General features: G+C 45.2%; 1 protein-coding gene and 1 long non-coding RNA gene across 2 annotated transcripts; one reads left to right on the forward strand and one right to left on the reverse strand.

The window, feature by feature from the left end:
* The first annotated feature begins 27,703 nt into the window (after positions 1-27,703).
* On the forward strand, positions 27,704-950,459 carry SIPA1L2 (signal induced proliferation associated 1 like 2). The gene is made up of 20 exons (XM_030198133.1): positions 27,704-29,111; positions 141,110-141,243; positions 141,707-141,895; positions 181,337-181,511; positions 313,110-313,213; positions 367,759-367,916; positions 398,142-398,718; positions 439,258-439,532; positions 575,925-576,182; positions 657,828-657,911; positions 661,384-661,484; positions 665,296-665,399; positions 701,056-701,438; positions 708,316-708,469; positions 791,535-791,754; positions 846,819-846,950; positions 911,509-911,562; positions 913,173-913,293; positions 927,570-927,651; positions 949,404-950,459. Exons 1-20 carry the CDS (start codon positions 27,722-27,724, stop codon positions 949,548-949,550), a joined length of 4,842 nt encoding a protein of 1,613 aa, XP_030053993.1. The 5' UTR covers positions 27,704-27,721; the 3' UTR covers positions 949,551-950,459.
* Positions 142,996-151,050, reverse strand: LOC115466708. The gene is made up of 3 exons (XR_003941583.1): positions 150,967-151,050; positions 146,457-146,462; positions 142,996-143,007 (listed from the first exon to the last, which is right to left on the reverse strand). It is a non-coding gene; the product is annotated as an uncharacterized LOC115466708 (long non-coding RNA).
* Positions 950,460-1,153,433: the final 202,974 nt, after the last annotated feature.

Genomic DNA, 1,153,433 nt, shown 5'->3' on the forward strand with positions numbered 1-1,153,433 from the left:
GCCCTGGAAATGGAGTTAAGAGGACAGATAGCAGCAGAATCGGATACTGGGCCAGCATGATCAGAAAAACAGTCACTAGACAACAAAGGTAGAAAAAAAATCATTTTATTTTCATTATAGTGTTTGGAATATGTTCACTTTGAGAATCAGGTGCTCAACAGTAAAAGTTTATATTTATTTACTTATTTATGGCATTTTATCCCACATTAAACGTGAATTAGATTGGAACCTGGGATCATTTAAATTTTTTTCCTGGAGAGAGTAATGCATTGCCCCCCCCCCCCCCCCCAGGCTATAGCCAGCTCTGCAATTTTGGGGGGGCGCTGAGGTGGACGGGAGGGGGGGGGGGGGCGCCGAGGTGGACTGGGGAGAGAGCCTGTTGTTAAAAATTTACCAGCACACCATTGTCTGGAACGCATTACCAAAAGCCGTGAAAACAACTTATGATCGCCTAAACTTCTGGAAATAATTAAAACTAACTTGTTCAAAAAGGCATACCCTACTGACCCAACTTAAATGCCTGTACTCTGCAACACAACGAAACCAAAGCTCGCAATGGACATATAAAAACTCTTCCTCTCTACGATTCTCTTTCTCTCTACGATTCCCTAATGTGTCTGTACACACGAACCTTAATCTACCACAACATTACTGTATTTGTTCATACCGGAATTGGCGAATGCCTTTACGGTACTATGTAAGCCACATTGAGCCTGCAAATAGGTGGGAAAATGTGGGATACAAATGTAACATAAAAATAAATAAATGTAATATGTTTATGTAATCAATAAGTTGTTTGGTTACCATGCTTTCCAGCAGTTTGACTACCAGTGGGATAGATGCTACTAGGCGGTAGTTAGTGATTTTGTTTATTTTTTTTTCTTAGTATCTTTTGGTATTGGAGTGAGTAGGATGTTGTCATTTTCTTTAGGGAAGAGACCTTGCTGAAGCATGTAGTTTAGGTGGGATGTGAGGTCTGCTATGAAGCGGTGGGGGACGGATTTGAATAGTTAGCAGGGGCAAGTGTCCAATTTACAGTGAGTGTTGGAGAACCTATTGATCACCTGGGTGACTGTTTCAATGGTGAGGGGAACGAAGTTTGACTAGGTTTGGTCCGCTGGATATTCACCAGGCGTTGGGTCCAGACCATTGATGAAGTTTTCGATGTTGGTGTTGTCCTGAGGTAGTGAATTACGTAGGTTTGCAATTTTTTCTTTGAAGTATTTAGCAAGATTGTCCGCAGATGGGATGTCAGTATTGGTAGTGGTGACCAAGGTGGTGTCTAGTAGTTTGTTCACGAGTTGATATAATTTCTTCGTGTCTTTGTAATCTGGCCCTATAGTATGATAGTTTGGTCTGTTTTATTGCATATTTGTATTTTCTTTGTATTTGTTTCCATCGTTGAGTGTGTGTTCATCTTTTATTTTTTTTCCAAGCTCGTTCGAGTTTCCTGGATTGTGTTTTTATTTTTTTCAGTTCTTCATTGAACCACAGTATCGAGTTATGCCTACGTGAGGTTCTTGTTCATAAGGGTGCTATTTCGTTCAGTATGCTTCTGCATCTTTTATCCCATTCTGAGAGGTAGTAGATGGAGTCCATTTGTGCTGTCCATTTGTTATTGTATATCTGTTGCCAGAATGTACAGCCTTAAATCACTTCGTACAAATTTTACAACATTACAGATAAACTCCAGACACACACAATCTACAGTATATATCATTCTCAGTATTCTACTGTTAAAATATATCTCTCATATCAACAAGCTAGATTCCCCCGTATGCCTCAATGGATAGCAGTGTTTATCATTTTTGGTTAGTTATTATGTAGTTGGCATTTGTGTTCTGAGTGTGTCACGGGGGTATTCTGTTAGCATGAATTTTCTATGTAGCATTCTGTAGTAATTTGATTTGTTAAGTTTTCCCGAGGGTTGAAGGGAGATGGGGGTTTTGTTGATCTTTGTTATGTATTTGTGATTTATAAAATGACAGTTGTACAGAATATTGTTTCTTTTTATACTTTAGTAAAATGATTTAAATATAAAATCCTAACTGTTCGAGTCTTGTGCAGATGGGATCAAACAGTTTGTGGGGACAAGGCACGGACTGGGACAGAATTCACAGGGACGGGGACAATGTTTGTCTCTGTGCCATTTTCTACTCCTCTCATCTCTATACTAAATCCATTTTATCCTTGAAAACTTATGAAAAAAAAGAAGACTGCCCCCAAAGCACAACACAAGAATGAAGGAAAACAATTGGGGGAGACCAAAGCAATTCCAACTAGTGGAAACAATTTATTTATAATACTAAAAAATATATTAAGATACAAAGTCTGATAAAAATATCAAGGAGACTGCATGGATTCAACGTAGTCCTGCGTTTCGGTACGGCAAGCTGCCTGTCTTAGGTCAGAGTTGACAATGTGAAATTGTAAGCCTTTGGCTGCCCTTGCCTCAAAGCTTGCTTTCAAACAGGCCATACTCCTTGCAAAATAACACAAAACCCTGCAAAAAAACACTCAAACATATACAGGAAAAACTTACCACACCATAACAGTCAGTTTTCTATATATTAAACTGGGCCTAGAGCACCAGTAAACCTGCTACTGGGAAACTGGAACAAGGCAGACACTACATGTTAGCAGAATCCTTCATGTCAGTTAGACATATGGAATGCAGACAGACCCTCACCTGATAAAAATAGGAGACCACAAAAAAAACATGCAGACAGAAACTGAAATGGAGACCCCCAAGTAAGTCAGACTTAGTGAAAATACTGGTAAAAGAGAAACAGAAATTCATTTTCTCCTGTACTCTGCTACATGCCAAAATAGAAAAGATGTGCATTTCCCAAAGCAGAATCATACCAATCCTCTGCCTCTATATCCACCCATGTGTGATTTTTTACCCCTCATTCTCCCTTTCTCTCACCCTCTAGTACTTTGTCACTTTGTCCCATCCTCTCTCCAGCAATTCCATTGCCTCCATCTGTCTTTCTCTTTCCCCAGTCTGCTAATCCTCCCCTCTATTTTTCACCCACTCTCGTCCCCCATTTCTACTACTACTACTACTACTATTTAACATTTCTAAAGCGCTACCAGGGTTGCGCAGCGCTGTACAATTAACAAAGAAGGACAGTTCCTGCTCAAAGGAGCTTACAATCTAAAGGACAAATGTACAGTCAGTCAAGTAGGGGCAGTCAAGGGCAGTCTAGATTTCCTGAAAGGTATAAAGGTTAGGTGCCGAAAGCAACATTGAAGAGGTGGGCTTTGAGCAAGGATTTGAAGATGGGTAGGGAGGGGGCTTGGCGTAAGGGCTCAGGAAGTTTATTCCAAGCATAGGGTGAGGCGAGGCAGAATGGGCGGAGCCTGGAGTTGGCAGTGGTGTACTGAGAGGAGGGATTTGTCCTGTGAGCGGAGGTTTCGGGCGGGAACGTAAGGGGAAATGAGGGTAGAGAGGTAATGAGGGGCTGCAGACTGAGCGCATTTGTAGGTAAGAAGGAGAAGCTTGAACTGTATGCGGTATTTGATCAGAAGCCAGTGAAGTGACCTGAGGAGAGGGGTGATATGAGTATATTGGTTCAGGTGGAATATAAGATGTGCAGCAGAGTTCTGAATGGATTGAAGGGGGGATAGATGGTTAAGTGGGATGCCAGTGAGGAGTAGGTTGCAGTAGTCAAGGCGAGAGGTAATGAGAGCGTGGATGAGAGTTTGGGTGGTGTGCTCAGAGAGGAAAGGGCGAATTTTGCTGATGTTAAAGAGGAAGAAACGACAGGTCTTTGCTGTCTGCTGGATATGCGCAGAGAAGGAGAGGGAGGAGTCGAAGATGACTCCGAGGTTGCGGGCGGATGAGACGGGGAGGATAAGGGTGTTATCAACCGAGAAGGAGAGCGGTGGAAGAGGAGAAGTGGGTTTTGGTGGAAAGACGATAAGCTCGGTCTTGGCCATGTTCAGTTTCAGGTGGCGGTTGGACATCCAGGCAGCAATGTCGGATAAGCAGGCTGATACCTCGGCCTGGGTCTCCGCGGTGATGTCTGGTGTGGAGAGATACAGCTGGGTGTCATCAGCATAAAGATGATACTGGAAACCATGAGATGAGATCAGTGAGCCCAGGGAAGAGGTGTAGATTGAAAAAAGAAGGGGTCCAAGGACAGATCCCTGAGGAACTCCAACAGAGAGTGGGATGGGGGTGGAGGAAGATCCATGAGAGTGTACTCTGAAGGTGTGGTGGGAGAGATAGGAGGAGAACCAGGAGAGGACAGAGCCCTGGAACCCAAATGAGGACAGTGTGGCAAGAAGTAAATCATGATTGACAGTGTCAAAAGCGGCGGATAGACCGAGGAGGATAAGGATGGAGTAGTGACCTTTGGATTTGGCAAGGAACAGGTCATTATAGACTTTAGAGAGTGCTGTTTCTGTCGAGTGTAGAGGGCGAAAACCGGATTGAAGCAGATCGAGGATGGCATGAGAGGCGAGAAAATCAAGGCAGCGGCTGTGAACGGCGTGCTCCAGTATTTTGGAGAGGAAGGGTAGGAGGGAGATGGGGCGGTAGTTGGAGGGACAGGTAGGGTCAAGTGATGTTTTTTTGAGGAGAGGTGTGACTACGGCGGGCTTGAAGGTGTCAGGGACAGTTGCAGTGGAGAGAGAGAGGTTGAGGATATTACAGATGGAGGAGGTGACAGTATGAGAGATGGTGTTAAGTAAGTTGGTGGGGATGGGATCAGAGGAACAAGTGGTGCATTTCGAGAAGGAAAGAAGGCGGGCGGTTTCCTCCTCATGATATCAGGAAAGGAGGGGAAAGAGGCCAGGGTTGGTTAGTTGAGGGAGAGGGTTGAAGGGTGAAGAGGAGGAGGTGGCTTGGTAGTGAACTCAAGGTTGATCTTTTGCACCTTGTCGCGGAAGTAGTCAGCCAGTGATTGAGGAGAGAGTGGGGGGGGGGGGGGGGGGGTAGCAGAGGCCACTTTGAGGAGGGAGTTAAGGGTGGCGAAGAGACGACGAGGGTTGGAGCTGAGAGAATTGGTCAATTGGGTGTAGTAGTCCTGTTTGGCCAGGAATAGGGAGGACTGGAAGGAGGATAGCATGAATTTGTAATGAAGGAAATCTGAATAGGTGCGAGATTTCCTACAGAGGCATTCAGCAGATCGGACGCAGGAGCGAAGGTAAAGGATGCAAGGGGTCAACTAGGGCTGGGGATTAGTGCGCCTTGCAGGACTAATCCCCAGCGAAGGTGTCCAGAGCAGAGGAGAGAGTGACATTGTAAGCGGAGACAGCCTTGTTGACAGACTCGGAGGACATGATGGAGGGGAGGAGATTAGAAATACTAGAGGATAAGGTGGGAGGGTCAATAGCCTGGAGATTCCTGGAAGTAGTGGTTAATGTTGGGCGGGGCTGAGGGGGGTGAAGAAGTGTGAAGGTGATCAGGTGATCAGAGAGAGGAAGAGCTGAGGCGTGGAAATTGGAGCATGAGCTGGAAGAGGAGAGGGCGAGGGCAAGACACTGGCCATTTTGGTGAGTAGGGGTGGTGGAGCACAGCTGGAGGTTGAAGGAGGATGTTAGAGTGAGGAACTGAGAAGCGTGAGAGTCGGATGGGTCATCAGCGTGTATGTTAAAGTCTCCGAGAATGAGGGACGGAGATGAGGGGTCCTCACCCTCTCAGCCCTCATTTACTGCTTCTCATCCCTTCATCAGCCCCAGCTCCATCCCGGTCTTTCCTTCATTCACTTGTCTCCAGGCCATTCTGTCCCTTACCTTCTACCTAGGGTTACCATGTGTCCGGATTTACCCGGACATGTCCTCTTTTTGAGGACATGTCCGGGCAACCAGGCGGGTTTTGCCAATCTGCCCGTTTGTCCGGATTTCTGGACAAACAGGCAGGTTGCCCGCCATCCTGCCCGTTTGTCCAGAAATTCGGACAAACGGGCAGATTGCTAGCCTCCCCTTCCCTTACTACTGCCCTGGTGGTCTAGTGACCTCTTCCGCCTTCGGGGCAGGAAAGAGCCCCCTCTTTCCTGCCCGGAGCGCTGCCCTGCATGCATCCTTCCTTTTTGTGATCTCGGCACCGATTCAAAATGGCAGCCGAGAGTTGAAGTGACCTTGCGAGACGTCAACTCTCGGCGGCCATTTTGAATCGGCACCGAGATCACGAACATGCAGGGCAGCGCTCCGGGCAGGAAAGAGAAGGCTCTTTCCTGCCCTGAAATGGTCCCTAGACCACCAGGGCATTAGTAAGGTACGGGGTGTGTGACAGGGGGGAGGGGAAAATGTGACGGGGCAGAGCGAGGGCATCAAAGGGGGTGGGGCATGTGTCCTCCTTTTTGGGGGACAAAATATGGTAACCCTACTTCTACCCCTTCTCCTATTGCCTCTTTTTGACAACAGTAGCTCAATTTCTACCCTCACTCAACCCCTTGGGACCTATCTACTTCCTCTCTCATACTCTTCCGAAGCACCCCATCCTGGCCTCCATCACACATGCAAAACACAGAGAGCCCCTGTTCAGATACAGGCAATGGTATGCTGGTAAATGTTTAACAGGCTCTCTCCCCTGTCCACCTCTGCGCCCCCTCCCCAAATTGCAGAGCTGGCTATAGCCGGGGAGAGAGCCGGGGGGGGGGGGGGCAATGCATTACTCCAGGAAAAAAAATTAAATGATCCCAGGTTCCAATCTAATTCATGTTTAATGTGGGATAAAATGCCATAATTAAGTAAATAAATATAAACTTTTAATGTTGAGCACCTGATTCTCAAAGTCGACATATTCCAAACACTATAATGAAAATAAAATGATTTTTTTCTACCTTTGTTGTCTGGTGACTTTGTTTTTCTGATCATGCTGGCCCGTATCCGATTCTGCTGCTATCTGTCCTCTTAACTCCGTTTCCAGGGCTTCCTTTCCATTTATTTCTTTACTTTCCACCTTTCTTCTTCATTTCTTGCCCTACATGATCCGTAAGTAAAAGCTGGGTCCTCCGCATACTTGACTGTCCAGTCTTCATCCATGTGCAGTTTTTCTCCTCTCTGTTCCTTTTCCCTCATCTCATCTCCTTCCTCACTTTTCCCTCCCCTCCATCCATGTCCAGCAGTTCTTCTCTCTCCTTTCCCTCTCCTCCATCCATGTCAGCAACCCTCCTCTCCCCTGCCCTCCCATCCATCCATCCTGCTCTCCCCTCCATCTACCCATGTCCAGCAACCCTCCCCTCCCCCCTACCTTCTCCTCCATTCACCCATGTCCAGAAACTCTCCTCTCCCCTGCCCTCCCCTCCATCCACCCATGTCCAGCAACTCTCCTCTCCCCTGCCCTCCCCTCCATCCACCCATGCCCTCCCCTCCATCCATCCATGTCCAGCGATTCTCTTCTCCCCTGCCCCCTCTATCCATCCATACCCAGCGATTCTCTTCTCCCCTGCCCCCTCTATCCATCCATACCCAGTGATTATCTTCTCTCCCCTGCCCCCTCTATCCATCCATACCCAGTGATTATCTTCTCTCCCCTGCCCCCTCTATCCATCCATACCCAGCGATTCTCTTCTCTCCCCTGCCCCCCTCCAGCCACCCATACCCAGCGATTCTTCTCTCTCCCCTGATTACCTCCGTCGAAGCGGCTGCTATTGAAAGCTCTGTCCATCTCTAGCCTTCCCTTCGAGTTCTTTCCCTCAGGGTCCCGGCTCACGGAAAGAGGAAATGATGTCAGAAGGCGGGACTCTGAGGGAACGCACTCACAAAGGGAAGGGTAGAAATGGGCAGGGCTTTCAATGACGTGGCCGCTTCGACGAAGGTAATCAGGGGAGAGAGGAGCATCGCTGGGTGACGCAGCCAAACGAAGGCAGTGGTGGGAGGTGAGGTAAACGGGTTAAGCATGGCTTGTGGTGCCCTCCTGCCATGCTTACCTCGTTTACTGGAGCCGGCTCCCCGTGCTGACCAACCGGCTTGCAAGATCTTTAAAAAATTAACAACCGACTCCAGCACACCACTGGCTACAGGATAAACAACCATAAACTAATAAAGTAGACAAAAGTTAAACTGAAACCTAAGATGCCAGACTCTTCATGCAGTGCAGCACCAGAGAAATAGAAAGAAATGCATTTCCTTCAGTACAGTGAAAAATAAAGCTGGCAGATGTAAATTCTGAAAGCTGACATATTTCAATTACTAACTGAAAATAAAATAATTTTTCCTACCTTTGCTGTTTGGTGATTTTATTTTATTTTTTAATCATCTTGTTCCCAATCTCTGGTTCTGTTTCCCTACCTTATGGGCCAATCATGAGAAGCAAATGCAGGCGCTAGAGGCTATTAGTACCATTCTAGCACCTGCGTTTGCTACCGCACCATGATCAGAGCACCCGAGCGTGTGAAACAACATACTCTCGGGCTCAACGCAACTAGCATGCAGATGCATGCTAAACAGTTCTCTTAGCGCAAGTAGCATGCAAATGCATGCTAACTATATTCCTTCCCAATGATCAGCGTGCCAAACATTGGTGCGTTGTCTGTGGCAAACCCTACACTAGCTCTGAGGAGGAATGGTGAGTCCTGTCTAGCATGTATTTGCATGCTGGTAGAAGCCCCCCCAGGAACCCTGACCCCCAGCCAACGACACGGGTGCTGGAGGTCCTCCAGGCCCCCCAATCCCCCTCCACAGGTTTGGGGGGGGGGGCTGGTGATCCGGTGGGTCTCCAGCCCCCCTAAACCCCACAGCATTCTCCCCCCCAAAAAAAAAACCCAAAAACAAATCCTGGTGGCCCAGTGGGCCACAAATCAACCCCCCCAACCTGGTGGTTTAGCCACCCTCTTCCCTGCCCCCCCCTCCCCGTACCTTTGTTGGAGGTACACTCCCTCCTCTTCCAGCAGCTGTGCCTTGAAAATGGCGGTGCCCAGCCCTGCCCAGTGCACTCATAAATTTGCATGCTATATCTTAGGGGCGGTAAAGCTCTGTGCTGTTCCAGCACTATTTTTAGAGCGCTGTTTGGAATAGCGCGGGGCTTTCGATCATCTGGGCATTATTGCGCTTAACAATATTCAGGACCTCCTGTTTTTGTGCTATTTCTTTTCTCACCTTCTTCACTTCCTGCACTACATCCATCTTTATCACTGATCTTTCAACTTTCTTCTGTCTGTCTCCTTCCAAATCTGTTTAGTTTTTCACCTCTTTCCCTCTCTTCAATCCATGTGCATCATCCCCCTCCTTCTTTTCACTTCCATCTATGGGCAGTATGTTGCCCTTACCTCACCGTTCCCTTTTATCCATATGTAGCCTGTTCCCCCTTCCCTTCCATCCCTCCCTCAATGTGCAGCATGTCCCCCTCGCCCTTCCCTTCCATCCCTCCGTGTGCAGCATGTCCCCCTCCCTCTTCCCTTTCATTATTTTTGTTACATTTGTACCCCGCGCTTTCCCACTCATGGCAGGCTCAATGCGCCTTACATATTGTATACAGGTACTTATTTGTACCTGGGGCAATGGAGGGTTAAGTGACTTGCCCAGAGTCACAAGGAGCTGCCTGTGCCTGAAGTGGGAATCAAACTCAGTTCCTCAGTTCCCCAGGACCAAAGTCCACCACCCTAACCACTAGGCCACTCCTCCACTTATGTGCAACTTGTTCCCCTTCCATCTATGTGCAGTATGTCACTTATCCTCTCCCTTCCTTTCCATCCATGTGCAGCTGCTCCCCTCTCCTTTCCATCCATGGGCACCTTGTCCTTCTCTCCTTTCCTTTCCTCTCCTCTCCTCTCCCTTCCCTTCCTTTTTATCCATGTGCATCTTCTCCCCTCTCCTCTCCTCTCCCTTACTTTCATGCAAGTGCAACTTCCCCCTCCCCCTCCCCCTGTGGATTCAGCATCACCTTGTTACCTCCCTGTCTACAGTGGCGTAGCAGGGGGGGCTGCCACCCGGGGCGGGGCGGTTCGCTGTTGCACCCCCCCCCCGGGTGCAGCACGATGACATCCCCCCCCCCCACCTCGGTGCATCTACACCCCCTTCCCCCTCGACCAGCTCCCGCACCCTACCTTTAAAAAGAATGTCGGAATCCGAGGTGAGGCGCAGCCCCTCACGCCTGCCCTGCACGTAAAAGAAATGTGGACCGTCGGGCCTTCCCTCGCTCTGTCTGTCCCGCCCTTGCGGAAATAGGAAGTTGCGTCAGCGGAGGGCGGGACAGATAGAGCGAGGGAAGGCCCGATGGTCCACATTTCTTTTACGTGCAGGGCAGGCGCGAGGCGCTGCGCCTCGCCTCGGATTCCGATATTCTTTTTAAAGGTAGGGTGCGGGAGCTGGTAGGGGGGTGTCGATGCGCCAAGGGGGGGGGGAGCTGGCAGGGAGCCCCCCCTTGCTACGCCACTGCCTGTCTATCCTCCTTCCCCGCGGGCTCTACAAACTTAGTTCACCAGCATTGGTGGCAGTGATTACAGCAGACTTCCTCCAGTGGCTCAAAGGCTTTCCCTCTGCTGCATCCTTCCCACATGGCAAGAGTGCTTTCTACCATCCACTGGCCTTTTAACTTACTAGACAATGAAACGTGATGCATTTTATTTCTACAGTCTTTGGATTTATGTTATGTGTTTATAACTTAAAGATTTAGAGGATTTTTATGTCGGGGATGGGAGAAATCGCAGGTACCAGGTTGGCCAGGCACCTAAAGTTCAGTGCTGTTCAAAGCTTGACAAGAGTTGCTGCAATTGTTGCAGGAATTACCACTATTGTTAGCAGAATCTGTGGTACTTCAGGAGTCAAACACCACACACCAGAATGAGAGAGAAATCTTCTTTATTTGCCTGCAAACAAAGTAGGACATCAGCTCTAGCTTTCTCTGTGTCCTGTCCTTCTGTGTCTCTTCTTCTGAGCTCTCTCTCATCTCAGCTCCTTCTCTTCTGTCTGTTGTCTCTCTTCTAACGTAAGCTGCTTCTGTTCCCATTTATATAGGGTCTTACACCTCTCTAGCCCCCCTTTCTCACCAGATGGTAAAGAATAGATTGATTACCCTGTCTTGAACTAATTATTACTTACACCTTACTTAAAAATATCAGTTACATAGGTTTGAGATATTTCCTAAACTGACCTATGACCTGGGGCCTCTCAAACTAGACAATGTGTCACCTATCTCTTGCATTTTATTATTATTCACATAATCCCAGTCATAGCTTAAACTGGGTTCATTGAGGGGCCAATCTTGCTTAATGGCACACAGACATGGTTTGTTATTACTTTCAGAAAACCAGTCCTACATTTAGCTATTCAATCAAGGAGGAGACTTGACTTGTCCTGACCTCTTTCACCTAGCTAGGACTGTGGATAATTCAAACCAGATGATGACCTCTTAAACTGCAGACAAAGCTCACTTGAAAAGTCAGTCAAAGGTGTAACACTGAATTGAAAAGATATTCTACATAGAAATAGAACTTATTAATTAAACAGAATAAAACATATTTTAAAATAAGCAGAAATCAGAATTCCTTATAAGACAAAATCTAAATAATCTAGAATTATCTATATCTAAACTATCTTCTTCTAACCAGCATTAGCCTAATCCTTTAAACTGCCTGCAAAACTGTCCAGTATGCCTTGCTTGCTGATCCCCTCGAGATTGAATGGCATCCAGATGTGGTAAATAATACCTAGCCTTAACAATCCATCACTAAAAAAGGGACAAAGAAAGTTTAATTTCTCTCTGACCTTTCTAACCTCTAGTCTAGCAAAAGCTAGACTTCTGAGCAATTAAACCCAGATGGCATTCTTCCACTTTACAGGACTGAAAAGTTAAACACCAAATTAATATGATTTCTTCGCCCAGGCTGCCTCATTCCCCCATTTGAGACTAAAATCAGCTTATGCAGAGATAAGTCTCACAACTCAAACTCTTCTTTCTTCCTAACCTAAAACAAATACAGCAAACTAATCAAGCAATAATATTCCAACAGTCTGTGCTAGTCACAGATTACTCTAATATAATGTTCTCAGTCTTTGAGTTCTTATACCAGTTGGGATAGAACCTCAACTGACAAGGATCAAGCTCTCAAATTCCAGGAAAGCCAGAATCAGGCAAGAAAGAGTCTCAGTATGAAGCCGAATTCCAGCAGCTCCTGCGGTATGCAGTTGACCCTTCTTTTCAGCTAGTAGATTCTTTGGTTCGGGTCAAGCGCAGCTTCAATGGCTCCGCTGGATCACTTTCTGCTCTCCACTGTTTAGGCTCCGTCTGATCCGTGCTGGGCTCAGTCTGGTCAGCAGACTTGATTCGAGACCAATGGACCCATGGAGTTATCCCTGCGACCTTCACAGCTGTAGGGGTAGAAAGCAAAACAGTAAAAGGTCCTTTCCACCGGGGCCCCAAGGGCTGGAGCCTCCAGTCTTTCACCCAAACTCTATCCCCTGGCAGGAAGGAATGTACCTGAGCCTGGAAGGGGACAGGGTTTATTTCTCTCACATAAGACTGAAGCTCAGAAATTATCCGGCCCAAGAGGGCTACCTGCTCCTGCACCTGGGCAGACCCTAAAGTCCCTATGTCTCCCTTAATTCCCTGCAAAATGGCTGGGGGCTTCCCATACACAATTTCAAAGGGAGAGAGGGCCGTTCCTTTAGTTGGGGTGCATCGGAGGCGAAAGAGGGCTAGTGGCAGTGCCTGTGGCCATTTCAGTTGGGTTTCCTGACAAATCTTTGCTAGGCTATTTTTCAAGGTTCTGTTTGCCCGCTCAACCTGCCCTGAACTCTGGGGACGGTAGGCACAATGCAATTTCCAGGTAATGCGCAATGCGCGGGACAGGGCCTGAAGTGTGGCTTCAACAAAGGCGGGACCATTATCTGAGCCTATGGCAAGGGGCAGTCCATACCTGGGGATGACATCCCTAAGGAGGGCTCGAGCTACTTCTGTGGCTTTCTCAGTGACTGTAGGGTATGCTTCCATCCACCCAGAGAAAGTACAGACCATGACCAAGAGGTATCGGAGCCTACCGCTCCTGGGCATTTCTGTGAAGTCTATGACTAGGGACTCAAAGGGTGTTAGTCCTCTAGACTGAACTCCTGGTGGAATACGGGGTCCCTGACGAGCATTATTCTGGGCACAGAGAGTACATCGGGCAGAAGCAGTGGCAACCAGACTATCCAATCCTTCCAGGACCACTACTCGACTGAGTAGGCGGGCTAGTGCTGTTTTCCCTAAGTGTGACAGGTCATGAGCTTGAGACACTACAGGCCAAGCTAGGTGGCGTGGCACCAGAACTCTGGTATCAGGGAGATGTAACCAGCCATCAGGTCTCCTTACTGCCCCTTCTTCTTGAGCCCATTTCTCTTCCGTTTGGGTGTACATAGGCATCCATTCTTGCAGTCGAATTTGGAACAGGGGGGTCACAGTACCTGCTGGGGGTCCTCGAGCAGCTTCCTTGGCCACCCGATCAGCATGGCGGTTCCCACGGGCCACTGGAGTATCTGTCTTTTGGTGTCCCCGGCAGTGAATGACAGCTACCTTTTTAGTGGCCCAAACGGCCTCTAGCAACTGAAGTATTTCAGGTCCATACTTAACAGGTTGGCCTGCGGCATTTATGAGCCTTTTCCTTATACAAAGCTCCATGAGCGTGTAGAGTTGTGAAGGCATACTTGGAATCAGTATAAATGTTGGTCACCAGTCCTGCTGCTAGCTCCAGAGCTCGTATGAGGGCCACAAGTTCTGCTTTCTGGGCTGAAGTTCCTTGGGGCAGGGCCCTTGCTTCTATCACCTTGTCCTCTGTCACCACAGCATAGCCTGCCAATCGCTTAGAGTTCTCCACGTAACTGCTTCCATCTGTGAAATAAATTACATCTGGGTCCCTCCAAGGAACATCTTTAAGATCTGGTCGACTGGAGTACACTTCATCCATGGTTTGGATACAGTCATGATCCGGTGGTCCTTCAGATGCTGGCAAAAGAGTGGCGGGATTGAATGTAGCCACTGTTTTCAGGTGTATCCGTGGATTCTCACATAAGCTGGCTTGGTACTTAACCATGCGGCTATTTGTAAACCAGTGGTTGCCCTTGTACTCCATGAGGGTGAGAACTGCGTGGGGGACTTTGACAACCAGGTTTTGCCCCAAGGTCAACTTGTCAGCTTCCTGGACCAGTAAGGCTGTTGCTGCAATGGCCCTCATGCAGGCTGGCCATCCTTTAGCCACTCCATCCAGCTGTTTAGACAGGTATGCAACAGGCCTCTGCCAGGATCCCATCATCTGGGTCAGCACACCCAGAGCAACCCCCTGTCGCTCATGGACATACAGTGAGAAAGGTTTCTCCACATCAGGAAGGCCTAACGCAGGGGCTTGGAGTAGGGCTTTATTTATGGCGATGAAGGATTGTTGAGCAATAGGTCCCCATTCAAATGGTTCCTTTTCACCCCCTTTGTGGCCTGGTAAAGGGGTTTTGCCGTCAGTGTAAAATTCGGAATCCAAATTCTGCAGAATCCGGCTGCTCCCAGAAATTCCCTAACTTTCCTTCTGGATTTGGGTTGGGGAATTGCAGCAACCGCTTGCTTCCTACTGACATCCAGCCTCCGACTTCCCTGGGAAATGCAGAAGCCCAGATACTTCACTTCTGACTGACAGAGTTGGGCCTTCGAGCGTGAGACCTTATAACCTGCATCCAAGAGTAACTCCAGCAATTCTCTGGTAGCCTCGAAACACTCTTCCTGGGTCACTGCTGCAATCAGGAGGTCATCTACATACTGGAGTAAAACTCGCCTGGAAGGCTCAGATTTAAAAGTCTTAAGGTCTTGTCCTAGGGCAGTCCCAAAAATGGTGGGGGAGTTCTTGAACCCCTGTGGCAGGCGGGTCCATGTATACTGAAGCTTCCGTCCTGTTACTGGGTTTTCCCATTGAAAGGCAAAAAGCAGTTGACTGGCGGGGGTCACCCGAATACAAAAGAAGGCATCTTTTAGGTCCAGTGTCGTGAAATGGGTAGCTCCAGAAGGTATCAATCCAAGCAGGACATATGGATTAGGCACTACAGGGTGTAATGAGATAGTGGATTTGTTGACCACTCGTAAGTCTTGGACTGGCCGGTAGTCCTCAGTCCCCGGCTTCTGGACTGGCAACAGTGGCGTATTCCATGGAGACTGGCAAGGTCAAATAATTCCATGGGATAACAGACGATTCAGATGTGCTTGAATCCCTTCCAGAGCCTTTCGGGGAATTGGGTATTGGCGAAGATGGATTGGCCGGGCACTTGGAAATAAGTCTACATGAACAGGGGGAATATTTCGGGCCAACCCTGGGGGATTATCTTCTGCCCATACCCCATTGACCTGGAAGCTGTCGGCCAGGGATAGGTCAACTTGGCCATGCGACTGATGCAGCCGCCATTCTTCTTCAAGGGGGCAGCAGAAACTCAATATGCCCTTAGGGCTGGATATCGGGGGCCGAAAGGAGACTGAAGTCTGGCCATCTGAGTCAAAGGAAATTTGGGCCCTAAGCTTGGACAGCAGGTCCCGGCCTAACAAAGGGATTGGACAGTCTGGCATATACAGGAATTCATGAGTGACTGTGTGTGAGCCTAATTGGCATCTACGGGTCGTCAGGAAGGGCCTCCGGTTCTCCACCTCCGTGGCTCCCACCACTCGGACAGTTTTTCCAGACACAGGTGCTAATCGCTCCGTCACAACAGAGTGTTCAGCTCCTGTATCAATCATGAATGGAATTGAGCTGCTCCCTATGGGTAGGAACCCGGTCTGTCCTATTCATCCCATTCTGCCATCTCGGCTATCCCAATGATGTCAGATTCAGAAGGCTCATACCTTCCCTCTCGAACTCGGCCTCGGCTTCCTCGATCTCCTGGTCCCCTTCTCAGTCCCTGGCGCCTCTGGGGGCATTCATCTTTCCAGTGCCCTCTTTCCTTGCAGTAGGCGCACTGATCCCTCTCCAATCGTGGTCTGGGATTCTCCCCTCGTGGCCGGGATTGATTGAAGGAATCTCGAGACCTGGCTGGCGGTCCGGGGTCCCACTTCAGCTTCCCATTGGCTAAAGGTCGACCTCGGTTAAGGGTGGAGTTAGTAATGGCTGCCGCCAAAAGGTCGGCCTTCTTCTGCATCTTCCGGTCAGCCTCTCGGCGCATCTCCTGATCCCTATTAACGAAAACCTTTGTTGCGATCTCAATTAGCTGGGTGGTATTCATCCCTGCGAATCCCTCCTGACGCTGCAGCTTCTTCCGGATATCTGGCATACTCTGGGCCACCAATGCACTATTCACCATTATCTGGTTTTCTAGTGCCTCAGGGTCAAATGGGGTGTATGTTCTGTAGGCTTCAATTAGTCGCTCTAAAAAGGCCCCAGGGGATTCAGTTGACCCTTGGAGAATTTCAGAGACCTTTGCCAGATTAATGGGCCTCTTTATGCCTTTCTTCATACCTTCCAGCAAGTCCCGGCAATAGCCAGACAACAGTTCATAGTGCTGCCCATTATTTGGATCCCAAGCTGGAGCTGCGCGAGGGAACCGAGCTTTAACCCATTCCTCTGGGTCCTGTATCCCCTCGGGGACACACGCTCGCGTGATGGCCTCAGCATTTTGTAAAATCTTCCGCCTCTCCTCAGTTGTGAAGAGGGTCAGGAGAAGCTGTTGACAATCAGTCCAAGTTGGGTTATGGGTGGCCATAATACTAGCCACTAGATCCACCACTGCCTGAGGCTTTTCAGTATAAGAGGGATAATGCGTCTTCCAATTCAGGAGATCGGTGGTTGTGAAGGGTACATACTGGTAGGCCTGTGCCTGTATAACCTGACCCTGATTATTAGGATCCGGTCGAGTGGTGGTTACCTGGAGGAGGGGCAGAGCTCTCGAGGAGGTGGGAATGGAACCTGAGGTAGAGCTAGGAGCTACCCCCTTATCATGCTCAAAGGTGATTGCAGCGGGTCTAACCCATTCAGGGGAGGTGTGTTGAACCCCTGAGGGATGGGGAGGGGTACTCATAGGCTGAGAGGTGATCACAGGTGATTCAGTCCATTGAAAGGGATGCTGGGCCCCTGATGAGTGGGAAGGGGTACTAGAGGGAAAGGCTGGGCTGTCGGGAGTTGAGGAGTCAGGGAGTGGGGCCCAAAGCGGGTCATGGGAGGTTAGCAGGGAAGGATGTGGCAGAGGAGGGTAGATGCTGGCTGAAAAGTCCAACCTAGGATGTGGCGGGGTTTGCACAGAAGGGGAGGAACTATCCAGAGAAGCCTGTGCTGGAGAGGCTTGGGCTGGACGCCGTGGATCTCTGGGGGTGGAATGGAACCCCAACAATGGGCCATAAGGTGGTGGCTCAAGATCTGAGGGGTCATCAGAGAGTATGGGTTTCTCGGACAGGGTAGGGGCGGAAGCCACCGATTGGGTGGTAGGCTTCCTGGGGCTCTTTCCCTCCTCCAGTTTAGATTTTCTAATAATCTTTCTTTGAACGCGGCCCAGCATGAACTTTACCAGGGATCCCATATAAGTTTTCAACCAAGAGGGAGGGTCAGTCACAAGGCTGTCCCAGGAATCTATATAGGGGAGTTGTTCAAGATATTCTGGTTCTCCTACAACTATGCTGTAGACCTTCCGGATTACGTCAATATCTAAGCTGCCACCAGGGGGCCACCCCACTCCCATAGATGGCCACTCAACTTCACACAAGGTTCTTAGAGTACTTAAGCTTAAAGTCTGTCCATAATCATTAACTAAAAATCCTTTCTTAAAATTCTTAAACATACAATCTAGGGGATTACCAGTTTGACTAGATGATGTCCCTCCCATAATGCTTACAGTTACAACACACAGAAAGGAAGGGAAATTTTTGGAAGTGTGGTAAGGGGTCCACACATCCAGAGACACAAGGTAAACAAACAACAATCGCTTCCTTCCGTCGCTGGCCAGTTGAACTCGCGTTAACTGGAACCGCAGCTATAAGAAGTCCACACTCATTTAATCATTCATGCATCACACACATACTGTACAAAAAATCCCACCCAACAATTTCAGATTTCTCAGATACAGGTAAGCTCTGGTGGTTTCCCTGCTAGTCCCCACTAGACTAGAAGGTACTAAGGCCTTCGCTGAGAGTTGATCAGACTCCCCTTCCCTCAACTTTTGAGGGGCTGGTTTACAGTTTCCTAGCTAGGATTACAATACAGAATACATACCCGGCCAATGTTCCTCAGTCAGTTGGGTGCCAGAAATTGATGCAGGGTCCGGGATCCCACTTCTGACACCAGGAATTGTTGCAGGAATTACCACTATTGTTAGCAGAATCTGTGGTACTTCAGGAGTCAAACACCACACACCAGAATGAGAGAGAAATCTTCTTTATTTGCCTGCAAACAAAGTAGGACATCAGCTCTAGCTTTCTCTGTGTCCTGTCTTTCTGTGTCTCTTCTTCTGAGCTCTCTCTCGTCTCAGCTCCTTCTCTTCTGTCTGTTGTCTCTCTTCTAACGTAAGCTGCTTCTGTTCCCATTTATATAGGGTCTTACACCTCTCTAGCCCCCCTTTCTCACCAGATGGTAAAGAATAGATTGATTACCCTGTCTTGAACTAATTATTACTTACACATTACTTAAAAATATCAGTTACATAGACTTCCGGTGGAGCTGCCGGCCAAGATGGCCGCCGCGATTTGAGCTCCTGTAGAAGACGATCTGGGATCCCACCAGAAATAGCAGTACCGGCCCCAAAATTAAGGCAGAAGAGAGAGCAACGGGGAGCGGAAAGCTTACTGTGTGCCTTCGAACATCTTAAGACCCATTCGGTTCGAATGAGAAGTAGAATCTCGATAAAATCTTGCTTGCTCGCGCCCGCGTGGAGCCGCGAATGGTAGCAGCCGGAAGACACAGGCCAGTTGTAAAAAAAGAACTGTGAAAGGAGACGGTAAAATACCCGTACCCGCTATTGCGAGTAAACAATGAAGCGGTAAATTGGAGGGGCAAATACAGGGGCGAACAAGCAATGAGACACCTGCGAGAGAGCGAAGGAAGCCAAGACAAGCAGCGAAGTACTCGCGAGGTGAGCGGCAGAGGGACGGACTAGGCCAAACGAATGGCTTCCACACGTGTTCCTCAAGCTGATCCGCGGAGGACAAGGTTAGCGGTACAAAAAGATTTGTAGGCACTTGCTAACGCTGACCAGAGCGGACAATTTACAAATAAAAAGTCATATAACTTTACTGTGGCTACAAAGGCAGGATAGAACTATATATTCTTGGAAAGAAAACCCGAATACAGGCGACTCCAGAACAATTACATGGCGACCAGAAGCACCAAAAAAGAGTGGGAAAAAAGTAAGAACGGAGGAACAAAGATGGCAGACAGGAGTTTTCAGTCCTCACCGTCGGTCAGCTCTGCTTGGACGTCAGAAATAGTAACAGAAGTAAAAGCTGCTGTGGAGGACACCATGAACCATAAGCTCCAACAAATTATAGACAAACTTGAAGGGATGGATCAACGAATCACTACATTCACCACGGAATTTCAGGAGGTTCAACAGAGACTGGGGTCCGTGGAAGATTCTTCACAGGAAACGTCTAAGTCAATTGAACATCTCCAAAAAAACGATTTCAAACCTGGAGGAAAAAGTAGATGACTTGGAGAATCGATCTCGAAGGAACAATCTCCGTTTAGTAGGAATACCGGAATCGATAACGGACGCAGAACTGAGGGGCTTTTTAGAGCCGTGGCTTACCAAGAACCTGCCTCATTCAGCTAAGAACGGACCACTTCAGATTGAGCGGGCTCACCGCTTGGGACCGAGAAAGGAGACTAATGCAAAGCCTAGAGTGGTCATCTTACGTTTACTCCATTATCAACATAAAATGGATTTGTTAGCAGCCCTTCGGCAAGGGAAGGCACTGGAAATAGACGGCCGCAAGATACTGTGTTTTCAAGACTATTCTACCAAAGTTTCGCTACAACGTAAACAGTATTCACCAGTTTGTGGGCGACTACACTTGATGAAGATCAGGTTTAGCTTATTATACCCAGCTAAATTGAGAATTCAACACAACGGCGCAGTAAGGTATTGTGATACAGTTGAATCAGCCCAAGCATTTGTGGACAAGTTGGAAGAAGATAGACTAAATACCTCTGGAAGCACCTGAACAAAGACCTAGAGGGAACAAAATGAGCCAGAATGAAAGGATGTGGAGAAGCAGAACTGGACAGATGAGTCATGACAATTTGTTATTGATGTGATAGTTTAGCAGTTATACAGTTGAGGGTTTAACATGCAAGGAAACAGGGGGGACGACAAACATTTAATAATAGAGTTTAATGGATCGGGTGGGATCCCAGATTCGAAGCACGGAAGTGAAGCACCTAGGTGCTGCAAGGTATGGAGGGGGTTTGGGGAGTTGGGGAGGGGGGAGGGTAGAGGGAGGGACAATGAGGAAGATATATTTCATGGTAGATGAAGCACAGCAAAAAGGAAATGGTATTTTAGACAAAGCATGTTTAGGAGATTCACTGTCTAGATATTGGTGGCGGGGGTATAGGCTGGGATGCCCCTTCCACCCAAACAATGAAATCTTAGAATCATGGGCCTTAGTCATAAAGTACACGTGGGATGACATTTAAAGTAGTGTCCTGGAATGTGGGAGGGATATCTTCACCGATTAAAAGACAGAAAATTCTGCAGGACCTTCATAAGCAGAAAGTCACAATTGCACTATTGCAAGAAACACACTTAAATGCCAAAGAACATGAGAAATTACGTCGCTGGTGGGTAGGAACCTATTACGAATCTCCGGCACAGGCCAAAAAAGCGGGGGTCATAATACTGATTAAGAAAGGGATCCAAGTTGAGACACATAAAATCATTGCCGATAAAGAAGGTAGGTTTGTATTGGCACATTTAACAATCGAGCATCAATCAGTGGTTCTATGTAACGTTTATGCTCCTAACACATATGTTAAGGGATTTTATAAACAACTTCTAAGGCATCTAATAAGTTTTGAAGGAATCCCCCTACTGGTGGGAGGTGACTTTAACGCGGTGGGAGACCCTACAATGGATAGGTCGCAAGGGGAAAGGAAGGGGGTGGGAGGAGAATCAAGAGGGATAGCAATGTTAAGTGGGGTCCTTGACCTGGTGGATGTGTGGAGAACACTACATCCATCAGAGCGTGACTATACACACCTGTCTCGGGCGCACGGCACCATGTCAAGGATAGATTATATATTTATCTCTCGACCACTTTTTACACAGATTCGTGCAGCGGACATAGGCCCTATCAAAATTTCAGATCATGCGATGGTAATAGTAATGTGGGAAACACAAGAAAGAAGACCTGGACTAATTCAGTGGAAATTCCCCCCTCGACTATATAAAGATCCGAACTTTAAAGAGTTCATACTTGAAAAATATAAGCAATTCCACGACGCTAATCAGGCGCATCAGGCGACACCAATACTTTATTGGGATACGGCCAAGGCCGTACTTAGAGGGGAGACAATTGCATACACGAGCCATCAAAAAAAAATATGGGAGAAGGAACAGCTTCGGTTAGAAAAAGAAATAACAAGGGTTAGGCGAGAATATGGCCGACATCATAATATAAAGCTAAAAGCCCAACTTTTAGAACTACAACAAACATTGAACGAGAGGTTGCATTACAGGGCAAAAAAAAATTATACTTATTATAGGTATCAATTATACAAATATGCCAACAAAAGTGGAAGAATGTTAGCCAGACTGACAAAGTCTCAGCAGGGTCCCTATAAGATAAATGCATTGAAGTCAGCTACAGGAACATTAGAAAATGAGGATACTCAAATTAATAAAATCATGCAAGAATACTATAAGAATCTATATGCCACCCCGGACCCACCCGCGGTAGATAATGAGATCTATTTTGCTGGACAGGACCTCCCACAAATAGATGCAACAGGCTTAGATATGTTAAACGCCCCCATAGAAGTAGAAGAAGTCTCATGGGCTATACAGCAGGGACCGCTGGGAAAAGCCCCGGGCCCGGACGGATACAGAGGTGAATTTTACAAATTATTAAAAGATGACATAGTAACACCACTTACCTCAATGTTCAATGCTATAGTACAGGAAAAACAAATGCCCGCCTCCTTAAGAACAGCACAAATTATAGTAATTCCAAAACCAGGGAGGGATACCAAGAAACCTGAATCCTATAGGCCAATATCCTTACTCAATTATGAAGCTAAGTTATTTGCTAAAGTACTGGCAAATCGTCTTTCTCGTATACTGCCAGATCTAATTGAGGAATCTCAGGTGGGATTCGTACAGGGTAGAACTATTACCAAAAACATGAGGAAGATTTTGACAACCTTGGAGAAAACATCTAAACAGGACATACCATCGGTACTAATCAGTTTCGATGCCGAAAAGGCGTTCGATAGAGTAGTATGGGGATTTTTATTTGGAACTTTAGACGCCTACGGTATAAAGGGGTTTTTTCAAGAAGCGATTCAAGCTTTATATTATTTGCCACAAGCTCAGGTAGGGGTCAATGGTATCGTGTCCTCGCCGTTTCCCATAAATCGGGGGACAAGGCAGGGATGCCCATTGTCGCCCCTGTTGTTTGTTCTTACTCTGGACCCATTGATAAGAGATATACAGAGAACACCGGATGTACAAGGTATTCAGGTGGGATCGGAAACTTTTAAGATAGCAGCTTTTGCAGATGATTTATTGGCTCATGTAACTCAACCAGAAACATCGTTGCCGGCTCTTTTAGAGTGTATGGCAGAGTATGGTGACTTCTCTGGTTTTAAGCTCAACCTAGATAAGTCTGAAGTCTTGCAGAGGGAGGGAGATCAAATCAGAGATAAGTTGAGACACTTACCATTGAGATGGGCAGAGGAATCCTTTAGATATTTGGGAATCCGATTAACAATGGATACCGCAAAAATTTATACAATCAATGTGGCAAAGCAATTACATGATACTAGACAGTCTATAGAACGCTGGAACCCCTTACCGATATCATTAATGGGCCGAATAAATCTATTTAAAATGATTATATTTCCTAGATGGCTCTATCTGTTGCAAGTGCTACCAATATATATAAATAGTAAGGATTTACGACAGTTGAATAAGATCTGTCGGGGATTTTTATGGGGAGGGAAGAAATCCAAGGTGAGATTTGACCACTTGACCGATGGGTGGGCCCGGGGGGGAATGGGATTACCCTGTATTAAAAGGTACAACCAGGCATGCCTTACGAGACATCTCAGGGACTGGCTCTGTGGAACTACTCAGTATACACCATTAAGTTGGGAGCAAGCACTATTTAGGCCCTGGCATTTGAACTTCTTGTTGCATGCAAAAACAAAAAATCTACCAGTTTGTGCCAGAAGTAATATATTGCTCCAACCTTTGAGGAAGGTATGGAAAGAGGTTATGCAAGCTTGGAAGTATAATCCCAATGTTAGTGATCTACTCCCACTGTGTGGGAATGGAGACTTCCCACCAGGGTTAGAAAAGGGGCTATTTGAGAGCTGGTCGGCACAGGGTATCACCTTATTAGAACACTTAGTAAATGAAGAGGGGGTTCTGTATAGCTTTAATGACATGAGGCAGAGATTGTCTCTAAACGCTAAAGACCATTATAAATATCGGCAATTACATCACTATTGGTTCAGTATGGACCAAACTGCTTTGGGTACAGGGTTGGGATCCAAGATTCGTGATTTTTTGAAAGGGGATGAGTATGGGCAGGTGTCTGTATCGAGTTTGCATAAAGCATGGGAGACCCTTAGCCCCCCCCCCCCGTATATATGAGTCACTTGAAAAGTCATGGAGCAAAGATCTAGGATACGAGTTGACAGGAATAGATTTTGCAAAATTGATAAAAGATATCCCGGGGCAAGTGGGTGGGGCGGAACTACAAGAGAGTCAATACAGGGTAATTTACAGGGGATACATATCGCAATCACAAGCAGTAAAAGCAGGATGGATAACAGATGTACAATGCCCAAAGTGTCATGAAGATAACAACACATTTTTCCATGCATTTTGGAAATGTGCTAGTATACAACACTTTTGGAAACTGTTGCAGACATACTTTGAACAACTCCTGGGACATAGACTGTTACCCTCATGGAGGGGAGTGCTTTTGAATAAAAGAAATGCGTATGGGATTTCTGATAAAGATCAGGAGCTATTTTTATGCAAGGCCTATGCAGTAGGAAAAAAATGTATACTTAAACACTGGTTGCAGGCTGAACCTCCATCCTTTTGGCACTGGAGAAGTAGATTACATGAGTTAATGTTATGGGAAGCCAGAGAGGCATATAGCGCCCCGAAGAAAAGGAAAATATTTGTCAAGATATGGTCAAGGTACTTACAACATATTTCCCACAAGGCTAGGAGCGCAGTACTTAACAAACTGGGACCGTTATAGGCAGTGCAACAATAAGCAGATGTGGGCTTTGAACTGGTTCATAAATGTAATAGACAGTGCTACTATCAATACCATGAAAAATAGTAATTATAGATAAAGGGAAACTTTGGAGACTGAACACTAGACACGAGTTAATGGTTGCATTATTTTATTGTATGTTCAATAACACTTGTTCAATATACAGTTGCAATACATATAGAGGGAGGGGGGGAGGGGGGGAGATAAAAGGAGTAATAAAAATCTGATGACTGTTAGCAGCATATTGATTCACATGTTTACTGGAATTGAAATGTATCTTGCTCTACTCAGTAATGGAATGTGATTTCTGTTTGAAATGTCATCAATAAAAAACGTTGAAACATAAAAATATCAGTTACATAGGTTTGAGATATTTCCTAAACTGACCTATGACCTGGGGCCTCTCAAACTAGACAATGTGGCACCTATCTCTTGCATTTTATTATTATTCACATAATCCCAGTCATAGCTTAAACTGGGTTCATTGAGGGGCCAATCTTGCTTAATGGCACACAGACATGGTTTGTTATTACTTTCAGAAAACCAGTCCTACATTTAGCTATTCAGTCAAGGAGGAGACTTGACTTATCCTGACCTCTTTCACCTAGCTAGGACTGTGGATAATTCAAACCAGATGATGACCTCTTAAACTGCAGTCAAAGCTCACTTGAAAAGTCAGTCAAAGGTGTAACACTGAATTGAAAAGATATTCTACATAGAAATAGAACTTATTAATTAAACAGAATAAAACATATTTTAAAATAAGCAGAAATCAGAATTCCTTATAAGACAAAATCTAAATCATCTAGAATTATCTATATCTAAACTATCTTCTTCTAACCAGCATTAGCCTAATCCTTTAAACTGCCTGCAAAACTGTCCAGTATGCCTTGCTTGCTGATTGAATGGCATCGAGATTGAATGGCATCCAGATGTGGTAAATAATACCTAGCCTTAACAATCCATCACTAAAAAAGGGACAAAGAAAGTTTAATTTCTCTCTGACCTTTCTAACCTCTAGTCTAGCAAAAGCTAGACTTCTGAGCAATTAAACCCAGATGGCATTCTTCCACTTTACAGGACTGAAAAGTTAAACACCAAATTAATATGATTTCTTTGCCCAGGCTGCCTCACAATCAGTCGACCCGACCACATTACATGGAGAGGCAGGGAGAAAAATAAAAGCAAAATAAAATAAAAATGAACTGGTCAATACTCAAAACGATTTAACCAGCCAGGATCGGCTGCTGACCAGTTAAATCGCTTGTTCAGGGCTATCTGCTAATTTTCAGCAGCACTTAACCGGTTATCAATGGTGAAAATTAGCAGTTAGCAACTAAGTGAAAACAGACTATTTTGAGGACTTTCTTGGGGGCAGAGTCAGCAGTTGGCTGGTTAAGTGCTGGCCAGGGTAACCATATAAATGGGACTGCATAAAACACATTCCTATTTTATGTAGCAACCCCTGGCCGGTTAAGTTTTGAATATTGACTTAATTTGCTATGTGTTCACTTGTGCTGCATAAATCAGGTATTCAATGCTGCAGCTTTGACATGGTGTGGCATTGAATATCTGGGAATAATGCCAGCAGCAGTCAGGAAAATACTCACTTCCTCTGGCTGAATATTGACCCTGGAACAAAAGACAAAGGGCAGACGTTGCTGAAGAAAATGCAGTCTTTATTAATGCTCCCAGGATACACTCTCAAATGCCTGACATGGCTATGTTTCGCCTAGAATATAGGCTACATCAGGGGCATACAATACCAGTTGGTGCAAATCTAAGCACTCAACCAACATGGATCAGTGTGTATCTTCCTGGGTCCATTTAGAACAGTGAAAAAAAACCCTAAATATGCAAAAAGAAACAACTCGCACTTCTCCACACACCCCTCTCAGATTGGCCGTGGTACTTTTAAAGGTTTCATCATTTGTTTTGTTTGTTTTTTGCATATTTAACAAAAAATAAACCTAAAAAGTGCCAACAATAAATTATAAAGGAAAAAGCAAATTTTTTTCTTCTGGCTAGTAAAAATAAATTTTATGGTTTCAGGTTTTGGTACTTTTACTTACGGTTTTTGTTTTCTGAGGCCTCTGTCAGTTGTACGGGATTTTTTGCTTAGGGGCAGTCTGAGTGGGTTTGCAAGGCCATGTGGAGAGACTCATTGCGGTGCCTCATTTGCTTAAGTCAGCAAGGGCTGAAAAGCAAGGTCAAAAAGTAGAGCCATATGTGAAAAACACAGTTGTTCAAATATAGGACTGGCCCAGTGAATGCTGTAAGGCAGCAGATTCTATTCATTGATATATAATTGCTGTTTGTAAAGCTTTCTAGTCTATTTCTAAATATGTTGACACACTGTAAAGGGTTAATTGTATATTAGGGGTGACAAATGCCCAGTGTGTCTGAACGTAAGTCACCTTGAGCTACTACTGAAAAAGGTGTGAGCAAATCCAAATAAATAAGCTACCTAATTTGGTACCAGAGGCTATGATAAAGGGCAGTGGAGATGGAGGAAAGCAGAGAGCATTGTGAGGCAATGGCCTGAGCAAATGGCTAAGATCTGAAAACTTAGGTAGAGCGAGGGAAATGGTGACCCAAAAGGACTGGAACACCGTTAATTACCCACTTTCATATCCAAACTGTCACTTAGTGAAGATTGAAACCCTACACGTATGCATTCTTCATAGTAATTTTTAATGGGTGGCAGGTCCCTTTCACACTTTCCAGAGTAAGTGGATTAATGGACTATAAATTCTCTAAGTATATAGGTAGTTCCTCAAACTAATTAGTAACACCAGGGCCCTGGCTAACCAGCAGGCTTTTCTTGTTCCTGCTAGAAGATAGATATTCAAATGTAGAATATCAAAGCATATGTTCTGCTGTGCCACCATATGGATGGTTTAATTGATCACTTATGCAAATGTGGGCCTTTAATTCAAAATCTATTTTTAATCAGCAGGTTGTTGTGTATTTAATCTGATGTATTTCAATACCTTAGCAACTTATTTTGTTTTCTCTGTCAACACAGGTGCAATGGATGCTCATTCATCTTGACAGATGTGGACCAGAATGCTTCCACTGTGAAGGGAATGTCAGAAAGACAACTCTGGTTGTTTTTCCAAAATGTTTTTTGCTTATGAATTTTGACTACAATGGTAATTGGATGAGTGCTTTTTTGTTTTAGTATGTTTCATCAAGGTGTGTTGCTGCTGCAGACTCACATCTGTATTCTGTAGATGGTGTCTGGGTAATAGCAGTGGCATTGCTCTTACAAGAAGACTAGGTCACCCCCTTTGCCCTTCCATGGACTTGAGTGATCCAAAGTCATTGCTAGAGGACACACACTGATTCACCAGAACTTCATTGAAATTCAAAGAATCCGCAGAAAGTATGCAGTCTGACGAGTACTTTGCTAGGAAATTCAAAGCCTTAAACAGTAACATGGGTCCTCCATCCTCTCTGAATACACCTACTAAAATGGATAGTGGGGGTCAGACTAATGGAACGCCAGCCATGCCTAAAATGGGTGTCCGTGCCAGGGTGTCTGAATGGCCACCTAAGAAAGATTGTGCTAAAGATATGAGCAGCAAAGTTATATGGGAGAGTAGAGCTCAGTCTAGCTATGAGAGCATTGCAGCAGTAATCCAGAATGGGCAAAATGACCAAAGTAATATGGAAAAAGAAAAGTCATTTGTTTTGGAATTTGCAGAGACCAAATACGCAATAGATGCTTATACCCATTCTCCTCACAGGGGACTGCATCCAATAAGGCAACGAAGTAACAGTGATGTCACAATTAGTGACATAGATACAGAAGATGCCCTTGACCAGAATGCTGTTAATCCTAACACTGGAGCAGCTCTTCATAGGGAATATGGAAGCACCTCTTCAATAGACAGACAAGGACTGTCTGGCGAAAACGTTTTTGCAATGCTTAGAGGATACCGAGTGGAAAACTCCGAGCACAGATCCCACTCTCCGTTTGCATTTCCTGAGATGTTCCACTGCAGTCCTGCCATTTCTCCAAGTCTTTGTGCTGCTGTGCAGATTTCAAGAGGAGAATTTGTCAGGGTTTCTGGATTCGGGTGCATGGATAGTGCCGTGCTTATCAGCAGAGATGGGGACAAATCATTCAAACATCGGCTAAAATCTGAATCTGTGGAGACATCTTTGTTCAGAAAACTGCGAACTGTAAAAAGTGAGCATGAAGCCTTAAAATTTTGCTTGGCGTTTGATGATGGTCAGTTTGAAAAGAGCACTAGATTATGGAGCTGTCAGAAGTGTTTTGCACATTATGATGTTCAAAGCATCTTATTCAACATAAATGAGGCCAAGGCAAGTAGAGCTAACGTGGGAAAGAGAAAAAACATGACCACAGGAGCTTCAGCAGCATCAGTGTCTTCCTTGCTGGCAGGCCAGACTGGAAGCTGTGAGTCTCCTGTAGGAAGTAAAGATGACCTTAATTCCAAAGAAAACCCAGAGGCTGATGAAGGCGATGGCAACAGTAATGATCTGATTCTGAGTTGCCCTTACTTCAGGAATGAAATTGGAGGGGTGACAGAAAGGATGATTGCACTTTCTAGGGCAAACTCATCTCCCACTGCAGGAGAAAAATGTTCTTTTGAGTCTTCACTGAGCTCACACTGCACTAATGCTGGCGTTTCCGTACTTGAGGTGCCAAGAGAAAATCAACCTATTCATAGGGAGAAAGTCAAACGTTATATCATTGAACACATTGATCTGGGGGCCTACTACTATCGAAAGTACTTCTGTGGAAAAGGTAAGAAGCACACGCTTTTTTTTTTTATTTCATTTTTTTTAATATAAATTAATTTTGTTGATTCTATTTGGAATTTTCATTGGGTATCGAATAAGGCATTTTATTCTAATTTTCTGATTCTGCCTGTAAAGACAGCCTTGTGCCCTTTTAAACTATGAATGTTTTATCAGTGCTTGAAGAGTATAAGGGGGGGAGTTATTAATGTGGGCTACTGTTAAGACGGGTTATTTTACCACATGTCATGCTATTATAACACGGGGTTCTATTTTATTCAATTAAATCCTGTGCTAAAATAGCACAACTTGTGGTAAGATAACCTGCCTTAATGGTAGCCTATGTAGATAACTTCTCCCTTAAATGTTCTGATGCTAGGAATTATTAGGAAAGGGATGGTAGATAAGACCAAGAATACTATTCCTCCATATTGCTCCATGGTGCAACTTCACCTTGAGTATTGCATTCAATTCTGATTGCTGTGTCTCAAAAAAGATATAGTGAACTTAGAAAAGGTTCAAAGAAGAGCAACCAAAATTAATAAAGGGGATGGAACTCCTCTCATATGAGGAAAGGCTAAAGAGTTTAGGGCTCTTTATGTTGGAAAAGTGATGGCTGAGGGGAGATATGATGTCTACAAATCCTGAGTGGCGTAGAAAGAGTAGAAGTAAATTGATTTTATCTTTCAAAAATTACAAAGACTAGGGGTTATCAATAGAAATCAAACAAAAAAGAGTGGACTAACACAGCTACCACACTCCTCTACTTAAAGACTAGGGGGACACTCAAGTTACATGGAAATATTTTTCAAACAAATAGGAGGAAACATTACTTTACTCAACAAATAGTTAAGCTGTGGAATTCATTGCTGGAGGATATAGTAGCATTGGTTAGCATATCTGGGTTTAAAAAAGGTTTGGACAAGTTCCTGGAGGAAAAGTCCATAGGCTACTGTTGAGATAGATATGGGGACGCCACTACTTACCCTGGAATTGGTAGCATAGATTGTTGCTACTAATTGAGTTTCTGCCAGGTATTTGTGACCTGGATTGGCCACTTTTGGAAACAGGATTCTGGGCTAGGTAAACTATTGGTCTGACCCAGTATGGAATAAAAAGTACATAAGTATTGCCATACTGGGAAGACCAAAGGTCCATCAAGCCCAGAATCCTGTTTCCAACAGTGGCCAATCCAGGTCATAAATACCTGGCAAGATCCCAAAAAAGTACAAAACATTCTATACTTCTTATCCCAGAAATAGTGGATTTTCCACAAGTCCATTTAATAATGGTCTATGGACTTTTCTTTAGGAAGCCAATCAAACCTTTTTTAAACTCCTCTAAGTTAATCGCCTTTACCACATTCTCTGGCAATAAATTCCAGAGTTTAATTACACGTTGAGTGAAAGGTTTTCTCCAATTCGTTTTAAATTTACTACATTGTAGCTTCATCGCATGCCCCCTAGTCCTAGTATTTTTGGAAAGCGTAAACAGACACTTCACATCTATCCATTCCACTCCACTCATTATTTTATAGATCTCTATCATATCTTCCCTCAGCCACCTTTACTGCAAGCTGAAGAGCCTAGCCGCTTTAGCCTTTCCTCATAGGGAAGTCGTCCCATCCCCTTTACCATTTTCGTCGCCCTTCTTTGTACTTTTTCCAATTCTACTTTATCTTTTTTGAGATACGGTGACCAGAATTGAACACAATATTCAAAGTGCGGTCGCACCATGGTGTGATACAAAGGCATTTATAACATCCTCATTTTTGTTTTCCATTCCTTTCCTAATAATACTTAACATTCTATTTACCTTCTTAGCCGCAGCAGCACACTGAGCAGAAGGTTTCAACATATCATGAGGATGCAAGGCAAGGAGATCGGGTCTCCAGCACTCCCCACTGCCTTGCACTCAAACCGCCTCCCCGAACCGCCGACGTGCTCCCCGGGAGCGAGTCAGAGAGAGGAGCAGAGGAGTCCCCCCAGTGCTCCGCGATCCCCCACCCCCTCAGAAGAGCTGGAGGCACGAATCGACGGGCCATCACTGTGAGGCTGTGAGGCGGCCGCGTGCTGTTGGGCGCTGAGTTCGCCGGCGAGTCCGGGTCAGCCACCGCGCTCCCTGGCAGGAACTGCCCGGGACCGGTGAGAGCTCCGTGAGACCCGGGTGAGCCAGAGCGAGCTCACCCGCGGCCTCGTGGCGCGCACCTGACCTCGTGGCGCGGCCCGACCCGACCCGTCCCATGCGACCCACCGCACCACTGCGGCGCTCCTGATCCCGGCGGCCTGACGCCCACGCTGCCCGTCCTCCCGCGGCCTGCCCCCATCGCGGTGCCAAGTCCTCGGCGCTGGAGCGGTCGGGGCGGAGCACTACACATCCACGGGGCTGACTTCCATACGCCCAGCTTGCTCCCGTCCACCCTCCCCAGCTTCTCCCTGCTTGCTTGCTCCAGTCCACGGCTCCAGCTTCCACCCTGCTGGCTCCAGTTCATCTGCTCCAGCGTCTTCCAGTCCGTCTAATCCAGCTCCTCCTTGCTTGCTTGCCTGCTCCTAACCATCTGCTCCAGCGTGTTCCATCTGCTCCAGCGTGCTCCAGTTTCTTCCAGCCCTGCTGGCTCCAGTTCATCTGCTCCAGTGTCTTCCAGTCCGCCTGATCCAGCTCCTCCTTGCCTGCTCCTATCCATCTGCTCCAGCGTGTTCCATCTGCTCCAGCGTGCTCCAGTTCATCTGCTCCAGCGTGTTCCATCTGCTCCAGCGTGTTCCAATTTCTTCCAGCCCTGCTGGCTCCAGTTCATCTGCTCCAGTGTCTTTCAGTCTGCCTGATCCAGCTCCTCCTTGCCTGCTCCTATCCATCTGCTCCAGCGTGTTCTGGTTTCTTCCAGTCCTCCTATCTATCTGTTCCCAGCTTGTTCCTGTCCACTGATCCAGCCTTCCCCATGCTATCCAGTCCACTGATCCAGCCTTCACCCTGCGTGTTCCAGTCCATCAACTCCAGTGTGTTCCACTCCGCAGACCCAGCTTTCCTCCTGCGTGTTCCAGTCCATTAACTCCAGTGTGTTCCCGTGTGCTCCAGTGTGTTCCAGTTCCCGTTCCAGTCTGCCTGATCCAGATTCTTCCTGCTTGCGATCCCAGCCTGTTCCAGTCCACCGATCCAGCTTACTCCCGGCCTGTTCCAGCCCATCGGCTCCAGTGTGGTCCAGTCCGCCTGATCCAGACTCTCCACCCAACTGCTCCAGCGTGTTCCAGTCCTCCTATTCCCAGCTTGTTCCAGTCCGGCGATACAGCTTACCCCCTGTTTGTTCCAGTCCATCGACTCCAGTGTGTTTCAGCCTGCTCCAGTCCGTCTATTCCAACTTGTTCCAGTTCATCTGCTCCAGCCTTCCCCAGCATGTTCCAACTTGTTGTTCCAGCTTGTTCCATCCGTTCCTGCATGACCGGCCTGTGCCAGTCCGTCTGTTCCAGCTTGTTATGATTTGTTCCAACCTGCTCCGGCCTGTTCCAGCTTGCTCCTGTCCATCTTGTTCCGGCTTGTTACGACTTGTTCCAGCTGGTTCCAGCTTGCTCCTGTCCATCTTGTTCCGGCTTGTTACGACTTGTTCCAGCTGGTTCCAGCTTGCTCCTGTCCATCTACCCCAGCTTGTTCCTGACCACTTGTTCCAGCTGCTACCCGCCTGCCTGTTAACACATCGAGTAACCCTCCTACCGGCTCGCGAGCCTCTCAGCCATTGACTTACCAACCTGCCTGCTAGCTTCTCAGCCATTGACTTACCCAGTCTAAAATCCAGCTCTATCTATCCACTTAACCCTCAGTCACCTCAGTCACCCCATAGCCACCTGTTAACACCTGTTAACGACCTGTCACCACATAGTCACCTGTCACACCTCAGACACTACTTATGGCCCCTGTCCACGTTCTCTTCCTTGCCCTGTCCCTTCCTAATCTTCTTTCCCCCCCCACTCCCACTGTCTACCACTAGAACTCGCTGCCCTCCCGCCCTACCCACCACGGCAATACCCTATTCACCCTCATCCCCCACCACCTCACCATCCCTCCTGTCCCCCACCTCCTTCCTAGCTTTTAACCTTCAACACTTCCTTCCTGCCATTAACCCATCCCCATTCCTCCTTAGTGCGCCTCATCTTCGTCGCCTTCGCCGCCCGACCTCCCCCACCCTCCTCCGCATTCTCCTGCTCCTCCTCCTGCTATCCGCGGGAGACATTAACCCTAATCCCGGTCCCCCTTGCCTGTCCCCGTCCTATCCATGCAAACGATTCCGAGATGTCTCCAATCTCGTCTCTATTCCCCTCCTCCCCCCCTCTTCCCTCCCCTTCTCATGCGCCCTGTGGAATGCCCACTCAGTCTGTAACAAACTGCCCTTCACCCATGATCTCTTCATCTCTCGCTCCCTTCAACTGCTCGCCCTTACCGAAACCTGGATCTCCCCGGAAGACTCAGCCTCAGTCGCGGCCCTCTGCCACGGAGGTTATCTCTTCTCCCACACTCCCCGCCCAATTGGCCGCGGTGGAGGCGTTGGGCTACTACTCTCGCCCTCCTGTAGTTTCCAACCCCTCCCCCTACCGCAGTCCCACTGCTTCTCATCCTTTGAAGCCCACTCCATCCGCCTATTCTACCCACTCCCACTCAGAGTCGCAGTCATCTACCTCCCCCCTGAAAAATCCTTCTCTTCCTTCCTCACCGACTTTGATGCGTGGCTCTTTGTCTTTCTTGAACCCTCATCTCCGTCCCTCATTCTCGGAGACTTTAACATTCACGTTGATGACCCTTCCGACTCTAACGCTTCTAAGTTCCTCCTTCAACCTCCAGCTGTGCTCCACCACCCCCACTCACCGTGACGGCCATTGTCTTGACCTAGTCCTCTCCTCCTCCGGCTCACCCTCCAATTTCCACACCTCTGCTCTCCCTCTCTCCGATCATCACCTGATCACATTCACACTTCTTCACCCCTCCCCCTCCGCCCCGTCCAACTTTAACCACCACCTCCAGGAATCTCCAGGCTATTGACCCCCCCACTCTATCCTCTAGTATCTCTAATCTCCTTCCCTCCATCATGTCCTCTGAGACTGTAGACAAAGTGGTCTCTGCTTACAATGCCACTCTCTCCTCTGCTTTGGACACCCTCGCTCCATCCACCTCCCGTCCCACTAAGCGTACTAGTCCCCAGCCTTGGCTGACCCCTTGCATCTGCTACCTTCGCTGCTGCACCTGATCCGCGGAACGCCTCTGGAGGAAATCTCGTACCCATTCAGACTTCCTTCACTACAAATTCATGCTATCCTCCTTCCATTCCTCCCTATTCCTTGCAAAACAGGTCTACTACACCCAATTGACCAATTCTCTCAGCTCCAACCCTCGTCGTCTCTTCACCACCCTTAACTCCCTCCTCAAAGTGCCCCCCGCCCCCACTCCCCCTTCACTCTCTCCTCAATCACTGGCTGACTACTTCCGCGACAAGGTACAAAAGATCAACCTTGAGTTCACTACCAAACTACCTCCTCCTCAGCCTGTAGCCTATCCAACAACCAACCAACCATGGCCTCTTTCTCCTCCTTTCCTGAGATCACCGAGGATGAAACCTCCCGCCTTCTTTCCTCCTCGAAATGCACCACCTGTTCCTCCGATCCCATCCCCACCAACCTACTTAACACCATTTCCCATACTGTCACCCCCTCCATCTGTCGCATCATTAACCTTTCTCTCTCCACTGCAACGGTCCCTGACACCTTCAAGCACGCAGTAGTCACACCTCTCCTAAAAAAAATCATCACTTGACCCTACCTGCCCCTCCAACTACCGCCCCATCTCTCTCCTCCCCTTCCTCTCCAAAATACTTGAACGCGCCGTTCACAGTCGCTGCCTTGATTTTCTCTCCTCTCATGCCATCCTAGATCCACTTCAATCCGGCTTTTGCCCTCTACACTCGACAGAAACAGCACTCTCTAAAGTCTGCAACGACCTCCTCCTCGCCAAATCCAGAGGCCACTATTCCATCCTCATCCTGCTCGATCTATCTGCTGCGTTTGACACTGTCAATCATGATTTACTTCTTACCACATTATCCTCCTTTGGGTTCCAAGGCTCTGTCCTCTCCTGGTTCTCCTCTTATCTCTCCCACCGCACCTTCAGAGTACACTCTCATGGATCTTCCTCCACTCCCATCCCACTATCTGTTGGAGTTCCCCAGGGATCTGTCCTTGGACCCCTTCTCTTCTCAATCTACACCTCATCCCTAGGCTCACTGATCTCATGTCATGGTTTTCAGTATCATCTTTATGCTGATGACACCCAGCTATACCTCTCCACACCAGACATCACCGCGGAGACCCAGACCAAGGTATCGGCCTGCTTATCCAACATTGCTGCCTGGATGTCCAACCGCCACCTGAAGCTGAACATGTCCAAAACCGAGCTCCTCGTCTTTCCACCTAAACCCACCTCTCCTCTTCCTCCACTCTCCATCTCAGTTGACAACACCCTTATCCTCCCCATCCCATCTGCCCGCAACCTCGGAGTCATCTTCGACTCCTCCCTCTCCTTCTCTGCGCATATCCAACAGACTGCCAAGACCTGTCACTTCTTCCTCTTCAACATCAGCAAAATTCGCCCTTTCCTATCTGAGCAAACCACACAAACTCTCGTCCATGCTCTCATTACCTCTCGCCTTGACTACTGCAACCTACTCCTCACCGGCCTCCCACGTAGCCATCTATCCCCCCTTCAATCTGTTCAGAACGCTGCCGCACGTCTTATATTCCGCCAGAACCGATATACTCACATCACTCCTCTCCTCAAGTCACTTCACTGGCTTCCGATCAGATACCGCATACAATTCAAGCTTCTCCTCCTTACCTACAAATGCACCCGGTCTGCGGCTCCTCACTACCTCTCTACCCTCATCTCCCCCTATGTCCCCGCCCGTAACCTCCGCTCACAGGACAAATCCCTCCTGTCAGTTCCCTTCTCCACCACTGCCAACTCCAGGCTCCGCTCATTCTGCCTTGCCTCACCCTTTGCCTGGAACAATCTTCCTCAACCCCTACGCCAAGCTCCCTCCCTACCCATTTTCAAATCTCTGCTTAAAACTCACCTCTTCAATGCCGCGTTCGGCACCTAACCTCTCGTGAAATATAGTATTACCTACCAGACGGACTCTACACTTGTCTTTAGATTGTACACCTGTCTTTTAGATTGTAAGCTCCTTGAGCAGGGACTGTCCTTCCATGTTAAATTGTACAGCGCTGCGTAACCCTAGTAGCGCTTTAGAAATGTTAAGTAGTAGTAGTAGTAGAACGACGACACCTACATCCCTTTCTTGGTCTGTGACTCCTAATGTGGAACCTTGCATGACGTAGCTATAATTCAGGTTCCTCTTTCCCACATGCATCACTTTGCACTTGCTCACATTAAACGTCATCTGCCATTTAGGCACCCAGTCTCGTAAGTTCCTCTTGTAATTTTTCACAATTCTCCAGGGATTTAATGACTTTGAATAACTTTGTGTCATCAGCAAATTTAATTACCTCACTAGTTACTCCCATCTCTAGGTCATTTATAAATATGTTAAAAAGCAGCGGTCCCAGCACAGACCCCCTGGTGAACCCCATGAACTACCCTTCTCCATTGAGAATACTGACCATTTAAGCCTACTCTCTGTTTTATATCTTTTAACCAGTTTTTAATCCACAATAGAACACTACCTCCTATCCCATGACTCTCCAATTTCCTCTGCAGTCTTTCATCTGAAAATCCAGATACACAATTTCAACCTGCTCACCTTCAACCACATGTTTGTTCACCCCTTCAAAGAAATGTAGTAGATTGGTGAGGCAAGATTTCCCTTCACTAAGTCCATGTTGACTTGCCAGCTCATTTTCGAAAGAGAAGGGCGCCCATCTTTTGACACAAATTGGGAGATGGGCGTCCTTCTCTCAGGTGCACCCAAATCAGCATAATCGAAAGCCGATTTTGGGCGTCCCCAACTGCTTTTCGTCGCCGGGATGGCCAAAGTTCCCGGGGGTGTGTCGGAAGGGTAGCGAAGGCAGGAGAGGGGCATGCTGTGGCATGCTTAAGAGATGGGCGCCCTCGGCCAATAATGGAAAAAAGAAGGGCATCCTTGGAGAGAATTTGGTCCACTTTATTTGGTCCCTTTTTTTCAGGTCCAAGTCCCAAAAAAGTGCCCGAACTGACCAGATGACCACCGGAGGGAATCGGGGATTACCTCCCCTGACTCCCCCAGTGGTCAAATGTCATACTAAGGTCCATCGCAGCAGTATACAGGTCCCTGGAGCAGTTTTAGTGGGTGCAGTGGACTTCAGGCCGGCGGACCCAGGCCCACCCCCCTACCTGTTACACTTGTAGTGAACAATGGGAGCCCTTCAGAACTCACCTGAAACCCACTGTACCCACATGTAGATGCTTCCCTTCACCCCTTAGGGCTATGCTAGTGGTGTTTAGTTGTGGGGAGTGGGTTTTGGGGGGCTCAGCATCCAAGGTAAGTGAGCTATGCACCTGGGACCAATTTGCAAAGTGCCCGGTTGGTGCCTTGGCATGTGAGGGGGACCAGTGCACTACGAATCCTGGCCCCTCCCATGACCAAATGCCTTGGATTTGTTCGTTTTTGAGATGGGCACCATCGGTTTCTGTTATCAGCGAAAACCAAGGGCGCCCCTCTCTAAATCCGGCGATCTCAGCATTTAGGTCGACCATCTTTAATGTTAACCTAAATGCTGAGATTCGGGCACCCCCAACTGTATTATCGAAACGAAAGATGGACACCCACCTTGTTCGATAATACGGTCGGCCCCACCCCTTAACGGCACTGTCCTTGGAGATGGGCTTCCTTAGAGATGGGCGTCCCCGGTCAAAAATGTCCCTCTTTGTCTCATTAATCCATGCTTTTGAATATGCTCTGTAATTTTGTTCGTTATAATAGTCTCTACCATTTTGCCCGGCACCGACGTCAGACTCACCGGTCTATAATTTCCCGGATCTCCTCTGGAACCTTTTTAAAAAATCGGCGTTGCATTGGCCACCCTCCAATCTTCCAGTACCACGCTCGATTTTAAGGATAAATTACACAGTGTTTTTTCTGTGCTGGTACGCAACGGTACAGCGTACCGGCACCTTTTTTCACAGGTCCATCCAGCGATTCTCCTCCCTCTCCTGCCCTCCCCTCTCCCATGTCCAGCGACTCACTGTCTCTAACCAAGTTGCAGCGGCGAACTGGTGGGCGGCGCTAGTCAAGGCATCAAGTTCCTCCGTCGTCCTTCGCTTCCCTGCCTTCTCCAGTGCGTCCCGCCCACCCTCGCTGAAAGGAAATGACGTCAGAGGCTCTGACGTCATTTCCTTTCGGCGAGGGCGGGCGGGATGCACGCTGAGAAGGCAGGGAAGCGAAGGATGACGGAGGAGCTTGATGCCTTGACTAGCACCGCCCACCAGTTCGCCGCTGCGACTTGGTTAGAGACAGTGAGTGGAAGGGAGTTTGACATGGGAGAGGGGAGGGAGGAGAATCGCTGGAGAGGGGGGAAGAGGGGAGGGAGGAGAATCGCTGGAGAGGGGAGGGCAGGGGACGGAGGAGAATCACTGGGCATAGGTGGATGGCAGGGGGGACGGGGGGGGTTGCTGGACATGGGAGAGGGGATGGCAGGGGAGGGAGGAGAATCACTGGACATGAGAGAGGGGAGGGAGGAGAATCACTGGGCAAGGGGGACGGGAGGTCGCTGGACATGGGAGAGGGGAGGGCAGGGGAGGGAGGAGAATCGCTAGACATGGGAGGGGGAGGGGGCAGGGGAGGGAGGAGAATCGCTGGCCATGGGAGAGGGGAGGGAGGAGAATCGCTGGCCATGGGCGAGGGGAGGGAGGAGAATCACTGGACAATCACTGGACATAGGAGAGAAGGGCAGGGGAGTGAGGAGAATGGCTGGACATGGGTGGATGGCAGGGGAAACGGGGGGTTGCTGGACATGGGTGGATGGCAGGGGGTACAGGAGGGTCGCTGGACATGGGTGGATGGCAGGGGAGACAGGGGGGTTGCTGGACATAGGTGGATGGCAGGGGGACAGGAGGGTCGCTGGACATGGATGGATGGAGGGGAGGGCAGGGAAGAGGAGGGCTGCTAGACATGGGTGGATGGAGGAGAGGGAAGGGAGAGAGAAGAAATGCTGGACATGGATGGAGGCGAGGGAAGAGTGAGGAAGGAGATGAGATGAAGGAAAAGGAAGAGAGGAGAAAAACTGCACATGGATGTAGAAAATAGGCAGAAGCTGGATCCACTGGACAGTCAAGTCTGCGGAGGACCCAGCTTTTACTTACGGATGTAGGGCAAGAAATGAAGAAGAAAGGCGGAAAGTAAAGAAATAAATGAAAAGGAAGCCCTAGAAACGGAGTTAAGAGAACAAATAGAGAGCAGCAGAATCGGAGACTAGGACCAATATGGATAGAAAAACAAAATCACCAGACAACAGAGGTAGAAAAAATCATTTTATTTTCATTTTAGTGTTTGGAATATGTCCACTTTGAGAATTTACATCTGTTGTCTTATTTTGCACTGGGTATACTGGAGCTGTAACAACTTACAGAAATTATTTATAATGAAAACAAATTACGTTATTTTTTTCACTCATACTAGTATATTTTCAATTATGTCTGTTTATATGCGCTATGGCTGGTATAAGGGGTGTGGCTAATGTGGGTGTGCCTATAATATGGGTGGAGTCATATGTGGTGACTCCGCCCACAATGAGTACCGGCACCTTTTTTTCTACAAAAAAAGCACTGAAATTACATATTACTAACAATAGCTCCGCAATCTCATTTTACAGTTCTATCAGTACTCTGGGATGAATACCATCCTGGTCCGGGAGATTAGCTACTCTTCAGTTTGTAAAACTGCCCCATTACACCCCCCAGGTTTACAGAGAATTCATTATGTTTCTCCGACTCGTCAGCTTCGAATACCATTTCTGGCACCGGTATCCCACCCAAATCTTCCTCGGTGACGACCGAAGCAAAGAATTAATTTATTTTATTTGTTGCATTTGTACCCCACATTTTCCCACCTATTTGCAGGCTCAATGTGGCTTACATAGTACCGTCAAAGGCGTTTGCCCAGTCGGTAGATAACAAATACAAAGTTGTATAGTGATCGTATGAGGTATAAGTGGAGGGTCGGAATGGATGAGGATTGCGTGATGTCCTGTTCGATCATAGTCATGCTGTGTTGGTAGGTGAAGGGGGTTACGTGGGGTTGTTGGGGTAGGCCTTTTTGAAGAGGTAGGTTTTTAGTGATTTCCTGAAGTTCAAGTGGTCGTGGATTGTTTTCACAGTTTTTGGGAGCCCATTTCATAGTTGTGCACTTATGTAGGAGAAGTCGGCTGCATATGTTGTTTTGTATTTCAGTCCTTTGCAATTTGGGTAGTGTAGGTTTAGGTAGGATCTTGACGATCTGACTTTGTTTCTTATTGGTAAGTCTATAAGGTCTGTCATGTATTCTGGGACTACGCTACGGCTAATCTCTCCGCTATGGCTTTGTCTTCCCTGATCACCCCCTTTACTCCTCGATCATCTAGCGATTCAACCGATTCTTTTGCTGGCTTCCTGCTTTTAATATACCTAAAAAAATTTTACTATGTGTTTTGGCCTCCAACTCAATCTTTTTTTCAAAGTCCCTCTTAGCCTTCCTTATCAGCACTTTGCATTTGACTTGACATTTCTTATGCTGTTTCTTATTATTTTCACCTCTTTGCTACTGCTTTCGACTCCTAACCATGACTCTCTTACTCAACACCCTCACTTATCACTCCTACCACTGCAATTTCCCCACCCCTAGCTGTCTGTTCGTCTGTCCAATTTAGATTGTAAGCTCTGTTGAGCAGGGACTGTCTTTTCATGTTAATTTGTACAGCGCTGCGTAAGTCTAGTAGCGCTATAGAAATGTTTAATAGTAGTAGTAGTAGTAGTCTTATTATTTTCAATCGGCTCCTTCTTCCATTTTCTGAAAGATTTTCTTTTAGCTCTAATAGTTACCTTCATCTCATTTTTTAACCACACCGACTGTCGTTTGGTCTTCCGTCCTCCTTTTTTAATACACGGAATATATTTGGCATGTGCTTCCAGGATGGTGTTTTTGAACAGCATCCACACCTGATGTAAATTTTTGACCCTCGCAGCCGCTCCTCTAAGTTTTTTTTTTCACCGTTCTTTTCATTTTATCATGTCTCCTTTTTTAAAGTTAAATGTTAACGTATTTGATTTCCTATGTATATTTACTTCAATGCTAATATCAAATCTGATCATATTATAATCACTGTTATCAAGTGGCCCCAGCACCATTACCTCCTGCACCAGATCATGCGCTCCACTAAGGACTAGGTCTAGAATTTTTCTTTCTCTTGTCAGCTCCTGTACCAGCTGCTCCATAAAGCAGTCCTTGATTTCATCAAGGAATTTTACCTTCCTAGTGTGCCCCAATGTTACATTTACCCAGTCAATATCGGGGTAATTGAAATAATCCATTATTATTGTGTTGCCCAGTTTGTTTGCATCCCTAATTTCCTTTAACATTTCTTTTTTTTTTTTCAAGATATTTTATTAATTTTCCAAATATATATAATAACAGGGAAGCAATGATGGAATAGAATGGGAAACAAAAGGTGTAGAAAAGAAGGGAGAAAAAAAATATTTGCGTCCAGGTGTCTAATATATGAGACCTTTAAGTTGGTTTAAGGTTGGGTCTGAGTTTCTTCGAGGTAGTTTTCTAATGCAGACCAGACTTTTTTTTCATGAAGGGTGTCGTCCGAAGTTTCTCTGCCATGGCAAACTCAGATTTCTGATTGTGCAGAACTGTATTCCACCAAAATTGAATATTCAGTAACTGTGCAGATTTCCAATTTTGTAAAATTTGCCTTTGGGCAATAGTAAGGAGAATGTCCAGTAGTGGACTTGTGGATTTGTGAAATCAAGTTTTATCGATGGATTTAAAAATTACAATTGAATAAGTCAAGTCATCAGCGATATGTAGCATCTTTTGTATGATGTTCCACACTTCTTTCTAAAATTTAAAAACAATTGGGCACTCATATATCATATGAGAGAAAGTGCCCACCTACTGTGAACAATGCCAACAGTTATATTAGGAGTTCAGGCCAAATGCTGCAAGTTTCCTAGGAGTCCAGTTTGTTTTATGATAAAGAAAGAACATAGATTGTAAGACAGCTGCAGAGGAAAGAGGTTTCATTACTTTAGACCAAAAACAAGACCACATAGTTTCATATAATACTCATCTAGTATCATTTTACCAATTATTTTGAAGGACAATATTGAAATTGTGATGTGTTAATAATGAGTTTATAAATAGAAGAAGTCGTATGTCCCTTTTATTATTAGTGCCTGAGCTTTAGAAAATAAAGAAGGCATTTGAGGTGACAACGATGTTACCTTAACAGATGCCTTTACACTATCAGAGAGTTATAACCACTTAAAGAACATAGATTGAGGCAGAGAAAATTTAGCTGCCAGCTCTGAAAAGGACCAAAATCTATTATCTGCATTAACAATATCAGAGATGCAGAATATTCCTTTATCTATCCACTTTTTCCAAAAGAAAGGAGCTTTATTTATTAAGACATGCGAGTTATACCAAAGTTACCTGTATAATGACCTATTGAAGGGTATTGTTTGACATTTTTCTAAATCCAATAGACATTTGACCATGGAGACTATGATCTGAGGCGGCTGAGGGGTGATATGATAGAAGTCTACAAGATAATGAGCGGAGTAGAGCGGACAGATGTGAAGCATTTGTTTACACTTTCAAACAACAACAAAACCAGGGGACACAAGATGAAGCTAGAATATGGTAGATTTAAAACAAATAGGAGAAAGTTTTACTTTACTCAGCGTGTAGACAGACTCTGGAACTCGTTGCCGGAGAATGTAGTGACAGCAGCTGGCCTTACGGAATTTAAAGGGGGTTTGGACATTCCTGAGGGAAAAGTCCATTGAACATTATTAATTTTTTTTTTTTTTTGGGGGGGGGGGGGGGGGGAGGGGTGCCGGGTTCTTGAAGCCTTGATTGGCCGCTGTCAGAGACGGGATGCTGGGCTTGATGGACCCTTGGTCTTTTCCCAGTATGGTGCTGCTTATGTGCTTAGATCCCTCAGGAGCACAGGAGGCTACCTATAGCAACATAAAATCAGTTTACTCAATGAACATGCAGTTTGTGTGTAATGCATAGGGGGAGATGATTGATATCTGTTCACTTTATCTGGGGTCCTTCCATGGCTCTTACATTCTATGCCACTCAGGAGTCTACCAGTGGTTTGACAGCAGAGAAATCACTGCCAGCTGGCTCCTAGGTATACAGAACTGTGATTTCCCTCCTCCCTCTGCCACCCCCCCAAAGGTCTCCAAATTTGCTCCCAGGAGCCCTCTTCTTCAGATCTTATTCCTCACTCCAAGATGCCCATAGCTGGCAATACACAACCATGTCTGTAATGTTTGATCCTTCCTTCACAGGTGACAGAGGGTACCCCCAGCCCAAGTGGCTTTTGACCCCCATTGTGCACCCGCAAGATGAGGCAGAGGAGTGCTACAATGCAGCCCATCCCATTAGCTCCATAATAGAATGCATCTTTGGCAATCTGAAAAACGGATTCAGATGTTTTGGGAGGGGGGGAGCAGTGGTGTGCTGGAGCCGGCTCGCACCGGCTCCCAAGAGCCGGTTGTTATCTTTTCCAAAATTTTGCGAGCCGGTTGTTAAAACGGGGACCCAGCTCTTCCTGCAGTGATTGCAGCAAGCTCTCTGTAGCCAGCCCCAGGTTCTTCCCTCTGCTGCAACTTCTGTTGCACGTCGGAAAGACCCAGTAGAAGGAAAGAGTTAGAGCGGATGGAGGGAGCCTGATGTGTCCTACCTCCATCTGCAGCTTTACTCTCGGAGAAACCACTGGAGGGAAGGAAGGGAGGAAAGAGAAAGTGAGAGGTAAGAAGAGAGAGAGAATCAGACAAGGATAGAGAGGAAGTCAGCATTGAGTTCCCTGATTCGTTTCCCCCCCCCCCCCCATGATGGGTTTTGTGTGTGCAGAGGTCCTCTTAAGTGCATGGGAGATGTCTCCCCTTTGCCTGGTTTTATAGCCCTGAATCGAGCCCAGGATGGGAGGGCAAGCAGCTGATGCAAAAGGAGGCAGCCTGTGTGAGCGGAGCAGCAGCAGGGAGTCCTACCAGACTGCAGAAAGGGCAAAGGTGTTTACTATTTACAGAGCCAGCTGGGCTGCTGGTTCAGGGCTTTGCTCTCACTCCCTGCATGCCTTGGCAGAGGCTGAATAGACCCTCCAGTGCTTCAGATACTGTTGCATGGTGGAGGCCATGCAGATCAGGGAACATTTCTAATGGCTATCCTGGGGGGGGGGGGGGGGGGGGAGGGTGGTCAGTGGCACTCTGATGATGCAAGCCCATCTCCAGAAATTATGGCCCTAGAAATCTGTCTGGCTCCCTCCAATATGGGAAAATAGCAAGATAGGTGGGGCTCCCTCTTTCTTGGTGCAAGAGAGATGTGCAGGGAAAGTTTGTCCCAAATAGGATTGGGGCTCTGTGGAAAATTTCCCTTCCGATTTGCTTCCCACAAGTACCTGTTGTTTCCTGCTCTCACTGTCTTCTATTTCTGTTGATGTCTGTGAGGCCAGGATTGCACTGCTGTAGAAAGAAAATGACTATGTTGAAGTTTTAGGTGTTTGAAGGGCTAGTAGTTAAAGATAGCTGGCAAATGTTTTATTGATCACATGTAATATATGCATATTTAGCAGTCTTTAAAAGAAGAGGTGCCTGTGTTCATAAAGTGTGCCAGGGTTTGTGCATTTATGTTGAAGTGTCAGTTTTTGTCGGATTCTGTGAGGAAAAGATGAGGGAGATTAATGTGTATCTGTGTAGGCGTGTTATGGTTTCTCTCACCCTAAAAAGGAACATCTCAGTTGGTGTATCAGGAGCTGTTCCATTTTGGGGTGACAGAATTTGGGTGTCTGTATTGGGCAGGGATGCAAGGGGTTGAGTGGTTGAGGATGGAGCATGGTATCAGGATTTGTGTGGCTGAATCTGTATATCAAGAATTTTGTTATTTGTGTTGGGGTGTAAACCAGTGGTGTTCTGGAGCCGGTTGTTAAATTTTTAAAGATCTTGCGAGCCGGTTGTTCTGCACGGCGAGCTGGTTCCGGTAAACGAGGTAAGCATGGCAGGAGGGCGCCACAAGCCATGCTTACCCCGCTTACCTCACCTCCCACAGCCCTCGTTTGCCTGCGCCCGGCCCGCGCCACCCTGGGGGGGGGGTTTAAATCTTTTTTATTACATCCGTCGAAGCGGCTGCATCATTGAAAGCCCTGCCCATCTCTAGCCTTCCCTTTGTGAATTCGATTGGAACCTGGGATCATTTAATTTCTTTTTTTCCTGGAGAGAGTAATGCATTGCCCCCCTGCCAGGCTCTCTCCCCAGCTATAGCCGGCTCTGCAATTTGGGGGGGGGTGCAGAGGTGGACGAGGGGCTCAGAGGTGGAGGGGGGGCGCAGAGGTGGACCGGGGAGAGAGCCTGTTGTTAAACATTTACCAGCACACCACTGGGGGGAAGCTACTGTACACTTCTGAAAATGGCTGCAAGATCTTCATGGCCTGTTGCCTGCTCCACAATATGGCCCGACGACGAAGGCAGCCCCTGCCAGAGCCTCAACAGCAGCAGCTACCAAGAGACAGAGGAGGAGGATGTCCCTCCACACCCCAAGAAAGCAGACCTTGCACCAAACTATCTTGGTGTCTGCACCTGAAAAAAAATCTAATAGAGACATTTTCAATGAAAACAAGTGCAATATTTATTAGTGTAGACAATGTGATATCCCCTCTCCCCCACCACTACCCTCCTCTACCCTCCCCCCACCACACCACTACAAACATGGCTTACAGACACCCTTTCTCTTTACACTTTTATCCATCCCTTCCTCTCCTTGACCAGCAGTTTGACCTCTGATGAACTAAAGTTGCCCTTCATGGTCAGTATTTCCTTGCGAGCAGCCATGTCAATGTTGGGATGTAGCGGTTCAAAAATCCCAATATGGACATTCATATAGACCAGGTTGGATGTCCCAGGTTAAATGTTGGACGTCTGCAGTTGGAAACTGGGTCACACCCTTGGGTGTTCTACAGATACGGACATTTTTGTCAGCCATTTTTGAACCAGAATGTTAGCAGAACATTTCAAAGAGGGGAGGTCACTTGAGTTGATAGAACATTCCATACCTGTGAAACCACCTCATTATATCATCTTGTTCCACAGGCACCAGGCATCAGAACTCATGAAGTAGTGTAACAGCAGGAGCCATCATTTGCAGGTGTCTCTAGTTAAGGGCACACATCTGAAATCAGTGTTACACTCTGGTACGAAGCTGATCCGGGACATCAGTTGCCTATCTGCAGGATCTCGTTATGCATCAGAGAGACCAGGCATTGTTGAGGATAGAGTCAAGGGGAATCAGTGGACTCTGGCAGAAAGATTTTATCTATTGTTTTATTTCTGTAGATACATAAATATATAGGAACCAGTTGTTTGAGCCGAAGCTCTCATGCCACAATTGCGGTGGGGCATGCAGGGTACAGGTCAGGGCATTTCCTGCCATTGAGTTATCAAATGTTGGTTCTGGTGCTAAAGCCTGCCACTTGGCTTCCATGATACCCAGCATCTCAGTGGGCCATTTCTGAGGCGGCAGTCCCTTCCTCTGGCTTTTGGTGTGCTTTCACATGGCTGATGCTAGGCTCATAGCAGCACTGCATAACAATTACCTTGCAAGGGTCCTCCGAATGTGCTCCTAGACCCTCATGGCATCATTGTAGAATGGCAGACTCTTGTGCTTCTTGAACAGCTGCCTCCTATGTCTGAGGCAGAGCAGAACTAACATATAGCTCTCCTAGCCAACGAGTTTTCTCTTTAGTGGATGTTCTTCCACATGCACAGACATAGATGTTTCCACGTGGAATTGGATGTCCCACCCATTACGGCCCGTGCAGTCCATCCAGCAGATGGCCACTTCCACATTTAGCTGCTTTCTGTAAGCTATTTTACAACAGAGAAAACGACTATCTTGAAACGTCCATGGCATCATGAAGTGTGTCCAGATTTTGGACATTTTTGTGCTGATTTTGGAACACATTAAAACATCCATTGTTCTCTATCCATTATCAGTTGATTTTTTTTTATATGTTTAGCATTGAAGTTTTTTTTTTACTTAGACATCCTCTTGAAAATGTCTTTCTGTTACTATGTTCTTCATCCCAAATTTTCAAGATTTATCTATTTATTTAGATTTGTAAATACATCACTTCCTTTCAGACAACTCAAATCATTTTCCATAAAAAACATTTTCCACCCCTCCGAAGGGACACCACCTTGTAGAGGTGGAGGGGCTTGTGTGTTTCAATGACTTAGAGGGCTTTGCTGAAGGATTACCCATATCAGACAGGCCTCTGAGGAGAAACCAGACAAAGAGTGTCCCAAACTGAGAGAGTGGTAAGATGGTGACCTGAAGTTCGTATGCTCAACGGCCCAGCTGCCCTCTGAAGTTTCGTCTTCTTTACGTAAATTTCCTCTCTGCAATTGCAGTTACCTTAACTGAGAGGAAGGGAACAACAGCCGCCGATGGCCAGCGTTTTATCTCCTGAGCAGCAAGTGCGGGACCGCTGCGCGACGAACTGCCCACAGATAAAAGGGTTGGCGAGTCCTTTGATTAGCGCCGGTGAAGGAGCATCGACGCTCTTGGACCTGGAAAAAACAACTCCATTGCTCCCGAATTATTCAACCACCACGTCCAAAGGAGTGGAGGAGTGAGTTAGAGGTATATGCTGAAAAGGAGGACATTTACAGCAGAACCCGAATCGGCGGAACCACTCCTAAACACCTATGAGAAATCAACTTGGAGTTTTTGGCTCCCGTGGAGGTTACATTGAATACCATCTGGAAGGCGCTTCGGGACCTAACGGTGGCAGTAAATAATTTTGTTTCAGATATAATTTTATTAGAGAGTTACATGGACAATTCAACTGAACCCTTTGAGAGAAAAAAATTGATATAACAAATGATTCTACATGAGCAAGAAGTGGTTATGATAATAGACCAGAAATTTTGAATAATAAAATGAATATTATTATAGATGATTAATATCGAGATTATTGTTTTTCCCAGAGTTCCGGGTATGACTCCTAAAGATTTCCTCAGAAATATTTCCTCAAATTATTACTTTAAAAGGAGTAAAGCCTGTGAAAACTGGGATTACTTTAATCAATGGGATTTGTTAAATAACTTCTGGTTTTTAAAAGAGAAAGAATGTAATCAGATGTATTATTTCTAACTAATAGTGGACAATAAGTATGTTTTCAATGAAATGATTTGACTTTACACTGTATTGGCCTTGAAGAAGCCAACCAGATGATCAATGTGGAATAATGAATTAGACGAGTAATATCTGGGGATAATTTTTTTTTTAAGTTACATTTGTACCCCGCGCTTTCCCACTCATGGCAGGCTCAATGCAGCTTACATGGGGCAATGGAGGGTTAAGTGACTTGCCCAGAGTCACAAGGTTAATCAGGTTAATACCACGTTTTTTTTTTTCTGTTTACTGTTTAATTGATCTCCTTATCTTGTTTCACTCTCCCTATTTAGTGGTCAAAGGAAGAGAATAGAATTACCTGACTGAAATAATTCCCATATATTATTTTCTCTGTATTTCCAGCAAGTTGTTTTATCGCTTGTAAAAATTTAAATGGTTATAAATTAAAAAAAAAAAACATTTTCCATCGAACCATCCTCTTACCCACCCCTTTTTAAAAAATATACAGCAATCATTATAATAACAATCTAAACCCCTGTGTCCTATAATAACATTAGAATCTACGTTGATGTTTATTTAGAATCTTGATATACCACTTGGGCTGATGTACACACAGCGGTGTACAGAGTAAAACAAAACAAAAATCTTCAATAAAATAAGAAAAAATAACTTTAGTGTATATAGGAAAGATCCATACATGCCTTAAAGACAGATAAAAACTGCATTCTGGCATCCACTGCCTGTTCACCATAAGCCATTTTAAAAGTGTGTTTTCATCAAAACTTTAAAGTTTTTGTAGGATTCACTGCAAGTCAAAGGTGGAAGCTCATTGGGAGGGGGGGGGGGGGGGGGGGAAAGCAGTGTCAAGTGCACTCATAGTGTGCCTGTTTAGGATTAGACAAGAAAAGTTGGTGAGAATCAAGAGACCTTAGTTGACATGAGAGGGTATAGGGTATGGTCAGTTAAAACAAATAAGATGGTATGCCTAAATAATATGCTTTATGCGTAAGACAATGAATTTGGAAGGAGATGTGAAATGCTATTGGAAGCCAATGTAAATGCATTAGTGGAGGTGTGACATGGTTGAACCTGCGTGCCTTAAACAGTAATCTTGCTGTGGAATTTTGCAGTGTTTGGAACCTTTTTAACTGGGAACACAGTATGCCTGCCTTAACAGTGTTGCAGTAATCCAATCTGGAAAAAATGGGGACATGAATATGCAGAGCTGACAAGTTGAGAAAACTGTCATAATTAAGCAGATCCCTTTTTCGATACATCTGAAATCTGTCCTTGAAACGTAAGCTAGGAATCAATCATAACACCTAGATAACAGAAACATCAAGAAGCCGTAATAGGTAGAAAAGGTGGAGCAGAGATGTGGGCAAATGCAAAGATCTAGTGATTACAGCACACAGCTGTTTTAGTGGGATTGAGGATGAGCTTTTGTTCTAACATCCAAATGGCAAGAGATTTGAGACAGATCTGCAGTGGATGAAGACCAGTATTAAGTGATGAGGTGGGTAAAATAAGAATATAATCAGCATAGAAGTAGAATCTGATATAAAACTTGATAAGAACCACTAGAAGGCTGAAGAAAATATTAGAGATGAGGGGAGAGAATACAGCTCTGGGGCAAGACTTTGAAGTAGCAGCAGATGATCTAATAACAAAAGAACAACTATGAAAAGGAAGAAAGCCATAAGAGAATGGTCCAGAAGGCTGCAGAAAGATCTAGAGAAACTACTAAACAAATGTCACCCTGTCAAGGAAAGAATGCAAGTCACTAAGGAGAGGGTTGCTATTACGCTGTCTGTCTGCATCTATTGGAGTAAACAGCTTGCTTACCCAACTGTATGATTTAGAGAGTGGTAGTTTTTTGTGGATATTAATTGGGTCTCCTTTTGAAAGAAGTATTCTTCCTGTTGTATTTATGCTGGCTTTCTGAACCATAGATGTTTGCAGTTTTCATGTCTTGATGGAGGGATGTTAAATGTGTAATGACCCCTTGTGGGTGTCCCTGAGACCGAGGCCTGACCTGGCTGGAGTCCCCATTTGGCAGGCTCCATCAGTCTCTTAAGTATTTGGCACCTGAGGAAGGAAAATATTTGCGGGTGGGATTACCCTCTTCTCCCCCTCCTCTAGGAAACTCAGAAATGGCCTCTGTGAATAAGGCTGTTAAAAAAGGCTGAATAGCTTATTGAACTATTCAATTATTGCTGTACAGATGTTTGTAGGTATTGAATGATGCAAAATTACTAAGATTGTGCATTGAGTAAACAACTAAAGTGCATAAAGTTCAATGGTCAATTTTCCAAACAGTTTATATCCACCAATTAGTCTTTTTGCCAAGGTAGCAGCTTCTGATACCTTACTGTCTTTGTGTTGAGCCTTTGTGTGGGAGTGGCAGTGTGGCCTATGTCCCACTTAGTACTCCTTCCCTGAGTCTTTCCCCCTTCTCTTTCCAGCTGGACACTTGGGACTGGTGGTGGCTGAATGTTCAAGGCAGCCTGATTCAAGCTGGCTTGACCAGACTCTGTGGTTGTGCTCCCAGCCCCGATTGTGCTTCCTGGAGTCTTCGCCTCCACTGGGCTCCGTATTTCAACTGCACTCCACCTCCGCCGGGCTCCTGGTGCCAACTGCACCCTAGGAAGCCTATAAGGTTCCCAGGGGCTGCTGTATCCCGAGCCTCCTCCCAAGTCTTTGCCCGCTGCTAGATCTTGATCCCAACTGGATCCCGGCCTTCTCCTGAGCTGCTCCCAAGGGCCAACTGTTCTGAGCATGCTTCCAAGGATGGCTGGTCTTCTTGGCCTTAGACACTGATTTTATTCAGCCCTGAGATGCTCCCAGGCCCCGATGCTCAAAACTCTGTTGCTGTACTAAACAGTGCTGGAGAATACCACCGGAATAGCGCCCCAGAGCAACTCCTTAATGCTCAATGCTAATGAGATGCAAATATAGTTGTGCTCTTAGTGTTCAACATCAGGAAGTTTTTTTGAAGTCAGAAGCAGGATGGTGCCTAGCGCATGCGCTCAAAAATTGTGTGTTAAGGACAACTTTTCAGCGCATGCTCAGGACGCTGGATGTCATCAGTTCTGGTGGACCTGGGCCGCCCACCCATCAAAAACTTTCATCCCTGGTGGTCTGGTGGACACTGGACCCCAACCCCTCCAAAAAAAAAGATAAAACCCTGGTGGTCCACTGGGATGCCTGGCTGGGATCCCCCCCCCCCCCCCCCCCCCACTCTAACCTGCCCCAAAGAATGTGGCCTATCTTGAAGAAGGAGGAAGAGGGAAGTAGTCCTACTCCCTCTTCCTATTGGACGTATCGTCAAAATGGTGGTTCCCTGCCCTGCCTGGTGCATCCTGTGATGCACCGGGTGGGGCTTAACTACCATATAAGGGAGTTTAGGTAGTTGGGTGCCAACATTTTGATGATGTGTCCAGCAGGAGGGAGGGAGGGAGTAGGGTTCCTTCCCTTCTCCTCCTCCTCCAAGGTTAGGCCATAGTCTTGTTGGGGAGGGGGGGAGTCCCGCTGGACAACCCAAGTTTTTAACTTTTATTTCAGGGGAGTCTGGGGTCCATTGGACCACCAGGGATGAAAGTCTGGGGGGGGGGGTCCGGGGTCCACCAGACCACCAGGGCTGTGACGGCCAGGCCACTTCACAGACCCTAAAGCCAGCTCCAAGCTGCATAGGGTTTGCAGTGGATCACTCTTCTTTAGCATGCTGTCCTCCAAGCATTAGGGAGGAATAGGTAATGGGCTCATTAGCATGCATTTCCATGTGACTTGCGGTGTGAGCGAGCGCACTTGAGCCCTTTCAGCATTCTGCAAGAGCAAATTCAGGCGCTAGTCTGTCGCTAATGGCCTCTGGCACCCACATTTGCTTCTGAGCATCAGGGCCCCAAAGTCTGCTCTGCCCCAAGCCAGCTGCAATAGAGGGCAGCCAAGAAGCCAAGCACTGTATCTCTGAATATCAGAGAGAACTCCAGATCACTGCTCCCAGTCAGAAGGTCACAGATAACCTTCCCCTCTGAACTTCTGCTGAAGAGATTCTCTGATCCCCTACTCCCTATCTAATTATTCTAATTAGGACAGCAAGAGGAGAGTTTTCATTAGTTTTACATAAGTACATAACTATTGCCATACTAGGACAGACCGAAGGTCCATCAAGCCCAGCATCCTGTTTCCAACAGTGGCCAATCCAGGTTACAAGTATCTGGCAAGATCCCACAACAGTACAATACATTTTATGCTGCTTATCCTAGATCAGCAGTGGATTTTCCCCCAAGTCCATTTTAATAATGGCTTATGGACTTTTCCTTTAGGAAGATATCCAAACCTTTTTAAAACCCTGCTAAGCTAACTGCTTTTACTACATTCTCTGGGAACAAATTTCAGAGTTTAATTACATGTTGAGTGAAGAAATATTTTCTCTGATTCATTTTAAATTTACTACTTTGTAGCTTCATTTAATTAGTTTCTGAGAAGCAAACACTGAATAAATTACATATTAAACCAAATAATCTTAAGGCTCTTTATATTAATCTGATATCCCTAGTACCTTAAGAAATTTTAATTAAACAACTCTATAACACTAAGATGCAGACAGAAGTCCAGCAGCAAGAGGGATGCTATCCAGTCTTTTTCATTGAGTGCCAAATGTATGATTATCTCCCAGTTGGTGAGAGGTAGCTTTTATTTATTTATTTATTTATTAGGATTTATTTACCACCTTTTTGAAGGAATTTACTCAAGGCGGTGTACAGTAAGAAACAAACATGAGCAACAGGCAATTACAGCAGTAAAAATATTCAAATAACAATACATTTCTATAGCGCTACTAGATGTACGCAGCGCTGTACACGTGAACATGAAGAGACAGTCCGTGCTCGACAGAGTTACAATCTAATTAAGACAGACAAACAAGAGGCATAGTATACTACTTACAATGTCAACATTACATAATAGAAAATTTTAGTTCAGTGAAGGGTGTAAGCAAGGTAGAACATATAAGAGAGTACGAGGAGTTAGAAAATAAGGTGACTAATTTAAAGAACGGTGCATATGAGGTCAGAGAGATGGTTAAATATTATCCCTGCTAGGGTAGGAGTGGATAAACATATCCTGCTTCTGTATGTGCAGCCCTTGTGTGTGTGAGTGAGACTAACAAGTTAGTTACTTCTTCCATTAAAGGCCTAGTTGAAGAGCCAAGCTTTCAACTGCTTCCTAAAGTAGAGATAGTCTTGTGTTAAGCAGAGCCTTTCAAGCAGTGCATTCCAGAGTGTGGTGGCTACTCTGGAGAAGACTCGCTTGCGGGTATAACATTGTGGAATGTCTTTTGGAGAGGGTGTGGTTAGTGATAGTCCCTGAGAGGACCTTAGTGTCCTTGGCGGTGTGTAGAGGATCATCCCATTCTTCAGCTACTCATGGCCATTCTTCAGATCAGACAGAGTTTTAAATTTAGCCCTGTATTATACTGGTAGCCAATGAAGTGTTTGCAAAAATGGTAGGATGTGGTCACGTCGCTTGAAACTTTATTAGTGTTACTGCAGCATTCTGAATCAATTGGAGCTGGTGCAGGCCCTTTGTGTAGTGCATTTCAGTAATCCAGTGGCATGCACAACTGGGATAAGATTTACCTTCTCAATGTAAGGAGAGAGGCAGCATAGCTGTCACAAATAGTACAAGCAGCTCTTGAAGGTTGCATGGATTTGGGGAATCAGTTTAATCTAATTGTATTCCCAGGTTCCTGACTTGTGATTTGAGGGGGAGTTCGTAGTTCCCAAAAGAGATTTTGATGTCAGGTATATGTATCCACTTGTGTTAGGGGCCCAGAGAAGCTCAGTTTTACTTGGGTTCAGGCAAAGTTTGTTATGTTTCGCCCGTTCTTGGAATTGATGTTAGACAGATAATCAGTTTATTCAAGGCTGTAGGTAAGCCAGGTTCAATGGGTATGAGTAGCTGCACATCATCCGCGTAGCTGTAGAACTGAGTGTCCGTTGACCAAATCAGGTCAGCTAGTGGCTTGAGGTAGATATTGAACAGAATAGGTGGCAGTATCAATCCTTGTGGTACCCCACAGGTCAGTGCCCATAGTGGCGATGAGGTGCTGCCAAACATTATGGATTGCTGCCTGTCAGATAGGATCTGAACCAGGCAAGTACTGTTCCATTGATACCTGTCTCTGTCAGTCGTGCTAGCATGATAACATGATCCACAGTGTCAAAAGCTGCTTAGAAATCTAGCAATACTAACACCGAGGCGAATCCCCTGTATCTGTTTCTGGTAAGATCATCTAATAAGGATACAAGGACCGTTTTTGTTCCATAACCGGGTCTGAATCCAGATTGACATGGATCTAGCCAGTTTCTCTCGGAACACAAGACTGTTCTATAATTTATATGTGTCTGTTCGATACAATGAGCTCCTAGCTCTCAGAGAACAAGTCCGTTCTCTTGAGTCTAGAGTAGCAGACTTGGTGGAGCTGAGGGAGACAGAGAGGTACATAGAGGAGACCTACAGGGATGTTGTAGAGAAGTCCCACCTCCAGTCTGGCAGCCACTGAGCTGCCTTAGAGGAGGGAGGACTTCTAAAAAGGAGAGTATCACCCTGGTGCAGCTGGAAGTAATTCTTTAGCCAGGATCAGCCCACCAAGGGATGCAGTATCCCCTCACATCAATGATGTGTCTCTAGGAGCTTCTGGCCAGGAGGGAAGGGTTGTGACTGCTGTTGTAGTTGGTGTTTCGATTATTAGGCATATAGATAGCTGGGTGGCTGGTGGACGTGAGGATCACCTGGTCACTTGCCTGCCTGGTGCGAAGGTGGTGGCCCTCATGCGTCACCTAGATAGGAGCCGGCTGACTTGGTACATGTGGTTACCAATGACATAGGAAAATGTGGGAGAGAAGTTCTGGAAGCCAAATTTAGGCTTTTAGGTAGAAAGCTCAAATCCAGAACCTCTAGGGTAGCATTTTCCAATGTGCTACCCATTCCACACGCAGAGCCCAAGAGACAGGCAGAGCTCCGGAGTCTCAATGTGTGGATAAGGCGATGGATCAGGGAGGAGGGTTTTAGATTTGTAAGGAACTGTGCAACATTTTGGGGAAGGGGGAGCCTATTCCAGAATGATGGTCTCCACCTTAACCAGGGTAGGACCAGGCTGCTGGCATCGGCATTTAAAAAGAAGATATAGCAGTTTTTAAAGTAGAACCTGGGGGGAAGGCTGACGGTCATTCAAAAGCGCATGGTTCGGAACAAGGTATCTTTCAAAGATATCACCAAACCAGGGAAGATAGTATATCACAATAGTGAGGTTGCAGTAGAGAACATATTAGAACAGGTGTCTTTAAATAAAAAGCAGACAAAAGATTGCAAATTAACATTGTCAACTGCTAAGCAAGATGCTAATAGGAACAACAAACGTAGTTTGAAATGTCTATATGCAAATGCCAAAAGCTTAAGAAATAAGATGGGAGAGTTAGAATATATTGTACTAAATGAAAAATTAGATATAATAGGCATCTATGAGACCTGGTGGAAGGAGGATAACCAGTGGGACACTGTCATGCCAGGGTACAAATTATATCATAGTGATAGGGTGGATTGAATTGGTGGAGAGGTAGCATTGTATGTTAAGGAGGGCCTTGAATCAAATAGATTGAAAATTCTGCAGGAAACAAAACACATCGTGGAATCCCTATGGATTGAAATTCCATATGTAAAGGGGGAGGATAGCGATAGGAGTGTACTACCGTCCGCCTGGCCAGGCTGAACAGACAGATGTAGAAATGTTATCACAAATTAGAGAGGCTAACTAACTGGAAACACAATAATGGATGATTTCAATTACCCCGATATTGACTGCGTAAATATAACATCAGGGCATGCTAGGAAGGTAAAATTCCTTGACAATGCCAACATGGATTTATTGAAGGGAAATCTTGCCTCACCAATCTGTTATATTTTTTTGAAGGGGTGAACAAACGTGGATAACGGTGAGCCAGTTGATATTGTGTATCTAGATTTTCAAAAGGCATTTGACAAAGTACCTCATGAAAGACTCCAGAGGAAATTGGAGAGTCATGGGATAGGAGGTAGTGTACTATTGTGGATTAAAAACTGGTTAAAAGATAGAAAACAGAGAGTAGAGTTAAATGGTCAGTATTTAAAATGGAGAAGGGTAGATAGTGGGGTTCCCCAGGGGTCTGTGCTGGGACCGTTGCTTTTTAACATATTTATAAATGATCTAGAGATGGGAGTAACCAGTGAGGTAATTAAATTTGCTGACGACACAAAGTTATGCAAAGTTGTTAAATTGCAAGAGGGTTGTGAAAAATTACAGGATGACCTTACGAGACTGGGAGACTGGGCATCTAAATGGCAGTTGACGTTTAAGGTGAGCAAGTGCAAATGGATGCATGGTGGGAAAGAAGAATCCAACCTATAACAACATAATGCAAGGTTCCACATTAGGAGTCACCGACCAGGATGATACGTTGAAACCCTCTGCTCAGTGCGCGGAAGCGCCTAAAAAAGCAAATAGAATGTTAGGCATTATTAGGAAAGGAATGGAAAACAAAAATGAGGACATTATAATGCTTTTGTATTGCTCCATGGTGCGACTGCACCTCGAATATTGTGTGCAAAAAAGATATAGTGGAATTAGAAAAGATACAGAGAAGGGCGACAAAAATGATAAAGGGGATGGGACAACTTTTTTTTTTTTTTTGGTTACATTTGTACCCCGCGCTTTCCCACTGATGGCAGGTTCAATGCGACAGGCAATGGAGGGTTAAGTGACTTGCCCAGAGTCACAAGGAGCTGCCTGTGCCAGGAATTGAACTCAGTTTCTCAGTTCCCCAGGACCAAAGTCCACCACCCTAACCACTAGGCCACTCCTCCACTTCCCTATGAGGAAAGGCTAAAGCTGCTAGGGCTGTTCAGCTTGGAGAACAGACGGTGGAGGGGAGATATGATAGAAATCTATAAAATAATGAGTGGAATAGATGTGAATCGCTTGTTTACTCTTTCCAAAAATAGGGGGCACACAATGAAGCTACAAAGTAGTTAATTTAAAATGAATCAGAGAATTTCTTCACTCAACATGTAATTAGATTCTGGAATTTGTTGTCAGAAAATTTTGTAAAAGCAGTTTGCTCAGCAGAGTTTAGAAAAGGTTTGGATAGCTCCTAAAAGTCCATAAGCCATTATTAAAATGGCCTGGGGAAAATCCACTTCTTATTTCTAGGATAAGCAACATAAAATGTATTGTACTGTTTTGGGATCTTGCCAGGTACTTGTGACCTGGATTGGCCACTGTTGGAAACAGGATGCTGGGCTTGATGGACCTTCGGTCTGTCCCAGTATGGCAATACTTATGTACTATCTACTCCAGCTATCCTTTCCCCATTTGTGTATGTTATTAATATCATATTACTGTATCACTTTTAATGGCTAAAGTTTTCCAAAGTGTATAAATATGGCTCATTTAATCTTTTTCCTCAGTGAGCAATTGGCATGCTCTTAGGCCTGTGCTGCTCACTTCCTCTCTCTGCCTAGTGATTTAACATTTATCAAATTGATACATTTCTGACACAGCACCCCTCAGCACTGCTGCAAAGGCAAAAATGACAGAAGCCTCTCTTGTTCTCTCACTTTACCTCAGTCAGAGAGATTGAATCTGCTGTTAAAACTCAATGTGACCAGAGATCTCTTCTCCCAATTACTCCGTAAACCATGCCTTTAGTGGGGTTTCATATGTGTGGGCAGGCCGTCAAGGCCAGGGCTCTTCTGAGCTGGGGCTGTTCTCAATCTGTTTTTCAGTTCTTTAGATGTCACTTCACGCCATTCCATAATTTTGATGTTTTCTTTTTTTCCTTTCCTTCTTTGCTGGGTAACCATTCTGCTTCTTGGTTGTGCTCCGCAGGGGCCTCATTTCAGCTGTAATGATGCTTTATATGTGTTAATATTCTTCCTCAGTTCCCTATAGATTTGCCTTGTGTTCTGCCTAAATTTATTATAGTCTCTGTCCAACATTTGTGCATCTGCTCTGACTTTCATTTTGTTCTGAGAGGTTATGAATTTACGGTAATATTCTGTAAGCACAGCATACTTGAGCTTGAAGTTTTGAATTTCTTTCATTACTTTAGGCATCCTCAATCTATTGAAGAACTCATGTATCAGCTTTTATTTTTTTTTCTTCTCTCATTTTTTTTTCCAGTGAGGCATTACCTTTCTCTCTCTCTCTCTTTTTAAACTTTTATTTTCAGTGTTTGGACACTTAGTAATGTATTTTAATGCACAATATTATTTCAGATTTATTACCGTGCTATAAATAGATGACGCTGTTCATCATACTTACCATGTTATTTTGCTTTAACTTAGGTAGTTTTTTCCTTTCCTGGAACTTGGCACATGCATCAACCTCTGTTGGCTAAGAGATCAGCATCTCTGTGTCTTTCTCCTGCCTTTCGTATTCCTGTTCTCTTGGCTTGCTGGCCTCTGTCAGCAGTCGTTGTCTAGGTATGGTCCCGGGTCCAGTCCGTAGAGGCAGTGGGTTCTCAATAATGCACAATCCAAACGGGTTTGGATATAAATAGGCTTACAGCACTTAGTACAGATAAATATTGCAATGCTGTATCTGGGTGTGTGTTTAGATGAGAATCAATGAGAGAAAAGTAAGGATAGGGGTGTTCAGAGGAAAAGAGAGAGAGAGAGCTTCGGGGTAGGGCTAAAGGAGAAGAGGGGCCAGCGCCAGGGGCTCTGCTGGCTGGAGATGGGGGTGTGCAGAGAAAGAGAAAGGAAGACCCGAGCAGAGCCATGTTCTCTGACTTATATATCCCTAACAGGAACAGAGAGGGATCAAATAACTTCTTTCCTTCCCAGCCTTTATCAGTTATTTCCTTTGCAACCTCCAGTTTAATTTCCTGATGTATGGAAGGTGAGCATTTTCACAGGTTCTGATCTTTGAAGTCCCTAGTTTTGGAGCCTCACTGTCTGGCTTTCATTATTCTCAGAGAGCCCAGGTCCCAGATGCTCAGAGACTTGTAAACCACAGTGAACCGATTACCTGATTGGAAAACGTGGGGTACAAATAAGAAATAAATTAATAAAAATAAATAAATTATTAGAAGCAGTTTTATTTCTATTTTTTTTAAGTTGATTCAGTGCTAGCCTCCCCCCCCCCCCCCCCCATAGAACCTTACCTGCAGAGGGTCGCCTGATTTCCTGGGCAAGGGACTCTTCATTGCAGGGTGTAACCAGAGCACAAGAAAAAGCCTTGCTTCCCAAAAAAGGTGGGAGAGAGTTTGAAGGAGAGGTGCGCAGGTGGTGTTCTCACCAATCCTCCCTCTTAAGGGTAAAGGCTGAATCAGAGATGCTCACATCCTGAAGAGTACTGGCGAGAGCGGTGAGCCTTGTGGGACTCCGCATACAGCTTTCCATGGAGGGGAGAGAGAGGAATTCATCTTCATCTAGTAGGATCTGGTAGTTAGGAATCCTAGGAGCCATTGGAGTATCTTCCCTTCCTATACCATTTTTCTCAAGAATTCTTTAGTAGTACAATATTTTTTCCTTGTGAGATTTCTTTTTTGAAGTTTGCCAATAGTGTGATCAACGTTATTTCGGTGATGTGGTGGGGTCTAAATCCTGATTGAGGTTCGTGTAGTATGGAAAATTTGTTGATGTAGTCAGCTGGTTGGCTGCTATGCCTTCCATTATTTTTGTCATTAGAGGTATGGATGCCACTGATCTGTAGTTTGAAGTATTATTGATGTTTTTCTTGGCATCTTTTGGGATTGGTGTGAGCAGTATGTTGCTTTTTTTTCATTGGGAATTGGCCTTTCTGGAACATGTATTTCAGATGAGAGGTGAGGTGGTCTATGAATCGATCAGGGGCGGCTTAGGACATGTATCTAGCATGCAGTAGGCGGAGGAGAATTTTCTTAACACTTGTGCTACTATCTCATTTGTGGGTTGTGTGAAGGTGGTCCATGTCCTGTTCGCTGGGGCTTCTTTTGGAGGGTGGTCGAGTTTATCTATGAGGGTTTCGAAGTTTGTGTCATTTTGTGTTAGGTTGTTCCTTAGGTTAAGGATCTTCTCTGCAAAGAATCTGGTGAGTTTGTTTGCTGATGGGGGGTGGGGGATGGGGGTCCTCATTTCCTGTTATCAGTGGCTTGGTGTTTTAGATTATTTATAATTTTGTATAGTTCTTTTCGTGTCCCTGTAGTCTGAACTTATATGTTCTTTGTAGTATTTCTTTTTAACTTCTCATTTTGATCTTCTACCTGTTTTGAGCCTCCTTCCATGCAGTTTTGTTTGTTTCATTTTTGTTTCTCATCTATGCTTGTTCTAGTATTCTGCTAAGGGTTTTGCCATTTTCAGTTCATCATACCATGGGGCTATTTTGTACCTCTGTCCAGTTTTGGTTTTCATTGGGGCTATTTCATCCAGTATGTTGGTGGTTCTTTCATCCCATTTCTCTAGGAATTCTTCCATGTTAGTCTTTGGTGACTATTGATCTTTATATATGGCATTAAAAATTTGGTTGCATCGATCTTTCCTTGTGTTTTGTATGGTGTCTGTGTTTGTTGTATTGGAGTTTTGTGTTCTTCCCAGTAGAAGGTCAGGTTTAGCTTGAAGTGATCAGACCATGGTGTTTCTGTCCATTTTGGGTTCTGTATTTTGAAGTCATTTTTCTGTGAGAATCTATATGCTAGTAGGTCTATGGCATGGCCTTTGATATGGGTGGTGGTCACTGGAAGTTACATAGTTTGAAGAATTCGTTGCAGTCTTTGGAGCTTTCTTTTTGCTAGTCATCTAAGTGAAGGTTAACATCTCCCACTAATATTGTATTGGGGTTAGCTATACATGTGTTTGATATGAACTCCAAGAAGTTGTTTGGAGTCATTTTCCAGTTTCCTGGGGTTCTGTAAAATAGGATTCAGCATAACTGGTTGAATAGAGTTTGGTCCTTGATTTTAATTGAGGCGATTTCCAGTTGTGCTGTTATGGATTCTGCTGTGGCTTCTACCTTTTAAAAGGATTGTTTCTGGTCTAGTGTAAGATTTTGTAGTCTGGCGGGCATAGGTCCAGAATAATAGGGTCTTCTTTGTCTTGGATCCATGTTTCATTTAGGAAAGCGAAGCCGAGGTCTTCATTGGTTATCCAGTTTTTTATTGTTTCTGTTATGTTTACCACTGATCTGGGGTTGATGTAACCCACTGGTATTGGTAGGTAATTATTTTCTGGTAGCGTGACTGTGGTTATTTTTGTTAGTTGCCGTTTATTTGGATTTCTGTGTTTCTTGTTTTTTTTTCTGGTTCTCTGTTGTCCTTGGGTATCGATTGAATGGTTTTCATTTTTCAGAGTGTCCCATCTGGTTGTTTGGATTCTACCCGGGAAGAGGTTGGCTCTTCCCGCTGGGTGATGTAGGTTGCATAATATTGGTATTTTGTTGGTTACTTTTTCAGTCAGGGCAACCGTAGATGTTATTAGCATTAAGGTTGATAATCCTATTATAATTTTTGTAATGTACATGTTTCCTCTTTGATATGTGGGGGGGAGGTTGGTGTGGTGCCTGATTTTTGTTATTAGTATATGTACAGTGGTGGAAATAAGTATTTGATCCCTTGCTGATTTTGTAAGTTTGCCCACTGAGAAAGACATGAGCAGCCCATAATTGAAGGGTAGGTTATTGGTAACAGTGAGAGATAGCACATCACAAATTAAATCCGGAAAATCACATTGTGGAAAGTATATGAATTTATTTGCATTCTGCAGAGGGAAATAAGTATTTAATCCCTCTGGCAAACAAGACCTAATACTTGGTGGCAAAACCCTTGTTGGCAAGCACAGCGGTCAGACATCTTCTGTAGTTGATGATGAGGTTTGCACACATGTCAGGAGGAATTTTGGTCCACTTCTCTTTGCAGATCATCTCTAAATCATTAAGAGTTCTGGGCTGTCGCTTGGCAACTCGCAGCTTCAGCTCCCTCCATAAGTTTTCAATGGGATTAAGGTCTGGTGACTGGCTAGGCCACTCCATGACCCTAATGTGCTTCTTCCTGAGCCACTCCTTTGTTGCCTTGGCTGTATGTTTTGGGTCATTGTCGTGCTGGAAGACCCAGCCACGACCCATTTTTAAGGCCCTGGCGGAGGGAAGGAGGTTGTCACTCAGAATTGTACGGTACATGGCCCCATCCATTCTCCCATTGATGCGGTGAAGTAGTCCTGTGCCCTTAGCAGAGAAACACCCCCAAAACATAACATTTCCACCTCCATGCTTGACAGTGGGGACGGTGTTCTTTGGGTCATAGGCAGCATTTCTCTTCCTCCAAACACGGCGAGTTGAGTTCATGCCAAAGAGCTCAATTTTTGTCTCATCTGACCACAGCACCTTCTCCCAATCACTCTCGGCATCATCCAGGTGTTCACTGGCAAACTTCAGACGGGCCGTCACATGTGCCTTCCGGAGCAGGGGGACCTTGCGGGCACTGCAGGATTGCAATCCGTTATGTCGTAATGTGTTACCAATGGTTTTCGTGGTGACAGTGGTCCCAGCTGCCTTGAGATCATTGACAAGTTCCCCCCTTGTAGTTGTAGGCTGATTTCTAACCTTCCTCATGATCAAGGATACCCCACGAGGTGAGATTTTGCGTGGAGCCCCAGATCTTTGTCGATTGACAGTCATTTTGTACTTCTTCCATTTTCTTACTATGGCACCAACAGTTGTCTCCTTCTCGCCCAGCGTCTTACTGATGGTTTTGTAGCCCATTCCAGCCTTGTGCAGGTGTATGATCTTGTCCCTGACATCCTTAGACAGCTCCTTGCTCTTGGCCATTTTGTAGAGGTTAGAGTCTGACTGATTCACTGAGTCTGTGGACAGGTGTCTTTCATACAGGTGACCATTGCCGACAGCTGTCTGTCATGCAGGTAACGAGTTGATTTGGAGCATCTACCTGGTCTGTAGGGGCCAGATCTCTTACTGGTTGGTAGGGGATCAAATACTTATTTCCCTCTGCAGAATGCAAATAAATTCATATACTTTCCACAATGTGATTTTCCGGATTTAATTTGTGATGTGCTATCTCTCACTGTTACCAATAACCTACCCTTCAATTATGGGCTGCTCATGTCTTTGTCAGTGGGCAAACTTACAAAATCAGCAAGGGATCAAATACTTATTTCCACCACTGTATATATACACACACATCTCTCTCTCTCTGCATTTATATATATATATATATATATATATATATATATATATATATATATATATATATATATATATTTATTTATTTATTTATTTATTTATGGTTCATTTGTATCCCACATTTTCCCACTCATGCAGGCACAATGTGGCTTACAGAAAGTTAAGAAAATTTACAATGTAAGAAAATATTGCAAGGAGTATAAAGAATAGACAGGGGGAACAATAGCTAACAATGGGAAACTAAGCAGGGTGAGGAACATGAAGGGTGCATCAATCAGCAGAGTAAATAGGGGAGTAAGGTTTAGCAAAGAAGTAAGTCTTCAGCAACTTCTTGAAGAGGATGTGGTCCACTTGCGTTTTGAGGTGCTGCGGGAGAGCATTCCAGTATTTAGGGCACCAGTAGTGGAAAGAAGAGGTGAAAATCTTCTTATACTTGACACCCTTACAGTTTGGGAAGTGGAGATGGAGATAAGACCGTGCTGCAGGATTGGCATTCCTGGGTGGAAGGTCGATCAAGGGGAGCATATAGTCCGGAGCAAGCCCATAGATGATTTTGTGGGTTAAGGAGCAGAGCTTAAAAGTAATACGCTCCTGTACAGGCAGCCAATGGAGTTTGAAGCGCAGGGGCTTGGCATGTGCAAAACATTGTTCTCCCAGAATCAGTCTCACGGCAGTGTTCTGAACTGTTTGGAACTTTTTCCATAAAGAGACCTTGCAGCCCGCATAAATTCCGCTGCAATAATCCAGGTGGGAGAGGACGAGCCAATGCACAAGTGTACGGAACAGATCTCTGGTAAGGAAATATCTTATGCGCCGGAGCCTCCACATAGCATTAAACATTCTTCTGGAGACCAAGTGCACATCCAACTGGAGGTGCATGTCCAGGTGCACTCCTAAAAGCCGCAGACAATTGGAAGAGCGTAGCCCTTTACTGGAAGCATTGTGTCTGTGATTTGGGTATGGGTGGGCGAGAGTTTGAGACACTGAGTTTTATCCTTGTTTAATTTAAAGCGAAACACCTGAGCCCAATGCTCAATGGTAGGGAAGAAAGCTTCGATAAGATTAGCAATTTCTGATACGGTGGTATGAAAGGGGATGTAGACGGAAATATCATCAGCATAGATGAAAGGATTGAGGTCCAATTTAGCGAGAGCTGAGGCTAAAGGCATCAACATAATATTGAATAAGGTTGGTGAAAGGGGTGAGCCCTGTGGAACCCAGCGAGAGGCATTCCACAGAGCAGAAGTGGTGGAATTCACTGTGACCTGGTAAGTTCTAGTGGTCAGGAAGCCCTCAAACCAGTGTAAAACAGACCCTCCTATGCCAAAAGAGTCTAATAGATGTAATAAGAGATCATGGTCCACCATATCGAAGGCGCTTGACATGTCAAATTGAAGCAAAAGAACCTTTCGTCCGATGGATAGCTCTCATTTAAAGTTTGATAAGAGGGTGACTAGGACAGTCTGTGTGCTATATTGAGCACGGAAACCGGACAGCGATTGGTGAAGGATATCATGGTCAGCCAGGAATTCGTTGAGCTGAACGTTGACCATATTCTCCATTAACTTGGTAACCAGGGGTATTGAAGCCACTGGACGATAGTTAGAGATGACATCTGGTTTGATCTTAAGGTTCTTCGGAATGGGGGTGAGGAGAATGTTACCATGGCCTTGCGGGAAAGAACCAGAACTTAACATGAAGTTTAGGTAGCAAGTCAGATCTTCAACAAAACACACACACACACACACATCTTTTATTTTTTTTTGTGTGTGTGTCTGAAGCACTCTGTGATTTCTTTTGCTTTATTTGGTTTTGTGATCTTTTACATGAGGAATTGGTTCTGTGGATCCTGTGCTTGAACTCCTAGTGCTCCCGCTGACGACACTAGGCTTGTTTCACCATGTGGGTGGAGGGTATAGATCAAGGGAGAAGTCATATTGCTAAAATGGCCCTCTGTACAGCTGAGTAGAGACTGTTCAGGGACCTGAGTGCCAGAGGCCCTGTGGTCGGATGATCCTCTGCGTAACTTGCAGGGTCCAAGGGCTGCTAGGGCGCCACATGCGTACATGGATGTGTTTGTCCATAGCTGCCAGTCTTTGCACTGAGTGGGATTGTGGGAACCAGTGGGTGGGGGGACAGTTTATATCCAACCAACAGCAGATACATTCAAAAGGCCTTCAAGAGCAAAATAGCACTGGTTTGATTCTAGAAGACATAAGCAGTCCAAGCTCAGTCCTCCAGCAACAGACTTCCTCTCGGGTCTTTTTCCATGACACCATCATTCTCACTATGCATTATGCTGAACAGGGACCACATAAGTTTGTCTGCCCAATAAAGTGGCCAGAGCTGTACCTGCCACTTCATTCAGGCTACACTCCATCATGATCAAATCAAATAGTTGTCTTCAGCAGGATCTTCTTGAATGTAGTCCTTTTAGAGATCCTGTACAAACTTCGTAGGATGAAGGCGAAAGGGGATAGATTCAGGAGTAACTTAAAGAATTACTTCTGCAGGAAAGGGTGGGGCTGGCTGCCATACATGCCAGTATACTGAGGGAGCTCAGAGAAGTGCTGGCAGGACCTCTTAAGAATTTATTTAATAGATCTTTAGAGATGGGAGAGATTCCACAGGATTGGAGACAAACTGATGTGGTCCCTTTTTACAAAAGTGGAAAGAATTGGAAAACTGTAGGCTGGTACGCCTCGCGTCAGTGGTAGGAAAAATAATGGAATCGCTGCTGAAAGAAAAGAGAACTTTCTAGAAGCCAGTGGGTTGCACGATCCGAGGCAACATGGCTTTACCAAAGGAAAATGCTCCCAAACACCTGGGTAAAGGAGATGCGCTAGATATAATCTACTTGGATTTCAGCAAAGCCTTTGATAGTTTCTCACAGAAGACTTCTGAATAAGCTGAGAGGGCTGAACGTAGGACCCAAATTGTTTAACTGGATTGGAAACTGTTTGACCGACGGGCGACAGAGTGTGGTGGTAAATGGAATCCATGTGGAGGAAATGAAGGTGAGTAGTAGAATGCCTCAGGGTTTGGTAATGGGGCCGATTCTATTTAATATATTTGTGAGAGATATTGCTGAAGGATTAGAAGGAAAAGTTTGCCTTTTTGTGGATGACCCGAAGATAGCCAATAGAGTGGAAACCATGAGAAGAGATCTCCAAAAACTAGAAGAATGATCAAAGGTCTAGCAGTTAAAATGTAATGCAAAGAAGTGCAGAATAATGGTCATGGAATGCAGAAACCCAAAGGAAATGTACCAGATAGGAGGTGAGAGATTGATCAGCATGGCTCAGAGAGGGACCTTGGGGTGATACTGTCTGAGGATTTCAAGATGACGAAACAATATGACAAGGGGTGGCCATGGCCAGAAGGATGCTAGAGAGGGTTATAACCAGAGGAAGAAAGGAGGTGTTGATGCCCCTGTACAAGTCATTGATGAAGCCCCAATGATTTGTTTTGGAGCCATATCTTGTAAAAGACTTAGTGGTTCAGAGAAAAGCGATGAAAATGGTATGAGGTTAGTGTCACAAGATGTATGAGGAGAGACAAAGACCTGAAGGAAAGGAGAGACAGGGGATATGTGATACAGACATTCAAATATTTGAAAGATGTTAATCTACAAACAAACCTTTTCCAGAGACGGAAGGTGGTAGAACTAGAGGACATTGAGGTTGCGGGGGGCTGACTCAGGAATAATGTCAGGAAGTGTTTTTTCACGGAAAGGGTGGTAAATACCTGGAATGACCTCCTGCAGGAGTTGGTGGAGATGAAAATGGTAATAGAATTTAGAAATGTGTGGGATAAACACAAAGAAATTCTGTATAGAAGGCATGGAACCAAACAAGCTTAGTGGTGATTAGATTTCAAAACCAGTAATTAGGAATCAAAGCCAGTGTTGGGCAGACTTCTACAGTCTGTGTCCTGATTGTGGCTGGACACATTCAGCTTCAGTAGCTGGAGAACAAGATCAGTGCTGGGCAGACTTCACGGTCTATGCCCTGATTGTGGCTGGCCAGATAGGCCAGTACATAAGTAATGCCACACTGGGAAAAGACCAAGGGTCCATCGAGCCCAGCATCCCGTCCCCAACAGCGGCTAATCCAGGCCAAGGGCACCTGGCAAGCTTCCCAAACGTACAAACATTCTATGCATGTTATTCCTGGTATTGTGGATTTTTCCCAAGTCCATTTAGTAGTGGTTTATGGACTTGTCCTTTAGGAAACCGTCTAACCCCTTTTTAAACTCTGCCAAGCTAACCGCCTTCACCATGTTCTCCGGGAACGAATTCCAGAGTTTAATTATGTGTTGGGTGAAGAAATCTTTTCTCTGATTTGTTTTAAATTTGCTATACTGTAGTTTCATTGCGTGCCCCCTGTTCCACTCCACTCATTATTTTATATACCTCTGTCTCCCCTCAGCCGTCTCTTCTCCAAGCTGAAAAGCCCTAGCCCCCTTAGTCTCTCTTCATAGAGAAGTCGTCCCATCCCCGCTATCATTTTAGTCACCCTTCACTGCACCTTTTCCAATTCTACTATATCTTTCTTGAGATGCGGCGACCAGGATTGAACACAATACTCAAGGTGCGGTCGCACCATGGAGCGATACAATGGCATTATAACATCCTCACACCTGTTTTCCATACCTTTTCCTAATAATACCCAATATTCTATTCACTTTCCTATCCGCAGCAGCAGCACTGAGCAGAAGGTTTCAGTGTATTATCAACGATGACACCCAGATCCCGTTCTTGGTCTGTAACTCATAACGTGGAACCTTGCATGATGTAGCTACAATTCGGGTTCTTTTTTCCCACATGCATCATAAGTACATAAGTATTGCCATACTGGGAAAGACCAAAGGTCCAACGAGCCCAGCATCCTGTTTCCAACAGTGGCCAATCCAGGTCACAGATACCCGGCAAGATCCCAAAAATGTACAAAACATTTTATACTGCTTATTCCAGAAATAGTGGATTTTCTCCAAGTCCATTTAATAACGGTCTATGGACATTTCTTTAGGAAGCCGTCTAAACCTTTTTTTAAACTCCACTAAGCTAACTGCCTTTACCACATTCTCTGGCAACGAATTCCAGAGTTTAATTACACGTTGAGTGAAGAAACATTTTCTCCGGTTCGTTTTAAATTTACTACATTGTAGCTTCATCGCATGCCCCGTAGTCCTAGTATTTTTGGAAAGCGTGAACAGACGCTTCACATCTACCCGTTCAACTCTACTCATTATTTTTATAGACCTCTATCATATCTCCCCTCAGCCGCCTTTTCTTCAAGCTGAAGAGCCCTAGCTGCTTTAGCCTTTCCTCATACGGAAGTATTCCCATCCCCTTTATCATTTTCGTCGCCCTTCTCTGTACCTTTTCCAGTTCCACTATATCTTTCTTGAGATGCGGCAACCAGAATTGAACACAATATTCAAGGTGTGGTCGCACCATGGAGCGATACAGAGGCATTATAACATTCTCATTTTTGTTTTCCATTCCTTTCCTAATAATACCTAACATTCTATTTGCTTTCTTAGCTGCAGCAGCACACTGAGCAGAAGGTTTCATCGTATCATCAACGACGACACCTAGATCCCTTTCTTGGTCCGTGACTCCTAACGTGGAACCTTGCATGACATAGCTGTAATTCGGGTTCCTCTTTCCCACATGCATCACTTTGCACTTGCTCACATTAAACGTCATCTGCCATTTAGACGCCCAGTCTCGTAAGGTCCGCTTGTAATTTTTCACAATCCTCCCGCGATTTAACGACTTTGAATAACTTTGTGTCATCAGCAAATTTACAGTGGGGGAAATAAGTATTTGATCCCTTGCTGATTTTGTAAGTTTGCCCACTGACAAAGACATGAGCAGCCCATAATTGAAGGGTAGGTTATTGGTAACAGTGAGAGATAGCACATCACAAATTAAATCCGGAAAATCACATTGTGGAAAGTATATGAATTTATTTGCATTCTGCAGAGGGAAATAAGTATTTAATCCCTCTGGCAAACAAGACCTAATACTTGGTGGCAAAACCCTTGTTGGCAAGCACAGCGGTCAGACGTCTTCTGTAGTTGATGATGAGGTTTGCACACATGTCAGGAGGAATTTTGGTCCACTCCTCTTTGCAGATCATCTCTAAATCATTAAGAGTTCTGGGCTGTCGCTTGGCAACTCGCATCTTCAGCTCCCTCCATAAGTTTTCAATGGGATTAAGGTCTGGTGACTGGCTAGGCCACTCCATGACCCTAATGTGCTTCTTCCTGAGCCACTCCTTTGTTGCCTTGGCTGTATGTTTTGGGTCATTGTCGTGCTGGAAGACCCAGCCACGACCCATTTTTAAGGCCCTGGCGGAGGGAAGGAGGTTGTCACTCAGAATTGTACGGTACATGGCCCCATCCATTCTCCCATTGATGCGGTGAAGTAGTCCTGTGCCCTTAGCAGAGAAACACCCCCAAAACATAACATTTCCACCTCCATGCTTGACAGTGGGGACGATGTTCTTTGGGTCATAGGCAGCATTTCTCTTCCTCCAAACACGGCGAGTTGAGTTCATGCCAAAGAGCTCAATTTTTGTCTCATCTGACCACAGCACCTTCTCCCAATCACTCTCGGCATCATCCAGGTGTTCACTGGCAAACTTCAGACGGGCCGTCACATGTGCCTTCCGGAGCAGGGGGACCTTGCGGGCACTGCAGGATTGCAATCCGTTATGTCGTAATGTGTTACCAATGGTTTTCGTGGTGACAGTGGTCCCAGCTGCCTTGAGATCATTGACAAGTTCCCCCCTTGTAGTTGTAGGCTGATTTCTAACCTTCCTCATGATCAAGGATACCCCACGAGGTGAGATTTTGCGTGGAGCCCCAGATCTTTGTCGATTGACAGTCATTTTGTACTTCTTCCATTTTCTTACTATGGCACCAACAGATGTCTCCTTCTCGCCCAGCGTCTTACTGATGGTTTTGTAGCCCATTCCAGCCTTGTGCAGGTGTATGATCTTGTCCCTGACATCCTTTGACAGCTCCTTGCTCTTGGCCATTTTGTAGAGGTTAGAGTCTGACTGATTCACTGAGTCTGTGGACAGGTGTCTTTCATACAGGTGACCATTGCCGACAGCTGTCTGTCATGCAGGTAACGAGTTGATTTGGAGCATCTACCTGGTCTGTAGGGGCCAGATCTCTTACTGGTTGGTGGGGGATCAAATACTTATTTCCCTCTGCAGAATGCAAATAAATTCATATACTTTCCACAATGTGATTTTCCGGATTTAATTTGTGATGTGCTATCTCTCACTGTTACCAATAACCTACCCTTCAATTATGGGCTGCTCATGTCTTTGTCAGTGGGCAAACTTACAAAATCAGCAAGGGATCAAATACTTATTTCCCCCACTGTAATTACCTTCACTAGTTACTCCCATCTCTAGGTCATTTGTAAATATGTTAAAAAGCAGCAGTCCCAGCACAGACCCCTGGGGAAGCCCACTAACTACCCTTCTCCATTGAGAATATTGACCATTTAACCCTACTCTCTGTTTTCTATGTTTTAACCAGGTTTTAATCCACAATAGAACACTACCTCCTATCCCATGACTCTCCAATTTCCTCTGGAGTCTTTCATGAGGTACTTTGTCAAATGCCTTCTGAAAATCCAGATACACAATATCAACTGGTGCACCTTTATCCACATGTTTGTTCACCCCTTCAAAGAAATGTAGTAGATTGGTGAGGCAAGATTTCTCTTCACTAAATCCATGTTGACTTTGTCTCATTAATTCATGCTTTTGATTATGCTCTGTAATTTTGTTCTTAATAATAGTCTCTACCATTTTGCCTGGTACCGACGTCAGACTCACCGGTCTATAATTTCCCGGATCTCCTCTGGAACCTTTCTAAAAACTCGGCGGTACATTGGCCACCCTCCAATCTTCCGGTACCACACTCGATTTTAAGGATAAATTACATATTTCTAACAATAGCTCCGTAAGCTCATTTTTCAGTTCTATCAGTACTCTGGGATGAATACCATCCGGTCCAGGAGATTTGCTACTCTTCAGTTTGTAGAACTGCCCCATTACATCCTCCACCTTGCACTTGCTCACATTAAACGTCATCTGCCATTTAGCCGCCCAGTCTCCCAGTCTCGTAAGGTCCTTCTGTAATTTTTCACAATCCTCTTGTGAATTAACGACTTAGAATAACTTTGTGTCATCAGCAAATTTAATTACCTCGCTAGTTATTCCCATCTCTAAATCATTTATAAATATATTAAAAAGCAGCGTTGGGCAGACTTCTACGGTCTTTGCTCTGATTGTGGCTGGACAGATTTGGATGGGCTGCAGTGTGGCTTCGATGACAACTTCAGAAGTTGGAGAATAAGGCCAATGCCAGGAAGACCTTTCTACGATCTATGCCCTGAAAATGGCAAGGACAAATCAAGATCAAGATATAAATTGCTGGGGGCCAAAGCCCCTTACTTTCCACATGGGACAAGGAATCTTGATATCGCAGCTTTGCAACTGGCATAAAATAGATGCTCACAGCAGTGACTTGGCAAGGTGTGAAAAAATATGTTAGCCTTGCTAGCCCTTGCTGTTTGTAAAATACAGGCCAATGGCTCATAATAAGAGCTAGGCTTCTTAAAATCAAAATCATCTCTGATACAAAAGAGAGCTAGCTTGTAGAAATCAGAGATCACCTTTGACAGTTACATTTCACTGTAGCAAGTGCTGAACTGGCAAGGGAGGGGGCATTTGCTCTTGTGTACAATCCTAGGACTGGCACCTGCAAGACGTCATGAGCAAGAGTTGCTATGGTTAAGTAGAGATAATACTTGGTCAGCTGCACCCCGGGTGAGAACATCCAAAGGAGGGGGCTAGGGAAAGTTTGGGGAAAATGCAAAGTCATCTAACAAGATGCGCTCTGTGCATATCTTGTTTATAGTTAGAGTTTGAGAATATGTGAAGTCATTTTGATCAACTGATAAGGTCCAAGAACCCTGGTGACAAAGCTGGGGTCCACTGAAATGAATAGGGTGAAAATAGTATAAAAATGGGAGTCAGAAAGGTATTAGATCAGAAGACTCCAGAAGGTCAGAGAGAGAGAGGACGTGTCGTGGACTGCTGTTCAAACCGTACGAATACCTGATTTGCCTGTACTGCTATTGGTAAGATTGTAATAAACTATCTTCTTCTATCCCAGCGAGTCCTTCTGGTTATGGAGTTCATTAATTCCTGGACTGTGTAAGAGCAGTCTGGGGGAGTATGAGATCAGAATAGGTGGTGGGAACACACAAATTAATATACATTTTGGTAACCTTGAACGTGTGCCTTAAGCAGCCCACCTTTGCTGAAGTACGCTGGGATATAATCTGTACCTATCTGCTGGGAAACTCCTTCTTTGCTTTCCTTTTTAAAAAAACAAAATAAAGAAAAATTTTTCTTTTCGTTCTGACTGTTTCAGTTACATGAACAGCAGGTAATCTAACTATAAATAGCTCTACAAAATACTGGAACATCTCTTGCTAACTCAAGGTTTCGTCTGGGACAATTGCCAGAGTAAAATTGTTTACACAATTTACCCTGAATACTCCGTTCACGGAGATTACAGGAGCAGAATTGTCACACTGAGTCTAAAAATCGTTTTCTGTGTGCTTTCGGCTCTATCCTGACAGACTTGTAAAAATTTGGCTTACTTTCCTGTAACTTGCTGTCCTTGTGCACAGCTGTGGGTTTCTCTTAGGGTCCCTCTTTAAATCTGCCACCTTTAAACCTGGGCATCTTTGAAATTGGGCACCGACTGGAACATTTACTTTGTATTCAAGGTTTCTTGTTTCTGGGAAGGCTGCCAATCCTTGCTTGCTTACCAATTCAGCCCTGCTGAAGCAGAATAGCCACGCTGATTTTAAAAGTACTTTTTCCTGAGTTTTCAGCTTTGCCCTATGCGACTGGCACTTACGCAGGCGACATTGGGGAAAACCCAAGTTTCTTTCAACTCCAGCCTAGCATTCACTTTTTTGAAATGATCAGCACTGCCATTTCTGCATTTTGTCAGGCTCCTGATTGCTGTATAATTGCTGATTGTTTAAGGGTATTGTCATGGACTGCTAATACTGTTCTGTCTTTTCAATTATGTTTTATTTCATTTGTCATGGATTGTTGTTATCGTTTGATTTTTCCATCCTGTTTAATGTTTTGAAAACCTTAATAAAAATATGAAACAAAATAAAAAAGAAATTGTATTTTTACTTACACAGTGTCCCATCCAGGGAAATAAAGGGGGGGGGGGGGGGGGGGGGGTTGAGTCACCTTCTCTTTGTATACCTACTGGCCCAGCCCTTTGTGAATATATACAATTGATTGTCTAGGTGCCTCTATATGGGGTACTCTCCAAATTGTCCCCCAGATTAATTTTTTTATTGTGAATACCAACAAGTGTTTTTTTGGGTTTGCCCTCATTCAGGTACTATAATTTTAGCTGACAATTACGTTTTTTCAGAGGTTTTGCACTGATCAACCTACAAGGGTTTTTTTTGTTGTTGTTGTCCAGTGTAAAGATTGACTGAGGGTCCGGTCAAGAGTAACCGAGGGTCTGTCCGGTCTAAAAGAGTGACCGAGTGTTTTGGCGGGGTAGAGATTCGCCAAGGGTTTGGTCCAGTCTAGAGTCGACTGAGGGTATTTCCAGTTAAGAGTTAACTGAGAGCTTGTCCGGTCTACAGTGCTGAGGGTCCGGTTCAAGAAGAACCGCGTTTTTTTTATGATACAGGTATTCTTTAGCGACTGCTTCTTCAGTGTCCTGTAATGGCTCCTGCTGCGAGAGGTTATAATTGATGGACGCATTAATTAATAACTCAGGTTTGGACCGCGTGGTCTGCTAAGTACCTTGACTCATACATATACATATTGAAGTTTTTGTTTGAGTACATATTGAAGTTTTTTATTTTTGTCCGGTTCAGCTAAAACTGTACCCTTATAAAATTGCCATAGGCAACCCTTAATTTTTACTTAGACTTATTCACAGGTTTCCTTCCTTTTGTGAAGTATCCCTGCACACTGAAAAGTTTTGAAGACAGGTAAGTATAAAATTCACTTCATTTTTGTTAGAATCAATTTCTAATGCAGATTTGGTTAATCTATTAAACCCCTTTCACACTGTAATAAAAAGTTAAGCACATAATTACACAACACCAGTTGTACCACCCTTTGTGCCATATACTTTTCTGACCATGACCAAGCCCTTAGACACAATTCTAAAGTTCTTCCAGAATGAAAAAAAGGCTCTCACCCGTATCTGTAAGAAATGGTTCAAAGTTTGGAATGCCTTGATTGGCCCGTGTCCGGCTTTTATGAACCTGCCAAATTACGTGGTTTAATTACTTACAATGACTCCCATAAGACAGGGAAGTCCAGAGATAAACATCTCCATACCATAAACAACTTTATTCTTATTGGGGAGCAAGAAGGTAATTCTAATCCTCTGCTTAACTCCCAAAGCCCAGCACATCCACCTTTGGATGACACTGCACCCGTGGCTGTACCTACTTAAGCTATTAGATTAAAGATTAGGAAATTCTACTTTCTGTGCAATTTCTGACTTAATTCTAAATAGTGCTTACCTCCTACACTGTCTTGTATTATTGTCTTAACCATGTGTGTTTTTTTAAACATCTTATGCTAACATGCCCTGGTCTCATGACATAGGAATAAAATGGTCCTAGTTCATCAGGCTTTTCAACTCCTGACTCCCCTGTAATAGATTTGTTTTTAGCTAAATTTTTAAATATATTGTGCAAGTTATTCTTTTTTAAAATGAACAGAATTGGTCTTGTGTCCTTGCTCTAATTAATCATAACAGTGAGCTATATCTCTCTTTCTACAGACCTGGCTGGTTGCCCAGATTTCAAAGTAGCTCTGTGGCTCCATCCCTGCTTTTCTGTTTATAATGTAGGGAGACCAGATTTGCTTTCCTTTGCTTTTATGTTTTATTAGGCAATATATAAGAATTTCTGGCACCATATTTGATTAAAACAAGAGAAAAGTTCCTCTAATGTCAGGCCTATACTAATTTTACAGATATGTAGATACCTATCAAAGTTAAAAGGTACCTGCTTGTCTGCATGGATGCTTTCTAGTCAAATTTAAAACAACAAAATGAATAGAAACTTATCCTTGCATCAGAGAAAGTGCCATGACCATGACTTTCTCTCTGTCAAGAGATTATTCCCATATTTGGTATTCCCTGCAGAATTACTATAGACAATGGTTTTAGTTTTTGATGAGTTCCTCAAGTCCTTTATTCCTGCATTGGGTATTTCACACCACACTGTTTGTATTTACAAACCTACTAGCAATACCCTAATTGAGCACTACAATGGACCTTTAAAAACTAAATTGAGACAACTTATATTAAATGGAATTAAAAATTGGCTTGATGCTCTGCCACTTGCCTTATTAGCTCTTTAAGCCACCCCATCTGCCTCTTTTTAAGACTGTCTCCTTTTTAGCTCTGTAGAGGTCGCACTGTGCGCCTTCTTCAATCCAATCCTGATAACCAATATTCTGTATATTAGGATGTGTTACCCAATATCATTACTTTTTCTGTCTTCGACTTTCACAGGAAATCTCAGTCAGAAGAGGGGAGGGTAATGATAGCCCTTCCCCTGCCACCGGTAATCCAAAAGCTCTCACAGTTGGAGATTTGGTTCACCGGAAGTACTACACCCCTATTTACATAGGACCCTTCCAAATTAGTCAAGTTACGAGACCACACTTCCTGGGTCCACCTAAAAAACATCCGCATCTATAAGGCTCCTGATTCAGACCCTTTCAAGCCACTTGATGATTCCAGATCAACCACCACAAATAAACCAGCCACCCCCACCAGTTTCACAGGTGCCTTCCCTGCAGCCGCCGACACCACTACTGATTCACCTGGTTCCTGTACCTGAGGTGCGCATCCCCTACTTACAAGCCAGGATTCTGCATATACTTGATTTGGTTGAGGACTTAATCACTCCTGATGCCACTGACATTGAACATTTCACCATCTTTACCATGAACTCTTTGATTTATACAGTCTTTGAGACTACCATTTTATGCTGATGGACTAAAACTTTCTGTCCTATAACAACTACAGATATTACTTTACAGGAAGAAATCACCTCACCTGAACAGAACATTGCACATCAAAGAGAGCCTACTACTGCACTTGCTATCTTTCCAGTGGAACCGTATGATGCAAGTCCAACTACCCACAAAAGGACACTGTACTCTGTACTTAAAAAAACTGTGTTGGGACTTGTTGTACCTATATTATTTGTGACTAATCTACTATACATTTGAAGAGACTCACAGGTTTTTTCAGTATACATAGTAATAATCACAAGAATCTACCCTAGGTATCCCAACAGTTAATTCTATTATTCCTGGCATAACACCTGCCCGGCTATCAAATGGCTGAAGCTCAGTCTAATGAGCCTCTGAATGGTACCTGTCCCACTCATCCCCTAAATTGGGATCCTGGAATGGATGATGATCCTGACTGGGGCCCTTTAACTAGATTTGATATCCTGTTACCCTTTATTTGATACATGGGCTACTGGATTTAGTTGGTCCGAGTATGATGACTTTGAAATTTTCCAGGGATGTGGACAAGTTAGAGTTCGACAGACCACACATTCAATAATCAGACCCTCCACCGGAGAACCTGTATATTTTTGGTATGTCACTTATAGCATTAGTCAAAGTGGGTGGCATCCTTGGTTCTTTGTCTGGAAAATTGGAAACAGATATGTTGACATTTATAAACTTTACTCCGCATACGGATTGACAGGTGCTGTACCTCTATTGTCACTATAAATGCTATAGGAGTGTCAAGAGGGGTACTTATCAATTTAAAGCCAGAAATCATTGTTATACTTACATTCCCAATAATACTGACACTGATGATTCCGTTATAAAAGCATTACAAGACCTTTCTGCCTTAGTCAACAAAATTAGTTACTAAATCAGGTGTTGATACTGTTGTCTGGTGCATTATTCCCTATGTTCAGAGATTTGTCCTAAGCCTCCTTGTTACTACTCTCAGTACAAGACAAATTACATTTCCACCATAAATTTTGTGTAGGACCACTGCTATTTATTTTACTTATTTTACTCTTATTGCCTGTAACACAAGTACATCTCTTTTATTAAGGAAGATATTTATTCATATGTTTCTTTTCAGTTTTACATTTTGCTAATTTGTATAGACTGGTTTAGATTGTTTTCTCTCCATTTTAAAACTGTTGTAACTTTCATCACTATACCTCAAATAGTAACTACGCAGACTGTTCTCTACTATTGCTTAATTTGCTGTACAAAGGAGGAAGAAGATTATGTTCCTATGTATTTTTCAAAAACACTATAACTCAGCAGTGCCTTCATATACGATCTAGATCTATTACACCCAGAAGTAAGATAATGGCAAAACTATTATCTTGCTCATAATTACAAAACTATTATCTTGCCTATAATTATAAGACTACTGCAAGTTAAGCAGCAGGCCCTTCATATATAATGTAGGCCTATAACACCCATAGCTTAGCCTTTGCAATACTTGCAATTATAATGCTCATGAGTTTGCAATAGTTATTCATTATTTGGCCAATATTAACCCTTTTTAAATAATACAATGAAATATTTGTGCCCTCTTAACACCAGTTTCAGCTATATTTACACATTCAAAGTTTGACTAATGATAATCTTTGATTGAAAGTTTTCTTTCCCCCGCCTCCCAACATTAGCTTTGTAATAATGATATATTAATTAACTACCATCACACACTCAATTGATTCCATTATATGATACATAGATTTGAATGAATTCACATGTTTCCAAGTCTCGCCCCACCCTAGAGGGGTGGGTGTAAGATAGTTAGGCCCCTTGGGTTGGCTATGATAAAAGGGGAAACCTAACGCTGCATTTCATCCAGCATATAATTATGTATCCATATACTGACTCTTGCTATGGCCTTGTCCCTTATTGTGCCAGAGCACCCCTGTCACCTCATCCCTATACATCTCCCCCCACAGGACTCTAAGAGCCCTCTGGAAAGGACGGCCACACCCACACTAGTAGTCATGTGTGCCAGCCCCCCTGGGGGGCCTGGCAAGAGGGGAATGAAGAAATATGTTAGCCTTGCTAGCCCTTGCTCTCAGTAAAATACAGGCCAATGGCTCATAATAAGAGCTAGGCTTCTTAAAATCAAAATCATCTCTGATACAAAAGAGAGCTAGCTTGTAGAAATCAGAGATCACCTTCGACACAGTTACATTTCACTGTAGCAAGTGCTGAACTGGCAAGGGAGGGGGCATTTGCTCTTGTCTACAATCCTAGGACTGGCACCTGCAAGATGTCATGAGCAAGAATTGCTATGGTTAAGTAGAGATAATACTTGGTCAGCTGCACCCTGGGTGAGAACATCCAAAGGAGAGGGCTAGGGAAAGTTTGGGGAAAATGCAAAGTCATCTAACAAGATGCGCTCTATGCATATCTTGTTTATAGTTAGAGTTTGAGAATATGTGAAGTCATTTTGATCAACTGATAAGGTCCAAGAACCCTGGTGACAAAGCTGGGGTCCATTGAAATGAATAGGGTGAAAATAGTATAAAAATGGGAGTCAGAAGGGTATTAGATCAGAAGACTCCAGAAGGTCAGAGAGAGAGGACGTGTCGTGGACTGCTGTTCAAACCGTACGAATACCTGATTTGCCTGTACTGCTATTGGTAAGATTGTAATAAACTATCTTCTTATATCCCAGCGAGTCCTTCTGGTTATGGAGTTTAATTCCTGGACTGTGTAAGAGCAGTCTGGGGGAGTATGAGATTAGAATAGGTGGTGGGAACACGCAAATTAATATACAAGTGTTAACTGGCTCATGATTTTCACAAATTGAAAATATATTTAGTCAGGTGGTACTTCAGCCTTCCTGAACAAATAATTCTGCTCCTTAACCATAGCATTTATTCTCACATTTGCATACTCGCATGAAAGGGAATGAATATTCCTTTTTTTTTTTGTCTATTAAACACTTTACCAAGGGAGTAGTATGTTGTTCCACTTGATATGTTACTTTAATGGGACCTGGAAGGGTTGGAAAAGACCTATGCTAATCACATTAGGATCAATATTCAAAGCAATTTAACTAGCTAAAAATGACTCCTGGCCGGTTAAATTGCTTGTGTGGGGCTATCCACTGTATCACTTAACTGATTAGTTCTGCTGAATATCACCACAAACTGCTAAACTGAAAGCTGGCTATTTTGTTGTCAGTTCGGGGACAGAGTTGGCAGTTATGTAGGCAAGTACTGATCTTGAGCATGTAACTTCCTAAATTAAGCAGCCAAATCAAACCACATAAAACTCAAACCTATCTTTATGTGATGTTTCTTAGGAAGTTTAGTGCTGAATATCACATTTAACTGCATAAGAGAGCCAGCTGCATAAACGTGGTGTCTTGTCCACAAAGAGGGTGAGCCCTTAGGTCCCGCAAGGCCCAAAAGGACCTCAAAGGACAGCCGCGCAACCCCAAGTCTTCACCCGCGGCGACCGCCGTTCACCAAGGGTTGAGCCCCCAGCTGCAGGCGGTCAACGGGACTTCAGGAACCGCGGGGTTACCGGACTGACCTCGGCTGGAACTGGGAGAGAAGCGGGCAGGAAGAAAGACAAGTCCAAACACTGGCAGCAGATCAGGACCGGCAGCTAACGGCGTAGTCGGGGTCAGGCAAGAGATCAAGGCAGGCGGCTAGTAGAGAAGTCAAAGTCAGGCTGGAGGTCGAGGCAGGCAGCTAGGCAGAGATACCAGGAAACAGTCCAAATTCCAGAATCAGCAAAACCAGGAAAATGACAGAACACTGGAACCACGGAGACTGGCTTCGGGAACAGAACCTGAAGCAAAGTGCTAGCTCAGTTCCCCTCCTTAAATACAGCACAACATCAGCCGACCCGCCCCCGCAGGAACAGCCGACCAATCCGGCCCTGGGCATCGGCAGAGCCCCTCCGATTGGCTCTGTCCGATTTCCCAGGCGGGACCACCAACTTGGCCTCCCAATCCTGCGCCTCCGAGGCGGAGCTCCTGGCCCTCCTGCCCAGGAGGGAAGAAGACGTCGACCATCGTGCCTCGGCGCCGCCTCCTTTGGCGGCGCGAACATAGCCCCCACAGCCGGCGACCGAGAGACCGGCGGCCGCAGACGCCGGCCTCCGGCCTTGGTCCCGGCCGGAACGGCCATCACTGCGGCAGCCCCTGACTCCACGCCGAGGCCTCCAGGCCGCTACCCCTCGCCGCGGAGGACGCTGGCTCCCGCCCCCTGTGGCGGAGGAGCAGGTAGGAGCGCGGGACGCGACACGTGGATTTTCAATTCTTGTGCCCAGACATGGCCTGGCATTGAATATTTGGGAATAATGCCTCCAGTAGCAAAAAAAAAAAACACTCACCACCGCTGGTTCAACATCTATCTTATTGTGAAGAAGCATTATCCATAAGGCAGGATAAAACTTTATGTGACACACTGTGGTAAGAAACTATCCAAAGACCTACTTGTGCTATCTGCCAGCAGCACACTAACGGGGCAATTCTATAAACTGGCACCTAAAGGTATGCACCACTGACATGCGTCAAGGGCAGCAGTAAATTAGCCGATCTCTATTTAGAGGAAGGGTTGTATAATTTGGCTGAGCCATTCCTTAATTAATCACTTTCATATTTGAATGTTTAGCGCTAATAAGGAACAGTGTGTTATGTTGGGGGAAGAGGATTGGCTGGGAGAGAGGTTTTGAGTAGGAAGTAGCGCATGAATAATTAATCTAGAAGTGCCGGCTGCGGGGCAGACGTGGCTGAAGAAGAGGAGACTAACAGTTTTCTATTTTAAAGTAATTATTTAAATTCCTGCCCTCCTTCCTCATCTGTTCATGGGTTGGAGTTTGGGAGGTTTTGTGATTGGTTGCTGGTTGTCACAGATTTGTGTTGGATTTAAGGAAAGTAGAATACTGTAGTTAAGTATTGGGAAGTAGAGAGGTGTGGTAGCTGTGTTAGTCCACTCTTAAAGGTTATCAATAGAAATCAAACAAAATAAAACATGGAAAAGAAAATAAGATGATACATTTTTTTATTGAACATAATACATTTCTTGATTAGCTTTCAAAGGTTGCCCTTCTTCCTCAGATCGGAAATAAGCAAATGTGGTAGCAGATAGTATATATGAGAGAAACATCAAAGCATTACTTTGACAGTCTGACAGAGTGGGAGGGTGGGAGTATATGCATGGGGACATCTAAGCATTTCATTGATATTCTAACAGAATGGGTGTTGGTAGGTGAGAGGAGGGTAATAAACAGAGAAATAAACAAAGAAATACAGCTTTATGTTTTATAATGAGTTAGAAAATCCAGATCCTTATTAAGTCCTGTTTGTTTGGTGTCAAAATATTCAATCATTCTTATTTCAAAGGTCTTACGTTCCTGTATTGTTTTAAAATTACCTTTCAGCTGCATGCCGATGAGACAAAGTTATTCAAACTCGTCAAATTGCAGGAAGATTGTGAAAAACTACAAGAGGAGCTTACGAGACTGGGCATCTAAATGGCAGATGATGTTTAATGTGAACAAGTGCAAAGTGATGCATGTGGGAAAGAGGAACCCAAACTATAACTATGTAATGCAAGGTTCAGCGTTGGGAGTCACGGACCAAGAAAGGAATCTAGGTGTCATCATTCATAATACATTGAAAACTTCTGCTCATTATGCTGCTGCGGCTAGGAAAGCAAATAGAATGGTGGGTATCATTAGGAAAGGGATTGAAAACAAAAATTATATTGTTCTGCCATTGTATCGCTCCATGGTGCGACCGCACCTTGAGTATTGTGTTCAATTCTGGTCGCCGCACCTCAAAAAAGACATAGTGGAATTGGAAAAGGTGCAGAGAAGGGCGACAAAGATGATACAGGGGATGGGACGACTTCCCTATCAGGATAGGCTGAAGAGGCTGGGGCTCTTCAGCTTGGAGAAGAGGCGGCTGAGGGGAGATATGATAGAGGTCTATAAGATAATGAGTGGAATGGAACGGGTCAATGTGGAGCGTCTGTTTACGCTTTCCAAAAATACTAGGACAAGGGGCATGCGATGAAGCTGCAGTGTAGTACATTTAAAACGAATCGGAGGAAATATTTCTTCACTCAACGAGTAGTTAAACTCTGGAATTCGCTGCTGGAAAAAGTGGTTAAGGCGGTTAACTTAGCGGACTTCAAAAAAAGGTTGGACGGCTTCCTGGAGGAAAAGGCCATAGAATGTTATTGAATGGACACTATTTCTAGGAGGGGCGGGACAAATTGCTTGTTCTTTTGGCCGCTGTCAATGACAGGGTGCTGGGCTTGATGGACCCTGGTCTGTCCCAGCATGGCGATGCTTATGTACTTATGTACAGGACATTTCAAAGCGGATTGCCCAGATAATCCCAAGCCTGCACTAAGGAGTATTCCAGTTCCTGCACCAAGGCTGGTGGCTTTCGTGGGTGGCTCCAGTACCACGAAGGAGACTCACACAGTTGCCGCAGCACAAAAAGTTACTGGTCATTTATCAAGCAAGGAAGCAGAGTTCTACAATACTACAGCACTCCAGTAACTGTGAACTAGACCCAGGTGGCTGGGATTGTGGACACTGGCTCTAGCATGACTTTGTTACGACCAGAGCTAGTGCCAGAAGATGCTATTCTACCAGGGCGCACTGCAGAGGTAGTGCTAGCCAGTGGATCCAGGGAGACTGTACCCATTGCTCGAGTATTCCTGGATTGGGGTACCAAGCCTGGATACAGAGAAGTAAGCATAATGAAAAACATGCTGGTACCAATGCTGTGTGGGACCAACATGGGTCCAGTGAACATTACCCTTGATAGCAGAGCCAGCATTTCCGCTACGGTGACCCGTAGTGAGGACCGCGTGGCCCTACAAGCAGAAGCAGCAGAGATCACCTCTCCATTTCCAGATCCTGAGCTAGTCCAGGTGGGACCAGCTGACCAAGAGATGAGGAGGAGATGCTTCAGTACTTCCAGCAGCACCAGTTCAAGAGGTGACCGGGGCCGCCAGTATGGAACAGCCTGACTTAACTGGCACACCTATTCAGACTGTTGACTCTGATTTGTCAGAGTCGCCAGCAGAGACCCTTCCAGATATGGATACTGATCTAGGAGAGAGACATGCTTTTCAGGAATATCAGCGCTCTGATCCTGATCTGGAACTGAGGCAGATGATTGGTCAGCCAACCAATGAGACTGGTAAAAATTGTATCCTATGGAAAGTGGGCTTGTTGTACAGAGACTGGTCTTGCTGATTCTAATAGGCCCTGGACAGCAGACAAGCAGCTTATAGTGCCCAGGGCATACAGAGAACAACTCCTACAGATTGCACATGCACTAGATTGACCCAGAACTTCTATTGGCTAGGAGTATCTCGAGCCATAGCTGACTATTGTTGAACCTGTGATGCATGCCAAAGAGTGGGCAAGACCCAAGATCACCCCCGAGCTCCCTGAAACCTTTACCCATTGTCCATGAACTCTTTGAGAGAATAGCTGTGAATATAATGGAGCCTCTAGCTGTCCATAGCCGAACTTGGAAAAGATATATATTAACAGTGGTGGACTTTGCTGCTAGTTTTCCTGAAATGGTAGCCTTATCCACCATAGAATCAGAGAAAATTGCAACTGCCCTGCTAGAAATATTTTCCCGGGTAGGTGACACAGAAGCATCCACCCGCACAAGTGTTGCCACTAAAGAGGAAAAAGCAATAAAGTTGGAACAAAAAGATACGAAGGTACCCAAAGTGAAAAGACACCCCCAAATCACAAATGTTGAAACACATACCAGGAAATATAGATGGAAAGCGATGGCCACAAATGCTTGTAGTCTAAGCAATAAAGTTCATGACCTTCAAGCCCTGATGTTGGAGGCAGACTTAGATGTTGTTGCAATCACGGAGACGTGGCTCAATGGTTCCCATGAATGGGATGCAAACATACCAGGCTATAATCTATTTAGAAAGGATAGAGAGGGTCAAAAAGGTGGAGGAGTAGCTCTGCATGTAAAGAATGATATCATGGCGACTGAAATGACAGGGACCTGGGAAAAAGAAGAAGCGATATGGATCAACTTAAAAAGAGAGGATAGAACCTCTGTCCACATGGGCATTGGAGCTGACTCTGTGGGTGCTTGAGCACCCCCAATATTGAGAAAATTCCTTGTATGTGTCCAGGGAGGGGTCATTTCCATTGGGCTTAGCACCCCCAATAATTTTGAAAAGTTGGCTCCTATGCACATGGGTGTTGTCTACAGACCACCGACACAATTAGAGGAACTAGATAAAGATCTGATTGCAGATATTCAAAAATTAGGAAAGAAAAAAGAGGTTCTGTTGATGGGAGATTTCAATCTGCCAGATGTAGATTGGAAGGTTCCGTCTGCAAAATCGGAAAGAAGTAGAGAGATCGTGGATACTTTCCAAAGTGCTCTGCTCAGACAAATTGTGACGGAACCCACGAGGGAGGGAGCGACGCTAGATCTGGTGCTCACAAATGGGGATAGTGTGTCAAATGTCCGAGTGGGTGCACACCTGGGAAGCAGTGACCATCAAATGGTTTGGTTTGATATTACGGCTGAAGTGGAGGGCGGCCACTCTAAATCAAAGTCCTGGATTTCAAGCATGCTGACTTTAGTAAAATGGGGGAATACCTGAGGAAGGAGCTGATGGGCTGGGAGGACGTACAAGAAGTGGAAGGACAGTGGTCCAGGCTGAAAGAAGTAATAAATAGGGCTACAGACCTTTATGTAAGGAGAGTAAATAAAAGCAAGAGAAAAAAAGGAAACCGATATGGTTCTCTAAGCAAGTGGCTGAGAAAATAAAGGCTAAAGAGTTAGCGTTCCAGAAATATAGAAAATCTCAAGAAGAGGACCATGGGGAGGAATACCGGATGAAACTGAAAGAAGACAAGAGAGAGGTACATCTGGCGAAGGCGCAAGAGGAAGAATAAATGGCTAGAAATGTAAGGAGGGGCGACAAAAATTTCTTCAGGTATATTAGTGAAAGGAGAATGACAAAAAAGGGAATTGTGAGACTAAAAGATACAGCGAAACGCTATATAGATAATGATGAAGAAAAAGCCAATTTGCTAAATAGATACTTTTGTTCTGTTTTCACTGAATAAAATCCTGGAGAAGGACCACGAGGGACTGGCAAACGTACACCTGAGAATGGGGTGGATAGAGCACTGTTCACGGAAGAGAGTGTGTATCAACAACTTGGAAAGCTAAAGGTGGACAAAGCCATGGGACTGGACGGGATCCACCCCAGAATATTGAGGGAGCTCAGAGAGGTTCTGGCGAGTCCTCTTAAAGATTTGTTTAATAAATCCTTGGAGACGGGAGAGGTTCCGAGGGATTGCAGAACGGCGGATGTGGTCCCTCTTCACAAAAGTGGTGATAGGGAAGAAGCTGGAAACTACAGGCCAGTAAGCCTCACTTCAGTTATTGGAAAAGTAATGGAAGCCATGCTGAAGGAAAGGATAGTGAATTTCCTGGAAGCCAATAAGTTGCAAGATCCAAGATAACATGGTTTTACTAGAGGGAAATCATGCCAAACAAATCTCATTGAATTCTTTGATTGGGTAACTGGAGAATTGAATCATCGACATGCTATAGACGTAATCTACTTAGATTTTAGCAAAGCTTTTGACACGGTTCCCCACAGGAGGCTCTTAAATAAACTCGATGGGCTGAAGATAGGTCCCAAAGTGGTGAACTGGATTAGGAACTGGTTGACGGACAGACGACAGAGGGTGGTGGTAAATGGAGTTCGCTCGGAGGAGGGAAAGGTGAGTAGTGGAGTGCCTCAGGGATTGGTGCTGGGGCCGATTCTGTTCAATATATTTGTGAGTGACATTGCCGTAGGATTAGAAGGTAAATTTGCCTATTTGCGGATGATACTAAGATTTGCAACAGAGTGGACATCCGGGAGGGAGTGGAAAGCATGAAAAAGGATCTGAGGAAGCTAGAAGAATGGTCCAAGGTTTAGCAATTAAAATTCAATGTGAAGAAATGCAAAGTGATGCACTTAGGGAGTAGAAACCCAAGAGAGACTTATGTGTTAGGCGGTGAGAGTCTGATAGGTACTGAGGGGGAGAGGGATCTTGGTGTGATAGTATCCGAGGATCTGAAGGCGACGAAACAGTGTGAAAAGGCGGTGGCCGTAGCGAGAAGGTTGCTAGGTTGTATAGAGAGAGGTGTGATCAGCAGAAGAAAGGAAGTGTTGATGCCCCTGTACAAGTCGTTGGTGAGGCCCCACCTGGAGTATTGTGTTCAGTTTTGGAGGCCGTACCTTGCGAAGGATGTTAAAAAATGGAAGCGGTGCAAAGAAAAGCTACGAGAATGGTACGAGATTTGCGTTCCAAGACGTATGAAGAGAGACTTGCTGACCTGAACATGTATACCCTGGAGGAAAGGAGGAACAGGGGTGATACGATAAAGATGTTCAAATATTTGAAAGGTATTAATCCGCAAACAAATCTTTTCCGGAGATGGGAAGGCGGTAGAACGAGAGGACATGAAATGAGGTTGAAGGGGGGCAGCCTCAGGAAAGATGTCAGGAAATATTTTTTCACAGAGAGGGTGGAGGATGCTTGGAATGCCCTCCCGCGGGAGGTGGTGGAGATGAAAATGGTAACGGAATTCAAACATGCATGGGATATGCATAAAGGAATCCTGTGCAGAAGGAATGGATCCTCAGAAGCTTAGCTGAAATTGGGTGGCGGAGCAGGTGGGGGGAAGAGCGGTTGGTGGTTGGGAGGCGAGGATAGTGGAGGGCAGACTTATACGGTCTGTGCCAGAGCCGGTGATGGGAGGCGGGACTGGTGGTTGGGAGGCGGGAAGTACTGCTGGGCAGAGTTGTACGGTCTGTGCCCTGAATAAGGCAGGTACAAATCAAGGTAAGGTATACACATATGTTTGTCTTGTTGGGCAGACTGGATGGACCGTGCAGGTCTTTTTCTGCCGTCATCTACTATGTTACTATGTAAATACTCTCAGACCAAGGGACACAGTTTATGTCTGAGTTGATCCAGAGTCTGTGGGCACACTGTGGAATGAAATTTGTACATACCACACCATCAGCCTCATTTTCAAAAGAGATAGACATACAAAAAGTGACATAAGTCAGCATTTGGACGTTTATCTCACAGAAACGTCCAAATCAGTATTATCAAAACCTCTTTTTGGATGTCTTTCTCTGAAGTCCATCAGAAGGATGTCCACATCTCATTGGGCGTAATAGGGGTGTGTTCAAGGCGGGACTTGGGCATTCCTACGATATGGACGTCTTTCAGCAATAATGGAACAAAACAAAGACGTCTTAAGACTAAAACTTAGACGTTTTGAGCTAGACCTGTTTTTATAATGAATGGCTGCAATGGGAATTGAACCCACTTCCCCAGGTTCAAATTCTGCTGCACTAACCACTAGGCTACTCCTCTACTCCACACAAGAGGTGCTCCAAATGACCAGATGACCACTGGAGGGACTCGGGGATCACCTCCCTTAAATCACAAAACATTTTTCCAAACAGCACTTTCAGAAAGCAAAAGATAGACTTTTTTTTTTGTAGAAAATTACCTTTCCTGTTCTGATTTTGGACATTTTACAAAAAACGTCCAAATTCAGACTTAGATGTCATATGCAAAAATACCCCTTGTGTAGCAGTGGGAATTGACCCCATGTTGCCAGGATCAAAGCCCTCTGCACTAACCATTAAACCACTCCTCCTCTGTTTTGGACGTCTTTGTATTTGAAAATGCCCAAAAATCAAGGACGTCCAATTCAAAGGACGGCCATGGTATTTTCGAAAACAAAGATGGACGTTCATCTTGTTTCGAAAATGACCTTTTCCCTGCCTCTGAATTTGGATGTTTTACAAATACGTCCAAATTCCAACTTAGACATTTCTTTTGAAAATGCCCCTCTTTAGCACCCTAAAGATGTTCATAGAAACAGGAGACTATGACTGGGAGAAATACTTGCCCTACCTACTGTTTGCATACAGAGAAGTACCTCAGGAGTCTACAGGGTTCTCCCTATTTGAGTTGTTTTATGGCCAGAGGGTGAGGGGGCCCTTTTACCTAATAAGAGAACAATGGGAGGGGAAAGTTTATACCTCTGACACTCCTATAATTGAATATGTAGTTAATATGTGGCAGGGATTAGAAGACCTGGTGGGCTTTGTCAGAGATAACTTTCAGGCAGCCCAGACTGAGGAAAAAACCTGGTATGATTGTAAGGTCCTAAATAGAGAGTTTTCTGAGGGCCAGCAGGTACTTGTTTTAGTCAAAATTCATCAGAATAAACTTGAAGCTAATTGGGTGGAGCCTTACAAGGTTATAAGACACCTGAATGATACAAACTATGTTATATCTATGGACTCTCAAGACAGACAGCAGTGTACTTTTCATGTAAATATGTTAAAGGCCTATGCAAATTGCACAGCTATGGTGCTAGCTGTATGCAGTCTACCAGAAGAATATCAGGATAGTGAGCCCATACCTGACCTCTTAGCAGCAGAGACCTTACCAGAGGGATCTATACAACAAATTGTAGTGGGAGAGCAATTAACCCCCACCCAGAGACAGCAGTTAGAATCAGTATTACAAAAGTATGCTAATGTGTTGTCCACTAAACCAGGACGTACCCATTTGGCTAATCACAATGTAAATACAGCTGGCCATGATCGGCTGAAGCAAGGTCCATATTGAATACCTGCTGAGGTGGGGAGGCAAATGAAGCAGATTGATGAGATGCTGGCCCTAGGTATTATCAAGAAGTCTCATAGTTCCTGAACCTGTCCTGTAGTTCTTATTCCCAAGAAAGATGGCAACCCACTTCTGTGTGGACTACAGGAGACTTAATGATTCTACTGTACCTGACGCCTATCCGAAGCCCTGAATGGACGAGTTACTAGACCATTTAGCTGGGGCCCAGTACCTGAGTACAATGGATCTTAGCCATGGATACTGGCAGATTCAAACAATAGAACGTAGCAGTAACACTGGAGCAAAAAAGGTAACCTAATACAAAATTAAAGTTCCAGTAACAATTGACGTGCTCATTAGAAAATTAAGAAAAAGCCCTCAGAAACCATGGGTAAAATACCCAGGGTTTAGTGTGCGGTTATGGAAACTTTTATAACACACACCACGATTCGATCATTGGGCTAAAAAAAACTTCATTCTGTAGTAAGCTTACAATTTTATAGCTTTTTTATACTATATTGTTATTGTTATTTTTTATTTTTTAATTATTTTCTGATGCATTTTTATTCTTTCCCACGTTAGAATAATCAATCACCAAAATGTGGCAGTAAGGCATAGATTATTGCGCTACTTAGCTTTTAGAATCAGGCACTCTTCATTGTCACGAAAGTATATAAAAAAAACCACTGACAGAAACACATTTTTACACAATACAAGTTGTCATCCCGCACACCTTAAGAACAGCCTTCCCTTTTCTCAAATGTTAAGGCTTAGACGTATCTGTACTGATCTCTCTACATTTAAAGTCCAAGCAAAACAACTTATGCTAGACTTATCAAAGAGAGGTTACATGGAGTCGACTCTCAAGAATGCATATCGCAGGGCTAAATACAATGACAGAAATTTACTCATGACCAGTAAACCAGTACAAGAAAAGGATGAGAATGTACTAACAATGGTCATGCAACACAATGAACACAGTCCCCTTCTTGCCAGTTTGATCAAAAACAGATGGGACATTATGAAATCAACTACTGTGTTTGAAAAAATTGATTTACGCATTGCATATGCCAGAACAAACAACATCAAAGAAATCGTCAGTCCAGCTGACGTAAGATCTCCCATGGTTAAAGATAAAAAAAATACAGGGACATTACAAATGTGGCCATTGCCAGATATGCAAAATCACTAAACAGACCAAACACTTCACCAATCCGAAAACGAAGAGAATTCACAAATTGCTACACTTCACGAACTGCTCCTCTGATCATGTGATATATGCTTTGCGCTGCCCTTGTCAGAAACTTTACATAGGCATGACAACAAGATCACTGCGAGTGAGAATCTTGGAACATAGATACAACATTCACAGATCTGCCATCAAGGAGCCGATAGTTGAACATTGTATTTCTCATCAACACAAGTTTGAAGAACTCGAATGTTTCGTATTGGATCATGTGGAAGCTCATCATAGAGGAGGAAACCGCAAACTTAACTTACTGAGAAGGGAAACCAAATGGATTTTTGAGTTTGACACCTTGGAGCCGAATGGACTCAATAGCTCCATAGATTGGCACAATTTCTATTGACGTCATCACGTAACGTAAGCGTTAGTATTTTAGACAACAGGACCTACGTGAACGCTGAGGCGCCATTTTTGAACCGTGTTTGTGCTTCCCTAAAGTATGTTTGACGTTAGGTTGATATATTATGTGCCATTGTACTTTAGATTCTTTTTCCACGATAATAATTTCATTTAATGTCTTATGTTTCAGTACTTCTAAAGCACTCCGTTCCTGAAGAAGCCACGTTTCCAGGCGAAACGGGTTCCCGTTAGAACGGACAATGAAGAGTGCCTGATTCTAAAAGCTAAGTAGCGCAATAATCTATGCCTTACTGCCACATTTTGGTGATTGATTATTCTAACGTGGGAAAGAATAAAAATGCATCAGAAAATAATTAAAAAAATAAAAATAACAATATAGTATAAAAAAGCTATAAAATTGCAAGCTTACTACAGAATGAAGTTTTTTTAGCCCAATGATCGAATCGTGGTGTGTGTTATAAAAGTTTCCATAACCGCACACTAAACCCTGGGTATTTTACCCACGGTTTCTGAGGGCTTTTTCTTAATTTTCTAATGAGCACGTCAATTGTTACTGGAACTTTAATTTTATACTGGCAGATTCCCCTAACAGCTACTGCTCAGGAGCGATCAGCATTTATTACTTCATTTGGTCTGTATGAGTTTACTATAATGCTTTTTGGAATGAAAAATGCAACTGGTACATTTCAATCCTTAGTGAATCGTCTGTTAGATGGACTCCAGGAGCATGATAAGGCTTATCGATGACATTGCTGTGTACAGTCAGACTTGGGATGACTACCTGATCCATCCGAGTGGATTACTGGACTGGATCAGGGAGGCCCGCCTGTCTATAAAACCCAGCAAATGGGGGTGGCAGGTGTAATATTTAGGGTACAGTGTGGGGGATGGACGGCTGAAGCCTGAACCAGCTAAGATGGAAGCTATAAAAACTTGGCCCACTCCCCAAACTAAAAAGCAAATGTTGGCCTTCCTTTGAACAGTGGGGTATTGCAGGAAGTTTGTGCATCACTAGAGAACCATAGCCAAGCACCTAATTGACCTGACTAAAAAGAAACTACCCTGAATAGTTACCTATGTATTTACAGCCTGTCTCACTAACACAGACTGCTCAATAACTACCGTGGATTCTTTTGGATTCGTAGCAAGTAAATGAAACCTTTATTAGAGGAGCTAAATTCTACAATGATTAAGGTATATACAATGATTAGCTATATACACACAATAATGAGAAACAATCATAAACAATCATTACATCACTGGTCTCTACATCTAAGCAATGCAAAGAGTTATTAGGCCAGGAAATGAAGCAATAATACACTATACATACAACATCACTGGTCTCCATCATCCAGGCTCTTATCAGCTCGGGTGCCCGTTACAGTGAGAGCTAGGAGCTTTTGGACCAGGAACAAACCTTCTGCACGGCACATCTGCCCACAGATGAACCCCCACTCTGCTGTGACAGGCCCTCCCTTTTTATTAGGCTCTGAGTGCATATTCAGAGCTATGGAAAGTTACAGAATGCTTCTCTATTTAGGACTGTGGGAATGTGGTCACATGCTTTCCAAAGTCCAGGTGGCCAAGCTGGGCCCGGAAGAACAAGTGCCATCCTCCCCTTCACATACCAAATTAGTTAGAGCTGTGTCTTATCTTCTGCATTCCGACTTATTTTCACACAATCAAAGTTAAACAACCATTTTTAAACAGAATTACTTCTAATCAACAATACAGACCCCGAGTTCACTGGTCGATCCAGACATCACTTCCATTCAGTGGTGTGCTGGAGCCGATTCGCACCGGCTCGCAAGAGCTGCTTGTTAAATTTTGCAAGATCTTGCGAGCCGGTTGTTCTCCAGGACGAGCCGGCTCCAGTGAACGAGGTAAGCATGGCAGGAGGGCGCCACCACAGGCCATGCTTACCTTCCTTCCCGCTCCCATCCATGTCCAGCGAGTCTCCGTCACCCCCATCCTCCCCTCCCACTCATCTTTTTTTTATTACCTCCGTTGAAGCGCCGTGTTATTTAAAGCCCTGCTGCCCGTCTCTAGCCTTCCCTGTTTGCTTCGTGATGAGTTTGTTCCCTTAGTCCCGCCTTCTGATGTCATTCTGACATCTTCCTTTTTCCACGGGCGGGACTGAGGGAACGAACTCCTCGAAGCAAACGGGGGAAGGCTAGAGATGGGCAGCAGGGGTTTAAATAATGCGGCAATTCAACGGAGGTAATAAAAAAGGATGGATGCAGGTAATTTTAGTGCCGTGGCACCAGTTTGGTGGGTTTGTTTGGCTAAACTACTACTAAACATTTCTAGAGCGTTACTAGGGTTACGCAGCGCTGTACAGTTTAACAAAGAAGGACAGTCTCTGCTCGAAGGAGCTTACAATCTAAAGGACGAAATGTCAAGTTGGGCCAGTCAAGATTTCCTGAATAGAGGTGTAGTGGTTAGGTGCCGAAGGCGACATTGAAGAGGTGGGCTTTGAGCAAGGATTTGAAAATGGGCAGGGAGGGGGCCTGGCGTATGGGCTCAGGGAGTTTGTTCCACGCGTTGGGTGAGGCGAGACAGAAAGGGCGGAGCCTGGAGTTGGCGGTGGTGGAGAAGGGTACTGAAAGGAGGGTTTTGTCTTGAGAGCGGAAGTTACGGGTAGGAACGTAAGGGGAGATGAGGGTAGAGAGGTAAGGAGGGGCTGCAGATCGAGTGCATTTGTAGGTTAGTAGAAGCTTGAACTGTATGCGGTACCTGATCTGAAGCTAGTGAAGTGACTTGAGGAGAGGGGTGATATGAGTATATCGGTCCAGGGGGAAGATAAGACATGCAGCCGAGTTCTGAATGGACTGAAGGGGGGATAGATGGCTAAGTGGGAGGCCAGTGAGGAGTAGGTTGCAGTAGTCAAGGTGAGAGGTAATGAGAGAGTGGACGAGAGTTCGGGTGGTGTGCTCAGAGAGGAAAGGGCGAATTTTGCTAATGTTATAGAGGAAGAAGCAACAGGTTTTGGCTATCTGCTGGATATGCGCAGAGAAGGAGAGGGAAGAGTCGAAGATGACTCCGAGGTTGCGGGCAGATGAGATGGGGAAGATGAGGGTCTTATCAACTGAGATAGAGAGTGGAGGGAGAGGGGAAGTGGGTTTGGGTGGGAAGACAATAAGCTCGGTCTTGGCCATGTTCAGTTTCAGGTGGCGGTTGGACATCCAGGCAACAGTGTTGGAGAAGCAGGCCGATACTTTGGCCTGGGTTTTGGCAGTGATGTCTGGTGTGGAGAGATAAAGCTGGGTGTCGTCAGCATAAAGATGATATTGGAAACCATGAGATGAGATCAGGGAGCCCAGGGAAGAGGTGTAGTTTGAAAAAAGAAGGGGTCCAAGGACAGATCCCTGAGGAACTCCAACAGAGAGCGGGATGGGGGTGGAGGAAGAACCATGAGAGTGTACTCTGAAGGTACGGTGGGAGAGATAAGAGGAGAACCAGGAGAGGACAGAGCCCTGGAACCCAAATGAGGACAGTGTGGCAAGAAGTAAATTGTGATTGACAGTGTCAAAAGCGGCGGATAGGTCGAGGAGGATGGAGTAGTGACCTTTGGATTTGGCAGACTTTAGATAGTGCCGTTTCTGTCGAGTGTAGGGGGCGAAAGACGGATTGAAGTGGATCGAGGATGGCATGAGAGGAGAGAAAATCAAGGCAATGGCTGTGAACAGGTATCTTGGAGAGGAAGGGTAGGAGGGAAATGGGGCGGTAGTTGGAGGGACAGGTAGGGTCAAGTGATGGTTTTTTGAGGAGTGGTTTGACTACAGCATGCTTGAAGGTGTCAGGGGACAGTTGCAGTAGAGAAAGAAAGGTTGAGGATATGACAGATGGTGGGGGGGGGGTGACGGTAGGAGAGATGGTGTTAAGTAAGTTGGTGGGGATGGGGTCAGAGGAACAGGTGGTGCATTTCGAGGAGGAAAGAAGATGGGCGGTTTCCTCTTCGGTGATATCAGGAAAAGAGGAGAAGGAGGCCTGGGTTGGTTGGTTGAGGGAGTGGGTTATAGGGTGAAGAGGAGGAGATGGTTTGGTGGTGAATTCGAGGTTGATCTTCTGCACCTTGTCACGGAAGTAGTCAGCCAGTGATTGAGGAGAGAGTGAGGGGGGTGGTGGGAGCGGAGGGCACTTTGAGGAGGGAGTTAAGGCTGGCGAAGAGTCGACGAGGGTTAGAGCTGAGGGAATTAGTCAATTGAGTGTAATAGTCCTGTTTGGTGAGGAATAGGGAGGACTGGAAGGAGGATAGCATGAATTTGTAATGGATGAAATCAGTATGGGTGCGAGATTTCCTCCAGAGGCGTTCAGCCAATCGGGCACAGGAGCGAAGGTATCGGGTGCAAGGGGTCAGCCAGGGCTGGGGATTAGTATGCCTTGTGGGATGGGAGATGGATGGTGCAAGGGTGTCCAGAGCAGAGGAGAGAGTGGCATTGTAAGTGGAGACAGCCTTATCGACAGACTCGGAGGACATGATGGAAGGGAGATTAGAGATACTAGAGGATAAGGTGGGAGGGTCACCAGCCTGGAGATTCCTGGAAGTAGTGGTTAGTGTTGGGCAGGACTGCGGGGGAGGGTAATGAAGTGTGATCAGGTGATGGTCAGAGAGAGGAAGAGCTGAGGCGCAGAAATTGGAGGGTGAGCAGGTAGAGGAGAGGACGAAGTCAAGTCAGTGGCCAGATTGGTGAGTAGGGGTGGAGGTTGGAGGAGGTTAGAGTGAGGAACTGAGAAGCGTATGGGTCCGATGCGTTATCAATGTGTATGTTAGTCTCCAAGAATGAGGGATGGGGATGAGGGCTCAAGAAAAACGGAGAGCCAGGCATCAAAGTCAGTAAGGAAGGAAGAGAGGGACTTATCAGGGGGGGCGGTAAATGACTGCAACTCTGAGTGGCAGCGGGTAGAATAGACGGATGGAGTGAACTTCAAAGGTTGAGAAGCAGTGAGACTGCGGTAGGAGAGGTTGAAAACTGCAGGAGGGCGAAAGTAGTAACCCGACGACGCCACCGCGGCCTACTGGGCGGGGAGAATGGGAGAAAAGATAGCCTCCATGGCATAGGGCAGAGTCGTCAGGGGTGAGCCAGGTTTCAGTTAGGGCAAGGAGTTGGAGAGAATGGGAGATGAAGAGGTCATGGGTAAAGGAGAGTTTGTTGCAGACAGATTGGGCATTCCATAGGGCGCATAAGAAGGGGAGAGAAGAGGGGGAGAGGATGGGAATGGAAATAAGATTGGAGACATTCTGGAGTGGTCTGCATAGGATGAGGATTGGTGTGGGGGACCTGGATTGGGATTGATGTCTCCTGCGGATAGTAGGAGAAGGAGTAAGAGAATACGAAGAAGGGTAGGGGAGGTAGGGCGACGAAGGCGGGATGTGCATAGGAGGAATGGAGATGGGTCAACAGCAGGAAGGAAATGTTGAAGGTTGAGGGCTAAGGAGAAGGAAGGGGAAAGGAGAGAAGGTGAGGTGATGAGGGTAAGGGGAGGGTAAAGTGTAGCAGCAGTGCAAAGTGTTTTTGGGTTAAGAAGTAGGTTGGGAAGGGACAGCATCATGTATAGGGGACATGACCATGCAGAATTGGATTGCTGGAACACTGGAATGTTGGAATGGGTGAAACTGGTAGGCTGGGCTACTGGGGGAAGGTGATGAATTAGGAATAGATGTAGTTGGAAGAGGTCAGTAGTGATAATTTGGCTGTAGGGAGGCTATTTAAGAGATGTCACTCTAGGGGTGGGTGCAGGGGTGTGCTGGTAATTTTTTAACAACAGGCTCTTTCTCCGGACATAGCCAGCTCTGCAGTTGGAAGGGTCGGGGCGGCCAGGGGGGTGGGGGAGCAACACTTGCCTCTCTCTCCTCCCTCCCTTCGTGCGGGCATGCTAGGCATACCTTTGCTGGCAGCCAATAAATGGACTGCCACCACTCCCAACGTCTTGCTCTGAGCAGCATGCTGGAACTTCTCTCACATGCTCGAGAAGTCCCAGCCAGCTGCCTAGAGCTGGAAACAAGGAGCGGGGAGCAGCAGTAGTCTATTTACTTGGCTGGCAGGGCTCAGCATCCCCACCAGCAAAGTAAAAGAGAATTCAGCAGGGGGCCCAAGCCCACATTTTGGGGGCCAGTTGTTAAAGTAGCCACGGAGGGCCTTACTTTAACAACCGGCTCCCAAAATTCTTAAAAACCGGCTCTTGCTAGCTTGTGAGAGCCTGCTCCAGCACACCACTGGGTGGGAGGGAGTAAGCCTAAGAGACAGAGCTGTTCTCTGCAGGCGGACTATCTCTAAAAGGTAGTTTTTCTGAAAAAGCTGTTGGTTTTGAGGCTGAAATCTGCTCTCCCCAGAAAGAACTAGTCACACCCACTAAGTTTGAAAAATGTGGGGAAGGGAGGTCAAGAGCCTAAGAGACAGAGCTGTTCTCTGCAGGCAGACTATCTCTAAACTGATAGCATTGGTCTTTGCAGAGAAATCCTCATGTCATCTGTTTGTGTATAGCTTTAAATTTGTATTAATCTTTGGGTTTCACTTGCAGTTTTGATTTCACTTCATTTCTCATGGCAGCAGAAGCTGTTAAGTGCTGCTTTCACTATGGGAAGTGCAGAGCAGGTCAGGACACTGTCAGGTAGGTTGTTCCAGCTTAATTCTGCCTGAAGAGGTCTCGGGGCTAACAGAAGCATAGACTTCCCACACGGGACATTTGAGACCACGTGGTTCTTTCTCCAGTGCTTGCAGCTGTTTTTACCTCAGCACAGTTCAGCTCCTTCAGTTCAAACTTTAGGTGTTTCTTTACCATCACACGCCACCAGTGATTTTTTTGCCATGCCTGGTGCTGCTGCTCCTGTGGCATCTTAGGAGCCTTTCTCTCCGAACTTATTTTATTACTTCACCAAGCCTTGACCGTCTTCAAATCTAAGCTAAAAGCCCACCTTTTTGATGCTGCTTTTAACTCCTAACCCTTGTTCACTTGTTCAGAACCCTTATTTTATCATCCTCATTTTAATATTCCCTTATCTCTTGTTTGTCCTGTTTGTCTGTCCTAATTAGATTGTAAGCTCTGTCGAGCAGGGACTGTCTCTTCATGTTCAAGTGTACAGCGCTGCGTACGTCTAGTAGCGCTATAGAAATGATAAGTAGTAGGATGGATGGGAGTGGGAGGGGAGGATGGGGGCAACGGAGAATCGTTGGACATGGATGGGAGCTGGAGGGGAGGGAGGAGAATCGCTGGGTATGGATGGGTAGAGGGGGGCAGGGAAGAGAAGAGAATTGCTGGGCATGGATGGGTAGAGGGGGGCAGGGGAGAGAGGAGAGTTTCAGGACATGGATGGAGGGGAGGGCAAGAGAAATTCTGGACATGGATGGAGGGAAGGGACAAGGGAGAGAGAAGAAATGCTGGATATGGAGGGAAGATAGAGGAAGGAGATTAGATGAGGGAAAAGGAAGTGAGGAGAGAAACTGCACATGGATGGAGAAAATAGGCAGAAGCTGGATCCACTGTACAGTCAAGTCTGCGGAGGACCAGAAATGAAGAAGAAAGGAAGAAAGAAAAGAAATAAATGGAAAGGAAGCCCTGGAAAGGAAGCCCTGGAAACGGAGTCAAGGGAACAGATAGAGAGCAGCAGAGTCAGATACTGGGCCAGCATGATCAGAGAAACAAAGTCACCAGACAACAAAGGTAGAAAAAAATAATTTTATTTTCATTATAGTGTTTAGAATATGTCCACTTTGAGAATCAGGTGCTGAACGTTAAAAGTTTATATTTACTTACTTATTTATGGCATTTTATTCCATATTAAACATTGTGAAAATGATGAGGCTTACTGTGAAGATGAAGCTCCCACCTCAGGTTCCCAGGTCCCTCTTTCACTCAGGGTGAGCTGGTTCTCAATATGCAGATTTATGCAAATTAATCCACCACCCTTTTCTGCTCAGGGTGACCTGCTTCTCAAAAAGCAAACATAGTCAGATCTCACCAATCAGGCTATTTTTATACACATCTTTATTCCAGCCTCTGGGGCACACTTCTTTCAGCTTAAAACACTTTCACAAGCTTAAACAGTTCTTCCAGCTTAACCATTGCATTTCTTCCTACTCAGTGCAATCCTCCTTTAGCACTTCTTCTTGCACAGTTCAACATTCATAGATTTCTTCCCCCTGAGCCCTCTCACACAGGCATTTGGGCTCAGTACTAACTCAGTCCCCGGACACAACGTCCCTCCTGGTAGCACACAGCTCTTCCTCTGGGACACACAGTCTTCTCAGCTGGGACACACAGTACCTCTTCAGAACACACAGTTCTACTACCTGGCTACTCCAGGGCCTTCTTACCCCAGGCCAGCTTCCTTCTTGGGAACACACAGTTCTTCTACCTGGTTATCTAGGGCCTTCTTACCCCAGCCAGCTTCCTTGCTTTGCACACAGTTCACCACCAGCCTAAAGGGCTCAGCCAGTACTTCACATGGGGATCTCCAGCTCCAGCTCCCAGCTCCAGCTACCAGCTCTCTTCTTCAGCTGCTAGCTCTCCTTTCTCCCCCTCACCACCCAGGTGGGGTATTAAGTAGTTAATGGCCAAACAGGACCCAGCCCATAACCTGCTGCACCTGTTTCCACCTCCAGGATTCTCCCCGGTCCTAGCGACCTCCAGCTATACCTCCCCTTTCTGGCTCCCTTTTGAGACTCACCTAGCCCTTCTCCCTGGACATTTTAGGGGTACAACGCCCTCTAGGGGCCTAACCAGGGTAGGATAGCCTCTTCCTCATCACAACATGAATTAGATTGGAACCTGGGATCATTTAATTTTTTTTTCCTGGAGAGAGTAATGCATGGCCCCCCCCCCCCCAGCTCTAGCCAGCTCTGCAAAATTTTTTTTGGGGGGGCGCAGAGTTGGACGGGGGGGGGGGGGGGGGAGGCGCCGAGGTGGACCGGGGAGAGAGCCTGTTGTTAAAAATTTACCAGCACACCACTGCTTTCATTACACTGGTCGCTAGAGTGTGAAGTGGCCTTCCAGTCATTAAAGACAGTATTAGCTACTGATCCAGTACTAGCTGCATCTGATTACCAGCAAAGATTTGTGGTACAGACTGATGCCTCGGCATACGGCATTGGGGCTGTACTCAGTCAGTTGAATAGCAGAGGGGAGGAGCACCCCACTGTGTATCTAATTCACAAGCTCCTTGACAGAGAGGGTAGCCTATGCCACTATTGAAAAGGAGTGTTTGGCATTAGTGTGGGCCCTCATGAAGTTACAACCATATCTGTATGGGCGAGACTTTACTGTCATCACAGATCATAATCCGTTGGTTTGGCTGAATAGGTTCTTGGGAGAGAATGGGAAGCTAGTCTGTCCCTGCAAATGTACAACTTCACCATACAGCATCGGAAAGGCAGTGAGCTTGGTAACGCTGATGGCCTCTCCAGAAAGGAAGAGCCAGAACCACCCTGACACTGGACTATCAAGACCCAATCAGCATTCTGTAGAGGCCGCAGTCTGGGGTCTCTCTCTTAAGGAGGGAGGTGTGAAGAAACAGTGTGTATTGAGCCTGTAAAATCATAGGCGCTGACTCCGTGGGTGCTGTGGGTGCTCAAGCACCCCCAATAATTAGGCAGTGGCACGTGGGCATAAAGTCCCTCCCGCCCGGTCCTGCTCCCTGCACTGTCCCGACTCCCTGCCCTGCACCGCTGTGCTGTCCGTCCGCTCCTACCTCCTTCAATGTTCCGGACCGCCGTCAGTGGCTCTCCGTGTCAGTGCAGTAAGCACACTGCCTTCGGCGGTCGAAAGCTTTCCTTCTGGCTTTGTTACAGTTTCCTGTCCTGCATAGGCAGGATGATCATGCTGCAACAGAGGAGCTTCCGGAGCCTCCGGAGCCAAAGGTGTAGTGTGTGCTTACTTCAGTCAGTGTTTGCAAGTTGCTTAGTTACCGCCCAATTGAGGCAGTGGTGGGCCGGTGGCGCAGCTCGTGGGCATAGAGTGCCTGTCCTCCTGTCCCTCCCGGCTCCCAATCCAGTCCCTGAATGCACCGTTCAGCTCCCTGCCCTGCACAGCTGCCCTTCATTGTTCCGGGCCCGCCGGCAGTGTCTCAGACAGTGCAGTAAGCACACTGCCTTCAGCGGCCTGGACGCTTTCCCTCTGTTACAGTTTCCTGTCCCGCATAGGCGGGATGCTGTAACAGAGGGAGAGCTTCCGGAGCGCCGAAGGTGTGTGCTTACTGCACTGTCTGAGTCACTGCCAGCGGGCCCGGAACATTGAAGAAGGGCAGAGAGTGAGCCAGAGAAGTACAGGGAAAGGTGCCAGCCCAGACGACATTAAAAAGCTGAAGTCAAGAAGCAAGGTAACTTTTACTTTTTCCGCGTTGCTGTCGGGTGTTAGGCCAAAAAGCACTTGTTGACTGTTTATAACTTTATTTATTTTAAAGTAAGCTTTTAAATTCCAAAGTCTTATTCTGTCTGTCTGTGACTGCCGCTAAACTTAGTCTTGGTCTCAAAAAATCTGGCAGCTACTACTGCAGTGTTCATGAGGGTGACGGGGAGGGGGGAGAATGCACCACCTGTAAAAAAAAAAAAAAAAAGAAATTTCAGCACCCCCAATCATTTTGAAAAGTTGGCTCCTATGTGTCAAATGTATTTTCCTATTTTAATTATGTTCTGAAGTGTGTTTCTCCTATTTGGTCAGCAGGTGGTAAAACTGCTATATGGAACTGAATGTTCTTTTTCTTTAACACAAGCAGGAAGAAAGAAGCAGTTTATATTTGAAATCTTGTTGACTGGGCTCTGATTGTCCCAGGAGCTCATCTCATTTGGACTTTACTGGTTTTGAATTCAGTCTTAGCCAGGAAGAAAGAGTGATAGATCTCTTTGCAGAGGCTCGGTGAATTATTTGTCGTGATCTTCCCAGGTACTGTTTAGAGAGTATATAGATGTTCAGTTACCTGTTATTGTTTGCGAGTTGCACATTGGTGGTTCGTGTGTTGGGTCTGTGAGTACTTTCTGGGAACTGTGGAACCATTGGGAGTGTCATCCCAGTAACCTAGAAATCACGGGGGTTAATTTGGGAGCAGGAGGTTCGCCCAGAGGTAGTTGTGACTCAGTCGGTGGGAGGAGGGTGCTAGTGTAGAGCACAAGCGGCAGGTGGACCTGAGCTGTGCTGGGGATAGACAGTCTAAGTGGCCATGGGGTTTTGTGACACCTGTGTCACAAAGTGCTGTTCTATAAGGTAGTACCATAGTGCCTAACTGCAAGGGGGGCATGCATATGGATAGAGCGTGGGGGGGGGGGGGGGGGGGGATATTATAAATTACATGTGTCTTGCAGCATATTTAGACTTGCTAATTATGACTGCCATTGACATGGTGTAAGAGGATGTGACTAAACCAAGATGTATTTATAGAATTGGCACTATGCAAGTGGTAATACGGTGCCTAAACTGAGCTGCAAATTTATAGAATTGTTCTGTAATACAAATGTAATATTTGGTTTCCAAGCAAAATACTAAACCAGGGCTGCAAGCATCTGTTCATTACCAGTGGCTCTAATTAAAAATTGATCAAGTGCCTCTATTGCTTCTGGTTAAAAATAATCTACTTTGTAGCCTTTGCCTTTCTCTCTAAGGACAAGGCTGTTAGCACATCCAGCAGGTGTCTATGGATGTGCTAAAAGTGAAATTTTCCTTAAATGAATTTCTAAAGAAACAAAAAAATATATATATTTTACTTTTTTTTTCTCATTTGTTTGAAAATATTTGCACATCTTTGTCCCAAAAATCCAGGCCATCAAAACCCTTTCTTACATGTAAAACCGCGTGAGCTCTGTAGCATAAAAGGCCTCAGAGGCATTTTGCAGTGCAGCAGATGGAAAATGTTGGCAATGTGCAGAAATCCTCCTCTCCTCACCTCACCTCTTCCATTCTCTTGTGCTCATGAAGCTATTGAGCCTGTGATTTTTTTGTCTGCCACTCCTCCACATTTATAGATGGAGTAGGCATTTTTCAATACATTTTGTTACTCTGGCCCCACATGAAAGTCTACTACTACTAATCATTTCTATAATGCTACTAGACGTACGCAGCGCTGTATATCATTTGCAGCCTATGTCTTCCTTATTCAGGTAGTTGTTCATTATTGCCTGTGTGTGTGTGTGTGTGTGTGTGTGTGTGTGTGTGTGTGTGTGTGTAGAGGATCGCCTGATTGTGTGTGTGTGTAGAGGAGAGGGGAGAAGTATTAACCCATATAAAATGCCATGTTTACCCCAATAATTATTTTTTATATATAATTGCTCACTGTTGGAGAGCTGGCATAAAAAAAGGGGATGGGCCATCGTGGTTAAAATAAAACTGGATATGCAGAGCTGCTAATTGGATATCTGCCAGTTTTGAATATCCAGTTTCTTAAATGTTGGCTTCCTATACCTTGAATGAAATGGCTAATCTTGTATTAGGTGTTCACGAGTCCTGCAGAGAGAAAAACAATTTGTTCTGCAGATGTGGAATCTGGCATTCATACCCAGTGCAACAATCTCTTGCTTCACAACACAGAATTTTTATATGCAAGAGGTGTTGGCTCATGAATATCACGTTTGCTTTCCTCTAGGGGGATATATAAGTGTTACATTTTTAAAAAGGTGATTGACAGAAGCTTTTTAATTTTTTTTTATATTCCTATCCATTTTCCCTGAGGCCATAAGCTTGATCACAGCTGTGAGTAATGATCAGAAGGGAATGCTGAACTTATAGGATATAAAAAATAATCACAGGCTCAATAGCTTCATGAGAATGGAAGAGGTGAGGAGAGGAGGATTTCTGCACATTGCCAACATTTTCCCATTACTTACTACTTCTGTCTCTATGTTCAGAATCTCATAAAAAGGATATATGCGGGGGGGAGGGGGGGGGGGGCATAGGAAGCCTTTTGAGGCTTCTACCAACCATCTTTTATATTAATTTCTTAAAACTGCCTGAAAAACTGCTGTTTTACAATTTCTTCTAAAACAGCACTCTTTCAGGCAGTTTTAATTTTATATTAGTGGTACTACTATTTTTCTATAGTTCTATTAGATGTACACAGCATTAGTCAAGACAACATATAGTACAACATACTAGTAATGTAAATGATGCAACATAAAGACCCTAGTGTTCTGCTCTGTCTCCTTATAGGCTCTTTCTACTCAGGAGATTAGCATGCAGTTAACCAGAGTATAGAACATCATTGTAAAGACTCGGAACATGACTCAGATCTATTGGACCAAATCTTCTTTAATGCAAATCAAACAAAGGAAATACGACTTACAGTTAGATGTGCTGAACAAGAGTCTCTGCCTTACAGAACTGGGAGTCTGTTCTCTACCAGCTCATCCAGGGAAAAGCCAGGAAATCTCAGCACTGGCTGATGAATACATACTGTCAATACTTTTAAATGGTAAAAACCTGGTCATTTACAGTAGCTTGAAAGGGGGGAGTATGCAACAGACACAGCAAAGTTAGCTTACAGACCTTAGAAAACCATGCTGCAGTCACACTCTCAAACCTCAAAAGGAGAGAACGGTGGGCTCCAGCCCACATACACAGGAACAAGGCCAACTAATGTAACGCCGATTTTTAAGAAAGGTTCCAGGGGAGATCCGGAGAATTATAGACCGGTGAGTCTGACGTCGGTACCGGGCAAAATGGTAGAGACTATCATTAAGAACAAAATAACAGAGCACATTCTAAAGTATGGACTGATGAGACAAAGTCAGCATGGATTTAGTGACGGTAAGTCTTGCCTCACCAATCTACTGCATTTCTTTGAAGGGGTAAACAAACATGTCGACAAAGGTGAGCCGGTGGATATTGTGTATCTGGATTTTCAGAAAGCGTTTGACAAAGTCCCTCATGAAAGACTGCAGAGGAAATTAGAGAGGCATGGGATCGGAGGTAGTGTATTGTTATGGATTAAAAACTGGTTGAAAGATAGGAAACAGAGAGTAGGGTTAAATGGTTTCTATTTGCAATGGAGAAGGGTAGTTAGTGGGGTCCCTCAGGGATCTGTGCTGGGACCGTTGCTTTTTAACATTTTCATAAATGACCTGGAGGTGGGGGTAACTAGTGAGGTTATCAATTTTGCTGATGACACAAAGTTGTTTAAGGTCGTCAAATCGCTGGAAGTTTGTGAAAAGTTGCAAGAAAATATTGCGAGACTGGGAGACTGGGCGTCTAAATGGCAGATGACATTTAATGTGAGCAAGTGCAAAGTGATGCATGTGGGAAAGAGGAACTCAAACTATAGCTATGTCATGCAAGGTTCAGCGTTAGGTGTCACGGAACGAGAAAGGGACCTGGGAGTCATCATTGATGATATGTTGAAATCTTCTGCTCAGTGTGCTGCTGCGGCTAAGAAAGCAAATAAAATGTTAGGTATTATTAGGAAAGGGATGGTTTAGACCGCACCTAGAGTATTGTGTTCAATTCTGGTCACCGCACCTCTAAAGAGATATAGTGGAATTAGAAAAGGTGCAGAGAAGGGCGACAAAGATGATTAAGGGGATGGGACGATTTTCCTATGAGGAAAGGCTAAAGCGGCTGGGGCTCTTCAGTTTGGAGAAAAGGTGGCTGAGGGGTGATATGATAGAGGTATATAAAATAATGAGTGGTGTGGAAAAGATAGATATGGAGCGTCTGTTTACGCTTTCCAAAAATACTAGGACAAGAGGGCATGCGATGAAGCTGGAGTGCAGTAAGTTTAAAACAAATAAGAGAAAATTTTTCTTTACTCAGCGCGTAATTTGACTCTGGAATTCGTTGCCGGAGAATGTGGTTAAGGTGGTTAGCTTAGCAGAGTTTAAGAAAGGTTTGGACGGCTTCCTGAAGGAAAAGGCCATAGAATGTTATTAAATGGACGTAGGGAAAATCCACTATTCCTGGGACAAGGAGTACAAAATGCTTTGCTCCATGGATCTTGTCGGGTTATTGTGACCTGGATTGGCCACTGTCGGAGACAGTGTGCTGGGCTAATTGGACCTTTGGTCTGTCCCAGTGTGGCAATACTTATGTCTTATGTCTAATAAGAAAACTCCCACAAGGCATAGGGAACTGGACATGTGCTCAGAAAAAGCCTATTACACAGCACAGCAGGAAGACTAATATATATGTAGTCCAAAGGCACTTCCTGCCTTTCTTAAAGACACAACCCAAGTTTACAAGCTATGTAAACTTACAGGCAATGCAATCTGATATAACATACAAAAAACAAACATCCTGCCTTCATAAATATGGGGGCAGAACACCAAGTCCAGCCCATCTAGCTGAGATTCTTTTTTTTTTTTTTTGCTATATGTGCTTTATTTTACTTTACTTGTGCCATGGTAAGTTCTAAGCAGTTTACAGAGTGGGAACTGGGTACAAGGGTGGAACTGACACAATACCTCAGGACTTACAGTAGATATTAATTGTGGATATTAATTGCAGTGGATCAGCTAGATATTGTGGAGTGGCTAACCTAAAAATCTTTTTAAAAGAGTTATTTTTATATGTTGTCCATAGTCATGTACTGTAAGTAGATCAGGTTTAAGTTCAAGTCCTCCCAGATTCTGGGGGCTTGGTATGCTGTAAGTTGCTCATAGATACTGGTTCTTTTTATTCCTCTTGGAGAAGGAAATGCAAAAAGGGGGGAGTTATTTGATCTTCTTAATCTCTTACTGGTAGTGAATTCCACATGTGTAGGCATGTAGCTTAGGCTTCTCCTGTGAGAATCCTATATAATTCTCACCTCCAACGTTCTATTGGTCTTGCTGCCTGTGTTCGTGACTTCTTCGGAGTTGGTCTGCTAGGCTGCTTAGCACAGGCTGATGTCACCGTAGCCATTGTGGCTGCACCCTTGGGGGGCAGGGCTGTCCTAGGAGTGGGCGGGGCGCGTGACTTGTCCTGTGTCCAGCCGGCTCGGAGCTCTGTGCAGCATGCGGGTGCTGCAGCCCAGTCCGATTGCCCCGGAGAGCGCTGCAGCTGTGGCACTGGCCGGGGGGGGGGGGGGGGGTCTGACCGGCTGGAGGTTCCCTGCAGGGGCCGGTGAGTGACTTGCAGTCGGGGCCACGTTTAAATAACCAGAGGATGCCCAATCCGGAGGTGAGTCCCGCCCGCTGCACAATGGAGGAGTCAAGGGGAAGATGCCTAACGTCAGCAGATGAGCCCCGCCTGCCGCACACAGACACAATAACAGGGAGGGAGGGAGGGTAGCCATTGTGGCCGCACCCCTGTGGGCGGGGCTGTCCTGGGAGTGGGCAGGGCGCGTGACGTGTCCAGCCGGCTCTGTGCAGCCTGCGGGTGCTGCAGCCCAGTTCCGATTGCCCCGGAGAGCGCGGCAGCCGTGGCACTGGCCGGGGGGGGGGGGTCTGACCGGCCGGAGGTTGCCTGCAGGGGCCAGTGAGTGACCGGCAGTTGGGGCCACGTTTAAATAACCCAAGGATGCCCAATCCGGAGGTGAGTCCCGCCGGCCGCACAATGGAGGAGTCAAGGGGAAGATGCCTAATGTCAGCAGATGAGTCCCGCCCGCCGCACACAGATAGGGAGTGAGGGAGACCCTGAAACTTGGAGGGAGGGAGGGAGGGAACGACCCTGGCACTCGCAGAGAGGGAGGGAACGACCCTGGAACTGGGATGGAGGGAGGGAGGAAGGGGGGCCCCTGGCACACACTCTTATTCTGACACACACACTCTGTCTCACAGACACACTCGCACCCAGTCTCACTCTCTCTCTGTCACACACACTCGCACATTCACTCTCTCTCTCTCTCTCTCTCTCACAGAGTCACTCTCATACACACTCTCTCAAACATACACACTCTGAGGAAAACCTTGCTAGCGCCCATTTCATTTATGTCAGAAACGGGTCTTTTTTACTAGTTTTGAATAATGTGCAAGCTAGTTTGAATTTAATCCTAGCCTCTACTGGTAGTCAGCGTAGTTCTAAGTAGAGATGATAAATGTGGTCATGTTTCTTTAGTGAGTATATTAGATGGATCACTGTGTTTTGGAACGATTGCAGTTTGCGTAATTGGTTCTTTTGGGCTCCCAGTAGTAGAAGGTTGCAGTAGCCTAGTTTAAATAAAATAAGTGATGGTACCAATAATCTGAATTGTACTGTCTCAAAGTATTTCCTTATTTACCATAATCTTTTCATTGTTGAAAATGAGCTTTTCACCATATTTGAGATGTGTAGGTTGAATGACAGAGTTTGATCCAGGTACACTCCCAACAGCTTAGTTGTTGGTTGTAGTGGGTAGGGATCTGCTTTTCCTGTGGGTCTGGTTTGTAGTCCAACAGTAGGCATTTCATTTTTTCTGAGTTTAATTTCAGTTTGTGGCTCTCCATCCATGAGCTGATCAGCTTCAGGTAGTCTCTGATCATTCCAGTGGCCTGGGTTAGGGAGGACAGTATGGGAATGATAACTGAGATATTGTCCATATAGCTGTACACTGAGAAAATACTGAGGATAGTGGAAAAATATTGGTTGACTGACAGATGACAGTGGTAAAGTAGTAGAGTGGCTCGTGTCAGTCCTGGGGCAGTATGATGGGGTATATGACCTGTCATGGGAAGATAAAGACCCCCAGGGAAGAGGTACCAAGAACTGGCCTTATTGAATAATCTGAGTTTGAAGTTAGTCCTGTGGTCTCACTTATATAGTTGGGCGAATGCCTGGGGCCCTTACATGGGAGGTTGTAGCTTGCCAGGGAAGGCTACATGGAGGTGGTCATGGGGTGAGGGAGGGAACTAACTCTTCTGGATTCCAGCAATACAATTCCCTTAGCATGGGAGTGTGAGAAATGCTCAGCAATTGAACTGAAGATACATTAGCATCTCGTTTACATAGAAAGATAGACAGTGGACAGTGCTGACTGATTAAATCCGAGAAGGGGGAAAAGGATCCTGTTAGCCCTGAAATGTGGCACACAATGGAGAGTCTATCGCTGATGTGACTTTTGGGACACCACAGATCCATCCTTTTCCTCATTCATGGTGCATTCTAACTGTGTGTGTATTAGACATTCCATCACTATTATGCTTACATTGTATTCTAATCTCTCTTATTTGAAATTTTCCTGCTGTTAAATGTGTATACATTAGATTGAGTTTCGTGGTAGTCCTAGTCTTAGGTTTCACTTTGCTTTTTTAAAGCTTTATTCTTTCATTGTATTTATGTTTCTACTTGTTCATTTTAATATCTTTATGCTGTTAACAAGATTGTTCATTGGATGTTTAACTGTACCTACTGCACACTAGGAGCATCTCTTTCTAAGGGGGTGCAACAATAATTCCCCTACCCCACCAAAAAAAAACCATAGTGAAAAGTGACAGTCCAATCACTGTGTCCCTCACTGGTGCATGCACCCTTGAATGTAGTGCAGTTTACACAACAGATCCACAATACCACTTGTAGGACGAAAGTAAGGAGGAAGTTGGGAATTACAGAACTGTCAGTCTGACCTCAGTGGTGAGTAAACTAATGGAAACACATCTACAGTGGAGGATTATGAGGTTTCTTGAACCAAATGGACTGCAGGACCCATGGCAATATGGTTTCACTAGAGGCAGGTCATGTCAGACAAATCTGATTGATTTTTTGACTGGGTGACCAAACAGTTGAACTCTAGATGTGGTTTACTTGGATTTTAGCAAAGCCTTTGACACGGTTCTGCACAGGCAACTGATAAATAAACTTTAGGTCCCTTGGTATGGAACCTAAAGTGACTGACTGGGTTAAAAACTGGTTAAATGGAAGGAGACAGGGTAAATGGCCGGCTCTTTTAAGATCTTTTTAAGTGATATTGCAGAAAGACTATCTCGTAAGGTTTGTCTGTTCGTGGATGATACCAAACTCCATAATAGGGTAGATACCCCTGAGGTTGTGGAAGGATCTAGCGAAGCTTGAAGAATGGTCCAATAATTGGCAAGATTTAATGCTAAGAAATACAGGGTCATGCACTTGGATTACAAAAATCCAAGGGGAACAGTACAATATAGGGGGTGAAGTTTTTCTGTATACGAAAGAAGAGCAGGGCTTGGGGAGGCATGAAAGGAGGGCTGTTGGAGAGCTGAGGGTGGGCAGGTAGGGCTGGATTGGAACTCAGGGGCTTAAAGGGGTGGGAAGGTGGGGGCTGGAGCAAGTCACTGGACATGGGTGGGAGGGGAAGATGGGGGCAAGGAGAATCATTGGACATGAATGGGAGAGGAGGGCAGAGGAGAATCGCTGAACATGAATGGGGGGGCAGGGGCGAGAGGAGAAATTGCTGGACATGGATGGGAGGGCAGGGGCAGAGGAGAATTGCTGGACATGAATGGCAGGGGAGGGCAAGGGAAAGAAGAGAAATCGCTGGACATGGAGGGGAGGGCAGGGGAGAGAGGAGAATTGCTGGACATGGATGGAGGGAGGGGGGCAGGGGAGATAGATTTGCTGGATATGGATGGAAGAGAGGGCAGGGGAGAGAGGAAAGTTGCTTGGCATGGATGGAGGGGAGGGCAGGAGAAATGCTGGACATGGATGGAGTGGAGGGCATGGAAGAGAGGAGAAATGTGGGACAGGGATGGAGGGAAGGAGATGCACACGGATGGAGGGGAAGGGAGAGAGGAGAAATGCTGGACATGGATGGAGGGGAGGGAAGACAGAGGAAGTAGATGCACATGGATGGATGGAGGGGAGGGGAGTGAGGAGAAATGTTGGATATGGATGGAGGGAAAACTGAAGAATTTAAAGGCTGGATTGGAACACGTTGAAACTGGAGGAAGGATAGGGACAGGGCTACAGATGGTAGACAGGATGCATAAGGACACAGGAGGATGGTGGACATGGTGAGAGAAAAAAATATCAAATGAAAAGAAGACACTGCATAAAACAGAAGACACTGGGACCAAAGCTAGTAGAAAAACTACATGCTCAGACAACAAAGGTAGAAAGTATTTTAATCAGAATGTATTAATTGGAATATGTCAGCTTTTGGAAATGTGCATCTGTGATATTTTGCATGTAAGTTTCAATTTTTCTAGTATTGCTGCATCCCGAGTCTGACTTCTTGAGGTAACCTTCCAGTTCAGTATTTTGCCTTCATATCTTTTGATTTCTAGTTCCTTGTGTCATGTCTGTTGTGTCATGTTTTTCATGTGTGATCAAGGTGCAGTATTATGCTAGCATATAGTATTTGCAGCCCTTTTTGTTTTCTTTTTTTTCACTAGGTAGTGTATTGGTATTTTAGAGCCTGGTGTAATTACAGTGCTGTCTTTCCACGCTTAAGGTTGTAGCTCCTGTTCATGGAATTAGTGCTGTTATGGTTTGGTAAGGTTCTGAGTGTGTTTTTGCACAAGTTTGTGTTTTGCAGTGGAGAGATTGTGTGTTGGCCTTTCTGAGGTGGCACCAAAACATCAGAAAGGGTTTTAGAGCCTAAATCATGACACACTACCTCTTGAAGGATCTTCTACATGTAGAGCCTATGCATTTCTAAGGTCAGCACTGGCATGGTATGGGAAAGGGGGTTGGGATATATTACTGGAGAGGAAGAGGGAGTGGTGGGTAAGGAGGAAGGAAGGAAGGAAGGAAGGGAGAAAGAGCTGGTTTTTGTGGGAATAACCAGAATGAGGTGAAGGAAGCTATTAGGGCTAAAAGAAACGCCTTCAGAAAATGGAAGAAGGAACCATCTGAAAATAACAAGAAGCAACATAAGGAGTGTCAAAGCAAATGCAAGGCGCAGATAAAAAAGGCCAAGAGGGATTACGAAAAAAAAGATAGCATTAGAGGCAAAAAAAACATAGTAAAAAAATTTTTCAGCAGGAAGCCAGCAAGAGAATCGGTTGGGCCGCTGGACAACCGAGGGGTAAAAGGGGCGATTAAGGATGACAAAGACGTAGCGGAAAGATTGAATGAATTCTTTGCTTCGATCTTCACCAAGGAAGATTTGGGTGGGATACCGATGTCAGAAATGGTAGTTCAAGCGGACGAGTCAGAGAAACTTACTGATTCCTTGTCATCAAGCAGATGAATCAATTACGAGTGGGTTGTGTCCATCAACCAGCAGGGGGAGATAGCACTGAAAACCATAGTGCCTCATGGCCAGCTAGCTCCATCTGCCTCTTCAGTATTCTCTATCTCTCCAGCAGGGTGGTTGCAGCTTGTTCAAGCTCCTTCAGAAAATCTGCCTGGGGTGGTTCCTGTGCTTTTGCCAGTTGTAGCAGGGGTGTTGTGGCTGATGGTGCCCATTTTAAAGGCAAATAGGTTAGCCCTTTCCCTGCCTTATCCATCCCCCGATGTGGAAGTAGACAAATAGGCAAGCCCTGTCCCTGTCTTTGCCCACGCTGTGGATGCAGGCACATAGGTTCGCCCTTTCCCTGCCTTTCCCACGCTACTGATCCTCCGGAGTTGGAAATTTCCCTCTTTCGCTGTTGCCTCAAACTTTCCTCACAGCGTTAAAAAAAAAAGTTGCGTCGCGCTTTGGTGCTGCTATCCCAGAAAAGAGATTTTCTTCTGATTGTGCAGCATGACTGGAGCTCGGAGACTCGGTCTGGTGAGGTAAGAGCATTTTGTAGCTCCTCCGGGGAGGGCCTGCGTTCGGGACGATTTTGGCGCGAATCCACCATTTAGAATTTCCGCCGCTTTCGGCGATGGCTGCTGAGAAAGTAAAGAGCTGTTCTGTTTGTGGCAAGCGCAAATTTGCAGTGGGGCTCTATTAGGCATGCTTTTCAGATGGTAGAGCTGGCCCGAGCATGGCGAGCGATGTTACTTCCCGCTCCGTGGAGCTGGCAGCGGGCGCCATTTTGGAACAGCATGGCGCGACCCCCTCTGAGGCGGAGGGGTTTGAGCCTGGAGGGGCGCCTCGTGTAGAGGCTAATAAAAGAGCTGTTTCCCCCGGAATGGAACCGGGAGGCCAGGGTGAGCCATTTTCCCCTGAATTTGTTTTATTGCTGCATAATGCATACATGTTAAAAAGAGCTCTTCCGCAGGGGTCCTCTGCGGCCCTGCTTTCTGTATCCCCTCCAGTGGAGTCTGGCCTTGGATTACCGTTGGGCGCGTTTTCCCCTGACGGATGGCCGCAAGACAAACGCAGAAGGGTGGATTCCCCTTCTGAGAGTGGCGCACCCCCTTCCCCCCCGTGGTCGGGATGTGAGGATTCTGAGGGGTCTGGCAGGCCTTCATGGTCTGGAGAGCCAGAAGAAGATGAGGATTTTCTACCGCGATAAGCTGCCAGCACTTATTACTGATGCCTTGCAGGTCCTCTCTATAAAAGACCCTGGGAGTACTGAGACCTCCTCCGGTAATCCGAGGATGGCAAGTACTAAGAAGCCTGCTCGAGCCTTTCCTTTGCATGACTCCATCCAAGAGCTTATCACGGCTCAATGGGCTGACCCCGAGGGGACTTTGAAAGTCGCCAGGGCTATGGGGCAATTATACCCTCTAAGTGAGGAGCATTTGGCGCGCCTAGCAGTGCCTAAAGTGGATGCCCTAGTCACAGCTGTGACAAATAAAGCTACCCTCCCAGTGGAAGGAGGAGTTGCCCTGAAGGACATGCAGGACCGTCACCTGGAGGCAGCTATGAAACGGTCCTTTGAAATTTCAGGCCTATCCTTACGGGCGTCTGCATGCAGCTGCTATGCTGCCCGAGCCTGCCTCACTTGGTTACAACAGGCAGTGGAACCCCTTATGGAGGTGGCACCGCGGATGGAGTCGGCCTTGTCATTTTTGGCTGACGCCCTTTATGATCTGATCAGAGCTTCGGCTAAACAGATGGCTGTAGTGGTGGCGGCTCGCTGTCCTCTGTGGCTATGGAATTGGGCAGCTGACATGGCCTCTAAGCAAAGGTTGGTGAAGTTACCCTATCAAGGCCTTCTCCTGTTTGGTGAGGAGTTGGAGAAAATTGTGAAAGGCCTGGGGGATGCCAAACCCCAGCGCTTACCCTACTACTACTACTACTACTACTATTTAGCATTTCTATAGTGCTACAAGGCGTACGCAGCGCTGCACAAACATAGAAGAAAGACAGTCCCTGCTCAAAGAGCTTACAATCTAATAGAGCTTACAAGGGTCAGGCAGTTCCCTCCTCTTACAGACCTCACTTCCGTGAAGCTAGAAGGTACCGCCCGGGGCGTTCTGCTGGGGTCACTTCGCGGGCCCGTTTTCAGCAGAGGAACTCCTTTCGCTCGGACAAACGTTCCGCAGCAGCAGGCTCAAGACCTGGAGTTCAAGGGCAACCCTCTCAATGATGGTGTGCCAGCCCCCTCCTCGATTCCTATGATAGGAGGACGACTTTCCCTCTTTCTCGAGGAATGGGCTAAGATTACCTCAGATCAGTGGGTCTTGGACCTGATCAGAGAAGGCTACAGAATAGAATTCAATGCCCCGATAAGAGATGTGTTTGTGGAGTCCCGATGCGGTTCTGCTGCCAAACGGGCGGCGGTAGAGGAGACCTTGCAAGGCTTGATTCACATTGCGGTGGTTTCCCCCGTGCCTCCCGCCGAATGCGGCTCTGGCCGTTACTCCTTTTACTTTGTGGTGCCGTGAAAAGGCGGGTCTTTTCGGCCTATGCTAGACTTAAAACAAGTCAACAAGTCTCTGAACGTGCAGCATTTTCACATGGAAACCCTGCGCTCCGTCATAGTGGCGGTACAGCCAGGAGAGTTTCTCACATCTCTGGACCTGAAAGAAACATACTTGCACATACCAATTTGGCCCCTGCACCAGAGGTTTTTGCGTTTTGTGGTGATAGGAAAACATTTCCAGTTTCGGGCCTTGCCTTTTGGCCTCGCCACAGCTCCCCGAACCTTTTCCAAGGTAATGGTGGTAGTAGCTGCTTTTCTCAGGCGAGAGGGTATCCGCAGAAGAGAGTCATCAGGTTACAGCCAGAGTGGTCTCAGTACAGCAATCTCTGGGCTGGGTCATCAATATAGCCAAAAGTCACCTGACCCCCTCTCAATCTGTAGAATATTTGGGGGTCCGGTTCGACACAGCCTTGGGGATGGTCTTCCTACCCGAGCAAAGGCGGTGCAAGCTTTAGAACCAGGTCCGTCTGCTCCTGCGGATGCCTCGCCCACGAGCTTGGGACATAGTCCAGCTGTTGGGGTCGATGACGGCCACTTTCGAAGTGGTGCCTTGGGCGAGAGCGCACCTGAGACCTCTCCAGTGCTCCCTGCTTCAAAGGTGGTCTCCAATATCTCAGGATTATCAATGCAGACTCACGTGGCTCCCTGCGGCCCGGCTCAGTATGGAGTGGTGGCTCTCAGACAGCATGCTGTGGCAAGGAATGCTGCTAGCGCTCCCCAATTGGTGCCTGGTGGTAACAGATGCCAGCCTGAAGGGCTGGGGTGCACATTGCCGGGGAAGGCATGCCCAGGGTCTTTGGACACCCAAGGAGTCGGAGTGGTCCATCAATCGCTTGGAGTTGAAAGCGATTTTCCAGGAGCTTCTGGCCTTTCAATTGACCCTGGAAGGATTGGCTGTCAGAGTTCTGTCGGACAACACGACAGCAGTGGCCTACATAAATCGCCAAGGAGGCACTCAGTGTATAGCACTAGCTGCGCAGGCCGCGCAGATTTGCCACTGGGCCGAGCTTCATCTGCAGTTTCTGTCAGCATCTCATATTGCAGGTCAGAGCAACGTGCAAGCTGATTATCTCAGCAGGAATCAAATCAACCCAGCGGAATGGGAAATTGCAGACGAAGTATTCCTGCAGATATGTGCCAAATGGGGAAAGCCCGTAATGGATCTTATGGCATCAAGCACAAACGCCAAAGTCCCATGCTTCTACAGCAGACGGAGAGATCCTTGTTCGGCAGGGTTGGATGCCTCAGGGCCTCCTGTATGTGTTCCCTCCATGGCCCTTAATAGGGCAAGTACTCCTGCGGATTCGGCTCCACCAAGGAGAGGTGGTTCTTATTGCCCCGGATTGGCCCAGGAGGCCGTGGTATGCAGACCTCCGGCGGATGCTGGTAGAGGATCCCCTGCCGTTACCTCTGGTACCGAACCTGTTGTCACAGGGCCCGGTGACCATGGAGGACGCCTGCTGCTTTGGTCTTATGGCATGGCTATTGAGAGGGCGCAATTGAGAGACAAGGGATTTTCCAGTAAAGTCATTTCCACTCTCCTACAGGCCCGCAAGCGTTCCACTTCCGTGGCTTACGCCAGGATTTGGCGCCAATTTGAGGCTTGGTGTGCTTCTAAAGCGATTACACCCATGCGGGCTTCTGTCTCGCCGATACTTGACTTTTTGCAGGATGGTTTACAAAAAGGCTTGACCTATAATTCCCTGCGTGTTCAAGTAGCAGCCTTAGCATGTTTTCAAGGGAAGGTCGCTGGCCTCTCTCTGGCTGCTTGCCCGGATGTGACACGGTTTCTTAGAGGGGTGCTTCAGCTCCGTCCTCCCGTGCGGGCTCCGTGTCCAGCCTGGAACCTGGAGTTAGTTTTAAAGGCCCTTCAGTGTTCGCCCTTCGAGCCGCTCAGGCGAGCTTCGGAGAAGGATGTGACCTTAAAGACGGTCTTTTTGGTGGCCGTGACATCGGCGAGACGGGTATCTGAGCTCCAGGCGCTGTCCTGTCGAGACCCATTTCTGCAATTCTCAGAGTCCGGAGTAATGGTACGTACGGTGCCTTCCTTCATGCCTAAGGTGGTTTCAGCGTTTCACCTAAACCAGCCTATTTTCCTGCCCTCCTTTTCTAAAGAGAAGTTTCCAGAAGCCTATGGGCAGTTGCACCTTCTGGATGTGCGAAGGGCTCTGTTGCAATATCTGCACGTCAAATGCCTTCAGGACCTCTGACCATCTTTTTGTTCTTTTGTCAGGTCCGCGCAGAGGGTCTCCAGCGTCTAAGGCCACTATAGCCTGTTGGCTCAAAGAAGCTATCTTTTCAGCATATCTGCTATCTGGCCGGCCTCCGCCTGAAGCCTTTAAGGCACATTCCACAAGAGCGATTTACTCTTCTTGGGCTGAAACTGGAGCACTCTCTCTTCAAGAGATATGCAGTGCAGCTACTTGGGCTTCTAAGCTCTTGTTTGCCCGACATTACAGGCTGGATGTGGCTGCCAGGAGAGACGCGCATTTTGGAGCACAAATGCTGGCGCGTGGTGTGGCTTGTTCCCACCCTATCTAGGGATTGCTTTGATACATCCCACTCGTAATGGATTCATCTGCTTGATGACAAGGAAGGGAAAATTAGGTTCTTACCTTGGTAATTTTCTTTCCTTTAGTCATAGCAGATGAATCCATGAGCCCTCCCTCAGTGGTTCATTATGTGATTTCTGTTACTTTTATGTTCAGTTTTTCCTGTAGATATGTTCCCTCATTGGGAGAAGTTGGAAAACAGTCTTCAGGATTTCTGTTCAGTTACAGGAGGATGAGTTCATTCCCTCCAGGAGGATGAGTTCGTTCCCTCCTTTGAATTATAGATCCAGTTTTGGGGCATTCATCCGCTGTGAGGAAAGTTCCTGTTATTATGCTTTGTGGTTTAACACTGCTTTGGAAGCTTCAAATACTGAAGAGGCAGATGGAGCTAGCTGGCCAAGAGGCACTATGGTTTTTCAGTGCTATCTCCCCCTGCTGGTTGATGGACACAACCCACTCGTAATGGATTCATCTGCTATGACTAAAGGAAAGAAAATTACCAAGGTAAGAACCTAATTTTCCCATCTTTCGACACAAATCGGAAGATGGGTGTCCTTCTCACAGGGTCGCCCAAATCAGCATAATCGAAAGCCGATTTTGGGCGTCCCCAACTGCTTTCCGTCGCGGGGATGACCAAAGTTCACGGGGGCGTGTCGGAGGCGTAACAAAAGTGGGACTTGGGCGTGTCTAACACATGGGCGTCCTCTACCCATAATGGAAAAAAAGGGCGTCCCTGACGAGCACTTGGACGACTTTTACCTGGTTCTGTTTTTCTTATGACCAAGCCACAAAAAGGTGCCCGAACTGACCAGATGACCACCAGAGAGAATCGGGGATGACCTCCCCTTACTCCCCCAGTGGTCACTAACTCCCTCCCACCCTAAAAAAACATCTTTCAAAATATTTTGTGCCAGCCTCTATGCCAGCCTCAAATGTCATACTCAGGCCTGTCACAGCAGTATGCAGGTCCCTGGAGCAGTTTTAGTGAGTGGAATGCACTTCAGGCAGGCGGACCCAGGCCCATCCCCCCCTACCTGTTACACTTGTGGTGGTAAATGTGAGCCCTCTAAAACCCACCAGAAACCTACTGTACCCAAATGTAGGTGCCTCCCTTCACCCGTAGGGGCTATGGTAGTGGTGTACAGTTGTGGGTAGTGGGTTTGGGGTGCTCAGCACACACAGTAAGGATGCTATGTACCTGGGAGTAATTTATGAAGTTCACTGCAGTGCCCCCTAGGGTGCCCGGTTGGTGTCCTGGCATGTCAGGGGGACCAGTGCACTACGAATGCTTGCTCCTTCCATGACCAAAAGGCTTGCATTTGGTCGTTTCTGAGATGGGCGTCCTTGGTTTCCATTATCGCCGAAAATCAGAAATAACCAAGTCTAGGGACGACCTAAATGTCAAGATTTGGGCGTCTCCAACTGTATTATTGAAACGAAAGATGGACGTCCATCTTGTTTTGATAATACGGGTTTCCCTGCCCCTCCACCGGGACGTTTTACGAGGACATCCTCAGCAAAACTTTGGCGTCCCTTTCGATTATGCCCCTCTAGGTCACTTATTTGACAAAGAGGACTGCTTCAAATTGGAGCCTAAATTCACCATCATAGCGAGGAATAGATAACCATATGCTCAGAACTCCATCAGCAATTTGTTTGGCATGTAGAGGTTAGGATACACACCCCACCTATGACACAATCAGACACTCATGCCTAGTATCCCACACCAGTTGACTGTGAGAGGCATAATTTCAAAGCACATAGACTTACAAAGTTGCATAGTAACCTATGGGACTTTGTAAGGCTAAGTGCTTTGAAAATGAGACAACAGCTTGCAAACTGAATAGGCATTTGTGGTCTACACCTGGTACTGGAAGCAGGCCAGGCTGTCATGTTTGCAGGATATCCACAATACATATTCAGTGAGAACAATTTCCATGCTCTGCCTTCACTGCTTGCAATTTGCTGTGATGTTCATTATTATTCTGATACTCAAACTGGCTAAGCTGCCTCCAAGATCTGGTTTGGCAAACGCTGGGTTTGGCAGAAGCTGATCCAGTGATGCCCATGAAAAAATAACATACACACAGACAATTGTCATATGGTTGACTTGCAAGCAACAGCTGCACCACTCAATAAAGGCTAGGTACGTACATCTACGGGACCCATGTTGTATTCAAATTTATATCCTTACAAGCCCCTTCTGGAAATACAGGAATGTGCCAGGCAAATGAATATTTGTAATGCTAAAATGCAGTATAGGCAAGGCCAGAAACCCACCGGATTTACTAGATGGCCCATTGAATGTGGCATCCCAGTCACTACCAGTCATACAATGACTTATCACATTGAGATAAAAATTGTGAAGTATTTCTCCTATTGCTCACCTACCAGAGGTTGAGGGATCCATGGCAAGAGGTTACATGTGCACAGGGTATAACAGGAACAGTGCATTCTGCAGCAAAACAAATGTTGAGGCCTAAATACACAGTTCTGAACACAGTGTTTTTCCTACTTCTCTACATCTGAACACATTGTATGCTGCTTGTTCAAACTTACATGTAAAGTATGTCTCCCACTCACTGTGCTTGCCCGGACACCTGCAGGGCAACATGGAGGATCTGGTGGTAGATCCGGATTAATATCCACTGGGATACGATGCCTGACAGCAATATTGTACAGCAGGCCAGCATGATCTCAGCGACAGTCTCGGGGCCATACTATAAGGCATCACCTGTCCTATCCAGACACCTGAAGCAACTTTTCAACACACCAAAGGTGCACTCGATGACCCTGCGAGTAGCTAAATTCCCCATCTGAGTTCAATGCAATTTACATCAAGAATCTAATATGCAACAAGTAAGAAGATCAACCTATGTTTCGGTGAGGGAAAAACAGGAGCTATGACAAAGCTATGGGGCCGGATGGGATACTTCCCAGGCTACTGAAGGAGCTCAGAGAGGTCCTGGCGGGACCTCTAAAGATTTATTTAATAGATTTTTATAGATTGGAGAGGTTCTGCGGTGGTAGGAAAAATAATGGATTCACTGCTGAAAGAAAGGAAAGTTAACTTTCTAGAAGCCAACGAGTTACAGGAGCCAAGGCAAACATCTTCCTCCAATGGCAAACAAAAGGACCACCGATTAAACAAGAACAGAAAACTTACACCATGAGAGGAAAAATAGACCCGATAGAATTTTGGCAACAGATTTACCATAATGAATGGACAATAAAAACAGACACAATCCAGTTCCTCTCAGAATGGGACAACAGATGTAGATCCATACTAGACAACATTGCTCCAACCCAAACGAGATCTTCACACAGAAAGAATTCAACACCATGGTTCAATGAAGAGTTGAAAAAACTTAAAACACAAGTCAAGAAGGTTAGAGCGAGCTTGGACTAAAAAGAAAGACACCACACTAAACACCTGGAAACAACTTCAAAGAAAATACAAATACACCATAAGACAAACCATAATCGGACCAAACTACAAGGGGACACACAAACTTTTCCAACTCGTGAACAAACTAATAGACACCACACCAGTCACAACCAACAGCAAAGACACTCCAGGAGCAGACAATCTCGCGAAATACTTCAACGAAAAAATAGTACAATTACGACTTAAAATATCCGTCAGCACCACCGACTATGTTGAACTTAATTGCCTAGACCCAGCCCCTGGCATTCACCCAATGGACAGGACATGGACCAACTTTGAGATACTATCGGAGAACATCATCTCCCAAATGCTCAAAAGATTTGCCAAGTCTCACTGCAAACTAGACCTGTGCCCAAACAACCTGATGACATCTGCCCCTCAACAATTCATAAACGACATAACGAAACACCTGAATTACATGTTACAAAATGGATTCTTCCCGAAGGAAAAAGGAAACATCTTACTCACCCCCATACCCAAAGACACAAAGAAGAGTGCTAGTGAATTAACTAACTACAGACCGGTAGGATCCATTCCCTTAATAACCAAATTAACAGAAGGGCTGGTGACTAAGCAACTTACAAATTATTTAGATAAATTTTCTATACCTCACGATTCCCAATCAGGATTTCGGTCTAACCACAGTACCGAAACAGTATTAGTAACCCTCATGACTAAATTCAAACAAACGATTACATCTGGTAAGGTCATACTACTTCTACAATTTGACATGTCAAGCGCTTTCGACATGATTGACCACCGAATATTACTACACATCCTTGATTACTTCGGAATTGGAGGCAACATCCTCAAGTGGTTCAAGGGATTCCTAACCACAAGGTCATACCAAGTAACATCCAACTCGACTATTTCAGCCGCATGGGTACCTGAATGCGGAGTACCACAAGGATCCCCCCTCTCGCCGACTCTATTCAACTTAATGATGATACCCTTGGCAAAATTACTATCAAATCAAAACCTCAATCCATACATTTATGCGGATGACGTAACGATCTACATCCCATTCAAACAAGACCTAAAAGAAATTTCTAGTGACATCAACCAAAGTCTAAAAATCATGCATTCATGGGCGGACGCATTTCGGCTGAAACTCAATGCAGAAAAGACCCAATGCCTAATACTATCCTCCCAACACAACAAGAAAGAATACACCGCCATCAGCACACCAACCCTAAACCTTCCTATTTCAAAAACCCTAAAAATTCTCAGAGTCACCATTGATCGACACCTTACACTAGAGAACCATGTGAGAAACACAACCAAGAAGATGTTCCACTCAATGTGGAAATTAAAAAGAATAAGACCTTTCGTCCCAAGGAGTGTTTTCCGTAACCTGGTACAATCATTAGTGCTCAGTCATCTAGACTATTGCAATGCACTATATGCCGGCTGCAAAGAACAAATAATCAAGAAACTCCAGACAGCCCAGAACACTGCAGCTAGACTCATATTTGGCAAACCAAAATTTGAAAGTGCAAAGCCCTTACGAGAAAAACTACACTGGCTCCCACTTAAGGAACGCATCACGTTCAAAATATGTTCACTAGTTCACAAAATTATCTATGGAGACGCACCAGCTTACATGTCTGACCTAATAGACCTACCATCTAGGAATGCCAAAAGATCATCCCGCACATTCCTTGATATACACTTCCCAAGTTGCAAAGGAATGAAATACAAACTAATGCATGCGTCAAACTTCACCTACTTGAGCACACAGTTATGGAACGCACTGCCGCGCAACTTGAAATCGATACACGAAATAACGAACTTCCGCATACTACTGAAGACCCATCTCTTTGAAAGAGCATACCAAAAAGATCAACAACTCACCTATTTAATTTCAGAACTGTTTCCTAAAATCTGCTTGTATACTACTACTGTGTATTATCATCATGCTGACCAAGATAATGCAATACTAAGTGTTTATATTACTAACATTCTTCCACTACTCATGATGTATTGTAAGCCACTTTGAGCCTGAAAAGAGGTGGGATAAGGTGGGATACAAATGCAACAAATAATAATAATAACATGACATTACCAAAAGAAAATCCTGCCAAACGAATCTTATTGACTTCTTTGAATGGATGACCAAAGAACTGGATGAAAGACATGCGCTAGATGTAATCTGCTTGAATTTCAGCAAAGCCTTTGATATGATCCTCCACAGAAGACTTGTGAATAAGCTGAAAAGGTTGAACTTAGGACCAAAAATTGTGAACTGGATTGGAAACTGGTTATTTGGCGGGTACCCAGTTTGTTCTGTGATGTGCAGTGCAATAAATAGTGCCTTAAGGAATGTTCTCTTTCTTCAGTGTTGGTTACCTACATGCTGGCATGTTTCGCTAAGGTGCGTCTTCAGGGGAACGCTATTCTGAAAATAAAATTCAACAGTCATAGCAATCACAGATTTGGTATACGCTTATTCGCTAATCAACTTGGAAACAGTTAGTAATAAAAATAAAATAATGTATTTCTAGGCTAACCTGTGGTGGGAACTGCCCAAACTCAAACCTCCAACCGGCAAGAACGCCGGTGCATGCGAAGTAACGTGACGCCTCTCCACTTCCCATCCCTACAAATCAGTTTCCTTATTCAGACCATGTGGCTAACCATGTGCCAATGGTACATAAATTTTTGTTCTTTGCGTATCAATGTGGATACCACATCACCTCCTGTTTTTAATGTCACTTGAAGCAGAACTATGAACTGAAGATATTTTTCCTCATGTTGTGCTTGCATCCAATGGGCTACCAGAGGGGCCTCCCTCTTCTGATTACGTAGATTGCTTACTCAGCTATGCGGTTTTTGATCTTGCGTTTTGTTTGGCCAATGTACCACTTGGGAAGATTTACAATTAGTGTTACTTCTCAATATGTAATCTTTTCCAGTAACTGGGTGCTTAATCCTAGTGGTGGTCCATGCGTGCTGGCAATAAACACACCGGTGGCATCTATCGTGGCCACCAGTTGTGTCGGGAAGTGCATGCTCGTTCCTATTCTTGAGTAGGTCTCCCAAGTTACGCGCCCTGGTTTTGGCAAAACACAAATAGGGTGGCATTTTGTGTAACTGTAATAGCAGCTAGTGTTTCCAAATGATGTTCCTAATCTGGTTGGCCTGCGCAGAGAAGGGTAAAACACATACCATTTGATCATGCCACCCATGAGTCACTGCAGGTGGTTTTAAAAGCCACTATCGCTGAGCATTTTTAGCTCTCATGGGCTTTTTTGATTATTTGCTTGGGATAGCCTCTCCATCTGAATCTATTGTATAAATCAATAGCATGTCTATCAAAGCTATCTGTTGAATGATGTGGAGGGGCATAATCGAAAGGGGCGCCCATGTTTTCCTGAGGATGTCCTCGCAGGACGTCCTGGCGAAGGGGCGGGGAAACCTGTATTATCGAAACAAGATGGGCGTCCCATCTTTTGTTTCGATAATATGGTCGGGGACACCCATCCCCCATAATTCCACATTACTCATACATTTACTCACAGAAATATGTACACCATATACCTTTGTGTCTTAACACTGCCCTTAAGCTTCCCATTGTCTCCTCCCAATGTCTCAATGTTGATGTCCCATTGTGATATTCCTAATGATAATTCGATTATCTCGCATAACTTGTACAATATAACCCATAACCAAGTTGTAACAAATGTATTTTCATTATTCTTATCTTATTGTAAGCCACACTGAGCCCGCAAAGAGGTGGGAAAATGTGGGATACAAATGCAAACAATAAATAAATAAATAAAATCATGAAATTTAGGTCAACCTTCCCAATTACCGGCGTCGCCACCCAATCTCCACTAAGATTCCGTGGATAGATTCCTTCTAAACAGGATTCCTTTGTGTTTATCCCATGCATGTTGGAATTCCATTACCGTTTTCATCTCCACTACCTCCTTCGGGAGGGCATTCTATGTATCCACCGCTCTCTCTGTGAAAAATACTTCCTGACATTACTGCTGAGTCTGTCCCCCTTCAATCTCAATTCATGTCCTCTAGTTCTACTGCCTTCCCGTCTCTGGAAAAGGTTTGTTTGCGGATTAATACCTTTCAAATATTTGAATGTCTGTATCATGTCACCCCTGTTTCTCCTTTCCTCCAAAGTATACATGTTCAGATTGGCAAGTCTCTCCTCGTATGGTTTGCAACGCAAATTACATACCATTTTTGTAGCTTTTCTTTGTACCACTTCCAGTCTTTTTACATCTTTAGCAAGATACGGCCTCCAAAACGTGTAGAGGAGCATCCAACACCTCCTTTCTTTTGCTGGTTATACCCCTCTCTATACAGCCTAGCATCCTTCTGGCCACGGCCGTCACCTTGTCACATTGTTTCTTCACCTTCAGATCCTTGGACACCAACACCCCAAAGTCTCTCTCCTGAGTCGAGCTTACTAATCTCTCCCCTCCTATCTGGTATCTCTCTTTTGAATACTTCAATTCTTGTGAGCCCAACCATCTCCTTTGACACCAATATAGCACATGATCAAATTAATTTCTTGGATATTCAGATCAAAATATATCAAGGTGGAGACAAACAAAGCAGATCAATCAGTGATATGGTTCAAAACTTTATTTTCAGAGATTCGCCCGACACAGACTGTGTTTCGCCCACAAGGGCTGCGTCAGGGGCTAATAGTCCAAGCAGGACATGAGATTGAAACGTAAAAAACCAGCAGGGTGCTTTCCTCAGTCAAGATGAGGACATCAGCTCAATGCACAGGGTAAGTCTCTGGTCGCATCTCTCAGCTGCTGGAGATGCGACCAGAGACTTACCCTGTGCATTGAGCTGATGTCCTCATCTTGACTGATTGATCTGCTTTGTTTGTCTCCACGTTGGATTTTGCGGATCGCTTGCCATCTTGTTTCTTAGGACAAAATATATCAAGGGACATTCCAGACCCAGATTTACCGTAAGTCTACTGATACTAACACCATTTTACACTACAGTAATTTCCACGCCAGGACACAGAAGGATGGCATTCCAATGTGCCAGTTTCTCAGACTTAAGAGACTATCAGGCTTATTTTCGAAAGAGAAGGGCGCCCATCTTTCGACACAAATCGGGAGATGGGCGTCCTTCTCCCAGGGTCACCCAAATCGGCATAATCGAAAGCCGATTTTAGGCGTCCTCAACTGCTTTCCGTCGCGGGGTGACCAAAGTTCACATGGGCGTGTCGGAAGCATAGCAAAGGCGGGACTTGGGCATGCCTAACACATGGGCGTCCTCGACCAATAATGGAAAAAAGAAGGGCATTCCTGACAAGCACTTGGCTGACTTGGTCCATTTTTTGTTACAATCAAGCCTCACTCAAAAATGTGCCCGAACTGACCAGATGACCACCGGAGGGAATCGGGGATGACCTCCCCTTACTCCTCCAGTGGTCACTAACCCCTTCCTACCCTAAAAAAATATTTTTTGCCAGCTTCAAATGTCATACCCAGCTCCCTGACAGTAGTATGCAGGTCCCTGGAGCAGTTTTTAGTAGGTGCAGTGCACTTCAGGCAGGCGGACCCAGACCCATCCCCCCCACCTGTTACACTTGTGGTGGTAAATGTTGAGCCCTCCAACCCCCCAAAAAACCACTGTACCCACATGTAGGTGCCCCCCTTCACCCCTTAGGGCTATGGTACAGTTGTGGGGAGTAGGTTTAGGGGGGGCTGGGGTTGGGGGGCTCAGCACCGAAGGTAAGGGAGCTATGCACCTGGGGGCAATTTGTGAAGTCCACTGCAGTCCCCCCTATGGTGCCCGGTTGGTGTCCTGGCATGTGTGGGAGACCAATGCACTATGAATGCTGGCTCCTCCCATGACCAAATAGCTTGGATTTGGTCGTTTTTGAGATGGGCGTCCTTGGTTTCCATTATCGCCGAAAACCGGGAATGACCATCTGAAAAACAACCTAAGGACGACCATCTCTAAGGTCGACCTAAATTTCATGATTTGGGTGCCCCTGGCCGTATTAATGAAACAAAAGATGGATGCCCATCTTGTTTCTATAATACGGGTTGCTCCGCCCCTTTATGGGGCCATCCTGCGAGGACGCCCTCATGACAACTTGGGCCCCGTTTGATTATGCCCCTCCACGTCACTATATTACTATGTTAGGAGATCATAATCAAGTCCATAAGAATCTCAGGAATTTCTCACGCAGAACGTTTCAAGTTTCAGTTAATGACCAACTTTCCTCTACATTCTTGTTATCTTTTAGCTTCAATTTTGTTTAATATTTTTATCGCTTCCTGGCTCTTTTTATTCGACATCTTGAAATTAGGGCATACTTTTATGCAGATATTGAGCGGGAAAGAGCGGGGTATAAATGCTATAAATAAATAAATAAAAAATAATATCCTTGAGATTCTTGGGACCCTTTATGTCAAGATAGTTTAACTAAGTTAGATCAAATAAAGGAATACTTGAATGGCTACAATTTATTTTTAAACTTCCCAAAATCTGAATCAGAGGCTATTACAGTGAAGAAGGAAATTACTTCACTGGGGGTAATTTGAGACAGTAGGTTATGGTTTGCTTCCCGTATATCTAAGATAATAAAAACTTCTTTCTGTTATTTAATGAAGATACATTCTTCGAAACACTTTTTGGGATAAACACAAAGGAATCCTGTTTAGAAGGAATGTATCCACTTTTTTGAAACACTATTACTCATTGGTAATAATCGGAATCGATTACTGCAATTCTTTACTAGTGGGTTCCCCATTATACCAGATTAAAAAATTCCAGCTGATACAAAATGTTGTAGTAAAACTACTATATAATGCCAAACCATCAGATCATGTAACACTACTACTAAAAGAACAACATTGGTTTCTGGTCTTAGCCAGATGGAAATATAAGATTCTGATCTTTGTCCATAGTGCCTTGTAGATAAAAAACAACAAAGCAGTGGAATCAAATGTATTTAATAGTTGATCACCCACGTACTCCTGTTTTGTATGTATTGCCTAAAATACATAAATCTCTTATAGATCCACCAGGGAGACCAATTGTGTCAGGCATTGGCTCTCTTTTAGAACCACTGTCTGTATTCACGGATTCATTTCTTAGACCCCTCATTCCCTCTATTCCATCTTATGTGAGGGACTCGACGCACATTATTAATATTTTGGACGAATTGGGTCCGGTTCATAGAAAAGGGTATTGTTCCAATAAATACATTTGATTCCACTGCTTTGTTGTTTTTTATCTACTGTTTTGTAAGCAGTTGTGTGCCTTTTTGTTTTTTTTTGTTTCATAGTGCCTTGTATACAGGAATTCCTGTATACTTGCAATCACTATTACTACCTTATCAACTGACTTGCATTTGCACTCTTCACAAGCACACTATCTGGCCGTGCCATCCTGCAAGATAATATGACTAGACAGTTCACATCATACAGCATTTGGCTGTGTAGCACCCTCTCTGTGGAATTTATTTCCAATGGAACTGAGACAGGAAGTCTCATATAAGAAATTTAAAGCAGGCCTTTAAGATTTGGCTATTCGACCAATTAAGCAGGAAGGGATTATTTAGACTGTGATGGATGACTTAGGTAACTTTTGTACTAAAGCCTTTCCTAACTGATCAATATTATTGCCCTTGGGTTAAACATTGTTGTGCTAAAATTACCCTATCTCTTGTATCTCCCTGGAAGATCTGTTTATTATTGTTTTTAACATCTGTGTCTGATAAATATTGTTCTATGTACTCCATATACTGCCTTGAAAAGCGGTATAGTAAATATTACAAATAAATGTTTGTGGTAAAAGAACCAGTGCACCTCTGCTTCTGTGTACCAAGGTTCCAGAAAGGGTTCTAAGCTGTTATCACAAACACTAGGTTCCTGCATCAGACACTGAGAGGGAGAGAGAGGAAAGGCGAGGCAAAGAAAAGAAAATAGTAGGGGGGAAAGGTGAGGGAGAAAACGCATGAAAGGAAAGGTGAAGGGGTCGGGAATAAGAGGAAAGAATGGATAGTGGTGATTTTCTGCCAGTGACTTCCTTTTCTGCATTACAGCTGGAGTGGAAGGTGATGACCACTACTGACTCCATGTCATCCACACTGCCCCCTCCTTTTATTTTTTTTTTAAAGGAAACTTCTGGATGGCTGAAAATGGGGGAGATATAAAGGAAGAATGGGATGCTAGGGTGAGAGGGGAAGCTGCAAGATAGAAAGGCAAGGAGATGAACAGGAAAGCAATGGAATGAGAGACTGGTGAAAGGCAAAGCTATGGGAGGGATAAAGAAGGTTAGAGAGGGAAGAGACCAGAATAATAGAAGATTGAGGTAGGTACAGGGCTTTTTTTGTGCTGGTACAGCATACCGGCATCTGTTTTTTCCCCTTCCCCGCTCATCCCCCCATCTCCCGTGGCAGTAGGAGTAGAAGGCACAGGGCTGCAGTGCTAGGATCTGTGCTGTCTACTCTGCCAATACCCTGCTCAAGAACAGGAAATTGATATCAAAGGGGCAGGGGATCATCAGAGCCAACAGTGCGCACCTGAGCACTGCGGCCCAGCGCCTTTTACTCCTTGATTTGCCAGCTTTTACTGCTCGTTGGGAGAAGCAGCAGCGGCCGCAGGAGAGATGCTGGATAGGAAAGAGGGGGCAAGGGGAGTGAGATGCTGGATGGGAAGGAAGAGGCAAGGGGAGAGAAATGGCAAGGTGCTGGTTGGAAGAGAGGGGGCAAGGAGAGAGATACTGGATGGGGTGTGTATCAGAAGATGGCCCAAGATGGCCGACAGGTAAGGAGCTCCGCAGCAGAGCTCCTGAGGGCCATCCTGAACCATCCTTGACTGGAGCTGAGTCGGAGCCGACTGGTGAAATACCAGCGGACCGAGAAGGCCTTGCTGAGCTCCAACGCGGGCGAGCGGCCCGAGGCTGAACGCAGTTGTTGGCTGCCTCGTGGATGAGTCGGAGTCGACTGGTGAAGTGTTGGCGGATCGAGAGAGCATCGCGGGGCTCCAACGCGGGCGAGCAACCCGAGGCTGATCGCGGCTGCAATTCATCCCCGACCGGAGTGCTGGCGGACCGAGAGAACCTCGCTGAGCTCCAGCGTGGATGAACGACCCGAGGATGGCCGTGGCTGTAGGCCGCCTCTCGACCGCGATGCGTCACCGACTGGACTGGGGCCCAGCTGCGCTGAGATTGCCCGACCTCATTGACCGACGTCATTCACAGAAGACCGCCACGAGGTCTGCTCTCCCTAGACCGGGGCTCGGAGAGCTGGGGGAAGCCTTAGAGCCTCGCTATGCCCAGGGGGCATGGGACGTGGAGAGACACCAGATCGAGACAAGGAGGAGAAGTACATCGCATGACCGACCACATGCCTCACGCCGGACCGTGAACTTCCCAGGCGGATCAACACAGCCAGGAAACCACCCGGACACAGCCTTCCGGAGTGGGAAACCTACTCGGGCACGACCTCCCAGCTCAACACTATCTATGCTGAGGACCCACACGGATGCGGCCTGCTTGCATGGTGGAGCCTGAGGCCAGATCGGGTAAGTGGACTCTCCAACCAGGACCAGCTCCATACCATCGACCCGGAGACCCGATGAGAGCTGCTGCCGTTAAGCTGCCTGTGATTTTGCTTGCTTTGTTTTGTTTTGTGTGCATTGGAGATGACGGCAACACAGAGCAGCGGAAACAGAAAGGTCCCCGAATTGCCTTCCTGCTTAAAATCTGATGAGAGCTGTTGCCGCTAGGCTACCTGTGATTTTGCTGGTTTGTTTTGTTTTGCTGAAATGATTTAGATAGGCTGCCCGTGATTTTGCTTGTCTGCTCTATTTTACTTTGTTTTGTTAAAACGAAACAGATTGACTCACTTCTACTACAGCCACTAAAACCCCCTTAAAACAGCTCATAGGATTACACGACCTGTTCCTGAATGAACTGGATGACGGCAGCCTAGGTAGTAGAAATAGAGATAAACCAAGCAGGCTCCCTGCTTACAATGAACTAGACAGACTCTCTTCCACTCATGTCTATTAAACCTCCATGCAGAAATAGAGACAAACTAAGTAGGCTCCCTGCTTACAATGTACTAGATAGACCCACTTACACTCATGTCTATTAAACCTCCATACAGCAGCTATACGCAATCTCAAAGCTTATTGTATGTATCTGTACTATGCTTGGATGAGAATTGCACTACGAACCATAGACGCAATCCATGCTCTATCTGCTTTGATTGCTCTATATGCACTAGATGCACTATACTAGTCCGAACTGTACCACAGATGAGAACAACAACACGGATTATAAGTGAGACTCTTATCTTATCGAATATGCTTAAATGCTAATATTACTAATGTTAATACCGATTGATGATAAAACTGCTCAATGTAGATACTGCTTAAAACTACATTTACTCACTACTTATTTGTTAATAATGCTCGATGTTGACACTGCCTAATACTGACACTGCTTAATGTTCATACAAAATTTCAATCACTAATTCCCTCAAGCACAACCAAGCACCACGAACCATAACCAACATGAACACCAACAAATTACTCATGATAATTTAATTCCTTCCCCTAATCTACCACACATGGACCACTCCCAATTTAAACAACAATCTACCCACAATACACAAACACTACAGACAACCTATTTACTACTCATCAGACCAAAAAAACAACAATCAACTAAAAGGAAGAACAAATACACATGGGCATAACCAACAGGAAAGGAAAAAAGGAAACAACAAAACCAGATACCAAGAAAACAGGCAACTAATAAAAATCAACACATCAACGCCCCAAACTGAGCCTTACCATTCAATCCAACTGGGGTACGTAAACGCCAGATCAGTAGTAAACAAAACAGAGACTATAACAGACTGGATTACTACAGACAATCTTGACCTTCTATTAATCACTGAAACCTGGATCCATGACCATAAAGACCCCATAATCTTAGATCTATGCCCACCAGGATACAAAATTACCCACAGGACAAGAAACGGAAAAAGAGGAGGTGGAATAGCCATAATATACAAATCCGAGTTCACCATCTCAACCACAGCTGAATCCATTCTACCACAACTTGAAATCGCCTCGGTAAGAATCAATCACCCAAACTTGCAGGAACACCTCAACGCAATCCTACTCTACAGACTCCCAAACACACTTTATGGACTTCATCTCGAACACTTGTTTTTCTACCTCAAACCTTATCATAATAGGAGATATCAACCTACACCTTGAAGATCTTACCTTAACAAGCACCCAAGAATGCAAAGAGTTCCTACAACTATGGGATCTTCATGCACCAAATACACAACCAACACACATAAAAGGACACACACTAGACATTATCACACACAAATTCGATCCAGACTCAAACCTTCTACTAACAGATACAAGATGGACACCTGCACCGTGGTCAGACCACTATAAAGCATACATCTCCCTCCAATGGCGAACGAAAGACACAATTAATAAACAAGAACGAAAAACCTACACCACAAGAGGAAAAATAGACCCGGTAATATTCTGGCAACAGATCTACCACAATGGATGGACAACAAAAGCAGACACAAACCAATTCCTCCTAGAATGGGACGATAGATGCAGAACAATACTAGACAACATTGCCCCAACTCAAACCAGAACCTCACACAGGAAGAACTCAACACCATGGTTCACTGAAGAACTGAAAAAACTCAAAACACAAGTTAGAAGGTTAGAACGTGCGTGGAATAAAAAGAAAGACGACCCAACACTTAACGCCGGGAAACAACTTCAAAGAAAATATAAATATACCATAAGGAAAACTAAAAGATTATTTTATAAAACTGAAATCGGACCAAACTACAAAGACATACACAAACTCTTCCAGCTCGTGAATAAACTACTAGATACCACACCAATCACAAACAACAACAACAAAGACACACCAGGAGCAGACAATCTCACGAGATACTTCAATGAGAAAATCATATAACTGCGACTTAAAATACCAGTCAGCACCACCGATTACACCACACTCCTTGACTGTCTAGATACAGACCCTGGTGTATACCCAGCAGACATAACCTGGACCAATTTCGAGATATTATCGGAGGATCTTATCTCCCAAACGCTCAAAAGATTTGCCAGATCTCATTGCAAATTAGATATATGCCTAAACAACCTTATGACATCTGCCCCTCTTCAATTTATAACAGACCTCACGAATCACATAAACTATATGCTACAAATTGGACTCTTCTCGAAGGAAAAAGGAAACATTCTACTTACTCCTATACCCAAGGATGCAAAGAAGAGTGCCAGTGAACTAACCAACTACAGGCCAGTAGCATCCATACCCTTAATAACCAAACTAACGGAAGGGATGGTAACCAAACAACTCGCAAACTATTTAAACAAATTCTCAATACTACACGACTCCCAGTCAGGATTTCGGTCTAACCACAGCACGGAAACAGTACTAGTTACCCTCATGAATAAATTTAAACAAATGATTGCAACTGGCAAGAACATACTACTGCTACAATTTGACATGTCTAGCGCCTTCGGTTGATCATGGAATACTACTACATATCCTCGAGTATTTCGGAATTGGGGGAAATGTTCTCAATTGGTTCAAGGGGTTCCTAACTACACGATCATACCAAGTGACATCTAATTCGACAACATCAGCTACATGGATACCTGAATGTGGAGTTCCACAGGGATCTCCCCTCTCACCGACTCTATTCAACTTAATGATGATACCCTTGGCGAAACTACTATCAAACCAGAACCTTAACCCATACATATACGCAGACGACGTAACGATCTACATTCCATTTATACAAGATCTAAAGGAAATTTCCAATGACATCAACCAAAGCCTACATATCATGCACACATGGGCGAACGCATTCAAGCTGAAACTCAATGCAGAAAAAACCCAATGCCTAATACTCACCTCGCAACACAACACGAACAAATTCACCACCATTGACACACCAAAACTGAATCTTCCAATATCGGACACCTTAAAAATTCTTGGAGTTACCATTGATCGACACCTAACACTTGAGAGTCACGCGAAAAACACAACCAAGAAGATGTTCCACTCAATGTGGAAATTAAAAAGAGTAAGACCTTTCTTTCCGAGAACCGTCTTCCGCAACCTGGTACAATCAATGGTACTCAGTCATCTAGATTATTGCAATGCACTCTACGCTGGCTGCAAAGAGCAAATAATCAAGAAACCTCAAACAGCTCAGAACACTGCAGCTAGACTCGTATTCGGTAAAACAAAATACGAAAGCGCTAAACCCTTAGAAAAGCTGCACTGGCTCCCACTCAAAGAACGTATCACGTTCAAAATATGCACCCTAGTTCATAAAATTATTCACGGAGACGCACCAGCCTACATGTCAGACCTGATAGATCTACCACCCAGGAATGCTAAAAAATCATCCCGTACATTCCTTAATCTTCACTTCCCAAATTGTAAAGGTCTGAAATACAAACTAACGCATGCGTCAACCTTATGGAATGCGCTGCCGCGCAACTTAAAAACGATCTATGAACTAGCTAACTTCCGAATCCTACTGAAGACCCATCTCTTTAACAAGGCATACAACAATGATCAACAAATATGAACTCCTGTACACATATCCAGAACTGCCTCTATAATATTTGCTTGCCAAACTATTATCATGTTTTTCGCTATCATGTTACCCAACATCCTTCTGCTATTACTAAATGTATATTTTCTTATATAATTCTTAAATATTTCTTACTATGTTTGCTTGTTAAAATACTATCATGTTTTATCATTATCCTGTTACCCAAAATCCTTTTGTTATCACTAAATATATACTTTCTCATGTATTTCCACTATTCATGATGTATTGTAAGCCACATTGAGCCTGCAAAGAGGTGGGAAAATGTGGGATACAAATGCAACAAATAAATAAATAAATATGCCAGATGGGGAGATAGGGGGCAAGGGAAGAAAAGCTAGAAGGGGAGAGAGGGGGCAAGGGGAGAAAAGCTGAATGGGGAGAGAGAGGGGACGGGAAGAGAAGATGGATGGGGAGAGAGAGGAAAAGAGGACAGGTGCTAGATGGAAGTGGGGAGAAGAGAAAGGGGGAAGTGCTGTTTGGGAGTGGGAAGAAGAGAAAGGGGGAAGTTCTGGTTGGGAGTGGGGAGAAGAGAGGGGGATGTGTGGAGGAGAGAGAGAGAGGGCAAAATGCTGGATATAAGTGGGGAGGAGAGGAAAGTGCTGGATGGAAGTGGGGAAGAGAGAGAGGCAAGTTGTAGGTAGACAAAGTCTAAAGATGGAAATTGAGGATTGGATAGTAAGAAAGTACTAACTATGGGCAAAGGCATAAAATAAAATTGAAGAAAGGTGAATGAAAAAGGAAGAGAGAAAAATGACAAACAAACAGGAAAACCTGGCAATAGAGTTAAGAGAAGACGAGGAAAATAGAAACCAGAAACTGGGACCAACATAATTGAAAAAAAGCACGTGACCAGACAACAAAGGTAGAAAAAATAATTTTATTTTTAGTTTAAGATAAAGTAGTGTGGTAGCTGTGTTACTTTTTTGTTTATTTGTAGTTGTTAATTTGTAATGTAGTGAAAGGAATAGTTTTTGAAATTTACGTCTGCTATCTTTATAGCAGTACAAGGGGTTTTCGGGGGTTTCAGCTGAATTTTTGTCTACATGTTTTATTAGTTTATGGTCACTCTTAGGAAATTTTTTGTTGGACCTAGGGACTTGTTTGGGAGAGGGCCTTTTCTATGCATATTCTCCAATCCCTCTGATAGGGAAAACTTTGCTGAAACTCAAGCAGGACTGGGGAACCATGATTCTCATTGCACCTTACTGGCCAAGACAAATCTTGTTCCCTCTTCTTCTGGAGTTGTCCTTTGAGAAATGAGGGTCTGTTCTGCATCCCAGTCTCCAGTCCCTGGCCCTCATGGCCTAGATGTTGAGAGCATAGAATTTGCATTTGTTCAGCTACCTGAGGGTGTCTCTAAAATCCTGCTGGCTTCCAAGAAAGATTCCACCACGAGATGTTATGCTTTTAAGTGGAAGAAGTTTGCCATCTGGTGTAAGGGAAAAGCCCTAGATCCTCTCCTGTCCTAAACAAAAACTGCTTAAGTACCTTCTACACCTCTCCAAGTCTGGTTTAAAAAACAACTCTGTAAGAGTTCACCTTGGTGCAATTTGTGCTTACCATCACCATGTAGGAGGTAAGCCCATCTCTGTACAGCCTCTGTTCGATTCATGAGAGGGTCTGTTATTGATTAAACCTTCTATCAAGACCTCCAACTGTGTCATGGGACCTCACCCAGCTGATGAAAGCTCCTTTTGAGCCATGACTTCTGTCATCTGAAGTACCTACACAGTCAGTGAGCTGCAGACCCTAGTAACTGATCCATCTTACACAAAGTTTAATTATAACAGATTAGTTCTCCATACACATCCCAAGTTCCTTCCTAAGGTGGTGTCGGAGTTTCATCTTAACCAGTCAGCCTTTCAACAATTTTCCCCAAACCTCATGCCCATCCTGGCGAAAGCACACGACACTCCTTGGAATGCAAGCAAGCCTTGACCTATCTGAAATGGACTAACGCCCATAGACAGTCCACCTAGCGTTTTACCCAATCAGGATGGGGACAGCCATTGGTAAATGCACTTTATCCAATTGACTAGCAAACTGCATCTCTTTCACTTATACCCAGACTGGGCTCACTCTGGAGCGTCATGTCATGGCTCAGTGTTAGAGCCATGGCTGTGTCGATAGCCCTCTTGAGCTTAGCCTCTATTGAAGAGCTTTGCAAAGCTGCAACGTGGTCTTCAGTCCACACATTCACATCTCATTTTTGCCTTAAACAAAGCACCCAACGTGACAGTCTGTTTGGTCAAACAGTTCTGCAGAATTTGGTATGTAGAATCAAACTCCAGCCTGTTAGGGCCCTTTTTATTCTGTTCCAGGCTGCACCCTTACAACGGGGTTGAATATACGTTAAGATCAATTAGTTTCTGGTTGGTTTTGCCGTTGCAGGCTGATAACTAGGGATTCTCATATGTGGTTTTGCCGTTGCAGGCTGATAACTAGGGATTCTCATATGTGAGATACTATGTCCTGTTGTCCTTGGAGAAAGCAAAATTACTCACCTGTAGCAGGTGTTCTCCAAGGATGGCAGGACACGTGTTCACACATCCCCTCCCCCCCTCCTAGGAGTTGTATTCTTTTAACTTTGAGCCACACTGGAGTACCCATATCAGAAGCGTAGCTAGGTGGGGCGCAGGGGGAGTGGTCGCTCCTCCAAACAGCTGTTTTGGCGCCTATGTACCCGTGTGTCTGCTCCCTCCCTCCTGAGTCAATCTTTTCCAGTCTCTTCTGCCCGTCTCTCCCGTCTGCGTGGTCACTTTTTATTTCCCTGAAACCTTCTCCCTCCTACGCAGCACTGCACCGGCGATTCACAGTCAGCCTTCTGCCAGCGTCCGGGCCTCTCAGGCGCGTCCCACCTCTGCGGAAAACAGGAAGTTGCAATAGAGTAGGCGTGACGTGCCTGAGGAGAGGCCCCGACGCTGGCAGAAGGCTGACTGTGAATCGCTAATGCGGTGCTGCGCAGGAGGGAGAAGGCTTCAGGGAAGTAAAAAGTGACCACGCGGATGGGAGAGACGGGCAGAAGAGAAGGTGAATGATGCAACGCTCAGGGGGGGGGGGGGGGGCTGGATAAGGGAGAAAGCTGCCCGGGGGGGGGGGGGGGGGGGGGGTAATTGACCGGAGTGGAAGCTGGAGGAGTAAAGAAATAACAGTTGAGTATCACTAAAACAGTGTCAAAAATTATTGTTGCTGGTAGAATATGGTAATACTAGGGCCCAGCTAAGGAATAAGTTATTTTGAGTTAGTCTTCACTGGACCAAACTTGCTTTCCTTGTGCCATCACAGTCCAGCAGGATAGGCAGTGCCCTAAATGTGGAAGATAAAGGATTTTTTTAAAATATTTATATCACACATTATCCCAAGCAAAGTTGGATTCAGTGTGACTTACATTTGAAAATACAGTGAGACAGAATAATAGAATTTAGTTATATCATGGGAATAAATAGATGGGTGAGTCTGAAACATTTAGCATATATACCCAACTGGGCATTTAAAAGTTTGTCCTTTATTGATACCACATGTTCAGAAATCATAGCCTTTAGTATAGACAGTTATTCAAAGATTATCACATGGGAGGGGAAGGTGATAGGGACACAAAGAGGGCACTACTGGAAAGGGGAGGAGGAGATAGGGACAGAGAGGGGCACCACTGGAAGGGGGATATGGGGACAATGGTGAAAAATGGGTGAGATGGGGACAAAGAGGTAATGCTGGAAAAGGGGGAAGATGGTAACGGGTAATGCTGGAAAAATGGGGAAGATGGGGATACAGGACAGTGTTAGAAAAAGGGAGAGGTGGGGACACCAGGATGGCAGTTGCTAGAAAGTGGGAGATGAGGAGACCAGGTAGACTAGTGCTGAAAAAGGGGGGAGATGGGGACACAGGACACATGCTGAACTTGGGGGTAGGATAGGGACAAGGGACACAGAAGGGAGATGCTGGACAGGACAAATAGTGGTGCAGAGGAAAAAAGGATGGTGCACTTGGAGACAGAAGAAATGTCAGATGGGCAAGAGACCCTGTAAAGGCAGAAGAAACAGAGAAAAACAGAAGAGACAGTGGGACCAAAGCAAATGATAAAATAAATTGTTCAAACAACAGTAGAGGGGTCCGAGTGCATTTTCTTAAGTCATTTTGGATGTACTGCAGCACAGATTTTGATGGGTAGAATCAGGGACTGCACATCCCACATGAATTTGGGATGTGAGTTCACACTAGGACTGGTTGAAAAATCTCCCTTCTGGAACTGAATAACTTGGCAGCTCTATACACAGCTATTTGATAGTGGGGACATAAAACGAAAGATCAGTGCCAAACAGATGTAGAGAACGAAAGGAAGAAGACAAGAGGCGAGAGAAGAAATGGAAAGGTCAACCTGGAAAAGAATTTGTAAGGCTGACTCATGGAACGTGGAAAAAAAGCCTATTCCCAGACAACAAAGGTAGAAAACATTATTTTTATTTAATACTTTGTAAGCACTGAGATGTACCTGCTTTGTAAAATGTACATTTTTTCTATTTTTCAAAGTTCAGGAGAAAATGCATTTCTGTCTCTTTTTTTTTTTTTTTTTTTTTACCAGTATTGCACTGTTTAGAGTTGGGTTTCTGCCAGGTGCTTGTGACCTGGGTTGGTCACATTGGAAAAAGGATACTGGGCTAGATGGACCATTGGTCTGACCCAGTATGACTGCTCTTATGTTATATAGATGAGGGTCTGTCCATGTTCTGCATGTGTGACTGAGGTGAAGGATTCTGCCAGCATGTAGTACCTGTGTAGGAATGTGTAACAGTGCAGCTTGTTCCAGTTTCCCAATAGTAGGTATATTGGTGCTCCAGAGCCCAGTGTAATATATATAGCACTGTCTTCTGATAGGTGGTTTAGGTGGTTTAGGGCTGTTATGGTGTGGTAAGTTTTGTGTTCTAGAGCAGTCCTGAAGTTACCCCCTTGCCAGTCAGGTTTTCAGGATATCCACAATAAATATGCATGACTTTGATTTGCATATACTGCCTCCATTACATGCAAATCTTTTTCATGCAGATTCATTGTGGATAGCCTGAAAACCTGAATGGCAAGGAAGTACTCCAGGACCACCTAGGGAAACACTTCTCTAGGTCTCACTGTAATATTTATAGCATTGTCTTTTCATAGATGGGTTAGGGCTGTTTTGATGTGGTAAGTTTTCAGTATAGGTTGTGGGTGTCTTTTTGCAGGGGTTTGTGTTATTTCACAAAGTGTCTAGCCCTATTTGAAAGTAGGCTCTGGGGCAAGGGCCACCAAAGGTCACCCAAGATAAAAATGCTCAAGACTAGTGTTCTTCACATCCTGTAGAGTCGCCACACAAACAAATGCCCATCTGATTTAAACAAGGTGTCTAGCAGTGGAAAGACTGGGTGTGCTATTCCTGAGGTGATGGTCTCGATTTGAATATTTTTATTTGAAGTTAAGAACACAGGCCTGCTCTGGCCAGTCCGGGGACCTCTTCTGCGTCCTGCCTACTGTTGTAACTTACTGTTTCCTTGTAGGCAGGACGCAACAGAGACAGCCTGTATTAATCATTGCCCGCCACAGCCCCTGAGCAACAACACAGACACTGCTGTCTAGCTGACACCAACCAGCGCCTATTTTATAAAAGTCTGAGATCAAAACCTGGCTACGCCTCTGACCCATATGTGAGAATACATGTCCTGGTGTTCTTTGAAAATACCTGCTGTAGATGTGTAACTGCTTTACTATGAGTGGAAACTGTAATAGGAGGCAATAAGATGATGAATAGAAAGAATCTACTATTAAAGATAAGATCTACAGCTGTCCTTTTTTTTTTTTAACTAATCGCAGAAGGCTGCCTTTCAGCTACTGCCAAAGTGTCCCTTTCTCTGTTCTGCCATCATCTCTCCTCAAGCAGAGAGTTTGGTTCTCTGGTTTTGAGAACAACTTAGATGGAAGTTATACCTATAATATATTCCGTGTGTAAAGAGAGGCTTGGGGGGGGGGGGGGGGGAACCAGACTCACTAATCTAGAACTGAATGTAACTTTACTTATCATAATCCAGGCGGGAGGTGGTGGAGATGAAAACGGTAACGAAATTCAAAAATGCGTGGGATAAACATAAAGGAATCCTGTTCAGAAGGAATGGATCCTCAGAAGCCTAGCAGAGATTGGGTGCAGCGTTAGTGGTTGGGAGGCACTGCTAGTACTGGGCAGACTTCTACGGTCGGTGCCCTGAAAATGGTACATACAAATCAAGGTCAGGTATATATATATAAAGTAGCATATATGAGTTTATCTTGTTGGGCAGAGTGGATGGACCATACAGGTCTTTTTCTGCCGTCACCTACTATGTTAGTATGATGCCTTTTTATATACTCCATGGCTGGTAAAATGGGTGTTGGTACTGTAGGGGTGGAACCATAAATAGTGACTTCACCCTTAAGGTTGGCACTGTATGAGTAGCAGTACATTTTTTTCCTACAAGACAAGTACTGCATAGATAAGAGGAAAGATACCGTTAAAAGGGAAAAAAGCTATGGTGAGAGATGAGATGAGAAAAGAAAGGATTGAAAAGTAGAAACAAGATAAAATATTAAACAACGGAGAACAAAATGAAACATCCAGATGCACTTAATATGTAAAACTATTGTATAAATATAAAATAATGTAAATTTTATGCAAAGCTGTTGCAAGATTAACACAGAATGTACCTAGTCTGATGACTGTGGCAATCACCTATTACACTAAAGCGGCATGGTAGTTTAGGAACTATCATAATCCACTAACTTCTTCATTTACTGTATTCCTTCACAGAGCATCAGAACTTCTTCGGCATAGACGAAAATCTGGGGCCTGTAGCTATAAGCATCCGGAGGGAGAAGGTGGAGGATCCAAGAGAGAAGGAGGGGTCACAATTCAATTACCGCATTACTTTCCGGACAAGTGAGGTAATGTGCACATACTGTCGGATTGCAGAAATCTTTAGTGTCAGAATAAAATATATTAAAGAGAAATCATTGTGAAATTACCTTATTTGTGACTAGAAAACATATATTTTTTGTTTCTGTATCTTCCATAGAGAGAAGGTATTAAAATGCTGCTTATAGTTAATGTAGCATATTTGTCACAGGTACGTGGATATACTTGTAAGAACCGTTCTCTCTCATAGAATAATTGCTTGTGTTAGGGAAGACCTTGCTGTAAAACTGTAAATTAAACATGCCTAGAAATGCCGTTTTGTGTTTATATGTCAGTTGTGAATGTGAACTTCATTTTTCCATGAACATCAGCACTATTCACAATGATTTAAGCATAAGGGAAGTTTTTAGAGTTGGAAGATTGATTGTGTTTCTGTTAGATGATATACCTACATATAGTAAGCAAAACCTTCTACTTTCACTCCTGCTACAGCTTACCACTCTAAGAGGAGCAATTTTGGAAGACGCTGTACCTTCCACAGCTAGACATGGCATAGCACGTGGCCTACCTCTTAAAGAAATCCTGGAGTATGTGATACCAGAGCTGAACATTCAGTGCCTAAGGCAAGCTTTGAACTCACCTAAAGTTTCTGAACAGCTTCTTAAGCTTGATGAGCAAGGGGTATGTACACGCTCTTCTTTATTACCTATCAAAAGATTGTATGTACTTTCCTCTCGGTACCTTAATTCTTTATTAAGACAAGGAGGAAAAACAAAGCAGACAATTCTGTAACATAGATGCTATCATTTACATGCCCATTGCGCTTGCAAATGTTTCAAATAATATGTGTATGAACGTGCAATGCACGTAGATGCCAGAATTCTGTCTAAGCATTATTCTGCAAATACCTGCTTAACTTACATATCAAGCCTCATTGCAAATACTTGATATGTAAGTTAAGCAGGTATTTGCAGAATAATGCATAGGCAGTGCTCCCACTTAGGCATGTAGCTTACAGAATACGATAAGATTTGAATCTCCAATATATAGGTGCTAACCCTTACAGTAGCTCTATGGCTGGTGTAAGTGCTTGCACCCAAATGCTGAGTGTGTATATATGGGCTTAGGCTAATATTCTAGAAAGGAAAGTAGGCGCCCACATTCCTTTTTAGGATAGTCTACTACCAGGCACCCTGTTATAGAATTGCCCTTGAATTGAATATATGAATGTTACCTGAAAATCTTCTCTCATGTTACAATTGCTGTGTGTCACGGTCATCGACGTCCATGCCTTGCTCGTCAGTGCCCTATTCCATCTACACCCATTAGTTAGTTTTACCTACAGTTCTAGCCAGTGACCTGTGGGGTCACTGTAGAGTGGTGAAAGCCAAGCTGGTGATGTCATCAGTGCTGAGCCGTTCTTAAGCTGGCGTCTGTGTGCACTCAGAGGCAGATGCATCAAACTTACCGAGTCAGGAGCGATCGTTTAGAACCAGATTAAACCGGTTTAGCGATCACGGTATATAGCTATGAATGCACCAAAGCCAACAGCAACCTCATTACCGCATTCGCAATTGTGGAATGAAAACGCTATGTATGGTAATGATGTAAATCTCATTTAAGTGCAAGCAACGAACGATGCACAGCTGTTTACAATCAATGCACATAAAGGTTTAAACCCCTTTAATGTGATATATTGAATGTGTGCTCAGGGGCTGCCGGTAACTCCAGAGCTGTCATAATAACGTCATAAAGCGTCCATACAGTGTGTGCATAAGCCTGTCTATGATGTGCTATTTATGCGTGGGTGCGCGCGCGTGCGTGCACATTTGTCGGAAGTGCTGCAACGCCTCTTCAACAGGCGTTCTTCGTACCCCAGATCTGTAAGTATTGCCATTTGTCCCTTTCTCTCTCCCTCCCTCCTTCTTTATCGAATAGTTATACTGCCAGCATATTATACATGAATGTTCGTAATGTGCGTGTAAAAAAAAGGTATTTTCTAGAATGAAGGTGGGGTAGGGGTGGAGCTAATAGGGAGCGTTAGCGGAACAGGGGTTGCATGCTAAAATTGCCCTCAAAAGTTTTTCCTTATCGAACAGTTGTACTGCCAGCATATATGAACGTTCATAATGTGCGTGTAAAAAAAAAAAAAAGACAAAACCCAAAAAGACAGCACATCATTGCTTTTTGTATGTCCTTTATTTCTTTTGTCATACTGTGACACTTAACAGCCCTTCTTCTTGTTTTACAGGTTGAAGAGCTGAAGAAACGTGCAAGGACGTTGAGGAAGGATCACCAGGAATGACTCCAGGAGGTTAAGGCAAACCTCGACAACAGCCCAGGTACTTGTTGGTTTGCCATGAGATGTGATAATGCCCTGGGGTACTGATATTTCCCTTGTCTCTATGCAGAAATGTCTTCTTCAGAGGGTGAGGAGGAAGATGATGATGATGATGAGGGGTCTCTGGCAGGTGTTGCTCCTCCCTGCCCTTGTCTGTCCCGGCCCGTCTTCTGGCCCTCCCCCCCAAGAGATCCCGTAAAACCCCACTGATGCGCTTGCCCGCCCCGACATGGCCCTTTGCACCTTGCCTCTCCTCCTCCCCCCCACCCAGAGTTGAGGCCCACTGCCTCCCCCCCCCCCCCCAGCTGCACAGTCCCACTAGCCCTCCTCTCCCCCGTCTGTTGAACCTCCTCTTCGCCATCCTGCCAGCCCCCCCTCCTTCTATAACCACTGCTACCCCCTCCCACGCTCCCCCTCGGACTTCCCTCCTCCCTTTCCCTGCCTGTGGAAAGCCATGCCGCCCCCCCCCCCTGAGGAGTCACCCCCCTCCTGGAGCAATACAAGATGGAGGTGATAGTTGTCCATGGTGAGTTTCAAAAGGAATTTATTGCCCATGCCGGTGTGTGCATGTTAAAGGTGTCCGTGAGGAAGCTTTCTAACAGTCCTTCTTTTGTCTTTACTTGCAGGTGCCATGGTGGACCTCACAGGGGAGGACATTCCCTCTCACCCACCCTCTCACCCCCCCTTGACCGCAGTGTCTCCCCCATTCCCCCTGCTCCCACCTTCGCCAGATCCACGTCCCCTATCCCTCCCACTCCTACCCTTGTTGACCGCGCCTCGTCTCCCATTCCTCTCGCCCGTACTAACCTCTCCGCTGAGGAACTCCAGGAGATGGCAGAGGTATTGCATATGGGAGGGCAGACACTGGAGGACCTTTCCCAGGTGCTCCAGTATCTGGCCTCCCAAGTATGGCGTGCTTGACCTCATTTCCTCCCCCTCTCTCCCCTATCCAACCCCATATTTCCCCCCCCCTCTATAATATATCCTCCCCCAGTATATATATATATATCCCTTGTATATATTGTATATATATCTCCCTCCCTCGTTGCATTTTTTATATATTACCCCCTCCCTTTGAAAATTTATAAAGTTTGTTTTTGTTAAGACAATTCTGTGTGTTCTTGTGATGTTGTTTTCCAGAAGGTTGGGGGGGGGGGGTTTATCAGACAGCCAGGGGACAGAAATAATAGATTAAACTGTAGTACATAAAAAACAGAAACAACATGTTGATACAAACTGGGGGGGGGGGGGGTCAAAGTCAGCATGTGATCAGAAATACTGCATGAAGCAACGTGAATTTCCTGACTTGCGGTGGACGGAAGGAAAAACACAGACAAACCAATCAGCTTCTACTTTTCAGGTCATCATGTCTCCACGCATTGGCTATGTGTGCCTACTTTCCAGGTCATCACGTCTCCACGCATTGGCTGTGTGTGTGCATATATATGACGTAGAAGTAACTCCGGGAATATTGTACGTCATTAACAAGCAACGCACAAATCTGCGTGCTATCATCATGTTTGTCGTACACGTGTCTCGCCGCAACTTGGAAATGGATGGTGGATTTTTCTTGGCACCGTTGGACTTTTTTGCTGGGAGGCAACAAGCTGGCAGGCCAGGACAGGAGCCAAGGCGACCCGTTCATCAAGACCCTGCCCATGTTCGCCCTCACTTCCACCCCCGCCCATGTGTGTTCCGTCCATGGGTGGTGTTGGAAGACATGTCAGACAGGAAAATAGTAGATGACTACCGCTTGTCCCGACCAGCTATATATGAGCTGTACGAGGAAATATGAGCTGATATTGACCCACCCACTGCAAGATCTCATGCAGTACCTGGGCTGGTGAAGCTGCTGATTGTTCTGCAGTTCCTTGCCACAGGGACATTCCAGCATGTATTAGGGGGTAACAGTGGCGTGGACCAGTCTACTGTTTCAAGACATCTAACACAGGTACTACTCTGATTTTTGCACTACCGCCTCCTCGTCTTGCCTCCATGGTGTCTGCTCTGCCCTCCTCCCCCTTTGTTACCCCCTTCTCATATCTTTCTAACAACGTTATCCACTTGTATTCATTTTTAGGACTGCTCACATTCCCGAGCCATGATGATTTTAAAAAGTGCATTACCAAATACACCACATACACTATGAACCCCCCCCCCCCACCCCCCTTTGCTCTATATTGCAGGTACTGCGAGCCCTGAAAAGTTGTGTTCGCAAGCACATTACATACCCTACAGGGGAAGAGGAGCGGAGGAGGATCAAGCAGGACTTTTACAAGATTGCTTGCATGCCCAATGTCCTGGGGGCTATTGACTGCACACATGTTGCCTTCACTCCGCCTGATTATCAAGAAATACAGTACCGTAACTGCAAGATGGGATACTCGTTGAATGTCCAAGTGGTGTGCGATGCAAACCTCAGGATCCTCGATGTTGTGTCACGTTATCTGAGGAGCTGCCATGACTCTTACATCTTGTCAAACTGTGCGCTGGGGAAGAAATTTGCTGAGGGGGAATTCGGACAAGGGTGGCTTCTTGGTGAGTGTTTTTGTGTTTTAACAGATGTGGCAGTGGTGCCAGAAGGGATGCATATGACACCTGTTTTAAAAGTAGCACTACACAGCTGTGAGAGGTCTCTGTTTGGCATACTGTTAGTTGCTGATAGCAATGTATTGGTTTTGTGTTCCTGCAGGGGATGCCGGATATGGATCCTGACTACTGGCTACTGACCCCGCTCACAGTGCCCCACTCAGAGGCAGAGAAGCGCTACAACGAGTCACACATCTCGACTAGGTGTACTATTGAGCGGACCTTCTTGGTACTAAAGAGCCGGTTTCCCTGCTTGCACCTTTCCGGAGGATCTCTGCAATATTCCCCTGATAAGGTGGCGGACATATTGACTGTGTGCTGCATGCTGTATAACATCGCACTGAAGCATCGCCTAGAGATAAACATAGTAGTGCCTCCAGAAGTGGACATAACCCTCTTGGACAGAGAATCCAGTGTAACCAGGGGAAATGCCATGCGACAGCAGCTGATCCGGGAGTACTTTGGCAGACTTCCACAGCCTGTGTAGTCAGCTACCACTTGTGCATTACTATATCGTACATATGAGTTACCAAGGTAGAAGCCAAGAAGACATATATGCATAGCGTTCTTTGAACCACAGCTAATATTTAATTCATTAGACAGACCATCTGTATGAATACTTGAAATTTCATTTATTAATATCATACAAATAAAAACTTGTGACAAAACCCTTGTGTGTGGTGTACACAATATCACATATAACTATGATAAGTACAGATACGTTTTTTTTACACGCCTCGATTCTATTGACATTGATACGTAAAAAAAGTGCGTTAAGAAACAGTCAGACTTTGCTGTTCAAGGTGTTCCACTTGCACCGTCACACAGGACTGACGGATCTTGCTGTTTCACTGCGCCTTGAAAAAAGAAACAGAAAAGTTGTTGTGAATTCTGAACGCATGTATCACTGTATCTTGTTAGGGAGGGTGGGGGAAGTGTCATACCACAGTATTCATAACTTACCATATCTGAGGACACAAGGGCTCGAGGTTTCGGTAGGACAACGCGACAGAGGATAACTGGTAACTGGGGCTGCGAGGAAACAAAAAAACCCCAACTTTTACAAGTATACATTATGGGTGTATCTGGTGGCTGGGAGGTAGGGATAATGAGGAGACCGCAAGCCCTGCATCTGCATTAAAAAGGGTTTAAAAGTATATTTGCCAACAATACTTACTATTGAGAGAGGGGCTGCCACACAGGGGAGGGACAGGAGGGTATCCTGTGGTCCTGCCTGTGAATAAAAAAAACAAAAAAAGGTGCATTTGCTAAAAGTGAGCATGAAAAAAACTATCGAGAGAGGGGCCTGGGACACAAGGGAGGGATAGTGAGAAGGCTGCAAGCACTGGCTGTGAGGATAGAAAAAAAACAAGTGTGTGTCTACCAAGTATAAACACAATAAGCACGTGAGATACTTGGAAGAGTAGGGATGGGGTGGTTGGCTTGTCATCCAGGCTGTAAGAAAAAAAAGCAAGGTTTCAGTGCATCTGGAGGGATAGTGAGGAGGCCGCAATCCCTGCATATGAGGATAGAAAAACAAGTGTGCGTCTGCCAAGTATAAACACAATAAGCACTTGAGATACTTACTTGGAAGAGCAGGACTGGGAGACCAGAAGATGTGGGGGGGGGGGGGGGGGTTGGCTTATCATCCAGCCTGTAAGAAAAAAAAAAAAAGCAAGGTTAAAAGTGCACAAATGTGTGTGGGTTTGGTGGCTAGGAAACTATACGGTAGCCACGGGAGATACTTACAGAGAGAGTGCAGGGACACGAGAGTAGGGGAAAAAAGAACACACGTATTAGATGAACACATTATGACAAAGGGGATAGAGAATATGTGACTGTGAGAGAGATGTATATAGGGAATAGATAAGGAGAATATTCCATTTGCACTGCGGGAACTGACGGCGGGGTCATCCCACGATACCTCATTCCTCAGCTCTCTGATCTCCTGTTGGAGATCCTGAAAGCACATCCTCATCTGCTGTTGCTGCACCGCGAAATGCCTTTAAGCTTGCTGCTGTAGTTCATGGAAATTCCCTTTCAGTATCTCACACAGGTCGCTCACATGGGTGTTGGTGTTCTCCAACCCACGCATCAATGCATTGCCCATCAAGTTCAGCTGCTTGCACTGTGCATCAGACACGAGGCGCACCTGCTTACATATGGCATCTGTCGAATGCTGAACACACCCAGCCACTTCTTTAAGCAGTGTGTTGATACCCTCACTCCACTTGGCCTGCATCTCCCACAGCTGGCGCCGATCGTCCCATTCCTCTATAGGAGGGGGTGCAGGAGGACGGTCATTGTGTGACTCAACAGCAGAAGATATGGGGGTGACATCGACAAGCTTGAAGGGTCACGGTTTCTTCCGGCTCCCCATCCTCTCCTCCCTGTGTAGGCATTAGTAACCATAGCCCTTAAAATAGAAAGGGTACAAATTACACACACATACACCCCACCAATGTCCTGTTTTAACTTCATGCAACACACAATGCCACCTCAGTACTCACGTGCTTTTTGTTCATCCTGGCTGCAACATGGTGGTACAGGCTCTGACACCCCTGTGGAAGTGCCAGCAACCGGATGGCCACCTACCAAAAAAAACCAAACAAACAAAAAAGGCCAGCCGATTAACAACCGGCTTCTGCGCCCACTAAGTACATAAGTAATGCCATACTGGGAAAGACCAAGGGTCCATCGAGCCCAGCATCCTGTCCACGACAGCGGCCAATCCAGGCCAAGGGCACCTGGCAAGCTTCCCAAACGTACAAACATTCTATACATGTTATTCCTGGAATTGTGGATGTTTCCCAAGTCCATTTAGTAGCGGTTTATGGACTTGTCCTTTAGGAAACCGTCCAACCCCTTTTTAAACTCTGCTAAGCTAACCGCCTTCCGATTTGTTTTAAATTTACTACACTGTAGTTTCATCGCATGCCCCCTAGTCCTAGTATTTTTGGAAAGCGTGAACAGACGCTTCACATCCACCTGTTCCACTCCACTCATTATTTTATATACCTCTATCATGTCTCCCCTCAGCCGTCTCTTCTCCAAGCTGTATAGCCCTAGCCTCCTTAATCTTTCTTCATAGGGAAGTCGTCCCATTCCCGCTATCATTTTAGTCGCCCTTCGCTGCACCTTTTCCAATTCTACTATATCTTTCTTGAGATGCGGCGACCAGAACTGAACACAATACTCAAGGTGCGGTCGCACCATGGAGAGATACAACGGCATTATAACATCCTCACACCTGTTTTCCATACCTTTTCTAATAATACCCAACATTCTATTCGCTTTCCTAGTCGCAGCAGCACACTGAGCAGAAAGTTTCAGTGTATTATCGACGATGACACCCAGATCCCTTTCTTGGTCCGTAACTCCTAACGTGGAACCTTGCATGACGTAGCTATAATTCGGGTTCTTTTTTCCCACATGCATCACCTTGCACTTGCTCACATTAAACGTCATCTGCCATTTAGCCGCCCAGTCTCCCAGTCTTGTAAGGTCCTCTTGTAATTTTTCACAATCCTCTCGCGATTTAACAACTTTGAATAACTTTGTGTCATCAGCAAATTTAATTACCTAGCTAATTACTCCCATCTCTGAATCATTTATAAATATATTAAAAAGCAGTGGCCCTAGCACAGACCCCTGAGGAACCCCACTAACTACCCTTCTCCATTGTGAATACTGCCCATTTAACTCCACTCTCTGTTTCCTATCTTTCAACCAGTTTTTAATCCACAATAGGACATTTCCTCCTATCCCATGACCCTCCAATTTCCTCTGTAGCCTTTCATGAGGTACCTTGTCAAACGCCTTTTGAAAATCCAGATACACAATATCAACCTGTTTGTCCACATGTTTGTTTACTCCTTCAAAGAATTGAAGTAAATTGGTCAGGCAAGATTTCCCCACACAAAAGCCGTGCTGACTCGGTCTCAGTAATCCATGTCCTCGGATGTGCTCTGGTCTCTTCCAGCACAGCACATCACATTACTCACCACCTTCTCTGTCCTCAGTTGTGGGACATGGGGTCCCACCTGGCAATCTGGTGTCATCTTCCAGATGTTCACCTACAAAGACAAACAGAAACAAGTTTGATCCAAACCCACCCATCACCACAGTTCTTACCACCACCCCATTGTCTGCAATACGATAAAACCAACTCACCCTCCATATCATCAATGGCCTCCTCCGATGTGTCGACACCACCACACAAGCCGACTACCTGCTGACAGCCAAGGGTGGGCAACACAGCCTCCTCCAGGGGGGTCAGCTCCATGCTTCCACTTCTTCCGTGTCTTGGCTTTGAAATCTTGCCAATGATTTTTACATTGCTCCACAGTGCACCTCTGCACACCAACAGCACTCACATCCTCCGCAATCTTCCTCCAGATTTGTTTTTTTTTTTTTGCCAAGGGAGAGCCTTGACTTTTTTTAAAAATGGCCAAACTCTTCGCATACACGATGCACCAAAACTTCAAGCACGTCATTGTGAATTTTGGTGCACGCTTCCGCTTACCATTGCCATCAGGGCCCCACTTTGAACCACTGTTTCCTCCTCCTCCTCCCGTCGGGGCACATTATCCTCCATTGCTTCCAGAAAAAAAAAATAGAGGAGATGTTAGCATCAGGAAAATGCAAGAAGCACTACCCAGCCATAAGCTCATCTCTCTGCATGAAACGTCTCACTTACCTATGAAAATGTGAAAGCACCCAAAAAACAAAAAGGAAATCAGGAGTTAAGCAACATGGCACACACCAGTAGCCGTTGCGAGTGATTAAAAAACCCCGCTTCCAAGTGACGTGTATCTTACACGACATGCGTACAACAGCCACAGTGATACCGTGTGCTTAATGAATGACTATTGTGTTCATGTGTTTCCTACACCGCTAGCTGGGATTTCATCAGGTTAGCGATACTTTCATGCATCCACCTTTGTAGTACTGTGCCGATCATTTGTATATGTTTTTTTTTAGAGCATCCATTGCTTTTTCTTAATCGGTATGTTTAGAACGTGACCTTTACGTTTTTGGTTCTTCTATGTTTCTTTGATGCATCGAACTCTCAGTGTTCTGGCAATAATCCTTGATTGAGCTTAGGCCTGCCTGAAGGTCTTCTAGTTCCATCTGCTGTTTCATTGTCAGGCCGTGGCCTGAAGCTTTGCTGCAGCTTCTTCTTGCTCTGTTCCAGTGAAGCCTGCTTCCTTGCCTTGAAGGTCCTACTTTCTCTTCAGCTGTCCCCCCAGTCATCCTCATTGACTCCCTGGTCACTGGCTGCAGTGAGTAGGCTCCGTACTGAGTTTTGGACTGTGTGTGCTGGAAGCGCGGAGGGTTCCGCTTGGGCTGTTCCTGGTTCCTGTTTGCTGCACTGTGCCTGTGTGTGTCTTTTGCCTTAGGAGCATTCGGCTCAGGCATTTCAGAGACTGTTATTGATTTGCTTGCTTTGGGAGCGTTCGGCTCAGGCATTTCAGAGACTGTTATTGATTTGCTTGGTTTGGGATCGTTCGGCTCAGGCATTTCAGAGACTGTTATTGATTTGCTTGGTTTGGGATCGTTCGGCTCAGGCGGTTCAGAGACTGTTTTTTTCTACAAGAGACTATTTTGAGTTCCTTTGCTTTGCTGCTTCTCATCTCCTGCTTCTGAGAGAGCTTGCCGCGGAGGTCCCGTGGTTTACATGAAAGCCCTGACAGAATGAACCTTTATTTATTTATTGCATTTGTATCCCACATTTTCCCAACTATTTGTGGGCTCAGTGTGGCTTACAATACACTGTGAATGATGGAAATACAATTTGTTACAGTACGATTATGGGTTACATTGTGAAGAGTTGTGGGAAGTCAAAGTCAAAATATCATTAGGGGAATAGAACAATAGAATGTAACAATGGGAAAATGATAGGGCGATAGAACAAAAGCAAGAGAACATTCGGGTATAACAATTTTATCTGTGGGTAGAGTTTTAAGTGTGGTGAATATACGGGGGAAGAGAATTCAGAAGAGAGTGTATTGATGCATTTCTATTAGTGTGTATGAACTTCATGTGTTTTGATCCTCGCGATAAATTTTCTCAAAGAGATGAGTCTTCAATAGTTTGCGGAAGTCGGTTAATTCGTAGATCGTTTTCAGGTTGCGTGGTAGTGTATTCCAGAATTGCATGCTCATATAAGAGAAGGTTGATGCGTACAGTACTTTGTATTTTATGCCTTTGCACTTAGGGAAATGGAGATTGAGGAAAGTTCGGGATGATCTTTTAGCATTTCTGGGTGGCAGACATATATGCAGGGGCTTCACCGTGAATGATTTTGTGAACTAAGGTACATACTTTAAAAGTGATACGTTCCTTGAGTGGGAGCCAGTGTAGTTTCTCACATAAGGGTTTTGCACTTTTGTATTTTGGTTTTCCGAAGATGAGTCTGGCTGCTGTATTCTGGGCTGTTTGAAGTTTCCTCAGTATTTGCTCCTTGCAGCCTGCGTATAGTGAGTTGCAGTAGTCCAGATGACTGAGTACGAGTGATTGCACTAGGCTGCGGAAGACAGATCTTGGAAAGAATGGTCTTATTTTTTTCAGTTTCCACATGGAGTAGAACATCTTTTTGGTTGTGTTGTTCGCATGAGTCTCAAGTGTTAGGTGGCGGTCAATAGTAACTCCAAGGATTTTTAAAGTTTCTGAGATTGGCAGATTTAGTTTAGGTGTGTTAATAGCGATAAATTTATTCGTGTTGTATTGGGAGGTAAGTATGAGGCATTGAGTTTTTTCTGCGTTCAGTTTCAATCGGAATGCATCTGCCCAGGTGTTCATGATGTGTAGACTTTGGTTGATTTCGTTGGAGATTTCTTTAATGTCTTGTTTGAAAGGAATATATATCGTTACATCATCAGCGTATATGTATGGGTTAAGGTTATGGTTTGATAGAAGTTTTGCCAAGGGGATCATTATTAGGTTAAAAATAGTTGGTGAGAGGGGGGATCCTTGCGGTACGCCACATTCAGGTGTCCATGCAGCAGACGTAGTTGAATTTGATGTGACCTGATATGAGCGTAAGGTTAAGAACCCCTTGAACCAGTTTAGGACATTGCCTCCGATGCCGAAATATTCGAGTATGTGTAATAGGATTCCGTGGTCAACCATATCAAAGGCACTTGACTTGTCAAATTGTAAGAGGAGTATATTGGTGCCGGTTGCAATCATTTGTTTAAATTTGGTCATTAGGGTAATTAATACTGTTTCTGTGCTGTGATTTGACCGGAATCCTGATTGGGCATCATGCAGTATTGAGAACTTGTTGAGATAGTTTGTGAGTTGTTTGGTTACCATCCCTTTGGTTATTTTGGTTATTAGTGGTATAGATGCTACTGGTCTGTAGTTAGTTATTTCGCTTGCGTTTTTCTTTGTGTCTTTGGGTATTGGGGTGAGTAGAAGTTTTCCTTTTTCCTTTGGGAAAAGTCCGTTTTGTAGCATGAAGTTCACGTGGTTCGTTAGGTCTATTATGAATTGTTGAGGAGCTGATTTCATGAGGTTGTTTGGGCAGATATCTAGTTTGCATTGGGATTTGGCGAATCTTTTGAGTGTTTTAGAGATGGGGTCTTCTGATAGTAATTCGAATTCGGTCCAGATCCTGTCCACTGGATATATTCCGTCTTCTGGGTCTAGACAGTTTAGGAGTGTGGCGTAAACAATAGGGCTGGTGGGTATTTTAAGTCGTAATTGTATAATTTTCTCCTTGAAGTATTTCGCGAGGTCGTCGACCCCTGGTGTATCTTTGCTGCTGTTTGTAACTGGTGTGGTGTCTAGCAATTTATTTACAAGGTAGAAGAGTTTGTGTGTGTCTTTGTAGTTTGGTCCAATCATTGTTTTGTAGTGTAGTCTTTTAGTCTGTTTTATGGTATATTTGTATTTCCTCCGAAGTGATTTCCAGGCATTCAGTGTGTGTTCATCTTTCTTTTTGTTCCATGCGCGTTCTAGTTTTCTGACTTGTGTTTTGAGTTCTTTCAGCTCTTCGGTGAACCATGGATTTGATTTTTTCCTATGTGATGTTCTGGTTTGGATTGGGGCAATTGTGTCTAATGTTGTCTTACATATATCATCCCATTCTTGGAGGAATTGAATGGTGTCTGCATTTGTTGACCATTCGTTTTGGTAGACCTGTTGCCAGAATGTTGTGGGGTCTATTTTTCCTCTCGTGGTGTAAGTTGTTCGTTCATGTTTGTTGACTGCGTTACTGTTTATTTTTCGCCAGTGGAGGGAGTCGTAAGCTTTATGGTGGTCTGTCCATAGTGTGGGTGTCCATCTTGTGTCTGTAAGTAGGAGAGTTGAGTCTGGGTCGAATTTGTGTGTAACGATGTCTAGTGTGTGTCCTTTTACGTGTGTTGGTTGAGTGTTAGGTGCGTGTAAATCCCAGAGTTTTAAGAATTCTTTGCATTCTTGTGTGCCTGTTGAGGTGTCGTCTTCGAGGTGTAGGTTGATATATCCTATTATGAGGATGTTTGAGGCAGAGACACATGTGTTCGAGATGAAGTCCATGAGTTGCGTTTGGGAGTCTTTCCATTTTCCTGGTGGCCTGTAGAATAGGATTGCGTTGAGGTGTCCTTGTAGGTTCAGATGATTGATTCTTGTCGAGGCGATTTCGAGTTGTGGTGAGGTGGATTCGCCAGTGGTTGTGATGGTGAACTCAGATTTGTAAATTATGGCTATTCCGCCACCTCTTTTTCCATTTCTTGTCCAGTGGGTGATTTTGTATTCTGGTGGACATGTCTCTATGATGGCGGGGTCTATAGGGCCGTGGAACCATGTTTCCGTGATGAATAGAAGGTCTAGGTTCTCTGTGGTAATCCAGTCTAGTATGTCTGCTGAGTTGCTTACTGCTGATCTAGCGTTGATGTATCCTATTTGGATTGAGCGGTATGGTTCTGTAGGGAGGTTAGATGTGTTTATTTTTATTAGTTGTCTGTTTCCTTGGTGGTTGAATTTGCCGTTGTTTTTTTTCTCTTTCTGTTGGTGGTGTTCGTATGTGGAGGTTTTTCCTTTTGGTTGGTTATTGTATTTTTGGTCTGGTGAGTTGTTGATAGGTTGTACATAGAGTTGGTGTATTGTGGTTGGGTTGTTGATGTTGGGGGTGGTCCATGCGTGGTGGATTATGGGAATGAGATAGATTATTATCAGTAGCTTATTAGTGTTCATGTTGGATTTTGTGGACGGTGTTCGTGGGAGTGTTGGGTATTGTTGGTGATATCAGTAGTTTTTGTGGGCAGTGTTCGTGGGAGTGTTGGGCGGTGTTGGTGATATCAGTAGTGCATCAACAGTCTTAACAATTGGTCCGTAACAGTAGTTGGATCAACAAAATATGGCAGGGCGTAATACTAGCCGTGCTTAACCTGAACTTAGCAAACATTTAAGAGATATTTAAGTTACTATGTTATGGAGGGTTTAGCAAACAATTGAGAGGCATTTAAATTGCAGTTTTAGATGCAATATTGTGTGAGACGTCTAGTCAGCAGTTAAGAGTAGTACAAATCTTGCTTCAGTATAATGCTATAAAAACCCCTAGCAAGCATTTAAAAGGCATTTCAAATTACAGATTTATAATAATACTTAAAGCATTATGGATCTTGCTTCAGGCTATGAGTAGCAATTAAGAGGCGATTAGGTTACAGTTTTAAATACAGAGAGATACCTCCCGTACACTCTAGAGGATGCAATGCACTTAGAAGCAATTATGAACAGGCACTAGAAGCAATGCATTCAAAAACCTTGAGATGCATTTAAGAGTAGCGGTGCAGTTAAGACATTTAGCAATTGAAAAAAAATTGAAAAAGAAAAAAAAAAACACTATGCAGGTATTTTTCTGTCCCTAGAGGGCTCGCAATCTAAGTTTTGGTACCTGGGCCAATGGAGAGTTAAGTGACTTGCCCAAGGTCACAAGGAGCTGTAGTGGGAATTGAAGCCAGGCTACCAGGATCAAAAGCCTGCTGTGCTAACCATTAGGTTACTCCTCCTCATCTCTTATTGCACACGTATTGCACTTGTGTGTACATACAACTCCGGATGTTGGTGCATGTGTGTTCTCAAGTGCCAGTACTCACACGCCTTGTTGTTCTCAAGTACTATATCAGCCTTGGTATCACGCACAATATCTCTCCACTCGATGGTGTCCATGTAGCAGAGACCCTCATTCTTCACAATCCTCACCCCTCCTGCCAGGACTGCCAGCGGTCTCACCGCGTTCAGCTAAGTGCTGTTGTGTTCCGTTGCCCCACCAGGGTGGGCCTTTGCCTAGTCCCTTGTGCTCTTGCGTTTGCTTTTCTTGGATAGCTAGGCTGTCTTACTTTATATTTTGTATGCTTTATGTTTTGCTTTACTTTAGATAGTGTTAGGATGTGCAGCTAGGCTGCTTATTGTCTTCTCTTTTCTTACATTTTGCTGAGCCGTTCGTTTGCCTTTTGCTGTGTGTTTCTTTTGTTGCCATTAAAGCTACCTTAATTCATATCTATGTTAGTTGAATGTTCTAATGCATGCTTATTAGGTATCATTAGTATTATGCTAACATTGTATTATATCTTTGGTATTTGAATTCCAGTGCTGTCAAATGTGTATATTTTTGATACTGTTCCACAGTAGTTCTATTATTAGGTTTCAGTTTACTGCTTTCAAGTTTACCTTTCTTATTGTATTTATGTTTAGTTATTTTATTATTGTTATGCCATTAACAAAATTGGAAGTTTTTAATGTTAAACTGTACCTGCTGTACACCCCCTTGGGTGAATCTCCATAAAGGTGGTTAATAAATCCCAATAAATAAATTTTATTACATCTAGGAATTTTACCTCCCTAGAACACCCTGATATCACATTTACCCAGTCAATATTGGGGTAATCGAAATCACCCATGATTATACTGTTGCCCAATTCGCCACCTTTCCTAATTTCTGTAAACATTTCTTCTTCTGACTGTTTGTTCTGTCCTAGTGGTACAGCCCTACAAGAATACTCCTTCTCTTCAACACATGGAATTTCTATCCGTAATGATTCCATGCTACTAGCAGGCATATTTTCGAAAGAGAAGGGCGCCCATCTTCCGACACAAATCAGGAGATGGGCGTCCTTCTTTCAGGGTCACCCAAATCGGTATAATCGAAAGCTGATTTTGGGCACCCTCAACTGCTTTCCATCGTGGGGATGACCAAAGTTCATGGGGGGCATGTCGGCAGGAGTAGTAAAGGCGGGACTGGGGCATGCTTAAGATGGGCGTCCTCGGCTGATAATGGGAAAAAGAAGGGCGTCCCTGACGAGCACTTGGGCAACTTTAATTGGTCCATATTTTTCTTGCGTCCAAGCCTCAAAAAGGTGCCCCAGCTGACCAGATGACCACTGGAAGGAATCGGGGATGACCTCCCCTTACTCCCTTAGTGGTCACCAACCCCCTCCCACCCTAAAAAAATACTTTAAACATTTTTTGCCAACCTCTATGCCAGCCTCAAATGTCATACCCAGCTCCCTGACAGAAACATTTTTTTGCCAGCCTCTATGCCAGCCTCAAATGTCATACCCAGCTCCCTGACAGCAGTATGCAGGTCCCTGGAGCAGTTTTAGTGGGTGCAGTGCACTTCAGGCAGGCGGACCCGGGCCCACCCCCCCCTACCTGTTACACTTGTGGTGGTAAATGTGAGCTCTTCAAAACTCACCAGAAACCCACTGTACCCACATGTAGGTGCCCCCCTTCACCCCTTAGTGCTATGGTAGTGGTGTACAGTTGTGGGAAGTGGATTTTTGGGGGGGATTTGGGAGGGCTCAGCACACAAGCTAAGGGAGCAATGCACCTGGGAGCAATTTCTGAAGTCCACTGCAGTGTCCCCTAGGGTGCCCGGTTGGTGTCCTGGCACGTGAGGGGGACCAGTGCACTACGAATTCTGGCTCCTCCCACGACCAAATGGCTTAGGTTTGGTCGTTTCTAAGATGGGCACACTTGGTTTCCATTATCGCCGAAAACCAGGGACGACCTAAATGTTGAGATTTGGGCGTCCCCAACCGTATTATCGAAACGAAAGATGGACGCCCATCTTGTTTCGATAATACGGGTTTCCCCGCCCCTTCATGGTGCCATCCTTCAAGGACGGCCCCAGGAAAACTTGGGCACCCCGTTCGATTATGCCCCTCCACATGTTTCATGTGGAATGTTTATTTTATTTAACTCAATTCCCTCTTTAACATAAACCGCAACCCCCCCTCCAATTTGATCCTTTCAATCATTGTGATACAATTTGTACCTTGTTAACACTGTGTCCCATTGATTGTTCTCTGTCCACCAAATCTCTGAGATGCCTATTACATCGACCTGTCATTCCAATCACATAACTCATTTGCTTAAAAACAGCCATTGACTTCCTGTAGAACAAAGGATTGTTTATAAAGTTGCATTACTCACCTTTAAAGTTTTCCGTACTGGGATCCCTGACTTCTCTAGTCTTACTATACCTTACTGCCCTAATAGTCTTATGGTCCCTTAATGACCATCTTCTTGTAATGCCGAATCCAAAAGCAGCCCATTAAGACTCCACCCAAAGCGCATATTTTTATTTTGTAGCCTCTTTTACCTCAAACAATCTACCCCTTTCTCTTCTTGTTAACTCGTTGTTTAAAGGTTTTTAAGGCTGACCTTAAAACCTGGCTATTCAAAGAAGCATATGATACTCCTGATTGACTTCTATGATTATCTGACACTGACCCCTCTCTCTTTATCATCTTTTGTACTTTACCCTGAATTATTATCCCTTGGTAGTGCTTATGTTTCTGTGCCATAATTTATGGAGTTCTTTCTTGCTGTACATTAGATTTGTACACCGCTTTGTTCTGATTTCAGTTTGAGCTGTATATTAAATTTTAATAAACAATAAACTACTTCTCTGTCTTCCTCAGCTCCTCCAACTCTGCTACTCTAGCCTTTAGAGAACGGAGTCATTCTCTGACAGCTAGGAGCACTTTGCATTGGGCACAGACATATAACCTCTTACCAACTGGGAGATAATCATATATGTGACACTGAATGCAAAAGACTGGATAGCACCCCTCTTGCTGCTGGACTGCTGTCTGCACCTTAGTATTATTCAATTGTTTAATAATTTAAAACTTGTTAAGGTACTAGGAATATTAGACTAATATAAAAGAGCATTTAGATTATATGTTTATTGTGTGACCTATTTAGTGTTTGCTTTTTAGAAAGTAATGAAATGTAATTAAAACTCTGCAATTAAAATGTAATTAAAAAATGTAATTAAAACTGCAGCCAGACTCATATTTGGAAAAACGAGATACAAAAGCGCCAAACCCCTACGTGAAAAACTACATTGGCTCCCAATCAAAGAATGAATTGCATTCAAAATCTGCATCCTGGTTCACAAAATTATTCACGGCGAGGCCCTGATCTACATGGCAGACCTCATAGACTTACCAACCAGAAACAAAAAAAGGTCAGCACGCACATACCTAAATCTCCACTACCCAAGCTGCAAAGGACTAAAATACAAATCAACATATGCAACCAGCTTCTCCTACATAAGCACACAACTATGGAATGCACTACCAAACGTCATGAGAATAATGCACGACCTAACAAACTTTCGGAAATCATTAAAAACCAATTTGTTCAAAAAGGCATACCATAACGATCCAACCTAAACACCTGAACCCTGTAACACAGCGAAACTTATACCAGAACTGGACAAAACCTAACTCTTTCTCCTTGACTACCTAATCTTCTGCCACTTATGAACTTTAACGCATTACCACTCTGTAGTTTCATACCGGAATTGGCGATCGCCATCATGGTACTATGTAAGCCACATTGAGCCTGCAAATAGGTGGGAAAATGTGGGATACAAATTCACAAATAAATAAAAATAAATAATGAAGACTCCTCTCTTGTTATCCTAATTAGAATACCTGACTCTAAATTAAGACTATAAATAAAGAGATGTGCTAGGGGTTAGTGGAAGTTGGGGGGTGGATGGGAATGAAGACTGAACTAGGCCCTGCTGTAGCTGTGGCAGAAAATTAAAGTTAAAGTTTGCACTTAGATCCAAAAAGCTACAAATCATCAAAATTGAGGGTTAGCCCAATTGTCTGCAAGACCACCCATAATACGTCTTCACTCATGGTCGGGTTCTGTAAAAGGTATGCATTATGCTGTTGTGTGGGGAGGTGAGCTTTGCAGTGTGCACTCCTCTTCCTTGTCTTCTTTTTCTTTTATTCATACACTCATACCTACTCCCCTGTCCTTCTTGTATTTTTCCTCACTTTCTTTAACATTTCTTCCCACTCCTTCCACTCTCCTGTTCACAGTGCACTCACTCTTTTCTCTTCCCCCTTCCACCTTTCCTTAGGGTTCACCAGCAGCATTTATTGTGCTGATTTTGGTCACTGCCAGTACATTGTGTTCTGTTTCACTGTGGGAGTGGCAGGCCAGTTTTTCTTACACCACAGGGTTTGGGATTCATGTGCCCCACTGCTACTGCTTCAGTTTTGCCTTCAGCCAGCCTCTTGTTTCAGTACCAATTTTTTCCCTGCCATTCATTTTCTGGTGGTGGAGCGTATACTCCCCACCACCACAGTGCTTTCTGATGACTCCTGCTCTGCTTTATGCATAGATTAATTTGTGCATGTGCAAACATGGCTATGCATACAGATGGACGGAAAGGTAAACAGGCACTATTGCTACATCAAAATTTGCCTAAAAATGTTTTGAGAGGCAAGATAAGCTGTGAGCTTTCCTTTCCTTTAGTGGCATACTGCAGCAAATGAGTTCTGTTTTCATCACATCACAACAGTAGATTTTATGTCAAGGTATTTTGTGCTGTTGTATTAATCAGTTTGCATGCCATGTTGTGAACACAATCTAATAGAATTATAAATGGAAAAGATATAGCAAAATTAGAAAAGGCACAGAGAAGTGCAACCAACATAGTACAGGGGATGGAACGACTGCCCTATGAGAAAAGGCTAAAGAGATTAGATCTCTTCAGCTTGGAGAAGAGACAGCTGAGGAAGATATGGAGTGGAACAGGTAGATGTGAATTACTTGTTTACTCTTTCCAAAAATACTAGAACTAGAGGGCATGCAAAGAAGTTACTAAGTAGTAAATTTAAAATGAGTCAGAGAAAATATTTCTTCAGTCAACGAGTGGAGGAGTGGCCTAGTGGTTAGGGTGGTGGACTTTGATCCTGGGGAACTGAGGGACTGAGTTCAATTCCCACTTCAGGCACATGCAGCTCCTTGTGACTCTGGGCAAGTCACTTAACCCTCCATTGCCCCATGTAAGTTGCATTGAGCCTGCCATGAGTGGGAAAGCGCGGGGTTCAAAAATGAAACAAACAAACAAAATAATTAAACTCTGGAATTCATTGCTAGAGAATGTGGTAAGGCAGTTAGCTTAGAAGGGATTAAAAAAGGTTTGGATAATTTCCTAAAAGAAAAGTACAAAAGCCATTATTAAAGATGGACTTGGTGGGAGTCACGTGATGCAAGGTAGGACGCCGCAGGATAGAGCTCCGAGGCCCCTGAAATAAAATCTACCCCTGACAGCACGAGAAGCAACTTTTGAAACCCAAATACAGCATAAACAGGTTTGGAGCAGCGGAGTGGTCAAAACAGAGACAATCGATTACAAATGCGATGACCTCCAAAGCGCAGAGGAAAGAAGGCACACGAGGGCGAGCTGGGGATGGCAAGATGGTGGACCCCGGCCCCTCGGCAGAAACCTTGAGCTCCGCCTGGGTGGCGGAAATTGCAGCGGAGGTCTCACAGTTGCTGGAGACCTTTGTAGATTTAAAGTTGCAAAAGATTGCGGAGAAACTGGACACAATGGACGGCAAACTGGAGGGGCTATGCACCGATATGGTGGGATTTCAGCAAAGACTGTCTGAGGTTGAAGATCGTTGCACACAGCAGGCAGGCCAGCATGAGGAATGGCAGAAGAAGTTTGTGAAGATGGAACAGAAATTAGAGGACTTAGAGAACAGGGCAAGGAGGAATAATCTCCGGCTGGTTGGACTTCCTGAGTCCCTGAGAGAGGTTGATCTAAGAGAATTTCTAGAATCCTGGCTGCCTAAAATATTGAAGCTGAAAGCCCTGGAACAAACTTTGAAAATAGAGCAGGCACATCGCCTAGGTCAGCAGTGGCAAGAAGCCCGAAGGTTGTAAAATGCAAAATTCTTAATTACACCCATAAGCAGGAGATACTGCGTGCCTGGAGACAGATTGGCAAAGTGGTATATGAAGCACATTATATTTTATGTTTCCAGGACTTTTCCGCAGCAGTGGCGCCGCAGTGAAAACAGTATGGGGAAGCATGCTCGGAGTTGTTTAAGAAGAGAGCTCAATTTGCACTACTGGAGTGGAGGAGTGGCCTACTACTACTACTACTTAACATTTCTAGAGCGCTACTAGGGTTACGCAGCGCTGTACAAATTAACAATAAGGACGGTCCCTGCTCGGAAGAGCTTACAATCTAAAGGACGAAATGTCAAGTTGGGGTAGATAAGTTTTCTGAGAGGAGGTGTAGTGATTAGGTGCCAAAGGCGACATTGAAGAGGTGGGCTTTGAGCATTGATTTGAAGATGGGTAGGGAGGGGGCACGGCGTATGGGCTCAGGGAGTTTGTTCCAGGCATGGGGTGAGGCGAGACAGAAGGGACGGAGCCTGGAGTTGGAGGTGGTGGAGAAGGGTGGAGAAGGTGGTGGAGAAGGCCTAGTGGTTAGGGTGGTGGACTTTGGTCCTGGGGAACTGAGGAACTGAGTTCGATTCCCACTTCAGGCACAGGCAGCTCCTTGTGACTCTGGGCAAGTCACTTAACCCTCCATTGCCCCATGTAAGCCGCATTGAGCCTGCCATGAGTGGGAAAGCGCGGGGTACAAATGTAACAAAAACAAACTATATCCAGCAAGGCTACGGGTGCAGCAGGATGGTAAGCCCAAATTTTTCAACTCACCTACGGAAGCTCTACAGTATGCTAAACAGCTGGCTGGCAGTTCAGAGGCTGAAGAGGGAGAGAGGGCGGGCAGACCGAGCTGAAGCTGAGAAGAACAAGAGCAACTAGTTTGGAGCGGAGCAAGAAGCACAGGAATGCAAGAGGGATTCATTTGAATGTTAAAAGGACAGGGCAAGATGTTGGCCCCCCACTGTAAGAGTAAGAGTATGTGGCATGGGAACATTCATCTGTTACTGAGGGGAGGGGGCCTGATGTTGAAAGAGTAAGCACATGTATATTGTTGAATGTTGGGGTAGGCATGTGCAGGTTTATGGTTGGTTTATAAAGATAGCAGTGATGTTTTGAAGTAGTTCTGAGGAGATGAGGTTTCTACTAAGTTCAACCCATAGTTGTGCTGTGATGGAGGGGGTGGGGCAGAGCCGTGACTAGTTCTCTAGAGAGAATACAGATAGGAGGTTTAGGGGGAGGGGTCAGAGGGGGGAGGGGAGGGGATAGAACTGGGAAGGGGGAGAGGGAAAGGGGTTCAGAGGAGGGGGGGATGTTGGGTTTGGTTTGTTGTTTTGTTTTTTCTTGGTTGTTCTTCCTAATGCTTGGGAATATCGATTGGTGGCGGAAACAAGTACGGTGGAGATTGGGGAGGGCACTCAAGGGCTGGGGGGTGCACTCTCAAGAGGTTGGATTTGCAGTGTAATAGGTGGGATTAGTGGGGCACTTTAAATTAATATCTTGGAATGTGGGGGGAGGGGGGGTCTCATCGCCCGTAAAGCGGAAAACATTTTTACAGGCATTGAACCGGCATGGAGTGGATATAGCATTCTTACAGGAGACGCACTTGACTGCCATGGAGCATGATAAATTTCACCAAGGTTGGGTAGGAGGGGTGGTGGGTTCCCCAGCTTGCAACAAAAAGGCAGGGGTAGTAATACTTTTTCGTAAGGGATTGCAGCCGTCCATTAAATTGATAAAGAGGAGTACAGAGGGCAGATATGTATTAGTAGAGGTGGAGTTGGGGAGACTTACTTATATTCTCTGCAATGTCTACGCGCCTAATATGTATGATAAAAAATTTTACAGGGAGCTTCTAGCATTGTTGGCTTCATACCAAGGGGGTAATATTATTTTATTTTAGGAGGTGACTTTAACACAGTGTTTGACCCATTAGTGGATAAGAGCAGTGGGTCGGGACAGGGGCAACGACACTATGAGAGGGGACTGCCTTTTTTATGTTCCACCTTGGAGGATGTTTGGAGAGTTTTGCACCCTACAAGTAGGGATTATACCCATCTATCAAGGGCACATTCTTCCATGTCCCGTATTGATTATCTCTTTCTTTCTAAGGCATTATTCTCAAAGGTGGTAGATGCAGAAATCGGACCTTGTGAGATCTCAGATCACTCTCTCCTATGGGTGATGTTGGAAGGAGTGGGGGGGGGGGTAGGGAAGGGAGGAGGTTGGCGATTTCCACTGGAGCTCTATAGAGATACGAAGTTTCAGGCATTCTTGGGAGGAAAATGGAGAGAATTTGCGGATCATAATAAGGCACATGAGGAACAGGCTAGTTTATACTGGGAGACTGCAAAGGCAGTGATGAGAGGAGAGATCATTGCCTACAAGGCGTGGGTTAAGAAAAGACGGGATACAGAGAATATACGATTGGAGCGGGAGGTAAGGATTCAGAGGATAAAGTTTGGAGGGGACCCGACATGAGAGCAGAAGCTAGCTTATCTGGCATCCCAGAGAGAATTAAATGAATTGCTGCATGAGAGAGTGCAGAAATCACAGCAATACTATGAACATCAGCTTTTCATGTATGAAAATAAGGCAGGGACTTTGCTGGGGCATTTAGTTTGAGGAAAGAAAGGGCCTTCTAGAATTTTGCAGGTTAAAGGGCTGGGGGGCACCATGCTGAGATCTCCGCAGGAAATAGTGGCAGGGTTCCAGAGGTACTATGCAGAGTTATATCAGGAACAGACGGAGTTGATGTCGGATAGCATGTTATTTCTAGATAATATGGAGATCCCGAGGGTCTCCCTGGCTCAGGCAAAGTTTCTGAATGCGCCCATTGTAGAAGGTGAATTAATGTTGGCGTTGCAGCAGAGTGACATGCACAAGGCGCCAGGCCCTGATGGATATGGAACAGCGTTTTATAAGATGTTACAGGAGCAGGTGAAGCCTCCTTTGTTGAAACTGTTTAATTCCTTGGCCAGGTCAGAACCGGAGCTTGATGCCTTTAATACAGCTATAATAATTGTACTAGCGAAGCCGGGGAAAAACCCAGAGGAGTTGGGGGCTTATAGACCAATCTCCCTGTTGAATTGCGATGCCAAATTATATGCGAAAATTCTGGCAAATAGGCTGGCGAGGGTGCTCCCAGATATCATAGCATCGCCACAGGTTGGTTTCGTGAGGGGGCGTTCAGTGGTAAGCAATGTGAGGGCTCTCATAGCTTCGTTGGAAAGGGTGGGGGAGCACAAAACGCCTTCTCTGCTGGTCAGTTTTGATGCAGAGAAGGCGTTTGATCGAGTTGCATGGCGGTTTATGTTTGTGGTTTTGCAGAAGATAGGTATTGAGGGGTTTTTCAGGGATGCAGTGGGGGCCCTTTATTTGAATCTGCAGGCCTACATGTGGATCAATGGAGAAAGGTCCCAGATATTTCCGATAAGGCGGGGCACGCGCCAGGGGTGTCCTTTGTCCCCGCTGTTGTTCGTCCTTACATTGGACCCCTTGATTAGAGAGATAGATTCTCATCCTGAAGTGAAGGAAGTGGATTGGGGATCCTCTGCGTTCAAGGTTTCAGCTTTTGCGGATGACATATTGGTACACCTTACTGATCCCAAGAGATCCCTGGAGGTTTTGATGGAATTATTCCAAAAATATGGGGACTACACTGGTTTTAAAATAAATGTCTCTAAATCCCTGGCTCTCACGGCATCAGATAAAGTGAAAAGTGAATGGGGGGGAATTCTTTCCCTTAAAATGGGCACAGCAACATTTTACCTATCTGGGAGTGCAGGTGGCTATGCAGACCGCAGACTTTTATCATTTAAACCTTACCCGGTTGCTGGAAAACATGCGAGAGCGGTTGTGAAAGTGGGCAGTGTTGCCGCTTACACTTCATGGGCGGATACAACTGTTTCGAGTGGTGGAGTTCCCCAGATGGCTGTATATACTTCAGGTGTTGCCGTTACGTCTACGTAGTACAGACTTGCGGCAATTTTATAAACATCTGCGAATTTTCATTTGGGGGGGGGAAGCCTAAGCGCCCCATGGGTTTATTATTAGGATCTTGTAGAGTGGGGGGTATGGGGGTCCCGGATATTAAGCGCTATAATCAAGCGTGTCTATTGCGGCACTTAGGGGATTGGTTATTTGATTGGCAGGATTACACGAACAGGAAGTTAGAAAAGGATTTTTTCCATCCGTATCATCTATATTTTTTGTTACATGGTCCAAAGTGAATGGTGCCAGCTACATTTATGGACAGTTTGTTGTTAGGGCCCTTGAGGGCGGTCTGGAGTGACCTCACTGGATATTGGGGCTTGTCGCCAGAGGTTACAGATCTTTTGCCATTGCAGGGGAACCCATTATTTTCACCTGGCTCAGAGATCCCAGTATTTCGTAATTGGGCCTCACTGGGAATCACATGGTTGGAACACGTGTTGGGGTTGAGGGGAGGATTACTGAGTTTAGGTGCTTTGGGAGTGGGGATAGATTTTAGACATGAGTTTGCTTACCAACAATTGGCACATTATGTTCGGACCCTCAACCAAGATCAGTTGAATAGTGGACATGGGAGGAAGCTTAGAGAGTTCTTTAAGCCAGTGCCAGGGGACCGACTCACTATTTCGGGTATATATAGGATTCTATGGGAGGTGGGGCCTGTCAAAGATGTGAGGGCATTCGAGGCGCGTTGGGCGCGAGATCTGCAGAGTTCCAACTGGAATTAGATTACAGAAAATTAGTGTCCCGTGTCCTGGCTGTATCAGTCAATGCTAATCTTAGAGAATGCCAATATAGAATTTTGTACAGAGCTTATATGTCTAAAGTGCAGGTATTTAAGATGGGAGGGGTGTCAGACCCTCTTTGCTCCAAGTGCAAGCAGAAGGAGGGGGCATTCTTTCATTGTCTCTGGGAATGTCCCTTAATACAAGCCTACTGGAAGAAGATTTTTAAGTATTTAGAAGGGTTGTTGAAATCTAGGATTCCCCTTTCTCCATCAGGGATTTTATTAGACAAATTTGAACTATTTGGTTTCCAATGGAGAGGTAATAGCCAATTCATACGTAAAGCTTGTACTTTGGGGAAGAAGTTGATCATGAATAGGTGGTTGAGTGCGGATCCCCCTGATTTTTGGTACTGGAGAAATCAGCTCCATGACCTTTTGCTGCATGAGCGGCGGGCGGTGGGACCCTCCCCAAAGATAAGAGTGAGATTCTTGAGAATCTTGCAACCTTATATACAATCTTTGTCTGTTCGGGCACGTAGTTTAGTATTAAATGGTACGTGAGGGCGGGGAGAGGGAGCGGATTAGGTGGAAAAGGTTTTTTTTCTTCTCTTTTTCTCTTTTCTTCTTTTGGGTGGGGGGGGGGGGAGGTTGGGCAGCAGTAAGGGGAAGGGGGAGGGAGGGAGCTCTAGATGGTGGGATAGGTTACGATGGAAACTGGTTAGGAAATTCAGTTCTTGGTTCCCAGACTTGCATGTTTGGGCTGGATATTTATATGAATCAGTTGCAATATAAATACTACATAATATGAGATTCTAGTTGAAATTAATATTCTAGGAAATGACCATTTTACAAAATATACATCCATGTAGGTTCTGGTGATACTGATTTGAGGGAGGAGGAGGAGGAGAAAATCATACAGGACATTGATGAAACACGTTCCTGGTTTAATCACATAAGAAGGCTAAGTTGTTTAACCAATGGCTTGTAGAATTTAAAAGCTATATTAGTCAATTCATATCGTTAATAGGATTTTCTGTTTCTACTCATTTAACAATACAAATGTAAGTCTTTTGGTCACGGTGAAATGATGGGAGGGGAGGGAGGGAGAAAATGATAAAATATTGATGATACAGTTCTTGATATTTATTTACTTATTTGTGGCATTTATACCCCGCTCTTTCCCGCTTGATAGCAGGTTCAGTGCGGCTTACAAAGTATCACAGAGATAATACAAAGTATGGAACAATGTATAACACAAAGTATGGAACAAAGTATTACAGAGATGACATAATTACATAGAGTAGGACATTAGTAAGAGATATGGGGAAAGGATTGGAGTATGGGTAATACTAGTGGTGTGGGATTAGGTTTAAGAGTTAGGATGGGTCATTTGGATAGGCTTGTTTGAAGAGGTAAGTCTTCAGCAGTTTTCGGAAGGCTAGGTGTTCAGTGGTTTTTTGGATGTGTCGAGGTATGGCGTTCCAGAGTTGGCTGCCTATGACAGAGAAGTTGGATGCGTAGTAAGTTTTGTATTTGATGCCTTTGCAGCTAGGAAGATGAAGATTGAGATATGTTCGGGAAGATTTGGACCAGTTCCTGGCTGGAAGATCGATCAGGTTGGACATGTAGCTTGGAGATTCGCCATTGAGGATCTTGTGGATAATTGTGTGGGCTTTTAAGTTTATGCGTTCCTTGATAGGGAGCCAATTAAGTTTTTTCCGTAGTGGTGTTGCGCTTTCGAATCGTGATTTACCAAAGATGAGTCTCGCTGCTGTGTTTTGGGTGGTTTGAAGCTTTTTTAGGATTTGGGCTTTGCATCCAATGTAGATACTGTTGCAGTAGTCAGTGTGGGTGAGTACTGTGGATAGTACCAGGTTGCGGAATGTTTTTTGGGGGAGGAATGGTTTTACTCTTTTCAGTACCCACATCATGTTGAACATCTTCTTCGTCATGGCTTTTGCATGTGTTTCTACAGTTGGTTGTCTAATGTTACTCCTAGGATTTTCAAGTTGTCGGATATTGGAATTGTAACGTCGGGGGTGATTAGGGTGGTTGGGAATAGAGTGGAGTGTCTTTAAGAGAGGATTAAGCATTGAGTTTTTTTTTCTTTATTCAGTTTCATTTTGAAGGCATTGGCCCAGGAGGCTAGGATGTTCATGCCAGTGATTACTTTATCAGAGATTTCTGTAAGGTTGGATTGAAAAGGGATGAATATGGTGACATCGTCAGCATAGATGAAGGGGTTTAGGCCAGCTTTGGATAGGGACTTAGCCAGAGGGATCATCATGAGGTTGAAGAGGATCGGGGATAGAGGCGATCCTTGGGAGACTCCGCATTGTGAGGACCACGCAGATGATATCGATGAGGTTGATTTGACTTGGTAGGTTCTGGTGGTGATAAAACTTTTTATCCATTTAATGATGTTTTTGCCTATCCCTAGTTTCTCCAGTAGTTTTGTGAGAATATCGTGGTCTACCATGTCAAATGTGCTGGATAGGTCAAACTGCAGAAGAAGTATGTTGTTGCCAAATGAGATTTCTTGTTTGAACTTGGATATTAGGGTGAGTAGTACTGTTTCGGTGCTGTGTGCAGGTCGAAAACCCGATTGTGACACACATATATATATATATATATATATATATATATATATATATATATATATATAAGTATGTTGTCTTATTTTAAAATGTCACATTTAACGGCTAAGTTATATAATCTTGAATCATCAATAAAAACTGTTGCAACTAAAAAAGATGGACTTGGGAAAATCCACTGCATATTCTGGGATAAGGAGCATAAAATCTGTGAAGAATTCATGCAGCGCGTCATTTACCAAAATGCCATTTTTGTGGTCTAATAAAATCCAAACACATTTATAAGAATGGCTAAAAAATTCAAATCCTGTACAGTTTATGATGCTAATTCCGATGAGATACATTTTAACATTATGGATGCGCGCTCATGGACTGACAACCTTTCAGAAAAGGGGGGCTAGATTTACAACTATTGCAGTTAGAGACCTCAAATTTTGGGAAACTTCGTTTAACACCTGACTCGTGCAACAGATAAAATTTGAACAAAATTGGAGACATGATGGTGGGAAGGTTTAGACCACTTGGCATGGAATGACCCTAAGGGAAGTTTCTTTAGCCAGATATAATGACAAACCTTCCTATTTAGAGTTATGAAAAACTTTTTTGGGGGATGGAAGTGGGAAGTCTATAAAAAGATATAAAAGTTTAGGCAATATAATCATTTTTACTGCATGAATTCTTCACAGATTTTATGCTGCTTATCCCAGAATATGCAGTGGATTTTCCCAAGTCCATCTTTTTTAGTTGCAACAGTTTTTAAGATTTAAACAAAACCCTGTATAATCGCCATACTCCTGGATGTTCTCTAAGAGAGCATTTAACGACTGTCTAGGTTATGTAATATGTACAAGAATATCATCAGTGAAAGCTGCATGTTTTGAAAGATTGCTTTCCAATCTGTATTTCTGTAATGTCTGGATTAACAGGTATATTCCTGAACAAGGGTCAGTATAAACAGTGGCATAGCTACAGGGGGACCCAGGCCTCCCCATTCTAGCCTTAGGACCCCCCCCCCAACCCTGATGGCCAGTCACGTGCCTATGTTTTAGGCACTACTGGCTGCCCTTCTGCTCCCTGCACCTTTCCTTACACCGCTGTTCTTCACCGCTCCCTGAACCATTGTCCTTCAATTTTACAGGCTGCTGGCAGTGTCAATGAGGTAAACACACTGCTTTTGGCGGCCAGGAAGCTTTCCACCTGCTTCTGGACAGCGGTTCGGGGAGCTGGAACAGGAGATGTCAAAAAGCTGAAGCCAGTTAGGTTGATCTCCTTTTCCCTCTCCTCCGCGCAGCTGTCGGTCATCCCCGTTCACGCCAAACAGAGCAAGTAAACATAGTAACATAGTAGATGACGGCAGAAAAAGACCTGCACGGTCCATCTAGTCTGCCCAACAAGATAAACTCATATGTGCTACTTCTTTTGTATACCTTACCTTGATTTGTATCTGCCATTTTCAGGACACAGACCGTAGAAGTCTTGCCCAGAACTAGCCCCACCACCCAAACACCAGCCCCGCCTCCCAATCTTGGCTAAGCTTCTGAGGATCCATTCCTTCTGCACAGGATTCCTTTATGTTTATCCCACGCATGCTTGAATTCCGCTACCGTTTTCATCTCCACCACCTCCCGCGGGAGGGCATTCCAAGTATCTACCACTCTCTCCGTGAAAAAATACTTCCTGACATTTTTCTTGTCTGTCCCCCTTCACTCTCATATCATGTCCTCTCGGTCTACCGCCCTCCCATCTCCGGAAAAGGTTCGTTTGCGGATTAATACCTTTCAAATATTTGAACATCTGTATCATATCACCCCTGTTTCTCCTTTCCTCCAGGGTATACATGTTCAGGTCTTCAAGTTTCTCTTCATATGTCTTGGAATGCAAATGCCATACCATTCTCGTAGCTTTTCTTTGCACCGCTTCCATTTTTTTTACATCCTTAGCAAGGTATGGCCTCCAGAACTGAACACAAAAACGTATGAGCCGCTCTATCCACGTTGTCATTCTTTATAGTTGGTAACATTTTTATTCGATTTTGCTTATATTTTCAAACATGTCAGCTTTGCAGCATGGGGATAGGGGAAGTATTGAGTAATTAGTTCTAAATTGTAAATCATGGTGTCATTTGGAGGGGCTTGTTATAGAGACCGCTTGTATTTGTGTGGAGATGTTTTCACCTAGTAAAGGGCCACCAAAACAGACATCATGTTATAAGAATCAGGTGCTTAACAATCAGACTTACTATTTATAACTACAATTTAAAAAAAAAACCCATTAATTAGGTTGAGACCTGGGAGCATTTAACATCTTTTTTTCTCCTGTGCTTACTTCAAAAGAAAGAGATAGCATATGGGAACTTGCTCCTTTTGTGGAATGCAGTGATTATTATTTGGGCAAGCTTACCCTAAAGAACCAGTCTTGCCTCAATGACTCCTGGACTTCGACCCCTCTAGTGATCTTGTGGACTAATCTACTCCTTTCCTATCCCTTTAACTTTCCGCCCCACTTATCCCTTTCCATTTATTGTACTCGCTTGTTTGTAACTTAAAAATTGTAAGCCACATTGAGCCTGCCAGCGGTGGGAAATTTTGGGGTATAAGTGCTGTAAAATTTAAAAAATTATAAAAATGCACTTGCCTTTTTTATTACTACTATTTCACAGAGGTATTGAATAATGAGGTAGGGGCTTCCTTTGCAGAGGTTCTGTCCAGAGGCCGTCTAAATGTGCCAACGTTGTCCAGCACACTGTTAGCCACCAAGTTCATACAAAGTGAATTATGTTCAGTGGAAAATTAATCTGTTGGCTGAGGCTGCTTTCTATGTGAATATTCCATCACTGTTGCATTATTCCTATCAAGTATTACATATTAAGGGCATTTGCTTCAAACTTTGTTTGAATTCGTTTATCGCGTCCTTACATGCACGTATGGTGGTTGAACAATTAGTTATAAACTATGTTGTTTCTGACTTTACTTGTTTTGGACTGCTTTGGGTGCTACTGATCTATACATCTGCTGTCTACAATTATGGAAGATGAAAAAGAGAAAATAAATGTTTACTTTTGCAGTGTGTTTATGAATGCCTGTTCTGTGTGCATGTTTATACATATGGCTATGCTTTCTGAACATGCGGCATCATTAAAGGACAAACTTTTAAATTCCTAGTTGGGTATATATGCTGATCTCAACTTTGTTAAATGTTTCAGACATACCCATCTATTTGCTTCCTTGATATAATTGAATTATATTATTTAGTCTCGTATTTTCAAATGTAAGGTACATTGAACGTGAGCTTGCTTGGGATAATGTGGAATATAAATGTAAAAAAAAAAAAATCCTTGATCCTCCACCTTTTAAGACGTCCTATCCAGCTGGAAGGTGATGGCACAAGGAAAGCAAGTTTGATCCAGTGAAGACTAACTAAAAATAACCTGTTCCTTAGCTGGGCTGTAATTTTACCATATTGAAAATACGATCATACTATGTTCCACTAATAAGTTGGCTTGAGTTACTGGGGCTCATCTTCAAAGCACTTAAAGTTCCATAGGTTACTATGTAACTTCGTAAATCTAAGTGCTTTGAAAATATAGCTCATTGTTGTCCTACAAGTTTTAACTTTTCATGGGTATCCAGATAATTTATTTGTGGGTTTTATTTTGGGGTAGAAAGTGATCTAGTATTTTGCTCCATAAAGTAGATAAGCACTTTTTATTTTTATTTCTCATGTGCTGTACTTCTTACAGAGAATGTGATTACTCAGTATTTCCTTTGTTTATCAGCAAAGCGCTGATAAGGAAGGCAAAGAGGAACTTTGAAATAAAGATTGCTTTGGACGTAAAAACACTTAGTATATTAAAAACAAGAAGCCAGCAAAAGAATCGGTTGGACCGCTAGGTGACTGAGGGGTAAAAGGGGCAATTAGGGAATACAAAGCCATAGCGAAGAGATTAAATAAATTCTTTGCTTCGGTCTTCACTGAGGAAGATTTGGGAGAGATACCAGTGCCAGAAATGGTATTCAAATCTGATAATTCGGAGAAATTCAATGAAATCTCTATAGACATGGAGGATGTAATGGCTCAGTTTGACAAATTGAAGAGTAGCAAATCGCCTGGACCGGATAGTATTCATCCCAGAGTACTGATAGAATTGAAAAATGAACTTGCAGAACTGTTGTTAGTAATATGTAATTTATCTTTAAAATCAAGCATGGTACCAGAAGATTGGAGGGTGGCCAATATAATGTTGATTTTTAAAAATGGTTCCAGAGGAGATCTGGGAAATTATAGACCGGTGAGCCTGACGTCGGTGCTGGACAAAATGGTAGAGACTATTATAAAGAGCAAAATTACAGGGCATATTCAAAAGCATGGATTGATGAGACAAAGCCAACATGGATTTAATGAAGGGAAATCTTGCCTCACCAATCTATTAAATGTCTTTGAAGGGGTGAACAAAGATGTGGATAAAGGTGAGCCAGTCGATATTGTGTATCTGGATTTTCAAAAGGCGTTTGACAAAGTACCTTATGAAAGACTCCATAGGAATTTGGAGAGTCATGGGATAGGAGGTAGTGTCCTATTGTGGATTAAAAACTGGTAAAAAGATAAAAAACAGAGATTAGGGTTAAATGGTCAGTATTCTCAATAGAGAAGGGTAGATAGTGGGGTTCCCCAGGGGTCTGTGCTGGGACTGCTGCTTTTTTAACATATTTATAAATTATCTAGATATGGGAGTAACTAGTGAGGTAATTAAATTTGCTGATGATACAAAGTTATTCAAAATTTTCAAATTACAAGAGGACCTCACGAGACTGGGAGACTGGGCATCTAAATGGCAGATGACGTTTAATGTGAACAAGTGCAAAGTGATGCATGTGGGAAAGAGGAATCCGAATTATAGCTATGTAATGCAAGGTTCCACGTTAGGAGTCATCGACCTGGAAAGGGATCTAGGCATCATCGTTGATGATACATTTTGAAGCCCTTTGCTGCGGCGGCTAAGAAAGCAAATAGAATGTTAGGTATTATTAGGAAAGGAATGGAAAACAAAAATGAGGATATTATAATGCTTTTGTATCGCATCTCGAATATTGTGTTCAATTCTGGTCATCGCATCTCAAAAAAGATATATTGGAATTAGAAAAGGTACAGAGAAGGGCAATGAAAGCGATAATGGAGATGGGACGACTTCCCTGTGAGGAAAGGCTAAAGCGGCTAGGGCTCTTCAGCTTGGAGAAAAGATGGCTGAGGGGAGATATGATAGAGGTCTATAAAATAATGAGTGGAGTGTAACGGGTAGACGTGAATCTTTTGTTTACTCTTTCCAAAAATACTATGCCTAGGGGGCACGCAATGAAGCTGCAAAGTAGTAAATTTAAAACAAGTCAGAGAAAATATTTCTTCACTCAAAGTGTAATTAAACTCTGGAATTCGTTGCCAGAGAATGTAGTAAAAGCAGTTAGCTTAGCTGGGTTTAAAAAAGGTTTGGATGGCTTCCTAAAGTCCATAGACCATTATTAAAATGGACTTGGGGAAAATCCACTGCTTATTTCTAGGATAAGCAGCATAAAATGTACTTTTTTGGGATCTTGCCAGGTACTTGTGACCTGGATTGGTCACTGTTGGAAACAGGATACTGGGCTTGATGGACCATTGATCTGTCCCAGTATGGCATGTAATTTTGGTCCTTTATTCTGTGATTGGTGAGGATTGGTCTATGTTCTGTGGGTGACCAAGGTGAGAGATTCTGCTGGCATGTAATTTGTGCGTGGATCCATAGGAGTCTGGCTTTTCACTGCTGCCTTTTTAAAGGTACAGTTACTGATTGTTCAGAATTGGTGCTGTTAAGCTTGCCATATAGACTCTGAGAAGCACCTGTGCAGGGTTTAGTGTTACTTCACAAAGTAATTTGACAGACAATCCTTTGCCTGCTCCTTCCTAAGGAGAAGGGGGTGGAAGGAACACTGTCAGGAACTCCAGGGACTTAAACTGGTTCATGTCAGCTTTAGAAAGGAGAGAAAGCAGTATAACCAGATTGGGAAACTATATGATATGCGGCCATTGGCCCATACTCTAACTCTGGGGGAAGATTAAAGGCCCCTAATCATAGATATGAATCTCCCCATGGACCCATATTTCTCTACAGTGGCATATAAAAAATCCCAGTGGACTTTGTCATACACCTTCTTCATATCAAAGCTTATTAGCAGAGAAAGCTGTCTAATTCTCTCCACTGAGATCAAAATATGCCCTAAGTTGCTAAAAACCACCAACTGGTCTGAAAACCTACTTGAGAGTCATGAATAATTGAAGGCAACACTCTAGCTAATCGATTAGCCATAACTGCCAGTAGTTTCACTTCATAATTAAGTAATGAAATAGGCCTTTAGGACTCAAGAAGAGAAAGGTCTCTATGCGGCTTTGGCAGTGCAATTATTTGGTCAGGCTGGCACCGACTCAACCTAAACATGGCCATCAAAGGTCCGACTATCCCCTCCTGCAAGAACTTTTATAAAATTGAGGACTTTAGCTATCAGTCTGGGGGGCCTTCATTAATGGGATCCTTTGAATCATCCAGTGAACTTCATTCAGGCTGGATGATGAATTTAGCAAATCTTGCTCAATCTGAGAAATACTAGGGAGGTAAATACCATCCAAGTATAGCCAACACAGCAGACTGTCCTCTGCAGGTGTGGCATACAAAGTTTTATAAAAAAAAAATTTAGGATCGTACAAATACCCTGATCTGTGTGGTCTGTTACCCTGATTGATCTTGTAATGATATGATTTTTTTGTCCAGTTCTGCTTAGTTGCTATTAACTGTGACAAGAATCGTCCACTCTTGTTGCCATGTTTATACAGCTGATATTTATAATAAATGAAAGATTTAGCAGTTGGTTGATGAATTATTGTGTTTAAAGCCGTTTGTATGTTCAATAATTGTTGTTTATGTTGCTCACAGTTTGTTTCCCCAAAGCACTTGCGCTGCATCTGCAGTTGACTTTCCAAATGTAAGATTTCACAGTCATGGGCTCTTTTTGCATGGCTAGAGTAATGACGATCTCTACCCTCAAGACCACTTTTGCAGTTTCCTAATAAAGAACAAGGTTAATTACATGATCTGAATTAGCTCCTTAAATCTGGTGTCCTGATACAGATGTAATGGAAAGGTTCAGTTACAAAAATACATGGCTATTCCCCAGGGGGACCACTTCAGCCACACACCATTGCATGATCTGAGACTGCATAGGGTCCAATCTGGGCTCCTGAAATATTAGTTAACAAAGCTGAGGAAACTAACAGGCAGTCAATGTGGGATTGAGTGGAGTGTTCCCAGGGCAAGTGCATGTAATCTTTATCTAAGGGGTGTAACACTCGCCATATGTCTAGAAGATCTAATAGGAAGCAGAGATTGGGGAGTCCCCTGGTATGGTTAATCTACTGTTTAGGATTATTATATGTTATAAGTCCGGATCCCAAGCCATGCCAGTCTCCCCCTATCATCATATTTTTGGCCTCATGATCTAACAAGAGTTTTACTAACTGCTTCTAAAATGTGTCATCCAGATGACTGGGAGTATATACGATACCCAAGAACACCCTTTCCCTTAGTACTGTAGGGTGTAAATAGATAATACTTAGGATAATAATTACCCACTGATTACTTATTCCAAGGTTCCTAGCTCAGCCTAGGGGTATATTATACAGGAATCTTGGTGCTGGCACCCTGCCAGTGTTTTGTTCCCTGCCAAAGAACAGAAGCCATGTCACAGATAATATATTATTATTTATTATAGGTGAGAAAAATAGAAACACTCTGCAATAGCTTATTTGCAATATAATATCTCTTGCTGATATGCACACTAACAAAATATATTGTCTAACTACACTCTGATTATCCTGAGACTACATACAGTAATGATTAGAACAGTACAAATGATTTCCTAATGATCCTTATGAAAACTTATCACATTTTATGCAAAATACACATTAGCAGCTTTCCCTGACCAAGAGCTGACATAAACCAGTCGTACTTAGATAAAACCACTGCCTAACCCCAGACTAGGAAATATATCACTGTGATCTCACCACGCTGTCCTGATGACGGCTGCAGATGAGAACGGAGCTGATTTTCCCAAAGACGCTCTCTCAGCTGTCTGTGTCTTAGATGTAGTGCAGGTCTTTTTCAGCAAGCAAGCCGGTTTCCGTCTCTCCGTTGGTTTTCAGAGCCAAAATCTCTGCCACAGGTATTTGCACCAGTTATGCAGGTCACAAGGTTGGTATCATAGAGTCTGTGGCTCACCCCGAGCCGTGCTGGATTTCTCAGGTCCTTACCAGGTACTCCTCCTGCAGGGTCTCCGACTAACTAACTTCTCCCACTCTTCCCGCGTTCTTCCAGACCTCCCGGTCAGGTGATAGCCCGGACCAATTATGATCACGTACAGTCCAATGCATGGGCAAGAAGAGTTCTTTGTTTTGTGACCTTGGAGATGGTAACTTCTGGTGCCATGAGTATGACTCCCTTCCTAGCTTCTCAGAGATAGAAGGGGGATGGTTGGAACACAGAATGTCCTTGGCTTCAGCAAGCCTGTCAGTGATTTTCCACAAGCTGAAGCTGGATCTTGCTGACACAGAGATGTGCAGGTCAGAGGGTTGCAGCAGCCATCTTATTGTACCAAGATGTCATAGGCTTGTATAGGCCAAGACCAGCTTATGTAAGATCACAGGGAAATACCCTTACAGTACAGAGGCTGTACAGAAAACATACTGGCCTCCATGGTCTTGTGTGATGGCCTGAATCTTATCAGCTATGCCTTTTCAGATAAGAATTGTTACCCCTCCCTTTTTCCCGAAAGTAGGTATTGCTACACAGTCACCCACCTACCAATGAACCAGTTTTTCATGTTTAGTTGCTGAAAAATGAATTTCCTTTAAAAAGGCAATATCAGCCTTATCTTTGTAATTGTTGTAAGATTTTAGAGCATTTTATTGGAGAATTTATGCCTCCTACATTCCAAGTGATAATCCACACTTTAACCTATGTCAGGAGTTGAAGATTTATTCCACAGCCTCATACAAGATTTTCAGCCACCAGACCCCCTCCCAGTGTATGACTGCTAGGATTATAACTACCCATCCTGATCCCTCTAAATTTATACAAAGTGTTGTGATGTTTAGTGTCCTCTGTATGCCAAAAATCCCATCCAGTATCCCATTCTACCTCCCTCTCTATCCACCCCCAATCCTCCCTCCCTCCCTTATCATAGGGTTACCATATGGCTCCAGAAAAAGGAGGACGGATTGAGCCAGCCGGGTTTTACTTCCATTGCTTTCAATGGAAGTAATTGAGCCACCCGGGTTTTACTTCCATTGCTTTCAATGGAAAGCAATGGAAGTAAAACCCGGCTGGCTCAATCCGTCCTCCTTTTTCTGGAGCCATATGGTAACCCTACCTTATCCCAACCCCAGGTCACCTATTGATGCCCCTTCTTCATCACTCCAGTTAAGAAATATAAGTGCAAAGCCCAATAGCTCGTCATCAATGTCCAGACCCTTCACCATGTGGTTCCGCTTGAGCAACTTATTGCAAGAAAGTTTGTGCCTCTGCCACTTTCTCATAAATCTGTGTTGTACCCCCTATAAGTAACCCTCAATTTTGCAGGATATAATAGTGCAAAGCAAATAATTTAGTGCAAATTGACGCAGACCCTGTCTTTGTGCTGTCACCTTTGCGGAAAAGTCTTGAAAACAAAGAACCTTCCGATTCTCATATGTGAGGTCTTTCTCCCCCCCCCAAAGAGCTTGCATGATGGCTGTTTTATGAGCAAAATTATGTACTTTAAATATGACCATCCCAAGGTCATGTGACTTGTGGTTGTTTGATACCCACATGGTGAGCTCTTTCCACTGTCAGGGGACCCAAGCAGTCTGGGAGCTGTAGGGCCTGTGCCATTTTTCAAAGACGTCTTGCAACTCCTTATTTCCAAGTGTTTCCAAAAGACCTACCAGCTGCAGATTATTTCTTTTGGACCTGTCTCAAGCTGGTCCTCATTTTCTGACAGCTTCTTCTGTAATTGGGCCTGCAAGTCCTCCACTGACATCACTCAGTCCTCCAGCTCACCCAAGCGCTGCTGGAATGCTGCAAAATCTTGGCTAAGTTCATCCATTTTCTCCTGAAGCCACTACAATTTAGTATCTATTGGGCTCAGTCTCTTATCTAAGATAGATTCCATTGCAGTTGTTACCTCTGCCTCGACTTCCGCCACCTATACCAAGCTAATGGTTGAGCCAGCAGGGCATCTTGTCCTCGATATACTTTATCTTTTCCCTTTCTTTTTTCTGAACTTTGATACCATTATCACAAATGAACAGATAGACAGTGCACCAAACTATTCCGGAGTATTTCTTGCACCTCCCTGTCGAAATTTGGGGGTCTAATATGGTCTATCTATATAAAAGGCACCACCAACGTTCTATGAAGCCTCCAGCCGGAAGTGTGAAGGGGGAGAGATATCCGGTTTCCCCATGAGTGTCTGCCCCGCCCTCGCTCTCTCTGTAACACAAACAATGAAGGAAAACACAACAACCGAAATCAAATCGCTCTCTCTGTAACAGTGAAGGACTCAGAGGGGGGAGGGGAGAGAGGGCAGGGACAGAGATATCCGGTTTCCCCCGCCCTCGCTTTCTCTGTAACAAACAGTGAAGGAAAACACAGCAAAGCACGAAATCAAATCGCTCTCTCTGTAACAGTGACGGACTCAGAGGGGAGAGAGGGCAGAGGGCAGGGATACACACACTCCCACATGCACACAGAAGAAAACCTTGATAGCCCCCGTTTCATTTGCATCAGAAATGGGGCTTTTTTACTAGTATCTAATATTAGGTATTATGAAGAATGGCAAGAGAAGTTCAATCAGTGACTTCTGAACATGGCATCATGTGACCTCTCCAGGCAAATGCATTTTAAAAAACCATCATAATCCTGGATCACAAAGTCAATTCAAGGTTATCATGACAATGAAAATAATTGCTCTGGTTCTATTTTATACATCATTTTTAACAAACACTTCTCATATTTCAAATAATTGGTTGTACTTGAATATATGAAAAAAAATAACACTGGCAGTTTTTTTTTTTAATTATGTACACTACTTGATTTGAATCTTCTGTTCCAAATTGTCTTTCTCATTTAATGTGTGATACATGAAAAAAACTACTCATTCACATGGGACCAACCTTCAGAAATTTAAATAAGATAAATATATGAAAATAGACGCCTCACTGTGCCGCCAAACTGGGAGAAGAGGCAATTATTCATTCAAAGCCAATTAAAACTCTTCAGACTTGAAGCACACAATAGAACAGATTCTGGATGCTGGTTTAATGGTTTCCTAAACCCTTCTATTTGTTCTTGTCAGTCTTTGAATATATACTTCCCACTGTGATGCATCTCATTTTCTTTCTTGTCTTTTAAAGCATTTCTGGAATTGCCTTCTCCTCTGCCTTTGTTGATGCCTTTTTCTTCCCTTACTTCCCCAAATCTTTGATTTGTGCAAAAATTATTTTTCTGCTGATGGCTTCTCTCTTAAGACTTGAAAAAAGTGGTGTTTTTTTTTTTTTTTTTTTGTATTTGTATTTGACATTTGAGAAATGACAGTATACCTTTCCCATTACAGTTGAGTTTTCAGCACAAGATTGGGATCCTTTATTGCAAAGCTGGCCAAAGCTCGGAGGAGGAGATGTATAACAATGAAACAGCAGGACCTGCTTTTGAAGAGTTCCTTGATCTTCTGGGTCAGAGAGTGCGTTTGAAAGGATTTAATAAGTACAGAGCTCAGCTAGATAATAAAAGTAAGTCGTTTTTATTTCCCAGTTCAATTATTATTTAATAGCTCCTTGTAAGTTTACCATTTGTTTTCTTTATACTGTAATATGTTGTATTTCATATGCTTCTTGCACTGGCCTTGCAGAATTCCAAAAGACGTTAGCAGTCCAATTATATCCCATGTAATTATATAAAATATAATCTTTACAAAACATAAAAGCAGCAGTGCAATCTCACTGTTCATGTAGTATGGAGATTCTGTAAATAGAGTTCTGTTCACACACATGAGCCTTTCGTAAAACTGTAATCTATTGGAAGGATATATATTTTTTAAATTCTTTATCAATAGTGTGTTTTTAAAACTAATTTTTGGGATAGTGAAAGGTTTCACAGTGAGATTGGAACCAGAAGGCCTACCTGGGCATGGCAAACGTAGTGGCAATACAGACCTTACCCAAATATTCGTACCCCACCTGGCTTCATAAGAAGGAGCCCTGGGGAAGAAAAAAGGGCAATAGATGGATGAGCAGACTGGATAGGCTATATAGTTGTCAATTTGAAAAAGGTCACCTAAAGTTAGGTGCCTAAATTTTGTGCTCTAGGCGCAAATTCTATAATTATTTATTTGTTGCATTTGTATCCCACATTTTCCCACCTATTTGCAGGATCAATGTGGCTTACATTGTTCCGGAGTGGCGATCGCCGTTTCCAGGTTGAGAAATACAAAGTGATATTGCATTAGAGTTCATAAATGATAAGGTAAATTACAAAGTAGTTTTGCATTAAAGATCATAAATGATAGAGTAGATTATAGAGTAAGTTAGATGATCAAATATAGAAAGTTCGTATCCTGCATGAGAAGTAGAGTGGTAGTGAGTAGTGTGTAGCGTTCATTAGTGGCTGCATAAATGAAGCAGTCAAGTGTAGAGAGTTTCATTTTGCCTAGTTTTGGTGAAGTTTCATTTTCTAGTATTTAGGATGGGTCATTGTGGTATGCTTTTTTGAACAAGTTGGTTTACAGTAGTTTTCGGAAGATTTGTAGGTCATGAATTGTTCTTATAACATTTGGTAGTGCATTCCATAGTTACGTGCTTATGTAGGAGAAGCTGGATGCATACGTTGATTTGTATTTAAGTCCTTTGCAACTGGGGTAGTGTAGATTCAAGAATGTGCGTGCTGACCTTTTTGTGTTCCAGGTTGGCAGGTCTATGAGGCGATTTTATGGACCAGGGTGCAAATTTTGAATGCAATTCGTTCTTTTAGTGGGAGCCAGTGTAGTTTTTCGCTTAGGGGTTTGGCGCTTTCGTATTTCGTTTTTCCAAATATGAGTCTGGCTGCTGTGGTTTGGGCAGTTTGGAGTTTCTTAATGATTTGTTCTTTGCATCCAGCGTAGATGGCATTACAGGTAATCTAGGTGACTTAACACCATTGATTGTACCAGGCTGCGGAATATTTCCCTTGGGAAGAAAGGTTTTACTCTTTTGAGTTTCCACATTGAGTGGAACATTTTCTTTGTGTTGTTTTTTGCATGGCTTTCTAGTGTGAGATTTCGTTCTAGTGTACGAGAATTTTCAGGTTGTCCGAGACCGGAAGGGTGAAGTCTGGGGTGTTTATGGTGGTGGGTTTGTTCGTGTTATATTGTGAGGAGAGGATGAGACATTGTGTTTTTTCTGCATTTTTCTGCATAATGGTAATTAAGCGTGTATTGCCATTATAAAATACTAGCAGAAGTCGGCATTTACATGCCAACATTTAGGTGCAACCAAGCATGCCACGTCTATGGCAAGTGTAAATGTGTGTGCTTGACTTTGGCACATTGCGCACATAAGTGATAGTATTCTATAAAGTGCGTGCTATCATAGTCAGAATGCCTATGACCTCTCTGTGCCCTTCTCAGTTATGCACTAGACAGTTTACACATACACTTTATAGAATAGGGTCATAATGAGGAGGAAGTGGCATCAGCAACCAGGATGGCAGCTCCCTGTCCCTTGTCTCAAACCCACACTATATTGGAGGCATCACGCCCTTACCGGCATTAAATCTTTGAGAGTTGGATGCCTGAAGCTCTCCTGTACACTTTGGGGTGAGTACAAGAAAGTGCCCGGTGGATTTGTTTGAGTTTTCATACATGAACGTAAGCACCCAGAAGCATGTGGAGGGTCTAGACATGGCATCTACTCCTGCTAGTGGAATCTCAGCACTTGATTACCGTGGTTTTAGAAGGGAGATCACGACCCCATCCAGGAGTTTTGCCACTGGCTAAAAGAAATACGATCGGACCTCAAGGCAGCCTTTGGGGCAGACCTTAGAGGAGAGATTGGAGAACTGGGCCATTGTGTAGAGGAGAATGAAACGAAAATCAGTGAGCAGGATGAGTCAATTGCTGACCTAGAAGGGAGATGTGCGGTTGATGACTTAGCAGAAAAAGTGGAGGACCTTCAAAACTGCAGCTGCCAATGTAATCTGCAGTTCTGCAGCATACCAGAAGCACCAGAATATTTAGACTGTGAAATAGTGATTCAAATTATTGTCAGACACTTATTTTCAGAAGAAGGCAGCTCAGTGACTCTAGACTCTATTGAACTGGTGAGAGTGCATCAAACTAGGGGGGGAGGGGGGATCTGCGCGAACATCAATGCTTGTTTTCAAAGTTACAACTTAAAGAAGTGATTCACTGTAAAGCTAGAGGATGTTCCTTTTTAACCTGGGACTTATACCTTATTGCTATTTTTCAAGACATAGCAGCTCCTACTTTAAAGCGTAAAGGTGACATGAGATTCCTTATACAGTGGTTAAGAGAGGAGGGTATCAAGTACCGGCAGCACTTTCCTTTCACTCTTCTGTTCATCAAGGATGGTAACATAGTAAGTGACAGCAGATAAAGACATGTACAGTATATTGTTTACGCAACAAAGAGGAGGCCCTACAATGTTTCCCATTGGATGTGGAATCGAAACAACCTTCAAAGAGCTTGAAACATGGAGTCTCAGCTATAAAAGACAGCCTAAATAGCAGCGAATAAGAACTGGCAGAGGATGGCTTTGACACCAAGTCTCAGATATCAATATGTCTCAGGATGTGGTGGTAATTGCTGAAGTAGAGTTCACAGCTTCTTGCATTCCATCTGACTAACCTTGTCGGTTTTACTGCAGCCAAGAACTAATTAGCAGCCTTTTCTTCGTGCCTCTTACTGTTTGATGGTTAAAATTTCTTTTGGTAATATTAAGGGTTAGTGTGGGCTTACTTGGTGAATGGTATATTGTGGGATCATTTTTTCTTGATTGAAAATGGGACTGAGCTGGGAGATTGGGGGGGGGGGGTGGGAGCATCACATTCTGTTTACTGTTTTTGTTTCTAGTAGTGAGATAAGATTAAAGGGGATTAATGATAGTTTAGAAGGGGCTGTGGGGGGCAAGCAGGAAGGGAAGGGTGGGACAGAGGGGAGCTGGGTGGTCTCTTCAGCTTTAAGGTAGTAGGGACGGGGAACTAGTGACCGAAACACTAAGGATGGCAAGGTGTGTTACTACTACTACTTATCATTTCTATAGCGCTACGGGACGTACGCAGCGCTGTGCACTTGAACATGAAGAGACAGTCCCTGCTCGACAGAGCTTACAATCTAATTAGGACAGACAAACAGGACAAACAAGAGATAAAGGAATATTAAGGTGAGGATGATAAAATAAGGGTTCTGAACAAGTGAATAAGGGTTAAGAGTTAAAAGTTGCATCAAAAAGGTGGGCTTTTAGCTTAGATTTGAAGACGGCCAGAGATGGAGCTTGACAATGTACCGGCTCAGGAAGTCTATTCCAGGCATATGGTGCAGCAAGATATAAGGAACAGAGTCTGGAGTTATCGGTGGAGGAGAAGGGTGCAGATAAGAGAGATTTACCCAGTGAACGGAGTTCCCGGGGAGGCATGTAGAGAGATGAGAGTGGAGAGGTACTGAGGAGCTGCAGAGTGAATGCACTTATAAGTCAATAAGAGGAGTTTGAACTGTATGCGGAAACGGAAAGGAAGCCAGTGAAGTGGCTTGAGGAGAGGGCTAATATGAGCATAATGACCCTGGCGGAATATTAGTCATGCAGCAGAATTTTGAACAGATTGAAGAGGAGAGAGATGGCTAAGTGGGAGACCTGTGAGAAGCAAGTTGCAATAGTCTAAGCGAGAGGTGATAAGAGTGTGGATGAGGGTTCTGGTAGTGTGCTCAGAAAGGAAAGGGTGAATTTTGCTGATATTATAGAGAAAGAAACGACAGGTTTTAGCAGTCTGTTGAATATGTGTTGTAGGTGGGATTAGACGACACTTTGGGAATAGGGTAGTGGTGTGTTGGTAAATGTTTAACAACAGGCTGTCTCCCCAGTCCACCTCTACGCCCCCCCCATCCACCTCTGCGCCCCCCCCCCCCCAATTGCAGAGAGAGCCGGGGGGGGGGGGGGGGAGCAATGCATTACTCCAGGAAAAAAAAATTAAATGATCCCAGGTTCCAATCTAATTCATGTTTAATGTGGGATAAAATACCATAAATAAGTAAATAAATATAAACTTTTAATGTTGAGCACCTGATTCTCAAAGTGGACATATTCCAAACACTATAATGAAAATAAAATGATTTTTTCTACCTTTGTTTTTCTGATCATGCTGGCCCAGTATCCGATTCTGCTGCTATCTGTCCTTTTAACTCCGTTTCCAGGGCTTCCTTTCCATTTATTTCTTTACTTTACGCCTTTCTTCTTCATTTCTTGCCCTACATGGATCGGTAAGTAAAAGCTGGGTCCTCCGTAGACTTGACTGTCCAGTGGATCCAGCTTCTGCCTATTTTCTTCATCCATGTGCAGTTTTTCTCCTCTCTTCATTTTCCCTCATTATTATTATTATTACAAGTAAATAAGGCCCGTTTCTGACACAAATGAAACGGGCGCTAGCAAGGTTTTCCTCGGAGTGTGCATGTTTGAGAGAGTGTGTGTGAGAGTGACTGTGTGAGAGAGAGTGAATGTGCGAGTGTGTGTGTGACAGAGAGAGAGTGTTTCTGGGTGCGAGTGTGTGAGAGAGAATGAGTGTGTGTGTGAGAATGAGAGTGTTTGCGAATGTGTATGTGAGACACAGTGACTGAGAGAGAGTGTGTTTCACACAGATACACTGTGTGAGTGAGAGAGTGTGTGTGACACAGAGTGAAAGACTATTTGTGCAATACACAGACTGTCTGTGAGAGTGAGTGTATGAGACCGGGTGTGTGAGAGTGACTGTGTGACACAAAGAGTGAATGTGATACAGTGTGAGACATAGTGTGACTGTATGAGAGTGAGAGAGAGAAAGACACTGACTGTGAGAGAGTCGGTGTGTGTGACAGAGATACCTCCCCCTCCCTCTGTGGCCTCAGCACCCCCTCCTCTGGTCTCAGGATCCCCTCCCCCCTCTCAGGTCTGAGGACGCCCTCCTCCCCTCTGTAGCAGAAGGTGGATTTTGAGGGTGTCTTAGTTATTGTTTTGTTGGGGAGTGTGAGAGTTGTATGAGCAATCAGTGCTGCCATTTTGGTGTTGGGGGTTTGTCGGGAGGGGGAGAGGGTACCATTGTTCCACAAAATTGTATGTGTTTCTGTTGTTTGTGGAGGGGTTGGGGGGGTCAGAGTGTGTGTGTGATTGAGGTACATAGGTGTGTGTGTGAGTGATAGAGATGGTGTCTGTGCACATTTGTGTGTGTGTGTGTGTGAGTGAGAGAGAGAGATGTAGATTTTGGATTTGACAGTTTTGGGTATGAGGCCATTTGTGAGGAAGGTGGCGACTGGTTTTTGGGTGGGGGGGAGTCACATGGGGTCTGTAGGTGTGTGTGGGTGTGTGTGTGTGAGAGAGAGATGTTGAACTTCTCTGTTACACTTTCTGTATTGAGGGGGTTGGGGGAGGGAGTGTGTGTCTGTGAGAAAGAGAGATGCTGTGTGTCCATGGCAGTGTGTGTATGTTGGTGTGGGGGGTTGTGAGTTTGGTTGTGTGTATGGGTGTGAGTGGGAGATGTTGATTTTGCTTATTAGATGTTTTGTATTTATTTGGGTGGGAGGGAGGGAGGGATTCTGGTGGAGCTGGGTAACTTGTGGGCTTTTGCTCTGGGGTTTTACATTGCAACTCAGTCTCTCCTCCTTTATATCAAGTTTTTGTTTTCTTTTAATAAGAAGGGGGCGGGGGATGAAGAAGACACTATCAGCTCCTATACTTGCTTGACACCCATGGTGTAATATTGTAGTTGCTGTATACTACACAGAGGGAATACTGTTAAAGCAAAGTCCGTCATCTTTTTTTTTTTTTTTTTTCAATTCTGTACAGTTAGCAACACGTAATGATGGCTGCACTTAGGCTCCCGAAACTGAACTGCAACCTGCTATGATCTCTCGGGGTTTCCGCCTAGCGCTTTACTTACAACGCCTTCGTAGCCCCGGGAAACAGAACCGTGTTCACGTGCTCAATGTTGTTAGTGATGAGGGCCGGCATCCGGTAACTTCTGTTGTGTGCCGGTCACACTCCGCTCCGCTTCCGATCATTGAACAGGCTGCAGCATTGCAAGTATTAGGGGTTACTGGTGGCGGCGATGCGCTTGTCCTCATGCTCTGTTGAGTGTAATGACAGCAGTAGTATTTGGCGCACGTTTGATACGAACATTGCGAGTGGGCTGGCTGATGTGCTGACAGTGAGAAAGTAAACTCCTTGTAAGCAGGCGGACGCTCTGTCTCTTCCAAGGAGGCGGCGGCGGTGGCGCAGCAACAACTACAGAACAATCTGCCTGTCTCCTAGCCTGCACAACTACCTACCTGCCTCCCCCTGCCGCTTTGCCAGCCCATCACTCTCCTGACTGACTGCCCATCACTCTTCAACCTGCCTGCCTCCCAGCCCATCTACCTGCCAGCCCCCCAGCCCAGCAACCTACCTGCCTGCTTGCCCCCATCAGCCTACCTACCCGCCGCCAGCCCCTCTACCTACCACCCGTTAACACCTCAGTCACTACTTATGGCCCCCATACACATTCTCTTCCTCGCCCTGTCCCTTCCTAATCTTTTCCCCCTCCCCCCACCGCTGTATACCGCACGAACTCACTGCCCATCCATGTCCTCTCCCGTCCTGCTCACTACTGCAATACCCTACCCACCCCTGTCCCTCACCATCTCTACTGTCCTCCTCCTCCTTCCTAGCTCTCAACCTTCAACACCTCCTTCCAGCCATGAACCCTTCCCCATTCCTCCTAAGTGCATCCCGCCTTCGTCGCCCTACCTCCCCCACCCTCCTCCGCACTCTCTTGCTCCTTCTTCTGCTATCCACGGGAGACATCAATCCCAACCCTTGTCCCCCACACCTGTCCTCATCCTCGTCTCATCCATGCAAACGTTTTCGCGATGTCTCCAATCTCATCTCTATTCCCCTCCTCCCCCCCTCCTCCCTCCCCTTCTCGTGTGCCCTGTGGAATGCAACAAACTTTCCTTCACCCATGATCTCTTCATCTCCCGTTCCCTTCAACTGCTCGCGCTAACTGAAACCTGGATCACCCCTGACGACTCTGCCTCAGTCGCGGCCCTATGTCATGGTGGTTATCTTCTCTCCCATTCTCCCCGCCCAGTTGGCCGCGGTGGCGGCGTCAGGTTACTACTTTCGCCCTCCTGCAGTTTTCAACCTCTCCTCCTACCGCAGTCTCACTGCTTCTCATCCTTTGAAGTTCACTCCATCTGTCTATTCTACCCGCTGCCACTCAGAGTTGCAGTCATTTACTGCCCCCTGATAAGTCCCTCTCTTCCTTCCTTACCGACTTCAATGCCTGGCTCTCCGTTTTTCTCGAGCCCTCATCCCCATCCCTCATTCTTGGAGACTTTAACATACACACTGATAACCCATCCGACTCATATGCTTCTCAGTTCCTCACTCTAACCTCCTCCTTCAACCTCCAACTGAGCTCCACCACCCCTACTCACCAATCTGGCCACTGTCTGGACCTCGTCCTCTCCTCTACCTGCTCACCCTCCAATTTCTGCGCCTCAGCTCTTCCTCTCTCTGACCATCACCTGATCACCTTCATCACCCTCCCCCTCAGTCCCGTCGAACACTAACCACTACTTCCAGGAATCTCCAGGCTGTCGACCCTCCCACCTTATCCTCTAGTATCTCTAATCTCCTCCCTTCCGTCATGTCCTCTGAGTCCGTCGACAAGGCTGTCTCCACTTACAATGCCACTCTCTCTTCTGCTCTGGACACCCTTGCACCATCCATCTCCCGTCCCACAAGGTGCACTAATCCCCAGCCCTGGCTGACATCTTGCACCCGATACCTTCACTCCTGCGCCCGATCGGCTGAACGCCTCTGGAGGAAATCTCGCACCCATACTGATTTCATTCATTACAAATTCATGCTATCCTCCTTCCAGTCCTCCCTATTCCTCGCCAAACAGGACTATTATACCCAATTGACTAATTCCCTCAGCTCTAACCCTCGTCATCTCTTCGCCACCCTTAACAACCTCCTCAAAGTGCCCTCCACTCCCACCCACCCCCTCACTCTCTCCTCAATCACCGGCTGACTACTTCCGTGACAAGGTGCAGAAGATCAACCTCAAATTCACCACCAAACCATCTCCTCCTCTTCACCCTATAACCCACTCTCTCAACCAACCAACCCAGACCTTCTTCTCTTTTCCTGATATCACCAAAGAGGAAACCGCCCATCTTCTTTCCTCCTCGAAATGCACCACATGTTCCTCTGACCCCATCCCCACCAACTTTCTTAACACCATCTCTCCTACTGTCATCCCCCCCATCTGTCATATCCTCAACCTTTCTCTCTCCACTGCAACTGTCCCTGACACCTTCAAGCATGCTGTAGTCACACCACTCCTCAAAAAACCATCACTTGACTCTACCTGTCCCTCCAACTACCACCCCATTTTCCTCCTACCCTTCCTCCCCAAGATACTTGAACGCGCCGTTCACAGCTGTTGCCTTGATTTTCTCTCCTCTCATGCCATCCTCGATCCGCTTCAATCTGGCTTTCACCCCTTACACTTGACAGAAATGGCACTATCTAAAGTCTGCAATGACCTGTTCCTTGCCAAATCCAAAGGTCATTACTCCATCCTCCTCCTCCTCGACCTATCCGCCGCTTTTGACACTGTCAATCACAATTTACTTCTTGCCACACTGTCCTCATTTGGGTTCCAGGGCTCTGTTCTCTCCTGGTTCTCCTCTTATGTCTCCCACCGTACCTTCAGAGTACATTCTCATGGTTCTTCCTCTACCCCCATCCCACTCTCTGTTGGAGTTCCTCAGGGATCTGTACTTGGTCCCCTTCTTTTTTCAATCTACACCTCTTCCCTGGGCTCCCTGATCTCATCTCATGGCTTCCAATATCATCGTTATGCTGACGACACCCAGCTTTATCTCTCCACACCAGACATCACTGCGGAAACCCAGGCCAGAGTATCAGCCTGCTTATCCGACATTGCTGCCTGGATGTCCAACCGCCACCTGAAACTGAACATGGCCAAGACCGAGCTTATTGTCTTCCCACCCAAACCCACTTCTCCTCTCCCTCCACTCTCTGTCTCAGTTGACGGCACCCTCATTGTCCCCATCTCATCTGCCCGCAACCTCGGAGTCATCTTTGAATCCTCCCTCTCCTTCTCTGCACATATCCAGCAGATAACCAAGACCTGTCGCTTCTTCCTCTATAACATTAGCAAAATTCGCCCTTTCCTCTCTGAGCACACCACCCGAACTCTCATCCACTCTCTCTTTTTTTTTAACCATTTATTTTATTATTTTCAGTATAACATCGGCTTTGTTTCAACATTACTAATACACCAAAAGTACTAGCCAAATCATCATAAACAAGTCCAATAAACCAAAATATTTATCTCTTTCATCTTCTCCTCCCCTCTCTCCCCTACCCCCCCAAATTTTACATGGGATTCGTATCTGTGGCGTAGCCAGACCTGACATTTTGGGTGGGCCTGGAGCTAATATGGGTGGGCACTATGTATATAGGTATGATGGATTTCTAAGTAGTCTGCCCAACAGCTGCCCTGCATCAATATAAACCACATATATACTTAATAGAAAAACAGATATTTGTAATACATTATCCCATATCTTAAACTTGACCAGACATAAGTCTGCAAAAATGGCAAACATCTCAATACACATGACAGGATCCTGCAATATAATTACAGCAATAGCATATATCCTTCAAACTTTGCTTTATAACAAATGCCTGATTAAGTAAACGTTGAAGTCTTATTCACTTCCTCTAGCTCTACTCTATCTCCCTTCTGATGCTGACAAAATAAAATGTGGTACATATCCTTCAACTTTACATTATAATATATATGCCTTATTAAGCTGTATTAATCAAACATTTAAATTTTGGTAAATATACCTTTGAAGACTTCTTCCTTTTCTACCTACTATGGAATTTGTCGCATATAGAAAACATAGCTAGAATGTTTCCTCTTATAGCTTTCCTAGCAACACAAAATCCCTTCACCTCCAGGTACTTTGTGAAGTAAGAGAAAATCCTGCAAAGAAACTTTCTTAGAGTCTATGTTGCAAACTTTAACCAATTCTGAATACAAATGCCAATAACAGCCAGTACCTTTAAAAAGGCAGTAGTGAATACACACAACAGCAATACGCATCTCATTGGAAAGGCCAGACAAGTCAGAATCCTAGATCCACACAAACTACATGCCAGCAAAATCTCTCACCTGCTGGATCACACGCAGAACACAGACCAACCCTCATCAATTATAGAATTAAGGACCAAAAATCAGAAATTGTCTTGTAGCCTGGCATCAGTCCTTCGCTTCCTTACCCCCCTAACCATCCTTGTAGCCTGGCATCGGCCTTTCCCGTCTCTATCCCACCATGATCCAGCCCTTCTACTCTACCCCCACTATCCATTCCCATAGCCCAGCATCAGTCCTTCCCTTCCCCACCATCCATCTGATAACTAGGCATCTGCCCCACCCCTCCCTGCATGCAGCCTAGCATTAGCCCTGTCCTACCCAGAAAAGACCCCCACGAGTTCGCAGGGAAGTTTTGTATCAACCAAGGGAGAGAGGGGGGATGGGAGTCCCATCTTTTGCCTCATATTTCTTGGCAGCGAATCTTAGAATATTGGCGGCCTGGTTTACAGATTCGGAAAAACTGGGAGTACAAATTGAGCAAGGCTGGATGGGGCCATTTCCGCTAAAGGCTATACCGTGGCTAGCTAAACAGGAGTTGGAGGTGCTAATCAAGAGATGCCCACCATTGATATGATGGCCCCTACAAATTTGGTGTAAAATCAGGGAACAGTTTTTTCCGGGGCGTAGCTACTTTCGACGGGTTCGACATGTACCTTAGATTTGCACCCCATTTTGGTCCAGGCAGGCAATATATGGCGTATCTTGCATGGGAGGAGATGGGTTTATGTACACTAGGACAAATGTGGCAAGATCAGTGAAGTTAGATGATCTCTATAGAGAATACAGCCTCTCCTCATTACAAGCATTCCAGTACTATCAGGTGCGGGATTTTATAACCCGTAGAGCAAAAGGGGAGTTAAGCCTAGCAGAAACTGGAATAGAAAGGGGATGTTGAAAGGAGGAGGTAAAGGAAGTATTTCCAGGCTTTACGGAGCACTACTGGCTTATTCTAACCCGATAGAATATTATTTGACTAAATGGGGGGCGGCTCTGTGGGTTACCTACACAATCCCGCAATGGAAATTAGCATTTCGTTTTTTGCTTAAGGTGTCGATCTCAAGTGCTATGATTGAAAGTGGACATAAAATATTATACTGCTGGTACTACACTCCCCATCGCCTGGTAAAGATGTTTCGGACAGGCTCGGCGTCACGCTGGCAACAGGGGACGTTTCATATTTGGTGGACTTGCAAACATGCTCAGGCATACTGGATAGAGATATTGAAATATATACAAGATGTCACGGGAGTGACATACCCATTAAAGATGGACCACTGTTTGCTGCATTTTAAACCCGAAGGGATCCAGAACTCCAAACATAGATTTATGGGGCATGTATTTGTGGCAGGCAAGTTGGTCCTGGCGGCAGCATGGAAACAACCATCACTTCCTGGCCTGGGAAGAGTATTGCAGAAATTGGACTATATCAGTTTGATGTCTAAGCTTACGGCATTGCGCACAGGCCAACTAATGCAGCATCAAAAAATTTGGAAGTTATATGAACACTGGTTATCCTCGCAACATATCTCTGGACACTAATGAGTATAGAAAGGTTGGGGAAGCTTAAGCTGACACTTTACTGAGAAGGGAAGTGGGGGGGGGGGGGGGTAGGGGAGAGAGGGGAGGAGAAGATGAAAGAGATAAATATTTTGGTTTATTGGACTTGTTTATGATGATTTGGCTACGCCACAGATACGAATCCCATGTAAAATTTGGAGTCTGCTTTAGCTACTTGTTCCTTTAGTTTGTAGTCCTGGAAGCAGACTATAATGTCTTTAGGTAGATTAGCTCTTGGGGATCCTAGCGCTCGATGAGCCCTTTTGAGAAGAATCGCCGCAGGTTCCATCACAGTACCTCCCACTGCCAGCAGGTCGCTCACCAGTTTTTGTATAGTTTCTTCGCAGTCCAGATATGCAGGAGACTCTGGCAGTCCGTGAAAGCGTAAGTTATTTCTGCGGCTGCGGTTCTCAAGATCTTCTAATTTATCCAGTATCTGCTGGTGCGCCTGCTGGGTGTCGTTAGTTCGCTGCTCCAGGGCCTCCAGGGCCTCAAGCAATTCCGAGTGGGCATCTAAACGGTTCTCTGCTTCCTCAATTCTGGATCCAAGCTCCCGTATTTTGCCTTTCAGCTCAGCCCCAATGTTGACCAGTTCATTCCGCATTGCTTTTAAATCTGATCTATTTTCCTGCAGCCATTTCTGCCATTCAGGTCCCATCTCCTCTTCTGTTTCTCCCCAGTTTGTACGCACCTCTGACTCCATCACCGGTAGCTGTTCACCGGGGGATGCATCCTGCGATCGTTCTGGGCGATTTTGTAATGCGGTCGCCATTTTGTTTTTCCCTCGCGAAATTGTCGAGTATGCGAAGCGGGAGAGATCGACCTTTTCCCTTTCTCCCTGCATTCAATTCGCACACACTCTCAGTCACTCGCACCTCTGCACCTCGAGGGCTGTTATTGCAGTCAAAAAGCTGGCTTTCTATCGTTTTTTTCCTGTGGGTTACACGGAGCTCCGTTTTCAGGCAACCATGTTTCTCGGTGACGTCACTTCCTCCCTCATCCACTCTCTCATTACCTCTCGCCTTGACTACTGCAACCTATTCCTCACTGGCCTCCCACTTAGCCATCTATCCCCCTTTTCAGTCCATTCAGAACTCTGCTGCACGTCTTATCTTCTGCCTGGACCGATATACTCATATCACCCCTCTCCTTAAGTCACTTCACTGGCTCCCGATCAGGTACCGCATACAGTTCAAGCTTCTCCTACTAACCTACAAATGCACTCGATCTGCAGCCCCTCCTTACCTCTCTACCCTCATCTCCCCTTACGTTCCCACCCGTGACCTCCGCTCTCAAGACAGATCCCTCCTTTCAGTACCCTTCTCCACCACCGCCAACTCCAGGCTCCGCCCTTTGCCTCGCCTCACCCCATGCCTGGAAAAAAACTCCCTGAGCCCATACACCATGCCCCCTCCCTGCCCATCTTCAAATCCTTGCTCAAAGCCCACCTCTTCAAGGTCACCTACGGCACCTAACCACTATATCTCTATTCAGGAAATCTAGAGTGCCCAACTTGACATTTCGTCCTTTAGATTGTAAGCTCCTTTGAGCAGGGACTGCCCTTCTTTGTTAAACTGTACAGCGCTGCGTAACTCTAGTAGCGCTCTAGAAATGTTAAGTAGTAGTAGTACAGAAGATGACGACCAAGGGACAGAGTAGCAACGGGTGAGCGTTGCGATTCGTTCAGTGTCAGTGCTCCACCCTCGACGTCATCACATTTGACGTGAGGGCGGGGCAGACACTGATGGAGAAAAAGTGATCTACACCATGACACATTTAGAACGTTGGGAAACTTGATGTCTCATTAGAATGTTGGAGGTGCGTTTTATATAGAGAGATTATTAGCATTTGTATAGCGCTACCAGACGCACGCAGCGCTGAACACCTGACATAGAGAGACAGTCCCTGCTCAAAAGAGCTTACAATCTAAATAATACAGACAGACAAGACAATTAAGGGCGAGGGAAGTACTGGGTGAGAAGGAACAAGGGGTGGGGGGAGGCAAATGAGTAGTGTCTAGGAGTCAAAAGCAGCAGTGAAAAGGTGGGTTTTCAGCATAGATTTGAAGGCAGGTAGAGATGGAGCTAGATGTACAGGCTCAGGAAGTATATTCCAGGCATAAGGTGCTGCGAGAGAAAAGGAACAAAGCCTGGAGTTAGCAGTGGAGGAGAAGGGGGACAACAAGAGAGATTTGTCCAGCGAGCGGAGGTCACGGGAAGGAATGTAGGGAGAGATGAGAGTGGAGAGGTAATGGGGGGGCTGCAGAATGGATGCATTTAAAGGTCAGTGAGAGAAGTTTGAACTGTATACGGAAGCAAACAGGGAGCCAGTAAAGTGACTTGAGGAGTGGGCTAGTGTGGGTATAACGGTTTTGGCGGAAAATAAGCCATGCTGCAGAATTTTGGACAGACTGGAGAGGAGAGAGGTGACTGAGCGGAAGACCAGTGATAAGTAAATTGCAATAATCCAAGCGAGAGGTGACAAGGGTGTGGATAAGGATTTTGGCAGCGTATTCAGAAAGGAAGGTGCAAATTTTGCTAATGTTGTAGATAAAGAAACGACAGGTTTTGGCGATCTGTCTAATATGTGCAGAGAAGGAGAGAGAGGAATCAAAGATGATACCAAGATTGCGAGCCGAGGAGACAGGGAGGATGTGAGAGCTATTAACAGAGATAGAGAATGGGGGAGGAGGGTTTAGGGGGTTTAGTCATGTTTAGCTTCAGATGGCGAAGAGACAACCAAGCAGCAATGTCAGACAAGCAGGATGAAATTTTGTCCTGGATTAAGGATGAGATTTCAGGGGTGGAGATGTAGATTTGAGAATTGTCCGCATAAAGATGGTACTGAAAGCCGTGGGATGAAATCAGGGTACCAAGGGAAGAGGCCGCCAGAGGGGTCCAAGGACAGATCCCTGAGGCACACCAACTGTAAGAGGGATGGAAGTTGAAGAGGAACCGCCAGAGTGAACACTGAAAGTGCGAAGTGAGAGATAGGAAGAGAACCAGGAAAGAACAGGACCCTGGAATCCAATCGAGGATAGTGTATCTAGGAGTATGGCATAGGCGCCCGGTATAAGAGGCTTGGAGAGGCTAAGCCTCCCCCCTGCTGCAGCAGAATGGATCAGCTGTGGAGTCCAGCTGCTCTGAGGGGATTAAATTGTTGATTTACCTCCATCCTCACAGCAGGAGATGCAGTGAAAGCCCTTTAGCAGTTGTATAAATTGGTTTATGGTTTGTTTACCTTACTGCTGGGAAAGCACGGGGGGTTGGCTGGAGGTGTCCTGGGTTGCCAGGGAGATATTTAATGAGAATGACTTCCTGACCTGCACTGAGGACAGATAGCAGCAGAACGGATACTGGGCCAGCATGATCAGAAAAAGTCACCAGACAACAAAGGTAGAAAAGATCATTTTATTTTCATTATAGTGTTTGGAATATGTCCACTTTGAGAATCAGGTGCTCAACATTAAAAGTTTATATTTATTTACTTATTTATGGCATTTTATCCCACATTAAACATGAATTAGGGTGTTTTGTGGCTGTACATGAGAATTGTGATGATATGATCCCTTGTTTCATATTGTTGACAGTCTGCATTTTCCGTATGGGTGGTATATTGGTGTATTAGGTCTGCCCAATGTAATATTTATGCTACAGTAAGGTTCTGAGTGTGTTTTTGGACAAAGTTGTGCATAGTATTTTGCAGTTGAGTGATTCTGGTTAGAATATGCTTTGAGCAACCACTTTATTCTTTGACATATGATACATATCTAATATCTAAATTTAATAAAAGGTATTAATTGTGACTTTATTTTTATTTATTTATTTTTTCTGCGTGTTATCAGACAATTATGGATTTAAGCTCCACCCCAGGCCCCACCCCTAACCCCGCCCCCTTTAGCCTCCCCAAACATTTGGGCCACCGACCGCCTATGGAGTATGGTGTGGTCAACAGTGTCGAAAGCAGCAGATAGGTCAAGAAGGATAAGGATAGAATAGAGACCTCTGGATTTAGCCAGCAGTAGATCATTAGAGATTTTAGTAAGTGCAGTTTCAGTAGAGTGACGAGGGCGGAAACCAGATTGGAGTGGGTCAAGAATAGGTTGAGAAGAAAGAAAGTCAAGACAACGGCGGTGAACGGAATTCAAGTAATTTGGAGAGGAAAGAGAGAGGGGAGATGGGACGATAGTTGGAGGGACAGGTAGGGTCAAGTGAGGGTTTTTTAAGGAGTGGAGTGACAACAGCATGTTTGAAGGCCATAGGAACAGTTGCAGTGGAGAGTGAAAGATTAAGGATGTGACGATGACAGGAATGATAGTAGGAGAGATAGTGTTAAGTAGATAAGTTGGGATGGGATCAGAGGAACAAGTAGTAAATTTAGAGGAGGAAAGAAAAAGGGCAGTTTCCTCAGTAGCAACCAGAGAAGGAGGAAAAAGAGGGAGAGGAAGGAGAGTAGGGGGTGTGAGCTAAGGGAGAAAGAGGTGGGGAGGGTTTGGATAAAAATTCAAGGTTGATCTTACGGATTTTATCGTGGAAGTGCTCAGCTAGGGTCTGAGGAGAAAGAGAAGGGGGAATTGGGGACGGAGGCACTTTGAGAAGAGAGTTCAGAGTGGCGAAGAGAAGTCGAGGGTTAGCACCAAGGGAATTTGTCAATTGGGTGAAGTAATCCTGTTTGGCCCGTGAAAGTGCAGACTGGAAGGAGTTTAGCATGAATTTGAAATGAATGAATCAGGAAGGGTGTGGGATTTAAGCCAAGAATGTTCAGCAGAGCGGGCACAGGAACGAAGGTAGCGGATTTTAGAGGTCAGCCAAGGCTGGGGTTTGGTACACCTAGTAGGATGGGGTGTGGAAGGGGCAAGAGTGTCCTCATCTCATCTCCTTCCTCACTCTTCCCTCCCCTCCACCCATGTCCAGCAACCCTCCTCTCCCCCCTGCCCTCCCCTCCATCCACCCATGTCCAGCAACTCTCCTTTCCCCGTGCCCTCCCCTCCATTCACCCATGTCCAGCAACTCTCCCCTGCCCCCCTCCAGCCATCCATACCCAGCGATTCTCCTCTCTCCCCTGCCCCCCTCCAGTCATCCATACCCAGCGATTCTCTTCTCTTCGTTACCCTCCCCTCCAGCCACCCATACCCAGCGATTCTCCTCCCCGCTGCTCTCCCCTCCATCCACCCATGTCCAGCAACTCTCCCCTCCCCTCCATCCACCCACCCATGTCCAGCAACCCTCCTCTCCCCCTGCCCTCCCCTCCCCTCCATCCACCCATGTCCAGCAGCTGTTCTCTCCCCTGCCCCCCTCCAGCCATCCATACCCAGCGATTCTTTTCTCTCCCCTACCCCCCCTTCAGCCACCCATGTCCAGCAACTCTTCTCTCCCCTGCCCCCCCTCTCCAGCCACCCATGTCCAGCAGCTCTTCTCTCCCCGGCCCCCCCCCTCTCCAGCTACCCATACCCAGTGATTCTCCTCTCTCCCCCCCTGCCCCACTTCCAGCCCCCCAGGTTGTCCGGTGGCTTCGGGGTAGTCAGGAAAGATCCCCAGTCTTTCCTGCCTGCTGCCAGCGCTGACTCTTCCAGGGCACTACGCTCTTCAAAAGGGCTGCCGAGACTTACAAAGGTGGCCTCCAAGACTTCAGCAGAAGTCTCGCGAGGTCGCCGCTGGAAGTCTCAGCGGCCATTTTTAAAGATCGTAGCGCTGCGGGAGAGTCAGCGCCAGCAGCAAGCAGAAAAGACTGGGGATCTTTCCTGCCTGCCCCGAAAAATCCACTGGACTGGAAGCGTCATGCCCACGGTGACGGTAGATAGCGGGCTGTGACCAACGGTCGGTGGCCGCCGGGCGGTGAAGTGGAGGAGGCGCGAGGGGCATTTGTGACCTATAGCTTTTTTTCTTTATCTCTCTCATTTTGTTTTCTCCATCTACTTTTCTTCCTTCCCATTCATTCTGAGGCTTCCATTGCTTTTTTTCTCTCTCTCTCTCCTTGCGCGACTCCCATGCAGGGTGGTTGCCTTCTTCACTGGGACCCTGTAGCTCGGGGGAGGGAGGGAGGAGAGCCGGCTCACCTTGAAGAACAACTGGCTCGCAAGAGGGTAAAAAATTTAACAACAGGCTCCAGCACACCACTGGAATAGGGTATATTTTGCAGCCTTGAACATGGAAATATTCTTGTGCTGACACATTGAGAGGCTCATTTCCAAAGCATATAGACTTTCAAAGTTACGTAGTGCATAGATATGGCATGCATGGTTGCACCTAAATGTTGGCATGTAAATGCCGACTTCTGCTAGTATTCTATAATGGCAATACATGCTTAACTGTTTAAGTCTATGAAAATGAGCACCATAGTGAACAATGACTGACCTCAAGTTTGTACCATTTAATATGAAAGGCTTAAACAGGGCATTTAAAATGCAGTGCTTGTATAGTTAATGTAGTTCTTTTCATTCATGTTTTTATTAGCTTGTAAACCACTTTGCCCTGCAAAGTCAGTTAAGTCCTTGATAAGCAATAAAACAATAAACTGTTGCCCTTGTGACTTTGGGCAAGTCACTCAACCCTCCATTGTCCCAGGCACAAAATAAGTACCTGTATGTAATTAAACTCCTGTGATTGTAACCACAAAAAACTGGTATATATCCTTTAAAGCAGATAAAGTCTTTAAAGTGATAAAGCAGAGAGGCTTTATCACTTTTTCCCCATAGGTATTCTGCTTTCCATTCATCAAAGAAAGCGAATGGAGTGGGGATTATGTTTGCACAGCATTTACAACCCACTGTCCATGAAAGAACTGTGGATACACAAAGAAGGTATTTATTACTAAGGGTAGAACTAATCCACCTCACCAACCCACTCAGTTATGAAAGCCCACCTTTTATAACTACCCTAATCACTCCCTTCCTTCTTCTCACTTCCCTTACTTAGGGGTAGATGCATCAAGCAAACGTAAAAAAATCAGAAACGTAAAAACCTTTACCGAATCTCAAATAACGAAGCATGCTCCAAAAACACAGCCCCAAAAAGTTTGGTGCGGTATTGGAAAGAACGATGCACTAATCCCCGTCGGTAATCGGCTCGTAAAGCATGCGCAAAGCAGCCAAGCGTTATGCTGGCTGCTCTGCGCATGCCAGAAACGTAAGAAAAAAAAGAAAACACAAGCACGTGGCTCCCCACTTTCCCCTGCATGTCTCCACAAACATTAAAGGATCGGGAGGGGGCAAAGGCGTTCATCAGCAGCGTCCTGTATGGATGGCCTTGCCTTGCCCCCCCCCCCCCCCCCCGAGGTCCCCGCTGCTCCCCGCTGCTCCGTTTGTGAAATAAAAGCTTTTAAAAATGAAACCTTTGCAGTTGCTGGGGTCCCCCTCCCTTCCTGTGTCTCTCTTCTTTAGTCGGCAATGCTCCGCCTCCTGCACTCATCCACCTCCGTGCCCCGCCCCCCGATTTCGTCCCCGCCGCTCCCCCCCCCCCCCCCCACCGGACCCCCCCTCCACCACAATGGCCGGTGCAGCGCCTCTCACCTATGTTTGAAGGCGCTGCACAGGATGGATCAGCTATTCTTTAGCTCATCTGTCTCCTCCGATGTCTCCTTTTTCTTCCCGTGTCCGCCCTCCTCTGACGTCAGCTATCTACGTAGATAACTGACGTCAGAGGAGGGCGGACACAGGAAGAAAAAGGAGACATCGGAGGTGACAGAAGAGCTAAAGAATAGCTGATCCATCCTGTGCAGCGCTTTCAAACATAGGTGAGAGGCGCTGCACCGGCCATTATGGTGGAGGGGGGGTCCGGTGGGGGGGGGGGAGCGGTGGGGACAAAATCGGGGGGGCGGGGCACGGAGGTGGAGGAGGGCAGGAGGCGGAGCATTGCCGACTAAAGAAGAGAGACACAGGAAGGGAGGGGGAGCCCAGCAACTGCAAAGGTTTCATTTTTAAAAGCTTTTATTTCACAAACGGAGCAGCGGGGAGCAGCGGGGACTTCCGGGGGGGGGGGGGGGGGGGCAAGCAAGGCAAGGCCAGGCCGTCCATACAGGATGCTGCTGATGAGCACCTTTGCCCCCTCCCGATCCTTTTTTAATTTAGTTTCCTTTTTTATTTTAGGCACAGGGAAGCAGGGAGCCACTTTTCTTTTAAAACATGCCAGCAATTTGGTTTTTCATCGTGCAGGGGGCAGTGGGGAGATGACAGCTCAGGCTTTAACGACAGGTCTGAGCTGACGTTAAATTTCTGGTGGTAAGTGAATCGTTGCTATCGTCGGTATGGTTAGTGCATTCCGAATTGTCTACATTTCAATGGTAGTTTCTCATTTGCATTCCAGTTTCGTTAGCTGCTACTACCGTCGAAAAATAGGCTTTAGTGCATGGAAAGGATAGGAAATTCTTCCTTAAGGGCTCATTTAACGATGAAAAACGTTTAGTGCATCTGGGCCTTAATCTCTGCACAATACTAACTGTATCTGATATCCTGGAATGACAATGTTAACAAGACTATGTAAGTTCTAAAAGTAGTGAGTTCTAAAGTTGTGTGCCTATAAAGGAGAGGCTGGTGGCATGTGAAGATTTGTATTTTATACCTTTGCAATTGGGGTAGTGAAGGGTTAGATAGGTTCTTGCTGTTCTCGTCATGTTTCTTAATGGTAGATCGATAAGTTGGTAATATGGTAATACTAGGGCCCAGCTAAGAAACAGGTTATTTTGAGTTAGTCTTCACTAGACCAAACTTGCTTTCCTTGTGCCATCACTATCCAGCAGGATAAGCAGTGTCTTAAAAGGAGGAGGATAAAGGATTTTTATTTTTTTTACATTTATATCACACATTATCCTAAGCAATGTGGCTTACATTTGAACTCCTGGGCTGCGCTTGTTGTTTCATAGATTTTAGTTGCTCCATTGTGAGTAATTCGCAGCTTTGCCGGGTATTGCAGTGCAAAACGTATTTTCTTCTGAAACAGCTTGGAGCATATTGCCGAAAATTGGCGCCTTTTTGCTGCCACACCTGCAGAATAGTCTTGAAAACACCGAACCGGCAACCCCTCGTACTCCAACGATTTCCCCGCTCTAAGTCGTTGAAAAATGTCGTGCTTTTGCGCATAATCCAAGAATCGCAAAATGACTACTCTGGGCTTACCAGTTCCTGTGCCCTTCTGCCCCAGCCGATGGGCCCTCTCGATGTGAATTGGACCCAGGGCTTCTGGGAGTTGTAATTCCTCAGCCAGCCACTGGGCCAAAAAGGTCTCCAGGCCCCGTTCTTGTATACTCTCCGGGAGTCCTACCATCCTAATATTATTTCTTCTGGACCTGTTTTCAAGGTCCTCGACTTTATCTTCAAGCGCCCGCAACTTTTCCTGCATCTGATTCTGCGCGCCCTCGATTACCGTGACACGGTCTTCCACCTCGCTGACCCTCGATTGAAATGCAGCACAGTCTTTAGACAGATCCGTGAGTTGGGTTTGTACCCGTTCGAGCTTATTATCAATAGGGGCCAGCCGACGGTTCAGGAGATCGTCCATCACTGCTGTCATCTCCGCAGTGATTTCCGAGATCCATGCGGACGAGACTGTCGGGCCGGGCGGGCTTGCAGGCGGCGCCATTTTCTCTTCCCCTACCCGGGCGCGGAGTCTGTCTTTCGGGGCGTTTTTCGCCGCCATATCGCTACCGGAGAGTTAGAAAAATTACCAGCTGATCGAGGGATCTTCGGTACGCTAGTTGTTGCGAGCTGGAGTCCTATTTGCACTGTTTAAAGGCTTCAAAGGGAGGATAGGAGCCGGAGAGATCGATGTACTCAACCTCTCGCGGTCATGACGTCACAGGGTATAAATGTAATAAATAAATAAACAGATAAAAACTCAATGTTGAGAACCTGATTCTCTCATAACATGATGTCTATTTTAGTGGCCTTGACCAGGAGAAATAAAATCTCTGCACAAATATAACATGTGCTAGAGTGTCTCTATAACCAGCCCCTCCAAATGACATACTGATTATGATTTATAACAAATTACTACTCTACCTATGAAAAGTTATTCTGTTATTATACTTCTTCTTTGTACATCCATATACTGCATAAATCAGCATGTTTGAAAATATAAGTGAGATTAAATACAAATGCTACCCACAATAAAGAGTAACAACGTGGATGCAGGAGCTCATAGGTTTGCTTTCTTTGTTTTGATAGTACGGCGATGACAGCTGCACGGGGAAGGGGAAACTGAGACTGACCTAATTGGTTTCAACATTTTGACGTCACTTGATCTCCTGTCTATTAAACCTCCTTGGAGCTGCCAGAGGATGGACTGTGGGAGCAGGACAGGGAGAGATGTGGCCCCAAGGAGGGTAGGGAGCATTGAAAGACAGGGAAGAAGGTTAACATGGTGAGAGAGAAGGATATAGTAAATGCTGGACAGGGAGGGAGAAGGACACAGAGTCAATACTGGACAGGGAGAGGGTAGGGACATTGGAATGCAGAGAGACAGTGCTGGAAAAAGAAGAAATGGGGACACAGGGGCTCTACTGAAAAGGAGGGGGATAGAGACACAGAGGGGCACTACTAGAAAGGGGGGAAGAAGATAGGGACACAGAGAGGGCACTACTGGAAAGGAGGAGGAGATAGAGACACAGAAGGGCACTACTGAAAAGGGAAGGAGGAGATAGGGACACAAAGGGGCACCACTGGAATGGGGACAATGGTAAAAAAGGGGTGAGATGGGGACAACGAGGTAATGCTGGAAAAGGGGGAATATGGTAACAAAGGTAATGCTGAAAAAAGGGGGTAGATCAGGACAAAGAGCAATGTTAGAAAAAGGGAGAGATGCGGACACAGGAGGGCAGATACTAGAAAAGGGGGAGATGATGAGACCAGGTAGACTTGTGTTGAAAAAGGGGGGAGATGGGGACACAGAAAGGGCAGATGCTGAACTTGGGGGGTATGATCGGGACAAGGGACACAGAAGGGAAATGCTGGACAGGACAAATAGTGGTGCAGAGGAAAGAAGAATGGTGTACTTGGAGACAGAAGAAATGTCAGATGGGCAAGAGACCCTGTAAAGGCAGAAGACAAAGAGAAAAACAGAAAAGAGAAAGTGAGACCAAAGCAGATGAGAAAATAAATTGTTCAAACAACAGTTGAAAAAGGTATTTTATTTTAAATTTGATATTAGGAATATGACAGTATTTAAAAATGCACATCTCCGATATCTGCAAATTAGCAACCCTGAGATCTGAGTGCATTTTTTAAAGTCATTTTGTATATACTGCAGCACAGATTTTGATGGGTAGAATCGGGGACTGCAAATCCCACATGAATTTGGGATGCGACTTCACACTAGTACTGATCTTCCTTCTGGAACTGGATCACTTGGCAGCTCTATACATAGCTATTTGATAGTGTGGACATAAAACGAAAGATCAATGCCAAACAGATGTAGAGAAGGAAAGGGAGACATGAGGCGAGAGAATAAATGGAAAGGCCAACCTGGAAAAGAATTTGTAAGGCTAACTCTTGGAACATGGAAAAAAAAAAGACTGGGACCAGTCAAATTCCCAGACAACAAAGGTAGAAAAAAAATTATTTTTATTTAATACTTTGTAAGGACTGAGATGCACCTGCTTTGTAAAATGTACATTTTTTCTATTTTTATTTTGCAAAGTACAGGAGAAAATCTTTTATTTGTCCTGTTTGTCTGTGCTAATTAGATTGCACGCTCTGTCGAGCAGGGACTGTCTCTTCATGTTCAAGTGTACAGCGCTGCGTACGTCTAGTAGCGCTATAAAAATGATAAGTAGTAGTAGTAGAAAATGCATTTCAGTTTCTTTTTTACCAGTATTGCACTGTTTATAGAGTCTGGCTTCCTTGGGAAGAGAAGAGGGGGGTCTCTATTTTAGTTTTTGTTTTTTTTGTGGCTCCCTATTCTGTATTAGATTGGTAGCATGGAAATTTGTCACAATTGGGTTTCTGCTAGGTGCTTGTGACCTGGGTTGGACCACTGGTCTGACCCAGTATGGCTACTCTTATGTTATATGGATGAGGGTCTGTCCATGTTCTGCATGTGTGACTAAGGTGAAGGATTCTGCTAGCATGTAGTGTCTGTGTAGGAATGTGTAACAGTGCAGCTTGTTCCAGTTTCCCAATAGTAGGTATATCGATGCTCCAGAGCCCAGTGTAATATATATAGCACTGTCTTTTCATAGGTGGGTCAGGGCTGTTATGGTGTGGTAGATTTTGTGTTCTAGGGCAGTGTTTCCCAAGTTGGTCCTGGAGTACCTCCTTGCAAGTCAGGTGTTCAGGATATCCACAATAAATATGCATGAATTTTGAAAGTTAAATCAATTGAAAATTCTTTGATCAGACTGTACCATTTTTGGTCTCATCTAGAGAATTGCCTTGATAACAGCATTTAGCTGACACATTGGGACTTTGGCAGGAACTTAGGGTGAGTGCGGAGCACTACTCTGTTATGATGAAATTTAGTTTACGGAGCATGAGCTACCAGGGCTTGAAGCTCACTGACTCTACGAGCTGAAGTAACTGCCACCAAGAAAATGAGCTTCCAGGTCAAGTACTTCAGATGGCATGAATTCAGTGGCTCAAAAGGAGGTTTCATCAGCTGGGTGAGGACGACGTTGAGATCCCATGACACTGCAGGAGGCTTGACAGGGGGCTTTGACAAAAGCAAGCCTCTCATGAATCGAACGACTAAAAGCTCTCCAGAGATGGCTTTACCTTCTACATGATGATGGTAAGCACTAATCGCACTAAGGTGATTCCTTACTGAGTTGGTCTTGAGGCCAGACTCTGATAAGTGCAGAAGGTATTCAAGCAGGTTCTGTGCAGGACAAGAATGAGGTTCTAGGGCCTTACTCTCACACCAAACGACAAACCTCCTCCACTTGAAAAAGTAACTCTTTTTAGTGGAATCCTTTCTCGAGGCAAGCAAGACACGGGAGACACCCTCAGACAGACCCAACGAAGCAAAGTCTACGCCCTCAACATCCAGGCCATGAGAGCCAGAGACTGACGGTTGGGGTGCAGAAGCACTCCGTCGTTCTGCGAAATGAGAGTCGGAAAACACTCCAATCTCCACGGTTCTTCGGAGGACAACTCCAGAAGAAGAGGGAACCAGATCTGGCGGGGCCAAAAAGGCGCTATCAGAATCATGGTGCTGTGGTCTTGCTTGAGCTTCAGTAAGGTCTTCTCCACCAAAGGTATGGGAGGATAAGCATACAGGAGGCCGGTCCCCCAATGGAGGAGAAAGGCATCCGACGCTAGTCTGCCGTGTGCCTGTAGTCTGGAACAGAACAGAGGCAGCTTGTGGTTGGTCTGAGAGGCGAAAAGGTCCACCGAGGGAGTGCCCCACTCTCGGAAGATCTTGCATACCACTCTGGAATGGAGCGACCACTCGTGCGGTTGCATGACTCTGCTCAGTCTGTCGGCCAGACTGTTGTTTACACCTGCCAGGTATGTGGCTTGAAGAAGCATGCCGAACTGGCAGGCCCAATGCCACATCCCGACGGCTTCCTGACACAGGGGGTGAGATCCGGTGCCCCCCTGCTTGTTGATGTAATACATTGCAACCTGATTGTCTGTCCGAATTTGGATAATTTGATAGGACAGCCGATCTCTGAAGGCCTTCAGTGCATTCCAGACCGCTCGGAGCTCCAGGAGGTTGATCTGAAGATCTTGTTCCTGGAGAGACCACAGTCCCTGGGTGTGAAGCCCATCGACATGAGCTCCCCACCCCAGGCGAGATGCATCCATCGTCAGCACTTTCGTGGGCTGCGGAATTTGGAATGGACGTCCCAGGGTCAAATTGGTCCAAAGTGTCCACCAGTGCAGCGAATTGCGGCAACTGAGGGACAGGCGGATGACATCTTCTAGATTCCCGGTGGCCTGGCACCACTGGGAAGCTAGGGTCCATTGAGCAGATCTCGTGTGAAGACGAGCCATGGGAGTCACATGAACTGTGGAGGCCATATGACCTAGGAGTCTCAACATCTGCTGAGCTGTGACCTGCTGAGACGCTCTGGTCTGGGAAGCGAGGGACAGGAGGTTGTGGGCCCTCGCTTCAGGAAGAAAGGCCTGAGCCGTCTGTGAATTCAGCAGAGCTCCTATGAATTCCAGAGATTGGACTGGTTGGAAATGGGACTTTGGGTAATTTATCACAAACCCCAGCAGCTCCAGGAGGTGAATAGTTCATTGCATGGACCGGAGAGCTCCTGTCTCCGAGGTGTTCTTGACCAGCCAATCGTCGAGATATGGGAACACGTGCACTCCCAGCTTGCGTAGATACGCCGCAACCACCACGAGGCACTTCGTAAACACCTGTGGGGCAGAGGCGAGCCCAAAGGGCAGCACACAATACTGAAAGTGCCATGTCCCCAGGCGGAATCTGAGATACTGTCTGTGAGCTGGCAGTATCGGGATGTGAGTGTATGCGTCCTTTAAATCCAGGGAACATAGCCAATCGTTTTTCTGAATCATTGGTAGAAGGGTGCCCAAAGAAAGCATCCTGAACTTCTCTTTGACCAGGTATTTGTTCAAGCCTCTCAGGTCTAGGATGGGGCGCATCCCCCCGTTTTCTTTTCCACAAGGAAGTACCTGTAATAGAATCCCTGCCCTTCCTGCCCGGGTGGCACAGGCTCGACCGCATTGGCGCTGAGAAGGGCGGAGAGTTCCTCTGCAAGTACCTGCTTGTGATGGGAGCTGAAGGATTGGGCTCCCGGAGGACAATTTGGTGGAGGGGAGGCCAAATTCAGGGCGTATCCGCACCGCACTATTTGGAGAACCCACTGGTCGGAGGTTATTAGAGGCCACCTTTGGTGAAAAAGTTTTAACCTCCCCCCGACTGGCAGATCGTCCGGTACGGACACTTTGAGGGCGGCTATGCTCCCATGGATCCAGTCAAAAACCCGTCCCCGGTTTTTGCTGTGGAGGCACCGGGGGCTGCTTAGGCGCACGCTGTTGACGGGAACGAGCGCGCTGGGACTGTCCCTGTGCCTGATGAGGCCTTCAGGCCGGCTGGGTGTACCTACGCTTGTTGTAGGCGTAGGGCGCAGCCTGCCTGGCCTGGGAAAAACGTCCACCTGCTGAGGTGGATGCTGAAGGCACCCGGTGGGAGAGCTTGTCGAGGGCGGTTTCCCGCTGGTGTAGTTGGTCCACCAACTGCTCGACCTTCTCACCAAAAATATTATCCCCCCGGCAAGGGACATCGGCCAGCCGCTGCTGGGTGCGGTTGTCCAGGTCAGAGGCACGCAGCCACAAAAGTCTGCGCATCACTATACCTTGGGCCGCAGCTCGAGATGCCACATCACAGGTGTCATAAATACCCCTGGACAGGAACTTTCTGCACGCCTTCAGCTGCCTGACCACATCCTGAAAAGGCCTGGACTGCTCCGGGGGGAGCTTGTCGACCAGGTCCGCCAGTTGCTTCACATTATTCCGCATGTGTATGCTCATGTAGAGCTGGTAAGATTGGATGCGGGTCACGAGCATGGAAGATTGGTAGGCCTTCCTCCCAAACGAGTCCAGAGTGCGAGACTCCCACCCCGGGGGGCGCCGAAGCGGTATCCCTCGAACTCCGTGCCCTCTTGAGAGCAGAGTCCACGACCGCTGAGTCATGAGGCAATTGAGGCCGCATTAACTCCGGGTCTGAGTGGATCCTGTATTGGGACTCCGCTTTCTTGGGGATGGTGGGATTAGATAAAGGTCTCAACCAGTTCCGAAGCAGTGTCTCTTTGAGGACATTGTGCAGCGGTACCGTGGAGGACTCTCTAGGTGGTGATGGATAGTCGAGGACCTCGAGCATCTCAGCCCTCGGCTCATCCACAGAGACCACGGGAAAGGGAATGCAGATAGACATATCCCTGACGAAGGAGGCAAAGGAGAGGCTCTCAGGTGGCGAGAGCTTCCTCTCCAGTGAGGGAGTGGGGTCGGAGGGAAGGCCCACAGTCTCCTCTAAGGAGAAATATCTGAGGTCCTCCTCCTCCCCCCACGAGGCCTCTTCCTCGGTATCGGACATGAGCTCCTGTAGCTCAGACCTCAACCGGGCCCGGCTCGACTTCGAGGCACCGAGTCCTCGGTGGCGTCGTCGAGCGGTGGACTCCCGCGCCGGCGGGGATGAAGCTCCCTCCATCGACGTCAACGGGGACTCCACCTGCGCGGCGGTCGAGACCGGTGCCGCAAGCGGTGTCGAAGGCCTCGGCACCGGGCTAGAGCACACCGGCGCCTCCAACAACGGCGCCGGGGGCGCAAGCACCCCCGGCGACGGCACAGTCTGGCGCATCAGCCCTTCCAGGATCCCCGGAAGGATGGCTCGGAGGCACTCGTCAAGACCCGCTGTCGAGAAAGGCGAGGGGGCCGGTGGAGGTGCTGGTGACAGAATCTGCTCGGGTCCAGGAGACGGCACCGAAGTGCCCGTGCCCTCACGAAGGGATACCTCTACCACTGAGGGGGAACGTTCCTCCCGGCGCTGTCTCTTCCTCGGCGTCGAGTCATCCTTGGATCCGGAGCTGGTAGCCACATGCGCCGTGGGCGACCGATGACGGTGCTTTTTGGCTTTCTTCCGGTGCCCGTCATCGGCGCTCGGTGGTACCGAAGAGGAGGAGGTAGATCCCCCTCGGCCTCGAGGGATCGGGTCCGACAGGGTTCGGTACCGATGGCCCTGGGTAGAGGGGGAGTGACTGGGGCCGATTGCCCGCGCGGCCGCTCACCCCTGCCATCTCCGGAAGACCGGTGGGCCAACGGAACCTGTGCTCCTGGGGTCGGTGCCATCGGTGCCGATTTCGTCGACATCGGTACCGAAGATCCAGCCGTCGACACCGATGCCGTCGAAGTCGACATCGAAGGGCCGGCGCAAGTTCCAAAAAGACGGTCCCGTAGAACTTGCCTCAACACCTGTGTCCGTTTCCGTAAACCGAGACACAAGGTGCACGTCTTGGCATCGTGCTCCGGCCTGAGGCACTGGAGGCACCAAGCGTGAGTGTCGGTCTGCGAGATATGCCGGCCGCACCGACCACACTTCTTAAATCCACTCGGGACCTTCGAGGACATCGACGGAAAAATCGCGTCGGCGGTCAAAGTCATCGATGGTGGCGGTAAAAAGCACACCTGAAAAATAAATCGACTGCGCGGCCACAAGGTCGCAACGAGGCGCCCCCCACTAGACGGACGAGGGGAGAAAAATAAAGTTTGTTTTTTTTCTTTAAAAGGAAAACAAAACTAAAGAAACAACGAATAAGAAAAAATTTGCGTTGAAAACTCGATCCGGTTTCCGGGGCTGACAGAGAGAGAGACGAACACGACTCTCTCCAGCGCGGAAAAGAAAAGACTGAGCGGGAACGGTCGCGCACGGGCGGGAAGAAGGGACCGCCCGCAAAGTTTTTGTTCCGGTTGGTGGGGGCTGCCATGGACGTCAACCCAGTCGTGAGAACAAGCAGCCTGCTTGTCCTCGGAGAATAAACGATACAGCAAAACGCTATGTAGATAATGATGAAGAAAAAGCCAATTTGCTAAATAGATACTTTTGTTCTGTTTTCACTGAAGAAAATCCTGGAGAAGGACCACGAGGGACTGGCAAAAGTACACCTGAAAATGGAATAGATAGAGCACCGTTCACGGAAGAGAGTGTGTATCAACAACTTGGAAAGCTAAAGGTGGACAAAGCCATGGGACCGGACGGGATCCACCCCAGGATATTGAGGGAGCTCAAAGAGGTTCTGGCGGGTCCTCTTAAAGATTTGTTTAATAAATCCTTGGAGACGGGAGAGGTTCCAAGGGATTGGAGAACGGCGGATGTGGTCCCTCTTCACAAAAGTGGTGATAGGGAGGAAGCTGGAAACTACAGGCCGGTAAGCCTCACTTCGGTTATTGGAAAAGTAATGGAAGCGATGCTGAAGGAAAGGATAGTGAATTTCCTGGAAGCCAATAAGTTGCAAGATCCGAGACAACATGGTTTTACCAGAGGGAAATCGTGCCAAACGAATCTCATTGAATTCTTTGATTGGGTAACTGGAGAATTGAATCATCAACATACTATAGACATAATCTACTTATATTTTAGCAAAGCTTTTGACACGGTTCCCCACAGGAGGCTCTTAAATAAACTCGATGGGCTGAAGATAGGTCCCAAAGTGGTGAACTGGATTAGGAACTGGTTGACGGACAGACGACAGAGGGTGGTGGTAAATGGAGTTCGCTCGGAGGAGGGAAAGGTGAGTGCCTCAGGGATCGGTGCTGGGGCCGATTCTGTTCAATATATTTGTGAATGACATTGCCGAAGGGTTAGAAGGTAAAGTTTGCCTATTTGCGGATGATACTAAGATTTGCAACAGAGTGGACACCCGGGAGGGAGTGGAAAGCATGAAAAAAGATCTGAGGAAGCTAGAAGAATGGTCTAAGGTTTGGTAATTAAAATTCAATGCGAAGAAATGCAAAGTGATGCACTTAGGGAGTAGAAACCCACGAGAGACGTATGTGCTAGGCTGTGAGATTCTGATAGGTACAGAGGGGGAGAGGGATCTTGGTGTGATAGTATCCGAGGATCTGAAGGCGACGAAACAGTGTGACAAGGCGGTGGCCGTAGCGAGAAGGTTGCTAGGCTGTATAGAGAGAGGTGTGATCAGCAGAAGAAAGGAAGTGTTGATGCCCCTGTACAAGTCAGGGGCCCCACCTTGCGAAGGATGTTAAAAAAAATGGAAGTGGTGCAAAGAAAAGCTACGAGAATGGTACGGGATTTGCGCTCCAAGACGTACGAAGAGAGACTTGCTGACCTGAACATGTATACCCTGGAGGAAAGGAGGAACAGGGGTGATATGATACAGACGTTCAAATACTTGAAAGGTATTAATCCGCAAACAAATCTTTTCCGGAAATGGGAAGGCGGTAGAACGAGAGGACATGAAATGAGATTGAAGGGGGGGCAGACTCAGGAAAGATGTCAGGAAGTATTTTTTCACGGAGAGGGTGGTGGATGCTTGGAATGCCCTCCCGCGGGAGGTGGTGGAGATGAAAACGATAACGGAATTCAAACATGCGTGGGATATGCATAAAGGAATCCTGTGCAGAAGGAATGGATCCTCAGAAGCTTAGCCGAAATTGGGTTGCGGAGCAGGTGGGGGGAAGAGGGGTTGGTGGTTGGGAGCCGAGGATAGTGGAGGGCAGACTTATAAGGTCTGTGCCAGAGCCGGTGATGGGAGGCAGGACTGGTGGTTGGGAGGCGGGAAATACTGCTGGGCAGACTTGTACGGTCTGTGGCCTGAATAAGGCAGGTACAAATCAAGGTAAGGTATACACATATGAGTTTGTCTTCTTGGGCAGACTGGATGGACCGTGCAGGTCTTTTTCTGCTATCATCTACTATGTTACTATGTTACTATGACATTGATTTGCATATACTGCCTCCATTACATTCAAATCTTTTTCATGCAGATTCATTGTGGATTGCCTGAAAACCTGAATGGGAAAGGGGTACTCCAGGACCACCTAGGGAAACACTTCTCTGGGTCCCACTGTAATATTTATAACACCGTTTTTTCATAGGTGGGTTAGGGCTGCTATGGTGTGGTAAGTTCAGTATAGGTTTTGGGTGTCTTTTTGCAGGGGTTTATGTTATTTCACAAAGTGTCTAGCCCTATTTGAAAGCAGGCTCTTGGGCAAGGACCCTTGTCACCCAAAATAAAAATGCTCAAGACCAGTGTTCTTCACATCCTGTAGAGTCACCACACAAACAAAAGCTCGTCTGATTTAAACTAAGTGTCTAGCAGTGGAAGGAATGTGTGTGCTATTCCTGAGGTGATGGTCACAATTTGAATATTTTTACTTTGTAGTTAAGAAGACAGGTTGCCTGCTCTGGCCAGTTCGGGGACCTCTTCTGCGTCCTGCCTCCTGATGTAACTTACTGTTTCCTTGTAGGCAGGACGCAACAGAGACAGCCTGTATTAATCATTGCTTCCCACAGCCCCTGAGCAACAACACAGACACTGCTGTCTAGCTGACTCCAACCGGCGCCTATTTTATAAAAGTCTTCTTCCCCTGAGGTCAAAACCTAGCTACGCCTCTGCATAACATCTACAGAGTGGCTTTTAGCATTCCAATCGGAGGAGATACCAATCTCTACTCTTCTTAAGAGAACTAGAATAACTGATTATTTCACTGCTCAATTCTGCTTTCACTGTTTCCCAGTATCAAATGGGATTATCCACATCTATCTGATTCGTCACTTTATAGAGTCTCCAACACTCCAAAAGTCTACTCCTAAATTTGGAATCTGTATACAATGCTATTGGGAAGATCCAACCAACTAGACCCAATGTTTCAAGCTGCCACCAAGCCAGACCAAAACATGGTCCAAGACTGCATAAGGGCCAATCTCTGCTCCAGTGCTAATTATCAAGAAGTTCGCAGAAGATAATAAATAATCAATGCAGGATTGCATAGAGTGCACTCTGAAGTCTCGCTGAGTAGGATGTAGAACCCTTCAGACATCAAGCAGATCTAACAGCTGACACATAGCAGGTAGACCCTTCACCAGAGCAGCCCCGCCTCATCCCCAAAGGCAAGATTTATCAACTGTTGGATCCAAAGCAGTGTTGAAGTCGCCTTCCATCATGACTGGAAGTCTGGTTCTATTGAGAAACAAGGATGTCAGATGGTGATAGAATTGTTTATTAGTGACTGATTGGGTGCATAAATGCTACAAAATAGTAAGTCTTTCCGATTTATGATGGACTGACACAAAACATATCTACCGGAGGGATCTGATGCTAGGGAGGAGGTGTACTTATGAAGGCCTAGACCAGGCAGTTTCAGTGCTACTAAATATCTAATATTAATCTACAGACCATAAGAGGTGAAGACCCTTTTTTTCTGTGAATTACAATGATATAAGCAAGGCCATTTGATGTCAAGCAAGTACCTCACCCCTCCCTACCTTCCTCTGGGCAGGTAATTGAAAGACAATGAGTCATATCATTCACTGTTTAAGATGAGTGTGTTCAAAGAGCCTCTAGAGACTTTTAGGTTGCAGAACTAATTTCCATGTTACAGGGGCGGGGTACCTGGTGGAGGAGAGCGACAAGATTCTGTAATCAGGACAGGATGGGAGAATAGAATATTGCAGGGGGTCAGTGTGAACGGAATCCTGAATCCTTTGAAGTAAGATAAAGATTGTTTTACTGAGGATATATCTTTTAGGGAAATGCAATATATATATTTTTATGTGCCTTTTTAACAAACAAATTACATATCCTGAATGACGTATTCCTGTATGATGTGTTCCTTAGAAAAAAAAAACAGTTCTTTGTACTTCAGGGCTGGAAACCCTATATAAAAGCCTGGTCTGGAAGGCGACGGGGCGGGGTCAATGAAAATCTTCCCTCTATTAGGGCTAAGGAATATATGACCATTTCCATAGCATTTCCCTTTTGTTTATGCTCCCTCACTATCCTGTTTCTCGTGCGCTGCTCCTAAACTTTTTATTATTTCTTATTTTCCTGTTCTTGGATTAGAATAAAACTTTAGTAATGTAAGAAGCTTCTTTTGTTTATAGTTGTTTTTGGTACTTACCAGGCCAGTGATGCTAAGAAACCAGTTGGGGAATTTGTATGGGTGAGGTGTTGGGTTTTTGGTTCTGAGACGCAGCACCAACAGGCCCAAACAGGAGCAAGATTATTCACTAGGCCTTTATGAAATAAAATAGCCACTCCATCCCTTTTGTGTTGCGTGTTTGCTGCTACACACTTTCCCACCCACCAGCGTTTCAACTTAAGATGTTCTCCCGTCGTAAGGTGGGTTTCCTGCAAAAAGGCAATGTCTGCCCTCTGACGCTGCAACTGCTGCAAGACCTTCAATCTTTTTATCGAGAGTTAATGCCCCCTACGATCCAAGTCACTATTTTCATTCAGGAGATTCAGGCAGATGGAAGTAGATATGCTGATGAAATAAGACACTGGGCCGGAGGGATCGTCCCAGCCAGCGGTCCCTCCTAGGAATTAGACAAGTAAAATATTGGGAACCAGCTGTTGTAGGAGGCGGAAGGCCTCCAATTATTTAATATACAGAATTAATTCCTCATATTTCTGGACAGAAAGAAATGAAGGTTTCTCACTTTCTAAATCATGGGAAAAGCTTGCTGGACTAGCAAATTTACACTCTACCCCCTCCTCTTGCCAAGTCAGGTAATTAAACCTGATTGCCCACAATCTCTCCCATTGAATATGGTCAGGCCTCAGGGAATCCAGCAGACAGAGTTCTTTCCCATGCCCTTTGAAGTAGGGCTACTTCAATCCAGGAGAGAATTACCCTTTTTGTAACTATGAGAGGAAAACCATGTAACACCTCTAAAGGGAAGTAGTTTTAACTCTTGTCTTTAGAATAAGAATGACCTGGGCTATCAGGTGAGAAATATACCACATTTGAAGGGGAAGTAATTAACTCTTGCCTCCTCTTTTTAGAATTAGAATAAAAATAAGAATAAAAGGGAAATACTAAGATAAATAGATCAAAGGTTCTGAGGAATATATTCTTGTGTGAGAAAAGCTGTAAAGATGAATAGAAGAGATATAATATCCAAAACATTTGGACAAGATACCAACTGCATCTTCAAAGGGAATGTAAACAGATGCTATGTATTTCTTTATTGACAGTAGATCCTGAGTGACTGTAAGATGCTAATTAAGGGGGTGAGAGAAACCCTCTTCCTTCTTGTGCTCCATTTGTATTGAAAGGGAAAAGAAACCATATATAATATTTCTCTGCCAGACAGGAGGCTGGTCAGTGTGCAGCGCTCTTGGCCTCACGCCACAGAACTGAGAGACTGCCTTGACCAACCTTCCACTGTAATTTCTATTTCTATAATATGTTCTTCTTCCTATTCTAGACTGTATCTATTCTATCTCTTATTTTTTTGTCCTAATTCTGGATAAAGAATAAACCTGTGTTTTCCCCCAACGGAAGCTTCCTTGGTTTTTTTCCTTTTGTTATTGTCTTAAGCAGGCTTAATCAGCTGTCAGTTTCTAAAGATAACAGTTGAGAGGATTGTTTTGCGTGAGTAGTGCTGGCTGGGAGATGGCTCTGGAGCGCAGCACGAAAGGCGCTAACAAAGCTCATCCCAAGAGCAACAGGGTGAGCAGTCATATTAGCCCTCTCCTCAAGTCACTTCACTGGCTTCCTATCCGTTTCCGCATACAGTTCAAACTCCTATTATTGACTTATAAGTGCATTCACTTTGCAGCTCCTCAGTACCTCTCCACTCTCATCTCTCCCTACACTCCTCCCTGGGAACTCCATTCACTGGGTAAATCTCTCTTATCTGCACCCTTTTCCGCCACCGCTAACTCCAAACTCCATTCCTTTTATCTTGCTGCACCATTTGCCTGGAATAGACTTCCTGAGCCGGTACGTTGTCAAGCTCCATCTCTGGCCGTCTTCAAATCTAAGCTAAACGCCCAGCTTTTTGATGCTGCTTTTAACTCCTAACCCTTATTCACTTGTTCAGAATCCTTATTTCATCATCCTCACTTTAATATTCCCTTATCTCTTGTTTGTCCTGTTTGTCTGTCCTAATTAGATTGTAAGCTCTGTCGAGCAGGGACTGTCTCTTCATGTTCAGGTGCACAGCACTGTGTACGTCTAGCAGAGCTATAGAAATGATGAGTAGTAGTAGTAGTAGCAACAGGGTGAGAAGTCAACTAAGGTAGATAGTGGTAGCAAAGGCCAAGGCAGTTTAACTTGTGTTAGTGATGGGAACTGAAATGTGAACAATGGAGAATTTCTAACACATTTCCTTTTTGAAGTAAAAAAATAAAGAAATCATGTATTCTGGTGCCAGACCATGAAAAACCTTAAAAATAAACGTACACAGATTAAATAAAATTTGAGCCTAGACAGGAAGCCAATGACGTTCCATTAACAAAGGGGTTGCTCTTATGACACCTTTCTTTTCCAAAAAGAATCTTAAATGAGATGGTTCACAAAAAATATATGCACCAATTTTCAGCCAGCGATGGTCAGCGATAAGTAGTAGTAGTAGTACATAAGTACATAAGTAATGCCATACTGGGAAAAGACCAAGGGTCCATCGAGCTCAGCATCCTGTCCACGACAGCGGCCAATCCAGGCCAAGGGCAACTGGTGAGCTTCCCAAACGTACAAACATTCTATACATGTTATTCCTGGAATTGTGGATTTTTCCCAAGTCCATTTAGTAGTGGTTTATGGATTTATTCTTTAGGAAACCGTCTAACCTCTTTTTAAACTCTGCTAAGCTAACCGCCTTCACCACGTTCTCCGGCAACGAATTCCAGAGTTTAATTATGCGTTGGGTGAAGAAACATTTTCTCCGATTTGTTTTAAATTTACTACACTGTAGTTTCATCGCATGCCCCCTAGTCCTAGTATTTTTGGAAAGCGTGAACAGATGCTTCACATCCACCTGTTCCACTCCACTCATTATTTTATATACCTCTATCATGTCTCCCCTCAGCCGTCTCTTCTCCAAGCTGAAAAGCCCTAGCCTCCTTAGTCTTTCTTCATAGGGAAGTTGTCCCATCCCCGCTATCATTTTAGTCGCCCTTCACTGCACCTTTTCCAATTCTACTTTATCTTTCTTGAGATGCGGCGACCAGAATTGAACACAATACTCAAGGTGCGGTCGCACCATGGAGCGATACAACGGCATTATAACATCCTCACACCTGTTTTCCATACCTTTCCTAATAATACCCAACATTCTATTCGCTTTCCTAGCCACAGCAGCAAACTGAGCAGAAAGTTTCAGTGTATTATCGACGACGACACCCAGATCCCTTTCTTGGTCTGTAACTCCTAACATGGAACCTTGCATGACGTAGCTATAATTCGGGTTCTTTTTTCCCACATGCATCACCTTGAACTTGCTCACATTAAACGTCATCTGCCATTTAGCCGCCCAGTCTCCCAGTCTTGTAAGGTCCTTCTGTAATTTTTCACAATCCTGTCACGAGTTAACGACTTTCAATAACTTTGTGTCATCAGCAAATTTAATTACCTCGCTAGTTACTCCCATCTCTAAATCATTTATAAATATATTAAAAAGCAGCGGTCCCAGCACAGACCCCTGAGGAACCCCACTAACTACCCTTCTCCATTGTGAATACTGCCCATTTAACCCCACTCTCTGTTTCCTATCCTTCAACCAGTTTTTAATCCACAATAGGACATTTCCTCCTATCCCATGGCCCTCCAATTTCCTCTGTAGCCTTTCATGAGGTACCTTGTCAAACACCTTTTGAAAATCCAGATACACGATATCAACTGGCTCCCCTTTGTCCACGTTTGTTTAGTCCTTCAAAGAATTGAAGTAAATTGGTCAGGCAAGATTTCTCCACACAAAAGCCGTGCTGACTTGGTTTCAGTTATCCATGTCCCTAGATGTGCTCTGTAATTTTGTTTTTGATAATTACCATTTTCCCCGGCACCGATGTCAGACTCACCAGTCTATAATTTTCTGGATCTCCCCTGGAACCTTTTTAAAAAATTGGTGTTACATTGGCCACCCTCCAATCTTCTGGTACCACGCTCGATTTTAAGGATAAATTGCATATCACTAACAGTAGCTCCGCAAGCTCATTTTTCAGTTCTATCAGTACTCTAGGATGAATACCATCCGGTCCAGGAGATTTGCTACTCTTCAGTTTGCTGAACTGCCCCATTACGTCCTCCAGGTTTACCGTGAAGACAGTAAGTTTCTCCGACTTGTCCGCTTGAAATACCATTTCCGACACCTGTATCCCACCCAAATCTTCCTCGGTGTAGACCGAAGCAAAGAATTCATTCAATCTCTCCCCTACGTCTTTATCTTCCTTGCTTTATCTTTTTGCTATTTTGCCTCTAATACTATCTTTTTTTTGTAATCCCTCTTGGCCTTCTTTATCTGCGCCTTGCATTTGCTTTGATACTCCTTATGCTGCTTCTTGTTATTTTCAGATGGTTCCTTCTTCCATTTTCTGAAGGCGTTTCTTTTAGCCCTAATAGCTTCCTTCACCTCACTTTTCAACCACGCTGGCTGTCTTTTGGACTTCCGTCTTTCTTTTCTAATTCGCGGAATATGTTTGGCCTGGGCCTCCAGGATGGTATTTTTGAACAGCGTCCATGCCTGTTGTACAGTTTTTACCCTCTCTTGCCCCCTAAGTTTTTTTTTTTTAACCGTTCTTCTCATTTTATCATAGTCTCCTTTTTTAAAGTTAAACATTAACATATTTGACTTCCTGTGTATAGTTACTTCAAGGTTGATATCAAAACTGATCATATTATGATCACTGTTATCAATCGGCCCCAGTACCATAATGTCCCTCACCAGATCATGCGCTCCACTAAGGACCAAGTCTAGAATTTTTCCTTCTCTCGTTGGCTCCTGCACCAGCTGCTCCATAAAGCTGTTCTTGATTTCATCAAGGAATTCTACCTCTCTAGCGTGTCCAGATGTTACATTTACCCAGTCTATATTTGGATAATTGAAGTCACCCATTATTATCACATTGCCCATTTTGTTTGCGTCTCTGATTTCTTTTATCATTTCTGCGTCTACCTGCTCATCCTGGCGAGGTAAATGGTAGTACACTCCTATCACCGTCCTTTTCCCTTTTATACATGGAATTTCAACCCACAATGATTCAAAGGTGTGATTTGTGTCCTGCTGAGTTTGTAATCTATCTGAGTCAAGGCTCTCATTAATATACAATGCTACACCTCCACCAGTCCGGTCCACCCTATCACTACGATATACTTTGTAGCCCGGTATGACAGTGTCCCATTGGTTATCCTCCCTTCACCAGGTCTCAGTAATGCCTATTACATCCAATTTTTCATTTAGTGCAATATATTCCAACTCTCCCATCTTATTTCTTAGACTCCTAGCATTTGCATATAGACATTTCAGAGTATGTTTGTTGTTCCTATTTGCATGATGCTTAGTACTTGACACTAATGATTTGCCATCTTTTGTCTGATCTTTGGTTGTATTTAAAGGCACCTGGCCTACCACAGTCTGTTGTGCAACCTCACTATTCAGAAACCCTACCTTCCCTGTTTGTGAGGTATCCTTGCAAGATACCTTATCCCGAACCATGCGCTTTTGAGCGACTATCTGTCTTCCCCCCATTTCTAGTTTAAAAGCTGCTCTATCTCCTTTTTAAATGCCGATGCCAGCAGCCTGGTCCCACCCTGGTTAAGGTGGAGCCCATCCTTTCGGAATAGGCTCCCCCTTCCCCAGAATGTTGCCCAGTTCCTAACAAATCTAAAACCCTCCTCCCTGTACCATCATCTCATCCACGCATTGAGACTCCGGAGCTCTGCCTGTCTCTTTGGCCCTACACGTGGAATAGGTAGCATTTCAGAAAATGCTACCCTAGAGGATCTGGATTTGAGCTTTCTACCTAAGAACCTAAATTTGGCTTCCAGAACTTCTCTCCCACATTTTCCTACGTCATTGGTACCCACATGTACCAACATAGCCGACTCCTCCCCAGCACTATCTAAAATCCTATCTACGTGACGCGTGAGATCCGCCACCTTCGCACCAGGCAGGCAAGTCACCAGGCGATCCTCACGTTCACCAGCCACCCAGCTATCTATATGCCTAATGATCTAATCACCAACTACAACAGCTGTCCTAACCTTTCCCTCCCGGGCAGCACTTGGAGACATATCCTCGGTGCGAAAGGATAATACATCCCCTGGTGGGCAGGTCCTGGCTACAGAAGTACTTCCTATTTCACCAGGGTGTTGCTCTCCTTCTAGGAGACCTCCCTCCTCCAAGGAAGCACAAAGGCTACCAGACTGGAGGTGGGACTTCTCTACAACATCCCTGTAGGTCTCCCCTATGTACCTCTCTGTCTCCCTCAGCTCCACCAAGTCAGCTACTCTAGCCTCAAGAGAACGGACACGTTCTCTAAGAGCTAGGAGCTCTTTGCATCGGGCACACACATATGACATCTCACCAACTGGGAGATAATCATACATGTGACACAACGCAAAAGACTGGATAGCACTTCTCTCGCTGCTGGACTGCTGACTTCATCTTAGTGTTTTTGAGTTTTTCAATAATTTAAAACTTGCTACAGTATTAAGGATATTAGCCTAATATAAAAGTATCTTTTAGTTTATATAGTATATTATATGATTTATTTAGTGTTTCCTTCTTAGATGGTAATGAAATGTATTTAAAACTCTGTAAGAGCACTCCTTGCTTGTTACCCTATTTACAATAACTGACTATAATTGAAGAGTTCTCCTAGGGGTGGGAAGAGTAAACTAGATCCTGCAGTGCTTGTTAGATTCTATCTGTTAATGCTGTCGTAGAAAGCTTTTAAAACTAAGTGGAAAAGTCTATGGCAATTAGTTGTTGAAATTTGCTTTTTATATTTTTATTTTGCCTAACACTAACCTACAGTTCCTCCTTTAAACCTCAATCTTTAAGTTCCCAAAGCATAAAGCAAAGTAGTGTTCACTTACCAGAGAAATGTCCTCTTCTCTCAGAACTTCTCAGAAAGAAAGCTCAGTGGGATCTTTCCTCTTTATATAGTTTTGAATCTAAGGGGCCTCTTTTAAACAGGCTCTTTGAAGCTGACTCAGCAACCTATGCAAGTATTCTACTTCCCCACACCTTAGTTAACACTTAATTGAGGTCGCTGGATGAGCTACCTCTCCAGCAGCCAAGGAACAGAAAAAATCTGCCTTTTAGAACAAGAGTTTTTGGCTGTTTAGTTTCTACTTTTAGAAAAGGTTTCTGTTTAAAACTATGGGAAAAATGCCTATTTCTAGAGAAAATTTCAGTTTAAAACTATGGGAAAAGGGTTTGTACACTATAGTAGTAGTGCTCTTTAAATGCTGACTAGGCACCAGTCTGAATATCCAGATCTTTGGTTGTACCAAGCAGAGAATGACATGGGGGCGGGGACCTGCAGTAACCGTGGGGGTGGGGACAGAGCTTGCGGGGACAAAGTTGGGGCAGATCCCATGGGGAAGGGGTGGGGACAGAGCCCATGGGGACGGGGACAAACTTTTTTCCCCCTGTGTCATTTTCTACTTTGAAGACTGTTAATGAATTGGACTGTTATTTATGTTTGAGTAGTGCAGACAACTATATTTTGATTTTTTGTAAAAACAAGCAAACATGCTGGCCACATCCTTAAACCAGCACATCTTCTAAGAAGACATCTTTTATTGCAGGAAGGACTGTGGAGGACAGGAGAGTTAGACTGAATCCTGAGATTGTTCATGACTTCTTATTCATCCAAAGATTAAAAAATCATAACAGTGCTTCATGGGGCATATTTCTCTCCCCTCTAGGGCATACAGAACGGGTTGTATTTTGTACCTCTTAACATTTTAACAGGGTGGATTAGGATTCATTGGGGTAGTAGAAATCAGCTATTGTTGGAGTTGGAAGGCAGATGGTGGAGGTGAAGAGGGTTATTATAGCTGCTCACTGTTATTATTGCTTTCTATTTGTAATTTATACACAATACTTGCACAGCATATTCCTTTTCATACTTTAATAAAAAGATTTAAATATAAAATCATATTTTGTTCAAGGCTTCTACAGATGAGGACAGAGCTCATGGGGATGTGGTAGGGATGGGGACAGAATCTGCGGGGACGGGGCAGGGACAGAGACGGGGCCTGCAGGAACAGGGCGAGGATAGAGATAGGGCCTGCGGGGATGAGGTGGGGATGGAGACAGAACCCATGGGGACAGGGCAGGGACAAAGTTTGTCCCCGTGTCATTCTCTAGTGCCAAGCAGCTATCCAGTAATGCCAACATTCAATGTCATACCCACATAGCTAATAAGGCATAGTTAGGACTGCTTTTTATGGCCATAACTCCAGGCTCTGCCTCAATTTCACCCCGAGCATCCTGGCACGAACCGGAGGGTGCCACAGCGGTCATAGCAGATACTCAGCAGCACTGTCTGGGTTAAGTGCCACTGAATATCTGCTTCTGGACTGGCTAATGCAATTTAACCAGGCAGGGGCCTCTTCCAGTTAAATCACTTTGAATATCAATCTCAGTGTTGATTCTCAAACTAGATTACCTGGTCAATATTCAAAACAATTTAACTGATCAGAAATGGCCACTGATCGGTTAAATTTCTTTGTCGGGGTTATCTGATAATTTTCAGCGGCACTTAACTGATTATCGCTGCTGAAAATTAGCAGTTAGTGCTTAAGTGAAAACTGGCTATTTTGGTGGTGTTCTGGAAGCAGAGTCAGCATTTGGCCAGTTAAGTGCCAATATTCAGCACTTAACCAGCCAGGGTAACTGCATAAACAGGACCACATAAAACATAGTCCAATCTTTATGCAGCAATCCATGGCCAGTTAAGTGCTGAATATCGACAACCGGTTATGTGTTAGCCAGCTCTGCATAAACTGGATATTCAATGCCAAATCCAGGACATGGCCCGGTATAACACTGACTGCCATCGGCTGAATATTGACCTCTACATATTTGCAGGGAAATCTCAATGTAAACCTGACACCCTGGAATTGCTTCTTCTGGTTCCGTCAGGAAATATATGAAACTTCTGACATAAAATAGAGGAGTTTTAATTGTGAAATAAAACTGCAACACAAATTCCTTATCCTTCAAAAATACAACGGTAACCAGCAATGTTGCTCTTCTAGAAGCCTCTTCCACAAATTAGTCTAACAACCCAGTAAAGGTCCAGACTACCGGAAGAGATGTCAACAAGGGAATGTTCCTCCAGAAAAGAACCCAATCACTCTTGATGGCAAATAGTGAAGCTTATGAACAGGAGGAAATGCTGTCCCAGGAAACTTCAAGATTAAAAAAAAAAATCTTTGGAACAAACTGAGAAGAGAAACTGTCACAATGTGATGAAAATTCCAAAATTGCAAATTTAAATGCTTGGAAAATGTATCAATATTCTCCAATTTTCTATAAATCACCATCTTATCCTATACCAAAGAGTTCTGGATGCTGAGAAAATACACACATAGTAACATAGTAGATGACGGCAGAAAAAGACCTGCATGGTCCATCCAGTCTGCCCAAGACAAACTCATATGTGTATACCTTACCTTGAATTTGTACCAGTCCTTTTCAGGGCACAGACCATATAAGTCTGCCCAGCAGTATTTCCCGCCTCCCAACCACCAGTCCCGCCTCCCATCACCGGCTCTGGTACAGACCGTATAAGTCTACCCTCCCCTATCCTTGCTTCCCAACCACCACCCCCTCTTCCCCCCACCTGCTCCGCCACCCAATTTCAGCTAAGCTTCTGAGGATCCATTCCTTCTGCACAGGATTCCTCTATGCATATCCCATGCATGTTTGAACTCCGTTACAGTTTTCATCTCCACCACCTCCCGCGGGAGGGCATTCCAAGCGTTCACAACCCTCTCCGTGAAAAAATACTTCCTGACATCTTTCCTGAGTCTGCCCCCCTTCAATCTCATTTCATGTCCTCTCGTTCTACCGCCTTCCCATCTCCGGAAAAGATTCGTTTGCGGATTAATACCTTTCAAATATTTGAACGTCTGTATCATATCACCCCTGTTCCTCCTTTCCTCCAGGGTGTACATGTTCAGGTCAGCAAGCCTCTCTTCATACGTCTTGGAACGTAAATCCCATACCATCCGCGTAGCTTTTCTTTGCACCGCTTCCATTTTTTTTAACATCCTTCGCAAGATACGGCCTCCAAAACTGAACACAATACTCCAGGTGGGGCCTCACCAACGTCTTATACAGGGGCATTAAAACCTCCTTTCTTCTGCTGGTCACTCCTCTCTCTATACAGCCTAGCAATCTTCTAGCTACGGCCACCGCCTTGTCGCACTGTTTCGTCGCCTTCAGGTCCTCAGATACTATCACCCCAAGATCCCTCTCCTCGTCCGTGCCTATCAGACTCTCCCCGCCTAACACATACGTCTCCCTTGGATTTCTACTCCCTAAGTGCATCACTTTGCATTTCTTCGCATTGAATTTTAATTGCCAAACGTTAGACCATTCTTCTAGCTTCTTCAGATCTTTTTTCATGTTTTCCACTCCCTCCGGGGTGTCCACTCTGTTGGAAATCTTGGTGTCATCCGCAAAAAGGCAAACTTTACTTTGTAACCCTTCGGCTATGTCACTCACAAATATATTGAACAGAATCGGCCCCAGCACCGATCCCTGAGGCACTCCACTACTCACCTTTCCCTCCTCCGAGCGAACTCCATTTACCAGCACCCTCTGGCGTCTGTCCGTCAACCAGTTCCTAATCCAGTTCACTACTTTGGGTCCTATCTTCAGGCTGTCTAGTTTATTTAAGAGCCTCCTGTGGGGAACCGTGTCAAAAGCCTTGCTGAAATCTAAGTAGATGACGTCCATAGCACGTCCTTGATTTAATTCTCCTGTCACCCAGTCAAAGAATTCAATGAGATTCGTTTGGCACGATTTCCCTTTGGTGAAACCATGTTGTCTCGGATCTTGCAACTTATTGGCTTCCAGGAAATTCACTATCCTTTCCTTCAGCATGGCTTCCATTACTTTTCCAATAACCGAAGTGAGGCTTACCGGCCTGTAATTTCCAGCTTCTTCCCTATCCCCACTTTTGTGAAGAGGGACCACCTCCGCCGTTCTCCAATCCCCCGGAACCTCTCCCGTCTCCAAGGATTTATTAAACAAGTCTTTAAGAGGACCTGCCAGAACCTCTCTGAGCTCCCTCAGTATTCTGGGGTGGATCCCGTCCGGCCCCATGGCTTTGTCCACCTTTAGCTTTCCAAATTGTTGATACACACTCTCTTCTGTGAACGGCGCTCTATCCACCTCATTTTCAGGTGTACTTTTGCCAGTCCCTCTCGGTCCTTCCCCAGGGTTTTCTTCAGTGAAAACAGAACAAAAGTATCTATTTAGCAAATTGGCTTTTTCTTCATCATTTTCTACATAGCGTTTTGTTGTATCTTTTAGTCTCACAATTCCCTTTATAGTCTTTCTCCTTTCACTAATATACCTGAAGAAGTTTTTGTCTCCCCTCCTTAGATTTCTAGCCATTTGTTCTTCCGCTTGCGCCTTCGCCAGACGTACCTCTCTCTTGGCTTCTTTCAGTTTCATCCGGTATTCCTCCCCGTGATCCTCCTCTTGAGATTTTCTATATTTCTGGAACGCTAACTCTTTAATCGTTATTTTCTCAGCCACTTGCTTTGAGAACCATATCGGTTTCCTTTTTCTCTTGCTTTTATTTACTCTCCTTACATAAAAGTCTGTGGCCCTGTTTATTACTTCTTTTAGCCTGGACCACTGTCCTTCCACTTCTCGTATGTCCTCCCAGCCCATCAGCTCCTTCCTCAGGTATTCTTCCATTTTGTTAAAGTCAGCTCGCTTGAAATCCAGGACTTTGGAGTTTAGAGTGGCCGCCATCCACATGAGCTGTTACATCAAAACAAACCGTTTGATGGTCACTGTTTCCCAGGTGTGCAGCCACTCGGACATTTGACACACTATCCCCATTTGTGAGCACCAGATCCAACGTGGCTCCCTCCCTCGTGGGTTCGTTCACCATTTGTCTGAGCAGAGCACTTTGGAAAGCATCCACAATCTCTCTACTGCTTTCCGATTTTGCAGACGGAACCTTCCAATCTACATCCGGCAGATTAAAATCTCCCAACAACAGCACCTCTCTTTTCTTCCCCAACTTTTGCATATCAGCGATCAGATCTTTATCCAGTTCCTCCAATTGTGTCGGGGGTCTGTAGACAACACCCACGTGGACCAAGGTTTTATCCTCTCTTGTTAAGGTGATCCATATCGCTTCTTCCTTTCCCCACTTCCCTGTCATTTCAGTTGCTGCAATATCATTTCTCACATACAGAGCTACTCCTCCACCTTTACGACCCTCTTTATCCTTCCTAAAAAGATTATAGCCTGGTATGTTTACATCCCATTCATGGGAACCATTGAGCCATGTCTCTGTGACTGCAACTATGTCCAAGTCATTCTCCAACATCAGGGCTTGAAGGTCATGAATTTTATTGCTTAGACTGTGAGCATTTGTGGTCATTGCTTTCCAACTACATTTCCTAGTATGTGTTTTGGGTTTAGTGATTTGTGAGTGTCTTTTCTCTTTGGGTACCTTCTCCTCTTTTTGTTCCCTCTTCCTTGCTTTTTCTTTTTCTTCTGCTTCAATTTTAGTTTCAAGAACATCACAGTGCTGTAGTGGAGCAAAAGAATTTTGTAGTTGCAACACTTGTGTGGGCGGATGTTTCTGTGTGACATGACGAATTCTGCCTGAGCCTACTGTGAACCATCTGTTCCTTTATGGTTTTATTCTCTGAGGCAGTGGTGAGAAGTTATGATTCTGTACAGTCCTATAAGTTGCTTTAATTGCATCTAATTCTTGCATTACTTAATATAGCTCTTGACACACTTGTCCCTCCAACTGGGTCTCCAAACACTGAATCTTGGTATTTTGAATAGGAGATGCAACAAAACAAGCCCAAACTTTGTGTAAGGTGTCCAGAGCAATGCATATAGAATCCAATGTTATAACTCCTGAACTTATCAAAGGCTTTAGACTCTGCGCCCTGATAATGTCCTTCCAAGGCCCAGGCTCCACCCAGCACTCTGGATAACACGTTAGCTCTAATATTCTCATAGGAAGCAGCCACTCCACCCTGAGCAGCAACAGATTCCTCCAGGTACAGTACATAAATAACATCTGGTGCTATTGCTTGCATCATTCTAGGGAGAGGAAGATATGGCCTTCCCAAAGCCGCACCAACCCACTCACTCATTGAGATGGGCTGAGGTTCTGCCTCTCACTGATAACTCCCTGTGGACCTAGAGAAAGATTTGGGCCTAGCAGGCTGAGAAAAATACACTCTCCATACTACGGCTCTCCTTAAGCCCCAGAATAGCGGAAGAATCCGAAGTCTGTGGTTCACACAAAGCCCGGAAATGTACAACCGATAGGCTTGCCCATGAGGTAGATTTGAGGAGGAGGGTCCCTGAACTCTGCTCTTCCTCTTCAAAACAGCAAAATACACATTGAAAATATGTCTCCCAGAATCCCAGGTTCTGCAATGATGTCCTACTCCAATGCCATCTTGGGCCTCAAGAGTCAATTTTTAAAGAATTAAACATTTCATTAGTTTTGGCAGCAAACCATACCCATGGGAGATGGGCAGACAATCTGAGCCACTTTGGAAAGAGAAGGCAGCAACATGAGGAATTTTTATAATATCTGAACTTTTTAAGAAACAATCAATCATAAAGGCCTACCCCTGTCTCCCTTCCCCAAAATCCCATGGCTAGTGATGTCATCAGCACCTGATCAGGAAATTGAAATTTCGCTGCACCATTTTCTGTTCTGCATCCAGAAAGAGAAGACAAAGATCCTACATTGAGGAAAGACTGCTGAATTCAAAAACTTGAAACAAAAAATAAAAAAAAAATAAAGAGAATTCCTCATAAAAGCACAGTAAGAGTGGGGAAAAAATCCCCAGACAGGATGGGACAAAAAGAAGAAGAAGAGACAGACAGCCTAAATGTTGATATCAGAGAGAAAAAGATGGTGGCTTGTTGCCAGCTGAAGGGAAAGAGAGAGGGGGGTTGGGAAAAAGGTACTTATGTTTGTGCATCAGGGGAGGGGGAAGGAGGGAGGGGGACCCAAGGGGGCTTGGAGGGCTGCTAATGGCCCTGCAAAGGTAACCAGGCACCGGATGATATTCAAACCGGTGCCCGGTTGCCTTCACCACATAAAAGTTAGGATAGCCTTTTAGCTAACTGACTAGCTTTCTGCACTGTCTCTGCCCTACCTCCACCTCGCCCACAAACGAGCTAGTTTTGGCACGGGCGGTCAGATGGGATATTCAGTGGCACTGTCTGATTAAATGCCACTGAAAATTCTCAGTTAACCCTGCACAGGCTATTTAAGTGGCCAGGAGCCTCTCCTGATTGCTTAAATTGCTTTGAATATCAACCTGCTCAAGTTTCATCAGTATTTTAGAACAGAATTTGCTGACTTAGAGCCTGTTCTAAAATACAGGGAAATGGACACTTATGCTGCATAAATATCCATTTTAGAAAATAAATGTTGAAAATCAAAAAGGTTGAAAACCAGCACATAAATGCATATATGCTGACACAAACACGTTTATCTTTCCCAGTTTAGAAATATAAATATGTATTTTCCTGATGCTGTCACAGAGACAGGTACCCCTTACCAGTTTGGCTTTTTGGAGGGACAAAACCTCTGGGGGTGGCAGCGGGTGTATATGAATACAAGTTATGTATTATGGAATGGGTTAAAAGGTCAGAGATTCCACGTTAGGAGTTACGGACCAAGAAAGAGATCTGGGTGTTGCCGTTGATAATACACTGAAACCTTCTGCTCAGTGTGCTGTTGTGGCTAGGAAAGCGAATAGTTGGGTATTATTAGGAAAGGTATGGAGAACAGATGTTAATGCCGTTGTATCGCTCCATGGTGCGACCGCACCTTGAGTAGTGTGTTCAATTCTGGTCGCCGCATTTCAAGAAAGATATAGTAGAATTGGAAAAGGTGCAGTGAAGGGCGACAAAAATGATAGCGGGGATGGGACGACTTCCCTATGAGGAAAGACTAAGGAGGCTAGGGCTTTTCAGCTTGGAAAAGAGACGGCTGAGGGGAGACATGATAGAGGTATATAAAATAATAAGTGGAGTTTAACAGGTGGATGTGAAGTGTCTGTTCACGCTTTCCAAAAATACTAGGACTAGGGGGCATGCAATGAAACTACAGTGTAGTAAATTTAAAACAAATAGGAGAAAATATTTCTTCACCCAACGCAAAATTAAACTCTGGAATTCATTGCGGAGAACGTAGTGAAGGTGGTTAGCTTGGCAGAGTTTAAAAAGGGGTTGGACGGTTTCCTAAAGGACAAGTCCATAGACCGCTACTAAATGGACTTGGGAAAAATCCACAATTTCAGGAATAACTTGTATAAAATGTTTGTACGTTTGGGTAGCTTGCCAGGTGCCCTTGACCTGGATTGGCCGTTGTCGGGGACAGGATGCTGGGCTCGATGGACCTTTGGTCTTTTTCCAGTATGGCATTACTTATGTACTTATGTAAATCTGTATGACTGGAATCTATCAGAGATTGAGAAGCCTGTGATTTGTTGGAGAGCATGAGCCTGTGTAAACTCAGGAATTTATGATCCCCTTACAGGGAAGGGAGGCCTTGGGTAAACAGCAAAAGAATGTTGTTTAACAGCTTAAGAAAATCAAATCTTGGAAATTAAAGATAATAATCTGTGAGAAAGACAGTCTTGCAGAGAAAGAATCATTGTTTGAAACAAACTATTTAAGCTGGTGTTTCAGAAGAATATTTTAGAGATGCAAGCAGAGAAACATCTTGTTATGTACTGAATTGATCTCTCATGAGAAATAAAATTATACTTTCTCATATGCTCTTACCATTGGTTTCTTTTACTCCTCCCAGTTGAGAATGGCTGGTTTATGCTAATCTGGGAAGGGATACAAGCAGCCTAAAAACATGGGTAAGCTCCCCAATCCCCCCAGTGCAATCCTGCTCAATTAGAGACATGTGCCAAAACCTAAACGCACTTGGTAGCAGGTGTAAATCCTGACATCAGTCTGCTAGAAAGTTGATGTTTATTCCCTTTCTGAAATGGGGCATAAACATATATCTTGTAGGCACACTCTAGCCCTGCCCAAAACATGCCCACATAAGCACCGCCACGCTGGGAAAAGACCCAAGGTCCAGCAAGCCCAGCACTCCGTCTCAGACACTGGCCAATCCAGGCCCCAAGAACCTGGCAAAAACCCAAAATTTAATAACGATCAATGGACCTTTCCTTCAGGAATCTATCCAGATCATGCCCTCTTGCAGTTGAGTTTTTGACCTGTATATCTTTGAATGTTTATGCAAGATAAATGTTTAAATGTCAGTTTATGCTCAAACATGAATGCCATAGTCAGAGTGGCTATCTATCTATCTAGTTCATACTTGCAGAACTGCTATACGTTATGTGCATATTTCTAGCATTTAGGCATGAACAGTTACACCAGCTCTATGGCTGCCATAAGGGCTCACACCTAATAGCATATCTGTGTATATATCCAGTTATGCTAAGATTCTATAAAGGAAAGTAAGCACCGTTACAGAATTCATGCTTAGTGCGTATCATCCTAGTGCCTAACTTTAGGCAATCTATAGAGAATTACCCTATACATATAGCCTTCCAGTGTGCCAACAGGGAAAGGTAGGCACAGTGCATTCTTTCTGTCTGAAAAGGTGTCGGTGTCACGTTTTCAAGGCAGGAACTAGGTTTGTGAGCCCTTGGGCCATTGCCGAGGAGCGGCAGTGGCAGGCAAAACCACCCCACACAGGGATAAGGCAGAACTCTGACGGGGCCAGCTAGACTTCACCTGCACTTGACCACCGTTCCTCAGGAGTTGAGCCCCTGAGTGAAAGGCCGGCAGGACTTACCGGACAGGGCTGGAACTGGATACCAGCAGGATACACACAGGGACTAGAACACATAGGGAGGCTAGGCAGAATACTAGACTAGGACTCTCAGACAGACAAGGGACAGAACTGAAAGCTGCAAGCAGCCACTGAAACAGGGAACAAACACTGGTAGACAAGAGACAGAACTGAAAGCTGCCAGGCAGCCACTGAACAAGACACACAGGCAACCAAGAACTAGACAAAGACATACAACAAGAAACAAGACTGGGAAACAAGCAATACGGTACAAGAAGCTACACAAAGACTAAACTAGAATCAGGCAAGAATACAGACTATAATCTGGACTAGGCAGAAGTGCAGCAGCACTCCAACATACCAGGGCCTTAGGCGATGCAAAGGCAAACACATAAGTTTCCAAATGGCTAATAAGCCCAACAGCAGCTGAGATTCACTGCAGCAATCACCAGGCACCTACGGGTGCTGTGCAGGCTCAAACAAGACAAGTCTGGCAGGCCGGAAGATCCGGACTGGACTCGGCTGAAGTCAGGAACGGGAAACAGCCCACAGACAATCCAATGCAGCCACCAGGTCTGGCCACCAGAAGGCAAGAGGAACACAACCCAAAAGACAGGCAGAAAGCATACTGAAGCACAGAGAGGCTAAACACACACAGATGCAGTATAGTGGAGTAATCAGAGCTGTGCTGGAAGCAGCCAGCACACAGAGACAGAGACAGAACTAACTCAGAAAGACCAGACAGAAGCCAGCTTAGAAGCTGACCACCAGAAATAAGGTAAGCCTGAGAGGGGTCACGACCACAGACGTGACAGCCGGTACTCAAATACAAGGCTGTCCTTCAGGTGTGGGGTGATCACTTAGGGACTTGCCCCACAATAGCCAGGCCCCTTGCAACTCACCACAGAATCTATGAAAAGGCAGAATTGGTGTTAAGAATCCGGGCTTTTTTTAAATTAATACTTAGAGACTATGGGTCAATTTTAGCAGGCTATGGAAAGGTGCCGATACTAAGTACCCCCTGAAAAAAGCCCTGGGTAGGCATCTGTAGCATTTGACTACTTCAGATATTACTGGTGAAATGCTCACTACTACTCTCTGCATTGTTCAGCAGTGCCTGCAGCTGGGCACGATACTGGTTATACAGGCCAGGCCACAGATCACCTGCCTAGTAAAAATAATCCTGGAGAGCACTTGATAAATTGGAGAATAAGAGCTGGAGTAACATCTTAAACCCCATGTTCTGAAGTGTCTGCAGGGGCTGGTCATGCTAGGCAGTCCTTTTTCTTTTTTTTTATATTTATCTATTTATTTCAAAATTATTAACAAGAATAACTTGTTATTGTAATACAGCCAGGAAACAATAAACATTCATATTGTAAAAAATAACAATTCACCAGGTAACAAATTTCGCTTTCTCAGACCACAAAGTTGGGGGAGAGTGAAATGAATAGAGAAGTTTAAATTAAAGAAGAATAATTATTTAACCAAAGAGAAAAATCGCTGCATACTCCCAATAATAAAATTAAAGATGTTATTTAAGTTGCTTCATATCTAGAAATGACTTTAGTTGATCTGGTGAATAAAACATATTTAGTCATACCCATTTTAACTATACATTTGCATGGATATGTCCTTTTCCTCATTGCAAGAAAAACTTTCCTTTGCTGCTGGGTTTGTTTCATGACATCAGGGTAAATCCAAATCTTTTCCCCTCCAAAGAGGTATTAATATTCTTAAAGTAATGTCTCATAATAGCATTTAAGTCCTGCTCAAATACTAAAGAAACAATAAGAGTTGATATTTCTGTGGAGTTGTCTAAGCATTGTTCTAGTAAAGCTGATGACCCTGACCGCGTCTTGAACTAATCCAACCGACGGCAGAGCCGCCATCACCCTCTAGAAGAAGAGGCAAGTGAACCTCTCCGCACAGGAAGTTGAGCGGCGGCAGGACCTACCTAGTCCGCATGGGCGGCGGTTCACTTGGCAGCGAACCAGCCGGACATCCCATCCCCTCTACAATCTCCCGCAGCGGCGCAGAGGAACAGCTGATCAACTCAAGAAGTTCTCACGTTTGTTTGGGACCGAGCTTGAGCTTCGCTTCAGAAAAACAGCTCCTTCAAACTCTCCTCCGCTCCATGCACCAGACCTCAACGACCGCCGCTCCAGCTGTTTTAGCCACGTGGCCGCTGCACTGGGCCCGATTGGGTGTCCACTGTTGCTTCCCGAGTCAGCGGATCAGCCGCAGATCACTCTCCCTCTCGGCTGTGGAACAGCACCTCAAGTGCTGCAGTGGATGGAAGCGCCAACCAAGGGTCACGTTAATTCGTGTTGATCCTGCGCAACCATGTTGGCCGAGGCCCGATGCTTACTCCTGGGTCGGGCTCAATTCCGAGGCGCGAAGCATGGTCGGGAGTCGCGGAGCCTTCCAAAAGTGTTCACCAGACGAGAGCTAATTTCAGATGTAATTCCTCTGATTAAAAACAGCGTTTCCTCTATCGCGGTTTATACTGGTGATGAATTAGGCACCTTAATCAGTCAAGGTCGTCTTCCGCTTCACCCGGGTTTGTTTTATGACCACTGCTAACACAGGGAAATCATTTCTCTATATTTACGCCCAGCCTGAATCATCTACCCAGCCTGAATCATCTGTCCCTGCCTGCGTCCTCTACCCAGCCTGAATCATCTGTTCCTGCCTGCATCCTCTACCCAACCTGAACCATCTGTTCCTGCCTGCGTCCTCTACCCAACCTGAATCATCTGTTCCTGCCTGCGTCCTCTACCCAGACTGAATCATTTGTTCCTGTCTGCGTCCTCTACCCAGCCTGAATCATCTGTTCCTGCCTGCATCCTCTACCCAACCTGAACCATCTGTTCCTGCCTGCATCCTCTACCCAACCTGAATCATCTGTTCCTGCCTGCATCCTCTACCCAACCTGAATCTGTTCCTGCCTGCGTCCTCTACCCAACCTGAATCATCTGTTCCTGCCTGCGTCCTCTACCCAGACTGAATCATTTGTTCCTGTCTGCGTCCTCTACCCAGCCTGAATCATCTGTTCTTGCCTGCGTCCTCTACCCAGCCTGAATCATCTGTTCCTGCCTGCGTCCTCTACCCAGCCTGAATCATCTGTTCCTGCCTGCGTCTTCTATCCAACCGGAATCATCTGTTCCTGACTTTGTCCTTGCCCAGCCTGAATCATCTGTTCCTGCCTGCGTCCTCTACCCAGCCTGAACCATCTGTTCCTGCCTGCGTCCTCTACCCAGCCTGAATCACCTGTTCCTGCCTTTGTCCCAGTCTGCATCAACTGTTCCTGCCTGCATCCTCAACCCCAGCCTTCGGTCCTTCTGCTCCAGTTCTGCTCGTCGTCACCCTCATCTGCTCCAGCCTGTTCCAATCCTGCTCGTCTTCAGCCTCATCTGCTCCAGCCTGTTCCAGTCCTGCTCATCTTCAGCCTCATCTGCTCCATCCTTCTGTCCTCCTGTTCAAGCCTTCGGTCCTTCTGCTCCAGCCTGTTCCAGTCCTGCTCGTCTTCAGCCTCATCTGCTCCAGCCTTCTTGTCCTCCTGTTCCAGCCTTCGGTCCTACTGTACCAGCCTGTTCCAGTCCTGCTTGTCTTCAGCCTTGACTCCATCCTTCCAGCCCTCGGTCCTTCTACTCCAGCTAGTTCCAGTCCTGCTTGTCTTCAGCCTTGACTCCATCCTTCCAGCCCTTGGTCCTTCTACTCCAGCTAGTTCCAGTCCTGCTTGTCTTCAGCCTTGACTCCATCCTTCCAGCCCTTGGTCCTTCTACTCCAGCTAGTTCCAGTCCTGCTTGTCTTCAGCCTCTACTCCATCCTTCCATCCATCAACTATTGTCCTGATGTTTCAACTGCTGTTTCTACTTATCACCTGAAAGTTCAACTACTGTTCCCCACCCAGCACCTGAAAGTACCTCAGACTTTATTATGGCCCCTATACACATTATCTTCCTAGCCCTATCCCTTCCCAATCTTTTCCCTCACCCCCCACCACTGTCCATTACAGGAACTCACTGCCCATCCATTGATTTCATCACCTCACCTTCTCTTTTACCCCCTTCCTCCTTTTCTCAGCTTTTAATCTTCATCTCTTTCTTCCCTCCATTGTGCCATCCCCATTCTACCTGTGTACCTCTCGCCTTCGACGCCTTCGTGGCCACACTTCTCCTACCCTCCTCCGCTCTCTTTTACTCCTTCTCTTACTCTCAGCTGGTGACATCAATCCCAATCCTGGTCCTCCTCTTCTGCCGTCTTCCTACTTATGCAGGCCACATCATGACATCTCTATTCTCATCTCTATTCCTCTTCTTCCCCTTTACTCTTTACCCTTCTCTTGCGCCCTATGGAATGCCCGCTCCCATCTGCAATAAACTTCCCTACATTCACGACCTCTTCATTTCTCATTCCATCTACTTGCCTTAACTGAAACTTGGCTCTCCCCTGATGACTCTGCTTCTGTTGCAGCTCTTTGCCATAGTGGTTATTTTTTTTCTCATACCCCTCGCCCTGCTGGCCGCAGTGGTGGCGTTGGATTGCTACTCTCTCCCTCCTGCAAATTCCAACCTCTTCTTCCACCCCAATCTCACTGCTTTTTGTCCTCTGAAGTCCACTCCATCCGCCTTTTCACTCCTCTGCCTCTCCGACTGGCAGTCATTTATCGTCCCCCTGATAAGTTTCTTTTATCCTTTCTCACTGACTTTGATGCCTGGCTTTCCTTCTTTCTTGAACCTACATCCCCCTCCATCATCCTAGGTGACTAACATCCATGCTGATGATTCCTCTGACTCCTATGCTTCCCAATTTCTTGCCTAACATCCTCATTCAATCTTCAGCTGTGTTCCTCTGCACCCACCCACCAAAATGGTCACTGTCTCGACCTTATCCTCTCCTCTAACTGCTTCCCCTCCAGCTTCTGTTCCTCAGCTCTCCCCGTTTCTGACCATCACCTATTAACCTTCACACTTAAGCACCCTCTCCTTCCCAGTCCCACCCAATCTCAACCCCCACATCTAGGAATCTTCAAGCTATTGACCCCCTTACTCTGTCCTCTTGTGTCTCTAACCTTTTCTCTTCCACCACTCTATCTGTCAATGAAGCCGTTTCTTCCTATGATACTATTCTCTCCTCTGCTCTGGACACTCTTGCCCCTCCCATGCCCCGTCCTACTAGGTGAACCAAACCCCAGCCTTGACTGACCTCTAAAATCCGCTACTTTTGTTCCTGTGCCCGCTCTGCTGAACGTTCTTGGCTTAAATCCCGCACCGTTGCCAACTTTGTTCATTTCAAATTCATGCTTAACTCCTTCCAGTCTGCACTTTCACGGGCCAAACAGGATTACTTCACCCAACTGACAAATTCCCTTGGCTCTAACCCTCGACTTCTCTGCACCACACTGAACTCTCTTCTCAAAGTGCCTCCGTCCCCAATTTCCCCTTCTCTTTCTCCTCAGACCCTAGCTGAGCACTTCCATAATAAAATCCGTAAGATTAACCTTGAATTCTCATCCAAACCCTCCCCACCTCTCTCTCCCTTAGTCCACACCCCCTACTCTCCTTCCTCTCCTTTTTCCTCCTTCTCTGAAGTTTCTACTGAGGAAACTGCCCTTCTTCTTTCCTCCTCCAAATGTACTACCTATTCATCTGATTCCATCCCCACTTATCTACTTAACACTATCTCTCCTACTATCATCCCTGTCATCTGTCACATCCTTAATCTCTCACTGCAACTGTTCCTACAGCCTTCAAACATGCTGTTGTCACTCCACTCTTTAAAAAACCCTCACTTGACCCTACCTGTCCCTCCAACTATCGCCGCATCTCCCTTCTTCCTTTCCTCTCCAAATTACTTGAACGCGTCATGCACCCCCGTTGTCTTGACTTCCTTTCTTCTCCTTGACCCACTCCAATCTGGTTTCCACCCTCTTCACTCTACTGAAACTGCACTTACCAAAGTCTCTAATGACCTGCTAGAGGTCTCTATTCTATCCTTATCCTTCTTGACCTATCTGCTGCTTTTGACACTGTTGACCACACCATACTCCTAGATACGCTACCCTCGATTGGATTCCAGGGCTCTGTTCTTTCCTGGTTCTCCTCCTACCTCTCATTTCGCACTTTCAGTGTTCACTCTGGCAGTTCCTCTTCAACTTCCATCCCGCTTTCAGTTGGTGTCCCACAGGGTTCTGTCCTTGGACCCCTCCTTTTCTTCTCTTGGTACCCTGATTTCATCCCATGACTTTCAATACCAACTTTATGCAGATGACTCTCAGATCTACATCTCCACCCCTGAAATCTCAACCGTAATCCAGGACAAAATTTCATCCTGCTTGTCTGACATTGCTGCTTGGATGTCTCAACGCCATCTGAAGCTAAACATGTCTAAAACTGAACTTCTCATTTTCCCCCTAAACCCACTTCCCCTCTTCCCCCATTCTCTATCTCCGTTAATGGCTCTCACATCCTCCCTGTCTCCTCGGCTCATAACCTTGGAGTCATCTTTGATTCCTCTCTCCTCTTCTCTGCGCATATTCAACAGATCGCCAAAACCTGTCATTTCTTTATCTACAACATTAGCAAAATTCGCCCCTTCCTTTCTGAATATGCTACCAGAATCCTTATCCAAACCCGTCACCTCTCGCTTGGATTATTGCATTTTGCTTCTCACTGGTCTTCCACTTAGCCATCTCTCTCCTCTCCAGTCTGTCCAAAATTCTGCAGCATGACTTATTTTCCGCCAAAATCGTTATACCCACACTAGCCCACTCCTCAAGTCACTTCACTGGCTCCCTGTCCGCTTCCGCATACAGTTCAAACTTCTCTTACTGACCTTTAAAATGCATCCATTCTGCAGCCCCCCATTACCTCTCCACTCTCATCTCTCCCTACATTCCTCCCCGTGAACTCCGCTCACTGGACAAATCTCTCTTGTCGTCCCCCTTCTCCTCCACTGCTAACTGCAGACTTCGTTCCTTTTCCCTCACAGCACCTTACGCCTGGAATAGACTTCCTGAGCCTGTACGTCTAGCTCCATCTCAAATCTATGCTGAAAACCCACCTTTTCACCACTGCTTTTGGCTCCTAGCCATTACTCAATTGCCCTCCCCTTGTTCCTTCTCACCCAGTACTTCCCTCGCCCTTAATTGTCTTGTCTGTCTGTATTTTTAGATTGTAAGCTCTACTGATCAGGGACTGTCTCTCTGTATCAGGTGTTCAGCGCTGCGTGCGTCTGGTAGCGCTATACAAATGCTAATAATAATAAAGCTGAGATATTATCCAAATCAAGATTTGTTCTCGGCGAATCTCTTATTTTCCCTTCTTTCTCCTTAGAATTTACAATGTAGCATATTTTATTTATAGGAGGAATAGCTTCAAGAGGAAACTTTAAATTTTTGTTTAGATATTTTTGTAGAGTGAACTAAAGCCTGTCTGCACCCTGCTTGCATACCATGGTCTAAGATCAAGATGAAGGGAATGTGAATGAGGGAGTGTCCTAATAAAAGAGCAAGAACAGTGGAGCCATGTGACCTTGTAAATTAATGTGAAAGTGTTTTTTTTCCTCTCTCTCTTTCAGAGTTCAAGCTTTAAATTTAGGATTTTTATGGGGCCAGGATTTGATACATACATGGCTATCCCGGAAACGTTTTTAATATAAGCAAATCCTTTTCTATTTATGGGATAGTTAGGCCATGTATAATTTTTGCTTATTTGTGCACATAATTACTTCTCGCTCAATGGAACTACTTTCGTAATTCAATTGGATACCACCTATGCTGCTTTTTTATATAAGATTTGTAACAGAGTGGACACCCAGGAGGGAGTGGAAAACATGAAAAAGGATCTGCAGAAGCTAGAAGAATGGTCTAAGGTTTGGCAATTAAAATTCAATGCGAAGAAATGCAAAGTGACGCACTTAGGGAGTAGAAATCCACGAGAGACATATGTGTTAGGCGGTGAGAGTCTGATAGGTACGGAGGGATCTTGGGGCGATAGTAGCTGAGGATCTGAAGGCGACGAAACAGTGTGACAAGGCGGTGGCCGTAGCTAGACGGTTGCTAGGCTGTATAGAGAGAGGTGTGACCAGCAGAAGAAAGGAGGTGTTGATGCCCCTGTACAAATCGTTGGTGAGGCCCCACCTGGAGTATTGTGTTCAGTTTTGGAGGCCGTATCTTGTTAAGGATGTAAAAAGAATTGAAACGGTGCAAAGAAAAGCTACGAGAATGGTATGGGATTTGCGTTACAAGACGTATGAGGAGAGACTTGCTGACCTGAACATGTATACCCCTAGAGGAAAGGGGAAACAGGGGTGATATGATACAGACGTTCAAATATTTGAAAGGTATTAATCCGCAAACGAACCTTTTCCAGATATGGGAAGGCGGTAGAATGAGAGGACATGAAATGAGATTGAAGGGGGGCAGACTCAAGAAAAATGTCAGGAAGTATTTTTTCACAGAGAGAGTGGTGGATACTTGGAATGCCCTCCCGCGGGAGGTGGTGGAGATGAAAACGGTAACGGAATTCAAACATGCATGGGATATACATAAAGGAATCCTGTGCAGAAGGAATGGATCCTCAGAAGCTTTTTTTTTTTTTTTTAATTTATATGAAGTCTTTATTAATAAATGGTACATTCTTTCAACAGTACAATCCGTGGCAACAGCACCACTTAGAACATTGTATAATGACAGAGGTATGGTTTTACAAGTCAAGTTTCTCCTAACAGTACCAAAACCACAACACTTTAGCATATGGTACGTGTTGCCTCCGCATCAGACCATGAATGGAGTAACACTGATATCCTTCAGAACTTCAAGTTTTTTTATAGAGTTTTTATAGTATAAGACAAATAAACTCCCCCTCCCTCGCCCAACCCGGACTGGTTTTATGAATCAACAGTTACATTATGTATGAAGGAGAAAGGAGTCCCAAATCAGGTGCCATTTATTGGTGCGATTGCGCCGCTCTGCAATAAGCCGCTCCATCTCACACACATATCTCAGCTTTCGAATCCACCTAATTAAAGGTGGAGTCGTGGGGGGGTCACGTGATGGCAGGAACCTAGACGGACGTCCCGCGGCTGCTCTCCTCTGCCACGCTAAATAAAACGGCATTTATTGCACTTTTTGCCCCGATTCAACCCCCAAATTAATAAGAAAAAGTCAGCGGACAGCACTAGGAAGAGCTAGCGCCGACGATTCAGCGGCGTGGTGCGGCAAGCAGGTAATGCCGGCAAAGACCCCGCGAACACAGAAAGGGCGCGGATCGCAAAGCACGGTCAACATGGCGACTGGAAAGGAGAAGGTGGAAGAAACAGCGAGTTCGGATCCTCCGGTGGTTGCTTTGCAAGCGGCGGCAATCCAAGAAATAATGAAGCACATGGCTGCAGTGCTGGATGATAAGCTGTCCACGCTACATGTCTTTATGGACGATTTAAAAGAAAATATGGCGGCACAGAGTACCCGAATACAGCTTGCAGAGGAGCGGATCTCTCACCAAGAAGATGCGGTGAGTGGAATCGAAGCTCAGCTGGCGGTCATGGAAAAAAGATGCAAAGTGCTAGAGGACAGGGTAGAGGATCAGGAAAATAGGAGTAGGCGCAACAACATTCGGTTGGTAGGAGTGCCAGAGACTGTGAAAGAGAAGGAGATCTGGGAATTGGTGGAAACGTGGCTACCAAAAGAGCTGGGCCTAGAGGTGGAGGGACAGCGACTGAAGGCGGAACGGGTGCATTGAGTGGGTGCCCTGAAAGATCAGAACAGCAGGCCGCGCCCTGTGATCGCCCGAATCTTCAACTACACTGACAAGGCGAGATTGATGGAAAAATATCGTCAGAAAAGAAAGCTGGAGTACCAGGGAGCCGCAGTGCTGCTATTCCCAGACTTCTCGCCGAAAGTATCGGAGCTCCGAAAGCGCCTGTCTCCATTTTGCTCCCAGCTTTTTCACAAAGGGATCAAGTTCTCACTACAATACCCAGCAAAGGTGAGAGTGCTGCATGAGGGGCAAGTTCTGTTTATGGAGAAACCAGAGGAGCTTCAATCGTTTGTAGATCGACTGAAGTGAGCTGGGATCATGCCAGGGGACTTAAGCCGGCATTGGATAAAACTGTGTATCAGAACATTTGATATGTTTTAAGGACAGTGAATCAGGAGATGAGCACGTGGCTCCACAATGCGAGGACTGCATTCTTTGTTTTATGACTTTGTGACCAGACCACTCCTCACATACGGTGGACAACTTCCCCTGGAGGATACTGATGCAGCAGGGTTATGAGACTGTGAGTGTTAAGGAAGAGGCATCAAAGGCTTGGCGGTAATGTAGACAGAAGAAACTTATATATTAACTGCGGAGCTCAGACGGTGTCTTTGAGCTTGCTGCTTTGGAGACTGCGGGGATGCAAGTGAAGACCGCAGGCTTGAGGAGGATACCCATAGCTCACCCACACAGAGCATGTCTGCATCCTTTTTTGTTTCTCCCTTTTTCTTTCTTTTGAGCATAGTTATGCGGATAATTAACTATTTGTATTCATTTAGCCTCGCAGGTAATGTTGTAGTAAACTAAAGTGGAGGCAGCAATACAGCGTGTATTCTATGAGGAAATATTCTGGGTTGGGATTACTAAAGGTATACCTGTTTAAGAGGTGGGGGAGTAGTAAGAAGCAGTGGCCACGAATAACATAATGGCTGCAGCAGAGGGGGGATCGGGGAGAGGAGGAAGGAGGGGGGAGCAGCTTCCTTGGGCAGGGGTTGCAACACTGGGTGTTCTGGAGGGAAGGGTAGGGAAGGGGGAGGCAGTAAAATGGAAGGAAGGTGTGTGTGTGAGTGGGGAGAGCGGGGGGAGAGCGGATGAGGGGTGCGAATGGTGTACGGGATGTGAAGGTGGGAGGGCGGGGACTTGGGGGGCGGGATAGGGGGAGGAGGGAAGGGGGCTCCTGGAGTAGGGGAGACTACAGCCTGGCGCGAAGACAGGAGTGGAAAAAGGAGAAAGCCATTCTTTGAGTGGGAGGTGGTGAGCTGGGACACTGCCTCTGGATCTCAGGTAATCAGCAAGCCCACCAGATGCATGAAACCACATGGGTAGTTTGAGATTTGGGTCCTTGAATGTGGATGGTATCCATTCCCCTATTAAACGCTCTAAGGTTTTGTCTTATTGTGCCAGGATGAAAGTTGATGTACTTTTTATGCAGGAGACACATCTCACGCAACAAGAGCATAGAAAACTACAACGAGGCTGGGTGGGAGAATTAGTCTCCTAGTCCTTCAACAACAGGCAGCGGGGGGTTGTCATTCTGTTTCATAAAAAGCACCATGTTACTACACATAAAATAGTGCAGGATCCGGAAGGTCGGTATGTTATTTGGTTGGGGGAGATAGCGGGTCAGAGAGTAGCTCTTTGTTCTATATATGCTCCCAATGTATACTCCCACTCTTACTTCTCGGGGGTGCTGGCGCAGTTGGTGGCGATTAGCGGGTACAAGCTGGTAGTTGGGGGAGATTTTAATATTACTGCAGACCCCCTGATAGACTGCAAGCCAGCAAAACCACGTCCCTCGGCATGGAAAGATAAAGGGGTAAACTTTCTGATGAAGGAACTGGGGTTAATTGATATATGGCACGTGCTGAATCCAGAGTCCTACGATTATACGTTTTTCTCACAAGTGCATGGGGTGTATGCGAGGCTGGACTATTTATTGATAGATTCCTCTCTTCTATCGAAGGCGCATGCGGCAGAAATAGTAGACGGGGCAGTGTCAGATCACTGTTTGGTATGGGTGGATATACAATGGAGGCAGGGCAGTGAGACGCGGATGTGGCGAATGAACTCTACCTTGTACTTAGATTTGGAATTTCGCACTTTTCTAATGTTAGCATGGGACAATTACATAAAGGACAACGATCCAGAGACAGTGAAACCTATTGTGTACTGGGAAGCGGGGAAGGCTGTACTCAGGGGACACATACTGGCGTATACAGCGAAAAAGAACAGGGAGAGAAATGAGCGCTTAGTTACCCTGTCAAACCAACTACAACAGTTAAGGGGGAGATGTGCCCGTCAGAGAGATGAGGAGGCGAAAAAAGAGTATTGGGCGATACGGAAATGCATTAATGATGTCTTGAATGAAAGAGCAGCCCAGGATATAAACATGTATAAATATAATCTGTTTCGATGGGGGAATAAAGCAGGGAAGTTGATGTCGTCTTTGGTGAAATGTAGAGGGGCAAGGAAGATCATCACAAAGATAAAGTCGCCTGTAGGGGAGGTAGTGTCCACGAATGAAGGCATACAAGAGGAGTTTGTGAGATTTTATAAAGCGTTATATAATAAAGGAGAGGTAGACAGGGAGCAAAGGGAGGCATTCTTCAAGGATATTTCTCTACCACAGCTATCCAATGAGCAGAGAGACCAACTGAATGAACCGGTAGTGGGAGAAGAGGTTAGTCAGGCGATTAAGCGTTTAAAGCTAGCCAAAGCGCCGGGTCCTGATGGGTTAGGGCCTGAATTTTACAAGATTCTGGGAAACAAAGTCTGCTCCCCTTTTCAAGAATTATGTCATCACTTATGTATTTCCGGAAGAGCGGGAGGAGGTCTTACACATGCCCATATAGTAGTGCTTCCTAAACCTGGCAGGGATGAAGAGAAGTTGGGCTCTTATAGACCAATCTCGCTCTTAAATCAAGATATTAAACTGTTTGCGAATATTATGGCAAATAGGTTGGGAAGGGTTCTGCCTGAGTTAATACACACGGACCAAGCAGGATTTGTACCAGGGAGGTATGCCTCCTCTAACATCTTGAGAGCGTTGACAGTTATGCAAAGAAAAGGAAAGGCCCCCGGAGACGCAATAATTACAAGTTTAGATGCTGAGAAAGCTTTTGATAAGATTTTATGGGATTACTTGTTCTGGGTCTTACCTCAATTTGGCATTATGGGAGAATTTTTGGGTGGAATCCGAGCTCTATATAGCCATCCTACAACACAGATACTAATCAATGGGGCATTATCTCAGACTTTCTCATTGGAAAGGGGCACGCGGCAGGGTTGTCCACTCTCGCCCATGCTATTCGTACTGTCTTTAGAGCCCTTTGCTATTAAAATTCGCCAGACCAGTACAGTAGAAGGTATTAGACTGGGGTCCCAGGAAGTCAAAATTAATTTGTTCGCTGATGACATGCTCATTTATTTAGATAATGCCTCAGCAAGTGTCCATAACCTGGTAGATTTGCTCGTGCAGTTCGGGTCGTTTTCAGGCTTACGGATTAACTTCGATAAGTCGGAAGCCTTGCCGGTGTCATCCCCGTGTACATGCAGGCAGCTGCCTAATTTTCCCTTGGCATGGTCAGAGGGTACGCTAAAATATTTGGGAGTGTATTTACATAGAGACATGCGAGAGATTTACAAGCGGAATGTACTGGATAAGCTGGACAGCCTTAAGGCGTTGTGCCAGCGCTGGAAGGATTTGCCGCTCTCCCTACTGGGCAGAGTAGCCCTCGTTAAAATGGTAATGCTACCAAAAATTCTGTATTCTTTGCAAATGTTGCCACTGTGGATTACACGCAAGGATGAGTTGTACTACAAAGGCTTCATAGGCACTTTTATCTGGGCCGGGCGTAGGGCTAGAATTAGCTTTGCCAAGCTAACCTTACCCAGAGCTAAGGGCGGTTTAAACTTTCCAGACCTCCGCCTGTATAATGTGGCAGCCTTACTTAGATGGATCCACGAACTACATGGGAGTACCGATAGATACGCACCGAAAAACATCTGGCAAGACGAACTTCTCCCTCACTCTGCATTTAACCTGATACAGAGGAGGGTGGGCAGGAAGGGAGAATTGCAGCTTTTGTTACAGCCGTTACAGAGGGCCTGGGAGTGGTGGAGAGTAAGTCTGGGGAAGGCTATAGGAGCATCTCCATTCCTGGCTGCAGTGGACAACCCTGATTTTCCAGCGGGACAAGGGGTGTCACGGTTTAAGATTTGGGCAAAAAATGGGTGTCGTTATGTGGGACATTTTATTACATCTGAAGAGGGGTCTTTCCCCTCGTTTGAGCAGACGCAGGCCAAGTGGAACCTAGAGAGAGCAGATTTTTTTCCATTTCTACAGTGGAGGCACTATTGTGCCACATTGACTCCTGCGAAGTCTCGGGGGCCCGCCTTCACCCGATTGGATATGCTGTTCTGTCAGATGCCGGAATCAGCAAACAAGCTGGCGGTGTGGTATGCCCTGGGGAAGGAGCAGAAGGAAGCTATTTTTTTTGCTGGCTTGGCAAGTTGGTGGGGGGAGCAGGTGGGAGAAGAGGTCACAGTGGATATGCTTTCTAATTACTTTACATTGGCCTTTAAATCAACCCCTAGTGCGAACTTGCAAGAGATGCAATTCAAGCTACTGCATGGGTCTTTCATAACACGGGAAAAGGGTAAGCGCATGGGACTATGGGAGGATAGTACATGCACGAGGTGTAAACATAGAGAGGGCACACTAATTCACACTTTTCTGGAATGCACAAAGTTAGCTCAGTTTTGGAGGAAAGTATTGGAAATGCTGGAGTGCACGCTAGGGATTCCTATAGAGTGGTCTTACAAGATCCTGTTGTTGGGGGATGAGTCTCAATTAAGTGAGCAGGGCCTGCAATATCCTCAAGTTCGGTTTGTGGGTGTAGCCCTCTTGGTGGCACGTAAAACAATCCTGGCACACTGGACACTTGAAGAGCCCCCGGTTGTCAATCTTTGGCTAGCCAGAATGAAGCAGATGGCTTGCTGGGAGCAGGAGCGCTATAAGTCCTTGGGACAGAGAGGACGGGGATATGGACATGTCTGGCAGCTCTTTGAGAAGTCGTATCTTGAGTCTCAGATTTCTCCAGGAGCGGGGAGGGAGGGGGGAAGGATGGGGGGGGAGGGAAGGGAGGGGGGGGGAAGAAAAATAAAAAATGAGATGGAAGGTTATACGTACTAATGGCTGAAATGATACTTGCTCATGTGTAAGGGGAACTGCAGCTCCCATGCATTTATTTACAAGTTGAGTATTTCCAAGTTGAGAATTTGTTTGACGTTTGAAGTTGCTTATCATCCAGGATATACGAGTTGCTGTTGCTCTGGTGTTACTAGAGAGACTTTACAGACATGTCATGTATGTTGCAACATACGAAAAATGTTGCCTGGTTTTTGTTATATGCCTTTCATACTTTTAATAAAAATATATTTAAAAAAAAAAAAAAAAGGTGGAGTCGTAGTCTGTTTCCAACAGGCTGCTATAAGAATGCGAGCTGCACATGTGGCATAGCACAGCAATATTTGTTGATTAGCTAAGAGGCCTGCTGCTTTAGCAGAGAATAAATAGATAGTGGGCTGCCATGAGATCTGTACCCCCAGCCACAGATGCAGCCTACTATGGACCGCTTTCCAGAAAGCCTTTATTTTCTTACAATGCCACCAAATGTGTCCCATGGTTCCCTTCACTCCACATCCTCTCCAACACAGCCCAGATAAGGTAGGGTAAATACGCTGTAGACGCTCTGGTGTCATGTACCACCTAAAGAGGACTTTAATGGCATTCTCCTTAAATGGCACATGAGAGGATACACCCGACGCGGCCTGTTCCATCCTCTCCCATGTCCCCTCCTCTAGTTCAATACCCAAGTCCCTCTGCCAGCTTTTCCTATGGAGTGTGTAACGGGGTGTTTGCTGAGTGATAATATGATGTAGGCGAGATATCAGCCCTGTAGTCGTGCCCGGCCCCTCACAAATTTGCTCATGAACTGATTGCTTCGTGCGCAGTACTTCCTGTATAGCTTTTGTCTTAAGAAAATGAGTAAGTTGGAGATATGCATATTTGTCAGACACCACTGTCAGGAACTGTTGTTGGGCTTGTGCAAAGGTCAGTATGGTCTCCCCATCAATCAGCTGCCCCCATGTTCGCAAACCTCCCTCATACCAGTTAGTAAATATGCCCCTCTCTGTCCCCGGGACAAACAATGGGTTATACGCTATAGGGGAGAGGCGTGTCAATAAGCAGCTACGCTGTGGAAACAGACTGTCCCAGTTATCCATGGTTAAGTATATAGAGGGACAAAGCCCGTCTTCTAGGCACCTAAGGGACCGCGTTAGCCACATTAATGCCCCCAGCAGTCTATTACCCAAAGTAAACTGTTCCAAATCTACCCATTGCCGGTCAGGGTAGGCCTGAAACCATTCCACAGCAGCACGCGCCTGAGATACTCTATAGTACCAAGCTATGTTAGGGACCCCAAGCCCTCCTCTTTTTCTGTCCTGGTACCAGGGGCGTAGCCACGGGTGGGCCTGGGCCCACCCAGTTTTGGTTCAGGCCCACCCAGCAGTGGAGGTAGCGGAGCGGAGGGAGCAGGCTGAGCTCCGATCCCGCATCTGCCTCCCCAGCCCCGCCCCCCGCCGTACCTTTAAATATTACAGTTTTGCTGGAGTCGCGGGCAGCCGGCATTGAAGATATTGGCAGGCTTACGCCGGTTCCAGCAGCGCTTCCCTCTTCCCTCGTTGCAAGTCGGATGATGGCTCCGCCCTCTTCTGACGTATTTCCTGTATCTACGAGGGCGGAGCCATCATCCGACTTGCAACGAGGGAAGAGGGAAGCGCTGCTGGAACCGGCGTAAGCCTGCCAATATCTTCAATGCCGGCTGCCCGCGACTCCAGCAAAACTGTAATATTTAAAGGTGGGGGGGGGGGAGGAAGGAAACAGGGCAGACTGGAGAGGAGGGTTGCTGGACATGGTGGAAGAAGGGGAGAGGAGGGTTGCTGGATGGAGGGAAGGGGAGAGGAGGGTTGCTGGACATGGTGGAAGAAGGGGAGAGGAGGGTTGCTGGATGGAGGGAAGGGGAGAGGAGGGTTGCTGGACATGGTGGAAGAAGGGGAGAGGAGGGTTGCTGGACATGGTGGAAGAAGGGGAGAGGAGGGTTGCTGGATGGAGGGAAGGGGAGAGGAGGGTTGCTGGACATGGTGGAAGAAGGGGAGAGGAGGGTTGCTGGATGGAGGGAAGGGGAGAGGAGGGTTGCTGGACATGGTGGAAGAAGGGGAGAGGAGGGTTGCTGGATGGAGGGAAGGGGAGAGGAGGGTTGCTGGACATGGTGGAAGAAGGGGAGAGGAGGGTTGCTGGATGGAGGGAAGGGGAGAGGAGGGTTGCTGGACATGGTGGAAGAAGGGGAGAGGAGGGTTGCTGGACATGGTGGAAGAAGGGGAGAGGAGGGTTGCTGGACATGGTGGAAGAAGGGGAGAGGAGGGTTGCTGGATGGAGGGAAGGGGAGAGGAGGGTTGCTTGATATGGTGGAAGAAGGGGAGAGGAGGGTTGCTGGATGGAGGGAAGGGGAGAGGAGGGTTGCTGGACACGGTGGAAGAAGGGGAGAGGAGGGTTGCTGGACATGGTGGAAGAAGGGGGGAGGAGGGTTGCTGGATGGAGGGAAGGGGAGAGGAGGGTTGCTGGACATGGTGGAAGAAGGGGAGAGGAGGGTTGCTGGATGGAGGGAAGGGGAGAGGAGGGTTGCTGGACATGGTGGAAGAAGGGGAGAGGAGGGTTGCTGGATATGGTGGAAGAAGGGGAGAGGAGGGTTGCTGGATGGAGGGAAGGGGAGAGGAGGGTTGCTGGACATGGTGGAAGAAGGGGAGAGGAGGGTTGCTGGACATGGAGGGGGAGGGAGGTGTGAGGAAGGAGATGAGATAACAGAAAAGGAAGAGAGTAGAAAAACTGCACATGGAAGAAGAAAATAGGCAAAAGCTGGATCCACTGGACAGTCAAGTTTGCGGAGGACCCAGCTTTTACTTACGGATGTAGGACAAGAAATGAAGAAGAAAGGCGGAAAGTAAACAAATAAATGGAAAGGAAGCCCTGGAAACGGAGTTAAGAGGACAGATAGCAGCAGAATCGGATACTGGGCCAGCATGATCAGAAAAACAGTCACCAGACAACAAAGGTAGAAAAAAAAATCATTTTATTTTCATTATAGTGTTTGGAATATGTCCACTTTGAGAATCAGGTGCTCAACATTAAAAGTTTATATTTATTTACTTATTTATGGCATTTTATCCCACATTAAACATGAATTAAATTGGAACCTGGGATCATTTAATTTTTTTTCCTGGAGACAGTAATGCATTGCCTCCCACCCCCAGGCTCTCTCCCCGGCTATAGCCAGCTCTGCAATTTTGAGGGGAGGTGCACAGGTGGATGGGGGGGGGGGGGGGGTGCAGAGGTGGACCAGGGAGAGAGCCTATTGTTAAACATTTACCAGCACACCACTGTCTAGTGCCCACCCATCCAACCTGTTGGCCCACCCAAAAATTGACTTCTGGCTACGCCACTGCCTGGTACAGAAAGGCCCTTGCTAACCTCGGACGTTTACCAGCCCAGATGAATCGCACAATACGGTCTTGTAGAGCAGCAAGAAATTTACGGGGCAACGAGATCGGAAGAGCCTGGAATAAATACAGTAAACGTGGTAATATGTTCAGTTTAACTGCAGCTATTCGGCCGAGCTAGGAGAGCGCAATATCTCCCCATCTCTCCATGTCAGCGGATAGAACTCGGCCCAGTCCCTTGTAATTTGCCGTAAAGAGATCAGGGAGCACAGCCGTTATGTTCACCCCCAAGTATCGTATGCTCCCACTAGCCCACCTAAAAGCATACGTATCCTTTAAGGTTTCCACCTGGTCTTCGGGTAGGGTTACGTTTAGAGCCTCAGATTTTGACATGTTTACTTTAAAGCCGGAGACTGTCGAATACTGCTCAATGTTTTTCAAGAGCTCAGGAAAAGATGTTAAAGGGTGAGTAATAAACAATAGCACGTCATCTGCAAAGAGGGCAAGTTTATGTGCCCTCCCTGCTATTGTAATTCCAGTGATCCCCGGATTAGATCTAACCCTGGAAGCAAAAGGTTCCATAACCATGGCAAACAACAACGGGGAAAGTGGGCAGCCCTGTCTAGTACCTCTGTGCAAAGTAAAAAAGTCGGAGTAGCCTCCGTTTAGTCTGATACATGCTTTAGGCGAAGCATAGAATGCTTGTATCCATCTACAAAATTGGGGACCTAGCCCAAAGGTCTCCATAACCCTGTACATGAATGGCCAGTGCACCCTGTCAAAGGCCTTTTCAGTGTCTAAGCTAAGAAGGCACATAGGCCTGTGCAGTCTTTTTGCCAAATACATTAAATCTACCACTCGCCTCGTATTGTCCATTGCTTTTCTATAGGAAACAAAGCCCACCTGATCAGGGTGGATAATCGCTGGAAGCAGGGGGGCTAGTCTATTGGCCAGAACTTTGGCTAAAATTTTGACATCTGCGTTCAGAACAGATATGGGACGATAAGAACCACACTCCGTGTGATCCTTGTCTGGTTTCGGTATCACTGCTATCCAGGCCTCTAGCATGGAAACCGGTAAAGATTCCCCCCGCCCAATTTGGTTAAACAGATCAGCCAGGAGTGGAGACAATTCTGGGGCAAACTTTTTATAGAACTCATTAGGTAGCCCGTCCAGGCCAGAGGACTTACAGGATGGTAAATGTTGAATAGCTTTGTTTATCTCAAGTGGCGTGACCGGCTCATCCAGCAGGTCTCGCTGCTGGACTGTTAGGGAAGTTAGATCAGTCTCGGCTATATAGTTTAGAATGGATTCTGCTGGGGGATTTATTTCACGGGTGTATAACTCCCGGTAAAATTCACTAAATTGCTTCCTAATAGCCTCCGATGTATGCAACATATTTCCCCCCCTCTCCCTGACATGTGTTACAGCCTTTTCCACCTTTTGCCTACGCAGCCGCAAGGCCAGAAGGCGCCCCGCCTTATTAGAGAATTCATAAGAATAGACTTTCGATCTAGATTGCAGTTGGCTTAACTGTTCAGAGTAGATAGAGTTCAACTGAAGGCGCTGAGCTCGCAACTCCTCCAGCACAGCCTGAGAGCCCTCTACTTTGTGTTGTGCTTCTAACTTCTTGATCCTATCCATGCATTGGGCAACTTGTTTTCTACAAATCCGCGCTCTCCTACTGGCCAGCTGTAAAAAATAGCCTCTCGATACTGCCTTCATTGCATCCCACACAATGCTCAGGGGGGGCCCAGACTCCCTATTGATCTCGAGGTATTCTCTCAACATTTTCTTACAACCCTCTACCACCTCACCCTCCTATAAAATTGTGGCATTAAGTGCCCATCTCGTATCCTTGGTCTCCGTCTTAATTGTAGGTAAGTTAACCCAAACTGGGGCATGATCTGATAAAGTTGCACTACCAATTCCCGCTCCTGGCCCCTGCTCAGCCAAGGCTAGATCCAAGAAGATATAGTCAATGCGTGAGTACGATGCATGCACTGTGGAGTAGTATGTATAATCTCTCACTTGCGCATTGTTCAAACGCCACACATCTAGGGTCCCTAAGGAAGTGGCCATGGATCCCAACGCCCATGCATCCCGGGAACTTACAGGCTGTACAGGTCCAGAACGGTCCAAACTAGGGTCCATAACTCCGTTGAAGTCACCCCCCAATATTATAGAACCCTGGGCAAATGTTGCTAATAAATTTTTTATTTTTGTATAGAAATCCCTCTGGTGATCATTCGGAGCGTATATACAGGCTAGGGTTATTTCCGTTTGGTCTAATATTGCATGTATGAACAGATAACGCCCTCCAGGGTCCCTTTTGATCTTTACTATATTGGGCTGCGACTGACTCATGAAATAACACTGCCACCCCCCCTTTTTTTAGATCCCTCATTTGAAGAAGCAAAGAAAGATTTGGGATAGCTAGGGTGGGAGAGGAGTCTTTCATGTTTTCGGCAGAGGTGTGTCTCCTGCAGCAAGACTACATGAGCCTCTAACTGTCTGAGTTCTTTGTATAGTTTCTGCCGTTTCTGTGGCATGTTCAGCCCCTTCACATTATAGGATAGAATCTTAAGGTGTGTATTCATAGTTAAAACACAAGAGAGAACAGCACAAGCACAACACAACACCCACAGGACTCACCCTCTCCCCCCTCCTCTTGCAAAATACCAGTCCGAACCCACCCTCCCTTACCCGCCCCTTAAACCCATTAAACAACTCCCTCTTCCCCCCCCCCCCCCCCCCTTTAAACACCATCCCGGAGATACCTTCTCTCCGAGTTGGATGTGAGAAAGTAACCCACTGAATATCAGGCAAAACCCAGCCTCCCCCCGCCCCCCCCCCCCCAGCAAATGCCATACTACCATCAAAACTAAAAGCCCCTCCTGTCCCTCGTCTGATCTGTTCAACTTCAGACATTGCTTACTTTATATAGATCATTTCTCTTCATATTACTCTTCTGATTACCCCTCTAGTGGTACTAAAACAGTCCCCAACACATTATGCACTTCTCCCAACTAGAGGAGAATCTCCCTCTTCCTCTTCCACTAGTGGTGCAAATACAGACCCTTCCCCTGTTAAGCATAGAACATCAAATAAGCTTGAATCAGAGTAGTCCGAGAAACTCAATAAGCATAGTCTTTTGGTTACCACGACTGTATCCATCTTCCTTCCGATATCCACAGAAGCCAGGAACTCTAGCGACAAGCCTCCATGAAGCCGTCACAGCAACGTTCAGGTCCCCTCCGCTGCCACTTTCCTCTTCGGGTTACTGCGTTTATTGGATGTAGGGACCCTCTGCCATTTTTGTAGTTTTGCTTTCGTTACGGATGCCAGTTCCCCTGAGGGCGCCTTTGTGCTCACCAGGCCCTCCGCGTGCAAGATCACCCAGGCTTCAGGTAAGGAGCTAACCCTGTGTCTAGATCCTTTGATGGTAAAATTCAAAGAAAAAGGGAAGCCCCATCTATAGACAATCCGCTCCTTGATTAAAATATCCAGAGCCGGTTTCAGGAGGCGTCGCTGCTGCAGTGTGAACTGAGAAAGATCTTGAAATACCATAATCTTGGCTCCGTTAAACTCCAAATCCTGTTTCTTCCGAGCCCAGGCAAGAATTTGTTCTTTTACTTCATATTTATGAAATCGAACAATAATGTCTCGCGCTCTGTTTTCTTGACGAGGGCCCAGGGCTCTATGAGCTCTATCCAGCTCAATGGCCTCTACTGTTGTCTCAGATCCCCTCAGGGTTGTGCATATGGTTTGCACGATTTGTGGGACATCCTCCGTTTCTCCACTCTCTGGAATTCCGCGAAACCGGAGATTATTTCTTCGACCTCGGTTTTCCAAATCGTCCAGCTTGTAAGTCAGATCTTTTGCCTTTTGGTCGAGTTCCCGTATTTGCGCCTCATGGGCGGTTAGAGACTCCACGTGCTCATCCAGCCGAAATTCTGCTTCCTCGACTCGGCCCCCCAGTTCGCGGAGGTCTGCGCTGAGCACCTCCATTTTATCTAGTATTTCTTCTTTCAATTTTTGAATGTCCTCTTGGATGCCAGACAGGATCTGTCTGAGTTTGCCCGAAACACCCTTTTTAGTAGAGGGCCTCCGTGATTCCACCAGCGATAAAGCCGAGTCAGAGTCAGAGGGCGAGGCCTGCGCCATTGCCTCGTGGCGTTTTGGCGTTTTGTTCAGCCCACCGCTCGTTGACTTCTCCAAGTCTTTATTCCGTGCTGAGTGCGATTTGCTCATTCTGGTCGTCGATAGTTGCCTGCCAAGAGCGCTTTGAGGTGGCAAAAATAGCAGATGGGTCCTATTTTTAGCTTTTTATTGCTGCGAGGAGCGGGAGCTAAGAAGCTAGGCAGCCATTGCCAGTGGTGACGTCACTTCCTCCCTCCGGATCCTCAGAAGCTTAGCCGAAATTTGGTGGCGGAGCCAGTGGGGGGAGGAAGGGTTGGTGGTTGGGAGGCGTGGCTAGTGCTGGGCAGACTTCTACGGTCTGTGCCCTGAAAATGACAGATACAAATCAAGGTAAGGTATTCACAAAAAGTAGCACATTTGATTTTATCTTGTTGGGCAGACTGGATGGACCGTGCAGGTCTTTTTCTGCCATCATCTACTATGTTACTATGTATATCTTTTAAACAAATCCAAAGGGGAGTTTCCTGGTAGTTTTGGAAAATTCAAAAGACGCAGATTTAACCTTCTATTATAGTTTTCAATTAGTTCAATCCTACGACGCACTTCATTACTATCTTTAACAGCCATGTTTTTAAATTCTTGAAGAAATTCCACGTCTTTTTGTATTTTCATTACTTTAGTTGTAAATTCTTGCTTTACTAGTTCTACCGTTTGTTTTACTTCTTCGAATTTTTCATTTAAAACATGGACTTCGCCTGATGTTTTAAACAAAGTTTCATTCATTTTATTCAACATCAACCAAATCAAGTCTAAGTTTACTTCCAGAACTTTTCCTGGGGCACTAGTCCCAGAGCTCAGCGTCGTTCATAGCCGCTCCAGTCCCTCTCTCGACGCCTCTCCCACTACACTTCCGGTAATGGTCTGGGTTGTCTCTGGAACCGCTATCGACGCTGAACTTGGAGAGAGCAACCATGTTGATGGAGAAAGGGAAACGTCCTCTACCCGTGGGGATTCCGCTTCGCTGGTTTGCCCCACTGCGGGATCGGTTTCCTTCAATATTTGAAAGGTTGATGTGAAGAATTGCTCCAACATCTGTTGGGTAGGTGTCGAGGTAGCGGGGGGGGGGGGGGGGGTGGGCCCTTCTCACAACCCCTTTCCCTTTAGTATGCAGCATATTTGAAGAAAAAATCTTTTACTACACAGCTTAGCAGGAGCGGTTCGCACACCAACTCCAAGCAGCAGCTATCTTGACACGCCCTCCCCCGGGCAGTCATTTTTCTGATGTACCATGTCACCATCTTCAGTGCCCGTAGCAATGAAAGGTCCAAAAGTTTCCACAGAAGTTCAACACAAGAGAGAAGCAAGTGGAAACAACGTTTCAAGAGATCAAACCAGGATCAGGGTTGAGATGCTCCAAAAAACTTTATTGAGGACCCAACACGGTCCGTGTTTCGGTTTTTATAAAAACCTTCATCAGGGGTCAATCAGTAGTAGCACAGGAGATATACTGACAGACAAAGGAGCTTGTGAAAATGTAGTCTCTTGAATGAAGAAAAAATGTAGCCTCGTACCAATAGGTGCCACACACATATTGAGAGAGAGAGATAAAGCAGTCAGTGATAACAGCAATGCTATTTCTATCATTTGTACTTTATACTGAGCAAACCTAAACTAAATTAATAAATTATCTGTATAGCAGCTAAATATGAAGATTTTGACATGGTGCATCAGAGAAAGGACTGCCCAGCATGACCAGCCCCTGCAGGCATGAGAACATTGGGTTTAAGAGGTTACTGCGTCTCTCATTCTCCGATTATAAAGTTGTCACGGGCCACTGCCGTGACTCGAGGCCCACTCACCTTCTGCTCACAGGAGGGATGCTGGGCTTGGGTCCCATGGCCCTTGCTGGGGTCTCAGGTCTTCCTCCAGTTTGTCAAGGTGGCCTACAAGGCCTTCTTAGGTACGCACTTGTGCCGCAGCCCCAGATTAAAGAGCCCAAAACAGGAAGACCGTCGGGGGAGCCAGAGTACTGAAGAGAGATCCGGGCTCTTCTCCAGTGCCTTCACAACAGATCTTTTGTGGTGCCTTGTCTGATTTGTGCCCTGCTTACTTTGCCTGCCATCAGCCCTGCCAGACCCCAGCCCTGCCTCTTCTCCAGCCAGCCAAGCTGGCCTAGCCTAGTTCCTTGCCTAGTGCTGAGCCTAGCTCAGATGATTTAACTGCTGCTAGCCAGTACCCGAGGGCGACCAAAGGCTCACCTTCCCTGAGTTTGTGACAGATTGCGAAGGCCGTGAGCTCACATGAGTCACCCACCTTGCAACTGCTCCAGCAACTGGCTCTACATTTGCAGCACCTGTTTAGATCTCTCAAACTGTTCAGACCCTATGAGATTGCTTGGACCACCAGATATCTGCGGCACTCCAAGCTTTGGCCTCTTCTTCTTCAGACCCTGCTTCAGTGCCCATGTCCACAACTCCAAGCATTCACCTCGTGGCTCCCCTGAGATACAAAGGGAACCCTAAAGACTGTAGAGGATTTATTAACCAGTGCCGGTTAATTTTTGAGCTTCAAGCTAGAGACTTCCCCTGTGATAGTGGAGGAGTGGCCTAGTGGTTAGCGTGGTGGACTTTGTCCTGGGAACTGGGTTTGATTCCAACTGCAGGCACAGGTACCTCCTTGTGACTCTGGGCAAGTCACTTAACCCTCCATTACCCCAGGTACAAATAAGTACCTGTATATAATATGTAAGCCGCATTGAATCTGCTATGAGTGGGAAAGCACGGGGTACAAATGTAACAAAAATAAAAAATAAAAATAGGGCTCTGGTGGCCTATATTATTTTCTTGCTAGCTGGCCAAGCCCTGGCATGAGCATCTCCACTCTGGGAACGGAATGACTCTGTGCTCAATGACCTCCACAGTTTCTTGGAGGGTCTTTGAAGAACCTGAAAAAGTCACCGGCAGCTTCTCAGTTTCTTAGACTAAAACAGGAGATGTGGACCTAGTACATAAGTACATATGAGTGTCATGTTCTCTGTCTCTGCAGAGTAGGGCACCGGAGGATTGACGGCCATCTTTGTTTGTGGCTTTTCCAGGTTCTGGCGGCCATCTTTGATAGGGGCAGCTGTGGTGGTGGCTGCCATCTTGGAGTGGGGCAGCTTCAGGAAAGAAGCCCATATTTGGGCACAGGGCGTCTCCGATGGGGGCAGCCATCTTATTTTCAGCTGTGCAAGCATAGCTCTAATTCTCACACTATTTAAGGCACTGTTCTCAGTTCTTCTGTGCTTCGGCTTCTACTCAGTTCTCTGGATAGTTGCTCTGCCTGTCTCTGGACCTGCTATTGACCGTGGCCTGGTATTCACCTGCTATTGACTGCGGCCTGGTTTTGACCTTTGCCTGTCTCTGGACTTGCTATTGACCGCTGTCTGGTACTGACCTTTGCCTGTCCCTGGATCTACAATTTTCGCTGCCTGGTCTTACCCTGTGGACTTTGTTCTCTCCGCTGTTGGCTACCTGCACTCAGGGGCTCAACCCCTGGGGAACAGTGGTTGGCACCGGGGGGGGGGGGGGACTCAGGGTTTTGGCCGACAGCCCGATGAGGGATTTCCCTCATCGAATACAGGGGCTCACCTCTCAGGGTGATGAGCGTGACAGAAAGCCGAATCCATGAGCTCGTCGGACTAGACCGATCTTACCGAACTTGCTCAGATTGTACAACAGCAGCAGGGACAGTTGAATCAGCTGTCCTCCGCACTACAGAACATCTGTTCTCAGCTACAGACGATGCAGGCTACCCGGGCCAGTGCTTCAAGTCCTCCAGAGCCGACGGGACCCCGGGGGGGGGGGGTTCCATCTCCCTGACCTACCATGCTTTGAATGGCACCCCATTCGCCTGTCGAGGATTCATTACCAGTGCCGAATGTTGTTCGATTTGCAACCACGAGCTTTTCCTTCAGATCAAGTCACGGTCACGTACATGATGACTCTCTTGTCAGGACCAGCCCTAGCGTGGGCTACCCCTCTGTGGGAGCAGAGGGATCCAGTTTAGTCTGATTTTAATGAATTTTTACGCCAATTCCGTATAGTATTTCATGTGCCCGGAAGATCTTCATCCACAGCCGGAGAGCTGCTGCGCGTACAGCAGGGGTTAGACTCTGTTGGGGAGTACGCGATTCGATTTCGGACCCTTGCAGCCGAATTGGGCTGGAATCAAGAAGCGCTGACCGCCATATTTTGGCAGGGTTTGAGTAGCCGCATAAAGGACGAGGTACCCATGAAGTACCCACGTTTCTTGATGCGGTGGTCGCCTTATGCACTTGGATTGATGTCCGGTTCCACGAGCGAGCCCGGGAGCCAGGCTCTCCTCGAGTTCCCAGGGCCATCCGCTCCTGAGGAAGATGCCGGAACGCTCAGCAGAGAACTCGGAGGAACCCATGGTAATGGGCCGATCCCGGCTTACCAAGGAGCGAATGTTTCGTCATAGGAATCGACTGTTTTTACTGCGGAGAATCCCGCCAAATAGTAGGCCAGTGTCCCAATAAGTCGGGAAACGACCAGGCCCAGGACCACTGAGACGGGTGGCCCTGGGTCATGTATCATCTGAGCCAGAACAAGAATAGTCACCAGAGGAGAAGCTGGTGGTGGTTCCCCTGACCCTGCAATTCCAGGACCTTTCGGTATCTACCTCCGCATTGAATGACTCTGGAGCAGGGGGTAACTTCATCGCCACGGAACTGCTGGCTAAGTTAGGTAGCCCCTGCGTGACCTGTGGCTCACCGCTGCAGGTAACCTCAGTCCAAGGAGTGGCACTGCCCCATGTTATTACCCACGTTACCAAACCCCTACACATGAGACTGGGGGTGAGTCATAGTGAGACTATTCAACTCTACGTGCTTCCCCACGCCATTCACCCAGTGATACTGGGCATGCCCTGGCTACGCCAGCACATACCACTGATTAATTGGAGAACGGGGGATGTGGCCAGTTGGAGTCCACAGTGTCGTTTAACGTGCCTCAAGGCCGTGGTCCCACCTGGTGGGATGGTGGAGGTTGCCACCGGGCAAGTACAGGCCAAATGTTCAGGACTTCCTACGGAGTATCGGATGTTCCAGGATGTGTTCGATGCCCGAGAGGCGGAGAGTCTTCCTCCTCATCATCCATTCGACTGTGCCATCGAGTTGATGCCCGGACATACTCCACCCCGGGGACGATTGTACACTTATCCCGTGGAGAGTCAGATGCTATGCGTCAGTATGTACTACTACTACTTAACATTTCTAAAGCGCTACTAGGGTTACGCAGCGCTGTACAATTTAACATAGAGGGACAGTCCCTGCTCAACCAGCTTACAATCTAATAGACAAGTGAACGGTCAGTCCGATAAGGGGCAGTCAAATTGGGGCAGTCTGGATTTACTGAACGGTAAGTGTTAGGTGCCGAACGCAGCATTGAAGAGGTGGGTTTTAAGTAAAGACTTGAAGATGGGCAGGGAGGGGGCTTGGCGTAAGGGCTCAGGAAGGTTGTTCCAAGCATAGGGTGAGGCGAGGCAGAATGAGCGGAGCCTGGAGTTGGCGGTGGTGGAGAAGGGTATTGAGAGGAGGGATTTGTCCTGTGAACGGAGGTTACGGGCAGGAATGTAAGGAGAGATGAGGGTAGAAAGGTAGTGAGGGGCAGCAGACTGGGTGCATTTGTAGGTAAGAAGGAGAAGCTTGAATTGAATGCAGAATCTGATTGGAAGCCAGTGAAGTGACCTGAGGAGAGGGGTGATATGAGTATATCGGTTCTGGCGGAATATGAGACGTGCAGCAGAGTTCTGAACAGATTGAAGGGGGGATAGATGGCTAAATGGGAGGCCGGTGAGGAGTAAGTTACAGTAGTCAAGGCAAGAAGAATTTGGCTAAGGGCTTCATCCGACCCTCTTCCTCGCCTGCTAGCGCGGGGTTCTTTTTTGTGGCCAAAAAGGATGGGTCCTTACGGCCATGCATCGATTATCGGGGGTTAAATGCCATCATCATCAAGAATAGGTATCCCTTGCCCAGTGGTGTGCTGGAGCCGGCTCGCACCGGCTCGCAAGAGCCGCTTGTTAAATTTTGACAGCTCTTGCGAGCCGGTTGTTGTTGGGGGCGAGCCGGCTCCATTAGGGGAGGTAAGCATGGCAGGAGGGCGCCATCACAGGCCATGCTTACCTCCCCTGCCGCTCCGAAGCATGTCCAACGATGTCCTTCGCCCCCACCCTCCCCTCTCGCTCCCCTCCGTCTTTTTTAATTACCTCCGTCGAAGCGCCGCCATTTAAAGCCCTCCTGCGTGCTGGCCGTCTCCAGGCTTCCCCTGCTTCATTCGGATGATGTTCGTGCCTTAGTCCCGCCTTCATTCTGACGTCATTTCCTTTTTCGCGAAGGCGGGACTAAGGCACGAACATCATCCGAATGAAGCAGGGGAAGCCTGGAGATGGCCAGCACGCAGGAGGGCTTTAAATGGCGGCGCTTCGACGGAGGTAATTAAAAAAAGACGGAGGGGAGCGAGAGGGGAGGGTGGGGGCGAAGGACATCGTTGGACATGCTTCGGAGCGGCAGGGGAGGGAGGGAGGAGAATCGCTGGATGGGTAGAGGGGGCAGGGGAGAGACCTACTGGGCATGGGTGGGTAGAGGGAGGCAGGGGAGAGACCTGCTGAGCATGGGTGGGTAGAGGGGGGCAGGGAAGAGACCTGCTGGGCATGGGTGGGTAAAGGGAGGCAGGGGAGAGAATTGCTGGGCATGGATGGGCAGAGGGAGGCAGGGGAGAGAACTGCTGGGCACGGATGGGCAGGGAAGAGAATTGCTGGGCATGGATGGGCAGAGGGGGGCAGGGGAGAGAACTGCTGGGCATGGATGGGCAGAGGGAGGCAGGGGAGAAAATTGCTGGGCACGGATGGGCAGGGGAGAGAATTGCTGGGCATGGATGGGCAGAGGGGGGCAGGGGAGAGAACTGCTGGGCATGGATGGGCAGAGGGAGGCAGGGGAGAGAATTGCTGGGCACGGATGGGCAGGGGAGAGAATTGCTGGGCATGAATGGGCAGAGGGGGGCAGGGGAGAGAACTGCTGGGCATGGATGGGCAGAGGGAGGCAGGGGAGAGAATTGCTGGCCATGGATGGGCAGAGGGAGGCAGGGGAGAGATTTGCTAGCCATGGATGGGCAGAGGGAAGCAGGGGAGAGAATTGCTGGGCATGGATGGGCAGAGGGAAGCAGGGGAGAGAATTGCTGGGCATGGATGGGCAGAGGAGAGAATTGCTGGGCAGAGGGGGCAGGGGAGAGAAGAGAATTGCTGGGTATGGATCAGGGGCGTAGCCAGACAGCAGATTTTGGGTGGGCCTAGGCAAGAAGTGGGTGGGCACAAAATGTTCTCTCCCCCACCCCCACATAAAAAAAATATCTCAGCTGGTGGGAAAATGCTTCTCTCCGGTCTCCACCTTGGTAGTCTGCAGCAGGCATGCGCTGAAAACTGAGCATGCGAAGGTGCCAGTATTGTGGAGAGCAGCATTTTCATTACCATGTGCTACTGTTGGATGGGCCTGAGCCCTAAGTGGGTGGGCCCCGGCCCACCCAGGCCCACCTGTGGCTATGCCACTGGTATGGATGGATAGAGAGGGGCAGGGGAGAGAGGAGAGTTTCAGGACATGGATGGTGGGAAGAGCAAGAGAAATTCTGGACATGGATGGAGGGGAGGCAAGGGAGAGAGAAGAAATGCTGGACATGGAGGGAAGATAGAGGAAGGAGATTAGATGAGGGAAAAGGAAGTGAGGAGAGAAACTGCACATGGATGGAGAAAATAGGCAGAAGCTGGATCCACTGTACAGTCAAGTATGCGGAGGACCAGAAATGAAGAAGAAAGGAGGAAAGAAAAGAAATAAATGGAAAGGAAGCCCTGGAAACGGAGTCAAGGGAACAGATAGAGAGCAGCAGAATCAGATACTGAACCAGCATGATCAGAGAAACAAAGTCACCAGACAACAAAGGTAGAAAAAAAATAATTTTATTTTCATTATAGTGTTTGGAATATGTCCACTTTGAGAATCAGGCGCTGAACATTAAAAGTTTATGTTTATTTACTTATTTATGGCATTTTATCCCATATTAAACATGAATTAGATTGGAACCTGGGATCATTTAATTTTTTTTTCCTGGAGAGAGTAATGTGTTGGCTGCTGCCCCCCCCCCCCCCCCCCCCCGGGTATAGCCAGCTCTGCAAATTTTTTTTTTTTGGGGGGGGGGGGCGCAGAGGTGGACCGGGGAGAGAGCCTGTTGTTAAAAATTTACCAGCACACCACTGCCCTTGCCCCTCATCTCAGAGCTTTTTGACCGGATTCAAGGGGCCACCATTTTTTCTAAGTTGGACTTGCGTGGAGCGTATAATTTAATACGAATCCCGCCAGGGGATGAATGGAAAACGGCCTTCAATACCCATGAAGGGCACTTCGAAAATTTGGTCATGCCTTTTGGCCTTTGTAACGCCCCGGCCATCTTCCAGGACTTTGTGAACTCCATTTTCCACGACCTCTTATACACCTCTGTTATAGTATATCTAGATGATATTCTCGTTTTTTCCACCTCACCTCAGGAACATGTGAAGCAGGTCCGTACTGTGCTGCAATGACTGCGGGACAATCATCTCTATGCAAAACTCGAGAAATGCGCATTTCATCAGCACAGTATCCCCTTTTTGGGCTAACAGTAACAGAGCTTCCAAAGCCCTACACACAGCAATGCTTCCAAAACCAAGAGGGAAAAGCAGGGGAACCACAAGGGAAAAGCAGGAAAGCTAACACACACAGACACCAGTGCACACTGCACTAACACTAACCTGGACCTTAGCAAAAGCAAGCAGGGAAACTAGACACAAAGTCAAAAGTGCACACTGCACCACCCTACCTAAAGCAAACACCACCGTTGCAAAGGCTCTGAAGGAAACACCATTTCCTTATCAAGGCCCTCCCTGATGATGTCACACTCCCTAGACCTAGGCAAAAGCACACTGACCCAGAGAGGCCCAACCCACACCAATGCAACACCGTGAAGCACTTGAAGCCAGTACACCCAAAGAGAGGTAGAGCTAACTCAGTCCACCCACACAGCTGTAGTAAAGTGAAACAATTAACCCCATGCTGCTGAAAGCTGCCAGCACAGAGAGAGAGAGCCAGCTCAGAAAGGACAGACAAAAGAAACAGAAGCCAGCTAAGAAGCTGACCCCCAGGAAAGAGGTAAGTTTGAGAGGGGTTCTGACCCCAATCATAACACCGGGAAGGTCCAAGCCATTCAAGATTGGCCACAACCACAGGGGTTGCGAGCGCTCCAACGGTTCCTGAGCTTTGCTAATTATTATAGACAATTTATACACCACTACTCTGTAGTGGCTGCTCCCCTCACCGCCTTAACTAAGAAGGGTGCTAACGTTAGGGAGTGGTCTCCGCAAGCCGTTGAGGCCTTTGAAACTCTCAAGAAGGCTTTTCTGTCCGCTCCGGTCCTCCACAGTCCTGACCCCCAACGACCTTTTATTTTGGAGGTGGACGCCTCGGCCGTGGGAGCGGGGGCAATCTTGTCACAAACTTCGGAAGCAGGGAAGAGGCACCCATGTTTCTTTTTTTCCAGGAAGTTCACGACTGCCGAACGGAATTATACTGTGGGTGATTGGGAGTTGTTAGCCCTCAAGCTGGCTTTTGAAGAGTGGCGGTATCTCTTGGAGGGGGCAATCCATCCGATCTCTGTCATTACCGACCACAAGAACTTACTCTACCTGCAAGACGCTAAGAGACTCAACCCCCGACAAGCCCAGTGGTCCCTGTTTTTCGCTCGCTTTAATTTTCAGCTCAGTTTTCACCCTGCAGCGAAAAATGTTCAGGTGGATGCACTGTCCTGGGCCTTTGACTCTCCGGAAGAAATTGAGGAGTGGCACCCTATGCTTGACCTGGCCTGCATTGCTACTGCTACGCTCACGACTCCAGGAACCTCCCAGATTCTGGTAGCTCCTCGATTCTGAACGAAAATACTTAGATGGGGACATGCGTCCGCGATCGCTGGACATCAAGGATATCATAAGACACTGCATCTCATCTCTCGATTTTATCAATGGCCACGCATGGCTGAGGACATCCTGCAGTTCGTCACTACCTGCCCTACCAGCGCCCGTCACAAGAAACCGACTGGGAAGCCTTGGGGGTTGCTTCAACCTTTGCCGGTGCCGCAAGTTCCATGGCAAGAACTGTCGATGGACTTTATTACAGAATTACCACCCTCCCAGGGGTGTATGGTCATCTGGGTGGTGATAGACCGACTTTCACGTATGGCCCACTTTATTCCCCTGAAGGGGCTCCCATCAGCGGCAGTTCTTGCCCAACAATTTATTCACCATATCTTTCGCCTACATGGATTGCCAATACGTATCATCAGCGACCGGGGTCCTCAATTTACCTCTAGATTTTGGAGGACCCTGTGCTGCAGTTTTGGCATCAAGAACCTTTTCTCCTCGGCATATCATCCTGAGACCAATGGTATGGTAGAGCGAGCGAATCAGACACTGAAGGCGTATCTAAGACTGCATGTTAATGCTCGACAAGATGATTGGGTCTCCTTATTACCTTGGGCTGAGTTTGCTTATAATAATAGCCTTCATTCAGCCGCACACACATCTCCGTTCTTTGCAGCCTACGGGTGGCACCCATGATTGCCTCTTCCCATGCCTCTGGTAGCGGAAGCGGTTCCAGTCACTGCTCCACCTCAACTTTACAGAACTTTGACCGATCTCCAAGGAGTGTGGAAGGACGTTCAGTTACACCTGCAACAGGCCGCAGACACTTACCGGAGGGTTGCAGATAAAAAGAGACGAGCCACACCTCAGCTTGTACTGGGTCAACGAGTCTGGCTTAGTACTAAGTATCTAAAACTCAGATTACCCTCTTTCAAGTTCACGCCCAGATTCATTGGGCCTTTTGCCATCACGGATCGCACAAGAGCAGTTACTTACAGACTCCGTTTGCCATCGCATTTCAAGATACATAATGCATTTCATGTCTCTCTACTCAAACCTTGTGTATCTTCTAAGTGGCATCCAAAACCCAAGGTGGGACCAATTCCGGATGTTCCCTCGGAGCCTGAGTTCGAGGTCCAGCTCTACTATCTGTTGGCATGTAAACACTATGGCCCTGAGGATAACTCTTGGGAACCAGCAAGTCAAATCCATGCTCCCAAATTAATTTGAGATTTCCATGCCTGATATCCCGGAAAACCTGGCCCGGGGTAGAGAGGGCAGCCTTTAGGGGAGAATACTGTCATGTTCTCTGTCTCTGCAGAGTAGGGCACCGGAGGATTGACGGCCATCTTTGTTTGGGGCGTTTCCAGGTTCTGGCGGCCATCTTTGATAGGGGCAGCTGTGGTGGTGGCTGCCATCTTGGAGTGGGGCAGCTTCAAGAAGGAAGCCCATATTTGGGCACAGGGCGTCTTCGATGGGGGCAGCCATCTTATTTTCAGCTGTGCAAGCTTAGCTCTAATTCTCACACTATTTAAGGCCCTGTTCTCAGTTCTTCTGTGCTTCGGCTTCTACTCAGTTCGCTGGATAGTTGCTCTGCCTGTCTCTGGACCTGCTATTGACCGCTGCCTGGTATTAACCTCTGCCTGTCTCTGCACCTGCTATTGACCACTGCCTGATATTGACCTCTGCCTGTCTCTGGACCTGCTATTGACCGCGCCCTGGTATTGACCTTTGCCTGTCTCTGGACTTGCTATTGACCACTGTCTGGTACTGACCTTTGCCTGTCCCTGGATCTACGATTTTCGCTGCCTGGTCTTACCCTGTGGACTTTGTGCTGGACTTTGTTCTCTCCGCCGTTGGCTACTTGCACTCAGGGGCTCAACCCCCTGGCACCGGGGGGGACTCAGGGTTTTGGCTGACAGCCCGATGAGGGATTGCCCTCATCGAGTACAGGGGCTCACCTCTCAGGGTGACAAGCTTGACAATGAGCAATTATGCAATACAGTTCCGCACCTTAGCTTCGGAACTGAGTTGAAACAACAAGAGTCCTGTCACAGCTTTTTGGCAGGGGTTGGCACCCCAAATTAAGGATAAGCTGGCTAGGCAAAACCTTATCAGTCTCAGCAATACGATAGATACCCAGTTCCAGGAACAAAATCGGGAACAGCGCTCCTTGGAGAAACATCTTTGAATGTGCCTAGCTACCTGTACCCCTACACATATTCCTAGTCAAAGGGAAGATGACATCTTTATAGTCGATGGCCTAAATTATGCTACAACTCATTTTATCACTTAGAAACCTCTATGCAATGCCATAATGCATTCCTCTGTACCATGTATGTATGCACCGTGATGCAAAATCATTTGTATGCAATACTACAATGTATTCCTCTTTACCATGTATGTATACAACTAAATGTATTACCATTTGAAATTCTGTACCCGGAAATGGCGATCGCCATCACGGCATAATGTAAGCCACATTGAGCCTGCAGATAGGTGGGAAAATGTGGGATACAAATGCTACAAATAAATAAACAAATATATTGTATATGTTTATTCAGTCATGATGATACCATGACGGAGCAATGTAAGCCACATTGAGCCTGCAAATATGTGGGAAAATGCGGGATACAAATGCAATAAATAAATAAATACTACTACATACACGGATTTAGCCTTAGAAAGGGCCTACTTCCATCCTTGACATCAGAGTTATCTCCTCCACACCAGTGGCGTAGCCAGACCTGACATTTTGGGTGGGCCTGGAGCTAATATGAGTGGGCACTATGTATATAGGTATGATGGATTTCTAAGTAGTCTGCCCAACAGCTGCCCTGCATCAATATAAACCACATATATACTTAATAGAAAAACAGATATTTGTAATACATTATCCCATATCTTAAACTTGACCAGACATAAGTCTGCAAAAATGGCAAACATCTCAATACACATGACAGGATCCTGCAATATAATTACAGCAATAGCATATATCCTTCAAACTTTGCTTTATAACAAATGCCTGATTAAGTAAACGTTGAAGTCTTTTTCACTTCCTCTAGCTCTACTCTATCTCCCTTCTGATGCTGACAAAATAAAATGTGGTACATATCCTTCAACTTTACATTATAATATATATGCCTTATTAAGCTGTATTAATCAAACATTTAAATTTTGGTAAAAATACCTTTGAAGACTTCTTCCTTTTCTACCTACTATGGAATTTGTCGCATATAGAAAACATAGCTAGAATGTTTCCTCTTATAGCTTTCCTAGGAACACAAAATCCCTTCACCTCCAGGTACTTTGTGAAGTAAGAGAAAATCCTGCAAAGAAACTTTCTTAGAGTCTATGTTGCAAACTTTAACCAATTCTGAATACAAACGCCAATAACAGTCAGTACCTTTAAAAAGGCAGTAGTGAATACACACAACAGCAATACACATCTCATTGGAAAGGCCAGACAAGTCAGAATCCTAGATCCACACAAACTACATGCCAGCAAAATCTCTCACCTGCTGGATCACACGCAGAACACAGACCAACCCTCATCAATTATAGAATTAAGGACCAAAAATCAGAAATTGTCTTGTAGCCTGGCATCAGTCCTTCGCTTCCTTACCCCCCTAACCATCCTTGTAGCCTGGCATCGGCCTTTCCCACCATGATCCAGCCCTTCTACTCTACCCCCACTATCCATTCCCATAGCCCAGCATCAGTCCTTCCCTTCCCCACCATCCATCTGATAACTAGGCATCTGCCCCACCCCTCCCTGCATGCAGCCTAGCATTAGCCCTGTCCTACCCCCTTACCCATAACTCTCTAGTATGGCATCCCCTCACTCCCACCCAGAAACCTGTCCACATTAAATATAAAGCATTTAAATAATAACAATATTATTATTATTTTAACCTGGGCACTGCAGAGACTTCCCCACCCAAAAACCCACCAACATAAAAACAATACAACTTAAAAAAAAAACTTGGGCATTGAGCCCACCCCCACCCCAAAACACATTTAAATTTGTTGGTGGGTTTCTGGGTGGGCTCGTCACTGTCTAGGGGGGGAACTCCTCACTCTCCCCTCCTCCTCCCATGCGAGCATTTAAGGCATACCTTTGCTGGCAGGGATGCCGACTATCTTTCTCTTTTGATCTAGGCACAGGAAAAAAAATTTTTAAATGCTCCCAGGTTTCAACCTAATTCATGTTTAATGTGGGAATATAAATGTTATAAATAACTTAAAACAAGTAAATAAATAGATAGAAACTCTGGATGTTGAGCACCTGATTCTCATAATATATCTATTTTAGTGGCTCTTTCCAGGAGAAAAAAAATCTCTACATGAATACAATAGTGCTAGAGTGTCCCTATAATCTGCCCCGCCTCCAAATGACACACTAATTACGATTTATAACAATTTACTACTTTACCTATGAAAAGCTGGCATGTTTGAACATATAAGTGAGATTAAATACACATGCTACCAACATTAAAGAACGACAACATGGATGCAGCAGCTCAAAGGACTACTTGCTTTGTTTGGGATGATGGTAGGGGAAAGAGACAAACCTCTGAGGAATCTTGACTAGATTGATGCATAAAGGTGGAAGCAGGAGGTATATGGCAAGTGATGAAATACACAAAGCAGTCATGGCATGCAAATTTCTGAAAGCTGCATGAAAACAAACAGTACTCTATCATAACTAGCAGTGCAATTGCCCCGGGATATTTATCAAAGAATGTTTCTCTACATGTTGTAAAAGAGAGCTCCGTAATCAAACACTCAGGTATGCTTTTTCAAAACGGAGGTTGACAACAGACCCAGCCTACACAAAACATAGCCCCAGACCATTTCAGCAATCACAGGAATCCTGACACTTGGAACCTCTTCCCTTTTGAAAGCAGGGTACGGGATTAACATATCTAACCTCTTTGAGCTGCAGCCCTGCCTTCACTGTTGCCGGCTTCCAAGTCCCGGCCTGTACTTCGGTGGCCTGAAGGCTGAAGCAAGAACCTTGAGCTGCAAACCTCATGTTTGTGGCAGAAATTTCCTGTGACACTGGTCTGCATGCCAAGGGGAACGGAGGTAAGGCAAGGCAGGCAGAGAGCTCCTGTTTTTTTTTGCTGCGTGTGTGGCTGTGAGCACAGCCAATGAGGCTGGAGCCCTGGCAATTTCCTTAAGCCAAAGACAGAATCGATTGGTGGATCATCCATAGCTACGCCCCTGCAGTCCACACTCCTCTAGGGCGTCTGAAAGTCCATAGGAGCATTTTACTTCGACCCCTTTGGTCTATCTGGAAAGATTTGTTCCGTTGTGGTAGCAGAAGCCTACTAGTAGTGTCCTGCTGCTGCTGGGGGGGGAAACGCATGATCTTTTGCCGGGTAGTGAGAATCAGATCTTTCAGCAGTTGGGAGAGAGAGGGATATCCTTGCTGGAGAACTTGGTAAAGGCTGACAGATCTGTTTTGATGTCTCAGGAATTCATGAGCCAATGTGCACAAGGCCCAGCGGCTGTTTTCGCCTATATCCAGTTGTCTCATTATTTGGTCACTCTGCTGGCCGGGAGCTTATCATTGACCTTTGGAAGACACCTGCAAGAATTCTTGGAAGGGGATGCTTAAGGCCAAATCTCGGTCTCATGGTTCCATAAAGAAATCAGGCGCCGGTCACCGGCTATGGCTTTGCAGGGAGTTGCAGACAGCTGGAGGCAGGACATGGGACGACCAGTTTGAGCCCAGTTTCTTTTGGCAGCTTTTTGCGGAACCCCTCGATTAGTACATAGTGCGGCGTTGCTCATTTCCAGACAGTACATAGAGCCTATTTCTCTCAGTAACAGGCATATCATGCAGAGGCAGTGGATACTCCAAGCTGCAGGAAATGTGCAATGACAGACACCTCTTTTTTTCATGGGATGTGGCAGTGCCAACGGATCAAATAATTTTGGGGAGCTGTATTTCTGTTTCTCCAGTCTGTTTTAGGGCACCGTGTGGTTTTCACATTTGAAAGAACAATTTTTAGCGCCCAGGAGTTTATGGGGAACTGGCACCTCAGGTGAGAAATTATTTTGGGTGAAGTCATGTATCCATGGCAAAAAATGCATTCTCATCCATTGGGTATTAGATCATCCTCCCCTCCTTTTGGTACTGGAGGAATAAGCTCCACAAGCTGATGATCTAGGAATCACAAGGAGCACACTTATCCCTTAAGAGGCAACAGAAATTTCTTGCAGTTTGGGAGGCCTATTTACATTTATTTATTTATTTATTTATTGCATTTGCATCCCACATTTTCCCACCTATTTGCAGGCTCAATGTGGCTTACAGAATTCTGTTATGGTTTTGCCATTCCAGGATAACAGATATGATTAGTGATGTAAAAGTGTTAGATAGGGAGAGAACAAAAGGATTAGGTGGATAGGTAAAGAGAGTAGACTGTCGTAGCTGGGCTACTTGGCGGGGTGATTTAGTAAGGTTATGGGTTCTCTTTGTAAGCTTTGTTGAAGAGGTGTGTCTTCAGAGATTTTCGAAAGTTGGTTATTTCTTCAATGGTTTTCAAGGTAGTAGGTAATGAATTCCACAGTTGCATACTCATGTAAGAGAAGGTGGTTGCATGCATCTGCTTGTATTTTAGTCCTTTGCAGCTGGGGAAGTGTAGATACAGGAATTTGCGTGATGATCATTTGGCATTTCTGGGAGGCAAGTCCACAAGGTTTAGCATATAGGTTGGGGCGTCTGCGTGGATGATTTTGTGCAGATCTTGAACGTGATGTGTTCCTTAAGTGGGAGCCAGTGAAGTTTCTCTCTTAGGGGTTTTGCACTTTCATATTTAGTTTTTCCAAATATGAGTCTGGCGGCGGTATTTTGGGCTGTTTGGAGTTTTTTGATGTTCTATTCTTTGCATCCAGTGTACAGTGCATTGCAGTAGTCCAGGTGACTCAGTACCATCGATTGTACCAGGGAATGGAAGATGTATCCCGGGAAGAAAGGTTTTACTCTTTTGAGTTTCCACATGGATTGGAACATCTTTTTCATTGTATTCTTCACGTGGGCATCGAGTGTGAGGTTACGATCAATGGTAACTCCGAGAATTTTCAAATTCTGTGAGATGGGAAGGCAGCAGTATGGTGTGGTTATGGTGGTGAAGTTGTTTGTGTTATATTGTGATGTGAGTACAAGACATTGTGTTTTTTCTGCCCAGGAGTGCATGATTTGGAAGCTTTGGTTGATCTCGTTGGTGATTTCATTTAGGTTGTGTTTAAACGGGATATATATCATGACATCATCTGCATATATATATAAGGGTTGAGGTTTTGGTTGGCTAGTAATTTGGCTAAAGGTGTCATCATTAGGTTGAAGAGGGTTGGTGAAAGGGGGGATCCTTGGGGAGACTCCACATTCAGGTGTCCATGGTTCTGATATGTCCGCCTTTATTGTTACTTGGTATGATCTTGTGGTCAGGAATCCTCTGAACCATTTGAGGACTGTACCTCCTATTCCAAAGTATTCTAGTATATGTAATAGTATTCCATGATTGACCATGTCGAAGGCACTGGACATGTCGAATTGTAGGAGGAGTATGCTATTCCCGGTTGCAATTGCTTGTTTGAATGAGTTAATTGCAGTCACAAGAACAGTTTCAGTGCTGTGATTCGTCCTAAATCCTGATTGGGACTCATGCAGAATTGAGTGTTTATCTAAGTATTCAGTGAGTTGTTTCGTCGCTATGCCCTCCATGAGTTTGGTTATGAGGGGAATAGATGCTACTGGGCGGTAATTGGTTATGCCCATTGTGTCTTTCACCAACAGCACATAGCAAGATTCTGAACAAGTTGTCACTGGGGCAATGAAGACTAATTAAGAATGATGGGAGTCAGGCATGGCATATGGTGGGAGGAAATGGAAATACTATTGGGAGTGGGTACATTTTCTCAGTTTTAGGCAGGTAGGGGTCCTAGGAGTGGTGGCCCCATCTGCAGCACATATTTTCACACTACAGTTCTGTTTCTTTTGTATGTTTGTCATTGGGAGGGGGTGGGAAGAGGACCAGAGAGATTTAGCTGGTACTGGTAACTGATATTTGTTGAATCTCATTCAACAGATATGAACATAAAACCCGGTGGGGGCAGGGGGGAAGGAGAGAATATTGTTAAAAATTTGATGATGGAACTTATCACTTTGTTCTTTATAAGTATGTTTTGATATTCAATTTGTTATATATGGAACTTGTAGGCTATGTTTAACATGCTGGATCATCAATAAAAACTGTTGACAAATAAAGATAAACTACAAATTACTAACAATAGTTTTGCAAGTTCATTTTTCAATTCTATCAATACTCTGGGATGCATATCATCTGGTCCAGGAGATTTGCTACTCTTCAATTTGTCAAATTGCCCCATTACATCTTCCAGGTTTACAGATATTTGATTCTGTTTCTCTGACTCGTCAGTACTGAATACCATTTCTGGCACCAGTATCTCTCCCAAATCTTCCTTGGTGAAGACCGAAGCAAAGAATTCTTTTAATCTCTACGCTATGGCCTTGTCTTACCTGAGTGCTCCTTTTACCACTCGGTCATCTAGCGGTCCAACCGATTCTTTTGCTGGCTTCTGGCTTTAAATATACCTAAAAATGTTTTTGCCTCCAACGCGATCTTCTTTTCAAAGTCTCTTTTTGCCTTCCTTATCAGCGCTTTGCATTTGACTTACCATTCTTTATGCAGTTTCCTATTATTTTCAGTTGGATCCTTCCATGTTCTGAAGGATTTTCTTTTAGCTCTAACAGCTTCCTTCACCTCACTTTTTAACCTTGCCGGCAGTCATTTGGTCTTCCTTCCTCCTTTTTTAATACACAGAATATATTTGACTGGGGCTTCCAGGATGGTATTTTTGAACAGCATCCATGACTGATGTAAATTTTTGACCTTCGCAGCTGCTCCTAGGAGTAGTTTTGTTTTTCACCGTTCTTCTCAATTTATCATAGTCTCCTTTTTGAAAGTTAAATGCTAATATATTGGATTTCCTGTGTGTACTTACTCCAGAGTTTGTATCAAATCTGATAATGTTATTATCACTGTTATCAAGAGGCCCCAGCACCATTACCTCCTGCACCAGATCATTCGATCCACTAAGGACTAGGTCTAGAATTGTTACACCTCTTGTTGGCTCCCGAACCAGCTGCTCCATAAAGCAGTCCTTGATTCCATCAAGGAATTTCACCTCTCTAGCATGCAATGTTACATACTGGTGGTAGCTGATGAGCCAAGGGAAGGCCATATGTGTAGGGGATAATTCTCTATAGATTGACTAAAGTTAGGTGCTGGGATAATGCGCACTAAGCATGAATTCTTTAACGGTGTTTACTTTCTTTTATAGAATAAAGCCGTAAAGCCCGTTACAACGGGCGCCATTTCTGTTGTATGTAATGAAATAGTCAAACAGTCACGCTATTTTATTTTTAAAATGTTATTTATTAATTGTTGAACGCAATTATAGTTTATGTTTACAGTACACTTCTGTATACTGTGTTTTCAGTGTAAACAGCATTAGATCCTTCGATTAATTTACCTTGTTCTAATGTCTGTTTAACTAAAACTTTTACATCTGAAGCATTTCTAACTCTTCAGAATGCGACATACAGCTGTCCATGGCTGAACACAGGGTTTGGTAAGTAGATTCCCACCTTGTCTAAAGTTTATCCTTGTGATTTATTTATAGTTATTGCAAAGGCTAAATTCAGTGGGAATTGTCGTCTTCTAAGTTTAAATGGTAATCCTGATTCTGTTATAAGATCAATTCTTGGAATGAAGACTGTTTCTGATTGTGTATTGTTACTTAACTTTGTTGCTATTATTAAGTTTGGTTTGACGTCTACAACGATCATTCGAGTTCCATTACATAAACCTCTTTTAGTGTTTAAGTTCCGCAGTAGCATAACAATTGATCCCTTCTTCACTTTTAAAATATGTGGCGCAGTTCCGGAAGGACAAAGAATTGAGGAATTCTACTGGGTAGTCACTTATGTCATCTCCATCTTCACTGATGAGATCGTCACAACTTAGATATGTTTTCTCCTCCTCTTCTATTTTGCTTAATACTTCTAGATTTATTTCATTGACATCTTCATTTTTTGGTGATAGAATAGCAATTTTTGAATATGCTGCAATATCTTTGGATGCTAATGTTGTACCAAATATATCTGAAATAATATTGTCGGTTACCATAGCAGATGGTATTTCAATTCTGTCTTCATTGAGGCCCACAGTATTGGTTAATTATCTGTTACCAAGCTTAATAAGCCAGTTACTATAAGTCTGTACATCGCATATTAGTTTGCAGGTTCAAGTTTCTAAAGTGTTTCCAATTGTTATTAAACTTTAGGGAAGACTGAACTACTTCTGATGAATTTGCTCCTGGTATTACAGGTAAACATTGTCTGAAGTCACCTCCCATTAATAGTAGTTTTCCACCAAATGGAAGAGTTTCATCACATGTTATTTCCTTCAGCAAACGATCTACACAATCAAGTGCTAAGCCAGGTGTCATGGTTGCTTCATCCCAAATGATTAGTATGGAATCTTTGATATTTTTTGCATCTTTTGATGTCATTTTTACACCTGCTACAGATGTTTCGTTAAGTGTTAAAGGTACTTTAAACTGTGAGTGGTAGGTTCTCCCAAATGTTAGAAGATTAGCTGCAATTCCTGTAGATGCAACTACCAGTACAACTTGTCCAGTACTTCTAATGTAACTTATTAATGCTCTATATAAATGTGTTTTCCCTGTTCCACCTGGGCCATCTAAGATGAAGCAGTTCGTTTTCTTTGTGGTGGAATTGATAACACTTATTGCATGAAACGCTATTCTTTGTTCATGGTTTAAACTTGCTTGCAATTGTTCAGATACTTGTTTCTCAAGTTGGACATCAATTGCATCATTAAAGTGTAAAGGTAGGTTTGGCAAAGGTATTTGCAGAGAGAAGTCATTGCATGTTTTCCCATGTGTTTTCAAAATTTCTTCTATATCTCTTAATGCATATGATTTGCAGACATTGCAGGGAATGTTAAATAAATGACCATGTTTTGTGCAGTAGTCTTCAATTAAACTTTCTTGATGATTACTCCATAAAGTGGACATGTCAGTGAGCCCACTAAAAATACAAATGTAGGCAAATAACTTCCTTACACTTTTGGGCATAGCAGTTCCTGTAGCATCATTTAGTGTGTTGTTCCAGACATTTTGATAGTTTGTCAAACCTCTTGCCTTACCTGCATCCATCATTTGAACTTTAGTAAAGCACAGTCTCATCTGCTATTCCATAAATGTTCTCTCTATACATGTTACTTTATACACGCGGTGCCACAACAAACAGGATGCGCTGGATTGTTGTCGTCGCCTGCCAGTCAGACGCCATCTGCCCTAACACTAACTGCATCGAGACAGAGAACAGACTGCTGCAGTGCTGCTAACTGAAGAAGTCAGTGATTAACCTGACTTCTGAGCCACCCGCACTACCAACGAACGACCTTACCACAAGGAAAAGAGCTGGCTGGCTGAATAACTGGCTGCTGCTGTGTGCGTGGACAACCTGCTCTCAGAGAACTCTCTTGACGAAGTTCTCATCTCCACTTCTCCAAGCAGCAATGTGGGGGCAGGGCCAGGCCCAGGGGTCCTTCTCAGGCACGGCCTGTGGTGTGGTGCAGGCTGCAGGTTTTGGCTGTGTGATCTGAGCTCTTCATCTCTGACTGCGGTGGGGTAAGGGACCACGCTGTGCTCTGTCTGTGCTGGCTGACTGTGTGTGGGCTGGGATAGAAATTGGAAGAGTTCCACCTCCACGGCACTGGCTGTTTCAGATAAAATATTGCCGGGGAGGGGGGTCTGGTGGTTTTACAGAAGCGCACGTACACACACACACACACACAGAGGGGCATAATCGAACAGGGACGACCATCTCTAAGGGCGTCCATCTCTAAGGACGTTCCGGCGAAGGGACGGGGAAACCCGTATTATCAAAACAAGATGGACGTCCATCTTTTGTTTCGATAATACGGCCGGGGACGCCCAAATCTCAACATTTAGGTCGACCATAGAGATGGTCTTCCCCGGTTTTCGGCCATAATGGAAACTGAGGACACCCATCTCAGAAATGACCAAATTCAAGCCATTTGGTCACGGGAGGAATTCGTAGTGCACTGGTCCCCCTCACACGCCAGCTCCCTTACCTTTGGTGCTGAGCCCCCCAACCCCCCCCCCCAAAACCCTCTCCCCACAACTGTACACCACTACCATAGCCCTTAGGGATGAAGGGGGGCATCTACATGTGGGTACAGTGGGTTTCGGGTGGGTTTTGGAGGGCTCACATTTACCACCACAAGTGTAACAGGTGGGGGGGGATGGGCCTGCGTCCGCCTGCCTGAAGTGCACTGCACCCACTAAAAACTGCTCCAGGGACCTGCATACTGCTGTGATGGAGCTGGGTATGACATTTGAGGCTGGCATAGAGGCTGGAAAAAATGTTTTTACATTTGTTTTTAGGGTGACCACTGGGAGAGTAAGGGGAGGTCATCCCCGATTCCCTCCGGTGGTCATCTGGTCAGTTCGGGCACCTTTTCGAGGTTTGGTCGTGAAAAAAAAGGGAACAAGTCGACCAAATGTTCGTGAGGGACGCCCTTCTTTTTTCCATTATCGGACGCGGACGCCCATCTCTTAACCACGCTCCCGTCCCACCTTCAGTACACTGCCGACACGCCCCCATGAACTTTGGTAATCCCCACGACAGAAAGCAGTTGAGGACGCAAAAAATCGGCTTTCGATTATGCCGATTTGGGCGACCTCGGAAGATGGGCATCCTTCCCTTACGAAAATAAGCTAGACAGTTTTCTTTTTTTCTAGCCCGTAAATTAAAAAAATAAATAAATAAAGGGGAGAGGGGGTGGGGGAGGTACAGAGCCTTTTTTTCAGCCTATTAAAAAAAAAAAGAAGAAAGAAAGGAAGGAAGGAAGGAGAGGGGTGGTGAATCACACACACACTCTTTTTCAGCCCATAAAATACATTAAAAAGGGGGACATGCTGGAAATAAAATACACTGTGTGGTTAGGGGTGGGGAGGGGGGCAGAGCAAGATGGTCAAGACAAGAGGGGTCATCATGGGAAGCAAGAGTGAGATTTCAGAGGGGGGATGGAAGGGAGACCCAGAGAGGGGGGGGGGGGGGCAAGGAAGCAAGGGAAAATGTCAGACAAGGTGGTTGAAGAAAACAGGAGATGGGGTGTTCCTATCTAATTCATTATACAGACTTTATCTCACCCAAAACAATAGCAAATGCTAAAGCAATAGAAAAAGTTTATTAAAAATAAATGCGTGGTCTAAAGCTGTTCTAGTTGGATAGGAAGTGCCTTAAAAGGTGGAGGACAAAATACTTTAGTTTTTTTGATAGCTTTTTAATTTATTTGAAAGCTTCCCTTATCTAGATATAAATATCATCAAATAAAAATCGAGCATCACTAAAACAGGTTAAAAATTAATATAGCTGGTAGAGACAGCAGTTTTAATCTCTGTATTTTGTGCTTATTTTTCTACACTGTTCTATACAACACAGAAGGCAAAATTTCAGTGAGAATATCCTGTTTCTTGATCTTAACTGTTGATGTAATCTGCCATTGGGAAGCCTGGTGTTATAAAGGTGGAATATAGTAAAATTAAACCCTCCTTTTCGTTGGGGCACATGGAATCACATCTGCATCTGATGTCTGTTTTGGTGGCCCTTTCCTAGGTGAAAATATTTCTTAAAGAATACAGGGGGAGAGGGAGGGGGAGTCCCTATAGCCAGCCCCTCCAAATGACATGATGATTTAAAATGTAGAACAAATTAGTACTCTAACCAATAAAACCAATACTTCCTCTGTGTACATCCATATGCTGAACAAGCCAGCATGTTTAATATAAGTGAGATTAAATAAAAATGCTACCAACAGTAAAGAACAAGGATGTAGCAGCTGATAGGTTTGCGTGCTTTATTTTGAGTGTACTAGATGATGGCTGAGTAGGAAAGGAGGAAACATAGACTAACTTAATTGGTTTAAACTTTTTTGACCTCATCCCGTTTCCTGTTTTCTTCATCCTTCTTGATGCTTCACACAGTATCTGGCAGTGGAGGGATTTTGTGTTGCTGTTACTGAGGGAAAGGATATCCATGCAATCTATCACAATTGTACCAAGGACAATGAAAAGAAAACTAGGCAAAAGGAAAAATGGGAGGGGAGAGCAAGGAAATCAAAATACTCAGAGATGGGCATAACTCTCTGTAAAGAGCATAAATCCTTTGAATATTTAGCTCATAATTGGACTTTATGCTGGGTTTTCTGCATTTGAGTTCAACTTTGTTTATTCAACCAGCTTTTCTCTCTGTTTTTTTAAGAGGCATAATACAAAACTTGTAAGTTGATTGAAGTGTCTTAAGTTTTAGGTAAAATGTTATCAGCGTATATATTTGCTTTGTATTTATTAACCTGTATTTCTGTGCATTCAGATTCAGTACTGTACCAGCACTGTCACTAAATTCACCTCAGCATTTTTTGCTGCCTGTTGTATGAAATTCCACTTCACAGTACACAAATGCCAACATCTTGCTATGCTAGTACAAGCTTCAAATGTAAAAAAATATATATATTTCTATGTTTATATTAGTGTTTGCACTTAGCTGCCACTTGTAAAAGGTCAGAGAAGTTCCTATTTGGTTGTTTCCTTTATAGGAGAGTCAGAGTCTAAGTACATTCCCCTTGGAAGATGTGCTAATCCCAATGAGAAGCAGCCACCAGTGTCCTCCTAGGCTTGTCTTTTCCAAGAATGTCTAGTTCACCTTCTCTACTGTGGGATGCTATGGCCTACCTACCTTCTGGCGCCTATTTTACAAATGTCTGCTTCCCCAGATGTCAAAACCTAGCTACGCCTCTGGAAATAACTAATAGAAGAAAAGGAAATCATAATACCTTTACTCAGGGCAATGCTGAGACCTCACCTAAGATATTATGTCCCAGTTTTGACATGCAATTTAAAGACTTAACTCTGTACTGGAGAATCGGCAAAGCAGTGGGAATATCACAGAGATAGTCAGTCACATGTCCAAAGATATAAAATGATGCATGTGAGGCAAACTCTTCAAAGAAAATAATGTCCTAGAACAAATAACCATGGCAGAAGCAACACCAGAAATTCACTGCATAGATAATGGATACATAGAGTAACCTTCAAGTTGAGGCAGAAACAAAAAATGGTAATGGAATTCAAAAATCATGAATAGAGTGGAAAAGGTAGTATAGTAGATGACGGCAGATAAAAACCTGTAGAGTTCCATTCAGTCATCCCAACAAGGTGACCAGAGCTGTACCTTCCACTCCCATGCACATTCCTTCATGATCAAATACTGGCATCACAAATTGGGCAGTCATTTGCCACAATGCCAACCATATATTGACAGTTATATCTGATGCAATCTTGGAGGAGTGGTTTTACAATTTTGGCTGCAATTTAGTCACTTTCATCGTCAATACTTGGTTAAAAAAATAATCCAACAATGTTGTTAACATTTTACTTGCTATCAACCTTAAGATGCCTTCCTCTTCCCCTCTAAGATATACTCATAGCATATGATAAGAATGTCATATAAAATACTCATACTTGATCTTGATCTGTGCTTGTCGTTTTTGGGACACAGACCCCAAAAATCTGCCCAGCACTGGTCTTATTTCCCAACTAACTGTTAATTGTAAGCCACACTGAACCAAAACTTGTTTTTGGATAATCCTTCCAAAAGTAAAAGAACTAGGGGCAAGCAATGAAGTTGCCAAATAGTACATTTAAAACAAATCAGAGAAAATATTTCTTCATTCAACAATTAAGCTCTGGAATTAATTGCCAGAGAATGTGGTAAAAGAGGTTAGCCTAACAGAGTTTAAAAAAAGTTTGAACAAGTTCCTAAAAGAAAAGTTCTATAAACCTAATGGACTTGGGGAAAATCCACTTCTTTTCTGCTTTGATCTTTTGAAATCACCAGGTTTTCAGGACCTGGAGGTGTACCCGGCGGAAATCGAGCAGCACACGCCTCCTAATAGGTGCCAGTATGGGCTCCTCCCGGAAATTGCCACATGGCAACTATACACTTACCGCACAACCATTTCCTTTTTTTTTTTTTTTTGTATTTTACAGGTTGCAGTAAAAGGAGCCTCAGCGCATGGCAAATCTACATGCAAACGCTACCACAGGGCCCCTTTTACCACAGCTTGGTAAAAGGGGCCCTTAGTCAGGCCTTATCCTCTTTTGTCTGCCATTGAAGTCCACCTTATGTTTACCTATGCCTTTAAAAAGGCCCAATTTGAATCTACAGGGAAGTCTGAATTTTTCTTTTTGGCTGCAAGAGTGTGAAATGCTCTTCCTCAATATATTCAGTCTGAATTGTCTTTTTCAAAATTTAAAATGCATCTCAAGACATTCTTTTGAACTAGCTTGGTATATCTTCTTCCAATTAGATCTAGTTTGATTGCCTGGAATGATGAAACAGACCTCTCTTTCTTTCCTTCTGCCTTGTCTTAGGCTTTTATTATAGTTCTCTGTTGATATTGGCTACTGTCCTTTTCAAGTGGCATTCTTTTCAATTTTCTAATTTGATCAATTTGTGAACCGCAGCAACCTGTTTTTTCAGAATTTGTGGTATATCAAGTGTGTCTAATAAAATAAAATAAAAATATTAATTTATGCTGCCTTGTGCCTCCCTGTACTAGGTCTTCAAAAGACAAAGGTTTTGAAATAACCAATCTGGAATAGGTGACGAAATTAGAGATTAAAAAGAAAATAAAGAAATCAGTTTGGGGTAAATTATAACTGTCTTTCAGATCTTGAAATGATCTTAAAACCCCATTAGTATATACAGCCTATCCGATTGATATTCCTTTGTTCCTATCGCATTTGCAGCAACAATATAGGGTTCCACTAAACTTGTAGATATTTTTAGTACCCACCAGAAGGGGGCGTGCATTATGCCACATTACAAAAGATGTAAAGATTGTCTAAGAATGGGGTTGTCAAGGTCAAGTTTACTAATTATGTAAACCTCCTTGAGTATTTAGATCCAATTCCTGGGGAACACCCAGCAGACCGATCATGGACCAACTTTGACACACTCTCGATCGACAACATCTCCCAATCGCTTGAAAGATATGCCAAGTCGTAATGCAAATTAGACATCTGCCCTACTAGCCTTATAAGATCTGCCCCTCAACAACTCAAAACAGACTGCACGAGGCACCTAAATTACATGCTACAAAATGGCCTCTTCCCAAAGGATAAAGGAAACATTCTACTTACTCCTTTACCTAAAGACACAAAGAAAAGTACAAATGACTTAACCAACTATCGCCCAGTATCATCTATTCCACTGATAACCAAACTTATGGAACAAGTAGTGACGAAACAACTCACTGACTACCTAAATAAACACTCAATTCTTCACAAGTCTCAATCAGGATTTCGGTCGAACCACAGCACTGAAACAGTACTAGTGACTTTAATGAATACATTTAAACAAACAATTGCAACTGGCAACAACATACTCCTACAATTCGACATGTCCAGTGCATTCGACATGGTCAACCATGAAATATTACTACATATCCTAGAATACTTTGGAGTTGGAGGTAACGTTCTTAACTGGTTTAGAGGATTCCTGACCACAAGATCATACCAAGCAATAGCGAACGCTGATATATCAGCCCCATGGACACCTGATTGTGGTCCCCCAAGGCTCCCCCCTCTCACCAACCCTTTTCAACCTAATGATGATACCCTTAGCCAAGCCAATCAAAACCTCAACCCCTACATATATGCAGATGATGTCACGATCTATATCCCGTTCAAACATGACCTAAAGGAAATCACCAACGAGATCAACCAAAGCTTCCAAATCATGCACTCCTGGGCGGACGCATTCCAGCTAAAACTTAATGCAGAAAAAACACAATGTCTTATACTCACCTCACAACATAACACAAGTAAATTCACCACCATAACCATACCAAACTTTTCCCTTCCCGTTTCAAACAATCTGAAAATTCTCGGAGTTACCATTGATCGAAATCTCACACTCGAAACCCACGTGAAGAATACAACAAAGAAGATGTTCCACTCCATGTGGAAACTCAAAAGAGTAAAACCTTTCTTCCCGAGATCCATTTTCCAAAACCTGGTACAGTCAATGGTGCTAAGTCACCTAGACTATTGCAACGCACTGTACGCTGGCTGCAAAGAACAGACCATCAAGAAACTTCAAAAAGCCCAGGATACCGCAGCCAGACTCATATTTGGAAAACCAAATATGAAAGTGCAAAACCCCTAAGAGAGAAACTTCACTGGCTCCCAATTAAAGAATCTATCTCGTTCAAGATCTGCACAATTGTTCATAAAATCATTCATGGAAATGCCCCGACCTACATGCTAGACCTCATGGACCTGCCTCACAGAAATGCTAAAAGATCAGCCCGCAAATTTCTTAATCTACACTTCCCCAGCTGTAAAGGACTAAAAATACAAACTAACACATGCGACCAGCTTTTCCTACATGAGCACGCAGCTGTGGAATGAACTACCAACAGACTTGAAAACAATTAATGAAATAACTAACTTTTGTAAATCTCTGAAAACCTCTCTCTTCAACAAGGCCTACCACGAGAATCCACCACTCTACCCTTATTCTGAAAGTCATCTCTCTATAAAGGTTTGCTTAGATCTTTTTGTCATCCGTGATCTTTTTTGTAACACCAATTGTATCTTTTACCCTGGAATGGCGATGCCATAACAGGTCTCTGTAAGCCACATTGAGCCTGCAAATAGGTGGGAAAATGTGGGGTACAAATGCAATAAATAAATAAAGTTTGCCAGCCCCCCCTCCCTTCCTAACTGGGAACCAAAAAGGAGCATGTCAAGAGGCAGAACCCAGGGGAAGGCAATCCACCAAGTGGATGAACACAAAGATCAAACCAAGTAACAACGGACACGGACAGATCACCCCCATGGATACCTGAATGTGGAGTCCCCCAAGGATCCCCCCTCTCACCAACCTTATTCAACCTAATGATGATACCTTTAGCCAGACTACTAACCAATCAAAACCTCAACCCCTACATATATGCAGATGACGTCACAATCTACATCCCGTTCAAACATGATCTAAATGAAATCACCGAGATCAACCAAAGCCTCCAAATAATGCACACCTGGGCAGATGAATTCCAACTAAAACAACGCAGAAAAAACACAATGTCTTGTACTCACCTCACAGCATAACACAAAAAACGTCTCCACCATAATCACACCATACTGTTCTCTTCCTGTCTCACAAAACTTGAAAATTCTTGGAGTCACCATTGATCGAAACCTCACTCAATACCCACGTGAAAAACATGACAAAAAAGATGTTCTACTCTATGTGGAAACTTAAAAGAGTAAAACCTTTCTTCCCGAGATACAGTACATCTTCCGTACCCTGGTACAGTCAATGGTAATAAGTCATCTGAACTACTGCAACGCACTATACGCGGGCTGCAAAGAACAGACTATCAAAAAACTCCAAACTGCCCAGAATACTGCCGCCAGACTCATATTTGGAAAAACTAAATATGAAAGTGCAAAACCCTTAAGAGAGAAACTCCACTGGCTCCCACTTAAGGAACGCATTGCATTCAAGATCTGCACAATTATACGCAAAATCATTCACACAGATGCCCCAATCTACATGCTAAACCTCGTGGACTTACCTCCAAGTGTCGCATTCTCGAGGGCCTTGGCATGCTGTCAGGTCCTCAAGGCAGCACTGGGAATCGTTAGCCCTTGGGCCCCTGAGGCAGGCAAGACCGTCTTGGAACTGGACGTCTGGAAGGACCAGACCGGAACTCTGGACTGGAAGTAGGCAACTGAACCGGCAGAACAGGAACCGCTTCACCTGTACTTAGCCACCTTTCCGCTAGAGTTGAGCTCTATCGTGCGGGCGGCCGACAGGACTTGTAGGGTAAGGCCGGAACTGAAGATCCAGAGGACCCACCTCGGGTCTAGGAAACACGAAGAAACAATACTAGACTGCACTAAGCGCTGCACGCAGCCGCTAAGCCAGACACACCAGACAGACTAGACAGACAGAAGCTTATCAGGAGCAGGGACTAGGGCAGACATGCAAGCAAGGAAGAAGGGGAGACAGGGAATACCCACAGGGCAAACCCACTAGCTAGGTCGAGGCAGGTAACAGGATAAATCCCCCAGAAGATACACGCTAGCTAGACAGATACAGGAATCAGGATACATAAGCAGGGATCCGGATAAGCACACAGGATATACAAGCAAGGTACAAGGTAGACACACGGGACAGAAGGTAGCTAGGCAGAGCGGAAAACCGGATAACACTAGCTAGCCAAAACCAGGACTCAGGACGAACAAGCAGGGACCAGGATGTGCACACAGGATATACAAGGTTCAGGATGTGAACACAGAATATACAAGCAGGGAGTAGGGCAGGCTGCAAACACAGATGGGGAAACCCGGACTGAGCTGCAGAGGCTACCTCCACAGCGAAGGCAGAAGGACTAGCAGCCAGGATGTGCACACAGGAGATACAAGGTTCAGGATGTGCACACAGAATATACAAGCAGGGAGTAGGGCAGGCTGCAAACACAGACGGGGAAACCAGGGCTGAACAGCAGGCTCCAAACACAGACTAAAGGCAGAAGGATAGCAGCCAGGATGTGCACACAGGATATACAAGGTTCAGGATGTGCACACAGAATATACAAGCAGGGAGTAGGTCAGGCTGCAAACACAGACGGGGAAACCAGGGCAGAATAGCAGGCTCTAAACACAGACTAAAGGCAGAAGGGCTAGCAGCCCACAGGTACTGGGAACCGAAGGGCACCAGCTCACACAGAAGGGCAAGCAGCCCACAGGTACTAAACAGAAGAGCAAGAAGCCCACACAGAAGACAGGCTTAGAAGCAGCGCAGCAACACACTGACTAACCTGTAGGCCTCTGGGCATGACACCAGACAATGACACCATGCGAAGGCCCTGACTGCAAGCCCAGGCCTTCCTTATAAAGGAACTCACTGATGAGTCACCACCAGCAGGACAGAAGCAGGAAGTTCCTTGCCTCCAAACAGAGGCTTGACACACAGAGGAAGTGAGCCCACAGGAAGGACAAGCAGGAGCCATCTTGGATACTGGCATAGAGGAGGCGGCAGCCATCTTGGAAGAGGCATAGCCCACACAGGTGAGGTCCAGTAAGGCAATCAGCACACATAGCCAGAGAGAAACCAGACACAGAGACAAGCAGAAGCCAGCACAGCCACTGACTCCCAGAAACAGGGTAAGTAGAGGGTGGTCACGGCCACAGACGTGACACCAAGACACGCCAAAAGATCATCCCGCAAATTTCTCAACCTACACTTCCCCAGCTGTAAAGGACTAAAATACAAGCTGATGCATGCTGTCAGCAATCGTTGTCTAGGGTTGCTCCCGGGTCCAGTTCACAGAGGCAGTGGGTTCCCAACAAATACACGATCCACACGGGTATATATATATATAGTATATTGTATGTTTGCATATATGTATATGTCTATACATATATATGAGCCTATACATATATATGCATATATGTATAGGCTCACAAAGGGTGCAAGACTGTCTCTGTGTGTGTGTTTAGAGAAAGAGAAAGAACAGTTAAGCCAGCAAAGCCATGTGCAGAGAGAAGGAAAGAGAGAAAAACAGCCAGCCCCAGAGCCCTGTGCTCTGGGGCTCAAGATGGTTGTGGGCAGAGGGAAAGAAAGAAAGAAGTGCAAGCAGAGCTCTATGCTCTGCTGCCCAGAGAAAGACAAAGAGAGACGTAGTGCCCTGGACAAAGAGAAGTGCCCTGAGCACCATGTGCTCTCCTTTATACCTCCAGAACAGAAAGAGATCAAAAACTTATCTTCCTTCCCATCCAAACTCCAGTGTACTTTCTTTGAAGTCAGGAAAGGTGACCAATTTCACAGGTTCTTTTTGAAGTCCCTAGTGATGGAGCCTCAATGTCTGGCCTCCTTTGTTCTCAAAGAGAGCTCTGCTCCCAGATGGAACAAAAGGTATGTTAATCAGGAGTAATTAAACACAGGGCTATCATGCAGCTCAACACCATTTGGTCCATTTTGCCATCCTCTGATTCCTGAAGGGGAGGGGGAAGTTCTCAGAGGTCAGAAGCTGGTTTAATATTTTGTCATATTAATATAAGTATGTCAGAGTATGTCCAGGAATCCTGACACATGCCACTACCTTCTCTTACATAAGCACGCAATTATGGAATGCATTACCTACAGACCTGAAAACAATCGACGAAACAACTATCTTTCGCAAATCTCTGAAGACATATCTCTTCAACAAGGCCTACAATGAGAACCTATAGCTACACTAATCCACTTCACCAACCCACTCAGTTAAGAAAGCCCATCTTCTATAATTACCCTAATCACTCCCTTCCTTCTTCTTTCTTCCCTTACTTAATCTCTGCACAATACTAAATGTATCTGTTATCCTGTAATGACAATGTTAACAAAACTATGCAAGCCACATTGAGCCTGCAAATAGGTGGGAAAATGTGGGATACAAATGCAATAAATAATAATAAAAACTCCCACGTAAACAGGACTATCTAATAGGCAGTGGGAAATGGACCAATACTTTCTGCAATTTATAGTGTAATGTGTACAAAGAAGAATGATAAAAATTATATAAATAAACCTCATAATACAAATGAAGATAAATATGTATTCAAAATACAAACCAAACCAAATCTGAAATAATATTGACATATGTTTCAAATATTAAGTTAGTATTTTATCCATTCACTCATCTGTTGTAGTTATCATATATGTTGATATATATTTTCTTAAAAAACACTGTGTTGGTATAACACTTTATTTGTTTAATAATCATTATGTTTACATTATATTTTGATGTTTTTTTTAAATAATTTTAGACTCCTGAGGCAGGCCTGTGGCCAAAACACTACTACTATACTATTACTATTTAACATTTCTAAAGCGCTACAAGGGTTACGCAGCACTGTACAGTTTAACATAGAAGGACAGTCCCTGCTCAAAGAGCTTACAATCTAAAGGACAAATGTACAGTCAGTCAAGTAGGGGCAGTCAAATTGGGGCAGTCTAGATTTCCTGAAAGGTATAAAGGTTAGGTGCCGAAAGCAACATTGAAGAGGTGGGCTTTGAGCAAAGATTTGAAGATGGGTAGGGGCTTGGCGTAAGGGCTCAAGAAGTTTATTCCAAGCATAGGGTATTGTGTCGAGTCTGTGAAGAAATCTGTTTCCGTTATCACGTCTCCCTGGAGTCACTGGTCCATTTCCCACTGCCTATTAGATAGGAGGTAGAACCCATCAGAGATTGTACTATCCTAACCCAAATCTTAAGTGCCTCGTCCTCCCATTCCATAAGGGACTTAATATGTGTGGCCCATAAATAACATCTAAAATCAGGAACTCCCAGCCCCCCCCCCCTCCTAACCAGTACAGCTGTCAAGACTCTCCTTGATATAAAGTTATATTTACTAGTACTTTAGATCCAAAACAAAAAAATGTAACGCTTAATATCAGGAGTCAGAGTTGGACAGTAGAAAAATAGAGAAGTCAGAGTTGAAGTTTGGTATATCGACTCCACAGCTCTGATGCCAATGGTCCAGTTTCCAGGAGATGTCTCGAAACAATTTGCCATAATTTAGCTTGTACAATTTAGGAAACTGTAGAGCTATTTGAACAACCAAATATCTGGAGTCACATGCCCAACAGAATGGAAAGCAGCTCTCAAAGTGTGAGACCTGGCTAGATCTAGGGTCATATTTAGAATTTTTGACTTAGTGGTATTCATTTTAAAACCAGAATGTTTACCAAAGTCTGTGAACATACAGACTGGAGCTCCTTATTCAATGAAAGGTAGCTAATGAAGGAACAAGAATTGTGTGGTACAGAGTAAAAAGTATATTGTTTCATCTGCTCATGCAATATTTCCCACACATCTATCATTCCCATGCTTTCCAGAAAAAGTTTAAAAGCCAGGTGGTATAATAAGCCTGAGCAGTAGGATCTAACAGGGGCACCACTGCAATGTCAAAATCCCCAACAAAGAAAGACCCAGTGACCGGTACCAGGTGAGGACATTGTTGTTCCAGATGAGTGAAAAAGGCCTGATGCCTTTCATTAGGAGCATAAGCAGAAAGCGAAGATACTTACCTGTAGCAAGTATTCTCCGAGGACAGCAGGCCGATTGTTCTCACATGTGGGTCGACGTCCGCGTCGGCCCAGGAAACGGCAAATTTTGCAAACAAAAAAAGTAAAGTTTTGCCAGTCTTCTGGCACGCGTGCAGTATGACCCGCGCATGCACGGATGACTTTCCGCCCGTCGCGCGAGCGTGCCCCTTCAGTTAAATCAAAAAGCATACATACAAATAACTTCAAAGGGGAGGTGGGCAGGTTTATGAGAACAATCAGCCTGCTGTGCTCTGAGAATACCTGCACAGAAAGAGAGTGGGAAATGGACCAATGACTCCAGGAGAACAGGAGATAAGATTTCAAAGAACCACTTTATTCAATAAAGTGGTTCTTTGAAATTTTATCTCCCGTTCTCCTGGAGTCATTGGTCCATTTCCCACTCTCTTTCTGTGCTGTTATTTTTACGTGGGAGTTAGTGTTCATCCACCTAGGTGGATTACTCTCTCCTGAGAATACCTGCTACAGGTAAGTATCTTCGCTTTCTCCGAGGACAAGCAGGCTGCTTGTTCTCACATGTGGGGTATCCTTAGCATCCAGACTCACTCAAAACAATGAACACTGGTCAATTGGGCCTCGTAACGGCGAGGGCATAACATAGATTAACTTGAAACTATATACAACTATCCGAGAGTGCAGCCTGGACTAGGGTGGTGGAGGTGGATTCTAAACCCCGAACAGATTCTGCAGCACTGACTGCCCAAACCGACTGTCGCGTCGGGTATGTTGCTGAAGGCAGTAGTGAGATGTGAATATGAGGACTGATGACCACGTTGCAGCCTTGCAAATCTCTTCAATGGAGGCTGACTTTAAGTGAGCCACCGACGCAGCCATGGCTCTAACATTGTGAGCCATGACATGGCCCTCCAGAGTCAGCCCAGCTTGGGCATGTGAAGGAAATGCAATCTACTACTACTTATCACTTCTTTAGCGCTATAAGGCATACGCAGCGCTGTACACCATACACGAAAAGACAGTCCCTGCTCAAAGAGCTCACAATCTAAATAGGACAGGCAAACAGACAGAACAACAAAGAGGTAAGGGAATTAAAGAGGTGGGGATAAGGGGGTACAGGGCAAGTGAGTAGTGGTTAGGAGTCAAAAGCAGCAATAAAGAGGTGGGCTTTTAGCCTGGATTTAAAAACGGCCAAAGACAGGGCTAGACGTACAATCTGGTAGCCAATTTGAGAATGTGTGTTTTCCGATGGCGACTCCCCTCCTGTTGGGATCGAAAGAAACAACTGGGCAGACTGTCTGAAGGGCTTCGTCTGCTCCACGGTGTGCAAACTGCTTTCGCCAGGGTGGGCATGAGGTTGGGATGTAGAAGCGACCCCTCGTTCTGGGTGATGAGGGTTGGAAAACACTCCAATCTCCATGGTTCTTCGGAAGACAACTCCAGAAGAAGAGGGAACCAAATCTGGCGTGGCCAGAAGGGAGCAATCAGAATCATGGTTCCGCGGTGTACTACTTAACATTTCTAAAGCGCTACTAGGGTTACGCAGCACTGTACAATTTAACATGGAAGGACAGTCCCTGCTCGAAGAGCTTACAATCTAAAATGCTAGAGTTTCAGCAAAGTCTTCCCTACTAGAGATATGGGAGGATATGCATACAGAAGGCCTGTTCCCCAATGAAGGAGAAAGACATCTGACGCTAGTCTGTCATGGGCCTGAAGCCTGGAACAGAACTGAGGGACCTTGTAATTGATCTGAGTGGCAAAAAGATCCACCAAGGGGGTGCCCCACATTCGGAAGATCTTGCGGGCTATGCCCATGTTCAGTGACCACTCGTGAGGTTGCATTACCCTGCTCAGTCTGTTGGCCAGACTGTTGTTTACACCTGCCAGATAAGTGGCTTGGAGAAACATATCATGATGGCGTGCCCAAACCCACATCTGAATGGCTTCCTGACACAGAAGGCGAGATCCGGTGACTCCCTGCTTGTTGGTATAATATATGGCAACCTAATTGTCCGTTTGAATCAAGATGATTTGGTTGGATAGCCGATCTCTTGAAAGCCTTTAGCGCGTTCCAGATCACTCGCAATTCCCGGAGATTGATCTGAAGACCTTTTTCCTGAAAGGACCAGGCTCCTTGAGTGTGAAGCCCATCTACATGAGCTCCCCACCGCGTCATCAAGACTCCTCGGTACCGATGAGGACATGAAATCCTCACATCTCCTCAGGGCCGGGTCCAATGAAGGTCGGTCCTGGGGGGCCTGCATAACAGGAGGCCTCAAGGCAGGTGGAGACCCACTCGATGCCTCACTGCTCCCAGCACGGGTTGGTCTCTCGGCAGCCATTACCTCAGCTCCTGACGTCGATGTTTCCCTCGACGCCAATGTCGATGCTGCCAACCTCAGTACTGATGTCGATGTCAAAGGACCAGACCGAGACCCAAAAAGCTGTTCCCATCAAACTTCTTGAGATGCTTGAGTCCTTTTCTTCATATGAAGACACAGACTACAAGCAGCTGGGCTATGGTTGGGCACTGGACACACCAGGCGTGGGTATCGGTACCTAAGATGGTCCGGTTGCACCAAGTACAACGTTTGAAGCCGCTGGGTGTCCTCGATGACATGGAAGGAAAAATGGCTTCAGCGAAATCGAAAGACACGATTGTGCCTACTAAAAGAAAAAGGGCACAAAAGAAAAAAGGGAAGAACCCGACCGTGCAGCCTAAAGACAGCTGTGTCAAAAAACAAAGGAAACTTTAAAAGGGGCCTAAAAACTAAGAAACTACGGGAGGTTTTTCTTTTTTTAAAGAAAAAATATAATTTAAATCATCAGACTCTTTCCTGGGCCGTATGAGGAGAACAGGGAAAAACATGTCACCTCGTCGCGGAAAAGAAAGAACTGAATGGGACTGCTCGCGAGCCAGGCTAGAAGTCATCCGTGCACGTGCGGTGCACGCACGCACGCAAGAAGACTCTGACAAAACTTTACTGTTTTTTGCTTGCAAAATTTGCCGTTTCCTGAGAACAAGCAGCCTGCTTGTCCACAGAGAAACTAAATTATATTTATTTATTTATTGCATTTGTATCCCACATTTTCCCACCTATTTGCAGGCTCAATGTGGCGACCTGAAACTCTCAGATAACTACCTACAATTCAGAAAAAAAACTGAAAACACATATTTTCAAGAAGTCTTTCCCCCCTGGATCTGCCTAATCCCACACCACCATACATCACAAAAAGTTCAGAAATGGAAAACAATAATATTAACCTCTCTCACAATATGCTAATATATCAGCCTAAGCATTTATTGTACTTCTGTATTATGTACTAGACTTCTACAAATCTAAATTTTGTAACTGCCTTTTTAGCAAAATGTAAGCCACATTGAACCTGCCATACGGTGGGAAAATGTGGGATACAAATGCAATAAATAAATAAATAAAATATTAAAAATGCGACCATACCATGCCTCTGTGGCTATGTTCCACTAATGTTAAACAATTAACTGGATTTCTTGAAAGGATTATATAAACGTAGGATGCATGACTAGGGACACAAATATACATTTATTTATTCAATATCACAATTCCTCATGTACAGCCACAAAACATTTTTTTTAGAGTGGATAGTATTCCTTTTATTATTGACCAGATAGTGATAAGAGTTTTCAGTTTTGGCACAGTATAAGTCATCACAAGAACAAAATATAAGAAAACCAATGGACTGCATTAGGGGCTTATAGCCCATTTATGTTTAAACAAAAAAGATCTGCATGAAACAAAATATTTATTTTGACTTATAAAACCACTTGCCCCTGAAACATGTTCAAAACAGAATAATCCATTTGTGTATCTAAAAGGTAAACCTACAAAATAAATGAAGATGTGATTCCATGTTCCCTAATGAAAGGAGAGTTTAATTCTACTTCCATTTAATTTCAATATATTCTATCACCTTTATAACACCAGGCTTCCCAAGGCAGATTACAACAACAGTTAAGATGAACCCCTCAGGAAACAGGATATCCTTACTGAGATCTGGACATCTGTATTGTATAGAACAGTGAAGAAAAATGAGCACAAACTATAGAGTTAATTGCGGTTTCTACTAAGTACAATAATTATTTCTTTTCTCCTCCACTTTTTAAGGCACTGCCTATCTATCTATCTGTAACCCAAGGGGTTAAAATTTATAAATATGTTCTTACCTGCAACGTTGGTGGAGGATGGAGAGGCAGGGCAGACTGTTTGAAGGGGACTGCGGGAAGCGTGTGCCAGGTTTAAAGGGAGAAGTTTCAGGCTACAAGAGCCTTAAGGTATAAAGATTTACATTAATTCAACATGCTGCCTGTGTATATATATTTAAAAAGTGTGTATTTTGGTTTAAAAACGCTGGGGTTGTGTACTGTGGAGATTTAGAATGTGAAGGCTCGTGGCAAGTGCTCAAGCCTGGGACAGTGATGTCAGTAGGTTCTAAAAGTTACGGTTGGTAGTTGGGTGGTAAGTTTGATGCTGGGCAGATGTGTGTCAGTCTTCAGTTGTTATAAGAATTGGGGTAAAAACTGAATTAAAGGGTGGAAAGAACCTGGTTATGTGTGAGAGGAATGAATTGGATGTTAATTATTTAACTTGCAAAGCCCGTCGCGAGTTTAGGGGCTTTAGAGTAGTGATGGTTGGTTGCTTGAAAAGTTCTGGGGTTTAAATTGAATTAGCATGAGCAGTCAAGATATTAGTTTTGATGTGCTGAAAGGGTTGGTGCCTCTGACCCAGTGACCAAGTTAATATGTACTGGAAGCAGTGCTGCTCAGAATTCTATCAAACCTAAATGGGTTTTAGTAGCTATTGGAAAGTGTGATGTTGCACTGAACTTTGAAATATATCACCATTTGTGAGACTTTTGGTGACAGTTTATACATGAAGCTGTTAACCTGAGGACTTTGGTGCTAGTAATTTTGGAAGAAAATTACTCTGTGCACTCTATTTTAATTACTCTAAAGTGTGAAAGTGCTGACTTGTGTTTATTCAGCCAGAAAGAAAGTTTAGAATATTGCTGCTGGGAGGTGATTTTGAGTGAACACATCACCTTGAAAGCTGCGTGTACTGTGTAATTGTAGGGTTTGAGAATCCTTATTTATTAAAGGGATTGAAAACCTTTAATGTTATATTTCCTAAAGAAACAGTTGTGGGGAAAATAAGAATAGGGATAAATAATTATCTGGTTTTTTTGTGGGGATAGCTAGACAGGGTAGTGACTTAAATTTGTTGTAGATAATATGTCAACTATTCATAGATAGGGTTTAGGTTTTTTTATTGATTTTTTTTAAAGCTTAGAATAGTAGGTGCAGGTTCCTGATTCCTGGCAGCTGTGGCCAACAACACGTCTGCATTGAGAGGGCAGAAAAGGAAGGGAAGCAGAGTCTGCCGTCACTGAGGAATTGGGCCCCTACGCAAGAAAGAGAACATGGATGAAAAAAACTGAGCTAAATGTGTGATCCAAATGAAAAAATAAAATACTTACCTAAGAGCCGGCGAAGAAAGAACAGCAGTAATTGCAGTTACAGCCACCTGCAAGATATACGTAAACTGAAATAATCAAAATCTTTGGGAGAGGGATTAGTAATAATAGTAGAAATAATAACTATCAAAATAGAAAATATACGTATCTGATTCTGGGGAGAATTTTCTGTTGTGGGGTTTTGGGTAACCAAGTAGTACCTGTGAAATAGAAATTAGTTAGAATTGAATTTATATGTATTGTAATTTATTGTGAAATGGAACATATGCATTGTTAATTGAAAAAAAAATTATTGATCATTTTAAAATAAAAATCTATACTTTAGTTTTGTTTTGTTTTTTGTGTCCTTTTCCTTCTCCTGAGTTAGGCGTGTATAATATTCGGCCCTGACTGTTTAAGAAAAGAATTTTAGAAAGTTATTTAGATTTTGGGAGTTCACTCAGGAGAGGGGCGGAGTTACATATCTATCTATCTATCTATCTATCTATCTATCTATCTATCTACTTATCATTTCTATAGCACTACAAGGTATACGCAGCGCTGTACACCATACACAGAAGACAGTCCCTGCTCAAAGAGCTTACAATCTAGATAAGACAGGTAAACAGAACAATTAAGGGTAAGGGAATAAGAGATGAGGATAAAGGACAGGGTAAGTGAGTTAGGAGTCAAAAGCAGTGGTAAAGAGGTGGGTTTTGATTTTGGACTTGAAAACGGCTAAAGACGGGGCTAGATGTACAGGCTCGGGAAGACTATTCCAGGCGTGAGGTGCAGCGAGATAAAAGGAACGGAGTCTTGAATTAGCAGTAGAGGAGAAAGGGACGGATAAGAGATTTATCTACAGAACGGAGTACTCAAGGGGGAACATAGGGGGAGACAAGAGTGGAGAGGTACTGGGGAGTGGCAGAGTGAATGCACTTATAGGTCAATAGGAGAAGTTTGAATTGAATACGGAAACGGATAGGGAGCCAGTGAAGTGACTTAAGGAGGGGGCTAATGTGGGCATAGCGACTTTGGCGGAAAATGAGTCACGCAGCAGAGTTTTGGATTGATTGAAGAGGAGAGAGATGGCTAAGAGGGAGTCTGGTGAGGAGTAGGTTACAATAATCAAGACGTGATAAGAGTGTGGATAAGGGTTTTGGTGGAGTGCTCAGAGATGAAGGGATGGATTTTGCTGATGTTATAGAGAAAGAAACGACAGGTTTAGGCATTCTGTTGAATGTGAGCAGAACAGGAGAGAGAGGAGTCAAAGATGACCCCAAGGTTACGAGCTTTTAGACTTGTTACAGATGGACCAACAATAAAGAATGACAACGTGGATGCAGCAGCTCATAAGTTTGCTTGCTTTGTTTTGAGTGAACGGCAATGATGGCTGCGCAGGGGAGTGGAAACAGATTAACCAAATTGGCTTCCTTGCTCACAGTGGACTAGGTAAGCTGACTTCCACTCCTGTCAGTGAACGGCAATGACGGCTGCGCAGGGGAGTGGAAACAGATTAACCAAATTGGCTTCCTTGCTCACAGTGGACTAGATAAGCTGAGTTCCACTCCTGTCTATTAAACCTTCTTGGTCAGCTCTTTCTCCCTTCTTCACCCCCCCCCCCCCCCCGAGTCTTTCATCTTTCTCCCTCTCTTCTTCCTGCTCTCTCCCGTCCGCGTGGTAATTTTTACTGCCCTGAAGCGTTCTCTCCCGTCCACGTGGTCATTTTTACTGCCCTGAAGCCGGCACCGGCGATTCACAGTCAGCCTTCTGCCAATGTTGGGGCCTCTCCTCTGGCTCGCCCCTCCTACTCTAATGCAGCTTCCTGTTTTCCGCAGAGGTGGGACACGCCAGAGTAGAGGCCCCCAATGCTGGCAGAAGGCTGACTATGTCAATCGCCGGTGCCGGAGGGAGAACGCTTTAGGGTAGTAAAAACGACCACGTGGACGGGAGAGAGTGGGCAGGAGAAACAGGAAAAGATGCAAGACTGGTGCAGGAGGGGCATGAGGCGCATAGGTGCCATTTTTTTCTAAAAAATCTGTTTGGGGGATCTGTCCCTGCGCCCTCCCCTAGCTACGCCACTGATGTTATGGGATCTCTCACAATCTTCAAGATAAGCAATTTCTGTTGGAAACACAGACAGGCAGATGATCAAAAGCAAACACCGGCGCTAGAGGCTGCTAGCGCCGGCGTTTGCTAGTGCCCCATGATCAGAGTCCTCGAGCGCGTGAAACAATGCGCTCGAGGGCTCTTTGCGCAAGTAGCATGCTAATGCATGCTAAACAGGGCTTAGCGCATTCATCACTAATGATCCACAGTCAGCGTGCCAAAATTTGGGTCGCTGGCCACAGCAAACCCTACGCCAGCTCTGACCTAGCGTTAGGGTTTGCAGATCATTGGGGAAGAATGGTGAGCCCTGTCCAGCATACAGTTGCATGCTGGCAGGCCCCCGTTCCCGCCCAAAGCAAACCTGCCAACAGGGGGCTGGAGGTCTGGCGGACCTCTGGTCCCCCCCTCCCGGTGACCTCCCCCCCTGATGACGACACCCCCCCCCCAGGTTTAGGGGGGCTGGTTCAGGGGGGTATCCAGCCCCCCCCAAACACCCAGAAAATGGTCCCTGGTGGTCCAGTGGCCTCTTAAAAAGTGTCCATTAAAAAGAACCCCCCCCCCGGCCCCCCCTACCTTAGTTGGAGGAGGGAGGTAGCCTGCCTCCCTAATCTCCCTTGGGTTGACGCCGCCGCAAAATGGCGGTGCCCAGCCCCTCCCAGTGCAACCTGGGAGAGGAGGGAGGCTACCTCCCTCCTCCAACTAAGGTAGGGGGGCTGGGAGGGGGTTCTTTTTATCGGACACTTTTTAAGAGGCCACTGGACCACCAGGGACCATTTTCTGGGTGTTTGGGGGGGCTGGATACCCCCCTGAACCTGGGGGGACCGGATCATTGGGGGGACCGGAGGTCCTCCGGCCTCCAGCCCCCCCCCCCCCCCCGTCGCTCGCTGGGAGGGAGGGAGGGGGTTTGGCCAGCGGCCACTGGACCACCAGGGACCATTTTCCGGAGGTTTGAGGGGCTGGAGACCCGCCGGATCTCCAGCCCTCCCTGAAGGTGGGGGGATGGGATCGTCGGGGGGACCTGAGGTCCACTGGACCTCCAGCCCCCGTTGTTCAAGGCAGGGGTAGTCAGGGCCTGGTGGTCCCATGGACCTCCAGCCCCCGTGTTTGACAGGTTTGGGCTTTTGACAGACCAGACCTGCCAAACAAGTGCGGGAGGATTGTGCGGCAACAATGGGAGGGTGCGTTTCCCTTAAAGTGGGCACAGCACTCCTTTAAATATCTGGATATTCAGCTAGCACCCTCTGTTCAAGATCTTTACAATCTCAATATATTATTATTATTATTATTACTAGCATTTGTATAGCGCTACCAGATGCACACAGCGCTGAACACCTGACACAAAGACACAGTCCTTGCTCAAAAGAGCTTACAATCTAAATAATACAGACAGACAAGACAGTTATGGTGAGGGAAGTAATGGGTGAGAAGGAAGGAGGGGACAAGGGGAGGGCAATTGAATAGTGGCTAGGAGCTAAAAAGCAGTAGTGAAAAGGTGGGTTTTTAGCATAGATTTGAAAACAGGTAGAGATGGAGGTAGACGTATAGGTCCAGAAAGTCTATTCCAGGCATAAAGGTGCTGCGAGAGAAAAGGAGCGAAGCCTGGAGTTAGCAGTGGAGGAGAAGGGGGACGATGAGAGAATTTGTCCAGTGAGCGGAGTTCATGGGGAGGAATGTAGGGAGAGATGAGAGTGGAGAGGTAATGGGGGGCTGCAGTGGATGCATTTTTTTAAATCATTTATTTATAATTTTTCATTTTACAAGGGTCACTTGCAAACAGTAATACAGAGATGACTGTACATTAATACAATATTAGAGGAAAACAATCTCAACTAGATAAATGGGTTATATACAATCTTTCTCTTTCTTAGACCACAAAATAAAACAAGACAAGGAGATCAATTAAACAACAGTAAACAAAGAAAACGTGGTATTAACCTGATTATCCCCATTATTCCACCTTGATCGTCTGGTTGGCTTCTTCAAACCCAAGACGGTGTATAGTCAATTAATTTCGTTGGAAACATACTTATTGTCCAATATTAGTGGAAATAATACACCTGATTTCATTTTTTTCTCTTTTAAAACCAGAAATTATTTAACAATACAAAATACTTGAATCTCTAATCCAATTCCCAATGATTAAGGTAATCCCAGTTTCACAGGCTTCACTCCTTTTGAATTAATATACTAAGAGGAATCATTTCAGAGGAAAAAACTTTAGGAGTCATACCCGGAACTCAGGGAAAACAACAATCTCGATATTAATCATCTGTAATAATATTCATTTTGTTCAAATTTTTCTGGTCTATTATCATTTTCAAAGTCTTAACCGTTTCCTACTCCTGTAGAATTTCATTTGCTGTATCAATTTTTCATTCTCAAAGGATTCGATTCAATTATCCATGTGGCTCACTAATAAGATTATATCTGAAGCAAAATTATTTACTACTACCGTTAGGTCCTGGAGCGCCTTCCAGATAATATTCAATGTAATCTCCACAGGAGCCAAAAACTCCAAGCTGATAGCTCTTACAGGTTTAGGAGTGGCACCGCCGACATGGGTTCAGCTGTAAACGACTTCCGTTTCAGCATACACTCCTAACTCACTCCTCCACTCCTTTGGACATGGTGGATAAACGACTCGGGAGCGATGAAGTTGTTTCCAGGTCCAAGAGCATCAACGCTCCTTCGCCGGCGCTAATCAAAGGACTCATCAACCCAGTCATCTGTGGGCAGCTCATCGCGCAGCGTTCCCACACTTGCTGCACAGGGGACAAAACGCTGGTCGGCGGTGGCTGATCCCCCATTGTCCCCTTCCTCTCAGTTAAGGTAACTGCAAATGCAGAGAGGAAATTTCAAGTAAACAAAGAACTTCAGAGGACAGCTGGGCCGTTGAGCGTACGAGCTTCAGGTCACCATCTTTCCACTCTCCCTAATTTGAGACACTCTTTGTCTGGTTTCTCCTCAGAGGCCTGTCTGATATGGGTAATCCTTCAGCTTAGCCCTCTGAGTCATTGAAACACAGAAGCCCCTCCACCACTACAAGGTGGTGTCCCTTCGGAGGGGAGAGTGGATGCATTTAAAGGTCAGTACGAGAAGTTTAAACTGAATGCGGAAGCGGACAGGGAGCCAGTGAAGTGACTTGAGGAGTGGGCTAGTGTGGGTATAACAATTCTGGCAGAAAATAAGTCGTGCCGCAGAATTTTGGACAGATTGGAGAGGAGAGAGATGGCTGAGTGGAAGACCAGTGAGAAGTAAATTGCAACAGTCCAAGCGAAAGGTAACAAGGGTGTGGATAAGGGTTCTGGCAGCATATTCAGAAAGAAATGACAGGTTTTGGCGATCTGTTGAATATGTGCAGAGAAGGAGAGAGAGATATCAAAGATGACTCCAAGGTTATGAGCCAAGGAGACAGGGAGGATGTGAGAGCCATTAACAAAGATAGAGAAAGGGGGAAGAGGGGAGGTGGGTTTAGGGGGAAAAATGAGCAGTTTTGGTCATGTTGAGCTTTAGATGGCATTGAGACATCCAAGCAGCAATGTCAGACAAGCAGGCTGAGATTTTGTCTTGGATCGAGGTTGAGATTTCAGGGGTGGAGATGTAGATCTGAGAGTCATCAGCGAAAAGATGGTATTGAAAGCCAATATAGCGGCATTAATGATGGCTACTGACTGACAGTTGACCCAGTGGATGGATTTTTCCAGTTTCTTTAATAGGTAGAATGAGTCTCATCCGGAAGTTATTTTTCGTAGATAGTAACTTAGTAACATAGTAGATGACGGCAGAAAAAGACCTGCATGGTCCATCCAGTCTGCCCAACAAGATAAACTCATATGTGCTACTTTTTGTGTATACCTTACCTTGATTTGTACCTGTCCTTTTCAGGGCACAGACCGTGTAAGTCTGCCCAGCACTATCCCCGCCTCCCAACCACCAGCCCCGCTTCCCACCACCAGTTCTGGCACAGACTCTATAAGTCTGCTCAGCACTATCCCCGCCTCCCAACCACCAGTCCCGCCTCCCATCACTGGCTCTGGCACAGACCGTATAAGTCTGCCCAGCACTATCCCCGCCTCCCGCCACCGGCTCTGCCACCCAATCTCGGCTAAGCTCCTTAGGATTCATTCCTTCTGAACACGATTCCTTTATGTTTTTCCCACGCGTGCTTGAATTCTGTTACCGTTTTCATTTCCACCACCTCCCGCGGGAGGGCATTCCAAGCATCCACTACTCTCTCCATGAAAAAATACTTCCTGCCATTTTTCTTGAGTCTGCCCCCTTTCAATCTCATTTCATGTCTTCTCGTTCTACCTCCTTCGCATCTCCGGAAAAGGTTCGTTTGTGGATTAATACTTTTCAAATATTTGAATGTCTGTATCATATCACCCAATTTCCTTGTCATCAAGCAGATGAAGCCATTACGTATGGGCTGTGGCCATCAACCAGCAGGGGGAGATAGAGAGCACTCAACTTTTCACAGTGCCTCATGGCCAGCCAGCTCCACTGCCTCTTCAGTATTCTCTATCTCCCCAAGCAGGTTGGCTGCAGCTTCTTCGAGCTCCATCAAAAATCTGCCTGGGGGTGGCTCCTGGCTTGCCAGTTGTTAGCCGGGGTGTTAGAGGCTATAGGAGCTTCACTTTGAAGGCACATAGGTTAGCCCTTTCCCTGCCTTACCCATGCCCCTGTGGATGTGGACATATTAGCTTGCTTTTCCCTGTCCTTTCCCACTCAGTGGATGCAGGCACATTGGTTCGCCTTTCCCTGCCTTTCCCACTCATCTGAGCCTCCACAGTTCTTATTACCTCTGCTTTCCTCACAGCGTTAAAAAAAAAAAAAAAAAATGGAACAGAGGTTTTCCTTTGATTCTTCTATGGGACCGGAGCTGTGATACTAGGTCCGGTGAGTAAGAGTGTTTTCTAACTCCTCCGGGGTGGGCCTGCGATCGGGGCGTTTTGGGCATGAAACCGCCATTTTGATATTTCCCGCCGTTTTCGGCGATGGCTGCAGAGAATGTAAAGCGCTGTTCCCGGTGTGGCAAGCGCAAATCAGCAGCGGGGCTCTGTAAATTATGCTGTACAGGTGTAAGAGCCGGCCCGAGCATGGCGAGCGATGATTCTTCCTGCTCAGAGCTGGCAGCGGATACCATTTTGAATTCGCCGCATGGCACAGCCTCCGTAGAGACGGAGAGCCCTGAGCCCGGGGGGGGGGGGGGGGGGGGGGGGACCTCAAATTGAGGCTATTCAGGGAGCGGCTTGCCCCGGACGGGATCTGGGTGCCCAGGGCGAGTTTTTCTCCCCTGATTTTGTATTATTGCATAAAGCATACATGCTGAAAAGAGCTCTCCCTCAAGGGTCATCTGAGGCCCCTTCTATTGTCCCCCCCCGGTGGATTCTGGCCTGGGACTGCCCGCTGAGGCTATTTTCCCTGATAATTGGCATAAAGAAAAGCGTAGAAGGGCTAATTCCCCTTCAGATTGTGGTGCACCTCCTTCCCCCCCCCCCCCCCCCCCCCCCCGTGGTTGGGCTGTGAGGATTCGGAGAGTTCTGGCAGGCCTTCGTGGTCTGAGGAGCCAGTCAGGTGCAGAATTACCACAGGATCTGGATGATCCCTCCGCGGTGAGGTTTTTCCACCGTGATGAGCTGCCAGCGCTTATTTCAGATGCCCTACAGGTCCTTTCTATTGAAGAGCCTGACAGTGGCACGGCCTCCTCTGTGAATCCTAGGATGGCTAGTACCAAAAAGCCTGCTCGAGCCTTTCCTTTGCATGACTCCATCCAAGAGCTTATTTCCGCTCAGTGGGCTGACCCCGAGGGACCTTTGAAAGTTTCCAGGGCTATGGGACAATTATACCCTCTGCGTGAGGAGCATTTGGCTCGCTTTGCAAGGCCTAAAGTAGATGCCCTGTGGAAGGAGGAGTTGCCCTGAAGGATATACAAGACCATAGGCTGGAAGCAGCACTTAAACGGTCCTTTGAAATTGGGCTGTCTGCATGCCCTGACTGTTTGGGCGTCTGCATGCAGTTGTTGTGCTGCTAGAGCTGCCTGGCGTGGTTGCAATAGGCAGTGGAACAGCCCGGAGATGGAGCGGAGCCCTTCTCGGATGTGGCTCCGCGGCTGGAGTCGGCCTTGTCCTTTTTGACTGATGCCCTTTATGATATTGTCAGAGCTTCGGCTAAACAAATGGCAGTAGCAGTGGCGACTCGCCATCTTATTTGGCTACGACATTGGGCAGCGGACATGGCCTCTAAGCAAAGGTTGGTGAAGTTGCCCTTTCAAGGCCTTCTCCTATTTGGTGAGGAGTTGGAGAAAATTGTTAAAGGCCTGGGAGATCCTAAACCCCAGCGCTTGCCCGAAGATAGGCCGAGGCCTTCCTCCAAGGGCTAGGTGGTCCAGTCCTCTTATAGACCTCGCTTCCGTGAAGCTAGAAGGTACCGCCCGGGGCGTTCTGCTGGGTTCACTTCTCATGCCCGTTTTTCAGCAGAGGAACTCCTTTCGCTTGGACAAGCGCTCCGCAGCCACCGGCTCTAGGCCTGGAGTTCAGGGGCGACCCTCTCAATGATGGTGCGCCGGCCCCCTCCTCGCTTCCTGTCATCGGAGGACGTCTTTCCCTCTTTGCCGAGGAGCGGGCCAATATTTCCTCAGATCAGTGGGTTCTGGACCTGATCAGAGATGGATACAGAATAGAATTCAACGCCCCAGTAAGAGACGTGTTTGTGGAGTCCTGATGCGGTTCTACCGCCAAACGGGCGGCGGTAGAGGAGACTTTGCAAGGTCTGATTCAGTTAGGGGCCATTTCCCCGGTACCTCCCGCCGAACATGGCTACGGCCGATACTCCATCTACTTTGTGGTGCCGCAAAAAGGTGGGTCTTTTCGCCCTATTCTGGACTTAAAAGAATTAAACGAGTCCCTGAGAGTGCGGCATTTCCACATGGAAACCCTGCGCTCCGTCATTGCTGCGGTACAGCCAGGAGAGTTTCTCACATCTCTAGACCTTGAAAGAAGCTTACTTGCACATACCAATTTGGCCCCCGCACCAGAAGTTTCTGAGGTTTGCGGTGTTGGGAAAACATTTCCAGTTCCAGGCCTTGCCTTTTGGCCTCGCCACAGCTCCTTGAACCTTTTCGAAGGTAATGGTGGTAGTAGCTGCTTTGCTCAGGCGAGAAGGTATCAGGGTTCACCGTACCTAGACGACTGGCTCATCAGAGCAGACTCTGTAACAGAGAGCTATCAAGCTACAGCCAGAGTGGTCTCAGTACTTAAATCTCTAGGCTGGGTCGTCCATATGGCCAAAAGTCATCTGACCCCCTCGCAATCTCTAGAATATTTGGGGGCCAGGTTCGACACAGACTCGGGCTATGGCGGTGCAAGCTTCAGAATCAGGTCTGTCTGCTCCTGAGGATGCCCCGCCCGTGAGCTTGGGACATTGTCTAGCTGCTGGGATCGATGACAGCCACATTGGAAGTGGTGCCCTGGGCGAGAGCGCACCTGAGACCTCTACAGTATTCCTTACTTCAAAGATGGTCTCCAGTTTCTCAGGATTATCAGTGCAGACTTTCTTGACTCCCTGCGGCCCGACTCAGCATGGAGTGGTGGCTCTCAGCATGCTGCAGCGAGGAATGGTATCTAGTAGTGACAGATGCCAGCCTGAAGGGCTGGGGCGCACATTGTAAGGGGAAGCATGCCCAGGGTCTATGGACACCCGAGGAGTCGGAGTGGTCCATCAACCGCCTGGAGTTGAAAGCGGTGTTTCAGGCGCTTCTGGCCTTTCAAGGGACCCTGGAAGGATTGCCTGTCAGAGTGATGTCGGACAACACGACAGCAGTGGCCTACATAAATCGACAAGGCGGCACTCAGTGTAGAGCACTGGCGCGCAGGCCAAACAGATTTGCCACTGGGCCGAGCTGCATCTTCAGTTTCTGTCGGCAGCTCACATTGCAGGTCAGAGCAACGTGCAAGCCGATTAAGCAGGCATCAGATCGATCCAGCAGAATGGGAACTAGCAGACGAAGTATTCCTGCAGATATGTGCCAAATGGGGCAAGCCCGTGATGGATCTTATGGCGACAAGTTCAAATGCCAAAGTCCCGTGCTTCTTCAGCAGACGGAGAGATCCTTGCTCGGCAGGGTTGGATGCCTTGACTCAGCCCTGGTCTCCAGGCCTACTATATGTGTTCCCTCCGTGGCCCTTGATAGGGCGCGTGCTCCTGTGGATTCGGCTGCACCCAGGAGAAGTGGTCCTCATTGCCCCGGATTGGCCCAGGAGGCCTTGGTATGCGGACCTCCGACAGATGCTAGTGGAGGCTCCCCTTCCTTTACCTCTGGTACCGAACCTGTTGTCACAGGGTCCAGTAGCCATGGATTGTAAGCTCTTTGAGCAGGGACTGTCTCTTTGTTAAATTGTACAGCGCTGCGTAACCCTAGTAGCGCTCTAGAAATGTTAAGTAGTAGTAGTAGGACGCCTGCCGCTTTGGTCTTATGGCATGGCGATTGAGAGGGCGCAATTGAGGGACAAAGGTATTCAAACACAGTCATTTCCACTCTCCTGCAGGCCCGCAAGCGTTCCACTTCCATGGCTTAGGCCAGGATTTGGCACCAGTTTGAATCTTGGTGTGCTTCAAAAGCGATCACACCCATGCGGGCTCCTGTCTTGCCAATTCTGCACTTTTTGCAGGATGGTGTACAAATAGGCTTGGCCTAAAATTCCCTGCGGGTGCAAGTGGCAGCGTTGGCCTCCCTTCGTGGTAAGGTTGAAGGCGTGTCTTTAGGTGCTCATCCAGATGTGGCATGGTTTCTTAGTGGGGTGCTTCTTCGGCTCCGGCCTTCCGCGCGAGCACCCTGTCTAGCTTGGAACCTGGGGCTAGTTTTGAAGGCCCTGCAGGCTTCTCCTTTTGAGCTGCTTCGGTGAGCATCGGAGAAAGATTTGACACTAAAGGCCGTTTTTCTTGTGGCCATTACTTCAGCGAGACGGGTATCAGAGCTCCAGGCGCTGTCCTGTAGAGACCCATTTCTGCAATTCTCAGAGTCATGCCTAAGGTGGTTTCAGCGTTTCACCTAAACCAGCCTATTTTCTTGCCCTCCTTTGATAAGGAGGAGTTTCCAGAATCTTTTGGGCAGTTGCACCTGTTGGATGTGCGCAGGACTCTGCTGCAGTATCTGCGAGTTACTATCTCTTTCAGGATCTATGATCATCTGTTTGTTTTGCTATCAGGTCCTCGCAGAGGGTCTCCAGCGTCTAAAGCCACTATTGCCCGCTGGCTCAAAGAAACTACCTTTCAGCTTTATCTGCTTGCCGGTCGGTCTCCGCCTGTAGCCTTTAACGCGCATTCTACCAGAGCAATTTCTTCCTCTAGGGCTGAAACTGGAGCACTCTCTCGTCAAGAGATATGCAGTGCAGCAACATGGGCTTCTAAGCTCTCTTTTGCCTGACATTACAGGCTGGATGTGGCTGCTAGGAGGGATGCGCGTTTTGGAGCACAAGTGCTAGCACGTGGTGTGACCTGTTCCCACCCTATATAGGGATTGCTTTGTTACATCCCATACGTAATGGCTTCATCTGCTTGATGACAAGGAAGGGAAAATTAGGTTCTTACCTTGGTAATTTTCTTTCCTTTAGTCATAGCAGATGAAGCCATGAGCCCTCCCTGTATGATTGTCTGTATGCTGTGAATCTGTTTCAGGTTCGGTTCTTGTTTCCTGAAGTTCCTTCCTTGGGAGAAAGTTGGAAAACAGTCTTCAGGATTCATGTTCACTTATAGGAGGATGAGTCCATTCCCTCCAGTTTATGTTTTGGAGGATGAGTTTATTCCCTCCAGGAGGTTGCGTGTATCCCCTCCAGTTATACAATAAGGAGGACAAGCTTATTCCCTCCAGGAGGATGTGTTCATTCCCTCCTTTTGAGTTCATGCCCTTGTTAAGGGGCCATCGTTCGCTATGAGGAAAGTTCATGTTATTCCCATTGCGGTTTGCCATACTGCTTTGGAAGCTTCAAATACTAAAGAGGCAATGGAGCTGGCTGGCTATGAGGCACTGTGAAAAGTTGAGTGCTCTCTATCTCCCCCTGCTGGTTGATGGACACAACCCATACGTAATGGCTTCATCTGCTATGACTAAAAGAAAGAAAATTACCAAGGTAAGAACCTAATTTTCCCTTAGCCAATTTGCTAAATAGATACTTTTGTTCTGTTTTCACTGAAGAAAATCCTGGAGAAGGACCACGAGGGACTGGCAAAAGTACACCTGAGAATGGAGTGGATAGTGCACCATTCACGGAAAAGAGTGTGTATCAACAACTTGGAAAGCTAAAGGTGGACAAAGCCATGGGACCAGACGAGATCCACCCCAGAATATTGAGGGAGCTCAGAGAGGTTCTGGCGGGTCCTCTTAAAGATTTGTTTAATAAATCCTTGGAGACGGGAGAGGTTCCAAGGGATTGGAGAACGGCGGATGTGGTCCCTCTTCATAAAAGTGGTGATAGGGAAGAAGCTGGAAAGTACAAGCCGGTAAGCCTCACTTCGGTTATTGGAAAAGTAATGGAAGCCATGCTGTAGGAAAGGATAGTGAATTTTCTGGAAGCCAATAAGTTGCAAGATCTGAGACAACATGGTTTTACCAGAGGGAAATCGTGCCAAACGAACCTCATTGAATTCATTGATTGGGTAACTGGAGAATTGAATCATCGACATGCTATAGACGTAATCTACTTGGATTTTAGCAAAGCTTTTGACACGGTTCCCCACAGGAGGCTCTTAAATAGACTCGATGGGCTGAAGATAGGTCCCAAAGTGGTGAACTGGATTAGGAACTGGTTGACGGACAGACGACAGAGGGTGGTGGTAAATGGAGTTCGCTCGGAGGAGGGAAAGGTGAGTAGTGGAGTGCCTCAGGGATCGGTGCTGGGGCCTATTCTGTTCAATATATTTGTGAGTGACATTGCCGTAGGGTTAGAAGGTAAAGTTTGCCTATTTGCGGATGACACTAAGATTTGCAACAGAGTGGACACCCGGGAGGGAGTGGAAAGCATGAAAAAGGATCTGAGGAAGCTAGAAGAATGGTCTAAGGTTTGGCAATTAAAATTCAATGCGAAGAAATGCAAAGTGATGCACTTAGGGAGTAGAAACCCAAGAGAGACGGCAGTGAGAGTCTGATAGGTACTGTGGGGGAGAGGGATCTTGGTGTGATAGTATCCGAGGGATCTGAAGGCAACGAAACAGTGTGACAAGGCGGTGGCCGTAGCGAGAAGGTTGCTAGGCTGTATAGAGAGAGGTGTGATCAGCAGAAGAAAGGAAGTGTTGATGCCCCTGTACAAGTCGTTGGTGAGGCCCCACCTGGAGTATTGTGTTCAGTTTTGGAGGCTGTACCTTGCGAAGGATGTTAAAAAAAACGGAAGCGGTGCAAAGAAAAGCTACAAGAATGGTACGGGATTTGCGTTCTAAGACGTATGAAGAGAGACTTGCTGACCTGAACATGTATACCCTTGAGGAAAGGAGGAACAGGGGTGATATGATACAGACGTTCAAATATTTGAAAGGTATTAATCCGCAAAAAAATCTTCTCCGGAGATGAGAAGGTGGTAGAACGAGAGGACATGAAATGAGGTTGAAGGGGGGCAGCCTCAGGAAAGATGTCAGGAAGTATTTTTTCACGGAGAGGGTGGTGGATGCTTGGAATGCCCTCCCGCAGGAGGTGGTGGAGATGAAAACGATAACGGAATTCAAACATGCGTGGGATATGCCTAAAGGAATCCTGTGCAGAAGGAATGGATCCTCAGAAGCTTAGCCGAAATTGGGTGGCAGAGCAGGTGGGGGGAAGAGGGGTTGGTGGTTGGGAGCCGAGGATAGTGGAGGGTAGACTTATATGGTCTGTGCCAGAGCCGGTGATGGGAGGCGGGACTGGTGGTTGGGAGGCGGGAAGTACTGCTGGGCAGACTTGTACGGTCTGTGCCCTGAATAAGGCAGGTACAAATCAAGGTAAGGTATACACATATGTTTGTCTTGTTGAGCAGACTGGATGGACCGTGCAGGTCTTTTTCTGCCGTCATCTACTATGTTACTATGTTACCCCTGTTTCTCCTTTCTTCCAGAGTATACATGTTCAGGTCATCAAGTCTCTCCTCATATGTTTTGTAACGCAAATCCCTTACCATTCTCGTAGCTTTTCTTTGCACCGCTTCAATTCTTTTTACATCCTTCGCAAGGTACGGCCTTTAAAACTGAACACAATAGGTGGGGCCTCTCCAACGACTTATACAGGGGATCAACACCCCCTTTCTTCTGCTGGTCACACCTCTCTCTATACAGCCTAACAATTCTAGCTACGGCCACTGCCTTGTCACTCTGTTTCATTGCCTTCAGATCCTCAGATACTATCACCCCAAGATCCCTCTCTCCGTCCGTTCCTATCAGACTCTCCCCGCCTAACACATACGTCTCCCGAGGATTTCTATTCCCTAAGTGCATCACTTTGCATTTCTTCGCATTGAATTTTAATTGCCAAACCTTAGACCATTCTTCTAGCTTCCTCAGATCCTTTTTCATGTTTTCAATTCCCTCCGGGGTGTCCACTCTGTTACAGATTTTAGTATCATCCGCAAGTAGGCAAACTTTACCTTCTAACCCTTCGGCAATGTCACTCACAAATAGATGGCTATATGTCTTACAAATGCTGCCACTGCGACTGCTGCAGCAGGACCTGAGATGTATGAATTCTCTATTTTCTAAATTTTGTTGGGCTTGGAGGAAAGCTAAATTAAAATATACCTTTTTGTTGGGGAATTGGAGGCAGGAGGCTTAGGGCTATCAAATTTGCAATTGTATAATCACGCTTGTCTATTGCATCATATTAATGGCTGAATTTTTAATACTGAACGCTACACCCCTCTAGTGTTGGAAATAGCTTATGCCTCTTACCATTTATTTTTGCTTTTGCAGGCCCTGCTCAGGAAACTGCCCCCTCACCTGGCTTCTAGTGTTTTGTTATGCCCCTTATGAGAGGCCTGGAAACAGCTCATATCCCTATTGAGGGGTTTCTCCCTCCACTACAGACCTACTACCGATTCAGGGCAATGTTGACTTTCTTCTAGGCCTAGATAATACAACCTTTTTGGCATGGGAGAAGGCAGGCATTCTATTGCTGGAGCATGTTATCACAGGAGATCATTATTTCCCTGGAAGCTCTTCAATTACGCATAGGAGAGCATTAGGGGAATAGGTTTGCCTTTTGCCCATTAAAGCATTATGTGAATTCCTTGGATTGACAATCACTTAACCTCTGAGTTGGTGCTAAATTAACAGGGTTTTTTTTTTTTTTTTTGTTACATTGGTACCCCGCGCTTTCCCACTCATGGCAGACTCAATTCGGCTTACATGGGGCAATGGAGGGTTAAGTGACTTGCCCAGAGTCACAAGGAGCTGCCTGTGCCTGAAGTGGGAATCAAATTCAGTTCCTCAGTTCCCCAGGACCAAAGTCCACCTAACCACTAGGCCACTTCTCCATGATATAGTAGCGGAGGTGGTCTCAATCTCGGGAATACATAAGTCTCTTTCCAATTTGGATAATATTAAAGACATGAGTGAGATTAAAGATAGATGGGAGAGTGATTTGGGCCTAGACTTGGCAAACTGGGAGCTGTTGAATAATATTAAGGGTATTTCGGATCTAACATCTAATGCAGCATCTAATGCAGATTGTTGGGAATGTTACTCTCACACTTTACATAGGGCATACTTTACTCAAATGCAGTTACATAAATCTGGGCATGTATAGTCCCCAATTAGTGGGAAATGTCTCCTTTCAGATAATACTCTTTTTCAGACTTTTTGGGCCTACCCCAACAATAGGAAATTCTGGACTGATATTGTGCATTATATTTCTGTCTTAACAGGTCAAACTGTTGAACTCACCAGTTAATCTTCTCCTGGATAAACCAGGGAGAAGCAGGGGAAGTACTAGAGAGGCTACTCTTCTTATTTGGAAACTTTGTCTAGTGGCTCAGAAATGTATTTTACAGTCATGGACAGTCAATGAACCATGCTCATATTGAACGTGGCGTAATCAGGTTCACGAATTACTTGCTTGGGAAGTGCAGCTCTTTTAAACCTAAGCAGTGCTTCCTGTTGGTTTGGGATCACTATATTCAGCACATGACACCAAGAGGTAGAAGACTCCTTTTGTGAATACCTTATGACTTATGTCAGATGTACTTATACTTTTGTTGAGAGGAAATCTGCTGGCAAGCGGAGAACTCAAACGCCCCACGGTAAAGGCAACAAAACACAAAAAGTGGGAGAGCGACCAAGGCTTCCAGAAACTGGAAGATGTTCTTTGGTTACAACGTCGTGTTTCGGCCGTCAGGCCTGCATCAGGAGTCTATAAAAACATACATTTGTATGTAAATAAAAAATTAATAAACATAAACAATAGGCACAATAGAGTTAAAAGTTATATGTATATACAAAAAAACTAGAAGAGATTTGAATGATAATTCTGAAAACAGAAAATATAAGAAATGTGTAAAACATGCGTGTGTGAACTTATGGCAAAGTTATGTGTGAATATATATGGTTTACTGAAAGGCAAAACACGTACATTTCTATATGACTAAATACAATGATAAACACATACATTTCTATAGAGATAAATAGAATGAACAATAATAAATGTATATAAAGTACAAAAATCAATTAATAAAAAAATGAATTAAAAAATATTAGACTAATTTTAATCAAATAATAAAACAAGAAATTATATGATGCAAAAAATGAACCATTTAAAATGCGATTTGCTGATAGACAAATGATTAAAATCTGTAAATATTGAGATAATTTATGAAAATCATGGATTTATGGAATAGAATTTGAAATTAATTATTATAACAAATATGTAAAATATGAGGACGATCAATGTGTAAATCACATACATGTTATACATGTCGGTATATTTAATAAAATGCTGAACACACGAATAAAAGTTTACGTGAGGGACAATGATAAAATAGTGAAATAAATGTGAGGAAACCATTTGGTTAGGATATACTATGGATAGAAAAAGATGTTACTGATTGACATGGTGCAAAACCAAATTGTTAAAGTCTGAGATAATTTAGGAAAAAGTTAGGAAAAAATGGCAAATTTGATTGTGCAATGATGAATGTGGCAACCAGACAATGGCAAATAATTAATTAGTGTGCTTATAAATGGCACTAACCTGCTGTGCAGGGTGTTGCAGAAGGAGATTTTGAAGATGTCACAACAGTCTATCAGGGAATATGAATCATAAATTAAAACGGTGAATATCGCCTCTGTTCACAAAACAAAAAGTGGGCAGGTCAGGGGCACTACAGGGGGCGGTGTAGGGAGAAGCCTGGTGTTATGCAGGTGCCGGCAGTAATCAGTGCTGGCACCCGTATAGCTAACTGGCTTAATTTAGGGCATCTCAAAAGCTGTCCTAAATTAAGCCGCTTAGTATGCATGTGCTGGCACTGAATATCGGACTGCACCTGCATAAATTTTATAAACAAATTTAAGCCCCCTATCCCACCTGCCCCCCACGACAAAGCCTCTTCCTTTCTTCCCCTCTCTCCAAGACTGTGGCTAGAAAGCAGTCCCCCTTCCCCCAAACCCCCAGCCATTCAGTTAGACCCCCCCTGCCTGGCTACCTCTTTTCCTGGTGGTCCAGTGGGGGTCGTTGGGGACAGGAGTGCAACCCTCTTGTTCCTGCACCTTGTGACTGCCTGGAAAAATGGCTGCCACAAGCTCATTTTGCCAAGTTTAATTTGACCGTTTTGTGTATATAATAGCCAAAACCTATCTGTAGACCTGCCACTGATTTTTTAAAAGTATTTATGCTATCAGTGTTGCTGCTGACTTCATAAATATTTTTCAGTGTTGACCTGATTGTATTGTACAGTATTGGTGATGCATGCTCATACGTGGACAAACCTGGTCCAGATCCAGACAACAGGGTACCTATAGGGTACACTCTACTTTTATTTTCCTTACAAACGCATACAGATTCTATGTAAACTTGAGTGAGCTCTTATCAAGTGACTTTCTGCATCTCTGTTAATGTTATTTGGTTGCAGGTTCACAAGTCACCAGCCAGCCAGTTAGACACAGGGTTGGTTATTTCAGTGATTCTTCAACTGTACCCATCCCTCCTTCCCACACAAGTGACATACAGAAGGGAAGGAAATGACAAAGTGATGGCTTTGAAAAAGAGGGTGGGAGAAACGAGACAGCTGACTAAACAGAGCTAGATTTGGGAGGGACCAGACATTATTCCTGAAAATAATTGACTCCCCAAGGACATTTCTAGGCACCATGGTGCACAGGATATATCCAGTTTTCCATTTTTCTCCCTTTCTAAAAATTGACTTCAAGTAAAGATTTCACCTAATTTGAATTTTGATTGTGGCATGTCCATGCTTTGCAGAATAAATACAGGATTTTAGTGTCACTAGCTTTTTTAGATGCTACCCTATCAGAGTGGTTGGCAAATAATCTGAATTTCCGGTTTTATTTTCAGGCTATAATCATTTTAAATTTGTGCTTTGTGATTTTTAGCTGATTCTACTGGAACCCATTCCCTCTATATCACCTATAAGGATTATGAGCTAATGTTCCATGTGTCAACTCTGCTTCCCTACATGCCCAATAACAGACAGCAGGTATGTTTTTCTATTTACATTTTTGACAGTTATATATGTTAATTTTAAAGTTGCCCCGTTTCCTTGTGTTCATCTTAATGTGTTTTGTTTTTTGTTCTGTAAGTATAAAAATTGCAGAATAGAGACCTGAAAGAAAAACCCTAAATGCAATACTAATTCAGACCAGTATTGTTTATGTTAAATTATTTCAAATTAAGGGAGAGTGCTATTGGTCATGGGCATTGGTTGCCAGTGTTTAGGGATATTTATAAGCAGTGAAATATTCCTGTTTTAATTCATACTGATGGTGGAGTTTGATATGGGGTAGCAGGTGCAAGTGCTACATATCAGCAGCATTTGTCACTGCTCCACTTAAGCACTTATGCTTTTCTTCTCCCTCAGAGTTGGCTCATCCTATATCCTGTCATATTAAGTTGGAAGGGCCGACAGCATCTTGTACCTGTGTAGGTTAAGAAGAGTAAATGAGCAGCTAGGGAGAGGAGGAGTAACCCACTGTAGATCCTTGTGATCCTCAAAGTGTCACTTAACTCTCCATTTCCCCAGGCTCATAAGAACATAAGCATTGCCATGCTGGGACAGACTGAATGTCTTCTGCTTCTTAAGTAGCTGTCTGAGCCATAAAAGCAACGATCACCAATGCATAGTAAAATTTACACGAGTCGCAAACAGCAATTGATATGCAAAGGGGATCGCATGCAAATGAGATGCATGGATCCCCCTTTGTGCATTGTTCGCTGTTTGCAACTCGAGCTGTCAAATGCATTTGAAACTAAACCACCAGGGAGTTTTTTGAGTTGCATTGGGGAGGGGCTTGGGAGGGGGTCCAGCAGACCCCCCTCTTGAGCACCCCCCAGTGCAACTTGAAAAACTCCAGGTGGTCCTGTGACCCCCCCCCTCCCTCCCCTCCCCTACATGTCCAGAAAATCCCTGGTGGTCTAGTGGACCACCTGCCAACCCATGCCCCCGGTGACTCCAAACCAAAACTCCCTGGTGGTCCAGTGGACTGTCTTCCAACCCTCACCCCCTCAACTGAACCAAACATCCCTTGTGGTCCAATTCCTGACTCTACTCCCCCAGCGCCCTCACCCCCCCCCCCCAAGCCAACAAAAATTCCTGGTAGTCCAGTGGACCGCCTCCCTGCCACCCCATCACTCTAACTTACTACTCCCTAGTGGTCTAGTGATTCCCCCACCCCTTCACATATCTTCAACACGCTGGAGAGAGGAGGACAGGATCAGTGCCTCCTGCCTCTGGACCTACCTTCTCTAAATGGTGGCACACAGCCCCTACCCAGTGTATCCTGGGATGCACTGGGAGGGGCTAAGCACCATATAAGGAACAAACTCTGATGGCCACATAGCTGCTGGCTTCTCCCCGATTTCACCCAGCACAGTTCCATGGCAGTCAGAGGGGATATTCAGCAGTACTATGTAGTTAAGCACCACTGATATATGGGGATGGACGGCTGAACCTCTTTCAGAATCTATCCCAAAGTGTTTGGCCACAATCATACAGAAGGCTGAAGCATTTGAGGAAAGAACACTTTGCCAACCATTGAGGATGGGGGTGGATCTATTATGCTTTGAGGTTATGTGACAGCCAGTGGAACAGGAAATATATTGCAAGTGGAAGGAAGAATGGATTAAATTTTAATAGGGGACCTAAATTATGGAATGAGTTACCTGTGACCATAAGATCTATAGCAGATGTTGGGCAGTTTAAGCAAGAACTAAAAACTTTATTGTTCCAGAGAGCATAGGGTGAAAATCGTCTTTGGATGGTAGTTAAATTAAGTATTTTGGAATATTCAGTAATGAATACTTTTTAAAGAAGGAGACAATATTATTGATGTCTATATGATGGTGGGGGCAACTGAGAGAGTAAAAACTGTACAACAGGCGTGGACGCTGTTCAAAAATACCATCCTGGAGGCCCAGGCCATACATATTCCGCGAATTAGAAAAGAAAGACGGAAGTCCAAAAGACAGCCAGCCTGATTGAAAAGTGAGGTGAAGGAAGCTATTAAGGCTAAAAGAAACGCCTTCAGAAAATGGAAGAAGGAACCGTCTGAAAATAACAAGAAGCAGCATAAGGAGTGTCAAAGCAAATGCAAGGCGCAGATAAAGAAGGCCAAGAGGGATTATGAAAAAAAGATAGCATTAGAGGCAAAAAAACATAGTAAAAATTTTTTTCGGTATATTAAAAGCAGGAAGCCGGCAAAAGAATCGATTGGGCCGCTGGATGACCGAGGGGTAAAAGGGGCGATCAAGGAAGACAAAGACGTAGCGGAGAGACTGAATGAATTCTTTGCTTGGGTCTTCACCGAGGAAGATTTGGGTGGGATACCGATGTCGGAAATGGTATTTCAAGCGAACGAGTCGGAGACGCTTACTGACTTCACGGTAAACCTGGAGGACGTAATGGGGCAGTTCAGCAAACTGAAGAGTAGCAAATCTCCTGGACCGGATGGTATTCATCCTAGAGTACTGATAGAACTGAAAAATGAGCTTGCGGAGCTACTGCTAGTGATATGCAACTTATCCTTAAAATTGAGCGTGGTACCGGAAGATTGGAGGGTGGCCAATGTAGCGCCGATTTTTAAAAAAGGCTCCAGGGGAGATCCGGGAAATTATAGACCGGAGAGTCTGACGTCAGTGCCGGGGAAAATGGTAGAGGCTATTATTAAAAACAAAATGACAGAGCACATCCGAGGACATGGATTACTGAGACCGATTCAGCACGGCTTTTGTGTGGGGAAATCTTGCCTGACCAATTTACTTCAATTCTTTGAAGGAGTAAACAAACATGTGGACAAAGGGAACCGGTTGATATTGTGTATCTGGATTTTCAAAAGGCGTTTGACAAGGTACCTCATGAAAGGCTACAGAGGAAATTGGAGGGTCATGGGATAGGAGGAAATGTCCTATTGTGGATTAAAAACTGGTTGAAGGATAGGAAACAGAGAGTGGAGTTAAATGGTCAGTATTCACAATGGAGAAGGGTAGTTAGTGGGGTTCCTCAGGGGTCTGTGCTAGGACCGCTGCTTTTTAATATATTTATAAATGATTTAGAGATGGGAGTAACTAGCGAAGTCCATAAACCGCTACTAAATGGACTTGGGAAACATCCACAATTCCAGGAATAACATGTATAGAATGTTTGTACATTTGGGAAGCTTGCCAGGTGCCCTTGGCCTGGGGCCGCTGTCGTGGACAGGATGCTGGGCTCGATGGACCCTTGGTCTTTTCCCAGTATAGCATTACTTATGTACTTATGATGTGATTTGTGTTGTTTATTATTGTTGATATATTGTGAATGTTTTAATTGTTAGCCACTAGAACATTATGGATTCAGCGGTTGGCGCTTGGTGCCATGCAGGGCATAGTGCAAGAGGTGGCAGTTTGGGTCCCCAGTGAAACAGTGATCATAACATGATCAAGTTTGAGCTACTATCTGGGATTAACCTGCAAAGGAAATCTACTGTAGCTGCATTTAATTTTTGAAAGGGCGACTATAATAAAATAAAGGAAATGGTTAAAAAGAAACTAAAAGGATCATCTGCTAAGGGTAGGACACTAAATCAGGTGTGGACATTATTCAAAAATACTATCTTGGAAGCTCAGTCCAGATGCATTCCACGTATTTGCAAAGGTGGAAAAAAGAGAAAGCAGCTAGCGTGGTTAAAAGGTGAAGTAACAGAGGCTATTATAGCCAAAAGATTGTCCTTCAAAGAATGGAAAAAGGATCCAAATGAAGAAAATAAGAAGCAACATATAAGCACTGGCAAGTCAGATGAAAAGCATTAATAAACAAGGCTAAAAGAGAATATGAAGAGCAACTTACCCCAGAGGCTAAAACTCATAATACGTTTTTCAGGTACATCAGAAGCGGAAAGCCTTTGAGGGAATCCATGAGACCATTAGATCATGAAGGAATAAAAGGGGCACTCGGGGAGGACATGATCATAGCGGAGAAGCTGAATTAATTCTTTCCTTCCGTCTTTACGGAAGAAGATGTAAGAGATCTGCCTGTACCAGAAATGGTTTTCAAAGGTGATGATGCAGAAGAATTGAAAGAAATCTCAATGAACCTGGAAGATGTACTGAGCCAAATTGACAAAGAGTAGTAAATCACCTGGATCAGATGGCATACATCCAAGGGTACTCAAAGAACTAAAGCATGAAATTGCTGACCTGCTGTTACTTCGACAAACTCTTTGGTACTTGTTCATACAATGTGTTACTGCAATATACTCAATAGGAACAAGTATTTAATTCAGAATGGCAACTGCTATTAATAATAGAGGAAAAGACTTCAGACTCCCGGTCTCAGCTGTTCTCGTTCAATGTTAAACTAGCTGACCGCTCTGCTCTGCGTGTCTGACCTTCAGTACACGCTGGCGAGAATCCTCATCAGTCGTAAAAACCTCTAGTTTATTAACACATTCTTTTGTTATGCAACTATTATTTAAATAGTACTTAGCTGTGGTTTGTGCTAGGGCATATTTAACTAGTCCAAGCCCAACGGCGAGCTCCCGCTTCGCTCGTAGCTTCTTAAGGAGCCGGACAAAATGGCCCTTCTTCGCACCTACAACCATGTAACAAAGAATTGTTAAATCAGTTGTCATCCGGAAACAGAGTAAATAGAACAACTCACATTTTACCAAACGAAGGAATACCTTAACAGACCATCAGCTTTCAACTGCATAATTGTTTCTATTGAACCGGAAGTATTTATATTACTTCCCGTACTTGCTATTTCCCGCTCTGTACGGCGAAGATTTAAAGGGCAGCGCTCTCACTATGTTCTTAAAGAAACGCTTTCCACTCTACTCTATTGTTTAGACCTTCCGGCACTAAGGATCTCAATCTATAGATCCAACGCTGTTCTCTTTGTATTAATTGGCGATTACGGTCCCCTCCTCTAACATTTATTGGAATATGATCCAATACCAAACATTTCAGATCTTCAAATTTGTGCGCATGCTGTTTACTATGTTGTACTAAAGGGGCATCTACACGTGAATGCTTCAAATTATATTTATGATCACTTAACCTATTTTTCAAGGATCGTGTCGTCTTGCCTACATAGATTTTACAACATGGGCATATTACTATATATATGACATGATTAGATTCACAGTCTGTAGCATATTGTAGATGATATTCTCGTCCATCGAGTGGATTTTGAAACGTTCATGTCTTTATCATCAAAGGACAAAATATGCATTTCATACAGGGTTGATGCCCTGGATTCCTTATAATCAGGGCTTGTGGTTTGTCTTGTAACATCTCTTTCAGATTTAATCCTCTGGAATATGCCACTCTAAGTTCTTTTTTCTTGAATACTGGGTGCAATTGTAAAATCTTCCAGTGTTTTTTCATAATACGAACTGTATTCGCTGTACCTTGCATGAATTTTAGTACACAGGTTAATAGATGGCTAGTATCCTCTTTATCTTGTTTATGGAACAAATGTTCCCGATGGTTATATTTTGCCCTGGAATAAGCCCGTTTAACCAATTGATGAGGATAATCTCTAGCTGTAAATTTCTGTTTCATTTGTTTGGCATGGATTTTAAATTCTGACAAGTCAGAACAAATTCTGCGTGCTCTTAAAAATTGTGCAAACGGAAGACTTTCTCTAGTACTCTGTGGATGATGACTTGTGAAGTGTAACAACGTGTTACGATCTGTAGATTTCACATATAAAGAAGTACTTAAAGTACCTTGCTGTTGTTTAACTAAAACATCCAAAAAATTTATTTGGGTAGCTGATTGCTGTTTAGTGAAACTAATATTTTTATCTCTAGTGTTTAACCAATTATGAAATTGATCTAACTCCTGCTGTTAGTAATATGTAACCTGTCGTTAAAATAGTCTGTAGTACCTGAAGATTGGAGGGTGGCCAATGTGACGTCGGTTTTTAAAAAGGATTCTAGGGTTGATCCAGAAAATTACAGACTGGTAAGCCTGACGTCAGTGCCGGGCAAAATAGTGGAAACTATTACAAGGAATAAAATTATGGAGCACGTGGACAAACATGGTTTAATGGGACACAGCATGGGTTCAGCCAAGGGAAGTCTTGCCTCACCAATTTGCTTGATTTATTTGAAAGCATGAATAAACATGTGGTTAAAGGTGAGCCTGTTGATGTAGTGTATCTAGATTTTCAGAAAGCTTTTGATAAAGTTCCTCATGAGAGACTTCTGAGAAAATTAAAGAGTCATGGGATAGGAGGCAAGATTCTGGTGTGGATTAGGAATTGGTTATTGGACAGAAAACAGAAGGTAGGGTTAAATGGACATTTCTCTCAATGGAGGAGGGTGAACAGTGGATCTGTATTGGGACTGCTGCTATTTAACATATTTGTAAATGATATGGAATTTGGAACAACGAGTGAGGCAATTAAATTTGCAAATGATACAAAACTATTCAAGGTTGATAAAACACATGCGGACTGTGAAATATTGCAGGAAGACCTTAGGAAATTGGAAGACTGGGCATCCAAATGACCGATGAAATTTAATGTGGACAGATGCAAGATGACACACTTTGGAAAGAATAATCCGAATCATAGATACTTGATGCTAGGGGTCCACCTTAGGGGTCAACACTCAAAAAAAAGATCTAGGTGTCATTGTAGATAATAGCTGAAATCTTCTGCTCAGTGTGCGGCAGCAGCCAAAAAAGCAAACAAGATGCTAGGAATTATTAGGAAAGGGATGGTGAATAAGACCAAAAATACTATAATGCCTTTGTATCTCTCCAGGGTGTTCAAAATTCTGCATCTACATATTCATTATGTTATGATTCTGAATCTGAGTACAGTACTTAACTCGTTTCAACAACTACACAACGCTTTTGTTTTTCTAGCTTTTTAAAAATTATTTGACTCCTTTTGTGTCTATAGCTCTGATAAGCTACCTGAGCTGGTAACTTTCCCTGGGAACTCTGTATTTTTCGTATGTCTATGAGGATTTCACTTTCTAATGGAGGAAGAAATTCTGCACAGTGCTCTTGCACTGTTTCTATTTGCAGACTGCTTCCTTTCCTTTGCCAGTGATTGACCACTTTTTTTAGGATAAGGTGCAGAGTCGTCATCAGTCTAAAAAAACCTCCTAGTAATTTTGAAAATATGGTGTATAAATTGTTTTTCATTAATCACGTTTTTAGTTTTTTGTTCTTTTACTTTTACACTTATCTGAGTTGTGGCATATCAGTCGGGAACGCTCAACAGAGAGCCTCCGTTTCTCTATCTGCTTCCTCAGGGGGTCGTACCCTCAACCACCACACTCTGCCCTGCAGTTAAAGTGTAAATACATGGTATTAGAGAGTGGACCACGGAGGACTGCTTAACTCAACAGGTAAAAAGTTCAGAAGCTTACCTTCAGTGGGTCCTGCTGATTTCTTCTGCGGGACTCCATTCGATCAAAATGGTGTCAGGGTATTTAAATGTTCACCCCGATCACCTGATGTAACTCCATCAGACTCTTTCTTACAGTGACCTCGTCCCATTTGCTTTGTTTCTTTGTCATAACTTCTATGCCCTTTACAGGAAAGCTTTCCACTCGATATGTACATTTAAGCCGTTAGGTATTATCGTATTTAATCTAAAGATCCACCGTTGTTCCGCCTGTATCAAAGCCCTATCCCTATTCCCTCCTCTTATTGATTCCTTTATCTGGTCTATCACTATACATTTAAAATCTGAAAATGTGTGCTGTCTCTCTATACAGAGGGTCACTAAAAGCTTAAATGTATATATCGAGTGGAAAGCTTTCCTGTAAAGGGGCATAGAAGTTATGACAAAGAAACAAAGCAAATGGGACGAGGTCCCTGTAAGAGAGAGTCTGATGGAGTTACATCAGGTGATTGGGGTGAACATTTAAATACCCCGACGCCATTTTGATCGAGTGGAATCCCGCAGAAGAAATCAGCAGGACCCACTGAAGGTAATCTTCCAAACTTTTTACCTGTTGAGTTAAGCAGTCCTCCGTGGTCCACTCTCTAATACCGTGTATTTACACTTTAACTGCAGGGCAGAGTGTGGTGGTCGAGGGTACGACTCCTGAGGAAGCAGATAGAGAAACGGAGGCTCTCTGTTGAGCGTTCCTGACTGCATGTGCCACAACTCAGATAAGTGAAAAAAGTAAAAGAACAAAAAACTAAAAACGTGATGATTGAATGAAAAACAATTTATACACCATATTTTCAAAATTACTAGGAGGTTTTTTAGACTGATGACGACTCTGCACCTTATCCTAAACAAAGTGGTCAATCACTGGCAAAGGAAAGGAAGCAGTCTACAAATAGAAACAGTGCGAGAGCACTGTGCAGAATTTCTGAAGTCTTTTCCTCTGTTAGAAAGTGAAAGTTTCTAAAGAGAGTATAACTTGCATCCCAGAGTACTATTTGAAAAAACATACATAAGCAAGTTCCAAGATAGAGATTAAGTATGTCTATGAGGACAATATTAAGTTCCTCCTGGAAAAGTGAGGATGTAGAAGGTGAAACCTGCTTTTTCATGGGCTATCTCTTTCCTTTCTTTCTACAAGCTACACATGTTGGAGTTGGAAACATATAACAAAACTTTGTGAGCAGGTTAAAAGCAAAAAAGCTCTGTCCTAAGTTATCTAAATACAGTGCTTTTTTTGTAGGAAAAAAAGTGTTGATACTCATACAATGCCAACCTTAAAGGCGGAGGTCACTATTTATGGCTCCACTCCTACAGTAGCCACACCTATTTTACCAGCCATGGAGCATATAAAAAGGTATAATTGAAAATAGTACAAAAGTCCCTAGGCCCAACAAAAGAACTCTTAAGACTAACTATAATAAAATATGTAGATTTTAAAAAATCAGCTGAACCCCCCCCCCCCCCCCCCCCCCCCAAACCAGACTCTGGCATGCAGGATAACACCAGAACAACAAAAATATTTTCTTCTTGCTATAAAAATAGTAGATATAAATTTCAAATACTCCATTCACTATAATTCAAATTAACCAAATACAAATAAAACAAAAAATTAGCACAGCTACCATACTACTTTATCTTAACATAAAAATAAAATTCTTTTTTCTACCTTTGTTGTCTGGCCATGTACTTCTTTTCATTTGTGTTGGTCCCAGTCTCTGGTTTCTACTTTTCTTGTCTTCTCTTAACTCTATTGCCAGGATTTCCTGTTCATCATTTTTCTCTCCTCCTTCTCCTTTCAGCTTTCTTAGATTTTATTTTCTGCCTTTATCTACGTTGTAGTTCTTTCTTACTAGCCAATCTTCCAGCATTTCTCCCCTTGCCCTCTCTCTCCATCCAGCATTTCTCTTCTTGCCCCCTCTCTCCCCATCCAGTATTTCTCCCCTTGTCCTCTCTCTCTCCCCATCCAACATTTGTCCCATTGTCCCCTCTCTCCCCATCCAGTATTTCTCCCCTTGTCCCCTCATCCAGTATTTCTCCCCTTGTCCCCTCTCTCTCCATCCAGCATTTCTCCCCTTGCCCCTTCTCTCCCCATCCAGTATTTCTCCCCTCTTTCCCCATCCAGCATCTCTCTACTTGCCCCTTCTCTCCCCAACAGCATTTCTCTCCTTGCCCCCTCTCTCCTCATCTAGTATTTCTTCCATTGTCCCCTCTCCTCTCCATCCAGTATTTCTCTCCTTGTTCCCTCTCCTCCTCATCCAGTATTTCTCCCCCTGCCGCCTCTCTCTCCTTCCAGCAATTCCATCAGCAGTAGCGGGAAAATCAAGAAAAAGGCACGAGCGCGCGAGGCTATAGTGTTGAGACACGCGCTGTCGGCTCTGCCAATCCTCTGCCCTTCTGATATCAGCTTCCTGTTCCGGGGCAGGGGATCAGCAGAGACAACCGCGCGTGTCCTAGCACTGGAGCCTGCTACTCCTTACAATGCTGTGTCTGTGGCTCTGCTGCTCATAGGAAAGGCAGCTGTGTGGCCGTGGGAGATGGGGCAAAAAAAGGTGCCAGTACTCCGTACCGGCAAGTACCGCCACAAAAAAAGCACTGTCTAAATAAGTTATCTGGATAGTGGACTGAATGTTGATGCTATCCAGATAATTCCGATGCTGACCACATTATCTGGATATTAAGATCTGTCCATATGCAAGTAGCTGAATATTGGAGTAATTGTTTGACCACCACAGACAGTGCGCCAAAAAAAAGACTGATTTTGGCAGCAGAATATTTACCATATATTCTTGGGTTTGAGGTAAATTTTATGGCATGCAATGAAACACTATGGGGCCCCTTTTCTAAAGTACATTAGGTTGTTAACATGTATTGGCATGAGTTAATAGCTGATGCACAAATGCATTAACATTTATATATTTTTTTGTTACATTTGTACCCCGCGCTTTCCCACTCATGGCAGGCTCAATGCAGCTTACATATTGTATACAGGTACTTATTTGTACCTGGGGCAATGGAGGGTTAAGTGACTTGCCCAGAGTCACAAGGAGCACATGGTAAGTCATGCATTAAGGGTGGAATTGAGCAGAGCATGGATAGAGAATAGTGCTGCACCTATCATGTGTTAACTGACTAACTCACAGTTAGTGCAGGACCACTTAACTGCCTCCTTAGTAGAATGCGCAAACTGCTTCCATGTGAACTACAAGCTGAGTACCATGTGCTAATGGGCATTTTAAACATGGTAAATGCAGGTTACATGCTGGGCACCCCCCTTCCCCCACTAGGTACTACATTAGTTTTGCAGTTGGTGCGCGTTAATTTCCTGCATTAAAATGCATTAAATACAAAATCTAACACAGTATAAGACCATCTATGGCTTCCCTGGTTTGTAGCGTACTCCTTCACAAGAGCGCTTACAAGAGTCTGATGGTTTTGCCAAAGGCCAAGCTGTATTCTCCTACATACTCTGCTGATTTTGAGTAGCTGGAGTAAGTATTTGATATCTAGAAATCCAAAAGAATACGTGGAAGTGTGTTACTGTCCAGGTCAGTGCCCACTGCTACTGTCCAGTGTTGCTGACCACTATGACCTCATAGCCAATTTAACCTCCTCTTCCTCCTCCCCAGGTAGAAAACTTTACCACTAGACTCTCAATTCTTAGGCATATCTACTTTATTGCAATTCTCCCTATGCACAAAGAGAATCCAATCTACAATTCAGCTGCCTGTAAGAACTGTGCCTGTTGCAACATGGAGTCCGTACCCAGCCACCTCAGAGGCAAGGAGAGGCCAGATCTCAGCATTGCTGAGAGGCAAAGCTGTAAACTCAAACAGGGAGAAACAAAGGGAAAATGCCCTTTTATAGCAATTGAAGGGAGAAGCCTCTAAGAGACTTGGAAAGGGACTTACTCTAAGGAAAGAACCTAAAGGAGAGAAAGAAGGAGAGAAAGAGAAGTAAGAGAAGATAAAAAACCTTGATGAAACCACAGTAGAAGTAAAAAATGTCAGCTCTCAGAAAAGCATGAAGCATATGGCATGCAAAGCACAGACTGAGCCTCTCACACCAAGCCTGCGGGGCAAAGAAAGAGGACTGGCCCTAGCTCAGAGCTGACAGCCAATAGGGAAAGCTCACAAGGAGTCAATCACAGGAACTGCAAACTATAGAGAGGGGGGGACCCAGTACACAGTGCTATCTATTATACAAACAATGCGATTAAATACAAATAATAATCATATTAAATATACATCACAATATACCCTGCCTCCATGAATACAGGGGCAGAACAGTCCCTGCCTGTTATCAGTATATACCACCATTTAACTCCTCAAACTATAAACATAAGCATACAGAAGTCCAATTATTTCTGGAACTAAAACTTGACAACTTCTTGCTTGTCTCTGAATCACTTGCTCTGGCGACTTCTCTCTTGCAGTCTTGCAGGAGCTGAAAAAGAGAGAGACAGCAAAAACAACAAAACAACAAACAACGCAAAACAGAGAGAGAGAAAAAAAGTCTGAGTCTCTGGAGTGAACATGGTCCACGGTGTCCTCTTCTCCTTGTGGTATGGATCACTGGCTTAGTGAGGCTCTGCTGAAAAAGTTCCTTGTCTTGTATCGAAATTCCCAATTGGTGCTAAGTTGTCACTGATGATCTGTTGTTCTACATCTTTGATGGCACTTTGGTGATGTGTCCATTCTTTCATTAGCTGGTTGATGAAGAAAGGATTCAATTTCTTTGTGAGAGGCAGTACTGAGGGCTGCAGGGATGTAAGTGCATGGGATGTGCAGTTGTTCAAGAGTCTTCAGAGAATCTTTCCATTTCTGCCATTCTTGTTGTATTTCTGGTGGTAATGGACTATCCCACTCGTTAGTACTTTAGGAAAGTTCTCTCAGTAGGGATCTTCCTTGAATAGTGACTGGAGCTACAAACCTCAGTGGGTCATACAGGCTATTGACTGTGGACAAGACGGCTCTGCGTGTATATGGCTTATCTTGGGTGGAGACTTGAAAGGTGAAAAGGTCTCTCTTGGGGATCCCAATGTAACCCAAGGCTTCTCTGAAGTGGTGAGGTGTCTATCCTTAGATCCAGATCATTTAAATCTTTGATATGATCCTCTGCAGAAAATGCTCTCATCATTTCTCGACTGTTAGAAGCGATTTTATGGATCTTCAGATTGTCTCTGCCAGCATGGTTTGTATTTGCTTTAGCAAGTCAATGGCTCCTCCTTTTCAATGAAACTTTTAACATCCGTGCCATATTCTCTTTCTCCCTCCTGGGCTGTCCTTCTAAGCCCGTAGGTTGCCACTGCGGATGATGGACTGTTATCAAAGACATGAACTCTCATTCTGTACTCCACGATTTTCTGGGTGATGTCGTGGTACCATAGGAATCTTTTTTATTATTATTATTATTATTTATTTATCAATTTCAAGTTTTGCAAGCATTTTACATCTTGAGTAAGAAAAACAGTACATAAATTTAAAGTGGTAAATCCATAGGAAAATAAAAGAAAAATTATACAACTTGTATTAGACCACAATAAGAGTGGGGGTTGGAGTCTTCACATACTCAGGAGATGAGATTCAAAAACATATTTTAAATAAGCACAGCTTAGCAAAATTAAACCATTTATTCCTATTCTGTCTCTCTGATCTAATGCTCAAGGCTAATCATTACTGCCTAGTCTCAGCATGTATTAAATTATCTTTTTCTGAGTAATAAATTGTTTTAAATGTTCAGGAATTAAAAAAATATATTTAACCCCTAAGTATTTGATGTTACATTTACACGGGTAATTCAGGTTGAATGAAGCTCCCAGGGCTAAAGTTGCAGGTACCACATGAATCTTAAGCAATTTCTGTAGTCTGGGTGTACAACAAAGCATTAGAACATCTACTGGATATCTGCTGTTATAGCAATAGGGTCCTTTCTGAAACAGGTCAAGACTCCTAATAGACTGTTGATCATGTCAGACCTGGAAAGCAGCACATTGTTGAGTGAAATTCCTTGAAATTGAGCACTGGAATCAAACACAGTACTGATCTGGCCTGGTTTCTGTGGCTGATACACTCCAAAGGTAGGTATGTACTAACAATCTTCCTTGTCTTTTAACAGTGGAGCTGGCTGTGCATCACTAGTATCCAGCATGTCCTGCTTAAACATTGTAAAATGCTGTTTTCTCTCTGGTTTCCTTCTCAGAATCTGTTTTAATGAAGTGAGATGAGAGAGAGCTTACTGTGTGTTGTTCAGTAGTTGTGCTCTGGGTGTCCTGAATGGCAACTGAGCCACCCAGCTGTTGGACTCATCCTTGTAGAATTTTTTATCCATATTTCTCAAGAACTCTCTGTCTTCTGTTGAGAGAGTTGGTTTATCATCATCCTTGGTGACTTGGAACACTGAGGTCCCCAAATGTTCTCCTAAAACTGGTGGAGAGGTGTCCTGACAACTGATTTTGCCGGCATCTTCCCAGTTGTAAACCTCTTTCACATACAGATGGTTGTGACAAGGTTTAGACAACGTGGTGCACCCATTTTCTAAGACGCATATTTTGTAGACATCTACACTTGGTCTCCTCAGTCTATTGAGGCAGACGTCGCCTACTATCACCCACCCCAGGGCGAGTCGGTAGGCATATGCAGCGTCTCTGATCAGTGGTGCTACATCTCTTCCCAACAAGAGTAAGATCTTGGCATTTGGGTCCAAAGGCTGCAGATACTCCGCTATAGGCTGGAGATGATGATGGTGTTATTCAACCTCTGGTGTGAGAATTTCCTCCCTATTATCAGGTATTTGCATTTAATGAGAGTCGGTAGATGGGTCTTGATGCTACCATCAATTTCCTCTATCACGTATCTACTTGCTCTTCTCCCTGCCCTCTTTCTTATCCCTGTGCAGGTCTTGGATGTCAAAGAACTCTGCCCTTGCCAGGGACTGGTTACTTTGCTCATCAATGATGATGTGCATCTTCACTGCGTTTTTCTGGTTGCTCTTTTGGGTATATTTTATATCTTGGTACATGACCATCCATTACGGTCTCTTCCGCACATTTGCGTACAGTTTGGAGTAACAGTCAGTGATGACACTTGCTCTGCTTCCTTCTCCCCACCGTGCCTTGACTCTGAGGGGATATCTTGACTGTCCATTAGTGTTTCCAAACACGCCCAACAAACGCATATATGAGAGGTCAGACAGTGAGTGAAATCCTTGCTTATAAACATTTGGACTGTGTTCATATAGAAGAGCAGTTAGGGCACTTTAAGTGTTGTACTTGCCAGTGGTGTGAATTAACCATAGAGGGAGATAGCTGGAAGATTCCGGGGTATGGTGGAGTCATCCACTCTAGACAACGTACAACCTGCAATGCATCTCACATGATATACGCTATAGTGTGTCCCTGCAATTTGATATACATTGGAAGGTCAGCTCGTTCTATTAATAATAGGCTCACTGAGCATAAATCACGTATACATACACAAATGATAACAGCACCTGTGGAGGGGCATAATTGAACGGGGCCCCCAAGTTTTCCTGACGTCCCCGCGAAGGGGCGGGGAAACCCGTATTCATGAAACAAGATGGGCGGCCATCTTTTGTTTCGATAATATGGTCGGGGACGCCCAAACCTCAATATTTAGGTCGACCTTAGAGATGGTCGTCCCCGATTTTCGGCGATAATGGAAACCGAGGATGCCCATCTCAGAAATGACCAAATGTAAGCCATTTGGTTGTGGGAGGAGCCAGCATTCTTAGTGCACTGGTCCCCCTGACATGCCAGGACACCAACCGGGCACCCTAGTGGGCACTGCAGTGGACTTCAGAAAAAGCTCCCAAGTGCATAGCTCCCTTACCTTGTGTGCTGAGTCCCCCAAAACCCACTCCCCACAACTGTACACCACTACCATAGCCCTTAGGGATGAAGGGGGGCACCTAGATGTGGGTACAGTGGGTTTGTGGTGGGTTTTGGAGGGCTCACATTTACCACCACAAGTATAACAGGTAGGAAGGGATGGGCCTGGGTCCGCCTGCCTGAAGTGCACTGCAGTACCCACTAAAACTGCTCCAGGGACCCTGCATACTGCTGTCATGGAGGTGGGTATGATATTTGAGGCTGGCATAGAGGCTGGAAAAAAATATTAAAAAAATAATTTTTAGGGTGGGAGGGGGTTAGTGACCACTGGGGGAGTAAGGGCAGCTCATCCCCAATTCCCTCCGGTGGTCATTTGGTCACTTAGAGCACATTTTTGTGGCTTGGTTGTAAAAGGAGTGGCCTTAGTGGTTAGAGCACCTGTCTTGCAATCCAGAGGTGGCCAGTTCAAATCCCGCTGCTGCTCCTTGTGATCTTGGGCAAGTCACTTAACCCTTCATTACCTCAGGTACAAACTTAGATTGTGAGCCCTACTGGGATAGAGAAATATCCAATGTACCTGAATGAAACTCACCTTGAGCTACTACTGAAAAAGGTGTGAGCAAAATCTAAATAAATAAAAAAAGGACCAAGTAAAGTCGACCAAGTGTTCGTCAGGGACGCCCTTCTTTTTTCCATTATCGTCCGAGGACGCCCATGTGTTAAGCACGCCCCAGTCCCACCTTCGCTATGCTTCCGACACACCCCCGTGAAATTTGGTCATCCCTGCGACGGAAAGCAGTTGACGACGCCCAAAATCGGCTTTCGATTATGCCGATTTGGGCGACCCTGGGAGAAGGACACCCATCTCCCGATTTGTGTCGAAAGATGAGCGCCCTTCTCTTTCAAAAATAAGCCTGTTAGTCAGTGACGTAGCTACAGGTGGGCCTGGGTGGGCCGGAACCCACCCATCTTGGACTCAGGCCCACCCAAAATTGTGGCAGTTACTGTGGCTGACTGGGATTCCTAAACCTTGCCAACTTAAGATTTCCTCCTCCTTGGGCAGCCAGCACGCTTCCAAAGAGCATCCAGCAGGCAGCCCTTGCTTCGAGCTGACGCTGACATTGGCCCAGCTGGTGGGGTTTGGAGATCCTTACCATCTCAAGTATTTAATATTTTGGGTTGGCAGGCAGGTGGGTGGGAAAGGGTGGAGAATAGAGCCGGGGAGGGGGGGAGACAAATTCCATGCCCATCCACCTTGGGCTCAGGCCCACCCAAAATTAGCCATCTGGCTACGCCCCTGCTGTTAGTGTCTCACTGGTTACAGTATCAACACTCATTATCTGAATTAAGTGGCGGGTAATAGATCAACTTCAGTTAGGGGTAGAGGGTGGTGCTGGTAATAAGTTGTTAAATTACAAAGAACAGCAATGGATCTTTATGCTTAAATCAGTTAATCCAGGAGGTCTTAACAGGGAACTAAACTGGGGTTCCTTAAGTGTATAAGATCCTGTCATTGGTTCTCTGTCTATGAATATGGGGCAGAACAAAGTGACACAGGGAAAATCGTGAGTCCTGTTAGATTAGGTTTGCCCATTTATTCAGTATGTTTTACACAGAGGATTATTGTTTGTTTATTCCTATTTACATTTGTTAAAATCGCCTTTTTTTTACATTATATAACATAGTAGATGACAGCAGAGAAAGACATGTACGGTCCATCCAATCTGCCCAACAAGATATACTCATATGTGCTACTTTATGTGTATACCTGACTTTGATTTGTATCTAAAGTAATAGTTTCAGTATATCCAACTAGCAACAACTTAATGTGTTACTTTAATATACAGCTTCTGAACCACTATCACTTCATGATTTAAATGACCTCAGCGATGTCCGTTGCCATTATATTTATTGTAATGGCAACGTTAGACAACATCAATCATCTTCATGGGTCCACTATAAACTAATTCAAGACTTTTATATATATTTAACTTAGCTTTTAAATGTCCATCTATCCTCAAGCTCAGGGGGTAAAATGCCCGACATATGTTTCGCCCGAGACCGAGCTGTCTCAAGGGACCACCCCTATAAACACACAAAAAAGACTTATTAGCTCCCATGTAGATAACCCAATCACACTTCTATGGGATATAAACAGGGAAAATATTATTAAGACACACTTACCCTGGAGGTATTTTAGCGACAGCTCTGCCCTATATAATGTTAACAAAGATGGCGACAGCGTCTTTTCAAGAAGTTTAAATACCCTCTCCTGATGATGTATATAGCCCCTCCCCCTCTATTCCTATTGGACAGAGCCTAAATCAGCGATGCCCAATCGAGCTCGCTATTCAATCCATTAGGGGAAACTGTCTGTAAAGAAAAGATATACCACTGTTCTCTATAATTTAAAATCCTAGCAATAGAACCCCCTCTCTCTTTTCTTCAATATGTTCAATAATCCTCCATCTTATGTCCTCTACTTGATGTTTCATTTGAAGCCAATGTTCTACCAGAGGAGCTTGGAGGTTTTGTGTATGTATACGAGATTTATGCTCTGTAAGGCGAGTTCTAACTGATCTTGAACTCCTCCCTATATAAATCAAGTCACAAGGACATGTAATGACATATACTGAATTCTTGCTCTCACAATTCGTATACATATTAGAATTCAAAGTTCTATTCTTCCCCGGAGCCACCCAAGAGCTACCTGTAATTGACAAAGAGCACCACTGGCAATGCCCACATGTACCATGATTACCTCCCACTCCTCGTACTTCTAAATCGTAAAACATTTTAAACGCTAGCCGCTCCCCAATAGATCTACCTTTAGTATAAGATATTATCGGTCTTTCTATAAAACAGGGATATAATTGGAGAATATGCCAGTGTGTTTTAATAGTCTGTGCTATCTTTTGACTAATGTCAGTAAAATGTAATACACAGGTTAGACTATCCACCTCTTCACTAACATTCTTTTCCATCAAAAGCCACGATCGATGAGCATATCTCGCTCTAATGTATGCTTTTTTAATGGCAGCATGAGGGTAGCCTCGGGAGAGAAATCTCGATTTTAATTCTTGTGACTGACTTTTAAATTCTTCAACAGAGGAGCAAACCCTCCTAATCCTCAAAAATTGGCTTACTGGAAGATTAAACTTTAACTGATATGGATGAAAACTCCCAAATTGTAGGAACGTATTCCTACTAACAGGTTTGCGATATAAAGATGTTAGAAGCTTGTTGTCTTCCTTATATACCCACAAATCCAAAAATTCAATTGCTACTTTACTTGATGACATCGTGAAGGAAATATTGACATCCAATGTATTTAACCATTCTACAAAATCCTGCAGAATCAGTTCTGACCCAGTCCATAGAAAAAAAATATCATCTAAGAAGCGTTTCCACATAGATACTGATTTGAAAAATTGGGAGCCATAGATTTTCTTCGATTCTAACTGAGCAATATACAGAGTGGCAACAGAAGGGACTAAAGTCGCCCCCATCGCTACTCCCTCAGTTTGTAGATAAAAATTCTTATCAAACCAAAAATAATTGCTCAAAATCACCAATTCTGTCAGCATGAGAATAAACTCAGATGATATCCGCTGGGGTCCCGATCGTGCTTCCACCACATCTTTAATAATCTGCAAAGCTCCTGATTGAGGAATCTTCGTATAAAGGGACACAATATCCAATGTCACCAATATTGTATCTGAAGATATTCCATCAATTTCTTCAAGCACTCTCAAAAAATGTGAAGAATCTTTCAAAAAGGACTTCATTTCAGATACATGCTTCTTCAGAAATACATCAATAAAGATGGATAACGGTTCTAGTATTGATGACCTAGTGGAAACGATCGGGTGACCCGATGGCGAGTCCAGACTTTTATGTATTTTTGGTAAGAAATATATCTTAGGAGTTTGAGGATACTCCTCAATCAAAAATTTCCCTTCTTTGGAGGTAAGCATATTGATCTTCATAGCATCTGTTACTAGCCCTTTAATACGGGCTTGTAATGCCTCCATAGGATCTCCAGATAATTTCCTGTACGCCACCTGATCACTCAGTTGTCTATTAGCTTCATTCTGATATTGCTGCTTGTCCCAAATTACCGTTGCTCCCCCTTTATCAGCCCTTAGAACAATAATTGATAGCTCATTCATGAGACTCTTCAAAGCCTGCCATTGTTTCTGGGTCAGATTATTTTTAGATCTCTCATACTGACTCTCTCCCTCTATTCTTTCCAGATCCCGCAGAATCAGATCTCTAAAAGTTGACATTACAGGGTTTATTAGTCCAGGGGGATACCATCGTGATGATGATTTCACTACTGATATATCAATTCCACTTAAATGATCCATAAAAAATACTTTACATTGTAATTTCCGAATAAATTTCTGAATAGCTATCCGTAGGCGAAAAGGATCATGCAAGACCGTAGGCGCATAACCAAGTCCAAGATCTAGAAGATCTTTCTGTTGGTCCGATAACTCATAAGAAGATATATTAATTATTGTTTCCGACCCCTCCGTCCTCGGGAGTCTCCTGGTCGATATTGGTCTTTGTAACTCTGTTGTTGCTTTTGTTGACCACCCCTCGTCCTGGTTCTTATATTGTTCAACTCTTGGCCTTCCCCCGACCGTCCTTCTGATTCATGATCACTCCCCGTGCTTACATCCCCGCTCTCTACAGAAGATCCTTCAAACGCCACTCTCTTATTCATACTCATTGGCTGTTCTCTTCTATGCCAGGTATAAACTCTTCCAAGCTGATAATCTCGTTCATCTCTCCTCAGCTTTTTAATCTTTACCTGTCGTATAGATTCTTTCAATACTTGCATAGACTTTTTCAGCTCCTCCATCCTTTTATCATAATCTTCCATACTACAATTCACTTTCAAATTTTCTTCTGTGGCACTGATCTGAATTTTAAGATCTGTCTCAACTTGAATCGTGGTCTCAACAATCAAAGCCGTCAGATCCCGGCTACATTTATTCAATATAGCCGACCATTTCTCAACAAAAGTCTTATCAGTTACAAAAATTTTTGGTTCTTTAATGATTCTTAGACCTCTCGGAATCCATGCTTTTCTCAAATATTGAGCCAGCGTACTTGCATGAAGCTCTGCCCTTGTTAGCCGTTTCTGTAAATTTTCTAACTCCATCCAGGAACCAGAGGGATCGGGGCTTTCATCACCTTCTAGCAGCAAGGGTTGCTGCAACAATTTCTGAATTTGTTCCTCAGTATATCCTTCAAATTCAGTGGCCATTATTAGATCGTATACAACCCACACAAACGGCTATTGTTTTGTAGCTGGTTGTTGGATAACAAACATACAATCCAGAGTAATAATTTCAGTATATCCAACTAGCAACAACTTAATGTGTAACTTTAATATACAGCTTCCAAACCGCTATCACTTCATGATTTAAATGACCTCAGCGATGTCCGTTGCCATTATATTTATTGTAATGGCAACGTTAGACAACATGAATCATCTTCATAGGTCCACTATAAACTAATTCAAGACTTTTATATATATTTAACTTAGCTTTTAAATGTCCATCTATCCTCAAGCTCAGGGGGTAAAATGCCCGACATATGTTTTGCCTGAGACCGAGCTGTCTCAAGGGACCACCCCTATAAACACACAAAAAAGACATTAGCTCCCATGTAGATAACCCAATCACACTTCTATGGGATATAAACAGGGAAAATATTATTAAGACACACTTACCCTGGAGGTATTTTAGCGACAGCTCTGCCCTATATAATGTGAACAAAGATGGCGACAGCGTCTTTCAGGGCACAGACCGTAGAAGTCTGCCCAGCACTAGCCCTGCCTCCCCCACCGGCTCTGCCACCCAATTTCCGCTAAGCTTCTGAGGATCCATTCCTTCTGAACAAGATTCCTCTATGTTTATCCCACGCATTGAATTCCGTTACTGTTTTCCTCTCCACCACCTCTCGCGGGAGGGCATTCCAAGCATCCACCACTCTCTCCGTGAAAAAATACTTCCTGACATTTTTCTTGAGTCTTCCCCCCTTCAATCTCATTTCATGTCCTCTAGTTCAACTACTTCCCATCTCCAGAAAAGGTTCGTTTGCGGATTAATACCTTTCAAATATTTGAACGTCTGTATCATATCACCCCTGTTTCTCCTTTCCTCCAGGGTATAAATGTTCAGGTGAGCAAGTCTCTCCTCATACGTCTTGTAACGCAAATCCCATACCTTTTTTATAGCTTTTCTTTGCACCGCTTCAGTTCTTTTTACATCCTTAGCAAGATACGGCCTCCAAAACTGAACACAATACTCCAGGCAGGGCCTCACCAATAACTTATACAGGGGCATCAACACCTCCTTTCTTCTGCTGGTCACACCTCTCTCTATATAGCTAGCAACCTTCTAGCTACGGCCACTGCCTTGTCACACTGTTTCGCCACCTTCAGATCCTCAGATACTATCACCCCAAGATCTCTCTCCCCGTCCGTATATATCAGACTCTCCCGTGGATTTCTACTCCCTAAGTGCATCACTTTGCATTTCTTCACATTGAATTTTATAAATCAAAGTGATGTACAATAAAATTGGAAAAGGAAAGGAACGGAACGTCATCGAAAATAAAGGATTCTCTAAACATTCACCCAACATTACCCAAAATAACAATAGAGAGATAAATTTAGAATCATCTCATTAACTGTGAATGCTTCCCTCATGGTGCTTCTAAGCTATTCTTTAATATATGGCAAAATGGAGTTGTAGATATGCAGATTAGTGACAGGATATATCTATATTTGGCTACTGGGTTCAGGAACGAACCTTACAACAATGAATAAAGCACAGAAATCAACTTGATCTTTGTGGCTGTGGGCCCCTGGTTATCTGATTAGTGGGTAAGCAACTTTTTTTGAAAAATTTTTTATCATCACATTTTGGGAAAGCAGAGGAATGAGAAAAGCTAGACTGAACAATGCAACAGGAGGCAAGTGAATACATCAAATAGAAAAAGAAAGGAAAATTAGAACATTTGGGAGGGGGAGAACAGAAGTTTGTAAAATAATAGGTGGAGGTTGCTTCATATTTCTGTTTGGTGCCTGGTTTATTTTTAGAGGTTTAGATGTTTAAAAGTGGAGGTCTCTGGAGAGTGCTGCAGTCACATGTTATGGACAGCAGGTGGTGGTACTGAATAATGCTGCTTCCAGGGCATTTAGGAAATGTACAACTTTCCCCTTCAAGGAGCTGCCAAGGGGTCCTTATTTTTGAGAGGAAGATTTTAGTATATGCCCCCAGCCCCTGCCCATTCTGCTTCATGGCTCCACCCCAGCATACCTCAATCCCATGGCCATTGCAGAAAATATTTTATTTAACACCAGTGACAGCAGGGATGGGTAAGAGGGAGTGTATCAGTTCACTCTATTACCCTCTATCCAGCATCTATTTCTTCCAGGAGCATAACCGCAAGGGGCTTTGCCCCCTCCCCCCCCCCCCCCCCCACTTTGAGCTTAAGCCCACTCCAAAATTGTGGCACTGGTTGAATCACTGGCAGAGATGCCCAAGTCCCGCTAGCTGAAGAAGTCCACTGCATGAGCCCCCTACCGTGCTGTTTGAGCAGTGCAGCAGTCGGCAGTGTGCTTCAGCCACTGATGCAGGACCTCCCGCACATGCTAAGTTCAGGCACTTGAAAACAGAAAATAAGATACCTTTTTATTGGACTAGCCTTATACTTTTTTTCATTAGTTTTCAAAGGCCAAATCTCCTGCCTCAGGTCAGGTCAAGACAGTATACTGCTGTTATGGTATTCTCTCCTGACTTGAGGAAAGAAGTGTTGGTCTCTGAAGGCTACTCAAAAATGTATTAAAATTAGTCCCATATAAAGGTATTATCTTATTTCTATTTTGTGTTTTATTTGTATTTATTAACCTTTATTAACACAGCTAACACATTACTTTATCCTGAATTAATAATAAAATTATTTTCTCTACCTTTGTTGTCTGGCCATTTACTTTTGCCAGTTGTGTTGGTCCCATTATCTTTTTTTTTCTGCTTTCGTTCGTCTTCACTTAACTCTCTTGCCAGGCCTTACCGTGATACCTCTAATCTTATTTCTATTCCTCTCCACCCCCCTTCTTCTCTGCCCTTCTCCTGTGCTCTATGGAACACCTGCTCTGTCTGCAACAAACTCTCCTACATCCATGATCTCTTTATCTCTCATACCCTTCATCTGCTTGCCCTAACTGAAACCTGGATTTGCCTTGAAGACTCTTCTTCAATTGTGGCCCTTTGTCATGGAGGTTATCTCTTCTCCCATACTCCTCACTCAGTTGGCCGCGGAGTCGGACTACTACTCTCACCCTCCTGTAAATATCAACCCATTCTTCCACCTCAGTTTCACTGCTTTTCTTCCTTTAAAGTCCACTCGATCCGTCTATTCGCTCCTCTACCTCTCCAGGTAGCAGTCATTTATCAACCCCCTGCTAAATCCCCCTCTTCCTTTCTCACTGACTTTGATGCCTGGCTCTCCTTTCTTGAACCTTCATCTCCTTCCCTCATTCTTGGGGATTTTAACTTTCATGTTAATGACCCCTCTAACTCTTATACTTCTCAATTTCTTGCCTTAACATCCTCCTTCAATCTTCAACTGTGCTCCACCACCCCCTACTCACCAGAATGGCCACTGTCTTGATCTTGTATTCTTCTCCAACTGCTCACCCTCCAATTTCCTTGCCTCAGCTCTTCCCCTATCTGACCATCATCTTTTAACTTTCACACTTCAACACCTTCCTCTTCAGTCCTGTCCTATTCTAACCAACACGTTTAGGAATCTACAGGCTATTAACCCTTCTACCCTGTCCTCCAGTATCTCTAATCTTTTCTCAACCAAGTCCGTCAATGAGGCTGTCTCTTCCTATAATACTATTCTGTCATCTACTCTGGACACTCTCGCTCCTCCCATGTCTCGTCCTGTTAAACGTACCAAACCCCAGCCTTGGATGACCCCTACTATCCGCTACCTACGCTCTTGTGCCCGCTCTGCTGAGCGCCTTTGGCTTAAATCTTGAGCCCATGCTGACTTCATACACTTCAAATTCTTACTGACCTCCTTCTAATCTGCTCTCCAACTTGCCAAACAGGTTTAGTATATCCAATTAACTAACTCTATTGGTTTGAACCCTTGACGTCTCTTTGCCACGCTAAACTCTCTCTTCAACTCCCCCTTCACTTTCTCCCCAGACTTTGGCTGATTACTTTCACGATAAGGTTCACAAGATTAAACTTGAATTCGCAACCAGCTCTTCTCCACCCCCTCTTCCCTTAGTCCACTCTCTCAACCCTCTTACCCCCGCCTCCTTTCCTTCCTTTTCCGAAATCACTGAAGAAGAAACTTTACTTCTTCTTTCATCCTCAAAACTAACCACCTGCACCACTGACCTATCCCCACTCATCTACTCAACACTATCTCTCCTGCTGTCACCCCTTTCATCTGTCATATCCTCAATCTATCACTTTCCACTTCGACTGTCCCTGATGCCTTCAAACATGCCGTAGTCACTCCACTCCTCAAAAAACCTTCTCTGGATCCTACCTTTCCTTCCAACTATTGCCCCATCTCCCTCCTCCCTTTCTTAACCAAGATACTAGAACGTGCTGTCTTCCATCGCTGCCTCGACTTTCTTTCTTCTCAAGCTATTCTTGATCCTCTCCAATCTGGCTTTTGCCCCCTTCATTCAACTGGAACTGCACTTGCTAAAGTCTCCAATGATCTATTCCTGGCTAAATCCAAAGGGCTCTATTCTATTCTCATCCTTCTTGATCTTTCTGCTGCTTTTGACATTGTCGATCACTGCCTACTCCTTGGCACGCTGTCCTCACTTGGATTTCAGAACTCTGCTTTTTATTGGTTTTCTTCTTATCTCTCTCAGCGTACTTTTAGTGTTTACTCTGGTGGATCCTCCTCTTCATCTATCCCGCTCTCAGTGGGTGTACCTCAAGGATCTGTCCTAGGACCCCTCCTTTTCTCCATCTATACTTCCTCCCTTGGTGCTCTGATCTCAGCCCATGGTTTTCAATATCACCTTTACGCTGATGACTCCCAGATATACCTCTCCACACTAGAAATCTCGGCAGAAATCCAGGCCAAGATATTTGCCTGCCTATCTGACATTGCTGCCTTGGATGTCTCACTGCCACCTTAAGCTCAATATGTCCAAAACTGAGCTCCTTATCTTCCCACCTAAGCCAACCTCTCCCCACTTAAGCTAACCTCTCTCCTTCCCCCACTCTCCATTTCTGTCGACAACACACTCATTCTTCCTGTCTTATCTGTTCGTAACTTTGGGGTCATCTTCGACTCCTCCCTCTCCTTCTCTGCAGATTGCTAAAACCTGTCGTTCTTCCTCTGTAATATCACCAAAATTCGCCCTCTCCTTTCTGAGCACGCTACCAGAACCCTCATCCACACTCTCATCACCTCTCGCTTGGACTACTGCAACTTGCTTCTCACCGGTCTTCCACCCAGCCATCTCTCTCCTCTTCAATCTGTTCAAAATGCTGCTGCACGATTAATATTTCGCCAAAGTCGCTATGCCCATATCAGCGCTCTTCTGAAGTCACTTCACTGGCTCCCTATCCGTTTCCGTATACAGTTCAAGCTCCTCTTATTAACCTATAAGTGCATTCACTCTGCTGCCCCTCACTACCTCTCCACTCTCATCTCTCCCTACACTTCTTCACAGGAACTCCATTCACTAGGCAGATCTCTCCTAATTGTACCCTTCTCCTCCATCGCTAACTCCAGACTCCGTTCCTTTTATCTTGCTGCACCTTAGGTCTGGAATAGACTCCCTGAGCCATTACGTCAAGCTCCATCCCTTGCCGCCTTCAAATCCGGGCTAAAGGCCTACCTGTTTGATGCTGCTTTTAATTCCTAACTTGTCACCTGCTCGTAACCTTTATCTTGTCTTTCTCTCTTCATTAGTCCCTTTCCCATATGTCCTATCTGTCTGTCCTACCCTTATCCCTTATTTGTCCTGTCTGTGTGTCCTGATTTAGATTATCAATAGAAATCAAACAAAATAAAACATGGAAAAGAAAATAAGATGATACCTTTCTTATTGGACATAGCTTAATACATTTTTTTATTAGCTTTCGAAGGTTGCCCTTCTTCGTCTAACACAGCTACCACACCTCTCTGATTTAGATTGTTAGCTCTTTTGAGCAGGGACTGTCTTTTCTTCATATTAAATTGTGAAGCACTGCGTACGACTAGTAGCGCTATAGAAATGATTTATAGTAGTAGTACTTGCCAGGGTTTCTTGTCCATTTGTCATTTTTCTCTCTCCTGGTTTTTTTTTTTTCAGTTTTCTTCAATTTATTTTTCTACCTTTCTGTCCAGATTTAATTCGTTATTACTATCAAGACTTTCAGTTCCCTATTTTTACTTCATCTACTTACCTTTCCTTCACCCTTGTTCTACCTTTTACTTCATCTACTTATCCTACCCACACCCTTGTTCTCCCCTATGCCCTTTCCTCTTATTCTCCAGTCTTTCACTAACTTTATCCTCTCCCCCTTTCCATCCAACATCTCCCCTCTTTCTGTCCCTACTCTTTCATCCAGCGTCTTCCCTCTTTCTCTCCCCATCCTGCCACCCAACATCTCCCTCTCTTTTCTCTTCCTTCCATCCAGTGTCTCTTTGCCGGTTTCCATTCAGCATTTCACCTCTCTCTACCCATCCTTCCAGTGTCTCCCCTCTTTGCTTCCTTCCATCCAGCGTCTCTCCTCTTTCTCTTCCAACTCTTCCATCTAGCCTCTTCCCTCTCTCTCTCTCCATCCTTCCAGTGTCTACCCCTATTTCTCTCTGCATCCTTCCATCCAGCATCTTTTTTTCTCTCCCTAACTTTCCATTTTTGCCCGCTTTCTCTCTCTAACCATCCATCCAGCATTTTCCCTCTTTCTCTCCCCATCCTTCCTGTGACTTTCTTCTGCATCCTCTCATCCAGCGTCTCCCCTCTTTCTGTCCCACCTTCCATCCAGCACCTATCCTCTTTCTCTCGCTATCCTTCCAGCCATGGTCTCCCCCTTTCTCCCCATCCTTCTACCCTTCTCTCTTTCCAGGCCTTATCCATTGAGCGTATTCCCCACTTTCTGTCCCCATCTTTCCACTCATCATTTCTCTCTTTCTACCCCTTCTATCCAGAGTTCCCACTCTCTATCATTTTTCCTCCCCCTCTCCATTTAGCATCTCCTGCCTCTCTCTCCATGACCCTCTTCCCCTTCCACTGACAGGCAGATGATCAAAAGCAAACGCCTGCGCTAGAGGCTGTTAGCGCCATACTAGTGCTGGCATTTGCTACCGCCCCATGATCAGAGTCCTCGAGGGCATGAAACAACGCGCTTGAGGGCTCTTAGTGCAAGTAGCATGCAAATGCATGCTAAACAGGGCTCTTAGCACAAGTAGCCTGCAAATGCATGCTAATCAGCGCTTAACGCATACATCCCCAATGATCAGTGTCCAGTGCGCCAAAGATTGGGTCGCTGGCTGCGACAAACCCTACGCCAGCTCCGAGCTGGCGTTAGGGTTTGCAAATCATTGGGGAGGAATGGTGAGCCCTGTCCAGCATGCATTTGCATGCTGTCAGGCCCCCATTCCCCCCCCCCCCCCCCCACAGCAAATCTGCCAGTGAGGGCAGTTGAGGACATCCAAAATTTGGATGTTTCTGTGACGGGGCAGTTGAGGATGTCCAAATTTTGGATGTTTTGGCAATGGGCAGTTAAGGACGTCCAAAATTGGATGTTTCTATGAGAAAGATGTCTTTCTCATAAAAACATCCAATTTTGGACGTCCTTAACTGCCCATTGCAGAAACGTCCAAATTTTGGATGTCCTCAACTGCCCCATCTCTATAGCTCCGACACCCCCTTGAAATTTGGCCGTCCCTGCAACAGGGCAGTTGAGGACGTCCATCTTTCGATTTAAAGATGGGCGTCCTTCTCTTTTCATTGGTCTCCAGCCCAGACCTGTCAAACAAGTCCGGGAGGTTTGTGCTGAGCGCATGCTCAGGCACAATTCTCCTGCACTTCTACCCCATAATCAGAGATAATTGCGCTGCTTAAATTTGCATGCATTATCTCTGATCATAGGTCTAATAGCGCCCCACGATGTTCCAGTACTATTTTAGAGCGCTGTTTAGAACAGCACGGGGCTTTTGATCATCTGCCTGTCAATGCGGGAGACTTAGCAGATCTGCCTTCAGTGAGTGTTCCATTTACTTCCTCTGCCCTCCCTCTGTTCTTGAACAAGTGTCTTTTGCAGTTTAACTAGCACCTCATAAATACCTGTGACCCTTTTGTTGCTTCACACAGCAGAGCAAAATCTGCTTACTGCCAAGAAGTAATTAACTTTATAAATACTTAACACTACATCTACAGGGCAAACTTCTTGTTCCATCAACTTTCGTTTGCTGATGTTTCCAAGTCTTAGGGGGATTATGAAAAAAAGTATTAGCTTAATTCTTTTCAATATCTTGGAGCAAAAATGTGAAATGAAATACAGCATCAGGTTAGGTCTATCCAACTTTATTTTCCATTTAGAAAGCAGTTGAAGTCTCTAGTATTTTCAGAGATAAGTATGGTTTGACTTATGTTATTAATTAACACCTGGAATTCCATCTGAGTGTCACACTCACCTCACCAGATGCACTGCGGGCGTTGCATGCGGCCACAGCGCCATTAGCCAACTCTCAATGTCAGTCGAGCTGTGGGCGTCACACACGGCCGCATCCTCTGCACCTGGGAGAATGCGAGAGGCAGGGACCTTCTGCTGTATTTGTTGATGCGCTTGGCACTCTCAGCTCCTGCCTTTCGGGGGTGGTCGCTTCCTGGACATCCTCTTTCCTGACATTGGGAGTCCCAATAATGTCAGATAACCTCAGCACTAAAGAGGTGTCTCAGCTACTTCCTAGTTGGAGTACTCCAGGTGTGGTTCTTTGTGACATTCTGTCTGATTCTACCTGCCTGAACTTCTAGCCTGAACTAGATACTGTCTCTGCTTGCTGCCTGCCTGACTCCTAGCCTGAACCTGATGCCGTCTCTGCTTGATGCCTGCCTGAACCTGACACCATCTCTGCTTGCTGCCTGCCTAAACCTCTAGCCTGAACCTGACGCTGTCTTCTGCTAGCCACTTGCCTATACCTCCTAGGCCATTGGCCTGCCTCATTCTCCACTTTCCAGACTGTTCCTGTTGTGGAGTCCGTTCCTGGTAGTCCGTTCCGGTCCAGTCCCTCCTCAAGTCCTGCCAGCTGTCTGCACCTGGGTGCTCAACCTCTGGGGAAACGGTGGTCATCGCAGGTGAAGCGCTGGGCTTTCTGACTGCTTGTTCGGGAACTAACTGCAGTCTTCCAGTTTTCGGACCTGGTTCCCCGGAGTTGAGAACAACACAAGGGCTCACTACCGGTGACTGTCACTGTGACAGACCGTAACCCTGAGATGCTTCTTGTCTTATAATCCACAGTGAATCCATTTGGAGATACGGCACAATATAAGCTATGAATAAAATAGATAGAACTTTTGTCTCCAAAGTAACCAATATAGCATAATAGTTGGCTATTTGTTATCTTGCAGCTTTGAAGAACTGTACAAATAAAAACGTAGTTTGCTGTAACCTAATCCAATTCAAGTAATTTTGCTGGTTTTCTTTAAACTAGAGCAATGATAATGCATAGGCTAGCAATCTATTATAACTGCTATATCTGTGCTTCTGCTCTGCCCTTGCAGCATAAGTTTAATTCCCAAAGGCAAGGATCATCTCTCAATGTGACCTGGAGCTGTATAGTGTTGGTATAACTTCACTGTTTACCAGCAGGGCTGGTTAACTGCCCTATTCAGCAATAATGTTTCAAACAGTGAGACACAAATCCTTGCTGAGTAGTTTGTGTCTGACAAACTTCATTAGGGCCTGATTCGAGGAGATTGCTTTAGATTGCAGTGCCCAGCCAGCCAGCCTGGGGGGTTTTCAGCCATGACTGGAAATTGTAATCTGGATCATGGCTTTAGTCAGTGGGGCCTGAAATTATTTTTGTTAGATAGTTCTAGTTGTCAGCATGGAATAAGTGTCCAGATGTAGGCTTGCTGGCACAGTCTGGCTGTTCTTAGTGAAGAGGAATTTATTATATTGACTCATCTCCCTAAAATTATAGGGGCTGATTTAACATTAACTGAGAATTACCATCCAGTAGCAAGTATTCCTTGGATGGCAAAACTACTTGAATATTCAGTAAATGAGCAATTACAGAATTTTATTGAATCATGCAACATTTTACATAAGACACAAAATGGGTTTAGACCAAGGCACAACACAGAAACATTGCTTCTCATTCTCACTTCAGAGGTAAAATATTATCTAAGTAGAGGACATCAGGTCCTTCTGCTTCAGTTTGATATTTCTGCAGCATTTGATGCTATTAATCACATCATCTTATTGATTAGATTGAGTGAATTAGGAATAACAAGCTCAGTGCTCACCTAGTTTAAACAGTTTTTTGTTTCTAGATCGTGAAAGGTAAAAATGGAAATTCTTTTCGTTGGAATCTGGGTTGCGGGGTTCCGCAGGGTTCTCTTCTTTCTCCTTCTTTGTTTAATATTTACCTTAGTTCATTGGGGAAATTTCTTACAGATTTAGGCATTTTTCTCTTGTCATATGTAGATGACATTTTCCTTTTATGTTCTGCTTTAATGAAATTCTCAGACACTATTACTAAGGTACAAAATTATATTTGAGTCATAGATGAATGGGCAACTGATCATTTTTTAAAGTTAAATGAGCAAAAAACAAAACTTTTGTGGTTTGGGGATTATGATCATCTTCCAGATAGGACAGTAACATTACCTTCAGGAGAAAGCTTAACAATTGATGACCATTCAAAAGTTTTAGGTATTATATTGGACTCTAAATTATCATATGAACGACAAATTAATGCACATAGTAAAAGGATTTTTTAAAGGCGTATACAGTTAAGAGCGATTAGATCTTCACTATCCCAGGGTAGTTTTAGAACTATAGTACAGGCAGTGTTATTTCCCCAACTGGATTTTTGTAATTATCTTTCTAACTATGTTTCAGTTGGGTTGCAAAGGTGCCTGCAATTATTTCAGAATACAGCAGCAAGGCTGATCTTTGGCCTGAATAAATTTGATAGTTTCCCCTGTTTTGAGAGATCTTCATTGGTTAACTATCCAGAAAAGTATCCAGTTTAAAGTTAATAGTATGGTTCATAAGTCTTTGTGTGGATCAAATTTCGAGGGAGTAGGGGATTTACTGGTGATATCGTCTCAGGGCTGTAAGCTTTGTTTTTCTACGACTTTGTTTGAGCTATCCCTCAGTTATTAACGTGCACTATAAGTCTATTCATGAAAGTTCATTCTGAGTTCAAGGAGCAAGACTTTGTAATTCACTACTTTTAGACATTAAACAGTTTTCTATATTTTTGTTTCTGAGAATTTTTTAGAATGTTTGATTCATTGACATTAAGTGAAGTAAGATATGTACCTGGTATACTATTTGTTTGTTTTTTATTGATATGTAATTCATCTTCATATGAAGAGTTTTTCTTGGATGTGTAAACCGCCGTGAAGTCATTTTTGGAGTGGAGGAGTAGCCTACTGGTTAGTGCAGCAGACTTTGATCCTGGGGAACTGGGTTTGATTCCCACTGCAGCTCCTTGCAACTCTGGGCAAGGCACTTAACCCTCCATTGCCCCAGGTACAAATAAGTACAGTGGGGGAAATAAGTATTTGATCCCTTGCTGATTTTGTAAGTGTGCCCACTGACAAAGACATGAGCAGCCCATAATTGAAGGGTAGGTTATTGGTAACAGTGAGAGATAGCACATCACAAATTAAATCCGGAAAATCACATTGTGGAAAGTATATGAATTTATTTGCATTCTGCAGAGGGAAATAAGTATTTGATCCCTCTGGCAAACAAGACCTAATACTTGGTGGCAAAACCCTTGTTGGCAAGCACAGCGGTCAGACGTCTTCTGTAGTTGATGATGAGGTTTGCACACATGTCAGGAGGAATTTTGGTCCACTCCTCTTTGCAGATCATCTCTAAATCATTAAGAGTTCTGGGCTGTCGCTTGGCAACTCGCAGCTTCAGCTCCCTCCATAAGTTTTCAATGGGATTAAGGTCTGGTGACTGGCTAGGCCACTCCATGACCCTAATGTGCTTCTTCCTGAGCCACTCCTTTGTTGCCTTGGCTGTATGTTTTGGGTCATTGTCGTGCTGGAAGACCCAGCCACGACCCATTTTTAAGGCCCTGGCGGAGGGAAGGAGGTTGTCACTCAGAATTGTACGGTACATGGCCCCATCCATTCTCCCATTGATGCGGTGAAGTAGTCCTGTGCCCTTAGCAGAGAAACACCCCCAAAACATAACATTTCCACCTCCATGCTTGACAGTGGGGACGGTGTTCTTTGGGTCATAGGCAGCATTTCTCTTCCTCCAAACACGGCGAGTTGAGTTCATGCCAAAGAGCTCAATTTTTGTCTCATCTGACCACAGCACCTTCTCCCAATCACTCTCGGCATCATCCAGGTGTTCACTGGCAAACTTCAGACGGGCCGTCACATGTGCCTTCCGGAGCAGGGGGACCTTGCGGGCACTGCAGGATTGCAATCCGTTATGTCGTAATGTGTTACCAATGGTTTTCGTGGTGACAGTGGTCCCAGCTGCCTTGAGATCATTGACAAGTTCCCCCCTTGTAGTTGTAGGCTGATTTCTAACCTTCCTCATGATCAAGGATACCCCACGAGGTGAGATTTTGCGTGGAGCCCCAGATCTTTGTCGATTGACAGTCATTTTGTACTTCTTCCATTTTCTTACTATGGCACCAACAGTTGTCTCCTTCTCGCCCAGCGTCTTACTGATGGTTTTGTAGCCCATTCCAGCCTTGTGCAGGTGTATGATCTTGTCCCTGACATCCTTAGACAGCTCCTTGCTCTTGGCCATTTTGTAGAGGTTAGAGTCTGACTGATTCACTGAGTCTGTGGACAGGTGTCTTTCATACAGGTGACCATTGCCGACAGCTGTCTGTCATGCAGGTAACGAGTTGATTTGGAGCATCTACCTGGTCTGTAGGGGCCAGATCTCTTACTGGTTGGTGGGGGATCAAATACTTATTTCCCTCTGCAGAATGCAAATAAATTCATATACTTTCCACAATGTGATTTTCCGGATTTAATTTGAGATGTGCTATCTCTCACTGTTACCAATAACCTACCCTTCAATTATGGGCTGCTCATGTCTTTGTCAGTGGGCACACTTACAAAATCAGCAAGGGATCAAATACTTATTTCCCCCACTGTACATGTATAGACTATCAGGGGCATTTTCAAAAGAGAAAGGCACCCATCTTCCGACACAAATCTGGAGATGGGCGTCCTTCTCTCAGGGTCACCCAAATCAGCATAATCGAAAGCCAATTTTGTGCGTCCTCAACTGCAGTCCGTCATGGGGGCGTGTCAGAAGCATAGCGAAGGCGGGACTGGGGCATGCTTTAGAGATGGTCATCCTCGGCCGACCTTGGCCGATAATGGAAAAAAGAAGGGCGTCCCTGACGAGCATTTGGTCGACTTTACTTGGTCCATTTTTTTTCACGACCAAGCCTCAAAAAGGTGCCCAAACTGACCAAATGACCACCGGAGGGAATTGGGGATGGCCTCCCCTTACTCCCCCAGTGGTCACCAACCTCCTCCCACCCTAAAAAATAATTTTTGCCAGCCTCTATGCCAGCCTCAAATGTCATACCCAGCTTCATGACAGCAATATGCAGGTCCCTGGAGCAGTTTTAGTGGGTGCAGTGCACTTCAGGCAGGCGGACCCAGGCCCATCCCCCCCCCCCACCTGTTACACTTGTGCTGGTAAATGTGAGCCCTTCAAAATCCACCCGAAATCCACTGTACCCACATGTAGGTGCACCCCTTCACCCCTTAGGGCTATGGTAGTGGTGTACAGTTGTGGGGACTGGGTTTTGGGGAGGGGGTTAGGGGACTCAGCACTGCAGTGCCTCCTAGGGTGCCCAGTTGGTGTCCTGGCATGTGAGGGGGACCAGTGCACTACGAGTGCTGGCTCCTCCCCCGACCAAATGGCTTGGATTTGGTTGTTTTTGAGATGGGCGTCCTCGGTTTCCATTATCGCCGAAAACTGGGGACGACCATCTCTAAGGTCGCCCATCTCAACATTTAGGTCGACCTTATAGATGATCGACCTAAATGTTGAGATTTCGGTGTCCCTGACCGTATTATCAAAACGAAAGATGGACGCCCATCTTGTTTCAATAATAGCGGTTTCCCCGCCCCTTCGCCAGGACGTCCTTAGAGATGGGCACCCTTAGAGATGGTCGTCCCCATTCGATTATGCCCCTCTATGTAAACCGCTTTCAATGTAGTTGCAAAAACCACAGAAAGGCAGTATATCAAGTCCCATTCCCTTTCCCCTATACAAGACGTAGATAGTGTAGTATAGTTTTCTAAAACACTTTTTTTTTCCCATAGTCTTTGCTAAACAAATTCGGCAAGTTTGCAGTGACACACCTTGAGTAAGCATTCTGCTGTCATTCTTCAGGGTCTGGGGTTAGGGGAAGGAATTTGGTGTCAGTTGGTATGTTTTGTGAAGTTGTGCCCAGATGTTGTGCCCTTTCCACTGTATTTCCATGAAGAGGAGTGCTCTAGACCTCTGGCTTTCTGGTTCACTGGGGATGAACAACATCAATTCTATTTCATTATCTTTTTTTTCTTCTAAATTTTGAGAACAGAGTTTGAGAACCTCCCCCCCCCCCCCCCCCCCCACACACAATGTCCCAGAAAGCTATAAAGAAAACTATCTACAATGGTGTGCACAATATTACATGCCTGCTAGTTAATAACATTAATGTAAGTTTTCTTCACAACAAAATGAAATATATTCATGTCATGGGGAAAAGGGTAATTGCAGAAAGTTTGTTCTTTTAAGCAATCCTTGTCCTCTGCTTTTCCACCTTTCTTTCAAAACCCTGTCAATCAAAAACTGTTTTAAACAAATAGATTAGTTCCAATAGGTATGATACAGTTCCTGGGGAAACTTTTTATTCTCCTCACACTCTTCCCAAGTGCCTGGTTGAAGTTTCCCTAGTGAAATTTATTATAATAAAACGCACCCTCAACGTTCTGAGGACAAAGGTTCTGAACTCACAGCACAACGATAAAGGGTTCGTAAGTTCATGGTGGTGAAGCCATCCCACTATGTCTCTGTGCCCCGCCCTCGCGTCAAACGTCATGACGTTGAACGAACCCTTTAACGTTGTGCTGTGAGTTCAGAACCTTTGCCCACAGAACGTTAAGGGTGTCAACGAACGAATTGAAACCAAGCAGGGGCCGCGTGTTTCCCTACTCCTCCCCCTGGATGTCCAACACCCACCCCCCGCGCCGCCCCCCCCCCCCAAAGCCACCCACGAAAAACCACAAAAAAAAGAAGCCCCGCTTCCAAATGCTGGAGGTGCAACACCCACCCCCACGCCGCCCCCCCACCAAGCCACCCATGAAAATCCAGGAAACAAAATAAGCCCTGCAACAAAATGCAGATGAAGCAACACCCACCCCCACCCCTACCCACCCACCGACGCGTAGCTTTGCCGCAGATGAACCCGAAACCCTGCAAGAACAAGTCCTGTCTTCTGACTCCGGCATGATCTTCAGTATTACTAGCCTCTGCAGGCAGGGCTTCTGTGCGTCTGACGTCCTGCACATGCAGGACGTCAGACGTACAGAACCCCGCCCTGCACAGGCTAGCAATGCTGAAGAGCACGTCGGAGTCATCACAGCACACAATAGAGGACTTCTGCTGGCGGGATTTTGGGTCCCCCTCCAGCAAAACTACGACACGGTAGGGTGGGATGGCGGCAGGAGGGGGAGCGCATTGCGCGGCGGCAGGTGCATCGCGTGGAGGAGTGTTCACGGCACACAACAAACTCCTAGAAAAGATATGCAGCCATAAATAGAAGAAAATGGAAACACTGGCCCCTATACACAAACAAAATCCATCAAGGTAAATAAATAGTCCATGCTTCTTGCTTTCTTTTGATATGTCCACTTGAAACAAAACACTCACTAGCCTAACAAAGGGATCAACTTTACTCAACTGTTTTGCTGGGTAACTTAACTAATTTTATCTTAATGGTACTCCCTTTGGTTTACCAACTTGGCTTTAAAGGTCATTTCTTCCAATCCTACCCCTCTTACCTCTGGCTCATAAGTAGAGAGGTGTGGTAGCCGTGTTAGTCCACTCTTAAAGGTTATCAATAGAAATCAAACAAAATAAAACATGAAAAAGAAAATAAGATGATACCTTTTTTATTGGACATAACTTAATACATTTCTTGATTAGCTTTCGAAGGTTGCCCTTCTTCCTCAGATCGGAAATATTTCCGATCTGAGGAAGAAGGACAACCTTCGAAAGCTATTCAAGAAATGTATTAAGTTATGTCCAATAAAAAAGGTATCATCTTATTTTCTTTTCCATGTTTTATTTTGTTTGATTTCTATTGATAACCTCTGGCTCATAGTAACGTGTAGTTTATGTCAAATCTAACACACTCTCAATCACACTGTCTCACATACGCACTTGCACACACCCTCATTCTCACACATACACTCTCTCACAGACACACTCACACCCAGACTCTCTCTCTCTCTCTCTCTCACACACACACACTCGCACTTTCACTCTCTCTCTCTCACACACACTCACTCTCACATACACTCTCCAAAACATACACACTCCGAGGAAAACCTTGCTAGCGCCCGTTTCATATGTGTCAGAAACGGGCCTTTTTTACTAGTATTTCATAAAACATTCTTAAGTGACAAGCACTTCTTAATTTCCCCAGCCAATTCTCCCTGCAGTACTGTGCTCAAAAATTGCTTGGAGCTTTTCAGTCAGAGAATTTATGAGCCTCTTTTAATATAAACCAAAGATATCTTCAGAAGTCCAATTCAAAAACTCATTTATTCTAAAGTTACAGTTCCAGTCACAGTTCCTCAAAAGAAAATACAGCCCTGGCTCCTCTTAGCTTGGGCCAAGGCTAGCAGCCTCCTCCCATTCAGTGTTTGTTTTATCACACTGACCTTCCAGCAACTTCCAAAAATACTCTGGCAAACTTCTTTTAGATCCAAAACAAAAATACAAAGGAAGATTTAAACACAACAAGTAACACTATCAAAACCCAGTAAGATTAGGCTTGGTCTGGATTTGTTGGAATGATGGGCTTCCGAGTTTAAGTTAAATAGAGATAAGACTACATTTCTTGTGGTAACCAACCCCTTTGACCGTACCGCATATAATAATTTTACTATTGACAATGTGTCGTACGACTAGGCTCTACGCTTAGGATACTGGGTGTTTTAATTGACAGTCACCTCATGTTCAAGGCAGGTTTCCTCAGTAATGAAAAAAAATCCTTCAGGTCTCAAAGATCATGTTTCTCACCTGACATTTTTAGACTGCTCGTCCAATCTTTGGTTTTAACTCCGTTTGATTACTGCAATTCCATCTATACTGGATGTAAGGAGGATGTCCTAAAAAGGCTACAAATGGCCCAAAATACTGCACCTAGGCTTGTCCTCAAGGTATCACGTTTTGATAGAGCCACTCCATTATTATGCGGGCTGCACTGGAAGCCCATTAAAGCCAAGATTATTTTTAAATTATGTCTTTTTGTCTTTCAATTATTATATGGCATGACACCAGATTATATGCAGCCCTTAATAACTATTCCCATACGCAATATAACCTCTTGTTCTAGGGACTACCTTAGACTTCATCTTCCAGATTGCAAGAGAATGCGTTACAGGTCCGTTCACTCTGCTGACTTTAGATACCAGGGTGCTAAGTGGTGGACTTCACTGCTAATGGCAATCAAGGGTCAGCCTGATTACTTGGTATTTCGTAAAAGACTGAAAACTCTCCTCTTTGAGAGGTTTCTATTCATTGATGGAGTATCTTAGCTTGTAACTGGCCATCCATGGTCTATATTTGATATTTTGTTTATGGTGTTGTAAACCTGTTCTGTTGTTTATTTACTGTTAGCCTTAGCCACATTGAACTCAAGTATGTTCGGAATAATAAGGGGTATGTATTTATGTATGAATAAATAAATAAATACACTTGGTAAATACTGGAGTTCCTATTAAAGAGACTTTTTAATCTTAAAGCCACTGTGGTCTCCAGTACTCTTTTTGCTTTTGTTGTTTTTCTGTGCCTTCACTATTACCATAGTAAGTTCACTAATTACATCCTGTATTCTCAGTTTCAAAGATAAAAGGTAATAAATAGAAAGTGATGCCTTTTTCATTGGGCTAACTTAATATATTTTTGATTGCTTTCGAAGGTAACTTTTCTTCAGATCAGAAATATGCAGATGTTGATAAATAAAAAGTATATATAAGTGAAACACCAAAGCATTCCACAGGAAGAGGGTGGGGTGGATAAGGTGAGAGCAGAGAGGGAGTAGGGAAAATAGTTTCTTTCTGATCAGTGAGGGAGACGTATGAATGGTAAAAGTTTATTAGGTAACATCAAAAATGACTCTGCACAGCTGTGTTTCGGCGCCAAGGCGCCTTCCTCAGGAGTCTACAAAATTAAATATAAATAAAAATACTAAACTGAACACACATAAAAATAATCAAAAACAAGCAATGTCTAATAACAATACCATATAAAAGCATGCCTAGACATGTATATAACATGATAAAACTACAAATGGATACGATGCATTTGTTTAGTTAATATAACCTGAAAAATGAAACTTCTTAAATGGAGTATTACTAATAAAAATAATAATGTGGCATGCATTGGTTAAAAAAAAAATAAAAATAAAAAAAAATATATATATATATGGAAACATATATTGACATTGCTGATGAAATTCATAAAAACGGCACAACCAGTATCTAAAAGCATTATTAATCTTATGATATGATGTAATGTTGAGTACCAAATAAACGTATATATACAAAACTGTATATGGCATGGTGGGACTATGGCCCTATGGGAGAGAAAATACACTGAATAGCTATGGAACAGAGTAATGTTAAAATTGAAAAAAACTCTTTTGTACTGTAATGCTAAATCTATATAGAAACTATGCAAAACCTGACGATGTTAGTGTATCAGGGCTCTTCTAGCGGAACAGCGAGTGCAAGGTTAAATACTGCCGATCGATCTGTAAGTGCTGTAGAAGCACGATGTAGAGTATACAGCGTTACAATTCTGTGTATGAAAACGAAGAGACACTTGCCGCAATCTGGATAAAACAACTTCTACAGACAGTCAAAACGGTCTCAGTGAAGCATCAAGAGAGTTTACACACTGCGTCTGTTATTTGAATGCCCAGAGAGCGCGCCAGAAGTAACAAGAGCGCTATCACGCATGTGCATGAGTATACACAAACTAAAAAAAACACAAAAAAGCAAACTGATGAAAAAAGGCTGTGCTCAACCATACATAGAAAATAACATTATATATATACGGAGAGGTGAGATAATAATAAATAATATAAAAAACTTGCTGAGATGGACGACATGCATATTCGTGACACATCATGTATATTCCTAACAACGCATCGGAGTAACCTCCATTGTCAAACTAAAGTCCTGCCTTTTGAAAGGTGAACAGGCAAACCGATCACTTCCAAAACAAACACGGCTATGTATATGAATAAAAACTTCTGTATAACACTGTATATAAAGGAAAAAATACATTAGAGAAAAGTGGGGCAAAAGGGAAATGTGTAATGAAAGAAACAGGGTGAGCTAGGTGGATGAGAGACAGGGAAAGGTGCATGTTAAATTAGAGTGACAAAGCAGTAGAATTTTATGGTTTGTAATGGACTAGAAAACCCAGATCTTTAAGTCCTGTCTGGTAGTTGTAAAAATATTTCATAATTTTTACTTCAAAGGTCTTATATTCCTGGATTGTCTTAAAGTTTTCTTTTAGTATTCTCACCAGAAAATCATTGATTTAGTGTTATGGTTTTGTAAAGTTCTTGGGTAACATGATAATGATAAAACATGATAGTAATATAACAAGCAGATATTGTAAGACAGTTCTGAATATATGTGGAGGAGTTGTGTATGTTCACATTTGTTGATCTTTGTGGTATGCCTTATTAAAGAGATAGGTCTTCAGTAGTTTGCGGAAGTTGGTTAGTTCGTAAATCGTTTTTAAGTTGCGTGGTAGTGCGTTCCATAACTGTGTACTCAAGTAGGTAAAGTTTGACGCATGCATTCATTTGTATTTTAGAGCTTTGCAGTTGGGGAAGTGCAGATTAAGGAATGTGCGGGATGATCTTTTAGCATTCCTGGGTGGTAGGTCTATCAGGTCTGACATGTAGGCTGGTGCATCTCCGTGAATGATTTTGTGAACTAGGGAGCATATTTTGAACGTGATGCGTTCTTTAAGTGGGAGTCAGTGTAGCTTTTCTCATATAGGGGTTTAGCACTTTCATATTTTGTTTTACCGAATATGAGTCTAGCTACAGTGTTCTGGGCTGTCTGAAGTTTCTTGATTATTTGCTCTTTACAGCCGGCGTAGAGTGCGTTGCAGTAGTCTAGATGACTGACCACCATTGATTGTACCAGGTTACGGAAAACAGTCCTTGGGAAAAAAGGTCTTACTCTTTTTAATTTCCACATTGAGTGGAACATCTTCTTGGTTGTGTTTTTCGCGTGGCTCTCAAGTGTTAGGTGTCGATCGATGGTAACTCCAAGAATTTTTAGGGTTCCGAAATTGGAAGGTTCAGATTTGGTGTGTTAATGGTGATAAATTTGTTCGTGTTATGTTGAGAGGTAAGTATTAGGCATTGGGTTTTTTTCTGCATTAAGTTTCAGCTGAAATGCATCCGCCCATGAATGCATGATATGGAGACTTTGGTTGATGTGATTGGAAATTTTCTTTAAATCTTGTTTAAATGGGATGTAGATCGTTACGTCATCTGCGTATATGTATGGGTTGAGGTTTTGATTTGATAATAGTTTGGCCAAGGATATCATCATTAAGTTGAATAGAGTCGGCGAGAGGGGGGATCCCTGTGGGACTCCGCATTCAGGTATCCATATGGCTGAAGTAGTCGAGTTAGATGTCACTTGGTATGATCGTGTGGTTAGGAATCCCTTGAACCAATTGAGAACGTTACCTCCAATTCCGTAGTACTCAAGGATATGTAGTAGTATTCCATGATCAACCATGTCGAAAGCGCTTGACATGTCAAATTGTAGAAGTAGTATTTTTTTTCCAGTTGCAATCATTTGTTTGAATTTAGTCATGAGTGTAACTAGTACTGTTTCAGTACTGTGGTTAGACCGAAATCCTGACTGGGAGTCATGGAGTATTGAGAATTTATTTAAATAGTTTGTGAGTTGTTTCGTCACCATCCCTTCCGTTAGTTTGGTTATTAAGGGAATGGATGCTACTGGCCTGTAGTTGGTTAGTTCACTGGCACTTTTTGCATCTTTGGGTATGGGGGTGAGTAGAATGTTTCCTTTCTCCTTCGGGAAGAGTCCATTTTGTAACATATAATTCAAGTTTTTTGTTATGCCTGTTATAAATTGTTGAGGAGCAGATGTCATAAGGTTGTTTGGACATATGTCTAGTTTGCAATGAGATTTGGCAAATCTTTTGAGCATTTGGGAGATGATATCCTCTGATAGTGTCTCGAAGTTGGTCCAGGTTCTGTCTGCTGGGTATACGCCAGGGTCTGGTTCTAGACAGTCAAGGAATTCAGCATAGTCGATGGTACTGACAGGTATCTTAAGTCGCAATTGTACGATTTTCTCATTGAAATATCTCGCGAGATTGTCTGCTCCTGGTGCATTTTTGCTGTTGGTTGTGACTGGTGTAATATCTATTGTTTTATTCACGAGTTGGAAGAGTTTATGTGTGTCCTTGCAGTTTGGTCCAATTTCAGTTTTGTAATATAATCTTTTAGTTTGTCTTATGGTATATTTGTATTTTCTTTGGAGTTGTTTCCAGGTTTGCACACTTGATAATGATCCATATAAGGAAGGCTTCGCACGTGTGAATACGTATTCATCCAGATAAGGCCCCGCATGCGTGACAATGGTCCATGGGCGTCCATGCATGACGGCCATCCGTGTGTGGAGCCATTATGTATGCCAGGACATGCACGTACTGACCCGTCCATATATGGAACTGTGCATGTAAGGACGTCCATCACGCATGGGCGTCCGTATAAGGCGATGCACGTTTTCCAACGGTTATTCACTGAGAAACATGGCTCTCAGACGGGAGCCAAATTTTAGTGAGCAGGAGACTCTGTGCCTAGTGCACCTGTGCTTGTAGCACAGGCACATTCTTTTTCGCCACCACCACCACCTGCCCCCCAGGACTGTCTCCATCGAAGCCTGGTGTGAGATAAGGGACAGATTGGAGAGGTAAGTGTTTGCTCCCCCCCCCCTCCTGTAGCTACACATATAAGAGCTCCCTCAGCAGTGTAAGCACAAACTGTAGTCTGCATTCAAGGGTAATCAGTGATACGTGCACATGCACATTCATTAATAGAATCTATGTACTAGAAAGGAAAAGCATTCCCACATCCCTACAATACTGCACACAAACGGTACTCTCTGTCCTCATGTCCGCCTCAATGACATCATCTGTACCAATGTAATGCCCCCCCCCCAATCAGTGTTGTGAGTCTCTCCTATTTGATTTCCAAATGAATGTGTGTGCTGAAGGCAAGATGGGCCATCCCCTGACTCCTGGTGTACAAACATATATCTTGCAGAAGATTTGGCATTCGGAGGGACCTCGAGTTCCTCCGGTGGAGGTTCCGCAGAATCAAGCAGGAGAGCCCTGACATGATCAGGGCAGTGAAACGGCGCATCAGGGCTTGACGTATTATAAACAGGGCACCTGTACCCATTTGTAAATGTATTTATTTAATAAAGCAAATGCCGTGTACAATATCAGTTTCCATGTGGCTAATAGGCAACTAGTAAGTCATAACACCTCTGTCCCAGATCAAGGCCTGAGGTTGCAGCTACCCTCCCATGAGTGTGGCTGTAACTTCCAAGTAACCTCCTCTGAGATAAATGAGAAGACATGCCTCACTTCTGTATCCCCCTTTCTGGGGTGGATATGGTTTCATGGTATTCTTGCCTGATGTCCTGCTCTTAGTGGATGTCATATCCTGCTCTTAGTGGATGTCATAGCATGATTTGAAACTAATGTAAAGAAATAATGCTTCCATCCCCCCGCCAAAAAAATGGTCACAACTCAAAATGCTAACATGCTGCTGAGGAATGAGGGTTCCCTGCCATCACATAGTGCATTCCTTTTTCAGACCAGCTTCCAGGGGTCCCTGTCATGTCATCTCATGCATCTCACACCCCATGTATCTAGCCCAGGGCTCACCATTGACCCCACCTTTTCCCATTCTTGCCTCATGCCAGCCAGCCAGCTCCTGCACTATGCAAGCCATGTTGAATATGCTGATCTCAAGGACAATCCTTTTATATACACAGAGCGCCAGCAGTAGGAGGAGGAGGCAGGACTGCCTGCTCCAGTGGTGGAGGAGGAGCAGGAGGAGGAGGCAGGACTGCCTGCAGCAATGGTGGAGCAGGAGGAGGAGGAGGATGATGACCCCTGGCATGACATGCCTCCCCTTGAGGGGGATGAGGGCCCAATACTGCCCGCCCTCTCCACCCCATCCCCAGCACTGCGCCTCCTACAGCAACTGGTGAAAAGCCAAAACCAGTTGCTGCAGGAGGTGTCAGCAATGAGGCTGGAGATGGTGGCAATGCGGCAGGCTAACGAGCAACACCTCAGGGTGCAGAGGCTGCTCCTGGAGCTGCTTGTTAGCCTGCTGCAGAGGGCCATTCAGGGAGGAGGACAACACCTCCCTTGAGAACATTTGTAAAAAAAAAAAAAATCTACATAGTTATATTTTTTTGTGTTGATAAATATAAGTTGAATATTTTTGATATAACAGGGTGTGTGTCTCTACTTTGTGTACTACATATTATAAAATGCTGGGGTTGATGTGAGTGGAGGCAGCAATCTGGGTTGCATGACAGGTGAACTGTGACAGAGAAACATTGGTACACATGTGTGATAAGTGTGGCCATACAGAAGGCCACCTGTTCGTTCTAAACTGCATGGCTGTATGGTAAGGGGGGGAGGCTGGGTGGGCATTTCTGTTGAGGAACATAAATGCCCATCCAGCCTCTCCCACCTTACCATAGAGCCCCACTGCACAGAGCTTACCTTGAACTTTAGATTGTAAGCTCTCTTGAGCAGGGACTGTCCTTCCCCATGTCTTAACTTGTACAGCGCTGCGTAACCCTTGTAGCGCTATAGAAATGGTAAGTAGTAGTAGTAGTTGTGTAAATAATAGGTATGTTGTCTAACACTAGTGATCTGCCAAGTAGAAACTTGGAGATAAGCATAGGTAACGCATAGACGATGGTTGCTCTCTGATCACCAGACACCCTTACCCACAACCAAACCACATTGGTGAGGGCCAGGAAGGAGCTACAAACAGCTGGGTCATCTTTTCACATTGAAGGTATCAGCAATGGTATATAGTGCTGAGGAGAAAAGGGAAAATAACAGTAAAAGCATTAGATGGATGCTTACATCATCACAATTGCAATATAATACATCAGGTACAGAAGGCCACAGGCTAGGGGAATTATATAGGCACCAGGCTGTAGCCACCTGCAGGTAATTTAGAATAGGAACTGTTACCAGAACCCCTCTCCCTCACCATGACTTAAGGACTCAAGGCCGTGGTAGGTACGCACCTGTGGCCACCTTGAAAATAGTTTGCAGGATAGAATTTAGAAATGTTGTCCCATAACTATGGAGGATTGTAGAACTGTGTTGAATAATGTGGAAAAGACATTCAGTGCATATATGCTTCCTCCCCCTCCCCACCCCCAACAACCTTCAGAATGGGTGGGCACTTCATAAAAGGGGACTGGGGTTCACCACATAAAGAAGGATGAGCAGTACAGCACCTCCAGCAGCTGGATCACAGTATTGAGGGCCTACGGAGTGACCTGAAAGCACACAGTACAGCACTGATGCAGCAACAAGTGGCGTCTCCTTCCACCACTGCACAGCAACCACCAGCAAACCTGTTGAAAATAGAGGTAAGATTTGAATGCAGAGAACATAGAGAGAATGGGGAGCCCTTGACCATGAGGGATACACATATCTATTCTCAGGGCCTCTTCCTCTCTCCCACCCCACAGGCAGCCACATTTGAGTGTGTCCAATAGGAGAACAAGACATCTGTACAATGAATTGGGTAGAAACAATCATGGCTCTCAGAGTGCAGTGTATTACTTGACCAGCTGTCCTGCAAGATGCAAGAAGTGTTTGTTTAGCACCCACATAGCAGAAAGGGAAGAGGTGGCTGAGAGGTATGAGGAGAGGTATGAGCTTACCTTGAACTTGTGGTGCAATGGTACCAAAGCAACCACCCACCCGCAAGGGTAATTTCAGCGACCCTGAAATTGAACTGCTGGTTCAGGAAATGCAGAGGAAGCACATGCATCTCTTTGCTCCCACAGGCCAGAGGCTGGCTGCTACAACAAAGCAGAGAGAAAGGGAGGCAGTAAGGGACCCGCTCAACCGGTCTTCCACTGTGGCAGGGATGTGGAAGACTGCAAATGGAAGTGGCGGATATGTCAGGAGGAAAGCTGGCGCCAACCCCCCAGCAGATGACACCACAAAAAAAAACAGGTGTACAAAAGCATACAGTGGCAAAAACAAGGTTTACTATAAGTGAAGCTAAAACGCTTGGAAATACCACCCCATAAAAAAAAATATCTCTAAAGTGCAAGCACAGAGAAATCCATTTTAAAGAGGCGCAAATAGGTTAAAGAATTGTGGGAAGGGGGTGGAGTCAAGATGGCAGCCCGTGCTTGAGGTGTTGCAGATCGTCTGCTGTTCTCTTTCGATTTTCTGGAGAGAATTTAGCCTAATGCCGCATACAAAGAGAAAGGGGGTGGTAAAGGGCTTACCACAGCCAGCCCTTGTTCCTACCCCCACTCAGCAAACCCTCCTGCGATTTCTTTCGAGCACCCCAGCTGAAACCGGTGAGAGGGATCCCGTGATTGGTGCGACCGGAGGAGCGGCGTTTCCACTAGGGACTGAAACATCCTTGTCTCCACCGGAACTTAATCCGCCGCTTTGCCCTGCAGTCCTTCGGGCTGGCGATGAGGACTCAACGGAATCAGAAGGCGGTGACCGGAGGGCCTCAGACGGCGGTGCCAAGCCCCAGGAATCAGTGGAGACGAACTTGGAGCTCGCTGCTCCCCAAGCGGTAACTTTACACACTATCTGGGCAGCCATTCAAAATCTAACTAAAGCAGTTAACAAAACATCCCAAGACACAGCTTTAATGGTGAATAAAATAGACTCTTTAACTCTAGCTCTTGAGACTGTCAAACGAGAATCGTTGGTTCAAAACTCACAGACGCAAACGGAAATTAAATCTCTCAAAAAGGTTACAGAAACACTGATAGTTGATAAAATTAAAATGGATTCAAAATTGGAACAGATAGAGAATTATAACAGACGTCTAAATTTGAGGATATTAAATTTTCCAACAGCTATTGGGATCTCACCATTGGATTTCTTTACGAAATACCTTAGTGAAGTATTGGCATATCCTCAATCAGCAATACCACCGATTAATAAAATTTATTACCTCCCTGAAACCAAGCAATCCAAGGTGAACCCAATAGAAAATAACCAAATCTCAGAGCTGAATCTTCAAGATATCTCGGCATTACTGGAGGACTCCCTATCAGAGGTTTCTACTCGAAGGACACTTTTGATATCTTTTGTTTTTGAGCAAGACTTAAATGCATTAATGAAACTTTATTTTAAAAATTCTCAAAAGTTATTTTGTGGACAAAAGATATGGATTTTCCCTGACGTGACAAGAGCTACACAGGATCGTAGAAAAATTTTTCTTGCATATAGAGAAGAGGTTAAATCTATGGGAGCAAATTTTTTGTTGGCATACCCCTGTAAATGCAGCATAAAATATTTGGGGAATAAATATATGTTTTACGAACCAGATCAGCTTAAAGTGTTTATAGAAAGCAAAAAACTGTCTAGATAATGTGTGTAAAGGAATTAAGGAAGATTATGCTGGGTTTTATGGACCAGGTCATATACTTTGATTTAGAATGCTTAATTTGATCGTCTCATCTACTTTCTCCACCCCCCCCATCTTAGTTTGTAGGTGGTCTAAGAAAGCAATATTTTTTTTTCCTTATCACATAAATTTTTTTATTTGCTTAAAAGAGATTAAATACTAAATAATTAGAAATATTTCAATTTAAATGTAATCTCTGTAATTCCTGCTGTATTTCCATTTATGAGTATGTCTTGTAAATTTGAAAATTAATAAAGAATTAAAAAAAAAAAAAAAAAAAAAAAGAGGCGCAAATAAAGGGAATGCAAACTTCCAAATGGAAAGAGCAGCTGCGGACGTTTATCATTATCCCCCTTAATCAAAATGAGGGCACCCAAAACACAGAGCAGCTGAGGACGACCATAGTTCCCTACCTGTAATTGAAATTAGGACACCCAAAACACAGAGCAGCTGGGGATGTCCATAGTTCCCTACCTATAATCGAAATTAGGACGCCCAAATCGCCGAAGCAGCTGGGGACGATTAGGGATTTTGTCGATAATCAAAATTAGGACGCCCATCTCAGGGACGCCCATCAAATTCTCACATGGGCTTTCCTGAAGCGTATTTAAGTGCCCTTCTCTGTATTTTCGATTCTTTGCATCGCATTGGTACAATGGCACCAAAGGAACCACCCACCCGCAAGGGTAATTTCACCGACGCAGAAGTTGAACTGCTGGTTTAAGAAATACAGAGGAGGCACATGCATCTCTTTGCTCCCACGGGCCAGAGGCTAGCTGCTACAATGAAGCAGCGAGATGGAAGGCAGTAAGGGACCGGCTCAACACGGTCTTCCACTGTGGCAGGGATGTGGAAGACTGCAAACGAAAGTAGCGCTGGCTGAGGCGTGATGTCAGGAGGAAGGCTGGTGCCAACCCCCCAGCAGATGACACCGCTAACTTGACCCCCCATCGAGTGCATCATTCATGGGCTCTTGCCCCAGGAGGGGATCCATGGCATTGGGTCCCTTGACACATCAGCACAGCCTGAGGGCTCAGGTAGGTTGACCATTAGGAAGCTGGGGTATCTGTTTTGCTGTACTACACTCTGTTTTACACAAGTGGGGGACAGTGTGGTGGTCCTCAGTAGGGAAAGGGGGGAGAACACCACATGCAATGCAAATCACTATTCATTACAGACCATGACACAGGGAGTAGCAGGGGGGGTGGTGGAGGGGGGAGTATATAATATATGTAAATAATATATTTAAAATATAAATGAAATGTGTGTGTAGGTTAGCAGTGTTTCACAGCTTTGGAGGGCCTTCCCCATCACCAAACTCTGCATATCTCCTTCCCACACCTCTGTGCTATAGCCACTGTGTCCTCTGCATTCCTTCCACAGTTCTATGTCTACCCACCTGCCTGTGTGGCTCTCTTGCACATCAGTCTCTGTAGTACACTGCGCTCCTTATCTCCAGCTCTGTACCATGTACAATGACATCTGTGGCTTGCCTGCCAATCCCATTCCTCACCATCTCTTTGCTGGGTCTTTGCCTATGGGGCTATGTATATGAATGCTGAAAAACAACACACATCCTTCCCTTTTGCTATGCAGGTGATGACAGCCAGTCGGAGGAAGAAGCTGGCCAACAGCCCCAGCACACAGAGCAGCAAACCAGTGGGCCTGCAGAAGAAACCACACAGGACCATGGGGTGGAACCACAGGTCCCAGCAGCAGCGCCAGCTCTCCCTCCACCACCCGCAGCAAAGGCTCTCCCTCCACCACCCTCAGCCTTTGCTGATAGTGGCACTGAAGAAGAAGCTGAAGATGCAGAAGGGGGGGCACCTCCTCAGCAGAGGCCATCCAGCCAGAGAAGGCAGCTACTGCACCTCGCCACACAATTGCAGGGCCAGAATGTGCAGAAGGAAGACTACCGGCGCCAGAAATTGGAGCTGCAACGGGAAGCGCTCCACACCCAATGGGAAGCGCTCCAGGTGCAATGGGAAGCGGTACAGGCCCAACGTGATGTGATACAGCAGCTCCAATGGCTGGAGCACAGCATCGAGGGCCTACACCGTGACCTGAGATCACTTAATACAGCCCTGATGCAGCAACAACAACTGGCGTTGACTTCCACCACTGCACAGCAACCACCTGCTAAGAAAAGGAGCTTGAGATTCTCAGCCTCCCCAGCCACTGGTCCAGCAGCCACCACACCAGTTCCCCTTCTGGGTCCTGTGGCCAGGTTGCAGGGCAAGCCACAGAGCGCAAGGTGGCCGGACTTCCACAGGGCAACAGAGGCAGCAGGCTGCCTTGTGGACACAGAGGAGGAGAGTGGGAGCTCATCAGAGGATTCTCAACAGAGTTCCCCTGCAGCACAAGCTGCAAAGGAACACGGTGGGAGGGGTAGGGGATGGGGATAGGGCCAGGAGAGGGGGCGGGGAAAGTGATGGGACATGCTGGGGGGTGGGGTTAGGGGGTGAGGGTTGGAGGGAGGGGAATATGCACAGAGCGGGTGATGGTGGTGGTGGGGGGGGGGTGGTGTTGGTGTGTAAATACACAGTGATAGAAATAAATGTCAAGTTACTCTCACACAAAACTTGTCTCGATCAGTCTTTGCCTGGCTCTGACACCCAGCTGGTGTGCACTCTGCTCTGTTGGTGGGAGGTTGAGGGGGCTCCTCATCCTGTTCATCTGGGGCCCGCTGCTGTGGATCTTCTGGGAGGGCCTGTCCTCTGCGCATTGCCAAATTATGTAGCATGCATCAGGCCAGGAATATCTTTGCCACCTTTTGGGGGCTGTACAGGAGCTCCCCTCCAGAACAGTCCAGACATCGGAACCTGTTCTTAAGTTGTCCGAATGTGCGTTCGATGATGCCACGAGTGGTCCGATGTCTACTCTTGTAGTTCTCCTCTGACCCTGTTTATGGGTGCACTATGGGGGTAGCCTCTATCACCTTTGGGGAGAAGCAGGATGAGAAAGATAAGTGTGTATTGTTTGGAGCGGGTACCTTGTGGAGGTTGGAGGGGGGAATAGTGGGTTGTGGAGTGAGCTGGAGGGAAACAGTGCTGAGGGCTGCCTGTTGGAGGAGGTATAGTTTGGGCAGATCCATGCTGCACTTACCTAGGAGCCATCCACCAGTGATCTCCCCTCGCTCGAACCTGCGGAAGATTCCTGAGTGCTGCAATATCTATATATATATCTATATATTGCACACACATCTAGAATCTCCCCCTGGGTGTCACACACAACTTGCATATTGAGTGAGTGGAATGCTTTCCTGTTCCTATAAGTGGCCTCTCATGCCCGGGGGGGTCTGAGTGCGACATGTGTGCAGTCAGTGGCGCCTTTGACTGAGGGGAAGCAAGCTACGGCATAGTTGTCAGCCATGTTGTTGTGCAGGGCCTGGGGGATGGTGGGGAAGGTGATGTACTCAGAGGTGTGGGTAAGGAAGGCATCAAGGAAATGGAAGCCTGGGTGAGACCCATGTTCACAGCTAGGAAAGACTGGAAACTCCCAGTGGCCAGAAAAGATAGAGAAGCAGTGATCTTTAGGTGCACAGGGATGGGGTTGTTCCTATGGGTCCTGGGCTGCAGGAGGGGTTTGAGCTGGTCACAAAGATGCTGAATGGCAGCCCTATCAAAGCGGTACCTAGTGAAACACTGCAGGTCAGTGAGATCTAGGAAACTGCTATGGGGCCTGAAAACTCTGGGGCGTGAGTACCTCCTGTGGTGCCTCCCCTCTTCCTCCAACATGTAAGCCACCTGTACATTTAGTGCCTCCATTTCCCCACACTACAGGTGCAATGCAGTGCCACCAGTGCTCACCTCTCCCTACCAACTTGGTGAAACAGCAGCAACAAACAGAAGCTGCCACCCACTCTCCCACCACCCACAAACACCTACTACAAAGTCTCCTGCCACACCCTCTAGCCACTCACTCTCCAAGCAGCAAATGACAGTCTTCACAAACACGCTGCAGCAGTACACAGGATAAAGACAAACAGAGACTACAAACAGGTAAGGGAACGAATTATGAACTTGGGGACAGTAAGTGGAGAGGGGATAGGGGGGAGAGAGGAAGGAAAGCTGAAAAGTTAAAACTCAAATGAGGCAGGTGAGGGGGAAAACGTTCCGACTACGGCACACAGACAAAGGTAACAGGTACTCAACAAGCTCTCAGCTTTCTCTCCCAACAACGCTCTCGCCACTCTCCAACTGCACAAAATTGCTAATGGGTGTAAAGACGACTTCCCCCTTACTCTGGTCACTTTTATTTCAGATCTAACTAAGGACGCCCATGTTCCGACCCATGCAAAACCATTTCGCAAGCCGTTATACGTTGGGGGCGCCCATCACGTAACGCCGCCCATGACACACCCCTAACGTCCCCTGTGGGGATGACTATAGATGGACGTCCTCGCGTTGAGGACACCCTTACGGCCCGGTTTTGATTATTGGATTTGGGCGACCTTCTTTCACGGGGACACCCATGTGCCTTTTGTGTTGCTTTTTGGGCACCCTTTTCTTTCAAAAATGCCCCTGATAATGTCTCTTATGTTCAATGAGTACTCATCCCTGGCCGACTCTGGAAGAATAGGTGTCACTGCGGAGGGAGTCGGGGGGGGGGGGGGAGGGGGGAGCAAATATCCCAGTCCAACATGACCTTCCTCTCTTCTTACTTATTTGGGGACAGCGGCAGCATGAAAATCAAGCTGGGAGCTTCCCCTACCTGCTTGCCTGTCTGTCCGAATCTGCTGTTTCGATGGTTGTCAATAAAGAGAAACTCTGCATGGGGCTGTAGAGCTCTGCATGCCACTGATAGCGCTGCTGTTTCTGCCCAAACATGACATTATATCATAGGGGGCAGGAACGGCAAAGCTGTCAGCGGTGTGCAGAGCTCTATGGCCCTGTGCAGAGAATTGCTTCGTTAAAGATGAACTTTTAAAAGTATGATCTCCACACATTGTTGTGGAGAGGGTGGTGTTGGGATTATCATAATTGTTGAGTTTAATTCTAAAAATCAAAGGAGGGGGGGGCTAGGCAGTGGTGTGTAGTAAGAGGGTGCCCCAGTCCCCCTCCAAAAATTGAGGTGCTTGGCTAACGGGGGTCTCCAAGACCCGCCAGCAGGAAGCCCTCCTATCTCCCCCCCCCCCACACACACACACAGTGCTGGGTTTTTGTACAACCAAGCATGCGTGAAGGAGGCCCACCCCTCCCCATGCATGCACTGGGGGGGAAGAGCCACTCTTGTGTATGCACAATTTACAAAAACCCAGCATTATGCTGGGGGGGGGGGGGAGGAGTGGATGGTGCGGCATGCAGGCAGAAAGACTTCTGCTGGTGAGGCTTGGGACCCCCACCAGTTCAGCCATCCGCTGTGCACTGTGGAAGGGGAGCAGAGGAGAACAGTGGTATATTAGGGAGGCAGGGATGCCATCCTCCCCCTCTGCCTCATGTGCTGTCCTCCCTTACTACGTCATTGGGGGCAGGGACGCCATCTTCCCCATCTGCTTCGGGTGCTGTCCTCCCTTACTACATCACTGGGGTAAGGGACATAAAAGATAGCTGAAGGAGGGGAAGGATGTAAGGCTGAAGGTTCACCTAAGGCACTGAATACCTTTGAACGTTCCCTGCATGAAGCATTGGTGTATTTCATTCAGCTTTTTTTTTTTTAAGTTTCTTTTTCACTGTGTGTCTTTAGTTCTCTCTTATACTGCTGGTAGTCTGAGTACCATTGATTAGCTGAGGTCTGGTAAGAAAGCATCTTTCAGGGCTGAACATTACATTGCCTCACCTTTGTCCTCCCACTGGCTTCTGTAGTGGGGTGAGGCAGTGCTTTGTCATAGGTCCTAGATTTACAAATGACTAGCTGTAATGAGGTGAAATAGTTTCTATTCAGTGGTCCATTGATAAGTTATCTGTTTATCGTTATAAAGATATTCAGTGGCTTATCTGTATAAAGTGAGGATTGCAATTTTTCCAGTCTATCTTATTATGGATAAATACAGCTGGTTGGTGTGCCACTATTTATATAACTTTAGGCTCTGCCCCCAGAATGCCTGTGCCTTCTCCTGTAGATATATGGATAAACTTTGGTCATGTGTCAGTGTATATGACCAAAATGTATCTGCTTAATAGGGCAGTAAATTTAAAGAAAAACTCTTTATCCAAAAGTGTTAATGTGGTTAGTAAAATTCTCTATGGAGAGGCCCCAGCGTATATGGACACCCTTGTCAACTTACCACCTCGTAACTCTCACAGATCAGCTCGCTTCTACCTAAATCTGCATTACCAATCTACAGAGGCCTCAAGTATAAAACCACCTATGCTTCCACCTTTTCCTACATTAGCGCACAACTGTGGAATGGTCTACCTAAATTTGTGAAAATCACCCCTGATTATCCGACCTTTAAAAAATACCTTAAGACCTTCTTATTCGGGAAAGCTTACGCTCCTGACCCGCCCCGCACTGCTGTCTATTGAATTCCATTTCTCTTTCCACATTTCCCCACCTCTGCTATTACTTACTAGCCTCTTTCACTACAATGCCATTGACTGTTTGTTGTAGACTTGATGTTTGCTTTCTGTAAATTCCTGTAAGCCACATTGGGCCTGCCCTTGGGTGGGAATATGTGGGATATAAACGCTATAAATAAATAAATTAGTACTGGCTGCACATGATATTTAAAATGAATGGAAGGCTTTGAAAAGGTGAACAGCTGGAGAAATAGCAGGAATAGGGGAAGGAGTATAGCAAGGCAAGGATAGAGAAAAGAGTGGTATAATATGAGAACAGGTTGGAAGAGGAAGCTGAGCTAGAAATTAATGAGAAAGCCATGTTGGAGCCAGACTTTGCTTCCTTCCATTCTTTCAGTTCCAGTCGCCTTTCATGAAGGTTTTGTTGCTGTTAATAAATGTACAATTAAATGAAACTATTGATACTTGTGAAGCTAGATTTCACTTTTAATTGTAGCCAATTGTTGTACTGCCTCCTGAGTGATAACAGAAGCCTTTATTTGTAACTAACGGTTTGTGTTTATATCATTTTTTTCATGTAGCTCCTAAGGAAAAGGCACATAGGAAATGACATTGTTACTATTATCTTCCAAGAGCCTGGAGCACTTCCCTTTACTCCCAAAAGCATCCGTTCCCACTTTCAACATGTGTTTGTCATAGTCAAAGTGCACAATCCTTGCACTGACAATGTTTGCTATAGGTAAGTATATACACTTCCTTTCTTAACTTAGGTAGCTTTGGTTTCCATTTATTTTTTCATCAGCAACCTTCTTTCCCACAGTATGCTTCCAAATTTGAGTACAATTACGCCTTCTCTATGACTTTCCATATTTGAATTGGTGGACGTGTTATTAGGATGGTTGTAGTAATTTTCTGCCCAATATTTAAAGTGATTTAAACGGGCAGGAGAACCTCCGGCATATTTAAATCGCTCCTGGCCCAGGGGCGTAGCTACGGGTGGGCCTGGGTGGGCCTGGGCCCACCCAATCTCAGCTCAGGCCCACCCAGTTTGTCCTGCTCCTCCAATCGGTGCCAGTCCTCTAGGCGCCGATTAGGCTGGGAGAGAGAGTGAACAGTCTTCTACCCCATCTGAGCAGCTGCAGCAGCAATGTGTAAAGCCGGAAGAAAAAAACAGCAGCTCACCAGATTTTAGTCCTCCGGAAGCTCTGGCATAGTTTGGAGGGGTGAGGGGGGCATTGCCTCCCCCCAAACGCATGGCTGGAGCAAAGCTGTAGGCAGCTCTTCCTGCCCTCAGCTCCCGTCAGGCTTCCCCCTCGTTCCTTCCTGCCCCCACCCCTCGCACGTGTCAGTAGTAGTTATAGTAGTGGGAGGACATGTGCCTGCCGAGCTCCTGGGCTCCCCTTCCTATTTATCAGCATTGAACCTATGGACAAATTTGTGGAGCGACTGACTGATCCTAAACCTGCTAAATCGACCCTAGCAGATCGAGCTCAAGGTAAGCAAGGGAACAAAAAGACGGTGGGAGGGGTAATTAAGTTTACAACAGCATCAGCCTTATCAGGCAGTTCCTCTGCTGTAAACACAGCCTGAGAAGTGAATTTGTAGGCTGTGGTTTCCACTGTAGCTGCACTAATTGAATCAGAATGCATTCTCCAATTGTAAAACCTTAGGAATTTGCTAACATCATCCTGTTAATGGCTCATTACCTTTGGGCCCTATTTGGGGGCTTTCTCCTGTTCTATGCTAGTAGCAAAAATCATTTATCAATGAATCCTTTTTTTTGTTTAATTGACTGTGTACTATCAACCTTACAAAAATGTGAAATATGGGTAGAAGAGCTGGAGTACCTGAAACTTTTAATTCTTAATCGTTTATTGAGGTTTCCAACCTGAATTCTCAAAATACACAACAGTAAATTGGTCACTATTCTGTACAAAAAGTCTACACACGTGATTTGATTCTATTAATGATTCTTGTTTAATTAACAGATGTAAGCATAAATGTCATCTTAAATAGTTGCTATTCTCATCAAGCGCCTGCAGATTTAATTAAAATATGATAAAAACTCTATAGTTTAAAGCTAAAACCTGCTTTTAAGCCTTAAATCTCTACAATCTCTTTGGAAGAGTCAGTTTCTTAGAATCCTGTAGATTATATGACTTTTTCCAGCAAGTGCTTCCGAAAATCCCATGAAACCAAGCTGCTTCAGTTTGTATAACTCTTCCCTACAGTTTTACATAATATTGTGCAGAGATGGTATTGCTGGTTTTTTTTTAAAAGTAAACTACTTTTTCCAGGGGCAATCCTAAAAGGATGAGTGCTGTGTGTTTAAATAGGGTTGGCCTTGCATTTATTTTCTGCTTCTGGCTTAGAAGATAAGAACCATCATTTTGTTTCTCAATTTCTTTACCAAGATAGTATGACACATTACCAAGTTCTTTTATCTCAACATTCAGGTTTAAATATTTTACAATGTCCTTGTACTCTTGCTCACTTTCGCTTGCAATGAGCAGATCATCAACAAAAGCTAAAATGTATGCATATTGTCCATTTCTGCACCTAGTGTACAAGCATTTATCTGCTTCACCTTGCTTAAATCCTAAATTTGTCAATATTTCATGCAATTTGTCATTCCAACATTTTGCACTTTGCTTTTATCCATAAAGACCTTTGTTTAATTTACACACTAGCTGTCTTTGTTTTGTATTTATGAAACCTGTTGGCTGTTCCATGTACAAGTCTTCAGTTATATCTCCATGAAGAAATGCTGTTTTCACATCAATGTGGTTGACTTGCATGCCTTTTGAGACTGCAATGCTCAGAAGTGTTCTAATTGTCGTGTGTTTCACTACAGGTGCAAACACTTCATCAAAATCTTCTCCATATTTTTGAAGATATCCCTTTGCGACTAATCTGGCTTTATACCTTTCCACTTTTCCTTGTGCATTCCTTTTTAACTTGAATACCCATTTGCATCCTATAGCTTTCTTGCCAGGAGGTAATTTTGTAAGAATCCAAGTTTTATTTTTATGCAATGCATCAATTTCTTCTTGTGCAGCTTTACGCCATTCAGCAGCTTCTTCTGCTGGCATTTTCTCAATCTCATCCCATGTTAAGGGCTCTTGAGCTTCTGCTGACTTTGTTAGGTAAGACAGTCTTGGGGGTGGAACACCTTTGTTTTCCCTGGATGAGCGTCTGACAACAGGTTGGTCCGACCTTTCCGCATCCTCTAAATCTGAGAGTCCTTCTCCAATTGATTCCCCTTCTCCAACTGTACTGTCTTCTGCAATGATCCTTTCTGTGTCTGCTTCCTCTGCCTGTTCCTCATTAGATACAGATGAGTTGCTTTCAGACATCTGCCTTGGTATGGCATTTATATACACTGGCATGTCTATTATGGTTCTAGTTTCATATTCTGGATGATAAGGCTCATCTGGGATAATCCAGCCTTTATCAACCCTTTTGTTTTCATCAAAATATGTAACATGTCTTATGCCAACAATGCCAGTTTTCAGATTCAAAATTCTATATCCTTTGTGTCCTGGAGCATAGCCAACTAAAATGCCCCTTTCTGTTGTGGAATCCAGCTTATGCCTTCTTTGCTTTGGTACATGAGCATATGCTGTACTTCCAAATGTTCTTATGTGTGACAGGTTTGGCTTCCTACCATGCCATGTCTCATGTGGTGTGCGCTCAGCGCCTTTAGTTGGCATTCTGTTTTGTAGGTACACTGCTGTGAGAATGGCTTCCCCCCATAGTCTTTTAGGGAGATTGCTATCTGACAGCATACATCTGGTCATTTCCACAAGTGACCTAAATTTTCTCTCTGCAACAGAATTTTGCTCTGGTGTATAAGCTACTGTTGTGATATGCTGAATGCCTTCTTGTTGTAGAAATGTGCGCATGCTTTGTGAAGTGAACTCACCACCATTGTCAGTCTGAAGAACCTTTGGTTTTCTTTCAAATTTATTGCTCACCATGGCTACGTATTTCTTCAGCATGTCTGTGACTTGACTTTTTTCTTTCAGCAAATAGGCCACACAGTATCTAGAGAAATCATCCAAGAATATTAGCACAAATCTGTTATTTCCCAATGATGGGATATTAAACGGTCCACATAAGTCACTGTGTATTAAGTCCAGTACTTTATTACTCCTATTTCCTGTGTATGCAGGAAATGAGGGTCTCACACCTTTTTGAGTAACACAGTCTATGCATTTCTCCATTTTACCAGTATCTGCACTTATTTGAATGCCAGTGGCAAGTTGCTTACTGTGAAGATCCTGGATCACCTTAAAATCACGATGTCCCAGGCGGCGGTGCCAGATTTCCAGACTACATTTACCATCATTCTTCCTTACTTGCGCCATATGTGAGGCTTCACCTGAAATGCTCAGTTTATAAATATCATTATGCATAAAAGCTTCAGCATACACTTCATCATTTTTAGAGATTGTGCACTTACTGTTTTCAAAATGAATCACAAATCCCTTCTTATCTAATGTAGATACACTAAGCATATTGCAAACTGCTTGGGGAATATACAAGACATCACTTACAGGAATTTCTTTAACTTCATTAGACACTTTGCATTTTAAGAATCCAATGCCTTTTGCTTGGATCTGAGCAGTCCCTGTGTTTGCAGTATGAAGAACACCTTCTTCTGGACTCATTTCCTGAAAGAAATCCTTACAATTGGTTAAATGGCATGTGCTCCCCGAATCCAAAATCCAAGTACTTTCATTTGAATTATTATTTACCATAGTCAAAGATTTTTCTGCCATTAGAAAGCTCTTATGTTTATCATTGTCCTTTGTACATTTCCTGCTTGGAAAATTATTTTGTTCCATTGGCTTAGGTGAGCTAGAGGGGGTGTTTTGTGTTTCCTTACACCATTTAGATACATGTCCCTCCTTTCCACATGAGTAGCAAATCAGCTTGCCCTTGGGTGGAGTTTTCCCATAGCTCCGCCTTCCTCTATTCTTTGCCAAGAAATTTGTTTCATTTCTCTCTGACTGTCTTTGAGAACACATCTCCTCAGAATCATTAATTATGCATTCCTGCCTCAGTTTTGATGCTGCCTGTTCAAATGATTGCCCTTCAATGGCTTCATTCACAGACCTAAAAACATCAAACTTCTTTGATAGTGAGGTAAAAAGAAATGCTCTTTTCAATGCATCACACATGGGAATTCCAGAAAGTTCTAGCTTTTGAAATGAAGACATAAGATGCATAATGTGATCATTACACTTACTTTTATCCCTTAATTTGGTTTCATTCAACTCTGCCAACCAAATTGGTTGCTGTTTTGCATATGTAGTTGCATACATAGTTCTCAGTTTATCTAAAATTTCCTTTGCTGTATCTTTTGCCTCCACCAATATGGCTTGTTTCTCTGAGAGAGCTTCAAAAAACATGCACTTCACATAATAGTTTGCATTGTCCCATTCAGCCATATTTTCAGCTGTTCTGTTTTGGTCTAAACATATACTTAATTTCTTTGCTTGAAGGAGACATCTGAATCTTAGCTCCCATTGCTGATAATTATATTCAGTTAATTTAGGCACCTTGAGAGAGTGGAAAAATGGTGAATTTCCTCCCTCAGCCATTGCTTTCTGTTTGGTGTGTGGGGGGGAGAGAGAGACAGACTGAATCTTTCTTTTAAAACTTAAGAGAAAAATTTGGCTTTTTCACTGCCTGGTAATATTTCTCTTCTTCCTTTTTCAATTCCTGGGCTGGGCCCATAACCCTTTTGTTGGATTATTTGTAGTAATTAATTAGCAGATTTTTATACACACAGCTTCAGCTTTAGAAATGTTAATTTCTTTTCTTCATCTCTCTCACATACACCCCAGAATAATTCACTGCTGAGTCACTTTAAAGTTGAAGTAACAAAACATCTGTTTACTCACAGTTTTAGTTAGATTGATATTCAGGCAGGCTTATTTAACATAATACAATACATTTGGATTATCAGCTCTTTCCATGTGCTTAGATGGTAATGGATGCTCACACCATAGATCCTCTGGTTAGGAGAGATCATGAGCTCCATGTGCTGTTCCTAACCACACCCACAGGAAGTTGCATGGGTGTGACCTCTCTAGGCAATTTACATCAGAGGTCACAGAGTAATCACAGAGAAAGAAAAAAAACATTGCTGACAGACAATGCATGTAAAACACAATACATTATTCCAACACCTCACTATTCAAAATTACAAGTTTAGATAAACACGTGGTTCTCTTTCTTCTTTTACATTTCCCAACTGAGAAAAAAATTAAGGTATGATGCAGAAAACTTACTGTTTCTTTGTAAACACTGACTACCACAGCAGAATTAGGCCCCAATATCCAATTCCAGGCTATGTCCAGGCAGAGGCATTGAATATCTGGGGGCCACCAGATCTTATTCGGGTCCCCAGCCTACCTTGGATATCCCTGGTGGTCTAGGGTGGTTTACAGCCAGGAGGGATGCCCACTCACTCCTGCCTCTTGCAGCTCCAGCCTAAAAATAGCTGCTGCAACCTTGCGATAGTGTGAATGAAATCAAAATTGCATGGAGAGAAAATTTCCATTAATGAGTAGAATTTTATGTAAGGCTGATTTTAGATTTTAATCAATAATCACCAACAAATTACCCCCAATGCAAAAATAAATTATAGTAGGTATCCACTGGATAAACAGAAAAAAAAACACTGCTTCCCCTCTATTTTTTTTCATCCTCTCCCCTGACTTAAATGATTTATAGTAGTAGTAGTATCCTGCATCTCAGTTTTTCTTTGTTTCTGGGCTAGTTCCTTTTAAGTGACACCTGTTTGTTTGTACCAAAAAAGGCAGATAGTACCTGGCAATAGTACCTACGGCATAAAAATACTGATAAACACCAAGGGGACAATTCTAAAATCGAGTGTAATACCGGAAGACTGGAGGGTAGCCAATGTTACTCCGATTTTTAAGAAAGGTTCCAGAGGAGATCCGGGAAATTATAGACCGGTGAGTCTGACGTCGGTGCCGGGCAAGATGGTGGAGGCTATTATTAAGAATAAAATTGCAGAGCATATACAAAAACATGGACTGATGAGACAAAGTCAGCACGGATTTAGTGAAGGGAAGTCTTGCCTCACCAATCTAATGCATTTTTTTGAGGGGGTAAGCAAACATGTGGACAATGGGGAGCCGGTTGATATTGTATATCTGGATTTTCAGAAGGCGTTTGACAAAGTGCCGCACGAAAGACTCCTGAAGAAATTGCAGAGTCATGGAATCGGAGGTAGGGTATTATTATGGATTAAGAACTGGTTGAAAGATAGGAAGCAGAGAGTAGGATTGCGTGGCCAGTATTCTCAGTGGAGGAGGGTAGTTAGTGGGGTCCCGCAGGGGTCTGTGCTGGGCCCGTTGCTTTTTAATGTATTTATAAATGACCTAGAGATGGGAATAACTAGCGAGGTAATTAAATTCGCCGATGACACAAAATTATTCAGGGTCGTCAAGTCGCAGGAGGAATGTGAACGATTACAGGAGGACCTTGCGAGACTGGGAGAATGGGCGTGCAAGTGGCAGATGAAGTTCAATGTTGACAAGTGCAAAGTGATGCATGTGGGTAAGAGGAACCCGAATTATAGCTACGTCTTGCAAGGTTCCGCGTTAGGAGTTACGGATCAAGAAAGGGATCTGGGTGTCGTCGTCGATGATACGCTGAAACCTTCTGCTCAGTGTGCTGCTGCGGCTAGGAAAGCGAATAGAATGTTGGGTGTTATTAAGAAGGGTATGGAGTCCAGGTGTGCGGATGTTATAATGCCGTTGTATCGCTCCATGGTGCGACCGCACCTGGAGTATTGTGTTCAGTACTGGTCTCCGTATCTCAAAAAAGATATAGTAGAATTGGAAAAGGTACAGCGAAGGGCGACGAAAATGATAGTGGGGATGGGACGACTTTCCTATGAAGAGAGGCTGAGAAGGCTAGGGCTTTTCAGCTTGGAGAAGAGACGGCTGAGGGGAGATATGATAGAAGTGTATAAAATAATGAGTGGAATGGATCGGGTGGATGTGAAGCGACTGTTCACGCTATCCAAAAATACTAGGACTAGAGGGCATGAGTTGAAGCTACAGTGTGGTAAATTTAAAACGAATCGGAGAAAATTTTTCTTCACCCAACGTGTAATTAGACTCTGGAATTCATTGCCGGAGAACGTGGTACGGGCGGTTAGCTTGACGGAGTTTAAAAAGGGGTTAGATAGATTCCTAAAGGACAAGTCCATAGACCGCTATTAAATGGACTGGAAAAATTCCTCATTTTTAGGTATAACTTGTCTGGAATGTTTTTACGTTTGGGGAGCGTGCCAGGTGCCCTTGACCTGGATTGGCCACTGTCGGTGACAGGATGCTGGGCTAGATGGACCTTTGGTCTTTCCCAGTATGGCACTACTTATGTACTTATGTACTTATGTACTTATACACTGGCACCAAGTTGTAGGAACCACAATGGGACACACTTAGCGCCAATTCTATAATGGCTTCTGGATATGCCTAAGCCATTATAGAATACTAGCACAAAGTCACTTTGGAGCATTAAAACTTAGGGTCACCCACTTATATCAATGGCTGGTGTAATTTGGCATACCTAAGTGTGCCATGCAATGTGTACAACTGATAGCATTCTGTAAATTGTGTGCGTAGCTTAGTGACATGCCCATGCTTCACCCATGTGTATGCTCCCCTAGCAGTCATGTGCTAGGTACTTATCCACTCCAGTTAACAGATTAGCGCCTAACTTTCAGCTACTGATGCCATTCACATTCAGAAGTGCATGCTATTGGTACCTGAATTTAGATGCCACCTTATAGAATTGCTTTTCACTTTCTTTGTACCCTGAAAAGCCCTAACTAGCTGGATAATAAATGTAACACCCCTGTTCCTGGGTGCTTCTGGGTTCAGGATCCAACCCACTGTGAGCCTCCTGAAGGCAGTCTCTGTTGGATCCTTTACTCTTGGCGCTCGGTACCTCCACCTGGGCAAAGAAGCATTAGCAGGTGTGATGACCTCCTCAGAAAAGCAAAAACAAGTCCAAATGCGGCTGTGGAAGATAAGGCTGAATGTAAAGTTAGTCATATTTAGAGGTCACTTATATTCTCGCAAGCCCCAAAACCACTCTGGAGTCAGCAATTCAATGAAACTCAAACTGTTTATTCTTCAACTCTGAAAAATTAGGATCATCAACCAGGATCAACTCTCCAACATTTAAGGCAAGTCTTTTAAAAAACACAGTCCTTCTGGTAGTCCTCAATGGATCTCCTGTATTCTCCCTCCTTGCATTTATATACAGAATCTTTTCATCAGGACTATTTACACTTTGTACAAACTCCTGGCCATGCCTATCCCAGAATAGAGTACCAATGGCTGTGCTCCTCTCACTGTTACAGGTCCAGACCCTCCTGGCCTGACCTACTTCCAAGGTGCCCTTTGCGTTGGCTCACCCTGGTCCTGGGTTGGGCACTCCCTGGCTCCTATCTCACGCTTCCAGACTGAGTCTCTCCTCTGCCCACCCGTAGCACTCCTCATCCACAATTGTAGTTTTGCTGAGCCACAACTCCTCTTTACAGCCAATGGTTTTAGTTCTCCTTTTTGGGATTCCCCTTACTCCTCCAGGGCAGGGGCATAGCCAGACAACAGATTTTGGGTGGGCCTTGGCAAGAAGTAGGTGGTTACCAAGTGTTCTCCCCCCTCCAACAACCAAAAAAATATCTCAGCTGGCGGAAAAATGCTTTGTTCCACCTTGGCAGTCTGCAGCAGGCATGTGCTGAAAAGTGAGGATGCACAGGTGCTGGTATCATGGACAGTAGTGTTTTCGTTACCATCAGGGGGAACTCTTCAGCTGGCGAAGCTTGGGATCCCCACCAGCTACCACTAAACGTGTGCTACTGTTGGGTGGGCTTGAGCCCTAACTGGATGGACCCCAGCCCACCCAGGCCTACCTGTGGCTACGCCACGGGGCAGGGGACCATCAGACAACTAAAGACCCCCCTAAAGGGCAAACTATCACCTTTATCTCCTTCTAAACTCCCCCCTCCCCACCGTCCCTCTTCAGTGTACGGGTACTATCTCTCTGCATTTTATTTCAAAACTATTTCCCCTAGGCTGAGCTTCCTCCCACCCATGGACCTCCCGATCACTCCCCCAGTGACTCTTAAGAGGGACTTAAACTCTCTTAGCAATCCCAACCTAACAGGGGATTACATAAACATCTAAACTGACAGTTCATAAGCATCTAGGAATAGAAGCCTTATGTGCCTTCCTGTTTGTTATCTGCTACTCTGGATTTATATTTACTCAATTTCAAAACCACAACTTCTAATAGACCTAGAACGGAAACATTTATGACTGAGAAATAAACTGATAATGTTTTTCTTTTCCTTATTTTCTGTACAAGATTACTCTTAGTTTGTGTTATCTTGAAATATTTCCAAATTAAAAAGAAATAAACTGATGACTTCTGCCAGTTTCTTGAGTGAAAATGTGTTATTGATTAATTTCATGGAAGACCGTGGTCACTCATTCTCAAGGGAGGCATATACCTTGAGGCACAGTAATGAGCCTAATACTTGCTAACCTTTCATGGGTTAATATAAGTCATGAAATAAATTAATATTGTTTCAGATTTCATAATTCAGTGACTATTGTACCATACAGTTAGTCTGTATGCTTTTTAGATCGCTTAGGGGACAGTTTTAGAAGCCACTTGTGTAATAAGAGGCTTATGTGGAAATGGCTTGCTGTAAAATTGCTTGGAATACATACGGGTAAAAATGTGCTTGTAATAACATTCTATATATAATTTTATCTGTGACAAGCAGAGGTGTTTCTAGGGATGGACAGATGCATACTTTTGGATTTTCAAAAGTATATGCATAAACATTGTCAGATTTTGTGCATACCAATTAGCAAGTATAAATGTGTGCATGTAGTTTCATTGGGGTAATATTTAAAGGGACAATTGCTATAACTAATGCATATACTACTATTACTATTAAACATTTCTATAGTGCTACTAGACTTACGCAGCGCTGTACAAATTAACATGAAAAAGACAGTCCCTGCTCAACAGAGCTTACAATCTAAATTGGACAGACGAACAGACAGCTAGGGGTGGGGAAATTGCAGTGGTAGGGGTGATATGTGAGGGTGTTGAGTAAGAGAGTCATGGTTAGGAGTCAAAAGCAGTAGCAAAGAGGTGGGCTTTAAGCCTAGACTTGAAGACAGCCAGAGACTGAGCCTGATGTACTGGCTCAGGGAGTCTATTCCAGGCATAGGGAGCAGCGAGATAGAAGGAGCGGAGCCGGGAGTTAGCAGTGGAGGAGAAGGGGGACGACAGGAGACATTTACCCAGCGAACGGAGTTCACGGGGAGGAGTGTAGGGAGAGATGAGAGCGGAAAGGTACTGAGGAGCTGCGGAGTGGATGCACTTGTAGGTCAAAAGGAGAAGTTTGAACCGTATGCGGAAGCAGATAGGGAGCCAGTGAAGCGACTTGAGGAGAGGGCTAACGTGAGTATAGCGACTCTGGGGGAATATAAGATGCGCAGCAGAGTTTTGGACAGATTGAAGAGGAGATAGATGGCTGAGCGGGAGACCAGCGAGAAGCAAATTGCAGTAGTCTAGGCGAGAGGTGATAAGGGTGTGGGTAAGGGTTTTGGTAGCATCCTCGGAGAGGAAAGGACGAATTTTGTTAATATTATAGAGAAAGAAACGACAGGTTTTGGCAATCTGCTGAATATGAGCAGAGCGGAGTCAAAGATGACTCCAAGGTTGCGCGCAGATGGGACAGGGAGGATGAAAGTGTTATCTACCAAAATAGAGAACGGGGGAGAGGAGAGGCAGGTTTAGGAGGAAAGAGGAGAAGCTCGGTTTTGGTCATGTTTAGTTTCAGGTGGCAGCGAGACATCCAGGCAGCGATGTCAGACAGGCAGGCCGATACTTTGATCTGGATTTCAGCTGAGATATCCGGTGCGGAGAGGTAGATTGGGTATCATCAGCGTAAAAAGCCATGGGATGAGATCAGAGCACCAAGGGAAGAGGTATAGATGGAGAAGAGGAGAGGTCCTAGGACAGATCCTTGGGATAGATGTGGAGGAGGAACCACCAGAGTATACGCTAAGAGTACGTTGGGAGAGATAGGAAGAGAACCAGGAAAGAACAGGGCCCCGGAATCCAAGAGAGGATAATGTATCAAGGAGTAAGGTGTGATCAACAGTATCAAAAGCAGCAGATAGGTCGAGGAGGATGAGAATAGAGTAGAGACCTTTAGATTTGGCCAGTAACAGGTCATTGGAGACTTTGGCAAGTGCCATTTCAGTCGAGTGAAGAGAGCAAAAGCCAGACTGGAGCGGGTCAAGAATAGCTCGAGATGAAAGGAAGTCGAGGCAGCGGCGGTGAACAGCACGTTCAAGTATCTTGGAGAGGAAAGGGAGGAGGGAGATGGGCCGATAGCTAGAGGGGCAGGTAGGGTCCAGTGAAGGTTTTTTAAGGAGCGGTGTGACTACAGCATGTTTGAAGGCATCAGGAACAATCGCAGTGGAAAGCGAAAGATTGAGGATATGACGGATAAAAGGGATGACAGTGGGGGAGATAGTGTTAAGTAGGTGAGTGGGAATGGGATCAGAGGGGCAGGTGGTACGTTTGGACGAGGAAAGATGTGCAGTTTCCTCATCAGTGACATCAGAGAAGGTGGAAAAGGAGGGAGGGGTTGGAGGGTTGGGGGAATGGACTAGGGGAGGGAAGGGTGGAGGTGGTTTGATTGAGAATTCAAGGTTAATCTTTTGAACCTTGTCATGAAAGTACTCGGCTAGAGTCTGAGGAGAAAGTGAAGGGGGAGTAGGGGGCGAAGGCACTTTAAGGAGGGAGTTCAGCGTGGCAAAGAGAAGGTGAGGGTTAGAGCCAAGAGAGTTGGTCAGCTGGATGTAGTAGTCCTGTTTGGCAAGTGAAAGGGCAGATCGGAAGGAGGTCAGCATGAATTTGAAATGAACGAAGTCGGCAAGGGTACGGGATTTCAGCCAGAGGCGTTCGGCAGTGCGGGTACAGGAACGTAAATAGCGGATGTCAGCGGTCAGCCACGGCTGGGGTTTGGCACGCCTGATAGGACGAGACACGGGAGGCGCAAGCGTGTTCAGAGCAGAAGAGAGAATAGCATTGTAGGAAGAGACAGCCTCATTGACAGACTCAGATGACATAGCGTCAGAAAAGAGATGTGAGACATTGGAGGACAGAGTAGAAGGGTTAACAGCTTGAAACTTTCTAAATGTATTGGTCAGAATTGGACGAGACTGGGGAGGAGGGTGTTTAAGAGTGAAAGTTATAAGATGGTGATCAGAGAGGGGAAGAGGTGAGGCACAGAAACTAGAGGGCGAGCAGTTGGATGAGAGGACAAGATCAAGACAGTGGCCATTCTGGTGAGTGGAGGTAGTGGAGCACAGTTGAAGATTGTAGGATGCATATACTTACAGCACAAGTTAAGTAGCCTGTTAAATTATTCTGTTAATTGTTAATTAAATAATGTTTGTTACTAGTTGCAAATTAGGATCAGACTGGCTGATATTCAAAATGATTTAAGCAGGCAGGAGCTTCTTCCAGGTTAAATTGCTTACCGCCGCTTAAGTGGTGATATTCAGCAACTCTTAATCTGTGGCACAGCCAGACCTGACATTTTGGGGAGGGTGGAGGCCAGAGTTAACATGGGGGGGCACTAGGCATATAGGTATGAGTAAAGCTTGGTATACTCCTAAATAATGCCTTTGAGTGTACTTGACGATGGATTTTTAAGTAAACAGTTTATCCTGCATCAACATAAACCACACATTTATGGAAACTTGGAAGTTCACTAACATTTTTTGCATTATCCCAGAACAAACTTTGCCATTAGAGTAGACTTGTGTCTGGTCTACATCTCAACACACATCACAGTATCCTGCAAAATAATTACCACAATGACACATATTCTTCAACTTTTCCTTATAACAAATATAAATGCTTTATTCCCCAGGAATTCACCATACAAAAAAGTTCTGATTTTGATGTAATCTCCATAAAAATATAAACACCCTCTAGTCCCAAGTATATTGTGAAGTACCTGTAATACAAAACCTACAAAGATCACTCTAGACCTATAGAACTAGTTCACTATAACACCACTAACTTACAGAAGTAACACAGCAAGGACCCTACCTGGGAAAAAGCAACACAGTAAATATTGCAGTGTGACCTCATACATCAATATGCTTGTTGGGAAACTGAACAAGCTGGATTATTAGAGATGCTGAAATAGAAATCTATGCAAACAGAGTTCCTGGCCTTCGTCACAAATAACGTGACCACACACTTAAAATACGAATATGTAGACAGAAATTAAACCCCAAGAATCCACATTCTGCAGGCAGAAGAGAGAGAGTGAGTGCCATAAACTCTGCAAAATATAAATAAAGCAGTGTAAATCTACTGCAAACTGACATTCTCCTTTCACTGAATTAAAAATAAAATTTTTCTTTCTACCTTTGCTGTCTGGTCATTTTGGTTTTGTTTTTTTGTTTGTTTTGGAGTTTTTTTTGTTCGGATCATGTTTGTCCCTGTCTCCAGTTTCTGCTTTCCTCTGTCCTTTCTTAACTTTCTTTCCAAAGTCTCCAGTCCTTCTGCCACTTCTTCTCTCCCTTCCTGTCTTCTTCAGTCAGAGATGGATGAAGAAGAGGATATGATCTTTTCCTTTCAGCATTCCTTCATTTATTTTTCTGTCTCTGTATCTACTCAGACTTAAGTACATAAGCACTGCCACGCTGGGAAAAGACCAAAGGTCCATCAAGCCCAGCACTCTGTCTCCGACAGCGGCCAATCCAGGCCCCAAGAACCTGGCAAAAACCCCAAATTTAATAACGATCAATGGACTTTTCCTTCAGGAATCTGTCCAGACCCCCTTTAAACTCAGCAAGGTCAGCTGCCGTTACTACCTTCTCCGGCAATGAGTTCCAGAGTCTAACCACACGCTGAGTAAAGAAAAACTTTCTCCAATTTGTTTTAAACCTACCACATTCTAATTTCATCTTGTGTCCCCTAGTTCTATTATTGTTAGAAAGCATAAACAAACGCTTCACATATATCCGCTCTACCCCACTCATTATTTTGTAGACCTCTATCATATCACCCCTCAGCCGCCTTTTCTCCAGGCTAAAGAGTCCTAGCCGTCTTAACCTCTCCTCATAAGGTAGTCGTCCCATCCCTTTTATCATTTTCGTCGCCCTTCTCTGCACCTTCTCCAATTCCTTTATATCTTTTTTGAGATGAGGCGACCAGAACTGAACACAATACTCCAGGTGCAGTCGCACCATGGAGTGATATAACGGCATTATAACATCCTCATGCTTGTTTTCCATCCCTTTTCTAATAATACTCAACATTCTGTTCGCCTTCTTAGCCGCCGCAGCACATTGAGCGGAAGATTTCAACGTCCTATCCACGATGACCCCCAGATCCCTTTCTCGGTCCGTAACTCCTAAAGCGGAACCTTGCATGACATAGCCGTAATTCGGGTTCCTCCTTCCCACGTGCATCACTTTGCACTTGTCAACGTTGAACTTCATCTGCCAATTGGACGCCCAATCCCCCAGTTTCACGAGGTCCTCTTGTAATCTTTCACACTCCTCCCGCGACGAGACGACCCTGGATAACTTTGTGTCATCTGCGAATTTAATTACCTCACTAGTTACTCCCATCTCAAGGTCATTTATAAATATGTTAAAAAGCAGCGGTCCCAGCACAGACCCCTGAGGGACCCCACTAACTACCCTTCTCCATCGAGAATACTGACCATTCAACCCTACTCGCTGCTTCCTGTCTTTTAACCAGCTCTTAATCAATAATAATACACTGCCTCCAATCCCATGACTCTCCAGTTTCCTTTGGAGTCTTTCATGAGGCACTTTGTCAAACGCCTTCTGAAAATCTAGATATACAATATCCACCGGCTCCCCTTTGTCCACATGCTTGTTCACCCCCTCGAAAAAATGCAGTAGATTTGTGAGGCAAGACTTCCCTTCACTAAATCCGTGCTGACTTTGTCTCAGCAGCCCATGCTTTTGTACGTGCTCCGTAATTTTATTCTTAATAATATCCTCCACCATTTTTTCCGCCACCGACGTCAGACTCACCGGTCTATAATTTCCCGGATCTCCTCTGGAACCCTTTTTAAAAACGGCGTTACTTTGGCCACCCTCCAATCTTCCGGTACCACACCTGATTTTAGGGATAAATTGCATATTACTAACAGCAGCTCCACAAGTTCATTTTTCAGCTCTATTAATACTCTGGGATGAATACCATCCGGACCCGGCGATTTACTACCTTTAGTCCTTAGTCTTCTCCTTTTTATATCTCATCTATCTACTGGCCTTTCCCATTTCCCTCTCCAGCACTCCTGTTGGACCCTCTGTCTCTCTCCTTCCCCAGTCTCCTATCCTCCCCTCATCTGTAACCCACTCGCTAGTCCCCCCATTTCTATCCTCTGTACTTAATCTGTCAGCCCCTCACCAGCCCCAGCTCAATCCCTGTTTTTCCTTCCTTCTCTGGCCTCTAGGCCATTCTTCTCTTACCCTCTACTCAATCTCCTATTGTCTCTCTTTCACCATCTTTTTAACCCTATTTCTGCCCTCACTCAACCCCTTCAGAAACCTATCCTCTTCCTCTCACATCCTGGTACCCCCATCCCATTTCAGTGCCTCTCATCCTCCCCCACACTTCATCCCCTTTCTCTTACTCAGCACTTAATTGCCTCACTCATTTTCCCAACCCATCAATATACCCCCATTCCTACCTACCAGTTGCCAAGTACTCACTATCCACTCAAAATTCCCACTCCGCCGGGGTGTTACCAAGATGGCGGAAGTGTGAGCGTGTTCGGTGAGATCGCTGCTCGAGAGTGAAGCATGTTTTCTTCTTTCCCGATGCCGCACACAAAACGAAAAGGAGCCGTGAGGCTTCCACCGTCGCCCGCAGCTTCCTCCTCTCCACTCCAGGGTAGCATGGAGCGCTTCCTGACCCGCCCGTCGCAGAATGAAGGGACGGGGTTGCCTGCTGCAGGGGCATCCGGTGGAGCGGAGCCCCTGATGGGCTTGGAGACATCTTTATCCCCGCCCCCCAACTCTAGAGGCCCTCCGTGCCCGGCTACAGAAGCGGTGAGGGGTGCAGGTATCCGAGAACCCGATAAGGGGAATAAGGAGCCAGCAGACGGAGGACCTATGCCACAGAAAAGTAGCCAGGAGAGAGAGGTTTAAAGGACCCGAAACAACCCCGGAGGTTAATCTAGAGAAGATCTGGCTGATGCTGAGCAAGATGGATTCCACGCTTCAAAATGCCTCAGACAAGGTAAATACTTTATCTTTGAGAATTGAGGACATGGTAAAAAACTTAGGAACGGTTAAAGAAGACCTGACCACACAATTGAAAGATTTAAAAAAAGAAATGGATCAATTGCAAGAATTTAAAGTGACGGTGATAAAAGATAATCTGACAATGCATAGAAAAATTGAACAGATTGAGAACTTTAATAAAAGATTGAACCTTCGAGTATTGAATTTTCCTAAAATTCCTGATAAAACACCTATTGAGTTATTTAAAAAATACCTGCAAGAAAATTTGAAAATGCCTCAAGAACTTATTCCTCCTATAAATAAGATTTACTATCTTCCAACAAGATTAAGTGGAAAAGAAGAAAAGAAAGAAGGTTTGGATGTTATAGACTTTAACAATCTGTCTGAAATTCTAGAACAATCCATCGAAATAGTTCCGCAAAGAGCCACTCTTTTGGTTTCGTTGGTATTTGAACAAGATCTCAATGTAATATTGAAACTATACTTTAAATTCTCAAAGGTTCCTTTTTATGGAACAAAAGTATGGATATTTCCAGATGTTACTAAAGTGACGCAGGAACGTAGAAAATTATTTTTGGCATTGAAACAGGATATTCTTAAATTGGGTGGTTCTTTTTTGTTAGTTTATCCTTGCAAATGCCTGGTCAGGTTTAGTGGGATAAAGTATGTATTCTATGACTCAGAACAGCTAAAATCCTTTCTGGACATGAAACAGCTTAATCTAGAATTAGTTAAATGATATTGTGACGAATTATACACATAAACCGCATTTAATATTTATTTATGTTAATATGCCTGTATAAAACTCCACTAAACTGTAACACCCCCCTCAATTTGAGGTCTAAGGAAGCATTTATAATTTTTCTTATTACCTATTTCTTTAACGTTTGTATTATGCTGTTTTTCTGTAACAAGTAATATGCTTGTAAGAAATTGATAAATCTTATAAATAAAAATAAAATTCCCACTCCATCTCTCCCATCCACAATTCTCTGCTCCTGGTCCCTAACACTCTCCCATTAAATCACCAATTCCCAGTCATCTTCTGCTCTATTCCCATCCCCTCCCCACGAATCCTAGTAATCTGCTCTATTCTTCCTCTTCCCCTAGTCCCATCCATCTTTTGGTCTTTTCCCTTCCCCCCTCTAATTTATCTTCTGCTTTGTTCCCCTTCTTCCTCCACCTACCGTCCCATCCATTATCTGCTCTTTCTAGGATCTCGTGTCCATCACATTCCCTCCATGTCCCTGTGCCCAGCTTCTCCCCATCTATTGAATTTCTCCTGCACTTTCCATTCTGAGGCCCAATCTCCCCCTGGTCCAGTCTCTTGCTCTTTTTGCTCCACTCAAACCCCACCCCTATCCTAACATCTCTTTCTCTCTCTCCTCACCCCACCCTCTCCACTCAGTAGGTCCAGGGGTGTTTCCTCCTGTCTTTCTCCCCCTCCCCCCAATCATTCTAGTTCTTGCTTCCTTCTCCCTCCTCCAGCCCCCACGATCTGGCATCTGTCTGCCTCCACCCCCCCCCCCCCCCCCCCCACCGGCATTTTTTTACCCTTGCATTTCTTCTGCCCGTGCTACCTGTGCATTAGGAATTTCTTTCACTCCCTCAGACCCTCCACCTCCACCGTGGTCCAGCATCTCATTCATTCCCGTGCCACTCCCCCGTACATCCAAAACTTAATTTTTGTTTCCTCATTTCCATCTTCCAAAATTCTAGATAGCAGATGTATAGATTAGTAGGACCCAAAGCAGTCCAAAAAAGTAAAGTCAGAAACAACACAGTAACCATGTGTATGTAAAGACTGGATAAACAAATTAAAACAAAGTTTAAACTAAATGCCCTTACTATATAATACTTGGTAGCAATAATGAAACAGTGATGGAATATTCACACAGGAAGCAGCCTAAGCTAACATATTTATTTTTCACTGAACATAATTAAGTTTCTGTGAACTTAGCGGCTGTTAGTGTGCTGAACTGGACATTTAGACCGACTCTGGACATAACTTCTGCATTAAGAAAGCCAGTCACTTATTATTTAATACCCTCCCCCCTGCCCCCCTCTGACAAAATATTAATAATAAATAAAGGCAAGTGCCATTTTATAATATAACCCTGCAATGCACAAAACAAAAGGAGCAAGTTCCCACATGCCATCTTTTTCGTTTGATTTAGGCACAGTAAAAAAAAAAAAAAATGTTAAATGTTCCCAGGTTTCAACCTAATTCATGTTTTGTTTTATTTAAATTGTACCTATAAATAGTAACGAAAAACAAGGAGTGGGAACTGGATCAGGCTCTTCAAAAACTGACTCAGGACGCCAGTGAAATTATAAGTGTTTATTTAAGCTGACTCGATGCAGTACCATGTTTTGGCACATGCGTGCCTGTCTCAGGAGTCTTGATACATATACATGATAACCACACCTGTCTTTGGTGATGCGTCTTGTTAAATAAACATGAGCTGGTCTTTAAAAAGACTGTTGGTGAAAGAAACAATTGTTGAGTAGCATGTAAAAAGCCATATTGATAAGCACCTGATTTTCATAACATGTCTGTTTTGGTGGCCTTTTACTAGGTGAAACCATCTCTGCATGAATAAAGGGAGTCCCTATAACCATATTAGCCCCTCCAAATGACACAATGATTTAAAATGTAGAACAAATCAGTACTCTAACCGATGAAACCAATACTTCCTTTTTGTACATTTTATGCTGCACATGCCAGCATGTTTGAAAATATAAGATCAAATAAAAATGCTACCAACAATAAAGAACAACAACGAAGATAGAGCAGGTCATAGTTTTGCTTACTTTTTTTGGGTGGTTAGGGATGACTTTGCTGTGAGGAGGAGAGGGAAACCTGGCATCAGCTTTTTGACAGTCATGCTGACTCCTTTTCTCAATTTAACCTTGCTGTCCTCTAGCAGTCTGGCATCTTTTCTTCCTGTGGCCATCCTCTGGCGCTGCAATTGCCCGATTTTGGTAGGGTCGGCAATCAAAGCAACCTCGCCTCTTGACAGCCCTGGAAGTGTTCCCTCTTCAAAGCCTCTGTCTGCAGTCTGCCCGCCTACGTGTGAACAGGAAATTGCACAAAGGGAAAACTTCCGGGGCTGGCAGGCAGAAGGTGAGGTTTCCTTGATTGCAGACGCTGACGAAATCGGACAATTGCAGCGCTGGAACGTGGCCACAGAAAGAAAAGATGCCAGACTGCGAGAGGAGCAAAGGGAGAGAAGTAATGGAGCGGGGAGGCATGCATGCTGGCCACACTGGGGGGGAGGGGCTGAGTCAGGAATGGGGGGGGCCTAGGCTCCATGTAGCTATGCCCCTGCTCTTAATTGGACAGTGCTGCTGAATATCACCACAGACCGCCCAACTGAAAAGTGGGCAGGTCAGGGGCAGGTGAGAAGCTGGGGGTTATGCGGGTGCCAGCAATATTCAGTGCCGACACCCGAATAACTAAGTGGGTGAATTTAGGACAGCTCAAAAGCTGTCTTAAATTCACCTACTTAGCTGTGCAGGCACAGTCACTGAATATCGGTCAGGAACACCATTAAAAAAAGAAAAGTTGAATTTTCCTCTAATTCCCCCCCCCCCCCCAAATGAGGTCCACACCCCCTCTCAACCCCCCTCTCAGGTTGTGCATAGCCCCCCCTCATAACCCCTTCCCAACAGGTCCACACCCCCTCCCATCCCCACCTCCCAGTCAGGATAGGTCTTTCTAGGCCTACCTTACCTCCCTGGTGGTCCAGTGGGGCAACAGGGGCAGGATCAAACCCCCCTTGCTTCTGTCCCTAGCAATAGCTTCCTGAAAGTGACTGTTGTGACTTCTTGCAGCAGCCTTGTGGTACCGCAACAGCCATTCTCAAAAAACTGCTGCTGGGGGCAGAAGCAAGGAGGGTTTGCTCCTTCCCCTGTCATCCTACTGGACCAAGCGTCTGGAGACTTAAAGCTTGTCCTATCTGTCTTCAGCTTGCTAGTTTAAAACAGGAGCTCAGCAAAGTAAAGCAGGAATTGAATGCACTTAAAGCAACTTCTAGGACTGCACAAAATCATACTGCACAGAATCATACCAAATTCTCACCACTGCCTCAAAGGATAATACCACCTAAGAATAGATGGTTCACAGTAGGCTCAGGCAGGCTTCGTTATGTGACACAGAAGCATCCGCCCTCACAAGTTTTGCCCCTACAGAATTCTTTTGCTCCACTACACCACTGTGATGCTCCTGAAAATAAAACTGAGGCGGAAGAGAAAGAAAAAGCAAAGAAGGTGGAACAAAAAGATATGAAGGTACCCAAAGAGAAAAGACACCCCCAAATCACTAAAACCAAAACACATACTTGGAATTGTAGATGGAAAGTGATGACCACAAATGCTCACAGTCTAAGCAATAAAGTTCATGACCTTCATGCCCTAATCTTGGAGGCAGACTTGGACATAGTTGCAATCACAGAGACATGGCTCAATGGTTCCCATGAATGGGATGCAAACATACCAGGCTATAATCTTTTTAGGAAGGATAGAGAGGGGCGTAAAGGTGGAGGAGTAGCTCTGTCTGTGAGAAATGATATCACAGCGACTGAAATGACAGGGAACTGGGGAAAGGAAGAAGTGATATGGATCACCTTAAAAAGAGAGGATAAAATCTCTGTCCATGTGGGTGTTGTCTACACAATTGGAGGACCTAGATAAAGATCTGATCGCTGATATTCAAAAGTTGGGGAAGAAAAGAGAGGTGCTGTTGTTGGGAGATTTCAATCTGCCAGACGTAGATTGGATGGTTCCGTCTGCGAAATCAGAAAGAAGTAGAGAGATCGTGGATGCTTTTCAAAGTGCTTTGCTCAGACAAATGGTGTCAGAACCCACGAGGGAGGGAGCAACACTAGATCTGGTACTCACAAATGGGGATAATGTGTCAAATGTCCGAGTGGGTGCCCACCTGGGCAGCAGTGACCATCAAACGGTTTGGTTTGATATGACGGCTGAAGAGGAGGGTGGCCACTCAAAACTCAAAGTCCTGGATTTCAAACATGCTGACTTTAGTAAAATGGGGGAATACCTGAGGAAAGAGCTGATGGGATGGGAGGAAATACAAGAAGTGGAAGGACAGTGGTCCAGACTGAAAGAAGCTATAAATAGGGCCACGAACCTTTATGTAAGGAAAGTAAATAAAAGCAAGAGAAAAAGGAAACCGATATGGTTCTCCAAGCAAGTGGCTGAGAAAATAAAGGCTAAAGAGTTGGCATCAGGGGCGTATCTGCGTGGGGCCACAGGGGCCTGGGCCCCCGCAGATTTTGCCCTGGACCCCCCTACCACAGACCCTCTCCACCTCCCCCTCCCTCCCTCCCGCCCGCCACCAACCCGTTGCCGATCTTTGCTGGCGGGGGACCCCAAGCCCCCGCCAGCCGAAGTCCTCTCTTCCGTGCAGGATGCAAGTTGCAACGCTTCCTGTTCTTCTGAGTCTGACGTCCTGCACGTACAACGTGCAGAACGTCAGACTCAGAATGTGGAATTCAGTCTGACGTCCTGCGCGTTGTACGTGCAGGACGTCAGACTCAGAAGAACAGGAAGCGTTGCAACTTGCAGCGGCGCAGCCTGCATGGAAGAGAGGACCTCGGCTGGCGGGGGGTTGGGGTCCCCCGCCAGCAAAGGTAAGTGACAGCAGCGGGGGAGGGTGTCATTGGTGGCGAGGGGGGGGTCCGTAAATGGCGGGGGGGGGATCGGTGGCGCCGGGGGGGGGGGGGCTAAAATGTGCCCCCTCCCTCTGGCTCTGGCCCCCTCTACCGCCCGAGTCCAGATACGCCCCTGGTTGGCATTCCAGAAATACAAAAAAACTCATGAAAAGGGACACGAGGAGGAATATCGGATGAAACTGAAAGAAGCCAAGAGAGAGAGACGTCTGGCGAAAGCGCAAACGGAAGAACAAATGGCTAGAAATGTAAGGAGGGGTGGCAACATTTTCTTCAGGTATATTAGTGAAAGGAGAATGACTAAAAAGGGAATTGTGAGACTAAAAGATACTGCGAACTGCTATGTGGATAATGATGAAGAAAAAGCAAATTTGCTAAATAGATACTTCTGTTCAGTTTTCACAGAAGAAAATCCTGGAGAAGGACCGCAATGGACTGCAAAAAGTACAAATGAGATTGAAGTGGATAGAGCACCGTTCACGGAAGAGAGTGTGTATAAAGTGGGCCATTTTAGAAAACCGGTCCACCACTACCAAGACAACTGTGTGCCCTTCAGAGTTAGGCAGATCCGTAACAAAGTCCATGGCAATGTGGGTCCACGGTCTCTCAGGTACCGGTAAAGGCATCAGCAACCCCTGGGGTCTCCGACGGTCAGCTTTATGCTGGGCGCACTCAGGACACGCAGCCACAAACTCCTGCACATCCCGATCAAGTGAAGGCCACCAATACTGCTGGGAGATGAACCGCTTGGTTCCCAGGATCCCGGGATGTCCTGCCATTCGAGAGGCATGCCCCCATTGGAGTGTCTTTTCTCTCAGCCGGGGTGGCACAAAGGTCATACCTGCAGGTACTGCTAGCGTCATCGCGGGCACAATGACATCGGGTTTAATTACATACTGCAGGGGTTCTTCCTCCAGGTCAGCCTCCATGGACCTGGAGAGGGCATCTGCCTTGATGTTCTTCTCCGCTGGACGATAGGTCAGAATGAAATCAAAGCGGGAGAAGAATAGTGCCCACCGGGCCTGGCGAGGATTCAGCCTTCTCGCTTCTCGTAAATAAGTCAGGTTTTTATGGTCCGTGAACACCGTGAAGGGCTCCTGCGCCCCTTCCAGCAGATGACGCCATTCTTCCAGGGCCAATTTAATGGCTAATAGCTCCTGATCCCCGATGGCATAATTCTTCTCGGCAGGGGTATACTTTTTAGAGAAGAATGCACATGGGAGAAGTTTCCCACTGGGGTGGGCCTGGGACAGCACTGCTCCTACGCCAACCGATGATGCATCCACTTCCACGAAAAATTTATTTGTCGGGTTGGGATGGCGCAACACTGGAGCTCCAACAAATGCCTGTTTCAGATTCTCAAAGGCCTGACACGCGACCAGTTGCGAGCGTCAGCGTTCTTCTTAGTCAAGGCAGTAAGAGGGGCAGTCAGGGACGAGTAATTCCAAATAAACTGCCTATAGTAGTTTGCAAAACCTAAGAAGCGCTGTAGAGCCTTACGCCCCGTAGGTTGCTGCCAGTGCAGGATGGCTGTCAGCTTACTGGGGTCCATACGCAGCCCGTGGTTAGAAATGATGTACCCCAGGAAGAGCAGTTCAGAGCGATGGAATTCACATTTTTCCAATTTCACATAGAGGTGGTTCTCCCTCAACCGCTGCAATACGGTCTTCAGGTGCTCCTGGTGCTCTTCCTCAGCCCTTGAAAAAATCAAAATATCGTCCAAGTAGACCATCACAAACTTATACAGGAGATCCCTGAAGATGTCATTCATGAAGGCTTGGAAGACGGCTGGAGCATTAGCAAGTCCAAAGGGCATTACCAGATATTCGTAATGCCCGTCGCGGGTGTTAAACGCCGTCTTCCACTCATCCCCCTCCTTGATTCGCACAAGGTTGTAGGCCCCCCTGAGATCGAGCTTGGAGAAGATCTGGGCCCCCTGGAGGCGGTCAAACATCTCAGAAATCAAGGGAATGGGGTATTTGTCCTTCCGCGTGATGGCATTGAGTCCCCTGTAGTCAATACAGGGGCGCAACCCCCCATCCTTCTTCTCCACGAAGAAGAATCCAGCCCCCGCGGGTGATTTAGAGGGCCGGATGAAGCCTCGAGCTAGGTTCTCTCGAATATACTGGGACATGGCTTCCGTCTCTGGCCGGGATAGGGGGTATACGCGGCCACGGGGAGGTTCAGTGCCAGGTAGTAGCTCTATGGCACAGTCATAGGAGCGTTGAGGAGGCAGAATCTTTGCTTGCTGTTTGGAAAAAAAAATCTCCAAAGGATCTGTAGGGCCCCGGTAACATAACATTGGCTCGATCCAAAGGAAGCGTCACTGGGGCTGGCGAGACCTTATCCAAACAGACCTTCTGGCAGCCTGGGCCCCACGCCGTCAATTCACCCCGGGCCCAATCAATGCAAGGGTTATGCAGGCGAAGCCAGGGTAATCCCAGGATTATGGCCTCAGTGGCCGATGGAAGGACGTAGAAGGAGATAACTTCTTTGTGTAAGACTCCTACCCATATGGTCATAGGCACGGTTCTGGAGCGGAGAACTCCCCGAACCAGTCCCCAAGCCGCTGAGACAGTGATGGACTGAGAGGTAACTCCATCGTAGGAATTTGATGAACCCGCACCAGGTCCGCGCTGATAAAGTTGCCTCCCACCCCCGAGTCAACTAGCGCCTCAAAACAAGGGGTATCCTTAATCGCCAGTAGAACTGGCACCAAAACCTGCATCCAAGGGGAGAAGGACTTTGGCCCTGACCCGGTCTCCCTAGCCGGTATCAGGGCTGCTGGTTTCTCGACTTTTTTCTCTTCGGGCACTCACGGACAAAGTGCCCCTTCACTCCACAATGCAGGCACAGCCCCTTAGAGCGTCTCCGCTGTCTCTCCTGGGCCGCCCGGTCAACCTGCATAGGTTCAGACCCATCGGGCACACCCAGCGACGGGGAAGCAGGGCTCTTGTGCGAGCTCCTCGAGTTAGCCCCTGCAACCTGCTGACCAGCGCAACGTTCACAGGCCCGCTCCCTGAACCGGATGTCCACCTGGGTGCAGAGACGGATGAGGTCATTCAGATCTGAGGGCAGCTCCCGGCCTGTGAGTTCGTCCTTAATGTTGGCCGAGACCCCATGCCAAAATACCGCAGTCAGGCTTGGGTTATCCCAACCTAGCTCCGCGGCCAAGGTCCGAAACTGGATGGCGTACTCACCCAGAGAGAGTCGCCCCTGATGTAGGTTCAACAGCTGAGTCGCCGCCGAGGAGGGCTTCCCGGGTTCCTCAAAGATGAGCCGAAATTGTTTCAAGAACTCTGCCAAATTATCCAGGAGGGGATCCTTCTTCTCCCATAAGGGCGAGGCCCAGGCCAGAGCGGGGCCTGCCAGTAGAGAGATAATATAAGCCACCTTCGCCCGATCCGAAGGAAAATCCCGGGCCTGCAACTCGAAGACAATTTGGCATTGATTGAGGAACCCCCGGCAGGTCTTACTGTCGCCCTCGTACCTCGGGGGCATAGCCATCCGAATCCCTCGGCCGCATGCGTGGGAACCTGGCGGAGTAGCTGCTGGCGGGACCTCCGCAGCCCCCGTGACAGTCAGCGTGTCTACCCGTTGAGACAGTGCGTTCATGACTCCCGATACCTGTTGTAGCTGAGCATGCAATTGCTGGAGCAGTTGCATGGGGGATGGATCGGTCGAGCTCATGGCTTTTGCGTTCTGTAATCCGTTGGGTTGGTCGTGAGCCCTTGGGCCCTGGCTGAGGCCAGCAGGGCGCCGACCCAGGCCAAGGGGAGACCGACCCACCACCGCACACCCCAGCTACACAATACCCCCTAAGCTACCCCTCCCCACAGTCCCTCAGGAAGAAGGGAAATAGGCATACAGGCGGGCCTCGCGGCCGAACTGGAACCCACGCAGACAGAGCCACTCGTGCGAGCCTCACGGCTGAACTGGAACCCAATCACACACAGGGAGGGGTGAAAGAACCCAGAGGGCCCCAAGAGGCCAGACATGCGCTGAACACCAGCAATAGGGCAGAGGGGGAAACAAAGGACCAGAGCGGGCCACGCCCACGCAGGGGACTAGCGCAGGACAGGGAAACTAACACAGCAACCCCCCCCCACCAGGGTAGGAGCCCCAGGCAGAAGCCAGAGGAACCAAACACAAAAGGAAGGCAGAAAGCCTTTGCCTCAACCCCACTGTAGACAGAGGCACCCAGAACACAAAGGGTTAAGCTTGTAGAGCCAGCAGAGAGAGAGTGCCATAAATCAACAAACAATCAGAGAGAACGCTTCCCCTCCCGAGAGGGAGTGGGGCCCATCCAAACAAACACACTGGCAGAGGCAGGAATACAATACACACACAGTACACAAAGGGTTAAACTCACTGAGCCAGCAGGCCGGGACACTGGGAAGAGAAATCCTAAAAACAAACAAACAAAGGAGAATGCTCTCACTCAGCCCAGAGCCCCGGAGGCTGAGCAATGCCCAGCCCCCACTAAACAAACCAGCAGCTGACCCTGATTACAGAGCTAGCGCGCACACACACACATACAGCAGCAGCTAACCCAGAGGGAAGGAAAAGAATACTCTAAATCAACACAGATCCCTGTCAGAACCTAGAGCACGTTCTGAGAGAAACCTATCAGGCTTTCCTGTTACCACCAAATAAGTAACGCAAAAGCAGAGAAACTCTTCAGCTGCAGGCTAAAGTACTATCCCCTGACGTCAGCACAACCCCTGGCAGCCAATCAGAAGAGACGTCCCACCTCCCCCTCAGCCAAACTGGCAGAATCATAACAGGTTCTGAGGGATTGGAGAACGGCGGATGTGGTCCCTCTTCACAAAAGTGGTGATAGGGAAGAAGCTGGAAATTACAGGCCGGTAAGCCTCACTTCGGTTATTGGAAAAGTAATGGAAGCGATGCTGAAGGAAAGGATAGTGAATTTCCTGGAAGCCAATAAGTTGCAAGATCCGAGACAACATGGATTTACCAAAGGGAAATCGTGCCAAACGAACCTCATTGAGTTCTTTGATTGGGTGACAGGAGAATTGAATCAGGGACAAGCTATGGACATAATCTACTTAGATTTCAGCAAAGCTTTTGACACGGTTCCCCACAGGAGGCTCTTAAATAAACTGGATGGGCTGAAGATAGGACCCGAAGTGGTGAACTGGATTAGGAACTGGTTGACAGACAGACGCCAGAGGGTGGTGGTGAATGGAATTCGCTCGGAGGAGCGAAAGGTAAGTAGTGGAGTGCCTCAGGGATCGGTGCTGGGGCCGATTCTGTTCAATATATTTGTGAGTGACATTGCCGAAGGGTTAGAAGGTAAAGTTTGCCTATTTGCGGATGATACTAAGATCTGTAACAGAGTGGACACCCCGGAAGGAGTGGAAAACATAAAAAAGGACCTACGGAAGCTAGAAGAATGGTCTAAGGTTTGGCAATTAAAATTCAATGCGAAGAAATGCAAAGTGATGCACTTAGGAAGTAGAAATCCACGGGAGACGTATGTGTTAGGCGGGGAGAGTCTGATAGGTACGGACGGAGAGAGGGATCTTGGGGTGATAGTATCTGAGGATTTGAAGGCGACGAAACAGTGTGACAAGGCGGTGGCCGTAGCTAGAAGGTTGTTAGGCTGTATAAAGAGAGGTGTGACCAGCAGAAGAAAGGGGGTGTTGATGCCCCTGTATAAGTCGTTGGTGAGGCCCCACCTGGAGTATTGTGTTCAGTTTTGGAGGCCGTATCTTGTTAAGGATGTAAAAAGAATTGAAGCGGTGCAAAGAAAAGCTACGAGAATGGTATGGGATTTGCGTTGCAAGACATATGAGGAGAGACTTGCTGAACTAAACATGTATACTCTGGAGGAAAGGAGAAACAGGGGTGATATGATACAGATGTTCAAATATTTGAAAGGTATTAATCCGCAAACGAACCTTTTCCGGAGATGGGAAGGTGGTAGAACGAGAGGACATGAAATGAGATTGAAGGGGGGCAGACTCAAGAAAAATGTCAGGAAGTATTTTTTCACGGAGAGAGTAGTGGATGCTTGGAATGCCCTCCCGCGGGAGGTGGTGGAAATGAAAACGGTAACGGAATTCAAACATGCGTGGGATAAGCATAAAGGAATCCTGTGCCGAAGGAATGGATCCTCAGGAGCTTAGTCAAGATCGGGAGGTGGGGCTGGTGGTTGGGAGGCGGGGATAGGGCTGGGCAGACTTATACGGTCTGTACCAGAGCCGGTGGTGGGCAGCGGGACTGGTGGTTGGGAGGCGGGGATAGTGCTGGACAGACTTGTACGGTCTGTGCCAGAGCCGGTGGTTGGGAGGCAGGGCTGGTGGTGGGGAGGTTGAGGATAGTGCTGGGCAGACTTATACGGTCTGTGCCTGTGCCAGAGCCGGTGATTGGGAGGTGGGGCTGGTGGTTGAGAGGCGGGGATAGTGCGGGGCAGACCTATACGGTCTGTGCCCTGAAGAGCACAGGTACAAATCAAAGTAGGGTATACACAAAAAGCAGCAAATATGAGTTATCTTGTTGGGCAGACTAGATGGACCGTGCAGGTCTTTTTCTGCCGTCATCTTCTATGTTACTATGTTACTATGACTACCAGGGAGGTCAGGTAGGCCCAAGGGGAGGACCTATTCTGACTGAGAAGGAGGGTGTTGATTTGTTGGGGGGGGGCGGCTATGCATGATATTGGAGGGATTGGAAGGGGTACTGTGAACCTGAGTAGGGGGTGGGGGGATTGGAGGGAAATTCTACTTAAAAAAAAATGTTTATCCTGGCTGATATTCAGTTGGGGCCCCCATAACTGTCTTATGCAGACCCTGACTGAATATAGTCTGGGACCCGCATAAGCTCTGGCAGCCAGCCCTATCAGATTTAGCCCCTGATTTTCAGTGTGGCAGTGTCCAGACATGGCCCAGCACTGAATATCTGGGGCTTATCTAGCCTGCGATGATAAGTGTTTTAAAAAAACACTGACTGCCACCAACTAAATATCAGCTGGATTGCATTTAGGATCCTTTTTACTAAATTGCGCTAAGCAGTTTACATGAGAGACAGAGTGAGTTAACAGTGTGGTAGCTTCAGAGATGCCAAGTCTCAGTCATTAGGAGTATGTCTCATTCTTTGAGTCCCTTCTGCTAGTGCACTGATCCTGATCACTGCTTTCATGAGGAACAAGCCTTAGAGAAGTAAACCAAATGGTCCAACCCATAGGAAGAAATCTGAGCACACCTTCCTGCCTACTGCTTCCTTTTTCCCTCTCCCTTTTGACTGTACCTGAATGTTTGTGTGCATTGAAATCAATGTCCATTAAACTACTGAGTGGAAGACAATTTTCAGCTCAAAAAGTTATCCATACTGCCCCCTCCTCTGTCTATATCCTTTCAGAGGCTCCAAAGAAAAGCCAATATAATTTTATGTCGCCTTGATTTGGGCTTCTGCCAGTACTTGTGACCTGACTTAGCCACTGTTGGAAACAGGGTACTGGGCTATATGGACCATTGGTCTGACCCAGTATGGCTACTCTTATGTTCTTATGTTCTAAATCATTCTAGATTTATACCCTGGATGCACCCTTTGGCTTTCAATCTCACTCTTTTGGTGTGGTAAACCTCACTCTTTGGGATGGCTCATATTTGGCATCTCTGAAAGTTTGACAGCACATTCTGATTCCCAATGTGGAATGACATGCCTTTTCACACTTTAGCACCTTAATCTACATTTGTTTGTATCTTGGTCATTTACAAATTTGAGTCTTGCTCATGATATGTGAAATTCTGACCTCCTTTACAGCTTTTTAGTTTACATATACTTACTTTATAAGAGTTGTAAGTATCGTCACAACATTAACTTGGCTTATTTTTCTTGTATTTTTAGTGTTGGCGTTTCAAGATCGAAAGATGTACCAGAATTTGGTCCACCTATTCCAAAGGGAGTGACTTTTCCAAAATCGGCAGTCTTTAGGGACTTTCTGTTGGCCAAAGTGATTAATGCTGAAAATGCAGCTCACAAATCTGAAAAGTTTAGAGCCATGGCCACTAGAACAAGGCAAGAATACTTGAAAGACTTGGCAGAGAATTTTGTCACCACATCTACAGTAGATTCTTCAGTTAAATTCAGTTTTATTACACTTGGAGCCAAAAGGAAGGAGAAAGTGAAACCCAGAAAGGATGCTCATATGTTCAGTGTTGGAGCTATTGTGTGGAATATAATTGCACAAGATTTTGGCCTGTCTGCTGACATTGAGTGTCTACTTGGAATCTCCAATGAATTTGTCATGTTGATTGAAAAAGAATCTAAAAACGTTGTGTTTAACTGCTCCTGTAGAGATGTTATTGGATGGACATCTGGATTAATAACTATCAAAATGTTCTATGAAAGGGGTGAATGTATTCTTCTCTCATCCATGGATAATTGCGTAGAAGACGTCAGAGATATCATTCAAAGACTTGAAGTAAGTGAATTGTGGTTGTCTACTTATTTGAATAAGAAGCAGTTTGCAATTTTGTACAGAAAGATGTAGCTTTCAAATGAAAAGGAACAGAGGACTGTTGGAGAAGCATATAAGCCAATAGTCTCTTCATTGTTTTATTAAGCAGGGGCTACTTTGGTTCCAGTGGAGTTGGCTTAGGAAGGGGAGGAGAGAATTGGCCTTTGATGGAGCACTCCTCTTAAAATGATCCCTCTCTTCTCAGCATTCCCTTGTTTCATCCCACTCTCACCACCTCATTTTCTTCCCTTCCATTATATTAAAAAATTTCCCTTCTTAGTCTTGATCATTTGCCTCTGATTTTTTGAAATTGCATTGTTAACGTGATTAAGCAACCCAAAACTAATAGTTGCAGTGAGATGAACTGCACGTATGTAATCTAGGGGGAAGGGGAGAACTTCATGCCTCCTTCCCCCTTTACAGTAGTAGCTTCCTCCTGCTTGCTTAGGCTTTCAGCTTAAGCAGTTGCCGGGCTTCGGGGCCATGAAACTTTATTTGGCAATATATTATGCCCCTGCTTAAGATATGGTTCACAGCAGGGGCGTAGCCACAGGTGGGCCTGGGTGGGCCAGTTTGGGTTCAGGCCCACCCAGCAGTGGAGCACCTTCGTCAGAAGTACAACCTGTTCTTCTTCCGGATGAGCCAAGAAACCTAAGGCAGCAGACCCTGCCCCCTGCTCTTGTTCCTCGCCCTCCGATTGGTGCAGCAAGCAGCCTATGCTAATATGCTTGGACCTTCTTGCACCTGCCCGGCAGCAGCGTCGCGAGCCGCTCTGACTCAGCGCGTGGCGGAATGTGAAGCAGTGCAGATGAGGCGCGCGCGCTGCCCCGGAACAGAGGATGCCCCACTCTTTCCTGGTGAAGAAGCCGGCGAGGAGCCACCGGGTCCCCAACTATGGTCAGCTGGAAACCGAGAAAGGTAAACGGAGGGAGAGTGGCAAAGTCGGGCTGAGCAGCTGCAGCCTCTCCCCCGGGAGCCTCCTTAGCATTTCTTGAGGGGGGGGAGGAGCTCGGGCTTGTCTGGCAAAACTGTGGGGACTTTCCCCTATTGGGAGCTAACTTTTCAGAATGATTGGGAGGTGCGGTGGTGCAGGGCAGAGGCAGAAAGTGCATACGGGGGAGAGGGGTGAGATTGTATGTAGGGCAGGGAAAGAAAGCGCTGGGGGGGGGGGGGGGGGGGAGAATTGTATGCCCACCCAGAATACTGTGTCTGGCTACGCTACTGGTTCACAGTTACTTTTTGTTTTCTTATTCAGTTCCTCAAGATTCAATCAGGACATTTAAACTCTTTGCTTATCTTTCCATCTTTCCCAGCCTTCGCACAGTCCTCTGCCAAAGGTTAGACTAGAATTCTCTTCACAACCTGGTCAGCAGTGCACTCTGAATCTGGCCACTAGGTGTCAGCATTTTATGATATGACCACATAAGTATTGCCATACTGGGACAGACTGAAGGTCAGTAGGAACCATCATACAAAGAAGCAATTGTATGAGAAGAAAGATTAAGGCTAAGTGTGAAGATGAAAGAAGGAGTGCCCTCAGAAGCTCAAGGAGGCATCCTAAGGAATGTACAGAGCACAACCTGCTCCTTGGTTGTGCTCCTTCGGCACACGCTCGCAGTGCAAACGCCTTGGAGGTAGATCACTGTTGAAGCATTCCAGGTGTGACGCCACCTTTGGCAGGTGGTAGCAGCAGATCGGGACCGGAGATACGTGCAATCTGATAATTTTTATGGGATCAGATGTCATTTTTCTTCCACAAACTCAATACTCCATAGGTGATCAATAGAAATAAAATAAATAAAACAGTGAAAAGAAAAAAAGATGATACCTTTTTTATTGGACTAACTTAATACATTTTTGATTAGCTTTTGAAGGTAACCCTTCTTCATCAGATCAGAAATAAGCAAATGTTGATATATAAGTGACACATCAAAGCATTCCAGTGACAGTCTCACAGGATGAGGATGAGGTAGGTTAGATGAGAGATAGGGAGAGCCGGGTGGATGAGGGACAAGGAGATAAGCATTTTGATAAGAGGGTGGCAAAGCAGTAGAATTTTATGGTTTATAATGGGCTATAAAACCATCTGGTGGATGTCAAAATATTTAATCATTCTGACTTCAAAGGTCTTATGTTCCTGGATCGTCTTAAAGTTTCCTTTTAGTATTCTCACCATAAAATCATTGATACAGTGTTCTGGTTTTGTTAAGTCCTGCCCCACAGAGGCGACATCCTGGTTGGCACTGACATTTTTCATAAGATGTCTATGTAAATTAAATCTTTTCTTTAGCATCTGGCTTGTTTCTCCAATATAGCACCCTTCGTCACACTTTTTACATTGAATGATATATAGCACATTAACATAACATAAGAGTAGCCATACTGAGTCAGACCAATGGTCCATCTAGCCCAGTATCCTGTTTTCCAAACAGTGGCCAAGCCAGGTCACAATTACCTGGCAGAAACCCAAGTCATGGTAACACTCCATCCTACAAATCCCAGGGCAAGCAGTTGCTTTCCATGTCTGTCTCAATAGAAGACTGTGGACTTTTCCTCCAGGAATTTGGCCAAACCTTTTTTTAACCCAGATACGCTAACCGGTGTTACCATCTCCTCCTGCAAAGAGTTCCAGAGCTTAACTATTTGTTGAGTGAAAAAATATTTCCTCCTATTTGTTTTAAAAGTATTTCCATGCAACTTCCTCGAGTGTCCCCTAGTCTTTGTACTTTTGGAATGAGTAAAAAATTGGTTTACTTCTACTCGTTCTACACCACTCGGGATTTTGTAGACCTCAGCCTTATCTCCCCTCATCCGTCTCTTTTCTATTCTGAAGAGCCCTAACCTCTTTAGCCTTTCCTCATACAAGAGGAGTTCAATCCCCTTTATCATTTTAGTTGCTCTTCTTTGAACCCTTTCCAATTCCGCTATATCTTTTTTTGAGATATGGTGACCAGAATTGAACGCAATACTCACGGTGCGGATGCACCATAGAGTGATACAAAGGCATTATAGTATTTTCGGTCTTATTCACCATCCCTTTCCTAATAATTTCTAGCATCCTGTTTGCTTTTTTGGCTGCTGCCGCACACTGAGCAGAAGATTTCAGTATATTATCTACAATGACACCCAGATCTTTTTCTTGAGCGCTGACCCCCAAGGTGGACCCTAGCATCAGGTAACTGTAATTCGAATTATTCTTTCCAATGTTCATCACTTTACATTTGTCCACATTAAATTTCATCTGCCATTTGGACACCCAGTCTTCCAATTTCCTAAGGTCTTCCTGCAATATTTCACGGTCTGCATATGTTTTAACAACCTTGAATAGTTTTGTATCATCTTCAGATTTGATCACCTCATTCGTCATTCTGATTTCCATGTCATTTATAAATATGTTAAATAGTACTGGTCCCAGTAGGAATTCCTGCGGTATGCCACTGTTCACTCTCCTCCATTGAGAGGAATGACCAATTAACCCTACCCTCTGTTTTCTATCCAATAACCAATTCCTAATCCACACCAGAACCTGACTCAGGAGTCTCTCATGAGGAACTTTATCAAAAGCTTTCTGAAAATCTAGATACACTACATCAACCTGCTCACCTTTGTCCACATGTTTATTCATGCCTTCAAAGAAATGAAGCAAGTTGGTGAGGCAAGACTTCCCTTGGCAGAACCCATGCTGACTCTGTCCCATTAAACCATATTTGTGTATGTGTTCTATAATTTTATTCTTTGTTTCCACTATTTTGCCCGGCACTGACGTCAGGCTTATCGGTCTATAATTTCCCGGATCACCCCTAGAACCCTTTTTAAAAATCGGCATCACAGGTACTATGGATATTTTAATGGCAGGTTACATATTACTAACAGCAGATCAGCAATTTCATGCTTGAGTTCTTTGAGTACCCTTAGATGTATGCCATCCGGTCCAGGTGATTTACTACTCTTTAATTTGTCATTTTGGCTCAGTACATCTTCTAGGTTCATTGAGATTTCTTTCAATTCTTCCACATCATCACCCTTGAAAAACATTTCCGGTATAGGCAGATCTCGTACATCTTCTTCTGTAAAGATAGAAGCAAAGAATTCATTCAGTTTCTCTGCTACGGACTTGTTCTCCCTGAGCACCCGTTTTGCTCCTTCATGATCTAAAGGTCCCACAGATTCCCTCGTAGGCTTTCTGCTTCCGATGTACCTGAAAAAGTTGTTACTGTGAGTTTTAGCCTCTGTGGCAAGTTTCTCTTATTCTCTTTTAGCCTTCTTTATTAATGCTTTGCATCTGACTCGCCAGTGCTTATGTTGCTTCTTATTTTCTTTGTTTGGATACTTTTTCCATTCTTTGAAGTACAATCTTTTGGCTGTAATTGCCTCTTTTAGTACATAAGTACATAAGTAATGCCATACTGGGAAAAGACCAAGGGTCCATCGAGCCCAGCATCCTGACCACGACAGCGGCCAATCCAGGCCAAGGGCACCTGGCAAGCTTCCCAAACGTACAAACATTCTATACATGTTATTCCTGGAATTTTGGATTTTTCCAAGTCCGTTTAGTAGCGGTTTATGGACTTGTCCTTTAGGAATCCGTCCAACCCCTTTTTAAACTCTGCTAAGCTAACCGCCTTCACCACTTTCTCCGGCAACGAATTCCAGAGTTTAATTACACGTTGGGTGAAGAAAAATTTTCTCCAATTTGTTTTAAATTTACTATACTGTAGTTTCATCGCATGCCCCCTAGTCCTAGTATTTTTGGAAAGCGTGAACAGACGCTTCACATCCACCTGTTCCACTCCACTCATTATTTTATATACCTCTATCATGTCTCCCCTCAGCCGTCTCTTCTCCAAGCTGTATAGCCCTAGCCTCCTTAGTCTTTCTTCTTAGGGAAGTCGTCCCATCCCCGCTATCATTTTAGTCGCCCTTCGCTGCACCTTTTCCAATTCTACTATATCTTTCTTGAGATGCGGCGACCAGAATTGAACACAATACTCAAGGTGCGGTCACACCATGGAGCGATACAATGGCATTATAACATCCTCACACCTGTATTCCATACCTTTCCTAATAATACCCAACATTCTATTCGCTTTCTTAGCCGCAGCAGCACACTGAGCAGAAGGTTTCAGTGTGTTATCGACGACGACACCCAGATCCCTTTCTTGGTCCGTAACTCCTAACGTGGAACCTTGCATGACGTAGCTATAATTCGGGTTCTTTTTTCCCACATGCATCACCTTGCACTTGCTCACATTAAACATCATCTGCCATTTAGCCGCCCAGTCTCCCAGTCTCGTAAGGTCCTCTTGTAATTTTTCACAATCCTGTCACGATTTAACGACTTTGAATAACTTTGTGTCATCAGCAAATTTAATTACCTCGCTAGTTACTCCCATCTCTAAATCATTTATAAATATATTAAAAAGCAGCGGTCCTAGCACGGACCCCTGAGGAACCCCACTAACTACCCTTCTCCATTGTGAATACTGCCCATTTAACCCCACTCTCTGTTTCCTATCCTTCAACCAGTTTTTAATCCACAATAGGACATTTCCTCCTATCCCATGACCCTCCAATTTCCTCTGTAGCCTTTCATGAGGTACCTTGTCAAACGCCTTTTGAAAATCCAGATACACAATATCAACCAACTCCCCTTTGTCCAAATGTTTGTTCACTCCTTCAAAGAATTGAAGTAAATTGGTCAGGCAAGATTTCCACACACAAAAGCCATGCTGACTCGGTCTCAGTAATCCATGTCCTCGGATGTGCTCTGTAATTTTGTTTTTAATAATAGCCTCTACCATTTTCCCCGGCACCGACGTATCACCTTTTAACTATGCTGGCTGACATTGGAAGATGTAAGACAAAAAAGTGAGGAGAATGAATGAGGATACCAAGAAAATTGTTTATTCGCATAAAAAATTGACCCGACACGGCTGTGTTTCGGCCCAAAGGCCTGCCTCAGGGGTCTTTATAACCTAAACAAAACAATAGAACAAATAAAACAAAGTATTAGAAAATAATTAAAAATAATGATACCAGTAATTGTGTATATTAAAATCAATAATTAAAAGCTTAATGTTACATCATAAGTAAATATGGAATTGTTGACAACATAATCTAGAAACGTGACTTGAATCATAAAACATATGTTAAAATTATGTAAAAACAAATTTTTGTATATTGGCAGGTGTGAATTGTTAAAACGCATGGGTAATGCAATGGCTGATACATAAATCTATATTGGAAAACAAACATAATCTTTTTATTCGAATTAAAACCAGAAAATAATTGAAAAATCAAAAATAATTATTAGTAAATGTAAGGATATGCTTACATCTATAATTACTGTATATCAGAATGTGAACCATGAAAATAAAATATTAAATAATCGATATCAATCAACCTTATCAATATGTGTACTAATCACTAGAACCTTAATTACATGTATTGCTAATTGCCACATAAATATGGTGATTTAAACATTTCTGGTATTTCACTTATTCATTGGTTTATTTTTAACTGCTCTTTTTTACGTTTACTCCCACTATCATATATATAGACCCAAGAGGGTTCTGCTACACTATTTTTCTCAGAGTGCACGTTTCACATCAGACTACCTGAGGTAATTTATTTATTAGATTTTCATTTACATAATGAGTCATGTACAATTTTTACTTGTGTATGGTTAAGTCACCATATTTATGTGGCAATTAGCAATACATGTAATTAAGGTTCTAGTGATTAGTACACATATTGATAAGGTTGATATCGATTATTTAATATTTTATTTTCATGGTTCACATTCTGATATACGGTAATTATAGATGTAAGCATATCCTTACATTTACTAATAATTATTTTTGATTTTTCAATTATTTTCTGGTTTTAATTCGAATAAAATGATTGTTTGTTTTCCAATATAGATTTATGTATTAGCCATTGCATTACCCATGCGTTTTAACAATTCACACCTGCCAATATACAAAAATTTGTTTTTACATAATTTTAACATATGTTTTATGATTCAAGTCACGTTTCTAGATTATGTTGTCAACAATTCCATATTTACTTATGATGTAACATTAAGCTTTTAATTATTGATTTTAATATACACAATTACTGGTATCATTATTTTTAATTATTTTCTAATACTTTGTTTTATTTGTTCTATTGTTTTGTTTAGGTTATAAAGACCCCTGAGGCAGGCCTTTGGGCCGAAACACGGCCATGTCGGGTCATTTTTATGCGAATAAACAATTTTCTTGGTATCCTCATTCATTCTCCTCAGTTTTTGTCTTATATCTCACGGTTTCGTGAGGGATTTCACCTCCTTTTTGTTTTTACCTGACATTGGAAGATGAGCATGTGAAGGATTCCTTTATGTTGAATACAAGAAGTAGAAGGATCGTGGATGCTTTCCAAAGTGTTTTGCTCAGACAAATGGTGATGGAACCCACGAGGGAGGGAGCGACACTGGATCTAGTGCTCACAAATGGGGATAGCGTGTCAAATATCCGAGTGGGTGCCCACCTGGGCAACAGTGACCATCAAACGGTTTGGTTTGATATGACAGCTAAAGAGGAGAGCGGCCACTCAAAACTCAAAGTCCTGGATTTCAAGCGTGCTGACTTTAGTAAAATGGGGGAATACCTGAGGAAGGAGATGATGGGCTGGGAGGAAATACGAGAAGTGGAAGGACAGTGGTCCAGGCTGAAAGAAGCTATAAATAGGGCCACAAACCTTTATGTAAGGAAAGTAAATAAAAGCAAGAGAAAAAGGAAACCAATATGGTTCTCCAAGCAAGTGGTTGAGAAAATAAAGGCTAAAGAGTTGGCGTTCCAGAAATACAGAAAAACTCAACAAAAGGAACACATGGAGGATTACCGGATGAAAATGAAAGAAGCCAAGAGAGAGATACGACTGGCAAAAGCGCAAGCGGAAGAACAAATGGCTAGAAATGTAAGGAGGGGTGACAAAAATTTCTTCAGGTATATTAGTGAAAGGAGAATGACTAAAAAGGGAATTGTGAGACTAAAAGATACTGCGAACCGCTATGTGGAAAATGATGAAGAAAAAGCAAATTTGCTAAATAGATACTTTTGTTCTGTTTTCACAGAAGAAAATCCTGGAGAAGGACCGCGATGGACTGGAAATAATACAATTGAAAATGAAGTGGATACAGCACCGTTCACGGAAGAAAGTGTGTATCAACAACTTAAAAAGCTAAAGGTGGACAAAGCCATGGGACCGGACGGGATCCACCCCAGGATATTGAGGGAGCTCAGAGAGGTTTTGGCGGGTCCTCTTAAAGATTTGTTTAATGTATCCTTGCAGACGGGAAAGGTTCCGAGGGATTGGAGAACGGCGGAGGTGTGGTCCCTCTTCACAAAAGTGGTGATAGGGAAGAAGCTGGAAACTACAGGCCGGTAAGCCTCACTTCAGTTATTGGAAAAGTAATGGAAGCGATGCTGAAGGAAAGGATAGTGAATTTTCTGGAAGCCAATAAGTTGCAAGATCTGAGACAACATGGCTTTACCAAAGGGAAATCGTGCCAAACGAATCTCATTGAGTTCTTTGATTGGGTGACAGGAGAATTGAATCAGGGACGAGCTATGGACGTAATCTACTTAGATTTCAGCAAAGCTTTTGACACGGTTCCCCACAGGAGGCTCTTAAATAAACTGGAGGGGCTGAAGATAGGACCTGAAGTGGTGAACTGGATTAGGAACTGGTTGACGGACAGATGCCAGAGGGTGGTGGTGAATGGAATTCGCTCGGAGGAAGGAAAGGTGAGTAGTGGAGTGCCTCAGGGATCGGTGCTGGGGCCGATTCTGTTCAATATATTTGTGAGTGACATTGCCGAAGGGTTAGAAGGTAAAGTTTGCCTATTTGCGGATGATACTAAGATCTGTAACAGAGTGGACACCCGGGAGGGAGTGGAAAACATGAAAAATGATCTGAGGAAGCTAGAAGTATGGTCTAAGGTTTGTCAATTAAAATTCAATGCGAAGAAATGCAAAGTGATGCACTTAGGGAATAGAAATCCACGGGAGACGTATGTGTTAGGCGGGGAGAGTCTGATAGGTACGGGCGGAGAAAGGGATCTTGGGGTGATAGTATCTGAGGATTTGAAGGCGACGAAACAGTGTGACAAGGCGGTGGCCGTAGCTAGAAGGTTGTTAGGCTGTATAGAGAGAGGTGTGACCAGCAGAAGAAAGGGGGTGTTGATGCCCCTGTATAAGTCGTTGGTGAGGCCCCACCTGGAGTATTGTGTTCAGTTTTGGAGGCCGTATCTTGTTAAGGATGTAAAAAGAATTGAAGCGGTGCAAAGAAAAGCTACGAGAATGGTATGGGATTTGCGTTACAAGACGTATGAGGAGAGACTTGCTGAACTAAACATGTATACTCTGGAGGAAAGGAGAAACAGGGGTGATATGATACAGACGTTCAAATATTTGAAAGGTATTAATCCGCAAACGAACCTTTTCCGGAGATGGGAAGGCGGTAGAACGAGAGGACATGAAATGAGATTGAAGGGGGGCAGACTCAAGAAAAATGTCAGGAAGTATTTTTTTCACGGAGAGAGTAGTGGATGCTTGGAATGCCCTCCCGCGGGAGGTGGTGGAAATGAAAACGGTAACGGAATTCAAACATGCGTGGGATAAGCATAAAGGAATCCTGTGCCGAAGGAATGGATCCTCAGGAGCTTAGTCAGGATCGGGAGGCGGGGCTGGTGGTTGGGAGGCGGGGATAGTGCTGGACAGACTTGTACGGTCTGTGCCAGGGCCGGTGGTGGGCAGCGGGACTGGTGGTTGGGAGGCGGGGATAGTGCTGGACAGACTTGTACGGTCTGTGCCGGAGCCGGGGTTGGGAGGCGGGGCTGGTGGTTGGGAGGTGGGGATGGTGCTGGGCAGACTTGTGCGGTCTGTGCCGGAGCCGGTGGTTGGGAGGAGGGGCGGGTGGTTGGGAGGCGGGGATAGTGCTGGGCAGACTTATACGGTCTGTGCCCTGAAGAGCACAGGTACAAATCAAAGTAGGGTATACACAAAAAGCAGCAAATATGAGTTATCTTGTTGGGCAGACTAGATGGACCGTGCAGGTCTTTTTCTGCCGTCATCTACTATGTTACAAGCCGTTAAGCCCATTAAAACGGGCAAGTTTTTTTGCTAATGTTCAAGAGTGTGAGAGAGAAAGTGTGTGTGCGCCTGTCTGAAAGAGAGAGAGTGTGAGAGTGAGTTTAGAGAGAGTGAGTGTGCATGTGTGTGTCTGAGAGAGACAGAGAAAGTGTTTGTATGCGTCTGTCTGAAAGAGAGAGAGTCAAGGAAGAAGGAGATAAATTTCTCCCTGCTTCTGTTTGTCTTGTAAAAGTACAGGAGGTAATATTTTGTGTGTGTGTGAGAGAGAGAGAGTGAGTGTGTGAGAGAGAGAGAAAGAGAGAGCGAGAGAAAGTGCGTGTGTGCGCTTGTCTGAAAGAGAGTGTGAGAGTGTGTGTGTGTGTGCGTGCATGTGTGTATGTGACAGAGAGACAGAAAGAGAGTGTGAGAGAGAGAGAGAGACAGAGAAAGTGTATGTGGGTGCGTGTCTGTGTGAAAGAGAGAGAGAGTCAAGGAAGGAGGAGATAAATTTCTCCCTGCTTCTGTTTGTCTTGTAAAAGTACAGGAGGTAATATTTTGTGAGTGTGTGTGTGTGTGAGAAAGAGAGAGAGAGTGAGTGTGTGTGAGAGAGAGAGAGTGAGTGTGTGTGTGTGCGCCTCTGTGAAAGAGAGAGTGTGAGAGTGAGTTCAGAGAAGAGAGTGTGTATGACCATCTCCTCCTAGGTCCCTCCAGGTCCCTTCGCCTCCATGGGCACCATTTCTCCCCTTCCCGATCAGTCTCCTTCTGTTTTCTCCTCTTTTCCCTTTACTTCCCCTCCATGTGCTCTCCCCTGCCCTCCATGATCACCATTTCTCCCTTCCACTCCATGACCACAGTCTCCCTTGTTTCTTTCACCCCCTATTTACAGCATCTGTCCCTCTCAAACATCTCTCTCTCTGCCCTCCTACCAGCAATTTTCCCTGCTCTCCTGAATCCCTACCCCTCCCCGTGGTCCCCTTTCTCTCTCTCTGTTCATTCCTGAACCCTCACTCCTCCCCCCCCCCCAGTCCACGTTCTCTCTCTTCTTATACCTGCTCCTCTCAGTCCTCTGACTTCGTCATTAGTGCTGAAGTACTAAGCATAGAAAGTCTCCGCGGTCCCCCCCCCCCCCCCCCCCCGGCAGTGATTAGTTAGAACTGAGATTGGTCGTTACCTAACCGGCGCCCCTGAGCGCGTGAGATCAGCTGGTCCTGGCGGCGGCTTCGCCTTCTCTCCACCGCAAAAGTAAATAAAGCGGTGACCGAGGGGTTGCCCCCTTCTCTAGTTGGCGTTGCGGGTGGGCAGATAATTGTGCCGCTGCCTAGAGAGAGAGAGGCCACGGCAGGACCCGACTGTGCTGCTGGGGGAGAGCAGAAGGTTCAGGCTGAGATGTAGGGGGGGGGGGGGGGGTTCCGAGTTGCACAGGTGGGCGAAAAAAGTGTATTTTACCATGTCTCCTATCACCACGGTTGTCCAAGTACGGTATACCGTCCTTGTGCTGGCTCTTGATTTGCCCGGCAGGGTCGATTTGGTCCTGCCTCTAACCACGTCGGGAGAGACCTGTGACATGCCGCACATGCGCACAACAGCCGTGCTGTTTTGCGCATGCACAGCACATCGGTCACTCTTCATTTATGTAGTAGGATTGGTACCTGCACTTGCTTTCACAGTTGTGAATTTGGAAGCACCCAGCAGAGGTTTCCAGAGGCAATTAGACACAGGGGGCAGGAGGTCCACCCCAGCCAGCGTTCCTATTTGTGTAAGAGGATGCCAAAAGGATATTCAATAGCTGAAAGGAAGAAAAGGACAGGGGAAGAAAAAGGGGGGGGGGGGGGGAAGCACCACACACCTAAGTGGCTGCTGTGATGAAATGTAGAGAGAGTTACAGCCACTCAGGCAGCCGGAAGCGCAGTGAAACAGGAGTACTTCTTCATAGCTGGCACTGTCCGCATAGGCGGTCGGTGGCCCAACTGTTTGGGGAGGCTAAAGGGGGCGGGGTTAGGGGGTGGGGTCAGGGGTGGAGCTTAAATCCATAATTGTCTGATAACACAGAAAAAATAAATAAAAATAAAAGTCACAATTAATACCTTTTATTAAATTTAGATATTAGATATGTATCATATGTCAAAGAATAAAGTGGTTGCTGAAAGCATATACTAACCACAATCGCTCAACTGCAAAACACTATGCACAACTTTGTGCAAAAACACACTCAGAACCTTATTGTACCATAAACATTACACTGGGCAGAATCTAATACACCAGTATACCACCCATACGGAAAATGTAGACAGTCAACAATATGAAACAAGGGATCATAATATCACAATTCTCATGTACCTCCACAAAACACCCTAATTCATGTTTAATGTGGGATAAAATGCCATAAATAAACAAGTAAATAAACATAAACTTTTAATGTTGAGCACCTGATTCTCAAAGTGGACATATTCCAAACACTATAATGAAAATAAAATGATCTTTTCTACCTTTGTTGTTTGGTGACTTTGTTTTTCTGATCATGCTGGCCCAGTATCCGATTCTGCTGCTATCTGTCCTCTTAACTCAGTTTCCAGGGCTTCCTTTCCATTTATTTCTTTACTTTCCGCCTTTCTTCTTCATTTCGTCCTACATCTGTAAGTAAAAGCTGGGTCCTCCGCAGACTTGACTGTCCAGTGGATCCAGCTTCTGCCTATTTTCTTCATCCATATGCAGTTTTTCTACTCTCTTCCTTTTCCCTCATCTCATCTCCTTCCTCACTCCTCCCTTCCCCTCCATCCATGCCCAGCATTTCTTCTCTCTCCCTTCCCTCTCCTCCATCCATGTCCAACAATCCTCCTCTCCATCCACCCACCCATGTCCAGCAACCCTTCTCTCCCCTGCCCTCCCCTCCATCTACCCAGCAAACCTCCTCTCCCCCCTGCCCTCCCCTCCATCCACCCATGTCCAGCAACCCTCCTCTCCCCTCCATCCACCCATATCCAGCAACTCTCCTGTCCCCTGACCTTCCCTCCATCCACCCATGTCCAGCAACCCTCCTCTCACCTCAATCCACCCATGTCCAGCAACCCTCCTCTCCCCTCCATCCACCCATGTCCAGCAACCCTGCTCTCCCCTCCATTCACCCATGTCCATCAACCCTGCTCTCCCCTCCATCCACCCATGTCCAGCAGCCCTCCTCTCCTCTCCCCTCCATCCACCCATGTCCAGCAGCCCTCCTCCCCCCCCCCCCCCCCGGCCATCCGTAGCTTTCGCTTTCTCTCCCCCCCCCCTCCGGGGTCCTTTCTCTTCTGTCCGCTCTCACCTATCCCATCTGCTCGTTTTTAAATCCTGAGCCGTTCTTCCTCCTAAGCCGGCGATTCACATAGGCAGCCTTAATCTGCCTGCATTGGAGCCTCTCCCTCAGACGCGTCCCGCCTCCTCTAATGCAACTTCCTGTCTTTTTGTTTTTTAATTATCTTTATTAGCATCAATGCAGTACATGCATTCATTCTACTTATTGATATACAAAATAACACCATGGCATTAACAACAGGTATACTCTGAACAAAGATATACATGTCTTCTCCACCACTCATGTCCGCACTGACATTTATCCTTTATACCCCTCCCATCTGTATCCCCTCCTCCCCCCTTCAATTCCCCCAAAACACTCTACCCTTCAAAGGGGAAAGGATAACACACGAACTGACCCCTCCCGCCCTACCAACCCTTCCCGACACCCTCCTACCCGTCCTCCCTCCCTACCTGTCTGCAGGTGGAACTATTCCCCCCCCCCCCCCCCCGAATCAGTAGGTGAAATCAATTCCTCGAGCTTCTGCCACAAGTGTGCATATTGTCTGTGATCTATGTGTGGGAACTGTGTATACAAAAAGCTCTCATGTTTTGCCAGTTCTAGGATTTTTCTCACCCAACATTGATAAGGTACCGGGTCCACGCTGGCCCAAAACTGCAGTATAACTTTTTTAGCTGCCAACGTAGTCATATACAAAAATCTCCGTTGTGGCTGGGAAAGCCCCTGCTCAAACAGGTCTGCCTGATTTCCCAGCATAAAGGGTTGGGAAGACCAGTCTACTGTGGTCTGTAGCACCTTATTTTGTACCTTAAAGATCTCCTTCCACATAGTCAGCTTGGGGCACTCCAGAAAAGTATGTAAATAGGTACCCACACTATCCTGACACTTGGTACATTTATCCGAGTCCCATAGCTTCATTTTTACCCCCCTCTCTCTCGTAATATAGATCCCATGTAGCAGTTTAAACTGGGTTTCCTGCCAATCCGCAGACCTAACCATTTCAGCCAAGTCTGCAAATAGGGCATTAAATTGGTCCTGGGTATACTGTGTTCCCAAGTCCCTATTCCACCTAGTAACCGCACTATCCTCTCCCGCTGCTGGAATAGTCAACTTCACCATCTTATACCAATTTGATAATTTGTTACCTGCCGGGGGTAGACTTAGTATCCTCTCAACCAGAGCACCATATGACCACTGATCCCCATATTTCCCCCACACCATTTGCCAGTAGTGATGGGCTTGCAAATATTGTAGCATATGGTTATTGGAGACCCCCCCCCCCCCCCATCTCTCTTTCACCTGTGCAAAAGATAAAAAAAAGTAGTACTGTCTGGAGATACCAAATCCCCCCATGTTGCACACCCATTCTTTGCCCATCTCCTGAATACTGAAGGTCCCATGCCCGCCGGGAAGTCCACCAGTCCCACCATCTTCAGAAAGGGAGATGCCAGTGGGCTTTTTGCTTGCCTACTTTTCCACCATTTCCATGCTAAGCGGAGTGGTAGCAAAAAACTATACTGTCTATTTGCTATGGTACCCATCCCTGGAGGTGAGTGCAGTAAGTTTATAAACATATATGGAGAGCACCAACCCTCCCACCAATCGGTTGGAGTAAATTTTGCCCTTCCATTAATACCCTCAAAGATGAGGCGCATCAATGCTGCCACATTATACATGCGAATGTCAGGTAGGTTGAGCCCCCCCCCCCCCTTCTCCTTGTTGCGAATCAACGCATAATGTCCTAGTCTAGCCCTCTTTTGTCTCCATATAAAGGATCGAATAATTGGTCCTGCCTCCTAATCCATATGGGCATTGCTTGGATTGGGTATAACAATTTCGGCAACAGGACCATCTTGACCAGAGCTACTCTCCCATACAGGGAGAGTGGAAGGTCTTTCTACCTCCCACAGAGTTGCTTGACCTTATCTATATGATCTAGTATGTTTCTCTTGTACATCACCTGTACATTGGTGCTCAAATGTATGCCTAAATATCGCATAGACTGGCAGTATAGGAAAGTTCCCATGCCGTGTGCTGTGCGGACTATCTGATAAAAGGAGTAGTTCCGATTTATCACAGTTTACTTTCAGGCCTGAAATACCCCCGAAGTCCTTTACTATGAGAAGTGCCTGATCCAGATAGATGGAAGCATCCTGCAAGTAGAGCAAGATATCATCCGCAAATAAATTTATTCGGATCTCCCTACCCCCTCCCTGGAGACCCTGAATCCTATCACTCTGTCTGATTTTTATCGCCAAGGGCTCTATAGCCAGGAGAAACAGAAGTGGTGATAGCGGACACCCCTGTCTCGTTTCTCTCTTTAAATCAAAGCTTTCTGTTAATGAATCATTGATCATAAGCCTAGCAGCCGGCTTGGTGTATAAGGTCTTAACCCAGTCAAGAAATCTACCTCGTATCCCGTATTTTTCCATTACCCAAAATAAATATTGCCACAATATACTGTCAAAGGCCTTTTCCATGTCTAGGCCGGCTATGGCTTCACTCCCTCCGGTACCTATGTATGTATGTATTGCCACCAACGCTCTAATAAGGTTCATCAAGACATAGCGGCTGGGGACGAAGCCCGCCTGATCTTCCTGGATGACCCGGGCCAGATAAGTATTCATTCTTTTAGCCAATATGGCTGCTAGGAGTTTAACATCTTGATTTAGTAAGGAAATTGGCCGGTAAGATCCCACCTGCCCTGGATCCTTTCCTGGTTTAGGTAATAATGTGCTATTTATTTATTTATTTTTTTGTCTATTAGATTGTAAGCTGTTTGAGCAGGGACTGTCTTTCTTCTATGTTTGTGCAGCGCTGCGTACGCCTTGTAGCGCTATAGAAATGCTAAATAGTAGTAGTAGATTGGGGTTATTATGCCCGCTATCTTCCCCCTCAGTCAAACTATTAAACATACTCGCCATAGGGCCAGACACCTCCTCCATTAGCAATTTATAATATTCTGGTCCATAGCCATCTGGCCCTGGAGCTTTAGTTAATTTCAATGCCTTTATTCCCCGACATACCTCTTGCGTTGTTATGGGGGCGCTCAGCCGTTGCACTTGGTCCTCTGTGAATGTAGGCATCTTAAGATTCTCAAAAAAAGAATTTCTCTGCCCTATGTCTAGCTCCCTCTCATCATAGAGTGTCTTGTAATAATGTACAAATGGACGCTGTATCTGGGCCTCCTGATGACATAAATGGCCTTCCCCATCTCGTATTGAGGTCACAACCTGTCTCTTCCTGTAAGGCCTCACTAAATTAGCCATAAGCCTCCCAGCCTTATTTCCCCATTGGAATAATCTAAATCTCTGATAATAAATATCTCGCTCTGCCCGCATGTTAAGCAACTGATCAATACGTTTCCGTATCTCTCCCATCTTTTCCTTTTTCTCTGTGGTAACACTTCCCATGTGCTGGCTGCGTGCCCTCTGGTACTCAGTAGAAAGCCTTAACAATTCCGCTTCCGTTTTTTTCTTTTTCCCAGCTGTGTAAGCCAAAACATGACCCCTCATCACTGCCTTGGCCGCCTTCCAATAGATAATTGGATTCACTTCCGGGGTGTCGTTAAACTGCTGATATTCTTCCCATTTCCCTTTTTCAAAGGTTCTAAACTCAACATCTCTATATAAAGAGGGAGGGAACCTCCACACCCGCTCCTTTTCTCCTGCTGTATATGCTAGGGTTAATGATATAGCCGAGTGATCAGATAATGTGGTATCAAGTATATGCGCCGCTTTCGCTATCGGAAACAAGGACTGTGATATAAGAAAATAATCTAGTCTGGAGTACATATTGTGTGGGTTGGAGAAAAAAAGTATAATCTACCTCCTGAGGATGTAGTGTTCTCCAAATATCCACTAGCTCTAAATGTTGCGCCAAAAAGTTATCCCCTTTTGTTGCCACCCCTTACTCTTTGGCTTAGCTGGTTTACAATCGATGGTGGGGTCTGCCAAGATGTTGAAATCCCCTCCCAAGATCAATTGGTACTCTGGATGAGCTGCCACCCTTGCCACGACATCTGAAAAAAATGGTGGTTATACACATTAGGACCATAAATATTACCAAAACTCAATTTTTGACCCCAAAGTTCTCCCATGATAATAACATACCTGCCCTCCTTATCTTGGACCACTTTATGAATATTTAAAGGTATTTGTTTATGAATAAGTATGGCCACTCCCCGCTTTCTGCTGGAAAAGGAGGAGTATACCACCTCTCCTACCCATCCCCTCTTTAGTTTCTCATGTTCAGATTTGGTCAAATGTGTGTCCTGGAGGAAAGCGATATCCGCACCCTCCCGTCTTATCCAAGATAATATTTTAGTGCATTTGATTGGGGAATGAATGCTATCCATATTCAAAGATATAATTTTTAAGTTAACCATCTCATATCCATTTGCTCATATTCACCAAAGATCCTAACCCTACCATCCAGGGGGCCTCCCAGCCAAGCCCTCCAGATACCCTTTAGGTCCTTTAAGAATTGACACCCCTTACTCTTGCCCTGCATACTAACTCCCCCCATCCCTTTCCCCCATACTTCCCCTTCCCTCCCCCCTTATCGATCCCTCCCCCTCCATACTCACAATTCCCACCTACCCACTTACCCAACCCCCCTTCCTCTACCCCCATATACCTTTAGAAACTTCCTCCTCATCAACCTTCCCCTTCCCTTTAGCAAGCAGCAAGAAACAGTCATCAAAGTTCCCCCTCATTCCTTGTCCTCACTCCCACCCCTCAAACTGATTACTTGAAACCCCCCAACAGTCTAAACAAACAGTCTAATACAGAACGTTCTTAGGAACTCCTAATAGTTCTTCAGTAGCCGGTCTCCCGATTCTGGCCTCTCTGTCCAGGATGGAATAAGCAGCCCTCTGCACCGCTGGAGTGTTAATCTATGAGTGTTACCCTCTTCTTCTCGCTATGGCGCCAATATGTAGATTTTTACATGTCATTCTGTCTTGCTGTTCCACACCAAGTCGGCAAAATGCTGTTCCACTCCCCGCAGGATTAGCCCCATAAAACTAGCAGATGTCTGGTCCGTGGAATCGATGTTATTTGTACTCCACTCTATTCCCCTTCGAGCTGGTCTACATCAGAGAATCGCCAGACTTCCGTACCAGGCCCCGCCATCCAGGCCTTGTGTAACCTAAGTGTAGCCCAAATCAGAGAAGTACCAAATACATCTGTCCATTCGCTCTCTTCCTCTTAAATAATACCTCTGTCACTGATGGTGCTCTCGTGGGGTCTCTCGATTTAATCCGTCCACGAACCTCTGGGCTTCCGAAACCCCCGAGAACACCAAAGTCTTCCCTCCATGCCACACTCTCAAGTTTGCAGGATAAAGAAGCGAGAATCTGATGCCCTTATTATACAGTTGGGTGCATATGGGGGGCCATTGCTCTTCGCATTTGCGCTACCGATGATGAGTAGTTGTTAAACAACAAACTTTTTTGCCCCTTGTACTGTAACTGTAAATGTCCCGAGCGGCTCTGCTTCAGTAACGCTTCTTTTTCTCGCCAGTTAATATAATGGGCGATCGCTGTTCTGGGCTTGCCTTCTCCTTCCCTTCGGGCCACTATTCGGTGCGCCCTATCACATTGCCAATCGCCCTTGTTCCCACCGAGGCCCAATTGTTTTGGCAGCCACTCACTGAAAAAGTTATATAAGTCTGCATCTTTTATCTGCTCGGACAAGCCCACCACCCGTAAGTTATTGCGACGGTTGCGATTTTCTTGCTCCTCTACTTGTACTTTGAGCGCCGCCGCTTCCTTTTGCAGGGCTACAATCTGGGCTGCCATACTACTACTACTACTTCTCCTGCACCATTACACGTTGTTCCACTTCCGTTAATCTATGTGCTTGTACATCAAATTTTTCATTGATTTCTTCGACGGTGGAATGAATTTTATTTAAGCGGTCTTCCAATGCCGTTGTCACAGTCGAGGATATTTCTTTGGCCCTGTCGCCCACGTTCTTCTCTGCTCCAGATGCATGTTCAGGAGTCAGCGCCATTTTACTTGCTTTCCACGCTGGTGCGGCTTTATTCTTTAGGCCACCCTGGTTTCTTGTGGGCATGCCGACCAGACCCGCACTTGATTGTAACTCCAATACTTTCTTTCTACTCTCTGTCCCTTCCCTCAATCTTCCTGATCTGCGGGGTGGGAAATCTTCAGATTTTTTAGCCGATTTTTCAAAGAAATCTGGGGAACTCTCCCTTCTTGCTGCTACTCAGTAAGCAGTCATCACGTGTCCCCCCCCCCCCCCCAACTTCCTGTCTTACGCAGAGGTGGGACGCATCTGAGGGAGAGGCTCCGACACAGGCAGATTAAGGCTGCCTATGTGAATCACCGCCATCGGAGGGAGAACGCCTGAGGCCAGACGGATGGATAGGTGAGGGGGGGGGAGGTGCAAGACTCGCGCGGGAGGGCTGAGGAGGCAGAGACCGCCGGTCACTGCAGCATTTTGGCACTTAGGCGCCATCTCTTTTAAAAATCTGTTTGGGGGAGCGACCACTCCCCCTGCGCCCCATCTAGCAGCCAAGCCAGTGAAGTCCACGATTGAGCTAGGGAGGCTTAGCCTCCCTAAGCCTCTTATACGGGGCGCCTATGGCTGTCCGTGTGTTTGAGCGTGGTGCAAGTGGTTTTGTTCATTCCGGTAAGTGATTAACGCATTTGCTAGAGCTAATTTCATCGTCCTTTTCGTACTTGTAGAATTGAGAGGCAACGATTCCAGCATTGCTGTGTATGAAGTAGTCTATACTTGTGCATTTATTTGGGAAGCTTTGCTTTGATACACGATATAGTGAGAAGTTTATTCGCAGTTTAGACCGCATGTGTGCTCAAACCTCTTGTGGTGTAAAGTGAAAATGTTTATAGCTGCGCATTAGACAATTTAAAGGACTTTAGGAAACTTTGATCTTTTGCAGTGGACTTCATTATAAAGTATTGAGTAAGGCTTTTTTTTTTTTTTTAATCTAATCGCTGATTTGTTAAAATTGATAGCATAGGGGAACTGTTGCTTACAGGGTGTAGATTTTAAATTTTGCCTCTGGTTACTGGTTTAAAATATTGTAACCCCCCCCCCCCTGCAACAATTGAAACCCCCCCCCCCTGCAACAATTGAAACCGTGAAGTGCAGGAGAAAAATCTCTATAGCGATGGTTATTTATGGTGAAGAACAGCACGATAGTTGTCTACTGCATAATTGTGCCGCTGCCTAGAGAGAGAGAGGCCACGGCAGGACCCGACTGTGCTGCTGGGGGAGAGCAGAGGGTTCAGGCTGAGATTTGGGGGGGGGGTGGGGGGGGGAAATCCGAGTAGCCCAGGTGGGTGAATGAAGTGTACTTTCCCTTGTCTCCTATCACCATGGTTGTCCAATTACGGTATGCCGTCCGCGTGCTGACCAGGGTTGCCAGGTGGAAAATTTTTTTCCAGCCCGATCGAGCCCAAAAAACAGCCCAAAACCCGCCCAAACACAAACCCCGCCCCTGACACCCCCACCCCCGCGTCATCACGCCCGCCCCCGCCGTCATCAACCCCGCCCCCGCCGTCACTGGCCCCGCCTTCCACGTCACCGGCCCCGCCTCCCCGTCATCGGCCCCGCCTCCCACGTCATCGGCCCTGCCTCCCCGTCATCGGCCCCGCCTCCCACATCATCGGCCCCGCCTCCCCGTCATCGGCCCCGCCTCCTACGTCATCGGCCCCGCCTCCCACGTCACTAACCCCGCCCAAAACGTCATTAACCCCACCCAAAAACGTCACTAACCCCGCCCCCCCGCGGCCGAAAAAACCGCACTGAAGGCCAAAAACAGCCCAAAAAACCGCAACCCGCCGCGGGCAAAAATTTCCCGCGGCGGGTTGCGGAAAAACGCCCAATTGGGCGGTAAAACCGCCCACCTGGCAACACTGGTGCTGACTCTTGATTTGCCCCGCCCGGCAGCGGCAGGATCGATCTGGTCCTACTCCTGCCTCTAACCACGTCGGGATCGGGGAGAGACCTGTGACGTGCCGAGATGTGCGGCACATCGGTCATTCTTCATTTATATAGTAGGATTTTTCCTTTGTGAATGACTGTGGGATCCTGAGAAATGTTTTGGCATAGATTGCAGCTGGATAAATTGCAAGGATATGTGCCACTCTCTTCTTTTTGAGTTTCTTTTGGGAGCTTGCTTCTCACTAGCTTGTGTTTTAAGTTGGGTAGCTGTCGGAAGGCCAGCACTGGTCGGGAAGGGAATATCTCTTTCATTAGTTCATCCTCCTGGAGTAGTGGCTGTAGATCAATTTTCTAGCTGTGGGTTGTATGTTATTACAAGGGGGATTCCGTGGCTTTCTTTTCCTTGTACTGTAGCAGATTCTCCCTGGGTGTTTTAAGGGAGGAGTCAACATTCTTGGAGATTATTTTGGGTTGTAGTCTTTTTGTTTGAAGGATTCACTCAGGATTTTGAGGGGTTTATCTCTGTCCCTTGGGTCAGATCAGATACGGTGGTATGTTGTGGCTTGGTTGTGAATAATGAATTTTTTTGTATGTGAAGGCTGGAAGCTGGAGTTGTGGAGATAACTGCATTTTTCTGTAGGTTTCTTGTATATAGATGTTTATTTATAGCCATTGCTGATTGAAACTTTAGAAAACTTCTCTTGAAGGTAAATTTCTACAATAAAGAAATCCCAATAGACTGGAACACATATTTCACCTCACAGGATGGACAAAACAACAAACTGGACAACTACATAGAAAGTTTCAGGCACAGGGTAAAATCACAACTTTCCAGCAAGCAAAAGAAATTTCTGTACAACCTTACTCCACCAGAAAGAGCGGCCATAAAAACCTTACAAATAAACAAACACATTGTCATCAAACCTGCAGACAAAGGAGGCTCGGTGGTGATTATGGACATACAAAAATACATTGAAGGAGGACACAGATAGCTCTCAGACAACACATACAACAGGAAACTAACTGAGGAACCCACGCAGGGTTATATAAAACAGCTGAAAGACCTTATCAAAACACTGCAAAATAGGGCAAAAGTTGGATGGGAGAGAGGGATTGTTGAGGCTTTTTAAGAAGGGAGTAAATCAGTGCATGTTTCCAAACTGAGAGAATGATACCTTGTGAAAGACTGGCATGAAGGAGGGGAATGAGATGAGGAAGAAGGGGTCGCAGAAGGCATTTGACAAGATGAGCTGGCCAGGGGTCAATAAAGGAGGAAGAAGGGTTGAGTGTGAGAAGGGCCTTGAAGAGGGAGAGGGCAGGATAATAGGGGAGGAATCCTAAGGAAGGGTGGAGGGGATGCAGGTAAGGGAGGCAAGGAGAGGTTGGTGTGCAGAGCTGGATTTTGTTTGCCAATCATTGGGAAGATCAGAGAGAGGGAGGTGAGATGGGTCATAGGTCATGAGAAGAAGCAGTGGAGAACTGGTTAAGAGTGTGGAAAAGGGCCTGTGGGTGGTTCACAGTGGAGGTAATATGTTTGGAGATGTACTCACGCTTGACTGATGAGACCAAAGTGCTGTAAAGAGGAGGGAGTCTTGGATGCGGAATTTGGGCCAAGATCTTTCTGTGTGGCAGAAAAAGGTCTTTTAAAGTCATTGAGAGAAAGCCAGGAGGCAAGGAAGTGACAGGATAAAGAGCAAAGGAATTCTGGGGGCATGGTCATTGAGAATACATGGGAGGGATGAGTTCAGAAGTGCTACTTGGTTTGATAGAGGGACTGAGGGAGAGATGGGTGGGAGGGTGGATAAGACATTGGAAATAAGATTAACAACTGTATCAGTGATGAGGCGAGTCAGGGTGTAGCTAGGGGGAGCCATGGGGCAAGATTTCTGAAAAAAGGGAGAGAATTGAAGCAGAAAGTGATCTGTCCAGGGTAAAGGGAGAGAAGAAAGGGAAGTGGAAAGAAGTATTGAGTTAAGTTCCCCCAGAAGAAGGAAGGGGTTAAAAAGAGAGTAACATTTGGAGATGAAGGTGTAGAGTTCATTCATGGGAAGTGAGGTGGTGGAAGGAGGAGGGTGGTAAAGGAAAGCAGAATAGAAGTGAGCAAAGGGAAGGGAGACCCGAAGGATTAGAGAGTCAGAAGTAGTTTAAATGGGCAGAGTATGACGTGGACTAATGAGGAATAGAAGCAAGCGATGCTGCCCCCTCAATGGGAGGGGTGGGGAATTTCAGAGGAGGAAAAGCCAGGAGGGCAACTAGGTCTAGTAGTGCTATAGAAATGATAAGTAGTAGTAGTAATAGTAGTTTTGGTCACACAAAGAGTGTCCAAGGAGTGCTGGATAATAAGGTCAGAGGCAAGGTGGCCTCTGTGCCAGAGAGAGCAGGCATTAAGAAGTCCAAGTCCGAGTAGTAGAGGGCAGAAGTTCAGGTGACCTTGAGGGGGCAGGGGGACTAGGAATTAGGCATCGGTGGAAGGGGCATGGGCAAAAGACCACGTAGAGGGGTGGAGAGGTCATAGCTGTTATCCAGTCCTGCCCTGTCCAGTAAGTCCTGCTGGCCACCTGAAGCCTGGAGCTCAACTCTTGGTGAAAAGTGGCCAGGTGCAGGTGAGCCTAATTGTTTGTCAGAGATCTGCCCTGTCTCTAGCGTGGGGTGGTTTTGCCTGCCACTGCTGCTCCTCGGCAGTGGTCCAAGGGCTCACAACCTAGTTTCCTGTTTGTATACGTGACATCCATCCTCAAAGGAAAATAGAATAAGCCATCCAAGTCTGCAATTTGTCAGGTTCTCAGGTTCAGAGCCTGCAGGGCCGGGCTCTGGAGCAAACGTGAGCCCTTGGGCTGCTGACGAGGAGCGACAGCAGCAGGCAAACCCACCAACCAACGCTGGGCAAGCACACCTGGCAGGAACTGCAGGCACCGCCCAGCGAGCCGGAACACACGGACTGGAATCCCCCGGACTGGAGGACACAGGACTGGAACACTGGACTGAAATCCCCCGTACTGGAGGACACTGGACTGGAATCCCCTGGACTGGAGGACACAGGACTGGAACACTGGACTGAAATCCCCCAGACTGGAGGACACTGGACTGGAGCACCCCGGACTGGTCCGTACAGCTTCACCTGCACTTGGCCACTACCCCCCCCAAGGGTTGAGCCCTTGGGTTCGAGTGGCCGGCAGGACTTACCGGATACCGGATAACACAGGGACCAGGATCCTTGAACAAGCTTGCAACAGAAGTGCTCCAAGTACTAAACTAACAAGAGGTTCCTAACAGTGAACCAACAGCAGGGCTACTAAACACACAGCAGAAGTGCTACCAAGCACTACAAGGGAAAGCAGGGAAGCCACAAAGGAAAAGCAGGAAAGCCACAAGGGAAAAGCAGGAAAGTACAATACAAAGCTGCCACAGGTGCTCCTAAGCACCAAGCTACCAAAGGTGCTCCTAACAGCACCCAAAACCTGTACTACTATCTGCAACAAGAGGGAAAGCAGGGGAGCCAAGAGGGAAAAGCAGGGAAACTAACACAAGCAAAGCAGAAGTGCTTTAAACACAGCAGAACCAGAAGTGCTTCCAAAGCACCAAACACCGAGAAGGGCTTCTAAAGCCCCAAACACAGAAGGCTACTAACCCCCAAGCACAGAAGAGCTTCTAAAGCCACAGAAGGGAAAGCAGGGGAGCTAAACATATACAAGTCACAAGTGCACACTGCACTAACACTGTCCTGGCCCTATAGCAATTGTAGCAAAAGCAAACGTTGCAAAGGCCCTGAAGGAAAGAACACCACTTCCTTATCAAGGCCCTCCCTGATGATGTCACACTCCCTAGACCCAGATAGACAGCACACGGAAACACAGAGAGCACACTGAAACCCATAGAGGCCCAACCCACACCAATGCAGCACCGTGAAGCACTTGAAGCCAGTACACCCAAAAAGAGGTAGAGCTAACTCAGTCCACCCACACAACTGTAGTAAAGTGAAACAATTAGAGTCATGCTGCTGGAAGCTGCCAGCATGGAGAGAGAGAGCTAGCTCAGAAAGGACAGACAAAAGAAACAGAAGCCAGTTAAGAAGCTGACCCCCAGGAAAAAGGTAAGTTTGAGAGGGGTTCTGACCACAATCATAACACAATTGTCTAGTGGCATCAGACAACAAAGGCTGTACATTCACACAATACAATCTGGACAGATCCATCGATAAATTTAAGAGTTGTGTCTGCTCACTGCAGAGGAAATTCCCCTGTCCATCCTCCTCTCACCTCTTCTACGTTTGGGAGAGCCTTGGACTTTTCCAAATTTAAAGTAAAGCCAGAGAACTGACCAAATGCATGTATCACTTTAAGCAGTCGTGGCAGCGATGTCTCTGGTTCCGCCAATGTTAAAAACAAATCAGCAAAAGCCAAGACTTTTATTTGTTGGCCTGCCATTTTCACTCTCTTAATGGAATTATCCAAACTCATCCTATGAATCAATTCCTATTAGAATGGGACGACAGATGCAGATTCACACTAGACAACATTGCTCCAACCCAAACAAGAACCTCACACAGAGAGAACTCAACGCCGTGGTTCAATGAAGAGCTGAAAAAACTTAAAATACAAGTCAGAAGGTTAGAACGAGCTTGGATTAAGAAGAAAGATGACACTACACATAACGATTGGAAGCAACTTCACAGAAAATACAAATACACCATAAGACAAACCAAAAGACTACATTACAAAACCATAATCGGACCAAACTACAAGGACACACACAAACTCTTCCAACTCGTGAACAAACTATTAGATACAACACCAATCACCACCAATAGCAAAGACACTCCTGGAGCAGACAATCTCGTGAGATACTTTAACGAGAAAATAGTACAACTGCGACTTAAAATACCGACCAGCACCATCGACTACATTGAACTCCTCAATTGCCTAGATCCAACCCCTGGCATTCACCCAGCGGACAGGACCTGGACTAACTTTGAGATACTATCGGAGGACACTATCTCCCTAACGCTCAAAAACTAACGCCAAGCAACTTACAAATTACCTAGACAAATTCTCAATACTTCACGACTCCCAGTCAGGATTTCGATCTAACCACAGCACCGAAACTGTATTAGTAACTCTCATGACTAAATTCAAACAAACGATAGCAACCGGTAAGAACATACTACTACTACAATTTGATATGTCAAGCGCTTTCGACATGGTTGACCATGGAATTTTATTACACATCCTTGAATACTTCGGAATTGGAGGCAATGTCCTCAATTGGTTCAAGGGTTTTTTAACAACAAGATCATACCAAGTGACATTAAACTCGACTATTTCAGCCGCATGGGTACCTGAATGCGGAGTACCACAAGGATCCCCCCTCTCGCCGACCTTATTCAACTTAATGATGATACCCCTGGCCAAACTACTAGCAAATCAAAACCTTAATCCATACATTTACGCAGATGACGTAACGATCTACATCCCTTTCAAACAAGACCTAAAAGAAATTTCCAACGACATTAACCAAAGTCTTAACATCATGCATTCCTGGGCGAACGCATTTCGACTAAAACTCAATGCAGATAAAACCCAATGCCTAATACTCACCTCACAACACAACAAGAAAGAATTCACCGCCATTAACACACCAACTCTAAACCTCCCTATTTCAGAAACCCTAAAAATTCTTGGAGTCACCATTGATCGACACCTCACACTAGAGAACCACGCGAAAAACATAACCAAGAAGATGTTCCACTCTATGTGGAAATTAAAAAGAATAAGACCTTTCTTCCCAAGGAGTGTTTTCCGTAACCTAGTACAATCAATGATGCTCAGTCATTTAGACTATTGCAACGCACTATATGCCGGCTGCAAAGAACAAATAATAAAAAAAACTCCAGACAGCCCAGAATACAGCAGCTAGACTCATATTCGGCAAACTAAAATTCGAAAGTGCCAAGCCCCTACGAGAAAAACTACACTGGCTTGCACTCAACGCATAACGTTCAAAATATGCTCACTAGTCCACAAAATTATCCACGGAGACGCACCAGCATACATGTCAGACCTAATAGACCTGCCACCTAGGAACGCCAAATTATCATCTCACACATTCCTTGATCTGCTCTTCCCCAGCTGCAAAGGAATGAAATACAAAACAATGCATGCGTCAAACTTTACCTTCCTGAGCACACAGTTCTGGAATGCACTACCAAGCAGTTTGAAATCGACATTCGAAAGAACGAACTTCCGCATCCTACTGAAGACACATCTCTTCAATAAAGTGTACCACAAAGATCAACAAATGAGAAAAGGCACAACTTGCATTTACACTTCAGAACTTGATTCTTAATATCTGCTTATACACTATGAAATTGTTTATTCTGTATGTTATACCTTAAGTACATAAGTAATGCCATACTGGGAAAAGACCAAGGGTCCTTCGAGCCCAGCATCCTGTCCACGACAGCGGCCAATCCAGGCCAAGGGCACCTGGCAAGCTTCCCAAACGTACAAACATTTTATACATGTTATTCCTGGAATTGTGGATTTTTCCAAGTCCGTTTAGTAGCGGTTTATGGACTTGTCCTTTAGGAATCCGTCCAACCCCTTTTTAAACTCTGCTAAGCTAACCGCCTTCACCACTTTCTCCGGCAACGAATTCCAGAGTTTAATTACACGTTGGGTGAAGAAAAATTTTCTCCGATTTGTTTTAAATTTACTATACTGTAGTTTCATCGCATGCCCCCTAGTCCTAGTATTTTTGGAAAGCGTGAACAGACGCTTCACATCCACCTGTTCCACTCCACTCATTATTTTATATACCTCTATCATGTCTCCCCTCAGCCGTCTCTTCTCCAAGCTGTATAGCCCTAGCCTCCTTAGTCTTTCTTCATAGGGAAGTCGTCCCATCCCTGCTGTCATTTTAGTCGCCCTTCGCTGCACCTTTTCCAATTCTACTATATCTTTCTTGAGATGCGGCGACCAGAATTGAACACAATACTCAAGGTGCGGTCGCACCATGGAGCGATACAACGGCATTATAACATCCTCACACCTGTTTTCCATACCTTTCCTAATAATACCCAACATTCTATTCGCTTTCTTAGCCGCAGCAGCACACTGAGCAGAAGGTTTCAGTGTGTTATCGACGACGACACCCAGATCCCTTTCTTGGTCCGTAACTCCTAACGTGGAACCTTGCATGACGTAGCTATAATTCGGGTTCTTTTTTCCCACATGCATCACCTTGCACTTGCTCACATTAAACATCATCTGCCATTTAGCCGCCCAGTCTCCCAGTCTCGTAAGGTCCTCTTATAATTTTTCACAATCCTGTCGCGATTTAACGACTTTGAATAACTTTGGTCATCAAAATGACCAAAATCCTGTAATATCAAATGTTTGCTTATTAACTTTCTTCCACTAATCATGATGTATTGTAAGCCACTTTGAGCCTGCAAAGAGGTGGGATAAGGTGGGATACAAATGCAATAAATAAATAAATATACAAAGGACAAAAAGCAGTGGAGAAAGGGGGCAGCCCTGGCGTGTACCCCTCTGTATCGGAAACATCGGTGAACGTTCTCCATTCACCAAAATTTGTGCCTTGGGTTGATGATATAGTGTTTTGATAGCATCCAGAAACCACCCCTCAATACCCACTCCCCTGAATATCATGTACATATATTCCCACCTTACTTTGTCAAACGCTTTCTCTGCGTCCAGGCTAACTGCCAGTAGATGCTGGCCTTGCTTTTTACATAGCCATCAAAATTGTCCTCACATTTCTTACTGATTGCCTATCTCTCACAAATCCAGCCTGTTCATCCCCTATCAAGGTGGGAAGTTGCATTGCCAATCGGTTGGCTAACAGCTTGGCCAATATTTTTATATCCACATTGAGTGATATCAGTCAGTAGGAATCTGCTACATCTTTCGGTTTTCCTGGCTTTGGCAGTATTGTGATTAAGGCTGTATTCAAATGAAGAGGCAGTTCTTTTGATTCTACCACTGATTGAAAGGAAACTAAAAGGGGTTGCAACAATGATATTTGTAAAATTTTATAAAAGGCTCTTGAGAACCCATCAGCCCCAGGGGCCCTCAGTGGTACATTCAGCATTTCCTCTCCAGATGGTGATAGCTTTGGGAAGTTCAGCTTGTCTAAAAATTCTTGTACTGAGGGTATGCTTGCAGTACCCTCCTCCCGATATAGGGATTCCAAATGATTTTGGAAAATCGATTGTGTGCGATCACTTCTATTGGTCAGTCCCCCCTTCCGATCCTTCAGTACTGATACTGTTCTATTTCCTCCCCAATTTTTAATCAGCCTAGCTAGTAAACGGCCAGGCTTGTTACCAAAATGATCAAGTTTGTAACGATGATAAATCATGCTTTGACTAGTTTGTTCATGGATATAACTATTTAAGGCCACCTGTATAGATACCAGATTATCTTTGTTGACCATGCTGTGGTCTCTTGCACAAATCTGTTGTGCTTTTTTCAATTACCGTTCAAGCCTTACAATTTCTGCTGCTACTTGTTTCTTCCTATGACTTGTATATGCTTTTATTTTACCTCTCAGCACTGCCTTAGCAGCCTCCCAGAACAACTGGCTCTTCTATGTGCCCTGAGTTATGTACACAATAGCCATCCCTTGGATAAATTGTTGAAAGTCCTTAGAGTGGTGCAGATAAGAAGGGAACCGCAAACCTGGTGACAATTTATAGTGGGTTGGTGCAGCCAGTACTATCCATGTCATTGAATGGTCAGAGATTACCTCTACCCCCATGTCTGCCTCTGTAATGTCAGGAAAAATGCTGTGAGATACTAATGTGTAATCCAGTCCGGACAAAGTATCATGTGCTCTGGATCTATGCGTGAATGCACGTTCTGAGGGGTGTAAAAGTCTCCATGCATCTACCAGCCTCAGTGCCTGAGTAAAGGATGACCAGTGGCGTACCAAGGGCGGGGTGGAGGGGGTGGTCCGCCCCGGGTGTCAGTGGGTTGGGGTGTGTGCTCCGCTGGCGCTGCAGTCAGCCCTCATTTCCTGCCACCTGCCTTTAAAGAAAAAGGTGTGAAGCGGCGTGGCAGGCATCGCCTCGCGTCTGCTCTGCTTGTAAACGAAGTAAATCTCCATTCTCCTCATCATCATCGGGCCTTCACTCACTGAGTCCCGCCCTCCTCTGAGGTAACTTCCTATTTCCGCGAGGGCGAGACCCAGTGAGTGAAGGCCCAACGATGATGAGGAGAATGGAGATTTACTTCATTTACAAGCAGGGCAGGCCTGCCACGCTGCTTCACACCTTTTTCTTTAAAGGCAGGGTGGTGGCAGGAGACGAGGGCTGTCTCTCTGGACGAAGCTGGTGGTCGGGTCGGGGGCTCAGATGGGAGAGGGGGGTTTCAGATGGGAGAAGGGGGGGTGGGGAGGGGGCTTCTCAGATGGGAGTGGAGCTGAAACTGGGGGCTGAAAAGGGGGGCAGGTGGGAGATGTGGGCTGGGGCTAGAACTAGGGGCAGGTGGGATAAGGGGGGCTGGAACTGGGGGCTGTAAAAAGGGGCAGAGAGAGAGAGAGGGGACATACCTTGGATGGATGGGGGGGGAAGGGATGGCAAATGGTGGATTGAAGGGGCGGAGAGAAAGGGCAGACAGTGGATGGAAGGGATAGAGATGCAGACAGTGAATGGAAGGGGGAGAGAGAGAGGGCAGATAGTGGATGGAATGGGCAGAGATAGAGGGCAGATGTGCATGGAAGGGGCAGGGAGAGAGGGCAGACATTGGATGGAGGGGACAGCAGAGAGGGCAGACACTGGATGGCAGAGAAAGAACGAAGACAGATGCTGGATGGAAGGAAGACAGTGAAAAGAAGATGAGGAAAGCAGAAACCAGAGACAACAAACTGTAAATAAAATATATATTTTTATTTTATTGCTTTAGGATAAAGTAGTATAGTAGCTATGTTAATACATGTTTATAATAGAAGATGTAAATAAGGTAATCTTTTTATTGGACTAATTTTAATAAATTTTGACTAACTTTCGGAGAGCAAAACCCTCTTCCTCAGGTCAGGATAGGACACTGTAATAGCACTATACTGAGGAAGAAGGTTTTGGCCTCTGAAAGCTAAATGTATTAGTTCAATAAAATGGTATTATTTTATTTTCTATATTTGTTTTAGTTCTATTTCTTAATTTGTAAAGTGGTGATTGGTATTTGTTAGTTTTTTCAAATTTACATCTGCTGTCTTTATATTTTGCACAGTACTAGGGGACATTTTCTGTTTCTGTGGCGTTGCATTGTATGCAGAGTCTGGCATCTTGGGGGTTCAGTTTAATTTTTGTCTAAATAGAAAGTTTATGATTACTTATTCTATAGTGGATTAGGGTGTATCGGTGTTTGTGAAAAAGACATGGCTTTCAGTTGACATTGACTGTGCAGGATTGACGATCTGTACTATTCTGTCTGGTTTCATTTTACAATAGGTGAATTGATGTTCTAGGGCTCACTGTAGTGTTTAAGATGCTTTCCTTTTCCTTGTGTGACTCATAGAAATGACTGCTTATGGTATGGTAGAATTGCTCTATAGGTCCTGAGTGTTTTGTATTCTCGGTATGCCTAGTACTGGATTTTGGAGGGGGTGTTAAAAAATGACCGGCCCCGGGTGGCAACTACCCTAGGTACGCCACTGAGGATGACAATACCCGCCCTCCCACTCTCAACTCAGTATTTTTGGCTGTGCTCTCTTGTTTCAGATCCATCACTAAATTCATGTCGCCTACTACCAGTATAGGTAACTCCTTGAAAGGTTCCAATTTCCCCAACAGTTCTGGATAGAAATTTTTTTCAAATGGTGTGAGCCCATAAATTCCTAACAGATACAGTGGTGGAAATAAGTATTTGATCCCTTGCTGATTTTGTAAGTTTGCCCACTGACAAAGACATGAGCAGCCCATAATTGAAGGGTAGGTTATTGGTAACAGTGAGAGATAGCACATCACAAATTAAATCCGGAAAATCACATTGTGGAAAGTATATGAATTTATTTGCATTCTGCAGAGGGAAATAAGTATTTGATCCCCCACCAACCAGTAAGAGATCTGGCCCCTACAGACCAGGTAGATGCTCCAAATCAACTCGTTACCTGCATGACAGACAGCTGTCGGCAATGGTCACCTGTATGAAAGACACCTGTCCACAGACTCAGTGAATCAGTCAGACTCTAACCTCTACAAAATGGCCAAGAGCAAGGAGCTGTCTAAGGATGTCAGGGACAAGATCATACACCTGCACAAGGCTGGAATGGGCTACAAAACCATCAGTAAGACGCTGGGCGAGAAGGAGACAACTGTTGGTGCCATAGTAAGAAAATGGAAGAAGTACAAAATGACTGTCAATCGACAAAGATCTGGGGCTCCACGCAAAATCTCACCTCGTGGGGTATCCTTGATCATGAGGAAGGTTAGAAATCAGCCTACAACTACAAGGGGGGAACTTGTCAATGATCTCAAGGCAGCTGGGACCACTGTCACCACGAAAACCATTGGTAACACATTACGACATAACGGATTGCAATCCTGCAGTGCCCGCAAGGTCCCCCTGCTCCGGAAGGCACATGTGACGGCCCGTCTGAAGTTTGCCAGTGAACACCTGGATGATGCTGAGAGTGATTGGGAGAAGGTGCTGTGGTCAGATGAGACAAAAATTGAGCTCTTTGGCATGAACTCAACTCGCCGTGTTTGGAGGAAGAGAAATGCTGCCTATGACCCAAAGAACACCGTCCCCACTGTCAAGCATGGAGGTGGAAATGTTATGTTTTGGGGGTGTTTCTCTGCTAAGGGCACAGGACTACTTCACCGCATCAATGGGAGAATGGATGGGGCCATGTACCGTACAATTCTGAGTGACAACCTCCTTCCCTCCGCCAGGGCCTTAAAAATGGGTCGTGGCTGGGTCTTCCAGCACGACAATGACCCAAAACATACAGCCAAGGCAACAAAGGAGTGGCTCAGGAAGAAGCACATTAGGGTCATGGAGTGGCCTAGCCAGTCACCAGACCTTAATCCCATTGAAAACTTATGGAGGGAGCTGAAGCTGCGAGTTGCCAAGCGACAGCCCAGAACTCTTAATGATTTAGAGATGATCTGCAAAGAGGAGTGGACCAAAATTCCTCCTGACATGTGTGCAAACCTCATCATCAACTACAGAAGACGTCTGACCGCTGTGCTTGCCAACAAGGGTTTTGCCACCAAGTATTAGGTCTTGTTTGCCAGAGGGATTAAATACTTATTTCCCTCTGCAGAATGCAAATAAATTCATATACTTTCCACAATGTGATTTTCCGGATTTAATTTGTGATGTGCTATCTCTCACTGTTACCAATAACCTACCCTTCAATTATGGGCTGCTCATGTCTTTGTCAGTGGGCAAACTTACAAAATCAGCAAGGGATCAAATACTTATTTCCACCACTGTATATATCTGTACCCATAACTTTAAAAGGATATACCACCCGATCGTGTCTGTAAACATTACTTTGGAAGTACATGCCAGTGATTTTCTGATTAACACCACAATGCCCCCCCTTTCGAGACCCAGAAGAAGAGCCATGTACGTCTCCCACACATTATCACGAATTTTTGGTGTTCAGCATCGGTGAGCCTGGTCTCCTGGAGACATACTAAATCACTCTTGCTCCTTTGGAGAGCTGTCAATATCTTTGATCTCTTAATCGGGGAGGTAATCACTCCTACATTCCATGAAGTAATCTTGCATGTTTACATTAATTAAGTCCCCACAGTAAAATATTGTTCAATCAATACCATTACACTTTCACATTCTTCAACGGCGCCCAGCCTCGCCCCCAAAGAATCCCTTCCTGCCAATACAGACCTTGAATATCCGCTCCTGTCCCCCATATGAGGAAAATAAAATCCTCATTCACCCAGTTCTCCTTCCTCATTATTTCTCCGTACTCTCCCATCCCTTCCCTTCCCAACCCCTCCCCATATAACCAACTGAGAACCAGCCACACTAACATGTGACCACTTCTCAGAGACCACAGCTCATGCCTCGGGTTCCCCCCAATCGTGAAAATACTCTTACTCCCCTCACCAAAAACGTATGTATAAGACACCTGATGAAGTTCTTAAGGCAGATATCAAACTTTTCTCTCCTTTCCAATTCTTTAAGTCTCGATTCTCAGTCTTCAAACTATGGCATTAGGGAGCACTAATGCTTAGAAGCTGTTCAACAAAACAGTCCTAACCTCCGAAACTCTCTTCTTATGTTTTTCTGCTCTCATGAGCTCCAGATTTTACTGTGCCATCATGATCCATCCAAACAATTCCAATTGTTCTAATGGGACCTCATTGCTTGGTAATACCCTTCAAGACAAAATGTCAGTTAACTTTAATTGTTATCTGCGCCCTGTATCCTCCAAGATCATCTCTCTTCTTCTGGGACCCCCTGCATGCTGGCCACAAATTCCTTCGTCGCCTCATACGATTGAAACGACTGCCAATGTCCATTCACATGAACCTTCAGAGTCGCAGGATACATCAACATGAAGCGACGTTGCTTCGCATGTAGTTCAGCACATAATGGTGTAAAACGACGACGCTTTTCTTGCAACACTGCCGAATAATCTTGAAAAATTTTAACCGATTCTCCCATGTAGTTCAAAGATTCAATTTTTAGATGAAAACCTCTTAAGTATTTCTTCTTTATGGATAAAGTTATGCTTTTTCACAAGTATAACTCTGGGTCGTCTGCCATTTTGTTGTCTTCCCATATGATGGGCCTGCTCCAAACACAATGCTCCCTGACTGTCCGATAATGCAAATTCATTGGGCATCCATTTTTCAAGTTTGGAAGTGAGAACTCTATCTCCCACTCTCTCCGGAATCCCCACAATACTCAGATTTTGGCGCCGGGACCTATTTTCAGGGCACGCTAGGGAGGTAAACTTCCTCGATGAAATAAAGGACAGCTTTATGGAGCAGCTGGTGCAGGAGCTGACGAGAGAAGGAAAAATTCTAGACTTGGTCATTTGTGGAGCGCATGATCTGGTACGGGAGGTAGCGGTCCGGGGGCCGCTTGACAACAGTGATCATAACATGATCGCCTTTGAAATTTGCTTTCAAAAAGGTAAGCATAGGAGGTCAAATATGTTAGCGTTTAACTTTAAAAAAAGGAAGCTATGATAAAATGAGAAGAGCGGTAAAAAAAAAACGTGGAGGAGTGACTGAGAGGGTAAGAAACCTACAACAGTCATGGATGCTGTTCAAAAACACCGTCCTGGAGGCCCAGGCCAAACATATTCCACGTATCAGAAAAGGAGGACGGAAAACCAAACAACAGCCGGCGTGGTTTAAAAGTGAGGTAAAGGAGGCTACTGGAGCTAAAAAGGAATCCTTCAGAAAATGGAACCGAATAAGGAAATAAGAAATGGAATAAGGAATGTCAAATCAGATGCAAAGCGCTGATAAGAAAGGCAAAGAGGTATTTTGAAAGAAAGATAGCGATAGAGGCGAAAACTGATAGTAAAAATTTTTTTAGATACATTAAAAGCAGGAAACCGGCAAAAGAATCGGTTGGCCCGCTGGATGACCGGGGTGTAAAAGGGGCGATCAAGGAAGACAAAGAAATAGCAGGAAAACTTAATGAGTTTTTGGCTTCGGTCATCACCGAGGAAGATTTGGGTGGGATACCGGTGCTGGACAGGGTATTCGAAGCTGAAGTGTCGGTAAAACGTATTGAAATATCTGTAAATCTGGGAGACGTAATGGAGCAGTTCTGCAAACTGAAGAGTAGCAAATCTCCTGGACCGGATGGTATTCACCCTAGGGTATTGATAGAACTAAAAAATGAGCTGGCAGAGCTGCTGTTATTGATTTGTAATTTATCCTTAAAATTGAGCATGGTACCGGAAGATTGGTGGGTGTCCAATATAGCGCCGATATTTTAAAACGGTTCCAGAGGGGACCCGGGAAATTACAGACAGGTGAGTCTGATGTTGGTGCCGGGCAAAATGGTAGAGACTATAATCAAGAACAAAATTATAGAGCACATTCAAAAGCATGGACTAATGGGACAAAGTCAACATGGATTTAGTGAAGGGAAGTCTTGCCTCATCAATCTGCTGCATTTCTTTGAAGGGGTAAACAAACATGTGGACAAAGGTGAGCCAGTTGATATTGTGTATCTAGATTTTCAGAAGGCGTTTGATAAGGTCCCTCATGAAAGACTACGGAGGAAATTAGAGGCACATGGGATCGGAGGTAGTGTCTTACTGTGGATTTTTAAAAAATATAGGAAACAGAGAGTAGGATTAAAAGGTCAATATTCACAATGGAGAAGGGTAGTTAGTGGGGTCCCTCAGGGATCGGTGCTGGGACCTCTGCTTTTTAACATATTCATAAATGACCTAGAGATGGGGGTAACTAGTGAGGTAATCAAATTTGCCGATGACACAAAGTTATTCAAAGTAGTCAAATCGTGGGAAGATTGTGAAAAACTACAAGAGGACCTTACAAGACTGGGAGACTGGGCGTCTAAATGGCAGATGACGTTTAATGTGAACAACTGCAAAGTGATGCATGTGTGCATAGGCGCCGACTCCATGGGTGCTCGAGCACCCCTAATATTTCACCCGCCGGAAATTCGTTCCCTCCCTCCGAGTTCCAGGGTCATCGTCCCTCCCTCCGAGTTCCATGGTTGTCATCCCTCCCTTCCTCCCCCCCTCCCTCCGAATTTTAAAAGTCATCTTGACTTACCTCGTCGGGGTTACGGCGGCCAGCAGCAGCGGTAAAAAGCGTGCAGGCTCGGCCCTTAGTTCAGTTTTCCCTTCTCTCTCTCAGCTCTTGCGGAAACAGGAAATGAGGGCGGGACCACTGCTGCCGGCCACCGTAACCCCGACGAGGTAAGTCAAGATGACTTAAAATTCAGAGGGAGGGGGCCTGGAGCTCGAAGGAAGGGAGGGAGGGACGATGACCCTGGAACTCGGAGGGAGGGGGGGACACCCTGTGGAACTTGGGGGGGGGAGACACCCTGTGGAACTCGGAGGGAGAGAGAGGACCCTGGAACTGGGAGGGAGGGAGGGGGACCCTGGAACTCAGAGGGAGGGGGGACCCTGGAACTCGGAGGGAGGGGGAGGGAAAGGAGAGAGAGGGGAGGGAGGGGGGCCTGGAACTCGAAGGAAGGGAAAGAGAGGGGGCCTGGAACTCGAAGGGAGGTGGAGGGGGGATGAGGGAGGGGGGGACAGGGGAGGGGGATTGGGAAAGGGAGGGGGTGAGGGGGAGAGGGACGAGGAGTAGGGGGACAAGGGGGAGAGGGAGGGGGGACTGCACCACCTGTAAAAAAAAAAAAAAAATTCAGCACCCCCAATCATTTTGAAAAGTTGGCTCCTATGCATGTGGGAAAGAGGAACCCAAACTATAACTACTTCATGCAAGGTTCAGCGTTGGGAGTCACAGACCAAGAAAGGGATCTAGGTGTCGTCATTGATGATACGTTGAAAACTTCTGCTCAATGTGCTGCTGCGGCTAGGAAAGCAAATAAAATGTTGGGTATCATTAGGAAAGGGATTGAAAACAAAAATAAGGATATTATTCTGCCATTGTACTGCGCCATGGTGCAACTGCACCTCGAGTATTGTGTTCAAATCTGGTCGCCGCACCTCAAAAAAGACATAGTGGAATTAGAAAAGGTGCAGAGAAGGGCGACAAAGATGATACAGGGGATTGGACGACTTCCCTATCAGGATAGGCTGAAGAGGCTGGGACTCTTCAGCTTGGAGAAAAGGTGGCTGAGGGGAGATATGATAGAGGTCTATAAGATAATGAGTGGAATGGAACAGGTTGATGTGGAGCGTCTGTTTACGCTTTCCAAAAATACTAGGACAAGGGGGCATGCGATGAAGCTGCAGTGTGGTAAATTTGAAACGAATCGGAGGAATTTTTTCTTCACTCAACGCGTAGTTAAACTCTGGAATTCGCTGCTGGAAAATGTGGTTAAGGCGGTTAACTTAGCGGACTTCAAAAAAGGGTTGGACGGCTTCCTGGAGGAAAAAGCCATAGAATGTTATTGAATGGACGAGGGAATAATACAGTATTTCTAGGATGGGCGGGACAAATTTCTTGTTCTTTTGGCCGTTGTCGTGACAGGGTGCTGGTCTCGATGGACCCATGGTCTGTCCCAGCATGGCGATGCTTATGTACTTATGTACTTATGATTTCCTCAAATATACCTGGAAATCACAGTCCTGACACAGGGAACCCCTTACCCCCGGGTCCCAGGCAAAATTAAAGCTGCAACTGAAGAGCAGAATGGTCAGACATAATAGGTGGTAATATATCAATGGATGAAATAGAGGCAAACGCAGCTTCCAATACCAAAACGTAGTTCAATCTACTATAGGCATTATGAACCTTAGAATAAACAGTATAGTCAGAATCCAGGAGGTTCAATGTATGCCAGGTATCTAATAATTGTAATTGGGACATAAGAAAGTTGACTTCCTTGTTAGCAAAATGAGGGGTCGGCACTCTAGGTGGTATACAGACACATTGTGGCTGAGTGACTACATTAAATCCCCCCCAAGCACCCCAGTGTAACCGTCAAATTGGAGAAGAAATCATGGTCATATACATTCAGTGCATAAATATTTCCCAAAATTAATTTGTGACCTTTTATTTCACACACATTCTTATCTATAATTTATTTTTATTTATTTATTTGTAGCATTTGTATCCCACATTTTCCCACCGATTTGCAGGCTCAATGTGGCTTACATTTGCCGTAATGGTACTAAAACATGTAATCCCTTTTGAAATAAAATCAATACTTCACACTTTCTACCATGAAAAGAGGAAGCCAAAACCTCTCCTACCCACACCCTCCTCAAATTTTAATGTTCAGAATCTGAGAGATGTGTTTAAAATGCCACTTCTGTCTGATGCTTCTTAAAATAATTTTAGGATCTTAGTTCACTTGACTGGCGAATGAATTCCATCAACATTCAAAGAAATAAGCTGCAAAGCACTCATGTAACTAAAAGATCCACAGACAGCAGACAGAGAAAATAGTAAAACACTGGAAAGGATGAGATCCCCATCCCATGCTCCATCCCCCCAGACCTTCAAGACCAAACAGACATACTATTGCCTCAACAGTCTTCCACCAGACTCCAGGGGACCACAAAGACCAATCAAGGAGAATTGCACTTCCAACCCCCCCCCCCCCCCCCCCCCAAAAAAACCAACCCCCTAGGAAAACAAAAAAGAAGCACGCACATCCACACACAAACTCCACCCATATAATCTTACCACACACACATACTCCCCTCCCCAATCCCCAACACTATTCCAATCCAAAACCTCCTTCACCTTCAGCCAAGAAAGCCAGAGCCCCATCACAGAAACACCTCCCCCTACCCCCACCTCGGACTAATACAATGGCAATACAGATATCAAAATGCCAAAGACTCTAAAAAAGCTTTTTTTTGTCATTGAAGTAGGTGACAAATGGGCCACATAAGTCAAAAACCAAGAGTCATATAAACATCACCCAGGTGGTTGAAAATCCAAAATGATAGAGGCCAAGTGTACCACTGAATCCACTGCATCTTGGTGCCTAACCTTTGGCACCCTTTATTGAATTGCCCCCACAGTAGACATAATCAGGTTGTTTCATGAGAAGGCTAACTTGATATTTTTTGTGGCTAGCTTTGGAAGGCAAAAACCACTTTCAGGTCAGGAATCATGAGCAAAACATGACAGGATACTTGATTCATGAGAGGAATCGCATGCTGTTGGTGTGAGAGTAGAGCAGCTTCATCAGTCATATTACATTATCTCAGATCTTATAAGGATGATGCTAAGGATTATGTAAAATTCACCTGCTATCAGTTAGGCAAGGTAAATTTTGTAACTCATGACTGATGCTAAATCCAGATTCCTAGGTGTTTAGCAAAGTAAGAATGTTCTTGCTTTGAAAGCTGATAGAAATCTGACACTAGACACTGGTTTCTTCAGGAGAAATCGCATTGTCATTTGGAGAAAATCTCTGTACACATCAGTTGGTTATCCCAGTGCTATTGTAATGCAGAGCATGTACTTTAAAAAATAATTGTGTTTTGTGAGAGTGCCATTAACAATTTGGTATTCCTTCAGATAGTGACCAGAGGTTGTGAAACCACTGAAATGACCCTGCGGAGGAATGGGTTGGGCCAGCTTGGATTCCACGTGAATTTCGAAGGGATAGTGGCGGATGTGGAACCATTTGGTTTTGCCTGGAAGGCGGGCCTCAGGCAAGGAAGCCGTCTGGTTGAGATCTGTAAAGTGGCCGTCGTCACCTTGACTCATGAACAAATGATTGACGTCTTGCGTACATCTGTGACAGTAACGGTGGTGATCATTCAGCCACATGAGGATGGATCACCGAGAAGGTAAAGAGCAAATTTAGTTATGGACTGTGATGTGCTAGATTTTGGTTGTTCTTTTTGTACTCTTCTAGCAGGTGGTTTGCTTTTACTTTCTTGGAGAAGGCCCTTGGGGGATGGTTAGCTTGATAAGTGGGTAGCTACTACTACTACTACTATTTAGCATTTCTATAGCACTACAAAGCGTACGCAGCGCTGCACAAACATAGAAGAAAGATAGTCCCTGCTCAAAGAGCTTACAATCTAGTAGACAAAAAAATAAAGCAAACAAATCAATTAATGTGTTGAGGAAAGAGGAGAGGAGGGTAGGTGGAGGCGAGTGGATACAAGTGGTTACGAATCAAAAGCAATGTTAAAGAAGTGGGCTTTCAATCTAGATTTTTTTTTTTATAATTCTTATTTATTGCAATTCAAAACTTGAACAATAGTCAGACAGCTCATAGTACAATATATAACACATTAATTTAGTCACCTTAATTTCTAATATTTATCCCCACGAACCTCCTCCCCTCCCTCCCTCCCTACCCTTCCCCCCCCCCCTTTAACGTTAAACATTCAATGTTTTGCTTCTTGCTACAGGAGTGAGAGTGTCCCAAAATGGTGACCAGATATGACAGAATTGGTCGCCTCTCTTGGAGGCCAGGTCCCGTATCCCTTTCTTCTCCAATGCACATGCCTGGATCATTGCCGATCTCCAATGGGCAATACTCGGATGATCCACATCCAGCCACAATTGCATGATAACACGCTTTGCCATCAAAACTGCTCGTTTCAGAAAAGCTTTGAGTCCCACCGGAGCTGGCCGTTGTATCTCAAAAAGATCGAACAATTGACGTGGAGCTGCTTTCCACGTTGTATTCCAGGTCCGTGATACATGACTGCTGAACGCGAACCAAAAAGGTTGCACCAATGCACAAGTCCAAAACATGTGCCCCAAATGAGCACCAGTACCATTACATTTAGGGCAAGTATCTGACTCTCGAAGAGTAGCTCTGAACGCTCTGTGTGGGGACACATGTAGTCTGAGTAGGAATTTGTATTGCATCTCCCACCAGGCAGCGTTGTCTGTCAGTTTATAAATGGATTTAAGGCGCATCTCTATGTTTTCCGGCTGGAGGTTGAGCCGCAGCTCCCTATTCCATGCATGTGCCACCAGCCTCCAATCGATCGGCTTTAAAGACTCTCTCAAATTACGATGAAAGTAGGTTAAAGGCACTCGCAGCTGTGCCTCGAGTCCTAGCAGTTCAGTGACTTTATCCCAAGAGGCAACAGTTAACGAGGCTGAGGGCAGCGTATATGCAAACCAGTAATTCACACCCAATCCATACTCTTCCTTCAACTCCTCAAACGGTTTAATTACCCCTTGTTCTGTTACCACATGAAATAAATACTTAATTCCTGCTGCAGCCCATCTCCGAAAAGGAACCGAGGACCCTCCCGCCGGAAATGCCAAATTACCCCCAAGGGGCAACAAGGTGGAAACCTTTGTGTCTATCTGGTAAAACCTACCAATCCATTTCCATGTGGCCCTCAGCGGGGAGAGAATGTGTTGGTAAGGTCTCAACCCCGGTATTTCTCTAGAGGGCGCACGGAGCCAATAGGAAAAATGCATCTTCCCCAAAATCGCCACTTCTGCCTCCGTACATGAGAAAAACTTTTTAGATCGAAACCAGTCAGATAGGTGTCTCATGTTGCTCGCCAAGGCAAACATCTTAAGATCCAATAGTCCCAGCCCCCCCCCCCCCCCCCCCCCCCGCACGCGGCAGCAGTAGCTTCGAAAAAGGCAATCTGGCCCTCTTTCCCTGCCATAGAAAATGGGTCAGTTTTTTCCTCAGCCAGTTCCCCTCACTAGGCCTCAACAGGAGTGGAAGCATCTGGAATACATAGGTCCATTTGGGGAAGAGGATCATGTTATATAGAGCAATTCGTCCCATTAATGTGATCGGGAGTGCCTGCCATCGCTGGAGTGTCTCCTCCGCCCGTTGTTTCAGCGGTCCCATATTAAGTGAATAAAGTTCCCCTAAATCTGAGGGAACATGAACCCCCAGATACTTAATACTGGACTGTGCCCACTGAAAGGGAAAGGTCCCCTCCCATCTTAATCTAATCTCAGGCTGGATTGGAAGGACCACTGATTTGTGATAATTTAGAGAGAAGCCTGTCAAAAAACTGAATTCGTCTAAAATTGCTATCAAATGCTTTAGCGACGGCCCAGGCTTAGTCAGGGTCAAAAGGATATCATCAGCGAATGCTAATGCCTTTACCTCCAGCGATGGCATATCAATCCCCACAACATCTGGGTCCCTCATGATCGTACGAAGGAGTGGCTCTAAGTATAATAAAAATAACAGTGGGGATAGTGGGCAGCCCTGCCTCGTACCCCTCTGTAACTGAAATGGAGACGACTGAATCCCATTCGTAACCACCCGAGCAGAGGGGTTGGAATATAATGCCGCAACTGCCTCCATTAACCAACCCCCCAAGCCCACATATTTCAACACCCGGAACAGGTAGGCCCACTGCACCATGTTGAATGCTTTTTCAGCATCCAAACTTACCAATATCCACTGCTCTCCAGTAATTTGACTGCGCGCTATTGACATTAACACCTTTCGTACATTTACTGTTGGCTGGCGGCCTTTAACAAAGCCAACTTGATAATCTCCAATTATCGATGGTAAATGGTGCGCCAGTCTGTCTGCTAGAACTCTAGCCAAAATCTTAATATCCACATTTAATAAAGATATTGGCCTGTAGGCTTCTACCCGATCCGAGGGTTTACCTGGTTTGGGAATCAAGGTAATTAGGGCCTCATTCTCTCCCGGGGAAAAATGGCCCCGCCCTACCACTGCATCATAATACGATACAAGAGGCCCCACCAAATCCTGATCCAGAATTTTGTAATACTCACTGGAAAACCCATCAGGGCCTGGAGCCGATCTCAATGGGAGGGACCGTGTAACCCGTTGAATTTCTTGCGCCCTAACAGGGAGGGCCAGGGATTCCCGTACTCTTTGCTCTAAGCAAGGCATACCCGCATCTTCCAAATAGTCTGTTATGAAGCTATCTTGAAAACTCTCCTGTTGAGAAGATACCTTTTGGAAATATTCCTTAAGCGCATTCACTATCTCTGCCGGTTGGGAAAGCTTAGACCCATCTTGCAAATTTATATGGGGGATGAAATGGCTTGATTTCCTAACTTTAGCTGCTTGCGCTAACAGTCTGCCAGACTTATTCCCGAAACATTGAAAATTTAGGTGTTTAGCCACTAGTAATCTCTGGTATTTCTTGTGTATCATCATATTCCATGCTACCAAAGCAGTTGACAATTTATTCTGATTTTCTTTAGTAGGCTTAGCTATATGGGATTTTTTTGCAGCCCTATATTCCATTTCTAATCGCATAATACCGGCCACAAGGCGCTTTGCCCGTGCACTCATAAAAGCAATTATTTCACCTTGGAGAACTGCCTTGGAGGCCTCCCAAAACAGTCGACGATGTGCAAGACTGCGCATTTGTATCTACATAGAAGTGCCAACGAGTTCTCACATGATCTGTGAATTGTTTGTCCTGGTAGAGATAGGAGGGGAACCGCCAATAATGGCTTGTGGACCCTCTAATATTTACATCCAGGTCCAACCCAATTATAGAGTGATCTGAAATTTCTGTTGGGCCTATAAATGCCTTCCCCACTTTGAAAAACCAGGAATGTGTTATTAAGATATAGTCAATCCGTGACCAAGATTCGTGGACTTTAGACTGGTGAGTATAGTCTCGTGTCTCAGGGTGCAATAGACGCCATGGGTCCACCAATTTTAGGGATTTACACAGGGCCGGAAGACCCCTCCCATGACCCAGTGCTGCTATTGCCCTAGGAGAGGACCTATCCATGACAGGGTCCATAACTTGGTTGAAATCCCCCGCCCACACCCACGGGGCATCTGCATATTGCAATCCCAGCGCTGCTAACGATTGGAAAAACTTCGGGCAGTAAGAATTCGGGCCATAAACTGCGCACAGGTAAAATTTTTCCCCATGATAAATTAACTTGATGAGGACCACTCTCCCTTCAAAATCCTTATAAACTAATTTGGCTTTGCAAGGGAGGCCTTTCTTCACTAGAACAATCACCCCACTTCTACTGTTCCCTGAGGAAGAATAAAAGCAGTCCCCCACCCACTGCTGGCATAATTTTGCGTGCTCTGTGTCTGATAATTTTGACTCTTGGAGACAGGCAATATTGGCCCCATGCACCCTCAATTGTGATAAGATTTTGTATCTCTTTACCGGGGAAGTGATCCCCGCCACATTCCAAGACAGGATCTTTATGGTACTTTTACCTTTCATTTATGAGAGTTGATAGCTCGTTATTCCTAACTCTTCTTATCCCGATCCACCCCAGGAGCCCAGCCTCCCCCAGGGATGTCTGCTTCCAAACTCTGACCACCGGATTACTCAATTCCATTTGTCCCAGCCTCCCAATATGCTCACCTTCGATCATTCCTTCTCTCACTCCACACTCTTTTACCATGTCCCTCCCTCCCCCCCATCCTTCCCTCCCACTTCCCTCCCTACCCATAACCAGACAGGTGTGTCGCCATGAGGCGGCATTGAAGTCACTTGTCTGCTAGGGACCCCACCCCTTTTTGACCAAGTATTACAATATTATACATCATGACAGTACAGTTCCTCTTGAAACTAATCAGCTTACATGTCCATACTTCACTTCTGATTCAGGCTGTCCATACCACTAGTTCCATATAGACCACATCCAGTGAGACTCCATGATCCCATCAAGGAGCTGGGGCCTGGTTACCCCATTCTTTATTTATGAAGTCTATGGCCAGCTTTTCTGATGTAAAGAGATGCCATTTCCCATTCATATTGATCTTTAAAACAGCAGGATAAGATAGCGCAAAGCGGATCTTCTTTTCCACTAGGGTGGTGCATACCGGGTGAAACATCTTCCTCTTCTCCCGCAGTTCAGCCGAATAATCTGGAAAAATCAAAATTGCATGTCCTTCATAGATTAGGCTGTCTCTCTTGGATCTAAACCCTTGTAATATCTCCTCCTTGTGTATATAATTGTGGACTTTGATGATCACCACCCGGGGCTTCTTTCCCTCTTGATATCTTCCGAGCCGATGCGCCCTTTCAATGCAAAGGCCTCCTCTGCTATCCGATAGCGCCAGCTCATGCTGCAGCCATTTTTCCAACGTGGGCCCCAAGTTTTTCTCCATGATGGACTCTGGGATACCATCCAACCTCAAGTTTGAACGGCGCGCTCTATTTTCTAATTCATCGATTTTTTTCAGCTTGTGCGCTGAGCTGCGCTTCCAATTCTGTTAGTTTCGGGTTGGTTGTCTGCCACGTGTCTTCCATATCTGATACACGTTGTTCCAGCTCTTGCATGCGCTTCGTGAGTGTTGCAGTATTGGCGTCCACTTTGCCCAATTGGGCTGCCAAAGCGTCAAACCTCGGTTCTAGGACTGCTCCGACCGCCGCCGAGATCTGGGACAGCTGGTGCTCCGAAAGCTCAGCGCCCGCCGCCAGGTCTCTGTCCGCCATCTTGGGTTCCACGGTCATAGGCGAAGATTTTCCTTTTTCTGTTTTGACGCTTCGTTTCGCTGTTCCAGCAGGCATGGCGACCAGGAACTGTTCCATATACCTCCGCGTTAGGAAGGGTAGGATTTTGCTGATTTGAAAGTATTACAAGGAGCGGGGTCCCCGGAGCTCAGCTGCTATGCTGCTGGCACTCTCAACGCATCACTTGACCTCCGGCTTTCAATCTAGATTTAAAGATGGTCAAGGATGGGGCAAAGAGGCTGGTCCAAGATGGCTGCCTGAGCAGACGCGCAGGAAAGAGTTCCAGATATCCTCCGAAAATTTGCTAATTGAGAAACCACAGTCCCGCAATGGGAAAGCGGAAGGGTAAACTCAGAGTACCTACCTCCACAGATAGAGTTGATCCCTCTCTCCTGCGGCAACTAACGTTGGAAGAATCTGGACTCCGAATGCCGGGAACCGAATGCTTTGGACGGTCCGGGAGAACATGTGGACCTAAGCACTGAAGGAGCGTCTCTGAGCCCTCCGTTGATAACGGCGCCTCTGAGACCGGGAAGGGAAACCGCGGGAGCGAGTGCACAGCCAGCTGAATCCGGAAGTCGGCCTCCAGCGGCTGTGCGTGGAGACCCCGTTGCCGCGTCGACGCCAGTGAGAATACCATCTCAGGCATTGTTACCTGATAGAAACCCTGACGAACCTTTTACCAGCCTCAGAGTTTTGATTAAACCATCAACCGTTACACTGGATTCCTTATGGGAAGCACTACAGGGACTAACTACCAACCTGCAGCAAATAACAGGTACTTTGAGGGGTGACGTAGCCGAGGTAAAACAATTACAAAATGATCTTGTAACAAAAACTGCTGAACAAGTTACGAAGATGGAGCATTTTGATAAAGAATTTAAAACTGTGAATTCCATTACACAGACATTGATGAGGGACAATAGTCTCCAAAAGCAGAAGATAGAGTATCTGGAAAATCAAATTCGGGGAAATAATTTGCGTTTTTTGAATTTCCTGAAGTCTCCTCTTATGCCAGCTCTCTAGATATGTTAAAAAAGTATTTTAATGAAGTACTAGGTATTCCCCCTGAGGGGTATCCACCTATTACAAAAGCATTATATATTTCTGGAGCTGGAGAGACTAGATTGCCTAACCCCCAATCTGATTTAAATTTAACAGAATTCTTAGAGTCCTCATTAGATGTAGTGACCGAGAGAACTATGCTTTTGGTTACTTTTGCATTGCAACTAGATCGGAATAATGTCTTTACTTCCGTCACACGAATTCACCGTTCTTGGATTCAAAAATACAGGTATTTCCTGATTTTGCACGAGAGACTCAAAGAAAAAGAAAGAAAGTTTTGTTGTTAAAAGAAAGAGTATTGCATATAGGTGGAACCTTTATGTTAAGGTTCCCCTGTAAGTGTTATATTTCTTTGAATTCTGTTAATTACATCTTTTTTGAACCTGAGAAACTATTAGATTTTGTTTCCTCTAAAGAAAGTACTGCAGTAGTTCCTGAGTGATAGCGTGAAGCCCAGCTGCAATCCTCTAGGCTCTGTCTGTCTCAAAAATGTATTAATTTACCTTTAGTTTACCTATATTTTATTTCCTAGTTCTTGGACCAATATTATGTGGACTAAATTGTTATGGATTTTGCCTTTATTAAGGGAATTAATTCCCATTTCAGATATTTGTTTTATTTCTAGAAGTGTAATTTATGTTGATTGCATAAATGTATTGAATAAATGTAAAAAAAAGGATGGGGCAAGACGTAGGGGCTCAGGAAGTCTATTCCAGGCATAGGGCGCAGCAAGACAGAAGGAGCAAAGTCTGGAGTTGGCATTAGCGGAGAAGGGAACAGATAAGAAGGATTTATCCAGGGAACGGAGTGCACGGGAAGGGGTGTAAGGAAGGACGAGTGTGGAGAGATACTGGGGAGCAGCAGAGTGAGTACATTTATAGGTTAGTAGAAGTTTGAACAGGATGCGAAAACGGATAGGGAGCCAGTGAAGCGACTTGAGGAGAGGGGTAGTATGAGTAAAGCAACCCTGGCGGAAGACGAGACGGGCAGCAGAGTTTTGAACCGACTGGAGCAATTAAAAACTTGAGCTGCACTTATTCAAATGTCATTAAAAACTATGGTATTTTAAATAACTGAAAGACAACTAAATCTTCTAAAACTGTCAGACTAGAGAGTAAACAAAGGTTCAGTATAGAAGAATGGTGATAGCAAAGAGAGTGAGAAATAGTTTAGTCTGTTTCATGATAGCTTTGTACTATTTGATCTAAGAAAAGAGCATTGATATTAAAAATGAAACCAGTTCTTCTCAGCTTGACAAACTGCTGTGATAAAGGTGAGCTTTTACTACAACTGTATGTTCTTGGAAATGAGGAATCAAACACAGAATCTGATATCCTGAAGAACATGCTAACACTGCCTTCCTGAGTTCTAAAAATAACACTGGTAATGCAATGCTGAATCATATCAGTTAAGTCCTTAGCAAGGTAATAAAGCTGTAACATGGACAGAGTATGATTTCAAAATTGTGATTAAATCTTGAGAGAGGCTGTGTCATTATGAATTATCCTCTGCATCAGTGCAGATCTCTATATTCTGCTAGCACTCCTTCATTGTTTCTCACCATTAGTATAGTGCACTATCCATGATGGGGATAATATTCAGCTGGTGGTGGTCAGCATTTTTTTAAAATGCTGACTGCTGCCACTAAAAGTTTACCCAGACTTTCAGTGCCTGGCAATGTCCTGGTACCAGCATTAAATATCCAGGTATGTGCGGCTGGCCAACACTTAACCGGATAAGTGCCCATATTCGGCCCTTAACCAAATAATTTAAATGGACAAATGCTGACTGTGGTCCTATATTCCCGGATATCCTATCCAGTTAAGTACTAACTCTGCCCCCAGACCACTCATACAATAGCTGGTTTCAGTTTTAGCAATTAAAGGGGATGTTCAACGGCACTATCCAGGTAAGTGCCACTAAATATTCCCTCGTGGCCTTGTCGGCACAGTTAACCCAATAAGAACTTCTCTTAACTGATTAACTCACTTTGAATATCGACTCCATTGTTCAGATCATCACAGATACTTTGGAATTTGTAATATCTTTAGAGTCAGATTTCAAATGGACTTACATGTTCACAAGTAGCCGTGGATTTTTGAATACTATGCAGATAGTGCTGGGGTGAAAATCCTTTAAACTGGCCTGTCACTATTCATATAATGGAACAGCAGTGGGGATGAGTTGGGAGGACAGCAACGTTAGCAAGGTAGCAGCAATTTGCAGCCACTATCTAGATAATATTCCTGCAGATGAAGATGCAACCAGATAGAACTGTTGTCCAAGAAGAAAATCTTTTGAGGAAAAAACATGTTGCTCAACCCCACTCTGTCCACCAAACTGTGGGAGCACAACACAGCCGTAGAAAGCGCGCCTATATAATGTCATCAGTTAGTCAATGACTTGACACTCCACAGTATAAATGCTGGTATTGTCAATTATCAACCCTGTTGATATGCAACAAATTCTCCAGCTGGACTCAAATTTTTCCACTGTCATCAAAGCGGGTGAGTAATACTTCACCAACGCAGCAAACCTTAGACTTCCATTAGGTCAGCTGCTAAATGCAAAAACTTAATTGCTCCTCTGCTCCCCAATGCGAGACTGAATTTTGTATATCTTCTTCAGGTGAAGCAAATAAAGCCACTGTAAACACAAATACCTAACTACTAACTAAAAATTTACTACAATTCAATCATAAAGATAAAGCTCAAATAATAGAAAAAAAACATGCATTGCTACCTACCAGAGGGACAACATCCAAAACATGCTGACAACATCCTACGCTCCAGGCGGACGTGCCCTTACAGTCTTCTGGGGTTAAAAAATCCCAGCCTGCTAATACATACAATTAACACCTGATTTGCATTAATGCAGTTACTACTCCACCTCCAAATTGAACCCCCTGGTATGACTGTGTTCCAATAAAAAAATAAATCTTGTTCAATAGTCAATAAAACATCACTGACATTACCACCTCTCTTTAAAAACACCTGCGACAGCGCAACAACATGCAAATCATTCACTGAATGACCCTTGGATACCTAATGGGCCACCAAGGGAGCCTCCAGTTTTTTTCTTAATGTTGCTAATATGCTCTGCCACCCATTGTTTCAATTTCCTTTTAGTCTGACCAATGTAATACAAGTGGCAGGGGCATATAATACAATAAATGACTTGTGAGCTGTCGCAGGTGGTTTTGTGTCTAAAATCAATCTTTTTAGTAGTACCTGGAATAGGTAAATTATTGGTGGTCAAGGAAAATTTACAATAGACACATTTACCACATGGTGAATGTTCACCAGATAAATGATCATATCTGGGGGCCTTCAAAATATTCCCCCATATTAGCCCTCCTTTGATAAGCAATTTTTGGATGTTCACAGAGTACAGGGTGCACAGCAAGTACATTCCAATGCTTATGTATAATCCTACCAACAGCAGTAGTTTGAGTAGAATATGGAAGTACACATACAGGACAACTGATTGTATCAAGATGTTTAGGTAAAAAAAAGCCATGAACGATGGGCATATAGTGCCCATTTGTAAGCTTTCTTACCCACCCCCATCGGATAACCCCTCTGAAGAAAACGTTCAAACGTATCCATTGACTGCAATTTAAACTCTCCAACTGAGGAGCACAAATTCCACAATCTAAGGAACTGGCCGACTGGAACGCCCCTTTCCAATGAATAAGGATGAAAACTAGAATAATGTAACAGGGTATTCCTGTCAGACTGCTTCCTATAGATTGTGGTATTAAATCTATGTTCAGGTGATTTAAAGATCTTAATATCCAGAAATTCAATTTCAGATTCATGAATTTTAGTGGCAAATGTAATATGGAGATCCGAATGATTAATGTGGTTAATGAAAGCCTGCAGAATATCCAAAGGACCTCTCCATAGAATGATAACATATATAATGTTTCCAAAAAACTATATGATCTTTATAGCAAGATTCATAGACATATTTATGTTCAAATCTGGTCATATATAAACATTCTATGGAGGGCGCTATTGTCGCACCCATGACGACTCCTTTACTTTGAACATAAAACTGCTGTTGAAATTCAAAATAATTGTGGCAGATAGCATACATAAGTCAGCAGCAATTGGTGCAATAAAGTTATTTTAGAATTTGGAATGGCAACCACATGAAAGTAATGGCATGTCATATCCACCGCCTCTATTTGAGGGATGTTCATATAAAGCGCCACTACATCAAGAGTAATCATATACACATTGTCATCCTCAGCAAGCTCCACAGTGTCCAATCTATATATTAATTGTTCACTCTGCCTCCCTGGATGGCTGGCTGGCTGGGTTCATAACTGCATGCAAATGAGCTGATGTCAGCTCGCCTTCAGCATTCCCTTCCCTCTCAGTGTCCCGCCCTCGCGGAAAGACGAAATGACATCAGAGGAGGGCGGGACACTGAGAGGGAAGGCTGGAGGTGACGTGAGCCAAGCCTGCCGCTGCTGCGACCTGGGGTAACATGAACGACTTGCACGCAGGGCGGCAGGAAGGAGAAGAGGGCAGGGGAGAATCACTGGACATGGATGAGAGGGGAAGGGGAGAGGAGGGGAGAATCACTGGACATGGATGGGAGGGTAGGGCAAAGGAGAATCACCAGGACATGGATTGGATGCAATGGGAGGGGAGAATCGCTGGACATGGAGGGGAAGGCAGAATCACGGGACACCGAGGGAAGGGCAGGGAAGAGAAGAATCGCTGGACATGGAGGGGAGGGCAGGGGAGAGAGAAGAAATTGCTTAGACCAGAGCCTTCCTAGGACCTATTTAATTTTTCATGAAACAGGCTTTGTTACTTGTAATTTATTTATTATTTATTTATTTATTTGGATTTTGCTCACATCTTTTTCAGTAGTAGCTCAAGGTGAGTTACATTCAGGTACACTGGATATTTCTCTGTCCCAGGAGGGCTCACAATCTAAGTTTGTACCTGAGGCAATGGAGGGTTAAGTGACTTGCCCAAGATCACAAGGAGCAGCAGCAGGATTTAAACCGGCCACTTCTGGATTGCAAGACCGGTGCTCTAACCACTAGGCCACTCCTCCACTCCTCTGATATAAGAAGGGGCCGAACCACAATGGGGCGTAAAATTGTATCCATGTACTGAGAAAGAGGTTCCAATACGGAATCACGAGTACATACAACATACTGTTGTGTTGTGCTCCCACAGTTTGGTGGACAGAGTGGGGTTGAGCAACACATTTTTTCCTCAAAAGGTTTTCTTCTTGGACAGCAGTTCTATCTAGTTGCATCTTCATCTGTAGGAAAATTGTGCTTAGTACTTCCATTGGATTATGCTATTAACATTATGATTGTGTGGTATGAATGGGATTAGAATGATTGGGAGTGTGTTAATAAATAATTTGATATTGTTCAAAATTGTCTGGAGTATTTGAATATTATTAAATTTTAACTGCCAGACCTTTGACCATTATGCTGGATTTTGGAGATCTCTTCTCATGGTTTCTACTCCCTCCGGGGCATCCACTCTATTGGCTATTTTCGTGTCTTCCGCAAAAAATGCAATTTTCCTTCTAATCCTTCAACAATGTCTCATAAATATATTAAACAGAATTGACCCCAGTACCAAGCACTCCACTACTCACCTTCCTTTTCTCCGAACAGATTCCATTTACCACTATCCTTTGTCTGCTGTCGGTCAACCAGTTTCTAATCCAGTTCACCACTTTCCTAAGTTCAGTCCTCTCAGCTTATTCATGAATCTTCTGTGAGGAACCGTATCAAAGGCTCTGCTGAAATCCAAGTAGATTACATCTTGTGCATGTCCTTTATCCTGTTCTTTGGTCTCCCAATCAAAGAAATCAGTCGGATTCATTTGTAAGGATTTTCCTTGGATCTTGCAACCCATTGGATTCTAGAAAGTTAACTATCTTTTCCTTCAGCAGCAACCCAGCTATTTTTCCTACCACCAACATGAGGCTTACCAGCCTGTAGTTTCCCACTTCTTCACTGTCCCCACTTTTGTCAAGAGGGGCTACATCAGCTCATCTCCAATCCCGCAGAATATCCCCCGTCTCTAAAGATCTATTAAATAAAACCACTAGAATTTCTCTGAACTCCCTCAGTATTCTGGGATGTATCCCATCTGGCCCTATAGGTTTGTCCACTTTCAGAGTTTCAAGCTGTTTATAAATGCTTTCTTCCATAAAAGGTGCAATATCCACTCCATTACCCAGATATACTCTCGGCAGCTGACCCGTGGTCCTTCTCCAGGATTTTCTTCTGTGAACACCAAAAAGAAGTATGTTATATCTTTTTTATTAAAGACAAAATAGCCTGTACAAGAAACACTAAACAATATTGTACACACACATTTTTAAATCTAGACCACCACAGGAGTAAAGAATATCAACCATGTCTACAACATAATACAGGTTTTTTTTAAAATAAATTCCCCTACCTCCCCAAACAACCCCCTCCGCCCCTCCCTCCTCCCCCCCCCCGTTTACCGAAAGATCCTCCCCCCTTTTTTTAAATCCCTCCCCCTCCCCCCAACCCCTCTTTGTGCATTGGGAAACTGTTAAAAGTTCAGCAACCTACTCTTGGCAGCTGGGGTAGGATGCCAAGTATCTAGAAACCGCAGACCAGGTCCAGAGTTAAAGTCATGCATTCGACTCGTAACAGCAGGATCATACGAGTCCGCCACTGGGAATAGGATGGATAACTATAAGATACCCACTTGCATGGCAACTACAATAGTCTTGTGCACAAAAGCTTTAAAACCTTTCGGTATTGGACGAACAAGTACAGGATGACCCAGCAACAGACCTGGGCCATATTTCCACCTGGTCTGCCCAATGCAAGATACATATTGTATTAACTGCTTCCAGTAGTTGACAATGCCCCTGCACCTCCAGAGCATATGCCCCAGAGAAGCTCCAGGTTCCTTACACTTGGGGCACTGTTTAGCACGTTTGCTTTATCCTCATCACTCTCCACATAGCCATTCTCAGCATCTTTCAGTCATACAGTTCCATTCCTAGCTTTTCTCCTTTCCCCAATATATCTGAAAAAGGTCTCATCACTTCTGTTTACATCTTTATCCATTTTTTCTTCCACCTGTGCTTTTGCTAGCCATAGTTTAATCCGGTAATTTTTTCCGTTATCCTCTTGTTGCGTTCTTCTGTATTTTTTTAATAAAGCCCCTTTTGCCCTTATTTTTTCAGCCACTTATTTGGAGAACCACATAGGCTTCCTGTTTCGCTTGTTTTTGTTTACTTTCTTTGTATAAAGATCTATTGCTATATTTATAGCAGCATTCACCTTGGACCACTATGCTTCTGCTTCTCTTATGCCTACTCGTGCCATCAGCTCCTTCTTCAGGTATTTTTGGTTTGGTTTGCTGTCTGGTTGCTGTCTGGTCACCTGGGAATCGGGGGCCAGAGAGCGGAAACCACAAAGAGGACAGACAGAAGAAGAAAGGGAGAATTTGTCAGGTTCTACTGGAAGAAGGGTAGCTGGCAAGAAGACCAGCGAGACCTGAAGTGGTCCACAACCTTGTGAACTGACCATCTGAAGAAAGTACCTGTTGGTTCAGCTTTACCGGCCAGAGAGACTGTAATCCTGCATGCTGCAGAGAGCCTGTGCTGTTTCCTAAGACGGGGACTCGCTGTGGAAAACAGCTGGAGTCTAAAGGGAAAAACCTGTGTCCTCTTCATCTGAGAGACCACCTAGAGTCAGCTAGAGTCAGAGAAGTCAGGAACAGATCAACCCCAAGTTTTGAAACCGCTGTAAAAAGTCCAGATGCCCCAGCGTGTTCCAGTCCGCCTGATCCCAGCGTGTTCCAGTCCGCCTGATCCCAGCTTGTTCCAGTCAGATGCCCCAGCGTGTTCCAGTCCTCAGCTTGTTCCGGTCCGCCTTATCCCAGCTTGTTCCAGCTTGTTCCCAGCCTGTACCAGCTTGTTCCCAGCTTGTTCCAGTCCGCCGATCCAGCTTCCCCCTTGCTCGTTCCAGTCCATCTGCGCCAGCCTCCTTGTTCCGGTCCAAATGCTCTACCAATCTGCCTGATCCACCTGCTCCAAGCTTGTTCCAGTCTGCATGATCCAGCTTCCCCTTGCTTGTTCCAGTCCAACTGCTCCACCCTGCTTGTTCCAGTCCAAATCCTCTAGTGTGTTCCAGTCCACCTGATCCGCCTGCTCCAAGCTCGTCCCAGTCCGCCCGATCCCAGCTTGTCCCAGTCCACCGATCCAGCTTCCCATGCTTGCTCCAGTGTTCCAGTCCATCTGCTCCAGCCTACTTGCCCCGTTACACCTGCCCAGCCTGCCTGCTCCAGTACATCTGCTCCAGCGTGCTCCAGTCCGCCTGATCCGCTGCGAGCCTCTCTGCCATTGACTTACCTGCCTGCCTGCTGCTACCTTGTCAACCATTGACTTACCTGCCTGCCTGCTGCTACTTTGAGGCATATTTTCAAAGCACTTAGCCTTCCAAAGTTCCATAGAAACCTATGGAACTTTGGAAGGCTAAGTGCTTTGAAAATATGCCTCCTTGTCAACCATTGACTTACCTGCTCACCTGCCTGCCTGCGAGCCTCTCATCCATTGACTTACCTGCCTGCCTGCTGCTAGCTTGTCAACTATTAACTTACCAGTCCATCAATTCCAAACCTCCAACCCAGCTCTCCATTCTATCTATCTGCTTAACACCTTAGTCACCACACAGTCACCTGCTACAGCTCAGTCACTACATATGGCTCCTATCCACATTCTCTTCCTTGCCCTGTCCCTTCCTAATCTCTTCTCCTCCCCACTCCCACTGTCCACCATTGGAACTCGTTGCCCGCCCGCCATGGCAATACCCTTTTCACCCCATCCCTCACCACCTCACCATCCCTCTTATCCCCCTCCTCCATCCTCGCTCTCAACCTTCAACACTTCCTTCCTGCTATTAACCCATCCCCATTCCTCCTAAGTGCACCCCGCCTTCGTCGCCCGTCCTCCCCCTCCCTCCTCCGCTCTCTCTTGCTCCTCCTCCTAGTATCCGCCGGAGACATTAACCCTAATCCAGGTCCCCCTCATCTGTCCCCGTCCTATCCACGCGGACAATCCCGGGACGTCTCCAATCTCGCCTCTATTCCCCTCCTCCCCCCTTCTTCCCTCCTCTTCTCTTGCGCCATGTGGAATGCCCACTCAGTCTGCAACAAACTGCCCTTCACCCACGATCTCTTCATCTCCCACTCCCTTCAACTGCTCGCCCTAACCGAAACCTGGATCTCCTCGGACGACTCTGCCTCAGTCGCAGCCCTTTGCCATGGTGGTTACCTCTTCTCATACACTCCCCGCCCAGTTGGCCACGGTGGAGGCGTTGGGTTACTACTCTCGCCCTCCTGTAGTTTTCAACCCCTCCTCCTACCGCAGTCTCACTGTTTCTCACCCTTTGAAGCCCACTCCATCCGGCTATTCAACCCGCTACCACTCAGAGTGGCAGTCATTTACCGTCCCCCTGATAAATTCTTCTCTTCCTTCCTTACCGACTTCGATGCCTGGCTCTCTGTCTTTCTTGAACCCTCATCTCCATCTCTCATTCTCGGAGACTTCAGTATACATGTTGATGACCCATCTGACCCGCACGCTTCTAAGTTCCTCACCCTAACTTGCTCCTTCAACCTCCAGCTGTGCTCTACCACCCCTACTCACCGTGACGGCCATTGTTTTGACCTCGTCCTTTCCTCGTCTGGCTCACCCACCAATTTCCAAGCTTCAGTTCTTCCTCTCTCCGATCACCACCTGATCACATTTACACTTCTTCACCCCCCCTCTGCCCCGCCCAACCTTAACCACCACCTCCAGGAATCTCCAGGCCATTGACTCCCTCACCTTATCCGCTAGTATCTCTAATCTCCTCCCATCCATCATGTCCTCCGAGACTGTCGACAAAGCGGTCTCCGCTTACAATGCCGCTCTCTCCTCTGCTCTGGACACCCTCGCACCATCCACCTCCCGTCCCACAAAGAGTACTAATCCCCAGCCCTGGCTGACCCCTGGCATCCGTTACCTTCGCTCCTGTGCACGATCTGCCGAACACCTCTGGAGGAAATCTCGTACTCATTCAGACTTCCTTCACTATAAATTCATGCTATCCTCCTTCCACTCCTCCCTATTCCTTGCAAAACAGGACTGTTACACCCAATTGACCAATTCTCTCAGCTCCAACCCTCGTCGTCTCTTCGCCACCCTTAACTCTCTCCTCAAGGTGCCCCCCGCTCCCACTCCCCCCTCACTCTCTCCTCAATCACTGGCTGATTACTTCCACGACAAAGTGCAAAAGATCAACCTTGAATTCACTACCAAGCCATCACCCCACCCATCACCCATTAACCCTCTCCCTCAACCAACCAACCCAGGCCTTCTTCTCCTCCTTTCCTGAGATCACCGAGGATGAAACCTCCCGCCTTCTTTCCTCCTCGAAATGCACCACCTGTTCCTCTGATCCCATCCCCACCAACCTACTTAACACCATCGCCCATACTGTCAACCCCTCCATCTGTCGCATCCTTAACCTCTCTCTCTCTCCACTGCAACTGTCCCTGACACCTTTAAGCACGCTGTAGTCACACCTCTCCTCAAAAAACCATCACTCGACCCTACCTGCCCCTCCAACTATCGCCCCATCTCTCTCCTACCCTTCCTCTCCAAAATACTTGAGCGCGCCATTCACAGCCGCTGTCTTGATTTTCTCTCCTCTCAGGCCATCCTCGACCCACTCCAGTCCGGTTTCCGCCCTCTCCACTCGACAGAAACAGCACTCTCTAAAGTCTGTAATGACCTGTTCCTTGCCAAATCCAGAGGCCACTACTCCATCCTTATCCTCCTCGATCTTTCTGCCGCTTTTGACACTGTCAATCATGATTTACTTCTCGCCACACTGGCCTCATTTGGGTTCCAGGGCTCTGTCCTTTTCTGGTTCTCCTCCTATCTCTCCCACCGCACATTCAGGGTGTACTCCCATGGATCTTCCTCCACTCCCATCCCGCTATCTGTTGGAGTTCCCCAGGGATCTGTTCTTGGACCTCTTCTCTTCTCTATATACACCTATTCCCTAGGCTCACTGATCTCATCTCATGGCTTCCAGTATCATCTTTACGCTGATGACACCCAGCTCTATCTCTCCACACCAGACATCACCGCAGAGACCCAGGCCAAGTTATCGGCCTGCCTATCCGACATTGCTACCTGGATGTCCAACCGCCACCTGAAGCTGAATATGTCCAAGACCGAGCTCCTCGTCTTTCCACCTAAGCCCACTTCTCCTCTTCCCCCACTCTCTATCTCAGTTGATGGCACCCTCATCTCCCTGTCTCATCTGCCCGCAACCTCGGGGTCATCTTCGATTCCTCCCTCTCCTTCTCTGCGCATATCCAGCAGACTGCCAAAACCTGTCGCTTCTTCCTTTTCAACATCAACAAAATTCACCCTTTCCTCTCTGAGCACACCACCCGAACTCTCGTCCACGCTCTCATTACCTCTCGTCTCGACTACTGCAACTTGCTCCTCACTGGCCTCCCACTCAGCCATCTATCCCCCATTCAGTCCATTCTGAACTCTGCCGCACGTCTCATATTCCGCCAAAACCGATATACTCATATCACCCCTCTCCTCAAGTCGCTTCACTGGCTTCCGATCAGATACCGCATCCAATTCAAGCTTCTCCTTACTTACAAATGCACTCACTCTGCTGCTCCACCCTACCTCTCTACCCTCATCTCCCCCTACGTTCCTGCGCTTAACCTCCGCTCACATGACAAATCCCTCCTCTCAGTACCCTTCTCCACCATTGCCAACTCCAGGCTCTGCTCATTTTGCCTTGCCTCACCCTATGCCTGGAACAGTCTTCCTGAATCCCTATGCCAAGCCCCCTCCCTACCCATCTTCAAATCCTTGCTTAAAGCTCACCTCTTCAATGCTGCGTTCGGAACCTAACCTTTCGAACATATAGGTTGCCCCAATCTGTCTGACCTATCTGATTAACTGTACGTTGTCTTTTTAGATTGTAAGCTCTTCGAGCAGGGACTGTCCTTCCATATTAAATTGTACAGCGCTGCGTAACCCTAGTAGCGCTTTAGAAATGTTAAGTAGTAGTAGTAGTATTTCCCCATTTTACTAAAATCAGCATGTCTGAAATCCAGTACTTTGAGTTTTGTGCGTCTGCCCTCCACTTTTGCTTTTATATCAAACCATATTGTGTGATTATCACTGTTGCCTAGGTAGGCAACCCAGATGTTATTATTTATTTATTTATTGCATTTGTATCCCACATTTTCCCACCTATTTGTGGAAACACTTTGTGAGCACTAGATCCAGCATCGACCCTTTCATTTTGGCTTTTGTCACAATTTTCCTGAGTAAAAAACACTTTGACAGGCATCCACAATCTCTCTGCTTTTTTCCGATTTTGCCAATGGGACGTTCCAGTTCACAGCAGGCAAATTGAAATCTCCCAGAAACAGCACCTCCCCTTTCATTCCAAGCTTATAAATATCTTCTATCAGATCCTTGTTCATGTTCTCCATTTGTGCCAGAGGTCTGTAGATAACACCCATGTTGATATAGATGATCCATATAGCTTCTTCTTTTTCCCATGTTCCCTGCATTTCAACCACTCTGATATGTTTCATACAGTGACACTCCTCCACATCTTTGGCCCTCCCTATCGTTCCTAAAAGATTATAGCCCATTATGGCCGCATCCTATTCATGGGAATCATTGGCCTATGACTCCATAATGGCAACAATATCGAAGGCTTCCTCAAACATCAGGACTTGAAAATCTTGAACCTTTATACTTAGACTACGAACATTTGTGCTTATTGCTTTCCATGTGTTAAGTGAGTTTAGATGCTTTTCTGTATTAAAATTACCTTCCCCACTGCCATCATGTTTTTCCTGGAGGTGACTTTCTGAATTCCCTTGCTTCCTTTTCTCACCCCCAACTGTCTGAATTTCTTCCCAAGGATCCTTTTTCCTGTCACAGAAAGATGTAGCTGTCACTCCCCTCACTTTGCCGGTAATGGCGCTCCCGGTGGCGCGGCCTCCCGTTTTCAGTCTGGGCCCAGTCTGGGCCAGTGTCTCTCCAGCAGTGCGCGCTGGCACCTGTCCACCAGTGTGCATGCGCGCACTCTCCGTCCAGCTCGCAGCAAGCACACACACCCTACCAGCGCCCTTGACCCGCGCTACTCTCTTCCTCTGGTGCTGTGCTCCTCTCCCCAGCGGATGGCGGCTAGGTGACACTTGGCGTGCTGGGATCTCTGCTCTGCCTCCTTGCTCCACGGGGATTGGCTATTCCTGTGAGTAGTATCCTATGGGCTCCCTCTTGCCCTCTCTGCTCTTTCCCTATTGGGCGCCTAGTTGTTTTCCCTTGTCCTCCTCCTACCAAGGGCTGTTTGTCTTCTCAGCTGTTCCCAGTTGATGCCTGATGCCAGCCCTATTTCTGTGAGTCCTCTTCCCTGCCTCAGGACTTCAGCTTCTACTTCGGTAGGTGATTACTTTTGCTGTTGTTTGCTTCCTTTTGTCTCTGCTGTTGATGCTGCCTATGCCTGGATTACTCTCTTGCCAGCTGCCTGCCTGTTTGACGCTGCCTGTGCCCGACCACTCTCTTTCCTGCTGCCTGCCTGTTTGACGCTGCCTGTGCCCGACCACTCTCTTGCCTGCTGCCTGCCTGTTGACGGTGTCTGTGCCTGGACCACTCTCTTGCCTGCTGCCTGCTCCTAGATTACTCTCTTGCCATCTGCCTGCCTGTTCGACGCTGCCTGTGTCCAACCATTCTCTTGCCTGCTGCCTGCCTGTTGATGGTGTCTGTGCCTGGACCACTCTCTTGCCTGCTGCCTGCCTGTTGACGCTGCCTGTACCTGACCACTCTCTGTATCTGCTGCCTGCCCGGCTGATCCTTGTGACACCCCTCTTCTAGCCTCGTCCCGTAAGTCCTGCAGGCCGCTTGCACCTGGGGGCTCAACCTCTGGGGAATGGTGGTCATCACAGGTGAAGCCCAGCCACCAAACAGAACCAGGTGTGCTTCACCACACTCAGCTGCGCTCTACGTGGCACAAGAACTCGCAAGTCTGACAGTAGCCCATCATTACATACAGCCTGTTATTTTTCCATGTTATTTTTCCTACGTATCTAAAACTTCTTTACACCAAGCTTCAAGTCACTTATTGAATTCCTCTGTTTTACGTAGTCTTGCCTCTTCCTTTTCTATATGTAGGAATAGCTTCAGAAAATGCTGCAGTCCGAACCAAATACTTGAGTCCCTCCCCAAGCTTCTGGAATGCGCTCTGTACTCTAAGCTTGCTATTGTTGGCCAGGTCATTTGTCCCCATGTGGATTACAATATTAGTATTAGAATCCTTACTCTCTTCTCAGATCACATTCAGTATTTGGTTGATACTTCTGTTAGCAGAGGATCCTTGAACTGTGTTCCTAAGTTAATTCTTCTTATAATGGAGTCTCTTAGCAGTAAGAATTTTCTGGTTTGAGCCGATCTGTCATTGTTTTGAGGATGCCTTTTGGACTGAATTATATTCCTTGCCCCTGGCTTCACCTCAGTACTACATTCCTGAGCATCATGATGCTCCACTGTAGCAAAGATATTATATAGGGGCAAAGATTGAGAGGGTGAATGCCTCTATGACTCAGGTTGTAATCTTCCTGAGCCTACTGTGACCCATCTGTTTCTCTTTTGCTTTATTCTCTGTGGCAGTGCTGGTGGTAAATTGGGTAATCCTGGATGCTTCCTTAATTGCAGCCAATTCCTTCTTGAGTTTGTTGATTTCATTATCTGATATTTGGAGAAAGATGGGGCAAGCCCTAATGTTCCAGTTGGTTTGCCTTAGGACTAAGGTATGTTTTTCGAGGAGTCTGTTTATCCACCCCTCCCTAGACCTCCGCGGAACCCCTTTCCACGGTGAGATGAATCGGGGTCCAAAGGAGTGCCTTCGGACACGGAGGTGTAGGGGGGGTGGCAGAAGGCGCAGTTCAAATCTAATTCCCATGACCACAACTTTCTGTCTTCTAGGATCTAAGTGAATCTTTGGCCATTTATGTTCCCACATAAAGTCTACATGAGTGAAAGATAATTTACTTATGTGTATATTATTTATGTGAAACAGTTTGAAGAGAAGGAACAGATTGAAACTGAGACTAGAGAAGTTTAGAGATAAAGATAGTCTTTTATTCTCACCAAATGAATCTGCCAGCTGTTGCACACATCAGTCAAATTCTGGGTTCAACGGACCGTAGCTTCGCCTCATGGGAGCGTTGGGGAAAGTATCCGATTTTAACTCAGATTCACACCCCTTATATAGTATTTGCAGTCCATACAACTCAATGGAGAAAGACTTTTTTTCATCTATGAATCATACTTAACCGCAGGTCAGGTGCCCACCTGCCCCTCCTTTCTGAGATTACTTCATAACGCCAATTTCCAGACTTGTAAACATCTTTCCTAATATAGAGAGATCAGTTTCTTTGTATCTTGTGACTCTGGGAGCCATCTTATAAGGACAGACTCCATCTTATGAACCAAACTTTTTACCATTTCTGCCATTTATTCCTTCATCTTAACTCTTACACTGAATTTGAAAGTTGTACCAGGTTTCAATAAGACTCACCAAGCAGTCCTGCTCTTGCAGGCTCTCAGCTATAAGGCCATCATCTGATTTTCAGGCCTAGTCAGTGCTTTTCAGCTGTTTAAGCTATGTAACTTGGTCCACCACTATTCCAGTGGATGGGTCTCAAGCTGGGACACATATTAACAGGTACAAGGTAAGGAGTGGAGGAGTGGCCTAGTGGTTAGGGTGGTGGACTCTGGTCCTGGGGAACTGGGGACCTGAGTTTGATTCCCACTTCAGGCACAGGCAGCTCCTTGTGACTCTGGGCAAGTCACTTAACCCTCCATTGCCCCAGGTACAAATAAGTACCTGTATATGTAAGCCGCATTGAGCCTGCCATGAGTGGGAAAAAGTGGGGGGTACAAATGTAACTATATATATATATATATATTGCATTGACTGAAAATCATGTTGATATGATTAACAACTGTGAGAAGATATACTATGTTAAGGGATATCAATGAACTAGATTGCTCAATATAGGGTTTATTGAAAAATTGTATTTATTGGGATTTATTAACCACCTTTATGAAGAGATTCATCCAAGACAGTGTACAGCAGGTACAGTTTAACATTAAACTTACAATTTTGTTAACACATAACAATAGTAAATAACCAAGTATAAACTTAAATACAATGAATGAGGTAAACTTGAAAACAGTAAATTGAACCCTAATACTAGAACTACTGTGAAACAGTATCAAAAATATACACATTTAACAGCACTGGAATTCAAATACCAGAGACATAATACAGTGTTAACATAATACTAATAATACACCTATTAAGCATGCATTAGAACATTCAACTAACATAGATATGAAGCTAATGATTTTCTACAATAAAGCTTACCATATAACTGAGGGACCAAGTGCAGATATATGATGTGAACAAGATGCATGATACAGAGTCAGGATAATTTATTTATTTATTTATGTATTTGCTGCATTTGTATCCCACATTTTCCCACCTCTTTGCAGGCTCAATGTGGCTTACATTATGCAGTAATGGCGATCGCCATTACTGGAATGAAAAATATAGAGTATTATGCATTTAAAGTATAGAAAATATAATATAAGTTGGACATGAATATTCAATTTGTTAAAACATTCAATAATGTCAGTGAGATTAAAGTAAACAAATAAAAATAATTCAATGTTAGCTTGTTCTTGTAAAGTTGTGAAGTCAGTTCATTTAAGAAGGGTCCAAATGATAAGTCTCTTTGAACAGGTTAGTCTTTAATAATTTCCGGAAGGCTGCCAGATCATGTGTTGTCTTTATGGCACATGGTAATGCATTCCATAGTTGCGTGCAGATGTAGGAAAAGTTAGATGTATATATTGATTTATATTTAAGTCCTTTACAGTTGGGATAATGGAGGTTCAAGAATGTGCGTGATGATTTTTTTGTGTTCCTTGCTGGTAGGTCTATGAGGTCTGACATATATATCGGGGCCTCGCCATGGATAGTTTTATGAACCAGGGTACATGTTTTGAAAGCAATTCGATCTTTCAGTGGGAGCTAATGTAATTTTTCTCTGAGGGGTTTGGCTCTTTTGTATTTCGTCTTCCCAAATATGAATCTGGCTGCAGTGTTTTGGGCTGTTTGGAGTTTCTTAATAATTTGTGCTTTACATCCGGAATATATGGAATTGCAGTAATCCAAATGGCTTAACACCATTGATTGCACCAAGTTACGGAATACCTCCCTTGTGAAGAAAGGTTTTACTCTTTTGAGTTTCCACATTGCATGGAACATTTTCTTTGTAACATTTTTCGTGTGACTTTCTAGTGTAAGATTTCTATCAATTGTGACTCCCAGAAGTTTCAAGGTGTCCGAAACAGGAAAAGTATAATTTGGGGTATTTATATTGGTATAATTGATTTTGTTATATTGCGATGAAAGGATAAGGCATTGTGGTTAGCTAAACTCAAGGCAAGTTCTTTGTATAGTTATGCAAGAGATAAGGAACAATGAGGAGCATTTTCGAAAGAAACATCTAAGTTGTAATTTGGATGTCTTTGTAAAACGTCCAAATTCAGAGGCAGGGAAAAGGTCATTTTCGAAAAAAGATGGACATCCATCTTTGTTTTTGAAAATTCCATGGACGTCCTTGCATTTGGGCCATTTTCGAACACAAAGATGTCCAAATGCAAGATGTCCAAAATAGAAGAGGAGTGGCTTAACGGTTAGTGCAGCAGGCTTTGATCCTGGTGACATGGGTTCAATTCCACTGCTTCTCTTTGTGACTTTAGGCAAGTCAAATGCAGAAGGGGCATTTTTGGATATGACATCTAAGTCTGAATTTGGATGTTTTTTGTAAAATGACCAAAATCAGAACAGGAAAGGTCATTTTCTACAAAAAAAGTCTATCTTTTCCTTTTGAAAGTGCTGTTTGGAAAAATGTTTTCTGATTTGGTGGAGTAAGGGGAGGTGATCCCTGAGTCCCTCCAGTGGTTATCTGGTCATTTGGGGCACATCTTGTGTGGAGTAGAGGAGTAGCCTAGTGGGTAGTGCAACAGACATTGATCCTGGGGAAGTGGGTTCAATTCCTACTGCAGCTATTCACTATAAAAACAGGTCTAGCTCAAAACGCCTAAGTGTTAGTCTTGGACGTCTTTGTTTTGTTCCATTATCACTGAAAGACGTCCATGTCTTAGGAACGCCCAAGTCCCACCTTGAACACACCCCTGGCATATGCCCCCTTGAGTTTTGGACGTCTTTCTGATGAACTGCAGTTAGAGACGTCCAAAATCGGGTTTCGATTATACCGATTTGGATGTCCATGTTCCGAATTATGTTGAAAGATGAACGTCCATCTCTTTTGAAAATGAGCCTGAATGTGTAGCAAGCTAGTCCAGGTGCAGAATAAGTATATAGTCAATCACCCTGTGTATTAAAGGCTTGGAAGAAGAGCCAGGCTTTCACCTGCTTCCTGAAGAAGAGGTAGTCTCGAGTTATACATAGCCCCTCGGGGAGTAAATTCCAGAGCATGGGGGCCACTCCTGAGAAGGCTTGCTGGCGGATATCACATCTTACAATTTCTTTTGATGAGGGTACAGATAGTGATGATCCTTGAGACAACCTCAGAGTTCTCATAGGTGTGTAAAGGGCTAACTTATTCTTTAAGTACTCTGGTCCATTTTATCTGAGTCCCTCCAGTGGTTATCTGGTCATTTGGGGCACATCTTGTGTGGAGTAGAGGAGTAGCCTAGTGGGTAGTGCAGCACACATTGGTAGCCAATGCAGTTTTTGTAGGAAGGATGTATTGTGGTCACGCCGTTTGCAGCCTTCTATCAGTCATGCTGCAACATTTTGAATTAGTTGGAGCTGAATAAACTCTTTTTGATTTGGCCAGTACACAGAGCATTACAGTAGTCTAGTCGAGATGTTATCATGGCATGGACCACTGTGGTCAGACTCATCTTTTCAATATATGGAGAGAGATTTCAAAGCTGTCATTAGTGATAGATACAATTTATTAAGGTTGTTTGAATTTGTGGGATCAGAGTGAGTGATGAGTTTAGCAGTATCCCAAGATTTCTGACTTGTGATTTTAGGGGGAGTTCATAATTCCCAAAAGGTATTTTGAAGTTGGGTATTTGTCCACTTGTGTTTGATATCCAAAGAATCTGTTTTACTTGGGTTCAGGCAGAGTTTGTTGTTGTTCGCCTATTCCTGAGTTGTGGTTAGGCAGGCAGGCAATCAGAGCTATGGATAGATCTGGTTCAGTGGGTAGAAGTAGTTGCACATCATCAGCATAGATGTAGAATTTTGTGTCTGTTGACCGAAGCAGCTCAGCCAAAGGCTTGAGATAGACATTAAATAAAATGGGAGACAGTATGGATCCATGTGGCACCCCACAGTTCAGTGCCCAAGGTAATGATGTGCTGTTGTTGAAGAGAACTTATTGTTGTCTATCTGACAAAGAGGATTTGAACCAAGTAAATACTGTGCCACTGACACCTGTTTCTGCCAGTCTTGTAAGTATGGTATTATGATCCACGGTGTCGAAGGTTAGGGTTACCATATGTCCGGATTTACCCGGACATGTCCTCTTTTTGAGGACATGTCCAGGCGTCCGGACGGATTTGGCCAGCCTGCCCGTTTGTCCGGATTTCTGGACAAACGGGCTGGCTGGCGGGGGAGGGCGCGGGACTCCCCTCCCCTTACTCCCTGGTGGTCTAGAGGTACCGCTTCGTCTTCGGGACAGGAAAGAGCCCCCTCTTTCCTGCCTGGAGTGCTGCTGCTAGCTGCCCTGCATACTTTGAGTCCGGCTCTCGGCGTTTCAAAATGTCCGCCGAGAGTTGAAGCAGCCTCGCGAGATGCAGGGCAGCTGGCAGCAGCGCTCCGGGCAGGAAAGAGGGGGCTCTTTCCTGCCCCAAAGAGGTACCTCTAGACCACCAGGGATAGTAGAGTAAGGGGAGGGGAGGTGACGGGGGGAAGGCAAGGTAATTGGGAGAGGAGGGGAATATGTGTCAGGGGCGGGGCGAGGGTGTGAAAGGGGCGTGGAAGGGGCAGGATAGGGGACGTGAAAGGGACGGGGCAAGTGTCCTCTTTTTATGAGGACAAGAAATGGTAACCCTATCGAAGGTTGCCTAGAAATCGAGCAACAGTATTAGTGGAGTGGAGGAGTGGCCTAGTGGTTAGGGTGGTGGACTTTGGTCCTGGGGAACTGAGGAACTGAGTTCGATTCCCACTTCAGGCACAGGCAGCTCCTTGTGACTCTGGGCAAGTCACTTAACCCTCCATTGCCCATGTAAGCCGCATTGAGCCTGCCATGAGTGGGAAAGCGTGGGGTACAAATGTAACAAAAAAAAAAAAAAAGAGCCAGATCCCTTGTCACAGTTTCTGTGCAGATCATCAACAATGGACACAAGAACTGTCTCTGTTCCGTACCCAGGTCTAGCCAATTACTTTCAATTGGCCAGTCATTGAGTTGAGTGCAGACTGTCCATTCTATACATTTTGTCAGGAAAGGAATGTTAGAGACTGGTCGGTAATTTTTGAGCTTGTCCTGGTCAAGGGAGCTTTTTTTTAGTAAGCGACGCACCACAGCTCTTTTTAGTATTGTTGGCAGCTGCCCTTCTATAAGAGAGGAGTTAACAATTGTAGTGCCCCCTTCAATGAGGCCTTTGCTCGCTCGTTGTACAATCTTTGCTGGACAGAGTTCAAGAGGGCAGATTGTAGGCCATAGTCCTTTGAGGATATTTTCAAGTTCTTCCTCTGTGACCTGGTTGAATGAGTCTCAGATGGCTGTGCATTGTGGAGAAGAGGGTGTTCTCTTCATTTTCTGGTAGGAGCTTTGATGGGACTGTCTGTAGGTCCTGATGGAGGCCTTTAATTTTCTTGTCAAAGTAAGTGGCAAAATTATTGTTGGTTAGTTGTGAATGGGAAGGCTGGTTCTGTTGTGGGGTTTGCAGTAGGCTGTTTACTATTTTAAATAGCTGCTTGGTTGAATTTGCAGCTTGTTCTGTGTGTTGAGAGAAATATTGTTTTTTGGCTGTTGTTAAGGTCTGGTGGTACATTGCCATGTATTTCATACACTTGAGCCTGTCTTCATCTAGGTGACATTTTCACCATTTTCTTTCATGTTGACATCCTTGATACTTAAGGATCCGTAGTTCAGGGGAGAACCACGAGGAACATTTGTTTGTGGAGCATAGGACCTTCTTTAGAGGGGACTTTTTTCTAATCCCATTGCTAAGCATTCATTCCAGATATCAACCTATTCTGACACTGTCATCATCTTTTCATCCACATGGGGGTAGGACAAGGCCTCCAGGAAATTTTCAGCAGTCAGATTTCTCATGTCTTGGATTTCCTTCCAGACTTCTGTTTTATGTAGTCCTTAATAGAAAATTTGATTAGGAAATGATCAGTCCATGATAGGGGTGTGATCTTTATGCCACCAGCCTTGTGTTCCAAGATGTCAACCCCTTTGCAGAACACTAAGTCTAGCATATGGCCCTTTTCATGGGTTGGAGATTTGATCGCTTGAATGAATCCTAGAGCTGCCATTGTTTCAAGAAAGGCAGCAGTAATGTTGTCAGGCGTTTCAATGTGTAGGTTAAAGTCTCCCATGTTCAGTAACCTAGGGTAGCTCAGGGTTACCTCATCAGCAGATTCAGCAGTTCTTGCTCAGATGATGTGGTCTTGCAAGGTGCTCTGTAGACTATGAGCAGCCACTTTGGTTCCTTGTCTCCCATCTGGATTAGCAGGCATTCTGACTCAGACAGGTGGGGAATAGAGACTCTGCGCAATTGATTGTGTCACAGATCAGGACTCCTACTCCACCCCACTTCCCTCATCTTGGTTGGTGTAGGAGTAGTATTCATTGATGATATGGATCATAGGAAATGTTTTATTGGCAGATCTGGCATTTACTAGGCCTAGGTTTCCAAGTACTGGTCTGTTTGTAGTTGTAGGTTTAGGGTTACTTGATGGTAGTAGACGGGTATTTGTGTGGGTATAGCTAGATAAGAGTTTTGCCTCTTGAATTTGTGTCTTCTAGGCAGATGGGGAGTCTACTGTTTCTTCTTCCCAGATTACTAGGATGTCTGAATATTTTTGGTTTTTCTATACCAAAGCACATTCTTGTTTAAAGTAAAATTACAGAGCTCTCTAGCTGTTCAGTATTTATATTTATTTGTTACATTTGTACCCCCACATTTTCCCACCATTTTTCAGGCTCAATGTGGCTTACATAGTACCGAGAAAGTGTTCATCATTTCGGTTGATAACAAAATACAAGGTTATATTATGGTCGAATGAGATCGGTGTGTATCAGGCACCATGATGGTCGGAGGGAATGAAGATTGTACGATCATTGGTTATGTGGTGTTGCTGGGTGCGGGGAATTACGGTGGGCCAGTGGGGTAAGCCTTTTTGAAGAGGTTGTAGTGATTTCCTGAAGTTTAGATGCTTGTGGATTGGTTTCACAGCTTTTGGGAGTCCATTCCATAGTTGTGCGCTTATGTAGGAGAAGCAGGATGCGTACGTTGTTTTGTATTTAAGTCCCTTGCAATTCGGGTAATGTAAGTTTAGGTATGATCGTGATGATCTGATTCTGTTTCTAGTTGGTAGGTCTATGAGGTCTATCATATAGCCTGGGACTATGCCGTAGATAATTTTGTGGACCAAGGTGTAGATTTTGAAGAAGATCCGTTCTTTGATTGGGAACAGAAAACCAGTTTGTATTTGGCAGCAATTAACAGTGGAGTGTTAATTAGTCAGTGCTTGATGAGGGTCTGAGTCCCTTTGAAGTATCAGCTTCCCAGGAACAGGAGCTCTGTTTGCTTCAATAAAAACTTATTTAAAATGAGATATGCAGTCAGTCAAGTTCTACCTATAATTTGTGCTTTTGGCACAAGGTAAAATAGTTTTTAAAGTCCAGTATCTAATATTTAACAGGTACCTTTATATATCATCTAGACCTTCTCCCTTTTTATCCAATCTAGGACAGAGGTCATTCAGTATAGAGGAATCAAAATCATGTAACCAGGTTTCAGTAATAAAATCAAAACCAATCTGCCTTTCCTCAGTAAGATATCTAATGATACTATTTTTGTTCCGTACTGATCGTGTATTAAAATAAATACAGGGAACTGGTTGATAATAAGGGTCAGTCTCTGCAATAGTAATAAGGGAAAGAGGTCTTAAGTTAAGCCTTCGTCTAACAGGTTTTTGTATAACCTCAATAGGCCTATAAGCTATAGAAGAAGGGACAAACAGCTTGCAATATTAACATTGTTGAAAAGCACTTAATTCATATGCATCATTTAAAAAAATATTCTCAAAGATTCCTGCCCACTTTAAATAACAGAAAGCAACATTAAACCAATACATACTGTTAAAACATTTTATGTGAGCCATTGTTACAAAACCAGAAGCTATTTACCTTACAAATTGCCCCCTCAAGTTGCCTACAAAGGGGCACACTAAAGGGTATTATACACCCCTTAGGCATGCCCCCTTCAGCGGCACACCTTAAAGAAGGCACATTTATGTGCCTCTGTGTCAGCTTGAGCTGGTGATGTCAGCAAAGTGGACAGAGCTTAGAGCTGCTCCATAGACCTTCTAGCAGCAACAGAAACAAGATGGAGTTTAGAAAACTAAGCAGAAAAGTCTCTCTCAGGCCAGTAAGCTGGAGATCCAGGGGGTCTTCAGCTCCCCTAATCCCCCCGGCATCCCCTCACATGAATGGAGCCCTGGTGGCCCAGTGGGCCACAAGTCAATCCCCCCTGGTGGTCTTAGTGGCCCTTCCCCACCCCCTACCTTTGGTGGAGGAGGAAGGTGGTCTCCCTCCTCTTCCATCGGCGCCGCCTCGAAAATGGCGGCACCCAGCCCTGCCCAGTGCATTCTGGGCCACCAAGGCTCCATTCATGTAAGGTGTCGTTGGGGGGTCGGGGAGACCAGGGGGGTTTGACTCGCAGCCCACTGGGCCACCAGGGCTCTATTTGAGGGGAAGTGAGGGGTGCTGGAGACTCACCAGATCTCCAGCCCCCATGAACTTATGTTGGGGGGGGTCGGGGGAACTAGAGCTCCACCAGACCTCCAGCCCACCCCCCCGGTGTTGTGTGGGGGTACTTGGGGTCTGGTGGTCCCGTGGACCTTCAGCCTCTGTGTTTCACAGGTCTGGCACAATCCTCCCACCTTTTTACCCTATGATCAGAGTGAATAGCGTGCTTAAATTTGCATGCTATTATCTCTAATCATAGGGGCGGTAAAGCCCCGCGCTGTTCCAGAGCTATTTTTAGAGCACTGTTTGGAACAGTGTGGGGCTTTCGATCATCTGCCCATCAGGTAGACTATCTCAAAAGATGGCACACTTATGTGCCGCAGTGTCAGTTGGAGCTGGTGATGTCAGCAAAGTGGGCGGAGCTTAGAGTTGCTCCAGAAAGTGAAATATATATGCACCCTACACATCAACTATTTAGAAGAGGGCTTGCAAACCCCTTTGGTTGACCTCTTATTCACTAATTAGACACATGTCCAAAAAGCTGTAGGTCATCAAAGCATGCAATGTGCTCACTGCTGCACACCCCCTGACTGCTCCACAGTTTGTTATACAGCTCTGGCCAATAGGCCCTGTCCCACTGACTCCAACCAGAGTCAGAACATGGGCATAATTTAAAAAAAGAAATCACATATATGGAACTCTAATCCCAAACATATTCCTTACCTGTTGCCTTGGAAACTCCCTCCACCAGTAGATCCAACAAAGAGGTGTCCATGGTCACTGGTAGGAAGTTCGATGAGTTGGATGATCGCATATGCCAGTCAGAATTCCTGGTGCTGGCTCCAATGGTACCTGCGTTTGTACAAAAGCTTAACACCAAAGGCACCACCTCATGTATGTGTGTTGCAAGGTAAGCCCTATCCACGTGTAAATTAGGTATATGTGCACCACTGTGTGCAGTCTTGGAAAGAGCCACGAATAAAATACCAGTGTATAATAGCTTCATATCCATATGTGGACAGAGAAGGCATAGGAAAATGTAGTTGGGGAGGGGTGAGTAAAATCAGGAAGTATTTTATATGGAGAGGGTGATGGATGCCTGGAATATCCTCCTGGGGGTGGTAGTAGACTCAAACACCATGATAGAATAAAAAAAATGCTTGTAATAAATACAAAAGATCCCTATATGCAAAAAGGATACAATCAAAACAAAACTTAGTGGTGCTTAGATGGCAACTCTAGTTGTTGGAAAGTAAGCCCAGTGCTAAACAGACTTCTACAATCTGTGTCCCAATTATGGGAAAACAGATCTAGATGGGCTGGAGTGGGCTTTGATGGCAACTCAAGCAGTTGGGAAGTAAGGCCACTGCCTGGCAAATGTGTACGGTCTGTGACCCGAAAATACAAAAACAGATCAAGAACTGAAACAAATCTCTGTAAACCTGGTAGATGTAATGGGGTAATTTGTAGCAAATCGCCTGGACTGGATGGTATACATACCAGAGTACTGATAGAATTGAAAAATGAACTTGCAGAACTATTGTTAATAATATGTAATTTATCGTTAAAAACCAGCATGGTACTGGAAGATTGGCGGGATGGCTAATAAATACATTAACACCACTGAGGTATTTAAATGTCTCTATCATATCCCCTCTCTCCCACCTCTCTTCCAGCGTATACATGTTGAGGTTCATAAGCCCATCCTTATATGTTTTATGACGGAGACCACTTACCAATTTAGTAGCTACCCTCTGGACTGACTCCATCCTGTTTATATCTTTCTGTAGGTGCAGTTTCTAGAATTGCATGCAGTATTCCAAATGGGGCCTCATCAGAGACTTATACAAGGGCACTATCACCTCCTTTTTCCTGCTGGTCATCACTCTCATTATGCACCCAAGCATCCTTCTGGCTTTGACCGTTGTCTTTTCTACCTGTTTGGCCACTTAGTCATCAGACACAATCACCCCCAAGTCTCGTTCTTGTACCGTAGACAGAAGCACTTTAACCCCTATATTGTACTGTTCCCTTGGATTTTTGCATTTCTTAGCATTAAATCTTAGTTGCCAATTTTGGACCATTCTTCAAGCTTTGCCATCCACACACTCTGGGGTGTCCACCCTATTATAGAGTTTAGTATCATCCACAAAGAGGCAGACCTTACCAGACAGTCATTCTGCAATTTCGCTGACAAAGATGTTAAAGAGAGCCTGCCTAAGGACCAACCCCTGCGGCACACCACTGATAACATCCCTTTCGTCAGAGCAAGCTTCATTTACCACTACCCTCTGTTTCCTCCCACTTAACCAATTTTTAACCCAGTCATTCACTTTAGGTTTCATACCAAGGGCACTCAATTTATTTATCAGTCGCCTGTGCAGAACCATGTAAAAGGCTTTGCTAAAATCCAAGTACACCACATCTAGTGCCCCTCCCACATTCAACTCTTTGGTCACCCAGTCAAAGAAATCAATTAGATTTGTCTGACACGACCTGCCTCTAGTGAAGCCATGATGCCTCAGGTCCTACAGTCCATTAGTTAGTTTAGTGTAGTTAGTTTAGTTTAGTATAGTAATGTAGGTTAGTGTATCTGGGTTTAAAAGAGGTTTGGACAAGTTCCTGGAGGAAACGTCCATAGTCTATTGAGACTGACATGATGAAGCCACTGCTTGCCCTGTGATTGGTAGCTTAGAATGTTGCTACTATTTGGGTTTCTATCAAAAATGAAAAAGGGAGAAAATAATTCACTCCAGCATATAAATATCAAAACAGCAAAAAGAAGGGGAAAGAAATTAAATATATAAATATTTTTCAATGAAATACCTAATATTCAATATGTATTTAATGAGAAAGTGTAACAGGGAGGCATCAGGCAATCATAATTGTGATCGGGATTGGCCACTGTTGGAAACAGGATACTGGGCTAGATGGACCATTGGTCTGACCTGGTATGGCTATTATATTCTTATGACTGCTGCCTGTTAACCTATTTATAAATGATCGAGAGATGGAAAAAACTAGTAAGTTAATTTTCTTTCTCCACCCCCAACCCCCCCTCCCCCCAGCTTTTTAGAAAATGAATGCTCTAAGCCACATAGAAGCCCTCTTTGTAATTTAATTCCTGTCAAACCTGGGTCAAAAGTTTCTTCTAATCATCGGGCCTCTAGCTTGCTTTTGTTACTTGTGAATGCCCGGTTTGTCAGGATCAAGTTTATCCCTTTAAGTCTGTTACATGTGTAGGAAAATATAGTGTCCCTTGGTTTACAGTTAAGTTGAAGTCTCTAAAGCAAATTCTTCGAAGAAAAGAGCATGAGTGGTGCAAATATCCAAACACTATCCATTTGATGGAGTATTGGATGCATATGGTTACCTATCAGCAGGAGATCCTGAAGGCAATAAAATGTTTCTTTGAAGAAGCTATTGCTAGGGCATCGTCTTCCTCTCAACAGCTATTTGGAAGAGCAAAGAACTTAACTACTATATATTCTGTGTTACCTTGTGTGAGATTTCATGTCAAAGGTTTGCTGATTTCTTTCAGAAGAAAGTAGAGGATATTGCAAGTTCTTTTAATAATTTAGGGATCCTTTTACAAAGGCCTGCTAGCATTTTTAGCACGCGCTAAACACTATTCCTATGCACTAAAAATGCTACTTTTCCTTTGTAAAAGACTCCTTTAATTTTGTTTTGTGAGCAGTCTTACAGTGTGATAATAAGTAGTTGGACTTCTCTGCAATTTCTGTGATGAGCAGGTTGAATCTTTGGCACTGTTCCCTGGATAATTGTTCCCCAACTTGTTGTTCCCTTTAATTACTTTCATTGAAAGGTCGCAATCTGAAGGGATTGTCCCTGGGACTTTGAAAAAGGCTTCTGTTCATCCTTTGCTGAAGGGTGGTGCTCTTGATCCTAATCGAAAGGTGTGATGCAGAATTTTATTGGTAGAAAAGACAACACGAGCCGTGTTTTGGCCGCAAGTCCTGCCTCAGGAGTCAGTACCAGCAAAAACACAATGGTTATAGTCGTGTAATGCAAATAAATAACTGCACCAAATATGTATATCCAAAGTATCCTGCCTTGCTGGTACAGAACTGTTGTTCAGCAACTAATGGAATACTTGACACAATTCTTAATCCTCCACAACTCCCAATCAGATTTCAGACCACAACACAGGACCGAGACTCTAATAACCACCCTGATAACGAAGTACAGAAGCCTAATATGCTAAGGAAAGAAAATACTAATGCTACAGTTTGACATGTCAAGCGCGTTCTACCTAGTAGACCACACAACACTTATGACCCTACTCAACATGGGAGTATGTGGTGCAGTGGCAGCATGGGTCAGTGGATTTCTACAATCGTAAAGATAATCAATAGAAATAAAACAAAATAAAACATGGAAAAGAAAATAAGATACCTTTTTTAATGGGCATAACGTAATACATTTCTTGATTAGCTTTCGAAGGTTGCCCTTCTTCATCAGATCGGAAATAAGCAAATGTTGGTAGATGACAGTATATATAAGTGAAACATCAAAGCATTCCAGTGACAGTCTAACAGGATGGGGGTTGATAGGTGAGGGACAGGTGAGATATGCATGGAGACAGGAGGGTGACAAAGCAGTACAATTTTCAAAGAAGTACAATTTTGTGGTTTATAATGGGCTAGAAAACCCAGATCTTTAAGTCCTGTCTGGTGGGTGTCAAAATATTTAATCATTCTGATTTCAAAGGTCTTACGTTCCTGTATTGTTTTAAAGTTCTCTTTTAAGATTCTTACCATGAAGTCACTGATACAGTGTTCTGGTTTTGTAAAGTGCTGCCCCACAGGCGTGACATCTTTATTAGTACTGGCATTTTTCATATGGTGTCTATGTAAATTAAATCTCTTCTTTAGCATCTGACTGGTTTCTCCAATGTAGCAGCCTTCATTGCATTTTTTACACTGAATGCTATATACCACATTGGAAGATGAGCACATGAAAGATTCCTTAATGTTGAATATTTTTCCTTTGTGAATGACCGTGGGGTCCTGCAAAATGTTTTGGCATAGTTTGCAGCTGGATATATTGCAAGGATGTGTGCCATTCTTTTCTTTTTGAGTCTGTGTTGGGAGTTAACTTCTAATTAGCTTGTGTTTTAAGTTGGGTGGCTGTCAAACCAGACATCAGCTTCCTGGACCCCTGAATGTGGGGTACCACAAGGATCTCTGGTATCACCAATACTGTTCCATGCAGTGGCGTAGCCAGACCTGACATTTTGGCTGGGCCCAGAGCTAATATGGGTGGGCACTATATATATATATATATATATATATATATATATATATATATATATATATAGGCATGAGTAGTGTGCCCTACTTCTAGCATTTTTCCTCTCTCTCCCTCCTTTCATCCAGCATTTCTCCTGTTTCTCTCCATCTGACCAACCAGGGTCTCCCCCTTGCTCCCCTTCCTTCTCCCCAACAGCTTGTCTCTCCCCTGCCCTTTTCCATGTCCCCTCTTTCTCCCACCATCTTTCCATTCATCTTTTTCTCTGTACCCCTCTTCTATCCAACATCCCAACTCTTCTTTCGTTCCATCCAGCTTCTCCCCTCTCACCTCCTTCCAGCATGTCCCTTTCTCTCTCTCTCTCTCTCATCCACCAACACCTTCCCTCGCTCTCCACCTTCTGTCCAGTGTCTCCCTCCTTTCATCCCTCCTCTCTCTTCCTCCTTTCATCCAGTGTCTCCCCTTTTCCTGTACCCATCCAACATCTTTGATCTCTCTCTTCCCCCCCCCCCCACCATGCAATATACACCTTGACACACTTTGTTCCTCCTCCCCTTCAAAACAAAATATTTTTTCTATGCTCCTCCACCCCAGCATTTTTTGTTTCCACGTACCTTTTATTATTATTATTACATTTGTACCCCGCGCTTTCCCACATGTTGCAGGTTCAATGCGGCATACATAGTAAATACAATTACAGTCATGAAAAGAAACATACTAATTGTAGTAAACGAGTAGTTGTAGGGTTTGATATAAATGCAAGCTAAGATGGGATAAACAGAAAGGAGATAGGGAAGGCTAAGAAGTAAGAAGGATGGTAAGGAAAGGTAGAGTGATGTCATTATGTGAGTGTTTGCTCTTTGCTATCAAAAAGTGGAGTCAAAGCAGAGGAGAGCGCAACATCAAGTCCGAAACTGGCGATGATTTGGGAGTTGGTACACAATGAGGCAAAATCGGATCACTAAAGTATGCAAGGATACCCGCTTACAAATATCTATGGGGAAGCTCTGTGAAGATGCACTTTTGTACTAGCCAAAGTCCGAAGAGCCATGTCATGAGGGATTTGCATTTTTCATGGGAGAGAAAAAAAAATACAAGCAGCTATCCATTGCGACAAAGTACGTTTTGTGAATGGGTTGCCAGATAGCGTTAAAATTCCCCAGCCTAAAAACAGCGACATCCCCAATCCCCATCTTGCTCACCTATGTGCTCTTCCTCTTCCCTCACGGTTGGTACTAGTACTGCTTAGCTGGCCAGCCCGGACCCTCTTTCTGCTCCCCCCCCCCCCCCCCGCCCGCAGCAGCCTTCAGGCATGCACTGTTGGTCTGCCGGTCCTCAGCCCTCGGAACAGGAAATTGACATCAGCGGGGGCAGAGAATGACAGAGCCGACAGCGCATGCCTGAAGGCTGCTGCGGCCCTGAACTTCATTTTCTTCTTTTGCCGAGGCTGCTCACAGAGATGCAGCGGCGGTGGTAGCGGCGGAGCAGAGGATCATCTCAGACTTGGCAGGTGGGCAGACAGGCCTGAGTCAAGATTGGGTGGGCCTGGGCCCACCCAGGCCCACCCGCTGCTACGCCCCTAGTTCCATGTAATGATGGCACTGCTCGAAAGAAAACTGGAGGCTATGGGTCTCAACCCTTTCATATACGTAGACGATGTCACCATCTACATACCATTCAACAGCATCTTCACAGAAATACTGGATAAAGTCAAAACAGTCCTGGACCTTATAGAAAAATGGGCAACAACTCTGCCCATTTTTCCATAAGGCCCAGGCCTGTTTTGACTGGATAGAACCAGGAATTTGGTTTTGTCTCTGTTTAGTTTGAGTTTGAAAGTGGGAATTATCCTAGATAAATATCTATCAATGGACGATCAAATGTCAGCAGTAATATCAAAATGCTTCAGAACACTATGGAAACTAAGAAGTATAAGAGACTATTTTGCCAAACAGTCATTCCAGATAATTGTATAAGTGATGATACTATCATAATTAGACTACTGTAATGCAGCATACGTAGGGTGTAAGGAAAGCACACTAAAATCATTACAAACCATCCAAAACACAGCAGCAAGACTGATCTTCAAAAAGTCGAAATATGAAAGAGCTACCCCACTACTTGAAGCACTACACTGGCTGCCAATCAAAACAAGACTAATCTTCAAAGCTAGCACCATCGTTTTCAAGATATTATTCGGAATGGCACTTGCATACATGCAAGATGTGATAGAACTATCACCAAGAAACACAAGCCCAGAAACCAGAAGTTACCTACTTCTACACCTACCCAACTGCAGAAACATAATGTATAGAACCATTTACACAGCAGGACTCAGCTATCTTATGTGTACATAAGTATTGCCACACTGGGACAGACCAAAGGTCCATCAAACCCAGCATCCTGTTTCAAACAGTGGCCAATCCAGGTCACAAGTACCTGGCAAGATCCCAAAAAAGTTCTATACATTTTATGCTGCTTATCCCAGAAATAGTAAATTTTTCCCAGAAATAACAGTGAATACAAATGGTGGAACTTGATACCAAAAGCCATCAGAAGCATCACTAACTATATCCAATTCAGAAAAGAGCTAAAAACACACCTTTTTAACAAAAATTCTATAACTAATCATGTAAGACACAAATGGCCTCTTTTAAGTCACAACTGTAAAACACTACTATAATTTCACTGTAAACTGTAATCCACTTTGAACCAAAACTTTTTTTTGAATAATACTGGGATACAAGAATGAATGAATAAATAAATAAATAAATAAAACAAATGTTGTTGGTGTCTATATTTGATTTGATACATGCTGGATTTGATCGACATGAGGAATATTTAATGATTTTCTTGGGCATTTCCACGGTCTGATACAATTCACCATGAAATTTTACTATTCATTTGGGGTTCAGGGTGCGGTTTTAGAGTGGTTCTGTTTGTTTCTCTCAGAGCATTGTCATGTTTTCTTTACAAGGGTTTATATGGTTTATTTCCTTCATATTTTTATGATCATTTTAAGTTGGCGATAAGCACGAGGAATTTTAGGAAAGGGTATGAGAATTTTTTTTCTTTTCAATCTCCTAAGGGTATTAAAAGCCTAAAAATTTGTGAGTGTTCTTTGGTTTTTCAAACTGCGAGATTAGGAAAAGACATTTCAATTATGTTTAAATCTGTTTTATTGAGAAATGCAATGAATCTTGCCACAACAATCAAGATAGCCATAACAAGGAAAACTTTGAACAGAGAATCATTTTAACATGAACTAGTCTTAAACTCCCCCCCCCCCACCCCACCCAGACCCACTGATCATCCCCCCTCCAGCCCTTTCTCATTCTCAGAACCAGTTGCTTAGTAAATCAATTTAAAAGTCTGCTGTGGGCTGCTGGCTGGAGCATCACCCAGAACTGCTCCCAGACTCGCTGGAAGCATTCCTCCTGCAGAGAAGCAATATCAGAAACATCCAATCTTTCCATGGAAAGTAAAGAAATCATTTGTGATCACCACATCTCCAAAGTTGGCGCGTAGCTGATCTCCACTGTGTCAATTTCACCCGTTGCCCCATCAGTACCAAGTGGGCTAAGAATCCCCGCAGCCCCTATGGGATTGGTTTAGAAAGTTTATATTCTACAAACAGCCACAGAGGGTGAATAGGGAGTCGTCACACCCAATGAATTGCTGTGTGTCCTGTAATCTGTCTCCAGAATATACGTATCATAGGACAGCTCCAAAACATGTGACCAAGGGAGGCCACACATCGACCACACTTGGGGCAGTTCTCCGTCGCCACGCTGTCCCAGTTCTTTCTCTTGCAGGGGAGATATATAAACATAATGCAAACTTGTATTGTAATTCCCATAGAACAGTACTGCTGAACTGACGTTGCATGGTCTCTATTCTATCCTCATCCTTCTCGATCTATCTGCTGCTTTTGACACTGTTGATCACAGCCTACTCCTTGATACGCTGTCCTCACTTGGATTTCAGGGCTCTGTTCTTTCCTGGTTTTCTTCTTATCTCACCCAGCGTACCTTTAGTTTCTCCGAGGACAAGCAGGCTGCTTGTTCTCACGACTGGGTGACGTCCGCGGCAGCCCCCACCAACCGGAAAGAAGCTTCGCGGGACGGTCGGCACGCAGGGCACGCCCACCGCGCATGCGCGGCCGTCTTCCCACCCGTGCGCGACCGCTCCCGCCAGTTCCTTTTTTTCCGCGCCTGGAGAGAGTCGTGCCTTGCCGCTCTCTCTGTTCAGCCGCCGGATTGTTCGATCGCGTGTACGCTGATCGTGCTTTTTTCTACTTTTTCTAACGGTTTTCGTTACCGCCCGGTTTCTTTTTACTAAAAAAAAAAAAAAAAAGAAACCCTGCGCGTGTGGGGCACGCGCTCCCTTTTTTCCCTCGCTTCCAGCGGGGCCGCCGCGTTGCGGCCTAGTGGCCGCACGGTCGTTTTGCTTTTTCGTGGTGTGATTTCAGCCACCATTGACGACTTTGACTTCGCCGACGCGATTTTTCCGTCGATGTCCTCGAAGGTCCCGAGTGGATTTAAAAAGTGTGGTCGCTGCGGCCGGCCGATCTCGCAGACCGACACCCACGCTTGGTGCCTCCAGTGCCTCGGGCCGGAGCACAATCTCAAGTCGTGTGCTTTGTGTCTCGGTCTCCGGAAACAAACTCAGGTTGCGAGGCAAGTTCTACGGGACCGTCTTTTTGGAACTTGCGCTGGCCCCTCGACGTCGACCTCGAAGGCATCGGTATCGACGCCCGGTCCTTCGGTACCGGTATCGATGCCCGAGACATCGGCACCGATGGCAGCGACCCCAGGAGAACAGGTCCCGTCGGCCCGCCGGACCTCCGGTGAGAGTGGGGGTGAGAGGCCGCGTGGGCAGTCGGCCCCGGTCACTCCCTCAGCTCGTGGGCCACGGGACCGAACCCTGTCTGACCCGGTACCTCGAGACCGAGGGGGATCGACCTCCTCCTCCTCCATGCCCTCCGGCGCCGGTGACGGGCATCGGAAAAAAGACAAGAAGCGTCGTCACCGGTCGCCCTCGGTGCAGCCCGATGTCGGAGAGGAGGCGACGCCGAAGCGTCACCATCGAGAGGAGCGGTCTCCGTCGGTTGTGGAGGTACCGACGCGTCGGGGTTCCGGCACCTCGGTGCCGTCTCCTGGCTCCCAGCAGCTTCTGGCACCGACACCCCTACCAGCCCCACCGCCTTTCCCGGCAGCGGGCCTGGACGAGTGCCTCAGAGCCATCCTTCCGGGGATCCTGGAAGGGCTGATGCGCCAGGCTGTGCCGGCGCCGGGGGTGCTTGCGCCCTCGGCGCCGATGACTGTGGCGCCGGCGAGCTCTAGCCCGGCGCCGGGGCCGTCGACACCGCCGCCGCTTGCGGTGCCGGTCTCGACCGCCACGCAGGTGGAGTCCCCGTCGACGTCGATGGAGGGAGCTCCGTCCCCGCCGGCGCGGGAGTCCACCGCTCGACGACACCGAGACCCTGGTGCCTCGACGTCGAGCCGGGCCCGGTTCAGGACTCAGCTACATGAGCTTATGTCCGACACCGAGGATGAGGACTCGTGGGGGGAAGAGGAGGACCCTAGATATTTCTCCTCAGAGGAGTCTACGGGCCTTCCCTCGGACCCCACGCCTTCACCGGAGAGGAAACTCTCACCTCCCGAGAGTCTCTCTTTTGCCTCCTTTGTGCGGGATATGTCTATCAGCATTCCCTTCCCCGTGGTCTCTGTGGAAGAGCCGAGGGCCGAGATGCTCGAGGTCCTCGACTATCCATCACCACCTAGAGAGTCCTCCACGGTGCCGCTGCACAATGTCCTAAAGGAGACGCTGCTTCGGAACTGGGTGTGACCATTAACTAACCCCACCATTCCCAAGAAAGCAGAGTCCCAGTACAGGATCCACTCTGACCCAGAGCTAATGCGGCCACAATTGCCCCATGACTCGGCGGTCGTGGATTCTGCTCTCAAGAGGGCACGGAGTTCGAGGGATACCGCCTCGGCGCCCCCGGGGCGGGAGTCTCGCACTCTGGACTCGTTTGGGAGGAAGGCCTACCAATCCTCCATGCTCGTGACCCGCATCCAATCATACCTGCTCTATATGAGCATTCACATGCGGACCTATGTGCAACAACTGGCGGACCTGGTCGAGAAGCTCCCGCCGGAGCAGTCCAGGCCTTATCAGGAGGTGGTCAGGCAGCTGAAGGCGTGCAGAAAGTTCCTGTCCAGGGGTATTTATGACACCTGTGACGTGGCATCTCGTGCTGCGGCCCAAGGTATAGTGATGCGCAGGCTCTCATGGCTGCGCGCCTCTGACCTGGACAACCGCACCCAGCAGAGACTGGCCGACGTCCCTTGCCGGGGGGATAACATTTTTGGTGAGAAGGTCGAGCAGATGGTGGACCAACTGCATCAGCGGGAAACCGCTCTCGACAAGCTCTCCCACCGGGCGCCTTCAGCATCCACCTCCACAGGTGGACGTTTTTCCCGGGCCCGGCAGGCTGCACCCTATTCTTTTGCGAAGCGTAGGTACAACCAGCCGGCCCGAAGGCCTCGTCAGGCACAGGGACAGCCCCAGCGCGCTCGTTCTCGTCAACAGCGTGCGCCTAAGCAGCCCCCTGCGCCTCCACAGCAAAAGCCGGGGACGGGCTTTTGACTGGATCCATGGGAACATAGCCGCCCTACAAGTGTCCGTACCGGACGATCTGCCGGTCGGAGGGAGGTTAAAATTTTTTCACCAAAGGTGGCCTCTCATAACCTCCGACCAGTGGGTTCTCCAAATAGTGCGGTGCGGATACGCCCTGAATTTGGCCTCCCTGCCTCCAAATTGCCCTCCGGGAGCTCAGTCTTTCAGCTCCCGCCACAAGCAGGTACTTGCAGAGGAACTCTCCGCCCTTCTCAGCGCCAATGCGGTCGAGCCCGTACCACCCGGGCAGGAAGGGCAGGGATTCTATTCCAGGTACTTCCTTGTGGAAAAGAAAACAGGGGGGATGCGTCCCATCCTAGACCTGAGAGGCCTGAACAAATTCCTGGTCAAAGAAAAGTTCAGGATGCTTTCCTTGGGCACCCTTCTGCCAATGATTCAGAAAAACGATTGGCTATGTTCCCTGGATTTAAAGGACGCATATACTCACATACCGATACTGCCAGCTCACAGACAGTATCTCAGATTCCGCCTGGGCGCACGGCACTTTCAGTATTGTGTGCTGCCCTTTGGGCTCGCCTCTGCCCCACGAGTGTTTACCAAGTGCCTCGTGGTGGTAGCGGCCTACCTACGCAAGCTGGGAGTGCACGTGTTCCCATATCTCGACGATTGGCTGGTCAAGAACACCTCGGAGGCAGGAGCCCTCCGGTCCATGCAGTGCACTATTCAACTTCTGGAGCTGCTGGGGTTTGTGATAAATTACCCAAAGTCCCATCTCCAGCCAACCCAGTCTCTGGAATTCATAGGAGCTCTGCTGAATACCCAGACGGCTCAGGCCTACCTTCCCGAAGCGAGGGCCACCAATCTCCTGGCCCTGGCTTCGCAGACCAGAGCGTCTCAGCGGATCACAGCTCGGCAGATGTTGAGACTTCTGGGTCATATGGCCTCCACAGTTCATGTGACTCCCATGGCTCGTCTTCACATGAGATCTGCTCAATGGACCCTAGCTTCCCAGTGGTTCCAAGCCACCGGGAATCTAGAAGATGTCATCCGCCTCTCCACCAGTTGCCGCACTTCACTGCTCTGGTGGACCATCCGGACCAATTTGACCCTGGGACGTCCATTCCAAATTCCACAGCCCACGAAAGTGCTGACGACGGATGCATCTCGCCTGGGGTGGGGAGCTCATGTCGATGGGCTTCACACCCAGGGTCTGTGGTCCCTCCAGGAAAAGGATCTGCAGATCAACCTCCTGGAGCTCCGAGCGATCTGGAACGCACTGAAGGCTTTCAGAGATCGGCTGTCCTGCCAAATTATCCAAATTCGGACAGACAATCAGGTTGCAATGTATTACGTCAACAAGCAGGGGGGCACCGGATCTCGCCCCCTGTGTCAGGAAGCCGTCGGGCTGTGGCGTTGGGCGTGCCGGTTTGGCATGCTCCTCCAAGCCACGTACCTGGCAGGCGTAAACAACAGTCTGGCCGACAGACTGAGCAGAGTCATGCAACCGCACGAGTGGTCGCTCCATGCCAGAGTGGTACGCAAGATCTTCCGAGAGTGGGGCACTCCCTCGGTGGACCTTTTCGCCTCTCAGACCAATCACAAGCTGCCTCTGTTCTGTTCCAGACTTCAGGCACACGGCAGACTAGCGTCGGATGCCTTTCTCCTCCATTGGGGGACCGGCCTCCTGTATGCTTATCCTCCCATACCTTTGGTGGGGAAGACCTTACTGAAGCTCAAGCAAGACCGCGGCACCATGATTCTGATAGCGCCCTTTTGGCCCCGTCAGATCTGGTTCCCTCTTCTTCTGGAGTTGTCCTCCGAGGAACCGTGGAGATTGGAGTGTTTTCCGACTCTCATCTCGCAGAACGACGGAGCGTTGCTGCACCCCAACCTTCCATCCCTGGCTCTCACGGCCTGGATGTTGAGGGCGTAGACTTCGCTGCGTTGGGTCTGCCTGAGGGTGTCTCCCGGGTCTTGCTTGCCTCTAGGAAGGATTCCACTAAAAAGAGTTACTTTTTCAAGTGGAGGAGGTTTGTCGTGTGGTGTGAGAGCAAGGCCCTAGAACCTCGTTCTTGCCCTGCACAGAACCTGCTTGAATACCTTCTGCACTTATCAGAGTCTGGCCTCAAGACCAACTCAGTAAGGAATCACCTTAGTGCGATTAGTGCTTACCATTATCGTGTGGAAGGTAAAGCCATCTCTGGACAGCCTTTAGTCGTTCGATTCATGAGAGGCTTGCTTTTGTCAAAGCCCCCTATCAAGCCTCCTACAGTGTCATGGGATCTCAACGTCGTCCTCACCCAGCTGATGAAACCTCCTTTTGAGCCACTGAATACCTGCCATCTGAAGTATTTGACCTGGAAGGTCATTTTCTTGGTGGCAGTTACTTCAGCTCGTAGGGTCAGTGAGCTTCAAGCCCTAGTAGCTCATGCTCCATATACCAAATTTCATCACAACAGAGTAGTGCTCCGCACCCACCCAAAGTTCCTGCCGAAGGTGGTGTCGGAGTTCCATCTTAACCAGTCAATTGTCTTGTCAACATTCTTTCCCAGGCCGCATACCCGCCCTGCTGAACGTCAGTTGCACACATTGGACTGCAAGAGAGCATTGGCCTTCTACTTGGAGCGGACACAGCCCAACAGACAGTCCGCCCAATTGTTTATTTCTTTCGACCCTAACAGGCTAGGGGTCGCTGTCGGGAAACGCACCATCTCCAATTGGCTAGCAGATTGCATTTCCTTCACTTACGCCCAGGCTGGGCTGGCTATTGAGGGTCATGTCACGGCTCATAGTGTCAGAGCCATGGCAGCGTCGGTGGCCCACTTGAAGTCAGCCACTATTGAAGAGATCTGCAAGGCTGCGACGTGGTCATCTGTCCAAACATTCACATCACACTACTGCCTCCAGCAGGATACCCGACGCGACAGTCGGTTCGGGCAGTCGGTGCTGCAGAATCTGTTTGGGGTGTAAATCCAACTCCACCCTCCAGGACCCGAATTTATTCTGGTCAGGCTGCACTCTCAGTTAGTTGTTCTTCGTAGGTCAATTTCTGTTGTACCCTCGCCGTTGCGAGGTTCAATTGACCTGGGTTCTTGTTTTGAGTGAGCCTGAGAGCTAGGGATACCCCAGTCGTGAGAACAAGCAGCCTGCTTGTCCTCGGAGAAAGTGAATGATACATACCTGTAGCAGGTGTTCTCCGAGGACAGCAGGCTGATTGTTCTCACCTACCCTCCCTCCTCCCCTTTGGAGTTGTGTTTCATATTTTATTGCTTGTCATTCAACTGGCGGGAGCGGTCGCGCACGGGCGGGAAGACGGCCGCGCATGCGCGGTGGGCGTGCCCTGCGTGCCGACCGTCCCGCGAAGCTTCTTTCCGGTTGGTGGGGGCTGCCGCGGACGTCACCCAGTCGTGAGAACAATCAGCCTGCTGTCCTCGGAGAACACCTGCTACAGGTATGTATCATTCACTGTATACTCTAGTGGATCCTCTTCTACTTCTATCCCAGGTGTACCTCAGGGATCTGTCCTGGGACCTCTTCTCTTCTCCATCTATACTTCTTCCCTTGGTACCCTGATCTCATCCCATGGTTTTCAGTGTCATCTTTACGCTGATGACTCCCAGATCTACCTCTCCACACCAGAAATCTCAGCCCGAAACCCAGGCCAAAGTATCAGCCTGCCTGTCTGACATTGCTGCTTGGATGTCTCAGCGCCATCTGAAACTAAGCATGACCAAGACTAAGCTTCTTATCTTTCCCCCTAAACCAACCTCTCCTCCTCCCCCATTCTCTATTTCTGTGGATAACACTCTCATCCTTCCTGTCTCATCAGCTCATAGCCTTGGGGTCATCTTCGACTCCTCCCTCTCCTTCTCTGCACATATTCAACAGACTGCAAAAACCTGTCGTTTCTTTCTCTATAATATCAGCAAAATTCGCCCTTCCCTTTCTGAGCACACTACCAGAACCCTCATCCACACTCTTATCACCTCTCACTTAGACTATTGGAACTTGCTTTTCACAGGTCTCCCACTTAACCATCTGTTCAAAATTCTGCTGCACGACTAATATTCCGCCAGTGTCGTTATGCTCATATTAGCCCTCTCCTCAAGTCACTTCACTGGCTTCCTATCCATTTCCGCATACAGTTCAAACAGTTCAAACTCCTCTTATTGACCTATAAGTGCATTCACTCTGCAGCTCCTCAGTACCTCTCCACTCTCATCTCTCCCTCATTCCTCCCCGGGAACTCCGTTCACTGGGTAAATCTCTCTTATCTGCACCCTTCTCCTCCACCGCTAACTCCAGACTCAGTTCCTTTTATCTTGCTGCACCATATGCCTGGAATATACTTCCTGAGCCGTTACGTCAAGCTCCATCTCTGGCCGTCTTCAGATCTAAGCTAAAAGCCCACCTTTTTGATGCTGCTTTTAACTCCTAACCCTTATTCACTTGTTCAGAACCCTCATTTTATCATCCTCACCTTAATATTCCCTTATCTTGTTTGTCCTGTTTGTCCTAATTAGATTGTAAGCTCTGTCGAGCAGGGACTGTCTCTTCATGTTCAAGTGTACAGCGCTGCGTACGTCTAGTAGCGCTATAGAAATTATAAGTAGTGGTAGTAGTATGGCATGCTGTAGAGGTTTGAAGCTGAGATCCAGTGACTTCAATAACCAAGTCTGCTGACCAGGCATGTGCTATTTCCTCAAAACTTAAATCTTCCGTCGTATATGGTAGGACAACGACACCTTATTCTGTGTACCAAATGTCAATACCTCTGCCAAAGTGTCCTGAACATTTCTTGCATAGATCTTGCCAGGGGAGACTATGCACATAGTGACACAGTTGGAAGTAAGCAAAGTAGTCTGATTTTGGTAGAGTATAAGTGGACTGTAGATACAGGAATGGTTTGACCTTCCCCTCTTCTGAGAGTACTTGGGTAAGAAATTTGATCCCTGCTGTCCGCCAGCGAGCAAACAAACACGGTGGAGTTGTTATGACTGGGGATGTGTGAGCCCTTGTGCCCTGACTGAGCACAGCAAGGATGGAGTGCCACAGCATTCGGTCAGGCAGCCAGACAAACCCTAGCTTCACCGGCACTTAGCCACTGTCCCCCATGAGTTGAGCCCCTGGGTTCAAGCGGCCGGCAGGACTTCCTGAACCAGCGGGGTTGCACGACCACTGACCCAACAGGTGGGCAAACAAACACAGTCCAGGAAGCCTGTAAACAGCAGAGCAAAGAATAGTCATAGAACAGTCCAAGGTCAAGGCAGGCAGCAACGCAACGCATAGTCCAGGAACAAACCAAGGTCTGGAACACTGGAACACAGGAACCGAAGACAAGGAGCACCGGCGTGGACCTCAAACACAATTGAGGCTGAAGCAATGAAGGACTGGAGGCAGGGCTTTAAATAGTGTAGGAATCAATCTCAAACATGTGCAGCTGATCCAAGATGGCTGCCCCATCAGCAGAGATGCCCTACATCCAAATATGGGTTTCCTTCCTGAAGCTAACCAACACCAAGATGGCTGCCACAAGCAGAGATGCCCATCCGAAGATGGCCGACCTAGAGAAACCATATCCAAGATGGCCGGCTATCTTCGCCGGAACACGACTCGCCAGCGAATCGGCCGCGCAGGCCTGGAGCCAGGTGAGGAATGTAACAGTATCCCCCCCCCCCCCCCCCCGGAAGCCTCCCCCTGGCCCGGGCTGAGTAGGATGAAGAGCATGAAACTCACGGACCAGGTCGGAAGCATGCACGTTAGTGGCTGGTTCCCTGGAGTTGTCTTCAGGACCGAAGTGCTTCCAGGACAAGAGGTAGAATAACTTTCCTCCCCGCAGCTTCGAATCCAGGATGCGATCTACCTCGTATTCGGGATCCGGGTCACTCTGAGGCACAACCACCCTCTTGGGTTCGGGATGCCACTTGGACCTGCAGAACGGTTTCAAGAGCGACACATGGATGGCATTGTGCACCTGGAGTTGGCCGGGTAGGTGCAACCGGTAAGTCACTGCTCCTATCCTGGAGCAAAGGGTCCAGTGAATCGTGGAGCAAACTTGAGCGATGGAAACCGCAGTCTCAGGTACCGGGTGCTAAGCCAAACCTTCTCTCCCGGCAGAAACGTGGGAGCCGCTTGTCTCCTACGGTCCTTGGCCTTGACCGCTGCCCGTTGTTACTGTTCCGGGACCTTCCTCCAAGCCTCCTGAAGCGAACGGACCATGGGCTACACCTGAGGTGAGACCTTCACGGGGGAAATTGGCAGAGGTAGACATGGATGGCGTCCATAGATGGTGCTGAAGGGTGTAATCCGGGAGGCTGAATGCAGGCTGTTGTTATAGGCAAATTTAGCCCAGGGTAGCAGCATGGACCAGTCATCCTGGCGCTGATTAGAGTAGGCCTGGAGGAATGCCTTCACCGTCTGGTTGACCCGCTCCACCATACCATTAGTTTGCGGGTGGTATACTGATGAGAAAAGGGTGGTTACCCCAAAGGCTGAACACAATGCTCTCCAAAAGCGGGAGGTGAACTGTGAGCTTCAGTCACTGATGATCCTTTGGGGTAATCCATGGAGCCTGAAGATGTGGGTGATGAAACTGGTGGCAAGACTGGCAGCAGTGGGTAAGGCCTTCATTGGAACAAAATGAGCCATCTTGGAGAACCGATCGATTACCACCCAAATAACAGTGTTCCCTGGGAGACCGGTAGGTCAGTGATGAAATCCATGGACAGGTCCTCCCAGGGCTGCTGGGGTACCGGCATGGGCTGCATCAAACCCCACTGCCTCTGATGGGAACTCTTAGTTCGGGCGCACACTGGACCGGTGGACACATACTGCAGCACATCCTGCGCCATCCGAGGCCACCAGTACGACCGGGAGATCAGATGGAGGGTCTTGTGGAACCCGAAGTATCCAGCGAACTCGGAAGTGTGCCCCCAGCGTAACACCTTCCTACGGAGACCCACTGGGACGGCCTTCTGGCAAGTGGCGCTAACTCCGGGTATAGAGGGAATACAGGCCGGGTTCAACATGGGGCAGGGCTCCTCCTGGTCCCCGGGAGCCTCGAAACTGCGGGACAGGGCATCTGCCTGGACGTTCTTATCCCCCGGCCTGAAGATCAGGCGGAAGTCGAACCATGCAATAAACAGTGACCACCGCGAGGGTTCAGTCTGGTGGCATTTTGGAGGTAGAGTAGGTTCTTGTGGTCGGTGATCACCGTCACCGGATGCGCTGCTCCCTCCAGCAAGTAGCGCCACTCTTCAAAAGCTAACTTTAGCGCCAGCAGTTCCCGATCTCCCACCGTATAGTTCCGTTCCGCGTGGGTGAACTTATGGGAGAAGAAGAAACAGGAGTGCTTCTTCCCGGCAGCAGACGTCTAGGAGAGCCACGGCTCCTACTCCCAGGGCTGAAGCGTCCACCGTCCACCAAGAAGGGCTGGGTAGGATCCGGACTGCGGAGGACCGGCGCGGAAAGGAACGCTTTCTTCAGGGTAGTAAATGCAGCAACCGCCTCCAGCGTCCAGTTCTTAACATCAGGGCCCTTCCTCGTGAGGGCCGTCAGTAGAGCCGTGATGAGGGAGTAATCCTGGATGAATTGCTGGTAGTAATTGGCGAACCCCAGGAACCTCTGCAATGCCCGCAGCCCCTGGGGAGCCGGCCAGTCACGGATTGCTGTCAACTTCCCGGGATCCATTTGCAGTCTGGTGGAGGAAACGATATACCCCAGGAACGGAAGACTCTGCTGGTGGAACGAGCATTTCTCCAGTTTGGCATAGAGCCAATGTTTCCAGAGGCGCTGAAGCACCGTGTGGACGTGAGAAACATGCTGGGACAGAGAAAGGGAGAAAATCAAGATGTCATCTAGATACACGATTACTGAAGTGTAGAGCAGGTCTTGGAAAATGAAGTTCATAAAGTTTTGAAACACCGCAGGGGCATTGCAGAGGCCAAACAGCATTACCCGGTACTCAAAGTGCCCCTCATGGGTGTTGAAAGCCGTCTTCCACTCGTCTCCCTCCCGGTTCCGCACCAGGTTGTAGGCCCCACGCAAATCCAGTTTGGTGAAAATCTTGGCCCCTTGAAGGCAAACAACTCCGGGATGAGTGGAAGCGGGTAATGTTCTTCACCGTGATCTTGTTCAACCCCCCGGTAGTCAATGCAGAGGCGGAGAAGACCCGTCCTTCTTGGACACAAAAAAGAACCCGGCCCCTGCCGGCGAAGTTGATGCTCGAATGAAGCCTTTGAGGAGGTTCTCTTGGATGTACTCCCTCATGGAGCAGGACTCCACCTTGGTCAAGGCCAAGGTGTAAAGACGCCCTCGGGGTGGATCGGTTCCCGGCAGGAGGTCAATGGCGCAATCGAAAGACCAGTGAGGAGGCAACGTGTCAGCCGCCCGAGCACTGAACACATCCCGGAAATCCTGATAGTCTTTAGGCAGCCCGGGCAACCCCTCGTGCGGCCCTTGAGGCGGGGCAGAGCAGAGTGGCAGAGGAGGCTTGACCTGCTGGAGGCAGTGCTCGACACACCGGGAACCCCATTGCCCGATCTCACCGGTGGACCAGTCAATCACTGGAGCGTGTAGCCGGAGCCAGGGCAGTCCAAGAATCACCGGGTGAATGGCTCGGGCAAGAACCAAGAACTGGATATTCTCCTGATGCAATGCTCCTACCTGCAGATGCAGGGGCGAGGTGATCCGAGTGATGGTCCGGGGAAGGCTGTCCCCCAGGATGGAGGTGACCCGGAGCTCTGGCTGACAGGGCAAAGTGGAGCTACCCAACTGTGACAGGAACTCGGCGTCAATGAAGTTCCCTCTGGCCCCGGAGTCCAGCAAGGCCCGAGTATGAACCTGACACCCCTCACCTTGGAGTCTGACAGAAACAGAGAGCAAGTAGTCCGGAAGGGAGGCCAACCGGCCCAGAGCCACTCCCTTCATGGGGCTCGGGCCGGGGCGTTTCCCGACTTCCCAGGCTTGTTTGGGCAGGTGCCCGAGAGATGGCCGGCATCCCCACAGTACAAGCATAGATGCCTTCGGAGGCGGTAGGTCCTCTCCTCCTTGGACAGGTGATGCCGCCCCATTACCATGGGTTCCTCCTTGGTTTCTTCCGAACCCTCCTCGCGGGACCCAGACGTCTCTGGGCAATGGGGCAGACCCCTGGATCTCTGCACCACTGACTGCATGGCCCTCTCCTGGAGTCGCTCCTGGAACCGAATGTCGATTCTCGTGCAGAGTGCAATAAGGGCGTCCAAAGTAGCAGGAATCTCTCTGCCGGCCAACTCATCTTTTATTTGGCCGTTCAGGCCCTGCCAGAAAATAGCCGTTAGGGCCTCCTGGTTCCACCTGAGTTCTGCAGCCAAGGTACGGAACCGGACAGCATACCCGACCGACCCGCCCTGCTGGATCCGCAGCAGCTCCCCAGAGGCAGAGGAAGGTTAGCCAGGCACGTCAAATACCATCCGGAACTGCCGCAGAAACTCCTCCAGGTCTGTCAGGACCGGAGTCCGCTGTTCCCATAGTGGAGACGCCCAGGCCAGGGCGGCACCAGACAGCAGAGAGATGATGTAGGTAACTTTTATTCTGTCAGATGGGAAAGCCTCCGGTTGCAGCTCAAACAGAATTTGACACTGGTTAAGGAACCCTCGGCATGCTGTCGGAGACCTGTCAAAGCAAGGCGGCTCAAGGAGACGCAACCGTGCGGTGGAAACCTTCGTCCGAGGAAACAGCGGGACCACAGATGCCATTGCTGGAATGCTGGTAGCTGGTTGGAAAGCTCGGTTTTGTCTGGCGAGCTCATGGGTTCGGCCTACTGTTATGACTGGGGATGTGTGAGCCCTTGTGCCCCGACTGAGCACGGCGAGGATGGAGTGCCTCACACTCTGTCAGGCAGCCAGACAACCCTTAGCTACACCTGCACTTAGCCACTGTCCCCCAGGAGTTGAGCCCCTGGGTTCAAGCGGCCAGCAGGACTTCCGGAACTTGCGGGGTTGCACGACCACTGACCCGACAGGTGGGCAAACAAACACAGTCCAGGAGCCTGTAAACAGCAGAGCAAAAAATAGTCATAGAACAAATAGTAGTCCAGGAACAAACCAAGGTCTGGAAATTTTTATCTGAGGTGACTTTCCCGACAGTTTTGCAAGCTTTGGTATTATCAGTGCTAGATTATTGTAATTCATTGTATTTGGGCCTTTCTAAATCAATGATTCAGTCTCTTCAGCTTGTGCAAAATGCTGCTGCTAGGCTTCTAACAGGATTGTTGAAATTAGACCAGATTGCTTTGGCTTTGAAGGAAGGAAAGTGGTAGAACTAGAGATCATGAGTTGAGAGGTTGCAGGGTAGGAGACTTAGGGGCAATGTCAGGAAATACTTTTTCACAAAAAGATGGATGCCTAGAATGCTCTCCCGCAGAGATTGTGAAGACAAAAATGGTGACAGAGTTTAAGATCGTGTGGGATAAACACAGAAGAACACTATATAGAAAAAGGATGGAATCCAATTAAAGCAAATGACCTCATACCTGGACTTGAGCTTTGGCAGGAGATTCTGAAATTGGGAAGTATCACCAATGTGGAGCAGAGTTTTATGATCTGGGTTTCGTTAATGGCAAAAATAGATCAGGATCAAGGCTGGAGTGGGTTTCAATGGAACTCCAGTAGTTGGGAAGTACGGCTTGTGCCAAGCAGACTTCTACGCTGTGTGCCCCAAAATTGGCAAGGAGAGACAGAGATTATCCAGCTTATTTTTGAAGGAGATGGCCGGCCATCTTCCGACACAAATCGGGAGATGGCCGGCCATCTCCTGAAGCCAGCCAAATCAGTATAATCGAAAGCCGATATTGGCCGGCTTCAACTGTTTTTCGTCGCGGAGCCGGCCAAACTTCAAGGGGGCGTGTCAGAAGGGTAGCGAAGGCGGGACAGGGGCGTGCTTAAGAGATGGGTGCCCTCGGCTGATAATGGAAAAAAGAAGGGCGTCCCTGGCAAGAATTTGGTCCACTTTATTTGGTCCCTTTTTTTTCATGTCCAAGTCCCAAAAAAGTGCCCGAATTGACCAGATGACCACCGGAGGGAATCAGTGATCATCTCCCCTGACTCCCCCAGTGGTCACTAACCCCCTCCCACCATCAAAAAAACAACTTTAAAAACTTTTTTTGCCAGCCTCAAATGTCATGTTCAGGTCCATCGCAGCAGTATACAGGTCCCTGGAGCAGTTTTAGTGGGTGCAGTGGACTTCAGGCAGGCAGACCCAGGCCTATGCCCCCCCTACCTGGTACACTTGTGGTGGAAAATGGGAGCCCTTCAAACCCTACCCGAAACCCACTGTACCCACATGTAGGTTCCCCCCTTCACCCCTTAGGGCTATGGTAGTGGTGTATAGTTGTGGGGAGTGGGTTTTGGGGGGGGTGGGGGGGGGCTCAGCACCCAAGGTAAGGGAGTTATGCACCTGGGACCAATTTGCAAAGTCCACTGTAGTGCCCCCTAGGGTGCCCGGTTGGTGCCCTGGCATGTGAGGGGGACCAGTGCACTATGAATCCTGGCCCCTCCCACGACCAAATGCCTTGGATTTGTTTGTTTTTGAGATGGGCGCCATTGGTTTCCATTATCGGCGAAAACCGAGAGCGCCCATCTCTAAATCTGGCGATCTCAGCATTTAGGTCGACCATCTTTAATGTTGACCTAAATGTTGAGATTTGGGCGCCCCCAACCGTATTATTGAAGCGAAAGATGGCCGGCCAGCTCGTTTCAAAAATACGGTCGGTCCCGCCCCTTCGTGGCGCCGTCCTCGAAGATGGGTGTCCCCGGTTGAAAATGCCTCTCCACATATACCAGTTTAAATCGTGAAGAAGTGCAACCTGTTCAGAGTGTCAAACTCTGGTCACCTTATTGGGCAGATTGGATGGACCGTACAGGTCTTTATCTGCTGACATTTACTATGTTACAGTAGAACAGTGTTCAGTTACAATAATTTCAGTAAAATGTTAGTCCCATTTTTTCAAGCAAGCTTACCCTAATGGACCAACTTAATTCTACCAGCCCACCTACAATACTCCTGCTCTGACGATGACACTGACACTAATTATACCTCTCACCTCATTTTCAAATCCCCTTGTACTCAATCTCCAATCTTTTCCTCTCCATCCTTTTTTACCATATCCCTCCCACTCTTCTTCCATTTTACCTTTCTTTTCCTCTCCATCCTTTTTTACCATATCCCTCCCAATTTCCTTCCATTTTACCTTTTCTATCCTATCCTTGTCTACCTTCCCTATTATAATTCAAATATTCTTGGACATTGTTGCCACTGTGCTTTTCACAGTTTATAATATTCTTATTACACGTCCTTTGTAATGCTTTTTACTATGTAAGCAGCTATGCTTATCACAGTTTATAATATTCCTCTTACATGTTCTTTCTAATGCTTCTTTACTATGTACTACTACTGTTGCAGGAATTACCACTATTGTTAGCAGAATCTGTGGTACTTCAGGAGTCAAACACCACACACCAGAATGAGAGAGAAATCTTCTTTATTTGCCAGCAAACAAAGTAGGACATTAGCACTAGGTCTCTTCTTCTCTTTCTCAGCTCTCTGTGTCTTGTGGCTTCTGTCTCAGCTCCTTCTCTTCTTCTCTCTCTCAGCTCTCTGGATCCTGAGTCTCCTGTCTGTCCTCCTCTCCTTCTCTTCTAATGTAAGCTGCTTCTGCTCTCAGTTATATACTATTCCTAAACCCCTTCTAGCCCCCCTTTCTCACCAGATGGTAAAGAATAGATTGATTACCCTGTCTTGAACTAATTATTACTATACATTTACTCCAAAATATCAGTTACATAGGTTTGATATTTCCTAAACTGACCTATGACCTGGGGCCTCTCACACTAGACAATGTGGCACCTATCTCTTGCATTTTATTATTATTATTAAATTCTTAGGTTCCCAGCTAACTTCATACTAACTGCTAACTGGACTCTGGCATTCATTAAGGGGTCAAGGGGCCAATCTTGCTTAATGGCACACATATATGATTTGTTATTACTTTCAGAACCAGTCCTACACTTAGCTATAATTAATCAAGACTTTCCCTGACCTCTTTCACCTATTAGCTTCCTACACAGAACTCGCTAGGACTGTGGATAATTCAAACCAGAGGATGACCTCTTAAACTACAGACAAAGCTCACTTGAAAAGTCAGGCACTGGATTGAAAAGATGTTCTACATAGAAATAGAACTTATTAATTACACAGAATAAAACATATTCTAAAATAAGCAGAAATCAGAATTCCTTAAAAGACAAAATCTAACCTATCAAGAATATCTAACTATCTTCTTCTAACCAGCATTCAGTCTAATCTTTTAATCTGCCTGCGAAACTGTCCAGTATGCCTTGCTTATAATGGTATCCAGATGTGGTAAATAATTACTTCTCTCTGACCTTTCTAACCTCTAGTCTAGCAAAAGCTAGACTCCTGAGCAATTAAACCCAGATGACATTTCTCCACTTGCAGGACTGAAAAATTAAACACCAAATTAATATGATTTCTTTGCCCAGGCTGCCTCATTCCCCCCTTTGAGACTAAAATCAGCTTATGCAGAGATAAGTCTCACAACTCAAACTCTGGGGACGGTAGGCACAATGCAATTTCCAGGTAATGCGCAATGCGCGGGACAGGGCCTGAAGTGTGGCTTCAACAAAGGCGGGACCATTATCTGAGCCTATGGCAAGGGGCAGTCCATACCTGGGGATGACATCCCTAAGGAGGGCTCGAGCTACTTCTGTGGCTTTCTCAGTGACTGTAGGGTATGCTTCCACCCACCCAGAGAAAGTGCAGACCATGACCAAGAGGTATCAGAGCCTACCGCTCCTGGGCATTTCTGTGAAGTCTATGACTAGTGACTCAAAGGGTGTTAGTCCTCTGGACTGAACTCCTGGTGGAATACGGGGTCCCTGACGAGCATTATTCTGGGCACAGAGAGTACATCAGGCAGAGGCAGTGGCAACCAGACTATCCAATCCTTCGAAGACCACTACTCGACTGAGTAGGCGGGCTAGTGCTGTTTTCCCTAAGTGTGACAGGTCATGAGCTTGAGACACTACAGGCCAAGCTAGGTGGCGTGGCACCAGAACTCTGGTATCAGGGAGATGTAACCAACCATCAGGTCTCCTTACTGCCCCTTCTTCTTGAGCCCATTTCTCTTCCGTTTGGGTGTACATAGGCGTCCATTCTTGCAGTCGAATTTGGAACAGGGGGGTCACAGTACCTGCTGGGGGTCCTCGAGCAGCTTCCTTGGCCACCCGATCAGCATGGCGATTCCCTCGGGCCACTGGAGTATCTGTCCTTTGGTGTCCCCGGCAGTGAATGACAGCTACCTTCTTAGGGGCCCAAACGGCCTCTAACAACTGCAGTATTTCGGGTCCATACTTAACAGGTTGGCCTGCGGCATTTATGAGTCCCTTTTCCTTATACAAAGCTCCATGAGCGTGTAGAGTTGTGAAGGCATACTTGGAATCAGTATAAATGTTGGTCACCAGTCCTGCTGCTAGCTCCAGAGCTCGTATGAGGGCCACAAGTTCTGCTTTCTGGGCTGAAGTTCCTTGGGGCAGGGCCCTTGCTTCTATCACCTTATCCTCTGTCACCACAGCGTAGCCTGCCAATCGCTTGGAGTTCTCCACGTAACTACTTCCATCTGTGAAATAAATTACATCTGGGTCCCTCCAAGGAACCATCTTTAAGATCTGGTCGACTGGAGTACACTTCATCCATGGTTTGGATACAGTCATGATCCGGTGGTCCCTCAGATGCTGGCAAAAGAGTGGCGGGATTGAATGTAGCCACTGTTTCCAGGTGTATCCATGGATTCTCACATAAGCTGGCTTGGTACTTAACCATGCGGCTATTTGTAAACCAGTGGTTGCCCTTATACTCCATGTGAGAACTGCGTGGGGGACTTTGACAACCAGTTCTTGCCCCAAGGTCAACTTGTGAGCTTCCTGGACCAGTAAGGCTGTTGCTGCAATGGCCCTCTGGCAGGCTGGCCATCCTTTAGCCACTCCATCCAGCTGTTTAGACAGGTATGCAACAGGCCTCTGCCAGGATCCCATCATCTGGGTCAGCACACCCAGAGCAACCCCCTGTCGCTCGTGGACATACAGTGAGAAAGGTTTCTCCACATCAGGAAGGCCTAACGCAGGGGCTTGGAGTAGGGCTTTCTTTATGGCGATGAAGGATTGTTGAGCAATAGGTCCCCATTCAAATGGTTCTTTTTCACCCCCCTTTGTGGCCTGGTAAAGGGGTTTCGCCATCAGTGCAAAATGTGGAATCCAAATTCTGCAGAATCCGGCTGCTCCCAGAAATTCCCTAACTTCCCTTCTGGACTTGGGTTGGGGAATTGCAGCAACCGCTTGCTTCCTACTGACATCCAGTCTCCGACTTCCCTGGGAAATGCAGAAGCCCAGATACTTCACTTCTGACTGACAGAGTTGGGCCTTCGAGCGTGAGACCTTATAGCCCGCATCCAAGAGTAACTCCAGCAATTCTCTGGTAGCCTCGAAACACTCTTCCTGGGTCACCGCTGCAATCAGGAGGTCATCTACATACTGGAGTAAAACTCGCCTGGAAGGCTCAGATTTAAAAGTCTTAAGGTCTTGTCCTAGGGCAGTCCCAAAAATGGTGGGGGAGTTCTTGAACCCCTGTGGCAGGCGGGTCCATGTATACTGAAGCTTCCGTCATGTTACTGGGTTTTCCCATTGAAAGGCGAAAAGCAGTTGACTGGCGGGGGCCACCCGAATACAAAAGAAGGCATCTTTTAGGTCCAGTGTCGTGAAATGGGTAGCTCTAGAAGGTATCAATCCAAGCAGGACATATGGATTAGGCACTACAGGGTGTAATGAAATAGTGGATTTGTTGACCACTCGTAAGTCTTGGACTGGCCGGTAGTCCTCAGTCCCTGGCTTCTGAACTGGCAACAGTGGCGTATTCCATGGAGACTGGCAAGGTCGAATAATTCCATGGGATAACAGACGATTCAGATGTGCTTGAATCCCTTCCAGAGCCTTTCGGGGAATTGGGTATTTGCGAAGATGGATTGGCCGGGCACCCGGAAGTAAATCTACATGAACAGGAGGAATATTTCGGGCCAACCCTGGGGGATTATCTTCTGCCCATACCCCATTGACCTGGAAGCTGTCGGCCAGGGGTAGGTCAACTTGGCCATGCGACTGATGCAGCCGCCATTCTTCTTCAAGGGGGCAGCAGAAACTCAATATGCCCTTAGGGCTGGATGTCGGGGGCCGAAAGGAGACTGAAGTCTGGCCATCAGAGTCAAAGGAAATTTGGGCCCTAAGCTTGGACAGCAGGTCCCGGCCTAACAAAGGGATTGGACAGTCTGGCATATACAGGAATTCATGAGTGACTATGTGTGAGCCTAATTGGCATCTACGGGTCGTCAGGAAGGGCCTCCGGTTCTGCACCCCCGTGGCTCCCACCACTCGGACAGTTTTTCCAGACACAGGCGCTAATCGCTCCGTCACAACAGAATGTTCAGCTCCTGTATCAATCATGAATGGAATTGAGCGACTCCCTATGGTTAGCTTGACCATGGGTTCCTGGGAGCCCAGTTTGTAGGAACCCGGTCTGTCCTATTCATCCCATTCTGCCATCTCGGCTATCCCAATGATGTCAGATTCAGAAGGCTCATACCTTCCCTCTCGAACTCAGCCTCGGCTTCCTCGATCTCCTGGTCCCCTTCTCAGTCCCTGGCGCCTCTGGGGGCATTCATCTTTCCAGTGCCCTCTTTCCTTGCAGTAGGCGCACTGATCCCTCTCCAATCGTGGTCTGGGATTCTCCCCTCGTGGCCGGGATTGATTGAAGGAATCTCGAGGCCGGGCTGGCGGTCCGGGGTCCCACTTTGGCTTCCCATTGGCTAGAGGTCGACCTCGGTTAAGGGTGGAATTAGTAATGGCTGCCGCCAAGAGGTCGGCCTTCTTCTGCATCTTCCAGTCAGCCTCTCGGCGCACCTCCTGATCTCTATTAACGAAAACCTTTGTTGCGATCTCAATTAGCTGGGTGGTATTCATCTCTGCGAATCCCTCCTGACGCTGCAGCTTCTTCCGGATATCTGGCATACTCTGGGCCACCAATGCACTATTCACCATTCTCTGGTTTTCTAGTGCCTCAGGGTCAAATGGGGTGTATGTTCTGTAGGCTTCAATTAGTCGCTCTAAAAAGGCCCCAGGGGATTCAGTTGCCCCTTGGAGAATTTCAGAGACCGTTGCCAGATTAATGGGCCTCTTTATGCCTTTCTTCATACCTTCCAGCAAATCCGGGCAATAGCCAGACAACAGTTCATAGTGCTGCCCATTATTTGGATCCCAAGCTGGAGCTGCGCGAGGGAACCGAGTTCTAACCCATTCCTCTAGGTCCTGTGTCCCCTCGGGGGCACGCGCTCGCGTGATGGCCTCAGCATTTTGTAAAATCTTCCGCCTCTCCTCAGTTGTGAAGAGGGTCAGAAGAAGCTGTTGACAATCAGTCCAAGTTGGGTTATGGGTGGCCATAATGCTAGCCACTAGATCCACCACTGCCTGAGGCTTTTCAGTATAAGAGGGGTAATGCGTCTTCCAATTCAGGAGATCGGTGGTTGTGAAGGGTACATACTGGTAGGCCTGTGCCTGTATAACCTGATCCTGATTATTAGGATCCGGTCGAGTGGTGGTTACCTGGCGGAGTGGCAGAGCTCTCGAGGAGGTGGGAATGGAACCTGAGGTAGAGCTAGGAGCTACCCTCTTATCATGCTCAAAGGTGATTGCAACAGGTCTAACCCATTCAGGGGAGGTGTGTTGAACCCCTGAGGGATGAGGAGGGGTACTCATAGACTGAGAGGTGATCACAGGTGATTCAGTCCATTGAAAGGGATGCTGGGCCCCTGATGAGTGGGTAGGGGTACTAGAGGGAGAGGCTGGGCTGTCGGGAGTTGAGGAGTCAGGAAGTGGAGCCCAAAGCGGATCTTGGGAGGTTAGCAGGGAAGAATGTGGCAGAGGAGGGTAGATGCTGGGTGAAAAGTCCAACCTAGGATGTGGCGGGGTTTGCACAGAAGGGGAGGAACTATCCAGAGAAGTCTGTACTGGAGAGGCTTGGGCTGGACGCCGTGGATCTCTGGGGGTGGAGCGGAACCCCAACAATGGGCCATAAGGTGGTGGCTCAAGATCTGAGGGGTCATCAGAGAGTATGGGTTTCTCGGACAGGGTAGGGGCGGAAGCCACTGATTGGGTGGTGGGCTTCCTGGGGCTCTTTCCCTCTTCCAGTTTAGATTTTCTAATAATCTTTCTTTGAACGCGGCCCAACATGAACTTTACTGGGGATCCCATATAAGTTTTCAACCAAGAGGGAGGGTTAGTAACAAGGCTGTCCCAGGAATCTATATAGGGGAGTTGTTCAGAATATTCTGGTTCTCCTACAACTATGCTGTAGACCTTCCGGATTACGTCAATATCTAAGCTGCCACCAGGGGGCCACCCCACTCCCATAGATGGCCACTCAACTTCACACAAAGTTCTTAGAGTACTTAAGCTTAAAGTCTGTCCATAATCATTAACTAAAAATCCTTTCTTAAAATTCTTAAGCATACAATCTAGGGGAGTAGCAATTTGTCTAGATGATGTCCCTCCCATAATGCTTACACTTACAACACACAGAAAGGAAGGGAAATTTTGGGAAGTGTGGTAAGGGGTCCACAAATCCAGAGACACAAGGTAAACAAACAACAATCGCTTCCTTCCGTCGCTGGCCAGTTGAACTCGCGTTAACTGGAACCGCAGCTATAAGAAGTCCACACTCATTTAATCATTCATGCATCACACACATACTGTACAAAAATCCCACCCAACAATTTCAGATTTCTCAGATACAGGTAAGCTCTGACGGTTTCCCTGCTAGTCCCCACTAGACTAGAAGGTACTAAGGCCTTCACTGAGAGTTGATCAGACTCCCCTTCCCTCAACTTTTGAGGGGCTGGTTTACAGTTTCCTAGCTAGGATTACAATACAGAATACATACCCGGCCAATGTTCCTCAGTCAGTTGGGTGCCAGAAATTGATGCAGGGTTCAGGATCCCACTTCTGACACCAAGAATTGTTGCAGGAATTACCACTATTGTTAGCAGAATCTGTGGTACTTCAGGAGTCAAACACCACACACCAGAATGAGAGAGAAATCTTCTTTATTTGCCAGCAAACAAAGTAGGACATCAGCACTAGGTCTCTTCTTCTCTTTCTCAGCTCTCTGTGTCTTGTGGCTTCTGTCTCAGCTCCTTCTCTTCTTCTCTCTCTCAGCTCTCTGGATCCTGCGTCTCCTGTCTGTCCTCCTCTCCTTCTCTTCTAATGTAAGCTGCTTCTGCTCTCAGTTATATACTATTCCTAAACCCCTTCTAGCCCCCCTTTCTCACCAGATGGTAAAGAATAGATTGATTACCCTGTCTTGAACTAATTATTACTATACATTTACTCCAAAATATCAGTTACATAGGTTTGATATTTCCTAAACTGACCTATGACCTGGGGCCTCTCACACTAGACAATGTGGCACCTATCTCTTGCATTTTATTATTAAATTCTTAGGTTTCCAGCTAACTTCATACTAACTGCTAACTGGACTCTGGCATTCATTAAGGGGTCAAGGGGCCAATCTTGCTTAATGGCACACATATATGATTTGTTATTACTTTCAGAACCAGTCCTACACTTAGCTATAATTAATCAAGACTTTCCCTGACCTCTTTCACCTATTAGCTTCCTACACAGAACTCGCTAGGACTGTGGATAATTCAAACCAGAGGATGACCTCTTAAACTACAGACAAAGCTCACTTGAAAAGTCAGGCACTGGATTGAAAAGATGTTCTACATAGAAATAGAACTTATTAATTACACAGAATAAAACATATTCTAAAATAAGCAGAAATCAGAATTCCTTAAAAGACAAAATCTAACCTATCAAGAATATCTAACTATCTTCTTCTAACCAGCATTCAGTCTAATCTTTTAATCTGCCTGTGAAACTGTCCAGTATGCCTTGCTTATAATGGTATCCAGATGTGGTAAATAATTACTTCTCTCTGACCTTTCTAACCTCTAGTCTAGCAAAAGCTAGACTCCTGAGCAATTAAACCCAGATGACATTCCTCCACTTGCAGGACTGAAAAATTAAACACCAAATTAATATGATTTCTTTGCCCAGGCTGCCTCACTACTACTTCTACTATTTAGCATTTCTATAGCGCTACAAGGCGTAGGCAGCGCTGCACAAAGATAGAAGACAGTCCCTGCTCAAAGAGCTTACAATCTAATAGACAAAAAAAAAAATATATATATATATATATCTATATATAAAGTAATCAAATCAATTAATGTGAACGGGAAGGAAGAGAGGAGGGTAGGTGGAGGCGAGTGGTTACAAGTGGTTACGAGTCAAAAGCAATGTTAAAGAGGTGGGCTTTCAGTCTAGATTTAAAGGTGGCCAAGGATGGGGCAAGACGTAGGGGCTCAGGAAGTTTATTCCAGGCATAGAGTGCAGCGAGACAGAAGGCTCGAAGTCTGGAGTTGGCAGTAGTGGAGAAGGGAACAGATAAGAAGGAGTGTGGAGAGATACTGGGGAGCAGCAGAGTGAGTACATTTATAGGTTAGTAGAAGAAGTTTGAACAGGATGCGAAAACGGATAGGGAGCCAGTGAAGGGACTTGAGGAGAGGGGTAGTATGAGTAAAGCGACCCTGGCGGAAGACGGAACGGGCAGCAGAGTTTTGAACCGACTGGAGAGGGGAGAGGTGACTAAGTGGGAGGTCAGCAAGAAGCAGATTGCAGTAGTCTAAAAGAGAGGTGACAAGGGTGTGGATGAGGGTTTTGGTAGAGTGCTCGGAAAGAAAGGGGTGGATTTTACGGATGTTGTAAAGAAAGAAACGTCAGGTCTTGGCAATCTGCTGGATATGAGCAGAGAAGGAGAGAGAAGAGTCAAAGATGACCCCAAGGTTTCGAGCTGAGGAGACAGGGAGAATGAGAGAGCCATCAACAGAAATAGAAAATGGGGGGAGCGGGGAGGTGGGTTTGGGGGGGAAAATGAGAAGCTCGGTTTTGGTCATATTTAATTTCAGGTGGCGTTGAGACATCCAGACAGCAATGTCAGACAAGCACGCTGAAACTTTGGTTTGGATGCAAGCCGCTATGTAAGCCGCATTGAGCCTGCTGTATGTGGGAAAGCAGGGTATAAATGTAATAAAGAAAGAAAGAAATAGAAATAAAAACAGCCCCTTGAACTGGACCAAGGTTTGAACCTGTGTCTTGGAAGTGAAAATCTCTAATGCTGAGAATAATTTAGTAGTGTTTCAAACTTGATAGGCAAAAGATAACATAAATATCTTTTTATATCTCATCCCTTTTGGGTTGCAAAAATGAAAAATTATGTGAAGATGAAGAGACCAATTTCCACATTTAAGTAGCAAAGCCATTAAATAATACATATACTGTGGGGCCTTTCCATGTAATATATTGAAAATCATTGTACACAATTTTAAAAAGTTTGCAGCGTTTTATGTACATAATCTGTACCTTTGTATTTGCTACATCCAAAACTTCTGACTTTCTGCATACTCGTCGTTTGAGTGTGATTCAATCATATTTCAAGAAGCCTAGGAGCCATAATACAAAATATAATAGGCCTGATATTTAAAGCAAGATATAGCAGGTGATGAATGCATAATTCACTTTTCCATGCATATTCAGCACTTACACTGATAAAATCGTAAGTAACTGAATGCAAGCCTTCATTTAAGGCGTGATCATTTTTCAAGAACATGTATAACCAATAATATTCTATAATCCATGTGTGTACCTGCTTGAGCTGCCTATTTTCCTACCAAACTTTGCCCATGTGCATACCCACAGCAAAATTATACATCGTGCCAAGGATACACATACTCAGTATTTTATTAGAGGTCATTTATACTTGTTGCCATTTAGCATGCAAAAATGGCTAAAATGTCAACACTTATGTGCATTGTTTGCACATATAACTTGGTGCCACATTATAAAATTACCCTCCACCGCCCCATTAGTGGCAGTATTCATTCACTAAATGTGTCCAATTATCACCCACACTGTTCTAAGTTCTGTTATTGAATACTGTTGTAACTGGCTATCTACACATCTAATATTTAGGCACTTGCACTTATGCCAGTCATAGAGCTGGTGTAAGTATATGTACCGAAGTGTGGCAGAGATTTATGTAACTTACAGTATTCAATAAGCTATGCACATAAATTGGAACCTCGCCTAGGTCCCTCCCATGCTGTACCTCGGTATATGTCCCCCCCACCTGTCCCCATCCTATCCTTGTGAACGGTCCCGGGATGTTTCCAATCTCGTCTCTATTCCCCTCCTTCCCCCCTCCTCCCTCCCCTTCTCATGCGCCTTGTGGAATGCCCACTCAGTCTGCAACAAACTGCCTCTCACCCACGATCTCTTTATCTCTCGCTCCCTTCAACTGCTCGCCCTCACCGAAACCTGGATCTCCCCGGAAGACACTGCCTCAGTTGCAGCCCTCTGCCATGGAGGCTATCTCTTCTCCCACACGCCCCGCCCAATCGGCCGTGGCGGAGGCGTTGGGCTACTACTATCACCCTCCTGTAGTTTCCAACCCCTCCACCTACCGCAATCTCACTGCTTCCCATCCTTCGAAGTCCATTCCATCCGGCTATTCTACCCGCTACCACTCAGAGTGGCAGTCATTTACCGCCCCCCAGATAAATCCTTCCCTTCCTTCCTTACCGACTTTGATGCTTGGCTCTCTGTCTTTCTTGACCCCTCATCTCCGTCCCTCATTCTCGGAGACTTTAACGTACATGCTGATGACCTATCCGACCCCCATACTTCTAAGTTCCTCACCCTAACATCCTCCTTCAACCTCCAGCTGTGCTCCACCACCCCTACTCACCGTGACGGACATTGTCTTGACCTCGTCCTCTCCTCCTCCGGCTCACCCTCCAATTTCCACGTCTCAGCTCTTCCTCTCTCCGACCATCACCTGATCACATTCACACTTCTTCACTCCCCCCCCCTCCACCCCGTCCAACTTTAACCACCACCTCCAGGAACCTCCAGGCTATTGACCCCTCCACCCTATCATCTACTATCTCTAATCTCCTCCCCTCCATCACGTCCCTCGTAACTGTCGACACAGCGGTCTCCGCTTACAATACCGCTCTCTCCTCTGCTTTGGACACCCTCGCGCCATCCATCTCCCGTCCCACAAAGCGCACCAATCCCCAGCCCTGGCTGACTCCTTGCATCCGTTACCTTCGCTCCTGCACCCGATCCGCTGAGCGCCTCTGGAGGAAATCTCGTACCCTTTCAGACTTCCTCCACTACAAATTCATGCTATCCTCCCTCCACTCCTCCCTATTCCGTGCAAAACAGGACTACTACACCCAATTGACCAATTCTCTCAGCTCCAACCCTCGTCGTCTCTTCACCACCCTTAACTCCCTCCTAAAAGTGCCCCCCGCTCCTACTCCCCCTTCTCTCTCTCCTCAATCACTGGCCAACTACTTCCGCGACAAAGTGCAAAAGATCAACCTTGAGTTCACGACCAAACCTCCACCTCCCCTTCACCCTTTAACCCTCTCCCTCAACCAACCTACCCAGGTCTCCTTCTCCTCCTTTCCTGAGATCACCGAGGATGAAACTTCCCGCCTTCTTTCCTCCTCGAAATGCACCACCTGTTCCTCTGATCCCATCCCCACCAACCTACTCAACACTATCTCCCATACTGTCACCCCCGCCATCTGTCGCATCCTCAACCTCTCTCTCTCCACGGCAACTGTCCCTGACACCTTCAAACACGCTGTTGTCACACCTCTCCTAAAAAAACCTTCACTTGACCCTACCTGCCCCTCTAACTACCGCCCCATCTCTCTTTTACCCTTCCTTTCCAAATTACTTGAGCGCGCCGTTCACAGCCGCTGCCTTGACTTTCTCTCCTCTCATGACATCCTCGATCCACTTCAATCCGGTTTTCGCCCTCTGCACTCAACAGAAACAGCACTCTCTAAAGTTTGCAATGACCTGCTCCTGGCCAAATCCAGAGGTCATTACTCCATCCTCATCCTCCTCGATCTTTCCGCCGCGTTTGACACTGTCAACCATGATTTACTTCTTGCCACGCTATCCTCTTTTGGATTCCAAGGCCCTGTCCTCTCCTGGTTCTCCTCTTATCTCTCCCACCGCACCTTCAGGGTACACTCCCATGGATCTTCCTCCACTCCCATCCCACTATCTGTTGGAGTTCCCCAGGGATCTGTCCTTGGACCCCTTCTCTTCTCAATCTACACCTCTTCCCTGGGCTCGCTGATCTCGTCTCATGGTTTCCAGTATCATCTTTATGCTGATGACACTCAGCTATACCTCTCCACACCTGACATCACCGCGGTGACCCAGGCCAAGGTATCGGCCTGTTTATCCGACATCGCGGCATGGATGTCCAACCGCCACCTGAAGCTGAACATGTCCAAGACCGAGCTCCTCGTCTTTCCTCCCAAACCCACTTCTCCTCTTCCTCCACTCTCTATCTCTGTTGATAACACCCTCATCCTCCCCGTCCCATCTGCCCGCAACCTCGGAGTCATCTTCGACTCCTCCCTCTCCTTCTCTGCGCATATCCAACAGACTGCCAAGACCTGTCGCTTCTTCCTCTTCAACATCAGCAAAATTCGCCCTTTCCTCTCTGAGCACACCACCAGAACTCTCGTCCACGCTCTCATTACCTCTCGCCTTGATTACTGCAACTTACTCCTCACCGGCCTCCCACTCAGCCATCTATTCCCCCTTCAATCAGTTCAGTACGCTGCTGCACGTCTTATATTCCGCCAAAACCGATATACTCATATCACCCCTCTCCTCAAATCACTTCATTGGCTTCCAATCAGATATCGCATACAATTCAAGCTCCTCCTCCTCACCTACAAGTGCACTCAGTCTGCGGCTCCTCACTACCTCTCCACCCTCATCTCCCCCTATGTTCCCGCCCGTAACCTCCGCTCACAGGACAAAGCCCTTCTCTCAGTACCCTTCTCCACCACTGCCAACTCCAGGCTCCGCTCATTCTGCCTTGCTTCACCCTATGCCTGGAACAATCTTCCTTTACCCATACGCCATGCCCCCTCCCTACCCATCTTCAAATCTCAGCTTAAAACTCACCTCTTCTATGCTGCCTTCGGCGCCTAACCGCTCTAGATAGACAGAATGCCCCAATCTATCCCCTCTATTAGATTAACTGCTCACTCGTCCTCTAGATTGTTCACTTGTCTTTAGATTGTTCTCTTGTCTTTTAGATTGTAAGCTCTTTGAGCAGGGACCGTCCTTCTATGTTTAAATTGTACAGCGCTGCGTAACCCTAGTAGCGCTTTAGAAATGCTAGTTAGTAGTAGTGGTATATGTCTGCATTGCAAATACGTGCTATATAAGTTAAGTGGGTACATAAGAACATAAGCATTGCTATAGTGGAACAGACCGAAGGTCCATCAAGCCCAGTATCCTGTTTCCAACAGTGGCCAAGCCAGGTCACAAGTTTCTCGCAAGATCCCAAAAGAGTAAAACAGATTTTATGCTGCTTGTACTAGAAATAAACTGGATTTTCCCAAGTCCATCTTAATAATGGCTTATGGACTTTTCTTTTAGGAAATGATCTAAACCTTTTTTAAACTCTGCTAAGCTAACTGCTTTCATCACATTCTCTTGCAACGAATTCCAGAGTTTAACTACACATTGAGTGAAGAAATATTTTCTCTGGTTTGTTTTAAATGTACTACTTAGCAGCTTCATTGCGTGCCTCCCTAGTCCTAGTATGTTTGGAAAAAGTAAACAAGCGATCGATGTCTATCCTTTCCACTCGATTCAGTTTTTTATAGACTTCTCCTCGGCCATCTCTTCTTAGGGAAGTTGTCCCATCCCTTTTACCATTTTCATTGCCCTTCTCTGTACCTTTCCTAGTTCAGCTATATCTTTTTTGAGGTGCGGTGACCAGAATTGCACATAGTATTCGAAGTGCAGTTGCACCATGGAGCAATACAAAGGCGTTATAACATTCTCATTTTTGTTTTCCATTCCTTTAGTAATAATTCCTAATGTGGAACCTTGCATCACATAGGTATAGTTTGGGTTCCTCTTTTCCACATGCATCACTTTGCACTTGCTTACATTAAATGTCATTTGGATGTCCAGTCTCCCACTCTCCTAAAAACCTCTTGCAATTTTTCACAATCCTCTTGCGATTTAACAACTTTAAAATTTGCTGATGAGACAAAGTTATTCAATTACCCGATTAATTATTCCCATCTCTAGATCATTTATAAATATGTTAAAAAGCAACAGGGGTCACGTGATGCAGTGATAGGAATAGGACGTGTTCTTGTCCTCTCCAGCTCTCCCTGACTGATAATTTTGCACTCTGGATTTGAGCTTAGAATCAGAATCAAGTCTACCTAGTTCTAGTACCTGCATGGACAGATATATTCGCTTGACTGGAGGTGAGATGACCATGAAAGGGCAGAAATCTGCAAAAGAAAAGTCGCAGGCGACAGACACAAAGATGGAGGGCGGCCCACACACACCTGTGGAATTCACTGCGCAACAGCTCATCCAGATTACCTCTGTGGTGGGTCAAGCACTTGAACCGAAATTTCAGCAATTATCTATCTAAATAACTAGCTTAGCGAAGCTGCTAGCTGAAACAATGTGGCGGGCCGGAGAGCTGGAAAATAGGGTGTTGGTGTTGGAGGACTCGGCCCCCGCGGCAACAGCTACTATAGAACCAGGGGCGTAGCTACGGGTGGGCCCAGGCCCACCCATTTTTGGCTCAGGCCCACCCAGTCTCAGTGATCACCAATCAGGTGCCAGCTGCCCTGCATATCACATCACTGCTGCTCCAATCACTTAGCTCCAGTGCTTTTTTTGTGCCGGTACGCAACGGTACGGCGTACCGGCACCTTTTTTTGCCCGCCCCGCCCCCCGCGACACTCCGGGCGAGTCCTGCACTTAGTTTTTTTTTTTTAAGACTCAGAACGCGCGAACGATGCAGCCGGCAGCAATTGAAAGAGGCTGTCTGGGCTGGCGTCTGCGTCGGAGCTTCCCTCACCCTCTTCGAGTCCCACGAAACAGGAAGTTGTAACAACGAAGGCGGGACTCGCAGAGGGTGAGGGAAGCTCCGACGCAGACGCCAGCCCAGACAGCCTCTTTCAATCGCTGCCGGCTGCATCGTTCGCACGTTCTGAGTCTTAAAAAAAAAAACTAAGTGCAGGACTCGCCCGGAGTGTCGCGGGGGGGGGGGGGGGGAAGGATTGGGGAGAGAGGGAAACCAACAGAGGGAAGAAGGATTGGGGAGAGAGGAAAACAGATGGAAGGATGGGGAGAGAGAGGGAAAACAGATGGAAGGATGGGGAGAGAAAGAAGGAAGACGCTGGATGGAAGAATGCAGAAAGAAATAGGGGAGACACTGGAAGGATGGGGAGAGAAAGCAGAGCTGCTGGATGGAAAAGGAGAATAGAGAAAGACTGGAGAATAAGAGGAAGGGGCATGGGGAGAACAAGGGTGAGGAAAAGATGAAAAGCCGCAGGTAGATGAAGGAAATTAAAGAATGGATAGTAAGAATGAATTAAATCTGGACAGAGAGAGAGAGCCTGAAAAATATTGAAGAAAGCAAAGAAAAAGGAGACAAAAATGACAAATGGCACAGAAGAGTTAAGCGAAAACAAAGGAAAGCAGAATCACAGACTGGGACTGGGAAAGAAAAACAGTCACCAGACAACAAAGGTAGAAAAAAATCATTTTATTTTCATTTTAGTGTTTGAAATATGTCCAATTTGAGAATTTACATTGGCTGTCTTATTTTGCACTGGGTATACTGGAGCTGTAAGAGCTTACAGAGATTATTTATCATGAAAAAAAATCACGTTATTTTTTTCTCCTATAGTACTATAATATTTTCAATGATGTCTGTTTATATGCGCCATGGCTGGTATAGGGGGTGTGGTTAATGTGGGTGTGGCTATCATGGGGTGGAGCCATATGTGGTGACCCCGCCCATAATGAGTACCGGCACCTTTTTTTCTACAAAAAAAGCACTGCTTAGCTCAGTCAGCTATGTGTAGAAAGCAGTGTTGCCAGGTGGGCGGTTTTCTGCGACCCGCCACGGGAAATTTTTGCCCGCGGCGGGTTGCGGTTTTTTGGGCTTGTTTTGGGTCTTTTGGGCGGTTTTTTAAGTGGTTTTTTCGGCCGCGGGGGGCGGGGTTAGTGACGTTTTGGGCGGGGTTAGTGAAGTTCTGGGCGTGGCCGATGACAGGGAGGCAGGGCCGATGACGGCAGGGGCGGGGTTGATGACGGCGGGGGCGGGGTGATGACGCGTGGGTGGGGGTGTCAGGGGCGGGGTTTGACTTTGGGCGGGTTTTGGGCTGGTTTGGGGCTGGTTTGGGTGGGGAAAAAATTTTCCACCTGGCAACCCTGGTAGAAAGTAGCGAAACAAATCTTGTGAGCTGAGCCCTGCAGCTCTGGGGTTATTTTTTTTATTTTTTTTAATTTACCAGCGCTACCACAGACCTTCAGCAAGCAAAGTAGCAGCCCTCCTGCTGTACTGCTGTGTTTGCTACTTTGCTCTGCTCTGGACTCTGGAGTCCAGCATGGGGGGAGGGGGGTCTTTGTTAGTTCGCTCCCTGCTGTGCTCTTAAGGTGCTTACCTGTCTGCTCAGCTGTTCTGCTTCCATTCCACATGGCTGCTGCAATAGTAAGCAATTCTTTTTAGTGTTCACTGACTCACTGATGTTTGTTTGCCCCTGTTGTGTGATCATAGATCCTGCAAAGCTCAGGTCTCAGTTAGCCCCCAGGACCCAAACCTGTGGCAAAGTCAGGAAGTCCCAGAGACCAGTGCTGCTTTGAACTTAGCAGCTGGGGAAATCTGGGCACTCATTATCCTCCAGCCCCAGGCACCAGTAATCTACTCCCCCCCCCCCCCCCTTTCTCCCCAACACTGCACCACCTGCACACTGCACACACTGATCTGGGCTGTAGAGTTCTCTGAAATCTATAGGAAACTTTCTCTGCATTGGCCTCAGGTAAAAAAAAAAAAAAGAAAGAAAAGAAAAACTGTTTTATATTTAATGGTGATGGGCTTCTAGGTGCGTGTGGTCTTCACAATGTTCAGTTTAAAGAAAAGCTGTATATTTCCTGTTGGTGGTCTTCTGGGTGGGGGTGAGATCTGCAGTGGCTAGGTTAAACAAACAAAAAAAAATATATATATATATATTTTATTGGGCTTCTGGGTGGGGGTGGGTGATTGGGAAGGGAAGAGGGGATGTTAGACTATGGAGGAAGAGAGAGGGAAGGGCAGGACTGTTTCCAGACTATGAGGAGTAGGTAGAGGAGGGCTGATGCTGAGCTATGGGGGATGGGGAAGGGGGAAGGGACGGACAGGACTGATGTTGAGATACAAGGAAGGATGGGAAAAGGGGTAGGCAAGGGCAGGGCTGATGCTGGGGTATGAAGGGTAGGGCAGGGCTGCAGAGATGCCAAGTTATCCAGTTCCAGGCTGGAGATTTTGGGGCAGTCCTGGTTTTGAACTTATATCTAGATTGTTCCTCTTTGAGCAGGGACTGTCTTTTTTAGTGTATGGTGTGCAGCGCTGCGTATGCCTTGTAGCGCTATAGAAATGATAAGTAGTAGTATATCCCCAAACAGTGTGGGATTTGTAGTGCCCATTGAGTGCTTCGAGTCCCATAATGCAACAGAATGGAGTGGGCAGAAATGCAGGACAGCCCCAAAATTTCCAGCCTGGACTGGGTAAGTTGGCATCTCGGGGGCTGATGCTGGGCTACGGGACAATTCCTAATTTTTGATCCTTTATTCTGTAATTGGTGAGAGTTGTTCTGTGTTTTGGCATCTGCTTTGTGTGGGGACCTATATCAATCTGACTTGTCTGGCTTTTACAATGGGACATATATTGCTGTTGTGTATATTCACTGCTGCCTTTTATAGGTACTGTTATTGATATTTGTGAGTTCAGAATTGATGGTGTTAAGGTTTTCAACATCGGCTCTAAGAAGCTTCATGTTACTTCACAAAAAATCTGGCAGGGAATGGATTTTGACAATGTTGCTATTACTAGGGTTACCATATGGCTCAGAAAAAGGAGGACACGTTGATCCAGTCCGGGTTTTGCTTCCATTGAAAGCAATGGAAGTAAAACCCAGGCTGGCTCAATCTGTCCTCCTTTTTCTGGAGCCATATGGTAACCCTAGCTATTACTGAGGTCCTATCAGAATCTGAATACACTTTTTTTCAGTGGGAAAACTGTAAGAGGAAACATCTTAGCTGTGGACTATGACAGATCTGCCAAATATTTTTAGGCCAGTGTCCAATTTGCCATTTTTATCTAAAGTTTTAAAAAAGGTGATTTTAACACAGTTTAATCAGGCATTTACGTTTGTTGTAAAGCAAGGTTTGATGAATATGTGCAATTGCTATAATTATTTTGCAGGATACTGTGATGTGTGTTGCGGTGTTTGCCATTATAGTAGACTTATGTCTGGTCAAGTTTAATTGCTGTTTGTCTAGTAATTGCCTAGAATTGTGGGATAGTGCAGAATAGAAATTTTTTAAAATAAATTTTAAAATGGTGGTGTTCCAAGAAGTATGTACGCAGTTTATAATGACACAGGACAACTGTTGGGCAGATTATTTACTTATCCTTCATCAAGTGCACTCTAAGGCATTATTTTGTAATATCCCATGAAACACTACTCATACCTGTATACATAATGCCCACCCATATTAGCTCTGGGCCCACCCAAAATGTCAGGCCTGGCTATGCCACTGTATAGAACAGCTTACACAATGGCTGCAGGAACAATTCGAGAAACTAGACGACCTGGAAAATAAATCCCGCTGCAGCAACTTACGAATAGTGGGTCTACTAGAGACTGTTGCTGAGAGGCTGTTGACCAAGGAGTTCGAGTGCTGGCTGTCTGCAGAATTTTCACTTTCTGATAGCAAGGGCCCACTTTGCCTTGAAAGGGCACACAGAGCAGACCGGATTCAAGATAACAGATGGAAGCCGCTCATGGTGATGATAAAGATTCACAATTGTATACATAAAATGGAGATTTTGAGAGGCTATCGTCAGAAGAAAGACACTTTACAGTATGCAGGAGAACAGATAAAGATTTTTCAGGATTACTCTGTGTCTTTGCAAGAGCGACAAAGGAAATTCATACTGCTGTGCACCTCCTTGGCAGCTAAAGGAATGTATCTTGCTACTCTGAAAGTGTCATATAGTGGCACATTCAATTTAAACAGTATCGTTTCAACCTTAATGGAGGGGGTTATCATTAATTAATCCTTATCAATACCCAACTCCAATCAATCCTTATCTCAATGTCCTTTATATAATACATTAAGGGTTCTGAGTATTGGATCCATCAGATAATCATGGCTCCACCATTCAGGCTATATACTTAAGCCAGGTATTTCTCTATGGTGGGCATGTATTCGTCAATGATCCATATTTTTCAACATTTTAATTTTCAACTTTGAACTCTCAACTGTAAATTCAATCTTGTAACATCTTATGTACTTAGCTTTCACTGTCCTTTTTTTCTTTTTCTTTTATGAATTCTTGTTTTCACAAATAATCATTTATCTGGGTGTCTTGTCCACAAAGAGGGTGAGCCCTTAGGTCCCGCAAGGCCCAAAAGGACCTCAAAGGACAGCCGCGCAACCCCAAGTCTTCACCTGCGGCGACCGCCATTCACCAAGGGTTGAGCCCCCAGCTGCAGGCGGTCAACGGGACTTCAGGAACCGCGGGGTTACCGGACTGACCTGGGCTGGAACCGGGAGAGAAGCGGGCAGGAGGAAAGAAAAGTCCAAACACTGGCAGCAGATCAGGACCGGCAGATAACGGCATAGTCGGTGGTCAGGCAAGAGGTCAAGGCAGGCGGCTAGTAGAGAAGTCAAAGTCAGGCAGGAGGTCGAGGCAGGCGACTAGGCAGAGATACCAGGAAACAGTCCAAATTCCAGAATCAGCAAAACTAGGAAAACGACAGAACACAGGAACCACGGAGACTGGCTTCGGGAACAGAACCTGAAGCAAAGTGCTAGCTCAATTCCCCTCCTTAAATACAGCACAACATCAGCCGCCCCGCCCCCGCAGGGACAGCCGACCAATCCGGCCCTGGGCATCGGCAGAGCCCCTCCGATTGGCTCTATCCGATTTCCCAGGCGGGACCACTAACCCGGCCTCCCAGTCCTGCGCCTCAGAGGCGGAGCTCCGGTCCCTCCTGCCCAGGAGGGAGGAAGACGCCGACCATCGTGCCTCGGCGCCGCCTCCTTCGGCGGTGCGAACACAGCCCCCACAGCCGGCGACCGAGAGACCGGCGGCCACAGTCGCCGGCCTCCGGCCGGAACGTCCACCACTGCGGCGGCCCCTGACTCCCCGCCGAGGCCTCCGGGCCGCTACCCCTCGCCACGGAGGATGCTGGCTCCCGCCCCCTGCTGCGGAGGAGCAGGTAGGAGCGCGGGACGCGACACTGGGAGACATCTTTAATCCAACATGAAGTCATGTTTCGCACAAATCGCTATGTCAAGGAACGTCTCCTAGAAGCGAAAAATATGTAATGTTTAACATACTTGCTTAGTGAATATTTCATCAGAAACGAATCCAAAGAACTCCTTTACCTCTGTGTAAGCTGGAAACATATCTGTTGCTCTCTTCGTTTAAAAATGGCCATGGCATTTCCCTATTTATATTATAGATAAATCAGTGACTTAGGAAGGGCAGGGCGGTGGGGGCGGTCTGCCCCGGGTGTCAGCGGGTGGGGGGGGGGTGCTCCGGACAGCCCTCGTCTCCTGCCTTCACCCTTCGTTTTTTTTTTAAATCCATTGCAGCGATGCAGGCAGCTCTTCGCGTCTGCCCTGCGTATGATGTGAATTAGAGAAAATCACCTCGCTGGCATCGGGCCTTGCATCGTTGTGTCCCGCCCTCTTCTGAGGTAACTTCCTATTTCCTCGAGGGCGGGACACAACAAGGGAAGGCCCGACGCCAGCGAGGTGATTTTCTCTCTTCACAGCACACACAGGGCAGACGCGAAGTGCTGCCTGCGTCGCTGCAATGGATTAAAAAAAAAAACGAAGGGTGATGGCAGGAGATGAGGGCTCTGTCGGCTCTCCACGAGGTAGGACGGGACCGGGTCGGGGGGGTAGTCAGATGGGAGAGGGGGAGCTCAGAGGGGAGAAGGGGTGGGGGAGCTCAGAGGGGAGAAGGGGAGTGCTCAGATGGGAGAAGGGGTGGGGGTGTTCAGAGGGGAGAAGGGGATTGGGGAGGGTGGGGGAGCCCATATGGGTGCTCAGAGGAGAGAAGGGGATTGGGAAGGGGTGGGGGAGCCCAGAGGGGTGTTCAGAGGGGAGAAGGGGTTTGGGGAGGGAGGGTGGGGGAGCCCAGAGGGGTGCTTGGAGGGGAGAAGGGGATTGGGAAGGGGTGGGGGTGCTCAGAGGGAAGAAGGGGATTGGGGAGGGGTGGGGGAGCCCAGAGGGGTGTTCAGAGGGGTGAAGGGGATTGGGGAGGGAGGGTGGGGGAGCTCAGAGGGGAGAAGGGGATTGGGGAGGGTGGGGGAGCTCAGAGGGGTGCTCGGAGGGGAGAAGGGGATTGGGGAGGGGTGGGGTGCTCAGAGGGGAATGCTCAGATGGGAGAAGGGGTCTGAAACTTGAACTGGGGTCTGACAAGGGGCAGGAAGGAAAATGGGTCCATGCCTGGGGCAGGTGGGAGAATGGGTGAAAAGGGGGGATGCAAGGCATGTGGTGGATGAAGGGGGCTGGAACTGGGGGCTGAAAAGGGGACAGGGAGAAGTGGCTGGGGGGGCTGAAGCTCAGGACTAATGGAAGAAAAGGGCAGGGGACTGGTGGGATAGTGGGGCTGAAAAGGGGGGCAGGTGGGAGATGTGGGCTGGGGCTGGAACTAGGGGCAGATGGAATAAGGGGGCTGGAACTGGGGACTAAAAAGAGGGGGCAGAGAGAGAGGGGACAGACCCTGGATGTAAGGGGGGAGTGTGAGTGAGGGCAGACCCTGGATGGATGGGAGACCCTGGATGGATGGGAGAGGGAGGGCAGATGGATTGAAGGGGCAGAGAGAAAGGGCAGATGGTGGGTGGAAGACGGAGAGAGAAAGAGGGCAGACGGGGGCAAATGGTGGATGGAAGGGGCAGAGATAGAGGGCAGATGTTGATGGAAGGGGGAGAGAGAGATGGCAGACTGGGGCAGAAATAGAGGGCAGACAGTGGATGGAAGGGACATTAGAGAGGGCAGACACTGGATGGCAGAGAGAGAGCGAAGACAGATGCTGGATGGAAGGAAGACTGTGAAAAGAAGATGAGGAAAGCAGAAACCAGAGACAACAAACTGTAAATAAAATACATATTTTTATTTTTTTGCTTTAACATGTAAATAAGGTAATCTTTTTATTGGACTAATTTTAATACATTTTGGCTTAACTTTCAGAGAACAAAACCCCCTTCCTCAGGTCAGGATAGGATACTGTAACAGCACTATAACTGTATTGACCTTAGGAAGGAGATTTTGGCCTCTGGAAGCTAAATGTATTAGTCCAATAAAATGGTATTTTATTTTCTGTATTTGTTTTATTTCTATTTGTTAATTTGTAAAGTGGTGATTGGTATTTGTTAGTTTTTTCAAATTTACATCTGCTGTCTTTATATTTTGCACAGTACTAGGGGACATTTTCTGTGGTGTTGCATTGTATGCAGAGTCTGGCATCGGGGGTTCAGTTTAATTTTTGTCTAAATAGAAAGTTTATTATTACTTTTTCTATAGTGGATTAGGGTGTATCTGTGTTTGTGAAAAAGACATGGCTTTCGGTTGGCATTGACTGTGCAGGATCGACGATCTGTACTAATCGGTCTGTTTTCGTTTTACAATAGGTGAATTGATGTTCTAGTGTTCACTGTAGTGTTTAAGATGCTTTCCTTTTCCTTGTGTGACTCGTACAAATTACTGCTTATGGTATGGCATAATTGCTCTATATATAGGTCCTGAGTGTTTTGTATTCTCGGTATGCCTAGTACTGGATTTGGGGGGGGGGGGGGGTGTTAAAAAATGACCGGCCCCGGGTGTCAACTACCCTAGCTACGCCACTGAGATAAATCAAAGTCTCAACAGATGATCTACACAAACGCACCAATCCAGTGCTCCCGGGCTAGTGCCCCCACCCAATCCCTTCAATCATACTTAAGCCTCAGATTACTGACATCTATTCGATTTCACGATTTAGTCCACCTGGGCTAATCGATTTTAAAGAAAAAAATCCAAAACTGTTCCCTGTAATAGTCTTTCCATATTACCGCCCTCCCACCCAACTTGAATCTGATCTATCACTCTCCACCGTAAATCAGAGATTTCATGTTTATAGTCTACCCAATGCTGAACTAGCGGTGCTTCCATTTTACCTGTCAAGATACGGGATTTTTGCTCATTAAGATGCAATTTTATGACCCGTTTGCTCCTACCTACATAGATCTTATCGCAAGGGCACTGAATCACATAAACTACCATAGTTGATAAACAATTAGTTGACCTATACGACCTCACATTTTGTTTTGTCAGTGGGTCTGTCCATATCGGTCCCATCAAAATGGCCGCCATCTCTTCAGATGCCCATACCTTGCGCAGGTAGGGAACATGACAGTATCCTCCCCTAATGCCTCCCCCTCCGTCCTGGGCCTGGTTTAGAGGGGTATCGATCATGAAAGTCCCGTAGAAAAATTGGGAGCATGAATCTGATTCGCTGGTTCCCATGAGTTATCCTCAGGCCCATAGTGTTTCCATGCCAATAGATAGTACAGGCGTCCCCCGCTTAAACTTTGAATCCAGTATTTCTTGTACCTCAAACTCAGGTTCTGAGGAGACCTCCGGGACTGGACCCACTTTGGGTTTGGGGTGCCACTTGGAGGATACCAATGGCTTGAGTAAAGATACATGGAACGCATTATGTATCTTGAAGTGAGGAGGCAATCGTAGTCTGTAGGTAACAGCCCCTATTCGCTCAGTAATGGCAAACGGTCCAATGAATCTGGGGGCCACATTGTGTCTGCATTTGTGGGAAAATGTGGGGTAGAAATGAACCGTAAATAAATAAATAAATAAATAAGAAGGCAGTCTGAGTTTGAGGTATTTGGTGTTGAGCCATACCCGTTGTCCCGGCTGGAGTAGTGGTGCTGAGCGCCTCTTCTGATCTGCAAATCGTTCATATGTCTCCGTGGCTTGTTGGAGGTGTGACTGTACTTCATCCCAAACTTTCTGGAGGTCAGTTAAGGTCCTTTGAAATTGAGGTGGAGCAGCAGTTGAAACATCTCCGATCCCTGGTGGCATGGGGAGAGGCAATCGTGGGGTGCCATCCATAAGCTGCGAAGAACGGAGAGGTGTGAGAGGCCAAGTGAAGACTGTTATTATAAGCGAACTCTGCCTATGGTAACAACAAGGCCCAGTCATCCTGCCGAATATTAACATGCATCCGCAGATACTGTTACCACCCCTCTCGGCTGGACTGTAGTGATGTGCTCCCAGATACCTGATTGTTGTAGTCGTGGCGAATATCCAGGGAACACACACTCACAGCCGAGGGAGTGGAACAAATAAACTAACCTCGTCCTTTACTCTCAAAGAATAAAGGAGGAAAAGAAGCTAAATTTAGGATTTGTTCCTGAACTGGAAGAACCGCACCTTCAGATTTGCAAATTCTCTTTTTCTTTATTGAATACAAATGCAAACAAATTTTCATTCAAATAAACCCAAATTCACAATTAGTGGGTGGCTTAATAGAACTGCAATAACATATTCAACATTCAAATGTAGTACTACATGTACACCCTTAACTTTTTCTTTTTCTTTCAACAAAATCACCTAAAAAGGCAGAAAAGAACCTTTTCAGATAAATATTTAAATTGTCTTTTAATCAAAATCAGATATATGTTTTAATACTCTTTCCTTGCTATTGATATCAGAATTTGAGTCTTTATGGGTATTATGGATGTTTGTGCAAGGATCTCACTTGAATCCAGAAAACACTTAGGCAAGTCAGGAAAACGTGGATTTTTTTTTATATTTGATGTTGTTCTGTTCTTCAATTTTCCCTTAAAATGTTGTAAACCAAAAAAAACTATATGTCCTTCAAAACCCTTTGCAAATGTCACTTAGCTGTGGTTGAGTTTATTTAGGTGAGGTCTTTCTTGCGTTGGAGCTCAGCCGGAACCCTTCAGAGGATAATTCACCGATCTGAGTTTAGCGGTCTGTGGTGTTATTCAACGGCACTAATCTGTTAAGCGTTTGTGGGTTTTTTTTAAATAAGATTTTACTTTTTATTACAGAAATATATATATATTTATTTATTTATTTTATTGCATTTGTATCCCACATTTTCCCACCTTTTTGCAGGCTCAGTGTGGCTTACAATAAGTTGTGAGTGATAGAAATACAATTTGTTACTACTCGGTTATGGATTACATTGTGAGGAGTTATGCGAGACAAACTCAGAGTATCATTAAGGAATATAACAATGGAAAAGAGCAGTGAAACATTGGGGGAACAACGGGAAACTAAAAGGGGCAGTACATAACAACAAGAAAGCATATGGTATACATTTTCTGTGAGTAGGAGTGTGGTGAGATTACAGGGGATGAGAATTCAGAGTGGCTGCATTGAAGCATTATTGAACCGTGGGTGTGGGCTTTATGCGTTTTGGTTCTTTCCGTAAGTATTCTCAAAAAGATGGATCTTCAATAGTTTGCGGAAGGTGGTTTGCTCGTAGGTCGTTTTCAAGTTGCGCGGCAGTGAATTCCAGAATTGCGTGCTCATGTAAGAAAAGGTTGACGCGTGCAGCGCCTTGTATTTCAAGCCTTTGCAATTAGGGAAGTGGAGGTTGAGGAAAGTTCGGGATGATCTTTTAGCATTTCTGGGTGGTAGATCTATTAGATCAGACATGTAGGCTGGGGCTTCACCGTGAATGATTTTGTGGACTAATGTGCATGCTTTAAAAGTAATGCGTTCCTTAAGTGGGAGCCAGTGTAGCTTCTCTCGTAAGGGTTTTGCACTTTCATATTTTGGTTTTCCGAAGATGAGTCTGGCTGCTGTGTTCTGGGCTGTTTGGAGTTTCCTCAGTATTTGCTGTTTCAACCTGCGTATAGTGAGTTGCAGTAATCCAGATGGCTGAGTACGAGGGATTGCACTAGGCTGCGAAAGACGGATCTTGGGAAGAATGGTCTTATTCTTTTCAATTTCCACATGCAGTAGAACATCTTTTTGGTTGTGTTGTTTGCATGAGTTTCGAGTGTTAGGTGGCGGTCGATGGTCGATAGTTTCCCCCCCAAACCCACCTCCCCGCTCCCCCCGTTTTCTATTTCTGTTGATGGCTCTCTCATTCTCCCTGTCTCCTCAGCTCGAAACCTTGGGGTCATCTTTGACTCTTCTCTCTCCTTCTCTGCTCATATCCAGCAGACCGCCAAGACCTGTCGTTTCTTTCTTTACAACATCCGTAAAATCCGCCCCTTTCTTTCCGAGCACTCTACCAAAACCCTCATCCACAGCCTTGTCACCTCTCATTTAGACTACTGCAATCTGCTTCTTGCTGGCCTCCCACTTAGTCACCTCTCCCCTCTCCAGTCGGTTCAAAACTCTGCTGCCCATCTCATCTTCCGCCAGGGTCGCTTTACTCATACTACCCCTCTCCTCAAGACCCTTCACTGGCTCCCTATCCGTTTTCGCATTCCGTTCAAACTTCTTCTACTAACCTATAAATGTATTCACTCTGCTGCTCCCCAGTATCTCTCCACACTCGTCCTTCCCTACACCCCTTCCCGTGCACTCCGCTCCATGGATAAATCCTTCTTATCTGTTCCCTTCTCCACTACTGCCAACTCCAGACTTCGCGCTATCTGTCTCGCTGCACCCTACGCCTGGAATAAACTTCCTGAGCCCCTACGTCTTGCCCCATCCTTGGCCACCTTTAAATCTAGACTGAAAGCCCACCTCTTTAACATTGCTTTTGACTCGTAACCACTTGTAACCACTCGCCTCCACCTACCCTCCTCTCTTCCTTCCCGTTCACATTAATTGATTTGATTTGCTTACTTTATTTATTTTTTGTCTATTAGATTGTAAGCTCTTTGAGCAGGGACTGTCTTTCTTCTATGTTTGTGCAGCGCTGCGTATGCCTTGTAGCGCTATAGAAATGCTAAATAGTAGTAGTAGTAGTAGTGACTCCAAGGATTTTTAACATTTCTGAGATTGGAAGGTTTAGTTTTGGTGTGTTTATAGCGATGAATTCATTCGTGTTGTACTGGGAAGTGAGTATCGGGCATTGAGTTTTTTCTGAATTTAGTTTCAAGCGAAATGCATCTGCCCAGGTGTTCATGATGTGTAGACTTTGGTTAATTTCATTGAGGATCTGCTTAATGTCTTCTTTGAAAGGGATGTATATTGTTACATCATCGGCGTATATATATGGGTTGAGGTTATGATTTGATAGGAGTTTTGCCAAGGGGATCATCATTAGGTTGAAGATGGTTGGTGAGAGGGGTGATCCTTGTGGTACTCCACATTCAGGTGTCCATGCAGCAGACGTGGTTGAATTTGATGTGACTTGATATGACCGCTGGGTTAGGAATCCCTTGAACCAGTTTAGGACATTTCCTCCGATGCCAAAATATTCAAGTATGTGTAGTAGGATTTCGTGGTCAACCATGTCGAAGGCACTTGACATGTCAAATTGTAGGAGAAATAAAAAAAAATACACACCATAAACGATTACTTTAGTCCACATCAAGGGATTACCTTGTCCGTTTAAAACAAAACTAGTCACATAATTGGTAAGTGAAGCCAAATATAACTCTTGAACATTTTTTCCTTATCAGTGGCTATAATTTTTTAAAAAATCAGATGCAGCTAGATTTTTCCCTCACTAGTTTCCCAGCGAGAAAAGTTTCAAGCTGCAATGGATCCAAAAATACATATCTGTTATTTTCATAATCAATCAAACAATTGCTACCACTTTAGACTTCAGTTGAAATGGTTTCCTATGAAGCTTGATAGCTTTAGAAACATCAGGAAAAATAAATATGGAATTCCCACAAAACAACAGATTCTTCTTTGGAAAGTAAGCCTTTAGAATGGGTAACATTTGCTCTTCAGTTTGTAAAATAACCAGTAAAGTAGCTTGCTTATTACATCATGAAATGAGACTAAAAATTAAGAGACATCTAAAATATCAGGGGAGTTAATAACATCATTACCTTCTTTGTCTCTTTCACCCCTTTTGGTAGGTAATAAACAGTAGTAACCGCATATGATTAAAAATTAGAAAGTTGAAGGACATCTTTGAAATGCATCTTCAATAATTCTGTGGGTGCTAAGTAATGAGTTACTGTAGAGTTCAATATATGCAAATTGAATGCCCTCGCTGAGTTCTCATTCGCTTCCATCTGCATATGAATCACCAAATTATCTTTAGCAACAGCAGCTTGAACAGATTTTAGCTGAGAATCAGCCTTAACCAATTGCTGTTCCACAGCTTTCATTTTTATTATCCCGTTCCACGAGTTTCTAAGAAGTTTGTTTAGTAAATTGACAAAACCCTAATAAATTATCCTGTAAAACCTTCTCCATCCTAAAAACTTAATTGCCAATATCTTTGAAGGAAAATTCAGTTACTACAGTAGAGGCACCTGGCATTGCAGGTAGAGAGCAAATAACTGATTTCATACGTATCATAAGTACATAAGTAATGCCATACTGGGAAAAGACCAAGGGTCCATCGAGCCCAGCATCCTGTCCATGACAGCGGCCAATCCAGGCCAAGGGCACCTGGCAAGCTTCCCAAACGTACAAACATTCTATACATGTTATTCCTGGAATTGTGGATTTTTCCAAGTCCGTTTAGTAGCGGTTTATGGACTTGTCCTTTAGGAATCCGTCCAACCCCTTTTTAAACTCTGCTAAGCTAACCGCCTTCACCACTTTCTCCGGCAACGAATTCCAGAGTTTAATTACACGTTGGGTGAAGAAAAATTTTCTCCGATTTGTTTTAAATTTACTATACTGTAGTTTCATCGCATGCCCCCTAGTCCTAGTATTTTTGGAAAGCGTGAACAGATGCTTCACATCCACCTGTTCCACTCCACTCATTATTTTATATACCTCTAGCATGTCTCCCCTCAGCCGTCTCTTCTCCAAGCTGAAAAGCCCTAGCCTCCTTAGTCTTTCTTCATAGGGAAGTCGTCCCATCCCCGTTATCATTTTAGTCGCCCTTCGCTGCACCTTTTCCAATTCTACTATATCTTTCTTGAGATGCGGCGACCAGAATTGAACACAATACTCAAGGTGCGGTCGCACCATGGAGCGATACAACGGCATTATAACATCCTCACACCTGTTTTCCATACCTTTCCTAATAATACCCAACATTCTATTCGCTTTCTTAGCCGCAGCAGCACACTGAGCAGAAGGTTTCAGTGTGTTATCGACGACGACACCCAGATCCCTTTCTTGGTCCGTAACTCCTAACGTGGAACCTTGCATGACGTAGCTATAATTCGGGTTCTTTTTTCCCACATGCATCACCTTGCACTTGCTCACATTAAACATCATCTGCCATTTAGCCGCCCAGTCTCCCAGTCTCGTAAGGTCCTCTTGTAATTTTTCACAATCCTGTCGCGATTTAACGACTTTGAATAACTTAATCGGAACAGGAAGTGATGCTGTGTGTTTAGATTCACTGTCAGGTAAATTGGGAGTTGTCTCTTGGGAGGATCACACCTCCTTTGGTGCACAGGAACCTCCAATTTCTAGAAGGTTCCTGCAACACTTGAATGAATTCTGAGCCAGTTGAGGAGATGGCATTCGACCACCCAATGCTAAGGAGATTGAGAAGGGAGATAATGTACTGTATTCACTATCCCAGCAATTAGCTTGTAGATGTTGATCCATGGGGAAGGTATTAATCCGCAAACGAACCTTTTCCGGAGATGGGAAGGCAGCAGAACTAGAGGGCATGAAATGAGATTGAAGGGGGGCAGACTAAAAAAAAAATGTCAGGAAGTATTTTTTCACGGAGAGAGTGGTGGATGCTTGGAATGCCCTCCCGCGGTAGGTGGTGGAGAGGAAAACGGTAACGGAATTCAAACATGCGTGGGATAAACATAAAGGAATCCTGTTCAGAAGAAATGGATCCTCAGGAGCTTAGTCGAGATTGGGTGGCAGAGCTGGTGGTTGGGAGGCGGGGATAGTGCAGGGCAGACTTATACGGTCTGTGCCAGAGCCAGTGGTGGGAGGCGGGGATAGTGCTGGGCAGACTTATACAATCTGTGCCAGAGCCTGTGGTGGGAGGCGGGGCTGGTGGTTGGGAGGTGGGGATAGTGCTGGGCAGACTTGTATGTTCTGTGCCCTGAAAATGACAGTTACAAATCAAGGTAAGATATACACAAAAAGTAGCACATAATGAGTTTGTCTTGATGGGCAGACTGGATGGACCGTGCAGGTCTTTTTCTGCCATCATCTACTATGTTACTATGTATCTCTTCTTTCTAAACCTCACTTATAAAGAAAATAATCAGGGGAGCAAAATCTTAAACTCCCTGTACTTGTTCAGGAACTGACTCCACTCTGGTGACAATTAATCAATTCTCAATACTGTGGCCCAACTCTCTAATTGAAATAAAATAAGTTAAAGGTTTTCTCTCTACAAAACCTATTTCTCACTGTTGATTCCCTATTGTAAACTGTTGCAGAAGAAGGCTTTTGCACTGCATTCAGGGATCTCACACAGTAACCCATTCCATATTCAAACAGGAAGACAACATTCCATCTCACAGACTTCACATAAAAACATAACATTTCCCTGCACAGCTATCAGATCAATCTGGAGAATACAGCACACTCATACAAAAGCAGTGCTTAATCTGCCACCTGACAAACCTTGCACTGAACTCAGAGCACTCACAAACAACACACATTTTCCCACAGACACAGCCTAATAGTTTCTTTCTCCAAATAACAGATTCACCTTCAATTTCCCCTTAATCCCCCTTTAAATTCTAGCACATTTCTTTCCCTGATACCCTTATAGTTTCTCTCACTTAGTATAACTACTATATATATTTGTGAGTGACACTGCCGAAGGGTTAGAAGGTAAAGTTTGCCTATTTGCAGAGGATACTAAGATTTGCAACAGAGTGGACACCCGGGAAGGAGTGGAAAGCATGAAAAGGGATCTGAGGAAGCTAGAAGAATGGTCTAAGGTTTGGCAATTAAAATTCAATGCGAAGAAATGCAAAGTGATGCATTTAGGGAGTAGAAACCCACAAGAGACTTATGTGTTAGGCGGGGAGAGTCTGATAGGTACTGAGGGGGAGAGGGATCTTGGGGTGATAGTATCCGAGGATCTGAAGGCGACGAAACAGTGTGACAAGGCGGTGGCCGTAGCGAGAAGGTTGCTAGGCTGTATAGAGAGAGGTGTGATCAGCAGAAGAAAGGAAGTGTTGATGCCCCTGTACAAGTCGTTGGTGAGGCCCCACCTGGAGTATTGTGTTCAGTTTTGGAGGCCGTACCTTGCGAAGGATGTTAAAAAAATGGAAGCGGTGCAAAGAAAAGATATAAGAATGGTATGGGATTTGCGTTCCAAGACGTATGAACAAAGACTTGCTGACCTGAACATGTATACCCTGGAGGAAAGGAGGAACAGGGGTGATATGATACAGATGTTCAAATACTTGAAAGGTATTAATCCGCAAAAAAATATTTTCCGGAGATGGGAAGGCGGTAGAACGAGAGGACATGAAATGAGATTGAAGGGGGGCAGACTCAAAAAAGATGTCAGGAAGTATTTTTTCACGGAGAGGGTGGTGGATGCTTGGAATGCCCTCCCGCGGGAGGTGGTGGAGATGAAAACGGTAATGGAATTCAAAAATGCGTGGGATATGCATAAAGGAATCCTGTGCAGTAGGAATGGATCCTCAGAAGCTTAGCCGAAATTGGGTGGCGGAGCAGGTGGGGGAAGAGAGGTTGGTGGTTGGGAGGCCAGACTTATACGGTCCATGCCAGAGCCGGTGATGGGAGGCGGGACTGGTGGTTGGGAGGCAGGAAATACTGCTGGGCAGACTTGTACGGTCTGTGCCCTGAAAAAGACAGGTACAAATTCAAGATATGAGTTTATCTTGGGCAGACTGGATGGACCATGCAGGTCTTTTTCTGCCGTTATCTACTATGTTACTAACAGAAATCACAGTCTCCCACACTCCTGTGTCTCAACTGTTTTTCCCTATTCTAAAAAGAGTAGGCAGCCGTGTGTCCACTAAGAGGCAGATGCACTAAACGTTTTTCATCGTTAAATGAGCCCTCAGGGAAGAATTTCCTATCCTTTCCATGCACTTAAGCCTATTTTCCGACGACAGTAGCAGCTAACGAAAACGGAATGGAGATGAGCAATTAGTGTGAAAACCCCATTGAAACGACATGCACTAACCTTTTCCGATTGCCTTTACGCAGGAAAAAGGCAGGAAAACTAACGAGAGGTCTGGACCTCTCGTTAGGACAGCTCTGTGCCAGGAAAAAGTGTTAATTGAAAAAATAAACAAACTTTGAGCCAATCCCAGCGCATTAGCAGAGCTAAAAGCGCTGTGATTGGTCCAAAGGACCTCAGAAAACACATAAAAATATAAAAATAAAAAAAGGATCGGGAGGGGGCAAGGGCGCTCATCAGGAGCGTCCTGTACGGACGGCCTTGCCCCCCCCCCCGCTGCTCCCCACTTTCCGCCGCTCCCCCCACCCCGAAAAAGCAAACTTCTAGAAGCCCCTGCCCCCCTCCCTTCCTCAGTACTCTCTGTCACCTGTGCTCCGCCTCCCGACATCCTCCGTCCGTGCCCCGCCCCCTTTTGGGGTCGTCGCCGCCATTCCCCTCCTCCATCGGGCCCCCCTTCCTCTTACCGGGCCCGTGCAGCGCCTCTCTCCTCTGTCCGAAGGCGCTGCACGGGCAAGAAGAACGCTGAATCAGCTGATGCCTGCCTTCGCCTAGCTTCGATAGAGCGTCTTTCTCCTCCTGGGCCCGCCCCTGTCTGACGTCAGTAACCTACGTAGGTTACTGACGTCAGACAGGGGCGGGCCCAGGAGGAGAAAGACGCGCCATCGCGAAGGCAGGCATCAGCTGATTCAGCGTTCTTCTTGCCCGTGCAGCGCCTTCGGACAGAGGAGAGAGGCGCTGCACGGGCCCGGTAAGAGGAAGGGGGGCCCGATGGAGGAGGGGAATGGCGGCGACGACCCCAAAAGGGGGCGGGGCACGGACGGAGGATGTCGGGAGGCGGAGCACAGGTGACTGAGGAAGGGAGGGGGGCAGGGTCTTCTAGAAGTTTGCTTTTTCGGGGTGGGGGGAGCGGCGGAAAGTGGGGAGGGGGCAGGGGCTGCTAGAATTTTGCTTTTTCGGGGTGGGGGGAGCGGCGGAAAGTGGGGAGCAGCGGGGGGGGGGGCAAGGCCGTCTGTACAGGACGCTCCTGATGAGCGCCCTTGCCCCCTCCCGACGCTTTTTTTTTATTTTTGTTTTTATTTGGGAGCCATGTGCTTGCGATTTGACTGTGTTTTGACTGTTTGTGGCATGCGCAGAGCAGCTAACATAACGCTTGGCTGCTCTGCGCATGATTTGGGGGCCGATTAACGATGTGTATTGTGATTCTTTGATACATTGTACGTTTCACTACCGATCTCAGCATGTGTGACTTTTTTTTTTGGTGCATTTTTCGTTATTTTAAAATCGTTAGGGACTTTAACGATTTAGATTTTTTTACGTTTGGTTGCTGCATCTGCCTCTTAATACCTTAGCATACAGACTCTCATTCCACAAAATTGTAACTCACTTTTTATCTCTTGAAACCCAGTTCTATCTCTGAAACACCCTTCACACTCACCTCAGCTCACTTTCAATATCAAAGTACCCTTTTTCAATGTCACATTTCACTTTAAACTCATAAAATATACTGTTTTCTCTTACATTACACAGACACACACCATACGTTTTCCTTTCCTAGTGCTTCCCTGCTCTCTCTGCTCAGTGCTCAGCGCAGTCTCCCTAGCAACTCACCCCCCCTAGAGGAACACCTGACGTCCCTCAAGCAATCAGCTTGTCAGAGAAAGACAGGTTTTTTTTCTCTGATCTTTTTAGAATCTTGGCTGCTCTCCCTCCCCCATAGAAGTTACTGCAAAACTTCCTATATAGAGAGTTTCAAAGTCAATTTTAACCTGACTTGTACCCAAAACAGCAAGGAACATTTTATAGTACAATCCCCACTTAATCATGGTTTATTTCTTGAAAAATAAAACCATATTTAAGAAACATTTCACACTTTCTTCACCTAACTCTATTAATAATTTCCAAACTAACTTTAAACCTTTTCCAGCCAGCAGCATCCACCAACACCCTGGCACAGCCCCCCCAGAGCCCCAGGAAAAAACCATTTAATATATGTTACCATATATTACAATACAGTTTCAGCGTTTGATTTACCCACTCCACCATACCATTGGTTGCGGGATGATATGCCAATGAGAAGTGATTCCAAAGCTTGTAAGTAATGCCCTCCAGAATCTGGACGTGAACTGTGGCCCTCGTCACTGATAACCCGTGGATGCGAAAAATATGCAGGATAAACTGCTGGGCTAGCGCTGCCGCTGACAGAAGTCCCCTTAGAGGAATGAAGTGTGCCATACGTGAAAATCGGTCAATCACCACCCAAATGACCGTACATTGTCTCGGGTTATCTGCAGCAGGGCCTATTTTATTCCTATGGACCCTGCGGCAGATAACTCGAACTGAGCTTTGGTAAAAGACTCCCATGGACTGTAAGCCTGGCTGCTAAGTTGTCACTACTGCTTGATGGCTGAGACTGCCTATCTCTGTTTGTCCTGCTTGGAACCCTTTTTTTTGAAGCTTCTCCCACTCAGCTGTGTCTACCATTCCTGAATCAAAAGCTCATTGGAAGCTGTTGGCTGATATCTGCAGAACCCCGTGCCGATATGACATGAAGAGTGGAGTTTAAGAACTTTGTTACAAAGCATAATGAGATGACATGTACAAAATTAAAGATAGGACAAAAAGGATCTAGGAATTAGATTAAAGTAAGACATCATAGAACCAAGAAATTGTCACATTGCCGCATCTCAAGAAAGATATAGTAGAATTGGAAAAGGTGCAGCAAAGGGTGACTAAAATGATAGCGGGGATGGGATGACTTCCCTATGTAAGACTAAGGAGGCTAGGGCTTTTCAGCTTGGAGAAGAGACGGCTGAGGGGAGGTATGATAGAGGTATATAAACTAATGAGTGGAGTGGAACAGGTGGATGTGAAGCGTCTGTTCACGCTTTCCAAAAATACTAGGACTAGGGGGCATGCGATGAAACTACAGTGTAGTAAATTTAAAACAAATCGGAGAAAATGTTTCTTCACCCAACGCATAATTAAACTCTGGAATTCGTTGCCAGAGAACGTGGTGAAGACGGTTAGCTTAGCAGAGTTTAAAAAGGTTTCCTAAAGGACAAGTCCATAAACCACTACTAAACGGACTTGGGAAAAATCCACAAGTCCAAGAATAACATATATAGAATGTTTGTACGTTTGGGAAGCTCGCCAGGTGCCCTTGGCCTGGATTGGCCGCTGTCATGGACAGGATGCTGGGCTCGATGGACCTTTGGTCTTTTCCCAGTTATGGCATTACTTATGTACTAACCCTGAGAGGGGGATAGCTCCATTATAAAGTCCATGGACATCTCTTGCCACGGCACTTGTGGCACTGGTATAGGTTGGCGCAACCCCCAAGGCTTCCCAGGAGGGTTCTTGTGTTGAGCACACGTAGGGCAAGTGGTGACAAACTGCAGGACATCTTGGGCCATATGAGGCCATTGGTAAAACCGGGAAATGAGGTGTAACATGGTAGCCTTGGTGTCCAACAATCCTGGAAGCATGTCCCCATCTAAGTATCTTTCTCTTGAACCGAGGGGACACGCAGATCTTGGAAGGGCTTTGGGTAGATAGCGCGGAGACAGCGATGCAGGCCGGATTCAACATAGGACTCCACTCCTCAATCTCCCCCGGCGGGTCAAAGGCTCTGGACAGGGCATCTGCCTGTATATTTTTAACTGCAGGGTGGAAGCTGAGACGAAAATTGAAATGGGCAAAAAACAAGGACCACCTGGCCTGACGAGGATTAAGCCTCTTCACCTCCTGCAGATACAATAAGTTCTTGTGGTCAGTGATAACAGAAATCAGATGAACTGCCCCCTCCAAGAGATATCGCCATTCCTCAAAGGCCAGTTTAAGAGCCAGCAGTTCTCGATCCCCAACCGTATAATTTTGTTCCGCTGCTGTAAATTTTTTGGAGAAGAAAAAGCAAGGGTGCCTTTTCCCTGCACCTGAAGTCTGTGATAGGATAGCTCCAGCTCCTAAGGCCAAGGCGTCCACCTCCAAAATGAATGGTCGCTGGGTATCCGGACTGTGAAGAACTGAGGCAGATTAGAAAGCCTTCTTTAGGCTTTGAAAGGCTTCAATAGCTTGTGGGGACCAATCCCTCACGTTGGTTCCCTTCTTCATCAAGGCGGTAAGGGGAGCTGCCACTACTGAATATTGTCTATAATAATTGGCAAAGCCCAAGAACCTTTGTATCGCCCGTAATCCCTGTGGGCGTGGCCACTCTTGAATAGCCCAGACTTTCCCTGGGTCCATCCGCAACCCAGTAGCTGAGATAATGTATCCCAAAAAAGGAATACTTTGTTGATAGAATTCACACTTCTCAAGTTTGGCGAATAGGCGATTCTCTCATAGCCTTTGCAGTACTATTCGCACATGCTTTACATGTTCTTGAGGGAACTTAGAAAAAACAAGGATATCGTCCAGATAAACAATTACTGAGACGTATAACAAATCTTGAAAGATGGAGTTGACAAAGTCCTGGAAAACAGCTGGGGCATTACACAGGCCAAAAGGCATGACTAAATATTCAAAATGCCCCTCATGGGTGTTAAAAGCCGTCTTCCATTCATCCCCTGGCCGGATACGCACCAAGTTGTAAGCACCTCTCAGGTCCAATTTAGAGAAAATGGTGGCCCCTTGGAGACGATCAAAGAGCTCTGGAATAAGGGGTAAGGGGTACCTGTTTTTAATCGTGATGGCATTTAAGCCTCAATAATCAATACATGAATGTAAAGAGCCGTCTTTTTTGGACACAAAAAGAATCCCGCGCCAGCGGGCGAGGAGGACGGGCGAATGAATCCTTTTTTCAAATTCTCGTGGACGTACTGGCGCATGGCATCTGACTCCCCACGAGACAGTGTATATATTCGTCACCGGGGAGGGGTCTGTCCAGGCATAAGATCGATAGCACAATCAAAAGGATGATGAGGGGGAAGAACATCCGCCTCCCGGGCATCAAACACATTCCAGAACGTCTGATACTCACTGGGGAGCTGGGAACGGCAAGCCTTCAAACCTCCCGTTGCCACTTTCACATTACCTCTAGAGGAGACCCTGAGTTTAAGGCAGATCTCCTTACACCGAGGGCTCCAACTAGCCACATCGCCAGCCTTCCAGTTGATCTGAGGCATGTGCTGGCATAGCTAGGGCATGCCCAGGATCACAGGGTGAATAGCCTGAGGAAGAACATACAATTGGATCGTCTCATCATGACTTACTCCCAGCCTCATCTGTAATGGTTTGGTGATTTGCGTGATAGTGTGAGGCAAGGCTATCCCCTGCACTGAGGTTACCTGCAGTGGTGATCCACAGGTTACACAAGGATTACCTAACTTCGTCAGGAGTCCGGCAGCGATGAAATTTCCTCCAGCTCCTGAATCTATCAAAGCCGAGGTGGACACTGTGAAAAACTGATATTGCAGAGTCAATGGAACAATAACCAATTTTTCATGTAATGAGGATACTTGTTCAGGCTTAGAAAAACACATGACCCAGGGCTACCTACCTTAGTGGTCCTGGGTCTGGTCGTTTCCCGCCTTGCAAGGATAATAAGCCACTATATGGCCGGTCTTCCCACAGTAGAAGCAGCGTCGATTCCTACGACGAAAAGCTCGCTTCTTCTCGGAGAGTCGTGATCGGCCCATTACCATTGGTTGTTCGGACCTCTCCGCCGCAGACCCCAGTGCCTGCTGAGGGGAATGATGGAACCGTGACCCCAAGGTGGACCGGGGTCCCAAACGCGGATTCGCCCGTTCCCGGACTCTCTCCTGAAACCGGACGTCAACTCGGGTACATAGGGAGATCACCGCATCTAAGGACGCAGGTACCTCTCGTCCGGCTAACTCATCTTTAATGCAGCTATTTAATTCCTGCCAGAATATGATTCCAGCCAAATTCTACAGCTAGCGTCTGGAAGCAAATAGCGTATACCCCCACAGAGTCTGTACCCTGGTGCACTCGCAATAGCTCCCCAGCGGAGGAGGATGGTCTTCCGAGAACGTCGAACACCATCCGGAATTGACGTAGGAACTCATTGAAATTAGTTAACATAGGATCCTGCTGCTCCCAAAGGGGAATGGCCCACGCCAGGGCTGGTCCAGACAAGAGAGTCATCATATATGTAATTTTAACTTGGTCAGATGGAAAGGCCCGGGGACTGCATTTCATATAGCATTCTGCATTGGTTGATGAAACCTCGGCAGGCAGAAGTTGTGCCATCAAAGCATGGCAGGTCCGGCAGCCGGAGTCCCAAGGGAGATCCCCCCGGCTCCGAAGGGCTAGGAACAACCTGGCGGCCTGCCTGCATGGTCTGCATCTGGGAGCAGACATTCTGCAGCACTGTGGATAGTTGGTTCAGCTGTCCTTGCTGTTGTTGTAAAATTCGGGTCAACTCGACCATCTCGGTCTTGTCCGACGAGCTCATGGCTTCGGCTTTCTGTCAGGCACGCCAAGTGGAGATGAGAGCCCTTGTGCCCGATGGAGGAAGAATTCCCACCAAGCTGTCGGCCAACCCAGAGTTCCCCCTGTGTCTCCCTCCGTTCCCCCTGTGTCTCCCTCTGTTCCCCAGGGGTTGAGCCCCCAGGTGTGGGAAGCCAACAGCAGGAAGAACTGATTCCAGAACAGAGTCCACAGGGCACAGCCAGGCAGCGGGCAAAGAAGGTCCAGGCACAAACAGTGGTCAATACCAGGCAGCAGACAGTAGAAAATCCAGGATCAGGCAAAGGTCAAAACCAGGCAGCAGACAGAAACAAATCCAGAATCAGGCGAAGGTCAATACCAGGAAGCAAACAGTAGAAAATCCAGGATCAGGCAAAGGTCAATACCAGGCAGCAGACAGAAGCAAATCCAGGATCAGGCAAAGGTCAATACCAGGCAGCAGACAGTAGAAAATCCAGGATCAGGCAAAGGTCAAAACCAGGCAGCAGACAGAAACAAATCCAGAATCAGGCGAAGGTCAATACCAGGAAGCAAACAGTAGAAAATCCAGGATCAGGCAAAGGTCAATACCAGGCAGCAGACAGAAGCAAATCCAGGATCAGGCAAAGGTCAATACCAGGCAGCAATTGGAGACGCCCTCAAGCCCAAACATGGGCTTCCATCCTGCGGCTGCCCAACACCAAGATGGCCGCCCCATCCTAAGACGCCCACCTGAGAGATGGCCGCCCTCTCCTGGATATGTCCAAATCCAAAATGGCCGCCATCTCTTCAGATGCCCATACCTTGCGCAGGCAGGGAACATGACAACACACCTACTTTTTGAAGGGGAATAGGTTAGGAAAGCTTCTTGTGAGACTGGTGAGGGGCAGAGGCTCCACTAGATACATCCCTAGTGTATGGCGGGTGGATGGGGCAGTGACTACCAACCAGCGAGATATAGCATACACGTTTCAAAAGCACTTTGAAACTTTTTATAATGATACTCAGTCACCTTCCGTGACACAGTTAGACATTCAGGACTATTTGCAGAAGTCAGGTATGCCAACAGCTGAGAAGAAATCTTCCATGTCCGAGCCTATAACTGCGAAAAAGCTACAAGGGGCAATCAGTAATCTCAAGTTACATTCTGCTCCAGGCCCAGATGGATACACAGCGGATTTCTTTAAACTCTTACAAGTACAACTAGTGGGTCCCTTATTAAGATTACTTTGACTCGGTGGTGGCATAGGGATCTTCCCCCCTCACATGAACACAGCGCTTATTACTCTGATTCCAAAGCAGGAACGGGACGCCACCTTACCTGAGGCCTACCCGACCCATCTCTTTGATCAACGTAGATGTTAAAATCCTCTCAAGAGTCTTGGCAGGTAGATTGGTGGTGACCATGCCCTCTTTAATAGCAGAGGATCAGATGGGCTTCTTGCGTGGGCGTCACTCTATGCTTAACGTGAGGAAGCTGCTGTTCGCAATGTCTCAAAAAGTACTAAATTGCAGGAACCCCTGATAGTGACTAGTTTAGATGCAGAACAAGCTTTTGATCAGTTGACCTGGCCCTTTTTATTTGCTACTCTTCAGTATGTGGGATTACAGGGCTGGTTTCTGGGAGCAGTGCACGCCTTGTACTCGGGCATGCAGGCCTCAGTATTGGTGAATGGAGTAGGCTCACCATATCTTTCAGTGGAGAAAGGAACACGTCAGGGATCCCGCTATCCCCCTTACTCTTTATTGTAACTCTAGAACCCCTGCTGTGTGTTCTGAGAGGTTCAAATGAGGTATCTGGTCTCTCCCTGGAAAAGGTGTCACTTGAAATATTAGCTTATGTAGATGATCTGCTACTAATGTTGACAGCCCCGCAGACATCTTTGGGGTTCCTTCTGTGGATCATCCAGCATTATGGACTCATGTCGGGTTTGAGGCTAAATATGCGGAAGTCATAGGTCCTACCGGTAGCGTTTGACAGAGGGAATGCATGGGAGAGAAATTTTCTCTTGACTTGGGCAGATGGTACTATAAAATATTTAGGAGTGTGGATTCCTAATAATTTAACACAGCTGTACTCCTGTAATGTTATTCCGCTTCTGCGGGACACAGTACGACTTTTACAACTCTGGACAGCCTACACTTTATCCTTGATTGGTCAGATAAACTTATTCAATATGATGCTCGCCCTGCGATGGATCTACCTTTTTCAGATGGTTGCCCTTGTTTTTAAAAACTCGGGATGAGTGAGCACTTCATAGAGCTGCACAACATTTTTTTGTGAAGGGTAGACGGCCCAAAGTATCTGTCTCTGTCCTGCAGAAACCAAGGGTACATAGAGATCTGGACTTATTGAGCATGTGGTACCTATCTATAGCATGTGCCATGCAACACATCAACGATTGGTATAGAGGGACCAGTGACTTTTCAGCGACTCACTTGGAACTCGAATGTTTGGGACTACTCCACTTTAGCTGGCAGACCCACACAAGTCCAAAAAGCAACCCAAAGACCTAGTCCTTTTCTTCGCACTGTCTGAGACACATGGAGGTGGCTTTGGAGGCAGCATCATTTTTCAGCAGCAAGTACGCCATCTCTGCATCAGAACCCAGACTTCCCTCCTGGCAGTGATTCCCGGGTGTTTACACGATGGCGCTCTTATGGCTTTGTTTATTTGTATCATATGCTGACAGAGGAGGGGAAGATGCTCTCCTTTCAGGACCTAAGAGTGGTGCATGGCCTTCCACAGACAGATATCGTTGCATACACTCAGTTACGCCACTATGTGCAGAGTCTAGGCTGGGAAATCCTCACTGAGGATGTTGAAGACATTCTGCAAGAAGCCTTTACATTGGGCGCACAATCTCATGTGCCCCTGAAGTTTTACTATACATTTCTCTGAGACACCTCAGAACAAGTGCAAAGTGATGCATGTGGGAAAGAGGAACCCGAATTATAGCTACGTAATGCAAGATTCCACATTAGGAGTCACCGACCGGGGGGGTCACGTGATGCTTCTGAGCTAAGCGGACGTCTCTGGACCGAGCTCCGCTCCCGACGCTTTAAACCCCTTGTTTTGCGCATCAAAGAAACCCCCGAAAACGCTGCAGGAATAGCTGAGTGGCACCCGGGTCTTACCGACAACGACCAGGGAGCCAAACAAGCACTGGCGGTGTGGGTGAGCGGGGTAATGCCCGTGAAGACCCAGAGACAGGGCAAGCAGCGTGTGACCACGGCGAGCCCTAAGATGGCAGAGAAGCCAGAAACCACGGGAACCCTGGTCCTGCCGAGCGGGGCGATCCAGGAACTCACGCAACAAATTATGGCGAGCCTAGACGACAAACTGACTAAATTACAAACAACAGTGGACTCCATTAAAGATTCAATGGAACGACAAAACGCCCGACTGCAGCAGGCAGAGGAACGGCTTTCCCGCCAGGAAGACAAATCGGAGAAGATGCAGGCCTGAGTGGAAGCGTTGGAAGCACGACAGGCACAGCTCAGCCAACAGATCGATGATCAAGAAAATCGCAGCAGGCGCAACAATATTAGAATCATCGGCCTGCCGGAGGCTGTGAAAGATGCTGAACTGAGGAGCCTCGTTGAAAATTGGCTACCTGAGCAGCTGGGACTCCAAATGGCAGAAATGAAGATGGCAGTTGAAAGGGTGCACAGAGTGGGATCACAGCGCGAGAAGGACATGCGCCCGAGACCGGTGATAGCCCGCATCCTTAACTATGCTGATAAAGATAGACTTCTACAGGCTTACCGAAGCAAGAAGTCATTAGAATACAAGGGTCAGCACCTTCTGCTATTTCAGGACTTTTCCGCAAAAGTCACAGATCAACGAAAGAAGATGGGCCCTCACTGCAAGAGACTCTTCGAAAAGGGGGTGCGTTTTGCCCTCTTATTTCCGGCGAAGGTGAGGATCATCCATGACAACAAAACTTTGTTTTTTACAGATCCTAAAGACCTGGACTCCTTTGTTAGCCGCCTACCTTGAAGGACTCCACGGGCCCATGCATTATCGAGCAGGACTGAGAGACTGGAGTTACAAGCGTCTATGGCAGTGGGCAATTATGCAACAGAGACCTTGTTGGTGCGGAGTGGACACGGGAAGGCCAGAAGTGTTCAAGAGTCCGCAGCATCAGGGTGCATCAAAACAACACCGAGTGCCATAAAAAATGTGAGAACATGTGGGGGGGGGGGCAATGTTATTCTATGTTTTATTTGTAGATTTGTGTATGGGGCAGACTGTTACAGTGGGGGCCGAAGCTTGGCGTGGGGAGTTGGCTTCGGGCCCATGAGGATGGAACTGTTACAACGCAAATACTTTGGCCCCAGTTACAGAAGTTACAGATGTTGATATTTGGAAGCTATGCAGGTAGCATTGCTGAATAGTTTATATGAGGTTCTACATAGGATTAGAGAGGGGAACTTTATTACTCTTTGGCTAAAAATGGAAACGGGAAAATGGGGAGAGGAGCTACGGGATGGTGATTAGTGGTGGGGTCTAAGAGGGAAGATGGTTCCCGGCTGGGAGAAAGGGAAGGGGAAAGGGGGGGAGGGGGAAGGGGGAAGGGGAAGCGTGAATGTTTGAGTGGGGGTGGCTGGGAGGAGAAGGGGAGGGTGGATATGGAAGTTGAGTGTTTGAGGGGTAGGAAGGGGTGGGTTAGGGGGGATGGGGGAAGGGACAAGTGGTGTGGGAGGCCTAAGGAAGACGCCAAAACAAGGAAGAAGGGAAGATATAGGTCATACTTGCTGATGAGAGTGTGGGGGCCGGAGGGTTGGCATCCCTGTTCTCGCGAGCTGTGCTGGGAGGCTGGCAAGAATTCAATTGCAGTACTGAAGGCTAGTGAATGTGAAAGCCTAGAGCATGGTTAATTTGAAACTAATTACTCTTAATGTTGACGGGATTCATTCTCCCATCAAATGTACTAAGTTACTAACATGGCTGTCCAAGGAGGGGGCTGACATTGCCTACCTACAGGAAACACACTTGTCAACGACAGAACACCAAAAGCTTAGAAGAGGATGGGTGGGAGAGCTGGGATACTCATCTTACAATGCGAGGCAAAGAGGGGTGGCTATTTTGATACATAAAAAGCTCCCCTTCACCATTCATAAAACGGTGCCAGACAAGGAGGGGAGATATGTATTGGTCATGGGAGAGTTGTGGGGACAAAAAATTTTACTTTGTAATGTGTATGGGCCAAACGTGTACTCCCACAAATTTTTCTCTGAATTGGTGGCCAGAGTGGTCGCCTATTCTGACTACCAGCTGATTGTAGGGGGGGACTTTAATATTGTGGCAGACCCCTCGTTCGACTGCAAGCCAGCGAAACGTAGGGGGGGGGGGGGGAATTGGGAATATAAAGGGGTGAATTTTGTGTCCAATCAGCTGGGGTTGGTGGATATTTGGAGGATCCTTAACCCACAGCAGGAGGAATATACATTTTATTCCCATCCCCAGGGGGTCTACTCCAGATCGGATTACTTTTTGGTGGACCTCTCCTTGTCAGCTAGGATTTCCAGGGTGCATATAGTAAGCCATACTTTGAGTGACCATCAAGCAGTGGAGTTGAATATTCCATGGTGTGCGGAGCCGAATGAGCGGGTATGGAGGTTTTCCCCCTCGTTAAGTAATGACAAGGACTTTCATGAGTATATGAGGGCTAAGTGGGTGGAATATCAGCAACACAACCAGACATCAGATGTGACCTCGGGCACTTATTGGGAAGCCTCTAAGGCAGTTATGAGAGGTCACATCATAGTGTATACAGCAGGCAAAAAGAAAACGAGAGAGGCGGATTTGTTACGCCTCTCTCAAGAATATCATCAGATGCGCCGCACGCACATCCACCACATGACTGAGGCGAACAAGTTAGCCCTGAAGCATTCTTCTTGATCTTTCCGCTGCTTTTGACACTGTCGATCACAGCATACTTCTCGATACCCTGTCCTCACTTGCATTCCAGGGCTCTGTCCTTTCCTGGTTCTCTTCCTACCTCTCCCTCCGCACCTTTAGTGTTCACTCTGGTGGATCCTCTTCTACTTCTATCCCTCTGCCTGTCGGCGTACCTCAGGGTTCTGTTCTTGGTCCCCTCCTCTTTTCTATCTACACTTCTTCCCTTGGTTCATTAATCTCATCCCATGGCTTTTCCTACCACCTCTATGCTGATGACTCCCAAATCTACCTTTCTACCCCTGATATCTCACCTTGCATCCAAACCAAAGTTTCAGCGTGCTTGTCTGACATTGCTGCCTGGATGTCTCAACGCCACCTGAAATTAAATATGACCAAAACCGAGCTTCTCATTTTCCCCCCCAAACCCACCTCCCCGCTCCCCCCGTTTTCTATTTCTGTTGATGGCTCTCTCATTCTCCCTGTCTCCTCAGCTCGAAACCTTGGGGTCATCTTTGACTCTTCTCTCTCCTTCTCTGCTCATATCCAGCAGACCGCCAAGACCTGTCGTTTCTTTCTTTACAACATCCGTAAAATCCGCCCCTTTCTTTCCGAGCACTCTACCAAAACCCTCATCCACACCCTTGTCACCTCTCGTTTAGACTACTGCAATCTGCTTCTTGCTGGCCTCCCACTTAGTCACCTCTCCCCTCTCCAGTCGGTTCAAAACTCTGCTGCCCGTCTCATCTTCCGCCAGGGTCGCTTTACTCATACTACCCCTCTCCTCAAGACCCTTCACTGGCTCCCTATCCGTTTTCGCATCCTGTTCAAACTTCTTCTACTAACCTATAAATGTATTCACTCTGCTGCTCCCCAGTATCTCTCCACACTCGTCCTTCCCTACACCCCTTCCCGTGCACTCCGCTCCATGGATAAATCCTTCTTATCTGTTCCCTTCTCCACTACTGCCAACTCCAGACTTCGCGCCTTCTGTCTCGCTGCACCCTACGCCTGGATTAAACTTCCTGAGCCCCTACGTCTTGCCCCATCCTTGGCCACCTTTAAATCTAGACTGAAAACCCACCTCTTTAACATTGCTTTTGACTCGTAACCACTTGTAACCACTCGCCTCCACCTACCCTCCTCTCTTCCTTCCCGTTCACATTAATTGATTTGATTTGCTTACTTTATTTATTTTTTGTCTATTAGATTGTAAGCTCTTTGAGCAGGGACTGTCTTTCTTCTATGTTTGTACAGCGCTGCGTATGCCTTGTAGCGCTATAGAAATGCTAAATAGTAGTAGTAGTAGTAGATAGATGAGATTTTGAGGCAGCGGGCTGAACGGGATATATACTTTCAGAGGTTCAGACTCTTTAAATAGGGTAACAAAACAGGGAAGTTACTAGCAAACTTAGTAAGACCCCTGCGAAAAAGACAGATTATTACCATTATTAAGGATGAGCAGGGGAAAACATATACTAGGGAATCTGAAATTAAACAGCAATTTTTGGATTTTTTATAGCTCCCTATATCAAGCCAGAGATTTTGATTCCAATAAATATGAGGATTTCTTTCAGGGATTACGGGTCCCGAGGCTCACGGAGGAGCAACTGATCCAATTGAATGCCCCTATTTCAGAGAGAGAGATTAGGCGGGGCATTGGGGCCCTGAAGCTGACCAAGGCCCCGGGGCCTGATGGCTTCGGGCCTGAATATTATCGCATTATGGCTGATTTGGTGACACCCCTGCTCCAGGCCTGGTTTAATGACTTGGTAGAGAAAGGAGAACCTATGCAGTTTAATATGGCTCATGTAGTACTTCTACCAAAACCGGGGAAGGATGCGACCAAGGTGGGATCGTACCGCCCCATTTCGTTATTGAACCAGGATGTCAAACTCCTGGCGGCTATACTGGCCAGACGCCTGAACCAGGTAATCCCTATGTTAATACACAATAATCAGGTAGGTTTTGTGCCAGGAAGACATGCTTCTATGAACATAATGCAGGCCGTAATGGCCATCCATGAGTGTAAGGGGACAGATAATCGGGTGGCTATAGTTGGTTTGGACATGGAAAAAGCTTTCGATAGCATCTCGTGGCAATACCTATTCGAAGTGCTGGGTCAGTTTGGTATAACGGGGGCCTATTTAGATTGGATAATAGCACTTTATACAACCCCTTTAGCAAGGCTGCAGATAAACGGGCAACTCACTGATAGGTTTTCAATACAACGGGGTACAAGACAGGGGTGCCCCCTTTCACCACTCCTCTTTTTGTTAGCTATAGAACCCCTAGCAATAAAGATCCGTTGCAGTGATGAGATCAGGGGCATAAGTGTGGGGGGCCGAGAGATACGGCTGAATCTATTTGCAGATGACATTTTATTATACGTGGCAAATGCACCTAGGGATTTGGTGAGGGTGCTCTCCATAGTCCGGGAATTCTGGGATATATCAGGCTTGCAAGTTAATTATTCTAAATCAGAGTTACTGCCTTTGTCAGATACGCAGGGGGCTCAGGGGATGGTAGGACTCCCTATACAGCCAGTGGAAGGGGCAATGAGATACTTGGGCATTTTTTTAAGTACTAATAGAGCCATATTTTATAGGAGAAATGTGACAGATGCCTTGGAAAGAATAAAGAGCTTGTGTGATAGATGGAGAGATTTGCCCCTTCACTGACGGGACGGATAGCTTTGGTCAAGATGGTGTTGCTGCCCAAGATTTTATATCAGCTACAGGCAGCACCGCTATGGGTTCTCAGACGGGATGAACGTTTGCTTCAGTCCACTATCCGATCTTTTATATGGAGGGGGAAGGGAGCACAGATCGGGGCTGTTAAATTATCCCACAATAAAGATAGGGGAGGTTTAGGCCTACTAGATATCCGTAGGTATAATGTACCCGTGCTGATGCGTCTTATTTATGAAGGAATGGGAGGGAGCTCCCGGTTTTTGCCTAGAGAGGGAATGAGGGAGTGGAGCCAGCTATGGGCCTTTCTTAACCTGCTTCACGTGGGCTCAAGCACTGACCCTAGACTATCTCACAAATTAGATTTTTTAAAACCTTTGCGGAAGGCGTGGATGTGGTGGAGGGGACAGCAACAGTGCTCACCAGATGCCTCCCCATACTTGAGCATGACGGGCAACGTGGCATTCCCGGCGGGCATGGGATATTCTGTTTTTTCTAGATGGGAAGACTTAGGATGCAGGATATTGGGACATTTCTTTGAGGAAGGGAAGGACGTTTTTATGACCTTCGACCAAGTTAAAGAACAGTGGGATATCCTGAATAGCAATCTGTTACAGTATTTGCAGGTTAGGCACTACTGGTCTTCCATAAAGGTGCAATACGGGGATAAATGGTTATGGGGCCCATTAGATAAAATCTTGTTACGTATCCCCACCAAGGTCAACAGTTTATCAACTTGGTAGAAGATCATTACAGCAAACGGACAGAGGGGGGAGATGGAGAAGTTGGTAACACACTGGAACGAGGAAATGGGGACTAAGTACACAGAACAGGAGTTTGGGAAGCTTTTCACTACTCTTTATGGGATGGTCAAGGCAGCTGACTTGCAGGAGACACAATACAAAATTCTCCATAGAGCATATGTGTCTAGGGCAAGGGGAGCAGTAATAGGACTCTGGAAGGATGATAGATGTATTAAATGTAAGTCCGGGAGGGGCACCCTGATACATTCTTTTCTGGATTGCTCGACCCTGACACTGTGGAATGAGGCATTTCAACTATTAAATGCAGTGCTACAGCGGGAAGTGGAATGGGATTATGCAACTCTATTGCTGGGGGATCAGACCTTATTGATGACCCAGGGTCTCCAACACCCACACCGTCGATTTGTGTATGTCTCCCTGATGTTGGTCATGAAAACTATATTGCAGTTCTGGATATCCTCGGAGCCGGTGCCAGGGGAAGCCTGGAGGGCATAAATGAGAGAAGTGGGCAAATATGAAATCCAGACCTACCGTGGTTCCTTCAAGCTGATTAATCGCCAATATGCCTTTCTGTGGGCCTCTTGCTTAAACATACTTGGCTGAAGTCTTCGTGGTGGAGGGAGGGGGAAGGGAGTGGGGAAGGGTGGGTAAGGGTAACCGAGTGTATGAGGTATGAATGATGTGACGGGATGAGTATGAGTGATGAGGTGATAGAGTATGCAAGGAGGAAGGGGGGATAACGGAAAAACTCGATGCAGGATGCATTTCACCTACTTGATTGTTCATAAATGTTTTGCTGAACTCTGTATTGCCATTGGTTAGAGGAGAGAGACAATGGTGTTCTTTTGTCTTGTGAGTGTATTGTGTATTGAGGAATTCATAAATAAAAATTAAAAAAAAAAAAAAATAAAGGAGTCACTGACCAAGAAAGGGATCTCGGCGTCGTTGATGATACGTTGAAATCCTCTGCTCAGTGTGCTGCGGCGGCTAAGAAAGTAAATAGAATGTAAGATATTATTAGGAAAGGAATGGAAAACAAAAGTGAGGACGTTATAATGCCTTTGTATCGCTCCATGGTGCAACTGCACCTCGAATATTGTGTTTAATTCTGGTCAACGCATCTCAAAAAAAGATATGGTGGAATTAGAAAGGTACAGAGAAGGGCAACGAAAATGATAAAGGGGATGGGACGACTTCCCTATGAGAAAAGGCTGAAGCTTCAAGGGCTCTTCTGCTTGGAGACGAGACGGCTGAGGGGAGATATGATAAAGGTCTATAAAATAATGAGTGGAGTGGAACAGGTAGATATGAATCATTTGTTTACTCTTTCCAAAAATACTAGGACTAGGGGGCATGCGATGAAGCTACAAAGTAGTAAATTTAATATGAACTGGAGAAAATTTTTCTTCACTCAACGTGTAATTAAACTCTGGAATTCGTTGCCAGAGAATGTAGTAAAGGCAGTTAGCTTAGCGGGGTTTTAAAGGGGTCTGGACAGCTTCCTAAAGAAAAGTCCATAGACCGTTATTAAATTGACTTGGGGAATATCCACTGCTTATTACTGGGATAAGCAGCATAAAAATGTATTGAGCTTTTTTGGGATCTTGCCAGGTGTTTGTGACCTGGATTGGCCACTGTTGGAAAGAGGATGCTGGGCTTGATGGACCTTTGGTCTGTCTATCGCCACTCCTGTTATTTGACAACTTCCAACTGGCAAAGCCATGGGCTTTGGCCTTGGCTAGTTTTTTGAAACATGCAGTTCTATTAGGGATGAAAGCAATCCATATCTGTTGGTTGGATTCTTCGGAGTTGGCCCTGGCACTTTGGCATGCGCAGATTATCTCATTACTGACAATGGAATGCTTAAGTGTCTCAGATATTGCTTCTCTCCATGGTACAAGATTTCAATGATATGGGAGCGGTTTGGGGCAACCTTACTGCCCACAGCACATAGCCACATTCTAAATCGGTGAGCCTAGGTCCTCTATGCCTTAATGATGTAGCTATGTGATTGTAATGGGGGGGGATAGGGAGGGGTGTAATTGGGGGGGGGGGATAGGGAGGGGAGGGGGACGGAACTTGGGAGGAAGGGGTGAGCAAGAGAGGCTTGGATGAGGAGACTACAACACAATCTGTTTATAAGATAGCAGACTATATTCCTTGGTCTCGATTGTATTGTTCATCTGTGTTTCTGTTATCATTCTTCAATAAAAAGGATTTAAACATAAAAAGCAACAGTCCCAGCAGAAACCCCTGCGGAACCCCATTACCTACCCTTCTCCATTGAGAATACTGACATTTAACCCTACTTTCTGTTTTCTATCTTTTAACCAGTTTTTAATCCACAATAGGACATTTCTTCCTATTCCATGACTTTCTAATTTCCTGAGGAGCCTTTTGAAAATCCAGATACACAAATCAACTGGCTCACCTTTATCCACATGTTTATTCACCCCTCAGAGAAATGTAGTAGATTGGTGAGGCAAGATTTTGTTTGACTAAATCCATGAATAGCGTTCATACAGTACAGTATAATACAATACAACTCTCATATTCTACTACTTTCCAAACAATTTGTTCCAGTGCGAATTACAAAAAAAGAAACTTCTCATACAGTAGGAAAAATGTTATATCTGAAATAAAGTATTATCATCTAATTATTCAACAACTATTATAAGGTCTTAAAAATAAGAAAGTTTTTTCAGTCTTGCTTGAAAAGGTAAATATTTGACATTCCTTTTTCATAAAAGAGGGAAGAGAATTCCAATTTAGCGCTGCCTGATAGGAAAACAGCAAAAATAATATTTGCTTGGATGATATCTCTCATATTGAAGGAAAATTTAGATGCAATGATGCAGTAGATCTCGATTCTATTTGTAGAAGGTTGATCAATTAAAGGTTGCATATAGGTAGGTGCCAGACCTGTTAAATATGAAAAATTAAAATAGATAACTTAAATTGAATATTGGCTCTTATTGGCAACCAATGTAGTTCTTGCAATAGTGGAGTCACTCTATGAAACCTATGTACATTATAAATCAATCAAGCCACAGTATGTTGCAGTGTCTGCAGACATTTCAATAATTTCTCAGAACATCCTAGATAAATGGATATAAATGTTGATATTAAATTAAAATAAATCAGATTACAGTAGTAAAAATATGAAATACTTACAGATTGAACAATAATTCTATAATGATCCTTTAAAAAATATTCCATGATAACTTCTCAATTTCATTTTCAGTGCCATACTAACATTTACATGTATAAGTGTGCATATCTCTCTATATAAAACGCACCTCCAACGTTCTAATGAAGCCACAAATCTCCCAACATTCTAAATGTGTCATGGTGTAGATCGCTTTTGCTCCATGAGTGTCTGCCCCGCCCTCACATCACAACGTGATGACGTCGAGGGCGGAGCACTGACACTGCGCCCATGCTCCTGCTCCAGGTATGTGCTGCCTCCATAACAAACACCCTCCCAGCAAACAACTAACCACTATCCCGACATCTCCCCCACCTCTAAAAATTTGCCTCCAACTTCAAAACCACCCCCCCCCCACTTCAAAATCTAAATACAATTCTGGACACCGCTGCTCTCTCCCTCCCCCCTCCCGAGTCGCTCGCAGGACCCCGTACCCCTCACCCACCCTCCTCCACGAAATCGCTGCTGGCCCCCCCTCCCCCGCCCTCCTACCCGAGTCCCCGCTGAGGCTGACTGCCCGGACTCCCCGTCCGCCCTCCCTCACCTGGACCCTGAGTCAATGGTGGACAACACCCTCTCTCCCTGCTCCCTCCCAATCGCCACTGGACCCGCTGCTCTCTCCCTCCCCCCTCCCGAGTCGTCGCTGGACCCCGTACCCCTCACCCACCCTCCTCCACAAAATTGCCGCTGGACCCCCGCCCTCCTACCCGAGTCCCCGCTGAGGCTGACTGCCTGGACTCCCCGTCCGCCCTCCCTCACCTGGACGCCGACTCAATGGTGGACACCACCCTCTCTCCCCGCTCCCTCCCAGTTGCCACTGGACCCGCTGCTCTCTCCCTCCCCCCTCCCGAGTCGCCACTGGACACCGTCTCCCTAACCCACCCTCCTCCACGATGGACACTCACCGCAGCTGCACGCTCACTGTTCCGCCGCCCTCCCTCTACTCTCAAAGTCCGGGTTCGGAATCTCGGAGAGGACAAAGAGGGAGTGCGGCGACACGGCGAGCGAGCGGCTGCAGCAAGTGTCCAATGTGGAGGAGCTGGGTGAGGGCTCAAGGCGGGGGTCAGGGACGGGGTCCAGTGGCGACAAGGAAGAGGGGGGGAGGGAAATAGCACCGGGTCCGACTCCAGCGCAGCCGTCAACCACGTTCACTGAAAACAAAGCAAGCAAACCGATGACATGCTTCAGGACGCTTAACAGACAGGAGTGGAAGTGAGCCACGCAAGTCTAAGGTAAGCAAGGAAGCCCATTGGTTTATCTCTGTTTCCACTCTCCCACGCAGCCGTCATTGCTATACACTCACAAACAAACAAGGAAACCTAGGAGCTGCTGCTTCACATTGCTGTTTTTACATTGTAGTTCCATCTGAAAAAACGTTGAGGACAAAAGGAGGGGGGGGGGGGGGGGGACCACAGACAGACCCTACAACTGGGAGGGAGGCCCTGCAACTGGGAGGGAGGGAGGTGGGGGACATGCAAATCTCTCACAGCTCATTTTTCAAAATTATCTTACACATACTACAACAAAAAAAATATATTTAAATATGGAAAAACATTACAGAAAATAATACAATTTGAAACATTAATGCCAGAAACTCATCACCTTGCTAGTGCCCGTTTCATTTGTTTCGGAAATGGACCTTTTTTACTAGTACATTCATAAATGCTGGTATTCTAAACATTTAAATGCATATTGTGTGTGTAAATGTGAGTACCTAGGTCAGTGATGGCGAACCTTTCAGAGACCGAGTGCCCAAACAGCAACCCAAAATTGAATTATTTATCGCAAAGTGCCGGTACTCATTATGGGCGGGGTTACCACATATGGCTCCACCCCTATGATAGCCACACCACTTACACCAGCCATAGTGCGTATAAACAGACATCATTGAAAATATTATACTAGTATAGGAGAAAAAAAATAACATGGTTGTTTTTCATTATAAATCATTTCTGTAAGCTGTTACAGCTCCAGTATACCCAGTGCAAAATAAGGCAGCAGATGTAAATTCTCAAATTGGACATATTCCAAACACTAAAATGAAAATAAAATGATTTTTTTTCTACCTTTGTTGTCTGGTGACTTTGTTTTTCTGATCATGCTGGCCCAGTATCCGATTCTGCTGCTATCTGTCCTCTTAACTCCGTTTCCAGGGCTTCCTTTCCATTTATTTCTTTACTTTCCTCTTTTCTTCTTCATTTCTTGCCCTCCATCCATGTCGAGCAACCCTCCGCTCCCCTCCAGCCACAAATGTCCAGCCACAGTCCTCTCCCCCTGCCCTCCCTCCCAGCACCAGGCAGCCCTCCCTCCCAGCACCCAGCATCAGGCCGGCCTCCCTCCACCCAGCACCCAACATCAGTCCTCCCTCCCACCCAGCACCCAACATCAGGGCTCTCTCCCTCCCACCCAGCACCCAACATCAGGGCTCTCTCCCTCCCACCCAGCATCAGGCCTCCCTCCCTCCCAGCAGCAGCAGCACCCAGCAGCAGGCCTCCCTCCCACCCACCCAGCACCACACAGCACGAAGCCTCCCACCCACCCAGCACCAGGCCTGCCTGCCTGCCTCCCTCCCTCCCTCCCTCCGAGCACCAGTTCACCCTCCCTCCAACCAAAGAAGCATCAGGCCGCCCGCCCATCCTCCCTCCCAGCACCAGGAACCCCCTCCTCCTCTGAAATTTAAAAAGCGTATCGTCCTCAGGGTTAAAGCGGCGTGCGTCGGCAGCAAAGCGCGTGTTCTTCGCTCTGCGCGCCTTTGGCCTTCCCTTCTGTCTCTCAAGCTCTGGTCCCCCCCCTTAGGTGGGACCAGAGCTTGAGAGACAGAAAGGAAGGCCGAAGGCACGCCACACGAAGAACACGCATTTTGCTGCCGCTGCCAACACACGCCGCCTTAACCCCGAGGAGTAGGACGGTACGCTTTTTAAATTTCAGAGGAGGAGGGGGGTTCCTGGTGCTGGGAGGGAGGACGGGCGGGCGGCCTGATGCTTCTTTGGTTGGTTGGAGGGAGGGCGAACTGGTGCTTGGAGGGCGGGAGGCAGAGTGGGCGGACCAGCGATGGCGTGCGTGCCAAGGGAGAGGGCTCTGCGTGCCCTCTCTGGCACGCGTGCCATAGGTTCACCATCACCGACCTAGGTTATAGAATTGCCTTTCATATGCTTACTTAACTTTATTTTATTTGAGGACACACCTCTCCAAAAAGCTCCATGCGAGTAACATGAAACTAAAAATACACAACTTGCATAAGTATGCAAAATAGTAGGCCTAACTTTAAACAAATGCTCATGGCTGGCCACCTGTCAGAGGTATAATCAGCAGTGCTAGTCAAACAGATAGAGCTGGTGAATATATGAATAAAGTTAAACACCGTTGCCAGCACTTTGTATGTTGGCTGGACTTGCTGAATCACAAGTTATTATATTTGGAACATGTTTTCTCGTTCTGATGAAATGAAGCTAACACATAAGTTGTGCATGATACTTTTATATTAAACTAAATACATCTGTTACTAATGCTCTTTTCTGAAAGAATCTTGGAGCCCTGTTTACTAAGCCTATGGGTGTCTACATGGTTAGCGCACGCTAATGTTTAGGCAGAGCAGGTGGGGGAAGAGGGGTTGGTGGTTGGGAGGCGAAGATAGTGGAGGGCAGAATTATACGGTCTGTGCTAGAGCCAGTGATGGGAGGTGGGACTGGTGGTTGGGAGGCGGGAAATACTGCTGGGCAGACTTGTACGGTCTGTGCCCTGAAAAAGGCAGGTACAAATCAAGGTAAGGTATACACATATGAGTTTATCTTGTTGGGCAGACTGGATGGACCATGCAGGTCTTTTTCTGCCATCATCTACTATGTTACTATACGCTAAAAACGCTAACGCACCTTAGTAAACAGAGCCCTTAGGCTTTTTGTTTACCAGGAGTTACACTTGAAAATGAAGTCATGACTGAAAATTCTGCTAGCAACCCAAATGCATTGAAAACTATTTGAATTATTCCTAACTGAAAATCCTCTTCTTTTTCTCTGGCATATTTTATTGTAGACCTTTCTATTCTTCCTGTTTTTAACTTTCTTTACATAGAATTATGTTGAAAATTGCATAACAAATTGCATTTAATAAAACCCATTTATTTCAATCCTTACTGGATGTAACCATGAAACTTCACCTGTTCTAATTAAACTGGTGATGCATTGCTGATTTGGTGCTGGTGTGTGAGGTACAATGATGCCATGTTGCCCTCAAAGTTTTTAAAAACCGGTTGTAGACGAGCAACAGAAAAGGAAATTTGCTGACTCTTACAGCAAAAGCTGATAAACTTGTGGCAGCATCTTTTCTCATAGCTGCAGCAACTCTTTCAAAAGAGGTTGACAGTCCTGTTGAGGGATGCTAAAATCCTTTGACTTGCTTTGCTAGTCATTTTACTCAATTGACTAATCATTCAGAAAAATCTGATGTCACATATAGGGTTTTTGTGTTTGGAAAGAAGTTCTGTAACAGAGTAATTCATTGTCACATTTAACACAGCATATAAACAAAGATTAGTATGCTTTTTTTGTAAAAACAGAATAAACTTGAGGCCTACACACCAATTAACTTGATGAGACTTGCATTCCATCACAGCAAAGGATCTCACCCACATTTTAAGAGCTTTTTGATACTGATAATTAGTATTTAGAGTTTAAAGTAACATTCAATAAATATGATATCTACACTGTGGGTTTGTAGCTTATATTTGTACATTCTTCATGTCAGAATAAAAATAAATGATTCCAACACAGCAAATATGGAGAAGAGTGTCAAAAATTAAACAAAATATGTTGGGGCTTATTTACTACATGTTAACCATTTGACACTTCTTATTACAGTGCAATAAGGATTCACAATTACTGGTGGGGGCGTGGCACGCTTTCTAACTCTCTCATACTGTTTCCACAGAGACAATGTCTCTACTATGTATTAACTGCATTGTCATTGCTGAATTTCAGTGCCTTCTCCTTTATGTGGTCTATCCTTGCCATTCTTCTTATATTAAACTGCACTGTGCAAGGACGAGAGGACCCGAGCTGGCTTCCTACCACATCAGCAATAGTTTCTCATCCATAGTACTGGGTCTAACATGACCCTGTCATGTGTGCACTCTGCTAATGGCTGCCTGAAGAGGACCCATTATGTGACCCCCTAGTGATATCAGCAAAAAGCTACCACTAGGTGTCAGCCACTGCCTTTTTGAACCCGGCACCAGAAGGGGCAGGAGCGACTGGGAATTGCTTCTGTACCCATTGGATACTAGTGTCTTGTTTTGCCTTGCTGAGCAGAGTTAGGTGAGCCCTTGGGTCCTTCAGGAGGGCAGAGGACAGCCAACCAACCCCCAGTCTTCACCCGCGGCGACTGCCATTCACCGGGAGTTGAGCCCCCAGCTGCAGGCGGCCAACGGGACTTCTGGAACCGCGGGGGCTGACGGGCTGGCCGAGCGGAGCGAGGACAGGAACCAGGAAGCGGTCTGATGAACTGCAGCCAAGGATGGTCAGGCACTAACAGAGGTCGAGGCGGGCAGCAAACAAGGATGGTCAGGAACTAGCAGAGGTCAAGGTTGGCAGCAAACAAGGATGGTCAGGAACTAGCAGAGGTCGAGTCAGGTTATGTCAAGTAGCAGAGTGTCTGAAAACAGCACGCGAGAGCTAAGTCCTCAGAGACGAGAAGTCGAAGCAAAGCTTGTGAGAAATGCTACTCCTTAAATAGCCGGCCTCATCAGGGAACCGAGAATCAGCTGGAGACCACAGGAGACGTCACCCGAGAGGCCTCCAGGAGAGGCTTACTTTATTTTTTGTCTATTAGATTGTAAGCTCTTTGAGCAGGGACTGTCTTTCTTCTATGTTTGTGCAGCACTGCGTACGCCTTGTAGCGCTATAGAAATGCTAAATAGTAGTAGTAGTAGTAGTAGGTGCAGCGTCAGAACCGAGGCGGAGCCTTGCCTCAAGCAGCCAACCAGGAAACCACAAGGCAGAGTCTCGATTCCCGGGCTTTGCAGCCGGAAGAGAAGGCGGCTCACGAACGCCGGCGCCATGATCCAGGACTTCGTTGCCGCGGCCCACGGCCGGCCATCGGAAGCAGCGTGGCCAGGATGGCCAGCGATCCGGAGCGGAAGGTAAATAGGCCGGCCAATGGCGCGAGGAAAAGGCGGCTATTTCTGAGGCGCACGCCCTTCGCGGTTGCGGCGCTGCTCAGGTGAGAGGCACAGCAGGCGGGGGACGCGACAGTATCCCCCCCTGAAGTCCCCCTTCTCTTTCTCGGTCCTGGTTTCTGAGGATAGCGAGAATGGAATTCTTGCACCAAGTCCGGAGCGTGCACGTTAGAAGCTGGTTCCCATGAATTGTCCTCTGGCCCAAAATATTTCCAGGATAAGAGGTAAAGCAAACCCCCTCTCTACCACTTGGAATCTATGATCTCTTCCACTTCATACTCGGGGTCCGGCTCCAATTCCGGGATAGCTGACCCTCTTTCTTGTGGGTGCCACCTGGACCTCCGGAAAGGTTTCAACAGTGACATGTGGAAGGCGTTATGCACCTTCAGAGTTCTCGGCAGATGTAGGTGGTACGTAACTGCCCCTAACTGGGACTGGACCGGGAAGGGCCCTATGAAACGTGGGGCCAACCGGCGGGATGGCACCGGAGTCGGAGGTATCTTGTGTTCAGCCACACCCTCTCACCGGGTTGGAAGACTGGTGCGGGCCGCCAGCGTCGGTCCGCAAATCTCTTGTACTTGTTGGCCACCCGCTGTAGTTGCTCTTGAGCCACCCGCCAGAGCTCCCGCATCTCCGAAAGAGTCTGCTGTACCTGTGGAAGTGCCTGCTGTATGGGAATCGGCGGAGGCAGTCATGGGTGCCGACCATACACCATAAAGAAAGGCGTTGTCTGGGAGGCGGAATGCAGGCTGCTATTGTAAGCGAATTCTGCCCACGGCAGGAGTGGAGACCAGTTGTCCTGCCGGTCATTAGTGAAGGCTCGGAGGAATCCCTTGAGTGTCTGATTTATCCTTTCCACCATGCCATTGGTTTGAGGGTGGTAGGCAGATGAGAAATGCGTGGTGACCCCCAAAGCAGTGCACAATGCTCTCCAGACCCGGGAGGTGAATTGCGACCCGTGGTCACTAATAATTCTGAGCGGAAGTCTGGGGAGACGGAAAATATGCTGAAAAACTGAGTAGCCAAGGTGGCGGCTGAGGGCAGCACTCTCAGGGGAATGAAATGAGCCATTCTGGAAAAACGGTCTACCACCACCCAGATCACTGTATGCCCCTGGGAGCGAGGAAGATCCGTGACAAAATCCATGGAGAGCTCCTCCCAGGGGCCCTTGGGGACCGACAATGGCTGCAGCTCTCCCCAGGGTCTTCCTACCGCCGATTTGGTGCGGGCAGAGGTGGGACAAGAGGCGACATAGTGAAGCATATCCTGAGCCATGCGAGGCCACTGGTACTGCCGGGAGAGCAGGTGCAGGGTCTTGTGGAATCCTAAGTGTCCGGCAAAAGCTGCGGAGTGGGCCCAGTGCATTTCCTTCCTTCTATCCCTGAGAAGCACCAGAGTCTTCAAGGAACCAACGGAGGCCGGCATGAGCGGGACATAGTCGGGATTCAGCATGGGATGGGATTCCTCCGGGTCCTCTGGCGTATCGAAGGCTCTGGAGAGCACGTCTGCTTGGATATTCTTTTTGGCTGGCCGGAAAATCAGGCGGAATTGGAATCTGGCAAAGAATAGCGACCAACGGGCCTGGCACGGGTTCAATCTCTTGGCCACTTGTAAGTACAGATGATTCTTGTGGTCCGTAATCACGGTGATCGGGTGTTCCGTGCCCTCCAGCAGATACCTCCACTCCTGGAATGTGAGTTTTAAGGCCAGAAGCTCCCGGTCCCCTACGGTGTAGTTTTGCTCCGCGGGACTGAACTTCTGTGAGAAGAAAAAAGCAAGGGAGTCTCTTTCCGGACGAGGTGGCTTGGGACAAGATGGCCCCGGCGCCCGGCTCAGGCCCGCCCAGGTAGCCAGCAGTTCTCGGTTCTCTTCCTCCTGTTTACATTTTTTTTTTAATGCGGGCCGGTTCCTGAAGCGAAAGTGTAGACCATCGCAGCGCTGCTTGCCGGTGCTCTACTCGGCACTTATTCCCCGTCCAGATTCAGCTATGCTTCCCTTGCTTGCACGATGGCGCCACAGTGCTCGTGGACTGTGATTCTTTCACCATGTGCCCTGCACCTCAGTCTGTTCTTTGACACAGTAACTTCCCCATCCACTTCTTTTCTTTGTTATGGCAGCATTTAATTCACAAAGTCAGAATTTGTCTCATTTTCTTTGCCATTTACTTCCAAGACGGATTTCAAGCTTCTGGAATATAAGTGGGGCTCCAATGGTAACCTGCAGAGCTGGGAAATGTGAATGTGGGTAAAGCTTTACCCCCCTGGTTTCTAAATGCATCTCCCACAGACGTGAAGCAAGGCAGAGTCGGGCAGGCCAGGGTATGGAGGAAATCAGAGAAAGCATTAAGCAAGGGAGATCGAGCCTCTGTTCCCTGCACAAGAATGCTTAGCCATGAAAACTGCGCAGCTCAGGAGAACTGAAGCATTAGCGTGATCTGGAGTTTTACAGGTAAGGGGACATTGACAGTTAAGGATAAAAGGGTTTCTATCAGACGTATCCTCCTAAAATGTATGCTGAGAAGTAGCCTCAATATTGTAGGGTCACATTGCTTCAATCTCTGAAAATTGTATTGAAAATTGAATTTTGCTGTAGGATGCAGGCTGTAATCATACATATCAGCTGTGAAACTAATAATTCTTTGCTTGTTTATTTATTTATTGCACTTGTAACCCACATTTTCCCACCTTTCTGGGTGAAGGTGGGCTCTATGTGCCCAAGATATTAAAAAAAAAAAAAAAAAAAGAAATATAAAGCAAGGTGGGGTAAGAAGATGCCAGACCATGGGGGGGGGGGGGGGGGGGGGGGGGGTGATGGGTAAGAGGTAGGACAGGGTTGATGCTGGGCTACAAGGAGGACCTGATGCCTAGCTATGGGATGGATGGTGGGGAAGGGAAAGGCTGATACCAGGCTATGTGGATGGATGGGGGGGGGGGGGGGGGGGCTAAGGTAGAGAAGGGAAGTGCTGATGCTGAGTTACAGGACAATTTCTAGTTTTTGGTAATTTTGTAATTGATGAGGGTTGGTATGTGTTCTGCATGTGACTGAGTAGGTGAGAAATTCTGCTGGCATGTGGTTTGTGTGGGGATCTATGTGTCTGCATTGTCTGGCTTTTCCAATGGAATGTGAACTGGTGCTATTATTGAGGTGCCTCCAGAATTTGACATCTGGCTTTTCCAATGGAATGTGAACTGGTGCTATTATTGAAATGCCTCCAGAATTTGACTTGTCTGGCTTTTCCAATGGAATGCAAACTGGTGCTATTATTGAGGTACCTCCAGAATTTGAATACATTGTTATATGCCATTGCTGTAATTATAATACAGGATCCTGTCATGTGTGTTAAGATGTTTGACATTATAGTAGACTTATGTCTGTAATGTAACTATATTTACAAATAGCGTTTTTTAAATTAAGTATGTACATGGTTTATATTCATGCAGGGCAGCTGTTGGGCAGACTACTTAGAAATCCATCATTAAGTGCATTCTAAGGCATTATTTTGTAGTATCCCAAGAAACGCTACTCATACCTATATACATAGTGCCCACCCGTATTAGCTCTGGGCCCACCCAAAAAGTAAGGTCTGGCTACGCCACTGGCCCAGAGAGGAGGCATCCACTTCTACAACAAATGGCTTACTGGGACTTGGTAGGATGGGAGCTGAGAGGAATGCCTTCTTCAAAGCTCCGAAAGCTTCGTGCGCCTGGGGTGACCATTCTCTAGCATCCACTCCTTTCCGGGTGAGAGCGGTCAACGGCGCAGTGACTAGAGAATAGTGCCAAATGAACTGGCGATAATAATTTGCGAACCCCAGGAACCGTTGCAAGGCCTTGAGGCTCTGGGGTCTCAGCCAGTTCTGGATAGCCTGCAGCTTGTCCGGGTCCATTTGAAGACCCCGGGCGGATAGGATGTAACCCAGGAAGGGGACCACCGTCTAATGGAAGGCACACTTGCTCAGTTTAGCGAACAGCCTGTGTTGCCTCAAGCGCTGGAGCACCACCCGCACATGGTTGACATATTCCTGAGGGGACTGGGAGAAAATCAAGATGTCGTCTAAGTAAATGATCACGGAGGAGTAGAGGAGGTCTTGGAACACATAATTGATGAAGCTCTGGAAGACTGCCGGGGCATTGCATAGTCCAAAGGGCATGACCAAATATTCGAAATGCCCTTTATGGGTGTTGAAGGTGGTCTTCCATTCATCCCCCTGTCGAATATGGACCAGGTTGTAGGCCCCCCGCAGGTCCAGCTTAGTAAAAATCCGGGCCCCCTGGAGCCGGTCGAAGAGTTCCGGGATCAGTGGCAGAGGATAGCGATTCTTGACCGTAATTGCATTGAGGCCACGATAATCAATGCAGGGTCTGAGCGAGCCGTCTTTCTTACTGACAAAGAAAAACCCAGCCCCAGTAGGAGAGGAAGATGGTCGAATGAACTCCTTTTGCAGATTGTCCTGGACATAGTCTCGCATGGCTTTGAACTCCACCCGAGAAAGGGTGTACAGCCTGCCCCAGGGAGGCATCCGGTCCGGCAGCAGGTTGATGGCACAATCAAAAGGCCGATGCGGTGGCAAGGAGTCCGCCTCCACCGGGTTGAAGACGTCAGCATACGCCTGATATTCCTCAGGCAAGATAGCCTTACAGGACCGCAATGCCCCGGGAGCTGCCGTAAGGACCGGACAACTAGGTACTGACCCTCCCAGGCAGGCCTCGGTGTTGTGGCGGCCCCAGCTTCAGATCTGACCGGCGGCCCAATCAATAAGGGGGGAGTGTCGACGTAGCCACGGGAGTCCCAAGACCAGGGGATGGATGGAGCTGGGCAGAATCAAAAACTGGAGCTTTTCCTGGTGACACTCACCCACCTCCATGTCCATTGGTGTGGGGTAAGCTGGGTGATGGGGTGAGGTAGCACCGTACCTTGGATGGACGTGACCTGCACCGCCGGAGAGCAGAGTTCTGCCGGCTGTCACCACTGATTGAAGAACTCGGCACTAATGAAATTCCCCCCTGCCCCTGAGTCTAGCAAGGCCCGGGTATGGATTTTGATCTGCTGCCACTGCAAAGTCACTGGTACGGTAATCAGGTTGTCGGGAGGGGGAGCCGAGTGCCCCACGACCATTCCCCTCACAGGGCCTTGGTGCCAGCGTTTCCCGTCGGTCGAGTGGGCCACGCATGGATAAAGTGACCAGCACAGCTTGTTACGATGTCGGTGAGCCCGCTCAGTCGTGATCAAACGCTGACGGCCCACGACCATGGGCTCCTCCGGAGAACCTCCCCGCGCACTGGTCAGGGCCTTAGGAGACGGCACTCGCCTAGGCCGGCCACCGGACCCTGATACCCGGAGCTGGGCTGCCTGCTCCTGGGCTCTCTCCTGAAAGCGAGTGTCCACCCGGATGCAGAGGGTGATCAAGGCGTCCAGCGATCTCACCCTGCCAGCTCATCCTTGATCTGGCCCTGAAGGCCCTGCCAGAAGATAGCAGAGAGAGCCTCCTGATTCCAGCGAAGCTCAGAGGCCAGGGTGCGGAACCGAACCGCGTACTCTCCCACCGATCCTTCTCCCTGTTGGATTCGCAGAAGCTCTGCAGAGGATGAGGAGGGTCTTCCTGGGACGTCAAAGACCAGACGAAACCGGCGCTGGAATTCCTCAAAGTCGGACAGGAGAGGATCCCGTTGCTTGCAGAGTGGGGACGCCCAGGCCAGGGCCGGAGAGGAGAGAAATAACATAGGACACCTTCATCCGGTCTGAAGAGAACGCCCTTGGCTGCATGTCGAAATACAGGTTGCATTGGTTCAAGAACCCCCGGCAGTTCACAGGGGTCCCATCGAACCAGGCCGGCTCGGGAAACCGAGGCCCCGCGAAGGCCCCTCCCGGCCGAGGGCCCGCGGCTGGGGCCTGAGCCTGTGCCTGGATGGCGTTCAACTGGGAACAGACGTTCTGGAGGGCCCCAGACAGGGCATTCAGTTGTTCCTGCTGCTGCTGCAGAATCTTCGCCAAGTCCCTCAGGTCGGGTTGCATCGGCGAGCTCATGGCTTCGGCTTACTATCTTGTTTTGTCTTGCTGAGCAGAGTTAGGTGAGCCCTTGGGTCCTTCAGGAGGGCAGAGGTGAATGGAACCGCTGTCCTCCAGAGGACAGCCAACCAACCCCCAGTCTTCACCCGCGGCGACCGCCATTCACTGGGAGTTGAGCCCCCAGCTGCAGGCGGCCAACGGGACTTCTGGAACCGCGGGGGCTGACGGGCTGGCCGAGCGGAACGAGGACAGGAACCAGGAAGCGATCTGATGAACTGCAGCCAAGGATGGTCAGGCGCTAACAGAGGTCGAGGCGGGCAGCAGCCAAGGATGGTCAGGCGCTAACAGAGGTCGAGGCGGGCAGCAGCCAAGGATGGTCAGGCGCTAACAGAGGTCGAGGCGGGCAGCAACCGAGGATGGTCAGGAACTAGCAGAGGTCGAGGCTGGCAGCAAACAAGGATGGTCAGGAACTAGCAGAGATCGAGTCAGGTCAGGTCAAGTGTCTGAAAACAGCACGCGAGAGCTAAGTTCTCAGAGACGAGAAGCCAAAGCAAAGCTTGTGAGAAACGCTACTCCTTAAATAGCCCGCCTCATCAGGGAACCGAGAATCAGCTGGAGACCACAGGAGACGTCACCCGAGAGGTCTCCAGGAGAGGTGCAGCGTCAGACCTGAGACGGAGCCTTGCCTCAAGCAGCCAATCAGGAAACCACAAGGCGGAGTCTCGATTCCCGGGCAGAAGGCGGCTCACGAACGCCGGCACCATGATCCAGGACTTCGTTGCCGCGGTCCATGGCCGGCCATCAGAAGCAGCGTGGCCAGGATAGCCGGCGATCCAGAGCGGAAGGTAGATAGGCCGGCCAATGGCGCAAGGAAAAGGTGGCTATTTCCGAAGCACGCCCTTCGCGGTTGCGGCGCTGCTCAGGTGAGAGGTGCGGCATGCGGGGGACGCAACAACTAGGAAGACTCCTGGTGGGTGGATGGTTGGGGGTGCCTCATGTCATTGTCAAGGGGTGCAAAGGAGGAATGCGGAGTTGTGATGTTGAGGCATGTTCAAGGATAGGGGGAGGGGAGAATGGATACTGCAGGGTGCAACAATGCTAAAAAGCTGCATATGGGGTGATTTGGAAAGAGTGGGGCACTCTTTTTCTCCACATGCAGCTTGTTAAAATCATTGTTTCTCTTTGAGTTATAAATTTTCCTAAACAAGAAATGGTTGCACCTTTATTAATATTTAAGAAATATGTTTGATATCTTAAAGGTACCTGAACAAGCTTGCTCACCAATTTCTAACATTTATTATCTACAACCATATAAAATGTCAAGTTCAGGTGGTCAACTTGATTCGGAAAGAACTGAACCGATATTTGAGACTTTGAATCTTTCACAAATAATAGAAGGAGATAACGTGGGTTTGAAATCAGCAACTCTTATTGTTACATTTGTGTTACAGCCAGATAGGGATTGGATACTGAAGCAATTTTTCAGACATAGAAAAGAAACTTTTCTTAATTTTAAAGTAAGAATATATCCAGATGTATCCAAAGTAACACAAAAGCGGCATCAAAGTTTTCTTAAGTTACGCCCCATTGTGTTTCAATTGGGGGGATTGTTTTGGTTGAATTTTCCTTGAAAGTGTGTTGTGAAACTGAACTCAGTGAAATATATTTTCTTTGACCCATTACACTTAAATTCTTTCTTGGAATCTAAGAAGGTAATCACCCCAATTCCAAATTCAGAAATGGTTTTGACAGCTACTCCTTAATTATATGTACAGTGGTGGAAATAAGTATTTGATCCCTTGCTGATTTTGTAAGTTTGCCCACTGACAAAGACATGAGCAGCCCATAATTGAAGGGTAGGTTATTGGTAACAGTGAGAGATAGCACATCACAAATTAAATCCGGAAAATCACATTGTGGAAAGTATATGAATTTATTTGCATTCTGCAGAGGGAAATAAGTATTTGATCCCCCACCAACCAGTAAGAGATCTGGCCCCTACAGACCAGGTAGATGCTCCAAATCAACTCGTTACCTGCATGACAGACAGCTGTCGGCAATGGTCACCTGTATGAAAGACACCTGTCCACAGACTCAGTGAATCAGTCAGACTCTAACCTCTACAAAATGGCCAAGAGCAAGGAGCTGTCTAAGGATGTCAGGGACAAGATCATACACCTGCACAAGGCTGGAATGGGCTACAAAACCATCAGTAAGACGCTGGGCGAGAAGGAGACAACTGTTGGTGCCATAGTAAGAAAATGGAAGAAGTACAAAATGACTGTCAATCGACAAAGATCTGGGGCTCCACGCAAAATCTCACCTCGTGGGGTATCCTTGATCATGAGGAAGGTTAGAAATCAGCCTACAACTACAAGGGGGGAACTTGTCAATGATCTCAAGGCAGCTGGGACCACTGTCACCACGAAAACCATTGGTAACACATTACGACATAACGGATTGCAATCCTGCAGTGCCCGCAAGGTCCCCCTGCTCCGGAAGGCACATGTGACGGCCCGTCTGAAGTTTGCCAGTGAACACCTGGATGATGCCGAGAGTGATTGGGAGAAGGTGCTGTGGTCAGATGAGACAAAAATTGAGCTCTTTGGCATGAACTCAACTCACCGTGTTTGGAGGAAGAGAAATGCTGCCTATGACCCAAAGAACACCGTCCCCACTGTCAAGCATGGAGGTGGAAATGTTATGTTTTGGGGGTGTTTCTCTGCTAAGGGCACAGGACTACTTCACCGCATCAATGGGAGAATGGATGGGGCCATGTACCGTACAATTCTGAGTGACAACCTCCTTCCCTCCGCCAGGGCCTTAAAAATGGGTCGTGGCTGGGTCTTCCAGCACGACAATGACCCAAAACATACAGCCAAGGCAACAAAGGAGTGGCTCAGGAAGAAGCACATTAGGGTCATGGAGTGGCCTAGCCAGTCACCAGACCTTAATCCCATTGAAAACTTATGGAGGGAGCTGAAGCTGCGAGTTGCCAAGCGACAGCCCAGAACTCTTAATGATTTAGAGATGATCTGCAAAGAGGAGTGGACCAAAATTCCTCCTGACATGTGTGCAAACCTCATCATCAACTACAGAAGACGTCTGACCGCTGTGCTTGCCAACAAGGGTTTTGCCACCAAGTATTAGGTCTTGTTTGCCAGAGGGATTAAATACTTATTTCCCTCTGCAGAATGCAAATAAATTCATATACTTTCCACAATGTGATTTTCCGGATTTAATTTGTGATGTGCTATCTCTCACTGTTACCAATAACCTACCCTTCAATTATGGGCTGCTCATGTCTTTGTTAGTGGGCAAACTTACAAAATCAGCAAGGGATCAAATACTTATTTCCACCACTGTATATATATCCTGTGAACCTCCTTTCAGGGCTCCGAATGAAAATTTAAAAGAAGTTATTTCCTAATATTGTGCCTTGTTTTTCTCCCCCATAATTGTGGACTAACATAAGATGATTATAAAATATTTTCAGTAATATGCTAATATAATCCTTGTTCTAATTTTGTGAATATAATCCTCTTTTTTCTGTACAAGATATGTGTTGGATTATTTGTAGTAAATAATTAGCAGATTTTAGTACACACAGCTTCAGCTTTAGAAATGTTAATTTCTTTCTTCATCTCTCTCATACACCCCAGAATAATTCACTGCTGAGTCACTTTAAAGTTGAAGTAACAAAACATCTGTTTACTCACAGTTTGTAGTTAGATTATAATCAGACAGGCTTATATATACATAATACTATACATTTGGATTATCAGCTCTTTCCATGTGCTTAGATGGTAATGGATGCTCACACCACCATAGATCCTCTCAGGTTAGGAGAGACCATGAGCTCCATGTGCTGTGCCTAACCCCCACAGGAAGTTGCATAGCTGTGACCTCTCTAAGTAATTCACATCAGAGGTCACAGAGTAATCACAGAGAAAAAATTGGTGACAGGCAATGCATGTAAAATACAATACATTCCAACAAACCCCTTCTCATGCATAACTGTCATGCAATTATTAATTCACACAAAGTCCAAGCTTTATTCGCAGATTCACAAAACGTTCTCTGGGTAACGGTTTGGTCATGATGTCAGCTGTCATCTCACTGGTGTGACAATAGTCTAGACTGATGACCCCTTCTTTCGCCAACTCTCGCACGTTGTGGTATTTCGTTGCGATGTGCTTGGTGCGTGACTGAACCTTGTCATTCTGTGACAGTCGGATGCAGCTCTGATTATCTTCCATTATCTGGATTGGTCTCTTTTCAGCTATTCCAAAATCCAGCAAAAGTTTTTCAATCCACATCAGTTCTCTGCACGCTTCTGATACGGCCACATATTCAGCTTCTGTAGAAGACAGACTCACAATACTTTGTTTATGACTGCCCAAGAAATTTGTACATTTCCATACATAAACACATATCCACTTGTGGATTTATAATCAGAATGATCCCCTGCCCAATCTGAATCACAGTAACATATTAGTTTTGGATTACTATTGGCTGAAATCTTTAATTTACAATCAATGGTACCTTTTAAATACCTTACCATCCTTTTAACTGCAGTCCAATCTGATTTGGTAGGTGAGCTGACCCTTCTGCTCAAAATTCCTACTGCATTTGCTATATCAGCCCTGTATGTGGTAGTCAGATATAAAAGCTTACCTATGGCTGATCTATATTGGATGTTATCTGGTAAAGGTTCTCTTACTGTTTCATCCTTCAGAAAATCAGTGATCATGGGAGTGCTTACAACTTGGGCATCTTGCATACCTAAACTTTCAATAAGCTCATTTATTTTCTGCTTCTGGCTTAGAAGATAAGAACCATCATTTTGTTTCTCAATTTCTATACCAAGATAGTATGACACATTACCAAGTTCTTTTATCTCAACATTTAGGTTTAAATATTTTACAATGTCCTTGTACTCTTGCTCACTTTCGCTTGCAATGAGCAGATCATCAACAAAAGCTAAAATGTATGCATATTGTCCATTTCTGCACCTAGTGTACAAGCATTTATCTGCTTCACCTTGCTTAAATCCTAAATTTGTCAATATTTCATGCAATTTGTCATTCCAACATTTTGCACTTTGCTTTAATCCATAAAGACCTTTGTTTAATTTACACACTAGCTGTCTTTGTTTTGTATTTATGAAACCTGTTGGCTGTTCCATGTACAAGTCTTCAGTTATATCTCCATGAAGAAATGCTGTTTTCACATCAATGTGGTTGACTTGCATGCCTTTTGAGACTGCAATGCTCAGAAGTGTTCTAATTGTCGTGTGTTTCACTACAGGTGCAAACACTTCATCAAAATCTTCTCCATATTTTTGAAGATATCCCTTTGCGACTAATCTGGCTTTATACCTTTCCACTTTTCCTTGTGCATTCCTTTTTAACTTGAATACCCATTTGCATCCTATAGCTTTCTTGCCAGGAGGTAATTTTGTAAGAATCCAAGTATTATTTTTATCCAATGCATCAATTTCTTCTTGTGCAGCTTTACGCCATTCAGCAGCTTCTTCTGCTGGCATTTTCTCAATCTCATCCCATGTTAAGGGCTCTTGAGCTTCTGCTGACTTTGTTAGGTAAGACAGTCTTGGGGGTGGAACACCTTTGTTTTCCCTGGATGAGCGTCTGACAACAGGTTGGTCTGACCTTTCCGCATCCTCTAAATCTGAGAGTCCTTCTCCAATTGATTCCCCTTCTCCAACTGTACTGTCTTCTTCAATGATTCTTTCTGTGTCTGCTTCCTCTGCCTGTTCCTCGTTAGATACAGATGAGTTGCTTTCAGACATCTGCCTTGGTATGGCATTTATATACACTGGCATGTCTATTATGGTTCTAGTTTCATATTCTGGATGATAAGGCTCATCTTGGATAATCCAGCCTTTATCAACCCTTTTGTTTTCATCAAAATATGTAACATGTCTTATGCCAACAATGCCAGTTTTCAGATTCAAAATTCTATATCCTTTGTGTCCTGGAGCATAGCCAACTAAAATGCCCCTTTCTGTTGTGGAATCCAGCTTATGCCTTCTTTGCTTTGGTACATGAGCATATGCTGTACTTCCAAATGTTCTTATGTGTGACAGGTTTGGCTTCCTACCATGCCATGTCTCATGTGGTGTGCGCTCAGCGCCTTTAGTTGGCATTCTGTTTTGTAGGTACACTGCTGTGAGAATGGCTTCCCCCCATAGTCTTTTAGGGAGATTGCTATCTGACAGCATACATCTGGTCATTTCCACAAGTGACCTAAATTTTCTCTCTGCAACAGAATTTTGCTCTGGTGTATAAGCTACTGTTGTGATATGCTGAATGCCTTCTTGTTGTAGAAATGTGCGCATGCTTTGTGAAGTGAACTCACCACCATTGTCGGTCTGAAGAACCTTTGGTTTTCTTTCAAATTTATTGCTCACCATGGCTACGTATTTCTTCAGCATGTCTGTGACTTGACTTTTTTCTTTCAGCAAATAGGCCACACAGTATCTAGAGAAATCATCCAAGAATATTAGCACAAATCTGTTATTTCCCAATGATGGGATATTAAACGGTCCACATAAGTCACTGTGTATTAAGTCCAGTACTTTATTACTCCTATTTCCTGTGTATGCAGGAAATGAGGGTCTCACACCTTTTTGAGTAACACAGTCTATGCATTTCTCCATTTTACCAGCATCTGCACTTATCTGAATGCCAGTGGCTAGTTGCCCACTGTGAAGATCCTGGATCACCTTAGAATCACGATGTCCCAGGCGGCGATGCCAGATTTCCAGACTACATTTACCATCATTCTTCCTTACTTGCGCCAGATGTGAGGCTTCACCTGAAATGCTCAGTTTATAAACATCATTATGCATAAAAGCTTCAGCATACACTTCATCATTTTTAGAGATTGTGCACTTACTGTTTTCAAAATGAATCACAAATCCCTTCTTATCTAATGTAGATACACTAAGCATATTGCAAACTGCTTGGGGAATATACAAGACATCACTTACAGGAATTTCTTTAACTTCATTAGACACTTTGCATTTTAAGAATCCAATGCCTTTTGCTTGGATCTTAGCAGTCCCTGCGTTTGCAGTATTAAGAATACCTTCTTCTGGACTCATCTCCTGAAAGAAATCCTTACAATTGGTTAAATGGCATGTGCTCCCCGAATCCAAAATCCAAGTACTTTCATTTGAATTATTATTTACCATAGTCAAAGATTTTTCTGCCATTAGAAAGCCCTTATGTTTATCTTTGTCTTTCATACATTTCCTGGTTGGAAAATTCTTTTCTTCCATTGGCTTAGGTGAGCTAGAGGGAGTGTTTTGTGTTTCCTTACACCATTTAGATACATGTCCCTCCTTTCCACATGAATAGCAAATCAGCTTGCCCTTGGGTGGAGTTTTCCCATAGCTCCGCCTTCCTCTGTTCTTTGCCAAGAAATTTGTTTCATTTCTCTCTGACTTGCTTTGAGAACACATCTCCTCAGAATCATTAATTATGCATTCCTGCCTTAGTTTTGATGCTGCCTGTTCAAAAGATTGCCCTTCAATGGCTTCATTTACAGACCTAAAAACATCAAACTTCTTTGATAGTGAGGTAAAAAGAAATGCTCTTTTCAATGCATCACACATGGGAATTCCAGAAAGTTCTAACTTTTGAAATGAAGACATAAGATGCATAATGTGATCATTACATTTACTTTTATCCCTTAATTTGGTTTCATTCAACTCTGCCAACCAAATTGGTTGCTGCTTTGCATATGTAGTTGCATACATAGTTCTCAGTTTATATAAAATGTCCTTTGGTGTATCTTTTCCCTCCACTAATATGGCTTGTTTCTCTGAGAGAGTTTCCAAAAACATGCACTTCACATAATAGTTTGCATTGTCCCATTCAGCCATATTTTCAGCTGTTCTGTTTTGGTCTAAGCATATATTTAGTTTCTTTGCTTGAAGGAGACATATGAATCTTAGTTCCCACTGCTGATAATTAAATTCAGTTAATTTAGGCACCTTGAGAGAGTAGAAAAATGGTGAATTTCCTCCCTCAGCCATTTTCTTAGCCTTGCCTGCTGTTTGGTGAGAGACAGACTGAATCTTTCTTTTAAAACTTAAGAGAAAAATGTGGCTTTTTTACTGCCTGGTAATATTTCTCTTCTTTTTCAATTCCTGGCCCTGGGCCCATAACCCTTTTGTTGGATTATTTGTAGTAAATAATTAGCAGATTTTAGTACACACAGCTTCAGCTTTAGAAATGTTAATTTCTTTCTTCATCTCTCTCATACACCCCAGAATAATTCACTGCTGAGTCACTTTAAAGTTGAAGTAACAAAACATCTGTTTACTCACAGTTTGTAGTTAGATTATAATCAGACAGGCTTATATATACATAATACTATACATTTGGATTATCAGCTCTTTCCATGTGCTTAGATGGTAATGGATGCTCACACCACCATAGATCCTCTCAGGTTAGGAGAGACCATGAGCTCCATGTGCTGTGCCTAACCCCCACAGGAAGTTGCATAGCTGTGACCTCTCTAAGTAATTCACATCAGAGGTCACAGAGTAATCACAGAGAAAAAATTGGTGACAGGCAATGCATGTAAAATACAATACATTCCAACAATATGTTCTTGGAATTGTTAAAATAAATATAAATAAAGAATTTTAAAAAAATCATTGTTCCTGCTGGATGCGTCGACAAATATATGTGGACTCCTGCACTCCTATTACAAAAGGCTCTACATTTGGCACAGTCTTTTGTAAAATACAAGGGGAACTCTGAATGTCCCAATCTGGATGTCTCAATTCCCATCTCGATGTTCTTTGTAAAACTGAGCTGTCTTTGTAGAACTTATGCTCTGTGTTAGTAAGTCACTTCAATGTAAATGGCAAAGATGGCTGTAGAATGGAGGAGGCAACTTTTGTAGGAAAAGAAAATATTCCTCATGGATGGGTGAATCAGGTAGTCGGGTTGGGTGATGATGGGGCACATATGGGATTGCAGCAACCGAAAAACAGAGAAATCAGGAAACAAACCCTCTGTGTATTGTCCAACAAGAAACAGGAGAAAGTAGGCATGGACCAAACAGACCAATGAATAAGCTTTATTGAAAAAAGCATCTCATATAAAAAGGGGTCACATGCAGTGTATACCACAATGACAATGGATTGAAACAATCATATTTCCCTCCAACTGTCTCTTTTCCAAGCTGAAGAGCCCTAACCTCTTTAGCCTTTCCTCAAATGAGAGGAGTTCCATCCCCTTTATCATTCTGATCGCTCTTCTTTGAACCTTTTCTAATTCTGCTATATCTTTTTTGAGATACAGCGACTAGATTTGAACAGAATACTCAAGGTCGCACCAAGGAGCAATACAGAGGCATTCTTGGTCTTATTTACCATCCCTTTCCTAATTATTCCTAGCATCCTGGTTGCTTTTTTGTCCGCCACTGCACACTGGGCAGAAGATTTCAATGTATTGTCTACATTGACACCAAGATCTTTTTCTTGGTTGCTGGGAACAGGCTACCACAAAAATACTTTAAAGCATTTTGCAGTATTTCCTCAAGTTACGTCTGAGTCTATCCCCTTTCACCTTCATCCTATGCCCCCCCTCATTCCAGAGCTTCCTTTCAGTTGAAAGAGACTCGCCTTCTGTGCATTTATGCCACATAGGAATTTAAATGTCTCTATCATCATAGGCGCCGACTCCGTGGGTGCTGTGGGTGCTCGAGCACCCCCAATATTTTATGGACCGGATGTTCTCTTCCAGCCCAGCCAGAATTTTAAAACTACTACTACCCTCCGAGTTCCAAGGCCACCCCTCCCTCCGTCCGTCCGAATTTTAAAAGCCCTCTTCTTACCTCGCGTCAGTGAAAAGCGTACACTGCAGGCTCGTCGACGCTTCAGCCTTCCCTTCTGTCTCTCGGCTCTGGTCCCGCCCTCATTTTCTGTTTCTGCAAGGGCGGGATTAGACCAGAGCCAAGAGACAGAAGGGAAGGCTGAAGCGCCGACGAGCCTGCAGTACATGCTTTTCACTGACGCAAGGTAAGAAGAGGGCTTTTAAAACTGAGACAGACGGAGGGAGGGGGGCCTTGGAACTCGGACGGAGGGAGGGGGCCTTGGAACTCGGAGGGGGCCTTGGAACTCAGAGAGGGGGCCTTGGAGAGGGGGGCTGGAGGGAGGGGGCCATGGAACTCGGAGGGAGGGGGCTTGGAACTCAGAGGGGGGCCTTGGAGGGAGGGAGGCCTTGGAGACTCAGAGGGAGGGAAGGGAGAGAGAGAGGGGGGGAGGGAAAGGAGAGAGAGGGGGTGGGCGGGCCCCTGGAACTGGGAGGGCGGGTGGGAGGGACTGTAACTCTGAGGGAGGGAGGGGGGCTCAAACGCGGAGGGAGGGGGCGGGGAAGAGGGGGAGGGGGCAGGGAATGCACCACCTGTAAAAAAAAAAATTTCAGCACCCCCAATCATTTTGAAACGTTGGCTCCTATATCTATCATATCGCCCCTCTCCCACCATTCTTCCAATGTATACACATCTTTTAGTCTGTCCCCATACTCTTCATGACAAAGACCACTGACCATTTTAGTAGCCACCCTCTGGACCAAATAAATCCTATTTATATCTTTTTGAAGGTGTGGTCTTCAGTACACAATATTCTAAATGAGGTCTAGCCAGAGTCTTACACAGGGTCATCATTGCCTCCTTTTTTCTACTGGCCATTCCTCTCCCTATGCACTCAAGCATCCTTCTAGCTTTCTCTGTCACCTTTTCTACCTGTTTGGCCACCTTAAGATCATCACATACGATCACACCCAAGTGCTGCTCCTCTTTTGTACACAAAAGTTCTTGACTTCCTAAACTGTATTGTTCCCACAAATTTTTGCAGCCCAAATGCATGACCCTGCATTTTTTTAGCATTAACTCTAAGCTACCAAATTCCAGACCATTCCTCTATCTTCGCTAAATCCTTCCTCATGTTATTCACACCATCAGGGGTATCTACCCTATTGCAGATTTTGGCATCATCCACAAAGAGGCAAACCTTATGAGACAGCCCTTCAGCAATATCGTTTATAAAAATGTTAAAAAGAACCGGCCCAACAACTGAACCATGTGGCCAGAAGCGTACCTAGGTTTTGTCATCAGGAGTTAGGCATCGGTGTGAGGCTGAAGGGACAACCCACATAGACGCCATTTCATTCAAAATATATTTGGAGGAGTGACTGTGCTCCCCTTGCACCTCCACACCCAACTTACGCTTCTGCTTGCGGCACATCACTGGTAACATCCTTTTCCTCAGGATGAGCTCCATTTACCACTACGCTCTGTTGTCTTCCATTCAACCAGTTCCTAATTCAGTCAGTCACTTTAGGACCCATACCGAGGGCACTCAGTTTATTTATTAGTTGTCTGTGTGGAACCATGTTAAAAGGCTTTGCTAAAATGTAAATACACCACATCTAGTGCTCTCCCTCAGTCCAACTCTCTTGTCACCCAGTCAAAGAAATTAATCAGATTTTCCTTGGGTCCTATAATTCATTGGATTCCAAAATCCTTAATATTCTCTGTTTTAAAAACATTTCCACAGACCTGCTGGCCTGTAGTTTCCAACCTCTTCTAACGCTTTTGTGGAGATGGACCACATCTGCTCTTCTCCAGTCCTCCAGGACCACTTCCGACTCTAGAGAAGCATTGAAAAGGTCAGCCAGCAGAGCTGCTAGAACAGGTCACTGTCACAAGTGCATACACTTACCCCAGCTTTATGGCTGGCATACGTGGTCATGCCTAACTTATAGGTGTGTAGGTTACTCTAGTATTCTGTAAAGGAAAGTAAGCACCTTTGTTCCTTTATATAGAATAGATGCCTGTTTATAAGTGCCCAGCTGGTGTCACCAGTTCAATATCATCAGCTGTTCATAAATTATATTCAGTCTTTCCTCAATATATATAGGTGAATTCCCTCCCCCTCGCTATCCGAGCCAAAACTTCCCTACAAAAATTCAAACCTCTAATTAAATCCTGACTTTTTCAACAAGCTTTCCCCACAACTTAAACAGAGTGGTTTTGGTTTGGATATCTTCCGGTGTGTAATTCTTTTCTCTGAATGGTTTGCTGTCTTATCTGTCCCTCTTTTAAAATGTTAGCTTTCTACTTTCCTATCATAAATTGTAGTTCTGCTTTTGTGTGTTATTTGTTTTATTTTTAATTTTGTACACCGCTTTGAACTATATGTTTGTAAAAGGCGGTACAGCAAGTCTAAATAAATAAATCAGTTCCTCAAAAAATACTTACATCTACATGTAGACAATTTCAAGCAGTTCTCACATAATATATAATGAGTTCATCAAGTTATCTGAGAATTACTTGTAAACCAGTAGTGCTTCAACAAACGTATTCAATCTTCAATAGATATATACACTCAAAAAGCTATCCTACTATAAACCAAGATATCAGTCTCTTCCCCCCCCCCCCCCCCAAAAGGAGGAAACTGTTACCTCGAATATAAACTTGGGTGTTTATATTCAAGTGTTTCTCCCCTCCCCTGTGGTGACCTACTCCCCCCCCCCCCCCCCATTATGTGCAGCATTTTTGCTCCCTGCCCCCCCACCACCACCACCACAATAACTGGGATTTCTCTCCCTCTCCTAGCCCTCCTACAATTACAAGCACTTCGCTACCTCTTTCTTCCTCCCCCCCCCCCCCCCCCCCGCCCATGACCAACACTTCTCTTCTCAAACCGTTCCTCAATGACTGGCACATATGTCCTCCATCTCACCCCACTCCCATTGACCGACATTGCTACCTCATTCTGTAGCTGATGTTGACACCAGTGCAGTGCTGGTGCGGGGCATCTGCACATGCTCAGGGCTTCCCTGCTCCCACCCTCTCTGAGAATCTTGGAGAGAGCAGGAGCCAGTAGACGCAGGCCTTGAATATACACAGATGCTCAAGGCTCTACACCGGCACAGCATTGGTGTTAGCAACAGAAAGAGGCAAGAGCAATGCCAGACATTGAAATGGGGGGGGGGGGGGGGGAGGCGGGGCACAGAAGTGCCAGTCACCACAGGGAGGGGGAGGAGGAGTGAAATGCCAGTCATCCGGGGAGAGGAAGACCAGAGAGACTCAAATATAAATCAAGATCCCAATTTTTGGCTATTTTTCAGGGAGGGGTTAAAAAAATCATGGTGTATATTCAAATATATATGATAGATAGATAGATGATATCAGTTCCTTCAAACATTTCCATCTATGTGTAGACAGCTTATCTGAGAATTATGTATAAGCTGGTAGTACTTGATTCGACATGCCATCATGTTTTGAAAACCTGATTCAGGGAAGCACTACTACTTCAATCCTAAACTACATTCCTGTCCATCCACCAACTTCTACGTACTTTCAGTTTCAATAACTAAAAGAAACATGGTGTTGGCATCTTCTTATAAAGGTATATATCAAACTTCTTCATCCAATCCAGAAACTTTCAAGAACCATATGATCCTTCAAACTAATGACATCTACTACATTTCTGCATTCAAACTGGCTGGTGTTAGTTTTTAGCAGGGCTTTTTTTGAGGGGGTACTGAGTACCGGCACCTTTTCCGTTGTCTGCTAAAATTGACCTATGGACCCCAACTTTTAGTGCAAGAGCTGAGGCTCTACACACCAATTCTGCCTTGTCATACATTCTGTGACCGGTTGCAGGGGGCTTGGCTATTGTGGGATGGGTCCCTCAGTGATTACCCCACCCCTGAAGAGTGCCCTAGCATTTGAGTACCGGCACCTTTTTTACTAGGAAATATGCACTGGTTTTTAGTAAAATAATCCAATACTTTTTTATGTACTTCAGTTTGGATTTATGATCCCCTCCATGTCAATTCTTGTTCTTCCATATCAATCACTCACCAGCAAAACTGTTGATGAATTCTTTATATATTATGTGAGCATTGCTTCAAAATTATCTACACATAGATGGATCAAGTTCAAATAAATGCTATATTTAGCCTTGCCATTATGCCCGTGTATGTTCTTGGTTTTAGAATTTCCAGTAGAGGGCCATGTAGAGAATGACATTATCCCTTTAAGTAGAAGAAAATGAAATTTCATGGCAGCAAGTGCTTCTTTATTTTGGTTCTTCTCTTCTAAAATCATAGCATGTCGTAATTAAAGTCTAGAATTTTACATATTATCAAAGTTGATATGGTGGTGTTCGTAGAATACATGATCTGTTATGAGAGAAATTTCATTGAGATCATATGTGCATATTTAACAAATCTCAAAAAATAATCACTTCTATCAAAAACTCAATGTGATGTAGAATACATAATAAATACAATGTACAACGTACATTGAGCCTGCAAAGAGGTGGGAAAATGTGGGATACAAATGCAATAAATGAATAAATAAATAAATCAACCACCCCAGTCCCCCTCCCAGTATCTAAAGCACAAATATCACATGACCCACCCATAATCTCATAAACCAAAACCCTACATATAAAACAGTATAATCTCCAAAATATCCTTATGCTTTAGTATCTTTAAAAGTCACTCACCATCAACACTCTTTTAGAAAGGTGAAGATAATTTGTTTCTATACAAACCCCATCTGGCAACTTTTTCCACCATCTAACACAGTGGCCACTGTAAATGTAGTGCTTTGCAGAATATCTTGTAAATGCACAGCTTAAAATTCAATGCGAAGAAATGCAAAGTGATGCACTTAGGGAATAGAAATCCACGGGAGACGTATATGTTAGGTGGTGAGAGTCTGATAGGTTCGGACGGGGAGAGGGACCTTGGGGTGATAGTATCTGAGGATTTGAAGGTGACGAAACAGTGTGACAAGGCGGTGGCTGTATCTAGAAGGTTGTTGGGCTGTATAGAGAGAGGTGTGACCAGCAGAAGAAAGGAAGTGTTGATGCCCCTGTATAAGTCGTTGGTGAGGCCCCATCTAGAGTATTGTGTTCAGTTTTGGAGGCCGTATCTTGCTAAGGATGTAAAAAGAATCGAAGCGGTGCAAAGAAAAGCTACGAGAATGGTATGGGATTTGCGTAACAAGACATATGAGGAGAGACTTGCTGACCTGAACATGTATACCCTGGAGGAAAGGAGAAACAGGGGTGATATGATACAGACGTTCAAATATTTGAAAGGTATTAATCCACAAACGAACCTTTTCCGGAGATACGAAGGCAGTAGAACGAGAGGACATGAAATGAGATTGAAGGGGGGCAGACTCAAGAAAAATGTCAGGAAGTATTTCTTCACGGAGAGAGTGGTGGATGCTTGGAATGCCCTCCCACGGGAGGTGGTGGAGAGGAAAACGGTAACGGAATTCAAACATGCGTGGGATAAACATAAAGGAATCCTGATCAGAAGGAAAGCTCAGGAGCTTAACCGAGATTGGATAGCAGAGCCGGTAGTGGGAGACGGGGCTGGAGGTTAGGAGGCGGGGATAGTGCGGGGCAGACTTCTACGGTCTGTGCCAGAGCCAGTGGTGGGAGGCGGGACTGGAGGTTGGGAGGCAGGGATAGCGCTGGGCAGACTTATACGGTCTGTGCCAGAGCCGGTGGTGGGAGGCGGGGATAGTGCTGGGCAGACTTATACGGTCTGTGCCCTGAAGAGCACAGGTACAAATCAAAGTAGGGTATACACAAAAGTAGCACACATGAGTTGTCTTGTTGGGCAGACTGGATGGACCGTGCAGGTCTTTTTCTGCCGTCATCTACTATGTATGTTAGCTTGCAACTAGGGAGGAATCACAGCTGAGGTGTGGAGAAATGTATGAGCAAAAAAAAAAGAGAAAATTGCACTTTCAAGGTAATCTTACATTATACTGTCCTGACAACATAAACTAGTCATATTCTTGCAGTAGCACAGCTCAAGGTCTTTGCATATTAGAGGCATTTTTTTAAGTGGGTGCTTCTATTTACGAGCCCTAAGGCTGTGTGGTGAGATCCTATTCTGTAACGTTATCTGGGTACCCAGGTTCCATTATAGAATACTAGTGTAACACAGTGTCAGCACATCTAACATTTACATAACTGCAGATACCAGCCATAGACCTGGCATAACGGCAGAAGCCTAAATGTGGCGGGAACACTGATAATTTACTGTACTTTGTAAGATACACATATAAATGGGAGTCTGCCAGTACTCCGTCCGTGTATACGCCCCCTCTCCTTACATTTACACCCTGTGTAAGTTAGGAATGCAGTTACAGAATAATGCTTAGGTGCCCTGCTGGCACGTATGCGTGTAAGTGTACACTTACATGTATAAGTGCTAGTATTCTAGACATTTATGTCTGGAAGGGGCAGGTAAATACATAGTAACATAGTAGATGATGGCAGAAAAAGACCTGCACGGTCCATCCAGTCTCCCCAACAAGATAAACTCATATGTGCTACTTCTTGTGTATACCTTACCTTGATTTGTATCTTTCATTTTCAGGGCGCAGACCGCAGAAGTCTGCCCAGCACTAGCCCCGCCTCCCACCACCGGCTCCACCACCCAATCTCGGCTAAGCTAGCTTCCTTCTCCATTCCTTCTGAATAGGATTCCTTTATGTTTATCACACGCCAGGGGCGTAGCCAGCCTTCCGTGGGGGAGGGGGCCAGAGCCCGGGGGGAGGGGGCACATTTTAGCCCCCCCCCCCCAGCGCCGCCCCCCACCGCCGACATTGCCGCCCCCCCCTCCCGCCGCGAACCCGCCGCCGCCGCAGCCTACCTTTACTTTTGCTGGCGGGGGATCCCACTCCCCGCCAGCCGACGTCTTCTTCTCAGTCGCTTCCTGCTCTTCAATTTGTTTGCTGACGTCCTGCACGTTGTACGTGCAGGACGTCAGACTCAGAGAACAGAACTGTTCTCTGAGTCTGACGTCCTGCACGTCAGCAAACAAATTGAAGAGCAGGAAGGACTGAGAAGACGTCGGCTGGCGGGGAGTGGGATCCCCCGCCAGCAAAAGTAAAGGTAGGCGGCGGCGGGGGCGCGTTCGCCAGGAGGGGGGTCCTGGGGTGAATCTGCGGGGGCCCCAGCCCCCTCAGGCCCCACGTAGCTACGCCACTGTCACACGCATGTTTGAATTCCGTTACCGTTTTCATATCCACCACCTCCCGCCGGAGGGCATTCCAAGCATCCACCACTCTCTCCGTGAAAAAATACTTCCTGACATTTTTCTTGAATCTGCCCCCCTTCAATCTCATTTCATGTCCTCTAGTTCTACTACCTTCCCATCTCCGGAAAAGGTGCGTTTGCAGATTAATTTAAATGTGACAATTCAGCGCCTAGATTATAGAATTGCCCCTAGTATGTATAACAAATTGGCAAGCTAGCAATGTAACTTGATCACCATAACTTGGAAGAACTTTGCAGTGTGCCATGTTGAGTTTGAGGAATTATCTTGTGGGGAGGGGGATTGTTAACTTTGTTAACTGTGGTGGTATGCGGCATCTGAGCCTCTCACAGCCATGGGCTGAAGTGACCCCAGATATTAGATGCCAGGGCATGTGTGGCTTCTGGCATTACATATCTGGGTCACCTGGAAGTTATCCAGGCATCAGGCAATCTTCAGTTGCTCAGTTAACTTTAGTGTCCTAACTTTATGCAGATTAAAAATCGTTGCTAACCGGCTAACTATGCGCTCCACCCATACTCCACCCCCGGCCTGCCGCTAATCTAACCAGTTAGGAGATGACCGGTTATCAGTGATATTCAGTGGCACTAAATATTGTGTTCTAGGTTGCTCAACGGGGTGTAACTGGGCAGGAGCTCCCAGTTAAACCCTTTTGAGTATCAAGCATTGTTTTGTTTTCTTTTCTTGTGGGGATAGCACAGCATTTGCCATTGTTTCATATCTATGCCACCTGATTTTCAAAGACCTGCTTGTATATTGCTTAAGGAAGTGTTTGTAAGGTGATGGGTAAATTTGTGTATCATTCTTTGAAACGCTTCTTTTCCATTGTGTGCAGGGGTTATTCAGAGCTGTGCAGAATCCCCATGGTGGAATATAAACTAGACAGTGAAGGTACGCCGTGTGAGTATAAAACCCCTTTCAGACGGAATACCACCTGGCACAGGGTGCAGACTCCTGCTAGCCAGACTCTTTCCCACGCCTCACCTATCCTCAGCACAGCTGACAGACTGCCATGCAAGCAGCTGCTCCAGCAGACTCCAACAGCCATACCTCGTAGCACTTCCTTCGATAGGAAGCTGCCAGATGCTGCAAGGTACAGTATACTCTCTCCAGTTCCTGTCACTTCTTAAATAGTGTGCTGGGAGGTCTCTTACTGCTTAACATAAGTTGCTGATTTCTTTTTTAAACTGGATAAAGTAGTGTGGTTACCTTGTTAGTCCACTTTAAATGTAATAATAACTAGAAATAAAACAAAAGAAAGGCAAATAAGGTGATACTTTTTCATTGGAGTAACTTAATACATTTTTTAACAGCTATTAAAGGCAGAATCATCTTCAGGTTAGGTTCGAGCAAAAGGTGATAATCAAAATATATATAGTGAAATTTGAAAAGCCTTTCGATGAGAGTCTAGAGGGAAAGGTAGGGATAGGGGTGGGGGAAGAGTGAGTGAATTAAAGATCTGACTTTCAAGGCTATTATGGAATTTGTGGCTGGTTCATTCTTGTCGGGACAAATCACAGTTATTGTACTTATTACATGCCTAGTTGCTCTGTCAATCTCTGAGCAAGGAACGAGGAGTCACCATGCGTGGCACTAATCGGCAGGCCTAAACTAAGTGTATAAATGATATTGGATAGCAGTTTAATAACTTTTCAGCCCACCTTGCTTTGCTCTTTATTATATGGATGGTATTGGGCCTTTCAGTCAGATATTTGATTCAATGTTATCCATTTAAATTATGAAAATACATGAATAGAGAAGTTATGTCAGTGAACATATAAAGGGCAATTCTCTGAGTTAGAGCCTAAATTTAGGCACCAATAGTGTGCCTAGTTTATAGCCTAGTAGCACTTATGTGCATGATTAGTTGGCAGTTATTAGCACCTAACTCAAAGCCAGCTATGTTGAGTGAGTTCCGGGGGGGGGGGGGGGGGGGGGGGCAGAGTCAGCACTTCGCTGCTTAAGTTTTGATATTCAGCCCTTAAGCAGCCAGGTTTAGTGCATAAATGGGACCACATAAAAGTCTGTCTTTAAGTGGTAAATATAGACTTAAGTGACTTTCATGTTAGCCGTCTCAAAAATAACCGGATATTCAAAGCCGAAGCCCGGACATTATATCCCATTATAGAATTGATGCTAAGTGTACTCCTTTGTGGCGCTTGAAATGAGACATCAGTTTATAGAATTGCCACCATACCTTCTTTTGAAAATGGTAAATATTCTGCTTATTTTCGAAGGAGATCGCTGGCCATCTTCTGACACAAATCGGGAGATGGCCAGCGATCTCTTGAACCCAGCCAAATAGGTATAATCGAAAGCTGATTTTGGCTGGAGCCAACTGCTTTCTGTCGCAGAGCCGGCCAAACTTCAAGGGGGCATGTCGGTAGGGTAGCAAAGGCGGGGCTGGGGCAGGACAGGGGCATGGTCACGAGATGGCCAGCTTTGCCCGATAATGGAAAAAAGAAAGCCGGCTCTGACGAGCATTTCGCCGGCTTCACTTGGTCCCTTATTTTTCAGGACCAAGCTTCAAAAAGGTGCCCAAACTGACCAAATGACCACCAGAGGGAATCGGGAATGACCTCCCCTTACTCCCCCAGTGGTTACCAACTCCCTCCCACCCCAAAAATATATATATATTTTTTGCCAGCCTCTATGCCAGCCTCAAATGTCATACCCAGCTATCTGACAGCAGTATGTAAGTCCCTGGAGCAGTATTTAGTAGGTGCAGTGCACTTCAGGCAGGTGGACCCAGGCCCATCCCCTCCTACCTGTTACACTTGTGGTAGTAAATGTTAAGCCCTCCAAAACCCACTGTACCCACATGTAGGTGCCCCCCTTCATCTCTAAGGGCTATGATAGTGGTGTAAGTTGTGGGTAGTGGGTGTTGGGGGGGGGGCTCTGCACACAAGGTAAGGGAGCTATGCACCTGGGAGCAATTTATGAAGTCCACTGCAGTGCCCCCTAGGGTGCCCAGTTGGTGTCCTGGCTTGTCAGGGGGACCAGTGCACTACAAATGCTGGCTCCTCCCATGACCAAATGCCTTGGATTTGGCCGGGTTTGAGATGGCCGGCATTAGTTTCCATTATCGGCAAAAACCGATGCCGGCCATTTCAAACCCGGCCATCTCTGACATTTGGCTGGCCCCAACCGTATTATCAAAACAAAAGATGGCCGGCCATCTTTTTTCGATAATAGGGTTCGGGACTACTCTTTGCGGCCGGCACCATTCGATTATGCCCCGCCACGGGACCAATGCACTATAAAAATACAAATAAACAAAATTTTCCTAGTTAAGAATCAGTTGTAAAGTGAGAATAAAGATATGGAGTGGAGTGGAGGAATGGCCTAGTGGCTACAGCACCGGTCTTGCAATCCAGAGGTGGCTGGTTCAAATCCCACTGCTGCTCCTTGTGATCCTGGGCAAGTCACTTAACCCTCCATTTCCTCAGGTACAAACTTAGATTGTGAGCCCTCCTGGGACAGAGAAATATCCAGTGTACCTGAATGTTACTCACCTTGAGCTACTACTGAAAAAAGTGTGAGCAAAATCTAAATAAATAAATCAAGGTTTGAAAGTTCAAGACCACTGTGTGAGAAACTGCATTGGCTTCCTATCAAGGACCGGATAACTTTTTGTTTAAATATATTTTATTGAAAAGACAGGTTCAATTCTCCAAACAGAACATTTTTAAAAAAAAAATTTTTATTTATAACCATTTTAATTTTTACAAGCGATAAAACAACTTGCTGGAAATACAGAGAAAGTTATATGTAGGAATTATTTCAGTCAGGTAATTCTATTCTCTTCCTTAGACCACTAAATAGGTAGAGTGAAACAAGATAAGGAGATCAATTAAACAGTAAACAGAAAAGAAAACCGTGGTATTAACCTGATTATCCCCAGATATTACTCGTCCAATCATTATTCCACATTGATCATCTGGTTGGCTTCTTCAAGGCCAATACGGTGTATAGTCAAATCATTTTATTGAAAACATACCTATTGTCCAATATCAGTTAGAAATAATACATCTGATTACATTCTTTCTCTTTCAAAAACCAGAAGTTATTTAACAATACTTATACTTAAGTCTCTAATTCAAATCCCACTGATTAAAGTAATCTCGGTTTTCACAGGCTTCACTCCTTTTAAAGTAATAATTTGAGGAAATATTTCTGAGGAAAACTTTAGGAGTCATACCCGGAACTCTGGGAAAAACAATAATCTCGATATTAATCATCTATAATAATATTCATTTTATTATTCAAAATTTCTGGTCAATTATCATTTTCAAAATCATAACCACTTCTTGCTCATGTAGAATCATTTGCTATATCAATTTTTTTCTCTCAAAGGGTTCAGTTGAATTGTCCATGTAACTCTCTAATAAAATTATATCTGAAACAAAATTATTTACTGCCATCGTTAGGTCCCGAAGCGCCTTCCAGATGGTATTCAATGTAACCGCCACGGGAGCCAAAAACTCCAAGTTGATTTCTCATAGGTGTTTAGGAGTGCTTCTGCTGATTCGGGTTCTGCTGTAAACATCCTCCGTTTCAGCATATACCTCTAACTCACTCCTCCACTCCTTTGGGCATGGTGGTTGAATAATTTGGGAGCGATGAAGTTGTTTTTTCCAGGTCCAAGAGCGTCGACGCTCCGCCGGCGCTAATCAAAGGACTCGCCAACCCTTTCATCTGTGGACAGTTCGTCACGCAGCGGACCCGCACTTGCTGCTCAGGGGATAAAACGCTGGCCATCAGCGGCTGACCGCCGGTTGTCCCCTTCCTCTCAGTTAAGGTAACTGCAATTGCAGAGAGGAAATTTACGTAAAGAAGACGAAACTTCAGAGGGCAGCTGGGCTGTTGGGCATACGAACTTCAGGGAGCCATCTTACCACTCTCCCAGTTTGGTACACTCTTTGTCTGGTCTCTTCTCAGAGGCCTGTCTGATATGGGTAACCCTTCAGTATAGCCCTCTAAGTCATTGAAACACACAAGCCCCTCCACCCCTACAAGGTGGTGTCCCTTCGGAGGGGTAAACAGAACATTTTAAGATACACCTTTTTCTCTTCATCAACATTTTACATTTTCTCCCCAACTCTCCCCTCCCCATTCCTCCCTCCCAGGATTCACACTGTTAGAGACCTCCAACCTGTTTGCTCGCAACTCTAAATGTTCATTAAATGTCCTCTAGGCGCAGGTGTCAGTGTCAACCAAAAAGGACTCTAGCAATGCTGAAAGTTTCTTGCTTTTATCAACATTTGAGAATTCAGTTCCATTCTTTCAATTCTCATCATGTGTATCATCTGCCCTCTCCAATGTTGTGTAGAGGGGCCATCGAGAGAGAGCCAAGCTGTCAAAATAGTCTTCTTTGCCACCATGATAGCATGTAGTACAAAGGCTCTGCATCTTTTGGGCAATGGCTGAACTAAACTTGGGCGCCCAAACAGCAATCGCGCATCATAATGCCAACTTATTGTCCAAAGCGCTGAGACCTGTTTGATCATTTTTTTCCAGAATTTTCTGACCTCCGGGCAATTCCAAAACATATGGTCCAACGTTGCTCCCTCCCTTTTACACTTCGGACATGCACCGTCCAGGGAGAGTCCCATATGAAATGCCCTCCTGGGCGGGATATGTGCTCGCATAGTGAACTTGTACTGTATTTCCCAATAGTTTGCTAGTCCTGTAGTCTTTCTATATCCTAGAAGATGCTCTCGCACTATTACAGCTGTGATTTTTGTCTTTATCTCTGCACTCCACGCTTTTGCCAAAGTGGTGAAATTAGGCTCCTCTGTCATATCTTTAAGATAGGCGGTCGGTGGCCCTACTGTTTGGGGAGGCTAAAGGGGGCGGGGTTAGGAGTGGGGCCAGGGGTGGAGCTTAAATCCATAATTGTCTGATAACACACAGAAAAAATAAATAAATAAAAATAAAAGTCACAATTAATACCTTTTATTAAATTTAGATATTAGCTATGTATCATATGTCAAAGAATAAAGTGGTTGCTCAAAGTATATACTAACCACAATCGCTCAACTGCAAAACACTATGCACAACTTTGTGCAAAAACATACTCAGAACCTTACTGTACCATAAATATTACACTGGGCAGAACCTAATACACCAATATACCACCCATACGGAAAATGCAGACCGTCAACAATATGAAACAAGGGATCATAATATCACAATTCTCATGTAGAGCCACAAAACACCCTAATTCATGTTTAATGTGGGATAAAATGCCATAAATAAGTAAATAAATATAAACTTTTAATGTTGAGCACCTGATTCTCAAAGTGGACATATTCCAAACACTATAATGAAAATAAAATAATCTTTTCTACCTTTGTTGTCTGGTGACTTTGTTTTTCTGATCATGCTGGCCGATTCTGCTGCTATCTGTCTTGTTAACTCCGGTTCCAGGGCTTCCTTTCCATTTATTTCTTTACTTTCTGCCTTTCTTCTTCATTTCTTGCCTTACATCCGTAAGTAAAAGCTGGGTCCTCTGCAGACTTGACTGTCCAGTGGATCCAGCTTCTGCCTATTTTCTCCATCGATGTGCAGGTTTTCCCCCTTTTCCCTCATCTCATCTCCTTCCTCTGTCTTCCCTCCCCTCCATGCATGTCCAGAATTTCTCCCCTTCATTCATGTGCATCTCCTTCCTGTCTTCCCGTCTCGCCATCCATGTCCAGCAACCCTCTTCTCCCCTCTAGCCACCCATGTCCAGCAACCCTCCTCTCCCCTCTAGCCACCCACCCATGTCCAGCAAATCTCCTCTCCCCTGACCTCCCCTCCACCCATGTCCAGCAACACTCCTCTTTCCCCTGCCATCCCCTCTATCCACCCATTCCAGCAACCCTCCTCTCTCCCCTGCCATCCCCTCTATCCACCCATTCCAGCAACCCTCCTCTTTCCCCTGCCATCCCCTCTATCCACCCATTCCAGCAACCCTCCTCTCCCCTGCCCTCCATGCATATCCAGCGCCAGCGCGATTCTCCTCTCCCCTTCCCCTCCCCTCGTTTACTACCTGCCCCGCGCCAGCTTTAATTTACCTGCGTCCCAGCGTCGGCCCGCCGCGTCATTTCAAAGCCCGCCCTGCTGCCTGTCTCTATTCTTCCCTCCGTTTGCGATGTGATTCGTTCGGCAGAGACCCGCCTTCCGACATCATTTCCTCAAGGGCGGGACTCTGCCGAACGAACACGTCGCGAACGGAGGGACGAATAGAGACAGGCAGCAGGGCGGGCTTTGAAATGATGCGGCGGGCCGACGCTGGGATGCAGGTAAATTAAAGATGGCACGGGGCAGTTAGTAAACAAGGGGAGGGAACAGGGAGACTCACGGCGCCGCCTAACTCTTTCCTGCTGTGGCAAGCCTCTTATACCGGGCGCCTATGCCTGTGGTAATAAGTTAGAGGAACCTTTTGTTGTGCTCCTAAAGAAAGAGCTGATCCCAGTTCCTCTTGCACATCTTCCGTTAAAGAATCTCGAGGTTGGCTATCAATATAATGCTTTAATTGATAATAGTGAAACCAATCAGTTGGTCTTAGGGAAAATTGAATTTGCAGCACCCCCCACGGCTTGACCTGTCCCTCTGTGTCTAGCGCATGCAGCAAATACACCAACCCCTTTCTGTTCCATCTGCGAAATGTTTCATGTATCCTTCCTGGTGGGAAATCTGGGTTCCCACATATGGGCAGATATGGTGTTGTGTGAGCCGAGAATCGATGATATCGACACAGCCAGCACCATGTTGCCTTGGCAGCTGGCAGTATCTGAGCTATGTTCAAAAGGCTGTTTTCCGCCCCATTTTGTTTATGTAGCAGGTAGCTGATATGGTTGTCTTTTATCTCACTCAACTCTAATCCAGTTGGTGTAAAATACTATGTCGACCGAAACCAGTCATTCAAATGTCTCATCCCGCATTCTATCATCATATGTCGCATGTTCAATAGTCCCAGGCCTCCATATTTCACCGACACCTGCAGCACAGGTATTGCTATTCTTGGTTTTTTTCCCCCGCCACAAATTTTTGAAGGATCCTATTTAGTTTCTGCTCATCAGACTTAGTAAGATATAGTGGCAGAGTTTGAAACACGTATAGCCATCTGGGTACTATCATCATATTGAACAAGGCTATTCTTCCCAGGAGTGACAAAGGAAACCCTTGCCACATTTGTAAACTTATTCTAGTATCATTCAACAACTTCTTTACATTCCATGCATACAGGTTTGGTAACTCCCAGGGAATTCTAACTCCCAGATATTTAAGGGTATCTGTTTCCCACACTATATTCAGTGACAATCTCTGCTGTATATTGTCCCCATTTAAAACCTACAACGCTCTTGATTTTTGAATGTTCAGTGTATAGCCCGAGAAATCACTGTATTTCTGCACCACCTCTATAATTTGGGGGATAGATTGATCAGGTTCTTGTGCTATTACCAGCAGATCATCTGCAAATGCCAGTGCTTTGACCGTGCCTCCTTCCAGCTCTACCCCTTTTACTCCCTCTTCCCCTTTCAGAGCCCGTAATAGGGGTTCCATTGACAACATAAACAGGAGTGGTGACTATGGGCACCCCTGCCGGGTCCCACGTCAGATCCGAAAAAGCACTCCCCTCACCCCATTCACTAAGATGGATGCCTCTGGCTTATTGTATAGGGCTCGCAGTGCATCACAGTACCACCCCTGGACTCCCATGTACCGGAGTACCCCAAACAAAAATCTCCAATCCACTTTATCGAATGCCTTTTCGGCATCTAAGCTTAGGATCAGCGCCGATATCCTTTCCTGACGGCACTTTGCCATAGCTAGCAATAAGCGCCTCACATTGCTTCCCGCCTGTCTGTTCCGCACAAACCCTACTTGCTTCTCTCCTATCAGCTTTGGCAGTATCTGTCCTAGTCGTATCGCCATAATACGGGCTAAGATTTTAACATCCACGTTAATCAATGAGCTAGGCCTGTAAGAGTCTGGATGTATATCTGATTTTCCTGGTTTGTCTATTAGGGTGATCAAGGCCTCATTAGAATGTGGGGGGAATTCACTATCATCTACTACCTCAGAGGTAGGCAACTCCGGTCCTCAAGAGTGGCAGGCAGGTCAGGTTTTCAGGATATCCACAATGAATATGCATGAGATAGATTTGCATACCATGGAGGCAGTGCTTGCAAATCTATCTCCTGCATATTCATTGCGGATATCCTGAAAACCTGACCTGCCTGCGGCTCTCGAGGACTGGAGTTGCCTACCCCTGTACTACCTGATCAAGATATTTACCCATCGCCCCCAAACCTATCTTTGTTAGAGCCTTATAGAATTCCCCTGTGAATCCATCGGGGCCTGGCGCTGAATTAAGAGCCAGGGACCCTAAAGTCTCCTGTAATTCCTTACCTACTACTACTACAAATCATTTCTATAGCGCTACCAGTTGTACGCAGTGCTTCACAATTGAACATGAAGAAAAGACAGTCCCTGCTCAAAAGAGCTTACAATGGTGATGGATTGGTTTAATTGCTCTATATTCTGCTGTTGGAGTCGAGGGAATCCTATATCCTCAAGGTATGCCTCCAGATCTCCCAAGGCCTCCTTAGCTCTTCTTTCATACAGTAAGCTAAAATAATTATAGAAGACCTGCGCTATCTCCTCACTTTTATATTTTAATACTCCCTTTTGATCCTTCACTGCCATTATCACTCTGCTGGGTCTCCCTGTCTTTACCAATCTTGCTAGCATCGCCCCCGCTCTATTTCCAAATCACTGCATCTTATATTTATGATATATTAAGGAATGCATGGTTTGTTTGTGAATTAGCGTATTAAGGGTCACCTGAAGTTGTTCTCTGTTAATTGCATTTGGTGATTTTATATAGTTCCTCTTTGCCTTTTTAAGTTGCGTCTCCAGGTGCAAAATAGCTTTGGCTTGCTTTTTCTTACGAGCTTGCACAAATGCTATTATGTCTCCTCGCAGTACTGCTTTTGCTGCCATCCAGTAGAGCTTGGGATTATTCGCATGCTGCCCATTAGACATATCATATTCTACCCATCTGTTAGTTAAGAATAGGGCAAATTCCTTATCTCCATGTAAATATCCCGGATAGCTCCACCCCCCCCCCCCCTTTGATTTGATAAAATTCTGGGGCTTCCACATCTACCCATACAATCGCGTGATCTGAGATCTCTGTAGGTCCTGTGGGAAAAAGAACCCGAATTATAGCTACGTCATGCAAGGTTCCACGTTAGGAGTTATGGACCAAGAAAAGGATCTGGGTGTCGTCGTCGATAATACACTGAAACCTTCTGCTCGGTGTGCTGCTGCGGCTAGGAAAGCGAATAGAATGTTGGGTATTATTAGGAAAGGTATGGAAAAAATGTGTGAGTATGTTATAATGCCGTTGTAACGCTCCATGATGCGACTGCACCTTGAATATTGTGTTCAATTCTGGTCGCCGCATCTCAAGAAAGATATAGTAGAATTGGAAAAGGTGCAGCGAAGGGCGACTAAAATGATAGCGGGGATGGGACGACTTCCCTATGAAGAAAGACTAAGGAGGCTAAGGCTTTTCAGCTTGGAGAAGAGAGGGGAGACATGATAGAGGTATATAAAATAATGAGTGGAATGGAACAGGTGGATGTGAAGCGTCTGTTCACGCTTTCCAAAAATACTAGGACTAGGGGGCATGCGAAGAAGCTACAGTGTAGTAAATTTAAAACAGATTGGAGAAAATGTTTCTTCACCCAACGCATAATTGAACTCTAGAATTTGTTTCCGGAGAAAGTGGTGAAGGCGGTTAGCTTAGCAGAGCTTAAAGAGGGGTTAGACGGTTTCCTAAAGGACAAGTCCATAAACCACTACTAAATGGACGGGAAAAATCCACAATTCCAGGAATAACATGTATAGAATGTTTGAACGTTTGGGAAGCTTGCCAGGTGCCCTTGGCCTGGATTGGCCGCTGTCGTGGACAGGATGCTGGGCTCAATGGACCCTTGGTCTTTTCCCAGTGTGGCATTACTTATGTACTATACCAGCATCCTGCACCCATGGGAACACCGTTCTGTCTACCATCACATAGTCAATTCAAGAGAATTTCCCGTGTGCCCTGGATAGATGCGTATAATCTCTCGTTTCCAGGTTTAGCGACCTCCAGGGGTCCACCAGGTTCATTGTGCGCATAAATGTAGGTAGTGCTCGTTTCCTGACACCCCCCCCCCCCCCCGTGATGCTATCCTTGGGTTAGATGTATCTGCTTCTGGGTCTACTATTAGGTTAAAGTCCCCTGATACTATTAATTTAAGTGATTGATATGGTGCACAGTGTTGTATAATCGATTGAAAAAAGGTTGGTGTATAAGTGTTTGGTCCATAAAGAGACACCACTAAGAATTCTCTATTTTGGAGCCATAGGTGAATCAGCTCAAACCTACCCTGGGGATCTTTAGCAATCATCTCTGCCTTTGCCGCTATCCCTTTCCAAATCAATATTGCTACTCCCCCCCCCCCCCCCCCCCCCCGTTTTCTGCCATCAGCTGAGGCTGAGAACAGTTCCCCAACCCATGTTCTTTTTAGCTTCAAGCGTACTTCCTCCATCAGCCTTGTCTCTTGTAGACACACTACATCTGCTTTATGTCTCTGCAACGCTTTTAGTATTTTTGCCCTTTTTATTGGCGTGGCAATGCCCCCCCCCCCCCCCCCACGTTCCAGGATACAAACCTAGTTACCTTGGCCATTCTCTGCTATCCATACATTAATAGTGTTATTTGATAACATGCTCTAGTTGAGTGCCGGGTGCCCAGCCTCGCCCGGACCCAGAGCTGCTTTAGTTTTCCTTTGCATGTAAACTGCGCATATCTAGTCACTGTTTTCTGTTTTTTTTCCAGTACCATTCATCTAATCGTTCATGAATCCCGCACTTTAATCCCTCCCTATCCCCTTCTACCCCCTCCCTCTTCTCCCTCCCCTCCCTCCCTATCCTCCCTCTCCTCTGTTGATCCCTATTCCTCCTAGTAGGTAATCAAAGATCTTGTGATTTACAGGTTCTTCCCCTACGCATCCTGATCCTGCTATTTTCCATTTCCAAACACCCCCTCGCGCATTCACTCCCATATTACCCCATCCAGTCAACACCTCTCATAGTCACTAGTACCCCATTCATGCCTTCCCCTGTACCTTCTTTTACTCAGCCCCCAAGAACAGGCAATTACGTGTTCTTGTCAGTTCTTGTGTTCCGTCTTATACTTTTAGTTATATCCACCAGTCTCTGAGTGCTTCTTAGGTACTACTTAGGGCGCACCCTGCCCATGTAAATCCATACTGCAGTCCTTCACGCAGGGCCTGCGGGCGCCAGCTTATGTTCTTCTACATAGGTCTTTGCTTCCCCTGGCATCTTAAAGATCCTCCAAGCTCCGTCATGCATGATTTTCAAAATCACTGGATATAGCAGTCAGAATTTGTTCTGTGCATCTGCTAATCGTTTGCAGATCGGGCCAAATAGTCTGTGTTTCTCTTCCAATTGTAATGAATAGTCCTGAAAAATCTTTACAGGGGCTTCTTCATATAATAAGTTATTCCATTTCGCTCGGGCTACGAGAATGGTATGGGATTTGCGTTACAAGACGTAAGAGGAGAGACTTGCTGAACTAAACATGTATACTCTGGAGGAAAGGAGAAACAGGGGTGATATGATACAGACGTTCAAATATTTGAAAGGTATTAATCCGCAACGAACCTTTTCCGGAGATGGGAAGATGGTAGAACGAGAGGACATGAAATGAGATTGAAGGGGGGCAGACTTAAGAAAAATGTCAGGAAGTATTTTTTCACGGAGAGAGTAGTGGATGCTTGGAATGCCCTCCCGCGGGAGGTGGTGGAAATGAAAACGGTAACGGAATTCAAACATGCGTGGGATAAGCATAAAGGAAGAATGGATCCTCAGGAGCTTAGTCAAGATTGGGAGGCGGGGCTGGTGGTTGGGAGGCGGGGATATTGCTGGGCAGACTTATACAGTCTGTGCCAGAGCCGGTGGTGGGAGACGGGACTGGTGGTTGGGAGGCAGGGATAGTGCTGGACAGACTTGTACGGTCTGTGCCAGAGCTGGTGGTGGGGAGGTGAGGATAGTGCTGGGCAGACATACGGTCTGTGCAGTGGCGTAGCCAGACAGCCAGTTTTGGGTGGGCCTGAGCCCAAAGTGGGTGGGCACAAAATTTTCTGTGCTCCGCCCTACCTCCACCTCAAAATATAAATACTTTAGCTAATGAGGATCCTCAAGCTCAGTCAGCTGAAGACTTTCTCTGAAGGTGGCCAGAACTCTCTTTTACCAAGCTTGGCAGGCAGCAGCAATGACCCTAAGCCACTGATGCCAGCACCCCACACATGCTTAGCTGTCGATGGCTCAAGGATGCTGTTGCCAGAGCTTGGTAGAAGGGAGTTCTGGCCGCCTTTGGAGGAGGTCCTTAGCTGGGGATGCCTGGGAATCCTCACCAGCTATACAGCAAGGGTTAGGACTGTTGTAAGACCTACTTGGCCCAGGTCAGAAAATAAAGGAGGACTCCCCTCCCCGATTCCCTCTCCTCTTTGCCTCCCTTCCAATTTTCCACCTGCCATTACTATCACACCTACAGAACCTCACCAAACACAGAACAAGGGATCACAAATTAGAAATAAAAATATTTAGACAAAAATTGAAAAGGAACCTCAAGAAGTTAAACATAGCATTACTGCAACACTGGAGACACAAAACATGCATTTCCTTTTCTACAGAACACAATACAAAGACATTTCCTATGCACATTTCCAAAAGCTAACATATTCCATTTAAAACATTTGAAATAAAATGCTTTGTTTCTACCTTTGTTGTCTGGACATTTTATTTTTCCATCTTGCTGGTTCCAATTTCTCTTTTCTGCTTTCCTCTCTGCCGTCTGCTAATTCTTCTTCAAGCGGCTGTAGTCCATTTGTCTTTTCTCCTCTCTCCTGTCTGTTCCCTCAATATTCCTGCCTCTGACATGTTGGTCATTCCTTTGTAGCTCTTTTCTGCCTCTCTCTCACCCTTCTTTGTCTCCTTTTTACTTTTCAACTACCTATCAAATTTCCATCTTCTTCTTTCACCCACTAGCTCTCCCATTCCTCATCTTACTCCTCCCCATCCCTACTTTCTCTTTTATCTTTAATCTACTCCCCATTACCATATTTCTACCCTCTGTAATCACTATCTCTCATTCATTTCCTTGCCACCCCCGCCTCCCCCTCTTGCCCTCTCCCACAGGGTTCCACCATTCCCATCATCTTCTCCCTCCACCCTTCTAACCAGCATCTGATCCCCTCCCCACCCCACCATGGTAGCCTTATATTTTCCTGCCCCTTCTCTCTTCATTCCTGTTAAATAGTAATAGTAGTAGTCCTCTCCCCCATGGCCCAGCATTTCCCCCCTCACCACCTACTGTGTACCTCTCATCCACCCCCATGTCTATCTCCCCCTCTCATTCCCACTGTCCAACGTCTCTCTCCCCTTCCCATACAGCATATCTACCTTCCTCCCCTCTACCAGCATGTCTAACATTTCTCCCTTCCCTCCACCCCTATGCCCACCATTTTGCCCTCCTCTCCACCCCTATGTTTAACATATCTCCCCCTCTCGCCACCTATCCCCTCTCTATGCAGCATGTCTCCCTCTCCTCCACCTCATATGCAGCCAAGACTTCTCCCTTCCTGACCCCTCCACCCCTTTAGTGGATCTCTCCCTTCTTCCCCATGCAGCTTCTCCCCTCACCCACCATGCCTCATCATTCCATCTTCCCTCCTCCCTGTGCAGCATCTTTCCTTCCATTTTCTTCCCTCCCCCCCCCGTGCAGCTGCTGTCCCCATCTTCCCTCCCCCATTCCAACATCTTTTCCCCATCATCCCTTGCCCCGTGGCATGCCACAACTTTCACCCCCATCTTCCCTCACCCTCGCAGGCCCGCCCAGCAGCGATTCCGATCGCAGGCAGCTCCTTCGGCTCGTACACGCTGCCTGCTGTCTGCCGCTCAAATCTCCTTGCAGCTACTAGCAGCGCTAACCCGGAAGCTCAGAGAAGAGGCTTCCGGGTTAGCGCTGCAAGGAGATTTGAGCGGCAGCCGGCAGGCAGCATGTGCGAGCCGAAGGAGCTGCCCGCGATCGAAATCGCTGCTGGGCGTGCCTGCGAGGGTGAGGGAAGATGGGGGTGAAAGTTGCGGCACGCCACGGGGGAATGGATGATGATGGGGACCGGAGCCTCCGGAATCGCTGTGCTGCTGGGCGGGCCTGACCCCAAATTGGGTGGGCCCAGGCCCACCCGGGCCCACCCGTGGCTACGCCCCTGGGTCTGTGCCAGAGCCGGTGGTTGGGAGGAGGGGCTGGTGGTTGGGAGGCGGGGATAGTGCTGGGCAGACTTATACGGTCTGTGCCCTGAAGAGCACAGGTACAAATCAAAGTAGGGTACACACAAAAAGCAGCAAATATGAGTTATCTTGTTGGGCAGACTGGATGGACCGTGCAGGTCTTTTTCTGCCGTCATCTACTATGTTACTATGTTAAGATTTCTGATTTGTGAATAAAGTTATGAACTTTTACCATCACCACTCACGGCCTTGTCCCACCTTCCTGCTTTCTCCCTATTCTGTGCGCTCGTTCCAAGCAAAAGGGCCCCAAGCTGTCCGACAATGCGAATTCATCCTTCAACCACCTCTCCAACAAGGTGAGTAATGTATGTTCCGGTACCTTCTCTGGTATTCCCACTATTCTTAAATTCGATCTTCTAGATCTATTCTCCAGGTATTCTAGGAGGCGATCTTGCACCTTTGCCTGCTGTTGCAGTTTAGTTATTTGGTCCGCCATTTCCTTTTCCCCATCTTCTACCTCCAATAGTCTTTGCTCTAGTTCTCCCGTTCGTCGCACCGTTTCCTCCATCAGACCTTCCAAGCTTGCAGTTTGGTCTGTGAGTTGTTTTAATTGCGGTTCCATTGCTATTTTTACTGCATCGGTTAGTTGTTTCATCTGGGGCACTGAGAAAGGACTGGATAACTTTTAAAGTTTACGTCCTGGTGCATAAAAATTTTCTACGGTGAAGCTCCAGCATATATGGATGCCCTTATCAGCTTACCACCTAGGAATTCTTCCAGATCGTCTCGCACGTACTTGAATCTTCACTACCCCACATATTGTGGCATCAAGTATAAAACCATCTAAGCATCCACCTTTCCCTATGTTAGCGCTCACTCGTTGAATGGTTTACCAACATCTGTAAAATCTATTCAAGATCATCTGGCCTTCAGAAAATCTCTAAAGACTCTATTATTTGGAAAAGCTTACGCTGAAGACCCGCCTAGCATCTCTAACTTCTGAACTGCTGCCGTCGTAACGACATATTACACTTTCTCCTTATCCTCTTCTTTGCTGTTACTCACTAATCTCTTTAACTTCAGTGTATTTGATTGTTTCCTGAATTGATGTATGTTTTTGAAGACTGATGTAAGCCACATTAAGCCTGCCCATGGGTGGGAAAATGTGGGATATAAATGCTATAAATAAATATATATAAAAATAGCCATTATAGCAGCATTAAGATCCTTGTTTGAACCACCAATGTAGAAACACAGAAACAGAGAAAATGGCAGCAGTTAAGGACCACATGGCTCATCTAATCTACCCATTCACACCATCTACTATCCCTTCCTCTCCCTCAGAGATCCAACATGTTTGTCCCATTCACTCTTGAATTTAGATACAGTCTTCGTCTCCTCCACCTCCATCACAAGGCTGTTCCACGCCTCTACCTCCCTTTCAATAAAGAAGTATTTCCTTAAATTACTACTGAGTCTGTCCCCTTTCACCTTCATCCTATAGAAATCAAACAAAATAAAACATGGAAAAGAAAATAAGATGATACCTTTTTTATTGGATATAACTTAATACATTTCTTGATTAGCTTTCGAAGGTCGCCCTTCTTCCTCAGATCGGAAATAAGCAAATGTGCTAGCTGACAGTGTATACAAGTGAAAACATTCAGGCATTACTATGACAGTCTGACAGGGTGGGAGGATGGGGGTGGGTAGGAGGTATGCATGGGGACATCAAAGCATATCATTGATATTCTAACAGGATGGGTGTGGGGATAGGTGAGGGGAGGGTGATCAACAGAGACATACAGCTTTATGGTATATAATGGGCTAGGAACCGCAGATACTTGTTAAGTCCTTTCTGTTGAGTGTTAAAATATTCTATCATTCTGACTTCAAAGGTCTTACGTTCTTGTATGGTTTTAAAGTTACCTTTCAGGATTCTCACTGTGAAGTCACTGGTACAGTGTCCTGGTCCTGTAAAATGTTGACCAACAGGCGTGGTAACCCTACTGGCACCAGTATTGTTCATGTGATGTCTATGTAAATTGAATCTTATCTTAAGCATCTGGCCTGTTTCTCCAATATAGCATCCTTCGTTATATTTTTTACTCTGAATGATATATACCACATTGGAAGATGAGCAAGTGAAAGATCCCTTTATGTTGAATATCTTTCCTTTGTGGATGACTTTGGGGTCCTGTGAAATATTTTGGCATAGTTTGCAACTGGATAAATTACAGGGAAGTGTGCCCTTCTGTTCCTTTTCAATCTGTGATGGAAGTTTACTTCTGATTAGCTTGTGTTTTAAGTTGGGTGGCTGTCGGAAGGCCAGTACTGGTGGGGATGGGAATATCTCTTTCAGTAATTCATCCTCCTGGAGTATAGGTTGTAGATCTCTTATGATTTTCCTCAGTTTTTCCAGCTCTGGATTGTATGTTACTACAAGGGGGATTCTGTCTGTGGATTTTTTTCTCCTTACACTGTAGCAGATTCTCCCTGGGTGTTTTGAGGGAGGAGGCAATATTCTTGGAGATTATTTTGGGGTTGTAGCCTTTCTGTTTGAAGGATGCAGTCAGGCTTTTAAGGTGTCTGTCTCTGTCCCCTGGGTCAGAGCAGATATGGTGGTATCTTGTGGCTTGGCTGTAAATGATGGATCTTTTTGTATGTGAAGGATGGAAGCTGGAGTTGTGGAGGTAGCTGCACCTATCTGTGGGTTTCTTGTATATAGATGTTTGTATACAGCCATCACTGATTGAGACCGTGGTCTCCAAAAAATTGACTTTTTCTGGGGAGTAGTCAATTTTGAATCTGATTGTAGGATGGTATGTATTGAAGGCAGAATAAAATTGTTTCAGAGTTTCTTCACCCTCCGTCCAAATCATAAAAATGTCATCGATGTACCGGTAGTATTTTAGAGGTTTGGTCTGGTGTGTATTCAGAAATGTCTCTTCCAGCTCAGCCATAAAGAGGTTGGCATATTGGGGTGCTGTCCTGGTGCCCATTGCAGTGCCCATTATTTGCAGATAGATATCATTGTTAAAGCGGAAGTAGTTGTGAGTTAAAATGAATTTGATTAATTTTGTAATAGTTTCTGGTGAGTATTGATGGTCCAGTGTGGATTTTTTTTAGGGGTCTTCCACATGCAGCTATGCCATCCGCATGTGGAATGTTGCTGTATAGTGATTCTACATCCATCGTGACCAGAAGGGTGTTAGGTGGTAGTTGCTTGATATTTTTCAATTTATTCAGAAAGTCTGTGGTGTCTTGTATGAAGCTGTTAGTTTTGTGTACGAGAGGTTTCAGAATTCCCTCTATGAATCCAGATATTTCTTCCGTGAGTGCGCCAATACCTGATATGATTGGTCTGCCAGGGTTTCCTGGTTTGTGGATCTTGGGTAGCATGTAGAATGTGCCCACAGCAGGCTGGTTTGGTATGAGTTTCTTCAGGCGAGGTTGCGCTTGTGTAGGAAATGTCAGACTGTCATAGTAATGCTTGAATGTTTTCACTTATATACACTGTCAGCACATTTGCTTATTTCCGATCTGAGGAAGAAGGGCGACCTTCGAAAGCTAATCAAGAAATGTATTAAGTTATGTCCAATAAAAAAGGTATCATCTTATTTTCTTTTCCATGTTTTATTTTGTTTGATTTCTATTGATAACCTTCAGAGTGGACTAACACGGCTACCACACTCCTCTACCTTCATCCTATAATTCTATGTCCCCTCATTCCATACCCTGCTTTGCTTGAACACTTCGTCTAGACTTCTGCGGCAGGTTTTGAAAGCGTCACTCTTGAGTAGTTTGGATTGTGACATCCAATAACCAGGGGCGTATCTGGACTCTGGCGGTAGGGGGAGCCAGAGCCAGATGGAGGGGGCACATTTTAGCCCCCCCCCCCCCGGCGCCACCGATCCCCCCCGCCATTTCCGGACCTCCCCGCCACTGCGGCCCCCCCCCTCGCCACCAATGACACTCTCCACCCCCTCCCGCCGCCGCCAACCCTCCCCCGCTGCTGTCACTTACCTTTGCTGTTCTTCTGAGTCTGACGTCCTGCACGTACAACGCGCAGGACGTCAGACTGAATTCCAAATTCTGAGTCTGACGTCCTGCACGTTGTACGTGCAGGACGTCAGACTCAGAAGAACAGGAAGCGTTGCAACTTGCATCCTGCACGGAAGAGAGGACTTCGGCTGGTGGGGGCTTGGGGTCCCCCGCCAGCAAAGATCGGCGACGGGTTGGTGGCGGGCGTGCGGGGGAGGTGGAGAGGGTCGATGGTAGGGGGGTCCAGGGCGAAATCTGCGGGGGCCCAGGCCCCTGTGGCCCCACGCAGATACGCCCCTGCCATTAACATAAACATAGAACATTTGTTTTCTTTTTAAGACCTTTGGAACATCACAAGACTCCTGAAGCAGCAGCTGTGTCGAATCACTTGATGTTCTTAAATAAAGACTTTTTATTGTGCATACGCCTCCCCTGGTTTTTGAAAGGGCCAAATCATCCTACTCTTTTCTTTGCTGCATTACTCCGATGTAGGGATTGAGGGTTCCTCCACTTTTTGTGGCTTCTCCTCATGATCTCCAGTATTACACACAGTACTCTAAATGAGATCTCACTAGAGACTCGTACAGAAGCATTACCACCTCCTTTTTCCTGCTGGCCATTTCCCTCCCTATCACTCAAACATCCTTCTGGCTTTTGTTGTTGCCTTTTCTACCTGTTTGGCTGCTTAATATCGCCAGATATGATCACCCCTTCTTTCATGCACAGAAAATGACATACATTTTGTTTAAATGTTAAGGAGTATAAGCAGTGGTGTGCTGGTAAATGTTTAACAACAGGCTCTCTCCCCGGTCCACCTCTGTGCCCCTCCCCCAATTGCAGAGCTGGCTATAGCTGGGGAGAGAGCCTGGGGGGGGGGGGGGGGCAATGCATTACTCCAGGAAAAAAAATTAAATGATCCTAGGTTCCAATCTAATTTATGTTAATGTGGGATAAAATGCCATAAATAAGTAAATAAATATAAACTTTTAATGTTGAGCACCTGATTCTCAAAGTGGACATATTCCAAACACTATAATGAAAATAAAATTATTTTTTCTACCTTTGTTGTCTGGTGACTGTTTTTCTGATCATGCTGGCCCAGTATCCGATTCTGCTGCTATCTGTTCTCTTAACTCCGTTTCCAGGGCTTCCTTTCCATTTATTTCTTTACTTTCCGCCTTTCTTCTTCATTTCTTGTCCTACATCTGTAAGTAAAAGCTGGGTCCTCTGCAGACTTTTGATTGTCCAGTGGATCCAGCTTCTGCCTATTTTCTTCATCTATGTGCAGTTTTTCTCCTCTCTTCCATTTCCCTCATCTCATCTCCTTCCTCACTCTTCCCTCCCCTACATCCATGTCCAGCATTTCTTCTCTCCCCCTGCCCTCCCCTCCATCCACCCATGCCCAGCGATTGTCCTCTCTCCCCTGCCCCCCCTCCAGCCACCCATGCCCAGCGATTCTTCTCTCTCTCCCATGCCCATCGATTGTCCTCTCTCCCCTGCCTCCCCTCCAGCAGCGATTGTCCTTGCTCCCCTGCCCCTCCTCCAGCCACCCATGCCTAGCGATTGTCCTCTCTCCCCTGCCCCCCTTCAGCAGCGACTGTCCTCTCTCCCCTGCCCCCCGTCCAGCCACCCATGCCCAGCGATTCTTCTCTCTCTCCCTTGCCCCCCTCCAGCCACCCATGCCCAGTAACCCTCCTCTCCCCCTGCCCTCCCCTCCAGCCACGCATGCCCAGGGATTCTCTTCTCTCCCCTGCCCCCCCTCCAGCCACCCATACCCAGTGATTCTCTTCTGTCCCCTGCCCCCCTCCAGCCACCCATACCCAGTGATTCTCTTCTCTCACCTGCCCCCCTTCAGCCACCCATGCCCAGCAACCCTCCTCTCCCCCTGCCCTCCCCTCCAGCCACCCATGCCCAGCGATTGTCCTCTCTCCCCTGCCCCCCTCCAGCAGCGATTGTCCTCGCTCCCCTGCCCCCCGTCCAGCCACCCATGCCCAGCGATTCTCCTTGCTCCCCTGCCCCCCCTCCAGCCACCCATGCCCAGCAATTCTCCTCGCTCCATTGCCCCCCTCCAGCCACCCATGCCCAGCAATTCTCCTCTCTCCCTTGCCCCCCTCCAGCCACCCATGTCCAGCAACCCACCTCTCCCCCTGCCCCCTCTCCAGCCACCCATGCCCAGCAATTGTCCTCTCTCCCCTGCCCCTCCTTCAGCCACACATGCCCAGCAATTCTCCTCACTCCCCTGCCTTTTTCTCCAGCCACCCATGCCCAGCGATTGGCCTCTCTCCCCTGCCCCCCCCTCCAGTCACCCATGCCCAGCGATTGGCCTCTCTCCCCTGCCCCCTCTCCAGCCACCCATGCCCAGCGATTGGCCTGCCACCCCTGCTCTCCCCCAGCAGCGATTGGCCTCTCTCCCCTGCCCCCCCCTCCAGCCACCCAGGTTGTCGTGGATTCTTCGGGGCAGGCAGGAAAGATCTCCAGTCTTTCCTGCCCGCTGCCGGTGCTGACTCTCCCGCGGCGCTACTGCATCTCTTCAAAATGGCCGCCGAGACTTAAAAAGGCCGGCCTCCAAGACTTCAGCAGATCTCGCGAGGCCACTGCTGGAAGTCTCGGCGGCCATTTTTAAAGAGCGATCCGGCAGCGGGGGAGGGTCAACACCAGCAGCAGGCAGGCAAGACTGGGGATCTTTCCTGCCTGCCCCGAAGAATCCGTTGCCTTCTTCAGGTACAACTACTACAAGTAGTGACTCTCTAGCTCGGGAGAAGAAGGGCGGGAAGAGAGCCGGCTTGCCCTGAAGAACGACCGGCTCTTGCGAGCTGGTGCGAGCCGGCTCCAGTACACCACCAGACGGACAAAAAAGGTGCTGGTACCGCGTACCGGCACAAAAAAAGCACTGGTCAGTATGCACAATTCTTTCCATTATCTTTGTCAGAAAAGGTAAAGAAGACTCAGGTCTAAACGTATCCACTCATTCCCTACTTTCCTTTTTATCCTTCAATAATGATCTTACTACTTTCTTCAAATCATTCAGCATACATCCGGACTTAAAACTTCTATTGAAAATTTGTACAAAAACTGGAGCAACAACATCCTTCATTCTTTTTAAAACTACTGGTTAACAAACATCTAATTTACAATAACCTTTTAACTTGATTAAAAGTCTTCTTCACCATATCTGTTGTCACTAAAGTAACCATTTATCTTCCTCATTCAAAGGACACTCTAATTTAGTTGGTAACTTTGAATAGTCAAAATGTTCTGTTATCTTATCCACTTTATTCTTAAATTCAACTGCAAAATCATTATCTGAAATAGAGGAAGAAAAATTGTCTTTACTGTCCACATCACTGGTTAACCTAGAAACTGTAGCAAACAATTCTTTAGTACTGTAGGGCTATTTCCCTGTGAGCCTCACTCTGCTGGTCTCAGCCTGTGTATACAACTATGTCAAGATGGAGTCTGTGAACTAAGACCCTGCACTTCAGTGATCAAGCAGATTCAACTTTCTGTTTGTGGCAGAGCCCTGCTTGTGGTAAATAACTGGCAGGACTGGAAAAACTCAAAGATATGCAGTGGGCTACCTGACCCTTGCACCTCCCTGATGAGCTACAGGGGGTAAGGCCATGGTGCCAGCGAGTCTGATGAGTGACAGGAATGCATACCACAATGTAACATCTGGAAGATCAAAGGTTTTCTTGCTCAGGGAAGGAGCTGGACAAGATCCTGATTGGTTGCTGTCTGGTCACCTGGGAATCAGGGGCTAGAGAGCGGGAGACAGAAAAAAGAAAAGAAAGGAAGACAAGAAAAAGGACAGACAAGAGAGAAGGAAGAAAGGGAGAATTTGGTTCTACTGGAAGAAGGGTAGCTGGCAAGCCGACCAGCGAGACCTGAAGTGGTCCACAACCTTGTGAACTGACCATCTGAAGAAAGTACCTGTTGGTTCAGCTGTACCGGCCAGAGTGACTGTAATCCTGCATGCTGCAAGGACCCTGTGCTGTTTCCTAAGATGGGGACTCGCTGTGGAAAACAGCTGGAGTCTGAAAGGAAAACCGGTGTCCACTTCATCTGAGCGACCACCCAGGGTCAGCTAGGTGAGGATTACAGAGGTTTATTTCCTAATAGTCGGGGATTAGCTAGTAGGTTCTTGCCTCAGCAAAGGCGGGTTAGTCAGAACTGTGATCAGGAAGATGTGCTGCTAACTGTATTACTTCATAACCTAGTCAGTATTGCTAATCAGGATTGTGTAATAACCTAGTAACCAGTGATATCAGTGTTTTAGTTAGACAATACATTCTATAGTTGCTTATCAGCATAAGGGAGCTACATTTGTACAGCTAAGCAGTAGTGTAGGGGGTATTATTTATATTTTCTTACCTATAATAAATTAATATATTTCAGCAGTGACTTTGCTTTATTCCAGTTCTCTCTAACAGAAGAAAAGTTCTGGTGTAGGCCCAAAACAGCCAGGTTCCTTTATAATAACCACCCCTGGACAGAGAGCTAGGAATTTGTTTTAGCCAGACTTTTGTAAACGGAACCTGGGAATTACTCATTGGGTAGCTTTGCCCAGAAGAGTCATTCACCTATAAATGCTTACAGTACTAGAGGAGGCTTTTTCAATAGATTCATTAAAAAATGCACATTTCACTCTATTCACATTCTCTCTGTATTCCACTAATTTCTTCAAGTAATCTACTTGTGTACCTCCTGAAGGAAACATTCACCACTTTTTTCATGTTTTTGAAATTCTCATTTTAACACACATAATTCCTCATTAAACCAGGGTGCTTTATGATTTCTCACTACTTTTTGTTGTTTCAAGAGCACAATTAACAGCATATGATTACTACTACTTATCATTTCTATAGCGCTACTAGACTGATAAAATATTATTCCTATTATCCACATATTCCTCCACAGTATCTTTGTCTCTAACTTCAAACATCTGTCATCATCCTTTATCAAATACTATTATCAATTCTTGAAGCTCAAATGGTATTTTCCTTTGAAGCCATTTCATTGAATTTCTATATAGGAATAAAGGCTCTCATATATATTTCATATAGGTAAAGTGTCCACCTCAACTTAATGAAATTTAATAATTGAAACCTCAGATATCCAAGTGACCTTTAGAAACTGGTCTCACTTTTAATGGATTTCACATCACAGGTTCCCTACCATCCTACGAAAACAACCACAGCGTAAAAAACTCCTGTAAATAGATGAGGAAAAAACAACTTAGCTTCTTCCTCTGAAGCAGGATCAAAACAGGGAATCTCCCTTTCGGGTTTATTGAAAAGGAGTGGCCATGGATGAGGACTACAATTAAGGATTAATGAACCACATTGGACTAAGAGGTGGTTCCAAGTCTGAAGCTAAGTTGTTGTTTTTTCCTCATCTAATTGGTCTTACTCATTCATTATCAAATAGAAAGGTTGTATTGTAGTTTCTATAGGTAAACGTTGTCCACGTCTTAAGATATACCTTCCGTTTTTTAGCCACAGCGATTTTTCTCCTTACAGGAGTTTTTTACGCTGTGGTTGTTTTCGTAGGAAGGTAGGAGAACCTGTGATGTGAAATCAATTAAAAGTGAGACCAGTTTCTAAAGGTCACTTGGATATCTGAGGTTTCAATTATTAAATTTCATGAAGTTGAGGTGGACACTTGCCTTTATTCCTATATTGAGTTTCTATTATACGAGGTCTCTAACGCTCATTATATTTATATAGATTTAATTTCTATACCATAACTCATCCTCCAACTCAGTTTTTACTACTGCTGCTGCATGATCTGACAGTGGAAGGAAATGGATAGAATCTATACTACATGTATTCCCTCTCACCAAATTCTTTGGAACAAAAACCAAATCTATCATCTTGGGGTGATAGTATCCGAGGATCTGAAGGCGACGAAACAGTGTGACAAGGCGGTGGCCGTAGTGAGAAGGTTGCTAGGCTGTATAGAGAGAGGTGTGATCAGCAGAAGAAAGGAAGTGTGATGCCCCTGTACATGTCGTTGGTGAGGCCCCACCTGGAGTATTGTGTTCAGTTTTGGAGGCCGTACCTTGCGAAGGATGTTAAAAAAATGGAAGCGGTGCAAAGAAAAGCTACGAGAATGGTATGGGAATTGCGTTCCAAGACGTATGAAGAGAGACCTGAACATGTATACCCTGGAGGAAAGGAGGAGCAGGGGTGATATGATACAGATGTTCAAATATTTGAAAGGTATTAATCTGCAAACAAATCTTTTCCGGAGATGGGAAAGCGGTAGAACGAGAGGACATGAAATGAGATTGAAGGGGGGCAGACTCAGGAAAGATATCAGGAAGTATTTTTTCACAGAGAGGGTGGTGGATGCTTGGAATGCCCTCCCGCGGGAGGTGGTGGAGATGAAAACGGTAACGGAATTCAAACATGCGTGGGATATACATAAAGGAATCCTGTGCAGAAGGAATGGATCCTCAGAAGCTTAGCCGAAATTGGGTGGTGGAGCAGGTGGGGGGAAGAGGGGTTGGTGGTTGGGAGGCGAGGATAGTGGAGGGCAGACTCATACGGTCTGTGCTGGGACTGGTGGTTGGGAGGCAGGGAATCCTGCTGGGCAGACTTATATGGTCTGTGCCCTGAAAAGACAGGTACAAATCAAGGTAAGGTATACACATATGAATTTATCTTGTTGGGCAGACTGGATGGACCATGCAGGTCTTTTTCTGCCGTCATCTACTATGTTATTATGTTACTATGTTCGGCTATATATGTTGATTGTGTTACTAACTGACTCCAACCTAATCCTTCCAAAGAAATTATAAAATTCATGATCACATCATCCAAGCTACACAAATCAACCTGTGTATTAAAATCACCTATCAATATAGCTCTTTCCCAATCCAAATTTAAAGTAACTAATAACTCCATTAAATAAGAAAAATCTTTATGCAATACTCCTGGGGCTTTATATATTAACAGTACTTTTAAAACTTTAGATGTCATAATCAAGACTTCTACTCCATCTATTGCAATACCTTTTTTTCTTCTTTAAATTTAAATTCTTGTTACATACTATTAACAACCTAATCTTGATTGGAACTAAGCTATATAACCTTTTGGATGAATTTGATTAACCAATATAAGGTCTTCATTTGTTAACCAAGATTCTGTAACACAAAGAGTATCAATGTTACCATTAGTAATTAAATCAGAAATAACTGGTAACTTATTTCTAACAAACCTTGCATTGATTAATTGCACATTTAAACCCATTTTCTTCTTTTGCTGAGTGACATTAATTGTAATATTAATCAGCTCTCTATATAGATCTCTTCTTACCTGTATGAGCAACTAAATCCCTACATCTACCCCTTCCAACAAACACTGGAATCTTAACAAAACACATATTGATACTGCTTCAGTTTCCTCACAACAATATACAAAATTCCTAATTCCACCTTAAATCCACACAAAGTGTGCATGAAGGAGCACACAAAGGAGCTCCTTTATCATGCTGCTTCACCGGCATGCCTTCTTCCAACTCACACACCTCAGGCACACTGCTGCTCCCTATGTAGTCTAGACGCTCCCGATGATGTAATCAGGGGGGCAGAATCAAGATGTCCTGGGTAGTAGCAGCTGAGTTGTTCCCACAGACAGGTCTTGCTACAGAATTTCCTGCTGGAAGAAATAATAATCAGCAGGTGACTCACTCTAACTGGCACACTGTTGCTCCGTATGTACTCTAAATGCTCCTGCTGATGTCACCAGGGGGCAGATTCAAGATGTCTAAGCTTCCCCTCCCTAGTTTCATGGCCACCGCCGTTACTCGATCTAACTACTCTCCCAGGGAGGGGGTGCCGGGCTGGTGCCTTGCAGCCCTCTGCAGTCCTGCTTGCGATCCCACCACTGCCTGTCCTAGGCATGCTTACATGCTGTGGCCCACTGTGGCAGGAAAATGCCAGAGAGTGACGTCGAGCCTGGGTGTACTTAAGGAAGGCCCAGACTTCCCTCCGGTGCCTTCGCAACAAGGTTGCTTTGCCTTGCCTCCATTGCCTCATTTGGCTCCAGTCAGCCTTGCTGCCTTGTCTTCAGCCAAGCCTTGCCTGACCTGTCTGCAGCCTTGCCTTGTCTCCAGTTCCAGCCCTATCCCTGCCTGTCTTCAGCCCTAGCCCTGCCTGTCTCCAGCACCAGCTCTACTCCAGATCCCTGCCTTTAGCCAAGCCAATCCTTGTCATCAGCCAAGTGCTACCTGCCTTGTGTTCAGCCAAGCCCTGCCTGCCTAGTCCTTTGTCCAGTGCTGTGCCTAGCCCAAGTGATTCACTTGCTGCTAGCTGGTCCTCGGTGGCAGCCTAAGGACTCACCTTCGCTGAGTTAGTGACATTGCAAAGGCCATGTGGTCTAACGAGTCACCCTTGTCTGCCTTGCAGCTGCTCCAGTAACTGACTCATCAGGTCCAGCAGCTCGCTGGTTTGGTCCAGGACCTGTCCACTTGGATGGACCACCTCCAAGGGCTTGTGGTGCAACAGGCTCTATAAGGCCCTGATCCAGCCCCTGCAGCTACCCCAGTAACTCCAGTATCCAGCTCGTGGCTCCACAGAGGTATGACAGGAACCCCAAAGACTGCAGAGAATTTACTAACTAATGTTGGATACTTTTTGAACTCCAAGCTAGGGATTTCTCTGCTGACAGGGCCCAGGTGGCCTACATTATTTCCTTGCTGTCTGGGCCAAGCCTTGGCATTGGCCTGTCCACTCTGGGAGTGGAACGACCCAGTGTTCAATGACCTCCATAGTTTCTTGAGACAGTTCAAGAGGGTCTTTGAAGAACATGGGAAAGTCACGTCAGCAGCTTCTGAGCTTCGTAAAGTGAAGCAGGGAACATGGACCCTGGGTAATTACGCTATACAGTTCTGCACTCTAGCTTCTGAACTAAGTTGGAATAACAAAAGCTTTGTCGCAGCCTTTTGTCATGGGTTGGCACCCCAGATCAAGGATGAGCTTGTGGGATGGGATCTTCCCACTGCGCTAGATGATCTGATCTGGATCTGTAACCTGGTGGATATTTGGTTCCAGGAACAAGCCTGGGAGTGACTTTCATTGGAGAAGTCAGCCTGCCAGGGCACCTAGTCCTCAGCAAAACTCATGTATGCCTAGCTGGGATGGGGACCATCTCTAGATCTTGAGAAACCCATGCAAGTGGACCACTCCCCACCTTTCTGTGCAAGAGAAGCAGAGGCGTCTGACCCTGAATCTATGCCTTTATTGTGGCTACCCTAACAAGGCTGAGTCTTCGAGCCAAGTTCTAGCTGGGGGTGCTGCACTGGATCCATCCCCCCCCCCCCCCCCCCCCCCCCCCGGGACTCCTCAAACCCAATTTCTAGTTCTGGCAGTGTTTGATTTAGATCAAGGAGAGAAAAGTGTCGAGGTTTTCCTGGATTCTGGAGCAGGTGGAAACTTTATAGCTGAAGCTTTTGTGTGGCATTTTAGAATTCCTACCCAGGATATGCCTAAGACCATTCCAGTCTCTTTAGTTTATGGGGATATATAAGGACGCCTTAGAACCTGGACAGTCCCACCATGCCTGTGCATAGTTAACCACAGGAAGGACATGGTATGTCCTCCAGTCCTCCATGAAGCCCATCGTCTTCAGGTTGCCATGGCTCCAGCAACACAACCCAACCATAGACTGGGCAAGAGAGATATTATGGTCTGGAGTGACACCTGTGATCAGTGTTGCTTGGATTCTGAGATGTCTGCTGTCACCCTAGCCACAGCTAGTATTCCTGATGATCTGCCTCAGATCAGTGGGGTTCTGGCCAAGGTCTGCCCCAAGCAAACCTCCTCATCAGGAGAACAAGGAGGCTGTGGATCTCCTATTGGGATGGAGGCTTCTTCAGGGTAAAACTTGCCTGCTGTCTACATCCAAGATTCAGGCCTTTGCTAGTGATCTTCTTAAGGAACCTCCTCTAGCTCCAAGGTCATGTATAGTGCCTGAAGAACCATGGATACGTGGTCCAGGACACCCCTGAGTCTCAGAAGGCCTATGGTCCCAAGGATAACTCATGGAAGCCTACTAGTCATTGTCTTGTTCCTTGGCTCTCATGGTTCTCTTGCCTCTTTCCCTGTAGACTTGGACCTGGATCCAAGAGAGGAGGCCCTTGGATGAAGGGAGTACTGTCACGGCAACCGCTGTAACGCGACCAAACTCACCTCTCCCAAGGAGGAAGCACTGGGGTGCAGTCCTGCCTGTCATGCCGCCGCTGCCTGTCCTAGGTGCGCGTGCATGCTGTGGCTCAAGGTTTAAAGGGCCTGTGGTGTGAAAATGCCAGAGAGTGAATCTGGCCTTGGAGAGGCCTGGGTGTAAATAAGGGAGGCCCAGGCTTCCCTTCATTGCCTCATCTGGCTCCATTCAGTCTTCAACCAAGTCTTGCCTAGCTTGTCTCCAGCTCCAGCCTTGCCTTGAATCCAGCCCTAGCCCTACCTGTGTCCAGCTCCAGCCCTGCTTGTCTCCAGCTCCGGCCTTCCCTGCCTGACAGCCAAGCCCTGCCTGCCCTGCCTTCAGCCAAGCTCTACCTGCCTCATCTCCAGCCCAGCCATGCCTGCTGCTTCATTTACCTAGTGCTGTGCCAAACCCGAGTGACTCGTCTGCCACTAGCCGGTCCTCGGCAGCAGCCCAAGGGCTCACCTTCCCTGAGTGTGTGACACCCATTGCCTGAGCCCATTTTTTGACTTGTCCTTCCTTCTCCCCCAATTTCTCAGTTCCTACCATTTCCTCCCAAAACATTTCCCCTCAGCCCCAGCAACCCAACACCTCTACCTAGAGGTTTTAATCAAATGGTGGCAGAAAGGAGGAGATGCTTGCACTTGAGATTAGCAGAATCCACAGCCAGAGTAAGCTAGAAATGCATACCAAAACTGGAGTGACAAGCCATTTTTGGGGGAACGTGGGGAGGCACTTTCCAGCCCTTTTACCCCATAGCAACACCTATGAGCCCTAGGATAGATTTGGAAAACCCTTGAATAAGGGACCTATTTGCTAAAGGTTTTCTCCCATTATGTCCTTGTGGGAAGTATGCTTAGTAAAGAGAAGCTTAAAGGGGTTAGTCATTGATCTGCATTAAGGGAAAAATCCACAATAGTTGCCTCCTAAAGCATGTTAAATGGCAGAATCATACATTGTTTGACCATAATGCATATTAGTTTACTGTAATCTGCATTGCATAATAGATGGCATGCATGCAGATACATGCAAAGTACCTTTTATTATGCAAATTGAATAACATAGCTAGGGGTGGACTTTGCAAGCTGTGGATTTTACATGTTTATAATATTCATTAATTAAATATCTGTTTCACCTTTACATTATTTTAGCTCAAGCCACTAACAATACAGCATTACAATAATATGTATAGGAGATGACTTTAGGAACGTTATGTCCTATTTACACATAGAAACGGGTATACATGTATAAGTAGGAACTTGAGAAAAGTTGCTACCTAGGTGTACATATCCACACAGAATTCAAGGGGATGCAGTTTGGGCAAACCTTAAAATTATTTAGTTTATTTATTCATGTATATAGCCCGCTGTACCGATTACATGCAGAACGGATTACAAGAATTACACATATAATAAAAATAATAAGATAAATAACGATAGTACATAAAATATCTTCTCCGAGGACAAGCAGGCTGCTTGTTCTCACTGATGGGTGACGTCCACGGCAGCCCCTCCAATCGGAATCTTCACTAGCAAAGTCCTTTGCTAGCCCTCGCGCGCCCGCGCGGCCGTCTTCCCGCCCGAAACCGGCTCGAGCCGGCCAGTCTTCTTTTGTCCGCACTCGGTACGGTCGTGTTTTCGCCGTGTCGAGCCCCGGAAAGTCGACCTCGCGCGTCCAAATTCTGTTTGAGCGTGTTTTTTTCCTTCGGGAAAGCTTTGTTAGTCGGGAAGTGCTCCGGAAACCCTCCGACCGGGTTTCGTGTCAATCCTCCCCGTACTTCCAGCTTTTTGCCCCGGTAAGTTTTCTTTCGTCGTCGGGGTAGGCCTCTTTTCGGCCTCGGTCGAGATTTTTTCTCCCTCTAAATTTTTGGTGCTTCAATTTTCGCCATTTCGGCTTTTGATTTCGCCGGCGTGATTTTTCCGCCCATGACATCGAAGCCTTCCAGCGGCTTCAAGAAGTGCACCCAGTGCGCCCGGGTTATCTCGCTCACTGATCGACACTCGTCGTGTCTTCAGTGTCTGGGGGCCGAGCACCGCCCTCAGAACTGTAGTCTGTGTTCCCTTCTTCAAAGGCGGACTCAGGTAGCGAGACTAGCCCAGTGGAACGTGTTGTTCTCGGGCTCTTCGTCGGCATCGGCACCGGGATCTTCGAGTGCATCGACGTCGTCAGCGTCCAGACCATCTTCCTCGGCCGCCCCTGCATCGAGTGCATCGAGGCATCGGGCCTCTGCATCGGCGCCGAGACATCGGATAGCTGCATCGACGTCGGTGGTACCAGGACCTCGTCTGCTGATGTCGTCGGACGGTGGTGCATCGGGTGGAGTGCAGGTGAGGGCTGTCCATTCCCCTGCTGGTGGCGGTGAGCCCTCGGGTGGGTCTCCTCCTACCCTGAGGGCTCCTGCGGTACAGCCCCCCCGAGATCGACCTTCTTCAGTCTCGGCCCCGAGGAAGCGACGGATGGATTCGACGTCCTCCTCGTCGGTGCCGGGGAGCTCCGGTGACATGCTTCGGAAGAAATCGAAGAAGCATCGACACCGGTCTCCTCCCCATGTCGGCACCGAGAGCTCTGGGTCGCCGAGGGATTCGGCACCCAGCAGGCATCGGCACCGAGAGGACCGCTCACCCTCTGTTCAGGAGGTGTCGATGCGCTCCGCTCTGGACAGCCCGGTACAGCCTCCACGCCCGGAACAGGTACTGACGTCGACGCCTGCATCGACCTCACAGCCTTTCTCTACAGCCGCTCTAAACGAGAGCCTCCGGGCCGTTCTCCCAGAGATTCTGGGAGAGCTGTTGCGCCCTACCCCTCCGGTACCGGCGGTGCTTGCGCCTCCGGTACCGTCGAGCGTGGCGCCGGCTGGCCCATCGCCCAGGTTGAGGTCCCCGACGTCGGTACCGCGTGCGGTACCGACCGCGGCCACCTCCCAGGAAGGCTCCCCGACTACGTCGGCGGAGGGAGCTTCGCCGATGCGGGCGAGGGAGTCTACCTCTCGACGCCCCCATCGTGGACGTGGCTCCACTGAGTCGAGCAGGGCGAGGTTGCAGACACAGGTTCGTGAACTTGTGTCTTACACCGAGGGTGAGGCCTCGTGGGAGGAAGAGGAAGATCCTCGATATTTCTCTGACGAGGAGTCTGAGGGTCTTCCTTCTGATCCCACTCCCTCTCCTGAAAGACAGCTTTCTCCTCCCGAGAGTCTGTCTTTTGCTTCCTTTGTCCGGGAGATGTCTACGGCCATCCCCTTCCCGGTGGTTGTGGAGGACGAGCCCAGGGCTGAAATGTTTGAGCTCCTGGACTATCCTTCTCCACCTAAGGAAGCGTCCACTGTTCCCTTGCACCATGTCCTGAAAAAGACATTGCTTGCGAACTGGACCAAGCCATTAAGTAATCCCCACATTCCCAAGAAGATCGAGTCCCAGTACCGGATCCATGGGGACCCAGAGCTGATGCGCACTCAGTTGCCTCACGACTCTGGAGTTGTGGATTTGGCCCTAAAGAAGGCTAAGAGTTCTAGGGAACATGCTTCGGCGCCCCCGGGCAAGGACGCTAGAACCTTAGACTCCTTTGGGAGGAAGGCCTACCATTCCTCTATGCTCGTGTCCAAGATCCAGTCTTACCAGCTCTACACGAGCATACACATGCGGAACAATGTGCGGCAGTTGGCGGGCTTGGTTGATGCTCTTCCCCCTGAGCAAGCCAAGCCTTTTCAGGAGGTGGTCAGGCAGCTGAAGGCGTGCAGAAAATTCCTGGCCAGAGGAGTTTATGACACTTTTGATGTTGCGTCCAGGGCCGCTGCTCAAGGTGTGGTGATGCGCAGGCTCTCATGGCTGCGCGCCGCCGACCTGGAGAATAGAATCCAGCAGCGGATTGCGGACTCGCCTTGCCGTGCGGACAACATTTTTGGCGAAAAAGTCGAACAGGTGGTAGAGTCTCTCCACCAGCGGGACACCGCATTCGACAAATTCGCCCGCCGGCAGCCTTCAGCTTCTACCTCTACAGGTAGACGATTTTTCGGGGGAAGGAAGACTGTTCCCTACTCTTCTGGCAAGCGTAGGTACAATCCTCCTTCCCGACAGCCTGCGGCCCAGGCTAAGCCCCAGCGCGCTCGCTCTCGTCAGCAGCGTGCGACTCAGCAAGGCCCCGCGGCTCCCCAGCAAAAGCAAGGGGCGAGCTTTTGACTGGCTCCAGCAGAGCATAGCCGACATCCAAGTGTCCGTGCCGGGCGACCTGCCAGTCGGAGGGAGGTTGAAAGCTTTTCACCAAAGGTGGCCTCTCATAACCTCCGATCAGTGGGTTCTGCAAATAGTCCGGCAAGGATACACCCTCAATTTGGCATCAAACCCTCCAAATTGTCCACCGGGAGCTCAGTCTTACAGCTTCCAGCACAAGAGGGTACTTGCAGGGGAACTCTCCGCCCTTCTCAGCGCCAATGCGGTCGAGCCCGTGCCATCCGGGCAAGAAGGGCTGGGATTCTATTCCAGGTACTTCCTTGTGGAAAAGAAAACAGGGGGGATGCGTCCCATCCTAGACCTAAGGGCCCTGAACAAATATCTCGTAAAAGAAAAGTTCAGGATGCTTTCCCTGGGCACCCTTCTCCCCATGATTCAGCAAAACGATTGCCTATGCTCTCTGGACTTGAAGGATGCCTATACACACATCCCGATACTGCCAGCTCACAGACAGTATCTGCGATTTCAGTTGGGCACCCGCCACTTCCAGTACTGTGTGCTACCCTTTGGGCTCGCCTCTGCGCCCAGGGTGTTCACAAAGTGCCTAGCTGTGGTAGCAGCGGCACTTCGCAGGCTGGGAGTGCACGTGTTCCCATATCTCGACGATTGGCTGGTGAAGAACACATCCGAGGCAGGAGCCCTGCAGTCCATGCAGATGACTATTCGCCTTCTGGAGCTACTGGGGTTTGTGATAAATTACCCAAAGTCCCATCTTCTTCCAGTGCAGAACCTCGAATTCATAGGAGCCCTGCTGGATTCTCGGACGGCTCGCGCCTATCTCCCAGAGACGAGAGCCAACAACTTGTTGTCCCTCGTCTCCCGGGTGCGGGCGTCCCAGCAGATCACAGCTCGGCAGATGTTGAGATTGCTGGGCCACATGGCCTCCACAGTTCATGTGACTCCCATGGCCCGCCTTCACATGAGATCTGCTCAATGGACCCTAGCCTCCCAGTGGTATCAGGCCGCTGGGGGACTAGAGGACGTGATCCACCTGTCCACGAGTTTTCTCGAATCCCTGTATTGGTGGACGATTTGGACCAATTTGACTCTGGGACGTCCCTTCCAAATTCCTCAGCAACAAAAAGTGCTGACCACGGATGCGTCTCTCCTGGGATGGGGAGCTCATGTCAATGGGCTTCACACCCAAGGAAGCTGGTCCCTCCAAGAACGCGATCTACAGATCAATCTTCTGGAGTTACGAGCGATCTGGAACGCTCTGAAGGCTTTCAGAGATCGGCTGTCCCACCAAATTATCCAAATTCAGACAGACAACCAGGTTGCCATGTATTATGTAAACAAGCAGGGGGGCACCGGATCTCGCCCCCTGTGTCAGGAAGCCGTCAGCATGTGGACCTGGGCTCGCCGGAACGGCATGGTGCTCCAAGCCACATATCTGGCAGGCGTAAACAACAGTCTGGCCGACAGACTGAGCAGGATTATGCAACCTCACGAGTGGTCGCTCAATTCCAAAGTGGTGCGCCAGATCTTCCAAGCGTGGGGCACCCCCTTGGTGGATCTCTTCGCATCTCGAGTGAACCACAAAGTCCCTCAGTTCTGTTCCAGGCTTCAGACCCACGGCAGACTGGCATCGGATGCCTTCCTCCTGGACTGGGGGGAGGGTCTGCTGTATGCTTATCCTCCCATTCCTCTGGTGGGGAAGACTTTGTTGAAACTCAAGCAAGACCGAGGCACCATGATCCTGATTGCTCCTTTTTGGCCGCGTCAGATCTGGTTCCCTCTTCTTCTGGAGTTATCCTCCGAAGAACCGTGGAGATTGGAGTGTTTTCCGACCCTCATCACGCAGGACGAAGGGGCTCTTCTGCATCCCAACCTCCAGTCTCTGGCTCTCACGGCCTGGATGTTGAGGGCGTAGATTTTGCCTCTTTGGGTCTGCCAGAGGGTGTCTCCCGCATCTTGCTTGCTTCCAGGAAAGACTCCACTAAGAGAAGTTACTTCTTTCATTGGCGGAGTTTTGCCGTCTGGTGTGACAGCAAGGCCCTAGATCCTCGCTCTTGTCCTACACAGACCCTGCTTGAATACCTTCTGCACTTGTCTGAGTCTGGTCTCAAGACCAACTCTGTAAGAGTTCATCTTAGTGCAATCAGTGCACTAGTTGTTCGCTTCATGAGAGGTTTGCTTTTGTCAAAGCCCCCTGTCAAGCCTCCTACAGTGTCATGGGATCTCAATGTCGTTCTCACCCAGCTGATGAAACCTCCGTTTGAGCCACTGAATTCCTGCCATCCGAAGTACTTGACCTGGAAGGTCATTTTCTTGGTGGCAGTTACTTCAGCTCGTAGAGTCAGTGAGCTTCAGGCCCTGGTAGCCCAGGCCCCTTACACCAAATTTCATCATAACAGAGTAGTCCTCCGCACTCACCCTAAGTTCTTGCCAAAGGTCGTGTCGGAGTTCCATCTGAACCAGTCAATTGTCTTGCCAACATTCTTTCCCCGTCCTCATTCCTGCCCTGCTGAACGTCAGCTGCACACATTGGACTGCAAGAGAGCATTGGCCTTCTACTTGGAGCGGACACAGCCCCACAGACAGTCCGCCCAATTGTTTGTTTCTTTTGATCCCAATAGGAGGGGAGTGGCTGTAGGGAAACGCACCATATCCAATTGGCTAGCAGATTGCATTTCCTTCACTTACGCCCAGGCGGGGCTGGCTCTTGAGGGTCATGTCACGGCTCATAATGTTAGAGCCATGGCTGCATCGGTAGCCCACTTGAAGTCAGCCTCCATTGAAGAAATTTGCAAAGCTGCGACGTGGGCTTCTGTCCACACATTCACATCCCATTACTGCCTGCAGCAGGATACCCGACGCGACAGTCGGTTCGGGCAGTCAGTTCTTCAGAACCTGTTTGGGCTTTAGGATCCAACTCCACCCCCCGAGGGCCCTGTTTGTTCTGTTCCAGGCTACACTCTCAGTTAGTTGGTAAATTTTTTTAGGTCAATCTCTGTTATGTCCTCGCCGTTGCGAGGCCCAATTGACCATGGTTGTTGTTTTGAGTGAGCCTGGGGGCTAGGGATACCCCATCAGTGAGAACAAGCAGCCTGCTTGTCCTCGGAGAAAGCGAATGCTACATACCTGTAGAAGGTATTCTCCGAGGACAGCAGGCTGATTGTTCTCACAAACCCGCCCGCCTCCCCTTTGGAGTTGTGTCTTCCCTTAAGAGTATTGTCTTGCTACATACTGGACTGGCCGGCTCGAGCCGGTTTCGGGCGGGAAGACGGCCGCGCATGCGCGGTGCGCGCGGGCGCGCGAGGGCTAGCAAAGGACTTTGCTAGTGAAGATTCCGATTGGAGGGGCTGCCGTGGACGTCACCCATCAGTGAGAACAATCAGCCTGCTGTCCTCGGAGAATACCTTCTACAGGTATGTAGCATTCGCTATCATGAAACAAACCAAAACTTTACCCATGTGCATCCAAAAATGAGCGATCTATTTAAAACCTAAACAGAAAAGTTTTGATACTTCTACGAAATTCTAGAAGATCATCAGTATTCCTAATAAATGAAGTAATATTATTCCACAGAAAAGCTAGAGAGCAAGAATATACTCATGTTGGGGGGAAGAAAAAAAAATCTAATTTTGTAAATGTAAAGGACAATTTAGTACATAAACTGGTAATTTCTTCAAAAAGTATTTAGGTGCTGTCCGATGGAAAATTTTAGAAGCCAAAACCAGCAATTTAAAAGAACAGCGCTTCTCAACAGATAACCAATGAAGAAAGAATGGGAGTAATGTGACAAGACAACAGAACTGGATAAATGATGAGCAGCTGCAATTCACACCCATTGAAGTCTTTTAAGACTTTTAGCTGGTAAGTCTACAAACAATGCATTACAATAATCAGTGTATGATATTACAAAGCATAAAACAGTTGCACAAAATCAGAGGCGGAAAAATAAAAACATCCTATATAATAATTCTCACCTCCAACATTCTGAGGCTGCCTGGAACCGTGGATCATGTTGGAGTAGATAATAGTGATGTCACACAACCCACACCAGATTGGCCAGTAGAAGGGAGGGGGCGGAGCCACGATACAGGGAGCAGCGAATCAGCACAACACGGGGAATGCACAGCAGCAGGAACAGAAGCCTCTCTCACACAGTCACTCTCTCAAACATACACACTCAGAGGAAAACCTTGCTAGCGCCCGTTTCCTTTCAAACAGAAATGGGCCTTTTTTACTAGTATCATATATACAACTAATAATTTGAGAAATATACAATTCAAAGGAAAGCCTGACATTCAAATCAACTCCTAGATTATGCACTGGTCATTAGCTAATATAATGGATCCATTCCATACTAATGCAAGACGAGGGTAAGGGCAATTCTCGCTATGAACCCATAGGAATTCCATTTTTTTCTATGTTTAATTGAAGTTTCTTCAAAGTCATTCAGTTCTTTATAGCATTTAAGCAAGACAGCAGCTTGTCTAATTGATCATCTCGAGTAGCATCTAAGCAAACATATACATTTATTTCCCAGTTTACAGTAGTGTTTCCAATTTCTGTGTGGGTGCCAACCTAGGTAATAGTCATCATCACACTACATATCTACTATAATAAAACTCACCCTCAACGTTCTGAGGACACTGACGTCAGTGAAGCCAAGCCCTGACTTCCTTCAAAAAGGTTCGAAGGTTCGTGGTGGTGAAGCCACCAAAATCTCTCCGGGCCCCGCCCTCGAGGGCGGAGCAATGGCAGAACAACGAATGGGTTGGCAGGGAGGCGGAGGGGGGTGGGACATCGCTCCGGGCCACGCCCTCACGTCAAACATCACGACGTTGGGGGCGGAGCAATGGCAGAACAACGAAAGGGTTGGCCGGGGGGGGGGGTGTTGGCGACGAAAACCTTGCTAGCGCCCGTTTCATTTGCTCTGAAACGGGCCTCTTTTACTAGTTTTGATATAATAGCAAAAGCAGAGTGCAGACACACTAAACTCAAAATACTGGATTTCAGATGTACTGATTTTGGTAAAATGGGGGAATAATTGAAGAAGGAGCTGATGACAGGGCACTAGGCATTGCAGAAGTGGAAGCGCAGTGGCAAGCTGAAAACTGCTATAAATATGGCAACTGATCTTTACACAAGGAAAGTAAACAAAACAAGAACAGGAAGCCTTTATGGTTCTACAAACAAGTGGGTAAAAAAAGAAGGGCAAAAGAGGCTTCATTTAAGAAATACAGAACGCAACAAGAGGATCACAGAAAAGATTACTGGTTTAAACTCAAAGAAGCAAAGAGGGAAATATGGCTAGTGAAAGCACAGGCGGAAGAAAAAATGGCTAAAGATGTAAAGAGAGGTGACAAGACCTTTTTCAGATATATTAGGGAAAGGAAAAAAGATAGGAATAGAATTGTAAGACTGAAGGATGCTGAGAATAGCTATGTGGAGAGTGATGAGTATAAAGCGAACATGCTAAACAAATACTTCTCATCAGTGCTCATGGAAGAAAATCCCAGAGAAGGACCGCAGTCTGCTGTTGAGGGAATATCTGGGAATGGAGTGGATATTGTGCTGTTCACAGAAGAAAGCATTTATAAACAGCTTGAAAATCTGAAACTGGACAAAGCTATGGGATGAGATGAGATCCCAGGTTACTGATGGAGCTCAGAGAAGTCCTGGCGGAACCTCTTAAGGATTTATTCAATACATCTTTAGAGACAAGAGAGGTTCCGCAGGATTAGAGACGAGCTGATTGTGGTCTTTCTTCACAAAAGCGGAGACAGGGAAGAAGTGGGAGACAACAGGCCGGTAAGCCTTATGTCGGTAGTAGGAAAAATAATGGAGTTGCTGCAGAAGAAAAGGATAGTTGACTTTCTAGAAATCAATGGTTTGCAGGATCTGAGGCAACATGGCTTTACCAAAAGAAAATCCTTTCAAACGAATCAGATTTACTTCTTTGGCTGGGTGACCAAAGAACTGGATGAAGAACATGCAAGCTAGATGTCATCTACTTGGATGTCAGCAAAGCCTTTGATACTGTCCCTCAAAGAAGACTGATGAATAAGCTGAGAGAGCTGAACTTAGGACTCAAAGTGGTGCACTGGATTGGAAACTGGTTGACCAACAGGTGACAGAGGGTTGTGGTAAATGGAATCTACGCGGAGGAAAGGAAAGTGAGTAGTGGAGTGCCTCAGGGGTTGGTTCTGGGGCTGATTCTGTTTAATATATTTGTGAGAGACATTGCTGAAGGGTTGGAAGGAGAAGTTTGCCTTTTGCGGATGACACTAGCAGGCTTATTTTCGAAAGAGAAGGGCACCCATATTTCGACACGAATCGGGAGATGGGCGTCCTTCTCCCAGCATAATCAAAAGCCGATTTTGGGCGTCCTCAACTGCTTTCTGTCACGGGGACGACCAAAGTTCACGGGGGAGTGTCGGAAACATAGCGAAGGCGGAACAGGGGCGTACTTAACACATGGGCGTTCTCGGCCGATAATGGAAAAAAGAAGGGCGTCCCTGACGAACAGTTGGCCGACTTTACTTGGTCCTTTTTTTTTATGACCAAGCCACAAAAATGTGCCCTAAATGACCAGATGACCTCCCCTTACTCCCTCAGTGGTCACTAACCCCATCCCACTCTAAAAAATTTTTTTTAAATATTTTTTCCAGCCTCTATGCCAGCCTCAAATATCATACCCAGCTACATGACAGCAGTATGCAGGTCCCTGGAGCAATTTTAGTGGGTACTGCAGTGCACTTAAGGCAGGCGGACCCAGGCTCACCCCCCCCCCCCCCCCCCCACCCACTACCTGTTTATTTATTTTATTGCATTTGTATCCCACATTTTCCTACCTCTTTGCAGGCTCAATGTGGCTTCCAATACATTATGAATAGTGGAAATATATAAGAAAATAGACATTTAGTATTACATAATGATCTTGGGTAACATGATAATGATAAAGCATGATGGTGGTATAACAAGCAAATATCGTAAGACAATTATGGATATATATATAGGAATTCACATTTGTTGATCTTTGTGGTATGCCTTGTTAAAGAGATGGGTCTTCAGTAGTTTGCGGAAGTTAGTTAGTTCATAGGTTGTTTTTAAGTTGCGTGGTAGCGCGTTCCAGAATTGTGTGCTCAAGTAGGAGAAGGTTGACTCATTCGTTAGTTTATATTTTAGACCTTTACAGTTGGGGAAATGAAGATTGAGGAATGTGCGGGATGATTTTTTAGCGTTCCTGGGTGGTAAGTCTATCAGGTTGACATGTAGGCTGGGGCATTTCCGTGAATGATTTTGTGAACTAGGGTACATATTTTGAACGTGATTCGTTCTTTAAGTGGGAGCCAGTGTAGCTTTTCTCGTAAGGGTTTGGCACTTTCATATTTTGTTTTACCGAATATGAGTCTAGCTGCATTATTCTGGGCTGTCTGAAGTTTCTTGATTATTTGCTCTTTGCAGCCAGCATAGAGTGTGCTGCAATAGTCTAGATGGCTCAGTACCATTGATTGTACCAGGTTACAGAAGACGATCCTTGGGAAGAAAGGTCTTACTCTTTTTAATTTCCACATTGTTATACTTGTGGTGGTAAATGTGAGCCCTCCAAAACCCACCACAGACCCACTGTACACACATGTAGGTGCCCCCTTCATCCTTAAGGGCTATGGTAGTGGTGTACAGTTGTGGATAGTGGGTTTTGGGGGGCTCAGCACACAAGGTAAGGGAGCTATGCGCTTGGGAGCTTTTTCTGGGTGCCCGGTTGGTGTCCTGGCATGTCAAAGATAACCAATAGAATGAATACCCTGGATGGAGTAGAAACCATGAGATGGGTTCTCCAAAAGTTGGAAGAATGGTCAAGGGTCTGAAAGTTAAAATTTAATGTGACGAAGTGCAGAGAGATGCACTTGGGGTGCAGAAATCTAAAAGAGATGTACCAGATCGGAGGTACTTGGGGGTAATGGTGTCCGATGATCTCAAGGTTACAAAAAAATGCGACATAAGAACATAAGAGTAGCCATACTGGATCACACCAATGGTCCATCTAGCCCAGTATCCTGTTTCCATCAGTGGCCAAGCCAGGTCACGTGCCTGGCAGAAACCCACATCGTGGCAACACTCCATGCTACCAATCCCAGTGCAAACAGTTGCTTCCCCATGTTTGTCTCAATAGCAGATTATGGACTTTTCCTCCTGGAACTTGTTGAAACCCTTTTTAAAACCAGACACACTAACCGCTGTTACTACAAAGAGTTCCAGAGCTTAACTATTAGTTGAGTAAAAAAATGTTTCCTCCTATTTGTTTTAAAAGTATTTCCATGTAACTTCCTTGAGTGTCCCCTAGTCTGTACTTCTCAAACGAGTAAAAAATCGATTTACTTCTACTCGTTCTACACCACTCAGGATTTTGTAGACCTCAATCATATCTCCCCTTTCTGTCTCTTTTCCAAGCTTAAGAACCCTAACCTCTCTAGCCTTTCCTCATATGAGAGTTCTATCCCCTTTATCATTTTGATCGTTCTTCTTTGAAACTTTTCTAATTCCTCTATATCTTTTTTGAGAAGCAGTGACCAGAACTGAATGCAGTACTCAAGTGCACATCATGGAGCGATGCAAAGGCATTATAGTATTTTTGGTCTTATTCACCATCCCTTTCCTAATAATTCCTAGCATCCTCTTTGCTTTTTAGGCCACCACCGCACATTGAGCACATTTCAGTGTAATATCTACAACAACACCTAGATCTTTTTCCCAATGTGCATCACCTTGCATTTGTCCACATTAAATTTCATCTGCCCTTTGGATGCCCAGTCTTCCAATTTCCTAAGGTCTTCCTGCAATATTTCACAGTCTGCACATATTTTAACAACCTTGAATAGTGACATAGTAACATAGTAGATGATGGCAGAAAAAGACCTGCATGGTCCATCCAGTCTGCCCAAGAGAAACTCATATGTGTATACCTTACCTTGAATTTGTACCTGTCCTTTTCAGGGCACAGACCATATAAGTCTGCCCAGCAGTATTTCCCGCCTCCCAACCACCAGTCCCGCCTCCCATCACCGGCTCTGGTACAGACCGTATAAGTCTGCCCTCCCCTATCCTCGCCTCCAAACCACCACCCCCTCTTCCCCCCAACTGCTCTGCCACCCAATTTCAGCTAAGCTTCTGAGGATCCATTCCTTCTGCACAGGATTCCTCTATTCATATCCCACGCATGTTTGAACTCCGTTACCGTTTTCATCTCCACCACCTCCCGCGGGAGGGCATTCCAAGCGTCCACCACCCACAGAATAGTTTTGTGTCATTTGCAAATTTAATCATCTCACTTGTTGTCCCGACTTGCATATCGTTTATAAATATGTTAAATAGCACCAATCCCAGTAGTGATCCCTGCAGCCCTCCACCATTCATCCTCCTCCATTGAGAGCAATGACCATTTAACCCTACCCTCTGTTTTCTGTCCAATAACCAATTCCTAATCCACACCAGAACCTTGCCTCCTATCCCATGACTCTTCAATTTTCTCAGGAGTCTCTCATAAGGTACTTTATCAAAAGCTTTCTGAATATCTAGATACACTACATCAACTGGCTCACCTTTATCCACATGTTTATTTATGCCTTCAAAGAAATGAAGCTAATTGGTAAGGCAAGACTTCCCGTTGCTGAACTCATACTGACTTGGAACACATAGAGGGGCATTTTCGAAAGATTACCGGCACCAGAAATTGGAGCTGCAACAGGAAGCGCTACAGGTGCAACCGGAAGTGGTACAGCAGCTCCAACAGCTGGAGCACAGCATCGAGGGCCTACGCTGTGACATGGAAGCACATAGAACAACAAAAGAGAGTCTAAAACTCCCACAAAAAAACACAAAAACAGCAAATCAAGCGGAAGAAATCCAGAAAGACCAGACTGAAACCACAGATAGTAAGAGCACCAAGGAAATTTTATTGGGACCCTACACGGTCCATGTTTCGGCCAAAAAAAGCCGCCTTCAGGGGTCTTCAAATTGATGTATACGGATGTTCCTCCAAAATAATCACAAAATGAGACAATCGCTGGTGCTGTCCGAACGGAGCATAGACAGCAACAAGTGGCATCTACTTCCACCACTGCACAGCAACCACCCGCAAAGAAGAGGAGCTTGAGATCCTCAGCCCTCCCAGCCACTGGTCCAGCAGCCACCACACCAGTTCCTCTTCTGGTTCCTGTTCCCAGGTTGCAGTGCAAGCCACAGACCGCAAGGTGGCTGGACTTCCACAGGGCAACCGAGGCAGCAGTTTGCCTTGTGGACACCGAGGAGGACAGTGGGATCTCATCAGAGGAGGACTCGCAACAGAGTTCCCCTGCAACATCAGCTGCAAAGGAACACGGTGGGAGGGGGCAGGGCCAGGGGAGGGTATGGGAAAAGTGATGGGACATGCTGGGAGGTGGGTGGAAGGAGTGTGAGAGTTGGAGGGAGGGGAATATGCACAGAGCGGGTGATGGTGGTGGGAGGGGGGGGGGTGGTGGTGGTGGTGTGTAAGTAGTATGTGATAGCAATAAATGTCAACTTACTCTCACACAAAACTTGTCTCAATGAGTCTTTGCCTGGCTCTGACCCCCAGCTGGTGTGCACTCTGCTCTGTGGGCAGGAGGTGGAGGGGGCTCCTCATCCTTTTCATCTGGGGCCTGCTGCTGTGGTTGCTGTGACTCTTCTGGGAGGGCCTGTCATCTGCGCATTGCCAAATTATGTAGTATGCAGCAGGCCAGGATTATCTTTGCCACCATTTGGCGGCTGTACAGGAGCTCCCCTCCAGAATGGTCCAGACATTGGAACCTGTTCTTAAGTTGTCCGAAGGTGCACTTGATGATGCCACGTGTGGTCCAATGTCTACTGTTGTAGTTCTCCTCCGACCCTGTTTGTGGGTGCAGTATGGGGGTCATGAGCCAACTCCGCTGTGGGTAGCCTCTGTCAGCTTTGGGGAGAAAGAGGATGAGAAAGATGAGTGTGTATTTGTTTGGAGTAGGTACCTTGTGGAGGTGGGGGAATAGTGGGTTGTGGAGTGAGCTGGAGGGAGACAGTGCTGAGGGTTGCCCGGTAGAGGAGGTGTAATTTGGGCAGATCTATGCTGCACTTACCTAGGAGCCATCCACCGGTGATCTCCCCTCGGTCAAACCTGTGGAAGATTCCTGAGTGCTGCAAAATATAGGCGTGAGGCAGTTAAAAATGGAAGCCTGGGTGAGACCCGTGCTCACAGGACAGACTGGAAACTCCCAGTGGCCAGAAAAGATAGAGAAGCAGTGATCTTTAGGTGCACAGGGATGGTGTTGTTCCTACGGGTGCTGGGCTGCAGGAGGGGTTGGAGCTGGTCACAAAGGTGCTGAATGGCAGCCCTATCAAAGCGGTACCTAGTGAGACACTGCAGGTCAGTGAGGTCTAGGAAACTGCTACGGGGCCTGAAAACTCTGGGGCGTGAGTACCTCCTGCGGTGCCTCCCTTCTTCCTCCAACATGTAAGCCACCTGTGCATTTAGTGCCTCCATTTCCCCACACTACAGGTTCAATGCAGTGACACCAGTGCTCACCTCTCCCTACCAGCCTGGTGAAACACAGCAGCAACAAACAGAAGCTGACACTCACTCTCCCACCACTGACAAACAATGCGGTCACACAAAGCAGAGCCACTACAAACTCTCCTGCCCCACCCTCTAGCCACTCACTCTCCAAGCAGCAAATGACTCTTCACAAACACGCTACAGCAGCACACAGGACAGAGACAAACAGAGACAAAAAACAGGTAAGGGAATGAAATATGAACTTGGGGACAGTGAATGGAGAGGGATAGAGGGAGGGGATGGGGGCGATAGAACATTGCCCAACGCGGTAACTGTTTGATATTCATATAAGCTATTAACACCTTCGGACACAACCAAAAACCACGAAACACAGCCAACATGAACACCAACACATTGCTCATGATAATTTACTTCCTCCCCCTAATCTACCACGCATGGACTACCCCCTACATAAACAACAATCTACCCACAACATACACACCCTACAGACAACCCACTGTCAACTCAGCAGACCAAAAGATCAACAACCAACAAAAAGGAAAAACAAATACATACGGAAATAACCATCAGAAAGGAAAGGAAGGACACAACAAAGCCAGAGACCAGGAATAAAAATTAACACATCTTCATCCCAAACTGAACCTTACCATTCGATCCAAATGGAATACGTAAACGCCAGATCAGTAGTAAATAAAACACAGATTATAACAGACTGGATCACTACAGATAATCTTGACCTCCTATTCATCACTGAAACCTGGATCCACGACCTTAAAGACCCCATAATCTTAGACCTATGCCCACCAGGATACAAAATTACCCATTGGACAAGAGATGGAAAAAGAGGAGGAGGAATAGCCATAATATACAAATCCGAATTCACCATCACAACCACAGCTGAATCCACTCTGCCACAACTTGAAATTGCCTCAGTAAGAATCAGTCACCCAAATTTGCAGGAACACCTTAACGTAGTCATACTTTACAGACCACCAGGCAACTGGCAAGATTCCCAAACACACTTCATGGACTTTATCTCATATTGTGTGTCTACCTCAAACCTCATCATAATAGGAGATATCAACCTGCACCTTGAAGATCTCACCACAACAAGCACCCAAGAATGCAAAGAGTTCCTACAATTGTGGGACCTTCACAAACCAAACATGCAACCAACTCATATTAAAGGACACACATTAGACATCATCACACACAAATTCAACCACGACTCAAACCTTATTTTAACAGGTGCAAAATGGACACCTACACCGTTGTCAGACCACTATAAAGCACACATCTTCCTCCAATGGCGAACGAAAGACTTACTTAACAAACAAATACAAATACGGAAAACCTACACCACGAGAGGAAAAATAGACCCGGTTATATTCTGGCAACAGATCTACCACAACGGATGGGCAATAAAGGCAGATACAAACCAATTCCTCTTAGGAATGGGACAATAGATGCAAATCAATACTAGACAACATTGCCCCAATTCAAACCAGAACCTCACACAGAAAGAACTCAACACCATGGTTCAACGAACAACTGAAAAAACTCAAAACACAATTTAGAAGATTAGAACATGCGTGGAATAAAAGGAAGGACGACCCCACACTTAATGCATGGAAACAACTTCAAAGAAAATATAAATATACGATAAGACAAACCAAAAGATTATACTACAAAACTGAAATTGGACCAAACTACAAGGATACACACAAACTCTTCCAGCTCGTGAATAAACTACTAGACACCACACCAGTCACAAACAACAGTAAAGACACACCAGGAGCTAACAACCTCGCGAAGTACTTCAAGGAGAAAATCGTACAACTGTGACTTAAAATACCTGTCAGCCCCATCGAATACGCTGTACTCCTAGACTGCCTAGACCCAGACCCTGGAGTATACCCAGAAGATAGAACCTGGACCGAATTTGAGTTACTATCGAAGGATCTCATCTCCCAAACGCTTAAAAGATTTGCCAAATCTCATTGCAAACTAGACATATGTCCAAACAACCTCATGAAATCGGCCCCTCAGCAATTTATAACAGACCTAACGAATCACTTGAACTTCATGCTACAAAATAGAATCTTCTCGAAGGAGAAAGGAAACATTCTACTCATGCAAAGAAAAATGTTAGTGAACTAACCAACTATAGACCAGTAGCATCCATTCCCTTAATAACCAAAATAACAGAAGGGATGGTGACGAAACAACTCACAAACTATCTAAACAAGTTCTCAATACTACATGACTCCCAGTCAGGATTCCGTTCTAATCACAGTACCGAAACAGTACTGGTCATGCTCATAACTAAATTCAAACAAATGATTGCAATAGGCAAGAACATACTACTTCTACAATTCGACATGTTTAGCGCCTTTGACATGGTTGATCATGAAATTCTACTACATATCCTCGAGTACTTCGGAATCGGAGGCAATGCTCTCAACTGGTTCAAAGGGTTCCTAACCACACGATCATATCAAGTGACATCAAATTTGAGTACATCAGCCACACGGACACCTGAATGCGGAGTTCCACAGGGATCCCCCCTCTCACCGACCTTATTTAACCTAATGATGATCCCCTTTGCCAAACTACTATCAAATCAAAACCTCAACCCATACATATACGCTGATGATGTAACGATCTACATCCCATTTAAACAAGATTTAAAGGAAATCTCCAACGAAATCAACCAAAGTCTACACATCATGCATTCATGGGCAGATGCATTTCAGCTGAAACTTAATGCAGAAAAAACCCAATGTCTAATATTCACCTCTCAACACAATACGAACAAATTCACTACCATCAACACACCAAAACTGGAGGAAGTGACGTCACGGGAGCAATGGCAGCATAAATGCTGAGCTCCTGTCTGCCCATAGCAAGAATAGAACGATTCCCTACCGTAATCAAAAATTAAAAAACATCTACCGGAGGAAACAGAGCCTCTGACAGTGCAGGTAACAGGAAATCGGTGCCGAGCTGCTGCCAGTAGCGAACGGAGAGGATTTGCCTCGGACGTTGCGGAGAGGTGGAGGAGTGGCGGAGGGAGAGATATCCATTGGCTCCAAATTAAACAGGCGAAAAGAGCGCGGGAGAGCAGACCCATCAGCACGAGTGAAAAACAAAAAATAAAATACCAGCAGGGGAGAAAACAGAAGCGATGGAGCCCAGCGCTACGACGCCAAGCCTCTCCCAATTCGCATACGCGGGAGCCACGAGGCAGAACAATATGGCGGCCAGTGGAGAGGAAATGGCAGCAAGAGGGGACCGAAAACGCAACCCCTCTACCGAAGATATGTTTCCGACGCCAGACCAAGTGAGTCAAGAGGAGGAGTCCCTCCCAGAACTAAGAACTTTGCTGAATGAAATTCGCTCTGATTTAAAAGCTATGCGAGCTGACTTAGCTAAGATGGGGGCAGATCTCAGAAGTGAAATCAAAGAACTTGGGCACAGAGTGGAGGAAACAGAGACTAGACTGGAGGAACAGGGGGAGAACATGGGGGCCCTGGACCGGAGAGTTCAAGATATAGACCTGGGACAAGAAGCACTAGCTGACAAGATTGAAGACTTGGAGAATCGCAGCCGGCGGAGCAACCTCCGATTTCGGGGGTTGCCGGAGTCACCCACTTACCAAGAAACGGAAAAGGTGGTACAACAGATAGTATGTGCACTGGTGGCAACTCCCGAACAGCCCCTGGAACCCGAGCAAGTTCTATTGGACAGAGCTCATAGAGCCCTTGGGACTACAAGAAACAACCTTCCCAAAGATCTGATTGCCTGCTTCAGGGATTATAAGCTCAAGGAACGAGTTCTCCAAGCAGCACGTCAAAAGCAAGATTTTAAATGGGACACATACAAAATCGAGATCTATCAGGACCTGGCGGCAGCAACGCTGAGGAGGAGAGCAGACCTGAAACCAGTCACCAGGAGATTAAGGGAGATGGGGCTTCAGTACAGATGGAGGCACCCATTTGCCCTGGTTTTCTATAAAGATGGGAGACAACATCAGGTAAAAACGCTAGCAGAAGCACGGGAACTGTTACCCGAAGATATTCCAGCAACAGCATCCACGGATGTGGAAACGAGGCGCTCTCAGACGAACATGAGAACTTATCCGAAGTGGCAGCGAGTAGGCCGCAAACGCCTACAACGCCAGCAATCAGCTGGACGCCTCACTTGAACACAAATGTCAAGGGTAATGTCAAGGACTGACATATTCAGGGGTTGATATGATTAGAGATAAGACTCGGTTTGGGGGAATATAGCATATAAGGGAAATTGGGACTCTGGAAGGTCAAACGGGGGGTGGGAGGCAAGTAGATAAGGGGAAAGAGCAAAAGGAAATGTTAGAAATACATAAAGATTGGAGAGGGGGAATCTAAAATGGTAATATCTAACCAGAGATGGGCAAAGGGGAACACTTCCTCTCTACAAAGCACCGTTTTTATTTTGAGATGAAACGGGTGCTCTGGATTTGGGAAAGGGAGATGGGGGGGGGGGGGGGGTGGGAAGTTCAGAGGGGGGAGCGGGGGGAAGATACACCTTAGGGGTAAATTACAGGATCGGGGGGGAGGGAAAAAGGGGGACAGGATGTTATGATGTTACATTATGGTGATAAATATGTTGAAGGTTTATTATTACAAGTTGTAAAATGTTTAAATGTATAACACTAAATGTAAGAGGCCTCAATACACCGCAGAAACGTAGACGGGTGTTTAGAGAATTGACCCGACAAAAGTCGGATGTGGTGTTTCTCCAGGAGACCCACCTGAGAAGAAATCATGAGCACCTGATGAAACATAAGAGATATCCCACTGTTCAATGTGCTTCCAATAGGGCGAATAAAAAAACGCCGGGAGTCCTGATAGCTTTGTCAGGATCCCTCCCATGGCAAGTACATACTACAGTGAAAGATAAAATGGGACGATATATATTGATGACAGTGTCACTATATAATAAGCAATATACTCTAGTGTGCATGTATGCCCCTAATGTGGGGCAGAGAGAATTTTTAGATATAGTGGAAAAGGTGATAAAGGAAAATATACAAGGAGAATTGTTGGTGGGAGGTGATCTTAATCTCACGATAGATCCTAAATTGGACAACTCAGGAGGGAGGGTAGAATATGCAAAAAAGGATAGGAAAGCCCTCATAAGGTGGATGGCTCGATGGGACCTAGTAGACATATGGAGAGAGAGACATGGGACAGAGAGAGATTATTCCTTTTTCTCACCCAAACATAATACCTATTCAAGGATTGATTATTGGCTAGGAGGCAGAGGGCTGAGAAATGATATCAAATTAGTGGAGATAGAACAATGTAGCTGGTCGGACCACTCGATGGTGCTATTGGAGGTGATGGGAGAGGGAGGGAAAACAAAGAAGAGAAGATGGCGCCTAAATGAAACACTTTTGATGGACCCACAGAGTTCCCTAGAAATAGAAAATAATATAAGAGAGTACATACAGATCAATGATAATGATGAGGTTAAACCGACAAGTTTATGGGAGGGTCTGAAAGTAGTTATTAGGGGCCAATGTATAGCGAAGCAAGCCTATATCAATAAGAAAAAAGCAGAGGCAGAAACTAATATAAGGAAACAAATAACGAATTTAGAGAACATGCACAAGAAAGACCCAACAGATAGTAAAAAAACAGAAGAAATATGCCAACTTAAAGCTCAACTTAATGAAATACAACTGACAGATATAGCCGGACAGTTAGAACAAGTACAACAAGAATACTATGAATTTGGAAATAAAACAAGCAGATTACTGGCTAATAAGCTCAAAAAGCAGGCACAGCGCAATTATATACATGGCATACACAACCTCTCAGGGGAACTAATAACACAAACAGAGGAAATAGCAGGGGTATTTTGGGATTTCTATAATCAGCTATATCAAGCAGAACAAGATACATCAAGGGAGGACATGGAACAGTACGTGCGGGACCTGGGGATGATTAGAGTCACGGGAAGGGAGCAGGAAGCGCTATCAAAGGTCATAACACTAGAAGAGATAGAAGAAGCAATAGCAGAATTGCCAAATAACAAATCCCCAGGGCCGGATGGCTTCCCTTCTAGATTTTATAAAAGATTTGCAAAAATACTAGCCCCTGTACTACTGAAAGCTATTGCCACCTTCGAGGAGGCACAAGAGTTGCCATACTCATGGAGGATGGCTGAAGTGACCATACTCCTAAAGCCAGGTAAAGACCCGTTACAGTGTGGCTCATACCGGCCAATATCTCTCCTGAACACGGACTATAAAATTTTTACTAAAATAATGGCACGCCGCCTACAGGAGGTAATGCCACGACTAATACATGAAGACCAAACTGGCTTCATTAGGGGTCGTCAAACACATGATAATACTCGGACACTGTTACACATCATACAACAAATACAGGATGAAAAAACACCAACAATAATATTCTCAGTCGATGCTGAAAAGGCATTTGATCGTGTAGATTGGGAGTTTCTATTTACAGTAATACGTCAGATAGGTATAGAGGGGCGATTTATGACATGGCTGCGCCTACTATACGCGAAACCGATGGCGGTATTAAAGATAAATGGGACACATACTAACATACTAGAGCTGCACAGAGGCACAAGGCAAGGATGTGCAATTTCCCCATTATTATTCGCAATATCAATCGAACCATTAGCTAGGATAATACGGACACACAAAGATATAAGGGGAGTAGTACGGGGACAAAGGGAACATAAAATAATGCTTTTTGCTGATGACGTTCTCCTGACATTAACTCATCCATTACAATCAATACAAGAGACAATGAAGGTGATGACAAACTATGGAAGGGTCTCAGGATTTAAAATTAACATAAATAAATCAGAAATATTAAATCTCACAACACCACCTAGGGAAATACAAGAGATAACAGATAAGTTCCGTTCGCATGGGCAAATAAGTCAATTCGCTATCTAGGGATACAGATTACACCGGAAATAGGGGGATTATATCAAGCAAATTATCCCAAAAAAATCAAAGAACTGTTGAGGAAGTGGATAGATGGGAAGGACTTACTATATCATGGCTAGGAAGAATCCATGCTATAAAAATGATAATCTTACCAAAGATATTATACTTGTTCATGGCCATCCCGATACCTGTTCCACAAAAGTTCTTCCAACAATTAAATAGGAAAATGTTTGCCTACATCTGGAGGAAGCGACCCCCCAGGGTAAATAGGGATATGATGTTTCAGCTGCCAGTGGAAGGGGGAATGGGAGTACCAAATTTCCACCTATATTATCAGGCAGCCCAACTAAGAATATTAGCGGAATGGACTCCTAGGAATAATAAAAAATGGCTGCACTGGGAACGTTCATGGTTGAGTACCCGCTATATAGGAGATATACTTTGGAGGAAGGGGACTGAAATTATGTCTCTAACTAGGAGGGTGCCAGTGGGGATTGGCCTCTTACTGGAGACATGGTTACGGATACGACGAAAAATGTTTCCGGAGAGGAGATATTTTTTACAAATGGCTATATGTGGGGCTCCGGGGTTTCCGTTAGGAGAAGCAGATAGTGTATACAAAAATTGGGCCCGTAAGGGATTATACATGTTAGGCCAGATATGGAATAGTGGAGAAATTAAAAATTTTGAAGAATTAAAAGAGGAGTATGAGTTGGAAGAAAGGGATATGGCATACTATCATAGCCTGCGGAATTATATAAAAAGACGGGCAGGAGAAGAACTGGAACTTACAGAAACAGCACTAGAAAGGGCAATTAAGGGAGGAGGGGGCAAAGGGGGAGTGTCACGACTATATAAGGCACTACTAAAAATGTCCAACCCTCAAGATCATTATATGAGACGATGGGAAGGGGCCCTACAACAAACTTTTACAAGAGAATGCTGGATGAGGGGACTCAGATATTTATTGAAGGCCTCTATCACTCAGGCAGTGGCTGAGAATGGTTATAAAATATGGTACTGGTGGTACTATACACCAGATAGACTTCAAAAAATATACCATAGGATATCACCGAACTGCTGGAGGGAATGTGGTAATAGAGGTACATTTATGCATATATGGTGGGAATGTCCCAAGATACAGGCATTTTGGACCCAAATTCGAGCAATGGTATACCAAATCACAAAGATAGAATATCCAAATCGGGCGGAGTGTTGTCTTTTGCACTTCCGACCGGGAAGATGTAAGCTACACCAACATAAAATGGCTAGCCAGATTTTTGCAGCAGCCAAAATGACAGTGGCAAGGGCATGGAAACAGATAGAGGTGCCACATATTCAAGCAGTAAAGCATAAACTCGATTATTACTAAGATGGCGAAACTGACCGCATTGAGAAAAGGTCAATTACATAGGTTTCAACAAATTTGGCAACCTTATGAACAGATGAAAGAAACATGTAAATCACCACACTAAGAAAGGGGAGGGGGGGAGGAAGGGGGGAAGGTTTGTTAAGAGTTTATTTGCAAATATTGTTATAGAAGAAGAGATAAAAATGGTTCACATATGAGGAGCGTTGCAAATATGTGGAGATGTATGTAACATGTTAAAATATAATAAAGAAATAAAAAAAATAAAAAAAAAAACACACCAAAACTGAATCTACCAATTTCGGATACCCTAAAAAATCTTGGAATCACCATTGACCGACGACACCTAACGCTTGAGAGTCACGCGAAAAACACAACCAAAAAGATGTTCCACTCAATGTGGAAATTAAAAAGAGTAAGACAATACTTCCCAAGGACCGTCTTCCGCAACCTGGTACAATCATCGGTACTCAGTCACCTAGACTATTGTAATGCACTCTACGCTGGCTGCAAGGAGCAAATACTCAAAAAACTCCAGACAGCCCAGACTACAGCAGCCAGACTCGTATTCAGAAAATCAAAATATGAAAGTGCTAAACCCCTACGAGAAAAGTTACACTGGCTCCCACTCAAAGAACGCATCACATTCAAAATATGTACCCTAGTTCACAAAATCATTCACGGCGAAGCCCCAGCCTACATGTCAGACTTGATAGACTTACCAACCAGGAATGCTACAAATTCATCTTGTACATTCCTTAATCTTCATTTCCCCAACTGTAAAGGTCTAAAATACAAATTAATGCGCGCATCAACCTTTTCATATATGAGCACACAATTCTGGAATGCGCTGCCGTGCAACCTAAAAACGATCTATGATCTAACCATCTTTCGCAAACTACTGAAGACCCATCTCTTTAACAGGACATACCACAAAGATTAACACATGTGAACTCCCCCACATGTACCCAAAACTGTCTTAAAATGTTCTCTTGTTATATTATCATGTAACCCAAAATCCTTCTGTAATACCAAATGTCTATTCTCTTCTTATTTCCACATTGAGCCTGCAAAAAGGTGGGGAAATGTGGGATACAAATGCAATAAATAAAATAAATAAGGAGTAGTGGTGTCTGGGTTTGGGGACTAGAAAAAAAAAATTGTTACATTTGTACCCCGCGCTTTCCCACTCATGGCAGGCTCAATGCGGCGGGCAATGGAGGGTTAAGTGACTTGCCCAGAGTCACAAGGAGTTGCCTGTGCCAGGAATCAAACTCAGTTCCTCAGTTCCCCAGGACCAAAGTCCACCACCCTAACCACTAGGCCACAAAAGAGGCAGGTGAGGGTGAAAACGTTCCGACTAGGGCACACAGACAAATGTAACAGGTACTCAACAAACTCAGCTTTCTCGCCAAACAACGATTCAGCTTTCCCAACAACAATCTTGCCACTCTCCAACTCCACAAAATCGTTATTGAGTCTAAAGACGACTTCCCTCGTACCCTGGTCGCTTTTATTTCGGTCTAAACTAAGGACGGCCATGTTCCCGCTAGCCGTTATACGTTGGAGGTGCCCATCTCGTAACACCGCCTTTAACACCCCCCCCGTGGGGATGTCCTTAGATGGGCATCCTCACGCTGAGGACGTCCTTATGGCCCTGTTTCAATTATTGGATTTGGACAACCTTCTTTCACAGGGACACCCATGTGCCTTGTGTGTCGCTTTTTGGACGCCCTTTTCTTTTGAAATGAGCACAATAGTAATGTTATTCTTTATATCAGTTTCCACTTTTTTGCCCGGCAGTGATGTCAGGTTTACCGGTCTGTAATTTCCTGGTTCGGCCAAGGAACCCTTTTTAAAAATCAGCGTCACATTGGCCACCCTCTAATCTTCAGGTATTATAGTTGATTTTAACAACAGGTTACATATTACTGACAGTAAATCTGCATGTATTCTATCCGGTCCAGGTGATTTACCACTCTTTAATTTGTTGATTTGACTCGGTACATCTTCCTGCTTCACTAAGATTTCTTTCAGTTCCTCCACATTACACCCTTGAAAACCATTTCTGGAAAAGGTAGATCTCTTACATCTTCTTCTGTAAAGACCTGTCAGATGCAATCTGTCAGGTTCTCAGGTTCAGAGCCCATGGGGCCGGGCTCTGGAGCAAACGTGAGCCCTTGGGCTGCTGCCGAAGAGCGGCAGCAGCAGGCAAACCCCCCAACCAACACTGGGCAAGCATACCGGCACTGACAAGGACTGCAGGCACCGCCCAGCGAGCCGAACACAAGGACTGGAATCCCCTGGACTGGAGGACACAGGATTGGAACACTGGACTGGAACACACACCAGACTGGAACACACTGGACTGGAGCACACCGGACTGGAGCACACTGGACTGGTCCGTACAGCTTCACCTGCACTTAGCCACTGCCCCCCCCAAGGGTGAGCCCTTGGGTTCGAGTGGCCGGCAGGACTTACCAGATATTGGACGACACAGGGACCAGGACTAGAACAAGCTTGAAACTGAAGTGCTCCTAAATCCTAAACTGGCAAAAAGTGTTCCTAAGCCCGACACCACAGAAGAGCTTCTAAGCCCTACACTAACAGAAGTGCTCCTAACAGCAACTAACAGGGGTGCCCCTACGCCCTACACTAACAGAAGTGCAGGAAAGCCACAAGGGAAAAGCAAGGAAGAAAAAACACAAGAACTAGCTTAGGTGCTTCCTAAGCACTAGGCTACAGCTGTGCCCCATAGCACTAAACTAACCAAGCACTAAACCCACAGAAGTGCTTCTAACAGAAACTAACAGGGGTGCCCCTACACCCTATACTAACAGAAGTGCAGGGAAGCCACAAGGGAAAAGCAGGAAAGCCAAATACACAAACAACAAAGTGCTTCCCTAAGCACTAAACTAACAAGGGTGCTTCAAGCACCAACTCCAGCACTACACTAACAGAAGTGCTTCTCACCGTAACAACAGGGAAAGCAGGGGAGCTAAACACGTACAAGTCACAAGTGCACTCTGCACTAACATTGACCTGGCCCTATAGCAAGTAGCAAAGCAAACATTGCAAAGGCCCTGAAGGGAAGAACACCACTTCCTTATCAAGGCCCTCCCCTGATGATGTCACACTCCCTAGACCCAGGCAGACAGCACACTGAAACCCATAGAGGCCCAAACCCACACCAATGCAGCACCGTGAAGCACTTGAAGCCAGAAACACCCAAAGAGAGGTAGAGCTAACTCAGTCCACAAACACAGCTGTAGTAAAGTGAAAACAATTAGAGTCATGTGCTGGAAGCTGCCAGCATAGAGAGAGCTAGCTCAGAAAGGACAGACAAAAGAAACAGAAGCCAGTTGAGAAGCTGACCCCCAGGAAAAAGGTAAGTTTGAGAGGGGTTCTGACCACGATCATAACAAGACCGAAGCAAAGAATTCATTCAGTTTCTCACTAAGGCTTTGTCCTCCCTGAGTGTCCCTTTTGCTCCTACATGATCTAATGGTCCCACAAATTCCCTTGCTGCCTTTCTGTTTCTGATGTACCTAAAAATGTTGTTACTGTGAGTTTTAGCCTGTGCGGCAAATTTCTCTTCATTTTCTCTTTTAGCCTTCTTTATTAATGCTTTGCATCTGGCTTGCCAGCGCTTATGTTGCTTCTATTTTCTTCATTTGGGTCATTTTTCCATTCTTTGAAGGACATTCTTTTGGCTGTAACAGCCTCTTTCGCTTCACCTTTTAACAATGCTGGCTGTCGTTTTTCTCTTCTTTTCAACCTTTGTAAATACATGGAATGAATCTGGTCTGAGCTTCCAAGATGGTATTTTTGAATAAAGCCCATGCCTGATTAGTATCCTACTCTTTGCAGCTGATCCTTTTAGTTTCTTTTTAACCATTTCCCTCATTTTATTATAGTCACCCTTTTAAAAATTAAATGGAGCTACAGTAGATTTCCTTTGCAGGTTCATCCCAGATAGTAACCTCAAACTTGATTATGTTTAATGATCACCGTTTCTCAGGGGCCCAACACCCCACCTCTCGCACTATGCTCAGCATGCTCCAAGGACCAGATCCAGATTGCTCCCCCTCTTAATGGTTCCTGGACCAGTTGCTCCAGAGGCAGTTGTTTATTACATCTAGAAATTTTTTTCTCCCTTGCACTCACTGATTAACATTTATCCAGTCAATATTGGGGTAATTGAAATTACCCATTATTATACTATTGCCCAGTTTGCCAGCTTGCCTAATTTCTGTAAACATTTCTTCATCTCTCTGTTTTGTTCTATCCCAGCACACAGTAGTACAGCCCTACAAGAATACTCCTTCCCTTCACGCATGGAATTTCTATCCATAATGATTCCACGCTGCTATCTGTTTCATGTGGAATATTATTTTATTTGACTCAATTCCCTCTTTAACATATAGCACAATTCCCCCTCCAATTAATCCTTTCTATCATTGCGACACAATTTGTACCTGTTAACACAGTGTCCCATTGATTGTCCTCTTTCCACCAAGTCTCTGAGATGCCTTTTATATCTACTCATCATTTAGTGCTGTATTCTCTAACTCTCCAACTTATTCTGAGCAGGGGCGTAGCCAGACAACAGATTTTGGGTGGGCCTAGGAAAGAAGTGAGTGGGCACCAAGTGTTGTCCCCTTCACCCACCCCCCCCAAAAAATCTCAGCTGGCGGGAAAATGCTTCTTTCCACCTTAGCAAGTCCTGCAGCAGGCACTCGCAGAAGACTGAGCATGGAGGCTGCATGGCTGGTATCCTGGAGAATAGCGTTTTCATTACCATCCATTCTTCTGACCCTCCATCAGCATCAGTTGCACAGCAGCAGTGAAATTAACGCAGCCATCCGTCCCTCCAATCTGTCTTATTTTTCTTGCCGCAGTGGAGCGTGCAGTCTGCTTGAGCCTTGAGAACGGAACCTCTAGATCTCGACGGCTTTTTGAGAAGCCAGCACAACAGAAATCAAGCTACTGTAGTGCTGGGTTTTCTACCGACTGCCAGTTTCACTCCCTCCTCTGCTGGCGTTGCTGTTTGCACCGGATCATGTGAAGACCTGCAGGCAGTAACGATTTCATCATCTGAAGGTAGCACGGACCTCCTAGCTACATGCATGCTGAGGAATCTGCAGTGTCCCGCCCCTTAGAACACAACTTCCTGTTCCATAAGGTCGGATCCTGCAGAGCTGTAAGCGCGTATGCGGCTGGGAGGTGTCGTGCTGCTTTTGAGGTGACATCGCAGCTGCCTGCAGATCTTTGGGTGAGCCAGTGGCAGCTATTGCTGAAGGGCTGGTGGGGTTGCAGGGAAGGGAGCTGTTGCAGGGGACAGAAAGATCTGGAGGAGAGCTGATGGGAGAGAGGGGAGGGGAAGTGATGTAATGTGATGGGAGGGGTGGTTGTCCAGCCAGGAAATATGACCTAGAGGAAAGATGTAAGCGGTTTAGGAGGATAAGGAAATAAAGAGGAGATGATAGATTGGGGGGGGGGGGGGGGGGGGGGGGGAGGATACAGAGAGAGGGTGCTGAGCCTGAGGGAAGGAATGGGAGGAGAATTTCTGGACACAGGAGGCATAGGACACAGAGAGGGTTTGCTGGACCAAGAGAAGGAATGGTGAAAGATTCTGGATTAGAAAGGAATGGGTGGAGATTCCAGAACACGGGAGAGACAGGCCATAGGGGATCCTGGGCATGAGGGAAGGAATGGGGGAGATTTGCACATGGAGAGGATAACGGCAAGGTCATAATGGTGAGATGCTGGACCTGTGGAAGGGTAAAAGCAAGGAAACAGATGCTGGACCAGGGGAGGATATTACAAGAACACAGAAAGGAGATGGATGATGGAGAGAGAATAAATGTCAAATGGGCAGGAGCTATGGAAAACGAGTTGAGAAGACAGAGGAACATAGAAACCAGAGACTGGGACCACGTAATCAGAAAAATAAAATGACCAACAACAAAGGTAGAAAGAATTATTTTATTTTCTATTTATTGATTGGAATATGTCAGTTTTTGTATGTATAGAGCTGGTGTTAGACATCACTAGGGCCCCAAGGTAGAAATTTGGGGAAGGGACCCCAAAGCTTGTACCTGGATGTTCCTTCTCAGCTTCAGGCAGGCTTGGGGCCCAGATCAGTTGCCCTGATTGTTACTACTTCTCCCTCCCCCACCAAATGCTGGGCCACTGACATCTTGATAGCTTTATATTTTTTTAACAGTACAAGGGTTCTTGGGGATTCAGCTGAAATTTTTATCTATATATTTCTATTAGTTTTACAGTCACCTGTACCACAAGCATACTCAATTCTCATGTCTGTTCAATTTATGTGTGAGAACTAAGCATGCCTGGGGTGCTGGTTTCAGTGGCTCAGAGCCTGTCTTAACTGCTGCACTTGTTAAACAGGCTTGGTGGGTTGTGAATGTCGTCAGCTGGCAGGGCTGGATATCTTGCTAGCTACGGGATTAATTTTTAAAGTTGGGGAGGGGGGGTGGTAAGAGACGAAGGACATGCATGCCCACCCAACCTACCCACTGGCCCACCCAAAATTTGGCTTCTGGCTACGCCACTGCCTGGAATGCCCTTCATCGGAGGTAGTGGAGATGCAAATGGTAATGGAATTTTAAAGATGCGTGAGATAAACACAAGGAAAACCTGTTTGGAAGGATTGGATCCAAAAAATCTTAGCAGAGATTAGGTAGCAACACTGCTAATTGGGAAGCAAAGCCAGTGCTAAGCAAGACTTCAGTCTGTGCCCTGATTGTGGCTGAATACATTTGGATGAGGGTACAATGGAGCTTTTCAGGGGCTTTGACAACCATGAATAGAGCCGGGCAGACTTCTACTGTCTGTGCCCTGGAAATGGCAAGGAGAAATGAAGATCAGGTGTATCATATCATACCATATGTAATGAGGTATCTTGTTGGGCAGACTGGATGGACCGTATAGGCTCTTTATCTGCATCATCTACTATGTTACTATGTTATGTTACATATTTTAAAACATCCCCATCAACATTTACACCTTCTTCACCATGGATTTGAATCTTGCTGCTGTCTACCAAGGAGCAGAGAATTAGTCTGTTGGTTAGAGCAGCAGACTGAGAACCAGAAGTCTCAGGTTCCGAATTCCTGGACGATGGTATCCTTATAGCCTTGAGCAAGTCACTGAACCCGCCATGCCTTACGAGAAGACAATGGCAAATCAGGGCTTTTTTTGAGGGGGTACTGAGTACCGGCACCTTTTCCATTGGCTGCTAAAATTGACCCATGGTCCCCAAGTTTTAATGAAAGAGCTCAGGCTCTACACACCAATTCTGCCTTGTCATAGGTTCTGTGACTGGTTGCAGGGGGCCTGGCTATTGTGGGGAGGGCCCCTCAGTGATTACCTCCACCCCTGAAGGGTGGCCTAGCATTTGAGTACTGGCACCTTTTTCACTAGAAAAAGTGCACTGCTCCTACATCTCTTAAAGAGTTCATTGCATAATCATTGAATTCGAAGCCCAGATCCAACTGCAGGTTTTCTCAGTTTTCTCTCCCTTCCCTCCCACTTTGAATCTAGTACAGATGTCCCAGATTCCATTAGTTATGTTACACCGAATCCAGAATAGATATGATATGGTTTCCTTGCTGTGCAGTGATCAGGGAAGGTACATAAAGAATATAAGAGTAGTCATACCAGTGGCGTAGCCAGACCTGACATTTTGGGTGGGCCCAGAGCTAGTATGGGTGGGCACTATGTATATAGGTGTGAGTAGCATTTCTTGGGATACTCCATCTTAAGTAGAGAGGTGTGGTAGCCGTGTTAGTCCACTCTTATCTATTGATAATCTTGGGATACTCCTAAATAATGCCTTAGAGTGCACTTGATGAAGGATTTCTAATGAACAGTCTGCCCAACAAGTGTCCTGCATCAACATAAACCACATAAATACTTGGAGCCTATGTTGCAAACCTTAACACCACCAATTCTGAACACACAAATATCAATAACAGCACCTTGAAAAAGGCAGCGGTGAATATACACAACAGCAATACATGTCCCATTGGAAAAGCCAAACAAGTCAGACTGATATAGATCCCCTCACAAGCCACATGCCAGAAGAATCTTTCACCTCGGTCACATGCAGAACACAGACCAACCCTCATCAATTACAGAATAAAGGACCAAAACTTTTAAATTGTCCTGTAACTCAGCATCAGCCCTACTCTTCCTTGTCCCCCCCATCCCTCCCTGTAGCCTGACATCAGCCCTCCCTAACCATTCCTTCTTACCACCCATCCATCCCTGTAGCCTGGCATCAGCTTTACCCTTCCCTGCCCCCCATATATTCCTATAGCTCAGAATCAGCCCTACCAATCCTTTCCTACCTCCCATCCATCCCAAACATACCTCATGGACTTTATCTCGAACACTTGTGTCTCCAGCTCAAATCTCATCATAATAGGAGATATTAATCTACATCTTGAAGATCTCAACTCAACCAGTACCCAAGAATGCGAAGAGTTCCTTCAATTATGGGACCTTCATAGGACACACACACAACCTACCCACAGAAAAGGACACACTCTAGACATCATCACACACAACTTTGACCTCAATGCAAACCTTATACTAACAGACACAAAATGGACACCCGTACCATGGTCGGACCACTATAAAGCAAACATCTCCCTCCAATAGTGAACAAAAGGACCACCGAATAAACAAGAACGGAAAACTTACACCACGAGAGGAAAAATAGATCCGGTAATATTTTGGCAACAGATTTACCATAACGAATGGACAATAAAAACAGATACAATCCAATTCCTCTTAGAATGGGACTACAGATGCAGATCTATACTAGACAACATTGCTCCAAACCAAACAAGAACCTCACACAGAAAGAACTCAACACCATGGTTCAATGAAGAGTTGAAAAAACACAAGTCAGAAGGTTAGAACGAGCTTGGAATAAAAAGAAAGACGACACGCCTGGAAACAACTTCATAGAAAATACAAATACACCATAAGACAAACCAAAAGACTACATTACAAAACCATAATCGGACCAAATTACAAGGACACACATAAACTTTTCCAACTCGTGAACAAACTATTAGATATCACACCAGTCAAAACCAACAGCAAAGACACTCCTGGAGCAGACAATCTCGCGAGATACTTCAACAAAAAAATAGTACAACTATGACTTAAAATACCTGTCAGTACCATCGACTATGCTGAACTCCTTAACTGCCTAGACCCAGTCCCTGGCATTCACCCAATGGACAGGACCTGGACTAACTTCGAGATATTATCGGAGAACATCATCTCCCAAACGCTCAAAAGATTTGCCAAATCTCACTGCAAACTAGATATATGCCCAAATAACCTGATGACATCTGCTCCTCTACAATTCATAAATGACATAACGAAACATCTGAATTATATGCTACAAAATGGACTCTTCCCGAAGGAAAAAGGAAACCCAAGAGAGACTTATGTGTTAGGCGGTGAGAGTCTGATAGGTACTGAGGGGGAGAGGGATCTTGGGGTGATAGTATCCGAGGATCTGAAGGCGACGAAACAGTGTGACAAGGCGGTGGCTGTAGCGAGAAGGTTGCTAGGCTGTATAGAGAGAGGTGTGATCAGCAGAAGAAAGGAAGTGTTGATGCCCCTGTACAAGTCGTTGGTGAGGCCCCACCTGGAGTATTGTGTTCAGTTTTGGAGGCCATACCTTGCGAAGGATGTTTAAAAAATGGAAGCGGTGCATAGAAAAGCTACGAGAATGGTACGGGATTTGTGTTCCAAGACGTATGAGGAGAGACTTGCGGACCTGAACATGTATACCCTGGAGGAAAGGAGGAACAGGGGTGATATGATACAGACGTTCAAATATTTGAAAGGTATTAATCCGCAAACAAATCTTTTCCGGAGATGGGAAGGCGGTAGAACGAGAGGACATGAAATGAGGTTGAAGGGGGGCAGCCTCAGGAAAGATGTCAGGAAGTATTTTTTCATGGAGAGGGTGGTGGATGCTTGGAATGCCCTCCCGTGGGAGGTGGTGGAGATGAAAATGGTAACGGAATTCAAACATGCGTGGGATATGTATAAAGGAATCCTGTGCAGAAGGAATGGATCCTCAGAAGCTTAGCCAAAATTGGGTGGCGGAGCAGGTGGGAGGAAGAGGGGTTGGTGGTTGGGAGGCGAGGATAGTGGAGGGCAGACTTATACGATCTGTGCCAAAGCCGGTGATGGGAGGTGGGACTGGTGGTTGGGAGGCAGGAAGTACTGCTGCGCAGACTTGTACGGTCTGTGCCCTGAATAAGGCAGGTACAAATCAAGGTAAGGTTTACACATATGTTTGTCTTGTTGGGCAGACTGGATGGACCGTGCAGGTCTTTTTCTGCCGTCATCTACTATGTTACTATGTATGTTACTATTTTACTCACCCCCATACCCAAAGACGCAAAGAAAAGTGCCAGTGAACTAACTAACTACAGACCAGTAGCATCCATTCCCTTAATAACCAAATTAACGGAAGGGTTGGTGACCAAGCAACTTACAAACTATCTAGATAAATTTTCAATACTTCATGATTCCCAGTCAGGATTTCGCTGTAACCACAGTACCGAAACAGTATTAGTAACTCTCATGACTAAATTCAAACAAACGATTGCATCTGGTAAGAACATACTACTTTTACAATTTGACATGTCAAGTGCTTTCGACATGGTTGACCACGGAATTTTATTACACATCCTTGAATACTTCGGAATCGGAGGCAACGTCCTCAACTGGTTCAAGGGATTCCTAACCACAAGATCATACCAAGTAACATCTAACTCGACTATTTCAGCCGCATGGATACCTGAATGCGGAGTACCACAAGGATCCCCCCTCTCGCCAACTCTATTCAACTTAATGATGATACCCTTGGCAAAATTACTATCAAATCAAAACCTTAATCCATACATTTATGCAGACGACGTAACGATCTACATCCCATTCAAACAAGACCTAAAAGAAATTTCCAATGACATCAACCAAAGTCTCAATATCATGCATTCCTGGGCGGACGCATTTCGGCTAAAACTCAATGCAGAAAAAACCCAGTGCCTAATACTTACCTCCCAACACAACAAGAAAGAATTCACCACCATTAACACACCAACTCTAAACATTCCTATTTCAGAAGCCCTAAAAATTCTTGGAGTCACCATTGATCGACACCTAACACTAGAGAAGCACGCGAAAAACACAACCAAGAAGATGTTCCACTCAATGTGGAAATTAAAAAGAATAAGACCTTTCTTCCCAAGGAGTGTTTTCCGCAACCTGGTACAATCAATGGTGCTCAGTCATCTAGACTATTGCAATGCACTATATGCCGGCTGCAAAGAACAAATAATCAAGAAACTCCAGACAGCCCAGAACACTGCAGCTAGACTCATATTTGGCAAACCAAAATTTGAAAGTGCCAAGCCCTTACTACTACTACTACTACTTGACATTTCTAAAGCGCTACTAGGGTTACTCAGCGCTGTACAATTTAACATAGAAATTACAAGAAAAATTACACTGGCTCCCACTTAAGGAACGCATCACGTTCAAAGTATGCTCACTAGTTCACAAAATTATCCATGGAGATGCACCAGCTTACATGTCAGACCTGATAGACCTACCACCTAGGAATACCAAAAGATCATCCCGCACATTTCTTGATCTGCACTTCCCCAGCTGCAAAGGAATGAAATACAAACTAAAGCGAATGCTATATACCTGTAGAAGGTATTCTCCGAGGACAGCAGGCTGATTGTTCTCACTGATGGGTGACGTCCACGGCAGCCCCTCCAATCGGAAACTTCTCTAGCAAAGTCCTTTGCTAGTCCTCGCGCGCCCGCGCGCACCGCGCATGCGTGGCCGTCTTCCCGCCCGAAACCGGCTCGAGCCGGCCAGTCCAGTATGTGGGAAGACACAACTCCAAAGGGAAGGCGGGCGGGTTTGTGAGAACAATCAGCCTGCTGTCCTCGGAGAATACCTTCTACAGGTATGTAGAATTCGCTTTCTCCGAGGACAAGCAGGCTGCTTGTTCTCACTGATGGGGTATCCCTAGCCCCCAGGCTCACTCAAAACAACAACCATGGTCAATTGGGCCTCGCAACGGCGAGGACATAACTGAGATTGACCTAAAAATTTACCAACTAACTGAGAGTGCAGCCTGGAACAGAACAAACAGGGCCCTCGGGGGGTGGAGTTGGATCCTAAAGCCCAAACAGGTTCTGAAGAACTGACTGCCCGAACCGACTGTCGCGTCGGGTATCCTGCTGCAGGCAGTAATGAGATGTGAATGTGTGGACAGATGACCACGTCGCAGCTTTGCAAATTTCTTCAATGGAGGCTGACTTCAAGTGGGCTACCGACGCTGCCATGGCTCTAACATTATGAGCCGTGACATGACCCTCAAGAGCCAGCCCCGCCTGGGCGTAAGTGAAGGAAATGCAATCTGCTAGCCAATTGGATATGGTGCGTTTCCCTACAGCCACTCCCCTCCTATTGGGATCAAAAGAAACAAACAATTGGGCGGACTGTCTGTGGGGCTGTGTCCGCTCCAGATAGAAGGCCAATGCTCTCTTGCAGTCCAATGTGTGCAGCTGACGTTCAGCAGGGCAGGAATGAGGACGGGGAAAGAATGTTGGCAAGACAATTGACTGGTTCAGATGGAACTCCGACACGACCTTTGGCAAGAACTTAGGGTGAGTGCGGAGGACTACTCTGTTATGATGAAATTTGGTGTAAGGGGCCTGGGCTACCAGGGCCTGAAGCTCACTGACTCTACGAGCTGAAGTAACTGCCACCAAGAAAATGACCTTCCAGGTCAAGTACTTCAGATGGCAGGAATTCAGTGGCTCAAAAGGAGGTTTCATCAGCTGGGTGAGAACGACATTGAGATCCCATGACACTGTAGGAGGCTTGACAGGGGGCTTTGACAAAAGCAAACCTCTCATGAAGCGAACAACTAAAGGCTGTCCTGAGATCGGCTTACCTTCCACATGGTAATGGTATGCACTGATTGCGCTAAGGTGAACTCTTACAGAGTTGGTCTTAAGACCAGACTCAGACAAGTGCAGAAGGTATTCAAGCAGGGTCTGTGTAGGACAAAAGCGAGGAGCTAGGGCCTTGCTGTCACACCAGACGGCAAACCTCCTCCACAGAAAGAAGTAACTCCTCTTAGTGGAATCTTTCCTGGAAGCAAGCAAGACGCGGGAGACACCCTCTGACAGACCCAAAGAGGCAAAATCTACGCTCTCAACATCCAGGCCGTGAGAGCCAGGGACCGGAGGCTGGGATGCAGAAGAGCCCCTTCGTCCTGCGTGATGAGGGTCGGAAAACACTCCAATCTCCACGGTTCTTCGGAGGATAACTCCAGAAGAAGAGGGAACCAGATCTGACGCGGCCAAAAAGGAGCAATCAGAATCATGGTACCTCGGTCTTGCTTGAGTTTCAACAAAGTCTTCCTCACCAGAGGAATGGGAGGATAAGCATACAGCAGGCCCTCCCCCCAATCCAGGAGGAAGGCATCCGATGCCAGTCTGCCGGGGGCCTGCAGCCTGGAACAGAACTGAGGGACTTTGTGGTTCACTCGAGGTGCGAAGAGATCCACCAAGGGGGTGCCCCACGCTTGGAAGATCTGGCGCACCACTCTGGAGTTGAGCGACCACTCGTGAGGTTGCATAATCCGGCTCAGTCTGTCGGCCAGACTGTTGTTTACGCCTGCCAGATATGTGGCTTGGAGCACCATGCTGAGACGGCGAGCCCAGAGCCACATGCTGACGGCTTCCTGACACAGGGGGCGAGATCCGGTGCCCCCCTGCTTGTTGACATAGTACATGGCAACCTGGTTGTCTGTCTGAATTTGGATAATTTGATGGGACAGCCGATCTCTGAAAGCCTTCAGAGCGTTCCAGATCGCTCGCAACTCCAGGAGATTGATCTGTAGACCGCGTTCCTGGAGGGACCAGCTTCCTTGGGTGTGAAGCCCATCGACATGAGCTCCCCATCCCAGGAGAGACGCATCCGTTGTCAGCACTTTTTGTGGCTGAGGAATTTGGAAAGGACGTCCCAGAGTCAAATTGGACCAGATTGTCCACCAATGGAGGGATTCGAGAAAACTCGTGGACAGGTGGATCACGTCTTCTAGACCCCCAGCAGCCTGATACCACTGGGAGGCTAGGGTCCATTGAGCAGATCTCATGTGAAGACGGGCCATGGGAGTCACATGAACTGTGGAGGCCATGTGGCCCAGCAATCTCAACATCTGCCGAGCTGTGATCTGCTGGGACGCTCGCACCCGCGAGACGAGGGACAACAAGTTGTTGGCCCTCGTCTCTGGGAGATAGGCGCGAGCCGTCCGAGAATCCAGCAGAGCTCCTATGAATTCGAGTTTCTGCACTGGGAGAAGATGGGACTTTGGATAATTTATCACAAACCCCAGTAGCTCCAGGAGGCGAATAGTCATCTGCATGGACTGCAGGGCTCCTGCCTCGGATGTGTTCTTCACCAGCCAATCGTCGAGATATGGGAACACATGCACCCCCAGCCTGCGAAGTGCCGCTGCTACTACAGCTAGGCACTTTGTGAACACCCTGGGCGCAGAGGCGAGCCCAAAGGGTAGCACACAGTACTGGAAGTGGCGTGTGCCCAACTGAAATCGCAGATACTGTCTGTGAGCTGGCAGTATCGGGATGTGTGTGTAGGCATCCTTCAAGTCCAGAGAGCATAGCCAATCGTTTGCTGAATCATGGGGAGAAGGGTGCCCAGGGAAAGCATCCTGAACTTTTTTTTTACGAGATATTTGTTCAGGGCCCTTAGGTCTAGGATGGGACGCATCCCCCCTGTTTTCTTTTCCACAAGGAAGTACCTGGAATAGAATCCCAGCCCTTCTTGCCCGGATGGCACGGGCTCGACCGCATTGGCGCTGAGAAGGGCGGAGAGTTCCTCTGCAAGTACCTGCTTGTGCTGGAAGCTGTAGGATTGAGCTCCCGGTGGACAATTTGGAGGTTTTGAGGCCAAATTGAGGGTGTATCCTTGCCGGACTATTTGCAGAACCCACTGATCGGAGGTTATGAGAGGCCACCTTTGGTGAAAAGCTTTCAACCTCCCCCCGACCGGCAGGTCGCCCGGCACTGACACTTGGATGTCGGCTATGCTCTGCTGGAGCCAGTCAAAAGCTCGCCCCTTGCTTTGCTGGGGAGCCGCGGGGCCCTGCTGAGGCGCACGCTGCTGACGAGAGCGAGCGCGCTGGGGCTTAGCCTGGGCCGCAGGCTGTCGAGAAGGAGGATTGTACCTACGCTTACGAGAAGAGTAGGGAACAGTCTTCCTTCCCCCGAAAAATCTTCTACCTGTAGAGGTAGATGCTGAAGGCTGCCGGCGGGAGAACTTGTCGAATGCGGTGTCCCGCTGGTGGAGAGACTCTACCACCTGCTCGACTTTCTCTCAAAAAATGTTGTCCGCACGGCAAGGCGAGTCCGCAATCCGCTGCTGGAGTCTATTCTCCAGGTCGGCGGCACGCAGCCATGAGAGCCTGCGCATCACCACACCTTGAGCAGCGGCCCTGGACGCAACATCAAAGGTGTCATACACCCCTCTGGCCAGGAATTTTCTGCACGCCTTCAGCTGCCTGACCACCTCCTGAAAAGGCTTGGCCTGCTCGGGGGGGAGAGCATCAACCAAGCCCGCCAACTGCCGCACATTGCCGCATGTGTATGCTCGTGTAGAGCTGGTAAGACTGGATTTTGGCCACGAGCATAGAGGAATGGTAGGCCTTCCTCCCAAAGGAGTCTAAGGTTCTAGAGTCTTTGCCCGGGGGCGCCGAAGCATGCTCTCTAGAACTCTTAGCCTTCTTTAGGGCCAGATCCACAACTCCAGAATCATGAGGCAACTGGGTGCGCATCAGATTTGGGTCCCCATGGATCCGGTACTGGGACTCGATCTTCTTGGGGATGTGGGGATTAGTTAGAGGTTTTGTCCAGTTCGCAAGCAATGTCTTTTTGAGGACATGGTGCAAGGGAACAGTGGACGCTTCCTTAGGTGGAGAAGGATAGTCCAGGAGCTCAAACATTTCAGCCCTGGGCTCGTCCTCCACAACCACCGGGAAGGGGATGGCCGTAGACATCTCCCGGACAAAGGAAGCGAAAGACAGACTCTCAGGAGGAGAAAGCTGTCTTTCAGGAGAGGGAGTGGGATCAGAAGGAAGGCCCTCAGACTCCTCGTCAGAGAAATATCTGGGGTCTTCCTCTTCCTCCCACGAGGCCTCACCCTCGGTGTCAGACACAAGTTCACGAACCTGTGTCTGCAACCTCGCCCGGCTCGACTCGGTGGAGCCACATCCACGATGGGGGCGTCGAGAGGTAGACTCCCTCGCCCGCATCGGCGAAGCTCCCTCCGCCGACGTAGTCGGGGAGCCCTCCTGGGAGGTGGCCGCAGTCGGCACCGCACGCGGTACCGACGTCGGGGACCTCACCCCGGGCGATGGGCCAGCCGGCGCCACGCTCGACGGTACCGGAGGCGCAAGCACCGCCGGTACCGGAGGGGTAGGGCGCAACAGCTCTCCCAGAATCTCTGGGAGAACGGCCCGGAGGCTCTCGTTCAGAGCGGCTGCAGAGAAAGGCAAAGAGGTCGATGCAGGCGTCGACGTCAGAACCTGTTCCGGGCGAGGAGGCTGTTCCGGGCTGTCCAGAGTGGAGCGCATCGACACCTCCTGAACAGAGGGTGAGCGGTCCTCTCGGTGCCGATGCCTGCTGGGTGCCGACTCCCTCGGCGACCCAGAGCTCTCGGTGCCGACGCGGGGAGGCGACCGGTGTCGATGCTTCTTCGATTTCTTCCGAAGCATGTCACCGGAGCTCCCCGGCACCGACGAGGAGGACGTAGAATCCAGCCGTCGCTTCCTCGGGGCCGAGGACGAAGGAGGTCGGTCTCGGGGGGCTGTACCGCAGGAGCCCTCAGGGTAGGAGGAGACCCACCCGAAGGCTCACCGCCACCAGCAGGGGAATGGACAGCCCTCACCTGCACTCCTGACGATGCACCACCGTCCGACGACATCAGCAGACGAGGTCCCGGTACCACCGACGTCAATGCAGCTATCCGATGTCTCGGCGCCGATGCAGAGGCCTGATGCACTCGATGCAGGGGCGGCCGAGGAAGATGGTCTGGACGCTGACGACGTCGATGCACTCGAAGATCCCGGTGCCGATGCCGCCGAAGAGCCCGAGAACAACACGTTCCACTGGGCTAATCTCGCTACCTGAGTCCGCCTTTGAAGCAGGGAACACAGACTACAGTTTTGAGGGCGGTGCTCGGCCCCCAGACACTGAAGACACGACGAGTGTCGATCAGTGAGCGAGATAACCCGGGCGCACTGGGTGCACTTCTTGAAGCCGCTGGAAGGCTTCGATGTCATGGGCGGAAAAATCACGCCGGCGAAATCAAAGTCCGAAATGACGGAAAAAGAGCACCAAAAGATTTAAAGGGAGAAAATCTCGACCGAGGCCGAAAGAGGCCTACCCCGACGACGAAAGAAAACTTATCGGGGCAAAAAGCTGGAAGTACGGGAAGGGTAACACGAAAACCGGAGCACTTCCCGACACTTTAAAAGACTTTTCCGAAGAAAAAACACGTCAAAAATAACTTTGGACGCGCGAGGTCGACTTTCCGGGGCTCGACACGGCGAAACACGACCGTACCGAGTGCGGACAAAAGAAGACTGGCCGGCTCGAGCCGGTTTCGGGCGGGAAGACGGCCGCGCATCCGCGGTGTGCGCGGGCGCGCGAGGACTAGCAAAGGACTTTGCTAGAGAAGTTTCCGATTGGAGGGGCTGCCGTGGACGTCACCCATCAGTGAGAACAAGCAGCCTGCTTGTCCTCGGAGAATGCATGCGTCAAACTTTACCTACCTGAGCACACAGTTATGGAATGCACTGCAGCGCAGCTTAAAATCGATCTACGAAAGAATGAACTTCCGCATATTACTGAAGACCCATCTCTTTAATAAAGCATACCACAAAGATCAACCAATGTGAATATGTACAACTCGCCCATCTATATTCAGAACTGTTTCACAATATCTGCTTGTATACTATTACTTTGTTTTATTATCATCATGCTGACCAAGATCCTGCAAAACTAAATGTTTATTTACTAACATTCTTCCACTACTCATGATGTATTGTAAGCCACTTTGAGCCTGCAAAGAGGTGGGATAAGGTGGGATACAAATGCAACAAATAAAATAAATAAATAAATAGCAAATACAGGAAGTAAAGGGTTAAAGATTAACCACACAGAGGAAGTTCTCACACTATGCCACACACACTGACAATGGAGAAACACAAGTTAAGCCCACAGCTGAGAGAATTAACGCTAGAGCGTCCTATGCAGTGGCGTAGCCAGAAGGCAAATTTTGGGTGGGCCAGTGGTAGGTTGGGTGGGCATGCATGTCCTCAACAACTTCCTTAGAAAAGGTAACAGTTTGAGAAATGACTGCTCACAGATTAAATTCTCACAAGTCTCTCAAAGTAATTTCCTGCTTGGCCTCAGTAGGTCAAGCACTATGACCAGATTCCTCCCATTGAATAGGAATAGGTAATTTAGAAAAAATTAAGTTCTGTGTAGAGGAGTCTGACATGAGGTAAGGAGACCTCTTGGGACACCCCTTAGAGCAGGAAAGTGGAAGGGGGAGTACAGTCTGGTGAGCTTAAAGAGGCTTCAGAATGGGAGAGTACCTGCTTCACGGCACCTGGTGTTATAAGGTACCTGGTGCCAGCATTCAATATAGAGGTCTTCAATTTCACTTTGTGTTTCCCCATAAGTAGAGCACCAAAAGAAGAGAGAAAAAGGAAAAGCACTTAAAATGCTCCTCAGTGCTCCAAAGGGCCTAGAATGCCTCTTAGGGCATGCCCTGGGCTCCGTATGGGGCACAAAGCCCTCTATGGCATGGGCAGGTGTCTCCTGCGGTGCCTGTTGGTGTCGTCACTGCTACTATCTCAAACTCCTTGCAGAAATGGAGGGAGCAAGGAATGTAAACCCATCAGCCACCAGACCACAGGTAAAATGCCTCCAAGGAAGAAACTTGAGAACCGGCTCCTTATGGGAGACAAAGTCCTCAATTACGTGGGCAGGTGTCTCCCATGGTGCCTGTTGGTGTCAGCACTGCTTCTTCCCGACAGGAGTCTCAAACTCCTTGCAGAGATGGAAGGAGCAAGGAGCGCAGATCCACCAGCCACCAAACTACAGGTAAAATGCCTCTATATACCCAGTAGTTTTTTTGTTTGAGGCATTTGGGCTCATTGAGAAACAGATAAATACGCTTTACTTTAGTTTAATATCTACTTGAAAAATCTTTACACAGAGTTACAGACTGAGGAGCATTGAGACCCATCTGTGTCCCCTCTTTTGTGTAAGATTCAATCTAGACAGAATGTAAGCACTTGGGCTTAAATAATATAAAAATATGTTCTCACTAGTAGGCTAATTGACTTCCCTTTGCACACAAAATTCCTAATTGAAGGGGTTTTTTAACATAATATCCTTTTCTATCTATATTGTCAGATTATAAAAGAGACACACTAATAAGAGGCTTTTCCATAGAGGATATGGTATTTACTGCAGGCCAACTAATACCAGCTGACAAAAATTAATTTATTTCAAGCAAAAATGTGTCACGTAGAAGGTTTTAAAGGACTCCTTTACAAATTCTTTTGATAAACACAGAGTGTCCAACTATTGGATCAGTTTGATTCCCAAGACTCCCTCTCCTTATAGCAAGTGTTGCAGCCATTCTCCGAGGACAAGCAGGCTGCTTGTTCTCACTGATGGGTGACGTCCTCGGCAGCCCCTCCAATCGGAATCTTCCTAGCAAAGTCCTTTGCTAGCTGTCGCGCGCCCGCGCGCACCGCGCATGCGCAGCCGTCTTCCCGCCCGAAACCGGCTAGAGCCGGCCAGTCTTCTTTTGTCCGCACTCGGTACGGCTGTGTTTTTTGTCGTGTCGAGCCCCGGAGAGTCGACCTCGCGCGTCCGTTTTATATTGACGTGTTTTTCTTCGGAAAAGTTCTGTAATTTGTCGGGAAAGTGCTCCGAAAAACCCCCTTGGGTCTCGTTTTCCCTTCCCGTATTTCCAGTTTTTGCCCCGGTAAGTTTTCTTTCGTCGTCGGGGTAGGCTCTTTCGGCCTCGTTCGAGATTTTTTCTCCCTTAAAGTTTTGGTGCTCCAAATTCGTCATTTCGGATTTGACTTCGCCGGCGTGATTTTTCCGCCCATGACATCGAAGCCTTCCAGCGGCTTCAAGAAGTGCACCCAGTGCGCCCGGGTAATCTCGCTCCGATAGGCACTCTTCGTGTCTTCAGTGTCTGGGGGCCGAGCACCGTCCCCAGAACTGTAGTCTGTGTTCCCTGTTACAAAGGCGGACTCAAGTAGCGAGATTAGCCCAGTGGAACGTTTGTTCTCGGGCTCTTCGTCGGCAGCGGCACCGGGGTCATCGTGTGCATCGACGTCATACAGAGTCCAGACCTTCTCCTGGCTGCCAGTGCATCGAGTGCATCGAGTCATCGGCCCTCTGCATCGGCGCCGAGACATCGGATAGCTGCATCGACGTCGGTGTACCGGGACCTCGTCTCCTGATGTTCGTCGGACGGTGGTGCATCGAGGTGGAGTGCAGGTGAGGGCTGTCCATTCCCCTGCTGGTGGCGGTGAGCCCTCGGTGGGTCTCCTCCTAACCCTGAGGGCTCCTGCGGTACAGCCCCCCGAGATCGACCCTCTTCGGTCTCGGCCCCGATGGAAGCGACGGATGGATTCTACGTCCTCCTCGTCCGGTGCCGGGGAGCTCCGGTGACATGCTTCGGAGAAGTCGAGAAGCATCGACACCGGTCCCCTCCCTGCGTCGGCACCGAGAGCTCTGGGTCGCCGAGGGAGTCGGCACCAGCAGGCATCGGCAACCGAGAGGACCGCTCACCCTCTGTTCAGGAGGTGTTCGATGCGCTCCACTCTTGGACAGCCCGGAACAGCCTCCACGCCCGGAACAGGTTCTGACGTCAGACGCCCCTGCATCGACCTCCATGCCTTTCTCTGCAGCCGCTCTGAACGAGAGCCTCCTGGCCCGTATCCCCAGAGGATTCTGGGAGAGCTGTTGCGCCCTACCCTCCGGTACCGGCGGTGCTTGCGCCTCCGGTACCGTCGAGCGTGGCGCCGGCTGGCCCATCGCCCGGGGTGAGGTCCCCGACGTCGTACCACGCGTGCGGTGCCGACTGCGGCCACCTCCCAGTAGGGCTCCCCGACTACGTCAGCGGAGGGAGCTTCGCCGATGCGGGCGAGGGAGTCTACCTCTCGATCCCCCATCGTGGACTGGCTCCACGGAGTCGAGCCGCGGGCGCCGTGTTGCAGACGCAGGTCCGTGAACTTGTGTCTGACACCGAGGGTGAGGCCTCGTGGGAAGAAGAAGAAGATCCCAGATATTTCTCTGACGAGGAGTCTGAGGGCCTTCCTTCCTGATCCCACTCCCGTCTCCTGAAAGACAAGCTTTCTCCTCCCGAGAGTCTGTCTTTTGCTTCCTTTGTCCGGGAGATGTCTAACGCCATCCCCTTCCCGGTGGTTGTGGAGGACGAGCCCAGGGCTGAAATGTTTGAGCTCCTGGACTATCCTTCTCCACCTAAGGAAGCGTCCAACTGTTCCCTTGCACCATGTCCTGAAAAAGACATTGCTTGCGAACTGGACCAAGCCACTAAGTATCCCCACATCCCCAAGAAGATCGAGTCCCAGTACCGGATCCATGGTGACCCAGAGCTGATGCGCACCCAGTTGCCTCACGACTCTGGAGTTGTGGATCTGGCCTAAAGAAGGCTAAGAGTTCTAGAGAGCATGCTTCGGCGCCCCCGGGCAAAGACTCTAGAACCTTAGACTCCTTTCGGATGGAAGGCCTACCATTCCGTCTATGCTCGTGGCCAAGATTCAGTCTTACCAGCTCTACACGAGCATACACATGCGGAATAATGTGCGGCAGTTGGCGGGCTTGGTTGATGCTCTTCCCCCTGAGCAAGCCAAACCTTTTCAGGAGGTGGTCAGGCAGCTGAAGGCGTGCAGAAAATTCCTGGCCAGAGGAGTGTATGACACTTTTGATGTTGCGTCCAGGGCCGTGTGGTGATGCGCAGGCTCTCATGGCTGCGTGCCGCCGACCTGGAGAATAGACTCCAGCAGCGGATTGCGGACTCGCCTTGCCGTGCGGACAATATTTTTGGAGAGAAAGTCGAACAGGTGGTAGAGTCTCTCCACCAGCGGGACACCGCATTCGACAAGTTTTCCCGCCGGCAGCCTTCAGCTTCTACCTCTACAGGTAGACGATTTTTCGGGGGAAGGAAGACTGGTCCCTATGCTTCTGGTAAGCGTAGGTACAATCCTCCTTCCCGACAGCCTGCGGCCCAGGCTAAGCCCCAGCGCGCTCGCTCTCGTCAGCAGCGTGCGCCTCAGCAAGGCCCCGCGGCTCCCCAGCAAAAGCAAGGGGCGAGCTTTTGACTGGCTCCAGCAGAGCATAGCCGACATCCAAGTGTCAGTGCCGGGCGACCTGCCGGTCGGGGGGAGGTTGAAAGCTTTTCACCAAAGGTGGCCTCTCATAACCTCCGATCAGTGGGTTCTGCAAATAGTCCGGCAAGGATACACCCTCAATTTGGCCTCAAAACCTCCAAATTGTCCACCGGGAGCTCAGTCTTACAGCTTCCAGCACAAGCAGGTACTTGCAGAGCAACTCTCCGCCCTTCTCAGCGCCAATGCGGTCGAGCCCGTGCCATCTGGGCAAGAAGGGCTGGGATTCTATTCCAGGTACTTCCTTGTGGAAAAGAAAACAGGGGGGATGTGTCCCATCCTAGACCTAAGGGCCCTGAACAAATATCTCGTAAAAGAAAAGTTCAGGATGCTTTCCCTGGGCACCCTTCTCCCCATGATTCAGCAAAACGATTGGCTATGCTCTCTGGACTTGAAGGATGCCTACACACACATCCCGATACTGCCAGCTCACAGACAGTATCTGCGATTTCAGTTGGGCACAACGCCACTTCCAGTACTGTGTGCTACCCTTTGGGCTCGCCTCTGCGCCCAGGGTGTTCACAAAGTGCCTAGCTGTAGTAGCAGCGGCACTTCGCAGACTGGGAGTACACGTGTTCCATATCTCGACGATTGGCTGGTGAAGAACACATCCGAGGCAGGAGCCCTGCAGTCCATGCAGATGACTATTCGCCTCCTGGAGCTACTGGGGTTTGTGATAATTATCCAAAGTCCCATCTTCTCCCAGTGCAGAAACTCGAATTCATAGGAGCTCTGCTGGATTCTCGGACGGCTCGCGCCTATCTCCCAGAGGCGAGGGCCAACAACTTGTATCCCTCGTCTCGCGGGTGCGAGCGTCCCAGCAGATCACAGCTCGGCAGATGTTGAGATTGCTGGGCCACATGGCCTCCACAGTTCATGTGACTCCCATGGCCCGTCTTCACATGAGATCTGCTCAATGGACCCTAGCCTCCCAGTGGTATCAGGCTGCTGGGGGTCTAGAAGACGTGATCCAACTGTCCACGAGTTTTCTCGAATCCCTCCATTGGTGGACAATCTGGTCCAATTTGACTCTGGGACGTCCTTTCCAAATTCCTCAGCCACAAAAAGTGCTGACAACGGATGCGTCTCTCCTGGGATGGGGAGCTCATGTCGATGGGCTTCACACCCAAGGAAGCTGGTCCCTCCAGGAACGCGGTCTACAGATCAACCTCCTGGAGTTACGAGCGATCTGGAACGCTCTGAAGGCTTTCAGAGATCGGCTGTCCCATCAAATTATCCAAATTCAGACAGACAACCAGGTTGCCATGTACTATGTCAACAAGCAGGGGGGCACCGGATCCCGCCCCCTGTGTCAGGAAGCCGTCAGCATGTGGCTCTGGGCTCGCCGTCTCGGCATGGTGCTCCAAGCCACATATCTGGCAGGCGTAAACAACAGTCTGGCCGACAGACTGAGCAGGATTATGCAACCTCACGAGTGGTCGCTCAACTCCAGAGTGGTGCGCCAGATCTTCCAGCGTGGGGCACCCCCTTGGTGGATCTCTTCGCATCTCGAGTGAACCACAAGTCCCTCCGTTCTGTTCCAGGCTTCAGGCCCACGGCAGACTGGCATCGGATGCCTTCCTCCTGGATTGGGGGGAGGGCCTGCTGTATGCTTATCCTCCCATTCTCCTGGTGGGGAAGACTTTGTTGAAACTCAAGCAAGACCGAGGCACCATGATTCTGATTGCTCCTTTTTGGCCGCGTCAAATCTGGTCCCTCTTCTTCTGGAGTTATCCTCCGAAGAACCGGTGGAGATTGGAGTGTTTTCCGACCCTCATCACGCAGGACGAAGGGGCTCTTCTGCATCCCAGCCTCCAGTCCCTGGCTCTCACGGCCTGGATGTTGAGAGCGTAGACTTTGCCTCTTTGGGTCTGTCAGAGGGTGTCTCCCGCGTCTTGCTTGCTTCCAGGAAAGATTCCACTAAGAGGAGTTACTTCTTTCTGTGGAGGAGGTTTGCCGTCTGGTGTGACAGCAAGGCCCTAGCTCCTCGCTCTTGTCCTACACAGACCCTGCTTGAATACCTTCTGCACTTGTCTGAGTCTGGTCTCAAGACCAACTCTGTAAGAGTTCACCTTAGCGCAATCAGTGCATACCATTACCATGTGGAAGGTAAGCCGATCTCAGGACAGCCTTTAGTTGTTCGCTTCATGAGAGGTTTGCTTTTGTCAAAGCCCCCTGTCAAGCCTCCTACAGTGTCATGGGATCTCAATGTCGTTCTCACCCAGCTGATGAAACCTCCTTTTGAGCCACTGAATTCCTGCCATCTGAAGTACTTGACCTGGAAGGTCATTTTCTTGGTGGCAGTTACTTCAGCTCGTAGAGTCAGTGAGCTTCAGGCCCTGGTAGCCCAGGCCCCTTACACCAAATTTCATCATAACAGAGTAGTCCTCCGCACTCACCCTAAGTTCTTGCCAAAGGTCGTGTCGGAGTTCCATCTGAACCAGTCAATTGTCTTGCCAACATTCTTTCCCCGTCCTCATTCCTGCCCTGCTGAACGTCAGCTGCACACATTGGACTGCAAGAGAGCATTGGCCTTCTACCTGGAGCGGACACAGCCCCACAGACAGTCCGCCCAATTGTTTGTTTCTTTTGACCCCAATAGGAGGGGAGTGGCTGTAGGGAAACGCACCATATCCAATTGGCTAGCAGATTGCATTTCCTTCACTTACGCCCAGGCGGGGCTGGTTCTTGAGGGTCATGTCACGGCTCATAATGTCAGAGCCATGGCTGCGTCGGTAGCCCACTTGAAGTCAGCCTCCATTGAAGAAATTTGCAAAGCTGCGACGTGGTCATCTGTCCACACATTCACATCTCATTACTGCCTGCAGCAGGATACCCGACGCGACAGTCGGTTCGGGCAGTCAGTTCTTTCAGAACCTGTTTGGGCTTTAGGATCCAACTCCACCCCCCGAGGGCCCTGTTTGTTCTGTTCCAGGCTGCACTCTCAGTTAGTTGGTAACTTTTTTAGGTCAATCTCAGTTATGTCCTCGCCGTTGCGAGGCCCAATTGACCATGGTTGTTGTTTTGAGTGAGCCTGGGGGCTAGGGATACCCCATCAGTGAGAACAAGCAGCCTGCTTGTCCTCGGAGAAAGCGAATGCTACATACCTGTAGAAGGTATTCTCCGAGGACAGCAGGCTGATTGTTCTCACAAACCCGCCCGCCTCCCCTTTGGAGTTGAGTCTTCCCTTGAAGTGTATTGTCTTGCTACATACTGGACTGGCCGGCTCTAGCCGGTTTCGGGCGGGAAGACGGCCGCGCATGCGCGGTGCGCGCGGGCGCGCGAGAGCTAGCAAAGGACTTTGCTAGGAAGATTCCGATTGGAGGGGCTGCCGAGGACGTCACCCATCAGTGAGAACAATCAGCCTGCTGTCCTCGGAGAATACCTTCTACAGGTATGTAGCATTCGCTTTGTGTGCCCTAGTTCTTAGTAATATAGATTACTGTAACTCTCTGTTCAATGGCTTGACTCAGAAAGAAATAAGACCCCTTCAACTCATCCAAAATGTGGCAGTAAAACTGATTACTTGCAGGAAGAAGTTTGATCATGTAACCCCTGCTTCTAAGACAGGAACACAGGCTCCTGAAATATATGTGTTCAGTATAAGATATTGACTCTGATTCATAAGACAACCTCTTGGCCAACCTCTTATTTTAACCCAAAATCTGCTTCCCTATTCCCCTTCCCATACACTGGACCAACGACTTCTTGTAGTTCCTTCGTAAAACAATATTCTTGGTTTCTGGACCCATGTTCTGGAATGTACTCCCCCTTAACTTATGCCAACTCCATTCCCATGTGGAGTTTTAAAAAGCCTTAAAAACATTTTTTTTAAACAGACTTATGGGCCTGCTATATGACTATGGAACCCATCTTAGACCTTTGATTCCTGGTGGTGTTGGCATCGGTTTCATGTGCATGGCCTGCTAGAAGCTCTACCTCCCTAGTCTAGTCCCCTTCCCTTTTTCTCCTTTTCTCTGCTATGTGGATATTTGTAGTAGTTAGTGCAGCGGACTTTGATCCTGGGCAACTGGGTTTGATTCCCACTGCAGCTCCTTGTGACTCTGGGCAAGTCACGTAACCCTCCATTGCCCAAGGTACAAAATACAGTGGGGGAAATAAGTATTTGATCCCTTGCTGATTTTGTAAGTGTGCCCACTGACAAAGACATGAGCAGCCCATAATTGAAGGGTAGGTTATTGGTAACAGTGAGAGATAGCACATCACAAATTAAATCCGGAAAATCACATTGTGGAAAGTATATGAATTTATTTGCATTCTGCAGAGGGAAATAAGTATTTGATCCCTCTGGCAAACAAGACCTAATACTTGGTGGCAAAACCCTTGTTGGCAAGCACAGCGGTCAGACGTCTTCTGTAGTTGATGATGAGGTTTGCACACATGTCAGGAGGAATTTTGGTCCACTCCTCTTTGCAGATCATCTCTAAATCATTAAGAGTTCTGGGCTGTCGCTTGGCAACTCGCAGCTTCAGCTCCCTCCATAAGTTTTCAATGGGATTAAGGTCTGGTGACTGGCTAGGCCACTCCATGACCCTAATGTGCTTCTTCCTGAGCCACTCCTTTGTTGCCTTGGCTGTATGTTTTGGGTCATTGTCGTGCTGGAAGACCCAGCCACGACCCATTTTTAAGGCCCTGGCGGAGGGAAGGAGGTTGTCACTCAGAATTGTACGGTACATGGCCCCATCCATTCTCCCATTGATGCGGTGAAGTAGTCCTGTGCCCTTAGCAGAGAAACACCCCCAAAACATAACATTTCCACCTCCATGCTTGACAGTGGGGACGGTGTTCTTTGGGTCATAGGCAGCATTTCTCTTCCTCCAAACACGGCGAGTTGAGTTCATGCCAAAGAGCTCAATTTTTGTCTCATCTGACCACAGCACCTTCTCCCAATCACTCTCGGCATCATCCAGGTGTTCACTGGCAAACTTCAGACGGGCCGTCACATGTGCCTTCCGGAGCAGGGGGACCTTGCGGGCACTGCAGGATTGCAATCCGTTATGTCGTAATGTGTTACCAATGGTTTTCGTGGTGACAGTGGTCCCAGCTGCCTTGAGATCATTGACAAGTTCCCCCTTGTAGTTGTAGGCTGATTTCTAACCTTCCTCATGATCAAGGATACCCCACGAGGTGAGATTTTGCGTGGAGCCCCAGATCTTTGTCGATTGACAGTCATTTTGTACTTCTTCCATTTTCTTACTATGGCACCAACAGTTGTCTCCTTCTCGCCCAGCGTCTTACTGATGGTTTTGTAGCCCATTCCAGCCTTGTGCAGGTGTATGATCTTGTCCCTGACATCCTTAGACAGCTCCTTGCTCTTGGCCATTTTGTAGAGGTTAGAGTCTGACTGATTCACTGAGTCTGTGGACAGGTGTCTTTCATACAGGTGACCATTGCCGACAGCTGTCTGTCATGCAGGTAACGAGTTGATTTGGAGCATCTACCTGGTCTGTAGGGGCCAGATCTCTTACTGGTTGGTGGGGGATCAAATACTTATTTCCCTCTGCAGAATGCAAATAAATTCATATACTTTCCACAATGTGATTTTCCGGATTTAATTTGTGATGTGCTATCTCTCACTGTTACCAATAACCTACCCTTCAATTATGGGCTGCTCATGTCTTTGTCAGTGGGCACACTTACAAAATCAGCAAGGGATCAAATACTATTTCCCCCACTGTAAGTACCTGTATATAATATGTGAACTGTTTTGAATGTAGTTGCAAAAACCACAGAAAGGCAGTATATCAAATCCCATTCCCTATGTTTCCTCTTTTTTTTTTTTAACATTGCAAACTGCTATGAGGTTATAATTCTTTTTAGCAATACATCAAATAAAAGCAACCTGAACATCTTTTGTTAGGGAGGCATTTAGACCTAAGCAAGCAAAGAGTGGAAGAAATATAAACCATCCCATTGAATAGGTCTACTCAACTTGCAGTGCAACCCTGAGTGCATAGAATGTTGTTGTTTGTTTTTTTTTTTAAATAGACGAGGTGTTTCGGTCTCTCATGCTTCATGCATAATTCTAGTTATTTGGAGGCCATTCAGCAGCTCTATGTGGTTATCATCTACTGTGTGTTATTTAGAGTGTGAAAAGCTATGTTTTATTGTCAGGGACTCTGTAAATTGTTTTAGATTTTAGTAAAAAGCTAAGAATTGAATGGAATATTCTTGTGTTGTTAGAAATAAAATTATGTAGATGCTATTGCTAGCAAAACATTCTATGTAAATAAACAGGTATGGAAGTTAATCATGGGGTGTAGTTTAGAAAAGAGCAGCTCATTGCAATCATCATTCGTTATTTTTTTCTTTGTACATCAAATGTATTTGTTAACCAACAGGCCAGTTCAAGACTTTGAAACTCCACAAATACCTCAATGCATTGTTAATGATTCTAGTCAACATTACAGAAGCTCACCAAGCAACCAGTCATCCTCTAGTGACCCAGGACCCAATGGAAGTAGCCACTGGAGACAGCACATGGGATATGAGGGGTATTGTTTGTTCATATTTCACAGCAGTTCAATAGAGAAATGTTGTTGCTTATTCACAGAAGGGCATGTATAGTTCCATTTGCACAGATTATTATTTTCTTTTACCCTTTGTTACCAGTGAGTTATGAAGGGTCTCAAAAAGAGGTATTTTTTTGTTCAGTAGTATAGATAAGTTAACAGTTTTTATACATTAGTCTTCTAGGTGTTTCTTTCAAGGAGGTTTATGGGACAAATTTCTAGGATTCCAACACACAAGACTGCTGTCTGAGAAAATTATAAAGTCAAGCTAAAAACAAGAGAATTGTTAGTGATATATGACAACCTTGCTTCGGGACATGTTTTTGTGTCCCTGGAGGCCCAATTACTTAATAGTTGCAGTATTATTATTATTATTTGTTACATTTGTATCCCACATTTTCCCACCTTTTGCAGGCTCAATGTGGCTTACATATAACCGTTAACGGCGTTACTGATTACGGTCTGAACAAATACATGGTGTGAATGAATACAAAGTGATATTGTAGTAGAATGAGGTACATGTATGGTAGGTACAGTTGGGGGAACTTAGAGAGGAAAAGGGGGAAGAAGAGTCAGGTAATGTTCGTTACGGTCTTTGGTTGCATTGTGTCGCAGGTGAACAGGCATTTTTATGTTGGGTTGGTGGGGTATGCTCTTCTGAACAGGTCTGTCTTTAGTGCTTTCTGAAAATTTAGGTGGTCGAGCGTAGTTTTTATTGCTTTTGGCAATGTGTTCCATAGTTGTGCGCTTAGGTAGGGAAAGCTGGTTGCATAGGTGGATTTGTATTTGAGTCCTTTGCTGCTTGGGTATGATCGTGCAGATTTTGTGGTGTTTCTGGTTGGCAGGTCGATGAGGTCTGTCATGTATCCCGGTGACTCGCCGTAAATAATTTTATGAACAGTCGTGCAGATTTTGAAAGTGATACGTTCTTTGATTGGTAGCCAGTGCAGTTTTTCTCTGAGTGGTTTGCCGCTGTCAAAACGTGTTTTTCCAAATATAAGCCTGGCTGCTGTGTTTTGAGTGGTCTGAAGTTTCTTTATGATTTGATCCTTGCATCCCGCATAAATTCCATTATAGTAATCTTCGTGGCTTAGTACCATGGACTGTACCAGGCTACGAAATATTTCCCTCCAGAAGAATGGTTTTATGCGTTTGAGTTTCCACATTGAGAGAAACATTTTCTTTATGGTGGATTTCGCTTGGGTCTCTAGTGATAGGTTACGGTCAATTGTTACTCTGAGAATTTTCAGGCTGTCTGAAACAGGGAGGGTGTATCCTGGGGTGTTAATGTTTATGGGTTTCCATGTATTGTATTGGGATGAGATGATGAGACAGTGTTTTTTCTGTATTGAGTTTTAGTTGGAATGCATTTGCCCATGAGTTCATGATGTTTAGGCTTAACTTGTTTTCGTTGGTGATTTCTGCCAGATCATGTTTGTATGGGACGTATAATGTAACGTCATAAGCGTAGATAAATGGGTTGAGGCCTTGGGTGAATAGTGTCTTGGCTAGTGGAGTCATCATGAGGTTGAAAAGGATTGGTGATAGTGGTGATCCTTGCGGTACTCCGCAGCCTGGTTTCCACGGTGACGATATGTTTGTTTTTGATTTCACTTGATATGTTCTTGTGGTTAGAAAACCCTTATTCCAATTGAGAGTGCCACCACTGATTCCGAAGTATTCTAGGGGTCTTAGCAATATGTTATGGTTAACCATGTCGAACGTGCTTGACATGTCAAATTGGAGGAGGAGAATGCTCTTGCCTATTGCTATTTCCTGCTTGAACTTGATTAGGAGAGTGAGTACCACTGTTTTGGTGCTGTGTAGGGGTCGAAATCCTGATTGTGACTCATGTAGTATGGTAAATTTGTTTATGTAGTCATTGAGTTGTTTGGTCACCAGTCCTTCCATTAATTTGACTACTAATGGGCGGTAGTTGGTGATGTAACATAACATAGTAACATAGTAGATGACGACAAAAAAAGACCTGCACGGTCCATCCAGTCTGCCCAACAAGATAACTTTTTGTGTATACCCTACTTAGATTTGTACCTGTGCTCTTCAGGGCACAGACCGTATAAGTCTGCCCAGCACTATCCCCCGCCTCCCAACCACCGGCTCTGGCACAGACCGTATAAGTCTGCCCAGCACTATCCCTGCCTCCCAACCACCGGCTCTGGCACAGACCGTATAAGTCTGCCCAGCACTATCCCTGCCTCCCAACCACCAGCCCCGCCTCCCACCACCGTCTCTGGCACAGACCGTATAAGTCTGCCCAGGACTATCCCTGCCTCCCAACACCGACTCTGGCACAGACCGTATAAGTCTGCCCAGCGCTATCCCCGTCTCCCACCACCGGCTCTTGCACAGACCGTATAAGTCTGCTCAGCACTATCCTCGCCTCCCAACCACCAGTCCCACTTCCCACCACCGGCTCTGGCACAGACCGTATAAGTCCGCCCAGCACTATCCCCGCATCCTAACCACCAGTCCCGTCTCCCACCACCGGCTCTGGCACAGACCGTATAAGTCTGCCAAGCACTATCCCTGCCTCCCAGCCACCAGCCCCGCCTCCCACCACCGGCTCTGCCACCTGATCTCGACTATGCTCCTGAGGATCCATTCCTTCTGCACAGGATTCCTTTATGCTTATCCCACGCATGTTACCACCTCCCATGGGAGGGCATTCCAAGCATCCACTACTCTCTCCATGAAAAAATACTTCCTGACATTTTTCTTGAATCTGCCCCCATTCAATCTCATTTCATGTCCTCTCGTTCTACTGCCTTTGCATCTCCGGAAAAGGTTCGTTTGCGGATTAATACCTTTCAAATATAACATCTGTATCATATCACCCCTGTTTCTCCTTTCCTCCAGAGTATACATGTTTAGTTCAGCAAGTCTCTCCTCATACGTCTTGTAAAGCAAATCCCATACCATTCTTGTAGTTTGTTTTTTTCTAGGTGTCTTTTGGTATTGGGGTGAGCGGCATGTAACCTTTTTCTTGAGGATAGATACCCTGTTGAAGCATATACCCAATACACTACTTTTTTTTCTTGGGCTGTTACTTTGCCCTTTCTGTTTGTTTGTAGCGGTCCTTCATCTTCATTCAATTTTGTGATGATATAAATTCTATTTCAAGGCTTTGTGTCACTGCAAATTTGGTATATGAACCATCTAAGGCAGAGGTAGGAAAACTATGGCCCATGTGCCAAACCCTGCCCACAGGTGTCGTATTTCTGCCCACTTCCACACTACCAATATTTCTATTCCCTTGACCCACCACTATCTGTGCTGTTGACATCTGATGACAAGGCCAAGAGGAAAGCAAAGGCAGGAGTGTGCCAATGCTCATTCTAGTTATTCTGCTGTCGTCATTTCTCAGAGCACTGAATGTCTGCCTTTAATGACATGCCAACAAGAACGACAATTTTATTTATTTTTCTCTTGTAAGTTGCCAGTCTCCACTGTTGAATGATCACCAAGGCTCACATCACCTGGAATGCGAGGGAGCCAGAGACCAAGAGGAAAACATGGACTGTGGGAAACATACCGGTAATAATAAAGCATCGCCTGCTAATGACTTGGTAAAATGAATATTTGTTGGGTACTCTAGGGCTGCTAAAATTGTCCAGGTGTGCAAGGAAAAGGCACCAAGATTATTTACCCTTCATGCTGTCATTTGGAATTTACTGCAACTCCCAACAAGTTGAATTCCTGCCTGCCTTGTCAGCCTGGGTGAGGAATATCTTTGGTTCCATTCCTCTCCTTCCACCAAGAAGAAGTGGAGAATGTGACTGAAGTGTAGGAGATAAGGATATTGTATGCAGTTGTGTGCATCTGAAACCCTTTACTGCAATAAAAAAAAACATTGAAAATACAGACATACAGATATATTTTTACTTATATAAATCAAGATAAAAGAAGTGATGACGACCAAGGAGAGAGAGGAACATGACGTGGAGGGCATAATCAAATGCGAACGCCTATCTCCATGGGCGTCTATGTCCGAAAACGGGTACGTGAAGAGGCGGGACAGACCGTATTTTCGAAAAAATGGACGTTTTTCAGCTGGGCGTTTGTTTTTTTTTTTTAGCAATAATGGAAACTAAAAACGCCCAGCTCAAAAACGCCCTAATCCGAGCCATTTGGTTGTGGGAGGGGCCACAATTCGTAGTACACTCGTCCCCTTGACATGCCAGGACACCAACTGGGCACCCTAGAGGTCAGTGCGGTGGACTTCAGACAACGCTCCCACATGCATAGCTCCCTTACCACGGGTGCTGAGCCCCCAACCCCCTCCCCCCCAAAACCCACTACCCACAAATGTACAACAGTACCATAGCTCTTAGGGGTGAAGGGGGCACCTACATGTGGGTACAGTGGGTTTTGCAGACCTCCCGTTTACCAGCACAAGTGTTACAGGTAGGGGGGGATGGGCCTGGGTCCGCCTAGCTGAAGTGCACTGCGGTACCCACTAAAAGTGCTCCATGGACCTGCATAAACGCAGGCCTCTAGGACTTGTTGCTGCTATATAACATTGGCACACCAGTTGACACCTGAAGACTAATCTCTCCAAAAACGTCCTTTATTGGAATAAGCACGCTTACTCACAGTTAACTGCAGATCAGAGGTTGTGCCCCACTGGCAACGAGTCTCCCTGGTACTGAGATGAGCAGTAGGTCAGAGCTGGCAAAATGCTGTACAATGCCCTCTTTCAGCCACATTCAAGGTAAGAACTAAGTTCTGTAGCGTGGCTAACACGTGAAAGGGATCTAAAACTGGCTTACAAAAATGGCCACTACCTCATGGACTACCGGAAACAAAACAGGGCACACTCTGACCCAGTGAGCAGGGGGAAAAGCACCATGGGAGTAGAGCCTACCAACTACCAACATCGTGAGCATTTGCCACAAGCTAGTGGAATCACGGAGCCCAATACCCTACACCCACCACAATGCATTGCTGATGTGACTCTGCAGTGCGCATAACAGAAAAGGTGTCACACTCACCCGAGAGCCACATCAGAACCAGGATCGAACACATTCTGCTGTCATGGAGGTGGGTACGGCATTTGAGGCTGGCATAGAGGCTGGAAAAAAAGTTTGTAAAGTGGGGGTTTTTTTTGGTGGGAGGGGGTTAGTGACCACTGGGGGAGTCTGGGGAGGTCATTCCCGATTCCCTCCAGTGGTCATCTGGTCAGTTGGGGCACTTTTTTGGGACCTGTTCATGAAAAAAAAGGTCCAAAAAAAGTGACCCAAAATTGCGGTAAAAACACCTTTTTTTTTTGCTTATCAGCTAAAAACCCCCATCTCTCCTCGGTCAATAACCACGCCCCCAGTTCCGCCTTCACCACGCCTCCGACACGCCCACGTCAACTTTACCCGTTTCCGCGACGGATTCCAGTTGGAAACGCCCAAAATCGGCTTTCGATTATACCGATTTGGGCGCCCGCGGGAGAAAGACGCCCATCTCCCGATTTGGGTCGCAATATAGGCGTTTTTCTCTTTCGATTATAAGCTGGTTAGGAACACACCAAATTTGAAGACTTGTTGTCAATCCAAATAAGAAAATGACGTTCATAGAGGCCTGACATGGACTGTGATTCAGCAAGAAGTGCTTGTGTCAGAGGTCCTCGAATTGTGACATGCAGTTTCCAGTTCTGAAGAATAAGAATCCTCAAATATGCCTCAATGCCTTTTGTTCTTGCTGATAGACATCTCCTCTCTCAGTTAGTGATGGAATTCAATTAGCTACTGAAAGGATATCAAAGGTTTTGAGGATATTACTGGATTCTTCCTTAACTATAAACCCCAGATTAATAGTTTAGTTAGGAAGGTCTATTTTAAGATGAAGCAACTTCATTTGCGACGTTCTTATTTTCTGAGAGATCATTTTAGAATTTTGTTCAACTTTAGATTTTAGCTTTATTGAATTACTGTAATTCACTATATCTGGGTATAACTGCTAGGCTGATTTACAAAATTCAACTGATTCAAAATTCAGCTGCTAGACTTATCTTCTTCTGTATGTCCCGTAGCGACCATGTGACTCCCCGATTGGAGGAGCTGCATTGGTACAGGCTAGGATTCATTTTAAGGTATTATGCCTAGTTTTTAAAATTTTGGAAAGTAACTGTCCAGATAGATTGTCTCAATTATTGATAATTCTAAATTCCACCTTGACTATTAGGCGTTGCAATCAACAACTTCTGGCTTTTCCATCTGTGAAGTCTCCAGGCTTTATTTTCCCACTCTTTTTTGTTTCTGGCTGTACATTTATGGATTAATCTTCCTTTAGAATTATGTTTGATGAAGTATTTATTCATTTTGTAAAGCTATGAAAACATATGTTTTGAGTTTAATGGTTCTTAGGTTATGTAGTTTATCTTATCTAGTTTTTGTTTTTAATAGTAATCTTTTTATTGATTTTTTTGTACACTCCTGATGTTTTTTAATCTGTTTTCTTTATTGTATCTTGCCTTGAATCTCAAATTGAGGGAGTAGTTGGCAGGTGATAAGTCTGATATAACACAACACAACACAATTCAAGGACCTCTGACACAAGCACTTCTTGCTGAATCACAGTCCATGTCATGTCTCTGTGAATGTCATTTTCCTATTTGGATTAACAATAGCCTACAAATAGGTGGGAAAATGTGGGATACAAATGTAACAAATAAATATGTCTTCAAATTTGGTGGGCTCCTGCTCCTAATTTATGCATCTTCTCTCTCCTTGGTCATCACTTCTTTTTTCTTAACTGTCTCTTATGATAGAAGCGCCTTAGCTGAAAGGTTCTATTGTAATAAATATATATCTATATGTCTTTATTTTTTTATTGCAGTAAAGGGTTGATTAACTAATAAAGGATTGATTAGTTACTCTGCCACTATCTAAGGCAGAGGTTAGTTTTCTGTTTTCTCCCAGAATATTAAAATAAGATACACAGGTGTGTTAAAATGATTTCTTGTTCCTTAGGTCTAGCAAGACCTGGGTTTTTGAACAGGGCTTTAAAAAAAAGTTGATTTGCTTTAGGTGGTTTCTGAAACATAATTGGCAATTGGCTGTTTTCAATGAGAGCTATTTAATGATTTTTTTGTTGTATATGATGTTTTGCTGTCATTTTTGTTTTCTATTTTATGTATTATATTGAATTTATTTTTCTGCTTCTTTGTTACCATTTTGCTATATTTTTACCTTGAGAGAGGCATATGTGTGAAATACATTTGTATTTCATTGTAGGTTGCCAATACCCCCATCTGTGGGCTCTATATCTACAAATCTATTTTCTCAGTTTTTCTGTTTTAAATTGAATTCATTGTTGTGAGGTTTTAAAACAAAACTATCTTATATTTGTTTAGCAGAAACAAAATGGCATATACCATCCATGAAAATCTTAAGTTCTTATAAAGACCAAGCTCTTCAAAAAGAAAATTGTGGGAAGGATTCACCAAACAAACATACTTATGTAAGTAAGTCTTTTACTCAAAAGATTTTATTAGGCTGTTAAATATGTGAATCTAGCTCCGAGGAGTGAGAGCCAAAAAAGTGTTTAAAATTATAAAATATCATATTTTTTTAATGGGCATACATAAAAAATCATTTTCAAGTCATTTTTGGACTTCTTTCTAAATTTTAAGACATCAGTTCTTTTCACACATTTGTTTAATAAAGTATTTTCAGCGCATGTTAGAATGTTTTAATATGCATTATTTGGTTAACATATGAAAAATTGCATTACATTTTTTAGATGTGCTATCAAATGCACATCCCTAATATTTTTATTATATGTTGGCCCTTGATGTACTAAAGTATAATTATTTTTGTTTTGTTGGCAAAAGGAGCTGCTAGTGTTGTACAAATTGCCAGCAAATTTGTAAAAAACCCACAAAGTTCCCAGCATTTTGTGCTGAATAAAAGTGTCCTTTTATTCAGGTGATAGTTTATGCAAATTAGATATAAGCTACTGCAATATAACGTGCAAAATAGCTCATTAAGGGGGTAGTTATTAAGGTTAACGACCACCATAATGGCCATTATTGGCCCCTTTTTATTATTATTTAATAAGCATGACGACAACATTGCAAGCTACAACAGTTAAAACAAGAACAATAGAATGCATTCTAGCTAAATAAATGAGTCCAAACATACAATAACTTAATAAATTAATACCCCTTCAAACCCCTCAGCCAGCATCCCATTCATGAGAACCATTGAGCCACGTCTCTGTGATTGCAACAACATCTAAGTCTGCCTCCAACATCAGGGCTTGAAGGTCATGAACTTCATTGCTTAGACTACGAGCATTTGTGGCCATCGCTTTCCATCTATATTTCCTAGTATGTGTTTCAACATTAGTGATTTGGGGGTGTCTTTTCACTTTGGGTACCTTCATATCTTTTTGTTCCAACTTTATTGCTTTTTCCTCTGCCTCAGTTCTATTTTCAGGAGCATCACAGTGCTGTAATGGAGCAAATGAATTCTTTAGTGACAACACTTGTGCGGGTGGTTGCTTCTGTGTCACATGACGAAGTCTGCCTGAGCCTACTGTGAACCATCTGTTCTTATGTGGTTTTATTCTTTGAGGAGTGGTGAGAAGTTATTATTCTGTGCAGTCTTAGAAGCTGCTTTAATTGCATCCAATTCTTGCATTACTTTACTGAGCTCTTGTTTTAAACTAGATAGCTGAAGACAGGACAAGCTTTAAGTCTCCAGATGATTGGCCTTGAAACTAAAGCACCACAATTATTGCAGATAATAAAAGTCATCCTGATTGGTTGAAATGGGTATGAACAGGTGTACTATGTTGGGGTTAACAGTCTGCAAGACTGCCTGTGTATGATTGAGGAGTAAAGTTAATGAGGTTTGGTTTGTCTATAACTGAGTGGAAAACCCTGGGGTGGGTGGTATGTGGGGAGGGTGGGTGGGATTATAAGTCCCAGTGTGTCAGCTAAATGCTGTTATCAAGGAAATTCTCTAGATGGGACCAGAAATGGTACAGTCTGATCAAAGAATTTTCAATTGATTTAACTTTCAAAATTGCCCTAGAATATAACTTTCCTTTTGTAAATAAATCTAAAAATTCCCAATAATTATAGCAGTTTCAGCAATGTAAAATGCAACTTTAGAGCCACAATGCAATGCAATGCAGTTTGAACAGCCTGTCCTCTCTATCAGAGCTTGGCAGGAAAAGAAAGAAAGGGGTTTCACAGGGCAAATTAATTAATTAAGCAATAAGCATTAAATTAAAGAGAACAATTTTTTCATTGAAGTACTTCGCAAGTTTATCTGCAGATGGGATGTCTGTATTCGTGGTAGTGACCAAGTTGGTGTCTAGGACGTTGTTCATGAGTTGGTATAATTTCTTCATGTCTTTTTAATCTGTCCCTATTTTGGTTTTATAGTATGATCTTTTGGCCTGTCTTTTTGCGTATTTGTATTTTCTTTGTGTTTGTTTCCGTGTGTTGAGTGTATTTTCATCTTTTGTTTTATTCCATGCTCTTTCGAGTTTCCTGGTTTATGTTTTTAACTTTTTCAGTTCATCGTTGAACCATGGTGTCGAGTTATGCTTGCGTGAGGTTCTTGTTTATAAGGGCGCAATTTCATCTAGTATGCTTTTGCATCTTTTGTCCCATTCTATGAGGTAGTATATGGAGTCTGTTTGTGTTGATCACAGGTGTCCCCAGATATTTTAACTCAGCAAGCAGCTATAAGAACTATGTAGTTTTTAGAAGGTAAAACTGTCTCAAAGCGCTCATGGATATAAGTTATCTATAGAGCTGAACCGGATCGAATAGATCCTGTCTTCATCATAGGCACGTAAAAAAAACCTTCAAAAATGGAATTCATCCCACAAACTTTTACATGTGGTTCCACTATCCATTGCTGATGCAAACTACATTAACTTTGTCTGTAACTGTAAGCTGCAAGCTGAATGGTACATTGAATGTGCTACAGCAGCAAAAAAGCACTTACCTGTATGGCTTGTATCTACAGGCTAGTCTTGTGCCTGTGTCCGCTGCACATATCTATGTGCAGTGAGTGCACTGTCTGCTGCTGCGGCAGTTAAACTGTTCTCGCCCCAAGCAGACGGTGGACAGCGTTTCGTTTTTGCTGCATCAGGGTCTTGGAGGCTGAAGCGCTGCTGCAAACAGAACAGATATGATAAAATTATTACATCCTAGCATTCACATTCATTCTCATTGTACCTTATCCCATAACTTTAAAGTACCACTAATCAGTCAGACAGCAACCATAGACAAGTGCTGTACAACATCAATTACGACAGCTCTTGCCTAGTAGCAGGGGCTTATAAATACTTGCAGTGACGTCAGACACTGAATTGAAGTGTCACCAATCACATAGCAGGCCGCTCAAAATTCAGGCCACTCCGACCCGACTCCAGCCCTACAAGACAAGATTTTTCATCTAACTAGCAATGCTTATGCAGCAGGAGTATTAACCCAAAAGGAATTTCATTTCCTGAATACTACGTATCCTAAAATTCTGGTTCTCTATACACTGCCAAAAATTCATAAAGCTATGCAGTCGGGATTCACTTTTAGAGCCTCTTTCTATGTTTATAGACTGCTTTTTACAACCGCTAGTCAGCACAGGCAGACAGGGCCGGTCTTAGGGCGAGGTGACCGCATAGGGCCTCGCGCTCAAGGGGGCCCCACGTGGCGCATCTGAAGTCGCCCCGCCCCGACCGCCCAAGCTCCAGTCCCCCTGCCCTCTGAATTTTAAGTTACCTCATTGTCGACGTCGGAGCGGCCGCCCGGCAGGTAGCAGCAGCCGTGAAAAGCGTGCGAGCTGCTGGGCGGCGCTTCGGAAGCCTTCCTTTCCCTTCCCTCGTTCAGCTCTGGTCCGACCAGAGCTGAGCGAGGGAAAGGAAGGCTCCCAAAGCGCCGCCCAGCAGCTCACATGCTTTTCACGGCTGCTGCTACCTGCCGGCCACTCCGACGACGAGGTAACTTAAAATTCAGAGGGAGGGGGGCCTTGAAGCTGGGTGGGAGCTGGGTGGGGGGGACCTTGGAGCTGGTGGGTGGGAGGGAGAGAGAGAGACAGGCCTAGGAGCGGGGAGGGAGGGGGGCCTTGGCGCTGGTGGGTAAGAGGGAGAGAGAGAGAGACCGGCTAGCCAGCCTTGGAGCTGGGAGGGAGGGAGGGGGGCCTTGGAGATGGGTGGGGGGTCTTGGAGCTGGTGGGTGGGAGAGAGAGAGAGACAGGCCTTGGAGAGAGGGAGGGGGGCCTTGGAGCTGGTGGGAGGGAGAGAGAGAGACAGAGACTGGCCAGCCGGCCTTGGAGCTGTGAGGGAGGGAGATGGGGAGCCCTGGGGATGGAGGGAGGGGTGGCCGCCCTGGAGCTCAGAGGGAGGGGTGGCCGGCCCTGGAGCTAGGGTGGGGGCGGGGCTAGGATGGGGCCCCATCAGATTGGTCTGCATAGGGCCCTGCACTTGCTAAGACCGGCCCTGCAGGCAGATCTTATTTGAAGGACACCACACATTTTTTACAAATACTGGAAGCACAAAGCTCCAACACCTCCAATGTCATTATGGCAACTTTGGACGTCACTGCACTCTATACTGTTATCCCGCAAGATGAAGCATTAGAAGTCATTGAAGCATTTCTGGACACCAGAACAGCACAGAGAGTACCTACATCTTTTATTGTAGCTCTCACTGATTTAGCCATGAAAAACAACTTTTTCTTCTTCAATGAGGTGTTATATGAACAAACATCGGATGTTGCGATGGGTGCAACGATGGATCAGTCTATCGCTAACCTTTTCTTGCAAGCCTTCGAAAGTAAATGTGTATATACCACCAGCTGAAGTAAATTTGTGGGTCCGCTACATCAACAACATTTTTTTCATATTGTCGGGTGATGTAGCAGGGCTCACTCAGTTTGTCGTCTATCTCAACAGTTGTCACGCTCGGATTCAGTTCACCCTACATTATGATTTTTGCAGAATCTCATTCCTGGATGTTCTAGTCAATAATACAGACACTGGCTTTACCACCATGACATTTCAAAAGAATACTGATAGAAACACGTTTCTTCACTACGGAAGCTGTCACCCTTCATCACTTAAGAATAGCCTGCCTTTCTCTCAATTTTTGAGACATCATAGAATATGTTCCGCCGACCACGACTTTAAACAACAATCAAGGACACTACGTACGAAGTTAAAGGCTCGGGGATACCCCCAACATGTGATACAAAATGCTTATCGTTGAGCCCGTTGTAACCATAGGCATCTTCTTCTTTCTCCAAAGCCAAAGGTTGACACCAGCTTTGAAGATACTTTGACTAACTTGATGCAATACAACTCTGCATCACCACGTGTGATGTCAGCTATACGTAAACATTGGCCTGTTGTATGCACCATGCCAGTGTTCAAAGATCACCACATCCGATTTGCGTTCAGCAGAACAAGAAATTTGAAAGAACTGTTAAGTCCTGCAGTTTTACCAGTGGATCAGGAGGTTGGCATTTTGAAACCAGGTCATTTCAAATGTGGGAGTTGTTCCTTCTGTTCTATTATGAACGAAGGTCCAGTGTTTACCAATCCAGTGGATGGAAGAACATACACATTGAAAGCGCACACTACATGTGTTTCCTCCCATGTTGTTTACTGTCTAGAATGCCCTTTCAAGAAGATCTACGTATGCCAAACCTCCAGACAATTATTCATTCATTTGGCAGAACATAAAAGTGCGATATGCAGCAATAAGATTGGGGTGCCACTGGCATCACACTGCACACAACACACACATGATTTTTTCGATCTGAGATGTCTGGTATTACAAAAGATTTTCTCTTCGACCCGGGGTGGTGATCATCGCCAGGTTTTATTACAGCATAAACAGAGATGGATTCATAAACTCCATTCCCTTGATCCAACAGGTCTCAATTTACGTATTGAATGGAGCCAATTCTTTTGAATTTTGAGCGGCCTGCTATGTGATTGGTGACACTTCAATTCAGCGTCTGACGTCACTGCAAGTATTTATAAGCCCCTGCTACTAGGCAAGAGCTGTCGTAATTGATGTTGTACAGCACTTGTCTATGGTTGCCGTCTGGCTGATTAGTGGTACTTTAAAGTTATGGGATAAGGTACAATGAGAATGCATGCGAATGCTACGATGTAATAATTTTATCATATCTGTTCTGTTTGCAACACATTATTGTCTACATTAAATGACTATGGCTTTGATATTGAATATTTGAAAGCAAACTTGATTTTGTTTTGTTCTGATGGTGCTAATACAATGCTGGGAAGAAAGTCTGAAGTAGCTGCAAAGTTGTTAGCAAAATTTCCTAAAATCATCATTTGGCACTGTTTAAATCATCGATTGCAACTATCACTTGACGATTCAATATCTGAAATAAAGCAAGTAAATCATTTAAAAATATTTTTAGATAAAATATATTCCATTTATCACCAATCTAATAAAAATCAAACTGAGCTGCAAGCTATAGCTAAAGAACTTGAACTTGAAATTATTAAAATTGGTCGAGTACTAGGGCCAAGATGGGCAGCATGTAGTTTACGAGCTGCTACTGCTGTGTGGCGTGCATGTCCTGCATTATATGTGCATTTTTCCCATTCTGCTTATTCTGGTTTGGCAAAGAGATTGGCTAACATAAATTTCTTGCAAGACCTTGCTTTAATGATTGATATTCTTGAGGAATTTTCATTACTTTCAACTGCATTGCAGTCAAGATCAACTAACATCCAAAAAGCACACAAATTGATCAAACGTACCATAAGAGCTTTAGAAAATTTAAGGATTGGTACTGGAAAGCATGAATCTCAAATTGAGGATTTGATTAAGGTCAGATAAGTTTAAAGATATTCTATTTACTAAAAGTAGTAAATTCATTGCTCTTCCAAGGAATGTGTTATTAGAATATGTAATTCAACACATGAACTTGCGTCTTTTACCAGACAGAAACAATGATGAAAGCATTGTTAATATTGACTGTTTTGATGTGCTAGAACCATCTGCTTGGCCTTATGAAGAATTAACTTCACCATGGATAGCTGGTGAAGAGAAATTGTGTCATTTAAATGAAATGTGGAGGAGTGGCGGACTTTGGTCCTGAGGGACTGAGTTTGATTCCCGGCTCAGGCAGCTCCTTGTGACTCTGGGCAAGTCACTTAACCCTCCATTGCCCCATGTAAGCCGCATTGAGCCTGCCATGAATGGGAAAGCGTGGGGTACAAATGTAACAAAAAAAAATTTTTTTAAGTATGACATTGACTTGAATGATTTTCGAGATTTTGTAGACAGTAATCTAGAATCAAAAGATGTTCCAGTTCCTTCAACTATCCAGAAAGCTAGAAAAATAGCTAGCACTATTGCAGTCAGTAGTGCTGAAGCTGAAAGAGGTTTCAGTTTAATGAATGTAGTTTGTACAAGGGTGAGAAATAGTCTGACAGTAAATCATATATCACATTTAATGTCAATAAATTTATTGGGAAAAGAGTTAGCAGATTGGGATGCAACTCCATTTGTTAAATCTTGGATGAATAGCAAACATAGGTTGGCTACAGATACAAGAGTGTGGCAAAAATCAACAAAGCATTGTGTGAAAATCAATTGGCCATTTGGAATTTACAGTAAAGAATATTGTATTTTTTTATATTGTTTGTAAATTGGTTGCTACAGAGATCCTTTGTACCAATAATGTATAATAAAAGTACATGTTAATACTTTACCAGCTAACTCTCTCCCTGGGAATAGCCAGCTCTGCAATTTGTGGGGGGGGGAGGGGGGCGGCGCAGAGGTGGATGGGGGGGCACAGAGGTGGATGGGGGAGAGAGCCTGTTGTTAAAAATTTACCAGCACACCACTTCATACAGATAAGTGCTTTTTTGCTACTGTAGCACATTCGATGTACCATTCAGCTTGCAGCTTAGATTACAAGTATAGACAAAGTTAATGTAGTTTGCATCAGCAATGGATAGTGGATCCACATGTTATGTGCCTATGATGAAGAGAGGATCTGTTTGATCCGGTTCAGCTCTATAGATAATTTATATCCATGAGCTCTTTGAGGCTGTTTTTCCTTCTAAAAACTACATAGTTCTTATAGCTGCTTGCTGAGTTAAAATATTTGGGGACACCTGTGATTTATTCTAGCGATTTGTTGTTCCCATACCCCTTTATCATCTATTTAGTCTGTTTGTGTTGCCCATTCGTTATTGTATATTAATTGCCAGAATGTTTTTGTGTCTACTTGACCTCTTGTGCTGTAGGATGTGTGTTCTAGTATTCGTTGTATACCCTTCTTCCGCCACTGTAGGGATAAGTTTAGTTTGTAGTGGTCGGTCCAGGGTGTCTCTGTCCATTTCGTATTTGTTTTGGTTAGGTTCTGGTCTGTTGAGACTTTGTGTGAGATGAGATCAAGTGTGTGCCCTTTGACGTGGGTTGCTTGCATTTGTGGCCATTTGAGATCACATAAATGGAGAAATTCCTTACATTCTCGTGCGTTGATAGAGTTCGGGTCTTCTAAGTGAAGGTTGATGTCTCCCTAGTACTAGTGTATTGCAGTTGGTTACACATTTGTTTGAAATGAAGTCCAGGAAGTTGGTCTGGCCTTCGTTCCAATTACCTGGAGGTCTGTAAAAACAATTTCCAACACCTGATTTCCACTGCTAATGCCACTAGATTATCTAACTTCCCAACTTAGCAGCACTTGTACGTATACGAGGGAAAAATCTCAACTACTATGGCAATAAATCTTGTTTGTTTGATTGCACATAGAAAACGTCATCACAGACTGAAAAACCCTCAAAAACAATATTTAAAAAAAATTTCCAATCAGTGCATTATTTGGAGGACAACATGGCAAGATAAGTGCAAATATTGATTGTTTTAAAGTGAAAGCAACAAAATAACTGTAAAAACGGATTTAGGGAATAACATTAATATTGAAAATATTGAAAATATTTTTTAAAAATATTGTTTTTGAGGGTTTTTCAGTCTGTGATGACTTTTTCTATGTGCAATCAAACAAACAAGATTTATTGCCGTAGTAGTTGAGACTTTTCCCTCGTACATGTACAAGTGCTGCTAAGTTGGGAAGTTAGATGATCTGTAAAAACAAGACACAAATCAAATGATCGCGTAGGGTTTTGTTGTGGATTCTGATTGAGGCAATTTCAAGTTGAGGTATTATGGACTCGGTAGTGGTTTCGGTCAGGGCCAGTCTTAGGCAGAGGCAACTGAGGCGGCCGTATAGGGCCCTGCGCCTAAGGGGGCCCCGCGCAGCGCGCCTCAACTCTGCCTCTCCGACCACCGCCGCTGCTCACCTGCCCGCCACCCATGCCCAGCGACGCGACTCTCCTCGTTCCCCTGCACACCCTCCCTCCCACCTGAGCCCCCCCCCCCCCCGCCCGACCTGTCAAACGACCCTCTTCTGCCACCCGACCCGCCGGCACCTCACCTGACCCAGCATTTTAAAAAAATCTACAAGCGGCGGTGCCTCGCGTCAGAGTAAAAGAAGAAAAATCGCTTCGTCCGTTGGCCTTCCCTCATATCCCGCCCTTGCGGAAGTTACATCAGAGGGCGGGACATGAGGGAAGGCCGGCCGATGGATGAAGCAATTTTTCTTCTTTTACTCAGATGCGAGGCACCGCCGCTTGTAGATTTTTTTAAAATGCTGGGTCAGGTGAGGTGCTGGCGGGTCGAGTGGCAGAAGTGGGTCGTTTGGTGGGTCAAGGAGGGGGGGCTCAGACGGGAGGGGGGCTCAGGTGGCTGGAGGGAGGGGGAGCAGGGGAATGAGGAGAGTCGTGTCACTGGACATGGGTGGAGGGCAGGGGGGACGGGGGGGTTACTGGACATAGGTGGATGGTAGTTGGCAGGGGAGGGCAGGGAGGACAGGAGGGTCGCTGGACATGGGTGGATGGAGGGGAGGGGGTTTCTGGACATAGGTGGATGGCAGGAGTGGGCAGGGAGGACAGGAGGGTCGCTGGACATGGGTGGATGGAGGGGAGGGGGGTTTCTGGACATAGGTGGATGGCAGGGGCAGGCAGGGAGGACAGGAGGGTCGCTGGACATGGGTGGATGGCAGGGGAGGGGGTTTCTGGACATAGGTGGATGGCAGGGGCGGGCAGGGAGGGTCGCTGGACATGGGTGGATGGAGGGGAGGGGATTTTTGGACATAGGTGGATGGCAGGAGTGGGCAGGGAGGACAGGAGGGGTCGCTGGACATAGGTGGATGGAGGGGAGGGGGTTTCTGGACATAGGTGGATGGCAGGGGAGGGCAGGGAGGACAGGAGGGTTGCTGGACATGGGTGGATGGCAGGGGAGGGGGTTTCTGGACATAGGTGGATAGCAGGGGCAGGCAGGGAGGACAGGAGGGTCGCTGGATATGGGTGGATGGCAGGGGAGGGGAATTTCTGGACATAGGTGGATGGCAGGGGCGGGCAGGGAGGACAGGAGGGTCACTGAACATGGGTGGATGGCAAGGGAGGGGGGTTTCTGGACATAGGTGGATGGCAGGGGCAGGCAGGGAGGACAGGAGGGTCGCTGGACATGGGTGGATGGCTGGGGAGGGGGTTTCTGGACATAGGTGGATGGCAGTTGGCAGGGGAGGGCAGGGAGGACAGGAGGGTCGCTGGACATGAGTGGATGGAGGGGAGGGGGTTTCTGGACATAGGTGGATGGCAGGAGTGGGCAGGGAGGACAGGAGGGTCGCTGGACATGGGTGGATGGAGGGGAGGGGGGTTTCTGGACATAGGTGGATGGCAGGGGCAGGGAGGACAGGAGGGTTGCTGGACATGGGTGGATGGCAGGGGAGGGGGTTTCTGGACATAGGTGGATGGCAGGGGCAGGCAGGGAGGGTCGCTGGACATGGGTGGATGGAGGGGAGGGGATTTTTGGACATAGGTGGATGGCAGGAGTGGGCAGGGAGGACAGGAGGGTCGCTGGACATGGGTGGATGGAGGGGAGGGGGTTTCTGGACATAGGTGGGTGGCAGGGGAGGGCAGGGAGGACAGGAGGGTTGCTGGACATGGGTGGATGGCAGGGGAGGGGGTTTCTGGACATAGGTGGATGGCAGGGGCAGGCAGGGAGGACATGAGGGTCGCTGGACGGGTGGATGGCAGGGGAGGAGGGTTTCTGGACATAGGTGGATAGCAGGGGCGGGCAGGGAGGACAGGAGGGGTCGCTGGACATGGGTGGATGGCAGGGGAGGGGGGTTTCTGGACATAGGTGGATGGCGGGGCGGGCAGGGAGGACAGGAGGGTCACTGAACATGAGTGGATGGCAAGGGAGAGAGGTTTCTGGACATGGATGGCAGGGGAGGGCAGAGGGGACAGGGGGGTTGCTGTCCATTGATGGATGGCAGGGGGGACAGGAGGGTCGCTGGACATGGGTGGATGGAGGAGAGAGAAGAAATGTTGGACATGGATGGAGGCGAGGGAAGAGTGAGGAAGGAGATGAGGTGAGGAAAAAGGAAGAGAGGAGAAAAAGTGCACATGGATATAGAAAATAGGCAGAAGCTGGATCCACTGGACAGTCAAGTCTGCGGAGGACCCAGCTTTTACTTACGGATGTAGGCCAAGAAATGAAGAAGAAAGGCGGAAAGTAAAGAAATAAATGGAAAGGAAGCCCTGGAAACGGAGTTAAGAGGACAGATAGCAGCACAATCGGATACTGAGCCAGCATGATCAGAAAAACATAGTCACCAGACAACAAAGGTAGAAAAAACTATTTTATTCAGGATTTTATGCCTGATTCGTTCTGCGAAACGACCTGGACCAGACCAGACCTAGTGAGGCCAGGGTTGAGCGACCTCCCGACTCGAGCTCACCGTGAGGAGCCAGGCCGTGAAGAGAGCGAGCGAGCGAGGAGGCAGAGAACAAGAGAAGTACCAAGCACCAACCACCGAGGCGAAGAGGAGAAAGACGAGAACTGCCGCTACCCTTAGACCGTCCGTTGACTAGTTGGCTCGAGAGATCAGGAGAACGGAGCGAGAAGGACGAAAAAGCAACTTGAGGAGCAGTCGGGGAAGCCAGTGACGGGAGGATTTCAGGGGTGATTTGGGCATGGATCCTACAACCTCCAATGGCTGTCCTTCAGCGACAACAAGGACGGCATCTGAAGCCATTACTGCCCAAACTTGACCACGTGGCAAGTAGAAAGGGAGACAACAGCGCTGAGCCGCAACTAATCACCATGATCTCGGATGCCCTTCCTCAGCAGGAACACCGACGCACGATTCCACTATCGACTAACCAATCACGTTACCAACGGCGAGCCGACCATGCGAACGACCACAAACTACGGCTGCGCTTGAGCTGAACCAGTGAGATACAGACTTAAGCAACGTATGCAAATGCAAGGACTGATTTACTGTAGATCCCGAGGCTTGCTGACTCACAGCTTGAGGTATCTTTTCAAGCGTAGTAGTTCTTTGCTAATCTAATTAGAGTACAAACGTTGATTAATGTATCCACTGTTCTGTCACCTGCGTTATCTTCCTAGCTCAATAGTAATTTTCCTAATCTATAAGGTCACATTCACTAATCAATGTAGTAATGAACTGTTTAATGACTCCATAGCTCAATAGTAGAGCACAATCATTGATTACTGTATTATAGAACTGCTTAATGTCTTTATAGCACAGCAGTCATGTAGACAGGGTATAATCATTGAATCACTGTACTATCGAATTGTTTTAACTTTAATCGCCCGCCTGACTAATTTACTTTTCCTTGTTCTAATTCACGTCTCAATGCTAATCAGGTACCTCACAGCCCTAAACACCTTCTAAGCATCATACAACACCATACAAGTGTTTATATAGCTGAACACTACTAAAACACACTACTCACACACACCCTAAGAACTTTTCTGTCAAGGCTATCTTGATACAAACTATATGCTGCAATTAATATATGAGGACAGAAGCAGGATAACACTTCTCCGGGCAAACTACCTGATAAGCTGAAAATAAAAATAAAAAAAAAATTCTAACTCGGAATACCAGGACTGCATTACTTAAATACTGCCTCAAGGAACTCTAGCTTTAAGAATGAACTAACTCTGCACTGACCACTGCTTATGGTGGACTGTGCATACTGTTCAGCTTCACTATATAGTCTATACTGCACTGCATATATTGTACTGTTAAATGTTTAAGCTGCACTGATTATACTGCACTGCTTAAACTGTACTGCTCTATGGTACTGCTTATATGAGGCATACGGTGCATTGTTCACCATCTAAGCCACATTGCTTACAATACGCTGCTCATATAGCACTAATTACTGTTCAAGATTACGTTGCAATGTTTAGATTGAAATGCTTACAATGCACTGTTTATTCTGCGCCATACTGAAAATACCGTACTGCATGTACTATATAACACTGATTACTGCTTAAGTCGATCACGAACTATAGCCAACATGAATACCAAAAAACTACTCATGATAATATATTTCCTCCCCGTAATCTACCACACTTGGACCACTCCCAACTTAACGACAATTTACCCACTATAAATAAACCTTACAGACAACTAATCTACAACCCACCAGACCAAAGGAACAACAACCAACTGAAAGCAAAAACAAATACAAACGGATATAACCAACAGAAAGTGAAGAAAGGAAACAACAAAACCAAACACCAAGAAGATAGACAACTAATAAAGATTAACACATCCACAGCCGGAATCGGAACCATACCATCCAATCCACATGGGATATACAAACGCTAGATCAGTAGTGAAAAAAACAGAGGATATAACAGACCACACCACAGACAATATTAACCTCCTATTCATCACAGAAACATGGATCCATGACCTCAAGGATCCCATAATCCTAGACTTGTGCCCACCAGGATACAAAATCACCCACTGGACAAGGAACGGGAAAAGAGGAGGTGGCATAGCTATAATATATAAATCCGAGTTTACTATCACAACCACAGCTGAATCCATCCTACCTCAACTTGAAATTGCATCGGTCAGAATCAATCACCCAAACCTGCAGGAACACCTTAACGCAACCCTACTCTATAGACCACCAGGTAAATGGCAAGACACTCAAACACACCTCATGGACTTCATCTCGAACACATGCATCTCTACATCAAACCTCATCATAATAGGCGACATCAACCTGCACCTAGAAGACCTTACCTCAACAAGCACCCAAGAATGCAAAGAATTCCTACAACTATGGGATCTTCACATACTACTACTACTACTACTAACATTTCTAGAGCGCTGTACAATTTAACAAAGAAGGACGGTCCCTGCTCAGATGAGCTTACAATCTAAAGGACAAAATGTCAAGTTGGTGTAGTCTAGATTTCTGAGTATAGGTGTGGTGGTTAGGTGCTGAAGGCGACATTGAAGAGGTGGGCTTTGAGCAGTGATTTGAAGATGGGCAGGGAGGGGGCTTGGCGTATGGGCTCAGGGAGTTTGTTCCACGCTTGAGGTGAGGCGAGGCAGAAAGGGCGGAGCCTGGAGTTGGCGGTGGTGGAGAAGGGTACTGAAAGGAGGGATTTGTCTAGAGAGCGGAGGGTACGGGTAGGAACGTAAGGGGAGATGAGGGTAGAGAGGTAAGGAGGGGCTGCAGATCGAGTGCATTTGTAGGTTAGTAGGAGAAGCTTGAACTGTATGTGGTACCTGATCGGAAGCCAGTGAAGTGACTTGAGGAGAGGGGTGATATGAGTATATCGGTCCAGGCGGAAGATAAGACGTGCAGCCGAGTTCTGCATGGACTGAAGGGGGGATAGATGGCTAAGTGGGAGGCCAGTGAGGAGTAGGTTGCAGTAGTCAAGGCGAGAGGTAATGAGAGAGTGGATGAGAGTTCGGGTGGTGTGCTCAGAGAGGAAAGGGCGAATTTTGCTAATGTTATAGAGGAAGAAGCGACAGGTCTTGGCTATCTGCTGGATATGTGCAGAGAAGGAGAGGGAGGAGTCGAAGATGACACCGAGGTTGCGGGCAGATGAGACGGGGACGATGAGGTTGTTATCAACTGAAATAGAGAGTGGAGGGAGAGGAGAAGTGGGTTTGGGTGGGAAGACAAGAAGTTCGGTCTTGGCCATGTTCAGTTTCAGGTGGCGATTGGACATCCATGCAGCAATGTCGGATAAGCAGTCCGATACTTTGGCCTGGGTTTCCGCAGTGATGTCTGGTGTGGAGAGAGAAAGCTGGGTATCGTCAGCATAGAGATCGTAGTGGAAGCCATGAGATGAAATCAGAGAGCCCAGGGAAGAGGTGTAGATTGAAAAAAGGAGGGGTCCAAGGACAGATCCCTGGGGGACTCCGACAGAGAGCGGGATAGGGGAGGAGGATGAACCATGAGAGTGTACTCTGAAGGTACGATGGGAGAGATAAGAGGAGAACCAGGAGAGGACAGAGCCCTGGAATCCAGAGGAGGACAGAGTGTCAAGAAGTAAGTTATGATTGACAGTGTCAAAAGTGGCGGATAGGTCGAGGAGGATGAGGATGGAGAAGTGACCTTTGGATTTGGCGAGGAGTAGGTCATTGCAGACTTTAGTGCCGTTTCTGTCGAGTGCAGGGGGCGAAAGCCGGATTGAAGCGGATCGAGGATGGCATGAGAGGAGAGAAAATCGAGGCAACGGCTGTGGACGGCGCGTTCAAGTATCTTGGAGAGGAAAGGTAGGAGGGAAATGGGGCGGTAGTTGGAGGGACAGGTAGGGTCAAGTGATAACAAATGTACAACCAACACATACCAAAGGACACACACTAGACATTATTGCTTATAAATTTGACCCAGACTTAAACATCACACTAACAGAGACAAAATGGATACCCACACCGTGGTCAGATCACTACAAAGCATACATCTCCCTCCAATGGCGAACGAAAACCACAGTCAAAAAACAAGAACGACAAACCTACACCAAGAGAAGAAAAATAGGCCCGATAATATTCTGGCAACAGATGTACCACAACAAATGGACAACAAAGGCAGACACAACCAAATTCCTCCTAGACTGGGACGATAGATGCAAAACAATAGTAGACAAAATCGCCCCAATTCAAACTAGAACCTCACATAGAAAGAACTCAATACCGTGGTTCAATGAAGAACTGAAAAAACTCAAAACACAAGTCTGGAAATTAGAACGTGCATGGAACAAAAAGAAAGACGATTCCACACTCAATGAATGGAAACAACTCCGAAGAACATATAAATACACCATAAGACAAACCAAAAGACTATATTACAAAACTGAAATTGGACTAAATTACAAGGACACACACAAACTTTTCCAACTCGTGAATAAACTACTAAATACCACACCAGTCACGAACAACAGTACAGACACACCAGAGGCTGAAAACCTCGCGAAATACTTCAAAGAGAAAATAGTATAACTATGATTCAAAATACCTGCCAGCCCCATCGAATACGCTACATGTCTAGATTGCCTAGACCCAAACCCTGGAACATACCCAGCAGATAGGATCTGGAATGAATTTGAGACAATATCGGAAGATCTTATCTCCCAAACACTTAAAAAATTTGCCAAATCTCATTGCAAATTAGATATATGCCCCAATACCCTTATGAAATTGGCACCCCAACACTTCATCACAGACCTAACAAAACAAGTGAATTTTATGTTACAAAATGGACTCTTCCCAAAGGAAAAAGGAAACATTCTACTCACCCCCATACCCAAAGAAGCAAAGAAAAATACAAGTGATGCATGCATCCCCTTAATAACCAAAATAACAGAAGGAATGGTAACCAAACAACTTACAGAATATCTAAACAAATTCTCAATACTACACGATTCCCAGTCAGGATTTCGCTCTAATCACAGCACTGAAACAGTATTAGCTATGCTCATGACGAAATTCAAACAAACGATTGCAACCGGCAAGAACATATTACTTCTACAGTTCGACATGTCAAGCGCCTTCGATATGGTTGATCATGGAATTCTACTACACATCCTTAAATACTTCGGCATCAGAGGCAATGTTCTTAACTGGTTTAAAGGATTCCTAACCACATGCTCATATCAGGTGGCATCAAAGTCGATTACATCAACTGCATGGACAACTGAATGTGGAGTTCCACAGGGATCTCCCCTTTCACCGACTATATTCAACCTAATGATGACACCTCTGGCCAAACAGTAGATAAAAAACAACAAAGCAGTGGAATCAAATGCATTTATTGGAACAATACCCGACGTGGCCACGTTTCGCCCTCAGGCTGCGTCAGGGGTACAACATCAGTATGTCATCTATGAATCTCCTCCATGTTAAAATGTCTTTTCTCAAGGGACTAGTCTGTATATATTTCCTTTCAAAATTACCCATGAATACGTTTGCCAACGATGGGGCTACCATTGCCCCCATGGCTGTCCCTTTCACCTGTTGGTAGTAACATCCTTCAAATTTGAAAAAATTTTCTTTTAAAGCTATAGTAATTATTTGCATGATGAATTCCGTTGGTATTCTTCTATATGTAAGTCTATATGGCAGTAATTCAAGAAGCATTGCTTGAAAGGAAATCATATAGAAGAATACCCACGGAATTCATCATGCAAAATACATTTTAACATGGAGGAGATTCATAGATGACATACTGATGTTATGGGAAGGTAGTGAAATACAGCTGAGAGAGTTTCACAAATGGCTGAACACACGTGATAATAATTTGAAATTTCAAATGTATTTTAATAGAAAAGAAATACCATATCTGGATATAAAAATACAATTTGAACATGGTAAATTTAAAACTACAATATACCGTAAATCAACAGACAGGAATAAACTTTTGAAATATGATAGCTCTCATAGCCAACCATTGAAACGTAACCTCCCATATAGTCAGTTTTTAAGAGTTAAAAAATTATGTTCAGATACTAATGATTTTCAGAAACAGATGCATGTAGTGGCTGATAGATTTAAACAGAGGGGATATCCACATAGATACATAGAGGAAGGGATGCTAAAAACAAAAGAACATCAAAGAGGTAACCTCCTCCATGGAAATAATAATATTCCTGATAAGAATACAGATAAAATTATGGGTACCCTTTATTTTGGCCATGTGTCATGTGATATTATTAAAATACTTAGAAAACATTGGACACTTGTTCAGAATATACTGTGCTTTTCTGAGAAACAACTGATGATAGCATTTAAGAGAAATAGAAATTTAAAAGATTTCTTAGCACCATCAGCATTACCAGTACCTGTAAGGAAAGATCCAGTTTGGGGGCATTTCCCATGCTTGAATTGTTGTTTTTGTACAGTAAATCTGAAAGCAAAATTTTTTGAAAATCCAAAGACAGGAGAAAAATTTGAACTAAAACAATATTCGAATTGTAAAACATCTCAGGTTGTCTAATTTGCCCCTGTGGACTTGTATATATTGGTAAAACAGTACGTATATTCAACAAATGTATTGCAGAACATAAGAGTGCCATAAAAAACAAGATGTTTGAAAAACCACTGGTAGAACATATGCAGGATTTTATGCACTCCTTTGAAGAATTGAGATTTCTTGTATTATTGAGAATCAAAACACATTGGAGAGGTGGAGATGTCAACAAATTATTGTTAAAGGCAGAACAGAGGCTTATTTTTAAATTTAATACAGTGAAACCATATGGGTTAAATCAAGAGAGTGACTACTCGGTTTTTCTATGATAAAGCCATTTGTTTAGATAAGCTTTTATTAATTTAGATCATCAGTTTTGTAATTTTTATGAACATTTTACAATTAAACACTGTTTATTTTAAAACCCGGCTCTCAAATGTAAAATATCTATCTGGCCCTTTAAGATACTTGCAATGTGCTTAGAGATGACCTTTAACCTCATGATGATGCTATATGAGTCATGGGTCTCACAGAAGCTAGTAATGCTAATGCATATCAGTTCAGTTGGAAGTAGCAGATAAATGGGTAAGTGTTTGCTTTATTTATGTTGATCTTGCACACCTTTGGAATATGTAGGGAGTCTAGTTGTGATCTCATGGAAACGTACTAGATGTTGTTTTTAAGATTGAGTGCTTGCAATGCTTTCTCTGCTGTTACATTTTTGTGAGAAGTTTTTCATTCAGTGAACTGTTACCTGCCTCTAGCAGTAATGTGGACTGGTTATTTATTTCTAAGGAGTTTTTTTGGTTTTGTGTTAAGAATATCAGTGGAGAAACTAGAATGTCTAGAGTCTTTTAAAAGTTTTGTGCACATTTAGATATGCATCTTGTCTGATGACACTTTTATTTTTTGTTTTTATATCTGTGTAGAACTAGATTTTTGGAACTACTAGTGTGTATGATATATTTACATACACTTTTGATAGGTATGTATAAAGAAATTTCTTCCCCTCTTCATTGAATTGTTTTGATTCTAATTGTATGATCTTAACATTTTTTATTGAGAGTTATAAATGTGATATGAGTAATTGTAGATGTTCTGATAAAATTTTTATGTGATGTATGATTTTAATGATAATTATAAATACATGATATCATGTATGTCTATACATGTTTTTTAGAACTTTTAAAGGATTGTTTTATATATGTTGAATCTTTTTTTTAAATAATTGCCTTTTATTAGTTGAATCATGCTTATGACATTGTTAATATGTATGGTTATACATGTTTTTATACTTGTGTTTTTTTTTTTTTTCAATTCTCTTTATTGTCATCAGTACAATACATGCTCATAAAATGCACGATCTGTTACAAACCATCAACACTTAGAACAGCATGACCTTCATCACCGAAATATACACAAATAATATTCATGAGGCACAATTGCACTAACATTTTCTTCTATACCCTTCCCCCCACCCTCCCCTGAACCCCCCCTGGCCTGTCCCCCCCCCCCACCCCCCCCTATATGATCTCCATTGGTGATAGGAAACCTTACTGTCTTATCATTTCCTCCAGCTTCTGCCAAAGCAATGCATATTGCCTGTTATCTGTGTTTGGAGATTTCTTATACAATGTGCTCTCATACCTTGCCATTTCTTTAACCTTCGCCACCCAACAGTTATAGGACACTGGTTCTACCTTTGTCCAACACTGCAGTATAGTTTTTTTAGCTGCCAGGGTAGCCATATATAAAAATCTCCGCTGTGGTTGAGAGAACCCTTGTTCTAGGAGGTCTGTCTGGTCCCCCAGCAACAACGAATGGTAGGACCATTCTACCATCTCCTGAAGCACTGTGTTCAACACCCCAAAAATTTGGTTCCATAGTTCCAGTTTAGGGCATTCCAGGAAACTATGTAGGAAGGTACCAATACCTGCCTGGCATTTGGAGCATGTGTCCGATTCCCACAGCTTCATTTTCTTCCCCTTTTCACAAGTAATGTATGCCCTATGCAGCAGTTTGAACTGTGTTTCTTGCCAATCCGCAGATTTGACAAATTCGGCTAGTGACACAAACAGGAAATTAAATTGGGGTTGCGAATACTCAGTTCCCAATTCTCTATTCCATGCAGAGACAGCTCCTCCCTTCCCACTAGCTGGTATAGCCATCTTCATCAACTTATACCACATAGATAATTTATTGCCCTTCGGGGGTAAGCATAACACCATCTCATCCATTTTTCCATATGTCCATCCCTTCCCATACTTCCTCCACACCTGTAGCCAATAATGTCGTGCTTGCAGATAGTGTAACATTTGATTATTTGGGATCCTCCATGTTTCCTTCACTTGCGAGAAGGAGAGGAAACTATTGCCCTCTGTGGACACCAAATCTCCCCAAGTCACACATCCATTCTCTGCCCATTTTTTAAATACAGAGGGTCCCATCCCCACCGGGAAATCTACCAGTCCCACCATTCTCTGAAAGGGCGAGGCAAACGGGCTTCTATCCTGTCGACTCCTCCACCACTTCCACGCCGTGCGGAGCGGTGTAAGAAAGCTAAACTGCTTGTTTGCAATGGTGCCCAGCCCTGGAGAGGTGTGTAATAGATTTATAAATTAATATGGTTTGCACCAGTCCTCCCACCAGTGGTTCGGGGTGAATTTTGATTGGCCACTAATACCTTAGTATATTATACGCATCAGAGCTGCCACGTTGTAAAAGCGTAGCTCAGGTAGATTAAGACCACCCCTCTCCCTGTTGAGTATTAACACCTGATGTCCTATGCGTGCACCTTTATGCCTCCATATGAATGATCTTATAGTGGATCTAAATAACCTTTCATCCTGTCTCTTAATCCATATGGGTATTGCTTGCAATGGGTATAATAACTTTGGCAACAGAACCATCTTGACCAATGCTATTCTTCCATAAAGTGATAGAGGGAGATCTTTCCATCTCTCACAAGTTAGCCTGATCTTATCAATTTGTTCCATTATATTTTTCTTATACACCACTAATGGGTTAGTACTCAAAAAGATCCCCAAATAGCGCATTGCCTGTGATACTGGTGGTATAGGGAGACTACCAAACCTTGAGTTGTCTTGAGTTCCTGATAGTGGAAGTAATTCAGATTTTTCACAATTGACCCTTAACCCTGATACGTCCCCGAACTGCTTTACTAAGAGTAATGCCTGATCCAGGTGAGTAAATGCATCCTGCAGATATAAAAGGATATCATCCGCAAATAAATTGATGCGGATCTCCTTCCCCCCCACCATGAGGCCCCTAATCTTGTCACTCTGCCTTATTTTAATCGCCAGCGGTTCAATTGCCATCAGGAACAGGAGTGGCGACAGCGGGCACCCTTGCCTTGTTCCCCTTTGTAACTCAAAGCCTTCTGTTAGGGTGTTATTTATCATCAGCCTCGCTCTTGGTTTAGTGTATAAGGTCTTAACCCACTCAATGAATCTGCCACTGATCCCGTACTTCTCCATCACCCAAAAGAGATACTGCCACGATATGCTGTCGAAGGCTTTTTCCATGTCTAGCCCCGCTATCACCTCATTCCCCTTTGTTCCTTTATAAGTGTGGATTGCCGCCAATGCCCTGATAAGATTCATTGAGGCGTACCGGCCCGGAACAAATCCCGCCTGATCTTCCTGTACTACCCCGGATAGAGAGAGGTTCATTCTTCGAGCTAAAATAGCTGCTAGGAGTTTAACGTCCTGGTTTAATAAGGATATGGGGCGGTAAGATTCCACCTGCCCTGGATCCTTTCCTGGTTTAAGGATTAAAATAATATGTGCTAGATTTTGGTTGTGTTGTCCGTCAGCTCCTCCCCCTGATAAACCATTAAAGAAGTCAACCAGTGGTTTAGTAATATCTGTCATTAAGATCTTATAGTATTCAGGCCCATATCCGTCTGGGCCTGGGGCTTTAGTCAGCTTTAATGCCTTAATGCCTTGTTTGACCTCCTGCTCTGTTATAGGGGCGCTTAATCGTTGTGCTTGATCTGTGTCCATCTGCGGCAAATGCAGACCCTCAAAGAAAGCATCCCTCTGTAGTGGGTCTAATTCCCGCACTGCGTATAAAGATTGGTAATAGTGAACAAATTGTTTATGTATTTGAGCTTCTTCATGGTACACTCTGCCTGTACTATCCTTTATTGATGTAACTATCTGTCTTTTCCTGTACGGTCGCACTAGGTTTGCCATAAGCTTCCCTGCCTTGTTGCCCCATTGAAAAAGTTTGAATCTCTGAAAATATATGTCCCTTTCAGCTCTGGCATTAAGCAATTGATCAATACATTTACGAAGCCGACCCAATTTCTCCCTGTACTCTTTATCCATGCTTCCCATATGTTGTCTACGCACTTGCTGGTACTCGGCCGACAATGTTAACAACTCTGCCTCTGTTTTTCTTTTTCCCAGCAGTGTACGCCAAGATGTGGCCTCTCAATACAACCTTGGCCGCCTCCCAATATACAGTTGGACTCACTTCCGGGGTTTTATTATCCCTTTGGTAATCTGCCCACTTCTCTCTCAAGTATGCTTTAACCGCATCGTCTCTGTATAGGGTGGGGGAAAACTTCCATACCCTCTCCGTGGCTCCCTTAGTATATTCTATGGAGTACGCGATAGCGGAGTGATCTGACAGTGTCTTATCCAGTATGTGTGCTGCTTTTGACACCGGGAACAGGGCCTGTGATACAAGAAAGGAATCTATTCTAGAATACGAATTATGCGGGTTGGAGAAAAATGTAAAGTCTGAATCATAAGGGTGTAAAATTCTCCACACATCTATCAACCCCAGTTGGTGTATCAGAAAATTGACTCCCTTATGGTCCCACCCCCTAGCTTTGGATTTACTTGGTTTACAATCAATAGTGGGATCTGCAGTAATATTAAAATCCCCCCCCCCCCCCCCAAGATTCTCTGATATTCCGGATATAACGCCATCTGTGCCACTATATCTGAGAAAAATTTATGGTTGTAGGTGTTTGGCCCATATACGTTGCAAAGGCTGATCTTCGGCCCCACAACTCACCCATCACTATGACATACCTTCCCTCCTTATCTTGTAATACCTTATGGATTGCTAAAGGCAGCTGTTTGTGTACTAAGATAGCAACTCCCCTTTTCCTGCTGTTAAAGGATGAATATACCACCTCTCCCACCCACCCTCTCTTCAGTTTCACATGTTCCGAGCTGGACAAATGGGTTTCTTGGAGAAAGGCGATATCCGCCCCCTCTTTTCTAAGCCAGGACAGTATTTTGGTACGTTTAACTGGGAGTGAATACCATCTACATTCAAAGATATTATCTTCAAATTAACCATCTCCCACTCTATAGTCTATAATCCTCATGCCGTCCACTCTGCTCTTTTTATGTTCCCAGCAGGCCTCCCAGCTAGACCCACCAGAAAACCTCTGCTTCTGAATTTCGGTTTCCATCAAAAAACATCTCCACCTTTCCCCCTGCAGGCAATTTACCCCTTCTCCCCCCCCCACCCTTCCCTCCCCCTCCCGATCCCCCCTTGCTGTCACCTTCCCCATCATTCACACAGTCCCTAACTCCTCTCCTTCCCATTCCTCCCTTTTCCCCTTCAAAACCCTTCTGATTCCTCCTCTTCATCATCCTTCTCCTTCCCGTCTTCATACAGCAAGAAACATACATCAAACTCCCCCCTCGAACTCCTTGCCCAGTCATACACCCCCTAGCCCCGTAGCATCCCCCCACAGCAAAATCAACAGATCACAACCTATGTACATAACATTCTTATAACTTGCTGGAATTATCTCTATAACTTTTGCTCGAGAGCTCTGCACTTTTCTCTGTAACTTTGGACTAGACCTCCACTGCGCCAGTTCATCAGGGCCATGTTTACCCACTCACTTAGTTCCAGACTTCAAAGATGCAATGTCCACTGCTTTGTTGTTTTTTATCTACTGTTTTGTAAGCAGTTGTGTGCCTTTCTGTTTTTTTTGTTTTGTACCTCTGGCCAAACTACTATCCAACCAAAACCTCCATCCTTACATTTATGCTGATGATGTAACGATCTACATCCCATTCAATCAAGACCTAAAAGAAATTTCTAACGACATCAACCAAAGCCTCCACATCATGCACTCCTGGGCAGATGCCTTTCAGTTAAAACTCAACGCAGAAAAAACCCAATGCCTAGTACTTACCTCTCAACACAATACGAACAAATTCACCACCATCAACACACCAAAATTAAACCTACCCATCTCGGAAACCGTGAAAATTCTCGGAGTTACCATTGACCGGCACCTAACGCTTGAGAATCACGCGAAAAACACAACCAAAAAGGTGTTCCAATCAATGTGGAAACTAAAAAGATTAAGACCATTCTTCCCGAGGACTGTCTTCCGCAATCTAGTACAATCATTAGTACTTAGTCATCTAGATTACTGCAACTCACTTTACGCTGGCTGCAAAGAGCAAATACTCAAAAAAACTCCAAACAGCCCAAAACATGGCAGCCAGAATCATATTTGGAAAACCAAAATACGAGAGTGCAAAACCCCTATGAGAGAAGCTACACTGGCTCCCACTCAAAGAGCGCATCACGTTCAAAGTATGCACCCTAGTACATAAGATCATCCATGGCGATGCTCCAGCCTGTATGTCAGACCTGATAGACCTACCATCCAGGAATGCTAAAAACTCTTCTTGCACATTCCTCAATCTCCATTTCCCCAGCTGTAAAGGTCTAAAGTATAAACTAATGCACGCATCAACCTTTTCTTATATGAGTGCACAACTCTGGAACGAACTGCTACGTAACCTGAAAGCGGTCTACGAATTGACCAACTTCCAGAAACTGCTAAAGACCCATCTCTTCGACAAGACCTAGCACAAAGACCAAGTCATCTGAATTTCCCACATATACCCTGAATGTAAATTATTGCCTTCTGTTTTTTCTTTTTTTCCAACTATTATGTATTACATTACCATGCAACCCAATTCCTTTTGTAACACCAAATGTCTACTCTCCTCACATTTCCATTATCCATGATTTATTGTAAGCCACATTGAGCCTGCATAGAGGTGGGAAAATGTGGGATACAAATGCAATAAATAAAATAAATAAATAAATTTTATTAATTGAAATATGTCAGTTTTTGGAAATGTGCATCTGTGATATTCTTGTAAGTTTCAATTTTTGTAGTATTGCTGCATGCTGAGTCTTACTTCTTGAGGTAACTTTCCAGTTCAGTATTTTGCCTTCATGTGTTTTTCAGGTGTAATCAAGGAAGGTGCAGTATTCTGCTAGCGCATAGTTTGCAGCCCTTTTTGGTTTTTTTTTTTTCACTAGGTTGTGCACTGGTGTTTTAGAGCCCGATGTAATTACAGTTGCCTTTCCACGCCACGCATAAGGTTGTAGTTCGTCCTGTCCTTGGAATTAGTGCTGTTTATGGTTTGTTAAGGTTATGAGTGTGTTTTTGCACAAGTTTGTATATAGTGTTTTGCAGTGGAGAGATTGTGTGTTGGCCTTACTAAGGTGGCACCAAACATCAGAAAGGGTGTAGAGCCTAAATCATGACACACTACCTCTAAAAGGGTGTTTTGTGGCTCTACATGAGAATTGTGATATTATGATCCCTTGCTAGCTTCATATTGTTGACGGTCTGCATTTTCCGTATGGCTGGTATATTGGTGTATAAGGTATTAATTGTGACTATTTTATTTTTATTTATTTTTTTTCTGTGTGTTAGACAATTATGGATGACAGACAGAGTCGGAGTCTTCTTGAGTCAGAGAGTTGTGGTATATATTTTAAAACAATTTTAATACCTTTGTGGTCTATATGTTTTTATATTGTACATTATATTTCACACTTCACTTTATTTTATTGTTTATCTTTTCATTTCATTTTTATTTTATTGCATATATGGGTTACAGAGTAATAGGGGAATTTGAAAGTACTGAATCTTTTCTTAATATTTTACCTTTATTCTCCTTTGTTATGAGAATTGGAACTACTAATTGTAGTGGACTTGAACGGAATAATTTCTGGGGAGGGGAGGTTTCATGATAGCATTGTGCTTATTATTTCAATCAGTTTTTTTTGTACAAGTTTAGCTTCATTTGTCTTTATTTGAAATTTCATTAAAAAATGTTCTAAAAATGGAATAATCTTATCAATGGGGTGGAGCTAGGGTGGGGTGGAGCTATGGTGGGGGCGGGGCTATGGTGGGGGGGGGGCTAGGATGGGGCCCCACCAAATTGGTCTGCATAGGGCCCCGCACTTGCTAAGACCGGCCCTGGTTTCGGTGGTAAAGTGGGACCGATAGATTAGCACTATGCCTCTTCCTCTCTTTTCTTTTCTGGTCCAGTGTGTGATTTTGTATCCTGGAGGGCACAGGTCTAGGATTACAGGGTCCTTTTGCTCATGGATCCAAGTTTCAGTGATGAGTAGGTCGAGGTTTTCTGACATGATCCAGTCTGTTAGTATTGCTGTTTTATTTACAGCAGATCTGGCGTTGACGTAGCCCACTTGGATTGTTTGGAATGGGTTTTCTGTATTTGGTGTTAAGTGGACTTTTATAGTTGTCGTTTCTTTGTTGAGGTGAGTTTGTTTGAGGTGAGTTTGTTTGGGCCCTTCTTTCCCTTCTGTTGTGGTTGTTCGCATGTAAGTGTTCTTCCTTTGTTTAGGTTGTTAACAGTTTGGTGAGGTGTGGTGTATTTGATCAATCTATGATGATTGTGTAGTATGGGTATGATGTTGTTTTCTGCAAGTGGGGTTGTTAGTGTTAAGTGGATCTGTGTTAAAGAGTAGATTATTAGGAGTAGTTTGAGGGTATTCATTATGGTATATATTTCCTGTGGTTACTACTAAGACTGTGTTGGCCCAATCTGCTCTCCTCTCAAGCCTACCTTCTCCGGTTGATCAAATGCAGTGCAAAAGGCTCCTTCTCAGGCACGCCCGTCCTGCTGAAGGTGTCTTCAGTTCACTAGCAATTATTCAGTTTTTACTTTGGTTTTTACTGTCAGGCCTTTCAAGCCTTTACTCACTTTACTGTCAGGCCTTTCAACCACTTTACTCACGGTCTGGTGATCGGACGCGTTGCCCGGGGCACAGAGACTCCGCAACCCTGGGAGCTGTGTCTATGTTGGAGGTAGACACCAGAGGGGGGGCAGCAGCCTCAGGCTGCCGCTACTGCTTTGCTCTGAGCCTCTTGGAGCCTGTCTCCGGGGCCTCCGCCACGTTGCCCCTTCTTCTCTTGTCGCTGCTGCTGCGCTTTGGTCTCGGCGCTGTCGACCGAACCCTCGGCGGCCTCGGCAGTTCCCTCTGAGAGTGTCCTCACGCTTCCATAACTCCCATGCTCCTGGGGCAGCTCCATCGGGCAGTGCTCCCCTTTCCTGCTGTCGTCTGAGGAACCAGCGGGCGGGCGAGGAGGCAGAGCCGGGTGCACGACTGCTTCCACACAGCCCGTGTAGTCCCCCGTGGGAGAGACTCGATCGTCTCTCCCTGCTCTGGGTGGGCAGGTGGGTGAGAAAGCAGAGTCGGGTGCGCGGTCACTGTCCCGCGAGCCTCGTGTGGTCCCCCATGGGAAGAGGTTCGGATGCCTCTCCCTGCTCCAAAGGCAATAATGGTGCTGTTCGCCGAACCCGCACGGGCTCCCCGAGCACCGTCTGCTGCCTCGTGCGGTCCCCCTTGGGGGGCAATTCAGACTGGTGCCCGATTAACTCAGCACAACTTAGGGCAGCTGTTTTGCTTAACTTTATGCAATTGCTTAGATGGTAAGTGAGCGGAATAGAGCGGACAGATGTGAAGCGTTTGTTTCCGCTTTCTAACAATAATAGAACCAGGGGACACAAGATGAAATTAGAATGTGGTAGGTTTAAAACAAATTGGAGAAAGTTTTTCTTTACTCAGCGAGTAGTTAGACTCTGGAACTCATTGCCGGAGAAGGTAGTGATGGCAGTTGGCCTTGCTGAGTTTAAAGAGGGTCTGGATAGATTCCTGAAGGAAAAGTCCATTGATCGTTATTAAATTTTGGTTTTTTTGCCAGGTTCTTGGGGCCTGGATTGGCCGCTGTCGGAGACAGAGTGCTGGGCTTGATGGACCTTTGGTCTTTTCCCAGCATGGCAGTGCTTATGGCTTGGAATTACTGTAGGCAGTGGAGAGGGGAAGAGGAGATTATCTGAGAGGTTCAGGAATTTGTAAGACAAAGGAGATGTCATGGACCATAACCATACCTTGGAATGTAGCCAAGGGAACTGCTTGGTAATTTGGTTTTTAAAGTCCAGTATCTAATATTTAACAGGAACTTCTGTTCATCAAAGACATGCAGCAGATGGATGTGTTTCACTTCTGTGAAATTATTTGTAAGTTTTAATGCTGAGGAAGCTTAAGCAAGATCTTTAGAGGTAGTATAAGTTATAGATATGAACATGGACATGAACTCAAAAGTTGTAGTGGTGGTTTCAGTTAGCAGTTTCTGATCCTGGTGTCCTTTGTTCCAATTGATGCAGATCTCTGGAGGTTTTTCAGTTGTAAATCCAGCTTATTTCACAAGCAAAGAGAGTCAAAGATGAACGGCTTCCAGCAATAGAGAAACAAATGGCTGTACTTAGCACTTCTATGTGAATTTCTTTGGAAACTTAATGCAGGGGCTGATGGTTGACTTTAGTTTTAAGAAATCTAATAGGTTCAGAGTTTTAGAAATAGTTATGTGGTTAAAATAAAACTTTAACTCACGGATTGTAGGTATGAACTTTATAGTTTCTGGTTCTGATATCCTTGGATGGTCCAATTGAAGCAGGTTGCTGTAGGCTTTTTCTTTGTTGTCCAGGAGGAGGGTTAGATGTAAATATAGATCCAGTACCGGTCACAGGGCATGAGGAGAGTTATTTGCAATATGAAGGGAAGATAAAAGTTCTTTTCTCCAGCCAAAATAAAAGAAAGAAGTTCAAAGTAAAATTGAGGACTGGTGCCTCAATACAGACTGCTCAGAAGTCACTAAAAGTTTGGGTTGTAAATAAGCAAAAAGTGTATTATTTGCAGAGCCTTATGTGAACCCAACCACCCAGTCAGGCAGAAAAGGGACCCTTTTGAAATCCAAAAATGTGTCTTATCATATCTCTTCTTACGTGTCTTCTGAGCACACATCCTAGAGTCATATGTTTTCTTTCATTATTTGTTTTAGGAGGGTTCAACTGTAGAAATCACAAATAGTTTGGTGCATATGGATGGTAACACTAAAATAGCATTAACACAGATTAACATATCTAAGAGGATACTGCCTCCGAAGTACACAATACACTTTATGTTCAAATTGAATTTAAACATACTTATAAAGTCAGTGAAAAGAAGCATAAAGTAGTAGAGACGTAAAAGTAAATGGCACAATATAGCTACTGTTGAGCATTTTTAATGTGTAGTGATGTTAAAGTGGCTCTGATGTCCAGGTAAGTAAAGCAGGAAATGTTGAAGAGAGTTTTGCTTAAGAGACTGTATGTTATGTATTTTTGGAGATGTTGCCAAACCTTTTAGAGTATGGCATCAGATTCACAGGCTTAAAGCTGACTTACAGTGGTGTATTGTTTACCTTTAAATGTGATACTTTTCACGTCCATATCAAACTTACATAGAAACAGAAAATAACAGCAATTAAAGACCAAATGGCTTATCCAGCTACTAGCCCTTCCTCGCCCTTAGCAATCCAAAGTGGAGAAGTAGCCTAGTGGTTAGTGCAGCAGACTTTAAGCTGACTTATAGTGGTATATTGTTTACCTTTTATATTTAAATCTTTTTTTATTATTAACAATGTAACATAGCATATTCAATTCTCCAAGAGAAATCACATATTTACGTGAAACTCTCTGTAAACTGGAGTCACCATGTTGTTTTACATTTTCTCCCCACATCCCTTCCCTCCCACCAACCAAGCCGACTCTTATACTATGATTCTTTAAACAACATAGCTGAATTTAGCAGTATCCCCAATACCAAACACAACAAAAGGAAAGCTCCCCATCCCCCCTCTCCCTTCACTAAGCAATACCAATGTGTTTACCTTCTCCTCTCCCCTCCCCCCTTGTATGTGATTAATCTTATAGACCTCTAATCTAGGCGGAAAACCTTAACTCTGAGGTCTTCACCTACCAGCCCTTCCAAGAATTACCTATCCCCCTTCCCCCCTCCCAATCTTTCCCACTAGTTACCAACCCCCACTCCGTAACCCCTCAAAATTTACCTACTCCATGGGAGCCCATTAAGAATCTGGCTGCAAGCCCAGGGTGTTAGTACATTCAAATAGGCTTCCCAGATCGCAAGAAACCTCCGCTGCCTCCCAGGAGACATTCGTGCACTTCTTGCTTCCCAATTCATTAGTTCATGCAATTTATTCCTCCAGTGCCAGAAGGAGTGGGGGTGATCCTGGGTCCAACAAAGAAGTATACACTTCCGTCCCAGAATACAAGATTTCCCAAAAAACATCTTCTCTTCTCTAGTCCACTCCCGCCACAAACTTGGCTCGCTAAATATAGCCTTCTCAAATGAAAGCCTAACTGTTTTACCTACCACTCTCTAAAGGAAGCCCGCTATTGCTGACCAAAACAATGCGATTGGCCCACACTTCCAAATGCCATGATAAAATTTTGCCTCGTCACTCTTGCACTTATTATGCCCTATGTATTGTTCTGAGATGGCATTCTTGTAACTCCGCACTCTGTACCAAAAGTACCCCACTCTGAAGAGAAGACTGTAACAGGTTCGGTGAAATCACTCTGCTCACCTCCCTACTCCACCTGTCAGCCACCATCCGTAAATCCCTTTTTTGAGGTCTCTTACATAATTCCCCATGAAACCAGGAAATCGATACTTGGCCCTCTACATCTCCTTCCAAAAGTTCACGCAGCTGCCGACCGAATCTTAGATGTAAACTTCCCCTTGGCAGCGAGGGCACATAATGAGCAAGTTGATGATAAGCGAAGACTGCGGCCGGCCCTTGTATACACTGGTCTGTGAAATCTTGCAAAGACATTAGCGTTCCCTCTTCTGTAAGTACATCTGCCAAAGTAGTCACCTCCTTTTCTTCCAGAGCAAGAAAAACCCTATTCTCCCCCTCCCCCCTGTGTGAAACCTAGATTTCCTTGTATTGGCAACCATCCACTACTGGCAGGGCACTGGTCCCACAATGGGAGTATCGTCCGCCAAAGAAACCAAAGAGGGCGAAGCACAACACTTCTACGCAGCCTCTCCGGTAAAGTCCTCCCAGGAGTATGGAGCAGCAAGTTCATATGCCATGGACTAAAATATGCCCGTTCTATCTCCACATCCATATATATAGTGGAGCCCAACAACCAGTCCTTTAAATGCCGAAGCAGACAAGCTTGATTGTATTTCCACAGGTCTGGAAACCCCAGCCCTCCCAGTTTTTGGGCCCACATTACAAACTGCCATCTCATTTTTGCTTTCCGGCCTCTCCAGCTGAATCGTTAAACTTTCCTTTGAAGTGATGCCAAGTCCCTACATATTACCCACATAGGCAATACTTGTAATATGTATAACCACCTCAGGAATAGAATCATTCTGAACAAATGTAGCCTACCTAAGAAAGACAATGGCAGAGCTGACCAAAGAGCTAGTTGTTCTTTCGTTTCTCTGAGCAATTTAGTGATGTTATTTCTATACAGATGCGAGGTGTCCATAGAAAGTTGTATGCCCAAGTATTTGAATGATTCCTGCGCCCACCTCAGAAGAAACCCTTCCCCCCAAGATCGTTGCAATGAGTGCGAGCTCACCAAAGCTTCTGACTTGATGAGATTCAATTGAAATCCTGAAAAGTCCCCATGGCAATCTGGGCTCTTTTATTCAAATTAATAAGTCATCTGCAAATGCTGCAGTTTTAAAGATGGTGGCCCCCATCCTCACCCCTTTAATATCTGGGTTAAGTTGAATTTTCCGCAGAAGAGGGTCTAACGTTAGAACAAATAATAAAGGCGATAAAGGACAGCCCTGTCTTGTCCCCCTCCTTATCGGAAACCAATCAGACAAGATTCCATTTGCACATACCCGTGCCTTTGGGTCTGTATACAAAGTCTGCACCGCTTTTCTAAACCAACCCTTTATACCATATGTCTCCAGCACCCCGAACAAGAATCCCCATTCCACCCTATCGAATGCTTTTTCAGCATCAAAGCTTATTAATAAAGCTTGTTCCTTCTCTTCACTAATTGTCTCCAACGCGGCTAGAATCCTTCTCATATTCTTCACAATCACTCTTCCCCTTGTAAATCCTACTTGTGGCTCTGCTACTAATGATGGAAGTATTCTCGCCAAACTTTTTGCCAGAAATTTTACTTCTATTTTAAGTAATGAGATTGGCCGATATGACTCTGGACAATCTGCTTTCTTACCCGGCTTCTGAAGAACTATAATTTGGGCCCTATTAAGGTGTTGTGGCAATTGCCCCTTTTGAATAATACTGTTAAAGACATCTGCCGACACTGGGCTCACCTCGTCTTGTAACAACTTATAAAACTCACTACGCAGCCCACCAGGCCCTGGTGCTGACTACGGATGCGTCTCTCCTGGGGTGGGGAGCTCATGTCGATGGGCTTCACACCCAAGGAAGCTGGTCCCTCCAGGAACGCGATCTGCAGATCAATCTCCTGGAGTTACGAGCGGTCTGGAACGCTCTGAAGGCTTTCAGAGATCGGCTGTCCCATCAAATTATTCAAATTCAGACAGACAACCAGGTTGCCATGTATTACCTCAACAAGCAGGGGGGCACCGGATCTCGCCCCCTGTGTCAGGAAGCCGTCAGCATGTGGCTCTGGGCTCGCCGTTACGGCATGTGGCTCCAAGCCACATATCTGGCAGGCGTAAACAACAGTCTGGCCGACAGGTTGAGCAGGATTATGCAACCTCACGAGTGGTCGCTCAATTCCGGAGTAGTGCGCCAGATCTTCCAAGTGTGGGGCACCCCCTTGGTAGATCTCTTCGCATCTCAAGCCAACCACAAGGTCCCTCAGTTCTGTTCCAGACTTCAGGCCCACGGTCGACTGGCATCGGATGCCTTCCTCCTGGATTGGGGGGAAGGTCTACTGTATGCTTATCCTCCCATACCTCTGGTGGGGAAGACTTTGTTGAAACTCAAGAAAGACAGGGGCACCATGATTCTGATAGCTCCTTTTTGGCCGCGTCAGATCTGGTTCCCTCTTCTTCTGGAGCTGTCCTCCGAAGAACCGTGGAGATTGGAGTGTTTTCTGACCCTCATCACACAGGACGAAGGGGCGCTTCTGCATCCCAACCTCAAGTCTCTGGCTCTCACGGCCTGGATGTTGAGAGCATAGACTTTGCCTCTTTGGGTCTGTCAGAGGGTGTCTCCCGTGTCTTGCTTGCTTCCAGAAAAGATTCCACTAAGAGGAGTTACTTCTTTTTATGGAGGAGGTTTGCCGTCTGGTGTGACAGCAAGGCCTTAGATCCTCGCTCTTGTCCTACACAGACCCTGCTTGACTACCTTCTGCACTTGTCTGAATCTGGTCTCAAGACCAATTCGGTAAGGGTTCACCTTAGCGCAATCAGTGCATACCATTACCGTGTGGAAGGTAAGCCGATCTCAGGACAGCCTTTAGTTGTTCGCTTCATGAGAGGTTTGCTTTTGTCAAAGCCCCCCCATCAGACCTCCTACAGTGTCATGGGATCTCAATGTCATTCTCACCCAGCTGATGAAACCTCCTTTTGAGCGACTGAACTCCTGCCATCTGAAGTACTTGACCTGGAAGGTCATTTTCTTGGTGGCAGTTACTTCAGCTCGTAGAGTCAGTGAGCTTCAGGCCCTGGTAGCCCAGGCCCCTTACACCAAATTTCATCATAACAGAGTAGTCCTCCGCACTCACCCTAAGTTCTTGCCGAAGGTAGTGTCGGAGTTCCATCTGAACCAATCAATTGTCTTGCCAACATTTTTTCCCCATCCTGCCCTGCTGAACGTCAGCTGCACACATTGGACTGCAAAAGAGCATTGGCCTTCTATCTGGAGTGGACACAGCCCAACAGACAGTCCGCCCAATTGTTTGTTTCTTTTGATCCCAACAGGAGGGGAGTGGCTGTGGGGAAACGCACCATATCCAGTTGGCTAGCAGATTGCATTTCCTTCACTTACGCCCAGGCTGGGCTGGCTCTTGAGGGTCATGTCACGGCTCACAATGTCAGAGCCATGGATGCGTCAGTGGCCCACTTGAAGTCAGCCACTATTGAAGAGATCTGCAAAGCTGCGACATGGTCATCTGTCCACACATTCACATCTCATTACTGCTTGCAGCAGGATACCCGACGCAACAGTCGGTTCGGGCAGTCAGTGCTTCAGAATCTGTTTGGGGTTTAGAATCCAACTCCACCCCCCTAGGCCCATGTTTTATTCTGTTCCAGGCTACACTCTCTGTTAGTTGGATAAGTTTTTTAGGTCAATCTCAGTTATGTCCTCGCCATTGCGAGGCCCAATTGACCATGTTTGTTGTTTTGAGTGAGCCTGGGGGCTAGGGATACCCCATCAGTGAGAACAAGCAGCCTGCTGTCCTCGGAGAATACCTTCTACAGGTATGTAGCATTCGCTTTATAATCCAATTATTACTCATGAACCTTCATGCAATACCATAATGTATTCTTCTTTACCATGTATGTATGCACATGATATATATGATCTGTTCCATGTATGTTACCATGTATGTATGCACCTTAAAGCAAAACCATTTGGCAAATGTAAGCCACATTGAGCCTGCAAATTGGTGGGAAAATGTGGGATACAAATGCTACAAATAAATAAAAATAAATAATAATCAAGGATATATTTTCTATTTACATTTGCAAGAGGTAGGTATGCCCAGTGTGGTAGAGTTAACTGCTAGAAAATCTAAGGCAGCAATTATTCACTTCCAAACATGCATTACGCAAACATTATAGAGAACCACTGAAACATTCTTTATAGAAGGTATCGTACATGTAAATTATGAAGAATATGTCCTGGTTATTTGTCATGTTGGAAAAAGTGTGGTAAAATGAGAGCAGTGGCACACATTTGGTGATAACTGTCTCACTGTTCAACTTTTGAAAAGAAAAATCATCAAATATTAGCAATACAAATGAGTTATACCAGCTGCTTGGTCATACACTCAGGATGAAAAATGTTAAACTAGTTTCTTCTGGTGGCAGTTAAAAAAAAAAAAAAAAAAAAAAAAGTAATTCACTCCAAAAGGGAAAAGTTGATTAACAGGTAACAGGTTAGCTGTGGGAAAGCTTGCTTCTTATCAGGTGGTTTGCTTATACAAGTCAATTTCAAAATGGGGATTTTCTCTGAGCGTTGCCATTTAGAGGCAAAATGAGTTTGGTCGTACTGTTCAGTTTGAGTCCTTTCTTGCCACCAGTTTCTGAAAGTCATTCTTGATGAACCTGACTAGCATTGCTTACAGGTGGGATGAGTGGTTTGGGGCGGATGGGTTAATTCATTTAGTATAACTGAGTGTGTGGAATTATTTTCAGCTACTGCTGCATCAGATTTTTACCAATGGCTAGTCATAATGCCCGTGGATATGAATTGTCAGGTCTATTTGCTTTTATTTGGTTAAGTACCTAAGCCGCATTGAGCCTGCCATGAGTGGGAAAGCGCGGGGTACAAATTTTAAAAAAATGAAAAAGGTAATATTTTATGTCAAGGTTAGTCTCTTTATTAAGTTAGAGAAATCCAGTATGCTCTATAAAAATGTTTTAACTATGTGAAAATGTAACACCCTTTTTTCTTCCTGAAGATTGCAGACAAAAGCTGTTCAAGCCATTCCAGCAGTAATACGCTTTCTAGCAATGCATCCAGTAACAGTGATGATAAACAGTGTGGGTCTGGGGACCTAGTGGACTCAGAACTACTTGGACTGACCTATGTTAAAGGGGCTTCTACCGATAGTGGAATCGATACCACTCCCTGCAGTATGCCTGCTACAGTCATGGGACCAGTGCGCCTCTCTAGCAGCAGGCCTGTGGTGCATAGCTGTTCAGAACAGATTGTACATTGGACAGAGTCCACAGAAACTCCTGAGACAGAAGATGAACAGACTAAACGTTACATCCTCCATAACTATCCATCAGCCATTTCTGAGGGCAGCATGGGAGACCTAAGTGAATCCTCCCATTCCAGGTAAAGAGACTTTTGAATGCAATGTGCTTGATGAAACAGTGGAATTATGGAAATAGTCTGATAACCAGTGTATCTTTATTCTGCAGCATTTTAATATTGTACAGGTATGATCATCGCTGTTTTTTAAGTGGGGGCCACATTGACAATAATAAAAAGAGGGCCAGGAACATAGCCAGACAAAGCGGGTGCCCCTCCAATGATGCAGCTAGCCCAACTGCCTTCAGCAACATGTGTAACTGAAACAAAGTCTGCTATCCTAAATGCTTGCTCGCTGAGTCCCTCAAATCATCACTCCAATTCATCTTAGAAACATGACGGCAAATAAGAGCCAAATGGCCCATCCAGTCTGCCCATCCAAAACCTCTCTATCCAGTTCCTTTCTCTTCCCATAAAGTCTTCCCTGAATGCACACCCTCTTCCAATTTCATCCAGTCAGTCTCAGCCCTCACATAGCTGCCCCACTAGTTAGCCTCCATTATCCTGTTCCCACCCCCATCCCTTCAAGATAGATTTCGCCCCATGATGTACCTCCCCTTCCCTGGACACTTGCTGCTGGTATTGCCTCTAGAACAGCTACTTGTTTTCTTCTGGCTTTGCATGACTTACAATGAGTTTGAGCTATCAAATGCTTGAACTCCTTCACTTTTTTCCCCTTTTACATGGTGCGACCGCACCTCAAATATTGTGTTCAATTCTGGTCACCGCATCTCAAAAAAGATGTGGAGGGGCATTTTCGACTGGGGGCACCCATCTCCAAGGTCGGCGCGACCGTATTTTCAAAACGAGATGGCCGGCCGTCTTTCGTTTCGATAATACGGTTGGGAGCGCCCAAATCTCAACATTTAGGTCAACATTAAAGATCGTCGGATTAAGAGATGGGCGCCCTCGGTTTTCGTCGATAATGGAAACCAATGGCACCCATCTCAAAAACAAATCCAAGGCATTTGCTCATGGGAGGGGCCAGGATTCGTAGTGCAGTGGTCCCCCTCACATGCCAGGGCACCAACCGGGCACCCTAGGGGGCACTACAGTGGACTTCGCAAATTGGTCCCAGGTGCATAGCTCCCTTACCTTGGGTGCTGAGCCCCCCCAAAACCCACTCCCCACAACTATACACCACTACCATAGCCCTAAGGGGTGAAGGGGGGCATCTACATGTGGGTACAGTGGGTTTCGTGTGGGGTTTGAAGGGCACCCATTTTCCACCACAAGTGTAACAGGTAGGGGGGGATGGGCCTGGGTCCGCCTGCCAGAAGTCCATTGCACCCACTAAAACTGCTCCAGGGACCTGTATACTGCAGCGATGGACCTGAGTATGACATTTGAGGCTGGCATAGAGGCTGGCAAAAAAAGTTTTTAAAGTTGTTTTTTTGAGGGTGGGAGGGGGTTAGTGACCACTGGGAGAGTCAGGGGAGGTTATCCCCAATTCCCTTCGGTGGTCATCTGGTCAGTTCGGGCACTTTTTTGGGACTTGGACCTGAAAAAAAAAAGGGACCAAATAAATTGGACCAAATTCTCGCCAGGGATGCCCTTCTTTTTTCCATTATCAGCCGAGGGCACCCATCTCTTAAGCACACCCCGGAACGCCCCTGTCCCGCCTTCGCTACCCTTCCGACAAGCCCCCTTGACGTTTGGCCGGCTCCGTGACAGAAAGCAGTTGAAGCCGGCCAAAATCAGTTTTTGATTATACCGATTTGGCCAGCTTCAGGAAGATGGCCGGCGATCTATTTATTTATTTATTACATTTGTACCCCGCGCTTTCCCACACATAGCAGATTCAATGCGACTTACATTGTAACTAGAATAACAAAGTCTTGTGAGGAGAAATATTACAAGCTGATAATAATAGGTAGGTTTTAAATAAATGAGTTGGATATGGGAAGATAAACAGAGATAGGATAAGCAAAAGGGAGAGGGATATGGTATAGGAAAGAGGAGAAGAAAAGACTAGGGATGAGTAAGGAGATAGGGAGACGAAAATAAGCTGGATAGTGGAATTAGAAAAGGTACAGAGAAGGGCGACAAAAATGATAAAGTGGATGGGACGACTTCCCCATGAGGAAAGGCTGAAGCGTCTAGGGCTCTTCAGCTTGGAGAAAAGACGGTTGAGGGGAGATATAATAGAGGTCTGTAAAATAATGAGTGGAGTGGAATGGGTAGACATGAATCGTTTGTTTACTCTTGAAAATACTAAGACTAGGGGCATGCGATGAAGCTACAAAGTAGTACATTTAATACAAATCAGAGAAAATATTTCTTCACTCAACGTGTAAATAAACTCTGGAAGTCGTTGCCAGAGAATGTGGTAAAGGCGGTTAGCTCAGCGGGATTTTAAAAAGGTCTGGACGGCTTCCTAAAGGAAAGGTCCATAGACCATTATTAACTTGACTTGGGAAAAATTCACTGCTGTTTCTGGGATAAGCAGCATAAAATGTGTTGAACTTTCTCGGGATCTTGCCAGGTATTTGTGACCTGGATTGGCCACTGTTGGAAGCAGGATGCTGGGCTTGATGGACCTTTGGTCTGTCCCAGTATGGCAGTACTTATATACTTATGGACAACATGTGGCTCAAATTCACTGAACACTACACACTGCCAGAGGAGCAGTACTAGCAGCAAGCTTCCAGATACAGTGGGGGGAGAGCATGAATTGGAGGAAAGTGTGAGGAAGCTGAACTTAAGGTCAATAGGATCTGCATCTGACCCTCAGGCATTAAAGAATACTGTTTCGTTCTATATTCATTTATGTTTGTATTTCTTACACATGAAGCAATGGGAAACCAGAATTCACTTAGGGGCCCTTTTACAAAGTGGCGGTAATCCCAATGCAGGTTTACTGAGCACCAATTTGGAGCTACCGCCTTCCCAACGCAGGTTCTGGCAGTAGTTCCAACCTCAGCACATACCATTTCTCGCGCTGGAGAACATAGGGCTCAATTATTATTTATTTATAAAGTTTTTAATACACTTCCAAAGCGAACTTTGTCAAGAAATATGCCATAATACATCAAAGAAACAATATTTTTTTTGGGGGGGGGGGGGGGGGGGGGGGGGGGGGAATACTCCAACTATAATTTTTTTTTTTTTTAAAGCAGTAGACCACAAACTAGGGGAGACTGAAATGGATATCCTTAATAGAGGATAAGGACACTAGAAAAGAAACAATATCACAGAAAGGATGGATGTCAAGAATTACGATTACATTCTACTTTTAATGTCCAAACGTATAAGAAAGCGTCTCTGTGGTCATTTGGGAAGTCTTGCATCAATAAATGTTCGCAATTGAGATGGTTCAAAGAAATGATGATATGTCATATTCTCTATCTGTATCACATATTTACATGGAAATCTTAATTGAAATTTAGCACCCAAAGTCAGAATCTCATGGACAAAAATCTTTTCCTCCTTTCTTGTGTCACCCTAGCCTAGACACATCCGGAAATATCTGGATCTTTTCTCCCATAAAAGATACTGGAGTCGTTTGTCTTAAGTAGAGTCTTATTACTGCCTCTTTATCTTGGAGGAAAACAAATGAAACCAATAAAGTAGACCTAAAATCTACTATATCTTGTGAATTCTCGAGAAGAGCAGAAACATCTAAACTTTCAGAGGAAGCATTAGGCAATAAAGCTGCAGTTCTGGTTTCTCGGGTAGGCAGATAATAGATCTTCTGTAATGGAGGAAATGTATCTTCAGAATAATGGAGAACTTCTTTAAGAAACTTCTGAAATATTTCTCTTATTGGGGTATATTTTATAGATGGAAAATTCAAAAGTCTCAAGTTCAATGCTCTAGCCCCATTTTCCAAGTTCTCTATTTTACGTTGTACCACATCTGCATTTTGAAGCAGTTTAGTTTCCAGTTCTTTTACTTGGGTTAATGATGTTTCAAACTTTTTAATATTAGATTCTTGAAGAACAATTTGAGATTGGAGAGAGTCTATCTTTGAGGTATTAGAACCTGTATTAGTAATGAAGACGAGACATACCTTATGCAACGATTCCACTGCAGACCACAGAGAGTCTAACGCTACCGTTGCTGGTTTCTTCAAAGATAGTAGGGCTGTCTCAGGAGTAGGCCACGGTTCCACATCCGACATCGCAGCAGAATTTCCCTCTGAGACGATCTCTCTGGCTCCTACTTCTTTGGAGGTAAGCGAGAGGTTTAAATTTACGGGAGAATCTCCCATTTGAAGCAGCATCTGAGGTTGGGAGAGATTCTCCTCTGCTCGTCTCTCCACCGCTTCTTCCGACGGTTTGGCGGGCTGATCTCCCAATCTACTCTCTGCTTCTAAAGCCTGTCGCGTTGGACTTCGAGGGCTAAGTGATAAATCACTTTCCAGGCCGGGGCTCCTCTCTGCGCCGACTGCTGGAACGCCCTGTGTTGTAATCGGCATCACATATGCTGTGATCGGTGCCTGTTGTGAGGTAGGGGCATTAGAGGTTGAGGAGAAACCTCCTCTAATTTTCCCTTTCCTCTTAGGCATGGAGAAAAAAAAAAGGAAATTAAATGGAATATAGAAAAAGGAAAAATCTCCCAGAGCTCAGCAAAGTGCGACTGCACTCGACGCCATCTTGATCATTCTCCAGGGCTCAATTATTTTGCTCAGTGATTACCCTGCTTCCAAAGAGGAGATAAGCTTGAGCTGGAGTTCACTTGGTAGGTTCTTGAGGTTAAAAAGCCTTTCAACTATGCTAATACATTTCCACTGGCTCCAAAGTAATCAAGGAGCTGCAGTAGGATGCGATGGTTCACCATGTCAAAAGTGCTAGACATGTCGAATTGTAATAGCAAAACATTCTTTCCTACAGCTATTTCCCTTTTAAAGTTGGTCAGGAGTGTGACGAGCATGGACTCAGTGCTATGGAGCAGACAGAATCCATATATATACATACAGTGCACTCCATTTAAGTGCACGTCGGATAAGCGCATGCTCTGTTTAACTGCATGCCGTACTTTGGTCCCGTTTTTGGCACCATCAATTTCTATGGGGACAAACTTTGGTTTAGCGCACCACTGATAAGTGCAAGATTCGCTTATATGCATGGTTCAAGACCGCTCCTCTGCAGGAAAGACTCCGCATAAGCGCGCGCATAGAATATGGAAGCCGATTGGCGCGTGACAACCAATGAGATTTCAAACTTACTGCCTCTTTAACTGCCACAGGCAGAATAAGCGAAAGAATGTTGTTAGGGCGTACACCGGGGTTGTCGTCGCGGTGGAACTGGAAGACTTTAACACTGGCGGAACGAATAGAAGTTCTTAAAAAATAAGAAAACAAACAAAGTCAAGCATCTATTACTAAAGAATAAGGTGTTAATCCCAGTCAAATTTCACATGTCTTGAAGCAGAAAGACCAGCTTCTTGAAGAATGGCAAAACATTCAGCAAAACAACGGAAACAAAAACGTGTGGGAAAAGCTGAGGAGGTAGAAGGTGCTCTTCTTCGGTGGCTTTCTTGAGTCAGGAGCAGACAGTTTCCTGTCAGTGGTCCACTGCTTATGGAGAAAGCTAACCAGCTAGCAGAAAGTATTGGACTAACTGAATTCAAAGCCACTGTTGGATGGTTGGAAAGATCGAAGGAGAGGAACAACATAAAATTCAAGAAACAGCATGGTGAGAAACACGACGCTGATGACTTTGGTGCTGAAAATTGGGTTGTTTCAGTTCTTCCTACCATCTTGAATGAGTTTGCACCTCGTGACATTTTCAGTGCTGTCGAAAACGGTCTCTACTGGCGAAACTACTGGAAGTGAAACGTCGAAGGACCGACTGACGATCCTTGTTTGCTGCAATATGGATGGGAATGAGAAGTTGGAACCCCTCATCATTGGAAAGAGCAAACAGCCCCGTTGCTTCAAGAAAGTTAAGCGACTTCCTGTGTCATACGAGGCTAACGCAAATTCATGGATGACTGGGGAAATTTGGAGGGGAGTGGCTGTAGGGAAACACACCATATCCAATTGGCTAGCAGATTGCATTTCCTTCACTTACGCCCAGGCGGGGCTGGCTCTTGAGGGTCATGTCACGGCTCATAATGTTAGAGCCATGGCAGCGTCGGTAGCCCACTTGAAGTCAGCCTCCATTGAAGAAATTTGCAAAGCTGCGACGTGGTCATCTGTCCACACATTCACATCTCATTACTGCCTGCAGCAGGACACCCGACGCGACAGTCGGTTCGGGCAGTCAGTTCTTCAGAACCTGTTTGGGCTTTAGGATCCAACTCCACCCCCCGAGGGCCCTGTTTGTTCTGTTCCAGGCTGCACTCTCAGTTAGTTGGTAAATTTTTTAGGTCAATCTCTTTAATGTCCTCGCCGTTGCGAGGCCCAATTGACCATGGTTGTTGTTTTGAGTGAGCCTGGGGGCTAGGATACCCCATCAGTGAGAACAAGCAGCCTGCTTGTCCTCGGAGAAAGCGAATGCTACATACCTGTAGAAGGTATTCTCCGAGGACAGCAGGCTGATTGTTCTCACAAACCCGCCCGCCTCCCCTTTGGAGTTGAGTCTTCCCTTGAAGTGTATTGTCTTGCTACATACTGGACTGGCCGGCTCGAGCCGGTTTCGGGCGGGAAGACGGCCGCGCATGCGAGGTGCGCATGGGCGCGCGAGGACTAGCAAAGGCCTTTGCTAGTAAACTTTCCGATGGAGGGGGCTGCCGAGGACGTCAACCCATCAGTGAGAACAATCAGCCTGCTGTCCTCGGAGAATACCTTCTACAGGTATGTAGCATTCGCTATATATATATGTGTGTGTGTATGTATATATATATATATATATAATTTATTTATTGCATAGCAGCTGTTATATTTTACTATTGATGTGTGTCTCTGAAACTGAACTCAAGCAAATTATCCTAATAAACAAATTTTTTTGCTCAGACTGTACAGCAAAATCAGAGCTCTGTCTACATCAAGCCATATGCAGGCGGACATGATGGATACAGATACAGAGACTCAGCTTGTCCTGTACAAAGAGGATTTTCTGAAGCTGATGCCACCAGACAACCCTTGTGTAGAGGAAGGTGGGAAAAAGGTTGGTAACCCTTTTTGATTGCATGCACCTGGGGCAATCAATTGACCCCAGTCTATTAGCTACCAGTTCAGGAAATGATTTAGTTGAAACAGATAATTCCCTTTAAACCTGACTCGTTAAGCCAACTGTAATGCATTACTCCCAGGAGTATACATGGAGGAGCATTTTCAATATGACATCTAAGTCCGACTTTGGACGTTTTGCACAAAATGTCCAAAATCTGAAAAAGAAGGGCATTTTTGAAAAAGAAAAACGTCTATTTTATTTTCAAAAATACTGTTTTCAACAAGGTTTTCTGCTTTGGACGTTTTGTTTTGTGGTCCATTGTGGAAGGGGAGTTTGATGGGGCATGTTGGGCACAGAGGAATGGGAGAGTAGAGATTGGGGAACATTCTGGCCTGGGTATGGAGGAGGTGGAAAGGGAGAATAGGGGGACATAGTGGAAGCAGAGATCTTGGGATGTGCTTGGCATGGAGGAATGTGGGAGGGGAAATGGGGGGTCATGCTGGGAGGGTGGAAAGGGAGATTAGGGTGACATGCTGAGAATGAAAAATAATCAATGAGTGGATGAAATTAAGAAGATAGGAGGAGAGAAAAACATGGCAAATGAACAGGAGGCCCTGGACAGCGATCTAAGAGATAAGAAGGAGCAGAGAATGGGACCATAAAGGTAGAAAAATAATTTTATTTTCCATTTATTGATTGCAATATGTCAGTTTTGGAAACTGACATGTCTTTATATTTTGCACTGTACAAGGAAATGCAACATTTTCTATTTCTACTCTTAGGGCCCTTTTACTAAAGCTTAGTATGCGCAAATGGGAATTAGTATGCGCTAAGTGCCTTGTGGCTCATAGGTGTAAAATAGGACGTGCAGCATTTAGCGCTGCTAATTCCATTAGCACTCACTAAGTTTTAGTGAAAGGGCCCTATAGTTTGTGGTCACTTATCCTGCATTTGTGTTTGCAGGTGTGACCATGGCCAGATATTCTATTAGTGTTGATTGTTGGGACCTGTAGTAATCCAGCCTGTTCAATTTTCCCAATAAGTATATTGATGCTCTGGGTTCACCGTGATATTTCCAGTGCTGCCTTTTTCTAAGAAGGTCCTGTTGGTGCTGTTATGGAATGGTAGATTTGTGTCAAATACAAGTCCCGAGTGACTTTTGTAGGATTTTGTATAAATTTATAATATGCCTGCTACTGGAGAGAGGTTATGTTGTTGTGTTCCTTAGATTAATGTTTGGTTTTCTCTTCTTCTCCTCATTGATGTAGATTTTGTGATGTTTGTCAATCTATTTTTAAGTACTGTGTAGTAAATTTTCAAATAAAAAAAACAATTATTTTCTATTAATTAGAATATGTCAGTTTAAGAATGTTCATATGCTAGAGCTGGTTAAGACTTCGCAGGGACCCACGAGAAAAATCTCATTCGTTTGACCTTCAATCTCCTGCGTTGCGATGGTAAATCCCCAGCATTGGGATGGGCCACCCTTGGTGTCTCTGCCCCCGAACAAGCCACTAGACCACCCCTTCAAGGTAAGGGCTGCGGGGGCAGTGGTAGCGTCTATGGGGGGGGGGGGGGTGCCGCAGTGGTGTGTGGGTAGGGGCGGCGGCATTGGGGGGGAGCCAGATTACTCTCAGTCCGCCCTTGCTTTGGGAGGGGTCACAGTTTCCACCACGTGTGACAGGTAGAGGGGATATAGAGGGGAATAATCGATCATCGCCGGCGAAATAGATCGCCGGCGATCTATGTTGGCGGCGGTGCTACAGCTGGCCGGAACCGTATTATCGAAAAAGATGGCCGGCCATCTTTTTTTCCGATAATACGGTTTAGCCCGGCCAAATGCCTTGGATTTCGCCGGGTTTGAGATGGCCGGTTTTGTTTTTCAGCGATAATGGAAAAAAATGCCGGCCATCTCCACCCCGGCGACAACCAAGGCATTTGGTCGTGGAAGGAGCCAGCATTTGTAGTGCACTTGTCCCCCTCACATGCCAGGACACCAACTGGGCACCCTAGGGGTCAGTGAGGTGGACTTCAGAAAAACCTCCCACATGCATAGCTTAAGTATTTTTTTTTTACACTGCGGCACCCACTAAAAGTGCTCCAGGGACCTGCATACACTCAGGCCTCTAGGACTTGTTGCTGCTGTATAACCTTGGCACACCAGTTGACACCTGAAGACTAATCTCTTTGAAAAAGTCCTTTATTTGAATAAGCACGTTTACTCACAGTTAACTGCAGATCAGAGGTTGTGCCCCTCTGGCAAAGAGTCTCCCTGGTACTAAGATTAGCAGTAGGTCAGAGCTGGCAGAATGGTGTACACTGCCCTCTTTCAGCCACATTCAAGGTAATAAGTAAGTTCTCTAACGTGGGTAACACATGAAAGGGATCTAAAACTGGCTGACAAAAATGGCCACTACCTCATGGACTACCGGAAACAAACCAGGGCACACTCTGACCCACTTAGCAGGGAGGAAAAGCACCATGAGAGTAGAGTCCAGTACCCTACACCCACCACAATGCATTGCTGATGTGACTCTGCAGTGCACCTAACAGAAAAGGTGTCACACTCACCCGAGAGCCACATCACAACCACAGAAAGCCTGTCAGACGATACAACACATTCTGCTGTCATGGAGGTGGGTACGGCATTTGACACTGGCAAACAGGCGGCAAAAAAAAGGTTTTTAGTTTTATTTTTGGAGTATGGGAGGGGGTTGGTGACCACTGGGGGAGTATGGGGAGGTTATCCCCCATTCCCTCCAGTGGTCATCTGGTCAGTTAGGGCCCCTTTTTGAGACTTGGTCATGAAAATAAAAGGACCAAGTAAACCCGGCGAAATACTGCTTAACGCTGCTTTTTTTTTCCATTATACGTGAAAGCCAGCCATCTGGTAGCCATGCCCATGCCCGCCCATGTCCCGCCTTCGCTTAGCCAGCGACACGCCCCCTTGAACTTTCGCCGGCAAGGCGACGGGAAAGCGGCGATGCTGTCAAAAAAGCAGCTTTCGATTATACCGATTTCGCCGCTTTTCCGAAATCGCCGGCCATCTCCCGATTTATGTCGGGAAATAGCCGGCGATCACTTTCGAAAATGAGCTGGATAGGGACCGAAGTACCCCACTCCATAATGTACTGCACCGACTACTAGACTACTCTAGGGACCTGCCTGCTGCTCTAATAGACCTGACTTTAACATCTGAGGCTTTCATAGACTGGTAAATCATATTTTTATTCACATCTTTTGGGGTGGGGGGTCACCCGATTCCCTCCAGTGGTCATCCCTGATTCCCTCTAGTGGTCTTCTAGTCATTTAGGGCACCTTTTTGTGCCTTATTTGTTCAAAAAACAGGTCTAGCTCAAAACGTTTTAGTTTTAGTCCTGGACATTTTTGTTTTGTTCCATTATGGCTGTAAAATATCCAAGTGTTAGGTACGCCCTAATTCTGCCTTTAAAATGCCCCCGACATGCCCCCTTGTGATTTGAACTGACGGGCTTCATACAAAATTGTCTAAAAATAGGTTTTGAAAATACTGATTTGGACATTTTTGTGAGAAAAACATCCAAATGCTGCTTTATGCCACTTTTTAGACGTTTTTCTCTTTCGAAAATGAGCCCCATAGTGTACACATCTGCTTATATATGAACAAGGATTAGGGCACCCTTATGAACTAAGCAGGTTTGGGATTAAGTTAAAGTTGCCTTTGGCTAGCTGGCTGAAGTATCAGCATGCATCCAGATCAACATGTCACGTTTCTATATCTGTTTAGAAAAATGGAAAATAATCTAATTCTTGTGTTTGAAGGTTGCAAGTATATTGTTAGCCATTGTTTGATGACACAGTCCTGAGCTGCTGCTGCTACTGTCTAAAGAGCCTGTTTACTAAAGTACAGTAAGTTTTTGCATTTACCACACTTTAACAGTAAAACTTTATATGTGGTAGTGCAAGGGCTGTGCATTAACTGTTGGGCGTGTAGCCTGTAGTTACCGCACATTAAAGTTTTTTACCACTAATACATTAGTACAGATGTATTGAGGGGGCAGTTCTATAAATGGGCATCCTCCATTGAAGCTCCCCAATGCCCTGTGGTGAGAGCCTATTTTGATAATATTTGGACGCCTAGATTCCATTATAGAATACTACCCTAGTCCAATATCAGCATACCTTACATTTGTGCCCCTGTAATTACACCAGTCCAGAAGCGTAGCTAGGTGGGGCGCAGGGGGAGCGGTCGCTCCCCCAAACAGCTGTTTTGAAAAAATTGTGCCTATGCGCCCTGTGTGTCTGCTCCTTCCCTCCCGAGTCAATCTTTTGCAGTCTCTTCTGCCCTTCTCTCCCGTCCGTGTGTCACTTTTTACTTCCCTGAAGCCTTCTCCCTCCTGCGCAGCACCGCACCAGCGATTCACAGTCAGCCTTCTGCCAGCGTCGGGGCCTCTCCTCAGGTGCGTCCGAGCTCTGCGGAAAACAGAAAGTTGCAATAGAGTAGGCAGGACGCGCCTGAGGAGAGGCCCTGACGCTGGCAGAAAGCTGACTGTGAATCGCCGGTGCAGTGCTGCGCAGGAGGGAGAAGGATTCAGGGAAGTAAAAAGTGACCACGCGGACGGGAGAGACGGGCAGAAGAGAAGGTGAAAGATGCAACGCTCGGGGCGGGGGGGGGGGGGGGGGGGGGGGCTGGAGAAGGGAGAAAGCTGCCCGGGGGGGGGGAGGTTTAATTGACCGGAGTGGAAGCTGGAGGAGTAAAGAAATAACAGTTCAGTATCACTAAAACAGAGTCAAAAATTATTGTTGCTGGTAGAATATGGTAAGGAATAAGTTAGTCTTCCTTGTGCCATCACTATCCAGCAGGATAGGCAGTACTTTATGCTTAAATCATTTTTATTGATGACAGTCAGAACATATACATTTCTGTATTGATTTCCATCATCAGTTCCATTTTTATTCCCTTCCCACCCTCTCCTCCCCCCACCCTCCCCTCTTCCCTTTTCTTCTCATTCCAAACTATCTTATACATACAGGGTTAACCATTAGTTTTGAATTTGGCTACATATTCAACAGTTGACTTCGTGCAGCCGGGGATAAAGTCCTCAGAAATGGGGTCCATCTTGTCAAGAATTGATCAAGTTCTTGACTTGGTCGGTCTTTGCAATTTAATCTCTCCATTCTTAGAAGGAAAATCATCTGGGCCCGCCACGTTTGGATCCGAGGCCCAATCCGCTTCTAACCAATTCACAAATATGGCCTTTTTTGCCACCATCACTGCCCGTTTCACAAAGTCCTTGTATCCTCTGGGTTTTGATGTGCCCAGCTCTAGCTTTCCAAACAACATCAAGGGGGTGCTTATCCATGTTGCGTCCCAGGTTCTCCAAGTATGTTCCACAATAGTCACCCAGAACTTTTGAACTTTCGGGCAACTCCAAAACATGTGTCCCAATGTTGCTCCTTCCCCTCCACATTTTGGGCACGCTCCATCCGGGGACAAGCCCATGTGGAACGCTCTGCAAGGGGGAATGTGGAGTCGTGCCGCAAACTTATATTGGAGTTCCCAATATGCTGACCAAGGGGTTGTGCTTCGGATCGTCAACACATGAGACTTAAACACATTTGCTGGTATTGGAGTTGGTAGGTCTCCACTCCAAACCTTGGCTTGTTTAACATAGTCCATTTCCAGCTTAGTGTCCTTGATGTGTCTATGGTGGAATGATTGAGGCACCTTCTGTTGTGAGTTCAAAGACAGAGCTGAAGTCAGTTCCTCCTAGGCATCCTCTGTCAATGCCTCCCATGGCAAGCTCCTCACATAGTGCCCCAACTGCCAATAGTGAAAGTGATCTCTAGGTCCAAAAAGTTGTGCTTCTTTTAAGTCAGTAAAAGTTTTCAATCTCCCTTCTTCGGTGATTATATTCAACAAATATATTGCTCCTTTTGCTTTCCATTTTCCAAAGATTTCGTGTAAATCGCCCGGAGGGAACGCCGGGTTTCCGCGCACTGGTAAGAAGGGGGTGACTCTAGGGGAGCAGTGATGCAATTTGCAGATCCATGCCCACACTTTTTGTAGGGTGGGTAAAATATGTGATGTCATCAGCGTTGGTATTGGAGTGCATTTCAACCTGTGTAAGTAGCTACTGAAATGGTAGTTTTTAAAGAGGTTCATCTCAATTTGTGTTGCGGAGAAATCTGCTGTGCCTCGGAACCAGTCATTTAGATGTCTCATGGCACATGCTATTGATAGTGTTCTTATGTTCATTAGACCCAAACCGCCATATTCTGTTGGCGTGCACAACATGTCCAACACCAGTCTCGACCTCTTTCCTTTCCATATGAATTTTTGAAGTGCAGCGTTCAACTTTAATTCATCTGCTCTATTAAGGTATAGGGGTAACATCTGAAATCTATACAGCCAACAAGGTGCTATCATCATGTTACACATTGCTATACGCCCCAACAGCGAAAGTGGGAGCCCCTGCCATTGCTTCAATTTTGTTATGGTCTCCCTTAACAAGGGGTTAATGTTGCGCTCATAGAGTTTCGTTAAATCTTGTGGGATTTGCACTCCTAAGTACTTAACCTCTTCCACTCCCTGTAAGTTGAATTCCCTTTCCCTCCCTTCTACCTGCCCCGAGGGGTATAGTTGCATAATGCTGGATTTTTGAATGTTTATCTTAAATCCCGATAACACTCCAAATTGAGAAATTTCTCGGATTAGTGTTTTAACTGATGTATTGGGTTGCTCTGTCACTATCAACAGATCGTCTGCAAATGCCATTGCTTTGAGCTTTTCTCCTCCTACCTCCACTCCCGCTATTGATTCTGTCTTGGCTAATATCCTTAAGAGGGGTCCTATTGCCAGAAGGAACAATGCTGGGGAGAGGGGGCACCCTTGTCTGGTCCCTCTCTTTATGGGAAATTGTCTGGTCCGTTCTCCATTCACTAGCACCGTAGCTCTGGGGTTCAAGTAGAGCGCCATGATCGCCTGGAGAGCCCATCCCTCCAAGCCCGTGTAACGTACCACTTCAAATAAGTATCCCCAGTCAATGCTATCAAACGCTTTCTCTGCGTCTAGGCTGACCAGCGCTGATTTTATCTTTTCTTGTTGGCAATGTCCCATTGCTAGTAATACTCACATTCACTACTGATTGGCGGTTCCTAACAAACCCAACCTGCTCCGGTCCTATCAAACTTGGGAGGTGTTGGTGCAACCTATTTGAGATCAGTTTGGCCAGAATTTTTACTTCAACATTGATCAACGATATCGGCCGATACGATTCTGCTTGCCTTTCTACTTTTCCAGGTTTTAAGATCAATGAAATCAAAGCTTCGTTTGTGTATGGGGGAAAGCTTAGTTTATCCACCACTTCCTCAAAGTAGTCTAGGAGGGTCGCTATTACCATGGGTCCCAAGATTTTGTCCAAAGAAAAAAGCAACACTGGGCCTTCAGAACTAGGACAACAGGAGTATTTTATTGATCAATGACCCGACACGGGGCCGTGTTTCGGCGCTAACAAAGGCGCCTGCCTCAGGGGTCGATATGTTGCCGCAATAGCGTGCAGATAACAAGGCACGATTGCCTTGAACCACTGGGTTTGTGATGGCGAAAAAAGCGCTAATAGCACTCGCAATATCTCCTGTATTCTGATCCGGAAGGCGCTGAAGGGCGCTAACTCCGATTGAAGATAAATCCTCTATGGAAAAAAGGATAAAAAACCGAAAAAAGCTTTTTTCGGTTTTTTAACCTTTTTTCCATAGAGGATTTATCTTCAATCGGAGTTAGCGCCCTTCAGCGCCTTCCGGATCAGAATACAGGAGATATTGCGAGTGCTATTAGCCTTCCTTTTTTCTTGCACCACCAGGGAGTAATCTTGAAATATCCTGATATGCTCTCCTTCCAGCGTTAAAGTGTCCCATTTGGAGCGGGCCCCTCTCAGAATCTCTTCCTTGTGTATAAAGTTGTGAATTTTTATGAGCACTGCTCTTGGTCTGGTCGTCGCTGGATTCTTCCTTCCCACTCGATGGGCCCTCTCCAAGCATAACGACCCCGCGCTATCAGATAGCGCAAATTCTGCTTTCAGCCAGCGTTCGAGCTGTGTTGGCAAGGTCCGGTCGGGTATCGTTTCCGGCACTCCTATTAATCGGAGGTTCGATCTTCTGGACCTGTTCTCAAGGTCGTCAACTTGATGTCGCAGGGCCTGGAGCTCTTGCTGCTTTTCTTTGAAGGCCGCTTCTCTGTGGGTTTCCGTATCTTCGATCTCCGATACGCGAGCCTCTAATTCTCCCGTTCGGCGAGTCGTGTCGTTCAAAAGAGATTCCATTCCTGCCAACTGATTTGTTATTTTGTGTAATTCTGGCTCCAGCGCCTGTTTTACCGCCTCTGTCAGCTGTGAAAGTTGTTCTGCAGTGAAGGTAAAGCCTATTTCCTGTTTCGGGCTCGCCGCCATCTTAGGTGTCGTCTGTGCTCTGGTTTTCTCGCCTTCTTTTTTTATCGTTTTGCCCGACATCGCCCTGGTTTCTCTAGTCACAAATAAGTCCATAGTCCCTAGGGAGATAGCGATTCCTGCTGTGGGTGATTTCGCTAATTTTCAGCACGATTTTTAAGCTTTGGGGGGAGATTGACCCGGAGAGACCCGAAAACGTGTCTTCGTCTCTCAATCCATCACGTGACCTCATAGGCAGTACTTTAAAATGTGGAGGATAAAGGATTTAAAAAATATATATATTTATATCACATATTATCCCAAGCAAAGACGGATTCAGTGTGGCTTACATTTGAAAATACAGTGAGACAGAATAATAGAATTTAGTTATATCATGGGAATAAATAGATGGATGTGTCTGAAACATTTAACAAAGTTGAGATTAGCATATATACCCAACTGGGCATTTAAAAGTTTGTCCTTTATTGATACCACATGTTCAGAAATCATAGCCATAAGTATAGACAGTTATTCAAAGATTATCACATGGGAGGGGACGGGGTGATAGGGACACAGAGAGGGCACTACTGGAAAGGGGAGGAGGAGATAGGGACAGAGAGGGGCACCACTGGAGGGGGAATAAGGGGACAATGGTGAAAAATGGATGAGATGGGGACAAAGAGGTAATGCTGGAAAAAAGGGGGAAGATGGGGATACAGGACAATGTTAGAAAAAGGGAGAGGTGGGGATACCAGGACGGCAGATGCTAGAAAGTGGGAGATGAGGAGACCAGGTAGGCTTGTGCTGAAAAAGGGGGGAGATGAGGACACAGGACAGATGCTGAACTTGGGGGTAGGATAGGGACAAGGGGCACAGAAGGGTGATGCTGGACAGGACAAATAGTGGTGCAGAGGAAAAAAGGATGGTGCACTTGGAGACAGAAGAAATGTCAGATTGCAAGAGACTCTATTCTGCATTAGATTGGTAGCATGGAATGTTGTCACAGTTTGGTTTTCTGCCAGGTGCTTGTGACCTGGGTTGGCCACATTGGAAACAGGATACTGGGCTAGATGGACCATTGGTCTGACCCAGTATGGCTACTCTTATGTTATATAGATGAGGGTCTGTCCATGTTCTGCATGTGTGGCTGAGGTGAAGGATTCTGCCTGCATGTAGTATCTGTGTAGGAATGTGTAACAGTGCAGCTTGTTCCAGTTTCCCCATAGTAGGTATATTGGTGCTCCAGAGCCCAGTGTAATATATATAGCACTGTCTTCTGATAGGTGGTTTACGGCTGTTTTGTCGTGGTAAGTTTTCAGTATAGGTTGTGGGTGTCTTTTTGCAGGGGTTTGTGTTATTTCACAAAGTGTCTAGCCCTATTTGAAAGTAGTCTCTGGGGCAAGGGCCACCAAAAGTTACCCAAGATAAAAATAGTCAAGACTAGTGTTCTTCACATCCTGTAGAGTCGCCACACAAACAAAAGCCCATCTGATCTAAACAAGGTGTCTAGCAGTGGAAGCACTGGGGTGATGGTCACGATTTGAATATTTTTATTTGAAGTTAAGGCAGGTTGCCTGCTCTGGCCAGTCCAGGGACCTGTTCTGCGTCCTGCCTACTGATGTAACTTACTGTTTCCTTGTAGGCAGGATGCAACAGAGACAGCCTGTATTAATCTTTGCCTGCCACAGCCCCTGAGCAACAACACAGACACTGCTGTCTAGCTGACACCAACCGGCGCCTATTTTATAAAAGTCTGCTCCCCCTGAGATCAAAACCTGGCTACACCTCTGCACCAGTCATAGACCTGGCATAACTGTGGTCACATAAATGCAGCAGGGACACATGTAATTTACAGTATTACAGAAGTTACACAAATGAGTGGTAGACACGTCTATATCTGACCAATCCATGCATATGCCACTTTCTGCCACTTACAACTGCCATTACAAAATAGCGCTCTGGCACCCTACTAGTATTCTGTACATTTACACATTCAAGGGGCGTAGAAATGCAGGCATCTGGTTATAGAATTTCCCTTTTAAAGCCTTCACTAACTGCACAAGTGAAAGTGTGTGATCATTATCATCTCATAACCTGCCCACTACCTGCCCTATCCTATGCTAAGCAGTTAACGCAGGATTTGTAATGTGCTGGCTGATTGTAGCATGTGGTAACCATTAGTATGGGCCTGTGTTAACAGTTACTGCACACTAACACATGCATTAACTCATTAGCCTTCCAGCAACAACCATATGTAAACATGCCTCTAAATCACTAACCCCCCCCCCCCCCCCCCCCCCATCATTGTGGATCTGTGGAAACTGCTTTTGTAATCCTTGTCTGAGGAATATTCAGCATATCAGGCCGTACTTATTCGCCTCTGGTGTTTAGGAGTTTAGGATGACTCATATCATTAAGGGAGAAAGTTATTGTTAAAAGAATTTTATTAACAATGCTTACAAATCTCAAGAGATCAAACAGGCTTAAACACAAACAGGTTTATTTATCTTGTAAGGGAGACAAAAATCCAACATCAGTCCGGAGGTTGTCTGACACTAACCCCCCCCCCCCCCCCCCCCCCCCGCTCTTATAAGTCTTTCCCTTGCAATGCGTCTTTCCCTTGCAATGCCTACGTGCAGCTTCACAAAGGAGGCATAGTGTCTGTTTGTCTGTCATCACAATTACCTCACTAGTTACTCCCATCTCTAGGTCATTTATCAATATGTTAAAAAGCAGTGGTCCCAGCACAGACCCCTGGGGAACCCCACTAACTACCCTTCTCCATTGAGAATACTGACCATTTAACCCTACTCTCTGTTTTCTATCTTTTAACCAGTTTTTAATCCACAATAGAACACTACCTCCTATCCCATGACTCTCCCGTTTCCTCTGGAGTCTTTCATGAGGTACTTTGTCAAACAGCTTCTGAAAATCCAGATACACAATATCAACTGGCTCCCCTTTATCCACGTGTTTGTTCACCCCGTCAAAGAAATGTAGTAGATTGGTGAGGCAAGATTTCCCTTCACTAAATCCATGTTGACTTTGTCTCATTAATCCATGCTTTTGAATATTGTGATAAAGTCACCTCCAGGATAGTTGGGTTAAGGCAGTTTCAGTCTGAAATACAAGTCCCAGAAGGCATTGCAGGCAAGGAGCCAGAGGGTGAGATGAAGAACCCAGACTGGACTCCTAGCTGCAATCGGGGAAGACATGGGTGTAAGCTTGCAGGTTGTGTAGAGTGGCTGCCACTAGGTGAAAAGAGAGTTGGGAAACCCTGTGTGCAGGAGCTCATCATTGGTCTCATTAGTCTAATGCTTAACTCAGCGAGTTTGGGTGTGAGGAAGCTAATGGAAGGAGAATGATTGGTGGTGGTAGCTGAAGCCAGGGATTGATTAGGCAGGTGGGAAGGAGTCCCAGGAGGCAGTTCAGTTCAGGAGAGAGAAGCAGAAGGAGAGAAGCAGTTGCAGGCTGAAAATCCTTGGGCAGGGAGGTCCCTAAAGTACTGAAGCAGGCTGAGATTCCTTGGGTGAGAGGAAGTCCCAAAAGTATTGAATTCACTGTGAAGCTGATGCAGGGGAAAACCCTTGGGTAGAAGGAGTCCCTAAAATATTGAACTGAAGGTAAAGAGGATAGAAGGTAGAAACTGCTGCTTGGTGATTGAACTGTGATGATGAACTGAAAGAACTGTTTGTCTTGGGAATTGAATTACTGTTTGTTGTGCACTGGATAAAGAGCCCAGACTGGAGCCTGTAAGCCTGTATTGAATCCTGGTATGTGCTATGCTGCGGTTGGAACTGTGTACTAGAAACCTGCATGGAATAAAAGTCCTTAAGATTGAAGTTACTGGTGGACATCTATTTCTTTATTGTACCGGGAGCCTGTGGCTGGAGGAGATTGTTCTATCCTTGGCTGCACAAGAGAGGAACCTGGTTACAATATGCTCTGTAATTTTGTTCTTAATAATAGTCTCTACCATTTTGCCCGGCACCGACATCAGACTCACCGGTCTATAATTTCCCGGATCTCCTCTGGAACCTTTTTTAAAAATCGGCGTTACATTGGCCACCCTCCAGTCTTCCGGTACTACACAGAATCCCCCATAAACGGAATGATACCGCAGCGCTGAGGAGCCTCGGTTGGCCAGGGATAGTCGGATGCTTGGCCGGCGAGGAGAGCTACATGCCTCGGGACCGGAGCGCAGACAGAAGGGGGCTGCCTCTCTCCCATAGCACACCGCACATTTGTGGGGAACCCGGTGCTAAATCATTCGTTGATGACCTGATTCTGGGTCAGGGTTTCGTACATAGCAGAGCAACTAACTTGCTGCAATCTATTGAAAGTCATCCCTTGAGCCAAGCTTTTGTCTCTCCCACCCACCTGTGTGTCCCTTTCTCTCCCTGGAGGGAGGGAGCGGGCAGGCCCGGCAGAAGGGCGAGCCCTCTGCTAAGAGAACAGCTCATGTTGCTGGGCTCCTTCTCCCTCCCTTCCCACCTGCGGCCCGGAGAACCAGATGGCCCTTCTGAGGCCAGAGGGACCAGATGGCCGAAGTCCCTGCAGGGCTGAGCTGGCTGGCTGAACTCAGAGGGAGTCGTAGCAGTGAGGGGGGGGGGGGCTTAATAGTCGGACCGATGCGGTCCCGTGGGCTAGTGCTTAATAGTCTGGGCTGCAGAGCTCACACAGCCCTTCTCATGGAGGCCCGGAGAACCAGATGGCCCTTCCGAGGCCAGAGGGACCAGATGGCCGAAGTCCCCGCAGGTCTGAGCTGGCTGGTTGGCTGAACTCAGAGGGAGTCGTAGCAGTGGGGGGGGGGCTTAATAGTCGGCGGGGGGGGGGGGGGTCTTAATAGTCGGACCGATGCAGTCCCGTGGGCTAGTGCTTAATAGTCGGGGCTGCGGAGCTCACTCATAGCCCTTCTCATGGAGGCCCAGAGAACCAGATGGCCGTTCCGAGGCCAGAGGGACCAGATGGCCGAAGTCCCCGCAGGGCTGAGCTGGCTGGTTGGCTGAACTCAGAGGGAGTCGTAGCAGTGCGGGGGGGGGGGGGCTTAATAGTCGGACCGATGTGGTCCCATGGGCTAGTGCTTAATAGTCGGGGCTGCGGAACTCACTCACTCAGCCCTTCTCATGGAAGCGTGAGACGGGCTGGACGGGATAGGAGATAGGGACCAGAGTCACCCACTCCACGGTGCACTGCACTGACCATTACACTACTCCAGGGAGGGAACCTGCATGCTGCTCTAACATCTAAAGCTGTCATAGAGGTTGCTAAATCATATTTGTACAGTGCACTCCATTTAAGTGCACGTCAGATAAGAGCATGCTCTATTTAACTGCATGCTGTACTTCGGTCCCGTTTTTGGCACCATCAATTTCTATGGGGACAAACTTTGTTTTAGCACACTACTGATAAATGCAAGATTCGCTTATATGCATGGTTCAAGACCGCTCCTCTGCAGGAAAGACTCCGCATAAGTGCGTGCATGGAATATGGAAGCTGATTGGCGCGTGACAACCGAGATTTCAAATTTACTGCCTCTTTAACTGCCCCAGGCAGATTAGGGGAAAGAATGTTGTTGGATCATGCACCGGGGTCGTCGTCATCGTGGCGGCGGAACTGTAAGACTTTAACAGTGGCTGAACGAATAGAAGTTCTTAAAAAATTAGAAAACAAAGAAAGTCAAGCATCAATTCTAAAGAATATGGTGTCAATCCCAGTCAAATTTCACGTGTCTTGAAGCAGAAAGACCAACTTCTGGAAGACTGGCAAAACAATACAAATCCACAATGGAAATGAAAATCTGTGGGAAAAGCTGAGGAAGTAGAAAATGCGCTTCTTACGAGTCAGGAGCAGACAGTGTCACGCTCTCAGGTTCAAAACATACAGTCACTAGAACGTGAGCCCTTGGACCACTGCCGAGGAACAGCAGCGGTAGGCAAGACCCCCAGCTGGGACTGGGTAAACAAGCGAGGCTGGAGCTGGAATCTGGAATGGACTTGGCCACAATGGCAGGACTGGAACTGCGGCTGTAGGCAGACAATGCAGGAACCACAGGACTGGGATAACAGGAGGCAAAAAAGACTGGAGCAGCTCCGGGTTTCACCTGCTCTGACCGCCGTTCCCCAGAAATTGAGCCCCTAGGTGCGGGTGGCCTGCAGGACTTACAGGATGGAGCTGGACTGGATCAGGGTTCAAAGACAGACTAGGCAGACAAGGGCGTACATAAAGGCTGGGCAGAAGCAGGGTTCAGGATATACACAAAAGCTGGTCTTCGCCTGCGCTTGACCACCGTTCCCCAGGGGTTGCGCCCCCAGGTGCAGGCGGCCGGCAGAACTTACTGGACTGAATCTGCAGACAGACTGGACCAACACAGACAGGGAGCAGAGCAATGGCTGACGCTCCAGTAGCTGACACAGAGAGCAGAGCATCGGCTGAAGCTCCAGTAGTTAACAAACACAGACAGAGAGCAGAGCAGTGGCTGAAGCTCCAGTAGCTGACAAACACAGACAGAGAGCAGAGCAGTGGCTGAAGCTCCAGTAGCTGACAAACACAGATAGAGAGCAGAGCAATGGCTGAAGCTCCAGTAGTTGACAAACACAGACAGAGAACAAAGCAAACAGAAGGACTGGAAGCCCACATACAAGGGCAAGAGCCCACAGAACAAGGCTAGGTAAACCGTGCAACAGCACACTGACTAACCTGATGACCCTTGGCAATGCAAAGGCCCTGAATGCAAGTACACCACTTCCTTATAAAGACTCTCACTGATGATGTCACCTACTGCAGGACAGGAGCAGGGAACACATTGACACCAAAGAGAGGCTTGGAACACACAGGAACTGAGCACACAGGAAAGACAGACAGGAGCCATCTTGGAAGCTGGACAGACAGGAGCCATCTTGGAAGCTGAACAGGCAGGAGCCATCTTGGAAGATGAACAGACAGGAGCCAACTTGAAAGATGAACATCGGAAAATAAGGAGAGTAAAAGAGGAGTCACAACCACAGTCGTGACAGACAGTTTTCTGTCAGTGGTCAACTGCTTATAGAGAAAGCTAACCAGCTAGCAGAAAGTCTTGGACTGACTGAATTCAAAGTCACTGTTGGATGGTTGGAAAGATGGAAGGAAAGGAACAGCATAAAATTCAAGAAACAGCATGGTGAAAAACAAGACGCTGATGACATTGGTGCTGAAAATTGGGTTGTTTCAGTTCTTCCTACCATCTTGAATGAGTTTGCACCTTGTGACATTTTCAATGCTGACGAAAATGGTCTCTACTAGAGAGCAATTCCTGATGGAACACTTGCATTCAAACATGCCGAAACTACTGGAGGTAAAACATTGAAGGACCGACTGACAATCCTCCTTTGCTGCAATATGGATGGGAGTGAGAAGTTGGAACCCCTCGTCATTGGAAAGAGCGAACAGCCCCGTTGCATCAAGAGAGTTAAGCGACTTCCTGTGTCATACGAGGCTAACACAAATTCGTGGATGACTGGGGAAATTTGGAAGCAGTAGCTAAAGAAGTTAGACACTAGAATGCAGGCACAAAAGCGTCAGATTTTGTTGCTTTGTGATAACTGTGCTGCACACAGGGATGATATCAGACTGTCTAACGTCAAGGTGGTCTTCCTGCCACCAAATACTACCTCTCTGATCCAACCTCTGGATAAGGGCATAATAGCCAATTTCAAACAGCATTATCGGGCTCTTGTGCTACGTCATCTCATGAACATTATGGATGACCAGACTGGGAAGGATAAACGTGCTGTTGAACTATTCCCTACATATGCAGAAAGAAGCCTAGAATCATGTTACACAGGCAACCATTTTGAACTGCTACAAGCAGGCAAGCTTTGTTAAGGATGTGGAGAGGGATGAAACAGGTGCAGCTGTTGCAAATGCGTCAGATGAAGAGGTTATTGACATCCCAGCTGGTTTTAGTGAAGAGGAGTTCCATCGCTACGTAGCTGTTGATTACGATCTACAAACAGCTGAAGACAGCACTGATGTTGAGATATGCTCCTACACACAGGCAACAACAGCTGATGATGGAACAGATGAAGAAATGAGCGGCGAGGCACATGCTGATGAAATTCAACAACCTCCTCCTGTCACTTTTGCAAGAGCGCTGGAGAGTCTCAACACCGTGCAGGCCTATCTGGAGGCCTCTGGATTTCAGCGCTATGACAGTTTTTATCGTCTAGCAGGCGTAGTCTATGGAACTCACAGACCCAAGAGTGTAGAGGGGACTATAACTGATTACTTCAATCCAGCCTAATGTCAGTTAACTGAGACTGTATACTGTACGTATAATAATAAACAGTACTGTACATATGTTTATCAGATGTCAAGCTTCTTCGGGTCACAACGGTTAAGTGCATGCTCTGGTTAACTGCATGCATTTCTTTGGTTCCAGACCCTTGCACTTAGGCGGATTGCATTGTACTAACATCCCGCAAGTAGAGGCTTTGGCAATTGTAGAAAACAAACTGCGGAACAGAGATAAGCATCGCCAGATTAATAAAAAAAATAAATTTTGATATTAATTTGGTAAACTATTAAAAAAAGAGCTCCGCATCCAAGATGGCCGCATCTGTTTGCGACTAGCTGCAGCGCTCACTTAGTTAACAATGCCAAAAAGACATGGGTGGGCAGCCTCCCTCCGCTAATCCTGGACCGATGGATCGGTTCTTGAGTCTGCAGGGATCTGGAAATGTAGCCAGGAGCGGTTCCACACGAGACGCTGGCGCAATAGAGGAGTTATCGGCGTCTCTTGGACTCGATATCACTCTGAGCCCCGAAGCTAGAGCTCCACCCCCACAACCGCCAATAACAAGTTCTCCGCTTCAAGGAGCAGCGTCACTACCGCCAACAGCTGATTTGGTGCCTAAGCTGCTGGGGGCTCACCTTCAACTATCTAAACCGGAGGGAAAGAAGTCCTGTTTACCTCAAGAAGTAACTTGTTTGACCTCCGAAGCGACGGGGAAGTTGGATACGGATGAAGAGATGACTCCTGAAAAGAACATTGTATTTCCCTGAGGTAACTCTTGATTCATTATGAGACTTTTAATGTCCCAACTGGGACAAATGTTTCTTGCTCAAACATCTAATTTGACTCAGAAAATAACTTTTGTAGAACAGAAGTTGGAGGAAAAAAGAATTGAATATGATAAGATGGCTTCTAGAATAGAAAAAATGGAACAGGCAATTGAAAGATACTCTTCAAACTGTGATTATGAAAGATGTTTCCAACTTAAGACTTAAATCTGAGAATTTTTCTAAAAGTCATAATATTCGTTTTATTAATTTTCCTCTGTTACCTATGGTGAAACTGGGTGATATGTTGAAAAGATATTTAAAAGAAATGTTGTGTATACCAGAAATGAATATACCACCTTTCACTAAAGTATTTTATCTACCACAAAAGATATCTGATCAACAACAAGAACAAAATGTGGATATCTCAGCCTTTCTGGAGACATCGGACACAGAATTAGCTAAGGCGGCAACATTAGTTGCCACTGTTGCATTGCTTCCAGATAAACAGTGGTTATTTCAAACTAGTAAAAAGGGCCCGTTTCTGTCACAAATGAAACGGGCGCTAGCAAGGTTTTCCTCTGAGTGTGTATGTTTGAGAGAGTGTATGTGAGAGTGACTGTGTGTGAGAGAGAGTGAATGTGCGAGTGTGTGTGTGAGAGAGAGAGAGAGAGAGTGAGTCTGGGTGCGAGTGTGTCTGTGAGAGAGAGAGTGTGTGCAAGTGTGTATGTGAGAGAGAGAGAGAGAGAGAGAGTGTGTTTCACACAGATACAGTGTGTGCGAGAGAGAGAGTGTGTGTGAGACACAGACTCTGTGAGACTGAGTGTATGAGACCAGGAGAGTGTGTGAGTGAATGTGATAGAGTGTGTGAGAGAGAGAGTGTGTGTGTATGTGACAGAGATACCTCCCCCCCCCCCCTCTGGTGTCAGGTCCCCCCTCTCTCTTTCTGGAAGTATTTTTTCCCGGAGAGAGTAGTGGATGCTCTCCCGCGGGAGGTGGTGGAAATGAAAACAGTAACGGAATTCAAACATGCGTGGGATAAGCATAAAGGAATCCTGTGCAGAAGGAATGGATCCTCAGGAGCTTAGTCAAGATCGGGAGGCGGGGCTGGTGGTTGGGAGGCGGGGATAGTGCTGGGCAGACTTATACGGTCTGTGCCAGAGCCGGTGGTGGGAAGCGGGACTGGTGGTTGGGAGGCGAGGATAGTGCTGGGCAGACTTATACGGTCTGTGCCAGAGCCGGTGGTGGGAGGCAGGGATAGTGCTGGGCAGACTTATACGGTCTGTGCCAGAGCTGGTGGTTGGGAGGCGGGGATAGTGCTGGGCAGACTTATACGGTCTGTGCCCTGAAGAACACAGGTACAAATCAAAGTAGGGTATACACAAAATTAGCACATATGAGTTATCTTGTTGGGCAGACTGGATGGACCATGCAGGTCTTTTTCTGCCGTCATCTACTATGTTACTATTACTGTGCAGAACACTGAGCTCTGGCTGTGCTTCAAGGAACTGACCAATCCTATTTAATAGAATGCACCTCCAGCATTCTGAAGCCGAGAAACCTCGTGTGGTTGGTCAGTTCTTCTTGTGACGAACCCGGAAGTACGTGATGTCAATTCAGGAGATGGATACAGAGAGCAGGAATGCCTCAGCCATGCAGTCAGCTTCAGAATGTTGGAGGTGCGTTTTATTATATAGGATGTTTTTTAAACATAGAGATAAACCATTTTTAGGTTTACGTATCTCTTTGTTCCCAGATTTGGCCAGAGAGACCCAAAGAAAAAGGAAGCAATTTCTCATAATGAAGCCAGCTGTTTTGCAGGCAGGAGGTACCTTTTTTTTTAGGTACCCCTGCAAGTGTGTAATTAGATTTGGTAATACCAAATATATATTTCTCGAGCCATCTCAGTTATCGTCTCATCTTATGTCCAAGGAAAATATAAGAAGCTCACAAGAAGACGTTCCAGCTCTTTCGTAAACGATAAAGAACTTTATATTGATTACCTTTTTCTCCTCATGTTTGAATTCTTGGATCCCCTCTAGTTGTGGACTTGAGTAATATTGCTGAATCTTATGTAAAAAAAATTCTTTAAGCAATTTCCTTTGAATGTTACTATCTATTCAAGAGTTAACCCTTGATATTTATTTGGTAAACTATAAATAAATAAATAAATAAATAACATTTGACCTTAGCCTCTCTGGCTTTAACACAGAACTACTCTAGTTTCCAGGACGAGTTCTTCCAACAAATAAGAGGGACTACATTGCAAACCTCTATGTGACCAACTTTGAGAAGGTATTTTTGAAAAATAATCCTTTTGCATCAAAAATCATCTTTTATAAGAGGTATATCGATGACATTCTGATTTTATGGAGGGGCGACGTGCAGAGGTTGCAGATGTTCCATGCAAGGATAAATACCTGTGATAGTCATTTGCATTTCAAATTGCAGTTTGATTTGCATCAGATTTCTTTTCTGGACATTCTCATTTAGAAACCCATCAGATAAGAAGACGTATCTCCACTTTGGGAGTTTTCACAATAGAAGTTTAAAGACCAATATTCCATACTCCCAATTGTTACTGCTCAGGAGACTTTGCACTGATTTGGATGATTTTGAGACTCAAGGCTGAATGTTTTGCACAGAGAGGCTATCCTAAAAGGTGTATACAGGATTGTTTATAGAAAGCATGAACATGAGATCAAGCTGCCCTACTCCAAACCAGGAAGGATAGAAGTCGTTTCTACTCTTCGTTTTTCACAATTTTCACAAGATTTTTGCAAGATCATATGGAAATACTGGCACATATTGGAGGTTTATAAATGTTTTGAAAATAAGAGTCCAGTTATCATTTACAGTAGAATTAGGAATCGAAAAGAGTGTTTAGTTCCAGCTGCATTACTGATTCTATCACAACAAGATCTAGTTTTTACTGGCCATAATAAATGTGGGAAATGTTTTGCTGCCACTGCCTGGTATTGGATAGCTTTCCACATCCGGTGACAAAAAGCATTATTCAACTCAGACATTCTATTGATTGTAATATTTACATCATTGTTTGTCCATGCAAGTTGCTCTACATAAGAAAGACAAAAAGAATGGTTGAAACATGTCTTATAGAACATTGCAGCTGCATCAGCAGAAATGTTCAATCAGCTACCCTTGTGACTCGTTGGTATGAAGTCAATCATACATTAGAAATCCTGAAGTTTTTGGTGATCAAACATGTGGTGGTAACAGAGAAATACTCCTACTCAGGGAGGAACAACAGTGTATTTTTTTTATTTTGACACAGTTAATCCAAAAAGATTGAATTTGGATGTGCTGTATAGGACATTTTGTGAGATGTCAAGTCTTAACGTTTCGTGTAAAAGATGTAATTTTATGTCTACTTTGTTTTTTATTTTTTACTAGTATAAAAGGCCCGTTTCTGACACAAATGAAACGGGCGCTAGCAAGGTTTTCCCCGGAGTGTGTATGTTTAAGAGGGTGTATGTGAGAGTGACTGTGTGAGAGAGAGAGAGTGAGTCTGGGTGCGAGTGTGTCTGTGAGGGAGAGAGAGTGTGTGTGGACAGGAGAGAGCCTGACATAGCCACCGCCCGAATTAGCCTCCTGGAGTGCTACCAAGCATGAAAAATCAAAGGCGGGAAAAACTGCAGCCGCTTCCTTGGTTGGCCCTATATCAGCGATCGAATTCAAGATGGTGTGCATGATCTGCACCTCCGTGCAGGAAGGCACCGTGTCCACCGAAGGGAACCCGCCATAACCTCCAAGACTCTTAGTGCAGCCCGCGGGACCGAGACCCACCGCCGTACACCGCTTTCTGCAGCGGGAGCAACACTTGTCAGCCTCCGCTGCCATGCTCCACTGCGAAGTAGAAAATCCCGCTGAAAATGAAAGGCACTTACTGAGACGGGCCGCAGGTCTCGCCTGCCATGAACTCCGCAAGGCAGGACTGTCAGCACACAATCAGTGCAGATCACAAAACTGGTCTGGTTGACTGAATGTCTGTTCTTTTTTTTTTTTAGTTAAATCGGCTCACTGCTCTCCCTGGGCTTTGAGGGCGTCAGTCTCTGGTGCTTCGTTGTTTTTTGGAGGGCGGCAGGGTTATTAGCGCGGCACTCTGGCCAGCTGTTTTTTTAGGGCGGTTGGTGTGCTTGCCAGGTTCGCGTGGCAGCTTCGTGAGTGCAGCAGCCTTTTTTTTCTTGTTTTTGCGCGTGCCAGTTCTTTCAGCTGTGTGTTCAGGCAGTTTTTTTCCTTGTTTTGCGCGTGCCAGTTCTTCTGATTCTGTCAGCTGTGTGTTCAGCATGATATCAAGCTGATCTACCGACGGAAGCAGACCACCTCCGAGGGATCCACGGTCCTAGGCAGCGTTAGAACGTTGGAGGTGAGAATTATTATGTAGGATAACCTTGTGTCATTCCATTGTTACAAATGCTAATGTAGAGAGACACCAGGTGTATTGTTGTCACTTCTAAGTAGACAAATATTTTGTTGTTGTTTTTTTTTTAACATATACATTTTTTGGTCCACTTGTTATTAGAAAACTAGAATGATGTTTGAAGCAGTTTGTACGTGAGCAGTGCCTATCCTCTCGTATGCCCGACTAAACCTTTTTATGGTCCACTAATCACTACTTACTTTTCTTAATGTTTTTTTTTCTATGAGAAATTGATGCAGAGCATTTCCATCCAGTAGCAGTAGCCGTGTTAGTCCAGCTAGCACATTTGCTTATTTCCGATCTGACGAAGAAGGGCAACCTTCGAGAGAGAAGAGAGTGTGTGTGACAGACCCCCCCCCCCCCCCCCTCTGGTGTCAGGCCCCCCCTCTCTCTCTCTCTGGTGTCTGAGCGTTACTGTGCAGGACCCTGAGCTCTGGCTGTGCTTCAATGAACTGACCAATCCTATTTAATAGAATGCACCTCCAACATTCTGAAGCCGAGAAACCTCATGTGGTTGGTCACTTCTGCTTGTGACGAACCCGGAAGTACTCGAGGGCGGAGCTTACAGAGATGGAGCCTGAGCTTCAGAAGCTTCAAACCCTTCACTGAAGCCAGGGAGTCAGCTTCAGAACGTTGAGGTTGGTTTTTATTATATAGGATGTCCAATAAAAAAGGTATCATCTTATTTTCTTTTCCATGTTTTATTTTGTTTGATTTCTATTGACAACCATCCAGTAGCAGTAAGGCAACCTTGAAATGCCAACATATTCCACAGGGATTGCTTTAGTTGTTTCACACTATGTTTCAATTTAAGATACTACTGCAGAATCACAGGTAGACATTTTTAGTTTTAAAGTGGTTTTAACAGTATGGATACAAACCTTTACATGTTTTCCTGCGTTTTTGTGACACTTCTAGAGATGTGGCAGTGTATTCAAGTAAGGAAGATGCGCTGTTTTCATTCTACCCGTTTGGGGTTATAATGTCCTTTTGGAGCTTGTTGAGCTGTAAGTTGTATCCATTATTTTGAGTGATTTTAGGCACTTTTAATGTAACGTCTCAGCAGCGCAACAAAGTCGTGATAGCTTTTTTTTTTTTTTTTTTTTTACTCATAGATGACTATTCCATATCATCATGCTGATCAATCCATAGACTGGTGGGTTGTGTCCATCTACCAGCAGGTGGAGATAGAGAGCAATCCTTTTGCCTCCCTATATGTGGTCATATGCTGCCGGAAACTCCTCAGTATGTTCTCTATCTCAGCAGGTGGTGGTCACACACAGCAGCAGCTCTGGCTAGGTCTCCAAGCCTAATTTTTAGGTTTTGTTGAGTACCTGGGGTTGAGGGCTCTTCTTGAGCAAGTGCAAACCTGGTGGTGCCAGGTCCCTCCTTTTCTCCCCCCTCCCGCTGGCTCCGTTAAAAAAAAAAAAAAAATTTTGGACGTCCTTAAGGGCGTTTATTTCAACGTTTATTTCAACGTTTATTGCAGGTACTCACTGGGACACCAGTTCGTTACAGCTCGGAGCGAGAAGCAGGTAATTTTTACCTTTTTGTAGCGGGCAGGGGGTTCCCCGATCGGTCTCCACGTGGCCTATGGCGTCGGAGGGCGAGGGCGCAAAGAATCGCTCCCCAGACCGCGTGTGCGCTTCTAGCGGGGATGCGGGGGTCTTAAAGTCTGATTCGCCCTTGTTGGGTGTCAGTTTGGAGGCCGGTCAGGGTCCCGGTTCTTCCTCCGGTGCGGCGGTTTTTCCCGCCATAAACGCCCATCCCCCGCTGCTCGCCTCCGCCATCTTGGCCGGCCACTCTGCTCGGACGGCTTCTTCTTGGGCCGCCCTTGAGGTGGGAGACGTTAATACTATGGCCGCCCTCGATTTGGGCGACGGCAAAAAAGCGGCCAAAGTTAAGCGCCGTTCTTCCCGCGCGGCTCCTTCGCGGAGTGTCGCGCCGGACGCCATTTTGGATGCGCAGCATGTTTCTCCCCCGCTCTTGCGAGTGCCGGTTGAGGGTGCGTCTAGGGCTGTGGCCCAGGCTGCTGAAGTGCACAGTCTGGGGGGTTTCTCCCCCAAGTTCATTTTGCTGCTGCATCAGGCCTTCCTTATGCAAAACGCTGCCCCTGCTCCCTTGTCCGATAAAGGGGTTGAGGCCTTAGAGGACTCTGTCTCCTCTGATGTAGATGAGGGCAGCGTATCTGGGTTCTCCCAACGGTCCTTTGGGGATTCCTTGGAGGAGACGGATTCCCGCTCGGACGGGTGATTGCTCTTTTGAGCTCCCTGGGGTGGATCATCAACTGGGAGAAAAGCCAGCTGCGCCCGACTCAGTCCCTGGAGTATCTGGGAGTTCGTTTCGACACCCAAGTGGGCAGAGTGTTCCTGCCAGACAATCGGATGGTCAAGCTTCAGGCTCAGGTGGACCAGTTCCTAGTAGCCTCTCCTCTTCGGGCTTGGGACTATGTGCAGCTGTTGGGCTCTATGACGGCCACGATGGAAGTAGTGCCCTGGGCCAGGGCTCATATGAGACCACTACAACACTCTCTGCTGCAGCGCTGGACTCTGGTGTCAGAGGATTATGCTGTGCGCCTTCCCTTGGACCCAGCAGTGCGCAAGGCGCTGAGCTGGTGGCTGAAGACAGACAAGTTGTCTGCAGGAATGCCTCTTGTGACCCCGGAGTGGACTGTCATCACGACGGACGCCTCTTTGACGGGCTGGGGAGCCCACTGCTTGGGAAGGACAGCGCAGGAGCTCTGGTCTCCTGCAGAGGCAAAGTGGTTTATCAACCTCCTGGAACTCAGAGCCATTCGGTTGGCGCTTTTGGAGTTCCTCCCAGTACTGGTGTTGAAGCCAGTACGGGTCCTGTCGGACAATGCCACGGCTGTGGCCTATGTCAACCGCCAGGGAGGTACCAAGAGCGCCCCTCTAGCCAAGGAGGCCATGAATCTAGGCCAGTGGGCGGAAGCGAACCTGGAACAGCTGTCAGCGGCCCACATTGCCGGAGTCATGAATGTCAAGGTGGACTTTCTCAGTCGCCATACCTTGGATCCCGGAGAGTGGTAGTTATCGGCTCAGGTGTTCTTGGACATCACGAAGCGCTGGGGCCAGCCGAGCCTAGATCTGATGGCGTCATCGGCCAATTGCCAAGTGCCGCGCTTTTTCAGCAGAGGACGGGACCCTCGATCTCTGGGAGTAGATGCTCTTCTTCAACAGTGGCCGACACAGGAGCTTCTCTATGTGTTCCCGCCCTGGCCCATGTTGGGCAGGGTACTAGACCAGGTGGCAAAGCATCCGGGCCGGATAATCCTGGTGGGTCCGGACTGGCCCAGACGTCCCTGGTATGCGGACTTGATCAGGCTCTCAGTGGACGACCCTCTGCGGCTGCCAGTGGAGCAGGGCCTTTTGCATCGGGGTCCCGTGGTGATGGTCTTACGGCCTGGCTATTGAGCGGCAGCGTCTGAGGAAGAAGGGCTTCTCAGGCAAGGTCATCGCCACTATGCTGAGAGCGAGGAAGCGCTCTACTTCTACTGCTTACGCCAGGGTTTGGTGTACCTTTGCAGCGTGGTGTGAAGCAGGCTCACTTTCTCCCTTCACTGCGCCAATTTCTTCAGTGTTGGCGTTCCTGCAAGAAGGTCTGGAGAAAGGCCTGTCGCTCGGTTCCCTTAAAGTCCAGGTAGCGGCTCTGGCTTGCTTCAGGGGCCGCCTGAAGGGTGCTTCCCTGGCTTCGCAGCCAGATGTGGTGCGTTTTCTCAAGGGAGTTAATCACCTGCGCCCTCCTCTGCACTCAGTGGTGCCTGCGTGGAATCTCAACCTGGTGCTAAGAGCCTTGCAGAAGCCGCCTTTTGAACCCTTGTCGAGGGCATCTCTGAAAGACCTGACGTTGAAAGCAGTCTTTTTGGTGGCTATCACTTCAGCCAGAAGAGTTTCCGAGCTCCACGCACTATCATGTCGAGAGCCTTTCCTGCAGTTCACTGAGGCAGGAGTGTCTATTCGCACCAGGGGCGTAGCCACGGGTGGGCCCGGGTGGGCCTGGGCCCACCCAATTTGGGGTCAGGCCCGCCCAGCAGCACAGCGATACCGGAGGCTCCGGTCCTCATCATCATCCATTCCCCCGTGGCGTGGCGCAACTTTCATCCCCATCTTCCCTCACCCTCGCAGGCCCGCCCAGCAGCGATTTCGATCGCAGGCAGCTCCTTCGGCTCGCACAAGCTGCCTGCCGGCTGCCGCTCAAATCTCCTTGCAGCTACTAGCAGCGCTAACCCGGAAGCCTCTCCTCTGAGAAGTCTTGGCTGCATATGAGGTGGAGAAGAGGGAGACATGCTGCATAGAGAGGGGATAGGTGGCGAGAGGGGGAGATATGTTAAACATAGGGGTGGAGAGGAGGGCAAAATGGTGGGCATAGGGGTGGAGGGAAGGGAGAAATGTTAGACATGCTGGTAGAGGGGAGGAAGGTAGATATGCTGTATGGGAAGGGGAGAGAGACGTTGGACAGTGGGAATGAGAGGGGGAGATAGATATGGAGGTGGATGAGAGGTACACAGTAGGTGGTGAGGGGGGAAATGCTGGGCCATGGGGGAGAGGACTACTACTATTACTATTTAACAGGAATGAAGAGAGAAGGGGCAGGAAAATATAAGGCTACCATGGTGGGGTGGGGAGGGGATCAGATGCTGGTTAGAAGGGTGGAGGGAGAAGATGATGGGAATGGTGGAACCCTGTGGGAGAGGGCAAGAGGGGGAGGAGGAGGTGGCAAGGAAATGAATGAGAGATAGTGATTACAGAGGGTAGAAATATGGTAATGGGGAGTAGATTAAAGATAAAAGAGAAAGTAGGGATGGGGAGGAGTAAGATGAGGAATGGGAGAGCTAGTGGGTGAAAGAAGAAGATGGAAATTTGATAGGTAGTTGAAAAGTAAAAAGGAGACAAAGAAGGGTGAGAGAGAGGCAGAAAAGAGCTACAAAGGAATGACCAACATGTCAGAGGCAGGAATATTGAGGGAACAGACAGGAGAGAGGAGAAAAGACAAATGGACTACAGCCGCTTGAAGAAGAATTAGCAGACGGCAGAGAGGAAAGCAGAAAAGAGAAATTGGAACCAGCAAGATGGAAAAATAAAATGTCCAGACAACAAAGGTAGAAACAAAGCATTTTATTTCAAATGTTTTAAATGGAATATGTTAGCTTTTGGAAATGTGCATAGGAAATGTCTTTGTATTGTGTTCTGTAGAAAAGGAAATGCATGTTTTGTGTCTCCAGTGTTGCAGTAATGCTATGTTTAACTTCTTGGGGTTCCTTTTCAATTTGTCTAAATATTTTTATTTCTAATTTGTGATTCCTTGTTCTGTGTTTGGTGAGGTTCTGTTGGTGTGATAGTAATGGCAGGTGGAAAATTGGAAGGGAGGCAAAGAGGAGAGGGAATCGGGGAGGGGAGCCCTCCTTTATTTTCTGACCTGGGCCAAGTAGGTCTTACAACAGTCCTAACCCTTGCTGTATAGCTGGTGAGGATTCCCAGGCATCCCCAGCTAAGGACCTCCTCCAAAGGCGGCCAGAACTCCCTTCTACCAAACTCTGGCAACAGCATCCTTGAGCCATCGACAGCTAAGCATGTGTGGGGTGCTGGCATCAGTGGCTTAGGGTCATTGCTGCTGCCTGCCAAGCTTGATAAAAGAGAGTTCTGGCCACCTTCAGAGAAAGTCTTCAGCTGACTGAGCTTGAGGATCCTCATTAGCTAAAGTATTTATATTTTGAGGTGGAGGTAGGGCGGAGCAGAGAAAAATTTGTGCCCACTCACTTTGGGCTCAGGCCCACCCAAAACTGGCTGTCTGGCTACGCCACTGATTCACACAGTGCCTTCCTTCCTGCCCAAGATTGTTTCTCGCTTCCATGTGAATCAGCAGCTCTGTCTCCCATCCTTTCGTAGGGAGGACTACCCAGAGGAGTACTCTGCTCTCAAATATCTAGATGTGAGACGAGTCATAATCAGATACTTGGAAGTGACCAATGATTTCCGGAAGTCGGATCATCTTGTTTGTCCTGTTTGCAGGTCCTCGTAGGGGTCTGCAGGCTGCTAAGCCTACAGTGGCAAGATGGGTCAAGGAAGCCATTGCAGCGGCTTATGTGGCCGCGGGGAAGGTGCCGCCTATCCAGCTGAAGGCTCACTCCACTAGAGCTCAGGCGGCCTCGATGGCAGAGGCCGGGTCCGTCTCCTTGGAAGAAATTTGCAAGGCGGCAACTTGGGCATTGGCCCATACCTTCTCCAGGCATTACCGCTTGACTGTGGCTGCCCGGGCGGAGGCCCGGTTTGGAGCTTCAGTGTTGCGGTCAGGGATTTCAATGTCCCACCCTGGGTGAGTACTGCTTCGGTACATCCCACCAGTCTATGGATTGATCAGCATGATGATATGGAAGGTAAAATTATGTATCATACCTGATAATTTTCTTTCCATTAATCATAGCTGATCAATCCATAGCCCCTCCCAGATATCTGTACTGTTTATATTCTGGTTGCATTTCGGGTTCAAGTTTAGTCTTCAGTTCCTGTTCAGGAGGACTTCGTGTTCAAGTTTTTTCAATTGGATTCTTCAAGAGTTGAGATGAGTTTGTGTTACAGTGAGCTGCTGCATTCCTCTCCCCTCCGTTTTACGGGGCTGGATTGAGACCTAAATTCTGCCGGCGCTCCCTCCCACTTCGGGCGGCTGTAGGGCAGCTTTGTACCCCTCCCGCTTCGGCGGTGTTAGGGTCAGTCAGCTCCTCCCGCGGTTGCGGTTGCAGGATAAGCCAGATCCCCCCGCATCGGCGGGGTGGTGTCCCTCCCCCGCTCCGCGGGGACGAGCTGGACGGATTCCCCTCCCCCACTTGGGTGGGGATGAGCTGGGTTAATTCCCCTCCCCCGTTTCGGCGGTGGTGAGCTAGGCAGAGTGTCCCTTTGTGGGTGTAATTCTCTAAGTGCTGAGTCCTGCGGATGGAGCTTTGATATCGACATACTGAGGAGTTTCCGGCAGCACATGACCACATATAGGGAGGCAAAAGGATTGCTCTCTATCTCCACCTGCTGGTAGATGGACACAACCCACCAGTCTATGGATTGATCAGCTATGATTAATGGAAAGAAAATTATCAGGTATGATACATAATTTTACCTTGTCGTTGATGATACGTTGAAACCCTCTGCTCGGTGTGCTGTGGTGGCCAAGAAAGCAAGTAGAATGTTGGGTATTATTAGGAAAGGAATGAAAAACAAAAATGAGGACATTATAATGCCTTTGTATTGCTCCATGGAGCGACCGCACCTTGAATATTGTGTTCAATTCTGGTCACCGCATCTCAAAAAAGATATAGTGCAATTAGAAAAGGTGCAGAGAAGGGCGACGAAAATGATAAAGGGGATGGGAAGATTTCTCTATGAGGAAAGGCTGAAGCGGCTAGGGCTCTTCAGCTTGGAGAAAAGACTGCTGAGGGGAGATATGATAGAGGTCTATAAAATAATGAGTGGAGTGGAACGGGTAGACGTGAATTGTTTACTATTTCCAAAAATACTTGGACAAGGAGGCATGTGATGAAGCTACAAAGAAGTAAATTTAAAACGAATTGTAGAAAATTGTTCTTCATTCAACATGTGTAATTAGACTCTGGAATTCGTTGCCAGAGAATTTAGCTTAGTGGGGTTTCAAAAAGGTTTGGATGGCTTCCTAAAGGAAAAGTCCATAGACCATTATTAAAATGACTTGCTTATTTCTGGGATAAGCAGCATAAAATGTGTTGAACTTTTTTGGGATCTTGCCAGGTATTTGTGACCTGGATTGGCCACAGTTGGAAACAGGATGCTGTGCTTGAAGGACCTTCGCTCTGTCCCAGTGTGGCAATACTTATGTACTTATGACTAGTTTTCAAGCTCAGTTTGTTTGCTGGAGTGCCCACTATTGCTTGTTTATTTATTACCATAGGAGTGTTTTTCTTATATATAATGCATGGATACAACTTTACTTGTAAGGTATTAATCATAGTTCTAGTATTCTTTTTAGCCATTTATGCATATTTTTGTGGTAAGGCCAGATTGCCTGTGATGAGTATATACCAACTTGTTGACTTTTATAGACGTCTTTGACATTATTTTTGGACGATTTTCAAGTAAACATTTGCAAGATGCTTAATAGTCTTATTGAAAAATATTTGCTTCATAAGGATTTGTTGCACTGTGATGCACACCAGTTTCGGTTATATTGTGAGGTTTATACTAATCCCCCCCCCCCTTTTGTACATGACAGAAGTGCATAGGAATTCCATTTGGTTATTGCACACGTTTCATTTCCAAACCCCCGTTATCTTGTTATGACAGACATAAGTGTGAGTGAGTGTGACTCTCACATCTATGATCACTGACCAGCTAAAGCTTTATAGTAAAGTAAACTGAGTTCAGCATTATTAGGGGCATTGGGTATATAGCACTTATGGTCCATATTCCATTGATCCCTGCATGTGTCTTTTTTGCATGTAGAGCACTGTGTAGCTTATTGTATTCTTATTTTAAAGTATAAATCAAGCACAAATGGTAATAGTGTTCTGCAATATATTGCTATTCATATAAGATTTTTATTGTATGAGTCTTCACAGAATTTAAATTGCACCGCTTTTTTCCATAACATACTATGAGGGGCATAATCGAAAGGGACGCCCAAGTTTTGCTGAGGACGTCCTCACAAAACATCCCGGTGGAGGGACGGGAAACCCGTATTATCGAAACAAGATGGACGTCCATCTTTCGTTTCGATAATACGGTCGGGGACGCCCAAAACCTGAAATTTAGGTCGTCCTTAGAGATGGTCGTCCCTAGACTTGGTCTTTTCTGATTTTCAGCGATAATGGAAACCAAGGACGCCCATCTCAGAAACGACCAAATGCAAGCCCTTTGGTCATGGGAGGAGCCAGCATTCGTAGTGCACTGGTCCCCCTGACATGCCAGGACACCAACTGGGCACCCTAGTGGGCACTGCAGTGGACTTCATAAATTGCTCCCAGGTACATAGCTCCCTTATCTTGTGTGCTGAGTCCCCCAAATCCCCCCAAAACCCACTACCCACAATTGTGCAACACTAACATAGCCCTTACGGGTGAAGGGGGCACCTAGATGTGGGTACAGTGGGTTTCTGGTGGGTTTTGGAGGGCTCACATTTACCACCACACATGTAGGGGGGAATGGGCCTGGGTCCGCCTGCCTGAAGTGCACTGCACCCACTAAAACTGCTTCAGGGACCTGCATACTGCTGTGATGGACCTGAGTATGACATTTGAGGCTGGAATAGAGGCTGGCAAAAAATATTTTGAAAGATGTTTTTTGATGGTGGGAGGGGGTTAGTGACCACTGGGGGAGTAAGGGGAGGTCATCCCCGATTCTTTCCAGTGGTCATGTGGTCAGTTCAGGCACCTTTTTGTGCCTTGGTCATAAAAAAAACAGGACCAGGTAAAGTCATCCAAGTGCTCATCAGGGACGCCCTTTTTTTTCCATTATGGGTCGAGGACATCCATGTGTTAGGCACGCCCAAGTCCCGCCTTCGCTACGCCTCCGACATGCCCCCATGAACTTTGGTCATCCCTGCGACGGAAAGCAGTTGGGGATGCCCAAAATCGGCTTTCGGTTATACCGATTTGGACAACCCTGTGAGAAGGAGGCCCATCTTCCAATTTGTGTCAAAAGATGAGCGTCCTTCTCTTTCAAAAATGAGCCTGTATATGTCTTATTTGATGAAGTGCAATGTATGTGGTTTAATACACACGTCGAAAAAACAGTCTTTTAAGGAAGGTCCTTTATTTGTGTGACTGTATCTTTTGCTTTTTTACTTTGGTTTTTTTTTTTCTATTTTTTCATTTTTTTTCTTGTTTTATTGCTTTATCACAGCTTTTTAGTACCATATTATCTAGATGTGTATCTCTTCGATTGTAAAAAAAAAAAAAAAAAAAAAGGTTTTATTTGTTTTTTCATATTACACGTTTTCTGTTTTATTTAATATGGTCTCTTTCATATAGTTCAACTTGTACATTATAGTGTTTTATTCTATGCATACAGACTCCACTATTCATAGTGTTTTAAAGTTTGTTTTTGTATTTTCTGTTTAATTTACATTGCCAATAAATATGTATATACATATCTTATGTTTTATAGACTCCTTAAATTGCTTCCAGGTGCATAGCTCCCTTACCTTGTGTGCTGACCCCCCCCCCCCCCAAAAAAAAAAAAAAAAAAAAACCAAACCCTCTCCCCACAACTGTACAACAATACCATAACCCTAGGGGGTGAAGGGGGCACTTAGATGTGGGTACAGTGGGTTTCTGGTGGGTTTTGGAGGGCTCACATTTACCACCACAAGTGTAACAGGTAAGGGGGGATGGGCCTGGGTCCACCTGCCTGAACTGCACTGCACCCACTAAACCTGCTCCAGGGACCTGCATACTGCTGTCAGGGAGCTGGGTATGACATTTGAGGCTGGCATAGAGGCTGGCAAAAAATATTTTTTTAGTTTTTTTTTTTTTTTTAGGGTGGGATGGGGTTAGTGACCACTGGGAGAGTAAGGGGAGGTCATCCCTGATTCCCTCCGGTGGTTATCTGATCAATTCGGGCACCTTTTTGAGGCTTGGTCGTAAAACAAATGGACCAAGTAAAGTCAGGGACGCCCTTCTCTTTTCCATTATCGTCCGAGGACGTCCATCTGTTAAGCTATGCATCCGACACGCCCCTGGGAACTTTGGTCATCCCCGCGACGGAAAGCAGTTGAGGGCGTCCAAAATCGACTTTCGATTATGCCGATTTGGGCAACACTGAGAGAAGGACGCCCATCTCTCGATTTGTGACGGAAGATGGGGGCCCTTCTCTTTCGAAAATAAGTCTGATAGTGGAATTAGAAAAGGTGTAGAGAAGGGTGACGAAAATGATAAAGGGGATGGGATGACTTCCCTATGAGGAAAGGCTAAAGCGGCTGGGGCTCTTCAACTTGGAGAAAAGACAACTGAGGGGAAACATGATAGAGGTCTACAAAATAATGAGTGGAGTGGAACGGGTAGACGTGCAGTGTCTGTTTATGCTTTCCAAAAATACTAGGACTAGTGGGCATGCAATGAAGCTAGAAAGTAGTAAATTTAAAACAAATCGGAGAAATTTTTCTTCACTCAACGTGGAATTCAACTCTGGAATTTGTTGCCAGAAAATGTGATAAAGGCGGTTAGGTTAGCAGAGTTTAGAAAAGGTTTGGATGGCTTCCTAAAGGAAAAGTCCATAGACCATTATTAAATTGGACTTGGGGAAAATGTTTCTGGGATAAGCAGCATAAAATGTTTTGTACTTTTCTTGGGATCTTGCCGGGTATTTGTTACCTGGATTGGCCACTGTTGGAAACAGGATGCAGGGCTTGATGGACCTTTGGTCTGTCCCAGTATGGCAATACTTTTGTACTTATGTACTTGTGTACTAGCTTACCTCCCTCTCTTACACCTTCCAAGTTGTAATCAAGGGACAGAGAAAGTGATGTCCCAGCAGTCCCTTAGTACTTCTTCCCCCCTCTCCCCCTCCTTTACTTCCCATCTCAAATATTGAACTTGGGTAGAGAGCTGCTTTTTCTAGTGGCACCCATCGCACCGAAGGGGCCTCAAAGTGGTGGTCCTTTATAGTTTTTATAGTATCTTTTCAAATTTGGCATGCCACCCCCCCTTTTCCCTTGAATTTAGTAGCCTTTTCCACCCCACCCTGGGTCTCAAATTTTTCCAAATAATGTTCCTCAAAATATTATCCCATTTTCTGAAATATTTGGAATCAATATTAGCAACTGAGTGAAAAGAAATCGGAATTTTGGTACTATCATCATTCGTATGGCCACCACCCTGCCCCACCAAGATAACCACAAAGGTTTCCAGGCTTCTAGTTCCTGATTATCCCTAAGTATCTAGAACCCTTCTCCACTACATTAAAGGGGAATCGTGAAAAAGCAGAGATGTCAATGTTAAACAGCAATGTCTCCATTTTGTCAGTGTTGGTTTTAAAACCGGAGACTTTCTCAAAGGCTTTCAGTTTTTCTAATAAATATGGCAAAGATTGGATCAGCCGTAAAGATTAATGTGTCATTCACATATAGCAGAATTTTATGTGGGTCCACTTAGACCACCACTTGTGCAATTTCGGAAACCTGCCTTATCCGAGCTGCAAAGGGTTCAATTGCAATGACAAACAGCAACGGGGACATAGGGCAGAATACCGTTCACTACGCTCGCGCTTTTAGGGTCTGCATATTGTCCCCTCAACCCCATGTATTCCATAACTGGAAACCGGTAGGCCCACTCCACCCTATCAAATACCTTTTCCGCATCGATGGCTATGCACATCACTGGTATCTTACTCTGCTCAAGAATCCCAATTAAGTCCAAGTCCTGTCTAATATTATCCCCTAACTGGTGCCCAAGGACAAACCCGGCCTGATCACTGATCACTGATCAAATAAGGTCTAATCGGTTAGCTAGTAACTTTGCAAGAACTTTCATGTTCAAAAGTGAAATGGGTCTGTAACTTGTGCATTGACTAGGATCTTTTCCCGGCTTGGGCAGTATGACTACGTGCACCTTTGTACATTGAGCCAGGGAGCAAAGCCCCGACCTCCACCTCCTCAAATACCCTCACCAGAAAGGAGCCTACTTCACAATTCATAACATTCTGCAGGAAACCCATCTTCTCCTGGTGACCCCCCCCCCCCCCCCCCCCCGGTAATTTTGAAATAACTCTGCTAAGGGGCTGCCCCGAAGGATCAAGATGGCGTCCGCGTGAGGGAGCGTTGCTTGCAGTCTCCCGAACACCAGGCTCTGCTCCAGCAGCGTTTGCTTTCCTTCACCTGAAATATGGTGAAAAGAAAGGGGAAAGTCAGGGCAAAAGCCGCTGCTGGCCCTGGAAAGTTCTTCAACGCTCCGGCAGCCGACCCTGGAAAGTTTTGGCCTCCAAGCATCAGGAGCCCAGGTCCCTGCCCTGGTTGGATCCCTGGACCAGCTAGGGGATCTTAGAACGGAGGCGGCGTCTTTAAGTCCGCCATACCAGACTGCCCCGCCGAGACCGAGCGGAGAATCGGGAGCGATGGGAGAACCCCAAGCTTTGGAGGTTAGCGGCGGCCCTGTCGAGCACTCGACCCCGGAAGGAATGACATCAGGTTGTAGCGGGACGTATTGATCTCTCGCCCTCCCCTATCCAGGAGGCTCCGCAGATCGGACTCGACGTGAGGCCTAGACCGGCAGTCGTTACTCTTGAGGCCCTCTGGGATGCAATCCAGACCCTTAATTCGTCGCTACTTCAGATAACCAATTCCTTTAAAACTGAAGTAAAGGATTTAAAAACATCTTATCAAGCGAAAGTCAAGGAGCAGGAGGAAAAATGTGAGGTGAACTTGCTTGAAACTAAAAAGCTACAGACCGTTGTAAGTAATATAGTAACAGAAAAAGAACTGACTCAAAGGAAACTTGAATTTATGGATAATCAACTCAGGCGTAATAATCTGAGATTTTTAAATTTCCCTAAGTCTCCTTTGATATCACCTTTGGAGATATTGAAAAAATATTTCCTCGAAATACTTCAAATTCCTAAAGAAGCTTTACCTCCAATTATAAAGGCTTACTATATTACAGGAACTAACACTGCTCAAGTGACAGCTCCAGATTTAAACTTGACACAATTTTTGGAATCTTCCTTAGAAACAATTACGGAACGCACGACTCTTCTTGCTTCCTTTGCTTTTGAATCCGATAGGAATCATGTTTTCAGACTATACTTCAGATTTATCTCAGCCCAATTTCTGGGTTCGAAGATACAAATCTTTCCAGATCTCAGTAAATTTACTCAAAGAAGGAGAAGAGAATTTCTGGGACTTCGGTCCCGGGTTCTCTCTCTGGGTGGTACATACAAGTTGAAATTTGCCTGTAGATGTATTATTTCCTTGAAAAATGTATATTATGTATTTTTTGAACCAGAAAAATTGACAGTTTATAATTGCCAGAGAAAGTGGTGGTGAATTGGTTATGGATGCCCCGGTAGGGAGCTGAAACCACTGGCAGGGAATGGACTCTACCCTCACAAATGTTTGTTTAAAGAGTCTCCTTAAAATAATTGCCTTGTGTCCTGATCAATATAATGTGGACTAAGTAACAATATCATTACATATTTGTTTTTTCTTTTTTTTACTTAACGGACAAGGATTTGTCCTATATAATTTCCTGTATTTCCCACATTTATTATATGTAAATGTATATTTTGAAATTTGATAAATAAAATAATAATAATAAAAAAAGAAATAACTCTGCTAATTTCTTCCAGAGTAATGGGGGCACTCAAGAATTCCAACTCCTGTGTCGTTACCCTGGAAAGTCCCAAACCTTGGAGATGTTGCTGAATGTCCTCTGACGTCCCCATAAGCTCCGAGGAGTAAAGCTTCTCATAAAAAGCCTTAAATTCCTGAGCTATCTCCTCATGAGCTAGCTTTGTACCTCCAGTGGCAGAAACAGTCTTACTAACCCACTTTTCACTTTGCCGTTTCTTTAATTGCCACGTTAGTACTTTCCTCATCCCATTTCCCCCCTCCAAGAAATCCCTCTTTGTTTTCCACATCAAGTATTCAATATGTTCTGTGTCTGCCAATTGGTTCTTCAATTTCCTAATTCTCTCTCTAATCATTTTGAAGGGGTTCCTTTCATGAACTCTATGCAAACCTGCCAATGCTGCTACAATCTGCTGTCTCTTTTTTGGCATTAATTCTCTTCCGCCTAGCTGCTGCTTGAATTAAGACCCCCCCCCCCCCCCCCCCCATCACCGCTTTACCTGCATCCCACACTGTCTTTGTTGGGAGGTCACCAGTATCATTAAAGCTGATGAATTCTCTCCACTTGTCCTGGAGTATTTTGTGGGTATCCGGGCTTAGTACAGCCCTACATTAGCCCGCCATACTTCTTTCCTTGGAGAAACATTAGCTGGGACCACGTTGTCTGTCACTGGCGCATGGTCCGACATACATATGGCATGTATAACCAACTCTTTCCAGATCCCTAACATTTTTTTATCTACCCAAAAGCAATTGAGCCTAGAATATGAGTAGTGTCTGCCCAAATAACAAGTAAATTGTCTCTCCCTTGGGTTAATAGTTCTCCAAACATCCTCTAATGTGTTTCTTATAAGATCCCTTGTGAAAATGGTACTATCCTTAATTTCTTCTCTACTCTGTTTTTTTGCCCGGTCCAAATGCCCTAATGCAATATTCATATCCCCCCCCCCCCCCCCCCCCCCCAAATAATAATATCCCCCTTCCCTACAGTTCGAACCAAATGAAAAAAATCTTTATATTGGCGCTTACACATTAACAAGTGTAAATTCCCAATTATTAATTCTCCCCTTGAACCAGACATACTGACCCTGGTCATCTTGACCTGAACTGTAATTCCACCAAGGGAACCTGTTTAGCTATCAAAATAGCCACTTCCCAGGGTTTAGATCCCCCAGAAGAATAATATATTTTACTCCAGTATCCTCCTTTGAGTTTGAGCATCTCCTCAGGGGATAGCTTTAGTTCTTGTAACATTCCTATATCTACATGGAGATCTTTCAAATGTTTTGAGTACCCGCTTATGCTTTATTGGGTGGTTCCCCCCCCCCCCCCCCATGTTCCATGTTGCAAATTTATATCCCCCAGTTAACATGGCTGGTCTTTTCAAACCTGAACAGTGCCCCCCTCCTCATTGTGCCTAACCCCCTCCACTCCCAAAGCTCAAGTCTTCTTTCCCTCCCCGTTGCAATATCCCATCCCTAACCCTGCCATTCTTTCTTCTCCCCCTCCCCTCCCCCCCCCAAGAGGTTAACCCTCCTGCCCTTCATCATCCTCATATTGGCTTCCCATCCTCCTGCCCCCTCACTCCCTCCTCCCAATACTCACACTCTTGTAACCACCACTGCACTCATTCCCCCTTACATGCTCAACTATTCTCTCATCATAGCAGTCCTACATTAAGAGTTCAACTTATATTCATTTCTTAGTTCATAAGTCTCTCTCTTGCCACTCAGTCCATGCAGTTGAAAGTTCCGATTAGGCTTTATCTGAAGTCACACCACTTTCCTGGAGATCTCTGGTACATCCTCAGGTGTTCCAACACACATGGGAAGCACGCCACCTGTGTCATCTCCTGCCTCCCTCTCTGCACTCTGGGCACTTACTTCTCCCGAAGCTTCCAACTCCTCCTCCACCATCCTTATTACTCATATTGCCTTTATGGGCGACAATTTCTGTTGTGTAAAAAGCTTGGCCTTAGGAAGATTTTGCTTTCCACCATAAAGCCATTCCTGCAATCTTAGTTTCCTTGCCCACAGATGACTCCAGCAGAACATAATTTCTTCGGTCTCCAGTGTTCAATGTGTTACTCTTTTGCCTTTGTGTATAGTCCAGCGATAAAGAAGGCCAAGAGGGATTACGAAAAAAAATAGCATTAGAAGCAAAAAAACATAGTAAAAACTTTTTTCGGTATATAAAAAACAGAAAGCCAGCAAAAGAATCGGTTGGGCCGCTGGATGACCGAGGGGTAAAAGGGGCAATCAAGGAAGACAAAGACGTAGCAGAGAGATTGAATGAATTCTTTGCTTTGGTCTTCACCGAGGAAAATTTGGGTGGGATACCGGTGTCGGAAATGGTATTTCAAGCGGATGAGTCGGAGAAACTTACTGACTTCACGGTAAACCTGGAGGACGTAATGGGGCAGTTCAGCAAACTGAAGAGTAGCAAATCTCCTGGACCGGATGGTATTCATCCTAGAGTACTAATAAAACTGAAAAATGAGCTTGCGGAGCTACTGTTAGTGATATGCAATTTATCCTTAAAATCGAGCGTGGTACCGGAAGATTGGAGGGTGGCCAATGTAACGCCAATTTTCAAAAAAGGTTCCAGGGGAGATCCAGGAAATTATAGACTGGCGAGTCTGACATAGGTGCCGGGGAAATTGGTAGAGGCTATTATTTTTTCTGAGAAGTTCTGAGAGAAGAGGACATTTCTCTGGTAAGTGAACGCTACTTTGCTTGTGCTTTGGGAACTTAAAGATTGGGGTTTAAAGGAGGAATTGTAGGTTAGTGTTAGGCAAACTTAAAAAGCAAATTTCAACAGCTAACAGAAAACAGCTAATCTCCATAGTCTTTTCCACTTAGTTTTAAAAGCCTTGTACCACAGCATTAACAGATAGAATCTAACAGCCACTGCAGGATCTAATTTAGTATTAAGGGTGAATAAAAAGAGAGAGGGGGGGGGGAAAAGCAAGCAGGGCCTAGTTTAGAGGAATAAAAAGAGAGAGAGAGAGAAAAGCAAGCACCATTAACTAGTTGCCATAGTGTATAAACCCCTTCCCCACAGTTTTAAACTGAACTTTTCTCTAGAAATAGGCATTTTCCACATAGTTTTAAACTGAAACTTTTCTAGAGGTAGGAACTCCTTTGTTCTAAACGGCAGTTACTTTTCTTTTCCTTGGCTGCTGGAGAGTTAGCTCATCCAGTGACCTAGTTTTAAACTGAAACCTTTTCTAGAGGTAGGAACTTCTTTGTTGTAAACGGCAGTTACTTTTCTTTTCCTTGGCTGCTGGCTGCTGGAGAGTTAGCTCATCCAGTGACCTAGTTTTAAACTGAAACCTTTTCTAGAGGTAGGAACTCCTTTGTTCTAAACGGCAGTTACTTTTCTTTTCCTTGGCTGCTGGCTGCTAGAGAGTTAGCTCATCCAGTGACCTAGTTTTAAACTGAAACCTTTTCTAGAGGTAGGAACTCCTTTGTTCTAAATGGCAGTTATTTTTCTTTTCCTTGGCTGCTGGAGAGTTAGCTCATCCAGTGACCTAGTTTTAAACTGAAACCTTCTAGAGGTAGGAACTCCTTTGTTCTAAAGGGCAGTTATTTTTCTTTACCTTGGCTGCTGGAGAGTTAGCTCATCCAGTGACCTCAATTAAGTGATAATTAAGGTGTGGGGGAAGTAGAATACTTGCATAGGTTGCTCAAAAGAGGCCCCTTAGATTCAAAAGTATATAAAGAGGGAAGTTCTGAGAGAAGAGGACATTTCTCTGGTAAGTGAACGCTACTTGCTTGTGCTTTGGGAACTTAAAGATTGGGGTTTAAAGGAGGAATTGTAGGTTAGTGTTAGGCAAACTTAAAAAGCAAATTTCAACAGCTAATCTCCATAGTCTTTTCCACTTAGTTTTAAAAGCCTTGTACCACAGCATTAACAGATAGAATCTAACAGCCACTGCAGGATCTAATTTAGTATTCCCACCCACCCCTAGGACAACTCCTCATTTATAGTAATTAGGGTAACAAGTAAGGAGTGCTCTTATAGAGTTTTAAATACATTTCATTACCATCTAAGAAGGAAATACTATATAAATCATACAAAACACTATATAAAGTAAAAGACACTTTTATATTAGGCCAATATCCTTAATACTGTAGCAAGTTTTAAAATATTGGAAAAAACACTAAGATGGAGTCAGCAGTCCAGCAGCGAGAGGGGTGCTATCCAGTCTTTTGCATTGAGTGTCACATGTATGATTATCTCCCAGTTGGTGAGATGTCATATGTTTGCGCCCGATGCAAAGAGCTCCTAGCTCTTAGAGAACGTGTCCGTTCTCTTGAGGCTAGAGTAGCAGACTTGGTGGAGCTGAGGGAGACAGAGGTACATAGAGGAGACCTACAGGGCTGTTGTAGAGAGGTCCCACCTCCAGTCTAGTAGCCCTTGTGCTACCTTGGAGGAGGGAGGTCTCCTAGAAGGAGAGCATCACCCTGGTGAAGTAGGAAGTACTCCTGTAGCCAGGACCTGCCCACCAGGGGATGTACTATCCTCTCGCACTGAGGATATGTCTCCAAGTGCTGCCCGGGAGGGAAAGGTTAGGACAGCTGTTGTAGTTGGTGATTCGATCATTAGGCATATAGATAGCTGGGTGGCTGGTGGACGTGAGGATCGCCTGGTGACTTGCCTGCCTGGTGCGAAGGTGGCGGACCTCACGCGTCACCTAGATAGGATTTTAGATAGTGCTGGGGAGGAGTCCGCTGTCTTGGTACATGTGGGTACCAATGACATAGGAAAATGTGGGAGAGAGGTTCTGGAAGCCAAATTTAGGTTCTTAGGTAGAAAGCTCAAATCCAGATCCTCTAGGGTAGCATTTTCTGAAATGCTACCTGTTCCACGTGCAGGGCCCAAGAGACAGACAGAACTCCAGAGTCTCAATGCGTGGATGAGACGATGGTGCAGGGAGGAGGGTTTTAGATTTGTTAGGAACTGGGCAACATTCTGGGGAAGGGGGAGCCTATTCCGAAAGGATGGGCTCCACCTTAACCAGGATGGGACCAGGCTGCTGGCGTTGGCATTTAAAAAAGAGATAGGGCAGCTTTTAAACTAGAAATGGGGGGAAGGCCGACAGTCGCTCAAAAGCGCATGGTTCGGGAAAAGGTATCTTGCAAAGATACCTCACAAACAGGGAAGATAGGGTTTCTGGATAGTGAGGTTGCACAACAGACCGTGGTAGGCCAGGTGCCCTTAAATACAACTAAAGATCAGACAAAAGATGTCAAATCAATAGTGTCAGGTACTAAGCATCATGCAAATAAGAACAACAAACATACTCTGAAATGTCTATATGCAAATGCTAGGAGTCTAAGAAATAAGATGGGAGAGTTGGAATATATTGCACTAAATGAAAAATTGGATATAATAGGCATTACTGAGACCTGGTGGAAGGAGGATAACCAGTGGGACACTGTCATACCGGGGTACAAAGTATATCGTAATGATAGGGTGGACCGGACTGGTGGAGGGGTAGCATTGTATATTAACGAGAGCCTTGACTCAGATAGATTACAAATTCAGCAGGACACAAATCACACCTTTGAATCACTGTGGGTTGAAATTCCATGTATAAAAGGGAAAAAAATGGTGATAGGAGTGTACTACCGTCCGCCTCGCCAGGATGAGCAGGTAGACACAGAAATGATAAAAGAAATCAGAGACGCGAACAAAATGGGCAGTGTGATAATAATGGGTGACTTCAATTATCCAAATATAGACTGGGTAAATGTAACATCGGGACACGCTACAGAGATACAATTCCTTGATGAAATCAAGGACAGCTTTATGGAGCAACTGGTGCAGGAGCCGACGAGAGAAGGAAAAATTCTAGACTTGGTCCTTAGTGGAGCGCATGATCTGGTGAGGGATGTTATGGTACTGGGGCCGCTTGATATCAGTGACCATAATATGATCAGTTTTGACATCGACCTTGAAGTAACTGTACACAGAAAGTCAAATACGTTAGCGTTTAACTTTAAAAAAGGAGACTATGATAAAATGAGAAGAACGGTAAAAAAAAAACTTAGGGGGGCAACTGAGAGAGTAAAAACTGTACAACAGGCGTGGACGCTGTTCAAAAATACCATCCTGGAGGCCCAGGCCATACATATTCCGCGAATTAGAAAAGAAAGACGGAAGTCCAAAAGACACCCGGCCTGGTTGAAAAGTGAGGTGAAGGAAGCTATTAGGGCTAAAAGAAACGCCTTCAGAAAATGGAAGAAGGAACCGTCTGAAAATAACAAGAAACAGCATAAGGAGTGTCAAAGCAAATGCAAGGCGCAGATTAAGAAGGCCAAGAGGGAGTATGAAAAAAAGATAGCATTAGAGGCAAAAAAACATAGTAAAAAATTTTTTCGGTATATTAAAAGCAGGAAGCCGGCAAAAGAATCGGTTGGGCCGCTGGATGACCGAGGGGTAAAAGGGGCGATCAAGGAAGACAAAGACGTAGCGGAGAGACTGAATGAATTCTTTGCTTCGGTCTTCACCGAGGAAGATTTGGGTGGGATACCGGTGTCGGAAATGGTATTTCAAGCGGACGAGTCGGAGAAACTTACTGACTTCACGGTAAACCTGGAGGACGTAATGGGGCAGTTCGGCAAACTGAAGAGTAGCAAATCTCCTGGACCGGATGGTATTCATCCTAGAGTACTGATAGAACTGAAAAACGAGCTTGCGGAGCTACTGCTAGTGATATGCAACTTATCCTTAAAATCGAGCGTGGTACCGGAAGATTGGAAGGTGGCCAATGTAACGCCCATTTTTAAAAAAGGCTCCAGGGGAGATCCGGGAAATTATAGACCGGTGAGTCTGACGTCGGTGCCAGGGAAAATGGTAGAGGCTATTATTAAAAACAAAATTACAGAGCACATCCGAGGACATGGATTACTTAGACCGAGTCAGCGTGGCTTTTGTGTGGGGAAATCTTGCCTGACCAATTTACTTCAATTCTTTGAAGGAGTGAACAAACATGTGGACAAAGGGGAGTCGGTTGATATTGTGTATCTGGATTTTCAAAAGGCGTTTGACAAGGTACCTCATGAAAGGCTACAGAGGAAATTGGAGGGTCATGGGATAGGAGGAAATGTCCTATTGTGGATTAAAAACTGGTTGAAGGATAGGAAACAGAGAGTGGGGTTAAATGGGCAGTATTCACAATGGAGAAGGGTAGTTAGTGGGGTTCCTCAGGGGTCCGTGCTAGGACCGCTGCTTTTTAATATATTTATAAATGATTTAGAGATGGGAGTAACTAGCGAGGTAATTAAATTTGCTGATGACACAAAGTTATTCAAAGTCGTTAAATCGCGACAGGATTGTGAAAAATTACAAGAGGACCTTACGAGACTGGGAGACTGGGCGGCTAAATGGCAGATGACGTCTGAGGTTGCAGCTGCCCTCCATCCACCCATGTCCAGCAACCCTGCCATCCCCTTTATCCACCCACCCATGTCCAGCAACCCTCCTCTCTCCCCTGCCTCCCCTCCATCCACCCATGTCCAGCAACCCTCCTCTCCCCTCTAGCCACCCACCCATGTCCAGCAAATCTTCTCTCCCCTGACCTCCCCTCCACCCATGTCCAGCAACCCTCCTCTGTCCCCTGCCATCCCCTCTATCCACCCATTCCAACAACCCTCCTCTCTCCCCTGCCATCCCCTCTATCCACCCATTCCAGCAACCCTCCTCTCCCTTGCCATCCCCTCTATCCACCCACCCATGTCCAGCAACTCTCCACTCTCCCTTGCCATCCCCTCTATCCACCCACCCATTCCAGCAACCCTCCTCTCCCCTGCCCTCCATGCACATCCAGCAATTCCCTTCTGTCCCCTGTCCCCCTTCATCCATACCCAGCCCGATTCTCCTCTCCCCTGCCTCCATCCATCTGGGCCAGCAGCGCCCTGGGTCTCCCCTTTCCCTCCCCTTGCTTACTATCTGCCCCGCGCCATCTTTAATTTACCTCCGCTCCGTCCCCAGCGTCGACTCGGCCGCATCATTTCAAAACCCGCCCTGCTGCCTGTCTCTATTCTCCCCTCGCTCCCTTCGCGACGTGATTCGTGCTGCAGACAGAGTCCCACCTTCTGACATCATTTCCTCGAGGGCGGGACTCTGTCTGCAGAACGAATCAGGTCGCGAAGGGAGCGAGGGGAGAATAGAGACGGGCAGCAGGGCGGGTTTTGAAATGATGCGGCCGAGTTAGTCGATGCTGGGGACGGAGCAGAGGTAAATTAAAGATGGCACAGGGCAGATAGTAATTAACGGGAAGGGGACGCTCACGGCGCCACTCGCCCGGCTAGCCTCCCCAAGCCTCTTATACCGGGCGCCTATGTCGCTACCCAGGGTTATGTGCAAGTTTCTAGATGGCAGATCACTAGTGCCAGACAACAAATCTATTGTTTACACCACTCTGTGGTGTGGGTCTCTATGGTAAGGAGGGAGAGAGGCTGGATGGCCATTTCTGTTACTCAACAGAAATGGCCACCCAGCCTCCCTCCCCTGCTCATACAGCCATGCAGGTTGGAATGAACAGGTGGGCTTCTGTATGGCCACACTTATCACCAATATGTACCACATTTCCTTTTTCACAGTTCACATGTCATGCAATCCATATTGCTGCCTCCTCTCACATCAACACCAGCATTTGATAATATGTAGTGCACAAGGGGCACACATACCCTGTTATATGCAATATATGAAATGTATATTTAACAACACTCTTTACAATTTCCCCCAACCAACCAACCACCCACCCACCCACCCAGCAAAGTCTTTCAAGGGCGGCCACGCCCTCTTTAGAACACCCCTTGTAGCAGGGTAATGAGCAGCACCACAAGCACCCTCAGTGGCCTGTGGAGCTGCTCATTACCCTGCCTTATGGCTGCGACCTCCTGCAGAAACTGGTTCTGGCCATCTACCAGCTGCTGCAGGAGGCGCAGGGCGGGGGCTGGAGCAGGGGATGGAGCTGGGGCTGGAGCAGGGGATGGAGCTGGGGAAGGGGATGGAGCTGGGGCTGGAGGAGGGGATGGAGCTGGGGAAGGGGATGGGGCTGCAGGTGGTGGGGCCTCCTCCATCACGGCCTCCTCGATCATGGCTTCCTCCTCGACCTCCTACTACTACTACTAACTAGCATTTCTAAAGCGCTACTAGGGTTACGCAGCGCTGTACAATTTAAACATAGAAGGACAGTCCCTGCTCAAAGAGCTTACAATCTAAAAGACAAGAGAACAATCTAAAGACAAGTGAACAATCTAGAGGACGAGTGAACAGTTAGTCTGATAGGGTGGATAGATTGGGGCATTCTATATATCTCGAGCGGTTAGGCGCCGAAGGCAGCATTGAAGAGGTGAGTTTTAAGCAGGGATTTGAAGATGGGTAGGGAGGGGGCATGGCGTATGGGTAAAGGAAGATTATTCCAGGCATAGGGTGAGGCAAGGCAGAATGAGCGGAGCCTGGAGTTGGCAGTGGTGGAGAAGGGTACTGAGAGAAGGGCTTTGTCCTGTGAGCGGAGGTTACGGGCGGGAACATAGGGGGAGATGAGGGTAGAGAGGTAGTGAGGAGCCGCAGACTGAGTGCATTTGTAGGTAAGGAGGAGGAGCTTGAATTGTATGCGATATCTGATCGGAAGCCAATGAAGTGATTTGAGGAGAGGGGTGATATGAGTATATCGGTTTTGGCGGAATATAAGACGTGCAGCAGCATTCTGAACTGATTGAAGGGGGGATAGATGGCTGAGTGGGAGACCGGTGAGGAGTAAGTTGCAGTAATCAAGGCGAGAGGTAATGAGAGCGTGAACGAGAGCCCTCCTCGGCCACCACCTCCTCCTCCTGCTGCTGCTGGCGCCCTGTGTATGTAAAAGGATTGTGGTTGAGAGCAGCACATCCAACATGGCTTGCATAGTGCAGGAGCTGGTTGACCTGAGGCGGGGGATGGGGTGTGAGATGCATGAGATGACATGACAGGGAACCTTGGAAGCTGGTCTGACACAGAACACACAGGATAGGATATGTTGGCAGACCACACTCATTGGTCACCAGCATGTTTGCATTATGATTTGTGACTAGGGTTGGCTGACCTGTTTTTGTTCTTTGCATTGTTTTTTTGGGGGGAGGGGGGTTAGCACATAACTTTCATATGAGGCAATGACATCCACTACTAAGAGTAGGACCTCAGGCAGGACTACCAGGAACCAGTACCCACCCACCCCAGAAATGGGGATACAGAAGTGAGGCATGTCATCTCATTCATCTCAGATGAGGTTACTTGGAAGTTGCAGCCACACTCATGGGAGGGCAGCTGCAACCTCAGACGTTGATCTGGGACAGAGGTGTTATGACTTACTAGTTGGCTATTAGCCACATGGGACCTGATATTGTACAGGACATTTGCATTATTAAATAACGAAATTTACACATGAGTACAGGTGTCCAGTTTTTAATACGTACGTCGAGCCCTCATGCGCTGTTGCACTGCCCTGATTATTTCAGGGTTCTCCCGCCTCACACGCCAGAACCTCCTCCGGAGGGTCCCTGTGAATACCGAATCTTCTACAAGATATAAGTTTGTACAGCACGAGTCAGGGGATGGCGCTTCTTGCCTTCAGCACACAAATTCATTTGGGAATCAAATAGCACAGACGCAGAACACTGATTAGGGGGGGGGACATTACATTGGTACAGGTGATATCATTGAGGTGGCCATGAGGCCAGAGAGTACCGTTTGTATGCATTATTGTAGGGATGTGGGAATGGTTTTCCTTTCTGGTACATACATGTTATTAATGATTGTGCATGTACACATATTACTCATTATCCTTAATGCAGACTCAAGTTAGTGCTTACATTGATGACGGAGCTCTTATATGTGTAGCTACAGGAGGGGGGGCCTGATAGCCACGAGGGGGGGGAAGCAAACACTTACCTTTCCAGCCTGTCCCTGATGTGGGACCAGGCTCTAATAGAGTCTATCCTAGGGGGCAGCTGGTGGTGGTGGAGGTGAGCCTGTGGGGTGCCTGAGGCACAGCTGCACGAGCAGCAGGCTCTCTGCCTCACTGTAGTTGGGCTGTCTACGGAGCTCCATGTTTCTCAGTGAATAACCGATAGAAAACATGGTGTCGCCTTATATGGACGGCCATGCGTGAGGGACGTGCTTTCATGCACAAGTCCATAAATGGATCAGCATCCCATATATGGATGAGTGAGCACGTGGACGCTGTAAGCATAGACATCCGTGACGTGCATGAATGATTGTCATGTGTGCGGGCCCTTATTTTAATGATGCGTGTGGAGCTTTCCTTATATAGATCAGTATGAAGAATGCAAACCTCTTCAGATATACCCAATATGCATATAGCTGCATGTTCCGCAAGTACAGTGCATGCAGTTCCGGACATCCAGATACGGGAAATATGAGGAACATTGGGTGGGCCTGCATGATCCTTCAGCAGTTCTGTGAGGAACACATCCTTGATTCCTGTATTTGACGCTTCTCATATTTCCCGTACCTGGATGTCCGGGACTGCATGCACTGTACTTGCGGAACAACTAGGTACATTCTTTTTACTATAGTTTGTGTGGGCCAGATTTGGTCGTTTTCAACTGCGATAATCGAATGTCTAAGGACTCCCTTTTTACTACCCTTTGTCCTGCCGTTATTTGGCCGTTTTGAACTGCGTTAATCGAATGTCTAAGGACGTCCATATTAGTTTTCGATTATACCTACCTTATTTTGCCCGACTTCGCGAGGGTGTCCTAATTCGTACTTAGACGACCTTTCAATTATGCCCCTCCACATATGTTCCTTCTCCCCCCGTTTGTCAGTGGTCTCCTGTCATCTCTTCCTGCTGCTACTGTGCTGCTTCTTTAGGCTCATATAGCCCAGTGCCCCCACCATGTCTACCTCCTGTGGGATATAATGGGTTAATAATATTTTTTAATTTTTATGAGGAATGGGACCAGTGCTACTCGTCAATCTGTGTATAACTCTGAAGGATAGATTTCGGAAAGGTGATGGTGATACCGAACTTAAGTTTTTTCAAATCAACATGAAGTCAAAAGGAGAAGTGGCAGATGTTAAACGTGACTCTCATAAAGAGACCAAGACATGACATTGTTCAACACAAACAGTGAATACATTAACCTTAGTTAAGGGTTGCATTGCACAAATGTTGAGTGTGAATAATCCCCTTCTATAAATGTCACTGCACACCACTGGTGATTATCCTGAACTCCCAACACTGAAGAATTTATTTTCACAGTCAGCAAAATGTTATTTATTAAAATCTTTACCTCGTCTGGTGTTGTTTGTTTTTGATGCGTAGGCTGTTTTCTGTCTTCACATGCTTGTTTAGATTCTGTTAAGAATTTTTTTCAGCAAACCTTTGGATTGATTTGTAAGCTTTGTGATTGAATCGATATAACAGTTCTAGTTCAAATGTAGTTTGAGATGGTCCACTTTCCAGTTGATCCACCATGCTTTCCCTGAGGTCCATTCGTTAAAAGCTTCTGCTTTCAAGCAGATTTTGCAAATGACACCATCTGTCTCCGAGTAGTTAAAACCTTCTCCCGAAATCACATTCTGTCCTTTGCCATGTGGTAAGTCCATTTTAACAAAACATTCAGTCAACCACACCGTTTTTTTTAAATGTAATATTTGAACTCTCTTCAGCTTTTCTCTTTGACAGCATAGATGTTTTGATATATGTTCTGGCAAGGTAAGGCACAGAGGCAAACTCGGCACAGGCTGGGCCTGGAAACAGGCTGACAGAGATCACAGCAGGCAAGGCTAGTAGGCAATGCTGACGGGGTCAAAAATTCAATCTAAAATCATAAAAATGAAATAACATCAAAATACATGAAATAAATACAGTAAAAGAAGACCCACTTCTCTAAAAAAAATAAAAAAAATTGCATCTGGTTGCATGTTCCAGCAACTAAACCTCTGATCTATGATAATTGATTAATGAGCAGAGCAGGTCAGATGATCCTTGACAACAATTTCCACTGCTATGTATTCAAAAGGTGTTATGTTGGGTTTTTTTTTTTTCTAGTCCTCTGATAAAATACAAGAGTATTCTCTAGACTCCCAGCATTTCATTAAGCTAAATACTTGTTTTACATTTTCATTTTAAATATAAAATAACACACACAACCATCTGCATCATTATAATTTATTTTTAATTATGGTTTTCAAATGACTCTACTTTTGATCTGAGACATGGACAGTGTTTCAGCTGTAGAAAGCATGACAAAAGAAAGGGAAGGCAGTAATGAAGCGATTTGATTTGCAGCACTGTGCTCCTATCATTACACCGCCATTACTATAGGTCTGTGACTCCCTGAACTGCTCCCCCTGCCCCTTCTTCAGGAAGTGCTCTTAGCTCTACACCTTGACCCAGGTGAGTGAAGCGGGGAATCCCTGCTGGGCCGGGTTGCGAGTGGTATACTTGCTCTGCTCCTTTCTCAGCACTTTTTAATTCTGGGAGCAGGGGATTAAAATACAGCTCGGGGCCTGTTCTGCCCTCCATAGCTGAACAGGGAGTGAAAGCAGTTGGAAGCATTCAGCTACCAGGACATGGTCAGGGCTCAGCGCCAAGCTCTTCTGCCTCCCCAGGAACGCAGTACAGGTTCAGGTGGGTCAGAAGTTTCACTGCAGAGAGTTGTCCTGAGAGGCAACCATTCCCTTCCTGGGTTTGGCAATGAGGGTGGGGTTCAGTGAGCGAAAATTGACGGGAATTAAGCGACTTTCCAGGTTTATACAAGCGATTGCTTATGCACCCAGCTTACAGGGAACACTGATTAAGTCTGTCCCCATATACTTTATGAAAGAGACCACTGACTAATTTTGTGGCTGCCTTCTGGACCGACTCCATCCTGTTTATATCTCTTTGTAGGTGTGGTCTCCAGAATTGTGCACAGTATTCTAAATGGGGCCTCACCAGAGACTTATACAAGAGCACTATCACCTCTTTTTTCCTGCTGACCATTCCTCTCCCTATGCACCCGAGTATCCTTCTGGCTTTGATCGTCACCTTTTCTACCTTTTTGGCCACCTTGAGATCATCAGACACAATCACCCCCAAGTCTCGCTCTTCTTTCATACACAGAAGAACTTCACCCCGTATATTATACCTTTCCCTGGGATTTTTGCAACCTAAGTGTATGACTTTGCATTTTTTAACATTAAATCTGAGTTGCCAATTGCTGGACCATTCTTTAAGCTTTGCCAGATCCCTCCGCATGCTATCCATGCCCTGTGGGGGGTGTCTGCCCTATTACAAAGTTTGGTATCTCTGCAAAGAGACAAACCTTACCAGACAGTCCTCACAAAGGTGTTAAAACGAGCCGGCCCAAGGACCGATTCCTGCAGTACACCACTGATCACATCCTTTTCCTCAGAGCAAACTCCATTTACCAGTACTCTCTGTCTCCTTCCACTTAACTAGTTTTTAACCCAGTCAGTCACTTTAGCGCCCATACTGAGGGCACTCGGTTTATTCATCAGTCGCCTGTGCGGAATTGTGTCACAGGTTTTGATAAAATCAAGTATACCACATCTAGCGCCCCTCCCATAGCCAACTGTTTGGTCACTCAGTCAAAGAAATCAATCAGATTTGTCTGACATGACCTGCCTGTAGTGAAACCATGCTGTCTCAGGTCCTGCAGTCCCTTCAGTTCTAGAAACCTCACAATCCTCCACTTTACAAGCATTTCCATTAGTTTACTCACCTCCAAGGTCAGACTAACCAGTCTCTAGTTCCCAACCTCCTCCTTACTCAGCTGCAGAAAGCATGACAAAAGAAAGGGAAGGCAGTAATGAAGTGATTTGGTCTTGTACAGAGGGACCATGTCCACCCTTTTCCAGTCCTCCGGGACCTCTCCAGACTCCTTTAAAGAGCTTCCCTGAGCTCTTTGAACAGCCTCGGATGTATCCCACAAACCCCATTGCTTTGTCTATTTTTAGTTTAGCTAGCTCCTCACGAACACAGTCTTTTGAGAATCAGTCCTTGTCTACCGAACATCCATTTCCATTAGTGTTACCACCCCTCTCGGCTGGACTGTAGTGATGTGCTCCCAGATACCTGATTGTTGTAGTCGTGGCGAATATCCAGGGAACACACACTCACAGCCGAGGAAGTGGAACAAATAATCTAACCTCGTCCTTTACTCTCAAAGAATGAAGGAGGAAAAGAAGCTAAATTTAGGATTTGTTCCTGAACTGGAAGAACCGCACCTTCAGATTTACAAATTATCTTTTTCTTTATTGAATACAAATGCAAGCAAATTTTCATTCAAATAAACTCAAATTCACAATTAGTGTGAGGCTTAATAGAATTGCAATAACATATTCAATATTCAAATGTAGAACTACATGTATACCCTTAACTTTGTCTGTTTCACCTAAAAAGGCAGAAAAGAACCTTTTCAGATAAGTATTTAAATTGTCTTTTATCAAAATCAGATATTTGTGGTTATTCTCTTTCCTGATGTAAAAATTGGTCTCTTTGTGTGCACTATTGGTGTTTTTGCAGGGATCTCATGGATTTTTAATATCTGATGGTCTGTTCCTTTGTTTTCCCTTAAAATGTTGTGAAAAAAATAATATATTCTGTTCAACACCCTTGGCAATGTCACTTAGCTGTAGTTGAATTTACTTAGATGATGTCTTTCTTGCGTTGGAGCTCATCTGGAAATCCTTCAGCGGATGATCTACAGAATTCTTCTTCCTAAAACCTCACTTATAAAGAAAATAAATGGAGGCAAAGCCCTTAAAACTCCCTGCTTGTCCAGGAACTGACTCCACTCTGGTGACAATCAGTTCTCAATACTGTGGCCACACTCTCTAATTGAAATAAAATAAGTTAAAGGTTTTCTCACTACAAAACCTATTTCTCACTGTTGATTCCCTGTTCTAAAATCCAGCAGGCTTCACACTGCATTCAGAGATCTCACACAGTAACCCATTCCATATTCAAATTGTGATTCAACATTGCATCTCACAGACTTCACATATAAGCATAACATTTCCCTGCACAGCTATCAGATCAATCTGGAGAATACAGCATACTCATACAAAAACAGTGCTGGATTTTCTTTAATCTGCAGTCTGATTCAAAACCCTGTACTGAACTCAGAACTCTCACCAACAACACACCTTTCCCACAGACACAGCTTAATGGCTTATTTTTCCAAATATCAACTTCACTTCTCAGTCCTTCCCCTGTGTCATACTTAAAATCCTTACACACTTTTTCCTGACACCCTTATAGGCTTTCTCATGTAGTACAATTCCCACCACAAATCAAAGCCTCTCTCACCCTAAAATGGTAAATCACTTATCTCTGGAAATTCAGTGCTATACTGGAACATTCACACTCACCTCAGCTCACTTTCAATATCAAAGTACCCCTTTCCAATGTCACTTATTTCACTTTAAACTCATAAAATATACTTTTATTTCTTACATTTCACACACTCAGCATACGTTTCTCTCCCAGTCTTTCCCTGCTCTAGTCTTCAGTTCACTCAGCAGTCTCCCTGGCAACTCACCCCCACTAGAGGAACACCTGACATCACTCAACCAATCAGCTTGTCAGCTAAAAACTGGTTTTTTTCTTAGATGTATGGTTTAGAATCTTGGCTGTCCCTTCCCCCCATAAAAGTTACTGCAAAACTTCCTACACAGAGAATTTCAAAGTCAATTTTAACCTGACTTGTACCCAAAACAGCAAGGAACATTTTATAGTACAATCCCCACTTAATCATGGTTTATTCCTTGAAAAATAAAACCATATTTAAGAAACATCTCACACTTTCTTCAGCTAACTCCATTAACAATTCCCAAACTAACTTTAAACCTTTTCCAGCCAGCACCATCCACCAAAACCCTGGAACAACCCCCCCCCCCCCCCCAGAGCCCCAGGAAAAAAAACATTTAATATATGTTACCATATATTACATTACGATTTGTTTTCTGCAATTCTACCCCCAGCCTTTCATCTATGGACACAGAACAGAAGTAATTGTTAAGAAGTTCAGCTTTATGCTTATCAGGTTCTACATATTCTTCCCCTTCACCCTTGAGTCTCACTATGCCATTTTGGCGCTCTCTCCTCTCACATATCTATAAAATGTCTTGTCCCCCAGGTTTACTGTACTAGATATCTTTTCTTCCATTTGTATCTTTTCTTTCCTGACAGCTTTTCCAGCTTCTCTTAGCTTTTCTCTGCATCGTCTTATAACTTATGAAGGCTAACCTTTTTTCTGCCCTCTGCTCTTCTGCTTCCTTCAGCTGTTCCTCTACATTCTTCCTTGACATATTCCCCCATCTTGGCAAAGTTAGTTCCATTGAAGTCTAGACCCTTCAATCTTTAATAAGCCCCCTCTTCATGTGTCTTAATGTTGAACCACAACATCGCTAGATTCCCACTGTAACATCAGAAACATTCTCATTTGTAAGCACCAGGACCAGAATAGCTTCATTTCACGTAGGTTCCATTACCAACTTCTGGAATAATTCTTCCTGCCGAAAATCCAAGATCCCCTTACTTCTAGATGAACCCACAGCAGGGACGCCCCAGTCAACTTCCAGCATATTAAAATCACTTATCAGTAGTACTTCCCCTTTCATAATTATCATGTGAATGGCTTCAATTAAATCTCTATCCATTTCCTCTGATTGTGAGGGATGTCTGTTGTAAATGTTGCTACCTACCGAGGGTCTATGCCAAGTCTTCAAAAGCCCATCACCGCCTACCCAAAGGTATAGGCCAAGTCCACCACAGCCAGTCACTGCCAGTAATTTATTTTCCAAGCTCAGGATTAATACTAATACTTTATCTTGTGGCTTAAACTCTACTGAAGATGTATGCCAAATCCACCACATTCAATTGCCACCTACCTGAATGTGTAGGCTGAGTCCACCGTAGCCAGTCACCACCTACCTGAAGGTGTAGGCTGAATCCATAACAGCCAGTCACTGCCTACCCAAACTTGTAGGCTAAATCCTTCTCAACAGTCAATCAGCGCCTACCCGAAGGTGTAGGCTAAGTCCTCTCCACAAGCCATCTGTTGTTAATCCAACCAGAAAAGAGTTAGACTGTAAGCAACTTTAGCCAAAGGATCCATCCACAACACAATGCCTCAACTCCCCAAAAAAGAAAGAGATCAGTCTCTATTTTCCTGGGCTCCTTTGCTGTCATGTCCTACTCAGGGCCCCACTCATGCCTCAGGGTGAGCCCCTCAGAGCTTCCATCTCCCCAGGGCATCCAGAAGATACCAATATTCCTCTCCTAGCTCCCTCTGGGGCTATCACGGGCCCTGTGCTACCCCTCTGGATCCTGTGGATAAGCCCAAAGTCCCTTGTTTGTCCACCTATGTTAATCAGATGCAAATAAGTAAACAGTTTCGGTTCTGGTGTGTTTTCTCTCTCTCTCTCTCTCTCTCTCTCTCTCTCTCTCTCTCTCAAACAAGTCCAGGATGGGTTAGTCCTCCCCTACCACCTCCCATGTAGCCTTCCTTGGTTGACTACAGCCACCCAAGCAAGGTTCCCAATATGCACCTTAATCATATTAGTGGGGACTATTCCCAAGTTGTTTTCCTGTAGTAGTGGTTTCTCGGGGTTGGGGGTTCTTCTTGCCTTATGATAGGATATACACCCTGTCACACCACTATACATACTTTTTCTATTGTTTTTGTTTCAAGATTAACCCACATTGTCCTGCAGTGGTGCTTTTTTATATTATTTGTAACATATAATGCCAGATTATAGCCAGGTATACCCCAGTCATGGTTCTTCTTGAACCATGTCTCCGAGACAGCTACTAAATCCAAGTCAGCTTCTATCATTACCCTCTCTAGATCTAGAAATTTGTTTCCTGTTCTGTGGACATTGGAATACAAAGCTCTTCAGGTATTGCTCTTTTTCCCCATTTCTGTAGAAGTATTAGATATCTTACATTCCTGAGAGTTGTTAATGACTTTTCTCACCCATCCCCAGTGAATCTAGTTTAAAGCCCTGTTTAGTATATTAGCCAACCTGTTACTGAACATATTTCATCCCTTCTTTGATAGATGGACACCATCTCTGCTCAGTAGGTCTTGGAAAATCATTCCAAGGTCAAAGAAACTGAAGCGCTCACGATGGCACCATCCATGCAGCCACACATTCAGCTCCAGGATGTGAGGTTCCCTCATTTGTCCATTACCCTCAACAGGAAGGATCGATGAGAACACTGCCTGTGCAGCTAACTGCTTCACCCTCTGTCCCAGAGCCATGAAGTCATGTTTAATATGTTCAGCAGGGTGGGTGACCTAGCAGTGTCATTTGTACCAAGATGGATGTGCAGCCTAGGATAGTGGTCAGTAGGTTTAATGAGATTCGGTAAACTTTCTGTTACATCTCAAATCTTATCACCAGGCAGACAGCACACCTCCCTGGACATAATGTCTGGGCGGCAGATGGGTGCCTCAGTACCCCTTAATAATCATCAGTATGTAATTATAGCCATAGTTAAAAGAAGACAGCGTTGATATATCCACCAAGTCTGCTTGCCACTGTGCTTCCACCTTTGAGACTATGGTTTTGTTTCTTTTTGAAAGTGAATGTGAGCAGATTAGCGTAAGGTATAAGCATCTTGCCCCCTAAGCCATTCTTCTACCTGTTTTCATTTGAGAGCCTTATTATACTTTCTACAGACATTGAGCAGAGGCATGATGCCTCCTAAACTCCCTACCGCCTCCAGATCAAAGTAAATTCTGCTTAGGTATTTTTATCCAAGACTAAAAAGGTGATGCACGCTTCAACACTAGCGCAGCGTTGTAAAAAGAGGGTGTTTTATTTTTTAAAGTCCTCAGCGCAGGGGTGGGGGGACCAAGTAAAGGTAGAGGGGTAGAAGGAGGCGAAGGGGAGAGGAGGAAGCAGATGGATAGCTGGGCGCTGCATCTCTGTGTGCAAGAGCTTTGGGATTTGCCAGCTTTTTTTTTTTTTGAATTGTCAGCGTGTGAAGTGTGAAATATATTACTAGTCCTGACATGTCTGAAATGGGGTCGTATCATATGGCTACTGATTAAGCTCACACACCTTGTGTATTGTACTAAAAAAAAACTTTTTTGCATGTGTTTGTTACTTAACTTTATTTGCTAATATTTGTGCCTGTTTGTATTGTTCTCATAATCTCTTGGCTTGTATTTTACACAATGTTTCTTAGGTAAAATCTGTTAGAGCAAGCAATGTTTGTTTAAAGGGAAGCTGTCATACATTTCATTCACATTATCTACTTCCCTTTCTGCCTGCCTGGATGGAGAGGGAGGGCTGCAGGAGTAGTCTACTTTGCTAAAGGGACTCCTGTGTTTTATTTATTTATGGTTCATTTTTACCCCACATTTTCCCACAAATGCAGACACAATGTGGCTTACATGAATTATAAAAAAAGAAGAAAAGTACAATACATGAGCGCTACTGAAGAATAAGGATGTAATGCTAACAACAGCAATAATAACTAAACAGCAGAGTTACTGGTGGAGTACGTAGTTTCAAAGAGAAACGTTTTCAGCAGCTTCTTGAAAAGATGGTGATCAGCTTGCGATTTTAAGGTCAAAGGTAGAGAATTCCAAGTCTTCGGGCTGGTGTAGTGGAAAGACGAGGCAAAAAGAAGCTTGTATTTGACACCCCTACAAGTAGGGTAATGTAGCTGGAGATAGGAGCGAGCTGTTTTTATGGAATTTTGTGGGGGTAGATCTATTAAAGGAATCATGTATTCCAGAGCTAATCCATAAATTATTTTATGCGTTAATGTGCAGATCTTGAAAGCGATACGCTCTTTTATTGGTAGCCAGTGCAGATTGAAACGCAGAGGCTGCGCATGGATCATGCGCGATTTTCCCAAGATGAGTCTGGCAGCAGTATTCTGGGCAGTCTGGAACTTTCTCAGTAAGTGCTCCTGGCAGCCCGCATATATCCCACTACAGTAATCTAGGTGAGACAGAACTAGCCAGTGAACGAGAGTGCGGAAGAGCTCTCTGGTGAGACAGAATCTAATACGCCGCAGCCTCCACATTGCATAGAACATCCTCTTGGTGACCGCTCGCACATGCAGGTCCAGTTGCAGATGAGGGTCCAGCTCAACGCCAAGAAGTCTAAGGCTCTTCGAGATAGGAAGTGTCTGGTTTTTTTATGACAAGGGTGCTTGAAGAGAATTTGGCATGGAGGGACGAGAGGACAAGACACTGAGTTTTATCTTTGTTTAGTTTAAACTGAAACACCTTCGCCCACACTCCCATAGTTGAAAAACTCGCTTCGATCAAATCTGTGATTTCAGTTAATGAGGAATGGAAGGGGATGTAGATGGTTATGTCATCTGCATAGATAAATGGATTTAGGCCTAGTTTAGCTAGTGCACTTGCCAGGGGAAACAGCATGATATTGAATAGTGTTGGAGAAAGAGGCGAGCCTTGGGGGACCCCACATAAGGCTTTCCAGGGAGCAGAAAAAACCGGTGTGGCTTTGACCTGGTAAGTTCTGGATGACAGGAAACCCTTAAACCAATGTAGCAGGTCAGAGCAACATGCAAGCCGATTTTCTCAGCAGGCATCAGATCAACCCGGCGGAATGGGAACTGGCAGAAGAAGTTTTTCTTCAGATTTGTGCCAAATGGGGGACTTCCGGAATGGATCTAATGGCGTCAAGTGCAAACGCCAAAGTACCTCACTTTTTCAGCAGAAGGAGAGGTCCTTACTCGGCGAGGTTGGATGCTGTGGCTCAACCCTGGCCCTCAGAGCTCCTGTATGCGTTCCCTCCTTGGCCCTTGATAGGGCGAGTCCTAGTACAGATTCGACAGCACCGAGGTCTGGTGATTCTCATCGCTCCAGATTGGCCAAGGCGTCCATGGTATGCGGATCTCCGACGGATATTAGTGGACGCTCCGGTGCATTTGCCCCTGGTGCTGAACCTGTTGGTTCAGGGTCCAGTGTCTATGGAGGATCCCTGCCGATTTGGTCTTATGGCCTGGCTATTGAGAGGGCGCAATTGAGACACAAGGGCTACTCTAACAAGGTCATCTCCACTCTCTTGCAGGCCCGCAAGCGGTCCACCTCCGCAGCTTATGCTCGGACCTGGCGCAAATTTGAGGCATGGGGTGTTTCAACGGTGATCACACCCACGAGGGCTACAGTCTAGACAGTGCTGGACTTTTTGCAGGAGGGCATACAAAAAGGCCTGGCTTACAATTCCCTGCGGGTGCAAGTGGCAGCATTATCATGCTATCGAGGAAAAGTCGCTGGCTTGTCCCTTGCTGCTCATCCGGACATTGCCCGATTTCTCAGAGGGGTGCTTAGGCTCCGTCCTCCCGTCCGGTTGCCCTGTCCGGCCTGGAACCTGGGGCTGGTGTTGAAGGCTCTTCAGTGTTCACCCTTCGAGCCACATAAGCGAGCTTTGGAGAAGGATGTGACTCTCAAGACAGTCTTTTTGGTGGCCATTACATCGGCTAGAAGCGTGTCTGAGCTGCAGGTGCTGTCCTGTCGGGGCCCTTTTCTGCAATTCTCGGAGTCCGGAGTAACTTCCTGCCTAAGGTGGTTTCAGTGTTTCACCTGAACCAGCCCATTTTTCTTCCTTCCTTTTCTAGGGAAGAGTTCCCAGACTCCTTTGGGCAGTTACATCTTCTGGATGTCCGCAGGGCGCTGTTGCAGTATCTACAGATGTCAAATGACTTCAGGACTTCTGATCGCCTTTTTGTCTTGTTGTCAGGTCCTCGGCATGGAGGCCCGGCGTTTAAGGCCACTGTTGCCCATTGGCTCAAGGAAGTCATTTTTTCTGCATATCTGCTTTCAGGTCGGTCTCCGCCTGAAGCGTTTAAGGCGCATTCCACGAGACCGATTTCCTCCTTGTGGGCTGAAATGGGTGCACTCTCTCTTTAAGAGATCTGTAGTGTGGCTACTTGGCTTCTCAGCTCTCATTTGTCCGGCATTATAGGCTGGATGTTGCAGCGAAGCAGGACGCTATTTTTGGAGCACAAGTGCTTGCTCTTGGTGTGGCCTGTTCCCACCCTAAGCAGGGATTGCTTTTGTACATCCCATCAGTTAATGGATTCATCTGCTGCTGATGACAAGGAAGGGAAAATTAGGTTCTTACCTTGGTAATTTTCTTTCCTTTAGTCACAGCAGATGAATCCATGATCCCTCCCTGTCTGACTTGTTTTTTTTGTTCAGATCTTTCATGCAGATATAGATCTCATTGGGAGAAGTTGGATACCAGTTCTCAAAATTTCTACATGATGTTGAGTTCATCCAGTGGTGTGCTGGTAAATGTTTAACAACAGGCTCTCTCTCCGGTCCCCCTCTGTGCCCCTCCATCCCCCTCTGCAACCCCCCCCAAATTGCAGAGCTGGAGAGAGCGCGGGGGGGGGGAGGGGTGGCGGCGGCAATGCATTACTCCAGGGAAAAAAAATTAAATGATCCCAGGTTACAATCTAATTCATGTTTAATGTGCGATAAAATGCCATAAATAAGTAAATAAATAAATATAAACTTTTAATGTTGAGCACCTAATTCTCAAAGTGAATACATTCCAAACACTATAATGAAAATAAAATGATTTTTTTCTGCCTTTGTTGTCTGGTGACTGTTTTTCTGATCATGCTGGCCCAGTATCCGATTCTGCTGCTATCTATCCTCTTAACTCTGTTTCCAGGGCTTCCTTTCCATTTATTTCTTTCCTTTCCTCCTTTCTTCTTCATTTCTGGTCCTCCGCAGACTTGACTGTCCAGTGGATCCAGCTTCTGCCTATTTTCTTCATCCATGTGCAGTTTTACTCGTCTCTTCCTTTTCCCTCATCTCACCTCCTTCCTCACTCTTCCCTCCCCTCCATCCATGTCCAGTGACCCTTCCCTCCCCCTGCACTGCCCTCCACCCACCCATGTCCAGCGACCCTTCTCTCCCCCTGCACTGCCCTCCATCCACCCATGTCCAGCGACCCTTCTCTCCCCCTGCCCTGCCCTCCATCCACCCATGTCCAGCGACCCTCCTCTCCCCTGCCCTCCATCCACCCATGTCCAACGACCCTTCTCTCCCCTGCCCTCCCCTCCAGCCACCCATGCCCAGCGACTCCCTTCTCTCCCTTGCCCCTTCCTTCTCCAGCCACCCCTCCTCCAGCCACCCATGTCCAGCAACTCCCTTCTCTCCCCTGCCCCCTTCCTCCTCCACCCACCCATGTCCAGCGACTCCCATCTCTCCCCTGCCACCCCCTCACCAAGTTGTTTAGCGAATTCTTCGGGGCAGGCAGTCTTGCCTGCCCGCTGCCGGCGCTGACTCTCCCCCGCTGCCGGATCGCTTTTCAAAATGGCCACCGAGACTTACAAGCAGAAGTCCCGCGAGGCTGCCCCTGGAAGTCTCGGTGGCCATTTTTAAAGAGTGATCCGGCAGCGGGGGAGGGTCAGCGCTGGCAGCGGACAGGCAAGACTGCCTGCCCCGAAGAATTCTGGAGAAGGGTGACTCAGCCAGGTGAGGCCCTAAGAAACAAGATGGCAAGCGATCCGCAAAATCCAACGTGGAGACAAACAAAGCAGATCAATCAGTGATATGGTTCAAAACTTTATTTTCAGAGATTCGCCCGACACAGACTGTGTTTCGCCCACAAGGGCTGCGTCAGGGGCTCTACAAAAGCAAATAAAATCAAATACAATTAAAAACATATATATTTGTATAATACTATATCATAAAACGTTAATAATGAAAAAGAAACCATATCAGATATATAAAATCAATCAAACACTTGGAAGGAGAAATCAAATATCGTCGAGGAGATAAACATAAATACTTGCATAAACCTATGTTTACAAACATACAAATTTGAGTAACACAAATAAGACATAACCATAAATTCTCTGTTATGCATATGATAATAATCTGAAATAGAGATAACTGATTTAGATAGCATAAAAACAATAGTCCAAACAATAATTAGCATAATGAAATATCATTTATACTTACATATATAAAGAATCAGACTCACAACAATTATAACAAAGTACCTCATACAATTTTATCACTCAATAAAACTCACAAAATATATATATATATATATGGCGATATATATTTATAATACATTTAAAATGTCAATTATAATTATATATATACAAAAAAGGTAAAATAAAATGTTAAAAGGACCAAAATAAATCATATGATTCAACAAGACAACGGCCACACAGAAAGGAAGATTTAACTTTTAATATATAAAAATTTAAGTCTCCAAATAGCATATGGAAAGTTTTTTTGGTTTTTTTTTTCTCACTTTTTGCAATTTGTTTGCAGTGTCCTCATCTTGATTGAGGAAAGCACCCTGCTGGTTTTTTACGTTTCAATCTCATGTCCTGCTTGGACTATTGTGAGTTATCTGTGTTTTTAATATTTTGATTATGTATGTATTCAAGTAACATTATAGTAATAGACTTCTCATATTAAGGTATTCATCCAACATATATGCCATTCCTTTCTGAAAGAGATAACTGATAACAAATGACATTTTAAATAAGTACTGCCATAGAATCTTTTCTATGTGGCCGTTGTCTTGTTGAATCATATGATTTATTTTGGTCCTTTTAACATTTTATTTTACCTTTTTTTGTATATATATAATTATAATTGACATTTTAAATGTATTATAAATATATATCGCCATATATATATATATTTTTTTTTGTGAGTTTTATTGAGTGATAAAATTGTATGAGGTACTTTGTTATAATTGTTGTGAGTCTGATTCTTTATACAGTGGGGGAAATAAGTATTTGATCCCTTGCTGATTTTGTAAGTTTGCCCACTGACAAAGACATGAGCAGCCCATAATTGAAGGGTAGGTTATTGGTAACAGTGAGAGATAGCACATCACAAATTAAATCCGGAAAATCACATTGTGGAAAGTATATGAATTTATTTGCATTCTGCAGAGGGAAATAAGTATTTGATCCCCCACCAACCAGTAAGAGATCTGGCCCCTACAGACCAGGTAGATGCTCCAAATCAACTCATTACCTGCATGACAGACAGCTGTCGGCAATGGTCACCTGTATGAAAGACACCTGTCCACAGACTCAGTGAATCAATCAGACTCTAACCTCTACAAAATGGCCAAGAGCAAGGAGCTGTCTAAGGATGTCAGGGACAAGATCATACACCTGCACAAGGCTGGAATGGGCTACAAAACCATCAGTAAGACGCTGGGCGAGAAGGAGACAACTGTTGGTGCCATAGTAAGAAAATGGAAGAAGTACAAAATGACTGTCAATCGACAAAGATCTGGGGCTCCATGCAAAATCTCACCTCGTGGGGTATCCTTGATCATGAGGAAGGTTAGAAATCAGCCTACAACTACAAGGGGGGAACTTGTCAATGATCTCAAGGCAGCTGGGACCACTGTCACCACGAAAACCATTGGTAACACATTACGACATAACGGATTGCAATCCTGCAGTGCCCGCAAGGTCCCCCTGCTCCGGAAGGCACATGTGATGGCCCGTCTGAAGTTTGCCAGTGAACACCTGGATGATGCCGAGAGTGATTGGGAGAAGGTGCTGTGGTCAGATGAGACAAAAATTGAGCTCTTTGGCATGAACTCAACTCGCCGTGTTTGGAGGAAGAGAAATGCTGCCTATGACCCAAAGAACACCGTCCCCACTGTCAAGCATGGAGGTGGAAATGTTATGTTTTGGGGGTGTTTCTCTGCTAAGGGCACAGGACTACTTCACCGCATCAATGGGAGAATGGATGGGGCCATGTACCGTACAATTCTGAGTGACAACCTCCTTCCCTCCGCCAGGGCCTTAAAAATGGGTCGTGGCTGGGTCTTCCAGCACGACAATGACCCAAAACATACAGCCAAGGCAACAAAGGAGTGGCTCAGGAAGAAGCACATTAGGGTCATGGAGTGGCCTAGCCAGTCACCAGACCTTAATCCCATTGAAAACTTATGGAGGGAGCTGAAGCTGCGAGTTGCCAAGCGACAGCCCAGAACTCTTAATGATTTAGAGATGATCTGCAAAGAGGAGTGGACCAAAATTCCTCCTGACATGTGTGCAAACCTCATCATCAACTACAGAAGACGTCTGACCGCTGTGCTTGCCAACAAGGGTTTTGCCACCAAGTATTAGGTCTTGTTTGCCAGAGGGATCAAATACTTATTTCCCTCTGCAGAATGCAAATAAATTCATATACTTTCCACAATGTGATTTTCCGGATTTAATTTGTGATGTGCTATCTCTCACTGTTACCAATAACCTACCCTTCAATTATGGGCTGCTCATGTCTTTGTCAGTGGGCAAACTTACAAAATCAGCAAGGGATCAAATACTTATTTCCCCCACTGTATATGTAAGTATAAATGATATTTCATTATGCTAATTATTGTTTGGACTATTGTTTTTATGCTATCTAAATCAGTTATCTCTATTTCAGATTATTATCATATGCATAACAGAGAATTTATGGTTATGTCTTATTTGTGTTACTCAAATTTGTATGTTTGTAAACATAGGTTTATGCAAGTATTTATGTTTATCTCCTCGACGATATTTGATTTCTCCTTCCAAGTGTTTGATTGATTTTATATATCTGATATGGTTTCTTTTTCATTATTAACGTTTTATGATATAGTATTATACAAATATATATGTTTTTAATTGTATTTGATTTTATTTGCTTTTGTAGAGCCCCTGACGCAGCCCTTGTGGGCGAAACACAGTCTGTGTCGGGCGAATCTCTGAAAATAAAGTTTTGAACCATATCACTGATTGATCTGCTTTGTTTGTCTCAGCCAGGTGAGGGACCGGATCCGGAGGGAGGGGGGAGGGAGGAGGAAGGAAGGAGAGCCGGCTCGCACTTAGGAACAACTGGCTCGCAAGTCGGAACAAAATTTAACAACCGAGCTCTTTTGTATGGTTATTGCTCCTGTTCTGGGGCGTTTGTTCGCTGTGAGGAAAGTTTATGTTATTATACCTTTGTGGTTCACTCTGCTGTGGAAATCTCAAATACTGAAGGCAGTTGGGGCTAGCCGTCCTAGAGGCACTATAGTTTTTCAGTGTTCTCTATCTCCACCTGCTGGTAGGCGGATACAACCCATCAGTTAATGGATTCATCTGCTGTGACTAAAGGAAAGAAAATTACCAAGGTAAGAACCTAATTTTCCTATCTGGATTTTCAAAAAGCATTTGACAAAGTACCTCATGAAAGACTCCAGAGAAAATTGGAGAGTCAAGGGATAGGAGGTAGTGTCCTATTGTGGATTAAATAATGGTTAAAAGATAGAAAACAGTGAGTAGGGTTAAATGGTCAGTATTCTTAATGGAGAAGGGTAGATAGTGGGGTTCACCAGGGGTCTGTGCTGGGACCGCTGCCTTTTAACATATTTGTAAATGATCTAGAGATGGGAGTAACTAGTGAGGTAATTAAATTTGCTGATGTAACAAAGTTATTCAAAGTTGTTAAATCACAAGAGGATTGTGAAAAATTACAAGAGGACATTACAAGACTGGGAAACTGGGCATCCAAATGGCAGATGACGTTTAATGTGAGCAAGTGCAAAGTGATGTATGTGGGAAAGAGGAACCTGAATTATAGCTACATAATGCAAGGTACCACATTAGGAGTCACCAGCCAGGAAAGGGATCTAGGCGTCGTCATTGATGATAATGTGAAACCCTCTGCTCAGTGTGCAGCAGCGGTAGCTAAGAAAGCAAATAGAATGTTAGATATTATTAGGAAAGGAATGGAAAACAAAAATGAGGACGTTATAATGTCTTTGTATCGCTCCATGTTATGACCACACCTCAAATATTGTGTTCAATTCTGGTCACTGCATCTTATGGATACAGTGGAATTAGAAAAGGTGCAGAAAAGGGTGACAAAAATGATTGGGACGAATTCCCTATGAGGAAAGGCTAAAGCAGCTAGGACTCTTCAGCTTGGAGAAAGGACAGGAGAGATATGATAGAGGTCTATAAAATAATGAGTGGAGTGGAGAGGAACGGGTAGACGTGAATCGCTTGTTTACTCTTTCCAAAAATACTACAAAGTAGTAAACATTTCTCCAATTCGTATTGAATTTTCTTTACTCAACATGTAATTAAACTCTGGAATTCGTTGCCAGAGAATGTAGTAAAAACAGTTAGCTTAGCAGGGTTTTAAAAAGGTTTGGATGGCTTCATAAAGGAAAAATCCATAGACTGTTATTAAAATGGACTTGGGGAAAATCCACTGCTTATTTCTAGGATACGCAGCTTAAAATGTATTGTACTTTTTTGGCATCTTGTACTTTTTTGGGATCTTGCCAGGTACTTCTGAGCTGGATTTGCCACTGTTGGAAACGGGATGCTGGGCTTCAGTCTGTCCCAATATTGCAATACTTCTTTTTTTTTTTTAATTACTTTTGTACCCCTCGCTTTCCCACTCATGGCAGGCTCAATGCGGCTTACATGTTATATACAGGTACTTATTTGTACCTGGGGCAATGGAGGGTTAAGTGACTTGCCCAGAGTCACAAGGAGCTGCCTGTGCCTGCAGTGGGAATTGAACTAGAGAGCTGCACGGCTTCCGTCCCCGCGGGAATCCCGCGGAAACGGGGCAGTTCCTGCGGGGTTCCCGCGGGGATGGAAGCAGTTCTTCGGGGTTCCCGCGGGGACGGAGGCACTTTCTGCGGGGTTCCCACGGGGATGGAACCAGTTCTGTGGGCTTCCCGTGGAAGTGTAAGCTGTACCTGCACCAGCCTCTCATCTACCGAATACCAATTTATTTGAGTGCTGTCTCCTCCTCCTCCTCCTCCTCCTCCTCCTCTTCTTCTTCCTTGCTTTAACAGCATAAATGTGGAAAGTCTTCCATTAAGGAGGTGGTAGAGTCACAAATGATGACGGAATTCAAAAAGGCGTGCTAACCTTAAATGGCTGCATGTGTGTGGATATGTCAAGTGTCACTTAAATGGCGACTCTGGCTGTGATGAACTAGAGCTGATACCTGGCAGACTTGTATGGTCTGTGTCTCATACATGGCAATCTGGTGTAGGATGGGCTGGAAAGGGCTTAGATAGCAACTTCAGTGGCTGGAACATGAGGACAGTGCTGGACAGACTTTTATGGTCTGTGTCCCACAAATGAGAACATGAATAGGCTGGAGTGGGCTTCGATGGCAACTCCAGCAGTTGGAACATAAGGATGGGGCCAGATAGACTTCTGTGGTCTTTGTTCCAGAAACACGAAAGAAAGACCATAATCAAGTATATAATATCACACTCGTTGATTTAATGATGAATTGATCATGAGTGTGACTATTGGGCAGAGTGGATGGACCGTTCAGGTCTATTTGCTGTCACTTACTATGTTACTATTAATCCTCTTTGCTCCCAGGCTGGTACACAGACCTCAGCTCTGACACAGGCACGAGAATCAGATGTCACCTGACCAACTGGTGCGTGCATGTGGCGACCTCTCAGCACACACTGCCAGTGAATCAGAGACAAATCTTACATGTGCGCACCAGAGTGTTCCAAGTTCCAACTTCCGTTCCTTCCTTGCCTACAGTGCTGTGGCTCAAATCCAGAGAGAGACTGAGGGAGCTGACTGGAACTCTCTTTTATGTACTATTAAATTCTTACGGGGATGGGTGGGGATGGGTTAAATTCTTGCGGGGACGGGTGGGGACGGGTTGGGATGGTTTAAATTTTTGCGGGGATGGGTGGGGATGGGTAAGATTCCAGTGGGGATGGGTGGAGACGGGTAAGATTCCAGCAGGGACGGGCGGGGATGGGTAAGATTTCTGTCCCCGTGCAACTCTCTAAATTGAACCCAGTTCCCCAGGACCAAAGTCCACCACTCTAACCACTAGGCCACTCCTGTACAACTCTGTTTTTTCTGAATTGCCCGCTGAAAGAGGGGATAGGGAGGGGTGGCTATGCATGGTGTGTACATAGCCACCCCTCCCTATCCCCTCTTTTAACGGGTTTTTAAAAAAAACAGCTGTTTTTAAAGATCAGAGTGGTGTACTGTGTGAGATTCTGATCTTTAAAAACAGCTGTGGGTTTTTTTCTTTTCAGCCTGACCACAGAAAAGGGAGGGGGAGTGATTGGGGAAAGAGAGGGAGGGGCTGCCTATCAGCTTATTTGACCTCACACAGAGAAGAAAGAACAGACTGCCACAGTAAAAACAAAACAAAAAACCACAGAATGTTTGCTGGTCTTTGTGTATGAAAGCTGCATGGGAGAGGAGAGAGAAAACAATTGTTAAACCAGTTGAAAAATTCAACACTAACCACTCACACTAATTTGTTTGCATATATGCTCTTTAAAGCCTAAAATGTAATTTAGTTTTTTCCTGCACCAGTCAAATCATCTCCCCAGAGAGGGTAGCTGTGAAACAGCGTGTGTGCTGCTACGATGTGGGGGATTGGGAAGGGGATGGCAGCATGATCTTAAAAAGCTGGAATTCAGCAAAAAGAGCTCTCGGCCTCTTATTGTTAAAAGCAGACAGACTGGAAGACCACCTTAAATCTGCTTTAGGGCTTAAAACTGTTAGAGTTGTGGTATAAACAGCACGGTATCCTTTTGAAAGAAAGTATTTTTTTTTTTTAAAGAAGAAACGGGTAATTTGAAGGATAAAAATGCCTATTTTCTTTTCTGAGGGGGGGGGGGGAAGTTTAAGCTGTGCACGTTCCTCCTAGGCTGTAGAGGGTGATGTCAGGGGTGTTTGATTTCACTTCCTGTCATGTGACTCATCCAAAATGGTGGCAAGTAGTGTGAAACAGGAAAGGGTGGGGTATGCAAAAAGGGACGGGGTTAGGGTGGGATTACACAAAATGGGTGGGGCGTGGGCGGGGTATGATGCCACATCCAATGATGTCATCAAAGGGAGCAGACACAAAAGAGCAGATCGATAGGAGAGAAATATCAATTTATTAAATAACAAAAATATTCAGAATCAGCCCACAGGCCGTGTTTCGCCCAGCAGGGCTGCGTCACATTTCAGAGTTGTGTGGGTGCAGGACGGACCTTGCTTCACTCCCTTTTATGACTTATCTGGTATGCTGTTTTTTTGCACAACCCTTTGAAGATATATGCTTCCACACCTTCTAGACACTTTATACAGCGATATTAATCTTCCTCGACAGTAAAAGAACATGTTGGGGCTCATTTTCAAAGCACTTAGCCTTACAAAGTTCCATAGTAACCTATGGAACTTTGTAAGGCTAAGTGCTTTGAAAATATGCCTATATATAGCCCCTGACACAGCCCTGCTGGGCGAAACATGGCCTTTGTCGGGCTGATTCTGAATATTTTTGTTATTTAATAAATTGATATTTCTCTCTTATCGATCTGCTCTTTTGTGTTTCCATTTTGGAGTTTGCAGACCGGTTGCCCTATTGTTTTCTTGGACCCCATCAAAGGGAGCAGGACAGGGAGTGGGAATGGCCTGGGTGGATCTTTTGTTCTGATTGGCTGACACAGCCGGAAATAGGCATGGCCCCCTGTCAAAAATATTCAAATTAGCTTTGACTAAAATCAATGAGGTATACTTCTACTCAGTGGCAATATGTCGGGCAGTAGGTCTTGATGTTTACTTAACCAAAGAATTTTAGTTTTATTGTTGTTTAATTTTAATAATTATGGCAAGGCCCAGTTTTTGATTTTGTCAATGCAGTTGATTCCTGTCAGAAATGATTTATCCAGGATCCTCATCTGGCTAGAAGGCTACCAACCATTTCTTGGTATGAGACTGCAGGGGGCATGGGTGTAGTTTGGGGGGGGTGAGGGGGGCGTTGCCCCCCCCCCCCCAAAAACAGCTTGCCATCTCCTGCCCCGAGTGGTGCGTCATTTCCCTCCACCTCCTTCCCTGCAGGTTCCGGTATCAAATTCCCACTCCCGTCCTCTCCTCCCCACCCCTGCAGTGCTGCAGTCTTCAAAGTGTCCGGTTCAGGGCCAAGAAGGTTGTTCAGGGCCGCCGGCAACGTTAGCGATGTAAGCACGCAGCCTTCAACCTGTCCCGGAATCCTTTCTGCAGCATCCCTCCTATGCGGGAACAGGAAGTTGCTGCAGAGAGAAGGCTTCCGGGCAGGCCAAAGGCAGCGTGCTTACATCACTAAAGCTACCGCCTACCAGCAGCCCGGACAGCCTGAATACTGCAGTGCTGGAGGAGGAGGACAATCCCGGACTGGGCACTGGGGGGGGAGAGTGTGATTCTGGACCTCGTGGGGGGAGGGGAGGAGAGAGAGAGCAATCTTGGACCTCACAGGGGAGGGGGTACAAACCTGGACCTCATGGGGGGGGGGAGCAAGGTCCCAGACCTAGTGGAGATGGGGGTGGGGGAGGAGCGTGATCCCAGACCTCATGGGGTGAGGGAGAGGAGGATGAGGAGGGAGGGAGTGAGATGACACTGGGGGGTGGAGGAGGAGGGAGGGAGACTGGACCTTGTGGGGGGGCAGATACTGAACATGTGAATAGGGCCAGAGACACAGAGGGGAGGTGCTGGACAGGACAGATAGGGACACAGAGGGAATTACGGTGAACAAGGAGAAAGGAAAATGTCAAATAGTAGATAATGGAAAGCAGAAGATTGATGGGACAGTTGTGGAAGGAAGGAGCAGAAGATGGATGGGATTGGGAGGAGTGGGGGAGCAGAGGGAAGGAGCAGAAGATGGATGGGACTGGGAGGAGTGGGGGGCAGAGGGAAGGAGCAGGATGAGACAGGGAGGGGTGTGGACGGAGGGAAGGGACAGGGGATGGATGGGGCTAGAGGGTTTGGGCAGAGGGGAGAGAGACAGCAGAAGATGGGGCTAGGGGGTGTGGTGTGGGGAGGAAGAAGCAGGAGATGGATGAGGCTAGGTGGTGTGGGAAGGAAGAAGCAAGAGATGGATGAAGCTAGGGGGTGTGGGAGGGAAGGAGTAGGAGATAGATGGGACTGGGGGTGGGGAGGGGAAGGAGTAGGAGATGGATAGGACTGGGGGGTATGGGTAGAAGGGAGGGAAACAGAGCGTAAGATGGATGGGGCTAGGAGGTGTGGGTGGAGGGGAGAGGAAGAGGAACAGAGCAGGGAATTATGGATCAGAATGATGCAGTGGGAATTAGTGAATACTTGGAAATTTTAAATATATGAGGGTATTTTGATGGGTTGGGAGAATTAGTGAGGATGTGAAATGAAGGATAAGAGAAGAGGGACAGGAAAAGAGGATGATGTGAGGAAAGGTTGAGGCATAATATCAATGACCTGGAAGACTGGAGAGAGGATGAGAGACATTGAAAAGGGATGGGGGTACTGGAGAAGGGGGTGGGTCTCTGAAGAGGGTTGAGTGAGAGTGGAAATGGGATTAAAAGATGGTGAAAGAGAGGCTATTGGGCATAGGAAATAGGGTAACAGAAGAATGGCCTTGGAAGCAAGGGAAGGGAGACAGGGATGGAGCAGTGACTGATAGGGTGATGAGATGCAGTGGAGAGTAGATAAGGGCTAAGAGGGTGAGTACAGAGGATGGGATTGGGGCATTAAGGAAGTCGGTGAAAGATGGGGGGTGGGTTTAGGAGACTGGGCAAGGGAGAGACAGAAAGGGCAATAGGAGTGCTGGAGAGGGAGATGGCAAAAGCCAGTAGGTAGATGAGAAGTGAAATGGAGACTAAGGCCTAAATGGTAAAAGAAAAGTGTGAAAAAAAAACATTAAATGAACAATATGTAGAGAAGGAAAGGAAGAAGACAAGAGGAGAGAGAAGAAATGGAAAAGCCAACCTGGAAAAGAATTCAGGTGATGACTGATACATGGAAAGTGGAAAAGAGACTGGAACCAGCCCAAATAGAAAAATAAAACGCTCAGACAACAAAGGTAGAAAAGAAAACATTATTTTATTTAATGCTTTTTAAGGACTAGGATGTACCTGATTTGTGACATGTACATTTTTTTTCTATTGTTGTATTTTGCACAGTGCAATAAATTTCTGCTTCTCTTTTACCAGTATTTGCACTGCTTAAAGAGTCTGGCTTTCTTGAGGGAATCCCTATTTTAGTTTTTGTGGACCCCTATTTTGTATCATGTGAGGATCTGTCCATGTTCTACGTGTGCAACTGAGGTGAAGGATTCTGCTGGAATGTATTGTCTGTGTAGGAATGTGTAACAGTCCAGCTTGTTCCAGTGTTCCACTAGCAGGTATATTGGTGCTCTAGGGTCCAGTGTAATATTTATAGCTCTGTCTTTTCATAGGTGGGTTGTGTGTTAAGTTTTCTGTATAGGTTTTGAATGACTTTTTGCAGGGTTTTGTGTAAAGGGGGAGTGGAGAAGAGGAAAAAGTGCTGCCTGTGCTTTGCCCAAGGAAACAAAGTGCTGCCTGTTTTGCTTTTTTTTTGGGGGGGGGGGGGGGGGGGGGTATTTTAAGGAGGGAGAAAAAGCTGTGATTTGGAGGAGAAAAAGGGAGGGTGCTGGTGTTAGGCCTAGGGAAGGGGGAGTGGGAAAGTTTACTCCCCCCTTGTTAATTCATTTGAATGTGAGGGAGGCATAATGAGAGAAATTTCCTATGGTGCTGGCTCATTTCAGTTAAAAAAAATATATATCTTCATTGTTTTGATATGCTGGCTTCATATTCAGCATTTTAGTCTAGTGCGTGTGTGGGGTTTGTTTTTTTTTTTAATAACCAGTGCTTTTTTTTTGTGCTGGTACGTGACAGTACGACGTACCGGCACCTTTTTTTACCTCTCAAATTCCCCTCGCACTGCTCCTGTTTCCTCGTTCCTCGCAGACTGCTTGAGAGTCTGGGTACCTGATCAAGCAGTACAAGACCCGTCCGGCACATTCGGCATTTGAGCCTATCCTCTCACAGAGGCCCTGTTGGTACTGTCCCTCTGACGCATACGTGATGTGTCAGAGACGGTGGAACTAACAGGGCCTTCCCAAGTGCATGACATTGGCGCAAAGGCTTGGAGTTGTCAGTGCTTGTACTGGCTGATGCTGGTGGCCCAGACTCTCATGCAGGCAGGTAGCAGGACAAGGAGGATGGGTGGGTGGGAGGGAAGGAGAATCGCTGGACATGGATGGGAGGGAAGAGCAGGGAAGAGAGAATCACTGGACATGGATGGGAGGGGAGGGCAGGGGAGAGAGGAGAAATGCTGGAAATGGATGGATAGAGGGGATGACGGGAGAGAGGAGAAATGCTGGACTTGGATGGAGGAGAGGGGAGAGAGAATTATTACTGAATATGGATACCGGGGAGGGAAGAGAGAGGAGAAATGCTGGACATGGATAGAGGGAAGGAGAGAGGAGAAATGCTGAACATGGATGGAGGGAAGGAGAGAGGAGAAATGCTGAACATGGATGGAGGGAAGGAAAGAGGAGAAATGCTGGACATGGATGCAAGGGATGTGAGAGAGGAAAAATGCTGGACATGGATGAAGGGGAGGAAGGAGAAAAGAAGATGCACATGGATGGAGATGAGGGAAAGGGAAGACAGGAGAAAAACTGCATATGCATGGAGAAAATAGATAAAAGCTGGAACCATGTTATATCTCCTCCAGTCAATTCCACAGAGGACCCAGCTTTTACTTATGGATGTAGGGCAAGAAATGAAGAAGAAAGGAAGAAAGTAAAGAAATAAATGGAAAGGAAGCCCTGGAAACAGAGTTAAAAGAACAGATAGAGAGCATCAGAATCAGAGACTGGGGCCAATATGATCAGAAAAACAAAGTCACCAGACAACAAAGGTAGAAAAAATCATTTTATTTTCATTTTATTGTTTGGAATGTCCAATTTATCTACTGTCTTATTTTGCACTGGGTGTACTGGAGCTGTAACAGCTTACAGAAATCATTTATAATGAAAAAGAAATCACTTTATTTTTTTCTCCTATACTTATATAAAATTTCAATGATGCCTATTTATATGCGTCATGGCTGGTATAAGGGCTGTGGCTACTGTGGGTGTGGCCACCATGGGGGCAGATGGTGACCCCGCCCACATTGAGTAAGGTACCTTTTTTCCTACAAAAAAATCACTGTTAACCATAATGAATATGTATGAGATGTATGTATGCAAATGAATAAGCTAATGTGTCAAGCCACACCCTTTGCCCCCCCCCCCTCCCAAATGAAATGGTCAAACTACGCCCATGGCAGGAGGTGTAAGAAGAGGTAGTGCAATGGCTAATGTTTGTTTTCATTTTAACGCCAGGCGCTGTGAGCACTCAGCCTGTCATTTTGAACACCGCTTTATCCTCTGCAGTGGAGAACATTTCCCGCTAAAAGATTGCACCCTTTTCAGTTTGGACTCTCTCTGGACCAGTTTAGCAAAGCCAAGTGTCCCATTAATTTGGTGTCTTTACGTCTTCTATCCAAATGATGCTTTGGCCTATTTCTTGAAAGATGGTTTTTCTTTTGGTTTTTTTCTTTATGTGGGTTATCCTCCACTTCACAAGTGCTGCAGTGCCCCCTTGGTGTTTGCCAACAGGGAGATCATCCATGAGAAATTGCAGATATGCCAGATCTCTGGGCCTTTCCCGTAGCCTAGTGGTTAGTGCAGTGGACTTTGATCCTGGGGAACTGAGTTCAATTCCCACTGCAGCTCCCCTTGACTCTGGGCAAGTCACTTAACCCTCCATTGCCCCTGGTACAAAATAAGTACCTGAATATATGTAAACCGCTTTGAATGTAGTTGCAAAAGCCTCGGAAAGGCAGCATATCAAGCAGGGGTGTAGCTACAGGTGGGCCTGGCTGGGCCCAGGCCCACCCAATCTCAACTCAGGCCCACCCAGGCAGCCAGCAGCTCTCCAGTCCTCCTCCTCCTACCTGCTTCCTTTTTTTTTTAGTGCGGGCCAGGTCCAGAAGCGGAAGTTGGTACGTAGCTACGGGTAGGCCTCGGCTCAGGCCCGCCCAGGCAGTCAGCAGTTCTCCTCCTACTGCTTACATATTTTTTTTTTGTACTGCGGGTCAAGTCGGGTTGGGTCCTGAAGCGGAAATGGAGGCCATTGCACACTATGTGCCAGCATTGCGCTCATTCCCCGGCATTGCTACTGCTGCTATGCCTTGCTTCTCTACCCCACCCAGTGCGCACGACGGTGCCGCTGAGCTCACGGAATCGCGGTTCCTTCACCATGTGCCCCCCCAGTCCTCAGCACTCCCCCGCAGCCCCACAACAACGGAGCAGGACACAGTGAGTGCCACCACTGATGCCCAGCTGCACAGATAAAATGAACGTATATTTTTTTTATTTTAACATGTACAGTGACCAGTCAGTGTAATGCTGGCTGGTGGTGGGATTCTGGGTGGGTTCCTCACTGCCTATGGCCAAAAAAGGTATATTTAATCATTAAATATACGTTTTCCCCCCCTAGGCAGCAGGAGCCCATCCAGACCCACCATCAATAAATTTTAATAGTACCCAAGTTAAAATTTGAAAAAAGGTTGCATATTTGTCATGGTGCCTTGGTGGGGATGTTCTCTGCAGTGCCTGGGTTAAAATTTAAAAGAAAAAATAATTTTAAATCTAATGTAGGCGGGTTTCTGGGTGAAGGTGGGCTCTGCAGTATCCAGGACATTAAAAAAAATAAAATAAAGGCATTATATATAAGACCTTTGTCTTACATATAATGCTGGTGTCCTTCAGGGTGGGGGAAAGAGATGCCAGACCATAGGGGGATGGGTAAGAGGTAGGACAGGGCTGACCCTCGGCTACAGGGAGGGGCTGATGCCTAGCTATCAGATGGATGGTGGGGAAGGGAAGAGATGATCCCAGGCTATGGGAATAGATTGGGGAGGGTTAAAGTAGAGAAGGGAACGGCTGATGCTGGGCTACAGGGATGGATGGGGGTAGGAAAGGGAAGTGCTAATGCTGGGTTACAGGACAATTTCTAAATTTTGGTCCTTTATTTTGTAATTGATGAGGGTTGGTCTGTGTTCTGCATGTGACCGAGTAGGTGAGAAATTCTGCTGGCAAGTGGTTTGTGTGGGGATCTATGAGTCTGACTTGTCTGGCTTTTCCAATGGAATGCATAGTGCTGTTGTGTATACTGCTGCCTGGGTAAGGTATTGTTACTATAATTGGTGTTAAGGTTTGCAACATAGGCTCTAAGAAACCTCTTTGCAGGATTTAGTGTTATTTCACAAAGTACCTGGCAGTGACTTGTTTTTGTTGCTATTACTGAGGTGCTACCAGAATTTGAATACATTGTTATATGTCATTGCTGTAATTATAATGCAGGATGTTTGGCATTATAGTAGACATGTCTGGTCAAGTTTGATATGGCATAATGTAACTATATTTACAAATATCAATTTTTCCATTAAGTATGTACGTGGTTTGTATTGATGCAGGGCAGCTGTTAGACTATGTAGAAATCCATCATCAAGTGCATTCTAAGGCATTATTTTGTAGTATCCCAAGAAACACTACTCATACCTATATACATAGTGCCCACCAAGATTAGCTCTGGGCCCACCCAAAAAGTCAGGTCTGGCTACGCCACTGGATGCAAAGATTATTATTATTAATAACATTTGTATAGCACTACCAGACGCACGCAGCGCTGAACACCCGACTGCTGAACAAGTGACTGCTGAGGTGTTTCACTTTGTGGATAAATTAGGGGGTTTTAATGCATGTGGGTAAATTAGGGGGGTTGAATGCATGATTTGATGACATCAGATTGTCCTGGTGTCCACTTGTCTGAATGTGTACACATCTTTTTGTCCTCCATACAGGATATTTTGGAAGCATGTGTGCAGCCTCACCAGACTGCAGCTTGTTGGGGGGGTGGGGGGGAGCGCAATCACCAGCTAAGTTGTCACCATTTGTTTCCAATTTTATTCAATATTTGCTATACTGCACATCAGGCAGGGTTATTTGGACAGTTTTTCAATATTATAAATAGAGTGGGAAAAGAAGAAAAAAAGAAGAAAGGAGAGAGGCAAGAGAGAACTACAGGATAGAAAGATAGAAAAAGAACAGAAAAGTAGCATGTCTGCTTTGCCCCACAGGCCCTGTCCAGAAAGGGCTCAGTGTCAACTATACACATCTTAAAGTAAAACTGTTTTGAGCTCAGATTTAAATTTAGCCAATGAGGTTTGTAGACGTAAATGGGAGAGCAGGGCATTCCAGAGTGAAGGGCCAGCGACAGAAGGGCAGTAGGATATCAGTAGCATAGGCGTAGACTGGGGGGGGGCGAGGGGGGGCAATGCCCCCCCAAACGACGCGAGGCGCCGCCGCGCCATTAGTTAAAAAAAAAAAAACCACATGCAGGCACGCGCTCCTCCCAATCCGCTTGGCTTCCCTGCCCTCTCTATCTGCGTCCCGCCTTCCTCTGACGTCATTTCCTTTCGGGCGGGACGCAGACAGAGAGGGCAGGGAAGCCAAGCGGACGGAGAGGAGCGTGTCCGTCTACCCCTCTCTCTTCCTCCCTCCCTCCGGCGCAGGCAGCAGTCTTTTCCAGCGTTCCTGGCAGCGGTAGCGTTGTACACGCTGCCTTTGGCTCTGCCCCGAAGCCTTCTCTTCAAGTTCCTGTTCCGTAAACGGAGTCACCATCTTGGACCTCGCGGGGGGGGGGGGGGTGGGGAGCAGAGGGAAGATGGATGGGACGGAGGGATGGTGAGCAGAGGGAAGGAACAGAAGATGGATGGGACTGGGAGGGGTGGGGAGCAGAGGGAAGGAGCAAGAGATGGTTGAGACTGGGAGGGGTGGGGAGCAGAGGGAAGGAGCAAGAAATGGTTGGGACTGCGAGGGGTGGGGAGCAGAGGGATGGGCCAGGAGATGGATGGGATTGGGAGAGGTCAGGCACAGCAGAGGGAAGGAGCAGAAGATGGATGGGACGGAGGGATGGTGAGCAGAGGGAAGGAACAGAAGATGGATGGGACTGGGAGGGGTGGGGAGCAGAGGGAAGGAACAGAAGATGGATGGGACTGGGAGGGGTGGGGAGCAGAGGGAAGGAGCAAGAGATGGATGGGACTGGGAGGGTGGGGAGCAGAGGGAAGCCTACTGGAAAGAAGACACTGCATAAAACAGAAGACACTGGGACCAAAGCGAATAGAAAAACTAAATGATCAGACAACAAAGGTAGATAAAAGTATTTTATTCATAACTAGTAAAAAAGGCCCGTTTCTGACACAAATGAAACGGGCGCTAGCAAGGTTTTCCTCGGAGTGTGTATGTTTGGGAGAGTGTATGTGAGAGTGAGTGTTTGAGAGTCAGAGTGAAAGTGTGAGTCCAATCCATGCTCCTCTGTTACCTGGCCCCTCCATTCATCCCTATCCAGCAATTTCGCTGTCTCCCTGAGGCCTGCCCTGCAATCCATATGCATCCATGGCCATCTGTTCCCTCCATTCATCCCTATTCAGCAATTCCCCTCTCCCTGAGTCTTGCCCTTCCAATCCATGCCCATCCATGCTCCTTTGTCATCTGGCCCCTCCATTTTTCCCTATCCTGCATTTCCCCTCTCTGCCTGAGGCCTGCTCTGCAATCCATATCCATCCATGGCCATCTGTCCCCTCCATTCATCCCTATCCAGCAATTCCCCTCTCCCTGAGTCCTGCCCTTCCAATCCATGCTCCTCTGTCACCTGGCCCCTCCATTCATCCCTATCCAGCAATTCCCCTCTCTGCCTGAGGCCTGCCCTGCAATCCATATGCATCCATGGCCATCTGTACCCTCCATTCATCCCTATCCAGCAATTCCCCTCTCCCTGAGTCCTGCCCTTCCAATCCATGCTCCTCTGTCACCTGGCCCCTCCATTCATCCCTATCCAGCAATTCCCCTCTCTGCCTGAGGCCTGCCCTGCAATCCATATGCATCCATGGCCATCTGTGCCCTCCATTCATCCCTATCCAGCAATTCCCCTCTCCCTGAGTCCTGCCCTTCCAATCCATGCCCATCCATGCTCATCTGTCACCTGGCCCCTCCATTTTTCCGTATCCAGCATTTCCCCTCTCTGCCTGAGGCCTGTCCTGCAATCCATATCCATCCATGGCCATCTGTCCCCTCCATTCATCCCTATCCAGCAATTCCCCTCTCCCTGAGTCCTGCCCTTCCAATCCATGCTCCTCTGTCACCTGGCCCCTCCATTCATCCCTATCCAGCAATTCCCCTCTCTGCCTGAGGCCTGCCCTGCAATCCATATGCATCCATGGCCATCTGTGCCCTCCATTCATCCCTATCCAGCAATTCCCCTCTCCCTGAGTCCTGCCCTTCCAATACATGCCCATCCATGCTCATCTGTCACCTGGCCCCTCCATTTTTCCGTATCCAGCATTTCCCCTCTCTGCCTGAGGCCTGTCCTGCAATCCATATCCATCCATGGCCATCTGTCCCCTCCATTCATCCCTATTCAGCAATTCCCGTCTCCCTGAGTCTTGCCCTTCGAATCCGTGCCCATCCATGCTCATCTGTCACCTGGCCCCTCTATTTCTCCCTATCCAGCATTTCCCCTCTCTGCCTGAGGCCTGTCCTGCAATCCATATCCATCCATGGCCATCTGTCCCCTCCATTCATCCCTATCCAGCAATTCCCGTCTCCCTGAGTCTTGCCCTTCGAATCCATGCCCATCCATGCTCATCTGTCACCTGGCCCCTCCATTTTTCCCTATACAGCAATTGCCCTCTCTCCCTGAGGCCTGCCCTGCAATCCATTTCCATCCATGCCCATCTGTCCCCTGTATTCATCCCTATCCAGCAATTTCCCTCTGTCCCTGAGTCCTGCCCTCCCAATCCATGCCCATCCATGCTCCTCTGTCCCCTGCCCCCTCCATTCATCCCTTTCCAGCAATTGCCCTCTCTTCCTGAGCCCTGCCATCCCAATCCATGCCCCTCTGTCCCCTGCTGCCTCCATTCATCCTTTTGCAGCAAGTCCCCTGTCTCCCTTTCATGACCCCCCCCCTTGCATCCATGCTTCTCTCTCTTCCATGTCCCAGCCTGGGCCGCCCTCTTCTCCCCCCCCTCCCCCCTTCGCATCCATGCTGTCGTTTCTCCCCTGCCCTCCCGCTCCCATTGTTGTTGTTTAGTGGCCACCCTCTTCTCTCCCCCCAACATGGTTGTTTTTTTTTTTTTTTTCTTGTTTTTAAATTTACCTCCGTGGCAGCGAAGCGTCAGGGAAGGAGGCGGCGCTCCCGACGTCTAGGTTTTCCTTCGCTGTGTTCCGCCTTCTTTTGACGTCATCCTTGACGTCAGAAGAAGGCGGAACACAGCGAAGGGAAGGCTAGACGTCGAGAGCGCCGCCTCCTTCCCTGACGCTTCGCTGCCGAGCGTTGCGATTGGTTGAGTGTCATTGCTCCGCCCTCGACGTCATCACGTTTGACGCGTGGGCGGGGCAGACACAATGCGATCTCACCCCCTTCACTTTAGAATGTTGGCTAACAGAGGCTTCATTAGAACGTTGGAGGTGCGTTTTATATAGAGAGATTTATTAATTGAAATGTGTCAGCTTTTTGAAATGTGCATCTGTGATATTTTGCCTGTAAATTTCAATTCTTTCCTCCATATTAGCATATTCATTTGCATATGTATATATGCAAATGATATGCTAATATGCTCCGCCCATTCTTTGCCCCCCCAAATGAAACAGTCAAACTACGCCTATGATCAGTAGTCAAGAAAGAAAGGATGGAAGACCTGTAGTCTGGACTTTAAAGACGAGAATCTTGTAGGTGATCCTATGTGAGAGTGGTAGCCAATGTGAAGCTTTCAGGAGGGGTGTGACGTGATCAGATTCTTGGAACCAGTGATTAATGGTGGTATTTTTAATTAATTGTAGGCAGTGTAGATCTTTCTGTCTGAGGCCTTTGTATAGTGGTTGCCACAAGAGAGTATACCAGGATCATGAGAGCAGATTGCTGAAGTAATGATCTGATTGGCCTGATTATACACAGCTTATAGAAGCTGCACTGTACAAATGAGGTAATCTGTGTCTAAAAGTAAGTGTGCAGTCTATAGTGATACCAAAATTTTCAAGGATGACAGTAAGGGCACTTGGAAACCACATAGAAGGACCGGCAATGATAGAGTAGTACTACTTGCTGGCAGAAAGAAAGCTTTAGGTTTATCTGGGTTTAATTTTAACTTATCAGTTAACCAAGTAGTAATACAAAATAGACCATTATTAAGAAGGTTGATGTCTTGAAGATTAGTGAGATTGAGGGAAAATAGGATCTGGATATCATCTGCATATACATATGAAGTCAAGCCGATAGACTGAATCAGTGTCAGGAGGGGTGTCATGAAAATGTGAATCCATTGGAAAGTTTGTTTGGATTTGATGGGTCATTGGGGGGGACGGGACAAGATGGGTTCATGTATGGTACCATCATGAGCCTTCGGGCATATGAGAAAGGTTTTCTGTTACTGCAAATCTTGCTTTTTGGAATTTTCAGTGCTTGTCAGTGATAGTTAATTTGGTACTAACTTTATCTTTGTTGAGAATGTGAATGCTTTGCATGATACTGAAGTTGTGGGGAATGATAGAAATTATTGCTTTTGTTAGAAAAGATTGATTATTTATTTCAGCATTTGTACCCCACATTTTCCAACTGGTGTAGGTTCATTGTGGCTTACAGTTGGGTTATTTTGGAAATGTTACAGAGCATTTTAGGATCGGACATAGACAATGTTCATTTCTGTCAGTGTTTCTAGATTGTGGTGTGTTGGCCAGTGTGTGATTAAGTGGGTTTGTCAAAGAAGAATTTCGTGAAGAAGTGGGCTTTCAGGAGCTTTCTAAATGTTAGGTAGCTTTGTGCATTTTAGGTCTTTCAGGAGTGTGTTCCAGGCTCTGGTGCAAAGGTATATGACATTAGTTGTATGTGTTGATTTGTATTTTAGACCTAATAAAACTGCAGCTGCTTATTTTGCCAGATGCTTTTGACTCGTAACCACTCGCCTTCACCTACCCTCCTCTCCTCCTTCCTGTACACATTAATTGATTTGATCGGCTTACTTTATTTTTTGTCTATTAGATTGTAAGCTCTTTGAGCAGGGACTGTCTTTCTTCTATGTATGTGCAGCGCTGCGTATGCCTTGTAGCGCTATAGAAATGCTAAATAGTAGTAGTAGTAGTCTGAGTTTTAGAGTGTGAATGCCAATGTTAAGTATTTTTCTCCAATTTTCTTCATGCCCTGCCACAATATTCTTTGTGGCAGCTTTAACCATTGTTCTGTTTTAAGTTTTTGATTAAATGTCAGTAGCATATCTAGTTTCAAATGCTTTCTTTGTCCCTCTGTACCATTTGAGTTTAATGTGCACACTGTTGATCAGAAGATGCTTAAAAGCATCATCTGGGCTTAGATCCTATGAACTATTCCTTTTCAAAGCATAAGAACATTAGAGTAGCCATACTGGGTCAGACATATCCTGTTTCCAACAGTGGCCAATCCAGGTCACAAGTACTTGGCAGAAACCCAAATAGTTGCAACATTCCATGCTACCAGTCCCAGGGCAAGTTACTTCCCCAAGTCTGTCTCAATGGGAGACTATGAACTTTTCCTCCAGGAATTGTCCAAACCTTTTTTAAACTCAGATACGTTACCGTTTTCATCTCCACCACCTCCCGCGGGAGGGCATTCCAAGCATCCACCACTCTCTCCGTGAAGAAATACTTCCTGACATTTTTGTCTGCCCCCCTTCAATCTCATTTCATGTCCTCTCGTTCTACCACCTTCGTATCTCTGGAAAAGGTTCGTTTGCGGATTAATACCTTTCAAATATTTGAACGTCTATCATATAACCCCTGTTTCTCCTTTCCTCCAGGGTATACATGTTCAGGTCAGCAAGTCTCTCCTCATATGTCTTGTTACGCAAATCCCATACCATTCTCGTAGCTTTTCTTTGCACCGCTTCGATTCTTTTTACATCCTTAGCAAGATACGGCCTCCAAAACTGAACACAATACTCCAGATGGGGCTTCACCAACGACTTATACAGGGGCATCAACACTCCCTTTCTTCTGCTGGTCACACCTCTCTCTATACAGCCCAACAACCTTCTAGATACAGCCACCACCTTGTCACACTGTTTCGTCACCTTCAAATTCTCAGATACTATCACCCCAAGATCCCTCTCCCCGTCCGTACCTATCAGACTCTCGCCACCTAACACATACGTCTCCCATGGATTTCTATTCCCTAAGTGCATCACTTTGCATTTCTTGGCATTGAATTTTAATTGCCAGACCTTAGACCATGTAAGCCGCATTGAGCCTGCCATGAGTGGGAAAGCGCGGGGTACAAATGTAACAAAAAATAAATAAAAATACACAAACCGCTGTTACTGAATCCTCTGGCAAAGAGTTCCAGAGCTTAACTATTCATTGAGTGAAAAGATATTTCCTCCTATTTGCTTTAAAAGCATTTCTATATAACTTCATTGAGTGTCCCCTAGTCTTTGTACTTTCTGGAAGAGTAAAAAATTGATCACCTTCTATTCATTCTACACCACTCAGGATTTTGTAGACCTCAATCATATCTCCCCTCAGCTATCTCTTTTCCAAGCTGAAGAGTCCTCCTTAACCTCTTTAGCCTTTCCTCATATGAGAGGAGTTCTATCCCTTTTATCATTTTGGTTGTTCTTCTTTGAACCTTTTCTAATTTCGCTATATCTTTTTTTTAGATATGGTGAACAAATACAGCGACCTTCCTCCTGGTGCAAGAGGGAGTGTCTGAGGGTGGGTTGTCAGCTTGTGGATGAGCTTTTGCCATTCATCAGCAATTGGGGACTCTATTGAATCAATATTCCTTCTCTAAACTCTGGTGGTACAGGAAGAAGAGAACATTAGAGAGTCAGGTTTATTTATTTATTGGAAAAATATGTTTATCATCATCTGTATCCTGCAGTGTTATAATCATTTCTTAATTATTAATTTTTGTCTGTTTTTATATTTAGTTCTCAGTTTATGGGAATCTGTCTTCAGGAAGATCACTTTACCGCACTCTTTCCGATGATAGTATATGTAGTAATCGGAGAGGATCTTCGTACGCCAGCTCACGAAGCTCAATCCTTGACCAAGCCTTGCGACATGATATTTTGTTCAGCAGTACCCCACCATACCATAGCACACTGCCTCCTCAAATGCACACAGCTCCCGGGACAGGAAATCTAAGAAGTAAGCGATTCTAATGTGTTGCTAAAATGGTTACATTTTATGTACTGTCTAGAAGCAATTCTTGCATTGTTCCTATTTTTTGCAGAGTCAATATTCTAAGCGTTTTAACCAGCCAGGAGGGGCTAAATAGCTTGTTCAGGGTTATTCGCTAATATTCAGCAGCACTTAACCGTTTAGTTAGCCATGGCCAGCTATTTTGTGGTTGGTCAGGGGGTGGAGTTGGTACTTATGTGATTAAGTGCCAATATTCAGCACTTAACCGCCTAGGTTAACTGCAAATCGGACCACATAAAACTCAGTTCTATATCTATTTGGAATCATTTAGGTGATTACATGCTGAATATTGCACTTGACCGGATAAGAGATAGCCAGCCGCACAAACCTGGATGTTCAGTGCCGGTGCACTGTCGTAGACAAGTATTGATTACCCAGGCATAATGCTGGCGGCGGCTAAAAAAACGCTGACCTCTGCTGGCTAAATATTTGCCCCATGTGTTTTTTTATGGTTTGGGTATTTAAGAAAAGGGGTGAGAGGGAGATAGTTGCAGGACGTTCTTGAACATACTGAGGTACAGAAATACAAACTATTTCAAATATTAAGTAATGGATTTGATTTGCTACCTGGTATCTGGCCAACATAGCCAGTGACATTTAGAAAGGTGATATTATGCCAACAAAATGAAAAGGTTAGTGTACAAAAAAAAAACAGCTGACAACTGCATAGGTGGAGTAGGGGGATGTCTGACTTATTTACTTTTAGTTTAGTAGACAAGTTTGTCATAGCCAGAGATGAAGAAGGGCACTGGAGAGTTCTGCTTAAAACTACAGAACACAGAAATTGAAATAACAATAACTTAATTTCATATCTCTGTCATTTAATATCCTGTTTCATCTCCTGAGACAATAGCAAATTGTGGAACATTTCCCATGCTTTTTCTAGAAATTCAATAGTGCTTGATTCTTTCCAGTAAGGCAGAGAGTTCTCCAGAAACCTCAAGCACTGGTTCATGTCATATACTGCCCTGCTGGAGGAAAGAATACTGTATTTTTTCTTACATGTCATAAGATAAGAAGATATAATAAGCCATGCTGTGTCAAACCAAGGTCCATTGAGTCCATTGTCCTCTCTCTGACAGTGACCAGTCCAGGTCACAGGTACCCAGCAGATCCCAAAAAGCATTGGCTTTTCTAAGTCATAGCCATAGCTGGCTAATAATTCTTCTTAGAAAAGGCTTCTAATAGGCACTTTCCTGGCACCTAAATCCAGGTTCCCCCTTATAGAATTACCCTCCATAAGTATGTGTAAACAAAAAGGTCCTTACCTCTATGCAACCTGCCTAAAATCGTGTAAATCTCATGTGAACATGAATTCAATAAACTGGAGCTGCCATTGCAAAGATCCAATCTTAAGTACCTTATGTTTGTACTCTCTCTGTTGAAGGGGCTAGTCAAGCTCCAATGGGGTGATCAGAAAATGGTTGAATCAAAATTAGCAGGGGTCTTCTGGTGACATCAGCAACCAGTATAGCAGTGAGGGGCTGAAACTTCGGTGCTGGAGTGAGCAATTTCCCTGAGAAATAGTAGTATTGATCCCCAGAGTAAAAGATGAAGAAGTTGAGCATGTCAGAGAGAGAAGCAGGTATAGTGGATATGATCGGGAAGAAAAGGCTTGATTGAGAGTTGATTGCCCGGCAGTGAGAGGTGCATGTGACGGCTCCGTGGCAGCGAGTTGAGACTTGGGAAACAGCACATCTGACTTATAGACACACAGACCAGCTGAGGGAGAGGCCCTTACCAAAGGGGACTTGCTAGAGTGGGCAGCCGAGGAAAAATAAAAGGGAGTAAAAGATATTCATGCAAATCTGGCAGAGCTCGGTGGAGGCATAGAGGAGGTAGAGCATCATGTGGGCGAGCAAGAGGACATGGTGGCCCAGGTTCAAAAGGAACAAATAGAGTTGCAACAGATCACACACAATTTACTCACTAAAGTGGAGGACATTGAGAAAAGATCGAAGGAATAACATTCAAATTAGAGGTATTCCTGACAATGAAGCTTTCAAGAACACAGTGCAGGTGGTGCAGAGACTAAATGAGGAAATTGTAACTACTGGTGAGAACAGAAATGGCATGGAACATTCCAAAATCAAGATTGGGCCCAGTGCCCTGTGTGCTCAAAAAGAAGTGATCTACCTAGAGATATTGTTGTGTTTACACAATTATCAGGAGAAAGAGAGTTTTATGCAAAAAGCTATGGAGAGATCTTATGGAACAATTGTAAAATTGAGATATTTAATGATTTATCCATCCCCCATCACACTGCAGTGGCAGAAAGAGTTTAAAGATGCATTGAGTGTTCTGTGTGAAAAAAGTATAAAATACCACTGGCTATTCCAATTTGGGCTATTGGTAACCATAGCAGGCGCGCATAGGAGACTAGCAACAGCGGCCAATCTGTGGCAGCTTTTATTCAAAGAGTAGTTTAGCGAAATGTGGAGGCTCTACAACCAGCAAAACTTCAAAAGCTGAGCAAAGAGGACCTGGACTGGAGGAGGGAAGTGTGGCAGGGGACTTCAAAGACATGCAGAAATGGATTGTGGTCCAGTTATTTGCTTATGGAAATTAAGAGTGTGTGATAGTAAATGTGACAAGGAAATGGGGTACACTTTTATGGAATGAGTGATTATGAATTTGGGGATGGATGAGAAAATAGGAAAATTCCTTTGAGGTACGGGAAGGGGGAATATAATAGCAAGCAGGTAGTAAGGGTGCTGGGTTTGGCTGTATGACATAAGAAGACTTGATATTGGAGAAGGGGAGCACATGGGTGTGGGTGGGATTTAGAATCAGTGGGGGGGGGAGTATAAGAATAAGAATGAATGGTTGTGAGGGGAGAGCGGGCAACAATAACAGGATAAGATTGATGGGTTTGGGAATTTGGGGATCTCTTTTGTTCAATGGGTACAATTTGTGGCTGATGTATGGGTGGGATGAGAAGGGAGGGGTTTTGTATATCTCATGGGGCTGAAAGTAGTGACTATTAGTGTGCATGGTTTCAATACCCCATGCAAAAGACAGCTCATATGGAAAGAGTTACTTAGACTATATGGTGGGGTATGACTTATCCAGGACACTCATTTTTGACAAGGGCATGAACATTTGCTTGAACATAAGATACCCAATAACTATGGTGGGGGGGGGGGGCATACTGATAGCCAGTGATGAAGTTGGAACATTTTAGTGAATATAGAGATTTAGGGGGTGGATGGTTGATTTGGGTGGGTATAGTTAATGGGGTCACAGTGACTTTGGTAAGTCTATATGCTCCTAGTGTTCATCAAGTAGAATTTTTCAAAGAAGTGCTATTGAAACCTCTGGAAGTTCAAAAAGGGGCATTAATAGTGTGGGGGGGGGGGTGATTTTAACTTAACAGTGGACCCTAATTTAGGGGGTAGTAGGGGGGCATTAAAAAAGGATAGGAAGAACTTGCAAGTATTCTTAGATACACTTAATCTATGGAGATACAGGAACTCTAGGGGGGGGGGGGGGAGGGATATACACTTTAATCCTCAGTTCATGGACCTACTCTTGCATTGACTTGCTATGCATGAGCAAGGGGTAGAATGGGAAAATTGACAAGGTAGAGATTGATTCAGTTACATGGTCCAACCAAGCCCCAGTGTGGGCCCAGATAAATTGGGCATCGTAATGACAGCTTGCTTAAAGCTCAAACAAGTTGGGGCAGATAGATGAGGTAATCAAAGAGTACCTAAGAAACAATGACCCAAATAGGTTCTCCTCTCTGCAGTACTTAGGGAGGAATTTCTTGGAGTAGCGGCGGCAAAAAAGAAAGTGAGAGTAGAGGAGAACAAGTTTCAATTGGAGTTAAAACAATTAGAGAGGTAACATCAGATACATGAAGGGGAAGTAGTTATAGGATGCAAACTGAAACAAGTCAGGGCAGAGTTAGGGGAACTCCAGGATGTAGAGCTCCAATGTATGTTAGACAGAGTGAGGCAAAAGTATTTTGAATCGGTTAATAGGGCCAGTAAACTATTAGCTCAGAGATTAAGAATTCAACAAATGTGTAATAATATTTTAGGTATCAAGGGGGCTTTAGGAGAGATGTATGCTAGGGAAGAGGATATTCAACAGCAATTCATTCAGGGGGTCTTTTACAAAGTGTCTGTAAGCAAAGCACAGGCTTACCGAATGCTAAATCGGGACTACCACCGGCACAACGTGGCCACCAACGGTAATTCCGCCCCAAGCGCATGCCATTTCTGGGGGAAAAGAAAACCCCCGGAAATGGCTTGCATGGCGGTAACCTGGCAGTAACTGAGCATTGCCGTGCGCTGCCCGGTTACTGCAGGAGCCTATATTACCTCCTCAATGGGTGGCAGTAAGAGTTCTCCATTGAATGGCCATGCGGTAAGAGTTCTCTTACCGCATAGCCATGTTTGTCTGGGGTTTTTCTTTAACCCACTTTGATAAAAAGGGCCCTGGTGCGTGGGGAAAATGGCCCCCACCACTAGCACAGAGCCCTTTCTCACAGCTTGGTAAAAGGGGTCCCTCAGTTCTATAAACAGCATCAAACATTAAGCAGTTTCTCAGTACCATCTCACTTCCATCTCTAAATATGGAGCTGTCGAGTGTACTAGATAGGAGCATTACAGAAGAAGAGGTGTACCAAGCTAAATCACCAGGATTAGATGGGTTCACGGGTCTCTTCTATAAAATGTTTTGTCACTTAGTAGTTCCACCTTTGGTTAGATTATTTAATTCTGGGGAGGATGGGGAGTGACTCCGGTATTACATGCGGTTGGCTAGGATAACAATACTCCCTAAACCTAGAAAGGACAATACCCAGTGTGGTGGACATTGCCCTAGTTCACTTTTGGGCATTGATACTAAAATTTTGGCGAGAGGGTTTTAGCAGACCATATAGCTAAGGTGATGCCTACCTTGATCCATCTGGATTAGGTAGGATTTATAGCGGGGAGGCAAGTGGGGAATACCATTAGAAGGGTTTTTAATTATATGGAAGCCGCAAGAAGAGCACATACACCTTCTGGCATTCTGGCATTTGCAGTAGATGCTGAAAAGTCTTTTGACCGGGTGTTATTGACCCTTTATGATTCAGGTATTGGGGAAAGTAGGAGTTGGCCCTAGATTTATTGACTGGATACAAACTGTGTATAACCAACCTTTTTACCCCAAGTTTTAAAACTTCAACTTTATATAACAGCAATTAACAGCATTAACTACTGAGTTAGCTTGAACTTTCTGCCACAGCCTACAACATAGAAGGCACAGCAGGACCTAGTTTAGACTTCGGTCCCACCCATCATCCCCAACTCCCACCCACCCCTATCACAATTCATCATTTATAGTCAGTTATTCTAATTAGGATAACAAGGAAGGAGTGCTCTTACAGAGTTTTAATTACATTTCATTACTTTCTAGGAAAAAAACACTAAATAAATCACAAAATATACCATAGTAACATAGTAGATGACGGCAGATAAAGACCTGTATGGTCCATCCAGTCTGCCCAACAAGATAAACTTGTATGTGCTACTTTATATGTATACCTGACCTTGATTTACCCTTGCCATTTTCGGGGCATAGACCGTAGCAGTCTGCCCAGCACTTGCCCCGCCTCCCAACCACCGGCGCTGACACCTAATCTCCGCTAAGCTTTTGAGGATCCATTCCTTCTTTACAGGATTCCTTTAATGTTTATCCTACGCATTTTTGAATTCTGTTACAGTTTTCATCTCCACCACCTCCCACAGGAGGGCATTCCAAGTAGCCACCACTCTCTCCGTGAAAAAATACTTCCTGACATTTTTCTTGAGTCTGCCCCCCTTCGACCTCATTTCATGTCCTCTAGTTCTACCGCCTTCACGTATCTGGAAAAGATTTATTTGCGGATTAATACCTTTCAAATATTTGAACATCTGTATCATATCACCCCTGTATTTCTTCCAGGGTATACATGTTCCTTATATGTCTTGTAACGCAAATCCCATACCATTTTTGTAGCTTTTCTTTGCACGGCCTCAATTCTTTTTACATCCTTAGCAACATACGGCCTCCAAAACTTAACACAATACTCCAAGTGGGGCCTCACCAATGACTTGCACAGGGGCATCAACAGTCCTTTCTTCTGCTGGTTACACCTCTCTCTATACAGCCTAGCATCCTTCTGGCTACAGCCACTGCCTTGTCACAGTTTCATCGCCTTCAGATCCTCAGATACTATCATCCCAAGTTCCCTCTCCCTGCCTGTACATATCAGAATCTCACCGCCTAACACATATGTCTCCCGTGGATTTCTACTCCCTAAGTGTATCACTTTGCATTGAATTTTAATTGCCATTCTTCTATCTTCTGCAGATCCTTTATCATGTTTTCCACTCCCTCCGGAGTGTCCACTTTGTTACAACTCTTGGTATCATCCGCAAAAAGGCAAACTTTACCTTCTAACCCTTCGGCAATGTCACTCACAAATATATTGAACAGAATTGGCCCCAGCACTGATCCCTGAGGCACTCCACTACTCACCTTTCCCTCATCCTAGTGAATTCCATTAGCCACCACCCTCTGGCGTCTGTCCGTCAACCAGTTCCTAATCCAGTTCACCACGTTGGGTCCTATCTTCAACCTGTCAAGTTTATTCAAGAGCCTCCTGTGAGGAACCGTGTCAAAGGCTTTGCTGAAATCTAAGTAGATTACATCTATCGCACGTCCTTGATTCAATTCTCTTGGCCCCAGTCAAAGAATTCAATGAGATTTGTTTGGCACGATTTACCTTTGGTAAAACCATGTTGTCTCAGATCTTGCAATTTATTGGATTCCAGGAAATCCTTTCCTTCAGCATCGCTTCCATTACTTTTCCAATAACTGAAGTGAGTCTTACCGGCCTGTAGTTTCCATCTTCTTCACTATCACCACTTTTGTGAAGAGGGACCACATCTGCAGTTCTCAAATCCCACGGAACCTCCCCCGGCTCTAAGGATTTATTAAACAAATCTTTAAGAGGACCTGCCAGAACCTGTCTGAGCTCCCTCAATATCCTGGGATGGATCCCGTTCAGACCCATAGCTTTGTCCACCTTTAGATTTTCAGGTTATTCATAAACACTCTCTTCCATGAACGGTGCTACATCCACTCCGTTCTCATATGTACTTTTGCTAGTCAATTGTGGTCCTTCTCCAGGAATTTCTTCAGTGAAAACAGAAGTATTTGTTTAGCACATTTGCTTTTTCTTCATCATTATCCACATAGCAGTTCGCATCATCTTTCAGTCTCACAATTCCATTTTTAGTCTACATAAGTATTGCTATACTGGGAAAGACCAAAGATCCATCAAGCCCAGCATCCTGTTTCCAATAGTGGCCAGGTCACAAATTCCTGGCAAGATCCCAAAAATGTACAAAACATTTTATACTGCTTATCCAGAAATAGTGGATTTTCCCCAAGTTCATTTAATAATGATCTATGGACATTTTCTTTAGGAAGCCGTCCAAACCTTTTTTAAACTCCGCTAAGCTAACCACCTTTACCACATTCTCTGGCAACAAATTCCAGAGTTCAATTACACGTTGAGTGAAGAAAATATTTCCCCGATTCATTTTAAATTTACTACATTGTAGCTTCATCGCATGCCCCCTAGTCCTGGTATTTTTGGAAAGCGTAAACAGACGCTTCACATCTACACATTCAACTCCACTCATTATTTTATAGACCACTATCATATCTCCTCTCAGCCGCCTTCTCTCCAAGATGAAGAGCCCTAGCTGCTTTAGCCTTTCCTCATAGTGAAGTCATCCCATCCCCTTTATCATTTTCATCGCCCTTCTCTGCACCTTTTCTAATTCCGCTATATCTTCTTTGAGATGCGGCAACCAGAATTGAACAAAATATTCGAGGTGCGGTTGCACCATGGAGCGATACAAAGGCATTATAACATCCTTATTTTTGTTTTCCATTCCTTTCCTAATAATACCTAACATTCTATTTGCTTTCTTAGCCGCAGCATCACACTGAGCAGAAGGTTTCAACGTATCATCAACAACGACACCTAGATCCCTTTCTTGGTCTGTGACTCCTAACGTGGAACCTTGCATGACGTAGCTATAATTCGGGTTCCTCTTTCCCACATGCATCACTTTGCACTGCTCACATTAAACGTCATCTGCCATTTAGATGCCCAGTCTCCCAGTCTCGTAAGGTCCTCTTGTAATTTTTCACAATCCTCCTGTGATTTAACGACTTTGAATAACTTTGTGTCATCAGCAAATTTAATTACCTCACTGGTTACTCCCATCTCTAGGTCATTTATAAATATGTTAAAAAGCAGCAGTCCCAGCACAGACCCCTGGGGAATCCCACTAACTACCCTTTTCCATTGAGACTACTGACCATTTAACCCTACTCTCTGTTTTCTATCTTTTAACCAGTTTTTAATCCACAATAGAACACTACCTCTTATCCCGTGACTCTCCAATTTCCTTTGGAGTCTTTCATGAGGCACTTTGTCAAACGCCTTCTGAAAATCCAGATACACAATATCAACCGGCTCACCTTTATCCACATGCTTGTTCACCCCTTCCAAGAAATGTAGTAGAGTGCTCATTAATCCATGCTTTTGAATATGCTCTGTAATTTTGTTCTTTATAATAGTCTCTACCATTTTGCCCGGCACCGACATCAGACTCACCGGTCTATAATTTCATGGATGTCCTCTGGAACCATTTTTAAAAATTGGCGTTGCATTGGCCACCATCCAATCTTCCGGTACCATGCTCAATTTTAAGGATAAATTACATATTACTAACAATAGCTCCGCAGGTTCATTTTTCAGTTCTAACAATACTCTGGGATGAGTACCATTCGGTCCAGGAGATTTGCTACTCTTCAGTTTGTAGAACAGCCCCATTACATCCTCCAGGTTTACAGAGAATTCATTAAGTTTCTCCGACTCGTCAGCTTTGAATACCATTTCTGGCACTGGTATCCCACCCAAATCTTCCTTGGTGAAGACCGAAGCAAAGAATTCATTTAATCTCTCTGCTACGACTTTGTCTTCCCTGATCGCCCCTTTTACTCCTCGGTCATCTAGCGGTCCAACCAATTCTTTTGCCGGCTTCCTGCTTTTAATATTCCTAAAAAAAAATTTTTACTATGTGTTTTGGCCTCCAACGCAATCTTTTTTTCGAAGTCCCTCTTAGCCTTCCTTATCAGCACTTTGCATTTGATTTGACATTCCTTATGCTGTTTCTTATTATTTTCAGTCGGTTCCTTCATCCATTTCCTGAAGGATTTTCTTTTAGGTCTAATAGCTTCCTTCACCTCAGTTTTTAACCATGCCGGCTGTCGTTTGGTCTTCCCTCCTCCTTTCTTATTACGTGGAATATATTTGACCTGGGTTTCCAGGATGGTGTTTTTGCACCATCCACACCTGATGTAATTTTTTTACCCTTGCAGCCTCTCCTTTAAGGTTTTTTTTTCACCATTCTTCTCATTTTATCATAGTCTCCTTTTTTAAAGTTAAACGCTGACGTATTTGATTTCCTATGTATACTTACTTCAAAGCTAATATCAAATCCAGTCATATTATGATCACTGTTATCAAGCAGCCCTAGCACCATCACCTCCCGCACCAGAAAATGCACTCCATAAGGACTAGGTCTAGAATTTTTCCTTCTCTCGGCTCCTGTACCAGCTGCTCCATAAAGCAGTCCTTGATTTCATCAAGAAATTTTACTTCCCTAGCGTGCCCCGATGTTACATTTACCCAGTCAATATTATTGTATTGCCCAGTTTGTTTGCGTCCCTAATTTCCTTTAACATTTCTGCATCTGTCTGTTCATCCTGGCCAGGCGGACGGTAGTACACTCCTATCACTATCCTTTTCCCCTTTACACATGGAATTTTAATCCATAGTGATTCCAAGAAGTGTTTTGATTCCTACATAATTTTCAGTCTATTTGATTCAAGGCTCTCCTTAATATACAATGCTACCCCTCCACCAATTTGATCCACCCTATGACTACGATATACCCCGGTATGACAGTGTCCCACTGGTTATCCTCCTTCCACCATGTCTCAGAGATGCCTATTATATCTAATTTTTCATTTAGTGCAATATATTCTAACTCGTCCATTTTATTTCTTAGGCTTCTGGCATTCGCATATAGACATTTCAGAATGTTTGTTGTTCCTATTTACATCATCATGCTCATTACTTGACAGTATTAATTTGCAATCTTTTGTCTGATTTTTATTTTTATTTAACGACACCTGGACGGGCATAATCGAACACGAACGCCTATCTCCATGGGCGTCTATGTCCGAAAATGGGTACGTGAAGAGGCGGGACAGACCGTAGTTTCGAAAAATGGACGTTTTCAGCTGGGTGTTTGTTTTTTTAGCGATAATGGAAACTAAAAACGCCCAGCTCAAAAACGTCCTAATCCGAGCCATTTGGTTGTGGGAGGTGCCACGATTCGTAGTACACTCGCCCCCCTGACATGCCAGGACACCAACTGGGCACCCTAGAGGTCAGTGCGGTGTACTTCAGACAACACTCCCACATGCATAGCTCCCTTACCACGGGTGCTGAGCACCCAACCCCCTCCCCCAAAACCCACTACCCACAAATGTACAACACTCTTAGGGGTGAAGGGGGCACCTACATGTGGGTACAGTGGGTTTTGGAGGCCTCCCATTTACCAGCACAAGTGTTACAGGTAGGGGAGATGGGCCTGGGTCCACCTGGCTGAAGTGCACTGCGGTACCCACTAAAAGTGCTTCAGGGACCTGCATACACACAGGCCTCTAGGACTTGTTGCTGCTATATAACATTGGCACACCAGTTGACACCTGAAGACTAATCTCTCCGAAAACGTCCTTTATTGGAATAAGCACGCTTACTCACAGTTAACTGCAGATCAGAGGTTGTGCCCCACTGGCAACGAGTCTCCCTGGTACTGAGATTAGCAGTAGGTCAGAGCTGGCAAAATTCTGTACAATGCCCTCTTTCAGCCACATTCAAGGTAAGAACTAAGTTCTGTAACGTGGCTAACACGTGAAAGGGATCTAAAACTGGCTTACACAAATGGCCACTACCTCATGGACTACCGGAAACAAAACAGGGCACACTCTGACCCAGTAAGCAGGGGGAAAAGCAGGGGGAGTAGAGCCTACCAACTACCAACATCGTGAGCATTTGCCACAAGCTAGTGGAATCACAGAGCCCAATACCCTACACCCACCACAATGCATTGCTGATGTGACTCTGCAGTGCGCATAACAGAAAGGGTGTCACACTCACCCGAGAGCCACATCAGAACCAGGGAAAGGCTGTCACAGGATAGAACACATTCTGCTATCATGGAGGTGGGTATGGCATTTGAGGCTGGCATAGAGGCTAGAAAAAAAGGTTTTTTTTGGTGGGAGGGGGTTAGTGACCACTGGGGGAGTCCGGGGAGGTCATCCCCGATTCCCTCCAGCGGTCATCTGGTCATTTGGGGCACTTTTTTGGGACCTGCTCGTGAAAAAATGTGACCCAAAATCGCGGTAAAAACGCCTTTTTTTCAATTATCAGCTAAAGACGCCCATCTCTTCTCGGCCGATAACCACGCCCCAGTTCCGCCTTCACCACGCCTCCGACACGCCCCATCAACTTTACCCGTTTCCGCGACGGATTGCAGTTGGAAAAGCCCAAAATCAGTGTTCGATTATACCGATTTGGGCGCCCACGGGAGAAAGACGCCCATCTCCAGATTTGGGTCACAATATAGGCGTTTTTCTCTTTCGATTATAAGTGGGCTGGTCTACTATGGTTTCTTTTGCAACCTCACTATCAGGATACCCTATCTTCCTTGTTTTGGAGGGATACCTTATCCCGAACCATGTTCTTTTAAGCGACTGTCGGCCTTCCCTCCATTTCTAGTTTAAAAGCTGCTCTATCTCCTGTTTAAATGCCAATGCCAGCTAGAAATGTAAGGAGGGGCAACAAAAATTTCTTCAGGCATATTAGTGAAAGGAGGGATTTTAAATTATTGAAAAACTCAAAAATACTAAGATGGAGACAGCAGAGAGGGGTGCTATCCGTTCTTTTGCATTGAGTGTCATATGTATGATTATCTCCCAGTTGGTGAGATGTTATATGTGTGTGCTGTGAAAGATCCTGCCCTCTGCACGAGGGTCTTCGGGATCTTGCCTCCACCCTGGCCACTCAGCCTCCCGGCCCCCTGCAGTCCACAGGCCAGGGCTCAAAGAAAATAAACTCCAAAAAGGTAAAAGTCACCAAGCTCCTTTATTGTCAGGGCTTCACAGTTCAGTAACTTTCAAAAGGAATCCTGCAGCCCTTCAAAACAGTTGCTCCTGTTTTCCTCTCAGGGCCCAGGTACAGCAGAAACACCACCCCATCCCCTTCCAGCTGCTGCACAAATCAGTTGGAGCCAAATTAACAGTCCCCACAGATAGGTTCCTCTGTAGTCCAACTTCACACCCCAAAAAGAATCCCTGTATCTTGTCCACCCCCACGGGGTTTCTGCAAACAGTTTCAACCACACAGATTCAACCACACATTCTCTCTGAGGAATGATTAAAGGTAAGGCTCTGCTCTGCCTCCCTCAGCTCTTGAGCCTCCTTCCTTCTCCCTCCTCCACTTCCATCTGTTCAAAACCCTTATCCTCCCCTTCACATACCCCCCCCCTTAAGAGAATGCCCCTCTCGCGAACCTTAGGCTCGGTATCCTCCTCTCCGATTCGTGATAGAGCATCGACATTGCCCAAGGCACTGCCAGGTCGATGCGCCACTGAATAACGGAAGGGCTGCAGCGCCAGATACCAGCGCATGAGGCGGCCATTATTCTTCATTTGATTGAGCCATTTGAGGGGAGCATGATCGGTTACCAATCTAAACTCCCTCCCCTCCAAATACATTTGGCAGGCCTGGACTGCCCACCTAATGGCCAAACACTCCTTTTCAATCGTGGAGTAGTGTGTTTCATGTGGGAAGAGCTTTCTACTCAAATACAGCACTGGATGCTCTTCCAGTCTTCCCCCTCATGCTCCTGGGACAACACTGCTCCTAGCCCGACCCCTGAAGCATCAGTCTGCAGGATAAAGTTTTTCTTAAAATCTACAGCTTTTAACACGGGTTCCTGACACAGGGCCCTCCGGAGGGTTTCTATCGCCTGTACCCCGGCCTCCTCTCACAATAACTGATTGGGCTTATTCCCCTTCAGCATGTCAGTAAGGGGTGCTGACAGGGTAGAGAAATGGGGGATAAACCGTCTATAATACCCTATGAGCCCTAGGAACCCCCTTAACTGCTTCTTAGTGCTGGGCCGGGGAAACTCCTGGACACTCTGGACCTTGTCAATCAGGGGCCTGACTTCGCCTTGCCCTACCATATACCCCAGGTATTTCACTCTCCTTTGGGCAAAGTGGCATTTCTCGGGATTCAGGGTTAGCCCAGCCTTTCGGAATGAACTAAGCACCGCTCGGACTCGGGCCATATGGGTAGGCCAGTCCCTACTGTGAATGACCACATCATCCATGTATGCGGCAGCATAGTTTTGATGTGGTCACAGCACCCTATCCAGAAGGCAGCTAGCAGATGCCGAATTCAACCCGAAAGGCAGTCGCTTAAATTGGTACAGTCCCTGGGGCGTCCGGAAGGCCGTTTTAGGACGGGCCTCCTCTGACAGGGGGATTTGCCAATACCCTTTTGTTAAGTCCAGCGTGGTGAGAAACTGGGCCGTGCCCAGCCTATCTAGCAATTCGTCAATATGCGGCATGGGGTAGGCATCGGTCTGCGCAATGGTGTTCAGCTGACGGAAATCAATGCAGAACCGCCATGACCCATCTGGTTTAGGCACCAGCACCACCGGACTTGACCAGGGGCTATTAGACTCCTCGATCACCCCAAATCCTAGCATCTCGTGAACCTGCCTCATGACCTCCTGCCTCTTCTGGGGGGACAGCCTGTAAGGCCTTTGTCTAACCACCTTCCCCTCCTCTGTTACAATGTCATGTTGCAACAGGTGCGTTTGCCCAGGACAGGGCGTGAGAACATCCTTAAACTCCTTCAGGAGTTTTTGCATCTCCCTTCTCTGGGCACAACTCAGCTGGGCATTAATGTCCAGTATCCCGGGCTTGAAAATCTCATCTATCTGGGGTCCCAGGTCCTCCTCTGCCTCCTCTTTGGCCAGAGCCTGAAACCCTTTCCTTTCCCTCCAAGGCTTCCGCCTCAGCTGCTCTTGAGAAGAGTCCCTTACTCGTTCGAGCCTTCCTCTCAAATCTTGCAGGAAGGATCCTACTGATTCTTCCTTGGTTTCGGGGGCCACCCCCTGTTCCTTCAGGATATCTAGGATCCCCCTTGGTGGTCTCCCAAACAAGAGCTCAAATGGCGCCACCCCCAAGGAGGACTGAACGGATTCGCGCGGGGCATTTTTCTCTTTACATCTAATCTTCTTCCCAGTTGCTAAAGTACCTCAGTCATTTATGGCCCCTATTCACATTCTCTTCCTAGCCCTGTCCCTTCCTAATCTTTTCCCTCACCCCCTACCTCTCTCCGCTACAGGAACTCACTGCCCATCCATCGACTTCATCACCTCACCTTCTCTCCTACCCTCTTCCTCCCTCTTGGTTTTTAATCTCCGCCTCTTTCTTCCGTCCCTTTTTGCCTTCCCCATTCCACCTAAATACCTCTCGCCTTTGACGCCTTCGTGGCCACACCTCTCCTACTCTCCTCCGCTCTCTTACTCCTTCTCTTACTCTCAGCCGGTGACATCAATCCCAATCCTGGCCCCCCTCACCAACTATTATCCCATCTCTACAGATTTCACCGCGACCTCTCTAACCTCATCTCTATTTCTCTACTCCTCTCCTCTTCTCTGCCCTTCTCTTGCGCCCTATGGAATGCCCGCTCTATCTGTAACAAACTCGCCTATATCCAGGACCTCTTTATCTCGCGTCACCTCCATCTGCTCGCCATAACAGAAACCTGGCTCTGCCCTGATGACTCTGCTTCAGTCGCAGCCCTATGCCATGGCGGTTATCTATTTTCACATACTCCTCGCCCTGCTGGCCGTGGGGGCGGTGTTGGACTACTTCTCTCTCCCTCCTCCAGATTTCAACCCCTTCTTCCACCTCAATCTCACTGTTTTTCCTCCTTTGAAGTCCACTCTATCCGCCTTTTCTCTCCTCTGTCTCTTCGAATAGCGGTCATTTATCGTCCCCCTTTCATCCTTTCTCAGTGACTTTGACGCCTGGCTTGCCTTCTTCCATGATCCTTCCTCCCCCTCTCTCATCCTTGGTGACTTTAATATTCCTGCTAATGATCCTTCCAACTCTTATATTTCCAAGTTACTCGCTGTTTAGTGTCTAGAAAAGTCTGAAGCTGTTCAGGCATATAATATGTATATTTAACTTGATTCAACCTGATGACACATTTAGATGGATAAGCCAGGAGGAAAGAGCCTCCCAATTCCAATACCTTTGACCTCATAGATAGAAACTTTTTACGTTTTTCTTGTGTGGATTTAGTCACGTCCGGGTAAAGCCAAATCTTTTGGCCTGCAAATTCTCGATTAGTGGATTTAAAGTAAAGACGCATAACCGCGTTTAAATCCTGTTGAAATACAAAGGAAATTATCAATGTCCCCCTTTCTGGTGATTCCTCAATTGTTTGCTCCAAAATGGCTGTGACATTTTGTAAATCAATAGAATTTCCTGTCCCAACTTTTTTCATCGTACTTGGTATATAGTAAATTTTTTCCAGAGGAGGGAATACTTCTTGGGGAAAATTTAAATTTTCTTTTAGATATCTCTGGAACAAATCTTTTGGAGATTCTCCCAATATTTTAGGAAAGTTCAGCATTCGAAGATTCAGTCTTCTATTGAAATTCTCTACCTGCTCCAGTTTTCTTCTAATTTCCGTATTGTCTTTTACCACTGCCATTTTAAAATCTTCTGTTTGCTTTGTCTCTCTCTCTAAGGCCTCAATCTTTGAAGTAAAATCTTGTTTTGCCAAATCTAGGGAACCTTTCACTTCCTGGATATTAAGATTTAAAGTCTTTACCTCATCAGAAGATTGTCTCAAAGTTTGTTCAATTTCCAATAGTTTCAGCCAGATCTTGCTCAGGCTCACCTCCGTCTCCTCTGCAGCTGCAGTTCTCTTTACAGACACTAAACAACGATAGAGTTAGAATTAAAATGGGACTGACGGAACCAAAATTTTCATTTATAATGTTATGATTTTGTATAACTTCACTATTTCCTGCCCCCCCATTATTGAGGTCTAAGGAAGCCAATATTTGATTTTATTTAGATAATTTGATGTATTATTATTTTTTCATTTGTGTATGCAATGGCTGTATTATACTTTTGCAGTATGATAATTTCTGTAAAGTATGTATAAAATTAATAAAAATTATGAATCATATTTCCAAGTTACTCGCTTTAACGTCCTCCTTTAATCTCCAACTATGCTCCACCTCCCCCACTCATCAAAATGGTCACTGTCTTGATCTCATCTTCTCCTCCAACTGTTCACCCTCTAGTTTCCTTGCCTCTGATCTTCCCTCCTCTGATCACCATCTTATAACTTTCACACTTAGATCTCCTCCCTCCCAGTCCCGTCCTATCTTATCTAATTTATCTAGGAATCTTCACGATATTGACCCTTCATCTCTATCCTCTCATGTTTCAAACCTCCTCTCTACTGTGGCACCATCCACGTCTGTCAACGAGGCTGTTTCTTCTTACAACAATACTCTATCCTCTGCCTTAGACACTCTTGCACCTTTGATGACCCGCCCTGTAAGGCGTACAAAACCCCAACCTTGGTTGACTTCTAATATCCGCTACCTACGTTCCTGTACCCGCTCCGCCGAACGCCTCTGGAGGAAATCTCGGGCCCTTGCTGATTTCTTACACTTTAAGTTCATGCTGACCTCCTTCCAATCTGCTCTGTTACGTGCCAAACAGGATTTTTATATCCAACTGACCAACTCTCTTGGCTCTAATCCTCGACTTCTCTTCACCACATTGAATTCTCTCCTCAAGGTGCCCCCTCCCCCAACTCCCCCTTCATTATCTCCTCAGACCCTTGCTGAATTCTTTCACAACAAGGTTCAAAAGATAAACCTTGCTTTCTCTACCTCACTACCTCTCCCTCCACTAGTCCATTCCCCTCTCTCTCCTTCCCCTCATTCCCTTTCCTCCTTTCCTGAAGTTACTATTGAGGAAACTACACTTCTCCTTTCTTCCTCAAAATGTACCACCTGTTCCTCTGATCCCATTCCCACCCACCTTCTTAATGCCATCTCTCCTGCTCTTATTCCTTTTATCTGTCACATTCTCAACCTCTCACTTTCCACTGTCCCTGCTGCCTTTAAACATGCTGTGGTCACACCTCTCCTTAAGAAGCCTTTACTCGACCCTACTTGACCCTCTAATTACCGACCCATCTCCCTCCTTCCTTTTCTCTCCAAATTACTTGAGCGTGCTGTTCACCGCCGCTGCCTTGATTTTCTCTCCTCACATGCTATTCTTGACCCACTACAATCTGGTTTTCGCCCTCTCCACTCAACCAAAACTGCGCTTACTAAAGTCTCCGATGACCTATTACTGGCTAAATCCAGAGGTCAATATTCCATCCTCATTCTTCTTGATCTTTCTGCTGCTTTTGACACTGTCGATCACAGCATACTTCTCGATACCCTGTCCTCACTTGGATTCCAGGGCTCTGTCCTTTCCTGGTTCTCTTCCTACCTCTCGCTCCGCACCTTTAGTGTTCACTCTGGTGGATCCTCTTCTACTTCTATCCCTCTGCCTGTCGGCGTACCTCAGGGTTCTGTTCTTGGTCCCCTCCTCTTTTCTATCTACACTTCTTCCCTTGGTTCATTAATCTCATCCCATGGCTTTTCCTACCATCTCTATGCTGATGACTCCCAAATCTACCTTTCTACCCCTGATATCGCACCTTACATCCAAACCAAAGTTTCAGCGTGCTTGTCTGACATTGCTGTCTGGATGTCTCAACGCCACCTGAAATTAAATATGACCAAAACCGAGCTTCTCATTTCCCCCCCCCAAACCCACCTCCCCGCTCCCCCTGTTTTCTATTTCTGTTGATGGCTCTCTCATTCTCCCTGTCTCCTCAGCTCGAAACCTTGGGGTCATCTTTGACTCTTCTCTCTCCTTCTCTGCTCATATCCAGCAGATTGCCAAGACCTGTCGTTTCTTTCTTTACAACATCCATAAAATCCGCCCCTTTCTTTCCGAGCACTCTACCAAAACCCTCATCCACACCCTTGTCACCTCTCGTTTAGACTACTGCAATCTGCTTCTTGCTGGTCTCCCACTTAGTCACCTCTCCAGTCGGTTCAAAACTCTGCTGCCCGTCTCGTCTTCCGCCAGGGTCGCTTTACTCATACTACCCCTCTCCTCAAGACCCTTCACTGGCTCCCTATCCGTTTTCGCATCCTGTTCAAACTTCTTCTACTAACCTATAAATGTACTCACTCTGCTGCTCCCCAGTATCTCTCCACACTCGTCCTACCCTACACCCCTTCCCGTGCACTCCGCTCCATGGATAAATCCTTCTTATCTGTTCCCTTCTCCACTACTGCCAACTCCAGACTTCGCGCCTTCTGTCACTGCACCCTACACCTGGAATAAACTTCCTGAGCCCCTACGTCTTGCCCCATCCTTGGCCACCTTTAAATCTAGACTGAAAGCCCACCTCTTTAACATTGCTTTTGACTCGTAACCACTTGTAACCACTCGCCTCCACCTACCCTCCTCTCTTCCTTCCCGTTCACATTAATTGATTTGATTTGCTTACTTTATTTATTTTTTGTTTATTAGATTGTAAGCTCTTTGAGCAGGGACTGTTTTTCTTCTATGTTTGTGCAGCGCTGCGTACGCCTTGTAGCGCTATAGAAATGTTAAATAGTAGTAGTAGTAGTAGTAATTCCCGGCAGGCATACAGCACAAAGGGGAGCAACTGATCCCAGTTCTCTAACTCAGTTCCCAGCCCTTTCTTCAGCATCCCCGTAAGGGTTCGGTTAAACCTCTCCACCATCCCCATTGCTTGAGGATGGTAGGCCGAAGTTCTCCCATGCTGTATTCGAAATGCTTCCCACACCCGCTGTAATGTTCGGGACATAAAGTTAGATCCTCGGTCTGTCAGCACCTCCCTGGGAAACCCCACCTCACAAAATAGTTTAATTATTTCGGTCGCTATCACCTTAGCCGAGATATTCCTTAGGGGAATAGCCCAAGGGAATTGCATAGCGACATCCATCACTACCAGTACGTACTTGTGGCCCCTTTTTAGTAACTGGGCCGATTATGTCCATAGCTATACGCGTTATGAGCTGACTCACTCGGGGCAAAGGACATAAGGGAGCCTGGGGGGGGGTAGGCGGTCGGCCACCTTCTGGCACTTCGGACATGATTTACAGTACCCTTCCACCTCCTTGTACACCCCGGGCCAATAGAATCTCTCCAGTACCTGCTCCAATGTGGCCGGTGTCCCTTTATGCCCTCCCAGGGGATGATCATGGGCCAACCGAATTACCAGGGGCCTGAACGCTCGGGGTACCACCAACTGCTTCCCTCCTTCGGGATTCTCCCAGGTGGGCCTCACCCTATACAGCACCCCTTCTTCTACTATAAATCTTGGGAGCTAGCTACCCTCCTCCCTACGGGCACTTTCCCAAGCATATTCTAGAGTAGGGTCCGACTCCTGCTCCCTAGGGAAATGGGGGAACTGCTCTTTGAGGCGGCCTACTCCTTGGGGTATATAAGCTTCCGTCTCGCCCTGGTCAAAGGCCTCTCTCCGTTCCCTTTTCTCCGCCCTTCTGTCTGCCCTCGCCTTGCGAGTCTTCCCGGGTTCACCCACCACCTCCCCCTGAAAAGGGAAAATTTGGTCCAGATTAGGCTCCGATGCCTGGCGCTCTCGGGCCTGCGCCCGAGTGGTCACCATAACCCTCTTATTCTCTATACAGTCTGCAAATGGAGGCCAATCCCTGCCCAAAATCAACTCTTGGGGCAGTCTGGGCAAAACCGCTATGGCGAGCTTTATCTTCCCCGTGGGACCCCTAATGCTGACCCGGTGCACCCTGTACGGAGTGCTGGCCCCATGGATACACTGAATCACCACCTGCCCGTCATAAGTCCCTCTGTCAGGCCCTCTGGTATCCCTTATCTTTTCCCACAGGCCTCTCGACATCATTGACTGATCCGCCCCGGAGTCCAACAGAGCCTTCACCGGGATGCCCTCCACCTCTACCTCCTGGGTATAACTAGATTGGGCACTGGGAGAGACCCATGAGATCCAGCCCGCTCACCCAGGACACTGGCTTTGGAAATGCCCCCTTCCTCCACACTGATAGCAGATGCGCTCTTTGGACAGCCCTGCCCCCTTAATGTCCCTTCCCTGAGGAGGTGGGCCTTTAGACCTGGACACCTCTGGGGCTTCCCCTGGACCTCCCTTTGGGGTCAGGCACGGAAGAACCCGGGTCTCGGGAGGGCTGACCCGACCTGCCCCTCCCCCCTGGTCTTTCCCCACCTTACACCAGTGTTGGGCTTCTAAACAGCACTCTAGGCTCCCCACTGCTTCCTCTAAGGTAGCACATCCCCTCCTTACCACCAATACCCTTACCCCCTCGGGTAAGGCTTGCAGGAACTGTTCTAGCACTATTTCCTGTAAGATATCTTCAATGGTACGTCCCTCCGGCTCTAGCCACTTCTTCGCTAGGTCCATCAATTTTGTGGCTAGGCCCTTGGGAGACCCCCTTTTCCCCAAGCTAGGGCCCTAAATTGCCTATGATAGGCCTGAGCACTAAGCCCATACCTATCCCTGATGGCCTCTTTCACCCTGTGGTAATCCCCAGCATCTAGGGGTGATAGTCCACCGAAAGCCGCGAGGGCCTCCCCTAATAGAGAGGGGGCTAGGCGAACAGCCCATTGTTCTTGAGGCCACTTAGCAGCCACCGCCACCCTCTCAAAAGCACACAAAAAGTCATCTACATTGTTCTTCTCTGATAGTTTACCCCAGGTGAGCCAGTTCATAGGATACGGTCCTACCATACTTGTAAAGTCCCGGTCTCTTGTCCCCCTCACGGCTCCCTGGGCATGTGCTTCCCTCTGCAGAAACTCCTGGAACATGTCCAGTACTGGCTGTTGCTGGGCTCGATTCGCCGCCAGGGAATCCCCCATCATCTTTTCCGCCAATTCCTGCTGCTTTTGGAATTGCAGGGTCATCCAGGCGAAAACCTCCTTAGGATCCATCGTGGGTGCTGCTGCCTTCACCTAAAAAGAGGGCACAAAAAAAAACTCTCCAAGTGCGGCACCGTGACACCTGGTCCCCGCTAGCCACTCCTTTCTCACCTCCACTCCACCCCTGCTCCCGTATATGCTTACTGGAAGCAGAGACGAGTCTGCGCTGCTCTCAGCGTTGGCCCCCTCGACGGGCTTCGGGCTCCCCTTGGGTCCGTCTTCCTTCTGCGTGGACGTCCGCTGTGGATCCCACCACTGCCACCACTTGTGAAAGATCATGCCCTCCGCACGAGGGTCTTCGGGATCTTGCCTCCACCCTGGCCACTCAGCCTCCCGGCCCCCTGCAGTCCACAGGCCAGGGCTCAAAGAAAATAAACTCCAAAAAGGTAAAAGTCACCAAGCTCCTTTATTGTCAGGGCTTCACAGTTCAGTAACTTTCAAAAGGAATCCTGCAGCCCTTCAAAACAGTTGCTCCTGTTTTCCTCTCAGGGCCCAGGTACAGCAGAAACACCACCCCATCCCCTTCCAGCTGCTGCACAAATCAGTTGGAGCCAAATTAACAGTCCCCACAGATAGGTTCCTCTGTAGTCCAACTTCACACCCCAAAAAGAATCCCTGTATCTTGTCCACCCCCACGGTTTCTGCAAACAGTTTCAACCACACAGTTCTGTGGGCCTCAGCCCACAAAAAGGAAAAAAAACACTGTAGCTTACTTTCCCCTCCCCCACACAAAAGGAAGGTTTGTTTTCCCAACAGTTCAAAATCCACAGTGCTTAATGCCTTAGCACTCAGTTCAGACACACAGTCTCTTCAAAGAACACAGCCTGAACTCCTTTGGGAAAGAGGAAAAGATCCCCCCCCTTTCTGGGTCACTCTATTACTTCACTGGCCCTCCTCCCGCATGACCTTTCCCCTTTCCATTTTCAGCCCAGCTCTGACGCCAAGAGTTCACCTGGTTTTTCAGTTTAGTTTTCAAGGCATGAGCCCAGGCAGAAAGGTCCATGGGTTCCTTAGAGCCTGCCTTCTGCTCCTGCTCTCCAGCAGCTTGCCAGTCCATGGGCTCATTCTCCCCTACTCTGGGCGGCTGTTCCTCTCTTATATGATTATGTTCCAGGTGCCCCTCCCTTGCCTTGTCAGAGCCTTCTCCCGGGGAATGCTGGGGCCAATAATCCCTATACCAGGGTTTCCCCGGGGATGCTGGGAAATGTAGTCCTTCTCCCACCTCCATTTTCTAGGGGGCACTACCTTTTCCCTTCTCTCTCTCTGAGGAATGATTAAAGGTAAGGCTCTGCTCTGCCTCCCTCGGCTCTTGAGCCTCCTTCCTTCTCCCTCCTCCACTTCCATCTGTTCAAAACCCTTATCCTCCCCTTCACAGTGCCCAATGCAAAGAAAGGGTTCATTCTCTTGAGACTAGAGTAGCAGACTTGGAGGAGTTGAGGGAGACAGAGAGGTACATAGAGGAGACCTACAAGGATATTGTAGAGAAGTCCCACCTCCAGTCTGGCAGCCCCTGTGCTGTCTTGAAGGAAGGAGGTCTCCTAGAAGGAGAGCACCACCCTGCTGCGGTAGGAAGTACTCCTGTAGCCAGGAACTGCCCACCTGGGGATATACTATCCTCTCGCACTGAGGATATGTCTCCAAAAACTTCTGCTCAGGTGGAAAGGGTTAGGACAGCTGTTGTTGTTGGGAATTCGATCATTAGGCATATAGATAGCTGGGTGGCTGGTGGACTTGAGGATCACCTGATGACTTGCCTGCCTGATGCGAAGGTGGCAGACCTCGCTTGTCACCTAGACAAGATCTTAGATAGTGCTGGGGAGGAGCCGACTGTCTTGGTACATATGGGCACCAATGACACAAGCAAATGTGGCAGGGAGATTCTGGAAGCCAAATTTAGGCTCTTAGGTAGAAAGCTGGTCCAGATCCTCCAGAGTAGCATTTTTGGAAATGCTCCTTATTCCACATGCAGGACCCAAAAGGCAGGCAGAGCTCCAAAGTCTTAATATGTGGTTGAGACGATGGTGCAGAGATGAGGTATTTAGATTTGTTAGGAACTGGGCAACATTCTGTGAAAGGGGGAGACTGTTCCAAAAGGATGGGCTCCACCTTAACCGGGATGGAACCAGGCTGCTGGCGCTACCTTTTCAAAAGGAGATAGTGCAGAATGGGGTGAGGGGAAGTTGACAGTTGCCCACCATGGTTCAGTGTGGAGTATCTTTGAAGGATACTATTGAAACAGGACTTTTAGGGAATCCCAATAGAGAGGTTTCAACAATGCTAAAAGTAAGCCAGGTGTGTTTAATGAGAGAGCAGGATAAAGGATGCATATTATCAACTTCAACTTCAAAGCAGCTTGTAGGTTCAAGGATAAAACAAAATTTTAAGTGCTTGTATACAAATGCTAGAAGCCTAAAAAATAAGATGGGAGTATTTAGCACTAAATGATGAGGTAGATATAATAGGCATCTGAACTGCTATGAATTTATAGCCTGTCTCACTGACACAGACTACTCAGTAATTATTGTGGATTCTTTTGGATTCGTATTGAGTAAATGAAACCTTTATTAGAGGAGCTAAATTCTACAATGATTAAGATATATACAATGGATAGCACATATACAGTGATTAGCTCTATACAATGGTTAGCACATATACAGTTATTAGCTCTATACAATGGTTAGCACATATACAATGATTAGCTCTATACACACATCTAAGCAATGCAAAGAGTTCTTAGACCAGGAGAAAAAGCAATAATATACATACAACATCACTGGTCTCTACATCATCCAGGCTCTTAACATCAGCTGGAGGGTGCGGTTCACAGCAAGAGCCAGGAGCTTCTTGGACCAGGAACAGATCTTCTGTGCAGTATGTACGTTATTCACAGATGAGCTCCCACTCTGCCCTCCCTTTTTATTGGGCTCTGAGGTCATGTTCAGAGCTAGGGAAAGTTACAGAACGCTTCTAAGGAAAATTTCAGAATGCTTCTCTGTTTACTACTACTGCTACTACTACTACTACTACTATTTAGCATTTCTATAGCGCTACAAGGCATACGCAGCGCTGCACAAACATAGAAGAAAGACAATCCCTGCTCAAAGAGCTTACAATCTAATAGACAAAAAATAAATAAAGTAAGCAAATCAAATCAATTAATGTGAACGGGAAGGAAGAGAGGAGGGTAGGTGGAGGCGAGTGGTTACAAGTGGTTACAGTATGGCTTGTTAGGTAAACAAGTCATACTGTGGGAATGTGGTCACATGTTTTCCAACTCCAGGTGGCCAGACTGGACCTGGAAACAAGAACCATCCTCCCCTTTCCATACCAAATTAGTTAGAGCTGTGTCTCATCTTCTGCATTCCAACTTATTTTTACACAATCAAAGTTAAACAATCATTTTTAAACAGAATTATTTCTAATCAACAATACAGACCCCGAGTGCACTGGTCAGTCAAGACAGAGATGAAAAACAATCTTTAAAATTCACTTCCATTACAGCATCTCATAGACTTGGTGGAAAGAGGACAATCAATGGGACACTGTGTTAACGGCATACAAATTGTATTGCAATGATAGAGAGGATCAAATTGGAGGGGGGGGAGTTGCACTATATGTTAAATAGGGATTTGAGTCAAATAAAATAAACTTTCCACATGAAACAGATAGCAGCGTGGAATCATCATATGGATAGAAATTCCTTGTGTGAAGGGAAGGAATATTCTTGTAGGGCTGTACTACCGTCTGGGACAGAATGAACAGACAGATGAAGAAATACTTAGAGATTAAGAAAGCTGGCAAATTGGATGATTTCAGTTACCTGGCTAATTACACTCATGCAAGGAATCTGTAGAATTTAAACCACCAAAACAATCTAAACAAATTCTACATAAACACTCTGTATCAGGATAATTGCCAATATTCCAAAAGTGGAGAAAAAAGACCTCAGTGAACAACAGGAGACACACCCATTCGAAAGGCAAGCCTTCTATATATGGGTGGCTCACTAAAATCATCGGTCATAAAAAACACTCATAAATATGTACAAACAGTCCCTATATAGCAATAACACTTCCTGATACAGAATCTAACTTGAAAATAATGCTCAATAGCAAAACTGTGAGTTGCAGGTATGCATATTATTTCACAGTACTTATCTTGGAAAAATCCAGAAGTGTGTCACTTCACTCCCGACTGGGATTCCATGTTTCACTAATCCAAGCTGCTTCAGGGGAAAATATTATTTAACAATCCAAGATAGTAAAACAACTGCAATATTATAAACACAGAGTCAGTCTTCCAGTACTGAGCACTTACAAAATGGTGGCCATTTTGTAGGTGCCCAGTACCTGTCTCCTCACCCTCAGTTTTCTCTTCCCACCACAATGAAGCGAAACAATTTACTATACCAAGCCCTGAACAAACTAGCAAGAAGTTCAATGGGCAAGGCCTGAAAAAATATATAAACTTTGGTAAAATCATCATTTTAACTCCCTCCATTCTACCCATCCACAATAAAATTAATTTATCCCACCTATCAAGATCCTGATTCATCTGTGTCAGTAATTCCATTTATAAAGCATATAATCTTTCCCCAAGGTCACACTCAAATATTTTACTTAGGACTCCACCCAGCAAAATGGGAATTCCTCAACCGCTGTCACCAAAATATTAAGAATTCTTGTTTTGGATAAATTTGCCTTAAACCCTGACATTTTTCCATAAATGCCCATCATATGTTGTAATGCCTCTTGGGAGGCCTGGGTGGTAACAATGTCATCTACAATCAATGAAATATTATGCTGACAATCCCATCCTTCCAACCCTGTATAAGTGGACAATCTCTTATTGCTTGTGCTAAATGTTCTATCACCAGTGCAAACAATAATGGAGAGAGGGCATATTGGAAATAATCCAAATCAGTTACCAGATGCTTGGGTTCAACTTGGGAGTCAGCACTCAAGAAAAAGATCTAGGTGTCGTTGTAGATAATACTCTGAAATTTTCTGCTCAGTGTGTGGCAGCGGCCAAAAAATCAAACAGGATGCTAGGAATTATTAGGAAAGGGATCTATATATATAAAACTCACCCTCAATGTTCTATTGGCTGCTGACGTCACTGAAGCCAAGGTTAGTATGTTTGAAGCTCTGAAGCCTTGAAAATCACAGTCTCTGGGCCCCGCCCTCGCGTCAAACGTTATGACGTTGAGGGCGGAGGTGGAGCAATTCACCGCCCTTGCGTCAAACGTTATGACGTTGAGGGCGGAGGCGGAGCAATTCACCCACATCGACGGGTGGGGAGGGGGCCACAGGAAAGCCTTGCTAGCGCCCGTTTCATTGGCTCCAGAAACGGGCCTTTTTTTACTAGTAGTGAATAAGACCGAATATACAATAATACCTCTATATCGCTCCATGGTGCAACCGCGTTCAGTTCTGGTCACCGTATCTCAAAAAAGATATAGCGGAATTAGAAAAGGTTTGAAGAAGAGCATCCAAAATGATAAAGGGGATGGAACTCCTCTTGTATGAAGAAAGGCTAAAGAGGTTAGGGCTCTTCACCTTGGAAAAGAAACGGCAGAGGGGAGATATTATTGTGGTCTACAAAATCCTAATTGGTGTAGAATGAATAGAAGTAAATCGATATTTTACTCACTCCAGAAGTACAAAGACTAGGGGACACTCGAGGAAGTTACATGGAAATACTTTTACAACAAATAGGAGGAAATATTTTTTCACTCAACGAACAGTTAAGCTCTGGACCTCTTTGCCAGAGGATGTGGTAACAGCGGTTAGCTTTTCTGGGTTTGGACAAGTTCCTGGAGGAAAAGTCCATAGTCTGCTATTGAGACAGACATGGGGAAGCAACTGCTTGCCCTGGGATTTGTAGAGTGGAATGTTGCCAGGATTTGGGTTTCTGCCAGGTACTGGGCTAGATAGACCATTGGTCTGACCCAGTATGGCTACTCTTCTTACATCATGTTTTAAGGTGAATGGCAGGTATTCACCTGTGTTGAAGCTGACATTGTTACCACCCAGGCCTCCCAGGATGCATTAGGGGCATTACAACATCTGATAGGCATTTATGGAAAAATGTCAGGGTTTAAGGCAAATTAATCCAGAACAAAAAGTCTTAATATTTTGATGCTAGCGGTTGAGGTACAGTGCTTCAAACAGGAATTCCCATTTTGCTGGGTGGAGTCCTAAAAATAATATTTGGGAGTGACCTTGAGGAAAGATTATAAGATGCTTTATAAATGGGACATAGGAAAATGTGGGAGAGAGGTTCTGGAAGACAAATTTAGACTCTTAGGTAGAAAGCTCAAATCCAGAACCTCTAGGGTAGTATTTTCTGAAATGCTACCCGTTCCACGCGCAGAGCCGAAGAGACAGGCAGAGCTCCAGAGTCTCAATGCGTGGATGAGACAATGGTGCAGGGAGGAAGGTTTTAGATTTGTTAGGAACTGGACAACATTCTAGGGAAGGGGGAGCCTATTCCGAAAAGATGGGCTCCACCTTAACCAGGGTGGGACCAGGCTGCTGGCATCGGCCTTTAAAAAGGAGATAGAGCAGCTTTTAAACTAGAAATGGGGGGAAGGCCAACAGTCGCTCAAAAGCGCATAGTTCGGTATAAGGTATCTTTCAAAGATATCACCAAAACAGGGAAGATAGGGTATCCTGATAGTGAGGTTGCAAAAGAGACCATAGTAGATCAGGTGTCCTTAAATAAAAATAAAAAACAGGCAAAAGATTGCAAATTAATACTGTCAAGTACTGAGCATGATGTAAATAGGAACAACAAATATATATGTGAATGCCAGGAGCCTAAGAAATAAGATGGGAGAATTAGAATATATTGCACTAAATGAAAAATGAAACCTGGTGGAAGGAGGATAACCAGTGGAACACTGTCATACCGGAGTACAAATTATATCATGGTGATAGGGTGGATCGAATTGTTGGAGGGGTAGCATTGTATGTTAATGAGAGCCTTGAATCAAATAGATTGAAAATTCTGCAGGAAACAAAACACTTCTTGGAATCACTATGGATTGAAATTCCATGTGTAAAGGGGAAAAGGATAGTGATAGGAGTGTACTACCATCCGCCTAGCCAGGATGAACAGACGGATGCAGAAATGTTAAAGGAAATTAGAGAAACACAAACAAACTGGGCAATACAATAATATTGACTGGATAAATGTAACATCGGGGCACGCTAGGGAAGTAAAATTCCTTGATGAAATCAAGGACTGCTTTATGGAGCAGCTGGTACAGGAGCCGAGAGAAGGAAAAATTCTAGACCTAGTCCTTAGTGGAGCACATGATCTGCTGCAGAAGGTAATGGTGCTGGGGCCGCTTGATAACAGTGATCATAATATGATCGGATTTGATATTAGCTTTGAAGTAAGTATACATAGGAAATCAAATACGTTAGCTGCGAGGGTCAAAATTTTGCATCAAGCGTGGATGCTGTTCAAAAACACCATCCTGGAAGCCCAGGCCAAATATATTCCGTGTATTAAAAAAGGAGGACGGAAGACCAAACGACAGCCAGCATGGTTAAATAGTGAGGGGAAGGAAGCTATTGGCGCTAAAAGAAAATCCTTCAGAAAATGGAAGAAGGAACCAACTGAAAATAATAAGAAACAGCATAAGGAATGTCGTCAAATGCAAAGCGCTGATAAGGAAGGGGTGGGGCAACCCGTATTATCGAAACAAAATGGACGTCCATCTTTTGTTTCGATAATACGGTCGGGGACGCCCAAATCATGAAATTTAGGTCGACCTTTAGAGATGGTCGTCCCCGGTTTTCGGCGATAATGGAAACCGAGAACGCCCATCTCAAAAATGACCAAATCAAAGACATATGGTCATGGGAGGAGCCAGCATTCGTAATGCACTGGTCCCCATCACATGCCAGGGTACTCTAGGGGGCACAGCAGTGGACTTCAGAAATTGCTCTCAAGTGCATAGCTCCCTTACCTTCGGTGCTGCTCCGCCACTACCATAGCCCTAAGGAGTGAAGGGGATCACCTACATGTTGGTACAGTGTGTTTCGGGTGGGTTTTGAAGGGCTCACATTTACCACCACAAGTGTAACAGGTAGGGGGGGGGGGGGCCTGGATCCACCTGCCTGAAGTGCACTGCACCCACTAAAACTGCTCCAGGGACCTGCATACTGCTCTCGTGGAGCTAGGTATGACATTTCAGGCTGGCAAAAAAAAAAAAAAAATTTTTTTTAGGGTGGGAGGGGGTTGGTAACCACTGGGGGAGTAAGGGGAAGTGATCTCCAATTCCCTCCGGTGGTCATCTGGTCAGTGTGGGCACCTTTTTGAGGCTTGGTCGTGAAAAAAAAAGGACCAAGTAAAGTCAACCAAATGCTTGTCAGGGACGCCCTTCTTTTTTTCCATTATCGGCTGAGGACGCCCATCTCTTAAGCACGCCCCAGTCCCACCTTTCCCACGCCTCCGACACGCCCCCGGGAACTTTGGTCGTCCTCGCGACGGACTGCAATTGGGGACACCCAAAATTGGCTTTCGATTATGCCAATTTGGGCAACCTTGAGAGAAGGACGCCCATCTCCCAATTTGTGTCGAAAGATGGGCGTCCTTCTCTTTCAAAAATGCCCCTGAAAGTCAACATGTATTTAGTGAAGGGAAATCTTGCCTTACCAATCTACTACATTTCTTTGAAGGGGTGAGCAAACATGTGGATGAAGGTGAGCCGGTGGATATTGTGTATCTGGATTTTCAGAAGGCATTTGACAAAGTACCTCATGAAAGACTCCAGAGGAAATTGGAGAGTCATGGGATAGGAGGTCATGTTCCATTGTGGATTAAAAACTAGTTAAAAGATAGAAAACAGAGAGTAGGGTTAAATGGTCAGTATTCTCAATGGAAAAGGGTAGTTAGTGGGGTTCCCCAGGGATCTGTGCTGAGACCGCTGCTTTTTAACGTATTTATAAATGACCTAGAGATGGGAGTAACTAGTGAGGTAATTAAATTTGCTGATGACACAAAGTTATTCAAAGTCATTAAATCGTGGGAGGATTGTGAAAAATTACAAGAGGACCTTACGAGACTGGGCATCTAAATGGCAGATGATGTTTAATGTGAGCAAGCGCAAAGTGATGCATGTGGAAAAGAGGAACCCAAATTATAGCTACTTCATGCAAGGTTCCACGTTAGGAGTCATGGACCAAGAAAGGGATCTAGGTGTCGTCGTTGATGTTACGTTGAAACCTTCTGCTCAGTGTGCTGCTGCGCCTAAGAAAGCAAATAGAATGTTAGGTATTATTAGGAAAGGAATGGAAAACAAAAATGAGGATGTTATAATGCCTTTGTATCGCATCATGGTGCGACCGCACCTCGAATATTGTGTTCAATTCTGGTCGCCATATCTCAGAAAAGACATAGTGGAATTAGAAAAGGTGCAGAGAAGGGCAATGAAAAAGATAAAGGGGATGGGACGACTTCCCTATGAGGAAAGGTTAAAGCGGCTAGGGCTGTTCAGCTTGGAGAAAAGGCGGCTGAGGGGAGATATGATAGAGGTTTATAAAATAATGAGTGGAGTGGAACGGGTAGATGTGAAGCGTCTGTTTATGCTTTCCAAAAATACTAGGACTAGGGGGAATGCGATGAAGTTACAATGTAGTAAATTTAAAACAAATTGGAGAAAATATTTCTTCACTCAACGTGTAATTTAAACTCTGGAATTCATTGCCAGAGAATGTGGTAAAAGCAGTTAGCTTAGCCGAGTTCAAAAAAGGTTTGAACGGCTTCCTAAAGAAAAAGTCCATAGACCATTATTAAATGGACTTGGGGGGAATCCACTATTTCTAGGATTAGCAGTATAGAATGTTTTGTATTTTGGGGGGGATCTTGCCAGGTATTTGTGACCTGGATTGGCCACTGTTGGAAACAGGATGTTGGGCTTGATGGACCTTTGGTCTTTCCCAGTATGGCAATACTTATGTACTTAAGACTTATTGACACAGATGAATCAGGATAGGTGGGATAAATTCATTTTGTTGTGGATGGGTAGAATGGAGGCAGTTAAAATGATGATTTTACCAAAGTTTATATACTTTTTCAGGCCTTGCCATTGAAATTCCGGCTAGTTTGTTCAGGGCTTGGCATAGTAAATGGTGAAGAGGTGCTGGAAGGAGAGCTGCTGTACCCTGTGGTTGCTGAACAATACAGAGGGGAGAGGGCCCCTCTGCAGGAGGGCCCCAGGCTGAAAGGCCTAGCACACTTGGAGCTGAGAAACACCATGCAGGGGAGGCTTCCTCCACCCGAGCCCCAAGCATGCAACCAAGAGAACCAGGAGAGCCCAGGCCTGTGGACGGAGGAAGGACCAGAGCCCAGCGGCGCTTGCTGAGGAGCCAGCTCACCCTGACTGTAAGTCCTGGCCATAACATTCCTAAGCTGGGTGAAGAACAGGGGGCAAGAAGTCAGGGCCCGGGTTCCAGAGCAGGGTTCTGTGCATCCAGTATCAGAGGAGAGGTGGAGGAAGATAGTAGCAGAGAGTCTGAGGAGGACATTAGTGAGGAGGAGGAGGAATCCAGGCCTAGGGCCTGGCGAAAGAGGCCCAGCAAATGATTCCTGAAGAGGTCATTAGATTGGTGAAGAGAATTAATCGAGTAGAAGGTGAAATAGAGGTACTGAGGAAGCAGCTGAAGCTAGCAAAAACTATGTGTAACCTGGCTTCCACTGGACCACGAGACAAGTACATTAAGGGAGTTGAAGCGCTCCAGAAGCGGCTTACAGCAAAGCAAAGGCAGCTGCAAGAACTAAAGAACAGCAGAGGTAATTCCCTTCATGAGGTTGTCCTGAACAGGGAATGCATGCAGCATGCGTCCATCATAGTAGATGATGACGGCAGAAAAAGACCTGCATGGTCCATCCAGTCTGCCCAAGACAAACTCATATGTGTATACCTTACCTTGAATTTGTACCTGTCCTTTTCAGGGCACAGACCATATAAGTCTGCCCAGCAGTATTTCCCGCCTCCCAACCACCAGTCCCGCCTCCCATCACCGGCTCTGGTACAGACCGTATAAGTCTGCCCTCCCCTATCCTCGCCTCCCAACCACCACCCCCTCTTCCCCCCAACTGCTCCGCCACCCAATTTCAGCTAAGCTTCTGAGGATCTATTCCTTCTGCACAGGATTCCTCTATGCATATCCCACACATGTTTGAACTCCGTTACCGTTTTCATCTCCACCACCTCCCACGGGAGGGCATTCCAAGCGTCCACCACCCTCTCCGTGAAAAAATACTTCCTGATATCTTTCCTGAGTCTGCCCCCCTTCAATCTCATTTCTTTTTTTTTTTTTTTTTGAAAATTTCTTTATTGCATCATGAAGACAAATACAAACATCTGCTGTCACCTGCAGCTCAGCATCACTCAAAACATTACAATCAGAAAATAAAAAAAAAAACATTACAGGTTTTGCACCTACAAACCTATACATTTGATCTCCATGTGCTTTTTCTTGGTTTTTTTTTTTCCCCCCTTACTAAACCCTACCCTTGTATGTGAGACTTCCCCCCTCCCCCCATGTACCCTCCCTCCTCTTCCCCTTTCTGGCTATCCATTACTTTGCGAATCAGGGTCTGGTGTCATGAGCAGGTCCCGTGCTCTCCCCCATATATCTTTGTACTGGCGGTTACTGAGCACTGTTGTAAATTTTAATGTCATATGCACCCATTGGGCCATTTCCTTCATATGAGCCTTCCACCGTTCCAGAGATGGAGGCGACGCATCAACCCAAGTTTGTAAAATGCATTTCTTAACTAATAATGTAGCCAACAGCACAAATTTACACTGAGCTACACCCAGTCTTTGCTGTCCAAGAGATTCCCCACATCCCATCAGAATAGCCGAATATTTCCACTCCATTTCGCGCTGCAGCGTCTTTTCAATGACTTCCAGTGCACCTACCCACAGTTTATGTAGGCACGGGCACTCCATAAATGAGTGCAGGAAGCCTCCCACACTCTTCCCACACTTATTACAAGCATCGTCCTCCCACATCCCCATAATCTTGCCTCTCTCTTTAGTGATGTGTACCCTGTATAAAATCCTGTATTGTATGTCCTGCAGAGCTGCGTTCGGGGTAATTTTGCTTAATCCCCCAAAAACCGCTCCCAGTCGTTTCACCGATATCTCCTCACCTGTGTCCCTACTCCAAATCTCTGCTAATTGTGGAATATGTAGCGCCTCCTGGGAGTCCCGAATTAGCTGGCACCATTGTGACAGTCTATTAAGTTTGGGCGGAATTTGCAAAAACAATTTGTCTAGCTGCGTGAAATGCACTCGCCCCCGGCTCCTGCGTTCCACACTCAGCACATAGTCTCTAATTTGAAGGTATGCAAAGAACTGCGTGCCCGGTAATTGTAATTCATCCCTAACTTCAGTGAACGCTGGGAAAGCCTCCTCGTCCGTTGCACTAAATTGTCCTATAAATCTACAACCCTTTTCGCGCCATTCCCTAAATACCAATCTCATTTCATGTCCTCTCGTTCTACCGCCTTCCCATCTCCGGAAAAGATTCGTTTGCGGATTAATACCTTTCAAATATTTGAACGTCTGTATCATATCACCCCTGTTCCTCCTTTCCTCCAGGGTGTACATGTTCAGGTCAGCAAGCCTCTCTTCATACGTCTTGGAACGTAAATCCCATACCATCCTCGTAGCTTTTCTTTGCACCGCTTCCATTTTTTTAACATCCTTCGCAAGATACGGCCTCCAAAACTGAACACAATACTCCAGGTGGGGCCTCACCAACGTCTTATACAGGGGCATTAAAACCTCCTTTCTTCTGCTGGTCACTCCTCTCTCTATACAGCCTAGCAATCTTCTAGCTACTGCCACCGCCTTGTCGCACTGTTTCGTCGCCTTCAGGTCCTCAGATACTATCACCCCAAGATCCCTCTCCCCGTCCGTGCCTATCAGACTCTCCCCGCCTAACACATACGTCTCCCTTGGATTTCTACTCCCTAAGTGCATCACTTTGCATTTCTTCGCATTGAATTTTAATTGCCAAACGTTAGACCATTCTTCTAGCTTTTTCAGATCTTTTTTCATGTTTTCCACACCCTCTGGGGTGTCCACTCTGTTGGAAATCTTGGTGTCATCCGCAAAAAGGCAAACTTTACCTTGTAACTCTTCGGCAATGTCACTCACAAATATATTGAACAGAATGGGCCCCAGCACCGATCCCTGAGGCACTCCACTACTCACCTTTCCCTCCTCCGAGCGAACTCCATTCACCACCACCCTATGGCGTCTGTCCGTCAACCAGTTCCTAATCCAGTTCACCACTTCGGGTCCTATCTTCAGCCCTTCTAGTTTATTCAAGAGCCTCCTGTGGGGAACCGTGTCGAAAGCCTTGCTGAAATCTAAGTAGATGACGTCCATAGCATGTCCTTGATTTAATTCTCCTGTCACCCAGTCAAAGAATTCAATGAGATTCGTTTGGCATGATTTCCCTTTGGTGAAACCATGTTGTCTCGGATCTTGCAACTTATTGGCTTCCAGGAAATTCACTATCCTTTCCTTCAGCATGGCTTCCATTACTTTTCCAATAACTGAAGTGAGGCTTACCGGCCTGTAGTTTCCAGCTTCTTCCCTATCCCCACTTTTGTGAAGAGGGACCACCTCCGCCGTTCTCCAATCCCTCGGAACCTCTCCCGTCTCCAAGGATTTATTAAACAAATCTTTAAGAGGACCCGCCAGGACCTCTCTGAGCTCCCTCAATATTCTGGGGTGGATCCCGTCCGGTCCCATGGCTTTGTCCACCTTTAGCTTTCCAAGTTGTTGATACACACTCTCTTCCGTGAACGGTGCTATATCCATTCCATTCTCAGGTGTACTTTTGCCAGTCCCTCGCGGTCCTTCTCCAGGATTTTCTTCAGTGAAAACCGAACAAAAGTAGCTATTTAGTAAATTGGATTTTTCTTCATCATTATCTACATAGCGGTTCGCTGTATCTTTTAGTCTCACAATTCCCTTTTTAGTCCTTCTTCTTTCACTGATATACCTGAAGAAATTTTTGTCGCCCCTCCTTACATTTCTAGCCATTTGTTCTTCCGCTTGCGCCTTCGCCAGACGTACCTCTCTCTTGGCTTCTTTCAGTTTCATCCGGTATTCCTCCCCGTGTTCCTCTTCTTGAGATTTTCTATATTTCTGGAATGCCAACTCTTTAGCCTTTATTTTCTCAGCCACTTGCTTGGAGAACCATATCGGTTTCCTTTTCCTCTTGCTTTTATTTACTCTCCTTACATAAAGGTCTGTGGCCCTATTTATTGCTTCTTTCAGCCTGGACCACTGCCCTTCCACTTCCTGTTTGTCCTCCCAGCCCATCATCTCCTTCCTCAGGTATTCCCCCATTTTACTAAAGTCAGCACGCTTGAAATCCAGGACTTTGAGTTTAGAGTGGCCGCCCTCCACTTCAGCCGTTATATCAAACCAAACCGTTTGATGGTCACTGTTTCCCAGATGTGCACACACTTGCACATTTGACACACTATCCCCATTTGTGAGCACCAGATCCAGCATCGCTCCCTCCCTCGTGGGTTCTGTCACCATCTGTCTGAGGAGAGCACTTTGGAAAGCATCTACGATCTCTCTACTTCTTTCCGATTTGGCAGACGGAACCTTCCAATCTACATCCGGCAGATTGAAATCTCCCATCAACAGAACCTCTTTTTTCTTTCCTAATTTTTGAATATCTGCAATCAGATCTTTATCTAGTTCCTCTAATTGTGTGGGGGGTCTGTAGACAACACCCACGTGGACAGAAGTTCTATCCTCTCTTTTTAAGGTGATCCATATCGCTTCTTCTTTTCCCCAGGTCCCTGTCATTTCAGTTGCCATGATATCATTCCTCACATACAGAGCTACTCCTCCACCTTTACGACCCTCTCTATCCTTCCTAAATAGATTATAGCCTGGTATGCTTGCATCCCATTCGTGGGAACTGTTGAGCCACGTCTCTGTGATTGCAACAACATCTAAGTCTGCTTCCACCATCAGGGCTTGAAGGTCATGAACTTTATTGCTTAGACTATGAGCATTTGTGGCCATTGCTTTCCACCTATATTTCTTGGTATGTGTTTTAACATTAGTGATTTGGGGGTGTCTTTTCACTTTGGGTACCTTCATGTCTTTTTGTTCCAACTTTATTGCTTCATGTCCTCTGAGTCTGTCGACAAGGCTGTTTCCACTTACAATGCCACTCTCTCCTCTGCCCTAGACACCCTTACACCGTCCGTTTCCCGTCCCACAAGGCACACTAATCCCCAGCCCTGGCTTAACCCTTGCACCCATTACCTTCGCTCCTGCACCCGATCAGCTGAACGCCTATGGAGGAAATCTCGCACCCATACTGACTTCATTCAATACAAGTTCATGCTATCCTCCTTCCAGTCCTCCCTATTCCTCGCCAAACAGGACTATTACACCCAATTGACTAATTCCCTCAGCTCTCACCCTCGTCGTCTCTTTGCCACCCTCAACTCCCTCCTCAAAGTGCCCTCCGCTTCCCCCCCCCCCCCCCCCCCACTCTCTCCTCAATCACTGGTTGACTACTTCCGGGACAAGGTCCAGAAGATCAACCTCGAATTCACCACTAAACCTTCTCCTCCTCTTCATCCTATCACCCACTCCCTCAACCAACCAACCCAGGCCTCCTTCTCCTCTTTTCCTGATATCACGGAAGGGGAAACCGCCCATCTTCTCTCCTCCTCGAAATGCACCACCTGTTCCTCAGACCCCATCCCCACCAACTTACTTAACACCATCTCTCCTACTATCACCCCCCCCATCTGTCATATCCTCAACTTCTCTCTCTCCACTGCAACTGTCCCTGACACCTTCAAGCATGCTGTAGTCACACCTCTCCTCAAAAAATCTTCACTCGACCCTATCTGTCCCTCCAACTACCGCCCCATTTCCCTCCTACCCTTCCTCTCCAAAATACTTGAACGCGCCGTTCATAGCCGTTGCCTTGATTTTCTCGCCTATCATGCCATCCTCGATCCGCTTCAATCTGGCTTTCGCCCATTACACTCGACAGAAATGGCATTATCCAAAGTCTGCAATGACCTGCTCCTCGCCAAATCCAATGGTCCATCCTCATTCTCCTCGACCTATCCGCCGCTTTTGACACTGTCAATCACAACTTACTTCTCGACACACTGTCCTCTTTTGGGTTCCAGGGCTCTGTCCTCTCCTGGTTCTCCTCTTATCTCTCCCATCGTACCTTCAGAGTACACTCTCATGGTTCTTCCTCCACCCCTATCCCGCTCTCTGTTGGTGTCCCTCAGGGTTCTGTCCTTGGACCCCTTCTTTTCTCAATCTACACCTCTTCCCTGGGCTCGCTGATCTCGTCTCATGGCTTCCACGATCATCTTTATGCTGACGACACCCAGCTTTATCTCTCCACACCAGACATCACTGCGGAAACCCAGGCCAAAGTATCGGCCTGCTTATCCGACATTGTTGCCTGGATGTCCAACCGCCACCTGAAACTGAACATGGCCAAGACTGAACTTCTTGTCTTCCCACCCAAACCCACTTCTCCTCTACCTCCACTCTCTATCTCGGTTGATAACACTCTCATCGTCCCCGTCTCATCTGCCCGCAACCTCGGTGTCATCTTCGACTCCTCCCTCTCCTTCTCTGCGCATATCCAGCAGATAGCCAAGACCTGTCGCTTCTTCCTCTATAACATTAGCAAAATTCGCCCTTTCCTCTCTGAGCACACCACCCGAACTCTCATCCACTCTCTCATTACCTCTCGCCTTGACTACTGTAACCTACTCCTCACTGGTCTCCCACTTAGCCACCTATCCCCCTTCAGTCCGTTCAGAACTCTGCTGCACGTCTTATCTTCCGCCTGAACCGATACACTCATATCACCCCTCTCCTCAAATCACTTCATTGGCTTCTGATCAGGTACCGCATTCAGTTCAAGCTTCTGCTACTAACCTACAAATGCACTCGATCTGCAGCCCCTCCTTACCTCTCAACCCTCATCTCCCCTTACGTTCCTACCCGTAACCTCCGCTCTCAAGACAAATCCCTCCTTTCAGTACCCTTCTCCACCACCGCCAACTCCAGGCTCCGCCCTTTCTGCTTCGCCTCACCCCATGCGTGGAACAAACTCCCCGAGCCCATACGCCAAGCCCCCTCCCTGCCCATCTTCAAATCACTGCTTAAAGCCCACCTCTTCAATGTCTCCTTCGGCACCTAACCACTACACCTCTACTCAGGAAATCCAGACTGCCCCAACTTGACATTTCGTTCTTTAGATTGTAAGCTCCTTTGAGCAGGGACCGTCCTTCTTTGTTAATTTGTACAGCACTGCGTAACCCTAGTAGCGCTCTAGAAATGTTAAGTAGTAGTACTTCTAATAACTTCGCCCTCAGTTTCCAAAATCCTGGGCCTTTCTGCGCCCCTTCACATATTGTTAACTGTGGAAACTAAGGCATGATCTGAATATTCCGTCCATATCATGCCTTAGTTTCCACAGTCTTAACAATATGTGAAGGGGCGCAGAAAGGCCCAGGATTTTGGAAACTGAGGGCGAAGTTATTAGAAGTAGAGGAAAACAGACCAGTCTTTGAGGGCTTTATTGCAGACCAAGAAACACTATGGGAGGTGATGGATGATAAGAGAGCCTGGTGGGACATGGTAAAGGGGCGAGTGAAGGCCCTTTTCCGGTCCCTAGCCAGGAAGCAGAGTCAAGGGTTACAGGCACGGTGCTGTCGTCTTCGCAAGCAATTCGACCATGCGGTCTCCAACCATCTGGAGAAGGGAGAGATAGAAGCTTTGCAGGCCCAGTTGAGGATGTTGCAATATAATCGATACGCTTCTTTGCTTCCGGAAAGGGAATATGGGCATTGGTATTCCCCGGACCCTTTCCAGAATTGCAAGGTAGCAGTAGGACATAAGGTCATTTACGCTATGAGAGATGAAGCAGGGCAGAGATTGACGGGCCAACGTTCAATCGAGGCCAGGGTCATTCGGTATTACACTCGTGGGGGAAAGAGAGCTTGGATTCTAACTTCATGCTATCATACGTGCAGAGTGCCCCAGGCTTGGAAAAGGTTTCGGAGGGGGAGCTGGAACAACTGCTCAGGCCCATTTCCACAGGGGAGGTAGATGATTCTATTGATAAGCTATCAGCACGTACAACTCCGGGTCCCAACCGGCTGACTCCGGAGTTCTACAAAAAATTCCGGGCGGTCCTGATTCCATTCTTAGCTGCAATTTTTAATAATTGTTTACAGAACGGGTGTTTGGCCCCTTCACAGCAGTGTTCTATTTTGGTTCTCCTCGCGAAGAAGGGGAATATGGAACTTATTGAGAACTGGAGACCCATAAGTCTTCTGAATGTAGATAGGAAAATAATGGCCAGGATTATTTACAACCGTCTGGCCGGGGCAGTGGGTGGTCTCTTGTCTCCAGCACAGTTTTGCTCGGTGAAAGGGAAAGGGGCAGTGAAAGCAGTCTGTACCATCAGTGAAATAGTGGAAAGGAGTCAAGGTGGTACAAAAGGAAAGTATTTGCTGACCCTTGATCAGTATAAGGCTTTTGACAGGGTGTCCCAGGAGTACCTATGGCTAGTGCTCCGGTGCTATAGGATACCTGACCAGTTTATAGGGTGGATCCAGACTTTATATCGCGATACAAGGAGCAACACTCTAATAAATGGTTAGGTGGGCAAGAGCTTTGCAGTGAGGTCAGGGGTAAGGCAGGGGTGCCCCCTCAGCCCCTTGCTGTAGTCCTTTCCTTAGATCCATTCCTCAGAAGGTTGAGCGGAGGGTTTAGCAGTCAACCAGAGGGCATCTCTTTGGGTTCACACACGGCGATGCGTCGCCTACGCAGATGATGTCACAATAGTGATCAGTAGCAAGGAGGAAGCCGATCGAGTTCATACCTGCGGGGCCCTGGATAACATAGTAACATAGTAGATGACGGCAGAAAAAGACCTGCACGGTCCATCCAGTCTGCCCAACAAGACAACTCATGTGTGCTACTTTTGTGTATACCCTACTTTGATTTGTACCTGTGCTCTTCAGGGCACAGACCGTATAAGTCTGCTCAGCACTAGCCCCGCCTCCCAACCACCAGCCCCACCTCCCAACCACCGGCTCTGGCATAGACCGTATAAGTCTGCCCAGCACTATCCCCGCCTCCTACCACCGGCTCTGGCACAGACCGTATAAGTTTGCCCAGCGCTATCCCTGCCTCCCAACCTCCAGTCCCGCCTCCCACCACTGGCTCTGGCACAGACCGTATAAGTCTGCCCCGCACTATCCCCGCCTCCCAACCTCCAACCCCGCCTCCCACTACCAGCTTTGCTATCCAATCTCGGTTAAGCTCCTGAGGATCCTTTCCTTCTGAACAGGATTCCTTTATGTTTATCCCACGCATGTTTGAATTCCGTTACCGTTTTCCTCTCCACCACCTCCCGCGGGAGGGCATTCCAAGCATCCACCACTCTCTCCGTGAAGAAATACTTCCTGACATTTTTCTTGAGTCTGCCCCCCTTCAATCTCATTTCATGTCCTCTCGTTCTACCGCCTTCGTATCTCCGGAAAAGGTTCGTTTGCGGATTAATACCTTTCAAATATTTGAACGTCTGTATCATATCACCCCTGTTTCTCCTTTCCTCCAGGGTATACATATTCAGGTCAGCAAGTCTCTCCTCATACGTCTTGTTACGCAAATCCCATACCATTCTCGTAGCTTTTCTTTGCACCGCTTCGATTCTTTTTACATCCTTAGCAAGATACGGCCTCCAAAGGATGTAAAAAGAATCAAAGCGGTGCAAAGAAAAGCTACGAGAATGGTATGGGATTTGCGTAACAAGACGTATGAGGAGAGACTTGCTGACCGCCATAATTTGGGTAGGACAAGGCAGACCAACTTTCAAACTTCCCAGTCAGTACCCAGTAGCAAGGGATGAAGTACGGATCCTGGGTCTCTGGGTAGGCAGACAGGACTATGACACAGTCAACTGGGAGAAGGGGCTGGGGAGAGTCGAGGAAAGGGTGGCCCAGTGGAAATCATATAAGTTACGGTTCGTGGAAAAACTGCACGTCATTAAGACCTATCTGATACCCCTTCTCCTGTTCATATCCAAGTCGTTACATGCCAGAGTATACAGCTTGTTTTTCCAACAGCTATGGGGGAACAGGATGAATATTATCCAGAGGGAGGTGACCTTTTTGCCCAAAAGGGAGGGGGGTTGGGAATGGTCAACCCTGTGGTACATTTTAGTTGTTTCTTTTTCCAACAAAATCTGGGAGGGGTCTTGCGGGAAGGGAGGCCGGCTTGGGCAGACAGCATGGCCTCCTGGCTTCAGCGGTACTTGAGGGATTGAATGAGGGGAGGTCAGGCAATGCCCCTGCGAGGGAAGGCAGGATACTTGCCACAGTACATCTCACCTCTGTTGAGATTGGTGAAGAGATGGGGGTATCACAGTACAGGAAATCCAGAAGGAGGACAGGAGGCAGCTACAACACCGCATTATTCAGATACACTTTTCAACACATCTAGCATTGAGGGACTGCCCAGGGGTATCACAGTACAGGAAATCCAGAAGGAGGACAGGAGGCAGCTACAACACCGCATTATTCAGAAGGTCTGGCATTCCTCAATTCGTCACGCCTGCCCCAGAAGATCGCAGACATGGCCTGGCTGACCTTCCACAGCCGGCTTTATGTTCGCGCTAACATGAAAAATAGAAACAGCGATGATCGTAAGTGCCTGAGTGGGGAGTGCGTGACGGAGGATGAAACAATGGACCACTTCCTCCTGTTTTTTGAGGATTTTGGTTATCAAGCCCTCCCTAAACTTCCGTGAAACCCCTTTCCATGGTGAGATGAATCGGGGTCCAAAGGAGTGGCTTCGGGCACGGAGATTTAGGGGGAGTGTCAGAAGGCGCAGTTCAAATCTAATTCCCATGACCATTACTTTCTGTCTTCTAGGATCTAGGTGAATGTTTGACCATTTATGTTCCCACATAAAGTCTACATGAGAGAGAGATAATTTAGTTGTGTGTATAGTATTTATGTAAGGCAGTTTAAAGAGATTGAAACTGAGACTGGAGAAGTTTTAGTGATAGAAATAGTCTTTTATTCTCACCGAATGAATCTGCCAGCTGTTACAAGTATCAGTCAAATTCTGGGTTCAACCGGCCAGAGCTCCGCGGTCATCCGACTCACGTTGGGGAAGGACTCCGACTATAGCTCTGAAGCACAGTCTTTATATAGCATTTGCAGTCCATACAACTCAATTGGAGAGAGACTTTTTTTCAAATTTTTTTTGCATCTATGAATCATACTTAACCGCAGGTCAGGTGCCCACCTGCTCCTCCTTTCTGAGATTACTTCATAACGCCAATTTCCGTTTTTGTAAACATCTTTCCTAATATAGAGATATCAGTTTCTTTGTATCTTGTGACACCGGGAGCCATCTTATAGGGACAGACTCCATCTTATGAACCAAACTTTTTACCATTTCTGCCATTAATTCCTTCATCTTAACTCTTACACTAAATTTGAAAGTTGTACCAGGTTTCAATAAGACTCACCAAGCAGTCCTGCTCTTGCAGGCTCTCAGCTATAAGGCCATCATTTGATTTTCAGGCCTAGTCAGTGCTTTTCAGCTGTTTAAGCTATGTAACTTGGCCCACCACTATTCCAGTGGATGGGTCTCAAGCTGGGACACATATTAACATTCCCCTCTTCACCCTATCTCATAGGGTGACACCAGGGTTAACGTACTATGGTACCATCCATTCCAGAAGGTATCCTGTAAAATTATCGGATTAGAGAGTCTAATTGAAAACCGGTGTGGCCAAGATTTTGGAATTCAGGTCACAAAATAGACACTGTTTCTGTTATTCTAACCCTTCTTGGGGCTTACCCATATCTGCAATTAAGTAACATACTATGATTACAAAAATAATATCTTTCAACCTATTAATATACAGGTTAAATCTTACTTTTACATATGTACAGTGGTGGAAATAAGTATTTGATCCCTTGCTGATTTTGTAAGTTTGCCCACTGACAAAGACATGAGCAGCCCATAATTGAAGGGTAGGTTATTGGTAACAGTGAGAGATAGCACATCACAAATTAAATCCGGAAAATCACATTGTGGAAAGTATATGAATTTATTTGCATTCTGCAGAGGGAAATAAGTATTTAATCCCTCTGGCAAACAAGACCTAATACTTGGTGGCAAAACCCTTGTTGGCAAGCACAGCGGTCAGACGTCTTCTGTAGTTGATGATGAGGTTTGCACACATGTCAGGAGGAATTTTGGTCCACTCCTCTTTGCAGATCATCTCTAAATCATTAAGAGTTCTGGGCTGTCGCTTGGCAACTCGCAGCTTCAGCTCCCTCCATAAGTTTTCAATGGGATTAAGGTCTGGTGACTGGCTAGGCCACTCCATGACCCTAATGTGCTTCTTCCTGAGCCACTCCTTTGTTGCCTTGGCTGTATGTTTTGGGTCATTGTCGTGCTGGAAGACCCAGCCACGACCCATTTTTAAGGCCCTGGCGGAGGGAAGGAGGTTGTCACTCAGAATTGTACGGTACATGGCCCCATCCATTCTCCCATTGATGCGGTGAAGTAGTCCTGTGCCCTTAGCAGAGAAACACCCCCAAAACATAACATTTCCACCTCCATGCTTGACAGTGGGGACGGTGTTCTTTGGGTCATAGGCAGCATTTCTCTTCCTCCAAACACGGCGAGTTGAGTTCATGCCAAAGAGCTCAATTTTTGTCTCATCTGACCACAGCACCTTCTCCCAATCACTCTCGGCATCATCCAGGTGTTCACTGGCAAACTTCAGACGGGCCGTCACATGTGCCTTCCGGAGCAGGGGGACCTTGCGGGCACTGCAGGATTGCAATCCGTTATGTCGTAATGTGTTACCAATGGTTTTCGTGGTGACAGTGGTCCCAGCTGCCTTGAGATCATTGACAAGTTCCCCCCTTGTAGTTGTAGGCTGATTTCTAACCTTCCTCATGATCAAGGATACCCCACGAGGTGAGATTTTGCGTGGAGCCCCAGATCTTTGTCGATTGACAGTCATTTTGTACTTCTTCCATTTTCTTACTATGGCACCAACAGTTGTCTCCTTCTCGCCCAGCGTCTTACTGATGGTTTTGTAGCCCATTCCAGCCTTGTGCAGGTGTATGATCTTGTCCCTGACATCCTTAGACAGCTCCTTGCTCTTGGCCATTTTGTAGAGGTTAGAGTCTGACTGATTCACTGAGTCTGTGGACAGGTGTCTTTCATACAGGTGACCATTGCCGACAGCTGTCTGTCATGCAGGTAACGAGTTGATTTGGAGCATCTACCTGGTCTGTAGGGGCCAGATCTCTTACTGGTTGGTGGGGGATCAAATACTTATTTCCCTCTGCAGAATGCAAATAAATTCATATACTTTCCACAATGTGATTTTCCGGATTTAATTTGTGATGTGCTATCTCTCACTGTTACCAATAACCTACCCTTCAATTATGGGCTGCTCATGTCTTTGTCAGTGGGCAAACTTACAAAATCAGCAAGGGATCAAATACTTATTTCTACCACTGTATGTATATAGATTACTAACAATCATTAATTCTTTGGTTATATACTGATTATGTTCTAAGTATACGTTTGCATTGATTACATAGTCATATTGATTATTAATCACATCATTTTATAAAGCCTTACATCATTATATTGCATCCCTGTGTGCTCTTTATTGATTATACAGTTGCAGACATTTCTACAGTGTCTCTAACATTTGCATAGCGATTGGTCCATCTCATAGGCAGATAGTCCAATGTGTTGTCTCCTGTGGTATTGGGAAGGAGATTTTCGTACAGGACATATTGCCCTGTGGCTGCTTTCTTGGTTATGGCAGTTTCAATTAAGTGTTCTACTAAGCCTCTAGCACAAGGGATTATGCAGCATCCTACTAATACAAAAATTGCAACCACTATGATTATGGTGGTGGCTGCAGAGATGATAAATGTCTTCCATTTACCAAATGCTTTATCCATCCAACCAGTCCAAGATGTATCAACACCTGAGTTCTCAGTCAATTCCTTTGACAGTGAGGTAAGGCCTTTCAAAGCTCTGGTAATTGACCCATCTGGAGCAGTGTTGTTGGGGATAAAGGTGCAACACTGTGTACCTATTTTGCAACATATGCCGCCGTCTGCCGCTAGCATTTGGTCAAGCACTAATCGATTTTCAAGCATCATTCTGCTAGTGGCATCTAACTGTGCTGCAATTCCTTGAACCGCATCTCTAGTATAATTCACAAATCTCTGCTGGTTGTAATATATGTAGTTAATCCAATCTATGTTCTTGTTAATGGTCGACCACCAAAAGAAGGCAGATTCGAATCCTGCAGCAATCTGGTTTCTGGCTTTGAACTCATCAGGGACCCCTCTTGGAACTCCAATTGCATCTATATAGACCCGATCATCAAAAGATCCAGGCATTGCATGTCTCTTCACTCGTGAGGAAGAGCTGCTATGAGGAGGAATCAAAGATGCTATAATGATTGGAATTACCAATTTGACTAGGGCACATCTGCCTGTCCAACTTCTGTGAAGTGTATGGTGGATGGTGTTGGTTCCACAATACCACCATACATCGGCTCTAGCCTGTGAAAAGTCTGTGAGGGCATGAGTTGAAGCTACAGTGTGGTAAATTTAAAACGAATCGGAGAAAATTTTTCTTCACCCAACGTGTAATTAGACTCTGGAATTCGTTGCCGGAGAACGTGGTACGGGCGGTTAGCTTGACGGAGTTTAAAAAGGGGTTAGATAGATTCCTAAAGGACAAGTCCATAGACCGCTATTAAATGGACTTGGAAAAATTCCGCATTTTTAGGTATAACTTGTCTGGAATGTTTTTACGTTTGGGGAGCGTGCCAGGTGCCCTTGACCTGGATTGGCCACTGTCGGTGACAGGATGCTGGGCTAGATGGACCTTTGGTCTTTCCCAGTATGGCACTACTTATGTACTTATATGTAGGTTCAGACCTCGCAGAGCCCCTTTTCCTAGGGTGGTATTGCAATTGGTCAAATTTCCCAGAAACCGTGGGTTTTTAACTGCATATCGGTCCAGACATGTATGATACCTCGTAGCAGGGTCTGGAATTCTGAATGCGGGTGGTACCCTCAGCCGAGGGGGCAAGTAGGGGTGATGTTTGTCAAGATGTTGACAAGACTGATTAATTTCTTCTTTTACCTGCAATAGCTCTAACATACACCAAAAACCATCTGGATCATTGTAAAGATCTAAAGGAAAAGGGACTACTGTAGGTTCTGCCCTTGCATGGGCGCAAAAATAACAGTTAGAAACATTCAGACTCGCTGTAGTATAGTGGGCCCATTCGAGCCACAGGTTAGTATCCCCAAACCCAGTTTCCAGTGCAATTAAATCTTTGCAGTTATTAATTAGTACAACTTGATAGGGAATCTTTACTTCTGGGATCTTGGTTGGCATTAAGGGGTTATTTTCAGGTTGGGGAGGGGGAATAATCTGAAATATGCCAATAGGATCCCTGCCTGTGGTATCTATTCCTAAGGAATAGGTTCTGTACGTAACAGCAGTTATTCCTCTGAAAGTGATAGCTACTTGATTGCACTTGGTCATTGGACAACTAGTAAGCACTCGTGGTTTCATAATAGAAATACTCTTTTTGAGTTCTGGAATTTCTGTACCTGAATAGGGAACCCATGTACCTGTGTATCACCATACTTCTGCCCAACTTCCACATGTGGAAAAGGGACACAGGTATATCTCAAAAGCTGACAGATATTGCTGCACAGGATGTTCACCACATGCAGTGTAAGCACACACATCGAGGGTTATTGTAATCGTCTTCTGAGTTGTAGCTAATGTTATTTTGTAATTAGGCATCATCTTCTGAATAAAACTTTCTAAAGTCTGCATTCCTTGTACAATGGGCATGGTGAACACACATAGCAGGAGGACTAGGCACATCATGTTGGAAGTTTTCATGATTAAACACCGTATCAGGACTGTAAGAATGGCAATTGACGGGTAATGAATAATGTGAGTAACAAAATTAGTCCTAGGGTTTTAGCAAGAGCTGCAATTACAACAATCACTATTCCAAAATACACCAAGAACTGATATATCATTAGGTGTTACTTGTGTAAGGGGGATAGATTCTAGTAGCTCCTGTTTCGGTGGGACTACCTGTTTCAAAAAGGCTATATACCTCCAAAGGTCTTAATCCTACCTCTCTAATAAATAGAAAGGGTATCCAATCAGTGTTAAGCACAGCGTATGTGATTAACCAGAAATCCACTACCTCACGAGTTCCTGGTCTCACTAGGGGTGCTTCAGTCTGTTCTACTTGTAAACCTAAACTTCCTCCAAACAATGACAGTCCGACTGGGGCCAGTAGTCCAACTCTCAAGTAAGGGTTCACACAGTGTATGATACCGGGTAAAGGGATCCCAACTGGGATCGTCCTGTGGAGCTGGGTCCCAATGGGGAAATCTTAACCCTCGAGGATCTGAAAAGTGATTCGGGGGTTCAGGAATTACTGAATGCCAGAAGTCGGAAGGTGACAGTGGTGGGGATTCAAGGGAAGGTACTGCTTGTGGCGGTGAATGCTGGTTATCTATTCTTCTACGGGACATATATTTATATGTCACAGGTGTAAACGGACTGCGGCAAATGAACCCTTGCCGTCTGGTGAGATGCAATACTTTTCAAGGAGTCTGTTCCCGACTTTTCTAACGAAAAGCCAAGGCAGCCAATCCGCACAATACAGCTTATAAGTGACAATCCAAAAGATAACTTCTTCACCTGTATGAGGTCTAATGAATGGGAGAATACCTCGTGCTACCTTTACTGTTACTGCGTTGTGAAGTATTGAGGCGAGATGTTGTATAACTCTGGCGGGGCCAGGACCGGAGGCGTGTAATAGGGGCTCACACAACAAATGATATCTGTAATTGGGATCCCAAAGAATACAATCATCGGGCGCTGGATCCCAATATCCAGCAAAACTATGCAGGGGGTCAATCGGGCTCATATGGGGACCTGTAACACTTAATAGGAGCGTGTGGTAGGAAGGGAAAGTTCTATGGGTTTGCTACAATGCCCAGGTTAAGTGGGAAGCCTTCTGAAGGAGATGAAACGGCGATGCGGTCTGGGTGGGCGTGTATGTGAATCTGTAGCTGAGACTCCGGTATCCTGGGTGGTCAGGGTAGTATTCGTGGGAGGAGGAACGTCGCTATCAGGCACCAGAGGATAAGAAGGAGGGGTGGGTTGCAGTTCAGGCAAGGTAATATTATCCTCAGAAGTAGTTGCAAAAATGGAGACAATATGGTCTGAGCTACCGTTATTATTGGGAGCACTTGTAGGATGCAGAATAGGAAAATCAGTGAGGACAGGAGTAGTCTCAGAATTTTCAATTGGCAATGTAAGATTTCCAGCCGGAAATTCTGTTGCGGCAGGTGTGTCTGCCAACGGGGTGGTATTACTGGTGGAGATAGAACTGAGCCTTTTGGTCGTGTGGAGGGATGTGCTTTCAGATATGTGTCTTAGTGTGGTGTTCTCTTGGGGCGTTGTGTAGGCTGCTGGAGTAGTTGCTAGTACAGTGGCGTCTCCAACGGGCAAGGTAAAGTTGCCAGATGGAGAGGCACTGAGTGTGTACCAATAATCACCTAGGTTTCTGTTGGTAGTGAAGGTAAACAGTGCAGTAAAAAACAACACCAAACCTTTGCAAAAGATGATAAAACACACAAGTCCAACTGCAAACAACCGAACAGATGGGAAGCAGAAGAAGAGGGTGTACTGATGTACCACCGCGACTTCTGCGGAGACAGCACTTGCAGCGGTGCTTCCTTCGTCAGTGTCTTCAATATCGTTGGACCACTGAGTGATGGTATCGGAAAACTGCTCAGAGTTACACTTATCAACAGAGTAAAGTTCAGTTTTACGTGGGTCTGGTTCCTTGATGTCGTCGAGGGCAGTTAAGTCCTCTGCAGTTGGTTCCTTGTGGGGGACAACACCAGCGAGAGAAACTGGAGGAGGTGGTACCACAACTGGGATACACAAGGGAGGTGGTGATGGAATTGAAACTTTCTGCAAGGGAATAGCCTCTGGAGTGGACTGTGGCTTAGGTTGCTGTGGCATTTATCTGGCTTGATTCGGGAAATACAAATGCAAAATGTCGAGCAGGTCAGTGATGTTGCGGTATAGATTCTGCAGGGTAGAAAACTTGGCAGACTCTGGTGCACCCAAATCCAAATCTGCTGCTAAATTGCGGATTCGGATGAGACGGATACGGAGATCTACGTAGGGAAGTGGAAATTCTGGAACACTGGAAGGTGGAGGTGTGGATGGCCACTCACGAGGAGCAGGTACAGGTTGAGGTGGAAGGAGCGGTGGTGACGCAGGTGGTGACTCAGGTGTATCTGCGATCTTTTGGACGGTGATGTCGGAGAGATCAATCACTGCTGGACGGTGATGTCAGCAAGATCAACCAACTGCGACTCATGTTGGTCAGGCTGGTCAAAGAAGAGAAGAGTCGGGTGCGGTGTCGGAGGTCTTGGGCTCAGTGGCGGTGGAGATGGGGTCCGTGATGGGGCTGGTTTCTCCAGGGGCTGCTGGGCTGGCAACATCAAGAAGGCCTGACTCGATATTCGGATAGGCTCGTATATCTCTCAGATGGACCCAGGATGAGTGGTCCTCGAGCTTGGCAGCTGTAGCTGACAGAGCTTCAATCTTGAAGGGTCCAATATAGATGGGATCTCGCCAGGTCTTGTGCGTATAATAACGCCGGTGCACTAGATCACCCACTTTAAAAGGGGGGGATCTATTGGCATCACAATCCCCTCTTCTGTCCGAGATAGCCTGCGGAATTGAGGACAGAGAGCTTACTATCGTTTGCAAGACATCCCAATATACTGAGTACTGATCGGGCAATAAAGCGTCTGGATTGCCAGGTAGAAGTCGCATAGGGCGACCAGTACATAATTGAAAGGGAGTCAGCTTTAGGGAAGCGGATGGAGTGGCACGAAGGGATAAGAGTGCCAATGGAAGGGCATCAAGCCAATTTTTAATCCCATTTGCCATAAGCTGACGTAATTTGGTTTTTAGCAATCCATTGTATCGCTCAACCAACCCATTACTGGTGGGTTTGTAGACACAAACAGTTCTGTGTGTTATACCAAGTGCAGGAAGGAGAGATTGCAGGAGTTCATTAACAAAGTGTGTACCATTATCTGTGGTGATTTTGGTAGGGATACCAAATCGTGGGATAATTTCATTACAGAGTGACTGTGCCATGACTTGTGCAGTTTCTCTAGAGCAGGGGAAAGCTTCCACCCACTTAGAGAAAGCGTCCACGCAGACAAGCAGATACCGTTTACCACGAACAGGTGTCTGCATATCTGTAAAATCAACGTACCAATGTTGGCCGGGTCCTTGGACCACGGGCAAATGACCCGAAGGGATAACGGGTCCCCGTTTGGGTGTATACAAGAAACATTTATAACAATTGTGAACAACAGTGTGACACATGGGCATTAGTTGGGGAGCCCATAATTTGGAAGAAAGTTGATCATACAGTGTATTGGCATTTAAAAGTAAAGGGTAATGGAGAGCATGCAGAAGAAGGGACAAAACATGCTGTGAAACACATAATTGACCATTGGGATGGGTCCAAATACCATTTGGGTTAAGGAAACATCCAGCTTGCTTCCACAAGGTGAGTTCTGCTTGTGTGAGGGAGGAGGTAAGGGTAGTAGAGAAGTCGGAAATAAGGGATTCAGAGGAGGAAGGAGACGTAACAGGAGAAGAAAGCTCTTTCGGAGTAGGCGCTGGTACAGGAGATAAGAGGGAGGTAATGACGGGAGGAGCGTGAAAAAGGGGAGGGATACTCGGAGAAGAAGTATCAGATTCTGTGGAATCCGATGGAGTAGAGGTAGGCGTGTCAAAGAGAGGCGCTGAGGACGCAATTACAGGAAATGTAGCATCAGCAGCGGATCCGGAAGAAAGGATGGAACTGGAAGTGACCTCATGGGCCAGCTCATCAGCAGCATGGTTGCCATTGATGGCGAAAGAAAAAACCGTCTCCTGATGCGCTTTTATCCAGGAGATACTGATGCGGAGACCTTTCTGATGGCGCTGCTCCAGCGCATCAAAAAGTGCTGTCCACAAAGGTAAATGACTTAAAGGTTGCCCAGTAGAGAAAATCATACCCCTCTGGTTCCATTTGCGAACATGGGAGTGCAGGGAAGCAAAAACATAGTCAGAGTCAGTTACGATGCTCAAATCTGAGTGTAGTGCTTTAAACAGCAGAACGTATAAAACAGCGGCTAAGGTGGATTTGTATTTTTGGAGGTGTCATCAATAAAAACTGTTGAAATAAATAAATGGGGGGGATGAGGGGTGGGGGGGAAAGGAAAAACTTGGAGACAGTTAAGAAAAGCTTTGTAATACAGCAAAGTTATGTTAATGGATGTTATTGAACTGAGAAACAGTGTATTGAAGTATTTTATCTCTTGTACTGTTTTCAATAAAAAACGTTGAAATATAAAACAGCGGCCAGTTCTGCAGTTTGAGCTGTGAATGTATCAGGTAGTCTAAATTGTACAGGGTCCAGTATGTCTTCTTCTGGTGTATAGCGGAGGGCAGCAAAACTGGCTACCCCATTTTGCTGGGAACCGTCTGTAAACCAAATCTCGCCATTCTGCAAGATTTCAGAAATGTTAAAGGAAATCAGGGACGCAAACAAACTGGGCAACACAATAATAATGGGGGATTTCAATTACCCGCATATAGACTGGGTTAATGTAACATCTGTACACGCAAGGGACATAAGATTTCTTGATGAAATCAAGGACAGCTTCATGGAACAGCTAGTTCAGGAGCCGACAAGAGAAGGAAAAATACTAGACTTAGTCCTTAGTGGTGCTCATGATCTAGTGCAGGGGGTAACGATACGAGGGCCGCTTGATAACAGTGATCATAATATGATCGGTTTTGATATTGGCATTGAAGGAAGTGAAACTAGGAAATCAAGTACGCTAGCGTTTAACTATAGAAAAGGTGATTACGACAAAATGAGAAAAATGGTGAAAAAAAGACTGAAAGGAGCAGCTCGCAGAGTAAAAAAACTTGCATCAGGCGTGGATGCTGTTTAAAAACACCATCCTGGAGGTTCAGGACAAATATATTCCACGTATTAGAAAAAAGGGAAAAAAGACTAAACGTCAGCCGGCGTGGCTAAACAGTAAGATAAAGGAAATCATTAGAGCCAAAAAACAATCCTTCAGAAAGTGGAGAAGAGAACCAACTGAAAGTAACAGGATAGATCATAAGGAATGCCAAGCCAAATGCAAAGCGGAGATAAGGAGGGCAAAAAAGGACTTTGAGAAGAAATTAGCGTTGGAAGCAAAAATACATAGTAAAAAATTTTTTAGATACATTAAAAGCAGGAAACCGGCCAAAGAGTCGGTTGGGCCGCTGGACGAAAGTGGTGTTAAAGGGGCAATCAAGGAGGACAAAGCCGTAGCGGAGAAATTAAATGAATTCTTTGCTTCGGTCTTCACCGAGGAGGATTTGGGGGGGACACCGGTGCCGGAAAGAATATTTGAAGCGGGGGAGTCGGAGAAACTAAACAAATTCTCTGTAACCTTGGAGGATGTAATGGGTCAGTTCAGCAAGCTGAAGAGTAGTAAATCACCGGGACCTGATGGTATTCATCCCAGAGTATTAATAGAACTAAAAAATGAACTTGCGGAGCTACTGTTAGAAATATGCAATCTGTCCCTAAAATCGAGTGTAGTACCGGAAGACTGGAGGGTAGCCAATGTTACTCCGATTTTTAAGAAGGGTTCCAAAGGAGATCCGGGAAATTATAGACCGGTGAGTCTGACGTCGGTGCCGGGCAAGATGGTGGAGGCTATTAAGAATAAAATTGCAGAGCATATACAAAAACATGGACTGATGAGACAAAGTCAGCACGGATTTAGTGAAGGGAAGTCTTGCCTCACCAATCTAATGCATTTTTTTGAGGGGGTAAGCAAACATGTGGACAATGGGGAGCCGGTTGATATTGTATATCTGGATTTTCAGAAGGCGTTTGACAAAGTGCCGCACGAAAGACTCCTGAAGAAATTGCAGAGTCATGGAATCGGAGGTAGGGTATTATTATGGATTAAGAACTGGTTGAAAGATAGGAAGCAGAGAGTAGGATTGCGTGGCCAGTATTCTCAGTGGAGGAGGGTAGTTAGTGGGGTCCCGCAGGGGTCTGTGCTGGGTCCGTTGCTTTTTAATGTATTTATAAATGACCTAGAGATGGGAATAACTAGTGAGGTAATTAAATTCGCCGATGACACAAAATTATTCAGGGTCGTCAAGTCGCAGGAGGAATGTGAACGATTACAGGAGGACCTTGCGAGACTGGGAGAATGGGCGTGCAAGTGGCAGATGAAGTTCAATGTTGACAAGTGCAAAGTGATGCATGTGGGTAAGAGGAACCCGAATTATAGCTACGTCTTGCAAGGTTCCGCGTTAGGAGTTACGGATCAAGAAAGGGATCTGGGTGTCGTCGTCGATGATACGCTGAAACCTTCTGCTCAGTGTGCTGCTGCGGCTAGGAAAGCGAATAGAATGTTGGGTGTTATTAGGAAGGGTATGGAGTCCAGGTGTGCGGATGTTATAATGCCGTTGTATCGCTCCATGGTGCGACCGCACCTGGAGTATTGTGTTCAGTACTGGTCTCCGTATCTCAAAAAAGATATAGTAGAATTGGAAAAGGTACAGCGAAGGGCGACGAAAATGATAGTGGGGATGGGACGACTTTCCTATGAAGAGAGGCTGAGAAGGCTAGGGCTTTTCAGCTTGGAGAAGAGACGGCTGAGGGGAGATATGATAGAAGTGTATAAAATAATGAGTGGAATGGATCGGGTGGATGTGAAGCGACTGTTCACGCTATCCAAAAATACTAGGACTAGAGGGCATGAGTTGAAGCTACAGTGTGGTAAATTTAAAACGAATCGGAGAAAATTTTTCTTCACCCAACGTGTAATTAGACTCTGGAATTCGTTGCCGGAGAACGTGGTACGGGCGGTTAGCTTGACGGAGTTTAAAAAGGGGTTAGATAGATTCCTAAAGGACAAGTCCATAGACCGCTATTAAATGGACTTGGAAAAATTCCGCATTTTTAGGTATAACTTGTCTGGAATGTTTTTACGTTTGGGGAGCGTGCCAGGTGCCCTTGACCTGGATTGGCCACTGTCGGTGACAGGATGCTGGGCTAGATGGACCTTTGGTCTTTCCCAGTATGGCACTACTTATGTACTTATGCATTGCCTCCATTCAAGTTAGCCAATCGACCTCAGAAGGACATGTTTTTAAGGAGAGAAAGAAATTAGATATAGTGGCAAAAAGAGATCAGGAAGCAGACACAGGAAAATAGGTGGGGTGGTAAGTCTAAGTTAAAGGTGAGCAGAAATGTGCAGGTCAAAAAGATTGTTAAATAAAATATGCATACAGTAATTAATATGGGCAACAGTACATAATGAAACTGTTTACATACACTTGTTCTCTTCTGCTATTAAAATAGTTCTACTTATCTCTTATGCCTTAACAGGTTGTTGATATCTATACCGATTTTGTCATTAATAATTATCTATGTATACTATCTTTGTCTTCAGATGAATTTTGGTTTTCAGATGGGTCTTTATTTGAGAAGTCAAAGTTCTCTGAACCTGGCCTGATGCCTCTCCCAGATGCTGCCACAGGGTTGAACTGGTCACACCTTGTAGATGCTGCTCAAGCATTTGAAGGTGAGGATAAAATTGGTGCCTAACAACTAGTTTTGTGCTCAAACTGTGTAGTTACCTTGGCATTGTTCAGCAAATCGAAGGATTTCTTCCTGTTAAAAAAAATGGCTACATTCATGGCTATGTTAGTGCCACATCTTGTCTGCATTGCCCCAGGTGCGTAACCTGATCTCAGTTCATGGGGGGGGGGGGGGGCACAAAACTTTGCCCCACCCTACCATCACACTCCCCCCCCCCCATGACTTCCACATCCCTGAGATAGTGAGGGTCCCCAAGCCCTACCAGTGGAAGCGATCCTTCAGCCACGGCCTGTATGTTTTCTGGGTGTCCACAGCACGCCAGGCCTCCTCCCAGCACATAGGAGAGACATATTTGGAAAAGGCAGAAAAGAATGGAATGGAAAGTAAAAGAAAATGAAAAAAGAAAAGTTAAATGACAAAAGGAATACAGTAAATTATCCTGACACACACTACAAAGCTTGAAGACATATTAACCAGGAGCGTAGCTGCGTGGGGCCTGAGGGGCCCAGGCCCCCGCATTCCTCTCTCAGGCCCCCTCTACACTAGTGCCAGTCAGGTGCCTGATTTTAGGCACCACTTCAGTTTTAAAGAGCATTATTAATTTTGCTTCCCAGCAACACTGCCACCTACCTTTGTGCCCCCCCCCCCCCCCCCACACACACACACTGGCTCCTGCCCATGTGACACTCAGAGCGTCACAGGCACTGCTGTGATGAGCCCTAAAGTTCCTTCATTGAGCTGCGAGGAGCCCCGCCAACAGCATGAGACGGACGTGCAGGCAAGCCTCTCCCGTGTGGTGCAGAGCATTCACGTCATCGTATCCGAAGCGTGGGCGTGGCAACGAGAGAGAGAAGCAGGACTGACTACCGGTGCGTGCTGCAAGTGAGTGGGAACGTCTCCGTCCATCACTGAACATTGATTCTCCATCCTGACTCCAACAGTCCGGGTCAGCACTCAGCAGCCTCATTCCACCCGCTGCTGCCCTGTCAGCTGCAATCCGCCTCGCGCCTCACTCTTCCCGCCTCGCGCCTCACTCGTCTTCCTGTCTCGGCCTAATTCGTGCCAGTCAGACAGTGATCTATCTGACTGAAAGCCTCTTGCCTCGCGCCTCACTCGTCTTCCCGCCTCGCGCCTCATTTGCGCCAAAGTCAGATCAGACTCTCTCTAGATCGGACTGAAAGCCACCATCTTCCGCCTGAGTGTCAGTCCGACTCCAGTTGTCCCCAGGGCCAGGCTCTGCCTCCCCTCCACCACTGTAACTGCCTGCTGTGCTGTCCACTCCAGAGACTCCAGGTAAAAAAAAAAAAAACTTTTTGGGGACAGTAGGTGATGCTGGGTTGGGTTGGACTGTGGTGGTAGTGTGGGAACTGGGCAGAATTAAGTCGGGAGCTATGAGAGGGTGAGGTATATAGAGAACAACAGGGGTGATGCAGGTCTATGGGGGTGGGGTTTAGAAGGGCAGGGGATATTCCAGGATTTATATGAAGGAGCTATGGGGGGGTATGGAAGGTCAGGAGAGAAGCTGGGCTTTATATGAAGGGGTTTGGGAGTATGAAGGGCAGGGGAGAAGCTTGGCTTTATATGAAGGGGTTTGGGGGTATGAAGGGCAGGGGAGAAGCTGGGCTTTATATGAAGGGGTTGGGGGTACAGAAGGGCAGAGGAGATGCTTGGCTATAGGAAAAGTTCTGTATGTTCCTGCTGTTGGGTGCTGTATTTACGGACTGGTGAAATGCTAAATCTCCTGGATCTGCTTGATCCAGTCTATAACATTTTAAAGCTGGAAGATCTGGCATTTTCCCAGTTCTCTGCTCAGCCATACCCCTGTCATGATCTGCTTTGCATTGCACTGGCTTTTCCTGCTCAGACAGGAACATAAGCATTTTGTATTCTTCACATTAAAGTTGGTCTCTGGGGGAAGTGGCTGACTGGGTAAAAGTCTGATTTAAGGTGTTATAGACTGTATCTGATGGATCTAGAGTATCCAGATATTATCTATGTTCCTATATTTATGTTTCATTGGTGTTAGCCTGGGGGGGGGGGGGGGGGGGGTTAATAATGATCTGCACTGTTGTGACCTGATTTTCTCAAATTCAGATTGATAGACCTGGTTGGGCAAAAGGTGCTTTATTTTTGTTACAGGTGTAAATGTTTGGAATATTAGCATATAGATGTGTATGCATCCACTTACATGGCGTATGAACGCTAGAATGTTGTCTAACTGCTATTTGACAAATACTCCTTTAACTTACATGGTAAGTCTTTGAGGAATATATTTAAACTCTGTTGCTTGTAATGCTGTGTCCCGCAAGTTGTTGTTTTTTTTTTTAACAGATCATGGGTATTCAGAGAATTAATTTATTTTTGTTTCATTTTGGGTAGTAAGTGATCTTGCATTTTGCACCCTACAGTTGATAATGCCTTTTTATTTTATTTCTCCTGTGCTGTATTGCTTATAGAGAATGTGATTTCTCAGTATTACCTGTTCAAATTGTTGGTCATTTATTCTTTAATTGATGAGGTTTGGTTGGTCTGTGTTCTGTGATTGACCAAGGTGAGAGATTCTGCTGGTACGTGGTTTATGTGGGGTAGAGTCTTGACTTGTCTAGATTTTTCCAGTAGGAAATTTATTGCTGTTTTGTATTTTTACTGCTGCCTTTTGTGTGTTCAGAATTGTTGCTGTTAAGTTTGCCATATGGTCTCTGAAAAGCATATGTGGCATTGCAGAGTGTTTGTGATCTTGTTATTGAGGTACTGCCAGAATCTCTGGTGAGTGCTGGGTAGAGGAAGCGCTGACAGGATCAAAACTGCTGGTTTGTGCATGTTACTCTTATTGCCCATGGTGTCATTATATTATGATTCCACTACCCACTTTTTAGGAAATAGGATCTTCTGTGTTTATCACAAAACTTACAGAAATTCATTATGATTTTAGCTTCCAAGAGAGAGAAATTTCCTGACAGTGTTCCCAAGAAAAAAAAAGAATTTCCTGACAGTGTTCCTTAGTCTACCCCCATGGCAAAACAAAGTTCTTTGCTAACTTACTTCAAAAAAACACATCTAGAAGATCATGGCAAGGATGAAGATAGAAACAAAAAGCCACGACTAGAAGAACACGGCGAGAATATTGATAGAAGTGAATCATTACCTGGTCCCTCTACCTCTACAAGTTCCACTTTATGCCCACAGATTAGTAGATCTGGTATAATGGAACCAAAAGAATTACCTTCTGATTTATCCGACATTAATGAACCACCTACACAACCAAAGTTGCAGTCTTTCCCAGTTAGTATAATTGGTGACAAGTCCAGAAGTTTTTCCTCTCACTGGTATACATTTCGCTGGTTAGAATACAGCATAAACCAAGGCAAAGTATGCAGACATTTTCCTGATACCAATGCTGATGATGCTTTCATCAGAACTGGCTTTAAAGACTGGAAGCATATGACTCGCGGCTGCTCAAGACATTACTTAAGCATGGCACACTGTCCTTGCCCTGAAAAAATTTGAAGACTACTGACAAAGTCACCTTCCAGGAGGTCGTGAAACTATTTTAAATCAGCTAAACCATAATGCCATGAACCCTTCTGTTATAGAAAGAAATTGTGAACATATCAAAGTAGTGCTTGATGTTCTGTGCAAAGCAAGAAGTTCCACTACGTGGACACAGAGAGACCAATGATGCTTTAAATAAAGGAAACTTTTTGGAATTTTTTTAAACTCCTCTGCAAGCACAACAATGAAATACAAAGTCGTCTTGAAAAACTCCCTAAGAATGCAACTTTGATGAGCCCAGGTATTCAGAATGAACTGTTGGAATCGGCCACTGTACTACTGGTTCGCAAAATCAAATCTGAAATACATGAAATCAGTAATACATACTATGCAATTCTGGGTGATGAATGCAAAGATCTCTCCAAGCGTGAGCTTGTTGCAGTATGTGTCAGATACCTACACAAAGGGGTAATAAAGGAAAGGGCAGTTGGATTTGTTGACACTGCAGACATGACAGCAAATGGGATTTCAGATAAAATCATGAAAGTGCTTGAGGTTCTTGAGTTAGATCCTGAGTTATGTGTTGGCTTCAGCTTTGATGGGGCATCTGTGATGTCTGGAAACAAAGGAGGTGTTCATGTGATTTTGAAACGCACATTTCGGCGGGCTATTTATGTGCACTGTAATTCTCATCGCCTCAACCTGGTCCTCTGCACAGCATCTAAAGCATGTCCATTTGTTTCCACTTTTTTGAAATTCTGAACTCCTTACATGGTTTTATGACAGGAACACACAGGCATGCTCGTTTTTTAGAAGTACAGAAACAACTGCATCCTGATAAACAATGCCTTGAACTTGAACGATCAGCAGACAGAAGGTGGAGCTCAAAATCTGGCTCTGTGAAAAAAGTACTATTGCTTTATGATGTTATTCTTGAAGTGCTTGTTGAATTTTCAAACTCTGCTGGACAGACACAACTAGAATCCCATTTTCTGCTACAACAAATAGAGACAAAGAAATTCTTATTTCTGTTAGTTACATTTGGGAAATTGTTTGAAAGTAGTGATTTTGCCACTAAAGGTCTACAGAGCGCCACTGTGTCTGTTACAGTTTGCATTAGTCTGATAGAGTGTCTAAAAGAAACTTTTGTTCGGTTTAGGGAGAACACATCACAAGACTTTGACAAAGTTCTTCAGTTAACAGATGAGCTCATGGAGAAGTATAATATTGAAAAGTGGGATATCTCTTCATCTCGCAAGGCAAAGCTACCTGCAAAGATTAGCGATACATGTTTCAACTTTGGGTAAATCTTCTTGTGTGCAGAGCAATGAAGATTTGAGACATTTGTGGAATGAGATTATTGACTGTCAGATAACAGAAATCGTTTTCAAGATGATGCTTATGGAATGATGACTGCTTCTGCTGCCTGTATGCCAACATCTGAGTCCTTTGGCCAAAGAGAGAATCTACAGTCCCCAAGCATTTTGTTTAGCATCACCATAGAAGAAGCAGAATTTTCAGTGTTTGTTCAACATCTAAAACACAAGGTAGCAGAAGGTGTAAATTATCCATCATTAATTGAAGTGCTAGACAACTGCAGTGTGGATATCTTCCCAAATGTCAATGCCCTATTAAGAGTACTTATCACTCTGCCAATGACAACCTGCACTGTGGAACGACTCTTTTCTGCTTTAACAGGATCAAAACAGCACTGAGAGCCTCAATGCTCACCAGCCGCCTCCATAATCTATCACTTTTATCTTTTGAGAGAGAACTATGTGATACATTGGACTATGACAGCATTATTCACATATTCAACAGCAAAAGACAGACCCTCATTCTTTAGTGAGAATAGAAGATACAGGCCATCAATCAGTTTGTTACCCCACAATTTAACTTTTTATTTAAAACTTCATTGGTCCTGCCCACCAGACAGTTTTGTAAGAGCAAGTTTATGGCCACAATTGTATATCTGAAGAGCTAAATGTTTATTAATACATTTTCTTTACCACTTGGTTTATGGATAACAAATGATAGGAAAAATAAAAATTTGACCCCCCAAGATACCTCAACCTCAGAATTTGTAAAACAAGAGAAAAAGCTCTTCAAAGAATTTGACCAGAAAGGAAAACTGACTGTTTCATTATAGTTGTGTTCCATATAGAGAGCTATTTCAGAAAAGAGTAAATGAAAACCTGACACTGGAATGGTTAAAGAGAAAAACATTGTGATATAAAGCTTAGACATTCATAATTGCAGCTACAGACAGAGATGGTTCACAGTCAGCATCAATGACAATAAAAAAAACATGCAACCGACAAATGCAGATTTTGAGGCACTCAACTAGGTGTGGTGCTGATGGATTTTTCCCTATGACAATCCTTTGCCTGCTCCTTCATAAGGAGAAGGGGGTGGAAGACATTAATTTAAAAAAGAGAGAGAGGTAACAGAACATAATGAGTCTGCTGTCTAGTCTAGTTTTATTTCTAGAGACTCAGAAGGAGAGAGAGTTGAGCAGGGAGAACAGGAATAGTACTGAAAATAAGTCAAAACATGATATTGCTGATCTGTTATTAGTGATCTGTCATTAAAATCATCCATAGTACCTGATGTTTGGAGTGGGAACAACATAGTGTTAATTTTTAAAAAGGATTCCGGGGTGACCCGGGAAATTACAGACTGATAAACTTGACTTCGATGCCAGGCAAAATACAATTAGCAAACACTTAGATAAACATGGTTTAATAGGACAAAGTCAACATGGTTTCAGGTAAGGGAAATCTTGCCTCATTGATTTGCTTCATTCCTTTGAAGGAGTGAATAAACTTGTGGTTGATGTAGTGTATCTAGATTTTCAGAAAACGTTTGTCAAAGTACCACATGAGAGACTCTTGAGAAAATTAAAAAACCAGTGTTCTGTTGTGGATTGGGAACTGGTTAAAAGATAGAAAAGAGGGTAGGGTTAAATTGCCATTTCTCTCACTTGAATTTTCTGCCACAGCATTAACAGATAGACTCTAGAAGGAACAGTACGGCATAGTAGTCCTCATTCTCATCCACCCATAGCTCAACTCTTCAATGCAGTCCCGTTGCAAGCTGGAACTTTTGATTTATGTAAGATTGGCGAGGGTTTTGGGAGATCTCCCGAGCAGCTCACTCAGCCTGCGGCTGGAGGCACTCCCAGCATCAAATGACTCCCATTCGTACAAAATCATAACATTCAACAACAAGATTTACATATTCAGATATTTGTCAAACAGATAAGTTTTCAGATCTATACGGAACAAAAAATATCCAGAAAGAACATGAATATGCTCTGGAATTAAATTCCAGATCTTACTAGATTGATACCCAAATGAGCTATCTAGAACTCTTTTAAAATGAACTTTCTTAGAAGTTGGAAAGCCCAGTAATAACAGAAGCGTGAATTCTCTTGCAAAATTGGATGTGTTAATAATTGCGCATGCGATCTTAAATTCAACCCGCACATGAAATGGCAACCAATGCAAACTTCTCAAAAGAAGAGTTGCACGATCATATCTTAACCAGATATCAGCTTTACTGCAACAAGAAGATGTAGTCTACTAACTAAACTGGAATGGAAACCAACATACAACATATTGCCATAGTCTAACTGAGGCAAAATAATAGCCTGAACAATCACTCTAAAAATCTGGTGTAAGTACAGATCTAATTGTTCTCAACTGGCATATTCTAAAAAATAATAGCCTGTTACACAACTGATTTACCTGATGTATCATTGTTAACTGAGTATCCAGGATTATACCCAATACCCTAGAGGATGTTTCAAATTGTAATTGTTCATCAGAACAAACTGTAATACTAGTTGTTGTCACCTACCTGGAACATCAGACGTGGAGGCAGAGGCTAGCACACACTTCTCTCTTCAGTTCCTGTTTGATGCACCTACACTTTAGATGCGCCTACACTTTGAGCATGCCTACTCTGACGTCAGATGCCTTCACTTGAAAACTAGGAGATTCCCTCCTCTCTTTGCCTCAGCTACTTCTTCCTGGTATCTGGTGCGTTCCTGCTGTGATTATTCCTGTTTTACCTGGTTTTATTTTATTTTTGTTACATTTGTACCCCGTGCTTTCCCACTCATGGCAGGCTCAATGCAGCTTACAGGTACTTAGTTGTACCTGGGGCAATGGAGGGTTAAGTGACTTGCCCAGAGTCACAAGGAGCTGCCTGTGCCTGAAGTGGGAATCAAACTCAGTTCCTCAGTTCCCCAGGACCAGAGTCCACCACCCTAACCACTAGGCCACTCCTCCACTTGACTCTGTGCCTGGACCTGACTTTTCTGGATTGCTGCCTGCTCTGACTCTGTGCCTGAACCTGACTTCACTGGATTGCTGCCTGTCCTGACTCTGTGCCTGGACCTGACTTTGCTGGATTGCTGCCTGCCCAGACCCTGTTCCTGGACCTGACCTCTGCTGATTATTTGTCTGTCTCTGTCATCTCCTGAGTCCTGCTCTTGTCCCATTTTACAAGTCCTGCTGGCCATCTGAACCCAGGGGCTGAACTGCTGGGGAGCGTTGCTCGCCTCAGGTAAACCGTGGGGATTTCTGACAGCTGGTCTTTGGATTGGCACAAGGGCTCACTCCATTCCTCGACATTGTGACAGATAGCTGAAGCCATGAGCTCTTCAGATAAACCCAACCCTCCTGACCTTGCACAGATGGTGCAGCAACAACAGTCTCAGCTGCATCAGTTATCGGAAGTTCTTCAAGATGTCTGTTCCCAACTCTCAGCTATCCGAGCTCAACAGCAGGCTGTACCTTCACAGGCAGCTGCATCTGTCTCCAGTTCTGCAGGTATGCCGCATCGGGTTCCTGAACCACTTTGCTTTGATGGCTCTCCTGCGGCATAATCAGTGTCTCATGCTTCAGCCCATGTCTTTTCCCACGGACCGTGTTAAGGTGGTCTACATTATTTCTCTCCTTTCTGGGCAAGCCCTGGCCTGGGTTTCTCACCTGTGGGAGCAACAGGATCCCATCCTTAAGAATCTGGGGGTTTTTCTTCAGCGATTCAGGATGGTGCTTGATGAACCTGGACGCCCCTCCTTGGCCGCCAGTGACCTTCTCTGGCTCCAACAAGGGAACCTTTTCGTGGGAGCCTATGCCATCTGCATCCGGACTCTGGCCTCTGAATTGCGCTGGGACCAAGAAGCCCTTACTGCTATGTTTTGGCATGGATTGGCCGAGCAAATAAAGGACGAACTGGCAGGACGAGATAGACCTACTACCCTTCTGAATCGATGTATGGTTCCAAGAAAGAGCACAAGAGCGTGCCGCTCAGAGGCAGCCTTCTCACCTAGCACCCCCCCCAACACACTTCCAACTGCCCCTAATTCCTTCACCAACTCCAGAAGCACCACTGAAGAAATCTGATGAACCCATGATGGTGGGGCGTTATCGCTTATCAGAACAGGAGAGGACCCATCAGTGGCTTAATAATCTTTGTTTCTACTGTGGGCAAATGGGTCATTTCCTCAACAAATGTCCTCAGAAGTCTGGAAATGACTAGGCCTGGGATCCTCGGGGAAGATGCTCCTGGGCCAATTTTCTAACCTCCCCAACTCATTGTTGACTGGGATTACCATTGAAACTGTTCCCTCATTGACTCTGGGGCGGCAGGTAATTTTATCAATGCTGAGCTTCTGCACCAGTATTAGATTCCAACTCAGTCCCTGAACACAACGTTACAGGTCACCTCCCCTGCGCAATCCAGACCTATCATCTGCCTCCTGATTACATCGACTTTGCTGATGTCTTCGATAAGAAGGAGGGCAATCAACTCCCACCTCATAGGGAATTTGACTGTGCCATTGATCTATTCCCAGGAAAGATGCCTCCACGTGGATGACTCTACACTGTCTCTCGGGATGAGTCCCAGGCCATGAAAGATTACATTCAAGAAAACCTGAAAAAGGTTTATTCGACCATCTACTTCACCAGCAGGGGCAAGGTTTTTCTTTGTCGGTAAAAAGAATGAAATTCTCTGACCCTGCATAGACTATCAAGGTCTTAATTACATCACTATTAAGAACCGTTATCCGCTACCCCTGATACCAGAGTTATTCAATCGTTTACAAGATGCCACTATTTTCACCAAGTTAGATCTCTGGGGTGCTTACAACTTGATCCAGATATGTAGCGGTGACAAGTGAAAAGTGGCCTTCAATACTCATGACGGGCATTACGAATATCGCATCATGCCCTTTGGCCTATGCAACGCGCCTGCAGTCTTCCAGAACTTCATCAACCACATTCTCCGGGACTTCCTGTATTCCTCTGTAATTGTATATCTGGACGACATAGTTATTTTTTCTTTATCCCTTCAAGAACATTCTACCCATGTCAGAGCAGTACTTCAACGTCTTAGGGATAATCAGTTATATGCCAAGCTGGAAAAGTGTTGTTTCCATCAGACATCTATTCCTTTTCTGAGGTACATCGTTTCTGCTACAGGTCTGCAGATGGATCCTGACAAGCTACAGGCTATCCAGAAGTAGCCGCAGCCACAAACTCTGCGGGCCCTACAATGCTTTTTGGGCTTTGCCAACTGTTATAGACAGTTCATCAACCAGTATTCCCTCATCGCTGCTCCCCTTACTGCGCTTAACAAGAAGGGAGCAAATGTTAAAAATTGGACCTCCAAAGCCTTTCAAGCTTTTGATCAACTGAAACAGGCATTTCTCTCAGTTTTACGCAGACCAGACGTCCATCTACCATTCATTGTGGAGGTGGATGCCTCATCCCAGAAATGTACTCCAACTGAACGTAATTATACTATTGGAGATCGGGAGCTTCTAGCCATAAAACTCGCCTTGCGGGAATGGCAATACCTCCTTGAAGGAGCCAAACACCCATTCACAGTCATCACAGACCAGAAGAATCTGCTTTATCTCCAAGATGCCAAGCGCCTAAATCCTAGGCAAGCCCGTTGGTCCTTATTCTTCGCCCGTTTTAATTTCCGCTTGACATTCCGGCCAGCGGAGAAGAACACTCAGGTGGATGCCTTATCTAGAGCCTTTGAACCTCAGAAGGATGCTGAGGAACCCCTGCCTGTGTTAGATCCTGCATGTATCGTCGCCTCTGATAGCCTCCCCATTCCTCCTGGACTTACTCCACTTCCTGCCAGCCTTCGCTGTGCTGTTATGTGATGGAGGCACTCGTCATGGTTGGCTGGGCATCCTGATTTCTGTAAGACCCTACATCTTATTCAACGCTATTATCGATGGCCACAGATGATTCAGGACATCCAACATTTTGTCACTACCTGCCCCACATGTGCTCGAACAAGATATCTCAGACCAATCCTTGGGGTCTGCTGCAGCCCTTGTCCAGTCCTTATGCTCCTTGGCAGGAAATCACCTTGGATTTCATCACAGACTTGCCTGTTTCCGATGGTAACACTGTGATTTGGATGGTGGTGGATCGTCTTTCCAAAATGGCTCATTTTGTGCCTATGTCCTCTCTTCCTTCTGCGACCAGATTGGCTCGAGCCTTTATTCTTCACATCTTCCGTTTCCATGATTTTCCTAAATGGATCATAAGCTCCCAGGGGCCCCAATTTACTTCCCGATTCTGGAGGGCCCTTTGCTCTACCTTTGGAATCACCACACATTACTCTTCTGCTTATCATCCCCAGACCAATGGACTCATTGAGTGAACTAATCAAACCATTAAACGTTTCCTGCGTATGCATGTTAACAGTAAACAAGACAATTGGTCCGCCCTTCTTCCCTGGGCTGAATTTGCATATAATAATAGCCTACACAAGTCTTCTAGAATGTCTCCTTTCTATGTGGTCTGTGGACGCCATCCGCACATGCCTATGCTCATTTCTGGAACCCTGCAGCTTCCAGCTGTCCATCAAACCAAGAATATCTGGAGGCAAGTTCAGATGCATCTTCATCAAGCATCAGCTCGTCATAAGAAATTTGCTGACCAACAACGACGACCAGCTCCCGACATCCAACCTGGACAAAAGGTTTGGTTGAATACCAAATACCTTCGCCTTCGGCTTCCCTCCTATAAATTTGCTCTTAAATTTATTGGACCTTTCACTGTCCATTCTCGGATCAGCACCCTTACTTATCGCTTGCTTCTGCCTCCCAGATCCAGGATACATAATGCATTCCATGTATCGCTCTTAAAACCCTTTCTACCTTCTAGATGCCATCCTGAACCTGTAAGACCCTTGACTCCGATCCTGACCCTGAATTTGAAGTAGCAGAGATCCTGGATTCCAAGCATCGGGCTGGCAGATTGTATTATCTGATATCCTGGAAACATTATGGACCTGAGGACAATTCCTGGGAACCAGCTGCCAATGTAAATGACCCTGACTTCCATTCTTAGTACCCTGCTATGCCCGCCCCGGGCCAGAGAGGGGCCCGTGAAAGGGTGGTACTGTCACGTACCTGGAACATCAGATGTGGAGGCAGAGGCTAGCATACACTTTTCTCTTCAGTTCCTGTTTGATGCGCCTACACTTTGGGCGCGCCTAATCTGACGTCAGATGTCTGCACTTGAAAACTAGAAGTTTCCCTCCTCTCTTTGCCTCAGCTACTTCTTCCTGGTATCTGATGCATTCCTGCTGTGATTATTCCTGTTTTACCTGGTTTTGACTCTGTGCCTGGACCTGACTTTGCTGGATTGCTACCTGCCCTGACTGTGCCTGGACCTGATTTTGCTGGATTGCTGCCTGCCCTGACTCTGTACCTGGACCTGACTTCACTGGATTGCTGCCTGCTCTGACTCTGTGCCTTGACCTGACTTCGCTGGATTGCCGCCTGCCCTGACCCTGTGCCTGGACCTGACCTCTGCTGATTATTTGTCTGTCTCTGTCATCTCCTGAGTCCTGCTCTCGTCTAGGGTTACCATATGTCCAGTTTTACCCGGACATGTCCTCTTTTTTGAGGACATGGCCGGGCAACTGGGTGAGTGTTGCCAGCCTGCCCGTTTGTCCGGATTTGCCAGCCTGCCCATTTGTCCAGATTTGCGGACAAACAGGCAGGCTGGCGGGCAGGCCTAGTGGTGTCCTATCTTCCCCTGTCCTTACTGTACTGCCCTGGTGGTCTAGTGACCTCTTTGGGGCAGGAAAGAGCCCTCTCTTTATTTCCCGGAGCACCTGCAGACTGTTGTTTGCCAACTCCAGTCCTGGCGCCAATTCAAAATGGCCAAAAAGAGAGTTGAAGCGGCCTCGCAAGACTTCTGCAGATGTCTTGCTAGGTCACTCTCAGCGGCCATTTTTAATCTGCGCCGATACGGGAGGGAGGGAGATGGTCTCTGCAGCCGTTCCAGGGCAGTACAGGGCAGTACAGTAAGGGGAGGGGAGGATAGGACACCCTTAGGGGGGGTGACGAGGGTGAAAGGGGTGGGGCATGTGTCCTCTTTTTGGGGGGAGCAAATATGGTAACCCTACTCTCGTCCCACTTTCCAAGTCCTGGTGGCCAGGGGCTCAACCGCTGGGGAACAGTGGTCGCTGCAGGTGAAGCGTGGGGATTCCTGACTGCTGGTCTTCAGATCGGCAGAAGGGCTCAGTTGTAACAATACTTAAATCGTTACTAAAATAAAGAATCTTTGTCTTTAATACATTGAGCTTCAATAAATGCTGATTTCCCCCCAAATAGATTGGAGAAATACAATCAGAAATTGCAGTCTGTAAGATCTGATCATCTGAATTCACAGGTATCAACACAAATATATCATCTGCATATGAAAAACCACACAATCCTGATGAATCTAATATAAAACCAAAGAACTCATTAAAAAATAAATAAAATTGGAGAGAGTGGTGAACCCTGAGGCACTCTAATGTTCGGGCTCCAACTAAAAGAAAAGGAATCATTCTTTTTAACTAGATATTGCCTATATTTTAAAAAGCCCTCCAACCACTTCTGAACTGAAATTCCAGAGTCACTCAATCTGTCCAGCAAAATTGTATGGTCAACTGTATCAAATGCTCCAGATATATGAAACAGAAGCAAATTTATTGCATGCATATTCAGTGTGGATATCCTGAAAAACGTATTGTTTTCTGTCAGTAGAATGGGTGTGGGAACTGCTGCCAAAATCATGCCTGAGTACAGAAAGAGAAGCATCTCTAGGAGTAGGAAACAAATACATATATAATCTCTGCACACATCTCTGCTGAAACCCCACTTTGAGTAGTGGATTCTTTTCTGGATGGAGGCTCAGATTTCAAAAGGCATGTAAATGAAGGGGGGGTGTTTATTAAGCTGTGTTAGAGCACTAACCCGCATTATTTACCCCAGCCTTTTTTTTTTTTAATTTTTTTTGTATTTATCATTTTACTTAATTACATTCACATTTATCACATAAATGTAAGGAAATACAGAAATTAATATTAAAAAGGAAAACATTTTCTCTCAACAATATATATTTACATAATTGTCCACAATTGGAAGATCCAAGATCAGGAAAACAATCTTTAAAAAAATAAGAAAAACTCAAAATGGTTAATCTTACACTTCACATTTTCTGAGGGAGGAAGGTTAATCGGTTATTGCAGCCGGTATAGTGGTAACTGAAGGAAGTTGCTGCAGAGCTCCCTCCTCAAAGTGCCCTCCGCTCCCACACCCCCCCCCCCCCCTCGCTCTCTCCTCAATCACTGGCCGATTACTTCCGCGACAAGGTGCAAAAGATCAACCTTGAGTTCACTGCCAAGCCATCTCCTCCTCCTCTTCACCCTTCAACCCTCTCCAACCAACCAACCCAGGCCTCCTTCTCCTCCTTTCCTGACATCACCGAAGAGGAAACCGCTCGCCTTCTTTCCTCCTCGAAATGCACCACCTGTTCCTCTGACCCCATCCCCACCAACTTACTTAACACCATCTCTCATACTGTCACCCCCTCCATCTGTCATATCCTCAACCTCTCTCTCTCTCCACTGCAACTGTCCCTGACACCTTCAAGCACGCCGTAGTCACACCTCTCCTCAAAAAACCATCACTTGACCCTACCTGTCCCTCCAACTACCGACCCATCTCCCTACTACCCTTCCTCTCCAAAATACTTGAGCCTGCTGTCCACAGCCGCTGCCTTGATTTTCTCTCCTCTCATGCCATCCTCGATCCACTTCAATCCGGTTTTCGCCCTCTACACTCGACAGAAACAGCACTCTCTAAAGTCTGTAATGACCTGTTCCTTGCCAAATCCAGAGCCCACTACTCCATCCTCATCCTCCTCGATCTATCTGCCGCTTTTGACACTGTCAATCATGATTTACTTCTTGCCACACTGTCCTCATTTGGGTTCCAGGGCTCTGTCCTCTCCTGGTTCTCCTCCTATCTCTCCCACCGCACCTTCAGAGTTCACTCTCTTGGATCTTCCTCCACACCCATCCCCCTATCTATTGGTGTTCCCCAGGGATCTGTCCTTGGACCCCTTCTCTTCTCAATCTACACCTCTTCCCTGGGCTCCCTGATCTCATCTCATGTCTTCCAGTATCATCTCTATGCTGATGACACCCAGCTGTATCTCTCCACACCTGATATCACCGCAGAGACCCAGGCAAAGGTATCTGCCTGCTTATCCGACATTGCTGCCTGGATGTCCAACCGCCACCTGAAACTGAACATGTCCAAGACCGAGCTCATCGTCTTTCCACCAAAACCCACTTCTCCTCTTCCCCCACTTTCTATCTCCCTCATCCTCCCCGTCTCATCTGCCCGCAACCTCGGAGTCATCTTCGACTCCTCCCTCTCCTTCTCTGCGCATATCCAGCAGATAGCCAAGACCTGTCGCTTCTTCCTCTTTAACATCAGCAAAATTCGCCCTCTCCTCTCTGAACACACCACCCGAACTCTCGTCCACGCTCTCATTACCTCTCGCCTTGACTACTGCAACTTACTATCACCGGCCTCCCACTTAGCCATCTATCCCCCCTTCAATCTGTTCAGAACTCTGCCACACGTCTTATATTCCGCCAGAACCGTTATACTCATATCACCCCCCTCCTCAGGTCACTTCACTGACTTCCAATCAGATACCGCATTCAGTTCAAGCTCCTCCTTCTTACCTACAAATGCACTCAGTCTGCTGCCCCTCGCTACCTCTCTACCCTCATCTCCCCTTACATTCCCGCCCGAAACCTCCGCTCACAAGACAAATCCCTCCTCTCAGTGCCCTTCTCCACCACCGCCAACTCCAGGCTCCGCTCATTCTGCCTCGCCTCACCCTATGCTTGGAACAACCTTCCTGAGCCCTTACGCCAAGCCCCCTCCCTACCCATATTCAAGTCTTTGCTGAAAGCCCACCTCTTTAGTGCTGCTTTCAGCACCTAACTCTTACCTTTCAGGAAATCCAGACTGCCCAATTTGACGGCCCCTATCGGACTGACTGTTCATTTGTCCTTTAGATTGTAAGCTCTTTGAGCAGGGATTGTCTTTCTATGTTAAATTGTACAGTGCTGCGTAACCCTAGCAGCGCTTTAGAATTGTTAAATAGTAGTAGTAGCATTCTTCATCTGTTTCCACAAACTCTTATAATTTCTTAGGTTCAAACAAATAAGTAATAAGGAAATAAAACACTTACAAGGGAATCGCGCTAGGAAGGTCCCACCTAGGACAATGATTCCTGGCTTAAAAGCCAAGACTTCACACCTCCCAGTCTGTGATTCCCTTGATGTGTCAGGAAATATATGCATCTTTAAACCCAAAAAACTATCAACCATGTATCGGAAATACAATTTCAAAACATTGTCCCTATTGTTTTTAATGTCCCCCTCTATACCTCCTGACAGCCCTTTCCCATGGGGAATCTGAGCATCCAGACAACCCATTCCCATGGGGGTGAAGTGTGGGTGTCTGAGGACTGCGTTTTGGCACCGAGGCGCAGAGGGGGTGGCAGAAGGCGCAGTTCAAATCTAAGCCCCAGGACCACGGCTTTCTGGTTTCTGGGGTCTAGGTGAATCTTTGGCCATCTATTCTCCCACATAATGTACTGGAGTTTAAAAGATAATCTACTTATGTGAACCCCACTCGTATAAGAGTGTTAAAGGAAACAAAAAAGTTGACACAGAGACTAGAGAATGTTGTGATAGAAATAGTCTTTATTCTCACCAATTGAAACTTCAAGCTGGTACACACATCAGTCAGATTCTCAGTTCAACCGACCGTAGCTTCGCCCTCGGAGTGGCGTTGGGGAAGGACTCCAATTTTATCTCAGATTTACATTTCTTATATAGTATTTGCTGTCCATACAATTCAATGGAGAGAGACTTTTTTTCTTTTTTTTCATCTGTGAATCATACTTAACCGCAGGTCAGGTGCCCACCTGCTTCCTCTTCCCCCCCCCCCTTGAAATTTCTTAATAACGACAGTTTCCTGTCTTGTAAACATCTTTCCTAATATGGAGAGATCAGTTTTATATCTTGTGATTCTGGGTGCCATCTTAACTGCAGCAGACTCCATTTTCTGAACCAAACTTTTTAGGATCTTAGCCATTAATTCCTTGATCTTGGCCTTTACACTGCTTTTGAATGTCATACTAAATTCTAATAAGGCTTACCAAGCAGCCCTGCTTCTGCAGGCGCTCAGCTACAAGGCCATCATCAGATTTTCAGATTTTTCAGGCCTAGTCAGTGCTTGTCTGCAATTTAAGCTATGTAAATCAGCCCACCACTATTCCAGTGGATGGGTCTCAAGCTGGGACACATATTAACATTCCCCTCTTCACCCTATCTCATAGGGTGACACCAGGGTTATCTTACTATGGTACCATCCATTCCAGAAGGTATCCTGTAAAACTATCTATTTAGAGAGTCTGATTGAAAGCTGGTATGGCAAAGATTTTGGAATCCAGGTCACAACATAGACACCATCTCTGTGTTATTCTAACCCTTCTTGGGGCTTACCCATATCTGTGATTAAGTAACACACTATGATTACAAAGATAATATCTTTCAACCTATTAATATGCAGGTTTAATCATACTTTTACGTATGTATGTATATATATTGCTAACAATCATCAATTCTTTGGTTATATACTGATTATATGCTAATTATACGTTTGCATTGATTACATAGTCATATTGATTATTGATCACATCGTTTTATAAAGCATTATATCATTTTCTAGCATTCCTGTGTGCTCTTAATCTATTATATAGTTGCAGGTACCTCTGCAGCTTCTCTAACGATTGGTCCATCCCATAGGGAGATAGTCTAATGTATTGTCTCCTGTGGTATTGGGAAGGAGATTTTCGTATAGGACATATTGTCCTGCTGCTGCTTTCTTGGTTATGGCAGTATCAATTAAGCATTCTACTAAGCCTCTAGCACACGGGATTATGCAGCATCCTACTAATACAAAAATAGCAACCACTATAATAATGGTGGTGGCTGCAGAAATGATAAATGTCTTCCATTTACCAAATGCTTTATCCATCCAACCAGTCCAGGATGTATCAACACCTGAGTTCTCAGCCAATTCCTCTGACAGCGAGGTAAGGCCTTTCAAAGCTCTGGTGATTGACCCATCTGGGGCAGTGTTGTTGGGGATAAGGGTGCAACACTGTGTACCTATTTTGCGGCACACGCCGCCATCTGCCGCTAACAATTGGTCAAGCACCAATCTATTCTCAAGCGTCATTCTGCTAGTGGCGTCTAACTGCACTGCAATACCTTGAACCGCATCTCTGGTATAATTCACAAATCTCTGCTGATTGTAATATATATAGTTAATCCAATCTATGTTCTTGTTGATGGTCGCCCACCAAAAGAAGGCAGATTCGAATCCTGCAGCAATCTGGTTTCTGGCTTTGAACTCATCAGGGACCCCTCTTGGAACTCCAATTGCATCTATATAGACCCGATCATCAAAAAATCCAGGCATTGCATGTCTCTTCACTCGTAAGGAAGAGCTGCTATGAGGAGGAATCAAAGATGCTATGACTATTGGAATTACCAATTTGACTAAGGCACATCTGCCTGTCCAACTTCTGTGAAGTGTATGGTGGATGGTGTGGGTTCCACAATACCACCATACATCTGCTGTAGCCTGTGAAAAGTCTGTGAGGTTCAGACCTCGCAGGGCCCCCTTTCCTAGGGTGGTATTACAATTGGTCAAATTTCCCAGAAAACGTGGGTTTTTAACTGCATGTCGGTCCAGACATGTATGATACCTGGTGGCAGGGTCTGGAATTCTGAATGCGGGTGGTACCCTCAGCCGAGGGGGCAGGTAGGGGTGATGTTTGTCAAGATGTTGACAAGACTGATTAATTTCTTCTTTTACCTGCAGTAGCTCTAGCATACACCAAAAACCATCTGTAAAGATCTAATGGGAAAGGGACTGCTGTAGGCTCTGCCCTTGCATGGGCACAGAAATAACAGTTAGAAACATTCAAACTCGCTGTAGTATAGTGGGCCCATTCAAGCCACAGATTTGTATCCCCAAACCCAGTTTCTAGTGCAACTAAGTCTTTGGAATTGTTAATCTGTACAACTTGATAAGGAATTTTTTCTTCTGGGACTTTGGTTGGCATTAAGGGATTGTTTTGAGATTGGGGAGGGGGAATAAGCTGAAATGTGCCAATAGGATCCCTGCCTGTGGCATCTATGCCCAGGGAATAGGTTCTGTACGTAACGGAAGTTACTCCTCTGAAAGTAATAGCCACTTGATTGCACTTGGTCATTGGACAATTGGTAAATACTCGTGGTTTCATAATGGAAATACTTTTCTTGAGTTCTGGAATCTCTTGACCTGAATAGGGAACCCATGTACCTGTGTACCACCATACTTCTGCCCAACTTCCACATGTGGAGAAGGGACACAGGTATATCTCAAAAGCTGATAAATATTGCTGCACAGGATGTTCGCCACACGCAGTGTAAGCACACACATCGAGGGTTATTGTAGTCGTCTCCTTAGTCGTAGCTAATGTTATTTTGTTATTGGGTATCATTTTCTGAATTACACTTTCTAGTGTCTGCGTTCCTTGTACAATGGGCATGGCGAACACACATAGTAGGAGGGCTAGGCACATCATGTTGGCAGTGTTCATGATTGAACACCGTATCAGGACTGTAAGAATGGCAATTGACGAGTAATGAATAGTGTGAGTAACAAAATTAACCCTAGGGTTTTAGCAAGGGCTGCAATTACAACAATCACTATTCCGAAATACACCAGGAATTGATATACCATTAGGTGTTACTTGTATGAGGGGGATAAATTCTAGTAGCTCCTGTTTCGGTGGGACTTCCTGTTTCAAAGAGGCTAAATACCTCCAGCGGTCTTGATCCTAGTTCTCTAATGAATAGAAAGGGTATCCAATCAGTGTTAAGCACACTGTATGTGATTAACCAGAAATCTACTACCTCACGAGTTTCTGGTCTCACTAGGGGTACTTCGGCTGTTCTACTTGTAAGCCTAAACTTCCTCCAAACAATGCGAGGGTATGAATGACAGTCCGACTGGGGCCAATAGTCCAACTGTCGAGTAAGGGTTCACACAGTGTATGATACCTGGTGAAGGGATCCCAACTGGGATTGTCTTGCGGAGCTGGGTCCCAGTGGGGATATCTTAACTCTCGAGGATCTAAAAAGTGAATCGGGGGTTCAGAAGTTACTGAATCCCAGAAGTCAGAGGGTGACAGTGGTGGGAATTCAAGGGAGGGTACTGTTTGTGGCGGTGAATACTGGTTATCTATTCTTCTGTGGGACATGTATTTGTATGTCACGGGTGTAAACGGACTGCAGCAAATGAACCCCTGCCGTCTGGTGAGATACAATACTTCTCAAGGGGTCTGTTCCCGACTTTTCTAACGAAAAGCCAAGGCAACCAATCTGTACAATAAAGCTTATAAGTGACAATCCAAAAGATGACTTCTTCACCTGTTTGAGGTCTAATGAATGGGAGAGTACCTCGTGCTACCTTAACTGTAACTGCGTTATGAAGTATTGAGGCAAGATGTTGTACGACTCTGGCGGGGCCTGGACCGGAGGCGTGTAATAGGGGTTCACACAACAAATGGTATTGGTAATTGGGATCCCAAAGAATGCAATCGTCGGGCGCCGGATCCCAGTATCCAGTGTATATAATTAGGATCTGCCTCACCCATTTGCGCAGCGGAAGCCATGGGCTCTCTGTACTATCCTAGAGAGAACTTCAAATCCCCTCTAGATACTTAATTACCCCAACCCTGAATCTGCTCATGACAGGCTTACACCGTCAAGGCAGTATAGACCCTTGTAATTAGAAAGGAACCCAGTATGTAGTAGATATAATAAGATAGTTTATTCCAATCTTACCAATGGTAGTACAAGCAATTCAGACAGTCACATGGTGGAACAGCATTACATGGCACGTCCTCTCTCTCTAGCCTTCTGGAGTCTTCCTTCTCTGGTCTTCTTCTCCTCTCGTCTCCTCTAATACTCCTCAAACTGCTGCTTATATACAGTTTTGGCCCTATTCATTTCAATGGACCCCAGTCTTTCTCACCAGGGCTCTTGGTTCTTATCAGTTGATCAGAATGACTTCACATGTTCCCAAATCTTCCTGTAGCCCCCCCCCCTTTGGATGTTCTCACCCGGGGTGCAGCTGACCCAGCACTACTACTACTACTACTATTTAGCATTTCTATAGCGCTACAAGGCGTGCGCTGCACAAACATAGAAGAAAGACAGTCCCTGCTCAAAGAGCTTACAATCTAATAGACAAAAAATAAATAAAGTAATCAAATCAATTAATGTGAACGGGAAGGAAGAGAGGAGGGTAGGTGGAGGCAAGTGGTTACGAGTCAAAAGCAATGTTAAAGAGGTGGGCTTTCAGTCTAGATTTAAAGGTGGCCAAGGATGGGGCAAGACGTAGGGGCTCAGGAAGTTTATTCCAGGCATAGGGTGCAGCGAGACAGAAGGCGCGAAGTCTCTACATAACCATAGCAACTCTTGCTTATGACGTCTTGAAGGTGCCAATCTCAGGATTGTTTATAGAGTAGATTGCCCCCACCCTTGCCAGTTCAGCACTTGCCACAGTAAAATGTAACTGTGTCAAAGGTGATCTCTGATTTTTACAGGCTAGCTCTCTTTTGTATCAGAGATGATTTTGATTTTAAGAAGCCTAGCACTTATTATGAGCCATTGGCCTGTATTACTGAGAGCAAGGGCTAGCATAACTCTTCATTCCCCTCTTGCCAGGCCCCTCAGAGGGGGCTGGCACACATGACTACTAGTGGGTGTGGCCGTCCTTTCCAGAGGGCTCTTAGAGTTCTGTGGGGGAATGTATAGGGTTGAGGTGACATGGGTGCTCTTGCACATTAAGGAACAAGGCCGTAGCAAGAGTCAGTATGTGGATATATAATTATATGCTGGATGAAATGCAGCTTCAGGTTTCCCCTTTTATCATAACCAAGGGGCCTAACTATCTTACACTCACCCCTCTAGGGCGGAGCTAGACTTGGAAACATGTGAATTCATTCAAATCTAGGTATCATATAATGGAATCAATAAGGTCAAGTGCATATGATTGTGATTGATTAATATATCATGATTACAAAGCTGATGTTGGAAGGCGGGGGAAAGAAATTTTTCAATCAAAGTTTATCATTAGTCAAATTTTGAATGTGTAAATATAGCCAAAACTGGTGTTAAGAGGGCAGAAATATTTCATTTTAGCATTGAAAAAGGATTAATATTGGCCAAATAATGAATAACTACTGCAAATTCAGGAGCATTACAATTACAAGTATTGCAAAGGCTAAGCTATGGGTGTCATAGGCCTACATTATATATGAAGGGCCTGCTGCTTAACTTGCAGTAGTCTTATAATTATGGGCAAGATAATAGTTTTGTAATTATGAGCAACACAATAGTTTTACAATTATGAGCAAGATAAGAGTTTTGCCATTATCTTACTGCTAGGTGTAATAGATCTAGATCATATATGAAGGCACTATTGAGTTATAGTGTTTTTGGAACATACATAGGAACATAATCTTTTTTTTCCTTTATACAGAATATGAAGCAAATATGTGTTGAAGAAATGAATTGATCTGCTTCACTTTCTCTTGATGATTAAGAAATCATCAACAGTAGAAAGCAGTCTGCTTAGTTACTATTTGAGGTATAGTGATGAAAGGTACAACAGTTTAAAAATGGAAGGAAAACAATCTAAACCTGTCTACACCAGGGGCGTAGCCAGCCTTCCGTGGGGGAGGGGTCCAGAGCCCGGGGGAGGGGGCACATTTTAGCCCTCCCCCCGGCACTGCCCCCCCCCCCCGGCCGACATTGCCGCCCCCCCTCCCACCGCGAACCCGCCGCCGCTGCAGCCTACCTTTACTTTTGCTGGCGGGGATCCCACTCCCCGCCAGCCGACGTCGTCTTCTCAGTCGCTTCCTGCTCTTCAATTTGTTTGCTGACGTCCTGCACGTTGTACGTGCAGGACGTCAGACTCAGAGAACAGCAAACAAATTGAAGAGCAGGAAGGACTGAGAAGACGTCGGCTGGCGGGGAGTGGGATCCCGCGCCAGCAAAAGTAAAGGTCGGCGGGGGCGGGTTCGCCGGGAGGGGGGTCCGGGGGTGAATCTGCGGGGGCCCCGTCCCCCTCAGGCCCCACGTAGCTACGCCACTGGTCTATACAAATTAGCAAAATGTAACAAACTAGAAAGAAACATATGATACTTCAATGAAACAGCATAAGCAGAATAAATATCTTCCTTAATAAAAGAGGTATACTTGCGTTATAGGCATTAAGAGTAAAATAAGTAAAATAAATAGCAGTGGTCCTACACAAAATTTATGATGGAAATGTAGTTTGTCTTGTACTGAGAGTAGTAACTCGGAGGCTTAAGACAAACCTCTGAACATAGGGAATAATATACCAGACAACAGTATCAACACCTGATTTAGTAACAAATTTTGTAGGCTAAGGCAAAAAAGGTCTTGTAATGCCTTTATAATGGAACCTATCAGTGTCAATATTATTGGGAATGTAAGTATAACAATGATTTCTGGTTTTAAATTGATCAAGTACCCCTCTTGATAGTGACAATAGAGGATGAAAAACCAAGGATGCCACCCACTTTGACCAATGCTATAGGTGACATACCAAAAATATACAGGTTCTCTGATAGAGGGTCTGATTGTTGGATGTGTAGTCTGTTAATTTTAATTTGTCCACATCCCTGAAAAATTTCAAAGTTAAAACAAAACAAATGATGATTCGTATTGTCAGGAATAATAGAATTAAATAGAATTAAAAAGGGCAAGTAATGATTAGATATAGGGTTTCAATTAAAACAGAGTAAATCAACTGTTGGGGTAGTTAGGGTGGATTTTTGTGATTATTACTATGTATACTGAAAAAAAACTGTGAGTCTTTTCAAATGTATAATAGATTAGTCCTGGAACCAAAGTTAGGAATAATAGAAGTACAACAAGTCCCAATACAGTTGGGAGTACAGAGTACAGTGTCCTCTTGTGGGTAGGTGGACTTGCATCACACGGTTCCACTGGAAAGATGGCAAGTGCAGTAGTAGGCTCTCTTTGATGTGCAATGTTCCATTCAGGTAAGGTGATAATGTTTGTAGTTGTTAGATGCTTGGAAAATGTTCTTTTAGTCCATCAACTTGAAGTGGTGGCGGAGGCTGCTGAGCTGGTGGGGATGGCTTGAAAGGGACTGAATCAGGAGCCTTGTAGATGCAGATGTCTTTTAGGTGGACCCAGGAGGTGTGGTCTTGCAACTTGACTAATTTAGAACGGTCCTATGTAAATAGGGATGTAGTACTTCCGGTGAACCAAATCTCCAACTTTGAGAGCTTTTGGATGACCGGTGGCAGGGGAAGGGCTATCATTACCCCTCCCCTCTTCTGACTGAGATTTCCTGTGAAAATCGAAGACAGAAAAAGTAATGATAATAAACAAAATATTGGCAGGCAAGTTGTTATCAGGATGGGCTTTAAAAAGGCAGATGGGGTGGCTTGAAGAGCTAACAAGGCAAGCGGCAGAGCATTGAGCCAATTGTTAATTCAATTTACCATAAGTTGTATTAATTTATTTTTTTAAAAGTGAATTGTAGTGCTCAACTAGGCCATTGCTAGTAGGTTTGTAAATACAAATAGTATGATGTGAAATACTTAGTACAGGAATAAAAATACTTTAGGAACTCATCAAAAATGAAAACCATTGTCTGTAGTAATTTTGCAGGGATTGCCAAATATGGGAATAATCTCTTTGATGCAAGGATAATCTTCTATTTATTATTTTGTTTTAAATTTGATTAGAAAGCATCCACGCAGACAAGCAGGTACCTTTTAACTTTGACAGGTATCTGCATATCTGTAAAATCAGTATAGGCCTGGCCCTTGCACAAGTGACCAGTAGGTATACAGCAGATGATACACTGATCTGGAATGACATTAGATAGAGAAGCTTGCTCATGTGGTATTCAAATATGTTGCCAGTAATTCTTATATACTGCCTGAGAAACAGAAAAGCATTTGGAACAGAAAAATTTAGAGAATTAGGGAAATTCAGTATTGGGTAAATTGTAAGGGATACCCATTCTTGTGAAATGCCTAATCCAGGAAAAGGGTACTTATTATTATGAAAAAGAAATAAGCAGTTTGTGTAGAGACTTCAACTATTGTTGTGTGTAAATAAATGTGATCTGTTTGAGAGCATATACAGAGAAATAGAAACAAGATATAGATATTATATGGGCATAACACTGTTTGTTGTTATTGTGTAGACAGACAAAAAGCATTATAACTCAAAAAGCTTTAGGTAGAATAGAAGGCCTCACATAAATAGAACACAGAGGATAGCAGATACATTACCACATTCAAACTTTTCAAAATTCCTCTGGACCTTCTACGACTTTTCTCTGCACCCACTCGACTTGCGAAAATCTTTCTTAAGGGTCTGTCATGCGAATGTCTACTTACATGCACTTATAGAAAGCACATCCAATGATACATGAACAGCTAGACTATTTTACATTGCAAACATTTCTGAAACCTGTCATATTTTAAAATATCATTTCCTTATAACCTTATAATATCATTTCCTTATAATTATCCCAAAAATGAATGGGATTCTCACATCCATTTACCTTCCTCCGCAACTTAATCAAAACTATACCGGAAATTTGTATCATGGTAGCCCCCATGGTGGCTAAAAAGAAGGAGAAAAAACAGTTCGCAAAGTCAGAAAAATAAAAATAATTTTAAAAATAAATAAATAAAGTTGAATGGCAGGCTTTGAACCCATCAACTTGGTCATATGGAATGAGTACAGTAGAAAAGAGAGTATGGACTGAGTAAATGAGCAGGATTGAGAAAGCAGCCTGTTCATTTCCATTGCATAAGTTCTGCTTGTGTAACTGAAGACTGCAAAATATAGGGAAAATCAGGAGAAGAAGGGGGGAGTGGGCTGCCAGGGGGAGGGGGTGTGTAGAGAGGGGGCCGTATGGGAAGGTGGTAGGAGGTAGAGAGGAGGGAGGGGCAGGTGGGGGGAGGAAGGAGGGGCAGTAGTGGATAGGGGAGGGGTGGTAAAGGGAGAGGAAGGGAGGGCTACGGGGGAGAGGGGAGGGGTAGAGGAGGGAGAGGAAGGGAGGGCTACGGGGGATAGGGGAGGGGTAGAAGAGGGAGAGGAAGGGAGGGCAGCGGGGGATAGGGGAGGGGTAGAGGAGGGAGAGGAAGGGAGGGCAGCGGGGGATAGGGGAGGGGTAGAGGAGGGAGAGGAAAGGAGGGCTAGGGGGGATAGGGGAGGGGGAGAGGAAGGGAGGGCAGCGGGGATAGGGGAGGGGTAGAGGAGGGAGAGGAAGGAGGGGGGTAATGAAGTAAATAAGCCTGCATTCTTGATTGATCTGTACAATATATAGATCAAGCAAGAATGAATCTAGAATATGGACATGAAAAATTACAGTGCATTTTAAATATTCCTCTGTCCTATGAATTAGCAGCTGGGAAACAGAAAATAGTTAATTTGTAGGCAGACAAATCTGCAGTTGCTAACAGAAAGACAGTTCACAAATCTTTACACACACAATGACGTCGGAGAGAAAATGGAAGGGAAAGAATTTCCTTTCAAGTTCTCCGGTAGCAGAAAATACAAATATAAATCAAAAGAGAGTTGGACAGAAAGCAGTAAACTAAACGGTGAGAATTTATTAAAAATCAAAAGTGAGAAATAAGGCGTTTTATCTTGTCAGCAGCATTGCTTATCTTTAAAGGTTTAAAGAAAACTGTTCAGTGCTACAGACAAGTATTATAGACAAGTAGCAGAAGAAAATACAGCTGTTAATCAAAGGAGATTTTGTCAGAAGGCAGTGAACAGTGAGATTTCATTATTCAGATGTGTGAAATAAAGGAAAAAATAAACAGAGGATCACATTTTTTCTTTTTTCCCTTTTTGTTTCCAGTCTGTGAATAACAAGGTAAGGAAAAAAGTAACAGAATAGATAACTCTATCCGTAAACCACTGGGTTACAGGAATTCATAGTGAATGTTTAAAGAAGCAAGCTAGTGCTTCCGGTGGCTTTAGGGGGAAGTGCCTTATAATTCTGTCTTAATCAGACAATAACTAAATCATTACCGTGCTACAAGCAGGGTGTGAGAAAAAGAAAACCCAAAAGTAAGAAATAAAGAGTTTATCCTGTTACACAAAAGTTTTAGAAATAGCGGCACCTCTCTGCCAGGGGAGGGGAGGGGGGAAGAGTGCATTTTGCCCAGTCAGAATGACCTTCGAAGTGTGAGCGTTTACACAGAGAAAAGGAGAGATGCAGCTCTAAGCATCAAGCACAGAAAATACATTTTTATGTCAGAGTAACTCTGGCTCAAACTAGATGGACACAAGACCATTCTGTTGTATTTTTTTAAGAATGAGTTGCACAATATATTTAAAAAGTTAGCTAAAAACAAATCTATTACAGGGGATTATGGAGTTGAAAAGCCTGATGAACTGGGACCATTTTATTCCTAAGTAAATATCAGATAAAGTAATGGCATTAAACCATGGCATGTTAGCACAAGGTATGGTCAAAAAAACATATATGGATCATACAGTAATTCAAGACAGTGTAGGAAGTAACCACTATTTAGAATTAAGTCAGAAGAGACAGTAGGACTACTAAAACTAGAATATTACCAAACACACTCAGGATAACTTCTAATCTTTAATCTAATAGTTTAAGCATTGTTCTCCACAAAATTATAGTTGAGCAGAGTGACCACAAGGTGCTTATAATCTGCTCTGGTACAGGCCATGCCTAGTTACAGAGAACGGCGTGGGTCAGGGAACAATGAGTACGCCGGGCATACCTATGAAAGTCCTGCGGATTTCGGTGACATTCTGCTGCAAAATGACCTAACTGATGGCATCTCCAGCACCTAATATGTGTGCGGCGATTTGGGCAGGCAATTTCTGGATGTCGCAAGACATTAGGAGCCTGGTCCATTTTGTCAAGTGCAGTCTCTGCGTCAATTGGTGACTGATATGGACAAGCATTGCCCGAAGGGATGGGGAATAACTGGAAATCCACTGGTTTAGAGGGCTGGGTTAGAAGTTCATTGGAGAACCCTGACTCATATGATGGCGGAGCCCCCTCACATGGAGTTGGAGCTGGAGGTGCGGCTGCTCCCTCTTCCCCCCCCCCCCTTGAAATTTCTTAATAACGACAGTTTCCTGTCTTGTAAACATCTTTCCTAATATGGAGAGATCAGTTTTATATCTTGTGATTCTGGGTGCCATCTTAACTGCAGCAGACTCCATTTTCTGAACCAAACTTTTTAGGATCCTAGCCATTAATTCCTTGATCTTGGCCTTTACACTGCTTTTGAATGTCATACTAAATTCTAATAAGGCGCTCAGCTACAAGGCCATCATCAGATTTTCAGATTTTTCAGCCTAGTCAGTGCTTGTCTGCAATTTAAGCTATGTAAATCAGCCCACCACTATTCCAGTGGATGGGTCTCAAGCTGGGACATATATTAACACTATCTAAATCAAAGATGAAAGTCACTAATAATATAACTCTATAACTTCTGAATTTTCCAAAATGTCGGTTAAACTTACATCTCTTTTCTCTGATAAAGAAGATTTTAAAGGAAATATAATTTTAGTCACCAAAAAGTGGCTATCAGAAGGTATTAGCAAAGTATCAGAGAAATATTTCTTCAAGAATTCAGTAGCTGATATATAGGATATTATAGGTAAATTTATCATTCTCAAGTTTTTTTCCCTTAATTGGTTCTCCAGAAATTCCAATTTTTACAAGAAAGATAACTATTCTTCATTACCAAATTGTCTGATTTTCATAGAGAAGCCATTTCCGTAATCAAAGTCTCTATTTTTATATCTTGGACTTCCACTTTGTTAGATAAGTATTAATATAAATTCTTTAACTCACATAGTGAAAAATTTTTAACAACTGAAGAAGAGAGTTATTCACATTCTGCTGCAGTTCCTATAGTATGTCCATTATGACATTATTGGCTTCACCAAGTCCAATTTCTCCACAGAAACCGCTCCAGATATCTTCAGGGGGAAGAGCTCACTCTCCAATCCCCTAGTTGGTTTATTATCTGAGTCGATGCGCCAGGACCTCCTCGGGTCACGTGAAAATCCTAACCCACTTCGGGCATTTCCATTATTGACCTCCATAGCAAAGCATTACTATTTCCGGGTCTTGGAGGGGTCGTGCCAATAGGGGGACTCAAAGTCACTCCCTCCACTGAGATTTGGCAATAAAGCCTTGCTCTTCCCCGAAGCAAGAACCGATATCCCCGACGTTATGACCTCGAATCTCTCCAAAATAGACTGAGAAGTGGTGGGAACCTCAGCCGTGTTCAAGGAGGACAGCACCACGGTTTTGCCTTTTCTCTTCCCCATTCTCTGGGGAGAGCGCCCTCTTCTTCAGGCATTCTGGTGTAAAACGGGAACTCAACTAGCGTATGTCCTCCCTCAACGCCATCTTGGATCCTCCAGGTTGGGACACTCTTTGTCTGGTTTCTCCTCAGAGGCCTGTCTGATATGGGTAACCCTACAGCATAGCCCTCTGAGTCATTGAAACACGGAAGCCCCTCCACCACTTACAAGGTGGTGTCCCTTCGGAGGGGCATTTACCCCAGCCTTAACCAGGGGTATAGCCAGACCTCATCGTTTGGGGGTCCAGAGCCCAAAGTGGGTGGGAGGTACAGTTTGGCCTGCCTCCCTGTCGCAACTTCTGCCCCACCACAACCCCACATACCTTGGCTGACGGGGGTCCCCAACCCCCGCCAGCTGAAGCCTTTCTCCAGCGCTGTTCTCTGCGCATTGCTTGCCCTGCTTCCCCTCACGTCGCGTGCATGCTCGGTTTTAGTGAAACTAAACATGTGCAAAGGGTCATGTACTCTCAGTTTCACTAAAATCGAGCATGCATGCGACATGAGAGGAACCAGGGCAGGCAGTGTGCAGAGAACAGCGCTGGAGAAAGGCTTCAGCTGGCGGGGGTTGAGGACCCCAGCCTGCCAATCCAGGGGCCCCAGATCCAATTTGGGGGTCCAGGCCCCTAAAGCCCCCTGAAGCTATGCCACTGGCCTTAACACATATTAAAGGACTCTAAAGATGGCTTCAGTTCCCTCACACTATTATTTAGGTTACCTCATGATACATATGATATACAAATTATGTAAATCTGTTTTACTGTTCTGGGATCTGGCCAGATACTTGTGACCTGGATTGGCCACTGTGGGAAACAGGATACTGTAAATACCGTGTGCAAACCACAAGCTGCTTTATAGATAAACTAGTAAAAAAGGCCCGTTTCTGACACAAATGAAACGGGCACTAGCAAGGTTTTCCTCGGAGTGTGTATGTTTGAGAGAGTGTGTGTGAGTGAATGTGCGAATGTGTGTGACAGAGAGAGAGTGAGACTGGTTGCGAGTGTGTCTGTGAGAGAGAGAGTGTGTGTGTGAGAATGAGTGTGTGTGCAACTGCGTATCTGAGACACTGTGAGTGTGAGAGAGAGAAAGTGTGTTTCACACAGATACAGTGTGTGTGAGACAGAGAGAGTGTGAGAGAGTATGTGTGCGATACACAGACTCTCTGTGAGCAGCCACCCATGTCCAGCAACCCTCCAGTCTCCCCTGCCCCCCTCCAGCCACCCATGTCCAACGACTCTCCTCTCTCCCCTGCCCCCCCTCCAGCCACCCCTGTCCAGCGACCCTCTCTGCCCTGCCTCCCTCCAGCCACCCTCCTCTCTCCCCTGCCCCCCCTCCAGCCACCCCTGTCCAGCGACTCTTCTCTCTCCCCTGCCCCCCTCCAGCCACCCATGTCCAGCGACTCTCCTCTTTCCCCTGCCCCCCCTCCAGCCACCCAGGTTGTCCAGCGAATGCTTTGGGTGTCACGGCTCCCTTAGGAGTAGTGAATCCCTGTGCCAAACCCTAGTTTGGCAGCCGAACAATCCTGGGTTACCTGCAGAAGGAGATGAAGAATCGAACTCCGGAACTTCCTCCAGACAACAGAGACGAGAGCAGAAGACAGGACCAGGCTGTCCCAGGCAGGTGGCAGGCAAAGCAGTATTCAAAGTCCAGTCAGGGTATGAAGGCAGGCAAAGCAGAGTCCAGGCACAGGTTCAAAGGCAGGCAGCAAGCAAAGGCAAAGTCCAGGTCCAGGCAAAGGTTCAAAGGCAGATCAAGCAAAAGCAGCAGCAGACACAAACTCCGCGAAGCACCGACCACTCTACCTAAGTAGAAGCCGAAGCACTGAGGGCAGAAGAAAATGCTCCTAAATAGCCCCCACCCTTGGAAGCAATAGGAATCAGCTGAGCAGAGTAACTCGGGATTGGCTGGTCGTGCAAGTGGGGTGGAGCCGTGGTGTAGGAGCCCCAATCCTGGCATTCAGAAGTGGAGCAAGATCTCCCGGGTCCCGCACCCGGAAGAGAAGTTGTAGTGGGATGCAGACAAGATGGCCGACGCCCCATAACAGAGACCAGGACGCCCCCTTGGACCCGCATCCCCGGGTAGAGACACGGCGCGAGGCCACAAGACCGGTGGGCCAGTCACCAGGACCGATGCTTGATGCTCCCTCCCACGGAAGCGCGGAGCGAGCAGGAAGCAGAGCAGGCGACGAATCCACAGGTGAGGAGCCTGACATCGGGGCAAGCAGGAAAGATCCCCAGTCTTGCCTGCCCGCTGCTGGCGCTGACCCTCCTCCGTTGCCGGATCGCTCTTCAAAATGGCTGCCGAGACTTCCAGCGGCGGCCTCAGGAGACTTCTGCTGAAGTCTCGGCGGCCATTTTGAAGAGTGATCCGGCAGCGAGGGGAGGGTCAGCGCCGGCAGCGGGCAGGCAAGACTGGGGATCTTTCCTGTCTGCCACGAAGACTTCACTGGACAACCTGGGTGGCTGGAGGGGGGCAGAGGAGAGAGGCGACCTCGGGGGGGGGTGGAGGGGGGAGCAGTGGCTGCGGTGACCTCGGGAGGGGGGGTGGAGAGGGGGGAATGGTGACGACCCTGGGGGTGGAGGGGGAGCGATGGCAACCTCAGGGGGGTAGAGGGGGGAGCGTCGACCTTGGGGGAGGGGCGTGGCGGTGAGGGCGGCAGGGGAGGGGCTTCATGCTGCTGTCATGTGGTTGATCAGTGCTGCATGTGACGTCAGCTTGGGCTTCAGAGCCTAGCAGACCAACTCTGAAGAAAGCCACGGACACAGGCAGCCAGACGCATAGAACATTGGAGGTGAGAATTATTATATAGGATAACCCCAGGTAAAAGCTGGGGTTTGTTTACTGGTTGAGAGCACAGAGCCGCATCTTAAAGGGGCTGCTGGCAATTTTACAAAATAGTTGTGGCAAGACTGCCCACCCCAAGCACAAACTCCTTTTTGTGGCCCTCCTAAAATCAAGGCCACCCCCAATAGTGCCTCCCAACTAGAACCCCCTAACCTGAAGGACCCCCCACCAAAGTAGTGAACCCCCTGGTCACTTCTGCCCTTGCCAGCACTGGGATCCACAATGGCATTAGTGACCCCTAGTGTTAGTCTAGCAGTACCACCTCTAGGAGCCATGTTACTGTTACTTTCAAAGGTAGGGCTGGGTTGGAGGGGGGGGGGGGGCGGCCTTCTGAAGGATGGGGAGGTTTTTCTGGGTTCAAGACTTGTGGAATGCTTCCAGTAGGGGAGGGAGGATTTTCAGGTGAGGGGTTAACTGGTTTGGGGCACATTTGGGGGGTTGGAAGAGGGGGTTTGTGTTAGGAAAATTATTCTCTTACCAAAGAAGCTTGCAGACTCTGGGTTCTGATATATATATCTTTATTGTAAACCTGTATACAGGGAGACTAGATGAACAAGAAATCTCAGTTCACAGTCTTGACTATACTGATTCACTGCAAACCTTAAATAGCCAAGAATACTGTTATCTTTACCATCACCAGCTGTATTTCTGGTTAAGATGAAAGAACATATAATGATCCCCTTCCTTGCTCCCTCCAGCTACTGCAAATAAAACACAACTCTTCCTGCACTTTCCTAGCTGATCAACATTCTAAGCTTCAAAGATGATTGTGGTTTATTATTTACTAACAAGCTAGTAAATGGCCTTTCTTACTTCAGCAACTTATTTCAGAGATTACCATTCTGTAGTGAGATACAATTCTATTATCCTACAACATGTACATTCTATAACAGAGTAAGCATAATCCTAATTTCCATATCATCATGCTGATCAATCCATAGACTGGTGGGTTGTGTCCATCTACCAGCAGGTGGAGATAGAGAGCAAACTTTTGCCTCCCTATATGTGGTCATGTGCTGCCGGAAACTCCTCAGTATGTTCTCTATCTCAGCAGGTGGTGGTCACACACAGCAGCAGCTCTGGCTAGGTCTCCAAGCCTAATTTTTAGGTTTTGTTGAGTACCTGGGGTTGAGGGCTTTTCTTGAGCAAGTGCAAACCTGGTGCCGCCAGGTCCCTCCTTTTCTCCCCCCTCCCGCTGGCTCCGTTAAAAAAAAAAATAAAAAATTTTGGACGTCCTTAAAGGCGTTTATTTCGACGTTTATTTAAACATTTATTGCAGCTACTCACTGGGACACCAGGTCGTTACAGCTCGGAGCAAGAAGCAGGTAATTTTTACCTTTTTATAGCGGGCAAGGGGGTTCCCCGATCGATCTCCACGTGGCCTATGGCGTCGGAGGGCGAGGGCGCGAAGAATCGCTCCCCGGACCGCGTGTGCGCTTCTAGAGGGGATGCGGGGGTCTTAAAGTCTGATTCGCCCTTGTTGGGTGTCAGTTTGGAGGCCGGTCAGTGTCCCGGTTCTCCCTCCGGCGCGGCGGTTTTTCCCGCCATAAACGCCCATCCCCCGCTGCTCGCCTCCGCCATCTTGGCCGGCCACTCTGCTCGGACGGCTTCTTCTTGGACCGCCCTTGAGCTGGGAGACGTTAATGCCATGGCCGCCCTTGATTTGGGCGACGGCAAAAAAGCGGCTAAAGTTAAGCGCCGTTCTTCCCGCACGGCTCCTTCGCGGAGTGTCGCGCCGGACGCCATTTTGGATGCGCAGCATGTTTCTCCCCCGCTCTTGCGAGCGCCGGTTGAGGGTGCGTCTAGGGCTGTGGCCCAGGCTGCTGAAGTGCTCCTTATGCAAAACGCTGCCCCTGCTCCCTTGTCCGATAAAGGGGTTGAGGCCTCCGGAAGTAAACGCCCTCAGGTGGATTCCCAGGCCTTAGAGGACTTTGTCTCCTCTGATGTAGATGAGGGCAGCGTATCTGAGTTCTCCCAACGGTCCTTTGGGGATTCCTTGGAGGAGACGGATTCCCGCCCGGATGGAGCGGATGACCCCTCTGCAGCGCGGATCTTTCGCTCAGAGGATTTGCCCAACCTGTTAATGCAGGCCATGAGCATTTTGAATATTTCCTCTCCAGAGGACGTCTCTCCCTCAGCCCCTGTTTATGCTGGGGACGAAGCGCCCGCCTAGAACCTTCCACGTGCATGATGCCATGCACACCTTAATTTCGGCTCAATGGGATGTCCCGGAAGCGAGCCTCAAAGTGGCTAGGGCTATGTCCCGCCTCTATCCTTTGCCTGAAAGTGAACGTGAGGCCTTTCTTTGGCCTACCGTGGATTCTTTAATCACTGCGGTGACTAAGAAAACGGCGTTGCCGGTGGAAGGTGGCACGGCCCTAAAGGACGCCCAAGATAGAAGATTGGAGGCGGCCTTAAGGTCGTCCTTCGAGGCGGCTGCTTTAAGTTTGCAGGCCTCAGTTTGCGGCTCCTATGTGGCCAGGGTGTGCCTGACGATTGTGCAGCGGGCTTCCCCCTCGGATCCTTCCTTGAGGGCTGATTGGCCGGCCCTGGAATCGGGCTTGGCTTATTTGGCAGACATACTGTATGATGTCTTGAGAGCCTCAGCTAAAGGTATGGCTCAGTCTCTGCGCGGCGGTGGCTATGGCTGAAGCATTGGTCTGCGGACCACGCCTCTAAGTCCCGCCTGGCTAAGTTGCCTTTTAAAGGCAAGCTGCTCTTTGGGGTCGAGCTGGACAAAATTGTGACCGATCTCAGCACGTCTAAGGGCAAGAGGTTACCAGAGGCCAGGGCTCGGACCAGTGCTCGCCCCGGTAACTCCAGAGGACGGTTTCAAGAAGTCCGTCGGTACCGCCCGGGCAAGTCGGGCTCCTCTGCCCCCTCTTCCTTCAAGAGGAACTTCTCCCCCAAGCAGCATTCCTTTCGCAGAGACCGCCGTCCCGGAGGTACGCCCTCCTGTCCTCCCCCAGGGTCTCGTACCCAATGACGGGGTCTTGGTCCATGGCCCAGTGCAGATTGGAGGACGCCTGTCCTCGTTTCTGGGCGAGTGGACCAGAGTAACTTCAGACGCTTGGGTGCTAGAAGTCATCAGAGACGGCTACAAGCTAGAGTTCTGCCGACCCTTAAAAGACGGGTTTGTACTCTCTCCCTGCAAGTCTCCGGTCAAAGCTGTGGCAGTGCAGCAGACCTTGGACAATCTGATCCGCCTGGGTGCGGTCGTTCCGGTGCCAGAAAATCAGCTTGGCAAGGGACGTTACTCCATTTACTTTGTGGTACCAAAGAAAGGAGGTTCTGTACGGCCTATCCTCGACCTCAAAGGGGTCAATCGGGCCTTGAAAGTTCGGTACTTTCGCATGGAGACTCTCCGCTCTGTTATAGCGGCAGTGAAGGCAGGAGAGTTCCTGGCATCCTTGGACATCAAGGAAGCATACTTGCATATTCCCATCTGGCCTCCTCATCAACGCTTTCTGCGTTTTGCAGTCCTGGGCCGACACTTCCAGTTCAGAGCCCTCCCGTTCGGGTTGGCTACTGTTCCGCGGACCTTCTCCAAAGTAATGGTGGTCATCGCGGCCTTCCTGTGGAAGGAAGGAGTACAAGTCCATCCTTATCTGGACGACTGGTTGATCCGAGCCCCCTCTTATGCAGAGTGCGGCAAAGCTGTGAACCGGGTGGTTGCTCTTTTGAGCTCCCTGGGGTGGATCATCAACTGGGAGAAAAGCCAGCTGCGCCCGACTCAGTCCCTGGAGTATCTGGGAGTTCGATTCGACACCCAAGTGGGCAGAGTGTTCCTGCCGGACAATCGGATTGTCAAACTTCAGGCTCAGGTGGACCAGTTCCTAGTAGCCTCTCCCCTTCGGGCTTGGGACTATGTGCAGCTGTTGGGCTCTATGACGGCCACGATGGATGTAGTGCCCTGGGCCAGGGCTCATATGAGACCACTTCAACACTCTCTGCTGCAGCGCTGGACTCCGGTGTCAGAGGATTATGCTGTGCGCCTTCCCTTGGATCCAGCAGTGCGCAAGGCGCTGAGCTGGTGGCTGAAGACAGACAAGTTGTCTGCAGGGATGCCTCTTGTAACCCCGCAGTGGATTGTCGTCACGACGGACGCCTCTTTGACGGGCTGGGGAGCCCACTGTTTGGGAAGGACAGCGCAGGGGCTCTGGTCTCCTGCAGAGGCAAAGTGGTCTATCAACCTCCTGGAACTCAGAGCCATTCGGTTGGCGCTATTGCAGTTCCTCCCGATTCTGGCGTTGAAGCCAGTAAGGGTCCTGTCGGACAATGCCACGGCTGTGGCCTATGTCAACCGCCAAGGAGGTACCAAGAGCGCCCCTCTAGCCAAGGAGGCCATGAATTTATGCCAGTGGGCGGAAGCGAGCCTGGAGCAGCTGTCAGCGGCCCACATTGCCGGAGTCATGAATGTCAAGGCGGACTTTCTCCGTCGCCATACCTTGGATCCCGGAGAGTGGCAGTTATCGGCTCAGGCGTTCTTGGACATCACGAAGCGCTGGGGCCAGCCGAGCCTAGACCTGATGGCGTCATCGGCCAATTGCCAAGTGCCGCGCTTTTTCAGCAGAGGACGGGACCCTCGATCCCTGGGAGTAGATGCTCTTCTCCAACAGTGGCCGGCACAGGAGCTTCTCCATGTGTTCCCGCCCTGGCCCATGTTGGGCAGGGTGGTAGACCGGGTGGCAAAGCATCCGGGCTGGATAATCCTGGTGGGTCCAGACTGGCCCAGACGTCCCTGGTATGCGGACTTGATCAGGCTCTCAGTGGACCACCCTCTGCGGCTGCCAGTGGAGCAGGGCCTGTTGCATCAGGGTCCCGTGGTGATGGAGGATCCCTCCCCCTTTGGTCTTACGGCCTGGCTATTGAGCGGCAGCGTCTGAGGAAGAAGGGCTTCTCAGACAAGGTCATCGCCACTATGCTGAGAGCGAGGAAGCGCTCTACTTCTACTGCTTACGCCAGGGTTTGGCGTACCTTTGCAGCGTGGTGTGAAGCAGGCTCATTTTCTCCACTGCTCCAATTTCTTCAGTGTTGGCATTCCTGCAAGAAGGTCTGGAGAAAGGCCTGTCGCTCAGTTCCCTTAAAGTCCAGGTAGCGGCCCTGGCTTGCTTCAGGGGCCGCCTGAAGGGTGCTTCCCTGGCTTCGCAGCCAGATGTGGTGTGTTTTCTCAAGGGAGTTAATCACCTGCGCCCTCCTCTGCACTCAGTGGTGCCTGCGTGGAATCTCAACCTGGTGCTAAGAGCATTGCAGAAGCCGCCTTTTGAACCCTTGTCGAGGGCATCTCTGAAAGACCTGGTGGCTATCACTTCAGCCAGAAGAGTTTCCGAGCTCCAGGCGCTCTCATGTCGAGAGCCTTTTCTGCAGTTCACTGAGGCAGGAGTGACTATTCGCACAGTGCCTTCCTTCCTGCCCAAGATTGTTTCTCGCTTCCATGTGAATCAGCAGCTCTGTCTCCCTTCCTTTCGTAGGGAGGACTACCCAGAGGAATACTCTGCTCTCAAATATCTGGATGTGAGACGAGTCATCTTCAGATACTTGGAAGTGACCAATGATTTCCGGAAGTCGGATCATCTGTTTGTCCTGTTTGCAGGTCCTCGTAAGGGTCTGCAGGCTGCTAAGCCTACAGTGGCAAGATGGGTCAAGGAAGCCATTGCGGCGGCTTATGTGGCCGCGGGGAAGGTGCCGCCTATCCAGCTGAAGGCTCACTCCACTAGAGCTCAGGCGGCCTCGATGGCAGAGGCCGGGTCCGTCTCCTTGGAAGAGATATGCAAGACGGCAACTTGGGCATCGGCCCATACCTTCTCCAAGCATTACCGCTTGACTGTGGCTGCTCGGGCGGAGGCCCGGTTTGGAGCTTCAGTGTTGAGGTCAGGGATTTCAATGTCCCGCCCTGGGTGAGTACTGCTTCGGTACATCCCACCAGTCTATGGATTGATCAGCATGATGATATGGAAGGTAAAATTATGTATCATACCTGATAATTTTCTTTCCATTAATCATAGCTGATCAATCCATAGCCCCTCCCAGATATCTGTGCAGTTTATATTCTGGTTGCATTTCAGGTTCAAGTTTAGTCTTCAGTTACTTCAGGAGGACTTCGTGTTCAAGTTTTTTCAATTGGATTCTTCAAGAGTTGAGACGAGTTTGTGTTACAGTGAGCTGCTGCATTCCTCTCCCCTCCGTTTTATGGGGCTGGATTGAGACTTAAATTCTGCCGGCACTCCCTCCCGCTTCGTGCGGCTGTAGGGCAGCTTTGTACCCCTCCCGCTTCGGCGGTGTTAGGGTCAGTCAGCTCCTCCCGCGGTTGCGGTTGCAGGATAAGCCAGATCCCCCCCGCATCGGCGGGGTGGTGTCCCTCCCCCGCTCCGCGGGGATGAGCTGGACGGATTCCCCTCCCCCACTTGTGTGGGGATGAGCTGGGTTAATTCCCCTCCCCCGTTTCGGCGGTGGTGAGCTGGGCAGAGTGTCCCTTTGTGGGTGTAATTCTCTAAGTGCTGAGTCCTGCGGATGGAGCTTTGATATCAACATACTGAGGAGTTTCCGGCAGCACATGACCACATATAGGGAGGCAAAAGTTTGCTCTCTATCTCCACCTGCTGGTAGATGGACACAACCCACCAGTCTATGGATTGATCAGCTATGATTAATGGAAAGAAAATGATCAGGTATGATACATAATTTTACCATACATAGAATGATTTCATTTTCTCATAACAGTTTGTGCTTGGGGGGGTGGAGGACAGTCTGGCTATAACTATTTTATAAGGTTGCTGGAACCTTTAAGATGCAGCCCAGGAGCATTGGGCCACAACTTAGCAGGCTGATGCTCCAGGGCCCATGGAAAAACACTGCTTCAAAGATGGTTCACAAGCAGTGTTACTCTTTTTACACAGGAGTCCAAGGGCCACAACTTGGCAGGCTGATGCTCCAGGGCCCATGGAACAACACTGCTTCAAAGGTGGTTCACAAGCAGTGTTACTCTTTTTACACAGGAGTCAGCAACCTGCAGTACTGAGATTGCACAGGTTGGTGACTCCTATGGTACATCAAGGTGCAGTAAAAGCCTGCCTTTTACTGCATCTTGATAGCTACCTCCTAAATTTCAAATCCAAATTCAAAGGAGGATGCCAAAATGATGCCTTGCATGTATTTGATGTGGAATATTTAAGACTAGTAAAAAAGGCCCATTTCTGTTTTAAAGGAAATGGGTGCTAGCAAGGTTTTCCTCAGAGTGTGTATGTTTGAGAGAGTGTGAATGTGCGAGTGTGTGTGTGTGTGTGTGTGAGACAGAGAGAGAGTGAGACTGGGTGCGAATGTGTGTGTGATAATGAGAGTATGTGCCAGGGTCCCCCCTCTCTCCCAATTCCAGGGTCATCCCCCCCCCCCCCGGTATGTCTCCCATTTGCCGGGGCCCCCCCTCCCTCCCTCCCTTCCTTCCTTCCTCCCTTCCTCCCAGTTGCAGGGTCCCCCCCTCCTCCCATCCTCCCTTTTTCCCAGTTGCAGGGTCCCACCCTCCATCCCTTCCTTCTTTTTTCCCAGTTGCAGGGTCCCCCTCCCCCCCTCCCTTTTTCCCAGTTGCAGGGTCCCCCCTCCCACTTGCAGGGTCTGTGTGTCTCCCCCCTCCTTTTGTCCAGTGGAAAAAACTGTAAAAACGGCAATGAGAAGCAGCTCCTAGGTTTCCTTTTTTTTAGTGTATAGGAATTACGGCAGCATTGGGGAGTGGAATCACCAATGGGCTTCCTTGCTTACCATAGACTTGCTTTGTTCTCTTCCACTCCTGTCTATTGAACATTCTGCAGCATGTCACAGCAGCCAATCAGTGGCACTTCAGGAATGATGTCACTTTTATCTACTCCACTTTCCTGAGCAGCAAGGTTGCCAGATGGGCGGTTTTACCGCCCAATTGGGCGGTTTTCCACGACCCACTGCGGGAAATTTTTGTCTGCTGCGGGTCGCGATTTTTTGGGCTATTTTGGGGTTTTTTGTGCTGGTTTTTGTGCGGTTTTTCGGGCCGCGGGGGCGGGGCTAATGATGTTTTGTGCGGGGTTGATGACGGGGGAGGCAGGGTTGATGGCGGAGGGGGCGGGGTTGATGGCGGTGTGGTGGAGCTGATGACCGCGGGGGTGGGCTTGATGACGGCGAGGGCGGGGTTGATGACAGCAGGGATGGGGGTGTGAACTTTTTGGGCAGGTTTTGGGGACGGGTAATTGGCAACACTGCTGAGCAGCTCTGGCAGGAAACCATGGTTCCAGGCAGCCTCAGAACGTTGGAGGTGAGAATTATTATATAGGATTAAGCTGTCATAACAATCCCATGAAAAAGAAGAGTGATGACTATGAATACACCCACCATAGAAGAGTACATAAGTATTGCCAAACTGAGAAAGACCAAAGGTCCATCAAGCCCAGCATCCTGTTTCCAACAGTGGCCAATCCAGGTCACAAATTCCTGGCAAGATCGCAAAAAAGTACAAAATATTTTATACTGTTTATCCCAGAAATAGTGGATTTTCCCCAAGTCCATTTAATAACGGTCTATGGACTTTTCCTTTAGGAAGCCGTCCAAACCTTTTTAAAACTCCGCTAAGCTAACCGGATTCTATATATAACCTACAATTTAAGAAAGAGCACTAAAAATAAAAATCAGCAGCACCTCAACAGATTCAAAAATATGAGTATTATTTGCATTCCCCAAAATGCCAGCATTTCAATTCTAGCAGGAACCATCATTTTCCTAAGTCCAAAGTTGACGACCTTGGCCATGAATATATTTTTGATTTAATGTTCAGTAGTTAGTGAAGACCATAAAGAGAGATTTCCAAGGTGGTACCTAGAGACTCATTATTCAGAAATTCCCATGATCTGGAAAATGTATCTCTTACCTTTTCCTCCTGCTTCTTCTTTCCTTCCTACATGATTTATATGTCAGATCAGCTATGTGAAGTTTTCAGTACTGTGAACCCTACCGAAGGGAGACACACCATCAGTAGGGGGAAGTAGTAAGAAAAGAGCTGAGCTGGGATGGAAATGGGGGATGGGAAAGGAAGTGGTAGAACTTTAGTTGTCTGGAAAATCTATTATCTGGAATAGGCTTTCTAGTTCAGATAAAATTTGCAATGTGGGCTACCATTATGCAGTGGCGTTCTGTGGTTCACTGCCACCCGGGGCAGACCGCTGCTGAGCGCACCCCCCCCCCCCCCCCGGCTGCAGGGCAACACAGCAACCCCCCCCCCCCCCCGACCCAGTCCCCACCTGTCTACCAGCTGACTCTGCACTGCTGTAAAATAAGAAAATCGCCTCGTCGGCCCTTCCTTCTCTGTGTCCCGCCCTCTGATGTAACATCCTATTTCCTCGAGGGCGGGACAGAGTGAGGAAAGGGCCGACGAGGCGATTTTCTTCTCTTACAGCAGCGCAGACGCGAGGCGCCGCACCACACAGCTGACGGGTGGATACAGCTAGTAGGGACTCACTAGCAGAGCATCCCCCCACCTGTTGACACCCCGGGCGGACCGCCCCCACCGCCGCGCCCTTGCTACGCCACTGCCATTATGTTTTTACCACTAACGTGCTATTTTAGCACTGGCCCCATTTTATGCAGTGAGACCTGAAATACAGAAAAACTCAAGACGAGGAACACGGGGAGGAATACAGGAGGAAACTGAAAGAAGCCAAGAGAGAGGTACGTCTGGCGAAAGCGCAAGAGGAAGAACAAATGGCTAGAAAGGTAAGGAGGGGTGACAAAAATTTCTTCAGGTATATTAGTGAAAGGAGAATGACTAAAAAGGGAATTGTGAGACTAAAAGATACTGCAAACCGCTATGTAGATAATGATGAAGAAAAGGCAAATTTGCTAAATAGATACTTTTGTTCTGTTTTTACTGAAGAAAATCCGGGAGAAGGACCACGATGGACTGGCAAAAGTTCATTTGAGAATGGAGTGGATATAGCACCGTTCACGGAAGAGAGTGTGTATCAACAACTAGAAAAACTAAAGGTGGACAAAGCCATGGGACCGGATGGGATCCACCCCAGGATATTGAGAGAGCTCAGAGAGGTTCTGGCGGGTCCTCTTAAAGATTTGTTTAATAAATCCTTAGAAATGGGAGAGGTTCCGAGGGATTGGAGAACGGCGGAGGTGATCCCTCTTCACAAAAGTGGTGATAGGAAAGAAGCTGGAAACTACAGGCCGGTAAGCCTCACTTTGATTATTGGAAAAGTATTGGAAGCAATGCTGAAGGAAAGGATAGTGAATTTCCTGGAAGAAAATGAGTTGCAAGATCCGAGACAACATGGTTTTACCAAAGGGAAGTCGTGCCAAACGAATCTCATTGAATTCTTTGATTGGGTGACCAGAGAATTGAACCGTGGACGTGCTATAGACGTAATCTACTTAGATTTCAGCAAGGCTTTTGACATGGTTCCCCACAGAAGACTCTTAAATAAACTGGATGGGCTGAAGATAGGACCCAGAGTGGTGAACTGGATTAGGAACTGGTTGACGGACAGGCGCCAGAGGGTGGTGTTGAATGGAGTTCGCTCGGAGGAGGGAAAGGTGAGTAGTGGAGTGCCTCAGGGATCTGTGCTGGGGCCGATTCTGTTCAATATAATTGTGAGTGACATTGCCGAAGGGTTAGAAGGTAAAGTTTGCCTATTTGCGGATGATACTAAGATTTGTAACACAGTGGACACCCCGGAGGGAGTGGAAAACATGAAAAAGGATCTGAAAAAGCTAGAAGAATGGTCAAAGGTTTGGCAATTAAAATTCAATGCGAAGAAATGCAAAGTGATGCACTTAGGGAGTAGAAATCCAAGAGAGGCATATGTGTTAGGCGGTGAGAGTCTGCTAGGTACTGATGGGGAGAGGGATCTTGGGGTGATAGTATCTGAGGATCTGAAGGCGATGAAACAGTGTGACAAGGCGGTGGCCGTAGCTAGAAGGTTACTAGGCTGTATAGAGAGAGGTGTGACCAGCAGAAGAAAAGAGGTGTTGATGCCCCTGTACAAGTCGTTGGTGAGGCCCCACCTGGAGTATTGTGTTCAGTTTTGGAGGCCGTATCTTGCTAAGGATGTATAAAGAATTGAAGCGGTGCAAAGAAAAGCTACGAGGATGGTATGGGATTTGCGTTACAAGACGTATGAGGAGAGACTTGCGGACCTGAACATGTATACCCTGGAGGAAAGGAGGAACAGGGGTGATATGATACAGACGTTCAAATATTTGAAAGGTACTAATCCGCAAACAAACCTTTTCCGGAGATGGGAAGGCGGTAGAACGAGAGGGCATGAAATGAGATTGAAGGGGGGCAGACTCAAGAAGAATGTCAGGAAGTATGTTTTCACGGAGAGGGTGGTGGATGCTTGGAATGCCCTCCCGCGGGAGGTGGTGGAGATGAAAACGGTAACGGAATTCAAACATGCGTGGGATAAACATAAAGGAATCCTGTGCAGAAGGAAGGGATCCTCAGGAGCTTAGCCTAGAATGGGTGGCAGAGCTGGTGGTTGGGAGGCGGGGCTAGTGCTGGGCACACTTTTATACAGTCTGTGCTGGGGCTGGTGGTTGGGAGGCGGGACTAGTGCTGGGCAGACTTATACGGTCTGTGCCAGAGCTGGTGGTGGGAGGCAGGGATAGTGCTGGGCAGACTTATACGGTCTGTGCCAGAGCTGGTGGTGGGAGGCGGGGTTGGTGGTTGGGAGGCGGGGACAGGGCTGGACAGACTTATACGGTCTGTGCCCTGAAGAGGACAGTACAAATAAAAAAGTAGCACATATGAATTTATCTTCTTGGGCAGACTGGATGGACCGTGCAGGTCTTTTTCTGCCGTCATCTACTATGTTACTATGAGGCATATTTTCAAAGCACTTTGGGAGGCTAAGTTCCATAGGTTTCTATGGAACTTTGGGAGGCTAAGTGCTTTGAAAATGAGCCTCTAAGTTACTCAATAAACAATAAACTAAGATGTCTTAAAAGTAACCCACATTGATAACTTCTACCCGAGTTTGCTCTAAAACTGCCTTTTATCTGATTATTTTCATTATTCTTGATCTCATAGCTTTATTTCTTTCTTCAGATTTGTCATATTCGCTGTTTCTAGAAGGTAAAATCTGTTTTTGCATTTTGAAAAAGCTTGATGTCGTATCTGCTGAGTAAACGATGTGTAAATATGAACTTTAATGCTTTAATAACTGCTGTCTGCATACATATCAGAACGTATCGAATTGAGTGAAGGTTTACAGTAAAAGATATTGAAGCATCCAGTTGTACCTGGTCACCTCCACTGTTGTGTTTGCTTTGAAACTCCTTATTTAGGGGTCCTTTTACTAAGCTGCGGGAAAAAGGGCCCTGCAGCAGGGCCATCGAGAGGGGGGCAGGGGAGGCAAAATTCCTCGGGCCTGGGCCTCCAAGGGGGGTCAGGGGCAGGGGAGGCAAAATTCCTCGGGCCTGGGCCTCCAAGGGGGGTCTGGCGCTGGGGTCTCTCTCTCTTCTGATTTTGACTGGACTAAGTGATCGTGTCCCGACAGAAGCAAGAGAGAGAAAAGTCCGGTGCTGCAGCCAGGCTCCCCTTGGAGGCTGGGGAGGACTCAGAGGAAGCAGACACTGCAGGTTTCCTCCAGTGCTGCTCTTCTGCCTAGCTGAGTGGCTGCTTTTCCTCTCAGGCGCACATGCTCGATTTTGAAACCAAGCATGCCCTGAGAGAAAAAGCAGCCACAGGGGTAGGCAATCGGTTGAAAAGCAGTGCTGGAAGAAGGCGTCTTCTGCTGGTGGGGCCTCAGGATCCCCACCAGCCAACAAGGTATTTCAATTGCGGCAGTGATCTGGGGGGGGGGCGGCAGTGATGATTGTGGGGAAGGGGAGCAGCGGTGGCCCTGCCCCAGCCCCGGTTCAATCTCATGGTGGCCCTGCCCCGTGGTAGTGGCAGGGACTGTTTTTCCTGTTCACCAGGGCCCTTTTTACCGCAGCCCCTAAAAAAATGGCCATGTGGTAAGAGTACTCTTGAGGTGGCGGTAAGAGCTCCCATGGTAACCGGGCAGTGCCACACTATTAAATTTAAAAAATATTTTCTGGCACGGCGCACATGCTCAAGCCAGAACTACTGCCGGCGGCCACATTGAGCCAGCAGTAGTTTCGGGGTAGCGTGCAGTAAGCCCACATTGGGCTTACTCATGCTTTGTAAAAGGGCCCCTTAGCCAATTAAGTCTTATGAAGAATAAAATAAACAGCCATACAACTTTGTATGGCAGATAGACCCCCATCTAATCTGCAAAAAGATAGCTGAATCAGTTCTTCTAATACAGGCTCCAACCAATCCAATTTTCAGATGATGAGCCACATACATGTATGTAGAGTGAAAGTTAAAATAAAAATCCAATGTCCAGCAAAGTTTGTGAATATTGTTGGTGTTGCATGGAAGGCAACAAATTGAATTCCTGCCCTCAATGACTTGGGCAAACCTGTGGGAGATGAGTGTCAAGAAAGAAATATGGCAAAAAGCAAAATGGTTGCATAGGCAATCAGTGGATTTTTCCATTATTAGTGCTGTGAGCAGGCACTGCCTGAACTCTGGAAAAATTGTTGTAATTGGTTGCATTGGAGTTCACCAATATTAGCAGAATTAGTAAGACACTCACTTTCAGATAGAAATCAGATGTATAGGGTCTTCAGTGTGGAGAGACAGAAAACAGTTGACAAATGCAAAACTCCCAAAGGTGATGGAAAAAAAATGATGTCACTGCTTCAAAGTTGTCTAATATAATAATTTGTTCCTTCAACGTTCGAATGTGTCTCACTGGGATCGTAACCATCTTCTGACGTCACAAACGCAGTGAGAGACATTGGAACGTTGCAAGAGCAGCTTCAGCCCTTCCTCCACACGCACAAACACCTCCACCCAGGGCCGCCGAGAGACTGGGTCGGGCCCGGGGCAAGCCCGCCCCTGCCGCCACGCCCCCCCCCCCCCCGAGGTCGCTGCCCCCGCCACTCACCCCTCCACCCTCCCTGAGGTTGCCACAGCCACTGCTCCCCCCTTCAACCCCCCCAGGTCGCCGCCGCTCCCCCCTCCATCTGCCCAGCCACTTTCCTGCCCGCTTGCCCACCCAACACAGACCTGCCAAGTCTCCCGCGAAACACACAGCGCCAGTTCCCATTTCTGGCCACTGCTGCTTCTCCTGTTGAGCAGCAGCGTCCGCTACAAAGACAGCTAATTAAACCAACAAAAATGTTTTTAAAAAGCAAGCGCGGCATCGCAGGCAGCCATCAGGCATTGGCTGTCGGCTCTGCAGCCGCTCCTCTTGCCTCTCACGTCACTACCCTTGGAGCAAAACCCCGGAGGAGCGCAGCGACGTGAGAGGCGAGAGGAGCGGCTGCAGAGCCGACAGCCAATGCCTGATGGCTGCCTGCGGTGCCGCGCTTGCTTTTAAAAAACATTTCTGGTGGTTTAATGAGCTCTTTTTGTTTTTGTAGCAGCTCCTCAACAGGAGAAGCAGCAGTGGCCGAAAATGGGAGCTGGCGCCACGTGTTTTGCGGGAGACTTTTCCCTCGCAGCACCTTATGCCTGGAATAGACTTCCTAAGCCTGTACATCTAGCTCCATCTCTACCTGTTTTCAAATCTATGCTGAAACCCCACCTTTTCACCACTGCTTTTGGCTCCTAGCCACTACTCAATTGCCCTCCCCTTGTTCCTTCTCACCCAATACTTCCTTCGCCCGTAATTGTCTTGTCTGTCTGTATTTTTAGATTGTAAGCTCTATTGAGCAGGGGACTGTCTGGTAGCGTCTGGTAGCGCTATACAAATGTTAATAATAATAATAATACTTTGAACAAAAAGTAACTAAAATTAGGGGGGCTGTACTACAACTTAAGGCCACTAGCATTCAATCTTGCATTAAGCAGCCTAGTCTGGATGCTGGTATTGTAGCTGACCGACTGTGGTCCTCCTTTCTGCTACCCACTCATGAAACTGTCAAATCCTTTCTCAAAAAGTATTCTTCCTTACATTGCCACCTGAATTCTTGAATGAGTTATTTATTAAAAACTGCACCGACAGGATTTGTTTACCTTCTTCAAGCTCGTATCTCGTTTATGCTGACTCGGGGTGCTTTTCCTCAGCGGAAAAGTTCCATAATACTTACCGTGATCCCTAAGAGCACCTCTGCTTCATTGGGAGATGTTACTAATTACAGGCCTGTCTCTTCTATCTCATTGTTGACTAAGATAAAGGATGGAATAGTTGGTACTCTGCTTATGAATCACCATTCCTCTTTCTCCCACTTGCATAAATCCCAGTCAATGGAACGCCTCTTTGTTTGGGGGAGCCAAGGTCCACCTATATGCCACCCATTTCTCCGCCCCAGCTCCAGCATCTCCCCTTACCTAATATCCCATAGTCAGCCCTCTCCCATGATATCCAGCATCCTTCCCTACCTTTAAACCTCTCACCATAGTATAAAAATATGTAGGCAAATATTAAACTGAACTCCTAAAAAGCCACAGTGCAACTCCAGAGAAAGAGAAAAAGTGATGTCCCCCTGTACTGTGCAAATATAAAGACAGCAGATGCAAATTTTAAAAACTGATATATTTTAATCACTATACTATAGGTTAACAAATACAAATAAAACAAGTAATGGAAAATATGATGATACCATTTTATTGGACTAAATACATTTTTCAATTAGTTTTCACAGGCCAAAACCTCTTTCCTCAGGTCAGGATAGTATACTGTTGTTATTGTATTCTGTTCTGACATCAGAAAGGAGGGTTTGGTCTCCAAACATTTGTCAAAAATGTACTAAAATTAGTCCAGTAAAGATATCACATTATTTCCATTTTCTGTATTTATTAACACAGTTACCACACTGCTTTATCCTAAACTAAAAATAAAATTCATTTTTTCCTTCCATCGTTGTCTGGCCTTCTAATTGTGTTAGTCCCAGTCTCTTGTTTTTTTCTTTCCTCAATCTCTTCTTAACTCTTGCCAGCGTCTGCCCCCTCTCCCCCCCCCCCCTTTCCATCCAGCATCTGCCCCCCTCTCTCTCCCCCCTTTTCCATCCAGCATCTGACCATTCTGTCTCCTCACTTCCATCCAGAGTTTCTCCTCTTTTTCTCCCTCCTCCATCCAGCATCTGGCCTCTCTCTCTCTTCACTTCCATCCACTCAGGTCCCTCTCTTTGTCCAGTTTTGTCTAGCATCTGCATCCTCTCTCCTCTTTCCGTCCAGCATCTATCCCTTCTCTCCCACTCATCCAGTGTCTATCCCCCCCCTCCCTCTTTCCATGGTCCAAAATGCAGCAGCTAGGCTTGTCCTCAAGGTATTGCGTTTTGATAGAGCCACTCCATTATTATGCAAGCTGCACTGGCTACCCATTAAAAGTCATGATTATTTTTAAATTATGTGTTTTTGTCTTTCAAATATTATATGACATGACTCTACGCAATATAACCTCTGGGTCTAGGGACTACCTTAGACTTCATCTTCTAGATTGCAAGAAAGTATGCTATAAGTTGGTTCACTCCACAGACTTTAGATAGCAAGGTGCTAACTGGTGGAACTCACTGCCAATGGCAATCAAGGGTTAGCCTGATTACTTGGTATTTCACAAAAAAATTGAAAACTTTCCTCTTTGAGAGGTGTCTACCCATGATTGATAGATTATAACTGGCCAGCAGTGGTTTATTATTTAGTTCTTATTTGTGCTACTTTGCTCTTACTTGATAATTTGTTTTTGGTATTGTAAGCCTCAGTGGCGGGGCGGTGGGGGCGGTCCGCCCCGGGTGTCCGCAGATGGGGGGGTGCTCCGTCGCGTCTCTCTCCTGCCACCGCCTGCCTTTTTTTTTTTTTTAAATCCGTGCAGCCACGCAGGCAGCGCTTCGCGTCTGCCCTGTGTGTGCTGTGAAAGAAGTAAATCGTCAGCGCTGGCTTCGGGGCTTCCCTCGATGTTCCGCCCTCGAGGAAATAGGAAGTTACCTCACAATAGGGCGGGACATCGAGGGAAGGCCCGAAGCCAGCGCTGGCGATTTACTTCTTTCACAGCAGCACACACAGGGCAGACGCGAAGCGCTGCCTGCGTGGCTGCACGGATTAAAAAAAGAAAAAGGCAGGCGGTGGCAGGAGAAGAGGGCTCTGTGGCTTCAATGGAGGGGGGACGGGACTAGGTCAGGGGGGAGCTCAGAGGGGAGAAGGGGATTGGAGAGGGGGTGGGGGTGCTCGGAGGGGAGAATGGGGATTGGAGAGGGAGTGGGGGAGTTCAGAGGAGGGGTGCTCAGATGGGAGAAGGGGATTGGAGAGGGTGGGGGTGCTCGGAGGGGAGAATGGGGATTGGAGAGGGAGTGGGGGAGTTCAGAGGAGGGGTGCTCAGATGGGAGAAGGGGATTGGAGAGGGTGGGGTGCTCAGAGGGGAGAATGGGGATTGGAGAGGGTGGGGTGCTCAGAGGGGAGAATGGGGATTGGAGAGGGGGTGGGGAGTTCAGAGGAGGGGTGCTCAGAGGGGAGAAGGGGATTGGAGAGGGTGGGGGTGCTCAGAGGGGAGAAGGGGACTGGGGAGGGAAGTGTTCATGGGAGAAGGTCTGGAACTGGGGGCTGAAAAGGGGCAGGGGCTGAAACTGTGGGGACTGGGGGCTTTAAAGGGGACAGGGAGAACTGGCTGGGGCTGAAGCTGGGGTTGAAACTAGGGGCTGAAAAGGGGACAGGGAGAAGTGGCTGGGGCTGAAGCCCAGGACTGATGGGAGAAAAGGGCTGAGGACTGGTGGGATAGTGGGGCTGAAAAGGGTGGCAGGTGGGAATGTGGGCTGGAACTGGAACTAGGTGCAGTTGGAAAGAGGGGGCTGAAAAGAGGGGCAGACCCTGGATGGAAGGGGGGAGCGTGAGGGAGGGCACCCTGGATGGATGGGAGAGGGAGGGCAGACGGATCGAAGGGGCAGAGAGAAAGGGCAGATGGTGGGTGGAAGGGGGAGAGAGAAAGAGGGCAGATGGTGGGTGGAAGGGGCAGAGAGAGAAGGCAGACACTGGATGGAAGGGACATTAGAGAGGGCAGACACTGGATTACAGAGAAAGAGCGAAGACAGATGCTGGATGGAAGGAAGACAGTGAAAAGAAGATGAGGAAAGCAGAAACCAGAGACAACAAACTGTAAATAAAATATATATTTTTTTATTTTTTTGCTTTAGGGTATAGTATTGTATCTGTGTTTATGTGCTAATAAATGTTTATAAATAGAACATATAAATAAGGTAATCATTTTATTGGACTAATTTTTAATACATTTTGACTTAACTTTCAGAGAACAAAACCCCCTTCCTCAGGTCAGGATAGGATACTATAACAGCACTATACTGTGGCGGAGGAAGGAGGTTTTGGCCTCTGAAAGCTAAATGTATTAGTCCAATAAAATGGTATTTTATTTTCTATATTTGTTTTTTTTCTATTTGTTAATTTGTAAAGTGATCGGATTTGTTAGTTTTTTCAAATTTTATATTTTGCACAGTACTAGGGGACATTTTCTGTTTCTGTGGTGTTGCATTGTATGCAGAGTCTGGCATCGGGGGTTCAGTTTAATTTTTGTCTAAATAGAAAGTTTATGATTACTTATTCTATAGTGGATTAGGGTGTATCTGTGTTTGTGAAAAAGACATGGCTTTCGGTTGGCATTGACTGTGCAGGATCGACGATCTGTACTAATCTGTCTGTTTTCATTTTACAATAGGTGAATTGATGTTCTAGTGCTCACTGTAGCGTTTAAGATGCTTGTGTGACTTGTAGAAATGACTGCTTATGGTATGGTAGAATTGCGCTATAGGTCCTGAGTGTTTTGTATTCTCGGTATGCCTAGTACTGGATTTGGGGGGGGGGGGGGGTGTTAAAAAATGACCGGCCCCGGGTGTCAACTACCCTAGCTACGCCACTGGTAAACCTATGTATTGTAAGCCACATTGAACTCGAGTATGATCGGGATAATATGGGATATAAATGTCAAAATAAATACATTTTAAATTTTCCAGATTTTTTTTTAGATTGAACAGTTTTCTTAAGAACAATTTTGTGTGGTCATTTATACCAGCCTTTCTCAAGCTGATCCTGGAATACCCTTTTGCCAGACTGACTTGCAGGATATCTACAATGAATATATATGAAGGATATCTGCATACATTTGGAAGCAGTGCTTGGAAATCTCTTCATTGTGAATATCCTGAAAGCCAGACTGGCAAGGGGGTATTCCAGTAATGGCATATGAAACACTGGTGTAAATGACCATACGAAATGATAGATTAATGTGCTCTAAGAACATTCTATCACTGAGCACCCACATTTGTGTGCCACTTGGCGCATGTAAATGGATAAAATACCAGCATTTTCACAGGTAAGTATACACTTACAAAAGTGGCAGCAAAGTGATTAAGAGTTATCTGTAAGGGTACACGAGTTGCATTTCACATAAATGCAAGGGGGCATTTATATGGGTGAAACATGGGAGGGGCATGGGCGAGGCTGCCACTTATGTGCTCAGCTTACAGAAGAACACTGTAAGTTACATGTACCTGTGCCACATTTAGGTACCCACAGTTATGGCAAGTCTACAAATGGTGTAACGTTGGCACAAAAATATAGGCACACCAATGGCAGATTCTGTATTAGAATCTGAGTGCCCAGATGCCCTTATAGAATGGGATCTCACCACACAGCATCAGGGGGTCTAAAAGGAGGCACCCATAACTGCCTCCTAAATTCTTTGAAGGTTTAAAGGTGTGAATACAATTTTCAAGCAATATTTTGTTAATTTGCTAATGCTCTACGCCACATCATCCCATCCCTTCATAAGAGGCCATATTTTTGTCATGTTTGTAGTAGGTTCTGTTTATTTTCTCTGAATCTGCCTTTGCTAATCAAGCAGCGGAAGCAGTGGCCCGTCTCATCTCTCTGGGCAAAGTTACATATGCCCTCCAAATATCTAGCTTTCCCAACCTTGAATCTGCTCATGACAGGCTTACACCGTCAGGCAGTATGGACTCTTGTAATTAGAAAAGAACCCAGTATGTAGTAGATATAATAAGATAGTTTATTACAATCTTACCAATGGTAATACAGGTAGGTTAAGCATTCACATAATGGAACCGCATATCATGGCACGTCCTCTCTCTCTAGCCTTCTGGAGTCTCCCTTCTCTGTTCGTCTTCTCCTCTCATCTCCTTCTTCTCGTCTCGTCTCGTCTGGTCTGAACTAATACTCCTCAAACTGCTGCTTATATACAATTTTGGCCCTATTCATTTCAATGGACCCCAGCTGTCTCAACAGGGCTCCTAGTCCTTATCAGTTGATCAGAATGACTTCACATATTCCCAAACCTTCCTGTAGCCCCCCCTTTGGATGGTCCCATCTGGGGTGCAGCTGACCCAGCACTATCTCTACGTAACCATAGCAACTCTTGCTCATGACGTCTTGCAGGTGCCAATCTCAGGATTCTTTATAGAGTAGATTGCCCCCACCCTTGCCAGTTCAGCACTTGCCACAGTGAAATGTAACTGTGTCAAAGGTGATCTCTGATTTTTACAAGCTAGCTCTCTTTTGTATCAGAGATGATTCTAATTTTAAGAAGCCTAGCTCTTATTATGAGCCATTGGCCTGTATTTTACTGAGAGCAAGGGCTAGCATAACTCTTCATTCCCCTCTTGCCAGGCCCCTCAGAGGGGGCTGGCACACATGACTACTAGTGGGTGTGGCCGTCCTTTCCAGAGGGCTCTTAGAGTTCTGTGGGGGGAATGTATAGGATTGAGGTGACAGGGGTGCTCTGGCACAATAAGGAACAAGGCCATAGCAAGAGTCAGTATGTGGATACATAATTATATGCTGGATGAAATGCAGCATTAGGTTTCCCCTTTTATCATAACCAAGGGGCCTAACTATCTTACACCCACCCCTCTAGGGCGGAGCGAGACTTGGAAACATGTGAAGTCAATTAAGTCTAGGTATCATATAATGAAATCAATAAGGTTGAGTGCATATGATTGTGATTGATTAATATATCATGCTTACAAAGCTGATGATGGAAGGCGGGGGAAAGAAAACTTTCAATCAAAGTTTATCATTAGTCAAACTTTGAATGTGTAAATATAGCTAAAACTGGTGTTAAGAGGGCAGAAATATTTCATTTTAGCATTGAAAAAGGATTAATATTGGCCAAATAATGAATAACTACTGCAAATTCAGGAGCATTATAATTACAAGTATTGCAAAGGCTAAGCTATGGGTGTTATAGGCCTACATTATATATGAAGGGCCTGCTGCTTAACCTGCAGTAGTCTTATAATTATGGGCAGGATAATAGTTTTGTAATTATCTTACTGCTAGGTGTAATGGATCTAGATCATACATGAAGGCACTGTTGAGTTATAGTGTTTTTGGAAAATACATAGGAACATAATCTTCTTGTTCCTTTATACAGAATATGAAGCAAATATGTGTTAAAGAAATGAATTGATCTGTTTCACTTTCTCTTAATGAGTAAGAAATCAGCAACAGTAGAAAACAGTCTACTTAGTTACTATTTGAGGTATAGCGAAGATGAAAGGTACAACAGTTTAGAAATGGAAGGAAAACAATCTAAACCTGTCTATACAAATTAGCAAAATGTAACAAACTAGAAAGAAACATATGATAGTTCGATTAAACAGCATAAGCAGAATAAATATCTTCCTTAATAAAAGAGGTACACTTGCGTTACAGGCATTAAAAGTAAAATAAACAGCAGTGGTCCTACACAGACTTTTATGGTGGAAATGTAGTTTGTCTTGTACTGAGAGTAGTAACAAGGAGGCTTAAAACAAACCTCTGAACATAGGAAATAATGCACCAGACAACAGTATCAACACCTGATTTAGTAGCTAATTTTGTCTGCTAAGGCAAAAGGGTTTTGTAATTCCTTTATAATGGAACCTATCAGTGTCAGTATTACTGGGAATGTAAGTATAACAATGATTTCTGGCTTTAAATTAATCAAGTACCCCTCTTGATAGTGACAATAGAGGATGAAAAACCAAGGATGCCACCCACTTTGACCAATGTTATAAGTGACATACCAAAAATATACAGGTTCTCTGATAGAGGGTCTGATTGTTGGATGTGTAATCTGTTAATTTTAATTTGTCCACATCCCTGAAAAATTTCAAAGTTATCAAACATGGACCTATTAGATCTGATAGTCCATGTATCAAATATAGGGTAACAGAAAATATTTAATCTAGTTAAAGGGTCTCAGTTAGGATCATCATCCATTCCAGGATCCCAATTTAGGGGGTGAGTGGGACAGGTACCGTTCAGAGGCTCATTAGAGTGAGCACCAGCCATTTAATAGCTAGGCAGGTGTAATGCAAAAAGTATGGAATGTAAAGTCAAAAGAAAATAATAAAACAAAACAAATGATGATTGGTATTGTCAGGAATTATAAAATTAAATAGAATTAAAAAGGGCAAGTCATGATTAGATATAGGGTTTCAATTAAAACAACTGTAAATCAACTGTTGGGGTACCTAGGGTAGATTCTTGTGATTATTACTATGTATACTGAAAAAACCTGTGAGTCTTTTCAAATGTGTAATAGATTAGTCCTGGAAACAAAATTAGGAATAATAGAAGTACAACAAGTCCCAATACAGTTGTTGGAGTACAGAGTAGAGTGTCCTCTTGTGGGTAGGTGGACTTGCATCACACGGTTCCACTGGAAAGATGGCAAGTGCAGTAGTAGGCTCTCTTTGATGGGAAATGTTCCGTTCAGGTAAGGTGGTAACGTCTGTAGTTGTCAGATGCTTGGAAAATGTTCTTTTAGTCCATCAACTTGAAGTGGTGGCGGAGGCTGCAGAACCAGTGGTAACTGCTGAGCTGGTGGGGATGGCTTGAAAGGGACTGAATCAGGAACCTTGTAGATGCGGATGTCTTTTAGGTGGACCCAGGATGTGTGGTCTTGCAACTTGACTAATTTGGAAGGGTCCTATGTAAATAGGGATGTAGTACTTCCGGTGAACCAAATCTCCAACTTTGAGAGCTTTTGGATAACCGGTGGCAGGGGAAGGGCTATCATTACCCTCCCCTCTTCTGACTGAGATTTCCTGTGAAAATCGAAGACAGAAAAAGTAATGATAATAAACAGAATATTGGCAGGCAAGTTGTTATCAGGATTAGCTTTAAAAAGGCAGATGGGGTGGCTTGAAGAGCTAACAAGGCAAGCAGCATTGTAGTGCTCAACTAGGCCATTGTTAGTAGGTTTGTAAATACAAATAGTATGGTGTGAAATACTTAGTACAGGAATAAAAAGACTTTAGGAACTCATCAAAAATGAAAACCATTGTCTGTAGTAATTTTGCAGGGATTGCCAAATATGGGAATAATCTCTTTGATGCAAGGATAATCTTCTATTTATTATTTTGTTTTAAATTTGATTAGAAAGCATCCACGCAGACAAGCAGGTACCTTTTAACTTTGACAGGTATCTGCATATCTGTAAAATCAGCATAGGCCTGGCCCTTGCACAAGTGACCAGTAGGTATACAGCAGATGATACACTGATCTGGAATGACATTAGATAGAGAAGCTTGCTCATGTGGTATTTAAATTTGTTGCCAGTAATTCTGATATACTGCCTGAGAAACAGAAAAGCATTATGAAAAGAAAACTTTAGAGAATTAGGGAAATTCAGCATTGGGTAAATTCTAAGGGATACCCATTCTTGTGAAATACCTAATCCAGGAAAGGGTACTTATTATTATGAAAAACAAATAAGCAGTTTGTGTAGAGGCTTCAACTATTGTTGTGTGTAAATAAATGTGATCTGTTTGAGAGCATATACAGAGAAATAGAAACAAGATATAGATATTATATGGGAATAACACTGTTTGTTGTTATTGTGTAGACAGACAAAAAGCATTATAACTCAAAAAGCTTTAGGTAGAATAGAAGGCCTCATATAAATAGAGCACAGAGGATAGCAGATACATTACCACATTCAAACGTTTCAAAATTCCTCTGGACCTTCTACGACTTTTCTCTTCACCATCGCGACTTGCGAAAATCTTTCTTAAGGGTCTGTCATGTGATGCACTTATAGAAAGCACATACATGAACAGCTAGACTATTTTACATTGCAAACATTTCTGAAACCTATCATATTTGAAAATATCATTTCCTTATAACCTTTATAATTATCCCAAAAATGAATGGGATTCTCACATCCAATTACCTTCCTCCGCAACTTAATCAAAACTATACCTGAAATGTGTATCATGGTAGCCCCCATGGTGGCTAAAAAGAAGGAAAAAAAACAATTTGCAAAGTCAGAAAAATAAAAATAATTAAAAATAAATAAATAAAGTTGAATGGCAGGCTTTGAACCCATCAACTTGGTCATAAGGAATGAGTGCAGTAGAAAAGAGAGTATGGACTGAGTAAATGATCAGGATTGAGAAAGCAGCCTGTTCATTTCTATTGCTTAAGTTTTGCTTGTGTTACTGAAGACTGCAAAATAGAGAAAAAATAAAAAAAAATAAAAAAATCTTGTGAAGGGGGTGGAGGGGACGTCAGGGGGAGGGGTAGGAGGCACAGAGGAAGGAGGGGCTATGCGGGGAGAGGAAGGGAGGGCTGAGGGGGAAGAGGAGGGGCCATGGAGGGAGAGGAAGGGAGGGCCGGCAGGGAAGAGGGGGGGCTATGGAGGGAGAGGAAGTAGAGGCTGAGGGGTAGAGAAAGGGAGGGCTGAGCAGAAAGAGGGGGGCTGTGTAGGGAGAGAAAGGGAGGGCTGAGGGGGGCTGTGTAGGGAGAGAAAGGGAGGGCTACGGGGGATAGGGGAGGGGTAGAGGAGGGAGAGGAAGGGAGGGCGGTGGGGGATAGGGGAGGGGTAGAGGAGGGAGAGGAAGGGAGGGCTGCGGGGGATAGGGGAGGGGTAGAGGAGGGAGAGGAAGGGAGGGCTGCGGGGGAAGAGGGGGGCTATGGAGGGAGAGAAAGGGAGGGCTGAGGGAGAAGAGGGGGGCTGTGGAGGGAGAGAAAGGGAGTGCTGAGGGAGAAGAGAAAGGGAGGGCTGAGGGGGAAGAGGGGGGGCTGTGGAGGGAGAGAAAGGGAGGGCTGAGGGGGAAGAGAAAGGGAGGGGAGCTGAGGGAGAAGAGAGGGGGGCTGAGGAGGGATAGGAAGGAGGGGGGGTAATGAAGTAAATAAGCCTACATCCTTGATTGATCTGTATAATATATAGATCAAGCAAGAATGAATCTAGAATATGGACATGAAAAATTACAGTGCATTTTAAATATTCCTCTGTGTCCTGTAATTCAGCAGCTGTGAAACAGAAAATAGTTAATTTGTAGGCAGACGAATCTGCGCTTGCGAACAGAAAGACAGTTCATAAATCTTTACACACACAGTGACGTCGGAGAGAAAATGGAAGGGAAAGAATTTCCTTTAAAGTTCTCTGGTAGCAGAAAATAAAGATATAAATCAAAAGAGAGTTGAACAGAAAGCAGTAAATGGTGGGAATTTATTAAAAATCAAAAGTGAGAAATAATGAGTTTTATCTTGTCAGCGGCATTGCTTATCTTTAAAAGTTTAAAGAAAACTGTTCAGTGCTACAGACAAGTATTATAGACAAGTAGCAGAAGAAAATACAGCTGTTAATCAAAAGAAAGTTAGTCAGAAGACACTGAACAGTGAGACTTCATTATTCAGATGTGTGAAATAAAGGAAAAAATAAACAGGATCACATTTTTTTTCTTTTTCCCTTTTTGTTTCCAGTCTGTGAATAACAAAGTAAGGAAAAAAGTAACAGAATAGATAACTCTATCTGTAAACCACTAGTTTGCGGGAGTTCATAGTGAATGTTTAAAGAAGCAGGCTAGGGCTTCCGGTGGCTGTAGGGGGAAGCGCCGTATAATTCTGTCTCAATCAGACAATAACTAAATCATTACCGTGCTACAAGCAGGCTGTGAGAAAAAGAAAACCCAAAAGTAAGAAATAAAGAGTTTATCCTGTTACACAAAAGTTTTAGAAATAGCGGCACCTCTCTGCCAGGGGAGGGGAGGGGGGGAAGAGTACTCAGCATAACCTTGAAGTACAGAAAAATGAAACTGTCAGGCTTTCCCAGTGTGAGCGTTTACACAGAGAAAAGCAGAGATGCAGCTTCAAGCATGAAGCACAGAAGAATGCATTTGTAGGTCTGAGTAACTCGGGCTCAAACCAGATGGACACAAGACCATTCTGTTGTATTTTTTCTCTAAGAATGAGTTGCACAATATATTTAAAAAGTTAGCTAAAACAAATCTATTACAGGGGATTCTGGAGTGGAAAAGCCTGATGAACTGGGACCATTTTATTCCTAAGTAAATATCAGATAAAGTAATGGCATTAAACCATGGCATGTTAGTACAAGGTATGGTAAAAAAAAAAAACATATATGGATAATACAGTAATTCAAGACAGTGTAGGAAGTAACCACTATTTAGAATTAAGTCAGAAGAAACAGTAGGACTACTAAAACTAGAATATTACCAAACACACTCAGGATAACTTCTAATCTTTAATCTAATAGTTTAAGCATTGTTCTTCACAATAGTACAGTTGAGCAAAGTGATTATAGGGTCCAAATAATTTGCTCAGGTACGGTCCACGCCTAGTTATTGAGAATGGCTTTGGTCTGGGTTCCACAAGGGGAACGATTGCTGGACAGGGGGATTATGACGCCGGGCATGCTTATGGCAGAAAAATGGCCCAACCTATGACAGCGCCCACACCCAATATGCTCGCCACAATCTAGGCTGGCAACTTCTGGTTGTCACAAGACATTGGGAGCTTTGTCTATTTTGTCAAGGGTAGACACAGAGTTAATTTGTAACTGACCTAGATTAGCATTGCCCAAAGTGATAGGGAGTGACAAGGGGTTCACTGGTTTAGATGGCTGTTTAAATTTTACTGTTTTAGAGGGTTGTTTAATAGTTACAGATCTCGGGACTGAAGGGCGGGTCTGGAGCTGGGATTCTTGTCCAGAGCTAGAAGGGATTGCAGTAGTAGGGACACTTGGCAGGGGTACAGGTTGAGGAAGAATGGGAAGAGGAACAGGTATAACAGCACCTGGGATGACAGGTTGAAGGATAATAGGGATAGCAGCACCTGCAACTGTAGTGGCGGCACCTGGAACAATGGTTGGAGGAATGGCAGGGATGGCAGCACCTGGATCAGTGGGCTGGGGGATGGCAGGGGCAACAGCACCTGGAATCATGGGTCCTGGACCGGAAGGAACAGGTGACAGATCTACCGTACCGGAGATCTGTACAGATGTGGGCTTGTTCAGAGTGATGGGATGGTTGGGGGGAAGTGGAGGTGTGGGATTCAGAAGGTGGGGTGGTATGGGCGTATATCCAACGGCAATGCCACAATTTAAAAGTTTGTTGGAAAGACCTGGCTCATTTGGAGGCGGAGTCCCCTCATATGAAGGTACAGCCATGGGTGCAGTGTCATCCAAAGGTGGATGTACTAGGCTTTGGGTGTTGAGCAGAGGATTAGAATTACCTTCTTGCTCCCCAATAAGAATAAATTTGTCTATGGCATTGAGATCTTTATCTCTGGATTTCACTTTTTTATGGGAGTTGTTGTAAGTAATTAAACCACGTAATTTGACAGGTTCAAAAAAGCTGGACACGGGCCAATCAAGGGTCTTATCCTTGGCATTCCAAACTTTGAACCATTTCTTACAGATACGGGTTAGAGCCTTTTTTTCATTCTGGAAGAACTTTAGAATTGTGTCTAAGGGCTTGGGCTTGGTCATAGTCAGAAAAGTATATGGCACAAAGGGTGGTACAACTGGTGTTGTGTAATTATGTGCTTAACTTTATTACAGTGTGAAAGGGGTTTAATAGATTGACTAAATCTTCATTAGAAATTGATTCTAACAAAAATGAAGTGAATTTTATACTTACCTGTCTTCAAAACTTTCCAGTGTGCAGGGAGACTTCACAAAAGGGAAGGAAACCTGTGAATAAGTCTAAGTAAAAAGAAAAGGTTGCCTAGGGCAATTTCATAAAGGTACAATTGTAGCTGAACCGGTCAAAAACAAAAAAGAAAATTGCAATGTGCACTCAAACAAAAAAATTCTCAATATGTATTTGTAATAGTCAAGGTACTTAGCAAAACCCCGCGGTCTAAACCTGGCCCATCAATTAGTGCGTCCACTTATTGAGAGTACACTCAGGATCCATTACAAGACACTTAAGACAGGGTGGCTAAAGGTTACCTGTATTACAAAAAACCACGGTTCACCTTGAACCGGAAGAAAACAACCCTCAACCTCGGTCAGGAGATCGGACAAAAAAACAAACAAACCCTCAGTTACTCTGAACTGGACAAACTCTCGGTCACGCTAGACCGGGGAAAAGAAGCAAACCCTCAGTTACTCTGAACTGGACCCTCAGTGTCACTGGACTTGACCCTCAGTTTCACTGGACTGGACCCTCAGCCTCTCTGGACTGGACAAACTCTCGGTCACGGTAGACCGGGGAAAAGAAGAACCCTCAGTTCCACACCTAGAACTGGAATAACCCTCAGTCAATTTAGACTGGAATACAAAAATATCCCTCAGTATTAAACTGGAACTCTTGGTCACCTTGACCAATATAAAACCTCTCGGCCAACTGTAGACCGGTGAACATAAAAAAAAACCTATTTAAAAAAAAACGTAATGGTCAGCTAAAATTATAGTACCTGAATAAAGGCAACCCCAAAAAAACACTTGTTGGTATTCACAATAAAAAATTAATGTGGGAGACAATTTGGAAAGTACCCCATATAGAGGCACCTAGACAATCAATTCTATATATTCACAACGGGCTGGGACAGTAAGGATAAAACTACTTTTAAAATCAGCGTGGCTATGCTGCTTCAGCAGGGCTGAATTGGTAAGCAAGCTAGGATTGGCAGCCTTCCCAGAAACAAAAAACCCTGAAAACAAAGTAAGTGTTCCGTTCGGTACCCAATTTTAAAGATGTCCAAATTTAAAGGTGGCAGATTTAAAGAGGGACCCTAAGAGAAACCCACAGCTGTGCACAAGGACAGTAAAAAGTGTGTTTGAAATCAGCTTGTCTATCCTGCTTCAGTGAGTGTCTTTAGACAGCACAAGCAGGGCTGAATCGGTAAACAATGTATGGTTGGCCACTTGCCCAGAAACAAGACAAAGAAAATGTACTGTGCAATGGCCAGTCTCAAAAAATTGTCCTGCACAAAGCCTAAAACCCTCAAAAGTACCTTGGTAGAGGTTAGAAGGTGCTTCTTACTCTCTTTATTAGTACTGGGGAAAGCGCAGCAACCCACAGACTGTAAGAAGTCCAGAACCTACACAAAGGGTGGGATCAGTCTCCAGTAATTGGAAACTGGCTAACTAAAAAAAAATTAACCCAGCTAAAGGTGGTAATTTGGGACCGCAGCCAGGGGAAGGCTGTTTGTGTATCAGAAAGTGCTGCCGAAGGAGGCAGACGGAAAATCTAGAGATAGGGAATCATAAATCTCATCGGCGTTAAGGGAAGGACCCTTGCATAAGTCCACCGTCGAGAATATGTTGAAAAAAAAAGTTGTACCAGTTTCGAGATGAAACCGGAGTTGAAAGATATGGAAAAGATAAGAGAGGGAGTTAGTTAGATGGATTTAGGAGTAATACAGTTGACAGAGGATAGACAGCGAGAGGTTAAAAAGAATACCTGTGTAAATGACTGTTTAACTTGTACCACTTCAGCATAGAACAGGGACAAAAAATGAACGGAAAAGGGGGAAAAAAAAATCACTTTCTGAGCTTTTAAAAGTGAACTGTAGAGCCTCCTTTGCCGAAGCAGTGCTGGACTGATAAGGCAGCTAAAATGGACAAGCTTCCCAGATTCTCATGTCCTTGAGATAGTGAACTACAGCACTTGTTAGGGGAAACTTTTAAAAGCTACAGAAAGAAATGGCAGTTTCGAGGGCCAGGATAAGGATATTAAAAAATGTGAGAAAAAAGGGTTTAGAACTTACAGCTCTTCGGGCAATTTTAAATAAATTTACAAAGGCAGATTCGAAGCCCAAGAGGGAGTAACCATCCTCTGGCTACCAATATGTTTATTTTCTCTGAATCTGCCTTTGCTAATCAAGCAGCGGAAGCAGTGGCCCGTCTCATCTCTCTGGGCAAAGTTACATATGCCCTCCAAATATCTAGCTTTCCCAACCTTGAATCTGCTCATGACAGGCTTACACCGTCAGGCAGTATGGACTCTTGTAATTAGAAAGGAACCCAATATGTAGTAGATATAATAAGATAGTTTATTACAATCTTACCAATGGTAATACAGGTAGGTTAAGCATTCACATAATGGAACCGCATATCATGGCACGTCCTCTCTCTCTAGCCTTCTGGAGTCTCCCTTCTCTGTTCGTCTTCTCCTCTCATCTCCTTCTTCTCGTCTCGTCTCGTCTGGTCTGAACTAATACTCCTCAAACTGCTGCTTATATACAATTTTGGCCCTATTCATTTCAATGGACCCCAGCTGTCTCAACAGGGCTCCTAGTCCTTATCAGTTGATCAGAATGACTTCACATATTCCCAAACCTTCCTGTAGCCCCCCCTTTGGATGGTCCCATCTGGGGTGCAGCTGACCCAGCACTATCTCTACGTAACCATAGCAACTCTTGCTCATGACGTCTTGCAGGTGCCAATCTCAGGATTCTTTATAGAGTAGATTGCCCCCACCCTTGCCAGTTCAGCACTTGCCACAGTGAAATGTAACTGTGTCAAAGGTGATCTCTGATTTTTACAAGCTAGCTCTCTTTTGTATCAGAGATGATTCTGATTTTAAGAAGCCTAGCTCTTATTATGAGCCATTGGCCTGTATTTTACTGAGAGCAAGGGCTAGCATAACTCTTCAGTTCCCTCTTCCATGCATTTGTTATAGTTGAAAACATCCTATGAATGCTGTTTGCAAAGATGATAAACAAAATTTTTTGCCTAACTGTGGAAGGTGACTGGTGTTGACAAAAGATCAATTAAATGCATCCTTTTTCTTGTTCAGTGCTGGCCTGTTTTTATATGGTTTGCTTTTGTGGTATCTGTGTAGATGAGCATGAAGTATGGATGCTAACCAGGCTGATTGCCATTATGTAAAAACTGGATTCATAGCATGCAGTGGCATAGCTAAGGGTGGGCCTGGGTGGGCACAGGCCCACCCATTCTTGCCTCTGGCCCACCCAGTCAGCAGCCCATGAGGCCCCCCAAAACTCTTCAGTGGCAGCGCCTCATTACTCTCTCTCCCTCTTCTCCACTCGCGGCCTAGCATCTGCCCATCTCTCTCTAGAACCACCCCCTCCTGGTCTACCTCAGAGCTACTGCCGGCAGCAATTCCTATAGGCATCCTGTGCCAGCCCTGCAGGCTTCTCTCTATCATGTCCTGCCCTCAATGATGTCAATTCTTGTTTCTTTGGCGGGGACGTGGTAGAGAGAAGCCTGCAGGGCAGTGCAGGTTGCCTAGAGGAATTAAAATGGCCAACGGCTCTGAGGCAGAACCGGGGAGGAGGTTCAGAGAGAAATGGGCAGACGCTGGGTCATTAAAAAAACCCCCAAACTATATTGTATGTATGTACAGGGGTAGGGATGGGGGTTGGAAGGGCCCACCTAGGTTAACTCTGGGCCCACCCAAAATGGCAGGTCTGCCTACGCCCCTGATAGCATGTAAGAAGGCGTATAGTTGCTTTCAACAATAAAATCCAACATGATTTGAATCTCTCTGTACAATTCAAATGCAATAATTTTAATGTTTTTAGGTTGATAAATGCATGTTTGCCACATTAAACACAAATCCGCTCTCCCCAGACACACCCCCTCTGTGGTAGAAATAAAAATACATTTTACCCCATGATGTGTTTGCGCTACCCCGGAACTTACCCTGCACCCTCCACCACCACCACCAATACCTTGTATGCTGATAAATGTGCACATTGCACTGAAAGTACCCATGGAGATTTCATTTTCAAATCTCCGCACATCTTTTCATGCTGGGGAACAGATGCAACATATATAGGTTGTTTTGTTTTGTTGTTGTTGTTGTACTTATATTGTGCATGTTGGCTATGGTTTCAAAAAGAAACTCCTTTGAAGATGAGCTTGAAGTCCTGCATGTACAAGATACCCATAGGAATGCAAGATCCCCGCATCATTTTCAGAATTGCCCTTGCAATGTTTTAACCTGACATAGTGACTACAATTGTGAAGATGGAGTGCAATGATTATTTTGTTGATAGGAGAATTCTAAATCTAATTCCAGGTCTTGACTCACAGGAAGATCTCTGGCCTGTCTATCATCACACACACAGTCTAGGTGAAAGTTTTGAGGTTGAATATTGGTTGAATTAATTTGTGAAGTTTCCTTTTCATTGCTGCACGATTTGCATGAATTTACAAGTTTGGGGAGGCAGCAGTTGTCAGACTGGAGTGGGTGATTTTATGGAGAGTTTTCTATGGATTTAAGCACGATCACTAATTTTAATGTAAATCAAATTGTTTTACTGTGCTGGCTTGTGTAGAAAGTATTGACTTTGTGCTTGCCTAAAGATGTGGAAGTCAGAAAGCTAAGTTGGCTAGCATGAACTGCATATCTGCTCCTTGTTCTCTTACCCATGTGCTGCAGCCCCAACAAAGGCAGCCAACAGAATGCAGTTTGACTGCCACTAGCTTGTTGTTAGCACTAATGAGTTGGCACAGTTCACATTACCCTTCTGGGTATGTATGATTTCCTTTTATTGGCAACTAAGGGCTACTTCTTGATGTGCTATTTATCACTTCTTTCCTTTACAAATTTTTATTTATATCATATAATACCTTTTCTTTGCTCTAATAATAAAAAAAGCTTATTTAAAATACTGTCCCAGTAGTAAAATGGGAAGGGGGGGGAAGGGCAGAGGATCTTTTAGACTGGCATTGATACATTTTGAGGTCAATGTTTAGCTGGTGCAGTCTTCACATTAAGCATTGGCACCAGCACTTAAATTAATATGTATTTTCAGCACTACTATCCACACAGGTAGCAATGGTAGGTTCAAGAAAGAGGACCAAACTTTAGGCACAAGGATGATGCATACTTAAATGCAAGTTCTATAGCAACAGTTCTGTCCAGAACTCCTATTATAGAATACTAACATAAGTATGCAGTTTTGCACCTATCTTTAGGCACAAGCTTGTCAAAGACTGGTGTAAGTTCTGAACGCCTAACTGTTGGCAGTTAGGCACATAAATCCTAGACAAGCCCCTGACCTGCCCATGCCCCTCCCACATCCACGCCCCCTAGAAGTTGTGCACGATAGAAATTATGTGTACAACTTCTAGAATAGCAACTAAGGTGAGTTGTACAGCCAAGTATTACATAGTAACATAGTAGGTGACAGCAGAAAAAGACCTGTACGGTCCATCCAGTCTGCCCAACAAGACAAACTCATATGTGCTACTTTATATGTATACCTGACCTTGATTTGTATCTGCCATTTTCAGGGCACAGACCCTAGAAGTCTGCCCAGCACTAGCCCCACCTCCTAACCACCGATGCTGCCACCCAATCTCTTCTAAGCTTCTGAGGATCCATTTCTTCTGATCAGGATTCCATGCACACACAACTAACATTATTGTATAAATTGCGCTTGCAACTTTGCTCACTAAGCCTAAAGTTGGGCGCCCAATTTTGTAAGGGGATAGTCCAGTGACTGCACCAGCACCATACATTTAATTTAGGCCTGCCATTTGGCAGACATAAACTATAAACCCATAAAAAATCCAGATAGCCCACCCTCACCCCGACCCTGCTTATACTGATATCAGGCTTTTCAGTCAGATATTTTCTGATTTTTATCTGCTCCCAATGAATGTACAAGTTCTTTTCACTATTGGCCTGTTTGTGTTTACTAATGATTTATTTGCACCTCTCTATTCCCCTAACAGACCGAGAGGCATCTTTTTGCACGCTGTATGATATGCAGCAACTTCAAAATTTGAAGGATTTACAGGAGTTATCCCTCTGTCCAGGTCCCAAAAATGTAAGAGATTTCATTGATCCTTCTGGGTATGTATGATTTCCTTTTATTGGCAACTAAGGGCTACTTCTTGATGTGCTATTTATCACTTCTTTCCTTTACAAATTTTTATTTATATCATATAATACCTTTTCTTTGCTCTAATAATAAAAAGAGCTTATTTAAAATACTGTCCCAGTAGTAAAATGGGAAGGGGGGGAAGGGCAGAGGATCTTTTAGACTGGCATTGATTTTCTCCATAACTCTGACTCAGTTTGTGACTGCTGAAAGCATGTAACAGACCCAGTGACTAACAGTCTTTCATATCTTTAAAGTAAGGCATGAGGGTAGTAATTGGAGTGGCACATCAAATCCTCTAATTCTATAACTGGCTGCCTAAAGGTAGGATCCATTTGTAGGCCTACATTTATAAAATACTAGTAGATGTACACTAATGCTGTAAAAGGCAGCAGTGCATTCAGCACCATTCTATAATGTATGCATGCAACAAGGGGTAAATTCTGTAAGTGGTGCCCAAAAATAGGTAGTTTCAACTTTATGCGCTGAGCACTATTCTATAAAGGATGTGTATTCTTTTTAGAATAGCACTCTGGGCATAAACCTTTACTAACTTTAGACATCGATAAATACGCCTGCGTGGTTCAGCTGAATTCTTTAAGTATGCATGTAAAATGTTGGAATGCTCCTGGCCATGCCCCCAAAAATGTACGCGTGTTAGGATTGACACCGCAGATTGTAATAGAATGCGATCCAGGTATAAATCCTAATTAAGACCAATTAACGCCAATAATTGGTTGTTAGCAGCTGATTGTTGGTGCTCATTGGCTTGTTAAGCAACTGGCACGTGCAACTTGGCTATGTGCACAACTTTAGTCGCCATTTATAAAATCGGGGGTTAATATGACTTTAGTCTCCATTTATAGAATCGAGGGGTTAATGTGTAAATGCAAAGGGTGTTCACACGGGAGGAGCTCAGGTGGACCATAAGCAGTGGTGTGCTGGTAAATGTTTAACAACAGGCGCTCTCCCTGGTCCACCTCTGCGCCCCCCCCCCCCTCATATTACAGAGCTGGCTATAGCCGTGGAAAGAGCCTGGGGGGGGGCAATGCATTACTCCAGGAAAAAAAATTAAATGATCCCAGGTTCCAATCTAATTCATATTTAATGTGGGATAAAATGCCATAAATAAGTAAATAAATATAAACTTTTAATGTTGAGCACCTGATTCTCAAAGTGGACATATTCCAAACACTATAATGAAAATAAAATGATTTTTTTCTACCTTTGTTGTCTGGTGACTTTGTTTTTCTGATCTTGCTGGCCCAGTGTCCGATTCTGCTGCTATCTGTCCTCTTAACTCTGTTTCCAGGGCTTCCTTTCCATTTATTTCTTTACTTTCCGCCTTTCTTCTTCAACACTCCTCTCCCCTGCCCTCCCTCTATCCATCCATAACAGCAATTCTCTTCTTGCCCCTACCCCCCTCTATCCAGCCATACCCATCGATTCTCATCTCTCCCCTGCCCCCCTCCAGCCACCCATACCCATCGATTTTCTTCTCTCCCCTGCCCCCCTCCAGCCACCCATACCCATCGATTTTCTTCTCTCCCCTGCCCCCCTGCAGCCACTCATACCCAGCGATTCTCCTCGCTCCCCTGCCGCTACCCATACCCAGCAATTCTCCTCGCTCCCCTGCCTCCCTCCAGCCACCCATACCCAGCGATTCTCTTCTCTCCCCTGCCCCCCCTCCAGCCACCCATACCCAGCAATTCTCCTCATTCCCCTGATTACCTCCGTTGAAGCAGCCGCGTTATTGAAAGCCATGCCCGTTTCTAGCCTTCCCTTCGAGTTCATTCCCTAAGAGTCCCGCCCTCGCGGAAAGAGGAACATAAGCACCGCCGTACTGGGAAAAGACCAAGGGTCCATCAAGCCCAGCAACCCGTCCCCGACAGTGGCCAATCCAGGCCCCAATAACCCAGCAAAAACCCAAAAACAAAAGAAAAATTTAAATTAATAATGTTCAATGGACTTTTCCTTCAGGAATCTGTCCAAACCCCCTTTAAACTCAGCAAGGCCAACTGCTGTCACCATATTCTCCGGCAACGAGTTCCAGAGTCTAACTACATGCTGAGTAAAGAAAAACTTTCTCCTATTTGTTTTAAATCTACCACAGTCTAGCTTCATCTTATGTCCCCTGGTTCTATTATGTTAGAAAGTGTAAACAAATGCTTCAGTCTGTCCACTCCATTCCACTCATTATCTTGTAGACTTCTATCATATCACCCCTCAGCCGCCTCTTCTCCAAGCCCTAACCGTCTTAGCCTTTCCTCATAGGGAAGTCCTCCCATCCCTATTACCATTTTCGTCGCCCTTCTCTGCACCTTCTCCAATTGCTTTATATCTTTTTTGAGGTGCAGCGACTAGAACTGAACACAATACTCGAGGTGCGGTCTCATCATGGAGCGATACAACGGCATTATAACATCCTCATGTTTGTTTTCCATCCCTTTCCTAATAATACTGAACATTCTGTGGGCTTTCTTAGCCGCCACAGCACACTGAGCAGAAGTTTTCAACGTCCTATCAACGATGACTCCCAGATCCCTTTCTAGGTCTGTAACTCCTAACGCAGAATGTTGCATGATATAGCTGTAATTCAGGTTCCTCTTTCCCACATGCATCACTTTGCACTTGTCGACATTGAACTTCATCTGCCACTTGGACGCCCAATCTCCTAGTCTTGCGAGGTCCTCCTGTAATCTTTCATACTCCTCCTGCGACTTGACGGCCCTGAATAACTTTGTGCCATCAGCAAATTTAATTACCTCACTAGTTACTCCCATCTCTAGGTCATTTATAAATATGTTAAAAAGCAGCGGTCCCAGCACAGACCCCTGAGGGACCCCACTAACTACCCTTCTCCATTGAGAATACTGACCATTCAACCCTACTCTCTGCTTCCTATCTTTCAACCAGCTCTTAATCCACAATAATACCCTACCTCCAATCCCATGACTCTCCAGTTTCCTTTGGAGTCTTTCATGAGGCACTTTGTCGAACGCCTTCTGAAAATCCAGATATACAATATGACGTCAGAAAGCGGGACTCTGAGGGAACGAACTTGAAGGGAAGGCTAGAGACGGGCAGGGCTTTCAATAACGCGGTTGCTTCAATCAGGGGAGCGAGGAGAATCGCGGGTATGGGTGGCTGGAGGTGGGGCAGGGGAGCGAGGAGAATCGCTGGGTATGGGTGGCTGGAGGGGGGCAGAGGAGCGAGGAGAATCACTGGGTGGCGCAGGCAAACGAGGGCAGTGGTGGGAGGTGAGGTAAACAGGGTAAGCATGGATTGTGGCGCCCTCCTGCCATGCTTACCTCGTTTACCAGAGCCGGCTCACCCTGCAGAACAACCGGCTCGCAAGATATTTAAAAATTTAACAACCCGGTGTGAGCTGGCTCCAGCACACCACTTGCCGTAAGCATGACTAATATTTACACAGGCAACTTACAGAATATTGTAAGTTACACACATAACTGCCGCATTTAGGTGCACCCATTTACATCTGCCAGAGACCTAGATGTGTCTGAATTTATGTGCACTGATACTGACTTGCTCTAGTATTCTATAATGGAATCTGGGTGCCCAGATGCCATTATAGAATGTATTACATCGTCATGCCTAAAAGTGGGTTCCCAGTTATATAATTGGCCACAAAGTGTTTGACCACTTAGCAAGTTGTAGTTGACTATCACGCTTATTTTCGAAAGAGAAGGGCGCCCATCTTCCGACACAAATCGGGAGATGGGTGTCCTTCTCTCAGGGTCGCCCAAATCGGCATAATCAAAGCCGATTTTGGGCGTCCTCAACTGCTTTCCGTCACAGGGATGACCAAAATTCACGGGGGGGTGTCGGCAGTGTACAGAAGGGGGGACGGGGCGTGGTTAAGAGATGGGCATCCTCGGCCAATAATGGAAAAAAGAAGGGCGTCCCTCACAAGCATTTGGCCAACTTTACTTGGTCCCTTTCTTTTCAGGACCAAGTCTCGAAAAGGTGCCCAAACTGACCAGATGACCACCAGAGGGAATCAGGGATGACCTCCCCTTACTCCCCCAGTGGTCACCAACCCCCTCCCACCCAAAAAACAAAAATTTAAAAACATTTTTTGCCAGCCTCAAATGTCATACCCAGCTCCATCACAGCAGTATGCAAGTCCCTGGAGCAGTTTTTACTGGGTGCAGTGCACTTCAGGCAAGCAGACCCTGGCCCATCCCCCCCTACCTGTTACACTTGTGCTGGTAAATGTGAGCCCTCCAAAACCCACCACAAACCCACTGTACCCACATGTAGGTGCCCCCCTTCATCCCTAAGGGCTATGAGGAGTGGGGTTTTGGGGGGGGGGGGTTGGGGGGCTCAGCACCCAAGGTAAAGGAAGTATGCACCTGGGAGCAATTTCTGAAGTCCACTGCAGTGCCCCCTAGTGTGCCCGGTTGGTGTCCTGGCATGTAAGGAGTACCAGTGCATGACGAATGCTCCTCCCATGACCAAAGGCCTTGGATTTGGTCGTTTTTGAGATGGGTGTCCTTGGTTTCCATTATCGCTGAAAACCGGGGATGACGATCTCTAAAGTTGACCTAAATGTTGAGATTTGGGCGTCCCCGACCATATTATTGAAACGAAAGATAGTCATCCATCTTGTTTCGATAATACGGGTTGCCCCACCCCTTCGTGGCACCCTTAGAGATGGTCGTCCCCGTTCGATTATGCCCCTCCATGGGGGCCCTTTTACAAAGAAGTGGCCTTAGTACACCCTTACATGGGTCTTTCCCATGCTCTAAGACCATTTTTAGCACATTGGTACATAAGTGCATAAGTACGTATAAGTACATAAGTATTGCCATACTGGGAAAGACCAAAAGTCCATCGAGCCCAGCATCCTGTTTCCAACAGTGGCCAATCCAGGTCACAAATACCCGGCAAGATCCAAAAATGTACAAAACATTTTATACTGTTTATCCCAGAAATAGTGGATTTTCCCCATGTCCATTTAATAGCGGTCTATGGACTTTTCCTTTAGGAAGCTGTCCAAACCTTTTTTTAAAACTCCGCTAAGCTAACCGCCTTTACCACATTCTCTGGCAACGAATTCCAGAGTTCAATTACATGTTGAGTGAAGAAAAATTTTCTCTGATTCATTTTAAATTTACTACATTGTAGCTTCATCGCATGCCCCCTAGTCCTGGTATTTTTGGAAAGCGTGAACTGACGCTTCACATCTACCCATTCAACTCCACTCATTATTTTATAGACCTGTATCATATCTCCCCTCAGCCGCCTTTTCTCCAAGCTGAAGAGCCCTTGCCGCTTTAGCCTTTCCTCAGAGGGAAGTCGTCCCATCCCTTTTATCATTTTCGTCGCCCTTCTCTGCACCTTTTCTAATTCCACTATATCTTTTTTAAGATTGTAACCAGGTACCTCTCTTGTGCAGCCAAGGATAGAACAATCTCCTCCCGGTACAGTGAAGAAACAGATGTCCACCAGTAACTTCAATCTTAAGGACTTTTATTCCATGCAGGTTTCTAGTACACAGTTCCAACAGCAGCATAGCACATACCAGGATTCAATACAGGCTTACAGGCTCCAGTCTGGGCTCTTTATCCAGTGCACAATAAACAGTAATTCAGTTCCCAAGACAAACAGTTCTTTCAGTTAATCATCACAGTTCAGTCACCAAGCAGCATTTTCTACCTTCTATCCTCTTTAGCTTCAGGAGAGTTCAATATTTTAGGGACTCCTTCTACCCAAGGGTTTTCCCCTGCATCAGCTTCACAGTGAATTCAATACTTTTGGGACTTCCTCTCACCCAAGGAATCTCAGCCTGCAAATACTTCTTTCCTTCTCTCTCCTGAACTGAACTGAACTCCTGGGACTCCTTCCCACCTGCCTAATCAATCCCTGGCTTCAGCTACCCCAACCAATCATTCTCCTTCCATTAGCTTCCTCACACCCCAAACCAGCTGAGTTGAGCATTAAACTAATGAGACCAATGATGAGCTCCTGCACACAGGGTTTCCTCCCTCTCTTTCCACCTAGTGGCAGCCACTCTACACAACCTGCCAGCTTACACCCATGTCTTCCCTGATTGCAGCTAGGAGTCCAGTCCGGGTTCTTCATCTCACCCTCTGGCTCCTTGCCTGCACTGCCTTCTGGGACTTGTATTTCAGACAAACTGCCTTAACCCAACTATCCTGGAGGTGACTTTATCACAAGATGCGGCGACTAGAATTGAACACAATATTCGAGGTGCGGTCACACCATGGAGCAATACAAAGGCATTATAACATCCTCATTTTTGTTTTCCATTCCTTTCCTAATAATAATAATACATATTCTATTTGCTTTCTTAGCCGCAGCAGCACACTGAGCAGAAGGTTTCAACGTATCATCAACGACGACACCTAGATCCCTTTCTTGGTCCGTGACTCCTAACGTGGAACCTTGCATGACGTAGCTATAATTCGGGTTCCTCTTTCCCACATGCATCACTTTGCAGTTGCTCACATTAAATGTCATCTGCCATTTAGTCGCCCAGTCTCCCAGTCTCTTAAGGTCCTCTTGTCATTTTTCACAATCCTCCCACGATTTAACGACTTTGAATAACTTTGTGTCATCAGCAAATTTAATTGCCTCACTAGTTACTCCCATCTCTAGGTCATTTATAAATATGTTAAAAAGCAGCAGTCCCAGCACAGAGCCCTGGGAACCCTACTAACTACCCTTCTCCATTGATAATACTGACCATTTAACCCCACTCTCTGTTTTCTATATTTTAACCATCTTTTAACCTACTCTCTTTCTATCTTTTAACCAGTTTTTAATCCACAATAGAACACTACCGCCGATTTTTGTATTAATGGCCGCGTGCTAATGATGCCCTTGCCACCTATTTTGTAGGTGGTAAGGGCTCATTTGCTAATCAGCACACGGCATTGTAGCTGTGCTAACTGATTACTTGCTGCAGACATGCCCATTCTTCCCCTCCCCAAGACACGCCCTGTCCACAGTAAAAATAAAAATCATTTTCTACTGCATGGTATATGCGTTCTACCCCGGTATTTACTGTAGGACAGGCGAGTATGCCTCACGGTAAGCCCTTTTAAGCTGCTGTAAATATGCACTAGTGCTTACCACACTTAGTAAAGGACCCCTATATAAACTAAAATCTCAACGTAAAGTGAAGGATCTGTAAGGAGGTCTGCTTTTAGGATCACAGAATTGGAAAGGGATGTAAAATTTAGTTTAGAATTTTTATCGCTGGCAGCTGTACAGTTAAAAATGTTGATGATTGAGAAAAGTTGCCAAGAACTACCCTTTGTTGCCTTGAAAGTAGAAACTGCATTTGGTTAACATACTAGTATCACTGTCTTGCCACCTTGAAGACCAAGGACTGTGAGAGATTAAATGGGTGCAGTCCAATGCTGAGCAGCCACAGTCAACATTTTTTTCTTAAACACAGGACACAGTAGTTAAAATCCATAAAATCTGGATGGTCAGTGTTGGTATCCGGATAGAGCCATTATCCAGAAAGCAGTGATATTCAGTCCACTATCTGGATAAAGTATCAGACAACAGGCTTTTTATTGTCTAAGTCATCTAGATTGCGAACTAAATATCGCTGCCATCTGGATAACTCCAGGCAGCACCCATGTCCAGCCCTGGTACTATTTTGCTGGTATTGCTGAAAATTGCTGTTATAGATCCAGCTAGCAGCTGTTATCCAGGCAGCAAGTATTGCATTTAAATATTGACCTAGTGATTTATTAAAGCACAATTATAATTGCTAGTAAACACTCACAAAACATTTGCAGAGGGAAGTACCTCCCTCTCTATTTGTCTGACCCTGTCACTTGCTGTCTGCATCCTGCGCTGCCACGTCTCTCCTCCAGCTTGCACAAGACAACTGAGCTTTCACAACTGTTTGCCGGATCCATCCATCTACACCATCTGAGCCATCAATTCCCTGGTGTCTTCCCTGGAGTCTCCATCAATTCCCCACATCACAGGAGCCAGATGGGTGTGCATGCACCAGTCTTGGACAGATACACTGTAGCCTAGAAGGATTAATTTCTGGGAGAACAGCCACTTCTTACAAGACTTCAGAGCAGCAGGGGTACTCTGACCTAGCCCCTCATTTCCAGGCAGCTTGGAGGAAAAGGAAGGAAGGGAATAAGTCAAGAGCAGAGCAGAGAACAGTCACTGTAGTCTATTCCGTAATCCCGCTGCTGTTCTGTTGCTCTTACCCCCCCCCCCCCCACACACACACACACACACACACACACACACTTAAAAGAATTTTATTAACAATACTCACGGATACAATGAGACCAATTAGGTCTAAAGCAGTTTTTATTTCTTGCAAGGAGACAAGTTCGGCATAAACTCAGGAAGTTGTCTGACTTATACAATTCCTTCTGTCTTTATATACCTTTTTTTACACTTTCTACGTGCAGCTATGCATGAAGCAGTGAGCATGTTACAATTTTAGACTGTTAGGAGGTTTTCACAGCTGGGCAGAACTTTATCTAAAACATTCAGTACTCACAAGGTCAGAAGCTGTTTCGTTTCTACACTAGCTAAGTTATATGTTGAAATGAGTGGAGGAGTGGCCTAGTGGTTAGGGTGGTGGACTTTGGTCCTGAGGAACTGAGTTCGATTCCCACTTCAGGCACAGGCAGCTGTAAGGAAATACAGAAATTAATATAAAAAGGAAAAACTCAAAATGGTTAATCTTACACTTCACATTTTCTGAGGGAGGAAGGTTAATCGGTTATTGCAGCTGGTGCAGTGGTAACTGAAGGAAGTTGCTGCAGAGGATTCTTCATCTGTTTCCACAAACTCTTATAATTTCTTAGGTTCAAACAAATAAGTAATAAGGAAATAAAACACTCACAAGGGAATCGCGCTAGGAAGGTCCCACCTAGGGCAATGATTCCTGGCTTAAAAGCCAAGACCTCACACCTCCCAGTCTGCGATTCCCTTGATGTGTCAGGAAATATATGCATCTTTGAACCCAAAAACTATCAACCATGTATCGGAAATACATTTCAAAACATTGTTCCTATCTAAATCAAAGACGAAAGTCACTAATAATAAATCTATAACTTCTGAATTTTCCAAAATGTCAGTTAAACTTACATCTCTTTTCTCTGATAAAGAAGATTTTAAAGGAAATATAATTTTAGTCACCAAAATTCAGTAGCTGATATATAGGATATTATAGATAAATTTATCATTCAAGTTATTTTCCCTTAATTGGTTCTCCATAAATACCAATTTTTACAAGAAAGAAAGATAACTATTCTTCATTACCAAATTATCTAATTTTCATAGAGAAGCCATTTCCGTAATCAAAGTCTCTATTTTTATATCTTGGACTTCCACTTTGTTAGATAAGTATTAATATAAATTCTTTAACTCACATAGTAAAAAATTTTTAAACATCTGAAGAGAGTTATTCACATTCTGCTGCAGTTCCTATAGTACGTCCATTATGACATTATTGGCTTCACCAAGTCCAATTTCTCCACAGAAACCAATCCAGATATCTTCGGGGGGAAGAGCTCACTCTCCAATCCCCCAGTTGATGCTGCGCCAGGACCTCCTCGGGTCACATGAAAATCCTAACCCACTTTGGGTGTTTCCATTATTGACCTCCATAGCGAAGCATTACTATTTCTGGGTCTTGGAGGGGTCGTGCCAACAGGGGGACTCAAAATCATTCCCTCCACTGAGATTTGGCAATAAAGCCTTGCTGTTCCCCGAAGCAAGAACCGATATCCCCGACGTTATGACCCCGAATCTCTCCAAAATAGACTGAGAAGTGGTGGGAACCCCAGCCTTGTTCGAGGAGGACAGCACCACGGCTTTGCCTTTTCTCTTCCCAATTCTCTGGGGAGCACACCCTCTTCTTCAGGCATTCTGGTGTAAAACGGGAACTCAACTAGCGTACGTCCTCCCTCAACGCCATCTTGGATCCTCCAGGTTGGGACACTCTTTGTCTGGTTTCTCCTCAGAGGCCTGCCTGATATGGGTAACCCTACAGCATAGCCCTCTGAGTCATTGAAACACGGAAGCTCCTCCACCACTTACAAGGTAGTATCCCTTCGGAGGGGTAGAGTAAAGAAAATAAAGTCCTAAGAAAACTAATTAACAAAGAAGATTAGGGCAGTTTCCTAAAAAGGCACTTTCCTTTTTTCTAGAGCTGCACACAACAGTTTCAGGCAAGGCACATAATCTAAAAGCTCATCTAGATACACTCTTCCTGGGAGGTATCTCTCCGAAATTTAACTGGGTTACAGAACATACATATATATCTATCATGAGACCTAAGAATTAAACACATTTAATATTTCAGTAGACAAACATTTATTGTAACTAAATTTAAAGGTAAAATCAGTTGTGTACAATCTTATTAGGGCAACAGTCCAGCAGGACTGTGAAATCCTGTTTTGTTATAAACCTCACAGTCAAGCTACAACAGATAATATGGTCCCCCCATCAGAAATACAGCGCCACTGTGGTCCATGATTTCAACTTCGACCAGGCACCCACTATGGGGTTAAATTAGAGTCCAGATCCTGTGTCACATACAGGCCTTCCTCAATTCTGTAAGCCTTTAACCCCCTTTCAGTTGGTGTACAATTACTTGGCATATACTGCGTTTACCACTTTCAGGCTCAAAAACTTCTATTAATTTATACAATGGTTCCTTTATTATGACACCACCTGCATTCTTTGCTATAATAGTCTCAGAGGATAAAGGAATTAATTTTGCATCATCAAATTTTACAACTGTGCGTCCAGCCTCAGTATTACACAGGAAAGTCATTTCTTTATTCCCGACCATAAGGGTTATCTGTGGCAAGGTATGGCTTTCAAGGCAATTATAAACTCTTTCTAGTCCAAAACCAGTCATAAAGATTTTTTTTTTTAAAGGCAGACCTTGGGAACATTGGTCTTTAGCCTTGAAAACTAGGAAAAGTAATGCTGGCATGAGCCTGTCAGGAAATTATCTAGCGAAGAAACATATCACAGAGCATTCAGAAGAATTAATGGTAAGTGTTGAACCCAATCTAATAGGAAAAATAATTTAGTTTAAAGGAAAAAAATCTTTGTACAATAAAGTCCAGGAATCTCTTAAAAGTTAGTGCAGGTTTCTGTCACATAGCTTAAAACAAGGCAATTATGCAGCTGATATCTCCCTGAAATAAATCATAAACTGGACTGCACTTACGCCCACACATACTTATGAAGGATAGCAAAAAGCAAGTTATGGCATTTTACATCGTTAAGGGAACAGTACATACGCAAACTTCAGAGACAGAGGGTTTTTTTAATCATGCTCCCGCTTCCACAAAACATTTACAAGTTCTTCCTCCAATAAAGTGTCATGCACCTTTCAGCAAATTGCAGAATTAAAATTAAAATGTAATGCAACAAAATCAGCTGTAAACAGAAAAATGCTAGGGAGGCAGACAAAGGCTGCATTCTTGACTGACCTTTACAAAGATTAGATCAGGCAAGAAATATCTTTAAGAAAAGTTTTTTTTCTTAAAGGAAAAGAAACTCTAATTGTGGAACATGAAATATGTAATCTTAATAATAATTCCAGTAATATACCCAAAAGAATTAAAGAAAAGAATGAATTGTCAACATAATTTCTTTAACAAATGGATTAAAACAAAAATAAAAGACCCTCCCAAACAATGAAATTCAGGTGCTCCGTACACAAAGCTTTGGTAAAACAGGGACAGTGTTTCCATAAAAATATTCATTAGAAGGGAATCCTCTAGTATTCCCAGTAAAAACAAAATTTTAAATGATCAAAAACTCTCAAGTACAATGCATTGTTTGCTATAGAATATATAGTTCTTATGTAGAAAAAAAACAAAAATGACATTTCTTCAATTAAATTTTTTTTCCCTTTTTTTCCCTTTTACAAGATTCTAGGAAACAGTCTTGGGCTTCTTTGGGTTAGTGATCTCATAATTTCCTATATCTTGTAGTAACTTCTAACTTGATGCAACAGTTAATTTACCATGAAATCCAAACTTCTTTTTCCATTTATTTAAATACAACACAGTATCTGGATTACGTTTATGCATAAACTTACGGTCTCCACAAAGGATCCCTTGCTTTGGGGACTTCGTAAAACAGCAACACAGATATGAACAGCAACCTATCTTACAACATAAATTTCCCATGGTTATACCACTCTTTTAACGTGCACACGGAGTTCGTTATTCCGGTATCTCTGAGCAGATCCATATTACAGACTTCTTTTCTCACTATAGCTGTCTTAGACAAAACAAAAGAGCCCTTACTCCTCTGTGAGTGGGTTCCAAACCTTGGACTGCTTTTTTTTATAGCAATCAATCCCAGATTTAAAAAAAAAGAAAGTCCTTGCTCCAAATCTCAGTTGCTAATTTAAATGACACACTAATTTAAAAGACAAACAAGACACAACATTACCTACGTTGGTCCCATGAGATTCACGATGCACAGAAAAGAAAACTGTCACCCTTCCAAGTGTCAGAAAAAAATGGTCCCTTTTTTCAGGATTTCCCTGGGGGACTTTTAATTCAAGGATTTATTCAAAATCCATGTGCACAACAGTTCTGACCCTGACACTAGGAAAAATTATTGGTTTCTCACAAGGTCAGAAGCTGTTTCTTTTCTACACTAGCTAAGTTATATGTTGAAATGATTAACCCTATATTAACAGAATATTTTCTCTACATACACACACACACACACTCACTCACTCCACGGTTCCACTTTCTTTTTGTCTAAAATTAAGCCATGAAGCCTTGTGTATATTTATTTATTTATTTGGATTTTGCTCACACCTTTTTCAGTAGTAGCTCAAGGTGAGTTACATTCAGGTACACTAGATATTTCTCTGTCCCAGGAGGGCTCAAAATCTAAGTTTGGACCTGAGGCAATGGAGGGTTAAGTGACTTGCCCAAGATCACAATGACCAGCAGTGGGATATGAACCGGCCACCTCTGGATTGCAAGACTGGTGCTTTAACCACTAGGCCACTCCTCCACTGGTTTGGGTCCCCCAAAATTGAGGCACTGCTGCTTTGATTTCACATTGCTTCTGTTATTATTTGTTATGTTAAAGCTCACTGTCCATTATTCATATTCGGTATTCGTATTTGGCCAAATAATATTTTTCATATTTTTATTTGTCCAAATAGTAAAATATGCTATTTGGTACAGCTCTAATATGTTGTAAAACAGATCTGCATTATATCAAACATAAAGAAATTATATATAAATAATGAGGCAGAAAATGTTAGAGGACTAATGTTAAGTATTTTTTATTTGATTCCAATTTAGCTTAACTTGAATTCCAGAGTTTAATTATACATTGGGTGAAGAAAACTTTTCTCCGATTTGTTTTAAATTTGTTTTAAATTTACTACACTGTAGTTTCATCGCATGCCCCCTAGTCCTAGTATTTTTGGAAAGCGTTAACAGACGCTTCACATCCACCTGTTCCACTCCACTCATTATTTTATATACCTCTATCATGTCTCCCCTCAGCCGTCTCTTCTCCAAGCTGAATAGCCCTAGCCTCCTTAATCTTTCTTCATAGGGAAGTCGTCCCATCCCCGCTATCATTTTAGTCGCCCTCTCTGCACCTTTTCCAATGCGGCGACCAGAATTGCACACAATACTCAAGGTGCGGTCGCACCATGGAGCGATACAACGGCATTATAACATCCTCACACCTGTATGCTTTCTGTGAAGAACATATTTTCCCCTCAACTATGAGTTTTCAATTGAGCCTCCTAGCTGTACTTTATTTAATGTGTTTTTGACCTTTAATGCCAAGATACTGGCATTACTTTTTTACTGGACAAAACCAAATTACTTGTATATAGATCTTGATTTCTGTGTGCATTGCTAGCTAACGATGAAAATTAACATCTGCATGTGCATTAACAGCAACAAGGTTAATATGTACTGTGAGCGCACATATAAACACCATCTTGGACGTCATCTCTCTGAAATGATCTTTAACTGTAGTAGGATGAGATACCTTGACAATTTGTAGACATCACCCATCACCATAGTAAATTTCTTGTCTTCTGTCAGCTAGCTATTGATGATACTATTTAAACACTGCAGCATAACCTTTTGGAAAAGAAATAGCATTTAAGCATTCTAAATAAACTCTTTTATGAAATTTGAAAATGCGTATTCCGTTATGATAGTGTTTATTTAATGGTATGTCCTTGCAGGCAGAGTTCCTCAACCACCTTAACTGGGAAAGTAAACCGGCTGGAAGTAATCCTGAGACAGTTACAAACTGACCTGCTCAAGGTAAAAAAAAACATAATTCCAAATAGTAATGAGTAACTGGAGCGATTTATGGCTAAAATGAAATGTAGAGTTTGAGCTATGAGATGAGGATGTTTTTTGGCTGAGATGGAGAACCTGTACAATTTCAGGGATCCACACTGTCACTGTCACCTAACCCTATGGGAAATTATTGTTTTAGGACTACAACAAAGGCTCACAGCTGTTTATTTTATTAAACATGGGTTCTTTCTATCTGTGTTAACTAAGGTCCTGCTGTTTAGCTCTTTAAAGAATATTTTTCTTATGATAACTTCATAATATTTAAGGAAAGCAACTCTTAGGTCAACATCTTTTTCTAAGGTCAAAATCCTCCATTGTCCATCCAGTATTTAATACAATACTACATGCTGTCATGGGAAGGGAGAGAATATACAGAAGCCAAAGACTGAGGAAAGCTTCCATCCATATTTTCCCTTTGGTCTTTGCTGTCATCAATTTATGGAAATAATTTCTCCACTGCACTATAGAGTGGCTTCCATTCCTTATTCAATCAAGCAAGATGGTCTTTTTCACCAGCAAAAAAAGGCTTGAGGGGCATTTCTATTAGTGGGCACCTCCATTTTGGCACCCCAGTGCTGCACTTTGACAGCTTATTCTATAACAACATCTGGGTGCCCAGATTCCATTATAGAATATTAGTGTAATCTGGTATCAGACTGTATTATAAAACTGCAAATATAGAGGAGTCACGTGACGCGATGCACACGAGCAGCTGCTGAACGAGCTGCTCCGTGCTTCTTCCACATTTTCTGCTGATAAAACCTCTCAAGCTAAAGATTAAAGCTTCGATCTGGTTAATAAACTTGACTAGATTCAAATTCAAACGGAGCTGGGAGCTTAGGAGCGTCGATGGCGACCAAAACACTGCGTAGAGACAAGGAGAAGAGCAAGGCAGGAGACGACAAGATGGCGGCACCGGCGAGCCCGCCGGGAACATCGGTTAGCTCGGCGTGGGCTGCCGAAATTATTGGCGAAGTGACTACTGCCCTAGAAGCAATATTGGACAAAAAATTGCAGGGCCTGGATGTAAAGCTGGAAGGGCTTAAAAAAGATATGTCGCAAATAAGCCAGGACATGATATTGTTTCAACAGCGTACAGGAGCCCTGGAAGATCAGGTATCTCACATGGAACAACAGTACTCTAAGCTAATAAAAATGGTGGAGACACAGGCAGAAAAGATTGAAGACCTTGAAAATCGGTCACGACGCAATAATCTGCGCTTTGTTGGTCTCCCGGAGGAACTAGGAGACAAAGAACTTCGTTCGTTTTTGGAATCCTGGCTGGTAAAGGAACTCAAATTAACAACAGAGATGGGGCCATTAATAATTGAGAGGGCACACCGTGTGGGACCGCTGCGACAAAATTCTAATAGGCCCCGGGTCGTTATTTGCCGAATACTTAATTTTGTGCAGAAAACTGCAATAATGCAAGCCATATGAGGAGGAATGGGGTTAAACTACAATAATCACAAAATCCTATGTTTCCAGGATTACTCTATGGCGGTAGCGGCACAGAGAAAGAACTTTGCCCCGGTGTGCTCCCAGCTCATACAGCACAAAATCAAATTTGCTTTGTTATATCCTGCACGGCTAAAGATTTTTCACAAATCTAATATAAAAATATGTAACTCGGTTCAGGAAGCCCAGCAGTTTGTTAAACAAATATTAAGCAGTGGAGACGAATGAACATTTGACTACTGGATCCACTTATGGCAGATAAGGAGAATAAGATTTCAATTGGTGTTTCGTTTTGGATTACAATTGTTGTTCAGTTTTTTTTTTTTTTTTTTAAAAGAATTCACAAGTGGTCTGAGGAGATATATGTGGAGTGGCAAAGTTAGAGCGATGGATATCCCTGACAATGTAATATGAGGATAACGCCTGAAGTGAAAGGCGATTTAGCCCCAAACTACACTATGATACTGCTGCTGATTGCCGTCCGAGCCAACTGCAATACGGCCCTGTTTTTGTAGCAGATCAGGTTATGTACGACTACAGGTACAATGTTAATTGGTAAGGGGGTCAAGTTGATGGATGGCTATTAATATGCTAATGTGGTAAACCAGCTTGCTCATCATTCGGAGAATTGAGTGAGGAGAGTTGACTTTTTGGAATTGCCTGATCAAGTTTAAATCAATGGGGCAGTTCTGTATTGAAATGGGACAGACCCTGTGATTTATATATATTGGGAGACAGAATATATAACAGGAGTTACCAGAGACATTTCAACGCGTATGGAGTGTTACATATGATCAGACATAATTGACAGAAAAGAAAGTTCTCCTTGTAGTTTATCACAAGAAGATATTGAGAGATCTGGATACTAATAATCGGGTTAAAGGTTAAAATTGCCCAGCTAAACCCCATGGTAGTAAATTCGGGATAAGAAATATAAATGAATAAAGATTGGTGGGTTGAGAATGATAATGGTGTTCCACAGGGGAATTTTGCTGATGATTACTGTTTCGATCTGCAGGGATAAACAACTACTGATCCATAGATATGTTATAATACGGTAACTGTTTATAATACATGCTGCAGGAGAGCCTTGAATTCTATATGAAGGCTGATATAAAGGGGATTTGTATAAATAAGTGTTTAATATATCTGACAGTTGAAAAAGGAAAAGTAAGTTGCAGTGGAAGTAGCCCAAAGGGGAGATAAACTGGGCAAACCATAAGATATCCTTGAGGGGTAATGACTATATAATTATTGAATATAGGGGAATGCTGGAAGAAGCGTTAAAGTGACTCGGTCCATAGGGACGGGTAAAATAGGGGGTTTAGGGATTAAGAGGGAAGGGAGGGAGGGGGGAGGAGATATACTCGCTCATGCTGATGCTGGAAAATTCATACAATGTTATAGAGGAAAAGGGGAAGGCCATGGGCTGGGGTGGCATTTCCCTGGAGATAAAATTATAGTACAGTGGATTGGTAACAAAAACTTTGACAGCTGTGATTAAAATAGTAACATGGAACGTGGGAGGAATAGGATCCCCTGTGAAGAGATCTAAAATTTTACGATATTTGCAGAGGATTCCAGCAGATGTGGTTTTTTTACAGGAGACACATTTGAATACCATAGAACATGCTAAGCTCAAAAAATGGTGGGTGGGGGATTGCATTGAGTCATCGGCAAAGGGGAGGAAGGGAGGAGTGGCTATTCTGTTCCGGAAAGGAGTGGGGGAGAATATTAGTAATATTGTTAAAGATCCAGAAGGAAGATACATTTTTTGCAAGGTGGAGTTGGCTAGAAGGCAAATTTTACTAGGAAGTATCTATGCTCCGAACCAATTAGATAATAATTTCTACCAGCAGCTGCTGGGCCACTTGTCAAAGGAAGGCTCTGTCCCACTGATCCTGGGGGGGGATTTTAATATGGTCTGGAACCCACAGGTAGATAAATCACTTGTTACTCCCACGCCGTCTCGCTGGATGTCGAAGGGCCTTCCAAATCTTTGCTCTCTTTTGGATCTGTTAGATGTCTGGAGGGTCCTTCACCCACAAGAAAGAGATTATACACACATGTCCAGGGCTCATGACACGCAGTCCAGGATAGACTATTTGTTGATGTCTCATTCACTAATGGGAGAAATACAAGATACTCAGATCGGGCCATATGCCATTTCAGACCATGCAGAGGTCTGGGCGACATGGAACCCAGGTGGAGAGGGAACTAAGAACAGGATGTGGACATTTCCCAGCTACTTGACCAATCATAGTGGTTTTCGTGAACATGTGATGAAAAGTTGGGAGGAGTATAAACGTTTCAATGAGCATACTGCATCGAATTCCATGATGTTTTGGGAAGCTGCCAAGGCAGTGATAAGGGGAGAGATCATTAGTTTTGTCAGCCATTTTAAAAAGACAAGAGATAAAGAAATATTGAGACTAGAGAAACAAATTAGGATATTGAGGAAAAAATATGGGGAGAGGCCTACGGTGCAGCTGAAAACAGACCTTGTGTCAACTGAAGTAGCACTAAATTCACTCATTCACGAGAGGGAGAAGAAATCCCAGGATTACTACAGATTTCAGTTGTACAGACATGGTAGTAAGGGAGGGAAGATGTTGGCCAGACTGATTGCTCGTAAGCGGGCTTCGAGAGCAGTTACTTCCCTAAAAGATGGAAATGGTAAAATATGTCATACAGATAAGGAGATTCGAGATATATTCAAAATATTTTATCAAAAGCTATATAGAGCAGAGGAAGACTCAAGTCTACCGAGTAGTCTATACCTGGACGGCGTGAAACACCCAATACTCTCGGATAAAGAAAGAAATGATTTAAATGCCCCTATTACAGTGGAGGAGGTACATTGGGCAATTGCCAATAGTCAAATGGGGAAAGCACCGGGACCCGATGGAATGCGAGTTGAGTTTTATAAGCTGATGGGAGCAGAGATAGAACCGATTTTGGTGGAAGTATTTACGGAATGGGTGGAAGAGGGTAATTTGCCTGGGCAACTAAACACGGCACAAATTATTTTAATCCCTAAACCTAAAAGAGATGTGACCTTGCCAGAGTCATACCGACCAATATCATTGTTGAACTGTGAAATGAAATTATTTGCTAAGATATTAGCCAAACGAATGGGGAAAATTCTACCGAATCTTGTGCAGGATGTGCAAGTAGGATTTGTTAAAGAGAGATCAGTTTCAAAAAATTTACGTAAGATCTTGGCAGCTTTGGAGAAAATAGGGATGGAAGCAGAACCGGCAATAATGGTCAGTTTCGATGCAGAAAAGGCTTTTGATCGAGTGCAGTGGGGTTATTTGTTTGAGACATTGAAAGCATATGGGTTCACAGGGTGGTTTGTAGAGGCAGTAACAACTTTATATGCCCAGCCGACGGCACGCATTGTGGTCAATGATAGTTGTTCAGAGGAGTTTGCTATAGAGCGAGGTACCAGGTAGGGATGCCCACTATCCCCTTTATTATTTGCTCTCTATTTAGACCCCCTGATTAGAGATATATGCTCCATGCCTGCAGTGCGAGGGGTAAAAATTAATAATCAAGAATTTAAGTTGGCTGCTTTCGCAGATGATTTATTAGTCATGATTACGAACCCAGTAGACTCACTACATGCCCTGTTGGAAATATTTGAAGAATTTGGAACTTATTCAGGGTTTAAATTAAATTTAGAAAAATCGGAAGCTCTGGCCAGTAATGTCAACATCAGAGAGGCCTGGCATGGTAGATTCCCTCTTAGATGGGCGATGGGCGCATTTCGATATTTAGGAGTACAGCTAACCCCTAAGACTGTGGATCTTTATTCTGCTAACGTTAAGTTACTATTGGCCCAGACTAGACAACAATTGGAGAGTTGGAGCATTCTGCAGTTGCCGTTAATAGGGCGCATATGTTTAATTCGTATGGTTATACTACCCCGGTGGCTGTACGTGCTGCAGACTGTTCCAATATGCTTATCGCGTAAAGATATTAATGCCTTTTACAAATTGGTGGTGAAATTTTGTTGGGCAAATAAAAAGGCAAAGGTGAAATATCAATGGTTGTTAGGGGGCTGGGAACAGGGAGGGCTAGGATTGCCGGACTTGCAGTTATATAACATGGCTTGCTTGCTACGGCATATTAGAGACTGGATTTTTCGATCCAGTTATTATACTCCAATTGAAATAGAAGAGGCACTCTTTGAACCTTTTCAGCCGCTCACCTTGCTACAATTGGAGAGATCACAGATACCTGATAGATGCCAAAAAAATTTGTTGTTGTACCCCTTGAGGAAGGCATGGAGGTTTTTGGAGAATAAATTGAGATTAGGACATGGCATAACGGAGCTTTTAAGTATTAGAGGGAACCCGTTGTTTGAGGCAGGTATAACAAACCAGGTATTTCGTAGCTGGGAAGTTCGAGGATTGGTCTCCTTAGGAGATGTCTTGAACGAAAATGGAGAGATTAAAACTAGGGAACAATTGTTAGGCACTGAGAATAGGCAGTGGAGGGACATATTTGCACACTGTCAATTGCAACATTTTATTCAATCATTGAACAAGGAAAGACTTGCGCAGAATTTAGGAGCTAAGGTGAAATATTTTTTTGAAAAAATATCTATGGAGGGTCCCTCCATTACTGGACTACATAAGGCGTTGTGGGAGAATGCAGGCCCCAGGAACCTGACACAATTGAAAGAACGCTGGGAAAAAGATTTAGGCATTAGTTTAACGACATGGGATATTAATAAGCAATTGAAAGGAATACCAAAAGTGATTGGTAGTGCACAATATAGGGAATGTGCCTTTCGTTTCATACATCGCGCCTATATGTCTCAAGTACAATTAGCAAAATTTGGAGGAACACAGACATCGATGTGTAGGCGCTGTGGGAATGTGGAAAATACCTTTTATCATGGTTTCTGGGGTTGTAGGAAAATTAAAGCATTCTGGGGGAGAGTTACTAACTACCTGACCACATTATTTGGATATAGGATAGTGGGATCACCTCAACAGTTGTTGTTGAATCTGCCGGGATCGGTTGGGACGGGGACACTTCATGGGACACACCTATTTCGTAAACTTACCTTGCTGGCAAAGAAATGTATCTTGCAGTATTGGACATCTGATATGGGACCTGAGTTTTGGCATTGGAGAAACATGGTGCATCAGTTGATGATGTGGGAAGCAAGAGAAGCTAAACGTGGACCAAAACGTAAACTTGCATTTTTTAAACTGTGGGGCAGATACATAGACTCTTTGACTCACAGGGGGAGAAGTTTGGTCCTTAACACACTGTAACTGCTGAAAATTGATTAGTTTGAAATCAGACATGAGCGGAGAATCAAGGGGGGGAGGGGGGATTGATTACTTGATATGAATCAATGGTTGCATTATTTTAATATAAGTTCAATAACCTTGTTTAATTGAGTTACAGATGTAGAACATATAGAGGGAGGGGAGGGAAGGGGAGATAAAAATGATAAAAAATTTGATGACTGTTAGTAACACACTGAATCATTTGTTTATTAGACCCAGAATGTATTTTTGCATATTCAGAATGTGGATTGTGATTTCTATTTGAATGTCATTAATAAAACGTTGAAACAACATTGGTCACGTGATGGATTGAGAGACGAAGACACGTTTTTTCAGGTCTCTCCGGGTCAATCTCCCCTCAAAGCCCAAAATCGCGCTAAAAAACAACGAAATTATACACAACAGGAATCGCTATCTCCCAAGAGATTATGGACTCATATGTAACAAGAGAAACCAGGGCGATGTCGAGTAAAACGATAAAAAAAGAAGGCGAGAAAGCCAGAGCACAGATGACACCCAAGATGGCGGCGAGCCCGAACCAGGAAAAAGGCTTTGCCTTCACTGAAGGACAACTTTCACAGCTGGCAGAGGCGGTAAAAAAGGCGCTGGAACCAGAATTACATAAAATAACAAATCGGCTGGCAAGTATGGAATCGCTTTTGAACGAGACGACCCGCCGAACGGGAGAGTTAGAGGCTCGCGTATCGGAGGTCGAAGACACGGAAATCCACAGAGAAGCGGCCTTCAAAGAAACTCAGCAAGAGCTCCAGGCCCTGCGATATCAAGTTGACGACCTCGAGAACAGATCTAGACGATCGAACCTTAGACTAATAGGAGTACCGGAAACGATACCTGATCGTACCTTACCAACTCATCTTGAACGGTGGCTAAAAGCAGAATTTGCGCTATCCGATAGCGCGGGGTCACTATGCTTGGAGAGGGCCCATCGAGTGGGAAAGAAAAACCCAGCGACGACCAGACCAAGAGCGGTGCTCATAAAAATTCACAATTTTATTCACAAAGAAGAGATTTTGAGAGGGGCCCGCTCCAAATGGGACACTTTAATGCTGGAAGGAGAGCATATCAGGATATTCCAAGATTACTCCCTGGTGGTTCAAGAAAAACAGAAGGCCAGAGTCTGGTGGCCAGGAAGCAGCGTTTCAAATTACTGTATCCAGCACAGTTAAGAATCCAAATAAAAGGGACATGGAAAACTTTTACAACCCCATCAGAGGCGCAGAAGGCACTGAACCAGGAGACAGCTACAGAGAATACCTGATGGAACTATAAACTTTGGATATTGGATACAATAAGAGAGGAACAGATCTCCTGAACTTGGGAGGAAGAACAGTTGACACGCCACCCAGCTTCCTGGGCAGCACAAAGACAATGTTAAGTAGTAGTTAAAGTTCATTCACGAGTATGTTGTGAGTTATAGTTATGTTAAGTTATAATTGTAAGCGCACTGATTACAGCAGCAATACAGCTAAGGCGAGAGGGGAGTACCACCATCGCTAGACCTTTACTCTTATACCTGGCGCTCATATAGAGAGTGTGAGGCTAAGAGTAAGTAATGGGGAGTAAATGGGAGGAGGGGGGGAGGGATGGAGGAAGGGGGGGAGGGGGGGAAAAGTGCAACGATAACATGAGTAGGAACACACAGAGGAGTAGGCTACTTAGGAGGAAAGGAGGAGGAGGTAATCAAGAAGGATTAGGAAACACATATAGACCACAGTTTGCCGGGAACAGGCAGATTTACGCGGAAGGAGATTGGGAGTGGAACCAAGAGGTCCGGGTGAGCTGGGCACCACGGGCGTCAAGGGAAGAACATAAGTGCATGAATGACATTGAGCCCTCCATTGAACATGAAAGCTAACTCCACAAGGTTTCTAACTTGGAATGTGGGAGGGGTCTCCAGTCCAATAAAAAGGGCAAAAATATTAGCTGCACTAAATAGGCACAAAGCAGATGTGATATGTCTCCAGGAAACCAGATTAACTCCTGATGAACATTTAAAATTAAAACAAACTTGGGTGGGAGAGGTACATGCGTCATCGGCCGCGGGGAGGAAAAGAGGAGTAGCCATCTTAATCCGCAAAGGAATAGTGGCAAAATCCCAACTAATAGAAAGTGATCCCCAAGGAAGGTATGTGATGGTACATTTATGGATTCACCACAAAGAGTACTTGGTGGTGGGGATGTATGGTCCGAATCTATATGAGAGATCATTTTACGATAAAGTAGTGCAATCTTGCCTCCTATATAAATCCCTACCGTTAATCATATTAGGTGATTTCAATCTAGTGGCAGATCCTATGCTGGATTGCTCAGCACCAAGACGCGCAACGCGAGGAGGGCAAAACAAAAGAGCTTTAAATCAATTCATGCAGTCCCTGTTAGTTACAGACACATGGAGGACATTGAATCCTGAAAGGAGGGAATTTACCCACATGTCTAGAGCCCATGGAACCTTTTCCAGGATAGATTACATATTAGTAGACAAGAAGATTTTTTCCCAGGTGTGTTCAGCAGAGATAGGCCCAGAAGAAATATCAGACCATGCGATGGTCTGGGTAGATATGCGGGTCCCAGGGTCCGAAACGGTAAATAGGGGATGGCGATTTCCATTTTATTTATCAGCCAACTCAGAATTTAAGAGATTCATACAAAGTAGATGGGTAGACTACTCTGATAACAATATAGACTACAAAGACCGCCCAATTGTGTTTTGGCCAGCCGCAAAGGCGGTATTAAGGGGAGACATAATTGCTTTCACGGCTAAGAGGGAGAAAAGGCTGTCCTGGGCCATCATCAATTTGGAGCAGAAATTTCAAAAAGCAAAAAGGAGGTTTTTACACTCCCCTAATAAATTCCTTAAGGAACAAATGCAAACAGCACAAATAGCTTTAAATACGTTACTACATGAGAGAGCGACTAGGGCACTAATAGTTCAGAAATATAAGCTCCAACGATTTGGCAACAAATCAGGAACGCTAATGGCCAGATTAGTCAAACACCAGGGAGGTAGTAGGGTGATAACGGCAATAAAAGACCAAACAGGGAAGATCCAACATGAAAAAGAGAAGGTAGCCAGGGTTCTGGAGGAATTCTTTGGCTCCTTATATGAGGCAAGGAAGATATCGAGTCAGGCAGGAATACAAGAATTTCTGGAAAAGTCAGGCATGACCCAATTCCCTAGTGAGGCCGTAGAGTCTATAAACAGCCCCATAACAGGAAAGGAGCTACAAGAAATTATTAGTTCGTTGCCTAGCCACTCTGCCCCAGGCCCAGATGGCTATTCAAGTGAATTTTATAAAATCTTGGGACCCATGGTAATACCCACCCTCTTAGACTACTTTGAGGAAGTGGTGGATAGAGGAAGCTTTCCCCCATTCACAAATGAAGCTTTGATCTCTCTGATCCTAAAACCTGGGAAAGCAGACATGCAAGCAGAATCGTATCGGCCGATATCGCTGATTAATGTTGAAGTAAAAATCCTGGCCAAACTGATCTCGAATAGATTGCACCAACACCTCCCGAGCTTGATAGCACCGGAACAGGTTGGGTTTGTTAGGAACCGCCAATCAGTAGTGAACGTGAGGCGAGTACTACTAGCAATGGGACACTGTCAACAAGGAAAGATAAAATCAGCGCTGATAAGCCTAGATGCTGAGAAAGCGTTTGATAGCATTGATTGGGGATACCTATTTGAAGTGATACGCTACACGGGTCTGGAGGGATGGGCACTTCAGGCGATTATGGCGCTCTACTCCAACCCTAGAGCCACTGTACTAGTGAATGGAGAGCGGACCAATCAATTTCCCATAAAGAGAGGGACCAGACAGGGATGTCCCCTATCCCCAGCATTGTTCCTTCTGGCAATAGAACCCCTCTTAAGGACAATAGCCAAGACAGACACAATAGCGGGAGTGGAGATAGGAGGAGGAAAACTCAAAGCAATGGCATTTGCAGACGACTTGTTGATAGTGACAGAGCAACCTAACACATCAATCAAATCTCTAATTCGAGAAATTACTCAGTTTGGAGCACTTTCGGGATTTAAGATAAACATGCAAAAATCCAATGTTATGCAATTATACCCTATGGGGCAGGTAGAAGGGAGAGAGAGAGATAGTGTAATTAATTTACAGAGAGTTGAGGAGGTGAAGTACCTAGGAGTGCAAATCCCACAAGATTTAACAAAACTATATGAGCGTAACATTATCCCACTGTTAAAGGAGACCATAACAAAACTGAAGCAATGGCAGGGGCTCCCGCTCTCGCTGCTGGGACGCATAGCAATGTGTAACATGATGATAGCACCTTGTTGGCTGTATAGATTCCAGATGTTGCCCCTATACCTCAACAAAGCAGATGAACTGAAGTTGAACGCTGCACTCCAAAAATTCATATGGAACGGGAAACGGTCAAGAATGGCACTGGGCATGGTGTGCGCTCCGACAGAATATGGCGGCTTGGGTCTAATGAACGTAAGAACACTGTCAATAGCATGTGCCATGAGACATTTAAATGACTGGTTCCGAGGCACGGCAGACTTTTCTGCAACTCAAATTGAGATGACCCTCTTTAAAAACTATCATTTCAGTAGCTATCTACATGGGTTGAGATGCACGCCGGTACCAGCGCTGATGACATCTCATATACTGCCCACCCTGCAGAGAGCGTGGGCATGGATCTGCAGACTGCACCATTTCTCCCACAGAGTCACTCCCTTATTGCCAGTGGGCGGAAACCCGGCGTTCCCTCCGGGTGATCTACACGAAACATTTAGAAAATGGAAAGCCAAAGGAGTAATATATTTGTTGAATATAATCACTGAAGATGGGAGATTAAAATCTTTTAATGACTTAAAAGAAGCACAACTTTTTGGACCTAAAGATCAATTTTACTACTGGCAATTGGGGCACTACGTGAGGAGCTTGCCATGGGAGGCATTGACAGAGGATGCCCAGGAGGAATTGACCTCAGCTCTGTCTTTGAACTCACAACAGAAGGTGCCCCAATCATTCCACCATAGACATATCAAAGACACCAAGCTGGAAATGGACTATGTTAAACAAGCCGAGGTCTGGAGTGGAGACTTACCAATGCCAATCCCAGCAACGGTGTTTAAGTCTCATATACTGACGATCCGAAGAACAACTCCTTGGTCAGCATACTGGGAACTCCAATATAAGTTTGCGGCACGACTCCATATTCCCCCTCGCAGAGCGTTTCACATGGGCTTGTCCCCGGATGGGGCGTGTCCAAAATGTGGGGGGGAAGGAGCAACATTGGGACACATGTTTTGGAGTTGCCCGAAAGTTCACAAGTTCTGGATGACTATCGTAGAACACACTCGGAGAACCTGGGACGCAACATGGAGAGGTACGCCCTTGATGCTGTTTGGAAAGCTGGAGCTGGGTACATCTAGGCCCAGAGGATACACGGATTTTGCAAAACGAGCAGTGATGGTAGCAAAAAAGACCATACTCGTAGACTGGTTGGAAGCAAAAGGACCGCGGATCCAACTGTGGCGGACCCAGATGATATTCCTTCTAAGAATGGAGAGATTATACCACAAAGACAGACCAAGCCAAGAATTTGAACAATTTATGACAAGATGGACCCCATTTTTGAGAACTCTAACCCCGGCTGCACAAAGTCAACTGTTGAACATGTAACTAATCCATAATTAATAGCCAACTCTGTATGTATAAGATAAATTAACAGGGGAAAGGAAAGGGAAGAGGGGAGGGTGGGGAGGAGGAGAGGGGGGGACGGAATAAAAAAATGGAAATGATGATAGAATCCATGTGGAAATGTATATGATCTGATTGTCATCAATAAAAATGATTTAAACATAAAACGTTGAAACATAAACTTGGTTTTTATTAGAAACATATGTGTACAATTCAACAACTTAGAAAAAACCAATACAACTGTGACAGATTCTGTAGAGTTTACACCAACATATTTGCAGAAAAATCTATATGAAAAAAAAGAACAATAAAAATTAGCATCATGCTATGTTGAACTCATTTTTGGGCTGTGGCGAATGTATATATTGTACTTCATTATCAATTATGTATTGCAGTGTATGAACATCGCTGACTTCAGATGTCTGTCTACAGTGCCATTAAACATATTAGTGACATAAAAAAAAAAAAAAACTGCAAATATAGCATTCTTAGGCTAGAAAGTGCAGGTGTTTCGTGATGTATCTAAATGGATGCTGTCTAGAAGAAAGAAGATTTGGGGAAATGCGTAATTACTTTAGGAGCTACCTTCTAACTTAGATTTCCTTGTAAATGCTTGTTGTGTATCAGAATACTAGGTATAGTTTCTATGAACCTGCTCTGTTGAGATTTTTTTTCTAGAAGGTAAAGGTGCAACTCTTACTTGACTCTCAGTTTTCTAAGGGTCATGATGTCTGTTTGACGGGTGAGAGGGGTTGTTTCTTACTGTATTTCCTCTGTATTTTTCTTTTTATATACCCATCTTCCTGTGGATTTGCTATCCAACGATGAACTATGTTTAAGTGTATTCTCTTCTGAGTACTGGTGCTGCCCACAGAGATGCGCCACTTTGTCCTGCCTTCCTCTGTCAGGTCTGCCTCCCAGCAGGCAGAGCAAAGCAGTGCTTCAGCATGGGTCTGTGCTTACAGGGCACATGCTGCACTGATGCTCCTTCAGTCTTCAAGCTGGCCTGGGAGGCAATAGGCAAGGCAGCAGTGGGGACAGGCTTAGAAATCAGAAGGGGTGGAGGTGGGGAGGGGACCATAAGAAACTGGTTTAGAGGGGGGTTTAGAGAGGAAAGGGAGATGCTGGCCCTCTGTAAAAGAGGTTAGAGAGAGGAAGGAGAGGTGCTTGAAAGTTCAACTGTTGGTGGGGTTGACATTGCTGAAAGTTTGCTTAGGGCCAGCCCTGAGGATATTAACTCTTTAGTTCATCTGAATTCTCACCAACATGTCCAGCTCAGTAGTGAACCATACTGTCTCTTAGCCATTGGGCTTTCACAGTGAGCTGTACTTTTGTAGGTACTAATCAGAACAGATAGGACTACGTTTGTCATAAAGGTGTTTTATTCCAATTAAGTGATTGCCTCAGTGAAGAGTGAGTAGTTGTAGTGATAGATTTGGGAGGTATAGAGGGGCATAATCGAACAACGCCGGCCAAATAGATGGCCAGCCATCTTCAGGGCTGCCTCCGCAAGGGGGCGGAGCCAACTGTATTTTCGAAACCCCACTCCCCACAACTCTACACCATTACCATAGCCCTAAGGGGTGAAGGGGGGCACCTACATGTGGGTACAATGGGTTTTGGGGTGTTTTGGAGGGCTCAACATTAACTACCACAAGTGAAAGGTAGGGGGGGGATGGGCCTGGGTCCACCTGCCTGAAGTGCACTGTACCCACTAAATACTGCTCCAGGGACCTGCATACTGCTGTCAGGGAGCTGGCTATGACATTTCAGACTGGCATACAGGCTGGCAAAAAAGTTTTTTTTTTTAATATTTTTTGGGTGGGAGGGGGTTGGTGACCACTGGGGGAGTAAGGGGAGGTCATCCCCGTTTCACTCCGGTGGTCATCTGGTCAATTGGGGCACTTTTTTGTGACTTGGACCTAAAAATAAATGGACCAAGTGCAGCTGGTGAAATGCTCGTCTGAGCCGGCCATCTTTTTTCCATTATGGGGTGAAGCCGGCTATCTCGTAACCATGCCCCCATCCCGCCTTCAGTACCCTTCCTTGAAGGTTGGCCGGCTCTGTGATGAAAAGCAGTTGGGGCCGGCTAAAATCGGCTTTCGATTATACCAATTTGGCCGGGATCAGGAGATCGCCAGCCATCTCTACTACTACTACTACTTATCATTTCTATAGCGCTACTAGACGTACACAGCGCTGTACACTTGAACATGAAGAGACAGTCCCTGCTTGACAGAGCTTACAATCTAATTAGGACAGACAAACAGGTCAAACAAGAGATAGGGGAATATTAAAGTGAGGATGATAAAATAAGGGTTCTCCCGATTTGTGTCGGAAGATGGCCGGCGATCTCATTCAAAAATAAGCTCAATAGTTACCAGAATTATGTTATAATTATGGATTAGGCTCTGACACGCTGAAGAAAAACATAAAACAATATATGGTATATTTAGATTTATTATTCCTTTTTATGTCAAAAGAAGAAAACTAAGGTGCTTAAAAAGTACTAGGTCAGTAACACAAGTACCTAGCTTACAATTAGGTACTTGTGTTACTGAGCAGGTAATATTGATTGTGCTGCTTCCTGTTCCAATAAAAAAGATGAAGGGAAGGTTGTATAGCTGCATATATGGAGCCCCTTTTTACGTAGAATGTAGACTCATCCAGCTCAGGACATGCTCGGTTCCAGTGGTATTTTAGAAAAAAATCTTCTGGTACAGTGCTGAGTGCTACCCAGTGGTGTGCTGGTAAATTTTTAACAACAGGCTCTCTCCCCGGTCCACCTCTGTGCCCCCCCCCCCATCCACCTCTGCGCCCCCCCAAAAAAATTGCTGAGCTGGCTATAGCCGGGGAGAGAGCCTGGGGGGGGGGGAGGCGGCAATGCATTACTCTCTCCAGGAAAAAAAATTAAATGCTCCCAGGTTCCAATCTAATTCATGTTTAATGTGGGATAAAATGCCATAAATAAGTAAATAAATATAAATTTTTAATGCTGAGAACCTGATTCTCATAATATGATGTCTGTTTTAGAAGCCCTTTACCAGGAAAAAATAATCTCTGCAGTATACCCAAAATGACACAAACCAACTTAGCATACAGACCAGGAATTAGGAGAACAGACAGTCTTGCCAACTCTGAAAAACAATGTGTTATCAAAATCTCAGAACCTAACAAACAGATCCCTATTCAGACACTTGGCCTTGCAGTCATACATGCAGAACAGAGATAGCCCCTATTCAAATTCTTCAAAAATTAACCTGAAATCCTAAGAAGCACAATACCAGAAAAACAGAAAGAAACACGTTGCTGTACACTGCAAATTATGATAGCAGATGTAAATTCTCAAAGTGGACATATTCCAAACACTAACATGAAAATAAATTTTTTCTACCTTTGTTGTCTGGTGACTTTGTTTTTCTCATCATGCTGGCCCAGTATCTGATTCTGCTGCTCTCTGTCTGTTCCGTTTCCAGGGCTTCCTTTCCATTTATTTCTTTTCTTTCCTCCTTTCTTCTTCATTTCTGGTCCTCCGCAGTTTTTCTCCACTCTTCCTTTTCCCTCATCTCATCTCCTTCCTCTCTCTTCCCTCAATGTCCAGCATTTCTTCTCTCTCCCTTCCCTCTCCTCCATTCATGTCCAGCATTTCTCCTTTCCTCCCCTCCATTCATGTTCATTTCACTTCCTCTCTCTTCCCTCCTCTCCATCGATGTCCAGCATTTTTTTTGTTACATTTGTACCCCGCGCTTTCCCACTCATGGCAGGCTCAATGCCGCTTACATGGGGCAATGGAGGGTTAAGTGACTTGCCCAGAGTCACAAGGAGTGGGAATCGAACTCAGTTCCTCAGTTCCCCAGGACCAAAGTCCACCACCCTAACCACTAGGCCACTCCTCTCCCTCCCTTCCCCTCCATCCATGTGCATCTCCTTCCTGTCTTCCCTCCCCTCCATCCATGTCCAGATTTTCTCCAGCCCTTCCCTCCATCTATGTCCTAAAACTCTCCTCTCTCTCCTGCCCTCCCCTCCATCCATCCATTTCCAGCAATTCTCCTCTCTCCCCTGCCCTCTCCTCCTCTCCAGTGATCTTTTTTCTCTCCCCCTGCCCTCCCCTTCTCTCCATGTCCAGCGATCTGTTCTCTCCCCCTGCCCTCCCCTCCTCTCCAGCGATCTCTTCTCTCCCCCCGAGTGACACCCTCCAAGCTTTCTCCCAGTTCAAGCTCAGTGCCCTCCCCCCAGCCCTCTCACTTCCCAACTAACTTGAACCCCATCCTAAACTTTATCTCCCCCCCCTTTCCCCAGCAGGTTCAATCCCCAGTATTTGTTGCCCCTTTTCCAGGTGGACTCCATCCTTCTCTCAAACCCCTTCCCTGGGCATACACATCCACCATAGCTCTCTCTCATCTTCATCCCCTCCTCATAAAGATACCCATAGCTCTTTCTCACACTTCCTCCCAGGCTACACACCCCTGGCACTTTTTCTGTAATTTTTTCTTCCCCCTAGCACACACACTCCAAAAGCTGTCTCTCAGAACATTTTACCCCCCCCCCCCCCCCCCCCCAAAAAAAAAGAAAATTACCCCCTTAGATCTTTCACCCTCCCAGCTCACACCCCACTACAGCTTTCTGTCAGTCCTTGCTCCCCCTGGCATACACCACCATAGCTCTCTCATCCCTCACCTCCCCCCTTACCCCCCCCCCCCACATACACTTCACCATAGCCCTTAAGCACCCGCAGCACTGCTTGTACTGTCCGTGGCAGCGACGTCAATAAAGAAGAAGACACTTCAGGCTCGCCTTCAGCTTCTCCCTTCCCGCTTCACACAGTGTCCCGCCTTCTCCTGTTTCCGCGAGGGCGGGACACTGTGTGAAGAGGAAAGGGAGAAGCTGGAGCCGGAGGCGAGCCCACAGTGCCTTCTTCGTTCTTCCTCACTGACGTCGCTGCCACCATGGAAGGTAAAACACGCGTGGGGGGGGGGCGGAGGCGAGGGACGGAGCTGAGTCGGGAGGGAAGAAGGAGCCCTGCACTTGTGGGGGCAGCAGGGGAAGGTCATAGTTGGGCTAGCCTCCTATACGGGGCGCCCATGTCCGCCGGGTTGCGCCGCCCCTGGGAGCTGGCTCGCTTGCCACAACAACCAGCTCGCAAGAGCTTTAAAAATTTAACAACTGGCTCTTGCAAGCCGGTGCGAGCCGACTCCAGCACACCACTGGTGCTACCGCTGTATGGGTAACCTGCAGTGTTCTACCACTGACCCTATAGTTCTGTGGATAAATTTAGGACTGCCTTTTTTCTGGCCTAAATTCATCTAGATGGATAGCAGTTCAATATCTCAGGCTAGCTGTAAAGTTAAGTGGAATGCCCGTGACACTATCTGGATGGTGCATGCTCAGTGCTGTTCTATAAATGATGCACACAACTCGCTTAGCACCTAAATGCAAGGGGCAGCATGGACAGTTACTCATGTAACTTACAGAAGACTGTTAAGTTATGCCCTAAAGTGTCATACCCATTTACATCTGCTATTGACATGGCATAAGTGGACACATCTAAATATAGGCATGTAGATACCATCTATGCTAGTGTTTTATAATAGAATCTAGGTACACAGATGCCGCTACAGAATTTTCACTCAGTGTGTTGCATCTAGGCACCTAACTTTTGGCACCCAGTTATAGAATTTCCCCCATAAAAGGCAATTCTAAAATGAGGCGCTTCTATTTATATGTGCATTGCATACAAATAAGAGGTATGTAATTCAGGTGGGTATTTGCAGAATAGCGCTCAGACAGAATATTGACACTTATGTGTACATAAGTACATAAGTAATGCCATACTGGGAAAAGACCAAGGGTCCATCGAGCCCAGCATCCTGTCCACGACAGCAGCCAATCCAGGCCAAGGGCACCTGGCAAGCTTCCCAAACGTACAAACATTCTATACATGTTATTCCTGGAATTGTGGATTTTTCCCAAGTCCATTTAGTAGCGGTTTATGGACTTGTCCTTTAGGAAACCGTCCAACACCTTTTTAAACTCTGCTAAGCTAACCGCCTTCACCACTTTCTCCGGCAACGAATTCCACGTTGGGTGAAGAGCCACTTTGAGCCCGCAAAAAGGTGGGAAAATGTGGGATACAAATGCAATAAATAAATAAAACTTTTCTCCGATTTGTTTTAAATTTACTACACTGTAGTTTCATCGCATGCCCTCTAGTCCTAGTATTTTTGGAAAGCGTGAACAGACGCTTCACATCCACCTGTTCCACTCCACTCATTATTTTATATACCTCTATCATGTCTCCCCTCAGCCGTCTCTTCTCCAAGCTGAATAGCCCTAGCCTCCTTAATCTTTCTTCATAGGGAAGTCGTCCCATCCCCGCTATCATTTTAGTTGCCCTTCGCTGCACCTTTTCCAATTCTACTATACCTTTCTTGAGATGCGGCGACCAGAATTGAACACAATACTCAAGGTGCGGTCTCACCATGGAGCAATACAACGGCATTATAACATCCACACCTGTTTTCCATACCTTTCCTAATAATACCCAACATTCTATTCGCTTTCCTAGCTGCAGCAGCACACTGAGCAGAAGGTTTCAGTGTATTATTGACGACGACACCCAGATCCCTTTCTTGGTCCCTAACTCCTGACGTGGAACCTTGCATGACGTAGCTATAATTCGGGTTCTTTTTTCCCACATGCATCACCTTGCACTTGCTCACATTAAACATCATCTGCCATTTAGCCGCCCAGTCTCCCAGTCTCGTAAGGTCCTCTTGTAATTTTTCACAATCCTGTCGCGATTTAACAACTTTGAATAACTTTGTGTCATCAGCAAATTTAATTACCTTGCTAGTTACTCCCATCTCTAAATCATTAAGTACCCCCAAGGCCGGAAGTGAGTCTCTGCAGGCGTCCCGGAACTCCAGCACACTTCAAGGGCAGATATTCAGTAAACACACCCTAGAGGGCTGACATCACAGCATAGAAGCAGCCGCCACCCGAATGCCACAGGTTCGGCCCAAGGAGCGACACAGCTGAGGTCGAGGTGGGAGTGCATCTAGGGGCCCAGGGCAGGAGTCACAGAAGAGCCTTGACAGCACCCCCTCCTCAAAGGCCTCCTCCCCTTGGTCCAGGACGAGATATAACAGGAAACTGAAGAACCTTCTCAGCAAAACAGGAGCAGAGCTAACGAACCTCCTTGAGGAGTCTTTGTAACTGCAGGCCCATCTGAAATCAAAAGGGTCCTAGACCACATCCCAAGGGTCCAGTTCTTTGGGCATGGTACAAGAAGAACAAGGTTGAAGCTGATCACGAGCAAGCTTACTCTGAAGATGCCTCTCCCAGCAGGAGATCTGCGGCATTCTGTTCTTCCAACGAAGAGAACACTTCTCTGCTTGCTGGAACTGGGTCCAAGTGAACGGCTAGGTCCTGGGCAGAACTGGACAGGAGCAGAAATAAAACTGAAGACAAGACACTGAAGTAGGACTAGACTGTAGAAAAGATCAAAGTCAAGGCAGGAACACCAACATCAGAAGACTCATTGAGCTCATGGCCTTCACAATCTGTCATGAACACAGGACGGTGAGACCTGGGGCCGCAGCCGGACCCTGACTGCGGTAGACAAGCCCCCTGGGCTGGCACAAGGTAAGGTGATCCCAGGCAAGAACCAAGGCAGGACCAGGCAAAGCTGGGCTAGACAAGGCAAAATGAGACAGAAACTGAATCCAGCCGAGGCAAGGTAAAGCAAGGCAGTGGCACAGGAAGTGGAACCCAGACAGGATAAGGAACTAGGCTAAAAGTGGATCCAGACAGGCAAGACAATGGCAAGGCAAGAACTGGCTCTGGACAGGACTGGAGAAGACAACAGACAAGATAGAGAAGGCAATGCAAGGCAAGAAAGAAGGCAAGGTCTAGGCAAGACAGGATTAGTTGGGTAGGAACAAGAATCCAAGGCAAGGCAAAGTCTGGAGGCAGGGCAGGCTAGAGCATGCCAGGAGCTCGGAGAGAAGACAGGACTTGAGCTTGGCAGGAACTTGGACGCAAGGCAAGGCTGAAACTTAGCAGGAACTCAGAGACAAGGCAGGACTGGAGTTTGGTGTCACAGCACACGTGGCTGCCACCCGATTGAACACTGCAGGATCAGGCCGAGGAGCAACATAACTGAGGTCGAGGTGGGAATGCATCCAGGGGCCCAGGACAGGAGTCACGGCAGGGCTATGTCAGTCTCCATAGTATAAAACCCTTTTCCCCACAGATTTAAAACTTGAACTGTCTGCCACAGTTAGCCTCTAGAAGAAACAACGTAACCACTGTCAAGCTAGATCCAAAAGAACATTGATCAACAAGGCTAAAAGAAAATATGAAGAAAATCTTGCTGCAGAGACAAAAGCTTATAGTAACACCTTTTTCATATACATCAGAAGTAAAGCCTGTAAAGGAATCCATGGGACCATTAGATCATAAAGCAGCAAAAAGGGCACTCAAGGAGGACAAGGCCATAGTGGATAGATTGAATTAATTCTTTGCTTCATTCTTTATGGAAGAAGATTTAAGAGATCTACCTGCACCAAAAATGGTTTTCAAAGGTGATGATGTGGAGGAACTGAAAGAAATCTCAGTGAACCTATTTTTTAATTATTTGTTCATTTTCTATGATGATTTGTATGTTTTATATGTTTTGTTGTTAGACCCCTGAGGCAGGCGTTGTTTCACACCGAAACACGGCCCGTGTCGGGTCACTTATCAATAAATCACTCCTGTTGTCTCAGTCTTGAAGGCCCAGTGTTGCTTTTTTTGTGAGCATTTACACCAGGTCTCAGCAGTTAGACGCAGGAATCAGCACTAAGTGCTATTCTAAAAAGGGCACATACTCTTTATAGAATAGCACGTAGCACCAGTTTATTTTCATTGCCTGTTTTTGAGTGCCATTTATAGAATTCCCCCAATATTGTACATATTTTACCCTATGAGCCAAAAGGAGCAAAATACTGGCCAATATTATCATGTGAAAAGAGTGACAATTTGCATCATTTCATTTGTACAAAAAATACACCCTTTTCTTTGGATATTTATCAGTGCAATTTTCCCCTTAAAGTCTCATCTGATTGCAGTTGAGGGAACTCCAACTGTTGACAGTTTTGAAATAGAGATTGCAAACACAAGGATGTATTAATTTCAACAGAACTGAAAGTAAGCCTTTTGACATCAGTTACATATTGTACCCCACTTCTCTCTTTCCCAGGAAAAAGAAGATAAAGCTGTGCTGCAGGCGGAGGTTCAGCATTTGCGACAAGACAACATGAGACTTCAAGAGGAGTCTCAGACAGCATCTGCTCAACTAAGAAAATTTACAGAATGGTTCTTCAGTACCATTGATAAGAAATCCTAATTTTTGAAGGCCTTTGAAAGTGCTAGATGAACTACATGGCTTATGACCTGGCAGCACCAATCTGACTGATGGTGATCACTCAGTTACAGATGCGTTTTTAGCCCAGTCTTCTATTCAGCTTTGTCTGTGTAAAGGGCAGAGGTCATGGAATAACCTCACTCACACTCTGAGAAATCAAGACATAGACATCTGTTGTGGTAATGAATGTAAAATATTTTTTTTTCTTAGAAGTGATGCTCTAGCTTGGACTTACCTCAACAGAAACATATTGGGTTTAATTTTTGTATTTCAACTGTTCTGGTGAAGATGTTAAAGTAGTGCACATTAGCTTGGGCTTAAGTACTGAAAATATATATTAAAAAAAAAATATATATATATAGCTATATATATAAGAGAAAGAAGCAGAAATAGAATTTAATGTTCAAAGGTGCTCTATTTTTTTGTATACAGTAGTTTATTTCCACGGTCTCAGTGCCATAGCAATAAGAACAGTTGTATAGTGAGTAGTCACAAAGCTTTGTTTTAAAACGTAGCACAGACATGTTTAAGACTAGTTTGGATGCAGCAGTTATACCTTAGAGGGGTTATTCAATTGTAGGAACAAATGGTTCCTGATTATTTAGTGTTTTGGTACTTTCAAAATATTTAATACACGCCTTGTAATGGCTCACTGGGTGGCCAACTGTGTTTAATTATTTTGTAAAAACTCAGCTAAAATAGATCTTACACTGCTTAACATATATTGAAGGCCTCATAGTTTTCTGCAGCTGCCTGAGGGTAGATTCTATGGCAAAAAAAAAGTAAAATTATGGGGTATTTTTGCAGTGCAGAATTTGTCTGTAAGTTGCCATTTAATTGGTGAAAAAGATAATTGCACATGGAAGGAAAGTGTTTCACCTATTAGATATTTTTAAAAAACCATGCTGATTAATTATAGGTAATATGTTTTAAACACATTTGAATTTATTCTAAATACTATCCCCAATTTGCTTGTGAAATGCAAATTCCTACCAAGAATAGACTATCTCCACCAATCCATATTCATCCAATGTTAAACTTACAAATTATTACTCAGTGGGGCCCTTTTCCTAAAATTTAAGGTGCGCTAATTGCTCAGAAGCCCATAGGTATAAAGTGCTTAACATTTAACATTAGCACACTCAAAGCTTTAGTAAAAGGGTCCCAGTGTCTGGTGGAGATTATACTTGCTTACTTTATTTTTTGTCTATTAGATTGTAAGCTCTTTGAGCAGGGACTGTCTTTCTTCTATGTTTGTGCAGCGCTGCGTATGCCTTGTAGCGCTATAGAAATGCTAAATAGTAGTAGTAGTAGTAGCCACATGGGTTTATCTTTGTATATAAGCTTTGATCAGGTGTCTTGTTTTTAACACTTTTATTTAAATTTATTTAACCTTGAATTGTTAAATTTATAAATTTGTGTTTCATCTGCACTGTTACAACAGTCGGCTGCAAGCAGTAATGGTCTAGCTTGATAGGACTGTATTGGAGGAATTCTAAAAAGAAGTCTAATAATTGGATGCTGCTAGTACACAAGTCATTTGTTTTATGCTTTAACATTTTTAACTATTTTATTTGACACAAAAATACATTTTGCTTTTTTATTTTTTAATAAATATTACAAAGTGAACTTCCGGTCATGCGGTGAGCGAGGCGGCAGCAGCGGCTTGAGGCTCCGGGTGTACCCGCTCCAAAACGATATAAAAATTGCCTAAAACGGCGAACAATTCCTCCGGACAGCCCTCCATTCGAATACCAGACCGCATGGAAAAATATTTAGGTAAATCACCTACCGAGATGGCGCAGAAATCCAGCGCGAAGACACGGGGCAAGGTAGCGAGCGGAGAAAACAAGATGGCGGATTTGGCGCCGCAACCGGCCCCAATATTCACAGATCAACAGTTAGAACAAATAACGGCGGCGGTGATCCGTGCCCTGAATCCCCGTTGGGACGCTTTGTCTGAGAAGTTAGAAACTATACAAGTTGGGCTGGACGGCCTAGAAACGAGAACTGGCGATTTGGAAGTGAGAGTCTCCGCGCTGGAAGACGATTCCCGCGCATGGGGCCCGGACATTACGCAACTGGAAAAACAACTCGCAGAACAAGCTGAAAAACTAGAGGATTTAGAAAACCGCTCTCGGCGCAATAACATCAGGATCGTAGGGATCCCAGAGAGAGTGCCAGAGCGGAACCTGACTGATTGGTTAGAGACATGGTTATCAAAAGAACTGGCGCTAACCGATTCCATGGGCACTATGACTATCGAAAGGGCACACAGAGTGGGAAAGAAAATGGAGAACTCACAACGCCCGAGAATAGTTGTGGCAAAAATTTTAAATTTTCGACATAAAGTGGAGATTCTTAGAGGATTCCGTTTAAAGAGAGACAATTTGCGTTTTGAAGGTCAACAAATAATGATATTTCAAGACTACTCACAGAAGGTTCAAGAACAAAGGCGAGCATTCCATCCGGTTTGCTCTGAACTGGCCAAAAATAAAATAAAATTTGCACTCATGTACCCGGCGCACTTGAAGATAATGCACCAGGAAAAGTGGCATCATTTTCAATCGGTTGTGGAATCACGGGCATTTATGTCAGAAAATAAACTAAGCAGCGGGACATAGATGGACTGTCCGGAGGGCAAGAATATTTGGTGATGTATATAATGTTATGCCTGTAAAGTATTACTCTGAGACAACAAGGAGCGGGGGGCCCCTCGCCGACTAAGGGAGTCTTAATCCGTGGGTAAGCCTACGGAGCAAAGAGGGGGGAAAGGGAAAGGGATAAGGGGGGGAGGGATAGAAGAAATGTCGGGGATTCAAGTAAGGAAAGATAAAAGGGTTCCAATAAGAAGATTACAGAAAGTAAGAGGGAGGCAAATTAGGGGCGAAAGACTGAGGCTGTTGGAGCAGAATAAAAACACACCAAGACAAGATGCACAAAATCACACAATGAATATATTTGGTGGAGACAGGGGTAGAAGGTCAATACAGAAGAATGGGACAAGTTTGTTAGGAAATCATACACAACATATGTTATGCCAGCCAGGTTAATCACATGGAATGTGGGAGGCATCACCTCCCCCATAAAGAGGGCGAAAATATTGACGGCTTTAAAGAGGCATAAAGCTGATATAGTATGCCTGCAGGAAACAAGGCTTACAGACCTAGAACATGCCAAATTGCAAAGGCTCTGGGTGGGAGAGTGTTATGCGGCTTCCCCACAGGGGCGGAGAGGGGGCGTAGCAGTCCTATTTTGCAAGGGGTTGCAATATAGGGCCAAATTGTTGGCAAAAGGGGATCAAGGGAACTATATTATAATACAAATATGGTTGCAGGGCATTGAATTTATTTTGGTGGGAATTTATGGGCCTAACCTCTGTGATCCAAAATTCTTTAACATGATAATAGGCCAATGTCTTGAATACCAGCCAAAGCAGATCGTGGTGATGGGGGACCTTAACATGGTCGCAGACCCAGAACAAGATAGCACTAATCCCACATCCTGCCACTATACAGGTCAACGTATGCAAGAATTTGATAAACTCTCCCAAACTTTGGGGCTAATTGACGCCTGGAGAACACTGCACCCTGGGGAAAGAGATTATACCCATAGGTCTAGAGCACATGGTACCTTGTCTCGACTAGATTATGTTTTGATAGACCGGAGAATGTTCCACCTAGTAAAAACCGCAACTATAGGTCCGGAGGAGATATCCGATCACACTCTGGTTTGGGTGGACTTGGTCATGCCGGCAGACGACATGGGGGGCAGAGGTTGGAGGTTCCCAACATATTTATACACAGACCCCAAATTTAAGGCTTATATAAAGGCCAAATGGGAAGAGTATGCTTTGAATAACGATATACATGCACACACACAACCTACGCTATTTTGGTCAGCCTCAAAAGCAGTGTTACGGGGGGAGATAATTGCATACACTAGCCTGAAAAGGAAGAAAAGAGCACAAGGTATTTTATTACTTGAAGAGCAGATGAAGAAGGCGAAACGCGCACATATACAACGCCCCAATCAAGACTCACTAGACACACTGAAGGCTGCTCAGATAGCACTCAATGCGCTGCTGCATGACCAGGAAAACAGATCTTTGCTCTATTATAAATATAAATTGCAGAGATTTGGAAATCGCACAGGGAACTTACTGACGCGGGTAATAAAAAACTGGGGAGGTCCTAGAACGGTGGCAGCCTTAAAAGATAATAATGGTAACATTACAACATGCAGGAAGGAGATAGGGCAGCTATTTACTGACTATTTTTCAAATCTTTATTCTGTAGAGCATGGGCCGCAGGGTACTCAACTTTCAGAATACTTGGCCAAGGCAGGGTTGGATAGGATTCCCCCAGCAGGCTTAGAAACATTGAACGGCCCCCTCACATTGTCAGAAATCCAAGCAGTTGTGAAATCCCTAAAGCAACATTCTGCCCCAGGGCCTGATGGCTTTACGGGGGAATACTATAAAATGCTGCCCCCAGGTGCGATGATACCCTTATTGGAGTTTTATGAGGAAGTGATACAGGAGGGAACCTTCCCTAAATTTATGAATACGGCACATATTACATTAATACCAAAGCCGGGAAAACCACCTGAGGAGGTAGGCTCATATAGGCCCATTTCCCTACTTAATTTAGATGTCAAAATACTCGCAAAAGTGCTGGCAGAAAGATTGGCTCAATGGCTTCCCGTCCTTATAGGGCCTGAACAGGTAGGGTTCGTTAGACGCAGACAAGCAACCCACAATGTAAGAAAGCTTCTAGTAGCAATGGCAGCGTGTTTGGAGGCTAGAGACTCGGCCATGGTGATCAGCTTGGATGCTGAAAAAGCTTTCGACCAGGTGCGCTGGGATTGGCTGTTCCAAACACTGGGTCATATGGGAATTCAAGGATGGTTCGTGAAAGCAGTGGAAACCCTATATTGTGGCCCAGAAGCGAAGGTGATAGTGAATGGGATAAGTGAGCCGGCGTTTGCCATTGGGAGAGGGACGAGACAGGGATGTCCCTTGTCCCCCCTATTATTTGTAATTGCACTGGAACCACTGCTCCGGACGTTAAAATTTGCTGCAGAAATAGAGGGAGTTCCAATAACAGGCCAGGAAATAAAAGCCTTGGCGTATGCTGATGACTTATTACTAACTCTGACTAATCCAGATCACTCCCTGGACAAATTATTAGACAACATAGGCCAATATGGCCAGCTGTCAGGTTTTAAACTAAATAAGGGCAAATCGACGGTCCTCGTCTTAGGGCCGAAAACTAGAACTCTTACCGAACACAGATTGCCATTACAGTTGGCACATAGAGAGCTCAAATATTTAGGAGTGTATATTCCCTCTGATCTTACTACTTTGTATGAATCTAATGTCCGTAGGCTTATTAGAGGAACGGAGGGGAGATTGCGGGCTTGGACTCCCTTGCCTCTCTCATTGGGGGGAAGAATTGCACTGTATAATACGATGGTAATACCCCAGTGGTTATATGTATTGCAAACATTACCATTGTATTTGAAAAAGACAGATGAAAGACAATTAAATGCTATGCTCCAACGTTTTCTATGGAGGGGGAAAAGAGCACGGCTTCCCATAGAAACACTTCAGATCCCAGTGGAATATGGGGGGCTGGGGCTCCTTAATCTTAGATGGCTAAATGTGGCTTGTGGCATGAGACATGTAAACGACTGGTTTCGGAAAACACAAGAATACTCTAACACAGAACTAGAACAGAGATTGACATCAGGGGTTCACTTTAGTAACTACTTGCATGTTACGGGGGCAAGAATACCAAATTTATTGAAATCAACTCAGATAATACAGGTAGCCAGGGCGGCGTGGAGGTGGATATGTAAAATGCACAAATTCTCTACAAAAAACACTCCATACTTACCGATTTGTGGTAACGTAGCATTTCCCCCAGGGCAAATGTACTCAGTCTTTCGCAGATGGGATGAGAAAGGCATAAAATATATATTACAGGTAGTTACAGAAGAGGGCAGAATGAAACCATTCTCAGACTTGCAGGCAGAATTTGCCCTGCCGGACAGAGATGCATTTTATTATGGACAACTACATCACTATGTATCATCCTTGCCCTGGGAAGATCTGGCAGAGGATGTTCAGAAAGAACTGTCAACAGCCTTTACATTGGGGGCTCAGGACAAAGTGCCCCTTTCATTTCACCACAGACACATAAGGGACACAATGCCAGAACTGGACTATGGTAAACTAGTCAACTCCTGGCAACAAGACTTAACTTTAACCATATCATCGGAGACCATTAAATCATACATTTTGTCTATCAGAAGCAGATCGGCCTGGCCAATACACTGGGAGCAACAATATAAATTTGCACTTCGGCTCTATATTCCACCAAGACGGGCCTTTCATATGGGGCTCTCCCCTTGGGGAGCATGCCCAAAATGTGGAGGCGGTGGGGCAACTTTAGGCCACATGTTTTGGTCGTGTGAAGGCATATTCAAGTTTTGGGAAACCGTGGTGCAATATATTTCCAAACTATGGAAGAACAGATGGAAATGCGAACCGGCACTACTCTTTGGACAGCCAGATTTGGGACACCCAATTCCAAAAGGATATAAAATGTTTATCAATAAAGCAATCATTGTGGCACGACAAGTTATATTGCAGGAATGGTTGACAAATAAATACCCCACGTTATCGCAGTGGCGGACAACAATGATGAGGATGTTACGCTTGGAACGTATTGGAATAAAAGACATGGACTCGGATGCAGGAGAGGAATTGCAATTGGTGTGGTCACCTTTTTGGAACACTATGACTCCCGCAGCCAGAAGTCACTTATTGAATCTATAAGACTACCCGACTGATAAATTACAAGGACATTGAGGGGAAGGTTACGGGAGAAGTTGGGGGAGGGAATGAAAGGGGATAGGTAGGGGGGAGGGCAGTGGGAGGGCAATGGGAAGAAACAGGAGACTTGATGATGGAATAATTAGCAGTGGATCAATGTTACGTTGTTGTATGTGTTTATTATTATCACTGAAACAGGAAGATGCTTGTCTTATAACAATGTTCACTTCTAAATCAATAGGAACTGTAAAGAAAGAGAGCTGATTGGGGGGGGGGGGAAGGAAGGGGGATAAACTGAAGAAAAGAGAAAAGAAGTGAGAATAATTTTGACAAATTGGTAATAACTGATTGCATTGGTTAAAGTATTATGAGTGTACATTGTGAGTTAATAAAGAGATTTAAACATAAATATTACAAAGTTATTTATGATTGATTGGGTGTGGATTCTGAGCCTGAATTTTTAATGATATGTTCATATTATCTCCAGTTAACCTGAAACATTAGTAGCTTCTTATAGGAAGGTCACATGCAAGTTCTGAAAATGCCACACATGATTTTAGGTTTCTTACAAACAGACTTCAAGACAGTGGCGTAGCCAGACAGCCAATTTTGGGTGGGCCTGAGCCCAAAGTGGGTGGGCACAAATTTTTCTCTCTGTCTCCGCCCCCTCCTCCCCGCACTCTCCACATCTCCCCTGGCACCTCCCAATTCAAAATATACTTTAGCTCATAAAGATCCCCAAGCTCTGAAAACTTCCTCCGAAGACAGCCACAAATCCCTTTTACCAAGCTTGGCAGGCAGCAATAGCAACAATGCCTTGAGTCACCGATGCTGACACCCCATGCATGCTTAGTTATCGGTGGCTCAAGGATGTGGCCGCCATCTGCCAAGCTTAGTAGAAGGGAGTTTTAGCTGCTTTTAGAGGAGGTCCTCAGCTGATGTAGGTTGGGGATCCCCACCAGCTTTAGCAAGGGTCGGGACTACTGTTAGACATGCTAGGGCCCAGACTCTCACCAAATACAGAACAAGGGATCACAAATTAGAAATAAAAATATGTAGACAAAAATTGAACTCGGAACCTCGGCATATTACAGTGGAGAAATAAAATCATAAATATATTTCTTTTTTTCTACTGAACACAATAAAATGATATCCGCTGTGCACATTTCTCAAGCTAACAAATTTCAGTTAATAAATTCAAAATAAAATGTCTTTCTTACCTTTGTTGTCTGGTCATTTTATTTTTCCATTATGTTGGTTCAAGTTTCTCTTTTCCACTTTCCTGTCTTTCTGTTAATTCTCCTTCAAGCAGCTGCTCTTCATTTGTCTTTTCTCCACTCTCATTCCATTCCCTCACTACACTGACATATTGATGTTTGTTTCATTTTAGCTCTTTCCTATCTTTTTTCTTTCTTTCCTGCTCTCTGTCCACTCAAATTTCATCTTCTAATCCTTTTCCTTTTTACTTTTCAGATACCTATCTGATTTCCATCTCCTTCTTTCACCCACTAGCTCTCCTATTCCCCATCTCATTCCTCCTCCAGCCTTCCATCTTCAATCTACTCCCCGTAATCACTATCATCCTCTTGTTCATTTCCTTACCACCCCCTTGGCCTTCCACATGGTTCCACATCCCAGTGTCTGCCTCCTTCCAACCCTTCTAGCCCAGCATCTGCTCCCTCTTTCTCCTCTCTCCACCCTCTATCCCCTCCTAGCATCTTCCTGTCCTTTCTCTCTTTCCTCTTGCACCTTCCCCCAGGGGCCAGCAATTCTCCCCCTCTTCCATCCCACCCACATTCCAGCATTTCTCCCTCACTGTCTTCTACCCCTGGATCCTACATCTCCCTCCTTCTTCCTCCTCCTCTGCCCTCATGGTTAACATTGTTCCCTCTTTTCCTCTTCTCTCTCACCCTTGCATCCCAAGTCTAACATCTATTTCCCCCCTTGCAGCATCTCTTCCATGTAACATTTCTCCTTCATCCCTCTCTCCCCTGTGCAGTACCTTTTCCTCCCCTTCCTCCCAGGTCCAACATTTCTCCTTCCCTCCCCACCCTACATCCAGCAATTATCCCTCTCTCTCCCCCCATATCCCAATAATGATCCCCTTTCTTCTACTCTCCCATGCATGTCTCCCTCTCCTACACCCCCCTGCATCTCTCCCTCCCCTCCCTAACAATTTCCCTCACTCCTACACCCCCTGTGTAGCATCTCTTTTCTTTCCCTCCCCTCCACTCCCATGCCCAAGCAGCCCAACAATTTTATCTTCTCTCCAAACCCCCCTCCATGCTGGCAGCATGTAAGAGAGAGAATTGCTGCACTGCTGCTGATGACCCAGAAGCCTTCCCTCTGCTGTGCGTTCCTCCCAGGAAATTACTTCATAGTTGGGGGGGAAGACATGGCAGAGGGAAGGATTTCAGGTGAGACTCAGCCAGCAGCAGTGATTCTTACACGCTGCCAGCAACCCTTTCAACCGGCGCAGCAGAAGAGACGAGGCAGCTTCAGTCCCTGCATTTTTTTCTTCGATCGTCGCCGCCAGCGCTGCCATTCACACAGGCAGCTTTGCTCCCTTCTGCCGCATCCATCCGGCCCACTTTGATGCACTTCCTGTGTACGTAGGGCCAGATGGACGCGACAAAGTGGGGTGGAGCTGCCTGTGTGAATGGCAGCGCTGCCGGCGACGATCGAAGAAAAGAATGCAGCGCTGGCGGGGACTGGGGAGGACAACGAATTTCTGCGAGCGACGTGGGCGGGCGGGCCTGGACGGAAAGTGGGTGGGCCTGGGCCCACCCAGGCCCACCCGTGGCTACGCCCCTGCTTCAAGAGCAAATCTACAAAGCACCACCAGCCAACAAAAATTGGCAAAGCCACAAGTAAAGACCCATTTTACATATTCACAATTTTCAACCTGTTTTACAAAAAGCCCTCTAAACACAGAGCCTTTTGTAAAATACATATAAAAGATGTGCATGAATATATATGTATTTGCTGGCATGTACAGCTGGAACAGCCATTTTACAAGAAAATACATTTTTAAAAAAGTGGCCATCATTCAATGGCTTGTATGTGTAAGCACACAGAGTTGTAACAAGTGCAAGTGCAAATTTTCCCAATCTAAATTTATCTTCTTTTTATTAATTTTCAAAAAAATGATACAATGAAGAAACAAAGAACTATAAGCCAGGAAGAAAATTAGAAATTACATTATACAGTTGTGAGGAGAGAGAAAGAAATAAGAAAATAATATAAGTAACAAAGCAAAAGCATTGCTACTTAATTATTAGCCCATTACTAATCATGCCCACATTACTCACATAGAGCTATCATTAATAACTTCTCCCCTAAGAATTTCCATTTTTCTTAACTTCTTCCGCACATAATAACTCTTCCAAATGTGCAGGGAATAAACTTTCCCTTGAAACTGTCCCCAATGTAGACAAGGAAATTTCAAGAAGAATAATATGAATTAGAGATACTTCAGGTGATCTCCAGACACCCAGACAGGCAGCTTTGCAATACGTATCATGCTTATGATATATCTGCTTATGATCAGATGCATTGGGCGCATTTGTGACCCCAATTTCCAAGAGTTGGAATGATGCAGAATAGCAAACCTGCTGTTGTCATTGGAAATTGGACCCACATAGGCTGTGAATTGGGCTTTTCAGAGGCCCTTCCCTAGGTGTCCAAGACCTCACATCTCTTTTTCTTATCTGTTTACACTGCTTTGCCACCGAATCCCCCAGCCAGAGGCCTGAGGGAGAGAAATATTCCTTTCTGTGCATGTTACCCTGGCCAGGTTCTGTATATGTGTATATGTTCAGATTGGTTACTCTGGACAGATTCAGCCCTGGGCAAAGCAAGAGTATAATTGTAAGTACACACTGGTATTTTTTAGAGGAGTCTTTTCTAAGAGCTTTGCTTTTTTCTTTTTCTTCATCTTTTTGTTCTGTTGTTCTGTCTCTGTGCATTGTGGGGCTGCAGTCTGTGCAAGGGAGGCAAGAGACTGCCATGAATATTTTCTACCTGCAACCAGAAGCTGTGTAGCTGTTCACTCTGACATATTATATTTATTTATTGGGTGTGCGAGTCTGTAGTCTATGCACTGAAAAGATGTGTGATAAATGCAATTAGTGTATTTAAAAAAGTTTAGGACAAATTTCTGGAGGTAAAGTCCATAAACTGTTATTAAGATAGACCTGAGAAAAGTCATTGCATATCCCTAGTGATAAATAGAATGACATCTTGCTATTTTGGGGATTCTACCAGGTACTTGTGTCTTGCATTGGCCATTGTTAGAAAAAGAACTAGATGGGGCTAGATGGACCTTTAATCTGACCCAGTATTGCAACTGTTCTTAAGATTAGACGTTGACCAAGTTTCGGTTTTGGTTTCGGCACCAAAACCAGCCCAAAATCCAGGTTCAGGTTTAGACTGAAAATGCCAGTGCATTTTAGGCTGAAACTGAAACTCGGTCACGTGATGACGCGGAGCTGAGCGGACGCCTGAAACACCGGCTCCGACCTGAATACCAATAACCCGGCGATATAAATCGAGAACTCCCCCCGCAGTGACTCCCAAACGGGGAAGATAAGAACGCGAAAGTGAGAACCGGGTGCCGAAAGACACCCCTAGACACTCCCTAGAGCTCCCACGACCCGAAAATTAGCAGGGTATGCCCGCTAAGACCCCGCGGAGGAAGAAAAGTGCTTGCGTTGAACAGAGCAAGATGGTGGTGGTGTTGGAGGAAAAGCTGTCCAAATTGCAGTCCTCCGTAGATCAGATTCGGGAAGCACTGGAGTGACAGAGTGCCCGTCTGCAGCATGTCGAAGATCCGGTATCGCAGTGCGAGGACACGGCTGCGGGCACGAGCGGCAGAATAGCAGCACTGGAGCGAAAATGCAAACAGAACAAAAAGCGGATGATTTAAAGAACCGCAGCAGGAGAAACAATCTTCGGATTGTGGGCCTCCCTAAAGCAGTTAAAGCAGCGGAGCTCAGACAGTTTGTGGAACAGTGGCTCTAGACTTTGGCGGGAAAACTCCGCAAGTGGAACGCATACACAGAGTGGGGGCAGAGAGGGCGGCTGACAGCAGGCCCAGACAAGTTCTGGCGAAGTTGCTGAATTATATGGATAAGGAAGCCATCCTGCATGCACACCAACGCAAACCAGGCACGAAAATCATGCTTTTCAGGACTACTCAGCGACGGTTGCGGAACAACGGAGGATTATGGGCCGTCATTGATGTACCCAGCGATGGTGCAAGTGCTGCACGAGAATAAGACCTTGTTTTTTACTGAGTCAACGGCTCTGGAAACCTTTGTGACCACTCTGAAGTGAAGCAGAAGCAGCAGGGTAATGTGGACCCAGATGGTGCAGTATACTGAGAATGATTGCATGTGACTGAGATTTGTTATACGTTGTGACTTGAACAAGGGCTGGCATGAAAGACCATAAACTTACTCATTGGGATAAAGACCTCAGAGAACGCAGAGGGATGCGGAGTTGTCTAAGGGGCGGTTATGATTAACGAGTATGATGGCCCCTACGGACTCTGGCAGCCATTACCCTGAACTGCTATACGGACTGGAACTGGGGGCTAAAAAGGGGCAGGGGCTAAAACTGTGAGGACTGGGGGCTGAAATGGGGACAGGGAGAAAGTGGCTGTGGCTAAAGCGCAAGGACTGGTGGGAGAAAAAGGCTGAAACTAAGCTGAAACTGGGGACTGGTGGGATAATGGGGCTGGAACTGGGGTCTGAAAAGGGAGGCAGGTGGGAGAAGTGGGCTGGGGCTGGAACTAGGGGCAGGTGGGATAATGGGGCTGGAACTTGGGGCTGAGAAGAGGGGGCAGAGAGAGAAAGAGAAGACAGATCCTGGATGGAAGGGAGAGGGAGGGCAGACTCTGGATGGATGGGAGTGAGAGGGCAGATGGTGGATGGAAGGGGCAGAGAGAAAGGGCAGATGCTAGATGGAAGGGAGAGAGAGAGGGCAGATGGTGGATGGAGAGGACAGGAGAGAGAGGGAAGACACTGAATGGCAGGGGAAGAGAGAGAGAGAAGGCAGAAGCTGGATGGAAAGGAGAGAGTGAAGAGAAGATGAGAAAAGCAGAAACCAGAGACAACAAACTAACAAATTTTTGTTTCTTTTCTTGCTTTAGGATAAAGTAGTATTGTAGCTGTGTTAATGTTTATAAATAGAGCATGGAAATAAGTTAATCTTTTTATCGGAATAATTTTAATACATTTTGACTAATTTTCAGAGAACAAAACCCCCTCCTCAGGGTCAGGATAGGATACTTTAACAGTATACACTAATTTTATTTATGTATTTATTTGTTACACACATTTTCCCACATATTGTAGACTCGATGTGGCTTACATAGTACCAGAGAGGCGTTTGCCGGCTCCAGTGAGAACAAATACAAAGTGATGTTGTGGTAGGATAAAGCAAAAAGAGAAAAAAGCAACACTGGGCCTTCAAGAGTTGGACAACAGGAGTACTTTATTAGCCAAAGACCCGACACGGGCCGTGTTTCGGCGCCAAAAAGGCGCCTGCCTCAGGGGTCTATTAATAAAAACATATAAATACATCAATAAAATATATCAAATAGAATAGTAAAAACATCAAAACATAAATGATATATAAAAAAATGATATATAAAAAAATAATGAAATAAAAATATTGATATTACAAACGGTTATATCGACTTAATAAAATGCGTAAGATTATATTGTTCCAACAATCATATAATATTTATGTGTACAATTTCAACAAACTAAAGTTTTAGGGTATTAAAAAATATATAATAATAATCTAATATGACGTCAACAAATTAGAAGTATGAACAGACATCTAATGAAAAAATTTTTTTTTACAATATGCAATTTGTGAGACAAATAATTGTAAATAAAAAATTTTTATGGGATAAAATTGTTTATACACATATATAAACAGATATGCATTCAAATCTATGAGGAAACAGTGTTGTTCGTATGTTAGTTTTGAAAATGTGAATAAAATATTGCAATTGGTCTAATCCCAAATTTTATAGTAGTTATGACGTCATCAATTTGGTTATCGATGTATGTATAAATGGAAGTCATTGAAGTGGGCTTACCAATTCGTAGATATAGTAGTTAGACAGAGTTCAAGTTATAAATGCCTACAAAATGAATACAGAATAAATAAACAAACAGGAATAGAAAAGTTATGTGTATCTTCATTTTTAAAGGGAAACGGCGAACATTTATAGCCCCCTTAAGAAATAGTGTTTAAATATGTGAAATGTGATAATAACAGTGCCTTTCTAAATATCTGGGAATGCATTTTTTGAGGGTTACAGGTGAAGCCGATTGTTTGGGTGGCTTCTTATAGGTATCGTGCCTAATTTCTTACATATATATGAAAAAACAGGAGAGACGTCCAAGATTAGGATTGCCGATAATGGCAGTTTTGAAAAAAACTTTCTTACCTTTGGAGGCAGCCTCAATAACTTGTGTTAATTTCGCTATCGCGCGAATGAAAAGGGCTCCGACAAAGGGGCCTTCTCCTGTTTTAGTCCGAAAGGATAAATGGTGGTTTGATGTCTAATCCCTTCTATATAAAGTGGTAAAAAAGGCGGCAAAAGAAAAACGCTAAAGAAAAAAACGTTGTAAGGGATTTGATGAACGTCGTTGGTACGTTAACGCGATGACGTCATATTTTGCAAAGATTGATTTTAAAGAAGACAGAGCACTATTTAAGGTGCTTTTAAGTATGTTATGTGTATTCATAATAGTTATCAGTCTAAGAAGATATGATGGAAAGTATATATTGATATGAATAATTGTGGAACAATAGTGAGCATAAGCATAGTTAGAGTAATATATTTAATTTGGATTGTTCAACATTAAGTCAATTTTTCAAGAAAAACAATAAGTAATATTACATAATGAAATAAAGCATTGATCAAAAATCATAGTTTGTGCGTGAGTGGTCAAATACGATGTTTCATAAAATAATGGTGAGCTAAAAAAAGGATATTATTTTAAAAGAAAAATTGTTTTCTTTAAATCTTAAAATATTTTGTTATTAATATAGAAAAGACTATTTGTCAGATATTCCTTATTGAAACATAAAAATAGGGGAAGAAAGGATCAAAAATGAAGGAAAAAAATAATAATAATATAAAAGGAATAAAAATCAGAAATAGAAATCAAGAAAAGACTGTAAGGTCCAATTCTGCATTGAGTCCTGCTGGATATAGTGTGTTCAGCTGAAAGATGGTTTTTTGCTCTTGTTTAAGCAGCATTGAATCTAAGTTCCCACCTCTCCATGGTTTCGATATAACCTTAAATACGCAGAAACGGAGATCGGCGAAGCTGTGAGATTGTTCCAAACAGTGATTTACCAATGGTGCAGAAGTGTCCATACGTCTGATATTACTTCTATGTTCTATCATTCTGGTTTTTACTTTTCGAATTGTTTTTCCTATGTAGATCATGTTGCAGGGACACAAAATTAGATAAATAACACCCTCTGTATTACAATCTGATGTATGGTTCAATGGATAGTGCCTCATTGTAATAGGGTGTATAAAGGTGCTAGTACTCATGGAGGATGAACATACCGAACATGACCCACATGGGTTATGTCCAGTGGGGGGTTTAGCTGTTGATTTTATAATAGGCAAAGCAGAGGGAGCCACAATTTCTTTGATGTTTCTGTTTCTTGTGTGCGCTACAGTTAGATGTTTATTTTTGAAGCAGTCCAGGTTCTCTAGGATATGCCAATGCTTTCTTAGAATTTTTTGTATATCCGATGACAAATTTGAAAACCTCAGGCTGCATACTATGTCAGGATTTTTTCTTTGTACTTGACTCTGTAGCAATGTGTCTCTATCTGCCGATCTTGCCATGTTAAGTCCTCTGTTGATGTGTTCTTTAGGATATCCTCTTGAGAGGAATCTTTCTGACATAGGTATTGCTTGATTTTCAAAATCGTCATAATTACTACAGAGTTTTCTTAGTCGGAGAAATTGTGAATATGGTAGATTCTTTTTCAAGCTCCTATTATGGAAGCTCTGAAAATGCAGAAAATGGTTCTTGTCAATGGGTTTCCTATATATCGTTGTTGTGAAATAGTATGTTTCTTTCTTGATAAGTATATCTAGAAATGGTATTTCTTTTTTATCGTATTTCATAGAGAATTTTAGGTGTGGATCAAGGTTATTTAGCCAACCATGAAATTCCTCGAGTCTATCGGTGTTTCCCTTCCAAAGGATGAAAATATCATCTATATAGCGTTTCCACAGCTTAAGTTCCTCCTTAAAGGGGTGATCTTCTAAATATTGATGTTCAAAAAAAGCTACATAGAGAATTGCCATACTTGCTCCCATCGCTGTGCCTTTTATTTGTTTGTAGAAGGATTTCTGGAAGCTGAAGAAATTTTCTTGTAAAGCTATGGAGGCCAGCTGAATAATAAAGGCCGTAGGTACTCTGAGGTTATTTTCTCTGTCGTTTAGTACATCAGTGATAATATTTAAAACTGGTTGCTGTGGAATATTGGTGTAAAGTGATTCAAAATCTAGGGTGACCATAGTTAGTTCTGAAAGGTCACCATCATAATCTTCTAGCAAATTGATCATATGGGAAGAATCTCTAATATGGGATTTCACTAATGGAATGAAAGGTCTAAGAAAAGTGTCCACAAAAATGGAAAGGGGCTCCAAAACAGAGCCTATGCCCGATACTATTGGTCTTCCTGGGGGGTCAATTAAGGACTTGTGAATCTTGGGTAAAGTATATATGATAGGGGTTACAGGATGTTTTGTAATGAGAAAATCTTTTTCTTTGTTAGTGAGGAAGCCAGAATCGAACCCAAAATTGACCCAAAAGTTAATTTCTTTTTGAAGTTCTTCTGTTGGATCATTGTCCAATTTGTGATAATATTGGGTATCAGATAATTGGCGATTGATTTCTCTAATGTAGTCACTTGTATTTAGAATGACTATTCCACCTCCCTTATCTGCTGGTTTAATTGTGATATCTTCATTAGATTTTAAGTCGTGCAGTGCTTTATTTTCAGCTGTTGAAAGGTTGTAGAACTGTCTTTTTTTCTTTTTTTCTAATGTCTCAATATCCCTTAGGACACATTGGTTAAATGTTGATATGATGGGGTCAGCAGGTCCTGGGGTAAGCCATTTCGATGGAGGTTTAACAACTGAGGGATCTAAATTAATGGAGTTGTCCCCAAAAAAATGCTGGATCTTAAGTTTCCTTTCGAATTTGTTTAGGTCAATTCTAGTTTGTAACGGGTCATAGTTACATGAGGGGACAAATTTTAATCCTTTTTTAAGAACTGATATTTCTGCATTGGTTAGGGTTTTTGTTGAGAGATTGATAATTGGAATATCTAATTCCTGTGTGATGGATGACGTTGGTAGTATGTCCTGCCTCTTCCTCTGCCGCGTCCTCTCCCTCTTCCTCGAAATTCCATCCTGGGAATTGGGTGGTGATCGTATTCTTGGTACCTTTCTTTGGTCTTGTATTGTTGATATTGTGGATGTTGAGAGTAGTGTCTCTCTTCTTTTTTCTTTTTGAATTTTATATCCCATAGTGTGTCTAAAAAAGTTGAGCTGCTTTGTTTACCTGGTATCAGAGTGGAGTCATTAATGGGAGTGGAACATGGTGAGATGAAAAGTTCATCTGAATCACTTCGTATTCTTTTACGTGCTCTTTCTCTGTTATGGTTTATGCCCTCTTCTGAGTTTCTTTCCATCATGCGATCCTCGCTAGTGTGTGGATTGGTTGATGATTTTTTCTGATATCTATTTCTGATTCTGGTTAATGGAGGTTTAATTTTGTTGACCCATGGATAGACAAAACCATGTTTGTAGTCTTCTTCATCCCTTTTATATTTATCGTATTTAGTCTTTTTAATATCTCTCTTATAGCTATCTAGTTTTGCATCAAGTGCTGATGCATTGTTATCAAAATTGGGGTCTTCCTGTTTGACAATGTCTATTTTTTCTTTAATTTCATTTTTGTTATCGTCCAGTTTTTGTTTAGATGTTTCAATAAGGAGTATCATTAGATCAAGAGAGCATTTGTTTAAAATGGAGCACCATTTTTCAATAAAGGGTTTGTTGTCTCTAAAAAGCTGAGGTTCCTTGTTAATTCTAAGGCCTCTTGGAATGCGTTGGACTCTACAGTATTGAATTAATGTTGCATAATGTAGTTCACATCTAACAGAGTTTTGTTTGAGGTCAATAAGTTGGTTCCATTGATCCTGAAGGGATTCCTCATCTTCATCTTCAAAAAATGCTGGTTCCTGCATGAAATTATGTAGCCTTTCTTCCGAATAGCTCAGCACGTTGTCCCAATTCTTGAAGGCCATCCCTCACCAGTAAGTATAGTACAGACAGAGAGGGTGATACAATGAGAGAAACCAAAAAGAGAAAAAAGCAACACTGGGCCTTCAAGAGTTGGACAACAGGAGTACTTTATTAGCCAAAGACCCGACACGGGCCGTGTTTCGGCGCCAAAAAGGCGCCTGCCTCAGGGGTCTATTAATAAAAACATATAAATACATCAATAAAATATATCAAATAGAATAGTAAAAACATCAAAACATAAATGATATATAAAAAAATGATATATAAAAAAATAATGAAATAAAAATATTGATATTACAAACGGTTATATCGACTTAATAAAATGCGTAAGATTATATTGTTCCAACAATCATATAATATTTATGTGTACAATTTCAACAAACTTTAAAGTTTTAGGGTATTAAAAAATATATAATAATAATCTAATATGACGTCAACAAATTAGAAGTATGAACAGACATCTAATGAAAAAATTTACAATATGCAATTTGTGAGACAAATAATTGTAAATAAAAAATTTTTATGGGATAAAATTGTTTATACACATATATAAACAGATATGCATTCAAATCTATGAGGAAACAGTGTTGTTCGTATGTTAGTTTTGAAAATGTGAATAAAATATTGCAATTGGTCTAATCCCAAATTTTATAGTAGTTATGACGTCATCAATTTGGTTATCGATGTATGTATAAATGGAAGTCATTGAAGTGGGCTTACCAATTCGTAGATATAGTAGTTAGACAGAGTTCAAGTTATAAATGCCTACAAAATGAATACAGAATAAATAAACAAACAGGAATAGAAAAGTTATGTGTATCTTCATTTTTAAAGGGAAACGGCGAACATTTATAGCCCCCTTAAGAAATAGTGTTTAAATATGTGAAATGTGATAATAACAGTGCCTTTCTAAATATCTGGGAATGCATTTTTTGAGGGTTACAGATGAAGCCGATTGTTTGGGTGGCTTCTTATAGGTATCGTGCCTAATTTCTTACATATATATGAAAAAACAGGAGAGACGTCCAAGATTAGGATTGCCGATAATGGCAGTTTTGAAAAAAACTTTCTTACCTTTGGAGGCAGCCTCAATAACTTGTGTTAATTTCGCTATCGCGCGAATGAAAAGGGCTCCGACAAAGGGGCCTTCTCCTGTTTTAGTCCGAAAGGATAAATGGTGGTTTGATGTCTAATCCCTTCTATATAAAGTGGTAAAAAAGGCGGCAAAAGAAAAACGCTAAAGAAAAAAACGTTGTAAGGGATTTGATGAACGTCGTTGGTACGTTAACGCGATGACGTCATATTTTGCAAAGATTGATTTTAAAGAAGACAGAGCACTATTTAAGGTGCTTTTAAGTATGTTATGTGTATTCATAATAGTTATCAGTCTAAGAAGATATGATGGAAAGTATATATTGATATGAATAATTGTGGAACAATAGTGAGCATAAGCATAGTTAGAGTAATATATTTAATTTGGATTGTTCAACATTAAGTCAATTTTTCAAGAAAAACAATAAGTAATATTACATAATGAAATAAAGCATTGATCAAAAATCATAGTTTGTGCGTGAGTGGTCAAATACGATGTTTCATAAAATAATGGTGAGCTAAAAAAAGGATATTATTTTAAAAGAAAAATTGTTTTCTTTAAATCTTAAAATATTTTGTTATTAATATAGAAAAGACTATTTGTCAGATATTCCTTATTGAAACATAAAAATAGGGGAAGAAAGGATCAAAAATGAAGGAAAAAAATAATAATAATATAAAAGGAATAAAAATCAGAAATAGAAATCAAGAAAAGACTGTAAGGTCCAATTCTGCATTGAGTCCTGCTGGATATAGTGTGTTCAGCTGAAAGATGGTTTTTTGCTCTTGTTTAAGCAGCATTGAATCTAAGTTCCCACCTCTCCATGGTTTCGATATAACCTTAAATACACAGAAACGGAGATCGGCGAAGCTGTGAGATTGTTCCAAACAGTGATTTACCAATGGTGCAGAAGTGTCCATACGTCTGATATTACTTCTATGTTCTATCATTCTGGTTTTTACTTTTCGAATTGTTTTTCCTATGTAGATCATGTTGCAGGGACACAAAATTAGATAAATAACACCCTCTGTATTACAATCTGATGTATGGTTCAATGGATAGTGCCTCATTGTAATAGGGTGTATAAAGGTGCTAGTACTCATGGAGGATGAACATACCGAACATGACCCACATGGGTTATGTCCAGTGGGGGGTTTAGCTGTTGATTTTATAATAGGCAAAGCAGAGGGAGCCACAATTTCTTTGATGTTTCTGTTTCTTGTGTGCGCTACAGTTAGATGTTTATTTTTGAAGCAGTCCAGGTTCTCTAGGATATGCCAATGCTTTCTTAGAATTTTTTGTATATCCGATGACAAATTTGAAAACCTCAGGCTGCATACTATGTCAGGATTTTTTCTTTGTACTTGACTCTGTAGCAATGTGTCTCTATCTGCCGATCTTGCCATGTTAAGTCCTCTGTTGATGTGTTCTTTAGGATATCCTCTTGAGAGGAATCTTTCTGACATAGGTATTGCTTGATTTTCAAAATCGTCATAATTACTACAGAGTTTTCTTAGTCGGAGAAATTGTGAATATGGTAGATTCTTTTTCAAGCTCCTATTATGGAAGTTCTGAAAATGCAGAAAATGGTTCTTGTCAGTGGGTTTCCTATATATCGTTGTTGTGAAATAGTATGTTTCTTTCTTGATAAGTATATCTAGAAATGGTATTTCTTTTTTATCGTATTTCATAGAGAATTTTAGGTGTGGATCAAGGTTATTTAGCCAACCATGAAATTCCTCGAGTCTATCTGTGTTTCCCTTCCAAAGGATGAAAATATCATCTATATAGCGTTTCCACAGCTTAAGTGGTAGGATAAAGATCATGTGGCACGTAAAACGGAATCGTACAACGGAAGAGTTGAGTTATGTCCATTACGTACTTTAGTTTTGTTGTGTCGCAGAGATCAGGCATTTAGGTTGGATCGGTTGGATTAGTTTTTAGGTATTTTCCTGAAGTTTAGGTGGTTGTGCGTCGTTTTCAAGGCTTTTGGTAGTGTATTCCACAGTAGTGTTCTTATGTAGGAAAAGCTGAATGCGTAAGTTGATTTGTATTTGAGGCCTTTGCAGCTTGGGTAGTGCAGATTTAGATATGTTCATGTTGATTCTGATGTGTTTCTAGTTGGTAAGTTGATCAAGTCTGTCATGTATCCAGGGGCTTCACCATAGATAATTTTATGAACCAGGGTGCAGATTTTGAAGGCAATGTGTTCTTTGATTGGGAGCCAGTGTAGTTTTTCGTGGAGAGGCTTTGTGTTTTTCCAAATATAAGCTGCCGTGTTCTGAGCGGTCTGGAGCTTATTTAAGGTCTGTTCCTTGCATCCCTCATAAATTCCATTCCAGTAGTCTAAGTGGCTTAGTACCATTGATTGTACCAGGTTGCGAAATATTTCCCACGGGAAGAATTGTTTCAAGCATTTCAGTTTCCACATTGAGTGGAACATTTTCTTTGTTGTGGAAGCCACTTGGCTCTCTAGCGTTAAGTTACGGTCTATTGTAATGCCGAGGATTTTCAGGCTGTCTGAGATAGGAAGGGTGTAGTCTGGGGTATTGATAGTTGTGGAGTTGTCGGCGCTGTGTTGGGATGAGAGGATGAGACAATGCGTTTTTTCTTTACTGAGTTTTAGCTGAAATGCATTTGCCCATGAGTCCATGATGCTTAAGCTGAGTTTTTATTTATTTATTTATCGCATTTGTACCCCACATTATCCCACCTTTTTGCTGGCTCAATGTGATTTTGTTGATGATTTCAGTCAGTTTGGATTTGTATGGAATGTGTATTATGATATCGTCTGCATATATGAAAGGGTTAAGACCTAGGCTGGATAAGGACTTGGCTAGTGGGGCCATATATTAGGTTGAAGAGGATTGGTGATAGCGGTGATCCTTGTGGTACTCCACAGTCTGCTTTCCACGGTGATGATATGCTAGAGTTTGATTTTACTTGGTAGGTTCTTGTAGTTAGGAAGCCCTTGATCCAGCTAAGTATGTTTCCACCAATCCCGAACTTATCTAGTAATCTTATTAATACATTGTGATTTACCATGTCGAATGCACTAGACATATCGAATTGGAGGAGAAGGATGTTTTTACCTATTGCTATTTCCTGCTTGAATTTGGCTAGGAGAGTGAGTGCTGTTTCAGTGCTGTGGAGGGGGCGAAAACCTGACTGTGATTCGTGTAGTATTGAGAATTTGTTTATATAATCTGTAAGTTGTTTGGTTACCATGCTTTCCATCAGTTTGACTGTTAATGGGATCGATGCCACTAGACGATAGTTAGTGATTTCTTCTGGGTTTTTTTATTGGTGTCTTTTGGTATCAGGGTGAGTAGGATATTTCCATTTTCCTTGGGGAAGAGACCTTGCTGAAGCATGTAATTTAGGTGGGATGTGAGGCCTTCTATGAAGCAGTCAGGGGCGGATTTCATTAGGTAGTTGGGGCAGGTATCTAGTTTACAGTGAGTGTTGAAGAACCTGCTAATCGCCTGGGTAACTGTTTTGACGGTAAGGAGGGCGAAGTTTAGCCAAGTCCAGTCAGCCGGGTATGCTCCAGTGGTAGGGTCCAAATCACTTGATCGATTTCAGTGGTGGCTTGAGGTAGCGTGTTGCGTAGGTTTATAATTTTTTCATTTAAATACTTAGCGAGTTTATCTGCCGATGAGATGTCTGTATTCGTTGTAGTGACCGAGTTGGTGTCTAGGAGTTTGTTCACGAGTTGGTATAATTTCTTTGTGTCTTTGTAATCTGTCCCTTTTGGTCTGCCGTATTACATATTTGTATTTTCTTTGTATTTGTTTCCATGTGTTGAGTTTGTGTTCATCTTTTGTTTTTCTCCATGCTCGTTCAAGTTTCCTTGAGTGTGTTTTTAGTTTTTTCAACTCATAGTTGAACCATGGCATCAAATTATGCCTGCGTGAGGTTCTTGTTTGTAAGGGTACTATTTTATCTAGCATCTTTTGTCCCATTCTATGAGGTAGTAAATGGAATCTGTTTGTGCTGACCATTCGTTGTTGTATATCAGTTGCCAGAATGTTTTTGTGTTGGTCCAGGGTGTTTCTGTCCATTTGATATCTGTTATTATGAAGTTCTGGTCTATTGAAAGCTTGTGTGTGATGAGGTCGAGTGTATGCCCTTTGACATGGGTTACTTGCATTTGTGGCCATTTGAGATCCCATAAGCAGAGGAATTCCTTACAATCTCGTGCATTGATAGAGTTTGGGTCTTCTAAGTGAAGGTTGATGTCTCCTAAAGCTAGTATGTTGGAGTTGGTTACACATGTATTTGAAATGAAGTCCATGAAGTTAGTCTGGCCTTCTTTCCAGTTACCTGGGGGTCTGTAAAACAAGATACAATTCAAATGGTCATGAAGGGTTTTGTTGTGGATTCTGATTGAGGCGATTTCAAGTTGGGGTGTTATGGACTCAGTAATGGTTTTGGTAGATTTTTCTGGTCCACTGTGTGATTTTGTATCCTGGACGGCACAGGTCTAGGATTATAGAGTCCTTTTGGTCATGGATCCAGGTTTCAGTAATGAAGACTAGGTCAAGGTTTTCTGACATGATCCACTCTGTTAGTATTGCTGTTTTATTTACAGCGGATCTAGCATTAATGTAGCCCACTTGGATTGTTTGGAATGGGTCTTCTGTGATTGGTGATGTGTGGACGTTTATTAGTTGTCGTTTCTTTGATAAGGTGAGTTTGTTTGGACCCTTCTTTCCCTTCTGTGGTGGTTGTCCGCATTTTAGTGTTCTTCCCTTCTTTAAGTTGTTTGGTGTATCTGGTCACTTTGATGATTGTGTATTATGGGTATGATGCTACTTTCTGCCAGTGGGGTGGTTAGTGTGGAGTGGGTCAGTGTTATTAAGAGTAGTTTGAGGGTGTTCATTTTGGTTTCTGTTCCCTGTGGCTGCTAATAAGACCGTGTTCTGGTGATTGGGTTCGTGATAGGACTTTGTTCTTTGATGTGGAGTCTGGTATTCTGGTCTTATGTGTAATTTGGTTTGTCATCCAGCTATTAAGATTAGTATTGGGTCCAGTTTTAGTGATAAGTTAGTGATCGGAGATGGGAGGGGGAGAGTAGCTCTGAATTGGTGTCCTCCTTTGATCATAGCAACTAATTGCTTCCTTCTTCTCGCCCAAAGAATCTTCGGCTCCTATTTCTGGCTTTGGCTGGAGACAGAGGGGAGGCGGGGGGGGGGGGGGGGGGACTTCAGAGCGCTTTTAAGGAAGATGGTTTTGATCTCTGAAAGATTTATTAGTCCAATAAAATGGTATTTTATTTTCTATATTTGTGTTATTTCTATTTGTTAATTTGTAAAGTGGTGAAATTTACATCTGCTATCTTTATATTTTGCACAGTACTAGGGGACATTTTCTGTTTCTGTGGTGTTGCCTTGTATGCAGAATCTGGCTTCTTGAGGGTTCAGTTTAATTTTTGTCTAAATAGAAAGTGTATGGTTACTTAATCTGTAGTGGATTAGGGTGTATATGTGTCTGTATCTGTGAAAAAGACATGGCTTTCAGTTGGCATTGACTGTGCAGGATTGACAATCTTCGTTTTACAATAGGTGAATTGATGTTCTAGTGCTCACTGCAGTGTGACTTGTAGAAATTACTGCTTATGGTATGGTAGAATTGCTCTATAGGTCCTGAGTGTTTTGTTTTTGTTACACTTGTACCCCGCGCTTTCTCGGTATGCCTAGTACTGGATTTTGGAGGGGGGTGTTAAAAAATGACCGGCCCTGGGTGTCAAATACCCTAGGTACGCCACTGGGTGAGTGTAATGCTTGACAGGAGAGTGGGTACATGTGAGGATTGGGAAATAGCATACTTGAAAATCAATACAAAACAGCTGTCGCCAAATAGAGAGGAAGATTGTTTAAAACAGCCACAAAAGATGCCCAATGCAACAGTGGCATAAGGGTGGGGACACTGTTTGTTTCTTTACAGAACATTACAAGCTGAAACTCAAGCGGAGCAAATAGTCAAACTTTTTTTTCAGCTAATACCATATGACCTACCTTAGCTGTACTTGAAAGATGTTTTAGATACTGGACACAGTGGGCCTTGCCGGTGGTAACTGGCTGAAGAATAATCCTGGTGTTGACAGACCTCTGTATAAGCTATGCAACCTGAGATGTAATGGGGTGCAATTTCTTACCTCTGCGCCTATGGACGATGTCACAGTTGCAGGCCCAACTGTGGCTGGCACCTCTCTCTCCAGGGCTGCCAGGTCCTTGTTGCCTTTGCTTCAGGTCCTTGGTCTGTGCTCTACAACACAGATCCCACCGTTTTTTCCAATTGTGGTGATAAATGGCATTGAGACACGTGGAGGGGCATAATTGAATGAAAACGTCTATCTCCATGGGCGTTTATCTCCGAGAACGGGTCCGTGAAGGGGCGGACCGAACCGTATTTTCGTAAAAAATAGACGTCCATGTTTTATTCGACAATTTGTGAGCTGGGCGTTTTTGTTTTTCAGTGATAATGGAAAATGAAAGCGCCCAGCTCAAAAACGAATAAATCCAAGGCATTTGTTTGTGGGAGGGGCCAGGATTCGTAGTGCACTGGTCCCCCTCACATGCCAGGACACCAACCGGGCACCCTAGGGGGCACTTTTACAAAAACAAAAAAAAAAGGTAAAAGAGCTCCCAGGTGCATAGCACCCTTCCCTTGTGTGTTGAGCCCCCCAAATCCCCCTCAAAACCCACTGCCCACAAGTCTACACCATTACTATAGCCCTAAGGGGTGAAGGAGGGCACCTACATGTGGGTACAGTGGGTTTGGGGGGGTTGGACGACTAAGCATTAAGCAGCACAATTGTAACAGGTAGGGGGGGGGATGGGCCTGGGTCCACCTGCCTGAAGTCCACTGCACCCCCTAACCAACTGCTCCAGGGACCTGCATACTGCTGCCAGGGAGGTGGGTATGACATTTGAGGGTGAAAATAAAAAGTTGTGAAACATCATTTTTTGTGGTGGGAGGGGGTTAGTGACCACTGGGGGAGTCAGGGGAGGTCATCCCCGATTCCCTCTGGTGGTAATCTGGTCATTTAGGGCATTTTTTGGGGCCTTATTCGTGAAAAAACAGGGTCCAGGAAAAGTGCCCTAAATTCTAGTTACAAACGCATACTTTTTTTCCATTATCGGCGAAAGGCGCCCATCTCTCCTCGACCGATAACCACGCCCCAGTTCCACCTTCGCCACGCCTCTGACATGCCCCCTGTCAACTTTGTACGCTTCCGCGATGGAGTGCAGTTGAAAACGTCCAAAATCAGCTTTCCATTATACTGATTTATTCATTTTTGTGAGATAAACGTCTATCTCCCGATTTGGGTCAAAATCTAGGCGTTTTTCTCTTTCAATAAGGTGGTTAGTGATGCGGAGCCAGATTGCCAGTTTTCATTGGCACTTGATGTAGTAGCTGCAACCCCATACAGGACATTCAAGTTTGCAATGACCTCCTTAACAAGGAGGCACAGTTCAGTGAAGTCAAAGTTGGCCTTTCTCAAACTAGCTCGCTGGGTCATGTTGACTGCACCTCGTATACAGGGCCGGTCTTAGACCGAGGCGGCTGCATAGGGCCTCGTGCCTAAGGGGGCCCTGCGCGGCGTGCCTCTGCCTCCTCCGCTCCATCTCGCTCTGCTCCTGCACCGACGCCCAACCCCCGACAGCCCTCTGTCCTTTCCATTCCTGCCACCTCCCATGGCATCTCCCTTCCTGGAACTGGAAGCAGCATCGCGCGATGAGAGCTGATTGTATCGCCGGAACCTGCGCATACTCTTCGCCTCTTCAGTCAAGTGCAGTGCAACCTTCTTCCTCACGCACCGCTTGGCCATTTTTGGTGTTTCTGGAGGTGTTTCTGTAACAGCAGAGCGAGGCAGGGGGCGGAGTCAGGCGACACGGACTAGCAATGCTCGCGCCGGTCCCCGCAGAGAGGAGGAAGAGAGAACAAGATGGAGGCGAAGCGGAGCAACAGCAGAGCCTGAGACCAGGGCTGTACAGAGCAGAGAGCCACTGGTCAAAGGAAGGCTGAGCGGAGCGGAAGAAGCACAGGCCGGCGGCAACTGACATGGCTGCCAAGCCATGCCTGCGGGCAGCACGGAGCCCGAAATCGTCCTCAGCTACCAGGTACTGCCAGGGCCGGTCAGGCCTAGGCGACCGTCTTTCTACACCTGACTTTGTACTCATGAGGGAACCATTATTGCCAGAGGAAATGTTCACTGCCCTTGGGAGAGAAAGCCACAGCCTTGTCTGAACTATGACACATGTGGGGTAATCTGTAAGTGATTTTAGCATGTAGAACAGCATTTTTACATGCTGAAATAGGCACTTACAAAATTGCTAGATGGTAGATGTTCAGAGAAAAGTATAGGGCAATTCTATAACCGTGTGCCTGTGGTTTTGTGGGGCAGTGTATGGGAGGACCAATGGTGGAATACTCAGTTACATGTGTAACTTACAAAATACACTTAGGTGCCTACAGTTACACCAGGTCTTTGAATACTTTAACTGTGGGTGCCTAAACGTTGAGTCTGCATGTTGTCTGACTTCTTGAGGTAACTTACATCTTTTTTGGCTACTTGGGGTTGGGGATCTCTGTGTTGCCTCTCTGGTTTGATGGGTTACAGAGTAATAGGGGAATTTGAAAGTACTGGAACTTTTCTTAATATTTTTCCTTTATTCTCCTTTGTTATGAGAATTGGAACTACTAATTGTAGTGGACTTGAACTGAATAATTTCTAATTTCATGATATCATTGTGCTTATTATTTCAATCAGTTTTCTGTACAAGTTTAGCTTCATTTGTCTTTATTTGAAATTTCATAAATAAAAAAATTTATAAAAATTGAATAATCATCAATGGGGTGGAGCTAGGGTGGGGCAGGGCTAGGATGGGGCCCCATCAAATTGGTCTGCACAGGGCCCCGCACTTGCTAAGACCGGCCCTGCTCGTATACTTGTGGGGTAAGATGCTTATTCTAGGAAAGCACCACATTAGCCACGCCTCCACATCCATTATGACACTCACATGCACCTATCAACACCTATCAGCACCAACCAATCGGTGGGTATGGTCCAAAATCTCGATGCTGATAGCTGTTTCACAGATGTTATAGAAGGTGGTACCTGCATTGCCTGCCTCTTTTCAGTGCTGAAGCATGTGGGGGGGGGGGGGGGGGGGGGTTTCTCACTTTGGATCAATCATCATATTTGTATAGATTTTGTGATTTCTTTATTCGTTTATTATTTATTAGGATTTATTTACCGCCTTTTTGAAGAAATTCACTCAAGGCGGTATATAGTAAGAATAGATCAAACATGAGCAATAGGCAATTGCAGCAGTAAAAATATTCAAAAACAGTACAAAGTATGGCATGGTATACTACTTACAATGTCAACACAATACGTAATAGAACATTATAATTAATAGTGAAAGGTAAAGCATATAGATAGGTAAGAAAGAAGGAAAAGTTAGAAAGTAAGGTTTAAAGTAAAGATTTAAAGAAAGTTGCACATGAGGTTAGAGAGATGGTTAAATATTATCTCAGCTAGGATAGGAGTGGATAAACATGTCCTGCTGCAGTATATGCAGCCCGAGTCACTATGTGTGTGTGTGTGTGTGTGTGAGTGAGAGAGACTAACAAGTTAGTTACTTCTTCCATTAAAGGCCTGGTTGGAGAGCCAAGCTTTCACCTACTTCCTGAAGCAGAGATAGTCTTGTGTTACGCGCAGCCTTTCAGGCAGTGCATTCCAGAGTGTGTGGGCTACTCTGGAGAAGGCTCCCTTGCGAGTATCCCATCATGTAATGTCTTTTGGAGAGGGTGTGGTTAGTGAAAGTCCTTGGGAGAGGATCATCCTATTCTTCAGGTACTCAGGGCCATTTCCTTTCAGGGCCTTGAAGATCAGACATAGAGTTTTAAATTAAGCCCTGTACTGTACTGGTAGCCAATGAAGTTTTTGCAAAAATGGTGTGATGGGGTCTATGAGTCTTGCTGCTGCATTCTGAATCAACTGGAGCTGGTGCAGGCACTTTGTAGTCAGATCATTGTATAGTGCATTGCAGTAATCCAGTCTTGATGTTATCATGGCATGTACAACTGGGATAAGATTTACCTTCTCGATGTAAGGAGAGAGGCAGCATAGCTGTCACAAATAGTAGAAGCAGCTCCTGAAGGTTGCTTGGATTTGGGAAATCAGAGTAAGTGTTGAATCTAACTCTATTCCAAAGTTCCTGACTTATGATTTGAGGGGGAGTTCGTACTTCCCAAAAGGGATTTTGAAGTCAAGTATGTATCCACTTGTGTTAGGGACCCAGAGAAGCTCTGTTTTACTTGGGTTCAGGCAAAGTTTGTTGAGTTTAGCCCATTCTTGAATTGATGTTAGGTAATGTTTATTCAAGGCTGTAGGTAAATCAGGTTCAATGGGTATGAGTAGCTGTACATCATCCGCATAGATGCAGAATTGAGTGTCCATTGACCGAATCAGCTCAGCTAGTGGCTTGAGGTAGATATTGAACAAAAGAGGTTATAGTATTGATCCTTGTGGTACCCTGCAGGTCAGTGTCCATGGTGGTGATGAGTTGCTTCCAAACATTATGGATTGTTGCCTACCTGATAGGATCTGAACCAAGCAAGTACTGTTCCATTGATACCTGTTTCTCTCAGTTGTGCTAGCATGATCCACAGTGTCAAAAGCTGCTGACAAGTCTCGAAATTGGTCCAAATTCTGTCTGCTGGGTAAATGCCAAGTTCTGGGTCTAGACAGTCAAGGAGTTCAGCATAGTCGATGGTGCTGACAGGTATCTTAAGTCGCAGTTGTACGATTTTCTCGTTGAAGTATCTCGCAAGATTATCTGCTCCTAGTGCGTCTTTGCTGTTGGTTTTGACTGGTGTAATTTATTCATGAGTTGGAAAAGTTTATGTGTGTCTTTGTAGTTGGTCCAATTGCGGTTTTGTAATATAATCTTTTGGTGTGTGTTTGGGAGTCTTGCCAATAGAGCAGGACTGCGTTAAGGTGTTCCTGCAAATTAGGATGGTTAATTCTGACCGAGGCGATTTCAAGTTGTGGCAGAATGGATTCGGCTGTAACTGTGATGGTAAACTCGGATTTGTATATTATGGTTATTCCTCCTCCCCTTTTTCCGTTTCTTGTCCAGTGGGTGATTTTGAGGTCATGAATCCAGGATTCAGTGATGAATAGGAGGTCGAGATTGTCTGCAGTAATCCAATCTGTTATAGTCTGTTTTATTTACTGCTGATCTGGCGTTTATGTATTCAACCACAATACCACCTGTACTTGTTTCATTTCTGGACTTGGCGAACGCCTCTTTGAGCCTGCAAATAGGTGGGAGAATGTGGGATACAAATGTAACAAATAAATAAATAATGACTGGTCAAAGCAAGAAATGTTTGTTTGTATGGTGAGGCCTTTACCTTTATTCTAAAAGTAAAGTACTCAGTTTCACTCCACAGTGCCACTGGTAATAATTTCCAAATTGTTGGAGTAAATCAGCTGAATGGAAGAATAAGGAGAAGAATACAAATCAATCCAATCAAGAGATTCAATACTCAGTGTGTCTTACATGAAAGTATTAGAGGTGGTGGTACGTTGTGTTCAAATGAACATTTCCTGTAGATTGCCTCAGATTTCATGGAAGCCAGCTTGAGCTGTATTGCCACACTCTACCCATTGGCTTGGGTTCTTCTCTGTTTGACCCTCTAAAGTTTTATATGACTTAGCACCCCTCCCTAATTTCTTTTATCTGATGTCCCCCCACCTGCGTTTAATACTGTAACTTTTGTAAAATTGATGGGTAATTGTATAAAGACACAAGCACTTATGATCTTATAAAATAGGCTACAAATAGGCACCTGTTATACCTCTAAATCTAGATGACGTTTGGAAAATTACCCTCTTCCATAGTGTCCTCACCAGACCAGTCCAGAGCCTTTGGGTTGTGTCCATCGACCCGTGGATGGAGTCAGAAAAACAAAATGCAAGCTCAGATATTTAGTACTTCTCTGTCTTCAGCAGATGGTGATGGACTAACTGTGTAGCTCCTGGCCTGGAAACTGGGATAGCTCCTGAGCCAGTTGAAGTATTGTGCTTCAGTTGAGCTGAGGAGTAACTTTAAGATTTCAGCTCTAATAAAGAAAAGATGATATATGTCTGGAATTGGGGTACAGCTCAGGGGAGTGAGTTTTTTTAATACTCCCCCCCCCCCCCCCCCCACACACACACACATACAACTCCCCTGCTCCCCTCCTTTTCTGTGGCTGTTTCTTCTTTCCCTGGAGCGGGAGTTTAAAATTAAGGAATTGAAAAGGTTTTCATTCCTCAACACAGGAGAAGTGCTGACAGCACTGTCACTAATTTTGAATATGCAGAGCTTAAAACCTCTCTCCATGATTAACGGGAAGGGGTTTACCTCTGCTGAAGCTGTCCCCAACTCTCAGCAACATTTGCTTTCTTGCTAGTGTAATTCTTTCCTCATACTATAACTTGTCTGGAATGTTTTTACGTTTGGGGAGCGTGCCAGGTGCCCTTGACCTGGATTGGCCACTGTCGGTGACAGGATGCTGGGCTAGATGGACCTTTGGTCTTTCCCAGTATGGCACTACTTATGTACTTATGTACTAGTTATATTTACTGGTATTTACCTAGTGCTGTTACCAGTGGTTGACCAATGTTGTGTTTTGTAAACTTTCTTTTCTCAGTTTCTGGGAAAGCGTGGGAAGAGCATTTATTTCTCTCCCAGTATGACGCAGGTAGTCTTGCCTCAGAGACTATACCTGTGGTGCCCAGGTTTCAGTGAAGGTCTGTGCCTTTTCTACACAGCCTGGTCAGTCTCATTGAGAACGGGTTTTTCCTGCGAATATGACCGAAGAATCCCTGATAGCCGGCATTCCTTGTTCCCTTGTAGCTTGTCCTCCTCTATTGTCTATTGTCTGATGGATGCGTGGGAATCTGGTTATACTACAGCTGAGTTTCTGCCTTCATTTGAAGAAATAGGCTGGAAGGAAGAGTAACATGTTAGGGAATATTTGAAGTTGTCCAAGATCTTTCTCTTACAGTAAAAACAAGAAAGCTATTCCTGGTTTCCTTAATTTATAATAAGACATTATGGGGTCTGACCAAATGGAGCTGTGTGTTCTTGACAAATCACATGATCTCTAGCCCATTTTACATTTATTCCTTTATTCTGCTGCTTCCTCTGTGGAAGTGTACCTCATCATACTCTCTTTGCAGTCTAGATTTCAAGGACCCACTCCCTCTCTCAGGAGGATGCCAATGTCTTTCTTATTTACATTTTGGGAATCCTTAAATGACTACTGGTGCTGGTTAGACCCATGCCCTTCCTGCCATCAGTTTCTGGGGTATCATCAGTGCATTTTTTTCTAGCGAAAAAGGTGCTGGTACTCAAATGACAGGCCACCCTTCAGGCCCCCTGCAACCAGTCACAGAATCTATCACAAGGCAGAATTGGTGTGTAGGGCCTGAGCTCTTTCATTAAAACTTGGGGACCATGGGTCAAATTTAGCAGATAATGGAAAAGGTGCCTCTATTCTGTACCCCCAAGTACCCCCTCAAAAAAAGCCCTGGGTATCATTGTATATGTTTTCCTGATTCTTTTTCCCTTTATGGCTGGATGTTCCAGCTTGCAATTCACAGGATAAGGGAGATGTGACAGCCTCTTCTAGGGCTACTAGTTCTTTCAGCCTGGAGTTTTTTTCTTTCCACATTCCTTCTACAATTAGGAATGGTTCCTTCTGAAACAAGTTTTATATGCACTTCTGTCCACCTTGAAGTCCTTAGTGCTATCACCAGCTGTTAAGACAGTTACTTCCTGATGGTCTGTTTAGCCACTCTTTGGACCTTTAGGGTTCAGGTTCCCTTCTTCTTTTATACAGTCTCTACCTTAGTCTCTGGGCATTTCACACTTTGAGCATCCACAGTAATTGCAAAATTGACACATTTATGTTTGAATAAAATTATTTTATTGTGTTTTAGCTAAACATTTTTAACGCACTAAGGGGCCACTAAAATGGCCTGCGGTAGTGTAGATGCATGTTTTGAGCACATACAGAATCATTTTTCAGTGCATCTGTAAAAAATGAAAATTGACATGCAGCAAAATGAAAATTGCCGCGCATCTATTTTGGGTCTCAGACCCTACCACCAGCCTTTGACCTAGCGGTAAGGTCTCATGTGGGGCGGTAATGGTCTATGTGCGTAAAATGCCGATTTCTGGCGCACATAGCACACACCCATTAAAAATGGAATTACTGCAAGGGTCACATGGTAGCCAGGTGGTAACTAAAAATTGACGGCTTAGTAAAAGGGCCCCAAAAATCACTAGGTAGTAGAGCTAAAATGTCAGTAACATCAATAGAGCTTAAGATAATTAAATGTTGTTTAATAGTACCATGTAAATAAGATTCTCATTGAAATTCAAAGCAGTTGCTAAGAAAACTGCAACAAACTGTAGGGGGTTACTTTTTTTTTTTTACCTCATCCTGTAGAGTATTTCTAAATTTTCACAATGATAGTGAATAATACTAGTGATTATCAGACATATTTTTATTTCTTAGTAATTAGAATTTCATTTTTCTTAAGCTACCAGGTGTGAGGTTCAGGGACCAGGTCTGGACCCCAGGGTGTTTGGAGTTTTTGGTTATTAATGAAATTGGAGTGAAGGGAATCATTGCAGAAATCAGAGGTGATGATGAGATTCCAGAATCAGTGGATGTGATCAGGATTATCTATTTCTTTCTGTTCATGTGTGTCACCAACAGCACAGCAAAGGAATCGCATCACGGCATGGGCTATAATTCAATAGCTGTATAACTTATGTATATACTCTAATTTTTATTCAACAGATGATGGATTTTGCAAGAAGAGTAAAAGAATGAGAGTGTGCAATGATCAGCAGAGAGAGAAATGGGAACACAAAGACCACCCTAGAGGCAGAGGTATTAGTAAAGCGACACCACCCAGCTTCAAAGAAAAAGCCCAAAAAGGAAAGACACCCAGTACATGTACTGAACAAGAAAGAAATTCCAACCACTTCTCAAATCTTGGACAAAATCACTGCACTGCATGCAAGGAAAGGTTCTCTAGGAAGTCAAAGCAGAAAGGACAAAAAAAAAAAAATTTCACCACCGTTGCAGTGTACCAAATGTGAAAAACATTTTACATACAAATCACAGTTTACAATTCATCAGAAAGTTCACAAGGTTGAAAACCATCAAAACATTCTGTATGTGATAAAAGCTTCAAGCAAATATTGCAACCAAGAAGACTTGAATTAGTGAACTCTAGAAAGAAAAAAGGGGAAAAAGTTATTTAAATGTTCAGTATGTGATAACAGCTTCAATTAAAAAAAAATAACATTAGAATTCATGAAAGAATCTACACTGGAGAAAAAACATATAAATGCTCTGAATGTGATAAAAACTTTACTCAAAAATATAATTTCAGCAAAAAATAATACACATTGGAGAAAAACCATATAAATGTCCAAATTGTGAAAAAAGATTCACTACAAAATATAACCTCAGAATTCATGAGGTAATCCACACAGAAGAGAACCCATATAAATGTCCAAATTGTGATAAAAGCTTCACTCAAAAATATAACCTCAGAATTCATTAAAAAATACACATTGGCAGGAAATGTCCCGAATGTGATAAAAGCTTAATTAAAAAGTATAATCTCATAATTCATGAAATAATCCACCCTGGAAAGAAACCATATAAATGTTCTGAATGTGGCAAATGATTCTGCTCAAAATCTGATCTAAGAAAGCATGAGGTAATCCATCTTGGTGAGAAACTATTTAAATGTTCTCGGTATCCTGGTTTTGCAAAGAACTAGAGAAAGGACAACCAGAAAGGCAGATGGAGTGCAGAAACACTGCAACAAATATCTGAACGACACATACAGCAATCAGTGATAGGGATGGCGAGAGTAGTCATATGGCAGTGCAGGTACATCAAATCCTTTTGGTGGGGCCTGGGTAAATTCCTGAGTGGGGTACTAGGATATTCAACTGTGATCACCTTTGACAGAATGCTGCTTGGTACGCCCGGGTGTAGGAACTCAAGAGGAATGCCTGTTTTTGAGTAAATCCTGCAGAGTGGGGAAAAAGTGTATTTTTAATCACTGGCTAATGGACATGCCTCCCTCCTACTGGTACTGGAGAAATAAGCTGCATCAGCTCATGCTTTGGGAAGCGAGAGGTGCACAAATGACACCAAAAAGACAAGCACGATTTCTGGGTATTTGGAGGAAATATATTAATAAGACTGCACCGAGAGCACGCAGTCAAGTACTCGGTGGACTACTGTGGGGAGATGGCGGAATGAAGATAGGCCCGACAATAGGGTGTGCAATCAGGAAGAGGGGGGGGGGGTCGGGAAAGAGGGTAGGGAGTGCTGGGGGGGTTGGGGTAAGGGGAGAGGATGGGTGAGGGGGGAACGGGATGACATAACTGTTAGTTGTTAGATAATAGCTAGCAAACTATTAGTTGATTAGTTATATTCAGATTGAAGTGTACTGTCTATCGTGTAATGTTTGCCCAGAGTTCATATGTTGAATAAAAATCGTTTAAACATAAATGTTCTGAATGTGATAAAGGTTTCTGCTCAAAATCTGAACTACGGAATAATTAAGTAATCCACCCTGGGGAAAAAAAAAAACATATAAATGGTTTGAATGTGATAAAAGTTTTAGTCAAAAATGTGGTCTAAAATAGCATGAAAGAATCCACACTGGAGAAAAACCATTTAAATGTTCTCAATGCGATAAATACTTCCGCTCAAAATCTGATCTAAGAAAGCATTAAATAATCCACTCTGGAGATCTGAATGTGATAAAAGGTTTACTCAAAGTAGTGGCCTACAATATCATGAAAGAATTCATACTGGAGTGGTGAAAGGGGAACACAACAAGGGTCAAACGGGATCACAATAACCCAGTTTGAGATATTTCTCACAGCATTATTCTAGCCACTCTCTGACCCTGCGCACACACACACACACACTCTATCACAGGAGAGAAAATTATCCCTAGCACTGGCAGTAGATGTTTGTATTGTGAGATTCTCGGCGGCCATTTTGAATCTCGCCGAGACCGTCGGAAAGCATTGAGAAGCACGGAGAGCAGCGCGATGGGCAGGAAAGAGGGGGCTCTTTCCTGCCCCGACGTCACTAGACCACCAGGGAATCCTGTAAGTACGGGACGGAGGTCCAAAACCCGGACAAGACGCACCGGAGCACCTAGGTTTTAGAGGAGGGAAAGAGGAAAATTTTTTTTTTCCTCTTTCCCTCCTCTAAAACCTAGGTGCGTCTTATTGTCCGGTGCGTCTTATAGTCCGAAAAATACGGTATATATCATATTCAGTTACCTGCATATCTGCCACATTCCATCCACCAATCTGCATTAAAAGAAACATGAGCAGTGATCAGATCTCAGAGAAGAGAATTAAGTACAATGATATGAAAAATATATGTTAATATCTCTAAATAAAAGTACAATAATATGAATATACATATCTATCTGAATAAAACTTACTAAGTCCTGTAGGATGTGATTATTTTGTAGCAAAAAAAATGTAGAAAGAGCGAAATGTTAGATATATTGGATTATAAAAATGTCCCTCAATTTGTTAATTTGTTGATATTTTCTCTGTTACAAACTTAGAACATTACATTATTTACAGTATAAGTTAGTACAACTCTGCACACTCTGTGTGCAAATACCCTCTCACTGCTGTCTGCTTTCTGGAAGTTTGATTATGATTATGTAGACCTGCACAGATAGATGAAGATAATCTGACCAGAGGCAGCAGGCTGAGTGGAATTCAAGAAACCATGAGGCAAGCACACTGGATCACCAAGGGAAAGGAAGGGATTGAAGAGCTGAGCAGCTGGTGTGAATGGGGAGCAAGGACAAGCCATATGGACTATATCTGCCATTGTTTTATATGTTTCAAAGATTTGTTACACCTGGAAAAAGTCTGTCCAGAGGGCAGTTACTAAAATTATCAGCAGTTTTCCCCATAGAACATGGGAACTCAAGGTCCTAGACATGTCTACCCTGAAGAATAAGAAAAGATGGGGGTGGAAGGAGGAGAAGGAGAAAGGCATAACAGAAGCTTCAAATACCTCCAAGGGATAAACACACAAGGCAGAGCTTTACAAAAGAAGGGCAACTCAAGAACAAAGGGTCAGGGCAGGAAGAGGAAGACTCAAGACCAATCTGAAGAAATAGATTTTCATGGAAAGGGAGGTGGATCTTGGGAACAGTCTCTCATTGGAGATGTAGACACAAAAAAAAAGTATCAGAGTTAAGAAAAGTGTGTGATAAGCACTATGAATGTTTTTGGGTGTGCAGAAGAATGGATGAAGGTATGAGGCAAATGAGATAGGTACACTGAATGGGGTGGACTCTATGTGCTGTCAGAATTCTTTCAGGTTTCCAACAGTAGATAATAGTTTCTTGGTATGTTAATGAAGGCTACTGTTGATATTCAGCATCAATATTCAGATACAGCCCAACTCTGAATATCCAGGTATAGACAGCAAGCAATGGTGATTATAAAAATTCTGATCACCACAGATTCAATATTCCCTCAGTGGCTGGATCTAATATGGTACAGTCTCAATTATTCGGCCTAAACAGGACTGAGCTGTTGATGGATAAGTGAAAAGTTGGATAACACGTAAAACACTGCATAAAACCCTCAAACAATGCCTAAACAAAGGCATCTGGTCACGATTTTCAAAAAGTCCTAACAAAAAATATATATATTTTTTCATAGAAATAAACATGATGCCACTGGAGGGTCTGCCGGATAGTTGGATTACCGAAGGCCATATAACCAAGATTGTACGCTCTCCTGATAGGAATCACTTAGATGCTGAATTATGTTCAGATAACTGCAATGAATATCTGGACACAAGGCACTCGCTGAGTACTGCTGATATTACGGTTGATACCCAGATTACTACCTAGTTAACTTAGAACAGTCTTGTGCTGTCCTTCGTTAACCAGATAGTTAACAGACACCACTGCTGGATAACAGCAGTACCTGGGCAACTCTCGGCTCTGCTCTGAGTCCACCCTCAGTAAAAACCAGCAGAGAGCTTATACCTGGATATTCAACACTGGTATGTGGATACAAACAACTTGGAAATTACTATCCTGGTATACATTTATGTGCTGCAGTGTTTAAATATCCCAAGGATGGGATAAAGCTTAGGAAATTTTAAAGCCTCTTTATTTGTGTAAGATTTTATTAGATGCCATAAGTGAATAAGTATTGCCACAATGGGACAGACCAAAGGTCCATCTAGCACATTTGTATAGATTTATTATAAGAAAAGAGACCAATATAAAAAGTGAATACAATTCCACACCTCCAAGGTTTGCAACAAATTTCTTCAGCTGCTGAGGGTAGCCCAATTCAAACCTCATTTTTAAATCAGAAGAAACAGCTTCTGGTTTTGGAAACTTTTTCTGACACCTGTGGGTACAAGAGTCACTGGGATTATTCTGGGAGATGTTCACCTTCATGGTACAGAGATGAGACAGGTGGAAGAAATACCGACAACCCTTTTACTCCGTGATTATGGGCTGAAGCTAGGTATAAAAATCTGATATTGTCAAAGATTTTGCCAGTCCTTACAAAATCACTGGAAACCAGTTGCCTGACCCTCTGCCTCAATCCAGACCTGCCTCTCCTTATATCTGATGTCACAAGCCTTTTATCCACCATCATCCCTTCAGAGTGCGAATCTAGTCTCCTTTCCCCCAGTGTGGGGAGGGTTGGGCTGATCTCTTTTCTAATGTGGAGAGGGTAGGAACTAGTCCCTAATGACAGTGACTAAGTCTGTTAATATGTACTTACGGTCCCTTGCATCACAGAAGCCAGCTCAGTTCCCAAAGTTATTGCCAGTGCCTTTCTACTTCACAGGGTGGAGACGTGGGTCTGGGATGGGTCTCACCTCTCTCACCCAGGGATACCTCAGCAGTGCTATTGGGGCTGATGCAGCAGTGTCAAGAATTGAATGTGACATTAAAGCTAAGTCTCTATTCCCCACTGCATATCCCACCCACATGCATTTTAATGACAGGAGGACCTAACTGCCCCTACACTGTTTTATGGCACAATACTATCTGTGCAAGAACTGAAAATCCATATATATATATATATATAAGTACTGCTGGCATATAGCAGCATTGAAAATACATATTAATTTAAGTACCAGCACTGGCATTTCTCTCCTAGCAAATTCATTTTAAAGTGAAATCATGTTTTCAATGCAATAGTGCTCCATAAGTATCTACACATCACTGAATGTTCAAGGAACACTGCTCATCATTTCTCTCCTGCATACTTCATTGTAGTCTGAAATCATGCTTTGAATTCTATGGTGCACTGGTTTCTTAATGAGCTTGTACCAGGTAAGCATGTTTAACTGCTTCTCATCACTTCTCTCCATAATTAATTTTAGAGTGAAAGCATTCTATCAATCCTATGGTGCTCTAGGAGCTGTAAATAACGGGTATCCAAAGTAACAAGTATTTTCATATTCCTGTTTGGTTTCACAAATTCATGCTGAATCTTACTCCTCGCCCAGGCTGTGATCACACAGTAAGAGAAAGTAGCATGAGTGAAGTTGTGAACTTTACTTTTTTAATCCCTCAGTCAAATTTGGAAACTAAGGAGTTAGCGTTGACTGTTGATTTGTCTGTTGTTTCTGTGTTGCTGCCAGTGTTTTGAACATTCAGTGCTCTGTAGATCTCTGGAAAGAGGTCCAGTGATGCAGTTAAACTTGGAATCTTACAAGGTTAGGTTGCTTAGAATTTACCTTGACAAACAGCAGAATAATCGTTTTCAAGTAGTGATCAAAATTATGCCTAAAGGAGAATTATAGCAAGAAAGCAGGAACAGCTGTAACAAACGGTATCCAAAGTAACTAGGATTTTCTCGTGGAGATCTTTTTGAACCACCAAAGATTTTAAAACTTAATTTCAGTCTACAGTTACTAATTTTTGGAAAGAAGAGCCAAGGAGTAGATAAACATTGTTTGACATCCACTGAATTCTAAAGGAGCTGGCATGGTGGACGCTCAATCATGTTTAACTTCTTTTTGGCACTTCTCTCCTAGATGTTTTTGTAATGTGAAATCATGCTTTCACTCCGTTACAGCTCCATTCCTATCTCTACAGCGCTGAATGTTCAAGGAACGCTCCTCGGCACTTCTGTACTTCTCTCCTGCATAATTCATTGTAGACTGAAATCATGCTTTCAATCCTATGGTGCTCTATAGAGATTACTGAGCACTGGATTCTCAAGCAGCAATATAAAAACAAACTAAGGTGGAAGTGTAAACATGTTTAACACGGCTGTTATCTCCTGGAAAATTAATTTTAAAGTGAAATCATGTTATCAATACAATAGTGCTCCATAAATATCTACACATGTTCAAGGAAAACTCCTTATCACTTCTCTCCTGCATACTTCATTGTAGTCTGAAATCATGCTTTCAATTCTATGGTGCTCTATACAGGTTACAGAGCACTGGTTGCTTAATGAGCTTGCACCAGGTAAGCATGTTTAACTGCATCTCATAATTTCACTCCTTCATAATTAATTTTAGAGTGAAAGCATTCTATCAATCCTATGGTGCTCTAAGAGCTATAAATAAAGGGTATCACATTTCTGTTTGGTTTCACAAATTCATGCTGAATCTTAGTCCTTGCCCAGGCTGTGATCACACACTGAGAAAGTAGCATGAGCATAAAGTTATGAACTTTACTTTTTGAATCCCTCAGTCAAATTTGGAAACTAAGGAGCTAGCGTTAAGACTGTTGATTTGTCTGTTGTTTCTGTGTTGCTGCCAGTTTTGAACATAATTCTAGGCATTCAAATCCAACCATGTAACATTCCTCTGCCCCTCTCCATAGAAATCTACAGAGCACTGAAAGCTCAATGAGCTAGCAGCAAAACAGAAAGAAACAAAGGTGGATATCTAACCTTGTTTAGTTGCTCGGCTCTTCTCTCCAAGATTAGTAATTGTAGACGGAAAATAAGTTTTCAAATCTGAGGTGCTTGAAAAAGATCTCCACGAGAAAATCCTAGTTACTTTTGATAGCGTTAGTTACAGTTGCTCCTGCCCTTTCAATATATTTTTTCTTCTTCGTTTGCTTCCAATTGATTCTCCTTTAGGCATAATTTTGTTCCGTACATCAAACTCATTATTCTGCTGCTTTGCCAAGGTAAATTCTGGGCATTCCAAATTTGTAACATTCCACTGCATCTTAAGACCACTTCTTACCAATGGTGTTCCATAGAAATTTACAGAGCACAGAATGTTCAATGAACTGGCAGCAACACAGAAAGAAACAAAGGTGGACGTCAAACAATGCTTATCCATTCCTTGGCTCTTCTCTCCAGAACTAGTAATTGTAGACTGAAATGTAAGTTTTCAAATCAGTGGTGCTTCAAAAAGATTTCCACTTCAGAAAATTCCAGATAATTTGGCTCCTGTATCTACTTTCATGCTCGTTTGCTTCCAATTGTTATAATTCTTCAAAATGAAGATTCGGCTGTTTGCCAAGGTAAATTTTAGGCATTCCAACCATTCCTCTGCCCCTCTCACTAATGGTGCTCCTTAGAAATCTACACTAAATGTTCAATGAGCTAGTAGCTCGGCTTTTCTCTCCAAGATTAGAAATTGTAGACTGAAATTAAGTTTTCAAATCTGTAGTGCTGAGAAAATCCTAGTTATTCTGGATAGCGTTAGTTACAGTTGCTCCTGCCATTTTAATATCTTTTTTCTTCCTCGATTGCTTCCAATTGCCTACATCAAACCAGTTATTCTGCTGCTTTCCCAAGGTAAATTCTAGGCATTTCAACCTTGTAACATTCCACTGCATTTCGAGACCGCTTCCTACCTATGGTGCTCCATAGAAATTTACAGAGCACAGAATGTTAAATGAACTGGCAGCAACACAGAAAGAAACAATGTTTATCTACTCCTTGGCTCTTCTCTCCAGGATTAGTAATGAAATAAAGATTTCAAATCATGGGTGGTTCAAAAAGATCTCCACTTGAGAAAATGCGAGTTACTTTGGATAGCGTTACTTACGACAACTTCCTCCCTTTCAATATCTGTTATCTTGCTCATTTGCTTCCAACTGCTATAATTCTTCTTTAGGCATAATTTTTGTTCACTACTTCAAAACGATTATCCTGCTGTTTGGCAAGGTAAATTCTAGGCATTCTAACCTTGTAACATTCCACTGCATCTCGAGACCTCTTCTTACCTATGATGTTTCATAGAAAGCTACAGAGCACTGAATGTATTTTCGAACTGGCAGTTAAAGAGAAAAAAAACAAAGGTGGATGACAAACCTTGTTTAGCTGCTCCTTGGCTCTTCTCTCCAAAATTAGTAATTGTAAACTGAAATGAAGTTTTCAAATCATCGGTTCTTCAAAAAGATCTCCACTTCAGAAAATTCCAGTTACTTTGGCTACCGGTAGTTACAGCTCCTGTTGTAATTTCAAAATCTACTTTCATGCTGGTTTGCTTCCAATTGTTATGATTCTACTTTAGGTATATTTTGTTCAGTACTTCAAAATGAGGATTCTGCTGTTTACCAAGGTAAATTCTAGGCATTCCAACCTCTGCTCCTCTCACCTATGGTGCTCCATTGAAATCTACAGAGCACTGAATGTATTTTCAACTGGCAGTTTCAGAGAAAAAAAACAAAGTTTGATGTCAAACCTTGTTTAGCTACTCCTTGGCTCTTCTCTCCAAAATTAGTAATTATAGACTGAAATGAAGTTTTCAAATCATGGGTGCTTCAAAAAGATCTCCACTTCAGTGGAGGAGTGGCTTGTGGTTAGGGTGGTGTCCTTTTACCGTGTTTGATTCCCCTGGTACTATCTTCTCTGTTCTGTATCCCCAAACTTTTCTGTTTTGCTCTTTTTCCATTACTGTATCACCTAAATCTGATTCCAAAATGTTATTTATCCTTATCATTTATTTCTTGCCCATTTCCCCTTCTCTGTAGTTCACTGCCACACCTTCCTGTGGTTTGATCTTCAAGCTGCGGATTTTAATCTGTCCCAGTAACCGTCCTTGTGTTAATAATTTATGCTTTTATTTTTCCCTTTGAATACAGCTGTCCCTGCATGTCACTGAGTTACAGTGCTCTGGTACAGTATGGTCCACTGCTGGTGATGTTACATCTGTCTCTGTTCTTATCTGTTACTTTTTAGATCATGTTCTCCTGAGGCACCTTGGTGCCGGTCTCTCTTACCTATTCCTAAAACTTCCATCCCGGTCCCTGGATTGGTACTCTCAGCGTTCGTCCACACTGCCCTAATAAGGTCTATTGCGGGCTATAAGCCTAACTTCGGAGCATGTGTGGTCTTTCTTAAATCATTGTCTTATCTTATCCGTCACCAGCATTGTGGATACATGCACAATCAGGCTACAGAATACTGTATCATAATATATATATGTAACTGACACCTGCACACCTTTATTCCTTATGTATATCTACAAACGCTATTCCTCTGCCTTCATTTCACTGGATTGGCATATACCCTGGTGAAAAGTGCCCACTTGAGGGGTACTGGGAACTGGTATTCAGTCCGCTCCTTTTCTAACCCCTTCCCCTGGCAATTTTCTACCTGAACTACCTGTCCTGATATTCTGCCCTTTTTCTACCCTCTTTCCCTCTCCCCTTACACGCTTTTAACTTAGTTGCTATCACTCTTTTCCTGCGCTTTGATGGCGCATTTGCTTTTTTTGTCCTGTCCTTTTGTGATATTGCTTATTGATTGTTATGTGTTAATTGTTTTTATACCTGCTCTCCTATTCATTACCTATTTACTGTCCCTTTTGAGTGCTTGGTGTGTGGTGAGTGGCATCCAGGTTCTAGGCTGGGAGACCACGCCTAGCCGGTGCTGAGTTATTTCTCTGGTTTCACCATGATTTTCGTTGGCGACCCTGGCTTAATGCCTTGAAATTTCATGTCTTTCTTCTATAATTCTAAGTCTTCATTCTTCCCTGAGCAAAGCTCCTCTCTAATCTGTGTGGTCCTATCCATTGGTTTGCCGGTGTCTGTCTGTGTTGATCATTGTTTTGTCTTCCCACCCTTACCTGTTGATCTCGGGTTGTGAGATCCAGGTCTTGTTTTGTGTACTTCCGTTGATCTCGGGTTAAGTGAGATCCAGATTTTGTTCTATGTAAACTTTCTCTGTGCCGTATGTTTATGTTAATGAACGTCACCTCGTTGCCAACCTTTCCTCAATCTGTGCCGCTCCCTATATGGTTTCGTCGCTATTTTGGTCTTTTCCTGTCCTGTCATGTATAAGCATTCCTCTGTGAGCTTTTCCCTTGAGTCTTTTTCCCTTTACTGCACTATTTTATATCTGCTTCATACTGTCACTGCTTCATTTTACTAATCCCACATTGCTGTTTCAATACTGGGTGTCTTCTTACCTCCAGGGATGCTCTCTCCCTCCCTCCAGCTACTTCCCCCTTTCTCTGTGCATCGGAGCTGAACAAACTCTTAAAAACACCCTATTTTCCCTTTTCCTCTTGACCCCGCTCTACTTTAAGGGATAGCAGATCTCCTTTACTTTTCTGATTTAACGTGGTCTCCTGTTGTGTTGCATGTATTGTTCTGACTTCCGGGTTTTTAAACCCACTTTCTGAAGTTTTACTTCTCTTCCTCTTTCGGTGACTGCTAGCACTCTTGGAGGTAGATGCACTAAACGTTTTTCATCGTTAAATGAGCCCTCAGGGAAGAATTTCCTATCCTTTCCATGCACTTAAGCCTATTTTCCGACGACAGTAGCAACTAACGAAAACGGAATGGAGATGAGCAATTAGTGTGAAAACCCCATTGAAACGACATGCACTAACCTTTTCCGATTGCCTTTACGCAGGAAAAAGGCAGGAAAACTAACGAGAGGTCTGGACCTCTCGTTAGGACAGCTCCGTGGCAGGAAAAAGTGTTAAGTGAAAAAATAAACAAACTTTGAGCCAATCCCAGCGCATTAGCAGAGCTAAAAGCGCTGTGATTGGTCCAAAGGACCTCAGAAAACACATAAAAAAATAAAAATAAAAAAAGGATCGGGAGGGGGCAAGGGCGCTCATCAGGAGCGTCCTGTACGGACGGCCTTGCCCCCCCCCGCTGCTCCCCACTTTCCGCCGCTCCCCCCACCCCGAAAAAGCAAACTTCTAGAAGCCCCTGCCCCCCTCCCTTCCTCACTACTCTCTCACCTCAGCTCCGCCTCCCGACATCCTCCGTCCGTGCCCCGCCCCCTTTTGGGGTCGTCGCCGCCATTCCCCTCCTCCATCGGGCCCCCCTTCCTCTTACCGGGCCCGTGCAGCGCCTCTCTCCTCTGTCCGAAGGCGCTGCACGGGCAAGAAGAAAGCTGAATCAGCTGATGCCTGCCTTCGCGATGGGCATCTTTCTTCTGCTGCGCCCGCCCCTGTCTGACGTCAGTAACCTACGTAGGTTACTGACGTCAGACAGGGGCGGGCGCAGCAGAAGAAAGACGCCCATCGCGAAGGCAGGCATCAGCTGATTCAGCTTTCTTCTTGCCCGTGCAGCGCCTTCGGACAGAGGAGAGAGGCGCTGCACGGGCCCGGTAAGAGGAAGGGGGGCCCGATGGAGGAGGGGAATGGCGGCGACGACCCCAAAAGGGGGCGGGGCACGGACGGAGGATGTCGGGAGGCGGAGCTGAGGTGAGAGAGTAGTGAGGAAGGGAGGGGGGCAGGGGCTTCTAGAAGTTTGCTTTTTCGGGGTGGGGGGAGCGGCGGAAAGTGGGGAGCAGCGGGGGGGGGCAAGGCCGTCCGTACAGGACGCTCCTGATGAGCGCCCTTGCCCCCTCCCGACCCTTTTTTTTTTATTTTTGTTTTTATTTGGGAGCCATGTGCTTGCGATTTGACTGTGTTTTGACTGTTTGTGGCATGCGCAGAGCAGCTAACATAACGCTTGGCTGCTCTGCGCATGATTTGGGGGCCGATTAACGATGTGTATTGTGATTCTTTGATACATTGTACGTTTCACTACCGATCTCAGCATGTGTGACTTTTTTTTTTGGTGCATTTTTCGTTATTTTAAAATCGTTAGGGACTTTAACGATTTAGATTTTTTTACGTTTGGTTGCTGCATCTGCCTCTTGGTGAGGAGAAGTAGCCCCACCCTTCTCTCCGTTCTACCATGCATTCAGAGGATTATGCCTTGATACTGTACAGTTACTCCCTTTCTGGCTTCCTCTGGTCCCCGGTGGCATTATGCTTTGAGTTATTGGGAAGCAGGTTTTCTGGGGTGTTTTTTTTTACGGTATCAGATAGCTTACTTCCTGGCTTCTGTTCCCACTTGCTGACTAGTTCTTTTAATGAGTCTCGCCTGAGACACGGGACTTTTTCCTCAACGCCCATACCTGCTACTTTCGTAACTGCAGTGTCTATATTTATGCATCCCAGTGCTGTGCTCTACGTCCCCTGTCATTTTCCTATTTTTGTTTAATTAATCTTTGGTATCCTTAATGCCCTGTCAGCTCTCTCTCTGGTTAAAATCTAAAATCTCACAGCCTTTCTTTCTCTGTATATTCCTTCTATTTGACCACAGTGGATGTCTATCTGTCTTCAAGATCGAGCAACTCACTTTTCTATTTCCTTTCTTGTCCCCCCCCCCCCCCCCTTCCCTATTTTATGCTTGTTTTTCTCTGTGCTCTTTAATAAGCCCTCAATGGCTGTTATCAAATAATTTTTCCCACTTCAAACCTTATCTTTATCTGAGACATGCATTTTCTTCTACATGATTCTATTTCTCTGCTGAAGAAGGCTTCGGACGGCAACCGGTCTCCACTTCTTGGTTTAAATTTCTAATGTCTCCTTCTGAGCAGTTAGAGTTTGGGTCTTAAATGTCTCTGCTCTGGCCACAATGGCACTTCCCCTTTCTTGGTAGCAGGGAAATATCACTCAAAATTGCTCTGCCTTCTATTGTTTAAATCCTTAACCCCTGTGGGTTTTTCCTCTGCTTTTGTGAAGTTACAATTGCCTTCCCCATCTATGCTTCTCACTTTCTAGCACTGGAATGTCGGCATCTTTATGTCTCTTTCTCTGGTTTAAACATTTTTCTGCTGTGCTGCTTCCCTGTTAACACTAGCGGTACTTACCCAATACGTTCTCATTTTGCCCCCCACCCCCCTTCTCGTTAAGGCTTTTCTTGGAAGGTGTAGGTTAGGCATACTTCTGTCACTGCTGTAAAACTTTTCTATCTGTCTTCTCCCTTACTGTAATTTATTTGTACTGTCTGACCCTATGTCAGTACAATGGTTACTTAGTCTTATTATTTATACTGTCATTGCTTCCTGCTCTCTGCTAAGTTTACAGGGGGAGAGCTGGAGCTAGCTGACAGTCCTTTACTTTCTTCTGTTTCTCTGCCACTTTCTAGTCACCTTTACTATCTGCACTATAAAGGTTATTTCCGCATTAGCCAACGCCCTTAGCCTCGGGCATTTCTTAGCCTCGGGCATTTCCAACTTTTCTCACAGCTATGTAAATGCATGGCTTACTGCTGTGTGTCACTTTTCCTCACTGTACTACAGGCTGTAAAATGTGGGCGTGGCTACAGCCTCTTTCATTTCATGTCTTTGCTGTATTTTATTTATTCTAATTAAATGTACTGGGATCTTAAAATGTTTATTTTGAGATATCTACAAACTTTGTTTTTTTATTATATATGTCCTTTTGGAAGCCCCCCTGTTTATGATATTTTTATTTAACTTAATCCTTGGCTTGTTCTGACATATTTATGAGCCCTTGTGACTTTTTATAATTTATATTACTTTTACTTTTCGGATGTTAGATTGTCTTTCTTCTATGTTTGTGCAGCGCTGTGTACGCCTTGTAGCGCTATAGAAATGCTAAATAGTAGTAGGTTTGCTCACTGCATGCCGATGGGAGGCTTTGTTATTTTTCTGGCTGGACGGCTGTTATTCTCAATTTTCTTTGCCCTGACTTCTGTTATCTGCAGGAAACGTATGGCTATTTACCCTGTGGTTCAGTTAAAATGGTGATTCCTGTCTACATATACATAGCGTACAGTACTGCTATATTTAAAGTAGTTTTAAGTTTACACTGCATTTGATTTTAAGTAATATATTTTATATAAATAGTCTTATATTTTGTTGATATCTCGCCGCTTCTGGCTCGTTCGTGTCCATCATGGGCTTATCTGGAAATACTGTATTTCCTCTGTGTTACTGCTCTACCCACTCATCCCCCCCCCCTCCTGAAGTGTTAAAGCTGTTTCATTGTAATTATTATTAATTTCCCTTCTGTGGCTTGGTTACACGGGTTATATATTGTGTCATAGGAGCTTTTTGAGTTAAGAATGATAAATTTGAACCAGTTTAAGTGTTTTTGCTTCAAGTTATAATTTATTTTCTATTAAATTGATCCTACGGCGTTTTACAGTTCTTTCCCCATCTTCTCTTGTTTCCGGAAGTGGCCATTGGCAGCTGGCCACCTCCTTTACTTTTGTTTTTTTGTCCACTCAACTTTCCTTAGGCCGCTGAACTACTGCTTTCCTTGTTTGCTTGATCTTCCCTGCTATTAATGATTATAGATTTCCTTCTCGTGGCTTTGATAACCGGGTTATATATCTATATATCTATATTTTATTATCATGAATGCTTATTGAATTAACAGCGGAAATTTTGGACATGTTTTAAGGCAGTTGTGTTTATTATTTGTTTCTATTTGTTTTTTGTTGATTGTTATGCTTAAAATTTGGTTTTTCTGTAATTCCCTTGGAATGCTGTTCTTGTCATACATAATCTGAGTCATGCATGTTACCAAGTTAGGAATCTTTGATTCTGTTTGATGTTTATTTCGGTATTAACTGCAATCTATACTTCCTGTTTAAGACACCAGCTGGCACTGGTGCACCTTTGTCCTTTTTATCACCTTTTGTTTATAACTTTGGAAGCTTTACTCCTATTCCCTCCCCGCTTTCACTATTGTTTCTTAGTGGAGGAGTGGCCTAGTGGTTAGGGTGGTGGACTTTGGTCCTGAGGAACTGGCACAGGCACAGGCAGCTCCTTGTGACTCTCCATTGCCCCATGTAAGCCGCATTGAGCCTACCATGAGTGGGAAAGTGCGGGGTACAAATGTAACAAAAAAAAAAAAAAAACATACTCACTCATGGGTATTTGAAATGCTACATGGCTCCATTAGCTTTCCTTCTATAAATGTATTCTTGTACCACCTGCTTTCTGCCCGCTCTAGAGCTTGGTTCTGGATTACATCGTTCTATATTTTGTTATAGATCAAAATTTTACTCTGGAACAGTGTTCTAGATAACTTTTTTTATTCTAGAACATGGTTCTAGCTCACTTTTTTATATTGGACCATTGTTCTAGATTAAATTTTTTATCTGGAACACCAATCTAGAACCCTGTTTTGATTTTCTTTTTTACTGATTCTTTCTCTTTATTCTACTCTATTTTCTCTTCTCTTATTTCTCTTTCCTGTCATAGTAACATAGTAGATGACGGCAGAAAAAGACCTGCATGGTCCATCCAGTCTGCCCAAGACAAACTCATATGTGTATACTTTACCTTGAATTTGTACCTGTCCTTTTCAGGGCACAGACCATATAAGTCTGCCCAGCAGTATTTCCCTCCTCCCAACCACCAGTCCCTCCTCCCATCACCGGCTCTGGTACAGACCGTACAAGTCTGCCCTCCCCTATCCTCTCCTCCCAATCACCACCCCCTCTTCCCCCCACCTGCTCCACCACCCAATTTCAGCTAAGCTTCTGAGGATCCATTCCTTCTGCACAGGATTCCTCTATGCATATCCCACGCATGTTTGAACTCCGTTACCGTTTTCATCTCCACCACCTCCCGCGGGAGGGCATTCCAAGCATCCACCACCCTCTCCGTGAAAAAATACTTCCTGACATCTTTCCTGAGTCTGCCCCCCTTCAATCTCATTTCATGTCCTCTCGTTCTACCGCCTTCCCATCTCTGGAAAAGATTTGTTTGCGGAATAATACCTTTCAAATATTTGAACGTCTGTATCATATCACCCCTGTTTCCTCCAGGGTGTACATGTTCAGGTCAGCAAGCCTCTCTTCATACGTCTTGGAACGTAAATCCCATACCATCCTCGTAGCTTTTCTTTGCACCGCTTCCATTTTTTTTTAACATCCTTCGCAAGGTACGGCCTCCAAAACTGAACACAATACTCCAGGTGGGGCCTCACCAACGTCTTATACAGGGGCATTAAAACCTCCTTTCTTCTGCTGGTCACTCCTCTCTCTATACAGCCTAGCAATCTTCTAGCTACGGCCACCACCTTGTCGCACTGTTTCGTCGCCTTCAGGTCCTCTCCACGTCCGTGCCTATCAGACTCTCCCGCCTAGCACATACGTCTCCCTTGGATTTCTACTCCTTAGTCTTATAGGGATAATTGGCTTATCACTGATGTCTAGGCAGAGCCAGAAGGGCTTACATCCGCTATCTCTCATAGCGGGTGACAGTGACCAAATTGTTAGTACAGGAGCCAGAATTCCTCATATATCAGGCTCCGTGGTCTATAATCATTGAGGAATAGACTTTGGCCCCATAACACACCATAGTTATGTGCCTTGATTTTTCCGAGGCTGCATGGTTTTTAAATTGTCATTTTCAGGTTTTAGTTAATTTGGATATAGTCTGTGAGAAAATCCACTCAGATTTTTGAAACTCGCGATTGCTCACAAAGGACGCTTTTGCTTTGGTGATTCAGACAGAGTGGATCGCCTGATATTTAAATTTTAGGGCTGTGATCAGCGTTTTAATCATTCTTTTTCTTAGAGTGTGGGGTGCCTCGCTGAGTGCTGGGTGCACTTAGCGATGAGTCCCCTAGGTGCCGGGTTGCTGTGTGCCTCGGCATGCAACCCCTAGGGGGCGCTGCTTTCTCGTTCTAGAACCTTAGTTGCCGGGTTCTAGAATCTTCTGATGGGTTCAAGCATATCCTTTGGCTGAGGACTTGGTGGTGAGGGAGAGGAGGCCGCTAAGGCTTACCCTGGGAAAACAGTTTCTAAATTATTGTATCCTTAAAGGATTAGGGACTGCTATTGTTATACAAAAAGGCTAACCTCTTTAGAATACTCTCCGTTGTTGTTTTGTCTGCAGTAAAAGCCTGTCGCTTTCCGCCAACTAGTAATTTCCGTTTTAGACTTTCTACGCAGTAAGTAAAAAGACGTGTGAGTATGGTTGTTTTATGTCTCCGCATGTTCTACTATCAGGATAATCATTGCATGTATTTGTAAACTGTTAGCACACTTGCGTTAATAGGTCTCCCTGTTATCCCTGAAACTGCCTTTCTAGGTCGGATCAATATACATTATTACCCTAGAACATTGCCCTAGAGCATATTACGGATCCAGTACATAGTTATAGACCACTTGCTTAATTCATTATTGATTACTACCATGTTCTTTCCCCCGCCATGTGAAATAATTTTCCCCTAGCTACTCTGACTGCTGAGCTTCTCACTCAGTACCCAGAAACCATTTCTATGTATGTGTGTTGTTGTGAAGTTTTTGTTTCTATTACGAGTGACATAGGTCTGTTAATAACCCTGTTTTTAGTTTTATACTTTTAAAGGTTAAATTGCAAGTATATATTCAGTGGTACCATACGAATGGCATAATTGAGCCAGCAGGTTATTTATTTGCCTTGTTACACAGACCCCCTGGGGATTTCTTATCAATTGCAGGGATGGGCGATCCCCGGAGGGTGTTTTTTTAAATGTTTTTTTATGTTTTCTATATACCTTAACTGACTTATCTATGCCATTTTGCTCTATACGGGATCCCTTTTACATACAGCTGTATATTTCTCAATTTTGTACTGTTTACTGCTTTATCTGTTGCGCTGTAAATTGATGCAACATTCACTTATTTAGTTTTTTCCTTCATATTTGAAATCTCTTTATGGCTTGTGTGAAATCTGAAAGTTTTTCATTACTAAGGAAGTGGAAAATATTTAATAACCATTGGCATATGGCATTTAAAATGCTTTTGATTGTGCCATTATATGGAATTACTGCGAGAAATATTCCCTTGAACTAGCCGTTCAGGGGAGCATTTTGCGCTGCACATGGATTTTGTAGCATTCTTTCACAGAGAATAGGTGAAGCTTTCAGACAAGAGAGAAGAAAAATTATGCACTCTACTTCCTTACAACAGGAAGTCACACTGACCTTTGGTATGCAGACTATTGCGTTTTCTATCTTTCTGCCTTTCAATGAGAGTGAATGTGAAAAAAGCTGGTGTTTGAATATGCTAGACTATTCGTGTGATTTGTGGCGCTCCTGGCATTTATGCTTTGTGTTTTTGGCTCCCTTCTTGTTTCCACTAACTCTTGTCATGTTGTGGTATTGTCTTCAAGCAATGTGCTATTTCCTGCTTCTTCAACTGGATGCAAAGTGTTACTTTGAAGGTCAATCAAGGGTGTCCGTTCTTTTGAATATTTTTTCCTTTTTACGGGTGCTTTTACTTGCACTGCAAACTACTTATGCCCTGTTGCAATGCAAGTGTATGGTATTTTCATACTCAAAATAATTTTTGACCTTTTTTCTTTCCCCTCTTAGAGAGGCATTGATTTGAAATTTTGGTTATACATTACTTATTTTAGTACATTCTTTTTGAGTCTATTTTTATTTTTAAACACTTCGGAGTGGTTTTCTAAATTTTTATTTTTGTTCTGGATGAACTGTTCCTTGCCCTGCCTCCTCCCTAGGCCCCTTCCCCCGCCCCTTCGCTGACTGACCCGCGGCCACACCCTCGACCCGCCTCCCTATGTTACCCCTCCCCTTGCGCCATCTATGCATCACCCTGGTCCACCCCCCCCCCCTCCATGATAGTTTTCCCTCCCCCTACTACTCCCCCCACCTCCTATGACTGTATAGCAGTTGCGTAGCCAGACAGCCAATTTTGGGTGGGCCTGAGCACAAAGTAGGTGGGCACAAAATTTTCTCTCTTCCCTCCCCCATTGTCCAGCATTTTCCCTTTCTCTTCCCTAAATATAGAACAGGAAAAGTTCTCTACGATGACGAATCACAGAAGGCAAAAGTAGAGACTAATACTGGAGACGTGGTGCTCTGATAGTTTGTATCCAGCATATTCTGTTTGGTGCTACGTGATCAGTGAGTTGACAACACATATACAAGTAGGACTCTTCGTTTTGCATTCATTACTTGGTATATTTATTGACCCCTGATGCTTTTTAGCATCGAAACACGGCCTGTGTCGGGTCGTTATCTCTGATATAATAAAGACTGTTGGACTCACGTCTCCAGTGGTGAATCGTCTATTAGTCTCTACTTTTGCCTTTCTCTTCCCTACCATCCACTGTCTATCTTCTCTCCCTGGATCCATCTTCCCTCTTTCTCCCCTCCCTCACTTGTGCATCTCTCCTTTCCTCTCCTCTTCTCCACCTTCATGTCCAACTTTTCTCCCTCTCCCTGCCTTGAGCCCCTGGTTTGACATCTCTCTCTGCCCCCCACCACCACCACCATCATCATCTCTCCATCCTTCCTTTCCCTCACTGCCATGTTCAACATTTCCCCTCTCACCACTCCCTTCCACTTCCATGTCCAAAATGTTTTTTTCTCCCCTTGCCCTTTCTCTCCCTCTACCCATCCCACCCATATCCAAAAATTCTCCCTCTCTTTCCCCTTGCAGCATCTCTCCGTCCCTCCCCAGCTCTACTCTGTCTCATTCCCAACAGTGCTCCTGTCTCTCCCCGACCCCCCACCCACACACCACCACCACACACACACACGTTTTTCCCCAGCGACAGTCTGGCACCTGGCTGCAGGCCTTCTTTCCCCTCCCCTTCGGGCAGCGCCGCAGTCTATCCCTACAGCTGAGCAAAGCTGCACCGCACCGGGTCCGTCTCTGTCCTGCCGCTACTTCCGCCCTCCGGCTCCATTGGTTCCGGATCCGCGCACTCCCAGGCCTGTCTGTCTTCTGAAGAGGCGGGGCCCAGCGCAGAGGAAGCAGTCGCAGGCAGCATACACAGACAGCCCTGGGAGCGCACAGATCCGGAACCGCTGCAGATAAGCAAACAAAGATCATGGAGCCAGAGGTCAGAAGTAGCGGCAGGACGGAGACGAACCCGGTGCGCTGCAGCTTTGCTCAGCTGTAGCGATAGACAGCGGCGCTGCCCAAAGGGGAGGGAGGAAGGGGAAAGAAGGCCTGCGTGCCTGCGGGGGATCAATTCTTTTGTCGTCGCTCTGCATCGTCGCTGGGTGGGCCTGAGCCCAAAGTGGGTTGGCCCAGGCCCACCCGTGGCTACGCCCCTAAAGTAGAATTATAACACTTGGAAGCAAACATGCATGAAAGCAGATTTTGAAATTACAACAGGAGCTCCAACTAAGGGTTTGCAAGGCAAATGGCATTTTCTAAAGTGGAGATCTTTACATCCACCCCTGTTTCTTCCTATAAAACTACCTGTCTAACAAACATTCAGTGCTCTGTACATTTCTATGGAGCACCATAAGGGAGATAAGTAGAGAAATGTTACAATGTTGGAATGCATAGAATTAACCTCAGAAAAGAGCAGAATCCTCATTTTCAAGTACTGAACAAAATATACCTATATACCTAATGTAGAATTATAAGAATTGGAAGCAATCCAGCATGGGAGAGCTGAGAAACACTTTAGACACAGGCAGCTCTTTTTGACTCTGAGCAAGTAACACTACTTTCATGCTGGTTTGCTTCCAATTGTTATAATTCTACTTTAGATATATTTTGTTCAGTACTTGAAAATGAGGATTCTGCTCTTTACTGAGGTTAATTCTAGGCATTCCAACCTTGTAACATATCTCTGCTTCTCTAACCTATGCTGCTCCATTGAAATCTACAGAGCACTGAATGTCTGTTACACAGGCAGTTTCATAGGAAGAAACAAATGTGGATGTAAAGATCTCCACTTCAGAAAATGCCAGTTACTTTGCCTATCCTTAGTTACAGCTACTGTTGTTATTTCAAAATCTGCTTTCATACTCGTTTGCTTCCCAGTGTTATAATTCTACTTTAGATATATTTTGTTCAGTACTTGAAAATGAGGATTCTGCTCTTTACTGAGGTAACTTCTAGCCATTCCCACTTTAGACACAGACAGCTCTTTCTGACAGTCCTTTCATGCTGGTTTACTTCCAATTGTTATAATTCTGCTTTAGGTATATTTTGTTCAGCACTTGAAAAGGAGCATTCTGCTCTTTACTGAGATAAATTCTAGGCATTCCAACCTTGTAACATTTCTCTACTTATCTCCCTTTTGGTGCTCCATAGAAATGAACACAGCACTGAATGTTTGTTAGACAGGCAGTTTCATAGGAAGAAACAGAGGTGGATGTAAAGATCTCCACTTTAGAAAATGCCAATTGCCTTGGAAACCCTTAGTTGGAGCCCCTGTTGTAATTTCAAAATCTGCTTTCATGCTTGTTTGCTTCCAAGTGTTATAATTCTACTTTAGATATATTTTGTTCAGTACTTGAAAATGAGGATTCTGCTCTTTACTGAGGTTAATTCTAGGCATTCCAACCTTGTAACTTTTCTCTGCTTAGCTTACCTATGGTTCTCCATTGAAATCTACAGAGCACTGAACGTTTGTTAGACAGGCAGTTTCATAGGAAGAAACAAATGTGGATGTAAAGATCTCTACTTCAGAAAATTCCAGTTACTTTGCCTACCCTTAGTTACAGCTACTGTTGTATTTTTCAAAATCTGCTTTCATACTCATTAGCTGCCCAGTGTTATAATTCTACTTTAGGTATAGTTCAGCACTTGAAAAGGAGGATTCTGCTCTTTACTGAGGTAACTTCTAAGCATTCCCACTTTAGACACAGACAGCTCTTAAACCTTGGAGCTGGGACCCGTTCTACCAGGCATGTCCCCACATCCCCCCCTCCCCCCCGTACGCTTTCACTCAATAAATAACTCTCTGCACACAATTGTGGAATAACCATAGGCCGCAGCTTGATTTATTAACATTTAAACTTCCAATTAACATCCGTATAGGATAACCCCCACCCCCAAGCTACAGTTGTCATAACAAAAGCACCCACAGTTGCCCCCTCCGCCGCTCGCCATGATAGCAAAGCAGCAACTTCCACTTCCGGCTGTCACCGCAACTCTTCACCCTTTCGACTCCGCCTTCACAGCAAGAGGCCTGGCCCGTGTGGACCTCCACACATTATTCCGGGTCACTTGACCCATCTTAATGACCTGGCTCAGCCCCCCCATGAGCCATTGCTTCTGTAGCTCGGGTTTTTTGCTGCTGCGACAAACTCCGATGCCATTCCTGAAAAACAACATCTACAACACCACACAGATAAGCCTCCTCACATCCAGTACATGAGAGGGTGGGAGGGAGGGAAAACTGCCTCCGAGGATCAGACAACGCCCTGAGCCTCGGAGGAAGCAGAGCCCCTCTTCCCTTCCCACAGCCCCGCCCCCCAGCAACCTATCCTCCAATCAGCTGCCTGTGTTGCTTCTGTGCTGTCAGCTTCTGTTGATCTGACCAATCCCAGCTGCCCACGTGCTCACCAGCCGAACACAACCCCCCACCCCCCCCCATAACCACATGCTCTTCACCCCACTGCCCTCAGAGCCTTCTCGAATGGGCCCAGCCCTCGTTTAACTGGGCCCGTCGAGACAAGCTCTCGGGCCTTTCATAAACCTTGGAGCTGGGACCCGTTCTACCAGGCATGTCCCCACATCCCCCCCTCCCCCCCGTACGCTTTCACTCAATAACTCTCTGCACACAATTGTGGAATAACCATAGGCCGCAGCTTGATTTATTAACATTTAAACTTCCAATTAACATCCGTATAGGATAACCCCCACCCCCGAGCTACAGTTGTCATAACAAAAGCACCCACAGTTGCCCCCTCCGCCGCTCGCCATGATAGCAAAGCAGCAACTTCCACTTCCGGCTGTCACCGCACTCTTCACCCTTTCGACTCCGCCTTCACAGCAAGAGGCCTGGCCCGTGTGGACCTCCACACATTATTCCGGGTCACTTGACCCATCTTAATGACCTGGCTCAGCCCCCCCATGAGCCATTGCTTCTGTAGCTCGGGTTTTTTGCCACAGGGGGGGAGGGGTCCGTGCACCTGCAAAGGCCCCCTCCCACCCCCCCCAAAGCAAGCTGCGGCCTACTGAGACCCTGCAATACCATGCTGCTCCAAGAATACCTGCACATCATTTTATAATAGATCCAGACCCCCATCGTACCCTGTCCCGTGCAAAAGCCCCGCTCACTGAGCAGCCACCCAGTTGTGTTGAAGTTGGAAACCTCCCATCGTTCTTACCCATACTGTGACCTGCCGATTGACCTTGCGCAACCCCTGTGCCCCTTGCGCGCCAGTAGGCGGGCAGGTCTGGGTATAATATCCGACCACCAATTTTGTACCAGGAAACCAGGCCAATACCAATCGTGAGTCTCCCCCTTTTTAGTGTCATGAGTCTCTTACCTGTCCAACCATCCACCTCGTTCCCCCACCCCGAACCAGTAACCCCTGAAGGTGTCGCGGTCTGTTGCGCAGCCAATACAACAGTGGCCCTCGTTGACTCCTCAGCATGCCCCACTCTCCTAGCCAGGCTATCTAGGCCCCGCGCCGCGCCAATCCCCGGTGAATGCCCCCAGGATGTCTCGCTGCTCTGCTACCAGCCCAATGAATGAAGGCGTGTCCAACCATCCAGACTGAGTAGATCGAACCAACAGCATCTCAAAGGGGAAGGGGCAACCACACACGAGGAAAGCGAGCACCCACACCGGCAGCCCCTTCAATAAACTAAACCGCCGGCATATCAGGCCACCGGCTAAAGCATAGAAATAACCACGACAGAGCACACCCCACCATTATGTACCTGTCCTGTACTAGGCTCCCTCAGGAAGACCACCTGCTGGCGCCATTCGCATGTACTAATAAGGAAAGAGGGCCATGTGGGCGGACCACCCAGGTAGGCCTCCAACAAGGACACTGGGTATGAGATTCTGCCCAGAACTCCGTTTTTTGTGCGCAAGATCTTACTGCGCCATACTCCAGTCTGGATACCAACAGTCTCCCGTAACAACCCAGATAACACAGCAACCGACCTGCGGCTCGCTACAAGCTCGCCTACCCAAAAGGTCCCATAAGATGCCAATGCGGAGGCCACTCGGAAGAGGCGTATCTCGAATGTTGGATAAGTCGCGCACTCAACAGCCCGCAAAAAGCACACCCAAAGTCGTGAGTAATCCGCCAGCGCGCGTCCAGCACCAAGGAAGATGAGCGGCTCTGACCATTCAAGGCACTGCTCACCCGAAAACTAAAGCTCGGCAGGCCTCACCCACATACGTTGCTGGAAAAGGAGAACCCAGCCAGATGATGCGCGGCTGCATTTCGAGAAATACCCCATGCCTGTGTGAGAACAATGTAGGCTGCTAACAGCTCACCTGATGCCCGACTCGCTGCTCCAGCCTTAGTCCCGAAACTAACTAGTCACTCTGTCCTATCCACAGGTATATGCTGACCGTGTGGCAGGTGCAATCGAGATTCTCGGCCGCTCCCACACCTCAGGCCTCCTAGCCACCAAAAATGCCCTGGCATTGGCTGCCCTTCCGCCTCTGCCGCTTGTGCCAAAGCCCGGAAAGTCTGAAATTGAAACGAGAAAGTGCATCATCCATACGATTGGACATTCCCCGGCATGTGCCTAGCCCGTACGTGCACATTTAGTTGCACACAGCGCAGGACCAATTCCCTGATCACGGAGCTCACCAGCAAGCACGTGCAACCTCCTTATTCACCACCTCTACCACCCCCTGATTGTCGCACCACACCAGGATGCTTGTACTTTGCCACTTCCCTGGCTGCCACTCGCATGCCCCTACAAACGGGAACAGCTCCCTGAAGGTAATGGTCTTTGTAACTCCCGCCGCTATCCAGCTGTCCGGCCACGGTTCAGTGCACCACGCGCCCTCACAGTACACCCCAAACCCAAGCCTTCTGCTGCATCCGAACAGAAGTCGAGATCCGCATTAGACACCACCGTGCTCTGCCACGCTAACGTACCTTTACACGCACACAAAACTCCAACCACATCGCAACGAACTCCCGCTGACAAGCACACATGATGAAAAGGCTCCGTGACCCCTGACGTCGCAAATGCCAGCCGCCAAGACAAGGCCCGACCCGTCGGGATGACGTGACATGCCAAATTAAGGCTCCGCACCCGGGACTGAAATGGTACACAATGTAGCCTTACGGGCCTGTAACACTGCCAGAATCTGCTCTTCCGACTGAATCACCTTCTCCCGCAGCAAATGGGTAAACTGTCCGTATTGTGTCAATTTCAGTGCCGAGGTCTGTGAGGACCGCGGCTGGGCCCTCCATTTTGTCGGTAGCCCAGGGGATGCCAAAGTCCTCCGCAACCGCCACGCATATGGCCACGGTCCCCGACCTCAACTGCCCCAATAGAGAGAAATTGTCTAAATAGCGCACTATACTTTCGAGCCTGGACCCCTGCCCATCACCCAGTGTACGTATGAGCTGACTGTTCCCCGTACGTACAGGCGACTGAACCACCCATCGGCATTCCAGCCCCCGTAAAAAAGACCCGACCCTTCAAAGTGGAAGCCCAGCAACAGAAACGCAGAAGGGTGAACAGGTAACAGCCTAAACGCCGCCTCAATATCGACCTCAGCCATCTGCGCCCCTACCCCCCTGGGCATATCAACCGTACCACACCGTCAAATGACGTGTACTGCACTGAGCAGAAGTCTCTGGGAATGCTCTCATTTACGTACCCACCCGCTGGGTCTGAGAGGTTGCGCCTGAGCTGGAATTACCCCAGCGCTGTCTTTTAGGTATAACCGCACCAGGAGATATCGCAAAGGACGGAAATGGACCGGCAATCCTGCCGAACGCAATCCCCTCCGTCAACTTATTCCTCACCACCTCCCGCAGCCACTCGGTGGACCCAAGTTCTGCCCCCAGCTGACCTTGAAACGGAATGACAACCCCCTCCACGAGATCCCATCCTAATGCCTCTGCAGCGGCCCTGACCGGATATCGATGGAGCCATGGCAGCATCGCATCGACCCTCACCGGTGTAAGGGCATGGCTAATCAATTATGGCTTCGCTGCGGACGGTCCCCCCGGTCCCTTCCTGACATTCTGTCGCTACATGCCTCTGGCCGCAGGCGGAACGGATGCGTTGCAACTTGCAGTCCATAAATGGACAGGAAGCTCTACTGAACCACCAATAGACCTCGGAGTATGACCCAGATCCGGCTCCCGGGACACCGCCCCCCCCCCCCCCCGCACTCATGGCCCGAAGGACCGACCCAGAGCCGCCTGGGCCAACCCCCATTTACCCATCCCCCAACCTCTACCAGTGCTGCCCTGGGAGCCATGTGAGCCACCATAAATTGATCCTGTGTCGGCAATGCCCCCATTCACTGTCATTTGCAGACAAGACCGAACCGAATTACCACCGGTTTGGCGCTCTCATGCTCCCTCGTACCCTCTGCCTATGTCTTATCCTTCGCAACCTTCTGGCGCCCCCCAGCCTCCCGCTACTAAAATATAGCTATGCACTCTCTCCGCCTGATCTTCCTACGTAACGAGCGCAGGACCCACTCCCAGACAGGGCTACCCTGGCAGGCGGGCCCCTCGTCCTCTCTCCAGCACCCTTTGCCAATTCTGCCGCCCTGGAGACGCCCACTGACCGAGAAGAAGAAGAGGAGGATGCGGAAGAGGAATAAGAGGAAGCCCTAATCCGCTTCCTCCCTGCCCCTCCCTTTTTGTCACCTACTCCCCCCTGTGCTCGCTTAGCGGACGACCCATTACCCGATCCAGAAGCTCCAGCACCTGCCATTGACGATCCCGAGACTGCAGCAGGGCTGTGTCCTGACGCCCAGTCCAGCTGCTCCGCCGTGTCCTGGATGAACGGGGTCCTCTCCTGCCCTGTCTCTGTCTCACCACTGGTTCCTCCTGCTGCACTGTAGAAGGGCGTTCCACCGTCCCCTGCTCCCGGCTCCACTCCCTCCGTTGCACTCTGCACCTGTAATGACAAAAGGAAGCGGCAGCAAAACCAGCCCCCTCGGACTCCCACACTTGCCCCAGCCCCCCCCCCCCAGGATGCTTCCGGCAAGACCCCATGGAACCCCGGAAATGCCCAATGCATATCCGCCCTCGGAGGTATCCCAGCCCGTGTGACCACCTGGGGAAGAGCCATGGCCGCTGCCCATAGGGGCATAGCGCAGGGAGACCCAAAACCCATGGGTATGGACCCCAGCCTGTCGAAGAGTCGCCTATGTTTGTAGGAAACCCTCCCCCATAGCTCCTCGATACAGGACCAGAAGGCTGTGCGTGCCCACCAACCGCCTCTGCTCTCTCCACCCGCCGTCTACCCGCAGGCAGCAGACCCCCCTCCATAGGCACTCTGCCCAGGCCATGTGTGCTCCCCTTAAAACCCCAGCCGTTGCCACCTCTGCCATGCAAGCAGCAGGGAGGGGGTAGGAATCCCTCACTGATTCCCTGCACCAGCCCCCCTACTCTGACCCTTTCTCACTCACCGCCAGCTCCAGCCTGTTAGTGAAGGTCGATGCCTCCACTGGCAACTCCCCTGCCCCTTTTTCTGTGACCCCCGCCGAGCTCCTTAGATCTGCCTTTTTGACTCTGGGCAAGTAACACTATTTTCATGCTGGTTTGCTTCCAATTGTTATATTTTGTTCAGTACTTGAAAATGAGGATTCTGCTCTTTGCTGATATAAATTCTAGGCATTCCAACCTTGTAACATTTCTCTGCTTAGCTTACCTATGGTTCTCCATTGAAATCTACAGAGCACTGAACGTTTGTTAGACAGGCAGTTTCATAGGAAGAAACAAAGGTGGATACAAACCTTTTTTAGCTCTCCTTGGCTGTTCTGTAGACTGAAATGAAGTTTCAAATCATGAGTTCTTAAAAAAGGTCTCCACCTTAGTGGAGGAGTGGACTTTGGTCTCAGACAACTGAGAAACTAAGTTGAATTCCCACTTTAGACACAGGCAGCTCTTTTTCACTCTGAGCAAGTAACACTACTTTCATGCTGGTTTGCTTCCAATTGTTATAATTCTACTTTAGAAATATTTTGTTCAGTACTTGAAAATTAGGATCAGGGCCGTGCCGATGCGGTAAGCGAGGTAAGCGCCGCAGGGGGGCGCCCACCTCTGGAGGGCGCCGCCGCGGTGCTTACCCTCGCCCCGCGCCGCAAAGGCCTTTAAATATTTTACCTGGGTCGCAGCAGCATCAGTGAAAGCGCTGCCGACCAGCAAGGGCGGGGCGGTGGGGGCGGTCCGCCCCGAGTGTCATCAGAAAGGGGGGTGCCGCCGCTCCCGCTGCTCTTCTTCCTGGCAGCCCCTCCCCCGCACCAGCCCTTTAAAAATAAATTGCCGACGCGAATAGCGAGCGCAGCACCTCGTGTGCAAGTAAAAGAAGCGGATCCGATCATCTCATTGGGCCTTCCCTCACTGTCCCGCCCTCCTCTGACGCAACTTCCTATTTCCTCTAGGGCGGGACAGTGAAGGAAGGCCCAATGAGATGATCGGATCCGCTTCTTTTACTTGCACACGAGGTGCTGCGCTCCCTATCGCGTCGGCAATTTATTTTTAAAGACCGGGTGGCAGGGAAAAGACGAGGCAGGGTGAGGGTGGGGGACAGATGGGGTGAAGGTGGGGGGGACTCGGATATCAGAAGGGACTGGGTGGGAGACAGATGGGGTGAGGGGGACTCGGATGGGCAGAAGGGACTGGGTGGGAGACAGATGGGGTGAGGGTGGGGGGCACTTGGATAGCAGAAGGGACTGGGTGGGAGACAGATGAGGTGAGGGGGACTCGGATGGGCAGAAGGGACTGGGTGGGAGACAGGGTGAGGGTGGGGGGCACTTGGAAGCAGAAGGGACTGGGTGGGAGCCAGATGGGGTGAGGGGGACTCAGATGGGCAGAAGGGACTGGGTGAGAGACAGATGGGGTGAGGGTGGGGGGGCACATGGATAGCAGAAGGGACTGGGTGGGAGACAAATGGGGTGAGGGTGGGGGCACTTGGATAGCAGAAGGGACTGGGTGGGAGACAGATGGGGTGAGGGGGACTCGGATGGGCAGAAGGGACTGGGTGGGAGACAGATGGGGTGAGGGTGGGGGGCACTTGGATAGCAGAAGGGACTGGGTGGGAGCCAGATGGGGTGAGGGGGACTCGGATGGGCAGAAGGGACTGGGTGGGAGACAGATGGGGTGAGGGTGGGGGGCACTTGGATAGCAGAAGGGACTGGGTGGGAGCCAGATGAGGTGAGGGGGACTCGGATGGGCAGAAGGGACTGGGTGGGAGACAGGGTGAGGGTGGGGGGCACTTGGATAGCAGAAGGGACTGGGTGGGAGCCAGATGAGGTGAGGGGGACTCGGATGGGCAGAAGGGACTGGGTGGGAGACAGATGGGGTGAGGGTGGGGGGGCACATGGATAGCAGAAGGGACAGGGTGGGAGACAAATGGGGTGAGGGTGGGGGCACTTGGATAGCAGAAGGGACTGGGTGGGAGACAGATGGGGTGAGGGGGACTCGGATGGGCAGAAGGGACTGGGTGGGAGACAGATGGGGTGAGGGTGGGGGGCACTTGGATAGCAGAAGGGACTGGGTGGGAGACAGATGAGGTGAGGGGGACTCGGATGGGCAGAAGGGACTGGGTGGGAGACAGGGTGAGGGTGGGGGGCACTTGGATAGCAGAAGGGACTGGGTGGGAGCCAGATGGGGTGAGGGGGACTCAGATGGGCAGAAGGGACTGGGTGAGAGACAGATGGGGTGAGGGTGGGGGGGCACATGGATAGCAGAAGGGACTGGGTGGGAGACAGATGGGGTGAGGGGGACTCGGATGGGCAGAAGGGACTGGGTGGGAGACAGATGGGGTGAGGGTGGGGGGCACTTGGATAGCAGAAGGGACTGGGTGGGAGCCAGGATACTGTAACAGCACTATACTGTATTGACCTGAGGAAGGAGATTTTGGCCTCTGGAAGTTAAATGTATTAGTCCAATAAAATGGTATTATTTTATTTTCTGTATTTGTTTTATTTCTATTTGTTAATTTGTAAAGTGGTGATTGGTATTTGTTAGTTTTTTCAAATTTACATCTGCTGTCTTTATATTTTGCACAGTACTAGGAGACATTTTCTGTTTCTGTGGCGTTGCATTGTATGCAGAGTCTGGCATTGGGGGTTCAGTTTAATTTTTGTCTAAATAGAAAGTTTATGATTACTTATTCTATAGTGGATTAGGGTGTATCTGTGTTTGTGAATAAGACATGGCTTTCAGTTGGCATTGACTGTGCAGGATCGACGATCTGTACTATTCTGTCTGGTTTCGTTTTACAATAGGTGAATTGATGTTCTAGTGCTCACTGTAGTGCTTAAGATGCTTTCCTTTTCCTTGTGTGACTCATAGAAACGACTGCTTATGGTATGGTAAAATTGCTCTATAGGTCGTGTTTTGTATTCTCGGTATGCCTAGTACTGGATTTGTGTGGGGGGGGGGTGTTAAAAAAATGACCGGCCCCGGGTGTCAACTACCCTAGCTACGCCACTGCTGCCAACGTCTCCCTTCCCTTGCACTCATTGGTTCCCTCAGTGTCCCGCCTTCTTCTGACGTCAGAAGAAGGCGGACACTGAGGGAACCAAGAGCGCAAAGGGAAGGGAGATGTCGGCAGCGCTCCGCTTTCACTGACGCTGCTGCGACCAGAAGTAAAAGATTTAAAGGCCCCAGGGCACGGAGGGAAGGGCAGAGAGGCATGGATGGGAGGGCAGAGAGGCATCGATGGGAGGGCAGGGCCCAGGGAGAGGACAAATTGCTGGAAGGGGAGGGGAGAGAGGATTGCTGGCTATGGATGGAGGAGGGAAGGGCAGAGAGGGACAAGGATGGACATGGGGGCCCAGGGAGAGGACAAATTGCTGGAAATGGAGGGGAGGGGAGAGAGGAGGATTGCTGGCTATGGATGGAGGAGGGAAGGGCAGAGAGGGACAAGAATGGACATGGATGGGAGGGCAGGACCCAGGGAGAGAGGAGAAATTGCTGGAAATGGATATAGAGCAAGAAATGAAGAAGAAAGGAGAAAAGTAAAGAAATAAATGGAAAGGAAGCCCTGGAAATGGAGTTAAGAGGACAGATAGCAGCAGAATCAGATACTGGACCAGCATGATTGAAAAAAGAAAGTCACCAAACAAAGGTAGAAAAAAAATCATTTTATTTTCATTTTAGCATTTGGAATATGTCCACTTTGAGAATTTACATCTGCTATCTTATTTTGCAATGTATACCAATTTGTTTCTAAGAATATTGCTGACAATTCCTTTCAGTGTGGCAAGTGGTGAGCGATCATTTTCATGGGGGGGGGGGCGTGATCATTTTCACGGGGGGGGGGGGGCGCCAATTGATAGTCTGCAGGGGGGCGCCAGAGACGGCCCTGATTAGGATTCTGCTCTTTAATGAGGTAAATTCTAGGCATTCCAACCTTGTAACATATCTCTGCTTCTCTAACCTATGCTGCTCCATTGAAATCTACAGAGCACTGAATGTCTGTTACACAGGCAGTTTCATAGGAAGAAACAAAGATGGATGCAAACCTTGTTTAGCTACTCTTTGGCTGTTCTTACACTGAAATGAAGTTTCAAATCATGAGTTTTTCAAAAAGATCTACACTTTAGTGTAGGAGTGGACTAGTGGTTAGGGTATTGGACTTTGGTTTGGGAGAGCTGAGAAACTGAGTTCAATTCCCACTTTAGACACAAACAGCTCTTTTTGACTCTGGGCAAGTAACACTACTTTCATGCTGGTTTGCTTCCAATTGTTATAATTCTACATTAGGTATATAGGTATATTTTGTTCAGTACTTGAAAATGAGGATTCTGCTCTTTACTGAGATAAATTCTAGGCATTCCAACCTTGTAACATTTCTCTACTTATCTCCCTTTTGGTGCTCCATAGAAATGAACAGAGCACTGAATGTTTGTTAGACAGGCGGTTTCATAGGAAGAAACAGAGGTGGATGTAAAGATCTCCACTTTAGAAAATGCCAATTGCCTTGGAAACCCTTAGTTGGAGCCCCTGTTGTAATTTCAAAATCTGCTTTCATGCTTGTTTGCTTCCAAGTGTTATAATTCTACTTTAGGTATATTTTGTTCAGCACTTGAAAATGAGGATTCTGCTCTTTACTGATATAAATTCTAGGCATTCCAACCTTGTAACATTTCTCTGCTTAGCTTACCTATGGTTCTCCATTGAAATCTACAGAGCACTGACGTTTGTTAGACAGGCAGTTTCATAGGAAGAAACAAAGGTGGATACAAACCTTTTTTAGCTCTCCTTGGCTGTTCTGTAGACTGAAATTAAGTTTCAAATCATGAGTTCTTCAAAAAGATCTCCCCCTGAGTGGACTAGTGGTTAGGGTGTTGAACTTTGGTCTGGGAGAGCTGCGAAACTGAGTTCAATTCCCACTTTAGACACAGACAACTCTTTTTGACTCTGGGCAAGTAACACTACTTTCATGCTGGTTTGCTTCCAATTGTTATAATTCAACTTTAGATATATTTTGTACAGCACTTGAAAATGAGGATTCTGCTCTTTTCTGAGGTTAATTCTATGCATTCCAACATTATAACATTTCTCTACTTATCTCCCTTATGGTGCTCCATAGAAATGAACAGAGCACTGAATGTTTGTTAGACAGGCAGTTTCATAGGATGAAACAAAGGTGGATGCAAACCTTGTTTAGCTACTCCTTGGCTGTTCTTACACTGAAATGAAGTTTCAAATCATGAGTTCTTCAGAAAGATCTCTACCTTAGTGGAGGAGTGGACTAGTGGTTAGGGTGTTGGACTTTGGTCTGGGAGAGCTGAGAAACTGAGTTCAATTCCCACTTTAGACAAAGACAGCTCTTTTTGACTCTGGGCAAGTAACACTACTTTCATGCTGGTTTGCTTCCAATTGTTATAATTCTACTTTAGGTATATTTTGTTCAGCACTTGAAAATGAGGATTCTGCTCTTTACTGATATAAATTCTAGGCATTCCAACCTTGTAACATTTCTCTGCTTAGCTTACCTATGGTTCTCCTTTGAAATCTACAGAGCACTGAATGTTTGTTAGACAGGCAGTTTCATAGGAAGAAACAAAGGTGGATACAAACCTTTTTTAGCTCTCCTTGGCTGTTCTGTAGACTGAAATTAAGTTTCAAATCATGAGTTCTTCAAAAAGATCTCCACCTTAGTGGAGGAGTGGACTAGTGGTTAGGGTGTTGAAGTTTGGTTTGGGAGAGCTGAGAAACTGAGTTCAATTCCCACTTTAGACACAGACAGCTCTTTTTGACTCTGGGCAAGTAACACTACTTTCATGCTGGTTTGCTTCCAATTGTTATAATTCAACTTTAGATATATTTTGTACAGCACTTGAAAATGAGGATTCTGCTCTTTTCTGAGGTTAATTCTATGCATTCCAACATTGTAACATTTCTCTACTTATCTCCCTTATGGTGCGCCATAGAAATGAACAGAGCACTGAATGTTTGTTAGACAGGCAGTTTCATAGGAAGAATCAAATGTGGATGTAAAGATCTCCACTTTAGAAAATGCCAATTGCCTTGCAAACCCTTAGTTGGAGCCCCTGTTGTAATTTCAAAATCTGCTTTCAAGATATATTTTGTACAGCACTTGAAAATGAGGATTCTGCTCTTTTCTGAGGTTAATTCTATGCATTCCAACATTATAACATTTCTCTACTTATCTCCCTTATGGTGCTCCATAGAAATGAACAGAGCACTGAATGTTTGTTAGACAGGCAGTTTCATAGGAAGAAACAGAGGTGGATGTAAAGATCTCCACTTTAGAAAATGCCAATTGCCTTGCAAACCCTTAGTTGGAGCCCCTGTTGTAATTTCAAAATCTGCTTTCATGCTTGTTTGCTTCCAAGTGTTATAATTCTACTTTAGATATATTGTGTTCAGTACTTGAAAATGAGGATTCTTCTCTTTACTGAGGTTAATTCTAGGCATTCCAACCTTGTAACTTTTCTCTGCTTAGCTTACCTAGGGTTCTCCATTGAAATCTACAGAGCACTGTAGGTTTGTTAGACAGGCAGTTTCATAGGAAGAAACAAAGGTGGATGTAAAGATCTCTACTTCAGAAAATGCCAGTCACTTTGCCTACCCTTAGTTACAGCTACTGTGTTTTTCAAAATCTGCAATCATACTCGTTTGCTTTTCAGTGTTATAACTCTACTTTATATATATTTTGTTCAGTTCTTGAAAATGAGGATTCTACTCTTTACTGAGGTATATTCTAGGCATTGCAACCTTATAACATTTCTCTACTTCTCTCACCTATGATGCTCCAATGAAATCTACAGAGCACTTAAGGTCTGTTACACAGGCAGTTTCATAGGAAGAAACAAAGGTGGATGCAAACCTTGTTTAGCTTGGCTGTTCTGTAGACTGAAATTAAGTTTCAAATCATGAGTTCTTCAAAAAGATCTCCACCTTAGTGGAGGAGTGGGCTAGTGGTTAGGGTGTTCAACTTTGTTCTGGGGGAACTGAGAAACTGAGTTCAATTCCCACTTTAGACACAGACAGCTCTTTTTGACTCTGGGCAAGTAACACTACTTTCATGCTGGTTTGCTTCCAATTGTTATAAATCTACTTTAGGTATATTTTGTTCAGCACTTGAAAATGAGGATTCTGCTCTTTTCTGAGGTTAATTCTATGCATTCCAACATTGTAACATTTCTCTACTTATCTCCCCTATGGTTCTCCATTGAAATCTACAGAGCACTGTACGTTTGTTAGACAGGCAGTTTCATAGATCTCTACTTCAGAAAATGCCAGTTACTTTGCCTACCCTTAGTTACAGCTACTGTGTTTTTCAAAATCTGCATTCATACTCGTTTGCTTTTCAGTGTTATAACTCTACTTTATATATATTTTGTTCAGTTCTTGAAAATGAGGATTCTACTCTTTACTGAGGTAAATTCTAGGCATTCCAACCTTGTAACATTTCTCTGCTTAGCTTACCTATGGTTCTCCATTGAAATCTACAGAGCACTGACGTTTGTTAGACAGGCAGTTTCATAGGAAGAAACAAAGGTGGATACAAACCTTTTTTAGCTCTCCTTGGCTGTTCTGTAGACTGAAATTAAGTTTCAAATCATGAGTTCTTCAAAAAGATCTCCACCTTAGTGGAGGAGTGGACTAGTTGTTAGGGTGTTCAACTTTGTTCTGGGGGAACTGAGAAACTGAGTTCAATTCCCACTTTAGACACAGACAGCTCTTTTTGACTCTGGGCAAGTAACACTACTTTCATGCTGGTTTGCTTCCAATTGTTATAATTCAACTTTAGATATATTTTGTACAGCACTTGAAAATGAGGATTCTGCTCTTTTCTGAGGTTAATTCTATGCATTCCAACATTGTAACATTTCTCTACTTATCTCCCCTATGGTTCTCCATTGAAATCTACAGAGCACTGACGTTTGTTAGACAGGCAGTTTCATAGGAAGAAACAAAGGTGGATACAAACCTTTTTTAGCTCTCCTTGGCTGTTCTGTAGACTGAAATTAAGTTTCAAATCATGAGTTCTTCAAAAAGATCTCCACCTTAGTGGAGGAGTGGACTAGTTGTTAGGGTGTTCAACTTTGTTCTGGGGGAACTGAGAAACTGAGTTCAATTCCCACTTTAGACACAGACAGCTCTTTTTGACTCTGGGTAAGTAACACTACTTTCATGCTGGTTTGCTTCCAATTGTTATAATTCAACTTTAGATATATTTTGTACAGCACTTGAAAATGAGGATTCTGCTCTTTTCTGAGGTTAATTCTATGCATTCCAACATTGTAACATTTCTCTACTTATCTCCCCTATGGTTCTCCATTGAAATCTACAGAGCACTGACGTTTGTTAGACAGGCAGTTTCATAGATCTCTACTTCAGAAAATGCCAGTTACTTTGCCTACCCTTAGTTACAGCTACTGTGTTTTTCAAAATCTGCATTCATACTCGTTTGCTTTTCAGTGTTATAACTCTACTTTATATATATTTTGTTCAGTTCTTGAAAATGAGGATTCTACTCTTTACTGAGGTAAATTCTAGGCATTCCAACCTTGTAACATTTCTCTACTTCTCTCACCTATGGTGCTCCAATGAAATCTACAGAGCACTTAATGTCTGTTACACAGGCAGTTTCATAGGAAAAAGCAAAGGTGGATGCAAACCTTGTTTAGCTACTAAGTAGCACTTGAAAATGAGGATTCTGCTCTTTACTGATATAAATTCTAGGCATTCCAACCTTGTAACATTTCTCTGCTTAGCTTACCTATGGTTCTCCATTGAAATCTACAGAGCACTGACGTTTGTTAGACAGGCAGTTTCATAGGAAGAAACAAAGGTGGATACAAACCTTTTTTTTAGCTCTCCTTGGCTGTTCTGTAGACTGAAATTAAGTTTCAAATCATGAGTTCTTAAAAAAGGTCTCCCCTTTAGTGGAGGAGTGGACTTTGGTCTCAGACAACTGAGAAACTAAGTTCATTTACCACTTTAGACACAGGCAGCTCTTTTTGACTCTGAGCAAGTAACACTACTTTCGTGCTGGTTTGCTTCCAATTGTTATAATTCTACTTTAGATATATTTTCTTCTGTACTTGAAAATGAGGATTCTGCTCTTTACTGAGTTAAATTCTAGCATTCCAACCTTGTAACATATCTCTGCTTCTCTAACCTATACTGCTCCATTGAAATCTACAGAGCACTGAATGTCTGTTACACAGGCAGTTTCATAGGAAGAAACAACTGTGGATGTAAAGATCTCCACTTTAGAAAATGCCAATTGCCTTGCAAACCCTTAGTTGGAGCCCCTGTTGTAATTTCAAAATCTGCTTTCATGCTTGTTTGCTTCCAAGTGTTATAATTCTACTTTAGATATATTTTGTTCAGTACTTGAAAATTAGTATTCTGCTCTTTACTGAGGTTAATTCTAGGCATTTCAACCTTGTGACATTTCTCTGCTTAGCTTACCTATAGTTCTCCATTTAAATCTACAGAGCACTGACGTTTGTTAGGCAGTTTCATAGGAAGAAACAAAGGTGGATGCAAACCTTGTTTAGCTACTCCTTGGCTGTTCTTACACTGAAATGAAGTTTCAAATCATGAGTTCCTCAGAAAGATCTCTACCTTAGTGGAGGAGTGGACTAGTGGTAAGGGTGTTGGACTTTGGTCTGGGAGAGCTGAGAAACTGAGTTCAATTCCCACTTTAGACAAAGACAGCTCTTTTTGACTCTGGGCAAGTAACACTACTTTCATGCTGGGTTGCTTCCAATTGTTATAATTCTACATTAGGTAGATAGGTATATTTTGTTCAGTCCTTTAAAATGAGGATTCTGCTCTTTCCTGAGGTTAATTCTATGCATTCCAACATTGTAACATTTCTCCCTTATGGTGCTCCATAGAAATGAACAGAGCACTGAATGTTTGTTAGACAGGCAGGCAGTTTCATAGGAAGAAACAAATGTGGATGTAGAGATCTCCACTTTAGAAAATGCCAATTGCCTTGCAAACCCTTAGTTGGAGCCCTTGTTATAATTTCAAAATCTGCTTTCATGCTTGTTTGCTTCCAAGTGTTATAATTCTACTTTAGATATATTTTGTTCAGTACTTGAAAATGAGGATTCTGCTCTTTACTGAGGTTAATTCTAGGCATTCCAACCATGTAACATATCTCTGCTTCTCTAACCTATGCTGCTCCATTGAAATCTACAGAGCACTGAATGTCTGTTACACAGGCAGTTTCATAGGAAGAAACAAATGTGGATGTAAAGATCTCTACTTCAGAAAATGCCAGTTACTTTGCCTACCCTTAGTTACAGCTACTGTGTTTTTCAAAATCTGCTTTCATACTCGTTTGCTTCCCAGTGTTATAATTCTGCTTTAGATATATTTTGTTCAGTACTTGAAAATGAGGATTCTGCTCTTTACTGAGGTAAATTCTAGGCATTCCAACCATGTAACATATCTCTGCTTCTCTAACGTATGCTGCTCCATTGAAATCTACAGAGCACTGAATGTCTGTTACACAGGCAGTTTCATAGGAAGAAACAAATGTGGATGTAAAGATCTCCACTTTAGAAAATGCCAATTGCCTTGCAAACCCTTAGTTGGAGCCCCTGTTGTAATTTCAAAATCTGCTTTCATGCTTGTTTGCTTCCAATTGTTATAATTCTACTTTAGATATATTTTCTTCGGTACTTGAAAATGAGGATTCTGCTCTTTACTGAGTTAAATTCTAGCATTCCAACCTTGTAACATATCTCTGCTTCTCTAACCTATGCTGCTCCATTGAAATCTACAGAGCACTGAATGTCTGTTACACAGGCAGTTTCATAGGAAGAAACAAATGTGGATGTAAAGATCTCCACTTTAGAAAATGCCAATTGCCTTGCAAACCCTTAGTTGGAGCCCTTGTTGTAATTTCAAAATCTGCTTTCATGCTTGTTTGCTTCCAAGTGTTATAATTCTACTTTAGATATATTTTGTTCAGTACTTGAAAATGAGGATTCTGCTCTTTACTGAGGTTAATTCTAGGCATTCCAACCATGTAACATATCTCTGCTTCTCTAACCTATGCTGCTCCATTGAAATCTACAGAGCACTGAATGTCTGTTACACAGGCAGTTTCATAGGAAGAAACAAATGTGGATGTAAAGATCTCTACTTCAGAAAATGCCAGTTACTTTGCCTACCCTTAGTTACAGCTACTGTGTTTTTCAAAATCTGCTTTCATACTCGTTTGCTTCCCAGTGTTATAATTCTGCTTTAGATATATTTTGTTCAGTACTTGAAAATGAGGATTCTGCTCTTTACTGAGGTAAATTCTAGGCATTCCAACCATGTAACATATCTCTGCTTCTCTAAGTATGCTGCTCCATTGAAATCTACAGAGCACTGAATGTCTGTTACACAGGCAGTTTCATAGGAAGAAACAAATGTGGATGTAAAGATCTCCACTTTAGAAAATGCCAATTGCCTTGCAAACCCTTAGTTGGAGCCCCTGTTGTAATTTCAAAATCTGCTTTCATGCTTGTTTGCTTCCAAGTGTTATAATTCTACTTTAGATATATTTTGTTCAGTACTTGAAAATGAGGTTAATTCTAGGCATTCCAACCTTGTAACTTTTCTCTGCTTAGCTTACCTAGGGTTCTCCATTGAAATCTACAGAGCACTGTACGTTTGTTAACAGGCAGTTTCACAGGAAGAAACAAAGGTGGATACAAACCTTTTTTAGCTCTCCTTGGCTGTTCTGTAGACTGAAATTAAGTTTCAAATCATGAGTTCTTCAAAAAGATCTCCACCTTAGTGGAGGAGTGGGCTAGTGGTTAGGGTGTTGAACTTTGGTTTGGGAGAGCTGAGAAACTGAGTTCAAGTCCCACTTTAGACACAGACAGCTCTTTTTGACTCTAGGCAAGTAACACTACTTTCATGCTGGTTTGCTTCCAATTGTTATAAATCTACTTTAGGTATATTTTGTTCAGCACTTGAAAATGAGGATTCTGCTCTTTACTGATATAAATTCTAGGCATTCCAACATTGTAACTTTTCTCTGCTTAGCTTACCTATGGTTCTCCATTGAAATCTACAGAGCACTGACGTTTGTTAGACAGGCAGTTTCATAGGAAGAAACAAAGGTGGATACAAACCTTTTTTAGCTCTCCTTGGCTGTTCTGTAGACTGAAATTAAGTTTCAAATCATGAGTTCTTCAAAAAGATCTCCACCTTAGTGGAGGAGTGGGCTAGTGGTTAGGGTGTTGAACTTTGGTTTGGGAGAGCTGAGAAACTGAGTTCAATTCCCACTTTAGACACAGACAGCTCTTTTTGACTCTGGGCAAGTAACACTACTTTCATGATGGTTTGCTTCCAATTGTTATAAATCTACTTTAGGTATATTTTGTTCAGCACTTGAAAATGAGGATTCTGCTCTTTACTGAGGTTAATTCTAGGCATTCCAACCATGTAACATATCTCTGCTTCTCTAACGTATGCTGCTCCATTGAAATCTACAGAGCACTGAATGTCTGTTACACAGGCAGTTTCATAGGAAGAAACAAATGTGGATGTAGAGATCTCCACTTTAGAAAATGCCAATTGCCTTGCAAACCCTTAGTTGGAGCCCCTGTTGTAATTTCAAAATCTGCTTTCATGCTTGTTTGCTTCCAAGTGTTATAATTCTACTTTAGATATATTTTGTTCAGTACTTGAAAATGAGAATTCTGCTCTTTACTGAGGTTAATTCTAGGCATTCCAACCTTGTAACTTTTCTCTGCTTAGCTTACCTAGGGTTCTCCATTGAAATCTACAGAGCACTGTACGTTTGTTAAACAGGCAGTTTCACAGGAAGAAACAAAGGTGGATACAAACCTTTTTTAGCTCTCCTTGGCTGTTCTGTAGACTGAAATTAAGTTTCAAATCATGAGTTCTTCAAAAAGATCTCCACCTTAGTGGAGGAGTGGGCTAGTGGTTAGGGTGTTGAACTTTGGTTTGGGAGAGCTGAGAAACTGAGTTCAATTCCCACTTTAGACACAGACAGCTCTTTTTGACTCTGGGCAAGTAACACTACTTTCATGCTGGTTTGCTTCCAATTGTTATAAATCTACTTTAGGTATATTTTGTTCAGCACTTGAAATGAGGATTCTGCTCTTTACTGATATAAATTCTAGGCATTCCAACATTGTAACTTTTCTCTGCTTAGCTTACCTATGGTTCTCCATTGAAATCTACAGAGCACTGACGTTTGTTAGACAGGCAGTTTCATAGGAAGAAACAAAGGTGGATACAAACCTTTTTAGCTCTCCTTGGCTGTTCTGTAGACTGAAATTAAGTTTCAAATCATGAGTTCTTCAAAAAGATCTCCACCTTAGTGGAGGAGTGGGCTAGGGGTTAGGGTGTTGAACTTTGGTCTGGGAGAGCTGAGAAACTGAGTTCAATTTCCACTTTAGACACAGACAGCTCTTTTTGATTCTGGGCAAGTAACACTATTTTCATGCTGGTTTGCTTCCAATTGTTATAATTCTACTTTAGGTATATTTTGTTCAGCACTTGAAAATGAGGATTCTGCTCTTTACTGAGGTTAATTCTAGGCATTCCAACCATGTAACATATCTCTGCTTCTCTAACCTATGCTGCTCCATTGAAATCTACAGAGCACTGAATGTCTGTTACACAAGCAGTTTCACAGGAAGAAACAAAGGTGGATACAAACCTTTTTTAGCTCTCCTTGGCTGTTCTGTAGACTGAAATTAAGTTTCAAATCATGAGTTCTTCAAAAAGATTTCCACCTTAGTGGAGGATTGGGCTAGTGGTTAGGGTGTTGATCTTTGGTTTGGGAGAGCTGAGAAACTGAGTTCAATTCCCACTTTAGACACAGACAGCTCTTTTGACTCTGGGCAAGTAACACTACTTTCATGCTGGTTTGCTTCCAATTGTTATAAATCTACTTTAGGTATGTTTTGTTCAGCACTTGAAAATGAGGATTCTGCTCTTTACTGAGGTTAATTCTAGGCATTCCAACCATGTAACATATCTCTGCTTCTCTAACCTATGCTGCTCCATTGAAATCTACAGAGCACTGAATGTCTGTTACACAAGCAGTTTCATAGGAAGAAACAAATGTGGATGTAAAGAACTCTACTTCACAAAATGCCAGTTACTTTGCCTACCCTTAGTTACAGCTACTGTGTTTTTCAAAATCTGCTTTCATACTCGTTTGCTTCCCAGTGTTATAATTCTGCTTTAGATATATTTTGTTCAGCACTTGAAAATGAGGATTCTGCTCTTTACTGATATAAATTCTAGGCATTCCAACCTTGTAACTTTTCTCTGCTTAGCTTACCTATGGTTCTCCATTGAAATCTACAGAGCACTGACGTTTGTTAGACAGGCAGTTTCATAGGAAGAAACAAAGGTGGATACAAACCTTTTTTAGCTCTCCTTGGCTGTTCTGTAGACTGAAATTAAGTTTCAAATCATGAGTTCTTCAAAAAGATCTCCACCTTAGTGGAGGAGTGGGCTAGTGGTTAGGGTGTTGAACTTTGGTTTGGGAGAGCTGAGAAACTGAGTTCAATTCCCACTTTAGACACAGACAGCTCTTTTTGATTCTGGGCAAGTAACACTATTTTCATGCTGGTTTGCTTCCAATTGTTATAATTCTACTTTATGTATATTTTGTTCAGCACTTGAAAATGAGGATTCTGCTCTTTCCTGAGGTTAATTCTATGCATTCCAACATTGTAACAGTTCTCCCTTATGGTGCTCCATAGAAATGAACAGCGCACTAAATGTTTTTTAGACAGGCAGTTTCATAGGAAGAAACAAATGTGGATGTATAGATCTCCACTTTAGAAAATGCCAATTGCCTTGCAAACCCTTAGTTGGAGCCCCTGTTGTAATTTCAAAATCTGCTTTCATGCTTGTTTGCTTCCAAGTGTTATAATTCTACTTTAGATATATTTTGTTCAGTACTTGAAAATGAGGATTCTGCTCTTTACTGAGGTTAATTCTAGGCATTCCAACCATGTAACATATCTCTGCTTCTCTAACCTATGTTGCTCCATTGAAATCTACAGAGCACTGAATGTCTGTTACACAGGCAGTTTCATAGGAAGAAACAAATGTGGATGTAAAGATCTCCACTTCAGAAAATGCCAGTTACTTTGCCTATCCTTAATTACAGCTACTGTTGTTATTTCAAAATCTGCTTTCATACTCGTTTGCTTCCCAGTGTTATAATTCTACTTTAGATATATTTTGTTCAGTACTTGAAAATGAGGATTCTGCTCTTTACTGAGGTAACTTCTAGCCATTCCCACTTTAGACACAGACAGCTCTTTCTGACAGTCCTTTCATGCTGGTTTACTTCCAATTGTTATAATTCTGCTTTAGGTATATTTTGTTCAGCACTTGAAAAGGAGCATTCTGCTCTTTACTGAGATAAATTCTAGGCATTCCAACCTTGTAACATTTCTCTACTTATCTCCCTTTTGGTGCTCCATAGAAATGAACACAGCACTGAATGTTTGTTAGACAGGCAGTTTCATAGGAAGAAACAGAGGTGGATGTAAAGATCTCCACTTTAGAAAATGCCAATTGCCTTGGAAACCCTTAGTTGGAGCCCCTGTTGTAATTTCAAAATCTGCTTTCATGCTTGTTTGCTTCCAAGTGTTATAATTCTACTTTAGATATATTTTGTTCAGTACTTGAAAATGAGGATTCTGCTCTTTACTGAGGTTAATTCTAGGCATTCCAACCTTGTAACATTTCTCTGCTTAGCTTACCTATGGTTCTCCATTGAAATCTACAGAGCACTGAACGTTTGTTAGACAGGCAGTTTCATAGGAAGAAACAAATGTGGATGTAAAGATCTCTACTTCAGAAAATGCCAGTTACTTTGCCTACCCTTAGTTACAGCTACTGTGTTTTTCAAAATCTGCTTTCATACTACTTTCATGCTGGTTTGCTTCCAATTGTTATAAATCTTCTTTAGGTATATTTTGTTCAGCACTTGGAAATGAGGATTCTGCTCTTTACTGATATAAATTCTAGGCATTCCAACCTTGTAACTTTTCTCTGCTTAGCTTACCTATGGTTCTCCATTGAAATCTACAGAGCACTGACGTTTGTTAGACAGGCAGTTTCATAGCAAGAAACAAAGGTGGATACAAACCTTTTTTAGCTCTCCTTGGCTGTTCTGTAGACTGAAATTAAGTTTCAAATCATGAGTTCTTCAAAAAGATCTCCACCTTAGTGGAGGAGTGGGCTAGTGGTTAGGGTGTTGAACTTTGGTTTGGGAGAGCTGAGAAACTGAGTTCAATTCCCACTTTAGACACAGACAGCTCTTTTTGATTCTGGGCAAGTAACACTATTTTCATGCTGGTTTGCTTCCAATTGTTATAATTCTACTTTATGTATATTTTGTTCAGCACTTGAAAATGAGGATTCTGCTCTTTCCTGAGGTTAATTCTATGCATTCCAACATTGTAACAGTTCTCCCTTATGGTGCTCCATAGAAATGAACAGCGCACTAAATGTTTTTTAGACAGGCAGTTTCATAGGAAGAAACAAATGTGGATGTATAGATCTCCACTTTAGAAAATGCCAATTGCCTTGCAAACCCTTAGTTGGAGCCCCTGTTGTAATTTCAAAATCTGCTTTCATGCTTGTTTGCTTCCAAGTGTTATAATTCTACTTTAGATATATTTTGTTCAGTACTTGAAAATGAGGATTCTGCTCTTTACTGAGGTTAATTCTAGGCATTCCAACCATGTAACATATCTCTGCTTCTCTAACCTATGTTGCTCCATTGAAATCTACAGAGCACTGAATGTCTGTTACACAGGCAGTTTCATAGGAAGAAACAAATGTGGATGTAAAGATCTCCACTTCAGAAAATGCCAGTTACTTTGCCTATCCTTAGTTACAGCTACTGTTGTTATTTCAAAATCTGCTTTCATACTCGTTTGCTTCCCAGTGTTATAATTCTACTTTAGATATATTTTGTTCAGTACTTGAAAATGAGGATTCTGCTCTTTACTGAGGTAACTTCTAGCCATTCCCACTTTAGACACAGACAGCTCTTTCTGACAGTCCTTTCATGCTGGTTTACTTCCAATTGTTATAATTCTGCTTTAGGTATATTTTGTTCAGCACTTGAAAAGGAGCATTCTGCTCTTTACTGAGATAAATTCTAGGCATTCCAACCTTGTAACATTTCTCTACTTATCTCCCTTTTGGTGCTCCATAGAAATGAACACAGCACTGAATGTTTGTTAGACAGGCAGTTTCATAGGAAGAAACAGAGGTGGATGTAAAGATCTCCACTTTAGAAAATGCCAATTGCCTTGGAAACCCTTAGTTGGAGCCCCTGTTGTAATTTCAAAATCTGCTTTCATGCTTGTTTGCTTCCAAGTGTTATAATTCTACTTTAGATATATTTTGTTCAGTACTTGAAAATGAGGATTCTGCTCTTTACTGAGGTTAATTCTAGGCATTCCAACCTTGTAACTTTTCTCTGCTTAGCTTACCTATGGTTCTCCATTGAAATCTACAGAGCACTGAACGTTTGTTAGACAGGCAGTTTCATAGGAAGAAACAAATGTGGATGTAAAGATCTCTACTTCAGAAAATTCCAGTTACTTTGCCTACCCTTAGTTACAGCTACTGTTGTATTTTTCAAAATCTGCTTTCATACTCATTAGCTGCCCAGTGTTATAATTCTACTTTAGGTATAGTTCAGCACTTGAAAAGGAGGATTCTGCTCTTTACTGAGGTAACTTCTAAGCATTCCCACTTTAGACACAGACAGCTCTTAAACCTTGGAGCTGGGACCCGTTCTACCAGGCATGTCCCCACATCCCCCCCTCCCCCCCGTACGCTTTCACTCAATAAATAACTCTCTGCACACAATTGTGGAATAACCATAGGCCGCAGCTTGATTTATTAACATTTAAACTTCCAATTAACATCCGTATAGGATAACCCCCACCCCCAAGCTACAGTTGTCATAACAAAAGCACCCACAGTTGCCCCCTCCGCCGCTCGCCATGATAGCAAAGCAGCAACTTCCACTTCCGGCTGTCACCGCAACTCTTCACCCTTTCGACTCCGCCTTCACAGCAAGAGGCCTGGCCCGTGTGGACCTCCACACATTATTCCGGGTCACTTGACCCATCTTAATGACCTGGCTCAGCCCCCCCATGAGCCATTGCTTCTGTAGCTCGGGTTTTTTGCTGCTGCGACAAACTCCGATGCCATTCCTGAAAAACAACATCTACAACACCACACAGATAAGCCTCCTCACATCCAGTACATGAGAGGGTGGGAGGGAGGGAAAACTGCCTCCGAGGATCAGACAACGCCCTGAGCCTCGGAGGAAGCAGAGCCCCTCTTCCCTTCCCACAGCCCCGCCCCCCAGCAACCTATCCTCCAATCAGCTGCCTGTGTTGCTTCTGTGCTGTCAGCTTCTGTTGATCTGACCAATCCCAGCTCACCAGCCGAACACAACCCCCCACCCCCCCCATAACCACATGCTCTTCACCCCACTGCCCTCAGAGCCTTCTCGAATGGGCCCAGCCCTCGTTTAACTGGGCCCGTCGAGACAAGCTCTCGGGCCTTTCATAAACCTTGGAGCTGGGACCCGTTCTACCAGGCATGTCCCCACATCCCCCCTCCCCCCCGTACGCTTTCACTCAATAACTCTCTGCACACAATTGTGGAATAACCATAGGCCGCAGCTTGATTTATTAACATTTAAACTTCCAATTAACATCCGTATAGGATAACCCCCACCCCCGAGCTACAGTTGTCATAACAAAAGCACCCACAGTTGCCCCCTCCGCCGCTCGCCATGATAGCAAAGCAGCAACTTCCACTTCCGGCTGTCACCGCACTCTTCACCCTTTCGACTCCGCCTTCACAGCAAGAGGCCTGGCCCGTGTGGACCTCCACACATTATTCCGGGTCACTTGACCCATCTTAATGACCTGGCTCAGCCCCCCCATGAGCCATTGCTTCTGTAGCTCGGGTTTTTTGCCACAGGGGGGGAGGGGTCCGTGCACCTGCAAAGGCCCCCTCCCACCCCCCCCAAAGCAAGCTGCGGCCTACTGAGACCCTGCAATACCATGCTGCTCCAAGAATACCTGCACATCATTTTATAATAGATCCAGACCCCCATCGTACCCTGTCCCGTGCAAAAGCCCCGCTCACTGAGCAGCCACCCAGTTGTGTTGAAGTTGGAAACCTCCCATCGTTCTTACCCATACTGTGACCTGCCGATTGACCTTGCGCAACCCCTGTGCCCCTTGCGCGCCAGTAGGCGGGCAGGTCTGGGTATAATATCCGACCACCAATTTTGTACCAGGAAACCAGGCCAATACCAATCGTGAGTCTCCCCCTTTTTAGTGTCATGAGTCTCTTACCTGTCCAACCATCCACCTCGTTCCCCCACCCCGAACCAGTAACCCCTGAAGGTGTCGCGGTCTGTTGCGCAGCCAATACAACAGTGGCCCTCGTTGACTCCTCAGCATGCCCCACTCTCCTAGCCAGGCTATCTAGGCCCCGCGCCGCGCCAATCCCCGGTGAATGCCCCCAGGATGTCTCGCTGCTCTGCTACCAGCCCAATGAATGAAGGCGTGTCCAACCATCCAGACTGAGTAGATCGAACCAACAGCATCTCAAAGGGGAAGGGGCAACCACACACGAGGAAAGCGAGCACCCACACCGGCAGCCCCTTCAATAAACTAAACCGCCGGCATATCAGGCCACCGGCTAAAGCATAGAAATAACCACGACAGAGCACACCCCACCATTATGTACCTGTCCTGTACTAGGCTCCCTCAGGAAGACCACCTGCTGGCGCCATTCGCATGTACTAATAAGGAAAGAGGGCCATGTGGGCGGACCACCCAGGTAGGCCTCCAACAAGGACACTGGGTATGAGATTCTGCCCAGAACTCCGTTTTTTGTGCGCAAGATCTTACTGCGCCATACTCCAGTCTGGATACCAACAGTCTCCCGTAACAACCCAGATAACACAGCAACCGACCTGCGGCTCGCTACAAGCTCGCCTACCCAAAAGGTCCCATAAGATGCCAATGCGGAGGCCACTCGGAAGAGGCGTATCTCGAATGTTGGATAAGTCGCGCACTCAACAGCCCGCAAAAAGCACACCCAAAGTCGTGAGTAATCCGCCAGCGCGCGTCCAGCACCAAGGAAGATGAGCGGCTCTGACCATTCAAGGCACTGCTCACCCGAAAACTAAAGCTCGGCAGGCCTCACCCACATACGTTGCTGGAAAAGGAGAACCCAGCCAGATGATGCGCGGCTGCATTTCGAGAAATACCCCATGCCTGTGTGAGAACAATGTAGGCTGCTAACAGCTCACCTGATGCCCGACTCGCTGTCCAGCCTTAGTCCCGAAACTAACTAGTCACTCTGTCCTATCCACAGGTATATGCTGACCGTGTGGCAGGTGCAATCGAGATTCTCGGCCGCTCCCACACCTCAGGCCTCCTAGCCACCAAAAATGCCCTGGCATTGGCTGCCCTTCCGCCTCTGCCGCTTGTGCCAAAGCCCGGAAAGTCTGAAATTGAAACGAGAAAGTGCATCATCCATACGATTGGACATTCCCCGGCATGTGCCTAGCCCGTACGTGCACATTTAGTTGCACACAGCACAGGACCAATTCCCTGATCACGGAGCTCACCAGCAAGCACGTGCAACCTCCTTATTCACCACCTCTACCACCCCCTGATTGTCGCACCACACCAGGATGCTTGTACTTTGCCACTTCCCTGGCTGCCACTCGCATGCCCCTACAAACGGGAACAGCTCCCTGAAGGTAATGGTCTTTGTAACTCCCGCCGCTATCCAGCTGTCCGGCCACGGTTCAGTGCACCACGCGCCCTCACAGTACACCCCAAACCCAAGCCTTCTGCTGCATCCGAACAGAAGTCGAGATCCGCATTAGACACCACCGTGCTCTGCCACGCTAACGTACCTTTACACGCACACAAAACTCCAACCACATCGCAACGAACTCCCGCTGACAAGCACACATGATGAAAAGGATCCGTGACCCCTGACGTCGCAAATGCCAGCCGCCAAGACAAGGCCCGACCCGTCGGGATGACGTGACATGCCAAATTAAGGCTCCGCACCCGGGACTGAAATGGTACACAATGTAGCCTTACGGGCCTGTAACACTGCCAGAATCTGCTCTTCCGACTGAATCACCTTCTCCCGCAGCAAATGGGTAAACTGTCCGTATTGTGTCAATTTCAGTGCCGAGGTCTGTGAGGACCGCGGCTGGGCCCTCCATTTTGTCGGTAGCCCAGGGGATGCCAAAGTCCTCCGCAACCGCCACGCATATGGCCACGGTCCCCGACCTCAACTGCCCCAATAGAGAGAAATTGTCTAAATAGCGCACTATACTTTCGAGCCTGGACCCCTGCCCATCACCCAGTGTACGTATGAGCTGACTGTTCCCCGTACGTACAGGCGACTGAACCACCCATCGGCATTCCAGCCCCCGTAAAAAAGACCCGACCCTTCAAAGTGGAAGCCCAGCAACAGAAACGCAGAAGGGTGAACAGGTAACAGCCTAAACGCCGCCTCAATATCGACCTCAGCCATCTGCGCCCCTACCCCCCTGGGCATATCAACCGTACCACACCGTCAAATGACGTGTACTGCACTGAGCAGAAGTCTCTGGGAATGCTCTCATTTACGTACCCACCCGCTGGGTCTGAGAGGTTGCGCCTGAGCTGGAATTACCCCAGCGCTGTCTTTTAGGTATAACCGCACCAGGAGATATCGCAAAGGACGGAAATGGACCGGCAATCCTGCCGAACGCAATCCCCTCCGTCAACTTATTCCTCACCACCTCCCGCAGCCACTCGGTGGACCCAAGTTCTGCCCCCAGCTGACCTTGAAACGGAATGACAACCCCCTCCACGAGATCCCATCCTAATGCCTCTGCAGCGGCCCTGACCGGATATCGATGGAGCCATGGCAGCATCGCATCGACCCTCACCGGTGTAAGGGCATGGCTAATCAATTATGGCTTCGCTGCGGACGGTCCCCCCGGTCCCTTCCTGACATTCTGTCGCTACATGCCTCTGGCCGCAGGCGGAACGGATGCGTTGCAACTTGCAGTCCATAAATGGACAGGAAGCTCTACTGAACCACCAATAGACCTCGGAGTATGACCCAGATCCGGCTCCCGGGACACCGCCCCCCCCCCCCCGCACTCATGGCCCGAAGGACCGACCCAGAGCCGCCTGGGCCAACCCCCATTTACCCATCCCCCAACCTCTACCAGTGCTGCCCTGGGAGCCATGTGAGCCACCATAAATTGATCCTGTGTCGGCAATGCCCCCATTCACTGTCATTTGCAGACAAGACCGAACCGAATTACCACCGGTTTGGCGCTCTCATGCTCCCTCGTACCCTCTGCCTATGTCTTATCCTTCGCAACCTTCTGGCGCCCCCAGCCTCCCGCTACTAAATATAGCTATGCACTCTCTCCGCCTGATCTTCCTACGTAACGAGCGCAGGACCCACTCCCAGACAGGGCTACCCTGGCAGGCGGGCCCCTCGTCCTCTCTCCAGCACCCTTTGCCAATTCTGCCGCCCTGGAGACGCCCACTGACCGAGAAGAAGAAGAGGAGGATGCGGAAGAGGAATAAGAGGAAGCCCTAATCCGCTTCCTCCCTGCCCCTCCCTTTTTGTCACCTACTCCCCCCTGTGCTCGCTTAGCGGACGACCCATTACCCGATCCAGAAGCTCCAGCACCTGCCATTGACGATCCCGAGACTGCAGCAGGGCTGTGTCCTGACGCCCAGTCCAGCTGCTCCGCCGTGTCCTGGATGAACGGGGTCCTCTCCTGCCCTGTCTCTGTCTCACCACTGGTTCCTCCTGCTGCACTGTAGAAGGGCGTTCCACCGTCCCCTGCTCCCGGCTCCACTCCCTCCGTTGCACTCTGCACCTGTAATGACAAAAGGAAGCGGCAGCAAAACCAGCCCCCTCGGACTCCCACACTTGCCCCAGCCCCCCCCCCCCCAGGATGCTTCCGGCAAGACCCCATGGAACCCCGGAAATGCCCAATGCATATCCGCCCTCGGAGGTATCCCAGCCCGTGTGACCACCTGGGGAAGAGCCATGGCCGCTGCCCATAGGGGCATAGCGCAGGGAGACCCAAAACCCATGGGTATGGACCCCAGCCTGTCGAAGAGTCGCCTATGTTTGTAGGAAACCCTCCCCCATAGCTCCTCGATACAGGACCAGAAGGCTGTGCGTGCCCACCAACCGCCTCTGCTCTCTCCACCCGCCGTCTACCCGCAGGCAGCAGACCCCCCTCCATAGGCACTCTGCCCAGGCCATGTGTGCTCCCCTTAAAACCCCAGCCGTTGCCACCTCTGCCATGCAAGCAGCAGGGAGGGGGTAGGAATCCCTCACTGATTCCCTGCACCAGCCCCCCTACTCTGACCCTTTCTCACTCACCGCCAGCTCCAGCCTGTTAGTGAAGGTCGATGCCTCCACTGGCAACTCCCCTGCCCCTTTTTCTGTGACCCCCGCCGAGCTCCTTAGATCTGCCTTTTTGACTCTGGGCAAGTAACACTATTTTCATGCTGGTTTGCTTCCAATTGTTATATTTTGTTCAGTACTTGAAAATGAGGATTCTGCTCTTTGCTGATATAAATTCTAGGCATTCCAACCTTGTAACATTTCTCTGCTTAGCTTACCTATGGTTCTCCATTGAAATCTACAGAGCACTGAACGTTTGTTAGACAGGCAGTTTCATAGGAAGAAACAAAGGTGGATACAAACCTTTTTTAGCTCTCCTTGGCTGTTCTGTAGACTGAAATGAAGTTTCAAATCATGAGTTCTTAAAAAAGGTCTCCACCTTAGTGGAGGAGTGGACTTTGGTCTCAGACAACTGAGAAACTAAGTTGAATTCCCACTTTAGACACAGGCAGCTCTTTTTCACTCTGAGCAAGTAACACTACTTTCATGCTGGTTTGCTTCCAATTGTTATAATTCTACTTTAGAAATATTTTGTTCAGTACTTGAAAATTAGGATCAGGGCCGTGCCGATGCGGTAAGCGAGGTAAGCGCCGCAGGGGGGCGCCCACCTCTGGAGGGCGCCGCCGCGGTGCTTACCCTCGCCCCGCGCCGCAAAGGCCTTTAAATATTTTACCTGGGTCGCAGCAGCATCAGTGAAAGCGCTGCCGACCAGCAAGGGCGGGGCGGTGGGGGCGGTCCGCCCCGAGTGTCATCAGAAAGGGGGGTGCCGCCGCTCCCGCTGCTCTTCTTCCTGGCAGCCCCTCCCCCGCACCAGCCCTTTAAAAATAAATTGCCGACGCGAATAGCGAGCGCAGCACCTCGTGTGCAAGTAAAAGAAGCGGATCCGATCATCTCATTGGGCCTTCCCTCACTGTCCCGCCCTCCTCTGACGCAACTTCCTATTTCCTCTAGGGCGGGACAGTGAAGGAAGGCCCAATGAGATGATCGGATCCGCTTCTTTTACTTGCACACGAGGTGCTGCGCTCCCTATCGCGTCGGCAATTTATTTTTAAAGACCGGGTGGCAGGGAAAAGACGAGGCAGGGTGAGGGTGGGGGACAGATGGGGTGAAGGTGGGGGGGACTCGGATATCAGAAGGGACTGGGTGGGAGACAGATGGGGTGAGGGGGACTCGGATGGGCAGAAGGGACTGGGTGGGAGACAGATGGGGTGAGGGTGGGGGGCACTTGGATAGCAGAAGGGACTGGGTGGGAGACAGATGAGGTGAGGGGGACTCGGATGGGCAGAAGGGACTGGGTGGGAGACAGGGTGAGGGTGGGGGGCACTTGGATAGCAGAAGGGACTGGGTGAGAGACAGATGGGGTGAGGGTGGGGGGCACATGGATAGCAGAAGGGACTGGGTGGGAGACAAATGGGGTGAGGGTGGGGGCACTTGGATAGCAGAAGGGACTGGGTGGGAGACAGATGGGGTGAGGGGGACTCGGATGGGCAGAAGGGACTGGGTGGGAGACAGATGGGGTGAGGGTGGGGGGCACTTGGATAGCAGAAGGGACTGGGTGGGAGCCAGATGGGGTGAGGGGGACTCGGATGGGCAGAAGGGACTGGGTGGGAGACAGATGGGGTGAGGGTGGGGGGCACTTGGATAGCAGAAGGGACTGGGTGGGAGCCAGATGAGGTGAGGGGGACTCGGATGGGCAGAAGGGACTGGGTGGGAGACAGGGTGAGGGTGGGGGGCACTTGGATAGCAGAAGGGACTGGGTGGGAGCCAGATGGGGTGAGGGGGACTCGGATGGGCAGAAGGGACTGGGTGGGAGACAGATGGGGTGAGGGTGGGGGGGCACATGGATAGCAGAAGGGACAGGGTGGGAGACAAATGGGGTGAGGGTGGGGGCACTTGGATAGCAGAAGGGACTGGGTGGGAGACAGATGGGGTGAGGGGGACTCGGATGGGCAGAAGGGACTGGGTGGGAGACAGATGGGGTGAGGGTGGGGGGCACTTGGATAGCAGAAGGGACTGGGTGGGAGACAGATGAGGTGAGGGGGACTCGGATGGGCAGAAGGGACTGGGTGGGAGACAGGGTGAGGGTGGGGGGCACTTGGATAGCAGAAGGGACTGGGTGGGAGCCAGATGGGGTGAGGGGGACTCAGATGGGCAGAAGGGACTGGGTGAGAGACAGATGGGGTGAGGGTGGGGGGGCACATGGATAGCAGAAGGGACTGGGTGGGAGACAGATGGGGTGAGGGGGACTCGGATGGGCAGAAGGGACTGGGTGGGAGACAGATGGGGTGAGGGTGGGGGGCACTTGGATAGCAGAAGGGACTGGGTGGGAGCCAGATGGGGTGAGGGGAACTCGGATGGGCAGAAGGGACTGGGTGGGAGACAGATGGGGTGAGGGTGGGGGGGCACTTGGATAGCAGAAGGGACTGGGTGGGAGCCAGATGAGGTGAGGGGGACTCGGATGGGCAGAAGGGACTGGGTGGGAGACAGGGTGAGGGTGGGGGGCACTTGGATAGCAGAAGGGACTGGGTGGGAGCCAGATGGGGTGAGGGGGACTCGGATGGGCAGAAGGGACTGGGTGGGAGACAGATGGGGTGAGGGTGGGGGGGCACATGGATAGCAGAAGGGACAGGGTGGGAGACAAATGGGGTGAGGGTGGGGGCACTTGGATAGCAGAAGGGACTGGGTGGGAGACAGATGGGGTGAGGGGGACTCGGATGGGCAGAAGGGACTGGGTGGGAGACAGATGGGGTGAGGGGGACTTGGATGGGCAGAAGGGACTGGGTGGGAGACAGATGGAAGAAGGGGCATGGATCTGGAACTGGGATCTGAAAAGTGAGCAGGAGGGAGAATGGGGTCATGCCTGGGGCAGAGGTGGATGGGAGAATCAATGGATCTGGAACTAGGGGCAGCCGCAGGTGGGAACTGGGAGCCGAAAAGAGGGGGCATTGAGAGAGGGGGGATAGATCCTGGATGGAATGGGGAGTGAGAGGGAGGGCAGACCCTGAATGGATGGGAGGGGGAAAGAGAGAGGGCAAATGGTGAATCGAAGGAGCAGAGAGAAAGGGCAGACAGTGGATAGAAGGGAGTGAAAGAGCAGACAGTGGATGGAAGGGGCAGAGATAGAGGGCAGATGGTGGATGGAAGGGGGAGAGAGAGATGGCAGACTGGGGCAGATGGTGGATGGAAGGGGCAGAAATAGAGGGCAGATGTGGATGGAAGGCACATTAGAGAGGGCAGACACTGGATGGCAGAGAGAGAGCGAAGACAGATGCTGGATGGAAGGAAGACGGTGAAAAGAAGATGAGGAAAGCAGAAACCAAAGACAACAAACTGTAAATATATATTTTTATTATTTTGCTTTAGGATATAGTATTTTAGCTGTGTTAATAAATGTTTATAAATAGAACATGTAAATAAGGTAATCTTTTTATTGGACTAATTTTAATACATTTTGACTTAACTTTCAGAGAACAAAACCCCCTTCCTCAGATCAGGATAGGATACTGTAACAGCACTATACTGTATTGACCTGAGGAAGGAGATTTTGGCCTCTGGAAGTTAAATGTATTAGTCCAATAAAATGGTATTATTTTATTTTCTGTATTTGTTTTATTTCTATTTGTTAATTTGTAAAGTGGTGATTGGTATTTGTTAGTTTTTTCAAATTTACATCTGCTGTCTTTATATTTTGCACAGTACTAGGAGACATTTTCTGTTTCTGTGGCGTTGCATTGTATGCAGAGTCTGGCATTGGGGGTTCAGTTTAATTTTTGTCTAAATAGAAAGTTTATGATTACTTATTCTATAGTGGATTAGGGTGTATCTGTGTTTGTGAATAAGACATGGCTTTCAGTTGGCATTGACTGTGCAGGATCGACGATCTGTACTATTCTGTCTGGTTTCGTTTTACAATAGGTGAATTGATGTTCTAGTGCTCACTGTAGTGCTTAAGATGCTTTCCTTTTCCTTGTGTGACTCATAGAAACGACTGCTTATGGTATGGTAAAATTGCTCTATAGGTCGTGTTTTGTATTCTCGGTATGCCTAGTACTGGATTTGTGGGGGGGGGGGGGGGGTGTTAAAAAAATGACCGGCCCCGGGTGTCAACTACCCTAGCTACGCCACTGCTGCCAACGTCTCCCTTCCCTTGCACTCGTTGGTTCCCTCAGTGTCCCGCCTTCTTCTGACGTCAGAAGAAGGCGGACACTGAGGGAACCAAGAGCGCAAAGGGAAGGGAGATGTCGGCAGCGCTCCGCTTTCACTGACGCTGCTGCGACCAGAAGTAAAAGATTTAAAGGCCCCAGGGCGCGGAGGGAAGGGCAGAGAGGCATGGATGGGAGGGCAGAGAGGCATCGATGGGAGGGCAGGGCCCAGGGAGAGGACAAATTGCTGGAAGGGGAGGGGAGAGAGGATTGCTGGCTATGGATGGAGGAGGGAAGGGCAGAGAGGGACAAGGATGGACATGGGGGCCCAGGGAGAGGACAAATTGCTGGAAATGGAGGGGAGGGGAGAGAGGAGGATTGCTGGCTATGGATGGAGGAGGGAAGGGCAGAGAGGGACAAGAATGGACATGGATGGGAGGGCAGGACCCAGGGAGAGAGGAGAAATTGCTGGAAATGGATATAGAGCAAGAAATGAAGAAGAAAGGAGAAAGTAAAGAAATAAATGGAAAGGAAGCCCTGGAAATGGAGTTAAGAGGACAGATAGCAGCAGAATCAGATACTGGACCAGCATGATTGAAAAAGAAAGTCACCAAACAAAGGTAGAAAAAAAATCATTTTATTTTCATTTTAGCATTTGGAATATGTCCACTTTGAGAATTTACATCTGCTATCTTATTTTGCAATGTATACCAATTTGTTTCTAAGAATATTGCTGACAATTCCTTTCAGTGTGGCAAGTGGTGAGCGATCATTTTCATGGGGGGGGGGGCGTGATCATTTTCACGGGGGGGGGGGGGGGCGCCAATTGATAGTCTGCAGGGGGGCGCCAGAGACCCTAGGCACGGCCCTGATTAGGATTCTGCTCTTTAATGAGGTAAATTCTAGGCATTCCAACCTTGTAACATATCTCTGCTTCTCTAACCTATGCTGCTCCATTGAAATCTACAGAGCACTGAATGTCTGTTACACAGGCAGTTTCATAGGAAGAAACAAAGATGGATGCAAACCTTGTTTAGCTACTCTTTGGCTGTTCTTACACTGAAATGAAGTTTCAAATCATGAGTTTTTCAAAAAGATCTACACTTTAGTGTAGGAGTGGACTAGTGGTTAGGGTATTGGACTTTGGTTTGGGAGAGCTGAGAAACTGAGTTCAATTCCCACTTTAGACACAGACAGCTCTTTTTGACTCTGGGCAAGTAACACTACTTTCATGCTGGTTTGCTTCCAATTGTTATAATTCTACATTAGGTATATAGGTATATTTTGTTCAGTACTTGAAAATGAGGATTCTGCTCTTTACTGAGATAAATTCTAGGCATTCCAACCTTGTAACATTTCTCTACTTATCTCCCTTTTGGTGCTCCATAGAAATGAACAGAGCACTGAATGTTTGTTAGACAGGCGGTTTCATAGGAAGAAACAGAGGTGGATGTAAAGATCTCCACTTTAGAAAATGCCAATTGCCTTGGAAACCCTTAGTTGGAGCCCCTGTTGTAATTTCAAAATCTGCTTTCATGCTTGTTTGCTTCCAAGTGTTATAATTCTACTTTAGGTATATTTTGTTCAGCACTTGAAAATGAGGATTCTGCTCTTTACTGATATAAATTCTAGGCATTCCAACCTTGTAACATTTCTCTGCTTAGCTTACCTATGGTTCTCCATTGAAATCTACAGAGCACTGACGTTTGTTAGACAGGCAGTTTCATAGGAAGAAACAAAGGTGGATACAAACCTTTTTTAGCTCTCCTTGGCTGTTCTGTAGACTGAAATTAAGTTTCAAATCATGAGTTCTTCAAAAAGATCTCCCCCTGAGTGGACTAGTGGTTAGGGTGTTGAACTTTGGTCTGGGAGAGCTGCGAAACTGAGTTCAATTCCCACTTTAGACACAGACAACTCTTTTTGACTCTGGGCAAGTAACACTACTTTCATGCTGGTTTGCTTCCAATTGTTATAATTCAACTTTAGATATATTTTGTACAGCACTTGAAAATGAGGATTCTGCTCTTTCCTGAGGTTAATTCTATGCATTCCAACATTGTAACATTTCTCTACTTATCTCCCTTATGGTGCTCCATAGAAATGAACAGAGCACTGAATGTTTGTTAGACAGGCAGTTTCATAGGAAGAAACAAAGGTGGATGCAAACCTTGTTTAGCTACTCCTTGGCTGTTCTTACACTGAAATGAAGTTTCAAATCATGAGTTCTTCAGAAAGATCTCTACCTTAGTGGAGGAGTGGACTAGTGGTTAGGGTGTTGGACTTTGGTCTGGGAGAGCTGAGAAACTGAGTTCAATTCCCACTTTAGACACAGACAGCTCTTTTTGACTCTGGGCAAGTAACACTACTTTCATGCTGGTTTGCTTCCAATTGTTATAATTCTACTTTAGGTATATTTTGTTCAGCACTTGAAAATGAGGATTCTGCTCTTTACTGATATAAATTCTAGGCATTCCAACCTTGTAACATTTCTCTGCTTAGCTTACCTATGGTTCTCCATTTGAAATCTACAGAGCACTGAATGTCTGTTACACAGGCAGTTTCATAGGAAGAAACAAAGGTGGATACAAACCTTTTTTAGCTCTCCTTGGCTGTTCTGTAGACTGAAATTAAGTTTCAAATCATGAGTTCTTCAAAAAGATCTCCACCTTAGTGGAGGAGTGGACTAGTGGTTAGGGTGTTGAACTTTGGTCTGGGAGAGCTGAGAAACTGAGTTCAATTCCCACTTTAGACACAGACAGCTCTTTTTGATTCTGGGCAAGTAACACTACTTTCATGCTGGTTTGCTTCCAATTGTTATAATTCTACTTTAGGTATATTTTGTTCAGCACTTGAAAATGAGGATTCTGCTCTTTCCTGAGGTTAATTCTATGCATTCCAACATTGTAACAGTTCTTCTCCCCTATGGTTCTCCATTGAAATCTACAGAGCACTGACGTTTGTTAGACAGGCAGTTTCATAGGAAGAAACAAATGTGGATGTAAAGATCTCCACTTTAGAAAATGCCAATTGCCTTGCAAACCCTTAGTTGGAGCCCCTGTTGTAATTTCAAAATCTGCTTTCATGCTTGCTTGTTTGTTCAGTACTTGAAAATGAGGATTCTGCTCTTTACTGAGGTAAATTCTAGGCATTCCAACCATGTAACATATCTCTGCTTCTCTAACCTATGCTGCTCCATTGAAATCTACAGAGCACTGAATGTCTGTTACACAGGCAGTTTCATAGGAAGAAACAAATGTGGATGTAAAGATCTCTACTTTAGAAAATGCCAATTGCCTTGCAAACCCTTAGTTGGAGCCTCTGTTGTAATTTCAAAATCTGCTTTCATGCTTGTTTGCTTCCAAGTGTTATAATTCTACTTTAGATATATTTTGTTCAGTACTTGAAAATGAGGATTCTGCTCTTTACTGAGGTAAATTCTAGGCATTCCAACCATGTAACATATCTCTGCTTCTCTAACTTATGCTGCTCCATTGAAATCTACAGAGCACTGAATGTCTGTTACACAGGCAGTTTCATAGGAAGAAACAAATGTGGATGTAAAGATCTCTACTTCAGAAAATGCCAGTTACTTTGCCTACCCTTAGTTACAGCTACTGTGTTTTTCAAAATCTGCAATCATACTCGTTTGCTTTTCAGTGTTATAACTCTACTTTATATATATTTTGTTCAGTTCTTGAAAATGAGGATTCTACTCTTTACTGAGGTATATTCTAGGCATTGCAACCTTATAACATTTCTCTACTTCTCTCACCTATGATGCTCCAATGAAATCTACAGAGCACTTAACGTCTGTTACACAGGCAGTTTCATAGGAAGAAACAAAGGTGGATGCAAACCTTGTTTAGCTTGGCTGTTCTGTAGACTGAAATTAAGTTTCAAATCATGAGTTCTTCAAAAGATCTCCACCTTAGTGGAGGAGTGGGCTAGTGGTTAGGGTGTTGAACTTTGGTCTGGGAGAGCTGAGAAACTGAGTTCAATTCCCACTTTAGACACAGACAGCTCTTTTTGACTCTGGGAAGTAACACTACTTTCATGCTGGTTTGCTTCCAATTGTTATAAATCTACTTTAGGTATATTTTGTTCAGCACTTGAAAATGAGGATTCTGCTCTTTACTGATATAAATTCTAGGCATTCCAACCTTGTAACATTTCTCTGCTTAGCTTACCTATGGTTCTCCATTGAAATCTACAGAGCACTGACGTTTGTTAGACAGGCAGTTTCATAGGAAGAAACAAAGGTGGATACAAACCTTTTTTAGCTCTCCTTGGCTGTTCTGTAGACTGAAATTAAGTTTCAAATCATGAGTTCTTCAAAAAGATCTCCACCTTAGTGGAGGAGTGGGCTAGTGGTTAGGGTGTTGAACTTTGGTCTGGGAGAGCTGAGAAACTGAGTTCAATTCCCACTTTAGACACAGACAGCTCTTTTTGATTCTGGGCAAGTAACACTATTTCATGCTGGTTTGCTTCCAATTGTTATAATTCTACTTTAGGTATATTTTGTTCAGCACTTGAAAATGAGGATTCTGCTCTTTCCTGAGGTTAATTCTATGCATTCCAACATTGTAACATTTCTCTACTTATCTCCCCTATGGTTCTCCATTGAAATCTACAGAGCACTGTACGTTTGTTAGACAGGCAGTTTCATAGATCTCTACTTCAGAAAATGCCAGTTACTTTGCCTACCCTTAGTTACAGCTACTGTGTTTTTCAAAATCTGCATTCATACTCGTTTGCTTTTCAGTGTTATAACTCTACTTTATATATATTTTGTTCAGTTCTTGAAAATGAGGATTCTACTCTTTACTGAGGTAAATTCTAGGCATTCCAACCTTGTAACATTTCTCTACTTCTCTCACCTATGGTGCTCCAATGAAATCTACAGAGCACTTAATGTCTGTTACACAGGCAGTTTCATAGGAAAAAGCAAAGGTGGATGCAAACCTTGTTTAGCTACTAAGTAGCACTTGAAAATGAGGATTCTGCTCTTTACTGATATAAATTCTAGGCATTCCAACCTTGTAACATTTCTCTGCTTAGCTTACCTATGGTTCTCCATTGAAATCTACAGAGCACTGACGTTTGTTAGACAGGCAGTTTCATAGGAAGAAACAAAGGTGGATACAAACCTTTTTTTTAGCTCTCCTTGGCTGTTCTGTAGACTGAAATTAAGTTTCAAATCATGAGTTCTTAAAAAAGGTCTCCCCTTTAGTGGAGGAGTGGACTTTGGTCTCAGACAACTGAGAAACTAAGTTCATTTACCACTTTAGACACAGGCAGCTCTTTTGACTCTGAGCAAGTAACACTACTTTCGTGCTGGTTTGCTTCCAATTGTTATAATTCTACTTTAGATATATTTTCTTCTGTACTTGAAAATGAGGATTCTGCTCTTTACTGAGTTAAATTCTAGCATTCCAACCTTGTAACATATCTCTGCTTCTCTAACCTATACTGCTCCATTGAAATCTACAGAGCACTGAATGTCTGTTACACAGGCAGTTTCATAGGAAGAAACAACTGTGGATGTAAAGATCTCCACTTTAGAAAATGCCAATTGCCTTGCAAACCCTTAGTTGGAGCCCCTGTTGTAATTTCAAAATCTGCTTTCATGCTTGTTTGCTTCCAAGTGTTATAATTCTACTTTAGGTATATTTTGTTCAGCACTTGAAAATGAGGATTCTGCTCTTTACTGAGGTTAATTCTAGGCATTCCAACCTTGTAACTTTCTCTGCTTAGCTTACCTAGGTTCTCCATTGAAATCAACAGAGCACTGTACGTTTGTTAGACAGGCAGTTTCATAGGAAGAAACAAAGGTGGATACAAACCTTTTTTAGCTCTCCTTGGCTGTTCTGTAGACTGAAATTAAGTTTCAAATCATGAGTTCTTCAAAAGATCTCCACCTTAGTGGAGGAGTGGGCTAGTGGTTAGGGTGTTGAACTTTGGTCTGGGAGAGCTGAGAAACTGAGTTCAATTCCCACTTTAGACACAGACAGCTCTTTTTGATTCTGGGCAAGTAACACTATTTTCATGCTGGTTTGCTTCCAATTGTTATAATTCTACTTTAGGTATATTTTGTTCAGCACTTGAAAATGAGGATTCTGCTCTTTCCTGAGGTTAATTCTATGCATTCCAACATTGTAACAGTTCTCCCTTATGGTGCTCCATAGAAATGAACAGCGCACTAATGTTTGTTAGACAGGCAGTTTCATAGGAAGAAACAAATGTGGATGTAAAGATCTCCACTTTAGAAAATGCCAATTGCCTTGCAAACCCTTAGTTGGAGCCCCTGTTGTAATTTCAAAATCTGCTTTCATGCTTGTTTGCTTCCAAGTGTTATAATTCTACTTTAGATATATTTTGTTCAGTACTTGAAAATGAGGATTCTGCTCTTTACTGAGGTTAATTCTAGGCATTCCAACCATGTAACATATCTCTGCTTCTCTAACCTATGCTGCTCCATTGAAATCTACAGAGCACTGAATGTCTGTTACACAGGCAGTTTCATAGGAAGAAACAAATGTGGATGTAAAGATCTCTACTTCAGAAAATGCCAGTTACTTTGCCTACCCTTAGTTACAGCTACTGTGTTTTTCAAAATCTGCTTTCATACTCGTTTGCTTCCCAGTGTTATAATTCTGCTTTAGATATATTTTGTTCAGTACTTGAAAATGAGGATTCTGCTCTTTACTGAGGTAAATTCTAGGCATTCCAACCATGTAACATATCTCTGCTTCTCTAACGTATGCTGCTCCATTGAAATCTACAGAGCACTGAATGTCTGTTACACAGGCAGTTTCATAGGAAGAAACAAATGTGGATGTAAAGATCTCCACTTTAGAAAATGCCAATTGCCTTGCAAACCCTTAGTTGGAGCCCCTGTTGTAATTTCAAAATCTGCTTTCATGCTTGTTTGCTTCCAAGTGTTATAATTCTACTTTAGATATATTTTGTTCAGTACTTGAAAATGAGGATTCTGCTCTTTACTGAGTTAAATTCTAGCATTCCAACCTTGTAACATATCTCTGCTTCTCTAACCTATGCTGCTCCATTGAAATCTACAGAGCACTGAATGTCTGTTACACAGGCAGTTTCATAGGAAGAAACAAATGTGGATGTAAAGATCTCCACTTTAGAAAATGCCAATTGCCTTGCAAACCCTTAGTTGGAGCCCCTGTTGTAATTTCAAAATCTGCTTTCATGCTTGTTTGCTTCCAAGTGTTATAATTCTACTTTAGATATATTTTGTTCAGTACTTGAAAATGAGGATTCTGCTCTTTACTGAGGTTAATTCTAGGCATTCCAACCATGTAACATATCTCTGCTTCTCTAACCTATGCTGCTCCATTGAAATCTACAGAGCACTGAATGTCTGTTACACAGGCAGTTTCATAGGAAGAAACAAATGTGGATGTAAAGATCTCTACTTCAGAAAATGCCAGTTACTTTGCCTACCCTTAGTTACAGCTACTGTGTTTTTCAAAATCTGCTTTCATACTCGTTTGCTTCCCAGTGTTATAATTCTGCTTTAGATATATTTTGTTCAGTACTTGAAAATGAGGATTCTGCTCTTTACTGAGGTAAATTCTAGGCATTCCAACCATGTAACATATCTCTGCTTCTCTAACGTATGCTGCTCCATTGAAATCTACAGAGCACTGAATGTCTGTTACACAGGCAGTTTCATAGGAAGAAACAAATGTGGATGTAAAGATCTCCACTTTAGAAAATGCCAATTGCCTTGCAAACCCTTAGTTGGAGCCCCTGTTGTAATTTCAAAATCTGCTTTCATGCTTGTTTGCTTCCAAGTGTTATAATTCTACTTTAGATATATTTTGTTCAGTACTTGAAAATGAGGATTCTGCTCTTTACTGAGGTTAATTCTAGGCATTCCAACCTTGTAACTTTTCTCTGCTTCGCTTACCTAGGGTTATCCATTGAAATCTACAGAGCACTGTACGTTTGTTAGACAGGCAGTTTCATAGGAAGAAACAAAGGTGGATACAAACCTTTTTTAGCTCTCCTTGGCTGTTCTGTAGACTGAAATTAAGTTTCAAATCATGAGTTCTTCAAAAAGATCTCCACCTTAGTGGAGGAGTGGGCTAGTGGTTAGGGTGTTGAACTTTGGTCTGGGAGAGCTGAGAAACTGAGTTCAATTCCCACTTTAGACACAGACAGCTCTTTTTGATTCTGGGCAAGTAACACTATTTTCATGCTGGTTTGCTTCCAATTGTTATAAATCTACTTTAGGTATATTTTGTTCAGCACTTGAAAATGAGGATTCTGCTCTTTACTGATATAAATTCTAGGCATTCCAACCTTGTAACATTTCTCTGCTTAGCTTACCTATGGTTCTCCATTGAAATCTACAGAGCACTGACGTTTGTTAGACAGGCAGTTTCATAGGAAGAAACAAAGGTGGATACAAACCTTTTTTAGCTCTCCTTGGCTGTTCTGTAGACTGAAATTAAGTTTCAAATCATGAGTTCTTCAAAAAGATCTCCACCTTAGTGGAGGAGTGGGCTAGTGGTTAGGGTGTTGAACTTTGGTCTGGGAGAGCTGAGAAACTGAGTTCAATTCCCACTTTAGACACAGACAGCTCTTTTTGATTCTAGGCAAGTAACACTATTTTCATGCTGGTTTGCTTCCAATTGTTATAATTCTACTTTAGATATATTTTGTTCAGCACTTGAAAATGAGGATTCTGCTCTTTACTGATATAAATTCTAGGCATTCCAACATTGTAACATTTTCTCTGCTTAGCTTACCTATGGTTCTCCATTGAAATCTACAGAGCACTGACGTTTGTTAGACAGGCAGTTTCATAGGAAGAAACAAAGGTGGATACAAACCTTTTTTAGCTCTCCTTGGCTGTTCTGTAGACTGAAATTAAGTTTCAAATCATGAGTTCTTCAAAAAGATCTCCACCTTAGTGGAGGAGTGGGCTAGGGGTTAGGGTGTTGAACTTTGGTCTGGGAGAGCTGAGAAACTGAGTTCAATTCCCACTTTAGACACAGACAGCTCTTTTTGACTCTGGGCAAGTAACACTATTTTCATACTCGTTTGCTTCCAAGTGTTATAATTCTACTTTAGATATATTTTGTTCAGTACTTGAAAATGAGGATTCTGCTCTTTACTGAGGTAATTCTAGGCATTCCAACCATGTAACATATCTCTGCTTCTCTAACGTATGCTGCTCCATTGAAATCTACAGAGCACTGAATGTCTGTTACACAGGCAGTTTCATAGGAAGAAACAAATGTGGATGTAAAGATCTCCACTTTAGAAAATGCCAATTGCCTTGCAAACCCTTAGTTGGAGCCCCTGTTGTAATTTCAAAATCTGCTTTCATGCTTGTTTGCTTCCAAGTGTTATAATTCTACTTTAGATATATTTTGTTCAGTACTTGAAAATGAGGATTCTGCTCTTTACTGAGGTTAATTCTAGGCATTCCAACCTTGTAACTTTCTCTGCTTAGCTTACCTAGGGTTCTCCATTGAAATCTACAGAGCACTGTACGTTTGTTAACAGGCAGTTTCATAGGAAGAAACAAAGGTGGATACAAACCTTTTTTAGCTCTCCTTGGCTGTTCTGTAGACTGAAATTAAGTTTCAAATCATGAGTTCTTCAAAAAGATCTCCACCTTAGTGGAGGAGTGGGCTAGTGGTTAGGGTGTTGAACTTTGGTCTGGGAGAGCTGAGAAACTGAGTTCAATTCCCACTTTAGACACAGACAGCTCTTTTTGATTCTGGGCAAGTAACACTATTTTCATGCTGGTTTGCTTCCAATTGTTATAAATCTACTTTAGGTATATTTTGTTCAGCACTTGAAAATGAGGATTCTGCTCTTTACTGATATAAATTCTAGGCATTCCAACCTTGTAACATTTCTCTGCTTAGCTTACCTATGGTTCTCCATTGAAATCTACAGAGCACTGACGTTTGTTAGACAGGCAGTTTCATAGGAAGAAACAAAGGTGGATACAAACCTTTTTTAGCTCTCCTTGGCTGTTCTGTAGACTGAAATTAAGTTTCAAATCATGAGTTCTTCAAAAAGATCTCCACCTTAGTGGAGGAGTGGGCTAGGGGTTAGGGTGTTGAACTTTGGTCTGGGAGAGCTGAGAAACTGAGTTCAATTTCCACTTTAGACACAGACAGCTCTTTTTGATTCTGGGCAAGTAACACTATTTTCATGCTGGTTTGCTTCCAATTGTTATAAATCTACTTTAGGTATATTTTGTTCAGCACTTGAAAATGAGGATTCTGCTCTTTACTGAGGTTAATTCTAGGCATTCCAACCATGTAACATTTCTCTGCTTAGCTTACCTATGGTTCTCCATTGAAATCTACAGAGCACTGACGTTTGTTAGACAGGCAGTTTCATAGGAAGAAACAAAGGTGGATACAAACCTTTTTTAGCTCTCCTTGGCTGTTCTGTAGACTGAAATTAAGTTTCAAATCATGAGTTCTTCAAAAAGATCTCCACCTTAGTGGAGGAGTGGGCTAGTGGTTAGGGTGTTGAACTTTGGTCTGGGAGAGCTGAGAAACTGAGTTCAATTCCCTAACCTTAGTACCAGACTAGCTCTTTTTGACTCTGGGCAAGTACACTACTTTCATGCTGGTTTGCTTCCAATTGTTATAATTCTACTTTAGGTATATTTTGTTCAGTACTTGAAAATGAGGATTCTGCTCTTTACTGAGGTAATTCTAGGCATTCCAACCATGTAACATATCTCTGCTTCTCTAACGTATGCTGCTCCATTGAAATCTACAGAGCACTGAATGTCTGTTACACAGGCAGTTTCATAGGAAGAAACAAATGTGGATGTAGAGATCTCCACTTTAGAAAATGCCAATTGCCTTGCAAACCCTTAGTTGGAGCCCCTGTTGTAATTTCAAAATCTGCTTTCATGCTTGTTTGCTTCCAAGTGTTATAATTCTACTTTAGATATATTTTGTTCAGTACTTGAAAATGAGGATTCTGCTCTTTACTGAGGTTAATTCTAGGCATTCCAACCATGTAACATATCTCTGCTTCTCTAACCTATGCTTATCCATTGAAATCTACAGAGCACTGTACGTTTGTTAGACAGGCAGTTTCATAGGAAGAAACAAAGGTGGATACAAACCTTTTTTAGCTCTCCTTGGCTGTTCTGTAGACTGAAATTAAGTTTCAAATCATGAGTTCTTCAAAAAGATCTCCACCTTAGTGGAGGAGTGGGCTAGTGGTTAGGGTGTTGAACTTTGGTCTGGGAGAGCTGAGAAACTGAGTTCAATTCCCACTTTAGACACAGACAGCTCTTTTTGATTCTGGGCAAGTAACACTATTTTCATGCTGGTTTGCTTCCAATTGTTATAAATCTACTTTAGGTATATTTTGTTCAGCACTTGAAAATGAGGATTCTGCTCTTTACTGATATAAATTCTAGGCATTCCAACCTTGTAACATTTCTCTGCTTAGCTTACCTATGGTTCTCCATTGAAATCTACAGAGCACTGACGTTTGTTAGACAGGCAGTTTCATAGGAAGAAACAAAGGTGGATACAAACCTTTTTTAGCTCTCCTTGGCTGTTCTGTAGACTGAAATTAAGTTTCAAATCATGAGTTCTTCAAAAAGATTTCCACCTTAGTGGAGGATTGGGCTAGTGGTTAGGGTGTTGAACTTTGGTTTGGGAGAGCTGAGAAACTGAGTTCAATTCCCACTTTAGACACAGACAGCTCTTTTTGACTCTGGGCAAGTAACACTACTTTCATGCTGGTTTGCTTCCAATTGTTATAAATCTACTTTAGGTATGTTTTGTTCAGCACTTGAAAATGAGGATTCTGCTCTTTACTGAGGTTAATTCTAGGCATTCCAACCATGTAACATATCTCTGCTTCTCTAACCTATGCTGCTCCATTGAAATCTACAGAGCACTGAATGTCTGTTACACAGCAGTTTCATAGGAAGAAACAAATGTGGATGTAAAGAACTCTACTTCAGAAAATGCCAGTTACTTTGCCTACCCTTAGTTACAGCTACTGTGTTTTTCAAAATCTGCTTTCATACTCGTTTGCTTCCCAGTGTTATAATTCTGCTTTAGATATATTTTGTTCAGTACTTGAAAATGAGGATTCTGCTCTTTACTGAGGTAAATTCTAGGCATTCCAACCATGTAACATATCTCTGCTTCTCTAACGTATGCTGCTCCATTGAAATCTACAGAGCACTGAATGTCTGTTACACAGGCAGTTTCATAGGAAGAAACAAATGTGGATGTAAAGATCTCCACTTTAGAAAATGCCAATTGCCTTGCAAACCCTTAGTTGGAGCCCCTGTTGTAATTTCAAAATCTGCTTTCATGCTTGTTTGCTTCCAAGTGTTATAATTCTACTTTAGATATATTTTGTTCAGTACTTGAAAATGAGGATTCTGCTCTTTACTGAGGTTAATTCTAGGCATTCCAACCTTGTAACTTTTCTCTGCTTCGCTTACCTAGGGTTATCCATTGAAATCTACAGAGCACTGTACGTTTGTTAGACAGGCAGTTTCATAGGAAGAAACAAAGGTGGATACAAACCTTTTTTAGCTCTCCTTGGCTGTTCTGTAGACTGAAATTAAGTTTCAAATCATGAGTTCTTCAAAAAGATCTCCACCTTAGTGGAGGAGTGGGCTAGTGGTTAGGGTGTTGAACTTTGGTCTGGGAGAGCTGAGAAACTGAGTTCAATTCCCACTTTAGACACAGACAGCTCTTTTTGATTCTGGGCAAGTAACACTATTTTCATGCTGGTTTGCTTCCAATTGTTATAAATCTACTTTAGGTATATTTTGTTCAGCACTTGAAATGAGGATTCTGCTCTTTACTGATATAAATTCTAGGCATTCCAACCTTGTAACATTTCTCTGCTTAGCTTACCTATGGTTCTCCATTGAAATCTACAGAGCACTGACGTTTGTTAGACAGGCAGTTTCATAGGAAGAAACAAAGGTGGATACAAACCTTTTTTAGCTCTCCTTGGCTGTTCTGTAGACTGAAATTAAGTTTCAAATCATGAGTTCTTCAAAAAGATCTCCACCTTAGTGGAGGAGTGGGCTAGTGGTTAGGGTGTTGAACTTTGGTCTGGGAGAGCTGAGAAACTGAGTTCAATTCCCACTTTAGACACAGACAGCTCTTTTTGATTCTGGGCAAGTAACACTATTTTCATGCTGGTTTGCTTCCAATTGTTATAATTCTACTTTAGGTATATTTTGTTCAGCACTTGAAAATGAGGATTCTGCTCTTTCCTGAGGTTAATTCTATGCATTCCAACATTGTAACAGTTCTCCCTTATGGTGCTCCATAGAAATGAACAGCGCACTAAATGTTTGTTAGACAGGCAGTTTCATAGGAAGAAACAAATGTGGATGTAAAGATCTCCACTTTAGAAAATGCCAATTGCCTTGCAAACCCTTAGTTGGAGCCCCTGTTGTAATTTCAAAATCTGCTTTCATGCTTGTTTGCTTCCAAGTGTTATAATTCTACTTTAGATATATTTTGTTCAGTACTTGAAAATGAGGATTCTGCTCTTTACTGAGGTTAATTCTAGGCATTCCAACCATGTAACATATCTCTGCTTCTCTAACCTTATGCTGCTCCATTGAAATCTACAGAGCACTGAATGTCTGTTACACAGGCAGTTTCATAGGAAGAAACAAATGTGGATGTAAAGATCTCTACTTCAGAAAATGCCAGTTACTTTGCCTACCCTTAGTTACAGCTACTGTGTTTTTCAAAATCTGCTTTCATACTCGTTTGCTTCCAAGTGTTATAATTCTACTTTAGATATATTTTGTTCAGTACTTGAAAATGAGGATTCTGCTCTTTACTGATATAAATTCTAGGCATTCCAACCTTGTAACATTTCTCTGCTTAGCTTACCTATGGTTCTCCATTGAAATCTACAGAGCACTGTACGTTTGTTAGACAGGCAGTTTCATAGGAAGAAACAAAGGTGGATACAAACCTTTTTTAGCTCTCCTTGGCTGTTCTGTAGACTGAAATTAAGTTTCAAATCATGAGTTCTTCAAAAAGATCTCCACCTTAGTGGAGGAGTGGGCTAGTGGTTAGGGTGTTGAACTTTGGTCTGGGAGAGCTGAGAAACTGAGTTCAATTCCCACTTTAGACACAGACAGCTCTTTTTGATTCTGGGCAAGTAACACTATTTTCATGCTGGTTTGCTTCCAATTGTTATAATTCTACTTTAGGTATATTTTGTTCAGCACTTGAAAATGAGGATTCTGCTCTTTCCTGAGGTTAATTCTATGCATTCCAACATTGTAACAGTTCTCCCTTATGGTGCTCCATAGAAATGAACAGCGCACTAAATGTTTGTTAGACAGGCAGTTTCATAGGAAGAAACAAATGTGGATGTAAAGATCTCCACTTTAGAAAATGCCAATTGCCTTGCAAACCCTTAGTTGGAGCCCCTGTTGTAATTTCAAAATCTGCTTTCATGCTTGTTTGCTTCCAAGTGTTATAATTCTACTTTAGATATATTTTGTTCAGTACTTGAAAATGAGGATTCTGCTCTTTACTGAGGTTAATTCTAGGCATTCCAACCATGTAACATATCTCTGCTTCTCTAACCTATGCTGCTCCATTGAAATCTACAGAGCACTGAATGTCTGTTACACAGCAGTTTCATAGGAAGAAACAAATGTGGATGTAAAGATCTCTACTTCAGAAAATGCCAGTTACTTTGCCTACCCTTAGTTACAGCTACTGTGTTTTTCAAAATCTGCTTTCATACTCGTTTGCTTCCCAGTGTTATAATTCTGCTTTAGATATATTTTGTTCAGTACTTGAAAATGAGGATTCTGCTCTTTACTGAGGTAAATTCTAGGCATTCCAACCATGTAACATATCTCTGCTTCTCTAACGTATGCTGCTCCATTGAAATCTACAGAGCACTGAATGTCTGTTACACAGGCAGTTTCATAGGAAGAAACAAATGTGGATGTAAAGATCTCCACTTTAGAAAATGCCAATTGCCTTGCAAACCCTTAGTTGGAGCCCCTGTTGTAATTTCAAAATCTGCTTTCATGCTTGTTTGCTTCCAAGTGTTATAATTCTGCTTTAGATATATTTTGTTCAGTACTTGAAAATGAGGATTCTGCTCTTTACTGAGGTAAATTCTAGGCATTCCAACCATGTAACATATCTCTGCTTCTCTAACGTATGCTGCTCCATTGAAATCTACAGAGCACTGAATGTCTGTTACACAGGCAGTTTCATAGGAAGAAACAAATGTGGATGTAAAGATCTCCACTTTAGAAAATGCCAATTGCCTTGCAAACCCTTAGTTGGAGCCCCTGTTGTAATTTCAAAATCTGCTTTCATGCTTGTTTGCTTCCAAGTGTTATAATTCTACTTTAGATATATTTTGTTCAGTACTTGAAAATGAGGATTCTGCTCTTTACTGAGGTTAATTCTAGGCATTCCAACCTTGTAACTTTTCTCTGCTTCGCTTACCTAGGGTTATCCATTGAAATCTACAGAGCACTGTACGTTTGTTAGACAGGCAGTTTCATAGGAAGAAACAAAGGTGGATACAAACCTTTTTTAGCTCTCCTTGGCTGTTCTGTAGACTGAAATTAAGTTTCAAATCATGAGTTCTTCAAAAAGATCTCCACCTTAATGGAGGAGTGGGCTAGTGGTTAGGGTGTTGAACTTTGGTCTGGGAGAGCTGAGAAACTGAGTTCAATTCCCACTTTAGACACAGACAGCTCTTTTTGATTCTGGGCAAGTAACACTATTTTCATGCTGGTTTGCTTCCAATTGTTATAATTCTACTTTAGGTATATTTTGTTCAGCACTTGAAAATGAGGATTCTGCTCTTTCCTGAGGTTAATTCTATGCATTCCAACATTGTAACAGTTCTCCCTTATGGTGCTCCATAGAAATGAACAGCGCACTAAATGTTTGTTAGACAGGCAGTTTCATAGGAAGAAACAAATGTGGATGTAAAGATCTCCACTTTAGAAAATGCCAATTGCCTTGCAAACCCTTAGTTGGAGCCCCTGTTGTAATTTCAAAATCTGCTTTCATGCTTGTTTGCTTCCAAGTGTTATAATTCTACTTTAGATATATTTTGTTCAGTACTTGAAAATGAGGATTCTGCTCTTTACTGAGGTAATTCTAGGCATTCCAACCATTGTAACATATCTCTGCTTCTCTACCTATGCTTCTCCATTGAAATCTACAGAGCACTGTACGTTTGTTAGACAGGCAGTTTCATAGGAAGAAACAAAGGTGGATACAAACCTTTTTTAGCTCTCCTTGGCTGTTCTGTAGACTGAAATTAAGTTCAAATCATGAGTTCTTCAAAAAGATCTCCACCTTAGTGGAGGAGTGGGCTAGTGGTTAGGGTGTTGAACTTTGGTTTGGGAGAGCTGAGAAACTGAGTTCAATTCCCACTTTAGACACAGACAGCTCTTTTTGACTCTGGGCAAGTAACACTACTTTCATGCTGGTTTGCTTCCAATTGTTATAAATCTACTTTAGGTATATTTTGTTCAGCACTTGAAAATGAGGATTCTGCTCTTTACTGAGGTAAATTCTAGGCATTCCAACCATGTAACATATCTCTGCTTCTCTAACGTATGCTGCTCCATTGAAATCTACAGAGCACTGAATGTCTGTTACACAGGCAGTTTCATAGGAAGAAACAAATGTGGATGTAAAGATCTCCACTTTAGAAAATGCCAATTGCCTTGCAAACCCTTAGTTGGAGCCCCTGTTGTAATTTCAAAATCTGCTTTCATGCTTGTTTGCTTCCAAGTGTTATAATTCTACTTTAGATATATTTTGTTCAGTACTTGAAAATGAGGATTCTGCTCTTTACTGAGGTTAATTCTAGGCATTCCAACATTGTAACAGTTCTCCCTATGCTGCTCCATTGAAATCTACAGAGCACTGAATGTCTGTTAGACAGGCAGTTTCATAGGAAGAAACAAATGTGGATGTAAAGATCTCTACTTCAGAAAATGCCAGTTACTTTGCCTACCCTTAGTTACAGCTACTGTGTTTTTCAAAATCTGCTTTCATACTCATTAGCTGCCCAGTGTTATAATTCTACTTTAGGTATAGTTCAGCACTTGAAAAGGAGGATTCTGCTCTTTACTGAGGTAACTTCTAAGCATTCCCACTTTAGACACAGACAGCTCTTAAACCTTGGAGCTGGGACCCGTTCTACCAGGCATGTCCCCACATCCCCCCCCTCCCCCCGTACGCTTTCACTCAATAAATAACTCTCTGCACACAATTGTGGAATAACCATAGGCCGCAGCTTGATTTATTAACATTTAAACTTCCAATTAACATCCGTATAGGATAACCCCCCACCCCCAAGCTACAGTTGTCATAACAAAAGCACCCACAGTTGCCCCCTCCGCCGCTCGCCATGATAGCAAAGCAGCAACTTCCACTTCCGGCTGTCACCGCAACTCTTCACCCTTTCGACTCCGCCTTCACAGCAAGAGGCCTGGCCCGTGTGGACCTCCACACATTATTCCGGGTCACTTGACCCATCTTAATGACCTGGCTCAGCCCCCCCATGAGCCATTGCTTCTGTAGCTCGGGTTTTTTGCTGCTGCGACAAACTCCGATGCCATTCCTGAAAAACAACATCTACAACACCACACAGATAAGCCTCCTCACATCCAGTACATGAGAGGGTGGGAGGGAGGGAAAACTGCCTCCGAGGATCAGACAACGCCCTGAGCCTCGGAGGAAGCAGAGCCCCTCTTCCCTTCCCACCGCCCCGCCCCCCAGCAACCTATCCTCCAATCAGCTGCCTGTGTTGCTCTGTGCTGTCAGCTTCTGTTGATCTGACCAATCCCAGCTCACCAGCCGAACACAACCCCCCCACCCCCCCCATAACCACATGCTCTTCACCCCACTGCCCTCAGAGCCTTCTCGAATGGGCCCAGCCCTCGTTTAACTGGGCCCGTCGAGACAAGCTCTCGGGCCTTTCATAAACCTTGGAGCTGGGACCCGTTCTACCAGGCATGTCCCCACATCCCCCCTCCCCCCCGTACGCTTTCACTCAATAACTCTCTGCACACAATTGTGGAATAACCATAGGCCGCAGCTTGATTTATTAACATTTAAACTTCCAATTAACATCCGTATAGGATAACCCCCACCCCCGAGCTACAGTTGTCATAACAAAAGCACCCACAGTTGCCCCCTCCGCCGCTCGCCATGATAGCAAAGCAGCAACTTCCACTTCCGGCTGTCACCGCACTCTTCACCCTTTCGACTCCGCCTTCACAGCAGAGGCCTGGCCCGTGTGGACCTCCACACATTATTCCGGGTCACCTGACCCATCTTAATGACCTGGCTCAGCCCCCCCCATGAGCCATTGCTTCTGTAGCTCGGGTTTTTTTGCCACGGGGGGGAGGGGTCCGTGCACCTGCAAAGGCCCCCTCCCACCCCCCCCAAAGCAAGCTGCGGCCTACTGAGACCCTGCACTACCATGCTGCTCCAAGAATACCTGCACATCATTTTATAATAGATCCAGACCCCCCATCGTACCCTGTCCCGTGCAAAAGCCCCGCTCACTGAGCAGCCACCCAGTTGTGTTGAAGTTGGAAACCTCCCATCGTTCTTACCCATACTGTGACCTGCCGATTGACCTTGCGCAACCCCTGTGCCCCTTGCGCGCCAGTAGGCGGGGCAGGTCTGGGTATAATATCCGACCACCAATTTTGTACCAGGAAACCAGGCCAATACCAATCGTGAGTCTCCCCCTTTTTAGTGTCATGAGTCTCTTACCTGTCCAACCATCCACCTCGTTCCCCCACCCCGAACCAGTAACCCCTGAAGGTGTCGCGGTCTGTTGCGCAGCCAATACAACAGTGGCCCTCGTTGACTCCTCAGCATTGCCCCACTCTCCTAGCCAGGCTATCTAGGCCCCGCGCCGCGCCAATCCCCGGTGAATGCCCCCAGGATGTCTCGCTGCTCTGCTACCAGCCCAATGAATGAAGGCGTGTCCAACCATCCAGACTGAGTAGTAGATCGAACCAACAGCATCTCAAAGGGGAAGGGGCAACCACACACGAGGAAAGCGAGCACCCACACCGGCAGCCCCTTCAATAAACTAAACCGCCGGCATATCAGGCCACCGGCTAAAGCATAGAAATAACCACGACAGAGCACACCCCACCATTATGTACCTGTCCTGTACTAGGCTCCCTCAGGAAGACCACCTGCTGGCGCCATTCGCATGTACTAATAAGGAAAGAGGGCCATGTGGGCGGACCACCCAGGTAGGCCTCCAACAAGGACACTGGGTATGAGATTCTGCCCAGAACTCCGTTTTTTGTGCGCAAGATCTTACTGCGCCATACTCCAGTCTGGATACCAACAGTCTCCCGTAACAACCCAGATAACACAGCAACCGACCTGCGGCTCGCTACAAGCTCGCCTACCCAAAAGGTCCCATAAGATGCCAATGCGGAGGCCACTCGGAAGAGGCGTATCTCGAATGTTGGATAAGTCGCGCACTCAACAGCCCGCAAAAGCACACCCAAAGTCGTGAGTAATCCGCCAGCGCGCGTCCAGCACCAAGGAAGATGAGCGGCTCTGACCATTCAAGGCACTGCTCACCCGAAAACTAAAGCTCGGCAGGCCTCACCCACATACGTTGCTGGGAAAGGAGAACCCAGCCAGATGATGCGCGGCTGCATTTCGAGAAATACCCCATGCCTGTGTGAGAACAATGTAGGCTGCTAACAGCTCACCTGATGCCCGACTCGCTGTCCAGCCTTAGTCCGAAACTAACTAGTCACTCTGTCCTATCCACAGGTATATGCTGACCGTGTGGCAGGTGCAATCGAGATTCTCGGCCGCTCCCACACCTCAGGCCTCCTAGCCACCAAAAATGCCCTGGCATTGGCTGCCCTTCCGCCTCTGCCGCTTGTGCCAAAGCCCGGAAAGTCTGAAATTGAAACGAGAAAGTGCATCATCCATACGATTGGACATTCCCCGGCATGTGCCTAGCCCGTACGTGCACATTTAGTTGCACACAGCACAGGACCAATTCCCTGATCACGGAGCTCACCAGCAAGCACCGTGCAACCTCCTATTCACCACCTCTACCACCCCCTGATTGTCGCACCACACCAGGATGCTTGTACTTTGCCACTTCCCTGGCTGCCACTCGCATGCCCCTACAAACGGGAACAGCTCCCTGAAGGTAATGGTCTTTGTAACTCCCGCCGCTATCCAGCTGTCCGGCCACGGTTCAGTGCACCACGCGCCCTCACAGTACACCCCAAACCCAAGCCTTCTGCTGCATCCGAACAGAAGTCGAGATCCGCATTAGACACCACCGTGCTCTGCCACGCTAACGTACCTTTACACGCACACACAAACTCCAACCACATCGCAACGAACTCCCGCTGACAAGCACACATGATGAAAAGGATCCGTGACCCCTGACGTCGCAAATGCCAGCCGCCAAGACAAGGCCCGACCCGTCGGGATGACGTGACATGCCAAATTAAGGCTCCGCACCCGGGACTGAAATGGTACCAATGTAGCCTTACGGGCCCTGTAACACTGCCAGAATCTGCTCTTCCGACTGAATCACCTTCTCCCGCAGCAAATGGGTAAACTGTCCGTATTGTGTCAATTTCAGTGCCGAGGTCTGTGAGGACCGCGGCTGGGCCCTCCATTTTGTCGGTAGCCCAGGGGATGCCAAAGTCCTCCGCAACCGCCACGCATATGGCCACGGTCCCCGACCTCAACTGCCCCAATAGAGAGAAATTGTCTAAATAGCGCACTATACTTTCGAGCCTGGACCCCTGCCCATCACCCAGTGTACGTATGAGCTGACTGTTCCCCGTACGTACAGGCGACCTGAACCACCCATCGGCATTCCAGCCCCCGTAAAAAAGACCCCGACCCTTCAAAGTGGAAGCCCAGCAACAGAAACGCAGAAGGCGTGAACAGGTAACAGCCTAAACGCCGCCTCAATATCGACCTCAGCCCATCTGCGCCCCTACCCCCTGGGCATATTCAACCGTACCACACCGTCAAATGACGTGTACTGCACTGAGCAGAAGTCTCTGGGAATGCTCTCATTTACGTACCCACCCGCTGGGTCTGAGAGGTTGCGCCTGAGCTGGAATTACCCCAGCGCTGTCTTTTAGGTATAACCGCACCAGGAGATATCGCAAAGGACGGAAATGGACCGGCAATCCTGCCGAACGCAATCCCCTCCGTCAACTTATTCCTCACCAACCTCCCGCAGCCACTCGGTGGACCCAAGTTCTGCCCCCAGCTGACCTTGAACGGAATGACAACCCCCTCCACGAGATCCCATCCTAATGCCTCTGCAGCGGCCCTGACCGGATATCGATGGAGCCATGGCAGCATCGCATCGACCCTCACCGGTGTAAGGGCATGGCTAATCAATTATGGCTTCGCTGCGGACGGTCCCCCCGGTCCCTTCCTGACATTCTGTCGCTACATGCCTCTGGCCGCAGGCGGAACGGATGCGTTGCAACTTGCAGTCCATAAATGGACAGGAAGCTCTACTGAACCACCAATAGACCTCGGAGTATGACCCAGATCCGGCTCCCGGGACACCGCCCCCACCCCCCCCGCACTCATGGCCCGAAGGACCGACCCAGAGCCGCCTGGGCCAACCCCCATTACCCATCCCCCAACCTCTACCAGTGCTGCCCTGGGAGCCATGTGAGCCACCATAAATGATCCTGTGTCGGCAATGCCCCCATTCACTGTCATTTGCAGACAAGACCGAACCGAATTACCACCGGTTTGGCGCTCTCATGCTCCCTCGTACCCTCTGCCTATGTCTTATCCTTCGCAACCTTCTGGCGCCCCCCCAGCCTCCCGCTACTAAAATATAGCTATGCACTCTCTCCGCCTGATCTTCCTACGTAACGAGCGCAGGACCCACTCCCAGACAGGGCTACCCTGGCAGGCGGGCCCCCTCGTCCTCTCTCCAGCACCCTTTGCCAATTCTGCCGCCCTGGAGACGCCCACTGACCGAGAAGAAGAAGAGGAGGATGCGGAAGAGGAATAAGAGGAAGCCCTAATCCGCTTCCTCCCTGCCCCTCCCTTTTTGTCACCTACTCCCCCCTGTGCTCGCTTAGCGGACGACCCATTACCCGATCCAGAAGCTCCAGCACCTGCCATTGACGATCCCGAGACTGCAGCAGGGCTGTGTCCTGACGCCCAGTCCAGCTGCTCCGCCGTGTCCTGGATGAACGGGGTCCTCTCCTGCCCTGTCTCTGTCTCACCACTGGTTCCTCCTGCTGCACTGTAGAAGGGCGTTCCACCGTCCCCTGCTCCCGGCTCCACTCCCTCCGTTGCACTCTGCACCTGTAATGACAAAAGGAAGCGGCAGCAAAACCAGCCCCCTCGGACTCCCACACTTGCCCCAGCCCCCCCCCCCCCCAGGATGCTTCCGGCAAGACCCCATGGAACCCCGGAAATGCCCAATGCATATCCGCCCTCGGAGGTATCCCAGCCCGTGTGACCACCTGGGGAAGAGCCATGGCCGCTGCCCATAGGGGCATAGCGCAGGGAGACCCAAAACCCATGGGTATGGACCCCAGCCTGTCGAAGAGTCGCCTATGTTTGTAGGAAACCCTCCCCCATAGCTCCTCGATACAGGACCAGAAGGCTGTGCGTGCCCACCAACCGCCTCTGCTCTCTCCACCCGCCGTCTACCCGCAGGCAGCAGACCCCCCTCCATAGGCACTCTGCCCAGGCCATGTGTGCTCCCCTTAAAACCCCAGCCGTTGCCACCTCTGCCATGCAAGCAGCAGGGAGGGGGTAGGAATCCCTCACTGATTCCCTGCACCAGCCCCCCTACTCTGACCCTTTCTCACTCACCGCCAGCTCCAGCCTGTTAGTGAAGGTCGATGCCTCCACTGGCAACTCCCCTGCCCCTTTTTCTGTGACCCCCGCCGAGCTCCTTAGATCTGCCTTTTGACTCTGGGCAAGTAACACTATTTTCATGCTGGTTTGCTTCCAATTGTTATATTTTGTTCAGTACTTGAAAATGAGGATTCTGCTCTTTGCTGATATAAATTCTAGGCATTCCAACCTTGTAACATTTCTCTGCTTAGCTTACCTATGGTTCTCCATTGAAATCTACAGAGCACTGAACGTTTGTTAGACAGGCAGTTTCATAGGAAGAAACAAAGGTGGATACAAACCTTTTTTAGCTCTCCTTGGCTGTTCTGTAGACTGAAATGAAGTTTCAAATCATGAGTTCTTAAAAAAGGTCTCCACCTTAGTGGAGGAGTGGACTTTGGTCTCAGACAACTGAGAAACTAAGTTGAATTCCCACTTTAGACACAGGCAGCTCTTTTTCACTCTGAGCAAGTAACACTACTTTCATGCTGGTTTGCTTCCAATTGTTATAATTCTACTTTAGAAATATTTTGTTCAGTACTTGAAAATTAGGATCAGGGCCGTGCCGATGCGGTAAGCGAGGTAAGCGCCGCAGGGGGGCGCCCACCTCTGGAGGGCGCCGCCGCGGTGCTTACCCTCGCCCCGCGCCGCAAAGGCCTTTAAATATTTTACCTGGGTCGCAGCAGCATCAGTGAAAGCGCTGCCGACCAGCAAGGGCGGGGCGGTGGGGGCGGTCCGCCCCGAGTGTCATCAGAAAGGGGGGTGCCGCCGCTCCCGCTGCTCTTCTTCCTGGCAGCCCCTCCCCCGCACCAGCCCTTTAAAAATAATTGCCGACGCGAATAGCGAGCGCAGCACCTCGTGTGCAAGTAAAAGAAGCGGATCCGATCATCTCATTGGGCCTTCCCTCACTGTCCCGCCTCCTCTGACGCAACTTCCTATTTCCTCTAGGGCGGGACAGTGAAGGAAGGCCCAATGAGATGATCGGATCCGCTTCTTTTACTTGCACACGAGGTGCTGCGCTCCCTATCGCGTCGGCAATTTATTTTTAAAGACCGGGTGGCAGGGAAAAGACGAGGCAGGGTGAGGGTGGGGGACAGATGGGGTGAAGGTGGGGGGGACTCGGATATCAGAAGGGACTGGGTGGGAGACAGATGGGGTGAGGGGGACTCGGATGGGCAGAAGGGACTGGGTGGGAGACAGATGGGGTGAGGGTGGGGGCACTTGGATAGCAGAAGGGACTGGGTGGGAGACAGATGAGGTGAGGGGGACTCGGATGGGCAGAAGGGACTGGGTGGGAGACAGGGTGAGGGTGGGGGGCACTTGGATAGCAGAAGGGACTGGGTGAGAGACAGATGGGGTGAGGGTGGGGGGGCACATGGATAGCAGAAGGGACTGGGTGGGAGACAAATGGGGTGAGGGTGGGGGCACTTGGATAGCAGAAGGGACTGGGTGGGAGACAGATGGGGTGAGGGGGACTCGGATGGGCAGAAGGGACTGGGTGGGAGACAGATGGGGTGAGGGTGGGGGGCACTTGGATAGCAGAAGGGACTGGGTGGGAGCCAGATGGGGTGAGGGGGACTCGGATGGGCAGAAGGGACTGGGTGGGAGACAGATGGGGTGAGGGTGGGGGGCACTTGGATAGCAGAAGGGACTGGGTGGGAGCCAGATGAGGTGAGGGGGACTCGGATGGGCAGAAGGGACTGGGTGGGAGACAGGGTGAGGGTGGGGGGCACTTGGATAGCAGAAGGGACTGGGTGGGAGCCAGATGGGGTGAGGGGGACTCGGATGGGCAGAAGGGACTGGGTGGGAGACAGATGGGGTGAGGGGGGGGGGGCACATGGATAGCAGAAGGGACAGGGTGGGAGACAAATGGGTGAGGGTGGGGGCACTTGGATAGCAGAAGGGACTGGGTGGGAGACAGATGGGGTGAGGGGGACTCGGATGGGCAGAAGGGACTGGGTGGGAGACAGATGGGGTGAGGGTGGGGGGCACTTGGATAGCAGAAGGGACTGGGTGGGAGACAGATGAGGTGAGGGGGACTCGGATGGGCAGAAGGGACTGGGTGGGAGACAGGGTGAGGGTGGGGGGCACTTGGATAGCAGAAGGGACTGGGTGGGAGCCAGATGGGGTGAGGGGGACTCAGATGGGCAGAAGGGACTGGGTGAGAGACAGATGGGGTGAGGGTGGGGGGGCACATGGATAGCAGAAGGGACTGGGTGGGAGGCAGATGGGGTGAGGGGGACTCGGATGGGCAGAAGGGACTGGGTGGGAGACAGATGGGTGAGGGTGGGGGGCACTGGATAGCAGAAGGGACTGGGTGGGAGCCAGATGGGGTGAGGGGAACTCGGATGGGCAGAAGGGACTGGGTGGGAGACAGATGGGGTGAGGGTGGGGGGGCACTTGGATAGCAGAAGGGACTGGGTGGGAGCCAGATGAGGTGAGGGGGACTCGGATGGGCAGAAGGGACTGGGTGGGAGACAGGGTGAGGGTGGGGGGCACTTGGATAGCAGAAGGGACTGGGTGGGAGCCAGATGGGGTGAGGGGGACTCGGATGGGCAGAAGGGACTGGGTGGGAGACAGATGGGGTGAGGGTGGGGGGCACATGGATAGCAGAAGGGACAGGGTGGGAGACAAATGGGGTGAGGGTGGGGGCACTTGGATAGCAGAAGGGACTGGGTGGGAGACAGATGGGGTGAGGGGGACTCGGATGGGCAGAAGGGACTGGGTGGGAGACAGATGGGGGGAGGGGGACTTGGATGGGCAGAAGGGACTGGGTGGGAGACAGATGGAAGAAGGGGCATGGATCTGGAACTGGGATCTGAAAAGTGAGCAGGAGGGAGAATGGGGTCATGCCTGGGGCAGAGGTGGATGGGAGAATCAATGGATCTGGAACTAGGGGCAGCCGCAGGTGGGAACTGGGAGCCGAAAAGAGGGGGCATTGAGAGAGGGGGGATAGATCCTGGATGGAATGGGGAGTGAGAGGGAGGGCAGACCCTGAATGGATGGGAGGGGGAAAGAGAGAGGGCAAATGTCAATCGAAGGAGCAGAGAGAAAGGGCAGAGAGTGGATAGAAGGGAGTGAAAGAGCAGACAGTGGATGGAAGGGGCAGAGATAGAGGGCAGATGGTGGATGGAAGGGGGAGAGAGAGATGGCAGACTGGGGCAGATGGTGGATGGAAGGGGCAGAAATAGAGGGCAGATGTGGATGGAAGGCACATTAGAGAGGGCAGACACTGGATGGCAGAGAGAGAGCGAAGACAGATGCTGGATGGAAGGAAGACGGTGAAAAGAAGATGAGGAAAGCAGAAACCAAAGACAACAAACTGTAAATATATATTTTATTATTTTGCTTTAGGATATAGTATTTTAGCTGTGTTAATAAATGTTTATAAATAGAACATGTAAATAAGGTAATCTTTTTATTGGACTAATTTTAATACATTTTGACTTAACTTTCAGAGAACAAAACCCCCTTCCTCAGATCAGGATAGGATACTGTAACAGCAACTATACTGTATTGACCTGAGGAAGGAGATTTTGGCCTCTGGAAGTTAAATGTATTAGTCCAATAAAATGGTATTATTTTATTTTCTGTATTTGTTTTATTTCTATTTGTTAATTTGTAAAGTGGTGATTGGTATTGTTAGTTTTTTCAAATTTACATCTGCTGTCTTTATATTTTGCACAGTACTAGGAGACATTTTCTGTTTCTGTGGCGTTGCATGTATGCAGAGTCTGGCATTGGGGGTTCAGTTTAATTTTTGTCTAAATAGAAAGTTTATGATTACTTATTCTATAGTGGATTAGGGTGTATCTGTGTTTGTGAATAAGACATGGCTTTCAGTTGGCATTGACTGTGCAGGATCGACGATCTGTACTATTCTGTCTGGTTTCGTTTTACAATAGGTGAATTGATGTTCTAGTGCTCACTGTAGTGCTTAAGATGCTTTCCTTTTCCTTGTGTGACTCATAGAAACGACTGCTTATGGTATGGTAAAATTGCTCTATAGGTCGTGTTTTGTATTCTCGGTATGCCTAGTACTGGATTTGTGGGGGGGGGGGGGGGTGTTAAAAAAATGACCGGCCCCGGGTGTCAACTACCCTAGCTACGCCACTGCTGCCGACGTCTCCCTTCCCTTGCACTCGTTGGTTCCCTCAGTGTCCCGCCTTCTTCTGACGTCAGAAGAAGGCGGACACTGAGGGAACCAAGAGCGCAAAGGGAAGGGAGATGTCGGCAGCGCTCCGCTTTCCACTGACGCTGCTGCGACCAGAAGTAAAAGATTTAAAGGCCCCAGGGCGCGGAGGGAAGGGCAGAGAGGCATGGATGGGAGGGCAGAGAGGCATCGATGGGAGGGCAGGGCCCAGGGATAGGACAAATTGCTGGAAGGGGAGGGTAGAGAGGATTGCTGGCTATGGATGGAGGAGGGAAGGGCAGAGAGGGACAAGGATGGACATGGGGGCCCAGGGAGAGGACAATTGCTGGAAATGGAGGGGAGGGGAGAGAGGAGGATTGCTGGCTATGGATGGAGGAGGGAAGGGCAGAGAGGGACAAGAATGGACATGGATGGGAGGGCAGGACCCAGGGAGAGAGGAGAAATTGCTGGAAATGGATATAGAGCAAGAAATGAAGAAGAAAGGAGAAAAGTAAAGAAATAATGGAAAGGAAGCCCTGGAAATGGAGTTAAGAGGACAGATAGCAGCAGAATCAGATACTGGACCAGCATGATTGAAAAAGAAAGTCACCAAACAAAGGTAGAAAAAAATCATTTTATTTTCATTTTAGCATTTGGAATATGTCCACTTTGAGAATTTACATCTGCTATCTTATTTTGCAATGTATACCAATTTGTTTCTAAGAATATTGCTGACAATTCCTTTCAGTGTGGCAAGTGGTGAGCGATCATTTTCATGGGGGGGGGGGCGTGATCATTTTCACGGGGGGGGGGGGGGGGCGCCAATTGATGGTCTGCAGGGGGGCGCCAGAGACCCTAGGCACGGCCCTGATTAGGATTCTGCTCTTTAATGAGGTAAATTCTAGGCATTCCAACCTTGTAACATATCTCTGCTTCTCTAACCTATGCTGCTCCATTGAAATCTACAGAGCACTGAATGTCTGTTACACAGGCAGTTTCATAGGAAGAAACAAAGATGGATGCAAACCTTGTTTAGCTACTCTTTGGCTGTTCTTACACTGAAATGAAGTTTCAAATCATGAGTTTTTCAAAAAGATCTACACTTTAGTGTAGGAGTGGACTAGTGGTTAGGGTATTGGACTTTGGTTTGGGAGAGCTGAGAAACTGAGTTCAATTCCCACTTTAGACACAGACAGCTCTTTTTGACTCTGGGCAAGTAACACTACTTTCATGCTGGTTTGCTTCCAATTGTTATAATTCTACATTAGGTATATAGGTATATTTTGTTCAGTACTTGAAAATGAGGATTCTGCTCTTTACTGAGATAAATTCTAGGCATTCCAACCTTGTAACATTTCTCTACTTATCTCCCTTTTGGTGCTCCATAGAAATGAACAGAGCACTGAATGTTTGTTAGACAGGCGGTTTCATAGGAAGAAACAGAGGTGGATGTAAAGATCTCCACTTTAGAAAATGCCAATTGCCTTGGAAACCCTTAGTTGGAGCCCCTGTTGTAATTTCAAAATCTGCTTTCATGCTTGTTTGCTTCCAAGTGTTATAATTCTACTTTAGATATATTTTGTTCAGCACTTGAAAATGAGGATTCTGCTCTTTACTGATATAAATTCTAGGCATTCCAACCTTGTAACATTTCTCTGCTTAGCTTACCTATGGTTCTCCATTGAAATCTACAGAGCACTGACGTTTGTTAGACAGGCAGTTTCATAGGAAGAAACAAAGGTGGATACAAACCTTTTTTAGCTCTCCTTGGCTGTTCTGTAGACTGAAATTAAGTTTCAAATCATGAGTTCTTCAAAAAGATCTCCCCCTGAGTGGACTAGTGGTTAGGGTGTTGAACTTTGGTCTGGGAGAGCTGCGAAACTGAGTTCAATTCCCACTTTAGACACAGACAACTCTTTTTGACTCTGGGCAAGTAACACTACTTTCATGCTGGTTTGCTTCCAATTGTTATAAATCTACTTTAGGTATGTTTTGTTCAGCACTTGAAAATGAGGATTCTGCTCTTTACAGAGTTTAATTCTAGGCATTCCAACCATGTAACATATCTCTGCTTCTCTAACCTATGCTGCTCCATTGAAATCTACAGAGCACTGAATGTCTGTTACACAAGCAGTTTCACAGGAAGAAACAAAGGTGGATACAAACCTTTTTTAGCTCTCCTTGGCTGTTCTGTAGACTGAAATTAAGTTTCAAATCATGAGTTCTTCAAAAAGGTCTCCACCTTAGTGGAGGAGTGGGCTAGAGGTTAGGGTGTTGAACTTTGGTCTGGGAGAGCTGAAAAACTGAGTTCAATTCCCACTTTAGACACAAACAGCTCTTTTTGACTCTGGGCAAGTAACACTACTTTCATGCTGGTTTGCTTCCAATTGTTATAATTCTACTTTAGATATATATTTGTTCAGCATTTGAAACTGAGGATTCTGCTCTTTACTGATATAAATTCTAGGCATTCCAACCTTGTAACATTTCTCTGCTTAGCTTACCTATGGTTCTCCATTGAAATCTACAGAGCACTGACGTTTGTTAGACAGGCAGTTTCATAGTAGATACAAACCTTTTTTCGCTCTCCTTGGCTGTTCTGTAGACTGAAATTAAGTTTCAAATCATGAGTTCTTCAAAAAGATCTCCACCTTAGTGGAGGAGTGGACTAGTGGTTAGGGTGTTGAAGTTTGGTTTTCTGAAGACTGAGAAACTGAGTTCAATTCCCACTTTAGACACAGACAGCTCTTTTTGATTCTGGGCAAGTAACACTATTTTCATGCTGGTTTGCTTACAATTGTTATAATTCTACTTTAGGTATATTTTGTTCAGCACTTGAAAATGAGGATTCTGCTCTTTACTGATATAAATTCTAGGCATTCCAACCTTGTAACATTTCTCTGCTTAGCTTACCTATGGTTCTCCATTGAAATCTACAGAGCACTGAATGTTTGTTAGACAAGCAGTTTATTAGGAAGAAACAGAGGTGGATGTAAAGATCTCCACTTTAGAAAATGCCATTTGCCTTGCAAACCCTTAGTTGGAGCTCCTGTTGTAATTTCAAAATCTGCTTTAATGCTTGTTTGCTTCAAATTGTTATAATTCTACATTAGTTATATAGGTATATTTTGTTCAGTACATGAAAATTAGTATTCTGCTCTTTACTGAGGTTAATTCTAGGCATTTCAACCTTGTGACATTTCTCTGCTTAGCTTACCTATGTTTCTCCATTGAAATCTACAGAGCACTGACGTTTGTTAGACAGGCAGTTTCATAGGAAGAAACAAAGGTGGATACAAACCTTTTTTTAGCTCTCCCTGGCTGTTCTGTAGACTGAAATTAAGTTTCAAATCATGAGTTCTTCAAAAAGATCTCCACCTTAGTGGAGGAGTGGGCTAGGGGTTAGGGTGTTGCACTTTGGTCTGGGAGAGCTGAGAAACTGAGTTCAATTTGCACTTTAGACACAGACAGCTCTTTTTGATTCTGGGCAAGTAACACTATTTTCATGCTGGTTTGCTTCCAATTGTTATAATTCTACTTTAGGTATATTTTGTTCAGCACTTGAAAATGAGGATTCTGCTCTTTACTGAGGTAAATTCTAGGCATTCCAACCATGTAACATTTCTCTGCTTAGCTTACCAATGGTTCTCCATTGAAATCTACAGAGTACTGACGTTTGTTAGACAGGCAGTTTCATAGGAAGAAACAAATGTGGATGTAAAGATCTCTACTTCAGAAAATGCCAGTTACTTTGCCTACCCTTAGTTACAGCTACTGTGTTTTTCAAAATCTGCTTTCATACTAGTTTGCTTCCAAGTGTTATAATTCTACTTTAGATATATTTTGTTCAGTACTTGAAAAAGAGGATTCTGCTCTTTACTGAGGTTAATTCTAGGCATTCCAACCTTGTAACTTTTCTCTACTTAGCTTACCTAGGGTTCTCCATTGAAATCTACAAAGCACTGAATGTTTGATAGACAGGCAGTTTCATAGGAAGAAACAGAGGTGGATGTAAAGACCTCCACTTTAGAAAATGCCAATTGCCTTGGAAACCCTTAGTTGGAGCTCCTGTTGTAATTTCAAAACTGCTTTCATGCTTGTTTGCTTCCAAGTGTTATAATTCTACTTTAGATATATATTTGTTCAGCATTTGAAAATGAGGATTCTGCTCTTTACTGAGGTTAATTCTAGGCATTCCAACCTTGTAACTTTTCTCTGCTTAGCTTACCTAGGGTTATCCATTGAAATCTACAGAGCACTGTACGTTTGTTAGACAGGCAGTTTCATAGGAAGAAACAAAGGTGGATGCAAACCTTGTTTAGCTACTCCTTGGCTGTTCTTACACTGAAATGAAGTTTCAAATCATGAGTTCTTCAGAAAGATCTCTACCTGAGTGGGCTACTGGTTAGGGTGTTGGACTTTGGTCTGGGAGAGCTGAGAAACTGAGTTCAATTCCCCCTTTAGACAAAGACAGCTCTTTTTGACTCTGGGCAAGTAACACTACTTTCATGCTGGTTTGCTTCCAATTGTTATAAATCTACTTTAGGTATATTTTGTTCAGCACTTGAAAATGAGGATTCTGCTCTTTACTGATATAAATTCTAGGCATTCCAACCTTGTAACTTTTCTCTGCTTAGCTTACCTATGGTTCTCCATTGAAATCTACAGAGCACTGAAGTTTGTTAGACAGGCAGTTTCATAGGAAGAAACAAAGGTGGATACAAACCTTTTTTAGCTCTCCTTGGCTGTTCTGTAGACTGAAATTAAGTTTCAAATCATGAGTTCTTCAAAAAGATCTCCACCTTAGTGAAGGAGTGGGCTAGGGGTTAGGGTGTTGAACTTTGGTCTGGGAGAGCTGAGAAACTGAGTTCAATTCCCTCTTTAGACACAGACAGCTCTTTTTGATTCTGGGCAAGAAACACTATTTTCATGCTGGTTTGCTTCCAATTGTTATAATTCTACTTTAGGTATATTTTGTTCAGCACTTGAAAATGAGGATTCTGCTCTTTCCTGAGGTTAATTCTATGCATTCCAACATTGTAACAGTTCTCCCTTATGGTGCTCCATAGAAATGAACAGCGCACTAAATGTTTGTTAGACAGGCAGTTTCATAGGAAGAAACAAATGTGGATACAACCTTTTTAGCTCTCCTTGGCTGTTCTGTAGACTGAAATTAAGTTTCAAATCATGAGTTCTTCAAAAAGATCTCCACCTTAGTGGAGGATGGGCTAGGGGTTAGGGTTGTTGAACTTTGGTCTGGGAGAGCTGAGAAACTGAGTTCAATTCCACTTTAGACACAGACAGCTCTTTTGATTCTGGGCAAGTAACACTATTTTCATGCTGGTTTGCTTCCAATTGTTATAATTCTACTTTAGGTATATTTTGTTCAGCACTTGAAAATGAGGATTCTTCTCTTTCCTTAGGTTAATTCTATGCATTCCAACATTGTAACAGTTCTCCCTTATGGTGCTCCATAGAAATGAACAGCGCACTAAATGTTTGTTAGACAGGCAGTTTCATAGGAAGAAAAAAATGTGGATGTAAAGATCTCAACTTAGAAATGCCAATTGCCTTGCAACCCTTAGTTGGAGCCCCTGTTGTAATTTCAAAATCTGCTTTCATGCTTGTTTGCTTCCAAGTGTTATAATTCTACTTTAGATATATTTTGTTCAGTACTTGAAAATGAGGATTCTGCTCTTTACTGAGGTTAATTCTAGGCATTCCAACCATGTAACATATCTCTGCTTCTCTAACCTATGCTGCTCCATTGAAATCTACAGAGCACTGAATGTCTGTTACACAAGCAGTTTCATAGGAAGAAACAAATGTGGATGTAAAGAACTCTACTTCAGAAAATGCCAGTTACTTTGCCTACCCTTAGTTACAGCTACTGTGTTTTTCAAAATCTGCTTTCATACTCGTTTGCTTCCCAGTGTTATAATTCTACTTTAGATATATTTTGTTCAGTACTTGAAAATGAGGATTCTGCTCTTTACTGAGGTAAATTCTAGGCATTCCAACCATGTAACATATCTCTGCTTCTCTAACGTATGCTGCTCCATTGAAATCTACAGAGCACTGAATGTCTGTTACACAGGCAGTTTCATAGGAAGAAACAAATGTGGATGTAAAGATCTCCACTTTAGAAAATGCCAATTGCCTTGCAAACCCTTAGTTGGAGCCCCTGTTGTAATTTCAAAATCTGCTTTCATGCTTGTTTGCTTCCAAGTGTTATAATTCTACTTTAGATATATTTTGTTCAGTACTTGAAAATGAGGATTCTGCTCTTTACTGTGGTTAATTCTAGGCATTCCAACCTTGTAACTTTTCTCTGCTTAGCTTACCTAGGGTTCTCTATTGAAATCTACAGAGCACTGTACGTTTTGCTAAACAGGCAGTTTCACAGGAAGAAACAAAGGTGGATACAAACCTTTATTAGCTCTCCTTGGCTGTTCTGTAGACTGAAATTAAGTTTCAAATCATGAGTTCTTCAAAAAGATCTCCACCTTAGTGGAGGAGTGGGCTAGTGGTTAGGGTGTTGAACTTTGGTCTGGGAGAGCTGAGAAACTGAGTTCAATTCCCACTTTAGACACAGACAGCTCTTTTTGACTCTGGGCAAGTAACACTACTTTCATGCTGGTTTGCTTCCAATTGTTATAATTCTACTTTAGGTATATTTTGTTCAGCACTTGAAAATGAGGATTCTGCTCTTTACTGAGGTTAATTCTAGGCATTCCAACCATGTAACATATCTCTGCTTCTCTAACCTATGCTGCTCCATTGAAATCTCCAGAGCACTGAATGTCTGTTACACAGGCAGTTTCATAGGAAGAAACAAATGTGGATGTAAAGATCTCTACTTCAGAAAATGCCATTTACTTTGCCTACCCTTAGTTACAGCTACTGTGTTTTCAAAATCTGCTTTCATACTCGTTTGCTTCCCAGTGTTATAATTCTACTTTAGATATATTTTGTTCAGTACTTGAAAACGAGGATTCTGCTCTTTACTGAGGTAAATTCTAAGCATTCCAACCATGTAACATATCTCTGCTTCTCTAACGTATGCTGCTCCATTGAAATCTACAGAGCACTGAATGTCTGTTACACAGGCAGTTTCATAGGAAGAAACAAATGTGGATGTAAAGATCTCCACTTTAGAAAATGCCAATTGCCTTGCAAACCCTTAGTTGGAGCCCCTGTTGTAATTTCAAAATCTGCTTTCATGCTTGTTTGCTTCCAAGTGTTATAATTCTACTTTAGATATATTTTGTCAGTACTTGAAAATGAGGATTCTGCTCTTTACTGAGGTTAATTCTAGGCATTCCAACCTTGTAACTTTTCTCTACTTATTACCTAGGGTTCTCCATTGAAATCTACAGAGCACTGAATGTTTGATAGACAGGCAGTTTCATAGGAAGAAACAGAGGTGGATGTAAAGACCTCCACTTTAGAAAATGCCAATTGCCTTGGAAACCTTTAGTTGGAGCCCCTGTTGTAATTTCAAAAACTGCTTTCATGCTTGTTTGCTTCCAAGTGTTATAATTCTACTTTAGATATATATTTGTTCAGCATTTGAAAATGAGGATTCTGCTCTTTACTGAGGTTAATTCTAGGCATTCCAACTTTGTAACTTTTCTCTGCTTAGCTTACCTAGGGTTATCCATTGAAATCTACAGAGCACTGTACGTTTGTTAGACAGGCAGTTTCATAGGAAGAAACAAAGGTGGATGCAAACCTTGTTTAGCTACTCCTTGGCTGGTCTTGCACTGAAATGAAGTTTCAAATCATGAGTTCTTCAGAAAAATCTCTACCTTAGTGGAGGAGTGGGCTAGTGGTTAGGTCTGGGAGAGCTGAGAAACTGAGTTCAATTCCCACTTTAGACAAAGACAGCTCTTTTTGACTCTGGGCAAGTAACACTACTTTCATGCTGGGTTGCTTCCAATTGTTATAATTCTACATTAGGTAGATAGGTATATTTTGTTCAGTACTTGAAAATGAGGATTCTGCTCTTTCCTGAGGTTAATTCTATGCATTCCAACATTGTAACAGTTCTCCCTTATGGTGCTCCATAGAAATGAACAGCGCACTAAATGTTTGTTAGACAGGCAGTTTCATAGGAAGAAAAAAATGTGGATGTAAAGATCTCCACTTTAGAAAATGCCAATTGCCTTGCAAACACTTAGTTGGAGCCCCTGTTGTAATTTCAAAATCTGCTTTCATGCTTGTTTGCTTCCAAGTGTTATAATTCTACTTTCGATATATTTTGTTCAGTACTTGAAAATGAGGATTCTGCTCTTTACTGAGGTTAATTCTAGGCATTCCAACCATGTAACATATCTCTGCTTCTCTAACCTATGCTGCTCCATTGAAATCTACAGAGCACTGAATGTCTGTTACACAAGCAGTTTCATAGGAAGAAACAAATGTGGATGTAAAGAACTCTACTTCAGAAAATGCCAGTTACTTTGCCTACCCTTAGTTACAGCTACTGTGTTTTTCAAAATCTGCTTTCATACTCGTTTGCTTCCCAGTGTTATAATTCTACTTTAGATATATTTTGTTCAGTACTTGAAAATGAGGATTCTGCTCTTTACTGAGGTAAATTCTAGGCATTCCAACCATGTAACATATCTCTGCTTCTCTAACGTATGCTGCTCCATTGAAATCTACAGAGCACTGAATGTCTGTTACACAGGCAGTTTCATAGGAAGAAACAAATGTGGATGTAAAGATCTCCACTTTAGAAAATGCCAATTGCCTTGCAAACCCTTAGTTGGAGCCCCTGTTGTAATTTCAAAATCTGCTTTCATGCTTGTTTGCTTCCAAGTGTTATAATTCTACTTTAGATATATTTTGTTCAGTACTTGAAAATGAGGATTCTGCTCTTTACTGAGGTTAATTCTAGGCATTCCAACCTTGTAACTTTTCTCTGCTTAGCTTACCTAGGGTTCTCTATTGAAATCTACAGAGCACTGTACGTTTTGCTAAACAGGCAGTTTCACAGGAAGAAACAAAGGTGGATACAAACCTTTATTAGCTCTCCTTGGCTGTTCTGTAGACTGAAATTAAGTTTCAAATCATGAGTTCTTCAAAAAGATCTCCACCTTAGTGGAGGAGTGGGCTAGTGGTTAGGGTGTTGAACTTTGGTCTGGGAGAGCTGAGAAACTGAGTTCAATTCCCACTTTAGACACAGACAGCTCTTTTTGACTCTGGGCAAGTAACACTACTTTCATGCTGGTTTGCTTCCAATTGTTATAATTCTACTTTAGGTATATTTTGTTCAGCACTTGAAAATGAGGATTCTGCTCTTTACTGAGGTTAATGCTAGGCATTCCAACCATGTAACATATCTCTGCTTCTCTAACCTATGCTGCTCCATTGAAATCTCCAGAGCACTGAATGTCTGTTACACAGGCAGTTTCATAGGAAGAAACAAATGTGGATGTAAAGATCTCTACTTCAGAAAATGCCATTTACTTTGCCTACCCTTAGTTACAGCTACTGTGTTTTTCAAAATCTGCTTTCATACTCGTTTGCTTCCCAGTGTTATAATTCTACTTTAGATATATTTTGTTCAGTACTTGAAAACGAGGATTCTGCTCTTTACTGAGGTAAATTCTAAGCATTCCAACCATGTAACATATCTCTGCTTCTCTAACGTATGCTGCTCCATTGAAATCTACAGAGCACTGAATGTCTGTTACACAGGCAGTTTCATAGGAAGAAACAAATGTGGATGTAAAGATCTCCACTTTAGAAAATGCCAATTGCCTTGCAAACCCTTAGTTGGAGCCCCTGTTGTAATTTCAAAATCTGCTTTCATGCTTGTTTGCTTCCAAGTGTTATAATTCTACTTTAGATATATTTTGTCAGTACTTGAAAATGAGGATTCTGCTCTTTACTGAGGTTAATTCTAGGCATTCCAACCTTGTAACTTTTCTCTACTTATTACCTAGGGTTCTCCATTGAAATCTACAGAGCACTGAATGTTTGATAGACAGGCAGTTTCATAGGAAGAAACAGAGGTGGATGTAAAGACCTCCACTTTAGAAAATGCCAATTGCCTTGGAAACCTTTAGTTGGAGCCCCTGTTGTAATTTCAAAAACTGCTTTCATGCTTGTTTGCTTCCAAGTGTTATAATTCTACTTTAGATATATATTTGTTCAGCATTTGAAAATGAGGATTCTGCTCTTTACTGAGGTTAATTCTAGGCATTCCAACTTTGTAACTTTTCTCTGCTTAGCTTACCTAGGGTTATCCATTGAAATCTACAGAGCACTGTACGTTTGTTAGACAGGCAGTTTCATAGGAAGAAACAAAGGTGGATGCAAACCTTGTTTAGCTACTCCTTGGCTGGTCTTGCACTGAAATGAAGTTTCAAATCATGAGTTCTTCAGAAAAATCTCTACCTTAGTGGAGGAGTGGGCTAGTGGTTAGGGTGTTGGTCTTTGGTCTAGGAGAGCTGAGAAACTGAGTTCAATTCCCACTTTAGACAAAGACAGCTCTTTTTGACTCTGGACAAGTAACACTACTTTCATGCTGGGTTGCTTCCAATTGTTATAATTCTACATTAGGTAGATAGGTATATTTTGTTCAGTACTTGAAAATGAGGATTCTGCTCTTTCCTGAGGTTAATTCTATGCATTCCAACATTGTAACAGTTCTCCCTTATGGTGCTCCATAGAAATGAACAGCGCACTAAATGTTTGTTAGACAGGCAGTTTCATAGGAAGAAAAAAATGTGGATGTAAAGATCTCCACTTTAGAAAATGCCAATTGCCTTGCAAACACTTAGTTGGAGCCCCTGTTGTAATTTCAAAATCTGCTTTCATGCTTGTTTGCTTCCAAGTGTTATAATTCTACTTTCGATATATTTTGTTCAGTACTTGAAAATGAGGATTCTGCTCTTTACTGAGGTTAATTCTAGGCATTCCAACCATGTAACATATCTCTGCTTCTCTAACCTATGCTGCTCCATTGAAATCTACAGAGCACTGAATGTCTGTTACACAAGCAGTTTCATAGGAAGAAACAAATGTGGATGTAAAGAACTCTACTTCAGAAAATGCCAGTTACTTTGCCTACCCTTAGTTACAGCTACTGTGTTTTTCAAAATCTGCTTTCATACTCGTTTGCTTCCCAGTGTTATAATTCTACTTTAGATATATTTTGTTCAGTACTTGAAAATGAGGATTCTGCTCTTTACTGAGGTAAATTCTAGGCATTCCAACCATGTAACATATCTCTGCTTCTCTAACGTATGCTGCTCCATTGAAATCTACAGAGCACTGAATGTCTGTTACACAGGCAGTTTCATAGGAAGAAACAAATGTGGATGTAAAGATCTCCACTTTAGAAAATGCCAATTGCCTTGCAAACACTTAGTTGGAGCCCCTGTTGTAATTTCAAAATCTGCTTTCATGCTTGTTTGCTTCCAAGTGTTATAATTCTACTTTAGATATATTTTGTTCAGTACTTGAAAATGAGGATTCTGCTCTTTACTGAGGTTAATTCTAGGCATTCCAACCTTGTAACTTTTCTCTGCTTAGCTTACCTAGGGTTCTCTATTGAAATCTACAGAGCACTGTACGTTTGCTAAACAGGCAGTTTCACAGGAAGAAACAAAGGTGGATACAAACCTTTTTTAGCTCTCCTTGGCTGTTCTGTAGACTGAAATTAAGTTTCAAATCATGAGTTCTTCAAAAAGATCTCCACCTTAGTGGAGGAGTGGGCTAGTGGTTAGGGTGTTGAACTTTGGTCTGGTAGAGCTGAGAAACTCAGTTCAATTCCCACTTTAGACACAGACAGCTCTTTTTGACTCTGGGCAAGTAACACTACTTTCATGCTGGTTTGCTTCCAATTGTTATAATTCTACTTTAGGTATATTTTGTTCAGCACTTGAAAATGAGGATTCTGCTCTTTACTGAGGTTAATGCTAGGCATTCCAACCATGTAACATATCTCTGCTTCTCTAACCTATGCTGCTCCATTGAAATCTCCAGAGCACTGAATGTCTGTTACACAGGCAGTTTCATAGGAAGAAACAAATATGGATGTAAAGATCTCTACTTCAGAAAATGCCTACCCTTAGTTACAGCTACTGTGTTTTTCAAAATCTGCTTTCATACTCGTTTGCTTCCCAGTGTTATAATTCTACTTTAGATATATTTTGTTCAGTACTTGAAAACGAGGATTCTGCTCTTTACTGAGGTAAATTCTAAGCATTCCAACCATGTAACATATCTCTGCTTCTCTAACGTATGCTGCTCCATTGAAATCTACAGAGCACTGAATGTCTGTTACACAGGCAGTTTCATAGGAAGAAACAAATGTGGATGTAAAGATCTCCACTTTAGAAAATGCCAATTGCCTTGCAAACCCTTAGTTGGAGCCCCTGTTGTAATTTCAAAATCTGCTTTCATGCTTGTTTGCTTCCAAGTGTTATAATTCTACTTTAGATATATTTTGTCAGTACTTGAAAATGAGGATTCTGCTCTTTACTGAGGTTAATTCTAGGCATTCCAACCTTGTAACTTTTCTCTACTTATTACCTAGGGTTCTCCATTGAAATCTACAGAGCACTGAATGTTTGATAGACAGGCAGTTTCATAGGAAGAAACAAAAGTGGATGCAAAACTTGTTTAGCTATTACTTGGCTGTTCTGTAGACTGAAATTAAGTTTCAAATCATGAGTTCTTCAAAAAGATCTCCACCTTAGTGGAGGAGTGGACTAGTTTTTAGGGTGTTGGACTTTGGTCTGGGAGAGCTGAGAAACTGAGTTCAATTCCCACTTTAGAAACAGACAGCTCTTTTTGACTCTGGGCAAGTAACACTACTTTCATGCTGGTTTGCTTCCAATTGTTATAAATCTACTTTAGGTATATTTTGTTCAGCACTTGAAAATGAGGATTCTGCTCTTTACTGAGGTTAATTCTAGGCATTCCAACCATGTAACATATCTCTGCTTCTCTAACCTATGGTGCTCCATTGAAATCTACAGAGCACTGAATGTCTGTTACACAGGCAGTTTCATAGGAAGAAACAAATGTGGATGTAAAGATCTCCACTTTAGAAAATGCCAATTGCCTTGCAAACCCTTAGTTGGAGCCCCTGTTGTAATTTCAAAATCTGCTTTCATGCTTGTTTGCTTCCAAGTGTTATAATTCTACTTTAGAGACTCGGGCATCAGCGCTGAAATCAGGGAAAAAGAGCGCCGAGAAACAGCGTGGATCAGGGGATGCCAAGATGGCGCCCGACCCGTTATTGGACTCCCCCCCGAGATTCCACCCGCTACAGGTACAGCAAATTACAGAAGCGGTGAAAGCGGCTTTACAGCCTGAGCTAACAAAACTTTCGGAGCAAATAGCGGGTGTGGAATCGCTGTTAGGTGAAACAACTAGACGAACGGGGGAACTGGAAGTGTGAGTGTCTGAGCTGGAGGACTCGAGCAGGGATAGAGAAACTGCTGTGCAAGACCTACAAACAATGCTGCGAACTCAAGCAAAACACTTGGACGACCTAGAAAATAGATCTCGGAGGTCTAACCTCCGCCTGATTGGGATTCCGGAATCGGTGTCAGATCGAGCCTTACCTACCCAGCTGGAGAATTGGCTGAAATCTGAGTTTGCGCTCTCGGACAGCCTGGGTAGGAAGAATTTAGGAGGCAACAGGTCGAGAGTGGTCATAATTAAAGTACATAACTTCCTGCACAAGGAGGAAATCTTGAGAGGGGCCCGTTCCAAATGGGACTCATTGTCATTTGATGGAGCGGCTGTAAAAATTTTTCAAGATTATTCTGCGGCCCTGCAAGAACGCAGGAAGGCGTTCGGACCAGTGTGCCGCCATTTAGCAGCAAAAAACCAAAGATTTATGTTACTATACCCAGCCCAGCTCAAAGTGCTGGAAGTAGGAGGCTGGAAGATGTACTACTCGCCAGAAGAGGCTCAGGGCCTACTACGGGAGAATCCTCCCTCTCCCCCGGGACAAAATGGCTGATGGAACCTACAGGAAGAGGGCCAAGGGGGAGCCCGTTGATAGGTAAACGTTGAACATGTACAGTTGGTAAATGGTGCACCCAGTTGACATATGTTATGTTATAATATCACTTTAAACAGTTTGTGTGGGGGCTGTTGTATGTTATGCACAAATTGTAATTGAATGTAAGGAAAGAGGAATGGTTGATAAAGGAACGAGTGAGGGGGCGGGGAAGGGGACCCCTGCCATCGACAGACCAGCGCTCTTCTAGTAGATGTTGCGAAAGAAGAGGGCATGGGTAGATGGGGGGGGGGGAAATTTGGGGAGGGGGGAGGGTATGGGCGGGAGGCAGAGGGGGGAGGGGGGATCAAGGAACATCAGAGGGCTGAGGGTCAGGGATACGCCGCAGGGTTAAGGGCTAAGTCAGAGGGAGACTCAGGTGGAGCTGGGCGCCTGGGTTACCCGTACGTTATTATGTATTTTACTTATGGAATGTACTTTAAGTGTAATGAAGGGGTGCCTGGACTAGATTTATAACTTGGAATGTAGGGGGCATAACATCACCAATTAAGAGGACAAAGATCCTACAGGCTTTAAAAAGACATCGTGCTGATGTGGCTTGCATACAGGAGACGAGATTGTCACAGGAGGAACTGCAAAAGTTGAAGCGTGCTTGGGTAGGAGAGGTATTCGAGGCGGAGGCAGAGGGCAGGCGCAGTGGGGTAGCAATTCTAATTAGAAAGGGGGCGGTGGCTAAGGCGCAATTGGTGGGCAAGGACCCTGAGGGGAGATATGTGGTGGTGCGTTTATGGCTCCATCATGTTGAATATTTGGTAGTAGCGCTCTACGCCCCCAACCAACATGGGAGACCCTTCTATGACCATCTGCTCCAGTTGTGTCTTCCGCATAGATCATTACCAATGCTTTTAATGGGAGACTTTAACCTGGTAGCCGACCCCACATTAGACTGCTCCTCCTCTGGGGGGGCGACCCGGAGGGGCCCAGAATCAAGGATTTTATCTCAATTCATGCAGGCTCTCGAAGTGGTGGATTCTTGGCGTGTCCTACACCCAGGGGAACGGGATTATACCCACCTATCGAGGGCACATGGGACTTTCTCCCGATTGGATTATATTCTGGTAGACCGAAGGGTATTCCCTTATGTGAGAGCAGTAGAGATTGGCCCGGAGGAAATCTCGGATCATTCTATGGTCTGGCTGGATCTAGAAGACCGAGACCCAGGGATTGGGGGAAGAGGGTGGAGGTTTCCCACCTATTTGGCTACTGACCCAGCGTTTAAACAGTATTTGCTGGAAAGTTGGGGGGAATATGTACGATTTAATGGAAGACATAAGGATGACCCCATACTGTTCTGGCAGGCAGCGAAAGCGGTCATACGGGGCGCAGTGATTGCATTCATGGTGAAACGTGAGCGTAGAATTACAGGGGCGATCTTTAATCTAGAACGTAACTTGGGGAAAGCTAGGCGCAGGTTTGCTGCGACCCCAACAAATCATAACCGGGAACAGATGAAAATAGCCCAAATAGCTTTAAACTCTCTATTACATGAAAGAGCCTCTAGAGCTTTAGTGACCAGAAAGTTCCGTTTCCAGAGATACGGGAATAAGTCAGGAGCAATGTTAGCAAGGGTGGTTAAGACCTGGGATGGACCTAGAGCGATAGTGGCGGTGAAGGATCGGGCAGGACACATCCAGAATGGGAGGGAAGGTGTGCAACAGGTGTTTCAAAAATTTTACAGTGATTTGTACAAAAAGCACCCCCCCTCATCCCTAGCAACTACAACAGATTATTTGAGAGAAGCTGGGATGCCAGCGTTGACGGCATTGGAAGTGGAGGAACTAAATTGCCCTATCACAGGAAAGGAACTGCAGGGAATCATTCGGGCACTCCCTTCAAATTCAGCTCCAGGCCCAGACGGGTTCCCTAGTGAATTCTAAAATTCTAAAATAAAATTTTATGCCCGCACTTGGTGGGCCCCCTACATTCATACCTGGAAGAGGTAGTGGCTCAGGGACAATTTCCAGCTTACGCTAATGAAGCATTAATAACATTGCTGCTTAAGCCAGGGAAATCGGAAAATCAAGCTGGCTCTTACAGACCAATCTCATTAATTAACGTAGATGTAAAAATTCTTGCAAAATTGCTGGCTAATAGATTGCAGGAATGCCTACCTAGGCTTATTGGCCAGGAACAAGTGGGATTTGTCCGTAACAGACATTCAGGAACCAATGTGCGGCGATTGTTATTAGCCCTAGCTCAGACTCAGCGCTCAGGCTGTGAAACAATGTTGGTCAGCCTGGACGCTGAAAAAGCATTCGATAAAGTGGGTTGGGACTACATGTTTGAGGTACTGCAATTTGTGGGTGTGAGAGGATGGGCTTTTGGGGCCATCAGATCACTATATTCTAACCCTAAAGCAGCTGTGCTGATTAATGGAGGTAGAACTCAGCAAATAAATATAGAGAGAGGGACTAGGCAGGGATGCCCCCTGTCCCCACTCCTTTTTGTGCTTTCTATCGAGCCATTGATCAGAAGCATCCAGCGGGGAGAAGGGGTGGCAGGGGTGTCAGTGGGGGGAGATCGGGTAAAGACATTTGCTTTTGCAGATGACTTATTGATCATTTCCACAGCTCCAGGCGTGGCCTTACCAGCCCTCTTGGAGGAGATAGAACGTTTTAGTGTCATATCAGGATTTCAGATCAATCGGGAAAAGTCGCAAATGATGAGATTGCATGATCCTCTGGATGGCCCCTGCCCAAGGGATTTTTCGCTGCAGAAGGCGGGTTCAGAGATGAAGTATTTGGGTATATTAATTCCTAGGACATTAAGCTGTCTGTATGAGGTGAACATTCGAAAGCTCCTGAGGGACACAGCCAGAAAACTGGAGCAGTGGCGGGGTCTGCCTATTTCCCTCTTGGGACGTGTAGCGCTTTACAACATGATGGTTATCCCATGCTGGTCATATATGTTTCAAACGCTACCATTACACTTTACTAATAAGGATGAAAGACGATTGAATGAAATGTTAAGGAAATTTTTGTGGCGGGGAAGGAAACCTAGATTCCCATTAGACAAAATGTATGTCCCCAAAGAGTATGGAGGGTTGGGCTTGCAAAGTGTGCGTCACCTGGCGGTTGCAAATGCCATGAGACATGTAACAGACTGGTTCCGTAACTCTGTGGACTTTTCAGCAACTGCCATGGAACTGAACTTATTTGCACCAATTCATTTCAGTAGCTGTCTCCATGGGAGTGGGGGGGCCTCTCCACTGTTGAACATTTCAAATATCCTGCCACAGGCGCAGAAGGCATGGAACTGGATATGCAGATTACACCACTTCTCGCCAAAGGTCACTCCAATGCTACCATTGTGCGGGAACCCCGAATTCTCCCCAGGAATGATGTATAATGTCTTCAAACAATGGAGAGAGCGTGATATAACTTACCTGCAACAGATCCTAACCAGAGAGGGGAAACTGCAATCGTTCCAGGAATTACAAAAAAGAGGCGTATTCCACCCTAAAGACTATTTTCATTACTGGCAGTTATTACATTATACGAGGAGCTTACCTTGGGAGTCGCTGGCGGAAGATGTCCAAGAGGAATTGCCAGTGGCATTTGCCCTAGGATCACAGCAAAAAGTTCCATTGAGATTTCATCTCCGACATATCAAAGATACAATTGCAGAACCGGATTTTGGTAAATATGCAGAGGCTTGGAGCAAAGACTTATTGGTAGAAGTTTAATTGGGTTTGCTCAAAGAACATGTGTTATCACTGCATAGAGCGTCTCCCCTAGCGGACCACTGGGAGCTACAGTATCGATTTGCTTTTCGGATGCATATATGCCGCCCAGACGAGCGTTCTACGCAGGGGCCTCTCCGGATGGGATGTGCCCCAAGTGTCATGCTGAAGGGGCGACCCTGGGACATATGTTTTGGACCTGCCCAAAAATCCAAATCTTTTGGTCATCTCTGCTTGTAAAGGTTTCTGCTTTGTGGAAAACTCAGTGGTCTGGCTCGCCGCTCCTGCTGTTTGGGAAACCCTGCTTAAGAACCCCAAGGCCGAAAGGTCTTATAAACTTTGTCAGGCGAGTTACTCTAATTGCAAAGAAGTCCATTCTGGCAGTTTGGTTATCACCGGAAGGCCCATCTCTTCAAAGCTGGCGAATGCGGATGGTGCAACTTTTGCGAACTGAGCGTATGATGATAAAAGAAGGTGACAGGCGTGAGTTGGAAAAATTTTGTCTGAGATGGGGCCCGCTTTTGGACTCTTTGCCCCCCAGAGCGAAAAGCTCCCTTTTGAATATCTGACTGATAGAACAACCCAGACCGTTGTCCTTTTCACCCATACCTAGTGCTTTGGTAGGGAAGGGGAGGGAAGAGGGAGGGGAATAGGGGATAAAGTGTGGACCTGGGGGGGGGGGATCCCGGGGGGCCATCAGAACACAGGCTCCTCGGGATCCGCTCTATTGGTGGATGCTGAGTGCTATAACAGAAGAAGGGGGAGGGGGGATAAAAAGAAAGGAAAAAAGAATTGATGACAATGACGTTAGGAACAAATGTGTTATAACAATTTATGTTTCTTGCGATTGGTATTCAAATGTTTCTTATTTTACTGTATTGGATTTCTCTTTTTATGGATGTTCATCAATAAAAATTATTGAAATATAAATTCTAGGCATTCCAACCTTGTAACATTTCTCTGCTTAGCTTACCTATGGTTCTCCATTGAAATCTACAGAGCACTGACGTTTGTTAGACAGGCAGTTTCATAGGAAGAAACAAAGGTGGATACAAACCTCTCCTTGGCTGTTCTGTAGACTGAAATTAAGTTTCAAATCATGAGTTCTTCAAAAATATCTCCACCTTAGTGGAGGAGTGGGCTAGTGGTTAGGGAGTTGAAGTTTGGTTTGGGAGAGCTGAGAAACTGAGTTCAATTCCCACTTTAGACACAGACAGCTCTTTTTGATTCTGGGCAAGTAACACTATTTTCATGTGGTTTGCTTCCAATTGTTATAATTCTACTTTAGGTATATTTTGTTCAGCACTTGAAAATGAGGATTCTGCTCTTTCCTGAGGTTAATTCTATGCATTCCAACATTGTAACAGTTCTCCCTTATGGTGCTCCATAGAAATGAACAGCGCACTAAATGTTTGTTAGACAGGCAGTTTCATAGGAAGAAACAAATGTGGATGTAAAGATCTCCACTTTAGAAAATGCCAATTGCCTTGCAAACCCTTAGTTGGAGCCCCTGTTGTAATTTCAAAATCTGCTTTCATGCTTGTTTGCTTCCAAGTGTTATAATTCTACTTTAGGTATATTTTGTTCAGTACTTGAAAATGAGGATTCTGCTCTTTACTGAGGTAAATGCTAGGCATTCCAACCTTGTAACATTTCTTTGCTCCATTGAAATCTAAAGAGCACTGAATGAATTTTCAACAGGCAGAGAAAAAAAACAAGGTGGATGTCAAATATTGTTTAGCTACTCCTTGGCTCTTCTGTAGACTGAAATGAAGTTTTCAAATCATGATTTATTCAAATAAATCCCCACTTCAGTGGAGGAGTGGTCAGGGTGGTGGGCTTTGCCCTTGGAGAATTGAGGAACTGAGTCCAATTCCCACTTCACACACAGTCAGCTCCTTTTGACTCTGGGCAATGTTGAACAAAAACTATAAAAAATTGAAGTGGAATGCTTCAAAGAACATGCAGAGCTAGCCGTTTCAACACTAAACTAAACCTCCTGGGACATGATGGGGCCCACATTAGCCAAAGGCAGGCTCCAGAAAGTCTGTGGATAATGGGAACCAGATGCAGCATATGTTCTGCTATACATTAAGGATTTATGGTATGTTACAGCCTGCCTGCATACAGCCTGCAAGCACGTGATATCAGGAGAAGATTATAAGGAGAGTGGAACAAAGGAATAAGTAAGCATTTTGAATTTTTTCTTTGTCTGTATATAGCATCCTGATTTCTTTGCTTTACATTGCTTTGTTTTGATCATTCATTCTGGCTTGTATATTGCTTATCAAGAAATGCTTCCTGACTACCCCAATTGATGGTAATCAGAGTAAAATTTTTATATTAAATATGAACTTCGTCTAGTCTTTTCTTCAAAGTGGCGAGCCAGCCAGGAGTAGGCCGCATACGGAAAAGAGAAGGCGAGACGAAGAACAAATTAAGTTGTTGTTAATGAAGTTTTTTACAGGATTTTGAGAGAGAGCAAGCGTTGTTTACGCCTGATTACTATGTACCACGGATTTGGGAGTGATCAAACTATTGAAGTGGACATACAGGTGACGACTCCTGGGCTTGCTAAAAAGAGAAATAAGAAGACGCGTGAGTAAGCTTACATTGTGGACGTATTAGTGGTATTTGTTTAGCTTTGTAGTTTTCTTTTTTGTATATTTTCTTTGTTTAAGTGCATTAGTATATTTTTGTAGATTGTGGCTTTATAGGAGAAATTGTAATAGTCAGAATAAAATGAAAGGGAAAGGGGCAGATAAGAAAGAAAAGCCTCCTGTGTATGCTATGTATTTAGATTTAGATAGTTCAAAAAAATGCTCCCCTTTGCAGCATGTCATAGAATTATTCCCATTAGAAAAAAAACAGATTGAAAAAATACATGATAAATGGGTCAAATATGATGCAAAAGATTCTGTTTTGAGCTGGTCTCAGGATGGATCGTTTGATCGTCCAAAATTATTATCTCTCCTGAGATACTTACAAGAAAATAAAAATAAGCAGAAGAAAAGCTTAGAACAGCATCTTACAATTTGGAATTAATTTTCTTTAGCAGCAGATATGTTTCATGCTGATGTAGATAGGATACAAAAAGAGGCAGAAAGAAATAATCCCCCGTCATATGAATCTAGCAGGGACACGTTGTGCCCCCTAAGGGCGACTGATAAAATGAAGGAATCAAAGGCAAAGTGCTCTGTGCCATGCGCTGGGTATTCGGCTCTTGATGACCCCCCCAGTGATTCAGAAAGTGAAAAGGGAGGGGATAATGAGGACAGGGATGTGGGGACTAGGGAACAGAAAAAGGAGAAAAAACGGGTGAGACAGAAAGAAAAAGGAAAATCTAGTGCAGAATCAGGCACTTACCCTGATTTGAAAACTCTAATTACATCAGAACAATATGACCTGGCAACTCAATTTGAAATTGAGGGACGACTGCGGATGTACTCCGAGCCTCCCATGACCATGTCAACCCCAACTCATAAGCGAACAAAAACTATGCCAACATCTTTAACCCCAGGGCCCCCCAGGCCAATTTTTCGAGGCACGCATGTGGCTGCAGAGCTTATGAGACTGAATAATACTAGATATGGTGAGGAATGGTGGGGGGCTACTAGACACTTGTTAGATGTAAAACGGCTCCCCTTGCCGTGCGATGAAAATGGTCCTAGTACACATGAGGACATTCAGGAATTATTAAAGGCTGTCCACAAAAATTGCCCGGGTATAGGGACTGGAACATTTGTAAAAGAGGGATTGGAATTCTGGGATAATTGGTTCCACAAAATAAAACGTGATTTGGAAGAAGAGGTGGAAGAGGAAGGTAAACAGGAGATTTGCAGCGCTTTAGATAGTAGTGCTTTACACATGCCAGTTATGACGCGCTTAGACGCAGCTGGCAATCGAATACGTCATTACAAACCATACACCCCCGTAGATGTTACTGTTGGAATGTAATTGTATTTTACATGCATTGCCTGTCACCTATTATTTCTCTGTGATTACTCTGTGACCTCTGATGTGAATTACTTAGAGAGGTCACACAGCTATGCAACTTCCTGTGGGGGTTAGATGCAGCAGATGCAGCACATGGAGCACATGGAGCTCATGATCTCTCCTAACCTGAGAGGATCTATGGTGGTGTGAGCATCCATTACCATCTAAGCACATGGAAGGAGCTGATAAGACAAATGTATAGTAATATGTAAATATAAGCCTGTCTGATTATAATCTAACTACAAACTGTGAGTAAACAGATGTTTTGTTACTTCAACTTTAAAGTGACTCAGCAGTGAATTATTCAGGGGTGAATGAGAGAGAGATGAAGAAAGAAATTAACATTTCTAAAGCTGAAGCTGTGTGTACTAAAATCTGCTAATTATTTACTACAAATAATCCAACAAAAGGGTTATGGGCCCAGGCCCAGGAATTGAAAAAGAAGAGAAATATTACCAGGCAGAAAAAAAGGCCACATTTTTCTCTTAAGTTTTAAAGGAAAGATTCAGTCTGTCTCTCTCTCCCCCCACACAGCAGACAGAAGGCTAAGAAAATGGCTGAGGGAAGAAATTCACCATTGTTCTATTCTCTCAAGGTGCCTAGATTAACTGAGTTTAATTATCAGCAGTGGGAACTAAGATTCATATGTCTCCTTCGAGCAAAAAGATTAAATATATGCTTAGACCAAGACAGAACAGATGAAAATATGGCTGAATGGGACAATGCAAACTATTATGTGAAGTGCATGCTTTTGGAAGCTCTCTCAGAGAAACAAGCCATATTAGTGGAGGGAAAAGATACACCAAAGGACATTTTATATAAACTGAGAACTATGTATGCAACTACATATGCAAAGCAGCAACCAATTTGGTTGGCAGAGTTGAATGAAACCAAATTAAGGGATAAAAGTAAATGTAATGATCACATTATGCATCTTATGTCTTCATTTCAAAAGTTAGAACTTTCTGGAATTCCCATGTGTGATGCATTGAAAAGAGCATTTCTTTTTACCTCACTATCAAAGAAGTTTGATGTTTTTAGGTCTGTAAATGAGGCCATTGAAGGGCAATCTTTTGAACAGGCAACATCAAAACTAAGGCAGGAATGCATAGTAAATGATTCTGAGGAGATGTGTTCTCAAAGTCAGTCAGAGAGAAATGAAACAAATTTCTTGGCAAAGAACAGAGGAAGGCGGAGCTATGGGAAAACTCCACCCAAGGGCAAGCTGATTTGCTACTCATGTGGAAAGGAGGGACATGTATCTAAATGGTGTAAGGAAACACAAAACACTCCCTCTAGCTCACCTAAGCCAATGGAACTAAAGAATTTTCAAACCAGGAAATGTATGAAGGACAAAGATAAACACAAGGGCTTTCTAATGGCAGAAAAATCTTTGACTATGGTAAATAATAATTCAAATGAAAGTACTTGGATTTTGGATTCGGGGAGCACATGCCATTTAACCAATTCTAAGGATTTCTTTCAGGAAATGTGTCCAGAGGAAGGTATTCTTAAAACTGCAAACGCAGGGACTGCTAAGATCCAAGCAAAAGGTATTGGATTCTTAAAATGCAAAGTGTCTAATGAAGTTAAAGAAATTCCTGTAAGTGATGTCTTGTATATTCCCCAAGCAGTTTGCAATATGCTTAGTGTATCTACATTAGATAAGAAGGGATTTGCGATTCATTTTGAAAACAGTAAGTGCACAATCTCTAAAAATGATGAAGTGTATGCTGAAGCTTTTATGCATAATGATGTTTATAAGCTGAACATTTCAGGTGAAGCCTCACATATGGCGCAAGTAAGGAAGAATGATGGTAAATGTAGTCTGGAAATCTGGCACCGCCGCCTGGGACATCGTGATTCTAAGGTGATCCAGGATCTTTACAGTAAGCAACTAGCCACCGGCATTCAGATAAGTGCAGATGCTGGTAAAATGGAGAAATGCATAGACTGTGTTACTCAAAAAGGTGTGAGACCCTCATTTCCTGCATACACAGGAAATAGGAGTAATAAAGTGCTGGACTTAATACACAGTGACTTACAGTGGGGGAAATAAGTATTTGATCCCTTGCTGATTTTGTAAGTTTGCCCACTGACAAAGACATGAGCAGCCCATAATTGAAGGGTAGGTTATTGGTAACAGTGAGAGATAGCACATCACAAATTAAATCCGGAAAATCACATTGTGGAAAGTATATGAATTTATTTGCATTCTGCAGAGGGAAATAAGTATTTGATCCCCCACCAACCAGTAAGAGATCTGGCCCCTACAGACCAGGTAGATGCTCCAAATCAACTCGTTACCTGCATGACAGACAGCTGTCGGCAATGGTCACCTGTATGAAAGACACCTGTCCACAGACTCAGTGAATCAGTCAGACTCTAACCTCTACAAAATGGCCAAGAGCAAGGAGCTGTCTAAGGATGTCAGGGACAAGATCATACACCTGCACAAGGCTGGAATGGGCTACAAAACCATCAGTAAGACGCTGGGCGAGAAGGAGACAACTGTTGGTGCCATAGTAAGAAAATGGAAGAAGTACAAAATGACTGTCAATCGACAAAGATCTGGGGCTCCACGCAAAATCTCACCTCATGGGGTATCCTTGATCATGAGGAAGGTTAGAAATCAGCCTACAACTACAAGGGGGGAACTTGTCAATGATCTCAAGGCAGCTGGGACCACTGTCACCATGAAAACCATTGGTAACACATTACGACATAACGGATTGCAATCCTGCAGTGCCCGCAAGGTCCCCCTGCTCCGGAAGGCACATGTGACGGCCCGTCTGAAGTTTGCCAGTGAACACCTGGATGATGCCGAGAGTGATTGGGAGAAGGTGCTGTGGTCAGATGAGACAAAAATTGAGCTCTTTGGCATGAACTCAACTCGCCGTGTTTGGAGGAAGAGAAATGCTGCCTATGACCCAAAGAACACCGTCCCCACTGTCAAGCATGGAGGTGGAAATGTTATGTTTTGGGGGTGTTTCTCTGCTAAGGGCACAGGACTACTTCACCGCATCAATGGGAGAATGGATGGGGCCATGTACCGTACAATTCTGAGTGACAACCTCCTTCCCTCCGCCAGGGCCTTAAAAATGGGTCGTGGCTGGGTCTTCCAGCACGACAATGACCCAAAACATACAGCCAAGGCAACAAAGGAGTGGCTCAGGAAGAAGCACATTAGGGTCATGGAGTGGCCTAGCCAGTCACCAGACCTTAATCCCATTGAAAACTTATGGAGGGAGCTGAAGCTGCGAGTTGCCAAGCGACAGCCCAGAACTCTTAATGATTTAGAGATGATCTGCAAAGAGGAGTGGACCAAAATTCCTCCTGACATGTGTGCAAACCTCATCATCAACTACAGAAGACGTCTGACCGCTGTGCTTGCCAACAAGGGTTTTGCCACCAAGTATTAGGTCTTGTTTGCCAGAGGGATCAAATACTTATTTCCCTCTGCAGAATGCAAATAAATTCATATACTTTCCAAAATGTGATTTTCCGGATTTAATTTGTGATGTGCTATCTCTCACTGTTACCAATAACCTACCCTTCAATTATGGGCTGCTCATGTCTTTGTCAGTGGGCAAACTTACAAAATCAGCAAGGGATCAAATACTTATTTCCCCCACTGTATGTGGACCGTTTAATATCCCATCATTGGGAAATAACAGATTTGTGCTAATATTCTTGGATGATTTCTCTAGATATTGTGTGGCCTATTTGCTGAAAGAAAAAAGTCAAGTCACAGACATGCTGAAGAAATACGTAGCCATGGTGAGCAACAAATTTGAAAGAAAACCAAAGGTTCTTCAGACCGACAATGGTGGTGAGTTCACTTCACAAAGCATGCGCACATTTCTAGAACAAGAAGGCATTCAACATATCACAACAGTAGCTTATACACCAGAGCAAAATTCTGTTGCAGAGAGAAAATTTAGGTCACTTGTGGAAATGACCAGATGTATGCTGTCAGATAGCAATCTCCCTAAAAGACTATGGGGGGAAGCCATTCTCACAGCAGTGTACCTACAAAACAGAATGCCAACTAAAGGCGCTGAGCGCACACCACATGAGACATGGCATGGTAGGAAGCCAAACCTGTCACACATAAGAACATTTGGAAGTACAGCATATGCTCATGTACCAAAGCAAAGAAGGCATAAGCTGGATTCCACAACAGAAAGGGGCATTTTAGTTGGCTATATTCCAGGACACAAAGGATATAGAATTTTGAATCTGAAAACTGGCATTGTTGGTATAAGACATGTTACATATTTTGATGAAAACAAAAGGGTTGATAAAGGCTGGATTATCCCAGATGAGCCTTATCATCCAGAATATGAAACTAGAACCATAATAGACATGCCAGTGTATATAAATGCCATACCAAGGCAGATGTCTGAAAGCAACTCATCTGTATCTAACGAGGAACAGGCAGAGGAAACAGACACAGAAAGGATCATTGAAGAAGACAGTACAGTTGGAGAAGGGGAATCAATTGGAGAAGGACTCTCAGATTTAGAGGATGCGGAAAGGTCAGACCAACCTGTTGTCAGACGCTCATCCAGGGAAAACAAAGGTGTTCCACCCCCAAGACTGTCTTACCTAACAAAGTCAGCAGAAGCTCAAGAGCCCTTAACATGGGATGAGATTGAGAAAAATGCCAGCAGAAGAAGCTGCTGAATGGCATAAAGCTGCACAAGAAGAAATTGATGCATTGGATAAAAATAATACTTGGATTCTTACAAAATTACCTCCTGGCAAGAAAGCTATAGGATGCAAATGGGTATTCAAGTTAAAAAGGAATGCACAAGGAAAAGTGGAAAGGTATAAAGCCAGATTAGTGGCAAAGGGATATCTTCAAAAATATGGAGAAGATTTTGATGAAGTGTTTGCACCTGTAGTGAAACACACGACAATCAGAACACTTCTGAGCATTGCAGTCTCAAAAGGCATGCAAGTCAACCACATTGATGTGAAAACAGCGTTTCTTCACGGAGATATAACTGAAGACTTGTACATGGAACAGCCAACAGGTTTCATAAATACAAAACAAAGACAGCTAGTGTGTAAATTAAACAAAGGTCTTTATGGATTAAAGCAAAGTGCAAAATGTTGGAATGAAAAATTGCATGAAATATTGACAAATTTAGGATTTAAGCAAGGTGAAGCAGATAAATGTTTGTACACTAGGTGCACAAATGGACAATATGCATACATTTTAGCTTTTGTTGATGATCTGCTCATTGCAAGCGAAAGTGAGCAAGAGTATAAGGACATTGTAAAGTGTTTAAACCAGAATGTTGAGATAAAAGAACTTGGTAATGTGTCATACTATCTTGGTATAGAAATTGAGAAACAAAATGATGGTTCTTATCTTCTAAGCCAGAAGCAGAAAATAAATGAGCTTATTGAAAGTTTAAGTATGCAAGATGCCCAAGTTGTAAGCACTCCCATGATCACTGATTTTCTGAAGGATGAAACAGTAAGAGAACCTTTACCAGATAACATCCAATATAGATCAGCCATAGGTAAGCTTTTATATCTAGCTACCACATACAGGGCTGATATAGCAAATGCAGTAGGAATTTTGAGCAGAAGGGTCAGCTCACCTACCAAATCAGATTGGACTGCAGTTAAAAGGATGGTAAGGTATTTAAAGGGTACCATTGATTGTAAATTAAAGATTTCAGCCAATAGTAATCCAAAACTAATATGTTACTGTGATTCAGATTGGGCAGGGGATCATTCTAATTATAAGTCCACAAGTGGATATGTGTTTATGTATGGAAATGTACAAATTTCATGGGCCAGTCATAAACAAAGTATTGTGAGTTTGTCTTCTACAGAAGCTGAATACGTGGCCGTATCGGAAGCGTGCAGAGAACTGATGTGGATTGAAAAACTTATGCTGGATTTTGGAATAGCTGAAAAGAGACCAATCCAGATAATGGAAGATAATCAGAGCTGCATCCGACTGTCACAGAATGACAAGGTTCAGTTACGCACCAAGCACATCGCAACGAAATACCACAACGTGCGAGAGTTGGCGAAAGAAGGGGTCATCAGTCTACACTATTGTCACACCAGTGAGATGACAGCTGACATCATGACCAAACCGTTACCCAGAGAACATTTTGTGAATCTGCGTATAAAGCTTGGACTTTGTATGAATAAATAATTGCATGACAGTTATGCATGAGAAGGGGTTTGTTGGAATGTAATTGTATTTTACATGCATTGCCTGTCACCTATTATTTCTCTGTGATTACTCTGTGACCTCTGATGTGAATTACTTAGAGAGGTCACACAGCTATGCAACTTCCTGTGGGGGTTAGATGCAGCAGATGCAGCACATGGAGCACATGGAGCTCATGATCTCTCCTAACCTGAGAGGATCTATGGTGGTGTGAGCATCCATTACCATCTAAGCACATGGAAGGAGCTGATAAGACAAATGTATAGTAATATGTAAATATAAGCCTGTCTGATTATAATCTAACTACAAACTGTGAGTAAACAGATGTTTTGTTACTTCAACTTTAAAGTGACTCAGCAGTGAATTATTCAGGGGTGAATGAGAGAGAGATGAAGAAAGAAATTAACATTTCTAAAGCTGAAGCTGTGTGTACTAAAATCTGCTAATTATTTACTACAAATAATCCAACAGTTACAACTTTAGTTGCAAAAATTCCCAGTATAGGGAAAGGAGCTCGTATGTGGTTAGATGGGATAGAACAGGCAACTGCAGGGACTCAATTGACTATTGGAGATTTTAAAGCCCTGTGTGCAGCGTCAGGTATTAGTATATCTCAACTGGCAGTGCAGTGTGGATATCAGCGCCTGCCATCACATACTGTGGATGGGGATGTATACGCAGGGAATAGTAAGGCTGCTCTTTCTGCAGCTCTGCATGTGATGTATCCAACACCAATTGATTTTTCAGCCATAACAGCAAATAAATGGGACCCTAAAACTGATTTTTCGGCACATTTGACAAAATGTATAAATTTGTATAAGGCTCAAACAGGGCAAGATGCAGATGTGGATCATAATGTAGCAGTATTTTTACACCTATTTATGTCCACACTGCCTGATAATATGCGTAAAAATTTAGACGCTGTCATTGCCCTGTCCTCAAAGCCATGGCCAGAAATAAGAGAGACATTGATGCATTTTAGTAATGTGCATCGTAAACTGATAGAGACCCCACAGAAAGAACAGGCTAAATTAACTTCTAAGTTAATGACTATGCAGTTAAAGGATTTGGAAAACAAGGAACAGGATAGAAACAAAAAACAGGAAACAATGGTGATGCCCTCTGCCTCACCTCCACAGGTCATTTACTATGTACAACCGGGATATAGCCGGCCGTACCAACCAAGGGGACGAGGTATGGTTAGAGGCAGGGGTAGAGGTCGAGGGATGCAAGGATCAGGACTATCACCTAACAGGAGGGCACATGTACAATGTTGGGGCTGTAATCAATTTGGTCACTATGCTTCAGAATGTTATCAGAATGCAGGAATGCCCCAAGTACAAATGCAGACGCAGCAAGGATTAATGCCACAAGTAGTAGGGATACCTGCGAGTGCCCCGCAGACTGCAATACAGCAGCCGGCGACGCAATCACAGGGACCAGGAGCTGCAGTACAGAGACAGGGTACTGTAAATGCTTTTCCAACTTGGCAGAATATTCCAGACCAATGCTATTGACTGGAAGCAGACCAGTGTCAGGAAGAGGGAATGATTTTCAGATTAGACACAAGGGAACCCTTTATTACATTGACAATTGGCAAATATGGAACTCCTGTGAGATTTTTGATAGATACAGGGGCGAGTACCTCTGTGTTGTGTGCAAAACCACAGGGAGTTAAACTTTCAAATCAGTATAGAACAACAGTGGGATTTACGGGGATAGAACAAAGAAAAAGGCTAACAGAACCCACTCTGGTGCGCTTGGAATGCCAACCGCACGGTTCAAGGGAGGCTGTGGCACCCTTCTTAGTGGCACCTGATTGCCCAGTAAATTTGTGTGGTAGAGACTTGTTGTCTCAATTAGGACTGTGTTTAGATTTTGGAAATGAAGAACTACCAAGTTTGCTCACCATGGTCCAACAGTTGAATAATGAAAATAAAGTAAGGGTTATGGAAGAATTACCACAACATATTTGGAGTACAAGTGAGTCACCATATGGACTAGCCGTAAATGCAAAACCCCATAAGATAGAATTAATAGAAGGGGCACAGGGGCCGAAGCAAGACCCTTACCCCATACGACCTAAATTAGTATCCAAAACCCTGGAACACATTGGTAAATTATTGAAATGTGGTATTATTGAACCTTCAGTATCCCCGTACAATACCCCATTGTTTCCGGTCCCGAAAGGGGAAAACAATGTAAGGATAGTACATGATTTAAGAGAGCTAAATGAGGTTACAAAAAATCAATTTCCGATTTGTGCAAATCCTGCTACTCTTTTGCATACCCAGAATATATATGCATATAACACTGTTATTGACTTGTCTAATGCATTCTTTTCAATACCTCTTCATCCAGAGTCTAAGGATTTGACGTCATTTATAGTACAAAATGAGGCAAACCGGTGAACTAGGATGCTGCAAGGCTTTACTGATAGTCCATCGGTATTCTCAAAACAACTAATGATGGATTTAAAGGATTTCAGGAGTCAATTGCCTGACACGGTGGCATTGTTTGTCTATGTAGATGATATTCTACTGTCTGCTGAGACTGAAGCAGAATGCCTAGATTGGACTACAAAATTATTTTTGTTATTAGGAGAGATAGGATATACAGTAAATGTAACAGGGAAAAATGTGTTATAGCTCAGTCTACTGTCACCTTTTTAGGACAAAATGTTTCAGCAGAACATAAGGTCATTATACCTGAAGTTATATCTATTTTAAATGAGACTCCGGTACCGCAAACTGTTACTCAGTTACGTGCTGTTTTGGGAATGTTAAATTACTGCAGACAATGGATACCAAATTATACACAAAAAGTAATGAGACTTTATAAACATTTGAAACTGCCCGCAGCCACACCAAAGAATACACTAATTGTATTGGAAGAGCAGGATAAAATAGTGCTGGCTAAGATTGTGAGGGATTTATTATCTCCAGGACCGTTAGCAGTAATAGATATCCAATCACCTGTGCATTTGTGGGTAAAAGACATGGGAAATAGTTGGGCAGCTATGATTAATGAAAATAATGAAGTAAATGCACCAGTAGCTTTTTTGTCAGGCTCTTTTAATCATGTGGAGAAGGGAATGAAAGAAATACCAAAGTTACTGACAGCTATAGTGGCAGCAGTAGGTAAATGGAGAGCACAAATGCCTTTTGTTCCTATTGTAATACATACCAACCACACGATTAAAACGCTGTTGAGCCCTAGCCAGATGGCATTGACAGCCACTAGATTTGGAAAATATCAAGCAGTACTTTTAGGACAAGATATAAGAATAATACCATTAACTAAAGAACAGAGAAATAAGATAGATCTGCTTTTTCCTGTCGATCAAGAGGGTGAGATTGATACTATAGAAATCCCTACATTTCACTGTCTTACTTTTGAACCCTTATCTGATGGGTTAATATGGTTTACAGATGGAGCTTGTGAAAGGACTGTTGCAGGCTTTGCCTGCGTGCAGGTAGATGAGAATCTAAGAAAGATGATGCAAGTACAATATAAAACCCCTCCTGATCAGACTGCACAGCATGCTGAACTTTTAGCCGTTATTACGGCCTTACAACACACTGATATGACTCAAAATGTCACTATATATACTGATAGTGGTTACGTTGCAAGTTCACTACAGTATCATATATTAAAATGGCAGCGTAGGGGGATAATAACCAGTGCAGGTAAAAATTTACAACATTACACATATTGGAAATTGCTGTTTGAAATTTTGGCAAGAAGGGAACGTGAAGGTAGAAAAACTGCAGTTGTGTGGACCCCGGCCCACACTGAAAGGCCAACCTTTGAAGCACTAGGTAATGCAATGGCTGATGCAGCAGCAACAGAGGTGGTTAAGCAAAGTGAAAAGATTTTGTATAATACTAGACAAACACAGGAAGGGCCACTTACGAATGTAGATAAGATTGAAATGTGGCAGCCAGAGGGACAGGAAAGTGAAAAATGGTTGAAGAGAGGATGTATGAAATTGGGAAGTGAATGGTTTAATGCAGAAGAAGGATTACCTTGTATGCCAATGAGCCAGGCAATTAAGGTATTGGCTGGTTGGCATGCAACCATGCATTGGAATAAGGAAACAATGAGGCAACAATTTGAGCAAAGATTTTGGACTTTAAAAATTGATAACCTGATTCAACAGGTTGTGCAAAATTGCATGGTATGCAATATTAACATACCTAAACGAGGTCCTAAAATATCACCTGGGACACTTCCAATACCAGAAGGCCCAGCAAAAGAATGGTATATCGATTTCACTGATATGATTGTTCCAGTGCAGGGAAAAAGATATTTGTTAGTTTGGGTGGATGCTTTTTCAAGGTGGATAGAAGCATTTCCATGTAAAAGGGAGACAGCACATGAAGTGGTACAATGCCTGGTAACTCATATTATGCCAAGACATGGGTGTCCGTCTAGAATAATTTCTGATAACGGGACACATTTTAATAACAGTGTTTTGAAAGAAATGGAAACGATTATGGGTTTAACACACAGAAAAGTATCAGTGTATCGCCCCACCTCCAATGGTTTGGTGGAGCGCTACAATGGTATTTTAAAAACTAAATTGAGAGTATTACTGAAGGCTTTAAACAAGGAAACAGCAGGTAAACCATATACCTGGCTTGATTTGTTACCATTAGCTTTGATGGTTATAAGGGCCCAACCTAATAGGCGTACTAAATTGACCCCATTCCAAATTCAGACAGGACGTCATTTCTTCCCGATGCAGACAGCAAGTACTGATAATACAACTCAGTACTGGCAAAAATTACAACCAATGCTAAATTTGACCAGTGACATGATTCGTACAAATGTATCACATCAGGTAGGGAATAATGATGTTTGTGCTTTTAAAGTAGGTGATCTAGTGCTACGAAAGAACTTTACACATAAAACATGGAAGGATCCTGTGTATGTAGGGCCTTTTGCTATCACGGCCCTTACTCAGACCGCTGCCTGTCTGGAAGGTCATACTTCTTGGATACATTTATCAGATATTCGACGAACTAATAATATTGAAATGGACAAAGAATAAACAAACATCATGTCCCTAAACATGATGGTATTGGACTATTGTTGTTTGTTAATGGACAATGAACACATATGAGAATAGACTTGTTACAGTGGCCAAAATGTTGAATTTGACCGATTGTATCATATGTGCCCACTGACTGACATCATCCTTGTCCTTGCCAGCTATGATGTATGGGACTACAATGATAAAATTGAGTGGGCACCATGACTGTGATCCCAATAATACCTGTGTAAGGGACTTCATTGGACAAATGAGACTATTTATAAGCAAGCATTGCTTACGGACAAGTATCCACAGACATCATTTTGGTGTCTGATTAATAGTATGACAACTGAACACATTCCCCTGATAAAGTGCACTTACACGCAGAATGTTGTAACAACTGATTTAATGAATGTTATGCTTTTAATTTGTGTAATTTTTAATGCCACATCAGCTAATGAAAAGTAAGAATGAATGACAGTGTATTCCCCTGTGATGAAGCTCACTGTCCTATAAATTATATACCTCAAGAGATATAAATTTTGTACCCTAGTACAATTGAATCTGTTTAATGCAACATGTATTAGCATGTTTGCAAAGATGTGCCAGGATGCTTTTAAAATGATAATGGTAACTGAAATCCAGAATGAATAGAACTTTAATATGTCAACAGAAATATTGAAAGATGTATGATAAAGATGATGAAAAGACAGAGCTTGCAGGCACAGCATATCATAAATAACAAGGGGGAGGAGATTTAGAAGGGAGGTAAGGAAACAGACTGGAGCTAAAACAGATGTTTGAGGCCTGAAACAATCAGTCCTCAAAAGGGAGGATTTGTTGAACAAAACTATAAAAAATTGAAGTGGAATGCTTCAAAGAACATGCAGAGCTAGCCGTTTCAACACTAAACTAAACCTCCTGGGACATGATGGGGCCCACATTAGCCAAAGGCAGGCTCCAGAAAGTCTGTGGATAATGGGAACCAGATGCAGCATATGTTCTGCTATACATTAAGGATTTATGGTATGTTACAGCCTGCCTGCATACAGCCTGCAAGCACGTGATATCAGGAGAAGATTATAAGGAGAGTGGAACAAAGGAATAAGTAAGCATTTTGAATTTTTTCTTTGTCTGTATATAGCATCCTGATTTCTTTGCTTTACATTGCTTTGTTTTGATCATTCATTCTGGCTTGTATATTGCTTATCAAGAAATGCTTCCTGACTACCCCAATTGATGGTAATCAGAGTAAAATTTTTATATTAAATATGAACTTCGTCTAGTCTTTTCTTCAGCAAGTAACACTACGTTTATGCTGGTTTGCTTCCAATTGTTATAATTCTACTTTAGGTATATTTTGTTCAGTACTTCAAAATGAGGATTCTGCAGTTTACCTAGGTAAATTGTAGACATTCCAACCTTGTAACATTCCCCTGCTCCTCTCACCTATTGTGCTCCATTGAAATCTAAAGAGCACTGAATTAATTTTCAACTGGCAGTTTCATTGAAAGAAACAATGGTGGATGTCAAACCTTGATTAGCTTCTCCTTGGCTCTTCTGTAGACTGAAATGAAGTTTTCAAACCATGAGTTCTTCAAAAATAATTCCCCTCCAGTGGAGGAGTGGAATAGTGGTTACGGTGGTGTACTTTGGTCTTGTAGAACTGAGGAACTGAGTTCAATTCCCAATTTAAACACAGGCAGCTCCTTTTGACTCTGGGCAAGTAACACTACTTTCATGCTGATTTGCTTCCAATTGTTATAATTCTACTTTAGGTATGTTTTGTTCAGTACTTGAAAATGAGGATTCTGTTCTTTACTGAGGTAAATTCTAGGCATTCCAACTGTGTAACATGTCTTTGCTTCTCTCACCTATGGTGCTCCATTGAAATCTACAGAGCACTGAATGTTTGTTAGACTTGCAGTTTCATAGGAAGAAATAAAGGTGGATGTAAAGATCTCCACTTCAGAAAATGCCAGTTATTTTGCAACCCTTAGTTACAGCTCCTGTTGTAATTTCGAAATCTGCTTTCATGCTTGTTTGCTTCCAATTGTTATAATTCTAGTTTAGGTATATTTTGTTCAGTACTTGAAAATGAGGATTCTGCTCTTTACTGAGGTAAATTCTAGGCATTCCAACCTTGTAACATTTTTGCCTACCCTTAGTTACAGCTCCTGTTGTAATTTCAAAATCTGATTTCATGCTCGTTTGCTTCCAATTCTTATAATTCTACTTTACGTGTTTTTTGTTCAGTACTTCAAGATGAGGATTCTGCTGTCTTCCGATGTAAATTCTAGGCATTCCAACCTTGTAACAGTTCTCTGCTCCTCTAGCCTATGGTGCTCAATTGAAATCTACAGAGCACTCGATGTTTCTTAGACAGGCAGTTTCATAGAAGGAAACAAACGTGGATGTGAAATCTTGTTTAGCTACTCCTTGGCTCTTCTGTAGACTGAAATGAAGTTTCAAATCATGAGTTCTTCAAAAATATCTCCAGTTCAGAAAATTCCAGTTACTTTGCCTACCGTTAGTTACAGCTCTTACCCAACATGTAATTAAACTCTGGAACTCGTTGCCGGAGAAAGTGGTGAAGGCGGTTAGCTTAGCAGAGTTTAAAAAGAGGTTGGACGGTTTCCTAAAGGACAAGTCCATAAACCGCTACTAAACGGACTTGGAAAAATCCAAAATTCCAGGAATAACATGTATAGAATGTTTGTACATTTGGGAAGCTTGCCAGGTGCCCTTGGCCTGGATTGGCCGCTGTCGTGGACAGGATGCTGGGCTCGATGGACCCTTGGTCTTTTCCCAGTATTGCATTACTTATGTATTTATGTACTTGTAATTTCAAAATCTGATTTCATGCTCATTTGCTTCCAATTGTTATAATTGTACTTTAGGTATATTTTGTTCAGTACTTCAAAATGAGGATTCTGCTGTTTACCGAGGTAAATTATAGGCATTCCAACCTTGTAACATTCCTCTGCTCCTCTCACCTCTTGTGCTCCTTTGAAATCTATAGAGCAGGATAAAAAACAAGATGGCGTTCAAGGAGGATGTTGGTCTCTGAGCTCCTGACTCTCGCTAAGCTCTGGGTCGAGACTTCCCTATCTGACGGACATCATGGGTAAGAGGAAAGGGAAGACGGTGATGCAAACCTCCTCAGTTCCCGTAAGCTCTACTCCCCGGCAGCTGACACTTGAGAGTTGTGGAGTACAGAGAATTTAGCCGCATACAAACACAAAGGCCAGCTCTGACGTTGGATCGCCGGACTGCAGTATCGAGGGGGCTTCGCTAAGTCTGCCTCTCCTCACTGCTCCTCCATGACCCGGAAGCAGTTTGCTTGCAACGGGACTCAAGCCTTTTGAGCTGCCCAAAGAGTCAAGCCGACAGGCTGTGAGAGGAGGGCCTTCTACAATGGCGACCCCAGTTATGACTACTACCTGGAAAGAAGGGGTAGTAAACCCTCTCTTCACCAGTGAATTGGGAGGTGCCTCCGGGGTGTTAATATGTGTTCTAGCTTGAGACGTATCCACTGGAATGGTGGTGGGCCAAGCTACACAGCTCAAAACAGCTGAAAAGCACTAACTAGGCCTGATAACCAGCTGATGGCCTTATAGCAGAGAGCCTGCAAGAGCAGGACTGCTTGGTGAGTCTTAATGAAACCTGGTACAACTTTCAAATTGAGTGTAACACTTACGATGTAGAAATTAATGACAAAAATGGTAAAAAGTTTGGTTCTTAAAATGGAGATTGTCTTAATAAAATGGCCCCCATGTATCACAAGATATAAAGACACAGATCTCTCTCTCAGGATTAGGAAAGAGGTTTTAAAAGTGTTGAAATTGGCACTAAGAAGCAATCTTTGAGAGGAGGGGCAGGTGGGCATCTGACCTGCGGTTAAGTATGATTCAGAGATGAAGCAAGATTAGAGAAAAAAAGTCCCTCTCCATAGACTTGTATGGGGACCAAATACTATATAAGAAGTGGGCATCAGAGCTATCGTTGGAACGTTTTTCCCAAACGCATCTCAGGGAGCGAAGCTCTGGCCGGTTGAATCCAGAATCTGTCCGATGAATGTACCAAATTGAAGACCTGATTTGGGTGAGAATAAAAAGACTATTTCTTCAACTAGACTGTCTCTGTCTTTGTTTCAATCTATTCTCTCTCCTCCACCTGTTTCACAGAATACTACACACACACTTGTAAGATTCTTTCTCTTTCACTCACATAGATTTCATGTGGGAACATAAATGGCCAAAGATACACTTTGATCCAGATAGACAGAAAGCTGTGGTCATGGGAATTAGATTTGAACTGCGCCTTCTGTTACCCCCCCAGCGCCGATACCCATGGAATGGGGTGTCACTGGAATTTAGGGAGGCGGTTAACAAGCTCTTAGAAGAGCAAACCCTCTGTACACCTCCGTGGGGAAGAGTCCTGCGGGGGTCTAGAGAAGGGTAGGTAAAAACAGTGGTGAACTCCGTCTGCTGCTCTTATTCCCTATTTCCACGCTTTCCTGTTCTTTTATTCCGTGCTTTGTCTATCCTTGGACGCAGAGGGGAGTTTCTGGGCGTCCAAGGTCTACTGGGGATGCTGCTACTGGCGTCCTTTTCACCTTCTTTCCTTTACTCTTTGTCCCACGTCTATCAGCCTACTTGGTCTGCTGTTCAGTGTCTTCTCATCTCCTTTTCTGTCTTCTACTCTGTCCGTTTTTGATTTGCGTGATGTGCGCAAGTGTGTGATTGTTGTATGATTGGTGCATTACTACGGGACCAGGAGACTGCGATCTCGTGTTTGCTGTGTGCTTATATCACGTTCAATTCTTGGGATCGGTCTTAATGCTAGTTCCTTGCTTAACGGTCCTAAGAGGTTGTGCGTTTTCTACTTCACACCCTTCTTTCTATCTTTAGTCCTTCTCTGTATTCCTGTTGTCCTGTCCGTTGTGGGCATTCTGCTCTTTTTCTGGTTTCTTACTTAAGTTCTTTGTTGCCCTCACTCTGTTCTTCTTAACTCTTTGTTCTCCCTTGAATGCACCTGTACCTGCCTCTTTTGTCTACTTGGTGTGTGCTTTACTTGATTTCCGTTATGTCTCCCCCATGCCTATCTGTCTGTTGATCTTGGGTTCAGTAAGATCCAGACCGGTTTTTGTTCTGTGTTATTCTGTTGCTCGTGGGCTAACTGCGATCCAGAATTTCCTTTCCGGTGTCTCATGTCTCTAATTAAAGATTTCACTCTTTCCTGTGGTTTGCTCTTCAAGCCGCTGCTACTTTCTCTTCTGTTATACTTTTCTCTTGATGTCAGTGAACCCTACCCGTCCTCCTGTATTTCCTGTGCCCTCAGATTCATACCTCTTCTTGGGTATTGGCACTCTCTGTCCCCGGTATTTTGTTTCTTTCCTCCCTGCTTTCCCTTTCTCTTCTCCCTTACTTGGTTTACCTGTTGCTCTTGTGATAGGGCCTATCTTCTTATTTATCTGTGTCTGTGTCACCTGTGATTACCTGCTTTGTGTGCTTATCTGCTTTATTCTTGGTGCACTTCTGTGCAGCATTTCGCTCACAGATTGCACCATCTATCCTCTGTCTGTTTTTGTAGAAACTGTTCGCTAGGAGGGTATCTTCATTTCCGTCTTCCCTTTTGTCTCACTTGCCTATTCTGTGTATTCCCGTTATGTTTCCCTCCATCCCTAGCTGTAGATCTAGTGGTCCTACTTTTGTCTGCGCTCCTATTCACTGCCGTTCCCTGAAATTCTATATCTGAACCCTTATCTCTCTTTTAAAATCATTCTGGTTTGTGTGTTTTCAGAACTATTCTTCAACACTGGCAGCCCAGCCCCCACCTCCCTTCCTGCCTATATACTTCTGCTTTTCCCTTTTGTAAGTACGCCACAGCCTTTACATCTCATATAAAGATGTTTAGGGCGTGTCATTTTTTCCTTGCATCCTTTCGTATGTATCCTACTCTTATATACCTCTGCTTGACCTTCAACCGATTTTCTAAATCTGGTGTTAGAATGGGGTGAAGCTCCGGTTTACGGCGTGCAGCACCCTAGCTACTTTTTCTTATTACGCCATAGATAAAGAAAATGCCTGTTTCCTATCTACGACTGTGTTTTTTTTCAGCACTATTTTGCAGTTCTCTGCTTTTTATCTATGTAACTTGTGGCTGTAAGTGTACACGCCACTGCTTTCTCACTGCTTTCGGGATTTATCTCTGTATGAGTCCCATTTTTCTGAGTCTCTAGCCTCTCAATTTAAGTGCGTAGCTACTTTGCTTCCCCTTTCTCTGTAAGTGCCAGGCTCTTTGGGCGTTGCCCATTCCCCCCCCCCCCCCCTTACATTTTCTCTCTCTCCTTTCCGTTAAACTTTAGCTATTCTTAAAACTTAGAACCTGTCTTTAAATCCTTTCTCTGGTAATCTCCTTCACTAACGTCCTGCCCTGTACTCCGTTAGCTACTAGAGCGGCACATTCCTTTTTCTTTTGGCTGAGTTCCCAGCTCTGCCATCAATTCCTTTATTTCCCTCTTACACGTCCGATAATGCTTCTCTACTTTGTATTTTGCAATACTCATTGTATCTGTCAGGAAGAATACATATGATCTCTTCCCTGTCAGTTATTTCTCTGACTTCTATCTATAATTATTCCCTGCGAAAGGTCTGTTGTCCGTTGCATGGTATTCTAAGTCTTAAAAGCTTGTCTTTCTTTTATGTACTGTAAATGCTTTCTGCCTTTACTTTTGACCGACTGTCACGATCTTCCGGTTTGTTAAGACTTTTTCTTTTCTTATCTACCCTCCCACTATGGGCGTAGCCCAGGGTGTAGCCCAGGGCGTAACCACTGGTGTCACTCCACACTCTGGATACACCTCTATGCCCTCCTCCTCACATCTTTTAATTCTTGCATAATTTACCTTGTTCTCAACTGTTTCTTTTTTTTTTCCATTTCTTTTGTGTATTCAATTTAATGGGTAACCTATGGGACATTACTACCAAAGATTCATTGTTAGCATTCTAATGTTCGGCCCTCAAAACATTGTTACTATGACACTTTGAATTGATACTTTGCAATGTCATACTTTAACGGTAATTGTGTGATACAGTTTTCGGATCCAGATAAGCATGTTGTTGTTTTTCATTCTTGAGCTAATTTACAACTAAGTTTTATGGTGGTAGGATTTAGAAGTAATTCTATATATTTTTAAAGCCCTCCTTAAACATTTGATTTTTTTTTTTTTTTTTAAATCTTTTGCCCTTGCTATTGAAGTATTTTACCTCCAATCCTGAAAGATAAGGGGACTTTTGCTTATTAGATTGTTTGTGTTTGGCATGATTGATATGCATTCACTTCCTGTGAAACTCTTTGCCTGCCAGTCGTATACATAAATTATATTAGGCTTTACTTCTAAACTTTACTTTATTGGATACAAGTTAGCTCTTAAATCACACATTTGCTCCACCGTGGGAAGCAGGGGTTTTGTTTTTTTTATGCTGCGGTACTGTGTTCACGCTTTATAAATAAATTGTGCATGGCATTGTCAGTTCTACTACATGTTCAGCTTTATGCAAGTTTAACCTGGTTTTATGGTACATTTTCTCTGCATGCATTATGGTATTCATATTTAATTGACACATAATTCTTAAAATTACTTATCTTTTGATGACCCATTTACTGGTCCTCTGGGTTCTTTGTACGTGCAAATCCCTACAAGCAGCAGTGCTTGAATGCTTTCTACTTTCACTTTTATGATTGCAGCGCTGGATCGTTGCTTTCCTAATATTGGCTTTGCTTCTGTAGTATAATATTACTAATTCCATAACACTAATCTACAACCTGTTTTCTTTCCTCGTTTTTGTTTATTTACTCTATATTTTGACTTTTTTGTTCATTCTTGCTTTCTCCGATACAGGGGACATACTAAGCTGCTTGCTCATTGGTTCGCAATGCTTGTCTATCAATTTTCATGTCCCACCTACTTCCCTTTTTAGTGCATGTCACTTTTCTTTTAGACTTTCATGCTTGAATTGTAGTGCTCATTTTTGTAATTCGATTTGTGGCCGAAACTGCACAGCTTTTTTTCTTTTTTTTCTAGTTTATTTTTCATTGACATTGCTTTCTTGTTTTACTACAAGTATAACTGTAGGCATGAATTTATTTGTACTGTTTGCCCTTGCATTGCATGCTTCTTTATTGTCAATGTTCCGTTCTAATGTTCTTGAGTTTCCTCCTTGTGGTTTGACGACTGACAAATATATTGACAAGTGAATGATGAATGTGGAATTGTTCACGTTTTTCGTTCTGGTTAATAAGTTCCACTTAATGGCTCCTTCATGGTTGTACCTTCCCCCAAGAGCTTACAGGTGTTTAGTGTTGCTCATTCCTTCGTTTCTTTTTTTATTTTTTCTTATCCTCTTCTATTTTACCACCTGTAAAGTAGGGGATATGCTATACCTTTATTATTTTCTTATGTACTAGTGTTACGCTATAACCATTGGCTTTGATATCGATGCCTGGGGCTTACACCCATCCGAGGGTCGGAGACCCTTCGATGGATGACGGTATCTCAATTACTAGATTTTGAGCAGAAATTCCATTCCATTTTCGGAGTGGCCTGCTTTCACTATTCGGGATTATTGCCCACATAGGTGTTATCTAGTACAGATGCGCGCTGGGGATATACAGAGACGTCTAAAATCCTTAAGTTGCAATTTTGGACTAGTTGACTAGGGCATTTCAATATTTTTGGACGGTTAGTTGTAAACGAGATGCTTCCTAACCTTTCAATGTTTTAGGATGGTTAGTTGTAAACGAGATGCTTCCTAACCATAAATTTTTGAATGGTTTGTTGTAAGCGCTGAGGTTTCCAAACCACTGGAGGTCCATTGGGGTGGTTAGTCGCAAACGAGAGGCTTCCTAATCAGCGGAAACCCATTGGACCGCTGCTCTTCGACTCATGAGACCTTATTCGCTGGTTTTTTGGGTTCTTTTTGGGAGTAGTGGCATTGTCCCTTTTTGGGGGCTCTATCGTGGGTTGGAGCCCATGGCCAATAGTAACCGGGATAGTTCTTGGCAGGCAGTAGAAACAGGGTTTGTTCCTGTCTTTAGAAGCACACTCTGGGGAGTAGTATTTATTGAATTGGTAGAATAGGATACATACGTTAGCTGACACTAGGTATTTATTCACTTATTCACCCACTCTTTGGGTACATCCCTGTTTGCTGTTTTTGTCTCTCCTTCTTCTAATATCACTAGCGGTCAAAGCATTGAGCTTTCCGCCAATTCGTAATTTCTGTTTTAGGTTCCGCCGCTGGAACGCTCTTGAAGACGCGTGAGTATCAAGGAGTTTTGTTTACGCATGATGCATGCTTTCTTGTTTTAATAATTTTCCTTTGCACGTTTTTTTTTTACCACAGATATATTACAGGTGCCCCTGTTATAAATCCCAGAGCTAGGATCCAGCTCGAGGTTTAACTTGGGCCACCTAAGGGCCTTGCCTTTAAACACTACTTTACATTGCACACTTTTTCTTATGTGGATTGTTTTTCCCTTCTTTTTGATTACACCATGTCCTCTCCCTCATCCCCTAGTCCCCTGGATAGAGTTCTCAACTTTTTCCCCGCAGATAGAAAAGAACTTACCCGTCTATGTCAAACATGGCACTCCTCTTGGTCTTCCAAAGACCAAGGACTGGAATGGCCATCCAGTGGTTCATTTGATCAGGGCAAGCTTCAAGCCTTGGTCTGTTACAATGAATCCTGAAAAACAGGAAAATCTAGGGATAAACATTTAGCTGCCATTAACAAGTTCATACTTATCTCGCGAAACGAGCATGATAAAGCTCTGGCTAACTCAGATTGTAATCAAGCCCCTTGCCAAAAGGCTGTGACACCTACTGCCCCCTCACCTTATGATACGGCTGCTGCTGACAGTCCTGACAAACTGCTACCATGTGCAGTGGGATATACCCCAATACCCCCAGGATATTGTGATAAATCTGTCACGGATTCCCAGTTACAGATTTCTCAGGGGTCTCAGACGGTGACCTCCTCATCCCAGGGATCACAGACGGTGGCCTCCTTGCTGCCTGCGGGATCTCTTGCTCCTATGAAATTTGACCCACCTACAACCGTGCTCATCTCTGGCACGGTAGATATATCTCCTCTTTCATCCCAAAAAAATCCTACCCCTCTGTCCCAGGGGTCGGCACTAACTCAGCCGTCTATAACCCCATCAACAATACCAGTGGCCCCGACTATCGCTCAATCGCCTACTATTACAACTACTCCAACGGTACAAGCAACTACCCAGACCCACAGCCACCTCATGTCTATCGTACTATAGATGGCTGTGAGATTGAGATACCTCCTCCCGTAATTGAACACTATCCTTGTGCTGTGAACCCTCCGGTTCCGGTCACCCCCCACCGCCCATCTAATAGTAGAGTAGATGCCGCTGCCCAGTCAGCCACCAGCCCAGAGTTGGGAAAAGGTCAGGCCTCACACATGACCACCCAAATGACCACCAACCCATACTGTATATGTGGAATGCTACTCAGACATCACCCCCACCACCACTCTTAGACTCCTCTGTCCAAACTGGTTCCTTGCCCCCTGCAACCTTGCCTTGCCCTACTCTGTCCCAATTGCGACAGATGGGCTTTGTTCCATACAGCCCGGCCACACAGGCACGCGCAATTTGTCAGGAACTATATGATCAAGGTTATGTTAAGTTTCCCTCTGTTCCTGTTAATCCTTCCATGCCTACCCTTGTGCCTGAATGTTCTACTCCCCCAAGATGGGATATGTTGGGCGCACGTCCCTTGTTACTTCCAACCAAAGCTGATAAGGAAGAAATCCGAGATGAGCCTCTCCCGATGCTCAACTTTTCCTCCCTTGTGGATTGTGAAGCGATCCCTTCCTTTGCAGATGACTCACCTCGCCTTACTCTACCCAAGGTCCTCCCACTTGATACACCGGTTCCCTCAGGGACACGTCCTATGCCACAATACGGCCGCACATTGGCCAGTATGGGAGATGACCTTGCTTTCGTTTCTGAAGGATTACGTTCCTTACATAAGTCCCTTTCCACGCGCCCGTGTCCTGATACCCCTGACACAGTTGCATCCGCTGCAATTAAATCTGAATTACCCCAACAACATGATTCTATTGCTCATAACACCAGGCAACGTCAACCTAGAAGTTATCTTACTGCCGAGGGTACCAACCGGTGCCTTCCAGTTATTGGCAGGCCTCGTAAACCTACGGTGCTCCTTGCCTCAAATACTAGCACGGTGCATACTCTATCTAATCCACCTAGCACTCCTGCCCAATACGTGGCATTACATGAGAATTCATGGCATTATGTTCAGCCATGGATTGATAATCTTGCAGGATGGTCTGAGGCTCTCCAGCCCCAGTCCGCCCTTTACCCACGGGAAGGATCCTTGCGTTCTGACAAGCTCTTGTTAGTGCGGGATCTTATTTATGACCACCCTGACCCCCATTGGGATCCGGAGACTACATTATACTTAATCCAAGGCCTTCAGGTTTGGAGAAAGTATGAGAATCAGTTTCCCCCAACTGCCGCTGTAGGGCCTATCACTCCTCCAGATGTTAAGCTCTTACCTCTGCTGAATAGGATGTCAGGTGGTGTTCCTCATACAGAGTACACCCCACTTTTGGCTGTCGAACTAAATAGCCTTATACTTCAGCTCCCAGATATTGCTATGGGTGGCAACCGATGGTTGAAGAAATTACAAGATATTACACTAGGTACCACCCTGTCAGTTGGTGACATGAAAGCGTTATTGGGCAGAACCCCACACGCTAGCGTCACCGACATATTCACTCAATCGGGCTATGCCAAATTTGTGACTGACACCCAGTATGATGGTAACCCTTTGACAGAGATTCAAACCAAAGTGTTTCAGGAGATCCGGACCATGTATCCGGCCCTCAAAGATTTCTCTGTTATCACCTCCCAAAGGTGGGAAGTGGGCTCTGAGCCTATTGAGGCTTACTTACTCAGACTCCAAGATCTCTTTAAAGAAGAGACAGAGGAAAAATTTGACTCCGATAATGCTCTTCCAGTGTTCTACCATTTACTTAAGGGAACCTTACCTTCAGAGATTAGAAATAAATTGGAGAACACAGTTGGTCTCCAACTAGAAAAATGGCCAAAAATTCGGGAACACATCTTACATCATTGCAGAAGGCTTATTAAAAGCAAGCAAGATGAAGTTCAAAATCGTAAGACAATACGCACTAACCTGGACGTGTTGCAGACTGAAGATCTCAAAGATAAAAGAGCCTCTAAGAGCTCTGATCCTGATCCCAATACCCCTGTTATAGTCATGTATGCTGACCAACGCTACGACAATAACACTCGAAATCAGGGCCCACGGCCCTACCGCCCAGACCGTAGAACTGATTACCCTGAAGAACGAGGTCGCCGCTCTCAACCTCAGAGAGGTCCCCCACGGGGCCCCCCTGATGCAAATAGACAACTCCGAGACTACCATTCTAGGCCTAGTCCTGATCGCTATCCTGATGTCCAGTGTTATCGCTGTCACCAATACGGTCATTACGCAGGTCAATGTTCACAACCATCACAAAACAGACCTAGAAATCAAGTCCGCCAAAATCCTCCAGAACAGCAGTCATTCCCTTTGTGGAACCCGGATCAACGCCGCCCACAGTGACTAGGCGTGGTCCATACTACAGCAGGTTTGCATGATTCTATGATCACCCTGCTTATCTGTGATGTCCCTGTCCCCTTTTTTAATTGACACAGGCGCTTCTCGCTCTGTGCTGGCCCACGTTCCGTATAAACTGCAGAAACTTCTCAAAGTTTCTCCAAACAACATTACCACCACTGGCTTTGATGGTGTCCCAACGGACACAACATTGCTTGAGCCTTTGCCCATCAAGTATGCCGATCTCCAGCTTTCGGCCCCCTTTTTGTATGTTCCACTATGCCCTGTTAATTTACTTGGAAGAGATCTGTTGACATTGTTTCACTTTGAAATTCAAAGTACTTCACTCATGATGGCGGTCACCTCTATGGTTGAGAAACAAATAGAGGTTGCACTGAATGACCTACCTGGTTTTCTTTGGGCCACACCTGAGAAACCCTATGGTGAAGTTACAGGCCCTCCCCATCGTATTCAGCTCCTACCTGGCTGCAAAGGCCCTAAAATCGCCCAATACCCACTGAAACCTGAAGTCATTGCTGGAGCTCAGGAACAAATTGATTCCTTATTACAGCAAGGTATTATTGAGAAGTGTAATTCACCATACAATACTCCATTATTCCCTGTTCCAAAGAAGGAACCTGGAACCTTCCGTATAGTACAAGACTTACGAGCGCTATATGACCTCACTTACGCCACATTTCCGAATGTGGAAAACCCGACTACGCTCCTCAATAGCATCTCCTTGCAGACATATCATTCCACCATTGATTTATCCAACGCCTTCTTTTCCATCACTCTCGACCCTGTAAGCCGCCCGCTAACGGCTTTCCAATTCAATAACACAACATATCAATGGACCCGTCTTCCCCAGGGATTCACCGACAGTCCTACCATCTTCTCCCAAACTTTAGCAGGACACATACAGGAATTTAAACGTGACAGGTATGTTCTTCCACCACATACTTCCATTGTTCAGTATGTGGATGACATGCTCATCACCTGCCGTGACTTTGACACTTGTGTTCAGGTCACCTGTGACTTTCTTGGCTTTCTTGCTACGAAAGGCTACAAAGTTAACAGGAAGAAATTAAAAGTTGCTCAGACACATGTTACCTTCCTTGGCCATCACATTGGCCCCCGTCAGAAGGGCCTAGGTCCTGATACTCTTCAACATGTTTCATCCTTGCGTATGCCCACTACCGTTTCCGATCTCAGAGGTGTCCTTGGCATGCTAAATTTTTGTCGCCTCTGGATACCCAATTATTTGGCCCGGACTCAACCTTTTTACATGAAACTACAAGGCAAACAGAAAGTAAAACATGAACCCTTGCATTTTACAACTCAGGAAACAACTGATCTTATGGCTCTTGTGAAGGATGTTATGCTTTCCTCACCATTGGCAACCATTGATGTTTCTCAGGATGTGCACCTTTGGGTTGTGCATACTGAAGATACTTGGTCCTGCCTGATTACTCAGGAATACGATGACCTTGCATGCGGTAACCTTTCAGGTACCTTTTCCCCTGTTGAAAGAGCATTTGCTACTTGTGAGAAAGGCCTTGTTGCCGCCAGTACCGCTGTTACAAAATTATACAGCTACATTCCTCACCTTCCGGTGATTCTTCACACGTCCCATGATGTTAAATATCTATTGGACAAACAGATTAGTCACATGACTGTCTGCCGTTTACAAAAGTATCAAGTACTTTTGTTTAGTGTAGTGCACTCCATTCACCCATTAACTTTAACTGACCTTCAACGTCTGGATCCACTACTCACCGTGACAGAGACAGCACAGAATGCTATCTTCCCCCACGAGTGCACTACCCAATTGTCTGTACCCGAATCCCTCCATGTGCATTCTGAAATCTTGCAGAGTGGCGAGATTTGGTTTACAGATGGTTCCCAGCAAAACGGGGTAGCTGGTTTTGCTGCCCTCCGCTATACACCAGAAGAAGACATACTGGACCCTGTACAATTTAGACTACCAGAGGCATTCACGGCTCAAACTGCAGAACTTGTCGCGGTTTTATACGTTCTGCTGTTTAAAGCACTACACTCAGATTTGAGCATTGTAACTGACTCTGACTATGTTTTTGCTTCTCTACACTCCCATGTTCGCAAATGGAACCAGAGGGGTATGATTTCCTCTACTGGGCAACCTTTAAGTCATTTACCTTTGTGGACTGCACTTTTTGATGCGCTGGAGCAGCGCCATCAAAAAGGTCTCCGCACCAGTATCTCCTGGATAAAAGCGCATCAGGAGACGGTCTTTTCTTTCGCCATCAATGGCAACCATGCTGCTGATGAGCTGGCCCGTGAGGTCACTTCCAGTTCCAATCTTTCTTCCGGATCCGCTGTCGATGCTACACTTCCTGTAATTGCGTCCTCAGCGCCTCTCTTTGACACACCTCCTTCTACTCCATCGGATTCCCCACACTCTGATTCTTCATCTCCAAGTACCCCTCCCCTTTTTCATGCTCCTCTTGTAATTACCTCCCTTTTATCTCCTGTATCAGAGCCTCCTGTTACGTCTCCTACTGAATCCCTAACTTCAGACTTCTCTACTACCCTTACCGCCTCACTTACACAAGCAGAACTCACCTTGTGGAAGCAAGCTGGATGTTTTCTTAATCCAAATGGTATTTAGACCCATCCCAACGGTCAATTATGTGTTTCACAGCATGTTTTGTCTCTTCTTTTGCATGCTCTCCATTATCCTTTACATTTAAATGCTAATACACTGTACGATCAACTTTCTTCCAAATTATGGGCTCCCCAATTGATGCCCATGTGTCACACTGTAGTTCACAATTGTTATAAATGTTTCTTGTGGAGATCACGTGGTGCAATGAGCTGAGCAGACGCGTTTTGCTGCAGCTCGAGGGCCCTCACCTTGAACTTACATTTGCATCGCTTTATTAGCGGTTTGAAATCGATCGCTGGCCGCGGCGAGACTATATGGACAAATATATAAATAAAACTCCAGTCGGAATGGCGCTGCGCACTGGGAAAAAGGAAAAAGAGAAGAGTAAAGTGCCTACCCCGGAGTTCAAAATGGCGGGCGAACCGCTACAGGCTGACCCGGTTTTTTCAACATCTCAACTTGAACAATTGACAACGGCGGTAGCGAGGGCCTGGCAGCCTAAATGGGACGTTCTAGAATCTAAGATAGACGCCTACCATACCAAACTAGAAGGATTGGAGACACGTATGGAAGATCTGGCAACAAGGGTCTCGGCCCTAGAAGACAATTCACAGGGATACAGCGCAGATATTCGTGAAATAAAGCAACAACTCCGGGAACACGCAGATAAACTAGATGACCTAGAAAATCGTTCCCGGAGAAGCAACATACGAATTGTGGGTATCTCAGAGAATATTCCAGATAGAAATTTAGTGACATGGCTTACAGATTGGTTAACCAAAGAATTAGCACTGTCAGACTCGCTGGGGCCCTTGGTGCTTGAGCGCGCGCACCGCGTGGGACGTAAAAATGATACCCAGACAAGACCACGAGTGATAGTGGCGCGGATACTTAATTATCGCCACAAATTGGAAGTTCTAAATGGATTTAAGATCCGCAGAGGAGATTTAAAACACGAGGGGCGACCAGTACTTATGTTTCAGGATTACTCCGCCGGGGTCCAGGAGCAACGGAAAAAATTTCATCAAATATGCGCAGCATTAGCGCAGAAACAAACTCGCTTCATACTCCAGTATCCAGCATTGCTGAAAGTCTCACTACAAGGACAATGGCGCTTGTTTAAAACTCCAGAGGAGGCTAAAGTTGGATTGCAGGAACATGGCATCTCTGAGGAGGACTGAGGGCACATTTAGATCTGGCTGTGAGGCAGCGATTTAATATAAAATAATTACAGTAAGTAAGAAGTTGCATGTTGAATGGAGGTGAGGGCTCCCTGCTAATCAGGTGATCTTGAGCCGAAACCAGGCTTTGGCCCGGCAGATGGCTAAGGGTTGGACAGAGAGGGGGGAGTTTAGGGGGGGGGGGAAACCAGGGAATGGGTTAAATAAAGAAGTTAGAGGTACCAAAAGTTTGGGCAGAAGGCAAGACGGGGTCACAGGAGTTTGCAAAGAGGCCAATATTAAAGGGGATAGATGGAATGAGAGAACCTGGAGCTGGGGGGACCATAAAAATCTCAGGGGAGGGAGTAGAGCCAAAACAATGAGGGGTAAATTTGAAGAGGACAGCAAAATTGGACTTTATGACCACTAGAATAATATCCTGGAATGTTGGTGGCATAAGCTTAAAAGATCCAAAATTCTAACTACGCTAAAAAGGTATAAAGCTGACATAGCATGCCTACAAGAAACACGCCTGACAGACAGAGAGCACCTTAAATTACAAAAATTATGGGTTAGAGAAGTGTTTGCGGCCCCTCCTCAGGGTAGGAAAGGGGGAGTCGCTGTATTATTTCGTAAAGGACTGCCATATAAGGCTACAGTGCTGGAAAAAGGATCCAAAGGAGATTTCATTTTACTAAAAGTATGGATGTCAGGGAGGGATTTGTTGTTGTTGGTTCTCTATGGGCCTAATAACTTTGACGCAACATTCTTTAAAACTCTAGCTGGGAAATGTTTGCAGAGTGGGGGAGGAAACTTGATAGTAGTGGGAGACTTTAATGCAGTAATAGACCCCCTTCAGGATTGCACAAACACTGTGGCTTCTCAGTACCGAGGAACGCGGGCTCGAGAATTCCAAACTTTTAACAGAACCCTTGATCTGGTAGATCCGTGGAGGATATTACACCCCGGAGAGAGCGATTATACGCACAGATCAAGGGCTCATGGCACGTTTGCTAGAATCGATTATATCATGTTAGCTCGCTCTCTTTTTCACCTGGTAGACACAGCAGTCATTGGCCCAGAGGTAATATCGGACCACTCTATAGTGTGGGTGGACCTCAAACTTACGCCAGACCCAGGAGGGGGGACAGGGTGGAGATACCCAGCTCATTTGCACTTTGACCCTCATTTGCGGGAGCATATACAGATAAGCTGGGGACAGTATATAGAAAACAATAAAATTCATGCAGATACCCAGCCTGAACTATTTTGGTCAGCTTCCAAGGCAGTTTTACGAGGTGCTATAATAGCCTATTGCAGCGTCAAAAACAAAAGGAAAACAGCTAGCATACTACTATTAGAGAGGCAGTTACAAAAAGCCAAAAGAGGACATTTGCGCCACCCCACGGCCACCACTCTAGAAAAATTGAAAGTCACCCAAATAGCATTAAATAGCTTGCTTCATGAGAGAGAAATGAAATCAGCTTTGTTCTACAAGTATAAGCTGCAGAGATTTGGAAACAGGACAGGTAGAATGCTGGGACGTCTAATAAAAAATGTAGGTGCGCCAAGAGTGGAGACCTCACTCAAAGATTCCAAGGGTAACCTCATCACAGACAGCAAAAAGATAGGGCAAACATTTACAGAGTACTTTAAAGACCTTTATCAGGCAAACTCGCCCCCCAATGAACAAAAAATGCGAGAATATTTACAGAAGATAGGCCTTCCCAAGCTGACGGAGGAGCAGTTGGCGATCTTAAACAAACCCCTAGCACTGTCTGAGCTACAAAAAGGGATTAAAACTTTAAAACTGTGGTCAGCGCCAGGCCCAGACGGGTTATCCGGGGAATACTATAAAACCTTACCAGGGGAAGCACTGGCGGCACTCTTGGAGTACTACCAGGAGGTCATTGAGGAGGGAAGTTTCCCAAGATATGCCAACACGGTGCTGATAACATTAATCCCAAAACCAGGGAAGCCCCTCGATAAAGTTGAATCTTATAGGCCGATATCTTTGTTAAACGTTGACATAAAGATACTGGCAAAAATGATGGCAGAGCGTCTGGCGCAATGCTTGCCATCGCTGGTAGGCCCAGAACAGGTGGGGTTTGTGAGAGGCCGCCAGTCAGTTCACAATGTTAGAAAGACTCTGCTGGCTATAGCGTCCAGTCAGCAAGCTGAGGTGCCCACCTTGATCCTGAGCCTAGATGCCGAAAAGGCCTTTGATCGGGTCGGGTGGGACTTCATGTTTCAAACGTTAAAAGTAATGGGCCTGGAGGGATGGTTTATGCAAGCTATAAGAACACTCTATGAACAACCTCGAGCGGGAGTACTAATGAATGGCATTAGAGAGCCGGAGTTCCAGATCGGGCGGGGTACAAGACAGGGATGCCCCCTGTCCCCATTGCTGTTCCTCTTGTCTCTGGAACCCCTGATACGGACGGTCCTCGCAGCTCCAGATCCACAGGGGGTCACACTGGCGGGTCACACCATAAAGATTTTAGCTTATGCAGATGATTTGTTGGTGGTAGTGAGGGAGCCCACTAGAACGTTGAGGAAACTGTTAGAGATTATTGAGATATATGGGGGATACTCAGGCTTCCGATTAAACCTGCATAAATCCACTGCCCTCCCAGCGTTCCCGGAGGTGCGCACGACATGGCCTGGGACCTTCCCTCTGCAGTGGGCACAGACCTCACTGAAATACCTGGGAGTGTTGATCCCCATGGACCTGTCCAAACTTTATGAACAGAATGTGTTGCAGTTATTACGAGAAACCAGCAAGCAGTTGCTAGCCTGGGGGCCACTACCGCTTTCCTTGCTGGGACGGATTGCTCTGGTCAACATGGTCATAGTCCCCAGGTGGCTATACACGTTTCAAACTCTCCCATTATTCCTAAAGAAGACTGACGAACAAAGGCTGATAAAAATCATACAGACTTTTATATGGAAAAAGAAAAGGCCTCGACTTCCTTACTCTACATTGTGTATACCGAAAGAATATGGCGGTCTGGGACTCCTGAACATTAAGTACATGACTGTGGCCAGTGGTATGCGCCACATAAATGACTGGTTTAGAGACACGCAAGACTACACAAACACGTCCTTGGAGCTGCAGATATACCCTGGAACTCATTTCAGTAGCTACTTGCACACAAAAGGTTCCCATATACCTTACATATTGAGAAGAACTGGAATAATGGGAGCAGCAAAAGCAGTATGGAAATGGATTTGCAAGCTTCATAAGTTCTCGGCAAAAACCACTCCGTATTTATCAATATGTGGAAACCCAGACTTTAGGCCTGGCCTACTCTACCCAGCATTCCAGCGATGGAGGCGGAAAGGGATGGTGTTTTTATCCCATGTTATCACCTCGGAGGGAAAGCTCAAGTCGTTTCAAGAACTGCAGAAAGAATTTGCATTACTTCCAACAGATAAATTCCATTACCTCCAGCTGAGACACTATGTACAGTCCCTGCCATGGGAGGACCTAGCAGAGGATGTTCAGGAGGAGTTGGCATCGGCCTTTTCTCTGGCGGCACAACAAAGGGTCCCACTTAAATTTCACCACAGACATATCAGAGATACTGCTGAAGAATTAGATTATGCTAAAATGTTGGACATGTGGCAACAGGACATACAAATAGATCTGACGGTCTCACAATTTAAAGCGCATATCCTAGCGATATGCAAGCAGTCTACTTTAACCTCGCATTGGGAAACCCAATATAAAATTGCGCTCCGTTTATACATTTCTCCGAGAAGAGCCTTCCATATGGGACTTTCCCCCTGGGGGGAGTGCCCTAAGTGTGGGGGAGATGGAGCCACACTGGGACACATGCTCTGGACTTGTGGGGGCTTGGTTCGTTTTTGGACAAACTTGACTCAATACATTTCAAAAATCTGGAAGACAGATTGGAAATATGACTCTGCCCTACTACTGGGGCGTCCAAAACTTATACATCCTGTCCCGACGGGGTTTGTAGCCTTCGTTCAGAAATCTATCATAGTAGCTAAACAAGTGATACTAGCAGAATGGATGTCCCGACAAGATCCCACTTACTCCCAGTGGCGGACACGTATGATAACATTGTTGAGAATTGAAAGATTGGGAGTAGCAGACTTCAAATCCAAAGCTGGACAACAATTTCAGAACATTTGGAGCCCTTTCCTCAATACAATGACCCCGGCTGCCAGAAGCAGACTTGTTAATTATTAAGGGTACCTTAGTGTTTGCATAAGTAGGGCGGGAGGGATAAAGGGAGGGAGGGGGATATAAGATAGGATGGGGGGATAGGGAGGGGAAGGGTAAGGAAAGGGAGGGTGTTGGTAAGGGGGGATGTTGATAAAAACAAGTCTGTGATAATTGCGTTATTGTAATGTCATATATTTTTCTGCAATAAAAACGATTAAACATAAATGTTTCTTGTATACACCCAAACGGGGACCCGTTATCCCTTCAGGTCATTTGCCCGTGGTCCAAGGACCCGGCCAACATTGGTACATAGATTTCACAGATATGCAGACACCTGTTAGTGGTAAACGGTATCTGCTTGTCTGCGTGGACGCTTTCTCTAAGTGGGTGGAAGCTTTCCCTTGCTCTAGAGAAACTGCACAAATTATGGCACAATCAGTTTGTAATGAAATTATCCCACGATTTGGAATCCCTGCCAAGATCACCACAGATAATGGTACACACTTTGTTAACGAACTCCTGCAAAATCTCCTTCCAGCACTTGGCATTACTCACAGAACTGTCTGTGTCTACAAACCCACCAGTAATGGCTTGGTTGAGCGATACAATGGATTGCTCAAAACCAAATTGCGTCAGCTTATGGCAAATGGGATCAAAAATTGGCTTGATGCCCTCCCATTGGCACTCTTATCTCTTCATGCCACTCCATCTGCTTCCCTTAAGCTGACGCCTTTTCAATTATGTACTGGTCGCCCTACGCGACTTCTACGTGGCAATCCAGACACTCTAGTGCCTGATCAATACTCAGTATATTGGGATATTTTACAGACCATAGTAAGCTCTCTGTCCTCAATTCCGCAGGCTATCTCGGACAGAAGAGGGGATTGTGATGCCAATAGATCCCCCCCTTTTAAAGTGGGTGATCTAGTGCACCGGCGTTATTATACGCACAAGACCTGGCGAGATCCCATCTATATTGGGCCCTTCAAGATTGAAGCTCTGTCAGCTACAGCTGCTAAGCTCGAGGATCACACATCCTGGGTCCATCTGAAAGATATACGAGCCTATCCGAATATCGAATCAGGCCTTCTTGATGTTTCCAGCTCAGCAGCCCCTGGAGAAACCTGCCCCACCACGGACCCCATCTCCACCGCCACTGAGCCCAAGACCACCGACACCGCACCCAACTCTTCTTAATTACTTTGATCAACTAGACCAAAGACTTAATCACTTTGCTCAACAAGACCAACCATCTCCTGAGTCGCCGCTGATTGATCTCTCTGATATCACCATCCAAACGATCGTTGAGTCACCAGAGTCACCACCTGAGTTACCACCGTTACTCGAACCTGCCTGTGAGTGGCCATCCTCTCCTCCACCCTCCAGTGTTCCAGAATTCCCACTTCCCTACGCTGATCTCCGTATCCGTCTCATCCGAATCCGCAACTTAGCAGGAGATTTGGATTTGAGTGAACCAGAGTCTGCTGAGTTTTCTACACTGCAGAATTTGTACCGCAACATCACCGACCTGCTCGACATTTTACATTTGTATTTCCCCAATCAAGCCAGATAAATGCCACAGCAAGTTCAGCCACAGTCCACTCCAGAAGAGACTATTCCCTTACAGACTATTCCTTTACAGAAAGTTTCAATTCCAGTACCTCCTCCCTCAGCCTCTCCAGTTGGTGTTGCCCTCCACAGGGAACCAACTGCAGAGAACCTTGCTGCCCTAGACGACATCAAGGAACCAGACCCAAGTAAAATTGAACTTTATTCTGTTGATAAGTGTAACTCTGAGCAGTTCTCCGACACCATCACTCAGTGGTCCAACGATTTTGACGACACCGACCTTGAAGACACTGCTCTCGAGGACACAGACGAAGGAAGCACCGTTGCGAGTGTTGCTTCAGCAGAAGTCGCGGTGGTACACCAGTACACCCTCTTCTTCTGCTTCCCATCTGTTCGATTGTTTGCAGTTGGACTTTTGTGTTTTATCATACTTTGCATAGGTTTGGTGTTGTTTTTCACTGCACTGTTTACCTATACTGCTGACAGAAACCTTGCTGAGCATTGGTTCACACTCAGCGCCTCTCCCTCTGGCAACTCTACCTTGCCCGTTGGAAACGCCACGGTACTTGCAACTACTCCTGTACTTGCAACTACTTCAGCAGCCTACACAACGCCCCAACAGAACACCACATTAACACGTCTATTTGGAAGTACATCCCTCCACACATTCAAAAGGATCAGTTCCATTGCCACCAGTAATACCACCCCCTTGGCAGACACACCTGCCGCAACAGACTTTTCGGCTGGCAATCTTACAGTGCCAATTGAAAATTCTGCGACTACTCCTGTCCTCACTGATTCTCCTATTCTGCATCCTACAAGTGTTCCCAATAATAACAGTAGCTCGGACAATATTATCCCCATTTCTACAATTACTCTTGAGGATAGTATTACCTTGCCTGAACTGCGACCCACCCCTCCTCCTTATCCTCGGGTGCCTAATAGTGACGTTCCTCCTCCCACGAATACTACCTTAACCACTCCAGATACCAGTCCCAGCTACACGCCCTCCCAGATAGCATTGCCGGTTCATTACTTTCAGAAGGTTTCCCACTTAGTCCAACCCCCCCCCTATTAATTGTTACAAGCCCCCATATGAGCCAGATTGACCCCCTGCATAGTTTGCCTGGATATTGGGATCCAGCGCCTGACGATTGTATTCTTTGGGATCCCAATTACAGATATCATTTGTTGTGTGAGCCCTTATTACACGCCTCAGGTCCCGGCCCCGCCAGAATTGTACAATATCTTGCCTCAATACTTCACAACGCGGTGACAGTAAAAGTTGCTCGAGGTACTCTCCCATTTATTAGACCTCAGACAGGTGAAGAAGTTATCTTTTGGATTGTCACTTATAAGTTGTATTGTACGGATTGGTTGCCTTGGCTCTTCGTTAGAAAAGTCGGGAACAGACTTCTTGAGAAGTATTGCATTTCACCAGACGGCAAAGCTTAATTTGCCGCAGTCCGTTTACACCCGTGACATTTCAATATATGTCCCATAGAAGACTAAATAACCAGCATTCACCGCCACAAACAGTCCCTTCCCTTGAATCCCCACCGCTGTCACCTTCCGATTTAGGAGATCCAGTAATCCCTGAACCCCCGAATCACCTTTAACTTTTTGATCCTAGAGGGTTAAGATATCCCCATTGGGACCCTGCTCCAGAAGACGATCCCAGTTGGGATCCTTTCACTCGGTATCATACGCTGTGTGAGCCCTTACTTGAGAGTTGGACATTTGGCCCCAGTCGAATTGGCCCCAGTCGAATTGTTTGGAGGAAGTTTGGGGTTACAAGTAGAGCAGACTGAAGTGCTCCTGGTGAGACCAGAAACGGGTGAAGTAGTAGATTTTTGGTTAATCACGTACGCCGTACTTAACACCGAGTGGATACCTTTTTTATTCATTAGAGAGGTAGGATTAGGACCTTTGGAGGTATTTAGCCTTTTTGAAATCAGTAGCCCCACCGAAAAAGGAGCTACTAGAATTTACCCCCCCTACACAAGTAATCCCTAATGATATATCAAGCCTTGGTATATTTTGGAATAGTGATTGTTGTAATTGCAGCTCTTGCTAAAACCCTAGGCCTAATTTTGTTACTTACCTTAATCATTAGCCGTCAATTGCCATTCTTACAGTCCTGATACAGGGTTTAATCATGAAAACTACCAACATGATGTGCCTAGTCCTCCTGCTGAGTGTATTCACCATGTCAATTGTACAAGGAACACAGAGTTTAGAAAGTTTTCTGCAGAAAATAATACCCAACTACAAAATAACATTACCCACTACTAAGGAAACGATTACAATAACCCTTGATGTGTGTGCCTACACTATGTGTGGTGAACATCCTGTGCAACAGTATCTGTCAGCTTCTGAGATATATCTGTGTCCCTTTTCCACATGCGGAAGTTGGGCACAAGTATGGTGGTACACAGGTACATGGGTTCCCTATTCAGGTAATGAAATTCCAGATCTTAAAAAGAGTATTTCTATTATGAAACTACGAGTGTTTAACAGTTGTCCAATGACCAAGTGTAATCAGGTGGCTATCACTTTCAGAGGAATAACAGCTGTTACGTACAGGACCTATTCCTTAGGAATTGATACAACAGGCAGGGATCCTGTTGGAAAATTTCAGATTATTCCCCCTCCCCAACCAGAACAGAACCCCTTGATGCCGACCAAGATCCCAGAAGTAACGATTCCCTATCAGATTGTACCAATTAATAATTCCAAAGATTTAATGGCACTAGAAACAGGGTTTGGGGATACTAATCTGTGGCTCGAATGGGCCCATTATACTACAAAGAGTTTGAATGTTTCTAACTGTTATTTTTGTGCCCATGCCCGGGCAGAACCAACAGTAGTCCCCTTTCCTTTAGATCTTTACAATGATCCAGATGGTTTTTGGTGTATGTTAGAACTATTACAGATAAAAGAAGAAATTAATCAGTCTTGTCAACATCTTGACAAACATCACCCCTACTTACCCCCTCGGATGAGGGTACCACCTGCATTCAGGATTCCAGATCCTGCTACCAGATATCATACCTGTCTGGAACGATATGGAGTTAGAAATACACGGTTTCTGGGAAATTTGACCAAGTGCAATACTACCCTAGAAAGAGGGGCTCTGCGAGGTCTGAACCTCAGACTTTTCACAGGCTAGAGCAGATGTATGGTGGTATTGTGGAACCCACACCATCCACCATACACTTCACAGAAGTTGGACAGGCAGATGTGCCCTAGTCAAATTGGTAATTCCAATCATCATAGCATCCTTGATTCCTCCTCATGGCAGCTCTTCCTCACGAGTGAAGAGACATGCAATGCCTGGATCCTTTGATGATCGGGTCTATATAGATGCAATTGGAGTTCCAAGAGGGGTCCCTGATGAGTTCAAGGCCAGAAACCAGATTGCTGCAGGGTTCGAATCTGCCTTCTTTTGGTGGTCTACGATTAACAAGAACGTAGACTGGATTAACTATATATATTACAATCAGCAGAGATTTGTAAATTATACTAGAGATGCGGTTCAAGGAATTGCAGCGCAGCTAGACGCCACTAGCAGAATGACGTTGGAAAATCGATTAGTGCTCGACCAGATTCTGGCGGCCGATGGCGGGGTGTGCCACAAAATAGGTACACAGTGTTGCACCTTTATCCCCAACAATACTGCACCAGATGGATCAATTACCAGAGCTTTGCAAGGCCTTACCTCACTGTTGAAGGAATTGGCTGAGAACTCTGGTGTTGATACCTCTTGGACTGGTTGGATGGATAAAGCCTTTGATAAATGGAAGACATTTATCATTTCTGCAGCCACCACCATAATCATAGTGGTTGCAATTTTTGTATTAGTAGGATGCTGCATAATCCCTTGTGCTAGAGGCTTGGTAGAACGCTTAATTGAAACTGCCATAACCAAGAAAACAACCACAGGGCAATATGTCCTGTACGAAAATCTCCTTCCCAACACCACAGGAGATAACACATTGGACTATCTCCCTATGAGATGGACCAATCACTATGCAAATGCTAGAGACAATGTAGAAATGTCTGCAACTGTATAATCAGGTAATAGCACACAGGGATGCAATATAATAACGTAAAGCTTTATAAAATGATGTGATCAATAATCAATATGACTATGTAATCCATGCAAATGTATACTCAAGATATAATCAGTATATAACCAAAGAATTAATGATTGTTAGCAATATATATATATACACTTATGTAAGAGTAAGATTAAACCTGCATATTAATAGGTTGGAAAACATTATTGTTGTAATCATAGTATGTTACTTAATCGCAGATATGGGTAAGTCCCAAGAAGGATTGAAACCACCAAAGGAGTGCCTATGTTGTGACCTGAATTTTGACCATACCGGCTTTCGATTAGACTCTCCAATTCGATAGTTTAATAGGATACCTTCTGGAATGGATGGTACCATGGTACGTTAACCCTGGTGTCACCCTATGAGATAGGGTGAAGAGGGAAATGTTAATATGTGTTCTAGCTTGAGACCTATCCACTGGAATGGTGGTGGGCCAAGCTACACAGCTCAAAACAGCTGAAAAGCACTAACTAGGCCTGATAACCAGCTGATGGCCTTATAGCAGAGAGCCTGCAAGAGCAGGACTGCTTGGTGAGTCTTAATGAAACCTGGTACAACTTTCAAATTGAGTGTAACACTTACGATGTAGAAATTAATGACAAAAATGGTAAAAAGTTTGGTTCTTAAATTGGAGATTGTCTTAATAAAATGGCCCCCATGTATCACAAGATATAAAGACACAGATCTCTCTCTCAGGATTAGGAAAGAGGTTTTAAAAGTGTTGAAATTGGCACTATGAAGCAATCTTTGAGAGGAGGGGCAGGTGGGCACCTGACCTGCGGTTAAGTATGATTCAGAGATGAAGCAAGATTAGAGAAAAAAAGTCCCTCTCCATAGACTTGTATGGGGACCAAATACTATATAAGAAGTGGGCATCAGAGCTATCGTTGGAACGTTTTTCCCAAACGCATCTCAGGGAGCGAAGCTCTGGCCGGTTGAATCCAGAATCTGTCCGATGAATGTACCAAATTGAAGACTTGATTTGGGTGAGAATAAAAAGACTATTTCTTCAACTAGACTGTCTCTGTCTTTGTTTCAATCTATTCTCTCTCCTCCACCTGTTTCACAGAATACTACACACACACTTGTAAGATTCTTTCTCTTTCACTCACATAGATTTCATGTGGGAACATAAATGGCCAAAGATACACTTTGATCCAGATAGACAGAAAGCTGTGGTCATGGGAATTAGATTTGAACTGCGCCTTCTGTTACCCCCCCAGCGCCGATACCCATGGAATGGGGTGTCACTGGAATTTAGGGAGGCGGTTAACAAGCTCTTAGAAGATCAAACTCTCTGTACACCTCCGTGGGGAAGGGTCCTGCGGGGGTCTAGAGAAGGGTAGGTAAAAACAGGGGGTATTCGTGGACCCATAAAACCTGCAGTGATCACTCTCGAGAGCCTATGGGACACCATCCAGGGCATGAACAGCAACCTACTCCAGGTAACTGACATTATGAAAGAGGATATAATCTCCCTTAAAACTTCCCAGATTCTTACCGCTTCCCAAGCACAGAAAAATGAAGAACAAATTGGAATAATGAACAGTGAAATTAAATCTCTCCATAATTTAACAACTATAATGCTCAAGGATAAGGAGATACTGGTTAAAAAAGTGGAATACCTAGACAACCAAGCAAGAAGGAATAACCTTAGACTTCTTAATTTTCCTAAAATACCTTTAATTCCTCCAGTCGACATGTTTAAGAGATATTTGGAAGAAGTCTTAAATATTCCTAAGGATGCTTTACCACCGGTTGCCAAGGCACAGTATATTTTTGGAGTTAAATCTGTTTTACCAGAATCTCCACCTGACTTAAATATATCCGCTTTTTTGGAGAACTCTTTAGAGACGGTGACACAAAGATTGACTCTTATAGTTTCCTTTGCTTTCGAAGTGGATAGAAATAATATTTTTCGTTTGTATTTTAAGCATATGCATACCAAATTTATGGGGGACAAAATTCAAATTTATCCAGACCTCAACAGGGACACCCATAAAAGACGTTGTGAGTTTCTAATCTTAAAGCCAAGGGTTATTGCCCTAGGCGGATTGTATATGCTGAAGTATCCCTGTAGATGCTTGGTTACACTTGAAAATGTTAGTTATGTTTTTCTAGACCCTCAAAAAATGGCTGTATTCATAAAAGCCAAGGAAGAGGGGAAGGTTCAACCCTGAATGACAACATAGGAAATGATACTGTTAGTACAACCAACCAACCCCTGGCGGTTTTAGCCTTCTAGTGTGTGGATAACGCTCTCCACCTTGATTGATTGAATTTATTCCCTATCTTTTTTGCCGATATCTTGTTTTCCCAATTATGGTGGTCAATTTCCTTTTTTCATTGATATGATAATATTGTTTAATTTAATCTTAAACTTTGCATTTATAGTGATATGAATGTATTATTTTCAAAAGTTATAAATAAATAAATAATAAAAAAAAAGAAATCTAAAGAGCACTGAATTAATTTTCAACTGGCAGTTTCAGAGAAAAAAAACAAGGTGCATGTCAAACATTGTTTAGCTACTCCTTGGTTCTTCTGTAGACTGAAATGAAGTTTTCAAATCATGAGTTCTTCAAAAAGATCTTCTCTCGAGTGGAATAGTGGTTAGGGTGGTGGACTTTGGTCTTGGAGAACTGAGGAACTCATTTCAATTTCCAATTTAGACACAGACAACTCCTTTTGACTCTGGGCAAGTAACACTACGTTCATGCTGGTTTGCTTCCAATTCTTATAATTCTACTTTAGGTATATTTTGTTCAGTTCTTCAAAATGAGGATTCTGCTCTTTACTGAAGTAAATTCTAGGCATTCCAACCTTGTAACATTCCTTTGTTCTTCTCACCTATTGTGCTCCATTGAAACCTAAAGAGCACTGAATTAATTTTCAACAGGCAGTTTCATAGAAAGAACCAATGGTGGATGTCAAACCTTGATTAGCTTCTCCTTGGCTCTTCTGTAGACTGAAATGAAGTTTCAAATCATGAGTTCTTCAAAAAGATCTCCACTTCAGAAAATGCCAGTTACTTTGCCTACCTTCAGTTACAGCTCCTGTTGTAATTTCAAAATCTGCTTTCATGCTGGTTTGCTTCCAATTGTTATAATTCTACTTTAGGTATATTTTGTTTAGTTCTTCAAAATGAGGATTCTGCTGTTTACTGAGGTAAATTATAGGCATTTTAACCTTGTAACATTCCTCTGCTCCTCTCACCTATTGTGCTCCATTGAAATCTAAAGAGCGCTGAATGAATTTTCAACAGGCAGAGAAAAAAAACAAGGTGGATGTCAAACATTGTTTAGCTACTCCTTGGCTCTTCTGAAGACTGAAATGATGTTTTCACATCATGATTTCTTCAAAGAAAGCCCCCACTTTAGTGGAGGAGTGGTCTAGTGGTTAGGGTGGTGGATTTTGCCCTTGGAGAACTGAGGAACTGAGTACAATTCCCACTTCAGACACAGTCAGCTCCTTTTGACTCTGGGCAAGTAACACTACATTTATGCTGGTTTGCTTCCAATTGTTATAATTCTACTTTAGGTATATTTTGTTCAGTACTTCAAAATGAGAATTCTGCTGTTTACCTAGGTAAATTATAGGCATTCCAACCTTGTAACATTCCTCTGCTCCTCTCATCTATTGTGCTCCATTGAAATCTAAAGAGCACTGAATTAATTTTCAACTGGCAGTTTCATTGAAAGAAACAATGGTGGATGTCAAACCTTGATTAGCTTCTCCTTGGCTCTTCTGTAGACTGAAATAAAGTTTTCAAACCATGAGTTCTTCAAAATGACCTCCTCTCTAGTGGAGAAGTGGTCTAGTGGTTAGGGTGGTGGACTTTGGTCTTGGAGAACTGAGGAACTGAGTACAATTCCCACTTCAGACACAGTCAGCTCCTTTTGACTCTGGGCAAGTAACACTACATTTATGCTGGTTTGCTTCCAATTGTTATAATTATACTTTAGGTATATTTTGTTCAGTTCTTCAAAATGAGGATTCTGCTTTTTACTGAAGTAAATTTTAGGCATTCCAACCTTTTAACATTCCTTTGCTCCTCTCACCTATTGTGCTCCATTGAAATCTAAAGAGCACTGAATTAATTTTCAACCCGGCAGTTTCAGAGAAAAAAAACAAGGTGGATGTCAAACCTTGTTTAGCTACTCCTTGGCTCTTCTGTAGACTGAAATGAAGTTTCAAATCATGAGTTCTTCAAAAAGATCTCCACTTCAGAAAATGTCGGTTACTTTGCCTATCTTTAGTTACAGCTCCTGTTGTAATTTCAAAATCTGATTTCATGTTGGTTTGCTTCCAATTCTTATAATTCTACTTTAGGTATATGTTGTTCAGTACTTCAAAATGAGGATTCTGCTGCTTACCTAGGTAAATTATAGGCATTCCAACCTTGTAACATTCCTCTGCTCCTCTCACCTATTGTGTTCTATTGAAATCTACAGAGCACTGAATGTTTGTTAGACAGGCAGTTTGATAGAAAGAAACAAGGGTGGATGTCAAACCTTGTTTAGCAACTCCTGTTTACTTTGGCTATAGCAAGTTACAGATCCTTCAGTCGTTTCAAAATCTGCTTTCATGCTCGTTTGATTCCAATTGTTATAATTCTACATTTGGTATACTTTGTTCAGTACTTCAAAATGAGGATTCTGCTATTTACCAAGGTAAATTCTAGGCATTACAACCTTGTAACATTCCTCTGCTTCTCTCACCTATGGTGCTCCATTGAAATCTACAGAGCACTGAATGTTTGTTAGACAGGCAGTTTTATAGAAAGAAATAAAGGTGGATGTCAAACCTTGTTTAGCAACTCCTTGGCTCTTCTATAGACTGAAATTAAGTTTTCAAATCATGAGTTCTTCAAAAAGAGCTCCACTTCAGAAAATTCCAGTTAGTTTGCCAACCATTGGTTACAGCTCCTGTTGTAATTTCAAAATCTGATTTCATGCTCGTTTGCTTCCAATTGTTATCATTCTACTTTAGGTATATTTTGTTCAGTACTTCAAAATGAGGATTCTGGTGTTTATCGAGGTACATTATACGGGCGGAGAGAGGGATCTTGGGATGATAGTATCTGAGGATTTGAAGGCGAGGAAACAGTGTGACAAGGTGGTGGCCGTAGCTAGAAGGTTGTTAGGCTGTATAAAGAGAGGTGTGACCAGCAGAAGAAAGGGGGTTTTGATGCCCCTGTATAAGTCGTTGGTGAGGCCCCACCTGGAGTATTGTGTTCAGTTTTGGAGGCCGTATCTTGTTAAGGATGTAAAAAGAATTGAAGCGGTGCAAAGAAAAGCTACGAGAATGGTGTGGGATTTGCGTTACAAGACGTATGAGGAGAGACTTGCGGACCTGAACATGTCTACTCTGGAGGAAAGGAGAAACAGGGGTGATATGATACAGACGTTCAAATATTTGAAAGGTATTAATCCGCAAACGAACCTTTTCCGGAGATGGGAAGGTGGTAGAACGAGAGGACATGAAATGAGATTGAAGGGGGGCAGACTCAAGAAAAATGTCAGGAAGTATTTTTTCATGGAGAGAGTAGTGGATGCTTGGAATGCCCTCCCGCGTGAGGTGGTGGAAATGAAAACGGTAACGGAATTCAAACATGCGTGGGATAAGCATAAAGGAATCCTGTGCCAAAGGAATGGATCCTCAGGAGCTTAGTCAAGATTGGGAGGCGGGGCTGGTGGTTGGGAGGCGGGGATAGGGCTGGGCAGACTTATACGGTCTGTGCCAGAGCCGGTGGTGGGAAGCGGGACTGGTGGTTCGGAGGTGGGGATAGTGCTGGACAGACTTGTACGGTCTGTGCCAGAGCTGGTGGTTGGGAGGTGGGGCTGGTGGTTGGGAGGCGGGGATAGTGCTGGGCAGACTTATATGGTCTGTGCCCTGAAGAGCACAGGTACAAATCAAAGTAGGGTATACACAAAAAGCTGCAAATATGAGTTATCTTGTTGGGCAGACTGGATGGACCGTGCAGGTCTTTTTCTGCCGTCATCTACTATGTTACTATGTTACTATATAAGCATTCCAACCTTGTAACATTCCTCTGCTCCTCTCACCTATGGTGCTCCACTGAAATCTACAGAGCACTGAATGTTTGTTAGACAGGCAGTTTCATAGAAAGAAACAAAGGTGGATGTCAAACCTTGTTTAGCTGCTCCTTGGCTCTTCTGTAGACTGAAATGAAGTTTTAAAATCATGGGTTCTTCAAAAACATCTCCACTTCAGACAATTCCATTTAGTTTGCTTACCTATAGTTACAGATCCTCCAGTCTTTTCAACATCTGCATTCATGCTCGTTTGCTTCTAATTTTTAGGATTCTACATTTGGTATATTTTGTTCAGTACTTCAAAATAATGATTCTGCTGTTTACCAAGGTAAATTCTAGGCATTCCAACCTTATAACATTCCTCTGGAAGACGTCACGTGATGGTCTGAGGGAGGAAGTTGTGTCTTCCATCTCTCCGGGACAGACCCTCTCCCCTCGCGATTAAAACGGGGGTAAACCCCATGGAACGTCACCCTCGCTGGCACATACTGCAGGGGAAAGTCTATGGATCATTTTGTTACCCGCGAAATGAGGGAGACGCCAAGCAGAATGGCAAAAAAAAAGCGCAGAAAAGCAGCACGGGCTTGAAAACAAGATGGCGCCGGGCCCGGCACCAAGCCCACCTCTGCAGTTCCATCCACTGCAGCTCACCCAGTTGATCGAGGCGGTGAAAACCACACTTGAGCCCCAATTCAAGAAATTGTTGGATCAGATGGCAGGAATCGAGACTCTCCTCGGCGAAACGACATGCAGAACAGGGGAGCTGGAGGTCAGAGTGGCTGAGCTGGACGACTCGGGAGCAGCCAAGGACGTGATAATAAAAGACTTGCGGAAAGAGCTGCAGAAACACGCACAGCACTTAGATGACATGGAGAACCGGTCAAGAAGATCGAATTTATGCTTGATTGGCATACCTGAATCGATTCCGGACAGGTCCCTAGCGACGCAGTTGGAGCGCTGGCTGAAAACGGAACTAGCGCTCTCAGACAGTTTCGGACCATTATGCCTGGAAAGAGCACACCGGTTGGGGCGGAAAACTGCAGGGGAAAATAGACCCCGAGCGGTTATAATTAAAGTGCACAATTTTCTCCACAAAGAAGAAATTTTGAGGGGTGCCAGAGCAAAATGGGACACCCTGGCGTACGACGGCGTGGGAGTGAAAATATTTTAAGATTATTCCGCAGCATTACAAGAGCGCAGGAAGGCCTTCACTCCCATGTGCCGCCACCTGGCTCAGAGACAACAAAGATTTATGCTCCTTTACCTAGCCCAGCTGAAAGTGTTACAAGAGGGTGGATGGCAGACCTATCGAACCCCAGAGGAAGCACAAGATTTACTTAAGACAGAACCATCCTTGGGAGTGGACCAGAGCAGTTGAGGCTCGACAACAAACCGGATGGCACAAGCACCCGGGCAAGATTGGTGAGGAACACAGCCGCTAGGCTTTTGAGGAGGGAACCATTGCACAATAAAATACAAACTGTTAGGAGAACTAAGTTGTTGTGTGAATGGTTGAGATGACTGAGAGTGGAAACGGAAGGGGGAAAGTAATTAAGGGATTTTAGGAGTGAATGGAAATTATTATAATAAGAGATGGTTCAGGGGCAGGACACGATATCAGATAGAACAAGAGGCAGGAGCATGACACAAGAGAAAGAACGGCCTGGAATCACAGATAACACAACTGGGAGATGAGGTTTAGAATAAATACGATCCAAGAGGGGGGAGGGGGGACCCGAAATCACGAGGCCAGCATTCCCCTATTAGTGGGAGACATTTTGGAAAACATATTGGGCAGAGAGGGAAGAAGGTAGAGAGGAAAAGAGGGAGGGATGGTAAGGGAGAGAAGACAGGGAGGGGGAGGGATGGGGGGGAGGGAGGCCGCAGAACACAGCTTTCCGCAGCTACATGCTCACACAGGTCAGAGGGGTGGCGGGCGAGGCTGGGCGCCCGTGCCCCACACGTATATAATAACAGTACAACAATGAAGGTTCAAAATATTCAGCAGCAATGGCTAAGGCAATTCGTTTAGTTTCTTGGAATGTAGGGGGCATAGCAACACCAGTGAAAAGATCAAAAATACTACAGGCCTTGCAGAGGCACGGGGCAGATGTGGCTTGCCTCCAGGAAACTCGACTCTCGGAGGAAGAACATACTAAATTGAAACGGTCGTGGGTGGGGGAAGTTTTCTCAGCCCCGGCTGATGGCAGAGCATGGGGAGTTGCTATTTTAATCAGGAAAGGCATTGCGGCAAAAGCAGAGCTGATCACTGCAGATCCCCAGGACAGATATGCCCCATACCCCTCGTTGAAACTATTGGTGTGTGGAGACTTTCTATGTTAAACTGTACAGCGCTGCGTAACCCTAGTAGCGCTTTAGAAATGTTAAGTAGTAGTAGTAGTGGTACATTTGTGGCTCCAGGGCAGGGAGTACCTGGTGGTCTCTTTGTATGGCCCCAATGCCTACACCCCAACTTTTTTTTTTCAGACTATAGTAAAACAGTGTGCCCCATACCCCTCGTTGAAACTATTGGTGTGTGGAGACTTTAATTTAGTGGCAAACCCCAGGATAGACTCCACAAACCCACGGGGAGCGCCACAGGGAGGGAGAAGGAAAGGGGCTCGCCAGATGTTTATGAACGCTTTAAATTTGGCGGACGCCTGGAGGGCCTTGCACCCAGAAACAAAAGATTATATCCACTTATCTAGGGCACACGGCACCAGCTCGAGGATAGATTATATAATGATAGACAGACAGGCATTTCCATGGGTGCGGAGTGCAGGAATTGGTCCCACAAAGATATCAGACCATGCGATTGTGTGGTTGGAAATAGAGGCCCCAGAATATTATCAACAGGCAAGGGGCTGGAGATTCCCGGGGCACCTGTTTAGGGATAAGGAATTCGTAAATTACTTAAACACTAAATGGGAGGAATATGAGAGGTTTAACAAACAGCATGCGACAAACCCAAAGCTTTACTGGATGGTCTCAAAAGCGGTCATAAGAGACGAAATAATAGCATTTACCCAAGCACGTAAGAAAAAACAGGCTAGAGCAATCTTGCAACTGGAATCCCAACTCCAGAAGGCCAAAAGAATATATACCAGAACCCCGACCACAACAAATAAGGAGCAGTACTTAGCCGCCCAGGTGACTCTTAACATCCTTATCCATAGCCAAACTATGAGAACTTTAACGTACTATAAGTGCAGATTACAATGGTTTGGCAATAAAGCTGGCACTATGTTAGCGAGACTGATTAAAACAGGGGGGTCAGGAAGAGCGATACTGGCCATACAGGACCACAAGGGTGTGATAAAGCACAAAAGCGAGGACATAGGGCGGGTATTCTATGATTACTTTAGTACTCTCTATGAGGGGGCGCGAGGAAGGAACACAGAAACTTTAATAGCCTATTTAGAGCAGGTAGGCTTGCCTAGGCTCCAGACACAGAACATAGAAATGCTAAATAGCCCCATCACTGGAAAGGAATTGCAGGATACCATCAAAGCGTTGGCCCTAAGTTCAGCTCCGGGACCGGATGGTTTCATGGGAGAATACTATAAAATCTTACCAAAACCGGGGTTGGAGGCGATGGGGCAATACCTGGAGCAAGTAATTGAGGACAAAGAATTCCCACTATACGCGAATGAAGCCCTTGTTACCCTGATACCTAAGCCGGGGAAAGATGGGACACTCCCCGGGTCATATAGACCCATTTCCTTGATTAATGTCGATGTAAAAATCTTGGCCCGCATACTCGCCACACGTCTGGGGCAACTGCTCCCTGATCTTATAGGGGAAGAGCAAGTGGGTTTTGTGAGGAATAGGCAAGCAGGAAGTAATGTCAGACGCCTCTTGCTGGCGATGGCAAAGTGCCAGAAGGAACGGGAGTCAGCATTGATCCTCAGTCTGGACGCCGAGCAGGCGTTTGACAAGGTGGACTGGAGGTATATGTTTGGGAGTACAGGGGTGGTTTGGGGATGCACTGCGGGCGCTGTGTAACAACCCCCGGGCCGCAGTACTGGTGAAAGGAGTGAGGGGGGAGTCCTTTGAGATCCGACAAGGAACCAGGCAGGGTTGCCCCCTTTCGCCCCTCCTTTTTGTGTTGGCAATGGAACCACTACTCCGCGAATTGCAGTTGGATGGAGGGGTGAGGGGGGGTACCACTGGAGGGTGGCACAGTTAAAGCCCTGGTGTTTGCTGATGATTTACTTGTGATCACAGAGCACCCGGAACAGTCAGTAACTAGAATATTGCAGGTGGTGGAAGAATTTGGGGCCCGATCGGGTTATACACTGAATATTCGAAAGTCGAGGGCAATGGAGGTGCTACAAGAAGATACGATTAGGCAAAGACTAAAGTTGCCTATGGAATGGGAGACAGAGGCCATTAAGTACTTAGGAGTTAAGATACCCCGAGAGCTCCCCCAACTGTATGAATGGAACGTGAGAAAGTTGTTGAATGACACAAGATTGAGCCTGCAGATGTGGCAGGGATTCCCCATCTCGCTCCTGGCCAGCATAGCTCTCTATAATATGGTGATAGTGCCTAGGTGGCTGTACGTGTTCCAGACGCTACCCCTATATTTGGTCAAAGCCGATGAAAAGAGACTTAACAAAACTCTGCAGATTTTCCTGTGGGTGAGGAAAAAGCCAAGAACTGCACTGTCGATGCTGCACTTGCCAGTGGAATTTAGAGGCTTGGGATTGTTGAACTTACGTCACATGACTATTGCCAGTGGACTGAGACACCTAAATGACTGGCTGAGACATACCCAATACTTTACCCCAACCAACCTGGAGCTGGAGGAGGTGAAACAATGGCACATTAGTTACCTGCTGCATAGGAAGAGTAAAAGAGAGACTAGCTTGCTGGCCGCGGCCCAACTGCTGCCGGCGGCACAAGCAGTGTGGAGCTGGCTTTGCCGACATCACAGATATTCAGCCCGCACGACCCCTTACCTTCCAATATGGGGCAATTTGGAGTTTTCACCAGGACAGACATATGCAGCTTTTAAACGTTGGAAGGACAATGGGCTGGAGTACCTCCTGCAAGCGATAGATGAAGAGGGGAAAGTCAAACCATGGGTGGACCTTTGGGATCAGTTTGCTTTGAGACCCTCAGACTGGTTCCACTACTATCAGTTACAACATTATATTGCAAGTCTCCCACAAGAAGCATTGACATAGGACATACAGGAAGAGCTGGGATCAGCACTTTCCCTGGGAGCGCAGCAGAAAGTCCCACTAACGTACTACCATAGGCACTTAAAAGATATGGCAACAGAGCCAGACTTTAAGACACTGTCAAGCAGATGGAGCACAGAACTGGGAGCGGAAATTACAGCAGCCTTGGTGCAGGAGCACTTGTTGGGCTATCGTAAGAACACAGATCAAACATACTACTGGGAACTCCAATTCAAATTCACAATGAAAGCATACATACCCCTGAGACGAGCGTTCCACATGGGACTGTCGCTGGATGGAGCGTGCCCCAAATGCAAAGCTGAAGGGGCGACCTTGGGCCATATGTTTTGGAGATGTCCACGAGTGAGACTTTTTTGGAAAACACTAACACAGCAGACTGCCACCCTTTGGTCTATACATTTGCAAATGGAAGCTCAGCTGTTGTTTGGACAACCAAAGGGGTGCCGGGCATTTGTATCTAGAGCTATAATGGTGGCAAAGAGGACAATCCTACTGGCGTGGCTATCCACAGAGGGCCCTGCGGTTCCCCAGTGGAGGGGACAGATGATCCACCTACTGCACACAGAGAGAACAGCCTTGGGCACTAAGGAGCCTAAGCTTAGAAAAACCTTTTGGCACTGATGGACCCCATTCTGGTTGACTTTGACGGCACAAGCCAGAGGGCAGATAATGAACATGTGATATGGGAGTGAAGTAATGTAGCTAAAGCGTGAAGGCTGCGGATCATAACTGTGAGAATTCTGGGGGGGGGGGGGGGAGTTGGGGTAGAGGTAGGGGAGGGGTGGGAGGGAGGGAGGGGGGAAAAAACTACTGGAGAATGAGCAGCAATGAGGTAAAGTAGAGGTGAGTGGCAGAGAACATAGAAGGGCTATTTGACAGGCAATGTGTTCAAATGACTTAGATGTTGTCGTGACCTATGTCAGATATGCAAATTGTACTTGGCTCTTCTGTAGACTGAAATAAAGTTTTCAAATCATGAGTTCTTCTAAAAGACATTCACTTCAGTGGAGGAGTGGACTTGTGGTTAGGGTGGTGGACTTTGGTCCTGGGGACCTGAGGAATTGAGTTTAATTCCCACTTCAGACACAAGCAGCTCCTTTTGACTCTGGGCAAGTCACTTAACACTCCATTGCCCCCATGTAAGCCGCATTGAGCCTGCCATGAGTGGGAAAGCGCGGGTTACAAATGTAACAAACAAAAATTCCAGTTACTTTGGCCATAGTAAGTAACAGATCCTCCAGTCTTTTCAAAATCTGCTTTCATGCTCGTTTGATTCCAATTGTTATAATTCTACATTTGGTATACTTTGTTCAGTACTTCAAAATGAGGATTCCTACTCCTTGGCTCTTGGTTTCATAGAATTCTTAAAAATAAAGTCTCATCAGTGCACTTAAATCTTGTTAGAATATTAAAGACGCAATAAGCGTACCGTGAGTTTCCACTTCAGTAATGGATTCCTCCAAAATGGCAGTCAAATTTTGGAGATCTATTTCACTTCCCTCTTGTCCAGGTACATCTTTTTTTAAAGGCATTTTTAAGTAGTAAATCTTATTACAAGGAGGAATAGCTTGAGGAGATATACTTAGATTCTCCATTAGGAATTTTTTGAAAATATCATTTGGTGTTATTCCTGGCACTTTGGGGAAATTCAATAGTCTCAAAGTTAGTCTTCTATTGTAATTTTCTAAATGTTCCATTTTTTTATGAACCATGAGTTTATCCTTTATCAAAGAGTCTGTAGTGTTTTTTAAACTCCTTATCTCCTCATGATTTTGTGAAAGTTTTTCTGAAGTTTCAGAATGCACCTTTTCCAGGGATTCTCTTAATACAGTCATTTTAGTCATTATTGAAGTGGTTTCCTGAGCGGATTTGGTAACTGTTTGTTTTAAGTCCTGAAGAGCTTTCCATATTAAAGTCAATGTTACCTCTGTGGGAATCACTTCTTCCATGTTTTTCTCCGTCTCAAATTCAGGAGGAGCACTGCCATACGGAGTGGTTCTGTCAACGTCTTCCGTCGCATCCACCTCTCCTTGCTGACTCCTTAGTTTGGCCGGGGGTGATAAAGTTGTATCCAAGCCCTGAGATGTCGACACTCTATCATCGGCGTCTAATGCGGGTAGCGCCAATCTCGGTTCACGAGGCTGACTCAGCACGTAGCGCTCTAAAGTTTGCTGCACGGGGGACGAGGTCCTAGCCGTCGACAGCTGGCCCTTGGATACCCCCTTTCTCTTTGTATGTGGCATTACCAATTGGAAGAATTTTTCAAGAGAATCAGAGAACAGCAGGAGCGTTTACTTGTGAGTACTAGATCGCCATCTTGCCACGCCCCCTCCCTTCCCCCTCCTCCGGGGTTGGCCCTTTCCAGACACAGGCAGCTCCTTTTGACTCTGGGCAAGTCACTTAACCCTCCATTTCCCCATGTAAGCTGTATTGAGCCTGCCATAAGTGAGAAACCGCGGGGTACAAATGTAACAAACAACAAACAAAAATTCCAGTTACTTTGGCTATAGTAAGTTACAGATCCTCCAGTCTTTACAAAATCTGCTTTCATGCTCATTTGCTTCCAATTGTTATCATTCTACTTTAGGTATATTTTGTTCAGTACTTCAAAATGAGGATTCTGTTGTTTATTGAGGTAAATTATAGGCATTCCAACCTTGTAACATTCCTCTGCTCCTCTCACCTATGGGGCTCCTTTGAAATCTAAAAAGCACTGAATGAATTATCAACTGGCAGTTTCAGAGAAAAAAATAAAGGTGGATGTCAAACCTTGTTTAGCTACTCCTTGGCTCTTCTGTACACTGAAATGAAGTTTTAAAATCATGGGTTCTTCAAAAACATCTCCACTTCAGACAATTCCAGTGGGCTTGCTTACCTATACCTCCAATGAAAACGGTAACAGAATTCAAATACGCGTGGGATAAACATAAAGGAATCCTATTCAGAAGGAATGGATCCTAAGGAGCTTAGCCGAGATTGGGTGGCAGAGCCAGCCGGTGGTGGGAGGCAAGGATAGTGCTGGGCAGACTTATACGGTCTGTGCCAGAGCCAGTGGTGGGAGGCGGGGCTGGTGGTTGGGAGGCGGGGATAGTGCTGGACAGACTTATACAGTCTGTGCCCTGCAGAGGACAGGTACAAATCAAAGTAGGGTATACACAAAAAGTAGCACATATGAGTTTGTCTTGTTGGGCAGACTGGATGGACCATGCAGGTCTTTTTCTGCTGTCATTTACTATGTTTAGTTACAGATCCTCCAGTCTTTTCAAAATCTGCATTAATGCTCGTTTGCTTTTAATTATTATAATTCTACATTTGGTATATTTTGTTCAGTACTTCAACATGATGATTCTGCTGTTTACCGAGGTAAATTCTAGGCATTCCAACCTTATAACATTCCTCTGCTCCTCTCACCTATGGTGATCCATTGAAATCTAAAAAGCACTGAATGAATTTTCAACTGGCAGTTTCAGAGAAAAAAACAAAGGTGGATGTCAAACCTAGTTTAGCTACTCCTTGGCTCTTCTGTAGACTGAAATGAAGTTTTCAAATCATGAGTTCATAAAAAAGGTCTCCACTTCAGTGGAGGAGTCAACTAGTGGTTGGGGTGGTGGACTTTGGTCCTGAGGAACAGAGCTTGATTCCCACTTCAGAGACAGGCAGCTCCTTTTGACTCTGGGCAAGTCACTTAACACTCCATTGCCCCATGTAAGCCGCATTGAGCCTGCCATGACTGGGAAAGTGCAGGGTACAAATGTAAGAAACAAAAATTCCAGTTACTTTGGCTACCGTTAGTTACAGATCCTCCAGTCTTTTCAAAATCTGCATTCATGCTCGTTTGCTTCTAATTGTAAGAATTCTACATTTGGTATATTTTGTTCAGTACTTCAAAATGATGATTCTGCTGTTTATCGAGGTAAATTCTAGGCATTAGAACCGTGTAACCTTGCTTCTCTCCCCTATGGTGCGCCATTGAAATCTACAAAGCACTGAATGTTTGTTAGACAGGCAGTTTCTTAGAAAGAAACAAAGGTGGATGTCAAACCTTGTTTAGCTACTCCTTGGCTCTTCTGTAGACTGAAATGAAGTTTTAAAATCATGGGTTCTTCAAAAACATCTCCACTTCAGAAAATTCCAGTGGGCTTGCTTACCTATAGTTACAGATCCTCCAGTCTTTTCAAAATCTGCATTCATGCTCGTTTGCTTCTAATTGTTATAATTCTACATTTGGTATATTTTGTTCAGTACTTCAAAATGAGGATTCTGCTGTTTACCGAGGTAAATTCTAGGCATTCCAACCTTATAACATTCCTCTGCTCCTCTCACCTATGATGCTCCATTGAAATCTACAGAGCACTGAATGTTTGTTAGAAAGGCAGTTTCATAGAAAGAAACAAAGGTGGATGTCAAACCTTGTTTAGCTACTCCTTGGCTCTTCTGTGGACTGAAATATAGATAAAGACCTGATCGCAGATATTCAAAAGTTGGGAAACAAGAGAGAGGTGCTGTTGCTTGGAGATTTCAATCTGCCGGATGTAGATTGGAAGGTTCCGTCTGCGGAATCGGAAAGAAGTAGAGAGATCGTGGATGCTTTTGCTCAGACAAATGGTGACGGAACCCACGAGGGAGGGAGCTACACTGGATCTGGTGCTCACAAATGGGGATAGCATGTCAAATATCAGAGTGGGTGCCCACCTGGGCAGCAGTGACCATCAAACGGTTTGGTTTGATATTACAGCTAAAGTGGAGAGCAGCCACTCAAAACTCAAAGTTCTGGATTTAGTAAAGTCAAGCGTGCTGACTTTACTAAAATGGGGGAATACCTCAGGAAGGAGATGATGGTCTAGGAGGAAATACGAGAAGTGGAAGGACAGTGGTCCAGGCTGAAAGAAGCTATAAATAGGGCCACGAACCTTTATGTAAGAAAGTAAATAAAAGCAAGAGAAAAAGGAAACTGATATGGTTCTCCAAGCAAGTGGCTGAGAAAATAAAGGCTAAAGAGTTGGCGTTCCAGAAATACACAAAAACTCAAGAAAAGGAACACAAGGAGGAATACAGAATGAAACTGAAAGAAGCCAAGAGAGAGATACGTCTGGCGAAAGCGCAAGCGGAAGAACAAATGGCTAGAAATGTAAGGAGGGGTGACAAAAATTTCTTCAGGTATATAAGTGAAAGGAGAATGACTAAAAAGGGAATTGTGAGACTAAAAGATACTGTGAACCGCTATGTGGATAATGATGAAGAAAAAGCAAATTGGCTAAAGAGATACTTTTGTTCTGTTTTCACAGAAGAAAATCCTGGAGAAGGACCGCGGTGGACTGCAGAAAGTACAAATGAGATTGAAGTGGATAGAGCACCATTCATGGAAGAGAGTGTGTATGAACAGCTTGAAAAGCTAAAGGTGGACAAAGCCATGGGACCGGATGGGATCCACCCCAGGATATTGAGGGAGCTCAGAGAGGTTCTGGCGGGTCCTCTTAAAGATTTGTTTAATATATCCTTGCAGACGGGAGAGGTTCCGAGGGATTGGAGAACGGCGGAGGTGGTCCCTCTTCACAAGAGTGGTGATAGGGAAGAAGCTGGAAACTACAGGCCGGTAAGCTTCACTTCGATTATTGGAAAAGTAATGGAAGTGATGCTGAAGGAAAGGATAGTGAATTTCCTGGAAGCCAATAAGTTGCAAGATCCAAGACAACATGGTTTTACCAAAGGGAAATCATGCCAAATGAATCTCATTGAGTTCTTTGATTGGGTGACAGGAGAATTGAATCAGGGACGAGCTATGGACGTAATCTACTTAGATTTCAGCAAAGCTTTTGACACGGTTCCCCACAGGAGGCTCTTAAATAAACTGGATGGGCTGAAGATAGGACCCGAAGTGGTGAACTGGATTAGGAACTGGTTGACGGACAGAAGCCAGAGGGTGGTGGTGAATGGAATTCGCTCGGAGGAGGGAAAGGTGAGTAGTGGTGTGCCTCAAGGATCGGTGCTGGGACCAATTCTGTTCAATATATTTGTGAGTGACATTGCCGAAGGGTTAGAAGGTAAGGTTTGCCTAATTGCAGATGATACTAAGATCTGTAACAGAGTGGACACCCCGGAGGGAGTGGAAAACATGAAAAGGATCTGAGGAAGCTAGAAGAATGGTCTAAGGTTTGGCAATTAAAATTCAATGCGAAGAAATGCAAAGTGATGCACTTAGGGAATAGAAATCCTCGGGAGACGTATGTGTAAGGCGGGGAGAATCTGATAGGTACGGATGGGGAGAGGGATCTTGGGATGATAGTATCTGAGGATCTGAAGGCAACGAAATAGTGTGACAAGGCGGTGGCCGTAGCTAGAAGGTTGTTAGGCTGTATAGAGAGAGGTGTGACCAGCAGAAGAAAGGAGGTGTTGATGCCCCTGTATAAGTCGTTGGTGAGGCCCCACCTAGAGTATTGTGTTCAGTCTTGGAGGCCGTACCATGCAAAGGATGTAAAAAGAATTGAAGCGGTGCATAGAAAAGCTACGAGAATGGTAAGGGATTTGCTTTACAAGACGTATGAGGAGAGACTTGATGACCTGAGCATGTATACTCTGGAAGAAAGGAGAAAAAGGGGTGATATGATACAGACATTCAAATATTTGAAAAGTATTAATCCGCAAACGAACCTTTTTCCGGAGGTGCAAAGGCGGTAGAACGAGAGGACATGAAATGAGATTGAAGGGAGGCAGACTCAAGAAAAATGTCAGGAAGTATTTTTTCAAGGAGAGAGTAGTGGATGCTTCGAATGCCCTCCCACGGGAGGTGGTGGAAATGAAAACGGTAACAGAATTCAAACACGCATGGGATAAACATAAAGGAATCCTGTTCAGAAGGAATGGATCCTAAGGAGCTTAGCCGAGATTGGGTGGCAGAGCCGGTGGCAGGAGGCGGGGATAGTGTTGGGCAGACTTACACGGTCTGTGCCCTGAAAAGGACAGGTACAAATCAAAGTAAGGTATACACAAAAAGTAGCACATATGAGTTTATCTTGTTGGGTAGACTGGATGGACCATGCAGGACTTTTTCTGCCATCATTTACTAGTTACATAGTTACTATGTTACTATGAAATGAAGTTTTCAAATCATGAGTTCTTCAAAAAGATCTCCACTTCAGAAAATGCCAGATACTTTGCCTACCGTTAGTTACAGCTCCTGTTGTAATTTCAAAATCTGCTTTCATGCTCGTTTGCTTCCAATTGTTATAATTCTACATTTGGTATATTTTGTTCAGTACTTCAAAATGATGATGCTGCTGTTTACCAAGGTAAATTCTAGGCATTCCAACCTTATAACATTCCTCTGCTCCTCTCACCTATGGTGCTCCTTTGAAATCTAAAGAGCACTGAATATATTTTCAACTGGCAGTTTCAGAGAAAAAAAAACCAAAGGTGGATGTCAAACCTTGTTTAGCTACTCCTTGGCTCTTCTCTCCACAGTTAGTAATTGTAGACTGAAATGAAGTTTTAAAATCATGGGTTCTTCAAAAGTATCTCCACTTCAGACAATTCCAGTTAGTTTGGCTACCGTTAGTTACAGATCCTCCAATCTTTTCAAAATCTGCTTTCATGCTCGTTTGATTCCAATTGTTATAATTCTACATTTGGTAATTCTATATTATATTGATATAATTCTACATTTGGTATATTTTGTTCAGTACTTCAAAATGAAGCTACGAGAATGGTATGGGATTTGCGTTACAAGACTATGAGGAGAGACTTATTGACCTGAACATGTATACCCTGGAGGAAAGAAGAAACAGGGGTGATATGATACAGATGTTCAAATATTTGAAAGGTATGAATCTGCAAACGAACCTTTTCCGGAGAGGGGAACGCGGTAGAACGAGAGGACATGAAATGAGATTGAAGGAGGGCAGACTCAAGAAAAATGTCAGGAAGTATTTTTTCACGGAGAGAGTGGTGGATGCTTGGAATGCCCTCCCGCGGGAGGTGGTGGAGAGGAAAACGGTAACGGAATTCAAACATGCGTGGGATAAACATAAAGGAATCCTGCTCAGAAGGAAGGGATCCCCAGAAGCTTAGCCGGTGGTGGGAGGCAGGGCTGGTATTTAGAAGGTGGGGATAGTGCTGGGCAGACTTATACGGTCTGTGCCAGAGCCGGTGGTGGGAGGCGCGGCGGGTGGTTGGGAGGCGGGGATAGTGCTGGGCAGACTTATACGGTCTGTGCCAGAGCCGGTGGTGGGAGGCGCGGCGGGTGGTTGAGAGGCGGGGATAGTGCTGGGCAGACTTATACGGTCTGTGCCAGAGCCGGTGGTGGGAGGCGGGGCTAGTGGTTGAGAGGCGGGGATAGTGCTAGGCAGACTTATACGGTCTGTGCCCTGAAAAAGACAGGTACAAATCAAGGTAAGGTATACACAAAAAATGGCACATGTGAGTTTATCTTGTTGGGCAGACTGGGTGGACCGTGCAGGTCTTTTTCTGCCGTCATCTACTATGTTACTAGGTTACATTTGGTATATTTTGTTCAGTACTTCAAAATGATGATTCTACTGTTTACAAAGGTAAATTTTAGGCATTCCAACCTTGTAACATTCCTCTGCTCCTCTCACCTATGGTGCTCCATTGAATCCAAAGAGCACTGAATTAATTTTCCACTGGCAGTTTCAGAGAAAAAAACAAAGGTGGATGTCAAACCTTGTTTAGCTTCTCCTTGGCTCTTCTCTCCAAAATTAGTAATTGTAGACTGAAATGAAGTTTTCAAATCATGGGTTCTTCAAAAAGATCTCCACTTCAGACAATTCCAGTTACTTTGGCTACCGTTAGTTACAGATCCTCCTGTCTTTTCAAAATCACTTTCATGCTCGTTTGCTTCCAATTGTTATAATTCTACATTTCGTATACAGTGCACTCCATTTAAGTGTACACCAGATAAGCGCATGCTCTGCTTAACTGCATGAGGTAGTTCGGTCCCATTTTTGAAGCATTGAAGAGGGAACTAGTAACGGAGCCTGGTAAAGCCCTTGGGGAGGACACTTGAAGCAGGCACTTGCTGTGGGCCAGAGCCACGCAGGTTACAGGGGCCCAGGCACCCAGGGACTAGTTCTGAGGCAGCTTGGGCAAAAGAAGTCATGTTAATTTGGTGTTTAAAAGTTTGGTTCAGTTCTGCAAGTGATGGAGGAATGCCATTGCTCAAGAATGTCTAGATTTTGCTAGACTAGAGTTTAAAAGGTCAGAGAGAAGTTATTATTTACCACATCTGGAGGCCATTGGGCATAGTGGATAATCTCGAGGGATCAACAAGCAAGCAGTGTTAGAAGATAGTTTTAAAAAGATTAGGCTAATGTTGGTTAGAAGAAAATAGAGTAGATTTAAATAATTCTAGATGAGTTAGATTGTGTCTTATAAGGAATTCTGATTTCTGCTTATTTTAAAATATTTTTATTCTGTGTAATTAATAAGTTCTATTTCTATGTAGAATATCTTTTCAATTCAACTTTGTCTGACCTTTCAAGTGATATTTCTGCAAGTTTAAATAGATCATCTGGTTTGAATTATCCACAGTCCTAGCTAGGTGAAAGAGGTCAGGAAAAGTCAACTTTGTTCCTTGATGAATAGCTAAGTGTAGGACTGGTCCTGAAAGTAATAACAAACTATATCTGTGTGCTATTAAGCAAGATTGGCCCCTTGACCCCTTAATGAATGCCAGAACCCAGTTAGTATGAAGTTGATTGGGAAACTGATTATGTGAATAATAAAATGCCAAGAGATAGGTGCCACAATGTCTAGTGTGAGAGGCCCCAGGTCATAGGTCAGTTTAGGAAATATCAAACCTATGTAACTGATATTTTGGAGTAAATGTGTAAGTAATGATTAGTTCAAGGCAGGGTAATCAATCTATTCTTTACCATCTGGAAAGTAAGGGGGGCTAGAGGGGTTTAAAACTGTATATAACTGGGAGCAGAAGCAGCTTACGTTAGAAGGAGAGAGCTAAGAAGAAGAGAAGGAGCTGAGACAGAAGCCATAAGATCCAGAGAGCTGAGAAAGAGAAGAAGAGACTTAGTGCTGATGTTCTACTTTGTTTGCTGGCAAATAAAGAAGATTTCTCCCTCATTCTGGTGTGTGCTGTTTGACTCCTGAAGTACCACAGATTCTGCTAACAATAGTGGTAATTCCTGCAACAATTCTTGGTGGCAGCGGTGGGATTCTGAACCCTGCATCAATTTCTGGCACCCAACTGACTGAGGAACATTAGCCGAGTATGTATTTTGTATTCTGTATCCTGTATTCTGTATTGTAATCCTAGCTAGGAAACTGTAAACCAGCCCCTCAAAAATTGAGGGAAGGGGAGTCTGATCAACTCTCAGCGAAGGCCTTAGTACCTCTAGTCTAGTGGGGATTAGTAGGGAAACCGCCAGAGCTTATCTGTATCTGAGAAATCTGAAATTGTTGGGTGGGATTTTTTGTACAGTATGTGTGTGATGCATGAATGATTAAATGAGTGTGGACTGCGGTTCCAGTTAACGCGAGTTCAACTGGCCAGCGACGGAAGGAAGCGATTGTTGTCTGTTTACCTTTTTGTCTCTGGATCTGTGGACCCCTTACCACACTTCCAAAAAAATTCCCTCCCTTTTTGTGTGTTGTAACTGTAAGCATTATGGGGGGGACATCATCTAGACAAATTGCTACTCCCCTAGATTGTATGCTTAAGAACTTTAAGAAAGGATTTTTAGTCAATGATTATGGACAGACTTTAAGCTTAAGTACTCTAAGAACCTTGTGTGAAGTTGAGTGGCCATCTATGGGAGTGGGGTGGCCCCCTAGTGGCAGCTTAGATATTGAAGTAATCCGGAAGGTCTACAGCATAATTGTAGGAGAACCAGAATATTCTGAACAACTCCCCTATATAGATTCCTGGGACAGCCTTGTGACTGACCCTCCCTCTTGGTTGAAAACTTATATGGGATCCCCAGTAAAGTTCATGTTGGGCCGCGTTCAAAGAAAGATTATTAGAAAATCTAAACTGGAGGAGGGAAAGAGCCCCAGGAAGCCTACCACCCAATCGGTGGCTTCCGCCCCTACCCTGTCCGAGAAACCCATACTCTCTGATGACCCCTCAGATCTTGAGCCACCACCTTATGGCCCATTGTTGAGGTTCCGCTCCACCCCCAGAGATCCACGGCGTCCAGCCCAAGCCTCTCCAGCACAGGCTTCTCCGGATAGTTCCTCCCCTTCTGTGCGAACCCCACCACATCCTAGGTTGGACTTTTCACCCAGCCTCTACCCTCCTCTGCCACATCCTTCCCTGCTAACCTCCCAAGACCCGCTTTGGGCTCCACTCCCTGACTCCTCAACTCCCGATAGCCCAGCCTCTCCCTTTAGTACCCCTCCCCACTCATCAGGGGCCCAGCATCCCTTTCAATGGACTGAATCACCTGTGACCACCTCTCAGTCTATGAGTACCCCTCCCCATCCCTCAGGGGTTCAACACGCCTCCCCTGAATGGGTTAGACCCGCTGCAATCACTTTTGAGCATGATAGGGGGGTAGCTCCTAGCTCTACCTCAGGTTCCATTCCCACCTCCTCGAGAGTTCTGCCCCTGCATCAGGTAACCACCACTCGACCGGATCCTAATAATCAGGATCAGGTTATACAGGCACAGGCCTACCAGTATGTACCCTTCACAACCACCGATCTCCTGAATTGGAAGACGCATTACCCCTCTTATACTGAAAAGCCTCAGGCAGTGGTGGACCTAGTGGCTAGCATTATGGCCACCCATAACCCAACCTGGACTGATTGTCAACAACTTCTCCTGACCCTCTTCACAACTGAGGAGAGGCGGAAGATTTTACAAAATGCTGAGGCCATCACGCGAGCGCGTGTCCCTGAGGGGACACAGGACCCAGAGGAATGGGTTAGAACTCGATTCCCTCGCGCAGCTCCAGCTTGGGATCCAAATAATGGGCAGCACTATGAACTGTTGTCTGGCTATTGCCGGGACTTGCTGGAAGGTATGAGGAAAGGCATAAAGAGGCCCATTAATCTGGCAAAGGTCTCTGAAATTCTCCAAGGGGCAACTGAATCCCCTGGGGCCTTTTTAGAGTGACTAATTGAAGCTTACAGAACATACACCCCATTTGACCCTGAGGCACTAGAAAACCAGAGAATGGTGAATAGTGCATTGGTGGCCCAGAGTATGCCAGATATCCGGAAGAAGCTGCAGCGTCAGGAGGGATTCGCAGGGATGAATACCACCCAGCTAATTGAGATCGCAACAAAGGTTTTCGTTAATAGGGATCAGGAGGTGCACCGAGAGGCTGACCGGAAGATGCAGAAGAAGGCCGACCTTTTGGTGGCAGCCATTACTAATTCCACCCTTAACCGAGGTCGACCTCTAGCCAATGGGAAGCCAAAGTGGGACCCCGGACCGCCAGCCAGGCCCCGAGATTCCTTCAATCAATCCCAGCCACGAGGGGAGAATCTCAGACCACGATTGGAGAGGGATCAGTGCGCCTACTGCAAGGAAAGAGGGCACTGGAAAGATGAATGCCCCCAGAGGCGCCAGGGACTGAGAAGGGGACCAGGAGATTGAGGAAGCCGAGGCCGAGTTCGAGAGGGAAGGTATGAGCCTTCTGAATCTGACATCATTGGGATAGCCGAGATGGCAGAATGGGATGAATAGGACAGACCGGGTTCCTACAAACTGGGCTCCCAGGAACCCATGGTCAAGCTAACCATAGGGAGCCGCTCAATTCCATTCATGATTGATACAGGAGCTGAACATTCTGTTGTGACGGAGCGATTAGCGCCTGTGTCTAGAAAAACTGTCCGAGTGGTGGGAGCCACGGGGGTGCAGAACCGGAGGCCCTTCCTGATGACCCGTAGATGCCAATTAGGCTCACACACAGTCACTCATGAATTCCTGTATATGCCAGACTGTCCAATCCCTTTGTTAGGCCGGGACCTGCTGTCCAAGCTTAGGGCCCAAATTTCCTTTGACTCTGATGGCCAGACTTCAGTCTCCTTTCGGCCCCCGATATCCAGCCCTAAGGGCATATTGAGTTTCTGCTGCCCCCTTGAAGAAGAATGGCGGCTGCATCAGTCGCAGGGCCAAGTTGACCTATCCCTGGCCGACAGCTTCCAGGTCAATGGGGTATGGGCAGAAGATAATCCCCCAGGGTTGGCCCGAAATATTCCTCCTGTCCATGTAGACTTACTTCCAAGTGCCCGGCCAATCCATCTTCGTCAATACCCAATTCCCCGAAAGGCTCTGGAAGGGATTCAAGCACATCTGAATCGTCTGTTATCCCATGGAATTATTCGACCTTGCCAGTCTCCATGGAATACGCCACTGTTGCCAGTTCAGAAGCCAGGGACTGAGGACTACCGGCCAGTCCAAGACTTACGAGTGGTCAACAAATCCACTATTTCATTACACCCTGTAGTGCCTAATCCATATGTCCTGTTGGGATTGATACCTTCTGGAGCTACCCATTTCACAACACTGGACCTAAAAGATGCCTTCTTTTGTATTCGGGTGGCCCCCGCCAGTCAATTGCTTTTCGCCTTTCAATGGGAAAACCCAGTAACAGGACGGAAGCTTCAGTATACATGGACCTGCCTGCCACAGGGGTTCAAGAACTCCCCCACCATTTTTGGGACTGCCCTAGGACACGACCTTAAGACTTTTAAATCTGAGCCTTCCAGGCGAGTTTTACTCCAGTATGTAGATGACCTCCTGATTGCAGCAGTGACCCAGAAAGAGTGTTTTGAGGCTACCAGAGAATTGCTGGAGTTACTCTTGGATGCAGGCTATAAGGTCTCACGCTCGAAGGCCCAACTCTGTCAGTCAGAAGTGAAGTATCTGGGCTTCTGCATTTCCCAGGGAAGTCGGAGACTGGATGTTAGTAGGAAGCAAGCGGTTGCTGCAATTCCCCAACCCAAGTCCAGAAGGGAAGTTAGGGAATTTCTGGGAGCAGCCGGATTCTGCAGAATTTGGATTCCAAATTTTGCACTGATGGCGAAACCCCTTTACCAGGCCACAAAGGGGGGTGAAAAGGAACCATTTGAATGGGGACCTATTGCTCAACAATCCTTCATCGCCATAAAGAAAGCCCTACTCCAAGCCCCTGCGTTAGGCCTTCCTGATGTGGAGAAACCTTTCTCACTGTATGTCCACGAGCGACAGGGGGTTGCTTTGGGTGTGTTGACCCAGATGATGGGATCCTGGCAGAGGCCTGTTGCATACCTGTCTAAACAGCTGGATGGAGTGGCTAAAGGATGGCCAGCCTGCCTGAGGGCCATTGCAGCGACAGCCTTACTGGTTCAGGAAGCTGACAAGTTGACCTTGGGGCAAGAACTGGTTGTTAAAGTCCCCCACGCAGTTCTCACCCTCATGGAGTACAAGGGCAACCACTGGTTTACAAATAGCCGCATGGTTAAGTACCAAGCCAGCTTATGTGAGAATCCACGGATACACCTGGAAACAGTAGCTACATTCAATCCCGCCACTCTTTTGCCAGCATCTGAGGGACCACCGGATCATGACTGTATCCAAACCATGGATGAAGTGTACTCCAGTCGACCAGATCTCAAAGATGTTCCTTGGAGGGACCCAGATGTAATTTATTTCACAGATGGAAGCAGTTACGTGGAGAACTCCAAGCGATTGGCAGGCTATGCTGTGGTGACAGAGGACAAGGTGATAGAAGCAAGGGCCCTGCCGCAAGGAACTTCAGCCCAGAAAGCAGAACTTGTGGCCCTCATACGAGCTCTGGAGCTAGCAGCAGGACTGGTGACAAACATTTATACTGATTCCAAGTATGCCTTCACAACTCTACACGCTCATGGAGCTTTGTATAAGGAAAAGGGACTCATAAATGCTGCAGGCCAACCTGTTAAGTATGGACCTGAAATACTGCAGTTGCTAGAGGCTGTTTGGGCCCCTAAGAAGGTAGCTGTCATTCACTGCAGGGGACACCAAAGGATAGATACTCCAGTGGCCCGAGGGAACCGCCATGCTGATCGGGTGGCCAAGGAAGCTGCTCGAGGACCCCCAGTAGGTACTGTGACTCCCCTGTTCCAGATTCGACTGCAAGAATGGACGCCTATGTACACCCAAACGGAAGAGAAATGGGCTCAAGAAGAAGGTGCAGTAAGGAGACCTGATGGCTGGTTACATCTCCCTGATACCAGAGTTCTGGTGCCACGCCACCTAGCTTGGCCGGTAGTGTCTCAAGCTCATGACCTGTCACACTAAGGGAAAACAGCACTAGCCCGCCTACTCAGTCGAGTAGTGGTGCTGGAAGGATTGGATAGTCTGGTTGCCACTGCCTCTGCCCGATGTACTCTCTGTGCCCAGAATAATGCTCGTCAGGGACCCCGTATTCCACCAGGAGTTCAGTCCAGAGGACTAACACCCTTTGAGTCCCTAGTCATAGACTTCACAGAAATGCCCAGGAGCGGTAGGCTCCGATACCTCTTGGTCATGGTCTGTACTTTTTCTGGGTGGGTGGAAGCATATCCTACAGTCACTGAGAAAGCCACAGAAGTAGCTCGAGCCCTCCTTAGGGATGTTATCCCCAGGTATGGACTGCCCCTTGCCATAGGTTCAGATAATGGTCCCGCCTTTGTTGAAGCCACACTTCAGGCCCTGTCCCGCGCATTGCGCATTACCTGGAAATTGCATTGTGCCTACCGTCCCCAGAGTTCAGGGCAGGTTGAGCGGGCAAACAGAACCTTGAAAAATAGCCTAGCAAAGATTTGTCAGGAAACCCAACTGAAATGGCCACAGGCACTGCCACTAGCCCTCTTCCGCCTCCGATGCACCCCAACTAAAGGAACAGCCCTCTCTCCCTTTGAAATTGTGTATGGGAAGCCCCCAGCCATTTTGCAGGGAATTAAGGGAGACATTGGGACTTTAGGGTCTGCCCAGGTGCAGGACCAGGTAGCCCTCTTGGGCCGGATAATTTCTGAGCTTCAGTCTTATGTGAGAGAAATAAACCCTGTCCCCTTCCAGGCTCAGGTACATTCCTTCCTGCCAGGGGATAGAGTTTGGGTGAAAGACTGGAGGCTCCAGCCTTTGGGGCCCCGGTGGAAAGGACCTTTTACTGTTTTGCTTTCTACCCCTACAGCTGTAAAGGTCGCAGGGATAACTCCATGGGTCCATTGGTCTCGAATCAAGTCTGCTGATCAGACTGAGCCCAGTACGGATCAGACGGAGCCTAGACAGTGGAGAGCAGAAAGTGATCCAGCGGAGCCATTGAAGCTGCGCTTGACCCAAACCAAAGAATCTACTAGCTGAAAAGAAGGGTCAACTGCATACCGCAGGAGCTGCTGGACTTCGGCTTCATACTGAGACTCTTTATTGCCTGATTCTGGCTTTCCTGGAATTTGAGAGCTTGATCCTTGTCAGTTGAGGTTCTATCCCAACTGGTATAAGAACTCAAAGACTGAGAACATTATATTAGAGTAATCTGTGACTAGCACAGACTGTTGAAATATTATTGCTTGATTA

The sequence above is a fragment of the Microcaecilia unicolor genome, chromosome 3 (genome assembly GCF_901765095.1).
Source record: "Microcaecilia unicolor chromosome 3, aMicUni1.1, whole genome shotgun sequence".
In the NCBI taxonomy this organism is placed as follows: domain Eukaryota; kingdom Metazoa; phylum Chordata; class Amphibia; order Gymnophiona; family Siphonopidae; genus Microcaecilia; species Microcaecilia unicolor.

Excerpts from the sequence above, each read along its gene's own strand:
- SIPA1L2 (XM_030198133.1), top strand. The coding sequence starts at position 27,722 with ATGCAGTCTGACGAGTACTTTGCTAGGAAATTCAAAGCCTTAAACAGT. Across the intron at positions 657,912-661,383 it reads CAGCACATGGGATATGAGGG|TTGCCAGTCTCCACTGTTGA; the intron begins GTATTGTTTGTT and ends TTCTCTTGTAAG. Across the intron at positions 911,563-913,172 it reads TCATCACACACACAGTCTAG|ACCGAGAGGCATCTTTTTGC; the intron begins GTGAAAGTTTTG and ends TTCCCCTAACAG.